Source organism: Mesocricetus auratus, unplaced genomic scaffold (genome assembly GCF_017639785.1).
Source record: "Mesocricetus auratus isolate SY011 unplaced genomic scaffold, BCM_Maur_2.0 Super-Scaffold_100013, whole genome shotgun sequence".
Classification (NCBI taxonomy): domain Eukaryota; kingdom Metazoa; phylum Chordata; class Mammalia; order Rodentia; family Cricetidae; genus Mesocricetus; species Mesocricetus auratus.
Window position 1 is genome coordinate 56,928,532 of NW_024429196.1, and position 1,113,540 is coordinate 58,042,071.

At 41.8% G+C, this 1,113,540-nt stretch overlaps 5 protein-coding genes, 7 long non-coding RNA genes and 1 pseudogene across 18 annotated transcripts; 7 read left to right on the forward strand and 6 right to left on the reverse strand.

The window, feature by feature from the left end:
* The first annotated feature begins 24,581 nt into the window (after positions 1 to 24,581).
* Positions 24,582 to 26,855, forward strand: Ppp1r3g (protein phosphatase 1 regulatory subunit 3G). The gene has a single exon (XM_005066266.4). The coding sequence runs from the start codon at positions 25,292 to 25,294 to the stop codon at positions 26,333 to 26,335; it is 1,044 nt and encodes a 347-aa protein (XP_005066323.1). The 5' UTR covers positions 24,582 to 25,291; the 3' UTR covers positions 26,336 to 26,855.
* Positions 26,856 to 33,333: 6,478 nt separating this feature from the next.
* Positions 33,334 to 128,018, reverse strand: Lyrm4 (LYR motif containing 4). Of its 2 annotated transcripts, XM_021224986.2 has the most exons (4): positions 127,568 to 128,018; positions 108,686 to 108,806; positions 67,042 to 67,188; positions 33,334 to 33,783 (listed from the first exon to the last, which is right to left on the reverse strand). In XM_021224986.2, exons 1-3 carry the CDS (start codon positions 127,651 to 127,653, stop codon positions 67,090 to 67,092), a joined length of 306 nt encoding a protein of 101 aa, XP_021080645.1. In that variant the 5' UTR covers positions 127,654 to 128,018; the 3' UTR covers positions 33,334 to 33,783; positions 67,042 to 67,089. The 2 variants fall into 2 exon arrangements, with proteins under 2 accessions (XP_021080645.1, XP_005066446.1); XM_005066389.4 differs by lacking the exon at positions 67,042 to 67,188 and having other exon boundaries at positions 127,568 to 128,003.
* An 87-nt stretch (positions 128,019 to 128,105) lies between these two features.
* Fars2 (phenylalanyl-tRNA synthetase 2, mitochondrial) lies at positions 128,106 to 530,772 on the forward strand. 5 transcript variants are annotated; one of them, XM_040755833.1, is made up of 9 exons: positions 128,106 to 128,230; positions 155,505 to 155,591; positions 202,058 to 202,690; positions 227,270 to 227,429; positions 241,129 to 241,260; positions 351,300 to 351,460; positions 404,038 to 404,189; positions 501,616 to 501,771; positions 530,478 to 530,607. In XM_040755833.1, the coding sequence occupies exons 3-8, from the start codon at positions 202,079 to 202,081 to the stop codon at positions 501,755 to 501,757; spliced, it is 1,359 nt and encodes a 452-aa protein (XP_040611767.1). In that variant the 5' UTR covers positions 128,106 to 128,230; positions 155,505 to 155,591; positions 202,058 to 202,078; the 3' UTR covers positions 501,758 to 501,771; positions 530,478 to 530,607. The 5 variants fall into 5 exon arrangements, with proteins under 5 accessions (XP_040611767.1, XP_040611770.1, XP_040611766.1 ...); XM_040755832.1 differs by lacking the exon at positions 128,106 to 128,230 and adding an exon at positions 128,336 to 128,486; XM_040755835.1 differs by lacking the exons at positions 128,106 to 128,230; positions 501,616 to 501,771 and adding an exon at positions 128,336 to 128,486 and having other exon boundaries at positions 530,478 to 530,772.
* LOC121143604 lies at positions 486,510 to 523,255 on the reverse strand. The gene is made up of 3 exons (XR_005880856.1): positions 523,079 to 523,255; positions 487,312 to 487,584; positions 486,510 to 486,651 (listed from the first exon to the last, which is right to left on the reverse strand). It is a non-coding gene; the product is annotated as an uncharacterized LOC121143604 (long non-coding RNA).
* A 10,434-nt stretch (positions 530,773 to 541,206) lies between the features above and the next one.
* LOC110340233 lies at positions 541,207 to 652,319 on the forward strand. The gene is made up of 4 exons (XR_002382022.2): positions 541,207 to 541,482; positions 618,001 to 618,402; positions 649,217 to 649,282; positions 650,162 to 652,319. It is a non-coding gene; the product is annotated as an uncharacterized LOC110340233 (long non-coding RNA).
* LOC121143606 lies at positions 551,224 to 571,748 on the reverse strand. The gene is made up of 3 exons (XR_005880857.1): positions 571,536 to 571,748; positions 554,892 to 554,995; positions 551,224 to 551,352 (listed from the first exon to the last, which is right to left on the reverse strand). It is a non-coding gene; the product is annotated as an uncharacterized LOC121143606 (long non-coding RNA).
* Positions 603,707 to 604,147, reverse strand: LOC121143605 (annotated as a pseudogene).
* A 2,030-nt stretch (positions 652,320 to 654,349) lies between the features above and the next one.
* On the forward strand, positions 654,350 to 665,796 carry LOC110340196. Of its 2 annotated transcripts, XR_002381969.2 has the most exons (4): positions 654,350 to 654,399; positions 654,579 to 654,677; positions 664,533 to 664,651; positions 665,035 to 665,796. It is a non-coding gene; the product is annotated as an uncharacterized LOC110340196 (long non-coding RNA). The 2 variants fall into 2 exon arrangements; XR_005880858.1 differs by lacking the exon at positions 654,579 to 654,677.
* A 54,925-nt stretch (positions 665,797 to 720,721) lies between these two features.
* Nrn1 (neuritin 1) lies at positions 720,722 to 729,403 on the reverse strand. The gene is made up of 3 exons (XM_005066386.4): positions 729,141 to 729,403; positions 724,924 to 725,068; positions 720,722 to 721,898 (listed from the first exon to the last, which is right to left on the reverse strand). The coding sequence occupies exons 1-3, from the start codon at positions 729,193 to 729,195 to the stop codon at positions 721,670 to 721,672; spliced, it is 429 nt and encodes a 142-aa protein (XP_005066443.1). The 5' UTR covers positions 729,196 to 729,403; the 3' UTR covers positions 720,722 to 721,669.
* Positions 721,897 to 725,643, forward strand: LOC121143607. The gene is made up of 2 exons (XR_005880859.1): positions 721,897 to 722,610; positions 723,941 to 725,643. It is a non-coding gene; the product is annotated as an uncharacterized LOC121143607 (long non-coding RNA).
* Positions 729,404 to 814,706: 85,303 nt separating the features above from the next.
* On the forward strand, positions 814,707 to 823,379 carry LOC110340209. Its single transcript, XR_002381976.2, has 3 exons — positions 814,707 to 814,827; positions 822,339 to 822,440; positions 823,266 to 823,379. It is a non-coding gene; the product is annotated as an uncharacterized LOC110340209 (long non-coding RNA).
* A 46,940-nt stretch (positions 823,380 to 870,319) lies between these two features.
* F13a1 (coagulation factor XIII A chain) lies at positions 870,320 to 1,048,765 on the reverse strand. Its single transcript, XM_005066385.4, has 15 exons — positions 1,048,611 to 1,048,765; positions 1,046,646 to 1,046,793; positions 1,025,852 to 1,026,040; positions 991,329 to 991,580; positions 972,849 to 972,967; positions 970,305 to 970,412; positions 948,043 to 948,217; positions 945,506 to 945,644; positions 921,653 to 921,756; positions 919,951 to 920,039; positions 911,123 to 911,276; positions 902,012 to 902,299; positions 895,302 to 895,462; positions 879,660 to 879,796; positions 870,320 to 872,042 (listed from the first exon to the last, which is right to left on the reverse strand). The coding sequence occupies exons 2-15, from the start codon at positions 1,046,773 to 1,046,775 to the stop codon at positions 871,889 to 871,891; spliced, it is 2,199 nt and encodes a 732-aa protein (XP_005066442.1). The 5' UTR covers positions 1,046,776 to 1,046,793; positions 1,048,611 to 1,048,765; the 3' UTR covers positions 870,320 to 871,888.
* Positions 1,048,766 to 1,053,772: 5,007 nt separating this feature from the next.
* Positions 1,053,773 to 1,077,819, forward strand: LOC121143764. Its single transcript, XR_005881089.1, has 3 exons — positions 1,053,773 to 1,053,941; positions 1,054,080 to 1,054,120; positions 1,077,561 to 1,077,819. It is a non-coding gene; the product is annotated as an uncharacterized LOC121143764 (long non-coding RNA).
* The last annotated feature ends 35,721 nt before the right edge of the window (positions 1,077,820 to 1,113,540 follow it).

Sequence of the window (1,113,540 nt, forward strand, 5' to 3'; positions counted from 1 at the left end):
AGTCTTTAAAGGTCCCTGTAGCAACTGGCAACAGACAGAAACTTTCTTCCTACTTTCTCTATGGAGGCTGAAACAGAGACCTGGAGATCTCATCATGGAATTTTTAGAGACTGGGCAGGTTCAGAGTTCTTCCCCTTCCCCACCAGGTTTGACAGCTCTTCTCTGATTGGTCCTATTTTTACCTCATTTGCATACCTACTGCATCAGTTACTTTTCTACTGCTGTGACCAAACACAATGACCAAAGCAACTTATAGAAGAGTTTTTTTGGAGTTATGGTTCCAGGGGGTTAGAGTCCATGATAGAGTAAAGGCATGGTAGCAGGAGCAAGAAGCTGAGGGATCACATCTTGAACTTCAAGAAGCAGGGAGCCGGAAGAGGTGGGAGAGAGGGAGAGGGAAGGAGAGAGAGAGAGAGAGAGAGAGAGAGAGTTCCTTTAGCAAGGTCACATCTCCTAAACTATTGAAATAGTTTCACCCAGCCGGGCTGTGGTGGCTCATGCCCTTAATCCCAGCACTCGGGAGGCAGAGGCAGGCGGATCTCTGTGAGTTCGAGGCCAGGCTGGACCGACAGCCTCCAAAACAATACAGAAAAACCCTGTCTTGTAAACGATAGTTCCACCCACTGGAGACATTATAGTCAAGTATCTTTACTGAGTCTATGAAGGCCATTCTCATTCAAAACACCCCTTCTATGCTCATCCAGTCAATGCCCAACTGGCACCCTGGCATGTCTCTAAACACAGAGACCCAGCATCTTTACTAACGGAGCAGTCACAGCAGCTAACAGGTGAAGAAGAGACTCCAGAGCCTTGACCAGGAGTCCAGCTTCCAATATTCCTGTTCTCTTCTTAAGGAGACTAGAGGTTCAGCTCACAGCCATCTTGTCCATCAGAAAAGGAGGACTCACCAGGGACAGCCATGCCAGCCTCTTGCCCTAGATAAGGAGCTCTCTTGAGCAGCCTACAGTACCTACCAGAGGCTGCAGGCAGAGGGACTCATTCCTACCTCAGCCTCCAAGATCCTGAATCTAGCTACAGATGGAAATGCGTTCCTGCGGTGGCTTCCACCTCCAAGATCCTGCACCAGACCTGCAAACCCAACCCTTAAGACCTGCTGCTGATCTGTAGACTTGGACTGCAAGTGACTACTCCTGGAGAGCTATGACAGTTCCCAGTTCTGCCAGAGCTATACTGACCCCTCTCAGAGCACTAATGACTCTTGACTAGCTAGCATCTTAATGTATGCCAACAGTGGACATCTGCTTCCTTTAAATCCCATGTGGCAATCTGATTTAAATTGTGAGATCCCACTTAAGGGTCTTCATCCTGAACCGACAATAGAGTTTTCTTGGTTGTACTCTTTGCTGTCTACCCACACCATTCTTGGAGGATAACAGGACAGGAACCCAGCTTGAGATAGGAGATGGTCTCCCATCATCACTTCAAAACCAGGAGCCCCAATAACCTTTTCTCCATTTAATCTGACTATCTCAGGTAGTTTGTCTGACCATTGCCATGACTTTCTTCTCCACTGGTATAGTGTTGGGGTTTTAAATATGCCTGGCACATAATTGGTTCTCAGTGTCAATGAGATGAACTCATTATATCACATTGCTTTAACTGTCTAAGACAAAGCAATATAAAACATTGGACATGGTGTACACAGTTGTAATCTCAGCACTTGGGAAGTGCAAGCAGGAGACTTGGAAGCTTAAGATCAACCTCTAGGTCAGTCTGGGCAACATAAGAGCTTGTAACAACAGCAATATTAACAAATAACATGAACTTCTATAAGCTTTATACCCATGATTTGCCCCTTAGTTGTAAACATTAAGGAGAAAGAAGCAGTATGAAAGTTCTGGGGGTATCCAACAACCTTGAACTTTAACCATGAGTAATTACGTTAAAGACAAAGGTAGGGCTGGAAATGCAGCTCAGTGAAAAAGTGCTTGCCCACCATGCATGAACCCCAGTTTGACTCACAGTTCTGGGGGAGCAGGACGCTGCATGCGCTCTTATATTCTATAATCCAGGTTGTCAGGGAACCAGGTGACCTTCCTTCCATCCCCACACAGTCTGTGACCAGCATTATTTCCTCTCCCACCTCCTTAGGTAACCTAGAGGAATTTAATTAACACATGCCCTGGCTCTAACTTTCTCTAATTATTCTGAACAGAGTAGAAACTGATTAACTCCAGCTGCTTCTTCCAAATTTCTAATTGTTCCATTTGGTCTAAGCTAAAGCTTGTTTTGTTCAGTAGAATTTTGTTGCAGATAGGTCAAATTTGAAGAGAGAGAGAGAGAAAAAAGGAGGCTGGACACGTGTTTTCAGTATTTAAGGGAACACAATGTTAATGAGTTCATTTGAAACTGTTAGTCTATTATCAGGGTTGCGACCCAAGGGACTTCAATTAAGAAAAGCAGGATGCACTGTGATAGCTTTGCTGTTGTTGTTTTTTAATGAATATTTGTTGGTTCTTTCCATAGACCAGACTCTGTCTCAGTACCAGGACAGAGCAGAGTCAAGTCACGAGGACACACTACTGTGTGGACATTTTCTTGGGATTGAAACATTCCTTCCTGGAGGAAGGAAGGGGGCTCAGAGGTTGGTGGAACTTTCAAGAAACCCATAGGGGTCATGAAGCCTCTTTCCCAAGCTTCTATACAATTGCTGGAACAGAGATCAGCCTATGGCGGCATTGACTGCATGTTGTGCAGGGAAGTTCACGGATGGCATTTTCATGCACGGTCACCCGTGCTAGGGTGACTTCAGTGACATTGCCACAGAAGTCACCCATGCTGTTATGAGTAACCCCAGAACATACTAGTAACACCAAGATGAACCTAAAAGGAATCATTTCTTTGTTATGTTGCTGTCTTCTCTATCTGGGGTGACAAGAGATAGACTCCCTAGCTGGGCAGGGTGTCACACGCCTTTAATCCGTGCTCTGGAGGCAGAAGCAGATGTCAGCAGATCTTTGTGTGTTTGAGGCCTGTTCTACTCAGACAGTTTCAGACCAGCCAAGAAAAGAGGGGTGCAGGAGAGGAAAAGAAATAAACTCCCCAAATAAAGTAACTACTATATATTATGAGTGAAGAAGTTTCTTCTAAAGTAAAACAAAGCACAAAATTATTTTATTTGCACGATAGTGGATGGAACTTTGTTCCTCCTTCATTTGGTCTGTCCTGGCCTTTGTGCCGAGTCAAAGCATGTCTCCTTTCCCACCCACTCCTGTCCTTCTGGTTGATCACAATCCTCCCAGCATTTCAGAGTTTCCCTTGCAGACACTCTAGAGCAGTGGTTCTCAACCTTCCTAATGCTGCGCCCCTTTAATACAGTTCCTTATGGTGTGGTGACCCCAGCCATAAAACTATTTCATTGCTACTCCAAAACTGTAATTTTGGTACTGTTATGAATCATAATATAAATAATGTAAATATCTGATACGCGACCTCAAAGGGGGTCATGGCCCACAGGTTCAGAATCACTGTGGGTAAATTATTCAATGTTGCTTCCTTCACCGGGGCTCTCAGACACTCTGTCCCCTGCCCTCACTACCTTAGGCGGGGGATCAGGCAACTAGGGACAGCCCTGTGCCCCAGAGCTCCCTAACAATTCAAATATCCCCACTGTGGAGCCCTGTTTTACCTGTTTCTTTGCACAGGAACCACATAAAAGCTCTGCCAACAACCCTTTGCCCCTCTGCCTCCTGGTGACACTGATGTTTCCCCATGGGGTGCCTTGGGGACTGTGAGCAATACAGGTTTTGCTGTTGCTGTTTGTTAGATTTGTTTATTTTATGTGCATGAGTGTTTTGCTTGCATGTATAGTACCAGCAGAGGTTAGGCGAGGGCCTCTGATCTCCTGCAACTGGTGTTATAGACAGAGGTGAGCTGTCATGTGGGGGCGGGAACCAAACCCAAGAGCACTTGTTGCTCTTAAGAACTGAGCTATTGCTCCAACCCTGTGAATAGTAAACTTGCAGTAATCATCTCTTTGGGGAGACTGGTAGAGAATAGCCTGTGTTATAAAGTGAGACTCTGTTTCGATGCCTCCCACGTAAAAAATAAAAAAAACCTCCTGCTATCCTCACCAAACCTCAAGATTTCTATCAATCTATTATATTTTTCAGACCCACACAGTGAGCAGGCTAGTTTAGCCTAGGGCTCAAATGTGCCGCTAGTTGGCGCTTAGCTGGTTTCAGAGACAGACTAGGAATGGGGCGCCACCTGCTGGTAACTATATTGCATTGCGGTGCCAAAATAGGCGTCTGGCGTGTGTTGCACGGAATTGAATTGTGGAGCTCAAAAATATCCTACGAAGAGAGTTATTTCTGGTGTGGCCACGCTAGCAGAGCTGAGGAGAGTGAACTGTGGAGACGAATTCATACAGGGGAGATCAAAGAACCTACAGCCAAATCCGGGTTCACTGAGTGATGGGCAATGGCACGAGACTCATTTCCTCATCAAGGAAAAGCAGATCTCACGGGTGACCGGAAGCCCCAGCATTCAGAACCAACGTTCTTCTAGTGGAAAATCTTCGGAGGATTTCTGAACCAGATGAGTAAGGTCAGTTGTTCTCAGTGCTCATTCCAAGTTTGTGTCTGCTCACTCGGATACGCAATCAACTTGTACATTTACAAAAGGTGGCAGAGGGGAAGCCTGGAGGTTGTGTGATTGTCAACTCTGACGTGTGCACCAACACAGATCATGTGCCCAAACATTGTGAGAGGTGTGGGGAGTGCTGGAAAATATGGGACGGCTAAGATGTGCTCGTGACTAGACAGGGTGTAGCTGGGGGTGCCGATTTATATCCCTTTTGCTTTCTTTTGCTCTGCTTTGTTTTTCGAGACAGGTTTTCTCTGTGTAGCCCTGGGACTTGCTCTGTAGATCAGGCTGACCTTGAACTCGGAGATCCACCTGCCTCCCCAGTGCTGAGATTAAAGGCATGCGCCACCATATCTGGTGCAGTTTATCCCTTTCCGTCTCAGTATCCAGATGCTCTTTTACTTTTCTTCCCGCAGTGACCTAATGGGAGGTAATGCTCTTGCCGAACAGCAGAAAAGCAAAATTTGTCATGTTTTAAAGAATTGAGTTAAAAATATCTTACATAAACCAAAAAGACAAGTAAGTTTACGGGTTTAATTATGAATGTTCCCGTCTCAAGGCAGGTAACAACCTTCAACAGTCAGGAGGGAAAACACCAGAGTGAACCCTGTGTCCTAAGGCTCGGGCTTTCCCACCAGTAGATGGATACGGAGTACAGACGTAGTAAGTGGCTCAGGAACCCTTGGCAGCCTTGAGAAATCCTTGGCAGTTGGCTCCACCCCCATCCCTGCACAGATTCCTTGGCTCCACCCCCATCCCTGCACAGATCCCTGTCCTCTATTCACATCAATCCTCCAGGCTGGGACTCCCTTCTCTACCATGCTGTCCTCAGCCACCAAGTGACCCAAGCCACGTGGACTAAAGACTGACGTAAGACAATGCAAGAGGTATCACACATACAGGAAAGGAACAGCTAACTGGAATACAAAGTCAAAAATCAGCAACGAGTCCCGTGAGCAGGTGCTGTAGTCGGATCCAAACATCAAAGATGCGTTTCTTTTCAGAGGCTGTTTCAATTTGTGAGGCTAGCAGGTGGTGTGTACATTCGCCAGAACAAATTGAAATTTTAGAATCAGCTCATGCAGCAAATGAGTGGCACCTGCTCTGTCCATGTACACGCATGCAGCAGACGAAGGAGGGGTCCAGCTCTTCGCACTCTGCTTGCTGATCCACATGTGGAAGGCAGAAGGTGGATGGTGAGGCCAGGATGCAGGCTGAATACTTGCCCTCAGGGGAAACATGTAAATTTTGCTGCTGTGTTCTCTGCAGTGAGTGTTTCAACACTCTCCCATTCACTCTTGGTCTTTGGCACCCACAAAGGGACGTAGTACACCTTTCTGGGAAGCCTGCTAAAAAATGCCAACAGCTTTGTTGGTGCGTACAGCCTTCACAGAGATCGTTACTGCATCCACCTTCCTCCAGGGTGCCCCAGAACCACATCTGAGAGGACATCACCTTGGAGCTCACAGCTGGAAAAGACATCACTTCATGCTGGATTATTCCTGCTCAGAGCCACTATTGAAGATACGCTGTCCCATCACAGAGCAACCACATTAAGACTCTCCCCCAGGGACACCCAAGGTGTGAGCTTCCTGAAGTGTCCAATGAATATGGGACATTGGTTGCTTTTTCATTTGTGTCCTGAGCTCACTGTTGCTTTAGCCCACGATCCTGACCTTTTCTTGTTTTCTAGAACTCAAGGTGCCCACCGTATCTTCCCCCTCTTCGAGAGACATCAGTGCCAGCCAAAATGATTGAAGGTTATTGCTTTCAGCAGAAGGCATCAGTCTCAGGTTTGTGAACCCCTCTACCCCCAAAGAGAGAACCACCCTTCCCAGTGCCTTCTGCTCTGACCTTCAGCACCCCAAACAATCTCTCAGTGACTCCAAACCCTGACCACCACAACTACCCATTGCTTATGCTTCAATTCAGCAGCACCTGACATATACTTACTTATTCTACTGTTGTAGAATAGACAACTTCACCTAAAATATACATATTTGCATTATGTATTTGATGCTCTGACACAGTTTCAACATACTACTATCTGAAGCTTTGGAAAACTCAGAACTATTTTTCTAGCTAATGCCATATAAATGGGATACAGTCGTGTGCTGGGCTGCAGGAATCAGTACACTTTTATTTGTGTTCCTCCCTTTTACTTTCATAGGAAAATGTTTTTGTGCTATCTAGGGCTATTTATACTCTACTTCCTAAATGTCTCCTCTATCATCCCTTCAAAGATTCTATATGAATTTTCAGAACTAAAAAGTACAGTAACTGAGATGAACAGTTCATTAGAGGGTACAAAATGCCACTCTGAACAGGAGGGAGAGTCAGTGAACATAGTAGAGAATGGAAAAATGTTTTAAATAGTAACAAAAGTTATGACATCTGTTAATTGCTTTGTAGCAAACTTACAATAGCACATGATTCCTCAAATGCTACCATTTGGTAAGAGATTGTTGTGTTAAGCCTATGCTAGTATAATTCAGCTGCATGGGTGAAAAGCAGGCTTTAAAATACACTTTTAGAGACGGTCATTGGTGGCACATGCTTTTAATCCCAGCACTCAGGAGGCAGAGGCAGGCGGACAGATCTCTGTGAGTTCGAGGCCAGTCTGCTCTACAGAGCGAGTTCCAAGACAGGCTATAAAGCAATACAGAGAAACCCTGTCTCAAACAAACAAACAAAAAATACACTTTAAGTCTCAATATTCCTTAGAATTCCACATTCATTACACTTCCTCTAAATGCATATCTTTCTTAATAAAGAATAAACTGCTCATCTAATCTCAAGTTCAGGTAATGACAACTTTGAACCATAGAGTGGCACTTGGAAAAAAAGTATTTTATTCTCAAGATTATTAAAAGTATCCACCCTTCCATGGCCAGTAAGTACTCTGCTATTATAAATTTGATGCTGTGTTCTCCTCAATGCTTATTTCAATGTAGGATCTAGCTGGGTGGAGAGGTCACTGAAATTCTTTTTAAACTCTTTTACACTAAAAATTAATTTTCAGCCTTGCCCAGGCTACATAGTGAGACTTTGTCCCCTCCCTCAATTAATGTTGTAAGTTAATTTACAAAGTAATGTGGTGTCTTCAAAGTTTAGGTCAATACATTTTGTTCTAATTTATTCCTCTCCCTCACTACCTACCCACATATCCTTTCCCCCTTTAACTGACTTCCTTTCTTCCCCCAGTTTGCCCAGAATCTATCTCCTGATCTTCTTTTCATTTTTAACACACACACACACACACACACACACACACACACACACACACACACACACCAGCTGCTGTCTCTATCTCATGGAGTCATGCAAAATGCAATTTGTATTTCGATTATGCATAATATAAAGACAGGCAAGCTATCTCTGAGTTTGGTTCACAGAAAGTACGAGCTGTTTGGAATGCGATGCGGACAAGCAGTCACCCTCAGGGCCAGCTGCACGTGGTGGGAATGGTAAGTGCCATGAAATAGGATGTGTCGTGATGACCAGTTCTCACAGAAGGGTTCCTGTGACCATCACCTTCTCTTTCCTTACCAGAGAGTGAGCCACACACCGTGTGTCCTCCAGTTCTGCCAAGCACAGAGTCCAGAAAATGAGCATGACTGACTGCAGGACATCTTTAACTCAGATTGAGGCCCAGATGCAGAGTAAGAGGCAAAGAGAAGAGGAGGGATGAAGGAACCGAGGGAACGGGAGAGGCGACAAGGCAGAGGAAGGGTCTGGGCAGGGTGAGGCCTTTCGCAGGTGATTAGGTCTTTAAGATGGAGGCCTCATGAACTGGATTAGTGTTCAGGACCCCGAGGCCTGGCTCATCCCTGCTGCCATGGACACCGGGAGCCAGCATCATCCATCAGACAGCAATCACTAGTAAACTGGTTTTGTACTTCTCACCACTGACACTGAACAAGGGGCTTCTGCTGTTTATCAGTGCTCAGTCTGTGACATGTGGAGACCTCACACTAGAACAGAAGAGAGCAGCCACTTCCCACCAAAACAGCAGCACCAAACCTTTGTGGGGGGGGTAGGAAATATCAGAGAGAGCAAATTTCTCCAAAACATTGCAAGCAAGATTCCTCCCACTTGGACCCAATTAAGAGAGGAGGTGCTTGCTGTGAGTGGTTACAAAAGGCCATGGCACGATGAACATTCATTAAGGCAAGATAATGAAACCAGCATCCCTGGGCTTATTTCTGTGAATGGTCTCACCACTTCATACGCCCCACCCTTGAACACCCTTGGCTAGATAAAGAAGGCTTCAAGCTCTTGACTGCTATCTCAGGACTAAGTTCATTCCCACGCTTGAATGCTGATTTTTCAGGCGTGAGCCTGCAAGAACGCAGTTTCTTTAAGGTAGTAACAGTGTGGAATCCGAAACCTCATGGGGTTTGCACACTGGGTTACAACTGGCTTATCTTGCACTGACCAAGCACCATACTGTAACATCATCCACCCATCATTCATGTGTAAGCAGACATTTCGAGCCCTAAATAACCAGCTAAGAGGCTGAATATGAATTATAAATGCCTGGCCAATAGCTCAGGCTGCTTACTAGCTAACTCTTACGCTTAAATTAACCATATTTCCACTTAGGCCTTGCTGTGTTATCTTTGACGTGTTATCTCTCTTTCTACATATCCTGCTTGCTCAGAGACTGGCTGGCATCTCCCCTGACTCTGTCCTTCATCCCAGTTCTCAGTTGATTGTCCTACCTAACAGTAACCTGTTCAGCTATAGGCCAAACAGCTTCTTATTAGCCAATGAGAGTAGTGCATATTCATGGCATCCGGAAGGATTATCCCACAGCATTCAGGAAACGGGGTTCACTGAAAAATGTTGATGCCTATTCTTACGGTATACACTTCGTTTTTGCTTTCTTGTCAATGTCAAGGTGAAGTCTTTAAAGCTGTCCAACTGTGGTGCACAAACTCCCAAATTACTAGTTCCGCCCAAAGCTCGGATCTGAACATCATTTCCCAGTTGCTTTCATCCAAGGCAGAAACTCACACGGATTATTCAAGAAAATATCAACCAACGCTCATGCTACAATGCTCTGAGCCTATCTGCATTCATTGCAACAAAGAGAAAGCAGCCAGTTCAAGTCAGACTTGCCAGCTAAGCGCTGTCCTCTAGGCGACCATCATACTTTTGCAGAAGTGGCTCATATGTGCCTCCTGTTCACACAGAGGACTTGAAGCTTGCCCTCATGGTTGACGTTAGTAAATAAACCATTTCCACTGTTTCACTGGGCTGATTTTAAGTAACCTTAGAGAGGCTTTAACACGCTACTCCGCTATTCTACACCACCAGCGCAAACATCCAGAAGTCCATAGTGAACATGATGAATGGGAAAACAGCTTCAACTTCACATCCCACTGACACCACAATGAAAAGAGCTTGTCCTAGCTTGTAATGATTGCGGGAGCTGCACATGTTTTGCCCTATAGGGGGCGCTCAAGGTCTTCTTCCTTCCTGCCCTGCCTAACCCCTCTTTTGGGCCAGAAGAGGACCAGGTGGGAGACTGAAGGTCTGGCCTTTGCATTGGAGGTCTTAAACAACTGGTAACAGCATATCTTTATTTTGTTATTTACGATTTAAATTTATTCAGTTATTTATGAACCCTTACTCCACATTAAGTTCTTGATGCGACCACATCTTTTATTGTCCCACTAACTTAGGGTCCGGGATCTTGCTTCAGGGTCGCCCAAGAGCAGAGTCTAAGGGAGCTCCCTGTGCCCAGAGTGAAGAATTAACATGTGGTCAAGGAGGCCGTTACAGCCTCTTGCGGCTCCCCTGTGCTACAGGGTCACAAGTAAACATGGGTCTGAGTGTGCCACCTGGATGTTTCTTCAGATGCCGAGCTGGGTGCTGCTGACTTTCCACTAACAGCCTGGCAGATCCGACTCTCCTGTGTTGGCAGAGACAGGACAGGCCAAGGCCACCCTTTACCACTCCCCGCTCCCCATTTCACCGTCCTTCCGGACCACAGCCACAAGCCAGAGAACTGGCCAGGAGGGAGTGCGAACCCACCACGCACTGGTACCCAATAGCTTAGTCTCTTTCCCTCTCTTCCTTCCTCCCTCATTTGAACCCAGACTGTGCTCTGCGTGTCAGCCTCTGGCTTCTCTAGGGGACAGTGGAAACCTTGTGAACTCCACAGAGTTCACACCTCGCCTCTCGTGGCTACCTTTTCCCATCTGGATATTTCATTCACGTTGCCCTGCACCCCCCGGGCCACTTCGACAATGGTTTATTCATTTTTCAGCCCCAGATCTCCACTCCACTGAAGTATATAAAATTGTTTCAATGCTTACTATATGTAATCCCTGTTTTCAAACTTTAATTGCCTTCACAATCCTCTACGGTACAAATTTCTTGTTTCCAAGTTGCTTTTCCCGATTTTTTATTAAACTAAGTGCTTTTAATTGAAAAAGTAGTAAGAGCATAAGGTAAAAACTGGAAAGGAAAAGAAGGGTAGACAGTGAAAAGCAAGACTTCCTAGTGTCGTACTCTCCCCGGGGGCAGCAGTGACCCCAAATTCTCAGTGTACATATCAAACATCCTCCATCTCTTACTGCTGTTTACACTGTTCTGAAATTTTTCTTTTCCACTTGGTTTTGCTTTTCAAGGCAGGGTTTCTGTCTGTAGCTCTGGCTGTTGCTCTGTAGGTCAGCCTGGCCTTGAACTCAGAGACCTGTCTGCCCCTGCCTCCGAGGCACTGGGCTTAAGGTCGCGCACCAGCACTCCTGACACACTTTATTTTCTTGTTAGCCTCTCTGATAGCTAAACGTGACAGTTGGGTGGAATGTGGAATCATCTTGGAGACAAACTGGGTCTGTCCTTGGGAGGCATTTCTGCAGAAACTGAACCGAGGAGAGAAGAGCCACCTTGAATGGAGATGATACTATCCCATAGACAGGGACCTTAGGGTTTCTATTCCTGTGATAAGGACCATGACCAAAACCAACTTGGATAGGAAAGGGTTTGTTTCATGTTATATTTCCAGGAAACAGTCCATCACCGAGGGAAGTCAGAGCGGGAACCTGGAGGTAGGAACTGAAACCATGGATGAACTTTGCTGCCATGTATCCATCTTTGATTAGGAATTTTAATCTCTCTGGGGCTAAATTTGAGGATTGGAATCGAGTTCCTCAAGTACTTATTTCAGAACTAGCCACCAAATGATTCTTGTTTGGATGTCTTTACCACACACCATTCTGTAATATCTTCCACTTGTTTTATTTTATTTTTGATACACATCTTGCTCGGTAGCCCAGTCTGGCTTTGAAATGACAGGGATCCTCCTACCTTCTGAGCACTGGGATTACAGGTGTGAGTCACCATGCCTGGCTCCCGTCTGTATTCTTTAATGTGATAGTCAAATGAAGCCTAAGAGGAGACTTGAGAGAGGCTCAGATAGACAGACTGATGTTGTCCTGAGTTTCAGACTTGGTACCCTGGTCACACAGCGACACGTGGCAAAGCCTTGATGTGGTCAGAGGCAGGGGATAGCAGTTATGGGAGTGAAGAGACCAGTGCTCCTTTGGGTGTCCAGGAGAGGCAAGACAGGAGGACGAGGCAGTCGGGACTGCCAGCGCACATCTTCTTGGGGGACCCTGCACTTGGGCAGTGTGTCTAGTTGCTCGGCAACATTTAAGCTGCATTATATTTTTAAAATTACTAATGGATTCTGTTAGTAAAATGAAGCAAGTTCCCACACATCCTGTCCTCTCCTCACCCACCTGGCTACCGCATTTCCTCTGTCAACATCCTGTCACTCGTTGATGCCGCACTGACACACTGTTGTCATCCCAAACCCACATTTTACACCAGGAGTCACTGGGTGAGTGTTCTGTGTCCAGGCTCAGCCCCACAGGAGCTTCCCACCTAGGATCCCTCTGCACTCTGTGCATTTGGAGCTCCTTCATGTCAAGCTCATGGGAGCCTCTGGTCTTTAAATGCATCCATGGTTTTGTCTCTTCTAGAGGGTTGGAGGAGCCCTACTGTATGGAGGCTTCTCCACTTCATGATATGCATTTAAGTTTCCTTGAAGTTATGATTTTTGTTTTTTTTATACTTGACAATGTCTTTCTTGTCTCTTCCCTTATTTCTCTTCTCTCCTTTCCTTCCTCTTCTATTCCCTTCTATTCTCCCCAATTCCCCCTCCCCTCCTCTCCTTTTCTCCCTCCTTCCTTTCTTCCCTACCTCTCTTTCCCCTCTTCTCCTCCTCCTTTTTTTGAGATAGAGTCATGCTGTGCAGTTCAGGCTAGCTAAGAGCTGATTGGCTCGCATTGCCAAACAATACTCTATTGTGCATGTGCCACAGTTCATTTACTCAGTTACCTGTTGTGCTGGTTGGCTGAGAAATGATAACTTGTTTTACAAGAGCGCCTGAGTGAGGAACTGCCTAGATGGTAGTAGCCTGTGGGCACGCTTGCGGACCACAGTCTTTCCTGCCTTCAGGGGAGATGGAAGGTTGATGGGAGATGGATGCTGAAGACTGGGATGCGATGGAAGGCCCACCTGAGTCTTTTCCTGTGCTGGGCCCTGAACTGTTTAAAAGAGAAGGGAGCAGCCTGGGTGCAAGCGAGCAAGGGCACTGCATATTCACTCCTGCTCTTGACTGTGGTTATGACGAGACTAGCTGCCTGACTTCCTGCCTTGACTTCCCCTCAGTGGACTCTGACTTGGACCTGTAAGCTCAGCGAGCCCTCTCCTCCCCAAATTGTTTTCCACTGGGGTGTTTTATCGCAGCGACAGAAATGAAGCTAGAACTATTGAAGGGTGTGCTGGCTGATTCTAGATTTATGCTTTAATTTTATTTCCTGTTGCATAAACTTACTAAGGACCAGCTTCTTCCCATTCCCTACACACTTCTTTCTAGACCTTTCCTGTCTTTATAGAATTGAGCTTTTGTATTATGCACTAGCCTACAAAGTAGTGGGTTTCCTTCTGGTAATGTTATACATAATCTGTATTTCCTTCCTTCTCTTCCGTCTCCTTCGTGCTGTCCCGCCCCAGCAGTCCCTTCCTGCTCTCCGGGCACACGGGTTCCCACCCTCCCTCTTCCTCAGAACTTGTTTCCCTCCTCACAGTCCTCTCTAGTTCCCTCTCTGTTGCTATGGAAAAAACACCCTCATGAGAAGCAGCTTAGGAAGAAAGGGTTCGTTTGGCTTCCACGGCCAGGTCACAGTCTCTCCCTGAGGGAAGTCAGGGAGGAACTGAAGGCAGGAAGCTTAGTGGAAACGGGGTTACCCTGCTTACTGGCTTGTTCAGGCTTGTGCTTTGTTTGCTCTTTTATTCAGCTCAGGGCCGACTGCCCAGGGAATGGTACTGCCCACAGTGGACTGAACCCCCTCCTCCATCAATTAACACTCCAGACGGTCTCCCATAGACATGCTCATAGGCCAATCTAACCTTGAGCTATTAAAAAACACAGTTAGCAATCCATGAGTGCTCTATAACAAATTGTCTGAAACTCAGTGGCTAAACAATTAAAATGTCCTGTTTTACAGCTTTTCAGAGCTAGGAATTTGGGAGTGTTTTATTAAAGTGTTCCTGGTCCATTTTCTCAGGAGGATGCTGTTGGGCCTAAGAAAGGCTTGGATGTGAGGCCCAGTGTAAGCTCCTGAGCCTGGCTAGAGTTTGGTGACCTGTCTCTAACCTGTAACCTCCACGTGGGGGTGACTCAGCCAGACCTGATGTAAGACTGCCCCCTGCCTAGCTACCTGCCAGCTTGGTAGAATACTATTGGCCCTTAACTCCTCACATCACCTTATCCCATTCTATGATTCTCATCCCCTATCTCAGCCCTATATAAGTTCACACCTGTTGGAATAAATTGAGATCCTGATTCGACAGACTCCTGACTCAGTGTGTATGTCCCCCCACCCCCATCCCCGTAGGTAACTAATGGGAGGAGGAGGAGGGCCTGAGTGGTCGACTGCACTGCCCCCTCCCCCGCTCTACCTGCCAGAAGAGCCAGCAGGATGCAGCAAAGGTGTGGTCAGGGCTACAGTTGCCTAACAGCTCGGAGCACTTTCCCAGGAGCACTCTCACTGCTCACTCACATGACTGGCATATTGATGCCTGTGCCTCACAAGAGGAGGGCTGGTAGCCACACAGCGTGGGGAGTGTCAGGATCCTCAGTGTCTTTGTGACAGCTTGGGGAGTTGTCACTTTTACCATCTCTTCTTTTTATTTATGTGTTTGTTTATTTATTTATTTATTATGTACACAGTGTTGTGCCTGCTTGTACACCTGCACACCAGCCAGAAGAGGGCACCAGATCTCATTACAGATGGCTGTGAGCCACCATGTTGGTGCTGGGAATTGAACTCAGGACCTCTGGAAGAACAGCCAGTGCTCTTAACCTCTGAGCCGTCTATCTCTCCAGCCCTTACTACTTCTTGATTGCACAGGTCATTGGAGGGTTGTGAACTCCAGGAAGAAAAATCACTTTGGATTGTCTGGAAGAAATTCATGGATTTGTGAAAATTTTTATATGTGGAAAAATGACAAATCTCAGTATACACTCTTTTCCTTTTGGTGGCATATATGCATTATATAATGAATCCATTGTGACATTTTCACACATGGATGAACTGGACTATGCTCAAGCTCACCTTCATTTTCTACTCTTGTCCCTTTTAACAAGTAGCCCTGGTCTACTTCTACGTCTTTATAAAATATAGATCCCACATACGGGAGAAAACACACAATGTTTGTTTCTCTGAGTTTCCTTGATTCAATTAGTATGATCATCTCCAGTTCCTTGGATTTTCCTGAAAAAAAAAAATGACATGATTTCTTTCTTCTCTTGTGCTAAAATCTCATTGTGTGTGTGTGGTGTGGGTGTGGTGGGTGTGCATGGTATGTGCAGATCTCTGTGTGTGTGTCTGTTTGTGTGGTGTGTGTATGTGTGGTGTGGTGTGTGTGTGTGTGTGTGTGTGTGTGTGTGTGTGTGTGTGTGTATCTGTGTTTGTGCATGCATGCTACATTTTCTTCATTCATTCATTGGCAGGTTCCTGGGCTGTTAAGAATAGTGCCACAGTAAACCCTGTTATGCATGTACATCTTTTTTTTTCATAGAAAGTAATTAATTCACTGTGACATTTTTATACTGTGTTTGTTTGAATGAAAATGACCCCAAAGGCCCATAGGGAGGGGTACTATTATGAGGTGTGGTCTTATTGGAGTAGGTGTGGCTTTGTTGGAGTAGAAAGTATGTCACTAGGGTTGGGCTTTGAGGTTTCAAATGCTCAAGACAGGCCCAGTGTCACTCTTCCTGCTGTCTGACGATCCAGGAGTAAAACTCTCAGCTTCCTCTCCAGCACCATGTCTGTCTCCATGCTTCCCGCCATGATGACACTAGACTAAATGTCTGACCTGCAAGCCAGCCTCAATTAAATGTTTTCCTTTTTGAGAGTTGCCATGGTCCTGATGTCTCTTCACAGCGACAGAAACCCTAACTAAGACCCCTACCTCGGTGACATTATACTTCGGTTAGTTCTTAGGGGAACAGGGAGATGTAGTCATAGGTGGTAGGAATAGAAGATGTAGAATTTCATGTGGAGTGAAAGCTGAAATGGGAGTTATCTGGGGGAAGGGAAGGAAGCTCCTAGAAGGGTCAAGGAACACAGATAAAGGTTTAATCCAAGTAAGATTTAACTGATACACACAGCATCTAAATAGTTTGTAGCAATTTGTGTCGAGAAAATTTTAATCATTATAATAATAGGAAGCAAAATTATTAAATATCAGTATACATCAAATAGTAATATAGTAACATAATGTGGGAGGATTTACGTGTCGTGAGAACTAACTTGTTGATACTTGGATATGGGAAGACTGCAGTGACAATTAACTTTAGTTTAGCACAAACCTTACTAGAGTACACACAGTGTGGGATGTAGGAGGGGAAACAGGCTTAGAAGAAGCTTAACATGTGGTTTGTCCTTCAGACAGCTATGCCATGTTCCCACAGGCAGGTTTATTTGAGGCTTGGGCTCACCTGTTTGTGAGCCAGGGATTTGGGGCACCTGCTTGGAGTGCTGGATACTTTCTTTATAGTACTGTGGTCTTCCCACCCTCACAGCACAGGAGGTCAAAGTTGAAGCTCTGCTCTGTTTTGGACTATGATGAAAACACGGTCCCCATAGAGCCAAGAAAGGTAAACATGGTGAAAGGTTGCCACAGCAACAGAAGTGCGGAAACACCGGGGACAGGAAGGAGATAGCCTTGGGATCATAAACAGTACGAGTGCCACTGTTTACTGTCCTTATTCCAGAGTGTACGACTATCGATCATAGGCAAGTGCAAACTTTAGAGCACAGCAGTGTGACCAGCCAGGAGTAATCACGCGTCAAAACACCTGTTTGTGTCTCTGATCCACAAGTCCCATGACTTCTGGGCTCCGTTTTGTGCTGAGCTCCTGTCACGATGTCTCAGTTTCAGTCTCAGGTATCCAGAGCCTGGGGCTGTTATTTAACCACTCTGGAAAGAGGAGTTTGGCAGAGAGGTCAGAGAGGTGAAGGTGAGGGTTTAATAAATACTGGCCATGTGCAAGGTTTTATATATGCTACCAGCTACATATTCTCTCTCTTTTTCTTTTCCCTTTTTAAACTGTGTTTGTTTGTTTGTTTGTTTGTTTGTTTGTTTGTTTGAGACAGGGATTCTCTGTAGCCCTGGCTATCCTGGAACTCTCTATAAACCAGGCTAGGCTGGCCTTGAACTCACAGAGATCCGCCTGCTTCTGCCTCCCTAGTGCTGGGATTAAAGGTGTGCGCCACTACCCAGCCTCACCTCTGTATTTTATGCATTGGTTTATATATTATAGTGCCAGACTTCTCTTTAAACCTATAATGCTCCCTCTACTATAGTATCTCTTATCTTGCTCTCCTCTATTCTTCCCCTGATTCAGCCTTTCACTCCCTCATGTCCTCCTCTCCCCTCCTCTTCTCCCCTTCTCTTTCTCCTTACTCCCTCTCCCCTTTCCCCATGCTCCCAATGGTCAACATATCTTTAAAGTATACATGTTGATTTAATTCAGCGTTTTTTTTTCTATTATCCAACATCTCTCCACAGCTGTTGTTCCTTTCTCATTAGAACTTAGAAAAGTTAAAGTTAATAAAGCATTGTGCAACCCATTTCTGGAAGTCTTTATTACTCCTTTCTGCTTATTAAACTCTTTTAGAGTTCATCTAGATCTTTCTATAACTGCTTGCCCTGTAGGATTATGTGGTATACCTATAATATGTTAATATTTGTTAATAATAATTAATATGCTGTAATATGCTAAAAACATTTCATTTTACTGGAGACATATGCTGGAACATTGTAAAGTCTTAATTTCTACAGGTATTCCCATGATGGCCATAACTTCTAACAAATGTATATAGAATCAGCCTTTTCAGAACTCAAAACAATTGCCTATTGAAATTCTGAATATGTATCTATGGTATGGTGTACATATTTTCATTTTCCAAATTCTATAAAATGAAACATGCCCATTTGCCAAAATCCATTTTTTTCCAGTACCCTTTGGGTTACTTTCTGCAGGTGGTGGACTTTGGTTGTACAAAGAACAGGTAGGACATTTCCTTATAATTTCCTTGGCTTGTTGCCTGGTGATGGAAAAATCTTTTTTCAAACCCTTGCTATTGATAGTGTTTTTTAATGAAATTCTGAAGCTTCTGGCACATTTCCTACCAAAAGTAGTGCCAATTTCATCTTTACCTTGTGCTAGAGGGCCTGGTAGACCCATATGAGATCTAATATGTGTCATATATAAGGGGTGATATCTATTTCTGATCACTGAAAAAATAATAAAATCAATTTTGTATCATCTGGAATAAACTTAGCAGTTTCAAAATATAAAGCAACTCTTTCTGCATATGAGAGTCAGTAACTATATTAAAAGGTTCTGGAAAATCTAGTAATACCATGAGAATAGCATGCAATTCTGGCTTTTGAACAGAATGATGAGGGCTTTGAGCCACTTTACGCATTTCCTGACTTATAACCTGTCTTTCCTTATTTCTTTATACCATTATAGAATGTACGGTCTCCAGAAATTGGTGTTCTCCTTACAATATGAGGAAGAATCCAATTAGTTTTCTATAAACTGAATTCTCTTGCTTTTGGGACACTTGTTAATCTCTCCCAAAAAAGCTCTTTGCCAATGTTTATTTTCTGCCCATAAAGAGGAAATCTCAGCATTAGTAAATGGTGCCAAAATTTCTGCCTGGCTCTATTCCTGATAAATTGAAAAACTCTCAATTTTCCTTTTAGAAGGCAAATTTTTCTCTCAGAAACCTTTTCTTTGCAGGTCTTTAAGTTTTTACTCTGTTTGTGTGGCAAAAATATCCATTCTATGACATTACTTTCTCTCTGCATTGAAATTCTTGTAGGGGAATGAGTAGAAAGTAAAATACCCAGAATAAATCCAGCTCTGGATCAAAACAATACACACGTGCATTCTGTAATTTCTTTTCTACCAAAGTCAATTCTCTCTCAGCTTCAGCTGATAATTTTTGGACTATTTAAGTCCTTGTTAAAGTTTGAAATAAGTTACTTAGTTCTTGAGTTGTCAATCTAATTGTGGGCCATAGCCAGTTAATGTCTCCCAGCAATTTTTGAAAGTCATTAAGAGTCTGCAATTGATCTCTCCTGATTTGTATCTTCTGGAGTTGAATTTTTTTTTTTTTAAGAACTGAGACTTTTTTTTTACCCAGAACAATTAAAGGACTTAATGCCTAAGACTTTTTTTTTTAAAGATTTGTTTATTTATAATGTATACAGTGTTCTGTCTGCATGTATGCCTGTAGGCCAGAAGAGGGCACTAGATCTCATTATAGATGGTTGTGAGCCACCATGTGGTTGCTGGAATTGAACTTAGGACCCCTGGAAGAGCAGTCAGTGCTCTTAACCTCTGAGCCATCTCTCCAGCCCCTGGAGTTGAATTTTTGGTAAACTGATTTTATATCCTAGGTGATTAATAGAATCTCCTCTTTGTATTTTTAGGAGCAATTTTTAATCTTCAACAAGGCAAATTTTTCTTTCCTTCTTGAAACATTTTCTCTAAAGTGTCTACATTTGACTCAGTTAATAAAATAGTATCCATATGATGGTAAATTATAGATTGAGGACCTGTACACGAATCATTTCCAATGGTTGTTGTACAGAATATTGGCATAGGATGGGACTGTTTAATATTCCTTGTAGGAGAATCTTCCACTAATATCTTTTAACAGGCTGAGAATTATTTTAAGTAGGCACTGTGAAGGCAAACTTTTCTCTATCATTTTCTTATAAAGATATAGAGCATAAGCAGTCTTTTAACTCAATAACTATAATAGACCATCCTTTAGGTAATAGAGAAGACAGAAGAATTCTAGGCTGTAGAGGCCTCATTTGGCTGAATTACTTTAATTATGGCTCTCAAATCTGTTAACGTTTTCCATTTTCTAGATTTCGTTTTAATAACAAATACAGGAGAAATCCAAGGACTTGTCGATTCTTCAACATGTTGAGCATTTAGCTTCTCCTGTACCAGCTGTTCTAAAACCTGTAATTTTTCTGATGTCAAAGGCCATTGTTCCACCCAGACAGGTTTGTCAGTTGACCATTTTAAAGACAGGACTGTTGGTCCCTTTGAAAGACCAGCAGTTGTTGTGCCCTGTTCTTGTACAACCTGAATTGTTAGTGACTATCACTTATAATACCTTTTAGTATTTTTCCCAGACACTAAATTAATTTATGGTTTGTTTCTGACATTGGAGGAAAGTTAATCTTGTTTCTCTATTGCTGTAACAAATCACATCCCCATAAATTCATTGTTATATTAGCTATATTTGGCTTTAATTTTTCCCTCTGTCTTTCTGGCATCTCATTCTTTGTTTTAACTGAAGTAAAGTTCTAGTCCCTAAAAGCTGAACTTTATTCATATTTTTAACTTTGGCTTTTGATCATTTGCAGAAGTTTGTCAAAATATTTGCTTTATGATTTCTCTATAGCAGGAGTTCTAATGGGTCTTAATAAAAGCCTGGATTCACATATCAGATAAATGCTGAAAGGTCAGAGAAGAAAGGAATCAGTCATAAGAAAAACCTATTACCTCTATTGAATCCTCAGACCAAAGGGGTGATCCTGTCCCTAGGACTGACTGCTCTGCCTTATAGTCCTCTCTCTGCCCAGCTGTATCACTCCTGTCTCCATCTCTTTACTGCTGGGATTAAAGGTGTGAGCCACCACCACTTGGCTCTTTTACATTGGATCAATTTCATGTAACCCAGTGTGGCCTTGAACTACAGGTATCCATTTGCTTCTTTCGCCTGAGTGCTGAGATTAAGGTGTGTGTCACCACTGCCTGGCCTGTATGGTTAACTGGTATGGCTAGCTCTGCCCTCTGATCTTCAGGAAATCTTCATTTGTTAGGTCATAAGTAAAGTATCACTACATTTCTCCCTAAATTCTTGTTTTATCTTCTAAATCTATCATCTAGAGCAGTATAGTTTTTTTTTTTGGTTGTTGTTGTTTTACAATAGGCATTAGGTCCTTTAATTGCTCTGGGGAGGAGCTTATTACATGGTAACAGTGAATGGCTGAACACTGCAAGAGTCCCACCCCCAAAGTGTTTCCTGGTGGCAAAGTGTTACCTTATCTGTCCCTTGTTGGTCTGCATTCACCTGTCCAATGTCAGCCTTTGCCACACCTTTTGCATACTCCAGAAGGCAAGAGCCTTCTGTTTGGATTAGAAGAACCACTGTTTTTTGGACTGTCCTGTCTACAATCCTTTTTTAGGTGACCTTGTTTGCTACAACTAAAACACCTGACATTTTTATTTTTCTTCAAGCCTCTGGAAATTACCTCTCCTATCCAAGCATCATCATGGTTATGAGATTCAATATTGGTTGTATCTTGGATTCATTCCTCTTTATGGGTGCTGATCTTGTCTTTAAAGGCCTAATTACCCATTTGCATTGTGAATTAGCATTTTTGAAAGCCAGAGTTTCAGTTATTATTTGTTTAGCTTATGAATTTGGTATCATTCTATTTACAGCTGAAGTCAATCTTTGCAAAAAATCAGTGAAGGTTTCTTTTGGGCCCTGTATAACTTTAGTAAATGACTCAGTTCTCTTTCAGACTTTTTCAATTCTGTTCCAAGCATTCAAAGCTGCTGCATGGCATAGAACCAAGGTGTGGTTATCATATAGAGACTGTCTTTGTACATCAGCATAATCACTGTCTATAATAAGTTGGTCTTGAGAAATTTCAATAACTCTAGCCTAATTCATTGTTCAATGGTCCTAATCTCATCTTTCCACCAGGTACTCTACTGTAGTTGAGGACCAGGCTCCAATACTGCTGTAACCAACTCTTTCCAGTCTTGTGGGACAATTCTGTTACTAGTTGACTATGAATTTAACATCTGCTTCACAAAAGGTGAATGCATACCATATGAAGATAACTCTTCCTTAAATCTCCTCAGATCTAACATTTCCACAGGGATCCAATCAGTTCTTACATAGCCTTGGTGATATCTGTCATTTGGCAATTGTTCCCATAAGGTGACTGGAGCCGGGCGTTGGTGGCGCACGCCTTTAATCCCAGCACTCGGGAGGCAGAGGCAGGCGGATTTCTGTGAGTTCGAGGCCAGCCTGGTCTACAGAGTGAGTTCCAGGACAGACTCCAAAACAATACAGAGAAACCCTGTCTTGGAAAAAAAAAAGTGACTGGATAAATTAAGGCTGGTTGTTAGATAACCTTGGGCTGTTCCTCTATAATTTTATAATGTAATGTTGAGGTTGGTTCTCCTTTAAATTCCTCTGTCTTTGTCTGAATATCTCTTAAGGCTTGTAGCTTATCAGTCAAAATGGCATTATTTTCTTTAGTAACTTTTTCTAAGGCTTGCATCTTGACACGCATATCAACCAGTTTGGCATCAATAAACTTTTTTAGGGATGAAACAGTAATTACCAAACTGATATTTATAATTGATGTTTGTAAATCCTAAGTTAATTATCCCCTTAACAGTGTTTCCCATTTTTTTTTAATGTGGGAAAACTTCTTCAAAAAAAATAATTCCCCTCCTTAAGAATTTTCGATTGACTCACCAAATCTGCTGACGAAGAGCGTGAAATGTGAGGCTGGCTACCTCTGTGTGGTAGGTATGAGTGGAGAGACAGGCAGTGCACAGCCTGACTGAGGACAGTTGCAGTTGCTAGCGAGCAGCTGTGAACTGAGAGTTTGTGGCGGTTGCAACAACAGTAGAAACTGGAACTGGCGTCAAGGCAGCTACCTAGTGTGGCAGCAGTCCAAGGAGGGGTCTAGTGGTAGCCTGCGACTCACAGGGAGAGGGAGCCATCTGTCTGAAAAATGCACATGGGGATCCTGTGGTTGAAGCACTCATGGCGGGAGCTGCCTGAAGGCAGAGCCCACCTCAAAATCTCTTTGAAGTTCCTATTCCACCTTTAAACTAGTTTGTGAATACTGTAACTGTACTTAGTATCACAACATATCAGTGTCTATTGGCATGTAAAAAGCAATGTCCTCTGTCCTGGACCATGAAGATGCCTGTGGGGAGGGCACTCTGGGTGCATCTGGATTTTCCTGTGAGGCCCAGGCAGAGTTGAGATGTAGTTTTGGAGTTCTACACTGGCACTTAATGATCGGAAGATCCCAGGCAAGAGACCACCGGTGTCCCTTCCTCAAAACACCTCCCTAACTCAGGCTCCTTGGCTGTAGAAGACATTTCTCGGATGCCTGTGGTCAAACCTGACTACAGTTGTTCAGTTGTGAGGCCTGAACAGCCCTTCCCAGCCTTTATGTGTTGCAGACAGAGTAGGAGCGTTATGGTTCCTACTTCACAGAGTTTGTGCACATAAGCTCACACAGGAAGGACCCTCAGCCCTGGGGAGGGATGGATAGCCTGTGAGCCTTCAATAGATACTAGCTATGAATACTTCCCAATATGCCCAACACCCGGGGAACATTAAATTCTGCTGTACCATACTTAGGGATTAAGCTTCAGTTACAAAGCCTGGGTAAGATAACTTTGCCTTTTGTTTCTTGATTAGTGGATCAATATTTCTACAACCTCCAACGTTGCTTTTCTGTTTTTTGTTTGTTTTGGTTTTTCGAGACAGGGTTTTTGTTTTTGTTTGTTTTTTGTTTTTGTTTGTTTTTTGTTTTTCGAGACAGGGTTTCCCTGTGCAGCTTTGGACCCTGTCCTGGAACTAGCTCTTGTAGACCAGGCTGGTCTCACCTCTGCCTCCCGAGTGCTGGGATTAAAGGCGTGGGCCACCACCACCCGGCTCAGGGTTTGTCTTTACAGTTTTGGCTATCCCAGAACTAGCTCTGTAGAACAGCCTGGCCTTGAACTCAGAGATCTGCCTGCCTCTGCCTCCCAAGTGCTGGGATTAAAGACATGTGCCACAGTGGCCTGGCCCAACCTTTTATGTTAAGTAACTGTACACATAACCACGTCAAATAGTTGCTTAATCCTTCCTAAAATTGTGGTCCCCAGACCCCAGCCTCAGCGTCTCCCTGTTAGGAGTCCTCTCAGGTACCGCCTGGGACCCCCTGAATCAGATATGGGGATGGGGGGGGGATGAGGGGTGGGTGTGACGATTGTTCATGGTGTTATCAGTTGAAGTTTGATCAAGGCAAAAGAACAAAACACTTTCAATGCCAGGATAGAGTAGAGCACTCTCCCATCCATCTTTCAAAGATTGAGTTTTGGCCTTACCCCTAAAAAGACTAAGTTGTACTGTAGTCATTTGGGATCCTTGGGGAGAAAACCCACAGTACCGTCAGGAGAGGAGGCTGTGTTGAGGCTGTAGGAAGGCGCCCAGACTCGGAGGGAGGTGCCAGCCCTCTTCTTCGCCATCCAGATCTGCGGGCGGGCGGGACAAGGGGAGGACCGGGGAACCGGACGTGCTCTAGCGCCAGGCGTGAATGGCCTCCGGCTGCTCTGGGCTGGCCGCTGTGTCCGCTCCCAGTGGGTCCTCTCTCTGTCCGGTAGCAAGCCCACCAGCAAGGTCACTGGTTAGGTAGGTGGAAGCTGCAGTCCAAGCCTCCAAGCTTTCCGGAGCACTAAGGGGCAACTGCAAGAATGCAACCCAGGGAAGAAAGAATGAAACAGAAGGGATGCACTGGGCTAGCTTGCTATCCTCGATGACATGCTTGCGTCGCGAACTTTCTAGGCTGGTGGCAGCCGGGATGTCACCAAGGGGCGACAACACTTCTCCGGAAGACTAACTTCACTGGCTGCAAAACTTTGTCTATGCTCTGGCTCTGAAAGTTGTGAACTGCCCCGGAGGTGGGACAGACGCAGCAGTATTGCAGGGAGATCAAGGCTATCAGCTACCCTACGACCTTCAGAAAGTCTTAATTGCCATTCAGGACCTGGTTCCCAGGTGTTGTGGAGGACGCACCTCCCTGCCCCTGGCCCTCCCCAGGCCAGCATCCTCCTCCCTGGCAGCCTCAGATAAAAGCTGGAGGCTCCAGGCTGAATCTGCTCTCTGCTCTCCAGCCAGGCGAGGCTGAGCCAGGGAGGGCGAGCCCAGCGGGCGCCGTGCCCTCGTTCTGCCGCCAGAGTAGACAAGTTTCCAGCTGAGTCTCCAGCACCGCATTTGGGTCCGGACGAGTCCCGGGGCTGAATGGTGTCATGGAGCCATCCCGGGAGCAGCTGCAAAGTTCCGAGACGTCCAGCTCCACGCCTTCCGGGGAACTCCCACACGCGGAGGGGCTGTCTGGCCCCGAGGTCCTTTGCGTGAAGGGTGGCACCACGGAGACCCCGATCCCTGACGCTCAGCTCCAGGACAGGCCTCTGTCGCAGCAGGAAGAGGCGGCTCTCCCGGAGCAGGAGGAGTTGCAGGAATATCGCCGCCCTCGAGCACGCTCCTTCTCTTTGCCGGCAGACCCCATCCTGCAGGCCGCCAAGATCCTGCAACAGCGGCAGCTGGCGAGGCAGCCCGGCGCGGAGGGTGGTGAGCCGGGCCGGGACTGCTGCGCCAAGTGCAAGAAGCGCGTACAGTTCGCAGACTCGCTGGGGCTGAGCTTGGCCAGCGTGAAGCATTTTAGCGACACTGAAGAACCACAGGTGCCACCTGCAGTGCTCTCCCGTCTCCGCAGCTTCCCGATGAGCGCCGAGGACCTGAAGCAGGTCGGGGGGCTTCTGGCGGTGGCAAAGGTGCCCGCGCCCCTCTTGGCGCCACGCGCCCAGCTCCGACCCCTCTTCCAGCTCCCGGGGCTAAGCGCTGCGGAGGAGCGTCTGAGGCGGCAGCGAGTGTGTCTGGAGTGCGTGCAATGTTCCCAGTCGCCCAGTGCCGAGGTGACAGGCTCGGGTCGGGTGATCAGCTGCCAGGGACCCAGGACGGTGGCGGTGCGCTACACCTTCACGGAGTGGCGCACCTTTCTGGACGTGCCGGCCGAGCTGCATCCCGAGTCACTGGAGAAGCTGCCTCCCGTGCGCTTGGGGCACTCTGGACCAGGGCCTGGGGATTGTGAGGAGGAGCTGGTCAAGGAGCGCTTCTGCTTCTCGCTGTACCTGCCCCCAGGTCTGCAGCCCAAAGAAGGCGAGGGTACTGACACGGGTGACGTCGCGATCCATTTTGCTGTCTGTTACCGCTGCGAACAGGGAGAATACTGGGATAACAACGAGGGGGCCAACTACACCTTGCGCTATGTGTGCTCTACAGACTCTCTCTGAGTCCTGGGATATGGAGAGAGGCTGACCAGCAAGCGGGGGACCTCAGCAGAGCTTGGAGCTAAAGGAGTAAAGCATAAGCCATAAACTCGCAGCGCAGATCCATGCACCAGCAAGCACAGCGGCTCTGACAATGCTCTGACCCTTTTTCGATCGACCTTCTAGAACTCCCAGCCTACAATGGAATAAGGAACACCCCAGCTCCCCAAGCAGAGGCTTTCTCCAAGAAAAGCGTTCTGGAACCCTGAACCAGAACTTGTGATCTTGGGGGTTTGTTTCTAACTTGAGATGTGGTCCTTACAGCTTGGTGAAATCTGCAGGGAAAGACAGTTTCTACGTGGGAAAGGAAGACCTTCACTCGTGGAACCTTCACACCTAGGCATGATTCTCAGGGGGCTCCGTGGGTGGCCATGAGCCAGTCCCTTTTAACTGGGATCTGGAAACGTCTGCCCAGACACAACGCCATTTTCTTCTGTGATTGGATACAAATGTCCTTTTAAAAAGTAAAGGCCACGTGCACACACTTTCCCTCTCTGCTTCATGGTTTACTTTCTGAGGGTTTGGGTTTGGGGAGGCCTTGGCAATTAGGGGATGCTCAGTTGATGACACGGGCACTGGGACAAGTGTGAAACAACAGTATCGACATGTTTTCTCTTGATGTGGAAGAGCCCAGTTCCCCACACTGGGAAAAAGTGGTCTTCAAAATGTACAAAAAAAAAAAGAGTTTTGTCTCTTGCCATAGTAAAATGTTGGACGAATTAAAATGCCAAAGGCCATGACTGCGAGCTGCAAGAACCCATCACATTCGTCCTAAACCCTTTTGTGCAGTAGAGCTCATAATGGCCGTCCCACTCTCCGGGCATTAGCAGTCAGAGAAGCTGGGCTCCTACAGGCTGCTCTCCAAGTGCATGGAGTTGGGGACTGGACAGGCGGCTTTGTTCTCTTCTCAGAGGCACAGGGAGGACTTGATGGTAACTCAGCGAGTGCTGCTCAGAAACAAATGGGGTACTCTGCATAGCAGATCAGGAGTTCAAGGTCATCCTGAACTAAATAAGAAAAAATATGTTTATTTTGAAGAAAAGGTTAATACTAAGCAAAGTCAGTTCAGTGGTGGAGGCACATGCCTTTAGTCCCTGCACTTGGGAGGCAGAGGCAGGTGGACCTCTGTGTGTTTGAGGCCAGACTGACCTACAAAGCTACACAGAGAAACCCTGTCTCGAAAAACCAAAAAAAAAAAAAAAAAAAAAAGCAAAGTCATTAAGTATTTAAAACTGTGTTTGCTAGGATCTGGGTGGCTTTCAGTGGCAGAGCGCTTTCCAGGCTTGCCAGTTATTTTTCTCTCCTGTGTGTGTGGGGGGCGGCAGCAGTTGCTCATTTTGTATTACACTGCTCCTATAACCAGGAAGCAGAAAAAGATGAACTCTGGTCTCACTGGTTCCCTCTTTGCTTGTGCATGTGTCCCTGTGTTCCTATGTGCATGTGTGGAAACCAGAGGCTGACATCGGATGTCTTCTTCTATTGCTCTCTGTCCTCTTTTGACAATGTCTCTCACTGAACTTAAATCCCATCACTTGGCTAGACTGACTGGTAAGTCAGTCCCCAGCATCTGCCTGCTCCAATCTCCAGCTCTGGGGTGACAAGTGCACCCCACCACACAGCTTTTACATAGCCCTCCTACATGGAAGGCACGTTACCAAGCGCGCCGTCTCCCAGCCCTCACTTTCTCCGCTTTGTTCTGAGACCCCAGACTGTTCATGGTGCCATCCACTTTCATGTTGTGTCTTCCGTCCCCACTTAAGCCTTTCTGGAGACATTCTTACAGACTCACCCAGAGATGTGTTTTCTATGTTGTTTCTAAACCTAGTCAAGGTGGATAATGTTGACTAACCATTGAATCTAGTATTGTGAAGGCCTGAGCTTGATCTCCAGAACCACAAAATAAAGGGAGAGGAGAGGAGGAAAGGGAAGAGAGAGGAAGGGGCAGCAGAGGAGTAGGAACTGATTTTCACAAAAAGATGGAAGCACATCCCCTCACTACAAAATTCCCATAATGAAACAGGTGCCTCTTGCAGGAGTGTTCACCTCTACCTGGTAAGTGTAGTCTGCTTGCTTGAAATGGAATAATTTTAAAAATCTTGTCTAGCTCTAGTCATTAAAGACTAACTTCTTCCCAGTGATTTAATGACCCAGTCCTACATTAAGGAGAGATTCCAGAAACTTCCCGAAGCCAAGGTGTCTGCGAATCTCTCACTCAGGGAATATTGGATGGACAGTGTGTTCCGAAGCAGTGAAAGCCTAAAAGTCCTCAGGGAATAAAGTATTTCCCCAGGAAGCTCTGTGATCATAAAGCAAGATGGGCAGCCTGTTTGCAGGCCTCCAGAGGTCAGGCTCCTGCTCAGAGAGTGGACACTGCACTCTGGGAGCTCATAGAACAGCAGGGAAGGTCACGGTTGAGGAGATTTCCCTGAGCACCCAGGAGTGTGACTGTCTTATTACCAACAAACCTCCACTCAAAGGGCTGTGATTTTCTCTCTCTCTCTCTCTCTCTCTCTCTCTCTCTCTCTCTCTCTCTCTCTCTCTCTCTCTCTCTCTCTCTCTCTCTCAGTGTGTGTGTAGGTTTCCATTCTTTCCATCTGCTTCACTCTTCCTTTTCTCCTGAGCTATAGGATTTTCATATATCATTTCATGGGTTTCACAAATTTGAGCTCTAGCCACACAGCTTTTGTCTAATTTATTAGGCTAAGGGTTTTCACATCCTGACTTAGCTGTGCATGCCTTTTGAGTCCTGTGCTTTGCATGCCTGCATCAAATCTTCTTTATTAGGAGTGGGGGGAACAGCACAGGATGGGAATTACATGTTCTGCTTTCTGTGGTTTCATGGAACTGAATCAAGTGTGCATTTCTGGCATGGGCTATCGTATCCAGGTATGTAGGGTAGAGAGAGCACTTGGACCGTAATAAACTGACAAATGGTGATGAGATATTGGTAGCCACAGCCTTTTCCTGCAAAGTCCCCAAGATCTAGGGGGTCGGCTGGGGTTTGAGGTCATTGGGGATAGATGTCTGGGACAGGGAGACAAGCTGAGCTCACTGTAGTGACTTGGCTTTCTCCACCTACAGAGCAACCTGGGAAATGGTTAGTACCATTAACAGCTGGCAGGACACCAGCTTGGTAAAGAGTTCTACACTTTGCATTTTGGATAGCTTATGTATTTGAGGGACATAAATACATTTTATAGACAAAGGAGCCCCTAGCAATTGGCATCATAGCTACATACAGGTTCTTCATCTAGCTTCTGATATACAAGTGTGTCTCTTAGTTGATTCCAGATCCTACCAAGTTGATAAGATTAACCTCTACAGGTCTTAAGTGTATTTAGAATTACCTTAAAATGTTGTTTATAATTTAAAAGATTTTAAATTAGTTATTTAAAAGTTAGCAATTTAAAAGATTTTAATGGCCAGATGTGGTGGTGCATGCTTTAATCTCAGCATTTGGGATTAAATGTGTTGTAATTTATGGAAGGACCTATGCCAGTACCTGTCTGGATCTTTGAACGTTTCTAGAATGTTCCACATAAGGAAGTTAGTAGTTATCACATCCTTGCTCCCTATCAAACTCAGGGAAGAACTTTGTGCTACATATTTTAAAGTCATACAGGAGCCCTACAGGGCTCAGCTGTGATGTTTAGCTGCAGTTTATGGAGTTCAGAGACTTTGGTTGACAGGCAGGGCTGAAAAGAGACAGATGGATGACTTTTCTAGGCGAGGCTGTCCACAAATGGTGGATTCTGTATCACTTGTCATCATTGATGAGAAGGTTCTGAGACTCTGGATTTGGGATTTCAGGGCACACTGACCCCTGTGCCTGCCCATAGGCCTCTGATGGACATTTGCAGTGTGCACTGATCAAACACGTGACCCTCCTGGGCATCACCAAGACTCAGAGATCTCTGTGAGTTCTTTCCAGTCTGCTCCATTTCCTCACTCTCAGAGCCAGTCTAGTATTTGGTCATTGGTGCTTTACATGAGTTGTCTTGTCTCACCAAAAATGAAGTCAGGCTCCCTCTGGCAGGGACCCCTGATTAAATATATTGCATTAGAATCCCCATGGAAGAATACATTAGCAACTATTGATCATATTCCTACCTTTTACATTATAGTTCCAGAGCACATATATCCTGAACATCCTGCATATTAGATGTACACAAATGAGATGTGCATTAACTCTCCCAAACTAAAGAGTTGGTTATATAGACACTAATCTTGGGTGAAATCATATGGGTTCTCTAGATAATAGATAGGAAGTTCTAGTGAAGTGTTTTAAGAATATGTAAGACATTTAGGAGACAAGGTAAAAAAAGTAACGTTTTGGATGATGGGTTGATTATGGGCAGTTTCTGAGAAAGCTTAGCATTCTTGTAAGATACAGATCTTTCATGGAAGCTGTTTCCTGTGGAACCAGTTGTTCCTGGAAGACTTGATTCCCTGGGGAAGTGCAGGCAGATAACTGATAACCCACATGGGTCATACTGTGGTCACTATGGACATGTTCAGTCGAGATCATCTGATTACAACAACTCCAACATGTGAAATTCCCAGTCTATTTGTGTTGACAATTCATGTGATCCAATTTCAAGACTGAGACACTGACTTTGTTGTTGGCCCTGAGATAAGGAATAGCCAAATTCATCACTGAACGTTCTCTTTCTGGTTCTCTTTGAAGAGTCTTTGGACTTGAAACTGAGCCCTGCGCTCTTCACACTGATATTAAATCAAGAAGCAATTTTCATCAATGGCTCCCTGAAGTACTAATAAAACCACAAAGATTGAAAAAGGAAGATCTTATTGTTTTCAGGGGTAGGTGAGCCAATGTCCACATAGATAATAGGTAATTTTCAGAGTGGGAGGGTGAGAGGTTGGCTCTCTTGTCAAGCACAGTCTCCACTACCAATTCCATTTTATAACAACGGGAAAATGCATTGAGGCATGTGGACTAGGGTGTGACTTCCTGTTGGCAGTCCCTCCTGTTTTGAATGTCTACCTGAATGAGCTTTGCCAGCTTCATCATGTGACCTTACCAGATGCCCTTATTATAATGACCCAGCTGCTCCATACTTTGGTGGTTGCCACAAGAAGACAGTCACAAATTTCCCTCCAACAGTCTGCTCAGCCAACTCCTGTTTGTGGGCTTTTCCGTCTTGATTCTCCTTATTTTTTTTTGTGCAGAATCCCAAATACATAGTTAATTTGATCTAAGTTACAAGAATTAGCTCTGTACTATCAAGCTTTGGGCATGTCCAAACCCATTTATGAGGTTTAACTAACATAAAAAGCAGCCAGCTGTTAACAGCTTGCAGAACAAGCCAAGTTTACTCCAGAACTGTCTGTGGAAGCAATCCTGTGGATCATCTCCCACGGAGCTACCATTCTGCTTGCAATGTGACACTTTCAGGGAGGATGACTTAGGTTGCACAATACTGCTACTTAAATCGAGAGCACTGTCCATAGCATTGGTGTTAGATGGTGAGTGACCACATATTTTATTGATGCTCAGTGTAAACAGCAAGTACCACCTCCACCAGGTCTGAGTGACACTGCTCCGTAAGTCAGCTGAAAGGGGAGAACACACTTCCCATATCATGTTTGTTCACCCAGGCTGAATGCCCTGCTTCCTGACTACCTCAGCTACCAGGAGTGGAACCAGTGGTATCAAAGTGGAGATCTTCACTACTCTTATAAGTGTACAAGACTTAAATCTGAGATCAAGAGTTGTACAACAAAGTACGACACATGAAAATTCCATAATGAAACCTGTGGTGGTCTGTGTAAGAATGGCCCCCATAGGTCCATATATATTTGAATTAGATCATCAGGAAGTGGCACTACTTCAGAGGGTTAGGCGGGACCTTGTTGGAGGAAGTGTGTCACTGGGGGTGTGCTTTGGGGTTTCAAATGCCCAAGCCAGTATCAGTATCTCTCTCTTCTGTTACCTGCGGATCCAGATGTAGAATTCTCAATTACTTCTCCAGCACCAAGCTCCCCACCATAATAACAATGGACTATACCTCCGAAACTGTAAGCAAGTCCCATTTAAAAGCTTTCCTAGTCAAGAATCGCTGTGTAGCCTGGAGGCATTGGAGCATGTCTTTAATCCTAGCACTCAGAAGGCCAGCCTGATTTACAGAATGAATTTCAGGACAGCCAGGGCTACACAAAGAAAAACTGTCTTTGGAAAACAAAACAAAACAAAAAAACTAAAAAAAAGTTGTTGTGATGATGGTGTCTCTTCACAGCAATAGAACACTAAAACCTTTACTTTGCACATTAGTTTAAAAATAATTAAAGTGAAATTTCTGTGCACATCACCATGACACAATTTATACTGCAGACACCAGGGTGAACACTTGTGACAGGATCTATGCAGTCTGTGCTCACTTAGAATTTTTAGGTAGCCAACACCTGGCTCACTCATGACTTTATGTATGTGTGGTGCATGCATGTATCTATGTTCATGTGGGTACATATGTATGTGTGAATACATATGGAGGCCAGGGGTCGATGTCTCTGGGTGTCTTCCTCAATTACTCTTCACCTTAATGCTTGACGTAGGGTCTCTTACTGAATCTGAAGCCGATCAATTTGGCTAGACTAGCTGGCCAGTGAGCTCTGAGGATTTGCCTGTCTGTTCCTTCAGCTCCAGTGTTACCATGCTGGTGTGCCCAGCACTTTACTGTAGATGGATTCACATGCCTAACCCCACTTCCATGACTTAAGGTAGGGTGACAGACTGCTTGTGTTCAATTCACATGGATGCTACAAGATTTAGTGATACACTGTCTAGCTACTGTAGTACCTGCTCTACTTACACGCCCGTCCCAACTCTGACATGAATCCAGAGTCTACTTAGCCTTCACAAAGGCAATCTTCAGTCTATGGTGGAATCTTCCTTTTGTGTTTCCACTTCTACAGTTCCTGTCTTGTCAGGAAATAAATGCACGTTCAATGTAATAGGTTTATTTGGTACAAAAGGATAGGGAGATAATTCTGTTTATTTTTAAGGATTAAGACACAACTTCTGCAAAAGCTCTATACATGGGTGATCTGTAAGATGGGTGGGATGGAGAGGAGACACAATAACACATGGCATTATTCTGAGTGACCTCCAGCTCTTCATTCTAAAACTTGGATTGAGGATGCACAGTCATTTCTTCACATTATGGCTGTGAAAGAATGCAAATGTGACCCAGTTTATCAGCTCCTACAAGGCAGGAAGAGCAAGAGGCTCTGTTCAGTCACCACTGGGAGGTTCCACACCATAGAGAATGGATGCTGAAGGTGGTCAGTTCTGTTGCTGGAGGCTGTTTCCTAGTACTGAGCTCCTATGTCCTGGGCTTCTCTTGATTCTCAATGATGAGCTTGTCAGTCGAATACAGTTGGCCAATATGAACCTGAAGGCAAAGGCAAAGAAAAGACACAGGTTAAGAACTGTTGGACTCTGTCAGCTAATTTGGTTTGGGACAGAGTCTTGCGATGTAATGCAGGCTAGCCTTGATTTGGCCATCCTTCTGGCTTAGCCTCCTAGGTGCTGGAATTATAGATTTGTGCCACCAGCAGCCTGGTTTCATTTCTAAAAACTACGTGCAGGTGCTTGTCATAGCTGGATGATGTCTCTGAAAACTGATACAGGACAAAGTTCATCGCCATGTGCCCTTAGTAGTTCACTTAATAACCACTCCCCAGTCTCCTTGTTATGGGAGGTTAGTGAGATCCCCACAATTCTCTCCAATGTTGCCATGGCTAGTCTTGGTATTTGGAGCTGGCAAGGCTATTGACCAGGCTCCCTAGCTCCCAGCTACAGGCAGAATCATTCATATGTAGACCTCTTAACCTACAGGAATTCCTTCCTTTACAGGGAGCAAGCCCCTTGTGATGTGTCTATGCTGGGGTTGGCTGTCTGTGTTCACTGCTTCTGCTCTGTCTTTCCTGTCTCTTTTCTTCTCTTGTGTTCTTTTTAATTAAGTGTCTCTGTTGGTATCCCAATGCCCCCGCTACCTCAGATGCTAGAGTAGCAACATAGGACTGTCCCTTTTCTAAAACAAAGAGTTGTTGTCATGGTTTCCCACTAAAGGCACTTCCTGGGCAATACTTTAAGGAACAAACAGAACTGGGGAAGAAAGCTGAGCATTAGGACGTCTGTCTGGATCTTAGCACTGGGACACTCTCCATGGACCATCTGGGGCGAGAAATTGCTCTTTAAAAGACAAATGAGAGCACACTCCCAAAGGTCAGGGCTGCTACCCAGAGTGGTCATGTGTCAGAATCCAGACTCTCTCAAGCCTCCCCCACCCCCCATGAGACAGGGTTTCTTGTAAAGCCCCAGCTGTTCTCAAACTCAGCTCTGCCTCCCTCTGGTCCCTGGGATTAAAGGTGTACACTACCACAAAGGTTCTTTCCCTGCTTTACAGAGAAGAGAGTATGTCCTCAGCAAGGAACATGGTCAATGTGGTTTGCTCCTACCAAAGGTGGCAGTTGCAGAGGGACTCGAATTCTCCATTTTCCCATGCATTTGTTTTATCCTTGGACTTGAGCAGAGACCCACATAGGCAACTTAATGGGTGCATTATCTAGTCATGAGTGCTTTAGAATAATTCTGAATGAAATCACAGTGGTGAGCTTGCTTCTGTGTCTGTGGTATTGTCTTCTCACCAACACAGAGAATGTCTGGCACATGGGACCTGAGGAAGTGCATGTCCCAGAAGCAGGGCTGTGAACCCTTGGATGAGCATGGCAGGGACCTTCTTCAGGTCTGGGATTAGCTGGTTAGGATTCTTTTTCTCTCTCTCACTTATCCATTTATTTTTCTCGATTTCTGAGGAATCATATCATAATCCTGGTAAGTGGAGCCAAAACCTTGACAACCTGAAATAGCTGCTGGATTCCTGAACCATGTCTTAAGAGAAAAACCAGTACTTTTCTCAACTCTCAAAATTTGTAATATATATTAGTAAACTGTAAAAAAGTACATAATAATTAATTTGTGAGTTGTTTGGTGCTGTTTACCTCATTGAGAAGTTGGTTCTGGAGGCTGGGTTGCCCCCATCCCATTACAGATCCAAGCATGTTTATGGTAGCGTGTCCTCAAAGACCCCTTGCCTACCCAGGCCGGTGAGAAATATAAAGGAAAATAGAAACTAGCCCAAGAGTGAAGATTCCATGAGAACAGGAAAACAGCTTGTTAGAATAAAAACTGCACGGCCTTGAACACAGCTGGGAGATATATCATCTCCAGGCATCTTCCAAAAGTAAGACTCTGCTACTGTTTATTCTTTGACACAAACATAAAAATGCCTGTGGCGGATGGCTAATTACAAGTCTCACCAGAACATTCTGCTGGACCTTCTTCTCCTACACACACACTCTGACTGTTTTGGTTGTAGGAACTTCTACGGTCAGTTTCTGCTGGATATTGTATCTAATCTGATATCCACTGTATTTTTTCTGTTTTATTTTTTCATTCCTTATTGCTATATACTTAATAAACTTACTCCTAAAAAAAGAAAAAAATAAACTTACTCCTTCAAAATCAAAAGCATGATTATTGTGGGTCATTCTCTTATGAAACAGACCTATAGGCTCACTAACAAATAGTTTTCAGAAAAGGGAAAATCCAAATAATTTTTTTTTTTTTTTTGGTTTTTCGAGACAGGGTTTCTCTATGGCTTTGGAGGCTGTCCTGGAACTAGCTCTTGTAGACCAGGCTGGCCTCGAACTCACAGAGATCCGCCTGCCTCTGCCTCCCAAGTGCTGGGATTAAAGGCGTGCTCCACCAACGCCCGGCCCCCAAATAATTTTTCAAAGTAACCAAATTACTATTTTTTGAAATGTTTACAGAACAGCTCAAGTAGGTCAGTTGGGTAGGAGCTTGTTTTATATTTAGCTGATTTTGGAGCATTAACAGAAACCTTTCTTTTCTTTTTGATTTTGTGAGACAGGGTCTCTCTACATAGCATTGGCTGTCCTGGAACTTACTATGTGAATCAGGCTGTCCTGGAACTCACAGAGGTATACACTTGCCTGAGTGCTGGGATTAAAGGTGTGTGCCACTACACCCAGGATAATAGGTGCCGTTCTTGGCAGTGTTGACAGATAAATGTCCTATAAGTGATTGACAGAGATTACTCAAGGCTCCTGGAGGAAGCACTTGTATAAGAACTCTGTAACAGCCAGGTGTGGTGATGCACTCCTTTTATCTCAGCACTTGATAGGCAGAGTCAGGCAGGTCTCTGTGAGTTCAAGGCCAGTCTGGTCTACAGAGTGAGTTCCAGAACAGCCATGTCTACACAGTGAGACCCTGTCTTGAAAAAACAACAAAACAAACAAACAAACAAACGAACTCTGTAACAGCTGTTCTGCAGTAGACCAGGCTGCCGTGAGACACACATAAGCCATTGTCCTTGTAAGGAGCAGAACCTGACACTAAGAAGAAATTCAGATGGCAGACAGCTTGATCTGCTAGGTACCCTTTATTGCTCAGCTTCTGCTGTGAAAGTTTTGTCTGTTATCTTTAGATCTGTTGTGGATGCCTCTTGTAAAGCCCTGTAATCTCAAAATGGCCCTGGTTTGGGTGAGAGCTGGGGCACTAGGCCATAGTCCTACTTGCAGGGTAACATTTTCCTTGTCCTCCCTCTGGTCTCAACCTCTGTAGTGTGAGGTCTCTGAGCCTGTCAGTGTACCTATGGTACGATGTCACTGAGTTAATGGGACACCTCTGTATAGTATGAGGGCTCTAAGCCAGTGTACCTCTGTAGTGTAATATTTCTGAGCTACCTGTGTGGTTTTAAGATTCTAGATGCAGGGGTGTTTTTCCTTAGTGTGAGGTCCCCCAGCCAGCAAGGTACCTCTGTGGTGTGAGGTCACTGAGCTAGTGGGGTACTTATGTGGTTTTGAGACTCTGAATCCAGGGTTGTTTTTCTGTAGTTTGAGGTCTCCCAGTCAGCAAGGAACCTGTGTGCTGTGCACTTTCTGAGCAACTGGTAAGAATCTGGTCAGGGAACAGACCTCAGAGACATGAGGAAGAACAGATGTTCCAAGGCACCTGGAGATGGGGCTGATTTCCTGCAGCAGGTGGCAGTAATCATTTACTGCCCACAGGTCATCAGGTCAGGTGGTGGGTGAGCTCTTTTTCTTTAGTAGCCTGCAGACCACATGCAGTCTGTGCCCAGAGCCTGTATTTGGTGATGCACTTGAGTCTATGCTGTCTTCCCCCCATCACTCCCCACTCCTGGTTGGGGACTCAAAGGCAGCCTGATGAGCTGTATATCACACCAGTGAGTCCTTCGGTCTCGGCAGATGACAGTGCCTAGCAGATCACCAAGTACCGAGCATGAAGGATCTGAGAATAAGGGCTCTGAAGCAGAGATGGAGACAGGAAAGGCTTACAGGGGAAAAGCTGGGTATCCTCATCAGGCAGCAAACAGGAATTTGTTGAATGAAAGGCCTAGAGGGTGGCCCCACTTGTCATTCAAGCTGAAGCAAGAGCACCCCCTGGTTTAGGCATTGGACTATGGAGACCTATAGTTCATAGTTCAAGCCCTTGATCTGGCCCAAGGCAGAATCCAGACCTAGAGGAATACAGGTGAGACATCCAGAGGACTTAGGTCATGCCTTTCAGAGTCAGTGGCTATAAAACAAGGCCTCAGAGAATGACAGGCTTAGCGGGAGAAGCTGGGACTGGGGTAAGGGCACATGTAAGGTAGCAATACAGAGACACAAGAGGGTTTGCTTCTTGAAAACTGTCAAAGTCAGCAAGGGGCTCAGCCTGGAAGCAGAGGGGTGGAACGATGCCACAGAGAAGAGACCATAAAATGAAGACTTGGTGTGGTAGTTTGAATGTAACTGACCTCATAATCTCATAGTGAGTGGCACTATTAGGAGGTGTGGCTTTGCTGGAGTGGATATGGCCTTGTTAGAGGAAGTTTGTCACTGTGTAGGTGGGCTTTGAGGTTTCCTATGCTCAGGATATCACCCACTGTTTCAAGTCCATTTCCTGTTGCCTGCAAGATGTACGACTCAGCTACTCCTGCTTGTACACTGCCATGTCCTGCCATGATGATAATGGACTGAACCTCTGAAACTGTAAGTGAGCCACCTCAGTTAAATGTTTTTCTTATAAAAGTTGCTGTGGTCATGGTGTCTCTTCACAGCAATAGAAATCCTAACTAAGACACATAGGATAGATTCTCATTACTGAGTCATTCAGAGTAAAGTGAGTGTCATTAAAATGTGTTTGCCATCACAGGGCCGTCCCAGACCTGTGGTGGCAAAAACCTGTTTCAGATCCATTTCTATTAGTGTGATAAAAACCAAAAGACCGGCCGGGCGTTGGTGGCGCACGCCTTTAATCCCAGCACTCGGGAGGCAGAGGCAGGCGGATCTCTGTGAGTTCGAGACCAGGCTGGACTACCAAGCGAGTTCCAGGACAGCCTCCAAAGCCACAGAGAAACCCTGTCTCGAAAAAACCAAAAAAAAAAAAAAAAAAAAACCAAAAGACCAACTATTATTATTATTATTTCTTAAAGACATGGTTTCTCTGTGTAGTCTTGGCCTCTGTAAGATTCAGCTGCAAGGAACAGGGGCCGACTCGGACTCTTTTACTGGTTTTGGGAACCCTACTCCTCATACTGGGTTGCCTTGCGCAACCCTAATACATGGCTTGTTATAATACAAGTTGTCTTACTGTAGCTTGATATACCATGTTTTGTTGATGCCCCTGGGAGACCTGCCCTTTCCTCAACAGAAATGGAGAAGTGGTTTAGGGGGTGGGAAAAGAGGAAGGGTTGAGGGAGAGACTGAGAAGAGAGGAAGGTGAAGAAATTGCAGCTGGGATGTAAAATAAATAAATTCAAAAGAAGATACAGCTGCAGGGCATTTTTTAAATTAGTGATTTATGGAGAAGGGCCCACCCCACTGTGGGTGATGCCATTTCTTGGTTGGTGGTCCTGGGTTCTATAAGCAAGCAGGCTGTGCGAGTCAGGATAAGTCAGTAAGCAGCACTCCTCCAGGGCCACTGCATCAGCTCCTGCTTCCGGGTTCCTCCCCATTTGAGTTCTTGTCCTGACTCCCTTCGATGATGAACAAAGATATGAAGGTCTAAGTCAAACAATTCCATTTCTTCCCAAGTTGCTTTGGTCATGGTGTTTCATCACAGCAATAGTAAAAGCTATTGTTATTTTGATTTTGTGTTATGCTGCTAAAACCAACTCACAACTGATTTAAATATATACTGCGAATATTAGCATATGACTGATTGGGGGAAAAAGATCATTGTCAAAAGGAGGTAGATGGTGTCCTCTTTATAATAATGGGAAAGTGTCCCTATGATGGGGGTCCCATTAACTGATGACAATGCTTCAAAGTTAAAAAAAAAACAATATGAAGGGACTACAGAAAGTATTCCTCCCTAAACACTGGATTGCATTATGGTGCACAGCTACTGACCTTCTGGTGGGAATTTTTTGGGAGAGGGTCCTGGGTTTGGACTCAGGGTCTTACACATTATATCTAAGCACTCTACAATTGAGCTACATTCCTAGCCCCTTGCCCCTGAACCCCGTTTTGCTGATTTATATAGGTTTAAAAATGTGCTCACTTGTATAGGGTTTTCCAGCATGCAAAGCCCAGTACTCAATCCCTAGAACTGTATAAATCAGGGGTGGTGGTGCATACCTGTTATCTGGCACCTGGGAAGTAGAGGCAGGAAGTTTCTAGAAGAGTCGCTAGGATGCTGAATGTCATCTTTGGTACATACTGATTTCAAGTCCAGCCTGGGTTACATAAAACCCTGTCTCAAAAAAGATAAAAGTAGAACCAACAAACTAAAGAAAATATGTGCACATACACAAAACAAGGTATTTAAATTTGGAATTATAACTAGTTCATTCTGCTTAACTTCATGTTATAATCATCCACCACTTTCTGAACTAATATCTTTTTCAAAAAGATTTATTTTTTTTAAAGATTTATTTTTAATTATGTACATTTGTATATATGTTTGTATGTGTGTGTGTGTCGGGGGGTACATGTATATGAGTGCAGATGCCCACAAGAGCTAGAGGTGTCAGATCTCCCTGGAATTGGAGTTACATGTGGTTGTGAGCCTCCCAATGTGGGTTCTGGGTCCTCTGCAAGAGCAGAAAGCATTCTTAACTGCTGAGCCTCTGAAAGGATATCTCTAATAGTGGTATAAAGATGTGTCATTATAAAGATATGTCATATGTGTTTGTTTCGCATTATGAACATGTAGATTGCTTCTGGTTTAAAAACAGGATGAACACTTACATGTCTTTTGTGTGTGTCTGGTATTTTTTGTTAATGTAAGTTTCTAGAAGAGTTACTAGGGGTAGGTATGACATTCTTAGGGATCCTAAAAGAGCTTCCAAATGGCTTTCAAAATAGGTTTGCTTATGTTTCCAACTGATGCTCCCTCTGGTGGCCTGTCTGAAGGTTTCAGTGACAAGGCTGAATTCACTCTGACCCAAGTATCAGTTAGGTTTTTTAAAGTCCATTTAAAATTTCAGTGCTGGGATAGAACCCAGGGCCATAGGCATGTTATATTAGACAAGAACTCTACCTTTGAGCCACACCCCAACTCTTAAATAAATTCATTAAGATGTGCAACTTACGGCTTGGGGTATGGTGTATAAAGTAAATAGTGTTAGGTAAGTACAAAGATGAATGAGATCTGTCTGTCTAGAATATTGTCTGCATACAGGGGCTCACTGATTCTGTCTGTGAATATTTCACACACTGCAATCAGGCTATGAGTCTCTGCCTAGTATTCTCTTTCAAGAGAGGATCCCTTGATGTCCACCACAGAGCCTGCCCATCCTTTGAATTTCCCTGGTATCCTCTGTAGATGGGGCTCTCTTCCTCAGAGAGCATAGCAAAGATGGCAATACTCATAAGATGTTCACATGGCCCACAATGATTCCAAATGAGTCTGTATCAGTGACTAATGGAAGGAGGAGGCAGGAGAGGATGGAATTACTCAACTGTGTTGCTCTCATACCCACAGCTCATGGTACTATGATGATCCCACATTGAAAAAATGGACTAAGGACATATTTCTCAGGACATATCTATCCCATCATTAGTAGTGCAAAACGGTTATTTGGTAACTAAAAATGGTGGTGTCTTGCAGCCTGTGGCCATAAGATTCTATGCTGGCTACTGTGAAATCTAGATCTGCCATGACTACTTAAGTATAGAAATATAGACACAATGAAGGCAAACTGATAAAAAAAATGCAATAGGATGATCACTTCCTGAAACATCCACTGACTGTTGAGCAGAATCAGTTTAAAGTTGGCTAAGCAGAGTACTTTATGCCATAATCCAGGGTTATCGGGATTAACCCAGAGCAATTATAGAAGAAAGGGAAACAGTGGATTCACACAGGTAGGGAATTCCAAACAGCTATCTCAATGAGTACTACAGAGCTGAGCCCACAAATGTACTTGCTGTCCTTTTGCATTTTTCAGGCCTGCACATGCAGGAGGCTAGTGGGATTAAGGCTGTAGTACTGATGACACAGCATACTACCAATGGGCTACAGGTTATGGGAAGGAAGGAAGTGCAATTAGCAGCCTCAATTTACAGCCCCCTCAGAATCCACAACTGACTTCCACAGCCAGGATAGACAATTACTGTGAATAAATTGGCCATTAAAATGGATCACACTTTTTTTTCTATAAAGTTTGGGAGTTGGCATTGCAGTCTATTAGAAAAATACTATTATTCAACTGTAAGTAGGCAGGGGAACTGAAACATAGATAAAGAAGTTGCTGGAGATGAAGAAGCAGAATGCAAGAAAACAGAACAGATCTTAGTCTTTGAGGTCTTTACTGCTAACTCTTCAGTGGTGATGTGCAGTCACCCTCCAATGTATCTGAGACTTAAGGGCAGAATAGCTGGGTTCAACAGTTGGGGGAAGCTCATGACAAGTGCTTCTTAAGTGCTACTATGTGCATGACCCATCTCAGTCATGATGTGCATCTTAGTGTCCTAGAGCCCAACTGTAGAAGTTTTGAAGGACTCTGTCTACCTGTAAGAGCCCATGGGTCTGTACTGACAGAACTGGGGCCATGTAATGATACCATTACTATCCATCATGAAGAAAGTGACAGTGGCATCTAATGGGCACTTTCTATGTGACAGGAGCTGTTCTAACTATTTTGTTTAAGAGACTATAGCTTGTTTTGCTTTAATTTTCATTTTTGAAAGGCATGTCCTTGCTCTTGATGAGTACGTCCTTCCATTTCACATACTGAAGCCAGTATTGCAGTGATCTACAGTGGTCCTATGATAAAAGCTAGCACTGTACCAAATGTCACAGTAACCAAAACCACAACAAGATATAACGTTAGTAAGAAATGAATGGCATTGATGAGATGGCTCTGTGTGTAAAGGCAGCTCCAAACCTGGCAACCTGAGTTCACTCCTCTGGACTTACAGGGTGGAAGGAAGAACAGATCTTGCATGTTGTCCTCTATCTGTAAATGCATGCCTGTAGCATGAGTCTCAGTCTCTCAGTCTCCTCTCTCCTCCCTCTCTCCCTCCCTCCCTCTCTCCCTCTCTCCCTCTCTCTCTCCCTCCCTCCCTCCCTCCCTCCCTCCCTCCCTCCCTCCCTCCCTCCCTCCCTCTCTCTCTCTCTCTCTCTCTCTCTCTCTCTCTCTCTCTCGTAATATTAAAAAAGCCAGAAGAAATATGAGTGGTCTTTAGGAGGAAGCTAGGCTTGGTGTTGTGATGCATACCTGTAATTTTGACACCCAGAAGGAAGACGAAGGAGAACTCCCACCCATTTGCCAGCCATTTGCCAGGCTGGGATACACAGCATTTTCAGGGTGGTCAGCACCATATATATTGAGATTGTCTTAGAAAGCCAAAATAACAAAATTATCTTCTTGTCTAAACTTAGAAATTTAGAATGAGTCCTCTCTGGCAATGTTTCTCATTACAGGCCCAGACTAAACTACAACTTGTTATGTTGTAGGACCTGGATGGTCTGACTGCTGGGAATCCTGCTTCAGCCTGAATGCTTGGATTATAAGTGTGAGCAACTGCATTCAGCATTTAAAACAGATTTTAATGAAATGTGACACAAGCCATGCTCATGGAAGGCATAATTTATCTGACTAATAAGAAAGAGACTGAGACTACATATACAGTACATGCTCACAATTCCAGCATCAGGTCAAGGTAGGATGTATGTGAATGTGAAGCCAGCCTGGGCTATACAGCAACACCTGATTCAGAAACAACAACAACAAAAAGCACCAAACAAACACCAAAGACAATGATGTCAAACAATTTGAAAATAAAAACCTGAAATCATTTTTGGAATACAACCAAAATAGCATGGTACACATCAGAGTTGGAAGTTTCACAGAGCAAAGCCTTTCACACTGGACCCTGTTATGAATTAGCTGATACACAATCCTCTTCTTGGGGATTTGAGACTAGACTTGAAGGAGTTACTGAGAACATTTCTCTGAAAAGCCCTGTAGATCCTTAAATACACGGCATATATTGCTATAAATATATTTGTTATTTCAATTTAAAAATGTTTTTCCCAAGGTGACCATGAATTTCTAGGAAGACACATTGAATTTATCCTGTGCTTCCATACACTCAGTTTCAGAAGCACATTTTAAAGATCTCTCACTTTCTCAACATGGCTACACTTAACAGGGGATTTGAAAGCCCATAAATACAACAAAACACCTTTCGGCTAAAATTAATGAACCTCCTATGCAATTCCAACTTGTGGTCTTTTCTCAGAGGGCAAGTAATAGCTGTCTACTCTCACTGTCCTGCACCGTAGAGGGCAAGCACAGCATCAGAACCTCTGGCTTGTGCCAAAGCCAGACAGCTTTTCCAACTGTGCAGTCCACTTAGCTATTCTCTGTGACACCACTGCATCCTTGTTGTAGCTGTCCATTGTGTCTCTAAGCCATGAGTTAGAGACACTGAGGGTATTCTTAATGAGGACAGAGGTGGTGAAACAAAACTTGTTCCTCTGTGTAACTGTTCCTGACAAGAGTATAGAACAGGGTTGGGTGTGGAGTTCACTAGTAGAGCTCACTGCTTGGCAATTTTCAGGTACAATTATAAGCAATGAAAAAAAGAATAAAGAACAAATATACCCTTCTTTTTACATCCCATATCACAGTTTGTAATTAATGTTGTTATCCTTGCTCTTAGGGACAGAGAAAGCAGATTCAAGAGTGTGTGCTCTCAGTAGCATATACATGCATCCTGCTTACACTGGCTGTCCCTGCAGAATGGTGATACATAGTGATTTTTCTCTCAAGTGTCCCAGTTTGGACAAGGAATGATATGGTTACAACTCTTACCTGCTGTCACCAGCTTTCTGGGCCATCTTATTGTTTGCCTGCATGTCTGATGTTCAGTTACATACAGAAGTAAGCCCACCAATGTGAGGGCTATTCTTTGCATTCAAATGAAACTATTTGAAGGGACCTCAAAGAACTGTGGACTCTTAAGGGGCTGCCAGAGGCTTCCCCTTTCAACAAGCTTTTGGTTCTTGCTACAGGGATGAGTCTGTTTTGAAAGGATGCAAGTGTGGGTGCAGAGGCTCCTAACAAGGCCCATACCCCTAACCTGGGGGTTAGCTTCTCCATGCAGTCACTTCTCCAGGCAGTTGCTTATTAGGGAAGTCATGGGATGAGGGGAAGACCAGGTCATCCTCTGTTCTTTTCATCTGATGGACATCCTTGAGCGATAAATGACAGGGCGTGTAATCTACGGAGATTCAGGCCAAGCACTTGCTCTTTTATTACGGAATGCATACTCTTTAAAACAAAAAACACTTCCCCACCAAGTCCTTCAGGAAAACAAGGCCACATACAGCAATGAGGTGGAGAAGACACTGTGCTGTTTATAGTGCTCTGTAATATAGACACTAGAGCCTGTGCACTGCTCTCTCAGCTTCTAACTGATGGTCTAGGTGGGGATGGTCAAAAAAACAGGAAGCAGGCATCTGTTCTTCTAGCATATTCTCCCACATCCACTGGGGTGTGGGGTAGCACTGGTAAGGCAAGAACAGTGGACACAAACATGCCCAGCTGGAGTCCCTAGGAGCCTTGTGGAGCATTACATAATGGGCTCAGTGAAACGAAAGCATCTGATCAGCAGACCCAGCTCAGACACCCTGCTCTTCTTGGAACTGAGCAAAACCTGAGACCCAAACATCACGTCACAGTAAAGCTTGGTACTTTGTCAGGTATGGTGACAACAGAGTCTGGGAAAGCTGCCTGAGACAATGTTCCATTGGAGGTCATGCCCCTGCACTAAGGGTGAGACCCAAGCTTGGTACACATCAGTCACTGAACTTACCACTTCAGGTCACCAGCACCTCAGCAACAGGCCCTGCCCTGATACATAGTTAGTAGCAAGGCTGTGCAAATGCCTACCACCCCTCCTAGGTTATAGGCCAGAATGAGTAAACTCCTGACTATATGTATGTCAGGTTTCCTGCTCTGGGGAGTATCTCTGACCAACACTGGGGCACCAGGCTGCCTCTTACTATTTAGTCCTTCAGAACCACCATTATTAGGGTAAATGAGGAGGCAGGCTCATAGAAGCTGCTCAGGACAAAGGCCAGTCCTGCTTAGCTCATACCACTGCAGATGCTCTGTCCTGCTTCTGCTTCAGCTGCTTTCAGTCTGTTATCTTTTCCAGTTGACAACTGCCCAGGACCTTCCCTGGCTGGACACTGGACAGTTCTGTTGTCTGCATTGCTTTATGTGATCCTCTAAGTTTTGGATTTTGTGGGTTTTCAGAATTGAGAGGTTACTACTGAAAGTCATGGTTTCCTTAGTTCTGAACACAGAAGAACCCAAGTCAAGGTTAAAGCCTCACAGAAGAGTCATGCTGGAGGACTCCGGGTAGGAGTCTTATTTTCAATTCTTCATGCCCATGAAATGCACTCATTTCCTGGCCCCTTCCAAAAGCTGCCTGGGGAAGTTTGATGAAAAAGTTGCCTATTATTCACAATGAGTGTCTTCTTTTCTGGTTGTGCTCAATCATTTTGTACACCCAGTGCTTTCTGGAAGTTTCTCTGGTGCATTCTCTCTCAAACTGCTCCTAACAGGATGCTATAGCTGGCAGCAGCTACCCTTTCTGTGCCCTCATAAGCTGATGTCAATGAGGCACAAGCTAGAAAGACTAGGAAACAACAGAAATAAATGAACAGGAAGTCTCAATGGGCAGTTTTCTACAGCTGTTCTCCAGATGGCCATCTAGAACAGGTTCTCTTGTCCTCGGGGTTCACAGGGAGTTAGCGACATCCAAGGACTTTAAGGCATGTGGTCAGCAGTACTCACTTTCCATGGCTTTAGCACTGGCAAGAATGATATTACAATTCAGGGTCACTTTTGACTAACTGGGATCCCAAATATCTCCCCCTCTAGCAGTCAGGCTGTAGAACACACTATGACAGTCACTGGGAGAAAAATATCAGTACAATCCAGACTGCCTGCTGGCAGGGCTTCAGAGGGGCCCCTGCTCCTACATGGGATCTCAATGAAGCACAGCAACTGGCCAGGGAAGTACAGGGAACCAGAGCATCAGCAGTAACACAGGCAAGGGGCAGAACAGGCAGAGACAAGCTCTGTTAACACAGGCATCCATCCCTACAGTGTTGCTTCCTGAATGCTCCCCCAGGTCACAGGGTCAAGGAGACATTTGAGTTCATGTGTAAGATTCTTGCCTTTCCTGAAATGTCTGGGGAAAGAAGACCCTTGGTCAGGAGCTAGGGCAAGGGTATCTGTACCAGACTTGTACAGAAAATATCAAACAGCACCATCCCTAAGTAAATAGCTGCTTCTTATGCCCGCTGCCAGATGCCTGGCCCACATATTCAGGAACCTTCTGTCTCCCTCCTCTTTGATACCCTACATTTATGGTTCTCTCTGTCAGTGCCCCCTTACTCTATTTTCTAGCAGTACGATGTCCTGTATGTCACCCATGGGGAAGGGGCTCAGGAAGACTCTAGGCTACTATTGTGAAAAGGTCTAGTTTGTAAAGACAGGCTGTTGGTCACAATGCTCAGATAGCCTTCTTTTCAAGGGAAGTAAGAATCATGTGGCCCAAAGTTTGCTGTGGGAAGTTATTCTGGATGGGGCAGGGAGAGAAGGCAAAAGCAGAGCTTGAAATGCCAGTATCTAATGAGCCCAGGGCTTTTGATTAATATGGGTCAGCCTACTGGTGGTGGATCTCTGGCACTCCTCAGCTCTTCTCCCAAGCCGAGTCCTAGTTCCTGGAGCTAACTTAGTATATGGGAAATTTACTGTGGACTTTGGAGTAAATAACACCCTTACTAAGGTCCCCAAAGCTAGCTGTTCCTGAGTACTCCTTCCAATTAGACACCAAGTGTAGTTTGAATGGGAGTGGTCCCCACAGGCTCATATATTTGAATGTTTGGCCTTTAGGGAGTGATGCTACTTGACAGGGATTAAAAGGTGTGGCCTTGTTGGAGGAAGTGTGTCACTGGGAGTGGGCTTTGGGGTTTCAAAAGATCAAGCCAGGCCCAGTGTCTCTCTCCTGCTGCCTGTAGACCCAAATGTAGAACTCTCACTCCTCCATGCCTGCGTGCTGCCATGTTTCCCACCATGCCAATAATGGACGAATCCTCTGAAACTTAGTCAAGCCCCATTTAAATGCTCTTCTTATTAAGAGTTGCTGAGGTCATGGTGTCTCTTCACAGCAATAGAACACTGAATAAGACACCAAGTAAGAGACACATCAGTACCTGAAAGCCTCCTAGGGCCCCTAGCAGAAGTGTCAACCTCAGCATCTGAGCATCCCCCTTCCACCCACTTCATACTTACTCACCCACAGTGTGAGCCACCACTCCCGAGACATGCACAAGGGGGCACTACCTTTGGTGGATGAAATGAAAACCAACCTGGGAATGAGCCCCCATAGTACAGTGAGGCTACACATTAGGGTTAAAAAAAAGTTCAAGTTAAAACTTGAAGGGCAGGAACACTGGGCATGAAAAACAAAGAAGCTTGCAGCTGGTCCTAAGCTAGTTAAGTGGACCTGAGAAGTAAGAGCAATGTTTGTGGGCTGGCTGGCTAGGATCCATGATACCCTTTGTGGAACATATGCTAGACACTGTTGCTCTTTTGCATATTATTGCTGACAAAGCAACTAATTAAAAGAGGCTACATTGAAAGGAAATACAGTTTCTTTTTTTTTCTTTTATCATTTTCTCTTTTAATTTTAAATAGCTTGTTTTACATGTCAATCCCAGTTCCCTCTCCCTCCTCTCCTCCCGCACTCCCCTTCCCCCCCAGCCTCCCACCCTATTGCCAAATCCTTCCACATAGGGGATATCTAGAGGAAATACAGTTTCTAAAAGCCTCTATTCATTTCAGGAGAGAACACAAACAGCTCTAAGGACCAAGAGTTAAATATGAGGGAGGTAGGAACAGTTGTAGTTACATGTGGACAGCTGTGTTAAACCAGTTCTCCACCAAGATGAACCACAAACCAGCCATACAAATGTGAGAACAAAGAGAACATAGCCTGCAAGACATATGCAAGGTCTGCAACTAGCAGCTCAATGACTAGCAGTTAAGATCAGCAGCTCAAAGAGGCTTCAGAGATGAGTGAAGGTGTACTTCAAACACCCCTAACTGGGTAGGCAGGACATGGACGAAGTATGATTTTCTTCTTTATACCAGAAGAACACCGGTGGGACCTTCAAATAGGCTAACTAATGGGATTACCTTAGCCGCAACCCCACTGTAATCTTAATTCTCATATCAAGTTTTTACTCAAGGTCCCTCAGTGTTCAGCTGCTTGGACCCCCTGTCACTGATGCCAAGAACTTTGCTTTCTTCTTATGTTGAATCTTTATAAATCCTATGCCTGAGGTTGGAGAAATGGCTTGGCAGTTAAGAGCACTGGCTGCTTTTTAAAAGGACCCTGATTTGATTCCAGGAACCCACTTCATTTCCAGGAGATCCAATACCTTCTTCTGGTCCCCATGGGTGTCAGGCATGTACATGGTACACAAACATACATACAGGCAAAACACTCATACCTATACAATAAAATAAAAATAATTGCAAAAAAATCTTAGACCTTTTTTTACAAAATTTTCCCTAATAGAGTTTACCTTCTGCCCTGCTTGGTCCTGAGTGTCTGTGTGATGCTGTTGTCTCAGGGTGACTTTTGCTGGCATCCTAAGTCTGTGGGACATATCTACCTTGGCTCAGAAAGGTACCCTGGAACTCAAAACCGTATCACTATGGTAGTGGCACCCCATCCTTGTTCTCTGTGCTACCCAGGAGGCTTTTTCTAGCCACAGACTCAGAGGCACCAGAGAAAGCAATTTTGAATCCTTAATCTACATAGAAAATGTCAGTTAATTTGGTGAATGATGTGAATTTAAAAGTCTATGCAAAAGAAAATTAAACAAAGCCACAATCCCATCATCAAAAGCCATTTTAACCTCTGCATATGAATCCTGTGACAGTTTTATGTGGCCAGGTAAAATCAGTAGCTTTATGTGGTTATACTATGTGGTGTTAACTAACGACATTGTGTGTAATTGTGAATAAAGTCTAGGGCCTCCAGCATTCTAGGCAGTATTTTAACCTTGAGTTACACTCCTGCCTGCCACACCTAGGTTAGAGATTCTACAAGGCTGACTGATCAAAATACTCTGATTATGGAGTGCTGGAATGTTGCAGATCCAGACAAAATTTCCTTGGGTTATTTTTAGTCCCATTAATATCTGTTCACTGTCACATCTGTCTGATCTAACATCCTATGACTATCATTTGAAACCTTCTACGAGGTATTAAGAGATAACAAGTGGCCACTAACCCAAAAGCTAAGAATGCTACAACATCTGAAACACACAGCAGAGATTTCCCCACTCTTGCAACCTGTTTACCTGATGTTCTGACCAACATATTTGCAAACTGTTTTGACAATTGACTTTCCTTTTCTCTTTAACTATAAAACATGGTATTTGGGAAACATGAACTCACATTCCTGGACAATGATCATTCATGTGGTTACAGGGTAAAACTACTTGTTCTCTTTGAAGTAAATGCTTTGTTTTGTCTTAACAATGGGCATTCTATCACTACACAGCAAATACTGAGACTCATTAGCTGGGGTCCTAGTCCCAGCTAAACATGACCGAGTGCAGGACTGCTTGGTGTAGTAACTCAGGTTTGTAATCCCAGCATTTAAGAGGCAGAGGCAGAAGGGTCCCAGTTTTGAGGTTAATCTGGGTTATGTTAAGAGAAGCTTTTTCTTTTGCTAGCCGCTTTGATTTATCCCCCGCCAGTCACCTGGGCTCTGCCGCGCCAGCCTGGTTCTAGATCCGCATGAGTCCCAAATAAACACACAGGAGGCTATATTAATTATGAAGCTGTTGGCCTTGTTTGTCTCTTACTGGCTAGCTCTGCCTTAAGTAATTACCCCATAATTGTTAATCTAAGTATGTTTCTTACCGGAGAATAGTTCCCGGCAACCTACCCCCATGGCGTCACATGTTGACTCTCTTGTCTTTCTCCTTCCCAGAATCCTCCTGGACTCCTAGCCCCACCTATCTAGATTCCTATTGGCCAGCAGTAATTTATTGACATATACACAGGACTTCCCCAACAGGGTTATACATGGATTCTAGGTCAGCCTGGGCTTCAGTGTGAATCCATCTCAACAAAGGCAAACACAAAATAGCAAAAAGAGTTTCAGCATTTCTGTGTGCTTTGTCTCTTCTTTCACTTTCTTTTTTCCTCCTGACCAGGTATAGTGGTTTGAATGAGAAATCTCCCCCACAGGCTCAAGTATTTGAGCACTTGATCCCCAGTTAGTGGCACTATTTGAGAGAGTTTTAGAACCAAAGAGGTTGGGTCTTGCTGGAAGAAGTATGTCGCTGGCTTTGAGCTTTACAGCCTTGCCTCACTTCTGCACGTGGAAGACAATGCATGTGATCAGCCAGCATCCAGTCCTCCTTTGATTATGGACCCCACCTCTCAGAACTGTAAGTCAAATAAACCTCTGCTTTTTTAAGTTGTTTTCAGTCATGGTATTTGATCATCACAGCCACAGCAAAGTAACCAACACACCAGGCTCCTTCTGGGTGGAAAGAATGGCCTCAAGGATACTAGGGAATGGGCACAATTTAACCTGAAATGCATCAAGAATCCCAGTGTGCTTACTTTATGCTGGCAATGATGGCATCTGTGGAGGGAGTAGGCACTTTTGGCCTACTCCCTGCAGTGCTGTGTGAGGTGCCTGAGTCCCTGAGCAACCCTAGAGGCTATGTTAGTGGGTCTTTGGCACTGTTTGTCACTGCTGGTACCATCCTCATAGATACTCCGGCCACATCAGTTCTTGGCACACATACCTGCAGTGGCTCTATAATTTACTCATCTTACTTCAACCCAGCTCTAGGCCCTGAACCAGCTCTTCTCAATCCTAGGAGCAAAGGATGGTCTGGGTTTGAACTGGCACCTAGGTGGTAAGCAAATACTTTGCTATGGTTGGAACCTTAATGTCTCAAAAGGCCCATATAACAAAAGACCTGATCATCAATCCGGGGCACTGCTGGGAGGTTTTGGAATCTTTAGGGGGTGGGGACTAGAAGAAGACAGGTTCCTCAGAGTGTGGCCATGAAGTAGATATTGGGACCTCCTCTTTTTGCCTCTTTATTTGCTTCCTGGCTGCTATGAGGTGTACAGTCTTTTTCCAGCTCATGTTGTCTGCAGTGAGATGTGGCCTTACCACGGCCCGCAAAACAAGGGAGCTAACCACCAAAGGACTGAAGTCTCTGAAAGAATTAGCCCACATTAACCTTTCCTCCTTATAAGCTAAAACTGACCAACATACACACTCCCTTTTTTGCCAGTTCCACAGACAGCTAGCTCCCATAGCAAAGGGGCCATAACCTGTTTCCAATGCATGTCACAGTCCTCATACATTCTCTGATTAATGCATGGAAGAATTCCAAGACAAGACCTTATCCAAGATCCAACGTAGACCCTGCTAGAGTAAGACCCAGAAGGTGGACTGGGTGCCACCAACAAGTGAATCTGGCAAGGGAGAGCTCCTTCCCAAGCTGTTCCTCCAAGCATTTCTCACAGATGTAGGGACACAACAGTTTCATGACACTCATGAACAAAGAAGCCCTGAATCTCAAAGACTACTCCCAGTCTTTGTGTATGAGTTAAATGACAAAAGCTATGCTTATGTGTTTTTGTTTGGACCTGTCAGTCTCAAATACAATCTGCTATATACACAACTGTCCTTTGTGCCAATTTCTGGCATGTTTTGGTTCACACAGGGTAGCTTATCCACTGCTCTCAGCAGCAAGTGGAAGAAAACCATGACCCCTGGATCTGACCCTGGATCTAACAATAATGCCTGCCAATGTGACAAGTCCCTATTCCAGGGTAATTTTTAGAGATTTGTCAAAGTCTTTGCTTTGCCCATTTATTGGAGTGACATGTTGCTATCACTTAGCTTTGGGACCCTATTACGAGTGCTTTTAATATCCAGGATCTTTGTTGTTGTTGTCACTGACAGAAACATCCTAAATTATGCTAAGGCTAAACAGTGTTCACCCAGAGTTACAAGAACACAATGTTTCCTCTCTTTTGGAAGAAAGAGGTAAATAAAGCCCTGTTAAGAGAAGCTTTTTCTTGTTAGCCGCTTTGGTTTATCCCCCGCCAGCCGCCTGGGCTCTGCCTCATTGTAGCCCCCAAATAAACACACAAGACGCTGTATTAATTATGAAGCTGTTGGCCTTGCTTGTCCCTTACTGGCTAGCTCTGCCTTAAGTAATTACCCCATAATTGTTAATCTAAGTATGTTTCTTACCGGAGAATAGTTCCCGGCGTCCTACCCCCATGGCGTCACATGTTGACTCTCTTGTGTTTCCCCTTCCCAGAATCCTCCTCGACTCCTAGTCCCTCCTATTTAGGTTTTCTATTGGCCAGACAGTACTTTATTGACAAATGCACAGGCAAATAACAGGACTTCCCCAACATCTCCTCTTTTCTGTTTAAACAAAAGAAAGGTCTTAATTTTAACATAGTCAAATTGTATATGACAGAACAGTTATCAAGTAAGAACACAGTTACAACATTTTGTCTATTAACATTTAGCAAGATCTAAAGAAAATATCATCCATCCCATCCTTGTGAGTCCAAAGTCCTATATGTAGCTTATCTTTTATCATAACTAAGGAAAACTATAATTATAACTATCTGTCTTCAACTCCATCAAAGACCACAGAAGGATAATATATAAACACTAGGATTGACAGAGACATCTTACTGCCTGGACAGTCACCCGAAGTTCCTCTGTAACTTTGGGGCATCCATCTTCAGCCCATAGGCCACAATGTGTCTGGAACACTTCTCAGCAAAGTAGGAAATTTCAAACTGTCCATCTGCGTTGGCAGTCTGTTAGTCATTTTTCTTTGTCCTGTAGAAAGTCTCGTAGACTCTTCATCAAGTAGGAACCCTGTAAGACTGAGTTCAGTAGTCACTTTCCTGTGGGTCCTGCATGTCCAGATGATACAACAACAGTCAAACAATCTAGGCAAGAGCAGTTTCTTGCCCAAATGGCTAATCTTGCCATGTTGAAAGCAAACTTTATAACGAGTTTCTTTGATGCCCATCTTCCTCTCAGACGTAATTGGTGCTGTCAGGAGTAGATATTTCTCATTGTCAAGACAAACCCTAAACCATTTTAAATGCCATGTTTTGAAGGTCTTTGAGAGGTTTGAAGACTGTCCATCTCAAATATATTTCTGTATATCTAGAAACCTAACTTACGTAACTAGATATTCTATTATAAGTCAATGTTCAAGGAACTGCATCTTGGAAACAGTATACCTATCATCTCACATACCCATGCTCCTAGCTCAAATTGGAGGTGTCAAGGACTTACAAAATCAGGACACCCAGTGGCCTTGTAGACATGAGCCCTGTCTCTAGCTCACCAATCACTAAAGGCTAAATGAAGCTGTCAGGTTTGACAGTTGCTGCATACACTCCTCTTGAGAAAAGTCAAAGTGACAATGTTGTGGAGCTGACTTGACAGTCAATAAAAATGACTACCTTTAACTTTCGTCATTGCAGAGAGAGAATTCATGTGTGAAGAGTTCATGGTCCACTTTGAATGAGCTGGCAGTCACAAAAAAGAGGATTTGGAGCCAATGCCTCCATCCTCTTTTTCATTTCCACAGCCATCCCAAGAACATGTTTTCTGAACCCTTTGTTCATATGCCATGTTCACAGCTGTTGCATATGAAGCACTGTGTGGGAGAAGATCACATTCACTGTTTCTGCTTCTCTTCACACTTCTGAGGAAGTTCCTACCTCACTTATGGGGTTATTATACACGTCTGTACTTACCATGTGCAAACACTCACAGAAACAGTATCTAATTGTTGAAAATTCTAAAGGCAGAAAAGCTTTTGTGAGTATTCATCAAGAGAACTTAAAAGTCTTATCATGCTAAAAGCCAATGACGTCATGGTGACTGATTATTTTTATCTCAGGCTTGCCAAGATTATATTTAAAAAAATGGAAAAGAAAGTGAACATGTTGGATATCAAATTTTGGATAGTTTGATATTTGCTGATGGGAATCCTCTAGAAGCTGTCAGACTGGCATTGGTTTAAATACAGCACAGCATGACCATGACCTATGAAGGCTTAGAAGAAGCCCTCGAGTGGCTGGAGGTGTGTCTCAGTGGCAAGTCCTTGCCTAGTATTTTTAACGCCCTTGCTTCTACCCCTAGCACTGAACAGAGGAAAAAAAAAAAACCAGAAATCCTCATCCACCCTGCCTCCACCAGTGATTCCAAGCCCTCCATCCCATGCAGCAGACTTCAGACTGCTCTGATGCCTGGGCCACACAAGAGGCTAGGATTAATTTGATCTGGGGTACTGTTTACACATCTGATTTTTACAACTACATATAACCAATAGCCTACTTTCTGTTTCCATGGATTCCCCTACTCTGGATATTTCATCCATGTGTCACATTCATTTAGGTTGTGGTATGTATGCATCAGCTGTTCATGGCTCTGAGATTACGCATGGATACTTGTGTTGTTTCCATCTTTTACCATTGTAAATAGAACTGCTCTGAATATTTACACTCAAGTTTTTGTTTAAACACCTGTTTCAGTCTTTTCTGGAGTATACCTGCTGGTCACACAGCAGTTCCATGGATACTTAGGACAGTGAAATCTCCCCTAGGTAAATCTACTGTCTGGTCAGGACTCAGACCCAGGTTGTTTAATTAAGATCAACCATCAATTTTTATGTAACCTGAGAAACAACAAAAACAACAATAACAACAGAAAAAAGCAAAAAAACCCCAAAAAACCAAGTCAGCAAAATCCAGACACTAAAGCTGACTACTAGATTAAACTAATTATAAAAAAAGGTGAGAAAAATAAGTAAGTGACGCCTAAAGATTTCTCTTGTTATGCCCAGTCCACAAGACCTCCAGAGAGACACCAAGGAGCCAACTCCCCAATTGCAAGCACAAGGTTTCTTTATTGAATTCAAGTCTAGGCAGGGACCTCATCCCACAGACTGGAGCAGCAGCCGCAGGAGTTGGTCTCTAGCCTTATAATCGAGGGGTTCATAAAGGCAAAGATCACAGAACAGGGGTACGGGTTTGAAGCTGATTGGCTGTAGAGTCCAGGGGATTGTGGATTTTCCAGGGGTTTATCTCTTGTACCATTTGTGCCCATAAAAGTTGCTTCTCAACTTTTCAGGTTGTTGCTCTGGGGGTCAGAACCATTTGTCTTCCCTTCCTGCTTGGCAGCTTTTCCGGGAAGATGGTGTGAGCCATCTGCCCAGGTCATGGAGTCAGGTTCTCACATAGTGCTGTTTTTGGCCCTTTTTCTTCAGGCTGTTCTATTTACATTTCTACTAGCAATGTGTGAGTGTCCTTTCTCTGCATGGTCACCAGCATTTGTCTTTTTGATAATAACCACTCTAACTGGGGATGAGAGGTTAACTCATTGTGGTTTCCATTTGCATTTTTTTCTGATGATTTCTCATGTTGAACATTTTCCAAACATTTGTTGGTCATTTGTATATACATGACAAGACACCATTAATTCATAAAATGAATGATATTCTCTGATTCTTAGCAACATGTGTGGGATTGGAGGACATTATGTTAACTAAAACCACCTAGTCACAGACAGAAAAATACCATGTATTTCTATTCATATGTTGAGGCTGAGTTGATCTTGTGGGAGTAGAGCAGAACATAGTGGGTATTAGAAGCTAAGAATGGTGGGGATAGGTAGATAGATAGATAGATAGCTGGACAGACAGACAGACAGACAGACAGATAGGGGTTGGATAATGGGTCTGAACACACACTTTGATAGGAGGAATTAGTTCTATTGTTCTATGACAGCAGAGTCACCATAGGTTATAACAATGTATCTCAGAAATATGCAGGAGTCTGAATGTTTCTAACACAAAGCTTATTTTGATATTACACACATATATCAAAGTATTCCATTGTGCCCTGTAAACATGCATCATCATTTGTCAATTAAAAACCAACACACACAAATCTCTCTGTTGGAGGGATAGGAAGATAGCAGTGTAAATAACCAGCTCTAAATGACGACAGTAGGTGACAAGCAGAGCTGGCCAGACAGGCCTGCGAGTCCAGTGCATATGACCTTCCCAAATTGCACTTTCACCTCATTTAACAGAGAAACAGAGTCAAAGTTCAAGCTCTCTCCTCACTGGAAGCATGGCAAATGCACTGTTTCTAAAATGCTGACCAAGACAAGGGAGGCTGTAGAATCAGTCAACTAAATATGAGGTTCTACCCATGACACAAGTTACCCTATGTTTACAAAAACAGAACTGGAGCACGAGACTGAAGAAGATTAGGTAAAAGCACGCCTTTGGCTAGTTTTAAGATGTTAGTATTGACTGACTTTTTAGTAATAATTACAGCTAATATTACATATGACTTCTTTTTTAAATGCTTAACTGACACTTGGTAGAATTTATAACATATTATCCAGAGGACAAGAAATTTGCACATGTATCACAAATATCCCCAAAGCATAAAGGTGTCAGCACTGAGAACACTATTATATATAGGCTAACAGGTTTAGAAAAAGGAGGATGTGGGCTCTGGGCTTTACAGATATCAAAGTTTCCATGTTTTATAGATTACATTTTGTGGCTGGTGACCCCATACCCAAAGCCTCACTAGCTTCACTGACTTGCTCTTGTGTACATTAAGGCAAACTTCTCCTAGCTGGTTGTTCTGGGATTCTAGTTCATTCACCTAAAGTCTGGTAACAATGTAATATATACTTCAAGATGATTATGGCATCAGATCCTATGCTATATGCACTTTAGCCTAAGTAGCAATGAAAGAGTGATAAACTAAACTGTAGACACGGGCCCTTTCCTCTTTGCTTACACTGCATTCTGGCTTTCCTTCTGTTGCCTTCCAATTCCTATATAATTAGCTCCCTAGATTAAAAGTTGATCAGCATAAAAATAGCTTTAAAATATCCAGTTTTATATTCAGCATTGCTGGTCTCCTTAGAAATCATATCAAGAACCTCCATGTGTGATCATAGCTATCTTACAGTATGTTTGACTTTCAGTCTTCCAATCTAGAGTTTTCATGTATGAAAATGTATACTCAATAAAATTAAGGGCACTTAATACATGTGAGCAGACGCACTGCTAGGGGCACTGGGCTGCCCCCTGGGAATGTAGGAGAAGGGAGAGGTAGGGGGCTGTGGTGGCTCAGGTCCCCATGGTTACATATTCTGTTAAAAGGAGATCACATGAACAGTAAAGTGCACAGCTGTCAGGAATGGAGCTTTGGCTTCCTCAGCCACTTAACTTGCCCCTGGACTCTGGGCAAATCATTTTCCTCATCTGTAAAATGCCAGGTGTGATGGTTTCAAATGCCCCAGCTGACCACAAAAGCCACTCTAGTCATCTAAAGTTCTACAAAAAAAAAAAAAAAAGTCTCCAGTAGCCTAGGCAAGAGCTTCTGAGTCTAGGCAAGAGCTTCTGAGTATAGCCTTTCTTCTTACATCCTCAGTATCAAACTGCAGAAAGGAACCTCATTCTGTGAAAATGCATACTGATTAACATGGGACACAAGAGGCCCCTAAATTTTACAGAGTAGGAAAGTGAAATTCAGAACAGCTAAGGATGGCCACAATTTCAATGCATGCAGAAGGGACTTTAGAGATCAGGAAGGCATTTGGGGGAGGGTGTCTTAGAATTTGATGGAGGCTTTCCCAAACTTTCCAATACTCTGACAGGAATTATACACAGCAGCACCACTGGGGCATATATGTAAGTATAAAGACAGGATAATGATCAGAGCTCAGTTTTTTTTCTCCTCCTTCCATGTTGGAGATGTCCGACAGGCACGAGACACACCACTGAGCTCTACCTCCCCATTCTCTCTTTTCAGGAGCATGTATGGAGTTCAAGGGAAATTTGCCAAAGTTGGCTCACTCCCTTCATCATGTGAGTTCCAGGCATCAAACTCAGGTTTTAAGGGCTGGTGGTATGTGCCTTTACTAGTTTCTCATTGGACCCTAGTCTTTTTTTTTCTAGAATGAAGAAAATAAGGCTAAGAGACCCTAGGACCTGATTAGACTGCAAACTGGAGAGGAACTAAAACTAAAGCTGCCCCATTGCCCCAACCCATCACCCATGAGGGTCTGTGGCATGTTCTCGCTGGTTACCCAGGTGTGCAAGAGTCTATAGTAATGTACAAACAAGTCTGGATAGACTTTTGTCCTGATTGTTCCTCTTATGCTTAGCGTGTGAGTCGAACCTTCATGGTTTCACTGAGCCTGGAAGGTCTTGTGACTTTGACTTATACTCCCTGACAGGATAAGTGATACTGCCTGACACTGGAGGTAATGTGACTTCTGCCTGGCTCTTTCTTGGAATTTCCAGACCTGGGAAGTTGCATGATGTGAGGACACCCAGGCTAATTGGAGAGCCCATGCTTGCATGTTTTGGCTGAAAACCTTGGTCTGGTCCTCAGCTGCCAGCCAGCACTATTTGCCAGATAAATGACTAAGAAGACTTTGTTGTCCAGCTTTCAGATTTCATAGTAGACTTTGCCCACTCAAAGAGTAACACGGGGCACCTCTGCAATGCTTGAATTTCTGACCTGCAGAAGTAGAGTGTAGTAATAAATGAAGATTGTTATTTCAATCCACCAAGTCAGACAGGTAGTTTATTATGCAACAAAAATGGGTATCTATGATCCTTGGGTTAATAGTCTATATTAAGCTTAGTTTTGCTTCTACTATTTCTCCAATCCACATATCCTTCCATTAATGGAGAAAGTCAAAAGCCATCTCTTTAAAAAATTCCCCTTTAGCAAACATCCACAGTTAAACACTGAACTGAACCCAAGGAACCCAGTGACAGAGAGGAGCAGTGAGCAAATTGGCAAAGAACGGGCTGGCAAAACCAGCAGAGACAGCTGATGTGAACAGGGGAGAGCTCTTGGACCCCAGACCGACAGCTGGGAGGCCAGCATGGGACTGATCCAGACCCCCTGAATGTGAGAGTCAGTGAGGAAGCCTGAGCAACCTATGGGGCCCTGAACAGTGGAACAGTGTTTATCCCTGGAATACAAACAGACATCGTGTGTCCATAACACAAAGAAGGATGCTCTCTTAGCCTGGACTCTTAGGGGAGTACCTGGACCCTGCCCTGAGTGAAATGACAGACTCTAGATATCCCCTATGTGGAAGTAAATGGTGATAGGGTGGGTGGCTGGGGGGGGGGGATGGAGGAGGGGTGCGGGAGAAGGGGAGGGAGAGGGAACTGGGATTGACATGTAAAACAAGCTATTTAAAATGAAAATAATAATAATAATAATAAAAGAAAAAAATTCCCCTTTACATTTGAAAAATTGTATCAAGAGACAATGTTACATCTTTTTGGGACTATAGCCACACCTAGATTTTATGAGCGCACTACAAATGGTGGCCCATTGTTTTCTGTTTACCAAAGCTTTTATGCCCCCCCCACAGAACCACTCATACGTCACAGGTTGCATGGCAAGTGTCATTTTCCACTGTGTGTCAGCATCCTGTGTTACTGTGGCTCACCGTGGTCTATAGTTTGGTTATTTCCTTCTTTTCATGAGCCCCCAGGGAACTAAGATGCCTCATGTATTGTTTCAGAACAGAAAAGACCAGCATAGTGCCACGTCATGTTCAGAATGGCGCTGTTGATCCTGATTCACTTCAGAAGGCTCAAGTGACATCTGTTAGTACACTCAGGCCTTCAGTGGCCACACTGCAGAGGCCAAGAACTACACTGCAAGCAGACCTTTGGTGGCTAGTTGTAGGCAGATTTTACTGGTGATGTTCAGGATTCTGACCTCATTGATTAATATGTTGGTGATGGTAGTTCAAAGCTATTTCGAGGTTGACAGTTATAACAACAGGACCCATTTACAAGGACAAACTGAGTGGAGTCTTTGACCTTGAGATGAAGGACGGCATGGGACTTTAAGCTAGAGGGCTCAGAAATAGCACATAGCTAGAATAAAGCCAGATGGAGAAAGTACCTTTGTCATTGTTATCGGTTTTGTCACACTTTTAGAGTGCTAAGATGTCTCTTAGCAACCCTTAAACACAAGGCAATTAAGTTCCAGATGTCAAAAAACTGTGGATAGGGTTGTGGTAGGGGCACACCCAAAATATGTAGTAAGAATTTACCAACATAAAACAAATTTTTGGCCAGCAGATGGCAGTAAAGGACCTTGGAAGTGATTCCAGGAGCTGGTTCTGAAATACTGGCAGGTAGCCCTTAACAGCTATTGTATAAGTGATTTATGTATTTGGATTCTGTTCAATGTTATATATGCATTACTGAATAAAACATTCACAGTGTATTTTCCAGCAGCAGCTGAGCTCCAATTCCAAGGTTCTGAGGCAAAATTCCCAAGGCTCAAAGGAACCCTGACATCAAATTGCTTTTCTTCCCTCAAGAGCTGCTCCACACCCCAGAAAAAGAAATGCTTAGAGCTGGGGAAAGAGATCTGATGTGATCGTATCGTCATAGTGGTCTTCCACAGTATGTGTGAGGAAAAGTAAATGCCTGTCAGGCAGTTACCAGGAGGCTAAATCATCTGTGGCCTCCTTATGCTGCTCTGGCTGAGCCTTCTTAGCACACCTTGTGTCCCAGGTTGGGAGAGGGAATGCCTGACTCAGGTTGCTCAAGGAAGAGTGGCTTATTTATGAGACTCATGCCAAATAAACTTTACATGCTTTTCTCCATGTTTCCACAGCCATGGGAACTGGGAAATCTCTTCACTGTTATGAACTGTGTAAATGCAGGAGCAGGTGCCCATCTCAGTGTTGGAGTGTGCTATTCACTCTGGGGCTCAAGGGATGTACCAGATGACTTCTCAGTCTGGTGCCTGATGTGATGTAAGATATGATGGTCACAGGTGCTGTAGGAGGCCACACGGCCAATGCTGTGCCTCAGCTTGATGGGTTGGCTCATAGAGAAGGAAAAATATCTTATTTAGAACAATGAGAGGCAGAAATACAGGCTCTCCCTTCTGGCAGGGAAACGGCATCTAGAAATCAAGGCAAGGCAGATGAATCACTGTGGGAAACACCACCCTCTATTTCAAACACAGAGTGAACCAATAGGCTTCTCACATACATTTATGTTTACACAAAGGAAAGACAATGCGGTTATGGTTAGCAGTGCTAACAACTCACATCTGACCATTTCCTCTGGGCCAGGTGAGCACCAACCAGTGCTAATGCATCATGTCATGTGGTTTGTTCCATATAGTTGGTCTGTTAGCCTCATTTTGTAGGAAAGGAAACTGAGGTGTAGGAGATGCCTTAATTTTATATGGCTGGACCCAGGAGTCAGGACTGAAATGGAGGTGAACTAAGACCCAGAGTCTTCCTGACTCCTGCCAATACTCTTCATCACCATGACAGGGTGGGTGATAGCTGTGGTATTTCTCAGCGACAGCTAATGCTTTCTTGTCCACAGAATTAAAAAAAAAAAGCTTCATCTACAGGGGAGGCAGTTGGTGGGGGAAGAAATCACAAGAGAGATGACAGCAAAGGAGCAGAAAATTCATTTCATGCCTTCATTCCTCATGCATATTGATAGGCAATGCTACAGAACACCAGAAATCCACCAATGTCTTTAATAAATATTTACCACCTGTGGTCTCATTTATCCCCATGGCTTCATTACCAGCGCTCTCACAGTATTGACTGCTAGATCTATACTGCTTGGCAAGAGCTATGTCTTGACCCCCTAACCCGGCGTTATCAACATGTATATTATCCCTATCATCCATTCATCCCTTTGCTTTCCCTGTCATTGTCTTCTGCCCTCACTCAAATGAGCTCTTAACTGGGTCTTCTACCTGGATATTATACATCCATTATCAACTATCTACAATTATATTTTCTGGTTATCACAATTTCTCTAAGATACATTTGTATTACCACTTTACTACCCAGAATATTTTAACTCATGCTCACTGCAAACGGTGCTTCCAACAGTGTATTCCAACCCCCTGCCTGGATTAGAGCATAGGGTGTCTTACCAAGCTCCGTATCACTGCTTGCTAGTTTAATGGCACAGTAGCATCCTCACTTTCTTCAGTCCAAGTAAACAAATGCCTGTGACACTGCTGAGACTGCCTCTATCAAGCCCTGCCCTTAGGATTAGATTTTACTGGGAATGAAGGCCTGTGCTAGGTATAGCATTTATCATGCAAAAATCCTCTGAATGTTACCAGGGAATACCTGCTGAAGTAGTATTCATCCTTCTAATGGACCCACTCTGGTAATGGACCCACTCTGACAGATGAGTCTGTTATTGACCTGTTCCAGGCTGCCCCCTGTTTCACCTTTCCCCTCAAAGTGCTAGGATGTTCAGTCTCCCTTGTGCCTCAGTGATAGGGGATATACTTCTGCATGCTGTGAATATGTTTCTTTTATTGGCTGATGAATAGAGCTGTTTCAGCCAATGGACAGGCAGGATGTAGCCAGGCAGGAAGTATAAGTTGGGTGACCAGACTAGGAGAATGCAGAGAAGAGGAACACAGACAGAGTGAGTTGTCAGAGAGACGCCATGTAGTTACCAGGAAGGTAGGATGACTGGGCATTCTCTGGTAAGCTAAGACTACATGGAGATATTTAGATTAATAGAACTGGGTTAATAATTAAGAGATAGCTAGCCAATAAGAAGCCTGAGCCACTGGCCAAACAATGTATAATTAATAAAAGCCTCTGTGTGTTTATTTGGGACTAAACAGCTGTGGGACCAGGTAGGACAGAAACTCCATCTTCACCCCAGGGAAGTCTAGCACTGTGTCATCAGTCTTTACTGATATGATCAGAGTGGTTGCCCAGGGAATGGCTTGGGCACAATTCTGCAACACAACTGCTAACAAAACTAGTGTAGAGGGCAGATGGGACCTCTGGAAAAGTTTTATAATCCTTTAGAGGATACAACCAAGCTTTAAAAAAACTACACATAGTATATATGTATTAAGGTGTCACACTGTACCACACCACATAAATAGGAATGAATACTATGTGTGAATGTGGAGCAATTTCTTCTGGGTTGGGCAGCATTACTGTGGTGACCACACAGACTAAACACAGGCATGACAATGAAATAAGCAGAGCCATACATTTGGTAGTGGGGTCTACAGCAATGACATGGCTATTAACATTCCCTTGTAGAAGGAGTGGGCAGGTGAGGAGACCTCACTTGAGTATGGCTCCTTCCTGCCCCAGTTGAATGCAGAGAAGCTGCTGCCAGGGAACACAGGGGTGTAAGGTTAACTGGGGACTTCTTTATGGTGTAGCTGCTTATGTCACTCATGCCCTGTAAATAACCCTAGTAAATCCATTGGTTCACTAAGCTGGACTTGTACAGAACCCTTCCTTGGTGTGTTAATACCTTCATTATTAATGGTGACTATGTATCCCCAGGAAAACTTAAGACAACATGTGTTAATTAAAACAAATAAAAATAAAAAAGAAGACACGGATTACAGGTTTTTCCAGTAGTGACTGATGGATATTGCCAAACTGAAGCTATCAGGTCTCTGAATGTTAGCTATCCCAAGATTTGATCACACATATATTTGCAACATTCTTATATCAGGAATTTTATGGAGGAGAGGGAGAGGCCAGACCGCAGTCATTTTGGACTAATTTGCAGAAAAGCACCAGAATCAGTGTGAATGTTCCTGCCACAATTGTCCACTGTGGAGTCATGCTGTGACTTGCTCTGAGCTATTGCCCTGCTCTAAGTTATTTTGTATTGTGGGAAGCAGTGGCTTATTTTACAGTAGTTTTTAGGTTGTGACTCACCCTGGCTGATCTCCACTTCACAAAGCAGCAGTTGGCTCCATTTTGAGTGCAAATGCTGAGGCAGAATGACTGAACCTTGTCTGTGCACAGACACCGTGTCCGTGTGAACCATGAGGAAGTGACTGGTGGGAAACTTCGTATAACTACCTGAAGTAGACTGGGAGCACACAGGTACTGGTGCTACTGAAATACAATTAGCCAAGATCCACAAGATCAAAGCAGAGCAACTCCCTCACCTGGATAGCACAGAAAGAGGGTTACTTAATGGTGCTATTGTGAGAGCCCCTACCAACCTGTCATCTGACCATCTGGTGCATGTGTCAAGGCACTGACAGGCAGAGAACTTCAGGCTCTTTCTAGGGCTTCAGCTCACTATGCTTCCAGAGCTTGATGTGGCCCAGTTGGCTTCTGACAGTCCATTCACTTGTGTCTCTGGAACTGGTCCTATGTCTTGCCTCAATAGTCCTGCACTTCAGGATCTGGGCACCCCAGTAACTCTAAAACTGGATTCCCTAACTTACAGGAATCTATCTTTAACCCTTTCATAGTCACTGACTCTTTGTATCACTGTCTGAAACGTGGTGTGAAGGATTAACAACGGTAATTACTATAGGAATAGAAGAACCTGTGATCGCTAAAGGTCACAATATCAAGGGAAATCTAGATTATTTGGTAAACCGCAGACATTAAAACAAATGTAGCTTGTGAACTTACTGCTAGCCAATGAATTCTGATCTTGTGGACAAAGACACAAACATGCTTATCTATATTTCTGAGTGAGTGCATAACATCCTCTCAGAGGACACATAATCCAAAAGGTCAGATGCAAAGCCATGGCCACTGGTTATCTGAATAGATTTGGGATTTTCTACTTTAATGATATTCTTAATTGAGTGGTAGGAGTTAAGCTTTGCTGAGATATTTGTGTTTATTAGCAATTTAAACATAGATTTATATTACATCTGAATTCCTTTGATTTTCTCAGGGAAATAAGGGCATGCTAGTATTTTCTTCTCTTTAACCAGGTTAACTGCTCTGGAAAACAAATGTGAAGTCATGGTCTAGTTGCCCTCATCGTTACATCTCTGTTACTTGTTCTAACAGTACTTTCTTAGGGGTTCTGCCAGCCTGCAAATAATGGCATGGAGACTTATTATTAATTATGAAAGCTTGGCCTTTAGGTTAGACTTGTCTCAACTAGCTCTTATAACTTAAATTAACCTATTTATATTAAACAACATTCTCTACATTCTGTCATGTGGTGTTACCTCTCTTCCATCTTGTACCTTCTGTTTCAAGGGTGACTCTGCCTCTCTTCTTCCCAAAGAGTCTAGCTTATAACTCCTGCCTAGCTGTTGGCTGTTCAGTTTTTAAATACACCACCACAGCAATACATCTTCACACATATTACAGATAACCCACAACAACCTGAACCTTGGGTTAGATAAAAAAGCACCTAATTAGGCCACCTAAAACAATCATTTCAGAATGTCACCACAAATGTCATGACCAGTAGTGCTGTCACCTGTCTCTGAGAATCAATATGAGGTTATAGTTGAAACTGTGGGTTATTACTGTACATAAAATATATCATCCAGGCTAAAGTTTTGGGATTTACTTCAACCTTTGTAGCTATTCATCTGTTTTATGAATGGTTTCCTTTAAGTCCTTTAACAAGGTAGAACACAGGCTTCGTAGGCCTATAGGGTTCCTGTCCCTGCACTAGGCAGCCAAGTCAGGCAACCATGGATCAAAGTAGGTCCTTCATGCCACCTTTTCTTCTTTGCTTATTTTCCCAGGGAAGTAACAGTGTGGTACTTTGTTAAACCTAATTTCCTTGGAAGCTCCAGGTCTCATTAACAGTGCACTGATGAGAGATTTCTTTTGTGAATTAGTTGGTAGCCACAGGCTCTAGGAAACAGCTCTTTCAATAGTAACAGGAAAGACGCCATCTTTCTCTTCAGTTCCTGGGTTGGGTCAAGTTCTTTCTTACTAAAGGTACCTAATGTGTCTCTTCCCATGGTACTTGCCCTTCCTGTGCTCCTTCACCACTTCTACTCATGTCTGTTACTTGCTCAGGAAACAGGTAAGGCATGTATGAGATCCTCTCAGTACTCTTCCAGAGTCCTCACTGGTGAGGGATTCAATTGTCTCACCTGTGTGTAGAGAGACTCACTCTGTAGTTAAACACTCAGTGTCTCAACACTCACTGAGAACATCAAGGAGAAGCAGTCCAAATCCCACACAAGGCTATGACTTCATGGTGCAGTGAAGCAGAGTCCTGATCTGGGCCAACATTTGAACAAGCCTTGAGTAAGGCCATTTTCTTGTAAATATTCTGAGGAGCAAAAATATGGCTAAGAAAAAAGAGAAAGAAAGCTAGGAATCACATTAAGAAAAAATTCAGATTAGACACGGACACAGAGACAGTCAGAAACACACACACACTCTGCGCACTCTCTCTCTCCCTCCCTCCCTCCCCCCTAACACAAACACTCTCCTCCCTCCCTCCCTCCCTCCCTCCCTCCCTCCCTCCCTCCCTCCCTCCCTCCCTCCCTCCCTCCCTCCCTCCCTCCCTCCCTCTCTCTCTCTCTCTCTCTCTCTCTCTCTCTCTCTCTCTCTCGTCCCTAAAAGAGGCTGCACTTACAATGAACATTCTATAAAAGCTGATTGCCTGATTAAAACTTCAGTATTATGGAGGGTTAGAATGCTGCAGATCTAAAGCCAAATTACATTGGGATCACTGGGATCTTTATCCTCTTTATTGGCTATTCATAGCTCATCAGTTTGACCTAACAGTGTCCTGTGACTACCACATGAAACCTTTTGTGATGCCTACAAAGTAACCAGGTAGCAATCTGAGGTTTCCCCACTTTGTTGAAATCATTCTGCCTCCTTGCCCTGTACATGATGAATGTATTTAAAAAACTTTACTGGAGTTTTCGTGTTCTGTAACTACCTCATGAGATTGTTACTACCCTGGTAATCTAAATCTGTGTCATGGTCCCTCAAAATTGACTCCAGAATAAACCATCTCTTACTCCCTTTGAGGTGAGTGAGGGTTGTGCTTTTTGTGTCATCATGAAAAATAAAAGCAACAAAAAACTCTGGAATGCACAACATACCTGTAACATTCTTGTTCTGGCCTCCATGGGCACCAGGCACACATATAATGCACAGACATATATGCAGGTAGACAAGCCATACAAATACTTTTTAAGAAAAGAAATAACCAAATACTTAATTCAACAACAATGATCTTCTCTCTTGCTCTTATCCATCTCTCTCCACTTGACAGCTTTCAGGATGCTCCCTTTCTCTTGAACTTAATAAATACACAAATAAAAGTATCTTGCCATTTACAATGTACTGTCACGGATGGAATGAAATGTGTTTTGTAATTTTTTTCAGAATTCAATTTTCATTCTTGACCTAAAAATAGTTCCTTTAACAAAATTTCATTTTTGACATAACACTTTCTTGATATTTCAAAACTGTACTTTAAACCTAAAATTTCCCATTAATTATTGTTTTTTTTAGGGCTTCAGGGGGCATATTTCAGAGGAATTATTGGGTGAATAATATTTAGCTGATTTAGTTTCTGTTGGAGGTACAGTTCTGAGTAAGAATTAATAATTAAAGAAGCTTCCATTAATATAAGTGATGTCTTCAGGGTTTAGAGTGCAATGGGTGATAATAAAAGGAGGACTTGCAAGAGGCCAACATGTGTGGGAAAGGCATGCTGGCAAGGAATGCCTGCCATGGGAGGCTCCTTGTGAGAGGATCTTCAGTCCAAGACAGACTATCTGGGCATCACCTCATTCATTCTTCCAGGTCTAGAGGACACAGGAATCAAGGATGATGTCTGGTTTCTTATCCCTCTGAAACTCATGCAGGACAATTTCAGTGGTTGGCTAAGGTCAGAAGGTATGCTGTAAAGCTGGGATTGAAACCTTACATGTTTGCTTTCATAGTTGCAACTCATACCACACCACTTGTCCTTACAGCTGCTTTAGAAAGTATATTACATTAGAGGTGGAGAAAAGCTAATCTGAAAAAAAAATTCATGCCTTGTAGAAAAAAAGATCCCTAAGGCTTCTTGGGAGTGGCACTTCATTTCCTTCTTGCCTAGCAAAGTCTGGGGATCTGAAGGCCATCACACCAGTGCTGCTACTTTCTAGTTATGTGACCTTGGTTATTTTAACTTTGTCTTGTTCCTTCCTCATAACATGCAGGTAATTCTAGCACCAACCTCTTCAGGATGGGAGGTGTAAGGTATGTGCCTGGTGTATTCAGACACTAACTGTTAGCTATTAGCATAATTATTCTTTCAATACTCTGTCCTTCAGTATCTGTCACAAAGAATATGAGATACCAAATACACATGAGAACTGGAAACAGCAGAGCATCAGGTGTCTGTTGAGTCAACCACAACCCCCAGCCTCTATCTAGGTCTCCTCTTCAAATACATCCCCTATTCAGACATGCTTGGGCTGACCATACCTGGCTCTGGCCACTTCTTCCAGTTCTAGAATTACAGTTTAACAATTTTTGCACTTTAGATACACCAGAATTAGAGTCCTCACTGCATTTCACAAGTTGTTTCTGAGATTGGGTTTGGTTTTTCTTTTTGTGCGTGTATAGACTGGGATGTACATGCACATGTGTGTTTGAATGTGTATGCACATGTGTGTAGGTTAGAGGCTGGTGCTAAGAGCAGCTCCAAATCACCTTTCCACTGTCATTTTTGAGACAAGGTAGATCACTGATTCTGTAGTTTACTGACTGGACAGACTAGCTAGTCAGGCAGGTCTGGAGATCGTCCTGTCTCTGCCTCTCCAGTGCTGCTACACCTGGCTTAAAACAGCAGAACTGAACTAAGTTTCTTATGCTTGCATGGAAATGTTTTTACCTACTGAGTCATCTCTCCAGTCCAGGTCTGGTTTTTCTGAAGATCCACCTTTATGGGAATGATACACTTTCTTTCTACTCTGGCAGCCATGTTACATCAAAGGCTCTGTACTTGATTCTTGTCTGTATCAGCAGTCACATCATGGCTGGATGTGACTTCCATGTCTTAAACTTATTCTTAGCTCATGGCTGCCTCCCCTTCTCACTGTCCTTGCCTAAGGAAACACATCTGGGCTCCTACCTGCCCATTGCCTTTGATCCCACACATAACATTTCCACCCATTTAAGGTCTTTAATCAAATGGCTCTTCTAAAAAGTTTTTTCTTTAATCCAGATGGCTCGTGTTGCCACGTTAACATGCCTCCCAGCATCTGTCCAGGAAGGAGGCAACATGTTCTGAAAGAAGCATGAGCTTCAAGCCAGGAAAGTCGAAGTTCTGCCTCTACTCATAAGGTACAGCACCAACACATCATTCACTCTTGGAATGTTGGATTTCTCACCTGTAAAGTCACAATAAATCCATCTCTTGGGATACTATAATTAGATCACATGTTCACCAAGGATCAAGTATGTCCTTAGGGCACGGAGACAGACTAAGTACACAGCTGCTTACTTGTCTGTGTCCTTCTGAACAGTATTTCCCACTTTGAACTTTCTGTGAAAATTGTTTGTGTTATTTCACACTCTGGTTGGATGGTTGGATCTAGGAAGGCAAGATCTTTTTGGATTCACTGTTATGCACACAGCCCTTAGCATCTAACACAGGTAAGACTCATGCAATGTATGAGTGACATCATAGATAATTACCATGTTACCAGAAATGGGAAAGAAAAGTCACAAACCCAATGTATTTTTCTGTCATGGTCACACAGTACACGAGACAGTCAATTTAGAAAGAAGTCTTTTTTTGGCTCAAGCGTTCTGGGGTTTCAGAAACCTCTGGTTTTCTCTGTTGCCTCTGGACTTGTGGCAGCAGAACACACATGGCAGAGGAAATCTGCTCACTTCATGGTGGCTGGTAACAAAGAGTCAAAATGGTCTAGGATTTCATTATTCCCTTTAAGAGCATATCCCGCGACGATTTAACTTCCTTCTACTAGACTGTACCTCCTCAAGGGTCTGCCATCTTTTGATAGCACCATGGTCTGACAACAAACCTTTGGAGAAATAATGCTATCCAGAGTTAGGTGGCTAGCTGATGGCAAGGAAAGAGTGGAAGGCACTCAACTCTGTGTCTCCCCGTGCTACATTTCCTAAGAAATAGGACACGGCTGGCCATTTTGTGATACCAGAAGCACTTCTTATGAAAATGTTACGTTCTCATAGGCCAAGTCACCCAGGGATGTATCCATAGACAACAAGCAATTTGTAACCTGATAAGCCAGGTACTGAGTCTCCAGTGCCCTGCATGGCCTCGCAGAGGAAGCAAGAAATGAGAACAGTCATCTAATAATCTGTTATCCTCCTAATTGAAGAAGCAAGTTCATTTTATTCTATCCAGGTGTGGCTGGCAGATGTGGAGGCTGGGACTATCAAGCTCTTGTCCCTGGCTTGCCATCTCTGGCTAGGCTGTCCACTCTTGCACTCTCCTTCTCATATTACCACAGAAGTCCTGTACATGGCTTCCTAAGATGAAGACTGACCAATCTTATTACTCAGCTGTTCAAATGTGGGAGAATATCTTTCAGAAGTCCAATTTTTTTTTGGCTGCTCTCCTGGGGGCTGGGTCTACTTTTCAGGCAGGTGAGGCAATTAATACAACAAGAAGGCCAGAACTCTACTCACTGATCTGTGCTGATGAACTTGGTGAAAGATAAGAAGATTCGATTATTAATCTCTATACCAAGAATATGACAACCGATGGTAGGTCTTTAATATTTTTACTTGTGATCTCTGGATACTTGGGCTCCTTGAATGGAGCATTCACCTAATTTTGCCTCCCTGAGTCCCCACAATTGGCAAAATATACTATTTTTTAAGTTTTATTTTTATTTATAATCTTAAATTTGGTGAAGAGCCCTAGTCATATCAGTGTGTCCTTGTGCCTGCCCACATTAGTAGAGAAACAGGGAGTCTAGAACCAAACAGATGAGATGCTCCATGAAATGTGACCTTGGGAAAGCTTACCTAACCTCTCAGAGCCTCAGTTTCCTTTCCTGTCAAAGGGATGGATTGCCAACTATACATGCTGTACTTCTGTCATCATGGGTGGTGCGGAAGCAGGTGAATAATGACAACACTTCCTTGGAACCTGTGCTTTCCAACAGATACTCCCTGTTAGTGTCTTGTATGTACATTCTGATGTACAGCCAGAGTTGGGGAACACTGTTGTGCAATACTCAACAAATCTGAGAAATTGTTGATGTTCTTAGAGTCACTCATGAACATGTGAATGAAATGACCATGTATCCAGTAAATGCTGAAGCAAAGACAGATTCTAATAATTACATAAGAGGAAGCAGAGAGCTTGTACCTTAGAAGCACAACATCTCAGACATATATGCTAAATTGCAGCAATAAAACTGAAAACATCCTCTATAGAATGCACCGATTCTAAATTACTGGCTAAATCTAGTAAAGAAAATTACCTGCCTGAGTGTTATCATAAATGCTGGGGCAACATTTTTTTAACCTAAGCTCTAGGATAAACCATAAGGGGGAAAAACCCAATCCTGCAAAATTAGATATTCTAGATCTTCAAGCCACTAATTTTAATCAATATCATCCTGGAAATTTTAAATGACTTTCTACTGAACTTCTCCACCCCCATCAAGTAATTGTAAGAAATATTGATTCCATTCCACATACTAAATCTTAACAGGTTCATAAAATATTAGCTTATTAAGTTAACATAAAAATGCAATTTAGTGGAATTAAACAGCACAGGGAATTTCACATAAACACTGCAAATTGGGTCTATATATGGCTGATGTCTTAATATATTATCTACATCTTATTACCAGTCCTCTGGCCCTATGTAGATGACAGAGGTCAACCTGAATGGGAGGAATATGTTAATAGAGAATAGCTTGTAAAAACTTAAGACTACACAGGACAAGGATGAAGGAGAAAACAAAACGCAGAATCTCATTTTATCTATTTAAAAACTGTCAAGTTTATACGGTTGCAGTAATAACCTAAATTGTACTGTGTAAGAGTGAGACATCACAATTCAGGACTCCGCACTCTGTGTCTGAGATTTTAATGGACAACATCATTCTAATAGGATGTTTGGTTGACTGTATGGATGGAAAGAATGATAGATTTAGAAGTTTTGCTTTGATCTGTATAGGATCACTATATCCCCTACTATGGGGATCAGAAGACTGCCATCAAACACCAATACTACAGAAACACAGGACATGTGTTCAGATCCCATCTTTATGAGGCTAATTATAAACTCAGCTACCATGATCACAGACACAGAATAGAAATTACTGATGCTGGCAAATTCTATTATTTCTCAGTAACTGTGTTTTAATGGCTCCCTCCTCTCCGTGTCTGTCTGTGTGTGTGTGTGTGTGTGTGTGTGTGAATCATGCATACAAGGTGGAATCCTACCTGACCTTCAAGGCTGGCTCTGCTATTACTCTTACATAGTGTCAAGCTTGTTTTCTCATATCAAATGGTAGTAATTAATTATGCCAGTTACTATGAGTGTTATAATGATAATACATGGGAATGCACATTAAAAGGCTTATAGCATTAAGCCAAGTAAATGCCTAGTTGGTATTTTGTAGCTCTCAGACTTGTGTATGTTCCAAAGTATCATACATCATTTGATCCCTGTGAACATGTTTGATTTCTGTGGTGAACAAAAATAGGCAAAGAGAAAAGTCTTCATATTTGTTTGGAGGCAGGCTGTGCCAATTTGTTCTTACTTAACATAACATTCTCCATTGGTAACCATGCACATTTATAATCTTGTATACTCAAATGTGAATGTTTCAATGGAATTGTGCCATCCATCTCCCTTCTAGAATATTTGCTAAGGAAAGCAAAGGGTAAAGCATGAGGAATTCCTTATGACATCTAAGGTACCGGGAACAATTTTGTTAGTTCTGAAGAAGACCACTGTGTTCCATGGTTACAGCCAGAAGTTAAGAAGAACTGCAGCCATCTCCAGAGCTGAGGAGTATGGTTCATTCTATAAAAGATGGCCCCTTCCATGTTAAGACCTCAGCTTTAGGTGGAGAATACACAAGTCCTGGGAAAGGTATGGCACCACAGGTATCTGCTAATGGTTAAGGTCTCTCTAAGCACTGGGGGCAGGTATTATACCCAAGGGATAAGTGCATATGTGTGCACTGCTCATAATGAGCTTGCTGAAGCAGCATTCAAAATGGAGGCACAAGACGATAAGGAGATGCAACAACAAGAAATGTCTGTAGGGGATGACTGGAGCTGTGGCCATGTATTAAAGGACTTCTAGTCTGGGCGGGTGACCTGAGCCTCCTTGCTAAGCTGCACATTGTTCTAGGAATCAGGGAATGAAGCCCCAATAGGGTTTTTGTTTTTGTTCTCTGTGTAACAAAAAGCTCTGGTGTCCTGGGACACGCTTTGTAGACCACATGGGTCTTGAACTCACAGAGATCTGCCTCTGCCTCTGGAGGAGTGAGGACTCCCAGGTTGGGATTTTGGCAGGACAAAGAAAAACATCATTACAGTCTTTTAGAACCATGTATACCGATTTATAAACTGATGGTGTGTGAACACTCTCTACCCTCTCCTCTCTCTCACCTAAATCATCAAGAATGACCCAGTGGGTTTCTTTTCTGATAACTGCATTCAGAAGCCTCCATCTGTGTGAATGAGGAATTAGAAGCCTGTTGTAGATTCTGATGCAGTACTCTGATAATCAATGCTTTATATTCAGGTTCCAAGGAAGCTTCTTTCACTGATGAAGGTGGGTCCGCAGCAAACTGCCTCTCACACATTTGGTTATTTACAGCTGACTAACATTATCAAATGTTCTCTGTGTTAACTCTGCTTATAAAAAGGAAGCAACTACATGGTGTTTTTGGTGGTTTGGACAAGAATGGCCACCTTAGGCTCATATGTTTGGATATTTGGTTCCAAGTAGGTTTAACTGTCTGTGAAAAAGCAGGGAGGTTTGGCCTTGTGGGAGGAGGTGTGTCATTGGGGGTGGGCTTTGAGTTTTCAAGAGGTCACACCATTCCCAGTTAGATCTATCTCTGCCTTGTGCTTGGGGTTCAGAAAGTTCTCAGCTATTGCTCCATCACTAGGCCTGCTGCCATATTACCCACAGTGATGGTCAAGGGTTCTAACCTTCGAGGACTATGAGCCCCAAGTTATATGCTGTCTTTAATAAGCTGCATTGGTCATGGTGTTTTATCACTGCAACAGAAAAGTGAGTAGGAGAATGTCTAAAACTAAAAAGCAAAAAAACCAAACTTTAACACTGAAATCTACTATTTTCAACTGTATGCCTTAACTACAGAAGAAATGGTGCAGTTTACTTTAAAATAGAAACAACACAGGAGAATTCCCAGAACAGTCATTTAGAAGTGAGATTTGGTTTTCATTTCACCTGGCTTAATAATGAAAACATGAAAGATGGTTCCCAATTTCTCCAAAATCAACATATTAGTCCCTTATAGAAATGCCACAGGAGGCCATTTCTGCTTTTCTTTAGAAGACAGATTTCATTTATTCTTTGTTTAAAATTGAATGTATCTCTCAATTTTAACAGTGCCTGAGCCACAGCTGGGCAACATGAGTTGGATTTAAATGAAGCCTGTAGGCAAAGACTGCAGTGGGACCCTCCAGTCAGCCAAGTGCTGGCCAACCATAGCACTGTGATGGCATTGTTCATGGTCTCCACTATCAACTAGATTCAAGTCTGATGAAGAGAGGAAACAGGTCCATGTGTGTGTGTGTGTGTGTGTGTGTGTGTGTGTGTGTGTTAGAGAGAAAGAGAGGGGAGAGAGAGGAGAGAGAGAGAGAGAGAGAGAGAGAGGGAGAGAGGAGGGAGGAGGGAGGAGAGAGAGGAGAGAGGAGAGACTAAACACCATGGCAACAACACCTCATACAACTTCCTCTGTTTGCTTCAGAGCTAGGCTCAGACAAAGAGGTGTGTGGGTTGGGAGAAAGAATAGCCTTACTGTCTTAGTTAGGTTTTTATTGCTGTGAAGAGACCCATGACCATGGCAACTCTTACAAAGAAAGCATTTAATTAGGGTAGGTTACTTACAGTTTCAGAGGTTCCATCCATTATCATCATGGTGGGGAGCAGGCACACAGGCAGGCATGGTGCTAGAGTAGCTGAAAGACTACATCTTGCAGGAAACAGGAAACTGACTGATTGTCACACTGAGGGAAGCTTGAGAAAAAGAAACCTCAAAGCCTGCCCCCATAGTGACAAGCTTCCTCCAAGAAGGCCATACCTGCTAATAGTGCCACTTCCTTTGGGGTTTTCTTTCAAACCATCACATCTACCTACAAGAAGGTGTATGTATACATGCAGTTATGAATGTGTGTGTGTATGAACACATGGATGTGCAAATTAAGTATGTATACACAACACATATAGTACTTACGCAGGTACTTGAAAGAATTTTAAGTCACATGAGCGAATGTAAACAAAAACAACTATCAGGTTCTATTGGCAATGCAAACTGAATGTAGCCATATTCTTCTCCCAGGCACATGCCACAGGGGGCAACACTGTTTGTATGGTAGGCTTTCACCCCTGGCCTATATGTAGCTCTAGAGGTCAGACTGGTCAAGTGAAGTTCACAAGAAGGCAAATCCAGAAGAAAAAGAGATTGATAATACATCTACTAGTTAAATATTTAAAGTTCATAATATTACTGTCATGTGTTGTAAAACACTGGCACTTTAATGGTACAGGCAAGTGTTACAATAACTCTTTCCCACCAGCCTGGTCCCACAGGTATGTGATCCCCAAATGAACACCCAGACACTATATTATAAAGCTTTTGTCCAATGACTAGGGCCTCTTATTGACTAGCTCTGTCTTAATTATTAACCCATTTCTATTAATCTAAGTATTTCTACATGGACTTCTCTTATTGGAGAATGACTCACTCATATCCTCTCATTCTGGGATAACAATGTGATTGCTACTCTTCCTTATTCCATCTATCCTAACCATATGTTCCCCTTCATTATTTCTTCCATGAATGACACTGGTAACCTGCCATGGTGAGCCTTAGTTGCCTGTGTATGAGATAAGACACATCTATGGCTCAGAGATTAGGGACAGGGAAGGAATGAGCAGGCCAAGCAGGTTGGTGGGAGAGATCTTGTTTGATCACAATTTTAATGGGAAAGCTACAATTTTCTTAGGGTTGTAAATATGTGTAAAGCCATCTGTTGAGTCCTTCTGTCACATCTTGTAGATCCTGCATGTTTATATGTGTATGGCATCAAAACATCATGAGCCTAAAACAACAATATTTACAGGACATGGGATTTTAATGGAAACATATATAATACTGGTTTTTCATAAACACAGTAATTTATAATGCCAGTCATAGGGGAGTGTTTAAATTATACACACATTCTAGCCAGGGGTGTGTGTGTAATGTCAGCACTTTAGAAGCAGAAGCAGGCAGATCTCTGTGAGTGCAAGGCCAGCATAGTCTACAAACTAAGTTCTAGGCTAGCCAGGGCTGTATAGTGAGACCCTGTCTCAAAAACAAAACAAAACAAAACATTATGTACATATTCTGTCACAAGTCAAGGGAAAATGAAAAAGAGACATTTGATCACCTAGATATTGCCTTTGTAAACTGAATGCTCAAGTCCGTTACTCATCTTTACAAGATGGCTTGTGGATGTTTTTAAAAAATATTTTGCAATTCATTATATAATGTGGTTAGTTTTTTCCTCATATGTCTTCTTTCATTCTGCTTCGCCAAGATTATGGTATTCTTGATGCTCTAATTTTGTTTTATGGTTTATACTTGTGACCAGTTTGAGAAAATTTTGTCATTTCAAAGTATGAAAGGTGGTATTTTTCTCTAAAAACTTTATCCTTCCCATTTATGTAAGTCTACAATCCATTTTTTTAATGTGTGATATGAGGAAGAGTCCAGAAATTTTCTTCCCCCAATATTTATCCAATGGCTGAACCTGCTTATTTGAAAAGGCTATGTTATTCCCAGCCATACACCAGGCAGTTTTTTATAAGTGGGCGTCTTTCTGGCCTCTATTCTGTTCTGGAATCAGAATCAGTCTACCTAGTCTTGACTCAATTACCAGAGGTTCAGAATAGTTTTGAAATCTAGTAATGAAGGCACCACAGCTTTCTCCCTCTTCTTTAAGAATTCTCTACTACTTTTGGTTCTTTGAATTTTCACGTAAATAACTAAACAAGTGTCTCAGTCTCAGAAAAATTGCTAGCAGTCTGACAGGGCTGCGTTGGGAACATTAAAAATGTTAGTGTGGAATATCCATACCACAATACATATGTTAAAAGATGCTCATCATCATGAGTTCTTATGGAATTAAAATTTATGTCTCAACAAGTAAATACATTGGTGTTTGTGCTGACGGTTTCTGTGCGGGTCCATGTGTATGTGTGAGTGTGTAGGTATGTAGGCCAACCTCAGGAATATCAAAATGCTATTTACCTTGAGACAGGTCTCTGATTGTCTTGAAGCTCAGAGATAAATCTATGCTGGCTGGTCAGTGATCTCTAGGGATCCCCTTGTCTCTAACCCTCAGTGCTGGGATTACAGCACATATCACCATGCTTGGTTTTTTTTAAAAAAAAAATGTGTGTTCTGGAGATGAAACTCAGTTCCTAATTTTTTTTTGTAAGACAAACACTTTAATGACAGAACTATCTCCCCAACCCATAAACTTACCTATTTAAAGAGAAGAGGATCAACACCTCTTCCTATCTCTTTTAGTGTGTAATCAGGTATTTACAAATAGATATGCACTGGCTGGTTTTGTGTGTTAACTTGACACAAGCTAGAGTCATTGGAGGGAAGAGTCTCAGTTGAGGAAACACCTCGATTAGATCAAGTTATAAAGCATTTCTCAATTAGTGATGAATGGGGAGGGCCAAACTCATGGTGAGGATCGCCATCCCAGGCTGCTGATCTTCATCTTGGGTTCTTTAAGAAGGTGGGTTGACACAGCTAACACTGAACTGAACTCCTGGAACCCAGTGACAGAGATGGAGGAGTGATGAGCAAAGGCGTCAAGACAGTGTTGGTGAAACCCACAAAGACAGCTGAATAGACAAGGGGGGAGCTCTTGAACCCCAGACTGATGGCTGAGAGGCCAACAGGGGACTGATCCAGACTCCATGAATGTAGTGTCAGTGAGGAGGCCTCAGAAATCTCTGGGGCCTTGGGTAGTAGATTAGTGTTTACCATGGCATACAAATGAACTTTGGGAGCCCATTCCACATGGAGGGATGCTTTCTCAGCCTGGACACATGGGGAAGGGCCTAGGTCCTGCCCTGGATGAAATGACAGACTCTGGAGATTCCCCCAAGGAGGGCCTCACCTTCCATGGGAAATGATGTGGGAATTGGGTGGGGGACTGGGGGAGGGCTGGTGGAGGGACAAGGATGGAGGGGTGGGAGAGGGGGGCTGGGATTGACATGTGAAGCATGCATGAGTTCCTGTCCTGACTTCCTTTAGTGATGAGCAGCAATGCTGAAGTGTAAGCCAAATAAACCCTCTTCTCCCCAACTTGCTCTTTGGTTATGGCGTTTTATCACAGCAATAGAAACCCTAATTAAGATAAAACACAAATGTTGATCTGTTTATTTTTGGTGTTATATTTTGGAAACTACCTGGCATCTATAGAGATTATTTCAGCTCCATTAAATCCCCCTGCTCCCTGAATGGGGGACTGAACCTAGGACTTTGTGCATGCTAGGTAAGTGCTCTCTTCGTGAACTACATCTCCAGCCCTTTCATATAAGAAACATGCTCATTAGCTTATAGTCCTAGGTTGGTTTATTTGCTACTGGTTGTTGATCTGATTATTCTGTAAGTCTCACAGCATCTGGGGATCTCTCAGTAAATGGAAATGTTGAATATGGTGTTTAATTTTGTCATTTTACTGTGTACCATGAGATGCTCATATATTTAGGCAAACATTATCCTTTGTGTTTGACAGTGTTTGTGGGTAAGAATAACACTGAAACCAGGCAGATAAGCAGAGTAGATGGTGTTCCCTGATGAAGGTGAGCCTCATGCAATAATTGAAGGCCTGGATAGAACAATTAGACTGATGTCTGGGTAAGATAGAATTCTTCCTTTTTACCAGCCTTCAAATTGTAGCACCCATATTTTGTGCCCTTTGTTAGACTCAAACTGAAATACTAGCTGTTCCTGGGTGCTGCTGCATCTGCTGATCACCCACCTTGGATGTTTTGGAACTTGCTTGTTTCCATAATCATAATCATTTGAGTCACTTCCTTCCCCTATTGTTATTGCTTTGTTTGTTTGTTTGTTTTTGAGACAGAATTTCTCTGTGTAGCTTTGTAGACCAGGTTGGCCTCGAACTCACAGAGATCCACCTGCCTCTGCCTCTGCCTCCAAAGAGCTGGGATCAAAGGTGTGTTTGCCACCATTGCCCAGCTCCTTCCCCCATTCTTAATGGTCATGACAGCAATACAACTAACATACTCCCAACCCTACCATGGTAACCAATTAAGAAACTGCAACTTAGATTTGACTGGATTTAGGTTCAGGAGTCATCCAACCACTTGAAATATGCATGTGTGTAGTTTTCAAGTACAACACCCAATGTTTAGATTCCCAACAGTTCTGAATCCCAATACTACTATAGGTCTGGAACCTACTTTCCGTACAATAGGATATCATCCAATCTCTAACTTTAGGAGCAACACATAAGCACTAAAATCAAATATATACTTCGTTTCCTCCAATTTGGCATTTAAAAAAGCTTTTCATACTGGGTGTAAATTCTGGTCTGTCAATCTTATGTTTAGTAATCTATCATAAACAAAAACAGCCATCTATATCCCTAGCAATAATGTTCATCATGGCAATGTATACACCAGCAAAACTGGGAAGTGACTTAAAGGCCCAACATTAAGAGACCAGCTATATAAAGGAAGGATAAAGAGTGCACTGGACGGCACTCTGCCTTGTTCCCTTTAAAAATGATGATGCAGGCAAATTATTAAATGTCTGGAGAGACATTAAAATTAGATAAGCTACTAAGTACTAGTAAGATTTCATTAAAAGACAGACACACACAGAAGTAACATTCTGGAAGGAAATACATAAAGATGACATTGTTTTATGACAGAAAAATTAACACTAGTTTTGCTTTATAAATACTCATTTTAATTGTGTGTGTGTGTGTGTGTACCTGTGTACATGTATATGAATGTGGGTGCTGTGCACACAGAGGCCAGAGGCATACGATCTACCGGATCTGGAGTTAGAGGTGATTATGAACTGGCTGATGTAGGTGCTGGGAAGTGAACTCAAGTCTTCTGGAAGAGCAGTACCAGTTCATAATCACTGAGTCATCTCTCCAGCCCCATAATTTTTCATTTTTATCCCTAAATATTATTATAAAAATTGTATATTATTTATGTATTCAAAAAGACAACATTTCCCTTATACAAGTTCTCCCATATCAACAAAATGCTTCTTCATCCATTAACATATCCCTCTCTAACTTTCTTATCCTGTCAAGCAAAGCACTAACACTGTTTCATGAGAGTCCTTTGTCCCTTTAAGCCCTGCATCAATCAGCATGAATCATATTGCTGTTGGCATGCAGTAGTTGGATGATCTATTCTAGTTCACAGTTATACCTCTAATCTGAGAAAGACACAGAAATGTCAAACAAAACATGAATGATTGGAGGTAGGTGTAGGAACAATGGGGACTAAAAGAAGGCCAGAAGATATTGTTATAATCAGAAAAAAAACCAAGTTTAACTTTCCATAATCTTGATGTAAGAACTGAATTGCAGTTGTTATCATTTTGCTGATGCTTGTTAACCAACCACATAAACATGTTAAGAGTCTACAGTGATGACAAAGCATCTCTTTCTGTGGTGGAGACTCACTGAGAAAACATGAGCTTTCCCTCTACCTTCACTGCAGGCACTAAAATCAAACATAACAGATTTATGTTGCATCTTTGAATTGACTTTTTTATTATTTTTTGGGTTGAAAGGATAAGGAAAGAATTATGAACGGGGTAAACCTACTCAGAGTTCATCAGTTTCTAGTGAAGAACAAGGTAAATCATCACTCCAATGGAGCAGAGCCCATAAACCCATCAGTGACACCAGCATTAGCCATGTGGAGGTGTGGACAGGCTTCCCGTGTCTGTGGCTATGGCTATGTACTCTCACAACACTCTTGGTTGTAGAATGTATAGACCACTCATAAGGACTACAAGCAGTACACAGGAACTCTCCCAACTCCTACAAGGAGCTCTGCAGACATGCAGACTGCCAAGTCACAGCCCAACCTAGAAGCCAAGGTGGGTATGCACTAACACGCTGGAATTAATTGCACACTGAAACATGGCTCCCAACTATAGGAAACATTTTATCTGACGAGCAACAACTTCTAAAAAGTTCAGGAAAAGAACCAGCAGATGACAAAAGATTTGCAATATATTTGCAAACTGAGGGAATTATGTGTAGGTCCAGGAGTGGTTGTTTTTGCTTGGATGCTGAGTCAGCTGCCTGTTTTCTAGCATGTGCAGTATGCTTTACTTCCTTAGAAGCCAGCAGGTCTTGATGCTGACCTGCAGGCCCTGTAGGGCTCAGTCTCTTAGGTGCAGGGAAGCCTAACAGCTCTCCAATATCTCACTGACTACGCTGCCCAACACCAGGTCATCAACCATGTGTATTGAGGGGAAACCTGATGAACACTCATTTCTTCCCTCTTTCACTTCACCTGCTCCTAGGTATGCATGCTCATCACTTGTATATGATTAGAAGTCATACACAAGCAGCGCTAAATTCTGCCTAACTTAGCTGCAGATACTACTCTGATAAATGGTGGCTAAGACTCATTTTTTAGGAATTTGTTGGTTGCCTTGTCTAGTCAATACAGGCTAAAACCAACAACCCCTCACTTGGAGCTGCTCAGGGAGCTGATGGGTGAATTTTTAATGTCAGAGGGCTAAAAACTGTCCTGAGATTCTTTGGCAACATAAATAACCAAATCTGCTCTTATGCTCACAATAAAAACTCCAAGATTGGCTTCAACTACAAAGAGACTTAAAGCACTAGGCAGGCAGGAATTATTCCTGCAGAGTTCACAAGCAGGTTAGCCAAGTCTGTTTAAAAATGGATTTTTAAAAAAATTATCCTTGTTTCTTTAAAATTTTTTTATTTTAGAAACAATCTTATTTTACATATCAATCCCAGTTTCCTCTCCCTCCCATCTTCCCATGGCCCCCCCCACCAACCCAGCTCCTCCTCCCATGGGGGATCATCAAAGTCTGTCACATCATTTGGGGGGAGGACCTAGGCCCTCCCATGTGTGTCTAGGCTGAGAGTAGACCTCCATGGGGAATGGGTTTCCTATGTCCATTTGTGCACTAGGGATAAATACTGGTTCCACTGCCAGAGGTCCCATAGACTGCCCAGGTCTCCCAACTGACACCGACATTCATTAGGCTTGGTTCAGTCCAATGCTGGTTCTCCAGTTTTACAACTGTGGTCCATGTGTTCCCATTTGGTCAGGTCAGCTGTTTCTAAAAATGAATTTTTATAAAGAACACTTTCACCCTTTCTATCTTTCCAAAATAGAGTAAAGAAACAATATAACACTATTTCAGTGACCCATGCAGACGGCACTCTGTTATGTTTCTTTCTTTGTTGCTATGTGGTAAGAACAATAACTTCTACAAGTGATCTAGAATCAAGCTAGAGAGAGTGTTCTTTACTATCAATAAATCCATTTTCTAATTATGCAAAAGACATGTTTGTCTTTGATGCGGATTACATTAAAAATACCAGAAGTGTCATTGTTTTAATGTGAATTACAGAACCATGATTCCCGAAGTGAGTCTGACCCATTAATAATACCTCTGACTGCTAATGACTTCTGCAGACATGTAATAGGATATTTCATTGCTGTTTTCAACCATCTGTTCCTCTTTCTTTCAGTATCAATTTGCCAGAGGTGTAATGAAATTTCTTCTGCTTTGTACTTAGTATACATCTGTTGATACCAACATTCTTACATGTACTATCATGGAGCTACTCTCTGGTCTGGACATTACTCAAAGAACTATAACCTTCTGTCTGAACAGTCTCTCAGCTAAAGGTTATACCCCATGTAGCAGCATATTCAGGTATGTTCCCAAGATGCATAGGGAAAAAAGTTTGTATTTATCTATTTGACACATTGGAAATTCAACAAATTGTTATTGAAATAAATGATCAATGAGTACAAGAGTGACCAAAATATATATCTAAATTTCAGTCTTCTCCCCCGTTTTTATCTTACAGTTTACTGAATATATATTAAGTGCTAGTCACTTTTGGAGTCAATTTTGCTGAGTAGGGTTTATGTTTAGCATATACAAAAAGATGACTCCATCTAGTAACAAAGTGAATATCGAAGTGATGTGCCAACTTTCAAAATATAGTAACAATGTGTATAGATAGTTCCAGGTCATCTTGGGTTATATGGTGATATCCTAACCCCAAAATAAACAAACCACCAAAAAACCCCACCCAAAACAAAAAACAAAGCCATCCCTGCCCCCAAATCTAAATATTGCTATATTGCTGCAATCCTCTTTGCTACATTCAACAGGAAGCTGCCTTATAGATACTTGGAGATTTCTGTAGACCTGAGTACTGAGGAATAAGATGGTACATATGAACCTGAAAAAGGCAGATAGAGGACCCTGATCCAAGGGCAGGATAGATGGGAGTTAGAGGACTCATCCATTCTGGTCCTGAGTTCTACATTCAAAGAACAGGACTGGGATCCATTATGCAACCCATTGAGAACCTTCTTCTCTGCAGCTCTTTCCTGTTGTTGCTGAACCCCAGCTTTTCCCTGAATTCTCTGCAAACACATGTCTTTCCTTATCTCCCATCCCTTAAGGAGTCAAGAGTCTTCTGTAAGTAGCTGTTCAGATCTTGTAATAAATTTTGCACTGAGAGCTCTAAAGAATATAAAAATCACTGCAATCTTTTTTCCACAGAGGAAGCAACTAATTTCACCCCCACAGGGCACCAGTCATGTCACTAAGGGGAGAATCACCTTTAAAACCAATTACTGTGGTTAGAATGAGGAACATATCCATCTCTCCCTACTCCTGGCTTCAACAGAGCTGCTATGATACAGAGGTGATAATGAATAGGGCAGAACGGAAGGAAAATGGGAGAAAGGTTTTCACAAAGACTGAAGCTTGAAAATGAAGATTGTTCCTATGTCTTGGGTTAGGTGTCACTAGGACATTTCTTTTCAGAGCAAACTTAATGTTTTGGTCAAGAAGGGAAGAAAGAAAAAATTAAGTCTTAAAGATTTCTTATATCCTGTCTGAGTCACTGTGGATTTTATTTATTTTAGTTCAGGTTTTATTCATCTTTACAGTTGTAACTGGCACCTAGAAGGCCTCATGCTCAATTAAGGGGCATATATGGATAGCTACTGTCCCCCTCATTTCTAAACACACATGAATTCTAGTAAATATTGAACAGAGGTGAGAGTATACAATTCAAGCTAACATTAGCTTCATAGGAAGCTTTTCTACAATTAACCAGTAAGAGTCTGTTCCTTAACCAACAAAGTTTAGAGACATCTAGACATCATACACATAGTTTTCTTGTTGTTGCTTTTACATTCTTTTCTTTTAAGACAAGGTTTCATCCCACAGATCTGACTGGCTGGGACTTGGTATTTAGTCAAGATTGGCCTCAGACTAACAGCTTTCAGTTGCTGGGTATGCTCTATCATCACCCGGTTCCATATACATAATTAATACAACAGTCACATATTCAGGACCCACATTCTCAGATACTTTGTAAATTGTTAAAGTAGGCAGTGTTTAAAAGGTGATGGTATCCAGACTCCAATGTTTGTAGCTTGTTTGTTAGTCTTGGGACTTTTTCAGAGTGGCTCTGAGCCAATGCATAGACAAAGGTCCAAAGGTTAGCCCACAGTATATTTTTAGAAAATGAAGTGAAACAACAATTAAAAAATATAGCTTCACAATAAAATTCATAGTCCTCATTCCAATCTAATAGTTCTTAAAACAAACACACTAACATTGCAGTTAGATGTAGCTCACTCCACTAATTTACTGATTCAATTTTTGATTGGGTCTTGTTATGTAGACTAGGGTGACCTCAAACTCCTTCCTGGCAGTCCTCCTGTCTCAGCCTTCTAAGTATGCCACCAACTATTGTTAAAATGGGGTCAAACCCAGGATCCTGAACTTAGGGGCAATCCCTTCAGTTTTGCTTTGTCACACTTGTCCACATCGTCCTTTACTTTCTGGCTTGACTCATAGATTAGAGGCAAAGGGTTACAGGTGAGCCTGTAGGGTAAGAGGAGAGTAGAACCATTAACTATTTTCTGAGGATTCCAGTTCAAAAGGCAGATGTGTTGTGGGATAATCTTTCTGTACATTGTGTCTCTGCCAAGGCATCTTATGATTGGTTTGATAAAGAGCTGAATGTCCAATAGCTAGGCAGGAAAGGATAGACGGGACTTTCAGTCAGAGAGGCGGGATTCACCAGTCAGACATGGAGGAAATACACCATATTGTACTGAGGAGAGGTAATGAGTCATGTGGCAGGATATAAATTACTATAAATATGTTAATTTACATTTTCAGAGCTAGTTGGAAACAAGCCTAAGCTAAGGTCAAGCTTTCATAAATAACGGGAAGTTTCTGTGTCATTATTTAGAATTTGGTGGTCCAAAGAAATGCTAACTACACAGGCGCAGCACTCAGGAGAAAAGGTCTTCAATGGTTTTAAAACATGGCCATAGACTCCATGTCATTCCCACTTGGTGGGGTTCTATGGTCTCATTCCTCGAATCTTGGCTTTGACAATACCATAGAAGCAACATTGTGTGACTCCCAGACTGTGTCACAAAAGGATATGCAGTTCTGTCTTACTCAATGGATTTATGACTACAGGTAGGAAGTCTGAGTATCCTGAGATTACTATGGTATGATGAAGCTCAAATGAAGAAATTAGACACAGACACTTTCAGCACTTGTTACTGCTGAACCTAATATACAACACAGCCAAATCCAACCCCAAGAGCTATTCCTTCAGGGCTGGAGAGATGGCTCAAGGTTAAGAACACTGGCACCTCTTCCAGAGGTCCTGAGTTCAATTCCCAGCAATCACATGGTGGCTCATAACCACCAATAATGAGATCTGGTGCCCTCTCCTGGCATGCAGATACATGCAGGTAGAACACTGTATATATAATAAGCAAACCTTAAAAAAAAGAGGTCATGGTGTGGTCTCTCCAATAGAGGCTGGCATTCTGCATCAGATATAGACCATACCAGAGCACATTGCCAGAATTTCTGACACCCAGATTTGTGAGTATACTAAAAAAAAAAAATGGTCGCTGTCTCCTCAGACCATTAATTTTGGGTTGGTAGCACCAGATCTTTGGCAGCATTTGCAGAATACTAAGAAAGTATCTGTTCCAGGACAGGCTCTGAAGCTACACAGAGAACCCTGTCTTGAAAAACAACAACAACAAAGTATATGAAATGGCCTCTTTTGAGTTATTTTCTTCTATGCTGTGTAAGTTTTACTTGAGAAACATAAAGCAAGTATTCACCTATGTTCTAGTTTTATTTGTTAATTTTTATATTGTTATGAATCATAATGTAAATATCTGATATGTAGGGTATCTGATCCCTGTGAAAGGGTTGTTTGACCCCTCAAAGAGTTGTGACATACAGGCTGAGAACTGCTGCTCTAATGTGTAATTGTCTTAAATGTGCATGAAACTTGAGAACAGCACTATAAAGAGAAACTATGAAAGTGTTAATGCTGTTTATGAACTGTAGATAGCCTGCTGAGCCTACCTCTTTTCAGTTTAAGGCAACTCTGTTCTAAGTAGGCAGAACCACTGCTGAAGTCACAGAGGAGTTTAGAAATTTCTAAATTTTATATTCCCTTGTGATTTAAGCATTTAAAAAATTAGGTGATGCTGGGGGTAGAACTTTACCACTGAGCTACTACCATCCTCACCACCACAATAGCTGAAGGTTTTTCTCAAATGAAAAGGTCAGTGTGCTTTTAAGGATAGAACAGATCTTTCTTAGTAATACAGTGTTGGTCAGGGACAGTCACATCTTTGGAAGGGAGTCACATTCCCTAAATCTTCTGTTGTCTGGAGTAAAATCTCTTGAGCAGAAATTCTACTTTGACTCTGCAGGATGAGCCCTCCCAGCAACAACCTTGGTAAAGCCACAGTCCAGTGGTACACAAGCTCCTGGCACCAACACTGCAATTACTTAAGAGAAGGACATTTGATAGCTGACTTTTAAGACCCACTCTCCCAAGATGTCTGGCAAGGACTTACATATAGTTTCTGTCCTGATGCTCTGACCTGAGAAATCTTTAAATCTTTTCTCTAATCCTTTTATCCACGGCTGTCAAATATGTCCTTATGACAGTAGGCTACTTCAATAACAAGTAGAAAATGCAACAAGAATCACAGATGGATTGATTTGTATTCTCTGACCAGTTTAGGGGCTAAAGGACAAATCATCACCCTGCAGCAGTGTCTGTTCTGTACTCTCAAAACAAGTAAGGTCAAACATATTTACACAAAGACAAGAAGTGATTATTAAGAAATGAAGAGAGCTTTTCAGTTTGCCTCATGCATTCCTCAGGATCATCACTTGGGGAGATGGAAAGGCATCCTAAGGATGATGCTTCTGTGTATGTTCAACATTCTAGATGTTCCTTCCCATGGCTCTGAAGATGCTCAAGTGAGCCCTCCCCCATAAAAACTATATAGTTAATTGTGTGAATTCTTGTCAGCAGCATAAGAGTAGGAAATGAAGCTATCTTTTCATCTTTCATTTATTGTGACTGGCAGAACTCCTGGGAATTTGGAAATACTTATTGAGCAGGTAATTCATACTTTTTTGCATATTATTCTTTGACAGTTCATCCTCTTAGGGTCACTTTGCCTTTTGGAACCAGTCAAATGTAATTCAGAGCCAGTTGTGGAGATAGGCCTTGGTACTATGCAGTTTTCTTACATGTACTATAAACTAGAATGACAGGTCATTTTGGAAACTTACAGAGTTAACTGGCACGTTTTTGCATACAAAAACACTATAGACCATCACTTAGAGGCAGGAATCTCACATGGCTTAAAAAAAAAAAAAAACCAAAAACCAAAAAACAACTGCTCAGGGACTCCTTTTGTAACTTAAGAAGAAGCAGGTAATTCATACTTTTTTGCATATTATTCTTTGACAGTTCATCCTCTTAGGGTCACTTTGCCTTTTGGAACCAGTCAAATGTAATTCAGAGCCAGTTGTGGAGATAGGCCTTGGTACTATGCAGTTTTCTTACATGTACTATAAACTAGAATGACAGGTCATTTTGGAAACTTACAGAGTTAACTGGCATGTTTTTGCATACAAAAACACTATAGACCATCACTTAGAGGCAGGAATCTCACATGGCTCTTAAAAAAAAAAACAAACCAAAAACCAAAAAACAACTGCTCAGGGACTCCTTTTGTAACTTAAGAAGAAGCTTCAAAAAGTAAATTCTATTTCTGCACTTCTGTGTGAGTGTTCCCTGTATAGGCAGTGAATAGAGATGAACTTGTACTTTAGCGTGTGACAGTATCATGTCCTCCTCTCTCATGGCTTCTTGTGCCATTGCCCTTCTACTGTTTCACTTTCTAGTAAAAGCAAAGTCCCATCTAGACATGATTACAAATACCTTGTCTCTGTCTTTGTTTGGCATTAGTATAAGAAGGCAACTTTTCTCTTAATGAGGCAGCTCAGACTCTGACAATCAGGTAGAGTAGCCTCCAGGCCCTATTATGGATTATTAAACCCAGACAGGTATTAATTAACATGACATTTCTGAAACCCTACAAGGTTGTGTAGAAATAATGAAAAGTAAAGTCAAACTAATGCTGTTAACATTTTAGAACAGGTTCAAGTACAAATGTAGTAATTGACTTTGTAATGGCCATTTCTGTATTGCTTTAGCTATTCTTTAAGCTGCTTGAAGTACAAAAGCAACTACATTAGAGGAGCAACTGTTTTTTAAATTAGTTAAAGAAGCATAGGTTAGATTTTAGTCAATGCTTAAATGTTTACCAAAGATCCATTTTAAAGTTTCATTTATTGGATACCTAGGATTAATAAACTGGTCATTATGCATGATGAACTTATCCATGGTCATGCCCTCTGGCTATAAAAACCAATCAATGTTCAATGTACATCATTCATATATCTCTTGGTTTAATGGCTTAGGGTCACAACTTTAAACAGAGGACAGCAGGTGCTTATAAGACAAGACTGAACACGAGTATTTTAACAAGGTGGCTCTGATGGACTGACCCTTTGAGTAATCGCTGTTCAGATTCACCCTTAATCAGTGCAGAGAGTATAATAACCTGTGTCTGTGTGTCTCACTCAGTTTACTAGCAAAGTTTCATTTTGCTTGGGATCAATGAAACATCTATATTCTTTACTTGAAATGCATCAATTTTAAAGAGGCTATAACATGAGAGAGAAGAGTATTTTATATTACAGAGACTTTTATTATAAGGAGATTTTTATGTACATATGCTTTATTTTTACTATCTAACATTTACCATAAACAGTGGGAGAAAATATAATGGGAGCACAAATCTTAGATGAGTGTACTTGACACACATTATTTAAATACCCAAGGCTTCTGCGTCTGCCTCTTTGTCCCCACCCTAAACGTCTCTATTGGAGACGAGTACAGAGACTAACCAAAACCCAAAGGCATGATTAAGAAAGGCACTCATGAATTGGGTCTCTAGTTGGTTTAGCCAGGGCTCATGGGAATGTGGTTGAGAAAAGAAAATCAATCAAATGTACTGAATTGTAATGTTTATTCTTTTCTGTGCTGTAAAAACCAGAGGTTCCCTGTGTCCTCCAATCCTATACCACATCTTCCATTTGCTTCTAAGTGAATACACCTTCTATACTTAGTATCTAATTCTGTACCCCGAAGAGGCAAGCATTGTTTGTATTCACCCCTTGTCAGTGAAAACAGTAATATTACCTGGCATTCCAAAACATGATAGTTATTATAGTAAGTAGGGTTGGTCATGATTCCTTAAGGGGCTGTGCACCCACACAAAAAATCTGGAGAAAAAAGTTATTATTAGCTAATTCTGATGTGTCATACAGAATCTCCTATTTGTAGTGTCACACCAAGTCTCATTTATCTACTGTATTCTCTTCCCTCATCTTAGATCCGGGAAATAAGTATTCGTTCAAAAGTGGTCATTTCTCAACGTTTGAGAACAGGGTTAAAAGTAGGAGAACAAAGACTGTGGCTGCTAATTAGGCTAATGAAGCTACTGCTATAATCTACTATGCAACTAGGGACTGCTGTCAATCGTAGTGCTCTGGATTATGAACAACTGCTGAGAGAGTAAACCTCAAATGCAACGATCACTCAGATACATGCAGTAAGGATGAGAAGTGATGGTCATGGGGGCTAGATTGATTAAAAACATCTTACAACACATATAAATCAACGTATCATACTCCACACTGAAAACATATTTGTCAATTAAAAACAAGGATTAAAAGTTGTATCTTTTTCTTGTGCTTCAAAACTTCTGTGTAAGGGACTAAGGGGCAATCTATCCATTTTTCTATCTTTCAAATTACTTTCATTAAAGACAAATGATCTTTCATATGTTTTCTTTTATTGAAGAAATGGGTACTGAACCTAAGCCTCCTACACGGTAGGAAAGCATTCTACTACTGAGCTACATGTCTTCAAACATACTACACATAATGATCCACAATTGCTCAGGTTGTAGATGCTGTATGATCACAAATATATCAAAAGGAGATATCAAAAGTGAGATACAGATAGTGTATACTGAGATCTTACAATAAAGAGCTTTACTACAATCAGGCAGCCTCCCTCACAAAAACTGTTTTTTGTTTTGTTTGTTTTAAAGGAAAAAATTTTTTTTTCCTTTTTGTTCCTTCTTGGATGGTGACAGATCCTAAATACGGGATGCTTAGATGGGACCTACAACAACCATATAACCACAATGTTAGAATTCTCTGTGGAGATGCTGTTAAAAATAACACAAACCAAAAATTGATTTGTTCACACTTCATACAGATAAATCATATTAACGTTTCAATAGACTAAGTTAAGTCTTTGGTATTTAGAAAATGAATCCTATTCTCTACAGAAAAAAAACACAGAATGCAAAGAGCTCCAAGTTCTGTAAAGTCACTGACTCTGGACAAGCCATTTAAGCAAACAGGGCTCCTTAAATTCCTTCCCATCTAACATTCTAGTTTCTACCATCAGCAGAAGCTCCACAGGGTTAGTAACTCTCAGGGGAGATGCATTTGCATCCATCAGGACAAGACACTGAATTTTGTGGAATGGACTGTGCTGCTCTGGAAACAGATATTTAAATTGTCAAGACTGAAATGGATGGCACTAGAAGAAATCATCCTGACTGAGGTAACTCATCCACAAAAAGACAAACATGGTATGCACTCACTCATATATGGATTTTAGATATGGAGCAGAAAGGTTGAGAAACAGTGACGACCCTAAGAAAGACATGCATGGTACCCCGGAGAAGGGGAAGGGGACAGGATCTCTTGAGTGGATTGGAAGCATAGGGGGAGGGGGGAAGAAAGCTGGGAGAAAGATAGGGTGAGAAGACGAGGGGAGAGGAGGACATGGGGGAGCAGGAAGGTTGAGTTGGGGAAGAATAGAGGAGAGCAGGATGAGAGATACCATAATAGAGAGAGCCATTATAGGATTGAGGAGAGATCTGGCACTAGGGAGATTTCCAGAGATCTACAAGGATGACACCAACTGGCAATCTAAACAACAGTGGAGAGGCTACCTTAAATGCCCTTCCTGTATAATGAGATTGATGACTACCTTATATGCCATCCTAGAGCCTTCATCCAGTGGTTCATGGAAGCAGAAGCAGAAGCAGACACCCATAGCTAAGCACTGAACTGAACTCCTGGAATCCAGTTGCAGAGAGGGAGGAGTGATGAGCTGGGTGGGTGAAACCCACAAAAACAGCTGACCTGAACAAGAGAGAGCTCATGGGCCCCAGACTGATGGCTGGAAGGCCAGGATGGGACTGACCCAGACCCCCTGAACATGGATGTCAGTGAGGAGGCCTCGGCAATCTATGGGGCCTCTGATAGTAGATCAGTATTTATTCCTGGCATATGAATGGACTTTGGGAGCCCATTCCACGTGGAGGGATGCTCTCTCAGCCTGGACACATGGGGCAGGGCCTAGGCCCTGCCCTGGATGAAATGACAGACTTTGAGGATCCCTATGGAGGGCATCACCCTCCCTGGGGGGCAGAAAGGGGATGGGGTAGGGGTTTGGGGGTTCTGGTGGAGGATGGGTGAGGAAGGGAGGGAGCTGAGATTGACATGTGTAGCAGGCTTGTTTCTAATTTAAATAAAAAAATGGCACAACTGGATCTTTAACTTATGGCCCTTTGTTGATTGCTCTCGGGCAACATGGGCTCAACTTTCTGTCCTGCTGCACAGTTCCTCCTTTCACATGCAAAATATTCCTCAGAAAAACAACTTGCAACATCAAATATTGGCAGAAATCCAAAGCCCTAATGTCTGTATATATGATTTATTGTAGAAGTTTCACTGTTATAACCTGGTAATTAGGAAATATTGATAAATGCAAACATATTATTGATGTCAATTAAAAAAGCACAAGATTGACGAGCTTCCCAAAGTGCTCTGACAGCAGCAGTTAGAGAGTAATACCCATCAATACACATCTAGTCACCACCAATGCAGGGAAATTAGGCTGCCAGGGAACAACACGTTCACATTAAAAGCGAGATTATTCAAACAAATGAGCAGGCAACCAAGGTCTATCAGGACTTAAACTGGAGACCTGCTCCAAGAAAACCAGCACACACTCAGGATTCAGGGTAAAGCAGGCAAGGAAATCTGAGAGAAGAGGACAGAAGATGATGTTCTAAAGAGGAGATATAGTCAATGTTATCAGTTATCAGAATAAGTAGGATTAAAGATGTGACTGGATTATCAATAAGGAGGTCTATGCTTTTATGGTAGCAGTTGAATTTGAATAGGGAAGCAGTTAGCATTCCAAAACCATATATACATATGAACTGATACCACTGTACTATTGAACTCCATGAAGCAGTATAAAAAGGAATAACCCTAACCCTGTCCATCTGGGAAGGACATCCTCTTTCATCAACACTAGGGAATGGCCACATGAGAGTGAAAAGGAGGATTCTTATCTAGCACTGCAAGTTGAGTCATGCCATGTTATTTCTCAATAACTCCAATCACATTTTCTCATTTAAGCACTGTAAGGATAGCAAAAGTTTTAATTAAAAGTGGAATTTTGACACCAAGAAGGTCAGGGTTAAGGTTATGGTGTACCTTGTGTTCTATCTTAGCCTTCCTTAAATGTTTCAAAGTCAACCTTCTAATTAAAAACAATGTTTATGCAATAAAGGTATAGATTATTCTACACATCATGTCACCTCATACACAGCAGGATAACTATATATAAACTATAGATAACAATGAATGCTTATTTATAATGTGGCAAAACCAGAATTCTTATACACTGCTGATGGCAATACACAATGGTGTAGACACTCTTCAAAATAGTGGGCAATTTCTCACAGAGTATAATTCTGACAATTCCACTTTTTTTTTTTTTTTTGGCTTGACAGGGTTTTTCTGTAGCTTTGGAGTCCATCTTGGAACTTGCTCTGTAGACCAGGCAGGCCTTGAACTCACAGAGATCCACCTGCCTCTGCCTCCCAAGTGCTGGGATTAAAGGCCTGTAACACCACCGTCCGACCATTCCACTCTTAGGTATTTACTGAAGAGAAATATATGGTCAGAAATAGCTTCTGGAAACGTGTAAAGATGTGTAAGAGAAAAAAGGAACAACAAAATATTAACTGATAACTGAAGTGTTAATAAATTTATAGTAGTGTATCCATACAGTGGAGTATGACCAGCAACAAAGTGGAATGAAGTAGTGAAATATGCAACAACATAGACTGGCCCTGAGAATGTATTATATGAAAGGAGCTAGTTATAACCATAAACTCCAGGCAATGCACTGGTTGGCCCTCCCTCCCTCTGTCCCTTCTTCCCTTCTTTTTATTTTGTCAACTTGATACAAGCTAGACTTATCTGTGAAGAGGAACCTCAACTGAGGAAAAAAGTCTGCGTCAAATTGCCTGTAGGAATGTATGTGAGACATTTCTTGATTGATGAACTACAGTCCATTCACAGATGTGCAGATGGGAAAAAGTATAATTTCTATGTAGAAAACAATACTCTCCCATCAAACTTAAATTTCTTCCTGGGACAAATGATCCACTCTTGAAGGCATGTCTCCACTATTCTTATGAGATTAAATTTACTCTACTTGGTTTTTAATAGTGTCTTGTGGGCTGTCAAGATGGTTTAGCATATAAAGGTGCCTACCACCAAGCTGGCCATCCTAAGTTAGATCCTAAGACCCACATGATAGGAGAGAAGTAATTCTCTCAAGTTGCCCTTTGTTCTTTCTATGTATGCTGTGGCAAAATCAGATAGACACAAAATAAATAAATAAATAAGAATGTAATAAAAAGAACACTGTCTTTCAATATCACCCTCAATTCCAAAGAATGTCATAAGGAATGTATACTCTATCCTCCTGAGCAAAGCACAGGGGATTCTTCGTTATAGTGAATTCATTTAAATTCTAAAACTCAAGCAGAGCCTGAATCACTGTAAAAGTGTAAAAGGATAAAGAAACCCTGGAATACAAGGTTTAGTTTGTATATCCAGAGATCAGAGATGATAAGATCATTGCAGGCAGGAAGGGTCTCTTCTAGACTTAGTGGGAGATACTGGTTTCCCAACAGTGGCTGTATTCCTCAATCTCCTGAAGAGCTTTGGAAATCACGATGTTTCAGTCCACTCTCAGAAGTTCAAATACAACTTATCCAGAGTGACTGGGTTATGGGAATTTGCCAAAGTATCACAGATGATTCTAATGTCAAGGCTAAAAACTGTCAGTACAAGATAAAGAGTCCTGGCTTTGAAATTTTCCTTAAAGACCAGGTAGCTTTGGTTTTCACAATAAGACGGCACAAAATAGAAAGTTAAACTAAATGTCAAACGTCCTATAGCATATTAGAGGAAGACATTATGAGGTTAAGATTAATATTTTCTCTTTTTTTTTGCAAAGAAATGTACTAGGGTTACTTGGAGATTATGTTTCTTCCTTTTCCCAATGTCTTACTTATGTAAGACATCTGAGAAGAGGGACATTTGATATAGAATGTGCTAGTCTTCAGTTAGCTTCTTGTGCTCATCATGGAAAAACAGGAGTATGTAGACAACCAAACCCTAGTCCCACATGGCTAACGGGCCCTGGGAATGCAAGTGCATGGGAGAGAGCCACGTTTTTCCCTGTTTGGAAAAAAAATCTTCAGATTCTCTAGGACTTGGAACATGTTTAATTTTCAGTTGCTATCAGTAGGAATTTGAATGGACTCATTCATGCAACAAGCTCTCAGTCTAGTACACTCTAAGTAGAAGCACATGAAATTTTCAGTTAAATTCTTTTTAAACTCTTTAAGCCATGAACAGAGTCTGAATTACTATAAAAGAAAAACAGGATACAAACAGTGCTGAAATAAAGGTTTAGTTTTTAAATCCAGAGATTTTGGATAGTTGCTTCATGATCAAGACCATTGCCTGTCCTCTGGGAAGCATGACTTGCATTTACCTTAATTGGGTCACTTTATTGGTCAGATGTGACCCTCTTTGTAGCCTTTGGTTGAGCTCTGGATCTCTCCTAGATTACCTCTTTAGTTTGTTTATTGCTTCAGAGGGAATTACCTTTCTGATACCACTGGGAGAGAGTGACCCCCTTAGCACTCCAAGCACTTGAAGTATGTGCATCTCATTTCTCTGTGTACTCTCAAGGACCAAGGGCACACAGAGAAGGAACAGTAGAAAGTCATAGGGCTTTGAATACTTCCCCCAAAGCATGACTCTTTGTGTTATGGGCTTATATACCCAACCTTATACAAGTATATTGGATTCTATGTTTTTATAAAATTCTATTAAAAGTTCTGAAATGTAGCTTAGTGGTTGATTTTGCCCAATATGTATAGTTCCAACACAGCACAATACAGTACTGAAAAACAAACCCTTAAAGCAACTGAAGGATCCTACTTTGAAGCACTATGTATGGTATGGTTACAGAAGCCTCAGTGTAAATCTTGGCTTTGACCTTCAATGATATACAGCCTCAGGCTATTTGTCTCTGAGATGATTTCCAAACCTATTTGTTTTCCTGAAAAATGGTGAGGTCCTACAGGAAGGATCACCATAAGTAAAATGTACAATGCCTGTAGGACTGGTACACAGGGAGAAAGAACCTCTTTATCTGCCGTCAGTTATAACCAGAATTCAACTTAAAAGACTTTCAGCTTTCTGTTGCTGGAATACTTGAGATAATGAACTTAAAATAGGAAAATGATTCCTCTATAGTTCTGAAGAACTCAGTCTGTAGTTGATTGTCTGTTACATGGTTGCTGATGGTGAGGTATGGTTGGTGGAAATACACAGTACAGCAAAACCACCCAGGGGCTGGAAAGTGAACAAGAAAACAATGGACAGGATTCCAAGTGTATATGAGAGCACACAACCACAATCATTGACCAAACTTCTTCCCAGGGACCCCATATTGTATAGGTTCTACTGCATCCCCAAAGCACAAAGCTCAGAAGCAAGGCTTCCACAGGAGACTATGAGAGAATAATCAAGATTCCAACTATAACCAATTGCCCTAGATTTGTATATATGCTATGGCTGCTAACTACAAAGAGAAAAATATTTTGAGTTTTCATTATTGTTCCATGGTATGAACAAAAGTTAGCTTAAGAATTTTGGCTTTACTGATAACTTTTTCCACATAGTTACTGACATTAATCTTCTAAGAAATGCAAATATGTCTAGGTCACTCCTTTGAAACTACAGCAGGGAATAGGTATAGAGTATCATATTAGGTATAAGAACAGCCAGGACAGTTTCTGTCCTCATAGAAACAAAGCCATGCAACACTAGTAAGCCAAGATGACTACTGAATTTTTATTTATTTTTTTGTCCCCAGTATTGGATTCAGGGCCTTTATACAAGTTACACAATTACACCAGCATCCCTACAATTACACTGTTATGTCCCTAGCTCTAAGACACCAAAGAAACACACAAACAACTCGTATTACTTGGCTACTTCTATGTAACCACGTTTCCTTTACCTACCAAAGGAAGCAAGGTCCTTGACCCAGGCAGAGGGTGCTGGGGAAGCTGAGGTAGGAGGATCATGATTTGCAGCTACCCGAGGCTACAGAGTAAGATCCTGTTTCAGAAAACAAACCTATAACATGATTCAGAGATACTACTTCAGCCTGTCTTCTGTATCCATGGATTCTATAGATACGGATTCAGCCATCTGTACTGAATATGACTTGTCATCATTCCCTAAAAATACAGTTCAGCAGCACAGAATGTAAACTGTATTAGGTATTATAAATCATCTAGAGACAATTAGTAGAAGACATGTATAGGTTATACTAAAATGTTATACCATTTTACAATAGGAACTTGAGCATCTACAGGTTTTGGTATCCAGGTAATGGGATGCTAAAGCAGTCCTTTGCAGATACCAAGTTACTGTACTTTGGTGAGTTATCCCTAGGGATACACCCTGATGCCCAGGAATAAACTCTGAGATGAGCACCACAGGAAAGTAAACAGAATTTCATACATGGTTTGACAAGATACACCTTGTTGATCATTCATGTCTATGGACACTAGGATAAGCTGTCTGTCTGTCTATTTACCCATTTAGTCTGCTGTTTGGAATAGCTGTTTGCTAGGATAGTTAATGACTGTCCAATGGTTTGAGAACACTTTTGTTCAAATACGACATCCTTGGTGTTAATCTCTAGTACTAATTTGCCCTACCTGCTATTACAGACTGCTATTACTGTTAGCAGTCTGTTTTGTGATAAGAACATTTAAAATAAGCCAGATTATGTGGACTGAATTTCTGCCTCGCCTTTGTGATTCTCATTACCTAATATGCTTTTATTCACATGTGATAAATATTTCATAATAAAATTGTTATCTGGAATTTAGTTGTCACAGATCCACTTAAAAGACTGAAAGGTAGTGAGAAGAGGAGACATCTATGTAACCAGTGCCCTGTATGGAAACCTGCATGTTGGTAGGGCCTCTAATGTGTGTAGTAGGATACAACTGCCTAGTAGAGGGAAGAAGAGAAGGAGGGAAGGCTGCAGTTGGGATGTATTGTATTTAAAAATATGATTAATTATTATCTTTTCTAAAGAGAAGGCTACCCAAAGTGGGAGTCGTCCTGAGAGTTGGCTTAAAAGTGAGAAGGATATGGATGTGAGGGTCCCTTTCTCATAAAATGTCACCTTTCCCCTCCAAGACAGCAGGATAACTATCTGCTTCATACTAAGGCTTTTATGAGAAACCAAGACAATGTACCCCAAGAACTGTGTACTGTCTGTGCATAGAGTGGTACAAGGAGGTACCTCAGACATGCCATCACCTTGATGCTTTATGGACGAAGTAAAGTGGTAGACAAGCAACTTGCCCCAGAAGTACAGGACTCAGCTGAGATTCTTGCCTATGAGTCTGTTATACTCATTACTGATGACTGCGCTTCAGGATGCACCTGTGCGAAGACAATTCTCCTGAACATCAGGAACCATGGAGGCAGACAGAAGGAGATTATTGTAAAAATTCCCTAGTGAAATTACTGTCCAAGTTTTCTAGACACAGAACCAGCACATGCATCCATATAGAGCTGTCTCTATGAGGAATGTGCTAAAGAACTACCACTGCACAAGAAAGCAGGACAGGAGAGGGAATCTTGCTTTTTGAATGTCCATTTTGGAGGAATCTAGCATATAGGCAACCTGCAAGCAGATGAAAAGCATGTCTTTTACAGTAATGCTGAATGGGAAGACTGTTGTCTCAGACTTCAGGGTTAACTGGGAATTCCTACAGGAAGCAGGGAGGCAGAAAGCCAGTCTAAATTCTTACTGAAGAGGTCTTTTTTTTATAGCTTCAGAGCAGCTATATATCGAACAAACGGGGAAAAAAAAGAATGTTCTATATAGGACAAGCTATAAAACTAAACAACCCTTCTTGTCTCTCTGTCTCCTTAAACTTCAACAAGGGACTGAGGAATATTTCATTCATACAGAGAAGCTCCATATATCCAAAAGACACAGGGTTCACTTTGGGTGCAATTCTGGTCACTGTATATAAATTCATGTTGCATTTGTAAGACTTTTTATTGAAGTCCAAGACAGAGTGCGCCCATCTCCTCTGCTGCTGACTGCTTTATTATCACTTTTTAAGTGAAGATCAATCCTTGGAGCTAATCTCAGTTGAACTATCTAGGCATAGGGGAAAGTGTTGCCAGAGTAGGATTTAAAAAAAGTTTTTATTTTACATGAATCGGTGTTTTCCCTGCATTTATGTCTGTACTGGATGTATTCCTGATGCCCATATGGGTCAGAAGAGGGAATCAAATTCCCTGGCACTGGAATTAACATATGATGTGAATATCTATGTGGGTGCTGGAAATAGAACTTGGTTGGGCCTTTTGCAAGAGCAGTCAATGCTCTTAACAGCTTTCTTTAGATCCCAGGATAGGATTTTAAACTCTGCTTCTGATGTATTAAATGAGGGAATTGAAATGTCTAGATCTGAGAAGAACCCCAGTGAAAAAGAACTTCTACAAGGTTCTGATGGACCTCATAATCCATCTCAAATCAGTTTTCAAAGATTTCAAAAATTATGTGGCACGGGGCATGTGCTCAATAACCAAGAAAGGAAAGACAGTATGCATGCAGAATTGCAAATTACACAACGCTTTAGACTGAAGCAGCAGATGTGTTTAATATAGTTGAGATGCCAGCCTGGGTACAGGGACAAGGAAAACCAAGAAAAAAACAGTACTGCCATTCAGAGGGGCTTGGGAAAACATTTTAATCTTTTTGTTGCCTGCGAGTTATACTGTTCTTGAACTACTATTTCATTTTCTGGCAAAAAACAGTCTGGTCACATTTACTCAAGTCCTGCTAAGATTCTTCCCAGAAATAAAAGAAGGCTAATAACATAGGTGCTAGCAACATGAGAGAAATAATTCAATACTCTGGTAGCAGACATATTATACCAAGACAAGGTTTTGAAATTTATGATGAGTAAATATTGGTGTAGAACTTGGCTTATCTACAGCCTAAACTCAGCAGAATTTTCTTTGCAAATTATGATCAGTGAGATCTTGGCACAGACAAGCTTACTTGAAAATATATTAGCAGTTCTGCAGAGACAGAGGGGACAGATGTTTATGACAATCATGGGACTGAGAACTGGAAGTAGCTTTAGAAATTGGAATATAATTGTTTCATTTTTTTTCCAACAAGCAAACTGAAGACTCATAGATATAAATCCACCAGTTCAAGCTTCAAATGACTTTAGCTTCCTACTCTCAAATACATGTACATAAAACATTTGATTTTACTCTAAAATTAAATGGCTAGCTGAAAATTTACATTGGGCCATTTTTTAGTTGTGAAAAAAAATACCTAACAAAAATTTATCATCCTAACCATTTTCAAGGATATAGTTTAATAGTGTTAACTATGTTCAGATTTTTGTCAGTAAGATCTTTAAAGTATTTTCATCTTCAGAAATCAAAACTGTGTACCCCTGAACAACTTCTCTTTGGGTCCGTGGTAACCATTCTGTTTCTGCTTCTATGACCCTAACTATTACTATACATATATAATCACGCAGCAGCTGTGCTTTCATGTCTGGCTTATTTCACCAGGCATCCTACCTTCAAGGTATATCCGTGTTTAGCAGGGATGACTCATATTCCACTGTAGGTACAGGCCACACATCTATCCATCTGTCAATAGACATTTGGGTTGCTTCTATCTTTGACTTTTGTAGGCTGTGTAAAATTCTTTTAATGTGTTACACATATTACTAATGTAGGAATCAACCTTCCTTTAGTCTACCAAAATTGCAGCTAAGTATGCGTTAGACATTCTCCAATATTACAATGGTACTTCAACAAAATGCACATGAAAGACACAGGTTGCATTACCTTTTCTCCTGCAGAACCTAAAATATTCCTACCCCTTTCACAGGTGTTCTGTAGGAATGAGAATTACTAGGTAGATTTCACCTTTATTAGTTGACTTTCATCACTTCCCAGGATACTGGTGCAGGTATGGAGAGAGGCTGTCTGAGTTACCAGCTGCTCTTTTCACAGCAGCACACTCAGCTCCTGGTGACATTTCTCTTGAATGGTCATTTAGCAACAGCAACAAAAACAGCAATGAAAGTAGAACTCCGATGGTTTGAAATTCATCTACTACCCCTCAAAATACTCAAAAATTGAGCAACTAAATTTGCTTTTAGTACACTATAGAAATAAGGGAATCTATTGAGCCTTGGGCAGCAGATCAGTACCCATCCCAAGTATACACACGGACTTTGGACTCCCATAGAACAATGTGAGGTGCACTCTCACCCCGAACTCTTGGGGAAGGGTCTAGGCCCTGCCCTATATGAAATGACAGACTATGCACACCCCCATGGAGGGCCTCACCCTCCCTGGGGAAATGAGGGGATAACGGGGGGGGGGCTCGGGAGGAAGGGAGGGAATGGGAGAGGGACCTGGAACTGACTTGTGAAGCAACCTTGTTTCTTATCTAAATTTAAACTGGAAAATAAAATTAAAAAAAAAAGAAATAATTAACTGCACATGAAGAAACACTGAAAATACTTTACCTTGTATGTATATGTGCTCAGAGTAGCCAAAATTCATCCCCCTCTGTCTTTAATGTAGCACATTCTGTCTGCTCTTAATGGCTTCCACAATAGGTTCCTAATTCTAACCTTTCCACTGTTTGAGCTACATAGTTAAAGAAATCAAGCAAAAGAAGTAACACTGGAGCAGAAAGTATTGGAAAGCTGATGCCAAGAATGTTATGCAAAACCCTAACATTATCTGGAATCAGAACACATCCACTTTATCAATGTGTACAGTTGCATACAATATATATCTTCATAATAATACTTGAGTAATAAGAGAAACTGTGTTTTTCTGGTGGCCATCTTTCTACCAATGTACATTTTATTAAGCTCTTATTCTTGATAGAGTTACCAAATACTTCTTGTTACAATTTTATTGCTAAATTCATCAGTGTGTTGAAGCTAGTGGCAGGAAACATCTCAATTCAGAACAGTTTTCCCTTCCTACAGATGAAAGAAACTCACTCAGTTCACACATTTCATAAAAGGTCTGTGAAAAGACATTCTCCCCAACATTGTAACTTAGCCAACTTTTGTTACCAAGGTTTTCTGCTCTAAGAGAAACCGGAACTGGAGAGTTATTTCACTCTAATGACCCCTGCTGGTATGAGATAGGCAGAAAAGAACTCAAGCTTCCTCCACATAGGTACACTGGCTTTCACGCCAAAGTGTTAAGATTCTAAGGATTGAGGCAAACATTCCTGAAACCATGGGATATTTTTTTAGGTGAATTCATTTTCGCAAGTTTCAAGCCCAGGTGTCATCAGTCAAGACTTGGGTGGAAATTCCTGAAATCATGGTGTTATGCATGTGTCCAATGAATCTTATCAATACAGATCCCTAAGTCTGGATGACTGTTCTTCTCTGTGTTCACTCCCAACAATCTCTTCTGCCTTACCCACAGGCATGTGATGATAAAGCTACATATACTAGAAAGGTCAGAACTTTAGTTCACAACATTTAGAAACTATTTTCCTCTTTAATGAACACATGATTTTCATGAATGCCGGAGGAAAGAAGGCCCCAAGTGCTAGAGATGCTGGAGGTACTCCACCACCCAGAGTAGCAAGGGCTAGTACAAGGCAATAACCCACACCAAGGTACTCCACATTATGTTCCCTTAACAGAAGAATGGGCAGCTAGGTGTGGTGACACAAACTTAGAATTCTAACATCTGGGAGTTAAAAACTAGCCTGGGTTATATAGTGAGATACTGTCTTAAAAAGGAACAAAAGCAAGAAAATCAACCAACAAATGTGGGAGACTGCAGACTATAACCAATGAGGAGGATTAACTGATAGAAATGGCAGCTAATGCCTTATAAGCAGTACTAGAAGGAAACCTGGAATTCCTTTATCAGGGAAAAGAATCTGGCTGACCTTCTTGCCTGGGATATAAAGTGTGTGCAATTCTTTGCTGCCCAGGCTGCCTGTGAGCTCCTTAGGCAGGCTCATCCAGTCCAACTACACTTCTGTATTGTTTTGGAGGCTATCGGTCCAGCCCAGCCTCGAACTCACAGAGATCCGCCTGCCTCTGCCTCCCGATTGCTGGGATTAAAGGCGTGTGCCACCACCGCCCGGCTCATGTCCCAAATCTTATCCAACCTTTCTGACCCTCCCTGAAGAGCAAACAGGAAAGGCAGAGTTAGTTAGGACTTCTTCTAGAACTTGCTTTTGGCAGAGAAGCCAATATACTGCTTGGGTCAGTGTCTTTCCAGAGTCATCTTATATGAATAGAATGGTAGTATGCAGATAGATGGTGGAGGAATGTAGCTGCTGGCCTTGAGATATGATATGGTGCATAGAGATTTGAGACTGGCATACCAGACTGCAAGTTTCAGGGAGAAAGTTTGCCCAAGAATGTCAAGGAAAAAAAATGTGGGGCCATAATTATAGAGAAGACACAAGAGGCTGACTTGTTCACTGTGAAAGAAAAACAATCTGCTTCTTTTCAAAATGAGAATAATCCTCACAGCCTGTGTGAAGGCTAAGAAATGCTGGTGCCTCCTGAATCCCTCAGGGTTGCCACAGTGAAGATTCAATATCCTGCACATTAAGAATGTGGAGCAAGAGTGAATGACCTGAGGAGAGGTTGAGCTAGGTAAGTGATATGCTTGGAACAAAAAGGCGGGATGACTTTTATCTATTAGTTTCTACTGACTTGAGAGCTAATATCATTGAACTTCTGAGTTTGTTAAAGAATGAGGAGGTCTGAACTCACATTTGGGCTTTTGTCCTTGGAAAAAGCATTCAGCTTTCCTGGAACCTTGGTTTTTGTTTGGAGAGTTCTTTAAAAATTACAAAATATTACTGGGATTTTGGTGGCCTCATAATATCTAGGTGACTAATATGACAGAAGACACTGCCCTTGAGAAGGGTGACTAGCAAGTAGAGAGAGTAACAGGTTAGTTATATCATATGAGTGGGGGAGGGATTTCAGCTGGGGTGCTGTAGCATGAATTCTAATAGGTCTTAATAATAAAAACCTGGAGTCAGATATCGGGGTAAATGCTGAAAGGTCAGAGAAGTAAAGGAGCCAGTCACAAGAGAGACCTCTTAACGTCTACTGAATCCTCAGACCAAAGGGGCAATCCTGTCCCTACAAATCATCAGACTGAATGCAATGAGCTCCTGTCTCCTCTCATCTTATATTCCTGTCTCTACCCAGCCATATCACTTCTCTCTCCACCTCCCTAGTGCTGGGATTAAAGGCTTGTGATTCCCAAGTACTGGGATTAAAGGTGTGAGCCACTACTGCCGGGCTCTGTTTCTCTTTTAGGCTGGATCAATCTCCTGTAGCCCAAGGTGGTCCTGAAATCACAGAAATCTGTCTGCCTCTGTCTCCCGAGTGCTGGGATTAAAAGTGTGTGTCATCACTGCCTGGAGTCTTTGGCTAACTATCATGGCTAGCTAGCTTCACACTCTGATCTTCAGGCAAGCTTTATTTGTTAGATCACAAACAAAACATTCCTGCAGGGTGCTGCCTTTAAATTTAGTGTATCTGGCAACTGGGCTGGTGTCCGAGACTTCTGGTTCAAAGAACTGGGAGGAGTTATGACTGAATTGGTATACAAACTGTGGGTGCCTGGGGCCTAGCAGTTCCGGTAGAAGGGCTTGATAGGAAAAAGACCATGGTTCATGGTTGTGATATGTCAAGATCCTAATGAGATCTCCTCCATCCGTTCACAGTTCAGGCTTTCTAAAAGGAAGTTCTAGGTATCTTTGGTTCTGAGTTGAAAACATCACAATTTTGGTAGCACAGATCCTTTGCCTGAGGTGATCTTGGGACAAACTGCACATTTTCATTTAGTTAACAAAACCTGGGCATCAGTTCTATGTGAGCCTGTTCTTTACACAGTAGATAGTTCCCATTCACTACTATCATTTCAGGGGCTTTTCATATATTACCTTTTTTGATGCTTGCTACTACTCCATTATCCTCACCTGTATTTTCCACCAGGCATTAAGGAGTTAAGTCAAATACCTGGAAGCTCAAGTCTGGATTTAACGCAGATAGGTTCTTGTGGAAACAGTAACTATGGCACAGGTCAGATCCTGTCCTCATAGGGTGAGACAAAATAGATGAGAATTTCATGTTTTATTGTCAAGGTGCTACTTTGAAGTCTCTGGGGGGAGTTCAACAGGACAGTGCCTCAATCTGATCCTTTCTTTGGAAAAAAATCCACTCTAGTGTGTGAATAGAACTCAGGGACACACTGAGGAAACTGAGATGGCAATAACAATGGCTAATGCACAGATGGTGTGTGTGTCAATCTAGTTTCCTCTCTTACTTCAGGTCTTTGCTCTAAGGCCAGCTTACATCAGCTTGTAGCAAGTTGGCTGAGAAAGTGCTCTACTATGGTGAATGTGGCACAGGAAGGTTTGGCCTGAAAGGGAAGTAAACAGGAATTAACAGGTATGACTGGTGAACTTTTCCAGTGCAGTGAGTATGCTGCCTTGGTCAGGCCTCTCTAAGGTGGGGAACATGTGGCTCTACTAGGTTACTGTGGAAACCTTGGAAGGAGACAGTGTGCATTTGTTATGAGGAAAGTGCAGTCACCAGGCTGTCCTGAGGTGTCCACCATCATCTTGTTCACAGTCCATTTCTCTTGCTGTCCCAGCCTGTTTTCAGTGTATATTCACTGAGAACGTTGGCTGAAGGACATAATTGGTCTGGTCTTTTTATTTTTTGGTTTGCTTTCTCTTTTCAATTTTGGGGATAGAATTAAGGAGCTTTGTACACAGTTGGCAAGTATTCTACTGTTAAGCCATGAGCCCGACCCTGGCTTAACTTTAGAGAGTAGTTTTAGCATTTCAAACCAAGAGCTACTACAGACAATTAAAGATTGGGCATGGCAAATGGCGGGAGAGCTTATTTATAGGTCCCCTTTCCAACACAGTTTGTGTTCTGATCATGCTTGGCAATTTCTACACAGAGAAAGTGCCAAAGAACTGAATCATTGTGCATTTATATAACATACAGACTCAAGCTCCTTATCTTCCTAAGCTCTACTGCTAGAGGATCCCATGAAATAATCCAATCGCCAGAGACTGGAAAATGCCACCAGCCTGGAGTTTTCCAAGTGACACATGTATCTGTATCTCTCAAGTATATGTAAATGTGCAGACCAGCCTTTTCCTGGTAATCTTATTACCTTTTCAGGCTTTTAGCTGACAATCATTTCTTAGGCATGTCCAAATGTGGCTCAATTATTCTCTGACTAGACAAATGCAGGACTCAGGGGATTATCAGAGTCTGATGATACTCTTGAAGAGAGTGCTCCATTATGTAGGCAACAGAAGCGGATTTAATCTCGACATAAAATGCAAATTTTGGTTTTTAATATCACTTTTGTTTAATTTCTACTTTGAGACAATTGTGAAAAGAGTCAGGGAAAGACTTGAATGAGAGGCAATGGTAGTCAAGCAGGCAACTCCTAAGTAGGGGGCCCACAAATCACGTTACAGAATACAACAGAACTTTGGAAATGTATCCCTTTTACAATTCATAAGCAAGTTTGCCATAAGAGAAAAAAATTTTTTAAACAAAAATGGAGCTGTGCCAATTTGAAGAAAAATGAAATGTGTAGGGTAGGGCAGAAAGCCAATCAACAGAAGACTACATCAGTCTTTGATACTTTAATTACTTCAGAAGATGGACAGTTCACACTAGCACACTAATCAGGAGACTGTGATGCCATGTGTGCAAGACTCACCTTACAAAGCTCTGAAAAACAAGACTAAGTCAGGGTGACTCCTGACACTGATGCAGAATGAAAACAGAAACACCTGTAAGGAGTCACTGTAGGCCAGCATGTGAGCAGATGTGCTCTGTACCCTGTACCTGCAAACACATCTTCTACATGGTAATATAACTCACGCTTATAACCCATTCTATTCACCTTAAATTCTGATGAAAAATACGAGAAAAAGGAGGGTATATTTATGCTTTGATATGTGCCACATAATCATGTACAGTACATCCTAAAAACACTTGGATTAAAAAGTAGCCCCTCTGCCCAAGTTTCTCACACTCGAGGCATCAACTGTAGTTTCCCATAAGCACCAGGCCCTGGAAGTTCTGGAAAGCTGGTATTCTACTGTAAGATGTCCTTGAATATTGTGAAAGGATAGTTCATCTTTACGCGTCTGCATTAGAAAAGAGGACAGTGCCTCACCATCCTGTGGTGTAAATCACAAACACCAAAGTGATGTCCAATCAAGGAGGCAACGTCAAAGCTGAAGACACATAATGAAAAGTAGTCTGTCACTGAACCATCTTACCTGTCTACGGATTATTTCAAGGTCTCTTTTGGCTTTATTTACCAGGGCTTGAATTTCTGCAGGATCCTTTACACTCTTATTTTCTCGGAAGGCATCTCTTATCCTTCTGACAGCATACATTCTAATGAAGTCAGAGAAAAAAAGAAAAGATGTCAGCAGGTATGAGGTTCTGCATTTTTTTTCTCTAGAATTAACTGTTAAATATTCTTCTACAGATAACCCAGTTTGATTTTTGCTTGTCTTCTCTAGGATGGCTAAACAAGCAGACTTAGGAAAATAATTCTACCCCGAATAGGTCACATACAAACGGCAAACTGCTGCTAAAATGCTCCTTACATTGCTGGCTCTTTGGAATTATGCATGTCTGGCTTCCCTCTATTAGCATGGATAATTGAACGTTTACTGTGCAGAGACAAGTCAAGAATTCCAAGGACAAATGATGCATTTCATATGCATCTACAAGGACAGTGTTCAGTCTTCTAATTCCTGCCCATTAGATGACAGCTGGGTAAGCAGGCCCACAGTCATCTCTGGTGTGCTTTTATGACATAGTGTCTCTGTTACTCATTACACCAACTTTCTCCTCCAAAGCACCTTCTTTTTTATGTTGATGGAAATAGAAAAGGCATAAAATATTTTAATTCTACAATTTTTTTGAGACAGGGTTTTGCCATGTAGGCCAGGATGGTCTAGTACTTGCAATCTTCCTTCCTTGGCCTCAGTAGTGTTGAGATTTGCTTAATTCTAATATATTTTTTTTCTTTTTGGGAGTGGTGGTGAGGAGGGGTTCTCTATGTAGTCCAGGCTGTTTTGTAACTTGCTCTGTAGTCTAGGCTGGCCTCAAACTCAGAGGTCCACCTGCCTGTGTCTCCTGAGAGCTGGGACTAAGAGCATACAACACCCCCTTATTGTCTTACTTCTAATATTTTAATCCACATGTAAAACAAGACCTGATTTCCAGGTGTCATGTTTTTCTTGTGGCTGGTGCCCTAAACCAGGCGAAGCATGTGCTTGACTACTGAGTTCTGCTCAAATCTCTCATCCATTGCTTTAATTCTTCACTCAGGATTCATCACAAGCTTTGTAAGAACACCACAGCCTACAGTTGCCATCAATACCCTGATTATTATTATTATTATTATTTTTAAGAACAGGTAACTGGTTCAGAATACCTAAAAGAAAAACAGCACTGTAAAGAATGGAAATAAATGTAGAAGTTTTTTTCCCCCCAAACTTTAAGAAAATAAGAGTTTCTCAAGGTACTATACAATTTATACCAACCAATTACAGTCAAGGCTGAACTCGGAATATTTGGCTCTATACTTTTTTCTTTTAATCTCTTCAGCTTTCCAAAGACCTTACCTATATATATATATATTATCCTTCTGTGGTCTTTGATGGAGTTGAAGAGAGATAGTTATAATTATAGTTTTCCTTAGTTATGATAAAAGATAAGCTACATATAGAACTTTGGACTCACAAGGATGGGATGGATCACATTTTCTTTAAATCTTGCTAAAATATTGTAACTATGTTCTTATTTGATAACTGTTCTGTTATATACAATTTGACTGTGTTAAAGTTAAGACCTTTCTTTTTGTTTAAACAGAAAGGAGGAGATGTTGGGGAAGTCCTATGTCAATAAAGCACTGCTGGCCAATAGGAATCTAGATAGGTGGGACTAGGAATCCAGGAGGACTCTGGGAAGGAGAAACACAGAGAGTTGAGATGTAGCGCCATGGGGTAGGAAGCCCGGAAACCTCTCCGGTAAGAGAAATACTTAGATTAACAAGTATGGGGTAATTAGTTAAGTCAGAGCTAGCCGGTAAGAAACAAGCAAGGCCAACAGCTTCATAGTTAATATAGCCTCCTGTGTGTTTATTTGGGACTGATGCGGCTCTAGAACCAGGCTGACGGGAAGGCTTCTCTCAAGGAAAAGGCTTTCCCTTTATAGAAGGTGAACAAACCAAATTGCTTAGGAAATTAAAATTATAATGGAAAAGAATGTCCTAGAGTTGAGTATTAAAACATAACAGAACTCACCAAGATTTAACAACTAGAGAACAATGCTAAGATATTTACTTCAATTCCCAAGTCCAAGGTCGGAGAAGACAATACTTTTTTTTTTAAGGGGGAATACAGATAAATTTATTAGTTAAATACTGATTTTACAGGCATTTCACTTTAAAGGAGAAAGAACTCAGAGTAGACGATAGTCACCAGGACACAGAGATGTGCTCAGATGCACATTTTTAATACAGAAGAGAAGGGCTGCTCCTCACATCTGACAGTCCAAAATGATAAAGCATTAATATCCAGGATACATTTCTATGAGTTGTATATCACCTGGTACGCCTTTTCTCATTCAAGAGCCAAACACTGTGACCTGGTGTGTGGTAGTGCTGGGCTCTGAACTCAGGTGATTATCTTACAATCCTAAGTTATTCCACCTGAGGTTAACAAGCTACCCAGTATTTGATAAGTGCCTGGCTAAACCAAGTCAAGCTGTTACTCATTTGAAAGGCTTTATAACAACATCTCTGCCATGGAAAAGCTTAAAAAGGTCATTCTCACTCTCAACACTGTCAAGTGCTCCTACAAACAGTTCAAGTGTCGTGCCTGTCCTACAAAGACAAGTAGTTGAGAGCCTTAGAGGGAAAGAGCTGTTGACATAAGCACCATGAGTAAGTGAAATAATTGAATTTAATTGTTTCAAAAGGAAGTAATGACAACTGAAAAGTTGTAGGGTGAAGTGACTAAGTTACCAAGAGAAAACACACTTTGGGGGCCAATGAAAACTTTGAGTTCTGTGGTGGCTATGAATAAAATCTATTATACTTCTCCATTCAGAATTCTCTCATTGTTTTCAACTATATGGCGATCAAGGTCAAATGTTTTATCAAAGACTCCGGCCCATCTTCCCACTCCTTCTAGCACCTTCTATATGGACCAATCACCACACATGTGTGAAGGTATGCCTTTTCCCTCAGTTCACTGCTTGAGGCTAGTAGCTAGCTCTGTGTACAAGAAGTGTTCTTTTGCTGTAGTTTTTTAGGCAAACTCCACTCATTTCTAAAGACCCAAGTCAGTTACAAATATGACAGAGGGTTAATATCCTGCTTTAATAAACACCACATAAAAAGTCAAAGACATGGTAAATCAATGTGAGAAAGAAGCATGGAACAATACTTTACAAGAGGGTACACAGAGACTGAATCTAGAAAGACAAAGTAGTACTAATGATTAGGTCCAGGCATCATCCAAGAAATACACATTCAAACAAAGCACCACTTTTTGGTCTGAGTTAACAACATATTTAGAAAAAGTCAAGGAACAAGTCACCCTGCTGGTGGGAATGTGAGCTGGTACTGCAGCACAATAAAGGGTAATAACTAACTCCTCAAGTTTAACCTGCAAAATTCACCTTTGCTGACCTATTCCATGGAAGTAACTTATATGCATAATGTTCATTATAGATATAGTTGCATTACAAATAAAAAATATGTGTTCAAAACTGGAGAAGTGGCTACATAAACTAAGACACTATGTTTTTGAGAGGAATATTTTCGGGCGTTGGTGGTGCACACCTTTAACCCCAGCACTCAGGAGGCAGAAGCAGGCGGATCTCTGTGAGTTTGTGGACAGCCTGTTCTATAGAGTGCGTTCCAGGACAGCATCCAAAACAATACAGAGAAACCCTATCTTGAAAATCCACAAAAAAAAGAAATATTTTCAAAAGAAGTCACAGGTCTAAAAGTATGAAGTGAACTCTCTTTATCGAATGGGAAAAGAGCCTCTCTCTCTCTTCAGTATTCACTATGTTTAAAGGGGCCTGGCTATAGCCAGTTACCACAGTGTGCTCCCAGATCTGCTCACTTCTTGGAAAGTATCTTAGGAAGGGGATGATTTGATTTTCAAAGGTTGTTAACACTTTTTGGACACTGAAGAACAAGCTCTGTTTAGGGATGAGACATAGAAGAAGCAATGGAGTGCTATTATAAGGAAGGCAGCCATAGTGAATTGTGAAGTGCTAAGAAGGGCAGTATTGACCGAAGTTTCTGTTCCACCTGGTTCCACAGCCTTTCAGTCACAAATAAACACATAGAGGCTTCTATTAATTATAAACTGTTTGGTCAATGGCTCAGACGTCTTATTCACCAGCTCTCTCTTAATTCTTGTTTAAGAAAAAGTAAATTAAGCTAAACCAAGAACAAAATTAACTTCAGTATTATATGAGAAAAGATAAAAGTTTCAAATTTTTCTTGTTCACTTTTTTTACTCTTTCAGGGTTAGGGAATTGAACTCATGGATTCACATATGCTATAAAAATTACATCACTATATCAAAAGCCTTGGAACTTCTTACTGAGAGTTTGGAACAACTCTAAATCAGGTTCAAGAAAGTTTACTCCAACATAGCAAAGGAAACTCTAATGCTATTCAAGATGCACTTTGCAGGGTAAGTCTATATTGATTCATAGAATTATTTTCTGATTAGAGGATTTGTGTCTAATGAGACATCAGTGATTAACCAAACTCCTACACATGAGATACATAGGTTAAGACAACAAGCATATTTTTAAGTATTTAAAAGTTCAAGGTTTTTGTAAATAATCTATATTTTATTTATCCAAGTTAACTTGTTTTTCCCCCTTATAAACAAATTATTTAAGTAATTTAATTCAGTGAGAGCAGTGAAGTGAATCCAGATCTTTGAAGAACAATAAAAGTTAATTTTATGATCCTATTTATTTGCTATAGCTTTTGTGAGATAGGAAAAATCAAATTTTGGCCTAGGGTTAATCCTTAATATTCCCAGTAGCAGAAAACTAATCCATTAGAATCCCAAATTTTATAGGCAAATTCAACATATTTCACATAGACAGACATAAGTTATCCATAGTCCCACGCTATTTACTGGAGTTGCCTTGTCTTCAGCATGTATTCATTTAAATATAGCCTACTCAAGCTTTCTTGACAAATTTTAACTCTTTTGGGAAGAATTGTGCTTCTGGTAACCTTTGTATTTCTTTTACAGAGAGACTGGAGATAGAACAAGACATCCTAGTTGTAGCATGGAGGATGCCCGACACAACCAAGAGCTGGTGCTGAGTGGTATACAGAAATTGCATAAAACCATTTTAAAACCTGATGGATAACAAAGATAATCACTGTGAGGGCACAAAGGCAGTCAGTAAAAGGAGTATGTAAGAGAGACTCCATGAGAAATGAAGACCTTATGACTTCATACAGTGTCAGGAGAAACCAATATGACTTCCAATTTAAGCAATGAATATCTGAACTACTGGAAAGAAAAGAGGGCCATGCTTTCTGGGAAGGTGCAAGTATTAGAGTTAGAGTTCAGATCTGCTCAACTTGAGATGCTAGTAACACACCTGAAATGCCTAGGAGGACCCTGGAAAGAAGAGGATGTGGTTCAGGAGACAAGGATTAAACTATCAGAAACATCAAAACACACAGGGTGGAATTCACAGTTACTATGGTGACTGTGGGAGAATGTGAGAAGGGAGAGATGGAATACTATTTCTACTGTCAAAGATAAAGAGTCAGAAGAGGAGTTAAGTCATTAAACAGGGAAGCCATAAGACAGGGAGCCAGAGGTGCCAGAAGATGACATTATACCAATTGAGTCCAAGACAAAAGCAGTATGAGGAGTGTTAAGTCAGACTGTGATGGAGCGAAGAGGATGAGACTAGCAAGGTAGAGGCTTTGGAGATCATTTCATGCCAGCAATCCAAAAGCACAGGCCACAAGTTTTTAATAGGCTAGAGGCTCGTGGAGAGTAAGGCCACGTTCCAACAAAACCTAGCTTTCTGTTGCGAGGATCCTTGGATATAGCTCCTCTGTGATGTTTCTCACCATCCCCATACAGACAGAACCCAGCACAAGTAGAGAGAAATTCTGGACAGAAGTTCAGCACCTCAGCAGGAAGGAAGCACACACTGCTGTGGATAGTCATGCAGACTGCAGGCTGCATGCAGGCTGTGGTTCAGAAATGCTTTTCTTCAGCCACTAGCTGTGACCCTTCAGAACTCCACTTGGTTCTGCCAAGGCAGACTTGGCCAGTATTCTGCCACTGAACATGCCTCTCCTCCAACACGTAACTTTCCCAGCTTTGGCTTATTTTTCTAAATCATACAAATTTTTATTCATTCTTTCTCTGCTAAGATCTTGTCTCTTATCTGTCCATTTCATGGTCTCCCATTACAACTAAAATGCAGAAATATTTTTCATTAACACTACTCCCACTCCTCTGTTTGTATTTTGGAATATGACAATGTAATCAGGATAATTTATTTTCAATTTATAAAAGTGTTCCCTTTGTGATAATATTGCCATAGGGGATTCAAACACAATTCAAAACATTTACTTAGGAACTCTCTACACCAGAAGAGCAGCTGGGCACAATATCTATTAAAATATCAACTATGAAATGACAGCTTTTAATTATGCTTTACCCTCTCAAAAAGGTGAATGCAGTAAGAGCTGTCTGGGGAGGGAAGACCCAGAGTTGAAACATCTGGACAACAGTGTACAGGGGCTGTAAGCTTCTAGGAGTTTTATGGTCAGTATAGGTCTTAGCTCTGTGAGTAAGGCAAGCTAAGGTTAAAAAAGTGAAATTATTTAGGAAATAACAACTGAAGAGTTTAAATTCTGACCTGTACTTTAAAGTCAAGGGGTATTAAGTCAGCCCTCCATATCTGAAAGGTTCCTTATCCAAAGAGTCAACCGATCAGTACCAAAACTGTATGAGAAGAACAAAAACAAAACAAATAAAAACAAAAGCAAAATAGTGCATGAATCGAACATGCACACCTTTTCTTTGTCATCTTCTCAAAAACATTGCGATCCCAATTCCCGCAGCATTTACACAATTTACTGTAAGAGTCTTGAGCATCTGGGGATTTTGGTATTCAAGATGGGTCCTACAATCAGTTACCCATGGACAGCCATGGACACTGCACAGAAAGAGTTCACTGAAACTAAACACTGCTCTACAATAGGTCTTCTCAAGTTTGTTTTCATCCACCCAGGGTACCAAACCATCTTTCACAGGGAAACACATCCCACGAAGCAGAGGGAGGCAGACCTTTCACACAGCAATAACTCAAAAGAATAGAGCAAGTAAATATTTGAAACATATTTTTCTCCAGGCTGACAAATGAATTTATAGAAGAATTATGAAATTAAAACAGGTTGCACTGCAAGGTGTTATCTCTTCCCTCTACACTAAAATAATAGGGGGAAAAAAGGACAGAGGCAAAAAGTATTAAATTGCCCCTTACTCCGTAGGGTCAGTAGAATGTTGGGTAGTAATTCCCTTTCAAGAGGCTGTAGATTAGCCGGGCGGTGGTGGCGCACGCCTTTAATCCCAGCACTCGGGAGGCAGAGGCAGGTGGATCTTTGTGCGTTCGAGGCCAGGTGGGACCGATAGCCTCCGAAACAATACAGAGAAACCCTGTCTTGTAAAAACCAAAAAAAAAAAAAAGGCTGTAGATTAACATTAATTACTATGGAAATGCTACTATTGCCAGGCTACTGTGTGTGATAGTAGTAGAGGTTAGGAAATAAGAAGCAGCTTCTGCATTTCAGTATCTAATTAATTACAAGGAAGCATAGTTTCCACACATTATCTTATAGGCTAGTTCTTCTGACCTTTGAAAACTGTCCAGGAAACAGAAGGCATGTACCATCATCAGAGTAAGACAGTGTGAAGGTCAAAGACTCATCTTCTCAAACCAGATTTGCCCATCATCTGAGCTGTCTTAATATTTAGAATATCCCCCCAACCTGCTTTCACTTTTTACTACAGAAGGATTTTTTCCAGGGAGGGGGTTTGCACATGCTAAACACATGCCCTGCCACTAAACTGCACTCCAGCTCCAGGAAACGTCTAAGAAAGTATATTTCCAACACATCTTGCTTTCTGAATTTGAATTTGGTCTAATTAAAGCACAAACCCCATGGGCATGACATTTCTGCCCCCCCATTCAGGGGACTGACCGAATCTAAAGGACTCATGGAAAGGCAAGCTGAAGGTATGCAATTAGGAATGTTGAGGAAGGGGGAGAGAAACCACTGTTTGGGACAGCTGGTAAGGTCAGTAAGAACACAGCAAGACTCAGTTCCAAGGCCAAGCCCCTAACTCTGGGTGAGCAGTTCTGTATTGGCTTCAGGCAGAGAACTGTTAAGTGTCTTATGTCCGGATAGTCTGAGAGCCACAATGTGATGGGCAAGTTAAAAGTGGTAGCATGGGACAGGGGAAATAGATCAGTCAGTAATGTGCCTGTTGTGTGAAAATGAAGACTTGAGTTCAGATCCCCAGCTCCCTCATAAAAGCCAAACATAGTGGCTTGTCCCTATAGCTCCAGAGCTGGGATTTCTGGTGATGGATCCCTGGGACTTGCTAGAACCATCCTGACAAAAACATTGATCTCTAAATTGAGAGAGGGGGAAGAAAGGTTAGGAAGGATAGGGAGACCTTGTTTTAATTAATAAGGTGGTGTCCAGTGCCTTTAGTATTAGTACTAGGGAGGCAGAGGCAGAGGCAGGTGGATCCCTATGAGTTCCAGGCCAGTTGATCTATACAGTGAGACTCTGATTAAAACAACAACCTCCTCAAAATAAATGAATAAATACACAAAATTAAGTGGAAAGTCTAGAGTCACTCAAAGTAGACTTCTGGCCTCCACATGCACAGGCGAGTGGAATGTGCCTCTACCACCATTCACAAAGCATCAGTATGTATAGACAGACATTCAAACCAGGCGGCAAAAGGCAGTTGTGTGCTGAATGCAGGCTGCAGTGAAAGACGGAGTCCATGTGGCACCTTCATGCCATGAAGTGCGGCAACAGGAACACAGCTCTGAGGAGACGAGTGTGTCAGGGTGGAGTTGGCCACACAGGCTACTTTCCTTATGCTATAGCCCATGTCCCACTGATGTAGCTCTCTAAGGTGAATAATCTTGGCTTGGAAACTGTCCTATTGCTATAATTATGTGTTAGTACTTTGCTGGACTGCACATACATAATACAGATCCCAATAACAAGGAAATCATCCTGATTTCATTTTCAGGAAGACCATGTAAAAATAAAACAGATGGACTTCTGGGAAAAGGAATCTGAATCTTATCTTAAAATTCTGAGATACCTCTATATTTGAATAAGTGATAATGAAGGAATACATAATGTTCCTGGGCTCTAAACACTCTACCCTACTAGTTCAGAGACAATGTTGATGCTCAACTCAGTCTTTACAATCTGAAAGATGACATTACAGTGGAAAGGGACTGTTAGGGAGAAACAATATGGCTGCACATGTCTGAAAGTCAGGGGTAGCATCATAAGAGGAATTCATAGACTGGTACAATATCCCTGTCTGTTTCCCAAGTAGCTGTGTATTCTGGGTGATGGTGAATACATACACCCATGCCTCTGATATCCTGAACCTGCCTTCAGACTAGAAAGGAAAATGTAGATGCCAGACCTCAGCTGGTGTGTCCCATGGAGGAGGCTGAGAATGAGCATTGCTGCTGGGCTAGACTAAGTGGGAGGAGAATAGGGAAGGAAGATCCATGTCTTAGTTAGGGTTGCTATTGCTGTAATACACCAAAACCATAAGCAAGTTGGAGAGGGAAGGGTTTATTCTACCTTATAATTCTTAGGCCACACTCTATTCCTGAGAAGAGTCAAAAGGCAGAAACCTGGAGAAAGGAGCTGATGCACAAGTAATAGAGGAACATGCTTACTGGCTTGCTCAGCTATAGTACCCAGGACCACCAGCCTAGGAGTGGCATCACCCACATGAATCTGGGCCCTTCTATGGTAATTATCAATCAAGAAAATGACCCCACAGGCTTGTCCACAGGGTAACCGGGTGGGGTCATTTTCCCAATTGTGGTTCTCTCCTCTCAGATGACTCTTGTGTCAAGTTGACATAAAACTAGCCAGCACAGTCCGGAACCAAGATCAACAAGCCTGAGAAAAGGTTATAAGCATCCTAAGTGGGAAGGTGACATGACACACACACACACACAAAGAGAAGCAGGGAGTACAGGCCTAAGCAGGAAAGGATTTGGATTTTTATTCTAAGAGGAAGGGCAAGACCTAGGGCTATGACTTTTCAGTAAGGGAGCGGAGTGCAGTGGAAGACTGCAGAGCTTCTCTGAAATGGTCTATTAGCAGAATTCTGAATGTCAGGGGTTGGCTAATGGGAGGAGAATGTACAAAATATAGGAATCAGTATGTGATCACACAAAGGCAAAGTCACTATGAGAACATGCAAGGAGTTTGCTCTGACAGAGGAGTAGAGAAGGAGAAGGCAGAAAAGTGACATGAGAATTTTCCATGAATTAATTTCCAAAATCTACATGGATTCTTTGAAATCAAGGGTAGAGGAATTGGGAGTTTTGGGCTCAAATTCAAATCTCCTCTGCTTCTCAGGAAGTCTTAACAGAAATTATCTGGTGGCTACACTTAGGTATACACCACACAGATGAAGAGGTTGCCAGTGCAGTTTAGAAACCTCACAGAGGGCAGGCACATAGGGGATGAATAGCAGCATACAGGAGCAGGTATCTCAGTGAGAAGTCAGGATGGAATGGCTAAGAGGGTGTACCAAGGGGAGGCGGTTGAGCTTGAGAAGGATTCAGGGAGACTGTAAGCACTGGGCTAGGAAGGAGTCCTGGATGAATGAATGGGGCAGGTTGATGTGGTAGGAGGAGGAAGGATGACCAAGTCACATGCAGAGGCTAGCTGCAGTTGATAAACTAGCACTACTCACAGAAGGCAGCTAGTTAAAAGGGAGCTGTAGGCTACTGCTCACCCACTGGGGTTTTCCTTCTTTCCCAGGCCAAGCTCAGGGCCAATAAGCAGACAGTGAAATTTGTCAGTATTCAAGCCTGGAAGTGCAGCACAGTGCTGTAAAAACTCTATCTGTGCTGTCAGGAGAAAGGATCAGACCCTCCAAACTCCATGTCACTTGAGTGCTAAGTAACAACCTGCTGAACTAATGAAGGAAGACTGGACAGCACTGACATCAGTGGCCATATCTGCCACCAATCTGTCTGTAAGGAAATATTTGCTCGTTTAATTTTGCCTTTTGACTAGTCAAAGGTAAAGATAATTTCAGATGATACATTTCTGCCTACAGGGATGACTCTTACCCATTGGATGTGGGGAAGAGGTAATTATTTAATGAAAATGGTGACAAAGATAGACAGGAAAAACATGTCATTAAATGAGCATAGTAAATAGTGATGTTCATCATTTATAATGAACAGATATTATAAACAACTGAATAAACCAAGCTAAAGGGAGAATTAAACATACCTCAAAAATTACCCCAGGAACACAGGACTAAAATAAAAGGGTAATACATTAACAGCACTGAATGTGGCAGTAGCCATTCATTAAATAAAACAAATAATTATTTAGAACAGATCCATCAAGTCAATGAGAACTGACAAACATTAACAGGCAGATTAATAACAACAACACATAGCACATAATTAGAGAAAGAAACACCCAGATCAAGAGTGATGAGTACAGTATTGAACACTTAAGTCAATGCCAACTGTATATACACTGAAGTCCCACAAGATTGGACCTAGGCCCCACAATATTATGGTCTAAATAACTGTGATACTGGTGTGAATACCCAATAGTGTATAATACTCGATAACAACAAACTGTCATGTCATTGGCTTGCATATCCATACTTTTGTTCATTTTTGAGTGACCTCATAAAAAAATTCATTTGTCTAAAAGCTGACTGCAGCCTTATCCAATTGGACTTCACTAGCTTTTTTTTTTGTTTTTCGAGACAGGGTTTCTCTGTATTGTTTTGGAGCCTGTCCTGGAACTCGCTCGGTAGACCAGGCTGGTCTCGAACCACAGAGATCCTCCTGCCTCTGCCTCTGCTGGGATTAAAGACATGCACCACCAACGCCCAGCTTTTTTTTTTTCTTCACTACCTTTTTTTTTCTGCATCAGGTCATGTGGGGTCACTGTCCTGGAGTACTCTGGGCTTCTCAAAGTGCATTCTGTGATATTTGCAAGACATGTCTCTCAGGACTTAGATCTGCCACCAGTGACACTGGTGTTTATATTTGTTCTTTCTGCTCCCATCTCTTTTAACCAGTGACTTCCTGATAATCCTTTATGGCTTGGGTCAGTCAATGTCAATTCCCTTTCTAGTTGGTCTATGCTGTCCTTTCTGTTTTCTGTAATGGCCAGTTCATTCCTTTACTGATCCAATGCCACCATACTGTTTTCAGTGAATATATCAGTCTATACACTGAACTTACTGTAAGCAAGTTTTCTGGGGCAACGAGTTAACTTTTACTTATCTCTATATCCTCAGCCAGGAGTCAAGTACAGCCGATGGGAGGTACCTAGTAATCAGTTGGTGAATAAAGGGTCAAGTGTCATAATGAAGCTATAAATTACAATGGCAGAGTTCCACTTTTAGATTGAAAAACATATACACAAACAAAACCATGTGGTACAGAACATGGTTCAACAGATTTAACTGAGTTGCTTAAATGACCATTGAGTATGGCCAATTTGAGAGGCGGCCTACTGCTATTACTGATAACTAAATGGTCACCAATTTGTGTGTAAGGGAATCCTCCTGTATCTTTAGGGACCATTTCAGTACCTTGCACAATCCCAGACCTAATTCCATAATGCTTGAATGTAAGTTCCTTATTTGAAATATTACAGTACTTCATAGGCGTTAAGTATATCCTCCTACATACTTTAATCATCCCAAGATGGCTCCCAATACTTAATACAATGTAAAAATTGTGGAAATAGTTGTTGTATTCTAAGGTTCTCAACCTTCCTAATGCTGTGGCCCTTTAATACAGTCCCTCATGTTGTTGTGACCCCCAAGCATAACATTATTATCATTGCTGCTTCTGCTTTATAACTGTAAATTTGCTTTATGAATTGTAATGTAAATATCTATGTTTTCTGATGATCTTAGTGACTCCTATTAAAAGCGTTGTTTGACTCCCAAAAGGGTCATGACCCACAGGTTGAGAGCCACTGCTTTAGGCAACAAGGACAAGAAAAAGTGTCTGCATGTTAAATATAACGAGATTGCCTCTCTCACAGTATTCAGTCATTAATACCAAAAAACAATATGTAAAGGTAAACTCAAAAGCTCAAGCTACAATTTCATTTCTCTTGAACCTTGAGTGCCCATGAAGTCATACTGATATTAAGCTGCCACAGCGATACCATTTTAACATGATCTTGGTAACTCTTAACACTACTTCTTAAACTAGGCAATGGAGACCCAGCTTCCATGTATTCTGAATACTGATCAGACACTATTCCAAGGACTGTCCTCTTCTTAGCTGAGCCCTGCAAATCTACAGATTCACAGCTTGGTTCATACTCCCTATCTGATTTTTAAAAACTACACAATGTGATTTCTAATGGTAAAGCTTTACTAAATTTACTAGGTACCAGTTAATTGAGTAAATAAGTGCCAAGACAAATGTAAAATTCTACACTTAATGGAGGTTTGGTATGAAAGATCCTTCTTCCTTAGCAAAGTCTGCACTTTGCTATTGTTGGAATGTGAGAGGCAGTCAATTTTCTATTATTTCATTACAGTCATTTCAAACAGAATGGCTTGTAAACAAATGGTATCACTTGACTACAGTGCAGAATACTTTTAAGATACTTTACAAGCACTGTATTTACTTGGAGTAGCATTTTTTAGTCTTTTGTTCTTTATTTTCTGCCTCCATTTTCTCTTTGCTTTGATTCTTTCATTTATTATTTTTAAATAACATTTCATTTTATAGTATGTTTTTTAATATTAGGTTAAAATGATACACTGAAGTATAGATAGAATAAATACAACTTGGAAAAACTTTCAAAGGCAAAACAAAAGTCAGCAGTGGCACACATAGATCTAATACTTTTGTTTTGGAGGTAAGGTATCATGTATCCTAATGAGGGTTTGAATTCTGCTATGTAGCTGAGAATGACTTTGAACTTCTGATCCTCCTGCCTCCATTTGTTAAATGTTGAAATTGTAAGGAATTAAACTGCATTTATATGTGTGTTGTGCATGCTGGGAAAACTTAACCAACCGAGCTACATCTCCAGCTATGAATCTAATACTTTCAAATTACTTCCTGTTATCATTCAGATTAGAGGAAAAATGGATGCACCTTATCTCCCCAAATTTAGCTGATGGATGCGATCTTCTCAAAGTATTACAACAAACTATAGAATCTTAACTTATTTTTCAAAATCATTAACCATACGGCAAAACTCAACAATTGTAAGACAAAAAATAAAAACAAAAACAAAAAAACCCAAAAACCACTGGTTTTGGAAACTTCAGCCATGTTTACTAATAATTAATATTTTACAAATTTAAGCAATCATTTTTAAGCACGTATGAATTGCCTCCAGTTGTCTGTGGAGTACCACAAAAAGGGCCAGCACAAGAATTCTTCCTAACAAAGTGCCACAGGCTATGTATACATGAGCTCAACTGCATGAACTCAGAATAAATATTAAAGCATATTTTGCAAGGAACATAGAAAATTGATAAAGCAATGATTTTCTTTTAAAAAACGATGCTGTTGTACATCTTACAATAGAAAAGGTAGTTTTCACCAAGAAGTATGATTTGATCAGCATTTCACAGGAAAATTTTAATTGACTGCTTAAAAGAGAATCTTGTCTTCTCTAGTAAGTCATGATTTACGTATGTCTGAAAAGCATTATTACAAGACTTAAAGGGAGGGAAAAGGGATTTCCCTTTTTAAAGTGAAGGGAAAAAGAAAACAACCTAACAATTCTAAGAACATACCAGGGGTAAGGACTGTAACCCAGGGTGAAGTATGAGCCTGTCATATGTGGGGGCACAAGTCCTTAGCATCCAGACAAGGCAGAAAACAGCAGCAAGAACACATAATGAACACTACCATATTCACTAATGGCATTTGGGGAGCTCTAATTCAGTCAAGGGGGAAGAGGTGAAGAAGACCAGAAGGATGGAAGTTTCCCACTACCAGCAACTGCTGTGTAGCAGGAATCTGTGGTTTGACAATAGAGCCAAGGTTACCCTTATAGAAAGGAAGGGCATCAGTTTCTAAGGAAGAAATGATAACAGAATTAAGATAAAAATGGAGCTGAGTTATGCCCTAAGGGTTGAAATGAACATCACAATATTATTGAAGCCTATTTTTACAGCAATGTAACAAGTAGCAGCTAAATTATCAATATGAAGTGTCTCCTGGAAACCTTACATGCTGCAGTTCAACACTCAGGCACATGTTTCCTGTTTGTTCTGCTAGTTTCTGAAGTAGTCCTTATGTGCAACCCATACCATAAACAGGACCATCCTATGTTTGGATTCTATCTACTCCTAGCTCCTAGGTCCTTTGTAGTTACACACACACACACACACACACACACACACACACACACACACACACACACGTTTAAGAAATATTAGGAATTTCTTAGTTTGTTCTAAGGGGAAAGACTATTTGGCTTCAAGGACTTCTTTTTAACCCGTTCCCCCACCCAGCTTACCAACCGGCTTGACTGGCTAGCCCATGCACTCTAGGGGCCCTCCTCTGTCTACCTCATCAGTGCTTGGATTATAGATGCATGCTACTACAGCTCATTTTTTTCCCCTGTGTGTTTAGGATTTGAACTTGGAGCCTCACTGAGTCACTGTCTCAGTATTGTTTTAGAAAGTCAAAAGCTCATTCCAACTCACTTTGGCCATATGGGAAGAGGGAGAGAGGGAGAGGGAGAGAGAGAGAGAGAAAGAGAGAGAGAGAGAGAGAGAGAGAGAGAGAGAGAGAGAGAGAGAGAGAGAGGGAGGGAGGGAGGGAGAGAGAGAGAGAGAGAGAGAGTTAGAGAGAGAGAGAGAGAGAGAGAAAGCAGAGGGAATGTGTTGGTGTTGGGATAAAACCTGGAGAGGCAGGCCATGCTATTGAACAAAAGATGCCTAGGGTAGCTCTTACAAAATATTTCAATACTGTGATGATTTTAGGCGTCAAAACTTTCAGGTTTTTAAAAATTTTTCATTGCTTCTTTTTTTTTTTCATATTGTTTCTGAGACAGAGAACCATGTAACCCACGCTGGCCTTGAACTTGTTGCATAGATCATACTGGCTTAGAACTCTTCTTGCTTTCCTAGAGTCAGGATTACAGTTCTGTCCCACATGTGCTGGCTCCACACTGGATTGGTCATCTGGCATTAGCTTCATGATAGGTTAGGATCTCTAGTGCTTGGTTTTGACTAGATCATAAAAATAGTACTTCATGAGGTTGTCAAAAATAAATTTGCTAAGAAACATAAATAATAGAAAATGGTGCCTCATAGATGTGATCAATGGATACTCTCAGTGAGAGCCATGATGACAAACAGTGCTGGGTTGAGAGGGGAGGGAAGTGGCTATTTTTTAATTTGTTTTTAAAAAATACTTTATTTAGCTTTATTTTATGTGCATTGGTGTAAGGATGCCAGATTCCCTGGAACTGGAGTCACAGACAGGTGTGAGCTGCCACGTGGGTGCTGGGAACAGAACCTGGGTCCTTTGGAAGAGTAGCCAGTGCTCTTAACCACCGAGCTATCTCTCTAGGCCAGAGGCAGACATACATTATATGAAGCAAGCCTTATTTTTGTGGGTCATGATACCACGGGTAGAGTTCTCAGGTTTTGGCTACATGTAGCTGGTAAGTGACCACCAGATTCCTATTGAAAATTCACCTGGTGTGAGTCACAGACTACTCTCTGAGTGAATATCAGCAAGTAGTTGCTTATGCAGAATCTCAGTTTTAAATTGTTGTAAGGCACAGCCTAGGTTTTTCTGTCTATTCCTATGGACTTGGAAAACTTTGGTGTACTGATTGGCTCCTAAGTCACTTCCAGATGGGAGTTTAGAAATGAAAGGGCTCTTAAGAGGCTGTCTAGTCCAATGACTTAAGTTTTGCCTTGAGGAAAACTGAATGCCAGAGGCCAAGTAACACTAAGGTTACAAGGGCTGCTTCCTGTGTCTTTTCAATCTGTTCCCAGGTGTGTCCTCTAGTGTGCCCCTCAGCTGAGAGCTAGTCTCTGTTTATTCCATCCATGTTTATTCTTGAGAAAGAACATGCTCTAGACTGTAGGGAACACTCCAAGTAGTTACTTCCATATTTCCTGTGCTCATCAATTGTAAGCACTAGGTATTTATGGAAAATTCACCTGTAGGTATAGTGTGTATACCCTTTATCCTCCAAACCCAATGTTATCAAGTGAAACCATGTTTCATTTAACCATGTGTTTACTGGGTATGAACGCACTAGTACAACCCACGCTGTTCTCAAGTTGATAGGAGAAGTATAGTTTCTAAGGTTTCTAAAATATGGATTATTGCTGGAGAAGTTTGGTGCATCTGCCCACAGACTGAGGTTGTGCACAGCCAGCCTGCCCAGCACAGGACCTTGCAGATTAATTCCTAGAGGAGGGTGCTCCTAGAACCAGGTCTGTTTCAGGAGATAGCTGACACCAGGACACCCAGCCCACAGCCTAGCCAGTCACCTAAGGGCACAATGTCGATAATGTCTGAAATGATAAAGTGAAGAATAGCTTGTGAAATAATCTGGACACTCGGGAAATAACTGTAAATAAGTAACCCATTAAAGAAAAATGAGCTGCTTTCATTCTTGTTCTCAGGACTATGCTTCAATCTCAGAGGATTCAGGTAATTAATCAACAAGACACCCATCTCAGAAAACCAGAGGGCCCTATAGAAATCTTGGGTCAGAGGTACCCAAGAAGCAGAAGTCGAGGAGGTGGGGGCTGTGAGGTAGAGACCTTCCTATCAAGTATAAGGGACCCAGACAAGCAGGAGGATGGGCCATGCATGGAAAAAAATGGGCTGGCTTAAAAATGTGAAAGAGTTTTATTGCTTGAGAGTGAAGGGCACACATGGTACCTCATTAACACGTATAGTTTGTGTGTTTATGTATAACTTAACATAAATTCAAGCTTTATATTTCATTTTTGAAGAATGATGCTCTTGTCCTCTTGCTGTTAAAGGTCCTAGAGGGGAAGATCTTGGTCTGTCGAGGCAAGATAAACTAACATTCCAGTTTCTGAAGGCTTAGCAACGCCTTTTACCTTCGACACTCCTTGTATATGTACCTCCTCTCCTTCATCCTCTAATTCAGTGGTTCTCAACTTTCCTGTGACCCGTTAATACAGTTCCTGATGTTGTGGTGACCCCCAACCATAACATTATTTTCATTGCTGCCGCATAACTGTAATTTTGTTACTGTTACGAATCATAATGTTAATGTGTTTTCTGATGGTTTTAGGCCATCTCTGTCAAAAGGTCATTTGACTGTTAAGGGGGTCCGGACCCACAGGTTGAGAAACGCTGCTCTAATTACAATGCATCTGGCACCTGAACCAAACTCCAGTGTAAATGAAAGGGGGGCCTTCGGCGTTGTGGCCACGTGGTCCCCACCGACTGCTTCCACTCGCATTCTCAGGGCAAGTTTCATGTATGGCACATGCTTGCTTGTCCTAACTTTTCTCACTTGCGGCTTCACGTCCATTGTTTCGTACCGCAGAAACAAGACGCTGACGCAGGGTCCTAAAGCACCAACTCGAGTGTCAGTCAGCTCAGAGAAGACGTCCCAGAATTTGAAGGGCAAGCCCTAGGCTCCTCCCCTCCCCGGCTCTGAGGGTCACACCTGGGGGTGGGCAGCAGCACGTGCGCGTCAGGGTGGCAGAGCCTATCACTAAAGCAAGCTGTGAGCGCCTGTTCCGCGAGCTCTGGAGACAGCCCCGGGCACCCCATTCCCGACCCTCTCCCCGGGTCACCTGTAATTGTAGGCGCTGAAATGCTTGCTCTCTCTCAGCATCGCCCGGTACAGATCTAACACTTGTGCGCGGCTGGAGGCTGCCATGTTGGAAACAAACAAATAAACAAACGAAAAAATAAACTAATAACAACAAACAGGTCCTTCTTCGAGGAGGTGCCGAGGTTACGTCAACCCAAATGTCAGACGATGCAGACAGCACGCGGGAAAGCACAAGCAGAGGCTCGGCCTGGCTCGGGGCCTGAGAGTCCCACGCGCGCGAGGAGGCGGCGCAGGCAGGGCGGCGGGCAGCTAAGGGGAGTCGCCCGCGTCCGGGAGGCTCGGGGCTCCCCACAGGCTGTTCCAGCGGCAGGAGGCCAGGCCGTCCAGGCCCAGGCACACTCCTCGGGAGGACGCTCACCGGCTCGCACACCACGCCGCGGCTCGCTCGCAGCCTCCCCAGCCTGCACCCCTCCGAACCGCCCGGGGGCGTGGCCGAGACCTTGGCGTCTTCGGACACCACGCCCCCTTCACCTGCCCAGGCTCGGTTGCCCGGGTTACGAAGCGCGCGCCGCCGCCCTTTCCCTGGCCGGTGAGGCTGTCTTCAGCGCTGCCTGATCCGCTGTGCGCGAATGCAAGGGTGAATTTGCTTTGGCTGCTCCTGGTCGTCACCCTGAGATAATAGGTATCGTTTCGTCCCGGGGGGATGTCAGTGCCAGAGGTGCGGAGTTGACTAGCTAGCGACTTCTTGGAGCACCGGCTTCGCTCTGGGCGAGCGGCGCCGGGACCTCGGGCCCGGGCCTCTTAGCGTCAAGATGGCGGCGCCCAGCGCGCACGGTGGCTGCTTAGCGAGACGTTAAGTCAGTGACTGCAGAGCGAGCCTGGGGTCGTGCTGCCGTCTTCGAAACCCCCGCGGTCTGCGTTTCCCCGGCGAACGCTGGGTGAGTGCTGCCCTTGCTGCAGCGTAGAGGTGTCAGGTCGCCGATTGTCGTGCACTTGGTGTTTGGCTGTGACTTCCGCCCGTTTCCGGGATGTTCATTGGGGTCTGGACTTTTTTGTTTTTTGTTTTTGTTTTTTTTTTTTTTTTTTTACTGTTTATTTCTTACTTTTGGAGACGGTCTTATTTTGTAGCCCTGCCTGTCCTTGAGCTCTTGGTCGAGTGCTGGAGTTACAGGCGTGAGACACCATGCAATTCTTGCTTTTTTTTTTTTTGTTTGTTTTAAGCGCACAGTTTTGTAGCGTGTAAAAAAACAAGCACAAACAAAACCGCTAGAAGTCTGGACTTCAGATGTGATTAATTAGGGAACCCTTAGGACTTAGGGATTTCCGAGGCATCATTTCTGACCCAAGGCAAAAAGTTTTCTCTTTAGGGTCCCCCCCCCCCCGCCCGTCAGAATTCAGCTTTTACGTACCATCTTGCTAAAGTAAGAAAGTTTCTTTTTTTAAATTTGGTTCTGGTTCTTGAACTTAGGACTGTGCAAAGAGAAGCCTCTGTTAGTTCTGGCTACTGTGGAAAGCGCTGATGTTAAATACCTCGTATAAATACCTTGCTGAGAGCCATTCCTTTCTTCCCCTCCCACAAATACAACAAAGAGTAATTTTAAACGGTAATACTAACATGAAGTTAACACGTATTCCCATCTGTTTTGATGTACCTAGTTTTGAAACGATGTTATGCTCTATGCGAAGCCACTTGTATTTCCAGGAACATTCGGGCGGGAAATTCTTTGGTGTGCTCGAAACTTGTCCTTTAACCTAAAAAAAACAAAAAACAAACCACTAGTCATGATATAATGACATTTAAAGGTATTGACGATACAGTGTTTTTATAAAAATACTTTTAGGCTCCCTGTCTGGTTTTCTTCTAATCAAAACAGGCTTTTAAAATTTTAATATTTTAACATCCAGTAGCAGAACTTGCTCAATATTGCTCCCTTGCTGTTTGATCAGGCCATTGCCTCAGGTTTAATGAGCTCTATTAATTTTTTTTGCATTTTTCTTTGTAGTTTCTTAAATGGCTGATGATCATAGGTAGGTTTTCAATTGTTACAGAGTAAGAGTAGAGCTGTGTTCTCTTGAGGCAATTAACTACTGATTGCTATTGATAAAAAATATAGGGCACCAGAAAAAAGCTACACATTGCAAGTTACAGTTATACAGAATTCCTAGAGTGGGAAGGGTAAATGTTTAAATTGTTTTGACTTGTCAAAAAAGAGCGGGGGATACATTTTTTGCTGTATTTTACTTTCATATTGAAAGTGAAATTAGGATAATTACTATGTGGAGTTTATGCCCGATTACAAGTGAATTGACTATTAATGTTTTCAATAATGTATACATCCAGATATCTTTATTGTGATCAAATACTGTTTACAGCATTTAGAGAGTTAAAATAGTTTGGGTAAATAGACCTGTCAGTCCAAAGAGTGGTTGCAATTAGGAAATTGATAGCTTCTTAGTGTTAAGACAAGTTTGTCAGAGACTGTGTATGGATCTGAACTGGGTACACCAATGTACACCAGTGGGCAGAAGCTAATCTACTGTAAAGTTTAATCACAGTAATTAAACATTGTTCCAGAGGTCCTGTAATAAAATCCAATAACTTGCAACGAGGTTGCAGCCTGTTGGCTAGTTGATTATATTGCCTCCAATAGCGTGTTTTCAATGCTGTTTCCATTTTCTGTAAATGTTTTCAGACCACACTGTTAAAGTTCTAGAACTTACTTTGGTTTGGGAGATACCTGATTCTCATGCTATTTTCTTTTTCTTTGTTCAAATAAACTACTAAAATTAATTTCTGTAACATAATTAACACTAGTTAATGCTATTCCAAGTCTTTATAAACATACTTTGTGATTTCTCATTTTGTTGACTCTCTTTGCCTTGAACAACCAATTAAAAAAAATATCACTTGCCAGGCGGAGGTGGCGTATGTTTTTAGTCCCAGCACTTGGGAGGCAGAGGCAGGAAGATCTTTGTGAGTTCGAGACCAACCTGGTCTACAAGAGCTAGTTCCAGGACAGGCTCCAAAGATACATGGGGAAACCCTGTCTCAAAAAAACCAATAAATAAATAAATATTAAGTAAAATCACTTTCCCAAACTAAATCTTTGTTTTTGCTCATTTTCACTTCAGAAATGACCTTTTAAAAGCAACAACTCTACTGAGATTGTAGGTAGAATTGGCCCAAAGCCTGAGACTGGACCTTACTCTTGTGTTCTGTCATTTTAACTTAGAACAAAGTTTTATTAAATAATAATTATAAACAAATGGTACCTATCTACTACTATTTAATTCTCAATATTTAGTTCTCAAAATATAAACATTTTCTGTAATAGTTATGAATGCTGTAATCCTTGCTAGTAAATATTTCTTGCTTTTTGAGAATGTTCTTTTACTGTAAGCAATGTAAAGCCATTTACTGTCTTTACAATTAAATATGACAATGATATATAAAGAACGTTTTATATTATAGAATCACCTTTTAGGGAATTACTGTATTCTGTGCTATTAGATCATGGGCCTGTTCCTTTATGATGCTTGTCTCTAGAAGCACTCAAGATACAAGCTTGAAGAAATCACATGACCTCCACCTCCAGCCTTCTGAGACAGAGAGTTAAAGATCCATGCTGTTTTCTGACTTGACAGCCCCTAACTTATGTTTCTACTTAGTACCTGCCTCCTCTATGCTTCTCCTCACTTAGGCTGTACCAGACTAATGACATGAAAGGACAGTAAAACCATACAGGTTTTCTTCATCCATGATTTCTGTGAAGGTGCGTCTCTGGGCCTCCACATTCCACGATGACTATCCCTTTAAGCTAGTCCTCTTGATGAAGTGCCATTGCAGGTTTTAGAGGGCAGACCTTTGAGGTCCCAGTGTGTTGTCTTGTGGTATGATGGGCTAGGTGGGGCTGGCAGGCAAAGAGAAATAGGAGGAGTAATCTAGGCTCCAGAGAGGTAGAAGAGAGAATGAGGGAGACGCGGGGGTCGGGATGGTGTTGGTGGTGTTGGTAGTGGTTGTGGTGGGGATAGCTAGGCAACCAACAGTTAGGCACAGAGTAGAACAGACAGAAATGTAAAAAGCCCTGAGGCCATGTAGATGAAGAGAAACAGGTTAAGTTGTGAGAGCTAGTGGAATAAGCATATGATAGCCTGTGCATTCATAACTAACAGTAAGTCTCTGAGTCAAGATTTGGGAGCTGGTTGGTGGCCTAAAAGAAAGTCTGCCATAAATTGCGTCGTGCTTTTTTCTAACATTGAAGTGTAGCTAGATCTTTGCGGTCCGTTTTTTTCAGTTGTTTGATGTTGGTGTTTTTTTCTTTCCCCACAAGGTCTTGCTCTGTAGTCTTGCTGGCTTGGGCTTCACTAGGTGGAACATGGCTGTCTTCAAACATGTGAAGATCCTCCTGTCAGTGCTAGAATTAGAGGTGTGCACCACCACACTCAACTCAGACTCTGACCTGAGGGAAGATGGCATCATAGAAGACAGTTGGAAAATGAATATGAGTGTGGGAAGTTTGATATTGTTGTTCCTGATTAAGGCATGGAAACAGGGTGGACGCAATTTATGTCTATACCTTTCTGTGACTTGGAATAGCTGAAGGTGGGAAGTGGAGTTCCTGTCAGACTACAGAAGTGGTTAGCCCTGTGCAGCTTTATTTTAGTTATAATCTCCTTTTTTTGTACTAGTTGTTTCTTCCCCTATGTACCAGAAAGTACAATGAGCCAGTAGAACTAGTGTAGAGGAGTTCATTAATAAGGTACTATCAACTTGTTCTTTCCTGAAGGAACCTCAGTTAGCACAGAACATACCCAGGTACCATATTCTCAGCACAAAGAAGATTTTATTACCATGGAGGTGACAAGGGATTTGGAGATGAGGGGGTGGGGGTGGCTGCCTGTGGATGTGGCAAAAACAGTAGCAGGTGGGTTTTTTGTTTTTGTTTTTTTGTTTTTGTTTTTGCAGGAGTGGTTTTTAAGTAGAAAAAGGGGGAGTCTGTGCTAGAGTGAGTTCTAAGTCTTGATTGGATATGTTAATATAGCCAAATAATGAATTTTGATTGTTGGTCCTTGATGAATTTTGATAGTTGGATCTTGGTGTTCAGCCTCAGGGATGAGTCTGGCATAAGGAAGTAGCCAGCTAAGGGAATGACCCTTAGTGACTTGCTTTAGGAATGTAATCTAATGAGTTATCAAGGGTGGTGAAAGGGAAGACCCACCATTATTGTTTGCCATGCCTGGGACTGTTAGAGTCCTTTATATTCTGAGACTTCAAATTCTGTTCTCCAGGATCTCTTCAGACTTCCTTCTTGATCTGTATACTTAGCAGGAAGTTGGCTAGCTTGCTTCTTCTTCTTCTTTTTTTTTTTTTTTTCCGAGACAGGATTTCTCTGTATTGTTTTGGAGGCTGTCCTGCAACTCTCTCTGTAGACCAGGCTGGCCTTGAGCTCACAGAGATCCACCTGCCTCTGCTTCCCAAATGCTTGGATTAAAGGCATGTGCCACCAACACCTGGTTTGGCTAGCTTGCTTCTTGTAGTGACTTAGGACTGCAGATCTTGTTTCTGGGGATTTATGGTTTGAATGCATTCGTCTGTGATTGTGATATGGGTTAGAAGCAAAAGGGGTTGTCAAGGAAGTGCTTGTTATGTGATGTTGGATTATGTCTATCCTTGATGCATATACTATAAGTAGGACTACATTCCTGGGCACTGGATATTTCTAGGGTGGCAAAACACTTAACTCTGAGAATTAGAGCCTTTAAGGGACAGGTAATGTTTGGGTGGCTGGGGGAGCATCAGATTTCAGTTGGGCCTTGGGGGCAGAGGATCTGGATGTGTGGGTGTGGTGGTTCCTTCTTAGAGGAAGAAGTGGTCCCCTAGACCCTCATGAAGTTAGAGAACATATAACTATAGCTTAGGTATTGATGGGGAATTGATTCTTTCCAGAGCTGAGGGTAAGGAGATCTGGTGGGAAGACACTAGATGATCTGAACCCTCATGTGAGCTCAGCCAATTAGTCCATGAGCTGAGGGGACAGCTTCTACCTCTGAGGAAAGGGAATCTGAGAGAGTAGATCATTTAACCAGGATCAGGCAGTTGGAAATGGGCTGTAATGGCCATTGGATGAGGATATATTATGTCCAGCTATACTGTTTGCTACCTTACTTCATGTAGATGGTCTTCTTGTAATTGAATTGATTTCTTTTTTAAAAGAAAAATTGCTTGCATTTATTATTTGTATTTGTCTCTGTGTGGTCTTGTGTGCCATGGTGTGCACAAAAGATTAGAGGACAACATTTAGAAAGTTGGTTCTTCCTACCTTGTTGGTCCCAAGGTTTGATCCTCGGTCGTTAGACAGGGCAGCAGGCTCTTTTACCTACTTAGTCATCTTGCAGCTCTGATTACATTGTTTTTGGTAATGGTAAATTGTAGTCATATTTAAATTTCAATTTACTTGGATCTTATACTTGGTAAACACTCCTCTGTAAAGGAAATCTTGTAAGTATTGAGATTCTGAAGTGTTGATTTGTATGCTTTTTTAAAAAATCTTTTATGATATTTTTACATCTCAAATAGAATAGGTTTGTTGCCTTCTTAAATCTCCCTCTCTGAATGTGTGTGGTGTGCTCATTACACACACACACTCTCTCTCTCTCTCTCTGTATGTGTGTGTGACTCTCTGTCTGTGTGTGTGTATGAGATAGATAGATAGATAGATAGATAGATAGATAGAGATTTCTGTAGAGCATCTTTTCAAATAAATTTAAGGATATCTGGCCAGTCTTCTTTGGTGATTAGTTTCCCTGGCAGCCATAATGAAATTGTCAGTCAGTTGTGCATGATTTTTATCTTTTACCAATTAATTTCTCCTTTCAGGAGGAAACTGTATTTCCTTGCCCATAGTCACCCATCAACATGGGGATCCTTTGACAGTGGTAATACTCTGTTACAGAGTACTGTCATCTTTTTATTAATACATATGAAGGATAACTATTACATTTTTGCATTTCATTTATTTTATAATGATGCATTGATCTAACTATGATAAAATAATAGTTATTAATTATTTGATTTATTTTTTCTTATTGAGCTTTGCTATGCAGTTTACAAGCATCCCGTTTTAGTAATTTGTCTAAAGATAAATTTGAAGTTATGATTGGCTGTTTTGAATAAGGTCTAAGAGTTGTCTCTTCCTGTTTGTGCCTATCAGTTGGTTGTTTTCAGATATTCCTTGAGATTTCTTGTGTTGACTTTGTTGATCTTTGTCAGTCACTGGAGAAATACTAGCTTAGGGTCTCAATGTACTTGAAACTTATTTCTCTGCATAATTTACTACTACTGTGGATCAAACCCAGGAATCTGGGTTTTCAAGGCATGTGCTCTACCACTGAGTTACACCTTTAGTCTGTAGGTCTGTGAAATTATAATAACTAATTTCTCAGTATGATAATGTGTTTTGAAATTATACCGGAGCGTGGTTAACAAGGGAGTCTATGTATAGAGTGTTCATAATGTCTTTGCCATCACATATTTCTTTTCTTTTTTTTTTTTTAACGAGACAGGGTTTCTCTGTATTGTTTTGGAGGCTGTTGGTCCAGCCCGGCCTCGAACTCACAGCGATCCACCTGCCTCTGCCTCCCGAGTGCTGGGATTAAAGGCGTGCACCACCACTGCCCTGCACCATCACCTATTTCTATGTGATTTAATATTTCATAACTTAATAACCAAAACATTTATTTACTGAGCACAATGGAAACAATTTAGCTTGGTAAACTTGTTATATATATGTGTGTGCACTTGTTAGCTTGGATTAACTAATAACGTTTAAGAGTAATAAGAGCCCGTCTGCCTTTTGTGAAATGGATTACAGTAATATTGGCAGACATTTTTACAGAGTTAGCATTAGTTAATGAGGATAACTGAAGATGGAGGTTTCTGTTCGGCCTGGGTCCCGCAGCTGATTAGCCAAATAAACATACAAAGACTTGTATTAATTTACAAACTGTTTTGCTGATGGCTTGGGCTTCTTACTAACTAGTTCTCTCTTAATTATTAACCCATTTCTATTATTCTAAGTATTCCCACGTGCTCTTGGTTTACCCAGTAACGCCCCGGCATGTTACTCCTTTTGCCTCTACGTGGCATCTCTCTCCTCTCCCTAGAATTCTCCTTGTCTCTTAGCCCTGCCAATACTTCCTGCCTGGCTACTGGTTAATCAACGTTTTATTCGTCTACCAATAAGAAACATAAACACAGAAGAATATCCCCTATCAGATAACTTATTTGGGAAAATTATCTTCATAATAATTCTTGGAGGAATGTGAAAAGCAGGGCATAACTGTATGCCTATGAAACTGTCAACCTGGTGGGCAGTAAAAGGATTATTGTGATTTGCTGACCACCAGCCTAGCCCCAAGTTCAGTGAGAGACCCTGTCTAAGGGAATAGAGTGGAGAATGACAGACAGACTCCTGATGTCCTCCTCTGGCCTGTGTATATGTGTCTATATGTACCAGCATACTCACATTCACATATAACACACCCGTGTACAACACACACACACACACACACACACACACACACACACACACACACACACTTCTGTCTGCAATAAAAAAATAATCCTTGGAGGAAAGTAAGTTAGGAAGTAGTGCTATTAGAGAAAGGTTAGCATGTAGCACTTTGTCTTCTTAAAATTTTTGAGACATGCATTTTTCCATGTCAGCTTTCTCTTATGAAACAATATACACAGAACAATCAGATTATAAAGAGGGAAGGTTTAGTTTGCATTGTACTTTTGGAGATTTTACTCATGACTGAATGACTTTGCTTTAAGTCTATGGAGGATATTATAGTGTGAGTTGTTACGCCAAGTTTGTGAGACCCCAAAAAGACTACCACAGAGCTGACTCACCAATGCCAACGCACAAAGCTTATTGTTAAGCTACAAGCCTCTGCAGGGACCCTGTTCAGCAAACTGGTGGAGCAGCTGCAGGAAAAGGGGGCCTGGCCTCAATTGCAAGGGTTTTTTAAAGAAAAAACTGCAAGCAGGGTGGTGGTACATGCCTTGGCTGTTCAGGATTGGGTAAGAATAGGTAACCTTTGGAATCATTGACTGGGGTCTAGGGGAATTTTAAAATTGTTACTAACAGTTGCCTGCAAGGAAAGTTGTGGTGAGAAGATGTTATTTACCAAAATTAGTCTTTGCCTGGCCACCCAGGGCAGGGGTCACTTTGACTGGGGTGGGCACAGTTTGGGTGCTCCTTGGAACTGTTTATAGCTCCTTAGCTGGGGCTGAGTCAGCCTTGTGCCAAGCAGGGAATTTCTCACATTGGCTTTTTCTTAGGATGGAGATAACTCCATCCTCTCCAGTTTACCCTGCTCTCTCATGAGTGTCTTAGGGTTACTATTGCTGTGATGAAACACTTTAGCCAAGGCAACTTGGGCAAGAAAGGGCTAATTTGATTTATGCTTCCAAATCACTGTTCATCATTAAAGGAAACCAGGGCAGGAAGTCAAACAGGAGAACCTGGAGGCAGGAGCTGATGCAGAGGCCGTGGAGGGTGCTGCTTACTGGCTTGCTCCACATGGCTTGCTCAGCCTGCTCTCTAAAGTACCCAGGACCACCAGCCCAGGGATGGCACCACCGCAGTGGGCTGGGCTCTCTCTCATCAATCACTAGTTAAGTAAATGCCCCACAGGCTTGCTTATAGCAGTGTTTTATGGAGGCATTTTCTAAATTGAGGCTCCCTTCTCTCTTATGAATCTAGGTTGTGTCAAGTTAACATAAAATTAGCCAGGACAGTAAGCACAAGGTTGAATATAAAAAAGAGGAAGGAGAGGACTGGTATCCTATGATTCTTTTTAGAGCCATAACCCATTGCCCCCCAAGCCTTCCACTAGGCTCCTCTTTGTGGTTCAATCATCCCTCAATAGTGTCTCCTGAGGACTGATTCTTTTAGCACATGCGTCTTTGGGGGGCATTACAGATTCAAACTATGACAGGTAGAACTATATATTTCTGATCTCCCAGGCATTTTTAAACATTTGCCTTTCCCTGAGCCTTAGCCTTAAGTCCTTAACAAATTCCATTTACATGGGCTTCTGGGTGCCTCGAGGGCTTAGTATGGTGGTGACTTTACTTTATAGAGCTGGATTTGAAGAACCTCTTGTAGTTTTGTCTGTATTTTGCTATAATAAAGACTAGAACCAACAGCAGCTTGGGGAGGAAAGGTTCTATTTCAGTTCACAGTTTAGAGTCACAAGACTTGAAGGCAGGGCCTGATGCAGAGACCATGGAGGAGTGCTGCTTACTGGCTGGCTTCTCTGGCTTGCACAGCCTGCTTTCTTATACATGCCTGTCCAACCTGCAAAGGGTGGCAGCAATCAGAGTGAGCTGGGCCCTTGCACCAGTCATTAATCAAGAAAACGCTAGACAGACTTGTCTATAGGCCAGTTTTATGGAGGCATTTTCTCAAGATGTCCTCTTTTCAGATGATTTTATCTTCTGTTAAGTTCACCAAAAACCAGTCAGGACAAGTCCCTCATTGGTGTTTGCACGTGTGAATTAAAAAAAAAAGGCTCCAGGGACTTTAAGTCACCAGGCCCAAGTAGCTGCCTGAAATGGCAAAAGACCTCTGTGTTGTTAATTGCTCGTATGCCCATGCCATTTCTTACCAGCCTTGTGGTACTGAACCCCTGAGCTCAGGAGGGTAATGCAAATGCCTTGCATGGATTTCAGCTCAAGGTATGGAGCCCAGATTCCTGTAGCTACTTGTGCTGAGAACGTTGTGTGCCCCTTGGATTGGAGAGAAAAGCCACTCTTAAGGCAGAGTGAGCCCTTTCCTGAACTTTCCCTCTCTTATTAAGCAGATTTTAGAATCGATCTTGAGACATGTCATAGTGAGTATTGCACCGTGACTTCTTGTTACCCAATTAACCAATCTTCTCATAATGTATGTACCTCATTCTTTCAGTTCCTTAACAGCAAATCTATATAGCCAAATCAGTTGTTGCAGGTATAATGGGCTGGATTTATATCTCTGCTTGCTCTAGCTGCTGCATAAAGCTAGACTTTATGCAGAAAATGTGAAGGTAAGTTAGGAGCTTTCTGAAAATGGCCAGTACTTCTGGCTTTCATGTCTGTGGTGGTTTTTATAAGAATGGCCCCTATAGCCTGTTTGTAACTGGTTAGAAGGAATAGAAGGATTAGATGAACTTATTGGAGGAAGTGTGTCATTGGTAATTTCAGAAGCCCACAGTAGGGCATCTCCCCCAATTCTTCCCCCCCCCCCCGGAAATCTGGTGTAGCTCTTAGCTACCACTCCAGTACTATACCTGTTTGTGTGCCACCATGCTTCCTGCGATGATGATACCAGACTAATCCTCTGAAACTGTAAGCGAGCCCCCAATTAAGTGCTTTCTCTTGTCAGAGTTGCCTTAGGCACAGTGTCTCCTTACAGCAATAGAGCACTAACAAAACTTCTTTGCAAAATACTACAATTTTTACTAAATAGAGTTTGACTCATATCAAAATTTAACTCATATTGAAATATCATATGATGTAGTATTTGCATTCAAAGTGACATTCTACAGAAATCTAGACACTTTAGAAAAATCCAAGGGTGGGTATGGCCTCCTAAATTGTAGTTATGTACTAGTTGCGGTCTGAACTGCAGAAATACCATTTAGAATATACAGTAGAACATTTTATGAGTAGGGTGCTAGGTATTTCATGAATTCCCAAGCTGAATCAAACAACTATGGACAATATCAAAAGCAGTTTGGGGCATCTTGGGCCTTCACACTCTTGGAAAGTTGTAATTGTTAGTTGAAAGCAGTGGTTGATCCTGGCTACACATTATAGTCATTGGGTGTTTGTAAAATTACTGTCAAGAAACCTGTGCCCCACAATTGATTAAAGTCATTGGAGGTTGTGCCTTGATAGGGATATTTTAAATAACTTCCCACTTAACCTATTCTTTAGGAAAAGTTGAGAACTGATGATCTTAGTACTACCCCAGGATATGAGCTCTGATGAAATTATAGCCACTGCCCATGCCTGCTCTAGAATCTTGCAGTGCTCTGATAAACCTTTGAAGTCAGAGCTTCTTTTGTACTTTTCACTGTTTCCTCAACAGATGTTAGCTTGTGCCTCTTTTTAATGCATAGTAAAAAGTTTCAAAATGAGTTTGGTCTAGTAGCACATGTATAAAATCCTTGGTACTTGAGAGTCAGGAGTAGGAGGATTGCCAGTTTCAGGCTTGCCTGAGCCATATAACACATTTTTGGTTAGCAGGAACAGCTTGTGCCTTGTTTCAAAGTAGAAAAGTACAAAAGAATTAGGATATAGCTCAGTATTGAATCCTTCCCTTCCTGCATGAGGCCCTGAGTTCAGTGTCCAGTACTGATGAAAAAAATATTTGCCAGTGGATTTTATCTCTTTTAAAGTATAGGCAGTCTATGACTTAGGATGGCTGAGTTAATGATTTTTGTGGAATTTACTATGGTACAAAAGCAATATACATTCGTACTGAGTTGATTCCATAGAAATGTGTACTTAGAATTTTGAATTTGTATCTCTGCCAGGCCATGGATCTTCTCTTGGATGCTGTGAGTTGGCAGTGTCTACTCCTATCAGGCAGCCCCACAGTTACCAGGCCAGAGAGCCATATATGTGTGCCACGTTGCTGAGTGTACTTTTGCCTACGTGGTTTAAATGTGTTTTCAGATTTTGTTAATTTAAGCTTGCCATTGTCTATTAGTTATTTTTTCATTGCTGTGACTAAATACCTGACACCCCCTTAAAAAGTTCAAAGAAGGGTTATGTTGGCACATAGCTTTAGGGGTGTGGTTCATGTTTTCATAGAAATCATGGTAGCTAGAGTACAGTTGGTCACATTGCATCTGTAGTCAGGAAGCAGAGAGATGAATGCTAGTCCTCAGCCTGATTTCTTCCTTCCTCTTTCTTATTTCTGGATACCAGCCCATGGAGTGGTACCTATATACAAGGTGGGTCTTTCATCCTCAGTTAAACCTTTCTGGAAGCACCTACAGGCAGGATCAACTCTGTGTCTCCTTGGTAATTCTACATCACTACAAGCTGACAGTGCAGATCAGTTATTATATGTGAGTTTACTGGGATGTACCCCTCTTATGAGTCAAGGAGCATCAGATCAGCACTCCAGCTTCAATTGATATTGATTATATCTCCCCAATGAAGCATAGATTGGTGTGCTTCATTGGGGAGATTGAAACAGATGTACCTGCCTCAAACCTGGATGTATCATCATGCAAGTGGTGACTGTCAGAGAGAAGTTGTCTTGACACTCTACCAGCTGGGGAGGACCAAGATTTCTTTCTACCCTCATGTTCGCATCTCTACAAACCATACAGCTGTGGGACAAGATTTGATTGATTCGTATTGAAATAATGTCTACTTGTGCCCACTATGTTCACTACCCAACCTCAGAATACTGTGGTGCAGGAGATTATTTACCTTTTCTGTTATTTAAGCCTGATTCAGGTGGATGCTTCTCTGTAGTTAACTGCACCTTTTTCTGCTCCTCGATTATTTGGTGATGTAGGAGTGGGGTAAAGTCACAGGGAATGAATGCCTTAGAGTTTTATTAAAAGCTTGTGCATTTGCAGACTTTGGTGGCTCACAGTATTTTCTTTGGCACTAGTCAGGTGCAGACATTTGCTTTGGTGTAGATATCAAGCCAGGTATAAACCTTGGACTGCTTGAAAAACTTAAACCAAAGCCCAACCAAAGTGGTCATGTAGAACTGCAGAATGAGTTTCATTGAAATAAAGTGGATTGGCTTCAGAGGTTTGGATGTGCCTCTTTGAGGCAAGAAAATGGGCAAGAGTTCTAATTGATAGATATATGTTTCTTTTTGAGTTACAAGAACACATCTGCTTACAAGAAAGGTGCAAGTTTAGATCAGAGTGCAGTGGAACATGTTAAAGTTAATCATGCCCGTCCCCAAAGCTTTTAAAAATGCTTTTGTTTCCTAACTAATCTCCATAGGACATAAAGTGTGCTGGAAATAATAAAGTTAAACTGAGTTTTTGTGTAATAGCATCTTACCAGAGAAATACCAGGTTTAGATGTGTGTTTATGTGTTTATGGTACTTTGATTGTCCACTGGGTGTTTAATTCATCCATTTCTTGCATTTTTTGGTTTGCTTTTTCTTCCATTTCTTGCATTTTTTGGTTTGCTTTTTCTTCCATTTCTTGCATTTTTTGGTTTGTTTTTCTTCCATTTCCTGCCTTTTTTTGGTTTGTTTTTTCTTCCATTTCTTGCATTTTTTGGTTTGTTTTTTCGCCCATTTCTTTGAGGGATTTTCTTATATCCTCTTTTAGGGCCTCTATCATTTTCATTAAGTTGTTTTTAAGGTCATTCTCTTCTGCTTTATTTGCATTGGAATGTTGGGGTCTTGCTGGTGTGGAGTCTCTAGAATCTGGCTGTGTCATATTTGTTTTTCTGTTGCTGAGTGTGTTTTTGCATTGTCTCTTTCCCATCTCTTCTTCTAGTGGGTGCAGAAAGAGCCCCTTACTGGTCTGGTGGTTAGGGGACCAGAGTTCCCTTTTGGTGGGTGCTAGCAAGTCCAATATTCTGGTAGTTCTTCTATTCCTCATCCTAGTTCTGGTCCCTAGTTCTGGGTGGAGAAAAAGACCAGGAATCTGGGATGCTTAGCTTCCCACCTGGTGCCCTGGTCCCTTTGGTGGAAGAGAAGACCTGGGATCTGTGGTGCTTGGCTCCCTCCGGGCTGGGAAGCTCTGTGGAAGTTCCCAGGCAATCCCCAAGTACTGGAATGCAGGCCAGGATGCAGGGCCTGTTTTACCTGGTCCCCGGGTGTTTAATTCATAACGTGGAAGAACGCTGCCCTTTTTACTTGCTCAGCACTCCATCCCCTCATATAACCCTAACACCATTTTATCAATCTTCACATCTCTCATTTATGGGACATCATTGTTTCCAATATTCCTACTTAAGTAAACGAGAGAAGTGTTGAGAAAACAAGACTTTGTGAGTTGGTATCCTGTTCCGGCTCTGTTTAAACTATACATTAGTTATGTAAAGCATTTCTTTCTTTAGAGGATAAGCCATTTCCTCCCAATCTAAATCATACCTAAGCAAAGTCATCAGCTGTTGACATTTTCAGTTACCCCTTTATGATCTTGAAATGCAGAAGGACTGAATATGACCCTGTAAGTCTGCAAGGAGTCCTGCTCTTCTCCAGATAATGTGGGCTGCAGCCACATGGATTTCATCCACTTCTGCTTTTCCTTCCTGGATTTAAAATGAAGTGATATCATCTGTCTTCATTTTACCCTCAGGGACACTGTAGAGCAGTTGTCTCTACTTGTGGGTCTTGACTCCTTTGGGGTTGAATGACCCTTTCACAGGGGTAGTCTAAGACCATCAGAAAACAGATATTTACATGATGATTCATAAAAGTAGCAAAATTATGGCTTTTAAGTAGCAATGAAAATATTTTATGATTGGGGATCAGCACAACATGAGGAACTGTGTTAACAGGTTGCAGAATTAGAAAGGTTGAGAACCACTGCTGTAGAGAAAGGTTAAGAACCACTGCTGTAGAGTTTAAGAACACTTTCATTCCTCTCCTTTGACCTTCTGAAACAGTGCATGAGTGTAATAATCTGATAATTTTCTTAGAATGTCCATGATAGTGTCATTTTACTTGAAAGAAGCCCAATTTTAATTAATGAAATATGTTTAGATAGAAAGCCTCTGCCCATGAATGTTTTGATGTGTGGATTTAAAGTATATTCTTTTTTTTTTTTTTTTTTGGTTTTACGAGACAGGGTTTCTCTGTATTGTTTTGGAGGCTGTCGGTCCAGCGCGGCCTCGAACTCACATCGATCCGCCTGCCTCTGCCTCCCGAGTGCTGGGATTAAAGGTGTGCGTCACCACCGTCTGGCTAAAGTATATTCTTTAGCATTATCATTTACAGCTCTTTACCCTCGTTATGTCTTCAGTGCAAAAAGTCTAATAAACCCAAACCAAACCAGCACAAAATGAAAATCCTTTTATGGCACACCTTTTGCATTTGATTTTTCATTTGGAGGAGATAAAAGTCAAATAGCTGTATTCTATTCAGAAAGCTGAAAGTGGATTTTGTTAATGACTTGGTGACCTTTTTTGCTGTCTGTGGAAGTAGACTTCATCCACCTTTTGCTATAGAGGCAGACCTCACTCCAATTCCCCAGAACGATTATCCCAGACTTTTTCCTCCCTAGACCATTGCCCATCCTTAGGGGAGATATCACATGTACTTTATGTCCCTCTGACCTCAATGCTATGGGTCAGAGACAACACTAGACTTTAGGCCTTTTAGCTATAGAATTCACCCTCGTGGTCACATGTACTGTGTAAGAGTCTCTATATAGGCACACCTTAAGCTTTAATGTACATCTGGAATTGGACTGATTGTTGCTTGGAAATCTCTTCCCAAATTGTACTGCTTTAAATATGCTGACAATGAACTGCCTGGCATTAGACTCTCTGAAGTCTGTTCCAGACTGACAAAGTCAATTTGCACCAAGTTTTCATTCTTATCTCTTTGAGGGTTTGCTCCCCTGCCTGGATACCTATAGGGACCTCTCAGATGGGCACTGAGGGGTTAAAATTTGTCATCAACCTAGTCTTATAAAGGCTGAGGACTCCCCACCCCCATTCCCATAGTGATTGTGCTGAGGGGCCTACCACATTGCACCAACTGGGAAGGATTGGTCACCTTGTCTTGTTACTCTAAGCATCTTGACACTGTTGAAGACTGTGGGGTTGTTCAACTTTGATTTAAACAGCCTTTAATAGAAGGTGCTCAACCTGTGATGAAATTTCCCCATTGCCCATGTTAATAGTGGCATGGAGAGACACAGTCAGTTAAAATTCATAGTAATTTAGAAACTTATTTAAGTCTCTCTTTCCTCTGTTAGGAAGCAGCAAAATTAATAGCTCTTTCAGTACATGCCCACTCAGAAGTTCATACTTCAAGAAATGAGATTACAAAAAGACAGGTGATTTAGAGGAAGAAGGAGGACTGCCTTGGGTTATATATGGGCTGTGCTCTACCTTCCCTTGTGGAATAGATTTGAGTGTCAGTTAAATACTTTGCTTGGTGTTTCAAGTTAATGAGACAGCTACAAGATGTACTAAATTTAGTGTCTAGAATATGCGTAGCCTTTCCTACCCTGAGTACCATGGTACTCAGTTTCCTATGTCTTGAAACTTGGTTTGTGTCTTGTCTTTTTGAAGACTTATCTGTCTAATCTTGGCTTAAACCTTGCTTCCTTAGCTGTGCTTCCTCAGCCATTTTTTATCTAAAAAATTTGGTTTCCCACTCCCACCTTTAAGGTTTCTATTATTCTCTTTCTTAAATTGCAGAGTTCTTTCCTGGTATGTGTCTGCAGTTAGCACAATGCCCATCACAGACAGGTACCCCACAAATATTCATTGAAGGAAATAGGAAAATTTCAGAAAAAAAGGTACTTCGGTGTGTTGAGTAGTTCTGGAGGAGTACCCAGCTGACAGTCTGGTGTTGGGCACGTTCCTTATTTTGCTCTAGTGTGCCAGCCACCACCACAAGCATTTCTGGACTGCTTGTAGCTTGACTGGAACAGAGGGACAGACTTTCTATTGTATATCATTTTAATTAACCAGTAACAGATGGCTAGTGATTACTGTACTCGATAACACATGTCTCCAGGATGAAATTTTATTGATTTCTGACAATTAAAAATATTGTATCCAAGTACTATGCCAGCAAATACTGGTAATTTTTGGAGCCAGAAAGGCCATGTAAAGGTAGTACTATGTATATAACTCATTTTCTATACATAGTTGTTAGGCTGTATATTTTGTTTGAAATTTGTAGAAGATCATATAGTCTTCACAATAACTTAGGACTTTTACTGCATTTTCTTCTACTCATTGCTTTTATTATTCTATTTGTATCATATTAATTTGACTGGAGCCATCCTGGGCTTAAGTGTGAGAGACTATGCCTTTTGTAATACTCTTGGATTTACTTTGCATTTGGATGTTCTGCACTTTCCTTTGTGTGGATTTTTAATTTTTAAGGTGTGACTGTGACTAGCAGCCTGGATTGATTTTAGAGGACAACAACTTTTCAAGTGCAAAGTAAGAGTTAAAAAGAGAATTGTCACATTGAACTAGACTAACATGTTAACACTTTCCTAGTTAAGGTAAGATTTAATGAGGAATTAGCAGAATAGACTTTAACTATATTTGCAGAGGTTAGGCAGGCCCAGGGTGGTGTGACATGAAGTGACAGTAGAGGTTTGAGTATCTTTCTTAGGCTGCTGTTACGTTAAATTGTCTCTTTCAAGTCTTCAGATAATAGATGAAAAGAGCTTAAAGTTGTAACTTTTCCTTTGTTAAAGATAAACTTTGTAGCCATGTTTCACAATGGATATTTTTGTTGTCATTTACCACTTTAGTCATTTTTAATAAATACTGTTAACTGACCTTTAATTCACAGACAGTATGGGGTAGATATTACCACTGTGTTTTCTTCAGAACTTTTTTTTTATCATCTCAGACCAAAGTTCTGAATCTTGTATACAACAATTCCAATTTCTGCCATTTCTTGCTCTCTTGGTAATCATTCTACTTCCTGCCTGAGAGTTTGGACATGTGTGTTAAACTTGTGTCAGTAGCCATTGTTCAGGCCAGTATATGGCACTGATACCTGAGTGTCTCCAGGGGTCATGTCTTTTAAAATGACTGTAGCCCACTAATTGCCTCACATTGAGAAATGGGAGACACTTCTTGTTACAGACACGGAGCCATCCAATTTAGTCACTGCTTCTGGCCATCACTGACCTTACATCTCACCCTGAGTCTGATCGTTTCTCTCATTTAAGAAAATAATAATTCTCGAAAATTACTTCTAAGTGACAGGTGGTAAAGGTGACGTTCTTGAGTATTTATTTGGTATTCAAACTTTTACCAGTTTCCACTGAGCAAGACAGAAACAGTCACACTTTTAAAGTATGTTCCATATTTAAATTGGCCCACCCTGCAGGGCAGCATCTCAATCAGTGAATTCAGGATGGATTTGGAGCCATTTAATGAGCAACAGGAATTTTTGGAATTTTAGACAGTGAGTGTTCTCTTCCCCAGATGCCTTGCTCTGGAGATTTGCTGTGGGCACATCTTTGAATTCAGGAGACTCAAGGACAGAGCAGGAGGTACCCTGGCCTGGGGATATAGGGGAAAGAGGCAATGGGTAGCCGAAAGACAGCTTGTGCCTGGTTGTAGCGTTTGCAGAGGGCATTAAGGAAGGCTTCTGAGTAAGTGGCAGTCTTTGTGGTGATGAGAACTGCAGACTGTTTTAACAGTGCAGGCGGGGAAGAATGATACATGGAATGAATGATACAACCCTGGCAGAGGACAACAGGAGAGTTAGGCTTGGTTCTAGGAAAATCTTAGGGTTTGTTGTGTTGAGCTAGAGTGTGGGATACAGTTCATGGGAGAAAATGGAGACTTGAGCCTATGGAGCAAGTGATAGCCCAAGAAGTCACTGGTCTTTGGAAACTAAATAAGCCTGTGATTTTGAAAGGTAGATTAGGATTGGTGTCAGTTGTGAGTACTGAGGATCTTTATGTTGTGTCAGTTCTAGTGAGAGAGAAAGCAGGGGACAAAGTGACTTGAATTGTAAGGCTAGTGACCCTATCAGCTGTTCATTGCAGGGGATGCACAGAGCACCAGGTCAGGAGCATTAGGCTGTGATACATTTGTGAAGTCCTGAAGGGGTAGTGCGTGTGTGGTACAGTGAGCCTCCCTCCTCTCTGTCCTTCAGCTCTCACTAATCATTAGGCATTTTCCTATGCATCCACATAAGCTCTGCATTCCTTCCACAAGGTCAGCTGCCCGCACACACATGAGTACTCTGCTCATGTTTGAAGCCATTTCATTGTTGGAGCTGTTAATGAGGAGTGGCCCTATTCTTAATTTACTTAGGTAGTCCCTAGACATACAAAGTAAGATTTTTTTATTCATTTAGTGAATGTCCTTGTTCATGAATTATTTCCTTATCTTAATAGGTCTATTTACAGGTTCAAATTGCTACAGATGGGATTGCTGATTAAAGTATTTGTGCATTAAAAATTAGATGGGTATTCCTAAATTGTTTCCTATTAAATTTTTATCAGCATTTTTTTCTTAGACTATTGGATCTTTCCCAATCTCGGATTATTTTAAAATGATCTTATCATTTGAATATGCATTTTCCTAGAGTGGAGTGACATTTCATGGAGTGACTTTCAGAGGTATTTGCAATTCATTTTTGGGGACTTTCTGCCTCTGGGCGATTCTCATTTTTCCATTCAGAAGTTGGACTGTGAAGTGCTTACTATTGTAGCGCTTTCTCATGGAGTTTTGCCTTATGCATTGGAATAACATGAAGGCAGTAGTCATCTCTTTGTCCGTTATTATTATAGTTTTGTTTGTTTTAATCACAAGTGACTCAGCTTTTATCTGCTGCCTTTAGAGAGCCTGGGGGTGGGGCATATGATTGGTAGAATGAATTTCCAATAACAATTATTGTTACATTCACACTCCCCTGCCACACTGTTTTTCCATTAGCAATTAACAGGATTCTATTTGTCAATATTTTATTTGTGAGTTTTGCATAGACTTTAAGAAGTAGCACTTAGGAATGTTTGATTTATATCTGATTCCTCAATGAAACAGCTTTCCCATGTTTACGGATAGCTTTCTAGTGGTCAGTACCTCTCCCCATTCACAGTATATTGCCCGCGGGATTCACCTGTGCATTCCACATCCTCTAACACTGCTCTCTCCCTCTCTGTACCTTTCCATCTCCTTGTCTCTTTCCCTACTTATGTTACATGTGTCCTTCCAATTGTGCCCTTCTTTTCCTCATTGCTTCTTTTTTCCTCCCTTCATGGTCTCCTTTCTAATTTCATACCCAGTATCCACACTCACCCCCACTTACATGCATACATGTAAACAATATAAAGTAGGGTTGGCTTATCAGAGAACACATGATTTTTGTCTTTCTGAGGTTGGATTTTCTCAGTGTAATATATTTTAGATTCATCCATTTTCCTATAAATGTAATGGCTTATTTTTGCTTTATAGCTGACTAAAATTTTACTGTGTATATATACTACACTTTCATCGTTTGTCTGTTGATGGACGTCTAGACTTTCTTTGATCCTGTGAATAATACATCAGTAAATGTGGATATGCAGTTACCTCTGTGACAAGATGTAGTGTACTTTGTGTTTGAACTGGCTATAGCTGGATAAGGTGGTAGGTCTACTTTGAAACTTTTGCTTTTCATAATCGTTGTTCTAGTTTACAATTCCATGAACCCCGGATACAGATTTCTCTTTTCTCACTAGTGTTTTCTCTTCTTTTTATTGTTGACGTTCTGTTGGGTGTGAGATGAAATCTCTGATGTGTTTGGTTTGAATTTTTCTGATAGCTAAGGATGTTGAGTTTTTTTAAACTACAATTTAGACATTTGTGTTTTTTCTTAAGAACTGACATTTAATTTTTATCATGTTTACTTTTTATAGTTCTTTACATATTGTGCATATTAGCCCCTTGTCTGAATTATAGCTGAGAAAGATTTTCTCTCATTGCTTAATCTGTTTGTCTGTTGATAGTTTCCTTTGCTATACAGAAACTTTTAATTTCATGTGATTTGGATATATAACTCATTGGCAATTTAAAAATCACTGATTTGGGATGTAGCTCAGTGATAAAACGCTTATTTATTATGTTCAAGGACACTGTGTTCAGTCTCTAGTAACATACACACAGACACAGACAGACAGACAGACAGACAGACGGACGGACACACACACACACACACACACATGTGCGTTCGTGTGTACACACACAATATTGATTATCTGTAAAACTTCAAGATTTGAAAACAAGACAGCCCAGGAGAAACTGTGTTTTCTCAGGTAGAGTGTTGTTCTGTTTTTCTATATGAACTATAGAGCACTTGGGGGACAGATTGGATGATGTTGATTTACCATGGGGTAGGTGATATATGATCGGTTGATACCAGTAAGGTTAGCCTTTGTTGCGAATATCCTCCTTACCTTCTTTGGTACCAATTTAAACAATTTCAGAAAGAAGGGTGTGATAATATTCCATGGAATTCTTACTGGAATGCCTCACTGGAAGCAAATGACATATAATATATATGAATGCTCCTTTCTGCTCACTTTGAAACTTTGCGGAAGCAGGTATAAAACATATATACATGGTCATGTACGTGTTGAGCATTATACACAACAATTAGTCTTTATTATTATTTTTATAATTTTAATCTTGTTAACATTTTCTAATGTAAGGAACATGGCCTATTTATTTATTATTAGCATATGTTATCATATGTGACAGTGCAGGTGCTGGTGCACTTATACCATGGTGCACACATGAAAGTCAAAAGACAGCAGTTAGGAGTCAGGTGTTTCCTTCCACTGAGGGACCTGGGAATCAAATTTAGGCTATCAGGCTTGCAAGGCTTTTACCCATTGAGCCACATTGTTTAGCTGGCATGGGAAGCTGCTATTCTAACCCTTATTCACTTATTTATTATGAAGATTTTAATGGTAAACTTATTCCTCTAACTTCTTATCAACACCATTTTAAAATCCACTGCTGCTTGGAGCCCTTCTCTGAAAGCAAAGTGCCACAGGACTGGCAGGAGGGGAGCAGGTGGTCCAAGAAGCTGGGTAATTTCATATCCCTAGATTGCTCAACTTCAGTGGGAGTAAGAAAAATTGGTTCACCTTCTATTAATTATAGTACAAGAGTTTTAAGCCTGCTTTATGAAAAATAATTATTTATTGTCTTTGGTACTATTAATGGGTTAGAGATTTATCTACTTTTGCTGCCTTTAGAGTTAAATATTTAATATATTTATATTTGAAAAATAATGTTTCTTTACAAAAATTCATTGATTTATTGCACTAATATGTGGTAGTTAGATATAAAAAGCCTAATAAGACACATTTCTTCCTTCTAAGACTGGATGTTTTAGTGAGAGAGATTAATGTCAACAACTTCAGCCAAGTCTGTAGATGCCATGGTGATGTGAGAGCTGAGGGCAGGGTCAGCCTTACACACAGGCAGAGGAGGCTTTTCCTGGAGATTGTTAGAGAGAGCACGACTTGGCTAGGAGGCATTGATGGGCTTTCTTGGTTGAGGATACTGTTGGTACCGGTTTATACTTCTAGCTGGTTGTTGTTTGGAGAGGGATAGTTGATGCCAAGACAGGTTTGTCAGATGTTCAGGAAACAAATTATTAATCTAAAATTCTTTACATCTTTCTAGAGATTTTTAGGTAGAAATTGGCCTTATGACACAGATCATTTTGCCAGCAGCTTGAATTACTGGTCAGGGGCACATGTGTTGATTGGCAGCAGAGGCCTGTATTTGTGGTAAGTTCTGGTAATCAAGGTAAGAATGGTCTGAGCCAGCAGCAGTAGAGGGAAAGGAGAGATGGGAGACTAGTGATGCCTCTCAGTTTTCAGGGTGGATGCCCAGGCGGTTGTTGTTAGCTTTCTCCCTGTTGGTGAATTAGCAAGATTGGGGATTTACCAAGTAGAAGATCCCCAGGGACACTCACAGGTGGAGGTCCCTCACATGGATGCATATGTGATCTGAGACTCCAAGGGATGCTGGACTGAACTGAAAGCCTTGAGGAACTTTAACATATTATTGGCATTTCAAGCTCATCATATTTGAAGATAGTTTAGATCAAAACACCAAAATATAAAAGGGTGTAGCAGGGACCAGAACAGAACATAGCAGTCAATGGCACTCTGAGAGGGACGGTTGGAGGACAAATCTTGGGAGGAGACCGAGTTGAAATGTTCAAAGAAGTAAGGAATGCGTACAGGGCTTGTTGGGATTCTGCAGAGTTCAAGTGAGGTACGCACAGAGGGAACTACTGTGTAACACACAGGAAGCCACTGACAACTGTGAAAACCGCTCCAGGACGTGTGTGGAGGCCAAGTGCTCCCTGTGCTGACAGACAGCTGGATGAGAAATCGGAGGTGACTATTTCAGTTGTCAGTTCCCTAAAACTGCGATGCCATGCCATGCCGGTTCGTGTAACGGCACGTGGGAGTTCTGAAGGCTTTGGCAACAGCAGCAGTTTTTGAAAATGCAGAAACCAAAAATTAAATCCAACCTCTACTGAATCTCCCATGTTTCTGGCCACACTCACCTACACTGTCATGTGACTTCTGCTTCCTTGGTTCTGAGCACACAGCATGGTCACATTGCACTGCAGTGGTTGTTGTTAGTGTTTGCCTTCTTTTTACTGTGCATACACATTTTTCTTCCCTCATAGAAATCAAATGTTTTAATTATGGGAACAAATGATATTTTCTACCTTCATTCTTCAGCATGATTAAATTAGTTTATCTTTGATTGGTTTGTGTTAGAATGTATGATTTAAAAATAGTTTCATTCACTGACTTGGATTTCATAAAAGACCATTCCATAGATTTTGGCCCAGTATTAGGACATACTTTTAGAAATTTCTGAAGTGGTGCTGAACATACTTCTGCCGTTGTTTACTGCATATTTGTGTGAAGTGGAATGCCTATAAAACCAAAATATCAGTCAACTCTGAAAACATTAAAGATGCCCTACATTTGTGCTAGGGAGAATTAAACTTTCAAGAGAGATTGAAAAATAAATAAGCACATCTATTTTTATTATTATGCAAACTAACTTCATATAATAGTGAAATTATATGCATACTAAGAAATGTTCTAAGACATTTGTAATAATTTATTATCAGTAAATATTTGATTTGTGTATCTGTTTTATATATTGTATATCCAGGGCAGTGTAAAGTTTTTCTGGTGTGAAAGGGTTGTGAATGGAAAATGTTTAAGAAATTCCCTTTAAGTACTAAGTCTGTTCCTTCTTGAGAAAGAAAGAGATAGATCCCTGAGAAGGAAGGGAGCTGCTACTGGGTGGCATTGGCAAGGGAGAGGTGCTTTTGGTCATAGTGGGAGAAATGTGGGTTTGTGTATATGCTGAAGTGACTGAGCCATGAGGCTTTGGCCTAGTCAAGATGCACTCTTCCTCCTCTACTGACAGGAGGAAGGAGAAAGAATAGGCACCCATGTGTTTGAGAGTGGGTGCTTGGAGGTGGGATGAGAGTGGGAAGGATCCTGAAGATAAATGGCTGCAATTCCAAAATAGGCTGCATTTTAAAGATTTCATAGTCTAGAAACTTAAATTGTTCCTAAGCTCTCAAACCGCAGTGGAGGAAAAGTTATTACTTAATGGTAATGTAGATGCTTACTTTTATTAGTGTTGCACAAGCCAATTTCAAGACTCTATGTACCATTTTTCATCTGTCAGAAGACTTGCTCAAATTATATTCTTGTCATGAGCATTTTGGAGCTTGAGGACAACAGAAGTGTTTCACCATGAATTTTCAGTGCTGATTTTGACCACAGCAAAGTGGCTGTGAAGGCTGAAGGTCAAGGGTTTGATTGATTGGGTGATTAAAAATTCCTTTTAGAACAAATTAGATGTGGCAGATTTGCCACAGGTGAGAAGTACTACAAGGAAATGAATCTCATTAGCAGATAAAACTTCTTGGGTCATCAAAAAGGAAGTTTTATGTTTTACACACACGCATACACACCCACACACCCACACACCTCCACCCCCCACACCCATGAATGACCTACATAAGCAGGCATACTTAGTAATGGACAATTCAGATATACAAAGCAGTGTTTCTTTATGTTTCTAAACATACACAAGCACTTTTAATTTAGAGACTGGCACTTACACTACTATTTCAGGTTAGCCATTAACTATATTTGTCTTTATATTTGGGGTCTTCCATGCTATTAGATTTGTGATTAGGCACTTGGATTTATGGCTCCTTGTTTAAGAGGAAGTGGTAGGGGAAGGAAGGAAGTCTGTAGGCTGGAGAGTTGCAGCATTCACTGGGCAGAGAGGAGGAGGGCGTGTGGGGTGGTGGGCTGTGGCAGTAGTCTGTAAAGGCTAAAAATGTAGTGTGCTGCTGGCTGCCTGAGCACTGGTCTGCTTGAGCCTTATTCTCATTTTTTTCTTGAGGACTTTGTGATAAAGTACTTTTAAAAGCCTCAATAGAAGCTGGGCTGTGGTGACTCAACGTCTTTAATCCTAGCACTGACAACAGAGGCAGGAGATCTCTGTGAATTCAAGGCCCCTTGGTCTATAGAAAGAGAGTTCTGGCACAGCCAAGGCAATACAGAGAAACCTTGTCTCGGGGGTGGGGGATCAATAGAAGTAACATAGTCTCTCACTTGCTGTCAAGTAAAAGAATATTGATAAGAGCAGGGAACATTCTTTTTTCATTCTTGCTGTCACTTCTGTATGATAGCCTTAGCCTATGAGCCTGTTTTTGAGATGATTGTTAGTAAGCAATCTTGGAAATGAAGTTTGGCAATCAGTTGTGATATCTGTAGTCAGGTTCAGAGTGTGGAGATGTGTGGCTTCTTTGTCTTCATTCCCCTGCAATGGATGTTTTCATGAAAGGGCGTTTTCCCGACAAAGATGCCCAATGCTGAAAGGGGCTCTTCATAGAAGGCTTGCATCTCAGAGGTGGAGGATCAGGCTTTGACTAGCCTTTCAGCGAGTCAAGAGAGGAGACAAGTAAGACAGACCGCTAGCATGGACATATCTACTATGTGCTAGCATATACTTCACAACCTACACGTGTGGGCAATCGATGAACCCTTAAGTAAATGTATGTTGTTGACATGAGCACAGCTAAGTTGAGCATCCTAATGCTCCCATCCCATGCGAATGGTAAGGTCTTTCATTCCCCAGGTGAGACTCAGAGGAGTAGCAAGACTTTCCAGAGGTCTGAGAATAGAAGTTGACACTCCGCATAGGAAGTGTCAACTATGACTTCATCCTCCCAGATCACTTACCATCTGAGACTGCTCCCTTGCAGAGACCCCCTACTGAAACTAGCTGACCTGCCTCTGTTCAGTGTATATGTGCTGAGTTTCCTGGATGCTGGTGCTTCTCCATTATAACCTATGACCCACATGATCCCAGCTTTTCTGTACTTGTGTCATTCTTCATTCCCTGTTGCCCCAGCCAGGTCAATCTCAAAGGTGTGCAGGTCTTGGCACATGCATGTTAATCCTAATATATGGGTATTTATAACATAAAATGTAATGTTTCTGTCATGACAAAATACACAAGTTTCCATTTTCACCATATAGTATGCTAGTATGAAGTATATCACATAGTTGTGTCTCTTTCACCACCGTCCAAGTCAGTCATCCTACACTGAACCTTTGCATCCATTAAACGTTAACTCCCCATTCCTTCCCCGCTCTGCGGCAGCCACTGTTCTACTTTCTTTCTCTATGAGTATAACTACTGTTAGTACCTTGTCTGAGTGGAATTATGCAGCATTTGTCTTTTCATGAGTGCTTCATTTCACTTGGCATAGTGTTTTCAAGGTCATTTATATTGTAGCATGTATTAGCAATTTCCCTTTCTAGGATGATGAATGCTTCATTCTGTATATACAGCACATCTTATTTATCCATGCATTGTCTGATGGACTTTTGTTTTGATTCTGGTTTTGTCTATTTTAGATAAATGACTATAACAGTGCGTTTCTTTTTTTTTTTTTTTTTGGTTTTTATGAGACAGGGTTTCTCTGTATTGTTTTGGAGGCTATTGGTCCAGCCTGGCCTCGAACTCACAGAGATCCTCCTTGCTGGGATTAAAGACGTGCGCCACCACCGCCAGGCAACAGTGCGTTTCTGGTATCTCATTATGCCTCTGCTTTTAGTCCTTGTGCTCATACATCGCAATATGGAACTGTTGGACCATATAATAATTTTGTGTTAAATTTTGCAGGCACTTCTATACTGTTTCCTTATGGTGGCAGTCTGATTTTGCAGTCCCACAATCAAGTCTACAGGGGTTCCAGTCTCTACCTAGGAGGTAGGTACTATTGACCTTAATGTTAGAAAGCAGGAAGGAAGGGGAGAAGGTAAGTGAATGTCACGTAGATGAAGTCAGTTCATATGTGTTGATTGGAATTTGCACTCACCATCCAAACTCCAACATGATGTCTCATGACACGCGGGCAGTAAGGCATAGAAGACTAAGCAGCAGCAGAGCCAGGATTCAGAGTCACTGGTGGGAAGGAGGCTAGTATTAACCATTACCCTCTTTATGTAAAAATGCTATTTAAAATAAAGTAATCTTTAAATGTCATTATATGCCTTTTCCCTGACTCTCTGAATTTATACTTTAGCATGTTTCTTTTATTTAAAGTATTGTCTTAAAAATGTCAGAGGTGTTTGCTTTTCTTTTGACTTTCTTGAGTAAATTTTTTCTTACACCTTTTGAATAAATATGCATTGATCCTAGTGAATTTTAAAGTATATCTCTGCTCTATCCTTCTCTGTCAGAAGTGTGCTTTCAAATAAAACTAAGCAAGGAATCTAAAGCCATTTTAAGTTGGGGAAGCCTGGAGGGGAGCAGTGGTAAACATACGTGCTTTTTTTTTAAATCCAGATAAAGTGAACTTACAGCTTTTATCCACAGAAGAAAAATGGGAAACATATTCATTCTCCTGCATATATTCTGCTGTGAAAGTGTTGGTTCTTTCTCAAAGGGTCACATGGGGCTATGCGACTGTCAAAAATGGAGCCTGCATAGGGGTTCTGGGCCAGCTCAGCAGGTGTGTTCATGTCACAGGATCTCCAGTACCTCACATCGATACTAAGGAGGGTACCTGAGGTCTCCTGGAGCTGGCCTCTTCAGGGCTGCCTCATAAGCAGGGAGCTAGGTGTACTCTGTCCTCAGCTCCTCCTACAGTGTTGAGAGGAGAGAAAGACATCCTATCCCAGTGCCCATGGCTCACATCCTACTGAGATGTTGCTCAGACAGAATACTTCCTATCATGCAGGAGGCTGAGTACAGTCTCAGTGCTGGAAAGAGAACGGCATAGAAACAGACAGAGAGATACCAGGGTCTCATCCTCACTCTGACTGGTCCCTTACTAAACAAACTTTGTGATTTTAACATATGGTGAAGGTACTGGGGACTTGGCTATATTCTCCTTAACTTCTTTCTAATATGTTCTTTAGATCTGTATCATTTAGGGTTTTATTGCTATGAAGAGGCACCATGACCATCACAGCTCTTATAAAGGAAAACATTTAACTGGGGCTAGTTCAGAGGTTTAGTCCATTATCATCATTGTAGGAAGCATGGCAGCGTGCAGGCAGACGTGTGCTGGAGAAGGAGCTGAGAATTCTACATCTGGATCCACAAGCAATATGATGAGACTGCCACACTGGGCATGGCTTGTGTATCTGAGACCTCAAAGCCTACCCTCAGTGACATACCTCCTCCAACAAAGACACACCTACTTCAACAAGACCACACTTCCTAATAATGCTACTCCATATGGGCCAAACATGCAAACATGAGTCTCTAGGCGCAATTCCTATTCAAACCACCACAAGGTCTTAGTTAAAAGTTTTACTAGGATGAGTCACAAAAATAGCTTTTCTCATGCTATCCTCATCATATTATATATTTTCCTCACATATGAAGGAAATCTCTTTTATTATTATTTGACTTGTGGAAGAAAATTACTCTTCTCTTTGCTTTAGTGATGGTTGCTATAGCAGAAAGATTTAGTTTATTCTTCAGAGCCATGTGCTCAAAAGTACAGAAGAGCAGAGAATTTCCTGTCTGGATGCCAGTGCAAGCTCTATGTCACCTTCTGGGTTTGGTGGTTTATTAGTCAGAGTTCTCTAGAGGAACAGAATATACAGAATGAATCTGTGTATACACACACACCCATCTACACACCTAGACATTAGAGTTCTCTAGAGATACAAAATGAACCTGTACACACACACACACACACATACACACACACACACACACACACACACACACACACACACACCTACACATCTAGACATGGGATTTATTAGAATGGCTTATAGACTATGTTCCAGCTAGTTCAACGATGGCTGTCTATCAATGGATGGTCCAAGAATCCAGTCGTTGTTTGGTCCATGAGGCTGTATATTTCAGCTGGTCTTCAGTATACACTGGAATCCTGAAGAAGTAGGCTCTAATTCCAGTAAAGGAATTGACTTGCTAGTCAGAGTGAGAGCAAGCAGGCAAAGAGAGAGATCAAGAAATTCCTTCTTTTATGTCACTTATATAGGCTGACAGCTGAAGATGTGTCCCAGACTAAAGGGGATCTCACTTCAAAAGATGTAGATTAAAGTTGTATCTTACCACCTCAGAGATCTGAATTAGAAGTGTGTCTTCCCACTTAACATTTAATTAAGAAAAAATCTCACAGTTGTGCCTAGCCATTTGGGCTTAGTTAATTCCAGATATAATCAAGTTGACAACCAAAAATAGCCATCCTAGGTGGTGACTTAATTGTGTAAGGTGAAGACTGATGCCTTTTTGCTGTTATTTCTGATAGTACCTGAAGACTTCTCATTTAAATGTTTATCTCCCCTGAAGCATACTGTCCCAGCTCTTTCTGCTTCCTGTGTTTGGAAACAACCTGCTATGTCACTAAAGCAGAAGACCTGGGTTTGTGTGTGAGTGGACCACAGAGTCATTGCAGTCCTCTGACATTTGGAAAGAAGGAAACAAGCTGTGTTTCTTACATTTCTTCTTTCTCTAAGGACAATGGCCACATTGCACTGTGACTTTAAGGTTACTTAGTAGAAATTTCCTCAGATTTTGGGGTTGTTTAAAAATAAATGTTTTACGATGGACAAGGTGGCACACTTCTGTACTGGCAGGAAGATTATGAGTTCAGGGCCATCGTGGGTCACATAGTGAGACTGTCTCAAAAATGAAAAATAAATGAAAGAATGCTTAGGTATAATATTTGAAAATGGTATCACTACTTTGTTTCCTATTTTTCTGTGAGAGTGCTGTTCATAGTTGGAGCAACAAAAGTGCATGACTGATTGTGGGCTTCCTACGGGGAATGTCTTAGAGATCTGACTGGTGGCTAAAAATGACTGAGTTGAGTGGCTAAGGACAAAGACTTGTCTACCCACTCCAAACCCATTTTCAATGTAGTTGGAGCCTTCATACATACAGTGTCTGCTGTCTTCTGGGAATCTGATTCCAGCCACTACAGATACCAAAGTGCATACATGTACTACAGCAGTGTACTGTGTGTGTATCACCAGAGCACATCCTCCTGAATATGCTCATGCATGTCTAGATGATTTATTGCTCCTAATACACTGTAAATGCTATTCAGAAAAATGTTACACTGTGTTGTCGGAATAATAGCAATTATTAGTCTGTATGTGTTTAGTACATATGCAGGATTATTTTTTTGCCCTAATTGTTTTTAACCAGTATGTGTTTAAACTTACGGATGATAACTCTATGAACTGGATGTATGCGTGGACATATAAGTATGTAACTATAAAATATCTGAATGTTAGGACTGTTTGTATCCCTGTGTACCTGCTGATTCAGAGTGATATCAAAGTTCTCTCTCATCTTTAGCCTATGACTTTTAGAGGGGACGCCCGTTGCTGACTCTGTGTGGTCTTTTCAAAGAGAAGCTTATTGTGTTTGGCGTGACATTCTTGTTTAGAAAATCTTTTAGCAGTGTGAGGACCTGGGAAATAGTTCCTCTAACCTTTCTGTAGATTTCTTCCCTTGGTTAATTTCTGAGGTGACAGGTGTGTGTAGAGGTGAGAGTGAGACTGATGGATATGAGACAGATTATTTAAATAATGGCCTGTGCCATCTGGCCATCTCTAAAGTCTTAGAAAATGCGGTTGTTTTCCTTGGGGGCTTCCAAGTGTCTCCTGGAGCAGCTGGCATGGCTTTACTGGGCTCCACTTAGTTATCTTTCTTGCATCTACCTTTAGTTATTCCTAGATTGTTGATTGTGGGCTTGTTAGTTAGATGTAAAGTCTAAGGTTACAGACTTTTTTGATGTCATAACATTGTTTTTGTCTTTTAAAAAGATATTCTAGCTGGGCAGTGGTGGCACATGCCTTTAATCCCACAATTTGGGAGGCAGAGGCAGGAGGATCTCTCTGAGTTCAAGGCCAGTCTAGTCCACCAAATGAGTTTCAGGACAGCCAGGGTTTTTGCATAGAGAAACCCTGTCTGGAAACAAAACAAAACAAAACAAAACAAATATTGTAGGAATTGGAAATAAAAATGACAGCAAAGCAACAGTAAATATTCTTTAAACCCAGCCGGTTGTTTCTTGGAGATGTTCTGCTAGCCCCTCTTCTTCTACAGAAAGCTCCTGGGTTTTTCTTTTTTCCCTCCTCCTCTTTTGGTACTTTCTCCCACTTCCCTGTGCTTCCCCCTCCTTGTTTTTTGAGACAGAATTTTACCATGCAGACCTGGCTGGCCCAGAACTTGCTATGTAGATCATCCTGGCCCCAAACTCTTGATGATTTTTGTTTCATCTTCTTAAGTGTTAGGATTAAGTATAAGATGTCATGCTCACCTTGCCAACTCCTGGGACTTTCTAAGACAGCATCATTTCTACAGGAGTCTTTTCTGAACTCACAGAGTCTACCATGGGATAGGAAGTTTAAATGTTAAATGAATTGAGTGTCCTTTTCCTGATGGGACTGTATTGTTTTGTGTTCTGTGGTTTTGAATATATACAAATAGTGAAATAATTGACATGCAGCCCATGTTGATATACAAATACATCGGGTCTCGGGTATACTATCAACACAGACTGAATGTACTCTATCTTTTGCTCACTTGTATTTTGACTGTTGTCAGCCAAGAGGGCAGGTATAGAACTTTTCCACTCCCAGTGTCATGTTTGTAACAAAACGTTTTAGATTTTGGAGCATTTTTGACTTTGAAATGTAAGGATGTTCAGGCTGTGTTAGGACAGAGAATGAAAGGGTGATCAATATGAAATAGTTTTGTTTTTTGCCAAATGAACAAATATTCCAGTTTAGTTGATGGACCCAGAGAACCAGAAAATAGTGTTAGATTTCCATGGATATCTCCATGTGAGGAGTTCAGCTGAGCCAACAGCTGGATTTCAATGTGTCTCCTTCTCTCTGGGGGTCTACTAGCTCACTCTAAGCTGCTAAGAACCCCTAGAAAGGCTTTTCCCCAGTTAACGGTTACACCCCATCTCCCTTGTCACTTGCAGATCCTGGGCACAGTCTTCATGTTTTGAGGCATTTTTTGTTTGGAAATTTCCATCCTGGCTACTCTACCGGGGTCCTTAGATCATTGGACTCTCAGACTCCACTTATACCTGTGTTGCTGAACAAGAGGTTCAGGTGCGATGTCTGTAAACCAGGAAGTCTCTGTTTCAGTAGCTGAATGGGACTTAACACTAGTGTCTCCTGGGCTTCTCGGTGCTGCTGATACAGTTCTGTTGTGGACTGCATAGTAACCACAGACTGTGGAACCACATCATCCTGGAGTCACAAAGTAGCAAAGACAATTTCCCTTCACTCAACATACAGATTGATGTGTACTAATCTTGGTAACTGTGGCCTAAGTACTCTAGGAGTTAAGTTAAACAGTAAGTGACTGAGCATGGCTTGAGTCCCAAGGGTATGGTTTGTCAGCACTGAATGATTGTTGATGGGTAAGTGGAGTGTTTCAAAGTGCAGGGACAAGAGTTTCTCCAGAAGGCAAGCAGAGTACAGGTGTGTGGTCAGCATAGTTTGGGTGGTAGAGAATCTTATTGTCAGAGTCAGACTGTGCTGTTCATCTTCAGGTGGCAGGGTTGATGAAGGAAGAGGACTCCAGTTTTGGTCACAAAGCTGAATGTGCATCAGTGGTCCCAAGGTAAAAGCCCATGCTCTTTTGATGAATAATTAAATGCTCAGGTAATTTTGTGGTGAACAGAGAAGGTTCTTTTGTTTTCTTTTTTTGCCAGCTACTCATACTTACATCATGTGAGGTGGCTCTCCAGGAGTTGCTATGTATGGCCTGACTATCAGGTCCTGAGTACCAACCTCTATTCTTAGGTTCTGTGTTGTCTGACCCTTATGACCCTCTTTCCCATCCCACCATATGACTCATCTCTTGCTTGTTCATGTGCCTGCTTTCCCCACACGCTGTGTGTCTCCCGGGCTCTGTATCCCAGTCCCAGAGGCACTGTGTATGGTTAGACTAACGATGGCTACCTTCCTCCTGAGCAAGTTAGCTTCTATACTGTAGCCCATGGCTCTCTCTGTCAGAGATGCCATGTCCTTTAACTGTGTAAGATTATTTTTTAATTACTGAAACATTGTTCCAACTTTTTACAAAGTGTGGGAATAGGAAAGCACACCCACATTCACTACTCTGAAACAACCATTCTCAGTTCAAGTAACCTTTCCCTAGTGATTTTTTCTTAGCTGAATTTAATTTTTATTATTTATTTATTTGGGTTTTTTTGAGTCAGAATTTCTTTGTGTAATACCTCTGGCTGTCCTGGAACTAGTTCTGTAGACTAGGCTGTCCTTGAACTCACAGAGATCTTCTTGCCTCTGCCTCCTGAGTGCTGGGATTAAAGGCATGTACCACCACTGCTTGTCTAAATTTATTGTTTCATACCTGCACTTTCCCTTTTTGCTATTTAATAGCTATATTGCTATCTTAATGACTATATAATATTTTGTTGTGATGCTATACTGTTAATTTCCTAAATCTGTTATTGACACATATATTCCAGATTTTCAACTACTAATAACACTCAGTTTCCTATGACGGAGAGTTCCAGAAGCAGTGTTATGGGGTGGTGTGCTTGTTAGGTTTTTGTTTTTGTTTTTTTCTGTCACTTTGACACAAACTAAAGTAATCTGGGAGGTCTGGGAGGAGAGAGCCTCAATTGGGGGAATATCTCATTAGATATGCACTGTGGGCATTTTCTTGATAAATGATTGGTGTGTAAGAGCTGTATCTACTGTGGGTAGTTCTACCCCTGGGCAGGTAGTCCTGGGTTGTATAAGAAAGCAGACTGAGAAAACCATGAAACAAGTAATAAGCAGTGTTCTCCTGTGGTTCTTTCTTGCTTCTGCATGAGTTCCTGCTAGACGTTCTCCAGTGATGCACTGTGATTGGGATATCAAAGCCAAATAAATCCTCCCTCCCCCCATTGTTTTTGGTCATAGTGTTTATTACAGCAATAGAAAGCAAACTAGAACATTGAGTGAGAGAAGGAACATTTTTATGGCTTCTAAGATATACTGTCAGATTGCTTTCCTGAGGCTCAAACCAGTTTACAAGGCCATCACAAAGGCAATTGTTTCCCAGATGGTTAACCAGGGTTAGGATTGCAGTTTCTAAGAGAAGGAGATGAAGGGGAGTGCTCTCCCTCTCTCCCTGTCTCTGTATGTATGTATGTATGCATGCATTGCATGTATGTATGTATTTGTGTATGTGTATGTAACTTACTAATTCATCTGTTTATTGACTAAAATCCTGATGCTACCAGGCATTATCCTCGTAAGTTGGAATATACCATCATCTTGTTAGCATACTAGCTGTCCCATAGAGGGCTGGTAGAACAGTGCACCACATGTGTGAAAGAACAAATTACAGATGTTTCCTGCTCTTCTGGGATTTAGACAATTGAAGAACTGAACACATGGCTGACACAGTGTCTCAGTGGGTGGACTGGAGAGATGGCTCAGTGGGTGAAAGTGTTGAGTATGTATCTTGACCACCTGAGTTGGATTCTTACATCCACAAGGTGGAAGGGGAGAACCAATTACTACTGGTTGGTCCCTGTCCTCCATAATCATGCCTCAGAACTTGAATGTTTTCCCTCCAATAAGTAAATAAATGTAATTTTTTTGAGTTAGCATAGGTGACTTGATAAGTACATTCAATTATAAATACTTGATTCCTATTGGGAGTCTGGTTTTGGGAGTACCCTATGACTTGCATGTGCAAGTGTGGTCAGAGGGAATTGGTTTAGGGGGAGGGCAGTTGAAACAGTGGGCTTGTGCTCAGGAGAATGCCTTACCTGGGTTGCACATACACGTTGTCTATTAGGTAAGCACTCTGCGATACTGCTACTGCTATGTGGATGACTGGCAGTTTGTTCTGACCTTTTTCATTTAGATCTTCTTCAACTTATTGTTTTTCCTGTTGAATCATAAACATATGTCATAAGGTAGGGACTGTTATCTTTAAAATGGTGAATTTTATGCTGGTTCCCTAGCATGTCTAGTGCATTGTTTTGAGTGATGTGTGTGTGGTGACTTTGGGTCTCTTGAATGGATGAATAAAGGAAACGAATATTTTGTTCTTTTGATCCTGATGGCACAAAGCCTTGTGATGCAGCGACAGATCCCATAGTTCTGTTGATGTGAGAACCCTCCATCACACTTCACTACAGTACTTCTACAGAAGAATTTAGGGCAGGTGTTGTAGATACCTTTTTCGTTTCTGAACTGAGACCTTTGGTGGTGGCTTGAATGAGAATGGCTCCCATAGACTCACCTGTTTGAATGATTCACCCCCAGTTATTGCAACTGTTTGGGAAGGATTAGGTGGTGTGGTGTTGTTGGAGGAATTGTGTTGCTCAGGGTGGGCTCTGAAGTGGTCTCAGTGTCTCTGTCTCTTCCTGCATGCTGTGGATCAGATGTGAGCTGTTAGCTATTCTCCCAGTGCCATGTCCAACTGACTACTGCTGTACTCCCTACCGTGATGCTCATGGACTAACCCCCTTAAACAGTAAGCAGGCCTCCAGTTAAACACTCCCTTTTATAAATTGCCTTGGTCATGGTGTTTCATCACTGCAGTAGAGCAGTAACTGAGACACTTGCCTTGAAGCAACTCAAGGGAAGAAAGGGTGTATTTTGCATTATAGTTTGAAGGGCTACGGTTGATCATCACGGGGAAGACATGACAGCAGGAGTGTGAGGCCCTGATCGTATTGTTTTCATAGTCTGGAAGCAGAGAGAAAAGAGAGATGCATACAAGTGCTTAGGTCACTTCCTCCTTTTCATTCAGTCTCCAGCACATGAGATGCTGTTACCCACATTCAGGGTGAATTTACTCTTTTCCATTAAACTTTTCTGGAAACACTCAGAGGTTTGTTTTCATGGCTATTTCTAAGTCCAATCAAGTTGACAGTGAAAATTAGCCTTCAGCAAAGATGCCTGAATTGCCCTCTTCCTCCTCTTCTTCCTCCTCCTCCTCCTCCTTCTTCTTCTCCTTTTTCTTCCTCCCCCTCCTCTTCCTCCTCTTCCTCCTCCTCCTCCTTCTTTTTTTGAGACAGGGTTTCTCTGTATTATTTTGGAGGCTGTCCTGGAACTCGCTCTGTAGACCAGGCTGGCCTCGAACTTACAGAGATCCGCCTGCCTCTGCCTACTGAGTGCGGGGATTAAAGGTGTATGCCACCAATGCCCGGCTGGACTGCCTTCTTCTGTGTGGCTTTGAGCCCAGTAGGATGAATGTGGGTGACTGGGAACTCCAAAGAGGGACTCCTGATCCCCAGATGAGCCTCTTTTGCTCTCTACCTTATGGGGAATCTTTGGGAGTCTTGGAACTTGTGCCTCCTCCAGCATCCTCAGCAAGTACGTATTGAACTTCACTGTGAACCACACATGTTCTCTTGCCGTAGAGCAGAAGTATGTGTAGGATGATAGCCTCAATGGACTCTGTTAGAGAGTATCCAGAGTGGTACAGACCTGGAGATTGATGGTACAGGATCACAGTGCAGTTACATACAGAGTCACAGTTAGGTTTATTTCTAGGTTTGTAATAAGTGTTACTGTTTTAAATGGACAGTGTGTAGTGATGAGTATGACTAATGTTTTGAATGTGTCTTTTCCACAATTGTGATCCTAATAAAACTCTCATTATGATCCACATGCCCAGAGAAATGATATAGATTGTCAGGGGAGCATTAACTTTGGGCTTCTTGATTTCTCTTGTGACTGAAAGCTCAGCTTCAATATTGCCTCTGCCATTTGTTGGTTTTCCTTTTTCCATAACCCCTTGACCTGGTGCACTGTGCATATTTAGTTATGTAATTGAATTCTGAATATAATCACATTAATAGGAAGCAAGTGTTCATGATGAATGCCAAATGAAGGGACTTAGGAGACAAAGGAGAAGAATCTTCAGTGTACTAGCTTTTCCTAGCCTTGAGAGTTGAAGAATTTGTAGATTAGAACTCACTCCTCCCAAGGCCCCTGGCAATTGATGGTAACCTGGTCAGTTGTCAGTGCTTTATGATCAGGTTTGGAATTCATGGAGGTTTGTATTTCAGAGGACTTTTGCTACGTTTTTGCCACTTTGTTCTTGGTTTGATGGAATAGTTTATTATATGCAGCGTGTACAAGTGCCAAACCATGTCCAGGGTGTCCCACTCTGAGTGTCTGTGTTTTCTCCCTGGGACAGGTCATAGGTGATCCAGTTATTCCTCCTAGCTGACAGCGTCATCTTTCTCTGCTTGTCTAACACTCACAGTGTACAGTCTTCTGTGAACAACAGGCATTGTGGCTGCTTGGACTAGAAACTGCTTTGTAAACCCATAAATGATGCCAAGTGCCATTCACTTTGTAGCTTTGGTGTTGGAACCTTCTAGGGAAAGCAGGGACAGTGAGGGAATGAAGAGAGGACAGACACATTCCTGGTTAAGCTGCTAAGTGGCAAATTCTGTGTGTTTGTTAGTCCAGCACCTGGGGAAGGGTTTGGTAATCTCAGTAGGAGGTCTTTGTAGGGGAGCAGTGCCAGGCTGTAAGCATCTGGGAGCTGGAAGCTAGTTTGCACATACTGATCAGTTGTTCAGAGTAGATGAAAGCTTTGCCATGTCTCTTAGCCTGGGCCATATGGGTAACAGCTTTACCAGTGTCTCATGGGTCTTAGGTTTTAGAGTCCTTGACATGGCTACCTTTGATGTCAACAACATACATTTCGTTCAGGACTCTGTTCAGTCATGGTCTCCTTTGCTCCCTATAGCCATTGTAACTTTTTATAGAATAGGAGACTATGTCTTGGAATTCAGTACCAATTTTTAGGCCTATGCACGTTGGACCCTTTCTCTAACCAATGTCTATTGAAGTCTCTAAGCACATTTCTCCCATGTTGTGAGAAAGGATAATAGTGATTATACAGCAAAGCTCAAGTCTGTATTTGTAGAGAAACTGGAGTCTTGCTGCTGTTGTTGGTAAGTGGCAGAGTGCAGGTTTGATAGTGTGTAGCTTTGCTTTGTCTCTAGGATTGACACTCTTCACAGAATGATATAAATATTTTGAAAATTTTGGAGAAATAAAAGATGAATGAAAACTTACCAATCATTTGTTATGGGGAAGCCTCCAGTTTTCTCTGGGTTCTGCCCCAGCATCAATTTAGGTTCTTGTGTTCCCAAAAGTCAAGGCACAGTTGTAAATGATTCAAATCAAGAACATATTCTTTAGAAAGGGTAATTGGTAACAATATATTTCACAGTTCCAGAGGCTGGGAAATCCAAGGTGAAGGTGCTGGCTTTTAATTTTTTTTATTTATTGATTATGTATACAGTCTTCTGTCTGAAATACAGATTTCACTACAGATGGCTGTGAGCCCCTGTGTATTTGCTGGGAATTGAACTCAGGACCCCTGGAAGAGCAGCCAGTGCTCTTAATCTCTGAGTTATCTCTCCAGCCCAAGGTGCTTGCTTCTTCCTGTGTCTTCGTATGGTGGGTTCTTTTTTTTTTTTTCATTAATACACACTGATCACATTTGTGAGGGAGGTCCACCCATGGCATAGTTATTTTTCAGATGTACTACCTCCAGGAGCATTACCTCAGAGTGAGAATGTTAGTCTGTGCCTTTTCAGGGATGCAGGTGTTCATTTTATTAGCAATAATACAAAGCAGATGTCATTATTAAATTAAATTATTAAAATGAAGAGTTGGGAAAATGGTGGGTGACTCTGAGGCATATGTTGGAGGTAGATTCTCTTGGGCTGATTGGAGGTGGAACATTTAAGGAGGGACTCAAGGTTGAATGACAGGTGGGGCTTTCTGCAGACCTCATCTTGAGACTTTATTGCTTTGTGTGCATTATTTTAGTATTTAACATTTTGTGTGTGTGTTGGGTAGGTATGAATTTCTTACATGTAAAATTACTTATATCCCAATGCTGATAGCAAATCGAAGTCACTTGTAAGTGATACTTTCACTAGGAAAAGAATCTGGTGGCTTAGGCAGATGTGGGGAGGAAATTTTGAATTTTGGTGCCGATGTTTTACCTATCCAAAGAAATGTATTCTAAAATAGGATTCTTTTATTTTTTAATTCTTCTCTTTCACAATACATCCCAACCACAGCCACCCCTTTCTCCACTCCTCCCAGTTTCTCTCCCACCTCCCCACCTCCCAGATCTACTACTCTTCCAGTTCCATTCAGAAAAGTGCAGACCTCCCAGAGACATTAACTGAATATGGCATAGCCAGACACAGTGAGATTAGACACAGGACTGGAGAGATGTCTCAGTGGTTTAGAGCACTGACTGCTCCTTCCGAGGACCTGGATATTGCATATAAAATAAAAATAAATAAATTATTTAAAAACAGACTAGATACAAACTCTCATGAAGGTTGAAGAAGGCAACCCAGTAGGAGGAAAAGGATCCCCAGAGCAGGCACAAGAGTCAGAGACACCTCCACTCCCACTGATAAGAGTCAAACAAAAACCCCGAACTGAATGGCTACAGACCTATTTGGATAACAGATGACACTGTGAACCCTGAGTTTGTATTTGTGTTGATTAAATAAAATTAACCTTGGGTCAGGAGGCTGAGTAAGCAACCAGTTGACAGAAAGTAATCATAGAGCATCCATCCAATCTATCTATGACCAGTAGTGTTTGATTCTACTCTACATCTCTGGTCATTCCAGATTCTGGTTCCTGGCCATCCAGTCCGTGTCAGGCATGGGCTCCCTCTTGTGGCCCGGGCTTCAAATTAGACCAGTCTCTGGTTGGCCACTACCACACGCTCTCGGAGACACCATTGTCTAGTACATCTTGGTGGCAGGACAAGTTGTGGATTGAAGGTTTTGTGACTGAATTGGTGACCTTGTCCCACCACTGGATACCTTGCCTGGTTACAGAAGATGACTGGTTCAGGCTTCATATCCTCCATTACTAGGAGTCTTCATTAGGGTCACCCTCAAAGGTTTCAGGAATTTTCCACTGCTGTAGTTTTCTACATTGCTCCCTAAATGCTCCTCCAATTGTAGTCATTTTCCTCTATACTCTCTGCCTCTGTCCCTCCTTCCCCTACCTGGTCCCTCCTGTTCCCATTCCCACCTGCCCCCACTACACCCACAAAGTGTACTTTATTTCCTCTTCCCACAGAGATCCATGCATTCCCCTTAGGGGTATCCTTGTTACTTAGCCTCTCTAGGTCTGTAGATTGTAGCATGATTATCCTTTCTTAACAGCTAATATCCTCTGTTTTTTTTTGTTTTTTGAGACAGGGTTTCTCTGTGGCTTTGGAGGCTTTCCTGGAACTCGCTTGGTAGTCCAGGCTGGTCTCGAACTCACAGAGCTCCGCCTGCCTCTGCCTCCCGAGTGCTGGGATTAAAGGCGTGCGCCACCAACGCCCGGCCCAATATCCTCTGTTAAGTGAGTACATACTACTTTTGTCTTTATGGGTTTGGGTTGCCTCACTCAGGAGAATTTAAAATATTTTTTATTTTTATTTTGTTTTTGTGTTTTTTGAGACAAGGTCACTATGTAGTCCTGGAACTGACTATGTAGACTAGACTGTCCTGAAAGTCAGAGATGTCTGTCTCTGCTTTCTGAGTTCTGGGGTTAAAGTCATGTGCCATCACACCAGGCATCTAATATAGAGTTCTTAAGAAAGTAAAAAAGATATAATTCTCATGAGAAACTTGACATAAAAAATGGGGAAGTTAAATATAATGGAAAAACTTGGATAGTAGCTTTGAAGAACTACTTTGAAAGGAAGAGGCTTAAGAATATTCAGTATAGAAATAGGGCAGCTCTGCATATATTAATCTATATAGTCAGTGCAATTCCAATTCAGAAAATTAGAGGAATTTTAATGTTTTGTTTGTTTGTTTGTTTGGGAGAGATTTAAAAGTGTAGTATAGGAATCAATTGTGAGAGCAAATCACTAGGGAATTTAAAAATAGTTAGGCTACAGAGGGCAGCTAAGTTTACTGTGTGTTAGAGACATTATGATACTGTAGTAATTTAAGCATTGGAGTGGAGTAATTTAAGTTTCTTGCTACAGAAGAAGAAACAGGAAAACATTTCTGTGGAATAAAATATTGTTCATAAATATACCTGAAATGGGCCTGGAATTAGATTATGACACTGGTTTTCAAATTAATACTGGAAAAACATTTTTCCCCCTCAGCATAGGTGTTTAGGGAGACCACAGTAAACAAAGGGCATTATTTCAAGTTCTTTCTTTATATCAAGGTGGATGCCAGAGCAATAAAAGATTTAAGCATAAAAATCATAAAACATAAAAACTTGTATAAAAGACACAGGTGGTTTATTCATAAGTTTGTTAGTGTAAAGAGCCTCCACTAAGCAGGATATAATGCTCTGATGTTACACTCATTGATAAGCTTACTATATGCTATTTTTTTTGGTTTGATTAAGAAAACATATACAAGTTGGTAATTTTTATAACATATGTAACAATGGAGGGGCTGCTAGTTACACTCATATAATTTATAAAAATAGTGAAAAAGCTATCAAATAGATTGCATTTATAGTTTAATAAAAAAGTTCAAATGTGTAGGCTCATGGATAGGTAGCAGACAGGTATGCCAGTGAGTCATTGCCTAGTGAGACAGGGCAGTGGGAAGCTCCCTACCTGCTCATGAGAGTTTGGGCAAGCTAGCCTCTTATCAGACATGAGGTCAGGGGTTTTTTTCTTTTTCCATTTTTAAATGAAATTCATTGTTGTATACTGAATGTGTAGAAATACTAGGGCTCAGTAAATCCATGGGGAAATGAGTGAATGAGAATATTGTTTATAAGGACTCTTACCTGAGTGGAGCAGAACATGGTTTTCTCCAGCAGTCTTTTCTGTTGCCCTTGCCTTTATTTGGGAAGGCTTGTTGAAACAGAGTCCTGGCAACTCTCAGAGCATACAAACCACATATTGGCTGGGTTGGGAGTGAGGAAACCCTGGAAGTGCCACCAGGTTATGGATACCAAGACAAGCTGTTATTAAATCAAAACGGGATGTGTCATGAAACATAAAGGATATTTTACCAATTGATTTACTAGATGGTATTCTTCACTCTGCCAAGATATTTCACAGTATACTGTTTTAGGAAAAATGATGAGAAATGACAAAAATGGAGGAGAGGTCTGGTTTGAATTTGTGTGTGTGTGTGTGTGTGTGTGTGTGTGTGTGTGTGTGTGTGTGTGTGTGTGTGTGTTGGGGAATCAGGGGACACTAACTGACAAGGTCTGTTTTTTGTTTGTGGCGGAGACAAACCTAGGGTTTTCCACTTGTTTGACATGTGTCCTGTCACCGACGCTTAGCTCCTCCAAACAGATCAGCCAAGTGTGTCATTGCAGGGCTTTTTCTTTTCATTTTTGTGCAGTGAAACATAACATGCAATTTAAATGTTATTTTGTCAAAAATTTCTGCAAAATGATCTTTATTAGCTGCTCTGGTGTTCACTAATCAAGTTTACTTATTTTATCTTGGCTTTGGAATATGTGAAAGTGTTCTTAGCTTTAGATTTGCTCAGTTTCCGACCTTGGTTTGATTAGCTGAGAAAGTTGCATACCTGTGTTTTAATCATGAGCTTAGTGGTGGGTCAGAACAGTTTGAAAGAATGAGAAGGAATGGTTCCTGTTTAGGTTTGACCTTGTTAAAATTGAGGTAGAAACAGTTACCCAGCTTGTTTCGTTTTGTAGCGGTGTTTCACTTATGATTCATTGTGGCATATCCCTTGAGGTCCTATGTGAATTTCCTCATTGTAGATGTGACTGGGGTTGTAATTTAGCTTAACTAGTTTTCCTTACATTGTGGAATCCTTTGAATGCTCATGGGTTTTATGATACAAACCTTCATCTACAAACACAAATTAAGGAACATAAAGCTCCTTGACTTTTTGTGAACTTTCTGTATATCTACCATGTTTAATACATGTAGGTAATTTTGACAAAAGCAAATAACTTGGGACCATCTTCTGCAAGCAATTCAAATTATGAATAAAGCTTCAGTTTTTCTGAATGTACCTTTAATTCAGAAGTATGGCAGCTTCATAATACACTCATTTATCCCCGAAATTAAAACATAACATTTTCAATGAGAATTTCCTCTGGGTTTTACTTACTATTAATCCATAATAAGTTTTGTAACTTAGATTTGTGTGATATTTTCTGTTTCAGAAGACCTTTTTTTCACACACTCTCATTTTAAGTTTCATGAAAATTCTGAGAAATCGACTGGGAATTGCCTTTATTGTCTGAGGCCTTATTGTTTGATATTTGGAGACAATATTACCAGCCTAGGAAAGACGTTAACAATGGTGCAGAATATTAGAGTAAGACAGCAGAAAAAGCAAGGGAATATCAAAGCTTCAAAAATGTAGCTTGTCTCTCGCCGTGGGGAATGTGCTCATTGTGGAGGATTTTGAAAACCGGGGTTATTCTCAGGATGTGCTAGAAAATGTGGAGCTGCCTGTTCTTGCCCTCTATTCTGTGCTCTTGTTCCCTGAAGAATCATCTCTCAGGTTTTCAAGGCCGTGGTTCTAAATATAAATTTCAACATGTCCAAATGGGTTCAAATAAAAATTAGTGTAACTACTATGTGTAAAAAGTACTGAAATAACTACTTGAAACTTAATGCCAGACAAAAGACCATTGCTTAGGCTCTTAGCCGCTTATTCTGTAGGAACCTGGGCCTTCATGAGGGGTGCATGGCATGAGCATCCTGGACACCTTGTGCTTAGCAGTTTAATAGGGCAGTATAAATTACTAGAAAGTACAGATCTGTGATGAGTAGGCAGGATTTGAGGATTCTGGAACAGATGTGTGCCTATTTGAAATGTTGTGGGAAGCAAGGCAAGCTGATCTGTAAAGACCAAAGAACCAGTCACTCTGTTATGGTTTGAATTTGTCATGTCCCTGCAGGCTCACTATATATAAAGTTCTGGAATCTTCAGGAAGTGGGCCTCTCTGGGAATCAGGTCAATAGAGGCAGACCTTTAGAGGTTTTACTTGGCCTCTGTTTCCTGGTCTGCAGTGATGTGAACAGCCCTTGCAGTGTGCTACTGTGGTTGTGAATAAACTGGTCTAGCAGACCTTCCCCACCAGGGTGAACTGACACCCTCGGAATCTCTGAGCTGCAAATAAATCCTTCTCTCATTTGTGTCAGATATTGTGGTCTCAACAGTGTGCATGTAACTTTTACATCTCAAAATAAGCTTCAGAGCTTTCTCTACAGATGACAGTATATTCAAATGTCACCTGTTTTTGTTGTTATAAACATCCCTTGTTATCAGGTTGGGATCTGCTAGAGTCAACAAGAGACTGCTGCCAACTAGCTGTGGTTTCCTTGATACTTCCTGAATTATTGTTGGTTTCTTTGCTCTCTACTCATCCATGAACACACACTGGATAAAGTGAGTTCAGGGCTGTATTTTATCATTTTATCTGATTCTCAGGTCATGCTCACAGCTTTTATAGCACAGACCTGCTTGAATTTCTGTTTAGTGTGTGTTTTCTTTGTTGATAACTTCATTGGTTTTCTCATAAGTAGACATTTTTAAAATGTACTGTTTGAGAATTTATTTCCTCCAAGAATATAGGGTTTTGATCACCCTTTCCATAAGCTTCTATACCCCTTCCTCTACCACTCTTCCTCACAACTACATGTGTTCTCCTTTTAAAGTCACTGAGTCCACACAGTGCTCCAGTAGGTGGAATTGAGCTGTTCTGGGAGGTAGATTTGGCCAATCCTTAATGGAGGAGTAGGATTCCAGAAGGAGAGGATATCCTAAGCAAAGCCCATCAAAGGAGACAACATGAGGAAGTGTTGGTGGGGTAGGTTTTGTAATGGGAATGGTAATAGGTAATTGTGGTGATATATTGTTTATGATCTAGTAAAGCCCCTGGATATCAGTTTGCAAATCCAGCCACACTAGTTAGCTATAGAAGCTAGACAGTCCTTTAATTCCAAGACTCAGGAAAAAGGCAGATGGATCTCTGAGTCCAAGATCACCCTGGGCTACCAGAGAGTGAATTAGAGCTCACAACTTTAATCCCAGGATTTGAGAGGTATAAGGTAGAGACATTCAGTCTCAGAATTATTCTCTAGCCACGCTGAGAGTATAGCAATTTGAGTGAATCTGAGGAGCAGTGAAGTTGGGAACAGTTTGAGGATGACCCCTTTTGTCTGAGCTGAGGTGTAGGTAAGAGTTAGTGACTGACCATTTTAGATTTTGTATATTATAGGGAAATTTACTTTGGGTTTACAGTGACCTCCTGGATAATTGCATACCATACTCTGAGTTTATTTTTTCTTCTGTCTCCTTTCCTATCTTCCTTCCTTAAGGAGTGGGTATCTAAGTCTCCAATACCATTTTCCCTGAGTTGAGTCCAATGGCACTGTGCTTTCCTGAAATAGCATATTGGCCACTGGCTCATACTACTGATTTAGTAGCTTTGGGAAAATTTTACCTATTTCAGAGATCATAATAAGAAAAAGAATCCTTTTTGATCATTTTAAGACACCTTCTTTAGTAGATCTTAAGATTTACTGGTTTCTAATAGAGTGTCATTAATAAGTGCTTCCAGATTCTTTATCTTTCCACCCTTCTTTTTTTGAACATGAAAAAGGATTTTAATTTTAGCCGGAGACTGGTTTGTCTTATATCTTATCACTTTTGTGTCCTCAAATTCACTATGGACTATATTTGAAAATGACCACCTAGGCTAGGCAGTGATGGTGCACACCTTTAATCCCAGCACTTGTAATCCCAGCACTTGGAGGCTGAGGCAGGCGAATCTCTGTGAGTTCAAGGCCAGCCTGTTCTACAGAGTGAGTTCCAGGACAGCCAGGGATATACAGAGAAACCCTGACTTGAAAAGCAAACAAACAAATGACAGCCTGGGATATACATTCCCCTCCCCCCTGTCTTCCCAGGAGCTTCCCCCAACCCTCTCTTCTTCTTCCTCCCTATTCACTCGTCCTTTCTCTTCAGAAAAGGACAGGACTCCTGTGTCTATCAGTCAGCCATGGCATATCAAATTGCAGTAAAACTAGGTTCCTCCCCTCCTATTAAGGCTGGATGAAGCTACCCAGTAGGAGGGAAGGGTCCCAAAAGCAGAGAGTCAGAGACAGCCAGCCCCTCCTCCCACTGTTAGGAGTCCCAAAGAGAGGACCAAGCTACACAGTTATAACATATGTGCAGAGGGCCTAGGTCAGTCCCATGCAAGCTCTCTGGCTGCCAGTTCAGTCTCTGTGAGCCCAGTTTAGTTAATTGTGTGGATTTCCATGTGGTCTACAATCTTTAAGAACAGTCTTGCTTCTCCATGAATTTCTGGCATATTTTCTGGGTTTTGTTCCATGCTCATTTTCCCTGTACCTGTCTCTAGATATTACCACGTATGCCTTCTCTAGTCAGCCTTTCCTGTTGAAGGCAGTCCTGGAGCAATTCCCCATCTGAGTGTCCTGATTGAGAACTTTCTTGTGTCTTTCCTTTTCTGATACAGTCCTTCTTCTGATGGGTACCTTCCTGAATTCAGAAACTCCTCCGTTTCAGTTATTCTATATTTAGTCCTCTGGTGAACATCATTATTATGGAAAAACATGTCGCTAACAGCCAACTTAGAAACAGTTCATCAGTGTAGGTCAGACAATTTTAGGTAGTGCTTTACCTTACTGAGTTTCTCCCACTGTCAGATAATGGTTTAGAATTTTGAATGATGAAATGGGGAGTGAATTTTCCAGTATGTGTATTGACTCTGCTTAACGCTGTGCTATACCTTCCAGGTAACTTTTTCATAACACTTGTGATGCAAAATTTTTGTCCCTAACCCATCAACCAGTAGTTTACCTCTCTGCCATTTGTTGTGACAGTTCTGACACTGCCTGGCATTTTCATATTCCACACAGGTAAATATTCTTTGAAACTTAATTTGGTTAAGCACTGCCTGGTTATGTAGATTTTTGTCTTTTTAGTTTTTAAAAACATATTTCTTTTTTTTGAGATATAATTATATAGTTTCCCCTTTCTCCTTCCTTTCCTCCAAACCTTCCCATTTACTCCTCTTTGCTCTCATTCAAATTAATGGCCTCTTTTTTCCCATGTTGAATTACATAAGATATAATTAGTCCATATAAAGTTCTTTGTATGGCTATTTCCGGGCTATGTTATAATTGACATGCTCTTTCTATGGAAGAGCATTTCTTGTCACCTTAGTTGCCTGTAGTTCTTTGTGTAGGTTTGTGAAGGCCCTCTTGACTTTCCTCCATTATATATCTTGGTTTTATTTTACTTATTGAGATAGACTCACTACAGAATGGGCTTGTGCTACTTATCCTCCTGTTTCTCCCTCTGGAGTATCAATATACTGGTGTCTGCCATCATGTTTGGCTGGAAGAGGTGCTGTTTCTATTATAGTAGTTCTTTTTGCCTCAGTATTATGTACTGAAGTAGGAAGATGCTTTTTTTTTTTGGTTTTACGAGACAAGGTTTCTCTGTATTGTTTTGGAGGCTGTCGGTCCAGCCCAGCCTCGGACTCACAGAGATCCGCCTGCCTCTGCCTCCCGAGTGTGGGGATTAAAGGCGTGCGCCACCACTGCCTGGAAGAAGATGCTTTTTTTAAATGTTTGGTTGCAGGGGTATTTAAGATAGCTGTGTGTGTGTGTGTGTGTGTGTGTGTGTGTGTGTGTGTGTGTGTGTGTGTGTAAGACCTTCCTTACATATTAATGGGGCAAATGTCCACTGCTCTTTAGTTTCAAATCTTAGGAGGAAAATTATTCACCTTAGGACATATATAGGAATCTTATGGAACATAAAATAATTCACCAGAAGATAGTATCAGTCAAATTTCACAATCCTTTGAATTATTACAAAGTATATTTTTCATTATATATTTTTCTTTCTACCCTGATGGATAGCTAGATTGGAGTAGTCAGAATATGTATGTACTCCAGTGCACTATGCTCTAAAGGACTTAAGTGTTGCTGTGGTCGATAGTAACTTGATAATTCTTGATTATCCAGCATACTTTTTTTGCAGTCTTATTTCTTATAGATTGCTATTTTCAAGCTTATGCTTAGGTAATCTTTGATTGAAAAATTAAATTTTCTCCTATTTTGCTTGGCTGTTTTCATTTTAGTGTTACTTTCTTCATAAAGTTTTTACCTGACTAAGGGGTTGCAGTTTTGGGATGCTGTGTAAATGTGATCTAGAGATCACAACTCTGGGATCATTCACATGCCTCTGCCTCTCTCATGTCTGGTTAACTGTGTCATGCTACTTGGGATTCCCTGGTCATAGGAGAGGATCCAAATATTAGTGTTCTGCAAGTGACTTGCCTATTTGACTTCTTTGACCATGTAAAGGAATTTATTGGACATTTTGTTCACATTCACCTGTACTTTCCATGTGATGTTAGGGCTAATAATGAACAGTCAGAGATTGGTAAGGACATGTAAGAACCGGAACAGCAGCTATCCAGGACTCACTGCAATTGGGACTGTAACTCGGTCACTTAGCACTGAGTCTAAAAATTAGGGAGAGTAACATTGATATAACTGAACCTGAAACAAGGTGTAGAAATATTCCAGTGGTCAAGGTGAATGGCTGAAAATATTGTTGCTTCATAGAAAGTAAAGGTAATGCCTTTCATAGTCACTGGGTACCCTCTATTTATAATATTATTAAGGTATAACTAGGTAGAAAGTTCGTGTGACGATATGTTCATTGTTTAGTAAACATTAGCTTTAATTTGATATTGTCACTGCATTTATTTAGTTTCCATAGATACTCTGATTGATTGATTGATGTATTTATTGACAGGTTCTTAACTGTGTTGCCCAACCTGGCTTTGAACTCTGAAATGGATCATCATTATCACCACCATCATCATTATCTTCCTCCCCCTCCTCTTCCATTATATTTATTTATTTTGTGTGCACATGTGTATGTGTGGCTGTACATGTGCTTGAGTAGGTTAGAGGGCAACTAGTAACAGTTTGTTTTCTCCTGGGAATTCAAATTCTGGTTTTAGGCATGGTGGCAAACACCTTTATCCACTGAGTGATCTCGTCAGTTCTAAGATGGGTGTTCTTGATATCTGGTTTTTAGATATGAAACTATGGTTCTTAGAGGTAACAGGTTTCACTGAGTGCCAGGTGCGTAGCCAGCACTCTGTGGGGTCCTGGAGATACAAGAACATATTAAGCTACCCACACTACATGTCTTCTTCATTTGTATGACTTCACAGAAGCAGGGCACAGATGCATGGCTATTATGTTTTCTTAATTTAAAGGACTTCATGGAAGCATTTCATAAATGTATGACTTTATCTCAGCTGGCAGTAGTTTCATATCAATGTCTGCAGTGTTCAGGATCAATAGAAAGAAGTGTATGGTTATAAAGAACACAGCAGAGATGTAGAATGGCTAAATGAAAACATGTTGTTAAGAATCTTCAAATTATGAATGTCCTTTAAAAATGCTATCCTACCAATTTTGGGATGATTTGATGATTTTAGTATACTGAAGTAGCTGATCTACTCAGGTCAACATCAGTTGCTTTATTTAAAATTGTGCTCGCTCAAACAATCTGAATTTTAATTCACTTGGTGGTATAAACTTGTTATGTTATGTTATAGAGTCAGATAGGGAAAACATAAAATAGGGGCAATCTTCTGTTTTTCAACCATATTTGTCATTATAATGCATTTAATATTAAGACCAAGGGCTTACTGATGACTGTAGAAATACAAACATTACAAGTGCCGATCTGCAGTACTATCAAGGCATGTGGTGGTTAGTGTTAGGGATAGAGAAGATGGCAAGCTTGTTTTTATTCACTAAAACAGATACAATTAGCAGAGTTAAGTCTTAGGTCTATATATGGGCCATGCCATGAATGTTGTTCTACAGTTGATGGAATAGCTCAGTGGGGAAAGTGCTTGCTTTTGCTAGGATCCAGGTTCCTGTCCTTAGTACCCACACTGCAAGCTAGGTGTAATGGCATACATCTTTAGTCCCAGAGCTAGCAAGAGCTGATGGGAGACTTTCAGGGGTTCTCTGGCAGCTAGTGTAGCCTAAATGGCAAGGTCAAAGTTCAGTGAGAGACATTGCCTCAAAAAAATAAGGTGGGGAAAAAGCTTCTGGCTTCTACATGTGCCTACATGGGAGCAATGCGCAAACAAGCACGCATTCACGTTCTCTCTCTCTCTCTCTCTCTCTCTCTCTCTCTCTCTCTCTCTCTCTCTCTCTCTCTCTCTCTCTCTCTCTCTCTCTCACACACACACAGACACACACACTCTTACTCATCTCTCTCTCACACACACACACAGAGACACACACTCTCTCTCACTCATCTCTCTCTCACACACACACACAGAGACACACACTCTCTCTCACTCATCTCTCTCTCACACACACACACACAGAGACAGAGACAGAGAGAGAGAGATTTGTGTTTATATGAACCTTTGAGTTTTACTCAAAGTGCACCATTTTGCTTTCTGAATTGCTTTGTATTTTTCATCTTCAGATACCTTTTATGTAATTTGTTGGAGTTATATCAGAGACATCAGAGAGTGAATTAAAAGATCTGATAATTAAATATTGTGCAGTATTTTGGTTGTGCTTGAGATGGGTAAGATGCAAAAAGGCCTATATGTGGAACTCAGCCATCATTTGTGAGCCATATTCCTGGACCTGCATGTTTTCACTTGTCTTACTTTGGCTAGAGCATGCTGTTGCCTCTGGTTCTAAATGATTGAACTGCAGATACAGTTAGTATATAAAATAATGAATGGGAAAGTTGCAGTTTGTTTTCATTTTGCTTTGCATCATTTCTAGGCTAGAATGTGTCTAAAGGTCTTGCTTGTTAGGGAAGCAGCTCTCACTGATGATCTGTGTACATGGAGCAGAGGCTAGTATCTTTCTGACTTTCTACCTCTGAGTATGCCTGGCTTTTTACACTTTTTGGGAAAGGTTTATTTGTGTTTCTGTGCTCTTTAGTGCTTTTGCTTGTGTTATTTGACTTGCCCCTTGGTAAGTTAAAGAAGACCCATCTGTTCCTAGCCAGTCCATCCTTTAGCTAGGTTAGACCAAGAGCATGTCCTGTCACCATCGGTATGGACTTTGAATTCTGTCCAGGCTCTTCTTGTCCTGTAGCACTTACTGTATCTCCCCTTCTGCGTTGAATTCTTTATTCTTGACTCATTGAATACAAGGTTGGAGCCTCACCTCTTACGTCTTCCATTATTGGTTTTAAACGTAAAGTAATTATAAATCTCTTAACATTAAGGAAACTAGTCAGAAAAGTTATATTGTCAAGAAATTATAAAGAATGTATCTAGCTGATGTGATAGTCTTGACAGGTAAACCCTGTTGTCCTCTGGTTTTCTGGAACCCAGGTCAATGTTGCCTATGACTTATGTGCATGTTAGCTCTATCTGAAAAGCAAGGTGTTCTGTGTCAATATTGATCAGGGTCTGATCCTGCCTTTTGGTTATTTCTCTGATGATCTCATGACTATGTGAAACTAACAGAAGTGTTTTTGGTTTGTTGGACAAGTCATCATCTGTTAACATTTGATCTTGAGAGCTTAGGTTTCCTAGACATGAGTCCATACCCTGTAGAGCTATAGTTCTGAATGTCTATTTTTAAATCCATGTCAAACTTTGGGAATTTTTATTGTTTTCAGTGTTTCATCTATTGCAAAGACTTTGTCTACTTTACTTGTGTCTCTCTCTGATCCTAGCTTAGGCCTTACTGAGACATAAGTGTTCTCCTGAGACTTGGCAACAAGAAGCAAGTTCACTTGCCAGGTGACCAAGCTCACAATTAACACTACACAAATACTTTGTTTCTCCTTTAATGTTGGAAGCCTTATGCATGGATGGGCTGTATCTATAATACTATTAATAGATGTGTTTTTATTCCTTGTGTCTTGTACTTATGTGCTGATGTTATTTTTGACCAGTATTGACATCTATAATCATTTTAATTAAGTGCACAGATCTCACTCAAATAGAAACTGTTGAGTACTTATTTTGAACAAATATTCTTAGTTTGAAATTAACATATTTTTGAACAACTACCAACTGGTTATAATATCAACTATTGTCACTGCTGTTAGGTGAAACCAAATTATATTGAGTTGTTTAGCCTGTGATTTTTTTTGTTTCTTTGTTTGTTTGTTTGTTTGGTTTTTTGAGACAGGGTTTCTCTGTGGCTTTGGAGGTTTTCCTGGAACTAGCTCTTATAGATCAGTCTGGTCTTAAACTCACAGCGATCCACCCGCCTCTGCTCGTGAGTGCTGGGATCAAAGACATGTTCCACCACTGCCCAGTGCCTGTGAAATTTTTTATTGAAGTTGTATGAGTAATAATGCAACAGCTGATAATATTTGGCAAAGTGGAACCTGAAAATGACTAATATTTTCTCTGCAACACAATCACCTTTAACATAGTGATATTGCACAATGAATGTTTCAGATTGCAGATACCTGTACTCACCCTTTACCTTTTTCTTCTTTTGGGTGTTTATTTGATACTTTGTAAAGAAGGGGAGAGACAAGAATAGATTTTATTGTTGGGACCTTGTGACTTTAGAGGCACTGGCTTCACTTGCTTGATAACTTTCTGGAGACTGGAAGAAGCAGAGAACTACTTAATTCTTTAGCCCAGAGCTGTTGTCTGACCTCATAGAACAACTGCAGAGGTGTATGGGTAGTTGATTTGATTTCAGCTGCTTTCCTCCTGAATGATCTTATTTACGCAATACTGCCTTTTGTGGGGAGGGGATTAAAATAAATCCAAAGCTAAGATTGCTTCTTTGGGACAAATACTCTGAGAGTAGACATAATCTTAGCTCTAATGTAGTTCAGGGTTTTAAAACATAGAAAAACACAAGCCCAAGCAACTGGAAATTGTGGGAGTTTTAAAGAATTGTTAGGCCGGGCGTTGGTGGCGCACGCCTTTAATCCCAGCACTCGGGAGGTAGAGGCAGGCAGATCTCTGTGAGTTCAAGGCCAGCCTGGTCTACAAAGTGAGTTCCAGGACAGCTTCCAAAGCTACAGAGAAACCCTGTCTCGAAAAACCAAAAAAAAAAAAAAAAAAAATTGTTAGTGTGGCAGCCACAGTGTTTAGTTAGAGCCACCATTTGGGATGTACAGAGTGTACAAGAGAAAAGAGAAAGAAACTAGCCCCTTCCTTCTAACCTTTCTCATATGTCTGACAAAATACTCAAAGTAATAATTTCTGGGACAAGTGCTTAATTTTGGCTCATGCTTTCTGTCCGTCATGATGGAGAAGGTGTGGCATTGGGAACAAAAAGTAGAGCTCTTCACGGGGCTGCAAGAGCACAGTGCAGATGCTAGGCAACAGCAGAGTTCAGTATGTATCTTTGAAGGTGACCCACTTGTGCTAGGTAGGTCACATGTCCTAAAGGTGGGGGAAACCCTCCCCAAAGCACCATTAGCTCAGAAACAAGTGTTCAAACACAGGTGTTTGTGGGTGACCTTTCATATGCAAACTATTAAAGCTCCCATTGTTTCTCATATGTTTACTTCCTCCATGCACTGTTAATGGTTGCAGTGACTATGCTTACTTACCTTGTTTTACTTTTTACCATATAGCATATCAACTGTTTTGGATTGGAGATAAAGTGACCTGTTAGTTGGAACATTAAAAACAAGCATGTGAACACATGGGCATGCGTGTGTGTGTGTGTGTGTAATTTATCGTTATCTCCAGCTAAAATTTTGTTGTGTATGTATTCACATTGCTTTTGTCATTGTAGCCTATGCCTATTTTTCATGAAATGACAGTTTCTGAAATAAATCTTCTGTGTTTTCATCAGAGTCTGAGCCCTGTTTTCCTGTCACTTTTCACTGTCTAAGCCACTGTTACAGTGTTCAAGGATCCAGAAACCCATGCACATAGGTAGGAGTCATACACTTGACTACACCATGGTACTTTTGGTAGAACCCAGCACCTACTGTTTATCCTTATAACATTTAATTGAAGGGTTTCAAGCATACAGACTGGGTTGTAATAGCTTCATGGTGCATTTCCACGAAGCCCTACCTGCATTCTTCAGTAAACATGGTACTATATGTACTTTCCAGTCTACTTTCCTTACTCTCCATCTACAGATCCATCTTTCTTTTCATGAGGGCATATTTTCAGAGTGAGTTGCTGGCTTCCTCTTAAATGCAGATAACTACCTAACTGGAGCTCATAGACGAATGTGACTATGATTTACTCACACAAAATCTACATACAATGAAATGCACAGGTAGTAGGCATATCATCCATCACTTTGTGCAAATATCTGTGCCTGTGTAATTCAAACCTATCAAGGTATCAAACATCATTGTAAGTGTTAAGAAGTGTCTTCTGGCACCTTTCCAGTTATTCATCACTGGTGCTTGCCAGAGGAGTGTAGTGCTCTAATTTTTTTCACCAAAGATTAGTTTTCTCTATTATGTTAACTCCATAAAGACAGTATATATGACTTGTGACTCTCATGTGATTGCATAAAATAGCCACAGGTCTTTTTAATAATCAACCATTGTTGATAGATAAAGCTTATAGTTTCTAATAGCTTTTCATGAGACCCAAATTTTAATTGACCTCCGAATCTGTTCTGAGGTTTTTAAAGTACCAACTGCCCATATTTTCAGTATCTGTTCAGGAACCTGCTGCTGCTGTTGCTGGTGGTCTTGGGAACAGCTACTGTTCTACACAGAATAATTTTTAAATGTTGTACAAAATATTACACTTAATTTTCCTGGGAGATCATAGGTGTAGTATAAGCTATTTTTCTGATGCAGTTATTTGAAAACAGTTTCCAAATGTGTTATATTCTTGTGGCCTCCCCTTTTTGTGGGAACTGAGAACTTTAGTTGTTAGTATTATTTGCTTTTAAGTCATTTTATATGCTATTTCCTCACACAAGTATTCTTAGAGTTGCCTTTCAGCTCTCCTTTTTTTTTTACTATTTAAACCCAAAACCAAAACCTATTTTTGTAAATTTTTAAATGTGTTTATTACTATTTTCTTATATACACATATCATCATAAAGTTCATACATGTGAATGTTCTCTCTTCTTTTTCCTTTCTCCCTCTTCCCCTCCCTCTCTCTGCAAAACGCAAAGGATAAAAGGCCTTATAGTAAAACGAAAGTTTTTCTCCTTCTTTTGCCTAGTCACCCATTTCCCTTTCAGTGAGGCATCTTTTGTGAACAGTGTCTTGGTGTGCACTCAGTCAGCATCATGCAAGCTTTCTGTATGTGTATTTGCTCACTCTTCTGGAGTAATTGTACCTAATATCAGGGATTGAGATAACATGAAGCAGAAGCAGGGGCAATGAGGGTAGGTTGATACACATGCACGTTGCTGCTGGGGTTGAACTAGGCAGTCTTCTGCCTTCACATTTCATCTCTCTTACTGAAGCACGGAGCCTTTGCTTTGTCTATTTGGTATCATATTTTGGATACTGATAATGGATTTTCTTGTTGATTTTATTTTTTATAGTGACCACCAACCATTGTGTTGAAGTTCCTTCTAGAACCTGTGAGTGTAGGAACTTTGTGAGATACAACTGAGAAATCACACGTGTTAGAGGTTTCATTTAGGTATTGACCATGAAATCACTGGTAATGTAATATATTAACCATATAAAGTACATTTAAGCAGAGTACATAGAACAAGGTTATGTATTGATCACACAGCAATGATATGACTGGAAGTTTCCAGAAAACCAACCTTGTAATTCTCTATGTGCACATTGCTTCTTTATTTGCTAAGTCTGTAATCACAGTGGCTTTGTAGGATAACATGAACTATCATGAGTGAGTATCTTCTGTATATTGGTAATTTAAACACCTTTATATATTAGTTGCCCTTACAAAAACTGGTGAGATCGTAGAGCAATATAAGATGATTTTAGGTGGAAAAGAGAATATATGGGGATGTGCAAGGCTGCTGTTGTCTTTCTGCTATGTTCTGGCTTATAATGTGCTGTGTGCATTATAAAGATCTTTGAATTATTGACTTCAAAGTGATGTTTGATTGCATGCTTGCAGTTGGCTTTCTACACTGACTGTAATTGGCTTTCCTCATTACTGACTCTGAGAGCTGCTCTGGATAATAGATGGTGTCATGTAAGGTCATTGTGATGTGAGTGGATGTTATGGGTTCTTGACTAACTAAACATTAATCTGGAAATCTGTCACCTTAGATGTTACTCCTTTTGACTTGGAAAAGCATTCCTTCTTAATGACAAAGTATTTTCTCTGTTCTCAGGTAGCTTAAGATCTGACAGAGAGATTAGTCTTAACAGATAAAGTATTTTCATGAACCATATAACAAACTTATAACAAACCCATAACAAAGAGCAGATAGCTCAGTTCCTATGACCTCCTATTCTTTCTCCTTCTCCTTCTTGTTATTATTATTTTATTGTTGTTAACAGGTTCTTGCTGTGTAACTCAGGCTGGTCTGGAACTCAAACTTTTCTACCTCAGTTTCTGAGTGCTGGGATTACAGGAACATACATTCAGTTAAGACAGTTTTTAAAGCAGATAAAACATTAGTGGAGTCTTAAATCATATGGAAAGATTGCTTCAATTTTTGAAGAAACTGTACAGAGAACATATTGAATAAAACATGATAGGCTGGTGTTTGTTGGCGAGGCCAGGCAGGGGACAGTGCAGGGTGGGCTGCAGCTGGGATGAATCATAACCCAGTGCTTCAATGTAGCATTATCTTGTCAGTTGATGGGACTTTGTGATGTTTTCAAGTTTGACGGAATAAGAAATAAGCTGTGGAGGCTTTGAGGCCGATGCTGCAGTCGCATTTTATAGGGAGGCACATTGGGCTTGTTGGCCTGTGCTTGCCAGTGCTGTGTCCATGTGCTGTAACTGACTCTCTTCTCTGTCAGGCCCAGCATCTCAGCATTACTTATATGCAGTCAACTTATTTGGAAAATCATAGATAAAAATCAGCTTATTTAGAATACTTAAGAGAAAAATTTTAACCCTGATGTTATTTTCCTATGTAGCAGTAATATTTATAATTCCTTAATATAGTTTTTTAATGCAATTAATGAGCTGACTTGAAACAACTTTTAATTTTATTTGCCATTACCATTCTGCTTGCTAAATGATTTCTTGGTGAAAATCTTCTCTTTCATTAGCTGAGCATTTAAAAATTTAAAACTTTTATGTATATACATTACTAAAATTATTATGAAACTTTTTAAAATGCTGAAGTTTGTGAATAATTGCACTGTGCCTCCCCAGATATGGATTATATAGAACTATAGTCCAGTTAAATTATTTTTATAGAAAATAATGTGAGTAAGAAAGAAGCTGATAAATGTTGAAATGAACTAGCAATTTGCTATTTCACTTGAGTTTCTTGAGATAGTAAGGAGCTTGAAGTATTTTTGTTTTGCTCTTGGTATATATACTGGTGTTCATGCGTGTGTGCGTGTGTGCGTACGTGTGTGCATGTGTTTGTGTGTGCGTGCGTGCGTGTGTGTGTGTGTGTTGTGTACCTTGTGCATGGTGAGCTTTCTCCTTGCCATATTTAGGAAAGCATTCATAATAATAGAAACTGATAACATGAATGTAATTTTGCATGACACTTTGAGAACTTAAACATAGTGACAGTGATCATTTCCAAATACAGTGATATCTTATGTCACTTGCTAACCGTCATCCAATTAATTTGTAGGATCTTTGGTGTACAGTCAGTCCCTCGTGCATTCATTTAATTGCATATCCTAACCTTTGGCTCAAGATATCCAAACTGATTTCTCTTGGAACTTGTGTTTAAGGGTGGGGGGTGTGGAGAGAAATACCTTTCAAAGTGGTATTGTTCCCATGCTTTTGTTTCCATCACATGACACTTTTCTCTTGAGTGCTCTTTTATTCTTGCATAAATAAATATATTCCCAGTTTGGAAAACACTTTCAGAATTCTCATTACTGAAATCATGGTGTTTATTGTCAAAGACTGGTATTGGTAGTCCCTTTCATTTGAGTTATACTGATGAAAATAGTCTTCGAAATGGGAAGAGGGATTATGCGCACAGATAATAGTTGTGCTAATACTGTTACTGTCCCTACTTTTCCTCACTCAGACTTAATGTTTTAATAAGACATTTTCTACACAAAAGGCCACTATTACAAAAGACAGATGTACCAAGGGATTTCTCAGAGTTCTGATCCATATGCCCTGGGCCTGTCTTTCACATAGATATCTGCTTCTGTAGCTGTCAAGTTCATGCATAATTACCTTGACAAATGGTATTCTCATTAATATTGTAATGGGTCTTTGCCAACCAGTGGGAGCCTTGAGCCTCAGGCAGCATTGCCCAGTGCCAGTTTCTTGTTGATGGTTATAGACCTTGCCTTAAATATGCCTTGAAGCCTTTGGTAGACAAATAAAATCAGTATTTGAACTAAAAATTACTTACACTTAACACATGTAATCCAAGAGCACTGATACATGGTAAGGGGCAGCCGTTGTTTACCAGCTAGAGACCCTCATGTGTGGGACCTGCAGTTGCCTGCTCTGAGAGCTTCTTTGTTGTCCATGTATGCTCTGTTGTCAATCAGGAAAACACATGGTGATGAGTTATTACAGAATAGTTTATTCACTAGATGCTTGTCAAGGATGTTGAAGTACTCAGCCCAGAAACATGGCCACTGCTAATCAGAGGCCGCAGCCATTTCTAGAACTTAGGTGCACCAGCTTCTATGAAAAGTATACCTGCCTAATAGACAATACAAGGAGAAGATGTGTGTGTGTGTGTGTGTGTGTGTGTGTGTGTGTGTGTGTATGTGTTTGAGGGTGGGTGCTGTCCATACCCACTCACGGGTATTGATATGTCCTCCTAAGCAGTTCATGGTATTCCTACTGAGCAACTTGTTTTATATTGGGCTCATGGAAGTGATTCTGTGAGTACTTAGAGTGGGAGTTTATTCATTTGTTCAGTCATTAATTTTGAAGAAATATTTTGGTACAGGTACTTTGTGCACATTACCACCTCACAGAAATAATACAACAAATGATTTCTGCTCCAAAGTTGTTCCTTTTCAGTGGAACAAAATCCATGTTCACAAGTGATTACTGACTAGATCACTTGATGTAAATGTGTGAGTATTTCCAGTGCTGCTTCCAGTGGTTTCAAGAAGCCAATAGCAGATGATTTTTTTTTGGTGCTCAGTTAGGTAACAGAAAATTCTGTTCCTATGCACATTGAAGTTGGCCTTTTTGGTGATCTTTGTGCATTGCACAAAGCTGTTCCTCTGTAACCTCTGAGAACCTTGTTCTCCAAAGTTGAGATCTATATATCATTGTGTGACTTTGTCTCTCATGACTAACTTCCTGGCACGTGGTTTTTCTCTCCTCTCAGAAAGAAGCTCTGGTCAGGGTAGCTAAGACCCTGAGCTTGTGTATTTTAGTTTTCTTTAATTTTAAAATTAATCAATGAATTATTTTTGTGTTATGTGTGCTTTGCAGGCATGTATGCCTGTGTACCATGTGCATGCAGAGCCCTCAGATGCCAGAAGAGGGCCTTAGATAACTTGGAACTAGAGTTAGAGAAGTTTGTGAGCTACCATCTAGATGCTGGAGATCAAACATGTCTCCACAGTGATGGGGGAAGTCCGTCTGTATATGTTTGTCTTACTGGTTGACTGTTGGCCAATAGGATAGGACTAGGAGTCAACAAGGATTCTGGGAAATGTAGTCAAGAGAGTTACCATGTAGGACTCAAGACGAGTAAGAGGTCTGGACCTTTTCTGTGGTAAGAGAAGACCATGTGGAACTACTCAGATTAGCAGTTAGCTAGCCAGGCCAAGAGCTAGCCAAGAAGAAGCCATAGCCAAAGTCCAACAGCTTTATAATTAATATAGCGTCCTGCATATTCATTTGGGACTGACACGGCCCTGGGATCAGGGAAGAATCTCGTTAGGCCATAGAAAGACCGGACTGTTCTTAACCTATGAGACATTACTCTATCCCCATCCTTTTAATTTTTAATTTTTTGGCATTTGTCATATTTGACCAAGTTTCAGCTATGCTTTTGACTTTAAGTTTTTTGGTTCAGGAAAAGTAAACATTTTGTAATGGGATCTGTGACTTTCTTTAAAAATAGCATGAATTCTAGAACCCATTCTCCTAAATCCATCACTGTCCCTGCTATCAATCTGTTTTAGTTTTGCAGTCATGTTGAGTTACATTTCTCTTTGATTAATGTCACTGATAGTCTATATCTTGTTAGGTTTTCTATTGCTGTGAAATACCGTAAGCAAAGCATCTTGGGTAGGAAAGGGTTTACTTCATCTTCTTTTTTTTTAAGTCTTTTTTATTATTAAATATAAATTAGAAACAAGGTTCCTTCACATGTCAATCCCTGCTCCCTCTCCCTCTCCCTCCCCCTTCCCACATCCTCCCACCAACCCCCCACCCCCCTCTCCCAATCCACATTCCTTTCCTCAGAGAAGGTAAGACCCTCCATGGGGGGGTGTCCATAGTTTGTCATTTCCTTCAGGGCAGGGCCTAGGCCCTCCCACAAGAGTCTAGGCTGAGATAGGATCTTTCATTGTGGGATGGGCACCCAAAGTCAGTTTGTATGCCAGGGATAAATACTGATCTACTTCCCAAGGCCCCATAGATTCCCTAGGCCTCCTCACTGACACCCACATTCAGGGGGGTGTAGATCAGTGCCATGCTGGATTCCCAGCCATCAGTCTGGGGCTCAAGAGCTCCCCCTTGTTCAGGTCAGCTGTTTCTGTGGGTTAAACAAGTCCAGTCTTGACCCTATGCTCACCTGTCCTCCTTCTCTGACACTGGGTTCCTTGAGTACAGCTCAGTGTTTAGTTGTGGGTCTCTGTTTCTGCTTCCATCAGTCATTGGTTGAAGGTTCTGTTTCCCAGACTCTCTGGCAGGGGGATTGTGGGCTGGCACTCCCCTGATCCATGTCTAAAATCCATATATGAGTGAGTATATACCATGTTTGTCTTTTTGTGATTGGGTTACCTCACTCAGGATGGGTTCTTCTAGTCCCATTCATTTGCCTGCAAATTTCAAGATTCCATTGTTTTTTTTTTTGTTTGTTTGTTTTTAGCTGAATAGTACTCCATTGTGTAAATGTACCAAATTTTCTCTATCTACTCTTCAGTTGAGGGGCATCTAGGTTGCTTCCAGGTTCTGGCTATTACAAATAATGCTGCTACGAACATAGTGAAACAGACATCCTTGTTGTATGAATATGCATCTTTTGGGTATATGCTTAATTGTGGAATTGCTGGGTCTTGTGGTAGACTGATTCCCATTTTCCTGAGGAATCTCCATACTGATTTCCAAAGTGGCTGTACGAGTTGGCACTCCCACCAGCAGTGGACGAGTGTTCCCTTTTCTCCACATCTTCTCCAGCATAAACTGTCATTGGTGTTTTTTATTTTAGCCATTCTGACAGGAATAAGATGGTATCTCAGAGTTGTTTTGATTTGTATTTCCCTGATGGCTAGGGATGTTGAGCACTTTCTCAAGTGTCTCTCAGCCATTTTATACTCCTCTATTGAGAATTCTATATTTAGTTCTGTACCCCACTTTTTAATTGGATCCTTTGGTGTTCTTGAGACTTTCTTCTTGAGTTCTTTGTAAATTTTGGAGATCAGCCCTCTGTCAGATGTGGGGTTACTGAATATCTTTTCCCATTCTGTGGGCTGCCTTTTTGTTTTGTTGACTATGTCCTTTGCCCTGCAGAAGCTCCTCAGTTTCAGGAGTTCCCATTTAATAATCGTCAATCTCAGTGGCTGTGCTACTGGTGTTATGTTCAGGAAGTGGTCTCCTGTACCAATTCGTTCAAGGGTACTTCCCACTTTCTCCTCTACGAGATTCAGTGTGGCTGGATTGATGTTGAGGTCTTTGATCCATTTAGACTTAAGTTTTGTGCATGGTGATAGATATGGATCTATCCGCAGTCTTCTACATGCCAGCATCCGGTTATGCCAGCACCATTTTTTGAAGATGCTTTCTTTTTTCCATTGTATATTTTTAGTTTCTTTGTTGAAGATCAGATGTTCATATGTGTATAGGTTAATATCAGGGTGTTCAATTTGATTCCATTGGTCTACCTGTCTGCTATTGTGCCAATACCAAGCTGTTTTCAGGACTATAGTTTTATAATAGAAATCAGGGATGGTGATTCTTCTAGACGTTGCTTTGTTGAATATGGTTGTTATGGCTATCCTGGGTCTTTTGTTTTTCCACATAAAGTTGAGAAGTGTTCTTTCAAGGTCTGTGAAGAATTGTAGTGGGATTTTAATGGGGGTTGCATTGAATCTGTAGATTGCATTTGGCAATATTGCCATTTTTTACTACATTGATCCTACCTATCCAAGAGCATGGGAGATCTTTCCATTTTCTGGTTTCTTCTTTAATTTCTTTCTTTAAAGACTCAAACGTTCTTGTGATACAGATCTTTCACTTGTTTGGTTAGTGTTACCCCAAGGTATTTTATGTTATTTGTAGCAATTGTAAAGGGCGATGTTTCTCTGATTTCTTTCTCAGCCCTTTTATCATCTGTATATAGTAGGGCTACTGATTTTCTTTAGTTGATCTTGTATCCTGCAACTTTGCTGAAGGTATTTTTCAGCCGTAGGAGTTCCCTGGTAGAATTTTTTGGATCACTTACATAAACTATCATTATCATCTGCAAATAGTGAAAGTTTTACCTCTTCCTTTCCTATTTGTATCCCCTTGATCTCCTTTTGTTGTCATATTGCTCTAGCTAGAACTTCAAGGACAATAATGAAAAGGTATGGAGAGAGTTGACAGCCTTGTCTTGTTCCTGATTTAGAGAATTGTGTTGAGTTTCTGTCCATTTACTTTGCTGCTGGCTTTTGGTTTACTGTGTATAGCTTTTATTATGTTTAGGTGTATCCTGTTGTCCCGTATCTCTCCAAGACCTTTATCTTGAAGGGGTGTTGGATTTTGTCAAAGGCTTTTTCTGCATGTAGTGAGATGATCATGTGATTTTTGTTTTTCAATTTGTTTATAAATGGTGGCTTACATTGATGGATGTTCATATGTTGAACCATCCTGCATCCCTGGGATGAAACCTACTTGATCGTGGTGAATGATTGTTTTGATGTGTTCTTGGATCTGATTTGCCAGTATTTTATTGAGTATTTTTGCATCAATGTTAATGAGGGATATTGATGTGAAGTTCTCTTTCTTAGTTGTGTCTTTGTGTGGCTTGGGGATCAAGGTTATTGAAGCCTCGTAGAAAGAGTTTGGCAAAGACCCTTCTGCTTCTATTGCGTGAAATACTTTGAGAAGAATTGGTATAAGCCGTTCTTTAAAATTTTGGTAGAATTCGGCACTGAGGCCATCTGGACCTGGGCTTTTTTTGGTTGGGAGACTTTTGATGACTGCTTCTATTTCCATAGGGGTTATAGGTCTATTTAAATTGCTTATCTGTTCTTGATTTAATTTTGGCAAGTGATAGCTATCCAGGAATTCGTCCATTTCCTTTAAATTTTCAAATTTTGTGGAGTACAGGTTCTCAAAGTATGAACTGACGATTCTCTGAATTTCCTCAGAGTCCGTTCTTATGTCCCTCTTTTCATTTCTGATTTTGTTAATTTGCATGTTCACACTTTGCCATTTCGTAAGTTTGGCTAAAGGTTTGTCTATCTTGCTGATTTTCTCAAAGAACCAACTCTTTGTTATATTGATTCTTTGTATTGTTTTCCTAGTTTCTACTTTATTGATTTCAGCCCTCATTTTCTTTTTTTTAACTTTTTTAATCATTTTTTATTTTAATTTTAAATAGCTTGTTTTACATGTCAATCCCAGTTCCCTCTCCCTCCCCTCCTCCCGCACTCCCCTCCCCCCCAGCCTCCCACCCTATTGCCTATTCCTTCCACATAGGGGATATCTAGAGTCTGTCATTTCACTCCAGGTAGGGTCCAGGCATTCCCCTAAGAGACCAGTCAGCCCTCATTTTCTAGCTCATACTCCATCCCTGAAGGTGGTTAGGGCAGGAACTGATGGATAAACCATACAGGAGCATTGTTTGCTCCTCATGGATTTCTCAGCCTGCTTTCTTATATAATCAAGGACAATAAATGCAGGGGTGGCACCACTCACAGTGGACTAGGCTTTCTCCTGTCAATCATTAATTAAGAAAATGCCCCAGAGGCTGTGCCACAGATCATTTTGATGGGGTATCTTTTCAGTTGAGGTTCCTTCTTAAATGACTAGTTGATGTCAAGTTGACCAAGATCTAGGCAGCACAGGCAAGATGGGATGAAACTACTTCAAGGTCCCTTAGTTTTTTTTATTAATTAAAATTATAATACTACTCCTAACATCTGTATTGAAACACCAGAATCAGTGAAAATACTGTTCATGGAAAGACAGCCTTCTGGAATTATTCTTCAGTACATAGGTGCTGAGTAGTAAAGTGGGTGCTTGCCAAGGGAAGGATTCCAAGAAGAGGCAAGCACGGTAGGCAGGGACCGCGCCATAGGAAGCCTTAGGTTAGTATTGCAACTGTGATAGGGTTTTCAGCAGAAAAGTGTTGTGGGCAAATGTGTTCAGAGGTAACCCTCATGTTTTCTCCATTGTTAGAGTAAAAAGATTAAAGCTGGGAGAAGGGGCTCATCGGGACCTGACTGACAGCAAGCAGTGGATGCAAGGAAATCTGAACCCAAGATCTCTTATTCGTAATCTTAGGTCTGAGAAAAGCCCTGAAGAAAAATTTGTTTCCCCTTCTAAATAGATTCCAAAACTTACTTGGTTACAAAATTTGCATTGATTTGACATATGCATTTTAGTATGGAAGGGAATGGGTCATAGCAGTGTCTTTTGTTCTCTCTCTCTCTCTCTCTCTCTCTCTCTCTCTCTCTCTCTCTCTCTCTCTCTCTCTCTCTCTCTCTCTCTGTCTGTCTGACTTTCAATTTAATTGCATTATTAAAATGTTGAAGGAGTTGACAAACTGGAAGTGATGAAAAGGGGAGCTCGAAACATCTGGCAGCAGCAGCAGCAGCACAGAGAATAGAGTTGTTACTAAGTGACTGTGAGATGTCCTCAGTCCAGTAGCACTGCAGTGAGACAACTAGAATGCGCACACTATGGAGTGTTTTTTTTTTTCCTTTTTTTTCAGTGACACTGATTACTGGGAACAATGAAAATGGTTAAGGATTATATAACTGATAGATAAAGATGTTGGCTGCATTGTTAGTGTTGGGATCTGAAGAATTGAAAATGTCCAATGCGTGGTTTATTAATTCTGACAACTTAGAATACAGAATGCCCTGTCAATGAGGGAGATTAGTAAGGAGTGGCCTGTAGGAGCTTATCCTAGGGCAGCAGACACACCTAAGTCAAGTTGGCTGAAGATGATACAGAAAACCCACGTCAAGATTTCTGAAAGCAATATGTATCTTATTTAGACTTTGTTATTTACATATGAAACCATAGGTTGCTGGAGTGCATGTTTTCATATCATTTCAACTGCGTACTGTAAGTGCTCTAGGAGCTAAGCTTGGCCTGGTAAAGTGAAAGTAGATCTTTAGGGAGTTCTGCATTCTGCCCACTTTTCTGCTCAGTGTGAAAAATGATATCTTGGTATTTGATTTCTCAACACTGAAACATCTTTATAAGATGGCCTAGTGCAGGGGGTGGGGGCTAAGTCCTTCCCCAGATTATGTGTCAGACTTTGATGATCCCTCATGGGAGGTCTCACCCTCCCTGGGTAGTGGATAGGGCGTGGGATGTGGGGTTGGTGCGGCCATGGGAGGATCTGAGGGAAAGGGAACTGGGATTGGTATGTAAAATAAAATTGCTTTTAATTTAAATAAAAATTTATTAAAAAAAAGATAGAATGGGCTCTCCTGAAGAACAGGTCTACAATAGTTAAAGCAAAATGAAACCATAGGTTTGCTAGAGATTCCCTGCATCCCCAGCCTTCACAGTGCTGCTTGTGCTGTTACTGATGCTCTACCCAATGAGGCAATATTAACAACCTCTGGATCCAGATACGAGTTCAAGGCCAGCCTGATCTACAAAGCAAGTTCCACGACAGCCAGAGCTGTTACACAGAGAAACACTGTCTTGAAAAACAACAACAACAAGCAAACAAAAGAAAAAATAAAAAAGAAAGAGAAAGAAAAAAAGAACCACTGGATTTTGACATGCCTACTTCCTCAGCATGCCCCAGCAGGGCTGCCTTAGTTTCATTGTGACTTTCATGAATCTTTTCCTTGCAAGTAAGGAGTGTTTCCTTCTTTACTAAGATGCCTCATAGCATTTGAGGTTTCGCACTTATTAAAGGTTTCTTTCATGAGTATAATTGAGAAATGTGGTTACATTGGGTCAGTTTACTAAAATTTACTATTCAAGAAGTAGCACTGGGTAGCTGCTCTTTTGGTTATGACAATTGATTTATGGCTGAACAGAGATCATTGGGCAGGTATAAAGTTTTCCACACTAGCAGTCTGCTTTTGTTCTCATAAGAAGTAGTAGTGAAGTGGGCATCACATGTAGTTATCTTGCTAAGGGTGTATTTGCACTGACTCTCATGTTTATGCAGTGTCTAAAATTGGACAGTTTCAAAGAAGATTTTCTTGTAATAGCTATGTTTTCAAAATGAACTTTAAAATACAATACACATGTATAGAAAAATTTAATAGAAGTATAAAATAGAATAAAGAACCAGTGGTAACTGCTATTAAACTTTTCATATAGTTCTTCTCAGTGTTATAGATAACCATGTATTTTTTTTGTTAGTTTATTTATTTATTTATTTATTTTTTTGAGACAGGGTTTATCAGTGTAGCTTTGACTGTCATAGAACTCACTCTGTGGACCAGGCCGGCCCTGAAGTCACAGAGATCCCCCTGCTTCTCCCTCCCAAGTGTTGGGATTAAAGGTGTGAGTCACTATCACCTGGCTATTTGAGGTTTGAGAGGTGACTCAGATATTAAGAACACAGGCTACCCTTCCAGAGGTCCTGAGATCTATTCCCTGCAACTACATGGTGGTTCACAGCCATCTATAAGGAGATCTGGTGCCATCTTCTGGCATGCAAGCAGAACATTGTATACATAATAAGCATGTATTTATGTAGGTAAGGTTTTATACATACAATTATATAGCCTAAATTAATATTAGTATATTCTTTCATCTTTAGTATTCTTTCCAAAATTCATTATATTTAATGGCTACATGATCTTTTATTGAGTAGTTATTCTATAATTTGCTTAATTGTTCTTTTGTTTTGGGATACTCATTGTTTTTTAACTTTTTTCTAATAGAAATGTTAAATAAAACTGCATTTTTAACTCTTGCCTTCATTTTGGTAGTTATGATAGTTTCCATTACTATGCTGAAGGGTGTGAACAGTATTAAATTTCATGATAGTGAGTGCTGAATTGCTTTCTAGAAAGCTTGTGCCAATAACTTTCCCACAGGTAATAGAGGAAACTGCCTGCTTAGACATTTTTTTGCTATTCATCCTTGTCAGCAGGATGCAAAACATACTCTCTTGATGTGATCCTTTTTGAGAGAAAATGGAAACTAGTAAAGTGTACATATGTATTTTGAAACAGTCAAATTTCATATTTTTTATCATGTAGTCTATATATTATATCTGTCATTATAGCATATATTTTATGGTTTTTGCACAGTAGTAACCTCATGTGGGCTGTGGTTACTCAACATTGATCCTTTTAAGCAAGGCAACTGTAGTTCAGAGAAGCCAGTATTCTGATAAGTTAGTAAGTGCTTAGATGTTCACAAGAGTGAGGAGAGAGGACTGTTGGCCCCATTAAAAATTCATATTAGGGCTAGAGAGAATGCCCGGCTGTTAGGGGCATGTGCTATGCTTACGGAGAACCCAAGTTCAATTCCTAGTACACATTGGGTGGTTGATAAGTCTTGTAACTCCAACTCTTCTGGCTGTCCTTGGTGTCTGCATTCATGCTTATGTGCATGCATGCACACATACAATTAAAACTAAGTAAATGTAAATAATAAGTCCCTAGTAAACTTTACACCAAGTGCTGTCTTATTAGTTTAGCCACTGTGCTAGATTTGTTGTAATAAAGAATGTTTCTATTATTATTAATGTTGCCAATATTCTAAAACAACCTTTAAAATTGAGATGTAATCCATGGCTATAAAATTGAAGCTCTAGGTTCTTCCTCCTGTGTTATTGTGACAGTGTGTCTGTGCAGCCCAGGATGACCTTGCCTTGAAGTCATGATAATCTCCCTGCCTCACCCTTTTAAATATGGAAATTCCCTGAGTGTGCCTAGTCCCTTTCTACTCACACACTGCAAAAGAAAGAGTATGAAGAGTGGCTACTTGGGAGGTGATATATAAGGATGCTAATAAGTTCTCCTAATGTATTCCTGAAGTTGTACAACCCTCCCTCAGCTCCATATGGAAGAGGTAGTTGGAGGCTTGGATTCCTGTTGCTGTCTTAGCCCTTGTTGGATTAGGTGATTCAGGGAGTAGATGTCCAATGTATTTGGGTAAGTTAACTATTAGCAGTTATAGCTGCCATTTATTGAGAATTTTGTGTGGTTCAGGTACTGTCTATTAATTCACCCAATTCTAACAGTGATCTAACAGGCTCCTCTTAACTGAGCATGATAAGATCAACTTTATTCTGCTAGTAAATAGTGGTGTTAGAAGATGGAGACTGTAATAACATGAACTAGAAAGGACTTTTACCTGGGAATCAGGTACATGGGGAAAGTCATTGTTTTAATTACCATTCCATTGCTGTGAAGAGACACCATGACCAAGGCAAGTCATATAAAAGAAAGCATTTAATTAGGGGTTAGCTCACAGTTTCAAAGGGCTAGTTCACTATCCTCAAGGCAGGAAGCATGGTGACCTGCATGGCATTGGAATTGTAACTGAGAGCAACATCCTCATCTTCAGGCTGCCTGGTTTGAGCTATTTTAAACCTTAAAGCCCACCCCCAGTGACACTGCCTCTAACAAGGCCATACCTCCCAATCCTTCTAATCCTTTCAAAGAGTTCTACATCCTGGTGACTAAGCATTCAAGTATATGAGCCGATGGGGCCCATTTTTATCAAACCACCACAGCCATCTACTCAGATCATCTGACTAGTTGCCTGCATGTCCTAATGTATAGAATCTGAGTTTTGGACTGAATGATTTCTGAGGGCCTTTCAGACTGATTTTTTTTCTATTATCTGAAGGATACAATTCACATGATGTTGGAGAAGATAGTTTATGTATTAACATACAATCTTAGGAATCAAGTTTTTTGCCCATCTATTACAGTCTTGCTTAATATCTCCAGAGGTCTTTAACTTGAGAAGCCCCTGCCTTAGCCTCTTGAGTGATAGGAAGATAGAGTTGATATCATACCCTTCAAGAACTGGTTTTGATTGCTGTGTGCATAGAATTTCGAGGTTTACTGTTTACCACTAGTGTCCAAGTTTTATATTTTAAAAAATTTAAAGCTTTATTTTCATCTGTGTATGTGTCTGTGTGAGTGTATGCTTCTTGTATGTAGGTGCCTTTGGAGGCAAGACAAGGATATCAGTTTCCCTGGAATTGGAGTTACATACAGTCTGTTACATGCTACCTGTCATGAGTGGTGAGAACTGAGCTCTGGTTTTCTGGAAGAGCAGTAAACACTCTGAGCTGCTGAGCTATCTCTCCAGTACTGCACCCCCTCCTTTTTACATGTATTTATTTTAGTGTGTTTGCGTGTGTATGCATTGTGGGTCATGTTTGTGCTGTGATGCCTGTGCAGAAATCAAAGGACAACATTTGGGAGTCTGTTCTCTCCTTTCATCACGTGGGTCCTGGGGATGGAACTCAGATTATTCAGCTTGGCAACAATACCTTTTCGTGCTGAGACATCTTGCCAGCCCCAAGGTCAACATTGCTAGAACTAATCTCTTACCTCAGTTTTGCCCAACATCTCTTACTATTTTGTGGAAATTGCAGCATAACTAGTTCATTTGTAATTTGCTCATGTGCAGTCCCTCTGCATCCTGCCAACATATAGAAAATCATCTGAACAAACAAAATTTTCAGTCTCAGTGAACAGTATGGCTGTTTTCTGCATTATAGATGTCTAGACGTCTCTGGTCAGTTTCACTTCAGCTCATTGGGCAAGGAATGGAGTACTTTATGAAAAGGGTTTGGATTAAGTCTTTATGAGATGTGTGTATTTTCATTTTTCTGTTTTATGACAAAGAACTTAAGAGAAGGACTTAAGGATTAAACCACATGACTATTTCTGTAAAGTTGCCAGCTTTTGTTCACATGCCATCCTTTGTCCTTTGTATTAATTTCAATACTTAATCCATGCACTGCTTTTTCTACTTTCTGTGTGTTTAGTCTACAAATATATTTTTAAGTAAGGCGATTTTACTAGCAGATCAAAAAAAAAAACAAAAAACAAAAACAACAACAACAACAACAAAACTTCTCAGTGAGTTAAGTTAAAGTGTGGCCTTGCAAATGTTTTTCATAAAGGACCAGATCATGCTGGAGGTTATTTGTGTCATGGGGGATGTATGTATTGAAAAAGTTGCTTTGAAAAAAGCCCTTTGCTGTGTTTTAGGAAGCTTTCTGTACAAAAACAAGCCTGGGGCTGATTTAACCTTTGGTTTAGATTGTTTTGTTCATTTATTTAAATGTTTATTTGATTTCTTACATTGAAGATTATGAATTTATTTGGTTTAATTATTTATTGCACTATTTGACCTACATTATTTGGGTAAAATTAAAGTTAAGGAAAGGGACTATATTTAAGAGACTTAGGCCTTCGAAAAATACTTAAGTTGCTTAGAGCTCTGAACTTTGTTTATGTTAAATTACTGCATGTGTACTGGCTAGAGTTTCCTTATTCTTACCCAGTGCTGTGACTAGGTGACATGCAAGTACCCTGCACCAGTAGAGCAGCACTTGGGATGCCTTCCTGGGCCTCCTGCATTTTCAGATAATATATTTCCCATGGAAAATTTGGTAGAGGCAGAGGGAAGGCTTTCAATTTATAAAAGCCAAAAAGCAATCCCAGTCATGTGTCCTTCTTGGAAGGAGATGATGATAATAGAAAGAATGAATTATTGTTTGGATATCAAAATTGAGAGTATGAACATAAATTAGAGCTGAGCAGATGGATCAAAAGTTACAAAATGAGGATGAAAAAATTATACTTTCACGGACAAGCTTAACATATGAGAAGATTGTTACAGGATGTTAGGATAGCATTCATCTATAGGAACCTTGTCATGTGTGGGACAAGACATTGATAAAATAAAACACTGTTGGCAACCATAAATAACCATAAAAAGGTACCCCTTCAAGCAATCCTGAACTTTGTATAACAGTATATGCCTATGGAAGAAAGAAATGTTTTCTTATTTCTTGCCAAGAATACTGAGCTCGGTAACTAGCAGCTTAACAGTGTGGCTTTGTGTTTGAATGTGGAAGGCTGCATGTGCAAATTTGAAATTCATATCTACTGCAGGGACGAGTTACTGAATAACATAAATGGGAAGACAGATTTCAGTTGAAGCTCAGCCAAAAACACTAGAAACAACTGTGACTAAATAATGCCATGTGCATAAATCCAGAGTGTTCCTGGGCATCTCTGAAAGCTTCTTCATCACAACAGTTCTAGGGATAGGCTTCTTGGAAGTTCTTCTCTCCTGGAATTTTGAGTCTGGTAGTTGTGCTGCTCAGGTACTTGTGAGGTAGGCTTTTGGTGTACTACAGAGTTATGTATTCTTGGTGAAATTGAAGGAAAGTAACCAAGTTACATATTTTAAATTAGCTAATAATGAATGTTCAAAATTGAAAAAAATCAAGTGACTTAAGTTTAAGAATTTAAATTATTTATGAATTTTCAACTTTGATCTCTAGTTACCCTGGTTATTATGGTCCTTGGGGGAATTCAAAACTACTTTCGTTGATATTGTTAGTATTTAGGCATCTATACTGGCTTGCTCTTGGGGTTCTGACAGAATACATCCTTAGCTGCAGCCAATAAGAGTACAACCTATTCAAGTTCACTACATTTTCTTTTAAAAAGCCTTGTCCACCTCCTGTCTTTCTATTTCTCTCTCTGCTCTCTTCTCTGCTGCTCCTATCCCCATATTGGTCTCCCCCTACCTTGCCCCTTTCCCCATTCCTTTTCCCCTAATAAAAAACCTTCAACATGAGCTATATCACATTACATCTTTCTCTTGAGTGCTTCTTTTTAAATTACACCAGATGGAAAAAATAAACAGTCTTAGTAGATCACAGTCTTTCCACTAATAGGCACAGAGTTTGTGCATCTATTCCTGGGTATTCATATTTTACCTGAGAAGTCAATGGTCTATCCCACATGACTGCTGAAATGGCTCTTAGTTGGGAAATTCTGCAGTCAGGAATCAAAGTCAGGTAGATTTCTATAACTTTGAGGCTATCTTGGTCTAGCATAGCAAGTTCCAGGCAGGTCAAGGCTACAAAGTAAGACCCCTGCCTCAAAATTTTAACTAATTAATTAAATGAAACAAAGAAAACATGCTAAGACAAAGCCTTAGTGTTTACTGCACTAAATCAGAAGAATACTAAAGATGCTTATAGGTCACTAATTTCTAGATGTCCTTCTCCTGTCATTTAAATTCTTTGCTCTGTAGAGAAAAAGGCCTACATATCCTGACTGCAGGATTAAAGGTGTGCACCAGCAAGCGAGAGTCATTTTATTTTCTTAGTATAACAGGATACCACAGATTGAATAATGTATAATACAAGGAGCTGTTTCTCCCTGCTCTTGAATTTGGGGTCAAAGATCAAGGCACTGCCATGAAGCTAGGCCCTTCTCATTTGATCATCTTGTGGCAAGGAGAGGACAAGGTTTGAGTTTACTCCTGTATGAGGAGCCCTCTCCCACTCTAAGTAACCCACTCATGTTCTAGAGGCAGGGCCCACATGCTTTGCACATTTTAGTCCTATTAGATGGCAGTGAAATTTCAACAGGAATTCCGGGGAGAATATTCAAATTATAGCAGTCTGTGAGTAGATTTTCTCAGTTGTCTTACTGTGATGTGGACGTGATGTCAGGGACACGTATATGTCACTAGGAAAGTAGTGAGCCTGTTGAGAGAATACAAGGATGCATGCATTGTTGTCTACAGAATGAAATTTTACTTGTGCTTTTTCTGTGTACTCTCTCCAGAATTTGTGAGAAGTTTCTATAATGGTCTGTTCAGCCTTCATCAGAGCTGCCCATGAACACATCTTCCTAGTAAGGAAGGTCAGTCATGTCTTCAGGTGCCATCAGCATCAGGCCTGCGGCTCAAGGCCAGCTGCATCACAATTTGCTGCCCAAGGTGCTCCAGGCCGTGTGGTAGAGCTGCTGGGAAAATCCTACCCTCAGGATGACCACACCAACCTCACCTCGAAGGTCCTTTCCAAGGTCGGCAGGAACCTGCACAACCAGAAGTACCACCCTCTGTGGCTGATCAAGGAGCGGGTGAAGGAGCACTTCTACCGGCAGTACATGGGCCGACCCAGGACCCCTCTGTTCTCTGTCTATGACCAGCTTCCTCCAGTGGTCACCACATGGCAGAACTTTGATAGCCTGCTAATCCCAGAGGACCACCCCAGCAGGAAGAAGGGAGACAACTATTACCTGAATCGGGGGCACATGCTGAGAGCACACACATCAGCTCACCAGTGGGACTTGCTGCATGCAGGACTTAATGCCTTCCTCGTGGTGGGCGATGTGTATCGTCGTGACCAGATTGATTCCCAGCACTACCCAGTTTTCCACCAGCTGGAGGGCGTCCGGCTTTTCTCCAAGCATGAGGTGAGTCTCTAGCTACGTCTCCTTGTTGAAGACATTTGTATTGATGTCATTGAAGATTGGTGATCGCTGAAATTCAGAGAGTTGTCCTTGATCTTTATTTCCTTTATAGACCATCTGTTTTTCATGAAGTCTTTTCTGTACACTAGTCTCCCAAGCTGCAGTATGCCTCATATGTTATCTCACACTACTGCAAATTGTAAAATCCAAAACAAATTTTCCTTTTTACTTGTCTCTTCTCATCCTGTTTTCTCAATACTGGCCTTTCTCTTTTTTTTAACTTTCTTTTCCTTTCATTATTTTTTTATTTAAATTGAAAACAATCTTATTTTATATACCAATCCCAGTTCCTTCTTCTTCTCTTCTTCCCATTTCCCCCACCATCTACCCATCCCACCCCCATCCACTCCTCAGAGAGGGTGAGGCCTCCCATGGGGGAATCATCAAAGTGTGTCACATTACTTTGGGGCAGTACCGAGGTACACTGAGAGAGTATCCCTCCATAGAGAAGGGGCTCCAAAAGCCATGCATGCACTACGGATAAATACTGGTTCCACTGCTCAGGCCCCCAGTTCACACCCACATTCAGTGAGCCTGGTTCGGTCTTATGTGGCTTCCCTAGCTGTCACTCTAGGGTCTGTGAGTTCTCACTTGCTCAGGTCAGCTGTTTCCCAGCATGGTCTTGACCCCTTTGCTCATCACTCCTTCCTCTCTACAATTGGATTCCAGTTGAAGTTTTGATTCTCAATCTCTATTCTTAACCTACGGAAAGTGTTTTCCTTTGTTTTTGTTCATTTCTCTATGATTAAGACTTTAAATTTTTTAAAAATTATGTGTATATATGTACTTAAAACAATAGATTGTTTCATTTTACTAATATTTAATATACTTTATATTCATTATTATATGTACAAGACAAGTTACAAGAATTATAGAGTAAAAGAAATAATCATGCTGGGTGTGGTGCATGTGCCAGCAATCTCAGCACTTGGGAGGCTGAGGCAGAAGGATTTCAAGTTTGAGGCTAGTCTGGGCCACATAGTAAGGCCTCCTTCTCAAGAAGATCTCAAGAAGAAAAAGTAGAGAGTGAAACAGATAACAATGATAGTATATTAATTTAGTAATTATCGAAAATAGCCCCTTGGTTCTTTGAAGAAAGAGAAATGAAAGTAACATCTATAACAGTTTTGGCAGAGTAATTAACAGGTAAGTCTTCTAAAGCTGTAGTGCTGAGAAAGGACACAAAGAAACACTTTGTTAAAGTCATCAGAAAAAGGAGTAATGTAGAGAAAGATCGAAGTGCAATAGAAGTCAGAATTAAAAGAAAGAAAGCCCAAATTATCAGTGTAGTATTAATTCTAATGTTTGAGTATTTCCACACTGACATTGACTAAGCTTAGTAGGTGAAGAAACGCATGATCAGGTTGGATGTTCAGAGAACCTGAAAACAGAAGCACCCCAGAGGGTGGGGTGAGGAACAGGAAGGTTTGTCCAGTAGATGCTTCCCCAAGGTGTCAGATGCAGCAGTATTAACATTAGAGAACTTATAGAAGAAAAGACAAATTGGATGAAACCTGAAATAGGTAACCTAAGAAGCCTTCTGAATTATGAACTTTCTTCTGCAACTCTTATAACCTTGATACATGAAGTAACACTGGTGACTTAAAGGTCGAGTTTGACAAATTCATGGTTATGGTCAAAGATGTGAAATGATTTCTTCCAGTCAGAGACCTGTGGATTATCTAGACAAAAGGAATAAAGGTATAGAAGTCAGAAAATGTTATTAACAAACTTGATGTACCTTTACAAATTCTCTGTTTTGTCTCTATTTACAGATTGTTTACAATTAATGAAATCAGTATTTGTTTTTAAAATGTTACAAGTATAACACATTGTTTTTTTTTTTTTAAAGAAGGTCAATGGGTATACAGTTCTGGATATCCCCTAGTCTTTGCAGAAAACTGAGCCCAGGACAGCAAAACTAAACCCATAGCTAACTAGATGACAGGGTTACCCTAAGAGCATCCTTGTGTAGGAAGTCACTTCTGATGCTGAAAGTTCTGACCTGTGTTAGAGAATGAGTTTATAGATAACTACAGTAGTGCCTGGAAAAGGAGACCTTCCTAAAGAACAGCTCAGAGAGCAATACTTGCATTACCAAATGCTGGTGGCACTTTGACATGACATACTCTTAACATTGGTAAGACTAAATGTCAGTAATCATAGGAAGAGAATCAATCAGGCTCAGGAGGGAGCTTGGGTTGTAAAGTGTTTTTCATGCCCTCATGACAACCTGAGTTCTATCCCCATCTTCTTACAAAAGCTAGAAGTGTAAGCATGCACTTGAAATTTCAGTGCTGTTGAGGCAGATGTGGCAAGATCCCGGAGCCTCAGTTGGTGAGCCCTAGGTCAGGGGGAGATGGTCTCAATAAACAAGGTGAACGAGACCAGAGAAATGATATTCTGGGTTAATCCCTGGTCTCAAAGTGCATGCACACTGGCATACGCATGTGTGCCTCTTTACACACACACAGGAGATGTCTTTCAGAGTTATGTCTCCTGATGGGGGAGCGGTGTGACACTGATAGTAAAGACTTGCCATGGCAGTTGGATTGGAACACAGTGAAACTCTGGTTCCATCTGTCACATTATAGGAACTATAAAAAAGAGAGCAACATATGAGGGTATGGCACAGAGAAATGGTATTCCAAATGCTGGTTGCAAGGAATGGCAGCAAGTTTGCTCAGAATGTGACTTGCAGAATGAAGTTGAAGGAAAAAAAGCAAGCACTTAAAAGTGTTTAAGCAATGGGAGGTGTTGGAGAGTCGAAGTCATCATTTTCTATCATGCTGCTAGTGGAGGTCTTTTGTTGGACAGAGTGTGGAGGGGTTCATGTGCTCTTACGTGCTTCCTGTGAGTTCTGTGTGTAGAACTGTGTGTAGTAGGCCCATTGCTCTGTTCATAACCTATTGGAAATCTAAGACTATCCCTTTGATTTTGTTTGGGAAGTGTTACTCAATAGAATGAACGACTCAGTTCAAGCAAATGGCAAGAAACACAAAATATTAGGAAATGGAACTTAGTGATAAGGGCAGGATTGACTCGTCTGATCCTAAAGTGTAGATCCTACCAAGGCAAAACATTTTTTTTGATTTTTGAGACAGGGTTTCTCTGTGTAGCTTTGTAGATCAGACTCAAACTTAGAGAGAGCCGCCTGCCTCTGCCTCCCAAGTGTTGGGATTAAAGGCGTGGGCCCCCACCACCTGGCTGGCAAAACATTTTCTTTTTTCTTTTCTTTCTTTCTTTTTTTTTTTACAGGAAAAGGGAAACAATGTTTAATGTGGTTGGAAATTTGATTACTAATGAAACACCTGAAAGTAAGCTCTTTTATTTTTATAATGTGATGAGAATGTAAGCTTTTTATAAAGTCTTTATTTTAGAGATGCGTATTGAAACACAAGTATGGAAAATACAGGGTCTTTGGTTTTTCTTCCTAATAATGTTAGAAGTGACTTTGGCATTTTATGGCGGAAGTAAGGAGATTGGTGTGAATTGTAATTTTCTTGGGTATTGTGTGCATGTGGAATTATCTTTCTTGTGTGTTTATATGTGTATACGATTCATCTCTTACAAAATGAAAACACAGAAAACTTTGAGACCAGTCAGTCTAAGTGACATTGCCTCAGCATGTCCTGTAAGGTGACCCTCTCTTTCACGGGAACATAACCACCAATTCATTTTAAAGTTAGGACACATTAAAGAAAAGAATATAAATGACACACAATAGAAACCTGAAAGACATTCAGTCTGGAGTTGATAGCTTCTTCATTTTCGGTGTGTTTTTATCAAACTGTTATTTATGTAATTTGTTTTATAAAGGAGAAAACAAAAAAGACATCCATCAAGTTCATCTTATGAGGTTATACTTGTTTATATTCATGCTAAATGAAAAGGAAACTTTGGAAATTTAACTTTATGGGTAGCAGTCATTCTTCTTTAATTAACAGGCTAACATTTATTGACTGAAATTATAGATTTAATTCAATATCGTCCCATTCCATTATTGTTTACATATATTGTATTCTACCATATTAATGCATACAAAGAGAATAAAGCATCTGATTATCTTAATAGATGTAGAAAATAATTTGACATTTACTTATCTCATAGTATTAAAAATACATTTAATGATTCATGGTAAAAACTTTAGCAAACTAAGAATATAAAGGAACTTCCTGAACTTTGCAAATGATATGTCAGTCACTTGCAGCAGCTGTTATAACTAATGATGAATCATTATGCGTTTTGCTATCAAAATCAGCTTCTGTTCAGAGTCACCTGCTTCCCTGATTCTACTCATTGAATTACAAAGCCTCCACAAAACAGAAAGAAAGAGATTATGAAGGCTGGAGCCATGGCTCAGTGGTTAAGAGTGTATACTGTTCCCATTATCTATGTCAAGCAGTAACTCCAGCTCTATGGGGATCCAATGCTTGTGGCCTCCTCATGCACTTGTTCTCAGATGCACATACCATTATACATATCCATCTCTCTGTCTCTATGTCTCTCTGTTGTGTGCCTCTGTCTCTGTCTCTCTTTCATACACATATATAAGAAATCTTAGAGAAAAGAAGGTAGAAACACTGGATAATAGGAGCTAAACCTGTTTTCTTTTATATAATACAAATGCATATCAAAAAATTTTTGTAATCCACCATATAAATAATCTGAAAAATAAAAACCACATGATCATCTCACTAGATGCTGAAAAAGCCTTTGACAAAATCCAACACCCCTTCATGATAAAGGTCTTGGACAGATCTGGGATAACAGGAACATACCTAAACATAATAAAAGCTATATGAAGTAAACCAACAGCCAGCATCAAACTAAATGGAGAGAAACTAAAGGCGTTTCCTGTAAAATCAGGAACAAGACAAGGATGTCCACTCTCTCCATATCTCTTCAATATTGTACTTGAAGTTCTAGCTAGAGCAATAAGACAACAAAAGGAGATCAAGGGGGTACAAATTAGAAAGGAAGAAGTCAAACGTTCAATATTTGCAGTCGATATGATAGTTTACATAAATGACCCAAAGAATTCTACCAGGAAACTCTTACAGCTGATAAATACCTTCAGCAAAGTGGAAGAATACAAAATTAACTAAAAAAGAATCAGTAGCCCTACTATATGTAGACAATAAAGGGGGTGAGAAAGAAATCAGAGAAATATTACCCTTTACAATAGCCACAAACACCATAAAATATCTTGTGGTAATTCTAACCAAACAGGTGAAAGACCTGTATAACAAGAACTTTGAGTCTTTAAAGAAAGAAATTAAAGAAGAAACCAGAAAATGGAAAGATCTCCTATGCTTTTGGATAGGTAGGATCAACGTAGTAAAAATGGTAATATTAAGAAAAGCAATCTATAGATTCAATGCAATCCCTATCAAAATACCAGCACAATTTTTCACAGACTTTGAAAGAACACTTCTCAACTTTATATGGAAAAACAAAAGACCCAGGATAGCCAAGGCAACCCTGTACAATAAAGGAACTTCATGAGGCATCACCATCCCTGACTTCAAGCTTTATTATAGAGCTATAGTCCTGAAAACAGCTTGGTATTGGCACAATAGCAGACAGGTAGACCAATGGAATCGAATTGAAGACCCTGATATCAACCCACACACCATTGAACACTTGATCTTTGACAAAGAAGCTAAAACTATACAATGGCAAAAAGAGAGCATCTTCAACAAGTGGTGCTGGCATAACTGGATGTTGGCATGTAGAAGACTGCGGTTAGATCCATATCTTATCACCATGCACAAAACTTAAGTGTAAATGGATCAAAGACCTCAACATTAATCCAGCCACACTGAATCTCGTAGAGGAGAAAGTGGGAAGTACCCTTGAACGAATTGGTACAGGAGACCACTTCCTGAACATAACACCAGTAGCACAGACACTGAGATTGACGATTATTAAATGGGACCTCCTGAAACTGAGGAGCTTCTGCAGGGCAAAGGACACAGTCAACAAGACAAAACGACAGCACACAGAATGGGAAAAGATATTCACAAACTCCACATCTGACAGAGGGCTGATCTCCAAAATTTACAAAGAACTCAAGAAACAAGTCTCCAGAACGCCAAAGGATCCAATTAAAAAATGGGGTACAAACTAAACAGAGAATTCTCAATAGAGGAGTATAAAATGTCTGAGAGACACTTGAGAAAGTGCTCAATATCTTTAGCCATTAGGGAAATGCATATCAAAAATTTAATAGAATTTCCAGACTAGGAAGTCAATTCAAAGACAATTAAGCAAGGGTAATGGGCACAAGGCAAATGTAGGAATATTAATATTTCTTATCTTAAGCAATAACAAATAGAAAATGTAATGATATAAAGATTCCATTCAAAGTGCCAGTTAAAACTTTGAAGTCCTTTTATAAATACTGCATAAACTACTCAAAATAGTTATGGATAAAATAATTAAATGCCACTAAATATATAATAAAAGGATAAAAGAAATGTATGTTATATATAAGTAGTTTTATCCATGAAAACAATGCCATGAAGATGGTAATTCTTCTGTCTTATGTAAATCTGACAATAACTCCTGGGTATTCGAAAAGAGGACTGATATAAAATTCAGGGCACAGTATTAAGTGTAAAGGTTTTCTTTACTAGATATTAAGACATGCAATTTATAGATGTAAAATGATTTAGGAGTGGCAGAAAGTTTATAAAATGGAGATTTTTCTACTGTAAGTTGATGTGCCATGCTTTTTTGTACTCATGGGTGACCTGCCCTTTTATAAACAGAAACGGAGGGGGAGTGAATTGGGGCGGTGGGAACAGAGGGGAGTGTTGGTAGAAAGACTGGGAGAAGAGGAGAGAGGGGAAACTGCGGCCAGGATGTAAAATAAGTAAGTAAATAAATACATAATTTATTAAAAATTAGAGACTTTTGAAACAATCATTTTTATGAACTTACAAAATATGAATGAAGTTACAAAAATGGGAAGATACTAAATTCTGTTTTAATTGTTTTGTAACAGTGATCCATGGGATAATTGATCTTGATCTCTCAGTGGATGCAAAATTCTTTTCTGGGTGACTTAATCCATCTATGAAATGAAAGTCTCTAAAAATTGTGGAAGAAAATATAGGAGGTTCTTGTTCTTATCTCAGTGGAATTTAATATCTGAAATATGAGATTCTTTAAGGGAAAAAGCTCCAGAAAGGAAAAAATGGTGAATTACTTTAACCTTTGCCATGGAAGTCTCTGTCCATGGCCATTTATGTTCAGACTATATTGAAGAAACTAAGATAAGCCTTGTTTGGTTGTGTGTTATTTACCAGGAAGTAGATACTAACTTTTTATAAAACTATTAGACTTATATGAAAATTGGAATAATGCCAATTTAGTGAACTAAATTGGAATGTATTTGTTTGATTCCACAGGATCATGGACCTGTAGAAATGATCATTATAATTTTGTCAGTGTAATAAATAGGAGAAGCAGTATTGAGCAGTAAGTAAAAGAAAGCTACAGAAACTTTGGTAATATGGTTTCATTTGTAGAAGTCGAAAAAGTGGGCGTAATAAGGTAATATGTAGGGGTTCAGGTATATGTTGAAAAGTAATCAATGTAGCTTGATTAAAAATATCAATGAAAAATACATACCTTGAGCAGTGCTTAGAACTGTTCTGTCTTCCACTGTGATTGAAGGTGCTCTATCCAGTTTTCCCAGCTGCCTGCACTGGTCGTCTGTACTAGTGAACTGTGAAGTTGTGGAGGAGATAGGTGTCCTGAAGTTTGTGTTTCAGTCACGGCTGCACAATCTGAGTTTCCTAAGCTTGTTTGCATCCCCCGCCTCATGCCTTGAGGGAGGTGCATTCGAAATTTTGTTCATACATGCACATCTGCATTCACTGCTTCCAAGTTTTATCCCATTTGAAGAGACTTGCCACTCTGTATTAACTAGTTTCAAAAACCACTTATATGCACAATTTATGTAATAATGTGTGCATCTGTTTTGATTCTCATCCTCCTTGTTAGTATAAGATATTATTGATCTTACAGGAAATCTGAAACCACAACAGCGATGTAATACGTTCCATAAAATTATATTTACTTATGTTTGTCTTTGATACTTTCTTGAGGGCTGTTTTACTTTCTTTTATGAAGTGTTAGAAATAGTATTTTAAAGTCATGCCTGCTTCTGTCAAAAAAAGCCTTATTTATTTATTTATAAAGATGTTTTTACCTTACTCCTTAGAATGATTTTGATATTCTTATTCTTTTGTAAAGTATAAAACTTTAAGTCTTAATAAATGAAGACACAATTTATAAGGAATTTATAAATATTTTAATATAAGCATATAATTCATGAATATTGATGTTGAAAGAAAGAAATACTTTTACAGAGGAGATATGTGAAGGTATACTAAGAAAGCTTTGATGTAATTTTAAGCAGAACACATTTATTGAAATAGCACTTCATCGAGATGTTAGTGTTAAGTCCATATACCATACACGGCCTTTTAAGAGGTCATTGAGCGTTTTCTGAAGGTAGGAGCTTGAAGAAGGCATTATTCCTTCAGTTGTGCCCCTTGACTGTCATGATATCAAGTGCAGTGTACCCTTCATTGAAGCATAGTAGTGTGTATATCCTTTATTTAAACACCTCTCTGGTCTCCAGTATAGATTGCTTGTAGAAGTCACTACTAGTCATTATTAGTTTCTCTTCTTCCCCTTTGATACTGTTGCCTTCATTCCAGATGGTTCATTAGAGCCCTTCTATTCTTGGGCTTCTATCTCTGTGCTTCCCCACTGTCACTCTTACTGTGAGACAAAGGTACTCTCTATTTCTGCTTTCAGCCCCAAATCACTTTTCTGTCTTTCAGTGAATGATGGTTATTTATTTTCAACTGTGTGGTTATTGGGTTTCCGTAATAGCCTCATGTGGAGGAGTTTTATTGAGGGCATTTTAATTTCGCCTTGATAGATTACAGTCACCACATTTCTCTAATCTCTTCTTTAAAAATCTTTTAGGCAGGGCTCTTGTCAAAGGCACGCTTACTAGAAACAGCTTTTCTTTTTGTTTTTTCCTCTTTACCCAGATGTTTACCTCCTTTTTCCTCTGATAGTGAAATTACCGATCACAGGAATCTATAGCTCATGTGATTTGGGTAGTACCTATTACTGAAAGACATTGAGGGATTTGGAGGCACATTTGATTAGACCAGACTTTTCTATGGAATATGTCTTTTGCAGATAATGCATTGTTTATTGCAGTAAGATAAACTTTATAGCCTCTTAGCCTGAGATCCATGCAGCCTTATATACAAGCTCTTGGTGCTCACTATTGCATTGTGCAAGCTTACTGTCTTGAAATATCTCTTTGTTTATCTCTGGTGTCCCCACCAGATTAGTAGGTTCCTTGAAGGTGCCAGACTGTTTTGTGTCTTTTTTGTTGACAAGAATCCTGAACAGAGATACTGTTAGTAGGTACAGAACTTGGACGTCTCCTTCACTCCAGAGTATCAGTTTTGCTCTGCAAAAGATGGTGACTAACACATTTAAATCCATGGTGAATCGTGAGTCTACTTTTCTGGTCAGGCGTTCTTGGAGCTATTTCTCCTTCCATCTGAGCAAGTGTAGTAAGGACCCAGCCCTGAGGAAGAAACCACACATTATGTAATAAAAATAACTCTTTTAGCAAAGGCTGTCTTGGGAACATTGCCTGACAGAAAATTGTTAGCAAATGTCTGGGAGGAACTGGAGGAAGCCACTGGTCTCTGAGGGAGCCACTGGGGGAGTCCAGCACCCCTTTTTGTCCTTATCGCAAAGCAGAGCGGAGTAGCCCAGGGGACTTAAAATTCCTTCCTTTGTGATATGTCTCCAGCAGCCTCTACCAACTGCTTCACATTGTGTCAGTTGGCAAAAGAAAAATATTTCAGGGGCTCTACCAGGTTCTCACAGAGCAGATAAAGGGGGATTGCTTGATGGTGGAGAAGCAATAAAGCAATAACTGGCAAAGTGGGTGTAGTTCCTTTCCATCTTGTGTAGACACATTTTGCGAGATAGGTTGTTATTCGTCCAGTAAGTGAGTTGATATGGAAAAGTCACACCTAGAGAAATAAACTTATTTGTTGTGAATACTAATTTAAAGTTTCTGAGTATAATTAGTGTGTAGGTTTCTTCAACACTGCTTCTTAGTACATGGAGTGATGATAGGTCATGTGATGCACTGAATGTGGGTACCTATACTGCGGGGCCAGTAATAGCTTCATGGAGGTCTTGTGGTGGGACTATGTAGAATATGCATCCACTTGCTTTGGCAGTAATGGTACAAATGATTATTTGAACGCGGGTGCCAGAGATATCATTTTAGAATCAGATTGTTAGATATTGATTCAGTCATATGTTAATTTATATTGTAGGATTTATCAAGCAAGCTACAACAAAATCACCCACAATGAATCATCTGTACTAGTGGTGATTTATTACTGGAAGGCTCCATCAGTATTTGGAACCTGCAACAACACAGGACATCAATGAAGATCTGCTGCTAGTTTCGTTCAGAAGAATTGTGGGGATTCCAACTTTCCAAATGTGTCTCAAGGATTAGGAGTTTGTGTATGTTGATTGTGGTTCTCTAGAACAACAGAACCCATAGAAGCTTAGGTGTCCTCAGGATTCCTCCACCTTGTCTCCTTGTTTGTATTCCCTCCCTCCCTCCCTCCCTCCCTCCCTCCCTCCCTCCCTCCCTCCCTCCCTCCCTCCCTCCCTCTATCCTTTGTTTGTATAATCTTTGCTTTATTGAAATAGGTTTTTTTTCATTTAATAATTTCTGATTATGATTTCCTCTCCCCCAACTTCTACTAGATAGATCCTTGCCAATTTCCCATCCACCCAAACCCATTCTGCTGCTTTCTTTCATTAGAATATAAACAGGGACAAAAATAATAATAAGATGAAATAAAAACCAAACAAGACTGAGACAAAACAAAGAGAAGAAAAAGAGCCAAAGAAAAGCACAAGAAACACATATAGATACAGACATACACTCACAGAAATCCCATAAAAACCCTTACAATCTTTTTACCTCCTCTTCTCTTGGGCTCCCTGAGCCCTGAGGGGAGAGATTTGATGGAGACGTCTTATTTAGGACTGAGTGTTCTAAAGTCTTTCACCCTCTGCATATTGTTCAGTTGTGGGTCTCCATAATATTTATTCCCATCTACTGTAGGAGGAAGCAGAATGGGCGTTCCTTTCTCCCTTAAACTGTGTTAGTTTTGAGAACCAGTTCACATGGGGATGTAGTATTTTTGTTGTTGCCATTGTTGATTGTTGTTTTTTATTTTATTTTAATTATTTCTATGTATGTGCATACAGAGGGGTATGTGTGTGAGTGTGTACATGTGCATGCGTGTTCCTGTGTAAGACAGAGGTGATATTTGATATCTTTCTCAATGATGCTCAACACATTAATTTTTGAGAAAGGGTCTCCCATTGGACCTAATACTGACGGATTTGGCTAGTCTCTGGCTGGTAAAGCCACAGTCTAGACTCTCCTGTCTCCACTTTCCTAGCATTGGGATCACAGGCATAGGTGGGTGACCGAATAATCATCTCAGTAACCATGCTTACTTTTTATCTCAGTGTGTCTACACATTGAATATCTATTGCTCTTTGTGTACAGCTGTCTGTACCTTCCTTCATATATAAGTTTCTTTGCTTTCATTGCATAGGCCAGAGCAAAATTCTCCCATCTGTATCCCTGGGATAACCCACAAGAGAAGGAAGGTGCTAAAAAGTTGGTGTGAGAATTAATAAAAGTAGGAGGATAACTGGAAGCAGGATATGAGGGGAGGCCTAGGGTTCAGGAATTCCTGATGGTGCTACATTGGATGATCAGCTCTGCCAAGAAAATGACTCTATGGAGTCATGTTTGGTGAGCCTGCCTGCCTCCCTGAGAATTTTTGTTGAACCTGGCATCTGAGGAACATATCTTCGGGTTACTCAACTGACTATTCAAGTTGAGTTTTATATTATAGAAGCTGGAAGATTTGGGTCGATCATGTGAGTTTGGAAATAAAGGTCACTTTGAATGAAGGATGACCATTCTCTTAAGAAGTTTAGACTGAAGCCAGAAGAGTGTGTTCAGTGGAAGTTGGATATATCAGTATACATTGGATACCCCGACAACAACGTTTAGCTTGGCTGTCTGGTAGTCATTGTTTCTCAGTTACAGTATCTTAACCATTTTGGACCTCTTTGCCTTATTCCACTGCCACAAAGTCTCATTACAAGGAGAGGAAATAAGATAGCAGCAGGGAGAGAATTGAGTCTGTTTCTTGCAATACACAGTTTCAGTGCGTTCCTTCCCCTGTGCTGATCTCTGTAATTTGATTAATTGGCATGTGGTGCATTACAGAAAATTCAAGGAAAGACAAAGCCAGTTCGATATCAATTAGCTGAAGCAAGAATGAACTTCCCACAGAGACCTGAGGACAGAGTGGTGTTTAACTGGCCCTTTCAAACACAAGTCCTCCCCTATGAGAAGCAGATGATCCCAGTTGTTTAAAGAAATTAAAAACCTTGGAAATTAGCAGCTCAAATCCACTTAGATGAGTCTGCTATCCCTTTAATATAAAATCTCCCAATCCTTCCTCCAAAGTGATTTGAATACTTAATATTTGCTGAAATGCTTTAGTCGGATTTGAATAACGTAATTGAATTCACTAGCTGCATTCATGGGATGTGAAGGCCTGGGAGTTCCTGTGTGCATGTGATTCTGTTTCGAGGGGATTCTTACTTATTTCTTTCCGAGCCAAGGGTTAATAGATGAGGTAGTACTTACTTGAGTTGCGTGTTCCCTTTCTCTCTCTCTCTCTCTCTCTCTCTCTCTCTCTCTCTCTCTCTATATATATATATATATATATATATATATATATATGTATATATGCATTTATTTATTTATTTATTTATTTCTGTCCTGTCCTGGGACTCAGAGGTCATTTACTTACCCAAAGCTTTGGTTTAGCTGAGTTGGATATAGTTTACCTTTGTGTTCCATGTTCTTGGCAACCTAATACTAAGCAGGATTGATATGAAAGAAGATCTTGACTCAGAACTGCTCCTTGTTCATGGCCTTGTGAAAGATAAACAAGCTACAGGCTCCATGCCAAGCAATTAGTATGCTGAGAGAGATGGTCAGCACCTAGAAATGAGAAATCACTTCTGATATAAAAATAAATAAAAGTAATTTTGAAAAATCTTGAACAAAATATTATAGTTGCAGAAAAGGTATTAGGAGTAGCATATTTAATAGCATCAAAATATGACAATTGTGACACATCCCTAGAACATGTGTTATGGAGTTCCTGGCACATGAAGAAATGGTAGGTAATGGATGTAAGTACGGAGGCACCAGCAACTTCATGAAGAGCTTCCTGTGTACCTTTCTGGGCATTTGAACTTCTAAACTCAGAGACATTGGCCCATAGTTGAAAGCTGGAGTTAGGAGGTGAATCCATTCATCTAAGGCACAGTGTGCAGATGAAGGAGTATAGAAAGCTGAGCAGGAGACTAATGGCTTACAAGTACATAGTGACAGTAGAGGGAAAGAATCTGTGAGGAAGATGGCAGAAGGGTGTGCACCCTCACTGTGAACACATGACGGGGGAATATGATCTGTCCTAACAGCCAGTTTTTATTTCTTTGGTTCACTTGTTTAGAGGAAAGAATTAAATGTGTTTCTTGAGATAAGAACCAGATGAGGGACAGTGGCCATAGAGCTGACAACATGAACTGTAATTAAGAACTCTAGGGACACAGTAATGGGATATAGTATATCTAGAAGGCAGAGGATGGGTATGGTCTAGAGCCTGCCCAGAGGAAATTGTACTTCAAAGAACAATTGCCTTCTTTACAGTCAAGGAAGAGTGAAGGATTCAAGCCTGGCTGCATCAAAACAGGGATGGTTATGGAAGCAGATAGAGGACTAGACACTGGGAGGCTTCCTATTGGATGGCTTCTGTTCTCTGGGAAGAGGGTAGGACCAGCATTTTTGTTTTTTCAAGGGAAGATAGAGGGGTAGGATTATTCTAAGGAGTGGAATGTGTTTTTAATGTAATGTTTGATGTTAATTGGATAGAACACTTAAAACTTTCAACCCCAAAATGTGCTTCTTTACTCAGTGTGGACTTGTTGAGATCGTTTTAAATTAATCGAGTAATTGGTAGCGATGACATTCAGCATCTGCAGTGCTTCATATGGTGATGAAAGCACTGTGGTAATGGTCCCTGCTCTGGAGGTTTTGCTGGTACCCAGAGACTTTTGGTAGTGTTGAAATTATTGGAAAATCATGGTCATCCATCTTCAGTCACAGTGAGGATTTGATATGACTGTTGGGTCTCCAATTCTTTCTGTCTTGCTGATTTCAGTTAAAGGAGGATATCATCTCCATATTCATTATTTTAATCACACTTTTATTATAGAATAGATTTTGGTTGCCGAATTGTTTTCAACAATAGAGAGATCTCTTGGAATTTGTACCACCAGCTTTCCCACTATTAAAGACATTAAGTTAGTGTGGCATATTTATCATAATTAAGGTAGTCGTCAGCTTTTTGTTACCATAACAAATCCCTACGATATATCAACATTTGAAAAAAAGGCTCATTTTAGTCTCTGGTTACTTGACCCTGTTGACTTTGTCCCATGGTGACTCAGTCCATCCTGGTGGTAACGTCTCATACAGCAGGATGCTCACTTTGTAGTAGGTGGGAAGGAAAGAGATAGACGAAGCCTTTGGGCTTTCATAATTTAAGAATATGCCTCAACAACAGGTCTTCCTTTACTGCTTTTCAGGAGTGATCACAGACTGGGTCCCTGACCTTGCAGCCAAGTCTTTGCGGAAACATTTAAGATCCAAACCATAGCAGTCAACCTTAAAGTATTTTTTGTTGTTGTTTTGTGTATTTTGTTTTTTTCTTTTAAGACGGTGTCTTTCTGTTGTCCTCAAGCAAGTGTTAGACTCTTTAGTGCAATTTCTCTTTATTACTACCTGTATTCATTTTTTTTAAAATTTCCAAGTCTTCTTGCTCTTGTCTCTTGGCATTGAAAGGATCTGGCAATTTGCAAATGCAGAGCTAAGCCAGTGATTTGTGTTGTCTGTCTCCTTGTTTCTTTGGGATTGTCTTCTGAAACACTGTTTATCTGTTTCAGAAATTATACCATTGAGGGTAAAAATGCAGAAAAAAATCATCTGGCACTTTAATGAGTTTATATGCCCCTTGTGTCACTTATGTCTGGCTTTAATTAAAAGGTATTACAAATACAATTTGCTAGACATTAATCTTTTGAAAATGGAAATAAAGGAAAATCTTTTTTGATGACAAATCTTGTAGCCTGGCTAGTGATGTAGCAGTTCCCTCTCCTCTGCCTCTAGATGGCACTGGTCTCATGCTGGCCTACAATGCTTAAGCTACAGGATTTGGTATGAAAATATCTTTGTCAGGCTGGCATTACCTGTGTTCTGTTGCTGTGCACTTAGTACTCACTTCTGTCTCAGCAGAACATAGAACTGGGGCGCTCTGGTAGTGACTGTAAAGTGTTCAGTTGGTACACAATCCTTCATGAGTGTTGGGGAATTTATATGACACACATTATTTGTGTCCTGCAATCTGCAGCAGGCTCATTCCAGCCAATCAATAATGGATCTGTCTGTTCCCTCCAAGTCCCCCTATCAGTTGTTAGCGGGCAGTTGTTCTCAATGACTCCTCACTGTATAACCCGGTTCTCTGACAAATGCTTCCGAGGCCTGGGAAATTGCAAAATGTGGGAAGGAAGATAGGAAGATAGGAAGGAGTCTACTTATCATGTGGAAGTACTTAGCCACTGTCTTGTGTTTCATGGACCTCTTATGTTTTCACTTCCAAGCACCTCAGTTATTTTTATCTGATACAAAATATCTCCTAATTTTCCACAGTTGTCTAAGACTTCTCATATTACTGAGAAAGTAACCATTTGTCCTGCTTAATTTGTCCATGAATCTTTGAGTCTTTTCTATTAGGCACTTTCAAATAAAGTCATGTGACTTAATTAAACTTTTAAACAAAATGACCTGCAGAATTGCAGCATGATGCAGACAAAGCATGCTATTAGCCAGAATTTCACTTGATGACTATTGCCCAGGTTTTGAAGTCATTCCTGCCTCTTCTTTCTCTTTTCTTTGCCCACTGTCTATACTTAACTGTTTTGCTTGGCTACAGGTCCCAGCCATAGTTTCCATTTACATTATTCACGGTGTTCTGTTAATTTCTCATGTTACTTTCTCTTACATTTATTATCATGCAGAGAAAAAATGCTATATGCCATGCCCATCATCCTGTATGTAGCCCCCTTGCTCTATTACCTCAGACTAGCATCACTTTATAAGCTTCCATGTAGCCAAATTGCTCATAGTGGCTGACTGTTTTACCAAAGGCTTGCAACTTTTCCATGTGATTGAATTGGTTTTATAACATCTATTTTAATGTTGTGATGCAGAAATGTCTTGCAGTTTAAAAATATTGCACTTGCTTCTGTTTTCCCTATACATCCACGCCCATGTGCACGTACCTCCCCAACACACACAAACACATACTTAAAGATAAAATAGATCTAAAACTAAATTCGATTAAGCAAATAAAAATAGAAAATTAAGTAAGAAAACACATGGAATAAGATGGCAGAATGTTAATAGTTGTTCCAAGTGGGCCTGCGAATGGTTGGGAGTTGATTATATTCCCTTATTTCCTGAATTAAAAATTTCATAGTAAAATATTTTTTAAGAGTTAAAAAATGTTACACTTGATTCACATTTGCCTTTCCCAAACTTAATCTTACTTCTACTTCTATCACAGTTTCTTATTCCAGCACTTCCCTGGCTATTGCAGGGTCTCTTCACTCCCAAAATATTGTTTGATTGTTTGAAAGAGACTCTCCCTATTTAGCCCAGGCTACATCAATCTTATAATCTACCAGCTTTAGTCTCTTGAGTGCTAGATTAGCATCATGCCTGACAATGTGGAGGCTGTTTACAAAGAGATTGCTAATGCCTGATTTCCCTCTGAGGCTGAGAAGACCATCCACTTTTCTCACCTTCTTCTGGCCCAGGACTATGGCAGAAAAGTTAGATTGTTTTTGTTAGCACTTTTGTGTTAATGCAGAATGCATTAGATATGTTCTGTAGATACCCTTGCCAAGTGCCCAAGAAGGACCCTCACATTTGTGTCTGGGTCCACCCAGACAAGTTCTGCAGGACTTTCTTGAATGTTTTCTTGGACACCTCATATTTCAGAGTTTTATACAAGGTGCAGAATATCATAGACTTGATTCTTCTGGAGGAATTCTTCTGAACTAGTCTTATATTTGAGAGGTTGTTTAATAATCCCCTTTGGTCTCTTTGTATATGATTTGTACAACTCCAAGATACTCCTTGCCTTAGTTTCTTTTTATTTTTCTTTTAGTTACTTCTCTTCCTCAGTTTAGGAAGAAAGGCTGAGATCGTTGGAGTCAAACACAGGGGATAAAGCAGGTGTTCCAGGACGCTCCAGGGTGCTCCAGGTCACACCAGGACTTGCCAGGACTTGCCAAGATGCTCTCCCATATTGTACATTGTTCCAGAAGTTCACGTGGTTTTTAACACATGCCATTTTTCAAGTACTGCTAATATGGAGCACTACAGCACCCCTTCTGTGTGCAGAGTATTCCTTGAATGGTTCCCAGATTGTCCATGTGAGTGCAAGTTCACAGCTATTTAGTGTACCCAAAAGGCAAGCTTAACCTGTTGTTACATTATGTCTGTGTGTGCAGCATGTGCTTGTAGAGGCTAGAGGTCAGTCAGCCTTTGTGCCATTCTTCAGGAATTGTTCACTTTAAACTTGGACTTACCAGCTATACTAGGCTAGCTAGCCAGAGAGTCCAGGATCTGCTTGTTTTTCCTTTTCTAGCACTGGAATTATAAGCATACATCATTATATCTGATTTTTTTTTTAGTGTAGTTTCTGGGCCTCATTCTTGCAGTGCACTCACGTTACAGACTGGGCTATCTCCCAACTGCAAATAATAATAATAATAATAATAATAATAATAATAATAATAATAATAATAATAATAATAATGATAATAATAATAAAATGTATCGATCCTTATACAATAAACCTGTTTTATTTGGTGTAAACTATAATTATTTTATGGACAGTGTCTCAGGAAATGTAAGTGTATGGGGCCTGGCAGTCCCATGTTTTATATGAAATTTTCATCCTGTTTATCTGGTCCTTTCTCTACTGAAGTTAGAGAAAGGGCTCTGGGTCCCTGAGTGGATCACAATCATAAAGTTAGGTTTGAATTCAGGTACCATCAATTACTATGCAATGGTGCTCCTCCATTAATCTCTCAAACCTCTGAGTTTTTACTGGAGTAACTGGGATATGGTGTTATGACATTCAGTGAAACCATGTGGTGGATAAGGTAGACAATGCCTGTTGTCATCCACTGATGGCTCTGTAAGTAGCAGCAGAATGTCATAAACTCTGTCATAGAAACCCATAGAAATAAGCTGCATAGATAGAATTTAGCACTCACATGCAAGGATCGTGGTTCATAAGGAACAAGTGGTCTCTGGATACTTAAATGAGCAAATAGAAAAGGGTCTGGGCAATTCTTCTTTCATCTGACTCCCTTTACTTTGGCCATTTGGAAATTTTTGTGTTTATATATTATTCTGACCATTCTTTTTATTTTTTCTAAATTTGCCCTTTATAATTTTTGCTTAAATTCTAGGACTTCTTGAAAAATCATTTTTTTTGCTTTCTCAATTTTAAATATAATCTGGTTTTGTTACCCACTTTCATTGTTAGATCATATGTGAATTAATTTCTTTTACCTATTCTATTCTCATTTGAACTACTTCCCCTGGTTTCTGCAGCAAGGCTAGAATTTGTATTTTGGATCATTTTGAGTTCATATAGTGATACTTAAGAAAATGTCAGAAATAAGCAAAGAGCTAATATAAAAACAGCTGTCGCAGCCTGTTCTGTGTGGTTAGTGAAAAGGTAAGTTTTCATTGACACTGTCTGTCTCTCAACTACCAGGTTAAGTGAGGAACTACCTTTAAAGTCTTTGCGACTGGGATGAGATCATTCTGTCTGGGTGGCCTTACCCCTGCTGGATGTAAATCCCTCTGGGTCTTTTTCCTTCTTTGAGGTGGGTGTAGGCAATCCTTCTGTCTTCCTGCCCCAGAGTTTACTTCATCAGAAATACTAGCTGGCTCTGATCAGATGATCTTGATCTTCATCTGTGCTATACTGTACAGATCCTCACACGTTGCACTTTCACCTTATTTGGGTGGTTTCCAGTCTTCAATGTTTTGTGTATGTTCCAGATACATTTGGTTATACTCACGTATTCTGGGAGTCAGAGAGGTTTGGAACTCACTTTGTAGCCCTTACTGGTTTTGAAAATAATAGCCTTGTGATGCTTGACTTCTTTTATTTGGCATTGTCAAAAAATTCCTGCGTAAGAGAATAGAATCCCTAGCCTGAGTGTTGTTCCAGCGTTCCAGTTGGGCTGGCTCATTCACTTTGCTTAAGGTATCACTACTAGGAAGGTAGACTCCTATAAAGCCATGCTAAAGAGATAGAATAATTTATTGATTATAATTCATTGATAATAATATCAGAATAATGTGATACAGTTCTATTCCATTCCAAAACCCTAGTGGGGTCCTAGGTCTCCCCGCTTTTCTGACCTATTCAATAAAGCAGTACTCTTTCCTTTACTCCTTTCTGTCTCTTTTTATAATTATCCCCCCATATTTAAGCTTCCTTCCTCTTTCTCTAAAGCTTCCCTGGTCCTTAAGCTTCAGTGGCATAGGTTTTTTTCCTTCTTTCCTTCATTCTACTCCTCTAGGCAGCAGCTAAGGTTTTGCTGCTTGCCTGTTCTGTGTTTTTTCTTTTTAACTCTAATAAGGTTGTTCTTGTGCTTCTGCCTGAGTCCATTCTTAAATTCTTTCATTAATGATACTACTACTAATACTTTTATTGATGATACTTTTATTAATGAATCCTTAATGGGGATTCCCCTATTAAACATGTTGGTGTATCTGCATAAACATCCAGTGCTGCTGATTTGTTGAAGTGGTTCGCCATAGCCCATAATTGGCTTCCGTAGGCTATCACTTGTCTCCTAGCATTCTCTGCTAACTGGAGAACTTGGCGAAGATACAGACTTTCTACTTGGAGGTTCCATTTGTGTAAGGAGGTGGTGTGGGGGCAGAGTGAGCAGTGGCAGGAGCTGTGTGTGGTGCATGTGCTTTCACAGTGATAGTGCACCTTGCTAATGTGAGGTATACATTAATATTATCAGAAAGTAATTTGAGTTTGGAGAAAGGTACACCAGAGGTAGAGCTAGTTTTCTTATGTAGCAACTGACAGCTGTGCCAGCCTCCTTTGTCATGACTTCTATGCTGATCCTTTAGGAGAACAAGCCTTCTTATAGCATTGTGTGAAGCTATTGGCTGAGTCTTGGCTTTAGACTGTATTGTTTGGTGTGTCTGTTCTCAGCTGTTTCAGGATAACCAACATAATGTCCACACTGGATTAAAGTTGAAGGCTTTGACTTTTTGCAATATCAAATATTTCTCCTCAGTTCTAATGCTAATTTGCGAGAAGTTTCTATTTTTCTTGCTAATGATATAATGCCATTTGTGGTAAGGAGGGGAGATAAGCTTAAGAATATAGAGAAGCATAAGGTGATTAGGACATTAAAAAATATATGTAGGCTTTCTGCTCTGTTGACAGCTTACAGAATGGGAGATCTTTGCCAGACAAGGTGTTAATATCTAGAATATATAAAGAACTGCAAAAGTTAAACATTGAAAGAACAAAACTGTCAGTCAGTAAATTGATGAATGAAATGAACAGACAGTTCTCCAAAGAAGAAACTCAAGTGGCCATTAAATATTTTTTAAAAGTGTCTAATATTCTGAACTGTCAAAAAATCCAAATTCAAACAAAGAGTCGCAGATGGGGGGAGGGAGAAGACACATTATTGGTGGGATTATGAACTGGTGTAGTCACTGTGGGAATCAGTGTGGAAGGTAATCACAAACCTAAACGAAATAAAGTATTAATATGACCCAGCTCTACCATCTATGGTCAGATACCTAAAGCACTGTGTGTATTCACCTCACAGATATTTGTCCATCCATGCTTATTGCTGTTCTACTCGTGCTAGCAGGACAATGGAACCAGACTACCTAGGTGTTCATCAGTACATGGATGGATCATGTAACTATGGTACATATGCACAATGGGATTTAATTCAACTGTAAAGAGAAATGAAATTATGATATTTGCGAGGAAAAGGTAAATCTGGAAAATATTACATTAAGCAAGGTAACCCAGCTTCAGACAAGTACCACATGTCCTCTCTTATGTGCAGAGCCTGGCTTGAAGTGTGGGTATGTGTGTGTGTAGATTTCATGTAACCAGAAGGGGGCAGTGGTAAGGGGAAAAGGAGGTCTTAAGGAAGGAGGCAGGTAATAGAACACAGGTGACAGGAGTGAATATGAGGCTACTGGACATAGAAGAATACAAGGAGAAGGGGGTGTGGGAGAAAGAGGGAATCACAAATTCATTTGAAAATGTCATACAAATCTTATGCTTATTGTTATAGTCAATGCATTTTATCTAGGCCTTGTTAGACACAGCCAGGAAATCTACATACAGGTGTTGAATATGTGGATGCCTTCAGTCCCAAGTCAACACCAAGTGGCCCTTTCTGGCCCTCTCCATTGCCCTTGCTAGTGACTTTTAGGATCTTGTTTTTAACCCATAATGCATTTAATATACAACAAACCATAGAAGGAGCTTTTTTTGGGGGGGCCTAGTTTCGAGACAAGGTTTCTCTGTATAGCTTTGGAGCCTATCCTGGCACTCGATCTGTAGACCAGGCTGGCCTTGAACTCATAGAAATCCGCCTGCCTCTGCCTCCCAAGTGCTGGGATTAAAGGCATGCGCCACTAACTCCTGGCTCATAAAAGGAATTTAGGGTGACTTAAGAATTGTCACCATGTATTTTTGTTGAGAAAATGACTGACTTGTGTACCACGTTTATCTTATAATTACATTTTTAACCTTATAAAGCAACTTAATACACTGTTCTTTTAAAGTTACTGCAGCCAGTGCTCTCCTCTTCTCTCTGTGACTGTGCTATTTAAATGAAAGTCAATTTAGGGTTCTCCACACCTCTGTTGGCTTTCTTTTTCATGCTTTGAGTTGGTTAAATATTAACTTCATTCTCAAATCTAGAACTACACAAAAAGTTTTACTTAGAGAATCTTCACTGTTTGTGCCTTGCCTAGTTTCACACTTCATTCCCCACTCACCTGTTAATCCTTTGTTTCTGCCAGCTCCCTGTAGCCAGTCCATTATTCAGTGCCTGGTTTATCTTTCAGTTATTCATTTGCAGGTACATGAGGACTGTTTGTTTTTGCATTCCTCCTGCATCTTATGGGAAAGGCGCAATTTGCTCCTTTGTAATTGGCTTGAGTTCTGAACTGTATTAATTGTATACAGGGTAGGTTATTTTCAAAACTCATGGGTCTCACTTAAGGCCCAGGGCAGTGAGATATTCTGAAAAGACTTTATTAGCGTTTAGAGGAGAACTCAGTATGGAACTTTTTTGGTTTTTGATCATAGCTAGATCTCCCCTTTTGTCCAGGAGGTGTGGCACCTGACTGGAGATTTCCCCAAGTTCTGTTTTACATATGTTTAGTTCTTGTGGGTGGAATGGGGTGGTAGAATGAGTCTTTCTGTGATGTTCAGCATACATTCTGGCTTGGTCAGCTACTGGGCTTGCACTTTTGTCTTGCTGGATGTGCTAAGTTGACACAGCTCAGCCCTAGGTGTGCTGGGAAGGCAGGCATTCATAGTGAATTTTTGCCTAATGTTTTGCTGGTTTCATGTTATTTTGTAGAGTTTTACTTAGTAATCCCTATTTACTTTGTGACTTTAGCAGTTTCTTTTTTGTATGAAGATTATTCTAATCATTCAATACAACATTTCTAGATCTGACAAACCTTTAGTAAAATATTGGCTCCCATGAGACTCAGGTGTAAACAATGATGGCCATTTGCTCATTTCTATCTCTCTCTCTCCTTGGCTTTTTTGAGACAGGGTTTCCTGCTGTCCTGGAACTTGTTCTGGAGACCATGCTGACCTTGAACTCACAGAGATCTATCTGCCCCTGCCTTCCTAATGCTGGGATTAAAGACTTGCGCCACCACCACCTGGCTTTATTTCTCTCTCTTAACTTTCCTCATAGGTAAAGTTGATCTGCTATGCCACCACAGTTGAATGTTGGTGTGTGTGTGTGTGTGTTTGTGTGTGTGTGTGTATGTATGTATGTATGTATGTATGTATGTATGTATGTATGTGTGTGTGTGTGTGGTTGTTGGGAGAGGTATATGCCTGTGTCTATACGAGTGTGCACACATTAGCCAGGGGTGGATATCTAGTGACCTCCTCTATTACTCCCCACTTTAGCTTTTGAGACATGGTCTTTCACTGAATTTGAAGCTTACTGCCTTGGATAGCCTGGTTGCCCAGTGAGCTTCAGAGAGCTTCCGGTTTTTGTCTCCCCGGCACTGGGATCACAGGTGTATGTCACTGTGCCTGCTTTTCCATGCAGTTGCTAGGGATTGAATTTAGATTCTCATGGTTATGTGGCAAACACTTACTTACTGAGGCATCTCATCAGCCCCAGATACTCTACATAATTAATGACAGCTGTGGTTAATGATGACCCTAAGGAACATTTGTTTAGTTGTTGTACTGTACCAGGTGCACTGTATTTTCATCCATTACTTACCATATAAATCTGAATTCAGCATGATCCCATTTTATGTATCATGAGTTGAGGCTTAACTATCATTTAATACTGTGTACAGTAAGTGGAAGAAATATATGAGAAGCCCTGAAATGGGTTTTAGAAATAGAATATTAAAACTCCAGCATGCTTCCTGTTTTCATAGACATTCTAAGACTAATTCTTAAACTGTTCTTTCTTAGTCTTAGATCACATTGGGATGATCCTGTGGGACACTTAGGGGTACTCTTTTAGATTCTAAAACATGGTATTTCCATTAAAATTGAGGATAGTGTCTCTTGTAAGGAAATGACAGTAAATTCAGGCAAATGTAAAACAGATCAGCAAAGATCTGAGCAGTGTCTCTAATTCCCCAGGGACCCTCTACTCTGTCTAGGTAGCTCAGAGCTTGGCTAGTTAGTACAAAGCACTGTTAATTTCAATGTGCATATTAGTTATAAAATTTAATTATTTTTAAATTTTAATTTAATGCTTTTGTTAGGATATAATTCTTATCTCCAGAATTTCTATGCTGTTTGACAGAGATGGAAGATGACCTTTCTTTTTCCCTTCTTTCTTTGTTTTTCTTTTTCTTCTTCTTTTTTTTTTACACATTTTATCATTCCTTTTGGCTTACAGTTATTTGCTGGTGTAAAGGATGGAGAGAGCTTGCAGCTCTTTGAAGAAAGTTCTCGCTCTGCTCACAAGCAAGAGACTCACACCATGGAGGCCGTGAAGCTTGTGGAGTTTGACCTTAAGCAAGTACTGACCAGGCTTATGACACATCTTTTTGGAGATGGTAGGTACTCAGTTATCTTTGTGTTGGAAGATTTAATCATTCAGAAGTTATTAGCAATTTGCAACAGATCCTTGAGGCTGGTTGTATTAAGGTTTTTTTGTTGTTGATTTGGTTCTGTGTAAGTTATATAGGTGGATGGGAGGGAGTATGTGGATTTCTTGGTTCTTTCAACTTGAGGTATAGAATAGAATTAGCTATAGTAGGAACAGTGTTGGTGGACTAGTTTTTTACCAGTGGAAAGAGTCTGGTTAGCTTGGTTTTGTTTCTGTATTATTACATCACATGGACAAGATTCTTCCCAATGTGGAATATTCCATGACACAATCTTACATTTGATATACTGACTACTACTGTCAATAGCAGAGATATTAAAATGAGTTTCTATAGGAAATATAATATTGTTCAGATTTGGCTCTCACTTTATATACATGTTTCAAATCTTCCTCCAAGGGGGAAAATATTGTTGATGTTTCCTGCAGTGGGAGCCACAGTCTCCATCTCCAGCTGGATCTCAGAGCTTACTGATCTGAATCCCAGAGCACACTGATCTGGGTCCCAGAGCACACTGATCTGAATCCTAGAGCTCACTGATCTTGGCTGATCTCTATGCTTTCATTCCTTCATACTTCCCTATTTACATATGAACTCAAGTGTATGTTTAAAATGACTCCTGTTGTAATTTAGTAAGGCTCTGCTGCTCTGTTTTAACAAGGTTGGTAGGAATATCTTTATTTCTATATCATCAGATACATAATTCATGTAACATTTAAGAAGCCACTAACTAGCCCTCTACATTCTTTATATGGCATACATTATTTAAATTTGCACATTGATGTCAGACTTACACTTTTCTAGGCAGTAAAGAATAGTAATGGGAGGGTGTGGGAAACTGTCTTCGTCTGTGTTCAAGATGTTTTGTTTTGTAAAAGTATGAAGTAAAATATGACAAAATGTTATGATTTGATAAAATAGAATAATGAGTGCATGGATGGTTGCTATTTTCTATTCCTCTCTCCAGACTTGAAGCATTTCATATTAAATGGTATAATGTGAAACAGATTTCAGTTCAAGACTGTTGATGTGAAAATCCCATTATATCTAGCCCCTCTTTACTTCTATAATAAAGGAATTGTGGTAATTTTAGCAGTAGTATAATCTACTTAACACTGAAATGTAGGGAGATAGATTATATTGTTCAGACACTTACGAGGCAGGGTAGAGAAGAATGGATCCCAGTTAAGAAGAAATGTTCTGCCTCGAAGCTTCACACAGCATGCCAGGATTTCATTTGCATTTATTCATTTGTCAAATTATGTACAAAGAAAATTTTTGCCCTCCTTATCATACTTTTTTTTTTTACACTTTTCTGTAAGGAAATAGTTCTTATTGCTGTTTGTGAGATTTTATGAACTTGATTTCTACTAGGTTGTAGACATCACAGTGTCGAATAATCTAGACATAATTCTTGTCTTCAAGGAGGCATGCAACTTCATCCTCTACCAAGGCAACGCTGACTATGAGTACTCAGAGGAGGTGTCTCATCCTGGATGGAACCTGTCCTCAGGAGGGCACCTGGTGGATAATAGCCAACAGAGAATGAGGGAGAATTAATAGGGAAGACTCCAGACAACCAAACAGCAGGGAGAAAGGGGAATACATAATATCTAAGTCTGCAGATATGATAGCACTTGCAGAAGGAATTGTTCTTTCCTGCAGCTATGTGAAGCCTAAGATTTGAACTCCTGAACCTTGTAGAGAGGTTAGATGTCTTAAAAGAATAAAAATAAACCATTTCAATAACCTATATGATGCAGGCTACTAATTCCAGAATTTGGGAAGCTGAGGATCAAAGTTACCTAGGGCCACATAGGTAAGAACCTTCCAGGAAAGACTAAAAGGAGGGGCATGTGAGTAAATGAGAGATATTAGTCATTTTAATTTTATTTCTGAGATTGAGACAATGAGATATATGATACAAAGAAATAGTCAGATAATCTAACTAAAATGGGTCTTTCCCTCCTGTCCGCCTCTGTCTTTTTCTCTCCCTCTTGTACTGGACCAGCTTGTCACATAGCCTCTGTTTGCTACATATTCAATTACATTTTGGGTACCAAAGGACACGTAAAAACCCAAACTTCTTTCTTTCTATATTTAATTATTGGCCACAGTTTGTCAGCCTCTTTCTATATTTGTTTATATAGCCAATACTCCCCACTTATTATTATTGGATTCCTTTGTACTTGAAAAGCAAAATTAAAAATTAGAACACATCCTGTCCTTGTGACAGTTTGTTGTTGTTATTGTAGCTTTAGGTTCAGCTTTTCATCATCTCCAAATGTGGCTTACTATTTTCTGCAAAAATTTTAATTTTACCAGCATCCTAAGGCCGATGTAAGAGAGGTTATCACTTTAGAATTAGAAAGAAACAAAATAATGCTTTAGACTATTTTTATTCTCATGGAATACATTATTGTTTTCCACATCTCTATTTTTTTCTCTATATTTTGTACCCTGCTTTGTAATCATTTCTTTTATATCATCTAAGGTGGGGATTTAGGATTCCTAGAAGTTTAATTTCTTATTGTATCCTTTGGTGTTTACAGCCTTTATCCAGAGCAGTGTCTGGCATACATTGTGTTTCCTAGTAGAGCTCAATTTTCTTTCACGGTGCAGTTTAGATGAATAAGTCAAGGGAGACAGCCCAAGCTGCTGCCTTGCTTCCCTTGTCCCTACAGGGAAGCATGCCTCTCTCTAGTAGCAGTGGTTTTTGAAACACATCTCCAAAGATCCCTTTGCTTATATACAAGGAGCATCCAGCCAGCCGTGCCTCAGGAGACAACTGTGGCTGTTATGAGCTCCCTTGTCTGAGGACATCTCTTCCCATGCCCAGAGTCTGAGTATGGGAGGAGTGCCTTCTATGATGCTGTTGTGATGGCCATGGCTACCTCTGCAAGTGCAAGGCTTTGTGAGGCTGACAGCAGGTCATTTTCTTCCTCTTATGTTTAATGTCCTCCTTACATTGTTGTGCTTCCACAGGTGCTGACTCCACCCAGATCACCTGCTTAACAGATCTGCCTAGGGACCATTATATAGACAATTCCCCTAAACCAGTGGTTCTCAACCTTCTTAATGCTGTGACCCTTTAATGCAGTTCCTCATGTTGTGGTGACCCCAACCATAAAATTATGTTCATAACTGTAATTTTGCCACTGTTATGAATCATAATGCAAATATCTGATATGCAGTCCCTGTGAAAGGGTTATTTAACCACCAAAGTGGTCACAATCCACAGGTTAGAACTGCTGGCCTATGGTGATGCATTTCTCATCCATACCATTACAGTTGTTTTCAGAATATTCCAAGATAGTGAAGTAGCAAATCACTCTGCACCAAGCAGTGGTCACTTGACTGTGTTCATTGTAGCTTGATTGTAATACACAGCAAGATATATTTAAAACTTAAAAGTGTCCAGTGTGTTTAGCCTTTCTGAAGCTTTGGATCATTATGCAATGGAGACATGAACTGCTTTGCATTTTGCCAGCAGAGTGCTTATTGGATATAGGACATCACCATGGGAATCCGAGAGCAATGTTCAGATATTTCCTATCAGTTCCTCCCTTTGGGACTCTAGTTATATGTGCTTTATCATTTGGAATTTCCCCTTTCTTTTGTTTATCTTAGCCTGTTTTAGTTCTTCTGTTTCATGTTGGATACATCCTGTTACCATATCTTCAGGATTACCTCTTTTCTTCTGAAGGGTCAACTTTGCTACTAATCCTGTCATGTACATTTTTTTTAATCACATTCATTGATGAGCATTTTCTTTACTATCTTCCCAGTGTCTACTTAACATACCCAGTTTTTGCTGTAACTCTTTGAACATACTGAATATAACTGTAGTATTTGTTTAGATGTGTTTGTTTCCTAATTCTGTCATTTGTCATTTCTTGGTAAGTTGCTATTGATTTTTCCCTAGGTATGCTTTTCTTTTTTGATTGCCTGGCAATTATTTATGTGATACCAGTATTGCTTATTTCACCTTGTGATGCAGTGGGTAATTCTTATTTAACCAGTGCCCATAAGCTTTGTTTGAACCTTTTATGATCTTCTTTTTACTCCTTCTTAGGCAGGACTGGAACAGTATTTACAATGTGACTGTTTTCTCCCAATACTGATGCAGGGGCTTCTGAGTACTCTGAATGATAACCAGTGTTTTATGTATCTTTCCATTTGCTTGCTGGGAACTGGTACCATTATTGGTCCTGTATGAGCATCATTCCCCTTAATCCTTTTGTGTAGGTCAATTTCTGTCTGCAGATGGGCTCTTTAACATGCACACAGTGGTTAGCATCCTCTGAGGGTGATATTTTGCAAATCCCTAGAGCTCGTTAGTTATGTGTCTTTCTTTCACTCTACACTCTGCCCCATGCACTCCAGTCCCTGTAAGTAGTCCAGACAGCTATGTCTCTAACTCAGAATTATTGCTGTGCTAGCAGTCCTGCTTTCTGCTTTCTTCCTTGAAAGGAATTAGGTCTCTTCTCTCAGCGATAAGTTCCTGGTTCCCTGGTGCCCAGTGCAGTGAATGGCATTGTTTTGTTCATGTTTGCTCTGCATTGTTCATGGATCATGTACCTGTGGATTCAGCATTCTGAGGACCAAACTATTTAGTTTTTTGTAAAAAGGTGCTTCTGTACTCTTTATGTACAGATATTTTCTTCTTGGAATTATTTCCTAAACGAAATGGTTTTCTTCTCGTTATTAGTCTCTACACAACCAATCCTTTAACAGTGGTTGGCAGTACTTACATGCTTTCATTACAGTAATCTAGAGCATGGTTTAAGAACCTGTTGATCCACGGATGCAGATGTGAAAGGGATCCAGTGGATAGCCTTCTGTAAACCTGCAGCTCTTCTGAGCCACAGCTCCCGGCTGCATTTGGGTGGTAGTTTTGTCATCCCTCCCTACCAGCAGATTTTAGCACTGAGGAAGATTTTAGCACTCCCCAGTCCAAAGCTAGCAGTATGCCATCTGCAGAGGCCAAGCTCATAGCTCTTACTGGTGTGGACCTGGAACCAGGCAGAGCTTGGTCTGCCTTCTCACTGAGTGTCATTTCTCTTTTGTTTCTGGCCATTGGAGATGTTTCTCTTGTCTCGGAACTTAGCCAGTGCTGGTTTACTCCCCCTCTGTTTTGTTTTATCTGTTGCTTCATGAAAGGTAGAACAAAGGCCCATCCTATAGTCTTGGCCTTGTAAGTGCCTTTTGGATGAGGTCAGAGCTAATGTGTAGCAGTAAGCTAGAGAAGGCATATGAGATGATATGTACATGGTGCCTAATATGTATTAACTGAGCAACATATGCTATTCAACTTTGGGACACACAGTTTAGAACTGTTCATTTCATGGTTTGTAAGGAGGTGTAGAACTCTGGGACCTTACTTCCATGGCCTTCAATTGAAACTACTCATGTTGTCTACTAAGGCCAGGCCCTATGCTGTGCTCTTTGCTTGCTTTCCTTACTAAATGGCCATAAAACCATCATTTGGATGAGCGGAGGCACCAAGATGTTAAGGTATAAAACACAATGCATCCAGGAACTCATATGTCTGTGGTAGCTCTTGACAGCTATGGTACCCACCTGTAGCTTTTGTGATCAACTTTGCATTCTGGTGTGAAGTTGATTACATTTTAACCTGTATTGTAGAGGATCACTGGGGCTCAAAGGATCTGTGATTACCTCTTTCCTTTGCTGCTTAATAAACAGCCTTGGAGAGTGAGCCACCTGTCCTAGTACCTCTGACTACATACTCAGCATTAAAACTGCTGGTGGATAGTTCTGTCTTCATGGTGAGGTACATGAATGGATTCATCTTCAAGATCCTAGCCCCAATCTAAAGGAATCCTATGAAGTTGGCTCCCAGGCACATTCACAGAAATGCTGGTTCTCAACACGAAGGACACTGACAGGTATGGGATCAGCTGCGCCACTTCTAGTGGTGGGGGAATTTGCCAAACCTTAGTTTTCCTTGTTATTTTGTACCTATATTTGCAGAAGGGTCACTGTGCTGACACAGCAGTAACTTCTGGTTTGTGCTTGGAGACATCTACACCAAAGGACTTTATGATGTGTGGTGGTTGCACTCTTCAGCATTGAACTTCCTGGCAAGAGGTTGTGTCAATGTGGAGGGCGTATGTGATATACTAAATAGCCACAGTGGGGGCATTGATTGTTGTGTGAGGCCCTAGTTGGGAAAGAGGGATATGCCACAAATGAGTTTTTGTTTCTTTGAAAATGGAATTCACACTCATGTTCCCACAAGGATGCTTCAGAGATTAAATGTTTCTCCTCTTCCTCATAACCACTAGCAACACAGTTGCTAATTCTGGAAGACACTCTTTCTTTGCTAGGGGAGAGACAAGGACTACATGCAAATAGCAAGTTCTGAAAAACAGGAACCTCGAGATCCTGTCCGTTTTGGCTACATCTCTTGCCTCAGATGGGACAGCCTGATAGTCTTTTATCAGCAACTCCCTGGGTCTTCATCAGGACCTGAACATCAATTTGACATGGCCACTAATTAGCTGTCTTTCTTGGTTTCTATGAAAAGCATTGAGATAATGTTAATGTAATATGTTATGTAACATCTATAGAGAACAAGGAGGCAACATTTATTCTTGTTATAGAAACACTTATTCTTGGGCCCAGTAGCATTGTTTTGAATAGCAAAATATTGTCTGTGCTCCAAGCACATACCAGTCAGAAACTTCTGTGAATACGAGGTAGCCATGTGCAGTGCTTTGGAGAGACTAGGAAGGAAATGAGTGAGTAATCTGCCTGTATGCAGAGAGGCCTTCATACATACCCAATGTATGGTATGGGATATTGTGGCTAGGATTCTGTTTTTTATGTAGGAAAAGGAAAATTGAAATGGTTATTCGTGTTTGCTTACACCTGGTAATTAAAAGAAATTATAAGTTTATGTAAGGGGTCAGAACAGCAAAGGAGTCAGAGACAGGGATGTGAGGGAGGCACCTTACTGAAGGCTTGCTATGTAGTTGGATTTATTCCTGTCAATGTATTAAAAGATTTTTTTAAAAAAGGAAAAGTGTTAAAATAGAACACTGCTTAGAAGTTTGAAAAGCATGGCCTGCATGTTCATTATTGCATACTGTGGTCATGGAATGTGGAATTTCTGGGAAATAAGGGAGAGGAGTTGCCAGGTGCCTTTTCCAGTGGGATTGAGTTATTTCTTTAGCTACACTGTGGTTTTCTATCATATTGTCAATTTAAAAAATATTTTCATTTACATTTATTTATTTGTTTGTTTATTCATTTATTCACTTATTTATGTTTTATGAGCTGTAATGTAGAACCAGTGCCACTTTTTTAGGAGCTTATTTCCAGCCAGAGTACATCCTTTGTCGTTGTTCTACCCACCTTCCTTTGCTCTGATGGACGCCTGCTGCATGCTATTCAGAAAGCATCCAGATCTGGTGCTTTAAACTGCTACACTTTACTATTTGTACCTGGTACCACCATGGCAAAGACCTATTGAAAAATTAATGCCGCACACAGTGATTAATGGCATGTGTGTAGTCAGCTTTAAAAATTATTTGCTTCAGTGGAGGGTGGCCTTGGAAGGATTTAGCAAACCCTTTGTATATGCTTTCGTTGGGTCTGTACTTCACATTTACAATCTACTACCTGTGGAAAGGGTTCTTATGGCAGAGTCCATTTTAAATGTGAAGGGTCTAGGAGCCAGCAGGAGGATCTGTTTAACCTTTACTCAGGGAATTTGAATGTTGCTATTACTTATTAAGTATGGGATTTATTGTGAAGGTAAAAGGGAGATGATTAGAAAGACCACTGTATTCATATTCAGTGTGCTTGTCCAAGTGCTAGAAACTCGAGCTTCCCATGGGAGGCAAAGTAAGATAGAAAGTGCCCCACTCACTCTTGCTCTGCATCCCCTGGTGCTCTTGGTAAGAATATAACAGTTGGGAGCCTGGTTCCTGGGTGGGTTGCAGTGTAGCCGTCCTGGGTCTCTGTTTTCTGGGGCAGTATGGTAGGTAATGTGTATGACTTCACAGAGGTGAGAAAGAACTGGAGTTCTTATGGTCCTTTCCCCATTGGCTCATGCCACTGGCCAAAAGGAATTTTGATTCACATTTTCATAGGTATCCACCTCAAGTGTTTTCTAACTCTGCATCTACCTCTCCTTGTAGCTTGTGTCTACGTCTAACCAGAGTAGCTTGTATCCTGAGAGAACTAGGTCTCCTCTCTGCCAGGGGGACCTCTACTGTCTTCATATAGCATGGAGATATGGCAGCTGTGCCCATAAGGGTGAATTAACCTACCTTAGAAATTGTAGGCTTGAACTCAAGTCTGCATTTATTATGGAAATGGTCCTTCTGTAGTTGGCTCTAGGCTGGAAGTTCAGGGTGTAATTTTGGATAATTGCCTTCATGTACAGAGGTCTGAAGTTGATTTGGAAACCCCTGTGCTTTATTTATAAATGTAAATTATTATGTCTCTTTGCCAAGAGAAGAAACAGAAGAAAGAGAAAAAAAAAACCTTGATTTTGCAGTAGCTATATTATAATACAGGCTAATTTCCATCAAGCACCCCAGAAGAGATAAGGGAGTAAGGTCCATGTGATTTGAACATACTTAGCCCTAAATTTGTCATTTTTTAGTAAATATTTTTACTTTTGATACCTAATATGTACAATAAGCCATAATTTCAGCTATTTGTTAATATCATATTGTTGATATAGAAAGCATGCAAGATGTTTTTAAAACCGGTTTAATACAGAAATGTTGAGGTCATGAAGAAGAGCAAAGAAAAGCATATTTTGATGCTAACACTGAACTACTCTATAAATCATTTAACAAACAAGTTTGAGAGTGTGCAACAAAACAAGAAGAAAATAAGTTTTAGTGCTAATATCTAAGTTTTCTATAAGTGATTCTGTTATCAGTGGTTTAAAAATATCGCTTTTCATGTGTCAAAGTAACAAGTTTAAATTGTTCTACTATATAAGAGAATATGGCATAGTTTTGTCAATATTATACTATTTTATAATTACTGCTTTGGTTTGAAATATAGCTACACCCTGCTCAGAAGTGGGGTTCAAAAGATTTGGGCTTTTGTTTATGCAAAGAAGGTAAACATAGCAACCAAGGAAGTGCTCAGAGTTGTTGGAGCAAAGGAGATGGAGAATGTGGGCTCTGCATTCTCAGCAAGGTTAGAGGGACTTTCCAAGGATCTGAGGTAGTGAATCCATTGGAGTCTTCCTGATGTCAGCCATACCTGTTAACCATCGTCTTCTAAAGTTTCTGTTGTGCTCCACATGCTCTGCCATGCAGGTCACTACCATTCCTGCTTGTGGCCTTTGAAAGGTTTGGTTGGCATTCCTGCCCAGTGTGTTTTGCTCTAGGCAAGCTTGAGTGTTCAGCAGTTTCTGATGAAAGAGACATCCGTAGGGTGATTGAGGAAAAGAACCCAAAGGTCATGGTTGCTGGGGTCTTCAGCCTAAAGCATCAAGAGAAGATGGAAAGTGCTGGAAAGGCCTTACAAATGTGTTCACTGTTGCAGAAATTTTCAATCCAATCTGAAACGTTCCTTAATAGTTATAGAAGAAATGATAAACCTGAAGCCTTGCAATGAGAGGAGTCCTGCCTCAGGCCTCCCTCCTTGCTGTGCTGGCACTGGCAGTGCTACACCGCCAAGCAAGCCACCACCTCCCCTTGAGGCCCTTTTGCCTTGGGATTTTTCACAACATGCATTTAGTATTATTTTGAAGGCTTACTGATGCCTTAAAGGTTCTGTATTTGATCAGTAGGAGTCCATGACATTTGAAGTGTGAAATTCCGAGAGTACAGCTGCAATCTAGAACCAAAGTGCGCTGGGTCATCTTCATCCCCTTTAGTAGCCACATTGTCCACCTGTGTGTCTCTCCTAACTCCTTTTGACTGTCATGTAAAACTCTGAAAGGTATTGATTTTATAGATCACTGGATTCCACAAAACTCAAAGCTAAGAGTCATCAGATAGAATCTGAACCCTATAGTGGACATTTCCACACTTTGCTGTAACCACCTTTCTGATGTTTATACTAGTGTATTTAAAAAGTGCCCTGATGCAGGCATTCTTTTGTTCTGCAATTACAGAAATAATATGAAATTGTATTTACATTAGAGCATGGTATGTGAACCCATGTTCTGGGGCTGTGGTCACTTTTATTTGGCCTAAGACTAAACTCTCCTCTTTTACCTTTTGAGGTGAGAGCTGCCCTTTGCATTGCCATTGTCTGTAATTGGGACTTTAGTCTGCTCAAAACAGTTTTTATTTTAAGGTCATAGAATATAATTGATTTGTGTAGAATCCTCTTAACATGTTATAGGCCCTTAGATGATAATTATATGGTAATGATCATAATGTAAACCCTCAGCGGTGTTTTTGGTAGAAGTCAGTCCAACTATAGAAAGTCATGTACACCTATCTTGTTTTCATTAACTGCTTTCATTACACAACCTGTGCCTATCTGCTAGGAGTTATACAGGACACAAAATGCTGTTGTATTCTTGTCCACCTATCAATAGCTTTCTGTTTGTTGGCTCCACACACTTCTGTTTGCTAGCAGAATGGCCTCTGGAGTTTTTCATAGAAATATTTTTAGGGATTGTTGGACTTGTCCAGGGGCAGGTGAACAGGTATACACAGCCCTTCTTGGAGTACAGCTGAAGATAAAACAGTTGCTGGCACATGCAGCTTCTCAACAGTTCTGGCCACAGTAGACTTTTCTCCAGTGGCCCCGAGTGGGGAGCCTAGCCTCCCCTGTTAGATCCCTGGCTGGATCTATCCAGCGCTAGAAATGAGTACCTATAGCAGTGTGGACGAATCTTAGACTGACCATGACAACAGAAGAGTGCATTCTATGTGCTGTCACACTTCTAAATCCTAGTAGGTGCAAGTGCCATGGGAGTGATGGAAAGATTGTTAAGGATTTAGGGACCCAGGGCATAGGATTATATTATTGTTATTATTATTGTTTAATACTGGGCTTGAACCCAGGGCCCCTCACATAGTAGCTAAACACTCTTGACTGTAAACTACATCACCAGGCACTTAATTTTTTTTTTGAAACAGGATCTTGCTAAGATGCCTATACTGACTTTGAACTTGACATCTTCCTGTTTTACTATCTCAGGTAGCTGAGATTACAGATATGTGTCTGTATTCCTGGCTCTTTCTTTAACTTGAATGTGGTTACAGATTCATGTATGTATACATCTGCCAATATCTGTCAGTTTGTGTATTTTTTACATGTATAATAGAATGTTTTTCTGTTATACCATGTATACACCAGAAGGGGAAATAAATTATCATTATTAACAAAAATTAGTCAGCAGCACACACAGCAATTTACTAGAAAAACAAATTTCATGTTGAACAGAACAACTGAAAACTACACTTTCACAAAAAAGCCACCAGGTCTTATGACTTTGCTTCTGTATGATTTTATTATTTTAAAACAGTGTTTCACTGTGTAGCCTTAGTCTGAAACTTGCTGTGTCGACCATGCTGTCCTCAAACTTATTGGTAATTTCTCCTGCCTCTGCCTCTGCCTGTCCCTCCGAAGTGCTGGCTTGACAATCTTATGCTGTCACAGCTGTGCTTCTATGTTGAGTTTGGATTGATGGTCAGAGAATTATGCTTAAATTGTCAAAGTCAGGGATTTAGAGTAGAGCAGACCTAGGTTTGATTTAGTTGCCTGCACTAGCTGTGTGACTTTGGGTAAGGTAGACTCTCTCTCTTTGGTTTTTCCTTCTCTGTGAAACAGGACTGGAGGGACATAGTGAGTGCTCAGAAGATGAAAGCAATTGCTTGCACTTCCATTTATTATGTGTCTTGCTTTCTATGGGGTTTAAAGTTAGATGGTCTTGAGCAAAAAATTAGAGTGCCTTAGGTTCACAGTGGGTTAGTTTCTGTGGAATTGCCAGACAGAGGAAGAGAGGGACCATCCCAGGGAGGGACAGGAACTCATGTGAGTTGTGTTTCTTCTATGTTCCTTATAGAGTTGTCAAGCCACTAGGGGACTTCCCATATGGTCTCTACTTTCAGGTCACCTCCACTCTTCTCAGGCATCATTGTTTTGAGTCCATTAATCTTTTTCTTTGCTAAATAATGATACCATTGCTCAAAAGTACCATATTTCTGATTGATTATTGAAGATCAATTCTGACATTTAGTAGGTATTGCTTTTTGTTTGTTGATATTAAAATCTATTTGCCATTTAATGTAGAAAAACGTTTGATATTTTTAAATGTTTTGCTTACATTTGAAGACTTTGTTTTATTAACTTGTTAGTTGTTAATAATTTATAAAACTATCAGCATACCCTTCAGGGAGAGTGAAATTTGGTCTCCTTTTTCTCAGCTAAACATTGTAGTTTGTGAAAACAGAATTCTGGAACTGGGCGGGGATCTCTAAGTCAAGAGTTTGTTGATGCATTGCATATATTAGCCAGAGAACAGACTGCATTCCACATTAAGTTCTTTAGATTTCCAGCAGCAGGAATATGGAGCTAATAGAAGTACATCAACTGGGCCAGTTGGAAGGGCATTTTTTGATCATATAATTTGAAGAAGGTGTAAGCATGTACATTGAGTCTCCTTGCCTTTAGATTAGGACCATATTATGCTAGAGAAAGATCTTGGGATTGGAAGTCATTCTGTAAGGAGTGCTGCTCTGAATTGGTGTGTTATATGAGCTCTGTCTATGAGGATTTTTCTTTGTACCACCAGCTCACAAATAATCACATGGAGACTTATTATTAATTATGAAAGTTTGGCCTTAGCTTAGGCTTGTTTCAACTAGCTCTTATAACTTAATTATCCCATTTATATTAATCTACATTCTGCCATGTATATTTCTATATATACTGTCCATCCTGCTTCTTCTGTGTTTGGCTGGCAACCTTGTTCTTTCTCCAAGTGTTCTCTTTCTGCTCGGAAGTCCCATCTGTCTTTCCTGCCTAGCTATTGGATGTTCATCTTTCTATTACACCAATCATAGCAATATATCTTCACAGCATACAAAAATCCCACAACAGCTCTGGGCTTAGTGAGAGTAGCTTGCATCAGGCATGATGGATTTCAAGTCAACAATTTCAGCACACACCCAGAAAGGAGCCTGTGCAGCAGTGAAGTGATTCACTCTGTTTGCTCTGCATACCACCCTAGGTCTTTGCAGTTGAACTTAGGACACCCAGAATTGTTATTTCAACATTGATATATACATTTGGAGGGCAGTCTAGTGGAAGTATAGTTTCTTTACTCATATGTGCCACTATCACTCACAGAAACCACCAGTGTCCCCTGCTTTTTCATGGTCTAGGCCTAATGCTTTCCCAGGCTATGCATTTACAGAGAACCGACAGCTGACTTATTTGTTTTTAGAGGGTCCTGGAATGGCATAAGATTTTTTTTGTTGTTTGTTTTTGAAAAGACTTGCCCAGGTTTTCATAAGTTTTAGTATTTATTATCTTGCCCCAGCATATTGCAAAAAAATTGAGCTTGTTTGCTGTTTGATTTGTGTAGAATGTTGTAATTGATGTAGGTAGGTAAAAGACAAATTTGGTGCCAAGTGAGGGTAGCTACCCTATGACTTCAGTGTGCCTTTCCTCTGGTTCTCTGCAGGGTTGGAGGTCCGGTGGGTGAACTGCTACTTTCCCTTTACCCATCCTTCCTTTGAGCTGGAGATCAAGTTTGGTGGAGAATGGATTGAAGTCCTTGGCTGTGGAGTGATGGAGCAGCAGCTTGTCAATTCAGGTAGGAAAGAACCCCACACTGCATTTACAGGTTTTGTTGAGGACCTCTCTGTTCTCATGTGATCTCATTTTCATAATCACCTACAGTTATCTCACCAGGGGCAGCATCACCAGCCCCTCCAAGAATGCCCAGGAGACCCATCTCTGATGCTATGCTCGTCACTCCTCATTTTGCAAATGTGTCTTATCTTTGGAGATTCCTACTTGTTAGCTCTTGGCAGCTAGATTTGGATCGTAGGATTCTGTACTCATTTAGGAGTAGGGGAAGATTTTGTAACTGCCCTGAAGGCATTTAGATATGTGTCACATGAGTGTAGTTTGTCTTCCCAGGTATTCAAGAATAAAGCTAGTATATAATCCTCTTTTGTTCTTATTGCATTCCATTCAGTAGCCAGAATTCAGGAGAGATTTGATAACTACACTACAGAACAAAATAAAACCACACAGGCCCATGCTATCTACTTGCTCCCCACCATCAGCAAAGGTGTTACCATCAAGTGAAACAACCTAGAAACACACGTAGCTAATTAAATTCTAACCAAACTTGAGAAAGTTCTTCACAACTCTTTTCTGTGGGGCTGTTGCCTAATAAAAATGATAGCATTTAGACTTGTTTTGAGAAATGTCTATTTTTTTTTTGTTTGTTTTGTTTTGTTTTGTTTTACGAAACAGGGTTTCTCTGTATTGTTTTGGAGGCTGTCAGTCCAGCCCGGCCTCGAACTCACAGAGATCTGCCTGCCTCTGCCTCCCGAGTTCTGAGATTAAAGGCATGCGCCACCACCGCCCAGCGAGAACTGTTCATTTTAAGAATCTGACTATATGAATTTAATTATAAAATAATTTTTTTAGTGGCTGGGGTTGTAGCTTAGTTGGTCAAGACTTGCCTAGCATTCATAAAACCCTGGATTTGATCCCGAGTACTAAATAAACCTGGATATGGTGATGTAGGGCTGTCATCCCAGTACTCAGGAGGTAGAGGAGAAGGATCAGAAGTTGAAGGGCATCCTGAGCCATGTAGTGAGTTCAAGATCAGCCTGTGATAACAGAAACAGCCCCAAACACATCAAAATAAGTATGTATATGTTTGTAGATATATATTGTTATTCTGATTTTTTTTTTTTTAGTGAATGTTGAGAGACTGATCATCAAAGCACCAAATAGAGAGGAACTGTGGACCTTTCTCTGCTCATTGTCCTCTAGAATGTCCCCCGCCCTCTGCATTTTAGCCCTGGAAAAGGGGCATTTGCTTGTGGTCTTAAAAGGCAGTTTTTGGCTTGGGTTGGGTGCAGAGTCCTCTGCTTCAGAGTAGACAAGAATCAGTCATTCTTTGTGGCTAATATGTTTGGACAGACTATGATTAAGGGCATGGTACTAGTTCATGATGAGGTGAGACAGGAGAAAGAAGGTGGCATGAGTGTTGGAACTCTTGAGTAAGAGACTGAATGCCTGATCCTTCTTCTTATTCTGTTACTGACTGAGACCTGCTTCACCTGATAGGAAATTACTAAAATGATGAATTCGAACAAAGAAAGAGAATTCATTCCTAAGAGGCTATATGGGAGGAGGCAGGAGCCCCAACCTCTAATCTGCCTCTGCAAGAATAGGGCCATAGAGTACTTATGTGATGAAGAAATGGATGGTTGAGAAAGAGCGAAAGGGGATTAAAAGGTAGGGGTGAGTGAGCTGCTCAGTCTGCTGCTCATGAGTGTTGTACTCATGGCTCTTCGAAAGATGATTATTTAGGAAATGATGGTGTTTGGTTTTTCTCCAGGTGGACTTTTGGGTCTTTCAATCTAAGGTCACTCATCAGAGTGTGATCTGAATGAAGGCTTGCTATCTTCAATCTGTTTGTTGTAGCCCAAAGTCTTCCAATTCCTGGAAATCTACTTAAGCAGTTGACAGATCTTAGCACAGTGACCACATCTCAGCAATGTTATTGCAAACAAAGCTCGAGGTTGTACCATGTAGATATATGACCTCATGATTGATGAGTGATGATCACAACGAATGACCTGAAGCCAGGGGAGCCCCTGAATCTGTCCAGATTCTCCCTGTCTTTCTTTCTCCAGGAGAGCTCTACATGGAGCCAAACGCTTTATAGATAGCTTTCAAATGTATAGAAAGCTGACCTAGGAATGAAGGGTGGAAATAGAGCTTGAGAATAAAAGTCCTGAGTGGCCATGGGGTGTTCAGAATCTCAGACTGATTGTTAAGGCGCTGATCTGCAACAGCTGAATATAAGAGGCATTTTTACTCACGTCCTGTGACTCTTGGTTTTCTTGTATTTGAAGTGGACAAAGCAATGCCATTTTTAAAGAATCTTTGTCAAAAGTAGTTGAGGTAATGTGTGTAAGATGTTTAATGAAAAGTCTGGTATTCAGTAACAATTCATTAGAGATTAATTTTTCATGCTGCGATATCTACAATTTTGCTAATGGTTAGAGCCATTTATCAACAGAGGGATTCCATAATAAGATGTGCTACAAAAGCCGCCTTCTATGAGAGAGTCTGTGTCCTACTCAGTAGAACTCCTTACTTCCTTACCTGTATTTATCTCTGTGTCCATTTTGAATAGATGATATATATGAGAGGCAAAGAAAGAAAGAAGGGAAGGAAGCCTGTAGACACAGTGGTTTTCAGTAGAGAACAAAATGCTAAGTACCCCGAGTCTAAAGCAGTGGTTCTCAACCTTCCTAATGCTGCAGCCCTTTAGAACACTTCCTCATGTTGTGACACCCAATCATAAAATTATCCTCATTGCTACTTCATAACTATAATTTTGCTATTCTTATGAGTTATAATGTAACTATCTGATATACTTGATATCTGATATGTGAACACTGTAGGGGTTGTAACACTAAAGTTGCCTGTGGAGATGGACTTCAGATGTTCCTGTGGCCTTCTGTTTGCCTTGTTTTTAAACCAAAGATTTGAATGAGTTCTAGGCTTTCTCCCTCAGAGGTTCAAAGCTAAGACATAAATCATGTCTAATTGGCTTGTTCCTTGGAATCTCTCATTTATGAGTTTTGTGATGTTTTCTCTCACAGTAATTGGCTGAGAATAGTCATTAATGGCCTCTAGTGACACTGCTGTTATGGAAGTTGATCCTTGCCAGATATCCTTGAAAGTAATGGCAAAGTAACAAACAAATAAGAATGAAGTGATAACTTAGTGATGTGTGATGATGATAGGATGTGTTCAAGTTGTTGCAAAGTTGTTTTTATGAAACTTTAGTGTCTTAGAGAGGGGGAGACTGAAGCAATGGAAGAAGATTTGATATTATGAAAGCAAGTCTGTGTAAGAGTTGCTGCTTGGACTTGAAGTTAGGAGGGCAAAGTCCTGTGTTCTTAGACTTGAATGTTTTTGAACTTTATAGATAGGAATTTTAAACTATGTGCCTGGCAGTCCTAACTACAGACATTATTTGCTGAAATCAAGTGATTTTATTTTCTGAATATCTGCATCCTGAAGAGACTGGTTGTGTGAACAGCATCCTTGTAGTTTCATCATGCTGTTTGCCTATTCCTCTATGTGTTCTCCCTTTCTTGCTCTCTGCTTTCCCTTCCTGATCTCTCTATCCCTCCACAGTCATTTTTCTCCTAAGAAAGAATTTTCTGTTTTGTTTTGGTGTTTTTAAGATCATGTCTCATGTTTCCCCTATGATCCTTAGACTTGCTGTGTAGACTGACTTTGAATTCCTGCTTCTCCTGTCTCAGTCCTCTGAGTGCTGAGATTACAATTGTGCACCAGCTTAAGAGAAAACTAGAAACAATATGGTATATATCAGTTGTAGGTATTATAGAAGACTAATTAAGTGCCTAGATCTCCAAAGAGCAAAGGCGCCAATGATGAAGCAGTGATGATTAGTAACAGAGACCATCTGAGTCCTGATTATGCACTGCTATTTCAGAACATATGCGTTTTATGCTGTTTCCTATATAAACATGCTAGCAAAACTCTGAGGGCTATTTTGCCATAATCCCCACTTTGATTTTGTCTTATAAAGGAGAGCCTCATCAAATAGCTAGCTTGCTACTGTTTGTGGTATGTACCTGTTATTCTGATTGTAGTTAACCACTGTCACAGTTTTTCAACTTAGCGTGAGCTAGTTATCGGGGAAGAGGAACCTCAATTGTGAAAATACATTTATCATTCTGTAGGCAAGTCTCTCAGGGCATTTTCTTCGTTAATGATTTATATGGGAGGGCCAAGTTCACTGGTGGCAGGGCCATCTCGGGGCTGGTGTTCCTGAGTTGTATAGTATAACAAACTGACCCTGCCAAGAGGAACAAGCCAGTAGGCAATGTTCCTCCATGTTTTCTGCTTCAGTTCCTGTCTCCAGGTTTCTCCTGAGTTCCTGTCCTGACTTCTCTTTATGAAACTATAAAGTGAAATAAACCTTTCCAAGTTGGTTGTGGTCGTGGTCATTATGACAGCCATAGAAACCAAACTAAGAGTGCAACCAAGTGATGCTACCCAAATGATGAAGTACATGATTTTGCAAAGAGGAGGCCTAGGTAATCTATTGAGCCTTGGGCAGCAGATCAGTACCCATCAGTACACGGACTTTGGACTCCCATTCAACAATGTGAGGTGCACTCTCACCCTGAACTCTTGGGGAAGGGTCTAGGCCCTGCCCTATATGAAATGACAGACTATGGACACCCCCATGGAGGGCCTCACCCTCCCTGGGGAAATGAGGGGTTAATGAGGGGGGGTTGAGGGGAGGGCACGGGAGGAGGGGAGGGAGAGGGAGAGGGACCTGGAACTGACTTGTGAAGCAACCTTGTTTCTTATCTAAATTTAAACTGAAAAATAAAATAAAAAATAAAAAAAATTGATTTTGAACAACCCATTCTTCCTAACATGAAATGAAGAATGGAAACTAATGAAGCCTACAAGGCACACACATCTTCACTTGTTTTGTAATTAGTTACCATAGAAGAAGGGCTCTGTTACCTCATATACATCTCCTATGATACAGTGCATATTTTTGAAATCATGTTTTTATTGATTCTTTTGTGAATTTCACATCATGCATCCCAATCCCACTCATTTCCTAGTTCTTCCATGTCTACGCTACACCCTTTTAGCTTTTCCCACAAAGAAAAGCCTCCTATTTCTGGCACATATTTTTTCTTCATTGTGGCCTTGGGAGCTGTCATATGTCTCACAGTAATACCGTTTGCCTGATCTGCTTTAATTGCAAATGTTCATGCAATAAGTTGTTCATCCGGTTCATGGCCTGTCTTCTGGTAAACTGTCAATACTGTACCCTCATGAAACTCCACTTGCTGGTGTCTAATATCATGGAGATCAGACTGTAGTTGGGCAGCCCCTTCACAGATCAGGGCATAGATGGGGTAGATGTTGGGGTGGACCAACTCAAAACCTTGGATGAAGGCCTGAGCTTGTCAGCTGGGCCCCTCAGGTGAGGGGCAAGATCAGTTTTCCTGCTTGTTGAGCCCAGCGAGGGGTGGGGCCAGCTCTCCTAGGGCCAGTTCAGCAGCATGCCCTGAAGACATCAACATGGTTTATGTGGCAGTCTAGACCACTTGCATCTGCATGGTCTATGGTGGTAACACGGACCAGGGACATCAACATAGACCTCATCTGTGGTAGGACCACAGAACCACACATGGCCCTCAGTGGCAGCACAGGCCCAGATATCACATGGTCTCAGGTGGCAGTGCAGGCCTCTCAGATCAGGCTGTTCCTTGTCACTGTCATGTTTCCAGTTCTGCTTCTCTCCATAGCACTTGAACTTCTCTTGCTTGATTTTGTTTCTCTCCCATTTCTCCACCAGCCATTTATAGTGGTGGTGACTGGTGGTCCTCTGGTCACTCTCTCTACAGTGCATATTCTTACAGCATGAAATGAACTTGTTAGTTTACATGCACACTCTGTTTGGCCTTGCTATGTATTTTTCATGTTTAGAGCATTTCTCCCCCAAATCACTTACCCTTTCTTTTCTTGCTTGTGTTCTATATATTCGCTGTGACTTTCAGGCTCCTAGACTTAGTAATTGTGATATGAATGTTGTCTCTTCTCATGATGATTTGGCTAACCACCTCACACCCCCTGATGCTTTGAGGACAATATTGAGTCATGTTCCAATGCTACACAGATTCCTACTGGGATGACGCAGGCTGCTTCTATCTATTAGCATGGGGTATGAGATGCAAACATCTAAAGCCATCACCAAGGGATGATGACTGGATATGATTGTGCCAGGAAGGAATTTATCATTTATTGACCCCTTGTGAGGTTCAGAAGATTGTACATAGATCAAGTCAGAGGGAAAGGTCTGTGGTGGAAAATAAAACTCTGAATCTATGTCTCTGATGGGTGTGTCAACTCGATCACATTTGGAATCAACTAGAACCTAAGTAGTTGTGTACACCTGTGAGAGATTTCTTTGATTGGATCATTTAATGTGGGATGGCCTGTAACATGAAAAATAAAAATTCAGAGAGTGATATTAGGGTTTGAGCTGAAGATCAGAAAGCAAAGTAACCAGCCACTAGCTCTTACCTCTACTTCACTCCAAAGGGATGAGTCTGTCTCCATGAGCTTTCCACCAAGCCTCAGACTGCTGCCTCTCCTCAACATGGCTGGAGACTAAATCTCAGAAGTCAGCCTGAGACTCCGGACTCCTGTCTTTTATTATACACCTCTTTAGAACTGGGGTCAAAGGCATGGGCTCTGGTAATCTTTTAGACTGATCCACTCTCGTGTAGCCCTGGGTGGCCTTGAGTTCACAGGGATCCAACCTGAGTCCTGGGATTAAAGGTGGATGCTATCACTGCCTAGCTTCTGTAACTAACTAGTGTAGCTGGCTTTGCATTCTGATGGCTTTGCATTCTGACACTTCAGGCAATCTTTATTAAATTACAAACAATATATCACCATAATGGCCTGCGTTAAGTATGGATTATTTGAGGCCAGAAGACCTACCCTAAATCTGGGCCACATCTACTGGTGGTAGTCTACACAAAAGGAAATGGAAAAATGGAGCTTTCTATTTTTACCTGATTGCCCTCACTCTCACTGGCAAATTATCTATCCCACTGCTGAGTTATTTCTTCACTGGGATTTGAGCCTACTTATTCTAGGTTCCAACATAGTCTGAAGACCAGCTGAGACATACAGCTTCATGGGCTGAACAAGTACTAGGCTCTTGGCCTTTCCATCAGGAGATACTGATTGTTGAACTGGCCAGCCAGACCATAGACTGAAAACCACTCTAATAGATCCCCTTTTAATATACATGTTCATTCTATCAGTTGTGTTCCTGTAGAGAACTCAACTTACAATTTCCTTGCCTCCTTGTTGAATTGTAAAATGGACTCTTGAGAAACCTTTGTAAATCCATTCATTATCAGTTTCTAGTGCACAGTTATTGTTTGCCTGTTTGTATATAAAATATTTCTTGCAGTCTTTCTAAGAAAATAGGGAATAGAGTCAATATTGTCCCTTTGAGACTACCGTGACACACAGATATAGAAACGATAATGGTACCATGTAGAAAGTATTTGTAACAGAGAAATGAGTAGTAGGCACAGTGAAAGTTTCAGGATGGAACATATGATATAGAGGTTGGAAATGTATCTGATGATAAGTTAGGTTCCTGTTTCCCAAGAGTTATCCTTGTCGTCACTGCTGCTTCCCAGTTGGTCTTCCTATCCTGCTTTCTCTGTGTTAATGTGAAGCTTTTTCTTGTTTGTCCCTCTTTGATAGCTCATCTTTATGGTCTCCCTATGATTTAGTATTAGTGGTCTAAGTTAATCAGCTTTTAAAGGGCATCAGCCTTAGTATGGCCTTGGCTTGTTAGGTACACTAGACATACTGTTTAACAACATTTTTAAAAATGCTAGAGAGAGCCGGGCGTTGATGGCTCATACCTTAAAGCCCAGCACTCAGGAGGCAGAGGCAGGTGGATCTCTGTGAATTTGAGGCCAGCCTGGTTTACAGAGCAAGTTCCAGGACAGCCTCCAAAACAATACAGAGAAACTCTGTCTTGAAACACCGCCCCCCCAAAAATGCTAGAGAGGGTATTAGACAAGAGGTTACAAAAATAATAAAACATACCTTTTCCTTGTTAAAACTTACAACATCGTAATTTGTATTCAGAATATCCCTAGAAGTTATGTATCCAAGGATTGGTCCCCAGGTTGGTGCTATTAGATGTGTGGTGTATTGGCAATGCAGTTAGGTCACCGAGGGCATTCCCTTAAAGGGGATTTGGGTTTCTTCCTTTTTCTGATCTCAATGATGTGAATAGTGTACTCTACCACATGTTCTTATCATAGTGTGCTGCTATACCCCTAGTCTAAAATATTGAGCCAACTAACCATGAACTGGTACCTCCAAAACTGTATCATTATGCTTTGCCATTTCAGCCTTCCTTTTCTACTATGTTCTGTAATTGCTGTCTTATGGTCATTATGTATTCTTACTATATGGCTTCTTTCACTTAGCATATAGCAATTTTAAGTTTTCCCTTTGTTAATGTATCAGTCAGTGCTGTACTAGTTATTGCCATTTATTTCATTAGTATTCCATTGTGTAGATACACTTCAGTCTGCTTACCCATTCAGTTTTTTGATGGATCTTTGGATTGCTCACAGTTTGAGGCAGTTAATTATGAAGCTGCTATAACTGTCTGTGTAAAAACCTTTGGGTAAAACATGATTCTGTGTTTGAGAAGAAATCCATGATAGACTATTCTCTAAGTGTCATTAACATCCAAATAATTGCCTAGTGTTCACATTTTTAATGCCTGTTGATTTTTTTCCTCTTCTTAGTATTCCATTAGTGCTGAGAAAAAACGTCTTCTGCTGTGGTTGTGGAGTTCTATACCGTGTCCTTTAATACTGTCAATTTTTCCTTATTTTTTTTTGGCACTGTTATTAGGTGCGTATATTTCTACATCTGGTATGTTTTGCAGAGGGCTTGTTCCTTTTATCCTTGTGAGATCTATGTTTTTATCTGTGACAATTCTTTCTTGAAGCTTATTTATATTAAAATATTGTATATCCCTCTTCCTTAATTACCCTTTTTATTGTTACATTTACATTGAAAACCTCATAATTCAGTGTGTATTTAATCCTTTCTACCTCTTTTCCCTTGGTGTGGAAATTTTTCTTTGGCATTTATACAGGCAGTGTCTGCTGGTGGTAAATTCCTTAGAATTGCTTTATCTGAGCCTATCTGAAGACAGAATTTCTGTCTCACCTGTTCCCACAGCTATTTCATCCCAAATAAACACACAGAAGCTTATATTAATTATAAACTTTTTGGCTAATGGCTCAGGTTTCTTATTGGCTAGCTCTCTCTTACATATTAACCCATTTCTATTATACTAGGTATTGCCATGAGGCTGGGGATTACTTTAAAACTCTGGAATGTTACTCCTTCTTCAGCTACACAGCATCTCCCTGGAAGGTCTCCCTGTATTCCTGGTCTGGTAGCCCTGCCTGTTCCTGCCTGGCTACTGGCCAATCAGCATTTATTCACCAACCAGCAAGAGAAACAGATATTCACAGCATACAGAAGAACACCCCCCATCACACACCTCCCTTCTTTATCATGAAGAATATTTTTATTGAACACAGACTTATGGATTGGTGGCTTTTTCCTTTCTGTTAGTAATTTAAAAAATGTTGTATTGTGCCTATGTCGTTAAAAAACGTAATAATTTCAAATGCCTAATAATCGTTTGTCCATCTCTACAGTGTTTTGTGTTATTTTTAAAGTCATTTTCAAGATTTTTATTTTTTTGCATTCTTGATTTCCAGAAGTGTGATTTTCATATTTTTAGATAGCTTTCTTTGAATTTACTTTACTACTCCTTTTTCCTCTTTATTCCTTCACAGAGATCCTTGTTTGAAAAATGAATTATTGTTATTTTTATATGTATGAGAGTTTTGCTTGTATTTGCTGTTAGTTCATCAGTTGCATGCCTGGTGTCTGCAGAGGCCAGAAGAGGGCGTCAGATTCCCTGGACCTGGAGTGAAAGATGGTTTGAAGACATGATATATGTTGATGCTGGGGATCAAATCTGGGTCCTCTGGATGAACTCTTAACTTCTGGGCCCTCTCCTCTCCATTCTCTCCTCCCCTCCCCTTTCTCCTCACCCTCTCCTTCCCTATCCCTTTCTTTCCTTTCCCCTCCTCTTTTCTTTCTCTTCTGTCCTTCAGATCTGGTTAACACCTGGATAACCTCATATCCACTGCCTGTGCCCTCTGTTATCTCACTTTTGCTGCGCTGGTCATCAAATAACTTTTTTCCATAACATTTTTGTTCCTCTGTAATTGATACTTGCTTGTGTTCCACAGTTTGTATTTTCTGCTGAGAATGCCTGAATTTTATTCTTAAAAAATGAATTGTTCTGTGAGCAAAATTATAACAGTCACCTTAAAGATGCTGCCTGATAATTTCAGCCCCTGGGGCATCTTGAGATGGAAACCTGTGTGGAATGGATCATGCCTTTCTACTTCTTTGCACTTGTTGTGTATTGTATGAGGGCACTATGAAGGGGAATTGTGTATAATCTTGTCTAGTTATAATCCTGTAGTGACAGTTGGGATTTCAATAGGTAAAGAACCTTGGGTGTGTTTCTGTGTACAGTGATTCATGTCTTAATGTCTTTGCAGTGCTGATCTGAGTACTTTGTATGGATCTATGTACTTTTCTAAGTCTGAAACCTGGGAAGGAGGCTCACATTCCAGGTCAGTCTGCTTGACATTTGCTGGACAGGTTTGAGCATGTGCTGCTCAGGCTTTTGACTAATACTTGGGATGAGAGTTTTCTACACATGTAGACTTAGAGCATCTGCTTCCTGACCCTCTGTGAGGATATTCTCTGTGCTACTCCTGTAAATCCTCAGCTCTTCATACAGACATAAATCTCTCCCAAATGTGCAGTGCCTGTGACACCTGTGGCTCTGCAGTTGGGAATCACCTTTAGGGCAAAAATAGCACAAATTACAAACAAATAAACAAACAAACAAAAAGCCAAGAAATGCTTGCTGTGCATCATATTGCCAGGTTTTGCCCATCCTTCATAATTTTCTGCTGGCTTGCTTCCCAGAGTCCTCCACTGGCTGTTTTGTTTACATGCCCAGAGCTTTTGTTTTTAATCTGGGCTAGCAGTATACTGAAGTGACCTGCAGGTGAGACAGTGCAGATGCTACAGGAGAAAGGACAGTTACATGATGCGAGCATGTGAGTACTATGGAAACATGTGGTTGTGTTGGTGCCGCTGCATATTTGGTCTGTCAGCATTGTTACTCGGGATTCAGGCTAGTGTGCTTCTGAGGCAGAGTAAGGTAAGACTGTCTGAGCTCCGTCTGGCTGCCACCACCCCATCCCATTCTTTGACCTCCCTGAAGCTCCTCCCTGCCCTGAGACTTGGCCCTCTTGCTGCCCTTCCACAAAGCCCACAGGTATATGTCAGTGTTGTGTGCAGTCATTTGTTTTTGTGTATTTTCAGACTGCCTGTTGAACCAGGTCTGTTCAAATATGACATAGTGTTCCTCCCTTTTTGAAACAGCCCTTGTTGCTTACTGTCATCTTCAGCCCCTAGCCTTGTTCTGCTTCATCTTTCTGGGGAGTGTAAAAATAGCTCAATGTGGTTCTCAGTTACCTGGTCGTATTATGGCTGAACATATTCTTATGTGTTTGTTTGACATTTATAGTTTTTCTCTTCATTTTCAACTGGGCTTTGTCTTCGCATTTTTTTCTAAACTGATTGACAGGCTTTTTACATTTATATCAGATATTATTCACTTGTTATTTGTATGTATTATTTCACAGGGTTGTGACTGTCCTCTCTTTTCAGTTGCTAGTTCATAAAAGTAATATTATATATATATATATACACACACATATATGAACTACATATGGTTCTCCCTTGAGTAGCTGTTATTTTCTTTATATCTCTATCATTCTTTAAAAATCCCTTCTACAACAGAACCTTCATTCAGTGGCTGATGGAAGAAGAGGCAGACTCCCATGACTAAACACTGAGCTGAACTCAAGAAAGCCAGTAACAGAGAGGGAGGACTGATGACCAAAGGGATTAAGAATGGGCTGGTTTAACCCCCAGAAATAGCTGACCTGACAAGGGTTAACTATTGAATCCCAGGCTGATTCCTGGGAATCCAGCATGGGACTGATCTAGACCCCCTGAATGGGGGTGTCAGTGAGGAGGCCTAGGTAATCTATTGAGCCTTGGGCAGTAGATCAGTATTTATCCCAGGTATACACATGGACTTTGGACTCCCATCCAACAATGTGAGATGCACACTCACTCTGAACTCTTGGGGGAGGGTCTAGGCCTTGCTTTGGTTGAAATGACAGACTATGGACACCCCCATGGAGGGCCTCACCCTCCCTGGGGAAATGAGGGGATATTTGGGGGGGGCGTTGGGGGGAGGGCACAGGAGGATGGGAGGGAAACGGAGAGGGACCTGGAACTGACTTGTGAAGCAACCTTGTTTCTAATCTAAATTTAAACTTAAAAATAAATAAATAAATAAATAAAAAGAATGTTAAAAATCCCTCCTACAGGAAATATGAGTGGGTGGAAGTTGATAAGCGCCATGTAGATCACCCCTCTGCTTCTCATGCTTAGCCCTGGTAGCTTTATGTCTCTCATGTTATTGTCATGTCATCCATATTCTCAACACTGGGATTCTAAATATTTAATTCTCTTTGGCATCCTCCTCTGTCTCATAGTATTTTGTCAGATTTGGTTCCACTCTCTGTGACAGTTTCTCCTGGCTGGGAAGGTATGTTTTAGGGTGCTCTTGCTCAATTTGGAAATGTAGCTTCAAGCTTGCCTGAGGTTTCCATTATGCCTTTTGCAGGGAATTGGATTTGTTTCCTACTAGAGTTTTTAGTTCTCCCTAATCCTGCTTCTAATCCTGTCACCCTCCAGTGTTTCTCTTGCTAGTGTAAAAGTGAAGGCTCCAACTCTGGCTTCGGAGTGGGGCATGTGCTGGCACCTGGGAGCGTTTTGCAGCATTTCTGCTGTGTACTGCATGCCCAGTGTTGACAGATGAGTTTCTGCACACTGTATGCTGGGGAAATGGAGAGAAGACCCATCTAGGACTCTTATTTTCATCACTTACAGTTGTGTATATTTGATGACTGTACCACATCATTGCCTCTCAGTTCCCTATTCACTTCCCATCCATGTTATCAAACTGATGAAGTAGACTGGAAAGTACCAAATAAGAAGTCTGTATATTTGGCCAGTTTAGATTGTTCTAATCTGTAATTTCATTCAACCATCTACTCCTTCTTTTTTCATGTTGCCCTGTGGTTTTGAAGCATTTTATGCTGTGGGAGGAGCATATTTCTCTGTCCTACTGATTTCATGCTCACCCTCTTGACTGCTTGGCCAAGGGGATATTAGCAGATATGATAGAAAGACAGGCTAGTGTTTTAATACTGCTGTAATAAGGGAACATTCCCTGTGCAGTTGGCTGGTTTTATAACAGTGAAAGGCTCATAGAGTTTTTTTAGTCCAACTGCCAACCCTAAAGCCCTGCCCCAGAGATGCCTGCTGGTTGTTACATGCCCTGAGAGTTTATACTGATTTGTTGTCTAATGTCATTACGGAGTGACGAAATGTACTTGGTGGTTGTATTGTGTGTTCATTTCAGCTGACCAAGGTCACGGAAAGTTCAGGAGACCTCACTCATTTTTTCCTCCAGGCATTTCTACCTCATTTTCTTTAGTTTAGTGGGAAAGATGGCTGAAGAGTGTGGGGTTTTCTATTTCCTTCTTACTATCCAGCAGCCACTTAAATAGTGTCTCGGTATGAGGTGTACTTTTGGGATGTGCACCACACAGTTAGCAGTGCAGTTTATCTGGAGAGTTGCCCCCTCAGGTGTTTTTACATGCTACTAATATGGAGATTGTGCTAGGTTTGGGATATGTATTTCTCAGAGACCAGTATACTAGGATCAGGGTACAATTAGGAGATGGTGGAACTTTGAAGAGATGGACTCTAGGGGATGTTTCTGGTCACTGTGGGCATGCCCTTGAAGAGGATGTTGGGCTTAGTCCTTTGCCAAGTGTCCCCCACCAGGACATACTGCCTCACCACAGGCCCAAGAGGCCACAGCGCCTACCAAACATGACTTCAAGCCGCCAAAATCAATCTTTCTTCTGTCCTATTTGAGTACATTAAGTCTTTAGTGATAGTGATAGAACATTGGATAGCACAGTGTTTCTGATATAATCCTCTTCAAGTTAAAGATCAGACATTTGAATTTAATCAGTCACAGGTAGAAGACTCAGAAATCACTACAATAGTTGCTTTCTGAGGGCACAGGTTCAGTTTTTGTTTTTGTTTACTGTGATATTCTGAGTTTCTAGGTCAGTGCTTATCTCATCGTTATTGCCTGTACACAAACCCAGAATGAATGGCAGGATCCATGAGAGGAGCCTCTTACCTTCATGGTAATTGATAGGGTCTTTGGTTTTCTTCTTCTTCTTTTTCTATGCTCACAGAAGCAGAATGGTGGGAAGGAAAGGGACCTGGTATTCCAGTGTGCCCTTAGCTTCTCTGTGTGATCCTGGCTAATAAAGATGGTTAGTGAGAGCACAAAGGCCTTGGTTTCAGGACAGGGGCCTGCTCTCTGGGCTGCAGGTCTTGGGCAAGTCATGTGAGTCTAAGTTTCTTCACTGAAAAATGAGTAGCCTAAGACAGTGTACCTAGAGTTCCTTTAAATTCTCCCTTTCTATGTGGTCTTCTAAATAACCCAGCATTTTTAAATGTCATCTGGGCCTCACATTTTGTTCTGTATTATCATGTGGAAAATTGCAGATCAGACCAGTTTGTTATATATGGTTGGTTAAGGAGGTTTCTTTTTCCCCTTTAAAGAAATCCTCAGAGATAAAACAAAATAGAAGAACTAGAATGCTCATATAATTGAATTGTATGTAAAGTATTTATGTAGTCCTTGCTTTATAGGATCTTGGCCATTCTGCAGGCAGGTGCGATCTGCTTCCAGTGGCTAAATTTTATTTTCTCCCCTGTAAAAAGGCAATTTTAGTGGTTTAAGAATTATTTATGATACTGTGAGTGTAAACACCATCTACTAAGATCTTTTCTTGTGTCTTTTTTTTCAAGATTCATTTCTGCAATTTAGGCTAGAAGCAACGATATCCTGAAATGGCATGTTATGCTTGTGGTGGAGAGGGATGTGAAGTATTGTCATCAGGCATGATTTTTGCTATGTTTTAAAATTATGACTTTTTAATTGGCATTTTATGATTTGGATATTATTAGGTGTTTCTACACATATGCAAGCACAGAGTGTTGTTTATTAGCTCTCAATGTGGGAATTGATGAGTTGAAAGCACTGTTTTACTTGACTCTAAGACATCTGAGTTATGAAAAGGTAACCCTAAGTGAAATGTGAGTACTGGGCTGTTCCCAAATCTACTATCCCAGGGAGCCTGTCACATATCTCCCTCCTACAATCTGCTCCAAATAAAAAGCCAAAACCCTTTCATGGGAGACACCTTAAGATGGAGAGTTAAAGAATGTGCTTTGCATTGGCTACTGAGGTTGACAGTAAACTAAGGGGAAGATAGAAATTCATTATGGGAAAGGAGTGATGGACTATGAGATACTCTTAAAATTTTACCTATATGTGTGCCCTTAGGGTAACAAGTGTTTGATATCAACACAGGCAATTTAGAAAACCTATTTAGCAGGTTGAATGTGGTACCTGTACAAGTACAACATTTGGGCTTTAAAAGGCATTAAGGAAAAGCTCTCAAAGTCTGTCATGCATGTCCAAAACTTCTGTCTGGACCCCTTCTCTGTTATCTTGTATTCATCTAGCTTTCTAGTGATCATCTGTGTGCCAGGCTCTGTGCTAGGTGCTGGGTACAGCACAGGGAAAGTATCTGCCTTTGAGATATAGACAGTCTGGGAGTGAGAATGATGAGGAAGCCACAGTGTCCATGGTTCCGTAGGAATAGTTGAGACAGAAAGTGGTTACTGGAGAGGTTGTATAAAGTCAGTTTTGTTGTATTTCCAGCTATGGGTGAGCAGCAAGGTTGAGTAAAGCAGGGAAAGGCAGTTGCACATGTTCTGGGGAACCTGCTAGGGTATATCCACAGACATGGTGAGTAAGTCAACGGGGTCAGTTCTTCATTTTTGTTTTGTAAAGAAAAATTTTATTTATTGTATGTGTATGGATTGGTGTTTTGCCTGCATAAATGTTTGAATGTCTGTGCACTGCATTCAATCATGGTGCCCATGGAGGTCAGAAGAGGCCATTGAATCATCTGAGTATGGAGTTAGAGGTGGCTGTGACTTGTTGTGCAGGTGCTCACTTAACCACTGAGTCATCTCTCTAGTGTTTGAAGGGCTTGGCATGCAAAACAAAGCCAATACATCTCATTCTACTGGTAGTAGCCATCCATTGAGAGAACTTAAGTAGAGAGACAATGAGCTGAGTTTGATGTTCCGAGTCTGGTCTTGCTATGGTGTGAGTATAACAACCCATTCACAGGGTAGGTGGCCAAGTTTTAAAGTCTAGAAATATACATGATATAATGGGTGAAAGTGACAATGGGCAGACAGGGAGACTAAGTGGCAGTGTCTTATAGGAGACAATGTAAATAGACAACAGTCTGAGCATGATGATGAATTACAGATTGAAGGATAATTTAGTTCCAGTTGTGACTTTTCCAAGAATGATGAACACAGAGTGCCTTTGAGCAGTGTAGAATCACATAAGTTCCACACCTCTTCTTCCTCAGTCTGTTTCATAAGTCACCCAAATGTACTAATGAGCACAGCATTTTTGTTTTTCTGAGGCATTGTTTTAGATGGGGTCATTGGAGACCAATTCCCACCCAAACTTCCTAAAGCAGCATGAAACTTAATTCCCATAGAGTTTTACTGAATCACACTGGCTGTGTGCTACATACAACCAGGGTGTACCCTGAGTGAAACACATGTTGTTCAGTTGGCTCCTCTCTCTTCCAGACTATCATTCTGACTCTCCTTGGACAGGCTCTCTTGGGTATGTCTGTCTGTTGGAGAGTTGCTGGTGGATGGGTAGTCTGTACTAGCTAGATAACACATATGCCCAAAGCTGATCTGAACATGTCTGTGTGCAGCTCTATTTCTTTAACTACTGGACTTTTTAATTGTGCAATTAAACTAAAACTGATCTAGCCTGCTGTGTGGCTGGTTGGCTGAGTACTGCAGGATTCTGTGCAATGGACTCCTTGTTAGTAGCACCCACTTTCTTCAGCAGTACACGGGTGATTCATGACACCATGGGGAGCAGTTCCATACCTTTTGGCAACATCTACATCTACAGTCTCCATCTCTGCAAGGTGTTTGAGGTCTTCGATGTTGTTGTTTTGTTCTCATATTCCTTCCTGGAAAGATTTGGGAAAGGCTTGGCTTCTCTGGTAATGACATAGTGTTCTGATCTGACTGTAGATTCTGTTAGAACTTCAAGCTTCCGAGGCCCTTGCTCACCTCTTTGTATGCCTATGTGGTTTGTTTGATTCTGAGCTTTTTGTGTATTTCCTGGAAGAGTTCGTATCAATTTACATATAAAAGTTTTATATTTTCGTCTCCTTTTTATCTCACCACTTCAGGTATATGGAAATAAATGAAAAAGTCATCAAATGTTGACTTCCAAGTCTTTATTACCCTAGACAGCTTCATTATGTTTGTAGAAATCTACTGTGCTTTGAAGGAATTAATCTAGCCTTGTTTGCAATCTGTATATGTTTACATAGAATGAACAAACATTGCATTCTGTTTCATGAAAATTCAATTATTCCTGTCTCTAGGAAACATGTTCTACTTAGTATTTAGTTCTCAAATACATCAGTATGATGATTCTTGAAGTGTCCTAAGAATTGGAAATTTGGAGCACATTGCTTGCTTTTTATAATTGGTGGAGAAATGGCTAGTTGCAGTTTCATTGGGGATCCTAATCTGCAACTGAAGTTATAGGGGCTTTTGTCTCAGTAGCATTGGGCTGGTATAAAATCCTAGATGCTTCTTAAGACTGATAGGTATTTAAGGATGATGTTCACATGGTTAATGTATTATTTTGGAATCTACTATGTTTACATATGCTTCATTTTTTAGTTTGTTCTGTGGACAAGGCATAGTGAGATTTGAAAATAGAAGTAGTCAGTGAGGGTCTTGACTGTTTCTTCTGCTTGTTTAGAACTGACTTACCCAACAAGGATTAGTTTAAATGCTGCTTTTCTTTTAAAATATGTGCAGGATTCTGTATTTGACCCTAGATGTATATTTTTATTTGCAGTGAAGTAATTATTTTGTAGACATTCCTACCATGTGGCACTTCCATATCTTATAGCTATATGATGGCTATTTTGCATTTTACTTCTACAAAGCTCCAACATCTGGAGGTAGGAGCCATACTTAATTCATAAGTAGTAGTTGTGACATTAAAATACATTGAAGAAAATAGGCTTAGGTGTTGAGGTTCAGAGACTGGGTGGGTGGGCTGGGAGTCACACACTGGTTGAGGGGAGTAGTGAGTTTGACTATGGATGCAATTTGCTTGGAGTCTTTAAGGAAAGAGCTAGGCATTAGTGACATGGACACCACCCTCCCTCCATCTTGCCTGTAGCTGCACTGTGGGCCTGGGAGCTCATGAGTATGCAGCACACCTGCTGTTCAGCACACCCAGAAGCACCCTGGGAATTCTTAGTGCTTGCCTGTCAAACTGTGCTGTGTTGTTTATTGTTTTGCTTTTGCACTATTCACAAAACATTTAAGAGAAGAGATCAGGTTTCTTTATTTCCTTGTCACTAAGTCTTCACACATGCCTAACCTTTAGTAGATTCTTAGTAGAAATTTATTGTGTAAGTGCATGGATGGATTCATTTTGGAACAAAGCTGCATTTGTGGACTGAAAGACAGATCATATGGAGCAGAGCTGGGAGATGGATATTGGTCAGGGGTATCCACAGTAGCTGAGGAGAGAAAGGGTGAGAGCTTGAATTACAGCCATGACAATGGAAAGTCAAAGGAGGAAATAGATTGCGGAGAGCTGGGGAAGTAGGCCTGGTGGAACACAGGCAGTGAGCAGCTGTTGTGAAGGGCCGAGGGAGCTGAGCAGTGGGAAACAGACCTCTGAACCTGTTTGATCATGGTATTCTCTGGATGCTTTCTAGGAGCCACAGGGAGTCTCCTCCTGTATTCTGATTGGAAGTCAGCTTAATTGTGGATTAACTGCCTTGGTTTGTAAAATAACCACCGAAGACTGTACTACGGAGTAAATTGTGGGACTCAAAGGCATAGTATGCTTAAATATTATTTACAGATTTCTTTATACACAGTTTTATATATTAATGCTATGAGGCAGTGACATCTATTGATATAGATATGTCTGGATGAAATGAGAAGCAGGAGATAAAGAGGAAATAAGAATAGTTAAATAATGAAGCTATTACAAGTTTGCAACAAAGAGACACATTTCTCTGTGTTGCTACAGAGAGACATATATTTGCCTTTCAGCTCCCCATAGTAAAGGGAAGAGGGAAACATTTCATGAATACTATCTATAGTGCCTGCAAGATAAAAATTCTTTCAGGGAAGACAGTGTTCTTGACACAGAAAGCTGAGGGAAATTGCCCCTTATCTGTGAGACAGAACATTTTATAATACAAGTGATGTGACGTTCAGAGCGTACTTCCCAACACTCCCCGACTTCTTACTAGAGTGCTGGGATTTGATTTTCTCTGTGTGACACATGATGGAATTAATTGTGAACTATCTCTATAACCCACATCTGCCATTCTTTGTTACTTGTCTGTTACCTTTGCCAGTCAGTTCTTGATATTGTGTGGCAGGTTGCTAGGTGCCTCAGGGAACCAAAGTGTATAAACCTTACCAGAGGAGCCCCACAGCCCTACTGGAAACACACACACACACACACACACACACACACACACACACACACACACACACACACACCTTATTACTTATATGTTATTACTTTGTATATCCTATGATTTATACAGGAAGATCCAGATTCTTTTGCTCACATACTTAGATTTGGGTTGTGTTTGTCCCATTTAGAATTAATGCATCTGTCATCCATTCCTTGGACTTGTGGACACGACTTTCTGTTGTCATTCCTAAATGCTAAGCTATCTACTAATCCTCATGTACTGATTACCCTTGCTTCATTTTAGCTGTTTGTACTGTTGTACAAACATAAAGGATTGTTTTTCTGAGGATGATCTAATGATGGTGATCTGCTATGCATGATGTTTGCCTTCTCACTGCTCATAGGCCCTTGTCAGTGTCCCAGAGTCTGCCATGCTCTGTCCCTGACTGCCAGATAGCATCACAAGCCTAGAATTCCCTTGGCATGTGGCATTCCCATGCACAGCAGTTTTGATTCACCTTCTTTGCCAGGATGGCTTCTGTGAGTCAGAGAACCCTGTGGGTCACCACCATACTGCCTCTCTAGCTTCTGTATGAGCATTAATGTTGAATGACAATTGTGATCATGTCTTTATGGTGTCTCTGATTCTAGCACCACTTTTCTATCACTGTAGTGCCAAAGGGGCAAGGGTCTTGTTGATTTTTCTCCTCTGATCCTCTCCCCTTTCCAACAGTGCCCAGAGTGTATGGTGCAAATGCAAGTGTTGCAATTGTTATTTTTAAGCAGTATCACTATTGCTAAGAGTTTCCCTTCTCCTAGTCATCAGAAATGTCTTGGGGACTGCTTATTTGTTACTTGTTCTTTACCCTGCAGATGGTTACCAAGCAGCTTTTTGATTCTTAAATCTTTGCAGAAGATTCCAAAAAGCTACTGCAAAGATGGCACAAACCTCTATTTATTGCCTTTCAAAATATATACACTTTTAATGCCAAGGGAGAATTTTTGAAGGTTGGGTATGTGTTAGTCTCCAGGGAGCCAGCAGGGAAGGCTAGACTGTGAGAGAGTTAGTTGAGTAATATCTGATGTAGCTTACTGAACAATTTCAAAGCAGAGTATTGGAGGGAATCTCAGGAATTCTAAGCAGCAGCATTGCAAAACTGAGAGTACAAGACTTTCATTTCGTTGACCCAAACTCAGGTGGTTTCTCCCATCCTTCACATTTGTTTTCAATTCCTTGATATTCCTTGTAGTCCTGCCTCTAATCATTTTTATAATAAAATTCTTTGGAGATCTATAAATTCCTCCTTTCTAATTTCATTGCTCTTAATTACAGGGCATTGACAGTACAAGGGTCTGAATATGGATTGAAGGAGGAGCATTCTGTTTAGCAGTTAGGAGTTGTGGACCCAGTTAAACCCACTAACACCTCTACAGCTGTACTGTGACCTTCGAGGGAGTTTTTGACAGCTTCACAGTCCGGTTCCTTAGTTACAAAATGAAACAATTAGAGGTGATATTTAGGATTGCTGTATCCTCAGATAGCAACTGCTTTCATGTCTCAAGCCTTGTTCATTCATTTAATGAGGATTGTTTTTATACCTACTATGTGCTAGGTACTCTCCCAGGTCCTTGAGATACATTAGAATGCAAACAAGTGAACTTTCTTTTCTTCTGTCTTATATTTTTGGAGCATTTGGAGGGCTTAATGATATTTTATTACATATTATTTTATATTCATATCATTTATGTTAAGTACTTTGTGAATGAAGGGATGCAGCTAGAGAGGAAATGGGTGGGCTAGTGAAAAAATAGGTATGCACCATTGAAAAGTGGCTAATGTAAGGATGGCCAAACATCCATGCACATCCCATGTAAGGACTGTCAGGCTTCATGTACACCCCGTGAAGGATGGCCAAGTGTCTATGGACACCCCATGTGAAGACTGTCAGGTATCTATGTATACCCCATGTAAGGATTGTGTTTTGTTTGGTGGAAGCCTTCTCAGACTAGCAGTTTTGTCTGGCATCTGCAGAAACTATGACTGAGGGGAGAGACGGAGTTTTGGGTTGAGTAACTGGCTTGGCTTCTGTGTGGCTACCCTTGTCCTCTGCCCATCCCATTATGTCCTCTGATCAGCTCCAGGGCACAGCTTGTACGTCTGTTCCTATGTCCAAATCCCATTGGCTCTCATACTTTTGGCTCTGTTCAGCCTGCCTCTGCCTTCTGCTCCTTGGAACTGTCTAGGTTTGGTGTTCTGTAATTATTTAGAATGTGGCCTGGAAAGCTTGGAAATGCATCATCAACTTGGTCAGAAGAAGGTTTGGGCAAGAACTTACTGTGCAGTAGTTAGAATACTGGAAGCTATATTGGGACCAGGTGTGCTGGGGACCTGGGTGTGCAGAAGCTGGTCTCCTACTCAGGGCTGAGTGGTGCTGCAGGCCAAGAAGAGGCCTGCTCTCTGGCTCCTTGGCCAGCCAGATCCAGGGCCTCTCTAACTGAACATTAATCCATAAATGGAAAGAACAAGAGGTGGTCAGCTCTTCCCACAGTTGCTAATGATAATGAATAATTAAGAACATAAAACCAGAACTCTGTTTTCTACCTAGCAATCAGACCCTGAGTCCTCAGTTACATAACTCCTGGCACACATGGATTATGCGGAGGCTCCACTCCCATCCAGATGCCTGCTAAGGGAAACCTTTTATTATTTCTTTTCTTTCCTCAGTATGTCTGCAGCTTCTTATTCCTGGGAATGGCAGGGAGTAAAGGATTATTTATTTCCCTTGATATTTTTCATTTCATGAATCAACATGGGCTGATTTATAGTGTTCACAAAACATGCTGGTAGCTATTTGATTGTGGGGGGAATGAAATTTTGTTCAGGCAAGTGCAAATTTATCTGTTGTGGGGTGAAAGGCCAGTCCTGTGTAAATGGTGTGATTCTGTGCTGAAGATAAAATTTAATGCAGATAGACGTGGGAGTTTTTATTTTCCTTTGTTCTTACAGAAACATTAGCCTTTCAGATTGCTTTAAAGATTAATACACGAAATGGGTTGAGTTGACTATATGGGGTCTGTTTCCATAATGTGTGTCTGTATAAAATTTTAGCATTAACTTATCAACCATGTTGTTTAACAGAACTGTGACATTGGAGCACGGGGAGGGAATGGAGGGAATCAGGATTCTGTACATTATAGTGGAAGATCCAAGCCATAGATCTATGCTACTTATTATGACAAGCCAATCTGTTCAATGTGTTTCTGGAAGTGTTGACTCTTGGATACCTCATGGATACATTTGTATTCAGCTGAAAAATGTTGATATTTTTTTAACAACTGTTTTAAGTAAGAGGAAGTTGTTATTTTAGTTGCTTTATTTACCTGTGAAAACCAATGTATGATTTTTCTATGTGAGATTCCTCTTTCCTGCTACAAGAGCACTTTCCTCTTGAATCTGATCTTTCACGGGCACAGTTGTTTTTGAGAGTCTCTCTCATCTGTCTGCTTATTTCTTAGCTGGCAGTAGCTGGGCCACCATTACAGACAAGAATGGGATGTGCCTAGTTGATTTCTGCCTACATTGATGTACCTAAGATTAGGAAGAACAGCTGTTCTGAGCACTGTGGTCTTGGCCATAGAATGAATCAGAGGGTTCATTCTCTGCCTTTTTATGATTTTTGTATTACAGAAAAAGACTTTTTTTTCCTTTTGTTAACGTTTATTCAGTCTGGTTTCTAGAGCCAAACACTTCTATGACATTTAGCAGAATTCTTGTTCTGCGTTCCTTTGATGCCTTCCCATCTCTCCATTTCCATTTCCTAGAGCAGTGGTTCTCAACCTTCCCTAATGTGATGACCCTTCAATACAGTTGCTCACATTGTGGTGACTTCCAATCATAAAATTATTTTCCTTGCTGTTTCATAACTGTAATCTTGCTACTGTTATGAATCATTATGCAAACATTTATTTTCTAGTGGTTTTATGCAATCCCTGTGGAAGGATCATTCAACTGTCCTGACCCACACTTTGAGAATCAGTGTTCTTATGATGAGTCTTTGTAATCTGTCACTCTAATTAGCCCACACCACTACCTCTTGATTTCTTTTCATTTTAAATATTCTCTTATGACTGTACAATATGAACCTAATTGATATTTAGCTGTTTCTTCACATTAACACACTGTAACAGCCAACTATCATTCCACTGACTTTGCTGTAGCTGTGGGCTAAATTGGGATACACTAGTATTTAAGGTGAACATTATCCATAGGTAAAATTGTGATTACCTCTTCTCTATGCAACTCTAGGCTTTTTTGTTTGTTGATTTTCTTCTTCTGTGAGTTTTTCCCCTGTTCAGAATCGGGGCCTTCCCACAGTGTGCATCCACTCAGTACCCACACACCTACACCATTCTGGATATTTGATGTCCTCAAAGCATTCTGAGAACCTGCTCCTGCCTGGGCTGGTTCATCTCCATGTCAGACTCTCAGCTGCCATCTCGGTTTTTCTCTTTTGCCATATGGTGTCCTTTTTGCTGTTCTCTTGTGGGGATACTGTTTTGTGTGACTTTCTTTATAGCTTATTTTCTTTGCAGTGCTTCAGTTGGAGAAGACAAAGGTGTGTAGGCTTCAGTTTAGGTGTCCTGGATTGCCTGGAAACTACAGAGCTGCCAGCCAGCAATGGTTTTGCTTCTGATAACTCACTATGTTAGAGGAAATCATGAGGTCTTCCTGTGACTGCTCTTCTCAAGGACATTCTGCTGTAGCTGAGGTGATGGGTCAGACCCCATTGCAGTTTTTAATGTTGTGATACCTATGCTGTTGGCGATAAGACATGGTAGCCTTTGTAGAACAGCACCCACCCCCCATTGTGCCATGCTGACCAATAGAGAAGGCAAAAGCTGCAGAAGGATGGCTTCTCCTGTCCTTGTTCATTTGTCATTAATTGGAAGGAACTGAGTTAGTTACACAATGAATCTGGATAGTGGGAAGTTCTGCAGTTTAGAAGGACAGAGAGGAATAGAATGTGTGGTAGGTGCTATACTATTCCAGATAGCACAGCAGGCCTGTTTCTGTCTTATCTCCTTACTGCATGCGTGTGTGCCTGTGTGCATGCACGTATTGTGTATTCACTCTTCTGTCTTGATGGTTTCTATCCCCATTATGTTCTGAGAGAGGATATATGCTATTGTTGTGTTTGGAATTCTGAAAACTTTAATTTCTAGTAATTGGTTCATACCCTCTATAGCTACGTTGAAGAATATTTCATTGTATAATTTTCCCCCTATGGGCTAGAGAGATGGCTCAACAGTTCAAAGTCCTGGCTGCTCCTTCACAGAACCCAGCTTCAATTCCCAGCTTCCACTTGGTGGCTCACAATCAGCTATACCTCCAGTTCTAGGAGTCCTGACCCTTTTCTGACTTTTGTGGGCACTAAGCATACATGTAGTACATAGACATATATGTAGGCAAAATACCTATACATATATGTAAGTATATACTTTAAGGATTATTTAGTACATTTATTGGAGTTTTGCTTGTGGTAATCAATGAAATCCAGTTTTAGAACATTTTATCATCACAGAAAGTTAACCCTTGCCCATTTGTAGTCAGTCTTTATCTTTTCCCCACACACCTATCCCTAGGCAAAAACTGATCTATTCCGTGTAACTATAACTTTGCCTTTTCTACACAAAGTACGTAAATGGGACCATCCTATGACATTTTTCACTTAGTGAAGTTTTGTGGTCCATCCTATTACCATATCTCAGTCATTCTTCTTTTCACATCATTGAATAATACATGCATATCTTATTTTCTTTATTTATTCCTATGAGGTAGACATTTAGGTTGTTTTCACTTTAGTTTTTTTTTTTATGAATGAAGCCGCTGTGAACATTTATTGCTATCTTTTGTGGGGCTCTTTAGTAATTATTTAGAGAAAATTGCTTGGTTGTTTAGTAAACTTGCAATTGACTTCTTAAAGAAACTACAAAAACATTTCAAAAGCAACAAAAGCATCTGGATTTCTACCTTCAAAATACGAGCACTTTAGTTTCTCTGCCTCCTTAACTAACAACATTTGATGTTGACGGACTTGTTGATGTTAGCCATCCAGTGACATATAGCAGTAAACACTGTTATAGTAACTTAACATCCTCCTCATCAAGAGGACTGAAACATCTTCTCACATATATAGCTTTTCAGGGGAAATTTCTGCTCAAATATTGTGTTAATTTTCATTGGTTTTTTTCCTAAAATTTAATTATTTATATGTTCTTTTTGTTAAGATTCTAGAAGTGTATTCTTTCTTATATTTAGGCATAAGGTGATTTTGATTTAAATGTTGTGCCCAGTGTAAGGGAAGGCTCCACATTATTTCTGTGAAGGCCCCTTTGTACAGTGCTACTTGTTGAAATGCTGAGAGTCTTCCCCCACTGGATTGCTTTGGCGTTTTCGGGGAAAACCTATGCTGCGCACATAGCAGTTTCAGTTTTGATTATACAGCTTTATAGCATTATACAAATATGGAAATGTAACTTCTCAGACTTTGTTGTTCATTTTAAATTTGATTTTGGCAGTTTGAAACTGTTTTGTTTCAGTGCAGATTATAGAATCTGCCTGCCAGCTTTAGAAAAAGGCAAAAACAACACAAAAAATCATACTTGCCAGTTATTGAATCTGTAGGTAATGTTAAAGAAATTCTCATCTTACTAGTATTGAGTTCACATTATGGTGTGTATGGCTTTGAGGTTGGTAAATGTTTTCTTCTGGGAGCCACACACACTGTCACAGTGACCCAGCTCTGCAGCTGGAGCTGCTTGGCGAACAGGCGAGGCTGCTTCAGGAACACTTTGTCTGCTAAATCTGAACCTTGACTTGATCTATTTTCATTTCGTCAGTAGTATTTTGTAGTTTTCACAAGTGCTCACTTGAGAAATTTATTTCTGGATGTTTTACTGTTTTTAATGGTGTTGTGAGCGAAGTTTCTTTTAGAATCGTTTTATAGTTTCCCTTTGCTGGTGGGTAGAACAGATTAAATGTTACATCTTGATCATGTGCTCTATAATCTTGCAAAATCTCTTGATCAGTTTTATAAGATTTTTGAGGTTCCTGAGAATTTTGACCGACCTAGTTCTGTTCAAAAGTTTGGAAACCATACATTAGTTGCATTGATGTGGGCCCTCCATCACCCATGTGTTGGCCCCATTCTCTTGTCAACCTTTCAAAATTGACAATTGGAAAATTTCTGTCATAAGTTTTGTGTGGTTTCAATTGTTTTGTTTTATAAGGAAAAGAAAAGAGCACTGCTACATGATCATACCCCTACTGAAAATATTGCAGGAAAAATTTACAACAATAATGGGTGTGATAAACTTTAATAATAAATATTATCTGCAGATTTTGTTTAATGTGCCTGTGCTATAAATATATAAGCAGCATTTTCAGAGCTGGCTCAGCTATTTTTTATTTATGAGCAGATCTGTTTTCTAAAAGCATGCTGGGTTATGGCTCGTCACACATGCCATTTCCTGTTGCTTCTGTGCACAGAGCCATGTTGCTGGTTCTGGTGGTACAGTCTCTTAGTGACAGCCCTTTTCCTTTTAGTTTACGTCACTGGCTTCCTTCTGGTAATGATATTTTAAGAAAGATCTTATTCAAGTTAAGAGAAGTCTTTGCTAAAATGTTGCTGATAATCCAATATACTAGACACAAGAAGAGTGCTTCGGAGTATTCCCAGCCCTGGGAACTCAGGGCAGGACTGTACAGTGACCAAGGCTTAACCCCTAGCCGCTGTTTATCTGCTTCTTTCTTCAATGTGATTGTAATCTGGACCAGCGAGAACACCTGGAGTCTTAGGGTTGCTTCCCTAGTGATTGTCCAGTTCTTCCTTTATTAACTTAGTATCCAACGTATTCATTTAGTCCACAGTTTTGAATGAGCATTTGCTGGGGAAAGTTTCCTATGTATGAAAAGAAAAGGCAGTCCAGCTAAGGGGCCAGGGTTCTGTTTAGGATAGACAGAACAGTCTGGAACACTGCTACCTTACTGAGCTAGCAGAGAGGTGGTGACTGCTGAGCAGCTGGCTTCCTCCACAGCTGGCTCCCTTATGTGCTGGCCTCTCACTTCTCTGGTTGGATAGTCATGACCTTGACCTGCTTTCAGGCCAGTGTCTTCAAGTCTGGTGGAACAGGTTGGCTATTGTCTCCAGGAGCATTGGGCTTCTACCAGCTTTGAAGTCCTTGAGTTCTCCCCACACTTAGAGATTTGTGTAGGAAGAGTGATTCTTTGCCGTAGTTAACGTTTCCCAGACCTGCCCGACTGTTTTGTTCATGCCAGATTTAGAACATACTCTTTAATTTTGTTGTCATTGATGAAAACATTTCTTAATATTGTGCGCAGCTCTTTCTCAACCTATCACATCTGTTTTCTTTAAGGAGATATATTATTTTCATGTAACTATGAAATTGCCAACATCTTATAATGCTTTTTTAACAAATTAAAATTAACCTCAACACTAAACCAGAAACGAGGACCTCTTCTTAAAGTGGAAACAATTTTGTTTTAGGTAGAACAACAGTGTAATTGTTTAGCTGTTGTAGCTTGAACAGGCAGATAATAGCAAAATTGGAACCTGTCTCCAAAAAGAATGCCTTTTCAAGTATTCTTGAAAATACAACTAGAAGAATCGTCCATACTGAAGCATGAAGGCCACAGTTTAGATACCAGGCCGGCCGACTTCAACTTCTCGCTGTGGAAATGGGGAAGACTGATATCCAGTACCTAGTAGATGGAACCTTGTGAGCATCTTGAGTACTTTGTCAGCTCTTAGAAAGAATTTAAATGGTGCCCTCCCAAAAGCAGTAGATTTGTGGGACATTCTTGGAGAAGTCCATTCTGACAGTGATTATCTGTCAAATTCATTTATTAAAAAACAAAAGGGAAAAACCAATATGAAGAGAAACGATGTTGAGTACTTCATCCTGTGGTGTGCTCAGACACACATCATGCAACGTTTTTGTTGATGACACCTGAGTCTGGTGTCAGAGTAGAAGCCTCCTGGTGACTGTTAGTGCTGTCTATGTTGCTGTACTTGCTTCCTTGTTTCATTGTAACATTCACTGAGAGTTACCTGGGCCTGTACCCTTCAGCAGTCTGATTATTGGTTTCTAAGCCAAACCAAAGCTTCAGCCTGGCTCCCAGTTGCCTTCTTGTTTTTGCTTCTGATTTTGGAAAGACCCCAATCAAGGCATTGAATTTAGGTGTCTTATTCCCTTTAGATGCAGAAATGGATGTGCTTCTGATTCTTCATCCCTGATCCTATCTGGTCTGTACCCACTTCTCCATCAGTGCCAGTGGAAAACCTTCTGTACTTGTATTAGTATCTGTATCTGTATAATCTGTTGGAGTCATTTGAAAATATTGAGAGCTTTTTCTCCAGTAAGTCTAAAAGTCTTTATATATATATATATATATTTTACTTTTAACTTGCCATAAGTATGTTTTCACACGCACGCATGCATGCACAGTTGGGAAATAGTTCTGTTGCTAAAGTGCTTGCTATCCAAACATGAGGATCTGAGTTCTAGTCTCAGGACTAATGTAAAAAAAGATAAGCATGACAGCGTTTGTTGTAATCTCAGCACTGTGGAGTTGGAAGTAGGCAGATCCTTGCAGCTTTTTGGTCAGTCAGTCTAGCCTCATCCTTGAGCCCCAGTGAGAGGGTTAGTCTCAAAAATGAAGGTGTAGTTGGAGAGATGGCTCAGTGATTAAGAGCTCTAGTTGCTCTTTTGGTTTAGTTTTCAACACCCACATGTGGCTCATGAACACCCATAACTCAATTCCAAAGGTGCTAATGATCTCCTCGAACACCACATATACATGCAGTTCATATACACTGATGCAGGCAACACATTCATACACATAAACTACAAATAAATCTAAATACAAAAATAAAGAAAAAGTAAGGCAGACAGGTCCTGACATTGACATGTATGCACACAGGCAAACCTACATGTATACCTTCACACATGTGAATACACACATGTACACACAGATACTCATGCGCACACACACACACACACACACACACACACACACACACACACACACACACACACAATGCCTGTCCTGAGATTTTAAAATGCTCATTATATAGGAATCCACTTTATTTTTAATGCATCACCACAACCCTATGGCAAATAATACTCAGCAGGACAGAAATGCTTCTTTTTTAGACTCACACACTTTGTCTGTTAAAAGGTTAGTTTTCACTGTTTTGCCCTGACCAGCCTAAGCTCCCATGCTCAAGAACCTGTCTTTTCTCAGCCTCCAAGTAGCTAAGACTCCAGAATCAGGTGCCATGCTGGCCCTCATACGCTTTGGAAACCTCCCACCTAACATACAACTCCTACAAAGTTTAGTTTTGTTTTTCCTTTTAAGAGGCTTTGAGACTGTGCAACTCTTTGAATGTCCCCCATCTCTGCACCTCAGACCATCTCAGACCATTCCTTCTGCCTCTTGTCCTTTTCTCCCTCAGTTTTTACTCATCTGTAAAGATGCAGCCTGCTTCTCACATCCACAGCTTAACAAGCTTCAGTTCAGTTTCCATGTTTTCATTCCGGTCCCCATTCTAGGCTGAAATGGGGCCTGTCTTCATATTTCTGTGCCACTCTCTGGACATCTGCCCTATCATATCTACACATGCCTTGAGAAGCATTAGCATTGGTGATGGAGCCATCTTGAGTCAGCTACTAGCACTAGCTCCTCTCTAGAGGAGCACATGGACATTCATATACTGTAGTGACATTTTACTTTATAAGCACAGCCTGTGAGTTTCTTGACTAGAATAGAGAGGGCCACATAGTCTTTGGTCTGTTGCAGATTTCTTCTTAATACAAAATAAGGTTTGTGAAGGGACAATGAGATACCAGTAATAAGATTTTTAGTAAATTGAAGAATCACTCCTCAATTTCTCAGTTGCTATTCTTAACTGGATATTTTTGTTCTTTTTTGTTGTTGTTGTTGTTGTTGTTTGGTTTTCCAGACAGGGTTTCTCTGTATTGCTTTGGAGCCAGTCCTGGAACTCGCTCTGTAGACCAGGCTGGCTTCGAACTCACAAAGATCTGCCTGCCTCTGCTTCCCTAGTGCTGGAATTAAAGGCGTGTGCCACCAAAATGCAGCTTTTAACTGGATAATTTAAACATTGTATAACAATGTTTTACTGAGGTTATAGCACCCATAACTCTCTAAAGCCCCTATTCTGTCTGCTTAGTTTCTGAGAATGTCTACATGATCTTTGCCCAAGTAGTTTCAATTATGATCCCTGTATGTCCACTGAGAACTCTTACATGCTGAACTAAGACATAGTGGTTCTGAGGTCATAATGAAATATTCCTCTGTGATGTACTTAAAAATGTCAACTTTCAGTATTATTGGCTGTCCGTCTTCCATTTTGGCATACTCTAGCAGGGCAGTCATCTTTTTCAGTAAGTTTTTCTTCTCCCTCCAGAGCATCTAACAATACCTTAGCTACTTCATGGCTGAGTTTTCTCATCATGAGGTATTGAAAACTGGCTTTATTTTGGAGGAAACACATTTCCTGTAGGATCCTGGGCTCAATGATATATAATATGAAAGGGAAAGATATCTTCATTGTGAAACAGCAGGTATCACTTAGACATGACCTTCTCCTTATTCTTTCTCTGCCCCCTAATTACAGAGCCCTGGATTTCCCTGTGGTTTAACTGTCGTAGAACTTTTACCAAATACTACTGTGGCTGTGGAGGCCTGGATTTGACCAGATTATATGCCTGTCATGTGAGCTTAGTGCCCATGAACTATAGGACTTACTGGCTGCTTATTTCTTTAGATGCTCATAGTCCTTGGGTATATTCACCTTAGCTCCTTCCTTCCTTCCTTCCTTCCTTCCTTCCTTCCTTCCTTCCTTCCTTCCTTCCTTCCTTCCTTCCTTCCTTCCTTTCTTCCTTCCTCCCCTCCCTCCCTCCCTCCTTCCCTTCTTCCCTCCCTCCCTCCTTCCCTCCTTCCTTCCTTCCCTCCTTCCCTCCCTCCCTCCTTCCCTCCTTCCCTTCATGCCTTCCTTTCTTTTTTCTTTGTCTGTCTCTGTTTCTCTCTCTCTTTTGAGATAAAGTCTCACTACATATCACTGGCTCTCCTGGAGCTCAAATCTTTATCTGCCTTTGTCTCAAAATTTTGAGATTAAAGGCATGTGCCACCAAACCTGGTGAAGAAGATAGCTTCTGTAACGTTAGTGTGTCCCTGTAAACTTTTGTCTATGTCTGGTAGCTGGCACAGAAAAATTTCAAAATATATTGCTATAGAATCTGAAATATACATTCATTCTTTTTCTCTTATTCATCCTTATTTGTTATTTATAGGGGTGCACATCTGTTAGGGTGTATACACATAGGTCAGAAGACAACTTTGGGGACTTGGTTCTCTCCTTCCATCATGTGGGTTCTAGAAATTAAATTCAGGCCATAAAGCTTGATCAGCTTTTACCTGCTGAGCCATCTTGCCAGCCCCATTCCATCTTACATTAGGTGATAATGTTAATTTAACTGTATTGATTTGGTCTACTTGTTTGAAGGGCTGTGGCTTCTCCTGGTTTCCTGTGGTGCTGAGTTGTTGCATTGCTGGGTTCCAACCCTTGGTTCCCCACTTGCTGTCTGTTGGATGGAGATAGTAGTGGAGTCATGAATTAACCTCCTTGGTTTCTGTTTCCATGTCTAAGAAAATTGATATAGTAATATAATGCTTATCTCTTAGAGGACTTGAGAAAAATTATAGATGTTTGTATATGTAAAATGTTTGAAATTGGGGAACATAGCTGCCCTTTGGCAAATATTAGTTTGATAAAATAATCACTGTCATTGTTGTCATTTCATCATTCTCTAGTTTCTCATCAATAAAATGAATGGGTTAAAGTTTTGTTTCTTAGATATCTTATGCCTTTGTTTTTATGTTTCTGTGATTTTTAGAAAGTAAGTTGGGTAACTATAGTAATTTTTTTTACCTAGAAAATTATCACAAGAGACTTATGAGTTCTATTTCAAGATGTTTACGTTCTTATTAATGTGGTTAACTTCAGAATTTTACTAGATGGAATGTGTTTTGATGCAGTGGTGACCAGCCATTTTCCTTAGTGAGAAACAGAATCTTGTAGCTTGAGTATACTACTTAAGAGCGACCTCAGAGGGCATCTTCTCTGTCCCTTATAGCCTATGCTATTCTCAACCCTGAACTTTTTGGTGATGTGTTGCATACACCCAAGTAAACTTATTTATAAGCACTAGGAAGTCATCGAAGCCCTTTATGTCAGGAGTATCAAAGCTGTGATGCTCTGAGTGGTGTTTGTCACCTTGCAGTGCACTGCAGAATAATCTCCCAAAGCGTGAGGAAATTAAATATGTGTAGTAAGGCTCTGTTTAAGATTTTCAGGTGTGCCAATCAGAGCCATTCTTTCTTGACTGGCAATAGAGAAAAAAATAGACATATCATGAAATCAAAGGAGAATTTATGTGCTGGTGAAGTACTATTGTTATAAAAGGAATGGAAGTCCTTTTCATATTCTCATCAAGTGCTTTGTATTTTAAAAGGAACTATTTAAAGAGAATTCATTATACTATAGAAAGGATACTTATTTTCTGAAGTACAGTTTGACCAGAAATCTTTAGATCTACTTCAAAGAGCCATTCATTCATAAAATGGTATGCCTCCATTCTGAGTATGAGGGCTTGATCTTTCTTCTATGTTTGCATAATCAACATAATCAACAATGTATTTCATTTCCTAACAGTTAACAAATTATTCACACAGCTCCTACAATTAGGGTGCCGAGGATGCTTCAGGTCCTGTTCCTGTATAGAAAAGTAGTAGTAAGATAAGATAAAGTGGTAATGTCATTTATTAGTGTGTGGACCATGTGTTATTAGAGTGATGTGGTTAGGGAATTCTGTGTCTGGAATTTGTACCTGTAAATGTAGATGAATGCTTTTTCTAGCATCTCAGAGCTTCCTTCCTTAGGCATTGTTCAGTAGGGAACACTTGGAAACTTCCTGCCAGTCTTGGCTAAATTCTTATCATTTCAAGATTCTGGATCCTTGAAAAGTGTCCTCCACGAGCCGCCCAGAGAAAATGCCATGCCCATCCTTAGCTTTTGCCACCATTACTCTGACCATTTCTGTGCTTCAGTATTAAGCTCCAGTTAGCTTCTCAGTTTGTATCCATTTGTTATTTCCTTCTTATAGTCATCCATAGCCTTCCCAGGGCTCTGTCCCACACAGGGCAGTGGTACCATTCTACCTAGGACCCATGCTTCTCATAGCAGCTAACGGTGTTCTGCTCCCCACGCTGTATCCCCCACTGTCACTGAGTGAAGTGACCCCAGAATAGGCTATAGTAGCTAATCCTTCCTGGTAGTTTCTTAGCTTTCTCCATTGACAGTTGCCCACAGGCAAGACCCCTCATGCCCCTCTACTCCAACACTTACCATGCTACAATCTAGCAGTTACCCACTAATTGCTGTTCTAGAGCACACAGATCATCAGTGAGGTTGTGGAACTTGGTCATCGAGATTATTCGATGCACTGGTCTTGGTGTCCTGTCATTGAGCTAGATTTCTGTTCCTCATGCTGGCTCACTTCAAATGACGATATATCATGAAGAAAGTCAGAGGGCATGGGACATTATGGTGCTTGCTTCTAAAAAGGGCATGGCTTGGATTTGATGGTGTGAAGAGGACTCATACAAGGTAATCAGAGGTTTATAATACACTACTCCCCAGGGGAGCTGGATTCCACAGTTCACCTCACTGAATCTGTTCACAGGATAGGATTCCGTTCAGTGTTGTTCAACAGAGCTCCGTAATTAAGTCAGATATAGATAGTTTAACTTTGAATTCTTTTGTCATTCATCAACTGAATGATATTATACCAGATATTTGTCTCACTTGTTTCATTTTCTCCTTAATTCAATTTTAATTCTTTGATTCTTATTTTTAAAATTTGTTTTTATTTTCTGTGCATGGGTGTTTTGCCCATATACATGTAAGTTCCCTGCATTGGTGCCTGATGCTTGTAGAAACCAGAAGAAGGCATCAGGTCCCTGAAACTGGAGTTAGAGAAGGTTATAAGCTAACAAGTGGGTGCTGAGAATTGAACCTAGGTTCAATTAAGAGTAGGCATTGCTCTTTACCAGCAAGCATCTCTCAGGTCCCCATTCATTAATTCTGTTGTTTGTTTGTTTGTTTGTTGATACAGGGTCTGGCCTCAAACTCAAAGAACCCAGCCTGCTTTTGCCTTTGCACCCTGAGTGCTGGGATTAAAGTTTTGTGCCCTCAATCCCAGTCCATTCATTAATTCTTGATCAGTTTAATTTCATTCGATGGAGATAACATTGACACTGACCTTAACGAGTTGTGAAAATTGAAGAATGTCTGTAGTTCTCAGAGCAGTTTGTGATGTGGAATTTGAATCCACCATGCATTGAACTTTAATAGAATATTATCTAGTGTATTGTGATTATTTTTTTCATTTAGACATTATGGAAGGGGTTAATTTGTAGTAAAGAAGCACAATTTCTGTATTATTAGCTTTAAGCCGAGTTAATTTGAACTCTAAGCTGAACTAAGTATTTGAAGTTGTAAATGCCTGTTGCCGTCATTTATATAAAAAGATTGCAAGTAATGTGTAGTGTATTTGAGTTTTTCCTCTGTAATTTTTATGATAATTAGGTTTTTGTTCAAAAGTGAATTTTGTACATTGCAATGTAAACACAATACTACCTTTGTTCAAAGTAAACTCAGAAATGAAGTTGAAATTTAGTCTAAGCACATGGCTTTTTTTTTCTTTTCAACTGACTGTTCTAGAACATATACTAATCAATGAGTTCATGTAGAAATAATGTCATGAAAGAATGTGAGTGGAAATGCAAGTTCTCTTTTTCCTTTTTAATTCTTTAATTTGTGATTTGTGTTTATGATGGAGTCAGCAAGAGTTTTCTCAAGCTCTTTCCTGGACTGTTACTAATAATAACCAGTCCCAAGGACTGTTTTTTTTAAAGCCACCTGTCTGCTGTTATCTGGATCTCTTGTTCCTCTTACCAATCGGGAAATGCCTTTTAAAGCAGTTTTGTAAGTGTGCATGGGAATAAAACTGAACCCTCAGCGTGGGCTTCAAGATATGGGGAGACTGACCTGGAAACAGCAGCAGAGGGCGCTAGATCCCTCGTTTCACAGTAATGGAACCTGCAGCAACTGCCTCTCTTTTGAGCAGCTAAACATGAATTACTCATATTAATTAAGTTTTGCTAAGACCTTTTTCTGTGATCTGGGGCTAAGTGCCTTAAAGTATTTTAATCTTGGGAAAACTTCGTATAAAAGGGAATTTCCTGAGACTATGCATGAGGAATAAAAATTTCAATGAAATCCATGAATCCTTGTCTTGCCTTTCCACATTCTGGCTGATGTGCCAGATAGCCATTTTCTTTAGAAGACCCAAATGGAAATCCCAGGAATTTGCATTTCTTCTTGAATAGATTCCTTAAGGAAAGGTGTATGAGGCACAGGCTTTAAACAAATCAGTGACTTGAAACATTGTAGCACCTACTTGAAAATTAATCCTTTTTAGTTAGATAGTTAGTGTCTCTTTGTTTTTAACCAACAAAGACCCTTAAGAAAAAGAAAATGAAAAAAAATAGCATTCCTGGCATCCTATTGCCTAGTGCAGACAGATCATATTCCCTGTGATCTTGTTCGTTCATTTTATGTGGTGATTAGAGCCAGCTTCAATCAGCTGAAAGATTCCCCAAGGCAGGGTCTTGTCCCACCAGTGCATATGGCATGCCCTGTCTGACACCAGGGCAACTTGAGAATTGAGCCAGAGATACTGCAGTGTGGTGTAGCAGATGTGAGCTGGTGGTTGCCATGGAGATTGTTAATACTGCTGAAACTCAAAGAAAGGGCACTTGCCACAGCTCAGGAGCCTGTGTGAAAGTGAATGAAAAACAAGTGGAATTCAGAATAGGCCCTCAGCTACTTGTCCCACATGGAGTTTTAATTTCCTTTTCTTTCCTCTTCCTTTTTCAGAATCTAGATTGAAAACAAGGCTGTGTCATAAGGCGCGCTGAAGCCTCTCCAAGCTTTCTGCAGCCTAACATATCCTTGGGATAAGTGTGCATTAACAAGGAAGCATGACTAATAGGATTGGGGTTGGGGGCTGGGGTGAGGCATGTGGCAATCCTTCTGGAGCCTGTGGTCCACTTGTCACTGGGGTTTACTAGGCACCTTGGGATTTGTCTGCAGCATATGTGCTGCTGTTAATGATTGAAAAATTACCACAACAATTAGTCATGGATCACTGAAGGCAGGGGCCCAAATGTGATGGACAATGTGATTAAATCCATGTATGTGACAATTAACTCTCCTGCCGGTTTATCCAGCCGAGGAAAGTGCCCTCAGGGTGAGAGCAGAGTGGGATGTGAAGGTGGGGAAACATGGTGATAAAAAGGAGTAGGAGAGGCGATTGCCACAGAGTAGATCTGATGCAGCTGGCACTATTGGTTTTTAATCTGATCCTGAATTAATCACGGTTTGATTAATCCTGGTTTTATTGCACCTTTCTGTCGCCCATTTATTTATATCTGCCTTAATTTGATGGAGGTGTGACTGATTAAATTCTGCTCATACCATGTTTTTGAATTTTTAAATCTGTCTCTCCATTGAACACAATGTTCTAGGTGGTCCAAAGTGCAATTATCTTGTAAGAGCTAAGCAGGCACCAGAAATAGCATGTTGTGAATCCCCTCATGTATCACAGCTGAGTAACCCAGAATAAATATTTGTTTGTTCAATAATCTGCCCAAGCAAAAGAAGTCTGTTATGTCAATCTGCTTAGTTGTTTGGAAGAAATAAGACCCCCCCCTCCAAACGTTAAATAAGAGAACACAAATTCTATATGTATCACAAAGAAAATTTTGTGCACAAAGGAAGAAAAGCATTTGGATGTACTTGTCTCCAAATTCGTTTTCATAGCATAGCAAAGTAATGCTTGTCATCCAAAGCTATGGTTGTATTTTTTAAACAACATGCTCTATTCTTTATTTAGATGATTATTTGTTATCCATGTTTGCTTATGAAACACTATGCTGAAATAATGCCAAGGAGGTTGTAACACAATGCGGCATAAGCGAAGCCTGTTGCTTTTACCTCATGTGCCTGGGATGTGCTCTTTGAGTGACGAGTTGCTTGCCCCCGATTCAGAAGGCATTGAAAGTTACAATGAGTTGCATACACATGCTTATCCACAGTCCTCCTTGCCGTGCATCTTTCACCTAGGCTGCTGCATTTCCTTAAATTGAATTTGAGAGGATACTCTTTTCATCCTCCTAGGACTATATTGGGTTGTCTTTTTATCTACAGTTTAGCATGACCTTCCCAGGTACGTAAACATAAAAGTTTATTTGTAATGAGGAGAGCAGCATCTTCCAACAAAATAGAATTAAAGACAGAACATCAGCCCAAGTAGAGAGAGACTTGCTGCCCTGTGAGATTTCTGAAGAATGTTGTGTTAGTCCCTAACTACTGATGGTGTCACTGATGTGAGCACCAAATTAGAGCACCAGCTCATCTGCTGATAGATAATAGGGAACCTTAGAACCTCTGTGCCCTGCTGGTTATCTGACTGTATGCTCTCATGAAACTAGCCTCATACTGAAGAGTGGAAAGTACTTCCTCATGAAATGACATTCATTCTCACTGCACTCCATTCCTGAACCACTGTTGTGGCTAGGTATTCATTAACAGCCGTGATACCATCTCTTTCTGTCCATTTAGTTTGAAACTTAATGTCCAGTACATGCAGAAAATCTCTGTCCATTTGCTTGTTTTTCAAAGTGTCACTTCTTTTATTTATTATCTGCTAGACGCTACGGCATATATCAGGAAGTGTGTGTGGCACATGCAGCGACATAAAAGTATAAAATGAAGTCATAGACATTTATGTTATGCCGCAGGTAGAGTATGGAGATAGATAAGTAATAAAGAACTGTAAGCAAAGTGAGAATGGAAATTGCTATAAAATCACACTAGATCAAATGATGTGATTGTTTCATACAGGAAAAATAATTGTCCCATAGACATTTGGAAGGTTTTCTGGTATGAATCTTTGAATAGGTTTTTAATTCACCATAGCCAATAGTCAACAGACTATTTTTCAACATTTCCTTACATGTTTTGAACTGGTTTTACAGGATGGAAAAGTAATATATGCTATGCATGAATGGTATAAGAACTTGGTTGTAGTAATGCTTCAGCCATGACAAGGGACCAAAAGTTGATTTGAACACTTGTGAGCACAGTGTAGGTCCTGATCAGAGATGACAGTAGAGCCTCAGACAGAGTCTGAACTCCATTCTGTGGTCAGTGAATTGAGTTGTGGTAAAATGACACACAAGTGACTGTTGGGAAGCACGTGCTCCCAGAAAGTTGCCCCCATTCGGGGCCCTGCAGAGATGGCCTCTGACTCCTCTTTGCATCTTCCTTCCTTGTTTGTGTCCGAAATGACTGACCTTGCTTCTCCCATATTGGGAAAACACTCCTCTGGGGGCTTTGCATAGCCACCTCTGTGTCTTTGTTTAGGTGTGGTTCAGAGTGTAGCTTTTATTTCTTCTCTGCCCTCAGCCTCAGATGTCTTGATGTCATGAGCTCAGGTAGTTGTTCCCCTGTTTTGTTTTGTTTGTTTTGTTGTTGTTGTTCGTTTGTTTGTTTTTATGTTGTCACTTTGGTGTTTTGGGATGGTGTTCTTATCTCTCATCAGGGTAGATTCTGATGAGTCAAATGGAACCAAAGTACTTTTCCTTTTACTAATAACCAGTTTCATCACTTCATGACCCACAGTTGGACCAATCAGAAGTAGGAGGCTGTCAACCAGGGCCTTTGGGAGAAAATGTTCTCACTTCTGAGAAAGTCACTGGGTGAGGTACCCTTTCATTTTCTGAAAGTTGAAGCCATTGGGACAGTGTCTGAATCTGATGACTATCTAAAACCAAAACCTGAAAGCAGGTGGCCCCATAGAACTTCAAAGTGTAAGGGATTCAGTGGAATTGACCCAGAACCCTCTTCAGGGTCTGAGGAATCATTTCCATTTCAAGGCTCTTTGTTAGGTACCCTATTGTTTGAGCAGAAAGCATTTTCACTGGTGGTATTTTCTTGGTATTGTCTATCTTTATTTTCTTTATAGAAATTAGCAATATTTGAGTTATTTTGTTTATTTCTATACTTATTGTCACTCTTGCTAGAATTTATGCTTCATTTGGGCAAGAGATTCTCTGTCTTGTTGACTGTCAAATCCATAACTTCTAGCCAATATGAAGACATAAAATGAATGACTAATAAAAATTTATTGGATGGATGGATGGATGGCTAGATAGATGCGTCAATGAATGAAGTGAAGCCTGGAAATGACTCTAACCTTTTTATAAAATATCATATAGGACTACTGCAGATGGCTGGTGAAAAGTGGTTGTAATTGCAGAGAAATTCTACAGAGCAGTGAAAGCCTGCTTATTGGAGTTGCAGTAGCATTGGTGAGGGACTGGGCAAGAGAGATGTCCTCAGCCAGAGAAAAAAAGGGACATTCCTTGGCTGGTACCAAGTGTGTTTGGGAGGAATGGGGGTTATAGGAAGAAGACCATGTGCTATTCTGGAGAAGGAGGTAAATTTTTGAAATGTAGACTACTAAATGTGACTTAGTATTATCAGTGTGGAGATGTATGTATTTGTTGTTGAAAATTTAGGCATGAAGACAGCAGAAGAAAATGTAGTTCTTTATCATTAGGGCTGGTAATCAGTGTTCCTGGTTTTTATGTGTGACTCAATATTGCCTATGAACCTTGTCCAATTCAGTTTGTTTTCTCCTCCCCCCTTTTAATTTAAATTAGAAACAAGCTTCTTTTACATGTCAATCCCAGTTCCTTTTCCCTCCCCTCCTCCCCCACTCCTCAACAACCCTCTATCCTATCCCCTTTCTGCTCCCTAGAGTGGGTGAGGCCTTCCATGGGAGTTCTTCAAAGTCTGTCATACCATTTGGAGCAAGGCCTAGACACTCCCTCATGTGTCTAGCCTGAGAGAGTATCCCTCTATGTGGAGTGGGCTCCCAAAGTCCATTCGTATACTAGGGATAAATACTGGCCCACTACCATAGGCCCCATAGATTAACCAGACCTCCAAACTGATACTCTTTTTCAGTGGGTCTGGAACAGTCCTATGCTGGTTTCCCAGCTATCTGTCTGGGGTCCATGAGCAACCCCTTGTTCAGGTCAGCTGATTCTGTGAGTTTCTCCAGCCTGGTCTTGACCCCTTTGCTCATCACTCCTCCCTCTCTGCAAATAGATTCCAGAGTTCACATCAGTGTTTAGCTGTGGATGTTTGCTTCTCCTTCCACAGTTACTGGATGAAGGCTCTAGGATAGCAGATAAGGTAATCATCAATCTTATTATCAGAGAAGGGCATTTAAGATAGCCTCTCCACTATTGTTTAGATTGTTAGTTGGAGTCAACCTTGTAGATCTCTGGACATTTCCCTAGTGGCAGATTTCTCTTTAAACCTATAATGGCTCCCTCTATTGTGGTATCTCTTGCTCTCCTCTATTCTTCCCCTGTCTTGATCTTTCTGCTCTCTTCTGTCCTCCTCTCCTCTCCTCTTCTCCCCTTCTCTTTCTTTTAACTCCCTCTCCCCTCCCCCCATGCTCCCACTTAACTCAGGAGATCCTGTCCCTTTCCCCTTCTCTGGGGCATCATGTATGTCTGTCTCTCTTAGGATCCTCCTTGTTTCCTAGCTTCTCTGGTGGTGTGGATTGTAGGCTGGTACTCCTTTGCTCTATGTGCCTGTGAATTTCAAGGTTCCATTTTTTTTTGTCCGCTGAGTAGTACTCCATTGTATATACATACCACATTTTCTCCATCCGTTCTACAGTTGAGGGACATTTTGGTTGCTTCCAGGTTCTGGACATTACAAATAATGCTGCTATGAACATAGTGGAACAGATATCCTTGTTGTATGAATGTACATCTTTTGGGTATATACCTAAAAGTAGGATTGCTGGCTCTTGTGGTAAACTGATTCCCATTTTCCTGAGGAACCGACATACTGATTTCCAAGTGGCTGTACGAGTTTGCACTCCTACCAGCAGTGGAGGAGTGTTCTCCTTTCTCCCCATCCCCTCCAGCATAAACTGTCATTGGAGTAAGGTGTATCTCAGAATTGTTTTGATTTGCATTTCCCCGATGGCTAAGGATATTGAGCACTTTCTTATGTGTCTCTCAGCCATTTTAGAAACCTATATTGAGAATCCACTATTTAGTTCTTTACCCCACTTTTTAATTGGATTATTCTGTGTTTTGGTGACTTTGGAAATCAGCCCTCTGTCAAATGTGGGGTTGGTGAATATCTCTTTCAATTCTGTGGGCTGCCTTTTTGTTTTCCTGACTGTGTCCTTTGCCTTGCAAATCTTGTCAGTTTCAGGAGGTTCCATTTATTAATTGTTGATCCTAGTGTCTGTGCTGATGGTGTTATGATCAGGAAGCGGTTTCCTGTACCAGTTTGTTCAAGGGTACCACCTACCTTCTCTTCTAAGAGATTCAGTGTGGCTGGGTTTTTGTTGAGGTCTTTGATCCATTTGGACTTAAGTTTTGTATATCCGAATTTTTTTTCCGAGACAGTGTTTCTCTGTATTGTTTCGTAGGAATTTGCTCTGTAGACCAGGCTGGCCTCGAACTCACAGAGATCCACCTGCCTCTGCCTCCTGAGTGCTGGGATTAAAGGCGTGTGTCACCAAGGCCCAGCAGTTTTTTTTTGAATGCGTATGCTTTCACAGTACTTTTTATGTGATTTCTCAATTAAAATAAACAATCAAGTCCAAGACTAGTGGCACAGATATATAATTCTAGCCACTTTGAGATTGAAGGTAGGAGGATTTTAAACCCAGTACACAGTTATTCAAGTATATTTTGCAACTTAGTAAGGCTGTTGCAAAATAAAACATAGTATGAGGGCTGTCAACTTAGCTCAGTAAAAAAGAGCTTACATACCATGCAAGAGGGCCAGTGTTCGGTCTACAGTAATATAAACAAACAAGACACACAAAGACAAGGACCTTGACTGTCCCTTCTCACAAGTAGTGGTAACACTTAGAAGGTATGTCAGGAACCAGTCTTTGGATGCTGTTTAACCTGTTTTTGTCTGTCAACTGTTCCCAATTCTAGGTAAATTTCCAATGTTAGAGATGGATGTAGCTTTCTAGATGAGTATAACATTTCTATGAGACCTAGGGGCAGTTTTTTTCACGGATATCAGTCCTTATTCTCACCTGGAGAATAAGTAATATTATTTCTAGTCATGAGGTTGGATGCTTAGACACCAAGGTTAAGAATCATTAAGAACTGGGGGTGTGTAATAATTTATTAGTAGACTGTTTGCATTGCATGAACAGGATGTTTGGTTCAAGCCTTAGTACTATTGCTGCCCCTCCACAGAGATCACATTAAATCCATAATAAGCAGTGCACAAGTAAAATGTATGACCCCAGTTTCCTAGACCCTAGTTGGAGATGTTAATCTTTCATTCCCAGCCTATTTGATGAATATTCTGCCCAAAACCTAAGTAAGAAAGGAACGTTCAAACTGCCATGGTGTTTTCAGGCTGACTGAGCAGCTCAACTTGCAATTACCCATCCACCATTGGGAGTATGCTGCTGTTTGGAAGTAACATAAGGCAGTCAGGGGACTTGCACTAGTTATCCCAGTGTCCATAGTTTGGTCTATCTTAGTATAAGTGCTATGAGGGACAAGACACTGGCTTGCTCATGTCCTTTTGAAGACCATGTGGATTGCCCCTCTTCCCCCTGAGCACAGTTGAGGGTGCTAAGGCCTATGGGTAAGACAGAGTATGCTTCAAGTTAAGTGTGCTTAGAAACTTTCTATATTTTTTTGACTATGAAAATCTACAAGTCATAGTTTTATCATTTTTTTGTAGTATTTGAAATATAGTAAGCCACTTACATGACTTCTTATGTGATTGAATTAAATCTTTGAGGAAGTCATTTGTGTTTGCCTCCTGGCCAGAGTGTGAAGCCTTGTGTCAGCTGAAAGGCCTGGACATTTGGATTGAGTTTTCTAGATGCACGTCTTTTCCTTGATCCCTTCATTTGAAAATCCTCACTAGGTCTAGACCATTTAGCATGTTGCCTGTGGAATGTGTTAGGTTTGCCTTCTCTTTCTTACTGGCATAGTTATGTTCTATTAAAAGAAACAAAACTGTTGTACCCTACTTCAAGTACTACCACAAACGAGGCAGCATGGCCTAGAGTATTTAGGTGTATGGAGCCAGAATTGAGTTCCATTTCTCTCAGGTGTCCTTGTGTTCAGCCAGGGTCAGAATTTTCTTAAAAATCTGAAGGAAGGTCTACAGGTATTTCTCTTACTCAGCAGGATAAAACTATTTCTAATACATAGTTGTTTACTTCTTAAATTTTACTGCTGTTCATCAGCTCTGATCTATAGATGATATGTCTATAGTTACTGTAGCTTCTTACAATAAATGCACTTACAGCACAGATCTATGCAGAGGTAAACAATTGCCAGCACCCTCTACGTGGACTCAATTCAGGTGGAATTGTACATATAAAATTTGTAGAATAGTTGAAAAGAGTCACTATTGTTTGAACTATATTTTTTTATTGTATTCCAATCTGATTATTGGATGCCAAATACCAACTTGAAAGGAGCTAAGCTATAACCTGGGAAATGAAGTAAATCCTTTATTTTCTCAAGTTTTTTTTAAAACCATGCTGTTTATCAGCTGTAAGAGTTCCCTGGTAGAATTCTTTGGGTCATTGATGTAAACTATCATATCGTCTGCAAACAGTGAAAGTTTGACCTCTTCCTTCCCAATTTGTATCCCTTTGATCCCCCTTTGTTGTCGTATGGCAATAGCTAGAACTTCAAGTACCATGTTGAAAAGATATGGAGAGAGTGGACAGCCTTGTTTTGTTCCTGATTTTAGAGGAATTGCGTTGAGTTTCTGTCCATTTAGTTTGATGTTGGCTGTTGGTTTACTGTATATAGCTTTTATTATGTTTAAGTATGTCCCTGTTATCCCAGATCTCTCCAAGACCTTTATCATGAAGGGGTGTTGGATTTTGTCTTAGGCTTTTTCATCATCTAGTGAGATGATCATGTGATTTTTGTTTTTCAGCTTGTTTATATGGTGGATTACGTTGATGGATTTTCGTATGTTGAACCATCCCTGCATCCCTGGGATGAAACCTACTTGATCGTGGCGAATGATTGTTTTGATGTGTTCTTGGATCCGATTTGCCAGTATTTTATTGAGTATTTTTGCATCAATGTTCATGAGGGATATTGGTCTGAAGTTCTCTTTCTTAGTTGTATCTTTGTGTGGCTTGGGGATCAAGGTTATTGAAGCCTCATAGAAAGAGTTTGGCAAAGACCCTTCTGCTTCTATTGTGTGGAACACTTTGAGAAGAATTGGTATAAGCTGTTCTTTGAATTTCTGGTAGAATTCTGCACTGAGGCCATCTGGACCTGGACTTTTTTTGGTTGGGAGACTTTTGATGACTGCTTCTATTTCCATAGGGGTTATAGGTCTATTTAAATTGCTTATCTGTTCTTGATTTAGTTTTGGCAAGTGATAGCTATCCAGGAAGTCATCCATTTCCTTTAAATTTTCGAATTTTGTGGAGTACAGGTTTTCAAAGTGTGACCTAATGATTCTCTGGATTTCCTCAGAGTCTGTTGTTATGTCCCCCTACCAGGGAACTCTTACAGCTGATTAACACCTTCAGCAAAGTGGCAGGCTGTAAAAAGAAGCTTTTTCTATGAGTGGAGCCTTTCTGCCTGCCTGGTTCTAGATCTGCATCAGTCCCAAATAAACACACAGGAGGCTATATTAATTATGAAGCTGTTGGCCTTGCTTGTTTCTTACTGGCTACCTCTGACTTAAGTAATTACCCCATAATTGTTAATCTAAGTATTTCTCTTACCGGAGAATAGTCCCGGGCTTCCTACCCGCATAGCATTACATGTTGACTCTCTTGTGTTTCTCCTTCCCAGAGTTCTCCTGGACTCCTAGTCCCTCCTATCTTGGTTCCCTATAGGCTCAACAGTACTTTATTGACATAAGACTTCCCCAACAGCAGGCTACAAGATCAACTCAAGAAAATCAGTAGCCCTACTTTATACAGATGATAAAAGGGCTGAAAAAGAAATCAGAGAAACATCACCCTTTACAATTGCCACAAACAAAATAAAATACCTTGGGGTAACGCTAACCAAACAAGTGAAAGACCTGTATTGTAAGAACTTTGAATCTTTAAAGAAAGAAATTAAAGAAGCCCTCAGTAAATGGAAAGACCTCCCATGCTCTTGGATAGGTAGGATCAATGTAGTAAAAATGGCAATCCTGCCAAAAGCAATCTACAGATTCAATGCAATCCCCATTAAAATCCCAGCACAATTCTTCACAGACCTTGAAAGAACAATAATCAATTTTGTATGGAAAAACAAAAGACCCAGGATACCCAAAACAACCCTGTTCAACAAGGTAACGTCTGGAGGCATCATCATCCCTGACCTCAAGCTCTATTATAGAGCTATAGTCCTGAAAACAGCTTGGTATTGGCACAAAAATAGACAGGTAGACCAATGGAATCGAATTGAAAACCCGGGTATTAACCCACACACGTACAAACATCTGATCTTTGACAAAGAAGCTAAAAATATACAGTGGAATAAAGAAAGCATCTTCAACAAATGGTGCTGGCATAATTGGAGACTGGCATGTAGAAGAATGCAGATCAATCCATGTTTATCGCCATGCACAAAACTTAAGTCCAAATGGATCAAAGACCTCAACATAAATCCAGCCACACTGATCCTCTTAGAAGAGAAAGTGGGTGGTACCCTTGAACGAATTGGTACAGGAGACAGCTTCCTGAACATATCACCAGTAGCACAGACAGTGAGATCAACAATTAATAAATGGGACCTCCTTAAACTGAGAAGCTTCTGTAAGGCAAAGGACACAGCAAGACAAAAAGGCAGCCCACAGAATGGGAAAAAATATTCACTAATCCCACATCTGACAGAGGGTTGATCTCCAAAATTTACAAAGAAATCAAGAAGCAAGTCTCCAAAACACCAAAGACCCAATTAAAAAGTGGGCTGCAGAACTAAATAGAGAGTTTTCAATAGAGGAGTCTAAAATGGCTGAGAGGCACTTGAGAAAGTGCTCAACATCCTTAGCCATCCGGGAAATGCAAATCAAAACAACTCTCAGATACTATCTCACTCCTGTCAGAATGGCTAAAATCAAAAACACCAATGATAATTTATGCTGGAGAGGGTGTGGTGAAAAGGGGACACTCCTCCATTGCTGGTGGGAGTGCCAACTGGTTCAGCCACTTTGGAAATCAGTATGGAGATTCCTCAGAAAAATGGGAATAAACCTACCACAAGACCCAGCAACTCCACTCTTAGGCATATATCCAAAAGATGCCCATTCATACAACAAAGATGTCTGTTCCACTATGTTCATAGCAGCTTTATTTGTAATAGCCAGAACTTGGAAGCAACCTAGATGTCCCTCAACCGAAGAGTGGATAGAGAAAATGTGGTACATTTACACAATTGAGTACTATTCAGCAGAAAAAAACAATGGAATCATGAGATTCGCAGGCAAATGGATGACACGAGAAGGAAACATCCTGAGTGAGGTAACCCAGTCAAAAAAAGAGAAACATGGCATGTACTCTCTCATATATGGATTTTAGACATAGATCTGGGGAGTGCCAGCCTACAATCCTATGGCCAGAGAGTCTGGGAAATAGAAACTTCATTTAGTGGCTGATCGAAGAAGAGGCAGACTCCCTTGGTTAAGTACTGAGCTGAACTCAAGAAAGCCAGTAACAGAGAGGGAGGACTGATGATCAAAGGGATTAAGACTGGGCTGGTTTAACCCCCAGAAACAGCTGACCTGACAAAGGTTAACTCTTGAATCCCAGGCATCAGCCTGGGAATCCAGCATGGGACTGATCAAGATCCCCTGAATCTGGGTGTCAGTGAGGAGGCCTAGGGAATCTATTGAGCCTTGGGCAGCAGATCAGTACCCATGCCAAGTATACACAGGGACTTTGGACTCCCATAGAACAATGTGAGGTGCACTCTCAGCCTGAACTCTTGGGGAAGGGTCTAGGCCCTGCCCTATATGAAATGACAGACTATGGACACCCCCATGGAGGGCCTCACCCTCCCTGGGGGAATGAGGGGATAACGGGGGGGGGGGGAGGGCACGGGAGGAGGGGAGGGAAAGGGAGAGGGACCTGGAACTGACTTGTGAAGCAACCTTGTTTCTTATCTAAATTTCAACTGGAAAATAAAATTTAAAAAAAAAAAGAAAAGAAAAAAAAACATGCTGTTTATCATAGAAACATAAAAGTTAGCTGAAGCAGATACTTAGAAAGGCCACAATTGTGTACCTGTATTGTCATATGTAGTTACAGTTAGAATTGTTTTTAACTGTTAACCTCTTGAGTTCCTGCTTTATAAAATAGTCTTTAGTGTAGATACGCATATTATAGGGAAAGCATAGTATCTTTAGGAGTCCACACTCTCCAGTTAAAGAAATTACCTAAGAGCTTTGAAATGTTATTCCTTCATTAGAAGACCTACTGTACCCATGGGGCAACAGTTGTGACTGGACACTCATGCCCATGGGACCACCCAGACTTACCTGAAAATGTCTTTCTTCTCCTAACTTCTTCCTCAGCTCAGAACCTTAACTTGTGTAGTAGAGAATAAAACCATGTAGTTTGTCTTCCACACAGCTATCCAAAGGGCATCTCCTGAAATCTCCTCAGATGCCTTGTGAGCAGCACAAAGAATGTGGTCTGGGTCCATGAAGAATGCACTTAGTTATATTTGTCTTTATTTGAACATATCTTCCCAAAGTGTAGATTATTGACTTAATATTAACATGAATAAGTATTCTGGTAGAATGATTCAGGACCCTGTCCTCAGACCTGTCTTGTTCATGATTTTTATCAATGACTTTGATAAAGACATGTTTATCAAATTGGCAGTTGGCATCTGGCTGGAAAGGATAGCAATTATGATTAGTGACTTTGTCCTGAGTCAAGAAAATCTTGGTAGCCTGAAATGTACCAGAAATAACCTGGTGAAAAATAGTAAAGTTAAATATAAAGTCTTCAAATTAGGTTTAGAAAATTAATTGCACAACTCCAGGGTGGGGAGAGGATGTAATTTGTCACAAATTCAATCTGTGTTAACTTATGACAAGTCTACTGCAGAATGTAGGTAATAATATGGAAACACATATGTAACCCATGAAAAATAAGACCAGACATAGCTCGTTGTGTTGTTGCACCCCACCCCTTACTACAGGTTTACTAACAGTGTAGGGTTACTGAATGGCATTTTAATGAGTTAAGGAAAAATAATTTAACTGCAATTTGAAATACGTAATTTATAAACACATTCTTTGAAATGGAAATGAGTGTTTCAAAACACATTTGGTGAAATTGTTAGAACCCTGAAGCAGGATAGGTCTTTTTTTGCCCCTCCTGTCTTTCTGTCACTCCAAGTTTCTGCTATGTCTGCGATCTAAAACAAGGCCACCAAGCAGCATCTTTCTTCTAAATTGAAATATATCCCACCTTCTGCCTCCTGCGTGGAAATGATGGGGAATTGAAAGTGGGAATCTGTAGGATCCTGTGGGCATTTAAAAAATTCAGAGGGGTGTGTGTGACAGACGGCGGGGGAGGGGGATGGAGAGAGAGAGAGAGAGAGAGAGAGAGAGAGAGAGAGAGAGGTTCAAATCTATTTTGCACAGTTAATGAAGGTAGAACTCTTCTTGCAGTCAGTTCACTGGAAGCAGGAGAAAGCAGCCAGTCTTTTGTGCATCTTACATCCTTTTCCAGTCCCTCACACCTGGACAGAAAAATTGTCTGGCACCAGCATCCTTTTGTCTTGATACAGAATGAGTACCCCAAGTGCCTCCAGAGCCGAGGGGAACCTACCGTGTGTTTCCTGGAGGTATGACACATGGAGATGTATGCATGGTGCCAGACCAGTGTGCTAAGAGGAAGGGGAGGGAAGGGATGGTGCTGAAGCTATGCCTAGTTTACACTACAACCACCTATTTATTAGCTGGTTAAGCTTGTCCATGGTGATGTAAATGGGATATAAAGAGGCATGGGTCTTATTACAAAGTTGTCAGTTGGACACAGGGCTGATTTAATTACAACCACAGTTTCTTTTTCTTCTTCCTATCCTCTGAGTCCTCTCAGTTTGTATTATCACATTTGAGAAGGGGGAAGGGTGATCTCTCTCTAGCCATTTTTTACTAGCTGCCCAGCGTTTATACAGAACAAATTGACTCTTTAAAAGAAAACAAAAATTGGAGGTAATTTTCCATCATCACATCCGATGTCTCTAAGAACACAGTCTTATTTGTTGTTTGCTTTTGCTAGCCTACTTATCATCATGAGAACTTCCTCCTGCATTCCTCAATCAGCCCTTGAGTTTATCCAAACCCTTTCCCTGCAAATTGGAGGCCTCTGTGAATAAACCTGTGCTATGGGGATGGGGTGGGGGGAGGAGTGGAACAATAGGCCTGGTGGGACAACTCCCTTGGTTCCAGATATCCTCCAGGTCCTGAAGAGGTAGCCTTTGGTGGTGGTGGTGTCTTGCTCCTTTTAAAGTACCCATGGTCATTCTTGGAAATGCCTTTTAAGCATAAAAAATTATTAAGAGACTTTATTGGGGAATTATTGTTCCAGAGTGACTACTAGGCTTGACAAAGTGGAGAGGGAGCAAAGCCAAGGAAATACTAGACAGTTTTCTTTTGGAATTATATTGAAAAATATCACATTCCAAAAAATCTAGGAAACACCTTGTCTGCCCCAGTTTTGTATTTTAGACTGTTTTGTCATTTGGTCCACATCATCTTTCAGTTATTTTGGCAGCATTTTCTTTCCTATTGGTAAATAAAATAATGTGGTTATAATAAGTGTAATGTTAGATTTGATGAACTAGGGTTGTATTTACTGGGGCCTGTGTTGAACTAAGTGAAATAAGATAAGGAATGCAGAGCTCTATAGTGCCTAGTTACAATCCTTTCCCCTGGTCCCCTTTCCCTGTCATTAACTGTTGGAAAGCCTAAGCCTGAGCAGAGGCTTGTGATCTTCCAATAGACTGTGTTTTAGGATGTACTTTCCCTTTTCTTCCTTTGCTTGATGAGTAGGCAATGTATGTACCCTCAGTTGTTGCTGAGAGAATGGTTGGTGCCCTTAATGAGATGCTAGTACACCCTTCCCCCCTTCAACTTCAGGACCACATCTGAAAAGGCACCACATTCTTCAGAGGTGGCTATGAGAATTGTCCTTGAGGGAGTCCTGTCTCACTTTTCCCTCTGTGCACAGTTACTTGATGGTTACAATAGAGGCTGTTTCTCCTAGATGGGGAAATTCCAGGTTCTCAGGCATTCTGTATTCATCAGTCAAAACTACCAGATATTTCTGTGACCAGGCCCTTCAGATTCTTCAGAAATCTGTTTCTTCTACATGGGTAGACTTGGAGTTGTGCTTCCTTCAGTATAGATGTTAACAGCAACTCACTTTTTTCATGAAATGAACTCATGTGGGTGAGACTTTTATTGAAAGCTGAAATAGAAACAATGAAGAAAACACAGAATGAAGGGATACTGGAAATAGAAAAGATAGGAAAGCTATCAGGAACTATAGATATGAGTATAACCAATAGAATATGAGAGATGGATGAGAAAATAGAAGATACATAGTCATCGACGAAAGAAAATCTCAAGTCCAACAAATCCCTAATACAAAATATCCAGGAAATATGGGATGCCGTGGAAAGGCCAAACTTAAGAATAATAGTAATAGAATAAGGTGAAGAAATACAGCACAAAGGTACAGAAAACATATTCAACAAAATCATAGAAGAAAACTTCCCTAACCTAAAGAAGGATATGCCTATGAAAGAACAAAAAGCTTACAGAACACCAAATAGACTGAACCACAAAAGGAAGACCCCCTCACCATGTAATAATCAAAATAGCAAACTTACAGAGTTAAGAAAAATATTAAGAGCAGCAAAAGAAAAATAACAAAGAACATATAAAGGTATGCCTATCCATATAACCCCGATGTCTCTATGGGAAATATGAAAGCCAGAACGACCGGGATAGATGTTCTGCAAACGCTAAGGGAACATGGATGCCAGCCCAGACTGCTGTACACAGCAAAGTGTTCAATCACTATAGATGGAGAAAACAAGATATTCCATGACAAAACCAGACTTAAACAATAAATATCCATAAATCCAGCCATACAGAACTCACTGGAAGGAAAACTCCAACCCAATGAAGATCAATGCACTCACAAAAACATAGGCAATAGATAATCCCACTTAAACCAAACATGAAAACATAAAAGGGCGGGGACCCACACATAATAACACCACCACCATCAAATCCAAAACAAACAAGAGTCAACAATCAATGGTCATTAGTATCCCTCAGTGTCAATGGTCTTAATTTGCCTATAAAAAGATACAGGCTAACAGAATGGATACGAAGACAGAATCCATCCTGCTGCATACAAGAAACACATCTCAACTTCAAAAACAAATATTACCTCAGAGTAAAAGGTTGGAAAAACATTTTCCAAACAAATGGACACAAGACACAAGCAGGGGTAGCAATCCTAATATCAAATTAGACTTCAAACTACAATCAATCAAAAGAGATGCTGAAGGGCATATCATATTCATCACAGGAAAGGTCCATCAAGTTGAAGTCTCAATTCTGAACATCTATGTCCCAAATTTGAAGGCACCCACATTTGTAAAAGAAACATTACTAAAGCTCAAATCACACATAAACCCTCATACACTTATAGTTGGAGACTTCAACACTCTGCTCTCAGCACTAGACAGGACCACCAGACAAAAACGTAACAAAGAAACAAAGGAAGTAACAGAAGTTATGTCCCAATTGGAATTAACAGACATCTATAGAACTTTACATTCAAACACAAAAGAATATACCTTCTTCTCAGCTATACAGTGAATCTTCTCTGAAATCAACCACTTACTTGGCAACATAGCAAACCTCCACAGATACAAAAAAATTGGAATAACCCCTTGTATCCTATCGGATAACCATGCCTTAAAGTTAGAATTCAACAACAATACAAATTGCAGAAACCCTACAAACTCATGGAAATTGAACAATGCACAATTGCACCATTCCTGGGTCAAGGAAGAAATACAAAAAGAAATTAAAGACTTCCTAGAATTTAATGAGAATGAAGACACAACATTTCTAAACTTATGGGACACTTGAAAGTAGTGCTAAGGGGAAAGTTCATAGCACTAAGTGCCAACATGAAGAAACTGGAGAATAGTCACACTAGAGAATTAACAGAAAAACTGAAAGATCTAGAACAAAAAAAAGCAAACTCACCCTGAAGGAGTAGACACCAGGAAATAATCCAATTGAGGGCTGAAATCAATAAAGTTGAAAAAAAGAAAACAATACAAAGAATCAATAAAGCAAACAGTTGATTTTTTGAGAAAATCAACAAGATAGACAAACTTTATCCAAACTAACCAAAAGGCAAAGAGAGGGCATGCTAATTAACAAAGTCAGAAATGAAAAGGGGATATAACAACGGATACTGAAGAAATTCAGAGAATCATCAGGTCTTACTTTAAAAACCTGTACTCTACAAAATTTGAAAATCTAAAGAAAATGAACAATTTTCCAGATAGATATCACTTACCAAAATTAAATCAAGGATAGATAAACAATTTAAATAGACCTATAACCCATAAAAAAGTAGAAAGTCATTAAAAGTCTCCCAACCAAAATAAGCTCAGGCCCAGATGGCCTCAGAGCAGAATTCTACTAGAAATTCAAAGAAGAGATAATACAAATACTCCCCAAAGTGTTCCACACAATAGAAGCAGAAGGTACATTGCTGAACTCGTTTTACAAGGCTACAATTACCTTGGTACCCACGCCACACAAAGATAAAACTAAGAAAGAGAACTATGGACCAATATCGCTCATGAACATTGATGCTAAAATACTGGCAAATTGAATCCAAGAACACATCAGAAAAATCATCCACCATGATCAAGTAGGCTTCATCCCAAGGATGTAGGGATGATTCAACATATGAAAATTCATCAATGTAATCAACCATATAAACAAACTGAAAAGGAAAAACCACATGATCATCTCACTACATGCTGAAAAAGCCTTTGACAAAATCCAACACCCCTTCCTTATAAAAGCCCTGGAGAGATCAGGAATAATAGGAACATACATCAACATGATAAAAAGCAATATTCAGCAAACCAATAGCCAATTTCAAACTAAATGGAGAGAAACTCAATGTGATTCCTCTAAAATCAGGAACAAGACAAGGATATCCACTCTTTCCATATCTCTTCAATATTGTACTTAAAGTTCTAGCTAGAGCAATAAGACAACAATAGGAGATACAAATTGGAAAGGAAGAGGTCAAACTTTCACTATTTGCAGTTGATATGACCTGAAAAACTACCATGGAACTCCTGTAGCTGATAAACACCTTCTGCAAAGTGGCAGGATACAAAATTAACTTAAAAAAAAATCAGTAGCCCTAATGTATATTGATGATATATGTGCTGAGAAAGAAATCAGAGAAGCATCACCCTTTCAATAGCCACAAGCAACATAAAATATCTTGGGGCAATGCTAACCAAACAAGTGAAAGACCTGTACAGTAAGAACTTTGTGTCTTTAAAGAAAGGAATTAAAGAAGATACCAGAAAATGGAAAGACCTCCCATGCTCTTGGAAAGGTAGGTTAACAGCAAAAATGGCAATCTTGCATCAAAATCCCAACACAGAACAATACTCACCTTTTTAAAAAACACAAAAAAACTCAGGATAGCCAAAACAACCCTGTACAATAAAGGAACTTACAGAGGCATCACCATCCCTGACTTCAAGCTCTATTATAGAGCCATAGTCCTGAAAACAGCCTGGTATTGGCATGAACGTAGACAGGTAGACCAATGGAATTGAATTGAAAACCCTGATATCATCCCACATACCTATGAACATCTGATTTTTGACAAAGAAATTAAAGTTATACAATGACAAAAAGAAACCATCAACAAATGGTGCTGGCATAAGTGGATGCAGACATGTAGAAGATTGCAGAGAGATGCATATCTATTGCCATTAACAAAACTTAAATCTAGATGATTCAAAAACCTCAACATAAATCCAGCTAAACTGAAACTCTTAGAAGATAAAGTGGGAGGTACTCTTAAATGAATTTGTACAGGAGAATGCTTCCTGAACATAAGACCAGTAGCACAGACATTGAAATCGACAATTAACAAATGGGACCTCCTGAACCTAAGCTTGTAAGGCAAAGGACACAGCAAGACAAAATGGCAGCCCACAGAATGGGAAAAGATCTTCACTTACCCCACATCTGTCAGAGGTATTTCCAAAATATATAGTGAACTTTAGAAGCTAGCCACCAAAACACCAAACAATCCAATTACAAGTGGTGTGCAGAACTAAATAGAGAATTCTCAATAGAGGAATCTAAAATGGCTGAATGACACTTGAGAAAGTGCTCAACATCCTTACCCATCAGGGAGATGCAACTCAAAACAACTCTGAAATACCATCTTACACCAGCCAGAATGGCTAAAATAAAAAACACCAATAACAGTCTATGCTGGAGAGGCTGTGGAGAAAGAAGAACACTCCTCCATTGCTTGTGGGAGTCCAAACTTGTATGAACACTTTGGAAACCAGTATGGTGGTTTCTCAGGAAAATGGAAATCGGTCTATCTGAAGATCCAACAATTCTCTCCTTGTCATATACCCAAAGAATGCACATTCATACAACAAGGGCATATGTTCAACTATGTTCATAGCAGAATTATTTTTAATAGCCATAACCTGGAAGCAACTTAGTTGCCCCTCAACTGAAGAATAGATAGAGAAAATGTGGTACATATACACAATGTAGTACTACTAAGTGTATAAAAAAGTGGAACCTTAAAATTTGCAGGAAAATGTATGGAACTGGAAGAAACCATCCTGAGTGAGGTAACCCAGTCACAAAAAGACAAACATAGTATGTACTCACTCATATATATGGATTTTAGCCATAGAGCCAAGGATTACCAGCCTACAATCTACACCACCAGAGGAGCTAGGAAACAATGAAGACCCCAAGAGAAGAACACATGGTCCCCTGAAGAAGGCGAGGGGGACATAACCCCTAATCAAACTGGGAGTAGGGGTGGGGAGAGGAGGGACATGGGAAAGGGAGAGTGTGAGAAGAGGAGAGGGGAGGAGAACAGGAAGACTGAGACAGGGGAGAATAGAGGAGGGCAAGAAAGGAGATGCCTTGACATAGGGAGCCAGTACAGGTTTGGAGAGAGGTCTGACACAGGGGAAATGTTAGGAGTTACACAGGAATGACCCCAATTAATAATCTAGGCAGTGGTGAAGGGGCTACTTTTGATATCCTTCCTCTATAATGAGATTGATGACTACCTTGTTTACCATTCTTAGAGCCTTCACCCTGTAGGTTACTGAAGCAGAAACAGACATGCACAGCTAAACACAGAGCCGTATTCCTGGAATCCAGTTGCAGAGAGGGAGGAGAGATGAGCAATGGAGCCAAGATAGTGCTGGAGAAACCACCAGAAAGAGTTGACCTGATCTAATGAAACCATGGAGTCCCTAGCTGTAAAGCTGGGGAACCAGCATTGGACCAAATCAAGCTCTCTGAATGTGGGTGCCACCTAGGAAGCCAAGGCAGTCTATGGGACCTCTAACAGTGAAACCAGTGTTTATCCCTAGATCACAAATGGACTTTGGGAACTGATTACCTACCGAGAAATACTATTGCAGCCTAGATACAAGAAGGAGGGCCTGTGCTCTCCTCTAAATGATGTGATGGACTTTGATTATCCCATGTGGAGGGCCTCACTATTCCTGGGGATTGGGTGGTGGCTGGTTTGTGGGGGCAGTGGGAAGCATGGGAGGATGGGAGAGTGAGGGCATGTGGGATAGATATGTAAATAAGAGTGCTTCATATATATATATATATATATATCAAACACAGGTAAGGAACATAGAAGTAGTGACTGTGACATGTTATTTAGAGGAGAGCAGTCTAGACCTTAGCTGAGATATGTCTTGGTCTACATTTTTGTCTTAGTTCAGACTCAGGTCACTTAAATAATATAATTGAAAATAGGGAGATGCTCTCATAGTTCTTGTCATCTTATTATTATTAATATTTAAAGGAAGACATGTGCTTAATCTTTTTTCCTTCAAGAGTTATGATCATGGGTGCCTAGACTTCTTTAGTACTTATTTTAGTCTTTTAAATTTTTTACATTCTCTCTCTCTTTCTGTCTCTCTCTCTCTCTCTTTCTCTGTCTCTCTCTTTCTCTCTCTCTCTCTTGTGTGTGTGTGTGTGTGTGTGTGTGTGTGTGTGTGTGTGTGTGTGTGTGTGTGTGTGTGTATGTGTTTGTGTGTGTGTATGCTGGATCCTCGATCTGGAGCTTCAAGCAGTTGTGAGCCAGATGACATGGGTGATGGGAACCAAAGTCTTGTCCTGTGAATGAACAACAGAACTCTTAACCACTGAGCCATTTATCTGGTCCTTGTTTTTCTTTTAACAATTTGAATGTCCCTCCTAGCTCACAGTCAGCACTAGCTTTCAGCTACTGGCCCAGGGTGCCTGTCCAGTGTGCATCTTATAGTCCCTCATGGATGTGTAAATGTAAATCAATCCATCTTAAGCAGAAATGAAAATTCAATTCTATAGTCACACCAGCCACCTTTCTAGTGCCTAGTAGACATGTTTTGGCCGGCAGCCAACATTTGACAGCACAGTTAGAGAACATTTCCAGAGCATAGAAAAGGTTCCCTGGAAAGACCTACTCCCATGACCACTGGAATCCCATACTTCTCACTTGCCTTGTGGACTCAGATGGTTATTTACTTTTCTGAAGGCTTTGTTCCCACAACTGTAAAGTGGAAAGTATTACCTTACCTCTCTGAAGGATGTGGACAGAATTTAATGAGTATAAATTTCTTCATATGAGACCATTTGCACTTGGTAAATGCTGGCTATTAGTATCAAATAGACAAATACGCATTTTGGTTACTGTTATTTGTAGTAAAACTTATACTACTACTACTGCTACTACTGCTGCTGCTACTACTACTACTACTACTACTACTACTACTACTACTACTACTACTACTACTACACTGCTGCTGCTAAACCCACTGTTGTTTGACAAAGAGGGTAACACCACCCTTTTTGTCAGGACATTTGTGTAGTAGTAGCAGGTTGTAGCTTTGTGTTTCAGTAACTGGCCAGTGAAAGGAAAGTTTTCTTCTAAGCTCTGACTGGATTTCTGATCCATTCATGTCTGTCATTTCTACAGCTTGTTTTCTTTTAACCATCTACCAGGTGGGTGCTTAGTCTGGTAATTTTGAGAAAAATCCTCAGTAAATGTTTTCTTGGCTTAGAGGTAGTAAAAGTTCTCACACAAGGGAGAATACTCCACTATTGAGATTACAGAGTAAATTATTGATTTACCTTTGCTTATTCAGAATTAAAACCAACACTGTATTGACTGGCTCCTTGTGCCCCTCTAGTCATCATTTGTTGCAGAGCAACAGACTCTTTATCATGTGACAAACCAAATGTGATGTCAGCTCTGGCCCTGTATGCCTGTTGCTTCTCTCCTTCCTTTCATAGTTTTCGTGACTATATAACTATGACTATATCATATGAGTATGGAAACTGCCCACTAGGAGCCAACCCTTTTATCTTTTTATGAAGGGATCAGCGTCTGTCTTCACTGAAGAAAACTCTTGGTGTTCAAATACTAATGATATCAAGCTGATATGATGGCTCTTCTTGGCTGACATACCTGGGGGAATGCCCTTCAACTGAAGAATTGTCTCCTTTGCACTGGTCTGTGGGCATGTCTGTGGGGCGTTTTCTTGATTGCTAGTAGGTGTGGGAGGGCTGAGCCCACTTTGGGTAGTACCAGCCTAGGTATAAGAAATTTTGATAATCATGAACCAGGGAGTGATCCAGTAAGCAGTGTTCTTCTGTGGATTCCGTTTCAATTTCTGCTTGAGTTCCTGCCTTGACATCCCTCAGTGATAGTTGTAAACAAGGTATGTGAGATGAAATAAACCCTCTTCTCACCCCTAAGTTGGTTTTGGTTATGGTGTTCATCACAGCAACAGATATCAAACGATGACAGACGATAATGACACTATTGTTAGCAAATGAAGCCTTCACAGGTGGATTTTAGGATTTATATATTCAATTGTATGATTTACATATTCCATGCTGTCTGTGTCAATGTTCAGGATATCAGAAGGTCCCTGTAGATTAAAAAATGAAGGTGACTGAATGTTGACTGCTCATGTTCATAGACAATTATTTGAAATAAATCACAAAGTTTGATTCCTATATAAAGATGATGCTTAGCTGCAATTATTCTCCACACACAGAAAGACTTTTGTTTTTTTGCTGTTTTCTTTGTTCTGCTGGTATTTTGTTAATGGCTTTTGGGCTCACCAAGGAGCTAACTTCTTATCATCATGAGTGGTTGGGACTGAGGGTTCCCACCCAGCCCTTCCCAGCCTGAAGTCAGATGGTGCCTCACCCTGCCCAGTGGCATGGGCTAGAAGAACCCTTGCTTAGGAGGTGTTAGGGAGAGAACAGCCTTTTGTGCAAAGTCTCCTATGTGGTTCCAGTATTCCCAAAGAAGCTATCTAGACAGACAAGCTGGGGAAGTTGAGTTTAGCATGAGAACCAGTGACCCGGGAACAGACTTAGTAAGAACTGGTCTTTAATGACCCCTGACAGTCATGGTAGTAACAACTGTGATTGCTCTTCAGCCTCATGCCAGGCATCATACTAAAGTGTACTGCAGTGTATCCTGTTCCACTTCTGTTTGACACTCTACCATTCCCATTTCACTGGTGATGGAGCACTTAGAGAGGGAAACTTGCCCAAAACCCATGTGTTAATTGTTGGCTAGCTGCATTCAGCCCCAGGTGGTCTGATGACAGATCTGATGTCTGGCCCACACAGGGGGGGTTTCTTCTGCCACTGTGTCTCCAACTGCTGACACAGGCCCTGAGTTTCTCCTGGAAAATGAGTGGTTAGACTAGATGTTTATAAAGTCCCTTCAGTTGGTAACTTACTGTAATATTTTTTTTAATTCCTAGAATCATCAGCCTTCCTTCTGCACAGTTCTGTTTACAGCAATTGAGCTCCCCCTGGGCATTTGCCATGTGGTCAGACTTCATGAATACCAAATGAGCAGACTGGCTCACTGTATTCCATGTTGGCAGGGGCGGGGCAGTTGGTCTGCAGGACTAGAGCTTATTCTGGGGTCTTTTATGCTCCTGAAGAAGCCATTTTCTTTGAGGATACTTTGGGACATTGTTTTTCAGCAGAAAGTAGGGGTTCTGGTCAGCGATATCCTATTACAAATATGTCTCTCATGTTCTATGCATTAAATGTCCACCCGTTGTCTACCTCTGTTCTTCTGGATCTGCTCCCTTGAATAAAAGTGATCCTCAAATTCCAGATTCAAGGAAGTGGCTAAATCCAATTGTAAGAATCCTTCAGAGTCTTTTTGCAGTGAGTCTGCCATTGTTTTCCTGGTGGCAGGTTTGTATTAAGGACCCAGAGTTCTTACAATGCTGCCAGGACTGAAGGATGCAGAAAAATGAGTATCTACTTTGAAATTACCTGAATGATTCCATATATATGATTGTGTGGCCAGAATTATTTGCTCTCTAATTGTACTTGGCAGTATGTAAAGTTGGTTATATAAAGCTACCTATGTTCAGCACTGGAGAAGTAATAGGGATTTTTTTTTGGTTGGGTTTAATGACACATTTAGAGTTTAGTTGTGTACTTATAGAAATAGAGGTCCATCTTTAGATCCCATGTCTTTGCATAGCTTTAGCCATTATCTGTTGTATTCCCTGGGTCTTCTTTAGTTAGGAATGTCTCATACTTGATGTAGCCAATTCTGAACACACAATTTTTTCCTGATCTTTTCAAACACACACACACACATACATTCTCTCTCTCTCTCTCTCTCTCTCTCTCTCTCTCTCTCTCTCTCTCTCTCTCTCTCTCTCTCTCTCTCTCTCTCTCTCTCTCTCTCTCTCTCTCTCTCTCTCTCTCTCTCTCTCTCTTCTCATTTGCTAAGTATTACTGGCCTTGCATACTAGGTATGGGTATCAAATAGTGAGTAAGGCGGGTTACATTGCCTTTTAGAACTTAGTCTGTTACTGAGAGAAAAGTAATAACTAAGTAAGTAAGTTATATTATCTGATGTCTTTAGATCCTAAATGACACAATTTAAAATGAAGCAGAAAAGAATAATAGGAAGTTCTGAGTGTGGGAGTTGCGGTGGGTGGGTATATTTTGGTTTAAAATGGGACAGTCAGCAGATGCCCAAAAGTGAAGTTGACATTTGATGTTTCAATGGTATTATATTTTTTCTTTTTAATTTTATTGATTCTTTGTAGATTTCACATTATTCTTTTGGATCCCACTTATCTCCCCATCCTCTCACATCCGACATCTGCCCTTGCAACCCCACAAAACAAAACCAAATTTAAAAGAAAAACCAAGAACCAAACTGAAGAAAACAAACCAGAAACCAAAAGAAGTTTGTCTAGTGTGGTCTGTTGAGACACACAGTTTGTCCTTTAGTCTATTCATTTTTACCTGTAAGTGTTCATTGCCACAAGTTCTTGGTCTGGTTCAAGGTTTCTGGCTTCTGCTACACCACTGATATTGGGCTGTCACTCGAGCTTCTCTTGGATATCCTGTTGTCCTGTGTTGTGAAGATTCTGCTGTTTTGAATCTGTCAGTTCATCCCCTTCACATGCTCCAACAGTTTATAGATTCAGTGTCTGTTTATGTGGGCCAACTCATAGACCTGTTCTGGGCCTGGGTGGTAGCTGGGTTGGTAAGCTTACCAGCTTTTCCTCATCATCTCTACCTGGTGAGCTCTCCAGCACTGCCTCACCCAATGCAGCTTAACATGGGATCTAGTTCCTTCTTCAGTAACATCCAGGTAAAATGCCTGTATAGGTATTCCAGTATTTGAATGTGCTTTGATTCTTCTTTGTCTCCAGTCCATTAAGAAATTCAATAAGCTCTGCTGGTATACAGTGCCTTCCTAGTATCTCTGTTCATTCATGGAGCTATGACTTGTGTTCAGGTTTTTGTCGTTCCTCTGTGAATCTCCAGCAGGTTTGCCTGTTACTTGTTTCTTTTAAGCTTGATTTGTAAAGAGTATTCATTGTTGCTGCTTAGAAAGGCTTTTGTGTCTTATACCTTAGTAATTAGATGGTGAGATTTTTGTACATTTGTAATATGCTTCCATTTTTTTGTTTGGTGTTCATAATCATATCATGGTATTATGAAGATAATGTTATTTTGATTAAGTTATTTACATAACCTAAAATCCATTTCAAATGTTCAGTCTGATGAATTTTCATAAGTGGATACATAATCTTTACAGTACATTTTATATCTTGACATAGAAGATAGAAAGCTCTCTCATCCTAAAACACTTCCTGCTGACCTTGGAGTTATCTCCTTCTCTGACCTCGCTCCTTGCGATCATAGGTTTGACTTTTGTCCTTTTATTGTGCCTTTTGTAGAGTTTTTGTATAAATGAATTTGGCTTTCTTTCTTTCTTTCTCTTTCTCTTTTTGGTTTTCTTCCTTCCTTCCTTTCTTCTTTTCATCCTTTCTTTCTTTCACATAGTACTTTTGAGATTCACTTGCTGTGTATTAATATTTTGCCCTTTATATGTTCTGAGTATATTTCATAGTGTAGATGTTTCATAGCTTGTGTAGGCATTTATCTGCTAATGAACATTTAGATTTCTCCCTACTTAGGGCTTTTAGGTGTGGTGCTGCTGTGAACATTCATGTACATGTCTTTGTGTGGATGAATACATGTGTGTACTTCAATTTGCTGTGGTTTGAATACAGTTTGCCCCTTCCAACATCAGTGATTCAAGTGAATTTCCATTCTGAGGTATAGACAACTTAGAACCTAATGTGATAGTGGTGTTTAGAGGTAGGGCCTTTGGGAAGTTGTTAGCATTAGATGAAGTTCTCAGGGTAGAGCTTTAGTGACTAAAAATTGGTTGCTTTCCAGGGAGGAAATTAGAAGCAGGGAATGAGTGATGGATGGAGCAGGGAAGAAGGGAGCAAGCAAGCTAGAAAGGGCTCAGGGAAGAATGAAACCATAAACCAGGAAGGACCCAGAGGGATACACATTTACCCACACCTTCTTTTTCTTAACATACAATGTTGTACTATATCAGGACCATGCTAGCGAGAAGACCATTACAGATTTGGATCAGAACCACAACCCACATGATGACCACATTACAATTTATTGTATGATTAAGTGTATAAAATATAATTTGGTTAGTTTTCAAACCATTTGTATAATTTCCATGAGCAGGGATTAAGAGTGGTAGCTACAACATTCTCTACAACATGTGTCCGCACTGATCCCCACTTTTTATATGTAATCATATTGACCCTATAAACAGGAGCACTGATAATTGCATGCTGTAGCGCTGCCTCACATTTAGGTGTTTCCTCATAATCTTACCCACAATTTCTACTCTTTAGTCACCTGATATCCTACAATGACATCAGTCTACATAGTCTCTGGGAACCTCTCACTCATGCATGTAGCATCTCCTGCTTCATCCTACAGGCTCCATTGCACACTCTTACTGCAGCCTTATGGTACCACCCTGAACTCACATCTTCATGTTGTCTTTCCTGCTCATCTCTAAGCTAAGTGACAACACAAAATACTGCTCGTTCATCAACTGCTGTATGGACAGCATTGCTGTCACCACACAATAATTATTTACCATCCCAACACATGGTGACTCAATGTCCTATTGTAGTGACATCTTGTTGCACCAATAGACTTGAGGTAATGGCCGTACGGCATGGCTTTGGTATGAAGAAGTGACCCCTTATAAGGATGAGGAGGGGCTCACTTAGGCTCTCTTGGGTGGTGGTTGGATCATCCTACATGGAGATGGTGTGTCTCCAGGGACAGAAGACTGTGTCAGTTATTTACCACCATTGTGTGAGTGCTCCCAAATGTATATCTGTCATTCTTTATTTGGGTGTTCCCAGGTTTCCTTTAACCTACCACCATCCTACTAAAGACTTTTGTACACAGTAGCAGTGAACAACGCCACAATACTATAAACAGGATAGTTTTGTAGTGAAAAAATAGCCACAGTTACTCAAATGATAATTTGATATACACAATACATATAAGTCATCTTGTTACCAATTGGGAGATGGCCAAATACAAAGTTGAAGACAGAATCATTTTTCACTTTTATTGGCAGTCATTGTCTATGATGACAAGAACATTAAGAAAAGACATTTAGAGTTAGTGAGAAGAGTTAACCGGGAAATCTCTTGCCACTAAAGTTAATGACCTGAGTTCATTCGAGGATGATGCCCATTGGAGTTGGCTCCTACAAGATGCATTCTTCACATCTTGCATGCTACAAGTACATATACATATACATAACTCAACAGATTGTAGCAAAATAATTTTAAGATAAATAAATGTAGAGTTCATTTATAATAATAAAAACCTACAAAAAGCAAAAAAGAAAAAAAAAGAAAAAAAAGAGTGGTAGCTAGCCTTAAATATAGCCTTGTTGAGCCCAGCTTCTGGGCTTCATACCTCTGCATAGTCTCTTCCAGAGCAGAGAAGTGTATCTCTTGCCAGCAACTAGTTGTTTCATATCTAGTATCCTGTCTTAGGTGATGCTTCTCTGTTCTTAGAAATTACAGTGTCATGTTTCATACACATCACATCTGACCTTTCTCACTCATTCTTTGTTTGTAATTGAGTCTAAAGTTTTGTCCCTATCATAATCTTATTTTGTTTCACTAGTCCCTTTGATGACCATGGCTTCGTACCCTTCAACTATCATATGGTTAGTATTGTTCTTTTAACATCTCAGAATTAATCACTAACCAGAGGAATTGTACTGAAATTAAAAGTTGACTAGATTAGTAGTTTTCTAGCATGCACCTCACAGGGTTGTTGTTAAAAATTGATTACAATAATATGTTATCTCTCCTAACTATAGAGATAAAAGGTAGGCTAAAAAGGAAAATATATTTTATAAAGAGTAGCATAGACTATTTATTTCTGGTTTTGTTAAAATGGGCATTTCCTTACAACTTTCTGCACAGGATTTGAGTTCCACCAACAATACTATCATATCTGTGACTATTGGTTTAGAATCTGCTCTGTGTTGATAATCGTTGTCCTCTTCGATACATATGGTTGTTGTCAGTTGATATATCTTCCAGGAATTTTGATTCATTTTCTATCCAACAGGTATTTGTGGAGTTTCCACTGTCTTCTAGACAAAGTGTTATATAGTGGATATATGAAAACAGTTAAACCAGGACTCTTAAAGGCTGGCAGCTCTTGGCTGGATGGGAGACATGGAGTTTGAGTATGCCCACATGATACTCTATGACAAGCAGGAAGTGGCTCCTTGGGAGCTCCAGGTTAGTTATGCTTGGGAAGAACTTTCTGAAAGATTAATACCGAGCAAAATTGAGAGCCTTGTACAATTTCAACAATGAGATTGAGGGAAGACTATTACCAAATGAGAGGGACGAGGCAGCACACAGAGCAGTCTTTGAGAACTGGTGCACATAGGTTTCTTCATGTTCCTACCTCCATGCTATGAGAGTTCAATTGCTGCTGAACCAACACCTTTTGGATGTTATGGGACTGAACTGCATCTGACATCATCCCACTTTATGTTTGTGGACTCTTGGCTATAGTTCAGCATTGACCCAGGTTACATCGCTTAACTTTATTAGTGCATTTGCTTCCATTTTTGTTTGTTGTCAAATGTGTTTGTCTCTATGTAATTTCATTATTTATACATCTTCCTTATATAATTGGAGCTCGAACTGATGTAGCCTGAGAAGGCACATTAACTTGATCTAGTCTGTGTTATTAAACCAATTTGTTCTTTTCCCCACAGCCTTTCATGTATATCATTTGCTCAGTGACCAGAGCCAAGTTGAGCTGTGTTGAACTCAGCAGAGCTTGCTCTGACCAGCCACCCACACGTGGAGGTTTCGGCTGTAACTGTATACTCTAGGTGCCTGTGCCTACCTCTCATCCATGAGGTGGTCTCAGTGGGTTCCAACGGCAATAAATGTTCCATATACTTGCTCAGTGGAAGTGAGCTGCCTGTAGCACTTCCTGTGTCCCATGTCCAAGGTCTCACTTACCTCAGTCAACCACAGCTGAATAGGTCCTAAGTTCTAAGTTGTACTCATTCTGTGGAAGTGTGATGAGCTCTCTTTTGTTAAGCATATTTCTATATCTGTCCTATTTTATTGTCATTATTTATCTCTTAATGTGCCTTATCATGGGTGTATGTGGTTAGGAAAAAAAAGGTATATGGGATTAGGTACTCCCTATGATTTCAGGCATTCATGGGCATCTACAAACACATTCCTTGCTGATAAAGGGTGTCTGTTAATATTGCTCTTTGCTAATTTAATTGTTGCATAATTATTTTCAATTTTCATTTATACCTCTTCTTAACAAAGTTTAATAGTTTTGAAATTAGGAATTTTGTTGTCTTTTGGCACAATGCTTTAATATAGAAGGTTTTAGAAATACTGTTTAGGTGGAAGAAGTGTCTGCATGACAGATGTTCAAGTAAATGCCTTTGCTTGTGTTGTTAGTTCAAAGTTACAATAGATTGACCATATATTAGTAATAGTCTGTCGAGGCCTCAGTTTCCTAGGGAGATGACCAAAGCTAGGATTCAGATTATGATCTCAGCCATATTTCCCATCTGTAAGATAGGGACATTATTCTTAGTTACTTATACAGATATTTTGAGTACCAAAAGAAAACACACAGAATGGGCATGTCTTAAATATTTGTTCAAAATTAAAAAAAATATTTCCTACAATTTTGTTATAAATGTAGTAAAAAATCAATGACAGGTAACATATTTTATGAAGTACACAGTGTCTGCTGAGCCAGGATTACATTCACAAAGCAAAACTCCTAGATTTTAGGTTCCATAAATTTTATTGAAGTGAAGTCTAAACCTTGGTGATACTACCCCTCGTCCATTCTAAATTTGATAAATGAGGTGCAGCAAGAGGAAGTCTGCTCAAGCTGGCCCATGGGGCCTTGGAATCCTTTTTTGCCACCTGGGCTCCCTACTGCTTGGCATGCTTCACAGATTAGAAATTTGGACATATAGTGGATATTTAATATGTTCTCATTACTTTTGTTTTTCTAAGGCTCTAAGGTTTGCTTTGGGGAGACTTCCTTCATTGGGGGTGGGAGTATTGGTGGGGTGTCTTTATGATAGATCCTCTTCTTAACTAGCTCCAGGCCTACAAATCTCTTTCCCCACACCCTCCCATTCTTCTAGTGGATTGGCCCCTTTGTTGTATATACCATGTTGATTCCTTATTTGACCTTCCCATATTCCCCTTTCTATATTGTCTGTATGAGCTCATGTGTTTGGTAAATGAAATTTCAAATACAGTGTGTATGGAGACATGTCTTATTATTTTCATTTTTCTCTCCTTTCCCCTAGAGCTAATTCAAGGTGTCCCTGAAGCCTAAAATGTCAAAAGAAAACTATCAAGGGAAAAAGTAATGGAAAATAACTATTATAAGCTTCCTTATAGCTTAGACGAAACTCTTTCCTTTTGACCCTTTTAAACAAATGCACATTTTGGCCCATGGAAAGAATAATTTCAGAACACACTCTGTAAAATGACTAGCTGCTTGGGTTATCCTTCTGGGGGAAGAAGGTCAGCCAGAATGGGGAACTTTGTTGTTTTCCCTCTCCATCTTTCATTACCTTTGTTTTCTTCCCACTCAAATAATACAACCATTTCCAACTATAGAAACAATAGAGGTCAGCAACGTGACTCTGGGTAGTCCTGGGGGAAGTCATAGCCACCTTAAATTAGAATGCAGTTTTTTCCTTTGCAACCATAGACCTGCCAGCCTGAAGATGCAAATTGTGATGGTCTCCTACCTCCATTTTATCTTTTCTTTTTTCCATCATTATAGGACTCTCACTCTGCTCTTCTTGGTGAGCCCTCTAATCCTACTGAGACCACAGGAATTCACACGTTGGCCTTTGATATTTTGCCAACTGTTTTCTATGATCAAAATGAATTGGAAATGGAGCACTCTCTCTGTTCTGCTGATGCTTCTGGCGTCTGGTCCAATTGAATTGTGAAAGGTCATGAACAAAAGATACAGGGGATATGTAGAAAAAAAATGGAGCCTGATCTTTGGATTAAATGAGGCCCTAAGGGAACATGCCTTCTTGAATCTCTGGATTGGATCCTCAAGATCTGCTCTTGGATTTGGGTCAGAAGAGCATGAGTGCATGGTTGACTTGAGCCTCAGTAATTATCTTCCCCACGGAAGTAATCAAGAATCAGGAGTCCTCAATAGAATGATTTGTAATTTGAGAATTTTATTTAAATATGCCCCACACAAAAATGGTAAATAGGGTGCAACTTGTAGATTAGCCCTAATTGAGTGTTTGCCTGGAGTGTAGAGCTGAGAAGTCTAAAATTCAGACTAAAATCCTTAGTCTAACAGGACCACTGTGAGGCCATGCATAGCCAGCCCTTTAAGGTCTGCCTATGGCAGAAAAGTTACCTTGTTACAATCATGAGTCAGGAATAGTTATGGTGACTGGTGGTTACAATTCTAGAACCGAGACAGGTGAATTACTGAGAGTTTAAGACCATCCTAGGTTATGTCTGGAGTTTTAGATCAGCCTGGATTAAAAGTGAGACCCTGTCTCAAAACAAACAAATAAAAACAAAACACCAAAAAAATCTTATGAAATCACAATGCCCCAGTTGTTCATTAAGGTTCCCCCATTTCCACTGATTCTTCTGGTAAATTTCTAGTTACTATGAACACATTCACTGGCATCTTTCCTTCAAAAAACTTTTTTTGGAATGAAGGGAGGCTTTATTTCTACTCAAGCTGTCCAAAATGCTGTGCTCTTCTGTGGTTGCTATGTAGGAGACAATAGTTCTTATGAAGTCACCTGCCACTCACTATTCCTGGTGGCAGGCATTATAGAAATCAGGTTAAGATGAAGTCAAATGAGACCTCATAAGATGTTCAGCTTTCAGAATATTGCCAGCAAGATAGGGAGGATTTTTGTGAAATTATTGAATTCACACTACCTGAAAGCTGGGCATTCTTACAGAAAAGTCAAGAGATGGTGTGGCTTAGGCTGCCACAACAGTTCCAGCATATGGGACACTGGAAGCCTGAAACCATAGTGTCAGCAGAGCTGATTTGTTTGAGTCTTCCTTCTCTCCTTGGCTTATAGATGGCAACTTCTTCAGGTGTCCTAATGCATTTTCCCACTGTATATACTACTGTCCTTATAACTTTTTAAGTGATTCATTCTAGTAACTTTCTTTGAATGAATTAGTCCTCTTCTAGTGTAGTTAAGTTCTCCTATCTCTGATTTTCAAGATAAGAGCTTTTAAGAAGCAGTTAGCATTTTCTATGCAGTTAATAAGCTGTAATCCTATAGCTCTGAACAATATTGAATGGAAAAATATCTTCTCAGGAAGGTACTGAGACTCAAATTCTTGTGTGTGAAGATTTTTAAAAAGCCATATCCCTACATGTAAGTGTGCTAGCCTCATTATTACATTAATACATAATAGTAGAGAATATGATGATTAGTTTGAGGCAAAGCTACTAGCCTTACTGGGTAAGACTGGACCTACTTAAGGAAAGAGTATCATTGATGCTTGTTACTGGAGTACCAGAGAAATTGACTGGACAGGTGCCCAGTGTGCTTCCCACCCTGTTGAAGATAGAGCAGATCTGAAGAAGGGTTCATTTGCCAGGTACATTGAGAATGATGTGTTTAATGTGGGTTGAAGAACAAGTTGAGTCGTACCTGAAATGATTCTCTGTCATGGATTAAATGTCAGAAAAAGGAGTACAAAGAACATTGTGTGTTTATCTCATTTAATAATAGAAACCACAGTGTTTTACCACCACTTCACGCCTTCAGTTCCTGCCTGTATTAACTATTATCAGAGTATCAAAAAGCTATTAACATGAAAAATGAATACCAGCTTAATCATTGAGAGTTGCTACTTCTTACAGTTCTCTAAATATATTTAGAATGTTTTATCAGTGTTCTGGTTGTGAGCTAGAGATGTAGGTCATTTGGTTATCCACAGTTTCATTTTAAGTAGAGTTTTCAGCCTTGTCTCTTTGAAAAATGTAATTCCTAAATTTATTTTCTTCTACTCTAAATTAGTAATTCATTGACCTTTCTTTGTACAGAAGCTGTGGCATCTGAAAGCAATTAAGTGTTTTACATTATCGTTAATTGTGGATAAACAAATAGTTTCAGTCTTCTTTCCCTAGGCTGCTATAATTTAGCAATTGTAGCTAATTACACAGCTCTAGAGCCAGTTCTGAGATGGATAAACACCACCTCCCAAATGCTTTGCTACCACTGCCTGTGCTGTGAGTCTGGAGGATAGGGAGCCTCTCTGTGGTATTTAGGACTTACATATTTGTTGAGTTAGGCAATTTATACTACTCACAGTTTCACTAAATGGAATCTAGGACAAAGCTTCAAAAAATAGGAAATGATTAATTTTTTGATATTTCATAGTTCTAAATTGGAAACATGATTGCTGTGATAAAACAGTTGATTCCAGAAGATATGATTATCTGGTGGATGGAAGTTTCAAGATCTTTACTTTTTTTCTCTTATCCTTTTGACCAAACATTTATCTGTTTCATTTTTTAAGTGTCATTGTTGAAGAGCATGGGCAGAGAAAGGAAATGGTAAGGGGCATGGGCTGAGCAAAGCCTCTTCTTTGATTAGAGAATTTTAATGGAGGTTATTTTACCTAAAGCTGTAGATGTTAGCTCATTTTGTTTCTGTTTCTCCTCTTGGTTTTGGTTTGTTTCATGAGAAATCCACTCATTGCTGTCTCCTTAATGTCGGCATAGATGATATCCACTGGGCACTAAGTAGATGTTAGCACAGATGAATTTTTTATTGTTGTTTTAGATTTATGATCCATATTTTTTGTTGCTGGTTTTTTGTTACTGTTTTGCAGAAAATAGAGCTGGCTTATCTTTGCTGTAGCTAAATTCTTCAGATTTCCTAAAAACATCCCTTTAACTACCAACTGCACATTTAGCTACTGTTTGGACTAGATTTCCTGCCCCTCACAGTGAGACAACAGCATGAAGAGAATGTCAAGACTACTGGGTTAGTTAGAAGAACCTCCATTCAACTGAGGAACCCACAGCTATCTGAGTCAAGATGCTGGCAACTGAAACAAGGTGGTTAGCCTTCCTCCAAAGGCAGCATCATCATTTTTTACTGAAGAAGGCTTTGGTGAAGTGAGCACTTAGTAAGCCACAGATGGTTCTCAAACTTGGTTCTGGCAAAGACACTAAGGAACCCAAGAGATGGGAATGTGCAACTTTTGTTAGGAAGAAGTTTCTTAGAAGTAGAAAAAAAGGGGAAGTATGTCACACCTGTTAGGAGGTTGGGAGGCTCCTGTGAGTTTCCCCCCACCCCGAGAATTTGTGAGATGAAAGGTATACTGTAGTGCTGTTCAATGCAACAACAAGAGTAGATTTTAAAGTGATGAAAAGAATAAAGTCATAGGACTTGGTTTCTAGTCATTGACATACTATTTTTATTAGTTGCATCTGTTATGTTTGTGCAGTCTGGACCTCAGCATTCAGATCCATTCAGATCCAGAGCTCAGTAGACTGAGAGCTAATGATGCCCACTCCACGGTGCTTGCATTTAAAAACTCAGTTTCCCTAAATTGCCTATGGAGTTATAACTTTCTATGATAGTGTGAAGTAACTTCAGGATCATTCTCATCCAGTTTTCTTTTCTTTTGCTTCCTGATGTCATCACATGCAGAAATAGAAAACTGCATGTTCTTCGGTTCTATGTGCCAGAATATCTGATGAGCTCATTTATTGCTCTTTTACTTTTGAAAACTGAATCTGACTCAAATAGTAGTGACTAACTACTTAAAGTTTGGGTTTAGCTATGGCCTACATTTCCTGTTCTTTTGCTGTTAGTTTTCAATTTTCTCTATGTGGTTGCTTCAGTTTTTGGTTCCATCTCCCTTCCCTAAATATATAAGTTAATATGAGGTCATCCAAACCTCAGGGAGAAGCAAATGGGGAAGCAAGAGTCAGCTTGGAAACTGTTTTAAGAGTAGTGCCCTTGAAAAATAGTGTTATCTTATGAAGACATGACTTCTACACGACTCTTTGTATCAGCAGATTTGTCACTTGACCTCATTTAAATAGCTCGTTGAAGATCTAGTCAAATGCCTGCTCATTCTGACTCTAGGAAATTGTAGTTAGTTAAATGTGTATAGTATAGTGGGAAACTCTGGTAATGGCAACTTGACTTCCCAGCCAGTGTGGAGGCTGCAGAAGGATTCATGGGAATGAAACTTGTTTCAGGGCTATTGATAGCTGCCTACAATCTGCCTGAAGCAGCATGTGAATTAAATGAATCCTGAGAAAGAAGAAAATATTTTTAGTGGACAATCCATTGTGGAATCAAAGCCAGCAGAGCGTGGGCAGAGACAGGGCCTCAGTGTTGACTTGCAGCTGAGCAGGTAGTACTGTACTTCCTGTGGTTTCCCTACAAAGCAACTCAGTATGCAAGTTTTCTGGTACCAGGACCCGGATGAGAAAGACACCCATAGCTGAGGCACAGACTCTGGGTTTATGAGGAAGGCAGAGCCTTACCAACTGAGTTTGGATACTCTGCCTTCAGAAAAATGAAGGAGTAGCTTGAAAGAACACCAAGTAATTCTCTGAACTGATCAAAGAGGCAAGCCTAATACTGAGGCTTGGGGATGTCCTCCTGTACTCTGTATATATGTGTTGCTTTTATTGGTTGATGAATAAAGCTGCTTTGGCCTATGGCAGGGCAGAATATAGCTAGGTAGGAAATCCAAGCAGAGATACAGGGAGAAAGAAGGCAGAGTTGAGGGAGATGCCAGCAGCTGTTGGAGGATTAATATGCCAAAGCATTACCGATAAGCCATGGGCCATGTGGTGTTACATAGATTAATAGAACTGGTTTTATTTATATGTAAGGGCTAGGTAGTAATAAGCCTGAGTCATTGATCAAACAATTATAATTAATATTAAGCCTGTGAGTGATTATTTTATGTGTCTGTGGGAATGAGTGGGACACAGTGCTGGCTACAGGCCTAAGCACTGGATAGATTGCTAGCAGTTATGAGTATTGATGCCCTTTCAGAAGCCCTGAGTTCTTATCTCAGCCCCATCAGTTGATATATAACAGTTGCTTGTAATTCTTGTTCTAGGGGCTCTAATGCTCTCTTCTAGCCTCCACAAGCATCCATCCATATATGCCATACAAACACATACATAACACACATATACATACGGCAAAGAAGCAAACTGATTTTTATGCCTGTCTAGAAAACATGAGAATAGAGATAGCTCTACTATATAGTACAGAAATTTCAAGGAAACTCTCATGAATGTTTTCTGCTTTTGTGACAGTTTGGTCAAGATCCAATTCACATACAGAGAAATTATCAGTTTTGTCTTGATCTTTTATGTGTGATGTGGTTAGAAGAGGGGAGTAATACTTAGCATACATGAAATTGTTTCATGCACAGGAAATTTGGCTAGTATTATAAAAACAGGGAGTGAAGGTTTTTGAGCAGAGGAATAGGGGAATGTCATATTAATAAATGAATAAATTTCAGAGAATTTGGGCAGGCAGTGCTTCTAATACCTTGACTTTGTATCCCTAAATAAAAAGTCTAAGCCTGATGAAGAAATAATACCCATTTTATGGTCCCTCCTACTGGAAATATGGAAAAAGACAAAGCCTGAAAAACTTGAGGCAGTAAGCACAGTTGTCTTAGATGTTTATTGCATACTTTAGGAATTAATTAACTAAGAGAGTAAGGGGGCACACGTCTCAATTTACCCAGGCATTCCCAGTTCTTGTCTTTACTTTCTGGCTTTTTAGCTGAAGAATTATTATTTTAATTGGGTGGCAGTAAGTCAGTGTGGGCTTAATGGGCCTTTTTTTTTTTTTTTGTCTCTCCCTCCTCCCCCCTGTAGAGCATCCTCCAGGTGCACATAGAGCATTTCTGGAGAGGTCTCACTTACCCTCTTGTTCCTTCCTCACAATGCCCTATATTTTGTAGGCACCAGGGAAATGATAGTGTGCTGAGACATGACTGAGTTCGGTAGCATGACTCTGCCTGGTATGGGAAAAATATTTTCTACTGTTACCCTTCCAGCTGTCTCCCAACCAGACCCCACCACTCCTTACTTTTTATGACCTGGCTACTGGCCAACAGTCAATTGTAGCAAATGACAGTTTGAAATGTGTATAGGAAAAAGGCCAGGATAGCATTTGTGCTTGGGGAGTGGGGTGATAATGAATTTTAAAGGGTACACAGAAATCATATTTTTACCTATTTACCCAACTTTGTGTCCTAAAACTAAATATAAACAAAACCAAAAACTTTAGTACCAATGTGTGTTCTTGGATGTGTGCTCTTTCATGAGAGCCTGTTTGGTTTACCTGGAGCTACACTTTTAGAGAAAACCACCCTTCATTTCCCAGCTGACCATGGCTAGAGACGTTTATATGCTCAATTCCCATCTCCATGTTGGCATTTGGTCTGGTTTGGGATTTCACAGGTTTTGCCTATGCTACTGTCAGGACACATTGATGACAAATACTGGTCTGCATGCGATAGGGAAAGGAGAACACTTATTCTCTGCTTGGGAATATAAACTGATGCAACCACTATGGACAACAATATGGGGCTTCCACAAAAAGCTAAAAATAGAAATGCTACATGATCCCACTGTATGACTTTTGGGATACTCAGAGGACTCTAAATCTTACTGTTTAGTTACATATGCATCCATATTCATCACTGCTCTACTCACAATGGTCAGAAATGGAAATTCCCTATATCATCATCAGCTCATGGGTGGAAAATGAAAATGTGGGGTATTTATACAATGGAACATTTGGTTTTCACAAACCCTTTGGATAACGATCTTCTGAGCTCTTTCCAAGGTAAAGTGAATTATGCAGTTTCTCCAGAAACTTGAGTTTGACTGTCTAACCTTTCAACATTTGATATTCACATAAAAGTCTGGTGATTATCACTGACCACAATTTCTCTTAACTTTATTTCTCATAAGCTGACTGGACACAGCTTTATATCCACATCCAGAGGGTTGGCTGTCACTTCTACCCATCCATCCCCTTCTCCATTTCTGCTCACTGAAGTGAGTGGTGATGTCTGTATAAAAGACATAGTCTGTGTGAGGTGAGAGTATAGAGGAAAAGCAGATCTCTCTGCTTTGAGGTCTTTTGGTACAAGAGTTCCTCCTCTTGGAGAAAATCTTCCTGCCATTGGCCACACAGACTTCACAAGTTACACTCTGTACAAAAGTCATGAGTATGGAGGAGAGACTTGTAGTGGGGGAAGGTGTAACCACAATGCTGTATGCACATTTATGAAATTGTCATTGTACTTGACTTTTCTCTACAGATAAAAACACAAGACCGGCAGGAAAAGAAATTTTAACATAGCACTGCAAGGCCATTGTAATAGCTGGACCTAGACTGAAGATCAGGAAACACTCCACTTTTGTTCTCTGATATGCAGTGTTCAGATGGACAACTAGCTTATAGGTATGGTTGGGCCAGAAACAGCCTGTCGAATAAAACTAGGGTATACCCATCTGTTCGAATTGGTTGTGATAAGTTAATACACTTCTATTTTGTTGCTAGAAGTTCTCACTGGTGACTATGATTCCAGGTTGTCTTAGCATACTAAAGATGACATCTACTAATGTTCCTAACACTGATAATGCTACTCTAGTTCTCACACAGACCTGCTTCAGATACATGGAGCAGAGTTAGCTAATGAACATGGCTACTGGTGAGGAGAGGCTGTACTACAGTAATTGATCATTAGATAATCCCAAAGAGCTAAATGGCAAGCTACTCTAAAAGCCCACAGACAAGTGAGTAGCAGGAAAATTTGATAATAACAATAAATTTTCAGTGTTGTTTTTAGCATTCTAGCATTTTCCACAGAGAGAAGTCAAAAGGCTAACTATATATTTAAAGACTGAATCTGTCCTGATTGTGGGTGTTCTGTACATGGCTTTGATTTTACAGTGCAGGGTGACTTGTTCCCACTTTTATACATTTGAGTGTGTGCACACTGCTATCCAGAGTTTCAGATCTTTCTAAAACGAATTCACAAAAACATCTAACCTCACCAACCCCTTTATACCACCTGCCTTCTCTGTGAATGCAGTGCCTATAGCCTTTCAAAAACAGAGGCTTCAGAATTTGGCAGCAAAAACCATGACTGCTAACACATCGACAGTAACAGATATTTAACTCTGCTGTGCCTGACTGGCCTTGACGTTGTTACATGTGTCATGCCAGCTAACATTTATTTGGGAAATGGGCACACACATTTGTACTATCTCCTACATATGCCATACCTGCCCTCGGAAAAGAAGTCCCCACCTGACGTTTAGCACTTCTTGACTTGTAATGGCTAAAAATGAGTTTCAAGCAAATTCTTTTTCATCTCCTTCCAGCTATTAATTTCCAGTACTTTAATTTGTGTTTGAAAAAAGCAGTTAAAAGTGAGAGTTCCCACCCAAGAGTGAGTAATTGATGGGCTATGGTGGAAGGCTAAGGCTCAGGATGGCTTTAAAAGAGACTATAAAGACAGGGCTGAGACGCTAATTGTTGACAGTGATGGCTTTGAAGAGAGCCAGAGAACATAACCGGGATGGATTTCTAAATCAGGCTCATCTCAGCCCAGTCCAGCAGTTGGTGACCTCCAGGATGTTAGGGCTGACTCTGTAGCCAGAGCAGGCGTAATTTTGTGGCATATGGCAAGAACCCCAAAGAGAGAGCAGAGCAACAAACACAAAAGGAAGCAGCAGCAGGGGAGGAAACCTCCAAGCTGCCTTGCTAGGGATTCTACAGCAAGGTTTTGTTACTTTGTTAGGAGTACAGATGTTTATTCATAAATGTTCAGCCTGTTAAATACCTGATGATCTCAGTTTGTCTTCTTGTGTCTGTCTGCTGAGCAAACAGTGATTTGTTTTGGTTGCTGCAATGTGCAGATATGGAAAATAAAAAAGATGTAACTTTTGTGAAAATATACATTATGTTTCATTGGTATCTTTTAATTCTTCTAATACCTTACTGCTCTGTTATATATAATGTATTCCAAATGGAGATAAGTAGCTCTTTGAGTAGATAAAAGCACAAATGCTAATTATCTTCTACACTAGTTGAGCCTAATGTAAACTTTATTGCTATATGTATGGAGATGAGTTTTTTGATTGGCATGTAGGTGGTTCACCTGTTATAATGTGATCTAAGTGTGTGTTACACATCTAAGAGGAACATCCCTAAAATGAGTTCTTCATAGCTGAGTCTTTGCTGAAATGTTGGGTTTCATTTGTTTATTTCATTTTTGTTACCACTGAAGTCTATAAAATGAATGGAAAATCTAGTAGAAGAAGGCTGTTTAGTGAGAAAATAATTTTTTTTGGTTTTACGAGAGAGAAAATAATTGAATCCCGGGCAGTAGTGGCTGAACCATAAACTAGAGACGGATGTGTGGAGTGAATTATGGAATGGAAAAAGAAGAGCATCTGGTGGAATAGGATTAGGCTACAGCCAGGCAGGGCTACAAAGAGGTCATAAAGAGAATAATCAGGAATCATGCATATCCATTCTCAGAAAATGATGCTGAAACTTGAGGAACTTGTAACTTTGTCCAGAAAATGACTGATGGTTTCTTTTCTTCTCTAATGGCCATCCTCTTGTGCATCAGAGTGACCTTTTAAAGAGTTGACTTCTCTCTTCATTTTAAACTTTTTCATGGGAGGGGGTCTTGCTCATGTTGTGCCACATACATGAAGATCACAGGACAATTCTGGGGGGTGCATGCTTTCCTTTTACCTTCATGAAGATGCTGGGGAAGGCACCCAGTGAGCCATCTTGCCAGCCCCCAGATTGGCTTTGTGAGGGATTTTTCTTCATTTTCAGGCTTTGGTTGGGCTCTGAAAAGACCGTGTTTCTCCCAAAGCATGACACAGAATGCATGTGTGATATTGCCTTTCTCTACATCATGGCCTAAGTATGACCAAGGGACTCAGGAAAGTAAAGACCAATGTCAACTCTGCAGCACCTGTTATTCCCATATCTGTTGAAAATCTGAATTCAACAACTGGGACCGAATGTAGATTTTAAGATTGTCACTCTGCCTGGTGAGATGACAGGCATGTTAGGTGGTAGCTTAGTGGATACTCCACTTGGTTCCCTTGGTTTCTTGTGGCCGGACAACATCCTGTCCAACTTCTGTCTAGGCAGCCCCATTGCATAAGGGATCTGGAACAGTTTTCTTCCTTCCTGACTTCCAAGAGCTCTGTCTCTGTTTCTCCACTTCATGGCTTACCCTCCCTTCTCATCTGCAAGCGTTCTAAAGCTCCAGAGCGGGAGCATGTGTCTTGCCCACTGTGGGCACACTGCCCAGGGACTGAAAGGATTCTGAGCAGAGTGCAGACAGAGTTATGTCTCTGTAATCCCTGGGCCTGGCACACTAAGGGGTGCTTACTGTATACACAGACAAATGTGTGAAGAGGGAAACAACATGATGACCTTGGCCACATGTGTTGTACGGCATGTTCCAAGCCTGAGTTCACCACCACCCCTTTGTCCTTCGGGGAATGCACTGCCACAGAACTGAACTCATGCATACAATAGGCAGGTGAGACATGATTGACTGATTCGTAAGAGCTGGGTGTGTGCCTGGTAACTGACTTGTCTTATGGGGATCTGCTGATGCACGGGGTCAGCTGCCTCACTGGGCTGGAATCTAATAGTCACCTTGGTTGTCTTTCCTCAAGGCTACAGATGCCATAAAAATCAGAGCTATCATTGTTCATTCACACCAGGATGGAGTAGGAGAATGAGAAGCCACCCAGTTCAAGTGCCCCATAGCCCACCTCTGATTGCTTGAACTCTAAGCAAAGAACAAATGAAAAGGGGCATAGAGGGACAGACAAGAATGATAGACTCCAATGTGAAAATGTTGTATATAAACAGTGATTTTAGAAATATGGAAATTTCCCTGAAGATGGAAATGAAGAGAATAAAAGCAGTTGTAGGAGGAAAAATAACCTACAAATTATACTTAACTAACTTACTGAATAAATATAAATCATAGTTACATAAAATCATTTTATTTCATTATGCTAATGTTGATAAATTTTAATTTTCAGGTGTACATGCCTAAAAACCTCAAGGCCCTTAAATACACAATAATCAAAAAGCTAATTAATCACTTATGGGCAACTTTCCTAAGTAACTATAGAAACAGTTACAATTAAGAAATAATGCCCTATCCACAAAGAATAAAAATACACACCTAGGCAGGAAACTTCATTATAAGCTGCAAAGAAAAACAGAAGGATTTTGTTTCCTAAGTTATCTAATGTTTCCAAGTGTGTTTTAGGGGAAGGGGAAGACAAAGTAGGGAGCAGGATGTGATCCAAACCTGAGCTCCACCACTCTTCTCTTGTCTGTGGGAACTGACTCATAAAATAGGTAATTGTCAGATAAAGTATGATGGATTAAGGCAATCATTTCAGAGACCTATGTCCCCAAATGAGTTTTTGTCTATCTTCCTTATTAAATCTGTCCTCTTTGGTCTTTGCCAGGCCATCAAGTCTTTGTTCATACATGTTAATTTTAACTTTTTTTTTATAGATTCTGAGGATACAAAAGTAAGACAAGCAGGGTTATCATTTCTTCAAATGTTGACTGAGAACCACAAATAAAATAGGATAGGTCAGGGCCAGATATGATGCAAAGAACCTGTGGCCTAGCGTGTATGTTCATCATTCAGTTCCTTTGCATCTATTGGTTCAACAAGTTTCAGAAGCCAAGCCCTCGTTTTATTTTGTGTTGATACCATAATGCTAATTCTGTCATAATGGACAGTAAAAGTGGGCTATTAACACTCTTTAGTTTTAATAGTCAGAAGCCCAACTAAAGTAAAAATTGAAAGGGAGCTTGATTGCTTTCATAAATAAAAGGGCAATTGTGTTGGCTTGCTCATGATGCAGCTGAATCCTGTCCACAAAGCTAATTAGTAACAGAGTGAGTACTAAAGTTTATCTTAGGTCCTTTCACTCCCAAGGCAGTTCTCTGTCTGTTATACTGTGCTACCCTTACACTATTGCAATCAATATCAGAGGAATTAAAAGTGAAGTGGAACAAGAGCACAGCTCTACTTGGGTTCCCAGGAGTCATTTATACTGATTTCACCTCTTGGCCTGCACATTCCACACTCTTTAGGGAAGCTGGCAAATACCTTTGGACTCCTTCATGAAGAAGCAGATCATCTCTTTGTACCCACTGTGTCTTCAGCTGAAGATATCCATCCATTTGTTCACCCATTCATCCTAAAGACATTACTTGGTACTTCCTGAGTTACAGATACTGTGATAGGCATTTGGGAAATAGATGTAAGGGACACAAAACTGCAGATTAAGATAACTAAGCAGGGTTCATAGCAAATGTGCTGTTTCATTTCATTTGTTCATTCTTATCAGCAGCAAATAAGAGTTCTACACCTAGTAGCCAATAGGAGGCAGAGTAGGCATCAATGTTGGGCATTTAAAAAAGTAGTCTTGAGGTGGAGAACTGCAGACGATTGATTGGGCAGAAGCTTTCCTTTGGAGGAATCAGAAGGTAGCTGGGTCCAGCCATCAGCCCTGCTGAGTACCACAAAGCCTGACTCATCACCACCCTCTAACTTTCATTCTCTGGGTGTAGCTGTGTAGCTAGGGTTGCCAAGAGCAGGGACTGGAGGCTCAGAAGTCAGAGATTATGGAAAACGATGGAGACTAGTAGATTATTACTGTAGAATTAGGATCAGGAGACACAGGTCAGAATGGGGTAGAATAGACGATTTATTTAGTAAGAGGAAGAGTATATTCCAGAGTCCTGGGTGCCAGGGTGGGCAGTGAAATTATTAACTAAAGACTGGAACTCGGGAAAGGAGCAGAGCTTTTCTTTGTGTTTGCATTTCTTACTTGGAGTAGTTCCCAACTCAGTGGAAGGCTTCCATAAATAGCAGTAAGAGATTATCAGATATTATGAAACAACTAGTTAATGGGAATCCATCCTAATCTAGAAGGCCATTGAAGAACACCTCAAGAAGTGCCATTTAGCTGAAGAATGACTTGAAATTTGCCAAGGAATATGTAATATGTTCATATGTGACACCCAACACTTGTTCTCAGTGCTGCCTCCCCCAACCTCTTCCTGGCTTTTCCTTTTGGCCTTCTGTTCCAGAACCTCTTGTGTATCTAAGGAGGCAGTGGGTTGAGATTGTCATAGTAACTACTGTTTATTACCCAGTTGTGTTTACAGTCTCTTTTGCAGCCTTCAAACACAGAAAATGAACACCAAGTCCTTGGAGTAAGTTGTCTCAGACTGTACTTAGGTCCTGGACAGAGACCTGCTGGGTTTTTAGATCATGGATGTCTTTACTTGGTATTACACATTCTAAATGTTCAAAACTAACTCTTTTAGATTAAAAAAAAGTGTTTAGTGTCTGGAGAAATGGCTGCTCTTACAGAGGCCCCACATCTGGTTCTTAGCACTCACATGATTCATAACCTCCTACAACTCATGTTCCAGGGAATCTGAATCTGATGGTCTCCACAGGTCCCAGAAACACACATGGTGCACATTCATACATGTAACCAAAGCACTCATACACATAAAATAAAAAATTTACATGTTTACTAATGAAGGTAAAGTGTTGTTGCATCCTTTCATATGGTCATTTGCATATTCTCATTATGCACAAGGTTTGAGAATGACTATAGAAAGACATAAAATGCATTGGGAGAAAACAGAAAATGAATGTGAAAATCAGGGTAGGAAAAAAAAAGAATAAAGGGAATCTAAGACTGTCCCAGGTATTTTGTGACTTTTAAAATAGTTCTGTTTGTTGTAAATTCACAAAATATTCAGCCAAACTCAAATGAAGCACAAGTAATCTGCTAGCCATCTAGTTAAAACGAATTGCATGACTGTTCTTCTCAACCAAGTACACATTCTCTAATGAAAGGAAATACATGGTAGAGGAACGGGGGGGGGGGCACACAGAGAGATACAGAGAGACAGAGACACACACAGAGAGAGACACACACAGAGAGACACACACACAGAGAGACACAGAGAGAGACACACACACAGAGAGACACAGAGAGAGACAGAGACAGAGAGATTGCTCCTCGTAGATGTGGATAGCTGAGTCCTATATACTCTGTAATAGTAGCTGGTGATTGTATAATTTTATCTGAGAGGCTCGGTGCCATTGAAAACTTGAAGCATATGAAAATTTAGTGTGATTGTGTTAAAGTATCAATTTTTTAATGGCAACTTCAAACAATAAAGTCATGCCTTTATTTTTTCTCACTATATTTTTTATTTAAACTAGAAACATGCTTGCTTTACATGTTGATCCCAGCTCCCTCTCCCACCCCTCCTCCCTTACTCCTCTACCAATCCCTCCAACCCCTACCCAACCCCCATACCATTCCCCAGGGAGGGTGAGGCCCTCCATGGGGGATCTCCAGAGTCTGTCACTTCATGTGGGGGAGGGCCTAGGCTGAGAGAGGTTCCCTCCATATTTAATGTGCTCCCAAAGTTCATTCCTATGCCATGGTAAACACTGATCTACTACCCAAGGCCCCAGAGATTGCCTAGGCCTCCTCACTGATACCACATTCAGGGGTCTCTGAATCAGTCCCATGCTGGCCTCTCAGCCATCACTCTAGAGTCCAAGAGATCCCCCTTGTCAAGTCTACTATCTCTGTGGGTTTCACCAGCAGGGTCTTGACCCCTTACCTCTCTCTTGATCACTCTTCCCTCTCTGTCACTGGGTACCAGGAGTTCAGTTCAGTGTATCTGTGAGTATCTGCCTCTGCTTCCATCGGGTTAGTGGATGAAGGTTCTAGGATGGCATATAAGGTAGTCGTCAATCTCATTATCAGGAAGGGACAACTAAGGTAGTCTCTCCATTATTGTTTAGTTTGCCAGTTGGTGTCATCCTTGTAGATCTCTGGATATCCCACTAGTGTTAGCTCTCTGCTCAAACCTATAATGACTCCCTTTATTATAGTATCTGTCATCCTGGTCTCCTCCATTCCCCCCCCCCCCGACTCAATCTTACCGCTCCCCCATGTCTTCATCTCCTGTCCTCCCCCTCTCTTTTTCCTGGTTCCTTCTCTCCTCTCCCCATGTTCCCTATCTGTTCAGGAAATTTGGCTTCATTCCCCTTCTCTGGGGTATCTTGCATATCTCAGAAATTTGGATATGCTGGTCTTCAGGAATCACCTACTAGTTGGCTAAACTATTTTTGCTGAAATACAAAGGAAAGAAAATTTCAGTTTGTAAAATCACTTTGCTGTGAGCAGCCCTATCTGATACCACGTCCAACTCCCCCCAAAGGTTCTAGTACAGACTAAATACCAGCATGCCCATGGGGATCGTACCAGAGGCACAGTGAATATCATTAGTCCCCCATGTTGTAGTGTATCTGGGAATGAAATAATTTGTGAACTATAAAACTTAAGTCAGTAGTAATAATTGTAACTTTTGTGATTATTACAAGTGGTGGTGCTACTCAGTATTGCAAATGATAGGCAATAAAATAGAGGGTACTCACTCAGGACAGGTGAGGTCTACTCAGGAATTCCTCATGGCGTAAATACCCACATGTAATGACTCAGACAGCAGCATGGTACTGGCACCTCTTGGGAGAATGTCAGTGAAACCCGATTCAATATTTGATTCTGTCTGTGTTTTCTACAGTGACAATTTTGTGAGTTTATTCAGGTTTTACACAACCGTGGCATTTTAAATTTAGTGTATAATTTAGCACACCATTTTAAAGTAAAAAATGTTAACAAAATATCTGTATAGTAGATTTATATTCAGTAGCTTGAGTGGTATTAATTACATTTGGCACGGCATTCTACTTGGAGATGCACAGCCTTATGTATGCAATTTAGTTTGCTGTCTGTGTTAGTCTGGGTAATTAAGCATGACTGCTGTGGCAGGAAAAACACAAACTTCTCAGAATCCCAGTCATTTAGCACAACAAATGTGTATGTCCTGCTCTCAAAAATGCTATATGAGTCAGCAGAGACCATTGGTAACTCAGCAGTGCAGGCCACTTCCACATTGTAACAGTGCCCTTCAGTCAGGTCCTAGGTCAGGGAAGAAGCACTTTGGTGGCATAGAAATGCAGATGTGCCTCATACCACAAGTGACATGTGTCTTTTCCCACCTACTTCATGGGTTAGAAATAGAACATGGCTCTAGGAAGATCTGAGAATATAGCACCATGAACTTTGACTGAACAGAATGTCCTATGCCATGCCATTCTGACAAACAAGGTTCAGTAGTGTGGGTGTTCTGTTGTTTTTAAGTGTACTTTTTGTTTTGTTGTTTTGTTTTTTATTTAAGTTAGAAACAAGCTTGTTTCACATGTCAGTCCCAGCTCTCTCTCCCTCCCCTCCTCCCCTGCCTTTCCTACCAGGTCCCCCAGTTCCCCACCTAATCTCCATTCCGATCCCCAGGAAAGGTGAACCCCTCCATTGTGGATCTCCAGTAACTGTCACTTCATCAAGGGCAGGGCCTAGGCTCTCCCCCAAGAGTCCGGGCTGAGAAAGCATCCCTCATTGTGGGATGGGCACTCAAAGTCTTATTTGTATGCCAGGGATAAATACTATCCAAGGCCCTATGGATTACCTAGGCCTCCTCACGGACACCCACATTCAGGGGGTCTGGGTCTTTGCTTAACATGCAAAGTTGATGTAATTACATGAGTCAAGTGGTGAGACAGAAGCCTTAAGGGACTAGACACTTGAACGTGGTGCTATTACATGTTCACTAAATTTGTATCTTCACTTAAATTTTGTAAACCAATGTCTCCTTATTCTTAAGGTAGATCAGATCTTAGAAGACTTAAATCTACTTATTGTACTCGAGCTTGAATTAGAGGTACAATATTATCATAGGTGTGTAATTGAAAGAGAGCCTGCCAGAGCACTGTTTTGGTTTAGAATAGAACTTCACATTTTTTTTTTTTTTTTGGTTTTACGAGACAGGGTTTCTCTGTATTGTTTTGGAGGCCGTCGGTCCAGCCTGGCCTCGAACTCACAGAGATCTGCCTGCCTCTGCCTCCCGAGTGCTGGGATTAAAGGCGTGCGCCACCACTGCCTAGCAGAACTTCACATTTTTAAGTTAACCATTGATATATTTAGGAGAGGTACATGTTTTTTTTCTGATCCATTACATTTAAAACAGATTCATTTGCCTGCTGCTATATATAAGATTTTGCAAGACGCTTGAAGCATAAATACAAGCAGATGTGGTTGACTTTCATTCTGGAGATGCTGGAATTGGGGTGTTAGAGTCAGAAGTATAAACTGGCCCATGATCAGTCAGATAGCATGATGGTATTCTACCTGAAACTGAATAGAGTGTGACTCTCAGGACTTGGCATACCCAGGGAATTAGGAAGGATTGTCTGAATTGATTCTATAGTAATGATTATGAGTCAGTCTGGAGAGGGAAACAAGGCCCTATAAAATTTGATATATGGGGAAATGCATTAGATATTTGCTCGTCTTCAAGATGCCCTGTCCAGCCTCAGAGGCCCTAGTTAAATGTTGCTGTTGATCTCCTGAAAGTGACTAGTTCAAGGACATGAAGATTCTTATGGCTCGTTTCTAAACCTTTTGCACTCTACCTGTTTAAACTGGAGTTGCTCAGTGTGAGAATTTTGAAGTTTGTACATCTAGTTGATGTACATACTCTGGAGCACAGGCTAGGCCACCAACCTGAAACCATTGCAGTCTATGGTGGGCATATGTTCATGAAGAGTTGTAAAGGGGCAGTGATGCTAGCTCTGGTGATCTGGAGTTGGCATTTGGAGAAAACCCACTCTGTGTTTCAATTTTTGATGACTGGTGGATAGTTGCGTTACAGACAAACTTTGCATTTGGGAGAAACAATAATTAGACGTGACTCGATGTATATTAAAAGAAATTTAGAGTAGTTAAGTTCATGATGCCCAGGGAAGTCAGAGCTGGGCAAACCTGCTACTGTTCCACACACAGTAGCATTTATTTGGTTATCAAGAAGGAATGTGGTAGAAAATTATAGGAAATAGAAATGGTTGCATGAAGACTACCCATACTCAATGAAGTACCAGAGATAATTGTATGAATATATATATGACTTTGATGGATCCCATCAAGGATTGCCAGTTTTAGTATAACTTTTTAAAATATAGTATTCTCATTAATAGTAAGGAATATATTTTATGATTACTGGATAATTTTAATACTCAAAAGTCATAATTCCTAATAAAAACTATTCTTGATTTTTTTCTTACTATTACTTAAAAATCTAATTCCTAATAATTAGATTTTTGTGTAAGTGTTCTGAAGTAATCAAAATTTTTAACAGATGTATCACCAGAACTTTTTTGTCAATGTTGAAAAGATTTTTAAAATAGTAAGGGTTGATATAATACTTCCAATGTTTTATTGAACCATTTTTTAGCCAAAGCAGAATTTCTATTTTATGGTAGACTTTTACGTCTAAAATATAATGTCTGAGATTACATGCTACATATAAAATATTATGGGAAAAACCATTCAAAATACATGAACAGATGGTGAATAGGCTCTTGCACTGAATAAACAAAAGTTCCTGGTATATTTTATTATTTACTTTTCTCAATGGTGTGCCAGTATACATGTATAAAAAGCATATTAAGGTTACAGGATGTATTTTGGCTCATTGTTTAAGATAGTACAATCTATGAAAGCAAAAGAGTTCATATAGGGATGTTTCACATATGGGAAGGCCAAGAAACAAAGGACAGGACATACTGGTATTCCATTCCTCTCCTTTCAGTCACTCTAGACCCCCAAGCCATAGAATGTGGATGTTCACATTTAGTGTGGGTCTTCCTTCTTCACTTAAACCTTCATGGAAATAATCTGAGACATGCTCAGAGTTATGACTTGTACGTTATTCCAAATATGGTCAAGTTGACAATAAAGATTATCTCACACAAGTCCATATTGAGTATGGGAGCTGTACCTGTTAATCAAAACCAAAAGAAGAATTCTCTCCATATCAGAAGCAGTGGACTTCCTGTAGCTAGCTTCAAAGGACGGAACTGCTTTATATTTGGCAGCAAGTTTGCTCTTCCTGACAAGTAAAGTAATTGTAAAACAATAGTGTCCTAGAGGCCACATGATACTTAAATTTGATGGTACCAAAGAATATATGATAGTTGAGCACTTGGAACACTGAATTTAAGCAACTCTTTAGAAAAGCTTGTCTAGAAGGGAAGCAGTAAAAATTCTACTTACTGAAAGATTTCAAAGGGTTGTTCACCATTGGAGGGCTTTTAGTTTTTCATTTATTTGTTTTATCTGTATGGATGTTTGTCTGCATATATATCTGTCTACCGCATGGATAGTGGGTCTCTGCAGAGTCCAGAAGGCAGTATTGAATCTCCTGGAATTGGATTACAGACAGTTGCAAGCATCATGTGGATGATGGGAATTGAACTTGGCTCTTTTGGAAGAGCAGCTATTGCTCTTTCCTTTTGAACCATCTTTCTTGCCCATGATTAAAGACCTTAAAACACATTCATTATTTTAAGAAATATTATTATTATTGTGTAAAAGTGAGTGGAAAGATTGTAAGAGCCAAATGTTGGGGAGAATCAGAGAAAAACAGTATCTTCTGGAAAAAACTACTGCACTCATGAACTCACAGGCACACAAGATCTAGCCAGCTAACATTCTAGCTTGGAAGGGAGTGGGGCTCATGAGTCTCAACCCCTAGTGGAGGAATTATTGACAGCTGGTGGCTTCTGGAGGAGGAAGAGTCATTTTTCTGTAAAGTTGTGACCTTTGTTTGGATGGCCATGCTTTATTGGACAGCCCTATGCCCATGGGTGTATGGGCATCACACATTGAGTTATTTAATAAAAGAAAAAACAAAACACTAAGTTGTGTATGGGGAGTTGGATCTGGGAAGAGTCGGGAAAGGAATGAAATGTGAGTGTTGTCAAAATATATTTATATATGTATGAAACTCTCAAGAATTAATCTAAATACTGTGGTAGTTTGAATGAGATGTCCTTTATAAGTCTCAGGCATTTGAATACTTAGTCCCCAGTTAATGGCTGTTTGGAAAAGAGTCAGTCATGGCCTTGTGGGAGGATGTGTGTCACTGGGAGTGGGTTGAAAGTTTCAAAAGCCTCTTGTAATCTCTAGGGTGCTCTCTGCTTCCTTTTTGTGGAATAAGGTGAGCACTGTCTATTGCAACTCCTGACTGCATGTTGCCAGTGCACCCCACCATGATGGTTATGGGCTCTTAAGTTGGGGGCCAGAAGAAGTGTTAATCTAATTAATCATAAGCAATAAAAACCAGGGGTCAGATATTGGGAGAAAACCTGAAAGATCAGAAAAGTGGGGACAGCTTACAGTTGCTTCCTACCTGTCTCTGTTCCTCTGTCCAAAAAGGGCATAGAGGAAATCTCGCCTTATCACTTCTTGTGTCTCTGTCTACAATCCTCCAAGCTTCTATGGTTAACTAGTGGCTAGCTCTGCCCTCTGACTCCAAGCAAGCCTTATTTGTCAGAACACAAACAACATACCACACTTTACCTCCTTTTAGTCTAAATAAAACAAGGTTTTTAACTAACATAGAAAAACTATAATAAGTACAATATATACAGTTATGTAGAGGCAATAAGTACATTAACAATGTCTAACCCATTTGATTAAAAATCATTAGATTAGATTAACATTTCAGGCTCTTATGTCTTTGGAATCCCTGTAGGCATCTGGTCTGTGGACCTGTAACGGTGGCCACACCGCTTTCTGTGGTTTTAGACAGAAAGATGTGAAAACAGAGGAGCTTGAGGTTTGGCTTTCCTTGGTGAGCTCTTTCTGGTGGGTCAGAGGATCCAGTTGGAAGCACAGAGAAATGTTCCTACAGTTATTTGGTTTTTTTTGTGTAACTGTTCCTCAATAAACATTCATTCATCATTTGTCTTGTGTTATAGTGATATAATTACATCATCACCTTCAAATCCCAAATAAACTTTTTTCTCTGTAAGTTGCTTTGGTCATGTGTTTTATTCCAGCAATACAAAAATGACTAAGAAGTTGGTACCAGCAAGTGGACTGTTGCTTTGACAGACCTGATCACATGGTTTTTTAGAAGAATATGGAAGACTTTGGGACTTCGTACTGGAAAAGCAATTCAATGCTGTAAGCAGAGTTTAATGTGTCATAGTAGAAAATTGGAAGACAGTAGTGCTGAGAGTTTTGTGAACTATTTAGGCTCAAGAGATATCAAAAGGAAGCAAGGGCTTTAATAGCAACTGGGCTTGAGGTCATTCCTTTTATGGTTTGCCCTTGTCCTAAGAATTTGCCTGAGTCTAATTTAGAAATTAATGAGGTAATTTTTTGGTGGATGTCATTTCAAAACAGACTAATATCATCTCTGTCATGTGCTTATAAGTAATTGCTCTTATGTAGGTCTACAATGAAAAAAATGGAGTAGAGGGAAATGAAATGTATACTTTGAAAAGAAAAAAGCAATGGTTGTGCAGAAAGATATGACATTAAGGAGTGGCCTGATATTCTTTAGAATAAAGAGAGGAGTGCCCTCAGGGCAAGACCCTGCCCAGCTATGTTTTCAGTTGGTGAAAGGGAATGGTCTAAAGAGCTTTTTGCCCCTGAAAAGCCACAACAAATCAAATCCATCCTTGATGCATTCAGGAGGGCTAGTGTTCACCTCAGTTGGTAGCTATACTTGTCTGTGTTCTCCATGTGGCATTGCCTTTAGAGTTATGAAGGATGTACTAGTAAAGAGTTTGTAGAATATTCCTCCCCAGTTGAGGGGAGCTGCTGAGATCAGGCATGTGTCAGGATAGTCTCTGCACAGATGCTCTGAGAGTCCTTTGAGTGAAGCTATGAAAGTGAACCCCGAATTGCATTGTTGGAGATGCCAGAGTCATGCATGTCTGCCAAAGTGAGCTCTACATGATGAGTGGAACCAGCCAGACAGCAAGTGGTATCTTGCAGGCAACAAAGATGGCAAGGAGGAGCTATCTAAGTCCTTAGATATAGAAGACTCAGAATGTTTAGAGTTTTCTCTGTAGGACTTTCTTTGATCTTCCTTTGACCCAGTATTTTCTCACTATTACCTGATTCCCTGCTTTTGGAATGGTAATGTATATTTTGTACCACTGTATATTAAAAGTGTGTAATCTGCTTATTTTATTTACAAGGGTTACAATTGAGATTTCCTTGAGTCCAAGAAGAGATTTAAACTTTGAACTCTTAAATAATGTTGACATAGAAAAACTATAGGAACTGGTTTAAGTTCATTTTGCATTGTGATATGGCAATCAACATATTCGGGCCGGGGGTATAGTAGGGTTATTTGTATGAAAATGGTCCCCATAGGCTCATTGTTTGAATATTTGGTCCCCAGTTGGTGGAACTGCTTGGGATGGATTAGGAGGAGGTGAGTCACTGGAAGTAGGCATTGAGGTTTTGAAAGTCTCATGCCTGTCCCAGTGAATGCTTGTGGTTGGAGATATGTGCTCTCATCTGTTCCTGCCTCTATGCCTTTGCTCTGTTATCATGCTCTTAACCTCCTAACAACAAAAGTCCAATCAACTGTTTTTTGTGACTTGCCTTAGTCATAATATCTTATCACAGCAATAGAAAGGTAACATGCAAATACTATATTTTTGAGATGGTCATGATTTTAATAGTTTTCTGGGGAAAGCCTGGTTTTGGGATAGAAAGAATGCTACTAGTTTCTCCAGTCATAATTCCCAATGAAGCCAAGACAGAAGATATTCTAAGCAAACAGCAGTTCTGTACTTCAAGAATTCTTTTTGTTTTTCCAGTACTCTTAAAAATATTAATACAATTGTAATATATATGAAAGTAAATAAGCTGTTCTTGTATTATCAGGTTTTATTGTCTGGTTGTAAGTGCCAGTATAGTGTTTATTCCATTGTTTTGGATTGGATAGATCTAGACATTGTCTTATTGCTGAATTGTGTTGATAAAGTGAATATTTTAATTCTTCCCAATGTTGTTTAAGTAGACAAATGGGTGTTTCTGTCCAAGCTCAGTTCTGACTAAGAACTTTGGTGACTTTCTTAAAATTGCTGTCATATCCTGACCTGGCCATTTCCCACTGTGACAGGCTAGTAGCAGATTTTTGAGAAAGTCTACAATAGTTTTCTCTCTTGGATCCAAACGCTACTCTCTTGACTGTGTATCAAAGACTCCTGCTGGACCCTAAGGTGAGCCAAACCTGAATATCATAAACATAAATCTAGGTCAAACACAGAACATCATCCTGGGTTGGATTTTTAAAGTGTGTGTGTGTGTATGTGGGTTACAGGAATTGAACTCAAGTTAGCAAGCTTAGTCTTTACCTTCTTTCTGGACCCCGAGGATAGATGGATATATATATGTTTATTTAAGTTTTGAGGATAGGTCACATCTGTAATCTCAGAATTGGGGAAAAAGTGAAACATTCCACCTAATATTGAGAATAATATCATACACATTCAGTTTAACATTACCACTTCTGAGAATATGTTACAGATAGGAATGCAGCCTCCTATGTTCCCCTCCTTACCTAGGCAGCAATATATGAGAGTACCATTTAATTTACCTTCCTGCTAATGTTTTTCAGTGTCACACTGAAGTTTTTGGCCAATCCTGTTGAGTAAAAAATGATGGACTATATTTTTCAAATTACCTTTGGAGTTTCTGAGAATAGATAACACATGGAAATGAGTTTTCAAAGAAATATATTCCCCAAAGAAGTAAAATATTGATTTAAAATCATGATAAATTTATTATGATAGAAAATCAGAGAATATCAATATATATGTATATTACTGATTTGGAATATTTTGGACATCCTGTTGGATTTTGATTGGTCACTGAATGATGTAACACTGCTACACTTGAAGGAGTCAGGGTCAGGCTTCTTTGGATAGATTTAACATTAAGAATCATCTCTGTTCCTACCTCATTCTGGATAAAGCCAGTATTAATGTGGTTCTGGGAAGCTTTTCCATACTTGCAGGAGTTCTCAGAAGTCTTTCCTGTTCCTGTGTAACACTTTTGTTTTTCAGTTTTGCTTGTTTCTCTTGAATTTTTCTAGATTCTAATTTCTGAAATGACCAAGTCCTAGAGGCTGGAAGAAGTTCCAGAGGTTTCTTTTGATATTTTATTTTATCTAAGATTTGTGATTTGGTGGCAGTAGAGATCTGTTTGCATTGATATTTGGTGACCTTTGGTATCTGGAGTAGCAGTTGATAGTTGGCACTGATGGTGAGAAGCAATGTTCAATGTATGGCAATAACCTTGCCTACCCAAAGAAAACCAAACAAACAAATATGGATTTCCTTTAGCCTATGATCTTGTGAATGAAGAAGCCGAAAATCTGAGTAGTGGTTTGCTTGGAAATGGTCCCCATAGGCCCAGAGGTAGTGGCCCTATTATCTTGAGGAAGTGTGTCACAGGGGGTGGACTTTGAGATTTCAATTCAAGGTGGGCCCAGTGGGTCACTTGCTTTTCCTGCTGCCTGCCAATCCAGATGTAGAGCTCTCAGCTTCCTCTCTAGCACCATGTCTGCCTGTGTGCAGCCATGCTTCCTGCCATCATGATAATAGACTAAACCTCTGAACCTGTAAGCCACCCCAGTTAAATGTTTTCCTCTCTAAGAGTTGCTGTACTCATTGTGTCTCCTCACAGCAATGGAACTCCCCTGAAGACACTCTGCAACCTCTATGGTACCCTAGTGATCCTTGTGCACTGTTTCCATAGGTAGTATACATTGAATTGCTGTTGGGTGAAAGCACACCCAAAGTCCTTCTATTTGCATCCTGAAACAGAAAGCTACTGCCATAACAAAGAATTATAAAATTGAAAAGCTTTTCTGGGTATCCTGACCAAGATTTGTAGATGCTAGGGGACTAACTAAATTCTGACATAGCCAAGACTGTGTTGTCAGTCTTCATTATGGGGACTTCTAGAAGTCATGATTCAGCAGCCCTGAGTATTTTGTTCATTGCATTGCTCTTTACACTTTCAGGGATTTTATTTCTTACATTTTAGCCAAATGCTTACTTAATGAACCTTTACAGTTTAGGAATGTCATCTTCTCCATAACTATTTATAAGTGACTGTGTTTCTGTAGATCTCCTTCATAGCCTAAGTAAAAAGTTTATACTGAGTTACTAAATTATTTGTAATTGATACATGGCATTGATATTAATAATGTGGTACCATTCCAAGGTTATGTCACCCTTCAGTGACTTTAGATTCCTCCATTCACCAGAATTTGAAGCCTGATTGGTAGTCAGGATAGGTTAGGCCATTGCTGCACTAACAGCATACCTTAAATCTGAATGACTTAATTCACTGGATGTTTACTTTTTGCTCAGACAGACTATTGTGGAGTTTCCCATAATAGTCATAACATCTGAAATGTGTGACCACCAAGGTTCCTACAGCAAGGGAAGAGAGAATTGGATGGTTTCCAAGGAACAAACTTTTATTTGCTTGGAGATCAGCAACAGACCTTCAGTGCATGGGCTTGTGGTGTTTGCAAAGGGATTGTGAGCTATAGGTTCCTTTATATCTGGGAAGAAAAATGAAGGTGTGCCTTCCAAACAGCATTTACCTTAAGTGTTGGTGTTAGTGTGACTTAATCATTTTACTTTGTAGAAAGGACCATTGACACTGTGTTCCACAGAGTACATTTTACTGATTTGGTCTGCCTGGTTAGCACATATTATTATAGAAGTTTTATGTGCTCAGATTGGCAGATGTATGCTTTTTGGCTTTGCCAACTGATGATCTTATTTTTATCTAATGTCCTTTTAAGTTCCCTCTCCATCTGTTTTCCTTCTTATATTCCATATCTGTGGCTAAAAGATATATTGGATTTGTTTGTGGAGAGTGACTTGATGAAATGGATAACATTTTAAGATACAACATTAGAAGAAAAGGGAATACAGTTAGCGAATTAGAACCCATTAACTTGCAATATTTTACTTCCCCTTCTTTCATGTCTACTCCATTTATTATGTGCTACTCTAGTTAGGATGACTGCCTGTTACCAGGAAGCATGATAGGGAAAAATGTTGGCAAAGGAAGCAGGAAGGAAGATGGAACTCAATGAGGCCTTTTGGTGTGGAGAGGAAGGAAAGGGGGGGGGTAAAGTTGCCTGAAGTGGAGAGTTGCTTTCTGTTTGGAGCCCCTGAAGCCACAACACACACAGGTCTTACTACAGCACCAACACACGCCCTCCAGCTCCTCTGATGGCTCTTTATACTGCTCTGTTGGCCTTTAGAATTTTCCAAGTGTCATTACATTTCCCCCTACTTCTGTCATGAGACATGGCATTACATTCTTTCTGAGGAGACAGAGGAAGGCAGTTAGTTAATAAGTCCTCAAAGGAGGACACATGGCAAAGAACCCTTTTACACAACTCACATGGAGGTAGAGGTGAATGTACCATTCTCACTGTCTTGCAGTTGCTTACTGTGGTTTGGATCTTGAATAACCACAAAGGCTTGCTCCCTAGGGCTCATGCATGGGATATGCCAAGACTTTGAGATAATAGTACCCTGTAGCTGGCCATTGAGAACATTTCCCTAAAGGGGAGGGACTATGGGATTCCTGCTTCTCTCTTTTGCTTCCTAGACACAAGGAAGTAATTTTATTCTGCTGCACCATCAGAGGCACAAATGATGACAGATTTAAACCTCTGAAACCATGAACCAAAATAAACCTTTTCATATAAGTTATCTGGACCATTTTGTTGTGATGGAAACCTAACATGTGTCCCCAATATCTGTGTTTCCTAGACTGTGGAAACCCTACTGATGCTAGCGAGGGTTCCATTTAACACTTTTCTATAAGCACATTTTTGAAACCACTGTGGTACCTACCAACATGCCAGTGTTTTGTTGGGCATCCCACCAAGTAGTTCACAAACTGAGACCACATGAAAGAGGAAGTCCAAAAGAAGATATGTAGACCATGGCCAGGGCCAAAGCTTTTGTGTAGATGAGAGGCATCAGGAGGGCACAGAGCTCCACAGACAGAGCAGACTCATAGTTAAGGACTGTTTCATGGGAAGAGGGAACTGCAGAGAGTTCCAGATTTTCTTGCATTGCCCATATGATGCTATGTGAGCATAAGAAAAGTTCTGAGTGTGTGCTGAAAACTGTTTTCCCACAGAGAAGCCTGAGGCAAAGTAGGTTTTAAAAGAAGCATGGCTAACTGGAGAGATAAAATATAACCAACCAAAAATATAAAAGAAGCATAGCCATTGCTAAGTGACATGTCTCAACCTTCCCAGACTCTTCATGATAGTCACCATAAGGTACTTCCCTTCTTCCAGCTTCTGTCCTGGGCCTTTTCCCTTTAATAACTTATTAATCACCCTCAATTAACAAATGGGGACATTGACTCAGAGAGAGATTTCATGGGTTGTTTAGGTTACCTGATAGTTAGTGGTATAGCTTGTATTTGTCTGGTTCCAGGGTCAATGTTTTTAACTAGTCTACTTTTTAAGTGGGAGCAGCTTTCTGTTATGGCCCGTATGTCCTTGCACCCCTCAAGAGCAGATGCTACCATGTGTAAGAATCTGAGCAGGAATTGGCCACTAAATGTGCCTTTGTGCAGCAGAGAAGCATTGGAATCCCTCCTTCCTTTGGACATGCTCTGCTGGGGAATTTCTAGGTGATGGAGAGTGCTGACACATAGCCTATGTGTACCACATCCTTACCTGTACTCAGACTTCACCTTCTTCCAAGCAAGTAGAGCTTCCCTACCCCCACAGGAACTCACCTGCCACTTGTGTCGAGAGGCTGTCTTCTTCTCAGTCTAACTCTGAGAGTCTAGAAATGTCCAGGAAAGGTAAGAACTCAGGCTGTTAGGAACCAGGGTTCACATTGAGGAGCATGGGAGCATAGCATTGTTTTCCTTCAGGAACCCAGTCAACACTACTGTTTGTCAGTATTGGGTAGGTATGACAGAACATTCCTTTACTCTCAACACACAGGAGGCAGAGACGGTCAGGAAGGAAGAAGGGAGGGAAGGAGGAAGGAGAAAGTGAGAGAGAAAAAGGGAAAGAACAAGAAGGGAAGAAGATGACTGAATGGGGACTTAGGTCTTCTTCAGATGAATTTTCTCCTTCAGGGGAGAGTGACAACTATAGGCCCCTTATTACAATGTTTTCACTAGACTCTGAAGGTTATGATAGGCAAGATTCTTCACAGATGTAGAAATTTTATACTTGTTTTGGGGTGGAGATTGTAGATGCATGTGCAGCTGTAAGAACAGCCACAGTAATTGTCTCCAGTTTCTCCTTGGTATTAATTAGAAAAGAAGCTGCCAAGTTGATAGTGATACAATTAATTGATTTCCCAAAGATCTCTAACTTTTGCTAGATGTCATTTGCATGTGTATTTAGTTGTAATGATTTTGTATTTTATTTTATGTGCATTGGTGTTTGCCTACATTCATGTCTTATGAAGGTATCAGATACCCTAGAACTGTAATTGCAGACAAATGTGAGCTGCCATGTTGGTGCTGGAAATTGAACCTTCCTCTGGAAGAACAGCTAGTGCTCTTACGTGCTCAGTCATCTCTCCAGCCCCTGTAATGATTTTCCAAAGTCAAAATGCAAAGCCCTTCTGTTACCACCAGGATCCTTCTTGTTGCTTTTCATGACTATGGTCACCATTCCCCCGAGCTGCTCTGCCTAACTCTGATCACTACCGATATCTTTGTTTCTAAAACTATATTGCTTCATATTGCCACAAAAATGGAATTATATAGGATATAGTCTTTAAATATTAGCTTTCTTCATTTGGTGAAATTCCCTGAAGAGTCACAGGGGTTGGTGTATCTTATCGAATATTCATCCCATCTTGTACAGTATTATGCCATGATGTGTGTGGCAGTTGCTATGATCATTTACTTGTTGAAGGATATCTGTCACTTACTTGAGGCACCTTGTTTGTAGATGGATTGGCCTTCTCAGGATTGGTTGACTTTTTCTAATTTTTATACCAGACACTGTAACTAAAAAGTATTGGTTAATATATGTGAAGTGTTAGTAGAGAAAAGTTTGTTACTGTTGTTACTGTTATTCTAGTCTAGTTCCATGTATTGTCAGATGTTGTTATAAATAATTGCATACAATTGTGGAGGCCAAACCCTGGAAAACCCAGTGATGATCCTCCCTCCTTACCCTAATCTCTTGTGCTTTATGAGGATGTGCCCTCTGGTGATGATGAGGACAAAAGTAGACTGGCTTAGTGTTGATGAGACACTAGAGAGTTAAGATTGAAACGAGGCAAATTCATATAGATGTCCTTAGATATATGGGATAGACAGTGTCAAACTGTTCATCTTGTCCTCAGAAATTTTGTCTTTTGATAATTAGCATGACTACAATCAAAGAATTATAGCCATCTTTGGATTTTGTGTTTGGGCTAACATGAAAGAACACCGTTTCTCTTGATGTAGATGCTTATGAAGCAGATGGTCTAACAAATACGTAACTCAGTAAATTTCCAAGTTCTGGAGCAAACCCAGGGAGGAAGCAGTTTTCATAAGATCCTCCTATTGATTTGTTTTCTGTTGGGAAAGGTCAACGAATATTTCTTCAGCAGTGAAACAGCACAATTAATATCTGTCCAATAGCATTCAATGATACAATCTAACATTTCCTGTATTGACAAGTAAGACTGATGCCCAGGGTGACAGCTGTAGCACAAAGGGAGACTAAGATCAAGATGGACTTTATTGTGCAGGTCCTCCCATCACTCCTGGAAGACAAACCCTGTTTCCTACTTACTTTCCCGCTGCGAGTGGGATGCAGTTTGATTTTTTTTAAGATTTGTTTTTAAATGTCATCTTTTAATTATATATTGGATAATGGTGAAGAGATATGTAATTTGGTTATGAGAATAAATCTTAAAAGGCTCAGTGACTCCTTTATCTGCTGCTTAAAACAACTCCCACTAGTAAAGAGTGTTTCATTAATTGTCAGTGCTTGGGAATTATGGAATTAGAACAGCTGACATTCCTTTCATCATTCATAGACTTAAGTGGCAGTGGCATTACTTACTCTAAATTAAGTCCCTTTCCTGGTTAAAAAAAATTACAACAGTGTTACAAGAAATAGAGCACTGTTAACTTTTATTTTGGAAAACTTTTTCTGGTGGATAAATGAAAGCAACTGTCATTTCTTTTCTCTTCAGAGAGAAAGAGATAAAGCATCTAAATTAATACTTTAGGGATCTAGCTATTGGTTAAAATGTCTGAAAGGGACATTAGTATGTTGTCATATCTTCCACACCCATAAAGACATAGATATTCTTCTTAATATGCACATGACATGTGTCACAATATGTGTGTTTAACATGCATGTATGTGGGTATGTGGGAGTTGATACACATTCAGTGGACTGATAAATAGATGGTAGATACTTTACGTGTATATATTTTCTATTTAGGCTCTATGTTGTGTTTTATAGCTGGTATCTCCTGGGCTTATCTTTGTTGGCCAGCAAAGGGTTGGGTCAGATGATCCTCTCAGGTGGGACTTGATGCTTCTGGTAAGTGTCAGCAGGCAATACATGGCTGTTTTCTCTGTAGAAAGACTATGTTTGCCCTTCTGTCCAAGACAGGCCTCCTACAATCAAAGTGTCCTGGTAATTTGTGCTTAGGGGATTTCCTGAAAGTCATTCCATTTCTGCTCTGTTTTCTTTAAAGACTTTTTATACTATAGCAAACTCACTAATTTCTGCTTTGTTTTCTGTTTGTGGCCTTGTTTTGGTAAATCTTGTTAATAAAGAAATCTAGTGATGACATTTGGTGTGAGTGGAAGCATTTCCCAGCACTGCCAAGTGTGCTCAGCAGCTTTGGAGTGTTTTCTCAAGCACCTTTTTATGGGTGTGACTCACCTTATAAAAAGCAGCATATAAAGATTCCACATTTAGTTGAAATTGAAAGTTAATAGTCACTTTAGTGCACTTTAAGTATTACCCATGTTCTTTCAGGACCACCTGCAAATTTGGAAGAGTATATTATTATTTTAATATCTGTATGTATGCATTTTAAGCAGTTTAAAACAAAACACAGTAAGTGATAACCTGAAAACTGTCTCTCGTTTGGGTGATTCATGCCTGTAATCCTAACATTTGGGAAGCTGAAGCAGGATGGTTGCTACGAATCAGAGATCAGCTTGAATTACATAGTTCCAGGATAACCTGAGTTATCTCAAAACAAATGGGCTATCGATCCAGTTCACTTGGTACATTGCTTGCCTAGCATGCTTGAGGCTCTGGACTTAGTTCCTAGAACCACATAAAACCAGGCATGGTGGCCAATTCCTGTAATCTCAGCCCTGGGAAGCTAGAACCAGGAGTGTAAAATGTTTCAAGGTCATCCTTGGCTACAGAATTTGAGGCTAGCATGGGTTGCATGAGACCATGTGTCAAAACAACTACAATAAAAAGCCACCCTTCATTTCAAGTCAGATGGTAGCACAATCCTGTAATACCAGCATTCAGTGGGGGAGGCAAGATGCAAGAGTTTGATGCCAACTTTGGCTACTTAGCGAGATCCTGGCCACAAAGAAACAATTGAGCAGTAAATAAATCACAGTATCTATATAAAAGAATGGGAAATATTATTTTTATTATTAAACTATAAAACAATGAAATAAAGCTATTAAACTATGAGGAGACTGACTTTTGCTATAACTTGTTTGCAACATTTAATTCTTTGGGAATCTAGGATTTTACAATGAATTTGAAGTAAATAAGCTAAAAAATGTAAGCACTGTATTTTGGGACTTTCTGAGAGAGGCATTAACAGGTGAGATATGAGCTGTAGTTTGGTGCCTTGAATATCACTGTATTTATCTTTTAATACTTATTAAAAGCCAGAAGAGGCATGTTGTATGATATTCTTGTGTTTTCTAAAGCTCTGAATTTTCCTGCACTGTGAGCTGTCCAGTTTGGTCAGCTTGGCTCAATGCCATGCTTCTTCCTCCATTTGCCTACCTTATTTTTGCTTCTGGTTGATGATCTTACCTTCAACACCCTGCAGTCATTTAAGAACATTTGTGATGTCCTTTTCCAAATAGACTTGTTCAGGCTATTTTAAAGTAAGTCCTTCTTCCTCTGCAGCCCAAAAGAACCTCATTTTAGCACTCATAGGACTAAAAGCTCTTTGTCTCTTTGCTTTGAAAGCATGCATCTCTTGGGGGCATGAGCTCTCAAGCTCCATGCTCCTGATTCACATCCGAGATCTGGCACTTACTAAGTGTTTGCCAGCTAACCCCAGTGCCAGCTCTCCTTAGAGACATTTCCACTTTAGATTTAGAGAAGCCAGGCAGCTATGTTTTCTTTCACCCCTTAAAACTCAGTGGCCCAGCAAACTAGCTCAGGGGGGTGGCTTTAAGAAGAAAGAAGTATTAGGAATGCTTTACCTCTCTGTACTGCACCAGGTAATTACAGCAATACTCATGGCAGCCATCTAAGAACAGGACAGGAAGATAAAAGGAGCAAGGATTGTCCATGACATCCCAGAGATGTTTTATCAACCCAGGAAATGGCCCCCTCCAGAATCCTTGTGGAAATCAAGTGTTCATGATGCATGTAATTTTCATTTGGATTTTCTATTCCTTACAACCAGAAGCATTTTTAGATAGTTGTATAACCCTGAGCAAATTAGTTAAGCCCTTTAAACTGTGGCTTTCTTATCTACTAGGAAATAGAGCTGATAACAGTCGCATAATGACATGAGATTTAATGAAATCTTATTTTCTGATTTATCATACCAAGTAATTACTATTTTTTTGTTATCTTATTTGGTATTGCTAATCAGGAAGCATCCACCACATTAATTTCGTTTTTACAAAAATAAGCCATAATAAATATCTGCTGAAAGGATAAATGGATATTAGCATAAAGCATTACATGTTAGGAACTGTAACTTATCCTCCCACAGGCTTGCTAATGACTAACTTGGCAGTCTTTTTCTACTCCTCATATGTGGCTTGGCCCTATGTCTTTAGTCAGTCAGGTTAACAGCAAAAAGACACATGCAGAGTGTTTGCATACCAAGATTTGTACTCCTGATGCAAGTAGAACCCTGCAACCATATGTGTAAGCACTCAAACTGGCTTACTGGATGATGTGAAAGGATCAAAACACCCCAGCAATAGACAGCTAACAGCATCCATGTGACCTCATCTGAGCACAAGTTCACTTAAACATGCGCTTAAGTGTACGTGGTGAGGAACTAAAGAACCCAGGATCAACGACTCTGCAGCTCATGAACTCCAAAGTTGTAGCAGTGGATTGTTTGTTTGTTTGTTTTAATCAGAAAAGTAAACACTAGGAATAATAGCCTGAAAGATGGGTACCATGAGTTTCGCTTGATGCCTGAAGAAAAAACAATGTCACTTGTAGGTTTCTGCTAGGTTCCAGAACCTGAATTCAGTCACAAAAGACTACCAGACAATCCCACATTCAGGATACTGTGCTGCACAACTGGCTTTGGGTTCTCATGTCATCTCAGTATCATGTAAAACAAGAGAAAGCTAAGACTGTTTCTAGATTAACAGAGATTGTACATGCTTTGTGAGGATAATATATAGTCCTCAACTGAAAAGGAAAAATGTTGTGGGATAATTACTGAGACACAAAAATGGAATGTAGATTTCGAATTAGGTGAGAGTGTTGTGCAATTTGAAATCTTCATCTCTTGTTTAGAAAATATACAACTCATGTCAAGGGTTCAAGAAATATGCTGTGTCAGCCAATCTCAGATGACTTCTGTAGTTACTATAGTATGCAATGAATATTTACAGATGTGTCAGTATCAATATAAATTTGTGTTATTATCAATGACTATGAATCAAATATATCATGCAGATCTACCAAAGAATATATAAAGTGATGGCTGATATGGCTACTGCCACCCTCTTTTGCCAAAGAGAAGTTAATGTCTATCTTTATAGAGTATGTTTGCATTTCTATAGATTGTATACATTGGTATGCGCCAGAAGAATGAATGTCACATGTGAGCTCTGTAAAGCTGACAGCGAAAACACTGTTTCTGGTCCTCAGACTATAGTCCTAGGCTCTGAGCCCCTTTGCTGTTCTTCTGTCCATTGTGAAGTGGTTACAATTTATGACATTAGGGTTTTGTTTTTAATTCTAATATCTTTCTTGTTGATCCCATCGGATTTCTTGTACCTTCTCATTGAGCATATCATGGAGACCTTATGTAAGTTTTGTGGAATTTTGTTACTAGGAATGGCAGTGTTAACATCTTTCCTAACTAAGATAGTAAATACCACTTTACTCCACAGGGAAAGGGGTCTTCGTTATTCCCAAGGGGTTCTACTTTTATGTTGTGGTGTATATTAAAGAAAACAGCTAAATTAAAACACATAGCTGTCCTCTTGGGGTGTCCTTGACGCTGTGTGATTCAAGTCTTTTCCTGTCAGGAGTGTCCAGTGATATATCTATTAATTTATTAGTCTTAACACTTTTGTGATGAATCTCTGTAATATTCTTTGGTTTCCTTCTATGTCATTCTTTCCCTCGCTCCCTCCCTCCCTCCTTTCCGTTCTTTTTCTCTATTTCTAAAATTCCCTAAGTGCTCCTTGATCTATTTTCATTGCTATTTACACTGAAAGTTCATAATACTATTAATACTCAAAGCTCATGTCTAGTGTCATTGATACCTGGTCTCTAGGTCTACACATCTCCTCCTAGTGAATGATACTTTGACTTTGGAAACTGAGGATGTCTGTGGAGGGGAATCTCTCTGGCAATCACTTTATGTGCTATTGATTGGCATGTGCTCCAGAAACTTCTGTTTCTTTAGGTACAGAAAGCCAAATTTTGGACCCAGTAAAGAAAGAGCCTGGACCAAAGTGAGTTCTATGAGATAGATGATGGTGTGTGTACTGTGAGTAGTGCACAGTGCAGAGTGTACTAAGGAAAACTTTTCCTGGCCAGTCCACAGTCTGTTCCCAGACATGAAAAACTTCTAAAAAGTCTGCCTTTGGATCATGTGAGGGACTTATTGACAGAAGTGTGTGGGGCCAAAGATATGCGCAGCTAGAGAAGGTTTTCAGGCAGGAGATCGATCTTGAGGCTCAGCTGGGAAAGGCAGTCATCCAGTGGCCTGTCTCAGAGGAAACCATTGAAGAAGTGTAGCTGAAAGAAGGAGGTCAAGGACCACATCCTAGGTAGGAAGAAGAGAAATCAGAATTGATGTGGCTACATAGGTCTTTCTATTCCAGCCTCTGTGTGCAGTGTCTCTCTTGGGCAATGTGCTGCCTGCTGTTCCTGTGATGGTCATTGTAACTAATGATCCAGGGAGGCAAAAGCTTTTTATCCAGTGCCACTGCTAAATACTAGTCCTGTTAGCTCAACCAGGATGAGTTCTGTGTATATATTCAGGTCAGGTCCAGCATAAAGGCCAACTTTGGAGTATCCAAACCCAACGTTGAAGTCTCCTGGTACACCTGAGTAAATCCTGTAAGCTGTTTTGCTAGTTTTCATGGACTCTGGCAACCTCAGTCTTGAAACAAGCACTTCCAAATAGAAAGCTCACAGATGGAATGTGGCTCTCAGGTGTTTGGAAAGACCTAAATTCACGCATTTTTTCAACATGAATCTGGGGAACCAGCCACTGGATGTGTACTTGAGCTGTCCAAAGATTTAAGTTCCAGCATTGATAAAGCCTAGATACCAACCTGACTGTTTCGATGGCTTCATTGTGGAGCACAAAATCAAGACAGTATGGGTGAAATGATGGCCTTTTATGTATTGGGAGTTTTGTGCAAATCTTTGTCCCCTTTTCAATAGGATTGTCTATGGTTGCCCTGTGGGAATTCCTTTTTTTTTTTTTCCGTGAACAGTTAACATTTATCGAACACATGGCAAATCTTTCCTGCCATTCTGTAGGCTATGGTTTCATTTTCCTAAAGTGTCTTGATGTACAAAAAAATCTAAATGTTGATGAAACTCAGCTTCTTTAGTGAGCTTTTGGAGGCAAGGGATGATTTTTTTCTGTATTTTTTTGAAGAGTTTTAAACTGTTAAGCCTTAAATTTAGATTTCTGACCTATTTTAGGTTTTGAATAAAGTGTCAGGTGGGGGGCAGACAAGATGGCTCAGCAAGTAAAGGCAATTTTTTGTCAAGCTCTACTTTGTTCTTCTGATACTCTGGTGAATAAAGTTTTTTTTAATTCAAATTGTTCATTATTGATATTTGGACATATAGTTGATTTTTGCAATTTGATTATATATTTTTTGCAATTTTGTTTGTGTATTACTCAACTTTTCTGAATTTCATGTTTCTTCATGAAGTAATCTATAAATATAATTATATTTTGTAATTTTCAAATGGTATCTTTTTTTTTTTTTTTTGGTTTTTACGAGACAGGGTTTCTCTGTATTGTTTCGGGGGCTATCGGTCCAGCCCGGCCTCGAACTCACAGAGATCCACCTGCCTCTGCCTCCCGAGTGCTGGGATTAAAGGCGTGCGCCACCACCGCCTGGCCAAATGGGTATCTTTTATCTCTTGTTCTTGCCTAATTTTTTCTGTTTACAACTGTCAGTACTATGTGAATAGAAGTGGGGGTAGCTAACACCCTTGGCAGTTTTTCACCACTCAATATGATGTTAGCTATGTGGAGGAAATTCCATTGTGTTCTAATTATTGAAAATTACTTAATCATGAAAGCATGTTTCATTTTTATCAAAATCTTTTTGGCATTAATTATGATAATGGTGTGTGTTTTCCCCTTTTTTCTACTAGCTTGCGATATTACTTTCATTGGGTCTTATATTGTGAATTACCCTTGCATGTATCCCTGCACAAATCCCATTTGATCATAGTGTATAATCTTTTTAATATGCTGCTGAATTTGGTTTCCAGTAATTTGTTGAGGATTTATTCATCTGTGTTCATAAGAGATATTAGTCTTTTTTTTCCTAGCATGCCCCTCTGAAATTTTACTTTAAAACTCTATTATCTTTAGTTTTAATGAATTTTTACTTGCATGTTATAACTGCTGAAAAAAATGTCTTCTGGGAATTCCTTTACTTTTTTATAAGACCAAAAGATGCATGCTGTCATTTGTTAACATGGCAAGGGCTAAGGATGCAAAACTATTAAAGGAGACCAAGAAAGCTTCAGTAATTATGGTTTTTGAAAGATGTATTTTTATTAGTGCATACGCATGTGACTGTGTGGCTGCCAGATGCATGTGAGTAAAGCTGCCCTTGGAGGCAGGAGAGAGCGCTGGCTCTTCTGGAGCTGTATCTACAGATGATGTGAACTGCTGGGCGTGGGTCCTGAGATCCGAATTCAGAACCTCTGGGGAATCAGCACATGCCCCACTGAGCCATTTCCTTAGACCTCAGTTGTAGCCCCAATAAAGAGAAGATTTTACTGTCTCCCAAGGGTTGAGTAGGCCATTGATAAAGAACTGTAGATGAAAGAGGAAAGTACCTCTCGGCTTCTGAGGAAAGAAGGGATCAGTCTCCCACTGTTAAGCATGTGTGTTTTTTCTAGCCTCCCCACCCTGGAATTATATTTTACTTTAAATTTTATCTTTAGTTCTACAATCTTTGTTTTTATGTTGTAGTTTCTGGAGGGAAATCTGCTCCTTAAATAGCATATTTTAATGGGCTGGTATTTTTCAATCCCTTCTCAATAGCTGTAGAGGAAAGGGCCTGGAGGGCCAGCCATCTCATAGGCACATCCATAGGTTAGAATCGGCTAAACCATGAGATCAATTTTGTTTCTCTACTTTCACAGTGATCCTATCTTTCTGTCCTATTTTTTATTGCCGACTCCTACTCTTCCTCTCTTTTCCCACATGCATGACTGGCTTTCTTATAACGATGTTCAGCAACAATGAAACATGAACATTCTTTCATAGAACGTTCAGTCATTGTGGAATGGCATTAATTAGATGCTTGGTGCCTCTCATCACAAGGGTTCTGTTAGTGACAATGCCCTTCTGCACAGAGTTCTCTCTTCTGGTGACTCTGGCTCCCTGAGTGTATGGTTCTAGAATGAGAGGGGGAAATCCTTCTGTAAGTTCTGTCTTTGAACACTTGTCAATCAATTAAAGCAAGTATCCCAAAGAGCTGAAGATTGTCCCTGACATTGGTTTCCAATGTTGTTTATTTATGCCTTGTTCTCTTCCACAAATAATTTGAAGCACGTTATAAAATACATAGAAGAGGGTAAAATAAATAGTTGGAATAATCAGGGCAACATGGAAATCATGATATGAAAATAAAACTGGGGTAGGGGGTCACATAGACTTACATCCTGGGCATTTTTTTTAAGTTGTTAAGTGGATGTACATGTTTGGCTCCAAGTTTCCACAGGGCTGAAATAAAGAGTGAATTATTATGACCAATTACGTAATGCATGGATCCTCAAAGTTAAAAACAGCCCATTTGTTCTGGAGGAAGCCTTTTCTGTTCATAAGACTCACAGGAATTTTCTTAGATCTGAGATCTATTTATTTCCTGAAGCCTCCTTTAAGAAGACTATGTTTGGTAACCAGCATCCCTAACAGGATTTGCTGGCAGTGTCTTAATAATTTAATGAACCATGATAGAGTGCTGAGTATATTTCATATATAAGTCTAGATGGGACCAAAACAAAGTGTTTTAAAGATGAAATTTATTACAGCTCAACAAACCTTCCATGATGATTGGATGTCACAACATAAGCAAACTTTTATATTTTTTAAAAACACGCCCAGCGGTGGTGGCGCACACCTTTAATCCCAGCACTCGGGAGGCAGAGGCAGGCTGATCTCTGTGAGTTCGAGGCCAGGCTGGACCAACAGCCTCCAAAACAATACAGAGAAACCCTGTCTCATAAAACCAAAATAAAATAAAATAAAATAAAATAAAAACACAGTGTGTGTGAGGGGGAGCGAGAGAGAGAGAGAGAGAGAGAGAGAGAGAGAGAGAGAGAGAGAGAGAGAGAGAGAGAGAGAGAGAGAGAGAGGGGTTGAGAGACAGATTGAGATTACAGATGTCTCTGGAGGCTGGAGATGTCAGCTTCCCCTAATGTTGGAGTTAAGGGTGTTGTGAGTTGCCTGATGTGGAAGCTGGAAATCAAAAGTGCAGTCCTTCTACAAGATCAGTCTATGCTGTTAACTACTCTCAAGCCCCTTGCCTAAGCCTTTTGGCCAGAACAATGATGAGAATAATCTTGCTGTGATAGGCATTGATAAAATGCTTATCTGTAGTTCACAAGGCCACTTCTCAGCACACCAAGTTGTTGGGGTAATTTGGTCCTTAGGTTTATAGGAATGAGGTTTCTATTTCCTCTTGCAGATCCTTGAGGCTTTCCAAGACCATATATATAGCTGCTCATAGCCAACAAAGTCCACTATCTCTCGTCTGTGAAAATGGAGTCTTAGAAATCTCACTCTTTATGGGTCCTCATCACATTCAGGGAGGGCTTTCTCTAGGACATGTGCATGGAGTTGAGGGTCTTGGGGTCACCTCTGACTGCCATGGAACTCTGTTCATCATTGGTGTTCAGTTATAATAGTGTTCCTTTCATGAGTTCTTTATAAAAGCTTTTCTAGCTGTGTGAAGTTTTCCCATGTCTTCCTCTGCATTTTGTATTTCTTATTCTGCCTCATCTATGTGAAATACAGCCTTAAAATTCATGGCCGTGTCATAATCTTAACAGGACACATTACCTTAGGAATAAATGCTTTGGGATACACATTGCCTGCTCTCCCTACATTCTTGAGATAGGTCATGAAGGATTAAAAAAAAATTAAGGTGAAGTTTTTATTGAATATTTTTATATAATATATCCTAGTTATAGTTTCCCTGACCACTCTTCCTCCCAGTTCCTCCCCACCTTCCCTCTTACCCAAATCTACTCCCTTTGTGTCTCTCTTTAGAAAACAAACAGACTCCTAAGGAATTATAATATGATATGATGATGATAATGATAAAACAAAAGCAAACACATCCTAATAGTACAAAATAAGCAAACAGGAAGAGAGCCCAAGAAAAGGCACAAGAAACAAATACAGATTCAGAGGCCTGCTCTTTTATACACTTAGGACTGCCATAAACACAACACCAGAAGCCATAATATATATATGCACTCCATCTCTGTGGTGAGAGGGGAAAGAGGGAAGGGCAGGGAGGCCTGGAGGAGAGAATTAATGGGGAAAAAAGCTTTGGTATAGCATTAAGAGACAAGGAACTTACAAAGATGCCGTTGAGTTAAATTTTTGTGCCACCCACTGCTTGGCATGCAGTCTACCCTTAAAAGTAGTTTGTTTCCCCCTCAAAACTCCCTTGGAGAAAACTAAATTTTCATTTGTAAGTGGTTATCAATTGGTGATGATAGTTTCTGTATTAGGGATGTGGGGCATGTGCCCTATTCTTAAAGGCCTGATACTGTTTTCTAAATGTCAGCCATGTGCTTTGTCACATTGTGAAGACTTTTATCTGTATGGCAAGCCACTTGTCTTCCATTCTCTTAAGTAGTCTGCATATAGGGCTCTAATGTTTGAATTAGAGCAAACCCAGATTACAGAAAATCCTAGTTCACAAGCAGGAGCCCAGGCTTGAACTTGAAGCTGGGGCAATGATTCAGTAGGTAACATACTTGCTATTCCATCATGAAGACCTGACTTTGGATTCCCCACACCCAAATAAAAAGCCAGGCATGACAGTGAATGCTTGTCATCCCAGTGCTGGGAAGATGAAAACAGGAGGATCTCTGGGGCTTGCTGATAAGACAGTCTCACTGAATCAGCGAGTTTCAGGTTTATTAAGAGATCCTATCTCCAAAATAAGGTATAGATGCTGCCAATGGTAGGAACACTTTTTACTCTTGCAGAGGACCCAGGTTCAGTTCCGAGCACCCATCTGGCAGCTCACAAACATCTGGAGCTCCAGTTCCAGAGGCTCCAATGCTCTCTTTCGGCCTCTGTGAGCACTAGGAGCATGTGGTGCAGAGAGGTACATGCAGGTAAAATAGCCAGTCACATAAAATAAAAATAAATAACATTTTAAAAAGAAAGTACCTGTTGTTGACCTCTGGCCTCCACACAATCACATGCACAAATGCACCCAAATGTGCACACACATACACAGAGGAGGAGGAAGGGAGGAGACACGTGCATAACCAAACTTCCCTGTTGACTTTATTGAAAAGTTAAAGATGCGCTCCAGCTGGTACGATTCCAGAGAGCTTCCAGGGAGCTGTAAGTGTGGACATGAAGGAAAAGATAAGGTTGAACATTGTCTTAGATCAGTCCCTAGAACTCTTCAGCTCTGCCACTCAGAGGCATTGTCAGTCTTGATCAGAGTGCACCAGGCATCTTTGTGGTCTTGATGTTTTCCTAAATAGACATTTTGCTTTGTTCCTAATCACAGCTGGTGCTCATGATCGAATTGGCTGGGCTTTTGGCCTGGGGTTAGAAAGACTGGCTATGATCCTTTATGATATCCCTGACATCCGTCTCTTCTGGAGTGAGGACGAGCGCTTCCTGAAGCAGTTCCACCTGTCAGACATCAATCAGAGGGTCAAGTTTCAGGTAGGATGATTATAAGAATTAGGATAATGTTGTTAAAAATGGTCCTCAAAACATAGGAGCATCTTTTACTTGAAAACTGTTCAATTTTTAAATAATATTTTAAAAATCTGGGTGACAATCTTGACTGTCCACTTTATGGGTTTTAAAGTCATCATAGAAAGAAATCTGTGAGCATTTCTTTAAGTTGTAGTGATTTGAGTAGTTATGGCCCCGATACCTATGTTTAAGTGCTTGCCCCATAGGGAGCGACACTAATAGGCCTTGTTGAAGGAAATGTGTTATTGTGGAGCCAGGCTTTGAAGTCTCATATGCTCAAACCACACCCAATGACACAGTTGCTTCTGCTGCCTGAGGTTTAAGAAGTTGAACTCTCAGCTCCTTCTCCAACACTAAGTCTGTCTTCATGCTGCCATGAAGATAATGAACCTCTGAAACTCTAAGCCAGCCTGAATTAAATGTTTTCCTTTATAAGAGTTTCTGAGATTATAGTGTATCTTCACAGCAATAGACCAGGCTGTCCTGTAAGTTCCAGATAGCAATGTGCTTCTCCCTTCCAAATGGTGAGATTCAAAGTTTGCACCACTATGCCCAGCCTGTCCAGACCTTTCTTAGTTGCCTCTGTAAATTGGTACATGAACACATTGGCAAATCCAGGGTTCCAGATGTCATTAGGGAGCATATTTTACCTGCAACTCTCTCCTTTTAACATAATATGCTTGCCATCAACTCTGCTAATTTTGCTATTGGCACTTTTTTACTGTTTTCATAGAGTTGTCATGTTTCTCTCCAGAAAAGGGAGCTAAGAGCCTCTTGTCACAGAAGCAGCTGTCTGTAATCCCAGATGAGAGGAGTATTCTCGCCCAGGCAAGGGGAGGAGAAATGTTGAGAAAAGCCTTCTGCAGCTGTCATTTTATGGCTTGTGACTTCTCTGGCCAGGAACTTCCAGAATCTTGTTGTATGGAGACAGAGATTTGTCTTCTTTATCTTCTCTTAGGCCCTCCTAACTCATAGTCCAAGCTCTCTTGGCCTCAGTAGTCACATCCTCTGCAGTCTCTGTGGTCTTGTAAATCAGCTCCAAAATGTGAAGGTGCTCTGGCTTCTAGTGCACACTTCAATTTAGAGCACCCTAAGGTCTTATCTAGGAGACCCTTGTAATACCTTGAGAGCCATTTCTTAGACCTAGTAAGTAGAAAACTTGAGTTATGTCATTTTATTTTTGATCTTCGACTTGCATATTTTGATCAAAGACTTTGCCTATGACAGCTCTCTTTAGCCCACTCAGATAATGCTTGAGGTACATGGACAAGCAATGTGGTTGCTTTGTCCTGCAAGTGTCCTCTTGCTCTGCAAAAGAGCTCTCTGCCTGCTGCATGTGCCCTTGTGGGATGTTTCTCTGACTCCCTTGAAGTCACGCTTTCATGGTAAATCACCTCATGGTAAATTGTGTCCTTCACAATTTTTGAAACAATCTACAACTGTTAGTTCATTATTTAGCAATACAGAGTATTAATACATCATGCATTTTATTTACATACATTGCTTTAATGTCATTAATTGCATATCTGCCCATAGTAATTGACCAGTCATTTAGCAATAGTAACTATTTCTTGTTCTGCCAGATGAGGTTACCTTCTTGCATACTATGCTATTCTTAAACCGGGGTGATGCTCTTAGCCTTCTCAACAACCCTCTGAATTGAATACTGATAACTCCCCCAATGTATACATGAGGAAATGGACCCATTTCAGTATCAGCCTTAGCATAGTGTATTGTCAATCAGGACAACAGGGAGCTATTTTTTTAAACTTAATTGACTTAAAATTCATAGAGGATAATTCATAGCCAAAGCATATGGCATATTAACCTCCTTTTTTAATCTAATCACAGCTAACCACATACATTAATGATTCTCAAACTTGATGTACAGATGAGTCACCCATAGACCCTGTTAAACCTGGATCCAGATTCATTGCTTCTGTGTGTGAACGGAGAATGAGCATTTGCTTACTACCTGCCTGTTGTTGCTAGTGCCACAAGTCCACAAGCCACACTCTCTGGGTGGCAGCAGGGGCCTTATCTATTCAATCAGGCCAGAACCTCTGACCAGAGTCTGAGACTTCCTCCTCTGGTGCACTCTTCTTGTGAATTTTGCATAACTCTTTCATAAGCAGATCTATAAAATTTTTTCTTGCCGTAATATTTTTAAGTTCTTAAGAATTGTTACTTTTATGCTCTAAATTTTTGATGAGCTACATAAGATTCCTCCTTCCCTCTGTCCTTGTGTCTCTCCTCCCTCTTTATTGGTATTTGTATCCCTCTTTATTTTTATGCTTAAAGAGACTATAAGTTAGCATTTAAATCAGAATAAGTATCAACTAGAAATGATAAAATAATAATTTTAAAGAAGAAATGAAATAGACAAAGAATTTGGTATTCAGGCATCATAAAGTGGCAGCTGTATAGGTATCTTTTATCAATCAGTCTTGCTGGGAGTCAACTATCCTAGTCCCCCAGGGAAACTTGTCTGTGCCTTCCAGGAGTAGCAATCATCAGCAGTGGGGTCTGTGTTATCTGAGGACTGGAGCTTTCTTAAGGGAGTATTGTGTGCTGGTTCTTTCCCCTTATTTATCTAGAATGCTGAGTAGGCATGATTCAATACATAATTGTGTGATTATCATATATTATGTGTGTATGTGTGTGTGAGAGAGAAACAGAGAGAAGGGGGGGGAGGGACACAAATACTTGCTTCACTCTTTGGTAGAGTCCAGAGGACAACTTTTGAGAGTTGCTTCTTTCTTCCCATTGTGGGTTGTTCTTGGGTTCCAACTCAGGTTGTCAGGTTTGGCTTGTAATTAATTTTACCTACTGAACCATCTTACCGAGTCCTGTACATAATCATATTAAAACCTTGTAACACTTGGCACTTGTAGAATGTTGTATGCAAACCATGAATTAATACTTTGCCTATTTACAGTTTTGTTGCACTCCAGTGGATTAGGTTGATTTTATGAATATAATTTGTAGGCATAAATGTGATGCTTGGTGTCATCAAAAAACATAACCATAGTAACTCTACTACTCAGTGATAGCCAGAATTTTTAAGCCAAGCTTGAATCCACACGGCTGTTTATAGTTTGTAAACTCTGTTTTTACTTTTAACTAGTACTAGTAGACATGGAGACAGTAAGGTGAAATTCTTAGTTCCCAACTCCAAGAAGTTTCTGATTTAGAGGAAGAAGCAGATTTACTAAGATACATAAGATAACAGAGAGCATAGGCGATTGCAGTTAGGGTAATACTGACCAGTGAATGTGGAAGTCATACTTTCCTTTTTCCTTTCTTTTATCCTTTTCTGCTAGTTGATTCTCTGAATTCTTTCATGTCTCAGGGCTCTCACCTGATTATGTATTAATCTCCTGGCTTGAAAGAGCTTCTAGATATGGTGTTGCTGTAATTATCATAAGTGGTATCTAATAGATACCTAATGTAGGATTCCACAGTATTTCCTCATTCTAGTTCACATAAATCCCTTTGTGAGAATCACAGAAGTCTCAATATGTTGTAATGACACCTTTTTTTAACTGATACCATATGCATTTTTCTTTCCAACTCAGTCAAAATTAAGCATTTTCTTTTGCTGGAAAAGAGATGGCTCATCCAACAAGAAGGGGCCACAGGAATGTATGGGACGATGGGAAAGCAAAGGGCTTTGTGCAAGTTTGGTAAGCATAATTGCCCTGCAGATGGTGCACAATGCAGCAGGAAGATGACACATTTAGAAACCAGTTTTTCTTATTGTTGTTGCTAGGTTTTTTATTTTTAATTTAAAATATGATTGTATCATTTTCCCTCTTCCCTTTCCTCACTCTAACCCCTTTCCAATTCATAGCCTCTTTTTCTTATATATAAGATAGATATAGATATACACATATGTATGTATGTATCTGCTTTAAGATCTATGACCTCACTGGCTCTGAACCTGCCCAGCCACCTTTCTTCACTATACCTTGTCCCTTGTCCATCTGTGCCAGCATACCCTGTGCTCCAGCCCAACCTGATGAGTTTTCCCTCTTCTCCCTAAGCCTCCAGTGTGTTCTCATCCTCAGATGGCATCCAGATGCTACATCCAGAACTTGTACCCTAGAATTCCTGACCTCCAGGCTTCGGCCAGGACACACATTCTGTTTCCACCCAGACCCTTTTGTTCATCAGATTTATTTCCTTTTATATGTATGAGGTTTCTGCCTGGAAGCATCTGTTCTCAGAGTCCAGAAGAGGGGCTTATGAATGGAATTAGAATTACAGATGATTGGTTATAAGTTGCCATATATGTGCTAGGAATTGAACGTGGGCCCTCTACAAGAGTAACAGATACTTTAGCTGCTGAGTCATCTCTCCAACCTCACATTTTGGGAACCATTATTGAGTTGTGTATAAATCCTTTCGAAGAGACTCTCACTCATTGTGTTTAATACACACTATTACTCATGTGTTCACCAGCATCATATTGTATCCCGACCACCACTGTTAGAATACAGGCTCTTCTGAGGGCCACAACTTAGTCCTTGTGACTTTTGGTCCTTTATGCCCTCAGATACTCTCTCCAGCTTCCTTTGACAGCCTTGATTTTCCACAACCTGAGCTAGGTTGTTTCATTGTCCACAATCCATCTTATCCTGTCGTTTGAAGTTCTATGTTTTTATTGGAATCTATCCTCACAAATCTATGGTTTCTGACTGCTTTTGAACTGCAAAAATGAGCAGCTCTTGCTATGTTTTACGTTTGGAGAATTATAACCACTGCCTTTTTCTTTTAATTAAAGGACTTTAAAACACACACTTTCACGTGGACCTTCATGCGTACCCCACACACACTTCAGTATTATCTCCTATGATTGTTTTGCAAGTATGTGTGCTTGGTGATATTTACACATATGTGGTGTCCCACTTATATTCTGCGTGTGTATCTTTTTTACTGTTTTTACCCCTAGTGCCCTTTTTCCTGTTCACTCCCACTTTTGCTGATTCCCATGCTCTTCTCAGTTTGCCCTCTTACTTTCATCTTTGTTTGGGGTAAGGTGGGAACTTTCACTGTAATTGTTAAAGGGAGTGTGGGTGAGAAGTTATTTATATGAGCACCTGTAACTTACCAGTGACTACACCATTGAAGAAACATTTCCCCTAGTGACCATGAATTGCTTATAGTTCCTCAAGTAGGTGTGGGGCCTCCTGATCTTTTATAAGTTTTTAACTGAATATACAAATGCTTCTTGTGTTCTTGTGGGTAGACTACATGTTAAACATTAAAACTTGCCAAAATCCATAAAAGTAACTAATGGGCAATATATTTTAGGAATTGTGTGCCCGACTAGATAAACACTTTTATTTCTGTTGTTGAAAGAAAAGAAGTAATGACTTGCTGTGCAGAATCATCTAAATAGACACTAATAACTGATGGCAAGGTTTTAGAAAGAGATAATCAGAGTAGGCAGGAACTGACATCAATAAAGACAATGTGCCATCTAAGTGATGATGGGCAGGCCCATGTTTTTTTTCCAGATGTGAATTTGGGAAGAGACTGTTGCAAACAAGGAAGATCATAGTGATAGGAAAGCTTTTGGCTTCAACCAGGAGAAGATCCAATTGGAAATGGCATAGTTACAAACAGTGAAAATGACCCTGCACCAATGCCTGTCCTCCAGAACCCTGAGTGGGTTTTGCTTACAGTTGTTCCAGTCAAGCCTGAAAGATAGCAGCAGAAGCATCAATAGTTACACAATAGGAAAGAAAACACATGCTTTTCATTCTTTTTTTTTTTTTTTTTTTTTTGTATGAGGAAAAGCCTTCCAGGGGGCCTCCTCTGACTTCTCTCACATCTCATCTCAAGGTAGCTGACTGCCATGGTCTAGAAGCCCACCTGCTGTGCTCTAATATGTAGACTATGCTCTTGTCTGCAAGCTTAAACTTGCAAGACTGTACAATCAACATCATCAGCTGCATACAATTTGACTCCTAAAAGATGCAGCTTTGTACCTTCCCCATTGTAATAGATTGTCATTTATGAAATAAAATGATAGAGACTACTTAAAACTTAATTTTGCCTGAAATCGTTCTTTCTGACTAATGCATAAAGTCTGCCGTACTTTCCTCTTTGAATTCCAGTTAAATAGAAAGTTCCTTCTGTTCCTTCTGTCTAGAACTGACTGTTTTGTCTAGAGTTGTTTACTTTCAGAGAACAAATGGAAGATGATTATTGTGCTGTATGTGCCTATGGAGCATTGTTTTTTGTTTAAAGTAAAGGTCATCTTGGAGCCTTTGACTAGATTAACTGTATTAGCCCAAAGGACAAAGGTCTGAAATACTAACTTCAAGGTCACTCAGCGTAGGAATGTGATTCTCAGAGTTTTTTTTTTTTAATTTTATTTTCCAGTTTAAATTTAGATAAGAATCAAGGTTGCTTCACAAGTCAGTTCCAGGTCCCTCTCCCATTCCCTCCCTTCCTCCCGTGCCCCCCCCCCGTTATCCTCTCATTTCTCCAGGGAGGGTGAGGCCCTCCATGGGGGTGTCCATAGTGTGTCATTTCATATAGGGCAGGGCCTAGACCCTTTCCCAAGAGTTCTGGGTGAGGGTGCACCTCACATTGTTCTATTGGAGTCCAAAGTCCGTGTGTATACTTGGGATGGGTACTGATCTGCTGCCCAAGGCTCAATAGATTCCCTAGGCCTCTTCACTGACACCCAGATTCAGGGGGTCTTGATCAGTCCCATGCTGGCTTCCCAGGCTAATGCCTGGGATTCAAGAGTTAACCTTTGTCTGGTCAGCTGTTTCTGGGGGTTAAACCAGCCCAGTCTTAATCCCTTTGATCATCAGTCCTCCCTCTCTGTTACTGGCTTTCTTGAGTTCAGCTCAGTACTTAACCAAGGGAGTCTGCCTCTTCTTCGATCAGCCACTAAATAAAGTTTCTGTTTCCCAGACTCTCTGGCCATAGGATTGTAGGCTGGCACTCCCCAGATCTATGTCTAAAATCCATATATGAGAGAGTACATGCCATGTTTCTCTTTTTGTGACTGGGTTACCTCACTCAGGATGGTTTCTTCTAGTGTCATCCATTTGCCTGCAAATCTCAGGATTCCATTGCTTTTTTCTGCTGAATAGTACTCCATTGTGTAGATGTACCACATTTTCTCTATCCACTCTTCAGGTGCGGGACATCTAGGTTGCTTCCACGTTCTGGCTATTACAAATAAAGCTGCTATGAACATAGTGGAACAGACATCTTTGTTGTATGAATGGGCATCTTTTGGATATATGCCTAAGAGTGGAGTTGCTGGGTCTTGTGGTAGGTTTATTCCCATTTTTCTGAGGAATCTCTACACTGATTTCCAAAGTGGCTGAACCAGTTGGCACTCCCACCAGCAATGGAGGAGTGTCCCCCTTTCACCACATCCTCTCCAGCATAAATTGTCATTGGTGTTTTTGATTTTAGCCATTCTGACAGGGGTGAGATGGTATCTGAGAGTTGTTTTGATTTGCATTTCCCGGATGGCTAAGGATGTTGAGCACTTTCTCAGAGTTTTAAAGGAACTAAAAATGTTGATCAGTCAATTGCAGAAGAAATTTCAAAGTTCATATTAGGGAGCAACAAGGAGCAAATTAGATAAAGCAATTTACCTGTAAAAATAACTAGTAGTGAAGGTAAGTGTAGTTTAACATGTCTTTACTTCTTGGTTCATAAGAACAAACACATCTCCCCAAGGATGAGAGGTAACTTTAAATTCATCTGAGATGATGGGACTTAAAATATGTTCATGTTAAGACAGAGAAATGACAGTTACTTTGCAATTAAATTGTGACACAGCTTTTCAAACTATGTGTTTATGCTGACATTTTTATGTGTGATTTTGTGGTCTCAAAAATGGTTAGAGAAAACACTAGTTTATATAGTGGATGGCTTAATTATTTTTCCTTTCACTTGGCTAAGTAATGAATCAAATATTTCTCCCAGTGAGAGAGAAGAATTTATTTTCTCAAGGGTTCTCTGTGAGATGCATACTTTAGAATTCTAAGATGCAGTGCACTACCCAGGATAGTGAGTATGACGAAGTTGCCTTTGGGGAAGCCTGCATGGCAAGTTTGAGCCTCATCTTAACTGCTGTTTGAGAGTTAATTTTGTATTTCCTTCTATTCCTTTTTTAAAATTATGAAACATCTAAAATGAGTATTTATCAATTTGATTTGCTAAGCACAAAGTACACCTGTAAGTCTCCTTCTAGCAGTCCCTTTCAGTTTGTGCCATCTGTTCCTTTGAAAGAGAAAAATCATAAGAAATTTAGTCAGACCCCTTTGCCTTCCAAGTGACATTCCCTTCTGCTTTCCCCAACAGTGTCACCACTTGTTTCATCTCCATGCCTGTCATTCTTGTTATTATTGCACTCTATGTCTAAAACTGACTTGTAAGAATGCTTCAAAGTTTTAGTCATATGATGAATGCAGTTTAAAAGGAAAAATCCAGAGAAACTTGATGAGAATTTGAAAACCAGTTCTAAAATTGATTTGAAAATGTGTTGTGGGAACGCATTCCACCTATAGACTTGTAGTACCAGCCCTAGGGTGTGATCTTATCTGCTACATGAAAACTGATAAGCTGCAGGGGAAGGCTCTCTCAAGCTTGGCGTGGTCAGAGAACAAGCACTGAGGCTGCATGGTTGCTGCTATTGACCCCTAGGCAGAATGGCTGGATGAAGGTTGTGGGATCAGCAGTGGCATCCGCTTTGCTCTGTATCTGTGAGTTTGTCTTTTCATTGTACCCTTTAATACGTTGGTTATTATACTTTTGTGGGTTCTCACTTCAGCTGGCACCCAATGTGGGGCTCGAACCCTCAATACTGAGATTAAGTGTTATATGCTCTACCAACTAAGCTAGCCTGACTCTTGCTTTATATATGACTGGAGGAAATGTGGAACTCTATTAGAGTACTTAGGAGGACAGATCTCTGAACAACAACATATCTGCCCCCATAGTACCATGCTTAAGGCAACATGGGGCATGCAGGAAAGGAATAGTCTGTGTAGATATAGCCGGGCTAATTGGGTATCCCTATGGTAAAGAGGAGAAATGACCCTGTATTCCTCATTAGTTATAAATGAATTCTGGGGTGGGGTTTGGGAGTTGGGGATCTGATTACAAAAGGGAATTTATTAGCTTACAGCCTTTGAAAAGCTCATTTTACCATGAGTGGTTCTTTGATTCTTATTGAACTAAATTGAATTGAGGAGATTGAACTAAATGCACTATGGTAATGTAAAATTGAAGCTTAATTATATGTCTGATCTCGAAAGTTTGAAATGTTTATTTATTTAAAGTGGTTGCTGTGCAATATTTTGGTAAGTTGTTTATCAAATTAGGAGTATTTCCTTGTGTTTCTAGTTTACTGAGAACTTTGTTGTTATCATTAATGAGTATTAAAATATTTTAATACCCTCCATGTATTCTGAGGTAGTCTCATGCATTTGGGGCTTTATTCTCTTACAATAGTGATGGTGATTAGTTTTTTAATGCTAAACCAGTCTTCTATTCTTGAAAAACACAAATATGAGCTTGGTTATATTACCTTCCTTATGTAGTTGTGGATTTGATTTGCTAATATTTGTTTAGGATTTCTAAGTCTTTGTTCAAGTGTTACAGGCTTGTAGTTTTCCATCTGTTTCATTCCTCTCGGGGTCAGGTGTTAAGATTGTGCTTTCTTCATGAAGCTAGAGTGAAAGTATTTTCCTTTTGTAGTCTCTGAAAGTGTATTTTGTACATGATGGTATTTCTTAAACATCAAATTTACCAGTGAAATAATCTGTGGCTCAAGTTTTCTTTGTGGATGTTTTAAATTAGAAATTAAAATTTGTGGGTTTTTAGACTATCCAAATTTTAAGTTTTGTATTGGTTTTATTAATGTATATTCTTCCTTAGGAACTGTCCTTTGCATTTACATTTTCAGATATATTGCTATAAATTTGTTTATAATCTTTGATTATTCTTACATTAAAATCTTAATTAGTAATTAAGCATGTGTGCTGTTGCCATTTTTATATAACAAGTCTTCTTTTACATTTTTGCATCACTGTGGTTTTTGCTCCTCCTTCTCCTCCTTCTAGACTTGCTCATTCTCCACATCCTTCTTTTTTTTTCCTCCTCGTGCTCTTCTAGGCTGGGGACTAATCCCAGGGCCTTCCATGTACTGAACACATGGTCTGCCACTGAACTGTACTACCAGTTCTCGTGCACTCATCATCTTATGCTAATTTAACAGGGTATAAAATTGTTGAAGAACAGCCAGGCAGTGGTAGCACACATCTTTAATCCCATCACTTGGGAGGCAGAGACAGGCAGATTTCTGTGAATTCAAGGCCAGCCTGGTCCACAGAGTGAGCTCCAGGACAGACTCCAAAGCTACAGAGTAACCATGTCTTTAAAAAAAGTTTTTTTTGAAGAGTAGTCATTCTTCTTTAACATTTGGAAAATACTAATACTTCAGGCCCATGTTCTGGAGAGGTCTTAATCAGTTTTTTTTCTCTGTACATAGTATTATCTTTTGTTGAGTATAGCTCTATTATCATCATCCTATCTCTGGTGGTAGGTGGAAGATAGAGAATTGATTCCAGCGTCTTTTCTGATTGTACATCTGTTCATACACAGGTGTGACATTCTTTTCAGATCCAGTGCAACATGATGTTTGAATGTGCTATTAGAGGACTTGACCTGGGATTGGGAAGCCTTGATGGAAAGAGCCATTTGCTTTCTCATTGGCTTTTATTTTTATCTTGACTGCTCAGTAACTACTGTGTCATTGTTCCTTGTCTTGTATTTTCTAAGGTCCTTTTATGCTCTCTGATAATGGAGAGTGAAAAGGACTCCTCTTCACCATCTTGTCTGCCTGAAATTTCATTAACTCCTGACATCACTTTTGAGGTGATCTTGCCAACCTTACCACTACGGCCACCGCCGCCGCCTCCGCCGCCGCCACCACCACCACCACCCTCCTGAGTGTGGTAGGCTGGAGGCGGGGGGGGGGGGAGGTTGTTAGGAAGAGAATCAAATGGAAACCATGGCTGTCCCTGGTCCCCATCCTTCTGAAAAGGTCATACCAGATGACAAAAATCCTCAAAAATGTATTATATTTTAGATCATGAAGAGGCAAGAAGGAATGGTCTTATGACATGGGGTTAGGAGGGCCAGATCTTTTAACTATTACAACCATTTCCTCTAGAGCCATTTGTAAAGCACCATGTGAGCAAGACCCTCTCAGCGTGGCACTCTTTCTTTGTAGCTGCCTCTGTAGCTGCCAAAGGGTCATGCTGTGGCCCTGGGCTAATGACAACCTGATAAGGCTGAGCTTCTGCCTCTCTCCACTTCTCCCTATGCCTGACCCTGCTCTTCCATCTTTTTATCTCAGTTCTTCTCACTATGTTTTTTCTAGGTGACTCTGTGCCTGTCACCATCTTAATATGTGATTCTGATTCAAGTTAGGTTGTCAGCACAGCAAGGAAGAAATGGTCTCGGGCTGCATGGAATCCACAAAGGAAGTCATTTCCCTGTTGTTTATTGAGGCTGTAGTTGATGTATGTGAAATCTGACAGGATTTTTCCCAAGCACAAGAACATGATGAATTATTCATTCCCAAAACATTTCTGAACATCTACTCGTATGTCAGGCACTGTGCTCCACATTGAGGATACAGAGAAGTCCCTGCCCTCTGATAGCTCATGGTGGTAGTGGACAGCAGCATATGTAGGGCTTTGATAGAGCAGGGTGGCTTCCTAGAGAATCTATCCACAGCAGGAGGGGGCAGGTCTATAATGAGAAAAAAGAAGCATGACAGCAGCCTGGTGGCAGGATGCAGCCCAGTTTAGGGTGTTTTCGGGGGGGGGGGGGTGTTCTGAAGTAGGGTGGGAAATGTGGGCCAAGAAAACTGTGGGATGAAGCCTGTAGTTGCATTTTGTCTAGAAGTGTTCCATTTCCCGATCAGATTCCCACATTAGTTGCCAGTGTTAAATAGAAAGAAGTGTGGGTGGGAGTCCATGTTAAGACCAACCATAGGAAAGATGTGAGACCAAGTAGGAGTTGAAAGAGATGGAAAGGCAGTTCTGGGCTTAAAAGATTTTCCAAAGACTACACTGAAGGGCCATAGGGTGTGGGCATGACTTAAAACAGTTTTCAATATTTCTTTAGCATCTTTAGCATTACCATGACATTGACATTGTCTGGAGGTAATTCCATCCCTGTTGTTCCATGATTCAGATTCCTAGTTTTGTGTAGGTGGTTTGTTTTTCCTCCTTGTTACCCAATTTTCCAATTAGCACCTTATTAACTCTGCACCTGCTACACAGAACTCATATTTTTCCATTTAACCTTTTTCATTTAAAAATAAAAGAGGGAATAGAAACCATATTCTTGTTATTCAACTTCAAACCATGGTGCCCCTGGTGGTATACCCTCCACATCTTAGGAGATGCTGGTTGCTCAACACATTTTAGAACAACTACAGGAAAGATCCTTGTAGGTTGGAGCAGAGGCAGCACCTGCAGGCATTAGCAGCTCCAAACTACAGGAGACCAGCTGCCCTTCCCATCATAGTCACCCCGTTTCTTTTCCAAGGAGGTACTGAATAACATTCATTATGTTACTACCACAAAATAATTTCCATTTATCTTCTCATCCTGGGATTAGCTTTATTTTGTACCAGAGAAGAAATAAACAGATTAACTGGCTATTCTATTTTCCTCTTTTTCACAAGGACATAGTAACTTTACACTAAAATGGATATTCATTTATTATACTTATTTTCACACACTGCATCTATTAAAGGCAAATATACAACAATTACTATGTAAATTGAACTTCAACGAATGAGGTAGAACCTCAAATGTTATTCATTGACTAATTAGTTTTATTGTAATTGGAGGGGAACCTGTAGAAATGTGTAAACCTGTAGTGGGGACCTGCATGTGTTCAGGCAGATGTTGAGTTTATTTTATTTTCACTATTTCATGCCTCCTGTGTGACTTAGAGGCATGATATTTTATATTTCATGTCTGCTGGCCTTGTTAGGAATCTTCTGTATCAACCCAAAGTTAAATCTTTTTTCCTATTTGGATCTTTTGTTCCATGTTGAACATGATTCAAACTAGTAATGCAGAGCTAATTAACCCCTTTACAAATGGCTCTTTTCTATTTCAATGTTAAGGTGTGCTTAGCAACTTCCTGGCACTACTTCTTCATCATTAGTAATTTCATCTCCTCAATGGAGGTGGGGCTGAGACTAAGGGTAGTAGATACTAATACCTCCATTTTCCTCTCCCTTTCTGAGTTTCTCTTATAATTTTCTGTCCACCCTTGGTCCTCTGTCAGAGCCTTTGGTGATGGAATCTGGGAGTTTGCTTCCTCACAAACTCTGAGGTTCTTCCTGCATCAGAGTTGGAAGCCCCAAATCAGACTGCCATAGTAATCACCTATTTCCCATGAGTCTGGATCTTCCCATTCCTACTATTCCATGTGATACTGCTGCTGTTGCTCCTGTCCTGTTTTCACCTTTTCAACAATCACCATTACTTAGACTGCCTTACCATTTTATCTAGCCTGTTTGCCCAGTAGTTATTCCTTCCTATCCAGTTTCTCTTGTTAGTGCTTCCCTTATACCTACTCTCATTTTTTAGCAGCGTGCCTTAATTGCACAGAATAGTGGGCCTCACTGTCATGTCCTCATACATGAACATACTGTACTTAGGTCATATCCATCCCTATTCCCTGCTACCACCAATGCCCTTTCTGTTCCAGAATATGCCCCCCTATACTTTCATGTCTCTTTTTGTCTAGATTACACATGTGAGAAAGCATGTGTTGTGCCTCCGTTTTGACAATTCTAGACTTAGGTTTGTTGAAGGGAATGGTTTACTGATTCATCGAGTCAGCATTTTTCAGCTTAGTGGCAGGTGTGACTCTCACTGTGTGCTCAACTGTCTTCTATGTCCGTGTACATGTCTCTGTTATTCCTAGACATGCTGTACTTTCTGGTGTCACTGGAAATTCTTTGTATTTTGACAGGAATGTTCATTATGAAATGATGAACACTCATGCTCTGTACTTTTCTCTATATATAGCTTTATATCCTCTTAGAAAAGCAAAAGATTGAAAATTGAATTCCAAAGGAATTAGAGATATAGAAATAATGGTAGTGCAAGACATTAATTCCAGCACTCCTGAGGCAGAGGCAGATGCAATGCTGGCCTGATCTATCTAGTGAATTCCAGGCCAGCCAGGACTTATAGTGAGACCTGCCTCAAAAATACATACATACATACATACATACATACATACATACATACAATAATAGGAAGGGCAAAAATAAGCCCTTGTTAGGTTAGAATCAGGGAAATTAATATGGATCTGTGGATTGTTTGGTTGGTTTATTTAGGGGTGTGTGTGTGTGTGTGTGTGTGTGTGTGTGTGTGTGTGTGTGTGCGCGCGCGCGCGCACATGCACATTTGTGTACATTGCTGGGGATTGATCCTAAGGTTTGTATATGATTGCCAACTGCTCTACCACTAAGGTGTATCCCCACACTCACGCCCCTGTGTTTTTTATTTAATTAAATTTTGTTTTATTTTATGTGTAAGGGTGGTGTGCCTGCATATGTATGTGTGTACCACGTCTATACAGTACCCTAGTAGGTATCAGATCTCCTAAAACTAGAGTGACAGTTCTGAGCTGCTATGTTGGTGCTGAGAACCTCTGCAAGAGGTCCTTGCAAGGGCACCAAGTTCTCTTAACCACTGAGCCATCTCTCTAACATCCTTCCTCATACCTAGTTTTTGATACAAGGTCTTGCTAGATTGCCTAGGCAGACCTTGAGAATATATTTGTTTAAACATAGTGTTTGTGCATGTGTGTTTGTTAGCTCATAGAGCAACCCTGATAACCTCAGTTTCTAAATACTGTTTTCCATTAAGAAGAGGAAGGACTCAATCACTCAAAAGACTTAATCTAAGAGGAGGGGAGGAAAAACAGAAGGTGATGAACCTGGAATATTATGCTGAACTTAATGTGAGTCTGATATTTTCCTGTTTCTCCTTTCACGGTAGATATCTATAAAGTTTAATGATCTTTCACTATACAGTGTTCCTGAAACTGCAGAGGAGTAAGAACATCCTTCCCTCAATCAACATGGACCCCAAAAGTATTGCTTGTCAACAAGAAGTAGTAGTTTGAGCCTAAAACTAATTTGGTTTCCATTGACTTTAGGTGGTGGTTCCTGAAGTTCTATAGCCATTTCATTCCATTTGAGTAAGAATGAGTGGTAGTTGTGTCATGGGGAACCTTCCTCAGTAGCTCTTCCTTAACACCTGTTGAGCATTAGTGTCCCACAAGGAGTTTTCCATGAGGACACTAGGCCTTGATCCCTCACATACCATGACATATCTGGAATGACACTTCCTGGGCTATAATCAGTCTAGTGAGGGGACTCTGGGCTGTGTTGAGGCTGAACTCAGCCTAAACTGTCTTCATAGCCCCAAACTGCATGTTCCTCTTTGTACAAAGAGCTGTAAAGAGGCTTCAGCATGTTGGGGGAAGCAACAGTAAGGTTGACAGTGAGTTGTGAGCTCTGGAGCAAACCATCTGAATTCAAGTCCCAAGTCACTGCTGTAGTCTTAGTTTTTTCACGTGTAAAAGCTGAAAAATATTAATTCCTCCTAGTTAGAGCAAGTTGTTAAGGGGATTAAGGGGATCAAATACAATACAAATCCTTAGCACAGTGCCAACATATAAAAAGTCTTAGGTAAATCTCAAATATAGCTGTAAATGTCTGTGCTAGTATAACAAATAAATACCTGGCACATACTTAAATGGGGATGTTAGAGGTTGGCACATAAACTCTCCTGCTGTTCAATAGCAAGCACTACTACGTAAATTTAAAGGTAACAGTCAATGAATGGAAATAGTGTTTTGCCACCTTTTTTCACAATAAAAATTTTGCCCACCGTCTTGTCTTTGTATACCTCCTCTCTTGCGTTAGTGGAACATAATTCTTTTTTCCCAACTAATATTTTCCTTTTGCCACTAAGGTACTGTCTACTAAATATGAAATTTTGCACCTGGCTGTATGTGACTGACATCTTCTAATTAATCACTAATAGTTTCTAATTTTTTAAAAATATATAAGGTATTACCATGACAACACTGTCATTCATTGATTGATGATGTAAGACATATGCCTGCAAATCTGCTGCAACACAGTATAGCCTTTTAAAAACAGATTCTCACGATTACGATCAAGCACAAATCCTGGCCTATGTTATTCTACTTTTTCTTTTTTTATATTATTATTTTTATTTAACTTTTTACACATGTTATTCTCAGTTACCTGTCCCTCCCTCCTCCCTCAGCCTCCCAACCCTCTCAGCCCCCCCCCCACACCACTCCATACTCCCTCTGCTCCCCAGAGAGGGTAAGGGCTTCCATGAGGGATTTTCAGAGTCTGTCATATCATCCCAGGCATGGCCTAGGTCCAGGCTGAGAAAGCATCCCTTTATGTGAAATGGGCTCCCAGAGTCTATTAGTATGCCAGGAATAAATACTGATCTACTCTCCAAGGTCCCATAGATTGCTGAGGCCTCTTCTCTGACACCCAGGTTCGGGGTGAGGGTTTCTAGATCAGTGCCATGCTGGCCTCTCAGGCATCAATCTGGGATCCATGCTTTTCTCTTTGTTTAGGTCAGCTGCCTCTATGGGTTTCGCCAGCCTGGTCTTGATTCCTTTGCTCATCACTCTTCTTTGCAACTGGGTTCCAGGAGTTCAGTTCGGTTTTTAGCTGTGGGTGTCTGCCTCTGCTTCCGTCAGCCACTGGGTAAGGGTTCTAGGATGGCATATAAGGTAGTCATCAATCTCCTTATCATGGGAGGGAATTTAAGGTACCCTTAATGCCGGTTGGTGTCATTCTTGTAGATCTGTGAAGATCTCACTAGTGCCAGATCTCTCCTCCAACTTATAATGGCTTCCTCTATTATGGTATCTTTCATTCTTCTCTCCTCTCCTCTCTTCCTGCTCTCCTGTGTCCTCCTCTCCCCTCCTCTTCTCCCCCTCTCTTTCTCCCATCTCCCTCTCCCCTCCCCTTCCCCCTGCTCCCAATCCAATTAGGAGATCTCCTATAACCCTCTCTTATCTCTCTTAGGATCCTCCTTGCTTCCCAGACTCTCTGGCAGTGGGATTGTAGACTGGCAATCCCCTGCTCCATGTCTAAAATCCATATATGAGTGAGTACATACCATGTTTGTCTTTTTGTGACTGGGTTACCTCACTCAGGATGGTGTCTTCTAGTGCCATCCATTTGCCTACTTTTTCTACTGATAATTTTATTACTTTTTAATTGCTAGAACTAGGGCCTATAGCAAGAGTATGGAATAAGATAATTGATTCTCTAGGTAGTGTTACCTCTGATTGGTCTTTGAAGAAAGTAAGGTTCTATGCTATTTACTCAACTTCCATAAAGGCAATCACACAAAACCAAAATACACCTTTTCTAATGGCTGTACCTTCCTTCATGCAGCCCAAATGCTCACAAGGGCAGCAGTCTGGTCCACTATGTGGCCTGGCAGACATATAAACCAGAAATTCTCTGTGAGTTAGACCTAATGCCTGCCCCTGCATATATTACAGCAGTGATTAAGACCTTTCCTATGAACTCACTTTGTGAAAAGTCCAGAATTTGATGTTGTCCTCAAGATGTGAATTATCATTGTGTGAATTATCATTGTGCTTCTAGAGACCACCATTTTGGGAGACCAGGCTTGACTTTCCCATTCAAGGTAGCTGTTATACTTACACTGCAATCCTGGCTTTTAGTTCTGTTGCCAGCTGCAGATAGAAATCTGTCGATATATGTGATTAGTGAAAAGCTTGGGTTGCCAAAAATATTTTTTAATCTATGAAAGATAAGCAGTGCTGTTGAGAGAGCTGTGTATTCTGGAACATCCTGAGTCTGTAGACTTACGGACTCTGGATTCACAGCAGCAAGCTGAGAAAGACTGTGTGGGAGGATTGGGAAGGTGTGCAAGGTGATGAGGGCACCCACAAGTGGGCTGTAGCACTTGCTCATCACCATCTGGTCCTCTAGAGGCTGTGTGCACCTAGCACTCAGAACGGCTCAGCCTTAGACAGCACCCCTGCAGCTGGAGGGAAGTCCGCACACTAGAAACCCTTTCAAAGGCTCTATCTTGTGCACCTTAGACTAGGAATGCAGGAGGCTACATTTACTAAAATGCAAACGCTGGGCTGGAGAGGTGTATCAGAGGTAGAGTGCTTGCTATTCCTACACAGGACTAGAGATTGGTTTCTGTATTCCAGATTGGGTAGCTTACAACTACCTATAAACTCCACTTCTAGGAGATATGATGGCTTCTTCTGGCCTGCCTCCCTCCCACCCATCGTCGTCCCCCACCCCCCTTCTCTTTCGTGTAAGGCAAATCTTCAAATTGAAAAGTACAATACACATATGGAGAAAAGAAAGGAGCCTATGGTGTGGTGCAGGTCTTTAGCAGGGTTCTGTTATACTTTGTATTAAAATCCCAATCAGTTATCTGTGTAGCCTGCAAATGGTGCCCTTGAAAAAGCCACCTGTGTGTTGCTGAACATAGTCCCTCAGGGCACCATCACTCTGGGCATCTCACGCAGGCAGTTTTGCAGCCAGGTGTGGGCTATGCTTATTCTTTGCTTTGGGCCCTGGGTTCCTCCACAGCTGGCAGCTGGTTTGCTGAAGTTGCTCTCAGTGCCAAAGAGAGAAAGAACAAGGCCAAGCACCTTCTGCCTGTGCACAGCAGGGCCAGCACGGGAGGCTGTTTCTGCCGTGTTTTTTCAAACTAAACCCAAATGAGACACTCTCTGCTCAGGCATCCAAGTCAGCCTCAGAGCCAGATGCTAGTCCCCTTACTGTGAATAACCACTAACTTTTAATAAGTACTCAAGTACCCACAGTGACTGCCAGGTGCTTGCCAGGTGCTGTCTATGACTTTTACAGTTTCACCATAGGTACTAAGACTGTCCTTGTTTTACACAAGGCAAAATTGATTTTTGGAGAATTTAGAAATTTGACCAGAGTTACACAACTATCAGGTAGAAACATTTAAAAAAAACTTTTTGACACATCCAAAAACAGTCAACTAACTTCCATACAACTCAGTCTTATGGTTTATGGCAGAACCTTGGCCATTAGACAACTAAGTTCCTCTGTGTGCCCCTCAACAGCTGGGTAACATTTAATCATATTTTATCTGATGAACAAAATGACCTTTTCAATTTTTAAAAAAATGCACTGTCTTTCAGAAAAATATGACAGTTCTTTTTTGCTTGAGTTGAAAGTCGGAGACAAAGACTAATGAAGTTTCTGAAACCATTCAGACACTGCAATGGGCCATGCTCTTATCTTTGACAACTGAGTGTATTCAAGGCAGCACTCACCTAGAGACATTTGAGGCATATCCTGTGAGTTTTGCCACCACATGAGGGGCTTTAAGAAATAGCTGCTGCAATGTCTGTCAATGTGTTTTCAAGCCTCATTCTGTCATCATTACAGCCATGCACTCTACACAAATGTACCCCAGTGGATGTTTGTTCCCATGCTTAAAAAGTTTCATTGCACAGAATGGTTCTGTTTACCTCTGTAATGTGAATGCAATTAAGACCAAAAAAAAGGCTGTTTTTGACTGTTAAATGCACAGGTAGATCTCGGGCCACCAATGTTTATTGAGTGTCTGCCCTGGTCCCAGCCAGTTGGGCTGTGTTTGCACGACTTGGAGAAGAATCAAGCATGCTTAAGTCTGCCTTTGTTTCCCTAGTTATTGATTTACATGGCATTCTGAAATCTTCCAGAAAAACAATGATGCTATTTAAATTATTAATAAACTCTTTGCTTATTGGAAATGCAGTTCCATCCCATCTATATTTACAAATAGAATTATTTGATTTTTGTTGTTGTTTCTTGTTGTTGTTTTTTTTTTGAGATAGACTCTCACTATGTATCTCTGTTTGTCATAGAACTTGTTATATAAACCACGATGGCCTAGAACTTAAAGAGATCTATCTTCCTCTGCTTTATCGGTGTGGGATTAAAGGCAGGCACTACCTGCCATGCTAGAGCTATTGTTTAGCACAACTTTCTTCATGCTTCTAGGCTCTGTTGTAAGCATGACATGAAAAGTCAGATGCCTAGATGTTGAAGTGTTAGTGGTCTCATTTTACGAAGAGGAAACTGAGACAGGAAACATAGCAGGTCCCGTACCACAGGTAGAGTCTGTGGAGCTAGGCTAGTCTGTAGTCCTTTGAGCACTGTCAACCTGAACTCAAGCAAGTGGCTCATCCTCTGTGGGCCTGTGTTACCGGTGTGTGTGTGTGTGTGTGTGTGTGTGTGTGTGTGTGTGTGTGTGTGTGTTCCTAAAATTACAAATTTTCAGATATCCTAGTTCTGACCTTCCCTAGCATGTCAGACCAACATCCTCCTCACCAGGTGTCACTGCAGCCCTGGCCCTTGTCCCTAGATGGATCTTCCCTCTGCATAGGAGGCTCATGTGTTTTAAGTAATTTAAAAAGCCTTTTAAAAATAAGCACTGCCCCCCATCCCTGCTTTCCTGTCTGCCCTTCTACTCCTTCTCTTTCCTCTTCCCCCTCTTTTTCTTCTTTCTCTTTCTCCATGACTCCATGTGTGTGTGAGTGTGTGTGTGTGTGTGTGTGTGTGTGTGTGTTGCACCCTTAGTTCCTGGATAGCTATTTTATTAGCATGTTGGGCTTTGTTTTAACCTACCATAGACATGTATCTGCCCTCCCACAGCATTTAATAAAGAGGTCTTTGACATAAATCTCTGAAAACAAAAGCAACATCATGCATCCAGTGTGTGGAGAGCTGCCAGGGGTGCTCCTCTGTGAGAGGCATAATGAGAAGCAGCAGTGCTGTGTTGAGAGTAGGGGCTGTGACGGGTTAATAAAGCCCCAGTCCTCATTTCCTTTTCTGCTCAGAATATGAATTAGGATATGCAGAAACTAAATGACAGGAGCAACCCAGGGAAGAAAAATGCTTCGTTTTTAATGCTGTAATATTCTTTGTCCTATATTCAGTGTCATATCAAAACAGTGCCAGAGACCTTTAGGAATGACTGTGTGTAAAAAGGAAGAATTGTCTCAGTTAAATGTTGACACTTCTGTAGATTAAAAACCTTCTATTCTGTTCTTAATATTATTTTTATCTAGAAATATTTAATTGAAATAAAATATATAAATTCAAGGCATAGACTTGTTGATTTTACTCTAATAATTACAGTCAAATTATCACATCCACCATTGTTCAGAGATAGTGTGTGTGTGTGTACTCTGCATTCTCCTTATCCATCCATTCATTGGTGACATTAGATTGGTATTATAGCGTAGCTGCTGTAGTAGTGCTGTAAGAATGTCCATGGGGTTTCAGATCTTATGTCTTCTGATCTTGATTTGGATGTTCACAGACATGACATAGCTGGAGAATAAGGTAGTTCTCTTTCAGTTTTGAGGCCCCTCTGTACTGTTTTTCATAATGAAACCCAGCACTTACCCACAGCAGATGTTTTCCTTTCTCTACATCTTCATAGCCATCATAGCAGATAGGAGGTGATGTCTCATTGTCTGAATGGTTAGCATTGAACATCCTTTCAAATACTGTTTGAAATTTATATGCTTCCTTTGGAGAAATGTTTATTCAGGTCTTATAACTAATTATAATTCCAGCCATCTATTTAGCTTTGTTATTTTTATGTAGTTCCTAATATATTTTGGATAAAAGAAAAATTTAAGATTTCCTAAATTATGAAAGTCAGAGGATAAAGGAAAGAACAGATAGAGGAAGTTAATTTACAAACGTCTCCCAAAGGTTGATGGCTTTATGCTTCTGGCAGCTTATATGATCTTGTCCCAGGACCAAGGACTGAGTCATTCCTTCATTGATTGATTCATTCATTCATTCATTCATTTTCTGGCCTCCATATGTAATGGCTCAATATTCCTATTTGTTGGAAATTCCTTGACCTGTAGAGTTTTGCTTTGATAAACGTTTGCAAATATTTTTCTTTCATCCTCATGTTGCCCTTTTGTTATTTTTCCTTTGCTGTGAATTGCTTTTTGCTGTAGTCAAATGTTTTTGTATCTGTACTTTTGGTGTTGTATATCATATACATACATGCACAACTATGTTAAAGAATTTTATTCCTGCCTTGTCATATGAAAAGTTAAGGTTTCAAATCTTCAAATGTTTAAAAGAATCTGGGATTGATTTTTGTATGGGATTTAAGATAAAATTTCAAGTTCTTTCTCTTTGCATGTGGATATTCAGTTGTCTTAACACCATTTCTTGAAAAGCCTGTGCTTTTCCTGTTGTGTATTTTTGGAAACGTGTCAAAGATTATCCCATCTAAATAAGATTGTCTCTGAGATTTCTATTTTTTATTCAACTCTTCTTTTTCTATGTTACTACAATAGTGTCTAGGTTATTATAATTTTGTATGTTGTATGAAAATCAGATAGTATGATTTCATTTCTTTTGTTTTGTGGATTCAGGAATTCTACGGCCCTTGTGTAATTACCAATTTTATTATTTTTTCCACATCTTGAAAAAGTGCTATTAGAATTTTGATTGAATTCATTGACTATACAGATTACTTTCACAACCATGAGTGTTTTGGCATATTCTTTTAATTCTTGAATACAGGGTGGATAGGTTTTCATTTATGTTTTCAATTTATTTCAGGTTATAAGTCTTTCATCTCTTTGGAATCCTTGGGATCTCTCTTGTTTCTGCAGTGTAATCTGCAAATATAGGTATTTTGACATCTTCCTTCCCTATCATATCCCTTTTGTTTCCTTTTCTTATTGCTCTTAACTAGAATGTATTTAACAAGGGAGGTGAACGTGTATACCTTGTCTTGTTTCTGTTTTTAGTAGGAATGCTCTTAGTTGTCCTCCATTTAACCTGATGGTAATTATATATTTTGTTATAGACTTATTATACTGATATATGTTCCCTCCATCCCTAGTCTCTCCAGGGTTTTTTGTCATGAAGGGATGTTAGATTTGTTAAAGACCTATTTTGTTTGTATCAATTGAAATGATTATGTGATTTCTGTCCTTGAGTTCACTTAGGTGGTGAACTGTATGTATTGATTTGCATATGTTGAACTATCCGTATATCTCTAGATGATGCTGACTTGATCATGGTGAATGATTTTACAGATGTCTTCTTAAATATGATTTACAAGCGTTTTTTGTTTTTGTTTTGTTTAGAATTTTTGCATTAGGGAGATTGGTCTGTAATTCCCTGTTGGTTGTTGTTGTTGGATCTTTATCAGATTTTGTTATCAGTGTAATACTAGCTTCCTAAAAAGTCTTTAGAAATGTTCCTTTTTCTATTTTATGGAATAATTTGAGTAATATTGGTGTTAATTCTTTAAAGATCTGATAGAATTCTGCACTGACTATCTGGCCCTTACCTTTTCTTAGGTGGTATAGTTTTAATTACTGCTTCCATCTTATTAGTTGTTATGGGTGTGTTTAAAGTGCTTCATCTATTTAACTTCATTAGATCATCTACATTTAGAAATTTACTGATTGGTTTTAGCTTTTCCAATTTAGTTGCTTGTACATTTCTTAAAGTATGTCTTCATGATTCTAAATTTCTTCAGTATCTGTTGTAATATTTCCCTGTTCAGCTCTGATTTTATTAATTTGAGTATTTTATTTTGTTGTTGTTTTTAATTTGGCTGAGAGTTTGTAGATTTTATTTATCTTTTCAAAGAGTCAAGTGATTCTTTTGTTGTTTCTTGTTTTGTTTGTTTGTTTCATTGATTTCTGTTCTGGCCTTCATTATTTCTTTCCATATGTTGATTTTGGGATCATATTGGCATGCTCTAGTTTTTCCAATGTCCTAAGGTTAGTCATCTGATTATTTATTTCAGATTTTTCTCCTTCCTTCCTTCTTTCCTTTCTTCCTTTCTTCCTTCCTTCCTTGTGAAAGGATCTCTCTACAGAGCTGTAGCTGGAACTCACTTGTAGACAAATAGACCAGACTGGCCTCAAACTCAAAGAGATCCACCTGCCTCTGTCTCTGAGATTAATGGTGTGTGCCATTATAACAGGCTTGACTTTTTAATATAGGAACATAGAACCATAAAATTCCTTCTTAGGATTGCTTTCATTGTATCCTGTAGATTGGAATAAGTTGTGTTTTCATTATCATTTAATTATAGGGCATTTAATTCTTTTTTTTTATCGAGACAGGTTTTCTCTGTGTAGTTTTGTAGACCAGGCTGGCCTCAAGCTCACAGAGATCTGCCTGTCCCTGCCTCCCAAGTGCTGGGACTAAAGGTGTGCAACACTACCATCCGGCTGTATTAATTCTTGATTTCACTAATGATACATTCATAATAATGTGTTGTTTGGTTTCCATGAGTCTGTGTATTTTCCTAGAGTCTCTTGCTGTTGATCTGTTGATTTGTAGTTTCATCCTATTGTGGTCAGATAGAATATGGAATTATTGTCACTATTTTCCTATACTTGTTGAAATATGATTTGTGTCCTAATAAGAGTAGATTCCATGATGTTCTCAGAAGAATGTATATTCTTTGGTATTTCAATGGAATATTCTACTGATATATTCAGTCCCTTTGATCAATGTTTCATTAAAATCCATTTATTTATTTATTCAGTTTTTGTATAGTTCATTTGTCTAATGATGATGTAAGGTACTAAAGCTACCCAGTGTTATTCTGTTGAGGTTAACCTATGGTTTTAAATCTAGTAATGTTTACTTTACAGATTAGATGTGCATGTATTTGGTATGATTATGTTTAGAATTGTAATTTCCTCTTGATTGATTGATCACTTGCTCAGTATGATGGAACCCTCCTTTAGGTAGGAATTGGTTTGAAGTCTTTTTGTCAGATAGTAGAATAGCACTACCTGCCTGTTTCTTGGTTCCATTTGGTTAAAATACTTTTTCTGTCCTTTCTAAGATAGCATCTTTTGTGGTAAATTGGATTTCTTATAGGCATACAAAAGAATGATTCTGCTTTTTAATATGGTCTGCGTCTGTATTTTTTTGGATGGGTGAGTTGAGGACATTGATATTCAGAATTAGTATTGACAAGTATATATTGTTCTCTGTCACCTTGTTAATTTTGTAGTGTCTGGAATTTTCTTTTATGAGTGTATGCTGCTAATGTCATCTTGACTATTCTGGATTTGACTAACTACCAAGCAGTAGAACACTCTTATGGAGGATTTTTCTTTTTGGTATTATTTGAGGTGGGAAGACTCACCCTAAATCTGGGTCACACTTGCTGGTGGCAGCCCATAGAAAGGACATGGAAAAGGGAAGCTTTCTATTTTTACCTGCTTGCCCTTACTCTCACTGGCAAGTTCATCTGTCTTGTTGCTGGATCAGAACCCACTTCTTGATTCCACTGTACACTGAAGACTGGCACCTCTTTGGGACTTTCTTGGGACTCCAGCACCAGATTGGGACAGCTGAGATATCCAGTCTTATGAACTGAGCAATTACCAGATCCTTGATCTTCAGAAGAAAACCATTTTTGAACTACTCAGACCACAGCCCATAAGTCTGTAAACTAGTCTAGCACACACACACATACTCATTCTATCAATTTTGTTTCTTTAGAGAACCCTGACTAATACAGAGTGTCATAGCATCATTTGTTTTTTTCTCATCTAGTTTCTTGAATGTGTTTCTCTTTCTCTTCAGACTAAGGCATTCCTTCTAGTTTGCTCTGTAGGGTTAGCTCTGTGGTCATGAGAGCCTTTAGCCTGCTTTTATCCTAGAAAGGTTTTCTTTCACCATCAGTTAGGATAGGTAGTTTCTGTGGGTATGTTAGACCTGGTTGATTAATGTGGAACTAGAAAGACATGAATCTAAGCCCTGCCATGTCATGGTTTGGACTGAAAAGTTAAGTTATTATGACGGCTTGCTTTGTATGTGCCTTGACCCTTCTCTTTTGTGACTTTCGCTATGCTTTCTTTGTCCTATATATTTAATGTTTTCACTATAATATGATACAAGGAGTTTCTCTTTTGGATAGGTTTGGTGTTCTGTGTGCCTCTTGTATCTAGATGGGCCTTTCTTTCCTTCAATTTTGGAAATTTTCTTCTTTTTTTATATGTCATTTACCAAATTCTTCTATTTTGTCTTTATACTCTGATATTCTGTTGGTGAGGCTTTCTACAAAATTTATTATTTGACCTTGGTATTTTCTTTTGATTTGGGTTTTCTTCCGTACTTCTTTGTTAAATTCCATATATCTTTATTAAATTCTGTTATTATGCTGTGGATTGACTTCCTCATTTCATTCAGTTGTCCTTGTATCCTCAGAAAATATTGGAGTCCTCTTTGAGTTGTTTTACCACATTTATAATTGTGTGATATTTTGATTGCATTTTGACAATAAAGTTTTCTTTGAATCAGAGTGTGGAGCTAGCCACTAGCTGACCAAAGCTAACCATAGAGGTTTTGGAGGACTGAGGACAGATATGAAGTAGTAAGACAGGGCTGAGAGAGGATCTCAGCCTTTATAGAGGGAGGAACAAAATAGGTGGGAGGTTACTGATGGCTTCTCTACAGCTGCTCTGATCATTTGGATTCTTACCCCAATATCTGACTCCCAATTTTTTCTTGATAAAGAATAATTAAGTAAATGCTTCATATAATCAATCATTCCTTTGAATTTTGCATGTCATCTGAGTTATTTTTTATCAGCAGTCATTAATATGGAGTTTGTAGTTTGGGGAGGACAAATTATCTTGTTTTTTTCATGTTGTTGAATAACATGTTCCTGGGATCTGCCCATCTTGGGTTAGATTATTGGTTAACATTTGCTACTGTTTGATTTTTTTTTAATTAAGGTTGCCTTTATTCTTTTAGTGGGTCTGTTTTTATTGTTTGGGAGAGTCTAGATTGTAGAACAGTTGTGGTGATGTTCTTGTCTGTTAGACTGGTGTTCCAGGCATTAGATAATTTGCCCCTATGGGCTGAGTACTTACTTCCTGCAGCAGCAGCCACTGTCCAGTAATTGACCCATTCCAATAATTGAGTGGCAAGTGACGACAGAACAGAATCTGTTAGTTACTGAATAGTTTATAGGTAGTAAAGGGACCTCAATGTTCCTGTGTAAACTAAAATGCTAGTTGGCTACAAAGAGAAAGAAAAGAATAGGCAGCAGTCAGGTGAGTAGTGATAAGTATTAGGTTTTAAATGACAAATAGAAGAGAACGACATATACAAAATAATTGTGGCAGTGAAAAAACTGGGGTAGTTGTGTGGAGCTTTTGGTTAAGAGTAGACTATGGAGAACAAGTAAAGGTATGTACCCTTATTTTATAACTAGGTCAGCCTCTGGGCTTTGACAAATGTGATGGCAAGGGGAATGAGTTTGAAATGTGGGGAAAGAGACAAAGACAAGAGAGTCATGGACTGTAGGGGACAGTATTGGCCGGCTACGATGCTCTCCTGTATATATGACAGCTATAGGAGAAGGAAGCAAACTGAAGGACATACAGGAATCCCTGCAGGTGAAGAACAGCTGCAGTGGAGAAGGAGTACTGAGTGGAAATATAAGGAAATGAGATCACTGGCCTGAATGTTGATGTCTGTCCTTGGCAGATCTTCTACCTGGTCTCCTTGGTCCCGGTACAAGCTGCATTCAGTATTGCTTTTCTGTGGTCCAGTTCTTCTCATGTGGACTCCCAGGTCCCCTTGTGTATGGCATTTTCTGAACTCTGTTCTGTGGCTGTGGGTAGCTAAGACAAATTCCACCTAAACACAATTTCTGTGTGCCCATGGGGCCAGGAGCAATTGGTGGCCAATTGTGATTAGCTCCTGAAGCTTTGCCTTTCCCAGACTGAGTGCTGGTGATAGCCCTGGGAATCCTGCCTGTGAAATCCCTACAATTTCTTTTTTCACTAATTTTCTGGTAGGGATTTCCCTAACCTCCCTTGCCCAGAGAACCCCTGCTGTGGAGGTAGGGCTACTGTCCTTGGAATTGCTGAGACACCAAGTCCAGCCCATAGTAAAATCCGCATGTCCGATAGTAGGAGAGGTTTGTGGTGTTAATCTAATCATTTCAAAGTTGGAGAGGTAAAAGATTATGTGATAAAATATTCTTTTTTTTTTTTTTTTTTTTTTTTTTGGTTTTACGAGACAGGGTTTCTCTGTATTGTTTTGGAGGTCCAGCCTGGCCTCGAACTCACAGAGATCCGCCTGCCTCTGCCTCCCGAGTGCTGGGATTAAAGGCGTGCACCACCACCGCCCGGCGATAAAATGTTCTTAATCCCTTTAATTCCCAAACTGTAATCAGTCACCTATTCTAGCCCTTTAAATAAGACATCTGTGGACATTCTTTAAACATCCCATTCTCACTCAAAATCTTGGGTGTGTCCTGCCCTTGTCCAAATCTCCATTTTCCTACCTTGGCCTACTTGCATACTCAATATTCTTAGGAGACAGAAATATGTACATTCTCACTGGGTTGTTAAGTGGGAACATACGTGCATTTAACATGTGTTATTAAATTATATATTGTATTAAACTATGTGCTTAAAAACATAAAAATTTCATTTTTGATGTGGAAAGGGAGGAAAGATTGAAAATACTAAGGACCAGTGGTTATGACTGGTGTTTTATTTTCCAGTAAAAATGGGAATGGATCTCCCCCACTGCAAAACATGGCCCTGATTTCTCCCACTGGGCAGCCTTATCCTGACCTGCTGTTGGTGCTTGAATTTAGTGTCAATGCCAGTGTTTCGGGGGACCAAGCATTAAATATAAAGTTAAGTGTTCCAGTGTAACAGGCATAGGGGCTTAGGATGGTTGTTGACAGTAGGGCATTGCAGCCCCTTTCAAATGCAGCACTTCTGTTGCCACAAAGAAAGTTGGGGGCACTGGTGATGCTGACCCTCCTGTGCTAGGCATCTAAAAACACAAAGCAATATAATACTGGCCAATGAGCTGCCAGTTTTACAAATTCTGTATGAAAACCAAAGCACACTGACAATGAGATTGTTGGTGCTTCCAATTTTCCTGTTGTCCTTTGTCTTACTCTAGGAAAGCCTGTTTCTACTTTTAAACCAGAATGTTCCATTGATTCTGCCCACTAGATTTTTCCTCATCCCAGGAGGCTTTACTCTGAGTACCTCTTGTTAGTAATCAACATTTGTTTCAGTGTCAGTACAGAACAGACATTCTAGATCCTTTTACCTGTAAGGATCCACTAATCTAATGCTGTAATCTCTAATCTCTGAGCAACCCTAAGGCCCTCAGGAGTCACCAATTCAGCTGAGGTCCAGCTGTGTCCTAAGAGCACATCTGCATCCTTTTGTGCGCCTTTGTTTTCATACCTTGGATATGGGGTTGGGGGTGGGCTCCTGAGAATTGATACTGTATGAGATGAGCTATTTCTTTATAGCATCCCGGCTTAACCTTTTCTATGTTTTTCCTGTAGACTTAGACACTGAGAGCTGGCCCTTACTGAACAGGCTGTTGTGGTGAATATTTCTCAGCTGTCATAGAGTCTGGAACACACCTTCCTTGCCTGTTTGTGGTAGGAGTGTTGCAAAGGTGATGTATGTTCAGTAGAAACTATCTTGGTTTGGATATAGTGGCACATACCTGTAGTAATCCCATCCCTCAGGATGCTAAGGCAGTAGGATTGTCAGTTTGAGCCCAGCCTGGGAAATATAATAAGAACTTGTCCCCAAAACAAAGCAGAAACCATAGTTGTAGGGTGTGTGTGTGTGTGTGTGTGTGTGTGTGTGTATGTGTGTGTGTGTGTATGTATATGTGTGTGTGTGTCCCCGTGTGTTCGTGTGTGTTCGTGTTCTCCTTTGCCTATCATGATGCTAGGGAACATGCTAGACAAAGAGTTCTCCAACTGAGCTGAATCCGCCTGTATTTTAACCTGGATCTCTTCCCAGGCTAGCAGTGTGCACTCTCATCCTCTCTTGTGATACTAGGCAGCAAGCAAGGAACCACAGCCCTAGTGAGCTGTGTAGTCATGAGTCAAAACAGCCTACACTCTACACGGGATGATGTTGCCTTCAAAATACTCATGAATATATGAAAGGTATTCATCACTTAATTGTAAGATCCACTTTTTGTACTGTAGACTGCTGTTAATGCCCTGGGTCTCTGTAAAGCTGGTGAGGCCAGCTATGACTCATTCTATTTGGGTATATTCGAAGACATTGTTGGGGCTCATGTATATAGGGTTGTATGTCTATGAGGAGCCATGGACTGGAGGTGGCTTGCCTAGTGCCGCCCTGCTCTGCACTGCCTGAATGCAATCCCGGCAAGCCCCTCAGCCTCTCTGCTCCATGTCAGCATCCATAGTGGGGGGTCTGGTGTGGGCTTTTTGGAAAGCACTAGGATAGCATGTAACACAAAGTCAGCACATGGTAAAGACTCCTGGGATTAATCATCGCACTGTAACATACAATGCTCAGCAGACTGCTTTGTCTTTGCCAGGAACCACAACAATAGAAGAATCGTTTTTAATTTTGAAAACAGCAAAACTCCCATAGCTTCACTCAGCAGTGTTCTGTTTTTCAACGCCTGCTCAATCTGTAGACTGGCTTTGGTCACCTCTGCAGATGCGCCAGGCTGCAGTCATCCTGCAGTGACTCGTAAGCCTTAGATGAAGCGCCATGGGACACACCGTGTCTGCGAGTGCCAGTGGGCTTTTACTCAGTCTGGATGCTGACACTGAAAACGCACAGTCAGAAGGTGTTTTGTGAAAATAGACGCTGCATAAATATCCTAAGTGAAATTTTACTTGCTGCATTTTATGGATAAATATGATTTAAAGGTTTTATGTGTGGAAATACTGGATATATTTGAAAAAACTAAGTATTCTGTAGATATAAATGAGCTGGCAAATCATAATGATTACAGGCACAAACTCTGATGTCACACAGGCTGGGGTCATGACCCAGCTCTACCTAGAAACTGTGTGACTTTGGTGAAAACAGTCCATACCGTTTTCTCCTCCATAAACTGAGGAAACCATAGTTCATATCTCCTAAGGTGGGTACTGATCACTATGTGTTAAAATATATGGACTCCTTAGCTGAGTACCTACCACAATGAAAGAGCATAACAATTGACAGTTCTGCACAACTGGGTCTCGTGGGTAGGCATGAGGGTGGAGAGGATGCATGCGAAGCCAGGGAACAGTGAGATCCCAAGGTGCTTCAGCCTTGGCTCCATTGAGCTTTCTTGATCATCTTTCAGAGGTGACAAATACCCAGATGGATTGAGTTGGTTGGGGTCTCAAGTCCACAGCCCATTTGAGAAATCAGCACTAGCACATGTTTCTCTGGAAACATTTTCAGATGGTGTACCTCCATGCAGGACCCAGCTTTCTGCCCTCCCTGACCTCTGCCCATCAACACGCAAATTCTCCTAACTCTGAGACAGACAGCAGTTAAAGCAAGGAAAGCCAGGAAGTCAGATTCGACTGACTGTATAACCCAGTGAGGAATCAGTTTCCTCCCTTTCTCCCCACCCTCCACAGCCTCCATCTCCAAAAAGAGACCCAATGAGAGAGAGGGCGGGAAGAAGAAATCAAGAGTAAAATAAAAGAGCCTTGGAAAATACTGCCAAGAAGAAATTTTGTCCTGTCAGGCTTGTCAAAATCAGGTTTAGGATCAGAGCCCCCATCAAGAGGGAATAACAGTGAAGATCTGCAAACCATGTTGAGTCCTCTGTTTATTTTGGGAAGAGGTTCCAAGGAATGGCCTATAGGAAGTTATTTGATTCCATTTTATTCAGACTTAGGCTAAATTCCTCATGACATTGCCAGGCAGCAAAGAGGCTGTGGTTGGGGAAGTGCAAGAATTCTGGGCTAATAAGCGTATGGGGCTGCATGTTGTCACTGCTGTTAACAGTGGTCCTGGGCAGCAAACAGATGGATTTGCAACAGATAAATCCCTGACTGAGAACCCATGGATAGGAGCTATTGCTACCTGCCAGGCATAACTGACATCTTCCCCAGTCCTCCTCCATCAACCTCCATCCTCATGTTGTCTGTCCTGTTACTCAGCATTGCATCTGTTTCCCAGCCTGAAGCTTCCCCTAACATCACTTAGTTCTGTCTAACTTGGGTGTGGTCTTTTCCTTTGCAGGGGTGTGTTACCTTAAATATGGTTAGGACTTACAGAGTGTTAAGTGCTATATGAGGGCTCAGAGTTCGTGTTTCTGGAATTCCCTCAAATGGCCAGAAGATTTGCTCTGGAGAAAGTTTAGCCATCCCTGGATAACTTATCAATACTGCCTTTCCATTCCCTTCTTTGGGTTTCTGCTGTGAATTGGGTTTTTCCTGAATCTCCTGTTGTTGATTTGAACCAGCAACTACAGACCCTACTTAGTCTCTTTGTCCCTTCCTTCCTGGGGATGTTGGGGTCTAGGCAAATGGCAGAGACCATATCAATGATTGGGTTTTAGTATAACGAAGCTATTCTAAAGATGTGTCAACCTTTGAAGGAGGAAGTAGAAAGGAAGGAATCCTGGACCTGCAGGTGCAGGATACTCTTATAAAGAGATGAAATAACAAAGGAAGATACTGATATTAATGCATCTCTTACCATGGTGGAGGAAAATTTCTCAGAATTGGCTGTCCAACTTGGGGCCTACCTCAGATGAGGCCAGTTCTACAGGAGTTAGAAAAACTAGAGCGTGGGTTCAGCTGCTGCTATTGGCCACACTGATTTTGATGCTGCACAGACATGGTATTTTGAGAACTCGTGAGAGGAAGCCAACAGGGAGTAGTGGGCTCCTCTGCCTAAATCCATCCTGCAGTCCCATTAACAGAGCCCAGCAGCTCCCCTGGCAAAGTTGAAAGTTGATTTGCAGAGCCCATCACTGCTTTTAACATAGGTAGCCTTGTATCTGTGCAATAGGACGTTAGCACCTGGACGAGAGAAGGTTGGCTTCATCATTCTCAAAGGAAATCCTGATACCTACTTCAAAGCTATGCTGAGCATAAAGCTGTCTGTCTGCTTCTTGCTCTCCAGTTCCATGTTTCACTGTTGGACATTCCAAATCAAGTACGAAGCCCCTCTGATTTTCCATTTCTTCTTTTTTACTTAAGAAAATTCATTTTTCCTTTTATATACTCCTTCCCTCCCCTCCCCTCCTCCTCCTCCCCTTTCCTCACACCCCCATCCACTCCTCAGAGAGGGTAAGGCCCTCCATGGGGAGAAAACAAAGTCTGGCATACCAAGCTGAGGCAGAACCAAGCCCCTCCTCCCTGCATCAAGGCTGATCAAGGTATCCCATCATAAGGGGTGGGCTCCAAAAAAATAAAATCTCATGGCCCTGGGATAGGTCCTGGTGCCACTGCCAGCCACCCCCCAACAGATCAACTCACATAACTGTCATCCACATTCTGAGGGTCTAGTTCTGTCCCATACAGGTTCCCCAGCTGTCAGTCCATAGTCCATGAGTTCCCTCTAGCTCAGGTCAGCTGTCTCTGTGATTTTCCCCATCGTGATCTTGACTCCCCTTGTTCATATGATCCTTCCTCCTGCTCTTCAACAGAACTCCAGGAACTCAGCCCAGTGCTTGGCTGTGGGTCACTGTATCTGCTTCCATCAGATACTGGATGTAGGTTCTATGATTGACAATTAGCGTAGCCATTAATCCGATTAAAGGAGAAGACTAGTTTAGACAGCCTCTCCACTATTTCTAGGAGTCTTCTCAGGGGTCATTCTTGTGGATTCCTGAAAAATTCTCTAGCTCCTGGTTTCTCCTTTACACCATAATGGCTCCCTCTATCAAGATATCTCTTTTTTGCTTTCTCCCTCTGTCCCTCCTCCAACTCAGTCTTCTTGGTCTCTCATGTTCCCATCCCCCATCCCCTCCCTTCTACCTCCATTCAGATTTACCCAGGAGATCTTAACTATTTTCCCTTCCTAGGGTCTTCCATGTGTGATGTGACTGATGTGACACATCTGTCACCCCATTGATCTCCAGGGTTGATTAGGCTGATCTCTCTGGCTAAGCTGGTATTCCCTTCCTACCTATCACTTCATGTCCATCCCTCACAATGTTGTGCTCAGTTGAAATGAACACTATTCCTCAAATAGAGGAGGACTAGTTCTTGGTCAAGGATATATGAGTAGCTGCACTCCCCCTACTAGATCCTCCAAACAAGCTCTCAAGGTCCAAACTTCCATTTCCTAATCCCTTCATTTCTCCAATAGGGGAGAGATATCCCCTAATCCTCTAATGGTGTATTGGGGCGGTGGGGGTAGTGGGACTGGTCATATGTCTTGCCTAATCCTTCAATTATTTGTTCTTTTCATTAAATTCTCTCTGCTGCATGCACAGTTAAACTCTTTGTAGATTATAGACCATGTTGAAAATGGAATAGCATAAAAACATGGGAGAAGCACCTAGGTTTGAGTTCACTCATAGCTGGTCTAAGCATGAATGCAAACAGTAAATATGTTTCTGTCATGTGGTCTCTACATGCTCATACATCCGACGCTATGGCAGTGCTACTGAAGGAATACTATGATGATTACCTCCACTGCAGATGGGAGACTGGAGAACTGCCCAAAGTCATAAAAGTTAGCAAACTGTGACAGCCTAGTGACTTCCTGCATATGCTCCATCTGAAGATTCAATTAGGAAACTGGCATAGAGTGAAGAGTAGGTAGCACTTCCCTATTCATCAGATTAGATGGACAGTTTTAAAAGGTTACAATTATGTCAGGTGGTGCACTAAGGAGGCAGAGGCAGGTGGATCTTGGTGAGTTTGAGGCCACCCTGGTCTACAGAGAAACCCTGTCTCAAAAAAAAATAAAAACCAAAAAATAAAAAAAGCTTACAATTATCACATCTTACCTTACCTTTATATGGCATTTTCTAATGTGTTGGGTGTTTTAGTATGAGAGCTATCACAGTGATGGTATTCAATATAAACTCTGCTTTGAATTGGTAATTTGTGTCTTTTCCCTGGGTACCTCTATGTGGTCCAATCCGTTGGCTCTTCTGAGCAAAGATCCACTCTCATGGCCAGTTTCTCAATCACAAAGGGAATCAACTGATTCTTTGCACACATTGGGTCACTAAGCTTGGCTGTTCAGTTGTTGCATTAATTAATTGTCTTTTCCACTTCTGATATCTTCCATTTGTAATGGGCTTGTCAGGATGTAACTCATCAGAAGTAGAGGAACATTTGTCTGTATTTTACCTCATTTAATTTTCATAACAATCTGATGAAGGAATTCACTGCATGTAGAGAAATAGAGGGAGCCTGAGAGACAGAAGAAACAGCACAACCATGGTGGGACCAGCAGATCGGGGAGGGCTTCAGGAAGAGGGCACACATTGTGGGTGTGCTGTGATGTGTGGCTGTGGGGAGGATGGGGAATCACATGCTATGTGTGGATCCCCTTCTCCTCTCACTCTTACCATGCACCCTTGAGCACAGTGCCTTCCGCACTTCCCCTTCCCCATCCGCAGAATCTGGATCGCACCATCTGCCATGCTGCTCCGTGAGGATGGGAAATGAGTGTTGAATACTATGGAGATAACCAACATATATAGGGCAAGTCTGAGAGAAAAGAAATCTGAGCATGTGGCTTCAGGGTTGGTCCTGGGTACACGCCACTCATTTTGAACATATTGAAGAGGGGAATTAGTGAGTAATGGGCTTGGCATGGTACCTTTAAGTTAATAATCCAGCTTGCTGGGAATCTCAGAATTTGATAGAACACTAAAAAGCTGTTTCCTGACTTTAAACATTAAGCTCAGGTACATTGGAGAGGCAGGTGGAGGATTTAGTAGAAGAGAAAGATGAGATCACCCTAGAAGTCAGGCCAGTGCACTCACCAGATGTCCCTGTTGGTGTCTCTTCTGGCCTCTGCCAGGCAGGATGGCAGGGCTAAGGTATCTACAGGAACCTAAAATTTGAGTTTCACTTAACCTTTTCAATTTAAGATTTAGGAAGGACATGCTTCTCAGATACACTTGACAATGGTCAGCTCTTTCAAGGTACCCTCTTGCCACTCTCTGGGACAGTTTTCATCTGACAGCAGCGTGTGAGCACCTTTCTTTTCAGATGAAGAGCCCTGGGTACAGAGGGTTGATGTTTTAAGCTGGGTCGAAGACCTAGATCTGACCCAGGAGCCTTGCTTCATAAGGGAAGGGTTTTTTCTGGAAGTACAGATTGGCTGTCTTTTTCTCACTGTCAAGTCTGGCTGTTGTCCTTCCATGTGGGCCAGATCCTCTTGACTATGTCCCCAAGGTTTGTGCTTCAGATGAGTTTACCTTAAGGAGACTCCATTTCCTGTATAGAAGGTGCAGTTGTCCCTGGAAATCAGAGAAGAAATCTGAGAACCAATAGCTGCTTTGACATTTACAATGATGGCCAAACTGGCCTGGGCTCCTGGGGCTTGAACACATCTTGTACATATCACACTTTACACTGAGCGTTTGTTTTGTTGCCTTCACTCCAGTCTGTGGGTTCTTGGGAGGTAGGAGTGAAATTTGGTGGTTAGAGCAAGCGGCACAGGCAAAGCACATGGCAGGGGCCTCGTAGAACCCGGGTTCACTTTTGTCTTACTCTGAACTATGACCATCTATGAACTTTGCTGTATATTAGATTTGTCTGAATGTGGTACCAAAGAAAATAATACTTTTCACATTTGTTCCTAAAGTAAGACAGTTGAGGTTCTTGTTTGTTGACCCAACTCTAATATTAACAACTAGAATTTTATGTAAAGAAATAGTGATTTAGAGGAAAACTCAGTTGCGTGGGCTACAGCTAAATTTCCCTAACCACTTTATAATATCCCTGGGATTGTAAGTATTAATGTATTTTTCCTGTAACTGTCTCTTCTATGTAGTATTTACTCTTTAGAAAATATACAATATTTAAATCACACAACATTGTGGTACAGTAGATGGCAGTGAAAAATGACAGGTGTCCCCAATCTGTTGCATTCACTGGTGTTTTCTTCTCCATCTCACTCACTTTTCCATCCCTGAGACCCTCCTGTGCTTGCCCAGAGCAGCTAAGCTGTTTGTTTTCCTTTAGAACTTTGAGTGCTCATGTTTAGATTTTATCTCCTTTCAACCCTTTGATTTTTGAAGTGACATTCCAGAATTGCTAAATTAGTAAATGTTTTTAAAAGTAATTAATTTAGCTAAATCTATGTTTCCTGTGTATTTGTGCTTTTCATGTGTATTTGTGATAGAGAACAAAACTCCCAACAGACTTAGAATAGATGTTCACAGTAGAGACCAACCACTTCAGAGAATAAATAGGAATCAGAAAGAAGCTTCACAAACATGGAGAGATCTGACTCCAAGGCACCTAGGTCTTTTGTATATGGAGGAAGGGAAGGTTGAAGGAGTCAGACCCAAAGGAGTCCTCCTGAAGGCGAGTTTCTTCTTTATTCCAGCTTTGAAAAAGCCTTTGGAAACTTGCATAAACTCCCAGTTCATATTGGTTTTCCTCATTTTTCTCTGAGGACTAGATAGTCAGAAAAATCCCCTCTGAATGATTCAGGCATGTTCAAGTTACCTTCCCTAGTGAGACCCCATTTCTACCTCACGGAATAAAACAGTCTCAGAATATGGGACTTTGTAGAAACTAGGATGACATAAATGAGAAGGAACTAAAATGATATGAATGAGAATGTAAACCAAGACATAACATTTTGAGGTTGCTGAGACTGGATACATTAAAATGAAAAGTAACTTATTTGGCTTGTGATTCTGGTGTCTGTGCTGTCGCAGCAGGATGGTACTAGTATTGTCTTCTGGCTATTGTATGTTGTCAAGGCAAAAAGCTATACTTGGCAGGAATGTATGCAGCAGTGATCAGATGAGGAAGAAAATGTGCCAAGGGACCTCAACTTATAAAATCTCTGGTAACTAATCCAGTTGTATGTGACCTAACCCACCTCCGAGAGACATTTATTAATCCCTGTGAGATTGCACCTTTGGATTGATTTCCTACTCCTAGATCCCAGCTCTTAAGCATCATATCTCCTCCAAATACTATTATCCTGGGGATTAAGCTTCAGCATTGTGCTTTAGCAAATACAAACCATATTCAGTCCATAACAGAGGTTGACAGATTAGCTTCCTCCTTTACTTTTGTTTTTTTAAAGCTAACTACTCTACTCACTTTAAGGGAAGCAGATGGTAAACATGATTAATGAGACAAAAATCGCCTAAAATACTATGATGGTATAAGACCATTCGGATGCATATACAACATTCAGTGGAGGACTTCAACAGTGGGGCAAACCTTCTGCAGATGTTTCCCCTCTTTGAGAATGAAAAGTTCTGTCTCTAGAAAAGCTAGATTACTCTACCTAAAAATAACGAGGGGATAGCATCTGATATGTTCTAAGTTGATTTAAAGAGATAGAAAAGGGACGCTCTCTACGGGGAAGGGCATGATTATTTCTTCTATTAATATGTATGTTCATGTGCTACTTTCACAACAGTTGCACTGAGATGCAATCCACAGTGCAGAATTCACCTTTTGCAGCCTGGGATTCAGTGGGGTTTTTAGTGTGTTGACAAAGGTATATGAACATCTCTGCTATCAAGTTTAGAACATTTTTATGGCTCCAAAAGAAATTAATTTAATTTTGGCATTTTCACTTGTGTAAGATACTCAGCTGGATGCTCTGAGGCAGCAAATGAGGTTCTCTATTCTGGGCCCCTATTCTTCCGCACTTACTTCTTTAGCTAAAATTATATGTGATGCTTGAACAATGGTGTCAAAGCCTTCTTTTTCTCTTATTTTTTGTTTTCCCTTAAGTTAAAGAGAATTGCATTCAGGCAGGGGACTTGAAATTCGTATTGGATCCCCAGGAACCCCAGAGACTATGGCACAATGTGCTGAGATGTCTGGGATACCCATGTACACTGTTTAACAAGGAGAGCACCATTGACCTCAAGTGTCTGGAGCACCTGTTCTTCTTCAAGCTCATTGGTGATACCCCAATTGACACCTTTGTCATGGGTATGCTCAAGGCCCCCCACCATCTAGCCTGAACCCAGACACACACTGTGCTCCCCAGCAGTGGAGAGTACTGTGGAAAAGGACTTGAACCTAGACAGGGTGGGAGGAACCAAGGGCCCAGCCAGAGCCCTTGGCAAATGATGCAGAGAAGGTGGACACTTCTGTAGCCTGCAAGGGATCTGGTGACCCTTAGTAGGATTTGCCTGGTCTCCAAGTCAGAAGGGACCCCAGATCTCCGTGACAACTACATGTCTACTTTCAATGGCCTTGAGTCTCTGAATTTGCCAGGGACTCCCCTGATGTGGGTGATCTTCATACTGGCTCCCCCAGCACAAAGCACTGGCCCTGTTCCCAGGACCCTGCCCCATTCTCTTCCTGCCTCACTCCTTTCTCAAGAGTGGAATGCAGCTTCTCTAGAAAGGGTGTCGTGGGACAGGCCCCCCCAAGAAGATGATCTTGCACACAAGACACTGATAGCCCTCCATCCCCCAACTTGACAGATGGGAGCAGAGGGAGGGTGCCCACCTCTCTCAGCCCCCTTTGTGCAGCACCTGCAGTCAAACTAAAGGGTGTGGTGAAGGGGCTGGTGAAGATGGAGGAACCGATGGCTATTTTTAAATTTCCTATGAGGAGAGACTGGGAGTTAGACTCAAAGAAGTACTGTACATGCCCAGGTTGGTTTCAGTACCAGGGCTGGAGGTGAAATGTGGGCAAGGAGGCCCCTCGGGTGGTCTGTCCCTGTGACTCTCTGGGCTGCCTCCCTGTCTGTCTCACTGGCCCCTGGAAGGGGTCTGGGCTGTGATGGGAGTGCTGATTTTGATGGCCTTTCCTTTTACACCCATCCCTACTCCTCAGCACACAGACTGGGCATGGAGAATGGTGGGGATGGCAAGCCTTCAGAGATGGGTGCTAGGCTGCATGGTTTTACCCTGGGTCTTTTGGGGGTGTTTCCCTCCCCTCTTTCACTTGCACATAAAATCGCTTTCCAGTTTAAAAAAGAAAAGAAAAGAAAAAAAAACACAACAGGAGCACACCACTCCAAATCTTCACTTTCCAAATGTTGGCAATGTATGATCTGTTCTAAATTAAACCTCCCAGGGTATAAAGTAAATGTGAAGAGGGATCAGAGAGGTTTGAAATTCTGTCCCTCTCCTTGGTGTTCATTAGAGAATTGGAGACACATCACACTCTGGGAGTTAACTGAGTCCACCATGTTTGTTCCACATGACTCCATAATGGAAATACTTTATTTTCTGTGATCTTCAGAAAGAACTGAAAGTATTTGACAAGGAAACAATAAATACGGAAGCTTCCTCCCCAAGTTAGAATGAATGTTGAGAACTTAGTGAACCTTGCGCAGTTTGTTGGTGAAGAAACAGAAGTAAATTTGCCTGAGTAGGAACTGTGCCTGCCTCTGACCACAGTGTGGGCCTGAAACTCAAGGAAATTAAGGAAGATTAAAAACAAAATATTGGAACAAGGCAAGAAAATCTATAAAGATCAAGGCAACAGAGTCATGAGTTAAAAAAAATCTACATCCGTAATATACCAAACATTTAACACTAGCCAAATTTAATAAGCAGTTTTTATTTACCAAATGACTAGATGGAATTAAAATAAGGGCTGTCAAACATTTGAATGTAAAAGCAAATAATTGATAGCACATACTATTTTTGTAACTAAAAGTGATTTTTAAGTTCTTTTAGATAAGAACACAATCTCATGAACAGTAAACAGACTGGAAGTACTTTATATCAGGATAATTAGTCTAAGAGGCACATGAATCACTTGAGAAGGAAATGTCAGGAAAGGCACCACAGGGATAAATGTTAGATTTGGTTTTATTTACCTAATTGTTAATTAGGCTGAATAGACTTCTGGAAACAGTAGAGGGAACTGAGCCATTTCCTGTGAGGCTGTAGTGGACTGAATGTGTGTGTCTTTACTGAATCCTAACTTTCTATGTGATTTTTGGAAATGGGGGTCTTAGAGAATATAGAGTCCTCAGAAATGGGAGTAGGAGGCCGTCAGACATGGTTCAGTGAGTATGAGAGCGCACTCACAAGCTTGAGGACCTTAGTTAGGATCCTAGTACCCATGTAAAATGCTGACATGGCCAAACACACTGTAACACCATGGATGTTGGAGTGGGTTAAGGGTGGAGAGATGGGAGGATCACTTGGGTCTGATGGCCACCAACCTAGCTCTAGGTTCAGTAAAAGACTGTCTCAAAACAATGGGGCGGAGAGTGGTAGCTTTGACTTCCACATGTGGCATGTGTTCTCTCAGTCTCTCTCTTTCTCATATTCACATGGAGTCGGGGAGCTGAGAGAGGAGGAGGTGGCCTTCCAGCTTCTCACTGTGCTTCCAGAACTGCTTGTTGTTAAGGCCGTCGGGCTGTGGCATTTTGGTTTCAGCAAAAACAACTAAGACTCAGCCCTCAGTTTCAAATGAGAGGCCTTACAATCTAGATGCTAACAATACAGCCTTGCTCTGGTAGATGTACATTCGACCTTGGATCTGCCACCTTCCTGGCTGTTTGATTTTAGGCAAAGTACTTAAGTCTCTGTGAATCAGGTCCCTTGGGAATGTGGTGGGAATAGCTGTGTTATAGGACTGCACTGTGCATTAATGAGACAGTGCACATAAAGTGCCTGCTTGGCACACAGCACCCCAGAAATGTTAAGGGTAGGTAAGAATACAATCACGTTAGAATTCAATGGGTCAACTTTGGCAAGGTTAAAAGCTAACTGAAAGTCATCTTGACAGCTGCAGAACTTTGGATAACTTGTGGGAACAAGACCCTTTTTTCTGTTGGACTGCTGGTCAAAGTTAATTCCCATTCCCAAGCCCCAAAGCAAGCATCATAACTCAGCCTAAATGGAAGAAAATTCAGAGGTGGACTTAATGATGATTGGCAGGCAAAACTGTATAGTAGAGGGCGGGGCTCTGTCATCCTGTCTCAGGAATAGTAAAGAGAGGGATGTAAGATAAGAGGGTGGTTTCCATGTAGAAACAAACCACTAAAATAAGGGTCTTATGCCAGGCTGTGCTACCAGCTTGGCTTACGGGATGATTTTCCTTTAGCATGTTTATATAAAACCATGAAGATTCTGGTTTTATTATAGAATGAAAACAGGAGAACCTTTAAAGATTGTATCCTAAGAAGAACCTGGAAACCTTTGTATTCATATGTGGGAGCGGATGAGCCTGAAGCAGGTGCCAGGCAGTGTAGACGAGCAGGGTAAAATGGGATTTCACCTTTAGAACTTTGATCCATTCTCTTTGACAAATAAAATTCATAACTGCCCCTGCACATCTACAAATTTATATGTTCATTGAGTTGTCCAGGTCAACATTGTAGTCAAAAAGCTACTGCATGTGTGTTCATGAATGATGTCACTTGTGTTGTCTGTACCACTGTGGAATGGTCTTGGTTCGGCATGGGAAGGACCCTGGAGACTTGGATTTTTTTTTTCATTTACCTAGCCACAGATGAAGACAAGCTAGAGCTGCCCACTCTCTCAGGAAGGACTACAGTGAACCAAGTACAGGGAATGAGTGTGTTATAGTTACTGCTCCTGTTGCTGTGGTGAGATGTCCTGGCAGAAGCATCTTAAGGAAAGCAGGTCTATTTTTGTTCACAATTTGAAAGTAAAGTCCAGCATGGTAGGTGAGTCCTGCCTGGTGTCCAGAGCCCGAGTAGCCTGTCACCCACATCGGGAAGCAGGGAGTGATGAGTGCCTCTGCTCACCTCACTCTACTTTTAAACACTCCAAGATTCCATCACCCAAACTTGTTATGTCTTCCTACCTCAGTTTACCTAATCAAGAGGCCAGTCTCTCGGGTGATTGGAGGTCTCCTCAGGTATACAGTGGAGATTAGCTGTCATAGTTGGAGCCTAACCAGCAAATAGACAGGGCAGGCTAAACATCAGAAACACGTAGACCCAGAATGGGAGCTAGAAGTCCACAGTCACTGGGTTAATGACTTCTAAGGGTCTAGTCCATGCCTCTCTTCTAACTTCTAGTGGTTTGCTGGCCATCTGTGGCATTTGCTTGCTTTCAGACATGTGGTCCCAATCTCTGTCATTATCATCCCATTATTTTTTTCTGCATATGTACCTGTGTCTAAAATAAGGATTGCTCCTTTTTATATGTGTACCAGTCTTGTTGAATTAAGCCAATCTAGTAAATCCCCTGTATATGTTTGCTGTTTGTTTATTTGCTTATTTCATTCTGTCAGTTCTGTTCCTTTAGAGAACCCTAACTAATAATAGGTGGCTTTTATGTAGGTTCTGGGGATTCAAACTCAGGTCCTATTGTTTATATGCAAGTACTCTTACCACTGAGCATCTCTTCTGCATCCCAAAGGAGGACTTTAAAGCTAAGCACATATAATAGTTACTGTAAGGCAATAATGATGTTTTGATGTATACTTCTGTCATCATTTATATCCTTTACAATGCAGGTACATGCACCCATGTAAATATGACTTGTTGGTAAAGTAGAAATTTTTTTTTTACTTCCTTAGTATAACTATCCCACATATCTCTATTTGAACTTCATGCCTCAGTTGTGACTATTGCACATTGACTTATGGCTTCTATTTCTTTGACAAAACACCATAACCATAAGCAACTTGGATAAGGTAGGGTTTATTTCATCTTACATTTCCAAATAACCATTCTATTGCTGGGGAAGTTAGGCCAGGAACACAAGCAGAGTAGAACCTGGAGGCAAGAACTGAAGTAGAAGCCATGAAGGAGTGCTACTTTCTGGCTTGCTTGTTGAGTCTGTTTTCTTACGCAGCCTGCCCAGGAATGGTACCGCCCACAGTAGTCTGGGTCCTCCCCACATCAGACTTGCCTGTATTGATCATTAGTCAAGATATTGCCCCACAGGCTTGCCTGTAGGCCCATCTTATGGAGTCATTTCCCCCCAAAAAAGATTCACTTTTCTCATCTAAGTCTAGGTTCATGTCAGGTTGACAAATCGACCACCATATGCATTGAGTTAGTTCTTATTTCATGCTGTCAAAATCACTGGACTTTTCAATGTTAGAAGTCTTTTATAAAAGTCTGCATTACTGACAATAATTTCCTTATGGAAACAGGACTGAAATCTCACATCATATGTTCTGTGCCCTCTTACTCCACAGAGTGAGGGATGCTGCATAAAGGAATACTCCACTTGATGATGTTTCATAGGTTGCACTTCTTTGCCTGCTCCAGACACACAGAACTAATTAAAATCTAAAAAGAGAAAATTAAAAAGTCGATCATGGTTCCACAGCCGCACTTTAAAAAAACACATATTTCTATGGGCAAAAGACAAATTCAAACACAGAGCAGAGTGTGTGAGACTGGAAATGCTGTGTTCTCCAGAGCTGTCACAGAGGGGTGATGGCTTAGTCCTGCTGATGCACCAGGACTAGGCAATCTGAGTGTGGCTTGCTTTTCCAGCGCCTGTGATCTGCTTGAATAGGGGGGATTCCCAGAACTACTGTCACCTGTGGTCTCTAGCTTACATGGAGCCTTGATCCAAGTACAGAGCTGAACAGATTACAAGGTTGCTCTGCCAGGGATGATGTAAGTGGGTGCAGCTTCATCAGCAGGGACCATTTGACAGAGACCCAGACGACTGCCATGTCCATTCAGAGCCTAGAGTTGCAAGTAGAGGAGCAATAGGCAGCACATTAGGAACTGTCTCTCAGTCAAGAACAGCCTGCATACTCTTGTCACACATTTCTCAGGAAACCCTACATTGCCCTTGTACATCAACAGCCAGGTTTTAATTGAAGTCAAGTCAAAAACAATTTTAAAACAAATGCCTCATATCTTCAAAGGAAGAAATGATGGAGGAACAATAACTGTAAAACAAATAAAGCAGCAAGAAAGTGTTAATGGGGGGGGAAAGGCATGTAGAAATGAAGTATGAATAGTAGATTGAAGAAAAATTGGAATATTAGAAATAAGTCATAGAGTCATTGAAGCAAAGCGGGTAAGTACACAGGTGCTATGAGTCTCAGTTAAGGGAGACATAGATGAGACTGTTGTTGAAAAAGTCACCAACAATGCAGACACACAAAAATTCATCCGAAGATCACTTAATAGAAATGGAAGACAAGCTCAGGAGTTCCCCCAGAAAGTCCTGATGCTGTTCTGGAAAACAACGGAAGGAATGGCTGAGCAGTAGTGACTGGAATTTTTCAGAATTAAAACAAGACCCAAGCTCTCTGATTGAGAGAACCCTCTACAAAGTGATAGAATAAATAAAGATAAATGCATACCCGACCTCATCAGAGCCAGACTGCAGAGCCTTGGGGATAAAGACGCAGCCTTCCAGACTGTCAGGAGGAAGAGACACATTACCTGTGAAGGAATAACACTAACTGACAGCAGACTTGTCATCATTACTAATAGGTACCAGGATGCAGCATCTGAAAGTGCTGCAGTGAAGCATGCATAAGCGCACAGTGTTGTGCACTGCCAAATGACTTAAGTGTGAGGGCCTTCAGATGTGGAAATACGGGGATGGTTTGCCTGCCACAGACTTTTATTTTCAATTAAGAAAAAACTGTTCAAGGATATTCATGAAAAAGAGCAAAGGAGAAAACCATGTGCTCTGTGATAACAGCCCAAAGGCCCAGATGCTACTGATGTGGCCCCCAGATTGTGATCTGCTGGGACAAAGTTTATAGGAGGTCAGACCTAGTAGGAGAAGTTAGGTAGGTCAGTGGGAAAGTATCCTTGAACGAGATCCTGGGACTCCGCCCTTTCCTGTTTCTCTCTTTGTTCCCAGGCTGCCCTGAGGTGGGCGTCTTACTTCTTCACTTTCTCCTACCATGAGGTCATACTGTCTTACATAGACCCAAAGACATTGAGGCCAAGCACCCCTGTAGTGAAAGCTCTGAGACTATGAGCCAAAACCATCCTTCTTTTTCTGTCATTTGAGCTACATTGCCACAGAAGGGAAAGGTAAGAAGGGTGTTAATACCTAGAGAGGGTTTTACTCTGATTGCAGGTTAGCTTCATGGATATGAACAGAATGCCAGGGAAGCACTTCCTCAAGGGCAGCGGCTTCCTTACTCTCAGCAGAGGCAGCAGGATGTCCTCTTCATATTGGTCTTCCTATCCCTAATCCCATGAGTAAACTGTAGAGTGGGGTTATGAAAGCCTCCATGTATTTCAGATGTTCACTTTTGGTCACTTGTTTCCTTCTCTGTTATTGAGATGCTGCACTGTTGACAGACTGTCACTGTCATTCTGCTGAGGAAACAAATGTGTTCTTCCCACCCCATCTCACCCCAGGAGCAACTGCATGTGTCTTCCAAGGTCCTGTACTACACAAACTGGCAGTGTAGCTCAGTGGCCAAACCCTTGGCTATCTTGTCTGGTGTGCATGAGAACTCAGTGTAATCCCAGTGCCACACACACAGTCAGGCCTTGGTGGAACAGCATTGCTCTTCAGTGATATTCTGGAACAAGGCTGTGATCAATGTGGGCCTTCACATTTTCTCCTCATCTGCCTTCTTCCGGTTTGATTAATTTTAAAAACTATTCTAATAGTTTTCCCTCTGGGACAGAAGAGGCTGTGAAATGTGTTTCAGCAAAAGTAAACATGGATATGGTATGGACATAAACTGCCCTGGACAGTCTTATCTGTCTGCCCATCCAGAGATTAGGGCTGGTCTTGAACCTCATCAGGTGTTTGTCTAAGTGATGGTAGTTAACATGAAAACTCACAACTAGTCAAAGAGCAGAGATTCGGTATAAAGTGCTCAGCCACAAATGGCACATCTGCTTCAGTCCCCTTTCCCCACAGACTCAACTTTTCAGGAGAAGGGCCAGAACTGTAAGATCCAAATGTTAGGGAAGATTGCAGTGAAAATGTCTTCTGGACATGACAGGCTTGCTGTATTCATGAACTCACAACAACTGCTGACTAGACAAGGCCAAGCCACTCGGTATTCTGGCATGGGGGTAGAGAAGTTCATGAGGCCCACCACAGATTATAGAGCTATGCACAGTTAATGGCTTCTAGGGGAGGGAGAGTCAGTTTTCTTTAAGGGCTTGACCCCTGATAGATTGGCTATACTCTGGTAGATGGCCCTATACCCATGAATATATGGACAGCTCAACCTGGGGGGAGGGCCACAAAGTTGGAAGGATGGAAGGGAATAAATGGGAGGAGAGGAGGAATATCATCAAAATACATTGTGTGCATGTACAGAATTCTTAAAGAATTAATAAATTTTATATATTCAGTCTAAAGTATAGTCAGTGCCTTACTCACTTCCTAAATAAGACAAAAATCTTCATTTTCTTCAACAACCCCTTTCCAACACTTGTGTTCTCTAAGGCAGTTGTTCTGAGTTTTAACTTTTTAAGAAACACACAAGGAAAGTTATTCAACTCAAGTTAAAGATTTTTATTTTTAATTATTCATATGCATATGTCTGTGTATGGCTACATACACTTGAGTGCAGCTTCCTGTGGAGGCAGAAGAGGGTATTAGATCTCTGGAGCTGCAGTTGCAGTTGACCATGAGCTACCTATGTGAGTGCTGAGAAACAACTCAGGGGTTCTCTCAACTACTGAAGATAGAATGAGCTGTTACGTACCTAACAACATAGATTAGAAGAAAATGTAGTAAAACTGATAGAATTACTATGAAAAGTTTATGAAGTGACAATAGTGGATAATCTTATTATCTGTTATTGGAAACTGATAGGTCAAGAAAAATCCAGCACATAAAATATGAAAGGGATGTAGATTTGAACTGTACAGTAAAGAGAAGGAGTTTTGTGCCTACGTGTGTGCCTGCATGCGTGCATGCATGTGTAGAACTCTATGCCCAAGTGAAGCTGGTCAAGTCTTAAAGCACACTGAAAGCATGTGCACGCTTGACCATGTTCTGACTTATACAGCAAGTTTCAACAAAACCAGAAATAATTATTGTCTGTTTTCAATGTCAATGCAATTAAATTTGAAATTTTCAATAGAGTTATTTTTAAAGCTGGAAGATAGTTCCATGATAACTGGGATTTGATCTCCAGTACAGAAATATATCTATATTTATACTTACATAAATATGTTTTATAATAGATATAGGTATTTAAATGAATGTGTTTGAAAACTAAAAGGATTTATTGCCATGTAAAGTAAAAATAGTGATATAAAATACTAATATTTCAAGCTTAACAATGAAAATATCATAGTAAGCTGTCCAGTATATCTAAAACGGTTTAGAAACATGTGTTCTTACTTCTGGGCAAGAAAGCCTTCAAACGTGTAAATTAATCTTTCATATAGAAAAAGAACGGATGGAAACCAGTGAAACAAGATGATAAAAAAAATCAAACCAGGCTTTGCGCGTGCCTGCACTCAAGGCTGAGAAACAGCAGTTCTCAAGTTTCAACTACAGCTGAAACTCTATCTAAAAAAAGAGAGACAAAGTAATTGAGATTTTAAATAAACTTCCCACATTTTCATTTATGTCCCATTTAATAATAACTGGTGTCTGGAAACTGATCTCTTGACTCCCCCAAGTCTGGGAACTGCATCCCTAGATGAATAAACCTTTGATGATGAGAAGAAAAAAAAACTGGGGTAAGGTAAATGAACTTGTGGAGAAGTTAGTAAGAAAGTGTGTTCTGATGCTTTTCTGTCTCAAAGAAAGCAAGGAGAGAAACAGCACCCTCTTTAGAAGCCGAGCTCATGTAGCCCAGATAGCATGAAGAATGGCTACCTCAGACTCCATACTGCACTGAGAACTTGGACATGGATATGGACCCTCAAGCACTATGGGTTCAGCAAGAGTTCAAGGGTCATTTGTCAGAAGGTGCTAGGCTGCAGAGATGGGCAGAGCATGGCATCCTAGAGGACAGAATGAAAATGAGCTCAAGAGGTACTAAATATTCAGGCCTCAGGCTAGGAAAGCACACAACTCTACCACCTCCCCACTCTGTACCAGCAAGGGTTGAACAGAATTCTCAGAAAGTGCTAAATGTCAATAATTGGCAAAACAATAATTGTCTAATAGCAAGGCTTTTGTTCCAAGCCCATTAAAAACAGCAGCCACCATATAATGTAAGGATGAGCAAGTTTGTGTCATGAATGCAATACTAGTGTGTGTCTTCAATTCACTGTGTAAAAGGCCAACTCCATGTCACAGGGTTTTGCCTCTTGAAATTCAGTTCATAGCTTTGAATTCATTTTTTTTAAAGACTCTTCGAATTTGTTTTCTGTGTGTTTGTGTATATGAATGGCTTTGCATTTGCAGTCCTGGGGTTGATGACTGGAATCATCCTCCATCACTCCTCCATCTTATGTATTGAGTCAGGGTGTCTAAAGGAAATTAAGAGCTCTCCCGAGTGGCTAGTCTTCCTAGCCAGCTTGCCCTGGGCCCTGGCTCCACCAGGCTGGATTCTGAGGCTCCATTATGGGCTGACACACCCTCCCAGCATTTCTGTGATTGTACTGAAGGAGCTTTAACCATTGAGCCATTTCCCTAGCCTGCTTTAATTATTTACTGCTGTGGTGTGATCTGCCATGTGACAGGTGCTAATTCTTACATTTAACTTTAGAGATGCTCCTAAAATTATATGGTTAAATCTTCTGTCTGCTGCCAGTTTGTAGAAGATACCAACTTTAGTTGGGGAAGTTGTCTTCTGTTTCTAATTTTCCTCTTGTTTTCCTTTATAATGAATTAATAATGAATTTATCAAATATTTCCTCCTTATGAAATAATCATAGGTTGTTTTTCTCTGCATATTAATTATTTTTGGCTAAAATCACTCCTGTAATTTTAGAATTACCCTTCCTTGGCAATCTTGAAACTTCATATTAATATATATTTTACCTGTATTTATTAATGTTGTGAAGACAGGATTGCACATATAGGCTGCAACATAAATTGATGGACAATAGTCTTAGGAATTGTACTGTGCTTGTCTGATCTTGTCTTTAATTCTTGTAAAATTTGTTGAGCTTACCTCCTTCTCTGTCCTATGAAATGCTTTATATACAGAGAGGAGTTCTTTTACCTTAAACACCAGATAAACCATACTGTGAACCACCAGTCTAACATTTTGTTGTAAGATTTGAAAAGTAGCTTCATTCAATCTATAGGTGCTGGTTTGAATTTTCTGTCATGAGCAGACATTATCTGTTTAATTCATATTTTGAACAACTGTTGTTACATTTCCAAATGTGGAGAAGTCAACAAAGGTAGAGACTTTGGGGGATTCTTTTAACTTTCAGAACTCAATCCTAGGATCTACTACTAGTGATTTTTTTTCTTTTCTTCTCTTTTCTATTTTATCTCTTTCTGTTCTTTTCTCTTTCTTTTCTTTTCTTTTTTTTCTGCTGAAAGCCAGTCTGATTCTTTTTGAACAACTACTCTACCATGGAGCCACTCACCACCCCCACCAGCCCATTAAACACCTAAAGGTCCACATCTTGGGAATCATGACTCTGCAAATGTCATTATTTACAAAGTAGAGTTGAACTCCTGTTAAAAAACACTAGGTGTCCCATTGATACCTGCCAGTTAGTAAAATAAACACTCCCTGTCTTAGTCTCCTTTGCTGTTGCTGTGGTAAGATACCCTAACAAAACAACTTAAGGCAGAAAGAGTTTGCTTGGGCTCACCCTTCAAGAATACACCCTTCCAGGAGTCAAGGAGGAGGGAGCTTCAAGCAGCTGTTCCCATCAAATCCACAGTCAAGAGCACTGGGCAAAGCACCTTTCTCCATAATAAAGCTCAGGATCATTGCTAGGGAACGGGGACTAGTCCTGCCTACACTAGCAGGTCTTCTTACTTAACACAATGAAGGTCATTCTCCACAAGATTCCCAGAGGTCCTTTCTGCCAAGTTGGCAACACCAATCTTCAAACTCCAATTAGTTAGTTAACCTTGCACTTTAGACTTCTTATATTTCTTAGCTTCAAAATAAATTACAAAGCAGTTATTTGTATGGCTTGTTACTTTAAAGTGCAATATTGGTTTTGAAGCAATATTTATTATAATCTGTATATATACCTGTGGGAAGACATTATGCTTCAAGTGTTTCTATGTTGGCTTGTCCACAGGCTACTAGCCCAGATGCTTTGTTGGGGTACGTTCCTCTGTGACCTCCCCTCTCATCCGAACTCAGGAAAGGTGGTACCTCAGGTTGGACCCATCAAAGAAAAGATTTTCATGGCAAGTCTTGGTAGCCTCAGTATCTAATCTCCCTGAATTCCGATGTGTCTTAAAAGAAGAGTGGGGACAATAAAAATGGAAAGCCTCTTGCATAGCCACAGAAGTGCCATCTGCTTTTTTGTCCCTGGGTTGTGACCACAGCATCCTGCCTTCCCTCTAGGGAGGGAAAGCACGGGTGCTTCTCAGGATCCAGGGATTCTGCAGAGAGCAGTCACCGTGCAGCTTTGTCACACTTGTTTGAAATGTGTGTTCCAAACTGACTCATTTGTTTGACAACTGTATTGACATTTCAAGTTCAGTAATCACTTATGTATGAGTCTTTAGCTCTTCAGAGATTATGCCGTTTAAAAGTTTTACATTTCATCTAATCAGTGATTCACCAAAGGGTTTGTAGTAATACCACCTTTAGCATGAGTCAATTTATACATCTACCCATCTAACAAATGTACAGACTTAGCAGGTATACTTGTAACATTTCCTAGTTAAATGCATCAGTGTTTTTCATTGTGGCATTACTTGTAGACTAAAGTCTGTATGTGTGTGTCTATATTTGTAATTGTATACATACATATAGGCATGAATACAAATGCAGCATCTTCAAAGCATACATAACTAATTTTAAATGGTTAATATGATGAACAACTGAACTATTAAATCAAGAATAAGTGGAAAAAATGGGGGAAATGACATATTTGTGTTTATCACATTTTAAAGGCATAATTAAAAAATAATCTCTAAATAATGACTTATCAATTTAAGCCCTAGTTTTAATAATTAGAAATTATAACAAAGAATGGTTTAACTAATTGAGATTTCAGTTTTGGCAAGCCCTTATTTCCCTATTAAGATGGCTTCCTGAAAGTACAACAAGAAGTTAATTAATCCATTGTTAATTAGGCTTGAACTTTTTTCTTTTTTTTTAGTTTTGAATTTTTTTCTGCAGTATTCAATTTATAAAAAAACCTGAAATACAATACATTCAAATTGCTTTTTAGTAAATTGACCATTAGTGACAAAGTAAATATGATATATGATAGTGTTACATATGAATAAGAGTCTGTAGGTAACATTCAAACTAGAATTTCCTAATTTTGGACATTGATTTGTTTGTTAAATTCATTTGTTTCTGAAAATTCTAACACTAAAGTAATGTTTTACAAGTATTTATTTCCTAATTTCCCAACTGAAGCCGTCCATGAAAAAAATGTATTCACAGCAACTAACAAATGTGTCTTTTCTTCTCCCATTTTGCTAGCCTCTCAGCAAGTACCCTGCTGTGTTCAATGACATTTCATTCTGGCTGCCCTCAGAGAATTACATGGAGAATGATTTCTATGACATCGTCCGAACAGTCGGGGGAGACCTGGTGGAAAAGGTTGATCTTATAGACAAGTTTGAACATCCAAAGTAAGTGAAAAGCTTTCTGATCTTATCCCTTACTATCTCTGTGTGACAAATGGGACCTGGAGACTTGCATCAGAGTTTTGCTGAAACCCATCACACCAAAACACAATGTCTTCTGAATTCATACTGGAAGGGAGGGTGTGTATGACAACTTGTCTCAGTTCTCTCAGAAGATTTCCTAGAATGCATTCTTATCCTTTTCTGCCTTGGTAAAGGAAGTACATGAAGCAGAATGTTTGAAAGGTCCTTTGTTTTCGAAGTGGCTTCTAGCCACATCACTCTGCAGATGCAGAGTTGATGAGATGGGAAGTCTGTGAAGCAAACCTTAGTGCACATTTCACTTTCCGACGAGATCCACTGTCGGTCCTCATACTCAATGTGCTCCAGACAACAGTGTCTTCTCTGAGTTTGCTGTCTTGTGGAAGGGGCATGTATTAAATAAATAACTGCAAGCATTTGCAGTGTAATGAAGGAAAATACACTATCGATCAAAGAGCTCATGCCAGCTGTGGTAATGGAGCAGCTCTTGAAGATGTTGAAGGTGAGCAGATGAACACGATGAGCAATGGCCTAGTGGTGCCTGCCTATAATATCCTAGCTGCTTCAGAGATCGAGGCAGGAGGATTGCAAGTTCAAAGTCAGTTTGAGCTATAGAGTAAGTTCAGGGACAGGCTGGGAAACTAATGAGATCCTGTCCCAAATTTTAAAAAATGAAAAAAGGAGCAAGGATGCAGCTCAGTGTTGAGCGTTGGCCTAGCATGTGTGAAGTCCCAGAGGCAATCTCTAGCACCATAGGAAACACTCAGAAAAAAGTATGGTGAGTGGTCTAGGAATGGGAAAAGAACATTCCAGAAAGTAGGCTTGAAAGGCAGCCATAATAGCTCATGCCTATAGTCATAGCACTTGGAATCTGAGACAAGAGGATTGCTTGGAGTTCAAGGACAGCCTGGGCTACATGGTGAGACCCTGTCTCAAAAGATTTTTAAAAATAGAAAACTAACCTACATAAAACAAAACAGAAATCAAATGGAATCCTCTCTTGGTTGGACAATAACACATGCAAGATGCTGAAGGCAACAAAAACATGTGACTAGAGGCTTCAGGGGAAGTAAATAAAAAGAGGTGAGTCTTAGATAGAGATGTATCCACAGGCTCAAGCAGGGCCAGAAGGTGCAAAGCCTAAGACTTGGCTTTTACACTCACTGTAATTGGAAGTGTGTGTGAGCAGGAGAGATGGTGAGATGTTCATCTTCCCGTCTCATCTTTCTCCAAAGATCCTTGTTGACTCCCAGCTGTTGAAGGCTGGATGGTCACCGAATCTGACTTAACACCCGCCCCTGCCCACTCGTGGTCTTCACACTTGAATTAGTCCCTTGCGGTTGTCCTTGCACTTTCACTGTCTACCTTGCTGAACATGGTCCCTCTTTGTGCTTCTTGTTTTGTTTTTTAACTCTTCCCTTCCTAGATGTATGTGGTACTCTCACTTCCAGCTCTTGCCTCATTTCTCCCACTATTTAGACACCCTAACGTTATTGTCAAGGGCAATGTTTGCTCAAAGACTTGTGGAAATAGTATCTTGTGACCCTGTGTGTTTTCAAAACTGGCAGTCTGTTTATAGCTAAATGAGTGTCACTTGGGTCAAACATAATGTGTAGTGTTAATAATCTCTTGATGTCTTGAATTTAGCTTGGCATAAAGAAATTTAAGGCCACAACGTGGGCATTTTTGCTTTTTGTCCCAAAGGATTCTTTTGTTGTCTAAAAGTTAACTTACTTGATCATGGTACCCCTCAGTGGGAACCTACTCTTCCTGATGTGCGATCTTTCAGAAAACTCTGCTTTGGCTTTAGGGAAGCTTTCTTAAATTGTCTTTATAGTTTTGTTCTGAGAACATCCTTTATCTGACTCTGTTCCTATTACTTTTCTCTCATCTTTTAAATCTTTTCATTTCCATTTCACCTGGTAGGCCTCCTTTCTATGATATTCTCTGGCCCTAGGTATGTCTTTTCTGTCTCTTCTCCTGTCTACACATCTGTACTCATCTTCAGTTACTGCTTTCACCTTTGTGATATCCTGAGAGCTCACATCCTGTTCCTCTAATCTTTTTGTTGTTGTTGTTGTTGTTGTTTTACGAGACAGGGTTTCTCTGTATCATTTTGAAGCTGTCGGTCCAGCCTAGCCTCGAACTCACAGAGATCCGCGTGCCTCTGCCTCCCGAGTGCTGGGATTAAATGCATGTGCCACCACTGCCCAGCTCTGTTCCTCTAATCTTAACCTTGTCATCTCCTCCTTATGTCTATTTTTTTTTGGTTGGTTGGTTTAGTTTTCTTTGTTTTGGGGGGGTTTTTTGTTTTGTTTTGTTTGTTTTTCAAGACAGGGTTTCTGTGTAGTTTGACACTTTGGCTATCCTGGAACTTACTCTGTAGATCAGGCTGGCCTTGAACTCAGAGATCTGCCTACCTCTGCCTCCTGAGTTCTTGGAGCAAAGGAGTGTGCCACCACTGCTCAGCTTCCCTATGTCTGCGTTATCACCCTCTTTAATAGAGAAATTGCTTTGCTTGGTTTTAACAAGTCACTGCAAATTAGTTAGTCAGAAATTGTCTGAGCTCCAGGGGTGGCAGTCTTTGGTCTTAGCATTTCTTCCTAGTCAGCTTTTCTACCACTTTCTTCATTTATCCTTTCACTCTGTTTTGATTGATGAGCATGTGGTGGGAATTTGATTGCCTTTTTGTCACTCATTCTAGATCAAGTGCTTGTTCAAGCTTGGCAGGGGAGGTTGGGAGTTGGCCAGGGGAGACTCAGTTCCTCTTTCATGGTAACTTGTTATACCAGCAAGGCTTTTTTCCCTATACTCCCAAGAACTAACCATTTGCAGTACTGGAGAGTGAACCCAAGGCCTCACACTTGCTACTCTACCACTGAGCTGTGTTTCTTGACTTGTTTTTGCTTTTTATGTTGAGATGCAGTCTCACTAAGTTGCCCAGATTGGCTTTGAATTCACGCTAGTTCAGGCAAACTTGAATTTAGATCTTTCTATCTTAGTCTCCTGAGGGGCTAGGATTGCAAATTCACACTGCCAGGTCCAGCTTCATCTTCCATTCCTGCCCGCAAAGCAAATTCTATACTTCTCCCAAGCAGATGCACTCTTGTTCATCCCAGAATGGACTTTTACTGATGCTTTCTTTGCACTTCAGATTATAAACCTCAGCTCTCCAGTAAAAGCAAAGCTGTTTGTTGGAATCTTTTGAGATAAGACATTGTATGTCTTATCCATTTGGCTTTCTACTTGATTTCCACTTTTGGATCCTGTATGTGCTACTGGCCTCCTAACTTTACCAAGATGCCTGGCTGAAATGAAATGTCTGGTGCTCTAGCAGCTCTTTTGTAGCAAGGTGAGAAGCTGTCCAGGAGAGCAGTACCATGGAAGGCCTAAACCCTGGCTCTGGGGTCTGTCACCTCAGCCCTCGATCTATAGGTGAAAGTGAAGCATCTTATTGAATACAGGTGTTTGTCCTTCACATCTAAAAGTAAGCCTAGTTCATACCCCTGAGGAACATGTCTGAGGAAAGATGTTCTTCAACTGTATTGCTCACTCAAGACTGTTGGGAGTTTTCATTTTGTGAGCTTTCTTGTCTTTCAAACTACCTGACTGCCACTGTAAAAGCAGCCATAAACAAAATGTACATGCCAACACTTGGCTGTGCCTCACACCGTGGTAGGAGTCAGATCTGGCCGGTGGGCTACAGTTTGCTGACCTAAGACCCCACTCTGAGTCTGCAGTCCTGACCTGAGTGGTTCTCTTTCCTGATGACCCTGTACCCCTCTTCCCATGGAAGATGCCCGGAGCATTCTGCACCTGCCTCTTCCCATGGAAGACCCCTTGGGCATCCTGCATCCCACCTCCTCTCCCCATCAGAGGGCCCCATGGCTGGGTGGGGAGGGAACAGCTGCCTAGAGTGAACTTGCTGATGCCCACATTGAGAGCATTCTCTGCAGACATAAATGAAGATGCTACAGAGGAGCCTGGACCCTTTCTCTGCCTGACATCCAACACACACCCAAAGGAAGAAGCACAAACTATCCTCTCTGAGATAAATAAGTGCTGAACATATTGTGTATTGTGTTTTGAGCAAGAGAACATCTCAGGATGTCTGAGAGAAACGTAGTCTACTGAATATGGGGCTAATTTCATAATGTTCAACAAATGGAGGAATTTTGTCTCAATTACAGATAACAGTCTGTCCCCTGCTGAAAGATGGATGCACAGCTTAGGAGAAAATGGCATTAGATTCTAGCTGGTCACTCAGAACCTCCTTCCAGAGGGTCACTGTGACTTCCTCTCTGGGCCACTTAATGTACTCAATGGACTCTGTAGTTCAAAAGTTTAACCTGACTACAAATTCAATAGTGGCCACTCCTTCCTAGGGTTGCTGTCCAGGATTCTGTGGATTGTTGCTCTCTAGGCACGTCCTGTCTAATGAAGTCAAATCATAAGTCATCTTGTGTATGCCTTCAGCTTCCTAGGGAGGCATCAGTCATCTTTACCCTCTGAGTTCATGCAGCTTTAAGAATTATAGTGCCAAGTTTATTTTCTTATACAACACAATTGTTCAAATTATTTCGAGCCTGGGGCATGAGAGAGAGTAAAGAGAAGCTGGAAAAACCAGACCATTTTCTCCAGGCTCACGCTCCATTTGGAGATGGCAGCAGGTTGTTGTGAATTATAGAGATAAATTATAAAACAAAATGGCCTCAAATAGGATGAATTTAGGATGTGTTTTTGAGAGAATTAAAATTTTGTTCTTTTTTACATATTTGGGTTGACACTTACTGCAGCAGACACACTGATGTCTCCACACTGGTTTTGCTCAGGGACACATCTCTCCGAGACTGCAGTACTGCCACCGTTTATGTGGTCCTTGTGGTATCTTCTGAACCTTGTTGGACAGAGCTGTGATACTCTGGAATAAATCCTGTCCCATGGCTCACTCAAGATGGGTGTCACTTTTCTTCTTAGCTTCCTAGAGATTGTGTCTTCCTTTGTGACCTGTCACTTCACTTACTAAATTGTCATAGAGGGTGTACCCAAATACTGTCATCTTCACAGGTTCCCAAGGGGTCTTCACTAGGAGAAGTGCTTCCCCAGGTGACAGCCTGGCTGTCTTGGGACAGTAGGAATTTATTAAGCATTTACTGGAATCTGAACTGCAAGGGTCTTGGAATCTGACACAGAGCAGATCTAAAGGTCAGAAACCCTCTATGTCTGGGTACCTTGACTCTGTCACTTTTCTCCTTTTTCTCAACAGACCTGTGTTCAGCTCCCCCACTTCATACATATATGTTAACCTGTCCTCATGGCCCTCAGCTTTCCCTGGACAGTCCTCCATTATTTCATGGTGGCTTTGGAAAGAGCCATAGCTCAACTAGTGGAGTTCACTACCACCACTGCGGAGAAGAGTGCTTTGATCGGGCTCCCTTCTGGGGCTCTACACAGTCTGTGGATGACAGTGAGGCCAGAATCTAGTGTTGGGTTTGTTGAGGGCCATTCGTTACACAGCCCTGCTGTTTTATACTCTCAGACACAGTTTCAAGTAGAAGGGCTGACGGGAAATTTTTTCAGACCAACGCACAAGTGCTACCTCCCTTCCCTGTCCAGGTTTCTCATGTGCAGACCCTGTGACTGCTTCACATTGCTCACTCCTGTCTCCGACTCCATTAACATAGGTGCTATTTTAGGATGAGGGCTTCCTGAGGGCTACTCTGAAGGAGACACTATGTTTGGAATCTTTTGTCTTTCTGAAACTGTGCCGAAGTTTAATCACCACTGTGTTAGTATGGAGACATAGACCTTTAGAGGCGTGGGTGAGCATGAGGCCATCCCTCAAAGATGAGGTTCTTGCCCTCCTAGAGGATTCAGAGCTGCCCATCCTGTGCTTCTCATCCATCATGTGTAGACACAATCTTGGTCCTGATGTCCTTCTGTCCCTCCAGCCCTGTGGAGGTCTATAAGAGGAGCCTATACAGAGTCAGCAACCCAAGTCTTGCCCAGGCTAAGGTATTTTGTTATAGTAGCAAAAATAAACTAAGACCAGAGTAGCTCACTTCCATCTTGTTTATAATGGTGGCAAGATCCTTACTATCCTCACTAAGCGTGCTTGATAATTAATCTTAGAAGAATTCTTAGTGTATGACATGTTTAATAGAAGAAGAGGTGCTGTGTTTAGTAGAAGCAGCCTAGAACATGTAGTTGGATGCTGTAGATCAAGTCCTGAACTCATGTGTATAATATTCTGTTCTGAGCTTTTATTTCCTCATCTGCTATTATAAGTGATATTTTCCTTGAATGGTTGCTTTAAAATAGAGCTATTTGTAGGAAATACATTGAAATAATTAGCTATTATTGTTTTGTTTAAAACAAACAAAAAACAGTAACTTCTAAACATTCCTGGGATAGATGGGAGACTTGGGTTTGGCAGCCAGCTCCCTATGACTTCAAGTCCTGGGAGCGAGAACTGGACTTGAAGTAAATCTGTTCATCCAGTGATGTGTCTTTACCCTGCAGCTTGAGTGAGGTTGTTTTGTTCATTTTTTAAATTTAAATTAGAAGCAAGCTTGCTTCACATGTCAATCCCTGTTCCCTCTCCCTTCCCTCCTCCCCTGCAGCCCCTCCCAGCCCCCCATCTAATTTCTCAGGGAGGGTGAGGCCCTCCATGCAGGATTTTCAGAGTCTGTCATTCCCTTCAGGGCAGGGCCTAGGCCCTCCCCCAAGAGTCCAGGCTGAGAGAGCATCCCTCATTGTTAGATGGACACCCAAAGTCCATTTGGATGCCAGGGATCAATACTGATCTACTACCCAAGGCCCTATAGATCGCCTAGGCCTCCTCACTGACACCCACATTCAGGAGGTCTGGATCAGTCCCATGCTGGCCTCTCAGCCATCAGACTGGGGTCCAAGAGCTCCCACTTGTTCAGGTCAGCTGTTTCTGTGGGTTAAACAAGCCCAGTCTTGACCCCTTTGCTCATCAAGCTTGGGTGAGTTTCTAAACAGAGAGAGAGAGGAAAACCTTTGCAAAGTGGCCTCGATACTGACCAGCAGAACTGTGTACCCACTGTGGCTTTTCACTGGGTCCTGGGCTGAGAAAATGCTGTAGACAGGGGCAGATGGGGTAACTTCTGGTTTGCCTGTCATTTCTGGTCTAGTGATGGAGCCAAGTGAGTGCCCTATCTGAACTTACAGATTCCTTAGCAATCTTTTGTAAAGATTATGATAATAGTAATAAAATAACAATAGTCTGCTCATCTTAGGAAATCCCTGGGTGCAGAAAGCCTGTCATAAGTTGTATCCCTTGAAAATAACAACATGCAATACCGCAGGGATGGCCAGAGGCAGCAAGGTCTGCCTTTGAACTCACCTGTCCTCCTTCCTTTTCTGTTTTTCTGCTGCAGTGCTGCTCCAGGGGCAGAAGAACATTTATTGTGCTTCAGATGGCCTGGAAAGCAATTCTAAGGAACTATTTTTAGCTTGGATACCGGTTTTTACCTTTCTTCTTTCTCCAAGCTGCCTTTTTCCAGGATCCTATGAAGGGCCCACCACATCACCTCCACACAGCAGGCCTCTTTGCTCACAGCATCGCCAAATTGAAGCAGTTAACTTAGTCCCTCAGCACCTGATCTCCCTAGCACATCAGTGTTTGCCAAAGGATTCTGTGGGATGACCTTCAGCCCTGCTCTGGTCTGCAGGAAAAGTTAAAGGAAAGGCCTTAAATAAGCAAGCACCATTGTGTCAATGAAGGGTGGCACCTGCTCTACCTTAAATCCTTGAGTATCTTTTGTAGGTCATGGTTCAGCCAAATCTTGAGGACAAAGGAGGTTTAAAGTGGAAGCCACCGCCTCCCCCCGTAAATCTTAGGCAGTCTGAACAGAATGTGTGAGAGAGAAAGACAGAGATGTGAGCAACATCACAAAGCATGGAAAATGTTCACATCACAAAGCATGGAAAATGTTCAGGGAAACAGCTGCGAGTTGAGAAGGAGCTAGAGGCTGCCCCTGACCCTTCCTGCTACTGGAAAGGAATATAATGATGAGTGATCCACTTATGACACGGTTCAAGTCTGGGAAGTCCAAGAGCACAGTGCTAACATCTACCAAGGGCCTTCTTGCTGTATCATAGCATGAGGGAAAGAGGAGCGTGCTGGCTCTTGACTCTTCAGAGAGCCATAATCCCATTGTGGGACTCCTTCTCCCACATCTCCTCATCACCATTATTTCCTGTCCGAGTTTGCTTCTCTGTCGCTGTGATGAAACACTGACCAAAACCAGCCTGGGGCAGGAAAGGGTTATTTTAGTTTTATGGGATACAGTTCATCCTCAAAGGAATCCAAGGAAGGAGCTTAATGCAGAAGCCATGGAGGAATGCTGCTTTCTGGCTTGCTCCACCCAGGACCACCTACCCAGGGTGGCATTTCCTACAGTGGGTTATGTCCTCCTCTATTAATTAGCAATCAAGAAAATGCCCCCACAGAGCCAGTCTGGTGGTGGCAATGTTTCAATTGAGGTCCCCTCTTTCCCGCTGTATCAAGTTGACAACCAAGTTTAGCCATTATACTTTCAAAAGTATACCTCCAGATGCCATCAACTATGATTTGAGGGATGAGTTTCTAACGTGAACTTTTAGGGGGATGCAGTCAAGCCTCTGGAGAAGGATTGTTTCCCTTATAGAACTGTTGGCTTATCTGGTAGAAAATCGGGAAAGTTGTTGATCTAATTCTACTCGCCTTTTTAAAGGATTACCTTTCCTTCTTTCTGGATAAAGACTTGAAGTTGGGAAACAAGTTGAGGGATGTCTGTTGATCTGTCTGGTTCATTATTTTTTTAAACATACTATTCCAGAAACAGAAAAACATTCTTGTGTCTTTCCATGATGTCAGAATGTACTGAATAACAAATTTACAGTGTAAGTTACTTTGACAAGCAGCAGTTTGCCTGATAACCCTGCTTGCTTGTGTGTGTGTGCTAAAGGTGCAGCTATAGAGTTTGAAGAGATTTGAGGAGTGCTGATAGACATATAATGGAATTGTATTGCTGAGGTAAGGAACCCAAATCAGCACTCTGAAAGAACCAGCTACTATACTCTGGGCAGAGAATAAAGATGAGCCCCACGTTGAGGTGAAAGGTCAGGACCAGGTTCAAAGCTGCAACCAGTGATTGGATGAAAGGCAGATCCTGATGGGCTAACCAGAGGACAAGCAGACAGCAGCTGAGTAGGCTGTGTTAGCAGCAGGAACAGGTTCTAATTTTCTGCCTGTTGGCCCTTAACTGACATACTGCTTCTTGATGTGCATGGTCTGTGATACATGTACTGGGTGCCAGTAAGGTGTCATGTCATCTTAGTAGTAGGTATCTACTTTTTTATGTAGTGCAAGTTAAGAAATTAGATCCTTTCCTCAGTCTGGTATGTCTGATAAGCTCTTGGGCTTGGTTTTTCTGATACAATTTTAATATGCTAATATGACCCTACAATCAGAGGTCACCATTATAACAAACCCTTTTTCCTCCCAGAATAAGTCAGGTACCATGCCAAACAGATGGTGCTATTTGCGTGTCCACACAGGTGCATAGCTGTCCTTCTTCCTCAAAGTCTGTTTGTAAAATAGAGTCCCTTGGGGGCAATGTGTGACCTGAAAAAAAATCATTTTACACCATCTGGAGTAATTTAGCATAGGGCACAACCTAAACATGTTTGTTTGTTTGTTTGTTTGTTTGTTTGTTTGAGACAAGTACTCTCTAGATAGCCCAGACTGGCCTCAGACTTACTGAGGTCCTCCTGCAGTTACAAGCAGACAACACCACAACAGATTGGGGCAAACCTCAAAAATCTGAGTGAGCCCCTGGAGAGATGGCTCAAGAGTTAAAAGCATGTACCATTCTTTCAAGAGCATCCAAGTTCAGTACGCTGTGTCCACACCTGCAGTTCACAAACCACCTGTGCCGGCAGTTACAGAGGAATCAGCATCCTTCTGGCTTCCATGGCATTACACTCACATGCACGTATTGACATGTAGACACGTACACACATCATATAGTTAAAATCAAAACCTTTCCTTAAGAGTCTGGATGAGAAAAGAGTCTGGGCTAAGACAGGGCCAGGTTCTGTGGAGGAAGCTGACTGGAAGAATATTTATATGAAATCCGTAGGAAAGGCAAGCTATTGGAGGAAAGCTGGAGAGGTGATGGACATAAGTGTTGCTTGGTCATGTGACCAGGAGAGCAGTGAGACGGAAGGAGCAATGCCCTGGTTGTTCTGGACTTCCTGAATTTGGGGATATGGCCACCAGAGCTCCTGAGAGAAGCCGGTCCTAAAGCATACTGATTGAACACGTGGTACTCCAGGGAAGACCCAGGGTCCTTGGAGTGCCTGGCTAAGAAAATCAGGAGGAAGAATGCCCTCCTCTGACCTCGGGCTCCATGCATGCATGATTGTACAGCCATGCATACAGGCAAAACACTCACTACATCAAATAAAATGAATCTTGGAAAGAGAGAGAACAACTTCCTAGCACCGAGGTGACCCACCTAAGTTAAGTCTCATTGTTTATTAAACGCAATTCATAACTCTTAGCTATGTCTCTAATTTTAAAAGGATGGCATGCAAATGAAAATTCAGATGGAATTTAAACCATAGTTTAATCAGCATTTCTCAAAATGGGAAACAAAAACTCTTGTTACAATTGTACATGCTTCCCTACTGCTTTACATGGCAGGGGAGTCTGTGCACCTACTGTGTGGAATTGTCACCTTCAGGTCTTGGGAACCAAAGTGAAACACAATGCAAAGTACACATGGTTCTTGAGGTTATGCCTGACCTCTGCTCACCTCTGTCTTCCCTGAGATGAGAGAAAGACTCCAGGAAAGGAAGGAGTGGGGAATAGAAGAGGGTGATGAAAAATTTTTCTCCCCTAGATTGAAGGGGTGAGTATTTCTCCATAGGACACCTTAGTTTCGGGTTTCCAACATCTTAGTTTTGGGATTTCTACTGTTCACAAAGCTGCGTAAATCTGAAATAATGTTATACAGTGTCTGATGCTGGAATATACCTGCAATATTAGACAGATCAAATTCTTGAGAAGACTGAAGTGAATGTGTGCTATTCTTAGCGCTGTATGAATAAAGGAGATCAATATAGATATCCAAGATAAAAAATTCTCATTGTTAATCCAAAACCCAAACTCAAGGTCCCCCTAACCTTCAAAGCTGATTCAAATGTCTCGGAGATTTGGACCAGGAGCTTTCAAGCAGTGCCCAATCATCCATTTCTTTTCTGAATATGACCATCTTCCAGGCTATCATCTTAGAGCCAGAGTACTGTGCACTGTGGCTGTACACTGTGCTGGTCAGAAGGCGGACGTGCTGATGTGCTCAAGGCAGGCATTTAGGAGTTATCGCTCACTTACGCTAGTTTAAATAATACTTTTACTCAGGTTTCATTTCTACTATATGCTGTGATTTAAAACTAACAAGTCAGTTATACTCATAATTACATAGCTTTTAAAGAATAGCAGTCTACCATTGTGACACTGTTTTCAGTACATTTCACTGAGAATACCTTAGATCTGCAGGATCTTATCATGGGATTCTTGTATAATAAAGTGGTTTCTTTTCCTGAAACACATGAGCACATCCACCTGGTTACCCATCTCTCCCCCGTTGCAAAAGCATCTGCAGCCCTCCTCAGAACCCCTGCCTGCCCTGCACTCGCATCACTTGTGGTTCCCAGGCCACATGCTAGAATTTTCTGCCTGCCATCCTGCTCTCTTGCTACTCTGTACCTCTTGACCCACATCTCCCCCAAACTTTGTATTTGTTTATCAGTGGAGTCTTTGGATTATGTTTTTAACACTGGTTTTCTTCTTATTTCCCATTTAAAAAGAAAACTTAGAAATTCTACTTGTTAAAATTCAGTGGGAAGACAGATAGCAGCAGCCCACCAGAGGCACTGGGTACACAGTTTCTCTGGATAGGATCTCCTCTGCCTGCCTTAACTTGCAGTGTTTTTGTCTGTAGTTTTTTCTGTTGGTGCTGTACAAACAATAGCATCTCTACCCATCATCGTAAACTATTATATGCCCAGATTCTAGACTGATGCCTCCTATCTTTGTTTCCAGTCTTTTCCAGGTAGTTACCTACCATTTATTTCCTTTACAGCATTCAAGACATTGAGATATTTTTGTATCTTCACAAGGAAACATTTTTCATCCATTTATTCCATTGCTTTTACAGGTAGAAAGTCCTTCATTTCCAAAAGATGTAGATACTACTTAACATTGTCTCAAGTTACTATTAAAATTTATTCCCAGTTTCATCTTGACTTTGCCACTGTATCATAAGATTTGAATATCATATTTTTATTTTCTTAAGTAGTTAAACAACTTCCCTGATGCCACTTAGAAGATGAACCATTTGCAATAAATGAATCTCTTACAAAAGACATAAAGTCAGTTATTCCACATGAAATTTTCAAAACTACTCCAGGAACCAGCTTGCATGTACAACCGTTTGTCTCTGGCTTGGTCTTCGTGTGTTCCAATCCTTGCCAAAAGATACCTCACTCTTACTTCACACCAGAGTGGTCCCATGACAATTTCCTGGTCCCTTTGTTGAGACTACCGTGCTGCCAAAGGTGACAGAGGGCTATACATGATTGCTCCCTTGACCCGGTGGATATTAGCTAAGTTCCTGGGAATCTGCCATTATAGTGAGACTTAACTTGGGCCACATAGCTTCATTGTGAGACCTTTGTTGTACTCTGTCTGATTCTACTAAGCCCTGGAAGAAAGGAAAGGTGTTACTGCTCAAGACTAAGAGGCATTTGCACAGTTGTGGCTATGGCACACTAGTATCCAATAGGCATTAAATACTGATAGCAGTGATAAAATCCTACAGGAGAATTTCTTCTGGGAGAAACAAATTCTAAGCCAGGGTGAGCGACTTCCAAATACAGCAAAGTTCTGATGATTTCTCATAAAGCTCATATTCAAAATAGGTATCAATTTGCTTCACTGGTATTTCACTCTACATACTGCAGTCACTTTCTCAGGAGTTAATTGTTTTGGAATGAAGAAAAGGATAAAGCTGGACAAGAGAGTGATAAGGAAACGCAAGCTGTGGCCTTAGGTCTGTGAGCCAGACTTGTGTAATACTATAAGGAAATCCATGTCTGTTTCTTTCTTGCAGCATAGTAACCATGTGGGTAGCATGCTTCTCCTGAGGGGAACATGCAATAGAAGAAAAGCACTGGTTGCCTCTGATAAACCGTGACAGCGCCAGCACCTGCAGCCAGCACCACTGTGCAGAGCAGTGTTTCCTGATCCCTGCAGCCTGACCAAGTGGCCTGGGAGGGATGGAAGGAACTATCATTGGGGACTGGGAAGGTTTGGCTGAGGAGTGCCCACAGCATGACTCCTAGGCCTTTGTTTCTCATTTCAGTTCAGGCCCAATGAGTACCCCATAGCGACTCAGCCTAGGGACCTGCAGATCTCTGTGGCCAGATTTGGAATTCAGTGAGCAGGTCATTTGATGATGTGAGTGAATACCAAGTAGTTGCTGTTGTCACTGTCCCTGAAACAAGGATCATCAGTCACTCTCAAGAAATGACACTATTTTGTCATTACCTATTGCTGTTCTAAAATACAGTTCATAGTAAAGTGATTTCTAAGACATCAACTACTAGCCATATGTTTTAAAACCGTATTGCTATACTGACTTACAATTAGCAATGCTTTGAAATACATTTTTAAAGAAGTACAAATGGGTTGAGTTGCTTGTTTGGGACAGGCCTTACCAAGTAGCCCAGGCTGACCTGGAACTTCATCAGCTGCCCTAGAGCTAGGCATGTGCCCTCATACCTGAATATTGTTCTCGTTCTCTCTCTCTCTCTCTCTCTCTCTCTCTCTCTCTCTCTCTCTCTCTCTCTCTCTCTCTCTCTCTCTCTCTCTCAATATCCCCTTCTTCCTCCCCCTCTCTCTTCCTCCCTCTCTTCCTTCCTTTCTTTTGATTTAATGTACTTTTTTATTCAGAATAGTTTTTTTCATAGGATATATTCTGATCATGTTTTTTTTCCTTCATCTCCTCCAATATCCTTTCTACCTCATGACTCTCCCAACTCCACCCCCCACTCTTTGGAAAACAAAAAAATAAAAATAAAAAACAAACCAGAATAGAACAAAACAAACAGAAGAAAAGAAAAAGACAAGCAACAAGAGAAGCACACACATGCATACATGCATACACACAGAAAAACCCATAAAAACACAAAATTGGAAACTATATTGTATAAGTGGAAGACCAGTACAGCTAAAAACCAAAAGAAAAGAAAAAAGAAAAAGTGCCCAAGCAAAATATCATGAGACAAAAAAAAAAAAACCTTCTCAAAATACTATTGAGTTTGTTTTGAGCTGGACTTCTTCTACTGCTGGGCATGAGGCCTGCCGGTGAGTGTGGTTTGTATACCCAGTGAGACTCTGTTGGAGGAAACTAAATTTTCCTTTGCAAGTGGTTGTCAGTTGGAGATAGCTTCTTGGTTAGGGGTTGGAGAGTGTGTCTACTTCTTCCTCTCCCTTCTGGGACTCTATCCGACTTGGACCTTTGCAGACCCTGGGCATGCTGCCAATGTCTCTATGAGTTCATATGTGCATCAGCCATGCTGTGGTTCCCGTCCCCACTGGCTCTTACACTCCCCTTGCCTCTCCTGCAAAGTTCTCTGAGTACTGTTGTGAGGGACTTTATGGAGACATTCCATTTAAGACTGTGTATTCCAAGATTTCTTATTCCTTACACATTGTCCAGGTGTGGACAAGTTGTCCCCGTATACATGAGCTGGAAGCTTTCCTGATAATAACAGACAGGACCCTGATCTACAGGTATAACAGATATAATGCTGTTAGCAGTCATTATGTTGCTGTATTTCTTTAACAGAGCAGTGTTACTTAGTTTTCCCGAGTCCATGGCCTATCTAATCCCAGGTTCTTAGCCGCCCAGGCATTGTCAGGTGGGGATTCTATTTCATGGAGTGGGCCTTAAGTCTAATCAGAGAGAGGTTCCTGACTCACAGCTTTTGTGCCACTGTCACTTCAGCGTATTACACAGGCACACATTGTAGACCAAGGTTTTGTGGCTGGGTTGGTGTTTACACTTCTCTGGTAGCTTGCAGAGCACCTTCCAGTACCGTGAACACCACTGTTCAGTAGAGGTGATGGCTCTAGTTAGGCATCAGCTCAATTTCTCTGTGGTAGGTGAGTTATGTAGGTGTTGTCTTTAGCAATAACGTCTTGCTGTCCACCAATGTGGATAGTAAAAACCTGAATTGTTTGGAGGTTCCCATGGAGTCCCTCTGGCCCAAAACTTAATTAAATGTAACCCATTTGTGGTACTGGTTAGAAGAGATGTCTAATTGGGGCTTTGTCTCTGTAATTCATGATTCCATTTAGATTTCATTCTGTCATGTATATATTAAGAAACTTTTACTATATGGCCCCTCAGATGGCCCTGAGTTTACTTCAGCCTTTTGAGCATTCCAAATTTAAAATGTTTTAGAATTTAGAATGCTGGATAAAGTCCAAGACAATGGCAACTTTTTGTTTGATTTGGTTTTTTTGTTTATTGTTTGTTTGTTTGTTTGTTGAGACAGGATTTCTCTGTATAGCTTTGTAGACTAAGCTGGCTTTGAACTCAAGAGATTCACTTGCCTCTGCCTCCCGAGTGCTGGGATTAAAGGTGTGCGCCACCACCACCCAGCTTGATTTGGTTATTTGCAACAGCATTTTCCCATATAGTTCATACTGACTTGAACTCAAGGTTGCCCTGCATTTGCCTGCTGATATTATAGTCTTGTGCCACCACAGATGGCTATAAAATGATAACATTATAAAGGAAGTAAAAATCCTTGTGAAGAAATGCCACCCATATGATAATGGGATTGAGATAAATTGGCTTCAGAATTCTAAGTTCTGACAGCTGTGGCCTAACAGGTTGTCTGGTGACTACCATTTGGGGACCTCAATCAGCACAGTGCTTTTTCCTGTCTAGAAACTGTTTATCCCACCCTACCAAGAGCAGTGGCCATATTGTGCCCTGAAGTATCTTATAACCTGAGTGTCATCCCATTGGACTAAGATCCTGGCCTCCAGAAGAGAATTTAATAAGTAGTGGTAACAAAGATTCCATCTTCCTTCGAACTTTCCTTTTTATGTGTATATGTGTCTGTGTGAGCATATATACATGTGGGTATATGAGCACAAGTGCCTATACACATGCCTATATGTGCTCCAAGGCCAGAAGAGGACATGAGATTCCTTATATGGTGCTGCAACCATCTGTGTGTAGCTTGACTTATTAGGTAGAGCCCTGGGATCTTAACTCTAGTTCTTGTGATGGCCCAGCAAGCTGAGCCACCTCTCCAAATCCTCCATGTTTCTCTTCATAGAGGCACACTTCCCATTATTTGCTTGCCTTCTGATGCAACAAGGCCGAAGGAGGAGGACCTGAAGAGGATGGAGCAGACACATGGAAGTAGAGAAGGGAGTCAGAAGAGTTGAACCAGTATTCAAACCCCTGGTTCCTATGTCTTGGGGAGGAGTGCCAAGTCTTGATCTATTCCAAGTCCATAGCCCTAGAGTACAGCAGAGACATCCTGGAGGTGTCTAGTCCCATTTCTGTCCCTGAGACCCTTGTGTTGGCCTGGGTACATATGCCCATCAGCAAATCCTCAGGTTACAGACTTGTTCTCCTAAGCCTGGCTCAGTGATGATTTTAAATTTGCCCACTCAGTGTTTACAACCTACACTTAAACAATCCCCAGGAATCCTTTCAGGCATATTAACTCATAGGAATTTTCAAGAATCAGAAGTCTGCTTCCCTAAATAGAGGGAGTGGGTCCCTCCCTTGGGTCTTTTACATAAATGCCTTATAGGGAACCCTCCAAGGCTAAAAAAGGCCACATTCTGTTATAATTTAAGAACTGCTCTCCTGTCTTTACATGTGGCTCAGTGTTTACAAATAGTCAGGTAAGAGCAGTGCCTAAGAAAGCTCTTGAAATCACTGTATTCTGCTCACCAGCCAACTTGCAAGCCACTTAGAAAATCCTTCATTTTTCACACTGTGCCATGTATCAGGGTGTATGGAGCTGTGTGGCTTCCTTCTCAGAACCAGGACATCAGCTTGGACTCTGGAGGTCTTTAAAGGGTCACCTGCTCTCTTCTGTCATTTCACAGATGAGTACTTAATGTGCCCACATTTTCCCCAAAGATAAATGTTCTATTTCATAAATTCTAAATAATTTTTATTTCTTTGTAATTTTAAACCAGGCTCATTTCTATATATCTGCTTTATTATTGGATTATGGAAATGAATAATCTCACTGTTGTACCAAGGAGCATGTGAACAAAGAGAAAACAACTCAGGAAAATGAGAGCTAGAACCCAAACCAGCTAGTGAGGCTGCTCAGCCAACATGGCCTCTGGCTGCTATTTCTATCATAGGTTAGACACTGCTCCATTCCATTTGTGGGAGTGCAGCTTCACAATCTGACAGGAGTGGTCAGTCAACATAAAGGAGAGGGTTCAAGAAACATGGGTCCCTGTCAGGCTAAACTGCCTTTGATTAAAAACTATATAAATATATATATCCATATCCTCACAGGACCAAGCTGGTTTGGGTTTTATTTTTGAGTAAGTCCTACTATGCAGTGTGACTGACAAAAACATGTACTTCTGCCTCAGCTTCTGGTGATCAGTGATTTGAGGTTAGGTAAGTCATTCGTGAAATAATATTGAACATTTCCTTGTCTTTTTTACTGATATTATATGCTGTAACTTTTCTCAACTTTGAATTTTGGAACTTTCTCCTGCCTACCTTTCCCACAGACCTCAAATGTAGCTCTGCAGTGAGAAAACATCGTACCCAGTGAGAAAATGTTCAGTGTACACATACACCTACAAAGAAAGCCCCAAAGGGCAAGTGTATGAAGATGGCACCTATAAGCCAGTTCCCAGGGGGCCCAAAAACCCCCACAGCCCATGTGAATTCTGAAAGTATTCCCACAGGGATCTGATACCACAGCATTCACTGTCCTAATGAGGTTGGAGTCTCACTGTCTAGATTGTCTAGCTCTGTAACATACTGAATCTTGACTTGAACACAGGCCTATCTCAGGGACCAGCCTGAGCAGAATGACACACAGGTTCAGGTTATGAACTTGAGGAAGAAGCAAATCCAGAATCTGTTTGTTCAATGTATTTACTGGTGTGTGGACCCTATTGGTATGCAGTTATAATCCCAGAATTTAGAGGCAAAGCAGGAAAGTAATCACAGACTCCAGTATAGTGAGTTTTGTGCCAGCTAGGACTGCAGAGTGATACCCACTCTCTCCCAAAAGAAAAGAAACGTGTTCAAATTTGATGGCATGCCCCTGTAATTCCAACACTTACGAAGTAGACACAACCATGTTGTTGAGGTGGCTGCCTCATAAGACATGAACAATTCCAACAACAGTTGACATCCCAACACAGATAAGGGAAATTTCTAAAACTCTGACCCTAGTTGAACAACGGCAACCATTTAGCAACTGCAGAAACAGATTGAGCCCCCTAACTGGTCATCTAATAAATGGTCAGCCTAGAAACGTGCATTTGGGTAAAACTGACCAAACACAGCAGGTGTATTTGTTGGTCACAGTAGTTACAGAGGAGGAAGCTGTAAATTTGAAAGAGAGTGAGGTAAGAACGGACATAGGAGGAGTAAAAGGACAGATTGTGAGGGAAGGATGATATAATAATACTTTAAAAATAAAAATAAAACAAAGAATTAGGGACAGGAAGGCCATAAATTCTTCAGTTACACTGTGAGTTTAGGCCAAACTGTATTACATGAGAATGGGGTGGGGCGACACAGTTCGGAACTGCTCCCGATTTGTCTACACAGGCAGGCATGGGGAGTGTGCCCACACACACACATTTTCTTACAGAAAAAAGAAGCAGTTATATATAACTGAGATAAAGAACTGAAGTAATAACACAGCTTGATCAAAGTTCCTGGCTATGGTGTTCACTTCTGAAAATTATTTCTAATCAATGAGCACTACCACTGTACACCAAGGAGTAATTACCTTACACGTGTTTTACTCGGAGCTGTGATTAGAAACAAGATGTGAGATCAGAGGGGCATAAAATGGTTGTAAGAAGGAAAACTCTCAAGCAGAAGCTGAACTGCACAGGCTGGGGGAGGTTTAATGAGCAGGAAGGCTGTTCCAGATAGCAGCACTGGTGCTCCTGTGTTCACCCAGTAAACATTCCCTGCCTGTCTTGAGCACCACTGGTAGCATTTGCAGCCATAATAAGGTAAGTTGGCATATGCTGCTCTAATGCCCAAGCACACACCTGTGGTTACAAGCACACCCAGGGAGCTGTGCCCTGTAACAGAGGTTGCCTCTCCCCTGTGGTTACAAGCACACCCAGGGAGCTGTGCCCTGTAACAGAGGTTGCTTCTCCCCTGTGGTTACAAGCACACCCAGGGAGCTGTGCCCTGTAACAGAGGTTGCTTCTCCCCTGTGGTTACAAGCCAATTTTCAAGCACAGACTGTCACAGCCCACCAGCCCCAGCAATAGTTTTACCTGTGCTTTCCTAGTCAACAAGAGACACCAGAATCCTGGAAAGGGGAAGGAAAGACTGGGCCTAATTCTAACACAGTAGTGGTGAAGACTGGTCTCTACCGAGGAGGGCAGAGTGCTCACTTGGGCTCGAGAAATAGCTTTTTAATTTTTGAGCACATACACACACACACACACACACACACACACACACACACACACACACACACACACCTGCTTTGAGGCCATGTTTGTGTAGAGGTGGTGGTTTTACTAGTCATTAAGATAAAGGCTCTTTCTCCACTGAACCCAGCACAGCCACTCTCTCACAAACTTCTTTTACTTGGCTTCCATCATGTACAGGTATCTTTGATTCTGTCTCTCAGCAGTTTATAGACTGACAGCAGATCTACTCATATAATCCTCAAGACTCACTCAGCACCTTTAGTCATGAGATTCTGTTGAGAAGCTGGGTGATGCTTCCCAGAGTCAGGCTCTGTGGCTCCATGCATGACCCGCCCACTGTAATTCAACAGCTCCAACAGCTTACTTCCCTCCCCTCACTTTATTCCTTCTCCCAGTTTGCAAGGATACAGTTTTCAAATTTCTTACCTTTTCTGCAAAACACTGAGAGAAGCTAGAATGATTGGTAGTTTATTATAGCATTCTCTCTGAAGATGTTTACAAACGGGAATAGCTATGCACTCAGAATCATTAAGGACTCCCCTAACAGGACATAGAAAATCTGCTCAGTTCCCAGTTTCTGTGAATCTGAAAAAGTATTACCAAGCCACAGGACTATACTGTATTGAACATCTTGGCTGTAAAGGCTGACTGAGCAATGAGGACAGTACTTCCCTCCCTACCTTCAAGGATGCTTAAATTCCTCTTAGGCACTTCATCTGCAGAGCTTTCATCCATCAGTAAATATTAGCTGCCTCTAAAGCAGCAAATGGCAGTCATTGTGCCCCTGGGATAAAATTAGGGACTGGACAGAGTGTGTTTACCTCCATGCAGACAACTGAAACAGCTGAAATGTTTTCCAAGTGTCCAAGGAGGATTTATTTGGGAAAGGCTGTGAGCCTGAGTGGCACGTCTGTTGTTACTTTATATTCATTCAGTTAGAGTCATAAGCAAAATAAATTGAACTATATCTTGATTTGAATATTATCTTTGAAGGGAATGGAAAGAGATTAACAAACTTGGAAGGACCAGGCACAAGTTTTGGACTCCTCTGTGACCCCACACTCAGATTGGGTTTTTGATGTATTCATGTCAGAAAGATGAGAGCAAAAGTATAAGAGCAACATACACATACTCTAAGGCTTAAGAGCCATTTTCCTGCCTTAGCTTCATCCAAAATCCACCGTGTGTGTGTGTGTGTGTGTGTGTGTGTGTTTGTGTGTGTGTCTGTACATACGTGCGCTTGTGCATACACATGCAAGAACCAGGGAACATGTGTAGATTGGTTCTCTCCTTCACTCTGGGATCCAGGATTAAACTCAGATGGTCAGGCTTGAATTGTGAGCTAGCAGGCCCCACAGCTTCACTGTTCAATGAAAGACTTCTTCCAGCATGGTCATGTGTCACGTCTGTCTCCATCACTTACGGATGTGGAAATCTCTGCTGTTCTTGCTCTGTCCTGAGTACTTGTTCTGCCTGGTGGTCAGAAGTCACTTAATAAACAGTTGTTGACTGGATTAATGCTGGATAAAGCAATGTGACGCTGCTTAATAATATTGTCTGTGGGTCAAGAGTCAAGGCTGTTCCAGCATACTGCTTACATAATAGCTTCTAAAAAAAGTCGCTGAGGCATCCCATGCCCCAGTTTGTCAGACAGTTCATTTTTATAATTATATCAGTGCCTGGTAAATCTTCTTGAATTAATGTGTCTTGCAAAGTTATGGCTGATGTGAAAAGGTATCTACTTAGCATCTGTGTGTTCAGAGTGTATCTCTCAACCATTCTGTACATATATTTTAAGGAACATTTCTTCGGGTGCTGTGTTTTTTTCTATTTATGTCTTCACCATAAAAATATAAATAGATCGTTTATCTCCGGTATCCTTAAAGTAGCTTGCATCATTTCATTCTTTTAAACTTTTCCATATCCAAACTTTCTGTCCTCAGCATGCCTTATATGGACAATAAGTGTCTGGGGGAGACCTGGAACACTTAAGGCTAGCTTCTTTGGACTCCAGAAGGCATACAAAGCTAGGAACTGTGTGTACAGGTGCTCAGGCTCCAGTACAAGAAGGACCATACAGTGCTGTTGGCCCTGCCTGACATCAGCCCACATACTATACCTGGTACTTAACTATGATATCTCATTTAAATAGATAACTCTGTAAGATGAATGCCATCACTGTTGTCATCTTAGAGATGAGAACATGAAGACTAAGAAACTTGTCCAAGGTCCATATAAGCAGTGAATGACAAAGCTGGAAATTGAACCCTAGCCCCTGTGGTTCTGGACCATGTTCTTATCCATTAGACTCTACAGGGCAGGGCAGTTCTAAGGTGACCCACAGAACAAACTGGGCACATGTGGCCCAGGTTATTCATGAATAATGCCTCAAATCATCCCTTCCATTGACATTTTGGTCAGAAGAGTCCCAGACTTTTTCTAAGGTTTCCAAGTACTGTAATCACAGACAGCTTTCAATTGAGAGTCATGTCATTGAGCAAGCATTTTGGTTTGCATGTGAAAGTTCCCAGTATGCTCTATGTATTTGAATACTTGGTCCTTTGCTGGTGGCACTCCTTTGGAAGGTTGTGGAACCTTTAGGAGGTTGAATATTACCATATGAGGGGATAGCCCATTATGGCAGAGACATCAAGGTGGCAGGAATATAAGGCAACTGGTCCTAATTGCGTCTGTAGTCAGGAATTAGAATCCAGCTATAATTCAATGCTTGTTTCCAGTAATCCATTTCTTCTAATGATGCTCAACCTCTTTTTTTATTAACTTTAAAATTTAAATTAGAAACAATCTTATTTTACATATTAATCCCAGTTCCTCTCCCTCCCATCCTCCCATGTGCCCCAACAATCCCCTTCTCCCCCCCCCCATTCCACTCCCCATCTACTTCCCAGGGAGAGTGAGACCTTCCATGGGGGATCATCAGAGTCTGTCACATACCTAGGCCCTCCCCTGTGTATTTAGGCTGAGAGAGTATCCCTCCATGGGGGGATGGGCTCCCAAAGTCCATTTGTGCACTAGAAATGAATAATGTTTCCACTGCAGGAGGCTCCATAGACTGCCCAGACCTCCTAACTATCACCCAAGCTCAAGGGCCCTGCTTTGGTCCTTTGGTCTGGCCGGGGTCCATGAGCTCCCACTTGCTCAAGTCAGCTATTTCTGTGGGTTTCCCCAAAATGGTCATTACCCCTTTGTTTATCACTCCTCCCTCTCTACAACTGGATTCCAGGAGTTCAGCTCAGTGCTTAGCTGTGGGTGTCTCCTTCTGCTTCCATCAGCTACTGAATGAAGGCTCTAGTATGGCATTTGAGGTAGTCATCAATATCATTATAGGGGAAGGGCATTTAAGGTAGCCCCTCCCCTATTGCTGAGATTCTTAGTTGGGGTTATCCTTGTGGGTTTTTGGACATTTCCTCAGTGCCAGATTTCTCTTTAAAGCTATAATGGCTCCCTCTATTAAGGTATGTCTTTTTTTGTTTTGGGTTTTGGTTTTTTGCTCTCCTCTATTCATCCTTCCTGATCCCTCATGTTTTCCTCTCCCCTCTTCTTTCTCCTACTTCCCCCCTCCCTCCCTCTCCTCTCCCCTCTGCTACCAATTTATTCAGGAGCTCTTATCCATTTTCCATTCTCTGGGGGACTACGTATGTCTCTCTTATGGGCCTCCTTGTTTCTTAGCTTCTCTGGCAGTATGGATTGTAAGCTGGTAATCCTTTGCTTTATGTCTAATATCCATATATGAATAAGTACGTACCATGTTTGTCTTTCTGTGAATGGGTTACCTTACTCGAGATGCTTTCTTCTAGTTCCATCCATTTGCTTGTGAATTTCAAGATTTCATTTTTTTCCACTGAGTAGTACTCCATTGTATAAATGTACCACATTTTCTCTATCCATTCTTCACTTGAGGGGCATCTAGGTTGCTTCCAGGTTCTGGCTATTACAAATAATACTGCTATGAATATAGTGGAACCGACGTCCTTTTGTATGAATATGCATCAAATGCCTAAGAGTGGAATTGCTGGTTCTTGAGGTAGACTGATTCCTATTTTCCTGACGAATCTCCATACTGATTTCCAAAGTGGCTGTACAAGTTTGTACTCCCACCAGCAATGGAGGAGTGTTCCTCTTTCTCCACATCCTCTCTAGCATAAACTGTCATTGGTGTTTTTGAATTTAGCCATTCTGACAGGAACAAGATGGTATCTCAGAGTTGTTTTGATTTGCATTTACCTGATGGCTAAGGATGTTGAGCAATTTCTTTAAGTGTGTTAGCCATTTTAGATTCCTCTATTGAGAATTCTCTACTTAGCCGTGTACCCTACTTTTTAATTGGTGTTTTGGTGACTAGCTTCTTGAGTTCTTTGTATATTTTGGAAATCAGCCCTCTGTCAGATGCAAGGTTGGTGAAGACCTTTTCACATTCTGTGAACTGCTACTTTTTCTTGTTGACTGTGTCCTTTGCATTACAGAAGCTTCTCAGTTTCAGGAGGTCCCATTTATTAATTGTCAATCTCAGTGTCTGTGGTACTGGAGTTATGTTCAGGAAGTGGTCTTCTGTGCCAATTCATTCAAGGGTAGCTCCCACTTTCTCTCCTAGGAGGTTTAGTATGACTGGGTTTATGTTGAGGTCTTTGATCCATTGGGACTTAAGTTTTGTGTATGGTGATAGGTATAGATCTATCTGCAATCTTCTACAAGCCAGCACCAATTGTTAAAGATGCTTTCTTTTTTCCATTGTATAAGTTTAGCTTCTTTGTCAAAAATCAGGTGTTTGTAGGTGTGTGGGTCCATATCAGGGTTTTCAGTTTGATTCCACTGGTCTACATGTCTGTTTTGGTGACAATACCAAGCTGTTTTCATTACTATAACTCAACCTGTTTCAAGTTGATTTTGCTGGATATTTTGTTAGAGAAACACATAAGGAAACCAGTAGTGTAAATAATACACTAAGCAAGGAAAAGACCCATTGATTTTACTCTAAGAACCCTTTCAACCTCAATCCCAGGACAAACAGAATGGAGGGAGATTCCAGCAGAAATCTGAGAAATTGCCCTTGTCTTAGAGGTCTGAAGGTTATCTTGGCATCCATTTTCAAGTGGTACAAATCTCTACCTGGGAGATATCTATGCTCCTAGAGAGATGGAAGGGTTAGGTGTTTAGTAACAGATTCTCTAAGCTTTGACCATTCATTCACATTCTCCTTCAATTTCTTACTAGAGAAAACTAAGGTTAATAGACTGTTGATTAATGACAGCAGATTGAACACAGCATTAGCCTCAGTTGCCTTCAAGCTACTGCTATAGAAGAAGTGAGGTAATGTGTTCCAGGCATAAATTAATTATGGGGTGAGTGAAAGTCAGGGAGAATCATCAATATTGTTTTGGAAGCCAAATCACTAATGGAAAAGTAGTGGCCACTTTAAGGGGTTGGATAGTGGAAGAAGCCAAGACTCAACCAAGCTGAACTGCCAGAACCTCCACCACCACCCCACAAAGATTCAGGAATGAACTCACTTGCTTCCTTTGGAGATTGTAGTAGAAAGAGGCAGACACCAGCAAATCCAGTGGAAATGCATTTGCAAAGCAGAACCTTAGATGTTATCACCAGTTCTGGGTTGCAGAAGGATCCCTCAGCCCAGTGATAAGTAGACCTTCATTAACAGAGCTCTGGAAACTTCCCTACAGAAGGCTAAACAGAGTATTCACTGAGAAGTTAGCCAGACTGGCATCTCTGAGGTAGAACATCAATCAGAAGAAAAAGGCACAGTCCAGACGGATGACTGTGCATGCTACACTCTGCAAAAGACAGACCACTAAGTACCAAGCCATAGTCCTTGAACCTACTATGTATCCCAGGTGTTGGACCCACTTCTGAGTGTTCCTCCAATTCCTGTTAGTAGCAACGTAGGCAGGCAGTTGTCTCTCCATACAACAAATGAGGAAACACGGTGCACTCATTGCCCAGTAATTTACTGTAAGTTATGTGTTTGTAAGTAACAAAACAGTCCATGCTTACAACCCCCACACCACAGCCACCAGTCTCTCAAACCTGAGGAACAAAGTAGATGACACAGTGACAGATAGAGGAAAGTAAGAAGAAAGTCAACAGTTATACAGAAAAGGGAAAGAAATTCCTGTCTACTGTGAGGCTCAGTTGTTAACCTATGGTGATGTGATTGGTGATCTGACAGACCACCCACATGAACATTGAATGGTACAGAAGCAGGGAGTGGTGCATGAAAGCCAATTCCTGTTCTAGAATGGAGAAGGTCTGTCTAAAAGAATGATCTAGTAGGACTAAATACAAGTTGGTCTGGAGAGCTAACTGACAAAAAGGAACAGACGCTACAGTCTTTCTGTCTGTGTAAATTTCTAGAAATATTTGACCTTTCAAATGTGTGCAGGTATAATTTTGATAAAAATGATAAGCATATTTTTGAAAGGAATAAATACCTTGCAGTACCATTATAAAATACTTCTGGTTATTTTTTTCTTCCTAAGCACGTAGCAAATGTTAGTTTCTTCTTTTCTCTTTCTTTCCAGTACAAAGACATATCTCACACAGGAAGCTGGGACAGGCAAAAGGCTGGACTGACTGACACAACTGTCACAATTGGCAGGTGGCTCTGCCCCTTTCCTGTCTTGGCTGCTAAGGGCCACTGAATGGGGAAGAAAGGAGGAGGTTTGGGGACAGACACTGATGAGTGCTCCTTAGCATCCATGGACTTTGCTGGGTGTGTAATTGGGACCCAGACAGTGGCCAGATCTATGATCTGGTCAGAGCCACCTCTGTGGTGATGGAAAGAGTCAGAGAAAGCAACTGGACACATTGTCAGGGTCTAGCATGCAAGGCCCTCCTGATTAATGCTAATGGGGATCTCCTCTGGGCAGTTGGCAGGGAAGGTGGCATCCAGAATCTCAGAGGTGTCCAAATTGGAGCAAGAGGTCAGGTTCATGAAGTTCAGTCTGGGTTTTGTGTATTGAGGGAAAGAGAGAAGACTCAGTGTGCATATTTATAAAGCATGCCATATGCCACATATTCAATGCAATATGCCATTTTATTTTTATCTCTTCTTCAAAGACAAGAAAAATGTATTAATTAGTCAATTTAGTTATATACATACACATGTATATGTGTACAGTTAAGTGTTTATGTATTGATAAATTCATTTTAAAATATTTTTAATTTCTTGGACACCAGGTTTTGGTGAGCCCCAGTCTTCTTGAATTATCTCCCAGTATTTAAAAACATAGTTTGAGTTAATTCTTTCCTGAAATTCTTAGGACCAAATATGTTTTGGATTTCAAAATATTTTCATACACAGAATGAGATGCCTTGGTGGTGAGACCCAAAAAAAAACTTATTTTTGCTCCAGGTGTACTTCATGTGGAGATCCTGAAAGCAAATTTATGTGATAGTTTTAGTCTACCTATATTTTGATTATAATTCATCCTTGTGACATCACATTGCTACTTTAAAAATTTTAAATCATTTCAGAATTTTCAGTTTAAAATGGACAACCTTGTAGCTCTTGCTATTATAGACAAGTTATAAAAATCAGTTTTGTAAAAAAGAGTATTTTCATAATCTTCTGTTCAGTAATAAACCCTTTCTTGTTTTTTTTTTTTCTTTTTTAACAGAATGACTTTATTTCCTAAAGATTTGCTGAGTTTTGCTCGTGAACAGGGTCTCACTATGAAGTCCATGCTAGACTGAATGCATGTGGATCCTGTGTGTGCAAATCCCACTCCTCCGGAAAAATAACTGGAGAAAAGATGTTTTAGTCCTTTAAATCCGCTGGTAGTTATTGATCACCCACTGAGTGGAAGGCTTTCCACCGACTTCCCTGGTTTCAGTGGTGAATGACACAGGCTCACCATTCAGCCCTTATGTACTTGTTTGAAAGAGGACAGTCATTAGAACTGAGTGACACTAATGCAAGTCTCACAAGGATCGCATATGAAAGAAACAATTAGGCTGTCCTAGGAGCTTGGTGGGAACCAGACTTCATTTCAGGGCCCAGGAAGAAAGAAATGAATTGATTCCTAGAGATTTATGCTGTTATATTCACAATTCATTCATTTCTCAACACCTGTGCATACCAGGTATATGTTGGGATCTCTCTGGATAGTTGGATGTAGCTGTGAATAAAGTACAGCCCTGGCTTCAGGAAAGTACAGGTAAGGTTATGGGATAAGAATGAGCTACATCTCCTTGACTTAGACCTGACCTCAGTTCTGATGACCTGTTGTATGATTGTGTGTTCTATATGCACATGTAGCATTTACCTTCGGCAAGGAAAGACCATTTTCTTGGTGATCTCAGAAGTGACCAGCATAGACACTGATGCCTTGTGTTCCCTGACACCAAATGATATTTGTGGAGTGAGTGGTATCAACAGCAAGTACACATTCTAGTCTAGACCATTGGCCATGGGACCTAAGTCAGACTTGAGCCATAGGCCTTAGGTGAATGGCACATGCATTCTTCTGAGAATTCAGGGATACCAAGCCCTGCTGTGTCAAACAGAGCCATCTGTCTTAAAGAACGATAGCACCATCCTTACCTGGACCACTCTACCTGACACACCTACCTGTCTTCTCCTGACAGGCCATGGGTCACCTGACTTTTTTCCATCCTGTCATAGTATTAGCCAATCATGTTGTCAGAGGGTTTAAATTACAATTTTAAGTGGTTTCTAGAGTTGATATTTAATATTATTCTGAAAAGAAAAATATTATCCTGATATTTACTCTGAATAACAGCCTAGAAAACATGTATTATACAAGGGTTCTAGTCCTGTCTCCCCCTGAGATCCCTTGAATGTTAGCCAGCCATTTTTATCATCCTAGAGGCATGTATGATTTACAGTCCTGAAAGTGGGTGAGTTGCAGGTGGTCCTGGAGGCCTTGTTCTAGCATCCTTTATCCCTAGCTTCCAGGGTGTGTTTCATTGTGGTTTATACTGTGTAGCCACATGAGTCCTGAATTGCACTGAGAGTTCTTGAAAGGAAGACAGATCATTTTCAAAACTCAAGTTCAGTTATGTAACTCTTAGTTTCTGTCCAGCCTTATGTGGTGGTGAGTTGTTTGTGAATGAGCAAAGCTGACTGTGACTCAGCAGATACATCCAGAGTAGACTGCCTGGGTTCAAGTCTTACTCCCACCAGTTTGCTATAGATAAGTGACTTGATTTCAATTTCATCCTTTTTGAAAGAGGGAACAATAATAAGTATGGTGTTCTCTGTTGTTGAAAAGAGCATTGTCATAGTCGTGAAGCTGTTACCTTCCTAGACTAGAAGAATGCCACCAAGAATTTTCTATTCAAGAATTGATTTTTTTTGTCAGAATGAAATAGATCTTTAGCCAAATTTAGAATCAATTTCTTCTGTCATAAAAAATTTGGAGGAGAAAAATTTTAGCAGTTTTCCTCAATGACAAAACCAAGTTATTTGGTAATTGAAGATTCACTTCAAATTGTTAAACAACCCTTTCCGTGGACAGTGATGATAAAAGTACCAGGTGCATTTTCTCCACCAGTTTAGAATTTCTTTGCTTTTTATTTAAACTCTTCACTGCCAGGCTACCCAACACTTATGTTCATTCACTCCCGTGTCTCCTGACTCCTCCCTGTAGCATTTTGGAATACTGGGAGATTTCTATGCAAATTGCCCATAGTGGCTTAGTTGTTTCTATACTGTGAGCCTTACTAGCAATGTCTGTAGTGACTAATAACCTGGAAGGTTTTGTAGAGTCATATATAACCTGTTGTGTTGGCCTTGACTCTCCCCGTTTCTTTTGTACTTTTTTGAACACTGAATTAAGAATTCATCAAATGTAAAGCTAAGAAAAAGGTCTTTAAAGTTATGTGTCCCTATTGACTTATAGTAAGTAAAAAAAAAAACAGAAAAATTTTACAGACAAGGTTAATTCAAACACATTGAGCAGGAGGGACTAAACGTTCATTCATTTAGTAACTAGGGAAGAAGAAAAGCAAACTCAAAGAATAAATGAAAAGGTATTGCATGAGAAACTCACAGATACAATGACATGTGAGCAGATAACAGTAACAGAGTTGTCCAGTGTCCAGCCACTGCTTCTGTTCCTCCATTGGAGTGGAGAGTGCTGTAAACACTTGGTAGATAGCTCTTTCAGCTTGGCTGTCCACACTGTTGTAAAGTGAAGCACTTTGTGTTTTGATGTCTGTCTCTAATTATCCATTCATTCATGTTTCTGAGTCATTCATCAAAAACACAGGATTCCCTGAACTATGTTAGACCTGAGTTACTTACATGTGCCTGAGGGCATAATCCTGGTCTTTGCCTTCAAGTAATTTATAGTCTAGCTAAAGGAGGCAGGAACACACAGAGTAAGATATAGAAATGTGTTAAAAGATCTATGATATAAATATGGCAAGATACATAGAAGGCACAGTTTCATTCCTGCTAAATCCTACTGAGGTCTTCACAGATACTTCCCATGTGAGAGTTAAGTTTCCACTGTTCCTTCCCCAAAGCATTTACATTTTAAAGGGGATCTCAGTCAGTCCTGGGTGTATACTAGCTCCTCACACACTTTGCTATCCTCAGAAGTTAGAAAGTGTATCTTGAGTGTGTAGCTTCTACAAGTGGTCCTGCTGGAGGACAGATGGGTGAAGCATGAAGAAATACTAGGGTCCTATGCTCCATTGTTTACATCTTTCATTAGTTCTTTTGTTTGTTCATTCATCTGAATGATTGCTGTGAGCCAGGTACTGAAGATAGTCCAGAAAGCAAAGACAGACATGGTTGTTGTTCTCCAAGAGCCTAGAGTCTGTTCTGGCATGCAGAACTAAATTTAATTGAACAACAGGTACAAATATAAAACGATACCTGAGCAGTGCTGTCTGTGGTGCTCTGAGGACCAAGGTTGAGCATGAGGTGGGGAAGAGAGGGAGGATGGGAGGGGATGCATCAGGGCCTCAGAAGGAAGGCCAAGTGGAATTGGGAAAAGGCAGCATGGTAATGAGGCTGGCTGGTGAGACATTATCCAGGCAAGGATTCCCCTGAAATTTTGAAAGCAAAGGATATGTGTGTTAGTTTTCTGTTACTGTTTAAAAACAACTGAGATAATGAACTTATAAAAAAGAAATATTTGTTTTGACTCATGGTTTCAGAGATTTTAGTCCCTGGTCCCTTGGTCTTGTTGCTTTATGCTCTGTGGTAAGGCAATATGCCATCACAGGAGAATCATAGAAAAAGTGCTGACTTCATGGGAAGGCAAAGTGATAGGAAGAGATCAAAGTCCCATAATCACTTCTACAGCATTTAGTTAAACACTTCCCCTCACCCCCATTACTTAAACTCTTTCCGCTGGACCCTACCAACTGACTCTTTAACATGTGTGCTTTTGGGGGACTCTTAGGCTGTATCAGTATGTGACACTTTGGTTTTGGTTTCAAAAGTAACACTGTAGGACCAGGGGGAGGGCTATGGGTCCTTGGATCCCAACTCACCATGCTGCAAAGGCAATTTGGAATCATGTAGAGATCAGAGGTGTATGAGAATTGGTGTATACATTTGTAGAAAATCCTCACTTGGAATGTATATGTAACTGAAGGCATAGAGAAGGTGGCCTGGGAAGTGTGGAGTGAGAAGAACCTGAGCATTTTGATGTAATAGAGGATAATGAACTTGAATGGAGCATGTGGGGCTAGGAAAATGTGTGCTGTACAAGGTAGATTTCAAGATGGTGAGAGTAACCAACATATCAAACACTACCAAGAAACTATAAAATAAATGATAGACAGACACCATGCTTAGCAACATATGAGGGTCTTTATTTAGTACCTATAGTGGGAAAGAATTGTTCTTAGGGGATAGAAAGAAGTTTAAAGGATGGGATAGAAGAACTGGAGATTGTATGGTGAATTTGAGCAAGGAGGGAGATGCGATCATAGTTGGAGTGAATGTACAGATTGAGAGAAGTGTTATAGAAAGAAAGGAAGGAAGGAAGGAAGGAAGGAAGGAAGGAAGGAAGGAAGGAAGGAAGGAAGGAAGCTAGCTTCAGTGTATGGGAAAGCAAGAAGAAAGTACAGAAAAGTAGAAGTGGTTAACTCTAAGAGTTAGGGAAGAAAGTTCAGACCAAAGCGATCAGGGACCAAAGCTGTAGGGCTTAGTTGAGCCACTAGAAGGTGATGGAGTTCTCACCTGGTTGCCTCAATTTTCTCTCTGAAGTCCATACAGAGACTTGTTTCAATATTAACACATGAAAGACTGGACCACAGTAGAAGGAGAAGAGGCTGGGGGTATTGGACAATATTTGAAATGGTTGGGGGAACACATGGAAAAGTGGGGTGAGCAGAGAAACAACGTAAAGATCTGCTAGAGCTGTGTGCTGATGAGGAGGGTGGAGCCTTCCACCTCTTCCAGCACAAATCCCCCCTGACACCTTGATACAGAGGAAAGACCCTCCAATCACATGTCCTGGGTTGGATATTGGACCAGCCATTGGCTGGCCCTTTGTAAGTTGGACAATGTATAATTTCATGTACTCCAGTTTTCTTCTCTGTAAAATACACAGAGTACTTGTCTTCTCACCTGATGACCGTAGGGTTAAATGAGTTCATTCACATGGAACCTGTAGAACAGCACCTGAGGGAGGCATAATGAGCACTTCAACATCTTAACTGTGTGCCAGTACTGGGGCTTCCCACAGCTCTCATTGTCCCTACTGCCATTTGTTGCCCATTTCATTTAGGATGTTCTTTGGTTTTGTTACATAGAACTCTGAAAGTTGGTTACTTTGAATCTTGTTTTTCACAGTATCAGTTTACCACCTATGCAGTAACCAATATCTATTCCTTTGCATTACACACACACACACACACACACACACACACACACACACACACACACACACCTGATGTGGGGAGCATCTTCAGCCAGCTTGGCACTTAACAATGGAATGAAATGCTTGAATTAAAAAAATAAAATCCTTAGTATAGTATGCTTGGATTTAGGGTGGAATCCTTTATTGTAGGAATGTGGCATTGTTCAAAGCTGCTCTGTTCTTGCTTAATTGAAAGGCCCTGACACTGCCCCTGACAGGCCTACCTCCCAGCCATCCAGAAACAGCCTTCTGTAGAGTCTTTTATCATGGATGAGTTGAGGAATGTTCCCCCCCCGAGAGCAGAAGCAATCCACTAAAGAATGAGTGGAAAGAACTGGAGAGCTTAAAATAACTGAGAGGAGAGATGTGGGAAACCCTGTTAAGAGACAGAAGCTGGTGCAAGCTCAGGGCCAATCTGTCATTTCTCCCAGCCCAGAACGTTCTTCCCAGTGGCTGGAGAGGTAAGAAATCCTGGCAAAAGAGCAATGAAGATGTCTTTGAAATTACTTGAGGGGAGCCAAAGACAGACATGGAGATGAGCTGGAACAGGTCCCACCCAGAAAACCTGAAGTTTCTCCAGAGCTAGTGTTTGTTCCTAGACATGTTCACCTGTTTTCTTGGGAGGCAAAGGATGGACGGGTGGCATGTCAATAGACTCTTCATTGTCTACTGTAGATGACTCTGTCCAAGCCCATAGTTGCTATCTTCCAGGCCCCCATCTTCTCTGCCCACCCTAGCTTCCTCACTCTGTAGCACCTCCACACAAGTCTCTCAGTCCTTGTCAGTCTCCAGTTTCCCTCACCCCTGCCCTCCTCAGTCCCCTTCTCCCCCCACAGCCCCTCTACAGCTCCATCCTTCTTCCCTTAGGCCTCCTCTTCTGCTCAACTTCCTTCCCTCCTCAAACTTCTTCCTCCCCTCCAGCCTGCTCTGTGCCTCATCTCTCCCTGCCCCCTCACCCTCTTTGTTATCCCCAACCCTTCTTTTCCATATCAGCCTTCCTCCTTTGTCCACCCCTTCTTCCTCTCTCAACCCTCCCTCTTTATCATCCATTACGCCTTCCCTCCTCCTCTACCCATCCTTCCTTTTTCCCTCAGCCCTCTGCCTCCATAGCCCCTCAGCCTTCCTCCTTCATACCCATTTTTCATTCCCATCAGCACTCTCCCTTTACCTCCCTCCCCCTCCCCCAATTCTTCTCTCCAGCTCCCTCCTTCCCCAGCCCTCCTCCTTTCCCCCAGGCCTCCTTCCATCCCTTTCCCCTCACCCCTGCCTCCTCCTCCTCAGTCCCCGTCTTCCCTCCACTCAGCCCTTCTCTTCTGCCCGTGTGCCCTTCAGCCCTCCACCTCATGCTTCCGCTGCACAGCTTCCCTGTGGAAGCACATTCTGAACACAAATTAAGTGGCAGTGTGGGGTTTCAAAAAAACTTTTTTTCCACTTTAGAAATGGAAAACTTAATATCTCCTGTGTCAACTCACTCTGAATTCCCTGGCATACTTTCATCACTATGCTAATTTTATGCTGAAAACAGAAACTGCCTATGCTGAGAGGACAGAAAAGGGCTTGAAGTCAAAGACCATCTGAGTGGCTAATAACCCAGTGAGCCCTCCTTTCCCTTCCATTGAGGAAATGTCCTCCAAGCAACCAAGACTGCCCCCAAGGGCAGGGACAGGCCAAGAGATATGCCTTCCTTTGCCACCCTCAGACCTGGGAAGTGTGGATGTTTCCCTTTGTTCCAATAGTTTCCCTGCAGGCTCAGTGTTGATGCTGCTTTATTGATGTATCAAAGCATCTTCCCAACAGCATGGAGTAGCCTCTAATCTGTGTGAGTCTGAGTCAGTGGATGCTGGTTTGCACTTGGTTCTAGATCATGAGATGGGACCCTCACCTCAGTTCTCTGCACTACGGGTATCAATCTGGAAGCTTCCTCAGAATGGACACTTATCAGCACACCAGAAGGATGTACAGCTGTGCTCTCTGGAGATCTACATGGTCTGCCATACAGTGACATGGGCATCTACACAAAGAAAGGATGAAATGTCTAGTTGATTTTGTTTGTTTTCATTTAGTCCTATCAGCTGTTCTTAACATTGTGAAGCATGTGTTGGTTTATTTAAAGAGATAGTACATGATGTAAGAGGAGTATGTTGGAGGCTTCTAGGACCATAAGAATAAAATTACAAAGTTTCTTTCAATTTTGGAAAAATCTTAGAAAATAATTGTAAGAAAGCAAGGACTCTTGACACATAGGCAAAGTCAAGTGATCATACTGTTGTCCTGAGGATACCTGCCCTAGTTCTTAGCTGGCTAGGATGCTTATGACTTCCTTTAGAGTCCCCTTTCAGTACCAACATCTGAAGCTTCAGTTCAGAATGGCAGAGTAGGGAGACAGAGTACACAAGACTACACAGAGGCTGCCATGTCCCTGCAGTTCCCTGCTGCAGGAGTGCTAGCAGAGTAGACACACGGGCTCTGGTGCTATTTGATTTCTTAGAGACTTGGCCCACACATCCCCTGAGGGCTTCAGGGAGATACAGAAGGACAGAGGCACATGGCTATGTGCAGCTGAGGCGCTTGACTGCTCCTAAAAAGACAGCCCACTGAATTCATTTTCCCTTCACTTGGGAAATCTGTGCCAGAGCCACACTGCTGTTAGCAACCCAGAAGAGAAAGTTCATGATGCCACTCAGAAAATTAATGGATATGTTTTCTTGTCATTCTTTTAAGTGTTCTCTGTGAGGTTTAACTTAGAGTATTGCCTTTCTATTTTTGTTCCCACAAATGCCCTGACAGAACTCAGATAGGTTAAATGAAAGGCCTGGCAGCAGCCTGCAGGTGAGAGCTTCCTGTTTCCTATCTTGAGGAATTCTCCTCATTTTTCGAGGTTAAGAACTGATGTAGTTACATCCTGAGAAGTTTTGAAAGGGTTGCTAGAGGCATTGGTGTTGAAGAAGCCCTGTGTGGGAACGTGCATAATGCTCCATGGGAGAGTCTGGAAGGGGGAATGGCAGGTCCATGGCCTCAAGAATGCTGTACTTATTAAAAAGGCTGTGGGTTTGATTGATTGCATTCAACTAGCCCTGAAATACTCTGGGATCCTCCTGTGTACCATGGCCTGAATTAGGGACAATGGGTTGTACAAAGAAACTGAAGTCCCGCAACCTCCTACATTTACTCCTTACTGAAAAGAGACATAATTAAGTCATCTGTCTTCCTATGCTTGTGCACTTCATAGTTTACACAGGGCAGAGTCTGTAACTGAGTAGAGCTAACACTGTCTGGAAAAGGATCCCTGCAGCTCCCAAAGTGCACTTAGCATTGAGGAGGTGCCACCTAAATGCCCCATGAATTCACTTTAGGAAAGTAGACACCATGGCTGCATGGGGACAGGATTGACTTCTCTCCTATCAATGCGTAGAGGGCCAAGAAACCTGCCAGCTTCAGGAGCAATAGCAGTTCACTACTTAGGACACAGGACATGTTGCGTTTCTTTGGACTCAGATCAAAGAGACAAAGGGAATAGAATAAGATTAAGATCATATCTAACAAATTCAAGCTTTACCAATGAGAAGAAGTATCATTTGACATTAAGAAAAGAAAATCCTATAAAATACCAAATATAGAGCCAGCAGCTAAAATTCACAGAATAACCAAATATCAGAGCAAGACAAGCCCCTGGAACAGTCTGTTCCAATCCATCATTGTCAGGTGAGAACACCAGCAACACTTGGCCACCCTTCTCTTGGACAGTGTGTGCAGTGTGGAAAAGCACCTTCGTGTTACTGGATTGGGAAAGACGGGCCATCTTCTCTGAAGATGTTTTGGCTGCTGTTGACAGGCTCGTGCAGCATTGGAGACACTTTGTAGTATTGATGTGGAATATGTCTGTGGTGTGGAGGTTTCCTGAGCTACGGAGGCTTTTCACACTTTGCCACGTGATGCTTGGCAGCCCACGTTCCTTCAATGACCACCCTCAGAGTGCTTCTCCTTGCTGCTCACTGTTCCTCTGCCTGGCCCCTTCAGAAGTCTCTGCTCTCCAACATTAAATAGATCAGAAAACAGATGAGAGATGTGCAAATTTTACCTTTCCCCTAGGGATGATCTGAGCTCCCAAGGTTTCTGTTCTGCTGCATGTCACTTCTAAATGGCGATGACTTGCTTTCATGATGTGAGCTGTCTTCTGTTTCATATGCATTTTTCTAAGCAACTACATAAGCAAATGTTAATTTATTTTCACATAAATGAAACTAATCTTTCAGAGCCATTGGAAGCTTGGTGGATACCTAGCACAATTTTGATAATGTGTAAATGGGCAGATGTTATGGAAGGAGCTAGCCCATTGTCGGTTCAAATACACCAGAGTGAACAGGATCACTAAAATTTATTAACCGAATGCATTGATGTTTACCACGTGGTTTTCATGACTTCATTCAGGCAAGTCACTTCTTGTTTTTCTTTATGTGGGAACATCCAGGGCCTGAATGGATGACTTTGAAGGCATCTCTAGTGTAATCCTGGCTTTCCTTGTCATAGGTATATAAACTAACAGACTACGCAACTTCTCTGGGCTTCAAATGCTTCCAGTGGTAATGATAGTGATACTACACAGCAGGTGTTTAATCTTCTTCCTCAAAAGAAAGGGGAATTCGCTGGGCAGAGGTGGTGCATGCCTTTAATCTCAATACTTGGGAGGCAGAAGCAGGCGGATCTCTGTGAGTTCGAGGCCAGCTTGGTCTACAGAGTGAGTGCCAGGAGAGGCTCCAAAGCTACAAAGAGAAACCCTGTCTCAAAAGAAAAGAGAAGAAGAAGATGAAGAAGAAGAAGAGAGTGAGGGGGGAGGGAGAGAGAGAGAGAAAATGAATCAATAAAAAATAGATAAGTAAATAAATGTTTTTTTAACATCAAACTGGCTGTGGTAATGTAGCCTTTTGTAGCATGGACGTCAGTAATAGTTCTCAAACATTATGTACCTTAGCTTCCATCAACAGATCCTATAAGAAAAAACAGAGGAAGTTGCTTACTACAGGCACATTAGTAACCTTGCTGAGTATCTTGTCCTTGTAGCACTGGAAGCCTCTATGAAACCTTCTGTGAGAAATTTCTTACCAGTTCAGTGTGAGAGAATTTAGCTCTCCTCGTGGTGCAGGTAAAGCTGATACTAAGCAGTTTGCACATAACTCTTTCCCCTGCTTCTTTGGCTGGAGACAGACCCTGCTGATTCTGTGTCAGCCTTCAAGCTTGCAATTCACTGTTACTTTTCTGCCTGGTCTCAGAAATACTCATGTTGACCTCACGTGTTGTAAGCAAGGTTGATAACATAATGTTGTAGTTACCACTTAAAAAGTTAATACCTTTCTTGTCACCTGAACATCTGTGAACCACCAAGAACTAAGTTTGTTGAAACAGAGCAGCTGTTGGGGATCACCTATTCAGCCTCAGAGCACCAGGCCTGGGTTTGATGTCAGGTTGAATGAAGGAGTTGGTGAAGGAGAAGAGACTGAACTGGCTTAAACCATTTCTAAGCCTACACCTTGGGTGGCTTCACATGCTTTATGGCCATGACTTTTGAGAGGGACAGAAAGAAGTGGTGAAATGCCACTTCAGGAAAATGCCAGAGACATTCCCTGGAGTTGGTTCTTTGTTTATCATCAAGCACTTTATTGCATATTTTCTTTTGTTATCCACTTTAAATCACCTTGAAAGTGAGACAAGGTACAATTTTATGAAATTCAAATAGAGCAGGTTAGTCATATATGCACCCAAGGTTGGGTATTATGCATTAGTATGCAAGGGGCATTCAGTGGCCAAGATTGGTCATAGGTGGTTTGATCACTGACCAAGTTACAATTAGGTTTTTCCTCTCAATGTAAATCAATCACAATCATTTAATTGATATATGTCTAGCAGTGTTTACCACTAACCAATGCAGATATCATGCTTTGGGAAATCACCTGTTCACACGGCTGTGTCCCAACTAAAGTTGTAGCCTCCAGAGAACAGAGCCCTTGTGATATCTAAGTCTTTATTCTTACCATATGTGACCCACAACTGATATGCAATGATATGTAAAAGATGAGTAATAAACACCAGGAGAAAAGTCCCTCTAAATCAACAGAGCAAAGCTCATAGGAACTGACAGAGACTGAAGCAGCTAGCACAGTGCCTATAAGGGTCTGCACCAGGTCTTCGCCCTATATATTATAGCTTTCAGTCTTGGTTTGCTTTGTCCAACTTCCGATATGGTGGGTTTTGTTTAATTATATTTTATAACACTGTATTATAATTATATAATAACAATTATAATAGTGTATTGTATATCTATCTTAGTATATTTTTGTTATGTCTGGTTGTTATCTCTTAGAAGCCTGTTCTTTTCTAATGAGAGACAGAAATGGAGTAGATCTGGATGGGAGAGGAGGTAGGGAGGGACTATGAAGAGTAGAGAGAGGGGAACCTAATCAGGATACAGTGTATGAGAAAGACTATTTTGAATAAAGGAGGAAAAGGAAAGAAAGTTTTTAAAACATTAACGGGACTATATTTCAAAATAGTGAAATGTAGAATATCATAATATTTATAAGAAACGATCCATTGGACAAGTTACCATTGCTTCTAGGTGTTTCCAAAGCAGACACTGTCCTAGCCAAAGGCTCCTGAATCAAGCCCTGCTTTTGTATGTAGCTAAACTTGAATCCTCACTAGCAGGCACAGCTCTGAAGTTTGCTTACTGTTTTTCTTTTAGAATTGTTTTTATAACCCCACATCTGACAGAGGGCTAATCTCCAAAATTTACAAAGAATTCAAGAAGCAAGTCTCCAAAACACCAAAGGATCCAATTGAAAGGTGGGGTACAGAACTAAATAGAGAATTCTCAATAGAGGAAGCTAAAATGGCCAAGAGACACACACTTAAGAAAGTGCTCAACATCCTTAGCCATCAGGGAAATGCAAATCAAAACAACTCTGAGATACCATCTTACTCCTGTCAGAATGGCTAAAATCAAAAACACCGAAGACAATTTATGCTGGAGAGGATGTGGAGAGAGGGGAACACTCCTCCACTGCTGGTGGGAGTGCCAACTCGTACAGCCACTTTGGAAAGCAGTATGGAGATTCCTCAGGAAAATGGGAATAAACCTACCACAAGACCCAGCAATTCCACTCTTAGGCATATATCCAAATGAGGCAAATTCATACAACAAGGGCATCTGCTCCACTATGTTCATAGCAGCATTATTTGTAATAGCCAGAACCTGGAAGCAACCTAGATGCCCCTCAACTGAAGAGTGGATAGAGAAAATGTGGTACATTTACACAGTGGAGTATTACTCAGCAGAAAAAAACAATGGAATCTTGAAATTCCCAGGTAAATGGATAGCACTGGAAGAAACCATCCTGAGTGAGGTAACCCAGTCACAAAAAGACTAACATGGTATGTACTCACTCATATATGGATTTTAGACATGGATCAGGATAGTGCCAGTCTGCACTTCCACTGATAGGGAGTCTGGGAAACAGGAAAGAACCTAAAAGATATGCATACTACCCAAGAGAAGAGGAATGAGGCAAGATCCTCTGAACAGACAGGGAACACGGCGAGGGGTGGGGGGAGTGGGAGCTGAGAAGAAGAGAGGGGGGAGAAGAGGGAGAGAGAGTAGGTCATGGGGGAACAGGAAGGTTGAGTGGGGGGATAGGATAGGGGGAAGAGGGAATCAGGTTATAAGACAGATCAGGTACCAGTGTGACCTCTAGTGATCTAAAGAGATGATACCAATTGGCAAGCTAAGCAATAGTGGAGAAACCACCTCGAATGCCCATTCCTGATAATGAACTTGATGTCTATAACCATCCTGGAGCCTTCATCCAGTAACTGATGGAAGCAGAGGCAAACACCCACAGTTAAACACTGAACTGAACCCAAGGAACCCAGTGACAGAGACAGAGGAGTGATGAGCAAATAGGCAAAGAATGGGCTGGCAAAACCAGCAGAGACAGCTGATCTGAACAGGGGAGAGCTCTTGGACCCCAGACCAACAGCGGGGAGGCCAGCATGGGACTGAACTGGACCCCCCCCCCCGAATGTGAGTGTCAGTGAGGAGGCCTGGGCAACCTATGGGGCCCTGAGCAGTGGATCAGTGTTTATCCCTGGAATACAAACAGACATTGTGTGCCCATTGCACAAAGAGGGATGCTCTCTCAGCCTGGACTCTTAGGGGAGTGCCTGGACCCTACCCTGAGTGAAATGACAGACTCTAGATATACTCTATGTGGAAGGAATTGGCAGTAGGGTGGGAGGAGGGGAGGGAGAGGGAACTGGGATTGACATGTAAAACAAGCTATTTAAAATTAAAATAAAAAAAATTTAAAAAAAGAACAACCCTGTCACACAGTTCCTAGTAAGTTATCACCTTGGCACCATATATGATAATACTATTTTTAGGAATTTTTTGCAAGACAACTGTTAAAGAAAGATTAAAAAAGAATTGTTTTTATATTTATTTCATCATTTTACATATGAATATCTATGCACCACATGTACATCTGTGCACCACAGGGATACCGGTACCCTAGGAGACCAGGAAAAACATCAAATGCCCTGAACTGGAGCCGCAGACAACCGTGAGCAGCAATGTGGGTCCTGAGAATCAAACTCCCATCCTCTGGAAGAGCTGCTGGTGCTCTTAACCTCTGGGATGTCTCTTCAGTCCTCTTTCCTTTCTTAACACACACACACACTGTGTTTGCATTTCGTCCATTCCCTCCAAAACCTTGGCATTTGATTTGCACTGCCCATGTTTTTAGCAGTCCCCGTTCTCTTCACATTGCAAGGCTAAGTTGGGACTCTTCTTGGTGAGTCTTAACTGAATTCATAAGTACCTAGAACATTTATTTTCAGTACCCTGTTAATGCCCATCCAAGTCTGTATATCCAGAAGTCTGGTCTATTCCTAACTGTAATGATAGGAGTGTCCCCATACTATAATAAATAATGAGTGTCAGTGAGCTCATTATGGTAAATTCTTGGGTAATTACTCTCTGCCATAGTTAGGGGACTTCGGGTAGCATAAACTAAAATTAATCCATGTGAAGACAAGCCCTGAAGTGAATGCTAGGGTTAAATATAATTCGTTTGCAGTGTGTTTATTATGGTTAAATTTAACTAATTTAGGGCCTGTTACTGGCCAACAGCTGAGGAAGAGAAACTTTGCTGTGAGTTCTCAGAAAGAAAACTGAAGCTGCACAGCTAAGCTTGCAGAACATGATGCAGGATTACTCCCACTTGTCCTATCTGTCCCCAGTTGGGTGTGCTTGTTACTGAAGGAGGTGAGCTAATGGACCCATTGTAGTATTGCCTGGTACGGTCCAGTGTGAGGGAATTTCAGCTTTAGATTGGTATTCTGCCTGGTTATTTCTTCTGTTTCTGCACTCAGCAAAGGAACATAATGCCAAAACGGGTACTGTGGACGCATTCTCAGCAGATTATGGGCTCCCTCCCTTCATGACTTTCCTTTCGGTATGGCAAGGCGACCTTAGGCCTTCTGTCTCAGGAAGGGGATTACTCCATGGCAAATATAAAAGAAGGAGCAACAAGTGTCCTTGAAGTGCACACTTTTTAGAACAGCCTTTTAAAGTCCGTTCACAAGAAGAGAAAAGGGGGAGAACACTGAATCCATTAAATCCACCACAAATCTAAGCTTGCTTTTCTGAAGAGGCCACCTGGAGGCTCCATCCCAGTCAGCTGCTCCACCGCACAGTGCCTGGTAACATCTTACATGTTCAGTTCCAGCATGACAGAGCTTACCTCTCCAGAGGGCTCTGATTCTAAACCTTGGGGCCCAGGCTCTTCTGTAGACTCCTCTTTTCTGTTTTGCCCAGTTTGGCCACAGAAGTGGTTTCCAGCCTTGGCAGCAAGAGCAATGTGAATGCTAAGTGCTATGGGTGATGTGATTTCAGGGGCATAACTGGTTTCAATACAAAGAATTAATTGAAACTTAAAAAAGTTTGGGAAAAAAATAAACCTTTTGTCCACTACCACCCCATCTCTCTGCAGCCCTCTACCTCCCCTTTAAAACAGCGTCTAGAGCAGTGGTTCTCAACCTGTGGATTGAGACCCCTTTGGGGTTGCATATTAGATATCTTGCCTATCAGATATTTACAGTACAATTCACAACAATAGCAAAATTACAGTTATAAAGTGGCAATGAAATAATTTGTGGTTGGGGGTCACCATAGCATGAGGACTGAGTTAAAGGGTCACAGCACTAGGAAGGTTGACCCTGGTCTACAGTTTACCTGTGGCTGAGTCATTGCACTGTGTGACCCAGGGCCAGGCTCCCACTGAGCCTGTCAGAGTCAGGCAACAGTAGTTTGTGTTGAAAGCTGAGATAGGTGGCCACTGCCAACAGCTGTTCCTCTTAGATCTCATCTCAGAATTTGATGTATTTTGCCTTTAGAACAAACCCCTTTGCAAAGTGGCCATAATGGGGTAAGATGGTACACTAGAATTAATGTGTCCCTCTGGTGGCTCCCACTGTGACACAGAATTTCTAGCCATTTATCAGGGGAACATGTGCATTATTAACACAAGAGCTATGCAGCCTGTCACTAGGAAGGAAATTTGTCCATCTACCTCTGCAGCTTGGAATCAGAGCCCCATATCTGTGCATCTTCCCTATGTCATCTTACTGTGGTTTACATCAGGGACAAATGACCAAATAACCCTAAAAGAACACCAGAGAAACCAATCCAAATGAAGAAGCTAAATGCAGGTCCCATGTCCATTTCCAAATTCCAGTTCTGCATCATAAGGAGAGAAACCACATCTGATTCTGCTGGTACATATTTGAGGAATCCATCATGAATTTGGAACTGAATTAAGCTGACACTGCTTGTGAACTCTGCTTCCTTACCTCTGTCAACAGGAGGTCTCAGTTAAGACACTGTTTCAGCTTCTCCTAGAGGACATCAGTGACAAGCCACAAGTTTGGGCCTGTTCACTATGATGTAGGTATGTTAGCAAGGGTACAGTTGCAGTGGTTTTATTTTCCAAATGGAACTTGAGCAGCAAAGAATTCTCCCTGGCATTTGTGCAAAATTTGGCTATATGCTTTTGAATTTATGCCATTTCTGAGGAAATGAGGGGCAGAAAGGAGAAACATGGGCACTTTCCAAGGAATTAATCTGTTTCACTGACATCCTGATGATGTTTATCTCAGACGAACACAGACTTACATACAGTGCAGGGCAGAGATTCCCACAGGCAATTTAGTATACAGGTGTACGTGTATGGCATGCCAACACCATGATCTTCTGAGTCTCTGAATAGTTGGGTTTGTCTGCGTTATGGGAATAATTTGAGATACAGATAGACAATATATATGAGGTGTATGTCATCCCAGGAAACTAAAAGGTTAGACAGCTCATCTCTGGATGAATGGGCAATGGTCTATCTTTAGTTATGTTACTTATTTAACTTTAAATCATCCATATGAATTATTGTATAGTTTTTCAACCCAACCAAGAATTAAGTTAAACTGAAACCAAGGGGGGATTATGCCAAAGATTTATGTATGTGGAACACTGACCTAAACCTATTCACCCTGAAGATATATCCTCCTTTTCCTTTTTCCTCAGTTTAAAAGTGACTATTTTCATTCAGTGCATTCTTTGAAGAAAGGAAGGAATGGGGAAAGACAGGGAAAAGAAGGATTGGAGGAAGGAAGAAAAGAGAAGGGGAATAAAAAGAGTAGAGGGGGGGAAGGAAGAGCAGGCAGGCAGAGGTGTAAATCAGAGAAATCATTGATAGATTCTCCCATGCATTTTAATGCGCCTCTAAATGTCAAATTAGGGAGAGCCAGGATAACATACTTCCCCCATTTCTTGATAGTCTCATGCAGGTAACATACTTATTAAGGGGAAACTCTACTGCTCAGGTGTTATTTCTAATTGACCAACACATAAAGGGCACTGGTGTTGGACACTGGGAGTATGTGGACCCTTGCTGGACACAAGGAGGATGTGGACCTCTGGGGAAGCCATCTAGTCTTGGAGCTGGGAATTCTTGTTTCCTGGCAGACAGAGATTACTAGTTGTCTTTTACATTTGCAAATGTTCATGGTCACTCATTACTTTTTTTACTTACATTTTTGTGAACACCTGATTTCACTTGCTTAGGCTCAGATTGTTAGAGGAGAAAGTGTGTGTGAAATGTTGTTTGTCGTCTCATGAGGAATGCTTATAGCCTATATGCGATCAGTATTGCTCAGTTCTTCTGGAAGAACTGTTTTTGTCAGTTTCCACTGTTATAAAGCATTTCCATGTTTGGAACTGTGGTATTTTGTACTCAGGATTTTTTTAAAGATACTGTCTTTTCTGTTTCCTTCATTATGCAAATGGAAATTTTGACACCAACATGGGCAAGGAAAGTACCCAACTCTGGTCAGCACTGCTAAGCCAGAACCACTTCCCTTTTTTACTTCTGATGCTAAATGCGCCCCACCTCAGATTTCCAAATAGTTATGGGGAGTCAAGGGGGAAGTTGAAAAGACTTTTAGGACTAGATGTTTGTTTCCAGGGGAAGGTACTTCCCTACCTGGTATACACAAGGCCATGGGTTCAATTCATAGCACAGGGCAGGGAAAGAAGAAAAGAAACAGAAATATTCACAATCTGTGTTCTTAGATGGAAAAAAGTAAAGATTAGAGGATCAGGAAATGTCTTTCAGAGAAGGTGGTTTATAAACTTTCATGTATTTTACTAGTAGATCAGTAGAAATATGTGACACTCATAGATAGATAGATAGATAGATAGATAGATAGATAGATAGATAGATAGATAGATAGATAGATAGATAGAATATGTAAGGTTAGACTGCCAGACATGATAGACCAGCAGATCGCTAGAGAGAGAGAGATGAGATTAAAAACTGCCCAGGGTGGCGGGCGGTGGTGGCGCACACCTTTAATCCCAGCACTCGGGAGGCAGAGACAGGCGGATCTCTGTGAGTTCGAGGCTGGGCTGGACCGATAGCCTCCAAAACAATACAGAGAAACCCTGTCTCGAAAAACCAAAAAATAAATAAATAAATAAATAAATAAATAAATAAATAAAAAATAAAAACTGCCCAGGGAGGTTACATCTCATGTTCTGTCATCACAGGGAGTTTGGGGAGAAAGGTATGATACAATATACTCCTTTTCAACTATGGTCTACCAGAATGGTTGTGAAAGCCATGCGGGCCAGCATGCTTGCATTCTGATGGCAATACAGCATTGTCTACAGTAACTGTTTAGTTCTGAAGATGTTCCTTACTCTTCCGTGCCTACCAAGTAAAACTTTTCAAAAGAACCCTGCCAGATTAGGTTCATAAAACAAGTGTCAGCACTTCAGTTAGTGATTACCTAATGTGCAAGAGGGATGGTTCAGTGGTTAAGTACTTGTTGATCTTGTAAAGAACCCAGATTTAGTTTCCAACATGCACATGGCTGCTCACAACCACTGCATGGCTTCCTTGGGCACTGCATGCATGTGGTACTCATACATACATACATGTAGGCAAAACACTCATGCATAAGATAGAAAGAAAGATCGATTAGTGCTTGCAAACTTCTCATATCATATTTCATGTGGAGAGGCCAAACATTAAGAGTAGCACTGTGTAAATGGCTGGAAAAGCTGCTTTGTCAAAACAAAGGAAAGCATTCAGAGAAGAAAATAAAGTGAACCAGAACTAATTTAAGCTACAAGTGGTGTGCATTCCCATAGTGCTTTTCATTGGTTAGCACCATTGTTTGATTTTTTTTATTCATGTCACAAAAAGTGTTTTCCTGATGGCCTTCCCTATGTGCTGTGCACCACCTTGGTCATAATTCTATCATGTGCCATAATGGACCTCTAGTGAGAGTTACTCTTTGTCTCCCACCTATGGAAATTTTATTGTACTGGGTGAAAGTGGCATTTAAAATATGAATTAAAACAACAATTTATATTAAACCTGGTTAGATTCATATAAAAACTAATAGTAGCCATCAACTCAGCTTGACTCAGGCTTGTGGACAGGGTTAGTTTAACACAGCACCTTGAGGCATGCAAGAAGTCATTCTTAGCGACTCTTAAAGATGTCTAAGAGATTTACATCATCTGGCGTTAGGTGAATATGTCTGTTTGTGATGATTTTATTATTTTGATTCTGTCTTCCATCCTCAGATTAGGCACTAGCTTTCAGCTGCATGTGGCACCTGCTACATACATTGATCCTATCAGGCTGGATGTATGTTCAGAAATTCAGGTTTATTTAATCTTCCATTTTTAACTCATGACACTAACAATGTGTTTCATTGCACATGCCTGTAGTGCCCTAGTTTGGGATCTGCTTTAATTCTCAATAACACTTTAATAAGACCATTGCAGAAAGTGAAGTTAGCATAAGGACATTTACAATGTCACATTAAAGTAGTATGTGCCCCTTGCCTTGTGATAATATATTCAATCATTACAATAGGATTTCATATGATAGAGTCTCTGAGTACTTTAAAAACTATATGAAGTCATATTTCTTAATGTGAAACTTTCATTTTGTTCAATTATCTATTAAATGCTCTTGAACTTAATAGGGCTTGGTTTGTACTATTGTTCTCTATAAGAAAAAGAAAATCATGTAACCCACCTTAAATGTTAGTCCGATCCTATACCTGCAGTGTTCCCTTCCTTGCTCAGGGATTGCTGGGGTTTGCTGTTTCCCCTAGTCAATATAGACAGACTGGAGTAAGTACAGTTCTTTTTGAGGATGCCAGAGTATGGGCATTCCTGGAACATCCAAGAGATGGTTACTACTCTCAAGTTCAGAGCTATATGTATATTGAAATTGCCCACACAACTAATAGTGCACTCAAGTAGTTTCATCAAATGTTACCTTTGATTTGAAACATTTTAAATATTCTAAATGTTAAATAAACCAAGGATGATTTATTTGTATATAACCAAAGATGAATAGAATTTGTAAATCAGAACAAATGCTTTATCAAACCATGTGTCTGCCTTTATATGTGTTTGTCATGCTGTACATACAGTGGATCCCACAAGCCTTAGTGTTCTCAGAAACAGCTAGTACACATCCAAGAAGATAGACTTTTATAGCTCATGCTGACCTTTAGTTTTGAATTGTAAGGGCTGCTTGCTTGGGCTCCATTTTGTCTCTTGTGACGTCACCCTGGAGCTTCAGACATCTCACCTTCTTACCTCTTCTTGAAGGGCCAAAGCAGTCTTAGCTGAGCATCATGTAAATGAGGAGGGAGCAACTCTGCTGAGATCCTTGTCTGTGAGTGTACTGCTAATTTTATATCAACTTGACACAAGCTATGGTCATCTGAAGGAAGGGAACCTCAGTTGAGAAGTTTCCCATTAAGAGAGGGCTGTAGGCAGTCCTTAGGGCATTGTGGGTGGTGTCATCCCTGGGCTGGTGTTCCTGGGTGCTGCAAGATATCAGGAGGAATAAGCCAGTAAGCAGCACTCCTCCATTGCTCTTGCATCAGCCCCTAACCCCAGATTCCTGCCCTGACTTCCTTCTGTGATGAACAGTGATATGGAAATGTAAGTGAAATGAACTCTTTCCTCCCCCAGTTTCTTTTAGTCATGGTATTTCATCACAGCAATGGTAACCCCATTACAGTGAGTTACTAAGAATGTGCTAAATAAATCATTGGATCATTTCAGCCTCTCTCCTGTTGTCCAGAATTTTCTAACTAGCCTTGTGAGTATCTCTGAAATGTTCTACAGGTAACAGGAAGCAGACTCGACCATGCCCTGCCCTGCAGTCATGCCCACCATGGTTGATAATCCAATGAATGTGGCTGCAAGCTGTCTCCACCCAGAATTGATGCCTCTCTGATCAGAAGAAATGCCTAAAACACATTGCTCCATGGTTAGAATCACAAGCTAAGCTCTAGGAACATCCTGCCAGAGGTCTGCCCTTAGGAAATGGCCTCACAGATTTATTTTTCTAGTAGAGCTATAACATGCTGCCCCTCACTTTCTGAAGACTAGAAAACTGAGGTGACAAAGTGATCTCCTTTCTCATGCTTCCTCTAGGCATGCTCTTAGGAGCATTACTCCTTCTCTGTAGACCGCATGTCTGTGATGAGTTGAAAACCAGGTCTTCACAGAACTGACATGGGCCACTGCAGTGAAATCCATGACTGTGGTGCACGCTAGTGTCACGAGCCTTTCTCTTTCCTTTCAAGTAAGGCACAAGCAGTACCTCCTTCACCAGCTTCCCTGCTCAGTGTCTCCAGACTGCCTGTGGCAGCTTGGGCTCTGCTTCTTCAACTCGCATTCTTTCCTTTGGACCCCTTGATCTATTAATCCTCCATGTGTCAGCCCTCCCTGCCTGGCATTAACTTCACAATGTGGGCTGATCACTTCAGCTCCCCAATTCCCCAGGGCCCCTCAAAAGTACAGTGGCTTTCAGAAGGTTAGCAATAATAGAGACACCATTTACAGTTGGATTTCTGTAGAACAGTCTAACAGCTTTTCAGTGATTTGTCACCAGGGACACTCACATAGCATCCTTGATCTGCAGCTAGGGCAATACCAGGACAGCCTGCTAGAGCAAAAATTTCAAATTTCCTGCCTCCCAAGTAAAAGCCCAGTCTCCCTGAGAGTTCTGTGTCTATGACCTGACTCAGTCTTCCATACGTTCTTTCTTTCACAATACTACACAGTGATACCTGTACTCAGTTACATAGCTCAGTTAGCATTAATTTCAACTGCCTAACTCTGCAGAGCCTTCCTCTGCCTAATGAAGAAATTGGAGTGCTTTCCAAAACTAAGGTCAGATCTCAGTCCACAGCTGAGTTCACCCTCTAGCCTAATGTGGGCAGCTGTCGCAGATGTTCATTTTTAACAATTTTTCCTTCCTGGTACATGAGGAAAAGTTGATTGCAATACAGCAATGTAGCTCTGGTACAGTTGGGGCCTTGGTTAAATCCTTAGATCTGTTGACTGTTCTCTGAACACTAGTGAGTGCTTGCATGTTGAGTGGCTGTAAAAATTAGTATCAGTCCTAGTGCCAAGGTGCTCATAGTCAGGAAAATAAGACAGTGACCCATGGTGAAGCTTTGGTGGGTCATATCTCACCATCCTATACAGCAGCAGCCACCACCCTGTGTCCCGCAGGCAAGAGAGGAGAGGGTCTCTGCAGAGGCAGATGCAGAGAAAGCCTTGACTAAAGAGATGGAAAGTTGGGCAAAGAAAACATGTCTTCCGTAGGACTACTCTCACTCCGTTTTCTGTGCAGCGGCATCATGTGGAGCTTACGTGGGAGAGATGGTGTGCCTTTTGTGCTTACCTTTTAAATTATACTTGCAGAAATTTCAAGTATCCACTCTCACCACCGAACCCATAATTAACACTTCAGAGAATTTCCTCCAATCTGATTTCCATTTCTTTTTTATGCATAAACGTGCGGTTTGTTTTGCTTCTTAAAAGTATTGTTACAGTAGCTCAAATAATCAATGAAAGGATACTTCATCCTAATAGGAAAATGAGCAGTAAAATAAAAATACTTCACCAAACAGTTTAATCTAAATTGAAAACAAAACTTAAAAATTCAAACTCATTAGTGATCAGAAAAATATAGTTTAAAATAGTAGTGACTCATTTTCCATGTGTAATTAAAATATGAAAGACCAAAGAAAACTGGGATGGTGTCCCATGCCTACACTATCACACTTGGGAGGTGGAGGCAGGGAGGGTCAGGAGTTAAGAGACCAACTTCCTTGGGTCTACCCTGAGCTACATGAAATCCTGTCCAAAGACATGAACAAGGAACTACAGCCACTTATGAAACATCTTCAGAGTGAAAGATGGGAAACTCCAGGACACGCAAGCCCTGTCTTCACCTCTGACTTAGATCGACCCATCTGCTCACAAACTGATGAGTGTTCTCAAGACCTCAAAAAAGGAAACCAGCTCTGTTCTGGATCTACGTAATGTCTTCTCAGCTTCCTCCTCCGTCTGCCTTCTGCTCCTCCCTTCTCCATTGTTGCCTTTTCCTAAGTCTGTGGCTATGTTTGGTCAGCAGTTAAAGTCATTCTTTCATTAATAATTTGTGAAGTGATTTAGAGCTTCCTGTCAACAGCCTACCATTTGCTCGTATAAACCAGCGCGGTAAAGACTGCCAGTGATGGACCGTATGCCTTTGATTTGGCCCTGGTCAAAATGTGGTTTGAGTTCTACTGAGAGGGTACTTCCCATTCCCCCTAGGTTTATGCAGTACCTTTGTTCTCCATAAACTTTCAATAGCTAAGTTGGCTAAATGTGCAAGAGAGAAGAATGCATGAGTGACTTACAGTAGTACGTCACTTTGATGGAATACTACATAGCCAACAGTATCAAAAAGTGTTACAAAAGAAAAATGAAAAACACTGTATCTGGCTGTCATTACAAAAATGTAAAAATGCTCATTTGTATTGGAAGGATATGGAGGAAGCATGGGAAATAAAAGTAATTTAATGGAAGAGGAAGCAAGTAGTGTTCAGTAGTAAGCACTGAACACTCATCCTACCTAGAACTTTGATTGACTGTGTGCTTTTCTAACAAAGTTTCTTAATTTGTTGAATTTTAAAGAAGAGTAAAGTGCGGTAGTGAATTCCTTTCCAAAGATGTTCCTAAGGGCAGCTGGGACTCCAGCCAAGGAGGGCCTTCCTGCACAGTGGATCCAGCACAGTGCCTGGGCTGCAGTTCAGGGTAACTGCAGTTCTCAGTGTGGCTGTCTGCCTGTTTACTTGCATGGTGTTCTTTCATCCATGCACTCAACAGATGCTAAATCCTGCTGTGTGCCAGGTTCTGTCAGGGTAGGCCAGCACAGAGCAGCTAGGATGGTAAGGATCTGTCTCTGCCCCTTTATGTGTTTCCAGAATGTTGGTGAAAACAGACACTATATGAGTAGGCAGTTTCATTTGGAATACAGTGTCACCTGCGGTGAACAAGTGTGAAAGTGAGCACAGGGACAGAGTATCAAATGCTGAGAGGGGGGGGGGGGCGCTAGAGAAATGGCGCAGTGATTAAGAGCACTGACTACTCCTGCAGAGGACCTGGGTTCAGTTCCCAGCACAGATAGCAGCCAACAAAGGTCTCTAACACTAGTTCCAGGGACTCCTTCCTCTCCCTCCTCCTCCTTTTCCTCTTCCTCCTCCTCCTCCTCCTCTTCTTCTCCTTCTCCTTTTTTTCATTTTTTATCACATTTTTTAAGACAAAAGCTTGTTTCACATGTCTATCCCAGCTCCCTCTACCTCCCCTCCTCCTGCACCCCCTCGCCACCCTCCCCCCCAGCCTCCCACCCTACCCCCACTCCCTTCCACATAGGGGATATCCAGAGTCTGTCATTTTGTTCAGGGCAGGGTCCAGGCCCTTCCCCAAGAGTCCAGGCTGAGAGAGCATCCCTCTTTGTGGTATGGACACACAAAGTCCATTTGTATCAGGAATAAATACTGATCTACTGCCCAGGGCCTCATAGGTTGCCCAGGCCTCTTCACTGACTCCCACATTCAGGGGGTCTGGATCAGTCCCATGCTGGCCTCCCAGCTGTCGTTCTGAGCTCCAAGAGCTCCCCCTTGTTTGGGTCAGCTGTTTCTGCTGGTTTCACCAGCCCATTCTTTTGTTTGTTGTTTGTTTGGTTTTTTTTGTTTTTGTTTTTTACTATTTAACTCTTTTTTTTAATTTTTATTTTTAAATTTAAATTAGAAATAGGGTTGCTCACATGTCAATCCCAGGTCTCTCCCCCTTCCCCTCCCCTCCTCCCACTCCCTCCCACCAATCCTCCAATACCCTCATTTCCCAGGGAGGGTGAGGCCCTCCATGGGGGTGTCCATAGTCTGTCATTTCATCCAGGGCAGGGCCTAGACCCTCCCCCAAGAGTCCAGGCTGAGAGTGCATCTCTCATTGTTGAATGGGCACCCAAAGTCCATTTGTATGCCAGGGATATATACTGATCTACTATCCAAGGCCCAATAGATTACCTAGGCCTCCTCACTGACACCCACATTCAGGGGGTCTTGATCAGTCCCATGCTGGATTCCCAGCCATCAGTCTGAGCTTCAAGAGCTAACCCTTGTCAGGTCAGCTGTTTTCACCAGACCATTCTTTATCCATTTCCTCATCACTCCTCCTTCTCTGTCACTGGGTTCCAGAGGTTCAGTTCAGTCCTCTTCTGGCCTCCACAGGTACTGTGCATATAGGGTACACAGACTCACATGTAGGCAAAACACCCATACACATAAAATAAAAGTAAATTTTAAAAAAGTATGGTGACATGGGTGGAAAGGAGAGAGAAACATGAAGCTTATGGAGGCAGCCTGCACAAAGATACCACCCCTGAGGCAGGGGCAGAGCTGGTGTGTTTATTAGAGAAACTGAGCTGAGATAGGCTCAATGGATCACAATAAAGGAAGTCCTCAGCAGCATAAACAGTCAGGCATTTCAAAAATGGTCCAGCGGAGAGATTGGACTATCAGAGACTTGGGGAGAGGAGGATCAGCTAGAGCCTTTTAGCAGTGGAGGTTACAATAAGGGCCTGGCCAGGCAAAAGTGATGGGTGGGAGTGAGCAGCACGCTGAAGGCCAAGGAGAAAGGACATGCTGACGGGGGTCTGAGAAGCCAGCGGTCAAGGAAGGTGTCCACTTGGAGTGGATGGCCAAGGGAATAGTGAAGTCTTTTTGAGATGCACGGACAATTTTTGGTGTCTACAGCTCTACCTGGAAGCAGCTGCTACTTCCCCTAAGTTAGTGGCTGTATTTTCAGGGAGTCTCCAGAAAGTAGAAAGACAGCAGTCTAAGAGCCTGCTGTTCTAGTGTGACCCATCTCTGCTAATCACAACAGTGTAACCAAAGACGCCCACTCTAGCCTCCCCAATGCATGTCTGCCCATCTGCCTCTCAGAGCAGATCCCTAGTAGTGTTACTGTTAATTTTAGTCCCAGGAGTGAATACTGTGTTTAGATGAGCTGGCTCTGATATATTCATAAAGCCCCTGATTCAAGCCAGCACTGGCCAGCTCGGGCTGCATCCCCAGTACTCTGCAGGAACCCACAGCCAGGAAAGACTCCTCCAAGAGTAAAGCCAGCAGTGTTGTGATGAGTCCCCAGGAATCCAGAGCATCACATTTGGGTGCCACTGTTAGAATTTTTGCTGAATGTGTTGGTTCCTGTGCTCAGGTCATGTTCATGGTCAAGGCAAGTGCTCTGTTTCCTTTTTTTCCTTATCCTAGATGAAGCTGACCACATAAATAAAGGGGTTACAGTTAGGGCTTAGGGTTAGAGACTGGCATGTTATGTGGCATGGTGAGAATGATACTTGGGCTGAAAATAGAGCGGCCAGAAGTACATTCAAGAAACTGGTGAGCACTGAGGTTGGTCTTCCTCTCTCCTGTTCCTTGCCAAAGTGAGATCCCAGCTGTCTGAAGAAGGCATGCAGGTTCATTGGCTTCCATGTCCTTTTGTAACTGTTTAAAACTTGCCCAAGCCCTGGTTTTGGATCTGTTAGATCTAAAATCTGTTAGATTTAGACTACTCTGTCTTCTATCAAACAACACACTCTTTCTTGGCTTCTGGGTTCCATTCCTATCCATCAAAACTACTATCAAAGTACTCAGGTACTACCACATATGGGCTAGGTACTGGTGAGTCAAAATTGGCCTTCATAATGGGATTATTAAAAACTTTGGGATACAGATGCACATAGAAACTAATGGGCTTAAACAGTGTCCAACTTAGTCTAGGGTAGCGGTTCTCAACCTGTGGGTTGCAACACCGTTTTTGGTCACATATTAGATATCCTGCATATCAGATATTTACATTGTAATTCATAACAGTAGCAAAATTACAGTTATGAGGAAGCAATATAATTTATGGTAGTGGGCCATCATCACATGAGGAAATGTATTAAAGGGTCACAGCATTAGGAATGTTGGGAACCACTACTCTATGGGAATTGTAATGGCCTTATTCCTAACCAATGTTGGTAGAGGAATGATAAAATGTATTGTAATATACAAAATATCCATAGTAGATAATGGCACAAACTCCCTCCATTATTCTCCTATTGTACTAATGTATTGAACTTACCGTGATTATGTGGATCTGATACATGCATACATTCATGTTCTTATATGCTGGTCCTGATGTGCAACCTGTCATAATTGGCCATACCTATGGCACTGTAACCAGACCACTCGATTGCCTCCTATCTTCCCAAATCTAGAAGTTCGTCTCCTGGCTGTTTATCCCCCTTCCTGGCACGTGTGTGCATGCATGTGTGCGCCTGTGTTTGCTTGTTTGTTTCTGCCATCAGAATTGAGGATCCTCACAGATGCAGGTTAATCGGTGTTGTAGTCCTTTCCTATCCTAGTGTTCTGTAGCAGAGAACTCGTATTTCATCTGTTTTGCAGAATACATATTAATAAGGAGTATCATCATGCTGTTTTGACACAATAACATCCCATTCATTTATTTTACTTGTAGCAAACCATGCCTGACAGTTATCTTGCACAGTCTCTGGAAAGGTGGTTTTACACTTGCACAGCCATGGAGACAACTGTGAAATATTAGCTGGAACCTATGGTGACAACTGTGGCATGTGACAGGCCCCTCGCAAGATGGACTGAGTATTTTCTTTCCTTTATGGGAAGCCCTCAGCAGACCCTCCCTCTTATTGCTGACCCTGGAGATGCTTGATGGTTCCTGGGGAATCCAGCACTAAGCTCTGACACAGGGTGGGAGCAATGGAAACCTGCTTCCCAAAGAGTGATAGTGAAAGGTCTGTCAACGGGAGGGGTAGCCAATGTGTTTACTGTACCCATGGATGTTTTGCAGCACTTTAGGAGATTTCTCCTCACTAGTTACAAGGTAGCCATTCTCAAATAAACCTGGTGTGAAAGTCTAGTTTATCTGTTGCTCTGTAGCAGATCAGTGCTGGCCTCACTAAGCTCAAGATGGTTTCTCTGTTCTGTTTAGAAGGTCTTGTGTGAGCAAACTCAGCATGGGAGTCGGTGGCAGGGCTGCACTGAGGACCATCAATTACATGGCCATCAACAAACACCAGCTATCTATCACCTGGGACTCGTAGGGTTTGGACAGGAGAACCCACAGTCTCTCCATATGACCCAGAGTGTCTCGTTGTAGAGCACTCTCAGTCATGAGAACCTTCATTTATGGGCCAGTATTTTCAAGAGAGAACAGGGAACCGTTTTTGTGATAAGGCCTTGGTGGTCCCACAGCATTTCTGCTCCCCTCTATTAGTGAGAACCGTCCTTGTGACTACAATGTTCCAGAAGACAGGACTGCAACCTGCATCTCTCAAAGGGTTGGTAGACAATGTCTTGTCAGAAGAAAGTCAGGTGACCTTGGAAATAATGTAGTATCCATATTCCAGAAAGAGACTGCAATGCTTCAATGGACTTTTCTGTAAGAGGTGGACAGGGTAGATTCCCATGAGCCAATAGCTAAGCCTGCACTTGCCTTCCAGTAACTAAGGTCAGTGGAGCTGCACAGTAGACCTAAAATGCTAATTTCCAATATGCCAGTGTTACCTAAATTGAAATTTAGCCTACAAAGTAGCTGCCGCTTTGGGTCAGTCGCCTGACATCTGGGATGGCTTTTTATCTGAATAAGTGTGTAACTGTGATTAAAAGTTGTAAAGAAGGTCACCCTTTCAGCTGTTGGAAAAGGTTTGAAGGGTTGATAATGCACTTGGCAGTCTTCACCTGTGGGTTCCAAGTCTGTGGACTGAGCCAGTAGACCAAATATCTGAAGAAAAGTTACACCTACACCAAGCATGCACGGACTTTCCCCTTGTTGTTCACTGTGAACAGAGCAGTACACCTGCTAGATATTTAGCACTTACAGTGCTAAGTAGATAATATAAGCCATCTAACGATGGGAAACTATGCATAGGTTCTATGCAAATACTGTACCATTCTATATAAGAGACATGGATATTTGTGGATTTAGGTGTGTGGGGTGTGCCACAGAACCTGTCCTCCAAGATTTCAAGTGGCTGCACTTCAGTAATATCAGTGTGGGATAATGCTATTCACCTATTTATTTATAGAAGTAAAAATCCCAGCAGAGGCAGGTGGATTTCTGAGTTCGAGGCCAGCCTGGGCTACAAAGCGAGTGCAGGATAGGCTCCAAAGCTACACAGAGAAACCCTGTCTCGAAAAACCAAAAAACAAAAAAACAAAAAAACAAAAACAAAAACAAAACGCAAATCTTCTGGAAAGCAGTTTCCTGGTATGTGTAGATTTATATGTATAAATAATATGTATATATATAAAACCTACCCTTGACTGGAGTTAATTTTATTGTGATTTCTTTTGAGACAGAGTTTCTTTGTGTAACTCAGATTAACCGTGAACTCAACATCCTTCATGCCCCAACATCTAGAATACTATATTACACTGGTATATACAATACCAGAAACTGCTTGCCAGTGGAGGATGGAGTAAATCATAGAGTTTATAATTGAGGATCCTAGCAGTCAGTGTGTTGTATTCTGTGTACCAACAAATTGGAAAGACAGATATATTGAAAGAATCCAGTTATATGATGGGATATAGACTATTACCAAATTTTATACTTGTTAGAACATAAAAAAGGATACAAAGAAAATAATTAACAATTATCTCTGAAAATTAGAACTGTTTACAATTTAAATATTTCACTATGATATGCCTACATTACATTGTATAAGAAGTGCTCATTCACAAAGGACGTATAGGAGACATCATTTATCAGGACCCTGGGTACAGGAAGCAGCCTGCATAAATGTATCACTGCACGCCAACAGACAGAATTCACCAGCTATGGAAAATAGACAGTAGTACAGAAGAGGGAAAAAATAGCAAAGCTAACTGGCTTTGATGACTTTTTCAGTCTAGCAGATACTAGAAAAAAACAAGAATTTTGGCAAGATGCCTTCTGAGCTCTTGCCTTTCCTGCTTACCTGAGTGGAGTTGGAGGATCACAGTAAGTTCTCCTGGGCTTTCTTTGTAACAGGCTGTGGATTTAGACACGGGTAACAAAAGTGTGTCTACCCAAAGTGGCAAAACATAATGACTAAGTTGATAATGAATTAGAATTATTTCTTTTTTTTTACTTGAGTTATAGGAGACATAAAAATGGATGGCAATGGAAGTTTGTAGAAGAGCATGGGAGAGTACATGGGAGATGGTACCATGAGTAAACATATTTTCTGCCAAGCTGATAACCTGGGTTCAGTTTCTACAACCCACATGCTGGAAAGAGAGGACTGACTCCTACTAGTTGTTCTCTGACCTTCATATGAACACACACAAAATTAATAAACCAATATCGTTTTAAAATAAGTTACTCTTTCAGATTGCTTTGAAAGATAATCTTAAACCATTCTTGCATAGGAATTTGGAGACAAAAAGAGATCTGGCTCCTTTTCTTTACCAAAGAGAAATTTGGGTCAAGTTGATCAACTCCATTTAAAAAACACAAGTGTGCTATGCAGTCTTCTTCCCACTCTGTGACACTGTGTGATGCAAGTGTGCTTTCCCAGAGCATCATTCAGTGTTCACTGGAGACATGGGTCTGGCTTTCAACAAAGACAAACCATGAGATAAGAACAGAACTGAAGACACACCTTTGAAAGGGCTTTGTGTCATTATTTTAGTACTCTTCTCAAAGAGAACCTGTTTTACATTCATTTGCAGACTTCAAATATCTCACTTTAGGGTGCAGTTAAACTGAGTGACATTACAGACCTCTAGACTATCTGTGGTTTGGTGTGAAATGAAAGGTCTGAAGAGACAATCAAGCTATATTCTCAGCCTAAAAGCAACACTTGCTTTTTAAATAAAAAATAGCATTGGATTATATTCGAATCTTAACAGCTTTGTGCCATGCCCCCTCGTTAGAAATTTGCCTATAGAGAATGGAGTCTGAACTGATGTGCAGAGAGGACACTAAAGCTGCGTAGTAAAGTGAGTACAGGGGACAAGGAAGAGACCACCATTAGTGACCCTTTGGAAACTCTGGCCTTGCCACGCTCCTGCAGGGGCTAGAGGTCAGGGGAGTCACTTTCAGGATCTTCAACTATCTTTCCATACCAGTGGATATCCGGGCAATAGGAACCACAAATCTTATCTTCCAGATTCCTGAAACCACTCAAGAGGTCTCAGAGCCTCTGTGTCAGTGTCTGTGTCTGTGCATGATTTGGCCAGACACGTGGTTCAGTGCAAATAACCTAGAATGTTTGGTGATTTAGCAGTTAGTACTCTTGCTATGAGCACCTATGGCTCATGCTGGGGTTATGGAGGCTCTTGTGCACTGACCACAAGTAATCAGGGACTCTCCCAACTTCAGGGCACAGGGCAAGGCAAGGCACTGGCCACCTGTGTCTACAAGGAGACAGGAAGTGATGTGGGGGATGAAGTCTTTTGGGCAAGAACTGGCAGACACCAGCATCCATTTTTGCATCTTGCTAGTGACTGAGACTGCTGACACAGAACACCTAGCAAAGGCTGCAGTGGTATAGGGTCTTTTCAACCCCTGTAGGGCCTTTGTTAAGGCTACCCCACAGCAACAGCCCCATGTGGGGCAATATTGCATACTGTAACTCTACTTTCACTTGCTTCCTAGATTCACTCAAGCTACTCTAGTCTTACCTTTCTCACTAGAGTCCTTGGAGGGTCTATTGCCTCATCCCCTCCCCATAAGCCTCCTCATGCAGCTGATCTTTGGAAACATCACTCCTTCACACAGGGATTTCTGAAGGTTTCCTTCTGTCTCCTAGTTTTGTTATTCAAGCTGGTGCATGGATTTGCAGCTTCCTGAGCCATACTACAGCGTGGTAGATCATATTGCACACCTTGATGATAGTCCAGGAGATCTATGTACATTAGAGTTAGAAAATCATGTCTCCAGAGTGCTGGTTCTCAAATTTGTCAGCACTTTTAATTACCTGGAAAGCTGAGAGGGGAAAAATACAGATTGCAGATACCGGATACTTGGGTCTGGAGAGAGACCTTATACCAGGATTTGCTCGAGCTCAGGTGACTGTCAGGTACAGCATTTGAGATTCGCTGCTGTTCTCAAACAGCATTCACAGACCTTTACTGTGGCCCAGGACTTTCCAGGGCCATCTCACCTCCCAACTGTTACCAACTGGACTCTGGTCTCCAAATACACTCTCTGCTTTTAAAGGAAGTATTTTAGCTTCTTTCAGAAGACACAAAACAATGTGTATACCTTTTTCTTCGATGTGTTGGGGATCAAGCCCAACAGTTACACATGCTAACAGAATACGTAACAGTAAACTACCCCAGGACTCCAGTATGTCTCTTCCCATGCCTGGAGAGTACTTAGGACAGCCACGTTTAAAGATGCTATGGCTACAAGTACCACGGATACAAGTACATCCATTTACTAAAATGTACTGGTAGTATTCTCCAAATGTACAAAATTTAACTAGATTTCCCCCTCAATAATTGCCTAAGGATAGTCATTGTATTTACCATAGTTTCATGTTTCATTGACTATTAACATTCAAAACTATGTTAGGTAGGACTGTCATAACTCAGTGATAGAACACTTGCCTAGGATTCAGGAGGCCCTGAGTTCAAACCCAAGTACTACAAAAATAAATAACACAGATGATTGAAATAAATAATGTATTTGGTTTTATCTAATTAACTCTGAGAAGTTTTAAATATGTGTGTGTGTGTGTGTGTAGGTAGATAGATTAGCAGTTGTCGTTTTCATTTAATTTCTCTCACTATGTCAACTCACGATCAGTGACACATATTTGAGAGACATTCAGATTTAGGGACAGGTGTAATTGTCCATGACCTCATTAAAACCTTTCCTTTTCTAAAAAGATTGGCACATTCAGGGTCCCCATCTTCCTGGACAGGGCCCTGCTCTATTGCCACAGCACCTGTCGTGCTAGACTGGGGCTCGCAAGAATATTGTTTTCTTTCCTAAATAGCCTCAGGAGAGAATAAATGGCTTCCTTCATGTTTTCATCCACATGTGCTGTTAATTTTCTACAAGACTTTTATGATCACACTATGTACCGTTGCTTTTCTGTATGAACATTAAATAAAAGCTGAGGTATGAAGAGCTCATTGCAGAAGGCCCAGCAGGATCTGTGGGATTTTGTGGGCTATGTCAGAAAAATGACCTGCCAGTCTGTGACAAGTGTGCGTTTGTGGCAGGCCCAGTCCCCAGAGACAGGATCCACTTTTCCAGATTACCCGAGCCAAAGAATCAGAGTCCTGTGTGCCTTTCTCTGCAAAAACTGTTGGACACAGGCAGAAAACTGGTATTAGTGGTGTGCCTGTGAGTCACATTGTCATTCTCCCTCAGGGCTGTCACTGTGAATTGCCTGTGAGCAGCCTGGAGGTGTGGGCATGTGTCGGTGGCAGAAACATAAATGTGAATGCGGCTGCACTGCACCCCTCTGAGCTGGTCTTTTCCTGTGAGCAGGGATGCTGCACACATCTTTGGACGGGTGCAGAATTGAAGACCAATGATGCTGCAGAAACCAGACACAGGCAGTCTCACAGTTGTCACATGCACTGACACCAAGGACTTCAGTTTTAGTATTACAGCCCTTTTGTTTTTCATAGTGTCTGGTTAATCCCTAGAAGAACAATAGAGACAAAGGAGAAGCAGTCATTAATATGAAATAAATGAAAAGCATCATCAGATCATGTAAATAAAAACTCATTGAAATTCATTGTTCTCTAATACAAAATTTTTATTATACTGCCCTTTGATGGGTGCTTGTGGCATGTGGGTTGTGTCTCTCTTCATTAGCCACTTTTATTAACATGGTAAATATTAAAGTAGGCCTTGGGAGCGATAATGTAGGTGGAAATACATGGATGACTTGTCATATACAAAATACAGCTGTCTGCGTATATATGTGTTTTTATACTTTTTATTCAGATTTATACTGGCTATTTTTAAGCCAGTCTAGCCTTTCTGTGTCTTCTGTTTTATGTGTTGTTGCTCTTGACATAACCCCAGACTGGAATTTTGATTAACACAGTATCTTAAAAGCCAGGACTTTGAAGGCTAGTGGTATAGGTGGCTTCTAAATGTTTCATTGAGGGCAAGCACATGAACAAAAACAAAGTGAAAACAACAGTAGCATTTTTCTCACTGTTAGGAGTTGTTTTATGCTTTTGATCTGAAATATCAGAAACTGCAAGTAGTTGGTTAGCAAAGTATATAGTCAGCCAGATTCTGGTAATTCTTTGGGATGGGGGGGGCATCCTCTTGGGCCAGGACAGTGTCTACAGAGGTAATAACATCAACTCTGAGCAGCCCTAGCTAATAAGAGTCAATCAAAGTATTACATTTCTAGATCATCTGTCACTTTCACCAAGTGCTGGAGCTCTAACCCAGGGACTTGAGCATGGCAGGAAGGGTCAACTGCTAAGCTGCATGCCACCCATTGTTGCTCTTGATCTTGTCTTTTTATAGTGATGTGTGCTTCTTTTCTTTGAAAGGGCGGAATAAAATGTAGCTTCTTGAGTGATCTGTAATCATCATTGTGTCCAGAATTTGGTGAAAAGACAACTCACTAATGGATTGATACAAGTCAATAATAACAGCAGAATTCAAGAAGCTAAGCGGTGATCTGGTCAGTCTGCTCTCCATGCAGAACTTTGGAAAGTTCTTACATCAAAATACTCCATATGACATCAAAAAACAGTACCAGACACATACAGGTTGTGTGAGGATGGTTTGCTGAAGTTTTATAGGTAATTAATATTTTTGATGAATTTACCTTGGGTTTCCTTTCCCTTCTGTGCATTGCCATGTTCCCATACACACTGAGCTGACAGGGTAAGAGGAGGCACGTGGGACAGAGTACCCTGGAGAGGTGAGGTCAGATCGACAGTTTCTGCATGCCTTGTGATGCTGATCACCTCCCAGTCTCCCCTGGAGACAGCAGAGACCCCTCCCACGATAGGACTTCAGCATAGCTCCCACACACACTGACTTTTGTTTAAAGGCATCGGCTTTCCTGAGATCCTGGTACTCTGTTCACACTTGAACATTTCCACAAACAAGATTTCATGAAAGTAAAGTATTTCCCTTCAAATTCTCCTCAAACAGAATGGAGTTAGTTGTCAAAAACTGACACATCTGTGGAATCCAGTGGACTATGTGTCATACAGTGCCATGGCTCCAAGTCAAACATCATGAGTGCAGTTCTCACTTTGTTGCATGCCCACTGTCTATTATGCCCAATTATCTCTTTCCCGTCAGTGACTCTATCAGGGCTTCAGAGTCATTCTGGAGATCTAAAACAAAGAAGGATTGATACTCAAATTCTATAACTGGGTCCAACACACAAGCATAGTGAGCAACTTTTGTGCTGGTTAAATTTCAATTTGTCTCCATCTATAGCCACGTAGGAAGAGTCTCTGAGAGACTGTCTAGTCAGTGTTTCCTCTTGCTGCCTGCAGATCTGGAAATAGAACTCTCAGCTCCTTCTCCAGCACCATGTCTGCCTGCACGCTGCCATGCTTCTTCCCATGATGATAATGGACTAAATCTCTGTAACTCTAAGCCAGCCCCAATTAAATGTTTTCCTTTCTGAGAGTTGCTGTGCTCATGGTGTCCCATCAGGGCTGTAGAAACCCTAAGACATTCTGTTTCTCCTTCTGCTGGCATACTTCTCCACATAACTGGTGCCCCTGGTGAGGTACTCAGGAACTTCCTGTTGTATTTATCCCAAGCCAAACTGTTAAGTGGCTTCTTCCCAGGAATGCTATCTTGGAAGGAACACAGAGGTCATCACCAGTGGTCACACTACATGGCCAGAAGGAAGGAACACCTCAGAAGAAAGAGGCTTGCCCAAACCATTGACTCGCTGTAAGATCCTTGCTCATGGCAACCAAAGGTGATAGTTTTTTATGAATGCCTGCATTTTTCTTATCCAATGTGTATTAACCTTTAAAAAAAATCACTAAGTAACAGTTGCTCACGTGTGTGTCAGAAGCCCTTCAGTTCATTGGTCCTTAAAAGCCAAGAAACCCCAGCCTGGTCACAGAAGTTGTGATTCTCTGGAACTGGCAAATGGTGACCGCAGAAGACAGTTTCCTTCTTCTGTTAGAGTTGAAGCAGCCTGGTGTGGAACATACCTGTCCTTCTAGCATCTGGGAGACCAAGACAGGAAGCTCATGATTTTGAGGCCAGCTTAGACTTCCTAGCAAGACTCAGTCTTTAAAAAAAGGAAGTGGAAGAAGCCCTTGAGGGATACCCTTCCTGTATCCACGGGGTTTCACTCCTCTTAATGACTCCCCCTGTTGGGGGGCTCTCCAGTACGCATGGCCAAGATCCACTCAGATCCATGTACTATATACTCTTTCTTGCCAGCTGTCTGGGTCCTGCTGCTGTCTCTGCCCCCAAATAACACACGAGACACTATATTAATTATGAAGCTGTTGGCTGTTTGCTGTGGTTTCTTTCTTTCTTTCTTTCTTTCTTCTTTTTTTTTTTTTTTTTTTGGTGTTTTTGAGACAGGGTTTCTCTGTGGCTTTGGAGGCTGTCCTGGAGCTAGCTCTTGTAGACCAGGCTGGTCTCGAACTCACAGAGATCCGCCTGCCTCTCCCTCCCGAGTACTGGGATTAAAGGTGTGCGCCACCACCGCCTGGCTGCTGTGGTTTCTTAATGGCTAGCTCTGACTTAATTATTAACCCATAATTACTAATATATATTTTTCTAAGGTCTTATCTTACTGAGAAAGCCAGACTTGCATCCTCCCCTCCCAGGATCACATGGCGACTCTCCACTCTTGACTACATTTCCCAGAATCCTCCTCGACTCCTAGTCCCACCTATCTTGCTTCCCTATTGGCAAACAGTGCTTTATTTATCAATCAATAAGACAACATATGTACAGAAAGACTTCCGCATCAGATCTGCATCTGAGGGACCTGGCCTTAACTCTGTCCTTCCTGGCAGATATGTGTGCCTGGAACTCTGGTGCCTGTGTGCCTCTCTACTGCCTATCCCCTCCTGAATGTAAACTTCCCTGGGATGCTTGCCTTGGTTTCCCTCCCCTCATTCCTCATCCTCCATCATACCCCCCAGGGTACTGCCTATATTTGTTTCTAATCTAACCCTAGGACCCCATCTCCAGCTGCCTGCTGTCCACTCTGGCCTTCATCTACTGACACCTGGGGTTTACCTTGTGACCACCTGAGTTCTGTGGCCTTAGCATCACCTTCCCACTGCCCTCTGTGCTGTCCAACCACTTTCCCCACCTTTTCTTCCTTGATCAAGGTGGGCGACCCAGAGCAGTTCCTCCCTGTATGAACCACTCCTTTATCCTCCTGGTTTTCCTGGGCCTGTTTTTTCTAATCCATCCTATAAGTGGCTGTCTAGCTATTCTTCCTTGATGCAGACCTTCTGTGAGAATGCCTAGTGCTTCTTATTCTCTCTACTAAACCAAGTGGATTGTGGTCTGGTGCTTGTGACCCTAATGGTTCCATAATATTCCTTACTTTCTATTTTCTACATACATAGTCCCTCCTTAACTGATTCAGAATGTTCCCACTTTATAAATGCCTGTCATACTCCCCAGATCTGAGCTAAACCCTTGAGTGCCTCTGCTGCAGCCACTCCCATGTCTAGACCTAAGTGGCACTGTGCTGTTTACTCCATTGGTAATCACTATCCTTAACTTCTGTGTTCAGCAGTGGCACTTGGTCTTTTCTCTGTTAGATGACAGGTCTCTAATAGCCAGGGACTATGTCTTCATCATCCTCATATGCCTCTGATACAACTGGCCACTGGTCATTGCTGTCATGGCTGCTTCAGGACTTGTCCCATCCAACATAAATACTGACCTCTTAAGAACTTGAAGGTCCTCGGGCTGGCTGGCAGCTAGTACTAGGACCCTGCCAGGAGTCCTAACAGCAACAGCCCAAGGTTCCTATAACCCCAAGGCTGCACACATGGCTGACTTTCCAACTAGGAAGATATTTAGCTTGCTTCTGAGTGAGTCCTTCAGCTACAAACCAGTTGGTAATTGCAGGGTATATTTTAACTGTCTGTACTGAGACATATTTGAGCAGAGAAGTGTGTTCAGCAACTCCTGTTACTTCTATGACTGGTCTCCAGCCTTGCCATTTACCAGATGTTGTTGGGGAAAGTAGCCAGAAAGCCTTTTAGAGGTTTTTGTTAGACGTGGAGGTAGTATTTGAAGTTATAGTCTGCATCCTTTACAAAGCTTGTGTGTCCCGGTACAGAGCCATATGTAAACCCAAGCAGATGCACCTCTGCTTTCCCCAATGTGCCCTGATGAACCGAAATGTCTTGTTTTTGTTTTAGCAGAGGCGCAGTCAGCTCGGGCCTGTACGTGCTTGTTTGCTCTGCTCGCCCTATTCCTCTGTGTCCTTTCTCCGCTTTCTTTGATTAGAGGCCTGCTGGATATCATCACCTTGTTGCCATGTTTGCTGAAAGAAACAAGTGTGTCCATGCAGTTTCCTGTGGGTCCTGCCTGCAGTTCACAGCACGGGCTGCCCCATGCCATGCTGGAGATGCATGCATCACTCATAACAGCATATTCTTATTGCCGGCTGGGCAACAAACATTATTCCAATACTGCACAGATTTGAAAAACAAATTTGGCATCTGAGAATAAAGTGGTATCAGGGCCTTCAATAAGCTGCTAAGCATCATAAAACCTGATGCTACATCAGGCTTAACTGTCAGCGTACATGACATAAAAAGAGGCAGAGACAGACAGTATGATTAGAAACGGTGATTATACTGGTCAGGCCTGCAGGTATACTCCAAGTCACTGCAAGCACATGGTGGGATGGCCAAGGCTGGAACCAAGGCTTTGGATACCACAGTCGCCCAGTTGGGTAACATGACCAGATGCTGATACCTCAGTGAATAGGCCATGAGGATACTCTTCCTGCCTCCCATGGGCAGGTATGCAAGAGAACATCTGCCACCCTACCTTGAAACATTAACCTGCCAACAGGATAGCTTGTCTTCCTTCATGTCCTGTCTATCCAGTGCACATCACAGGGAGCTCCCACTCTACCCTTTGTTAGTCTTGGGATCCCAGAGATTTATGAAACCACAATCTCTATCCCAGCACCACATACTCCAAAACAGAAGAAAGCTTAGCAAGAGCTCAGGGTGCCGCTGTGAGAACCTGGGTAGAGGAGGCTCTGACTGCTAGTTCTGTATTGCTATCATGTGTGTTACTAGACATTTGGAGAATGACACAGAGGGTAAAATGTAACAGGTTTTCGTTTGGGCCACCTGCCAGCTCCCAAATCATGACACGGAGACTTACTATTAGTTATGGATATTCAGCCTTATCTTATGCTTTTCCCACTAGCTCTTATAACTTAAAATAACCTGTTTCTGAGCATCTACATTTTGCCTCATGGCTGTTTTCCTTTCTTTCATTCTGTCTGTCCTACTCCATGTCTGACTGACTGGTGGCTGCCTGGCTGGGCTGGCCCCAGGGGTCTCCCTCTCTTTCTCACTCATTCTCTCTTCTCTTTCTCTCTGGAGCCTAGATTCTCCTCCTACTTAGTCTCTCTGCCCACCAGTCCCACCTATGTCTCCTCTGCCTTGCTATTGGCAGTTCAGCCTCTTATTAGACCAATCAGGTGCCTTAGGCAGGCAAAGCAACACATTTTACCCAGTTAAGCAAATATAGCATAAGCAAATGTAACCCATCTTTGCCTAGTTAGAGTAACATTCCACAGCAGTGACATGGAAATTGAACCTTGAGGAATGAGCATTTCCCCAGGTATAGCAGGTGGGAAGAATGCTTTTGTTAGAATGAAAATGGGCAGGCCTGGAGTGTCTTGGGTGTGTTGTGTGCTTTAAGCAGTGAACAGTCTGGTGGGGATGAGGCTTTGTCCTTGAGGTAATAAGCTGTGAGTGTGGAGAACAGCAGCTTAATTTCATTGAGTTGCCCCGGGTATGAGAGTCCCTTGTGCTCTGAGCCTCACTGTGCATTGTTATCGGAGTGCTTTCTGTTGGTCTAACCCTGCGTGTGGGGTCAGCTGGTCTGTCACTGTCCCAGCTTTAATCATTTAACAGTAGATGCTAATTAAGATCCAGTTTGTTCTGTGATCTGCTAGAGGTGGGAATCTACAGATATGACCCCTGCTGGGAGTGGGTAAGGGACTGCTGGTCACTGGAGCACCCCAACTTCATCAGTAGAGAACCTAGGCCCAGCTCAAGGCAAGCTTCCTGTGGCAGATGAGCTCAGGACACCCCTACACACATATACCCCTTCCCTGTTGAAAAGCAGAAAATCAACAACTCAGAAGCCAGCTACTTTCCCTTACCTGCCTTAACAGAGCCTTTGTGAGGTAAACAAGCCTTGAGGGAACGCTGAGCCAGAAGTCAGGAGTCCCATGGTGGCCTCTCTGAGGAAGGGTATGTGTTTCTTCTGCTTTGCCTGGGACTTAAGGTTTGAGTGTGGACTGTGTGGCATGGAACAGAAGATGGGGTGCAGCCAAAGATGCTGTGAGGACGCCCTGTCTGGGATGGGCCTTACACATGGTTCTTTAAGGTATCTTGTTGTCACTATATTGCAGACTACAAGATCATCCACTGGTAGGGGAACTCTGGTGTGCTCCATGAGACAGTTCCCTTTACCATGTTTCTGTCTCCCAGTGGCTGGGAAATCACAGTGAAAAAGTTTCCTTTGGTTTGGTAAAAAAAAAAAAAAATTCCAAGTTTTATTTTTTTCTTAGAAATCTTAAGCACACACCTCAATTTCAGAGGAGGGAAAAAGACATTAAGGAAAATGAATAAAATCTGCATAAGGGTGGACTTCTGAGAAAACGGTATATGGGGATTGAAACTTGCTTATCAGTTAATAGGAGCTTAATCACAGGAGACACTGTGTGAGGTGGCAATGTGACAACTGCCTTCCCAAGCTTTTGGTGTGTTTTTTTGTTTGTTTTCTTCTTATGTTCCTGATTTTTTATTTATTTTTTAACTTAATTTAAATTACAAACAAGTCTGCTTTATATGTCAAACCCAGCTCCCTCTCCCACCCCCTCTTTAACCCTCTCCCAATCCCTTCTCCAGTCCCCACTCCACTCTCCAAGGAGGGTGAGTCCCTTCATGGAGGATCTCGAAAATCTGTCATATGATCTGGGGCAGAGCCTAGGCCCTCCCCCATGTGTCCAGGCAGAGACAGCAGCCCTCCAAGTGGAATGGGCTCCCAAAGTCCATCTGGATGACAGGGCTAAATGCTGATTTATTGCCTCAGGCCCCAAAGGATGCTGAGGCCTCCTCACTGACACTCATGTTCAGGGGGTCTGGATCAGTCCCATGCTGGCCTCCCAGCTGTCAGTCTGGGGTCTATGAGCTCCCCCTTGTTCAGGTCAGCTGATTCTGTGGGTTTCACCTGCCAAGTCATAACTCCTTTGCTCTTCACTCCTCCCTCTCTGCAAATGGGTTCCAGGGGTTTAGTTCAGTGTTTAGCTGTGGGTGTCGGCCTCTGCTTCCTTCAGCCACTAATGAAGGCTCTAGGATGGCACACAAGGAAGCCATCAATCATGTTATCAGGGAAGAGCATTTAAGGTAGCCTCTCCACTATTGGTTAGATTGCCAGTTGGTGTCATCCTCTTAGGGCTCTGGACATCTCACTAGTACCAGATTTCTCTTCAAACCTATAATGGCTCCTTCTATTATGGTATCTCTCATCCTTCTCTCCTTTATTCTTCCCCCTACTCAACGTTCCTGCTCCCCCCGTGTCCTCCTCTCTCCTCCTCTTCACTCCCTTCTTTCTCCCAGCTTCCACACCCCTCCCGCTGTGCTCCCAATCCTCTCAGAAGATTCTGTCCTGTTGCCCTTCTCTGGGTTACTGTGCATATCTCTCTTAGGGTCTTCCCCGTTTCCCAGGGAGGGGATTGTAGACTGGCACTTCTCTCTTTCAGGCCTAAAATCCATATATGAGTGAGCACATACCATGCTTGTCTTTTTGTGACTGGGTTACCTCACTCAGGATGGTTTCTTCTAGTGCCAGCAAATTTCAAGATTCCATTGTTTTTTTTCCACTGAATAGTACTCCATTGTGTAAATCTACCACATTTTCTCTATCCACTCTTCAGTTGAGGGGCATCTAGGATGCTTCCTGGTTCTGGCTATTACAAATAATGCTGCTATGAACATAGTGGAACAGACATCCTTGTTGTATGAGTGGGCATCTTTTGGATATATGCCTAAGAGTGGAGTTGCTGGGTCTTGTGGTAGGTTTATTCCCATTTTTCTGAGGAATCTCCATACTGATTTCCAAAGTGGCTGAACAAGTTGGCACTCCCACTAGCAGTAGAGGAGTGTCCTCCTTTCTCCACATCTTCTCCAGCATAAACTGTCATTGGAGTTTTTGATTTTAGTCATTCTGACAGGAGTGAGATGGTATGTCAGAGTTGTTTTGATTTGCATTTCCCAGATAGCTAGGGATGTTGAGCACTTTCTCAAGTGTCTCTCAGCCACTTTAGACTCCTCTACTGAGAATTCTATATTTAGTTCTGTACCCCACTTTTTGATTGGATCCTTTACTGTTTTAGAGACTTGCTTCTTGAGTTCTTTGTAAATTTTGGAGATCAGCCCTCTGTCAGATGTGGGGTTAGTGAATATCTTTTTCCCATTCTGTGGGCTGCCTTTTTGTCTTGCTGACTGTGTCCTTTGCCTTACAGAAGCTTCTTAGTTTCAGGAGGTCCCATTTGTTAATTGTCGATCTCAGTGTCTACTACTAGTGTTATGTTCAGGAAGCGGTCTCCTGTAGCTTTTGGTATGTTTTTTTTAAGTCTAAAACATTTACAAATGCCAATTTTATCAAGAAATGTTTATATAAATTTACAAGTAAGTAGCATATTTAAAGCTAAGTTGTCACGTGAGCCAGCACGGTTAAAAAGCCATTTTTTTGTCCTTCTTCCTTCCCCTCCCCATCACTAAAAAGCTTTATTCACATCTCCAGTGATGTTAGTAACTCCATAGAGCTCTGGCAATATTATATCAAAGAACCCAGGTTATTCAGTTACAAAAATAAGTCAGGATAATCCATATTTTCATCTTCAGCCTTGAGGGCTCAGGGACCATCATGGTCCCCTGGGCTCCCAGGCTCCTGAGGGAGAGGCTAGGCACTGAGAACATAACACTGACTTTTATAACTAACTTTTCTGTTGTGAGCTTTGTTGCCATACTATGCACCAGCTCTGAAATATAGATCACTTCTCTCATGAATTATTTGGGGCTCAAGTGAATTCCTCCCACTCATTCAGTCAGGAAATGGCAGAGTCAAAGTTCAAAGGGTCATGTGACTGTTGGAGCCACACACTCCATACTACTGTGCATGCCTCTCCCAGCTTCCTGCCCACAAACCTGAGTCCTTGACCTTGGTTTGTAGTGCTAGCCTGCCTAGTAGTAGGGTAAGAGCCCTGTACTCTGCTGATTGCTACCCCACAGCTGCCTTGGTCAGACAGACACCCTCATAGTTGTGCCCCAAGGAGTATGCTACTAACAGTTTGTAGTCCTGAATCTACTCTGAAGCCCTTAACTATACCTGGTCCTAGACCTGCACCTGTTTCTATCCCTGAGCCTAAATGGAGTCCTCACTGTGATACTTCCTATTGGAAATTAGAGAAAAGGTCAAGTGACAATAGATGGTGTGCCCCTTTGCCTCCCCTGAACCTTCAAAAGCCTCAGTGCCCATGGCAGTGTGCCACATGGTGGAACTGCTGGCTTATGGTTTTTAAAACTTTGCCTCTACCGCTGCCGGACAGGAAAGAATGCTGTATTACAGACTCCACAAGGATGTACCGTGCCCACAGGAGTGCATTTTGGTTACAAACGTCGGTGCTGATGTTGTCTCTGAAAAGCAACACCATACACAGTTCTGTTTCAATTACCAGAGGGAGCCAAGATTATACCGGCAAATGGGAAGAACATTGTTCCTTTTGGCAAGTAATATAAATGTACATTATAGCTATTATGACAGTGAAACAAGGGTGTTTTGCTCTGTTCTTCAGTAGGATTGCTTGCTTACCTTGTAAATTGGAACGAATGTCTACTGAATTACTAGCACACTTATTTTTCACTTTAAATTATAGCCTCTGTCCTGGCCACATGTCAGATGCACACATGCACTGCACTCTGAGCTTACTGATTGCCTCAGCAATCCAGAGTGTCTTTAGGACAGTCTTATGAGGGAGCATTCTGAAGCACTGATCAGCACTCCTTGGCAGCTTTCATGGGTCTACCCCTGTCCCTGAGTCCCTGACTCTAACCCCCTGCCCACAGTATGCTGCATGCTTAAACAAGCCCTTGCTATGAACTTGGGCCAAGTGAGTGACATGGCCCTTGCCTGACTGAGTAGCATTCTCAGGAAGCAGAGCTAAAGAGCATATTGCTGCCTGGCTGTGTTATGTTTTCAGAGGGCATGAAATTTATGCTTAAGTATCTCATTGACTGATTGCCCTGTGCAATTAATACATGTAGCACAAAAAAATTCTAACACGTCTGTTTTGGAGAAAATTTAAATAGTATAAAATACTGCAGTCCTGTTTTGAAAACATATGTGAGCATGTAGTGTGTGTGTGTGTGTGTGTGTGTGTGTGTGTGTGTGTGTGTGTGTGTGTGTGTGCATGGATGTACACTCTTCTTTTAGAATGCCATTTGCAACCTATTTGTCATAGTTTCATTCGTTAGATGTATATAATACCTTTGCTATTGAGGAGTCAGAGCACTTTGCAGACTTAGGAGGCCACTGTTGATGTACAAAAAATGAAGTGCAAGGCAAGAGACCAGGTTAGAATCCAGACAGGCCTGTTTATATTAACACACAGCCACCTGTGAGTTAAGCTAGGCTCCTAAGGTCTCCACCCAAAGAGAGTCTGTTGTTGATTGGTGGCCATTGGGCAAGATTGCCCAACCTTCTGGTGCAGATATTTTTGTATTGCTACCAAGGGTCTCCTTACATCTCTTGCCACTCTTCTTAAATCTCTGTCTGTAGTGTGAGCTAAAAGAAAACTAAGTCACAAAAATTCAGAACCATTTGAAGATAGTGCCACAGTAAAGAGCACGATAGCAATTTAAAAAGACCAACCGAGCATGAAACTTCAGGAAGCTTTGTGTGAGCCTCCACGTGTGCCCATGTGGCAATGGGTCCTGCAAGAGCCGGGTGACAAAGCAGGATTTGTTGTGTTCTTTGAACGTCTCTCTCATGTGTGCCACAGGCTGGCTCAGGTGTCCACTATTTGTATGTTCCCCCATTTTACTTTTGAGGAAACTGAGGGTTAAACTGCTTATGTTCTCAAGGTCACACAGTTGGTCATGATCAGAGCCAGGATTTGACCCTTAGGGTCTGATGCAGAGCCTCCATACTTAAACACATTGTCGTGTAGTCTATTGTATCTCACCTGTGTCCTTACCTACTTTTCCTCAATACTTTTTTGTTCTTTACTTACATATGCCATTCTATGCTTTCTAGAACCATTCATAGGACAGTGCACTACTGCCATCACTTAGAACATTTGAATTGCCTCTCAGAAGACCTGGGAACCCTTAGATAGATTATCTTCCTCCTGTTTCTCCTTACCCAACTCTACCCCAGTAACCGCTGACCTACTTTTGGTTGCTATAGTTTTGCCTACTCTGGATATTGCATATATGAGGAGTCATATAACATGGTGTTTCGTCTGACTGTCTACTCTCAAGGGATGTTCATTTTATTGCATCTATCCAGCTTTCCTTTTTAAATAAATATCAAAGCATGTTGATAGCTCATTGTATATACATTTTTATTATTCAGTCTTATATAAGGCTATTTTCATGCAAGAATAAAATGTACTTCAAGCCGGGTGTTGATGGCACACGCCTTTAATCCCAGCACTCGGGAGGCAGAGGCAGGCAGATCTCTGTGAGTTCGAGGCCAGGCTGGACTGACAGCCTCCAAAACAGAGAAACCCTGTCTCGTAAAACCAAAAAAAAAAAAAATGTACCTCAAGTGTATTTCCCCCTCCATACTCCACTTACTCTCCCCTTTCATTGTGGTTCAATATTTCATTGTATGGATTGAACCATAATTTAATGAACACTAGGTTTGCTCTTGTGTGTCAGCTATCATGATAACTATGCAGTGAACATTTCCATCGAAGTTTTCTGCTGACATATTCCTTTCATTTCTCTTGGATGTGGATTCCTGGGTCACCAGGTCATTCCATGTTTAACCACTTGAGGAACTGCCAAACTATTTCATCTTCCAAATAAACCTGCACTGTGCATATCCCCTGGAGTGTGTGAAGGTCCGTGGTCCTCCACATTATCTTTTAGTCCCGCCATCCTAGTGGGGAAAGCATTGTCTCATTCTGATTCTGATGTTTGTCCCTCTAATAACATTTGATATGGAGCACTTCGTATGCTTTCCCTACCACTCCTTTTCTTTTCATGTTTTTTTCTTACATTTATTGATCTGTTGTGGTCACCTGTCACGCCTTATCTGTGGTTAGAGGACAACTTATCAAAGTTGATTTATTCTCTCCATCAGCCATGTAGGGGTCAAATTCTTATTACCAGGCTTGGCAGCAAGCACTCTTACTCACTGAGCCACCTTGCTGACTCACCTCTTGCTGTCTTTTATTCTTATAAACTGTGTAGTAGTAACCCAAGTTTGTCTGGAATCTGTGGTCTTCCTGCTTCAGCCTCTGTTTTGGTCTCTCTATGTAGTCCTGGCTGTCCTGGAGCTCATTGTGTAGACCAGGCTAGCCTCAAACAGAAAACCTGTGCCTTTGCCTTCTGAATCCTGGGATTAAAGGCATGCATTACCACACCTGGCTACTGCCTCAGTCTCATGAGTGTTAAGGCAGGGTACAATTGCACCTAACTGCTCACCATTCTTTTAACATTAGTTTTATGTCTTCCTCCATAAAAACTTATATGTGCACTATAGCAAAAAAAGCACATTTGAAAAAGATGAAATTTTGAAAATTTCATACATGAGTATACTCTATATCATTTCTTCCCTCCAACAACTCTATGTCTCCCCACTCCCTCTTAAATTAATGGTTTCTTCTTCTATAATTATTATCGATACAATACACACATATTATACAATTTACTAAGTCCACTTAATGTTTTTCACACATAGTTGTGCTTAGCATTGACTACTGCAGATAGATAACTCATCAGGAGTTTCATCCCTGTGAAAGCTGATTCTCCCTCTCTTAGCAGCCATTAATTGACTGAAGCCCTTAATCCAGAGATGGGGCCTTGTGAAAATGTCCCCATTCATGCTGGTGTGCCAACTGGTTGACTGTTATGCAGGTCTTATTTAGGCAACCATGATATTGAGATTTCATGGATGTAGCATTGTCCCGTTGTGTCTAGAAGGCACCTCCTTACCACATGCACCTGGGTCCTCAGGCTCTTACAGTCTTTCCACGCCCTCTTCCACAATGTTCTCTGAGCCTTAGGTATATAAACTGTGCGACCACAATATTGCAGTCAGTGCTATTAAAACTCTAAATTATCAGATTATATAATAATTTTCAACTTTTTTCTTTGTTTCATAGTTTACACAAGGTCATCACTTGCTTTCAGTTGATATTCTTGGATCTCTTAATCTATAAACTCCCCTCCCACTGCATAATCCTGTCGTGATCGAAGTTGGGTTGTGTGACTTCAACTGTTTTTCAGTTGTGGGTTTTGCAGGTGCATCCCCTGTGGTATCATTTCATACACTCTTCTGTCTTCTGATTTCCTTCAAGCAAGTACTTGAATCTAGAAGCTTGATCAGATTTAACTTACTTTGTATGTTTGACAAGACTTTGATTGGCAGAGAATGTACATCCCTGTCTCTTGTTATGCCTTTCAGATTAGTCAGTTAAGTAGAGAATTGTATAAGATGTGTATTATAAAATCCCCTTTATTCAGGTTCTCCAGAGAAGCAAGGCCATCGCCATGTACATACGATGGAATTTGTTAGACTGGCTCACAGGATGAGACCCTGGATAGTCCTACAGTGACCATCTGCAGGCTAGGGAGCCAGGGAAAGTATTAACCGCTTAATCAAGAAGGTGGAAGCGCCGGGCGTTGGTGGCGCACGCCTTTAATCCCAGCACTCGGGAGGCAGAGGCAGGCGGATCTCTGTGAGTTCGAGGCCAGGCTGGACTGACAGCCTCCAAAACAGAGAAACCCTGTCTCATAAAACCAAAAAAAAAAAAAAGGAAGGTGGAAGCATCTGAAGGGAACCATTAATGTAGTCCCTGTCCAAGGCAGAAGACCTGGAAGACCTGTCCTGTGCTGTTTTGAATGAGACTGTCTCCTGTGGGCTTAGAGATTTGAACACTTGATTTCTATTTTGTAGGGCTTTTTGGGGAGGTTTAAGTGGTCCCGCCTTGCTGGAGGAAGTGTATCACCCGGGACATACTCTGAGGGATGTAGCTTGCCCTACGTCCACCTCACTCACTTTGATTCATGCTTGAAGTTAAGGATCCAGGCTCTTGACCTCTGCTGCAGCTGCAGCGCCTGCCACTTGCTGCCATGATTACTCACTACGATGGATTCTTAGTCCTCTGACAATTGAGACAAAATAAGATATTGCTTCCATAAGTTGCTCTTGGTCATGGTGTTTTATCACAGCAAAAGAAAAACAATCCAAGGTGCACATCAAAATTCAAATGCTAAGGAACCTAGAACTTGATGTCCATGATAAGCAGAAAAATGCACCACTCAAAGACAAGCACAAGCAAGAGGTAGTCTTTATCTTGAGCTTTTTGCTTCATCAACCCCAGCCTACTACATGACATTTCTTTCCTTTTTCCCCCTTGTTGCTGTGATAAAAATACTCTGGCCAAAGCAGCTTAAGGTAGAAACAGTTTGTGTAGCTCATGATTCCTTATTACAGTCCCTGTGGTGAGAACGAGATGCAACCAGGAGATTGTCACATGATATCCGTGATCAGAAGTGCAGAGCAGCACATGCTAGCACTAACTAGCTTTTTCTGACCTTACTTGGTCCAAGGTCCCTAGCCTAGGGAATAGTGCTGCCCAAAGGTGAGTCGTCCCACTTCAATCAAAGTAATCTAGATAATCTCCTACAAACCTTCCCAGAGGCCCACCTCTCAGCTAATTCTAACTTTTCTCAGATTCTCAGTCAACACTAGTCATCATAGATGTTATTGCCTCCATTGAGAGTAGGCCTTCTTGGTTCATCCCTGGACGATATGCTAGTTCACAGATACAACCAAAAGTGTGCCTGACCAATTCTCTAAGCATCTCTTTTGTGCAGCCAGTTTTGCAACCAAAACTAACCATCGCATCCTTCCAATTAGCAATTTTTGCAATCATCCATAAGCATTGCCTAGACCTGCTATTCACTTGGAAAGCTGACTTTCTTAATTAGTCTCACCAGATACCTCCTGAGAATGCAGCTGTGATCTCTCAACCATACTGCTATTCCCCTTGTATTGCAGGGATGGTGAGGTATTGATAATTAATGGGGCATTTTCCTTTTATGCTAATTGTGTAATAATTTTGCTAAGCTCTTTCATGCTAGACTTTTGAGAGTCAGCATCAAATCTACAGTGTGCTCCTAGACTGCAGTGCAGCCTGGGTTGTGGCAGGGCTCACTAGTGGAGGCTGGTGAGTGAGGATTGAGTACTCCTTCCTGTACCTGCTCTTTAACTTGGCAGCCTTTTTGCTCTCTGGATGTTTTACCAGTGCCCTATAAACATCTATCCAGGAGGGAGGGGCCAAAACACACTGATACATACAGTGACATTTGAAACATCAAATCCAAGACTGCAATTCAGAATGCAGACTTTTTTTTTAACCGAAACTTCTTTTATCTAAACCAGAAAATGTGTAGGCCACATACCTATTGTTAATATTTAGGCATCTGTACTAGCCTATCCTCAGGATTCTGACAGGATACGCCCTCAGCTGCAACCACTAAGAGCACCACCAGTGCTTATTCACTGTGTTCCCTTTTAAAAGGGCTCTGCCCACCTCCCATCCTTCTCTCTCTTTCTCTCCCTCTCTGTTCCACTCTCTTTCTCCTTCTCCCCCTCTTTCCTGTCCCCTCTCTACTGCTGCTTCTGTCTCCAGAGGCCAATCACCCCCCCACCCCCTGCTTTCCCCTTTTGATGATCACTTTTCCTAACAGCAACAACAACAACAAAAAAAAAACCCTCTGCTTGAACCCTTGTCTCATGGCATCTTTCTCTCCAGTGCTGCTTTTCTTAAATTACAACACCTATCAGAAGACAGAACCTATTCCCCTTCAGCTGGAGATATCCAACTGTCAGCCTAAGGCTGTGGTTACCTGCTTTGGATCTAAAATTAAGATTTTCATTAAATTCTGATTATTAAGTTCAAGCCAGTGTGTTTTAAAAACAAGGAAATCACATCTGGGAGATCTTCCTATTACTGCAGAGTCTTTGGTTTTTCTGAGCCATGACCTGTCATGTTCCTGGTGCTTGCTACCTGTCTGAAGCAAATCAACATTTGCCTCCTAGGATGTGAGATTGGCTCCCACCTCACCCCTTAAGGTCTGATATGTGCTCCCACCTCACCCATTAGGATCTGAGATCTGCTCACACCCCACCCCCTTCACTACTGATTCTGTTAGACTTGTTTGAAGACAAGGCTCCCTGTACCTTTTTTTTTTTTTTTTTTTTTGGTTTTACAAGACAGGGTTTCTCTGTATTGTTTTGGAGGCTATCGGTCCAGCCCGGCCTCGAACTCACAGAGATCCGCCTGCCTGTGCCTCCTGAGTGCTGGGATTAAAGGCGTGCGCCACCACCGCCCGGCCGGTTCCTTGTACCTTAAAGACAGCATCTTGATGTTAACTCAGCATTTGGTTAACAGGAGTACATTCTCCATACCCTTGTGAGCATTCTCTCGGGCATCTGCACAAAGCTAAGCTTTGTGTGGAATCTACAGAAGTTCTGATGTGGGCGCCAAGAGCTGGGCTTGGCAATGGTTCATCAGTCATGTCTCACTAACAAAGAGATCACATTTCCCAGTACAAGGTAACTCAATTTCAAATTCTGTAGCACACTCAAGAAATAATCCTGAAAAGTTCATTGTTTACTTTTGTTTAAGTGTGGCTTCCTTGTAGTGTGACACTGTGATCTCTCTGTTTTAAACAGAAATTGTTACAGTCATAGTGTCTCTTCTCTTCCAGAAAGGAGCTTGAGGGTTGCTTTTAAACGTTGCCATGTGCTGCCCTGTTAAGAAGGAAGGAATGTATAAAATAATACTGTCACTTCTTTCTCCTCTATTCATAATGCAGAAAGGGAAAAATACTTTAAGACCAGTGATTAACGGTAAAGCAATTGCATTATATCCTTGTAAAAATTAGCTTCAAAATTATTGTCTTGATGTAGGCACTTAAGAAAAGGCAAGGATACAAAACTAGCTACAGATATTCATGGTGACCCTGAAGTGTGTATCTGCGTGGGAGTGGTAGAGACATTTGTAAGCATTTGTTAAAGCTGCAGGACTCATGAGGAAGGGAGGGAAGCAGTCAAAGACTAGGTTAAAGATGGAGGTTTCAGAAAGGAGACAGGTGTCAAAGTGAATGTTCTTACTATTTGGTTCAGTCTTCAGCCAGTACCGAGAATATGGGAAAAAAGTAGAACTGTGGTTCCCAAACCACTAGATCTCTAGGTACCCTTTGCATTCTTTTTTCTTTCTGGTGTGTGTGTGTGTGTGTGTGTGTGTGTGTGTGTGTGTGTGTGTGTTTGAGACAGTTTTCATATGTATCTCTCAATATGCCAGTTTGACCTCAAACTTACAATTCTCCTAGCTGAGCCCCACAAGTCCTTGGATTATACCCACCCCTCTTTCATATCCTTAAAAGTTAATCGAAGACTACAAAGAATTTGTGTTTACATGAAGTTATAGCTGTAGAAAATGGCCAGCTGAAAAATTGCAGCCATAACCATTTTCTAAGTATTTCATTCATTAACAATGAAGCTTTAGGTAACTATCATATACAGCCATGAAAAATAACTATAGGAAGAAATCAATTATACAATTGTGTTGTGGTTGGAGGCAGTGATAGAATAAGATGCAGATTCATGGAGTTCAATGAAATTCTCAGTTGACAACATAGGAAAACAAAACTTTATAGATAAAAATGTGCCTCTGTTTCTTATATGGGTCCTTCTATGGTTTGCTTACTGGGGTATGTAGTTTCCCCTTGATTGTGGCATTTATTTAAAAACATTTCCATTTTGCATCTGTTAACACTGCCTGTGGCAGTTAATGCCACTGCCTGTGGCATTGTTTTACCCCATTATTAAACTCCTTTTTTCTGAGTTTTCCTTGAAATGCTGCTGCAACCTGATTTGTGTTGTCACATTAATATGAGAAGTGGCTCTCCAGTGACACAATGGAATGGGTGGGATTTATAAAGTCCTTTTGACCTCTCAGGTAAAGAGCCTCTTATATTTCTTGAGACAGAAAGCTGTTTGATGGTGGGAGTTGGGTGGACTGCATAAGCATCTTAGATCTTTATGATTCAATCACACTGTAATTATTCCAACTTTAGAATTCTCTCTCTTTCACTTTTTATTTACTGCTTGCTTCTAAGGATTTCTTTCTCTGCAACATTTCTTTGCTTTCCTGTGTCCATTTTATTCCCACCGAAGTTCTGTAGTAATTTATGGCCATCATAAGTCTATCAGTAATTGTCTGCATCTTTGCTAGCTTCTTTTTTACTTTAGTCCAGAACATCCTGTATGGAGTGACATAGATGCTTCCTGTAATTACTATTTCAGAAGCCTTGCTTTTTGTTTATTTGTTTTGTTTTTTAAAGATAGTGTTTCTCTGTGTAACTGTAATGGCTATCCTAGAACTCATGTTTTAGACCGGGCTGGCCTTGTATTTATAGAGATCCACCTGCCTCTGCCTTCCAAGTGCTGGGGTTAAAGGCATGTGCCACAATTGCCCAGCATGCCTCGGATGATTTTTAATGCAATCCCTAGCCTATAGTCACCTCCACTCAGCGGCCCCTTGCCAACATACTCACTTAGACATCTCAGTCCAGGTATGTAAACCCATGTCTCCTTTGTGCATACTGACTTCATGAAGAGAGCTTTGAATACCCCATCTCTCCTGATCAGAGTGCTTCTCCCCTTCATTTTGCCAGAAAAATAATTGATTTTATTTTGTTTAGCTCCATTTCTCAAGATTCATTACTGTGGAACCCTTATCCTCATAGATGGCTGTCAAAGTACCAGATAGTTTCTGTCTTCCCTTTGCCCTACCCTTATCCCTCCTCCATTCCTCTCTGCGTCTTGTCATAGAGGCAGATCTACACAGATCAAACCACATCAAGTCTTCTCTGACCTGTGCTTCAACTTGGCTAAGTAATACCCAATCATTGCACCAAAAACACTAATGTAGCTGTCAGTATACAGGTGTTTTGTAGATGCGATTAATATCCACAATTAGTATGCTCTAAGAGGATTATCCTCCAAAATGTCAGTGAGCCACTTTCTATCATGCTTAGGCTTAAGCAAAAACTGATGTTTCCTGAAGAAATTCTAGCTTAAGAAGCAACTCCCACCTGTGTTTCTGGCCTGCTGGTCTGCCTTGTGCACTTTGAAACTGCTAGATCCTTCCTCCTTATCCAGGATTTATCCTTTTTTTCCCCAGACCTCTTTGTCTGCTTCCTTAAAAAAAAAAAAGAAAAAGCAATTGACATCATTTTTCCTTCTTGGTTGTTTGTTTGTTGTCTTTTGTTTTGTTTGTTTGTATTCTGAGCCAAACTGGAACCACATAGCCCAGCCTTTTCTTGTCATGGCAATCTTTTTCTCTTTGCCTCCGGAGTGCTGAGATTATAGGTACGAGCCCCTAGACCCAGCTGACACCTCACTTCCACAGTTCCTTCTGTGTTCAGTCTGGTACTCTCAGCTGCTCTTGCTGAAGTTGATGAAGAACCCCAGCCAGGGTACCAGAGTGCTGTTTAAAAGGAGAAATGAATGCCCAGTGGCTTCTGAGAAGACTGGCTATTATTCATCCCTGATGGATTACTTACACTGACATGTAGGTGTTTACAAAGTTCACTGCACTTGGAATCTGAACCATCATCAGTGAACCATTCTATTCTTGTAATATTGCACCCCATTACTCTTTATTGAAATTGAACCTTTTACAAGTATGTAATTTTGTGACATAATGCATCACCAATTGGAAATGCTGGTTCCCTCCATTGTGGCCTCTTCCAGATGCTGACAAATCCCATTATCTAAGATCAACGAAATGTGTTCATTATCCACACCACCACTCTTACCAGGAATATTTTCCAAAACTCATATTTGAGTATGAATAGCAGGTTCATTGTATTTATAATTAGAAATCTCAGCCATCCTGGGTCTCACAATACTCACTTCAAGGAAAAAACTGTGTTCTATAAAATAGTTGCTAACTCAGCTTGGTTTTCTTTGAGACAACTTGATGTTATTGTGTAGACATGAACATGTATGTTTCCCATCTAGTCACAAAAATGGATGCCAAGGATGTGAGATTTAATAAAGACAACTTTCACTGCTTTTAAAGAGAATATTCAAAAGTCCTTTACATCGGATTTATTGGAGGAAACTTGTTATTTACTTTCCTCCCCACAAATATGAAGGCTGTACAAAGGAGCTCTAGGAACTATGTGTCCACATTGCCTTGATCTGCAGCAGCACATTGTGAGTCTCAGCCACCTGCGGCTCCTATAGACAGAATCAGGTGAAGTACTATGAAAATGTTGACCTCAAGAATCCCCAAGGAGAAGTTTGGGCCTCCTCTGGGGTCTGGGAATACTCAGATACATCCTCTGGTCTTTCTTCTTGTAAAGCAAGAGAGACAGAAGTCAGTAGATGCTAGGCATGCAGCAGGCTGAATAAAGCGGGGCCCATGCTCTGCAGCTGCCTCCTACATGCTCATGAGAAGCTCCCTGAGGAAGGGGGCATGTCTGAACTTAGGAGCTGCAGAGGAGATCAGCTAGCTCAGGCCCCAAGTAAAGATGGTACTTGGGGTGTTCTAGAGACAGAAAGGAGACCTTGGTTCTGAGCCCTGTGAGGGGAGGGAAGATCAGTGAGGTGCTATGCTCCACCTGAACTGGCTCAGAAACCAAGGTCAAAGCCTGGTGCTCTTTCGAATGTTTGTGACTACAGGAGAATAGCCCTGTTATCTACCTCCCCTCTACCTCCTTCCTTCTGTAAGTGGCCTTAGCTGGATTCAAAGTTCTGACGCTGTAAATATAGTGTAAAGAAAATCCCCAAACACAAAATATGGCATGACACTTACTTTACAAAATAAAAACCAAACCATGAGCTATGGGTGGTTGTGGTAGAGGTTAAAAGAAAGAAAATATAGGGAACAGTGTTAACCTTCAGAAAGAGGCATCCAGGCGATGGCTTGGGGAGACGGCAGAGGGCAGAGATTTCAAGCTCTGATGCTATCCAGTGGCTTTGCTGGTGTTTTGTATCTCACGAGGATCAGTGAGGAAAGCAGACTGAAGTGGACCAGCTGGCAGTGGGGGCTGTTCTTCATGACAGGCAGTGTGTGGGGTGTGACATAAGAAGGGTGGAGAGTGCAGTTCACAGGCAGATCGTGTGCTTAGCATGCACAGAGCTAAGATTCAATCTCCAGTACCACTCCCACTGAAACAAAAGAAAGGGGAGAGAGGAGAGCTGTCAAATACCAGCACATTTTTCTTTTTAATTCGCCAAGAGTTAACTTCCTAGCTTGTTTGGACCATAGTGATATGCAAATTCCAAGTGTAGTGTTGTGGGTCAGAAGATGGTCCTGGGAGAAGGCTACTTTGAGACCAACTATTCAACCAAGGGCACATTGTTGATCCCCCGGGGCCTCAGTGTCAGCTGAGGGGTAGACTAGTAGTATTCCCCTTGTAGGGCTACTGAGACCATTTCCTGGGATGCAGCCTATTCACTGTCACTCCAAAGTCTCCTAATTGGCAGAAGGTCTCTCTTCGGAATATACTCTCACTCTACCCATTTTTTTGTCATTCATTGTTAAGGTAACTAGGGACCAAGAATGAAGCAGCTCTGTGTGTTGTGTTGTGTTGTGTTTGTGGGGAAAAGGTTGTTGAATCTGTTCTTAAGAATGTTTGAATTCAATTCTTTTTGCCTGAGGATGATATTTTGATCTTAGATGATTGTTTTTTGAACAAGCAGTAAGAAAGCAGAATGAAATTTGGAGGCTCCATGCTCTTCCTAAAAAGAAGCTTCGGGGCTTTAAGCCAAAAATGTGGCTGGAAATGAATTTTAGAAGCATCCACCGTGGGCAACCTCAGCCAAGCAGCCGGCTGGTGACAGGCACGTTCCCCTAAGACTGGAGAAGCCCTGAAGAGCAGTGGCAATTGAAGGCTGCTCCAGGCAAGGGCATTCTGAGTGCACTTCTCCCCACCATGAATGGCTCTACTTGTATTGAGCAGGTTTGGAATCTACCTGATTAGTGTATTTCCATAATTGTATTAGTTGGTTTTGGTTTTTCGAGACAGGGTTTCTCTGTATTGTTTTGGAGGCTATCCTGGGACTCGCTTTGTAGACCAGGCTGGCCTCGAACTCACAGAGATCCGCCTGCCTCTGCCTCCTGAGTGCTGGGATTAAAGGCATGCGCCAGCAACGCCCGGCAGTTGGTTTTTTTTTTTTTTCATCACTGTTCCCAAATACCTGGTAAGAAACAAGTTAAGAGAGGGGAGTTAAGTTTTCATTCAGAGTATCAGCCCACCACTTTGGGGACAGCACAGCCAGTTCATGGTGGCAAGAACATGTATGTGGCTGGGACTGAAGCAAGGAAGGTGGTGACCCTCTATTTCAGCCCTAGGCTTACAGACTAGGTCTGTCAGCCAGACCCAGGTCCAGAAGATTCCACAGCCTCCTAAAACAGCACCAGCAGACAGGTACCAAGTATAAGAACCAATGAGCCTGCGGGGAACATTTTCACATCCAAACCATAACAATAGTTTAGACTCTTTTTCCTAAGGCAGGGCTGGCCCAGGCCTGACAGCCAGCAGAGACCAGTGTGACAATAATCAGTGACTTCCATGCCACACTTAAGAATTATAGTCTGGTTCTGGGTCCCCATGACCAAAAGGAACTATAGAGACAGAGCAAGCAACAGTGATAAGGAACTCCATTGCTGTAGCTGCTATTAATATCATCAGTGTAGCTATTTTAGGAACATTATTGGAAGATGGGTGGGTAAATTCCAGCAGGTGAGTAACTGTCACAGTGGGACACACCAGCACTTCAAGACTTGACTTGAAAAGAGGTGTGCTGCACCTGCCCACCACAGGGCACCTGCTCCATGTTTCCACTCACAAATAGAAACTCTATTTTTTTCTTTCTAAAACCCTTTTTTAAAAATCCTCCCTTGGGAGTAATCACATGCCACAACCCTTCATCTGGATGTAGAACAAATGTGCTCATTTAGTGAAGCACATCTCACAGGTGACTGAGCGAAACAGTTTCAAGGCCTGACAGTTTCAAGGCCTGGCAAGTCTCAGTGCTAAAAGGTGCACATTTCGTGACTGTGGCCCAACAAGATGTAAACAGTGATGACAATACAGCAGCAGGAGAAATATTTAGGCTATAATATTAAGTCAAGTAAAACCTAAAATGGTATGATTGTAAAAATATGTATCTATGGTGTCCTTGAAAGGGTGACTTATTGGGAAAGGTAGACTCATGGAGGTTGTTGGGGAGGTTGTGGGAACAACAGACCTTGGCCAGAGGCCCACTTTCCCATCAGCCTGGCAACAGGCAGCTGTAAGACAATGTTTACTAAAAACATGTTTACTAAAAACAATACAGTGCCCAGAGCAATAAGTTCCTGATAAGGGCTCGCCCACAGAACGCCCTGACCTTGACCTTTTCCAAAGACTAACCTCCACTTCCTGACCCACCCACCACCACCTCTGGTGTCAGGGCATATAACCAGCCAGGGGTAAGAAAGGGAGCGGAAGCTTTTCTTGGGGGAAGCCTTTCTTGGGAAGCATTCTTGAGGCTTCTTGAGGAGCCTTCTGGAAACCACCAACGGGTCTCTGTGTCATCAATCCCAACACCCTCCGCACATTCTCTGACACAGACTGTGCAGCGGGCACTGCAGAGGTGGTACCTGATTACTCACAATAATGGTTTTCCATTAATGGTTTTGTAATAAAATAAAGGTAAAAATGATTAAGAAAGGAGTGTTTCCAAGAGGCTTCTAGATCTCATCAATCCCTCTGCTAAACAGCCGTGCTTTCAGCAGAAAGGGGGTTGCACATGTGGAGGAATCAGCATGGTGTACAGAGCTGAGCACCACTGTGTACTCTACAGCTCTGGGATATCCCTAGTCAGTGACTCCTCTAGCTTCTCACACAGTCAGTACTTCCCTTCCACATGGACAACCCTTCCAGGGAGCATGGAATGACAGTGGCTTCCTTTGGCTGTCAGGTTGATGTACTCAATTAAAATGAGCCCAATTCTAGGACCAACTAAACCCTGTCATACTCAAAAGAGAGACCTTGGGCAAGTTGCATAGCCTCACTGGGCCTCACTTTTGGTATCTGTAAAGTGGAGTGACAGTTTCTTCTTTGTTGAGTCTTTACTAGTAGGAAAGACAAAAATTTGTTGCTTGGTACCCAGGAAGCTGCTCAGTGAACAGGGGGTCTGCAGCACTTGCTGCTGTAGGTAGGTGGGGTTGTCATTGTCACATTGGCATGACTAGAGAACCATCATCTGGTGAGCTCTGCTTCGGTCTCTTCCCTGAGGTTGACTCCTTCCTCCCCCAGTGCTTTCTGTCCCATGTGGGCTCTGGAGATATTATATACATGCCTCTTCCACTGACATCCACTACTTTCATGTGACAACTGTGTCCTTTATATTTGTTACCACTTTCAGAGGTAGAGGCAGGATGCCAAGTCACCAGAACATAGAAAGGCCAGGTCGGGCTTTCTAGAAGAACTATGCCAACAGGTCTCACGTAACTATAGAGCGAGTGCATCCACCTGGATCTGTTTGCTGAGAACATGGCCTGGGTCTCAGTTCTGCTCAGCATTTGCTTCCTGAAACTTTCATTTGTTTTTCTATCTAATGCCTTCCATCTTCCCCGCTCCCAGATAAGCAATGCTTGGCACCATGTTGGCATTCGTTATAGATTTAATAAGTGCCCAGCTAATTACTTAAGTGCAGATTCAATGAGTCTAAGTTCACAGACTTAGGGACACCAAGATCTTAGTACCTTTCCCTCTGGGGCATATGACAACTATGAACACTTCTGGGGGTTCCTGTCACACACACACACCCATTGTTGCCATGTGGCATTGGTCCCTGGAAAGGTAACAAGAGGATTCCAACAGAAAGTTCTTTCTAAATTACATGTGTGTCTGGAGGCAGAGGTCAGCTTACCCATACTGTTAAGAGGGTCACCCCATGAATGGAACTGTTAGAGGGACTGCAACAAGGGCAAAGAGTGGCTCAGCGCTGAATCTACTCTGGCACTAAATTGCTAAATAATTGAAAGACTCAAGCGAGAGATGGGCAAACGCTGCCTTGATGTACCTGCAGAGAACTGAAGGGACTGGGAGCACTTGCAGATCGGCCATTGCCATTTCAGCCATGGGGTTGCATTCTTTGTTCATTGCAGACGGTGGCAGGAATTTCCAGTCATAGGGACAGTTTCATGAACAACATAAATGGAGGAATTATGCCTGGCTTGTGAGTCTACCCATTAACTTGATTGTATTTCAGAATAATCCAACCGCTGGGAATGGCCTGATACGGCTTTGTAAATGTGCTTAGAAGGAACTTGGTGTTTTCATATGGTGACATTTGGAGGGAAATTATGGATATCAGAGCATTACAGCTTTATTGGGTTTTTGTTTGTTTTGTTTTATTCTTTTGTTTTGGGCTTTGCTTATTTTAAAGTGGGGTTTGCTGAAGCCGAAATGGCTGTTTATTCATGATGAGCGAGGGGCAAGGAGGTAAAGGGAATAATTCTGCTCATCTAGAAAGAATGACTTCTTCAAAATGATTTTTGCTGTTGGCAAAGCTGAGAATATATTCACAGGAGTCCCTGCCTGCAATAAGTGACAGGAAAAACACATTGTGCACTGTGGATCGCTATAGCTGGTAGCAAATGGGCTTAAATCACAGTGTGAGCTGGGTGTGTACAGCAGCCCTAGCTGGTTCTCAAAACCCTCAAGCACAGTTGGGCTTTCTCCTGAAAAGAGCCAAGTGCTTGCCCTGGCATAAACTGTTCTTGAGGCGGACATTTCTACCCTACCCTTCTCCTGCTGCTCTCCCTCCCCCACTATGCAGAACTGGGCCACACTTAGACCCCTGTGCTCCCACTGACTTTGGAGATTATGGGAGGAAATGTCCTTGTCTCCATCAGTGTCTTATGTGCTTATGACAGTGGCCTGCTTAGCAGGCTGCCAGGCCACCACACTCCCCAGAAAGCTGTCAGTAAGGTCCAATGGCTGTGGGCATTTGTGCTGCTCGCTCATCCACAGATGGCTGGTGTTTCCATTTCTCACGACTTAGCAGAAAGGGCACTTAAACAAAGCAAGCATTTAGTTTCAGACAGCATCAGCTTCCCACTGCAGGAAAGAGCCCAGCCTGGCAGCTGTTGCTTGCATTGGTTTAAATCTGCACTGACTGTCTGGCCTTCTGGAGGTAACCGATGAACAGTTTTTGCTAATAAATGGCCCCAGAACCTGATTAGACAAACAGACTATCCCCTGATGCTGGAACAGGGCCTCCCGCAGGGAGACTAAGGACAATGGGGAGAAGTGACAGGGTAGCGAGGTACAGGCACATGCAAGAGCTGGAAGCTTATTCAGAAAAGGCAGAATGCATTGGTGGTCTGTGTTGTCAGAGGTGAGGTTTGCACTCATGTTGCTCTTCTCTTGGGGGATTTCTAGACAGTTTCATAAAATACGTTTGGACTCTTCTATATTCAGAGTTCAGCCTCTGGCCTTCCTGGGCTGTCTCCTCCTGAATGTCAAACATACTGCTTAAACATAAGTGCCTGTGCCCTCATTTTATTGCACAGGTGTCCATGCCTTTGATGTTCGTTTGCATTTGTTTTCTTTTGAGATTTCCAAACGTAAAATGACTCAGTATGTTCCTCCACTTATCCAAGCCCCTGCCTGGTTCTCAGGGGTAACTTCTGAGTCTTTCTAACCTAGCACAACTGCCATGTTGGCAATCATTCTTTATACAGGGTGTTCCTGTGTGTTGAGGGTATTCAACAGGAGCAGCATCCACTCTCCTCCATTATGACCACAGAAAGATGCCTCTAGACCATCTAATGTCCCTGGAGGAAAACATTACTCCTCTTTTAAGAACCACTGGTCTACAGGATCACCCAAGAGCAGCCCACCCCTTGTGAATGAGCCAACCTGATGAGATGCATGGGCTGCTCTTACTCATCTGTTAGGTACCAGTCAGTTCTTCATGACTGTGACACAGTAGCCTTGTGAATGACTTAAAGCAAGAAGGGTTCAATCAACTAATTTGGACTCACAGTTTCAGAACTGTAGTTCATGATCTCTTGGCCCTTCATTGAGTCTATGTCAACACAGTACATCTTGCTTAGTGCATGTCAGAGAAGGTCTGTTTCTATGTGGAGGATGGGAGGTCAAAAGTGAGGTTTAAAAACAGGGCCAGGATCCCTAGTTCCACTTCAGGGTCACCCCCAGTGAACAGATGTGGTCAACTAGCCCACCTCCTAATGTTTGTAGCACTTTCAATAGTATCACAGGCTGAGGACCAAGCCTTAGCCATGGTCACTGGGGAACATTCCAGACCCACATTATCTCTTCTGTATACCCACTGATCTATCCATCTCTTTATAGTGCTAACCAGCCAAACACAGGACAGTAGTAGATCTAGACACTCGCCCTCTATGACTAACTGCTCTGGTTCTTTTTTGACCTTTTGCAGATGAGGAGAAAGCACTGCCCACCAAGTCAGAAATGGAGCAGGGTTGTGATTGGGCTGGGCTTTCTGGGCTCAAGATGGAATGGAGGGGAAGATCAAAAACAGAAATGATAATTAGGGGACCAGGCTGTTGTTCACTGACAGAATGCTTACCTAGCTTGTCTTAAGAAGCTGGCTTCAACTCCCAATACTGCTGAAAATAGCAAACAAGAGAAAACCTGTATTCTGAATAAAAAGTGAAGACCACAGGCAAGTCAAGAACCAGTACTTGGCATGTGTTTAGTGAGGACTAGGAGGATGGGAGCTGGGAGATGGCAGTTGATAAGATTCAGATACAGAGGCTAGAAAGCATGATAGGTACATGATCATCCAAGTGACCTGAGAAAGTGCACACTGTGATCACATAATAGTACCAGGGAACACAATAGGCAAGAGAGAAGGTAGTAGGTCAAGTTTGAACCAGATTGATCTGAGCCCTATAGACAGACAGGAAGTCCCTGGAGGTGTTTTGCCAGCATTTAGAAATATGGGCTCTGGGGATAGTCAGTGTAGTGTTCTTCTTATAGTGAATGCTGGAACCATGCATATAGAGCAAAGGAAGAAAGAGAGAGGGAAGGGAGGAAGGAAGGAAGGAAGGAAGGAAGGAAGGAAGGAAGGAAGGAAGGAAGGAAGGAAGGAAGGAGGACGAACTAGAGACAAGGTCTGGAAGCATCCCCATCCAGGTGAGTTGCGCAGGGAAACAGAATAGAGGCTGGAAACAAAGGCCGATGCCAAGGCCATGAGGTAGTGGTCTGCCATCCTCCCAGGGCACCCTAATACCTCAGAGGCAGGTTCAAAAGAGGAAGTTGGGGTCTAGGGTCACTGCATATAGTCCAAAGATCTAGATGGAGAGGTGGAGAAACATTCCTGAAGATTTTCGAAGGTTTAGTTTGTGGTTATAGAAAAAGTACAAAGGGACCCCATCCTTAGCTGTGGTCTTTTAAGGAAATTGCTTAGAAAAGGTGAAAAACAGAACAGAAGCTTTATATATGTTTATAAGAATGTGAGTTTCCTTCAGAGAAGAGGAGATTGGATCCATTTTCAGAGCAGAGGCAGGAGCCAGTATCCAGGGGTAATTCTCAAGAAGACAGTAGCTGCTGCCACTAACACTAAAGGGGAAAGAGGGTAGAAAGGAGAGGGGTAGGCCAGGTGGGTATCGTGGCATGCTTTAACCCAGTCCTAGGCACCTATAAGACTCACTAGGTTATCAATGGATCTTTTTCCAATAAAAATTGTGGTTTGGGAAAAATTCTTTTCTGAAGACATCAGAGAGTAGTGATATGTTTTCATCAGTGACTGTGTCCAAGCCCAGGACCAAGAGAGAAACTCAGCCTCCTTCCAAGTGACAAAAATATTTATCACCAGGGACAGATTATGCAAGAGTTGGCAACCTTTCAGAAGCCACGAGTTAAGCTTCAGCTGTTCGCTCCTTTGAATGGTTCTCCTGTTAGCAGTGATCCTACTACCTCCTCCCATTGCTGGGAATTGGTAATGACAGTTGCTGTTTTTAGGGCATGTGTATTTTATCCCAAGTTCTGTACTAAGAGCTTTACATAGATCAACTCTGTTGATCCTCTTTGTCCTAAGTGGCCATTTAAAGATGAGGAAATGATGCCCAATAAAGTTAAGTCACTTGGCAGACTTCACACAGCTACCAAGCGATATAGCTGGGTTGCAAACCCACACCACCGGCTCTGTACGCCTCACTCAGCTCACATGATCAGAAGCTGGTGTTTCTAGGGAAGTGACTGAGAGGTGGGCTGTGCATGCAATGACCTACTGCCTAAAGAACATTGGAAAGTTAGCTCGTGTGACTAGCATCTGAGATGGTAGCAGACCTGGGGCATTTCACAGAACCTGGGGATCAAACTTGTAATGCAGGAAGAAACTGGGGAAGGAGGTCACATTAATTGTACAGTCTCCCATGAGCCAGAATATTAAGCCCCACCCTCTTCTTCTCTGCACCCTTTCTTAGTATCCTCTTTTCACGCCCCCTTTCTCTGCTGCTTATCCACTCTTTCTCTCCCTTAAGACATGTAACCCTCACTACCCACCACCTCTGCTGAGCTGTATCCCAGCATTCAAATAGTGAGATACTAGACCCTCATAATGCTTGTCGCATGCCCTCGTTAAAAGCCAGAGGGCCCAAAGCTGAGCCTTTTAAAACATGGAAGTATAAAAATTTTAATGAACAGTGTTTGCCGTCTTAGCCTGTGATCTCTTGAGCATCCCTCATTGAGCCACTGGTGTCATGATGCCATGGGAAGCAGAAGCTGGGCAAACTGTGAACTGGAAGCTCAAAGCTCCTTTGCAGTGAAATCCCATTCTAAGCTATGGCTGCTTCTGATCTTGCTTTGTCTTCTCCAACATCCTTTCTCATTAAAAATTGAAGAGCATAAAAATAGGCCCCTTGGTCCCTTCTAGAGATTCAAAGAATGTTATCTGAAGCTGTACCCTTCCCATGATCAAAGTCCTCGTGTGATTTACCCCATTAAATATCACCAGGGTCCTATATGCCCATGTCACACAGAGTCTCAGGCTGATCTGGGAGAGCACCACCCCAGGTACATTCTGGGCTTGCCCTCCTGCCTCTACCTCCTCATCTCCTTCTCACTTCCTGCAGGGTCCTGTCAACCTCACCACAGAGAATCCCCCACTTGGGATCCGTGTTTCCATTATTCTGTCTCTCACCCCACACTCTGCCCTTTGAGCCTCCTTGAGTGAATCTTTGGATTGCTTCTTACTGGTGCGCCCATCTTTGATGGATTTAAAAGTCATATCAATAATAAAGCAAACATTGCCTTAGTCCTGTCATGTACCAGCCACCATGCTAGATGCTGAGGATGCAAAAGTCAGTGAACAGTCAACAGAAGTAACAGGCCTATCAACCCATGGTGCATGGCAGGAGCTGGGCACATATAGTTTCCTCAGAGCAGATCCTAACTCTAACTCCCTTATGTGGTCAGCCTCTTAGGAAGACAGTTAAGGTTTGAAAAAAGCATTTACATATGACACATAGAAGGCACTTGACAATGGCTAGCTGTCATTCTCCCTACAAATTCCAACATTAGGCCATATTTATGGTCAAATGTTCAAAAATGATTTAACAAAATTGCAAGTGAGAGTCAGTAAAAAGTCTCAGTGGGTAAAAGCCCTTGTCACATGTCTCAATTTGGTTTCTATTGCTGAGATAAATCACCATGACCAAAAGCAACTTAGGGAGGAAAAGATTTACTTGCCTTACATGTCCATATCACAGTCCATCATTAAATAAATTTGGGGGCAGAAAGAGGTGAGAACTGAAGCAGAAGCCATGGAGGAATGCTGCTTACTGACCTGCTCCCCATGGCTTGCTCAGCTGCTTCCTTCTGCCTCCCAGGGTCACCTGCCCAGGGGTGGCACCACTCTCCAGTGATCTCCCATGTCAATTGTCAATCAAGAAAATACCCTACAAACTTTCCTACAGGCCATACCACACAAAGCTGATAACCTGAATTCATTCCCCAGTGGAAGGGGAGAACCAATAGTGGGAGGAGAAACCAACTCCTAGAACTTGTCCTCTGATGTCGATGTGCATTCCTGCACACCTGTGGGGGTGTGTGAATTTCACATAAATAACTGTTGTACTCATCACAAGAGGGTTTGCGGAGACATTCTTGATGTCAGGAAGGGAGTGTACAGAGGGATAGGCCAGCATCTATGACATCTAAGACCCTTCCCATGGAATAGCAGATTCCTCCAGCAGCTGTAAGGAGTCAGTTCCTTCATGACTCCTGGTAAGCCTCCCTATTGCTTCCTTCTTTATTTCCCCCCAGAAATAGGATTTCGTCGTATACTTATCTTTTCTATGGCCTATTCTTCCATTCATAGCCCTGAGTTAGAGCCACTCCTACAGTTTGGAATTATGTCAAGTGCCATACTAAGTTTGCAAAACTACAGCCATATCAAAACTGTCTGCCCCTCACCCAGCCCCACCCTGCAGGACAGATGAGGACCTCACAGGGTGACTGCCCAGCCCAATCTTCCTCCCATATGCCACCTTAGAAAACAAGGCACAGGAAGTCTTGGGCTGGATGGCTTCTCTTCTCCCAGGATGAGGGTTTGTGTGATTTTAACTTATTTGCAGATAATTAACCTCAGGGTCAAAACGCCCTTCCCTTCTGCCTGGGCAGAGATTGAATCGGAGTTGGGAAAAGAAGTGATTGCTGTAGAGAATTAAAGCCTCTTGATGAATGCCGCTGTCATGACATGGAGAGGAAATTACAGTCACACTTCTGCAATGTAATTAAAAAACCAAAAAAGCAAAGATGAATGAAATACCCACAAGTGAAAATGGGATTTGGTCTCAGGAGGAGGAGATTGGAGTTCTGTCGTCTCACATGGGTTGGGTCCTGAGTCACTTCAGATACAGCTGGGGTCACACGGAACATTCATCTTTCAGTGCCACCAAGAAAAGAGATTTGTACTTTAAAATGATAGGCTTTCCCCCCTCTTGTCTTTTTCTAAAATGCCAAAAGTCTGTCACTGTCCCAGGAAGGGTTTTCCCTGCTCACCATTGCCATGCCCTGATTTCAATGGGCACACAGACTGTCCAGTCAGTCTCCACCCCTGCTCAGCAGCATTGTAGCCCTGAGCTGGGTATGTCAGACCATGGAGCCCTCTCTGTTTCCTCCTTCATCTTTTCCTTCAATTATGAGATGAAGCCAGTGAACCGATGCCTGTCCTGTATTATGGTTCCTACCACAATTTGGAGTATAACTGTGAAAAAGGATAGGCCCTGGATGCTCTGTATCATGGTCCCTACCATGGGTGGAGGTATGTAGCTATGAAACCAATACCTGGGCCTGGACCCCTGCCTAGTTCCTGGTTGTATAATTCTAGGAAGAAAACTCTCTGATTGTCACTTTGTCAGAATAATTTTGTCATTAGGTCTATTCTGAGAATTAAATGAATTGATGTAATTAAGTATAGGTCCAGAAGAAAAGCCAGATACTGCAATCACTATTAAGTCGTGGGGTTCAAAAAACGACGAGGAACTTGATATTGCAACAGCCTGTTGTAGACAATGGCCATCACCTCTTGTCAAATTCTAGTACCTGATTTATATGTCATCAGTAGTAGCAACATATGACATAGCTGGTGTCACCTTGCACCAGCACTGAGGGAGCAAAGGGGAAGAAATACTGATGCTCAGATGGAATGGTCAGGGCTGTGCTTGGTAACACATGTACACTCCTAGCTCTGTTCTCCCATGAGTAGCTATTCATTGACTACTACAGGTTGAAAAAATCCCTTATTGCAAATGCTTGAGATGGGAAATATTTCAGATTTAGAACTTTTTAAAATTTAGGACTATTTACATATACACATGATGAGATATTTTGACAATGGGGCTGAAGTCATAGCATTTATATACATCTTATCCACATAGATTGAAAAACATTCTATATTGTTTTTGTTTGTGTTTTTTAAGAGAATGTCTTTGTATCTGCACTAGTTTTGAACTCATGATCTTCCTACCTCAGACATCCTGGTGCTGATTTTACAGATATGCACTACTACTACATTCAGCAAACAGTATTATATGTTCACATGTGTGCAGGTGTGTATGTACATATGTATGGAAGCCAGAGGTCAATGATGGATTTCTTTGTCAATTGCTCTCCACCTTATTTTTTGAGGCAGGTTCTCTCACTGAATCTAGAACTCACCAAGTCAGTTAAACTGGTTGGCTAACTAGCTCCAGAGTCCTCCATTCTCAGCTTCCCCAGCACTGGGATTACAAGCATGTGTCACCACGCTTGCTTTCTGGGTAGGTGCTAGGGATCCAAACTCAGGTCTTCATGCTTGCCTGGCCTTGGCTTTATGAACTCCTGATTCTCGTGTTCTTAATCATTGTGTGTATGAAACATTGAACCTTCAAATTTATGGCATTATATCGCTGTCAAATATTTGAATATTGTCTTTAACCACTGGGAAAGGAAAAGGTGGCTAGTTACCTGTTGTTATGGGAAGGTTGTTGTGGGAAAGTATCTTACAGCACAGAGTGGCTTACCTCAGCACACCCTGATCCTTCACAGCCCTCATAGCCAGGAACATTAGATGAGCACCTAGGTAGGCTAGTACCATCTCATGAGGTTATTTAAGCTGTCAGCAAGGGCAGCAAGGTATCTGACAGCTCACCTGGACCAGAGAACCCAGTTCTGAGCTCTCACACTTAGCTGTGCAGGGAGAGCTCAGCTCCTCACCAGGAGGCCTCTCACAGGGCAGGTAGCTACTGGCTTCCAAAAAGAAACCTCCAAAGAGAGAGCACAATGCAGAAGCCATGCTTTCCCTGGCAGCCTAGCCTGAAGGTCTCACACCATCTTTTCTGACCCTCTGTGCTATCCATGCAGCAGTCCTGGTGCAGTGTGCGAGAGCTGACACACAGCAGGAACTCTAGGAGGTGGGGATCTTCAGGAGGCTCCAGGGGGATGTAGAGACGGGACAGTCTCATCTCTGGGAAACTGTCCTAGCCCCTGCCTGCTCTTCCCACTGCTTCTTTCCCTCCTCTCCCCAACTGTTGACTCTAGAAAGTCCCACCTACCAGACTCTAAAGCCTTGGAGAAGGTTCAGTCCACATTTACTGGGTCATCTGCATGGTTCAGTGTGTGGAATCACGTGCAAAACACCCAACTGATAATACTAGCTTTAAAATGAAAGCTGGAAACTCAAATCTGCAGTTTAACCCAAGGGATCTTTTTCACTTGTGTCCCCTCGCTGTTTACCATAGAAATGGCTACAGATCTTTAAATAGACTAGCAGAATTCAGCTCTGCTTTAAATGTAAAACCATCATAGGTGCTAGAACACTTCTTTTTATAATCCAGAAGGACGAGTTATCTAAGAGGCTGAATACTAGCAAGCTAGTCTATGCTAGCTGCTTGAAAACCTGTATCTCTCAACCCACGCCTCTTAGCTGCCCCCACCCCATTCACGCAGGAGTCTCCATCAGCCTGCCTGCCCTGCACACTGAACCAGATGACTCTGGGTGAAGATAGTGACTTCAATGTACTTTGTTGCCACATTACCCTTATCTTCTAGGAAGAGAATGAAATTAAACATCGTAGGATCCAGACATCAGCAACACAGTTAACGTGGCATAAAGGGAGTCCACAAGGTTGCTTCCCACAGAAGCAAACCCAAGCAGCCAAAACCATGCTGAGAGGTTCTAAAGGGCAATAAGGAAAAGCAAGAAATAAAATATCTTCGAAAGTCCCATTCCACAGGGAGGCAAGAGAAACCACCTCCTTTCGCTTTTTTGGAGTAGGGTAAGTGAGGATGTTATGATGTGACTGAACTAGCGTCATCCCATAGCTTCCTGTTCCTCATCATAGATATGGCTAAGGAGAATGAACAGAAGTTTCTCTGAGAGTCCCTAGGACAGTGGTTCTCAACCTGTGGATCTCAACCCTGGGAATCGAATGACTTATTCATAGGGGTTGCCTAAGACAATCCTGAATATCAGATATTTATGTTATGATTCATAACTGTGGCAATTTTATGTTATAGCAATGAGAACGATTTTATGGTTGGGGGTCACCATCACTTGAGGAACTGTATTAAAGGGTTGCAGCATTAGGAAGGTAGAAAACCACTGCTCTCGGAGCTTTTGACCTGGCAGATCCCTTCTCTTACACAGCCTTATCTCTTGTCTATACAGAATGATTTGTGGCTCTGTGGCCATCTTGCAACCATGTGTATGTGTATGCTCAAGATGGTGCAGTAGGAGGAGGAAAGAGCCTAGATCCCTCATCACAATAACAACAGCTCCTTTGGACTTTGCACCGCCAGATCATTTTTAGTGTGTTTAAGCCAGGTCAGTTTTGTGTTTGTGTTGTTTGAATGTAGCTGAACTGATCAGAAATGATGCAGTGAGCCAAGGCTTGCAAAGCTAGGATGTGTCATTCTACTGAAACTCATCATAGATAAAGAAGTGGGATCCCAAGGAGAGCAGGAGCCCCATATATGTGTGGTGCAGTCTACAGTGATGCCAGTGAATGAGAGTCAGAACAGCAAGGATCAATGACACATGAGTGAATGCTGGAGCTGTCTTGGAGCAACAAGCCAAACGAGCAGAGGTTCTCCAGATACGCGGCTATCTACGTGATTAAAAGAGTGTTTTATCACCAGAAAACTCAAACTTTCATACAAGCTTAAAGTAATTTTTGTCATTATTTCTGCAAAAAATGTTTTTATTAAAGGAAACACCATATGGTAACAGCAAGAAGAGTTGGTTACAAGTCACGAAGCTAGTTGGATTTCTTTCCAACAGTTAAATCCAAAATACTTATCACAGACCCTGCATTTAGAAGAAAAAAGTTGAAGCTTTCAGGATGCCTGAAAGAAAACTTTCATGAACAATTAGCAGTTGTTGTTGTTGTTGTTTTCATTTTCTAGAATGCAAAACTGAAGCTTATAAGATGGGATGTTAAATTCAAAGTATTTAACCAACCGGTAGCACCTGGCCCTGCTTCTCCACAGCAGAAATGTCAGGCACCAGAGTTCCATCAGGGGAAACAGCTTCTTTGTGGCTACAGCCTCATTCTCTCCATGTACTTAGTGTGCATCCACTATCTATTTTCTATCTCTGTAACCTTGTTATTTTATATGCATGTCATCATGTTCTGCGTAGCACTCTGCAGTGGTTTTTCTGCACTGCATAATTCCCTTGAAATGCCTTCCAGATATTGCATATTCTACACAAGAATCCTCCTGCTGCCTGGTGCAACAGCATTTTCACCTGATGGCTACAATCCCTCTGTCCCTCTCCTCAGAGTCCTAGTCCCAACCGTGTGTTACATGTACTCGTTGCACCATTTGATTTGATGGGCTCAGTATCTCTACAAGTAGATATTGCCACCAATGCCATTTTACTGAAGAAGCAATTAAGGCTTAGAAAAATAAACTCTACCAAGATCTGATACAGAAGCCACACTTGACACAGATTTAAAAGTACCTAGAGCCTTGTAGCTCAAAGTGAAATCAGACCAAAGGCCCTGACTGTGCAGACTCTTGCACGGCCTCAGGGCACATCCTTATATCAGGATACTTGGTGCTTGCATTCCTCTCTGCTGTGACCAAGGTTCATGGAGCCTCTTTCAACATTCTCTCTTCCACCTGCTTGTGGGCTGCCCTTCTACTGAGCAGAATGTCCCTGTGCTGGTGTGGGGGTGTGGGATTCGTGTGTGATGTAAGGGTAAGCTCTGGTGTGGAGGGGGTGGGATCTGTGTGTGATGTAAGGGTAAGCTCTGGTGTGGGGGGGGTGGGATCTGTGTATGATGTAAGGGTAAGCTCTGGTGTGGGGATGTGGGATCTGTGTGTGATGTAAGGGTAAGCTCTGGTGTGGGGATGTAGGATTCGTGTGTGATGTAAGGGTAAGCTCTGGTGTGGGGGGTTGGGATCTGTGTGTGATGTAAGGGTAAGCTCTGGTGTGGGATGTGGGATTCGTGTGTGATGTAAGGGTAAGCTCTGGTGTGGGATGTGGGATTCGTGTATGATGTAAGGGTAAGCTCTGGTGTGGGGGTGTGGGATTCGTGTGTGCTGTAAGGGTGAGCTCTGGTGTGGGGGGGTGGGATTCGTGTGTGATGTAAGGGTAAGCTCTGGTGTGGAGGGGGTGGGATCTGTGTGTGATGTAAGGGTAAGCTCCGGTGTGGGGGGGTGGGATCTGTGTGTGATGTAAGGGTAAGCTCTGGTGTGGGGATGTGGGATCTGTGTGTGATGTAAGGGTAAGCTCTGGTGTGGGATGTGGGATTCGTGTGTGATGTAAGGGTAAGCTCTGGTGTGTGGGTCATCTAGGGTCTACCACGGTCTCCTTGTCTGCTCTGCATGACTTTCTGTAGGTGTCAAGAGTCTCTAGATTTGTCAGACTTCTGGACTTTATTCTAGGTGAACTCAACCACAATGACCTCTGTTTAGTCTGCTGCAGACATAAAGGCTGTGTGTATTGGGGAAACACAGTGCCAAGTCTTTCAGGTCTAAGATTAATGAGTACCTGCAGCCAGCCTTGTCCCCCAAGTTTGTTTGCTAGGTTTGATGTTTCCTAAATCATTTCCTACACTTTGTTACAAGGATGCTCACATACAGTGGGCTCATATGGCATTTGTTGGTGTCTCCTCCCGACAGATCCAATTTGGGGTGCAGGTTTTCACCCTCAAAAAATTTTGTGTTTAATCATCTCACTTTCTCCCCATCCCTTATTGTGTCACCATCGTAGTGTGTAATGAGAAGCCATTTTCTTTGTTAGCCGCTTTGGTATATCACCCGCCAGTCACCTGGGCTCTGCCACATTGTGGTCCCCAAATAACACACAAGACGCTGTATTAATTATGAAGCTGTTGGCCTTGCTTGTCTCTTACTGGCCAGCTCTGCTTTAAGTAATTACCCCATAATTGTTAATCTAAGTATGTCTCTTACCGGAGAATAGTTCCGGGCTCCTACCCCATGGCGTTACATGTTGACTCTCCTGTGTTTCTCCTTCCTAGAATCCTCCTGGATTCCTAGCCCCACCTATCTAGATTCCTATTGGCCAGCAGTGCTTTATTGACATATACACAGGACTTCCCCAACAGTAGTGTATTTCATCTCTTCCTGGTTATCTTACCCCTTTCATTCTAAACACAGTTTGTTCAAAAGAACAGCATCTGAGGAATGAAATTAGGAAGATGAATGTATACACTAATGGAATAAGAATCCAAATAGGTTGCTAACTGTTTTTATTTCTGTCAATATATGTAGTATCCTGTAGATTCTGGCTTCAATGATAATTTTGCTTTTCAACCTTTTTTCCCCACTGGTACAAAGCTTCTCCTTATTTTTTCCTCTATGAGTAGAATTTTTTGTCTTAGTTTGGTTAGCTGCTTGCTTTCTCCTACAGTTCTACAGCTTCACCACTACTTCCCCTTCCCTACTTGCCCCCTGCATTTTCAATGTCTGTGAGAGGAAGATGTGTTTGAAGAGTATTACAGTCACAGGAGGAGAATCAGGTAGTGTTGTTCAAGAAAGCAAACTTTTTATCCCAGTGTGATTACTTTACAATAGAAAAACAATCTTAAAGAAACTCCTGAACCTAGAAACAAACCAAATAACCACATTTCTACTGACAAATAGGGTTACAACACTCGAGAGACTATGTGCTTTTGTACAATGGCCAACCAGTTACATCCAGGTGTATATGTGTTCAAGTGGAGCAAATATAAGATTCTTCCATTAGGAAGGCATGCATTCTATAAATTTTGCAGCTAACTAAACCATGAATCATACTAAACCCTTCACTGAGGCTTTGTTGGTTCCTTTCTATGCATATTAGTGACAAAGCTAATTGGTTAAGTCAGGCAAAGTAAGAGATTAATAATGCAAGTAGAATAATTAGAATGATGCACTATAATGAAACATATTCGAAATTCATAAATTATTTATTTCTAGTATTATTTCAGACATCATTGAATGTGTATAACTCCATCCCAAGGAAGTAGATCAAAAGGACTGTATGAGGATCATGGGGCAGAGGCAGGATATTTGGGATCAATAAAGGCATCAGTTTTCAGTGCCGTGTGGGTTATGGCTAGTGATGTAAGTTTCACAATTTTCTCCCAGCAGTAATGCCAAGCCCTCTCAAGAACCATGAGATAGGCCCTTTAAGGATTCCAATATCATATTAAATGACAACTGAAATTCCTTTCAGACCTTTCACTTTTCTCATCTTGTGATGAAACACTTTAACTTGGCAACTTTTGTCCTTCAAAATGCCACAATGGAAAACATGGAGACCTTCTTTTCTCCACCTTACCCCTAAACCCTAGCACCCCTATCCTAAAGAACAGCAGGTCAGGTCAGAAGTCTGCATGACCTTTCTTGCAGTGACTGAAAGGTCATTGTGTATATTATGATCTCCAGAATACTTGACCAATTCTTCTAATTTTATTGTCTCGTTGCCACTGTATACAATGTTGGTTTGAATATTAGAAGGTGAAATCCATGCTCTATCATGACGTTCTGAAAATTTCATGGTAGGTCTTTAAAATGTGGATTTTTAAAAAAAACATGTTCTCTCTTGTGTGGTGATTGGAGGCTCATACCCACACTGAGAATTGTTTTCGCATTCGGGGTAGCTTTATAAGGGAGGCCACTATTGGTAAGTACCCTAGAAAGTTCATTCATTGAGAACATGCTGAGTTTAAAGTTGGCCATGCCACTCTTATGTTAGTCAACTTTCCATGATAGCAAAACACCTAAGATAATGAAGAAACAAAGAAGAAAGATTTCTTTTGGTTCACAGTTTTTGAGGTTTCAGTCCATGATCAGCTTATCGCCACTGCTTTCAGAACTATAACAAGATATCTAATATACAATAGGGCTATAACAGTGTTCCTTGGAGGAAGTAAAAAAAAAAAAGCAACAGCAAACATCAGCAATTACTGTAGGTTTCCTTTCATTGACAGCTAAATATTATGAGAAAACTCTCTCTCTCTCTCTCTCTCTCTCTCTCTCTCTCTCTCTCTCTCTCTCTCTGTGTGTGTGTGTGTGTGTGTGTGTGTGTGTATGTGTGCGTGTGTGTGTCTGTCTATATATGTCTGTATATGTCTGTGTATGTGTAATTCTTACTGTCTATTCCCTCTCAATAGCCTCCTTCTTACTGCCAGCCATATTGCTTCAATCATTGATTTATGTTTTTCTACTAGGTCCAAACTAACAGTGCATAACACTTATGACATGACAGGAACTTGCTTATAGAGTGGTGACCTAAGAGACAAGTTATTGGTAGCTAGGCCCATATCCTCCTCTAAGGAAAAACTCAGAGAATGTGTTTTCTTGTGGGTGAGAAAGTAGACTCACAGGTACAAGTCTGAGGACTGTGTCACAGTATGTGAAAGAACAGGCCTGAAAAGGCAGTGGGAGTCTGAGCCAGGGCCTCCACTGTAGGACAGTGTTCTCACTGCCCTCATCAGACAATGTGATCCCAACAGTAGAGATCAGCACTATATAAGCTCTATCTGTGGAAGAACCAGAGGCTCTGAGGAGCTCAGCAGCATTCCTGAGTCCAGAACTCGTAGTTAGCAAAGCTGAGTACAAACCCATTCTGCCTTATTCCTACACAACCTTCCTCCCCAAAGGGCTCCATCCATCCCTGTATCCTGACCAGCATGCAGCCAGAAGGTGCTCACTTTCTGGGAAGCAAGAGGAACCACAGTACCACTGTGTCTCTGATCCTAAGTACAGGAAGACCAGCACACAGAACAAGAGCTTATCAGCTTCTGTCCTGAGCCTCCTAGCTCCAGGGCAGTCCTGAAGTTGGTGCGTAGCCATGGGAACTGCACAGAAGGCAGCCCATTAAATCTTTAGTCCTTTTTATTACCACATATAACGTACCTACAGAAAAAGGGCATAAAACATAAATATGCAGTACAATGAACATCATAAAGATAATGCCCCAGTTAAAATCTGTTTAGATTTGGCAATTATATCATCAATGGCAGTGATCATCACAGGTATTTCCCCAGCCTGGTCATGCCTATATCTACGCATTTATACTCTCTAGTAAAGTCTTGGTATTTATACAGTAAACAAGACCATCATTAATATCCACAGATAACACCCACAAAATAGTACCTGACTCCCAAGGTGGCATAACTATAATTCTAGCACTGGAAAGCAGAGGTGAGAAAATCAGCAGTTCAAGACCATCCTTGGCTACATGTTGAGTTCCAAGCCAACCCAAGCTATAGTAGACCATGTCTTTACAAAAATGTAAGGGATTCTCTGGAAAGGAGCCATTCCAAACATCAAACTGCTTTTCTGGGGAAGGGCAATGGTGGCAGCAGAGTTCTAGTTAGCCTTGTTCTACACTCTGGCTCGTACTCTGCTAAGTTCTTGGGGGAAATGTGTCCTGATGAGATTTCCAGAAAATACAACATTTAAATGGTTGAGCAAAAGAGATAACTGTCCCTCTCAACATGGTCTTGCCTTTGACCCTTTTCTTTTTCCCTGGAACATAATTCTGGCCTTTTCTGTGAGGGTCAGAGCATCCCCACTTGTGGAGAGACCATCTTCATTAGACACACTTCTGTTTGCCTGGGCTTTAACGATCTTTTCTTTTTCATGAGTATCCCACATTGATAAATGCCAATTTCTATCTGTATGTGTCTCTTGTCGCTGAGCCTTTCTTTATTGGCTCTTTTCAAACACAGTAGAATAAAAAGGTCTTTTTGAAGATAACACACATGTCCACTTGCTGCAAGCCAGAGAAGAGGTAAATCGGGAGCCTTTAGAGGCACCTTTGTACCACAGTGAGCCTTCCATGGCCTGCATAGGCAAGCCAATCCCTGTGGAAAGTGCACCAGTGACAGGAGCCTGAATTCCCATGATGTAGACGTCCTCCCCAGCTGCTGCTACTGTCTATGGCAAAGGCTCATCAGGGCCTCCTTGCTCATGTGCTAGCCAGTCCTTCTCCGGGTCTTCAATTTCAGAAACAAAACATACCTTCTAGCCCAGGGGCTCCTTTCATTATTTTAATTACTCAGGTAATCTGTCTGATACCAAGCATTCCCAGGCAACTGTCACATAATTAGTTTTGTACACTGCTGAGACCAACCCAAAGCCAGGGTTTCTGCTAGGTGCCTGCCCTTATGAACAAAGACAGTGGCATAAAATGGAAGGGGAAGGTTTAGAGGGTATATGTTCATTTATGTGCACATACATACAGACTCATATATATTCAGCTTCAGTTTTGATGGTGTCTCATTTATGTACTTGACTTTGGCAGGTTCTTATCTAATGGCATAGTCTGTGGACACTTTGGGGATGAACCAGACAGTGACTTTCACTCCCAAATCATTGAGATTTTTCTACTCAGTCCCCCAGCTAACAGCCCAGTGGTACAAGGCCAGGCATATAATCAATGAGCAATACTCCACCCAAAGTCACTTTAATAACTCAAGGTGCCTGAAGTGCACAGGATCCCATGACATTCAAGGCACTGGTCCAGCCTGGTGTGGCACAGGTGAACTGAGCATATGCCCAAAGAAAAGGCATTAAGAAAATAAATGACATTTTCTCTGTATTTGCATTCTTTTTAAGAGAAATACATGATCCTTTGGTCATTATCTTGATGATACCACAAAGCAAAATCATTTTAATTGCGACATATGTGCATCTTAATGGGACCAGGTACAAAAAAAATAGTTTATCGAGTCTTGTTTTTCTCCTCCCACTACACCCTTTCCCCATGAAACTGAGGCTGTGCTAGCTCATTTAAAATATAGCCATCATCAGACACCCACAGCTAAACACTGAACTGAACTCCTGGAACCCAGCTGCAGAGAGGGAGGAGTGATGAGCAAAGGGATTATGACTTGGTGGATAAAACCCACAGAATCAGCTGACCTGAACAAGGGGGAGCTCATAGACCCCAGACTGACAGCTGAGAGGCCAGCATAGGACTGATCCAGACCCCCTGAATGTGAGTGTCAGTGAGGAGGCCTCAGCATCCAGATGGAATTTGAAAGCCCATTCCACATGGAGAGATGCTCTCTCCCCCTGGACACATGAGGGAGGGCCTAGGCCCTACCCCAGATCATATGACAGACTTTCAAGATCCCCCATGAAGGGCCTCACCCTCCTTGGAGAGTGGAATGTGGATTGGAGAAGGGGGTGAGGGAGGGTTGAAGGGGGGCGGGAGAGGAGGGGAGGGAGAGGGAGCTAGGATTGACATGTGAAGCAAACTTGTTTCTAATCTAAATTAAATAAAATAAAATATAGCCATCATTATATGTAGCACCTACGAGCAAACTCCTTGATGGAGTTTCACCAGATCCACAGTCTTTGCCCTCTAGAAATGTTAAACAAGTCAGAATAAAAGTGAGGAAACCTGTCTCTCTGTTAGAATAAAAAGTGCTGAGAGAGAAAAAAAAATCAATGAGCAACACACAGAATGTTTAGATTGTGATGGGGAGTTGTATGGGTTCCATCCAAGTTTTCAGGAGGGCTGTGGAGATGGTACCAGTTGAGTAACTACTTGCAGGAGATGAAGTAGTGAGTCCTAGAGTGTTTTGAGAAAGGTCATTCTAAGCAGAGAAAAGAGCAGTTGGAAAGTTTCAAAGGCCAAGAGTCGCAAACTTGAATGGATAGAGAGTGGAAACCAATGACCACATTAGTGCAGGTTTGAGTGGTTATATGTATAGGAGATAGTCAGAAATAGCAAATGGGGTCTAGATCACACGGGTCTTGTAGTACTTTGAAAGGCTGACTTTTAAACAGCTAGGGAAAGCTCTGCAAGACACAGAGCAGAGATGACTAAGCATGACTTAGCACTTTGCCTACTCAGAATGCAAACGTAGATGCAAGACACAAGTGGACCATTGTGGAAATTCAAATGCAGATGGTGAGTTCTTAGGTGCTAGTGACAGAGGATGAGGTAAGATTTGGTATAAATATATTTTTTAATGTGTGTGTGTGTGTGTGTGTGTGTGTGTCCCTGTGTGCCATAGTATTGATGTAACTTGCAGGATTCACTACTACTTCCACTAAGGTCCTGGGATCAAGCTCAGGTCCTCAGACTTGGCAGTAGGCACCTTCACTCCTAAACCAGTGGCTCTCAATCTTCCTGATGCTGTGACCCCTTAATATAGTTCCTCATGTGTGGTAAACCCCAGCCATAAAATTATTTTCACTATTTCATAACTATAATTTTGCTACTGTTATGAATCATAATGCAAGTATTTTTGGAGATAGAGGCTTGTCAAAGGGATCAGCAACCCAGAGGTTAAGAACAATTGCTCTAAGCCATCTTGCCAGCCCTGGGTGTATGCTTTGAAGTCAGAACCTCACATCCCAGTAGAGAGTGACGGTTCATAAAACCAGCAAGTAATCTGAGGGGCACTTAGATTATGATGATATCCACATGCACAGGCACATACATGCATGTACACACCTTTCTTACTCTGTCTGTATGAGCATGGATGTACATGGATATGCCTGCATGTAGAGGCCAGAGGACAATCTTGTTCAGACACAGCACTAGGTACTGACAGAGCTTGGAACAGTAACCCAGATTTAATTCAGCTATCACAGCCAGTCCTCAATACTTACCACTCTCAAATTCAACAGATATACCCTATGTGCTGACTTGGGGGAAGACTATGGATTCTGGCATTTTGCTTTCTAATTTACATGTGATGAGTCTGAAATGGCAACAGCTTAGGTTTGCTACTGTTTTAAGGCGTCCATTACAAATTTTCTCCAATCCTCTTGCAAGTTCAAGTCTAACTGAGAAGCAGATATAGGAATTGAACAGGTGACAACCGCAGTACATACAGCTTTATTTCTGACAAGGCTGAGTCTGCTGGCTCCTGAAGCTGTCTTCCTGGGAATCCACACCCAGCCTACCCTAACAGAGACAGACCTTCATCTAAAGGCCGGGCCCCTCCCAGGGAGAGTCTGTGAAAGTGAAGCCATGTATTCTGTCTTTCCTGTTTCTCCAGATTAACCCTCCTCCCAGGAAGCAGCTCAGGCAGGGGAGGGCAGCATGATAAACATGAGGATGCCAGAAGACTGTTGATTCCAAGTGACAGGAGCACAAGGAAGTAACATCAGCACAATACACATGAAGGCTGGGTCTGCAGGGACATTCTCTTTATATCAGAAGTGGTGGCAGCCTAATTAAGTTTCTTAACCAGGGCTGTGGCATTGTCAGATTTTTATCTTTTCAAAGATCCTGCCAGCTATTGGAGAAGAGTAGTTTGTAAAAGGGCAACTCAGGGATGGGGAGGATCATAAAAAGGGAGACCATAGTGCTCACTGACCACCAGGCCAGGCTGTATGTAGGGTTCTGGTGGGGGTCTTTGTGTGGCCTGCTGTCAGCGTGTCTTCAGAACAAGTCGTAACCTGGGTTGGGCTGGACACAGCTATGGAGATCAAGGAGGCAGCTGTACCAAGCATGTCAGATATTCTGCATGTTGCGCCAGGAGCCACAACACTGGCCTGAGCCTTCAGAGCTCAAAGCTCCCAAGAAAAGTGTTCTGAGCTTCATCCCCACTGTGGAGATGCCTTCCTTCCAGCATCTTAACAGTTTACTAAGCATCTCACGGCTGTGACAGCAGTGCAGGCTGTTTCTGCCTCCCGCCCCTACAGAAGTGCAGTGTGATTGACAGAATGAGAAACACATTTGTGCATTGATGGAAGAGCTTCTGAGCCTTTGGTGAGCTTGCTTATTGCAGACCTTTTGTGAGGTACGAAGGTCTGCATTCATCTGCCATTCCGCACACAGCTGCTGAGTCTCTGTGCGGAGAGCTGGGCACTGAGGACAAAAGACTGCACAAGAGGGATTCGGTGTCTACTCTCTCCGGGGAGTGCCAGACCATCATAGCACAGTGACATGCGTACTAGGGGAGCACATGGAGAGCAGGACAGAGACCTCTTCTGTAGGCAGCTGCAGAATGAGCAGAAGTTAGTGCGATTGAGTGCGGAGGCACATATAGAAGAGAGAGCAGTATTCTCAAGATGTGGAATCAGCCTCTCATCAAATGAATGGGCAAAGGAAAGGGTTTCATTCAGCCATAATGAAGAATGAAATTCTGTCATCTGTAGGAAAGTGAATGGAACAGAGCATCATACTAAGTGAAGTAAATCAAACTCAGAAAGACATTCTCTCATATGTGGAATCTAGATGTGTACACACAACACGAGGGTAAGAAAGGGAGAGAAGGAAAACATTACCTCACAGTATCTTTTATGTGGACCTCAACTTAAATACATATTTAAATATATACATATGACATGAAAGCATAAGAGTAGCAAATTGAGGGAAGACAGGAAGGAAGGGGTGACTCTGACATAAGTATAATGACATACATGTGTGAAAATGTGGTAATGAAACCCACTAATATGTACAACTAAAAGTAACTGAGAGCATGGCAATTTCAGCAGCCTGAACTAGCCCTAACAGAAGTGCTGACAGGGTACCCCTCTTGTGGGATGCAGACCACGCTGTACCAGACACAGCACCAATTAGACTCTATCCCTGTCTTTCCCCTCAGTTAGCTGGGATTATACTATACAAGGCAGTGATCACATTGAAGACACACATTTTCATGAAGCTTGGCTTCATGAGAGAGGCAAATGGCAAAAAATGACAGCAACGAAGCCCAGTGGAAAGCTAGTTGCTTTAAGATGGGCTCAATTTCAGCTTGTGACAATACCATTGTGGGGAGGAAAGGCCCCAGGAGTCAGGAGGGGCAGCACAGGGAGAGTAAGGATGCTGTTAGACAGGGTCCTAGAGAATCTGAGAGATGCTGAGGGTTGGTGATGGCCAAATGGACTTAAGAAGATGTGATCACAGAGCCAGTTGCAGAAATGCCCATTCTGGAAGAAGGCCATCTTCTAAGATTACTGTTGAAGACTGGTTCCCTCTGCCTTCTAGGTCATCTCAAAGCACCTTGTTGGCAATTCTACTTTGTTTTTCTGCTTGGTTGGTTGGTTGGTTAACTTGGGGTCTTATTTTAGGATTTCCCAGCCTTTCTCTGCCACCATTTTGGATAATGCTTTGTATGCATCCAGTTGACTCAATCAAGAATCTGTTTCTTCATTTTCAACACCAAGATGACTGCCATAAACATTTAGAATTAGGTATATTTTGAGAGACAAAGGTGGGATCCTGACACCATACATATTTGTAGATTTGAGCATATTCTATGGTCCATACTCAGTCTTAGAAATGGTATTTGGAACCTGTCTCTAAGACCCTTCCTTGGGTGATACGTTATTTGGAGAAATTGTAGAGTTTGACCTCATTGACCTGTTAGTCTAGGGAAGTCAGCCAATGGCGGCCAGTGTTGGCCCCAGCTAATGCACTTGGACCTTTGCAACCTTTAACTTGTTAAATAATAGAATAGTCTAACCTAAAAGTAGGTGCTGCTTTCCTGGACACTTGATAGTTGGTACAATAATAAAGTGGCAACAATTCCCAGCAAGCAACAGATCGATTTCAGCCAAGTACCCTGACTCTAATTCCATAGTGACCTTGGACATGGCAAACACGAGGCCATTCCTCATTCATGATAAGCCCTTGATAACATGAGAAGGGGATTCTGAGTTTCTTTACATGTAGAAATTATTCTCTCTGCCCTAGTTTATGCCAGAGTGTCCTCCTAAATATTCCTTGTTTATGACATAATGGTCCCTTTCTCCTACTTATCACCTTGTCAGTGTTGGCAAATTAAAAACCATCCTCCAATTGGCTTGGTCCTGGGCACATCCCCTGCCCACACTGCTGTTGTGAAAGACCAGCCTCACTTATTGTCTCCCTTGTGATGTGCAGATGCCAAGATGGGAAAGATCAGTGATTTAAAGGAAACACTTAAGCTTCCTCTCTCAACCCTCCCCCTCCAAGATGTTACAACCAATACATCAGGGCTCCAGCTCTGTGTGCAGAGCTACAGCTAAATCATAGGAAACGTTTAATTAAAAGACAAATGGCAAAATAAGGTTGTGGTGGGTGCTTTCTAATTGTGGTTTGTTAGGTTTTAATTACTCATCATAAATTGTGAAAGCTGATCCACAGTGTGCCTTTGCACCACGTTCTTCTTAATCACAAAGACTCGTTCTCGGCTGCTGACAGGACGGGCTTGGTCTTCAGCATGCCGCGATTTGATCTTACACGACAGTGACTCAGCAGCTTGCCAAATCCAATTAGCAGTTTTTTGGCTGCGTATTCAGAGCAGTGAGCTCAAAGTCTGGCTGTGAACCCCTCACAGCCGATTCTTCCAGGCCATAGCCCACTCTTACCAGCAGTGACCTTTGCCAAGGAGGGACAGAAGAAAGGTGAGGTCCCTTGGCAAATTAGAAAAGCATTTTTCCAACTTGCCAACGTATGGTCAGTGCTTACCAGGGATTGAGAGGTAACTGGAGTATAGAGCTGGAGAGCCAGGGGTCTCAGTGATTGGTCATCTAAGATGGAGGCCAGAATGTTAGGCACTTGCTCAGGATGACATAAATGAAGTTTCCATGTCACTGCAATGGCAGCATCCTGACCCCAGGCATTGCTCCTCCCTTGTACGCATGTCTACCACTCAGAGCCAGAGCCATCCAAGGAAGGGTAAGTCTGGCAAGGAGGGGCTTCAGTGACCCTACTCCATCTAGCAGGACCAAGTGGGCAAACTGAATACTCTTTCTGGTTATGTTTGCAGATTTAAACATTTGAGTATATGAGAAAGCTTTGTATAAGTGTCTCCCAATCAAAGGAGGGACTCTTATTCTCATCAGCTAAAGATTCCTTCATGGTTTGGAGCACAGAGAGGAAGAAGGAGGTGGACAAGAGAACTTAGGTGTTATAGGAAATATTGTGAATCAAAGTCACTTCCTCCAAACATTGAATCAAAGTGGTGGCCTGAAGAGTCTCTAGTCTATCAATGTATTTGTTTGGTAACAGGGAAAAAAGGTATCTTCTTGGATAATTTTGCTTGGGGTCCTCCTGCCTCAGCCTCTGAGTGCTAGAATTACAGGCCTACTCCAACTCCTCTCGTGTTTTTCATTTCTGTGCTTTTCTGTTCTGCTTTTTTTTTTCCTTTTTGGCTTTTCGAGACAAGGTTTCTCTGTAACTTTGAAACCTCCCCTGGGGCTCTGTAGACCAGGCTGGCCTTGAACTCAAGGATATCCACCTACCTCTGCCTCCTAAATACTGGGATTAGAGGTATGCGCCACAACTGCCCAGTCCGTTCTGCTTTCTAAACAAGTTCCACATAACTGGCCTCCGTGTCATTGATCTGTGTCTAATCTGTCATTTATCCCTTCTACTCCTTTTAAATCACAACTACAATTTTATTTCTACATATTTTATGTAAATCTTTAGACTTGTTCTTTTTTTCTAAATTCTACACACACACACACACACACACACACACACACACACATTTGTTTTTGTCTTTGAGGCAGAAACTTATTATATAGACCAGGCTGACCTCGGACTTTCAATCCTCTGGCCTTTGCATCCACTGCATAGTGTATGACTTTGGGCTTTGAGGTTATGTTCACTGAACCCTTTTACTGGGTGATCCCTCACACTAGCCTTCTTCCTTGGACAGCTTCTATATTTTCTTTTGCTAGTTATCCTAGAGTTAAGACTTCCCAGAACCAATTTTATGTTGGCTTTTTAGCCCTAGGATCAGAGGTCATATATATGGTGGCTCATGAATCAGCTTGAGATATGGGTTGTGTTTGGTGGTTTGGTTTTTCAGGGTTGCTTCATTTCCTATGTCCTCAGAATCCACACAGAGCCAAGATCCCTCTATCAAATCTTCACAGGTATATTGGTTTCCTAGGGTATGCTACAATGGGGCACCAACCCTTTGCAGCATTCACTTGGGCAAGAATCTTCCAAATATCCATAACCTCTGATTTCATGTTGGCCTTGATCTTTTTTTTCTAGGGTAAATATTAAAATTCAAATTCTAGGCTTCCGTGACTGATACTGTCCTCCACTCCAGGGTGAAAACACTGGAGACATCCTGCTGCCACTTATGTCTTCATTTTGGTACTTGTTATCTTATCCCCTCTGCCTTTTCCTTAAAATAGTAGTGTCTTTTATGTAATTTGGCACATCTGGGTGTTTACTTCAGTAGGTTCTTTAGTCATCTTATCCTCGTATCATTCTAGAACTTCTGGGTCATCATGTCATAGACTGAGTGTCACTCATAGAGAGGATCTAGATTGGAAGGTGACACATCCTCCAATCACCCGTTCCAGCAGTCTGCACCAGACACATCTTCTGCCCACTCTTTGCTCATTCCCTGGCCCAGAAAAATTCAGCCTCAAGTGAGGGGCATAAACATGGATGACACCAATGTCAGTTCACACCATGATGACAATGCTCTTGGACCCTCACCTAAGATGCCACTTTGTCTCAGATGGTAAACCAGCCCTCCTGAATTTCTCCAAAACATTTTTAATGGACAAATTCAAGTTCAGAAGATTGATCGTGTTTCTCTCCTATGTACTAGAAATCTAAGCCTAAAAAAATGTTTCTTTCCTTAAAGTAAGAAAATACAGAAAGTGAGTACTTCTGCTAACCAAGTCTGAGTGTGGACAACTGGAAGTCAATAATACTGTTATAGGTTTTATTGACTCTGACTTTTACTTTATTAACACTTTGTTCCAAGTTGCTGACAAGGCTTTGCTTATTTGACTTCAGCTCTCCCTAACTGAGGGAGTAGTTAGGAACAAATAACACTGCTTCTATTTTATTGAAACCTGAAGAAATCTGTAGATTCATCTAAGTAGCAAGAATGAGGCAACTAAAAAAAATAATAAGCCTGTCCCAACCCCCACACCTTGCCCCAAGCAAAATTGCTTTTTTATAAGATCATGAGAAAGTGTTTTGAAGTTGATCCTTCAAGTTTCATCATGGGAACAGCCTTATCAAAGTTGCAGGTCCTCTGAAGTAGGGATGCCATTGAGACACTGGCCATTGACATCAGACGATGTTCATGGAGGATGAGAGTGTTTGGAGGCATCTGGACACCCTGCTTGTTACCCAATATTTGGGTGGACTTTGAACTTCTGTGAGCTCTGACTCATGTGTGTGCACACATATGTGCACACTCCACATGTCATGTCACAACTGCTGTAAAAATTAGATGATTTAATGAGTGTAAACTCAGTTCAGTGTTTCAGTAACAAAAAGTGATCCATAAATCCTTGCTATCACTAACCATAAATTTCTGTATCCCTCCCCCTCCTAGGAAGTTCTTTTAGAATGTTACAAGTTCCCTGAATTTCTGTGCTGTTGTCTCCTCTCTGGCAGGTGAAACAGTGTTCATTGTGCCTTCTTCCTTCTGCTGCTTCAGCACTGCACACATGCCCAGGCAGCAACTCTCTATTCTGTGCTCTAGGCTTGACTCCCTGTTTTTTTGCCTCTGACTTTTTTACCTTGTGTTTTCTATTGGTTATGAGGTCTTTAAAGAACCTACAACTCCATTCATAATTGATCATGTGACCTTTAAAATACTTTTTCTTTCTTCTTTTGCCTTTTCTTCTTTGTTCCTATACTTTCTATTCTAAGTAGTATCTCGTTCTGGATTTATTTTTTCCTTGGGGGATAAAAACATATTTCTAGAAGCATCCTGAAGTTTGCTTGGTAAGTAACTGCTACCATGTTAGTCCTGTTACAAGCAGTTGATAGCAACAGCTGTGAACATTCATAAGCCGGACAGAGTGGACCTTGGACAAGTCACTGCAGTTTGGTGATAGGGAAGTAGGCAGAGCCCAATCAAACCAGCTGTATTGAATCTGTGGTCCTCAAGTATCCCTTCATCTCTCTGGGCCCATTCCGTTTTCTACCCATGGCCCGGTCAGACTGTCATGGCCTCAGAAGAGCAGTACATACCAGCCACTGAGACAGGAACATGAGTGCCATCATTCTTCATTGTCCTTTTTGGTTATTTAGAAAAATGTATTTGCAAAAAATGAGCTCTTGTCACATCTTAATATTTCACTCATGTGTGTAAATGCTGAAAAAAATCAGGCAGAACATGGCTCTGTCAGCCTGGCTTTCTTCTGTGGTGAAAGTGTCATTAGTATTTAGGTGAAGTCCCTGGAATCTGACCTGGGGAGAGGCCACCCCCAAAAAGAGTGCAGGAGTGGGTGGGGTCCTGATGCCACCATCATTAGAGCAGCTTTGCTTTCTATGCTACATGAACTTTAGAGGGCACAGTTCTTAGGGGTCATGTTGCAGAGAAGATTGAGGTCTTTAAAAAACAAAAATCAAAAAACAAACAAACAAAAAAACCACTAATCCAGAACACCTGGGCAGAGTGGTCCTTGGATAGAGCTTCTGTGACAGGCAGAAAAAAGCCTTTCCTCAGAACAAGGAAACTAACAAGAGAAGGTGATGGGTCTGAGAAGGAAGGACCCAGGGAAAAGGAGAAGATGGAATTTGCATATAGATCCCAAGGCCTTTACCCATGGCATGGCCATGCGTGCAGCTCCTCCCTTCACACACCTATTAGCTCCCATCCTCCTTCAGGTCTCAGCTCTGATACTTCCACAGGGAACCTTCTGTGACCTTTAAGTTAATGGACCTTTTATGCAGCCTCATAGCGCCATGTACTTCCTCTCTATAACCTTTATCATAGTTGTAATTTACATTTTTTCATAATTCTTTGATTAGTACCTATCTCCTGCCCTAGGCCGGGAGCCGAATAAGGGCTTGCTCATATTAGGCTCTCAGCGCTTTGCAGAATATGTGGCATAGAGTAGACTGGGTGTACACTATTCATTTTCTGAGTGAGCCCAATAATGAATTGTCTGAATCGATGGGTCAGCGACTGTGTTCCTGACATTGGAAACAGTGATGTTACATATAACATGGACTACCATCCCCTCCAAGATCTCTTTCTTCTTTAACCACTGATGGTCCTCACATACCCTAGTCAAGATTATTGCACCATTTTGCTGCTGGTCATGAATTATGGAGTGGTGTTTGTTTATTTGTTTGTTTTGGGTTTTATTTTTTTGGTTTTTCGAGGCAGGGTTTGTTTGGATAGCTCTGGCTGTCCTAGAACTCATTCTGTATACTTAGCTGGCCTCAAACTCACAGATATCTGCCTGTCTCTGCCTCCCGAATGCTAGGAGTGGGTAATGAAATCTAGCCAAGTGCCGTAGATAAAAGAAACCAGGGTAAATCCATGACCAGCAAAGAGAATCATGGGAACATTTATCAGCTTCATGTGAGAGGAGCAGCCCCTCAGCTCACACTGTGGAAACTTTGAACAGGCTGCCCTAAAAGCAGACAGTTTGTAGGAAGAACACAAGCACGAATCGGAAGAGCTCTAAAGTCTGCCCTCATCATTCCTGTGAGTTCATAAATTGTGTCACCCGTGCAGTGATAATAATTCAGGAAGCTATCACTATATCATTCCAACCTAGAATGTCACAGACTGATGATACCCATCATGCCAAGCAAATGCATGCTATGTTCCCTCCGGCTTGATCTCTGACTTCTACTCCTGAGTAGTAGGGGTGGGGAACCATCTGCGCATGCTCAAACAGTCGCAATTAATACCTGGTAGAACAGTATGGACCGCAACACCGAAATCCCCCAATAAGCTCTCGTGTTAGCTGACTGCGGCCTCTTTATATAGGGAAGCTGTCCAGAACAAGGGTCTTTGCTTTAGTTCCTTTTCACTGGTTAACAAAATCCTTGACCAAAACAACCTAGGGGAAGACAGGTTTATCCTGGCTCATAGTTTGAGGGCACAGTCCATCACAGCAGGGAAGACATGGTGGCAAGAGCTTCAGGCAGGTGGTCACACTGTCAGTGGGATTAGGTAAGAAACATTGAGGCCCACCCCTGGGAACCCACTTTCTCTAGCTTGGCCCCACCCCAAGACTCATTTCCAGCTTGGAATCAAGCATTGAAACACACAAACTTGCAGGAGACATTTCACATCCAGGCCACAACACCTTTCCACCCTTCTGGAAGATTCCTATAGAAGCCAAGTCTGAACTCAGGTCTTTGGATTGTTGGTTTAAAGATGGACTTTTGCCTGAGGCTTCTTAGCCAGAAACATGAGCCCACCTCTATGACCCCAGCCCCAACACACATATATTTCTGTATTCTACACTGGCTACTCTGACATACTCGCTTCTTGAACAATTGGCATGCCTTAAGAAGTGGCCATTCCTCTGCACCACTTATGCGTATGCCCAGTTCTTGTGCCCACCTTCCTGTTAATTCATGAAGTTATTGCATTCTCCTCTGGGTAGGTCTACCTCCTCCACAACTCCCATGATCAGATTTTGTCTATATTGTATACAACATGTCCTCTCCCAGTAGATCAAGTATGTGACCTCATAGGTCCATCTAATAGCTGGGACATACATTCAGCCCCTCCTAGTTAAAATAGGAGAAGGAAATTCAACAAACACCGAGGCCATCATCAGCATCACTTGTGGGGTTTTCCAGGTGGACTAAGAACCTTGACTTTCACCTGTCACTATCTCATTTGAGCTCTAAGAGCTACTTATTCCAATTGTCTCTCTTAGCTTTCTGACCTCTAAATATATAGTGAATGGCATTTTTTATATTTTGAATTATCTGTGTCTTGCTAGCTTTCTGTTTATGAACTGATGTCCTAGCACCATATAGTTGTATGCTGCTAAATGGCATGGATGCATTCTAAAAAATGAGTATCAGATGGTTTTGTTGTTATACAAATATCATAAAGTTTTAATCCCATGAATGAACGTGGGTATGCTGTCACTATGTGATACAAATCCCAGGAGTGCTACTGTGTATGTAGTCTGTCTGTCATTGACTATGTCACAATGCAGTGTCATCCCTCTTTCTAAAGCTTTGGGCCATTCCTATATTACCATTGTATCAGGCTGACTGGCCACTGCATGAATATTCATGTATTGATCAAGAAATTAATTTACATGTCTATCTCCCACTGGTGCTACCTCAGCACAAGATGAATGGTTGCCAATCAACAAGCTGCACAGAATAAACAATTGCTAATCAGCGGCCTGAGCTGGAACTGCAGCACTTCACCGGCCACAAATCGTTCTAACCAGACTCGGGGGCCTGTATCAGTACAGTCGGGAAGCGGCCGTATAACCGCACATAGTTAAAGCTGGCCCTGTTAGCTTGGGCCTGGCAGACCTAGGCTAGAGAGGAAACTAAAATCACCTCCAAATCATCCACACAATCAAAAATCATGGAGCTTTGGAAATCAAAACAAAATGAGATGTTACTTCACCTTTGTTAGAAGTGTAAGAAGGCTGCTTGGAAAACAGAACAATTGAAAAAAAATGTCCAGTAAGGCGAACACCCTGCTGTGTAATGGAGGGAGGATTTTTAAAATCATCTCTATAAGATGTTGAGCATCATGGCTATTCTATATGGAATTCTGGAGGCACTCCACTAAGCAGGGCAGAACTCATGAGTGGAGCAGTACCAGCATCCAGAACGATTCTCTGCTGTTTGGGTTTGGTTTAAGTATAAAGTGAATTCCTAACTTCTGGCTTCTTTTAGGCAATACTCCTTGAATTCCCCTTTTTATCATGGTAGAATTTACACAGCATTTGCCACTTCTGTCACTTTTCAGTGTACAGGTTAGTAGTATTAAGCACATGCACGTTGTGTAACCATCGCCTCTATCCATCTCCAGAACTTTCTCATTTCCCTACACTGAAACTGTGCCCTCTAAGCAGCTCCCTGTGCCCTGCTGTCTGTACCTATGACTTCTAGCATCCTTCCCTGCTGTCCGTACATGGGACTTAGGCACCCTGCACAGCAGAATCATGGAATACTGGTCTTTTGTGTATCATTTGTTCCCTGAGTGCTGTGTCCTTACAGTGTTCATCTGTGTTGTCACATGTAACATGTGTGACCACCGGGGCCTTTCTGCATAGGCCTAAGTAAAGCTCTTCATGCTGCCTGCACATACAGTAAGATCAGTTGGGAACAGGAAGCCTGAGATGTAACAGTTGCCTCAGTGTGTGTGTGTGTGTGTGTGTGTGTGTGTGTGTGTGTGTGTGTCTTTCAATCACTGTAAAACTCCTATGAGTCTATGTTGTAGAGGAAGAGCCTGTATCAGATTAGAAACCGGCCCCAGAGCCTTTAGCTGAGAAGCAGTAGTAAGAGAGACCATTAAAGGACTTCCCAAAGTACTTATTTTCATTTTTACTCGGATGAAGATCCAGAACCTCAGCCCCACCCTGCAGGAGGCCAGCACTCCACCTCCCTCCCCATGGCGGCTTGGCAGAAGCCACTGCTCAGGAGTACCACAAGTTATGGGGAGTGTTAGGGGGGAAAACCTGGGGGTGCTTTGAACTTCTCAGAGGACGTGGCAGGTGTTTGATGTTCAAAAGCACTTCTTGCCTGTAAAATGTGTCTCTGTAGCACTCTTAAGTTGCCGACTGAGGCTGACCAGGGAGTGGACCAGTGGGGGAGGCCCAGCTCAGTTCCTTTCCCAGCTGCTGGCCCTGCCTCTATGAAGGCCTGCATGGAAATTGTCTTTCCCCAGGCAGAAACTGTCAGAGAAACCATCTGGTCCAGTTTCTTATGACTGACTCCAAGGAACAGAAATCTCTCGGGGAGTTAGCAAGCTTGGCAGTGGCAGTGTGACACTTACCTGAGGCTGGCTCCCTGGCTAGCTGAGAATTACAGAGAGGCACAGCTCAGAAGGGCCTCTTGGGGCACCAGGCCAAGAGGACTAAGTTTGAAAATAAGGTGGCAGGCCTCTTAGCTGCTGTTATAGTTTGATATGAAATGCCCCCCAGAGCTTCACGTATTGAGGGCTTCGTTGCCAGGCTTCTGGAGGACTATACCCTGAGGGCTCTGATCTAGTCACCGATGTAATCTATTGATATATTATGACACTATTGGAAGGTGATGTAAGTTGAGAGGTTGGCCATGTCCCCTGGGCTACCCTGGCCCCTTCCTCTAACTCCTGTCTCTTCTTCCTGTCTACTATAACATAAGCCTCCTCCTACTATTATTCTACCCGAATACACAGGGCCAAGTAACTGTGGAGTGAACCCTTTGAAACCATGAGCCAACAAAATTTACTCCATTGCTTCTGTCAGGTATTTGCTATGGGAGGAGAGGGGATGAGGATGGAACCAACAGGAGACCAGAGTGTCTGCTGGATGACTGGAGATCCACTGGCTACTACAGGATGTCTCTTCTCATTGGTCTTCCGAGCAGTAACTTCCCCCAGATAAGCTCCCCCACTAATCTCCTAGCATCCCCCACATCAAGAATGAATGCAGCTCATGCCCACCTCAGCCCTTCCATTTCATTCCATGCAGCTATTAATAGGCCATCAGAATCTCCCTTCCCTCATGTTTACTCTCAGGCTAGCAGAGCCACAAGGAACCTTAAAGCCCACTTAGCCCACCTCTCTCACTACTGATTAAAATGAGACCAGACAAGGTGACTTGCCCTGTTCACCTGGGCTCCACCTCCCACCCACCAAGTCTTATATCCAGAGTGTCTTCATTATCTCCTCTCTGTGTTTGTTTATAGCAGGGAATGGAACAGGAGTCTGGTTTACTTAGTGTCTGGATCATTTATTCAGGCCAGGCCCAGATCGGTGCTGTGTGCCTTATCAGGAGTAGCTCTGGTTATCTTCAGACCAAAGTCAGAGTCCATGCTCATAAAGGAGGTTAAAAAAGTTTAAAAAGCGGCCTTGCATGGAGAAGGGAGAGGGAGGGGAGAGAGAGAGAGAGAGAGAGAGAGAGAGAGAGAGAGAGAGAGAGAGAGAGAGAGAGAGAGAGAGAGAGAGTCTTTTCTCTAGTAAACTATATGAGGAAAATGGAACAAATGAGTAGGACCCCCTCACTTTAGTTTCACTTCCAGCAGTTTTAGTTATATGAAGTCAATTATAATCTAAAATATTAAAATTCCAGGAGTAAATAATTCATAAGTTCTAATTCACATTATTTGGGCAGTATGAAATTTTGTGCCACCTCACCCATTGTCTTACAGTATATCCATCCTATACACACTACCTATATAGCCACGCAGCAATCATCCAGTAGCTTTCTCAGATATCAAATCAGCTGTGTGATATGAAAATCCTTGAGTTAAGTAGACTTGAATTTGATAATGGCCCAAAGCTTGAGTAGTGATATTGGCAAGCTTTTTGTTATATAGTTGTAATTTTTCTGTTTTTACAATTTTTAGCCTCTTAATGTGCTTAAATTTTAAAACAGACATCATCAAAGGCATATATACTTTGGAAAGTGTATCTGTAGTGTTTGTTGCTATCTCTGGCATCAGGCAACCACTGGAGGTCTTGGAATGTGTCCCCACCAATAAGTGGATGATAGCAGTATTGAACATCCATTCATGACAGCCAGTCCTCAGAGAGCCTAAGAAGGAATGGAGGTCTTACTCCATGGGCAAGGACTCTGAGGCACAAGAGGTCACACAAACTGCCCCAGATCTCAACAGAGAGAGGAGGAGTTAGAACCAGGTTTCTCTTAACTCCAAAGTCAAAATTTTTTCTATTCAACCACTTTCATCAGCTCTCAGTTCTGCTCGTGGAAATGGCATGGAGCTGTCTCCCCTCCTTGGGCTTCTTGCCTGGGTTCAACAAGCCTATGAAAGTACTGGATGAACCTACTCTCCCCACTGAGCAGAGTGTTAATGACATGGGACTTCAGACTGAACATGTGTCTCCAGCAAGCAGGAACCAGTTGAAGCTGAAGCCACGCTCTTGTGGACAGCAGCTTTTCTCCATTGGATAGACAGTGTCTGCAGTGCCCACTGGTCATGCCTAGTCTATTCTGGGAGGTGTCTAAAACACAGACTAGCAGCTCTGACACAGATGGAAACACATACTATTACAGATGCTGTAGGAACTGGGTTTGGGCCGCATGTGACAAAGGGTTTTATTTCGAGTTCAGAGATAGTTTGGTTGCCAAGGTGAACTGATTGTAATAGAACTCTTCCCACCCCCACCAGCCCTCTGACCCATTGTTCCTTCTTTCCAGTAAGTTCCATAGAACTGCTGCATCCTTCTGAAAATTCACAGTAACACACTCTAAGCTTTCTTCACAGTATTCTTGATAATTGATCTTTATCACTTTTCTATTTTGTTTGGTTTTAAGATATTTATTGCTCAGCTTTTTGTGTTAAAATCTATACAAATGTGCATATTTATGGGGTATAGTATAATATTTTTATCTCTGTATAATGATATAATAATCAAAGTGTTTGGCATATTCTTTACCTCAAACATTTCCCATCTCTTTGTGTTGAGAACATTTTAAATCCTCTCATAACCGACTTAAAATGTTAAAAACAAAATTGTTAGCCATAGTCAGCTGCTTTGCCATGGACCATTGGAGCCCATTCCTGGCATCTTCCATAACTTTGCCCCTGTTGACCTATCATCCCAATCCCAGGCATCCCAATCCCAGGCTCTGGCAGTCCCCTTCTTCCTTTTTTGAGACCAGCTTCTTTAGGTACCACACATAGGAGAGAACATACCGTATTGGTCTTCTCTCTGTCTTATTCCATTAAGCATAATGTCCTCTGTGATTATCCATGTTGCTGAAAATGACAGGATCTTACCTTTTATAAGAATGAATAGTATAGTATTCCATTGAATGTGTGTTCCCTGCACTTTCTTCTTCCATGCATCCATTGATGGATGATTGTGGCGATCCCAGATCTTGACTTTATGAATATTGTGCCTATAAGCATGGGGTACAGGTATCCTATCAACACAATGGTTAAAATGTCCTTTGGATGCACACCCAGGAGTAGATTGCTGAGCCCGTTTACGCATCAGTTTGATAGGCCTTTCCTGAGCTAGACGTGACTATTCTCAGCTCCTACGCAGCTTTATCCTTGGTCTAAAGTTAGGAGTCTGGGAGGAGGAGGCACTAAAATGGAATCCCTCCCTATTGGCTTGTCCTACACTGTCCTGCCAGCTCTCCCCATGGCTCATATGGGATTGCCCATCCCACCTCTCAGTTTCTGCCTGAGCATCTGGATTTGGGTAGGAGGTGGAACTGGGTAAACCTTGGAATTCACAGTGGAGCAGGGAAAAGGACCCTGAGAAAGTAAGTCATGTTTCTAGTTCCCCCAGTTGGACTGGACCTCAAAGGGGAGTGGACAGTAGGCTTGGTAGGAAAAGCATGAGTGTGGTGGCACAGTGAGCACCATGAATCATTCAGAAGTAGGCAAGGACAGTCAGATATGGTCGTCTGTGTTCAGTGTCAACAGGCATAGTGACCCAGATTTCTTATGTGGTTTCTGCAGTGTTTACAGTCTGTAACTAGATGAACAGCACCATGCAGTGTACGGGAAATACCATTTGCTGAAGAGGAGAAACTCAGAGGTTCCTGTTGCTGCCTGCTGGCCCACTGCTGTGTGGCAGATTGTCCATTCTCTTCCTGTGTTCCTCATTGTCCAGCTCAGTGCCTGCAAGACGCTGTTTGTTGAATAACTAAAGCAGTCTATAAATGAACCAGTCCTAGTTGAAAACACCGTAAGATAATACATCAAAATCTCTGTTGAAAAAAAAAAAAGGCAGAAGTCAAGTTCTAGCCAGTAGCTAGCTCATTTTACAATCAGGCAGTATTACAAGGCAGTGAAAGTTTGTTTTTAAGTGTTTTCCCCCCCCTTATCTTCCATCTTGTCAACAAAGGGATTTCACCTTCCTAACAATAGATAATCTTGTTTATTTTTCTCATGAGTAGAAACTATCAGGTACATAAGAGTAATCTTTAATTTATCTATGACGCTCCAGATTGTACAGCCCACTCTGCTCATCCTGAAAGCCAGGCCCTATGAATTGGATAGAAACTATAGCAACTGCCTGCTGCCCACAGCCCAAGACTGCCTTGTTTGCCTGCTCTCTGTGCCTTACTTTCCCTGCCAGCTGCCTGCCGTCCTCCTTTTAAAGATGCTACAGTAGGAAAGACCCTTATCGGTGTCTTTGTGTCCCACTCAAAGAACATCCTGGTCATCCTTGTCTCTAGCCGTGTCCTCCTTGAGTCAGAAAGGAATCTAGGCAGTGCTCATTATGGGTATTTCCTGGTCCTTTTAAAACTATATTTCTACTTACAGGAAGTTGGATGTATTTGCTTTCTGTTAATATGAGAAATGCCCGAGAAAAGATGACATGTTTACTTGGGCCCATAGTCTTGAGCATTTGGTCCATGACCAATTGACTCATTAGTCTGAGCCTGTGAAAAGACATTAGGGTAGGAGCACATGGTCAAAGGGGCTCATTTACCCTATGGCTGGGTGTGAAAAGGTAAAAGGGGCTGAGGTCCCCTTACCCACCTCTAGAATCTACCCCCAATGACCTAAAACTGTCTCGCAACTACACCCTACACCTTAAAGGCCCCACAACCACTCAGTGGCTGGGGCATTTGGTGAGATTCTGAATCCAGACCACAGCAAGAGCTTGGATGTGAATGGGGGGTATGTTTGGTAGAGCTCCTGAGTGCAGTGGTTAGGCTGAGTTCTAAAACCAGACCATCTAAGCCTTGTTTCTGTTCTATTGAAATGAAATTCACATAACATGGAATTAGACATTTTAGAAATGTTTAGTTCAGTACTTTTGAACACTTCTCTAGTCTGAATGTTTCAGATATGTATGGCTTCTGTGTATTTTGGTTTTGAAGTTCTCCTAGTTTCCACTAATCAGTATTAGTTGGATATTTTTTTTGCCAAATAGTAATCAATTTTCTGACTATACTAAACTTATTGATACCCTTATTCAGATGTTATTAATGACTAAACATAAAGGAAAATGTGTGTGTGAGTGTGAGTGTGTGTGTGTGTGTGTGTCTGTGTGTCTGTGTGTGTGTGTGTTGCTGGTGATTGAACCTATGACTTTACACATCTTTGGCAAATACTCTACCAGTGAACTCTGTAGCCAGCCCTCCTTTTGCTTTTCATTCTGAAACAGGGTTTCATGAAGCTGCTAGGGCTAGCCTTGAACTCCTAGGTAGCCAGGATTGCAGGCCTGATCAAGAGGCTCAGCAGCAAATTCTTGTCTGACTTTTAGTTTGAGCAGCCACCTTCTGTTCTCTGGGGGCATAGCATATACCTAGGATTACATAGTAATAATATATTTAATGTTTTGAAACCCGCTAAACCGTTCCACAGCAACACATATGTTTCATATTCCTACCACATTACTTGGCTGTGATTCTAGTCCTGCCACATAGTCCTACTGTTTGAATTTGGACAAGTCACTTCTGCATTCTGGGATCACAGATGTATGTTGGGGATGGTGATACCGTCTGCTCAATAAAGATGTCAACCAGACTGAATTTATGTGTCCAGTAAAAGGCTGAGAAGCACTAGGGCTACAGGACTGTCGTGTAGGGTGTGATGCCATAAAGAGCTCCGATTCAAACGTTTGGGTTCCTCACCAAGGCCATCCTCCCTTCAGGGAGTCCTGTTTCTTACCTGTTTGGCTGTTTGCCGCAGTCCTGCAAATCTCAGGGGCTGAACAGACCTGGGTCTCCCACTTATGACTGCTCTCAATTCATGATTTGGGTTAGAGTGGGAAAGCAATAGGAGGTTGAAGGAAGGGCAGTTCTCCCTCACCTAAAATAGATTGCTGAGGCTAAAGAATAAGGGGACATGCCAGCTAGCTTGAACTTTCGAACACCTTGGAGGTAACTTCTTTCTGCTGCCTTTTGCCAATGTCCAGCTAAAGACAGGCCCTGTCCTAGAAGCTCACCCTTCCCAAATGTGGCTCAGGGTGAGAGGGGAAAAGAAAGCAGAGTAAAGTGGACAAGCCAGGGTGGGGAAGAAATGAAGGAGCTACAAGAAGAGACTGAGGAGATATTGGGGGCTAGGACAGAGACGGACACCTCTCTTCCCAAGCAATGTCTGTCTACATCCAAGTCTGACCTAAAATCAACAGGTGGTGAGAACAATCCCGAAACACCAGGAAGGCCCTGGAAGCTGAGGCTCTGGGCTCTGGTGACCATATCTAGTCTTCCCATGAGGGGCTTCCCCAAGGTGCCGGTCCACCTGACACCCACTTGTCCAAGGTTCTGGCATGGCTGAAGATCCAGCCCTTACTTACCTACAGGAGGTGCTGTGGCCTCTCCAGGTCAGGCTCAGAGATGAGTGACATCATGGAGAGAGGCGCCCCCTCGGAGCCACTTGCTTTGCTGTAGCTTCTTCACCTGAGAACCCAGGGTTGGTTCTGCTGCTATTGTGGTTGGCAAAAAGGAGTTACCATGATTCCTCATTATGCACAAGAGAAATTAAATTACTCAGAGTAGGTTGTTCAGATCCCCCCCCCATCCACACAGCCAGTGAGAGGCAGCCCAGGAGAGGGTCAGTGACACAAATTATAACCTTTTGTTCTTTCTGATGAGGCCACCATGCCAGTATGTCATTGCACCTCCCATATAAGCATAAGCACTGCTGTGAGAAAATAGAGGTCTCAGTCCAACATGTGTGAATGGCTGGTGTGCATGGAATGGTGTAAGTACTTCCTAGGTCCATAGGGATGCTGGGGGTGATACTTCCTATACTTGTCTCTGGCATTATTTGCTGCAGTGTGGTCTACAAACAGTTCTTTTCTATCCCGTGGCAAGGTAGAGGCCACTCACTGACATTGACTCCCAATACTTATACTGTCATATATCCTGGGGAGTCAGAAAGAGCTCAGAACTCCAGGCCCTATGTCCTGCAATCAGACTCTATGCTTAGCCCAGGACATCAAACTTGTAGGTGGCACTTAAATGGGGGGCTGAAGTGTATCCAGCGTGAAGGAACCAGTGTCTCCATTATTCTAGCTACTGTTTTGCTAACCATCACCCTCCCACACACTGAAAAGATGTTGTCTTTAGTGGTAAGTGGTATTTCTGTGGTGACACATGACAGAGGCCTGGATCCTAACCTACTAGGTCTGCTCTTAGCAGGTGATACCACACCATAGTGATATAGCAACTGTTGTACATGAATAAGCCATACTGCTTTCACTCTGTGCAGATATGTTTTTCACTCACCTGCTTGCATTGTCTCCCCCTCTCCAGGACACACAGGACCAGCCACTGCTACCGCATTACTTACCGCCACATGGAGCGGACACTGTCCCAGAGAGAAGTCAGTAGTGTCCACCAGGCTGTGCAGGAGGCCGCTGTGCAGTTGCTGGGTGTGGAGGGCCGTTTTTGATGTCCTAGTTTTACCAAGGCTGAAGCCCTCATGGAGTTCCAAGACTCACTGAATAGGGGGAAACACATTGTTTATGAACTGGAGTCATATGTCATCTTTTGATAAATGGGTCTGCTTTAGGATGTTCAGGAAATAAAGGATCACTTTTGAGAAGCATTGACATAGCATTTGTCTTTTATTTGGGGGAAAGAGAAAGCAGGCACTAATAGAAGAGTTCCTTGCTAGTCGTGTACAAATGCTTGGCCCATTGGCTCTCTTCGTGGTTAATTGGTCCCTGGGTTCCATTAAGCACCAGGCATGATTCTCGCCTGACAGACTCTTCCATCCATGTAATGAGTTAAGCCACAGAGAAGGGCCTCGGAAACTGGATATACTAGCATATCTGGTTTTTGTGTGCTTGCTTGACCGCAGGTCATGGATCCTGCATTTTGACAAATTGCAGGTTCATGGCAACCTGTGTTGAGCAAGCCTGTCATTCCCATTTTCCTTCAACTCAAATGACCATTAGTATTTCTTATCAGTGCTTTTTAGGGTAAATGTATGAATTTTTTAACATAAAGCTGTTGTGTACCTCACAGAGGCAGTATCAGGTAAGCCATATGCACTGGGAAACCCAAAGATGCCCGTGACTTGCTTCATGATGAATTCAGTTTATCACAGTGGTCTGGAACCAGATCATCACCCCCAAACCAATCCTGTCCAGGAAACCTTTGGATCTCTGCCATCCTTTCTGCCTTCTCTTCTTTGTTTTGCAAAGGGCAGGCTTCAAAGAGGCCACTGATGAAATGCCAGGCTTCCCTTGAAAGCAGAGAGAGCCACATATCTGAGCCAGGCAAGGTAGCTATTTGCTCTCATAAACCCAAGGCCAGGGTCCAGCCCATTGGCCCTGAGCTTGGACTTCTCCCACTTTCTGCCCTTGTGCAGAGGAAGGAAAGAAACAAGAGCTGCCCTAAGTCCAGGAGACACACAGAGGGCCAGGTTGGCCAGTTCCTGGGGTTGTTCCCTCCAGGAGGCCTCCATTTCCAGAAAGAAGGCGACCTTTAAGGGAGAGCACAGGGCTTTGATGTCTTCCCCTTTCTGTCCTGCACTTTGTAGTCTGCCTGCCTTACTCATGACCAGCCTTAATAATCAGATTTCAGGCCTGACAAGATGCTGGAGGCTGATGGAAGATGCGGAGTGCTGGGATAAATATTTGATGAGAGGTAGCCATTATCAGCAAGCATGTAGGGGGCAGGCAGCTGCTCAGAGTGTGACTATTTGGAATCAGGCTTATTGCAGATATAATTAGCTAATGTGACATCTTACTGGGTGAATGAACCCTATCCCAAATGGCTGATGTCCTTCTGAGAAGAGGACCACATGAAGACAGATTCCAGCAGAGCTCTCTGTGAGCTCGGCATTCCCAATGATTGTCAGCAAGTCATGGGAGATGGAGAGATCGCTGTAGATTTCAAAGGGGTGTGAAGATCTGCTCAACACTTGACGTCAGACAAAGTATGTTTCCAGTTTCGGGTATGTGTTAGGGTCTCATTGCTCGGAAGACATGACCATGGCAACTCTTATAAAGGAAACATTTAACTGGGGCTGGTTTACAGTTCAGATTTATTCCATTCCATCATGGAAGGTGGCATGCAGGCAGACATGGTGCTGAAGAAAAGAGCTGGAAGTTCTACCTCTTGATCCTCAGGCAGCAGGAAGTGAACTGAGACACACTTCCCCCAAGAAAACCATACCTACTCCAACAAGACCACACATCCTAAGAGTGCCCCTTCCCATGAACCTATGGGGACAATTACATTCAAAATACTACAGGGAACTTTGTAATGGCAGTCCTGGGAACCTAATCCATCACCAAAACCAGGGAAACCACTTTCATTTCTCATTAAGATTCTGCAATAAGAGTCACACCTAAGATTCCTCCTCCTACCAGGGAGGGGACTGCAAGTCTAACCTAGCCAGGAGACACTGAGCTGTCACATGACTTCTGTGAACCCCTGCACCTGGAAGTCCCTTGAGAGATATATGGCATGGGCGTCAGTTAAGGGTCAGGGAGATTCAGGCCATACTGCTGAGACTCAGAGGGCCTCCAAGCTTGCAAGCACTGAACTAAGGCAGCCAGCCAAGGAAGGCCTGTCCAGATCAGTGTCCTGGCCATGTGTTCTGCCTATTGGTGGCCTTGGCACATGAGGGCATGTATAACAGAATAACATGCACTGTCCTTGACACCCATGACAAGAAGAATGGTTCTCAGATGGTCAAATTTGTGTCTGCACCTTTAGGTGACACACCCCCTCTGGAATCTCCAGGAACTTGCCTCCTAGTGGCAAGGAATAGAAACAATGAGGCTGAATGTTGTCAGTGGAGTCCAGTGATAGAGTGCTTCCTGGAGTGTGAGAGGTCGGGGTTTCCATCTCCAGTCTGGAGTCTGGGGCCATAACCCTGAATGTGCATGATCTTGGAGTGCAGCAAACTGGAACTGTTAATACTTAGTGAGAAACAACACCTCAAGGGCTGAAGCTCCAAGGGCTTCAAGCAACTGGGACCAGAGGTTTGATGGGTTCTGAGAAGCAGGCTTCACTAAGCTTTCTCAGCTGCTGCAATCACCTCATCCCCTGACTAGCCAAGGAAAAGGAAGTCTTGATAGTCACGGGCAGTTAAGGATGACAGGTCACTCCCTTTGGCTCCTGTTTCTCTTCCCTCAGAGTAAATCCCTGGTCCAGAGGCCAGAACATTGTCCTTCTCTCCATCCCTTCCCCTACCTTTCTTCCCCTCCTTCCCTTCACTCTTCTTCTCTTTCTCCATCCTCCCCCATCATTTTCGGCTTCCTCCTCCCATCTTCCCCTCCCTCCCTTCCTCCATGCCCTCTCCCAGACCCCTCCGTTATTCTTCCTCTTTCCTTCCCTCCTCTCCCTCCAGCTGTTCTGTGTCCCTCCTTCGCCAGCTCTCTTCTTCTCTACCCTTCTGCCCTAGCCTGCATGCTCAGACCTTTAAGATGCCATGCAAGCCGCAGCTCCCACCAGAGGGAAGCACTGTGGGCCTTGCTGTCACCTGCTGATGAGGGAAACAGCGCCTGGTAAATCAGGGTTCCTTTGCCAGGGCAGCTGGTCCTTGCCCTTGTCTCTGTGCATTCATCACCTCCATGCCCTGGCAAGCACAGACTGCAAGGCCTCTTTGCAGCCCAGGGAGCTTCCTGTCTATATAGCTCTGCCACCACAGAGCCCCAGTAGAGAAAAGCTAAAGGACACAGGCTTCCCTGCCTCACGCCTCAGGCTGACCAGCTCTGACAGGTCATGCTGTGCAATTCCAGCTGGGCCCGGCCTGCAGATGACTGTCCATCTCTGTGTCCATCCAGCAAGCTGTAGTTAGAGTTTTATAGGGACTTACACTTGGCCAGGAAGAGGCCTGGGAAGTCTTCCAGGTTTTGTTCAGTGCAGCATTAGGGATGGGAACTACTGGGGTGGTCATGGAGGTGCATTGCCAAGATGGACATGATTAAAAGTGACTGAGAACCCTGACTTTGCACTGTGGCAAACGGAAGTTAAAGCATAGAGCCACACCCGAAGGAAGGGGTCCCAGTTCATCTTAAGAGTTAAATGACAGTATGTGCCATAGCTGCTGGTACTGGACAGTGAGGGTTACAGAGTCCCAGAGGGCCAGCATCCTCATGGAAAGATCACAAGCACAGGGAGGGTTCTGCAAAATGTGGTACCAGAAGGTCTGACCTGAAAGAAACTTTTGGACTCGTCCAGCACCCTACCTTAGTGGTGAATTTCCCCCAGCCCCGTGGGTGTAAAACGGCTAGCTGCATTATTTGGACAGTTTGGCTGTGAAGATCAGAATGCCCACTCTAGCTACAGTGACTTAAGTATTCCATAAAACCAGAAAACCGAGGAACCACACTACCACTGAGCCCCAGGCTGCTCTGCTGCGTGTGCTGTGTTAACCCTCCAGGGTCGCAATGGAGCAATGGGAGCACACACAACATATACCATGCAACAACTTTATGTGTTCTAGAAGGGAGAGAACCAGGCATCCTTCTCCTCACAAGCATCTTCCACTACACAGAAAACATTTCTCACCCTTCCCTTCCTGTGTATTTGGCTAGAATTAAGCAAGCCCTGTTTGTATATCCTGGGCCTGGCACCCTTTTTAAATATCAACCCCTCTCCTGTGCTGTGTCCTCATTGAGCAGGGCATGGGGGGTGGGGTTTGGGAAGCCAAGGTGGAGTCCAAACTGAACAATGTGGCAGAGGCCAGCCCAGCTAGCACTTGTTTCCTGGCTTCTATGGTCCAGGGCCTACAGACAAGGGAGAGGTGCTTCAGCCTGCGACCCGAGGAAGGAGGCAGCTGATGGCTCAGCTTCCGCACCTTCTTGCTGGGTCTGTTTAAGATGGTGGCGGATATGAAACATTGCACTCTGAGGCTCGCAGTTTAGAGAGATGTTTACACACTACCAGGGGCCTTTCCTTGCAGTGTTGATGAGATTTTTACACAGGCTAATTTATTTATGTCCATAACTCAAGGTGAAGTCCATGGAAAACATTTTTTTGCTATGCCGCGTGTCCTGTGTACTGAAAGGTGTGGGGATTGGTCCAGTTGCACACAGAGCCCCCACAGGGCTTGCGGTACCATTGACAGGACAGGATCTCATGCCAGAAATCAAAATGCTAAGCCCTTTGTCACTTTTTCAAGCTAAATGTCAAGAAAGCAATTATAGGTGACCCAGAGGCTAGCAGCTTGGAATAAGCGACCATTAGGGAGACTGCACAGCTCCTAGTAGCTCAGGCCAGGCTGCAGGAAGGCGGTGGAGCCGGAGAGAAAGGGCAGGCAGAGTCATGGCAGCTTTTGGTGCAGGTTGTGAAAGTTCCCAGATGTCTGTGGCAGAAGCAAGGCCAGACCTGGAGCCCCAGGCATCTAGGTGAGGACTTGTCTCCATTGTGTGTGCTGTTTTCTTACCACCAAGAAACTAATGAACAATATCTCTTTCCAAGGATCCTGGCTTTTAAGAGATTCTCATTTGCCAGACAACTGTAATTGTCAGATAATCAATTACTCATTTCCCACTCTCAACCCTAGTCAGTGGTATACGTGCCAGCCAGGGTCCCCTGTAGCAGCAAGGGTTGATTTAACCCTGGTCCAATGTAAGTCACTTTTCCTTGTAGATACCTCAAGCAGCTTTAATATAGGAACACAGACTATCCACCTCAGCATCTGGAACCATCCAAATAGCTCCCAGACCCCTGAGAACTCACAGAGCCTTTGGCCTCACTCCTGCTGGGAGTCATCACAATTACAAAGAGAACTCTTGTCTTAGGGTATTGTCAGTAAACTGTCACATGGCTACTTACCCTAGCAACCCAGAGCTGAGGACAGACCACTCCCAGGGCCTCAGTTTTCCAAATGTAAAAAGGGAATGAAATATATTCACTGGAGTTTGTTGAAAATTTTTCACTGATACAACTCTTAATAAAGGAAAGCATTTAATTGGGGCCTTGCTTACAGTTTCAGAGGGTTAGTTCATTGTCATCATGGCAGGAAGCATGCAGGCAGGCATGGTGCTGGAGTAGTTGAAAGCTACATACTGATCCACGGGCACAGAAAGAGACTGGGCCTGACTTGGGATTTTGAAACCTCAAAGCCTACCCCTAGTGACACATACCCTTAGTCGTCCAACACCTCCTAGTCCTTCTCAAATAGGGCCGCTCCCTGGTGAGTAAGCATTCTTATACATGAACCTATGGGGACCATTCTGACCATTCTTATTCAAACACCACAGTCCCCTAAACCAGTTCATTTTCCAACTTCACTCCTGCTCCCTGTAATACCCATTGTAATTATTTAGGGATGTAGAGAAAGTTTAATTTCACTGTGGTTAGAGAACACAAATGGCAGACTTTTGCAATGTACTGTGTGCCTTTATCCCCTCAGCTAGTGTTTCTTGTGGGTTTCCTGGACCCTCATCCACATAAGCCAGTCAAGGGCTAGGAAGGAATTTATGAAACTTTGGGGGCTGTACTCCTGACTTCTTGTTTTCTGACATTTCTTCCCTCATTTTCTGGAGTTAGACCTTTCTGAGAACTCAGGTCAATGAGACTGGATTTCTCCATCACTTCCTGGAAAATAAGACAAATGTCCTTCCACACAAAGTGTGTGTGTGTGTGTGTGTGTGTGTGTGTGTGTGTGTGTGTGTGTGTGTGTGTATGTGTCTGTGTGCGTATGTGCGTATGTGTATGTGTGTATGTGTGTGTAGGTGTGTGTGTGTGTGTGTGTATGTGTCTGTGTGCGTATGTGCGTATGTGTATGTGTGTATGTGTGTGTAGGTGTGTGTGTGTGTGAGATCCCCCCAGCTCCCACATATTCTGCTCCACTTGCACTGCCCTTACGATTTTTGCACAGAATATGTAAATCAGTCTACATACATGTATATAATCAGGAAAGTAACTTGGTGGTGTCCCATTCTCCAATTTATATTATCACTCTGAACACAGTAAACTTGACTTCCAACCCAATGATGTTCAGTTTCAGTTGGATTCAGTTGTTCATTTCTCTAATTTAGTTATTTCATGGTTTCTTCTTACCAATACACGAAGTCCTTTTAGAGTGAACATGAATAATTTAAGAATTGCGTGAAATGAGCTAAAGATACACATGAAATGAGCCAAACAGCATATGGTTAAACCCATGAATATGTCAGCTAATGAGTCACGGGCATGTGAGTATATAATGAAGAAAACTTTGCTGAAACACCTCCTTGTATTTTATAAAATAGTCTAAATATTTGACATAGTTCAGTGGTGTTCTGAAATGACAGTCTACATAGCTTGGATGATGTGTTAGTTTGCAGTAAGGAAGTACCATGGGTTGGAAGTATCAATTATCTTATTCTTTCTGTCACTCAGTATCTGACAAAAGCAACTTAAGGGGGGAAAGACTTGGGTTCACAGTTCAAGAGGATTCAGTCTACATGACTGAGAAGGGGCTTCATCTGTAGCAGTGGGAGCCTGTAGCATGGCTTGGTGCACCTTGATGGGTCAGAGCAGAACCAGCTCAGACAGAAAGTCGGACCAGGCCCTTCCAGGTCTGCCCTATCAACAGCCCATTTCTCACAGATAGACTCCACCCCCAACCTCCCCAAGTAGTGCCCCTAACTGGGGACCAATTGTTCACACATGAGTCTGGGGCTATTTCTTACATCAAACCAGAACCCTGAGTGCTTATATAGCACCTTCATTTTCTCACAGTTGTGGGGACTGGATGACTAAGAGCTTGTTGTCTACAAGATATAGTTTGTCTGAGTCTTTATCCACATCTTATAGATGACCACTTTCTCTCTGTCTTCTTGTCATCTGCCCCCTTGTCTGCTGGTGCCCTGTTTTTCATTTTAGGGACGCTCCAAGTATGATCACATTCTGAGGTACAGTGTTTGGCTCCAGAACATTAATTCCAGGACCACAATTCAACATTGATGACTTTGGGATAGTAATACAAGTGTTATCTAGTGAAGAATGGAGTATTTTGCCCCTAATGATGGGTGCCAAGACTTGGAGAAAACCAGGTCAGAGTGTCATTAGGGATACTTCTCTCTCCCTGTGTTTTGATAACAACTGAACCTTGAGGAGCAGCTCCTGACAGTGTCTACACTCACTGACTCTCAACAGCTTTACTCTTCTTTGTGATGGTTTGGGTGTCTTGTTTTGTTCAGAACTCTGACTATGTATCTCAGGTTGACCTTGAACTCATGGTCCTCTTGCCTCAGTCTTGCTAGAGCTGGAATTACCAACATACATCCCCACACATCTTTTTTCCTAGTTAATACTAGTAGCAATTTGGGACATAATCAACTATCAGATGGCCCAAAAGGACATCATGATAAAAAGATACAATGTTCTATCATTTTTAAAAAATTCTCAGGAGAAAGCAGGAGGGTTACTCGTGAATTTGAGGCTAGCCCATGACACTTAGCGAGTACCTGGTCATCCTGTAAAGCAAATCCCTCCATATGTATAAGCCAGTGGTGGGACATACATCTATAACCTCAGCACTCAGAAAGTAGAAGGAAAGTGACCACAAGTCTGAGGCCAGTCTAAGTACCTATCTCAAAAAAGAAAAGCAAAAATAGGTGTATATATACTCTGTAATCTGAGCTACATCTTCTCTCCACAAATTTTATTCACGTTTAAATAATACAAATAAATTGCACATATTTATAGTGAGCATGTGATGTTTATGTTATATGTCTAGATTCTGAAACAATTACCACATTAAAATTAATTACCATATCTTTAATTTTATATATACATATCATCCATATAAGCTCATTCAAGTTCTATTTCCTTAGTAGTTTTCAACTTTATCATACATAATTATTAACTATACTCCTTGTGGCACACAATGCATCTCTTTATTGTTTTTCCTGATTAGAATGCTTTATCTTTGACTAGTAGGCTTATTCTGCTTAGCACTTCGTCCTCCAGCTTTATTGATCATATTGCAAAGAAAACAACTTTCTGAGGGTTCATGTTGTTGTTGTTTTGTTAGGATGAGATAGAGTCTCTCTCTTTGTATCTCAGGCTAGCCTAGAAGTCACCATCTATTCCGTACTGGCCTGGAACTCATGACTGCCTATCTCTGCCTCCCAGGTGCTGGCATTGCCGGTGTATATGCCAGTCTGACAGGGGCAGCGGATTCTTGCTGAAGCAGCTCGCCAGGACTCCAGCTCAGGTGAACTCAGAGGCCAGGGAGGAGCAGAAGCCAAAGGGAAGCACTAACCCGGAAGAGGCAGCAGAAGGGCCCACCTGCCCCTTTGGTCAGGTTCATCTGGAGCACACGTGGGTCCAGAGAGCTTTAACTGAGGGGAAGAGCCACTGTGAATGAGTTCGACACCCTCGGGTGGGCTGGGGTCCCTGACTGCATGCAAAGGGAGAAAGACAAGTGGAAGCCTGTGTCTCTCCGCTTCCTGGCTGCGGGTCCCTCACAGCCCCGGTTGCCACAATGGCCTTGCCGTCATAGACTGTCTGCTCCGTCTGTGCCTGAACAGAACCTTCCCTTCTGTAAGCCGCCTTTCTTAGGTTGCTTTTGGCACATGTTTTCTCGCAGAGGCAGGAAAAGCATCCAGGGTTGTCACCAGAGCAGAGAGAGAGGCTCCTGCTTAGAGCTGTGGGCCTCGCACCGCACGGCAGATAGCCTGCCTCCCTTTGTCCTACAAATGTACATTTTACTCACTGCATACACTAGTTTTTTTTGTTACCATGGAAAGTACCTGAGAAATAATTAAATGAACAACCAAAAGCTATACAGGAAGCAGCAGGATCTTTTAAATTTTAAATGATAATAAACATTGGCCTTTTACCCAAAAGAACAGGAGTAGGAAGAGCTGCGGAAGGCAATTCGGATCTATTTGTTTTTACTCATAGTTGGTTGGCACGTTACTTTTGGGCCTGTGGCAAGGTGAGATATTATGGTGGGAACACATAGGTTGTTTGCCTCATGGTAGCCAGGAAGGTGGGTACAGGGAGCAAGGGAGGGAAGGGAAGGGGTAGCGGGAGAAGGGAGTCAGAGTCAGTGGAGTCTTCACAGTCCCTTCAAGGACATGTCTTTAATCATCTAACTTCCTCCTATGAGGCAGTACCCCCCCTTAAAGATCTCACACTTCCCAAATACCACAGGCTAAAGACCAATAATCATTGACCATGTATGTTCTGGTGTGGGACTATTCATCCAGATTGTTAGATGCTTTCCTGTGTTGCTACTGAGTAACAGTTTTGTGGACCACTAGATGCCTTAATTTACATAGGCCCGTCTACTTTTTGCTTTAGATGCAGTTGCTGTCAGTCACCAGCACAAAACCCACAGTGGACCCCTTCATGCATAAGGCTTGTCTCATCTTGCAGATTAGTTTGTTTGAGCTAGATTCCCTGGTGGAAGTTTTGGAGTCAAAAGGTACTATTTCATTTTTATAGCAATGCTTCTGATGATCTGAAGGAGACTGGGGGTAAAGTGGAAAAATGAACACATTTGCAGCAGACGGTAATGAGGGAACTTAAAGATCCCGAGGGAGAAGCAGGGGCTGCATCACCCACAGATGCTGTCCTCTGAACATAGGCTTGTTGGGTGTCTGTCTTTTCTAACCCTTTCTGGATGCCCTCCGGCAGAGCTGAGAGCTGAGCTGAGCTGAGCAAGGGGAGCAACGGGAAGTGCTGGGCTCAGATCCACCTCAGGCAACAGCTCCAGACTGTGCAGACAGTTACCAAGGAGACCACCCCTCTTTTCCTGGTTAACAGTCCTGAATCTGTGCTGGGTGTCGGGACAGAATTAGTTCAAAATAGGGAGAAAACGAGAAAATGGCTTTAAAAGACAATTTACCTGTTGACCTCAGGGATCAGCACCAAACACACAGCAGAGAACTTTCTGGTCCAGTCCTTTTTCTGTTCAGTTTCATGGTTTGATCTTTCCTCTCGGCTGCATTTGTTTTAATTTTACTTTAATAAAATAGGGCCACCTGTGTCTCACTGCGTCTAATTACATTCAGCCCCGTGGAGTGGCAAATATCCCCACCTCATGGGCTCACGGGCTCTGATGAGAAGCAATGAGGTAGCAGAGCGATTACGAAAGCCCTGAGGAAACTAGTACCAGGGAGGCTCAGCCGCTCATGCTGATCCCAGCAGGCCTCCATCACCACCAGTCACTACAATGGGACTTTGTGGACCTGGCAATCATTGCTTCTGAGAAAACTGCTCACAGGAAGCAGAGAAGCCTCCAGCACTCTTCCTACTGGCTGTTCCACATCCCCCTTGGCTCTCCTGGCCCTGAAAGCCAGCCTCAGGGAGCTTGAGAGAGATCCGGAGGCAGGTGGATGCTGTTTATCAGGTATGACTTCACAAGAGCACAATTCCGGGTGTTGTAGGTTCTAATCAAGTCGCTGTCAATCTGTCACAACAGGAACAGCCCCCTCTAGCTGTGGGTCAATGAGGCTGATCAGCAGAATTTACTGCTAAATGGTGGTTGTGACTCAGGGACCAAGGGCAAGATGGAGCTGCGAGCCTGGGACCCTGCTGGTGAAGGGCAAGGCTGGCTCCCTGTGCAGGGTTCCCTCTGACTCTGCTCCACGTGTGAGCAAACATGAGGTCGGCGATGTCTCTGAGAAGGAGGAGAGCAAAGGGACGTTTGGTATGGGGACCTGGGACAGGCAGGGTGGGCTCCTGTCCCACCCACCCTGAGTTCTATGAAGCTTCAAGGATTTTCCAATTCCTAAAAAAGGGTCACCTGTCACTCGTGACCACAGGTTTCTGTGATACATTTCCAAGGAAGTTCAGAGGATTATAAAAATGCAAACATATCATGATTAGGCTGGGTTAGCCTAAGAAGGCAAAGATGGCTTAACCTGAGCAAAAGCAAGACAGGCCCTAGAGTGTTCATAGCAGTGTTGTTTGAATTTTAAAACGAAACAAGTGAAAGCAGCTTAAATGACCACTAGTAGAATAGTGAACACATGAATGAGTCATGATACAGTCATTCATACAAGGGAGAATGAGAGTGACAATGCATGACCATGACCCAGTGATTTTGCTGTGTACATATACAAATATACATCCCTCATATATATGTAGGTATACATATGTGTAAGTACACATACACCTCAAAAGATGTGATACTGATGAAAAATCAAGGTACAAAACAATATAGACATGAAGATTCATTCATAATTCATTGAAATACAAATATCAAGACTCACTTATGGTATGTATAAAACATGAAAAAGAGTGAAACAGACTCTGTGGAGAGGCAAATAGATGCATCAGTTCTGTAAAGAAAAGCATGGCCAATATCAACTCTATTTTCTGGGCTGTATTTATTTATGGAGACTACATTATGCACCAGGGACCGGAGCTGAGCGCTTCAAGGATATTGTAATGCCTCATTTGTCCCATTGGGTGGTGCTTGGCTGGTAGCTCTTTGAATATGAATCTCTATATACATTGTGTGTATGTTAAATATTTCACAATATGTTCTAATAAATATTGGATTAACTATGAAACAAAAAGCAAAATGAAGAGACAATAAGGGAACTATTATCTGGATTTATTTTTGATGTATGAAGATGAATTGGGTAGGAGTCTAGGCAGAAAGAAAAGTATCAGTTTAGGATCCACAGAGCTGGGGATGTACACATAGTTCCTAGTCTTTGAGGAAAAATACAGTTCACTAATTGAACTCAGTAGTTTTTGTATATACGTATAAATAATTGTGGAAGAAGGGGCATGAATTCTAGAGGGGATGAGGAGAGACATGGGAGGGAGGGAGGCAGGGAGGGATGGGAACAATGCAAATAAAGTGTATTCATCTATGAAATTCTCAAAAAATAATAAAAATAATGAACAATGAGAACCTTATCTTATGAGTAAAGGCACCAAAAAAATGTGAAGAGTTACAATGACAGGGTCTCTTATTTAAAATTTGAATATTAAAGGCCAAGAGAGCCAAATGCTTTCCTGTTCCCACACCCTGGGTTAGAGATTCATCTTCATTAGATCCCCAAGGGTTTGAACTGGTCTCCCATGGTTGAGGAGATGGAAGTATGGGACACGGTGATTTAGGGGTGTCCTCCAAAGGTTCAAGTTAAGGAAGCTTTGTCTTCAATGGACCAGCCCTGTGAGGCGGTGAAATTTTGATAGGCAGAGCCTAGTGAGACTGATGATTAGGTCAAGGATGCTCTCTCTACCTTTGGAAAGAATTACTGTCGTTCAGGGAAGTGGACAGCTGATGGGTCAATCACTACAGCCTCTGCACCTAGCCCTTTCCCTCTGCTTCATTTTATGGAGGATAAATCAGATTTACTCTTCTGTGAGGGGTAATCTTTTGGGGGAAGATGCTGTCAGAGCACAAAGTGCCTCTTGTACAGTAGGGAGATGAACAGCAAAGTGCCTCTCCCCGCCCCCCAGTGAAAAAGAGATCCTTTATGCTATGGCTTAAGTGCTCCCTCCCAAATGCATGTTGGGTTAGCTGACATTGTACCAGCATAGCAAGGCAGGATCTTTAGCAAGTGATGAGGTCCTGGGGACTCACCCAGGTAGTACCACTGAGGTTTTGAGAGCTAGCCAGTCATTGAGGATGTGGATTCCTGCTAAATGGATGAGTTCAGCCTCATTCCTTCACTCTGTCTTGTGTGCTCGCTTGTCCTGCCATGTTGTGATGCAGCAGGTAGGCCAGAAGCTTCTGCGATTTATAAACTATCCAGCCTGTAGTATTCTGTCACAGCAGTAGAACGGGGGCTAAGCATTGTTTGTCTGTGTTGGGATGCTGAAGCATCCAAAAGGCCATACTCTAACTGTCCATCCCATAAGTGCTAGGGCTGCTGTGAACTACAGGACATGCAGTGCCTCTAATGACTCTCTGAGCTCCCCTGGAGATGCTGCTTCTCACCAGAGCAAATGTAGAGGAATCCCTGCTTTGATAGGCAGACTGACTTCTCCCTTGGGTCATGTTCTTTCCCTATCTAACCGTTTAGAAAACAGATTCATTCATTCACTCACTCTTTATCAGTTGTTACAGTAAGAGAATAAAGGGAAAATACATGGAGCCTTTTTCTTCTGCTACTTCAAGAAATGTCCTTAACTTTCTAACTTTTCCTACCACTTTCTGCAAAAATAAATGTGTGTATCTGACAAGAGGGCACAAATAAAGCTCCCAGAATACTATAGATGCTTTATGGTTCTTACTACTGTTGGGACTCATTGTGGGTGAACCCCAGGAATATAGAGCTGGGTTAACCCAAACCTTCAAGGAGGCTACGTTCTTCATGTCTATGTCTCCTGACTGTCTTAGAGAGATGCCCACTGGCAGGTGCTCCAAACCAGTCACTGAGCCACCAAAGACATGTTCTATGAATCCCTGAGGTAGAAGCCTGAAACTCAAGATGGGTATAGGACTGATCTGTCCCAGGAATGACAGGCCTTTTTCTTCTTCTCCTTCAGACAAACTGGTTCTAATACCTGTGGTTTCTGTCCAGCATTAGCACCTCCACCCTTCTGGAGACCTGGGTGTATGTGGAAGGGTGGGAAAAGAGTGAAGTTGGCCATTGTCACTGCAGATGCAAACTGATCCCTTCAGAAAGATGACAATGAGGCATTTCTGAGTGATGCTGGAACTGTACTTGGGAGCCCACAGCACAGAGGGAAGGCAGCGGAGGCACGGCTGCCTCTTGGCCTCCAAAAGAGCAAATGTTTGGGAACGAGGGTGCCAGAACAAAACTGTCTGTGCTGTTGTCCCGGTCCCTGTTCAGCTCAAGTCACACATGTGCTAAGAGTCTCTTGGCTCTAGGTGGCTGGTAGACACTGGCTGACAGATTTGGGATCTGATAAGAGGCTGTTGGTGTCTTTCGTTTGTGCAAAATGCCGGAGATGAATTTTAACAGTTAAGGTTGGGAAGGAGAAAAAAGGAAGAAAAAAGAAAGAAAGCCTGAGAATTTTGCCAACATCGCCATGCTAGCTGTGTCTTTTAAAGGATTGCTTGTGGCTGGCAAGTGTCTGTTCTGGGGGAGTCTATAAGGGACCTTGATGCCATGTGCTTTCTGTGGAGTCGAGAAGTCCTAAGAGCAGAAGCAAAAGGAGCAGTTCATGGGGACCCATCTTCCCCCTGGTTCCTGTTCCATCTTGGATTCATTGGCATCCTCTTATGCAGGCTGGCAGCGTCCATCTGTGCAGGACTCTACCCTCAGGACAGCAGCCTCAGGTGGACATTAGGACCTGCATTAATGGTGCCAAACAAAACTCTCTTTCCCCCTCTAATTATGATGATGATGATAAGTTAAAAACTTTACAGCTGTTGAGAAGAGGACTCAGAGGGTAAAGGCACTTGCCACTAAGCCTGGTGACTTAGTTCCATCCCTAGAAGCTGCATAAAGATAGGAGAAAACCAACCATACAAAGTTTTCCTCTGACCTCCACGTGTGCACTGTGGCATGTGCATCCACACACACACATCATTGCACACATATAACACAAAATAATAAGTAAGACATTTAAAATAAAAAATAATCACCCCTGAGGACATGTTATTTTGGAAGCTGTGACAACCTCCATTGTGCAAGCCAATAAACTACTATGATTTGAGTGATGGGTCTAAATGCCTGATATCACCATTTGTCCTAGTCAGTTTTTTTGTTGCTGTGGCAATCAACATAAAGAGGGAAAGGTTTGTTTGACTCATGGTTTCAGAGACTATAGTTCATGATCACTTTGTCTTGTTGCTTTGGACCTGTGGACAGAGAATGTAACATTGAAAGCGCTCGGTAGAGGAAACATGCTCAACTCGAAACATCCAAAGGGCATGAGGTGGGGTGCACTCCAGATAGTTTTTCCTGTGACATGCCCTCCAATGGCCTAACTTTCCTACACTATGTCTACTTGACAAAGTGGTTTTGGGCGACAGAGTTAAACATCAAAGGAGGAAGATAATGTCACTGGTTGTAGGACACAACCTAGTCCCCACTGTGACCCAATGTGCCCTTTTGCAAGACTTCTGCTGACTATGTCACCTTGTTGGTGTAACTTTCTCCAGTCAAGCAGATCTAAAACACACATATGGACTGTGGGCACATAAAGTCTCTCTAGTCAATAATGATATGATCTTGTCACAGCTTTAGTAGTTAGTGTCAATGGATGACATCCAGGGCATCCCTGTGGACATCACAGTTTCAACAGTTTCCTAGAGAAGCCATGAATGGGAAGGAATGTAATCATGGTCAATGCTATGATGTGGATGTAGAAAATGCCCCATAGACTTGTATGTGCACTTTCTGTTTTTTCTTTCTTTTTAACATTTGGTTCACTCTTGGTATTTTGTCATAATAAGAAACTTAACTAACACAATCAACAACTTTAGCCAGGGTCTGTCTTAGGGTTACTGTTGCTTTCATGAAACACCAGGACCAAAAAAGCAAGATGGGGATGAAAGGGTTTATTTGGCTAATATATCCTAAATCATAGTCCACCAAGGGAAGCCAAACCAGGCAGGAACCTGGAGGCAGGAGCTGATGAAGTGGCCATGGAGGAATGCTGCTTACTGGCTTGCTCATTATGGTTTTCTCAGCCTGTTTTCTTATAGAACCCAGGACCACCAGCTCAGTGGTGAAACCATGCACAACAGACTGGGTCCTCCCATATCAATCACTAGTTAAGAAATTCCCTACAAGCTGCATACAACCCATTCTTATAGGAAGAGTTTCTCAATTGAGGTTCTCTCCCCTCAGCTGACTCTACCTTATGTCAAGTTGACATAAAACTAGCCAGAATGGATTCCAAATGTCTGGTGGTACAGAAGGCATTGCTAAAGTTTTCAAAGAGTTTGAAATGCTTCTCACGGTTTATGCCACTGCAGATATGGGGACATCAGGGAAGGGACGTTGACAGTCACCTTTTGGTTCTACACTTGATGTAAAACAGGGACCTGTAGTTGGACTTTGTTGCTGGACTTTCTTTGGACTGCCACCCCCCAAATAATGACACAGACACTTATTAGTTATGAAGACTTGGCCTTAACTTAGTCTCACTCCCAATTAGTTCTTATATCTTATATTAACCCATTAATATTAATCTACATTTTGCCATGTGACTGTTACCGCTCCTCCATATGTATGTCTGATTTCTATATATCTCTTTCTCCCAGAGTTCTTATCTCTGCCCAGAAATCCTGCCTGTTCTCTCCTCACTAGCTATTGGACATTCAGCTCTTTATTAAACCAATCAGAGGATCACATCTTCACACAGTGTAAACAGATACCCGGCAATCTTTCTCCTTTTGTGTGTAAATAAAAAGGAAAGGTTTTTAGCACACTAAAACTATATACAATTATCAAGTAAGAATTGCATTTGCAATGTCCTGTTCATTTGTTTTTGGTAAATTTGGAGAAAATACTCTATTATCTATCCTATCTTGGAGAGTTCAAAGTTTTGTACCTAATTCAGTTTCTATCATAACTTGTATTACTGATCTAGAAATATTTTTTAGGCCTTAAAACATTTTCTTAGATACAAAACTTAAGTTTTTATGTCTCTCTCAACCATATATACTTTACATATCTTTTATGAGTTTTTTTCTGAATTGGGTAACAAGGAAAACTATAACTATCTAGTCTTCAACTCCTTCAGAGACCTGAGAAGGATAAATATTACCTAAGTAAACAGGGAGCACATAGTGAACAACTTTCCAAACTATAGAAAAGACAGAGACATCTGGATGCCTGGGCAATTACCCAAGGTTTCTCTGAACATTGGGGCATCCATCTTTGACCTACAGGCCTAGAATATCTAACATTATTGTTTGTGAAGCAGAAATTTTGAAGGACTGTCCTACCTTGTCTTGACAAAGTTTGACAGTCACCTTCTTTTGTGTCCTGCATGTCCAATTTGGACAGCATACTGTCAGTAGTTGAGGCAAGGGCAATTTCTTGTGCAGTGGCCAACTTTGTTACAGTGAAAGAAAACTCTATATCGAGGTTTTTCTATGCCCATCATCTTCTCTGAATTAGATTGGTACTGCCAAAAGCAGATGTATCTCTTAAATTTGTATCAGTATATAAATATAAATAGCAATGTAAAATATTTGAGATTAATAGTTGCTTTTTGGTTTAAAAGTAGCTTCAGTAATCTACTGTTTTATTCTATCATTCATATATCCCCCCATTTTTATCTTTTTAGAAAGAAATCACTGAATCTAACCTTTGCTTAGTTTCCTCCCTGGCCATGACCAATAACAACTTGAAACCAACCTCCCTAAATGATGATAAACATCCATAATCCATTGAACAACTAAAAACTACCCACCTCACCTCTTTGGGATGTGGGCATCATGTTTTTAAAATTACTTCCTGTTGTCTGGGGCAACAGCATCTTTAGTAGATCCTGAGAAATTTGAGATAATGGTAAAGTCCTGGGAAAGCTAGCTGTATCATTTATTGTACAGTCCCTGTGTAATAGGAAAGAGCAGGGCTTATCTGAAGTCCTGTCTGGAGTAGTCTGTGAGGCTGGACCATCTCAGCTAACAGATTTGAAGTTGTTCTGGATGAAGATTTTTTGAGAAAATTGCAACAAAGGCTATCTGTGAGGCTGGATCACCTGGGCTACTTGTCTTCATTGGTTCCTGGTCCTTTATTTCTGAAAATACACAAACTTTTAAAGGTAACATATATATCTGCATTAGCACAGTATGGAACGTGTGGTGTGCACAAGTCAGCTAAAGATGATTCTCTGTTCTATGTTTAAGCAGGTAAAAGACATCTGTCAACTTTATAAATCCATTTGGACTGCACAACCAAACTTATATAAATCTCTATTCATGTCAGTCATCAGGACTTTGTAGCCAACAAGATTTATCATGTCTCATTCAGTATCAGAGCTATTCCCCTATAGAGGGATCAGCTTATATCACCTGTCTTGTGGTTTCTTCCTTCATGTCTGCAACAAAGATTTTCAGATCTCCCCTGGTCAAATTTGTCCTCTGTTAACTTTGAAGGAATCCATAGCTTTTTGTTTTCTGTGGAAAGATGGTATAATATAGGGAGAAATCCACCCTGTCCATACCTGTAAGACTCACCATGCCCATTTGAGCATGGTCACAGGTGAGAATGTGATGGAGGGGGGACTAGTTCTGGGGTCTCAAACTCGAGAGCTCAGGGTCAGGTCACAGGGAACAGCCTGGAAGGATCCTTGAACCTGGAACCTGTGGTGGTCACCCGCCTCTTGTGTAAGTGCATTCTTCCCAAATAAACTTCACTTGATGTGTACTGAATCTTGATTCCCACACAATAGTATAATCTCTCCCCTAACACAACACATTTCCTGACTTCCATTCTGAAGTTAATGCATCCTTAAACTATATAGGTTAGTTTAATTTAGCAGGTTTTTTTTCAATCCAACGTCTGTCAGCAGCATTTGCCCTTTACTCACCAGAATTCAAAAAATTCTGAGTCAACAAAGCAGCATACAGGATCCAGATGCCCTGGGTACTTCCCATCCTTACGTGGTTTGTTCTTTTTCTATAGTACTTTATTCTCTTTAAAAACTTTATTACTTTAATCTATTTTTCTATGACTGTCCATAGCCATTTTCTTTTCATTCTTCAGCACCTAAGCACATTTTTAAGCATACTGTACCTATTTAGAGGTTTTCCAGCCTGGGCCTAGCTTTCTTTTTCTCACATCTGCAGTGTTTCTTTGACAGAGTGAACCAAACCTTAAACTGCTAGGTGGCAGGTCGGCTATCTGCCACTTGGTTCTGCTTAGGATATGATGCTGATGGCTGGCATTGCCCTTCCTCAGGTCAATGAGAGCCAAGCCTCATGCCCTCAGGCCCAAGCCAGGAGCTGCATTGACCTGTCCAGCTCTGGGAGTTTGCAAAGCCCATGCCACCTAGTGCCAAGTAATGTGCCAGCTATTCAAGTGCTTAACTGTACAGAATGGTTTCTTAAAGGAGCCATGCCTCTCTAGACTGCAAACATCGTGCCTACCTGAGACACTATGGTCACCAGGAAACCACATCAGACTGCATGTTCAGTAACTTTTTTGTCAGCTTCATCAGTCCCTATATGGATTTGCATACCCTACAGTGGGCGCAAAATGAAGCTGGACTTTCTTCTGGTCTCTTTGGACCACTAATCCTCAAATAATGACATGGAGACTTATTATTAATTTTGAAAGCTTGGCCTTAGTTTAGACTTGCTCCCAACTAGCTCTTATATCTTAAATTAACCAATTTAGATTTATCTGCTTTTTTTGTCATGTGGCTGTTCCTCTCACCCAAAATGTATGTCCAATTTTCTACATGCCTTGCTGTTGGATCCACGTCTGCTCTTCCCAGAATTCCTATATCTGCTTGGAAGTCCCACCTATTCTCTCATACCTAGCTATTATCCATTCAGTTCTTTATTAAATCAGAGCAACATATCTTTACAAAGTGTAAACAAATATCCCACAACAGGGAGAGTGACCTTTTTGGTTCCTCCCTTAAAGTGAGCCTCAGCCTTTTCAAGGTATGGAAGATGCCATAAATTTCACAGCATAGCATCAGTGTCGTCCGTTTGCTTCAGGAAGAATCTTGCTCCTGGGGGATGGTAGCCTCACTGATGATGCCTTGGACTTTATTGGTGTAGACTCATACTGGAACATGTACAGTAAGGGGCTTAGGTCTGTGAAGAGAACATTAGTGGTGACCTCGTGTACTTTCCTAGAGTGAAAAAAAGCCCTGATGACCAGCTATTGGCCACAACTGTTTACTGTCATCCTCATGGTGTATCAGAGATGAAGCTGCCCTTGAGGAAAAAATGTAGATGTATCTCTGTCAAACAGTAATCCCTGCCTTCACGTGTGTGCAGTCTACCTGCTTATGACATCCTTTACAAGAATGCCCCATTTTGCCGGGCATTGGTGGTGCATGCCTTTAATCCCAGCATTTGGGAGACAGAGGCAGGTGGATCTCTGTGAGTTCAAGACCAGCCTGGTCTACAAGAGCTAGTTCCAGGACAGTCTCCAAATCCACAGAGAAACCCTGTCTTGAAAAACCAAACCAAAAAAAAAAAAAAAAAAAGAATGCCCCATTTGTTGCAACTGATGTGATGGTTAGTCTTCATTGTCAACTGGACTGAATTTAGGTTGACGATGGAAACATGCCTGTGAGGCATTTCCAGAGAAGAAGAAAGACCCATCTTGAATGCAGACAGCATCATACCATGGGCTGGGGACCTGGACTGAATACAAAGAAGAAAGTAAGCTGAGTGTCAGCATTCATCTCTCTCTGCTTCTATACAATGTTACCAGCCTCCAACACTCCTGCCAGCATACTGCCCCTGTGTTGATGAACTATATATACCCTCAAACTATGAGCCAAGATAAACCCTTCCTCCCTTAAAGTTGCTTCTTGTCACATCAAAGAACAAAGTAACTAATACAGTTGGTGAAGCTACATAGAGACATCCTCATTACCAGGAGCCCATAGCTTACATTAGGGTTCAATCTTGGTGGGTTTGAACAAAGAGATAACACGGGAATACTGTTACGGCATCATACAAAGTGGTCCCATGCCCTAAAAGTCCTCTAGGCTTCATCTATTCTTCTGTACCTCCTCCTCCTCAACCTCTGGCAACCTGCTATCTGAATTCTCTCCATGGCATTTCGTTTATAGTGTCATCTATAGCATGTAGGTCTTTTTGATTGGCTTCTTTTACTTAGTCATATGAATTTAATTTCCCTTAGTGCAGAATAATATTACATTATTTATACACATAGACATACCACAGTTTATTTACCTATTTACCTAATGGCAGAATCTTAGTAGCTTCCAAGTTGTGGCAATTAAGAGTAAAACTCCAATAAACACCTGCTCTGCTGGTAAGGTTCCTCACTCCTTACATGGCCCATCACTGTGACCTCCCCCCCTACATTCTACTATCTGTCCTCCCTTGTGCTCTTGTCCTTTACCCCAGGTTAGCTCAGAAGGACAGATGCATGTCAGATGGTAGAGTTAATCTGTAAGCACATGCAATGTCTCATGCCAGGGACAGCATCTCTGGAGGCTAGGCCTAGGGCACACAGGCTCACCAGCTTCCTCTGCTCTGGGGAAGCTTGGCTCTACCAAATTCAGACCCAAAAGAGAAGTAGGTGACAGAGTGGCCAAGCAGGCAACTTCTCAACACAATGAGTATAGGATGGGCTCCTCCTCGAGTGACACAGATGGCAGGTGAAGTACGTGTGGAAAAGGAGGTGCTCTTACATCCTTCTCCTGTCCCTCCTGCTTTCTGCCCCGTCCCCATCACTTTTCTGATGGTCTGGATAGTTTTCCTGAACCTGGCATTAAGGTCATTCATGTGGCTGGGCAACCATCTCCTCCACGTGCACTACAGTCTCCATTCCTTGGTCCCAAACTGCATCCAACAGCAGCTTCCTTCTCCCTGGCCTTCCAGGTCCCTGTCCTGCTTTCTGTCTGCAAGTTTAACAACTCCAGAAACCTCGTGTGTATGGACTCCTGCTGTGCTGGTCCTTCTGTGACCATGTGATGTCACTATTCTAATGCCCTCGAGGCTCTCCCTTGCAGCAGCTGTCAGAATCAGCTTATTCTTCAAGTCTGTGTGTGTGTGTGTGTGTGTGTGTGTGTGTGTCATTTGTGACAATGTAAGTGAATGTAGACTGCATGGTGGTGAGTGAAATATTTTGGGTAAAAAAATACCACATGATGACCACGGGGTGGGGGTGGGGAACGGGAGAGCAAGGATACTGCCTCAAAAATAAAAGTTTTCAGTTAGAAAGAAAGCTCAAGAGTCCTGGTGGACCACACAGGGACCATAGTCAGTGACACTGTATGGTGGACATGAAATTAACCAAGACAAAACAAACTATGACAAAAATGAACTATGTGAGATAAGAGCCTGTCTTAGGGTTTCTACTGCTGTGTGGAGACACCATGACCACGGCAACTCTTGGTTTTTGTTTGTTTGTTTTTTGTTTTTTGGGACAGGGTCTCTCTGTGGCTTTGGAGGCTGCCCTGGAACTAACTCTTGTAGACCAGACTGGTCTAGAACTCATAGAGATCCGCCTCTGCCTCTTGAGTGCTGGGATTTAAGGTGTGCACCACCACTGCTCAGCTCAGTTCTTATAAAGGGAAAACATTTGATTGAGGTGGCAGCTTATAGTTCAGAAGTTCAGTCCATTGTCATGGTGGGGAGCATGGTGGCATGCAGGCAGGCATGGTGCTGGAAAAGTAGTTGAGAGTTGTATATCTTGATCAAGATGCAGAACAAGACTGTCGCCACACTGGGGGCCCACCCCACAGTGACACACTTCTTCCAACAAGGTCACACCCACTCCAAAAGGCCACACCTTCAAATAGTACCAGTCCCTATAGGCCAAGCATGCACACATATGAGTCTATGGGGGCATTCCTATTCCACCACCACAGAGTCTATGCTAACCTGATTTAGTCATTCCATGTGTAGTAGATGTAGCAAAGCATTATGTTATATGACAAATATATGCAATTTTTATGTTTTAATTTAAAAATCTGTGGGCGTTGATGGGAGCAGATGTAGAAATACATGAGTAATAAATGGACCAAGCTCCTGGAGAACAACTAAAGTGAGGGAAGAGTGATAATATGAACAAAGGAGTCAAGACCATCATGGGGAGACCCACAGAATCAGCTGACCCGAGCTACTGAGATCACTGACTTGGGTTTGACAAATGGGGAACCTGCATAAGACCGAAGTAGAGTCCCTTAATATAGCTGATGATGGTGTAACTGGGACAATATATGAGGCCACTGGCAATGGGTCCAAAATCTAACTCTAATGCACAAACTGACTTAGTGGAGCCCACAAACTCTCTTAGTGGAGAGGGTTATGGAGTAATATCTTGTCCAGCTTCCAGATACAGGAGTGTGAGGGGTGGAGAGATACCTTGGTCCTGCCTCAGTGAGATGATGGGACAAACTTAGTAGACTTCCTAGGGGAGGCCTTATCCTCTCAGAGGAACAGGTGGGAGGTGGGAGGGGGAGGGGGAACAGGAGAAGAGGAGGGAGGAGGAACTGGGATTGGAATGTAAAAAATAAATTAATTTTAAAAAATCCTGTGGTGTTAGCTCACTTAGACCAAAACATGATATATGTGGGAACAATGCATCATAAGTTTTAACCACCACCAACAGAGGCATACCCAGAGGATACGGCCTTAGTGTGCTGTGGTCCACAACCTCTCTCTAGCCCTGCAGGCCTATGGCATCTCCATTGAACAGTGACCCAAGGCTGAGGCGGTACTGAGCTTCAAAGTCAGTGTCCCCAAGGGGTCTGAGCAGAGCCACACCCCCAGAGAAGGGCAGCTCTGCCTTTAGAGCAAGACAGGCCCAGCAGACGGATGTGCAGCTTCCTAGAGCAAAGCCACCGTGAAAGTCACAATTTTGGGGGGATGATGAAGAACTTGCAAGCACATGCATGAGGACCATTGAAGAAATGAAGAAACTGAAGCTGCTCCTGACAGGACAGCAGGAATTTGGCAAGGGGTGGCTCAGGCCCAGGTTACCCACAGCGATGAAACACAGCAGCCGGTGGTCATGAAATATTTATGAATGGGGAGTGGATGCTGCATTCTGCAGCCAACGCAGGGGAAAGCGAAGTTTCAAGAAGCCTGTGATAGCAAAACCCTCCATTAATTATCAGAAGCAAGCTGTAACACCGGTTCCTATGGCAACGGGGTCCCCAATGCGTTTTGTGCTTTTTTTTTTTTAAGCTGCTCCCACTTACTGTGGTACGTTGCATTTCACCGGAGGTTTTATGCTTGTCCTTTGCAAATGAATTTATCCTGTCCTCACAGCTCAGCGGCTGGTGTGGAGACCGACAGGCGGGTCCTGGGGAAAGTTAAATTATGCAACTGTGAGCTCAGCTGCTCTGAGGGCATCCAAGCCTCTGTGAGCCTTTGCACTTCTGGCAGGGAGGGAATGAGGGAGGAAGGGCAGGGAGAGAGGTCTGGAGGGGACAACTAGAAAGCATGGGCAGTGGAGGGGGCTACTGTTGCCCCCAACCCCTTGGTTTTGCAATCCACACTTGCAGTAGTGTAGAGACAGGCTGGTAAGCTCAGTGCCTGCTGTAACTGCAGTAGCATCTAGTGCTTGCACTTGAAACCCTCTGGAGAGGGATATTGCAAAACGCAAAGAGTGGCTGGGTTTGGGTTTCCAGGAGACTGGGATGCACCTCCTTGAAAACCCTCCTTCTCCTGAAGGCTATTGCTCCTTGTCCCCACCATTAAATCTCTTTCCTCTAGGGCTCTAGAGGTTCTCAACTTCCTATTGTTGTAACCCTTTAACACAGATCCTCATGCTGTGGTGACCCCAACCATAAAATTGGTTTTGTTGCTACTTCATAACTGTAATTTTTGCTGTTATGAATCACACTGTAAATATGATATGTGACCCCCGTGAAAAGATCATTCAACCCCCAAAGGGATCATGACCCACTGGTTGAGAATCGCTGCTCTAGGGCTAAAAGGGAGTTTTATTTGATGGACAGGTGTGTTGGTTTAGCCTCAGTTGTCAACTCGATGAGATATAGAGTTGCCTGGTAAGAGAGCCTCTGGGCCTGCCTGTGGGGGGATTGTCTTGATCAGATTAGCTGAGGTAAGAAGAGTTGCCCACTGTGGGTAGCACCATCCCTTAGGTTAGGATCCTGGACTATATAAAAAGGAAAAAGTGAGCTGAGACAAGTATCCATGGATCTTTGCTTCCTGACAGTGTGACCAGCTGCCTTGGACTCCTGCCGCCATGGCTTCATCTCCACGGTCTACTGTGGTCCAGAGCTGTGAGTGAAAATAAACACTTTTGCTGGGATATTTTATGACAGCAGTAGGAAAAGTAACTAAGGTAATGCATGCTGCTGTGGTGGCTTGGCTGTGTAGACTGCTATCCATTGAAGCATGGTAGTCTCTGGCACTTGAGCACAGACAGGAAGTGACGGTGACTTCCTCCATGTCTACACTACTGATGAAGGCCATGCACATATTCCGTGCTGCTGGAGAGGAGGGAAGAGAGCTCGGAGAAGATGGAGTCACCATTCTGTATACATGCTTTTGAATGGAAGGCTATCTGGATGTGTCCCAGAGCTGGGGAGCTCAGGAACCCTTGTCCACACCATCCAATCTCAGACTCTACCCCCATAGCTAACCCACAGATATGGGGAGCAGAAGACACACCGACTGCTGACTGGTCTCCTTCAAGTCACACAGTGCTGTGTCTCTGTGACCATCACTTTATAGCTCCCCCAGGAGGAGGTCTTCCCTCCCACCTATGCTGAGGGAGTGGTGTCTCCAGGAGAGCTCCTGGACTCCTTTATTATTCAGACATAGAACTGGCTCCAGGAGCCAGCAGATGTGGAGGGACCCGCAAGCTGCAGGGTGGGTTCCTGGCCTCAGAGTTTTCTTCACAGGCAGGGCTCTGAACTCCTTTGCTGGATGGGGATTTCCTGAGTCTTTTGGGCAGAGCGACCCGAGGGAAGCTGTGAACCTGAACCGCTCTAGGCCTGTGTTCCTCCAGTTACAAAAGGGACTGGTGGTGGGAATGACACCCTGGGGCGGGAGGGGGGCAGGTGTTGTTAATGGAGGCTGTTCCCTACCTGGCAGTCCTTCTTTTTAATAATAATAATTGGAATCTGCTCGGGTGAGAGCAGCCTGGAGGAGAGTCTCATGAATATTCATTGAAAGGAGCTCAGATGTCAGTCCCAGAGAGCCAGGCCTTTCAAACAAGGGGGACTCCAGAAGGGGCCAGGCCTGAGACCCCTCTCCTGCTGCTCCAGTGAGGACTGCATCTTGGAAGGAGAGAGATGGCCAGGACTCTTCTCCAGTCAGGAGTACAAAATACATAGTCCATGTTCCAACTCAATGAAACCATTCCATCTGGCTCTGCCCCTGACTGCAGCCTCCTCAGACAGGTGCCTTTCTCCTGATGCCTGAACACTAGAAACAAACCTGTTTGTGTTTTTGAAATTGTCCATAATGATGGGACGCCATGCGATGCTCCAGTACAGGTGCACATCGTGTGTGGTGGTGCACGCCTGTAGTTCTAACATGCGATGGATGCTTCAGGACAGGTGTACAATCCTGTGTGGTGGTGCATGCCTGCAGTTCTAACATGCGATGCTCCAGGACAGATGCGCATCGTATGTGGTGGTGCACACCTGCAGTTCTAACATTCATGAGGCTGATACAAGAAGATGGTCAGTTTGAGGTCAGCCTGGCCACATGGCAAGTTCAAGGCAAGCGTAGGCTACATAGTGAGTCTGAGAACAGCCGAGGATACATACAGATTCCCTGTCTCACAGAGGAAAACATTTAGAGGAAATCACAGTAAATATACTTCCCAAAACACTTATTTTTACTGATGAAAATATTAGATGTTTTCTCTCCTAGCTTTTTGATGTATTCAGTATGTCATTATTATCTGTAGTCATTGCCCAGCTGTGCAAATCACAACCTGGAATTGATCTTTCTTCCCTCATTGTGACTTAGAACTCATTGTCCAACCCCTCTCCATCTCCCCAAACTTTCCAGTCTGTTCTTCTACCATTCCACTCTTAACTTGCTCAGGACCCACTATTCTGCATGTAAGTGGGATCATGTAGTATGTGCCTTCCTGTACTTGTCATATTTTGCTTAACACAATGTCCCTAGGCCTATCTATGCTGTCACATGCTATATCCATACCTTGGCTGCAGCTCATGCCAGATGAGAGCCTACGGGTATTGATGTCCCCCTGACCTGAAAATGTCCCCAGATCAGAGTGCAAAGTGTTCACGAAGCTCCCAAGGAGTTAATTCCCTGCTCATGACTTCTAAAAAAACAAAACAAACAAACAAACAAACAAAAAAAACCAACCATTATGTCCTAGGGAGATTTCCTCCCAGGAAGTTGCCCAGGGCCATTTGTTGTCTAGAGGGTGAGCAGAGACCTTTCTGTACTCATGGGATGATTTCAAGTAAAAAAAAGTGTCCAGGTCACAAGGACATGTCTGAGAGAATTGGGGAAAGGCAGGGAGGGGCAGGCAAAGAGTTTAGCCTCTGAGGAAGCTAATGAGGAAACGGGATGTTTCCCAACCAATTGCTGTTAAGCGACTATTGAAATGAATGCCAACCACCAGCACAGCATCATGAGAACATTTGCCCCAGCAGGGGCCAAACTAAAGAGAAAATGGCTGAAACCCTGATCCAAGCAACACGGAGAGCTTCAGAAACGGCCGAGGACAGTATACTGTGATGTACAGAAAGATGATGAGGTCGCTTTAAGAGGATGTGACGATTCAGGTAATGTGCAAGGAGGGACAAGTCAGGCCAGGCTGTGAGTACTGCAAACCCAGAGCCTGCTCTCCACCCCTGAGACAGTGACAAGGTTGCAAGTGACAGGACAACTCATGCCCCACAGAATGGTGTCTGGCTCAGGCCTGTATAATCCCTGCCTCTTGAACTAGGGTCAGGGGGCTCCAGGCTGCTTACTAGCTCTGGGACCCCCCCCCACATACACACACACACACACACACACACACACACACACACACACACACACACACACACTTTCTCCCCTGCTTCCTATTCATTTACTGAAATGTTAGAGGGCCATTCGGGTACAATCGTTTGCCAGGCATAATGGGTCATACTTGCCTATAATTACAGCACTTGGGAGGCCAAGGCTGGAGAATTGTGTCAAGTTCAAGTCCAGCCTGGATTGCAGAGAGCTCTGGGTCAGCTTCAACTACAGAGTCAGACCCTGTCTTAGGAAAGCAAAACAGAAAACCAGCTGTGATTCATGAGATCTTACTCGTCAGGCTCTCTTAGTTTGCTTTGTGTTGCTGTGAAAACATCCATAACCAAAAGGGTTGATTTCAGCGTACAGGTCACAGCTTGCCATCGAGGGAAGGTAAGAACTGGAGACCACAGAAGTATGCAGCTTACTGGCTTGCTCCCCAAAGTGTTCAGCTTGCTTTCTTATACACCCTAGGACCACCTACCCAGGCATGGTTCTGCACACAGTGGGATGGGCTTTCTCATATCAACCGTTAAATAGAATGTCCTTTGGACTTGCCTACAGCTAATCTGTGGTGGTTCTTAATGAGAATGGCCCCCACAGGCTCATAGGTTTAAAGGCTTGGTTCCCAGTTAGTAGAACTGTTTGGAAAGGATTAGGAGGTGTGGGCTTGTTGAAGGAAGTGTGTCACTGGGGGTGAGCTTTGAGGTCTCAAAAGCCCACACCAGGCCCAGTCTTTCTCTCTCTGCCTGCTACCTGTGGATCAGGATCGAAAGCAGTCATACTGCTCCAGTACAATGACTGTTTGCTCTGCACCATGATGAAAATGGACTCACCCTCTGAAATTGGAAGTGAGCCCCAAATGAAATGCTTTCCTTTATGAGAAATGCCTTGGCCATTTTTTTTTCAGCAGCAGAACCCTGACTAGGATATCATGTGAGGAGGAATTTTCTCAATTGAGGGTTTTCTTCCCAGATAACTCCAGCTTGTATTAAGATGACAAAAAACTAACTAGGACAGACGTTATTCCATGAGTAAGGTGGTGTGGTAGCTACAGAGTTTGGAGAGCAGGCACTGACTCTTGTGAAAGATTGACTGGAAGGTGGCGTTTTATTAGCTGATCCCTCTGATATGAGATAGATGCTCTGCTTCTCTTGAGGACGGAAAACATTTGTGTTGTGTAGCTGCCAGATGAAAAGATTATCTAATTTGTTCTAGTATAATAAAAACTCGGGAGTCAGATATTGAGATAAAGACCTGAGTGACTGGCCAACCCTCTTTCCACATTCTCAGGGACCTCCAGTACTGGAAATTCCACCCCAAACTCCTCCTAAGTTTCTTCCTGTCCTCTCTAGCCACCCTGTAAAGTCCTCCAAGATTTTATGGCTAATCCCAGTCAGCCAATCACTAGATTCAAGGTTGGTTTATTGGCACAGTGGAGTGGCTGCACTGTGCCAATTCTCCTAAACACTAGAAAGAGAACCCTGAGTTCACTGATCACCATCTTCAGAGGCCACACAATGCATCCCTCTCTAGCTGGTTTAGGTTTTCATTGTCTTGGGCTCTCAGGTGAGGAAGTCTCTTTTGGGGTAGGAAGAGGGGAGGTGCAGGCAGCTAACTAAACACAGGACAAAGAACACACTTTTTCTTTCATGTGAAAACTAGGGGAAACAGTTGAAAGCGGAATAGTGATTATTAGAGCCTGGGACAGGTCTGTGTGGTGTGTGTAGAAGGTGGTTTGGCTATGATACAGTACATACGAAAATATGACTGCAGCTCATGTTGCTTAATGTGTGTTAGTAAGAAACAAACACACAATTTAGTTCTTAAAGATTTATTTATATTTATTTGTGTATGTATATGGGTATGCACATTATATATGTGTTGCCCTTAGTGGCCATAAGAGTATACCAGATTTCATGGAGCTGGAGTTATGGGCAGTTTTGAGCCACCCAACATAGACAAGTAATTTCAATAAAAGCTATAATACACATATTGATAAGTCACACCACAAACTGAACATACCATTATGTTAGAGCATTATCAAAACTCTAACCACCCTTACTCCTCTATACACTCACCCCTCTAGGCCAGTCACATCTTGGCTTATGAGAACGATTAACTCTATTCTAGTTTGTTTGGCTTAAAGGGATTCAGGTAACTTACACTCTTATGTCTGTCTTCTTTTGTTTAACACTGAGTTTGTCAATTTCATGCACATTGTATGTATAGTTGCTGTCTTAGGGTTTCTATTGCTGGGCAGAGATACCATGACCACAGCAACTCTGAAAGAAAAGGGTTTAATTGGGGCTGGCTTAGAGTTTCAGAGGTTGAGTCTGTTATCATCATCATGGCAGGGAGTATGGTGACAGGCAGGCAGACATGATACTTAAGAGGTAGCTCTACATCTTGATCCAAAGGCAGTAGAAGTGAGATAGCAAAGCCACCCCCTAGTGACACACTTCCTCCAACAAAGCCACACCTACCAACAAGGCCACACCTCCAACAAGGCCACACCTCCTAATAGTGCCAATCCCTATGCGCCAAGCATTCAAATACATGAGTATATTGGGGTGTGGCATTTCTATGCAAACCATTACAGTTGCCAATTCATTTTCATCACTATAAAATATTCTACTCTGTGAGTATGGTATTTTACTGCCATCCAATCATTGGTTGGCATTTATAGAATTGTGCGATTTGTTTTATATCTGTACTTCTCAGCATATCACAGTGTGTGTGTTCTGTGCAGCCCTTCTTAGGAGAACTGAAAACTGGAATCTGAGTCAAAGGTTCTGTGCACAGTCCAGTATGCAGATATCTCCAAACATTTCCTAATGGTTTTTACCAGTTCAGCCTCTTTGCCTGCAGTGTTTTGGATTTCAGTTGTTCCACATTCCTGCCAATGGATACTATTTTCTGTTTTTATATTTAGCAATGATGATGCCGTCTGATTATACACCGATTTGTATTTAGCCCGATGACTAGTGAAATTGAGTATAGTTTATTTGCTCATAGTTATTCACCTTTCTTTTGGGTGATATCATATTCTTGTGAACTTGTACTATTTTTAAAAGAAAAAAATTCTATGAAAATGGGAGACATTTGTGGTGTGAGTAATGTCTGCTTCTAGGTTTAGAAATCTTAACCCCATGGGCAGGGCGTTGGTGGTGCACGCCTTTAATCCCAGCACTTGGGAGGCAGAGGCAGGCGGATCTCTGTGAGTTCGAGGCCAGCCTGGTCTACAGAGTGAGTTCCAGGACAGCCTCCAAAACAATACAGAGAAACCCTTTCTCGAAAAACAAAACAAAACAAAACAACAACAAAAAATCTTAACCCCAGTTGTTTTAGAAGCAGGTCACTGAGTACTCACAAATCTCATCACCTAGAAAAACCTAAGCAAGGCATACACATCAGCTTCAGCTCTTCCGAATGTGGGGCTTCTCCTCGAATGACACCACTTCCTGTCACACTGGCGACAAGTGGAGATGAGGAAGGTCATTTCACATGGGATGTTGGTAGGAGAAATGGCATGTGAGCAATGAGGAAGGTTGAGAGTAGGGTAAGAGCTTGTTACATCACTGGACGTATCAATATGATCAACAGTGTAAGTGTTAGAGCTCTGAGAAGGTAGGTTTCCCCACTGCAAGTTACAGCTTTGCTGAGCATGGGCAAGGTTTCCCAGAGCAAGTACAGCTCGGAAGGGAAAGTTACCCTGGCAGTCTGGAACCAAAGAATACCACAAAGTCATACTACACACGAAAAACCTCCTATAAGAGATTTATTGGGAGGGGAAATTCCAGGAGGGTGGCTACCCTCTGCTCAGACAAGAAGCAGCAGAGAACTGGGCAGAAGACAGGGCTTATATAGGGCTTCTTCAAGGGGCAGAGATTTCCAGGGTGGGGATTGGTGGGTTTTCAAGTCCAGAATTTAGCCACCTGCTTCTAGAGGGGCTGGGTCTGGCAGTGAGGTTAGAGTGTTCTGTGGGTGGAGCCTAGCAGTTGGCCTTGGCAGTCCTCAGATGCTGGAACTGGCCATTCAGGATCCTTGAAAGGCTTACAAATAAGGGCTAGTGGGATGAGATTTCATTTAAATGGGAATGGTCAAGTTCTAACAGATAAGTATTGAGAGACTTATGATTAAGATGGGCAAGTGTTTGCAGAATCTATGAGAGCTCTGTTAAAAAAATACTTTTACTTACTTTAGGGACAATCTGAAGAACTAAAATTTGCAATTCGAGTGCCTCTGGAAATTACCTAGGAGGCATGCCTCAAGACTCTGGGACCTCTGTTATTCTAGCTGCAAAGGACATGGGTTTGCCTTAAGTTCAAACCTCAAGTAGTGGTCCAGCCATTGTCTATTCTTCACCAACTGCTCTTTAAATCCAGCAGATCTTGCTGTCCTTGGCTGGTACTACAAAAGGACATTTCTCTCTTGTGAGACATTTTATACACTGAAATACAGCAATATAGACATATAGACATATTATATTACTGTGTGTGTGTGTGTGTATGTGTGTGTGTGTACGCGCACACGCATGTGGTGGGCACACACAAGCCACAGTGTGCATTTGGAAGTCAGAGGACAACTTGTAGGAGTTGGTTTTCACCTTCCACCATGTAGGTCCCAGGGATAGAATTTAAGTTGTCAGGCTCTGTGGCCAGTGCCTTTAATCTCTGAGCCACCTCACCAACCTGACATATTCTTTCTTAATGTAACTTAGATGAAGCCCAAACAAACATTCTTGGCTCTCATCTACTGAATAAATCTGGGCTGCAGAGGTGGCTATATGCTATGTATTGTAAATTGTAACATTGTAAATGACAAAATATAAACAACAAGTGGTTTTACCTGCAAGGAACTTACAATACTATGGGAGAAATAGTGGAGAACAGTGTCAACTTGAAGATAATATGGTGGTTGTCATACTGACTTACAGTGGAATAACAGAGAATGGGGTCCTTATAGGTGGCGGAGGGGGGCAGAAAAGACACTTTGGGAAAGGCATCTTGAGACAGTTAATAACTTCAATGTTTTTCTTACTTATCCTTTGAAGGAGGGATGGATGCATTTGGGAAAAATTAGGAATTACAAGACCCTACCGTGTATTGAGCAGAAGGGAAAGATTTCCAATTTCCTGTCTCATTGAAATAGCCACACTGTTATACAAAGAGCCTTGTGATTTACATTAATGAGCATTTTTTTTGCTTCTCATTTTGAACATGAGCTCAATAAAAGTTAATTAAAATGTAAAATTCACAAATGACCTGGTGTGGGTTAATTAAGGCTAATGAAAACAAGCTTTTCTTCATGGTTCCTCACCTATGGAAATCTAAGATAACAGCTCTCAAAACAACTGGGCTCAAGGCTTTCAATGTCTATGCTGAAAACCACAGGAATAGAAAGCTGGGAAAGCAGGGGTCAGGGTATACGAAAGGATTTGCTATACTAGAATTCAGGGGAAATGACCTCTGCCCTGAAGGGCTGAGTGAAGGCATGAAGGAGGGGGTGGAGAAGAGCAGAGGTGTAAGCTAAGCATCTCCATGGATATCTGCAAGCCACTTCACGGTGGTTGGGGGCAGCTGGGAACTACAATGCTGAATACTCGTTGTCAGTATGACAGAATCTAGAATCTCATTGGAGACAAACCTCCATGCATGTGTGTGAGCAAGTTTCTAGATTGAGTTTGTTGAGGCTAAAGATGTACACTAACTATAGAAGGCATAGGTCCATGGGCTGAGATCCTGGACTAATCAGAAAAGAGAAAGAGAGCTGGCCAGTCTTCATTGTTTCCTGACTGTAAATACAGTGTGACCTGCTGTGGAATAGTCCTTTGGTACACTGTGAAAAATGTGTTGTTCTCGTTGTTGATTAAAATCTGATTGACCAATAGCTGGGCAGGATTTTCAGGGCAGATATCATGCTGGGAAGAAGAAGGATGGAGTCAGAGGAGTTGCCAGCAGATGCAGAGGAAGCAGGAGGTAGAAGATGAAAGAGAGGTAATGTCATGTGGCAGAATGTAGAGTAATAGAAATGGGTTAGTTTAAGTTGTAAGAACTAGCTAGTAACAAGTCTGAGCTATTGGCTGAGCATTTATAATTAATATTGAGTCTCCATGTTTATTATTTGGGGACTGGTGGGCCGGAAAGAAAAGTCCACCCTACAGTGGACTCAGGCTCCTGCTGCTGTGACTTTCCAAGACAATGATGGGCTGTGTCCTTGAACTATGAGCCAAGACAAACCCTTCTCTCCTTAATCTGATCTTGTTGGTGTTCTGTCACAACAGAGACAGGCTCTAATATAGACAAGCCTGTGCTCTTCTTGAGAGTTTCTGACAAAGCGTCTCTCTAATCAGATGGGAAGCATTTGGCTGCAAGGAGTAGAATCCCGTATTCACTTCGATCAGAAGCAGCAGCTGCTTTGCTCTCTCACATGGTAACAAGCCTGGCAGGATGCAATTCCAGGACTGCTTAATCCACCACCTCCCTGATGGCTTGAGATCCAGGCTGTTTCCATCTTTTTGCTCTGACATCCTAAATGCTTGGCTTATGCTAATGGCTGCTCTGCTAATAGATGGATGCTGGGGTTTCAGGAATAGTACAGTGGTCTCAGGTACAAAAGCAGAATGCATAATTCTCACTTTAAGGTTACTAGTTATTTATTTTCTTAGCAATGAAAATCTCTTCAGGATCCTCCCATGCAGCTCTTTTAATTTCATTGACTCAGACAGCTGCACACCATTGTGTATGCCCCAACCCAGTCATTTACTGAGGAAACAATTCTACATCATCTGGTCATGACCTCTCAGTCCCAGATAAGGGGGCAGCCTATCTTTCCATGAAGTACTTGATAACATGCACACAGAGTTCTAGTTGCAGGAAAAAAAGGGGGAGAAAACATGAAGGAACCCAACTCTTCAAGCTCCACAGAGCTGTCTGCTCAGGTGTCCTACTTAGGGTTTCTATTGTTGTGGAGAAACACCATGGCCACAGCAACTCTTATAAAGGAAAATATTTAACTGGGTGGCATGCTTACAGTTTCCGAAGTTCAGTCCTTGATCATCGTGGTGGGACAGGAGGCGTGCAGGTAGACATGGTGCTAGAGCTATAGCTGAGAGTCCTACATCTTGCAGGCAACAGGAAGTAATCTGAGACAAAGGGAGGCATCTTGAGCATATATGAGACCTCAAAGCCAGTCTCCACAGCAACACACTTCCTCACACAAGACCACATCTACTCCAACAAGGCCATACCTCCTAATAGTACTACTCCCATTGGGGGCCATTTTCTTTCAAACCACCCACATCAGGTTAAAGAGGCACAGTCTTTAGGATTGCAGACTGACCCTTTGGTCATTTCATTTGTCTTGGGAGAAAACAGAATCATTTCAGACAAATGAGCACAATGTAGTAAACATTTGATTATAATCAGACCATCGGGGGACACAGGACATATAAACATGTAGGAATGCTTTTAGAAAAACTGCAGGGTATCTAAACTTGGTCATCCCTTTCTGTGTCCTCCATTACAACTCATGTCCTACCCAAGAGACCGAGTATATGAGTATTGCTGTGACAAAAATAAAAAAAACCAGACAAGAAGTGACTAAGGAAGGGAGGCTTTATTTTGACTCACAACTTAAGAAGGGATAGAGTCTATCAGGGGAGGAGGGAAAGGTACCACATCAGGAGCATGAGACTCCTGGTTTCACTTCACACACAGGCTGGAAGCAGAGAACATTGGATGCTGGTGCTCAGCTTGCTGTCTCATTTTTATTCAGCCCAGGGCTCTAGCTTACAGGCTGGTGCTGCCCACAGTCAGGGTGAGCCTCCCCTCCTTGGTTAAATCTTTACGAACATCCTTAAAGTCAAGTTGATCATCAAGATTTGTCATCACACCCAGGATGTACTCATATTCCTCTCTGCTCTACCAAAGCATCAAATACATTCATGTTAAGTTTGCATGACCAGTGAGCATGCATTAGGGATTAAAAAGCAGCAGACACAAAACCTCAGCTCCGCCTCTATCTTCCAACTATTTTAAGCCTCAGTTTCCTCAAATACAAAGTAGGACACTGTTAATGGGTCATTGTGACTATGGTCATTGTTGTTATTTATATTAGGACAAGGTAATCTCTGACAACTTTGAAATCTCAGTAGCTTAATAATAAATGTTTGCTTATCACTAATACTGAGTCCCAGTGTGGTTGATTCTGATTGGGTGGCTCTCCTGGTGACCCAACGACTCAAAGATCCTACCTTCTATCTTGTGGCATCATTGCCCTCAATATATGGTTTTGGGGCTGGAGAGATTAAGAGCATGTATTGCTGTTGCAGAAGTCCAGAGTTTGGATCCTAGCTCAGGGGTATCCTCCAACCTTTTCTGGAGTCTGTGAGTAGCCACACTACTGTGCACATACCATGTGCACACACACACACACACACACACACACTTTAAAAATAGTAAATCTTTAAAACAAACAAAAACTGCACTATCTCTGAAGTTTTGGAAGGATTGTAACACTACCTTAGCTTTGAACCTCATGGTTGAAAGACAGGACCTCATAAAATGTGTCCCAATCAAGGGTGTGTGTGTGTGTGTGTGTGTGTGTGTGTGTGTGTGTATGAGAGAGAGAGACAGAGACAGAGACACAGAGAGAGACAGCGAGAGACACAGAGAGACACACAGAGAGACACACAGAGAGAGAGAAGGGGGAGGTTGGGGATATTTTGCAGGGGCTTGGGGATCCTGTCCATTCTGAGAGCACAGTGTAACCCTGCTACAGCTTGAATCTGAAATGTACTCCTCACACTCATGTTTTGCACACTGGTCCCTAACTTGCCATGCTATTTTTGGAAGCTGTGAACACTTTAGGAGGTTGGACCTGGCTGGTAGAGAAGTAGGTCACTTAGAGAAGACCTATGAATGGTATGCCCATCTCAGTCCTAACTGGAATGTTCTGCTTCCCGGTCTTCTACCATGTGATGAGGCCCCACCACACAGGACTACTAACACAAACTGCACTATGCCTTCATTATAACTATGGGCTGAAATTCCCTGAAGATCGTGTTCAAAATAGCCCCTTCTCCCTTAAATCACTTCCGTCAGGTATGTTGATCACGGTGACACCAAAGGAACTTATAATAGACACAACCTCTCAAAGCTTTCACCTCACAACTTTATCACACTGAGAAGTAAGCCTTCAATACACGAGCCTTGGGAGACATACTCAAGCCATAGCCAAACCACAGAAACTCTTAAGTGATAGGTAGAGGGGTGCAAGGTCTCCAGTCCTCCTCATGGGACAAGCCAGTCACTCTGAAAATATGAACCCTTGGATGGTTCAACCACCGTGTTTATCTTCCCGTTTCTATTCTGTACTGTCCGTTGGTGGGGGCACTGCTTAATAAACCATTTCTGTCCAGAAATCCACTTCTCATGAGTTTCTACCTCAGAGCCAGATTCCGGGAACCAACCTCAAAGCAGAGCCAGAGTTTTTGAAGTTTCCAGTCCCTGTTGCGCTGCAGAGATGAGTGACATCTTCGGTCCCATTCTTACTTCCCTACCACCCTAGTTGTTCCATGAAAAGCATCAAAAGATCACAAATGGAGACTTCGCTGTGATATGGGGCCCCTGAGTGTCATGGGGACACGAAGATGTCCTCTAACAGCTCATCAGCCCACACCCTGTTCATCAAAGTATTCTGAGAGACTGGGTTCAGCTACGACCAGACAGGTTATGGGAAAACTGGATTTACATCTCCTCAGAGATGTAACTGAGCCAGATGTGTTTCTCTTGATGGGAGATGCACATTGTGAACTTGTGGAATTTGGACTGTAGAGGATGAGTTTCCAGAGATTCTTGCTGAGATGACACAGCTTACCCCATGTGAGTTGCTGCCTGCTGTATGCTGAATATCTAACTGTTCCTTTCTCTTTTATCCCACTATAGATCTCTTTGGTTTTACTTAGGCCTGGCTTTGGATCTTCTAATTCTTCCAAAGAATGGAAATAGATTCTATAATTACCCCAAGGCAGGCATTTAAGACACAGTGAGGCATGTACTAGGCTGAGCCTTAAGCCTCTTGCAGGGCAACTGTGGCCTTAGTCATAGTACCATGCAGATAAGCACTTTAATGGGAAGTACAGGGATGGCATGGAATGCTATAGAGAAAGGGTCTTTGAGGTCACAGTTTAGTTATTGCTATATGTGCAGAAAGATCTAGCATCTCAATCCAACTTGCAACAATCCTGAGAAACATCAGGGCTGTCACGGTCCACCACAGTGGGGTTGAACAGAGGATGGCTTTGGTTCCATCTTTATCTGCATTTTTCTCTTCACTCACGTAGGGGTGGTTCCTTAACACAATACAGGGAGCACTCCATTTAGGAGTCTACTTCTAAGGCACCCCATCTGCAATCGTCATACTTCCCTTTCTCTATAGCCAGGACTCCTGAAGGTAGCGACGAGAACACAGCCACAGTCAGTGTGGACTCAGCTCTCCTCTTGCTTTTGAGCTCTCTGGGGGAAACACTTCTCCAATGACAGGGAGAGGGCAAAGCCTCCAAGGTGCAGACTGAGGATGTGGTGATGGTCAGGGCCACCTCATTCTGATGCACACAGAGGGATCTAAGCAGGGAGCTGGAAAGCTCTGACCCCAGAACAGATGACTTCCCTGAACACTCCCCACCCCTCACCTCACACACAGTCTCATGGACAGTTAGCAAGCCCTGCAGACCGCATCTGATTATGCTTGGTCTCTTCCTCCTCTGCCTCCATCCTACCCAGAGTCACAGATATCTCTTTCTTGGGCCACCGTGGCTCCTTGCCTGTTTCCGGCTCATTCTCTACACTGTGGCCGGAATGACTTTTGAATAATTAAGTTTTCCACTTCTAATATCTGTTTTTTTCATAATTTAATTGGGATTTTTTTGATTCATGACAGTGTGATGCTTGGATGCCCTCCCATATTTCTTTAAGATATCAAACAGGTGGATTTAAGCTTTTCTGCTTTGATTGGAATATTAGCTGCTTCCTTAGTCAAAAATGCATTCTTTTGTTGAGTCTGTTGGTACCTGTTTGGGTATCAGCCTTTAATGTCGTATGTAAATCTCTGTATTTTGTCTTTGATATGAAATCACAGTTGTGCTTTAGCAAGTCTATGGGAAGGGAGAAAAGCCATTGCTTCAGTTTCTTGGGGAGGGATGGCAGTCATGAAAGCAGCTTGCTTTCCTATTTACTTTGGGGAGGAAGGATGGGTACTGGTGATTGAATCCAGGGCCTAATACACGGTAAACAAACACTATCACTGACTCATCTACCTGTACTGGTTGCTCATTTCTCCTAGGCTTTCCAGGGATTCAATCTGCCATGTACCCAGTTTTCGCATTAAAGGGGTCCATCTAGAAGCAGGAATATCCCTACCTGACCAGAAAACTCCTTCCTGACCGTGCAAACCAAAAGCCATCTTCAAAGGCATCTTCTTCTTCATTACCTTGGTCATAATGGTTCATTAAATATTTACTAGGTTACAAAAGCCCCCCCCCCCCACTGAATCAAAGTCTATTAAGCAGAGGCTGGGTCTGTCTGTCTGGGCCACCAACCTGCACTACATTCGACATGCCTCATTTGTTCAAGAAATAATTACTGAACAATGTCTTGTTTTTGATTTTGCATCCGATTTCTTTTTAAAGAAAGGATTCTTAGTTAAGCACAGAAAACAGCTGCAAGATGGGGTATGCTATCAAATGAGGGTGAAAGACTCTGCTTCAACTTGGAGTCTGTGGGGTGAAGGAACAGCAGGGCTTCTGTGGACCAACCCCCTTCTCCTGCTTCTGGGAAAATTACTTCTCTCTCTGGCCTCCTGGCCTCCTCATTCTGGAATCTGATTTCACCTTCCTGAAAGCAGGAGTTTTTCCTACTAAATTCTGCTGCCTGCTGCCAGCTAGGAGAGGTGGAGCCTGCAGAGGCGGCCGCAGGACCATCCTGTGCCATTCCAGGAGACATTCACATTAGTCACTGGGTCCTGGGGTCTCGACAAGCAGGATGTGGATAGATGAAGGCAGAGAGGGCTTCGTGCTGCACCGTTTTTGAGTCATCCCTGAGTGTCAGCACCCCCACCCCACCCATGAACACGACTGTGCCATCTGCAGCCATCTGCCCAGCCTCTCAGCTGCGGGTACCAGCTGCAGTAGGTAAGAGGGGCCTCCCCAAAACAGAGGATGCTTACTGAGTCTGAAAAGGAGGGGACTTCAACAACCAAAGCTCCTCCCCGACTGTTTCATAAGTAAGGAAACTAGGCCACAGCTGGGATGACTGGCCCAAGGTCACCCTGGCAAAGATGGGGGATCTGGGACCGGAATGGAGGGCTTCCAATACCCATAGGTACTGGAACTGCGTCAAGGTGTGCCCCCTCCCCTTCCATCTTGTCCTCCAGACTCTTCTTATCGTTTCAGCCCCAGACCCCATCTTCAAGAGCTCCCCTGCCCCACCACCATGCAAGCTGCTTCTTTCTACTTGGGCCTGAAGGTCTTGCTGGCCTCTGATCACGAGGCACTTGCCTAAACAAAGCTCCCTCAGTGGTAGCAGGCAGAGTATGGGAGCAGCATCTGAGGGCCAAGAACCGGCTGCAGCTAGGGTGTGTGCTGGCCAAGGCTGAGGGCACTCACTTTCTTCCCAAAGGAATAAGCGTGACTTTCAGAGCCCAGAGCCATGCCCTGGGCTGAGAATCCTTCCCAGGCCTCTCACTGGGAATAAGTTCCTTTAACAGGCCCACACTGACCTAGTCTTTGAACCTTCCTGCCCTTCCTTCCTGTCATTTCTTCCCCTATACTTTGATCCTCCCAAACAGGCTGTCATTTCCCTTTTTAAGAGTTGTCACCATACCTGGTATCAGTTGACTCTTGTACCGAGAGCACACTGGCTTATTTTTCTGTCTCCTGGTTCTCCCAGGGGTCCCTTTAGGCAGAATTGTGTCCGGGACCTGTCATCTCCGGTGCTGAGAAGACTCATTGTCCTGAAAGCTAGGCTGGCTGGGATCTGACCCCTGAGACAGAAATATGGTGCAAAATGGGGGAGATTGAGGCACCGCTGAACTGTTCAACCACCACCTCCCACCCCAGTTACGGTTTGGGGTAACAAGCGGCAGCCTGGTTATGTCACAAGGCTCCATCCTGACATAGCGTTACCTGGAAAGCCAAGTATGAAGGCCTGTGGGGCTTGGCCAGCCAGCAGAGGACTTGTCCTTCCAAGAGCATTTTCAGTGTGATCCCTGGGACTCTGGGTCTGTGATACACTCCGGGAATAAACGGTTCAAGGATCAGCCAAGTTTGGCACACACAGTTCCCTGAAATCTGTGTCCCTCTTGCCAGTTTGTTCCAGTACCCTTGGCTCTGAACGACCCCACAGTCATAACTGTGAGCAACAACCAAGGTGTCTTCTGACTTGTCTGGCAGGTACCTGGGCCTTGCAGGGCCAAGAAGGCGCTGCAGAGGTGTCCTCTCCTTGTCTCCCCGAGATCTGGGCTCAGGGACCCCCCCGCTTTTGTCTTGGATTTTGTTTCATTTATTTGAATTTCTGGAGGAAAAACAAACCAAAACAAAAAAAGAAAAAAGGAAAAAAAAACAGAAAAACAACAACAACAACAACAACAAAAAAACCACTAACTAGTTCAAGGCCAGAGCGGAGCTCACCAATGAAAGGCTGAGCTGGAGCATTACAACATCAGCGAGGCTGCCCATTGGCTGACCTGCCCTGAGGAGATGTGATTCCCCTCCCCGCCCCGCGGTGCTCAGTCCGTGTGGGTAGCGCTGTGTGCGCCCCCGAGATGCCCAGCGCGTGCCCTTGGTCTGCAGCCTGGAGCTCTGGGAGCCCCGGACTTTGCGAGCGGCCCAGCGAGCTTTGAGCAGCCGCAGGATGGCAGCGGAGTCCGCGCTCACCAGTGGTGGCTGCCGGGACGTGTGGCGCTGGGCCTCTGCCCTAGGGAACTAACTGGACTGCAGAGCCTGGGACTTCCTAAGCACTTCCCTGTGCCCATTGCTGGGAGACCTGCTTCAAGAGCTGAGCTGTGGTGCCTTGAGTGTCCTGCCCGCTTTCTAGCGATGCATCAGCCACCATCTCTGAGTTGAACTGAGTATATTGTTTCTGGAATGAAGACTGCATTCCCAGTTCCCTCGTAACTAGATATAACAAAGCTGTGGTCAACCCGGTGTATATCGGGGATTCTGGCTGATGTCTGCTGTAATCCCAGTGTTTTGGAGGCTGAGTCAGGAGGTTTGCTGTGAGTTCAAGACAGCAAAATGAAGCCTTGCCACCCGCATCCAAACCACAACAAAAATAAAGTCAGGGGAAAGGGCTCTCTCTCTCTCTCTCTCTCTCTCTCTCTCTCTCTCTCTCTCTCTCTCTCTCTCTCTCTCTCTCTCTCTGTCTCTGTCTGTCTCTGTCTGTCTCTGTCTGTCTCTGTGTCTCTGTCTGTCTGTCTGTCTGTCTGTCTGTCTGTCTCTGTGTGTGTGTTTGTTTGCCACAGGGAACTAGCTTATATAATTATGGGACTGGCAGGTCTGAAATGTGTATACTTAGGGAAGAGTTGACAAGGCTGTTCAGGAGTTTGCAGACAGGCCTTCACAATCTTTGGGGTTCCACTGATTACACTAGGCCACCCATACTGTGGAGGGGGAGGCACTGCAGAAGCATCTACATTGGATGGGGGGGGGGAGTGTCACAGCTGTTGTGAGCTGAATCTTGTTCACCTCTAGCCCTCAGTATCCCAGAATGTGACTATTTCAAATTAGGGCCTTCAAAATGGGGAGCAAGTTCAATAAAGCTGTTAGGATGCACCCAGATTTGATCCGACCACTGTGCTTGACGACGACCTAGAGACACACAGCAGCCTAGGGAGGGGAGGGGCGAGTGCCTGGCCAGAGGCAGCAAGTCCAGGAGAGAGGCCTCTGAGAAACCAGCCTGCCCTGCATTGACTGACCTCTAGTCCTCTGTAACTGGGAGGAAACTATTTCTGTGTCCAAGCACACTAGCCTGTGGCACTTTGTATGATGGTCCTAGAAAACAATGCCAACACAAATTCACTCATTGCAGTGGTGTTTGTGTCTAGATGGCTTAACAGGAGCTGGTGTTTGTCCATCTTTGGGAAATGTATAGGTTTCCATGCTATGCAAAAGGCTTGGGCTTGAGACCTATCCATGTTGTGTGGGACAGTGTGTGTGTGTGTGTGTGTGTGTGTGTGTGTGTGTTTTGTAGGGGAGAACATGCAAAATAATGCATTTTATTGTGGCATTTTCATCCATGTATGTCATGTTTGCAATTCTGTAATTCTGAACATAACAGCCATCATCATAACAGCTTTGAAGTTACAAAAGACCCCTCAAGGTCCAGGCTGTAGACTTTTGGCATTCTCTGTTGTAGGAAGGATGAGGGAAGGTCATTGACCCCTCACCGGAGTTTCCAGTCTCTCCCTCCTGCACCTCCAGGCCATTTGTATGTAATTCTGCCATAATTTCATGAGGTCTTGGGTGGGTGGGATGGGGAGTGTAGAACACACACTCTGTGAAAGGTTAGTGAAAGGGGTTCATCTAAGATTCTATCTGTGCAGCTATGAAGATGTCATCATCCATGTCGGGCTGAGATTTTCTACAAGTGTGGCTGCCTTGGGGACCCTCACACTCCTGTAAGGAACTCCCTACCCATGCTTTGTAAGTAAGCCCAATAAACTCATTGGTTCCCCAGGTTGGGGAATCATTCCCTAAGTGGTTAATATTCTATAAGATGGCAGACAGTTGTGTATATATACATGTATGTGTGCATGGTATATATATTCTAGATTCTGCTTATGAGAGAAACTGTCTGAGCTGGGCTCTTCTTGAAATCCAGTTTCATCAACTTTCCTGCAGATGATATATTTTCATTCATCTTTGTGGTTGAATGAAACCCTTGTGTATGTGTATCACTGTTTTATCCATTCATCTGCTGATCATCATCTAGACTATGAATGGTGTATCTCTGTGTGTGAGTATGTGCAAGTGCCCACAGAAGTCAGACATGTCGGATTCCCCTGTAACTGGAGTTCAAGTGGTTGATAGCCATCTGATGTGGGTGTTGGGAACTGAACTCAGGTCCTCTGCAAGAGTAGTCCTTGTTCTTAAGAAAGGAGCCATCTCTCCAGCCCCTCCAGCGCCCCTCTTGATGTGTGACCCCACACAAGTCTTTGCCAGTCTCCTGCCACTGGCCAGTGCTTGCTGCCAGCTCCTTGAGCCTCTGGTTGTCCCTGAGCCTTGGCATCAGTGGGCAGAGGAGATGCATACACCCTCCTTGCAGGGCTTCTGCGATGAATCAAGAGAAATAACAAATAAGGAGGGGACTCCCAGCCAGTAACACCAGGGGTTTCCATTCCCGAAAACGGCCTTGAATTGCTCTCTGTCCCTTCCCAATTAAATAAAGCAGAGCTGCAGCCACAAAACCTGCTCTGAGGCACTTTCAACCCCTGCCCGCTGGAGGAGCATTGGCAGCCCCAGTGGTTGTGAATGCCATGCACGTCCCACACCAGGAGTCCCTGGATCAAGCGTGTCCATCTTGATGGCCTTGTTTCTGTCCCTCCCTGTCAGGTTCTCAAAGGCTATATTGCTGCCTTCATCTTGGGAACTCTGGCTTATGCTGTGTCTTACCTCCATCTATCAGGAATGCCAACCACAGGCGAGAACTAGATTTGGCTGTAACTCTTTGTTGCCTGGTAGGAATCTCTTACATCCAAGGGGGAAATAGCTGTCTTCCCATGAAGCTATGATCTCCCTTAGAAGCCAGTGAGCTGCTTTCTGGGGTGGTCTTTTTCTTTACTTCCCAAGGGGATGCAGAAATTGCAGGGAGTCTGCCAAGTGCCTTTACCCTGCTCATTTGGCTGTGTAGTCCTTAGTGCTGTTCCTCGGAAAGGACCTTCATCCACTGGCTGTGACCCTCTGATGAGGCTGCTGCAGCCTGTAAAGTTCTGTTACACACCGATGACACCCCACAAGCCCTTTGATCTTCATGAGCTAGAGGCTGAAGGTTCTCAGCCTGCCTCAGTGGAGCCATCATGCTGTTCCCCACCATAGAGGCACAGTCCTGAGATGTTTTCTGTGCAAACAGAGCATGATGATGGCAATGATGACGACCATAGCAGTTCATCAAGTCCCTCCACCTCTGTGTGTGTGTTCACGTGCGCATGCACATGCAAGTGTGTGTGTGTGTGTCCTGAGGACAAGAGTGCCCAACATCTACTACCACACTTATCATCCCTCACAATCCACAGGCAGTAGAAGCATCCTTCTTTGTAAGTGGGAAGCTGGAATTCAAAGCCACAAAGTACAGTGCCAGACCCTGTACCTTGCACAGAGAGATCTTGTACCCAGGTCTCACAGCACAAAGCTGTCCCTTCCTTCCAGCTTACACACCAAGATGGCTTTCTTGTGGGCTGTAACCCTCTGTTAGTCTGACCGACCTTGTCAGTGGCTCTCTACCATGTCCATTCTGATGTCCCCCTTTGGTGGGGAGGCACTCCCAGCTAGTGGCTCTTCCTCCAGGGCTCCAGGGCTCCTGGGCACTAGCAGAGGGAGGCAGTGGGCTCTGCAGCTCTGCCCAGCTGGGAGGATGGGGCTGAGAGGCCCAGTTGCCTATTGATTGACTGAAATTGGATTTGTTGACACAAACTGCCAGTATTTCACAGAGATGAAAGGATTGCCCACCGGCCTTATAACAAGCAGAGATTTCCCTGAGGGCCTCCAGAGCTGCTGGCGTGGTTCTTTTGTGAGGAGAAGGAAGCAATTAGGAGAACGGAGGTTATTAGGTCTTATTGCTTCCCTCAGCTCCTGCACACACAGCTCGCAGCACTGTGTGGGATTTGGGGCTCCCAGTCCTACCTGCAGAAGGTTCTGTTTGTCCCCCTGTCTTGCATCAAGCCAGCCAGGAGACCAACACAGCCCATGTTCACTGACTCCAAAGCATATGGCAAATGCATACACAGATTTGGGTCACCCAAAGAAGCCAGCAGGTGGAACCAGCTTTTAGCAGACTTTAAAAATAACAACATCACTTGGGATGAATACAAACCCAGGAAAGCCGGAGATACACACATCTCTCTCCCTGGCTTTCTCCATCCCCATGTTTTGTCTCGCTAAAAATGTTCACAGTGGCATGGCTTAAAGGTGTATTCAGTTCAGACAGTCAGCTACACTCCCTGGCAGATGTGAGGGGAAAGAATAAGGGAGGAGGCAGTTTTCTGCAGGGAGGCAGTTGCTTGCAGGAATATGCATGGGAGTAGGGGCAGGTGTGTGAGGGGGAGAGGTGACAGCATCAGAAATAATGCCACCTCGTATTGTACAAATGTTATTTTTGCTGTGATGAAATATACATAGCATAAAATGAATCTTCACTACCATTCTTTGTGTACAGTTCTGGGGCATTGAGGATGTCTGCAGGATTGTACAGCTGTCACCCCATCCAGCTTTAGGTTCTTTTCTCCTCCCAGCAGGAGCCCCACATCCATAAATCCAGACTCCCCATTTCTCTCTCTCAGCTCCTTTCAGCCAGCATGATGCTCTCTGCATCTCTGTAATTTTGACAATTCTAGGGGCCTCACGTGAGTGGAATTACACAGTATTTGTCATCTTGTGACTGGCTTATTTCACCTAACATAATGTCTTCCATGTGACCCATCTTGTAGCATGTGTATTTCCTTCCCTAAAAGGCTGAATAATATGTGTGTGCAGAGGGCATGTGGTGTTGAGTATTTGCTATCCACTGATGGACACTTGGGTCTCCTCCCTAATTTTTCTGTTGTGACAAAGACTGCTATTGACATGGGTGTGCAGAAGTCTGCCTGAATCCCTGCTTCCTGTTCTTCTGTGTCTCTCACCTGAAGTGGGACTTCCGGGCTACATGGAAATACTATGATTTTCTTTTAGAACCTGCCATAATTTTTCCCACCGCAGCTGACCCGTGTCAACACTTTGTACTCCCACTGTCATTGGGTAAGGGCTACTATTTTTCCAGGATATTCTATATTTACTGTTTTCTACTTTGTTTTCTATGTTAGTTATTTTTATTTATTGCTGTTGGTTTATTTTGACTTACAGTTCTTGGGGATACAATCCACCTTGGTGGGGAAGACATGACTCCAGGAGCATGAGGCAGTTGGCCACATTGTATCAACAGTCAGGAAGCAGGGAGCAGAGAGGAAATGGGACTGGACCAGAAAACTTCAAGGCCAACCCCATGTACTTATTTCATCCTTCCTCCAGCAAGGTTCTACCTTGCTAATACCCTACAGCCTTCAAAACAGCACCACCAATTAGGGACCCCAAGTCTTACATAAACCTATGAGGGATGTGGTGCAGTGTGTGGTGTGTGTGTGTGTGTGTGTGTGTGTGTGTGTGTGTGTGTGTACAAGTAGGCTGCATGGACATGTATACACATGTATGTGAAGGCCAGAGGGCAACCTTAGTTGCTGCTTCTCCAAATGCTGTCTACCTTCCTCACTTCCTTTCCTTCCTCCCTCCCTCCCTCCCTCCCTCCCTCCCTCCCTCCCTCCCTCCCTCCCTTCTTTCTTTCTTTCTTTCTTTCTTTCTTTCTCTCTTTCTTTCTTTCTTTCTTTCTTTCTCTTTCCACTCTTTTGATGCAGGGTCTCTTATTAGCCTATAACTTAACAATTAGACTGGTCTGGCTGGCTAGGAAATTCTAGGGATCCTTCTAGCCCTTTCTCCCTAATGCTGAGATTACAAATGCACCACCACACTCAGTTTTTACATGGAATCTGGGGTCAGATTCTCACACTTGCAAGGCAAGCACTTCACCTACAGAGCCATTGCCCAGCCACATGAGGGCCATTTCACATTCAAACCACAATAGATTTGTTTGTATGTAGGTGTGATAACTGCTGAGAAGTGTTATTGCACTGTGGCGGCAACTGTGTTTACCGAATGACTAGTGATGTCAGTACCTTTTAATAGGCTGGCATTTGTTTATCTTCTTTGGAGAAGGTGTGTTCAATTCTTTCATCCATTTGCAGTGAGTTGTTTGGTTTATGGTTGTTATATAATGTTATTTTGACTAGAATTATGAGTTGTCTCCATGTTGTAAAAAAGAAATGAGGCTCATGGTGTCGGTGAGCTTGCTCTGGGCTTCAGATTTGGGTCCCTAACACTGCGTCTTTCTACCAGCCACACTATAATCTGTCCCCAAGAGGTTGAGATGCGTTCTGAACTTTTGCAGACCTCACATTTCATTGTGGATATAAGACACATGTAAAATGAAGGTTACAGATGATAAACTAAGTGGGCATTCAGAAACTGGGGACTGAAAACGGATCATTTGAGGGAGACTGGGTGGCCAAGAGACAACCAGAGCTGAATGTAAAAGTGATTCTTTGTTTTTTCCTCAACCATCAAAACTAATCATCTGTGGGAACACCAGACCTTGAGCAGAGACCCACTTCCCCTTCTGCCTGGGAGTAGGCAGCTGTAAGACAATGTTTAGTAAAAGCATGTTTACTAAAAACGATACAATAAGTTCCTGGAAAAGGCCTTCCCACCGAAACCGCCCTGACCTCGACCTTGTCCAAAGACTAACCGCACCTTCAAACCCACACACATCCACCTCTGGTGTCAGAGCAGAACCAGCCAGGGGAGAGGAGAGAGCAGAAGCTTCTCTGGTGGGAGCTTTTCTTAGGAAGTTTTCTTGAACCTTTTTGGAGCCTGTTTAAAGTTTTCTTTACATCGTTGAATGAGTCTCTGTGTTGTCAATCCCTGACACCCTCCGCACGTTCTCGGACACAGGCCGCGCAGCAGATGTGACAATCATCCTTGATGGCTAAATTTCATTGTCAATAAACCTAGGAAGAGGGAAATTCAAATGAGGAATTGCCTCTATCAGATCGGCCTCTATGTCTGAGGTCATTTTCTTGATTGTTAATTCGTATGAGAAGGCCCAGCCCACTGTTGGGGGTGCCATCCCTAAGCAAGTGGACCTGGGCACATAAGGAAGCTGAGGCTGGGAACAAGTCAGTAACCATGGTCTCTGCTTCAGTTCCTGCCTCCAGGTCACTGTCTTGGCTTCCTTCCTTGACGGACTGTGTCCTGTAAGATGGAATAAAACCTTTCTTTTCCAAGTTTCTTTTGGTTATTACCACAGCAAGAGGAAGCGAGGCAAAGCATCGTGACAGCATATTAATGAAGGAATTAATACTAACGTGTCAATACTACTCAAAAGACTTAGTGCGACACCAGTTAAAATACTAACCGTAATTTTTTTTTTTTACAGAAACATAGAATAATTGTAAAACTCAAATAGACTCATGAAAGACTTCACATAATCAAACAACTTTGAGGGGAGAACAGTGCTAGACACATCATAGTCTTTGATTTCAAAGTACATTAAAAAGCTATACTAATTGAAATAGTATGACACAGACACATAGGTTGATGGAACAGGATGGAGAGCTAGAAATCAACGCTTATAGATGGTTGAGTAATCTTCAGCACAGGCACTAAGAATGCACAGTGGAGAAGAGTAGTCTCTTCGGTAAATAGTACTGGGAAAACTGGGTATTGAAATGCAAAAAACAATAAAATCCCAAAACTTGATTGGCTACTTAGTTCATTATTAATTAAAAATTGTTATTTATTCATGTACATGGGTGTGTGGTGGTTTGAAAGAAAACGACCCCTAAAGGGAGTACACTATTAGGAGGTGTGGCCTTGTTGAAGTAGCTTTGACCGTGTTGGGGGAAGTATGTCACTGTGGGGGCAGGCTTTGAGGTCTCTTGCTCAGGCTTTGGTTGGTGTGACACTGAGACCATTTCCTGTTGCCTGCAAGACATAGGACTCTCAGGTGCTTCTCCATCACCATGTCTGCCTGCATGCTCTCTGCCATGATGATAATGGAGTAAGCCTCCGGAACTGTAAGCTGCCACCTCAATTAGATGTTTTCCTTTATAAAAGTTGCTGTGGTCATGGTGTCTCTTCACACAATAGACACCCTAACTAAAACAGGCTGCTTTGCCTTACACACATGTCTGTGCGCTATATGCATGCCAGTGCCTATGGAAACCAGAAGAGGACATTGGAGCCCCTGGAACTGGAGCTACAGGTGGTTGTAAGATACCCTGTGAGTTCTTTGGAAGAACAGTTAGTGGTCTTAACTGCTGAGCCATTTCTGTAACCTCTACTTACTTTAGATCATGCACAAGGATGACTAAGAGACTTAATCATAAGGCCTAAAAAACGATAATTCCTAGAACAAACATGTGGGAGCATCTTCCCCAAATTGATCTTGGTAATACATTTAGTTTTGTATTAATTATTTTAAATCTCCATGTTTAAGTGTGCATATAATATGCATTTGATGTGTGTGTGTGTGAGTATGAGGTTGTGAGTATGCTGGGGTGCACATGTCGAGGTCAAAGGACAATCTCAAGTGCTGGTGCACATCTTCTGCTTTGTCTGAGGTGTCATCTTTTGTTGCTGTGCATATCGGGCTAGCTGGCACACAACCTCCCAGGGATGTTCCTGCCTCTGTCTCCCATCTTGCCACAGGACCACCATAGCATTTACAGGTGCTTACCCAGCTTTGTGTGGGTTCTGGACATCTGATAGATCTTCATGCTTGCATGGCAAGTTCTTTTACCCACCGGGCCATCTCCCCTATAATGATAACTGTGATATGACATTAAAAACAGAGGTAACAAAATCCAAATGAACTGGTGAAGCTACACCAAACTGAATGCATTCTGGACCCCAGAGGAGTCATCAGTCAGTGAAAGGGCAGCCTGTAAACTGGAAGGAGACACCTGCAGACAATATATAAAGTAAGGGATTAATATCCAAAAATATATAAGGAATCCATGCAACTTAGTAGAAAAATAAAAAATAAACAAAAACACCTGGATTTAAAAGTGGCCAAAAATCTTGAAATTTGCAGGCAAATGGATGGACCTAGTAGAAACCATCCTGAGCGAGATAACCCAGTTTCAAAAAGACAAACATGGTATGTAGTCACTCGTATATGGTTTTTAGACATAGAAAAAAGGACTTCCAGCCTACAATTCACACCACCAGAGGAGCTAGGAAACAATGAGGACCCCAAGAGAAAAATGCACGATCCCCCGAAGAAGGGGAGGGGGACAAGAACCCCTGAGCAGATTGGGAGCTCAGGGGTGGGTAGGGAGATGGAAAAGGTAGAGGGGGAGAAGTGAGGAAGGAGAACAGGAGGACTGAGATGGGGGTGAATAGAGGAGGGCAAGAAAGGAGATGCCTTGATAAAGGGAGCCAGTACAGGTTTGGAAAGAGGTCTGGTACAGAGGAAATGGTAGGGAATCCACAGGATGATCCCAACCAAGAATCTAGGTGCCTGGAGGGTCTCACTGTCCCTGGGGAGTGGGTGGTGGGTGGTTTGGGGTATCGGTGGGAAGCATGGGAGGATGGAAGGGTGAGCGAATGGGGGATGAATATGTAAATAAGAGTATTTCTAAAAATAAAAAAACAGACAAACAAAAAACAAAACTAAAAATAAATAACAGTGGCCAAAAGGTTTGTGTCAACTTTTCCTAAGAAGATGAAGAAATGGCCAACATCTGTGTAGAGAAATGAAGATGTCATTGGAGCTCCAGAGCTCAATTTCAAACCACAGTGAGGCAGCACCTTAACCAGGCCTGGGTGGCTGCCAGGGTGAGAGGACAAGGGGACTCTTTGTATTACCAACAGAATATAAACCGAAAGACCATTACGGCCCAAACCAGTAACCTAGCATTACTGTTAAGTGTATGTATGTGTTCAAAAGATAGGAATTTGGTATCTTTAAGCAATACCGTGTTCACCATAGGATTGTTCCTTGCAGCCACATCATACAAAAAGTAGCAAGCCAAGTGTCCATTCACAGACAAATTGATAGAGAAAATGGATACATACTGTGATATACTCATTCATGTGTGCAAAGTCAGCCTCTGAGAAACAGGAACTCCTGCAGTCTTCGGTCAAGGTCAAAGGAACAGGGGTGACATTTTGCTAAGTGAAATAAGCCAGGACCAAAACAGACAATGTATCTTCTCACTTCTATGAGGAATCCCCAAGTGTGAAACTCAGAAACAAAGTGGAAGGGACATTACCACATGCAGGAGGAAGAGGGGTGTGGAGAGATGTTGAACAAGAGCTACAAAGTTTCAGTTGTGTAAAGTAGATCCTGGAATTCAATTGTGACTATAGCTAGCAGTGTGTATGCTTGACTTTGCTGAGAAGGTAGACCTTGGTTTTCACCATTCCAAAGCTATGAGGGGTGGGGTATACTTGCTGGATGTGTTATGACTATTTTGTGGATATCCGTATAGCAAAACATTGGGGAGTACACTTTAACTTTGCGTACTATTTAATCCTCAACTGTACCTTAATAAAATTAGGGGCTGGTGTGATAGGAAGAAAAATGATCCCCAAAGGTGTCCATGTCTTAGTCTTGGATCTGTGACTCTCATTACTCAGCAAGGGGCAATTAGTTGCCTGTGGATTTAAAGTTACTAATCAGCAAACTTTGACAGGGAGCACTAATTATCTAGGGGTGATTACTTAGGGGTGGGGACCATGAGATCCCAAGGGTCCTTCCTTGTAAGTAGAACAGGCAAGCAGGGAGTCAGGGATATGGTAGCAATATCAGAGAGTCAGGCTAATTAGACAGAAGAAAGACTGGAGTGGCTGTGGCTGCCTTGGAGGAAGGGGGCTAAGAAAGATACACATGGCTGAACATGAATTTGAGCAGTTGGGACAGATTTAAATCAGCAGTAACGTCACAACAAGGGGACAAGGCCATGAGGAGCTGAACTCAGCTCTGATTCGTGTAGAGGTGAATGGGTGTTTCCAAGGGAGAATGGTGGGCACTCAGAGGAAGGGATCTCAACAGAACCAGGAAAGAAAAATAACTAAGGGTTAGTCTGTGCACACACAGTTGGGCCAGCTGTGTAATTGTTGAACATGTGCCCTCTTCTCAGGAAGGCTGGGAGACACGGGCCAGATTTGGGTTTTCTTAGGCAGCTGCTTCAGAAGTGGTTTTATGGTCATCCTAGCAAGTTGCTTTGAGATATCACAACTATGTAGTGTTTTCTCAGCTCTACGGGCCAAAGAGGAGGACAAGTGGAGCATGCCCAGAGGATCCTGGTGAGTTTGCCCAATGAGATAATCTTCCATAGAGCCTGAGCTAGGGACATGCATGGGCAGCATGACAGGCTAGAGGAAGCCAGGCACCAATGTCTCCTCCAGGGCTTCCAGGCTAGACCATGGCCTTGTCAGAGCTTTGACTCCAGCCCAGGGAGATTCTTGGGGACTCGTGACCGCTAGACCTCTAAAACTAGCTTGAATAATTTCTGTACCTAAGTTTACTTTTGAGGTTGTTTATCACAGTGGCAATAGGAAATGAATGGAAGCAGCCGATTCTATACAGAAGCTCAAGCTCCCAGGAATGTAAAGAGGACCTACACAGGGTGGAGTGGGCTCTCCTTAAGACAAAGGACTTGCCTTGGGAAGAATAACCGCTGCCGTGGCTAAGGTGCTTCCTGTGTGCTGGTCTGGTTCAAACTCTCAGGAGTGTTTTCTGGTAAACATTTTTATGATCCAGGTGAAAGGGTCCAGGTGGACTGAATTGTCTAAAGTCACCACAGTGTAGCTGCTAAGGGAGAAAGGCACAATGTGTGTGACCACCATGCAAACACAGTAGACTCCAAAGCTGATGTGGCCCTTCTCCAGCGTGCATGATGGTTGAGGCATTGTTGGACCTGGCTCTGGCGCTCTTAGCCTAGGTAGTATCTCTGTTGGAAGCAAAGGGAACCAAGCTCTGAGGAGCCCTGTTCCTGGGTCCCAGTCAACAGTAATCTAAAATGAAAGAGGCCTCGCTGTTTCCCCAAGATCTCTGATGAGGTTGCTGGTTTTGTGTCTGGCTGAGCCCAGCAGTAGCTGGGAAGTTTGGTCTGCCTCTAAAGCATTGACCTGACTGTGACCCCCTTGCTTCTCTGTGGTCAGGTTGGGACAATGGCAGAGGCTCGGGAAGAAATGCCTTTAATGCCAAGGCCAAGGTGTCAGATATCTGGATTACTATGCAAGAGACAGAAAGAACTCTCCCAAGTTTCCATGTTAATAGAACCACGGCATTATGTATGATAGCAGAAGGTCAAAGAAACCCAAATGTCTATCAATCAGTGTATAGTCTGTCCACACAGTGATATATTATTCAACCATAAAATGAAGAAACAACATGGATGAAACTTGAGGACATTTCACTCAGTGAAATAAGCTTGTCATCAAGGACCAGGTGTTGCATGATGATTCTATCCCATGCAGTGTCTGGGACAGGTAAATTTAAAGAGACAGAAAGTCTATTAGTAGTTGATAGGAGGTAGGGGAGGTAATAGGGGAGTGAGAACTAAAAGACTGCTTTCTGAGATGGTAAGAAATTGTCCTGTATCGACTGTGAACATGCTGGCACGTATCTATTAACATCAGGAAAACCACTGAACTGTACATTTCAGAGGGCAAATTTTGTGATATATGAAACGTATCTCAGTGCCTTTGTCAGAAGGAAGTAGATGTGGAGCTGTCCTAAGCCTATGGTAGTTTGCATAAGAATGGCCCCCATAGGCTCATATATTTGAATTCCTACTCACCAGGGAGTGGAACTCTTGGATAGGATTTGAAGGATTAGGGGGTGTGGCCTTATTGGAGTAGGTGTGGCCTTGTTGGAGGAAGTGTGTCACTAGGAGTGGGCTTTGAGGTTTCAAATGCCCATGATAGGTCCAGTATCTCTCTCTCTCTACCCGCAAATCAAGATGTAGATGGTGTTGGGAACATTCATGTTTGACTTTTCCTCTTTAGCCAAAGATTTCTGAGTGAAAATGCTCTCACAGATATCCCCATATGTATGTTTCCAAGGTAGTTCCAAATCCCGTCAAGGTGCTAGTGAGATACCTCAGTTAGTAAAGTGCTTGACACTCAAGCATGTAGATCTGAGCATCCACACAGGAAGCCAGGTGGTACATATCTGGACTCTTAGCACCAGGGAGGATGAGGTAGGTGAATACCTGGGGTTTGTTACGGCCCAAACAATTGGTGATCCCAGGTGGGGATCAGCAGCAGAAGACATTGGCCTATGTCCACATGTGCATATGCTCAGGTGGACCACAGATAGCTGAAGTCTTAGTTCATGTGTGTGTCTATACTGAGCACCTAGCTAGCTTTCCCTGGGGGAAGCTGCTTGATACTTCATTAGCTATGTTGATTCACTGGTCTCCTCACCCCAGAATTTGCTCTTCTTTATAATTCCCATTTGGAAGCATTGTCCTAGTAGGGTCACCATAGGAGTGACACATACAGCTCTGGTGATGCCAAGCACATCTCTTCCTGTTGTCTGGACACACCATGCTGTGGACTGTGCAGGCAGTAGGGACCTGCCTCTGCCTCCGTTATTTGGTGACTTACAGTAGTCCCTGGTTTCACATTATCACAGACTGATCAATTATACCATTCCTCTTCCTCCCCAGATCGTTTAACACAATGCTGGAGCATCCTACCGGGAGACAGAACTGATAGAGACCTCACTATCTGTTGACATTTGTTCATTAATAGGCCCTGCTGGGTATGTTTGTTCAAACAGTTATGTGTGAATCACCCAATGCTTCTGCTACCCAACCTACATTTTTTTTCCATCTGTTCCTGGAAACATTCATTTTGGTCCTTTAGCATATATATTATGTTCTGTTGTAATAGCTGCGGCTGTTTGCCTAACTGGGTCAGATGCCACTGCAGCAGGGGGCCGTGGCCTGCTCTTCTTCACTTGACTTTCTTTGAACACGTGAAATACCTTTCCTGCACCCTGGGATGAACCCTTGCAGCTGGCTGCATAATCAATTTACCTGCTTTCCTATTTACACCTGTTCTGATGCTGCTGTGTATTTATGTTCAAAATTATTCGTGAAGAAAATTAGATTTGCTTTGAATTCTTGTTTTGAGTGAATCAACTGTGTTTAATCTAATAGCTGGATTATAGAAATGAATATCAGACAGGGAAGAACAGCTGTGAGATGCTTGCTGTAGGCTCCCTTAGAATGGGGCTCTTGAGCCTTGAGAGGATAAACAGCTCCCAGACACTAAACTGACTGAAGGCTGGCTGGTGCTGATGGAGGTGGCCTGTGCTGTGTTGGGAAAAACGACGTTGCTGGGGAGAATATTCCATAGTGAGAACCCCTCTGTCTTGCTGGTGGGCAGATAAAGTGGTGCAGTTGCCATGGAAACAGCATTGAAGTCTCCCCCCAAGGTAAAAAGAGAAGCACCCCATGGTGCAGCAGTCTACTCTGGGGTATATACCCAGAAGAATTGAAATCACAGAGCTGAAGCCTCTGCACTCTCATTGAGTTCACAGCAACACTGTTCACAACAGAAAGAAACCGCAGATGACTGAATAGATCATTTGCAAAATGGAATGTTTTCTGACTTTTGAAAAGGAAGAAGTCAGGCTGGAATGGTGGTTCAGTGCCTAAGAGCACTCGCTGTTCTTCCAGAGAACCTAGATTTGGTTCCCAGCACCCATATCTGGTTGGGGAGGTTCACAAGGATCTGTGACTCATTTTCCAGGAGAACTACACAGGTATGGTACACATAGAGTCAAACAGACACACATAAGTAATTATAAAAATAAACAAAAATAAAAAGTAAGAAATACTGCCATTGAGATGAGATGAACCTGAGGAGAGCAGGCTGGGTAAAAGAAGCTAAGCATAGAACAAGTACTATAAGGACTGCAAGATCTCAATCGTGTGAGGTACCGAGAACAGCCACACAAGAGGCAGCAGAATGGTGGCCAACAGGAGCTGCGAGAAGGTAACAGGAAGCAGTTGTGCAGTAAATGTGAACTTTCGATTATGCCAGGAAGACAGGTTAGAGAGATCTGCCCCATAGCATTGAGCCTGCAGTTGGCCATACTGTGTCATGCACTTTACATTTGTAACAAAGATCAATTTCACAGTAAATGATCTTACCACGAACAGAACACAAGGGAACAGAAGAGAGGCACGATAGCTTTCTGGAAGTATTTGGTGCATCTTGATCATATCTACTCCTAACACCCCTCTCCCAAGTCTCCAAAACAACTCCTCAACATATTGCTTTCCCATCTCAATGCCCTATTCTTTTTGGCGGGGAGGTGGTAACCAGTTAATGCAGCCTGGAACACTGACTTGTCTTGCTGGCTTGATCTTATATAGGTCTTGTGTAGGTAGCTGCAGTGAGTTCATGATCTCAGTGGTCATGTCATGTTCATAAAGCATATTCTTTCCATTCCCTTTTTTGTGATATCCCCTTGAGCCTTGTTGAGCAAGGAGGCATGGGGTAGAGATGCCATTTAGGAGTGAACACCGTACTGTCACTTATTTTCTTAGAACTTTGACCAGTTTTACTAATCTCTGCATGAGCTGCTGCCCACTGCAAAAAGAAGCTTCTCTAGCCAAGTCTGAGAGTGGTACTGATCATCTATGTGTCCAAGAATAAACATTTAGAAGACAGTTTGACAATGTGCTCATTTAGCAAAATAACAGTAGTAGATTCATTCTCTGGGGCCTATGATCTCTGTGGGATTTTGACTGCATTTACAGTGACAAGCATGAATTTTTTTTTAAAGATTTATTTATTATGTATACAGTATTCTGTCTGCATGTGTGTCCACAGGCCAGAAGAGGGCACCAGATCTCATTACAGAAGGTTATGAGTTACCATGTGGTTGCTGGGAATTGAACTCAGGACCTCTGGAAGAGCAGTCAGTGCTCTTAACCTCTCAGCCATCTCTCCAGCCCCCGCATGAATTCTTTTGACACACACCATCAGCCTGGCTTCAGGGATTGACCTGATTGGAACCACCAGGCAATGAAGAAAGAAAAGACAGATAGACAGGCACAGAAAAGCGAGGGTCGGTGAGCTGTACTAGATGTAATAGAGGCCACCAACCACAATAGCTGCTTGGAAATTCTGTGTGCTTGCTTTATACATATGAGTTAAAGAGGCAAGTTCATTGTATAAAGCTGAACAAGGGGGCAGGGTTTGCTAATCTTATTAGAGTCTCTCTGTAGAGGAACAGATTTGGGTTGCCAACCCTCTGAACCTCACTCAGGGAAGGTTTTTGCCAATTCCCATGCGTCTGAGGCTTTGTCCATGTCAACAATACACATTCACTTAGGACTTTATCCACTCGTCACATTTGCTCCTGTGGAGCAAGCTTCAAGTCAAATTAGGAAGTAGTTGGTGTCTCCCATTACCTCCATATCACCATTGCACTGTGAGCCATCAGTATTGTAGCAATGACTGGCCATCCCTGTGTAGCACTATCGATGACTTTTCTTCTCCAGGAGGCTACATAGCACTTTCCAGCACTGTGAAAGCTAGCCAACAAGAAGGAAGTTTCTAGTTAGTTCTAACTTAACTCCTTCATGTGCTATATCCCGTGTGGTGTAGTATCTAAATCAGTAGGGTCTTACCATCTAGTTCTGGTGGACAGCCAAGAGCGGTGGTAGTAGCTTGCATTGTTTAGGGATCTCTGGGTTCTTCCTGACAAATAATTCATAGGGGGTGACCAATGTTGCGTTGGTTTTTGTTTTGTTTTATTTTGCTTTTTGAGAAGCGGTGAACTTGTGAATCTGTAAGAAACTAAGAAAGAAACGTAGGACATTTGGCTAGTGCTGTCTTTAGTCAGAGAACCGTGACAGCCAAAGAACATCGGTTGGCCAGATTACAGAAGTGGTCGTTAAGTGGTTATAAATCTTTGCTTATTTACTCAATTTTTATTGCTTGACTTATTTATGATCAATTAAGCTGAGGTTTAAATTTCCTGTCTGATCAAATCACTGTTCACTCTGTCAGTATTGTGGAACAGACCTTGTTCAGATACCCTGGCAAGCCATTCTGAAGCTGGGCTGGCTTCCTCCATAGCCTGAGACTCAGCTGCATCTTTTGCAGTATGGAGAACTTTCACAGGCTGTTTTGGGAGACTTGCAGATGCTCAGACCTACCGCAGCCTGTATCCAAGTATGTGCGGAGGGTGTCAGGATTGATGACACAGAGACCAGTCAATGACGTAAAGAAAACTTTAAGCAGGCCCCAAAAAGGCTCAAGAAAACTTCCCAAGAAAAACTTCCCTCCAGAAAGGCTTCTGCTCCCTGCCTTACCTCTGGTTGGTTCTGCTCTGACCCCAGAGACCGACTTGGGTATGTCAGAAGAGGCGGTTAGTATTTGGAAAAGGTCCAGGTCAGGGCGGTTCCCATGGGCAAGCCCTTTTCAGGAACTTATTGCCCTGGGCATTGTATTGTTTTTAGTAAGCATGTTTTTAGTAAACATTGTTTTAAAGCTGCCTGGTCCTAGGCTGATGGGGAAGTGGATCTCTGGTCAAGGTCTGTTGTCCCCACACAGACCAGTGCCCAGTACTTAAGTACCAACACTTGTTACTGTTTTCTTTAAATACTCACCTAGTATTTTCATGGAATTAGGTATCCAAATCCTGAAATTCTAAAATTAAAATAGGTATGACTTGGTAACTGCCCCAGTGTTCAAGGCAGCAGTTCACTGTAAGAGATTCAAAAGTTTCTCTCAGGCTGTGGATGTAGTTCAGAGATGGTGTAGGGCTTGGGCTCTCTTCTCCGTGCCACAGGAAGACATCGGTGGGGGCTTCTAGAGTCCAGGAAAGAAGGTTAAATGTACAAGTCTACAACAATGCTGCACTATGCTTGCTGCAGTAGTCACCCTATTGTAAAGTGTAAATGTCAACTTAGTGGTATCTTTGTGCTCAACCGGAGTAGCTGTGGGACTTGGAGGAAGTACTACACTTCTCCAACCTCATTTTGCATTCCATTACCCCCACCCAGAAATGAGCATGGAAGGAATAACTACCTGAAAATTTACCTGGATTTTAAACTGTGACTTGCTATACCCCAGTGCAAGTCAGGGTTTTCATAGTGAAGGTGACTTTGGCAAATGATATAACTGAAATAGCAGAACTCAATGTGTACTGACTTTGTATTCTTAAGTCAGAATGATCTAGAAGCTATTAAGACTCTCAGACAACCTCTGCAATGTGGTTTTACTTCTCATGGTTCCTCATCAAATCTGGTGGATTCACGGCCTCCCTGGACTACATATATAATTTCCTGTTTGGAACCACACATTGTTTCCATCAGTCAGTCCATCGGTCACTAACCTGTTTTAGGAATTACAGAATAACTGAGTCTGGGTAAGTTTTAAAGGAAAGACTTTTGTGTAGTTCATAGTTCAGAGGCTGGGAGCCCAGTAACAAGCTGCAGTATTCCCTGGGCTCCCAGTGTGGACTGCACTCTGAATCCCATGGCAGGAAAGCAGGAGGCTGGTGGCAGAGACGGGCATGAAGGGTGACCTTTATAACCAGTCCCATGCAGGAGAGCTCACTGTTGCCTAAGTTAACCAACTACCATAAGACAGGCATTAGTTCCTTTTAACCTAATGGTGTCAACTTGAGATTGGGAAGGGATGAGCCACAAGCAAAACTTGGTGGCAGGGAAGTAAGCACCCAAGAGAGCTGATGCTGTGGACAGCAGGAGCCCTGGATGCTGAGCTCTTCTGGTGTTCCCATTTGATCTCCCATTCTCGCTGACTCACTGTGGAGCTCTCTGCCTTAGCCTATTTTTCTCCTGACTGCACAGGATGAGCACACGTACAAATATGACTAAGGAGAAAAATTAATTATGAATGTGGCCTGATCCAAAAGGGACGCTAAGAGGAATATCTTAATCTTTTGAGAATCATAAATAATGTAAATAATTTCCCCATGTTTTATGCAAGTAGACCTTTTTGGTGGTAAACAGTGAGATTACATATACACATAAATTTTTTTTCTATCCAAAACTGTATGTAATTAGCATTTGGAAGATTGTAGTTATAGCCTGGCTGAGCTTTTTTGTAGGTGCTAAAATTGATTTCTTGGCTGAATTATTTTGCAACAGACATAAACCACTAATTGTACACCTAAATGAAATTGAGTGTGAGCAAATCGAATAACTTTTATTTTACCTTGGATAATAATTTATTGATGCAGATAAAGCCCCTTAATTAAATTTGGCATAGCTGAGCCTGCAGAGGCCATGCATAAAGGTATTCTGTCGCCCAGCTTTAGTGATTATTTTCATTTTAGAATAATGCTTTCCTATTCTTAGAGAAAACTGGGTAACTATTGAGCCCTGCAGAGGGAGGGGCTTGTTTCAGTTTGGTGGCCTTTGAGTCCCAGGTGGATAAGGATGAATCATTTGTAGGAAGTGCTACTCCTTTATAATTGTAACTAAATACATCCAAGAGGGAACTATGCATCTGCATTCCCTACCAGTCTCAACTCAGAGACTTCCACAGCCCCTCGAAAAGGAAGAAAATCAGTGACATATTTTTATCCTGATTAATACATCTTTGGTATTTCATCAAAAATGAACCATTCACATGAATGCATTTGTTTCTTCAGCTGCTATAACAGAACCACCACAAAATGGGTGCCTTAAAACAACACCGGCAGTCCTGTAGGTCTGCTGTTTAGTACCACGGAGTTCGCAGGGCTTGGCCCTCTCCGGAAGCTGTAGGGATCATCCCCTGGACTCCTCCGTCTTCTGGTCTGTTTTCTGGTTTTCTGCTTATGCAGTCACTTGGTGTTTTCCCCATGTGTGTCTTTGTTCCCAAACACTGCCCTTTTATAAGGACACTGTCTTAGTTACTTTTCCTGTTTCTATGATGAAACACCCTGGCAAAGGTTACTTAAGGGAGAGAGGTGTTATTTTGACTTAGAGTTCAAGGATGAAGTCCACCATGATAGGGAAGTCCCGATGGCAGCTTGTCTGATCTATGGTCAGAAAGTGAGAACAAGGAATGCTCTTCCTCACCCAGCTTCTGCCTTGCTGTGCAGTTCAGGACCTAAACCTGGGAATAGGAGTGGCCCACTCTTAGGGTGTGTCTCCCTATCTTAGTTAGTCTAATCAAAATACTATCTCAAACACATGCCTAGGGTCTTGTCTAATTTAAATAACCCTCCACTGGTGTGTCTGGAAGCTTGCTGTCTGTGTGACTTCAGATCCCATTCAGTTGACAATAGCATTCATTATCAGAGATGCCAATCACATTGGTTCAGTGGCCACCCCAAGTTACCTCAGCTTCATTTTGCAACAATCCCACTCCCAGACAGTCAAATAATGAGGCCCTGGGAGTTAAGGCTTCATTGTAGATGGAAGTTTCTGTTCCACTTGGTCCCGCATAGAGATTTATATTAATTATAAACTGTTTGGCCGATCACTCAGGCTTCTTATTGGCTAGTTCTCTCTTAATTATTAACCCATTTCTATTAATCTGTGTATCTCCACATGTTCTTGGCTTACCGGTGTTGTTCCGGTCCCTTTCTTCCTCGGCAGCTATATGGCATCTCTCTGGTGACTCACTTTCTCTGTTCCTCTTCCCAGAATTCTTCTTGTCTGGTAGCCCTGCCTATACTTCCTGCCTGGCTACATTGGCCGAAACAATGGACAGGCATAAGAGAAACATATATTCAAAGCGTACAGAAGGACACCCCCCCATCATCTTTATCTTTTTGGAGGATGAGGCACACGCTTCAGCCCCTATCAGAAAGAAAAAGACAGTACAGACTATAACCTGCTTGAGCAGCAAATGTGTATTCCTTGCACAAATCATTGCTACTAAGAACTGCATCTGTCCTTGGTTCCTTTTAATTCCTATTCACCGAGACACTGATCTAACTTAAGAACTAACGACTAGCTTAGGGTTTGTAAAAGGATTACATAAAAATGTGTCGACTTTCTACCATTTCTGCTGAGACTTGGAATGATTTTCGTCTGGAAAACATTGACAGCATTGTGTCAAGTGGCACAGAATCACAACACGTTACAGGGTCTTATGTACTGGTGATCCAACCCCCAGGACATTGAAGAAAAATGAAGGGACCCTGGCTGCTAGAAATGACTGAGTGGAGAAGTTTCTAGAAAAGGGGGTTGGCTTATTTCAAATTTTCAAAGTATGACTCAATACCCCACTGTCCATGGGATAAACGACCCTTGAGCCAGTGGATTCCTGAAAGCCAAGATGATGGTGAACCATGAATGCACTGTTTTTCTCAGTATATACCTCCATGGGAAAGATTAATCAGGGAGTAGGATATTAATAAGAATAGCCAGCAATGAAATAATTGTACCAATATAGTAAAATATAAATATAAATGAGAAAAGTTAGATAAATGTTGCCTCTCAGTATCCCATTGTACTGCACTTGCTTTCACAGAGGTTTGATATATTACTTATTGTTGCACCCTTCCCCCGTGGGGTTCTGTTGACTGCCTGTTAGTAGGAGTTTTTAGCTAAACAGTTCTCATCCCCTCCTCCCAGTAAAGCCTGCATTCAAGTTCCTATTTTCCATCCATCCTTTGTTTTAAATGCTAATTCCTGTTCTGTGCCCACCTTTTGCTGCAGGGCCCTGGGAATGTAGGTTTTTGACCTTGGTGATTTTCTACCATGCCTGCCTTTGGTATTTAAGGCTCTACCCTTGTAATAATAAAAGACCATTCTCCTTGTAAGAATGAGCCTCTGTCCTGTCTTTGTCTCCATTTTACATCCTTAGCCCTTCGCCTTGGATTGTTGTCAAGTGTGTAGAGCCATAGGTGCGAACACACCAGCGGCTCGCTGCAACTTATGTGATGGGATGTGGTATGGTGATTGGCATACTGTGTAAGGGCCACCTGAACACATGCACAGGGATGCTGTGACTGGTTATCTGGTAACCAGGACAGCTACTCAGTAACTTAGAGGAAGGCAGAATATACAGCATAGATACTCTGGGCAAAGGTTTTCATCATTTTTCTCAGAATATCATGCATATTTAAAATTTATAAGTCATTTATTTCTGAAAAATTTTTTTAATAACTTTGGGTCTTGATATGGAGTGTGGATAAGTAAAGCTGTATAAGTGAAACTCCAGATAAAGAGGACAGCCTTGCATGGTTCTTGAAAGTGATTGCAGCTCTATATTCCTAGCTCAAAAACCTCTATCCATCATTCATTCCGTTTATATTTTCTCCATTGTTGGTAGTGGCATTAACTTATGTAAGTTGCTCATCTGATAGAGTGACCCAGTAATGTGGTGGGCCATGTGAACTCTTTGGGGAGCCTGTATTTTCTTCTTCCCAAGAGTGGTGCTGGGATCAGCCATTCCACTGGAATGGAGTACTGCCTGTCTCTCATCTCAGTTAAGAAAGGCACTTTGTGGACTGTCCACTTGTTCCTTCCAGGCTTCTTCGTTCCTACTGCACAGGTGGGGGGAGCTCCTGAGCTTACCCATCTCAATGCTGCATCCAGGACTGATGAAATAGTCACAGGATGATCCACAGAGTCTTAGGTCCACTGGGAGCCCGCTGTGGCAGGTAACCCATCCACTGTGTGACTTTCTCGTACTCCTCTTCCTGGTGACAGCCATCAGGGCACCTTGGGTTTTATTGGTGAATCCTGTACACTTGAAAAACTTGGTGCCTTTCCATTTTTCCTAGCATAAAGTTACACAATGCCTTGGGAAGGTTTCTGCTATTGTGTGGTCCTTTCTCAAGCGAACCTTACCTCCTTTCAGTTCATTAACCACACGTGGTGAGGGATAACAACTCTTTTTGGCAGTTGACATCAGACCTCTTTGCACCTTCTCTTCATAATATTTTTCTGATTACAGGAGTGGAGAAAGCCTTATTATCTGCTCATCTGCATCTCTTCTAGAAACAGGGCCATGTATTGTCACCTCTGTCCAGAGCCCTGGGACACTCTGGCCTTGCTGCTCATTATGGTCACTTTAGTCACCTGCCTCTGAGGGTTGGAGTCTGCTCCCTGGCCTGGGTCATTCCAAGCGTTTCCCTGTTTACTGTTGGTGGCACTCACTGTTGTGTATGCCATATATGTATGACCTTTCACCTGGGAGGTTCCTATTCCATAAAGGATGCATTCTCCAGGTTTCCTAGGAACAGTTCACGGTCTCTGGTCTTGTGTAAAAGCAATTCCTGGATTTTTTTTTGAACTCTGACTCTTTTCTCATTGCCATTCTAAACCATATATAGGGCCTTTTCCTGAATATGTTGTCCTTATGATCAAGCTTTAAGTGACCCATAATCAGCATATAAGGAGTGACAAGTGTGTCCTTGTAAGAACTAGATCAGTATTTATCCCTGGCATCTGAATGAACTTTGGGAGCCCATTCCACATGGAGGGATGCGTTCTCATCCTGGAGACGTGGGGGAGGGCCTAGGCCATGCCCCAAATGATATGATAGACTTTGGAGATTCCCCCATGAAGGCCCTCACTATCCCTGGAGAGTGGAGTGGGAATTGGGTGGGAGGTTTGGGGGGGGTTGGAGGGGCAGGGGAAGAGGGGAGGGAGAGGTAGCTGGGATTGACATGTGAAGGATGTTTCTAACTTAAATTTAAAAAAATTAAAAAAGAACACTAAGTTACAGATGAGTGTTGCCCCAGTCACTCTTATGAGCCATTCACTGGCCCAGTCTTCTCAAGGTTCATTCCTATAATTTCTCTGGTTCTCATGGGTTCAAAAGCTTGGATCATCACTGGATTTGTAATTTTACTGAATTCTTCTCTCTGAGACTCTTCTGAGAATGAACTCTATGGTCTGGGGACCTCAGGAGCAGGGGAAGGTAGATCTTGTGAAGGACAGAGTTGTGGGAACAACAGACCTTGGCCCACTTCCCCATCAGCCTGGGAGCAGGCAGCTGTAACCTGAAGACATGCTTCATGTTTACTAAAAACAATAAGTGCCTGTAAGAAATGTTTACTGGAACAATAAGTTCCTGATAAGGGCTCACCCACAGAAACACCCTGACCTTGACCTTTTCCAATGACTAACCGCCTCTTCCTGACCCCCCACTGCTGCCTCTGGTGTCAGGGCATATAAGCAGCTGGGGTAAGAATAAAGCGAGACACTTTCTTGAAGCCTTCTTGAAGTTTTCATGAAGCCTTCTAGAAGCCTTCTTTCACCACCGACTGGTCTCTGTGTCATCAATCATGACACCCTCCGCACATTCTCAGACACAGGCTGCGCAGTGGGCATGACACAGGGTTATTTGGTAAGTGGCCCCATTTAATGAATACTTTCAGTGGTATGCAGGTAGCAGAAGGCTAAGTTTCTCCTTCAAGGAAGGAGATGCTGCTCTTGGTTCAAGGTTCTCCAACTCAGCAGCAAGGATACCTAATTCTACTAGAGTGTTCAGGGTCTGTGGTATCTATATAGAATATCCGGGTTTTTTCTTTTTCTCTTTTGTCCTTCCTTCCTTCCTTCCTTCCTCTCTCTCTTTCTCTCTCCCTCCACCCCCCTCTCTTTCTTTCTTTCTTTCTTTCTTTCTTTCTTTCTTTCTTTCTTTCTTTCTTTCTTTCTTTCTTTCTGAGGCAGGGTCTCAGTAGGTTGCCAAGGCTTGTTTTAGACTCACAATTTGGACCTCTTCACTTGCTTTTATTCCTCGGCCTCACCTCCTTTGCCATGTGCTGTCACCGTGATATGCTATGTCATCACAGGCCCCAAAGCAATGACGCCATTTGACCATGGTTGTGGCCCTTGAAACAAGGAGTCAAACAAGCCTTCCCTCCTTTAAGTTGATTGTGTTGGATAGTTTGTCACAGCGATGGGGGGGGGGAGTGATGACACAACACAGTTAGGAAAGGAAGACACAATTTTACAGCATTGTGTCTGTCAACCTTGTGAGTGAGAACTTTGGCCTTATCCTGGGGCAGATCAGCTGCAAACCATCAGGATCTCAACATCCCCAGTGACATAGCTCCCTCTAGTCACACCCCTTACAAGTTTTACCACCTCTTATCAGTTAGCTTGTGAATAACCCTTCCAACAGGGGCCTTTGGGGACACTTTCCTATTACAGACTGTCTCTTAATTCTGTCCCTTTGGTCACTCCTTGGTAAGCTTCACAGGTCTCCTGCCACTCTTAAGAATGACTGGCACACTTCTGTATTTAGGTCTTTGCTCTGGATAAGTCCTTCAGCCTAGAACTCTCCTCCATTTACTCTTTTTGGTACCCTTGGATCCCCTTATCATTCTTAGCTTCCTACCTCCCATAGTGTGTTTCTAATACAACATATGATGTACTTATTCTTGCATCAAATTGTGACACATCATTGAGGCTCAATAAATAATTATTAAACACATTTTGATGTTGCAGAAGTAATTTGAGATTAAACAGGTAAATACGAAATGGAACCTAGACTAGACTAGGTCCTAGGCATTTTTCTTCCTGGATCATTAGTGTTTACAAGCTGTAATTAAATGTACATGTAGGTATCAATAAATCTATGCATTCCCAATGGATCTGTTTCCAAATTCCACATTAAACAGTCCTGTTTAGGCTGGCATAATTATGTTATATTAGGTGGCATTAACTTTCTAGGTTTTTTTTCTCACTCTGTTCACATTACCTCGGTCAAACTCCTACAAATTTTGATCCTCTTTTCATCTATAAATCTGGGGTATTCCTATCATGTGAGATTTTTACATGAGACAAAATATGCAAAGCTTCATTTACAGCACTTACATGACACCACACACACACCTCGCAAAGAGCAAGGGGATTATTTGGAGAGAAGAAAGGAATGGTGGGAGGGGCAGGCAAAGGGGAAGTAAGGGAGTAAGTGTCAAAGCACCTTTTATACTTGAGTGGAAATACAGTGAAGCTCGTTACTTTACTCAATGGATATACGGTAATTTAAACATTGCAAGGTTTGTGTTTAAGGGCTTCCAGGCAGGAAGGGCCCTGGACATACCTACTATGCTGTAGGTGACTGTACAGGCACAGCATTATGTTGCTTATTTATTCCTTACTGAATGCTATTGAGTGAAAGTGTACTTGGTGAAGTGCATTGCAAAAAACAATCAGACTCCCTGTCTTCATGGGGCATGCATGTCATGGAGAAAGACAGACATTAAACAAGATAACACAGGTAAATTTTAATTAAAGCAGATGACATAATGGTTCTTTGTGACTATTTGACTGGGCTAAGGCATTCCCATGTAGCTGATAAATTACTATTTTCAGTATATCTGTGAGGATGTCTCTGCATGAGGCTAGCATTTGAATGGTAAGTTGGGTAAAAAAGAACTATCTTTAACCATGTGGGTGGGTATCACCCAGTTCATTAAAGGCCTGAATAGAGCAAAAATGTAGATGTTCGGTAAATCTTTTCTCTCTCTTGTTAAGTGAGGATGTTCATCTCCTATATTTCATTAGAACTTCTGATCCTTGGTCCTTTGGACTCTGGTATTTAAAATACCTTCCTTTTTTATTTTTTCTTTCTTTATTTTAAAATTTAAATTAGAATCAAACTTGTTTTGCATGTCAATCCCAGTTCCCTCTCCCTCCCCTTCTCCCCTGTCCCCAGCTAGGCCCCTATCCCATTCCCTTTCTGCTCCCCAGCAAGAATGAAGCCTTCCTTGAGTGATCTTCAAAGTCTATCATATCCTTTGGAGCAGGGCCTAGGCCCTCCCCCATGTGTCTAGACTGAGAGAGTATTCCTCTATGTGGAATGGTCTCTGAAAGCCCGTTTGTATACTAGGGATAAATGCTGATCCACTACCAGAGGCCCCATAGATTGTCCAGGCCTCCTAACTGACACCCACTTTCAGGGAGTCTGGATCAGTCCTATGCTGGTTTCGGGGTCCATGTGATCCCCCTTGTTCAGGTCAACTGTCTCTGTAGATTTCACCAGCCTGGTCTTGACCCCTTTGATCATCAGTCCTCCCTCTCTACACCTGGATTCCAGGAGTTCAGTTGAGTGTTTAGCTATGGGTGTCTGCTTCTGCTTCCATCAGCTACTGGATGAAGGTTCTGGGTGACATATAAGGTAGTCATCAATCTCATTATTAGGGAAGGACATTTAAGGTAGCCTCTCCACTATTGCTTAGATTGTTAGTTGGAGTCATCCTTATAGATCTCTGGACATTTCCCTAGTGCCAGATTTCTCTTTAAATCTATAATGGCCCCTCTATTGTGGTATCTCCTTTCTGGCTCTCCTCTATTTTTCCTGTGACTCAATCTTCCTGCTCCCTCATGTCTCCTCCCCCCTCCTCTCCTCCCCTTCTTTTTCTCCTAGCTCCCACTCCATTCCCCACATCCTCCCAAATCTCTCAGATCTTGTACGTTTCTCCTTTTCCAGGGGACCATGTATCTCTCTTAGTGTCTTCCTTGTTTCTTAACTTCTCAGGTGGTATGTATTATAGGCTGGTAATCCTTTTCTCTGTGTCTAAAATCCATATATGATATGAGTGAGTACATATCATACTTGTCTTTTTGTAACTGGGTGACCTCACTCAGTATAGTTTCTTCCAGTTCCATCCATTTGCCTGCGAAATTCAAGATTCCAGCTTTTTTTTCCGTTGAGTAGTACTCCATTTTGTAAATGTACCAATTTCTCTATCCATTCTTTAGTTGAGGGGCATCTAGGTTGCTTCCAGGATCTGGCTATTACAAATAATGCTGCTATGAACATGGTTGAACAGATGTCCTTGTTGTATGAATGTGTGGAATGAGTGGAATTACTGGATCTTATATCCATGCATATCTCCAAAGTGTCTGTATGAGTTGGCACTCCCACCAGCAGTACAGGAGTGTTCCCCTTTCTCCACATTCTCTCCAGCATAAACTGTCATTGGTTTTGATTTTAGCCATTCTGACAGGAGTGAGATGGTATCTCAGAGTTGTTTTGATTGGCATTTCCCTGATGGCTAAGGATGTTGAACACTTTCTTAAGTGTCTCTTAGCAATTTTAGTCTCCTCTGTTGAGAATTCTCTATTTGGTTCTGTACCCCATTTTTAAATTGGATCCTTTTGTGTTTTGGAGACTTGCTTCTTGAGTTCTTTGTAAATTTTGGAGATCAGCCCTCTGTCAGATGTGGGGTTAATGAATACCATTTCCCATTCTATGGACTGCCATTTTGTCTTGTTGACTGTGTCCTTTGCCTTACAGAAACTTCTCAGTTTCAGGAGGTTCCATTTATGAATTGTTCTCAGTGTCTGTGCTACTGGTGTTATGTTCAGGATGCTGTCTTCTGTACCAATTCGTTTAAGGGTACCTCCCATTTTCTCTTCTAAAAGGTTCAGTGCTGGATTGATGTTGAGGTCTTTGATCCATTTGGACTTAAGTTTTGTACATGGTGATAGATATGGATCTATCTGCAATCTACTACATGCCAGCATGCAGTTATGCCAGCACCATTTGTTGAAGATGTTTTCTTTTTCCATTGTATAGTTTTAGCTTCTTTGTCAAAAATCAGGTGTTCATAATTATGTGGATTAATATCAGGGTGTTCAGTTGGATTCCATTAGTCTACCTGTCTATTGTTGTGCCAATATCAAGCTGTTTTCAGGACTAAAGCTCTGTAATAGTGCTTGAAGTCAGGGATGGTAATGCCTCCAGATGCTGCTTTGTTGAGTAAGTTGTTTTGGCTATCCTGGGTCTTTTGTTTTTCCATATAAAGATGAGGATTGTCCATTCAAGGTCTGTGAAGAATTGTGCTGGAATTTTGATAGGGATTGCATTGAATCTGTAGATTGCTTTTGGTAAGATTGCCATTTGTACTATGTTGATCTATCTAAGAGCATGGGAGGTTTTTCCATTTTCTAGCGTCTTCTTTAATTTCTTTCTTAAGACTCAAAGTTCTTGTCATGCAGGCCTTTCACCTGTTTGATTAGAGTTACCCCAAGGTATTTTATTTTGTTTGTGGGTACTGTAAATGGTGATGTTACTCTGATTTCTTTCTTGGCCCCTTTATTGCCTATATATAGTAGAACTACTGATTTTTTTTTGTTGTTGTTAATTTTGTATCCTGCCACCTTGCTGAAGGTGTTTATTAGCTCTAAGAGTTCCCTGGTAGAATTCTTTAGGTCACTTATGTAGTCTATCATATCATGTGCAAATAGTGAAAGTTTGACTTCTTCCTTTCCAATTTGTATCCCATTGATCTCCTTTTGTTGTCGTATTGCTCTAGCAAGAACTTCAAGTACAATATTAAACAGATATGGAGAGAGTGAACACCCTTGTCTTGGTCCTGATTTTAGAGGAATTGCCTGATTTTAGAGGAATTCTCTCCATTGATTTTGATGTTGGCTGTCAGTTTGCTGTATATAGCTTTTATTATGTTTAGGTATGTTCCTGTTATCCCAGATCTCTCCAAGACCTTTATCCTGAAGGGGTGTTCAATTTTGTCAAAGGCCTTTTCAGCATCTAGTGAGATGATCATGTGGCTTTTCTTTTTCGGATTGTTTATATGGTGGCTCACATAGATGATTTTTCACATGCTGAACCATCCCTGCATCCCTAGGATGAAGCCTACTTGATCATAGTGTATTTTTCTGATGTGTTCTTAGATTCAATTTGCAAGTATTTTATTGAGTATTTTTGCATCAGTGTTCATGAGGGATACTGGTTTGTAGTGCCCTATCTTGGTTGTGTTTTTGTGTGATTTGGGTACTAAGGTCATTGCAGCCTTGTAAAAAGAGTTCGGTAGTTGTAGGAGTGAATCCCACGAAGTTATCCGCCCATGAGGGTGGGGAAAAGTAAATTAGCACAGGTAGAGATAAAGGAAGCGAAAGGAAAAAGGACCTCCTCTTTTGGAAGCCGGCCACACTTCTGATTTCCAGCTTGTGTGATTCTCTCTCTCTGGTAAATAAATATATTGTATTCCCTATTGCACTGACTATCATCATTATCTGGTGTCAGGTAGTTATCCTTCTGCTTCTATTGTGTGGAACAATTTGAAGAGTATTGGTATTAGTTCTTCCTTGAATTTCTGGTTGAATTCTGCACTGCAGCCATCTGGCCCTGAATTTTTTTTTTGGTTGGAAGTCTCTGCTTCTATTTCTGTAGGGGTTATAGATCTATTTAAATTGTTTATCTGTTCTTGATTTAATTTTGGTAAGTGATATCTATCCAGAAAATCATCCATTTCCTTTAAATTTTCGAATTTTGTGGAGTACAGGTTTTCAAAGTATGACCTGATGATTCTTTGGATTTCCCCAGTGTCTGTTGTTATGGCACCCTTTTCATTTCTGATTTTGTTAATTACCAAGTTCTCTCTCTGTCTTTTGGTTAGTTTGGATAAACGTTTGTCTATCATGTTGATTTTCTGGAAGAACCAACTCTTTGTTACATTGATTCTTTGTATTGCTTTCTTTGTTTGACTTTATTGATTTCAGCCCTCAGTTTGATTTTCTAGGGTCTACTCCAGGGTGAGTTTGCTTCTTTTTGTTGTAAAGCTTTCAGTTGTGCTGTTAATTCTCTACTGTGACTCTTCTCCAGTTTCTTCATGTGAGCACTTAGTGCTACCAACTTTCCTCTTAGTACTGCTTTCAAAGTATCCCATAAATTTGGGTATGTTGTGTCTTCATTCTCATTAAATTCTAGGAAGTCTTTAATTTCCTTTTGTATTTCTTCCTTGACCCAGGAATGGTGCATTGTTCAATTTCCATGAGTTTGTAGGGTTTCTGCAATTTGTATTGTTGTTGAATTCTAACTTTAAGGCATGGTTATCCGATAGGATACAAGGGGTTATTCAGTTTTTTGTATCTGTGGAGGTTTGCTATGTTGCCGAGTAAGTGGTCGATTTTAGAGAAGATTCCATGTGGAGCTGAGAAGAAGGTATGTTCTTTTGTGTTTGGATGGAATGTTCTACAGATGTCTGTTAATTCTAATTGGGACACAATTTCTGTTAGTTCCTTTGTTTCTTTGTTAAGTTTCTGTCTAGTGGTCCTGTCTAGTGTTGAGAGTGGCATCTTGACATCTACCACTCTAACTGTGTGAGGTATTATGTGTGATTTGTGTTTTGGTGGTGTTTCTTTTATGAATGTGGGTGCATTTGTATTTGGGGCATAGATGTTCAGAATTCAGACTTCATCCTGATGGATTTTTCCTATGATGAATATGAAATAACCTTCTTCATCTCTCTTTTTTTTTTTGGCAGTTCTCCAACTTTATTTGACATTCAGCAGGTTAGTTCTCATCCACATTGACTGTCTGTAGATTTTTGAATGTGGTAACAGGCACGTAGGTTACCAATGTGTACAACTTGTTTGGTGAGTCCTCGTCCTCGTTACGTTTTCTGGACAATTGTATACGGATACGGTATGGAACATTCCTTATTCCTTTGGCCCAGACTGCTTTATTGAGCCTGGTATCAATGTGCACATCTGGAGTTCCCATCTCTTTCATGGCAAATTTCCGGATTTCTTTGAGTGCCCGAGGAGCACGCTTCTTGAAGCCCATACCATGGATGCGCTTGTGGATGTTGATGGTGTACTCTCAGGTCACCACCTCGTTGATGGCAGAATGGCCCTTCTTCTCGCCACCCTTCTTTGCGGGAGCCATTCTGCCGGGCCCAAGTTGAAAAGGAAGGGCGTGAGGGATTGTGGGAAGGAAAGCCGGGTCACAACTCCCTTTTTCATCTCTTTTGATTTTAGTTTGAAGTCTAATTTGCTAGGTACTAGGATAGCTACACCAGCTTGTTTCTTGGGTTCATTGACTGAAAAATCTTATCCCAACCCTTTACTCTGAGGTAATGTGAGGTAACATCTGTCTTTGAAGTTGAGACGTGTTTCTTGTATGCAACAGAAGGATGGATTCTGTCTTCAAATCCATTCTTTTAGCCTGTGTCTTTATATGGGTGAGTTAAGACCATTAATATTGAGGGAAATTAAGGACCATTGAGTGTTAATTCTTGTTTGTTTTTGATTTGTTGGTATTGGTGGTATTGTATGTAGATTTACCCTGCTTTTTCTTTTGGTCTTTGGAAAACTGCGATTATCTATTACCTATGCTTTTGTGAGTGTAGTTAATTTCCTTAGGTTGGAGTTTTCCTTCCAGCACTTTCTGTAGTACTATGTATTTTTTTTCTTTTTGGTTTTACAAGACAGGGTTTCTGTATTGTTTTGGAGGCTGTCGTCCAGCCCGGCCTCGAACTCACAGAGATCCGCCTGCCTCTGCCTCCCGAGTGCTGGGATTAAAGGCGTGCGCCACCACCGCCCAGCAGTACTATGCATTTTTAAAATCTGGTTTTGTTATGGAATATCTTGTTTTCTCCATCTATAGTGATTGAGAGTTTTGCTGGGTATAGGAATCTGGGATGGAATCTGTGGTCTCTTAGTGTTTGTGGAACATCTATCCAGGACCTTCTGACTTTCAGAGTTTCCATGGAGAAGTCAGGTGTGATTCTGATATGTTTGCCTTTATATGTTACTTTGCATTTTTCCTTTGCTGCTTTTAATATTCTTTCTTTATTCTTGGTTTGTTGTTTTAATTATTATGTGACGAGGGGACATTTTTTTCGTGGTCTGCTCTATTTGGTGTTCTGTAGGCTTCTTGTACTTTCATTGGCATGTCTTTCTTTAGGTTGGGAAAGTTTTCTTCTATGATTTTGTTGAATATGTTTTCTGCACCTTTGAGTTGGGTTTCTTCACTGTCTTCTATATCTATTATTCTTAGGTTTGGTCTTTTCACAGTGTCCTGTATTTCCTGGATATTTTGTGTTAGGGATTTGTTGGACTTAAAATTTTCTTTGTGGACCTATTTCTCCTAGTGTATCTTCAATGTATGAGAGTCTCTCTTCCATCTCTTGTATTCTGTTGCTTTTGATTGCATCTGTAGTTCCTGATGGATTACCCATCTTTTCTAATTACAGCATTCCTTCAGACTGTGCTTAATTGTCTCTATTTCAGCTTTCAAACCTTGCACTTTTGAATTGTTTCTTGCAATTTTTGGTTTGTCTTTTCTTCCATTTCTTTAAAGGATTTTTCTCATTTCCTCCTAGGGTCTCTGTCATCTTCATGAAGTTGTTTTTAAGGTCATTCTCTTCTGCTTCATCTGTGTTGGAATGTTGAGGTCTTGCTGGTATAGAGTCCCTAGACTCTGGTGACATCATATTGGTTTTTCTGTTGTTGAATGTGTTCTCATATTGTTGTCTTCCCACCCCTTTTTCCCATGGGTGCAGGTGTGGTCTCTTCCACTCCTGGTGGGTACAGGTCCAAGGTTCTTTATAGTGGGTACAAGAATGTCCTATACTCTGATGGGTTTCATGGTAGGTGCAAGCAGGTCTGAGACACTCCCTCTCCTGGTGGGTGGGAGCTGGACTAGCACAGTGCTGTCAATAGACTTGTGGTTGCTTGTTGTGCAGGTATTGAATTAACCTGCCTGTATTCCCCAGGCCAGGAGATACCAGAGTGGACAAGAGGAAGTCAGGCCTGAGGTGGGAGCCGGGGCTCACCTCTTCCCTGAGTGGGGGCAGGAGTAGCCTAACAATCTCAGCAGACTTGTGCTTGCTAGCTCCACTGGGGGCCAGTCGACCTGCCTTTAGTCCCCAGGCCAAGAGATCCAAAAGTGGGCAAGCAGAAGTTGGGCCTGAGGTGGGGGTCAGAGCTGACCTCTGCCCTGAGTGGGGGCAGGAGTGATCTCAGTAGACTCTTGGTTGCTAGATCCACCAGGGGTGAGTCAACCTGCCTGCAGTTCCCAGGCCAGGAGATCCTAGAGTGGGCAAGTGGCTAAAGTACGTACCTTCCTTCCATCATCATGCCTTTGGCGTCAGATCCCACATCACTGGGTCTACTAGTGAGGTTTAGACTGAGTTAAAGTACCCATCTTCCTGCTTCCCAAACTTGCAGATGAGAGCTCATAGTACTTCTTGGTTTCTGAATTAGTTACTTCTCCGCTGCTGTGATAAAATTCCAAAGACAACTTTATTTTTTTTCCAAAGACAACTTTCAAAAGAGTTTACTTCGGTTTATGGTTTCAGAGGGCTTGGTGTTCAAATTGGTAGGGAAGGCTGAGTGGCTGGAACAGGAAGCTGGCAGATCACATCTTGACTACACACAGGAAGCAGAACTGGAAGTTGGGGTGAGGCCATAAACTTTCAAATCTCACTGACAGTAAAGTATTTCCTTTAGCAAAGCTCCATGTCCCCCAAGTTGTACAACTTCTCTAAATAGTGCCACCAACTTGGGATCAAATATATGGGGTGCATTTCTTATTCAAACCACCACATGTACCTATCTTCTTTATCTTATCTCTCTATACATAACCCATTAATTCTGTTTCTCCATAGACTCTGCTTAATACATATGGTGAGCAGTGTTTTTTGGAACCAAGTCTATGGAAGGGCAGGTACTGGAGAATAAGTGTGTGTTGGTGAAAGGAACTGGGGAGGTCTCTGCTTCCTACACACAAATCTTGTCATGGGTGACTGAGTTAACTCTGTTCCTCCAAGGAGCATGTAGCACAGCCCACTGCTGAATATTACTGTTGGTGACACTGTTGTCACTGAGGGAGAAGAATCTGGACTCAGTTCCTCCCTGAGCCTGTGATGTGACTGGCAGCTCATTGGTCCTCACTAACTCCCAAGTTCATGCATCCATGCTGACTTGCATGGGTTCCAGGTATTCAGTCTTATTCAATGGATGGTTTTCTTCCACTGTTTAGGTAATGACAGAGGCTCTATAGTTGCATATGGGTAGAAAATTGCCCTTGTGTCTATTTCTAAATCTTAAGAACTTACATAGACCCAGGTCCAAAATGTAAGATGCTCATTTCATGTGTGTTATAGGAATACAGACTTTTAGCCGGGCATTGGTGGTGCACGCCTTTAATCCCAGCACTCGGGAGGCAGAGGCAGGTGGGTCTCTGTGAGTTCGAGGACAGCCTGGTCTACAGAGCGAGTTCCAGGACAGCCTCCAAAACAATACATAGAAACCCTGTCTCGGAAAAAAAAAAAAAGAATACAGACTTTTTCCAAAATGAAAAAAAATCGCTATTTCACCCCAATGGATGCTATAGGGATTTTCTACTAACTGTTACATGAAATAAACTTAGATTCATTCTCTGTGCTGTGTTTATGATACCCTTTATGTCTCCCATAAGGGAATAAATGATAATGGAAAGAGAGATATCACTAAATACCAAAGTAGAAGCCATTTATTGAATTATTAACTATGAGACTGGCAATATTAAAATATTGTGTTGAAGAAATTAATTTCTTTTTTTTTTTTTTTTGGTTTTTCGAGGCAGGGTTTCTCTCTATTGTTTTGGAGGCTGTCCTGGAACCCGCTGTACAGACCAGGCTGGCCTCGAACTCACAGAGATTCACCTGCCTCTGCCTCCCGAGTGCTGGGATTAAAGACATGCACCACCAACGCCCGGCTAGAAATTAATTTCTTAAACACATACACATCATCATGCATGCAACTTAAAGGTTTCACTTTCAGATGTTCATTGAGAAAATGAGAGAAGGGTTAGTTAAGTGATCCCAGATATAACAGCCTTTCATGTTAGTCAGAGAGGAAATTTCTACGGGCAAAGAGAACAGGCACAATGGTTACTCCACTAGAAGTATTGGAGCCTTGGAGGAGGAGGATTGAATGTTCATCCCCAAGATGATGTCCCCCAAAGAACCTGGCATCATTTACAAACTGCAACGTCCTCCTCCCTTCTCCATAGGGACCCTTGTCCTTCCTTTCTTGTCCTTTAGGTTCAGGTTAGCTTCCACAACTGTTGGAATCATCCCTGCTTACTCTCTTACCATCCATCTGTTGGTGCAAATCTGTTTCCTTATTTTCCTTCATGTATGCCTTATCCAATGAAGCTAAAGGACAGGCCATTAATAGCAGCAATAGTGTCGTGCTTCCGAGTAGAGTTCAACTCGGTCTGGATGCCAGGCTAGATACTATATTTATGTTTAGTCATTTGGTGTGAATTGAAATTACAACTTGCCCCTACTAAAACTGTTTAACTGCTTACCCTAAGTTTCTGAGTCACAGTGCCACTTCTCCCTGGGTTGTGTCTAGAAACAAGGATTATTAAATGTTTTCTGTCTTCTGTATCCATTAAAGCTGGAACAGAACAAAAAGTGGGAGTTATAAAGCCATAATTACCACTAGAAAAACAGAGAAAACCACAAGGAAGGAAACCCTAGAAAGCCCTTGTTGGACAGATTTGAGTTTGGAGGATAGGGAGGGGCATCAAGTAGAAATCAACACCTCTGGCTGTGGGGGCATGTGTTTGTAGTAAAAGCTTGCTGGGAGGCTGAAGCAGGAGAATCCTCTGAGCTGACACCAGGCTTATCAATTCAAGGCCAGCAGTCAGTACAGCAACACTGCTTCTTGAAGCAATTCTGGGAAAATAAAAACAAAATCAAGTCAGGCATTGCCTAATTATTCTCTGAGAAACACATTAGAAAGTGATTTATCATTGTGAAAACACCATTGCATGTGCTTATACAAGATAACTATGGCGCCATGGGGGACAGGATCTTAGGGGTCTGTTATTGACTAAAATGGGGATTTGGGGTGTAGGATGTGACTATATGGGCAAACAAGAAAATAAAAGCCACTGAAATCCTGTTTGAGAAGAAAACCACTGTTCAGTTGGGAACCTTTAGCACATTTTCTGTTTCTACCCACATATGTACTTTCCTTTCCAAAATTAAAATCATTTCGGCCATGGTGTTTCATAACCTGCTTTCACACTTATAAACATTTCCTAAACATTTTCTCAGGCCACCGCACTTTCTCTTGCACAGCATTTTGAGTTGTTAATGTTTCTGACTTCTGTCTTTTCATCATGCCCTGTACCCAGCACAGTGACAAGTCCCATTGGTTTTTCCTTTACCAACATAGATAGACATCTACTGCTGCAATCTCGTCCAAGGCATTGGATCACATTAGCTTGGCAGCTCTTACCTAGCTACCCTGTCTATACCTCCTTGGTCACAGTGTGATCGGTCTCTCTGCCATGGCTTATGTTTCTCTGCAGCCCAATACCATTCTCCAAGGACCACACACCATGCTTGTGTGCAATATGGGAGACGTTGTTTGCCTATTGCTCATGTGCATGAGCTTGGCAAGGGAAAGACATCTGTCTCTTCAGTGTTTCACTTTCTTCTCACATCTGGAGCAGCACCTGGCATACCGAAAACTCTTGCTCAACATTGGTTAGCTGAAGCACTGAGCCCACATCTGAGTAGAACATGGTATATTTTGGTGGCCATCTGCTTTTATCTCCCTTTTCCTCATTCTATCAGATTGTGTGGGGATCTCCCACTCTCAAAAAGAAAGAAACCTTTTGGATGATACACAACTGATGCTTTAGAACAAATTCTCAGCACATGGCATGTATTTTTAAGGCTTGTAATACATCTTGCCAATTTGCTTCCCCAGATCCTTGCATCTAGATATTCTGACAGCAGCAGGATAAGGCAGCAACAGTTCCCCACATACCAACCTTGAGTAATGCCAGGGATGTTTGCACATGTGTACTCCCTAGCCAGACAGTGACTTACCAGAATATACAGCATGTGGCTCCTTGACATTGTGGGCAATTGTGGGTAGAAAGATTACTGACCCAAGAATTTGGTCTTAACCCAGCAGGGACAGCTTGCATTTGCTCTACCATGGATGGGGCCTCAGCAGAAAGGGTGAATGGTTGGGTTGACTGGACTTGTCTGAAACCATCTAGAAGCATCCACAATCAATGGCCTGAGAATGTTGCTGGATGTCAGTTAGGACTTAACTTGGGCTGGCCTTTGAATAGTCATAATGGCTCTCCAGGTGACCTAGGCTTCTGAAAGACTGAGAGGCTCAGGGTTGTGACATTCCTTACTTGGTAGCTTAAGGTCATAAATGCAAGTACCCCAGTAAACTGAGAGGATGTGGCATTTCCTTCCAGACCTAGCTCCCAAAGGCAAGCATGCTCAAGCCTCCCAGATTTAGTAGGAAGGACATGCTTACTGTCTGCCTCTCAGGAAGGAGATGCCCAGATGTTTCAGCTATTTTTTGGTGAGGCTTTACCTTTAAGAAAATTTTTAATTGGATTCCTTGGTGTTTTGCAGACTTGATTCTTGAGTTCTTTGTAAATTTTGGAAATCAACCCTCTGTCAGATGTGGGGTTAGTGACTATCTTTTCCCATTTTGTGGGCTGCCTTTTTGTCTTGCTGACTGTGTCCTTTGCTTTACAGAAACTTCTTGGTTTCAGGAGGTTTCATTTATGAATTGTTGATCTCAGTGTCTGTGCTACTGGTGTTATGTTCAGGAAGCTGTCTTCTGTACCAATTCGTTTAAAGGTACCTCCCACTTTCTCTTCTAAGAGGTTCAGTGTGGCTGGATTGATGTTGAGGTCTTTGATCCATTTGGACTTAAGTTTTGTGCATGGTGATAGACACGGATCTATCTGTAATCTTCTACATGCCAGCATCCAGTTATGCCAGCAGTATTTATTGAAAATGCTTTCCACTGTATAATTTTAGATTCTTTGTCAAAAATCAGGTGTTCATAGGTATGTGGGTTAATTTCAGTGTCTTCCATTCGATTCCATTGATCTACTTGTTTATTTTTGTGCCAATACCAAGCTGTTTTCAGGACTATAGCTCTGTAATACAGCTTGAAGTCAGGAATGGTGATGCCTCTGGACATTGCTTTGTTGAGCAGGGTTGTCATGGCTATCCTGGGTCTTTTGTTTTTCCATATAAAGTTGAGAATTGTTCTTTCAAGGTCTGTGAAGAATTGTGCTGGTATTTTGATGGGGATTGCATTAAATCTGTAGATTGCTTTCGGAAAGATTGCCATTTTTACTGTGTTGATCCTACCTATCCAAGAGCATAGGAGATCTTTCCATTTTCTGGTGTCTTTAATTTCTTTCTTTCTTTCTTTTTTTTTTTTTTTTTTTTTTGGTTTTTCGAGACAGGGTTTCTCTGTATTGTCTTGGAAGCTGTCCTGGAACTTGCTTTGTAGACCAGGCTGGCCTCGAACTCACAGAGATCCACCTGCCTCTGCCTCCCAAGTGCTGGGATTAAAGGCATGCGCCACCAAAGCCCGGCCTCTTTCTTTAAAGCCTCAAAGTTCTTGCTATATAGGTCTTCCACTTGTTTGATTAGAGTTACCCCCAAGGTATTTTATGTTGTTTGTGGCAATTGTAAAGGCTGATGTTTCTCTGATTTCTTTCTCAGCCCTTTTATTGCCTGTATATTCTCAATAGAGGAGACTAAAATGACTGAGAAACACTAAGAAAGTGCTCAACATTCTTAGCCATCAGGGAAATGCAAATCAAAACAACTCTGAGATACCATCTTCCTCCTGGTATAATGACTAAAATCAAAAACACCAATGACAGTTTATGCTGGAGAGAATGTGGAGAAAGGAGAACACTCCTGCACTGCTGGTGGGAGTACCAAACTCGTACAGCCACACTTTGGAAATCACTATGGAGATTCCTCAGGAAAATGGGAATCAGTCTACCACAAGACCCAGCAATTCCACTCTTAGGCATATACACAAAAGATGCACATTCATACAACAAGGACGTCTGTTCCACTATGTTCATAGCAGCATTATTTGTAATAGCCAGAACCTGGAAGCTACCTAGATACCCCTCAGCTAAAGAGTAGATGGAGAAAATGTGGTACATTTACACAATGGAGTACTACTCAGTGGAAAAAAAAAAACAATGAAATCTTGAAATTTGCAGGCAAATGGATGTCACTAGAAGAAACTATCCTGAGTGAGGTAACCCAGTCACAAAAAGAGAAACATGGTGTGTGCCCACTCATATATGGATTTTAGACATTGATCAAGGGAGTGGCAGCCTACAATCCCACTGCCAGAGAGTCAGGGAAACAGGAAGGACCCAAAGAGAGATATGCATGGTACCCCAGAGAAGGAGAATGAGGCAAGACTCATGAGCAGATTGGGAGCATGGGGGGAAGGGAGGGGGGAGAAGAGATGGAGAGAAGAGGAGGGGAGAGGTGGATATGGGGGAGCAGGAAGGTTGAGTCAGAGGAAGACTAGAGGAGAGCAGGATGAGAAATGCCATAATAGAGGGAGTCATTAAAGGTTTGAGGAGAGATCTGGACTATTGAGATTTCCAGAGATCTACAAGGATGACACCAACTGGCAAACTAAGCAATAGTGGAGAGACTACTTTAAATGCCCCTCCCTGTTAATGAGTTTGACGACTACCTTATTTCCATCCTAGAACCTTCATCCAGTGACTGATGCAAGCAGAGGCAGACACCCACAGATAAACACTGAACTAAACTCCTGGAACCCAGTGACAGAAAGGAAGGAGTGATGAGCAAAGGGGTCAAGAATGGGCAGGTGAAACCCACAGAGACAGCTGACCTGAACAAGGGGGAGCTCTGGACCCAGACTGATGGCTGAAAGGCCATCATGGGCCTAATCCAGACCCCCTGAATGTGGGTGTTAGTGAGAGGCCTAGTCAATCTATGGTGCCTTGGGTAGTAGATCAGTATTCATCTCTGGCATACGAATGAACTTTGGGTGCCCATCCTACATTGAGGGATGATGTCTTAGCCTGGACATATGGGGGAGGTTCTAGACCCTGCCCTAGATGAAATTACAAACTCTGGAGATCCCTCATAGAGGGCCTCACTCTTCCTGGGGAATGGAATGGGATTGGGTGGGAGGCTGGGGGTCTGGAGGAGTGGGAGAGGAGGGGAGGGATAGGGAGCTGGGATTGACATGTGAAGCAAGCTTGTTTCTAATTTAAATTAAAAAAATAATTTTCAGATTCTCAGCAAAAAGGAGTAGAAGTCACAGACATTTCCCACATATGTCCCCGTTACCTCACACCTGAGTACACCCCCCATCAACAATATCCTGCTCCTCAGTGGCCCGTTTGTTCCCCCCATGACAAGCCTTCATTGCCTCCTCCTCCTTATCTCCAAGTCTGCAGTTTCCGCCTGGGGCTTGCTCTTGGCATGGTGCATTGTGTGAGTTTATACAAATTGTGTCCTTATCGTTATCTCATGCAGTCATTTCACTGTCTTCATATTCTTTGAATTCCACTAGTTCAGCCCTTCCTCCCCCAGCCCCCTAGAATCTATTCAGTCACCACAGTTTCCTGTCCCAGAGTGCCATATAGTTTGGATCAGGCAGCCTGCAAACCTTTTATTGGTTTCTTTTATGTAGTAATACACACTTGAGCTTCCTCCATGACTTAAAAAGCTCTCATCTTTTAAGGCGTGAATGGTAGTTGGTTATCTGTCATAACACCTGTTGAAGGATATCTCAGCTACTTCTGAGCTTTGGCTACTGTGAATAAAGCTGCTGTGAGCACCCGTGTGTAGGTTTTCCTGTGGTATAAGTTTCATCACTGTTGGACAGTATTGATTGCTGAATTGCATGCTGATAGAATGTTTATAGAATGTTTAGTTTAAAGAGACCATGCAAATTGTCTTCCAAAGTGACAGCTTGCTTCCCACTAGCAACTTCTCTTACAGCCATTTGTGTGTGTGTGTGTGTGTGTGTGTGTCTGTCTGTCTGTCTGTCTGTCTGTCTGTCACTCATTACAAAGTGTTTGAAGTTTAAAAGAGATCCTGGGCTATGGATGAGTGAAATTTATAGATGGAAAAGAGAGAGAAGAGAGTGTAGGCCTGGAGTCATGTTCTGGGAGGCTACACAATCCTGAAAGGATAGGGCCACTGCCTTATCCTCCGAGGATAAGCAAATCACTCTGCCCAACACAGCTTAGATCCCCCCACCCCCAGTAAATTCTCCAGGGAAATCCAGTCGGGATTTCTTCTCCTCCAGAGTCCATATAATAAGTAATTTGGTTTTATTCAAAGAGAGATGTGGTTTTTGACCCTCACTCTCAGATGTGATCTGATCTTTAAACCTTTAGACTTCCCTGGGTGAAGGTAACAAGAAAGTCTGTCCTCCTCCATCCCTGAAAGTTAATGTTAATGGGATGGCCCTTGGTGGATTTCCAGGTACTGGAGGTGAGGGTCATCTAGGCAGCCAGTCAACCAAGCGGTCATGTGACACTCTAAACATCGGCTTTGCTATGCATTGTCACATGTGAATGCTGGAATGGTGGGATGTCCCAAGAGCAAGAGTTGTGCCATGTGTGTGCATGGAGCCTTCTTCTGTGCTGCCTTCTGTGTAGACACACTTTATCTCATCCCAGCACTTTTCTTGTAACAAACTGGAGCTGTGAGTGCAGCCACTTTCAATGAGTTCAAGGGAGTGCCAGAACAGGAGGTGGAATTGGAGTTCCCTGGTAGCCTTGGCACTGTCCTTCAAGCATGATAATTTGACAAACTCCAGATGGGCTCTGCTTCTGGTTGTCTGTCTCACCCAGACAACACATGAGCTTAAACTGTCTTTTGGTTTGGGGTGTTTCCCTGACATCATAAGGTCTGCTGCAGATACTGAGGGTGATTCTTAAGGGAGACAGCTCTTGCCTTTAGCTGGATGCTGAGCCTTCCCACATCATCATGTGGTTAAGCATCTGGACATGGGTAGGCAAGTGTGTGTCTTGCTGTTCCTTTTACAGAAAAGGGTCATTCTCACACCATGTACCAAGGCCATTCTGTACCACTGCACAGGGTGTTTTTAAAATAAAGCCAGAGTTCTATTGTGCTTACTCTGGCCTTTCAGGTTAAACAAATCCTTTACATTGGCAAAGGGCCTGACAAGCAGCTAGTATTAATTAATTCTTGGAAGTCTCAGGGGAGAAGGTAAGTGTTCCTAAGAACTCACAAAATGGATTGTTTCATTAAGTAGGTCCCCATTCCCCAAGCCCCATGCAACACTGGCTCCAGGATTTCTGTCTGCACCAGGCTGGTCTGGGCCTCCATCCCTCCAGGGTGTAGAGGCAGGATTGCATAGGGCACAGTTGGTAACGTGAACCCACCTCTTCCCTTACCAACTGCTGCCAGTTTTACTCCTGGCTTTTCAGATTCCAAATTTCCCCTCGTTAATACATGAACTTTCCTCCTAGAGTTATCAGGAAGTTCAACTGAGGGCCGTCGGTGCCTGTTGCTGATGTGGTGGACCGTGCAATAAGGCAGACCTGATGCCTAGGCATCTGTCTACCACCATCTAAGTCATTGGTTACATTTCGAATGTACACTGTCCTTTTGCTCACTGGGAGGCTGTGTTTGCTGCTTTGTACTCTATCCTCAAAAGGCCCACAGAATTGTCTGGAGGCCCATCTGGGCCTGGAGAATAGTTGGCTATGCCACAACCATCTGAATTTCCATTGCCCATTAAATATGGGATGGGTTGGGGCTCCTGTCCATCTCCCTGGTTGTACATTGTGTTTTATGTTTATACCTATGTTAAAAGAAGCTTTCCTTGCTAGCCGCTTTGGTTTATCACCCGCCAGTCACCTGGGCTCTGCCGAGTTGTAGTCCCCAAATAACACACAAGACGCTGTATTAATTATGAAGCTGTTGGCCTTGCTTGTTTCTTACTGGCTAGCTCTGACTTAAGTAATTACCCCATAATTGTTAATCTAAGTATTTCTCTTACTGGAGAATAGTTCCGGGCTTCCTACCCCATGGCGTCACATGTCAACTCTCTTGTGTTTCTCCTTCCCAGAATCCTCCTGGACTCCTAGTCCCACCTATCTAGATTCCTATTGGCCAGCAGTGCTTTATTAACAAATGTACAGGACTTCCCCCATCATACCTATGCTTCAAACTTACAACAGAGTTCAGGGCCAAGGACAGTCTTATTGGTGGCCTTTTGCCAGTTGTGTCTGCAGAGGACATAGGTCTCAGCTATGGGATTGAGCAGTGGCCCTTTTCATAGCTGTCTTGTGGAAAGGACTCAGGCCTAACTGAAGCTTCATGAGGAAGATATTACTGTGGTTCACTCTTCCTAACTTCTTGTCTGACTGCAGATTACAATTCGCCTCAGTCTTGAATATAGAGGTGGGTGGTGGGTAATGAGCTCTGGACCATGACATATCAGGTGATGTGTCTGGGTCAAGTGCTTAATTGTTGGTCCTCTCTTCTCCCCCTGCAGAAACACTTGGAGCCTCGTATAGAAATGGTGCTGTCATTAAGTGTGGCAGAGAAACTTTGTATAACACAGGACCCCATCTATAAAAAGAAAAAAATAACTTTACAGTGTGTTTGCCATATTTCTTATGTCTGATACTATAGACTCATCTAGATTATGAGCTGGAAAACTATGGTTCATGTGCCAGATCTGGCCCACCACCTGTTTTTTTTTTTTTTGTTCTCAATATATGTTTTTATTTAAATTAGAAACATGAATGCTTCACATGTCAACCCCAGCTCCTTCTCCCACCCCTCCTTCCTTGTCCCTCCACCAGCCCCCCCCCCCAGCCCAATCCCCACATAATTCCCCAGGGGGGGATCTCCAAGGAGGGCCTCATCCAAGGCAGGACCTAGGCCCTTCCCCATGTGTCCAGGCTGGGAGAGCATCCCTCTATTTGGAATGGGCTCCCAAAGATCATTCATAAACTATGGTAAACACTGATCTACTACCCAAGGCCCCAGAGATTTCTGAGGCCTCCTCACTGACACTACTTTCACGGAGTCTGGATCAGTCCCTGGCCCACCACCTGTTTTTGTAAATAAAGTTTTATCCACACTACAGCCTTGCCAGCTCAAAATGACGTCTAGAGCAGTTTTCACACTGAAGTGACAGCAATGGACAGTTTTAATAGGCAACATGTGGACTGGAAAACACAACATTTTATACCGTTTGGTTCTGTAGAGAAAAGGGTTGCATACTTGCCTCTCCTGAATGATAAAATTAAAGAAAGCTTTTTGAACTACCACATGGACAATAGAAAAGGTAGAAATTCAAAGCTGTTTCTATAATAATACCAAAATAGGTTGTGTGATAATGTCACTGCTCATCTGAAGAGTATTTACTGTCAGTTTTAGGGGTGATACTTTTCCTTCCGGGTTCAAGGGGTTCCAAGATTGGAGAAAATGCCTCTCTCTCTTATAACTTTGGAAAGTAGAGATTCAATGTGGGAAAGAGGCCTTCTTCACTGCAGAGATATTTTTCACCACTAGTTCTATTGAAACTCATCCATGTTCAAATTCATTCATCCATGTCTATGCCATCTATAATAGGAAAGCCAGCACAGGGTGTGATTAGGCAGTTTCAGCTAACATTGCTAGGATCCAAGTGATGCGAGGTGCTGGGAAGGGGGCTCCTGTCTTCTGAATTTAGCTGTTTGGTGTCAGAGTGCTAAGTACCGTAACTCTCCACTGAAGCCAGGCAACTCTCCACTGAAGCCAGGCACAGGTGAAGAATTGCTGATTGACCTACTACAGTACTTGGTACTCTTCCTCCCTCGGGGAAAGTTCTGGAACAATCATTTCAAGGACCAGATTTGCACAGCAGGTCCAAGATCCGGGCTTCAGGCAGCAGCTCTCGCTGCTCACACAAAAGAGCTGTGCTCAGGCGCATCTCCTCTCTTTTCATCAGATCCTCTCCTGACGGGTAGCCTGCGATGAAGCATACTCGTATTGATTCCGTCAGCACAACTGGAACTCCGGCATTTTCTTCTGGGCTCTGGGGTCGAGACGAAGGGGCTGGCAGTGCTGGATGGGAAGTAACAGACCAGCAGACACACAGGAGCTGAAGGGACACTAAATGAGGCCACCGTCTTCAGGCTATGTGAAATCTGCGCTCTCGCATCTGTACCTCCGACAAATGGATTTGGTCCTCAGTTCCAGCCATCATCTGATTTCAAGTTTGGTTACCTAGGAAACAGAGGGCACACTGCTGGGACAGTCAGCCCATGTTCTGTGCCGAGCAAAGCTATTAAAGCCTATCAAGTCAGCCTTTGAGAAGCCCTGAGCAGGGACAGTTTCAACTTCCAACCAGGTATTTATTTATTTATTTCACTGCATCAGCAGCAAAATGAGTTATTGAACCACTCAGTCTATCGATTGGGGCAGCTCCCCCCTTCCCATCCTCTCCATCTCCTGAAGCCCCTGTGGAGTTGGTGGCAGCCAGAAGCCCTTTGTTGATAGCTAGTTCTCAGCAGGGAAGCCAGGCAGCATTAATTCTCCAGGACCCATGACCAGGGTTAGGGCTATGGTCAGACAGGGTCCTGTCTCAAATCTTATTTCCTGTTTCACTTTCAAAAACTGCAATGAAACCAGGTATAGTGACATATGCCTGTAATCTCAGCACTTAAAAGGCTGAGGCAGGAGGATCACTGTAAATTCAAGGCCAGCCTAGGCTACATACCAAGATTTAATCTCAAAAATCAAAACCAAAAGTCATCAATAACTTGTTGACCAAGACACTTATTTATGAACAGCAGCTACCCCTGGGGTCTTATCATAGTCTCCTGTCCACTCTGTTTAGACCTTCAAAAATATCTCAGGTAGGTGGCTGAAGAGATGCTCAGGGGCCAGGAACACTGCTCTTCTGGAGGACCCAGGTTTGATCCCAGCACCCGTATGGCTGCTAACAACTGTCTGTAACTCCAGTTCCAAGAGACCTGTTGCCCTCTGAAGACACCAGGCACACAGATGGTGCAAGACATATGTGCAGACAAAACCCCCATACACATAAAATAGAAATAAGTAGACCTTAAAAAACATAGAGCAGGTAAATGTATTTCAGTCAACCCCATTTGTCTGCAGGGCTCACAACTGTAGATCCTACCATGAATGGAAAGTACTGGTGGTGGCAGGCAGAATTGAATCTGCACTGAACATACACACTACAGACTTTTTCCTTGTCTTTATTCCCCAAATAATACAGTACAACAATTATTTATACAGCATATAACTGTGTTAGGTATTCTGTCATCTAGGGGTGATTTAAAGTGCAAGTCATGTGTGTGTAGACTCTGTAAACACTATGTTACCTGACAGACTCAACGACTTGAGCCTCTGCAGCTTTCCTTTCCATGCATTTCCTGGAGCCAGTGCTCCTCTGGACACTGAGGTATGTCACCATTGTCTGCATATTCCCCTGTTATCTGCTAAGAATTAATGGCCTTTCCCCCAAAACAGCCTCCCCTCAGCCTCCCACACGGAAGCTCTGCCATGGCAGAGGGTAGTTCAGACTGCCAACATTCACCAGGGTAGATGTACTCCAGCATCTGCTACTGGTCTCCACACAGACCTTCTCAACCTGTGGTCGTGCACAGGTTTGCTTGTGTTGCCTAGTGTCTATGCTTCTTTCTAAGCCCCCAGAGAAATGTGAGGAACCCTGGGACATTCTGCATGGGATGCAGGAAGAATTCCATCTTGTCTGTATAAGGAAAAATGGTTATGGGTGGCAGGTGACAGCAGATACAAGAAGAAGGGTTTGATGGTGGAGGTGAGTGAAGATGGGCGAGGCCTGCATGAGAAGGATTCCTTGAACATGATGGTCACACTCCTTGCTCCTGGAAAACAGCCCTGCAGGTCTCCTACATATACACAGTGGTGTATTCTGTGGATGGGACCTTTCAACATGACCAGCTTCCTCAAATGCTTCTCTACACCCTGGAACTGGAAAGCTAAGCACTACACCACACCCACCCCACTGGAGTCAGAGGCTGCAGCTCTCACCTACTGCTGAGAAATAATGACCTTCACATCCCAGCAGCTTCCTGCAGCAGCAAACATGGGTTCTCTCTGTTCTGAAGATCTTCCATAGCTGAGTGCTCTCTCTGGAGGCTGGGTCAGCCCTCAGCTACAGAGCCTGCTTTGATGTTCACTTATATGGTTGGTGGTAGGAGACTCTGCTTCTCACTGTGTGGGCTTCATTGCAGGGTCACTAGAATGTCCTCAAGATGAGACAACTGCTTTTCCCAAAAATGAGAGAAGGAAATACCCAACTAAGGTAGAAACTAGTGGATCTTCTGCAAGGGGCTCTTGAGTGTGTGTCTGTGAAACTACAGATCTAAATTAGTTTGAAAACTTGCATATGAGTGGAACATGCCTGGACTTCCCTTGCCATTATCATGTAAACAATGTATCAACCATTAATGTAGTATTTTATTTACACCGTGTTCAACATCACAAGGAAATAGACATTCTTTCCCTATAGCAGAATATATTAGGTCATATGTAAATACTACATTAGAGCACTATGGGTTTTGATGCTCACAGGTTCCCCCATGGACCTTGAGGGACAGCTGTCTCACACTAATTTTCCTTAAAAGTGGCAGTAGCATTTCTCTCCAAAACTAGTCCAGAAACTGGACCATGACTCTCCCACAAGCCTCAGCCTCCAGGCGACGATGCCAATGGGCTTGATCAGCATGGAAGCACGTTAGGTTCATTTATCAAATTTGACAGATGAAGACCCCAAGGTGTTGATAAATTGAGCATTGTGACCCTGTTCACACAGGGAATGAAAACTAGAGCTATGTTTCATACCCTCAGCTTTCCTTTAGCTTGTAAACCTCGGACATTTATTTCTCAGATTCCTGGACACCCAAAGTTCGAATCCAAGGTGCTCATAAGATGAATGTCTTAGGCATTTGGTTCCTGGTTCACAGGGGGCTCCTCACATGTAGACAGGAGCCTCCTTAGAAGTTGACAACAGCTCCCTTACTATCCCAGTTTGTTTTATTTGTACATTTTTCTTTAGATTGATGCATGGTGATTGTCCATATTTGTGGAGTATAGAATAATTATATGTATGTATCCATTATAAGTATACATAATATGTATACATAAATATGTATATACTGTCTCATTATATGTATATAGTATTTGATACTTCCAAAATAAATCATTCAAAATCCTCTATATCCACTATTTTGGGATAGTCAATTAACTGTCATGCTGTAGAGCATTAGGTTTGTTTTCCTACCCAACCACATCTAGTTCTTAGTCAACATCTCCATCCTTCCCTTCTCAACCCTCTTCCCAAACTCACAGTCCATTATCTTAATACCATGCCATGCTGGGACACCTCAGAAGATCTTATCTTTGTGATCCTTCCTTATAAGGATGACAGTCACGAAAAGGCTTGTGAGGTCTTGGGTTTTTCTATAAAATAGATTTTTACAAACCATCCAGTAGCTGATAACTCAGTGTCAAGAGTCTCTAGCTCCAGATAGCATCATGTAAAGACAAGGCCAGTGAGTAGAGGCAATGGGACTTGTGCTGCCAACCTCTTCTGCTCATAGCAGAGTAAGTGGTGTGATAGCAGGGTTTGTGTGCTTAATAGTTACTGAAAAACTTCAATGAAGACACAATTTTGCCTAGGCTTTGCATTGACAAAACTGACTCCTACTCTATGTTAAATATTACAGTCTTGGTCATGGAGAGATGACAAGAAAACACCAATGGAGCCACCTGCGGACACAGCTTCCCTTGTGTGCCAAAATGCCACTGTTGAAATTCCAGCTGGTATACCATATTATTTCATTCCTGAAATTCAAGAATTTTCTTCCACGAATCCATTCAGTATGTCTTTCTTGAGTACATTCTATGCTCTGTCACTCAGCATGACAGTCAGTGACAGGGTAGGTATCTGGTGCCACACCCCCCCCCCTTTAGCCATGAGCCCTGAGCACAGATGTTAGATACTCATCTGGGCGGCTGGCTAGAGCACTTTCAGATATCATCAGTCTAGCTGGGGTTCGAGTCTGAGGGCCAATTATCGGGAATGGCATATGGGGTCTGTGTTGTAGATCCCAACAAATCTTTTCAGAAGCAAAGCTGAGTAAACCATTTTTGAAAAAGGAAGATGATTTCCAGAATGATTGTTTATGGAGTGCCTCTTACATGTCAGCAGCAAATACTCTGCAGACATTTCAATTTCAACATAATTCTCACGGGCACTTAACGAAGTAGGGCTGTTAGTAAGTACAGTCAAGTATGTGCTTAAGGTGATGTGGCTGGTTGATGGCTCTGGACTTTGAACTTGAATCAGCAAAACTCCACGGTCTATGTACTTGAGCCCCAAATTTCTGTAACTGTGTTCTACGGAGATCCAACCATCCCAAGATTGAAAAGAATTGCAGCTGTAATGAGTGCAATGCAGACTTTGTCTTGCCTTCTTTCCCTACATAGTACAATACAGCTACTCAGGCACCATCTACACTGTGTTGTGGATCCATATTAGTTACTTTTCTCACTGCTGGGACAAAAATACCTTGTTGTAAAATATTAGTTTAAGATGTGTTGCATTCGTTTATGCTGTGGAATATTTGTTTAATGATGCAAAGATGTGTTGTATTCTTTTATGTTGCATTGTTTAACTCTGTAAAGCTGTGTTACTTTGCGCCTGATTGGTCTAATAAAGAGCTGAATGCCCAATAGATAGGCAGGAAAGAGACATAGGTAGAGCTGGTGGGCAGAGAGAATAAATAGGAGGAGAAATTTAGGGAACAGAGGAAGGAATGAGAAAAGGAGGAGAGGAAGGTGCCAGAGGCCAGCCACCCAAACACCCAGCCACCCAGCCATCCAGCCACCCAACCACCCAGCCACCCAGCCAGCTGTGGAATAAGAAGGAAAAAAAGACAAAGACATACAGAATAAAGAAAGGTAAAAAGCCCAGAGGCAAAATGTAGTTAGAGAGAAATGGGATAATTTAAGTTAGAAAAGCTGACTAAAAACAAGTCAAGCTAAAGCTGGGCATTCATAAGTAATAATAAATCACTAAGCATTTATTTGTGAGATGGGCGGTAGGCCCCAAAGAGAAAAACAAACAAACAAAGCAACAACAACAAAAACACCCCAAACTACTATACCTAAGAACTTTCAAAAAGAATGTTGGTTTTTTTGTTTATTTAAAAGTTTTTAAAAATTATTTTTAATTATATATACATGTGTGTCTGTGACTATGTATACCACCTATGCGTGAAATACATGGAGGCCAGGGGCCTTTGATTTTTTTTTGGAGCTAAATTTATAAGTGGTTGTGTCTCCCAGAGTGGTTTCTGGGAACTGAACCAGGGGCCCCTTCAAGAGCTGTGTGCGCTCTTAACCATCCATCTCTCCAGGTCCAGGAATGATGTATTTTGCCTCTTAGTTGGAGGATAGAGTCTAGCATGGTGGAGAAGTCATGGCTGGGGCAGCATGAGGTGGCTGGTCACATTATGCTCTGAGTTGGGAAGCAGAGAGAGAGGGGGGGGTTGAATAATGATTCTCACTATACTCTTCCCTTCTTGCTCAGTCTGGGACTCAGCCCATGGGATGGTTGCTGCTCACATTTAAGGTGGGTCATCTTTGTTCTGTTAAACCTTTCTGACACACCCCATAGACACACCCAGAGAGGTGTCTCTTAGATCATTCTAAATGCCATCAAGTTGACAATAAAGATTGACCACCGCTGTATCATAAATAATCCAGAGGTGAAGCCAAGGATATAGATAGCTACCTACAGGCTATGCACAAATGATATACAAGGGATCCAAGCACCTTCATATTTTTGGTACCTGTTTTAATTAGGGTTTCTATTGCTGTGAAGAGACACCATAACCACAGAAAGTTATAAATGAAAACATTCAACTGGGGCTGGCTCACAGGTTCAGAGGCTTGGTCCTTTATTGTCATAGCAGGAAGCATGGTGGTGCACAGGCAGACACGTGATGGAGAAAGAGCTGAGAATTCTACATCGGATTGCAGGAAGAGAGGGTAAACCTCCGGGCCTGGGTTGAGCTTCTGAAAGTCCATCCCCAGTGACACAAGGCCTCCAACAAGGCCACATGTCCTAATCCTTTCAAATAATGTCACTCCATATGAGCCTATAAGGGCCCTTGTCATTCAAACCATCACAGTACCCACAGTATCTTAGAACCTATCTCTTATGGACAGTAAAAGAAAACTACACTGGATGTTCATCTACTTTATAAAACAAAGTCCAAAAAACAAAACCTTGCTCATTCCAGTTGACCAAGCGTGTGCTGGTATTGGTCTCAATTGACACACATCTGCCACTAGATCAGCCTCAGCCTGTGCTTTGAGACATCAACAAACTTCAAACTTAATTTAGTGTCCTCTCAGTCACTAGGCAGATAACTGATGTCATGATAATTTTCCTCTGACTATTTGGCTTTCCCCATAATAATGCTGCTTAATTAAGCTAGCTGCCCAAAGAGCTGCTCAGCTGAGACTGGCAAGGAGGATGTGAATTAATCTTTCTTCTCTTAGATGTCCCCGAGTTAAACTCATTCATACCCACACATGGTGTCAGTCATGTTTAGTTCTATCCTAGGTCTCTGGGCTGTCCTGCCTCTAGTTTCTGGCCATCCAGGCAGTGTCAGGCATGGGTTCTCTCTCTCATGGCATGGATCTCAAGTTGGATCAACCATTTGTTGACCACTCCTGCAAGTTCTGCTCCACCTTTATATCAGTACATTTTGCAGTCACGACAAATTATAGGTCAAAAGTTTTGTGGCTGGGTTGGTGTCCCAATCCTTCCACTGGGAGCCTGACTAAGTTACAGTTAAGGTGGCTGGTTCAGGCTCTGTGTCTACCATTACCAGGAGTGTTTGTAGGGTCACCCTCATAGATTTCAGGGAGTTTCCATTGCACTAGGTTTCTATTGCCTCCCAAATACCTCTCAATTCTAGTTCTCTCTCTAAGTATTCTTTCCCTAAACTTTTCCCCCAGCCTGGTCCCTCCTGGTCCCTGGTGAATTTTTCCTTTGATGAGTATGAAGTGTCCTTCCCCATCTCTTTTGATTAATTTTGGTTTGAAGTCTACTTTGTTAGATATTAGAATGGCTTCACCAGCTTGCTTCTTAGGTTCATTTGCTTGGAAAAATCTTTTTCCAACTCATTTACTCTGAATTAATGGTTATCTTTGATGTTGAGATTTATTTCTTGTATAAGGCAGTAGGGTTGGATTCTGAGTTTGCATACATTCTGTTAGCCTGTGTCTTTTTATTGGGGAATTGAGTCCATTGATTTTTGAGAGCTATTAATGACCAATGATGGATGGTGGTTATTCCTGTTATTTTGTTGTTGTTGTTGCTGCTGCTGCTGCTGTTGTTGTTGGTGGTGGTGATGGTGTGTGTATGTGTGTGTGTGTGTGTGTGTGTGTGTGTGTTTCACTTTAGATTTTGCTGCTGTGAGATTATATATTTCCTATGTTTTAATGGATGTAATTAACCTACTTGAGTTGGGGTTTTTCTTCTAGCATATTCTATAGGGATGGATTTGTAGATATATATTGTTTAAATTTAACTTTATCATGAAATATTTTGTTTTCTCCATCTATGAAATTGAAATTTTGCTGGGGATAGTAGTTTGGGCTGGCATCTGTGGTCTTTTAGAGTCTACAGAACATCTGTCTAGGACCTTCTGGCTTTTAGAGTCTCCACTGAGAAGTTGGGTGTAATTCTTGATATATTTCTTGTTTTTTCTCTTGCAGCTTTTAATAGTCTTTCTTTATTTTGTATGTTAAGTGCATTATTATGTGGCACTTTCTTTTTGGGTCCAATTTATTTGGTGTTCTGAATGCTTCTCAGACCTTTCCTCCTCTATACTAGGAAATTTTTCATCTATGATTTTGTTAACTATTTTCTGGGCCTTTAAGCTAGGTTTTTTTCTCCTTATTCTGTTCCTATTATTCTTAGGTATGGTCTTTTCATAGTGCCCTAGATTTCCTGGATGTATCATGTCAGGACTTTTTTAGATTTATCATTTTATTTGACCAATGTATCTGTTCTATTATATCTTCAATGCCCAGGAGTCTCTCTTCTTTCTCTTGTATTCTTTTGGTGAAGCTTGCCTAGATTTTTCTGTTTGCTTACCTAGATATTTCGTTTCCAGAATTCCTTCAGTTTGTGTTTTCTTTATTGCTTCTATTTCCATTTTCAGGTCTTGTACAGTTTTATTCATTCTCTTAAACTGTTTGCTTTTTTCTTGGCTTTTTAAAGGAATTTATTCATTTTCTTCAAATACTTTTGTTTGTCTTTTCCTCACTTTTGAAAAAGAGTTTATTGACTTCCTATTTAAGGGCTTCTATCAACTTTAGATTGTTGGTTTCAAGATCTATAAGTCATTTGTTGTTTCACTTTTACCCTTTTTTGAAACAAGTTATAATGTATAATCTAGGCTGGCTTTGAAATATGGCAATCCTCCTACCTCTGATCCCAAGTACTAGTATTACAGGTGCATATTACTATGTCTGGGCAAGGTACTTAATAATCTCTGGCCATATAAGGTGACATTCATAAACGACAGATTTAGGATTAGAATGTAACACCTTCAGGAAACTATTACTTGATGTTCCAGAGATCCCAAAGACCTAAAGACCTAATGGGGAAACAAATAAACACTTTTTTTATTTTGGTCTGTTTGTTTTTTTTGAGGTAGGTTTTCAATACATAGCCCCAAGTCCCCTGGCACTTTTCATATAGGCTCAGATGGCCTCAAATTCACAGAGATTCGCCTTCTGTTTCCTGAGTGCTAGAATTACAGGCATAACCCACCATGCCTGGCTTAAATGAATATTTAATTGACCAATAGTGAAACTTTGAAAAGAAGTAGACAAAGTAACTGAATAGAGGTGAATAGTGTTTGATGATGGCAGAGAGAAACAAGATACAAGGAGGTTGCTCGCTTTGAGACAGAGGCTGAAACTATCGCTCATCAGAATGACACTCGAGCATAGGTCCATTAGTACGAAGGAGTGAGGCATGCAAACATCCGAGGGAAGAGCCTGCCATGGAAGGACTGAAAGGGATCCAAAGGTGGGGAAAACTGAAAACATTTGAAGAACCACAAAGTCTGATACGATTGGGAGACAGGCTCAGTGGCTGAAGGAGGAAAAGACAATAGAGGCCAAGTCAGCGAAGGGAGGGGATTGGATTTCAAGGATAATTCTGGGAGAAAAGCAGTTGCTAGCTTGTAAGAGGCAGTCAATAAAAAGTAGTCTCATTTTGTTTTATGGTTTTAAAAAGAATACCGGGCAGAAATTAATGCAATAGAAACAAAGGAAACAATACAAAGAATCAATGAATCTAAGAGCTGGTTCTTTGAGAAAATAAGCAATATTGACAGACAATAATAATAATAATAATAATAATAATAATAATAATAATAATAATGAGGACCCGTAAGCAATAAAAATGGGACAGGGAAATGTTACAACAGATACCAGAGCAATTCGGAATATTATAAAGGAATACTTTAAAAAGATCTTCTCTGTTAACTTGGAAAACCTAATAGAAATGTATGAATTTATAGATTCAACCAAACCACCAAAATTAAGCCAAGAAGAGCTCAGCAACCTAAACAGACCAATAACAAACAAGGATACTGAAATAGTAATCAAAAGCCTTCACACCCAACAGGAGACCAGGAAGTGTTGTGACTTGACTCACAAAACCAGATACAGGCACCATGATAGCCATTTGAGCAGAGTTTAAAGGAATTTAAGAACAAGAAAAACAAAAAGGAATTTGTTTTATATACCAGTTGTCTTAGTTAGGGTTTCTGATGTTGTGAGGAGACACCATGACCACAGCAACTCTTCTAAAGGAAAAACATTTAATTGGGCTGACTTACAGTTTCAGAGGTTCAGTCCATTATCATTATGGTACGACATGGTGGCATGCAGGCAGACATGATACTGGAGAAGGAGCTGAGAATCCTACACCTTGACCAGCAGGCAACAGCATAGGAGACCTCAAAGCCTACTCCCAAAGTGATACACTTCCTCCAACAAGGACACACCTCCTAATAGTGCCACTCCCTTTGGGAGCCATTTTCTTTCCAACCACCACAACTGTATTGTCTGCTTTTTCCATTTTTCTTTCTTTATACAGAGCTAAGTGTCCATCTAGTCTTCTTAGGAGCATTGTATTGTTTTCTTTTATTTATTTATTTTTTGAGGCAGGGCTTCTCTATGTAGTCCTGGTTGTCCTGGAACTAATTCTGTGGACCAGGCTGGCCTTGAACTCAGAGATTTACCTGACTCTGCCTACCTAGTGCTGGGATTAAAGGCATGTACCGCCACCACCTGGCTTTTTCATTTGTTATTTCAAAAAATTATATTCACCCCAGTTATCCTCTCCTGTTCCTCTCTCTCCCTGATTTCATTTCCTCTTCCCACCTAGTCTGTGTTCTATTGTTATGGCATATTCATATTTATTGGTAAGCCAGTAAATTTCATTAGGGTTACTTATAGATGTTCACACCTCTAGGAACCTTTAACAGCCTATATATCCTTAAGAATCTATAAGATTCACGGGCCCTCCCCCAGCTACCATTATCTGTCAACAGGTTGTGGGGAGGGGGCATGGGTCTTTCTAATCCCTGTGACAGTTGTTAGCAGCCCAATCTTGCACAGGTTTATGCCAGTCAGTCACTGCTACTGTGGGATCAAGAATGCAGTCAGTCACAGTGTCATGTTCTGGAGACAGCATTCTTCCTCAACCCACTCCTTCCTCCGACTCTGAGTCTTCATGTCTGTGGTCTTCTGTGCCCTCTGAGCCTTGGGGAGGGAGCTGTAGGGTTCTCATTTATGACTGAGCACTCTGTGCTCCCTTACTTCATCCAGGTGTGAAGGTTCTGCAGTTTTTACTGACAAAGGAGCATCTCTGACCAAAGAAGTGACACTAATATATGCCTATAAGCAGTGTTATTTGGAAGGGAAATTAACAGGTATAACCTATACATTTAGCAAAACAGTATCAGTACTTTCCTCACTAGGGCTTATGACCTCCTGAGCCATAGGCTTTTTGATCAGGTTTGTAGTACTAGATATGGGTTCCTTGTAGAGGGGGGAACCTCAAATCTAATCAGAATAGCTGGCTATTTCCATTACTGACTTGCTGCTGTTACACCAGTAGGCACTTTTTGCCTTGCTGGCCAGTACAGTGACACAGAGGGTCTGCATCTGAATAGCATTTTTGACAAATGATTGTTTCATAACTTGTGTAGCACCCTCTGACACTATGAAAGTTCCCCAGCTTTTAAAGGACTTTACTGTAGATTGTTTCTTACCAGACCAATAATATGTGGGCAACATAAATTGAGCTTGAAAGTTTTCTTTTCTTTTTTAAAAGCACACAAAAGGTGGAAAAGTCAGGGCAGGGGAGTGGATCTGGAAAGAGCTGGGTGAAGGGTGAATATCATCAAGACACACTGTATGAAACTCTCCCCAAGAACTAATAAGGGAAAAGAAAGGAAAAGAATCTCCTTAGAGTGACATTTTCTTTAGCATTTCCTGTACTATAGGTCTTCTGGTGACAGCTGCTCTGCCATTTTTTTTATCATAAAACCAACTTCTTCGTTTATTTTTGAAAACTATTTTCACTCTAGAGTTCCAGTTTGAACGACTTTTATTTCAATGTTTTAAAAGGATCATCACTTTCCTTCTGGTTTGCATAATCTCTGACAAACAAACAACCCACAATTTTAGTCTTTTTCTTTGCTGTCCCTTGTATAATGTTCCTTTACTCTGGATGATTCTAGATTTTATTTCTTAGTGATTTGACTATGATGTGTTTTGACGTAACTTTCATTTTGGTGCGTTGATTGGAGTTTGTTGGTCTTCTTGGCTCTGTGGTTTATAGAAAAATAGAAAAAAAAAACTAGCCACTATTTCTTCTTACATTTCTTCTTGCTGCTCCATTATATACCCCCCTTTATTTATTTATTTATTTTTTGTTTTTCGAGGCAGGGTTTCTTTGTGGCTTTGGAGGCTGTCCTGGGACTACCTATTGTAGACCAGGCTGGTCTCGAACTCACAGAGATCCGCCTGCCTCTGCCTCCCGAGCGCTGGGATTAAAGGTGTGCGCCACCAACGCCTGGCCATTATATACTCTTTTGAGGTATCAATTATGCATGTCTTAGAACACTTGGACAATTGATACTGCTTCATGGGTTACTAGAGTACTCCTCTAAACATACTCTCTCTCGCTCTTTCTCTCATGCACACATGCACTTCTAAAAATATCTTTGCACATTCAATATGATTTTGGTGTTAGCTTCTTGAACAATCTCAATCACACTGTTTCTACTGTTCCCTTCTGAAATACCTTCTTTGAAAAGTGTTTGTTTTTAACAGCTAGTTACTTGCTGATAATTTTACTTTTACACTCGTAACCATGTATCTAGAGGGGCCTTAGAGGACAATATAACTCTGCTGTTAAGTTCCCCTTCTGCAAAAGCCACAGATATTCAACTTCTTTTTTCAATTTAGGTCGATTAGAACCTAGAGGTTCCTTGCCCTAAGAGTTTTTCATCTGCAGGTCAATGCCCTGTGTGCTCCTTGCCTGGCTTTGTGGATTTCACTCTTATACTTAGTCAGAGGAGTGAACTCAGGGCTATTACTTGGGTTTCTGGAGCTTTGCAGCTTCCCCCTCTCAGATATTTTGCAAATTCTTCAGGATTCACAAATATCTGCCACTTCTTCCTCAACTTTGTGAAAACATTGGATTTGACTTGAATTCCCCTCTCTGTTTTGTGGAGTGGAAATTACCCACAGGTAGAGAATAAGAACAATTATAGAGTTGTTCTGTCTGCTCACCCCCTACTCTTTTCTCTCAGGATCCATAATTTTTTTGTGTGTATTTTTTTTATTTTAATTTTAAATAGCTTGTTTTACATGTCAATCCCAGTTCCCTCTCCCTCCCCTCCTCCCGCACTCCCCTTCCACCCTCCCTCCCACCCTATTGCCAAATCCTTCCACATAGGGGATGTCTAGAGTCTATCATTTTACTCTTGGTAGGGTCAAGGTACTCCCCTAAGAGTCCAGGCTGAGAGAGCATCTCTCTTTGTGCTATAGGCACAGGAAGACAGTTTGTATACCAGGGATAGACACTGATCCACAGCTCAGGGCCCCATAGGTTGCCCAGGCCTTCTCACTGACACTCACATTTGGGGGGTCCAGATCAGTCCCATTCTGGCCTCCCCACTGTCGGTCTGGGGTCCAAGAGCACTCCCCTGTTCAGATCAGCTGTCTCTGCTGGTTTTGCCAGCCCATTCTTTGCCAATTTGCTCATCATTCCTCTCTCTCTGTCACTGGGTTCCTTGGGTTCAGTTCAGTGCTTAGCTGTGTGTTTGCCTCTGCTTCCATCAGTCCCAGGATGAAGGCTCCCGGATGGTTATAGACATCAAGTTCATTATCAGGAATGGGCATTCGAGGTGGTCCCTCCACTATTGCTTAGCTTGCCAATTGATGTTATACCTTTAGATCACTCGAGGTCACTCTGGTGCCTGATCTGTCTTCAATCCTATGATTCCCTCTTCCCCCTATCCTACCCCCACCCCCTCAACTTCCTGTTCCCCCATGACCAACTCCCTTCCTCTTTACCCCCTCTATTCTTCCCAGGTCCCACTACCCCCCCTCGCCCTGTTCCCCATCCATTCAGAGGATCTTGTCTCCATCCTCTTCTCTTGGGTACTATGCATATATGCATATCTTTTAGGTTCTTTCCTGTTTCCCAGACTCTCTATCTGTGGGAGTGCAGACTGGCACTATCCTGATCCATATCTAAAATCCATATATGAGTGAGTACATACCATGTTTGTCTTTTTGCGACTGGGTTACCTCACTCAGGATGGTTTCTTCCAGTGCTATCCATTTCCCTGCGAATTTCAAGATTCCATTGTTTTTTTCTGCTGAGTAATACTCCATTGTGTAAATGTACCACATTTTCTCTATCCACTCTTCAGTTGAGGGGCATCTAGGTTGCTTCCAGGTTCTGGCTATTACAAACAATGCTGCTATGAACATAGTGGAGCAGATGCCCTTGTTGTATGAACCTGCCTCATTTGGATAAATGCCTAAGAGTGGAATTGCTGGGTCTAGTGGTAGATTAATTCCCATTTTCCTGAGGAATCTCCATGCTGATTTCCAAAGAGGCTGTATGAGTCGGCATTCCCACCAGCAGTGGAGGAGTGTTCCTCTCTCTCCACATCCCCTCCAGCATAAATTGTCTTCGGTGTTTTTGATTCTAGCCATTCTGACAGGAGTAAGATGGTATCTCAGAGTTGTTTTGATTTGCATTTCCCTGATGGCTAAGGATGTTGAGCACTTTCTTAAGTGTCTCTTGGCCATTTTAGCCTCCTCTACTGAGAATTCTCTATTTAGCTCTGTACCCCACCTTTCAAGTGGATCCTTTGGTGTTTTGGAGACTTGTTTCTTGAGTTCTTTGTAAATTTTGGAGATTAGCCCTCTGTCAGATGTAGGGTTAGTGAATATCTTTTCCCATTCTGTGGCCTGCCTTTTTGTCTTTTTGATTGTGTCCTTTGCCTTACAGAAGCTTTTTAGTTTCAGAAGGTCCCATTTGTTAATTGTCGATCTCAGTGCCTGTGCCACTGGTGTTATGTTTAGGAAGTGGTCTCCTGTACCAACTCGTTGAAGAGTATCTCCCACTTTCTCTTCTAAAAGTTTCAGTGTGGCTGGATGTATGTTGAGATCTTTGATCCATTTGGACTTAAGTTTTGTACAAGGTGATAAACATGGATCTATCTGCAGTCTTCTGCATACCAGTACCCAGTTATGCCAGCACCATTTGTTGAAGATGCTTTCTTTTTTCCACTGTACAGTTTTAGCTTCTTTGTCAAAAATCAGGTGTTCATAGGTGTGTGGGTTAAAATTAGGGCTTTCGATTCGGTTCCATTGGTCTACCTGCCTATTTTTGTGCCAATACCAAGCTGTTTTCAGGACTATAGCTCTATAATAGAGCTTGAAGTCAGGTATGGTGATGCCTCCTGAAGTTCCTTTATTGTATAGGGATGTTTTGGCTATCCTGGGCCTTTTGTTTTTCCATATAAAGTTGATTAATGTTCTTTCCAGGTCCTTGAAGAATTGTGATGGAATTTTGATAGGGATTGCATTGAATCTATAGACTGCTTTTGGCAAGATTGCCATTTTTATTATGTTGATCCTACCAATCAGGATCCATAATTTTATGGCTACTTATTGGTCAATGAGCAATTCCCAAACAAGTTACTCCGTCCTGTAATGGGTACCCTCAAAGAAAGAATTTATTACATAAAATTACCACCTAGTTACTGTGTAAGAAACTCATGGCTAAAAATAAAATTCTAAAGTATAATGAAAGAGGCAACTGCAGGAAGCAGATACCATTCTGAAGATTTGTTGAGCACAGGTAAGAGACTGGGATGATTAAAAACAAAGAGACTTAGTGAAGCAGCCCTGTGGCACTAAGACCTAGATGTATGATGAGGCCTTGCTTGCTTCTTTCTGTTGGTACCACATTTCCAAAATATGAGCAGTGCCTCAAGGGCTGGGAACCCAGATATCCAAGGAGAGGTGCTGGCTGGTAGGCCTGTGTGTCTTCATTTGGGAATTTAACAAAGGTGTTACCAAGAATAGATTTAAAATTGAAAATTTGACTTAATTGCTGGTGGTGGAACTATGTGCCTGCTGCTAAGGATGCTACAGTAATCAATAATCACAGAATAACAGCACTCAGGAAGCCACAGGAAAACAACAGGAAGTATACCCTTCTTTCTCAGCTTCTCAGTCACTGCTCCCTCTATGATGGCCAGAGCCTGGTAAGCACACTGTTTTGTAGCAGAGTAAACTCCTCTTTGAGTCCCAAGTATCTGTGTAAAATGTGCTTCTGTCTGCTCAGCTGGGGAAGATTGAAGGAGGAACAGACTGCAACTCCATCCCAACATCCCTTGAATTGAAGTCACCAGGAGACAGACCTGGGAATTTTCATTTTAAAAGATATCAGATATGATTCTGATCATCAAAACAGGTAGTCACTGACCTAGATTAAATAGGTTATTAAAGATAAATGGTACAGCAGGGCGAATACAGCACACATCTGTCTCAGCACGGGAGACAGGAGTTTGCCTACTCTCGCTATAAAGAAACTACAAAAGTTTCAGGCAATGGATATGTAAATTACTTTGAATTGGTCTCTATCTAATGCATACATGAATAAAACACATTGTGCTACATAAATATACACAGGTATCTGCAAGTCACAGCAATCTAAAAATTAAACAAATACAACAAATCCAGGTTGAGATATACTGCAGCTGGAAAAACAGGTTCTGAATTTCAATCCTCAGCACCGAAGTGAATGAACAAAGAGAACTTGGTAAATCACAGAATTGCAAAGCTCTTGGGAAAAATAACTTAGCAAGTTTTCCTGATGTTGGGCTGGGCAGTGGTTTCTTAGCTATACCACTAAAACTCTGAGCCATATAAGAAAATATACAAATTGTCTTTATCAAAATTTTAAAATGCCATCAGAGGATAAATGAGTTAAAGAAAGGTTGGCAAATGCATATGATGGTGTGTTATTGCTAGAAAGGAGAAATGTTCTGGTATGTGCTACAGTTACATAGAACCATGATGTTATGCTAAGTGATATAGGCCAGGCATAAAAGGACAAAGGCTATATGATTATTCTCACACAAAGTATGTAAAGTAGTTATATTCATAGAGACAGACTGTAGAATGGTGGTTTCATGGGACTGGAAGATGAAGGAGATGGAATAGTTATTATCTAGTATTTACATGGCTTAAGTTTTGGAATGAGAACATTCTGGAGATAGTAGAAGGAAGGTATTTATACAATCATGTGAATGTACTTAGTACTACTGAACCACTTGAAAAATGTTTAAAATAATACATTTTGTGGGGACACCAGACCTTGAGCAGAGACCCACTTCCCCTTCGGCCTGGGAGTAGGCAGCTGTAAGACAATGTTTACTAAAAACATGTTTACTAAAAACAATACAATGCCCGGGACAATAAGTTCCTGGAAAAGGCCTGTCCACGGAAACCACCCTGACCTCAACCTTGTCCAAAGACTAACCGCCTCTTCTGACACTCCCAGATCAGTTTTTTTGTGTCAGAGCAGAACCAGCCAGGGGAGAGGAGAGAGCAGAAGCTTCTCTGGAGGGAGCCTTTCTTAGGAAGTTTTCTTGAACCTTTTTGGGGCCTGCTTAAAGTTTACTTTACATCATTGAACGAGTCTCTGTGTTGTCAATCCCGACACCCTCCGCACGTTCTTGGACACAGGCTGCGCAGCTGACGTGGCAACATTTTATATTGAATGTATTTACTGTAATTTATGAGTGTGTAAGTAAATCCATAAAATCTTTCAAAACCATGTATTCCTAGAACAAATGATTGCAAATTATGTTTCTGACAAAGGACTAAAATCAGGCACACATTGCCTTTCTCATCATGGTGACAAAATACCTAACAGAAGTGACATAAGGGAGGAGAGCTTCATTTTGGCGAATAGTATATAGGGCTGCAGTCCATTGTAGTGGGAGAGCTGATTAGTCTGTGGCGGTAGAAGTTTGTGATATACTCACCTCTAGTGCTGACAGGCATTATCTGATCACATCCAAAACAGTACTAGCAGCTGGGTACCTAATGCTCAAACACACAAGCCTTTGGGGACACTTCTTACATTCAAACAATAATAGTTCATAAAGAGCATATAGCAAGAAAATAATCCAATTTTAGAAGGGACAAAAGATTTGAAGAGGTATTTTTTCAAAGAAGGTCTATACATGGGTATAAACAAGGGTAAGAAAAAGTTGCCCCAAAATTAACAGACATTGAGAAATGAAAATCAAAGCATCAAAGCCACAATCCAACACCACATCATTTTGCTGAATGGTGGGAGTCCAAAGACTTTCAGCAACAAGTGTTGTCAAGAATACAGAGAACCAGCAGCCCTCATATATCACCAGTAGGACTGAAAAGGGTGCAGCCACTTTGGGAGAGAGTATAGCTGTTCCCTAACATGCCAAACATTGAATTACCATTGTAGAATTCCTAATAACAATTTTACTTTCAGAAATTCCATTTCAAAGATGAGAAAAACACATTGCCCCACCCTCACACCATCCAAAACCCTTTTGCATAAATGTCTGCTGACTAAAGACGCAAGTTGAAGCACACTGAATGTAAAAACAAAGGGTTGATTTGAACCACTTGAAAAACACATTTGTTTGTACAGAATAAGTGACCTGAGGTTTCACGAAATGACAGTTATAGTCCCAGCTTTAAACCACAATGTACTTAGACATGACATCACTTTTTATTGTGCATTATGATCAGTGCTGGTAAGAGCTACACTGTTGTGTAAGAAAGAGATTGTGCCGGGCATTGGTGGCACACACCATTAATCCCAGCACTCGGGAGGCAGAGGCAGTTGGATTTCTGTGAGTCTGAGACCAGCCTGGTCTACAAGAGCTAGTTCCAGGACACCCTCCAAAGCTACAGAGAAACCCTGTCTCGAAAAACAAACAAACAAACAAACAAACAAACAAACAAAAGATTGGATGAAGTCTTGGTCTCTGTGAAAAGGATTCATTGAACAGAAGATAAACAGAGGTTAATAAATAATGTTGGGGAAATCTATAGTTTGACCCAGGTCAAAGATCAATGTTCATCTGGAAATATAACCAATTCAAAAGGTCATGTGTACAGACAAGACCTGATCAAACAATACATCAAGACTCCATTATAAATTCTTTAAACCAGTGCTACTCCATTTTTATTTTCTGCCTCTCTCATTCTATTTCTCCTTCACTCCTTTATTTTGTTTAATAATTTTTTATTAATTAAAATTTTCCTTTGGCGATTTCATACAATATATTCTCCCTGCCACCCTTTCTTATCTCCCTCTCATTTCTATCAGACTCCCCTGTCTTAGGGTTTTATTGCTGAGGAGACACCATGACCAGGACGACTCTTATAAAGGAAAACATTTAATTGGGGCTGGCTTACAGTTCAGAGGCTTAGTCCACTATCATCAGGATTGGAAGCGTGGTGGCATGTAGGTAGACATGGTGCTGGAGAGGTAGCTGAGAGTTCTACAATTGGATTTGCAGGCAGCAGGAAGAAAGCATGACACTGGGCCTGGCTTGGGCATTTGAAACCGCAAAGCCCACACTTAGTGACACACTTCCTCCAAGGAGGCCACACTTCTCCAACAAGGCCACACTCTTTATGAGCCTTTTGGGGCCATTTTCTTTAAATTACCACATCCCTTAACCAAGAAGCACCTTTACTGCCTTTATGTTTTTAAATTTATTTTGTGACCCACAGAGTTTTACCAAGGTCATCTGTGCAACCATTGGTCAGGAGTTATTACTAGAGTCTGATGACCTCACTGTTTGTTAAGATACACAATGACAATGACTTCTCTTTTTCTTCTAGAATCTACCCACAGCCAACTGCTCAGTGAGGGGCGGGTAGACCCCCCACCAGGCCCTTCCCCATCTATGCCTAACTGTTGAGCATTCACAGCTGGATGCAGTTGTTGTGTCCATGCAGTCTTCTTTGACAGTGATGTTGGGAGATAGAAGAGTCTTTAGGCGATGGTGCCTAGTGAGACGATGTTAGGAAACCAGGCATGTGGCCTTAAGCCTCGCTATTGGGTGAGTAGCCCCCATCATTAGATGCTCCATCCATGCTGTACTGTGCCACCTCAGGCCCAAAACACCATGACAAAGTGACTGGATTAAACTGCCAAAGCACCCAGCCAAAAAAAATAGGCTTTTTATTTTTAATGGACTGATTTTTTTCAAGCTTTTTGTCACAATGATGGAAAGCTAACACAGAGAGGATAAAAATTATCCCCACCACATCATAAATGCTCAATATAGAATAGTCATCAATTATAATACAAAAAGTTGCCAAAAGCTACTCTGCCTCCTTCACTGGACTCTTTCCTCCTCACACCCTCTGAGACAGCTGTTTTACAATATTTTTTTCAGGTAGTAAGTCTTAGAGATGCTTAGTGATACTCACCCAAGGTCCAGTAACTATTCTTCAGAGTGATGGTAAATCAAGAACAAGAGCATTTAAGCTCTCAGGAATGACTATCCCCTTGTCTCGCAATTGTTCTCTGTGCTGAAACTGACTTACTGGCTTCAATTGCTTTGAAGTTACATATCAAAAATAGCGCAGTGTTTCCCCGGTGACGATTGGTTTGGGCTCCATAATGGCAACACAATGCTCTTTGCATATAATGAAGTAGATGGATATTTCAACCATGACTTCCTCCAACAACTGATTTGTTTTTTAAGAAATCCCATTTGGGGGCTGACATCTCGATCTGACTCTGGAATGTCATTACAGTGTGAGGCAGAATGAGCACTTGCTTATAACAGGTTATTTCCTCCACATGAGTGGAATGTCTTGCACTTTATTGCATCCATCTTCTTTCTAATACTATGCAGGTTATCACTTTCCATGGCTACTTAAATGGGTGCAAAAGTTAGACTGGATTCCAACATTTTAAAAAGGCTTTGCTAACTTATTTTTAAAAAACCTTTTGCTGATAAAAAATTAAACTAGGAAATAATTATTATGAGTCTTTATGATGTAGATGTTGTTTCTCCTGCTCTGTGTGTGTGTGTGTGTGTGTGCACATGTATATGGAGGGGTGTGTGTGCACCTGTGTATATGTAGTTGCATGAACTTTGGCATGCACACATGGAAACCAAATATTCTCTTCTCCTATCATTTTCGGCATTAGTTTTTGAGTCAGGGTCTCACTGAAGCTGGAGTTGACTGATTTGCTGGAGTGACTAGCGAGTGACCTCCAGGGATCCTTCTGTCTGCCTCCTGTGTGCACGGCTACATCTGTTTTTTTACATAGGTACTGAGGATCCAAACTTAGGTCCTCGTGCTTGAACAGTAGGCATTCACCCACCTGAATTACCTTCCCAGCATGCACCATCCTCTTAGCATTGTCAATCTCGTCACATCCTGTCTTCTCTCAGCATTCAATTATGTCTCTAAATTGCATATTTCTTTCTTGCACAGTGTAGCATAAACCCAATAGTTCTTGAGAATCAGAAAAAAACTAAGGCAATTTCCCATGAAATAAAAATATTTATCTATGTAATTTTGGATATTAATTCTCTTATTTTAAATTATAATACTTTGTTAGCGAAAATGGGAAAGGGCATAGATATACATGACTTAAGAATATAATATACAGTAAATGAAAGTGATATAAAATCAGACTTCTCAAGCCTTATAACATCCCATGAATTATAAAATTAATCAAAAAATTTCTTTGACTTTGATTTTTTTATAGTATCTGATTTCCCTTTCCATTAAGAGTTCAGATACAACCTAAACTAGATATTGAAATTAAAGTGTCTGGAAGCTATACACAATATCAAAAAGGACATCTATGTTCCTAGTTCATATAAAAATATGAACATTGGACAAACTGATATAATTGTAAAAATAAAACAACTTCATGTTTCTTGGCATTGTTTGACATGTAGTAAGTGCACTGCTGATGTTAACTGAAATCACCACCACCTCTATCATCATCATCACCATCTCCACCATTGCGCTACTACCACTACTACCACCACCATCATTAATCACATAATCATCAGCAATAGCGTCACTGTCACCATCATCACCCCTATCACTGTTATCACCACAGTGTCATCACCACCACCACCACCACCATCACAATCATCTCCCTGTAATTTCTATGATTTAAAAGTCTTGCTGCCCTACATCAATCCTATTAGATATTACGATAAAGTGATTTTGTTAGCATCCTGGTCTGTCTCTATTAGCAGAGAAGAAAACATTTGTCACTAAGAAGTAAAGTGTGCTCACCATGAGGCAGTGTTATTGGAGAACCAAATGAAGGGTTTAGATGGAAATTCTGTGTGGCCGAGGTTCTGGACTCCTGAAAGCCTTTGGAAATACTGCTGACATAGTCAGGAAGGAAGATGCATGGCAGCTGTTACAGTTGATGGGTTTGTCTCCAATGCTTTGGGACTTTGTCTTGTTCTGTTCTTAGGTTTCAAATTAAGGAATCTTTACTAAACACAGATATAGTGCACAGATAAAATGAAGTCAGAAGCATGTTCAATATATTGAGTGAGAGAAATTAGATATTAAAGATCTTAAAGCCTGGAATATTGGGATGAAATTCACAAAAGTGTATTTGGCAGATAAGTACTATATTTGATGTTGGGCCCAGATCTCAAGATATATAAGTAAAAGCACAATGTACAGAGAGAAAGCACCAGGGTTTCAGAGCAGGGCACACCAAGATTTATCACTGGTCTTAGTAAAAAGTAGGCACCAATCATTTTAGAAAACAGTTTGGAACTTTCCTTAAAATAAGCATGCAAAACTAACTCATCATCTACAATGCTCAGCACCTACACACATCCACACAGAAGCCTTTTTATAAATGGCTGTTGTTCTTTATTACTTGTAACCCTAGATGGGAAGCAACCCAGCTATCAGTCAATAGTTAGATGATTAAGCAGCCTGTGGAGCCCCAAGACCATAGACTCCTGCTCAACAATAAAAAGAAACCAACTGTTGGTGCAGCTTGGATGATGCTCTATTAGTAGCTACAGGGTTAGGTAGATTGTCCTTTATCGCTGTGGTGCCTTTAACTGCCTCTATTGGCTTTGAGGAACCCAGAAAGGATGTCTGTGTTTTGCAAACATGATTTAAGTCTGAATTTGGTCTATTGACAGTGACTTTATAAACAGGGTAAGGCTGAATTAATGAGGTAAACATCCTTGAAAGAGGAGCTGGTCCTCCTTGCATGATGACCATGCTGCCCAGTGACTCACCATCACAGACAGGAACTGGGGGCCAGGCAGGCTGCTAACCCCTAGACATGGGGAGATAGTAAATAGACAAATTGCTAAGAACACTATGGGAACATGTGACAACTCTCACAAGGACTGTGGTTTGTGTGTAGGTGGCTGGACCGTTCTTTGCTTGTCCTTGTTTTAATTTGCTTTGTAAATACCTTCCGTCCTCTCCTCTTCCTCCTCCTCCTTCCATTTCCCCTCTCATTTCCTCCTCTGGCAGTCTTATTGTATTGTCCAGCCTAGCTTAGAATTACCCATATATACAAAGCTGACCTTGAACTCAGAATTCTCCTGCCTCGGCATGCTGAGCCCTGGCACTGCAGGTAGGTACCAACGCGCTTGACTCTGTGCTGTTTTTCAATAATGTTTAGAGAATTCTCCCCCAAACAGTAAGTAGCCCTGAGATATTCTGTGTGGATGTGTGGATAATTGAAGCTCATTGCTTTTACTTTACTGAATGGGAAATGGAATCTCACTCTGGTGTGTGTGTGTGTGTGTGTGTGTGTGTGTGTGTGTATGTGTGTGTGTGTGTAGAGAAAGGGGGGCATGAGCTCATTCATTTAATCAAGAAATGTTTATCAGGACATCCTCTGTAGGTTGTGACATTTGTGCTGACAAGTCCAGGACAGTCACCCCACAGCTATGTGGCTTCCTGCTTCGATATCACTAGGGACTGAACTGGCTGCTTGGTGAAGCCATCTGGACAGGGAACCAGACTGTCTCCCACCCTGATGCTCTAAGGGATATAACTCACCCACAGCTTCTTCTGTCTTTGCTGAAAAGCTGTGAAAACCTAACTTTGATCCTGCCTCCAATCATTAAGCTCTGGTTTGAGACTTGCCTTCCATTTTTCTTGCTGGAGTTCTAGGTGAGATGGTTAATCATGACTGAACCATAATGGCCACTGTCTCCTGAGTGTTGCTTTCTATGGGCTTGGCACCATCCTAAACACTTAATCCCTAATACCATTAATTCTTATAATGACTTCACTTGGTAGCTAACATGGAAGTTATTAGCAGGCAAATGCTTCAAGTGAGTTTGAGTTGCATGCAGTCTACATTGAAGAAAAAAAATGTCTGCATTAGTGAAGTCATGCATGGGAAAGACAAAGATTTTTTCTCACATTATCTATAATACCTTGCACTTGCTGATCATTTTTCCCTTTTGGAAAATAATCCTCTTTAGATGTGGGTATTATATAAACTACATGTCTATTCTTGACTATTCTGGAACCAATTACTAAAAGTTTAAAATAGTCTAGTGTCACTGTCTCTTTCCCCTCTCTCCTGCCCACCCCTTGGTGTTCCTCTCTTCATAGCTATGTCCCTTGCAAACAAAGAGAAGATGAGCAGAAACTCAAAGCTGTCAGGTTTGCTTACCTGCTACCAGCTCCATGGCAGACCAGGTAGGTGAGAGTCAGAGACTAATAAGAGGCTTGTCATTGGGCATTTTCTGTACTAGCTCTGTCCTTCCTGCCACAGAAGTCTGGATACTGCCATTGAGATCCAATAACCTCAAGCCACTGGGTAACAAGAGAGCATTGTTTATATAACCACTTTATTTCAAGTTGTTAGTATTCCTCTCAACTTATCCCCCCAAATTCCCAGGCTAGCACCTGGTGTAGCTTGACTCTACCATGCATATAGGGCATATTTGTTGTCATTCATCATGAATTTTAACCTCTTGTTTATTGGACACCTACTGTACATAATTTCCTTCTATGTTGAAGAAACAGGAGCCCCAGGCTCTACCAGGGAGGATGGTTTTATATAAAAATTAGATACAAGAAAAAAAATAAGAGTAATAAATAAATGCTTCTTTTTCTATCCTTTCTTATGGCAAATTTTATGCTGTGTCTGTAGCCTTTATTCTCCATTTTATTTACAATATAAAGCATATGATTTCCCAATATGGCTGTTATAACAAATTAAAGGACTCAATGCCTCAAACAGCACAGATTTATTGTCTTCTTAATCGCTCAGAGTTCAGGAGTCCAAAGGGGGACAGAGTGTCAGCAGGGCTACAGTCCTTCTGGAAGCTTGAGGGTAAATCTGCTTTCTGGTCCTCTCCAGGCTCTGGAGGCTGTTCTCAGGACTTGGCTCCTTAGCTCTCACTCACAGCCAACAGTGTTGGTGGTGTTTTTCACATGACATCACTCTGCCACTTCTGAATCCTTTTCTGCATGTAAGGACCCTTGGTGACATGGTGGGTCATCCCAGGATAATCTTCTAGTCACAGCCACCTGCTTCAGACTGGCAGGTGCACAGAGCACCTGCTCACTTTCCATTGGTAAGAATTCCTCAATGGTTTTGTCTAGCTCCAAGACAGATTGTGCATCCAGGAAGAGAAACTAGTTAAGTACCTGCTTCAAGTCTATACCTCAGTACTTGTACTCTCAAGTTCTCCAGAGGAAAGAGCCAATGGTGTGCATGTATATAATGAAAGGGCAATCACTAGAATGACTTGTGATACACTAAGGGCTAGGTAGTCTAACAATGATCATTTGTGGGATGAAGAAAACAAGAGTCACTGCCCACAAAGATGGATGCCCTAGTGGTACCCTTCAGGGGCTGAGAATTCCGGGAGAACTGCTGGTCCCCATCTCTGTAAAAAGGACAAAGAATCTGGAATTTAGTGCCAGCAAAGATGGCACCACCACCACTACCACTACCACCTGTACCATCATCAAAGACAAGTATGAACACACAGGGCAGCCGAAAGTAGACAGGCAATACTGAGCCATGTCAGAAGGCACCTCCACAACCCCAATCAATCCTTCCTGGAATTGCTCTCACAGACCTGCCTGGAGCCATTGGTCTCTAGATGACTCTAGATCCTATCAAGTTGACAATCAAGAGTCTCCATTACAGTATTTCCAAGTTGTCTGGTGATAAACAGTCGGGAACTTTTAGTTAAGACCCAGCTTCTACATCAGCAACTTTTCCTCTTAATGTAAATGTTTGGTGTTTAAATTTGTTGGAAGAACAGGGATGCAAAAACAAAGTAGAAGGTTCTGGGAGGTCTATAAATTAAGGATGATGGCACATGTCTATAATCCCAGGCTGGGGCAGGAAGACCTTGGGTTTGAGACCCTGTCTCAAACACAGAATAAAACAACCGCAAGGCAGATGTAGATAGCATATGCATTTAGATGATGCCCACCTCAGGTTTATTTTATATGTGCTCTTCAACCCAAATTCTATCTAAAGGGTTCTATATTGAGCATAGGCAAAAGAACCTCTAAATATGTCACTCTTTGTCATGTCACTCCCCTTTGTCATTCGGTGCCAAGGGTGCCACAAGAAACCAAACAAACAGAAACCTCATTTCGGAGATGTCAAATAAGTCTCAATTGATGACCTTATGTGAAAGCAACTGCTCTAGCAGTCATGCCTGCTGTTCCTTTCTGCCATGAACGTGTCACCCTGAGCAAGTTGCTACCCATCCCATCCCCCTCCAAAGTAGCTTCACAGACCACAGCTATCTTCTCCACTTTCTCTGATCACAACCCTCCCAAGTTTGGTGGGTAAACAGCCTGGGATTGGCTCCCTTAGACTTCTTTAGGAATATGTGTTGCTCATTCATTTCCAGGATGTTCAGGGCAGAGCAGGACTCTCCCCAGGTAGCAGACATGGGTGGTGCAATTCTGTGACCTCAGTCATCCCTTCTTCCCCACACTGCCCTGAGGCACCGTAATGAGAGTTATGAAGGCCCAGCTTGTTCTGAAGGGAATCTGGGCTACACTAGACAGCAGTTTCCTCCTGATCTGAGAGGAGCTAACAAGTGAGGCAGAGAAACAAATAGGCCTGTCCTTGTTAAAGCTACTGCCTGGTGTTCCCATTAAAACGGACCTATCAGAGGAGCCTTCTCACATGTAACTGCCACCAATACATCAATCACACCACAGCTATTTCTACCAGACTCTGATCTGCCAATATAATTAAGGGAGGAAAAGAGAACAAATTTATCCATGGGGGTCATCCATCAGAGTCATGTTTATGCTTCCGTTGTTAACCGTTGCTGCTTATTGTTTTTATTCTGGAATCTTCTCTCACAGAGAATTTGCTTGTGTATGGAAGGCACTTATGAGCTTCTTGCAAGGGACTACCCAGAGGAAAATAATGTTCAGCACGTAGATCAAAGTTTGGAGACCTAAGCTCTGCTTGTAAAACACCTTATCTAAGTAACTTTGCCCAAATTCTTTAGCCTCTCTAATCCTCTAACTTTTCTATCAAACACTGAATGGCATGGAACAGAAAGACACAAGAAATGCCATGGACGGGTGCCTCACAGACTCCCTTTTCCTCTTTATTCCTCTCATTCCTCTCTGCCTTTCTCCTTCTCTCAGGAACAGTGAGTAGTATTATAAATAGGTCTCTAATTAATGAGCTTGCCAAGAACATGGTTACAGTTGTCCAAACTGAGAGGTTATGGGTGGGCATATATTCTTCCATGTAAAGGAGAGTAAAATTAATCATGCTAGAAACAGAACACCTTAGAGTGGAGGCAAAGGGTGCCATGGAAGTGGGAAGAAAGCCATTTTTGCAAGGAGCTCCTGCAGGGTCAGGGACTGACTTTTGAGGAGCCACTGAGAGACACAGTCAATGTTCAACCCTTGGCTCCCATACATGCTCCCATACATGCTCTTCTGGCTTGCTTGCTTTCTGTGGCTGCTTTTTCTAGCTCTGTTGATGGCTTAACATTCTATATCTAGCACTTGGTGCTGTAGTTCAAGATGCAGCATGGACCTCTGTATGCCTTCCTCTAGACTCTCTCCCAGGGAGATGTTGGAACAACCGCATACACCTTGCTTCATTTACCATATATACTCTGGTGACACAACTGTATACACCTCAGTTCCTTTACCATGTGACATTTAAATGGGCTCTCCATCCCACACCTTTGCTGTGAGCTCCATATCTACCCATCTTTCTTTCCATGAAGCACCTCCATCAGATGTCTCAGAACCTCTGATGAAACTAGGCTGAAGTGAAACACTGTTGTTCTCATCCCTAACTCTGGTCTTTCTGCAGTGTTTGCTGACTCGGGACATGGTGCCTACATCTAAAAGGCTCCCAGGGAATTGTCCTCAGTGCCTCTCTCTTTTACTCTCCTCCATGATTCAGTCACCAGTCCAGCCATGAATTACCATTTCAAAGCCTACCTGTATGGCTACCATAGTCTTTGATTGATCCTCCATCATCCATTTGACTCCCACCCAGTCCTTTCTCCAGACTCGACCATTCAGTGCATCTGTTCTTCACTCTCTCTTGGTCACTGTTTGCTAGAAGCCCTTTCCAAGCTTTAGGGATAAAATTCCACAATCATCACAAGACTTAAGGTGTTCTTACCCTTACCCTGGCTGCCTTACCTCTGTTCTTGGTTGACAGATACAATGCCTATTGTTGTTCGATTTTATTTTTAATTACATATGTATGTAGATGTCATATGTGTAGGTATGTGATTGTAAGTGCAGGTGCTCACTGAGGCCAGAAGAGGGCAGCAGATACCTTGGATCTTGAGTTACAGGAGGTTGTAAGTCACTGATTGGGTGCTAGGAATCAAACTCAGGTCCTTTAAAATCATCAGGACATGATTTTAATTGATGAGTTGTCCCTCCAACTCCTGCTGTTGCTTTTAGCTGACACACAATGCATATGTTATAGGGTACAGTGTGATATTTCAACATGTGTGTATCACATAACAATTATGCTAAATCTTTTTATTACCATTACTTCAAACCTTTGCCATTTGTGTATGATGGAGACCACATATAATCCTTTCTGCTAGCACTGATTTTAATTTTATATTTGGCAATGTTTTTAATTGGCATTTGTTCTTGTACTTACTCCTCCATTATTTCTTTCTACCTCTGTACCCCTCCCTCTTATACATTTCCTGGCCCCAGTGACCTCTCTTCTGCTTCCATTTCATATGTATTCTATTACTCTTCTCCTATTAATATCTTTTTCCCTTTAATAGTTCTCTTTCTAGTTTCATATGTATATGTATATGTCAGGATCCACATCTGAGAGAAATCGTACAGTATTAGTAGTCTGTCTTATTTCATGTTGCAAAATAATTTCTAGTTTTGTTAATTCTCTAACAAATGTTATAATTTCATTTTTCTTTATGGCTGAATGAAACTCCTTTGTGTCTATGCCTCCAGATTTCTTTATTAACTCATCTATTGATGGATATCTAGTTTGGTTCCACTTCTTAGCTACTGTAAATAGTGCATCAATAAGCATGAATATAGAGCCAAGATTTGAAGTCTTCTGGAGGGCATCACACTCTGCCACCTCAGGCCTGTGCAATAACTTCTCCCTCTCTTCCAAACACTCCTTCTCACTCCTTTCCTCATTTGTCTGGTTTTCACTCATCTATATGATATCATCTTAGAAACTATCATGTTTAACTGTTTTCGGACATGCTATCCACATGGTAACAACGTTGAATTGGGATATCTAAGTCTGGGTGCATCCATTGGTGTGGGCTGTTGGCTGGCAGTTGTTGGGATGCTATTGTTCATGTTTATTTGTGTCTGTGTCCACATTAACTGTGGAAGCATTCATCTAAACATGCAGAATGGGTCTGGTGGTTTGGCTGTGAATTCTAAAGACAACAAGGCTCACTTGTAACTAACTCCTGAGAAGTAATTGTCTGTGATGGGGGAGTAAGGGGTGGTGGATCAGATCTATTAAGCAACATTCTCCAAGCCAAAGTCAGAAAGAGGTTATCAGGGCATAATTGCACATTTGGCTTACAGCACAGTACCAATAGTTTTCCGTTCTTTGATGGACTCTTTTCAGAAATATCACATCACAATGCTCTTAATGGTGAAGAAAATGATACTGTGTGGAAAAGCATCAACATTAACCATTCTGTGATAACAGTAAGTAGATACACTCAGTATAAAGAGATTCTAGGAATTCCTTAAGAACATATCAATGCTCTCTGACCCCATTCCCAGCACATCACCCAGATCTTCTTTTATAGACTTCCACCACCCCATTCCTTTGTCTCAGCTGCCAACTCACAAAGAAATTCCTGGAAACTCTTAGCCATGTCAGCCAGGGAAACAGATAGGTGATCATCACTGTCTCTCCTTTCCTCCATACCCAACTCTCCAGGCTCAGCCTCAGCTCTGTAGAAGACCACCTGCTGTGGCCTCTCCTCTCCCTCTGCTCCAATTCCCAAGGTTCTACCCAGATCTCGATGGCACACCCTGCTTTCTTCCTTGTCTGTGGACCACTCCAGATCCATCTCTTCTAGTTTGTCACCATTCCTGAGTGTCAGTTCCCAGTACCAGCTAAAAACATATTCTACCTGGGACCCCCAGTGACCACACCTGGCAGAATCTCAGAAGCATTCTCTATAGGCAACCCACAGCTACCACACTCTCCAAAGAACCAGAGAGGGCAACAAAAACTAAGGGATGGAACAGCTGCCCATCAAAGACAAGACTGGATATCAGCACCTAGAAATACAAGTATCCCAAACCCAGATGCCCAGAAGTCAAAATAAAATCATTATCAGTAACAGCCATGACAATCTGTCCCCCACTGGAGACCAGAAACCCTACTAGATAGTAGACCTGGAAAAATGCAATATAGCTGAAGCACAAGCACTTCAAAATAGTTATTATGAATATAAAACAGATATGAATAAATCTTTTTTTTGGTTTTTCAAGACAGGGTTTCTCTGTGGTTTTGGAGGCTGTCCTGGTACTAGTTCTTGTAGACCAGGCTGGTCTTGAACTCACAGAGATCTGCCTGCCTCTGCCTCCCGAGTGCTGGGATTAAAGGCGTGCACACCAATGCCTGGCTGATATAAATAAATCTTAAATCTATTAATGAAGTCTATGAAATCATAAACAAAAAGTTGAATAAAATGAAGAAAACAAAATTTGTATAGCTACTATGGAAATCAGTGTGACAGTTCCTCAGGAAACTGGTAATCAATCTACCTCGAGATCCAAGTACATCTTGGCCATATATCTAGAGATACTACTGGGACACTTACTTAACCATGTTCCTTTTGCTTTATAATAGCCAGAAACTAGAAACAACCTAAATCTGTAGATAAATGAATAAAGAAAATGTGGTACATTTACACAATGGAATATTACTCAGTCTTTAATGAATTATGTTATGAAATTTACAGGTAAATGGATGGTGCTTGAAAATATCATCCTGAATGAGACAACCCAGATCCAGAAAGATGAATATGGTAGGTGTTCACTTATATATGGATGCTAGCTGTCAAGTCATTGTTAAGTAAGCTACAATTCATGTAACCACACAGGTTAGGTATAGAGTAGAGGACTAAGGGAAAGGGATAGATCTCCCTAGGAAGGGTAAGTAGAATAGACAGTTACGGATGGATGAGGAGGGGTGGGAATGGAATGGGTGGATTAAACGTGGGAGGGGGAGGAAGAGCATTGATAAGGGGGTGAGATACAGGGTAAAAGCTAAAACTAAGGGCCATTTTAGGGGTTGTATGGAATCTTAATACAGTAGAAGCTTTAAAAAATATATACATATATGAAGGTGACTAATGAAATCGCTAAATAATTGGGGACATAGATCCTCAACTGGACATCTCTTGTTACCAAATGAATCTTCAGTACTGGGAACAGGTTACATCTAATCAAGTTGTTGGCCAAAGGGGTCCAATGGGAATCTCCAAACAACACAGGCTATGGTCAATGCTATTGTTGCTCACTACAAACTTATGGCAAGGCCCTATTACTGAAGACATGCACAACTCATTGAACATAAAGTCTGGTGTTCATGGTACTCTGAAGCACTCTTCATGCTACGAAGGAGAAAGGTAAACACCAACCCAGGTACAAAGCCTTTACAATGACCACCTGCCTACAAGATACACTGGTGTAATCGTGGCACAAACTTTGTGGGAGTAACCAACAAACATCTGATTTGACTTAAGGCACAGTCCAAGAGACGGAATCCATACTTGACACTGCTTGGGTGGCCAAGAACCCGAGACTAGATAAGCCCTGGACCTAGGGGAAAACCAAATGCTGCTGGTCTAATAAAGGAATGTAACAATAAAATGACTCCTAACAACATTCTGCTATATTTCTAGATCAGTGCCTTGCTCATCTACCATCATAGAAGCTTCCTCCTGCAGCAGATGGAGACAAATACAGAGACCCACAGCCAGAACATATGCAGAGTGCAGGCGACCTTGGAACGCTCAGTCCTAAAAGGAATGTCTGTATCAAATTTCTCCCCAAGGGCTTAAGGAACTCTGTGGAAGAGGAAGCAGAAAGAGTGTAGGAGTCAGAGGGGATGGAGGACAGCAAGAAAAAGAAAACAAGGCCTTCTAAAGACAACAGGACTGATGCACATAATTAACTCACAGAGACTTAGAGATTGCATGGGTCTGCACTAGAAGAGGCTCTAGAGCTGAGAGAAGTGAACACACACCCCAATCCCTAATCCAAAAGCTGTCTCCAACTGCTTCCAAAGGGATAATTTAGTTTTCAATAGTAGAGTCTCACTCGGTATACAAAGCACACTTAAAAAAAAAAGCAGGCCTCATTCCCAGCAGTAGATGACCAACACAAAATGAATTCAATGGCAGGCATTTTATAATATTGCTTGGCTTCTGATTTGTTGTTTTATTTGTAGGGGTTACATTGTGTGTGTGATTGTACTTATTGTGTTTATTGTGCTTCTTCTTTACTCTTTTTCTTATGTTTATTTTATCCTACTCTGCTCTTTTGTTTTATCTGATTTTACTTTATTGTTTTTTCGATAGATGCCAGTTCATTTTCTAAGGAGAGACAGAAAGGGTAGATGAGAATGGCAGGATAGGAGTTGGGGAAGAGGAAACCATAATCAGAATACAATGCATGATAAAAACTATTTTCAATAAAAGAAAAAAGAGAAATGATCTTCCATCCTATAATTTCTCCTGGTTGTGCATACAATGATATTTAATAAAACCCAAGTCAAATAAAGCAAATGGAATATTCTGAGTCCTAAGAAGGCCATGCATAGTATTTAACTGGAGGGCATTTTTCCTTCTTAGTGGTACATACAAAGATGGTGTGTGTTTCTCATAGACTAGGTGACACAGCTCTCAAGAACGACTGCTGGTGCCCCAAATCAAGCCTGGCCATTACTTGATAGACTTTCTCATAATCCAGTAGCTCCTTCCATCACAAATAGCTGTAAGAAATCCTAATTGTCCAATTGGCTAGTTACTAAGTGGAAGACAGTAAGTTCAATGTAACACAGATTATATCCTATTTGTTGCTTCCCCCACAGAGTTAGAATGCAGGTATTGTTCAAGAGATACTTGTTTGGATTTGAGATGTGGATATCCTCAGGTTTCGGAATGTTGGGGGAGTGTCTTGTGACCAACAGATGCAATACCCCTGAATACAGAAGGTGACAGCATGGGGATCCAAATATCCAAAGGATCTCAAGTCATGTCTTGGTTTGCCTACAAAGCACTTACCCACATTAATCTCATTTATGATAAGATGTCAAGTCCATACCCAAAATACAAACAAGCTTGAGCATCTGAAACCTCAAAGCCTGCTTCCAGGGCCACACTTCCTCTAACAAGGCCATCCCCACTCCAACAAGGTCACACCTCCTAATAATGCCACTCCCTGTGAGCCTATGGGGCCATTTTCTTTCAAACCACTACAAACTACATCTGAGATTCTGTTGAAATCCTCACCAGCTCTGCAAATCCATTTCTCCCTTTTTTTAATTCAGAAAAGCTTAGCTCCTGAGGACATGAATTAGCCATAGACAGCCAGAAAATTACCTCTAAATTGAAGAATGGGGCCAAGAATCCGCAGAAGCCTAGGTAATTTGGAATGATGCTTCTAATGGCATTCAAGGATCCACTCATCTGGCTCTCTGGCATCACAGACGAGATCCACTATTTTAGCGTCGCTCTCTCGATCTTCATTCTAAATGAGGATGCCACTTACCACCTTCATCTGTTCATGATGTGTGCCACAGTTAACAAGACATGCTCATGAAGAAGGAAATTGGCCAGTCTAGTGTCCCCATCATTGTTGGTACCAAATTTACTGGAGAATGCCTATAGCACTCACACCCTCTCCCTCCCTCCATTTCTGTCTGAATCATCCTCAATTTTCTCGTCAAGTTTGAATCCTACCCCCTGTAGTAGTTTGTTGTGCTGTGTAGTAGAATTGCCCTGTCCTTTCAGAGACATTGTATATGACCAATAAAGTTTGAGGTGTTTGTGTTTTGTAGTTTTTGATATCTGTGGTGATTTGTATCTTGACACCCTTGCCTTACTAAAGGTCACAAAGAACAACTCTTGAGAGAGGTTGGTGGCTATTTCTACTATCAGTCACATGAACACAAGGCTGATCCTTGACTAGGCAACCAAATTGGAGAAGACAAGTCTACAGCAGTAAGACAAGGAACTTCACTTGTTTTGAAGCAAAATCTGCGTTATTTCAACAGTAATGGCTGTGTGTTATGCCCAGCATTCACTGTTCCACACTGGCATTCCTGAATTTGGACTTTCGGGTTATCTTCCAGGTTACTCTGGGGTGAAGTTCTAGTGTGCTTTCTTTTACTGTGATAAAACATTGGCCACAAGCATGGGCTGAAAAGGGTTTATTTCATTTTAAACACCACAGTTCATCATTGAGGGAAGCCAAGGCAGGCACTTGACACAGAAACCTGGAAGCAGGAGTTGAAGCAGAGAAAATGGAGGAAAACTGCTTACTAGCTTTCTTCCTTTAGCCTGCTCAAATGTCTTATACAAACCAGACCCACATACCTAGGGAAAATGCCACCCCCCCAGTGGGCTGTATCTTCTTAGTTCAATTAACAATCAATAAAATGCCACACAGACCATGCCCACAGACCAATTTAATTGAGGCAGTTCCTTAGTGGAAGCACATTTTTGACAGGTGTGTCAAGTTGACAACCAAGATTAGCCATTCCAGGGATCAAGCTTACATCAAACAAACTTTAGAGAAGCAAATTGTAGGTAAACAATGACAAGTAGAGAATGTCAGAAATGACAAGAGTGGGGACAATGGAGATGTGGGGACACAGAACTGAATCCATTGCTCTAAGATGAACTGGGCCATTAGCAGAAACACAGATGCTTCTTAAAGTGAGTCATGTTTGGTCAAAGAGCCTGATATATGGACCTCCGTGATACCAGAATGGCAAGAGAAGCTGTTCTTCTAGGGAGTTGATGGGGGAAGTCCTATGTATATGTCAATAAATCACTGTTGGGCCAATAGGGAACCATGATAGGTGGGACTAGGAGTCCAGGAGAACTCTGGGAAGGAGAAACACAGAGTCAAGATGAAATGCCATGGGGTAGGAAGCCCAAAACTATTCTCTGGTAAGAGAAATACTTAGATTAACAATTATGGGGTAATTACTTAAGTCAGAGCTAGCCAGTAAGAAACAAGCAAGGCCAACAGCTTCATAATTAATACAGCATCTTGTGTGTTATTTGGAGACTATAACGCGGCAGAGCCCAGGCGACTGGCGGGTGATAAACCAAAGCGGCTAGCAAGGAAAAGGCTTCTCTTTACAAAATGGTACCAGGAGTGGGGTAATAAATTTCCACGTAGAATGACAAAAGCTTTAAAGGAATTTTAGAAACAGAAGAACGGATCGAAGCACAGATTTTTGGTAGCAGCATTTTCTCAGGTGGGCTCTGTTTTGCTAGCAGCAAGCAGAAACTCGCAGCTTACTTAAGGCAGTCATCCTGACTCAGCATTAAAAAAAAAACAGCAAGGTTCTTTTAAGAGGCTTTACTAACGATTTAAAAGTTGTACTTACAGCTGGAAGTGGCAGTGACCACATCTCCAAGCTGGCAGCTGGAGTCATGCTTATGCCTGCCATCTTAGAAAAAAAACTTGCAACCATAAGGAAAAATAATTTTCTTCCTTATATTGCTCTAGAAGGAACTTTAATATAAACAAAATCAAAATTTTCCATCAATCTCGCTTGCCTTTTCTCACAAGAACACTGCACTGGCTGGTTTTGTGTGTCAAGTTGACACAAGCTGGAGTCATCAGAGGGAGGAGCCTCAGCTGAGGAAATGCCTTCATGAGATCCAGCTGTAAGGCATTTTCCCAATTAGTGATCAGTGGGGGAGGGCCTAGCCCGAGGTGGGTGATGTCATCCCTGGGCTGCTGGGCCTGGGTTCTATAAGAAGGTGGGCTGAACAAGCCATGGGAAACAAGTCAGTAAGCAGCTCTCTTCAATGGCCTCTGCATCAGCTTCTGCTTCTGGGATCCTGCTGTTTGAGTTCCTGTCCTGACTTCCTTCAGTGATGAACAGCAATGCTGAAGTGTAAGCCAAATAGACCCTTTCCTCCCCAACTTGCTTTTATTCATGGTGTTTTGTCACAGCTACAGAAATCTTAACTAAGGCAAACACCTTCTAAGTAGTCCTTGTTTTAACAAAGGACTGCTGGTATGATTATGGGGGTATTTGGCCCGATAACCTTTTCCTTATATTTTTCCCCTTAGGACTCTGTTGAAATTAGTTTGACTCTTTGTTGAAATTAGTTTGGCTATGGAACCTTCTAACTGAGATCCTTCCTGTCCTACGAGAACTCCAAAGATCTAGTAAGTCATCTTGTACAGAATGTTTAGGGACCCTGAAGGTCTATTACTGCTATAAATGTGTCAGGAAACAAGTCCTTGGGTATTCATTGCTAGTGAAACCCAAAATAGCCTCCATTTTTCTTGATTATTAAAAAGTTGAGGTTTTCTATTGGGGTGAGAAAGACAGCTTTACTTGTTTCGTGAGTGGTTTGGAAAAGCCTTGGAGTCTGGTTTCTAACACAGGGCTTTCTGAACATGTCAAAGGCATTTACCATTCACCCACACATGCAGGGAAGGCAGGGGACAGAATATAGAAGAAACTAGAGCCTCCAGGGTGAAAGGAAGATTTGTTTTCTCTCCTGGCAGTAAGGAGGTCTGCACACAGCAACTGGGGTGATGCCAGGCAAGAACCACTGCAGCCTCACTTGCTACACCCACTCATTGAGGGGAATAAGGAGCATCCCAGATGCTCAGACATCCCTGTTTTTTGTTTTGTTTTGTTTTGTTTTTGTTTTTTGGTTTTACGAGACAGGGTTTCTCTGTTTTGGAGGCTGTTGGTCCAGCCTGGCCTCGAACTCACAGAGATCCGCCTGCCTCTGCCTCCCGAGTGCTGGGATTAAAGGCGTGGGCCACCAACGCCCGGCTGACATCCCTGTTTTTAACCAAAAATCATCCCAATTCAAAGCACTCAGCAGCCCCACACACTTTATAGGGGGCAATCAGCCACTAATTGTCTAAGTCTTGCCTTGTAGAGGATTTCAAAGTTTCTGTTCCAAAGCAAAAAGATGGTTGATTAGGCAATGGCAGTGGAGGTCACTTGTCTCCAAACACTCACCGGAAGCTTGAACTCAGGACAGGTGAGATACCTAGGTTCTGCTAATGACAATGACATGGCAGCCCATGCATTTCAGCTGACATGCCAGGATCATGGACACTGATGTCTGGAATCAGCTCTTTAGGGTCTTAAATTCTTCTCGTTGCTGGTGACTCTTTGAAAAATGTTCTCAAATTTTACATATATAATGGCAAGTTCAGGTGGTGGTTGATGGCAGCCCTTCCCACAATCAGCACTTCACAAGTTTGAATTCTGTTCTGGTTTCATTTCCCCAAATTCCACTCCTGACTCCAGACTCCTGACATTGGCAGTGTCTCCATCTCCCTGGATTGGTGTTATTTTTTTAAATTCAGTTTTGCTTCCTAAATGTCCTCTCTCTCTCTCTCTCTCTCTCTCTCTCTCTCTCTCTCTCTCTCTCTCTCTCTCTCTCTCTCTCTCTCTCTCTCTCTCTCTCTCTCTCTCTCTCTGTCTCTCTGTCTCTCTCCCCTTCCCTTCCTCTCTCACCCATCTCCTCTCTCTCTTTGCCTTCCTCTTTTCTCCCTTTCTCTCTTGCTAATGCTTCATCCATGGACATCCCCTGCTACCTGTAAATGTAGATGATTCTCTCCTTTGGTTTTGATCATGTAGAACACAACCTTCTACCTTCACTGTCCTACTTTCTAGCTGGAGTGTCCATTTAGGTTATAAATGTGTCAGTGTGTGGGGTGGGGTGGGGGATGGGCAGTGGGCAGAGGAATAGACAGCAAGCAGGGGCTCCTTGCATACCAGAATAACAAAGGGAGGATTCTCTCCTTCTCCCTCTTTTTTAGATTCACATACTTTCTTTTAATTAGATGAACAAGAAGCCCAGAGATGAGACCACAAGCTAGGTCCCACCCTGACTTTGGCAATGGAAACCTGTTAAGTTTTAAAATAAGGCAACCTGAGTTTTGACAAGCTTTCCATACCAGTACACGTACAGGCTGAGGAGAAATCTCATTCCCAAAGGGCAATTTATTAAAACAAACAGAATAAAAAAAACTCCAAGTGTCTAAAAAGAAGGACTTACTATAAAAGTGCTTTGACAATCACAGCTATATCATGTCCTGACATTTATAATGAAACTGAGGGCCAGCCGTAGATTCCTCAGGAGCAGGAGATATGTCTAAACAACTAGATTAAGACTATCCTAAAAAAAAAAAACCACCCTATTCTACTAGAAGTGTGTCTTATCTGGGAGGAGTCTGGCCTTTCCATATCAATGTAGTCCAATGGTTGCTGGAGTTGCTCATGGATTCTTCACATGTGAAAACCCAAGACACACATATAATTCTTTCATAGAATAAAAATAATTGCCTCCGTTTCCAGTAAAGCAGAATGCTAACTTTTACCTGTTTTCTTTTATTCTCCATTAAAATTATATTGACCTGGTCTTTCACTTTGTGATAAAGAGCGATTCAGCTAGCAGCCAAGGTACATGGTCCTGTATTTGTCATTGTTCTTGAATCTACCTTGATATCTATAGGTACTGAGTTGGAACATTTTAGAAAACTAATCAAAAGAAGGTTTAAGTTTTTCTGCAACTTGAAGAAACCACAAAGGGTTACCAGAGAGGGATCATAGCCACTCCCCCCCTCCCACATGCTCAGTAGGGTCATCTGTGGATAACTTCAGAAGGCAGAAAACAACTTACGACATAGAGAGGAAGAAAATGACTGCATAATTTTGCTTTGAAGAAACAAATTTCATTTAGGAATTATTTAATATATAATAATGATGTTTAATATATTAACTATGTAACTATTTAATGTAATATAAACTGGAGATGGGTAGATGGCTGTCTTCACATACGTGGATATCTTATCTGATATGCACTTGTGTTTCAGAGGCCACAGAAAGTGTTGGGTGGTGAGATGGGTGGGCAGAGGCCAGGAAATGCTTTTTAGTTTACAAAGTAGCTGACACAGAGAGCAGCATTCTCATCTATGAGAATAGATGTGGCCAGTCCTGGAGGAGATGGAGGGGTGAGGTAGTTCAATTTCACTTCTCTTGGCAGAGAGGAAACTGTGCACAAAGACGAATCATAGGTCCCAGGGAGAGGCCATTAGTCACACAAATATGGTCAAAGATGAAGAAGAAGCCAAAGTGCTCCCCAGGGTCAGGCCAGCTATGGAGGTAGAGACCCAGGGGCTGAACTCTGGAGTGTGCCCAGATTTCCCCAAGGCACAGCTAGGTCCCAACTAGACATCACAAACCTATAAATGTACATCAGGGTTAGCCAGAAAACTGAAATTTGATTTGAAATCTCATTTAAAATATTGACAACACACCTAAGGTCTCATAAATGTATTGAGGGTATAGTTTCTATAGCATTGATTCTCAACCTGATATCCTGCATAACATATATTTACACTACTATTCATAACAGTTGCTGTGGAGTTACCCTTTTGAATGCTGTGAATGTTTTATTACCATTGGTTAATAAAGAAGCTGTTTTGGCCTATAGCAAGGCAGGATAGATCCAGGCATGATATTCAAGCAGAGATACAGGAAAAAGAGGGCAGAGTCAGGAAGATACGAACAAGCTTCTGGAGCAGCAAGATGCCAGCAGACCAGTAATGCCATGGCCATGTGGCAATACATAGATTAATATAAATGGGTTCATTTAAATATAAGAGCCAGTTAGTAATAAGCTTCAGTTGTAGACCAAATGGTTTATAATCAATCTTAAGCTTCTGAGTGATTATTTTAAAAGTGGCTATGGGACCGGGAGGGACAAAAAACCTTTGTCTGCAAATAGTAGCAAAATTACAATTATGAAGTAGTAATGAAAGTAATTTTAAGGTTGAGGGGTCACTATAGTATGAGGAAATGGATTAAATGGTCTCATTAGAAAGTTTGTTCTATATGAAATGTCCTCTTGTGTGATGAATATTTAGTCTCCAGATGGTAACACTGTTTTGTGAGGGTCTGGAAACTTTAGAAGTGTGGCTTATGAAGTCTGTCCTTTGTTGCTGGTCCTGTATCTCTCTCCCTCTGTCTCCTGTCCCCTGTGACTTAATGACCCTTCATTGCCATCTGACATGATGCTCTGTCCAAGTGTATGGGACCAAACGACCATGGCCCGAGTCTTTTGAAATTGGGAGCCAAAGTGATTCTCTCCTCCTTAAATTCTCTGGGTAGTTTGCTCACAGTGATGGTAAAATGAACCAGACCATCTCCGAGTCTGGCAGATTGTAACTGCGTGGAAGCTTTCATGAGAGAACAGGGGAAGTTGGTGCTGGCTTGTTTTCAATCTCATACTGTAGCTCAGGCTAGCATGAACTCTGCATGTATCCTCAGTAAGTGTGGCCCAAACACATGGCAAACCTTCTGCCTTAGCCTCCTGAGTGCTAGGATTGCAGGGTGTGAATTGCCATGGACAGCTGGGAATGGTGTCATTATCACAGAGAGAAGGAAGAAATTGTAAATGCAAAGAACTGGCAAGGCCTGTGGGGGAACAACTTTCCTAATGCTTTTAAGGGTCTTAGTCACTTTTCTATAGCTGTGACAAAGCATCATGGCCAAGGTGACTTACAAAAGAAATCATTTAATTGGGCTTATGGTTTCACAGGATCAGAGGTCACAATGGTGAAGTAAAGGTGCAATGGAAGGGACAGTTAAGAACTCGAGTCCTGATCCACATGTTAGTAGACAGAGAATGGGAATGACACAAGAAAACCTCAAAGCACATTCCCCATTGACACACCTTCTCCAATAAAGCCACACCTCCTAATCCTTCCCGAAAAGTTCCACCAACTGGGGACCAAGTATTTAAAGATCTGAGCATATGGGAGCCATTCTCATTCAAACTACCATAGCCCTAATGCTAACACCAACTCTAAGAGTCAGAAATATATCTCAAAAGGTTTTACTCTCCAATCTGGAAGTTATATTAAATAGTTATTAATAGCAGATGAAACCAAATACAGAAATACTTCTGCATAGCAAGAAGTTAAATATTTATATTGCTAACTGAATCAGTTATACTTTGGTAGAAAATTCATAAATGACTGAATTATGTGTTTTATGGTTGACCTTTCTATAATTTGCACAATTATACATCTTTCTATAATTTGCACAATTAACCATTGGGTCTACACTGCTTACCTGGTAGCAGCTATGGAGAATAGGATATAGCAGATAGAAAGATATAATAAGCCCTCAGGGAATTTTTTTGCAACCTCTAACTTATTGATGAGGGCTTTCAGTGGGATTAATTTTATTTCATATTATATTGAGTTAATGTAGTGCTTGATCTCAGAACAATTGTGATTTAGGCAATATTTGGTTTCCCTCACTGACTTCACAGCACATAATAATGTGTCCTATAGGAAAACATAGGGGAAAGAAAAGTATCCACAAATATTATTTTCCATTTGGTCTTTTCCATAATGGGAAAAACATACTTCCCAGTTCTTGGTTTTGGGCTTGACCATATGGTTTGCTTTAGGCAATATAATGACGCTGATGAGAAGTTGTCCTATCTGAGAATCATGGTCGAGATTGTTCTGGTTCTGCCATTTCCATGTGATGACCTTTTTCTAAGTGACACCTACTTCTTTGGTTCTGATTGGACACACTTGGACCAGAGCTACTCAGTTAAATTGAGCTATACCCACAGTTGAATCCTAGTGTAGACATTCTGCCCAATTAAGTTGCAGGAGAATAAATGTACTTTCAAGAAACTGCATTCTGGGTGCTATAGTCTGAGTTGGTGATCCCAAACACTCAGGTATAAAGGGTTGGGAGATGCCATGAACCTTTAAGAAGTTGGGCTTAGTGGGAGGTCTGTGGGTCATTGGGAGCATGCCCTGGAAAGGAATTGCAAGACCCTGGTTTCTCTGTGTGTGTGTCTCTATGTCTCTCTGTCTCCCTCTCATCCCAACCCTCCTTCCCTCCTTCCCTCCCCCTCTGTTCTTCTCTATGTGTGCCTCTCTCTGTATCTCTGTCTCTATCTCCCTTTCTCATTCAGTTCAAGTTGTGACCATTGTGCTCCTATATGTGTTATTACAATTATTTTCCATTATATTCTATTCTTCAACTATCATTGTCTAAATCACAATGTCTGCCTGATCTGGGCTTTGGACCCCCAAATGTGAGTGAAAAGTGTGTGTGCTAAATTACTATATATTATATATGTTCACAAAAGAGGTTTTATTTTTTAAACCTGGGATTATTGTGCCAATATCTTATTGATATAATCCTCCTTGTAAGGAATTATAGCCTGCAAGTGTCTTGCTTAGCTGGGCTTTCAGCACTCCACTCAAAACTGTGGAGAGGTAAATATTTCAGTGTGGAAGAACCAGACAATAGTCAGATTATCCAATTGAAGCCATCGTTCAGACAGGCTGCTTGTGGTGGTGTGAAGGGTAACTGTCTTCCATAGGATCATGCATTTGAATACTTGGCTCAGTTGCTGGAGCTGTTTAAGGAGCTTATGGACACTTTAGGAGGTGGAGCCTTGCTGGAGGAAGTGTATCACTGAGGACAGGTTTAAGGGTGTGCAGCCTCACTCTGTTTCTTGTTCTGTTGCTCTGCTTCCTGTGTGTGGATGAAAATATGACCAGCCATCTTCCTGCTTCTACCGCCATGCTTTTCCTGACTGTTTCCATGTCTTTTCCACCATGACGAACTCTGTTCCTCTGGAAGTGTAAACCAGAATAAACTTTCTTCCTGAAGTTGCTTCTGACAGCGTATTTTATTACTTACAAAAGTTACTGATACAGAAATTGGTACAGAGGATGGATGCTGTTGCTGTGATGAGCTGGAGCATGTTGTTTGGGAGGAACATTGTATAAGCAATTGGAACTTGGAGCTGGAAAAGCTGTTGAATGCTCATAGCGTAGTAAGCTATTGTTGTGATAACCTGCAAGATCAGAATGCTGAGAGAAATGCAGACAATAGGGCCTCAGTTTGTGACATTTCAGAGGGAAACAAAGTGGTTAGCCCTAGAAATATACATGTGCAGGAAACACTGAATAGTAATCAACAGGTTATATTCATATGTTTATTGACATATGCACATATATCTGTAACAACAATGGTTAAAGAAGAGGAGGTTGTGAATTTGGGAGGGAGCAGATGGCAGAGGTAGGAAGTAGGAGGATGGAGTCATGTAATTATATTTTAATTAAGTAAAAACTATTATTAGCTTTTCTATATACATATGCAACAAACATACTTATTAAAAATCAAATCTATAATATCCACAGAAATAAAATACCTGGGAATAAACCTAACCAAAGAAGTGAAAGACCTCTACAATAGAAACTATAAAACACTGAAGAAATAAATTTTAAAAGACACTAGAAGATAGTAATAATAATAATAATGACCCAACTCCCATGCTTATGGGTTAGAAACCATGCCACTAAGAGTACTGTACAAATTCAATACAATTTCAATAATAATCCCAGGGTTATTCCTTTTAGACATAGAAAAAAGCAATTCTAAGACGTATGTGAAAAAACAAAAGCCCCAGGGTAGCCAAAGCAATCCTGAACAAAAAGAACCATGAAGGAGGCATCACTGTATCTGATTTCTGGTTATACTACAAAACTATAGTAATAAGCACAGCGTAGGACAAAACAGAATTGGAGCAGAGGGGCCATCATGGATGGGGACTTCCATTCCCAGAAGCCATGGATTATTACATGAAAATCTCCGTGCCAGATGTGGGGTGCCTTCCTAGAATTGTTGGCTGGAAAGTACACAGAGGCTCCCAAACTATAGAGATCATAGTCATTGCCTCAATCATCTACAAGTACTAAATGTTAAGTTCTAACTACTGAGAAACAGACTTTCCTTTGTTGTAGAATACAACCATGCTTAGAACTAAGCTGGAAGCTTCCTACCTGCTGGCTAGTTTGCATAGTGCTACAAGTTGCTGTGTATGTGGCTAAGGGAGCAAAGTCAGGCGTAGTCTCCCCTGGCTTTATATCTTGCGGGTTATAAATACCAACTTGCTAAAAAAGAGGTGCTTACTGGTCCAGTAGTGGCATGGCTGATATGTGGGTAATTAACTGATTTTATATTGGATCAGAGACCTGCTCCCCAAGAGGGGTCTATGTTTGGCACTGTAGACCTGGTCAGAGGCCCATAAGTTGAGGATATATGGGCCCTAGGGGGTGAACCTGCTACTGTTGTTTTGCTAAGTGAACACTTATCAAATTGTCTCTTAAATATTTATACCCATTAGCTAGTCCTGACCTCAGCTTTAATCACAGTGGTGCCTGTTTGCAGTGAGCAGCAGGTAATGCAGAGACTCATGGCTGGGTAAGGTACTGAGAACAAGTGATGTGTTCTGCATTAAATAGAACACCCATATTTCCCTCTCCAAATGTCAGGAAACATTGTGAAAGAGGGATAAAAAGAATGTAAGGGCTAGACAATGGGGGGAAAGGGTTGTGAAATACTGTCTTATATGGTCATGACACAGCTAAAATAGCTACAAACTCAAAACAGCTGAAGTTTTCTCTATAAGACATCCACAAGACTGAGCTAATAAACTTTCAAAGATGTGGAAGGGACTAATGGATCCCTGCCCTCTCATGGTATTTATTGGTAGTTGAGGAGGCTGGAGAAGAAGTCATGGTCTTCAGTGATGATATAGTTTCTGGTGACCTTCTCATGCTTCAGTGGGTAACCCCATACCTGTGCCCTCAGAAGTCGTTAAAATAAGTGGGTTACAAGGCAAAGGAAAAAAAAACAAAAAAGACAGGGTGGTTGGATAAAGCCTTGGGAGAAAGGATGAGAGGCAGTGTGTTTTGGAGGGGAATAAGAGATGGTAGAGAAATGTGTGTGACCAGAATGTATTACATGCATGTATGAGATTGTTGAAAAATAAACTAATGAAAAAACTGAGAAGGAGCAAATTCTGTTTTAAAAGTCAGAAAGAATTTATTTCCTGTCTTAATTGGACTATTATGAGAATTATCTAGTCATTAGTAAGGCAGTTGTGATTGTGGCAAAGAATTCTATAATACTTTGGTTACTCATTTCCTTTCTATCTGTGTCTTAAAGATTGGGGGTTGTTATAGGAAAGAAGATACGATTTTGAGGTTGTTTGCACTGTAGACAAACACTTTTTACAGTCTAAGTCCTGGGAAAGTACTTCAGGTGGTGGAATGCTTGCCTAACATGCATAGGGCCCTGGTTCATTCTCCAGTACCATATAAACTGGATATGGTGGTGTAGTACCTGAAATCCCCACCTTTGTGATGTAAACAAAAGGGGAATCAGAACTTCAAGGTCATCCTTGACTACATATCAGGCTTAAGGCAAACCTGGATTAGGCATAGTTGTATTGTTAAAAAAGGGTGGTAGTAGTGCATGAGCATGTAGGTTTCTTCAGTATCCAAGGTTCTGTGGCAAGGACACAGGTTGCTTCAGCAGCCCTTACAGTGAGTGGCCACAGGTAATAGAGTGTCTGACTGGGAGAATGATGTCCAGCTTCTTCCCTGTCAAGTAGCACAGACAAAAAAATAACAAGACTCTTACCATGCATATTTGGAATTACATCAATATAAAATTATCAGAGCACAAGACCAGGTGTCTCACCTAAAGTTTGGGGATGAGTCTCATGTAAACCAAGGACATATTGTACCCAAGTCTAGTTGTTGACTGATTCACTCTTCCCTTTATCAAGTCATGACCACCTACTGCCTAGAAGCTTGTGTAAGTCCCTACCCAAGCAGGAAACACTTGGAAGGCTTCACAGACATGGAACATTTTGTCTCAATTCTATGGCTACCTTAGTTCTTTCTGAATGGCAAATTTTGGAGTTAAATCTCAATTCTCTACTCAACATTTGAGCATTCTTATTGAGTTTCAGTTTCCCCACCTATAAAAGCAGGAAAAAAGTAGGTTTTAGATCTTTGCATGGTGCTAAGGATTAAATGATCAATACAATAAAGATGCTTGAGCAAACCCTGGCTCAAAGAATTCATCCCATGTTAGCTGTGGTTATTATTCCAGGTATCCTTGGACTTGATCACCTTGTGTTCTCTTGGATCTTGCAGGGGCAGGAGAATGTTAAATGGGGAGAGTGGGCAGAAAAATGATCGAGAGCAGAAGATGATGAAGGAGATGAACAAAAACTAAAAATATATGAAAAAGTCAGAAAGAAACTTGATGATGGGTAAGCTTACTAACAAAAAAGAAAAAGTGGAATTTAAACAAAATTACACTACTTGGATAATGCCCTACAAGAATGCCTGCTTTTAGAAATGGTAGGCCGTTATAGTCCAGTAAGATGCCTGAGATACCTCTCTATGCATGGTATTCCAAACAAATTGAATGGCAGACATTAAGAAGACTGAATCATCTCTTTGTGTACTGATGTATATTGATCTTCACAATGTGTTAAATGCAATAAACAAAGGAATCATAAGTATATTTTTGTTTAAATGTATGTAATAAATCTCTTTCTGGAGACCACATGATTGTCACAGCTGGTGGTGGGAGGGGCACTAAGTGACAGGGTGAGAAGCAGAATTTTTACAATGTGGCTTTGCTTTTCAGTGTTTGGATATGTGAAATACGAACAAGTTATTAAGACCATAGAAGAGAAGCTGGAGAGATGAATCAGTGTTTAAGTGCTCTTACTGCTTTTGAAGAGGACCCTGGGTTTGTTCCCAGCACCCACATCAGGCAGCTCATGATTTCCTATAACTCCAGTTCCAGGGGATCCATTGCCCTCTTTGGCCTTCACCGGCATTTACATGTACATGCTTCACATAGCATATAAACTCAACACAGCCACACGTACATGCCTATAAACTAAAACAACAACACGATTAAAAAAAAAACCAAGTCTTTATGACCATAGAAGAAAAAGAACATATCTCATGGGAACACTGTGCTTGCTCAAGTAACTTTCTTGTGACCCCTCCCTGATTGCTGCTGGGCTGAAATACCTAGAGATATGTGATTGCTGTGGGGTTTCACTGGTTTATCAGTCTGAGTCAGATATTGTGCAGTTACTCACACAACAGGCACCAGTGAGTCAGAAGCATAAGAAATAATGGAGAACATGCTAATGAGGAACTAAACATTACACTTGTTCTGCATATGCGCCTCAAGAGATGTTCCATGAGATCCAACGTCGTATCCTCCTGGTCCAAATTCTTTACAGCATGTGAAAATACATAAATTAGACAGGAGCTATATAGCGATGTTCCTCACCAGTCTGCCTTTTACTTATTGGGTCTGGCTGGGCTTCTTCATGCTATCAGCAGAACCTGATTAATCATGAAATCAATAAATCACTCTGCTGGTCATCCAGTACAGCACTGCATCCTGAGGTGAGAAACAGTCCCCACTGCAAATTAGCTTCAGCATCAGGGTGCATCTGTCCCATTGATTTTTGATTTGAGATTTATCTGTAAAATCACTTCATTTCAATTTTTCCAGTTCAGTCCATCCTAATAACATATAATATGTTACTTCTTATGGCTGGTCACAGGTTCCTCTAATTTGACCTGTTTCGGCTGGTTAAAATGCCTGCTTGTCTCCATCAGTGCTCCTAAATGTCCAAATGGAATTTAGTCCATGCCATGCAGCCACTATTTTGTCATGTTGTCCCAAGAATACCCAGTGTTCTTGGTGACAATCCAGATGACTATTTTTATGTGACAGACTGGCAGACAAATCTGTAAACACCATTTTTGTTTCCATGTCTTCAGTCTACCTCACAGTGCATTATTTATGATGATCTATAGCCCTGTCTCTTTCCTGGCCATTTGGAAACAAAACAACAAAATCATATAAATAACACCGTTTTACCTACTTAAGTACCATAATGAGTAGTTAAATCCCAAATGTCTATGATTACACAATCCATCTAAAACCACACAGCAGGCAGACTACTTTGTAGTTTGTTAACCAAGAATTATGCAATTTATTTAAAGAAGGAAGCACAGGTTAATTATTAAATGGGAAAGGCAATCCTTTTAAGATTGTAGCTAAAATCACATGACACAAGCCCAGTTATTTCCAAAAGATATTTTTTTTTGCTCTCAGTCACTTTGTTGTTTTATTTTATTTTTTAGTGTCCACAATTGTGATAAAATTTCTATAGGATTTTTTGGGGGATTTTACTTTTCTGAGAAGCAGACACATGCAGAGCCAGGTCCTCCCAAAAGATACAGGAACATGACTGGACTGGGGACCTTGAGGACATCTGCATGGTGGAAGGCATCCTTCTCACCTCCCTCCACCGACTGCCTCATAATCAACAAAGCACAGAGTGCTTCCTAGTGAAATTCTGTAAAGTTAGTACCCTTCCCAATTTGAATTTTCATAATTGCTGGCCACTAAATAATGACGAGATAGGTATTATTAAGCACAAACTATGTCCCAAGACACTTGATGCATGAGCAAATGACAACTGTCATTGACACAACGGGAAAGAAATGAAAAATATACATTTTATCTAAATAGGCAAATAAGCCAGTATCTTAGTCCATGAGGGTCCTCAGAGTCCATGGCCAAAATGAGTAAGCTTGCATGTTGCAGTAGAGAGTAGAGTTGATGCCGTAGAAGTGAGGCAAAGCTGTGTAGCTTCAACCCTGTGCATCCTAATGAAGTTGCCTAGCAGGTGTCCCAAACCCAGAGGACCTTCAGGAATGCCCATCTCTAAACTTACAGTGAACCTTCCCTTCCAACCTCTTGCTTTCCAGAACATCATCAAGGGTATGTGTGCTCTGGCTGCGATATGTCTTGCTCCCACCAAAACATCCACTGTGGTTTAATTCTCAGTCTTGAAATGTTGACGGGTGGTGAAGCCTTTAAGAGACCATTTGGTCAGGAAGACTCCATTCTCATGAGTCTATCAGTGCCTTTTTCTGGAGGCTAGATCAGAGAGTCAGCTGCATCAGGGGAGTGCCAGCCTACAATCCCACTGCCAGAGAGTCTGGAAACAGGTAGAACCCTAAGAGAGATATGCATGGTACCCCAGAGAAGGGGAATGAGGCAAGATCTCCTGAGCAGATTGGGAGCATGGAGGGAGGGGAGAGGGAGCTGGGAAAAAGAGAGGGGGAGAAGAGGAGGGGAGAGGAGGACATGGGGTAGCAGGAAGGTTGAGTTGGGGAAGAATAGAGGAGAGCAGGATGAGAGATACCATAATAGAAGGAATCATTATAGGTTTGAGAGGAGATCTGGCACTAGTGAGATTTCCAGAGATCTGTAAGGATGGTACCAACTGGCAATCTAAGCAATAGTGGAGAGACTACCTTAAATGCCCCTCCCTGATAATGAGTTCGACTACTTCCTTTAACCAATGACTGATGGAAGCAGAGGCAGACACCCACAGCTAAACACTGAACTGATTTCCTGGAATCTAGTGATAGAGAGGGAGAACTGATGAGCAAAGGGGTCAAGACTTGGCTTGTTTAACCCACAGAAACAGCTGACCTGAACAAGGGGGAGCTCTTGGACTCCAGAGTGATCCAGACCCCCTGAATGTGGGTGCCAGTGAGGAGGCCTAGGCAATCTATGGAGCCTTGGGTAGTATATTAGTATTTGTCCCTGACATACAAATGGACTTTGGGTGCCCATCCCACAATTGAGGGATGCTCTCTCAGCCTGGACTCTTGGAGGAGGGCCTAGGCCCTGCCCTGAACAAAATGATAGACTCTGGATATTCCCCATGGAGGGAACGGAATGGAGTGGGTATTGGGTGGGGGGCTTTGGAGGACTGGTGGGAGGGTGTGGGAGGAGGGGGTGGAGAGGGACCTGGGATTGACACGTCAAGCAAGCTTGTTTCTAATTTAAATAAAAAAAGACATTGCAATTGGGAGCAGAGTGGTAAAGTAGGTATGTCTCTTCCAAACCCAAGGTCATGTGTTAAATGTGAGGGAAGCTGCTGGACACAACACAGAAATGGGAGAATTGTCACACACATTTCTGTATGTGATGATTGCTAAAGGCAGTGTCATTGTGTGGCTCATGACTAACATGGCCCTGCCTGTCACTGAAGCCCAAATGGTGTGTACATGATGACAGATGTGCATGTCAAAGTACTGAAGACAGCGGCCTGTGAGAGCATGGGGGCAACTCCAGAACATTTGAAATAAGATGTCAGATCACAAGTCAGGCTCTGTGGGCTGAGTATGCCATCCTGCCTCACGCCTTGTCTCAGAAGAATGGGGCACTGGCTAGAAGCATGTAACATTTGCTGGTCGGCTAATTGTCCACACAGAGCTTGGACTTGCTAGCTGTGATAAGAGTGAAGGAACCCACTAGTGCCTAGGAAGAGTGGGGGTACTGGACTCCCAGCCTCCAACAACATGGCTACCCTATCTGCAGCTTCTAAAGATTGATATGAGGTGAGCTGAGGTGGTGAAGGGGGAGCTCTAGTTTGCTATTGTTGAGCCTCCATGTATCTTCTCTTTTGGTAGCAATGATAATTTATGCTTAAATAGCAGGGATCACAAAACTGATAACATATCCTGACCCATTATTCTAAGACTTAATTATCACAATATTCCAATAAAGTCCGTGCTACAACTGTCTGTCTCCTTTCCACAAATGAGATGATAAATCTAAACCCAGGGACTATCCTGCCCATGTCTTTTATGATGTGGTTTGTCTCCCCTAAGGTCCATGCTGTAAGAAATTTAGTTGCCAGTGTAAAGGTAATGGGAGATCGGCCTTGAAAGGGATTAGTTATTTTCTTCTGGGAGTGAGTTCTCACTCTTCATTTCCAGAAGAGATGGTCCTAAATCCAGCTTGTATGTCTTGGTTCCATCTCCTGCCTCATCTTTCATCATGTACCCTCTCTGTCATGGGATCTTTACAAGAAACGGATGTTGGTGATGTGCTTATGTACCTCCAGAGTATCTGTATGCATATCTATACATACATGTGTGCATGTGTGAATCCTGTATTCTTATACGAATGACTAGACCTTGGATATTTTGCCATAGTAACGCAAGATTGGCTGGTACACTCACCCAATAAGTATTGAGGTATGAATTCAGACCACATTGTCCTGCCTGCTTTTTCTGCCACATTAAATAGTGTCCATGAAAAAATCTGAGCATGAAGTGATGATCAGTGACAAGCAAAACCAAGCAGGGCTGGATGACATAAAAGAAGGTGTGGGAGCCATGTTAGAGATGCTTTGACCTATACAGTGAAGAATTGGTTAGGGAAACTTCTTCACTCCCTCTGATGGAAAGTTTGCAGTACCAGTAGGTACTACTTGAGATCAAGAAGGCGTATGTAACCATGACAACCATGATGTTCCCTAATCTCTACCCTCATAAAAAGAGTGCTTTATTATGAAAACTACTCCCAAAATGGTAACTGACCGTTGACATTTAATTTAGATAGCAGAAAGCAAGTGAAGAAACTCCATGACTGAGATATTATTGCCTCTTGGCCATCCAGAATCTCAGCATTTGTGGGCATAGAGGAGCATGGGTCAGGTAGGTTTGACTTCCTGAGTAAGAGTCCTAGTGCTGGGGTCAGAGTCACTCTACTCAAAAAGACCCTGGGAAGATTGCCTTGTCACATTCCCTTGGAAAGTGATTCTCTTCTGCCTCACTCTTACTGTCAGCAAGCAATTTAAGAAGCAAATTATACTAATTTTGCTTATTCCTGATGTGTGAAATTCAAGAATATGGTGCCAAATGAATGATCATGTATATTTCTCAGTTTATGCATGCCTTTTAAAAAAAAGTTGGTTCATTCCTAAGGACACGTGTCTGCTGTGTAAATTTCACTGAAATGCAAAGTGGAAAATGAAAACAGTCTTATCTAAACTTGTCTGGAAATGTAGGTGTCAGGTGCTGAAAAGAAAAATTCTCTCTAGACATGCAGCTGTAGAGGTGTGGGTCCAAATCAATTCAAAACTTAACTGTTCATCACACAGACACAGAAACCATCCAGAGTCACAGCTATAACAAACTAGCAGAATTTTCATTTGTGAGCCAAGAATGAAATGAAGTAATCATTGAAAACAGGATAAAATCCCACCCTACATTTGAGTATGAGGCAGATGCTAGTATGCCAATTATAAAAGCAACACAATCAACGCCTATGTCAATTTTTATTTAAAAATGTATTTTTCATTTTACATACCAATCCCAGTTCCCCCTCCTTCCCTTCTTCCTCCCCCCACCTCCTTCCCTTTCCACTCCCATCCACTCCTCATAGCGGGTAAGACCTTCCTTGGGGAGTCAACAAAGTCTATCATAGCAAGTTGAGGCAGGACCAAGCCCCTCTGCCCCGTATCAAGGCTGAGCAAGGTATCCCACCATAGGGAATGGGCTCCAAATAACCAGTCCTTGCCCTTGGGATATGTCATGGTCCCTCTGGCAGTCCCACCACCTAACGGATCAAGTCACATAACTGTCACCCACATTCAGAGGGTCTAGTTTCCCATGTAGGTTCCATGGTTCTAGCTCTGGTGCTACCCTTAATTTTAAGAATTATTTCATGAAGAAAGATATTTGTGATGTGTGCACAGACTGTAACAGGCAGCTATTATCATAATTTACTGAATAACAAACACCTGGAAATTGTAATGGGAAACAATAGGGTTGTAATGTGCAACAATAGACCTGTGGGTCAGTTGCATCATTCTGGTGTGAGACTAACAAGGCATCAGATATCTAAGGAATAGTCTTCCTTAGTGACAGAATGTGTAGGAAATGAACCTGACCTTGTAAGTACACCTTGAAATTCTTTTCTCATTAAAATTTCCTGTTCCTTTAGCCAAAAGAGGTCACATTACTACACTTTAAATCAAGGACCACGTAAGTACATTTCTCGTTCCATGATAACCCTAGCTATATGTGACTGTAAAGCACTACTACAAAGAAGGACAAGACATGGCAATTTACCATCCCTTACCCATAAAGTATAGTATTTTAATTGTATAGAGGACATAGTTCTGACTCAGTGCTGATTCTCCAAAGGGGCAATGTATGTATTGATTTGGGGTCTTCTTCATAATTTATGCCTTCTAATGTTCAAAGAAATGTCCTTGAGAACTGACCCACAGTCCCACAGCCACCCTTCCCACTCAGAAGCTCCCTATAGGGTACTGTCCCTTTTGTCATTGCACTAATAACTCCTGGGCCCTGTTTCCATATGATGATCCTGAATTTTGGGGTCAACCCCACCTCCGCTCTATTTTCACTCTCCTCCATTGCCTTGAGGTTGGTGTGCTGGTGCTATCCAAGGTTGGAATTCTGCTCAGAGACCAGAGAGTTCCCTCTCCACTCCGTGTTCCAAGCCCCTGGAGCCCTGGACTTGGGGTCGTTTGCAACTGAAGTGAAAAATGAGGGTTCATTCTGGGGGAAAGAAGACACTCAGCATTTCAAGCAGGAAGAATTTAATCCAGAGAGGGTATGATGACTGAGTATGGTGGGGAAAGGCAAGGTCGGAGAATTGACTTTCACAACATCTATAAAAGCTAGAAATTTGCGAAAATCCCACTTAGTTTCCAGTTGCCTTGGAGACCCAAAGCACAAGACCCTCATAAGAGCTTCTCAAAGCCATGGGGCAGCTGCCTCCAACAAACAGCTACCCTCCAAAGTGCGTGCACTCCCCAAACAAGCAGCAAATTTTCTCAGCTGCCTGATCCATTAGATTTTTCTGCTCTTTATTGAAAGGCTCTAACAATCCTGGGAAGAACATTGCAGAGTTTTCTTCAGCAACACACAACACCATGCAAAAAGGGTTGGGGCATGTTGGTGCAAACAGTATAGCATCCCTTATCATATATAAACTTCCTAATAACTACCAAACTATGCTTTGTCTGACAGATTGAACCTGAAAATGTACTTTTTCTGTTCACCCCAGGGGAAAACACAGACTCCTTTGAGTTCATCCTCCACAAAACAGGGGAGTTGTGTTTATTCAAGAACTTGCTGAGCTCAGAGAGTCATATCTATATAATCTTGCACCACAGAATGACACTTCAGCCAATGATAAACCATGCACATGATGGTGGTGTCACATTATCACAGAGCTGAGAAGTTCCTGTTTCTTAATGACACTGTAGTCTACATAAGATCACATTTCTACATTTTTTGTGGATTAGTGTTGATGCTGATGTTATAAGTGAACTGTATCACCCATTGTATAAAGATAATATAATTATGTGAAATATGTAGTAACTTGATAGTGGTAATGGCTATGTCCCTGCTTATATATTTGCTATCTTTTTTCTTACCATAGACCATTAGGCGGCCTGCCTTGTGATACCAGTAACACCATCATCCACTTCACTTCAAGAACATCTCTAGATCTTATCATGAATCCACATTGAGTGACTGACCTAGAGGATTTAGGTCTGCATGACTCAGTGTAATGTTCTTTGTGAATAAAATTGTTTAAGCAAGCATCTCTCAGAATGTATGCATGTTGGTACAAATGGCATGAATGTATTCACATGCACAGTGAAGAGACTCTTTTACTTGTATGTTATAAAATGTGCTGGAGTGTATTATTTCAATGAACCCAGTAGAAATACCAGACTGAGCCTTTTACACATTTCTTCATTATGATAAAACCAGAAAAGAATCTTCTTTCAGTTTTATGTAAATGAGCAAGAAAATTCTCATAATTTATTTTACTCCTTTATGATCACTTGCCTTTGTTCACATACCATTTTACAAGTTGTCTTTTCATAAATCCTACCGGAAATCATCAGTGACCATGTATAACTATTTCTACCATACTCTCCTGAGTATTAGAAGAATTTATGAAGTACAGAGTATGTTTGAAAGGTAAATGAGATACACACATGTGCATGCATGAGCGCGCGCATGCACACACACACACACACACACACACACACGTCTACAAATGCACAGAATGAGAAAAACAGAGACATGGAGAGTCCTAGGAAAATCAATCATTTCTTTAAGGTAAAAGCTTTGCATTTTGTATTCAAAACTCTTTGGGTCCTTGAATGTAAGCATCTACTCATTTGTTCATCAAGTTAAGGATGGTGAATAGTGTCCACAGATTCCCCTCTAGCAGAGAGGCCACATCATTCTGTTGACAAAAGTGTAGAACTGCTACACTCAAGCAACACATTACATAAAAACTCCCCCAAAGGAATTGAGGGATGTATCCACATCAAGTAGTTCTGAGATTTCCTAAAATAATTGCCCAAAAGTCTTTTCAAACATGAAATAGGATTGGAATTTCCAGTGTTAAATACACTTTTGACTACCTCAAAAAATAGCTTTGCCAGCACATGGCTCTGGCAAAGCTACTGATGAATGGGCATCCCCAAAAGAGCACACTTGGTGCCTGGAGTTTGTCTGGCTTCCCAGAGTGACAGGGAAAGCCCAGTATTCAGACTCTCAATGCTGCTTACACTGAATGTCACCTTTTCTGCAACAACCTCTGATAGAGTTGATGGTTTCTTCATTTTTATTAATGAAAACTTGATGCTCATTGACACCATAGACTGAGGAAAGAGTTTGCAAAATAGAGATGGGGGTCCTGTCTTCAAATGGGATTATTAGATTTTGCAATGAAGCCACAAAACCATCGGACCAAATGACTCTTTAGAGTCACTGATGACTCACTAACCACTGGTCAAAGAAGCACAGTAACCCAGAACTTCAGATATCTTATATTTGAGAGCGGGAAACTGAGGCTGGAGAGAAGAATAACCCAGTGTCTCCCACTAAATCCAAAGCTGAGTGAAAGCTCATATAGGTGGGGTACAGGCTTCCCCCTGTAGAAATGGGAAATGGGATCATTTAAAGGTTCTATTAGCTTCGCTTCCTACTGGCTATGTGGCTTTAGACAGCTTACTTAACCTTTCTGAACTTCAATTTTCTTAATGGGAAGGTGAGAATCTTAGATATGTGCCGGGGGCACAGCAAGCTCATAGCAAATATGAGTTATTGCTATGATTAAGAAGCTGGAGGCCTGTATGTAAAATCTCCAACAAGCCAAGAGACAATGTCAAGGGGCTCAGTATAGAGACTGAGAATCCTAGGCTAGGCACCATAGGAGGCAGTGAAACCCCTCTACTTGGCCTCCATGCTCTGGCCATCTGCATCACTCCTGGTGGCTGCCCAGCTCCCCGTATCCTACCTTTGGATCTGTGGGCCTTTCCTACCCATCCTGACTCCAGTTCCTATTCCCAAGTGTTATGTTAATCTGGCCAAGATGTCAATTTGCTAGAAAGCTTTCAACCGGGTTCTAATTCGGCCCCCTTGTATGGATATAGGACTTCAGCGATTGGCACTCACAGTACACTAACACTGTAGAGTCTTAATGCTTGAGAAAGGCAGCTTCTGCCTGGGGACAGATTCCTGCACTTACTCCACTTGGCATCCGCCAATGCTACTCACCTGCCACTGGATGTTCAATGTTACCATTTACAAACTGTTCCAATACCAGCTTGCATCCCAAGCTGTAAGCACTTCTGATTCTTCTCATCATTCTGAGGCATGGCTGAGGTTATAAATCGCAGCTTCAACTCACACTTGTCTTTAAGTAAAGTGCTGCCTGGTGATTTAGTGCGTTCAAGGCTCTGGGTTCTACCACCAGTACTCCTGGTACTGCAAAATAGAAATTCATCACCATTTTAAAAGAAAAGAGAATCATGCCACTTGTGTGGAATCTGAAGTTGTCAGCCTTAAGTTTGAATATCAGCCACCTGCTAATGTTTGCTGCTGTGGGGTGGAACACTCATCCATTTCAGGGAGAAGATGTCTGGAAAGTGAAAATCGTGATCAATTCAGGAAGTGGGAGGTCAGCCCAGTCCCCCACAAAGCTGGTAGGTTTGTTTTTTTAATCTTTGTGAATGTCACTGAGCACAAGCCCCAGTGACTTGTGCATCTCTCAGGGATCATCCTGGCCCCTGGCCAGCTTAGCACAGAAGGACCAGTCCAGGAAGGGAGGAAGTGACTCAGGGTTGCCCTCTTCCAGACAACAGGACAGGGCTGTAACCTTTTCATGAAAGGACAGGTAAAAATAGCATCAGTACTTCAGGAAGAGCCCAGAATGTTTAGATCTGGCCCGTCTGATTATGTAACAGAGGGTGAATGATCCAGGGAAGGACACGGAACCATCATTTGTCATCTTTTAGTGTCCTAGGTTGGGTGCTGAGGGTTTTCCTCTTTAACCCTCACAGGACCCCATGAAACTACTGTCATCATCCCCTTTGCTACATGGAAAGCCTGTAGCCATTAGTGGAGACGATGTGTTGGAACATAGTGCTGGTAAAGGGCACATAAGGACCAACCCTGGTGCCTGTGTGTCTGACCACTCACACACTCTGGCAGAACTTCTGGCTCAATTCCAGTGATGACTAAGGTGAGTGCCCATGAACTGCTCCAAGAGCTGGGGCTTTCTCTTGTAGTCCTGGAGTCCCCCCGGAGCTGTGTTGAGAGTAGAGCAGAGCCTAATGCAGGAGTCCGTGGGCTCCAGACCCTCATGGAAGGCTCTGTCCTCACAGTAGTTAAGCTGTTGGAAATGTTAACCTACAGCAGCACCAGCCACATTTCAGGAGAAATCTGGTGATGTGCAGCCTTGGATCTGTGAAGGAGCAAGCTGACTCTAGAGAAAAAGTTGAAAGGCTCTGAAATCTGTGGACTGTGCACTCTAGACATCCTTTTATGTTTAAGATTTTCTTAAGGAAGTGGTCATTTCCAGACCCAGAGCCAAAAAATAAAATGTATAAATTGAGACATGAAGGAAAGAAACAAAAGACCAAACTGCTGGTGTTAAAATAAAAGAAGAAAAAGTGTCAATCTGAATAGGCAAGTATGAAGGGTGAGACAACTTGACAACTTGAAGAAGAATAATGACTAAAATGTATGGAACATCAAGTATACAAAAGTCTACAATTTTTCCTCAGTAAAACAAAACAAGACCATACAGCCTGTCACAGTTCATTGGTTAACTACTTTTGGAAGTTACCAGGCATCAACTTATTATTCTGGATTTGGGAAAAGTAAGAGTAAAGAATAAAGCATTTACCCCTTCTTACTTGGGCTAACTTTATTAGACAACCATAAATAGTCAATGAGAAGAAGTCTTATATAAAATATAAAAATAAAAACCTCAATAAATCAAGGGAGGAGGACTGTTAGAAAATCACTTATTTACAATACTCATTAAAATAACAGACTTGGTCATTGGTCATCAGTAGTAAAGCCATGGAATGAAAGTACACAGAGATCCTCTTAGAAAGAGGTACCTTTGAAACTAAACTTGGCATTCTGCAGGTCACTGGCCCACATGATATGCCTGAAATATGACACAATACATAAGGCACAGAGCCATCTAGATAGAGGGAGTGGTGGTTTGAATAGGAATGGCTCCATAGACTCCTGTGTTTCAATGCTTGGCCCACAAGGAGTGCCACTATTAGGAGGTGTGGCCTTGTTGGAGGAATAGTGTCACTGTGGAGGTAGGCTTTCAGGTCTCATATGCTCAAGCTAAACAAAAGGTAGAACACAGTCTCCTGCTGCCTGTGGATTAAGAGACAGATCTCTCACCTACCTCTCCAGTACCATGTCTGCCTGCATGTTAATAAGTTTCCTGCTATGAGGATAATGGCCTAAACCACTGAGATGTAAGATAGCCCCAATTAAATGTTTTCCTTTGTAAGAGCTGCCTTGGTCATGGTGTCTCTTCATAGCAATAGAAACCTTAACTAAGACAGAGCCTGAATCTAACTTAGCTTCAGATCCAGGAAGTGAAAGACATGGGGAGAATGTTAAATGGCAGCAATCCCTCTTCTCTCATTGATATAAGAGAATGGAGCAGTTGGACTGAGACCATGGGGTCTAGCTTGTCCTCTGACAATCCTATACAGCTCTAGGATCTTTGTAACAAATCAGTGAGGAATTGGTTCAACTTCTATCATGGTTGAGTGTGATTCACTGTGGAAAAGACAATCAAGGCCTCATCTCATGTGAGTGGATTTTAGACAGTGAGAGGATAGGAACGTTCCACTGTTTTGGGGCCATTTAGTAAAAAGAAGAGAATGCCAAATTGTAAACATACACTGTGATCACATCGATGTTTAGGTTTTTAGTTTAACAAACGTTCACACATGAGAGTGACATCCACACATGAGAGTATCTGTTTTCTTAAAAAAATGTTTTTGTTGTTTTTCATGACAGGGTCTCTCAATGGCAGAATGACCCCATATGTGCACTATCCTATATTAACCTAGAGTCCCTGATAGATTATTATGTGTATCTCATGAATTTTCCCAGTCAGAGAAACAATAAAACCAGTCTCTGAATTCAAATTCTGTTAGAGAGCTAGGCATCAGAGGAGAAATGGGTTTCCTAAATCAACTATGACTTTCACAATGAGTGACCCACCTTCAATCAACCACTGTCAGTCTTATTATATATGACCTTGAATGCTCTTGTAAAAGGCTCTCATCATTTCATACTAAATAGCATGCTGTTTAACAAACGAAAATGATTCTTCCAGAAGTTCTCTTGTTACCTTGACTTTGGTCACTAGTATCAGAAGAAAACATACTTTTGTTTGCTTGCTTTTCACCCACATTTAAAATATCTATAATCACAGTATTCAAGAGGTGATGGTAACAGATGGGGGGGGGCAGCCTACAATCCCACTGCCAAAGAGTCTTGGAAACATGGAGAGCCCTAAGAGAGATATGCGTGGTACCCCAGAAAAGGGGAATGAGGCAAGATCTCCTGAACGGATTGGGAGCATGCGGGGAGGGGAGAATGAGCTAGGAAAAAGAGCAGGTGAAAAGAGGAGGGGAGAGGACATGGGGGAGCAAGAAGGTTGAGTCAGGGGAAGAATAGAGGAGAGCAGGATGAGAAATACCATAATAGAGGGAGTTGTTATAGGTTTGAGAAGAAATCTGGCACTATTGAGATTTCCAGAGATCTGTAAGGATGGTACCAACTGGTAATCTAAGCAATAGTGGAGAGACTACCTTAAATGCCCCTCCCTGATAGTGAGCTTGATGACTACCTTATATGCCATCCTAGAGCCTCCATCCAGTGGCTGACAGAAGCAGAGGCCGACACCCCCAGCTAAAAACTGAACTGAACTCCTGGAACCCAGTGGCAGAGAGGGAGGAGTGAAGAGCAAGGGGTCAAGACTGGGCTGGTGAAACCCACAGAGACAGCTGACCTGAAAAAGGCTGAACTCTTGGACCCCAGACTAATGGCTGAGAAGCCAGTATGGGACTGATCCAGACCCCTTGAATGTGGATGTCAGTGAGGAGGCCTAGGCAATCTATGGGGTCTTGGGTAGTAGATCAGTATTTATCCCTGGCATACAAATGGACTTTGGGTGCCCATCCCACAACTGAGGGATGCTCTCTCAGCCTGGACTCTTGGGGGATGAAATGACAGACTCTGGAGATTCTCCCATTGTGGGCCTCATCCTCCCTGGGAACTGGAGTGAGGATTGGAGGGGCTGGGGGACTGGTGAGGGTGGGGGAGAGGAAGAGGGGAAGGAGAGGGAGACAGAGCTGGGATTGACTTGTGAAACAAGCTTGTTTCCAATTTAAATTTAAAAAATAGGTAATGGTAAACAAGAGTGAGTTTGAGGCTAGCCTAGGCTATACAGTGAGCTCAGGCCAACCTGGGCTATATAATGTGCTTAGGCCAACCTAAGGTACATACTGAGACCTAGTCTTAGCCTATGCTCCCAAGGAAATATTTCCTCAATATAGGCTAGAATAGGGCCAGCAAAAAGGCTCTTTAAGTAAAGGTGCTTGCCACGAAACCTGATGGCCCTAGTCTGATTGATCCCTGGGAATTCATGTGGTTGAAGGAAAGAACCAACTGCTGCAAGTTATCCTCTGACTTCTGTGTGTACACTATAGCACACATGCACACACACACACACACATGTAACTAAATATAATGTCTAAGACTAGAGCAGAAATGAGTGAAATAGATCATAAATAGATAAATAAAATCAAAAGAAACAGGTTGGTTCTTCAAAGTATCAACAAAATTGACAGAATTTTGCCTAGCTGGACTACAACAAGTAAAGAGAGCAGAGACACAAATGAGGACAGTCAGAATGAAAGTGGAAACTTTATTAATAATTCACAGAAATAGGAAGCATTATCAGAGTGTAGTGTGATCAATCATATGCCCACATACTGGAGAACCACCACACAACAGGGAAATTCCTAGAAAGACTGAATAGACCTGGAAATAGTGTGAAAATGAAACCAATTATCAAAATTCTCTCAACTAAGAAAAGCCTTGCCGGGCGTTGGTGGCGCACGCCTTTAATCCCAGCACTCGGGAGGCAGAGGCAGGCGGATCTCTGTGAGTTCGAGGCCAGGCTGGACCGACAGCCTCCAAAACAGAGAAACCCTGTCTCGTAAAACCAAAAAAAAAAAAAAAAAAAAAAAAAGAAAAGCCTTACATCTGATGGCTTTGGCAGTGAATTCCAATAAACATTGAGAAAATGCCCACCACTCTTCAAACTTCTCCAGAAAGCCTTAACTTATCCTGGGAGGTCCAGTATCACACTGATGTCAAAACCAAGGATAGTAAGAGAAATGGAAGCAACAGATCAGTCTTTATTACAAACATAATTGTAAAATCGTCAAAAATACTAGCATCCATATTCACATAGTAAAAGGATTATACACCAAAGTCAAGTGAAACTAATTATTAGGCTGCAAAATTGATATAACATTGGTAAGTTGATGAAAACAGTATGCTGTGTTAGTAAAATAAAATTTAAGAATCTCACACAGACATCAGAATTGATGAAGAAAAGGGCTTTTGCTAAAATTTGGCGTTCTGCAGGATTTAAAGGGAAAAGATCCAACAAAGAGGAAGAGAAGGAAAGTGCCTCGCTATAACCAAAATCTTGAATGGAAAACCTTCAGTGACTCTACACTCAGGGAAACTGAGAGCCTTACAAATGAGACAAGGATGGCCATTTTCATCATTTGTGTCTGACATGGTACTGGAGTCCCAACTAGAATGGTTGGTCTAGAAAATGAAATAAGCAGGACCAAAATCAAAAGGGAGAATAAAAGTATCACTGTTGGGATGGAGAAATGGGTCAGTGGTTAATACGACACACCAATTCTGCAGGCAGCCTGAGTGTGGCTCCTAACACCCATGTCCGATGGCTCTTAACTGCCTGTAACTCCAGATACAGGGGATCCAACACCTCTGACTTTGGGAGGACCCTGCACTCATAGGAACATTACCACTTCCCTACACACTTAACTTTAAAATTTAACCTTTAAAAAATCATTTGTGAAGAGAGGGGGGTGAAGAGGAAGGGAGTTGGTCATGGGGGAACAGGAAGTTGAGGGGGTGGGGGTAGAATAGGGGGAAGAGGGAATCATAGGTTTGAAGACAGATCAGGCACCAGAGTGACCTCGAGTGATCTAAAGGGATAACACCAATTGGCAAGCTAAGCAATAGTGGAGGGACCACCTCGAATGCCCATCCCTGATAATGAACTTGATGTCTATAACCATCCGGGAGCCTTCATCCTGTGACTGATGGAAGCAGAGGCAAACACACAATTAATCACTGAACTGAACCCAAGGAACCCAGTGACAGAGAGAGAGGAGTGATGAGCAAATTGGCAAAGAATGGGCTGGCGAAACCAGCAGAGACAGCTGATCTGAACAGGAGAGAGCTCTTGGACCCCAGACCGACAGTGGGGAGGCCAGCATGGGACTGATCTGGACCCCCCCAAATGTGAGTGTCAGTGAGAAGGCCTGGGCAACCTATGGGGCCCTGAGCTGTGGATCAGTGTCTATCCCTGGTATACAAACTGTCTTCGTGTGCCTATAGCACAAAGAGAGATGCTCTCTCAGCCTGGATTCTTAGGGGAGTGCCTGGACCCTACCAAGAGTAAAATGACAGACTCTAGATATCCCCTATAGTGAAGGATTTGGCAATAGGGTGGGAGGGAGGGTGGAAGGGGAGTGCGGGAGGAGGGGAGGGAGAGGGAACTGGGATTGACATGTAAAACAAGCTATTTAAAATTAAAATAAAAAATGATAAAAAAATCATTTGTGTTTGCACAATGATCCTGTGTGTATAAAAACCTACATATTCCATAAAATCATCTGTCAAAACTAATAGAAAGGTCAGATGGGCATGGCAGGGCCTGTGTTGCAATCCCAGTACTCAGGAGGTTGAGGCTGGAGGATGAGTAAGAAGTGCCTCTAACCCCAGTGCTTGTGGGGATCAGAGAAGGAGTGGAAACAGGAGGCTGGCCGGTCAGCAGCATAGCTCCATGTTCAATGAGAGGCCCTGTGTCTTGTATTATAGAGCATGACAGCACTTGTCTCTTCTGAATTTGGCATGGGCTCACCCTTCTTACAAAAGTGTTCACACACACACACGCACGCACACGCACGCACACGTGCGCGGACACACACATACTGTGCATGCAATTAATAACTCAGTAAAGTAGCAGGAGAGAATGTTTACATACAAATGTATGTAACAAGGTAACAATGAACACTCTGAAAAGGAAATTAAGAAAACAATTGTATTTACAATAGAATAAAAATTTTAGAAACTCATTTTGCTAAGGAAATGCAAACTTGTTCAAGGGGAACTACTGTTTCTGAAGAAAGTAAAGAATAAATGAAAAGATACAAATGTCCACGGACTAGAAAATACTTGTTAAGAAGTCATTGCCAACCAGATCAATACAAATCCAACTGATAGTTTTAGAGACTGAAAAATCCTTCCTAAAGTTTGTATGGACCCCCAAATAGTTAAAGCAATCTATTGTGATTTCATAATTATTAAAAGCTGCTATCATCAAAATAGCACAGTGCTGGCATACAAACATTCAGACCAAAAGGATGGTGTGGATAACCCAGAAATGAACACTTGCATACATGGGCAGGTATGTTTTGACCATCTAAGCAACAATAAAGGAACTTTTCAACCAGGTGTTGGTGGTATTACGCCTTTAATCCCACCACTCGGGAGGCAGAGGTAGGCGGATTTCTGCAAGTTCAAGGCCAGCCTGGTCTACATAGTGAGTTCCAGGACAACCAAGGCCACACAGAGAAATCCTGTCTCAAAAAACAAAACAAAAACAAACAAACAAAAAAAAACAAAGAAAATTTTCAACAAATAGTTCTGAGAAAGCTAAATGAAGAAATGCAAAAGAATGAAGATGAATGCTTACCTAAAGCTATATGCAATAATTAATTGATGTATTTACAGTGGATCTCAACTTTCCTAGTCCTGTGACCCTTTACAGTTCCTCATGCTGTGGTGGCCCCCACAACTAAAATGATTTTTGTTGCTACTTCATAACTGTAATTTTGTTGCTGTCTTAGTTAGGGTTTCTATTGCGGTGACTAAACATCATGACCAAAAAAGCAAACTGGGGAGGACAGGGTTAATTTGGCTTACACTTTCACATTGCTGTTCATAATTGAAGTAGGACAGGACAGGAAGTCAAACAGGGCAGGGTCCTGGAGGCAGGAGTGGATGCAGAGGGGCATTGCTTACTGGCTTGCTTACATTTCAGAGGTTCAGTCCATTATCATCAGGGTGGGACATGGTGGTGTGCAGGCAGACATGGCGCCAGAGAAGCAGCTGAGATTCCTACATCTTGCAGGCAACAGGAAGTGGTCTGACTCAATGGGCATGGCCTGAGCATATACGAACCCTCAAAGCCTGTCTCTACAGTGACATACTTCCTCCAAAAAGACCAGACCTACTCCAACAAAGCCACACCTCCTAATAGTGCCACTCCTTTTGGGAAGAATTTTATTTCCAACCACCACAGCTACTGTTATGAATGGTAATGGAAATACATCTGTTTTTTTGGTGGCTTTTGGGGGGTTGTGACCCACAGGTTGAGAACAACTGCACAGGTGTATATATTCCTTAAATATAAAATTTAAACCCACGGAACTCTTAGAAGCAAACATACTATAAAACTCTCACATGCTGGATTTTCCAGTGTATATTAATTGTACAAAATAATGGGTTTTATTATGGCATTTTGACACATGTATTGATCTTATTCATTCATCCTCTGTCGCCCTCTCAGGTCCCCATCTCCCCTACAGTTGCTTCCCCAAACTGTGCCATTTCACACCCTTTATGAAACTGAGATTACACATACAGGAGGAGATGTGATAAATGTCATTCTGAATCTGTCCCGTTTTGATTAACATGCTGATCCCTAGTTCCAGCAATTTTCATGGAAATGGTATAATTTGGGTCTTCTTTGTAACTGACTAATGCTTCATTGTGTGTGTTTGTACATACACACACACACACACACACACACGTATGTATCTCTTTTTTTTATCCACTTCTCTGGTAAAAAGCCCCCTAGGCTGAGGCTGTTGCTTATTAATTGAGACAGTGCTGAAGTAACTGTACATGTGCACATGTCTCTTGTTTGCTGACTTTGATTCTCTCATGGGTACTCCCAGGGATAATATAGCAGATCATGGCATCACCATGTTCCATTTGGGAGGGAGAACCTCCATACATTTGTCTGATGATTGCACTAATTTACACTCCCAATGGTGCATAAGGGGTCCTATCCCCCCTACGTCTTCACTAGTATTTGTTTTCGTTTGCATTCTTGATGATAGCCATTCTAACTGGGGTGAGATGGGATCTTGATGTAATTTTAATTTTAATTTTCCTGATGGTTGAAGAGGAAGTATTGATTTGACAACGTGTGCTTGGATATGAGAGCAAAGGTGCAGACAGCAAGAGAACAAAACTAGACCATATACTTTCATCAGAATTTAAAAACATCAAAATAGAAACATAGTGAAAAGATTCTCTATAGAATGGTAGAAAAGATTTTCAGATCATATGTTTGATAAGGAACTAATACCCAGAAAACCCAAGTTAAAAAGAAAACTAGGAGGCTGGAGAGATGACTCAGTAATGGAGAACACTGACTGCTCTTCCACAGGGCTGGGTTTGATTCCCCACACCCACATGGCAGCTCACAACCATCTGTAACTCCAGTTCCAAGAGGTCTGATGTCCTCTGACCTCCACAGGCACCAGACACACACATGGTGTGTGTGTGTGTGTGTGTGTGTGTGTGTGTGTGTGAGTGTGTGTATAGGCAAAACATCCATATACACAAAATAAAAATTTTGTAATTTAAAGTGAACGTTTTTTTCAGTAGAAGGGTTGTAAATGGCTCAACAAGAGCACCAACAAGTCCTCAGCATCTTTGATTATTAGGGACATTTAAGAGAAAGTCACAAGACAGCCCCTCACATCTACCAGAATGGCTACTGTAACAAAACAGAAGCTGGTGACTAGGAGAAACTGGACGCCTTGTACAATGTCATGGGACAGAAGGAGGTATGCCCACTGTGGTAAATGGTACATAAATTCTTTTTTTTTGGTTTACATATGTAAATTTGAGGTGCACAATTATATGTACAGATACACATATGCATTATACATATGTACATATGTATGTGTATGTGTACAATTATATATGCAAATATCATTGTATACACACACACACATATATACATATATATTCTGTAGTGAATATTGAAGAGATGTGGGGGGTGTTTTTGTTTCTTGTTTGTTTTTTTGTGCATATGTGGGTATGTGGTATGGCCAAGGCCGCACATATGGTGGGCAATAACTTCACAGCTGAATGGCATCTCCAGCTCTCTCTTTACATTTTATTTTGAGATAGGGTCTCAGTTTCCTAGACTTCTTGAACTCATTCTGTAGTTCCTGAACTAGCAATCTTTCTGTCAACCCAAGTAGCTGGGATTGCAGACCCTACTTCCAAGAATGATTTTTTTTTGTTTTTACGAGACAGGGTTTCTCTGTATTGTTTTGGAGGCTGTCGGTCCAGCCCAGCCTCGAACTCACAGAGATCTGCCTGCCTCTGCCTCCCGAGTGCTGGGATTAAAGGCGTGCGCCACCACCACCCGGCCCAAGAATGATTTTAATATGCTTGTGAGTATAATTATTTAACACCTATTGTGGTCTTGGGTTGAGTGGGTACAAGGCCCCCATTTCCACATTTCTGATAAATGTCTTGACCTATGGGAATGTGACTTCTCCATAGTGAAGAAAACCGGTTTATATCCAAGTCACCAGCAACCTTCGGATGGTAGATAAATATTTCACACCATCCTAATCAGACATATTAGCAATAACTGGCCAAATCTCAGTTGTTTCCTTAGAAGTCCTAGCCCTCTTTCTGGTACTCAGTGCGCAGTCCACTGTCATGGAAACACTCTTGCCATTGGCTTGTGAGTCACTACCTCCCTAGCTCTCCTTCTGCCTCCAGCTTCTCCTTCCCAGCTTCCTTCTCCAGGGTGCCTTCTCCTCTCAATGTCTCTAGGTGATTGTACTCACAGACCACATTGAAGCTCTCCTCACTTTTCAGCTGATTTCTTCTGCATCTGTGGGAAGCAGAGGACTCCCCGAGTGTACGAAGTCCTGACTGGATGTTTGCTGTTGACATCGTCATGGCTGTGTCATGGACCAAAGCTTCAGACCTACAGAGAAAATGGCAATGTTTTCCACCGGGTAGGCTGAGGATAATAGCAAGATCTTTCTGATGTGAATGCTGGCCGTGTGTACAGAAAACGCCCACCATAGCATTCTCCCGATGATATTTACAACATGAAGACTGCTCTCCTACACAGACTGCTCCTACTGAGATCAACTAAACCACCTCCTTGTTCAGCCATATGCAGCAACCCTGCATCCCTGCTCAACTGTATGTAATAAACATGATGAGTTCCCAGTGTACTGTGACTTTGTCATCAGAGAGCCCAGTCTACCTGCCTCCAGATGGTCCATGTATCCATGTGTTTGTCTTTTTTTTTTTTGTTCCCGCCATGCCTGAGTCAGTGTTCTAGGACCCAAGTCATGCTAGAATGCATTCACTGACATGCTTATGGTACCTAAAATCCAGATGTTTCCCCCCATATTTAGGACTAATATTCAGCTGACCTTTCATATCTCCAAATCACTGTAGCCAATGTGACCTCTTTCACATTGGTCCTCTTATGTGAATGTCAGTGCTGAAACCCAGAAGGGAGTTTTGGCACATACCTGTCCCTCCTTTACTAGTCCCACCTCAATAAGCCACTGTTTCTCACCCAGTATATTCTGGCCTTTCTAGTCTATTCTCTATAGTCACTAGGATTTTTTCAAGACCTAAAATCTGAGTCCATTTTCTTCTGTATTTAAAACAATTCACTGTCTTTCATCTATTTGCATTTTGGATTCCTATGAAATCCAGGATGTTGCCTGGAGGGCATGTGGACCTGGGCCTTAACCACTAGCAGCCTCTTTTCCTAGTCTCTGCTAGCCACTGGAGTTTCAAGACACTAGCATATTGTCTTCTAAACCCTACCTGGACAAGAACCATGTTTGCTAATCATTAAATTTATGTCACCTACATAGTCTATAACACAGTGAAGACTAAATACTGGAAAGTAAAGAAAGGCAGAATAAAAACCTGGAAGCAATCTAGATGCCCCTCAACTGAAGAATGGATAAAGAAAATGTGGTACATTTACACAATGGAGCACTACTCAACAGAATAAAACAATGGAAATTTTCAGGCAAATGGATGGAACTAGAAGAAACCATCCTGAGTGAGGTAACCCAGTCACAAAAAGACAAACGTGGTACATACTCACTCATACATGGATTTTAGGCATAGAGCAAAGGATTACCTGCCTACAACCCATACCACCAGAGAAGCTGGGAAGCAAGGAGGACCCTAAGAGGCACATACATGGGAGAATGGGAAAGGGACAGGATCTCCTGAGAAAATTGTGAGCATGGGGGAAGGGGAGAGGGAGTTAGGAGAAAGAGAAGGGGAGAAGAGGACGTGAGGGAGCAGGAACATTGAGTCAGGGGATGAATAGAGGATAGCAAGAAAAGAGATGCCATGATAGAGAGAGTCATTATAGGCACTAGGATAATGTCCAGAGATCTGCAAGGTTGACCCCAACTTACAATCTAAGCAATAATGGAGAAGCTACCTTAAATGCCCTTCCCCAATAATGAGATTGATGACTACCTCATATGCCATCCTAGAGCCTTCATCCATTAGCTAATGGAAGCAGAAGCAGACACCCACAGCTAAACACCGAACTGAACTCCTTGAATCCATGTGTAGTGTGGGAGGAGTGATGAGCAAAGGGGTCAAGACCATGCTAGAGAAACCCACAGAAACAGCTGACCTGAACAAGGAGAGCTCATGGATCCCAGACTTATAGCTGGGAAATCGGCATAGGACTGATCCAGATCCCCTGAACGTGGATGTCAGTTAGGAGGCTTGGGCAATCTATGGGTCCTCTGATAGTGGATCAGTATTCATTCCTAGTACACTGGGATGTACTTTGGGAGCACATTCCATATAGAGAGATACTCAGTCTAGACACATGGGGGAGGGCCTAGGCCCTGCTCCAAATGATATGGCAGACTTTGAAGATTCCCCATGGAAGGCCTCATCCTCCCTGGGGAGCAGAAAGGGAATGGAATAGGGGGTCTATGGGGGGTCGGAGGAGGGCGGGAGGGGGAGGAAACTGGGATGGACATGTAAAACAAGTTTGTTTCTAATTTAAATTTAGAAATGAAATGTAAAAATGGAAGGAGGGAGCAAGGCATGGTGATGCTCACTTGTAATCCCAGCACCTGAAATCTAAAGTGGGAAAGATAATAACTTCAAGAACATCCTGGGCTATGTGTGGTTTGGGACAGATAAAATACTCAATAACAAAAGAAAAGACCAATAATCAAGACAATTAAGCTTTGTGGTTGTGGTTGTTTATTTTCTCCAGCACCATGACAAAACTGCACAGAGCACATGAGATTCTATTTTCATTGAAGACTTTGGTTTCTCTTCAAGAGAGAAATAGAATATAACCTTTGTGTGGGTAGAAGACAAGAAAGAGAACCAGCTGGTGTGCTGATGCAAGACTACTAGGAGCACACAGAGAAGTCCTCATTTTTGATGCAGTTGGAGCAGAGGTAGGACCAACATCACCCTTATTTTTGCCTTGCAATCTTGGCCTTGTCAAAGTGGCAAAAATGCTGACTGGCCACAATTAAATTTCTGAAATTTGAAATAATGCTGTTGCTGCAAACATCTGCATTTGCATGTGGAGATGCCAAGTGGTTTTATCTGGGCTTGCTCTGTAGAACAGATAACAAAAGCTGAAGCTTGGTGGCTTTTGTAAGATCAGCACAGCACAGTTCTGCATGTCAGAAGACCAGTGTGAATCTCCATGGGCTAATACCAAGATGGTGGAGGTTGCATTCCTTTTAAAGGTTTTGAAGTATAGGGCAGGGATCCATTTTCTGACTTCGGGGATTGCTGGTAGATTTTATTTCTTTGCAGCTGTAAGCTGAGGACTATTCTCAGTTCTAGGTGGCCACTGCATTCCTTGACTCATGGTCTCCTCTTTCCATCTTTAAAAACTATAATATTGGATGCAGTCCCTTTGTGTAGAGAAATCTCCTTGGCTATGACTGGAAATATTCATTATCCTTAAGGACTCATGTGAGGAGACCTGGCATATATGGATAATTCAAAACAATCTCTTTTGAGGTCCTTACACCTCATCATAGCTGCAAAGTTCCCCCCCCCCCTTTTTTTTACCATGGAAACCATCATATTCCAGGGTTCAGTGGTAGACATCTTTGAGGTACATTTCTGTGACTACCCTGAAAATCATCATTTGATATAGGAGGATTTCCTTGAGATTTTCCTTGTAATGATGAGGAAGCACTTCTGTGAATCAAACCTATATCCTCACAAACTCTCTGCCATGGACTTCTGATACTAAACATTTTATCTAGTGGCATTTCTTAGAGAACTCTATACTTAGTAAACTCTTAGAGAGCACCGTCACCAGTGAGCGTTATGCAAAATATCAATACTATTTTAATCTCTCACACTCTTCATTTTCCTTTGTACCAATCACCAAGTGTAGTTCAGGTTTCTCTTCCTTCTTCAAAATGTGTGTTTTCTTTCTGGCAGGCGGGTCCTTTGTAGAGGGTTCATATCATCAGTGTTCTCTTTTCAGGGCCTGAGGCATCTGAAGAAGAGAAAGTCTTTTTACTCACCTTAAGTTTAATTTCTCTAAATGAATGGTTCTTGTATCCTGATTTTCCCATAAGGAAGTTTTAAAGTAGAGATGTGTTGTGGAGTTTCATTGTATCTCAACTTGTGGTATGGGTATTGCTACAGATTTGAAAATACCAAAACAGGACAAATGTCATGTCTTACATCACCAAACTCTTACAAAGTAGATACAAGTTACATTGAAACAATGGGGTGTCTAAACAGCTGTCTGAATGAATATGCTGATAATCTGTTCTGTTTTGGGTTTGATAAGGCCCAGATGTTTTAACAACAAATATTAATTTAAAAATAATATATTTTATTAATTAGTAGATCTTAAATTTTCATGTCCTATATATCTTATATATGCTAAATGCTGTTGTCCTTTATATTGAGAAAGATTCAATTTATTCTTCCATAAAGAATTATTTCAAATATAATTGTGACTGAAACTGAAAAAGAGACTACAAGAAATACATCCAACATGATTATATATTCCACAGGATAATTTTCTATACTGTAAATTTAAAATATAAAGCAGATATATGTATGCCTGTGTAATATGCACATATGATGATACTGGAGCAAGATGGCAAACTGAACACAATCTGTCACCTTCCCTCCAATTGTAAGTCTACTAACATAAAAACACTTTATTTTAAGAGGAATAAATTTACAATCAAAGAAAATGTGAAATGAAGCCATCACCAGAAGAGCAGAAATACTGAGAAATTCTTAGAAAGAAGGCAGAAAATGAGTGGGATGAGACAGATAATACACATGCACAGAAAATACAGCCCCAAGCATGCAACGGAAGAGCAAACCTGAGAGATTCCACACTTGGAGAGCTCTGGGAAGGAGAAGGGAGGGGCTGTGGGCAATGTCCCAGTGATTAACACAGGACTGCACGAGACAGAATGGGCCTGCTGTCAACATCCTCGGGTCTACTAGGTTGTGTGGGCAGCACCCATGCTTGATTCTGGTTAAACTAGCATAACTTGCGGGAAGTCTTTTCCTGGAGACAAGACCTAGTTCAGGGGCCTGGAAAGTGGGAAAGCTGAACTTGTGAAAGTAGCATAACCCATCCAACCAGAGGACACCAGTGGAAAGAACTCTGCCCAGAAAGGAGGTATGTTGGCGGCTTGCTCCACCAATGGGTTGAGAGTACAGCATCCTGATGTTGCACCGCTGGCCTCTCCCTGTAAAGTATGTGACCAGTTTCTCCTTAAACAACTAAGTTTTCATTTTTTTCTTTTCTCTTTTTATTGCCCCTCCTTTTTGCTTTTCCTCCCCTTCTTTTTTTTGCCCCCCTTGTCCCTTTTTAAAATAGGGCTAGAGTTCATTTTAAGCCATAAAGTAAAAAACAAACACATTTGGAAGTACACATATGACCATGGGTTTGATGACTATAAGAGAGCTTTTGTGTTCTTAACTGAACATCCTGCTTGGTGGTGACAGTCAGATCTGAGAAAGAAAAGCGACTCTAGAATAATACATGGCAATGCCAAAGAAATTATTTTCTTTGAAGCTTTCTCACAAAGCAATGTTGCTGTTTAGAAATTGGGGTGGGCTAGGAGTACAGCTTAGTGTCAGAGGGCTTGCCCCAAGTATATGAGGCTTTGAGTTCCATCCCCAGCTCTGCAGAGGACAAAGGAAAGTAAGCTGTTTTAATTAGATGAATCACTTTCACTAAAACAGTGGCACTTTTCCTAAGATGGAAACTTTCTTTAATTTCCTCATTAACTGTCCTACCTCCTTCCTAGACTGTCCATGGTGGCACATGGGAGCATTGGGTGAGGGTCCCAAGTCTTCTGTTTTGTTTTGTTTTCTTTTTTTAATTGGCTCTTCTCTCATATGTCTCCAGACCACCTCCTTCCTCTCTTCCCATTTTCTGCCTCCCACCTCTCCTCTCCCCCAGATACACTTCTCCGTTTCTCTTCAGAAAAGGGCAGGCCTCCCAGGGATGTAAAGCAAAATATGGCATAACAAGCTACATTAAGACTAGGCAGAGGCCTCATATCAAGTTGGATGAAGCAACCCAGTAGGAGGGAAAGGATTTCAAAAGTGGGTAAAAGAATCAGAGCCAGGAGTCTGTTCCCACTGTTGGTAGTCCAACAAGAACACCAAGCTACACAGTCATAATATATATGCAGGGGACCTATGTCAGTCCCATACAGGGTTGATTCTGTGGGCCATTCTCTTGTGGTGTCCTTGACCTCTCTGGCTTCTATAACCCTTCCTGTCCTTCTTCTGCAGGATTCTCTGAGTTATACCTAATGTTTGGCTGTAGGTCTCTGCATCTGCTTCTATCAGTTACTGGATGATTGTGTTAGATTCTGTTCTATAAGAATAGCATATCATTAGGTATCATTTCATTGACCTTTTTGCCCATCATGTCTAGTTCTATCCTAGGTCCCTGGTCTGTCCTGCCTCTGGTTCCTGGCCCTTCAGGCAGTGTCAGGGATGGGCTCTCTCTCATGGCATGGGTCTCAAGTTGAACCAGTCATTGCTTGTCCACTCCTGCAAGTTCTGCTCCACCTTTACCCCAGCACATCTTGCAGGCAGAACAAATTGCAGGGCAAAGGTTTTGTGGCTGGACACTGAACCTCTTAGAAGAGAAAGTGGGTGATACCCTAGAACAAATTGGTACAGGAGACAGCTTCCTGAACATAACACCAGTAGCACAGACAGTGAGATCAACAATCAATAAATGGGACCTCCTGAAACTAAGAAGCTTCTGTAATGCAAAGGACACAGTCAGCAAGACAAAAAGGCAGCCCACAGAATGGGAAAAATATTCACTAACCCTACATCTGACCGAGGGCTGATCTCCAAAATTTACAAAGAACTCAAGAAGCAAGTCTCCAAAACACCAAAGGATCCAATTAAAAAGTGGGCTACAGAACTAAATAGAGAATTTTCAATAGAGGAGTCTAAAATGGCTGAGAGGCACTTGAGAAAGTGCTCAACATCCTTAGCCATCCGGGAAATGCAAATCAAAACAACTCTGAGATACCATCTCACTCCTGCCAGAATGGCTAAAATCAAAAACACCAATGACAATTTATGCTGAAGAGGATGCGGTGAAAGGGGAACACTCCTCCACTGCTGGTGGGAGTGCCAACTCGTACACCCACTCTGGAAATAAGTATGGAGATTCCTCAGAAAAATGGGAATAAACCTACCACAAGACCCAGCAACTCCACTCTTAGGCATATATCCAAAAGATGCCTATTCACACAACAAGGATGTTTGTTCCACTATGTTCATAGCAGCATTATTTGTAATAGCCAGAACTTGGAAGCAACCTAGATGTCCCTCAACCGAAGAGTGGATAGAGAAAATGGGGTACATTTACACAATGGAGTACTATTCAGCAGAAAAAAGCAATGGAATCCTGAGATTTGCAGGCAAATGGATGACACTAGAAGAAACCATCCTGAGTGAGGTAACCCAGTCACAAAAAGAGAAACATGGCATGTACTCTCTCATATATGGACTTTAGACCTATATTGGGAAGTGCCAGCCTACAATCCCATGGCCAGAGAGTCTGGGAAACAGAACCTTCATTCAGTGGCTGATGGAAGAAGAGGCAGACTCCCATGGCTAAGCACTGAGCTCAACTTAAGAAATCCAGTAACAGAGAGGGAGGACTGATGACCAAAGGGATTAAGACTGGGCTGGTTTAACCCCCCCAGAAACAACTGACCTGACAAGAGTTAAGTCCAGCATGGGACTGATCAAGACCCCCTGAATGTGGGTGTCAGTGAGGAGGTCTAGGCAATCTATTGAGCCTTGGGCAGTAGATCAGTATTTATCCTGAGTATACAAATGGACTTTGGACTCCCATCCAACAATGTGAGATGCACTCTCACCCTGAACTCTTGGGGGAGGGTCTAGGCCCTGCCCTGGATGAAATGACAGACTATGGACACCCCCAAGGAGGGCCTCACCCTCCCTGGGGAAATGAGGGGATATTGGGGGGGGGTTGGGGAGAGGGTACGGGAGGGAAACGGAGAGGGACCTGGAACTGACTTGTGAAGCAACGTTGTTTCTAATTTAAATTTAAAAATAAATAATAATAATAATAATAAAAGGTTTTGTGGCTGGGTTGGTGTCTCAATCCCTCTACTAGGAGCCTTGACAGTTACAGAAGAGTGCCTGTTCAGGCTCTGTATCGTCTATATCTAGGTGCCTTTGCTAGGGTCACTCTTGTAAATTTCAGGGAGTTTCCATTGCACTGGATTTTTACCTCACCTCCCAAATGCCCCTCCCATTTCCAGTTCTCTCTCCTAGTACTCTTTCCCTCCACCCTCCCCTCCTTTTCCCTGGTGGTTTTTTTTTTTCCTTTGATAGGTGTGATGTATCCTTCCCCATCTCTTTTGCTTAATTTTGATTTGAAGTCTATTTTGCTAGATATTAGAACAACAAAACCAGTTTTCTTCTTAGGTCCATTTGCTTGGAAAATCTTTTTCAACCCATTTACTCTGAGGTAATGCCTATCTTTGATGTTGAGACATGTTTCTTGTATGCAGCAGAAGGATGGATCCTGTTTTTGCATCCATTCTGTTAGCCTGTGTCTTTTTATTGGGAAATTGAGTATATTGATATTAAGATATATTGATTACCAATGCTTGTCAATTCCTATTATTTTATTGTTGCTGTTGTTGTTGGTGGTGGTGGTGTTGGTACGTGTGCCCTCCTTTTGATTTTGCTGATGTGAGATTATTTTCTGTGTTTTCATGGGTGTAATTAACCTCCTTGAGTTGTAGTTTTCTCTCTAGTACCTTCTGTAGGGCTGGATTTATGGTTAAATATTGCTTAAAGTTGACTTTGTCATGGACTATCTTGTTTTCTTCATCTATGATAACTAAAAGTTTTTCTGGGTATAGTAGTCTGGGTTGGCATCTGTGGTCTCTTAGAGCCTTAACAACATTAGTCCAGGCCCTTATAGCTTTTAGAGTCTCCAATGAGAAGTCAGGTGTAATTCTAATAGGCTTGCCTATATATGTTACTTGCAGCTTTTAATATTCTTCCTTTCTTCTCTATGTTTAGTGTTTTCGTTATTATGTGGTGGGGATGGGTTCTTTCTTGTCCAATCTATTTGGTGTTCTGTAAGCTTTTTGTACCTTTATATAGGCATGCCCTTCTTAACGTTAGGAAATTTTCTTCTATGATATGTCCATGTTCAGCTCCCTTTGATCAACAACAGCTTACAGAATGTCAAGGTTCCCATGCTTCCATACTGAGTGTGTGAGTGTTATCTACACTGCTTGCATAAAAGTGGCCATTCAGTAAGGATGGACCAAAAGATGGGCTGAAGGGTGGGGATGGCATGGGATATGGGCAGGATAATACTGCTGAGGGCCCTTCATGACAGTACACTTCAATCTCAACCAAAATATGTTGATTAGCCTTTATTAATAAAGTAATTGATGCCCATTTTGGTCTCATTCCTAACAACACTGCCCTTGTGTCTGATCAACAAGCTTGTGAGTTCTAGGCTGTTATGGAACCAGCACACCACCATGAACAACAGGAATAAGACACCACCTGGCTAAAGTGTCAAGAGTGAAGTCTCTTTCAAATTTAGGAAAGCACTCTAGATGTAATGGTATTAACAGCCTCCTTGTGTATTGAATATGTTTAACTTCTGTTGACATTTGGATACCAAAATGTTTATTGTTTTAAAAGCAAATCACTGCTCTGTGAACTCTTCTTCCAGAAATTTAATTTTATGGCCTAAGATAATGATTAACAGCCTGCCTGTTGTTCAAACTGATGTGCCTGGAGAGTGAAAGCATCATCTAATTTATGATTCCTTCGGAAAAGATCTTCTGTTTTAATTAATGGGGACCAAGGAAGAGCTGTGGAGTGTAACTGGGGAATTAGAGTGCATGCTAAACTCATGGTCTGGGTTCGATCACCATTACCACCAAAAAAGTGTGTCAGAGTACTGAAGAGATAAGTGTGTGCAGCTCATGGTCCTTCATTGAATTCTGGTTGGGGGAGAGGTGAGAGACATTTTAGGGACAGTTTGCAAAACTGCCTCTCTTGTGTTTGATCTCTTACTCAGAAGTTGTTGGTTGTTTCTTTGCTGGAACCTCTCAGGTAACTATAATCCTTAATTAGAAACTTGATCATCATGTAAAGGTTTATCACAGAGAAAAAAATTAAGCTAAATTATTGCTCACAAGAGAGGAATTTGGGGACTGCAGGATAGTAATAACTGTTGACACTGACAAATTGCTCTAGAAAGGAAGTTTATAAAATCTAATAGTTCGTAAAAACCAACATGTTATTCATAGAAACGACCAGGGAGGAGAAAAGTGTTTAACAAAATCTTTTGTTTTGTTTTGGCCCCCTCTAAGCTATTGAGTCACTAGACTGAAGGATTAACTTCACTGAAGGATGGCAGATATGCAAACATTCTTGGAAAGTGATTTGGGAGGTAGTAGTGAGCGACACAATGTTTTTAGTTTCACTCAAAATCTGATTAGTAACCACTGTCCGTAGAACTCAACCTATAATTACCCATCAGCATCCATGAGAGACTGGTTCCTGAAATTCCTCTGTGTATCACATTATCAGATGTAAATATCCCATATACAAAATGATTGGCATAGAACCTACTGGCGTCTTCCCACATATTACAAATCATTTCTATTGGTAAGAAGGCAGAAGACAGGGACCAGTGGGAGAAAGAAAGGAACCAACTGGAGGGAGAAAAGGGGAGGAAGGGGGAGGAAGAGGATGAAGCAGAACAAAATACAACATGTGTGAGGATGCTATGTTGCAATCTATTACTTTGTTTGCTAACCTAAGGTGTTAGCACATGGTAAAATCATCTCAGATGAAGCTAATACTTGATACAATTCATTGATAGGTATTGTTTCCTTTCCATTTATTTATTTGTTTGTTTTAAGATAGGGAGTTTCTATGTAGCTCTTGCTGTCCTGGAACTCACTATGTAGATCAGACTAGCCTCAGACTCACAGACACCCACCTGTTTCTGCCTCTGTTTCCCAAGTTCTGGATTTAAATTATGCACCATCACTCCAAGCTTTAAATGGAAAAATAACCAAAAATCTGAATGTGCTAAGAACAAATGAAATTTTCTTTAGATGTATTACAAATTATTGATCTAAGCTTGAATCTACAGATGTGGGCTTGAATATACACATACTGAGGGCTAAATGTGTCTCCTCCCCACAAATATGAAGGAATGAGTTCTAGAAAGGAGACTGTGGACTGTAGAACAACAAAGGCCCCTGATCTCACCACATGTTCTAAACTATCACCAGAGCACAATAGTATAAATCTTAAATAGTTCTCATAGGAGGACAGAGGGAAACTAATTCCTGTTACCCATTTGTTGGTTCATTCATTTGTTTGCGTTCACCGATTCATGTGTTCAGGTACTAGTGAGTACTTTCTAGATGGAAAGATCTAGATCCAGAGAAGTTGAGTGTAGACCTAAATATGAAAGATGGCTTCTGTTTACAACCACTGAGCAATTGCTGGCTGTTTGAATTCACTGATTTAGCAAATGTGTACTCAGTACCTACTCTAGATAAGGAAATGTTCTACTAGCTTATAGCCTATTTAGGGTTAAACAATGATAGTAAAAGGTTTGTTATACTTAATAATTAGTACTGACAAGGAAATTATCAAGGTTTTGTGTTGTTACTATGGGTAACCCATGGAACACTATCTCATGAGAAGAGCATGCTATTGGGTCAAGTTCCAAAATCCTTTATCCTTGACTTAGCTTGACCAGTGAGCTTTTGGAGACTGGCTCTCATGTCATCAGGTCAAGTACTTTGCCCAATGAATCATATATTTATTCCCATCAAACTCTTACTTTATTCTCTTTTGTCTTCTAATTTTAATCTGGCAGTAAGGACTCCTTTTCTTTCCCTCCATATTACTCTGCAGGGGAAGAAAGAGAACTCAATGAGTTGCATTCCAACAGAGGCATGCCAAGACTCCAGGTGGACCAATGGGGACCATCAAGAGCTGCTGCCCCTAAACAAGTTGCCTCCTACTCTATTTTTTCCTGAATCTGAGTGTCTACCCTCAGTCATGTCCAAACAGAGCTGCACATTCATGTTTATTAGGGCAGCCATGCGTCTGCAAGCACAGTACTGACTAGAAAGAATAGGTTTAGATCAATGTGCTTTCTATCTTCTGGTTGGACAACTACTTGCAATGCTTTTGAACTTAAAACAAAGTCCTCAAAAGACCCAGGTTAGCCAAAACAACCCTGTTCAACAAGGCAACATCCGGAGGCATCACCATCCCTGACTTCAAGCTCTATTATAGAACTATAGTCCTGAAGACAGCTTGATATTGGCACAAAAATAGATAGGTAGACCAATGGAATCGAACTGAAAACCCTGATATATATATATATATATATTTAAATTAGAAACAAGGTTGCTTCACATGTCAATTCCAGGTCCCTCTCCATTTCCCTCCCCTCCTCCCGTGCCCTCCCACCAACCCCCCAATATCCCCTCATTTCCCAAGGAAGGGTGAGGCCCTCCTTGGGGGTGTCCATAGTCTGTCACTTGTTTCTAATTTAAATTTAAAAATAATATATATATATAAAACAAAAGACAAATTCCTCTTTGTTATCTTATTGTGTGTCTCTCTTGAAAATAAGTGATAGTGAATAAATATCCTTCAGTATCCCCTTGGGATAGAATTCAGCCTTTGGAGATATACAAAAATTCTTAGATGTTAATGTCCCTTCTACTCATGGCAGTATTTGTATAGGACTCACCACATTCTCCCATGTACTCTAAGTCATCTCCAGAGGACTTGAAATAACCAATGCTGGACACGTGCTATGTAAATAGTTTTTATACTCATTGTGTAGAAGAAAATGCAAAAACAGAAGTATGCATAGGCTAGGGATGTAGCTTAGTTGGTAGAATGCTTGCCTAGCATGCATGGAGCCTTGAGTGCAATCCCAAACATCACATAAACCATGCATGGTAGTGCATGTTTTTGGTCTTAGCACTTGGGAGATGGAAGCAAGAGGATTAGAAGTTCAAGACTATTCTTGACTGTATGGTGAGTTTGAGGGTCACCAAAAAGAAGAATACAATATGTAAATGTTCAAACTAAAGGCTAAAATTCCAATCTGTGTTGGTTGAATCCAATAATAAAACCTTTAGATATAGTGGGCCCAAATGTACCAGATGCTGTGACTGGAATCAGCCCTGTGTTTAGGGGTATTTATTTTTTGGTGCTGAGGATGGAACTCGGGGCTTCATGCATGCTAGATAAGCACTCCACTACCATTCTATACATCCCAAGTTTCCATGAAAGCTATTGTCAGAGATTAATTGTTGGGAAGATGAGGAGGGTCCTTGGGTAAGAGACACTCTGGAGGTACCTCCTGGAGAGCCTTGACTGAAAGCTTGGAAACACTTAGAGGTTCCATAGATATCTCTGCTTAGCAGAATTTCTGTGGTGATGCATGTGCAAGTAACTGCATATTAACAGATCTCAGTGACATTTTTCCTGTAAAAGATTTCAAAATTCAAGATGCACTATGAATATCAAGACCAAGAGCTGTATATAGCATGTCCCCAAATTCCTTGGCTGTAGGAACTTTCTTTGTATATGAATGAATGTTAACAGAGTTTTTCCAGGTTACTTACTATTTCTTCCCTGTGGCTGCAGTCAGGGACTACAGAAAAGAAAGCTGTAATGCCACACATCTATTTGGGTGCTCTCTTCATGCAGATCTTTCCCCAGATCTTCAAAGGGTTCTTGTATATGCTACTTAATAGTGGTTTAAGGGATGGGTTAGAGTCTACACATCTACATTTTAGCATCAGCACTGACTCTGGGTAGGGGGGAAATCATCTGTGGAATCTTCCAAAGTAGGTTTTTAAGTTCTCTACTTGACCTTTGGATTTGCAGGACTGGTCAGAGCCCAGGGCACACCTTTAGTGTTTGGAAAGTTCAAAATAAAACACCCCCCAAAAAAGATTGAATGAGGAGGGAACCTGTTACTTTTGCCTTGTTATGACCCAATTCCCAACAAAACCACCTTAAAGGAGGAAAGACATGCTTCACCTCATAGTTTTAGAGAGATTCTGCTCCATCATGATGGAGAAGTCATAGAGGCAGTGACCTGCGGAGGAGACTCTTATACACTAGAAGTCAGTATAACCTTCAAAAGTCTAAACCTACTGCCTTCTACCAGCCAGGCTCTACCACCCTGAAATAGTATTAGACATCAAGGACTCCGAATTTAAAAATAGGAGCCTGGAGAGGACATTTTAGAACCAAACCGTAACAGGTGAACCCAGGGCAGAGAAGAGGTCTACAGTATGCATGAGTGGCCTCTGAAACCAGCCTGGAAGTGGCACAAACAGTACCCAGGAATCCTCAGCAGTATGGCAATCTTTTGAAATAAAAAATGGGAAAATAAGGGAAGAGGTGGGTCATCCTCACAGGAATATGTTCCCTCCATTGCCAACTCTGAACGGCCAGGGTTTGGTTTTATTCAGAAAAGTGGCATTTTGCTTATAGTGCTCCACATCACAAAGAACTGAGACCTACCATTTGAATAAAATTTATTTAAAGATGACAATAAGAGCTATTTCTAAACTGGTAGGCCTTCCTATGAAGTGACTATTAATATGTAAACGCTACTGTCTCCTTGAATTTTTTACTTAATAATTTGAAAACCATTTTACTTAATAATGGTTTGTGCATCCGACAGCTGAAGAGGAGGGCTTGTTTAGACAGAGCTTTGTCTCATCTTAGCACCAACTTGGCAATTAGGATATGCCACAGAGTATCTCCATTAAGTTTAAAACACGCAAGGCCTTACCTGATCACAGGTGTCTGAACTACTTTTCTGGTTGCTGGGATAAAATATTCTAACAAAAAGCAATATAAAGGATGAAGAGGTGTTTTGTATTATAGAGCCACTCCGTTGCAGTGGGATGGCAGTTTCTGGGGTGTTGACTGTAGTTAGGATATACTCAGCAGAGCCCTGTAGTCATCAGACACTCCTTTGTCTCCAACACTGAGCTCACTGAGCCTCACCATCCTTTGTCGATGGCTGATTATGTAGGTCAAGAGCAGCCACATTGGATCCTCTGGATGGCACCCAGCACTTGCTGCTTGTTCTGACTCAGGTCTTTCATTGTTTGGTTTTGTTTTCCATTATTTCAATTGCTTGAGGCCAAACACCGTTTAAAAACACTAGATGAAATATTCCAGAAATAACTCATGAATTTTAAAATACATTCTATTTGTAGAGACTTGGTAAATTCTTTCTTCATCCCTATCTGGAACATGATTCATTCCTTTCTCCAGTGTATGCTCACTGCATAAGCTACTAGTCCACTAGCCAGTCATTAGCTATTCAAATAATCAGTGCATGTGCCCTAGTATCAACCCCTTGTGCTTGTATAACACTCTTTTACTTAATAATGACCCCAAAGTACAGGAACAATGATGCTGGAAATTAGGGTACACCACAAAAATCAGTGTCTCCTTTAAGTGGAAACTGTGCAGGGTTTCTTGTTTATTTCCTTTTGCTGTGATAAAATATCCCCACCAGAGCAAGGGATAGCGAGTTTATGTTTGCTCATGGTTTGAGGGCACAGTCTATCACAACTGGAACGTTCTGGCATCAGGAGTTAGGGGTAGCTGGTCACTTTGCAGCCACAGCCAGAAAGCAGGGACCAATGAACAATTCCTCATTTTGAAACAGCTCAGGACCCAAGTCTAGGGAATGATGTCCCCCTTTTAGGGTGGGTCTTCATACTTGAACTAATCTAATCAAGAGCATTCACACAGGTGGGCCCATAGGTTAGCCTAATCTAAATAACCCCATGCAATTGTGCCTGGAGGGATATGTCAGAGCCTGTCAAGTTGATAACTGATACTAACCATTGCAATAGATATGAGGGAAGATAGTGTTATTGAATTGGGTGCTATCTGCAGTTTGAGGCATCTATTTGGGTTCTTGAAACCTACCCCCATGGATGAAAATGAATATTGGTATGTTGAGATCTGCTCATTATTCAAAAGACATCAATATGTGAGATGAGTGATCGACAAAAATTGGGATTTTGAGCTTCAGAAGAAAAAGACTCAGAGAAAGGATCAGAGGAGAGGCCTAAGGACTGCTCAGGGCCTTTAGGAGACAGAGCTACACAGACTGTGTCTGTTCATCCAGGAGCTGGGCGCAGCTTCATCTAAGTGCAGGAGAGGATGAAACAATATTAGGTAGTAATTTTATGAAACTTCAAGTGATCAGTGCTGCAAACAGAACAAAACTAGGCAGTGTCTGTCTGCTGGGGAGCAGTTACCAGTCATGATGGCTCTCACTTTTCAATGGATGGGCTAGAGAAGTTAACTCTGATGGGGGCACTGATGTTGAATCTACGTGACACAAAGGAGCTTCTGTGCAAAGATTTTCGGATGCAAGACAGATAGACTTGGGCTGTCTGAGGCAGAGAAAGGGTTGGAATGAAGAAAGATGACAGAGAAAGCAAATAAATGGCAATGCAAACATTTCAGAAATTACAGTTTAAAAAGTTGCAGGGCAGCAAGCGAAAATGCACTGCCTGTTGGGCTCTTTTCTTGGCTCCCCCTGGCTCATTTCTGATCTGGTTGATCTCACTTGGTTCATGTTGCACCTGCTCAGACTACTGTTTGGATCAGAGTGCTCTCGGAAGTCATTGGTGTTGACTTCCTTTTCTTCATGTTGACAGTCATGTGATAGAAAGATGGAGGGGGCACAATGTCTATTCTGGGTATGTAACTGTGAGTTTTGGAGTTGCCACATCCCTGGAGTGGGTGATTGATATGATGACCTGTAGGCAAAATTCACAGTGGCATGTCCTCTGAGCGACAGAAGTTGGTTCATTCACAATGGCCATGGAAGAAATTGACGAAGATTATTGTTTATAATAACTCTGTACTTGTGAGGAAATAAACACATTTTCTAAAGCAAGATATTCATTCTGAGAAAAGTTATTGTGTGCTTTAATTATTTCCTTTATCCCTAACCATATCTTGGTACCCAGTCATCAGAACAATAGGCATTTCCCTTTATATTCGTTTTCTTCATGAACTGGGCAAAATGTTGTTCAGGCGAACCAGATTGTCTTATTATGCAAGCATGTAAGTGGATTATTATCAAATAATCAACATTGTTTCATAAATTATATGGAAGTCAACTTCTTACCATATATATATCCACAGCTGTATAATTCTTTGTTTTCACACGAGCATTCTATGTTTCAGGCTTCCCTTTCAGGAAAGAGAAGTTGGGTTTTCATTGGCTAGACTTGTATAGTGCAACTCATTATTCCCACTAAAATCAGGAACAAAACAAGGACGTCCACTCGCTCCATCCCTGTTAATTATAATAATTGAAGTCTTCCCTGGAGTAGTAAGATAACTGAGAGAGATTAAGGATCTACAAATAGAAAAGAAGTCAAAGTATCCTTATTTGAAGACAATATGATTTTATACATAATAGATAATAAAGATTCCACCAGGAAACTTATACAGATGATAAATAGTTGCAGCAAAGCAGCAGAATAAAGAATTAGCACACAAAACCAATAGCCTTCCTATATACAAGTAATAAATAAGTGGAGAAAAAAGCAAAAAAAAAAACCATTATCTTCAAAAATATCTCAGAATAAATTTATTCAAACAAATGAAAGAATTGATGTAACTATTTCTCTCTCTGCTTCTCAATCAACAGCCTAAGCAAGTAGACTAGAACAATCAACTTTAGTTTGGAATAAGCAACAAAGAGTAGCCCAAATATATTGTTCTGTATGGACTTTCATCATTGCCCTGACACATGGCCACACCCCATGATCTCTCAGCACTGGCTATTAACCCGCCTGTGTGCTTGGGTTGGGGGAGGGAGTTACCTATAAACTTAGAGGTCCATTCAAAGTCTCAGGGAAAAACAAACGTCCAAGATAATTCAACTACTGTGGCCTTTCAAGAATGTATGAGTTGATCTACAGTAGACTCACAGTTGGAAAGGCTGAGTTTGAAAGTTTTCTTGTAGCTCAGGGGTTGAGTTTCTACAGGTTCTGTTATCATGCTTTTTCATATTATTAGAACCTCTTAATCTTTATAATACAGGTGCAACAAGTGGTCAGTTGTTCCCATGTTTCTGGCAAGGTGACAAAACAGTAAGAAGCAGAATAGTAGAGTGGTTAAATACATTTTCTTTAGACCCCAGTTACTGTGTTAGAACCCTGATTAGGCCACTCACCATCTGTGTGACTTGATTTCTTTACAACTGGGGTGACTCACCTTAAAATGCACCACAGAGGAACCAACTCTGTGGAAGGTCTGGGGAAGGCACATGAGTTCACAGTTGAAAAGGAGATTGTCTCATTCCATTCTCTCAGGGCAATGTTTCTTATTAGGAATCATCTTCTTCAAGTTTTTACTGAATAGGGCTCTGCTGTGGAAGCTTTTTTGAATTAGATGTATCCCATGGTGGGGCCCAGTCTTTTCGTGAGCTGTGGGATAGATGTTAGAGCTGAACATAATAACGTCTGATCTTCTTCAGTCATAAGAAGATCACATGTGCTGGTTGTTTCATTTCTTCAACAAAGACATGACAGATATGTGCTTATATATTTACATTATCTCTGTTATTGTTCCGCGTGATGAATTGTCTCTATCAGTTTCCAGAGCCTCCCTTTCCCTATGCATAGCATTTCTTTATTGGCAAAGAAGGAAGTGTGCAAAGAAGGAAATCTGCCAGGATTTCCCAGACTCCCTTGTCTACTTCTTCCTAACAGTTTTGGCCAATGGGAGGCCTTGAAGGTGATTAGAAAGGGAGAATAGCTTTTTCCCTCTGACTCCTGGGGTGTCTCCAGCTTTGCAGCAGCTCAGTGTGACAATTGCTAATGGGTGAGAGAAGTGTCATTTTCCTCATTTGCTCTCACACCAATGTCTTGCTATGGTTTCCTAATTAGGATAGCATTGCTTTCCTTTTTTATCTTCTTTAACTAATCATTTGTATAGATTTACCTGATATTTAAACTGCTTTTTCCTGTATGTATTTTTAGCAATACATTCCCAAAAGACTTCATAGTTGGCAGAAATTATTCTTTAATAAATTTAGATGCTCAAGGTATTTTGGAGTTACAGACTTGTGGGAACATATATAGACAAATGAACAAATATTGAAGAATAAAATGAAGAAATATCCCAGGTGCAGTTTATTAATATATTGCTGAGTAGTTTGCTTCACATATCACTCTCAAACTGGTTTAAACAAAAATATCATGTATTATTTATCAGTGTTTTTCTGGGTAAAGAATGTGAAAGCAGCTTGACTGGGTAGCTTTGCGCAGGAATCATGAAGCTGTAATCAGAGGTGAACTGAGTCTGCAGGCATCTGGAATTATGATAGGGATGAGGATCTTGCCTTTCAAGCCACTCATGTGTCTGGCAAGGTAGTGCTGGCAGCTAGCAGAAGGTATCAGTTCCCTTCTCTGTGGATTTCTTCCAAGAGCTTAAATGTCCTCACAGCAAGGCAGCTGGCTTACCCCTAAAGAAAGCAATCCAAGAGATTTAGAAAGAAGCTGCAATATCTTTTGTGACGTTGTTTTGGAAGCCATTCAGTTTAACGTCAGTTGTATTCTACTGTGTTGGTCACATAGGATTGACCCTGATACATTAATGAAAAAAATCTTACATTGGGTAAAGGAGACAATGTCAGCTCAAGGAAGAGTGGGGAATTCAATATGGCAGCAGTGGATACAGAAAGCAGTGTGTGGAAAAGAGCCTACTGAGATGAGAAGGGACCAGATCTTTGTGAGTCTTGAACTCTATGCAGGGAGTTGGAAGTTGTAGGGTTTTCTTTTTTTGAACTCTGTGGGGGCTCACCACCTAGATCTCAAATAAATACATACTTATTCTTACTTAAGAATACCCTGCCTTAGCTTGATTTGTTTCTAGCCAGTTTTTTCTACCTTAACTTATCCCATTCTTTATGTTTTGCCTCTGGGCTTTTTGCCTTTCTTTATTCTATATATCTTCCTTCCCCTCCTACTTCGTTACTGACTGTGTAACTGGGTGGCTAGTCCCTGGTGTCCTCCTGTCCTTCTCCTTCTCCCTTTCTCACTCTTTGCTCTTCTTTCTTCCCTAGATTGCTCCTCCTATTTATTCACTCTGCCTGCCAGTCCTGTGTAGAGGGAGATTCTGCCCTGCCAGGTCCCTCAACCAGTTAGTCCCAAATAAACACACAGTGACTTATATTAATTATAAACTATTTGGCGAATGACTTAGGCCTCTTACAGGCTAGCTCTCTCTTAATTATTAACCTACAACTATTAATCTATGTATTTCTACATAGTTTTATCTTACTGGAGAATGTCTGGGCCTGTTACTCCTTCAGCTACTACATGACGTCTCCCTGGTGGTTCACTCTCCAAGTCCTCTCCCCATCATTCTCCTCCTCTGGTTGCCCCGCCGATACTTTCTGCCTGGCTACTGGCTAATCAGTGTTTTATTCATCAAACAATAAGAGAAACATATATGCAGAAGAACATCCCCCATCAGTGCTACCTATTTCTCTCTCCTGCCTAGCTATTGGCCAGTCAGCGTTTTATTAGACTGATCAGAAGATTTAGGCAGGCAAAGCAACACAGCTTGACAGAGTTGAACAAATGCAACATAAAAGAATTCAACACATCTTTGCATCATTAAACAAATATTCCATAGCATAAAAAAGCAACACATCTTTTTAAAATTTTTGTTAAAATAAATTATGTCTTACAAACATGCATGTATGCTTCACATATCAATCACAGCTCCCTCTCCCACCCCTCCTCCCTTGTCCCTCTACCAGTCCTCCCCCAGCCCCTCACCCAATCCCCACATCATTCCCCAGGGAGGGTGAGGCCCTCCTTGGAGGGATCTCCAGAGTCTATCATTTCATCCAGGGCAAGGCCTAGGCCCTTCCCCATGTGTCCAGGCTAAGAGAGCATCCCTCCATGTGGAATGGGCTCCCAAAGTTCATTTGTAAGTCATGGTAAACACTGATCTACTACCCAACGCCCCAGAGATTTCTGAGGCCTCCTCACTGACACTACATTCATGGAGTCTGGATCAGTCCCTTGTTGGCCTCTCAGCCATCAGTCTGGGGTTCAAGAGATCCCCCTTTTCCAGTCAGCTGTCTTTGTGGGTTTCACTAGCACAGACTTGACGCCTTTGCTCATCACTCCTCCATCTCTGTCACTCGGCTCCAGGAGTTCAGTTTAGTGTTTAGCTGTGGGTATCTGTCTCTGCTTTCATCAGTCACTGGATGAAGGTTCTAGGATGTCATATAAGGTAGTCATCAACCTTATTGTCAGGGAGGGGCTATTAATGTAGTCTCTCCACTATTGCTTAGTTTGCCAGTTGGTGTTATCCTTGTAGATCTCTGGAAATCTCACTATTGTCAGCTCTCTCTTCAAACCTACAATGACTCCCTCTATTATGGTATCAGTCATCCTGCTCTCCTCTATTCTTACCTTGACTCAACCTTCCTGCGCCCCCCCATGCCTTCTCCCCTCTTCTTATCCCCCTCTCTTTTTCCTGATTCTCTCTCCTCTCCTCCAATGTTCCCAATCTGCTCAGGAGATCTTGCCTCCTTACACTTCTCTGGGGTTTCATGCATATCTCTTGGGAACTTCCCTATTTCCCAGACTCACTGGCACTGGGATTGTAGGCTGACACTCCCCTGATCCATGTCTAAAATCCATATATGAGTGAGTACATACCATGTTTGTCTTTTTGTGACTGGGTTACCTCACTCAGGATGGTTTCTTCTAGTGTCATTCATTTGCCTGCAAATTTCAAGATTCCGTTGTTTTTGTTTCCACTGAGTAGTACTCCATTGTGTAAATGTACCACATTTTGTCTATCCACTGTTCACTTGTGGGGCATCTAGGTTGCTTGCAGGATCTAGGTATTACATATAATGCTGCTATGAGCATAGTGGAAAAGACATCCTTGTGTGAATGGGCATCTTTGGGGTATATGCTTAAGAGTAGAATTGCTAGGTCTTGTGGTAGACTGATTGCCATTTTCCTGAGGAATCTCCATACTGATTTCCAAAGTGGCTGTACAAGTTTGCACTCCCACCAGCAATGGGCAAGTGTTCCCCTTTCTTCACATCCTCTCCAGCATAAACTGTCATTGGTGTTTTTGATTTTAGCTATTCTGACAGGAGTAAGATGATATCTCAGGGTTGTTTTGATTTGCATTTCCCCAATGGCTAAAGATGTTGAGCACGTTCTTAAGTGTCTGTCAGCCATTTTAGACTATTCTCTATTTAGTTCAGTCCCCCATTTTTTAATTGGACCATTTGGTGCTTTGGAGACTTGATTCTTGAGTTCTTTGTAAATTTTGTATATCAGCCCTCTGTCAGATGTGGGGTTAGTGATATCTTTCCTCAATCTGTGGGGTGCCTTTTTGTCTTGCTGACTGTGTCGTTTGCCTTGCAGAAGCTTCTCAGTTTCAGTAGGTCCCGTGTATTAATTGTCGATCTCAGTGTTTGTGCTATTAGTGTTATGTTCAGGAAACAGTCTCCTGTACCAATTTGTTCAAGGGTACCTTCCACTTTCTCTTTTAACAGGTTCAGTGTGGCTGGATTTATATTGAGGTCATTGATCCATTTGGACTTAAGTTTTGCACATGGTGCTAGACATGTTTCTATCTGCAGTCTTCTACATGCCAATATCCAGTCATGCCCCATTTGTTGAGGGTGCTACCTTTTTCCCATTATATAATTTTGGCTGCTTTGTCAAAAATCAGGTGTTCATAGATTTGGGGATTAATCAGAAGGTGTTCAATTCGATTCCATTTGTCTACCTGTCTATCTTTGTGCCAATACCAAGCTGTTTTCAAGACTATAGCTCTATAATAGAGCTTGAAGTCAGGGATGGTGATGCTTCCAGACATTGCTTTGTTGAGCAGGGTTGTCTTGGATATCCTGGATTTTTTGTTTTTCCATATAAACTTGAGAGTTGTTCTTTCAAGGTCTGTGAAGAATTATGCTGGGATTTTGATGGGGATTGCATTGATTCTGTAGATTGCTTTTGGCAGGATTGCCATTTTTAGTACATTGATCCTACCTATCCAAGAGCATGGGAGATTTTTCCATTTTCTAGTGTCTTCTTTAATTTCTTTCTTTAAAGACTCAAAGTTCTTGCAATACAGGTCTTTCACTTGTTTGGTTAGTGTTACCCTAAGGTATTTTATGTTGTTTGTGGCAATTGTAAAGGGTGATATTTCTCTGCTTTCTTTCTCAGCCCTTTTATCGTCTGTATATAGTAGGGCTACTGATTTTCTTGAGTTGATCTTGTATCTTGCCACTTTGGTGCAGGTGTTAATCAGTTGTAAGAGTTCCCTGGTAGAGTTTTTTGGGTCACTTATGTAAACTATCATATCATCTGCTAATAGTGAAAGTTTGACCTCTTCCTTTCCAATTTGTATCCCCTTGATCTCCTTTTGCTGTCTTATTGTTCTAGCTAGAACTTGGAGTGCATTATTGAAGAGGTATGGGGAGAGGGGACAGCCTTGCCTTGTTTCTGTTTTTAGAGGAAGTGCCTTGAGTTTCTGTCCATTTAGTTTGATGTTGGTTTGCTGTATATAGCTTTTAAGATGTTAAGGTAAGTTCCTGTTATCCCCAGATCTCTCCAAGACCTTTATCATGAGTTGGTGTTGGATTTTGTCAAAGGCTTTTTCAGCATCTAGTGAGATGATCATGTGATTTTTGTTTCTCAGCTTGTTTATATGGTGGATTACATTGATGTATTTTTGTATGTTGAACCATCCCTGCATCGTTGGAATGAATTGTGCTTGATCATGGTGGATGATTTTTCTGATATGTTCTTGGATCCGATTTGCCAGTATTTTATTGAATATTTTTGCCTCAATGTTTATAAGGGATATTGGTCTGAAGTTCTCTTTCTTAGTTGTTTCTTTTTGTGGCTTAGTATACACTGAGGAGAGTTGGTATAACATGTTCTTTGAATTTCTGGTAAAATTCTGCACTGAAGCCATCTGGCCCTGCGGTTTTTTTGCTTGTTTGTTTTGTTTTATTTTGGTTAGGAGACTTTTGATGACTGCTTCTATTTCCTTAGGTGTTATAGGTCTTATTGCTTATTTGTTCTTGATTTAATTTTGGTAAGTGACATCTATCCAGAAAATTGTCCATTTCCTTTAAATTTTCAAATTTGGTGGAGTATAGCTTTTCAAAATATAACCTGATGATTCTCTGGATTTCCTTAGAGTCCGTTGTTATGTCTCTCTTTTCATTTCTGATTTTGTTAATTTTTGTGTTCATACTCTGCTGTTTGGTAAGTTTGGATAAAATTTTGTCTATCTTGTTGATTTTCTCAAAGAACCAACTCTTTGTTACATTGATTCTTTGTATTGTTTTCCTAGTTTCTACTTTATGATTTCAGCCCTCAATTTGATTATTTCCTGGCATCTACTCCTCCTGGGAGAGTTTGCTTCTTTGTGTTCTAGAGCTTTCAGCTGTGCTGTTAATTCTCTAGTATGACTATTCTCCAGTTTTTTCATGTGGGCACTTAGTGCTATGAACATCCCCCGTAGCACTGCTTTCAAAGTGTCCCATAAGTTTGGGTATGTTGTGTCTTCATTCTCATTGAATTCTTTAATTTCTTTTTATCTCTTCTTACCCAGGAGTGTTGCAATTGTGCATTATTCAATCTCCATGAGTTTGCAGGGTTTCTGCGATTTGTGTTGTTGTTGAATTCTAACTTTAAAGCATGGTGGTCTGATAAGATATATGGAGTTATTCCAATTTTTTTGTACCTTTGAGGTTTGCTATGTTGCCAAGTACGTGATCGATTTTTGAGAAGGTTCCATTTAGAGCTGAGAAGAAGGTACATTCTTTTGTGTTTGGATGGAGTGTTCTATAGATGTCTTTCAAACCCAAGTGGGTCCTAACTTCTATTAGATCCTTCGTATCCTTGTTAAGTTTCCGTCTTGTGGTCCTGTCTAGTGGTGAGAGTGGGGTGTTGAAGTGTGTGTGGTTTTATATGTGCTTTGAGTTTTAATAATGTTTCTTTTATGAACGTGGATGCCTTTGTATTTGGGGCATAGATGTTCAGAATTGAGACTTCATCTTGGTGGATTTCTTCTGTGATGAATATGAAGTGACCTCCTTCATCTTTTTTGATTGATTTTAGTTTAAAGTCTAATTTGTTAGGTATTAGGATTGCTACCCCCACTTGTTTCTTGGCTCCATTTGGTTAGAAAATCTTTTCCCATCCCTTAACTCTGAAGTATCATCTGTCTTTGAAGTTAGTTGTGTCTTGTATGCTGCTGAAGGATGGATTCTGTCTTCGAACCCATTCTGTTAGCCTGTGTCTTTTTATGGGCGAGTTAAGACCATTAATACAGAGGGAAATTAATGACCATTGATAGCTCATTCTCCTTTGTTTTGGAGTGGTTGTTGGTGGACTTGTATGTGGATTTCTATCACTTTTCCTTTTTCCTGTTGGTAAAGTGGGATTATCTATTGCCTATGTTTTTCTGGTTTAGTTAACTTCCTTGGGTTGGAGTTTTCTTTCGAGAATTTTCTGTAGGGCTCGGTTAGTAGATATGTATTATTTAAATCTGATTTTGTCATGAAGCATTTTGTTTTTTCCATCCATATTGATTGAAATCTTTGCTGGGTTTAGTAGTCTTGGCTGGCATCTGTGGTCTCTTAATGTTGGTAGAATATCTATCCAGGACCTTCTGGCTTTCATAGTTTCCATGGAGAAGTCAGGTGTAATTCTGATATGTTTGCCTTTATATGTTACTTGGCCTTTTTCTCTAGCTGCTCTTAATATTCTTTCTTTATTCTGTATGTTTGGGGCTTTGATTATTATGTGACGAGGGGACTTTTTTGTGGTCCACTCTATTTGGTGTTCTGTAAGCTTCTTATACCTTCATTGACATGTCTTTCTTAAGGTTGGGAAAGTTTTCTTCTATGATTTTGTTGAATATGTTTTCTGCCCCTTTGAGGTGGGTTTTTTTCATTTTCTTCTATACCTATTATTCTTAGGTTTGGTCTTTTCATGGTGTCCCATATATCCTGGATATTTTTTGTTAAGGATTTGTTGGACTTAATATTCTACAACAGGAAGCACTCAACAATGATTTAGCCATGGGAAGAGAGAGAATATATTTGAGGAGATTGAGACAGCATCATCATACCCATCCAAAAAGGAGGATATTAATCTAAGAGACACTAAGCACAAAATGGGTATCTCTGGTTGAAGAAATCATGACTATTTAAAATTTTCCCTTTTACATCACCACAGTTTCCAATCTTCTCAGCGTGTGTGTGTGTGTGAATTCTTTATAAAAAAATTTAAAATAGAATGCATATCATTGTTTTTAAAGGGTAAGACACAAATGAGGCAGAGGACAAAAGGCTAACAACAGTGTCTACAGAGCTTGGCTTGAAGTAGGATGAGTCAAGTCAGCAGAGAGGTGCTATTGTTTGACTATGGATTGTAGCCTTCAAAACTTGTTGCCTGCTATGAAATAGTACGATGTGGGACCCTTAGAAGATGTTTGGAGATACATGTTCTTAATGGACTCATGGATTGATATAGCTCAAGAATGGGTCTGGTGTAAAAGTCAGCCTTGTTTTGCATGTCTAGTGTGATCCCCATCTTGTGCTATATGTGATGGGCTGTACAACCTTGGGACTCTGCCAATAAGAAGACCATCACCAAATACAGAGTCTTGACCCTGGACCAGAACAATGGAAAAAATAAACCTTTGTCTATAGTTTATTAGCAACAGAAATGGATTCAGACAGCATGGAAGAAGATGTTACTGATGTACTCTTCATGCATGCATATTTATCTATTCTTATGTTAACAAAGTTATTAATATCTAAATCCTGTTACTTAAAGTCAAGAAATGTCCTTCCCTTTCAAATATCCCACTATACATAATGTTATGCCTGGCATAGATGTTTAAAATAAATAATTTCCCTAATAATGCACATAGATGTAGTCACACGTGCTAATATTTTTGTTGATTTATACACACACACACACACACACCACTTCTTCCAAGAGTTGTGTCTATGCTAAGTTTGTGCTCTACTACCCATCTCTATCTTTGGGCCTAATTATTCCTATATTAATTGCTATATACCTTCTGTGCCTACTGCTCTTGGTGCATGATAGGGAAATGGGTGAACACACAAGATGAACAATATCATGCTTTGGATCCTACATTATCCTAAAGGTTTATGTGCTAAAGTTTTGGTCTTCAACTTGTGACACTATCAGAAGAAAGTGACTGGAGAAAGTTAGGAGGTTATTATAACCATGTTATTGAAATGGGACCGCACCCTCTCATTTTCTCTCCTTTGTTTCCCTGCTCCATGATGTATTATGCCATGTTCTCCTGCTATGAGAGCCATTACGAGCCCAAAATTATGGGGAAAGTGGCCGGGAGTTAAAACTTCTGTGATAGGGAACCAAAGTAAACTTTTCCTCCTTTCAGTTGTTTTTCTCAGGTGTTCGTCATGCGACAGAAATAATATTAGTGTAGACAGGGAGGGAGGAACACGTGGAGGATTAAACTCAAAACAGGGATCATAGTCTACCAGATGCGAGGCAAGTTTCAAAAGCCAAACAGGTTTCCAGGTCAAGGAAAGCACTTTACATCTGCATGTGTGGGCACATATGAGTCTGTGTGATTCTGTGTGTCCTGGGAAATGTTAATTAAACAATATATGATTTCACTATCTGTGTGAGTCTATACATGTACATCTTAGACTTGAACTTATAGAATGATCTGAAAATAATTATTTCAGCCAAGAATAAGTCTTTTTGTTCTCTGTAAAAGTGCCCAATGGTTGTTAAGAAGTAGAACAAGATGATATTCCATACAGAGAAACAGAGGCAGTGTGGTGTAAAAGCTTCTTCAAGATTGAGGTGTAAAAGGTAGAATGGTCATGTCAGACATGTCTAACAACTCACTAAGTGGATATAAACTTTGAGGACAACTGGCTGGGAGCCAGTTCCAAGTCTTCACCCTCCGCACTGGTTGATGGCTCAGCCTCTACTGTATACTTCAAAGTAGCCTACATTGAAGACTTTGTGTTTGGATAAAGCTAAATGGCCATGTGGCTTGAGATTTATCTCTGTACCTTAGGGCGATCCCTCAGTGTGCATCTGGTGACAGCCAGATGAACTGACCAAAGAACCATAAGGGTCCCTGAGCTGTTTTTTCACAGTCACTTATCTAAGCTTGCTGAGCCTTCAAGGACACAGAGAGACACAGCAAACTGGGACTGAGGAATCATTACAAACCTTCAGTGACTCTGGAGTTAATGACCCATGTCTGCCTTCCTTTCCTAGAGTCCTGTAGGATCAGTAACTGTATGTTTCTCTTTGTCCTGTTCACTGTGTTAGGATTGTTTTTAACAACGTTCTCTTGGTGTAGAGGATAGTAGCAACTAGAGGCCTGTCTAAATTTACTTTTTTGTTTTTTCATAGTTCTTCCTTCTTATGATGCTGTTAGCAAGTGATTCACTCCAGATATTCTATTAGAGCTGGAACCCACATCCTCATGTCTTCTGGGTAAAGTACAGAGTTGGAAATGCTACCACCATGCAAATCAGTCCAGCATATGATTTTTTGTCCAGATGATAAAGTATGTGGCTAATACTAGTTCCTGTGAACTATCAAGAGAAAAAGAACACGTTGGTATATTTCATGAATGCATGGACCCAAATGATGAACTTTTCTTGTCTGGGCAGGCCCATGAGGATTATAGAGTCAAAGAACCTCCCAGCATGTTCATTGAGTTACTGGCTGGAAAGGAGATGAGCAGGAGGCTCTTGTAACTGGAAAGGGTCAGAAAAAGGATGAACATGTGGACATCTTTATGCTGAGACACCAGTGAGCAGTAGCATAACCATGTGTTTATTGTCCTATAGAAACACATTCTCTGATGTCCTCTTTGATGCACAGACTGCCTCTTGAAATGTCACAGAAACAAATCAGTAACCTTCTCCAGACACACACATGGATGAAGGGAAACCCTGGGAAAAGTCTCTAGCATGCTTATATCCCGAAGGGTATGTTTTTGTTTGTTTTTAAGTAAAAAGTACCTTCTCAACAAAATCAGTATAATGCAATTTCTGACTGGAAGAGCATTCTCTTCATAGCTATAATCAAATACACAAGCATGGTAAATTAAACAACACCTTATTATCTGACACTAAGTTCTGTAGGTTAAAATTCTGACATGGATTCTATTTGGGCTGAAATCACTGGGGCACATTTCCTTCTGAGAGCTCTGGGGAGCATGTTGTTTTCTTTTCTGGAAGACATTTCTACTTCCTTGGCACAGGGTCTTTCCTTCAAATTAAAAGGCAAAAGTGGATTGAGTTCTCTCATCCATAACTCTGTCCTATTGTGCCCTGTTCTTGGGAATCAAAGAGTCCTGTGATTACACTAATCCCCAGGACAATCCAAAACAATGTTCACATCTTAGAGTCAGCCCACTGGCAGCAGAATCCCATCTACAACTCTTAGTTCCCTTTGGCCAACAACTACAAAACTCACAAGTTCCAGAGATTGATTGGAAAATGGACAGACATCTTTGTCAGGCCATTTATTCTGTCTACCAGGGGACTTAAATTTCTTCATTGTCGTTGTCTTTTTATTTATGTTAACTCTTTTGATTCAGCGTAGTAACACACTAAGCAAAGTGAAGTGATACCATAAAACAGACTCCTAAGCTAGATTAGGGTTTTCAGTTTCAGCTCCCTCTCTTGATACCTGCTGAGCTGGGAATAATGATTAGCCTCTCTCCAAACCTCAGTTTCTCATCTGCAAAATGGGGATAACGGAATTCATTTACTGAGTTTACCAAGGAAATGCAACCTTTCAGCGTAATACCTGACATGTATAAAGTACTCAGTGAAAGTCACTTTTATTTTCATCAAAGTTAGGCCAGAGTAAATGGAGGAAAGACAGAGGAGGACAGAGTAGAAGTGAGGGTTTTTGTGTACAATGAACTCTCCCATAGATGGTTTAGTCCTCTTGGATATTCACTGTGGTTTGGATCCTGCCTGTAGGTGCCTCTAGGACCCATTGGGCAGTTGAGTAAAAGGAAATGCAGCCTTGTCCGTGCCCCATGCCCACGTGCTTCTCCTGTGCCTCCCCATTTGCTTGCCACCCACAGCAGCCAGGCCAGGGACCCATAGCCTCAGCTGGAGTGGAGAGCTGCCATGGTGCAGGGTGAGCGCAGGTGACAACAGGAGGTGCAGTGGGAATCCTCAGTCGAGTCTTCTAGTCACTTACCAAGCCCTCAGGGGCCCCAGACTCCCTGTGCCTGTTGGTTAAATTAGGGGTGGGGAGCCATAGTTTTCCAGGATTAGTTACTCCCAGGTTTGAATAAAATCATTTTGACTATTTGCCACAGTCTGGGGCAGGGACACAAAGTCTAGCTGGTGTGTCCCTGTCCCTGGAGAGATGAGCTCTGGTCCTCGGTGTCCAAAAGAGAGGCACAGAGTCCAGTGAAGTGTTGGGAAAGATGGCCTCCCTGAGAGCTACAAAGTGTTGACGTGGATGCATAAAAACTGGTAGTCTGGATTCTCCAGATGATTGATTAGCATCCTTTCATAGTAAAAGTACACAGGCATTTCTGCCCAGCAATTCAACCTTAGGAGGCAGGGGGTGGGGCATGACTCTAGGCTATTGAAGAAATAAAAATCTGGTGCAGAATGTTGTTTGGACAGGAATATTTGTGACAGTAACAGCTGTAGAGCATCGTAGACAAAACCAAACCAAACCTCATATGTGCATCAATATAGGTTAAAGAAACAAGTAAACAGTAAACTAGAACATGAATTTGTGGAATAGTATGCGACTGGTTAAAAGAAGGAGCTATGTGTGTGTGTGGATGTTCATATAGAGATTTGGTTGAAATGAAAGACACATCCCTCAGAAAAAGTCTAAACCCATCCTCCCATGGGCATCTGTCAGCACAGGTTGACAGGCGCACTGTGAAGGACGCACACTCATCACTCTATAATCACTGTGAGTGGGTGGAAGGTCAAACTCCCCCCCTTTATGTCCCCTTGAATTACTTTGTTGGCTACAAGGATAATTTGTTTTTACATTTTTTACTTTTGGAAGAGGAATTTTCTATACATGGCAGAAGTGATGCAGCTGGTCACTTGGTTTGGGGCAGTAAGGATCTGGGCAGAGCCAGGTGGGGTGGGTCTCTGGGAAATCACCCATAAATTGACAACTTTATTCCAAGGAACTTGCCCAGGGTATCCTTGGGGAAGGTTACAGAGGGACACAGAACTTGGGTAAACCTATAACTAGAGGGGCTCCCCCTCCTCTGAGACAGGGTTTCTCTGTGTAGCTGTGGAGCCTGTCCTGGAACCCTCTTGCTTTGTAGACCAGGCTGGCCTCAAACTCACAGAGATTTACCTCCATCTACCTCTGCCTCCAGAGTGCTGGGATTAAAGGCTTGGACACCACTGCCTGACTTAAAACTGTAGGACTACTGAGAGAAAATCTCTCCAACATCTTAAAACGCAGAATGATGCTGTTGCTGGAGGTTACCTTGAAGAATTGTGGGAGTCCCAGCTGATAAAGCCTTAACCAAAGGGGAGGGAGTTAAATTAAGAACTAGCACTATGGGCAGGTTGCAGGACGGTGCAATCCTGTGACACAGAGTGTGACTGTGCCCAGCTGACCTTCAGATGAAGAAGCAGCTGCAAGGGGCTCAGTAACTGTGCCTAAGTTTGTCACAACTGGGAGTGGTGCTCTGGGGTCACTGGAGTCCAAGTTCCTGAAAGCCAAGCTAAAGGTGATTTCCCTTTAGTGCCCAAATGTGATTGGAACACCCCACCCAGCTGAAGGCAGAAGAGCCTTCTCTGTGTGGGGAAAGGATACTGAGAGACTACAAACACACACACACACACACACACACACACACACACACACACACGCGCACACACACGCACACACACACGCACACACACAGCCTGCACCACCACCATGTCCTAAGAACATGAAGAGGCTTGGGATGCAGGAACAAATTGAGGGCCTTTTTTTTTTTCAGCCCCTGCAGCTGGTGAACTCACCACTCCCTCCCTTTGCTTTGAGATAACCACTTTGTTTCCACCCAGAGGCAAAGTGAGGTGAGGTCAGCACCTGGATGTTGGGTTCCCTTTGGTAGGTGTTAGCCAGTAAGTGGAATCAGGGCCCTTGGGGCCCCTGGCTAGAGTGCTGGCTCTTCCAGAAACCAACTGCTAGACCAGACCAGGTAGACATCACCAGATTGGGGAGCCTGGCATATGGCAAAATGAGGGCAGAGAGAGGCAGGGTATCTCGGAGGACCTTTCCAGAAGCCTCTGTAGGCGTTTAAGGTCCTGCTACCCCCGAAGGGGAGAGGCTTTATCTGTTTTCCAGGAGGCCAGAGTCCAAGACAGCAGGATAAGGCTGTGGGTGCTAGGGATGGGCACTCCAGAGCAAAGATGCAGCGGGTACCTACACCATAGTAAAAATCTTTTTAATCTGCAGTGAGCTGAAAAGCTCTCTGGATCCACTGGAAGAAAGTCTGTGTGGTCGCTTGGAACATTCGCTTCACCTAGAGTCCTAAGTGAAAGCTCAGGGTTTCACCTTGGCCTCCTTTTCTCTGAGGCACCTCCTGCTCTATTCCCCGCCCCTCCCCCGCCCCCAATCATCCTCCTTCCTTATTTTACAAATCGCTCCCTTCTCTCCTTTGTTACTCTCACTTTCTGGATGTCTTCCCCACCTTTCCACAGGGGTTTATTTCCCTGGTGTGCTTCTCTGGCCTGTCTCCTTCCCTTTCGTTTTCCCTCCCACCAGTCCTTAAGTTCCCGAAATGGCCTTTCACAAGGAGTTGATAGTGCGCTAGCCTGTCTTGAATCTACTCCGCCTAGGATGGAGTGAAGGAGGTCTTCAAATGCTGGAAGCCTGCGCCAGTGGACCGCGTGGAGAGCCTACGAGGGTGCCCGCAGGTCAGGTCTGGAGGAGGTAGGTTTGCCAAACTTGGTTACCACTCTGCCCACTTAGCCAGCGGTAGGACAGACACACCCTAATTATACCACCTCCCAGAAACTGGCAACCGGGACTTCTGCGTTGCTGCTTAAAAACAGTGACACCAACCAACATATGGAGATGTCATCGTAATTAAACAGCACATGATAGCTGGAGATGGTGCGATAATAATCTAAACAATCACAAACAAAAGAAATGTTCTCTGAGGAGCCAGATCCAGAAAGGAGTTTCGAAGGCTCGCCTTCTGTTCCTGAAGAGATGGGCACGTGAGCGTGGTCCCCTGACCGGGTAAGATAGCTTCAAACAGTAAGCCCTTGTTTCCTGTCTTCACAGGGATCGCTTGAAGTAGGTGCCCCAGAGCGATTAGGGTTGGGAAGTCTTCCTTCTAGAGCAGTTTCACCTGGGGAGCCGTTGGAACCTCACTCAAAGCTAGGGGTTCCTAGAAAGGAGCCCTGATGGGTGAACATATCAGCCCGCCCCCTGATCCCTTCTGTCTCCTCCCATAGCCTCGCCTACTTAGGTCTTCTAGGAGGAGGACCTAGAGGAAACCTCACCACGGGGGGGGGAGGAGCAACTCCAGTCTGTCTTTCCTCCAAAGCCCGCAGAGAGCACGAAGCAGGCTTCATTTCCACAAACTAGGAGATCAGTGCTGGGCACTAGATCGTCCCCAATTCGCAAAGGAAAATGATCGTGGGCAGCAAGCTATTATGACAAAAAACAGTACTGGAGGAGCCCCTCTTTTTTCTCCTTGTACCCTCACCCCATTAAATAGATTGGTATTTGCGACACGCTTAGATGTTTTCATTTAAATTCTAGCGGTTGTGCTTAGGTTGGTCATCTGTATACTTAGACTTTTTGAAAATATCATCGAAATGAAATTATGAACAGATTCCAACTGTTTTCCAAAATAATGAGCTATCCAGCGCAGGCGAGCCCCCTCCTTTGGTTTGGGCTAAGATCCAAATCCAGGGAGGAGGAGGGGTTGGGGGCGGGGAGCGTGTGGAACTGTTTCTCAGAGTGGCCCCGCGAGGCGCGTGCGTGAACCAGAGCCCTAAATGTATGCTGCCATTAAGAATCCATGCAGCTTCCAGCGCTCGGGGCGCAAGGACGCATGTGTTGCTGGAATTCAATCCATGGGGGGAATGCAGATTGGGCTGCGACCCACTGGGTTTGATTTATGAACTGTTACACTAGCGATTGTTTACACATTGCATTTCAGAGCTTTGGCACACCCTCCCCGCCGCCGGCAGCGGGTTGCTGGGTGTGGGAGCCTGCTTCAGCACCGGGATCAGCCTTCATCCTTCTTCTGCTCCTCCACGTACCCTAGGGAGCACCCACGAACTCCCTCCCATCCCTACATGCAGTGAAATCAGATTTTGATTCCAATGAACCCAAGAGCCTATGTGTAGTTCTCTTCCCCCCCAACCTACACCATGTATGCAGACCCTGGACCCGGGCTCCACTGCGGCTGTTTACTAATCTGTAAAGCCACGAGGAGCCTATAAATAGGAGAGGTGGAAGCAGATCGACTTGCAGATCAATAGGGCCCCGTCTCCTCGCCATTTCAGCTGAGCTGTCTTATTAATTATGAAAGGATTCGCCTGAACCCCGCCTGGGAACGCAGCCTCTCTGCACCTCTGCAGAGCCCTTAATGGCGGTTCCTTTGCAAGCTGCCTCTAGCCACCGCAGAGGAAGAGGCCTGTGACTCTGAGGGCCGGCCATAGGAACCTAGGTTAGGGGTCAGGCTCACCTGAGGCCTGGGCAGCAGGCTGACCAAGGACATTGTATCTGCATGTGAAAGCCCACAGCGCATACTTAGTAAAGGCCTCTGGTCTCTAAGTCGAAAGCGACTTCCTTTTCTTTTTTCAAATATAAGCCGAATCCGGGAGACATAGCCAAGTGTCCAACTGATGAAGGTCCCTATAAAGACAGCAGGTCATCCAGCCATTTGGTGAACAGGTGAATTTCTCACCTGGCAGTCGTGTGTTCCTCTAGGTATTCTGGGAACTCGGCGAAGGAAAAAAAATGACACTCCCATTTCAAACAATAACTTTTATTTTATACTTCTCTATACTTTGTAGCAAATTTTTGCTGAATTTATAATAAACTTTTTAAATTACATCTCTCTCTCTTTTTTAAAATCAAGGCTCTTTTATGTCAAAATCTTTTTAACTATATTTTAGATTTAACATTGATTACCCCCTTGTGATCTATACCGTTGGATATTCAGGTATTACTGTGTGTGTAACAGCTAAAACAAGAGAGAGGAGGGAAAACAAAGGCAGCGGACCTGAACGATGCATCGACAATAGCAGGTGAAGCCAGCCCCTCAGTGACCATAGCATTTCCTCTGACCACCTTTCCCGCCACACGCAACCTGTTTTTAATCTGTCTCTTACCCTTAAAATGCAAAGCCCACACTGTGTATTTTCGCTTTCCTGGAGGAGAAATGTGCAGTGGAAATGATCAAAACAAGGTTCTGTGGAAGAAAGACGTGAGTGTGAGTATTCACCAGATGCTTCCCACGTGGACGCCACTCCTGAATTCATTCCCCTGGCCTTCTCCTCTCCTCGCTTTCCTATTAGGAGGAGCCCATCATTTTTCATGTTATCAACATGATTAATATAGTAGGTGGCCCAGGGCCATTCCTGAGATTCTTTTGCCAAAAAAAATAAAAAATTTTAAAAATGGGGGTGAGTTTGCCGTTTTCTTTTTTGTGTGTGAAGACGGACTAAAGCTGAGGTCCGGTTTTGGCTGTGCTTGCTCGCTCACTGATCGGTAACATTTGGCAAATAAAATACAAGGAATCAAACGAAATAAAAAAGAGAAACAGGATTTCCCACAATCCCATATGAGTGTTTTCAACATCACAGAGAATCACAACGTCCTCAGAGAACGAATGGCTCTTCCTCTCGATTTCCGGGAGCATGAAGTGAGTGTGGGTGGGTGCGCCGGGGGTGGGGGTAGGGGGACCTGGTCCCGCGCTCAGAAGGAAAGCCAGGTCGCTAAAGCTGCCGAGAGAGACACCAGGAGCACGGAGAGCGCCGGGAGCAGGGACCCCGCCGCCCCGTTGCCGCTGCCGCAGAGTTCGAATAAGCTGCCTTGGATGTTGAGGTTTTTCGATTCTTTTCTCAGTTTATCCCACATATCTTTCGCCCCTTCCTGGCAATCCGTAAGAGCTGTGACCGTGCAGCTGTGGAAATCCTCCCAGTATCTGGCGAGGAGCAGAACAAAACAGAAGAGGCAGGATCACTTTGGGCGTGGGAGGACCCCCCCGATCCGTGCCCCGGGTGACTGCGCCATTGCCAACCTCCCAGGGTGCCACTTTCGCGCGGGCCTCCCTGTTCCGCACTGGGTAAAGACCCGCCAGATCCTTGGCTCGTCCCAAAAACCCGTTCTCAGAGTGTGGGCCTTCCCTTTCCCAGTCTGGTTTCTCTAGTACGGTGCCAGGGGGGGGGGGGACCTGACAGCCAGGAGCGGGGTCGCACCCGCTGCCTGGCGCTGGCACTGCGGCCTGCGCAAACAGATTGCTCACCCTCCTCCGGGAAAGCTAAGAAAACAGCACTAAGCCTTGCAAGCTGCGGCCCATTAATGCCTCTTAGCTCGCAAGATGGGTGACTTGCTCTGAGCCAGGCCCTCCCCTCCTGGCTTCTCACATTCTCCTCCCCCTCGCCCCTTCTGTTTCCATCCTGTCCAAGCCGCGGTCCTTCGCCCTCCTTCTCTCCCTCCACCCAGCCCCCCCACCTTCCTTTTGTTTCCAGTTTCTCCTCATTAACCCCTTCTTCCTTTCCCCCTTCCCTCTCTTTCCCCGCTCTTCCTTTCCGGTCTCCCCGCTTGCTTCGGTCCTCGGAGGTCATCCCTCCTTTCCACAGTCCCGGAGCTCCAAAGACGTCTGGGACTCTGCCGTCTCTCCTCTCCATTCCCAGGTCGGTGAGTGTTAGGTGCCTGAGTACCTGAGCGGGCTTTGGAGCCTTCTCCAGCATTTGCAAACCCCTGTGCTCTAGATCAGCTGTTAGCTGCGTGCTTTCTCTAACCTTGCCTTTTGCATAGGTTTGGATACCAGGAGCTTCCTACCACCCCCAGGTTGTATCACCCACTTTTCTAGAGTGGGCGTGAGGGGGTACCTATGCTGTTCCTCCCAGACCGTGCTCGGGATCCACCAGTCAGTTCCCAAATCAACGTAACTCAGCCTCTTCCTCTGCTGGGTCTCAGCCCCGCCCCCACAACCTTCATCCAACCTTTTATCTTTTTTTTTTTTTAAATTGTCCCCCTTTCTTCTGGAAACCCAAAATAGATCCCGAAACTAAATATAATCCCAAGCCGTGATCGATTCCTAAGGCTCTGTCTCCTTTCGGAGGTGGGTCGATTTGCGCGTCTGGCTCCCACTGCGCCCAGACCGTGAGCTCAGGGTCAGCAGCCACTCTTAGCAGTGTGGGTACATTTTTTTTCTCAGCCTTTTCCTTTTTGTTCGCCAGTCGGGGACTGTAAGCTTGTTGAAGGCAAGCTTAACCTTGGCTTCCACCTCAAACCTGGCTTCTGGCTGATGGAGAGTTCTGAATGCTTGTTGGAGTTCTTGGAGCTAGGCTGCCTTCTAGGGATTTTCTCCCTTCTCTGAGTTATTAGGGCTCCGGGACCTGAGCACAGGACTTTCAGGTTCCTCAATTTGAAATAAATGCCAAGATTTACAGACACTGCAAGGCCCAAGGGACAACTCTCCTGCACAACTCTAAAGCAATTACACCTAGAAAGCAAAGGACACACACAAACTGCTCCTTTTTTTTCTTTTCTTCTTTTTGGGAGGGGGGTATTCCCAGATGGGGACAGAGCACTCGTGGAAAGTTCACCTGGGGCTGGGAGAGGTGAGCTTCACCCACTTGCTGAGCAATGGGCACTATTAACATAGTGGGTTCTGAATCCAGCTGCCTGCTACCGCGGGAGGGGGGGCAGCCCTTCTCTTTCATCCGTGTTTCCCAGGAACTTAGTCCTGCTAAAAAAATGAAAAGTAGCTAGGAATGTAGCATGTTTTTAGCAAATGCTGGAGGTTCTGGAATATGCAAACCTGCCATGGTTTGCAGGTTCATTCTTATCAGATGTTTGGAATTCAATACATTTTTTTCATTTTATGATAAAAAAGATACCAGCCATTTACTTGTTGGAGTTCCTAGCGGGTACTTAGGTATTTGGTAAAGTTTATGGGAAGACAGACCCCCTCCTATTTGATCATTGCTTAAATGAATCCCCTTCTCCTTTATTTAGGAGGAGAAGAACCACGTATATGATGTGGAAGCTGGGCACTTCGACCTCTGGGAACAAAGAATGCTTCTTGCCTTCCTTAGCTTTATAGCAAGGCCATTTTGTGGGGATAGTCCAATACAGCTGATTTTCAAAAGCAAAGAAAATGTATGGTGCAGTAAGATGTGGAGGTCCAGGGCAGCAGGTCTCTGCTGGGTACCTCTTTGACAGCCAGATGCAGGCTTTCTAGTCAATCACTGAGAAAAACACCACTGAACTTGGCAGTGAAAGCCTCCTCTGGCCCTGGACTTGCAGCTGCCCCCCTCCTGGGAAGATCATACAGATACGGGAAGGGGGAAGGGTAATAGCAGCATGTAGGGTGACTACCGCAAACCTGGGAATGGACTATGAACTTAGCAAAACCTACCAAGACCCAAAGTCATTGGCATACAACATTGTTCAGGCTTTCCCTAAGACACAGGGAGATCCCAGTCCCTTCCAGCACTCAGATTTTCTTGGTGTGCTTTGGGGGGGGCTTCACTTTTAGGTAAATTTATGTTAACTCCAGCTCTTCTCAAACCAAAGCCAACTTGTGAGGCTAGGTACTCACAAGAAAAAAGACTGGAGATTATCTCAAAGCAGAGATTTGTGTGGGTCATGAGAATCTGCTAAAGTGGCATTCTGTCACTTGTCCTGGGTCCATGCCTGTTGGGTGCAGGTCTGTAAGACTGAAGAGCTTAGGCTAGTGGGAGAATCCTCTTCCTTAGTCCACCTCAGGCCATGGAGTCTCCCTAGACAGTGCAGATTCTAACCTAGGGACCTAGGCGTCAGGGCCAGAGGGCCTGTCAGCAGCTTTGGCCGGGGGGAGAAAGGCACATATTACCGCTAGCAATGAGGAGCACAGGAGGGGAGAGGGTAGGACAGGGAATGGGGGTGGGGAGTGGCACGGAACTCTGACCTCAGCAGCGCCCCCAGAAGGGAAACCCAGGGTCAGAGAGGACACTTACGTGCACACAGTCTTGATGTTCGTCTTGTCGTCCAGGCCCTGCGGGTAGTTGGCCATGCTGTCGCCCAGCTTGAGCAAACAGTCTGAAAAGCCCTTGAAGACTGCATCGCACTTGCCCGCCGCTCTCACGGCCTGCACCAGGTAAGCTGTGGGGAGGACGGACACCAGTCAACACCACCACCCTGCCCCACTACTGACCCGATGGCCCCTTGGGGTGGTCTCCTTTAAAATTCAGCACAGTGCCCCCCCCCAAATGACCTATTTGCATTCGGCCCACCTCTGGTGCAGATGGAGGGATCTGAGCGTTGGTGGGTACAGATGGGTGGCAGGGAGGTGAGTCCATTTATTTTCTTCAGCTCGCTCCCTCGCTCCCAGCTGAGCTCTACTTCTTTTTCTGTTGTCAGCGCCCCCTCTTCTCACCTCCCTCATCTCCTTTATTACTCTTTTTTCCTCACTCCCTCCTTGTCTCTCAACACTTCCTCCACCAAAACCCTGTCACGTCTCGCGGTGCAATCTTCCATTTTTGTGGTGACAGAGGGGGTCTTGAGGCAGAGTGCTGGGGGGGGGCAAAAACCGCCAGAGAGGTGTGGTGTCCGGGGTTGCGCCACTGAGCCAAGCACCACACCCCAAGAGTTGACATCAGGCGCCAGGGTCTTTGTCAGGCGCTCAGCAAATATTGCTTAATAAATGAATGAATAAAGTCTTTGGAAGAGCAGAAACAGCTACGGGAAATGGGGTGTTTTTTTTTTATTATTATGAAACCGATGGCCCGGCATGAAGTCTGTTGTTTGTGAGACCCTGAGGTGCACAGTTCTGCAGGTCTAAATCAGGGCAGTTTAAATGTTCAGCGACCTATCTGGGGGAAGGATTGGTCTCAGCAGCTGGTGTGTGTGTGTGTGTGTGTGTGTGTGTGTGTGTGTGTGTGTGTGTGTGTGAGAGAGAGAGAGAGAGAGAGAGAGAGAGAGAGAGAGAGAGAGAGAGAGAGATCTGTGCTGTGACTGAGGGTGACTCCAGTCAATGCCAGGAGCCTGGTGTGTGTGTGTGTGTGTGTGTGTGTGTGTGTGTGTGTGTGTGTGTGTGTGTGTGTGTGTGTGTCCCTTTCCTTCTTTGTATCTCTCACCTCTGCACTCCCCATAATGTCCCAGGAAACAGACGGGGGACCAGACCTTTCCTCTCAAGGTTGCTTCCAGCCTGCTAGGCGCCAGGCAGGCTGCTGCCAAGGGCTCTGGCTCCTATGAGGGGGTGGGGTTGAAGTAGGTAGAAGCTGGGCCAGAGGCAGAAGGAGAGCGAAGGGAAAAATTCCAGATCGCACTCAGGTCTTAGCTCCCAAACTCAAGCCAACCAAATCTGGAAGAGCTGGGTTTAGGAGCTACTAGCTTCCAGGCCGGCCAAGGCACAATAGCCGTTTCATCCTACCCGGAGGGTGGCAAACAAACTGGGTTGGGGGCGCGGGAAACAACGTGTAAAAAGGCCCTAGACACCCGGGGCACCCGAAGGACTACAGAGAGGATCAAATCTCCGCCATAGGGGCGGGGAAAGGTGAATACTAGAAGGGAAATCGGCCCTGGGCTCTAGGGGATCTGGGAACAGGCCTCCTCTGCTGTCATTCCTGTTGAAGACCTCCTGGAAGGTTGTAACACTCGGCACCCTTTCTTACGCAGTCACCTGTCCCCGAATGCCAGGCTGCTGCAGACCCGGGGGAAGGTGACCCAGTCAGACGCAGCTTCCGCGAGCTGCGCTGCGCGTCGGCAGATTGCCGCAGGAAGAGCTAGGCGGGACTAGTGCTTTCTAATCCGGAACGGGAAGCTCTGCGGAAGGTACCGAGGTTAACTTCCACCTCAGCTGGGGCAGACACATAACCTTCCAAAAACCTAGCTTCCTTCACACCTATTTAAAAAAAAACAACAAAACAAAACCCTCGGCACTATAATAAAAGCAAAATTTAAACACTAACATTGTGTCTTATGATAAATGAATCTTTGCTCTAATGTAGCTCGGATATATGAAAGAAACCCTACACAGCTTCCTCTATAATGTGTGTTACAAGCATGCTTTGTAGAAAGGAAACAAAATGCCTCTAACCCCAAGGCCTTCCGCACCCCCAAAATCCGGTGTCTGAAAAGATACCATGGCGACTTTTTAAAAGGGTGTTGGGGCTTTCTGGGGGTAGGAAGCGCTCTGGTCACCCTATTTTCCCAGACGTTGCTGGAGCAGATCCTGCAGCGCGCATGTGTGTGACCGTGTGTAAAATACGAATTCGGGAACATTTCTGGGTTTCGCAATTGCGGCTTCTAGAGATCTAGCTGTCACTGAAAAGCCGGAAGCAGTGCGCGGGACAGAGGTTGCAGGCACAAGCCTCTGTGCAAGTCGCGTTCTCAGTTCTTTGTGGACCCGGTTTTTGTAACCCCCAGGCAGTGGACCCCAGCTCCTCTGTTCTCTCTAACATCCCTATCCAGTGCGGTTTTCATTTGCTCATTCATTCGTTGGACCTCTTTCATTCATTCCAAACTTCCTCCCAGCGCATCTTCGTTCGTTCACCATCCTCTACTTCCCCGCCCCTCCCCAACCCCCACTTTTCTTGGCAAATGTCAGTGATTTGGGACAGCTTCCATCCTTGAGTTAGTAAGCCCGAAGCTCTGATGCAAAAAAGGGTAGACATTTGGGAACATACACATTTTAATTCCACTGCCAATATTTTGGTCATTCTCAGGCGGAGGTCAATCGAATGCATCGCTCCTGCAATCACTGTTCCATTATTTTCTGTTCTCATCCACAAGGAAAACAGAGCCCCCAAATATCGTCCAGGTGAAATCGCTCTCTCCTGATCTATAAACGTTTGCAGGCTAACTGCAAAAATGCTACAGTCACTTATTTCCAACACGTAAAGAAAATTTGCTGCCCTTGGGACCTATGTCCTAGAATTGTTGCAGCTCTTTGAACTAATGTCAAAGGCACAACACGATCAGATGCAAAGCATTAAGTCATTTCCTGAAATTAAAGGAAAAGCCAGCATCCCCGAGTATGGTCCTTGTTTTGCAAAATCCCAGTTTAGGCAAAACCACAACAATGCCCCCAAATCAAATTCTCAAGAATCATGTCAAATGTATATAGGTAGACCCCAATGGAAAGAGTCAATTTTAATATTCCAGGAAGCCTGACTCCTCTACATTTCTTAGCGAGGAAAAATATCAAGCATTTCTTCTCTTGTCCCACACAAATTTCTTAACGCACTCCTGAGATACTGCAAGGTTTGTCTGTAAAGAATTCTACAGCCTGACAGGATAGCAGTTCTATCTCCAGAAAACCCATTGGAGAGTTTCTATTTATTTCCTCTTGTCCATTCTATTAATAAGCTGCTTTACTTTCACTTCTCTGCTACGTTAATTAATGTTCCCATCCGACATCAGACGAGCGGATTCGCCAGCACTTATGACATTTGCATTTTGGTTGGAGAAATATGAACTTTAAAAAGAGCTTTCTGACAGTGTAACTGAGACTCAACATTCCTTAACATAAAATGGGGACTAAATCAATCCTTCTATAAACCGCCGCAAACAAAAATAACAAACACACGAAACGACATATTGCAAGCACATAAAACCCTTTCGTGTATTAAAATAATAGAGAGGCTAATATGTAAAGTCACAGACACACAAGAGCCTGAGAAAGTATATCGGTGCATATTTGGCTGATTTATCCTTCTCGGCGGAGTCTGCAGTGCTCGGAGCAAAAGCTGCAGTTAGGATATGGGGGGTTGGGGGGCAGGGGAAGGACAAAGTTCTAAATGCTGCAGTTTGAGGGCAGCCTTGAAATATCTTTGCTTTCTGCACATAAACTTTTCAGACCTAGCTGCCTAGCCATCTTATTTCTGCATTCACCTTTCGACCCCTCTAAATAGTACCTTGCAGTACAACGGGGGCCTCATGCTACCAGCGCTCCGACCCTGCTTTAACCCTGGAGAGGGTAGCAAAAATGGATGTGCGCTTTGGAGAGAAACGAGAAATCCCTTTAGAAAACAGCCTGCCACACACTTTCAAGTCCCTTACTTTAGGAAAACCGAACAAGGACTCCTGAGTCCCAAACAGCTAATGCCCCGACCCCGGATGTCTGCAGGGTTTTCTGCATCCAGCGACGGACGCCGGTCAGCAAGTCTCCTTAGGCGCCTCTGGAGTTGGCATTCTCCGGTCGCCTACCAAGCCGGACCGGGCGGCCACTTACCTATTTGCACCGCGAGGATCAGTGAAATATATCTGCCGTTCAACTTAAGTCCCATCCTACGTTTAGTCAAACCATTTGCGACCGCAGACCTTTAAATAGTTAGTTTAGAGAACGCGGGGGAAAGCTGAAAAATAGGCATTGCCAACAAGTTCCGGGAGCGACAGAGACTTTATGCACTGGGAAGGCAGAGGGAGGAGAGAAAGAGAGGGAGCGAGGAAGAGACAGAAAGAGAGCGAGAGAGTGAGCGGTTGGGGGGGGGGAGCTGGGAATGGTTCACTCCATTAGGAGGGGGCGGAGGAAGTACAGCCTCACGCCCACGAGCAGGCCTGACGTGGGGGATGACACGGATTGATTTTTTTTTTTAAATATAGACACCTTGGTAGAGAATCGCCATTTATAGTCATAAGACTCTGGAATTAATCAGATATCTCCAATTAATGTGCAATGTCAACGAATCTAGCCTCTCTGGGGTGACCGCTTCCCATCGCGGTGGCCACCCCCGCCTCCTCGTTCCAGGGGCCCCCAGCCCCGCCCCCTCCCTGCGCAGAATCGGGGCTCCCTCTCCTCTCCCCTCCCGGAGCTGGGGAGTCCTGGCGCGCCCACTCGATTGTTTAACCTGCTCCCTCCTCCACGGGCGCCACAAGGAACCCAGACACTTCCAACCCTGCAGCTAGGTTTGGGGTGCTTCTGGTCTGGGGTAAACTCATTCCAGGGGAATCGCCTCCCAACTCCTGCCCTCTGCGGCCTACAGACCCCGTTCTTGCCTACCCTCTTTTTCTCCAGCCCTGCAGCTGAGCTCTAGGCGCAGCTTGGAGCTCGTGAGCACACAACCCGGCCCCAGCACCCAGCACCCAGCACCCGCACACACAGCACACACTCACACACAGGCGCACGCCCGGGAGCGGAGCCGAGTGCCCCCGAGCCAGCCCGCACACACTGCACGGGAGCGCGTACACGCCCAGGCCCCCGGGGGTTCGTTGTGCACACATTGGGCCCCAGAAATAGACTACGCGTGCCCACTGGCGACTCTCACCCACCCGAGGGGCCGCTACACCAGACACTGAGACATCTATTTTGGGGGTGGGGAAGGCACCAGGCAAGGAGCCTTGACTAAGCCGATTTTCCAAATCTTGTAATTTACAAACTCTTAGCACTTTAGGAAATTTCCAATGCAAGCTGCAGTGTGCAGGCTGTTTCTGGGAGCCTCCTGGGGTCATTTGTTGGGCCGCACTCACATGTTTACACACAAGCACCCAAGTCCACGTACACACACACGCACACACACACCGGGACCCACACACACCTGAGTTGTTTTTTGATGATGCAGCACATAAAAGACAGCAACGAAATATCTCTTCAGCTGCGTTTGTGCAAGATCCTATAGTGGGTCGTGTAAGATGGAAAAATAGCAAGGGCTACTTTCTAAACGCAATTAAGCTTTGCTTTTCTCTCCCTTTTCTGCAATGCGTCACACCCTCATCCCCAGCCTCAATTGTAGGGTCTTTAACCAAATGTTGAAGGCCGCACTGACTAACTTTATTACTTAAGTTAATGAAGAGATAAGCAAAAATTAGGAGGAAAGGTAAAAGAACCTTCATATTTTGCAAGACTGCAGGGCCACCGCATTAGGTTATCGAGTTAGCAGCAGAAATGCAAAGGGATTAGGGAGGTGGAGCGTCGGGCAACTGTAGTTGCCTCTCCAGGTCCCTGCCACTGGAGCCCACACAACCATCTGGGCACACAGACTGAGAAAGGGAGAGAAAGACGAAAGACTGAAATCAGGTGACTGGCTGTGGAGGGACTGAGGTGAACTGCAGGGGTCCTGGCTGCCGCAATGTGTAACAAGAAGGCGCTCAGGGAGGGGACCCAGGCCCGCAGTACAGCAGAACCGCAGACTCCTAGGCAGGCTGGCTGGGCCCTGGGGGCGGAGCTACGTTCCCCGCCCCCTGGTGATGTCACCAGCGGGTTGGGCGGGGCGGTGGGGGCGCACTTTCTCGGTGTTCAGGGTCCCAGTGGTGGCACTGGGGGTTTCCTGTTCCAGTGTTCAGAGGCTCCCAAAAAAAGCAGAAAAGGTGGGCGGAAAGTAGGCGGGGCGAAAATGGGTGGCAAGAGGCGGGGTGTTCCTCGGACCATCCCCGGGTGCCCTCCAATGGCAGAGAAGGGGCTGGCCAGGGGCGGGACCCCAAGGTTGGAAGTCCGTCCCCTCCCCCCCACGCATCCGCGGGTCCCTTCAGGGTTCCACGCGCGGGGCCGCCCGGCTTTCCCCTCTTCCACCCCCGTCCGTGGCTCTGAGCCAAGGCTTGCCCTTTCTGCTCCATAGTTTCAGAGCCGGGGAACCGGGTATATTTACATTTCGTGCCCTAAATCCTTGCCTTTCTCCTGCTCACTCATCGGGACTTTCTAGAACATTTTCTGTGGGTGCTCTGGGATCCTACTCAATACATCCTTTCACTCGGAACTTGAGGCTTTAGGGTTTGAATGATGAGGGTGAATTGAAAGACTAAATGAAACCGAGTGAAGCTGGTGAGGGCAGGTGTCCGCAGTCCTGTGCAGCGCGCCTGCGTAGATTCAGGACCTGCTGTGCAAGCCACCTCTGGGGCCCCTGCTGGCCTTTTCCTTTACACTGACCCCCTTCTGCTAAAGTGAAGAGAGAGGCTGGCAGAGGTACCGTCCATAAATAATCCGGGGGATGAATAATTGAAAGCAGATGCTAACCATGTTTTTGTTTTTGAAATTTCTAACCTCTTAAATCACACAGGTCCTTCTGCAGCTAGGCCCAGGCAGCTTTGTTTTTTTTCCTACTTCCTTAATTGAAGGGTAACAAAAGCCAAGATGACAATGCAGGTACTGGATGTATTGAGAACACAGAGGCAGCATCCTTGGTTGGGGCTTGGTTGGAGTACATTTCTTCTTTTATTAATTTGGAAAGCCCATACGTGTCATAGATAACGTGAAAGATGGCCGTGTAGGAGGGCAGATATAGCCCTGGCCTTCAAGTGACCTTGGCTGTCCGTAGAAGGTTTGGGGTTGCATTCTCCCAATCTGCAAACAAAGAGGGTATGTCTAGGATTTAATCTCCAAAGGATCTTCAGCTCTGACTTTTTGTGAACCAGGACTTTTTTAGAATAGCGCGAACATACCTGGTAGCCAGAATGCATGCAAAGAACCCACGCAAGGAAGCCTGTCATAGGTCAGCAGAGCAGAGTTTATTTTCCTTCAGAAACTTTCCCTAAAAGTTACAGAAACCAGTACAGTTGAGGAAAAACAAAACAAAAGTCCTTGTAGTTTGGGACTGAAGTTGAACAGAAAACACCTAAAGTAGGTGTGCATGATTAAGTGGCAGGCAGACAAAATCCCTTCTCTTTAAAGCATCCAGGTTCTTTCTCAGTTCAGGATGGGCCACTCCAGTTTGGCTGAACAGTTTATGAGTTGATTTCCCAACTTCTGCTACTAATCTACCATGCATGGACTTCCCAGAAGCTGCCATCTCAGGACACATCCCCTTGAAATTGTTTGCAAGGGCCGTTGCCAGGGCCAGTGGGAGCTTCCACTCTGTCTTCTAGGCCAGAAAAAAACCCAATGTTGTACCAGAATGGATTGAACTAGCATCACATCTCCGTCAAATTCAGTCTGTCATATTTTTTAGCCTTCAACTAAAACCTTTAATCAAAGTATGAATGTAAATGGGTATTGCTAGCTCTTTTCGTTGAGATAGCAATACCATATTTAAACTAGGAGGAAAAGTGAATTTGTGCGCAGTATTATGTCATTTGAGGTGCCAAGAAAACTCCATCTAAGGCGGGAAGGGGAAAGGCAGGGGTAGGGGGATGGGGAGTGGATGATGACACCTGTCACAAATTGTCTCTCATACATGTAAGTGTGTGTGTGTGTGTGTGTGTGTGTGTGTGTGTGATTAAAGCAGAGGGCTGGATGATATGCAAAAGAAGGAGAGGCAGTGGATAAGGATAAGAAGGCTTAATAATGGGTGAATGATTATGAGCAAAGAACAATTATTACGTCTGTAAAATATCCTGATAGAGCCCATTGTCCCATTGTCTTGTATGCGGCAGAAAAAACTTTAATTGAAAAGGAGAAAGAGAGAGAGAGAGAGAGAGAGAGAGAGAGAGAGAGAGAGAGAGAGAGAGAGAGAGAGAGAGAGACCCTGTTAGGGGGCCTCTTCTACCCTCAAGTTTACTCCTTGACAAGGTGACTTTTCCAACTTTAGGTGATGTCACTTCCCAAAATTAGGTGAAATCTTTAGGCTTGACAGATATGGCTTACAGAGGAAACTTGGTTTTAATGCATACATTTGGATTTTGGAGCATTGTTTTGTGGAATATACATGGAGAATGATTTGCAAAGCAAGGCTGTGCACAGCTCCTGCGTGTGGCAAGGTGAACATCTTCATGGTGTGTGACAGTGAGAACATCTCTCCACACTGGACCATCTGGAAGAGTGATGAGGATTACATGTGATTTGTATTCCCATGTGTGAGCCCTGGATCAGAAGGAACTAAGATATTGCTGGCACAATGAAGTACTTGAGTGACACTGTGTTGTGTGAGTGCTGATTTCCAATTGGAGACTTGTGTTCTGAGTAAAGAAAAGGGAGTCCTTGGGTGGTGGCTTTCTGGATAGCTAGAGGCCACAGCATTCAGAAAACAGCAGCTAGAATACAGGCCAATAGATAGCATGGTAAAAACACAGTAAGATGTCAGGACTGGGGAAGTGAAGGGGGCTTGAGTACTCTGGTTTCCCCTGGCATTAGTTATTTCAAAATAAACTAATAAAAATAAATTCTAGGTAATTAAAGGCTTCCTTACAGTTTTTATAATGTTAGTATGCCCTTCAATGTGTTGGAATTTAATCACTGTAATGAGGAATTTAGAGAGTGGTTATATAATGAGACTAGGGTGTTTAGAGATGGGTCCTTTGGGAACTGATTGGGTGTCTGCTAAGATCATCATGGTGGTCCAAGAGTAAATACTGCTTGCTTCATAGAGAGATCAATCAGAGGACTCATCTATATCTATCTACATACACACCACATATGTACACACACTATACACATACCACAGACACATACATGCCACATACATTCTATGCACATGCAGTATACATACGCACAGCACACTACATGCACACACCACACACATACCCTGTGTACACATGTATACACATTGTATCATATTACACACACACATACACACACACACACACACACACACACACACACACACTCCCTGTCACTTACCACTGGTGCCTTGGTCCGTATTCAGTACCTGCTTGTAAGAAGAAGCATCCTTTGGTGTTTTTCTTACAGTAATGCAAAGAGACTAATACAGAGACTTACTTATCCCCAAACTTTGAAATACAAGTTACCTTGTAAGATGAAAGGCTTTTTACTGGTTGCTTTGTTGTTCTGAGGCAGGTTCTTGATATGTACTGACCTGGAACTTACCATGCAGCTTTGATTTGTCCTGAATGTGCCATTTTCCTGCGTTAGCTTCCTGAGTGCTGAGATTATGGGCATGTACAACCATATTCAGCTAGATGAAGATTAGGCCTTGAACAAACTTTAAAAACTGTGAATTGAAAATTATTGATAAATCTGACTATAATTAATGGAAAACTTTTATTGAATAGCACTCAAGCCAGACCAAACCCAGCTTGGAGGTGGAAGTCGGGCAGGACCTGTAGCTGTGGAGCTCTCTCCCAGTGTTATGGTAAAATCTAGGCTCATAGCCCTCCTGCCTCCAGAGTCTGTGTTGATGTCTGGATAGCCCAGAGACCTATGATAGAACCAAACATGACAGGCAAAAAAAGTCAATGAAATTATTTCTTTTTTTTTTTTTTTTGGTTTTTACGAGACAGGGTTTCTCTGTATTGTTTCGGAGGGAAATTATTTCTAATAATACTTTGCTATACATGTAGACCAGAGCCTAGCATAATCATTGTCAGAGAGGCTTCATTCAGCAACTGATGGGAGCAGATTCAGAGACCTGGGACTAAACGTTAGACAGAGCTCAGGGAATCCTGTGAAAGATTTGGAAGGACTGTAGGATTCAGAGGAGTCAAAGACATCACAAGAAAATGGCCCCCAGAATCAGCTAAACAGGGTTCAAAGGGTCTCACAGAGACTGAACTGACAATCAGGGAACGTGCATGGGACTGACCTAGGTCCTCTGCATATGTTATGGTTGTGAAGCTTGGTGTTCTTGTGGGACTCCCAACAGTGGGAGCAGAGCTGTCTCTGACTCTTTTGGGACCCTTTTCCTCCTAGTATGTTGCCTTGTTCAGCATGAATATGAGGTGATGTGCCTGACCTTATTATAACTCGATACGCCATGTTTGGTTGATATTCCTGGGAGGCCTGCCCTTTTTGAAGAGAATGGAGGAGGAGTGGATCTGGGAGTGGTGGGGAGGGACTAGGAACACAGAGGGAAACTGTAATCAGATCTAATATATGAGAGAAGAATAAGTAAAAGTAAATAATAAATAAAGAGAAAAAGGAAAAATTGCTATCATGTTCTGGGTACTTTTCAGATAGTTTACATGTAAGCATTTCATACTTAGTAATAAATTAATATCTCAGAAGCCTAAAATAATTGTAAAGAGTTTGAGAATTCCTCCTGAAGCATTTTGTGGTGTTATATCGTTTTTTGATTTATTAAAGTCACTGGAGATCAAAATAGCAAAGCAACCATATTAGTTAGCCATATAGAAGCCAGGCAGTGGTAGCACACACCTTTAAACTCAGGACTCAGGAGACAGGCAGATGGATCCCTCTGAGTTCAAGGCCACCCTGGCCTACACAAGAGTGAAGAGTAACAGAGCTCACACCTATGATCCCAGCACTTGGGAGCACATCCCTTTAATTCCAGCACTAGGGAAGTAGAAAAAGCAAAGGGTCTCTTGTGGAGAATGATTTCTCCAGACACGCTGAGGAGAAGCTTGGTGGAGAGCTAATGGAGACAGAATCAGCCCTTTCAGACTGAGGTAGAGGTATGAGCTAATGGCTTGGCTGCTTTTCTTCTCTGATTTTCAGCTTGAAACTTGAACTTCAGTATCTGTCTCTGGGTCTTCTATTTTTTGTGTTCCACCATTTGTTTAAAAGCAATTCCCTTCTCACACACAAATGAATTTCATGAATGAAAAAGCACACACAATTTAATTCAACAATATAGTGAAGCTTGCTTAACAGGAAAAAAAAGTATTTTAATTGTTTCAGGTCCTAGATGGTGTTTTGAAATATTTAACTATGTAAAGATGTGTTACATTTGTTTATGCTGTGGAGTATAACTTTAACTGTGTAAAGGTGTGGTATATTTGCTTCTGCTGCCTTTGCTAATGATGTAAAGATGTGTTACATTTGTTTGTATTGCATTTAATTATGTAAAGAAGTGTTGCATTTGTTTCACCTTGCCTGCCTAAGGCACCTGATTGGTGCAATAAAAAGCTGGATAGCCAATAGCTAGGCAGAGAGAATAACGAGGAGGGGAAATCTAGGCAAGAGAGAAGAAAAATAGAACAAGGAGAAAGAGAGGGACACGCCTGGAACAAGAAGCCAGGTAGCTGCCAGTCAGACACAAGAAGCACTGAAAGCAGGATATGCAGAAGGAAAGAAAGGTAAAAAATCCTCAAAGCAAAAGATAGATAAATAGATGCAAAAAATGCACTTCAGGTGTCACTCTGTTAATGACCAACTGTCAATAAATTGAGGATTCCCTTCCTGAGATTTTGGTAAATTTGCCAGAGTGGCTGGTAGAACTCAGGGAAGTGGTATTTATTTATGTTTATTTCGTTACCATGAAAGGTAATAGCCATGTGGAATTGAGGAATGGCACAGAGCACACAGGAAGGAGGGTGGTGCTTCCCTGCCTTTTCTGGTGCCACCTTCTAGAAACTGCTGAGCTGCTCTGCCTCATTTTTAATGGAAATTTTTATGTAGGTAGTTGAAAAGAATATTCATCATGTCACTTTCCCATAAGTGATTATGAGTATCTATTGCATCAACTTCCCTGCTTGTGTTGTTTGTATCATACTAAAGTTTTGCATATCTGTTTTCTATGTTACTCAAACATGTGTTGAGCAATCATTGCAATGGTTTTAAATTTCATAATTTTCCTATCAGCATGGCCAAGCATTGCTTTGGATAAGACTACATTTTTAGAGTCCAATGAATGATTTATGAGCTAATATTTCATTGCAGTTTTGAACTGGACTTTTCTGAACAGATTTCTTCATATACTTCTTGGCTCTTTATAAGCCACTTAAAAAACACTAATGACGGTTTATTCTGGAGAGGATGTAGCAAAAGGGGTACACTCCTCCACTGCTGGTGGGAATGCCAACTTGTGCAGCCACTTTGGAGATCGGGATGGAGATTCCTCAGAAAAATGGAAATCAGTCTACCACAAGATCCAGCAATTCCACTCTTAGGTATATATCCAAAAGATGTACCCTCATACAATAAGGACATCTGCTCAACATTGTTCATTGCAGCATTACTTGTAAAAGCCAGAAGCTGGAAAGAACCTAGATGTCCCTCAACTGAAGAGTAGATAGAGAGAATGTGGTACATTTACACAATGTAATCAGCAGAAAAAAATGGAATCTTGAAATTTACAGGCAAATGAATGGCACTGGAAGAAACCATCCTGAGTGAGGTAACCCAGTCACAAAAAGACAAACATGGTATGTACTCTCTCATATATGGATTTTAGACATGGAGCAGGGCATTGCCAGTCCACAATCCCACCGCCATAGAGTCTGGGGTGCAGGGAGGACCCTAAGAGAGATATGCATGGTAACCCAGAGAAGGGTTAGGGGATGTGATCTCCTAATTGGATTGGGGGGGAGGGGAAGGTAGGAGGAGATGGGAAAAAGAGAGGGAGAAAAGAGGAGGAGAGAGGAGGACATGGAAGAGCAGGAAGGTTGAGCCAGAGTAAAACTAGAGGAGAAAAGGATGGGAGATACCATAAAAGAGGGAGCCAGTATAAGATGGAGGGGAGATCTGGAACTAGTGAGATCTTCATAGATGGTACAAGAATGACACCAACTGGCATTAAGGCTACCCTAAATGCCCTCCCATGATAATGAAAATGATGACTACCTTATATGCCATCCTAGAACTCTCATCCAGTGGCTGATGGAGGCAGAGGCAGATACCCATAGCTGTGAACAGAATTGAACTCCTGGAACCCAGTTGCAAAAAGGGGTGATGACCAAAGGAATCAAGATCAGCTGGTGAAACCCACAGAGGCAGCTGACCTTAACAAAGGGGAACACATGGACCCCAGACTGATGACCGAGGGGCCAGCATGGGACTGATCTAGACATCCCTCTCACTGAACCTGGGTGACAGAGAGGAGGCCTTGGCAATCTGTGGGTCCTTGAAAAGTAGAGCAGTATTTATTCCTGGCATACAGAAGTACTCTGGGAACCCATATCACGTGGGGGAGTTGCTCTCTCAGCCTGGACATATGAGGAAGAACCTGGGCCCTTCCTGGATGATGCAACAGACTCTGAAAATCCCTCATGGAGGCCCTTGCCCTCCCTGGGGAGCAGAGGGGGGGATGGAGTGGAGGTGAAGGATTGGGAGGATTTTGGGGGTGGGAGAGGAGGGAGGGAGAGGGAACTGAAAGTGACATGCATAAAAAGTTAAATAAAAATATATAATAAAAAGCTTATTTTACTTTTAATTATGTGTATGTACCCATGAGTGTGGATGCTCGCAGATGTCAGAGGTGTCAGGTCTCCAAGATTTGGGAGTTACAGGAAGTTATGAGCTACCATGTGGCTGGCAGGAAATCAAACTCAGGTCCTCTGGAGGAAGAGCAATCCACCCGCTTAACTGCCAAGTCACCACTCAAGCCCCTTATATGCCACTTTTTGAGATTCGTCTATTCAGGTCTTGGCCCATGGTGTTTTTTTTTTTAATTGGCTAGCAAGCATTAAACTTCATTTTAATTTTTATTTTATGTGTAGGGGTGTTTTGCCTGCATGTATGTCTGTGTGTCATTTGTGTGTGGTATGTACAGAGGCCAGAAGGTGGTTTGGATTCACTGGAACTGGAATTATAGATGACTGTGAGCCTCCATGTTGTTCTGGGAATTGAACTAGGTTCCTTTGTAAGAGCAACCGGTGCTCTTAACCACTGAGCAATCGCTCTAGTTCCTTTGCCCATGTTTGAATTGGGTTATTTTTTCTTCCTATTGAGTTTTGAGTAGCTTGGCACAGACTCCTGTCGCAAATGTCCCCCTTCTGAAGGCCATATCTAAGCATTGTGTTTCAGCAGCTGTGCAGAAGATTGCTAACTTAATGTAATTCTATTTGTCTTTTTACTTCGCTTTCTGTTTTCTGGGACTATACACAAGATTGTTCAGGTCAACAAGTATATTTCCCCTTCTATTTTATCCCAGTAGGTTTAGATTCAGGTCTTACACTGAATTAGGGCCCCTTGCGTTCCCTTGTCCTCAGTCCCTGTGTGTGTACATACAGTGACGTGGCAACTACACATGAGACAATTGTAGACCTCATAATGAAGTCAGCCTTGTTGGAGCCTCGATGCTGGATTTCTTATGGGAAAGACTGAGAAAGAAATCTCCGCTGTTTAAGCTATCCCTGTAGGGCAGCTGGAGCCTGAGCTCAGAAATGATTTATATCTGTTGCTGTCAATCTTGATCATCTGGCGAGGTGCTTATTGACTTCTGCATGGTACACTGTAAAGACACTCTCTGTTTCTCTTTCCATTCTGTGTTGTCTGGAAAGAGGTCACTGTATTCAGATGCTGTTTCCACAAATGGGAAGTAAGAAGCATCAAGCAAGGTCTTGGATAGAGACTACATAATGGGAGAGGGGGTTTCTTCTGGGAAGGTTATTTCTCTCTTTGTTACTTATTTTTGTTGCTGGTTAAAATTAACTATAGTTCTTTATTCAGGTCTGTATGGACTGACTGATACTTGCTTTTTGGTTATAACCTGTATGGCTTGTTTTCCTTGCTCATATTGTCCCAGCTGTGACCACTGAGAAAGAACTCTTTTGGCTGACCTATGTCTCCCATTGACAGACTCCATAACTGTAGGCCATTTTCCTTTTAATCTGACACAGCACAGTTCTCCAAGAGGACCTTTAGAGGCTTTTAGAGTTCCATTCAACTCTAAAAAGGGCCGTTTCTCCAGGTTCCTTTTCTTGGACCTGGAAAACAAAATCTGAACAGTAGGTGTGTTGTTGCTGCCAAGGGATGGTCTTGTTTCCAGTCCCTCCATGTGACTCAGTCAAAAAACTAATGAAATTGTGTGTATGTACACAGATCAGTAAATACTTTGCTATGCATCCATCTGTGCCTACATTAAGCTAAACGTGAGCCCATATGATGCCTCTAACTCTACTCATCAGTACTGGGATCATTCTACTGCCCCCTTGTAGTTTTAGTCACCCTCTCTTCCAACAGTGAAACAACTGACACCCACTTTCTGTCACTCCTCCACCCAATCATTCACTCTCAATATGTATGGTGGTGTCAGTGCTGACCTGAATGCCCATGGGAAAGAACTTTCAATGGGAGGACACGGATGCTGTTTACAGACACCCCTCTTGCCTTTTGTCTTGCAGACTCCCCTCAATTCAGTTATTTGGGTCAGCACCTTTCCCCCTCATACCCTCAGTAATATCTCATGCACTTGCCATATAATTAGATTCTTGTCACAGTCTGAATTCCATACTGATAGTCTGATAGTCCTTGACTTCCTAAATGCTTTTTTAAAAAATGTGCATACATTAAACTTTCTTTGCCATGTGCATTCTATGCATTTTGACAAGTGCAAATTGGGATTGACTGAGTTGCACAGCTCCGGAATCTCCGAGAAAAGAGAACAACCACTTCAGCTCAGTCAGTCCTCAACTTAAGGCACATGGGGGAGCTTGGAAGCATCTCCCCAAAGCAACTCAAACAGCATGGCTGAAAAAATAAGTCAAGATAACAATGTAGAATTTGACATATTCTATTAGCCCCCAGTTAACATGTAAAAGGACATAGGTGACAATAATTAACAATAATTAATGCCAAGAAACATATTTATATAACAGAAAACTGTAAGTTCAATCTGTAATACCTGTAAAAAGGTATTAAGTTATGTTGTTTGGTGCTCAGACAGCTTATCTGTCACAGGTAGGCCTGGCCATTTCCAATCTGTCTCTCTTTCTGTGTGCTTGTTCTCTTCCAGCTGACTTGGGGGTATTTTCTCTGTCTTGTTCACATAAACAGCCTCCCCCTGATAATGGAGTGGTTATGTCAGCAGTTTGTTTACTGCGCCTTCTTTCACACATCTGGTGTGGAAAACTGGGAGGAGCACAGATGGACCACTTTCCATGGGTCAGGTCTCTCCTAGCCAAATCAACCTGTTGATTGGACTCTCCTGAGGTATGGACCGTTTGTCTCTGCTGACTTCTGTCACCCACCGTAATCAACTCCAGATTTCCAGAGTCCCCCTCTTCAGCTACATCTCCACCTTTTCTAACCACTCACTTTCCCTGTAAGTATTCTCTTTGATTCCTGGAGCCTGCTATGCCCTCCTGGGTGCCCGCCACATGCAAAAGCTGTTTCTTGTTTGCTCTGGAGTTTGCTATATGCTTCTCCACTGTGATTCAGGCAATCTCTCTGCTAAGGCACTTACTCCTAGTGGCAAAGTTCCCATTTGTAATCATCTTTTCACTGAGCCTCTCCATTGCTCTTCTATTTGCCTCTGAAGGTGTCTTCTCTCTGAAGGTGGGTTAAAGGAAGTTCATGAGCATCCAAATAAAAAATAACAAATATTTATTTGGGGAGCACTCACACAATGAAGGTAAACAACTACTGTGGTCTTCTGCCCCTGGAGGCACAGGGTCTGTGATGAAAAATGCTCATACCACAACCCAAGAGAGAGCCCGAGCGAGGCCCCTCCCCTTCCTTATAAGGGATCACATCCACACACTGAAGTAACACCCGAAGGCCATTACCTCAAATCTATTGGTGGAACAAGATGCTACTATATCTCTCCTGCTTGCTCTACCTGTCTTCTCTCTCCTGGAGATTGCTCGGTCTCTCTTGCTTGCTTGATGGAGCCTGACATAACCATGAACTCCTACTAGACTGCTCACTCACCTTCTCTGATATCTTTCCCACCTTGGACTCAATTCCATTAAAGTGTCTCTGTCTTGCTAAAAAAAGAGTTGGTCTCAGTAATCAGTCTCAGTGACCTAAACACGAGCACACAGTTTCCAAATTCCTGAAACTTCTAACAACTTCTGCCATTGCACAAACAAGTGATTCCCTAGACTCTTATCTCTAAGCTTTCTCTGCTCTCTGCTCTCAAAAATCTTTTTATCTCTAAGCCTTCTTTGCTCTCTGTTGGCTCTAGTCCCTCTCTCTGATCAGTTTTACAGAGATTCAAATATCTTTTGGATATGGATAATATTAAAAATTGTTGAATGGTGTTATATTCCAGGTGGTTCTGGAGTTGGGTCACGGCTCAAGCAAACTTCTTTAAAAGTTTCCTCCAAAATCTCTGTCCTAGGTCACACTGGCCACCTGACACTGTGACAGGGAGAAGGACAGACTCTACACACTTTAAAACAGTGAAAAAGTAAACTATTCCAAATAGAGATTACCACTGCTTATGTTTCAGTCTTTTGTCCTTTTGTTGGCTTTAGTTAACTCTCTAAATACTTGCCCCTAGAATACAAATACAGGTATATCTCCGTCTGTCTTCACTCTCAACCTTTAGCTCACTGTAGCTCCCTCAGCTCGGCGTTCCCACTGCCTCACTGCAACTGCTGAGCCCAAGCAACACCGGCAGCCCATTGTTGGCATAGAGGAGAGCCTGAAGGCGTTGGCATTCATCTGTCTTTGTTATTTTACATATGGAATGAACTTATTAGCTGTTTTCTGGGGGAATTTATTAATTTTAGGAAGCCTTCTTTATTTATCTCAATGGGAAATTGTTTAAGTCCAGCATTTGTTTTGTATGGAGAAGGTTTAAGAATGGCATTTACAGTGGGACTATTTGTCACTAGAGACCACAGGCCTCTTAACCCTCTCACCAAGGCTCTATGGCCACACATACAAAAAAAGAGCAATCAGTTCACGGCCTGCTCAGAAACTAGTCTGTAACAGGAAGAAAACAAACAAACACAAGTGATACATCTGCTTCAAATAGGTATCTATCAGATACATATTTTTTTCTCCAACTGTAGTTTTGAAAATTGTGGTAACTTCTCAAATCTGTGCTGCTGAGGAACCAAGACCAGTCACCCTGACACTGGGGTCAGGATGGCCACAAATGCCAACAATTCTCTTGCGAAAGAGCTGGGAAGAACACTTAGCTGGCAGCGATACAGCCACCACAAGGGCCTTCTGGCTCCTGTCTCCATCACTGATTCGAGCCTGGGCTCCAGCACAAATTTTATGAAACTCTTTAGATAAACTTCCTTCCCATCTGTGGGCAGAAGGAGGCTCCTGGTAACACACTTTTGGAAGTTAATCTGTCTAGCCCTGGCAGGATGGGCCATCTGACCCTACCAATAATACATCCCTGGCCATCATGAATCATTCATTAACAAAGTGGAAATCGTTCCCTTCTGGATCATAGCTTGGATTCAGGCAGCCAGAGAAAGTACTGAGTTCTGGCTTCCCTCCTAAATTTATTGACTTTGAAAAAATGCTTTACTCACTACCTAGAAACCTTGGATTCCCCTGTCCAAAATGTGTGTAAAGGTGCTTGCTGTGTGAGAGTTTCTGAGCAGGAAGAATGTGATGCTGGAGTGGAAGATACCATTGTGGAGTGTGGGATGGAGAAGGGAATAGGCCTTCTTCTGAGGTTTCTGTTTTCAGATCATCATGATTCGCTGGTTAAGGAACCACTGTTGGTTTTTCTGCCACTCAGTTCTATATTGCTTTCTTAGAGCTTGGTCTTTGGAGGTAGCTCGTATAAATGAGTTAGGACACTGTGCTATTGGTCAGTTCTCATGCTGGGGGATGGACAGTTTTTGTGTCTTCAAGAACATCCTGTAGGACACTGTAATCTCCCAAAGAGACCCTTCTATGCATCTGGGTTTGGAACGCACTTTGAAGCTTTCTGTTTATGGATACAGATGAGCAGCATGTTTACTTCAGGTCTGAATTCTGGATGGAGACACCGGTATGGCCATGCATACTTTGCCCAAGAAAGGTCATGTACTGGTGTCCAGTGTGGTGGTATTGAGGTGATAAACCTTTTAGAGATGAAACATAGTGGGAGGTAATTATTCATGGGGCCTTCACCTTCATGGATGGATTAATGGTCATTTCATGGAGTGGGTTAGGGATCAGAAGTTTAAGGTCATCCTAGACTACATGACATGTTTGGAGAGAGCCTGGGCACAGACCCTGCCTTAAAAATAAGGAAGGAAGAAAGAAAGGAAGGAAGGAAGAAAGAAAGGAAGGAAGGAAGGAAGGAAGGAAGGAAGGAAGGAAGGAAGGAAGAAAGAATAAAGAAGGAATTACTCTTAGGGAGAGCATACAAGGGTAAGTCGGGTCCCTCCCATTCTGTTTCCCTCTATCTTGCCATGAGACATTTCTCTCCCGCATGTACTCTGCCACATGATGCTATCTGCCAAGAGCCCCTTTAGAGAAGCCAGGGGACAATAAAGTTTACAAGAGGACATTAAAATGGGCCCAATTGCATAAGACTTATAATAGGGGGAAGTTAGGTGCTGGCAAGATGGCTCAGCAGATGAAGACACTTGCTGCCAAGTGTTACTACCTGAGTTTGATTGCATTCATACATGTACACACACACACACACACACACACACACACACACACACACACACACACAAACCAAATAAAAACAAAGCATTTTAAAAGGAGGAATTTGGACATGGAAACAGATATTCATAGGGGGCATATTGCTTTAAGACAGTCATATGATAATGGAGTAAAGGTTAGAGAAAGGCTTGGATGGGCCCAGTAATGCAAAAGCCTCCTAAGGAACCCCTAGAAACCAGGTGTCAATCTTAGTCATGCCATTTGTCCTCCTGAGCTGCAAGGTACATATTTTTGTTTTTTTGTTTGTTTTTTGTTTTTTTAGATTTATGAGATACTTTAATGTTCTTTTTTCATATTTTTTATTTAACATTTTACACATGTCACTCTCAGTTCCCTCTCCCTCCCCTCCATCCCTACCCCCCTAATCCTCTCAACTCCTTATCCACACTCCATTCCCCCCTCCACTCCCTAGGGAGGGCAAGGGCTTCCATGAGGGATTTTCAGAGTCCATCACATCATGCAGGGAAGGGTCTAGGTTCTTCCCCTGTGTCCAGGCTGAGAGAGCATCCCTCCATGTGGTATAGATTCCCCGAGTCCATCTGTATGCCAGGAATAAATACTGCTCTACTCTCCAAGGACCCACAGATTGCCAAGGCCTCCTCTCTGTCACCCAGGTTCAGTGAGAGGGATGTCTAGATCAGTCCCATGCTGGCCCCTCGGTCATCAGTCTGGGGCCCATGTGTTCCCCTTTGTTTAGGTCAGCTGCCTCTGTGGGTTTCGCCAGCCGACCTTGATTTCTTTGGTCATCACCCTTCTTTGCAACTGGGTTCCAGAAGTTCAATTCTGTTCACAGCTGTGGGTATCTGCCTCTGCCTCCATCAGCCACTGGATGAGAGTTCTAGGATGGCATATAAGGTAGTCATCATTCTTATTATCATGGGAGGGCACTTAAGGTAGCCTTAATGCCAGTTGGTGTCATTGGTGTCATTCTTGTAGATCTATGAAGATCTCACCAGTGTCATATCTCTCCTCTGACTTATAATGGCTCCCTCTTTTATGGTATCTCCCTTCCTTTTCTCCTCTATTCTTACCTTGGCTCAACCTTCCTGCTCTCCCATGTCCTCCTCTCCCCTCCTCTTTTCTCCCTCTCTTTCTCCCATCTCCTTCTCCCCCTCCCCCAATTTAATTAGGAGATATCATCCCATAACCCTTCTCTGGGTTACATGCATATTTCTCTTAGGATCCTCCCTGCACCCCAGACTCTATGGCGGTGGGATTTTGGGCTGGCAATGCCCTGGTTCATGTCTAAAATCTATGTATGAGTGAGTACATACCATGTTTGTCTTTTTGTGACTGGGTTACCTCACTCAGGATGGTTTCTTCTAGTGCCATCCATTTGCCTGTAAATTTCAAGATTCCATTTTTTTTCCTGCTGAGTAGTACTCCATTGTGTAAATGTATCACATTTTCTCTATCCACCCTTCAGTTGAGGGGCATCTAGTTTTTTCTAAGTTCTGGCTATTACAAATAATGCTGCTATGAACATAGTTGAGCTGATGTCCTTATTGTATGAGGGTACATCTTTTGGGTATATGCATAAGAGTGGAATTGCTGGATCTTGTGGTAGACTGATTTCCATTTTCCTGAGGAATCTTCATACCGATCTCCAAAGTGGGTGCACGAGTTGGCATTCCCACCAGCAGTGGAGGAGTGTTCCCCTTTCTCCATATCCTCTCTAGCATAAACTGTAATTAGTGTTTTTGATTTTAGGCATTCTGATGCGAGTAAAATGGTATCTCAGTGTTGTTTTGATTTGCATTTCCCTGATGACTAAGGATGTTGAGCAATTTCTTTAAGTGTCTTTTAGCCGTTTTAGATTACTCTATTGAGAATTCTCTAGTTTTGTACCCCACTTTTTAATTGGATCCTTTGGTGTTCTGGAGACTTTCTTCTTGAATTCTTTGTAAATTTTGGAGATCATCCCTCTGTCAGATGTGGGGTTTGTGAATATCTTTTCCCATTCTGTGGGCTGTTGTTTTGTCTTGTTGACTATGTCCTATGCCCTGCAGAAGCTTCTTAGTTTCAGGAGGTCCCATTTATTGATTGTGGATCTCAGTGTCTGTGCTACTGGTGTTATGTTCAGGAAGTGGTCTCCTGTACGAATTCGTTCAAGGGTACTTCCCACTTTCTCCTCTAAGAAATTCAGTGTGGCTGGATTGATGTTGAGGTCTTTGATAAGTGCCCACATGAAGAAACTGGAGAATTGCCACACTACAGAATTAACAGAACGGAAGAAGCAAACTCACCCAGGAGGAATAGAAGCCAGGAAATAATCAAATTGAGAGCTGAAATCAATAATGTAGAAACAAAGAAAACAATACAAAGAATCAATGAAACAAAGAGTTGGTTCTTTGAGAAAATCAACAAGCTAGACAAACCTTTATCAAACCTAACCAAAAGACAGAGAGAGAGAACATGCTAATTAACAAAATCAGAAATGAAAAAGGGTACATAACAACAAACACTGGGGAAATCCAAAGAATCATCAGATCATACTTTGAAAATCTGTACTCTACTAAACTGGAAAATCTAAAGGAATGGATGATTTTCTGGATAGATATCACTTACCAAAATTAAATCAAGAAGAAATAAACAATTTAAACAGATCTATAACCCCTAAAGAAATAGAAGCAGCCATAAAAAGTCTTCCAACCAAAAAAAGTCCAGGGCCAGACAGTTTCAGTGCAGAATTCTACCAAAAATTCAAGGAAGAGCTAATACCAATACTCTTCAAATTATTTCACACAATAGAAGCAGAAGGATCACTGCCAAATTCCTTTTACGAGGTTACAATTACATTAGTACCCAAACCACACAAAGACACAACCAAGAGAGGGAATTACAGACCAATCTCCCTCATGAACATTGTTGCAAAAAAACTCAATAAAATTCTGGCAAATCGAATCCAAGAACAGATCATAAAATTCATACACCATGATCAAGTAGGTTTCATCCCAGGGATGCAGGGATGGTTCAACATGCAAAAATCCATAAATGTAATCCACCATATAAACAATCTGAAAAATAAAAACCACATGATCATCTCAGTAGATGCTGAAAAAGCCTTTGACAAAATCCAACACCCCGTCATGATAAAGGTCTTGGACAGATCTGGGATAACAGGAACATACCTAAACATAATAAAAGCTATATGAAATAAACCAACAGCCAGCATCAAACTAAATGGAGAGAAACTAAAGGCTATTCCTCTAAAATCAGGAACAAGATAAGGATGTCTACTCTCTCCATATCTCTTCAATATTGTACTTGAAGTTATAGCTAGAGCAATAAGACAACAAAAGGAGATCAAGGGGATACAAATTGGAAAGGAAGAAGTCAAACTTTCACTATTTGCAGATGATATGATAGTCTATGTAAGTGACCCAAACAATTCTACCAGGAAACTCCTACAGCTGATAAAGACCTTTAGCAAAGTGGCAGGATACAAAATTAACTAAAAAACATCAGGAGCCCTATTATATATAGACAATAAAGGGGATGAGAAAGAAATCAGAGAAACATCACCCTTTACAACAGCCAGAAACACCATAAAATATCTTGGGGTAACTCTAACCAAACAGGCGAAAGACCTGTATAGCAAGTACTTTGAATCTTTAAAGAAAGAAATTAAAGAAGATACCGGAAAATGGAAAGATCTCCCATGCTCTTGGATAGGTAGTAAAAATGGCAATCTTACTAAAAGCAATCTACAGAATCAATGCAATCCCTATCAAAATACCAGCACAATTTTTCACCGACCTCAAAAGGACAATCCTCAACTTTATATGGAAAAAACAAAAGACTCAGGATAGCCAAGGCAACACTGTACAATGAAGGAACTTCTGGAGGCATTGCCATTCCTGACTTCAAGCTCTATTATAGAGTCTTTGTCTTGAAAACAGCTTGGTATTGGCACAAAAACAGACAGGTAGACCAATGGAATCGAATCGAAGACCTTGATATCAACCCACACACCTTTGAACACCTGATCTTTGACAAAGAAGTTAAAACTATACAATGGAAAAAATTCAACAAATTGTGTTGGAGTAACTGGATGCTGGCATGTAAGAGAACAGATAGATCCATATCTATTATGATGCACAAAACTTAAGTCCAATTGGATCAAGGACCTCAACATCAATCCAGCCACACATTTTTGTTTTTTAAACCACTCAGTTTCTGGTAGTTTGGTATGACAGCCTAGACAAAAAAACAAAACAAAACAACAAACAAACAAACAAACAAACAAGAAACCCCAAAACAATAACAACAACAACAACAAAACAAACAGTACCAAGGTAGTACTGGTGTATCCTTAGAGGGAATGGGCTTCCTCTTGGACATCGGTCTTGGGGCAGAAAGGGAGCGGGTCTTAGGCTGAGCTGAGAGAAGGGTCCTGCCTTCTTCACGATTAGACCCCCTGGCTGACTCTGAAGCACCTGGAATCGTGAAACACTTCCAGTGGGTGGAAGTCCACTAGTGTTCGTGACTACAGCTTGGCTTAGACTCCCTATGGAGTACGCTGGACACTCCAGCTGAACACTGAGCAGATATCATACCCCCACTATTGTCAGCCTTGAAAAAGACAAAAGCATCAAATTAAAGTGTGGTTTCGCAGTTGCGCTGTGTCTAGGACCATCTGCATTTTTTTCTGTGCTCTGCTCCCCCTCTGTTATTCCTGAATCTTCAGGGGCATCTCTCTCATCGTCTAGAGCCCAGGATCAGCCATACTGTGATGAGTGAGGCCCTAAATGTGAGATGAAGAGGACAACAAGATGCAGGAACCAGGGAGGCTAAGGCCCAGGCTGGGTGGAGCATCCCATGTTTGGTCACCCCTGGGAAGTATTAAATAGAGAAATCTGAGGGGCAGATCCTCAGCTCACTGGACATGGACGTGCAGGAAATGCTCAGAAATATCTGAGTGTCTCTTTGGAAGTGATTAACTGGGTGAATCTTGGCAATTCATCTTGCTACAGTTTAAGTGTATATAACTTGAGACTTTTTTCACTCAATTAAACGAGGAGATGAGGTTGCTCAGATGATGTCTAAGGACCTTCCAGGCTTAAAATTCCATTATTCTAATTAAGCAAAAATGCCATCCAGCAGTGAATAGCTGTCAAAGTCATGTGCTTTTGTCTGCAGGGGAGGGAAAGCTGCCTCTGGACCCTCAGGCTAGGCAGCCGTAGCCAATATAGGGCTGTGCTCTGCAAGAGGGATATACTGACAGCTGTGAGAAGTGACAGTGTCGCATACGGAGAAGGCACAATTCTCTCATCTAAAAAGCCAGTGGGGGCTGAGAGCAGAGAGTTAAGTGGAGTCTAAGAGACTCCCCAGTACTGCAAGTTTATGATTCCAGGAGGACAGAGGGGCTAGTCAGTATCAGGGCAGCAATATGGGACCATTGAGTTTTAGGATATACTACTCCACATAGCTCCAAGATCTCAGAGGAGGGAAAAACAAGATGGTTCAGAGGCAAGCTAAGGTGCTGACAGCATAAGCCTGGTGATCCAAGTTTGATCAGCAGAACCCATACAAAGTTTCAAAGAGAGAACTCCACAAAGTTGTCCTCTGACAGCCTCATGAACACTGTGGCATTGGTGCCTTCCTTTACATGATGTGTGCCTGCACACAGATGAATTAATGTAATGACTAAATAGGAATGAATAAATAAAGCCTCCAGATAAGTACAAATTAAGCATAATCTCTAGCACTAAACCATCCATTACTTAGCTAGGTGCACTCTGGATATGTGACAGTAACTGGATTGCACACGACCCTTATGGTCTCATATAGAAGTCGTACTGACACAACCTAGACCAGCAATGAAGAATCACAGACAGTGACAGGTGCTCACACTTCCTGAAAGTGTTAAGAAGAACCGACAGGAGGAAGCTACTTCACACAGTGATTGCACCAACTTCCCATAACAATTTTACCACAAATGTGGTACCTTAAAACAACAGAAATGTGTTTATTTCCTACAATGTCCTAATGTATTTCTGGAGGCCTGGAGCCTGGGATTAGCATGTTGGCAATGCCATGCTGCCTTGGAAGGCCTCAGAGAATAATCCTTCCATTTTAGTTTGCTTTTTGTTGCTCTAATAAAATGCTATGACCAAAAGCAACCCATGGAGAGGACGTAATGGCTGAGGAGACATGGAAGCAGGCAACTGGAGCTGGAAGCTGAGAGATCACACCTTCAGTCACACACAAAAATCAGAAAGTATGACCTGGAAGTGTGCAATGACTATGAACTCTCCAAGTCTACCACAGGTAATATACTTCCTTCAGCAAGACTTCATGTTCTAAAAGTCCCATAGCATCTTAAGTAGTGGTACCACTTGGGGCCAAGTATTCAAATACCTGAGCCTATAGGGGCCATTTTTCATTCAAACCATTATACCTTTCTTGCTTTTCTCTGAGCTACTAAATGCTGACAGTACCTGGTATTCCCTGGTTTTTTTTCATCTTTGTCGTTATTTTTTATCATTTTTATATCATTTTTTATTTTAATTTTAAATAGCTTGTTTTACATGTCAATCCCAGTTCCCTCTCCCTCCCCTCCTCCCGCACTCCCCTCCCCCCCCAGCCTCCCACCCTATTGCCAATTCCTTCCACATAGGGGATATCTAGAGTCTGTCATTTCACTCCGGGTAGGGTCTAGGCATTCCCCTAAGAGTCCAGGCTGAGAGAGCATCCCTCTTTGTGCTATGGGCACACAATGACTGTTTGTATTCCAGGGATAGACACTGATCCACTGCTCAAGGCCCCTTAGGTTGCCCAGGCCTCCTCACTGACACTCACATTCGGGGATCCAGATCAGTCCCATGTTAGCCTCCCCGCTGTCAGTCTGGGGTCCAAGAGCTCTCCCCTGTTCAGATCAGCTGTCTCTGCTGGTTTTGCCAGCCCATTCTTTGCCAATTTGCTCATCACTCCTCTCTCTCTGCCACTGGGTTCCTTGGGTTCAGTTCAGTGTTTAACTGTGTGTTTGCCTCTGCTTCCATTAGCCACTGGATGAAGGCTCCCAGATGGTTATAGACATCTAGTTCACTATCAGGAATGGGCATTCGAGGTGGTCACTCCACTATTACTTAGCTTGCCAATTGGTGTTATCCCTTTAGATCACTGGAGGTCACTCTGGTGCCTGATCCATCTTCTAACCTATGATTCCCTCTTCCCCCTATTCTACCCCCACCCACTCAACTTCCTGTTCCCCCATGACCTACTCTGTCTTTTTCTTCTCCCCTTCTCTTCTTCCCAGCTCCCACTCCCCCTTACCCCTCACCGTGTTCCCCATCCATTCAGAGGATCTTGTCTCAATCCTCTTCTCTTGGGTACTATGCATATCTTTTAGGTTCTTTCCTGTTTCCCAGACTCTCTAGAAACCATATATGAGTGAGTACATACCATGTTTGTCTTTTTGTGACTGGGTTACCTCACTCAGGATGGCTTCCTCCAGTGCCATCCATTTACCTGCGAATTTTAAGATTCCATTGTTTTTTTCTGCTGAGTAATACTCCATTGTGTAAATGTACCACATTTTCTCCACCCACTCATAGCCAGAACCTGGAAGCAACCTAGATGCCCCTCAACTGAAGAGTGGGTGGTATTCCCTGTTTTATGAGGTTATCACACCATCTGTATCTGTCGCTATCTTAACATGTTTTCTGTTTCCTTTCTTCCTTTCCTCTTCTTCCCTCTTACTGTTTTTTAGCTTAACGTCTCATCTTTATTATATTTACACAGGTTCTATTTCTAAATAAAGTTTCATTCACAGGTACCTGGAGTTTAGACTTTGGCATATTGTTTTAAGTGTAATTCAACTCACTACAGGGAACAGGGATGTTTTTCCCAAGGGGGTCATCCTTATATTGAGACTTAAAGGAAGAATAGGAACTGTTGGTCAAACAAACAAACAAAAAACTAGGGGAAGAGAAGAGAGTTCTAGGAAGAAATTAAAATCCTAACAGGAATTGGTGAAAAGAAGTTTATGCGTGTATCTTAAAAAAAAAATCCAACCCATGAAGGAGCAGAGAGTGGGACAGAGACAGTTTTATATGCTGCTCCAAAGAGCCTGGGGTTTATTCTAAGAGCATATAAAGCCATTGAAAGGTTTTCAAAGCTAGGAACCTGCAAGGGCAGAGGAGCAATGAACAGGGTTTTGGAGGGTAGGAGCAGAGAGCCAAGATGTCTTTGCAGGAGGTAGTTGAGGTAGCAGGTGAGAGAAGAGGATAGAGGCCCTAGAATGGTGGAGAGAAATTAATCCATTCCCAAGACATTAGCAGACAATAAACAGAACAATGTTATTTGTAGTACAGGTCTTGGTCCCAAAGTCAGAATGGAAACTTTGAAGCTTGAACATGCTTTAATTCCCCAGAAGATTTCACTTATGTGTATTAAGAGTTATCCATTTAGGAGCTGGAGTCTAGTGTCTTTTGCTAAGAGGCATTGTTCAAAGATGTCTCTTAGTCTAACTGTGGCTTGCTGGAGAAACAGATTTGGCTGGGTGTGCAAAGTGTTTTAATAAAAATGGCAGGACACATAAACACATTTCTAGATATTCTTACAAAGCTGGAAAAGCTGGCAATATGATCATTGACATGTCCTGGAGGTCCCAAGATGGCTAGAGGGCCTTCCTGCTCTATACTCAAGAAGGGTAATTAATCAATCAGTCTTCCTCCAGGGTCCTATGAGTTTTCCTCAGCCCAATTATGGATAACAAAGTTTTTTTCCTTTGTAATAACTATGTATGTGTGCTGGAGAGAGAGAGAAAGAGAGGGAGAGAGAGAGAGAGAGAGAGAGAGAGAGAGAGTCTGTCCCGCATATTTGTTATATAGCAAAGGGTGAAAGGGTGGCCTTCAACTCTGTGTCCTCCTGTGTCCACCTCTCATGTGCTAGGTCACCTGTGTGCACCACCATGCCTGGAGTTCTCTACATGTGTTTTTGTGAGCTTGTGTGACAATAGTTTGGTCCTGGAGTATTTGACTTGAAGTCAATGTGTTTCTCTCCAGAGGTTTTATGTGCTTGAATCTCATATTGTGCAGCGGTAACTGATCTCTAAGGTGGTTTGAGTGACCCCCACAGATGGATTCAAGTTCTGAACCCTATAGTCCTCTCGCTTGTTTAGAGTGCTTCCCCCTGGAACTAGCTATAGTGAATCTTGGCAGCTTTTCCAGTAACCAAAGAGAGTATTATCTGCACATAATAACACACTTCTGGGGCTTCTCTCAAACACGATGGCATCTCAGAAAATAAAGTTTGTACTCGACAGCCTTGCTTGGGGGCTTTCATCCTTTGTGCGGAAACCAGGCATCTCCTGCAATCACTGGAAAGATAAGGCACTTCAGGAATTACAAATGTCTTAAAATTGGTTTGAATATTTTCCCTATGAACAGATCTCTTGAAGTATGAAAGGAGAGACTGTAAATTACAACAAGTCAGCTATGGAAGCAAATGCCCCAGCAGAGACTGACCACAGGCTAATGTTTATTTGTTTAGATATGGAGGGAAGCTAAAGTGAACAAATCTCTTACTTAGTATTTTTCTTCTTTTTCTGGAGCATACTGGCTTCATGGCTAAGGGAGGTTTTATTTACAGGTGAGCCACTAAAAGGAAACTCTCATTTCTGCTCATGAAGAAGTCCCTATCATTATCAGGAAAGCCACAGAGAGGAAATTGCTACTTCGAGTTTCATGTTCTCCAAACAACAATAAAATATTTATTAGAAGCAAAACAAAAGGCTAGATTACTGCTTAGACTCTCGGAATTTTGAGCTTCTGCCCTTTTCACTCCTGGTCATTTAGCATTAAGCCAAGCAGCAGAATTTCAAAGTCCTAAACACTTGTAATAGGTTGTTCCTAATTGTGACCTGCCTTGAAATGAATTCAGTGTTGCTGTGTTATTTATAGTCTCCTCCTGTGATGTGACAAAGGTGTTTTGATGGGAAAATGTGAAGATAGTTTTTATTAAGATACATTTTATTCTTCCTTTAAAATAGAATTGAACAGCATGGATGTCAGAAAGTAAGATCTGGATGCTGGAGAGATGTCTCAGTGGGTAAGGGCTTAATCTCTTGAAAGGACCAAAATTCAATTCCCAGCACCCATGACTGATAGCTCACAAGTGTGTGTAACTCCAACTCCACACAACCCCATGACTTCTGCCCTTTATAACAAACTGGACTCATGTGTGTACATAGTCCTGGCATAGGGACTCTATTTGTCATATTGGGATCGTTTATATTACCCAGAGACTAAAATGAAGACAAAATAGGTATGATATAACTGGGATAGTGTTTTATCCAAGTTTCTGACATTTTGTGTAATACAACAGTTTGTTGCTGATACTGGTCATGATGAAACAGCTTTTCTACCTTCCATTCTTTGCAATAATGTTCAAATTTTATTGTGCTAGACAAATATGTATGTGGATAAATATCAGCTATCAGGAAAACACCCCAGAAATATGCCGGCAATTTTCATTTCAGTTTTCTGTTGCTATAGCTGAATATTACTGCTGGGTAATTAATAGAGAATATATGCTTATTCAGCTCACAGCTTGTGAATCTGGGAGGCCCAAGGTTAAGGAATGTCATCTGATGAGAGTCTTGCTGCTAGTGAGGACTGTCTACAGGGCTGTAAGGCAGCATAAGCCATCGGTTTGTGAGAGCTATGTAAAGGAGTCAGAGCCAAACTGGCATTTATAATAACCCTACTGGGAGATAATTTGATTCATGAATGGATTCATAGGTAGAGGGAGAGCTCTGACTTCATGTCATAATCATTTATTGAAGTCTCCACAGGGTCCCACTCTTAATTCCTTTCAACAATGAGTAAATTTTACTATGGGTTAGGTAAGGAGAGTCAAGCTATATAGCAAGCAATATGTGATAAAAGTGTCTGTCTAAGAATCGATTTTATAATGGAGCCAGCCAAGGAATGAAGGCTCTACCTCAGGGTTGGCAGGGTGAGAGGATAGTCTTGTCCTCACTGGGAGGAACTTAGGGTCAACTTGATTTCTACATCAAAAGACTCATTTTGTATCACCACAGGCTTCTTTCCCTGCCCACACTAATCCCACCCGAAGTCTTAGCATTGATGGCACCATTAGTCATCCTCATGCTTCACTTCTTCTCTACTCTGGGTAGCTCAAATTGCTGCTTTTGCAGAGAAACGCTCTTGCCTCTGATGAGGTCCCTACTAGTAGAGCAGCTAAGCTGTGGTTAAAAGATAGGTGCATCACGGTGCGCCTAATGGAGCAAGCGATGCCAGCAATTTTTCTCTTGGATTCTCCCTGTTTGTTAGAGGGTAGTGTTGGAACATCTTTATTCAAGACAACTACTGTAAAGTTGGAGCAGTAGACTGAAGGTGGAGACAGAAAGTGATGGGGAGTGAAATGAAATGAGCATTTTTCCTTTGCAAGCTGAAGACAAATAGCACTTATCTCCTCTTGGTAATGTAGGTGTATGAATGTGTTGGGTTGTTAAGTGGTGTTTTGGGATGAAGGGAAAGCCTGGTAAATGAGCCTCCAGTTCATTTTACTATCCATTAATAAAAAAATGAAAACCTTTTCTTTTTTGGCTTGGAAATATTGACATTATACCATTAGCCTCACTGTTGGGCATTGCTCAAAGGCCATTACAAGTAGTTAGAAAATGGGTGCCAGCCCTTTGGTCTGGAGGAATGACATTGGCCATCAATGTGTACTCATTGTGTTCTTTTTTCTTGTATCTCCTACACTGCCCAGCATGGTGACAGCAAAAGAGTCGATGTTCTTTCTTTTGGTGATATAATAGATTGATGTTTTCCAATTTTAAACTGCTCAGTTTGGAAAAAAAGTCAATAACATGAGATGGAAACATAACTCTATAAACAGGTGAAATATGATTTTAGCCAGCAAACAAGTTTATTATAGGCTTAAGTAGTTGAAAAGATTTTTTCCCTAGAATTTCTCTTCACCTGTATATGCTACTTTCTAAGTAGACATCGACTCTTAGGCCTGGTAATTTTCCAGCACTTCCAATTCTTAAGTTGCCATGTTTTATTCTGATTATACTCAGGTGTATTGCTGACTGGCATAGTCCTGGTTTGTAACTCATTCCATGATCATCATTGCTAATTGCTTCTTTTATTCTCAAAAGTATTCTGGCTAAAGGGAAGATTTATTTAATGGCACAATAGTGGCAAGACTGTTTATGGGGGGTAACCAACTAGTCCCTTGGCCAGATTTGAGGCCTGCACCAGAGAAGAAAGTTCATGCCTGGTTCTGGAAACATGGTCAAAATCATGGCTGTGGGAATTGTACTCCCAAGGTGGGGGTGTGTGCTATTGATGTTGTTTTACTAGTTGGTCATATTGTCAAGCTGTCTTGTAAATATTTATTTTTCTCTGATAGATCTGTGTTGCTCTCCACCTTGGTCAAAGAAGCCTCTTATTGCTGTGGATAGGTGGTAAGGCAGAGCCTCTTAACTGTTCAAGGTGCTGAGAATAAGTGACTGTGAGTGGTCAGCCATAGATGGGACATCTGTATCAACCACTTTCCCACCAGAAGGCTTGGTGAACATCATGGAAGATGACATAGAAGTATGTAAGAGCTGGAGGATAGGGAAAAGTGTTGTGAATGTTGTTCTTTGAATGTGATATGGCTTCCGCAAACATGAACTCATTGCACTTGTTATCTACACAAAATCTGCATAAAATCAAGTGAGCAAAGTAGTCAAGACTATGTTGGGGAAACCCACAGAAACAGTTGACCTGAGCAAGTGGAAGCTCACTGACTTCAGACTGACAGCTGGGGAAACTGCATAAGACTGAACTAGGTCCTCTGAATGTGGGTGTCAGTTGGGGGACTTAGGCAGTCTATGGGGCTGATGGCAATGGAACCAGTATTTATCCCTAGTGCATGAACTGGCTTTTTGAAGCCCATTCCCTATAGTGGGATACATTTGTCAGCCTAGATACATGGGGGTGGGCCTTGGTTCTACCCCAAATGATGTGAGGGACCTTGATGACTCCTCATGGGAGGCCTCTTCCTCTTTGAGGAGTGGATGGGGAGATGGTGGGGGAGTGGTAGGACAGGAGGGAGAGGGAGCTGGGATTGATATGTAGAATAAGATTGCTTTTAATTTCAAGTTTTAAATAAAAAACAAAAAAACAAAGCAAAAAACCAAGTTAGTAAAAACTTACAGCATGGAAGGGGATGGTGCTCCTAAGTTCCCACTTTTTTTAAAAAATTTGAAAGTATATCAAGTTTATTTCTGTTGTAAGTCTGATGCAGGGAGAACATCCTTAATAAACATTGATTACGAGGCAGTGGTGGTGTATGCCTTTAATTCCAGCACTCTGGAGGCAGAGGCAGGCATATCTCTGTGAGTTTAAGACCAGCCTGGTCTACAAGAGCTAGTTCCAGGACAGCCTCTAAAGCCACAGAGAAACCCTGTCTTGAAAAACTAAAACCAAACCAAACCAAACAAAGCCACATTACCTATTCAGGCAATGCAGCCCAAACTACTAAGTCAAAAGATAATTAAGACCCAAGATACTGGGCCCTGGAAGCTAAGGTCCCACTCCTACCTGAGGGATATTGGCACTTGATGACTGCCAGGGCCGGGAGAGTCACTTTTCTTGGGGGAGAGTAGCCACTGGTATGTTTCTCAGTGGCCACCCATGTACATGTGGACAGTAGTAATTGAATATAGTGAGTTACAAAAAGGACATGAAATTTGGAAGTAGTTTTTTGTGGGGGGAGGAGAAGCTGTGGGAAGTTGGAAGGAATATACATGTGAAACTATGAGCAAGACAAATGTTTTATGAATGTATGAAATTTCAAAGAATGAATAATAATAAAAAAGTATCCTTGTCTGGTATGGTGGTGTAAATTCCAGTAATCTGTAGACAAGAGAGAAGCAGACAGATCTCTATGAGTTTGGGTCCAGCTTGGCCTACATAGTAATAAGTACTAGGCTAACAATGGCTACATAGTGAGGCCTCTCAAAAAAAAAAAGAGAAATTAAGAAAGGAAGGAAGGTATCTTTGATATTGTAACAATAAACAGCACACTTACTGAAAGTAAAACTAAGTATTTATTGTAGAAATTACTCACAAGATACCAAACAAGTAACCCAGATGAGCCGAGTAGTTTTCCGCTGCCGAACTGGAAGCCGAAAGCTGGAAAAAGAGACCAAGACTTCCGTTGTTCAGTCTTTTATACCTTCCCCCGTAATGCCCCTAGCCATGCCCAAAAGTGGGCCTGGCTAGTGATGTAGTTCACCACCTACGTCCGTATACGTCTTTATGTCCCTCGGTATAGTCTCTAGTCATGCCTAAAGTGGGTGTGGTTAGCGGTGTGGTAAACAGCTCTTTTATTACCTCATCTGTATGCGCCTCTAGTAAGTCACATGGCTAATGGCGGCATTGTTTTCCTCCTACAGTTCCCCTTTTAGTCTCAAAAGGATATTTAAACTTAAAACAACTAACTTGTGTCAATGATCAAAATGTATCAAACATCTATCCCATCTAAACCTAAACTTATCTGAAAGAAACACCCAAATCTGAACACCTCCTTCCAATTCCAACTCTAAAATAATTGAAAACTAATACTAACAGGTGTAAATTATCCTATAATATCAATATTAGGGAGAGGGGGTGTGGAATTCTCAAAACTACTTCCTGCTGAGATGGGACGATGATAATCTCATGGGGACCTGTGAGAAGAAAAATGTTAGTGTAACAAAATCTTCAGTAGATCAGACAGTCTCTGTTTGGCAGGAGATGCTTGATTGAAGTTCCTGACTGGGGTTCTATAGTGTTAATTGAAGCTCTCATCTGAAGCTCTGGTCAGATTGTAGAAGATGTGCTGTTTCAGATTCCTTCCAGGCTTCTGTGGTTTGATGAACCAAGACCCCCGGAAGCAGTGGACCAATGTTCCAACAACTGAAACAGCTAAGATGATGCACCCTTACAGAGCCTTAAACTAAGGACTTATACAGGTTTCTGAGTCTTGTCATGATCCCCATGGTGTGAACAGCGCCCCCTTCCAGCACGAAGCAGTTTGGAATGAGCGACGTCCTAATTCCCATCTTGTTTATAAATCTTTGTTTTCATTTAAATGGGATTGTTTATAATTGGTTAATGATCACAACCAATCTCTTTTTAAAGGAAAAAAGGGGGTTGTGGTGTGGAAATGAATACTTTGTATTGGTATGGTTTTTCATTTATTGATACAAATTCAAGGTCAATTCTGTTATGCGTATATTTCTCCTCTTGATTAAGTATTGTGCTTATACTGATCTTTTAAAACATAATGCATAATTAAATACAGACTATAAATAGTTATAATAGTCAGAATTTATAGTTAGGTAAATTAGGTTTTCTAGATATATAGAGATGTATTTGAGACAGATAATCTTCAAACCTTTCAAAGACCTTCAGAAAATGGCATTTAAAATGGTTTATGGTTTTTCTTGACAATGAGAAATGTCTGTTCCTGGCAGCACCAATTACATCTGAGAGGAAGATGGGCATCGAAGAGACTCATTATGGAGTTTGCTTTCAGCATGGCAAGATTAGCCATTTGGGCAAGAAACTGCTCTTGCCTAGACTGCTTGACTGTTGCTGTATAAACTGGACATGCAGGACCCACAGAAAACTGTGAGAACTAAACTCAAACCATCCTTCAGGGTTCCTGCTTCATGGAAGAGTCTACGAGACTTTCTGCAGGACACAGAAAAATGACTGACAGATTGCTGATGCAGATGGACAGTTTGAAATTTCCTGCTTTGCTGAGAAGTCTTCCAGACACACTGTGGCCTATGGGCTGAAGATGGATGCCCCGACAATACAGAGGAACTTCAGGTGACTGTACAGGTAGCAAGATGTCTGTCAATTCTAGTGTTTATATATTATCCTTCTGTGGTCTTTGATGGAGTTGAAGACAGATAATTATAGATTTCCTTAGTTATGATAAAAGATAAGCTACATATAGAACTTTGGACTCACAAGGATGGGATGGGTGATATTTTCTTTAAATCTTACTGAATGTTGATAGACAAAGTATTGTAACTGTGTTCTTGCTTGATAGCTGTTCTGTTATATATAATTTGACTATGTTAAAGTTAAGACCTTTCTTTTTGCTTAGACAGAAAAGAGGAGATGATGGGGGAAGTCCTGTGTATATGTCAATAAAGTACTGTTGGCCAATAGGGAACCAAGATAGGTGGGACTAGGAGTCCAGGAGGACTCTGGGAAGGAAAAACACAAGAAGTCAAGATGTAACGCCATAGGGTAGGAAGTCCGGAAACCTCTCTGGTAAGAGAAATACTTAGATAGTAATTATGGGATAAATACTTAAGTCAGAGCTAGCCAGTAAGAAACAAGCAAGGCCAACAGCTTCATAATTAATATAGCCTCCTGTGTGTTCATTTGGGACTGATGTGGCTCTAGAACCAGGCTGGCGGGAAGGCTTCTCTCAAGGAAAAGGCTGCCCTTTACATATCTTGGCTAAGATAATAAAGACAAAATGTAACTTGATGACAATCCACATTCCTGTCCTGGTTTACTCAAAACATGTAATCTAGTCATCAAAAGTAATCAGAGCTGTTTCCTGTGCCTCCAGAAGACCAATGCACTTTAGAGGCATGTCCTTTCCACAAGTGTCCTGTAGCCAAGGCTGTAAAGACATTCAAACAACAGCCCCATCTTTCTTGACACCTGCCTCACACTTTGCTTTTGACTAGTTTGTTTTGTCTTAACTCTTTCATGTACACAGCTTCTGTTCCCCAGCTATTCATTCATTTAACTTTGTTTTACAGGCTTCTGATTCCAGGCTGGCTTTGATGGATAAGGATACAAGAGAAACTTACTGGGACCTAAGACTGTCTTTATCACAGTTATATGAGAAATTGGCTGAGGGTCTGTGTCTCAGTATGTGGCATTTGGCATGAAGAGTTACTAAAAATAATATGGTTGGATGGTAATGAATTAAGGAGGACTTGGACTTGGCTTTCAATCAGGAACAAGACTTGACTGGATATACACAAGGCTTTAGTACAATCTGCAAAAGAAGGATAAGGACAGTGTAGTTATGAGTCTATTTGCCCTTGGTGGGGGCAATGAAGGAACTAGGAAAATGTCAATCAGGACCTCTAAGTTCATTGAAAGTGTAGAATCTATTTTCTCTTTGACTTTGGCTTAATAGTATGTGCCAGTTATTGTCTTCTGAGAGTGGAAGCTTCAGAAGAGCTCTAAAAGGCTGGGAGAGGAACTTCGTGGAGAAACTGAGTAGATTCATGAAGTGGGCAGAGATTGCTTTCAGTCCTCGTCTGGCCTTGAACTCTCAGTGATATAGGAGCCTATGCTTCTTGAATGCTAAATTAAAGGCATGTGCCACAATTACTTGTGAGAATATTTCAGATATAGTAATTTACCAGTTTTATGTGGGAAAGAATGTGCATGGTTGATACACTGGATAAAGAACATATAGCACATCGAAGGTACACCATAAATGGTGCCTAACATCATCATAAATGGTGCCTCGCACCATCTGCACTGCTACCATGACCACTACATTTGACTTCATCACCATTGCTAATGTCATCACCAATATTGTCACCACTACCATCACAAGTATAAATATCGTTATTACTACCATAATTAGTTATCATCACCATCATTATGACTATAATTACCACCTTCATCATCATCACTATCATCACTACCACTACCATCACCATCATGACAACCACCATCATCATCATTGTCACCATCATCACTACGTATCACCACCATCAACAAATAGTAGCAGCACCATTACTACCACTCTCATCAACATCCTTACTGACATCATTACTTTCATTTGGGAGAGGTCTTGAGATAGGGATAAACTGGTGGGCTATGGGAGATACTGTGGAAGGAAACTCTCTGGAAAGAAAGGACTACATATAGACACCTTCCATTGAGTTCCCTTGGGAAAGTTGGGACCACAGGGATCAATGACATGGAAGCTGATTCAGGTCAGCTTTAATAAACTTTCTCATATTTGAAAAGCCAAAACACGACTTAGAATACCTCATGAGGAAATGAGGAAGTAAACACTTTTACATTGGAGAAGCCAAGCAGAATCTAGATGACCTAGGGACATTGCATGTTCTTTAATACGCATGTACAAGATAAGTGTTTTGTTTTGTTTTGTTTTGATATGAACTTTGTCAAATTCAGAGTACAAAATAATTCATAGTGGTTGGAGTGGCAAATGTATCATAGCCTGTGCCAATAGTTCTTGACTTCAGACTCTGCTTGCCAGTAACTAGAGATGTTTTTGGTTGTCACTCTGTGGGAGGATACTGTTGGCACCACATCAGCAGATACCTGGATCTACTTTGCTCAGGAAGGTAAAGAATAGTCTCTACTACAAAGAGCTGTGCAGATGAAAATGTTTATAGTGCTGAGATCAGAAGCCCTCGTCTATTCTTAGAAAGTGTGTTATTTTCTTCTGTTGAAAAGTGAAGAGAATTTTGGATGGCTAAACAAGCTGGCTCACATTCACCAGGTAGAAGTTTCCTAGGTGAGAAGGCAAAACAAAAATCCTGCTTAATGTGCCTTTTCCATGGCAAAAATGTACCGTTCCATGATTCTTCATTTTCTTCAAGGCTTCTTTTTTATTATTTATTTTTAAATTTAAATTTAAATTAGGAACAAGGTTGCTTCACAAGTCAGTTCCAGGTCCCTCTCCGTTTTCAAGGCTTCTTTAAAGTCAGTAAAACTTGTGAAGAAACACCTTGAAAACTTGTATGAACTCCGTTTTACTTGCTCTCCAGTAGGTTGTGATGAATGCACCTTGGGTTTATCCTGCTTTCTTGGGAGCTGTGATATCCTGGAGTGGTGAGATAAACAAGGAGGATTGATGCTTTCTAGGTTCTTTTCCTCAGTGGTCTAGTTTCTTTATTTATACATGACTTATGAATAGTTAGGGTGACCATGTAACCAATTTGCCCAGAACACTTATGATTGGCTTGTAGTGTACTTGGATAACCAGTCATCATATTTTTTGTTTTCATGTAAAGCATCCTGGCTCTAAGCGTAGATCATATGGCATCCTAATTTTGATCAACTGACACCTTGGTGATCCATTGGCATCCCCCCATTTAAAGAATATCTATAGCCTGAGTTGTATCTATTTAAAACCAAGTTTCCAATCGTATATGATTTAATTCATCAACATTCCCATTGCACAACATTGAATAATTTCACTAGAATAGGGCTATCTTTTGTGTCTCAAGCCACTCCCTCTTATGAAAATAAGCCACACTTTAGGCTTATTTGGGTAGGCCCTGGAGTTTATGGCCATGCATTAAACTGAATGACTGGCAAAAGACCTTAGATCAGTCTATTGTCTAACACGCTAACACATCTCTACCAAACAGCTCCACTCCATCTGATATTTCATAAAAAAGCTCGTGAGAGCACAACTGTCTTGATATTTGTTTTACAACTCAGTTTGTCTTTGTGTCCCCTGTGTTATGGGGGAATACTCAGTACTTTTTGATATTCATGTCTCACTCTGCCTTCTGTAACACTGTCCTTGCTGTCTCTTTGAGTCCCCCAAAGAGATGATTTTGAAACTATTTCATTGGTTTCCTGAAGAACCGAAAAATGATAGATCTAATTAGGCAAATCCATATTTTAAAAATTTGAAATCTAACATCTCAACATTGAATACTTTTAGCAGAGAATAATATCTATTCTGTGGAGCTTTCTGGCCATAAACTGCCTTCTATTTGTCTGGGTGATGCGTTTTTCTTGCAGTATGTTGTTCTACATTGTCCTCTTTTCAGCTCTTTGGTGGAGTTGTTTGTTCAGCAAGTGCTATCTATAGTAAATTGCCATATGCATTTATGTTCCTATATAAATAATGAACAATTCTGCACTCACAGACACTGTGATAGCTACAGCAATAATATATATCCCTTATTTTTTTTAGCAAAAATGTACAGAAGAGTTTTACCTTGTTTCAGCAGATAAGATGTATCAGGTTGGCCATGACCTTATTTTTCTTCCTGGAATGAGTAGTATAAGCCATTCATGTGATTTCTCAGAAAACAAACTAGTTGCTTAGAATGCAAGAAAAATGTATTCACAGTGTTGAAGCTCAAAAACCATCTTATTTTCTTTTCCCATTTGATAACCCCCAAATTGGAGATTTCTATGTTAAATAATTAGGAGATTCCTTTCCCATATCTTCTCTGTCTTCACCAAGTAATATTCAGTAAGTACTACATATATCAGAATGCACAGAGCCGGGGGAAGTCATGATTTAAAAACAGGCTGTGTAAAAAAAAAAAAAAAAAAAAAAAACGGACTCTGGACTCCCATAGAACAATGTGAGGTGCACTCTCACCCTGAACTCTTGGGGAAGGGTCTAGGCCCTGCCCTATATGAAATGACAGACTATGCACACCCATGGAGGGCCTCACCCTCCCTGGGGGAATGAGGGGATAACGGGGGGGGGATGGAGGGAGGACACGGGAGGAGGGGAGGGAAAGGGAGAGGGACCTCGAACTGACTTGTGAAGCAACCTTGTTTCTTATCTAAATTTAAAATGAAAAAAAAAACAGGCTGTGTAACTTGCCACCTGTCTTACCTCAAGCAGGTTACCTAATCTTCCTGTTTCTCATCTGCCTTTCTCATTTGTTATTTTTGTGTGTGTGTGTGGTGTTGGGAACCAAACCCATGGCTTTAATATGCTATTTATATAATTTATTTTTATGAAAAGTATCCTGTCTCAAACAGTAGATCACATGGCACCCTATTTTTGACCAGTTGACACCTTGATGATGGGCACTCTGCCTTTGAGCTATGCTCCCAGCCCACTCACATGCTTTATGAAACTGACAGTTTTTCTGATAAGGTCATTGTGGCAATAGTTGAGACAGTACATATACATGTCTAGCTGCAGAATGGAGTAACTCAGAATAGCGGAGCAATTTTCCTTTGTAGGTGTTTTCATATTTCTACCACTGTACATCGCATAACTCAACTGTCATCTTCTGTTCAAGCCCCTGTCCTCATTGCTGCAGTGTGAGCAACTTAAGGATAGGAACCAAGTTGAATTTCACTTAGCTTTCATGTTGATTTTAGCAGATATTATACATCACACACACACACACACACGCTCTCACACACACTTGTTTTGTTTTGAGATAGGGTCTCACTTTGTAGCTGAGACTGCCTTTTAATGTAATCCTCCTACCTATGCCTTCTAAATGTTGGGGCTACATGTGTGTGTGTGTGTGTCACAATAACTGGTTCCAATGTGCATTTTGTGAATATAAAGCTAGTGCATTTGGTAGTTTCTGAATGTGGCAACTCATTTGTTTTCTATCTACACTTGATAGAGGCGGTAGCGAGTTGAGAGGGGGTAGAGAGTGAGAGTTATTAATAGTATCCATTGTGTAAGGCATAAAATTGTTTAAGAACAAATTTTAGTAATAAAAATTTTAAAAGGATCCCTCTGAAAACTCTAAATTATGAAGTATTCAAAATTACCTACTGACCTGCATATAAATGTTTGATTTGGCATTATTCCTCAAATACCACAGGTGATTGGTCTATGGCTGTGGAGCACATACTGTTGGGAGTCTTACTGATATCATTTCTACTGGATGATATATCCTATAGTGGTTAGCTGACCAATAAGAACTTGTGAAAATTTCTTCTACATTAACAAGATCCTCTTGTCCACAGGCATTAGGTTAAACACACACTCCATGTTAGGTAACTTGTCAGTGACAGGTAGTCAGTGATAGGTATGTGTCTTTGGAACCATATGAATACTAACACTATTAATCCTGATCCTAAGGACATATCTAGTTTATGGCACTGTGGACCAGGCCAATCACAGCAGTGTCAATAAGGGCTGTGTGACTACAGTAATACATATGGGATATGATCAAGGTCTTCCCATAGGCCTTTTGAAAAGACTTTACTTGATCTGACTCTTCGGACCCACTGTAACCATTGGCAGTCAGATTTCCCCTCCTTATGTCTTGTTCACATTTGGAAAATATAGGTCATATTTTAGAATTCTGGATTTGAAGGTTATTGGATTTATGTGGACTTAACTCTTTATAGCAAGGGACCAAAGAGAGTTTCTTATGAAAATTTAATAATTCTTGACATTTTACTAAGGCAAAGAACATCAACAAAATATAGCCTTCAATATATAAGGCCATGGTGTCAGAAAGTCTTAATTGCATTGCAGAAAGAAGCACAAAATAATTGATATGTAGCAAGTAGTTTTCCAGAATGGTTAGAATATGCCACTCTCTTATGGTTTGAGTATGAATGTCCCCAATAGGCTCTTATATTTAACACTTGATCCCCAGCTAGTGGTGCTATTTGGGGGTTATGGATCCTTTAGGGAGTAGGGCCTTGCTGAAGGGTGTAGGTAACTGGGGAGAAGTAGGTCAGAAGGGTCTATCTCAGCTTCCTGACCACCAAGATGAGAGGAGTCTCAAATTACATGCTCCTACTTCCACACCTTCCCAGCAACAATGGACTACACCCTCTCAAAACTGTGAGCCAAAATAAATCCTTCCTTTCTTAAATTGTTTCCTGTCAGGTCTTTGGTTATAGGAGTGAAAGAAGTCACTAACACACATTCTGGTAAGATAGAGAGACAACAGAGCTTACCTTCCAAAGACTGTATTCAAGTTTATTAAAATTTAACTGAATGGAATTTTCTCTCTGTCAATATCAAAATTCTTCAGTTTTTCAAGTTGGAAATTATGAACATCTGTTAACATCAAGGATATGTATTGAGAAGTTCTAATAATAGAGAGTGTTTACTTGTTGCCAGAGTGTTACAACCAAGAACTTGGAGTCAACGCAGGAACAACAGAGCTGAGCAGACCAATTTGCATAACAGCCAGAAGGTTTCCAGAAATGCATCCTGTCTCGACAGACATCCTGCATCAGCACCCAGATTCTGTCTGGTATTGAAGACCGCATACTCTAGTTTTGCTGTTTTATTTCCCTGATGCAAAGAGTCGAAGTGACTCTTGCCAAGATACCCCTGCCCTGGTAGGGATATGAGTGAGCTAGTGTGCTGGTTACAGGCAGGGAATATGGGAAAGTGCATGTTTCCTCCATTCTTACTAGTATAAAAAGACATATTATTTGGTACTGCGATATGAGGGAGCATATGATGACCAGATGTTCATATGGTGTCTATTTTCACTGGTACCCTTATAATTTGGATTTGGCTTTAGACATCTTAGGATCACTTATACCAATCCTAGTGGCAACTGAAGTTATCACTATATAGCTAAACTGAAAACAGCCTGGGGTGGAGGCAGCAGTGATGGTTTGGTTCTGTTGTGAACCTGGGGTTTCAGCAGAAGATGCGATTGTTAGGTTTTCTTCTGTTTTCAGTTAGTTCCAAGAGGAACCTAATGGGTGGTGAATGCTCTATCCATAGGGAGAACAGATATCTTGGGATGACTTTCTGTAGGTACCTGAAGGATGTGGGGATAGAAGCTTTCTGGGATTCATGTGACACAGACCCTGGTCAGAGGAAGGAGCTGTGTGCACTGTGACCATGACTATGAAGTGCCACTTGGAAGTTTTTCACTTTCTACCCACATCAGTGGTTCTGAACTTGCTAAAAATACAGCTGAACAGGCAAGTGTGTAAGGAGTGATGCAGATGATATGACCTTAGACGCCTCTGTGTGTAGATGAAGCCCTGAGCTTTGAGGACTGCCATCAGTACATGTTATTTAGGTTATGTGAATGGAGCCCATACAACAGTAGAGCTGAGTGAGCTGCACATGGCCAATTGGTCAGTACCAGTGACAATTTCTCGATAGAGGAAAGAGTTAAAGTAACCAAAAGGCACAAACCCAAAGTCCCCCAATTGAAATGATTTCACACACACACACACACACACACACACACACACACACACACACACACACACAATGAAAAAATAAAAATTCATGCCATTCTCTCCCAGGAATTTTAAGCAGCTGAAAGAAAAGAAAAGAAAAATAGATCGTGCTAGTAAGAACATGATCGTCAGTGACATTTTCAGGAGGAATGGAATATTAGCTGAGCAATGGTGCAGATGTGAGAAAGAACAATGCCTAACACCCCACATTTATCTCACAGACTTCTTAATACTAGCACAGAGAGATTAAAAAAATTACTGTGTTCTTCCTAAACAGTAGAGTTTTCTTGCTTATTACTTATGGTTATTGCTATTCAAGACAGTCACTGCAGTCATTGAAGCAGTTTAGGCATGTGGCAAGTGCTATCAGATTGGAGTCTGAAACATCCATGGTTCCATTTTCAGAATGTCTACAGGAAGCTGCTTCATCACCAGATCCTGGATACGGTCAGGGCAAGGGCAAAAACCTTTCTCTTTGTGCAATTATGCACTGTACCTTCTATTACAGGGCCCTGGGAGAAAGACCTTCATTCTGGCACTGTCAGTGCTATAATTGTGATCTAACAGAGAGAAACAGGAGATTTTCAGATGTATAGAACTCAGCCATGAACAGGTCCCAAGGCTAAGATGCCAATTGTGTGGCTCCAGCCTTTGCCCATTACACCGTCTGCTGGATAACCCTTTCCTTTCTCTGCACACGTGACATTTGCTGTTCTCACGCACCACATACTGCCATGTGCATTCTGAACTTCTATGAATTTCCACAGAATGCTGCACAAACGTAAAGAGGGTGGCATTGCAGTTTTACAGGAATCCATAAAAAGCATTTTACAAGCATTTGGGTAATGAATCAGCCTTTTAGAGTTCTCAAAATCTGTTCTTTTACAAAGAAAATGTGACTTATCTGATTTTGAGGAAATGCCTGAACTTATGAAAAGAGACTTGATGCTTCTAGACTGTCATCCTGTAAGCAATATTACCATAGATCAAAGTCTGTACTGTCAAAGAATGAGTGCAAATAAAGTTATCTACTGTCCCAAATCACAAGGTACAGATTTATTGATTTTTCATTATTGATTTAATGCTTTGGAGATGTTTCTGATTTCATGTGCATAATCACTTTGTCTAGCTTTGGTTTTAGAGTCATAGTTCTGATACAACTAGCTGATATCTTTACAACATCCTTTCCCCTCATGCACTATGTATGTGAGTATATCCAGCAGTCATATTCTTGACCTATTCGTGCTTTATTCCATGAACCAAGTAAACCAAAATTGGACACAATTAATTATAAAGCCACAAATTAGAAGCATCTCAAAAATACACAATTCCCAAAGAAGTTTGAAATAGAATTTAAATTATAAAGCATGTGTATATTATATAATCTAAACATGAAAAACATGATGAAGTATACAACATAGGCAATTTAATTTTCCTCTACATAACCACAGTCTATAAACACAACATTGTTAGACCTTAGAGAGTCTCACTTTGAGCACATGTGTGTGTACATCTCTCTCTCTCAATTTAAAATATTTGTTTTTCTTATTTATGTTTATGTGTTTGTGAATTTATGTGTATTGTGTGAATGTATGTGCACGTGAGTGTGTGAGTACCTGCAGAGTCCAGAAGAGGGCATCAGATCACCTAGAGCTAGAGTTATGGGCCATGTGAGTGGCCTGATATGGGTCTGAGAACTGACCTCTGGTCCTATGCAAGAGCAGCAAGTACTTTTAAATGCTAAGCCATATCTCCAGCCCCATCCTTCTAAAAAAACTGTTTTGAGATAATAACATACTTATATAGCTTTCCCTTGCCTTCTTGCTCAGACCCTCCCATTGACCCGTCCACCTTGCTCTCTTTCAAATTCATGGCTTGTTTGCTGTTTTTGTGTATATATTTGTTTATTTGCAAAAACATAAATACAACCTGCTCAGTATACATGTGCTTTTTGTATATACACAGTTTAATATACACATACTTTTCCTCATGACACACTAAAATGGTTCTTGAATTTAGTGTTGCAGAAGGTGGAGTCACCACTTCATCATCAACAACCATGCAACTGTACACTTGGTATTACCAGTCCTGCAGAAAGATACACTACATGAATTTCTCTCAGGCTTTGAGCCTTTGTGGGGAGTTACTTAGTAGGGGTGTATGTATCAGTTGACCTTATGGTATTATAACAACATGAAGTATTTCTGAAGAGGAAAGCTTTCCTTTGGTTTAGAGTTTTGGGCATTCCATTCTTAGTGTTAGTTGCCTATGTTGCTTTTGTTCTGTGGTGAGACCTCAGGACATGGAGGTACAAAGCCACTTGTCTCATGGCTAGCATGAGGAAGAGAAGAAGGAGGGGTGTATGAAGAGCCCCACAATCCCCTTCAAGAGCATTTCCCCAATGACCTAAGAGCTTTCCACAAAGCTCCACTCCCTAAAGGAACAGTCACCTCCCAACAGGGCCAAGATAGGGAATACAGCTCAGGGTTTTAAAATCCAAAGCACAGTAGCAGCTGTGAGCGATTTCTGACTGCACTTTCCATGCAGGGGCTCACTTCATTCCTTATTTGGAGCTTTGCACATACACGCTGGTCCTTTCAATTCACTTTGTTTGCATATGCTTCCATGAAAATATTTTCATTTTAAGTGAACTTTATTTCCCTGATTTTAAAGTGCATATGGTATCCACATAAATTCCAACATTAAAAAAATGCTGTAGAGTGAAGAACATCTTTCTCCCGTTTCCCTCAGTGATTGTCCTCTTAGTTTCCTGCCTCCCAACCAACTGTGGCAGGCACTGCTATTGCAGTTGCCTAAAGTGTATTTCTAGATTTTAGTTTTGCACATAGAAGGAAATGCCAATACACGTCTATTTTTACTTTTCTATATGTGAAATGTAGGAAGATACATACATATTCTGTACTTGTTTTCTGTTGCGTGTGTTGTTCTAAGATGACATCTCCCTTTGTAGTCCAGGCTAGCTTGGAACTCACCATGTAGCCCAGGCTAGCCTCCAACTTATGGTTCTGTTGCCTAAGCCTCCCAAGTGTAAGAATTGCAGATTTCTTTATTTGTTATTTTGGAATTTCTTCCATACCAGTACTTACTGTCTCAATAAACATAAGGATGGCCTTGATAAGAAAACTCTTCACCATTCAGAAGTATAAAACTAATTTTCTATACATCTTCTATTTAGGTAGTTTTAATTTTTGTAGTCTTTTTATTAATTTTTCTTCATTTATTTTACATTTTATTACAGTTTTTCCTCTGTTCTCTCCTCCCATGTCACCCATCATGCCTTGGTTCCCCCATCCACTACTCCTACGTTTCTGTTCAGAAAGGGGCAGGCCTCCCATGGGTGTAAACAAAGTATGGCATATCAAGTTGAGGTAGTACTATGCTCTTCCCTTTTTATTAAGGCTGTGCTAGGCAACCCAGGATGGGGAATAGGTTACCAAAAGCCAGCTCAAACATTAGGGACAGTTCCTGATCCTACTGCGAATAGTCCCACAAATAGATAAAACTACACAACTGTCACATGTATGTAGAGCATCTAGGTCAGCCCCATGCAGGCTCTTTACCTGTGAGTCCAGAGTCTGTGAGCTCCTATGATCCCAGGTTAGTTGTTTCTGTGGGTTCCCTTGTGATGATCTTGACTGTTCTGTCTTGTACAATCCTTCCTCCTTCTCTTTAACAGGGTTCCCTTGACATTTCCCAGTGTTTGGCTATGGATCTCTGCATTTGTTTCCATAAATGGATGAAGGCTCTCTGATGACAATTAGGGTAGTCACCAATCTGATTACAGGAGATGACCAAATCAGGCACCCTCACCACTATTGCTAGAGTCTTAGCTGGGGTCATCCTTGTGGGTTCCTGAGAGTTTCCCTAGCACCAGGTTTCTCCCAAACCCCAAAGTGGCTTTCTGTATCGAGATATCACTTCATTCTCTCCCCTTCTACTCCACCCCAACCTACCCAACCCAGTCCTTCCCCATGTTATATGTGCATCCCTTCCCAGGTTAACAAGGAGATCTTTTCTATTTACCTTTCCCAGGGAAGTCATGCATCCTTCTTTGGGCCCTCCTTGTTATCTAGCCTCTTTAAGACTGTGGATTGTAGCCTGGTTATCCTTCACTTTATAGCTAAAATCTAGTTCCATCAAGTTGCCTACAAATTTAATATCATTGTTTTCTTTTCTTTTATTTTTTTTGTATTGTCAAGTATTTTTTTTTCCAGTTTAAATTTAGATAAGAAACAAGGTTGCTTCACAAGTCAGTTCAAGGTCCCTCTCCCATTCCCTCCCCTCTTCCCGTGCCCTCCCCCAACCCCACCCCATTATCCCCTCATTCCCCCAGGGAGGGTGAGGCCCTCCATGGGGGTGTCCATAGTCTGTCATTTCATATAGGGCAGGGCCTAGACCCTTCCCCAAGAGTTCAGGGTGAGAGTGCACCTCACATTGTTCTATGAGAGTCCAAAGTCCGTGTGTATACTTGGGATGGGTACTGATCTGCTGCCCAAGGCTCAATAGATTCCCTAGGCCTCCTCATTGACACCCAGATTCAGGGGGTCTTGATCAGTCCCATGCTGGATTCCCAGGCTGATGCCTGGGATTCAAGAGTTAACCTTTGTTTGGTCAGCTGTTTCTGGGGGTTAAACCAGCCCAGTCTTTATCCCTTTGATCATCAGTCCTCCCTCTCTGTTACTGGCTTTCTTGAGTTCAGCTCAGTACTTAACCAAGAGAGTCTGCCTCTTCTTCGATCAGCCACTAAATGAAGTTTCTGTTTCCCAGACTCTCTGGCCATAGGATTGTAGGCTGGCACTCCCCAGATCTATGTCTAAAATCCATATATGAGAGAGTACATGCCATGTTTCTCTTTTTGTGACTGGGTTACCTCACTCAGGATGGTTTCTTCTAGTGCCATCCATTTGCCTGCAAATCTCATGATTCCATTATTTTTTTCTGCTGAATAGTACTCCATTGTGTAGATGTACCACATTTTCTCTATCCACTCTTCGGGTGAGGGACATCTAGGTTGCTTCCAAGTTCTGGCTATTACAAATAAAGCTGCTATGAACATAGTGGAACAGACATCTTTGTTGTATGAATGGGCGTCTTTTGGATATATGCCTAAGAGTGGAGTTGCTGGGTCTTGTGGTAGGTTTATTCCCATTTTTCTGAGGAATCTCCATACTGATTTCCAAAGTGGCTGAACCAGTTGGCACTCCCACCAGCAATGGACGAGTGTCCCCCTTTCACCACATCCTCTCCAGCATAAATTGTCATTGGTGTTTTTGATTTTAGCCATTCTGACAGGAGTGAGATGGTATCTCAGAGTTGTTTTGATTTGCATTTCCCGGATGGCTAAGGATGTTGAGCACTTTCTCAAGTGCCTCTCAGCCATTTTAGACTCCTCTATTGAAAACTCTCTATTTAGTTCTGCAGCCCACTTTTTAATAGGGTCCTTTGGTGTTTTGGAGATTTGCTTCTTGAGTTCTCTGTAAATTTTGGAGATCAGCCCTCTGTCAGATGTGGGATTAGTGAATATTTTTTCCCATTCTGTGGGCTGCATTTTGCCTTGCTGACTGTGTCCTTTGCCTTACAGAAGCTTCTCAGTTTCAGTAGGTCCCATTTATTAATTGTTGATCTCACTGTCTGTGCTACTGGTGTTATGTTCAGGAAGCTGTCTCCTGTACCAATTCGTTCAAGGGTACCACACACTTTCTCTTCTAAGAGGTTCAGTGTGGTAGGATTTATGTTGAGGTCTTTGATCCATTTGGACTTAAGTTTTGTGCCTGGCGATAAACATGGATCGATCCGCATTCTTCTACATGCCAGTCTCCAATTATGCCAGCACCATTTGTTGAAGATGCTTTCTTTATTCCATTGTATATTTTTAGCTTCTTTGTCAAAGATCAGATGTTCGTATGTGTGTGGGTTAATACCCGCGTTTTCAATTCGATTCCATTGGTCTACCTGTTTATTTTTGTGCCAATACCAAGCTGTTTTCAGGACTATAGCTCTGTAATAGAGCTTGAGGTCAGGGATGGTGATGCCTCCGGACATTGCCTTGTTGAACAGGGTTGTTTTGGCTATCCTGGGTCTTTTGTTTTTCCATACAAAATTGAATATTGTTCTTTCAAGGTCTGTGAAGAATTGTGCTGGGATTTTAATGGGGATTACATTGAATCTGTAGATTGCTTTTGGCAGGATTGCCATTTTTACTACATTGATCCTACCTATCCAAGAGCATGGGAGATCTTTCCATTTTCTGAGGGCTTCTTTTAATTTCTTTCTTTAAAGATTCAAAGTTCTTATGATACAGGTCTTTCACTTGTTTGGTTAGCGTTACCCCAAGGTATTTTATGTTGTTTGTGGCAATTGTAAAGGGTGATGTTTCTCTAATTTCTCTTTCAGCCCTTTTATCATCTGTATATAGTAGGGCTACTGATTTTCTTGAGTTGATCTTGTAGACTGCCACTTTGCTGAAGGTGTTAATCAGCTGTAAGAGTTCCCTGGTAGAGTTCTTTGGGTCATTGATGTAAACTATCATATCGTCTGCAAACAGTGAAAGTTTGACCTCTTCCTTCCCAATTTGTATCCCCTTGATCCCCCTTTGTTGTCGTATGGCAATAGCTAGAACTTCAAGTACCATGTTGAAAAGGTATGGAGAGAGTGGACAGCCTTGTTTTGTTCCTGATTTTAGAGGAATTGCGTTGAGTTTCTGTTCATTTAGTTTGATGTTGGCTGTTGGTTTACTGTATATAGCTTTTATTATGTTTAAGTATGTCCCTGTTATCCCAGATCTCTCCAAGACCTTTATCATGAAGGGGTGTTGGATTTTGTCAAAGGCTTTTTCAGCATCTTGTGAGATGATCATGTGATTTTTGTTTTTCATCTTGTTTATATGGTGGATTACGTTGATGGATTTTCGTATGTTGAACCATCCCTGCATCCCTGGGATGAAACCTACTTGATCGTGGTGAATGATTGTTTTGATGTGTTCTTGGATCTGATTTACCAGTATTTTATTGAGTATTTTTGCATCAATGTTCATGAGGGATATTGGTCTGAAGTTCTCTTTCTTAGTTGTATCTTTTTGTGGCTTGGGAATCAAGGTTATTGAAGCCTCATAGAAAGAGTTTGGCAAAGACCCTTCTGCTTCTATTGTGTGGAACACTTTGAGAAGAATTGGTATAAGCTGTTCTTTGGATTTCTGGTAGAATTCTGCACTGAGGCCATCTGGACCTGGACTTTTTTTGGTTGGGAGACTTTTGATGACAGCTTCTATTTCCATAGGGGTTATAGGTCTATTTAAATTGCTTATCTGTTCTTGATTTAGTTTTGGCAAATGATAGCTGTCCAGGAAGTCATCCATTTCCTTTAAATTTTTGAATTTTGTGTAGTACAGGTTTTCAAAGTATGACCTAATGATTCTCTGGATTTCCTCAGAGTCTGTTGTTATGTCCCCCTTTTCATTTCTGATTTTGTTAATTTGCGTGTTCACTCTCTGCTGTTTGGTAAGTTTGGACAAAGGTTTGTCTATCTTGTTGATTTTCTCAAAGAACCAACTCTTCGTTGCATTGATTCTTTGTATTGTTTTCCTGGTTTCTACTTTATTGATTTCAGCCCTCAATTTGATTATTTCCTGGCGTCTACTCCTCCTGGGGGAGTTTGCTTCTTTGTGTTCTAGAGCTTTCAGCTGTCATGTTAATTCTCTGGTATAACTGTTCTCCTGTTTCTTCATGTGAGCACTTAGTGCTATGAACTTCCCCCGTAGCACTGCTTTCAAAGTGTCCCATAGGTTTGGGTATGCTGTGTCTTCATTCTCATTGAATTCGAGGAAGTCTTTAATTTCTTTTTTTATTTCCTCTTTGACCCAGGCATGGTGCAGTTGAGCATTATTCAATTTCCATGAGTTTGTAGGTATTCTGCAATTTGTGTTGTTGTTGAATTCTAATTTTAAAGCATGGTGGTCTGATAAGATGCATGGAGTTATTCCAATTTTTTTGTAGCTGCTGAGGTTTGATATGTTGCCAAGTATGTGGTCGATTTTTGAGAAGGTTCTATGTGGTGGTGAGAAGAAGGTATATTCTTTTTTATGTGGATGAAATGTTCTATAGATATCTGTTAATCCCAGTTGGGTCATTACTTCTATTAGACCCTTTGCTTCTTTGTTGAGTTTCTGTCTGGTATTCCTGTCTAGTGATGAGAGTGGTGTGTTAAAATCTCCCACTATAACTGTGTGGGGCTTTAGATGAGATTTAAGTTCTAATAATGTTTCTTTAACGAATGTGGATGCCTTTGTATTTGGGGCATAGATGTTCAGGATGGACACTTCATCTTGGTGGGTTTCACCTGTGATGAGTATGTAATGACCTCCTTCATCTCTTTTGATTGATTTTATTTTAAAGTCTAGTTTGTTAGATATTAGGATTGCTACCCCTGCTTGTTTCTTGGGTCCATTTGATTGAAAAATTTTTTCCCAACCTTTAACTCTCAGGTAATGTCTGTCTTTGAGGGTGAGGTGTGTTTCTTGTATGCAGCAGAAGGAGGGGTTCTGTCTTCGAATCCATTCTGCTAGTCTGTGTCTTTTTATGGGTGAGTTAAGGCCATTAATATTGAGGGATATTAATGACCATTGATTGCTCATCCTTCTTTGATTTGCGATGGTTGTTGTTGGTGGAATTATGTGTGGAATTTCACCCCTTTGTTCTTTTGGCTGTTGGTAGAGAGGGATTCTCTAATGCTTATGTTTTTCTGGTTGTAGTTAGCTTCCTTGGGTTGGAGTTTTCCTTCCAAAATTTTCTGTAGGGCTGGGTTAGTGGACACATATTGCCTGAATCTAGTTTTGTCATGGAATATCTTGTTTTCTCCGTCTATAGTGATTGAGAGCTTTGCCGAGTATAGTAGTCTGGGTTGGCATCCATGGTCTCTTAGTGTAGGTAGAATATCTATCCAGGACTTCTGGCTTTCAGAGTTTCCATGGAGAAATCAGGTGTAATTCTGATAGGTCTGCCTTTATATGTTAATTGACCTTTTTCCTTAGCTGCTCTTAATATTCTTGCTTTATTCTGTATGTTTGGGGTCTTGATTATTATGTGGCGAGGGGATTTTTTTTGTGGTCCACTCTATTTGGTGTTCTGTAGGCTTCTTGTACCTTCATTGGCATGTCTTTCTTAAGGTTGGGAAAGTTTTCTTCTATGATTTTGTTGAATATGCCTTCTGCCCCTTTGAGGTGGATTTCTTCTCCTTCTTCCATACCTATTATTCTTAGGTTTGGTCTTTTCATGGTGTCCCATATTTCCTGGATATTTTGTGTTAAGGATTTGTTGGATTTAAGGTTTTCTTTGGTTGATAAATCCATTTCTCCTAGTGTATCTTCAACACTTGAGATTCTCTCTTCCATCTCTTCTATTCTGTTGGTAATGCTTGTATTGGTAGTGCCTGACTGTTTGTCCAGCTTTTCTATTTTCTGCCTTTCTTCAGATTGTGTTTTTTAATGTCTCTATTTCAGTTTTCAACCCTTGCAGTGTTTGCATTGCTTCTTGCAATTTTCTGTTTATCTTTTCGTCCGTTTGTTGCCTTTTATGAATTTTTTGGTTTGTTCTTTCTTCCATTTCTTGCATTTTTTGGTTTGCTTTTTGTTCCATTTCTTGCATTTTTTGCTTTGTTTCTTCTTCCATTTCCTGCCTTTTTTGGTTTGTTTCTTCTTCCATTTTTTTCATTTTTTGCTTTGTTTTTTCTACCATTTCTTGCATTTTTTGCTTTGTTTCTTCTTCAATTTCCTGCCTTTTTTGGTATGTTTCTTCTTCCAATTCTTGCATTTTTTGCTTTGTTTTTTCTTCCATTTCTTGCATTTTTTGCTTCATTTCTTCTTCAATTTCCTGCCTTTTTTGGTTTGTTTTTTCTTCCAATTCTTGCATTTTTTGGTTTGTTTTTTCTTCCATTTCTTGCATTTTTTTGGTTTGTTTTTTCTTCCATTTCTTTGAGGGATTTTCCTATATCCTCTTTTAGGGCCTCTATCATTTTCATGAAACTGCTTTTAAGGTCATTCTCTTCTGCTTCGTTCGCATTGGAATGTTGTGGTCTTGCTGGTGTGGAGTCTCTAGAATCTGGCGGTGTCATATTTGTTTTTCTGTTGCTGACTGTGTTTTTGTATTGTCTCTTTCCCATCTCTTCTTCTAGTGGGTGCAGAAAGAGCCCCTTACTGGTCTGGGGATCAGAGTTCCCTTTTGGTGGGTGCTAGCAAGTCCAATAATCTGGTGGTTCTTCTATTCCTTGTCCAAATGCTGGTCCCGTGGGTGGAGAAGAAGAACAGGAATCTGGGGCGCTTAGCCTCCTACCTGGTCCTGTTGTACCTGATCCGGAACAGCTACTCCCCTGGTCTCCCTGGCTCCTCTGGTTTCCTGGTCTCGTTGGTGGGTGAGAAGACCTGGAGTCTGGGTGCTTGGCTCCCGCCGGGATTGGGAGCTCTGTGCAGTTCCCAGGCAATCTGCAGGCACTGGAACACAGGCCGGGAAGCTGGCCTGTTTACCTGATGCTGCCGGAGGAACTGCTGCTTCCCTGCACTCCCAACCTCCTCTCGTTTCCTGGTCTCGTTGGTGGGGGAGAAGATCTGGAGTCTGGGGTGCTTGGCTGCCGCCGGGATTGGGAGCTCTGTGCAGTTCCCAGGCGATCTGCAGGCACTCAATATCATTGTTTTTTGACAGCTGAGTAATGCACCACATTTTCTTCATTCATTCTTTGGTTGAGGGGCATCTAGGTTGTTTCCAGGTTCTGGCTATCATGAATAATTTTGCTGTGAACATAGTTGAGCAAGTGTCCTTGTAGTATGATTGAGCATCATTTGGGTATATGATTGAGATTGGTATAACTGGGTCTTGAGATATGTTGATTCCCTGTTTTCTGAGAAACCACCATATTGATTTTCAAAATGACTCTACAAGTTTGCATCCTCAGCAGAGGTAGAGGAGTGTTCCCCTTATTCCACATCCTTTTCAACATAAGCTGTCATCAGTGTTTTTGGTCTTAGCCATTCTGACAGGTGTAAGATGGTATCTCTAAGTCATTTTGATTTGCATTTCCCTTATGGGTAAGGATGTTGAACAATTCTTTAAGAATATCTTGGCTATTGAGATTCTTCTGTTTTGAATTCTCTGTTTATATCAGTACCCCATTTTAATTGGATTATTTGGTATTTTTATGTCTAGAGTCTTGGTGATTGGCGGGTCTTCATGTCTAGTGGGGTGTCTCTGCAGAGGTGCCTAGATTCCACATATCCTCCTATTCTTGCGACTGGTGTGGGCTGTACCTGGGCCTATGGAATCTGCTGGAGTTGCAGGGAAGGGATGACTACGAGGAAGATGATGAGGTGGGTGGGATTGGGTGGTGGAGTGGGGCTTTGGAGAACGGACCCAGCGGTTGGCAGCAGTGATAGTGGAGTCTGTAGACAGGTCTTTTACCTGCTGGCCAACTGGTAGGAAGTGCTGATAGTTTTAATTTTTAGGGAATTTATTTAATCAGTCCAGACAGTACTGCTGTGAAGCTTGAATCTCACAGTCTTCCTGAATGGGGAGCCAGTTGTCTCAACAGTATTTAGAAAATAATACATCTTTTCTCAATTTATTTAAAATGCCATGTTACCCCAGAATAAATTATTATGAACACTCAAGTCTTTAATGAATCTTTCTCTGATGCACCAGCCAGCTCTCAAATAATGACACAGAGACTTCTTATTAATTATGAAATATCAGCCTTAGATTAGGCTTTTCCTACTAGCATTTATAACTTAAATCAACCATTTATATTAATCTACATTTTGCTTCATTTTTTTTTGCTTTTCCTTCATTCTCTACATCTTACTCCCTCTGTGTCTCAGCTTCTACTCTTGCACTTAGATTCATCTTGAGTTTCCTCTCTCTTTCCAGAAGTCCTGCCTATCTCTTCTGTTCAGCTATTGGCCATCCAGTTTTTTTAAACCAATCACATTAATATATATTCAAACAGTGCACAAATATCCCACAACATTTCCCCCTTTTGTCTAAATAAAAAGAAAGGTTTTAACTCTAACACAATAAAACTTTCTACAATAAGAGCAATCAGCAAGTAAGAAATATATTCACAATGTCCATTTATTTTCAAGGCTACCATCGAGAGTGTTCTTCTACTACCAAATGATTCTGTTGGATGTTGTTCTTGCTTTTTGTCTTATTGATAGTTTTTTTCTGACTCAGAAACTTGCTGTTTTACTGTGTTGGACATGAGTGACTCTTTACTGGCCTCTTTCTGTTCTTCTCATGTAATGTAGCTTTCCTGTGTTCTCATGATGAAATATTCTGAGTGTAGTATTCTCTTATGTGTTTTCTGCAATGCTGGAACAGTTGTCTTTAACTTCCTTAACTTTTGTTTCTCCTGAAATATTTTTTCTTCATATTTTGTAAGAGGTAACTTCACAGGCTAGAGCAACCTTGTTAGATAATTATTTGCTTACAGGGACTGAAATCAACCATTCCCTGATTTCCTGGCTTTTAAGGTTGCTGACAAAAGGTCCAACCTATTCTGATTGTCTACCTGTATATGTGACTTGGTCCTTTCCATCACAATTTTTAGTATTATTATTTCTTTGCTTTGTATTTTGGACATCTAACTATTGTGCTTTGAGGAGGGGTTCTTCTCTGGTCATATGTATTTGTAATTTTAAATGTTTCTTGAATTTAGGTTTGTGAAATTCACATCTATAACTTAATTGAATAGATTGTGTAAACCTATAGACTTCATCTCAGCTTCTTTGTAACTCATAGATCTTTAGGTTTTGTCTTTGAATATCTTTCTTAGAAGTTTTGGGTTTGCTCATTATTTTTCTATATATGTTTGTGTATATTATCATCTCCCACCCTTGAAATTCATTCTTCTGCTTGGCCTCGTCTGTTGACAATGTTGTCTTCCCATTTTGACTTACTTATTCTTTTACTTCCAGAATTTATGTTTTTCCCCAGTGTTTCAATTTCTTTGTTGATTTTTTATTCATATTTCAGCAGTTTTCTTTCAAGTTACTGATTATTTTATCCATGTTAGCAACCTTTTTTAGTCTAGGACCTGAATTGATTTCCTTATCCATATATTCAATTCCAATATATGGTGTTGACTTTTTTTAGAAGTGGGGTTCTAAAATGTTTTTCTAGCATTTAATCTAGCTCATTGTCTTTGCTTTTTTGGGAAGATGAACTTGTGTGATTTGGTAGCAAATGCGGTAGTGTGTGTGTGTGTGTGTGTGTGTGTGTGTGTGTGTTTCTGTGTTTGTTGAGATGTTTCTGTTGGTTTTAGACTTCTCCTTTCCCTGCTGTTTCTGTTTATTTTATGTGAGTCTTCCTGGTGAGTTGTCTTTGTTTTTATTTATGTTTAGAAGGAAGGATAACTGCAATAACACCTATGATGGTTTGACACACCTATATTTTTATTGTTTGTTTGCTTTTGATGCTATTTCTATTTTTATGAGGGAATTCTGGAAGAACCATAACTGTTATTGTTTCTTAACCAAGAAAATGTGTGATTTAAAAAGTTTTCTAGCTAAGCCTTATGGACTCTTTTCTAGATGAAAAGATCATACCATCTGCTTCCTTTTCTAAATTCCTGAGTTCTATTTTATTCTTGTATTGTTCTATTGCTGATCTTCTGCCACAAAATTTTCCAGTTTCAATGACGTTTCCAATTGTAATAATCCATAGATTGTGCCCTTTTTCATTTCAGTTTGGTTTTAATGCACACAAATTACTTAGATCACTCAGATATTTTATTTTGTGCCTACATCCTTAAAACAAAAAAGTAGGCTCATCAGTGTGAGATGGTGTAGCCCATAATTTGTGCATCACTCTGGCTTCCTGGCAGTCTTTTCACTCCGTCACCTGTTCAGTAAATAGCTTCTGAGTGAATGACAGGTCAGGGCTGGCTGTAAGATCATCTCTGCAGCTGCTTTTCCTTTGGGATGTACTAGCTTGGGGGGGGGTGGCTACAGGAGACACCTGGTGAATGGAATGGGAAATCAGAGCGGCTCCATCAAACATGGTGATGTGTTTGTGATTTCTTGCTATTGCTTATCACAGTGTGGACTCTATAGTCATGTCTCCATTATTCTTTTCCCCAGCCCTTCCTTTTCTTGCTCCTTCACTCTTTTCTCTCAATTTGACTCAACGAAGTAATTTGGAGCAGTTGTGATGGTAATCCTAGCTACTGTTTGCCATTGCTAAGGTAGAAGACTTGAAAGTTCAAGGTCTGCCTGAGCTACAGAGTACAAATCAAAGGTAGCCTGGGAAATATTGGTTTCAAGATAAGCAAAGCAAGGGCTGAGAAATAGCTCAGTGGTAGGACACTTATCCCAGGTCAGTCATCAGCATTAAAAAAATGACAAATAAAACAAAGCTACAACCCTCCCAAAAATAACTAATTATAGTTGAGAATATAATGTTGAATTTCTTCTAATACACACGTGTGCGCACAAGTGCGCACACACACACACACACACACGAGAGAGAGTTATATGCTTAACATAAAAGGCAATTTTTTAAATACTCAAGTACATTAGTAATTAGATGTGACAAATCCATAGATTCATTGAAATATGCCTCAGAATTGATATCTACTCCCTAGGCATCTCAAAAATCACACCTGCAAAGTAGAAAACCAATGATTTTATATAAAACAGTCCATTGGCTATCGCACATTTTACATTGTTCATCATCATAACGAAAATGTTGTCAGTTAAAGAGAATCTGTCATTTTCCTGTTGAGCTTGGGCATAATAACCCTTAAGCAAAACTTAGAAGTTGTGGCCCTTATGTTGACTGAGTTACTAAAACTGACTGTATTGTTTTGTGTTTGATCAAATGTTAACATCCTTATCTCCTCCTCTATTTTGTGGGAATCAATATTCACTAGACTCAGTATAGACTAAGTGAAGTTTATTTGGGGAAAATGCACTTACCACAGATGGGTGACTGCGACTTCCAGCTCCAAGGATCCACCCAGGCTGTCCTCTGTGACCTGACCAGAAGCAAGAGAGAGTGCTGGGGTGGGGGACCCAAGATCTAGACTTACCCTAGGTCACATCCACACCTGTGACTGATGGGGAAGTCCTGTGTATATGTCAATAAAGCACTGTTGGCCAATAGGGAAGCAAGATAGGTGGGACTAGGAGTTGAGTAGGACTCTGGGTAGGAGAAACACAGGGAGTCAAGATGTAACCACCTTAGGGGTAAGAAGCCCGGACCCTTTTCTCCGGTAAGAGAAATACTTAGATTAACAATTATGGGGTAAATACTTAAGTCAGAGCTAGCCAGTAAGAAACAAGCAAGGCCAACAGCTTCATAATTAATACAGCTTCTTGTGTGTTTTTTGGGGACTACAACACGGCAGAGCCCAGGAGACTGGTGGGGAGAAACCAAAGCAGCTAGCAAGTAAAAGACTTTTCTCTACATGTGACCACACCCAAATGGGCGTAGTCAGTGCTACAGGTGTGGGCGGGGTGGATATCTCACTCTACTCCACAGTGTTTTAAAGCCGAACTACAAGAAAACATGTATCTCATTTAATGACTTGTGGTGAGGACATTTTGGACTAGAGCTCATCTAAGTGAGTGACAATGGATAATCTAGTTGTTTACTGTGTTTAGGGAAGTGCTAGACAAGGATATTGATATAAAAAGTACTTCAGTTATGACATGGTGTTTTATCCTTAGGTTATGATCCACATTGCTTGGCATATTTGGATACAGTGATGGCAAGAATATCTTAGTGGATATCCTCAAAGCTAACGGTGGAATTCTTTCACAAGCAGAGGTGAAGGAGAGGGGTCTCTAGGTTCTTTAGGTTACAGCCTCGATCCCCATGGTACATGAGAAGGGCACATTTTTATCATTTCTCTTCACATTTTCAGGTTCTTCTCTAGAAAGGCAGATGAAATAAGGACATTTTATTTTCCTTTAAACCAACCAGCATGCCAACTGTCCTTAAAGACAGCCATGCTCCTGAGTCATTAAAGGCCAGTGGAGAGGCTGCAGTGAAACATGCTGTTTTTTTTTTTGACATTCCACAGCATTGCCCTTCACTGCAGCTGCCAAAAGTGAGCAGCTGCTTCTTGCATTCCCCTGCCATTTCCCAGCTTCCCTGAAAGAGGTCAGCTCTGTTTTCTCATTACGGATCTTTTCTCCGGCTGGGCATCTCGATTCATCGTCCTCCTGTATCCTAATTTGACACTTTCTTTACCTCCTAAATGACATGAGAGACAACCGGGGCCACCTATGGCAGACACTGTTCCCAAGAGTGGCCCCCGGTACTGAGACCTAGAGGCTCATCTCCCAGACATCCAGCCCTTATGATGCATGGAGAGTGGTATTTTTCCACCGAGCCAGAATGTAGCCTGGCTTTTGAGGGAATGGAGCAGAGAAAAAGAGAGGTGAGGGGACAGAGGTCTACCATTTGCTTCTATTTCACCCAGTTGCGGACATTTGGCAGAGCTTATGCACCTGAAGATGAAGATGAGGAATAAATATGGGGCTCCTCTGCTCTCTTTCATAGCAAAATCTGAGCTATAGAGTGGCTGGAAGGTGTTACCCAGAGTGATGTTTTAGCACCATCCATTATCTCTTTCAACATGTGTAAAGAAATTTGAAGTTGGAAATCCCCCTTGGAGTTAAAGATCAGGAATGTAATTCACCTCATAGAATCCAACTGTGGGCCTGATTGTCCTGTGGTAGCCTTAGGGGAAGTTCGTAGAGCCTTTCTGGAGATGAGAATTTCAGGGTTGGATCTGAGGGATCCAAGTCCATGGGAGGACTAGAAGTAGACCTAAATAGACCGGGACCATTATAGACTGCCTCAGAAAAGGCTTTAGTGCTCTCTTGATAGATGCTCTATTACTAGGCATCTATCATTTTATCTGAGAATAGTCCCACACTGAATTGTCCATAACCAGCTCAAGTGAACAACAGGTGAAGCTATGGATAAGAGATTGAGGACCAGAACTGAGATGATTCTAATTAGTGAAAAATTGAATGGAGAGAACATTGAAGAGATGGTGAATGGGCAGCATGAAATGGGTCACACACATACAGAATATGAACAAATATATCACTAAAGATGGTTACCAGCTTGCCAATGAGTGGCCCTTGTTAGGATCTACAATAAGGTTCATCTGAACTGCTAGAGAAGGCATAAGGGATTCTAGTTATAAAGAGAACCACACACCTAAGATATTCTGGATTGATTTAATATCTTAATTTTTGTGCTTTGATGTCTATGTTTGCATTGCAATATCTCAAAAAGTATCTTAGTTACTGAACATGTTGTAGACCCTTGGGAGTAATGATGTGGTCCAGACCTACAACATGTGTTAGAAACTTAGAATCTTGGATTCCTCCCTGGACAAAATAAACACCAATTAATAAGAACTCCAGTTTACATATTACAGTTCTAGATCACCTCTTATAATTGGCTGCACAAGAACTTATTTGTTAGAGCAGGACAAAGTGACCTTGTAGTGAAATCCAGACAAGGTTGCATTTTCTCATTAGTGGAGCCAAACTGCTTCACATGGCCCGGAGTGGGATGGGGTTAAAGTGCATTTAGTGCACATCTGGCCTCACTAGTAAAAAAGATTCAGAGCTTTGAAAGCAAAACAACATCATAACATTTCTGCTACTAAAACTCTTTAGTACTTAGATAAAGATATTTCATTGGAAACCCTGGAGCAATACCAAACACTTGCTTGTTTTGTGATTTGTTTTCCCCTGCGAGCAGAAAAGTGACTGATGCCTTGTGACATCTAGAAGGTCCTACATTCTCTTTCAGCCCCAGAACTCTGTGTGCAGCCCCTTAACTCACAGGGAAGCATGTCCAGGGGCTGATATGTCCTTGTTGGCTCTCCAAATGAGCATTGTCTCAGGATGATGATGGCACTATTGAGAAATCTCAGAGCCCCTAGATAAAATGTATTGCAAAGCTTTGATTAAAAAATATGAATACTTCAATAAAAGAACCCAACACATAGTTGGTATTTAAGAAATGATATATTTTGTGTCCATTTACTCATGAGGGAGATAGTAATTCCTGTTGTTATTTTTTTCTTGAGAACTACATAGTTTTTATGTATCTAATTTTTACTTTTATTTTTATTAGGGTCATACTACTTTCTTATTGTTTAAGAATTTTATACACACATAGAACGTGTTACCATATGATTTTTCTAAGGTCTTTAGGGTTAGTTATACCTCTTCACACTCCCTCCTCTACTTTTGCTTCTATTCCCCTCTCCATTAAATCCTTCCTACTTTTATATCACACCACAAATGTGCATGGGTGTGGAGCATGGGTAGTCTCTCAGAGGTTGCATTCCTGAAAAACCTAGCTTTCCCTCCTCCAGAAAGCATCCACCACTAAAAACTCCCCTGACTTCCCTGCTAGGGGTGGGGCTTCTTGAGTTCCTCCTCATTCTATGATGGTCCTTTGACTGGATTGATCTTCTATAGGTATTGTGCATACAATTACAGCCACTGAACTCATGTGTGCAACTGTATTGTCATGTCTGGAAAGCACAGTTTCTCTGTGGGTGTGGACTACCACTGGATCTTTCTGTCCCCTCCTCTCTGATGATCCAAAGGGGGAAGGGCGTATGATATAGGAACAAGAGGGGTTAAATGGTGTTGGGGATTGGAGAGAAGGTAGAAGAGAGGATATGGGGATAGATAACTAATAATAAAGACATTTGAAAAGCCCATATGAAATTTACTACTGTAAAAGCTTCTTTTAAAACATATATGGAGTTTAAATGGAGCCACCTTATAGCAGAGGGATAGTAACCACAGGTTATCAAATAAAAATTTCAGAGCCAGATATGGCTTACCTCTTTCTAGCTATTGCTTAGTGGGATCCAAAAGACCCCCACCGAACATGACAGGTTGCTGCCATTGGTCTTGGTTATTTTCCAGAACTTCATGGTAAGACCCCATTTCTGAAAGTGCCACAGTTGAGTCATAAGAGATGGAGAACTTCAGTTGGTACTGCCCTGGAAGCTTTGTATTTACTGACTAACTTTTAAAGTACTGGGGAAGTGTTCTATGAATGATGTTGGAGCAGAACAACAGTCTTACACAGCTGTAAACTCCAGGAGCTACAATAACAACTGGACCAAGAGCAAACATTCCTTTATACCCATAGATGAGTGCATCTCTCAGTCCTCAGCAGAGAAGCTCCCTTTTGTGGTAGGTGGAGATAAGTATAGAAATCTCCACTTGCTCAGCTCTAAAGAGACAGCTATTGTTCACTTTTGATGAGTTAAGACCATGAATGGGTTAAATTGTTCTCAGTATCATTGCTATGCATTGAACCATACCATTTTTAAGATACTAATAATTATTTTTTATTTAGGTTAGAAACAATCTTGTTTCACATGTCAATCCCAGTTCCCTCTCCCTCCCTTCCTCCCCTGCCCTCCGCACCTGGTCCCCCATTCCCCCACCCAATCTCTACTCTGATCCCCAGGGAGGGTGAGGCCCTCCGTGGTGGAGCTCCAGTAACTGTCATTTAATCCAGGGCAGGGCCTAGGCCCTCCCATATTGTGGCATGGGCACTCAAAGTCTATTTGTACGCCAGGAATAAATACTACCCAAGTCCCCATAGATTACCTAGGCCTCCTCACTGACACCCACATTCAGGGGGTCTGGGTCAGTCCCATGCTTTCCACACAGCCATCAATCTGGAGTCCAAGAGCTCCCCCTTGTACAGGTTAACTGTTTCTGTGGGTTAAATAAGCCCAGTCTTAAATCCTTTGCCCATCAGTTCTCTCTTTCTGACACTGGATTCCAGGAGTTCAGTTCAGTGTTTGTCTGTGGGTATCTGCCTCTGCTTTCATAAGTCGCTGAATGAAGGTTTTGTTTCCTAGACTCTCTGGCAGTGGGATAGTATGCTGGCGCTCCCCTGATTCATGTCTAAAATCCATAAATTAGTGAGTACATACCATGTTTCTCTTTTTGTGACTGGGTTACCTCACTCAGGATGGTTTCTTCTAGTGACATCCATTTGCCTGCAAATTTCAAGATTCCATTGTTTTTTTTTTCCCTCGCTGAATAGTACTCCATTGTGTAAATGTACTACATTTTCTCTATCCACTCTCCAGTTGAGGGGTATCTAGGTTGCTTCCAGGTTCTGGCTATTATAAATAATGCTGCTATGAACATAGTGGAACAGACATACTTGTTGTATGAATATGCATCTTTTGGGTATATGCCTAAGAGTGGAATTGCTGGGTCTTGTGGTAGACTGATTTCCATTTTCTATTTTTTAATTTTTTTTGTTTACTTCTGCTGGCCTTTATTTTTTTTTTTATTTTCCAGTTTAAATTTAGATAAGAAACTAGGTTGCTTCACAAGTCAGTTACAGGTCCCTCTCCCATTCCCTCCCCTCCTCCCGTGCCCTCCCCCCAACCTCCCCCCCCCCGTTATCCCCTCATTTCCCCAGGGAGGGTGAGGCCCTCCATGGGGGTGTCCATAGTCTGTCATTTCATATAGGGCAGGGCCTAGACCCTTCCCCAAGAGTTCAGGGTGAGAGTGCACCTCACATTGTTCTATGGGAGTCCAAAGTCCGTGTGTATACTTGGGATGGGTACTGATCTGCTGCCAAAGGCTCAATAGATTCCCTAGGCCTCCTCACTGACACCCAGATTCAGGGGGCCTTGATCAGTCCCATGCTGGATTCCCAGGCTGATACCTGGGATTCAAGAGTTAACCTTTGTCTGGTCAGCTGTTTCTGGGGGTTAAACCAGCCCGATCTTAATCCCTTTGATCATCAGTCCTCCCTCTCTGTTACTGGCTTTCTTGAGTTCAGCTCATTACTTAACCAAGGGAGTCTGCCTCTTCTTCGATCAGCCACTAAATGAAGTTTCTGTTTCCCAGACTCTCTGGCCATAGGATTGTAGGCTGGCACTCCCCAGATCTATGTCTAAAATCCACATATGAGAGAGTACATGCCATGTTTCTCTTTTTGTGACTGGGTTACCTCACTCAGGATGGTTTCTTCTAGTGTCATCCATTTGCCTGCGAATCTCATGATTCCATTATTTTTTTTCTGCTGAATAGTACTCCATTGTGTAGATGTACCACATTTTCTCTATCCACTCTTCGGGTGAGGGACATCTAGGTTGCTTCCAAGTTCTGGCTATTACAAATAAAGCTGCTATGAACATAGTGGAACAGACATCTTTGTTGTATGAATGGGCATCTTTTGGATATATGCCTAAGAGTGGAGTTGCTGGGTCTTGTGGTAGGTTTATTCCCATTTTTCTGAGGAATCTCCATACTGATTTCCAAAGTGGCTGAACCAGTTGGCACTCCCACCAGCAATGGACGAGTGTCCCCCTTTCACCACATCCTCTCCAGCATAAATTGTCATTGGTGTTTTTGATTTTAGCCATTCTGACAGGAGTGAGATGGTATCTCAGAGTTGTTTTGATTTGCATTTCCCGGATGGCTAAGGATGTTGAGCACTTTCTCAAGTGCCTCTCAGCCATTTTAGACTCCTCTATTGAAAACTCTCTATTTAGTTCTGCAGCCCACTTCTTAATAGAGTCCTTTGGTGTTTTGGAGACTTGCTTCTTGAGTTCTTTGTAAATTTTGGAGATCAACCCTCTGTCAGATGTGGGATTAGTGAATATTTTTTCCCATTCTGTGGGCTGCCTTTTTGTCTTGCTGACTGTGTCCTTTGCCTTACAGAAGCTTCTCAGTTTCAGTAGGTCCCATTTATTAATTGTTGATCTCACTGTCTGTGCTACTGGTGTTATGTTCAGGAAGCTGTCTCCTGTACCAATTCGTTCAAGGGTACCACCCACTTTCTCTTCTAAGAGGTTCAGTGTGGCTGGATTGATGTTGAGGTCTTTGATCCATTTAGACTTAAGTTTTGTACAAGGCAATAAACATGGATCTATCTGCAGTCTTCTGCATACCAGTACCCAGTTATGCCAGCACCATTTGCTGAAGATGCTTTCTTTTTTCCATTGTATAGTTTTAGTTTCTTCGTCAAAAATCAAGTGTTCATAGGTGTGTGGGTTAAAATCAGGGTTTTCAATTCGGTTCCATTGGTCTACCTGCCTATTTTTTGTGCCAATACCAAGCTGTTTTCAGGACTATAGCTCCATAATAGAGCTTCAGGAGGTGATGCCTCCTGAAGTTCCTTTATTGTATAGGGTTGTTTTGGCTATCCTGAGCCTTTTGTTTTTCCATATAAAGTTGATTATTGTTCTTTCCAGGTCCTTGAATAATTGTGATGGAATTTTGATAGGGATTGCATTGAATCTGTAGACTGCTTTTGGCAAGATTGCCATTTTTATTATCTTGATCCTACCAATCCAAGAGCATGGGAGATCTGTCCATTTTCTGGTATCCTCTTTGATTTCTTTCTTTAAAGACTCAAAGTTCTTACGATACAGGTCTTTCACTTGTTTGGTTAGCGTTACCCCAAGGTATTTTATGTTGTTTGTGGCAATTATAAAGGGTGATGTTTCTCTGATTTCTCTTTCAGCCCTTTTATCATCTGTATATAGTAGGGCTACTGATTTTCTTGAGTTGATCTTGTAGCCTGCCACTTTGCTGAAGGTGTTAATCAGCTGTAAGAGTTCCCTGGTAGAGTTCTTTGGGTCATTGATGTAAACTATCATATCGTCTGCAAACAGTGAAAGTTTGACCTCTTCCTTCCCAATTTGTATCCCCTTGATCCCCCTTTGTTGTCGTATGGCAATAGCTAGAACTTCAAGTACCATGTTGAAAAGGTATGGAGAGAGTGGACAGCCTTGTTTTGTTCCTGATTTTAGAGGAATTGCGTTGAGTTTCTGTTCATTTAGTTTGATGTTGGCTGTTGGTTTACTGTATATAGCTTTTATTATGTTTAAGTATGTCCCTGTTATCCCAGATGTCTCCAAGACCTTTATCATGAAGGGGTGTTGGATTTTGTCAAAGGCTTTTTCAGCATCTAGTGAGATGATCATGTGATTTTTGTTTTTCATCTTGTTTATATGGTGGATTACGTTGATGGATTTTCGTATGTTGAACCATCCCTGCATCCCTGGGATGAAACCTACTTGATCGTGGTGAATGATTGTTTTGATGTGTTCTTGGATCTGATTTGCCAGTATATTATTGAGTATTTTTGCATCAATGTTCATGAGGGATATTGGTCTGAAGTTCTCTTTCTTAGTTGTATCTTTGTGTGGCTTGGGGATCAAGGTTATTGAAGCCTCATAGAAAGAGTTTGGCAAAGACCCTTCTTCTATTGTGTGGAACACTTTGAGAAGAATTGGTATAAGCTGTTCTTTGAATTTCTGTATTTTTTAATTTTTAATTTTAATTTTAAATAGCTTGTTTTACATGTCAATCCCAGTTCCCTCTCCCTCCCCTCCTCCCGCACCCCCCCCATACCCTCACAGCCTCCCACCCTATTGCCAATTCCTTCCACATAGGGGATATCTAGAGTCTGTCATTTCACTCAGGGTAGGGTCCAGGAACTCCCCCTAAGAGTCCAGGCTGAGAGCATCCCTCTTTGTGCTATGGACACACGATGTCTGTTTGTATTCCAGGGATAAACACTGATCCACTGCTCAGGGCCCCATAGGTTGCCCAGGCCTCCTCACTGACACTCACATTCGGGGATCTGGATCAGTCCCATGCTGGCCTCCCCGCTGTCGGTCTGGGGTCCAAGAGCTCTTCCCTGTTCAGATCAGCTGTCTCTGCTGGTTTTGCCAGTGCATTCTTTGCCAATTTGCTCATCACTCCTCTCTCTCTGTCACTGGTTTCTTGGGTTCAGTTCAGTGCTTAACTGTGAGTGTTTGCCTCTGCTTCCATCAGTCACTGGATGAAGGCTTCAGGATGGTTATAGACATCAAGTTCATTATCAGGAATGGGCATTTGAGGTGGTCTCTCCCCTATTGCTTAGCTTGCCAATTGGTGTCATCCCTTTAGATCACTAGAGGTCACACTGGTGCCTGATCTGTCTTCTAACCTATGATTCCCTCTTCCCCCTATTTTAAACCCCCCTCAACCTTCCTGTTCCCCCATGACCTACTTTCTCTTCCTCTTCTCCCCCTCTCTTCTTCCCAGCTCCCACTCCCCCCCCCACCCCTAGTGGTGTTCCCCATCTGTTCAGAGGATCTTGCTTCATTCCTCTTCTCTTGGGTACTATGCGTATCTTTTAGGTTCTTTCCTGTTTCCCAGACTCTCTATCAGTGGAAGTGCATACTGGCACTATCCTGATCCATGTCTAAAATCCATATATGAGTGAGTACATACCATGTTTGTCTTTTTGTGACTGGGTTACCTCGCTCAGGATGGTTTCTCCCAGTGCTATCCATTTACCTGAGAATTTCAAGATTCCATTGTTTTTCTCTGCTGAGTAAAACTCCATTGTGTAAATGTACCACATTTTCTCTATCCACTCTTCAGTTGAGGGGCATCTAGGTTGCTTCCAGGTTCTGGCTATTACAAATAATGCTGCTATGAACATAGTGGAGCAGATGCCCTTGTTGTATGAATTTGCCTCTTTTGGATATATGCCTAAGAGTGGAATTGCTGGGTCTTGTGGTAGATTGATTCCCATTTTCCTGAGGTATCTCCATTTCCAAAGTGCCTGTACCAGTTGGTCCTCCCACCAGCAGTGGAGGAGTGTTCCCCTCTCTTCTCATCCTCTCCAGTATAAATTATCTTCGGTGTTTTTGATTTTAGCCATTCTGACAGGAGTAAGATGGTATCTCAGAGTTGTTTTGATTTGCATTTCCTTGATGGCTAAGGATGTTGAGCACTTTCTTAAGTGTCTCTTGGCCATTTTAGCCTCCTCTATTGAGAATTCTCTATTTAGTTCTGTACCCCATCTTTTAATTGGATCCTTTGGTGTTTTGGAGACTTGCTTCTTGAGTTCTTTGTAAATTTTGGAGATTAGCCCTCTGTCAGATGTGGGGTCAGTGAATATCTTTTCCCATTCTGTGGACTGCCTTTTTGTCTTGTTGACTGTGTCCTTTGCCTTACAGAAGTTTTTTAGTTTCAGGAGGTCCCATTTGTTAATTGTTGATCTCAGTGTTTGTGCCACTGGTGTCATGTTCAGGAAGTGGTCTCCTGTACCAACTCGTTCAAGGGTACCACCCACTTTCTCTTCTAAAAGTTTCAGTGTGGTTGGATTTATGTTGAGATCTTTGATCCATTTGGACTTAAGTTTTGTACAAGGCAATAAACATGGATCTATCTGCAGTCTTCTGCATACCAGTACCCAGTTATGCCAGCACCATTTGCTGAAGATGCTTTCTTTTTTTCCATTGTATAGTTTTAGTTTCTTCGTCAAAAATCAAGTGTTCATAGGTGTGTGGGTTAAAATCAGGGTTTTCAATTCGGTTCCATTGGTCTACCTGCCTATTTTTTGTGCCAATACCAAGCTGTTTTCAGGACTATAGCTCCATAATAGAGCTTGAAGTCAGGTATGGTGATGCCTCCTGAAGTTCCTTTATTGTATAGGGTTGTTTTGGCTATCCTGAGCCTTTTGTTTTTCCATATAAAGTTGATTATTGTTCTTTCCAGGTCCTTGAATAATTGTGATGGAATTTTGATAGGGATTGCATTGAATCTGTAGACTGCTTTTGGCAAGATTGCCATTTTTATTATCTTGATCCTACCAATCCAAGAGCATGGGAGATCTGTCCATTTTCTGGTATCCTCTTTGATTTCTTTCTTTAAAGACTCAAAGTTCTTGATATACAGGTCTTTCACTTCCTTGGTTAACATTATCCCCAGATATTTGATGCTGTTTATGGCTATTGTAAAGGGCGATGTTTCGCTGATTTCTTTCTCAGTCACTTCATCATCTGTATATAATAGGGCCACTGATTTTTTTTTGAGTTTACCTTGTATCCTGCCACATTGCTGAAGGTGTTTGTCAGCTCTAGGAGTTCTTTTGCGGAGTTTTTCGGGTCACTTATGTAAACTATCATATCATCTGCAAATAATGAAAGTTTGACTTCTTCTTTTCCTATTTGTATCCCCTTTATCTCCTTTTGTTGTCTTATTGCTGTAGCTAGAACTTCAAGTACAATATTGAAGAGATATGGAGAGAGTGGACAGCCTTGTCTTGTTCCCGATTTTAGAGGAATTGCTTTGAGTTTCTCGCCATTTAGTTTGATGTTAGCTGTTGGTTTACTGTATATTGCTTTTAGTATATTCAGGTATGTTCCTGTTATCCCTGATCTCTCTAGGACGTTTATCATGAAGGGGTGATGGGTGAAATCCTGTGTATATGTCAATAAAGTACTGTTGGCCAATAGGGAAGTAAGATAGGTGGGACTAGGAGTTGAGGAAGACTCTGGGTAGGAGAAACACAGGAAGTCAAGATGTAACTGCCATAGGGATAAGAGGCCCGGAAAGTTCTCCGGTAAGAGAAATACTTAGATTAACAATTATGGGGTAAATACTTAAGTCAGAGCTAGCCAGTAAGAAACAAGCAAGGCCAACAGCTTCATAATTAATACAGCGTCTTGTGTGTTATTTGGGGACTACAATGCGGCAGAGTCCATGAGACTGGTGGGGGATAAACCAAAGCTGCTGGCAAGGAAAAGGCTTCTCTTTACAAAGGGATGCTGGATTTTGTCAAAGGCTTTTTCAGCATCTAGTGAGATGATCATGTGGTTTTTCTTTCGCAGTTTGTTTATATGGTGGATTACATTGATAGATTTTCTAATGTTGAACCATCCCTGCATTCCTGGAATGAAGCCTACTTGATCATGGTGGATGATTTTTCTGATGTGTTCTTGAACCCGGTTTTTGAGTATTGAGTATTTTTGCATCGATGTTCATGAGGGAAATTGGTCTGTAGTTCTCTTTCTTAGTTGTGTCTTTGTGTGTCTTGGGTATCAAGGTAATTGTAGCCTTGTAAAAAGAGTTTGGCAGTGAGCCTCCTGCTTCTATTGTGTGGAATACTTTGAGGAGTATTGGAATTAGCTCTTCTTTGAATTTCTGGTAGAATTCTGCACTGAAGCCACCTGGGCCTGGGCTTTTTTTGTTTGGGAGACTTTTGATGACTGCTTCTATTTCATTAGGGGTTATAGGTCTGTTTAGATTGTTTGTCTTCTCTTGATTTAGTTTTGGCAAGTGATATCTATCCAGGAAATTGTCCATTTCCTTTAAATTTTCAAATTTTGTGGAATACATATTTTCAAAGTATGCCCTGATGATTCTCTGGATTTCCTCAGAGTCCGTTTTTATGTCCACTTTTTCATTTTTGATTTTGTTAATTAGCACTCTCTCTGTCTTTTGGTTAGTTTGGACAAAGGTTTGTCTATTTTGTTGATTTTCTCAAAGAACCAACTCTTTGTTTCATTGCTTCTTCTCAGTGTTTTCCTGGTTTCTACTTGATTGATTCAGCCCTCAATTTAATTATTTCCTGGTGTCTGCTCCTCCTGGGTGAGTTTGCTTCTTTTTGTTTTAGAACATTCAGTTGTGTGATTAATTCTCTAGTATGACTGTTCTCCAGTTTCTTCATGTGGGCACTTAGTGATATGAATTTTCCTCTCAGCACTGCTTTCAAAGTGTCTCATAAGTTTGCATAAGTTGTGTCTTCATTCTCATTGAATACCAGGAAGTCTTTAATTTCTTTTTTTATTTCTTCCTTTACCCAGGGATGGTGCAATTGGGCATTGTCCAATTTCCATGAGTTTGTAGGGTTTCTGCGATTTGTGTTATTGTTGAATTCTAGTTTTAATGCATGGTGGTCTGATAAGATACAGGGGGTTATTCCAATTTTTTGTATCTGTGGATATTTGCTATGTTTCCTATTATGTGGTCAATTTTAGAGAAGGTTCCATGTGGCACCGAGAAGAAGATATATCCCTTTGTGTTTGGGTGGAATGTTGTATAGATGTCTGTTAAACCCAGTTTGGTCATAACTTCTATTAGTTCTTTTGTTTCTTTGTTAAGTTTCTGTCTGGAGGTCCTGTCTAGCGGTGAGAGTGGAGTGTTGAAGTCTCCTACTATTAGTATGTGAGATTTTATGTGCAATTTGAGCTTTAGTAATTTTTTTTGTTTTTTTGTTTTTTTTTTGTTTTTACCAGACAGGGTTTCTCTGTATTGTTTAGGAGGCTATCGGTCCAGCCCGGCCTCAAACTCACAGAGATCCACCTGCCTCTGCCTCCCGAGTGCTGGGATTAAAGGCATGCGCCACCACCGCCCGGCGAGCTTTAGTAATGTCTTTTTCACAAATGTAGGTGCCTTTGTATTTGGGGCATAGATGTTTAAAATTGAGACTTCATCTTGTTGGACTTTTCCTTTGATGAATATGAAGTGTCCTTCTTTATCTCTTTTGATTGATTTTAATTTGAAGTCTAGTTTGTTAGATATTAGGATTGCTACACCTGCTTGTTTCTTGGGACTGTTTGATTGGAAGATCATTTTTTTTTATTTTTCAGTTTAAATTTAGATTAGAAACAAGGTTGCTTCACAAGTCAGTTCCAGGTCCCTCTCCCTTTCCCTCCCCTCCTCCCAACCCCCCATTATTCTCTCATTTCCCTAGGGAGGATGAGGCCCTCCATGGGGGTGTCTATAGTCTGTCATTTCATACAGCGCAGGGCCTAGGCCCTCCCCCAAGAGTTCAGGGTGAGAGTGCATCTCACATTGTTGGATGGGAGTCCAAAGTCCATGTGTATACTCGGGATGAGTACTGATCTGCTCCCCAAGGCTCAATAGATTACCTAGGCCTCCTCACTGACACCCACATTCAGGGGGTCTTGATCAGTCCCATGCTGTATTCCCAGGCATCAGCCTGGGATTCAAGAGTTAACCTTTGTCAGGTCAGCTGTTTCTGGGGGTTAAACCAGCCCAGTTTTAATCCCTTTGGTCCCCAGTCCTCCCTCTCTGTTACTGGCTTTCTTGAGTTCAGCTCAGTACTTAACTGTGGGAGTCTGTCTCTTCTTCCATCAGCGACTGAATAAAGGTTCTGTTTCCCAGACTCTCTGGCCATGGGATTGTAGGCTGGCACTCCCCAGATCTATGTCTAAAATCCATATATGAGAGAGTACATGCCATGTTTCTCTTTTTGTGACTGGGTTACCTCACTCAGGATGGCTTCTTCTAGTGTCATCCTTTTGCCTGCAAATCTCAGGATTCCATTGTTTTTTTGCTGCCGAATAGTACTCCATTGTGTAAATGTACCACATTTTCTCTATCCACTCTTCAGCTGAGGGGCATCTAGGTTGCTTCCAAGTTCTGGCTATTACAAATAATGCTGCTATGAACATAGTGGAACAAATATGTATTGTTTAAATCTGGCTTTGTCATGGAATATTTTGTTTTCTCCATCTATGGTAATTGAAAGCTTTGCTGGCTATAGTAGTCTGGGCTGGCATCCTTGTTCCCATAGCATTTGTTGGACATCTATCCAGGATCTTCTGGCTTTCATCGTTTCCATTGAGAAATCAGGTGTAATTCGGATAGGTCTGCCTTTATATGTTACTTGGCCTTTTTCTTTAGCTGCTCTTAATATTTTCTCTTTATTCTGTAGGTTTGATGTTTTGATTATTATATGGCGAGGTGACTTCTTTTTCTGGTCAGCCTATTTGGTGTTCTGTAAGATTCTTGTATTTTCATAGGCATATCCTTCTTTAGGTTAGGGATGTTTTCTTCTATGATTTTGTTGAATATGTTTTCTGTACCTTTGAGTTGTATTTCTTCGCCTTCTTCTATACTTATTATTCTCAGGTTTGGCTTCTTCACGATGTCCCATATTTCCTGGATATTTTGTGTTAGGGATTTGTTGGTTTTGAGATTTTCTTTGGTTGACAACTCTATATCCTCTAATGAGTCTTCAACACCTGAGATTCTCTCTTCTATCTCTTGTATTCTATTGGTGATACTTGCATCTGTAGTTCCTGATCATTTACCCAGCTTTTCTACTTCCAGCATCCCCTTGTTCTGTGTTTTCTTTATCGCTTCTATTTCAGCTTTCAATCCTTCAACTGTTTGAGTTGTTTCCTTCATTTTTTTGGTTGTTTTTTCTTGGTGCTCTTTAGATTCTTTGAGAGATTTGTTTATTTCTTGAATCCCCCCCATTTCATGGATTTTTTTCTTCTATTTCTTTAAGGGATTTCCTCGTTTCTTCTTTGAGGGTCTCTATCATCTTCATAAAATAATTTTTAAGGTCTGTCTCCTCTGCTTCGTCTATGTAGTGCTTTTCAGGTCTTGCTGGTGTTGGTTCCCTGGATTCTGGTGGAGTCATGTTGATCTTTCTATTGCTGAGTGAGCTCTTATTCTGTCTTCTTTCCATCTCTTCTTACAGTGGGTGCTGGTGGGGTCTTTCCATCTCTACTGGTCTCCTTCCTTCCTGAAGCTGAAGCTGGGGATGCTGACACTGAAGCTTAAGCTGAAGCTGGGGTTGCTGGAGTTTGGGGCCTGGAAGGGCTGATGTCTTTCCTGTGTTGGCAGGTCTTCTGGATGCCAGAAGATGCCTCAGAAGATTGAGGGGATGGGTGTTGGGCAGGGGATGGGGAGTGTCCCTGTGGGATACTCAAGCTCTCCCAAAGCTGGGCTTGCAGGACTGATTTCCATTTTCTTGAGGAAAGCCCATACTGATTTCCAAAGTGACTGCACAAGTTGGCACTCCCACCAGCAGTGTAGGAGTGTTCCCATTTCTCCACATCTTCTCCAGCATAAACTGTCATTGGTATTTTTGATTTTAGGCATTATACCAGGAGTGAGATGGTATCTCAGAGTTGTTTTGATTTGTATTTCCCGGATGGCTAGGGATGTTGAGCACTTTCTCAAGTGTCTCTCAGCTATTTTAGTCTCCTCTACTGAGAATTCTCTAGTTCTGTACCTCATTTTTTGATTGAATCCTTTGGTGTTTTGGAGACTTGCTTCTTGAGTTCTTTGTAAATTTTGGAGATCATCCCTCTGTCAGATGTGGGGTTAGTGGATATCTTTTCCCAGTCTGTGAGTTGCTGTCTGTGTCCTTTGCCTTGCAGAAGCTTCTCAGTTTCAGGAGGTCCCATTTATTGTCAATTTTAGTGTCTGTGCTACTGGAGTTATGTTCAGGAAGTGGTCTCCTGTACCAATTAATTCAAGGGTGCCTCCCACTTTCTCTTCTAACAGAACCATACCATTTTTGCCTTCCAGAAGATACTGTTTTGTTTATCCCTTTTTTTAGAAGGTGAGGACAGTCTCACTAAATATCCCAATGGACCTTGAACTCACAGTCCTCCTACCTTAGCTTCCAGAGTGCTGGAATTACAGCCTGTACCACATATTTGCTGAAGATTCTGTTTTGGTTTTCATTTTTAACTTTAAAAATAATGTTTTCATATTTATCATGTATATGTTTTATGTGTGTATGCACATGATGCATGTGTGGTAGTCAAAGAAAAATTTGTAGGAGCTAGTTCTCTGCTTCTACCATTTGGGTCCTGGAATTGAACTTATGTTATCAGGGTTGGATGAAAGTACTATTACCCAATGAGCCATTTCCTTGGCTCTGGGATATGTTCCCCTTTCCCAGTTAAAGAGAATATATCTATAGGTTAGGGGTGTAGCCTCATGACAAAGTCGTTTTGTTCCACTAAGTGGAGACTAATGAGTTAAGGAACTGTATCTCTCTACCCTGCCTATGTAGTAGCTAGAGTGCTCATCTATTTGCCCCAGATAGTCCAAGACAATGGCTCTCATCAGGTATAGTTATTGTTAGTCTTACCTGCTTCCTTCTTTATTCCTTGACTTGGTTTGGACTTTATGTTATTATTAATAGCCAAGTTTATAGGTTGTACAAATCATCAACTATTACTCCTTCTGTAGATTTTGAGGTCTTTAGGCTGTTGCTCCAGCTCACCATTCTAGTCCAATTCTCCAAATTTGCCAATGTCTGGGTTCCAAATCTATGGTATTATTAGAGACTCAGGAATGTTACATCCTATTTTATTTCTCTGTGGCTTTCAGCAGGTCTCTTCCTTTGGGGGAGGGGCATTTTTTCTTTTTTAATTTTTGAGGCTGGTCTCTGACTTCTGGGTTCAAGTGATCCTTTCTCTTCTTGCCTGACATAAGTGAGACTAGAGGCCCAGCATATGGAAGGCAATTTATTTCTTCCATCGTCATCTCAGTCAGCTCTTCTTTTTCCTGGACTCTGCACACCAGACAGTAGTGAGGCCTCAGTAGAAAGCTCCATTCTTGGCGTGTCATAACTTTGAGGAATCATTGAATGAAGATGGTTTCTACCATTGAGCCCAGATGGTGCAACTGGTAGACACCCAAAAAGAAATTGAGCAAAGGAAAGAGGGAGAAAGGAAATAAATAAGGAAAAAGGACCAAAGAGAGTTATTGCTATAGGGTCAGTAGCTGCTGAAGGGAAAAGTGGAAAGTGACTTTTATATGAGACTGTGCAATTTTTCTCTAGATCTATGTCCGTATTTATTTTCCTCTTGTCTTTCTTCATTGCTCGAAATAAAGCCTCAAGGAATGCTTAAGATGTCTCATGTACTTTTGGAGATAGGATAAGTTAACAAGAGCAATAAGATTGTTTGTTTTGTAGGGAGGGGCTTTGGTCAGAAAGGAGGGAAGGCAATTTTAAGAAAAGAGTAGAGAATTTGTTTCCTGGAACTGATAGATAAAATAAAAATATTACTAGGGGCCATCCTGGGATATCAAAATTTCCCAGGAGCTTCTACACATGCAGAATCATGAATACCATCATGCTGTTGAATTTCAAAGTCACAGATACATTTATTTTAATCCTATTTATGTAAGGACAGGAATGCATGAAGGAGATTTTATTCCATGAGGATCTCATTAAAAGATGGATGGATGCTCATATAAAGAAGGCTTTAAGGTGTCCGTGCACTGGGCTGGATATGCTCCTTCACAGGCAGTGTCTCCAGCCTATTGCCAAAGGACCCTCTGCATCCAACTCTTCTGGTTTTCTTATTAAAATGCAGATTCTCAGGCTTTACCTCTGGAACTCTGGATTTTTTATGGAACTCTTTATTTTCCACCCATTTCCCATCATGGGACAACCCCCAGAGTCAGACTTCCTGGTTTTAGCTCACTACTGTTCTACCTTGCACAAGAATGAGTTCTGTTGGAACGGTACTGTCTTAGGAGAGATGGGTGTTGAGATGGATGCCTTACTTCCAGCCATGTTTCTTCTGTTAGGCAAGGGTTGTGAGGTTTCTTATTACTGATAAGGATGGCTGAGAAATGCTAAAAAAATCTTCTCCAGTATGCCTTTGCAGCAGAGGGTGGAGTGGGATCACAATTGGTCTAACACCTTCCCTTTGAATTTCTGGAAGCCAGGAGACAGACATCCAGTTTCCTAGTAGCTTTTTGGGGTTGTGTTGTGTACTTTCATAACAAGCTCTGCTCAGCTTCTGAGAATTAGGAGAAGGTTAATTTAGAGTTTTTTGCATTTAGTGGCTGGCAGAGGAAATGCAGATCAGGACCAAAGGGAAGACACAGGCTCCAAGGAAACAGAAAATGCTGACATGTCTGAGAAGACTTAGTACACAATGCCAGCCCCAATCTTCTCTGGCTCTCTGGCTGTCCCCCAGTGTTGTGTTCACATTAATTTGAAGAGGCTTGGGGTGTTTGAAACTATCTCTACTTTAAACCAGCTTTTACATCACTCTAAATAAATTCTTTATCACTGGCTACCTAAGACTTCAAGAAAATTGAGATAAGAGCTTTTTATTTCTAGCAAATGTGTATTTCTGTAAAGTCCTTACCAGTTAGGTTGATGATTTCTATTTTGCATAAATCACCTTTGCCGTTTTGGTTTTAGACAAGTGTTTCTTAATTTGCATGAAGTATTGGGACTATCTTTTTGGATGAGAATACTGTCTAGTTTTAAAAACTGCTTTTGATTAGTTCAAACTGTATACAATAAGGGAGGTTTGCCTTCCATTCGCGAATTGCAAAGCCTAGATCTTTGCTTAGATGGTTCAGATCAATCATCAGTCACTCAATTTTTTCCTTAATTTGTGTTGTGTGTGGTCTTCTAGGTACCACGGAAAGCAGCTCATGTGCAGATAGCCATAGATTGAGTTTGAACATGAATGACAGGAAGGCAAGCTTTCTTGAAGACAAAGCATGTGCAAAGAGGTTTTGCTTAATTCCCTAAGCTTGAACAATGTCACCTAGCCTGAAAGCAGAGCCAGACAACAGGATTTTCTCTGGCTTCCACAGCTGCTTGGCAGGACATTAAACTACCCATTTCTAGGAAGAGGTTAAAAGTACATTCAGTTTGACCAGTAGAGGGCACTGTATCTCTGTCCTTACATATGCATTTATCTGTATGTTACATACTATTACACATGTACTATAACAATGTATATCATAACATAGCATAGCACATTGGTATATTTAACATCTCTTGAAAAATTTCTTTCTCGACTTTGCATAGGAAAGGAAATTGCTTATGAGTGAAAACATGGGTTGCAGAGGAGATTCTCATGATGGTATATTTGTGTGTGAACTAACTAGAGAAATATTTACCCATCTTTATCAACAAACGTGGGAAATAAGAAAAGTAGAGAATTATTTTAAAAGTAACATTCTTAATTCGGTATTCTAGATTTTAAGGGTAGAGATTGCCATCATTGTTTCCTAAGATGGGAGAGATTTCTGTAAATGACTTTGATAGCTCCAACACCAGGGTAAGAATCTTGCTTTTAGGTTGCTTCCTACTGTGCCTTTCCCCCAGAGCTTGCAGTTGGAGATGCCTGGAAAGAAGAGTCTACGGTTCAAGACTGAACGTCCCTGGCTCCTTGAAGTTGCTCTGGCTTCCCAAGGCATCTGCCTGTGTGCACTGCAGGGACACCTGTCCCAGCTCATGAAGGTCACACTGAAATTTCCCCACGTACTGAGCTTATTTCAAATGACCAGTACGAGGGAGGGGAAGGACACTTTCAACTCTTTGCCCACTGTTTTTCCTGCACAATCACAATCAAGTGTGCTGAGAAAGGGGAAGTTAAACACAGAAAAGCAGATTGTAAAAGTTGAGAGATCTGGTTTTTAAGCCCAGTGCAGACAGATGAGTCTTTCCAAGGCAGGGACAACTTAGCTCCAGTGACTAGGAAGAAGCTAGTTTCTGTCCTTTGGTGAGCATCAGGCTTCTGCAGGATGGAATACAATCTTGGAAACCCTCCAAATTCCAGCTCCGCTGGGAAGAAACTCTGGGGACTCGCTCTGTCTTTATTAAAGGGGGGCGGGTTGATTTTTCATTTTCTATTGCTATGGCACCTTCTCAAAGTGTAGGGAGATAAAATCTAGACTCAGTGATCAGACTGCAGCAGAGAAATGTCAGAGGACAGGGGGATGTGTGGCTGACCCTTATGAGAGTTCAGGCAGACAAAAATCTCTGAAAGAGAATCTTCACATTTCTCAAACTTTTGCTCACTCCTCTTATCTATTTCTTCTTCCTCAACCAATAAGGAAAGGTTCGCTCCACTTCTGATGCTCCTGTAAACATGTCTGCAACTGCTAATATCATTAACAATCATTTAAACAGACTGGGGGCTCCAGGGAAGGCTCAGCAAATAAGAGCATTGGTTGCTCTTGCAGAGGACCCAGGTTCAGTTCCCAGCACCCACTGGCTGACAACCTTCTGTATCCCTAGTTCTTGGGGGCTTCAATGTCCTCTTCTGGTCTTCTTGGGTATCTGTCATACTCTTCATACACAGACATATGCAGGAAAAGCACTCATGCACATAATAAATAAAAATTAAATATAGTTAGAGAAACTGGGCACATAGACAGTTGCTGATGAAGAAATTCTGCTAACACAGGACTGAAGGAGTCCTGTGACTCTGCATCCACTAAGGTTGTTCTTGTTGCCTCCTTGACCAGCCTTTCCCCTATGCCAGGGCAATTTTCTCACATTATACTTATGAAAGATTAAGCACGAACAAACAAGCACCCTGACTACTCAGGCAGACATGACATGATAACTCACACCTGTAATACCAGCACTTGAGAGGCTGAAGCAGGAGGAGCCTGTCTAGTTGGGAGTCTAGTTTGGGCTACATAATGAGTTCTAGGCCAGCCTGAGATACAATGTAAGACCTCACCTCACAAATAAACTAAAACAAAAACAACAACAAAAGCAGCAGCAGCAACAGCTAAAGACAGATCATGTGGTGATTATACGTCTGGCTGTACTGGATAGAACACTCCTGGCTTGGCCTTTCTGGAAATCAATCAGTATTTCTTAGGAATTATTCTTCAATACAGTTCTCATAATAAGAAAGTGAGCAGAGACGTAGGCTCTGCTCTTATTGGAAAGCTGTTTTGGCAGTGAGTCTTGGCTAGGTTAGCCGTAGAGTAGGAAGTGAACGGAACTGAAGTTGCACAAGCAAACCTGTTACCTCTGAGTAAATAAAACAAGGCGGTTGTTGGAGGCTCAGGTGTTTACCACTCTAGAGGTGCTGGGACCTGGGTGAACAGACAATTAATGAGGCTGACTAAAGTCTCACGTAATAGCCATCTTTATTCAGAGCATCGGACAATTTATACTCTGAGGGTCAAGAAGAGTCACGTGAACAAAGTGTCCAATCACAAGGGCAAGCTGCACATGGGGCACAAGCTGCATGCAGCAAAAGTCTTTCCGGTAGAGACACAGAAACAAGTAACAATTGACAAAAGCAAGCTCAGTCCTGTCTGCTACACCCCAGGGGTCGAATGAAAGCACAATATAAGAACAATTCCATGTTTTGAAGGAACTTGAAGTCACAAAATTCTTGTCTTGGATTCTTGGAGTTTTCTCACAAGTACTCTGAAATCTCCTCACTTGACTCCTATTCTTGGAGTATATTCCAACAATGAGGATGGAACTGAAAAAAAAAAACGATAAAAAATTTCAAACGTTTCTTCTTTTGAGAACTCTGATTAGTTCCATAGCCCCATGTTTTAATTGGGTTGCTTATTTTCTTTTTTGAAATTTAAATTAGAAACAAGCTTGTTTTACATGTCAATCCCAGTTCCCTCTCCCTCCCCTCCTCCCCTGCCCCCCAGAAACCTCCTATCCCATCTCCTTTCTGCTCCCCAGGGAGGGTGAAGCCTTCTATGAGAGATCTTCAAAGTCTGTCATATCCTTTGGAGCAAGGCTTAGGCCCTTCCCCATGTGTTTAGGCTGAGATGTATCCCTCTATGAAGAATGGGCTCCCAAAGTCCATTAGTATAGTAGGAATCAATACTGATCCACTGCCAGAGGCCCCATAGATTGCTCAGGCCTCCTAACTGACACCTACATTCAGGGGGTCTGGATCAGTCCTATGCTGGTTTCCCAGCTATCAGTCTGGGGTCCATGAGCTCCCCTTGTTCAGGTTAGCTGTTTCTGTGGGTTTCTCCAGCATGGTCTTGACCCCTTTGCTCATCACTCCTCCCTCTCTGCACCTGGACTCTAGGAGTTCAGCTCAGCGCCCAATTGTGGGTGTCTGCTTCTGGATGAAGGCTCTAGGATGGCATATAAGGTGGTTATCAATTTCATTATTGAGGAAGGACATTTAAGGTGGGTTGCTTATTTTCTTAGTGATTAGGTTTTTGTTTTTTGTTCTCTTTGAGTTTGTTGTATATTCTAGACATCAATCCTTTGTCAGATGAATAGCTGATAAAGATTTTCTACCATTCTCTTGGCTGTCTACCATTCACCTTATAGTTTCCTTTGCTGTCTAGAAGCTTTTTAGTTTTATGAGATCACATTTGTTGATTGTTGGTCTCATTTCCTATTCTACTGGAGTGTCATTCATAAAGTCCTTACCTGTGTTACAGGCTGAAGTGCTCACCCTCTTTTTTTTTCACAGTAGCTTCAGGCCATCTGGTCTTATGTTGAGGTCTTTTATCCTTTTGGAGCTAATTTCATGCAGGATGAGAGATAAGGATCTGTAGGTAGAAATCTCACATATCTCACATAACTCACATACCTGCAGCACTGGCAAGGAAGGAGGGGCTGAGCTCTCTCTTGGGGCTGCAGTAGGTTGAGGTCAGAGACAAGCAGAGCACTATCCTCAGTTCTCAGCTTCTCATGTAAGTGGCTTCTCTCTCTCGAATAAAGTATCTTATGACTTCATTCCTGGTATACTTGGTGTGGCTCGTTTTCCATCATCACCTGGTGTTGGGCGTGGTCACAGGTACATGAGATCTCTACCTACGAGTATCTGTCTACCTGTTGGCTGAAATGCAGTTTTTTCAGCATCACTTGTAGAAGATGCTGTCTTTTCTCTACTGTAATTTTGGTATCTAAAAGTGTTCAGCGTCTTTAGTCATCAGCGAAATGAAAATTGAAACTACCTTAAGATTCTCCCTCATCCCAGTCAGAATGGATATTATAAGGAATACAAATAACAAAAAATAAGGCCATGGATATGTGAGAAGGGAAATTCTTAGATAGAATTGATGGGAGTGTAAACTCTGGCAGTCATTTGGAAATCAGTTCAGAGGCTCCTCAAAGAACTAGAAATAGAGCTGTCATATGACTCAACTATACAGCTCCTAGGCATGCTTAAGGGAGTTTATATGCTATTATGAAGACACTTGAGTATCCTGGTCATTGTTGCCTTACCCAAAATAGCTAGGAAATAGAACCAACCTAAATGTCCATTAGCAAATTAGGGGATAAAAAATGGCATATATACACAATGAGATATTATTACTTATCTGTAAAGAAAACTAAAATCATGAAATTTGCAGGTGGATGGACAGAACTGGAAAAAAGTTATTCTAATTTGTGAGTTCAAGGCATGCCTGGTCTCCAAAATGAGTTCCAGGACAGCAGTACAGGCAGAGCTGTTTTATAGAGAAACCCTGTCTCAGAAACAAATAAAACACACACAAAAATTTCTGAATGAGTTAACTCTGGCTCAGAATGATAAATATCATATGTTCTCTCTCATATTTGGATCCTAGTATTAAATTTTGGTTTGTATATTTAACTTGAGGCAGGAGTTGAAGCCAGGAAATAGGAAAGGCCTTCTTAGGGAGGCATGTTAAGGGGGCTGTCATCCTAGAGCATAGACCAAATCAAAGCAGCAAAGTGGAGTACTGGGGCCTGAAAGGCTTAAGCAGGGAAGGGTATGGGATATATGTGGGAAATCAAGGTATAAAAGGGGGGGCTAACCCAAAGGAAGGGTGAAGGGAAAGCCATATGGAAATAGACTCCCTCAGAACACAACTTCACAACATATATTGAGAGAAAGAAAGAAGTACAAGGAATGGGACATCTCCTGACTTGTTTGTAATTGGTTAGGAAGGCTCCAGAGGTCTCTGAAACAACACAGACTATTGACACTGCCTTTGGTTACCCACTTTAACCACACAGTAAGAAGCTATGTATTTTGGCTACAGAAAAATTGAGAAATCAGTCTCAAAGAAACAAGGCCAGCTTTCATAGTATCAGAAAGGGTTATGCAGACTGCTAGGGGACAAAAGACAAAAACTGGATACTGCATGGCATTATTCTGATGTGCCTGGAAAGATGTGCCTAGTGGTACAACAGTAGCTTCAGAGTTACAGAGGAACTCAAGTGTTCTCTGATTGCAATTGAGGCCTGTTACAAAGAGGGAATTTCAAGCCTTCTATTGTAAGTATTGTAAAAACTCATGGTTGGGAAAGTCATAAGCCCTAGGGTAGAACCTGCTATTGTTATCTTTCGAGTGACATATTGTCAAATTGACTTCTAAATAGTTATATTTATACCATAGACCTGGGATGCTCTCAACCTTTCCCAGAGAAGCTTCTTTTTGTGATTGTCAGCAACTGATGGACAAATAAATACCTGATCAAATATTGAGAAGACTCTGAGTGCTCAGCTCTAACAAGGCTAACTGCAGTAACAGACCCCCACCATAGCTCAGGGAATGTCATGAAAGAATAGAAGAGCTCAGGATGGGGAGGAGTGCTGTGAAATGCTGTTGTCTGGACATGACACGGCTATGGCAATCACGAAGTCATAGCAGCTGTGCTTACCTGCATAGACCTCTTCAAGATCAAGCCAACACAGATGGAGCAGGTGATCTCTAGGCTTCATCCCACACCCAGGAGCTCTTGGCATTGAATAGTTGCTGGGGTATGCAGAGTCATTATTGAATAAGGAATGGTCTCTGAGGGGATTTCCATGCTCCAATGGATGCCCCTTCCATGCACATATGAACAGCTCTAACTAGACTTGGTGAGTTATAAAATCTATAAAAGACACGAAATTGGGAGGGGGTGTGATAGGAGAACACAAGAGGAATCGGGAGAGGGCATGGGTGTATATATATGATCATATTTCATTGTATACATCTGTGAAATCCTCAAAAGTATTGGAAAATTAAAAAAAAATGAAAAGTAGAGTAAAAAATAGACCTTACCATACCTTGAATCCAGACTGAACTTGGATGTGTCTTCCAGTATTTGCTTTATTTCCCTAGTCTCCCTTTTTATTAGCACATAAGCACTATGCAAAGTAACAAGTGTGTTTTGACATTTTCACATTTATATGTATAATGTATTTTGATCTCATTCACTCTCCTCATTCTTTTCCGAACTATATTATAGAAAAATCGCTTTTATCTTTCTGTCTCATCACTACACATTCATTAGACATGTCTAAAAAACATTAACACTTCCTGCATCTAGGATGCTTTGTTCACAAATCTTTGTGGGTTTTTTGTATAATCTACTATCCAGTTACATTACATTTAACATTTTAAATGCTACCCCTGTTTAGCAACAACCTTATACAATACTTTATTGTTTTAAATATGGAGGTTTTCTCACAAATATTTTGATTTCATTTGGTGCAGATCTGATGGTGATAGTAATGCCACTCAGATTTTATCTGGAAGCTATCTTCATACCGCTCTTCCTCTTGAAAGACAGCTTCACTGTGCATCTAATCTCTAGGATTGCATGTTGACTCTTGTGTTGCTCATGCCTGTGTTCTGTCACCCTTTAGTTTGACCTTTCTTTACAGTATCCATCTTATCTCTGGCTACTTATTTCTAATACCGTCTCTTTGTCTTTAATGTTCTATAGTTTCACAACTGTGTGTTAAGTAGCCCATTACTTAAAATTTACCTTGTTTATGATTATTTAAAGATGTGAGATTTGAAAATTATATGTCTTTCAGTGCCTCTGGAAATTAATAGTTATAGACTCTATGAATATTGATTTTCTAAGTAGCATCAATCAGTTATGTATTTAGAAAGTTCAGTGGAATGTAAGATAAACTGTATCTCACACTCCATGTTGTATTTCATCTTGAAATCTCCTCAGCACATTCATGTCCTTTTCCAGTTCAGTATTTCTATTTTCATTTACTGCCTGAAGTTATCCTTGGGTTTTATATTTTCAATTGTAGTATTTCATTTTCCCAAAGTCTTTTAGTTGTCTTTAGATCTTGTAGTTCTTGTTCATATTCTGTCATTTAATTTCTTGCTACGTATTAAACATTATTTTGTAACCAGAACTACCATGACTCCAAGCTTGCTGCATATTTTGTTCCCCCTCTCTCTCATACTTCTTCTTTTCCATGTTTGCGTTTCTTTTCCCTTTTTCCTAAACTCCCCTTTTGAGTCTGTGATGAGCTGCACAGTTCTATTTGGCTTGAAATTCAGGATGTAGACAAATCTGGTCTTGAATCTGTGATGATCCTCCTGCCTTTACTTTCCAAGTGCTGGGATTCTAGATATGTACCACCACACTCCGCTGTGTGTGTGTGTGTGTGTGTGTGTGTGTGTGTGTGTGTGTCTTTATTAAAGACCTTGAACTATGAACTCATTTTCTTAGAATTTTATTTCTAGAAATGTTTTACAGCTTATACTGAAGTTACATTTCTTCACAGAGAATTTACATTTAATTCCTGCTAGTTCCTGGGGTATGATTTAGCTTAGACAACAGAAAATTAGACAATGCATTTGAGAGTTTTGTCTTTTATTTTGCACAGGTACTAAGATCCTGAGTCCCAGTTTGTTGTTTGTAATTATCAGAATAATTTGTTTTGTCTTCTGTCAAAGTGTCATAAAAAGAAAATTTTCCACTGAAGGCTTTAGCTGTTGTTGGCTTTTATGGTGAAATCTTGTAAAGGTCTGGGGTCTCTGAAGTTCCTAGCTGTATGCACAGACTTTCTATTTGATTCATACTTTGGTGAGACCTCTGGTTAATACCTGTTTCCATGATCCACATAGCCTTGAAAATGAGGTAAAATTGCAAGAGTTTGGTGAACAGTGTGGGAGCAAAACTCAATTGAGATGCCATTTTAAGGCAAAGTTTTAATTTTTACATAATTTGTTTTTCCTCTGTGGATTTTCCTTATTTTTAGAGTCCCAACTTAGCAAGTAATTGAATAATATTTTTCCAGGATTTTTATTGAATTTCCATATTATTTACCGTTATGCAGTCTCATTATAAACTTTTTGGCACTATCCATCAAAAGAGGAATACATATGCCAATTGAATCAGTAAGTCTACTTCTAGAAATTTTGTTGGCAGAAATACACACGTGTTCAAAATCTATGCACATGCTTTTGTTCACAGTGGAAACTGGCATTGTTCCCTCAGGACTATTTCATGCTTTTGTTCACAGTGGAAACTGGCATTGTTCCCTCAGGACTATTTCATGCTTTGTGGCTGTGTTGAGTAGATCTACATGTTCTGGCACACAGTGAGCCCAAGATTTACAGATAGTTGGGAAAGAGCAAAGGAGAAGTTAATTCTTGGCTTTTCGGCACACATTCTTATTTACAAATTGTATTTCTAGTGTTTCAAAATATTATTAGGAGAAATGGTAGTAGCAATGTTATGTGTGAAAAAAGATAATAAAAATTAGTCTCACTGAATGTCTTTCAGCTCTAAGTTTCAAAGAGCATATATTATCATAACATTGATGCATTAATAGGCTTGGTATATATTATATGTATGAAAGTTAATTTTTTAAAAAATTCAAGACAGGAATATTTATTTCATGAAGAGTGTTTGAAGTAAAAGCAATCTAATCCTTTAGGGTCTTTGAGGAATAAGTTATTTTATGCTTTATAACATTTTCTCTTCTAATACTCAGGCAGTGCATTTTTCAGAAAATGCTTTAAGTCTATGTAGATTCTGCCTGGAGTTATTTTCTGGTGATAGAGATAGTACATGAAGCACCAACTCTATATCTACCTTGCCAGGGTGAATGATATATGTTAACCTAGTGACTTCTGAGAAGAATGTAGTCTCTGGGTCATTTCCATAGAGCTAGCGCAAGTCATTACATAATGTGTGAGGAGCATTTTTTAATCTTTTAAAATTTAAATCAGAAGCAAGCTTGCTTCACATGTCAATCCCAACTCCTTCTCTGTCCCCTCCTCTCCCGCCCCCCCCAAGGCCCCCTAACCCCCTACCTAATCCCTACTCTGTGCCCCAGGGAGCATAAGGCCCTCCATGAGGGATCCCCAGGGTCTGTCATTTCATCCGGTGCAGGGCCTAGGCCCTCCCTGATGTGTCCAGGCCGAGAGAGCATCCCTCTATGTGGAATGGGCTCCCAAAGATGAGAAGTCTGTAGGAGTGAACCCCACAAAGCTATCTGCCCATGAGAGCAGGGACATGTAAACTGACACAGGCAGATATAAAAGGAAGTGAAAGGAAAAGGACCCTCCCTTTTTTCTCTTGGAAGCCAGCCATGCTTCTAACTCCTAGCTTGTGCAATTCTCTCTCTGGTAAATAAATATATTGTGTTCCTTATAGCACTGAATATCCTCTTTATCTGGTGTCAGAAGTGGGATAAGGCAATTTTATTTTAAAATGAGAAGTAATGAAAACAGAATTTATGGTCTTGATTAATCATCCCTGAATTGATTAAACTGAATATTTTCACTAGACATCTAGAACATGGAAGTAAGGGGCTTAAAAAATGGCTGCACGATTTCTATTACTATTGAGAAGTCACAGAAAGTATTTTTTCTTGAATATCAATTTGGAACAACTATTTTTCAGTAAAAGTTACAATATAACTATCTCCCTCACTGTGTGGGGTGACACAGTAATAACCAGAAAGGATTGGAAACATTGAAAGGTGAACATGCGTGCGTGCGTGCGTGTGTGCATGCCTGTGTGTGTGTGTGTGTGTGTGTGTGTGTGTGCGTGTATGTGTCTGTGTATGTGTGTCTGTGTTTGTGTGTGCTGGCGACTAAGTACCAAGCACTCCCCTTACCACGGAGCTACAAACCCAAAGCAAAATATATCTGAGTCACAGTCAGTCTTCAAGAGTCAGGTGATAGAAGAGTTAGAAACTTGATACTGAAAATTTAGGGTTTTCAAAGAACAAACCTGGAGCCCTTAGCTTTTGCTGGGGTGGAAGCCAGGGTGTGTCCATGTTAGCAGTTCTCCATTACGGGGCTACTTTCACAGATGCTCTGCGACATCTTTGTAAGTAATTTACATGCAATAATAGCAACGATGAGTATGTAAAAGGACAGTGAAGCAGCCTGCGTTCAAAGTTCATCCTTTTTTCAGTTGTTTGTTTTCAAACAACACACAGGGTAGCAGGTTCCTCTTAGCACTTTCACAATACTTGCTTTTGGTTAAAGCCTGTGGGTCTCTACCTTTCTGCTCCCTGTTCTTGTTGTACCCTTCCACTCTCACTGTTCCGTCTCCCACCCTCGCGTGACGGCTTCTAGTACCTTCCCTCATAGCTTCTTGATTATATTGCTGTGTAAATCTTTTGGTTTACTCACTCTTGCCTTTGTCAGGCTCTGAAACTGTTCATTTGGGTTGGGAGATCTGGTCATTAAAGTCACAGAAGCTTACTGGAAAAACATCAAAGCCCGGAGGTTTTTGAGTGAACTTTTGCCTCTTATAGCTCTACAGTGATTATTCTATGCCAGCTGTAATTTTGGTACCTTTATTTCTGCACAGAGTGGTCTTTTTGTTGTAACTTTCATTTTTAAAGTGCGAAATTATATATTATGCCTTATTATGATTTTAATCTCTTCTATACCTATGTTTGGCATTAACTTATTTTTAATTTTATATGCTTCCCCTTTTATAAGAGTGTGAAACCATTTAAACTTAAATATATGTAAGATGTAAAACATGAATCTGAGAAGTCAGAAACCCAAACATTAACAACAGGGCTTTCTGGGCTGTTAAATTATACATGATCCCATCATTGCTAGTATTTTCAATGTATTCTGAGTGCACTGATTTTTACTTGGGGAAACATGTTTTCTTTTTAAAACATAAACAACATATTGTAGCCATCAAAATCTGCGTCCCAATGGTACCTTAGCTGTATATTGTTTTTTCTCCAAGTTATAGGGTGCCGTCACAGAGAAGTGATGCTATCAACCATAAGCTGGTCTTAGGCAAATTCCTAGGTACTAAGTAGGCATTTGCATACTTCTTTTGTAGAAATTTGACTTCCAGGCATTTTTTCTGTTGAAACAATACAATGTGTATACAAAAATGTACTTATAATAAAGTACCTTTTATGTACTTTGTATATATTTCATTTTTATATATTTGCATGTATTGTATATTTTACTATATATATTTTATGTACATTACATAATACTTTATGTACTATATATAATGTTTAGAGCTACTGTTTTATTGTTACTTATGTTAGTTTTCTCATTCCTGTGTCAAAATATCTGTCCAAAGCAACCTAAGGAAGGAGGAGTTTTGTGGTGATGTATTGTTTATGATTTGTTAAAGCTTGCCTGAGGATTCAGGAAAACAAAGCCATTGGCTTCTTACCTCTCCCTCAGGCTTAATGGACCAGTCCTGTCTCCCCAAACTCTCACCAAGCCTCAGACTGTAACCTTTCATCAGTGTGGCTGGAGAACGAATGCCTCTCTGAGACATTGCTTCTGTCTTATATACTTCGCTAATGTTGGAATTAAAGGTATGAGCTACAATTCTTTTAGACTGAATCATTCTTGTGTAGATCTGGGTGTCCTTGGACTCACCAAGATCCATCTATCTCTTAATCCTGACTCCTAGGATTAAAGGTATGTACCTTTTAGCTTCTGGTTGCTGCAATTAAAGATATGTGCCTGGCTTCTATGGCCTGTGACTGATTTTGCTTTCTGAAACCTCAGACAAGCTTTAATAAATTATAAATAATATACCACTACAAGTTTTGGCTCACAGTTTGAAAGTATAGTCCCCCACATTCAGAGGGTCTAGTTTGGCCCCATGAAGGTTCCCCAGCTGTCAGCCCACAGTCTGTGAGCTCCCTCTAGTTTGGGGCAGCTGTCTCTTTGGTTTTCCTCACCATGGTCTTGACCTCTCCCCTCCCCTTGTTCATACGATCCCTCCTCCCTGTCTTGACAGTTATGTGACTTGATCTGTTGTGGGGGGGGGAGGTGACAGTGGCACCAGGACCTATCCCAGGGGCATGAACTGGCTTGTTGGAGCCCACTCCCTATGTTGGGATACCTTGCTCAGCCTTTATATAGTGGGGAGCAGTTTGGTCCTGCCTCAACTTGGTATGCCAGACTTTCTTGACTCCCCAAGGAAGGCCTTAACCCCTCTGAGGAGTGGATGGGGGTGGGGAGGGTGGGAGATAGAGCTGGAAAAGGAGAGAAAGGGGGAACTAGGGTTGATACATAAAATGAAAATTATTTTTTAATAAGGAAAAAGAAAAGAAATTATAGTCCATTACAGTGGGGGAGTCATGAATGTGAGTCAGCTGGTCACAAGATACCTACTGCTAGGTATGAGCAATGAGAGACAAATGCCAATATTTAGCTTGCATTCTCCTTTTTATTCAGTCCTGGATGCAGCCTATGATAAGATGCAACCCATATTAGGGCACATCTTCCACGTTCAGTCACACTTTTCTGGAAACATGGTTATAGACACACCCAGAACTAATAATCAGTGTTAATCATCACAAACCCTGAGATTTAAGTCAGGTTTGAAAGGCATGCAAGTAAGAGCACAAGTGCCACCAAGGATAACCATGTGCAGCCTGCATTGCTTAGTGGCAGGGCAGTGTCCTAAGAAATACAACATGGGGTGACTTTGTCAGTGAATGCCCATCATGGAGTGTACTTACAGAAACCTAGGTGGTCTGGGCCGATCAACATGGCCTCTCATGCAGTGAAGGGACATGATGGGGCAGGAGAAATGGTTCAGTGATTAAGAGCATACTATTGCAGAGGACCCCAGTTCGATTCCCAGTACCTGTGCTGGTGGCTTACAACTACCTGTCACTTCAGGGAGCTTGAGGGATTCTATAAATCTGATTCCATGAGCACCTATACTCATGTGCACACATCCACAATTAAAAATAAAATCTTTTTCTTGGTTGCATATTTTATTTTATTTTAAATACTTTTATTTAAAATTTTTATGTTTTTATTTAAATTAGAAGCATGCATGCTTCAAATGTCAATCCTAGCTCCCTCTCCCACCCCTCCTCCCTTGTCCCTCCACCACCCCCCCTTTTCCTCCCCCCTCCCGCCCACAGCCTGATCCCTACATCATTCCCCAGGGAGGGTGGGGCCCTCCTTGGGGGGATCTCCAGAGTCTGTCATTTCATCCAGGGCAAGACCTAGGCCCTTCCCCCTATGTCCAGGCTGAGAGAGCATCCCTTCATGTAGAATGGGCTCCTAAAATTCATTCCTATGCCATGGTAAACACTGATCTACTACCCAAGCCCCAGAGATTTCTGAGGCCTCCTCACTGATGCTACATTCATGGAGTCTGGATCAGTCCCTTGTTGGCCTCTCAGCCATCAGGCTGGGGTTCAAGAGCTCCCCCCTTGTCCAGTCAGCTGTCTTTGTGGGTTTCACCAGCATGGTCTTGATGCCTTTGCTCATCACTCCTCCACCTCTGTCACTGGGTTCCAGGAGTTCAGTTTAGTGTTTACCTGTGGGTATCTGTCTCTGCTTCCATCAGTCACTGGATGAAGGTTCTAGGATGGCATATAAGGTAGTCATCAACCTTATCATCAGATAGGGGCTATTAATGTAGTCTCTCTGTTATTGCTTAGTTTACCAGTTGGTGTTATCCTTGTAGATCTCTGGAAATCTCACTAGTGTCAGCTCTCTCCTCAAAGCTATAATGACTCCATCTATTATGGTATCTGTCATCCTGCTCTCTTCTATTCTTACCTTGACTCAACTTTCCTGCTTCCCCATGCCTTCTCCTCCCTTCCTCTTATCCCCCTCTCTTTTTCCTGGTTCCCTCTCCCCTCCCCTGATGTTCCCAATCTGCTCAGGAGATCTTGCCTCCTTACACATCTCTCTTGTGAGCTTCCCTGTTTCCCAGACTCACTGGCACTGGAGAGTTGGCTCAGTGATTATGAGCACCTGTTGCTCTTGAAAAGGACTTGTGCTTAGTTTGTAGACTCTAATGGCTCACAACCATCTGCAGCTCCAGTTCTAGGGGAACCATTGCCTTCTTATGCAATCACTAGCCACACATGTGGTAGACATACACACATGTGGGCAAACATTCATACATGATGACTATAAGGTAACACTATTTTAGACACAGCAGATCTGATGGACATAAGAACTCACACATAAGACCTGCATAAATTGAAGCCAGATAGGATCCCAGCACTGAGAGGAGGAAGCATATACAGGGTCCCACCTCTAACCAAGAAACTATTTGCAAGTGAGAGCTGTTGCAAGAGAAAAATCTTTTTCCCCCCAGTGGAGAGTCATTGGGTATAGCAACCACACTCTAAGCCTATCCATATGCCCAGGAGTAGTTAGCCAACATAAAACAAAGTCCATGGCTTTTGTTTGTTTATTTCTGTCTGTGTCGGTGTTGTTTTGTCATTTTTTTTTACTATTGCTTTCATTTTTTGTGGTTTTTTTTGAGAAAGAAAGCATAAAGCTTAAATTTGGCAAGTAAGGAGGTGGGGAGGATCAGGGAAGAACAGGGGAAAGAACAATAACCAGAATATATTGTAGGAAAAATTTATTTATAATAAAAATATTTCTTAGGATGTAACAAAAAGAGATGAGAAATTGGAATATATAAACTTAAAATCAATAGTAAGGAGAATAAAATAAGAAATTAACATGTGTCTGGGATAAAGTCTAGAAGAGAAGGATAAGAAAGAGGCCTCAGCATAATAATGGTGAAAGATGTTTTTATCAGAATTTAAGAAAATAAGCTTCATGATGAAGGTGAAATAAAAATAAACCCATCTATGGCATATCATGGTAAAATTGTTTACTTGTGCTAAAACCAAATAAAAACTCTAAATCATCAGAGAAAATTACCTACATAAGAACAACAGAAGAATTTCAAAATACATTTCATCATAACAACAGGAGCTGGAAACCAATGAATTGTATGCTGAATGGGCCAAAAGGAACTAAGGATCGGTGCTGAGGTCTACACATGGAGTAGTAAAACCTAAAATGTGTGGACAAAATGAAGTTGTTTTCAAACCAAAACAAAGAGAGTTCTAATTATGAGTCTTCACAAAATGAAATGATTTGGATAAAAGAAACTGAACAGAAATGTAAGGAGCTAAAAAGCAACAATGAATAGGAAATTGGATAATTCAAGGTTAGACACATTTCTATCACAACCCCTAAAGCAACACTGATAGCAGCTGACTGGGGGATACAAAGACAATGAAATGGAAAGTCTATTTAACAGAGACAGCAGGAAGGATGAGGAATCAGAACTGAAATGGTGTAGGTGATAGAGCACTTCATGGTTATGTTGTAAGTGTACATATGTAGATTTTCTGTAGGACAGAATCTTCATGCACATGATGTTAATGGCTTGTGTTGAGTCAACCTTCAATCTATATGTCATCCACAGGACTAGATCAGGAAGAATGTAAGACTCAGTGGTCTTGGCATTTGCAAACTTCCCTAGGCTACAGAGAGGAGAGGATTAGGGAAAAGAACCAGAATAATATATCTCAGAGACTAGACAGATCACCTGATCAGAGGGGTACCACTAGGTTTTGAAATGATCAGCTGTCTTTGTTTCCCATTCCTGTTTCAATATGCTGGGTAGACATGAGATGTTAGGAGGTTAATCCACATCAGGAAGATTTATGACTTCCTGAATGAAACACAGTTTAAGATTCAATTCCTGTTTGGATTGGTTATTCTGGCCTATGCATCAGATAGACAGACTAGGTTATATAAGGTCCTTGCTCTGTTCAAGAAGAAGGGAGACTCTGTCCTAACAATTAGATATTTAAAATTAAACTACTAAAATAAAAATATAGCACAACTGTCTTATTGGTAGAGGAAGAAAACAAGGAGTTGAAATGCAATATTAATAATCAAAAAGGAAGGTTAGAAGAGAAAAGAGGCAAAAATACCATGGTTAAGTAAGCAGGTAAGATGATAAGAATAAGTTTAAATTAGCAATAGTTAGAAATGTGGAACTTAAAAATTCATTTAAATCAGAGATTCTTAAATCAGATTAAGGAAACCCCATCAAATCCAGCTATGTGGTGTGTGCAAGATACATATACCAGGGATGGCAATGTAAGTCAGAGAATGCATTTGCTCAGCATGTTCAAGGCTCTGGCTTCAATACTCAGTATGCACACAAGCAGACGCACACACACACACACACACACACACGCACACGCACATGCACACATGTACGCGCACATGCATGCAAGCACACACTCAAATAAAAGTTAAAAACATTACCAAAAGAAAAACAAACATACCTAAAAATGAGAAAAAGATAAATCAAAGATAGAAACTATCTCAGGTAAATGCTAACTAAAAGGAAAGAAATTAGTACTATTATTAGATAAAATATATTTTAAAGACCCCCATTATCCAGTGACACAGATGGGCTTTACCAGAAGGTAAAGTAATCCTGAACTTGTATGCAATTAACAAATATAGAAGGCAAACATTGTGTGGTGGTTTGAATGAGAATGCCCTCAATAGTTTCATATACTTGAATACGTGGTTTTCCACTTGGTGGAACTATTTGGGAGAGATCAAGAGGTTTAGCCTAGTTGGAGGAAGTTTGTCATTGGAAGTGGGATTTGAGATTCCAAATGACTAATGAGAGTCCTGCTGCTCTCTCTTTCTGCCTTGTGGTTGTGGATCAAGATGTGAGTTCCCAGCTTTCCTTCACTCTACTTACATGAACTCTAACCCTCAGAAACAAACTAAATTAAAGGATTTTTTATAAGTTAACTTAGTCATGGTGTTTTATCACAGCAATAGAAAAGCAAAACACACATCATTACAGGAAGTACACAAATCCACACATTACGGGAGAGTTTATTACTCTTTCTCAGAAAGTGGTATATCAAGTTCATAAATAGTGAATAAGTATAAGAGAGAATTGAATTCCGTGTGCAGAAAATATAGCTAATATTTAGATAATTGGCATTTTCTTAAACACACACACACATATAAATTGCACATTTAGCAAGTTAGAAAACAAGTCTCAAAAACTCTAGAAAGGACATGTAGATTATCCACTGATATCAATATTCTGTCATAAAAAACTACAAATCAGGTAAAGAATGACACTAACCATCCTTTACACAAAGACAACGAATTTAAATGACTTGTGTCAGTAGAAGTCTCTAGAAAGGAATGAAAACACAATGTTGATCAACTAAAACCTTACTGTTATGGAGGAGTTATCCTGGTTACTTTTTATCACTGTACTAAAATACCATGACCAAAGCAATTTATAGAAGAGTCTATTGGGGCTTTCAGTTGCAGAAGGCTAGAGACCCTCATGGTAGGAAGCATGGCAGCAGGGAGCAGTCATGGTACTGGAGTAGTAATTGAAAACTTGCATTTCCAAGACACAACCATGAGGCAGAGGGAGAGAGAGAGAAAGATCTATCTATCTATCTATCTATCTATCTATCTATCTATCTATATATATATATATATATATATAGAGAGAGCACTAGCTGGGAATGTGGTGAGATTTTGAAATATCAAATCCTGCCTCCAGTGACATATTTTCTCCAATAGGCCATATCTCCGAATCCTTTCTAAATAGTTCCCCCAGCAGAGGATCAAGTATCCAATCACATGAGCCTATGGGAGGGGGGCTTCTCATTTAAACCACCATCACAGTGTTCTGAGAAATACTATATCCCTAAATTAAGTTAAAAAGAAAAAAATTAAAAATTCATAAAATTAGCATACAACTCAAGAAGTTAAGAAAACAAGTACAGAGTAAACTCAAAAGAGTGGAATAATAAAAAGTGGAAAATAAAATAGAAAATAAATCATAAAGGAAACAAATTATCTGCAAAACATTTTTGAAGAAAAAAATCCAACTTTTAATAATGTAAAGCCTTATGATTAACAATGTCATCAAAAGTGACATTAGAAATAAAAAAGAAGCCAGGTGGTGGCGGTGCACTCCTTTAATTCCATTACTCAGAAGGCAGAGGCAGGTGGATCTCTGTGAGTTTGAAGTCAGCCTAGCCTACAAAGTTACACAGAGAAACCATGTCTAGAAAAACGAAACAAAGCAAAACCAAAACACAAAAAGAGAAAAGCATGTTAAGTCTAGCAATTGTGCCTTTTGAGATTGTCAATAAGTTTGAAAGTTTAGTAGAAGTAGATAGATTCTTGGAAAATTATAACTCCTGCTAAGCCACTCAAAGAAACAGAAAAAACTAGTCCTGACTTTAACATTTTGAAGAAAGAATAAGCTATTTCCCCTTAAAATACTGGCCATAACTATTTCATTAAGTAGTCTCATAAAATACTAAGGACCAATAATTCTTGTCTTATATAATGTGTTCCAGCAACTAAAATAGAAGGCAACTTCTCCAGTTCCTTTTATTAGGCCAGTATAATCTTGTTATAAAGATTGGTCAAGGGCACTGTGAGGGGAAGTATGCACAGCTCTCACTCACCAACACTGATTATAAAGAAATGATGTGACTATCCCTAGGTAGGACAGACATTTATCAAGACTCCACTGTCTGAGGCTGGGGGTGTAGCTTAGCACTGCGGGACTTGCTTAGCATGGGCTGTGCCCTGGCTTCAGTGCCAGGAACCACAATAAAGCAAGGAATAAATAAGCAGAGTGAAGTAACCAAACGTGAAAACAAACCAGCAGTCATCCAAGATAAAAACACGGAAGAAAGTAGAAATCGACGGGCTCCCCTGTGATGACAGACACATTTGACTCATTTCGCGGGAAGGTAAGGCTGTCCTCCGAGCCTGTGTCAATTACTGTACTGCGTGCCAGCCAGAGTAACTCGACACACCCTGCAATTCTGCCAAGAAGGACTGGGCGGGAAGAAGCGAGCTGTATACCCGCTTGGTGTGTGGTAGGTTCTGCTTTATCTAAGCACATGGTTTGATGTTCACACAATGACAAAGCCACCTAAGGGAGAGTTTTCTAGAAACTGTGCCCATGTCATTAACGATGCTGAACAGTCCAAACTTCCCCCACCTCACCCCACAGGGCTCCAGTGTGCAGTTCATGAAAAATGACAGTCACAGACAAATCTGTCAAGGAATAAACAATCTGGAAACCAACTGCAAATAATTGGAATTCAAATGACAAGTAAGTATTACAAAGTATCAGAGGAAATATTGATTATTTGATTAAGGAAGTAGCTGTGGTTGGTTATTTAGATGGGAAAAGAAAGATTTAACCAGATGTCTCTCTGTTACTATTCACACAAAAAATTCCTGATAGGTTAAAGGTCTGTTATAGAAAATAAACTGCAAGCATTCCAGAAAGAATGGCAGCATGTTATTTGCAGTAGCCCCTCCCCCAGGTTTTTTTGTGATAAAGTCTCACTGTGTAGCCCTTGCTGGTTTGTAACTCACTATATACATCAGATGGGCCTTCAACCTCGGCCTCTGTCTCATCTCTTTTGGGTTTGCAGGTATACACTACCATGTCCATCCTTATTTTAGCACCTTTTTTTTTTTTTTTGCTTTTTTGAGACAGTATTTCTGTGTAGCTTTGTAGACCAGGTGGGCTACGAACTCAGAGATCTGCCTGCCTCTGCCTCCTGAGTGTTGGGATTAAAGGTGTGCACCACCACTACCCATCTTTATTTTAGCACTTTTATATTACTAAAATATTTTAAAGTTCAAAAAAGTCGTATTTAAGAAAGAAGTACTTAAATCAGATGTTGGGAGGAATTACAATTATTTTTGTGTGTGTGGGTGTAGTTTCTGAAACTATAAGGGGAAAATACTCATTAGTAATCATAAGTAGGCCTTGTTTTTACTTACCCATAGCTAAAATTGCAAGGAGAGACAGAAAACCATATTACTTCTAGCTGAGGAATTCACTAGTACAGTATAAAAATGAGAAAAATGTAGCCTGCCCCTTATGGTCTTCTTGTTTTGTGTTCTTTATGATTATGTCTTCTAGGACAAGGAGGTAGGAACCCAACTCCAATTTGCTTAAGCAAGGGGTGCACGTTTGTTTGGATTCTGTGAATGGAAATTCCAGTGGCAACATTAATAAACAGGCAATTCCAAGGCATTAGTGTGAGCTCTGTATGTCATGAATTCATGCTCCTTATCTCTATCAGTTACTGCTTTCTGCAGAACCCTATTGCTTTCCATAATGCATCAAAGAGATGAAAAGGCTTAGCAGATTGAGTTTTGGGTGGGGAAAGGGTCAGGTGGCATAGAAAAAGCTGACATTACTGGCTCCATGATCAGAAAAGCACTCTCAGGAAACAGAGACATACATCTGTGACATATGTGGGGTGGACCCTTCATCCATGTCTCCTGTGATGTCACTGAAGTCTGATTTGCTCACCTACTTTGCAGTACTTTATTTATTCAGAGAAACCCACAAAGGGTGAACATTGTCTCATGTGAGGTCAGAGCAGAGATGGCACACAAATGGAAAATTGAAGGGTAAAGCCATTGGTTTCTGGGGTTTGCTATGGTGCTTATGCTACGTTTGCTATGGAACTTTGCCTATGGGATTAGAGAGCCACTATAAGATGTTAAACAGTGTAACAATAAAAATAGTGCTATTGGCATTAAATGAATGCATAAAGGAAGGGCTACTTATGAAACACCATATGGAGCTCCCACAAGAAACCAAACATAGGCCTACCATGTGGTCCAAAGGGAATTACACCTGAAAGTAGCATATAAAATCCAACCTAAGTGCCCACATTCATTGCGGTATTACTAATAATGGCTAAGACATAAAATTAACACAGATAACTGAAGAAAATACAACACACACACACACATACACACAAGCATTATCAGCTCTAAATCAGAATGAAATTTTGCCTTTTCAGCAATGTGGAAGGAAGTGGGGGACATTATATGAAGTGAAATAAACTAGATTCTAAATGACAACTACCACACACTCTCTCTTGTATTTGTAAGTTAAAACATGCTGGAATCACAGTAGTGACTGCTAGGCATCAGGAAGGGTGATGGGGGAGGATGCCTGGGAAAATGGCAGGACAGGGGAGGTCTGATTTGATCATTGCAATGCTGTATGCATATGCATACATCATCCTGCACTCCACTAATTTGTACAATTATTGCTTGTTAGTAATAATAAAGACAGGAAGTTGAAGGCAGAGAGAACAGGTAGAATCCCTGCTCCATTAGTATGGATGGCGGATAAAGTTTGATTGCAGAAGGTTTTGAGCAGACAAAGAAAACGAAGGAATGAAGGAGGAAGGCATTATCTAGGAAGACCAACATTATCATCTGGTTCAATGAGGAAAGAGAGCGGAGAAAGTAAAGATAATTCTGAAGATACAGTCAGTGTGATTCTATCAGGGAAAATGGAACATTATGATAAATAACAGCTTTTATGGAAAAATTAGATTCGGTTTCAGAATAGTTGGATCTGAGATGTTGGATAGGAAACTGTAGCACTTAGGATTCTTAATTGGAAGAAAACCAGACTTTAAAAAGGGAGATGGAGTAACTCGTGGAGTCTTGAAAAGATCTTCAGGACCAGGCTGACTCCCATCCTGAAACAAGCCCAAGTCCCAGATCATGAGTTTACCCCTGGCTGCCCCTGAGGCCTAGACCCTGGATTATGCACCTCAGACTTTGTGTCATTGTGGCTTCTTCTGAAGTCACTGTCATTGCCAGGCTTGAGATCCTTGCTTCCTTGGATCATGAACTTCTGACACAAGGGACAGGGCCACTCCAGAGGCACAGACCATGTTGTCGTATATTGATGCAAGGGCAACTGAGAACATTAGTGTAGCAGCCCCTCTTCTCTGTGGTTTTGGTTGCTGCAGTTCCCATGACCCATGGTCAATCATAGCCTGAAAATGGAATGGAGGATTCCAGAAACTTGTAATTCACAAGTATTAAGTTGCCATTCTGAGTATAAGTTGCTCACCGCTGTGCCTCCAGGAAAGTGAGTAATACCCTTGCCACAGGGTCCATAATGAAGAGAAAGGGAGAAAAGATCATTTACGTGACTTTCATTGCAATATATTGTTATAATTGCTTTACAATGACTGTTATCACTCTCTTACTATGCCTAATTTAGAAATTAAACTTGATCATAATATGAAAATAGAGAATAAAACATGTGTATAGGTTTTAGAACTCTGTGTAACATCTTCACTGAGAAACAGGGAGGCTTTTAAGATACATTGGGGTGGGATGTGGACCCTGTCTCCCACAAAAAAATCAGTTCTTAGATGTCTCCTAATATGGGAAAAAGAACAAAATTCCAGATTGTTCTAGTACCTAGTAGGGTTTAGTGAGGTTGAAAGGGACTACATGGTAGAGTCTGGAGTTGGTGTACTGCCTCTTGAAGGGGATGCTTGCCAGCTAGAGGGTAGAATATAGGGAGAAAGGATGCTGAGAACGGAAACTTAGAGAAAATGGTGCTTTTGAGTCTGAAGGAATCAAGGAGGAGACTGCAGATAAGCTGATAAGAGTTCAAGTATTTTTCATAGAGTAAAGAGGATTCTAAGCCTGGGAAAATCAGTCTTTGGATTCAGAGGTCAAGATTGATCGTTGTTGCATTCAAAGCAGTCACTGGGAAGTAGTGAGTGGGTTGTGGGGAAGGAATTGTCGGAGGCATGTTCAAACCATCTCTAAGCATCGCAGAGAAGATACGTTGCCCAACTGGAAATGGTTTTACTCACGCTGTAAAATTATTCATGTGCTCTGTTTACTGGCCCCTTAAGGAGAGTCCAATTATGGAGTGCAGTTTAGAAATTGGTTTTATGCATTTTCCTGAATGCTCAATGTCTTCTGGCCAGGGCCTGTGCACTGAGGGCAGCTGTTATCAATATTTGAAACATTGAGCAGTGATGTTCTGTGCATTGGCTTCTGCAGACACCTGCTGGAGGGGGAGATCCCAGAATTATAGCATTGTTGGAGATGGGTTTACAGTAAAATACATGAATGGGGAAAGGTGCATGAAGTTTTTTTAGGGGCCACAAAACCTAGTTCTTCTGGATTCTTATTGAATCAGAAAGTTCATTTGATTTTGTAATTTATGGGGCAATTAACAGTGTTCTCTGTGATGGGACAGAGAGGAGTCAAGTTCTTCTGAACTTATCTGTAGGTGTCTTAGTCCATTAGACATTGATGCCTTAGTCATAGACAACATGTGATGGGATTAATAATTTACACATGCCAGAAACAATTTTCAATATTCTGGAGGTTTGGCAAGTCAAGATCCTGGTGTTGTGAGCATTTCTGCCTGGGGATTTACCTGGCTGGGCCTGCAGTTCGATCAGACTATGTCAGTGTACCCCAGATCATTGGTCCCAGCTAGGGACCATGGTGTGACTTCATCAACTTTTACAGTCTTTTCTTTCCTGCATGAGAACTGAGACTGCAGTATCTCTAAGATGTTGTCCAAAGAGACCATCACCTAAAGCTCAGTATAGAGGCATGAAGCCATGGGTTGACAGCTGGTATCCATTTCAAGAATGTCTAAAACAAGACTGTGAGTAAGTTCCATATCTAATGAGGTATTATAGGGGGTATTAAATGGTGAGCATAATAGTTTGTGTCCTAGTTTGTTTCTCTGTTTTGACAGAACACTCTCATCAAAAGCAACTTGGAGAGGGAACGGTTTATTTAATTTTACACTTCCAAATTAGTCCATAACTGAGGGAAGTCAGGGAAGGAGCTTAAGCAGGAACCCCGAGGCAGGAACTAAAACAGAGCCAATGCATACTGGCTTCTTTCCGTAACTTTCTCAGCTTCCTTTCTTATATAATCCAAAACTACTGTCCCAGAGATGGTGCCATCCACAGTAGACACCTTCTCCCATCAATCATCAATTAAGACAATGCCCCTCAAATATTCCCACAGGCCAGTCTGACGAGGGAAGCTCTTCAACTGAGAGTCCTTCTTCCCAGATGACTCTAGTTTTGTATCAAGTTGACAAAAATTATCTAGCATAATGGGAGAGACTGGAGGAGGCAAGGGCAAGGCTGGAAGGAGGAATAGGGAGAGCAGAGGCATATCTGAATAGAGAGCTGCCTCCAGATCTTCCTTGTTAAAATTTCAAACAAATCCTGTGTTGCTAGCAATCAGTCTTAAAAGCATCCCAACCACTGATCTGGACCCCCCCCAAATGTGAGTGTCAGTGAGAAGGCCTGGGCAACCTATGGGGCCCTGAGCTGTGGATCAGTGTCTATCCCTGGTATACAAACTGTCTTCATGTGCCTATAGCACAAAGAGAGATGCTCTCTCAGCCTGGACTCTTAGGGGAGTGCCTTGACCCTACCAAGAGTAAAATGACAGACTCTAGATATCCCCTATGTGGAAGGATTTGGCAATAGGGTGGGAGGGAGGGGGAAGGGGAGTGCGGGAAGAGGGCAGGGAGAGGGAACTGGGATTGACATGTAAAACAAGCTATTTAAAATTAAAATAAAAAATGATAAAAAAAGCATCCCAACCTCCAGTTGTAAGTGGTCATTCTTTCTTTAAGATTTCTAAACTCTACCTCTTACAGAACTTATTGATTTCCATTACAGCTGTTAACGTTTCTAACACTTCAGGGGGGGCACTTTATTAAACTGGAAAGCACAACATAAATATTACTTATTTATATGTATAGTACACAAGGATATTAAAATAAAACCTCAATTTCTGAGATCACATAGGTCTCAACCAACTTGATGTTTCAAAGAAAAATCCGCTTATGAAGCGAATGCTCATGCTCTAAATTTGAGTCTTTGTGAGGGCCTTCAGAGAAATGAAATAAAATGTATGTATGTACACATACACTGGCTAGCTTGATCACTGTTATGATGTGGGTATCTGGTTTGTAATGATAACTTCAAAGGGCAGGTCTTAGTTGGAGGAAGTTATGTCCCTGGAGACCTGCATTTGAAGAGGGGTATTGACCCCCACCTTCTTCTCAGTCTCCATGGATCCGAGCAGCCTCATCCACATATGCTTCTCATCATGCCATGTCACCACAGGCCCCAAAGCCACAGGGTCAACTGACTATGGACCAAGGCTTCCAAAACCCTCAAGACTGCTCCCCTTTAAAATTAGTTCATGGCTTTAGTTATAATAACATAGAACTGATTAACAGGATCATGGAGACTGGAAGTTACATGATGACAATCCAAAAGCCAGAAAGTCAGAGAAACTGGAAATGTAGCTTAGTCTAAGAATCTAGAGGTCTCTGAACAAGAAGGGGGCAGTGATACAGCTTTTAGTCAGAGGCCCAAGCCCTGAGAGCTTTAAGAGAGCTGCCATGCTCATCAAGAACCTTGTTGCTAAAGCACTTGAAGTCTCATATGTGAAGGCTGCAGTGGGAAAAAATAAATACTGCTCTGAAAAAGAAGGTTTAGCTGCTGGCACATCAGCCAGAGCTCACTTTGGGAAGGGTCTTCACATCTAATTTGCTGACCCATGCACTAGTCTTTTCTGGAAACTCCAAAACCTTTTATCAGGTTTATAAGCATCCTTAAAACGAGTCACAAAATTAACCATAACAGGAAGAGATTAGGATTAGTTGAGGTTATAGGGCAGATTCCCAGAGAACTGGACTAGTGTTTTTGTGAGAGTCTCAAGAAGACTTGCTTCCTGTCTTAGAAATGAGTGGACTCACCGAGAAGACAGCCATGTACAAACAGGAAACAGCCCATCATCAGACTCCATCTGCTGTGGACTTGATCTTAGACTTCTAGAACTCAGAGAATTAATTTATTACTCTTCAAATCACCTGGACCATGATATTTTGTTATAGAAGAATGAGTCAGGAGATTTATGTGAACAAGTTTTGCTAGCTATTCATCCATGACTCACTTCTGAGGATGGAACACTGAAAGCTGAGAATTTAGGGAAGGATGCTGGAAGTCAGCAAGTCCCTTTGGAATGACTTGGAGAGGCATGGTAGGAACCAGACGAAGCTTGGACTTGTCTCTTGGGTAACCTAAGTTTATTCATGTCTAAAGAAGGAGAAAAGCTGCAGAGCACTGGATTCTGGAATGAGGTCAGATGACTACTTTGCATCAGTCACTCTGTGATGCTCAAAGTGAAAACTTTCCCCACCAACTCACAGCAGTGTGTACCAGGTTGGAGGCACATGTATAATCCTACCCAAGGGATTTGTGAAGATGGAATTTCTTTCCCACCTGGTCCCACTGTCATTTAGCCCCAAATACACACAGACTCTTATATTAATTATAAACTGTTTGTCCAGTGGCTTAGGCTTCTTACTGGCTAGCTCTCTTAATTATTAACCCATTTCCATTAAACTATGTATTGTCACAAGGCTGTGGCTTACCCATAATCCAGCATGTTACTCCTTTGGCTATGTAGCTGCTGAAGAAGTAACATGCAGTCTCCCTGGCAGCTTCTCTCTGCCTTCCTCTCCCCAGAATTCTTCTGGTCTTGTAGCCTTGCCTATACTTCCTGCCTGGCTACTGGACGATCAGTATTTTATTTATCAACCTATAAGAGAAACCTATATACAGAAGGACATCACCCATCAGAATTGCCTGTAGTGCCACCCAAAGAAGGAGAATGCTAAATAGAGACCAGGGGATGGATGAAACATCTCGAGGTAGGTATCAGACACAGCCCCAGCAGAGGAGGCTAACGTTTGAAAGTTCTTTGGCTGTGTTCATCATCCATATTCCGGTTAATAAAACATCTCTTTTCTTGCCACTCCTCCACACATTTTACTACTGGATTCATCAGAGACACATTCATGATTGGATGAAGACGGATAAAAGAACATGGCTGACAGACAAGGAGAAGGTGATGATACACGTCATCCCTTACTGACTTCTTTGAAGACAGAGCTAGGAAGTGAGGAAAGAACAAAATAAGGTGTGAGGTGATACTTGGATATTTGCTTGACAAAAGGGCTTGTTTTGTATAAATTGTACAAAAATTTGCATGTCATGACAACACTTGGATGTTGTGTGTTCTGCTCAGTTCACTCCATTATCCTTTTTTGTCTCCTCCTGCTGGTCCCTGCTCTCCTACAAACAGTGCCTCTTCTGCCTCTCCTTTACCACATTGCAGATTTAAATCTAGATGTTCACGATGCCATCTTTCTGAGTTTGAGTTATTCTGCTTCACATAACGACTTCCAGTTTCATTCATTTCGCCCCTCAAAATGATGTATTTTCCTTCCTTATGTTGGAATGAAATGTCATTGTAATGTGTCACATTGTTTTTTTAATCCACCCACCTGTAGGCAGGCATCTAAGTTGGCCCTACATTCTGGCTATTGTGAATAATGTAGCAATAGACACAGATGTGAAAGTGTCTGTGATATGTTTATTTAAATCCTCAAGGTATCTACATACAAATAATTTTGTGGGATTATATGATAGTGTTAATTTTAGTTTGAGGGGCTTCCATACTGACTTCTATTATGACTGAATAATTTACATTCCTAGCTGCAGCATATAAGGGTTCATTTCCTTACACCCTTCCCAGTATTGTTTATTTTATTTTATTTTTTGATGACAGACATTTTGGTGGGGATGAAATAGACTCTTCATAAACTTTTGACCTTTATTTCCCTGATGTCTAATGATTCAATTAGATATTTGAAATCCTGAAATAAGAGTATCCTTGTAAGATGGACCCAACCCTTTTTATTATTAGGGAGAACTTGAGAAATATTTACTCTTCAGATTTAATTCACTAGTTAGGGAAATCCTAAGTCATAGCTCATTCTGTGGGAAAGAACCAAACTTCCAACTGTACCCTTAAAGTCCCATCTGTTCTTACTGAAAAACAGGTGTTATTGAAAAAGAACTCGTAGGGGCAGGGACTTGGAAGATTTATACTTTCATTGCCATAATTCTAGGAGTATGTTTCTTGGGTGAGATAGTTCCTGGGATTTTCTGGGAAAAGAGTTTCTCAAACTTTTTTACATGAGTCAAAATCAAGACTACTGTCACAGTTTAGGGGGACAGACCATTTTCCTATTAAGTTCCCTGGTGAAGTGACTGATACTAACGAGGGCTCACATTTTGAAATGACTTTTAAAGAAATAGATAAAGAAGGGCACCCACAAACCACCCATACACTTCTCCCTCATTCATTAATTTAATAGCTATTTACTGAAGACCTATCATGTGCTCTGTGCTGGTTTGGCCTGGGATTGCTCACCTAATTCATCTTGCACAAGGATATTGCAGCATTTTCAACAGGAAGAAGAGTGGATGAATGAAGTTTCCGCTCCTTTCTTTCCCACTCACATCAATCTCCTGCAAGGGTTTCGGTTTCCCTGTTTGGCCTAGTTCTGGTTGGAATGGAAGCCCTGCTTTATATTTAATAGAGGCTTTTGTTTGCCTTCCACACAATATATTGATTCTTATAATTGGACTTTTTGCTTTGTCCAAACTACATTACCCACATTAACAGAGCTTAAAATGCCATTATAAAACCATATGGGCCTTAGTGGAAGAGAAAAAGAGGAAATGATCTTCTCCAAGCTTTATCTCTTCCAGTAAGGGGGCCTTCCACAGATGGGGAAGTCTGGTTGATTTGCCTTTCCCCTTCTCCTTGGCTGCAATCCCCCAGTGCTTTACAGCTAGCTGGCCAACTGCTTATTCATCTTTGCCCTGCTGACCAGGGATTCTGGGATGTGGTCCCCAGTGGTTCATCTCTGTCTTCACAAGCAAGCCTTCCATCCTGATGTGAGTCTCTGCATATACATTCATGCACTGGCTTGGGCTTTGTCTGCTCCATGGAGAAAGCCAAGGGGGATACTTAACCCTGGGAAAATCCCCAGCTGAGCAGATCACACAAATTTTTCATAACTTTCTTGTATCTGTGGGCTTGGCTGACTAGGAGTATTTGGCCATTTTGATGCTCAAAGCTGTGGTTTGCCATTTTCTTAGTATCAGGAATGTTTGGAGCAGATGCAATTATTTTTGAGGGTGTTTATTTTTACTATTTATAAGCATACGAGAGAGAGAGAGAGAGAGAGAGAGAGAGAGAGAGAGAGAGAGAGAGAGAGAGAGAGAGAGAGAGAGAGAGAGAGAGAGATTTCCTATGGAGGCTGGCCTGGGGGCAGAATGCTGTCTGTCTGTTTGAATACGAACTCAGCCCATGTTTGTTGGGGCTTCCCATGGGCAATCATGGTAGGTAAGTCAGTAAGATGAAACTGTAGTGATTTTGTATTTGAGGTGCTAAAAGAAATCATGATGGCTTATGTCAATTTGGCTGAACTATGATGCCCATATATGTAGTCAGCACATAACACTTTCACCGAATGAGTATGACAATCAATATTGTCAGTTTAATAGGATCAAGGAGGCAAGCCTCTGGGCATGCTGTGAGGGATCATCGCGATTAGGTTAGTCTCTGACCATGGCTGTGACAGATTGATTACCTTGATTAAAAGGACTTCGACTGTCTTGGATTTGAGTATCTGAAGGTTTTCTGGAACCACTGCCACGTAGATGTCAAGGTTTCTGGTATAGACCCATCTTGCTGGTTTTGTTTTCTTCCCAGAGGACCCATGTTAATATAGAGGTTGATAAAGTAGTAGTGAAAGCACATCCTCAGATGGTGTCATGATTTGGGTGAGAAATGATACTCATAGGCTCACCCATTTGGACATTTGCTGTTGGGAAGAATATGGAACCTGTAGGAAGTAGAACCTTCCTGGGGGAAGTATGTCCCTGGTGTTGTACTTAGAAGGCTTAGAACCTCACCTACTTTCTGGTCACTTTCTCTGCTTCCCATGTAAGGATGATATGTGATCAACCAGCTTCCTGTTCCTGTCACCACTCCATGAACTGTGATAGACTCTATCCTTCTGGAACTGCAATTCTTTTTCAAGACAGGGTTTCTCTGTATTGTTTTGGAGGCTGTCCTGGAACTCGATCTGTAGACCAGGCTGGCCTTGAACTCACAGAGATCCACCTCTGCCTCCTGAATGCTGGGATTAAAGGCATGTGCTCAAAGCCCAGCTGGAACTGCAATTTTTTAACATTAATTTTTATTTAAATTAAAAGAAATCTCATCTTACATACCAATCTCAGTTCCCTCTCTCTCCTGTCCTCTCGTCCCCCACCAACTCCCATTCCATCCCCCATCTACTCCCCAAGGAGAGTGAGGCCTCCCATGGGGAATCATCAAATTCTGTGACATCATCTAGGCTAGGACCTAGGCCCTCCCCATGTAGCTAGGCTGAGAAAGTATCTCTCCATAGGGAATGGGTTCCCAAAGCCCATTCATTCACTAGGCATAAATGCTGGTTCCACTGTCAGAGAGCCATAGACTGTTCAGGCCCCCCAACTACACTCACATTCAGGGGGCCTGGTTTGGTCTTATGCTGGTTCTCCAGATGTCAGATTGGGGTCCGTGAGCTTCCACATGTTCGAGTTATCTGTTTCTGTGGGTTTTCCCAGCATGGTCTTGACCCCTTTACTTATGACTCCTCTCTCTCTACAACTGGATTCCAGGAGTTCAGCTCAGTGCTTAGCTGTGGATCTCTGCTTCTGCTTCCATCAGCTACCAGATGAAGGCTCTAGGATGGCATTTAAGGTAGTCATCAGTCTCATTATAGGGGAAAGACATTTATGGTAACTTCTCCACTATTGCTTAGATTCTTAGTTGGGGTCATCCTTGTGCATCCCTGGAGATTTCTCTAGGGCCAGATTTCTCGTTAAGCTCATAATGGCTACCTCTATTAATGTATCTATTTCCTTGCTCTTATTCTCTGTTCTTTCCCCAACTCAACCTTCCTGATCCCTCATGTTCTCCTCCCTCCTCTCCTTCTCCCCTCCCCTTTCTCCTACCTTCCTTTGCCCTCCTCCCATGCTCCCAATTTACTCAAGAGATCTTGTTCCTTTTCCCTCTTGGTGGACCGTGGTCCATGTATGCCTCTTCCTTGTTTCTTAGCTTCTCTGGTGTTGTGGATTGTAGGCCGGTTATTCTTTGCTCTATGACTAATATCTGGAACTGTAATCTGAAGCAGACCTTCTTCAATTGCTTTTGTTAGCATATTTTATCACAGCAAAAGAGAAGTAACTAATACAGGGACAGGGTTTCACAGCAGTTCTGCTGCTGAGGAGGGCCACGAAGTGTGGATAGAAAACGTGCTGAGGCAAGAGTTTCACGTGGGCAGGTGCAGCGCCTCATCAGGGAACAGCAGAGTCTGTTGCTCCAGCAAACCAGATGTGGTGGGAGTGAGGAGGTGAAGAGGGAGAGGAAGAAGGAACAGATGAAACAAAACAAGATGAACTGGCATTGTTACACAGTAAAGTGTTTCTCTTTCATCCTGTATGGAGAGAGAGGGCAGCGGGGCAGGGGTGAAGATATGAGGTGAATGAGGATGAGAAGGAAGAAGGGAGAGAAGAGGGGAAGGGGGAGGGGAGAGAAGAGAGGGGAAGGCAGAAGAGGAGATAAAGGAGAGGGGAATGAGAGGAGAAGAGAGGAGAAGAGAGGAGAGCAGAGGAGACAAGAGGAGAGGAGAGAAGAGGAGAGGAGAGGAGAGAAAGAGATATTGGAGATACACTGAAACAGCCCAGAAAAAGATGAGGTTTCCTCTTGCCTCACCTCAGAACTGCCCAGTCTTCCACACACAGGAATCCTGAGAAGCATCCTGGTGGCTGGGCTCTGCAGAGTAGTTGTAATGTGACTAACCAGAACAGTAAACAGGAACATTTGAAGACAATGTGAACAACAGGATAAAATAGTATGCCGTTAATAATCTTTGTTTTGCCTGGGCTAGGCCTGCTTTCCATCATACATCTATTTTGTCACTAGAATATACTAATATGATCTGCTACATACCAGGGGGGATTAAAGATGTAAATACAATCAAATTTGCTGATGAGTTAACTTTAAATAATAGTAATAAACAACTCATGAACATTGCTGGCTTTGTAGGTAGAAGGCTCACAAGCCAAGGAATGCAGTTGGTCTCTGGAGATAGGAACAGGCAGGGAAACATGCTTTCTATGGTCTTTTGAGGAATAAAGCCCTAACAACATCTTGAGTTTTTTAGCCTGATGAAAACCATTCTGAATTTCTGACTTCCATACAGTGTATTTGTCTTGTTTTATTTTTTATACCTATTTAATATACACCTTATGTTTTTGGGAGAAAGACTCTCTATGTACCTCAGGCTTTGGCCTCAAATTTGTAACCCTTGTGTCTCAGCTTTCCAAGTATGGGTTTGTAAGTGTGAGCCTCCAGGACTGGCTATTTGTCCTCTTTTAGTTCTCTGTGTTGGTAGTAGTTTGTTATAGTAACCATAAGAAACCGACACATTGACTTACATATTGAATAGTAGTATTTTTGAATTGGATTGAATGAAATACGTTAAGTTAATTTCATTTTTTTCTTTTGATGTCATAAAACTAGTTCTTCCATTTGAGATATTTATTTTATTTTTTTCTTTTTTAAAGTTTGAATTAGAACCAAGTCTGCTTCACATGTTAATCCCAGCTCCCTCCTCTCTTCCCCCACCCCCTACCTATTTGTCTATTTTATTGAAAAACTGTTTTTAATACAACATATTCTGGTCCCTGTTTCATCTCCATCATCTCCTCCCAGATCTTCTCTACCTGCTCACCCACACAACTAGGCATCATACAAACAAAACAAAGAAAATGAATGAGAAACACACGCACGCATGTGTGCCCCCTCACACACATGTGCCCGCGTGCGCGCATACACACACACACTCACCATAAAACACAATTGGAAACCGTAATATACAAGCAAAAAAAAAAGTAAGTAAGAAAGAAAGAAAGAAAACCCAGTAAGTTAAGAAATACCCAAACAAAGCAATCTGAGACAAATGAAAATCTCCAAAAACACAACTGAGTTCATTTTGAGGTGGCCATCTACTGCTGGGCATGGGATCTGCGGTTAAGTATAGTTTGTATACCCACGAGACTCCATTGGAGAAATCACTGTATTCTTTTTAAATACCAATACATCCAAGTATTATTATCATGGGAATTTGTGAACTAACTGAATAATATAGTTCATATTTTTCTGCCCCTCCTAGCTTGGTGATAACAAAGAGAGAAATCTTGTCTTGTGAGTGACTGTCCCATGTATGAATGGCTAGAACTTGCTTGAGTGATACTTTCCCAATTTGTGGAAACTATGAAACTGGTACAATTAAATTGTCTTTTGGGACCTGAGAGAAGTCAACATGGGTTAGCAAGTTTATCCACCACTGAGTTTGCACAATGCATCCATGACAGTTACTGTTGAGTGCCAAGGCTCCACAGGATGTGGTGATAAGATCCTATTTTATAACTGATGTCTTTTTGGTTTCTAATAATAAATATAATCTTTAAACAATTGATATTATTACCTTTACTTTCCCATATCTACTAAGATGAAAGTATGGTTGACCCTCTAAGAGGCAAAGCAAAGAATAAAATCGAGGCATCTTTGGGATTTTTGGGTAGTAGATCAGTATTTATCCCTGACACACAAATGGACTTTGGGGACCCATACCACAATGAGGGATGCTTTCTCAATATGGACACTTTGGGGAGGGCCCAGGCCCTCCCCAGAATGAAATGACAGACTCTAGAGATTCACCCATGGAGGGAATGGAGTGGGGATTGGGTGGGGGGCTGGAGGGGCTGGAGACAGGGAGTGGGTACGGAAGGGAGGGAGAGGGAGCTGGGACTGACATGGGAAGCAAGCTTGTTTGTAATTTAAACATATAATAAAAAGTGTAAAAAATAAAGTAAAATACTATTTTAAGAAAAAAAGAATAAAATCAAGGCTTAGTTTCTCAGTACCTTTTCTCAGAAAGATAAGGAATATGTATTTCTCTAAAAGTTTGTGGGTATTTTGTTGTGTTTTCATTGTGTTGTTCTAGTGTTGACCCCAAGGCCCTGGACATTTTAGGTGAAGGCTTTTCCATTGAGCTCTACCCCCAGGTACATTTGGGTTTAGAAGCCTCTATCTGGGAAGTGACCATAAGGCCTATGTCTGCTCTGAGGGTTTGTCATGGGGGCGTACGATGCATGTTTCACTGGCTATTTATTTGTTATGAAAGACAGTCCAATGCCCAAGTGTTTTGCCCACAGAATACTTATTTATCCTGAAAGATGACTCTTGGAGTCCTTGTTTGACCTGTATCTATCAAGTATCCTACCAAGACAGATACTTTCTAGGAAAGACCTGACATGATGGTGAGTTGAACATGCCAGTCAGGTAAGAGACACAGGAGACAACTCAATGTAACATACCAAATGACAGTAACCTCATTTCACTCCAGGGTCTCCAAGAGATGCAGGCAGTGTGCTTGCAGGGAGGATGGGATGTGGGAAGTCATCCAGGGCATGCACTCTCCTCCAGCAGATAGTACCCAGAAAGAGAACAAGAGACCTGTGATCTAAAGCCTTTGTTGGGGCCCAGCATGTTATCCACACCTTTCCTGAGGAGAGTGCTAATGAGCACATATGTGTGAGTCCCATCAAATGCTGGATGAGACGTGGTCACTGAGCACATGTGTGCAGTCCACATAGGGTACAGGGGTCAGTGGGGGTGAATCAGGAAGGTTGTATCCAATTTTCTCATGGACAGCTGCTCCAAGCAGATATTGAGATCCAACACCTTGAGGAGCTAGGAGGAAGTAGAAGTTGAAAAACCGTGTCCATGGTGACTGAGGCCTTTTGTTGCCACAATATAAAATTACAGCAATTCACCACAATAGGGTGAACAGTCACTTCTGAAGGGATCACAACAGGATAGAAGCTGCCAGTCCTTGCTGAATTATGTTGTCATTTTTTAAAATTCCTAAACACAATAGGAATTTTAGAAGAAAAATGGGGAGAATTTCACACATAGAGGGAAAACACACAAAATCCAGCTGTGAAGTAAAGTTTTCTTCCCCAGAAACAAAGCTGGAGTGTTGAAGAGGTACTGAGGAAACTAACACATAACCAGTGTCCAAACATGGATGGTCCTGGGTCTGAAGTACTAGAAATATTGAAACAGTCCAACAGCATCATTTAAATCCATTTTTTGGAAAGCCTTTGTTTCATAAAATAATTCCTAACAGTATTCAGTGTTCCCAGAGAAAAATGACCATCTCACTGTGGCTGACAAGCAGGGTGGTGAGCCCCAACTTTGCCAGGATCAGATGTGGGGAGCTCTTTAGATGACTGCTGCCCTTGCAGGTGGCAGGAGACCTGAACGGATGAGCCTCGTTCCTCCTGTTTGAGCAGTTTCTCCTCAATTCTTGAGTATGCTGGGTGAAACAATGACAGGATGAAAATATGTCTGCATTTTCATCATGGCCTCATGTCAATTTCTAATGTAATTAAAGCTGTTTTGTGCTTCTGGCCAACCACTGTAACCCACTTATGATAGATTCTGAACTGTCTCAGCTCAAACAACAGCTGCAATAGAAATATGCTTCATAGGTAATAAAAGCTCAATGGTGGTCAGAAGCTTAACGATAACTCCCTGTACCCACTCCAGGAAATCTCATCATCAGCATATGGTCACCAAGACTCTTTTTCCACTGCAGTTAAAGCCACTAATATATATGTCTATGTGTATGTATATGTATACACACACACACATATATTCTTACTCATTTTGTGTAAAGTCATACTGACTGAGCTAGGATGGTGGCGCCTGTCCTTCAAGCTCCAACCACAAAGGCCATGGCAGTAATGATGCTGATGTCCAGCATTTTTCCAGTTCTTAGCTATCTTCCTTTGCTGGCAGCTGATGATCTGTGCTGTTCACAAAGCTAGTCCTTCCAAGGCAACTTCCTAATATTAGTTTCCAGTGGTTCCTTTCACTCCTTCAAATCCATCTGGGAATGGCTCTCCCCTTTTGCAGCTCACCTTTCCTAACTTCCGTTGTTGCTTCACTTGGAATCTTTTTGCTTTTATATTAATAAATCTATAGAAGGCCAGCCAGAGTCTAACCAAGTCACAAAACAATCCTCTCAATTCAAACATCGGTCAAGTGGGAGGACAGAACTGCACTAGTTCAGATGTGTGGGTGTGGGTGGGGGGGCAGAGGAAGACAGAGAGAGAGGTATTGATAACTCCCTGTCCACTTCATGCTACCCATATGTGCATGGATATAGGGCACTCACTGAAGTATGGGAAACATACAGATGATAATATCCCCAGAAAAGAATAACTCTACCTTCTTGACAATATCTTCTCAGTATTGGCTGGACCTAGAGAACACCTCCCATCTATGCTGGAATTTCAGCTGGCTTTATCCTGTGCAGGTCATATACCAATAATGAGAGCTAGTACAAGTCTATGAGTACAATAGTCGGTTAGGTGCAGCATATAGCATTTTATAGTGCTTTTCCTATCCTCTGACTCATACACTCTTTCTGTCTCACCTTCCACAGTGTTCTGCGAGCTTTGGTGGTGGAGGGGTTGATGGGGATGTCTGATTTAATGCTGAACACTCCATCTCTCATTCGTAGCATTTTGACCAACTATACATCTCTGCTCTGGCTGCTCACCACTGCAAAAAAGCTCCTCTGACCCAGATTGAGAGCGGCCCAAGTCTATGGTTACAAACACAAAGATCTAGCAGGCAATTGACAACATAGCCATTTACCAAAATAACAGTAGCAGGTTCTACTCTAGGGCCTAAGGCCTCTCCAGATACGGACTTTTAACCAGCGTTAAACCAGTATCAGATTTGAAATTCCTTCTTGTGGAGCAGGTCACAAATCCAGCCAGAGAGGAGAGAGATGCCCAATAATAATCAAGCTATTATTGCTCTAGTAGGAAGAGGTTACTTAACACATTGGTATTTTGGCATGATAGGTCCAGAGATAGGTAGAACCACTGATACCTTCTTGACAAGGAAGCTGTACCCATGAACTCTCATATGAACAAGACCTGTATAATGATAACATCAGTTGATATGACAATGTGGATGGGGTCAATCCCACAAGGTTGTATCCGTAAGTGAAGAGCTACAGCTTGTCAGTGGATGCTGAGTGAGGAAGAATCAGCTTTCTCTGGGGACAAGCTATATACATTGTCCAATCTGAAGGTCAGTCCTAGACACACATACATATGAATGATTCTAAATATAACTGATAATTAGAAGAGAGGTCTTGAAGAGGAGGAGATGAAATGGGTAGGGCACAGTGGGGGTGATGTAGATTTAGTACTCATGTATGATGTTCTCAAGAAAGAAAAGAAAGAAAAGGCCATTGATTTTCTTTTCTTCCTCAGAAGCCTGCATAGCACCTTCTGGCACTGTGGAAGCTAGCTATTAGGGAAGAAGTTTCCTCATCAATTTGAGAGTGATATCTTCATGACTACAGCCAAGTGTATGGCTATCTTCATCAATAGCAGGATGAAGCTACATGCCATGTAGCAATAGTAGTAATGAAGGGTAATGACAATAGCCTGTGTCATTTTGGAGTCCTATAGAGTTTCCCTGACAAATAACAGGTAGGGAGGTATCCACGCCTTGTACTTCAACTTTTGTTTAATAACCACTCATGTCTCCTAGAAGTGGCATTCAATTCAGAGCAATTTCATTCCAACTATTTTTTAAAGGAAAGTTATATTTTGAAATTAACCTGTTTGCTAGGGGATTTCCATAAGGCATACTCATGCATCCTTAGTTTTGGTTAACCCACCCACTATTCTTCCTCTCCCAATCTCCCTGCCCCAGCTCTCACTCAATCCTTTAACCCCCAATGTTTCCCCTGCTTCTTTCATAGCACATGCATTCTATTATCCCTCCAGAAACACACAATGGAAAAAAAAGCATCTCAACAAATGGTGCTGGTCTAGCTAGATAACTGTAAAAGAATGAAAATAGATAAATATTTATAAACCTGCACAAAATTCAAGTCTAAGTGGATAAAATGAAATACACTAAACCCTGACAGATGAAAAAGTGGGAAGATATTGTTGAACACCCTGAACAGAACACTGATAGTACAGCTGTCTTCCCAAGCTACCTCACTCAGTACAATTTTTTCTTATTATAGCCACTTATCTGCAAATTTCATGGTTACATTTTTCTTTCCAATTGTGTAACACTTCATTGTATATATGAACTACATTTCCCTTTTCCAGTTAGCTGTTGCTGGACATCTAGATTGATTCCATTTACTAGCTACTGTGAATAAAGTCACAATAAACATGGGTGTGCAAGTATCTCTATAGTAGGATATAAAATTCTTCAGATATATCTCAGGGTGGTAGCTAAGACAAATGATAGGTATATTCCTATTTTTGGGGGGGAGGGAACTCCAGACTTATTTCCAGAGTATACACAGAAGTTTACATTCCTACTTACATTTGTTATTATTGGTCTCATTCCCTTTGCTACTGGAACTTTGATTGACATTGCTTTTCTCTTAACCTGGGTCAGATCTGGTCCTCAACCTGAGTCCATAGAAGGAAGTCAAGATCAGAGTTCAAACAGGGCAGCTACTCCTCAGCAGGAGCTGATGGAGAGGCCATGGAGGGGTGCTGTTTACTGGCTTGTTCACATGGATTGTTCAGTCTACTTTCTTCTTCTTTTCTTTTTGGTTTTATTTTAATTTTATTCATCTATTTGTTTTACATCCTGGCCACAGCCTCCCCCATCCTCCCCTCCCAGTTCCCCTCCACTCCCACCCTTAGTCCCCTCCTTTTCTCTTTCCATCCAGGAAAGGGCAGATCTCCCATAAATATCAATAAAACATGGCATATCAAGTTGCAGTAAGAATAAGCATCTCCCCATGAATTAAGGCTGAGCAAGGTAACTCAGGGTCCCAGAAGCCAGTAAAAGTCAGAGACATCCCCAGTTATAGCTTATAGAAGAACCACAAAAGGGCTAATTACACAACTGTAAATTATGAGCTGGGTGCCTAGGTCAATCCCATGCAGGCTCCCGGGTTGTTGATTCAGTCTCTGTGAGCTCCTATGAACCCAGGTTAGGCGATTCTGTGAGCCTTTTTGTGTTGTTTTTGAATCCTCTGGATCCTACACTCCTTTCTCCTTCTCCCCTGCATGAATCCCGAACTCTGCCTAATGTTTGACTGTCTGATGACAATTGGACCAGGTTCCAGTCTGGCCACAAGAGAAGGTTGGTTCAGGCTACTTATCTGATATTGCTAAGAGTCTAAGCTGGGGCCCATCCCGTACATCCTGGTAGATTCCCCTGTGCCAGACTTCCACCTCATCCGAGATGCTCCCAGCAGTCCCCCTCCTTGCCTCCTTTCAAATCTGATCACTCACATTCCCATGCCCACTCACACTCAGCCCACTCACAAAAATCTCTTCTATTTCCCCTTCATGGGGAGATCCAGGTGTCCCCCCACAAACCCTCCATGTTACTGGTCTCTCTGGGTCTGTAGATTGTAGCATATTGATCTTTTTTTTCATAGTTAATATCAACTTCTGAGGGAATACATACCATGTTTGTCTTTCTTGGTCTGAGTTACCTCAGTCAGGATGATTTTTTTCTAGTTCCATCCATTTGCCTTCAAATTTTCATGTGTCCTTGTTTTTTATAGCCGAGCAATACTACATTGTATAAATCACATTTTCTTTATCCATTTCTCAGTTGAGGGTCATCTAGATTATTTCCAGGTTCTGGCAATTACAAATAAAGCTGCTATGAATATAGTTGAGCAAATGTCCTTGTGGTATGATTGAGCATCCTTTGGGTATATGGCCAAGAGCTGTATAGCTGGATCTTGTGGGAGGTTGATTCCTAGTTTTCTGAGAACACCCCCTCCCATCAGCAATGGAGGGGTGTTCCCCTTGCTCCACATCCTCTCCAGCATGAGCCGTCCATTTGATCTTAGCCATCTTGACAGGTTACTACTACTACTACTACTACTACTACTACTACTACTTTTATTATTATACAGGATGGTTTTGGCTATCCTGGATTTTTCGCTTTTCCATATGAAGTTGAGTATTGTTCTTTCAAGGTCTGTAAAGAATTGTTTAATCTGGTTTCTTATAGAACCCAGGAACACCAGCCCAGGGGTGACCCCACCCACAATGAGGTGCGCCTTCCCTCATCAGTCACTAATTAAGAAAATACCCCTACAGACTTGTCTATAGCCCATCTTACAGAGAAATTTTCTCAACTGAGGCTTCCTTCTCTTTGGTGATTCTAGCATGTGTCAAGTTGGCATAAAACTAGCCAGGGCAGTACCCTCACCATGAAGCAGTGACTACACTGGGTACTATATTTGTTAATTAGTTAAATTTAATCATTGCATAATATTTTAAAGTATTATATTGTGCAGCACAAAGCATAATATTTATTAGGCAATTAAAATAACTCTCCTGTTGAACCTCATTGCATTTCTTTCCCTTTCTTCTTCCCTCCATTCCTCCCTTTTTTGTTTCTTTCCCATCCTTCTGTCCTTCCTTCCTTTCTTCTTTCCTTCCTTCTTTCCATTACTCACTCCCCTCTTTCCTTCTTTACACTATCTGCTTTATTTTATTCAGATGTGTGTATGGGTGCAGGTGCCAAAAGAGAGTGACAGAGCCCCTGGAGCTGGAGGTAAGTAACTCAAACATGAGTCTTCTGCAAGAGTAACAAATGTTCTTAACTGCTGAGACAGCTCTCTAGACTAACTCATTGCATTTGGTATGGCCTTCACTGTCTCTGTACTTGGACCTTCTTTCCCAGTCACCAGAATGGCTTGGATTTGTCCATTAAAATAGAGCTAGATCATGTGACTTTTCTATTGAAAACCCTCCCATGCCTTTCTACCTCAGAGTAAAACAAGTCCCCAGTACTCTCTCAGCCTAGATACACGAAGGAGGTCATGCCCCAAATGATGTGACAGACTTTGATGATCTCCCATGGAAGGCCTCACCCTCACTGGGGAGTGAATGGGGAGTGAAATGGAGGGTTGATGGGGGGTATGGGAGGATTGGTATGTAAAATAAGATTGTTTTTAATTTAAATAAAAATTTATTTAAAAATAAAAGAAACAACAACAACAAAAGTCCCCAGATTCTCTAAGGTTCCATGTAGTCAGATGTCCAGTATTTTGCTGACATCATCTTCTACATGCTTCCACCTGCTCTGTTCTAGCCACTTGGTCTCCTTTGCTGTTAAAGTGACCACATGTTCTTGTCCCTTAAAACTTGCTCTGCCCATGCCCTCAACTTAGAGTGCACTTACTAGAGAAGTACACACTCTTCTTTAATATATTTACTCAAATGTCACATGATTATTGAGACCTTCCTGGGCTAGTCAATTTATGATTGTAACACTGTATTGTGGATTCCAACACACCTTTTCCACTCCTCTGCTTTATCTTCTTCTGAAACACTTAATTCTAAGATAATATGTATTCTATTCAACTAAATTACAATTATTCTTCAATATAGGAGATTTACCCCAGGGCCACTAAAGATTCCAAAATATTTTCCCCTCAACTCACTTCTATAAAGTGGTGTAGTATTTGCATAGAAGATGACTTATAACACCAAATGTGAGGTAAGCACCATGTAAACAGTCATTATATTATGTTGCTTAGGGAATAAGGACATGAGGAAATGTTTGATAATGATCAGTACAAGTGTGATTTTTTTGCAAATATTTTCTATCCTTGCTTAATGGGTCCTAAATCTCAGAGATATGGAACCACAGATGGAGATTAATACCTTTGTAACTTCATCTGTGTTCTGTTTTGGCAGATGCTCTGTGGCTATAACTACAGAATTATTGAAAGTTGACCTTGATAATTTGTGAATATATATGTTTTTTGCCAGTAATAACATTCAAACTCCTTGAAGTTTGAATACTTTCTGGCTTCTTTTAACACTGAAAGGTGTCTCTGTTCCACTGCACTTTCTACTAGCTGTAAAATATCTGTAGAGGACTCTAAGACCCAAGAATCCAGAAATGATAGGGTGTGTATGAAGCCCAGTTAAGCTTTGAATTCATTATGTAGTCTGTGCTGGCCTCAGATTCTGGAGTATTCAGCTTCCAGGAATTGGTTACTCTTGAGGATATGGCTGTGAACCTCACCCTGGAAAATGGACTTTGATGGATTTTTCCCAGAAGAAGCTCTCGTGAAGATGTGATACAGGAGACCTGTAGAAACATGGTTACTACATGAAACACACGGGAAAGTCAGAGCACTAAAAGTGAGTATAAAAGTTCCATGTGATATGGAAGATGTGACATAGTTAAGAGACAATATAGACTCTCAGTATGGGACAGCTCTCTAGCTAGGCTCCAGTTACTGTTGTGAAGTAAAAAATCTCCTTGTGTGGTGAAGTGGTTGTCACTGTTAAGATTGGACACAAGACTTAGGAATATGAGATATATGCAGAGAATTTCTATGTCTAGAGAATACAGGAAAGTCTTCAGTTATCCTGAAAGCTTTATTAGTGCTATGAATGTAACCAATGAGGGAAACCTTCAGGAGTCTCATTTACACTAAAATACATATAAAAACTGACCCTAGAGAGAAAATATGTGGATTTTAGTGGCACAATAAAGCTGTTACTTACTCAAGTTCTTTTCAATATCATGAACATTTCACAGGGGAAGGTACTGAATGTACATAAGCAGTGTAGAAAAGGATTTTCTTTTTGAATAGCATTCCACAACATAAACAAACTCATTGGAGTTAAATTCTAAAAATATAAGGAATGTGTTTAAAAATAAACCCTTCAGTTACTTGACTAATTAAAACAGTTTACGCTGGAAACAAACCTTATGCATGTAGGTGATGTGAGATAATCATTTATTACAATTTGTTTTAAACACATAAATGAAGTCACACTGAGAAGCAATTTTTTCTATGCATGTAGGTCATTTGATAAAACCTTATTATTCACAACTCCTTTTGGTATTATGACAGGACTCAGTGGTGAGAAACCCTATGAGAAATATAAGGGTTTTATTTTGTTTGTTTCATTTCCTTCTGAATACATGAGCCGATTCACAATTGAGAGATATCCTATAAGTGCATGCAACATGGCAAAATTTTCACTGTTTTCAGTTTCTAAAACCACTTTTACTCACAGTGGATAGAAACCTGTGTATGTAAGCAGTGTAGGAAAACATTTTATTCTTTGAGTGGTTGTCAAATCGTGAACAAATTTTTACTTGTGAGGAATCCTAAAAATTTAAGCAATGTGAGAAAGTCTTTACTACTTCTAGTTTCTTTAAAATACATGATAAAACTCACCCCAAGAAGAGCTCCTAAGTATAGAAGATGGGGATACTTCATTATCATAAGATTTCCCAGAAACATCTCAAAGTTGGTGGAAATGCCTCTATTCATTGAAATCACCAAAACAGAAGAGTGAACTATGGCTACAAACCTTGAATATGAGAGTTGTGCAAATTTTCATTTGATTCACATCTAAGAATATTTCTAGCACCTAATCTTTCTAAATACAGAAGAACATAATGAAGTTTTCCATTGTAGCAAATTTTAAAAGGAAGTCCCCAATGGTCAATAAAATGGGCCATAGATCCAGAATGAGAATCAAAGTCCCTTGATAAATTACTAAATAGGACCAGCATTGAAGTAAAAGAATGTCAGCCTCAACACCATTATCTGTCCCTGTTATGGAGAATTGTCTTTGTGGGTGTATTTAAGTACTCACATTTGATACATGATCAGAGTCTGCTAAGAGATGAGGGTTGACTCTGGATTACATTTGGTTCAAGAGAAAATAATAGGGTAGCACTAGAGTTTTTCTGTCTTTATTGAATATCATGTGATGTCTCTCATTCTCTCTTTCTAACAAGTGTGGAATAATTAAACAGCACAAGTTTGGGGAGTTGTTGGGTTTTGATAGGTTAGCTCATGAAACGGCCATAAAGTCAAGCAACCTTGTTTTATTATTGAGTATTAAGCAAAAAACTGTTTTGGATATGTCCATAAGTAGTCACATGACATTACATGACATTTAAAATGATGCTTGTTGTCTTGTCTAGACTACATCTGACAAAAAAGTTATTTAATTTTGACTTGGCATGATGAAAATTTAATCCTTATTTTATAGGATTTTAAATCAATGTTTATTGTCACAATAATGAAGTCATGGAATCAGTCTTGGTGCATATGAATAGATGAATAGGTAGAAGAATGACATATCTATACACATATATATATGTGATTATTATGTAGCCATCGAAAAAGCAAAATCATATAAATTGCTAGAAAATAGGTAGAACTGGGGATTATCATGTCAAGTGAAATAAAACAGTCTTGGAAAGACAAGTATTATGTTTTCTTTCATACTTGGAATATGAAACAAAAACAAGAAAGCTAACTCTCTTATTTTAAAGTCATATTTGCATACACTAGCAATGCAGGGCATCACAGGTCACATTTGTGCCATGGTAGATCTTCGAACCTTTGTAAATAAAAGATGACAATATTCCTGGATGCCATTCTTAGGTTGGCACCTTTAGGTGTAACTGTGCTATATACCGAGTGATGATGAACTATATTCAGACTAAATCTGTTCTAAATTCATCACTCCCTTACCAGAGTTCCCTATATGTCAGTCCAGTGTCTAATGTCACAAGATGCAACAGAAGTGAATGTAAGAAAAATGATTATTTAGTAAAATTTGCAAGTAGCTGTGATCATATGAGACCAACACTAGAGCCCACCTAGGACTCTGAAAGGGGCTGAATATTAAAGAGTGTTGTCTTTGCTTTTAATAATCAATGCTATAGTGCTGAGCATAGTTTTCAGATACAAGAAGCTTCACACACACACACACACACACACACACACACAGTCTCTCTTATTCCTGTTCACCCACTCACCCTGCTCTCTCACACATACATTCACACATTTGTGTGGATGGATGCATGTAACACCACACTACTGCCTGCCTATGGAGGTCAGAGAACAACTTTGGTTGTGGGTCTCTGCATCTGTTTCCATTAGTTTCTCCGTGAAGCCTCTCTGGTGACAGTTGGGCTAGGCACCAATTTATGAGTATTAGAGAATATCATTAGGAGTCATTTCATTGATTGTTTTCATTGGTGTTTTGTTCTATGATAAGTCTCTGGGTTATTTGACTTCTGGGTCCTATCCCTCAGTGGGGAGCTCCCTCTCAGTGTGTCTTCAAATGTGTCAGTCATCAGTTGTTTGGTCACTCTCATAGTTTCTATGCCATCTTTACCCCAGCACATCTTCTAGGCAGGACAAATTGTAGTTTGAAGAGTTTGTGTCCCAAACTCTGCACTGGAAGACCAGACTGGTTACAGGAGATATCCCCTATTTCTAGAAGTTTTAGCAAAGGTTAACCTTAGATAATTCTAGGAGTTTCCATTGCTCTAGGTTTCTAGATCACTTCAAAGATGTCTCCAGATTCCAGCTCTCTCTCCCAGTACCCTCTCTCTCCATCATTCTTCCACCTGATCCCTCCTGTCCCCATCCCTATTTCCCCTTCCAAAACACTCCTCTATCGGCTGGCAATGTCTATTCTAATTCTTCTTCATGGTGAGCTTCAGGCATCACCCCCCAAACATTGAGCCCTCATTATTACCTAGCTTCTCTGGGTCTGTGAGTTGTAGCACGGTCTTCCTTTATGACTAATATTCATCTATGAATGAGTTCATACCATGTTTGTCTTTCTGAGTCTGGGTCACCTCACTTAGGATGATCTTTTCTAGTTCCATACATTTGCCAGCAAATTTACTGATATATTTGTTCTTAACAACTGAGTAATACTCCATTGTGTTAATGTACCTCATTTTCTTTATCCATTTGTGGAACATCTAATTTGCTTTCAGTTTCTGGCTATTATAAATAAAGCTACTATGAATATAGGTGTGCAGGTGTCCTTGTGGTATGCTGGAGTGTCCTTTGGGTATTGCTGGGTCTTCAGGTAGATCACTTCCAGTTTTCCAAGACACCGCCATATTAATTTTCTTTTTTATATAAATTATATTTAAATTAGAAACAATCTTATTTTACATATCAACTTAGTTCCCTCTCCCTCCCATCCTCCCATATCCCCTAATAACCCCCCATCCCATCCCCCATCCACTCCCTAGCGAGGGTGAGGCCTTCAATGAGGGATCATTAAAATCTTTCAAGTCATTTGGGACAGGGCCCAGGCCCTCCCCCTATGTATCTAGTCTAGGAGAGTATCCCTCCACGGTAAATGGGCTCCCGAAGTCCCTTCATGCACTAGGGATACATCCTATTTCCACTGCCAGAGGCCCCATAAACTGTCTAGTGCTCCTAACTGACACCCATGTTCAGGGGTCCTGGTTTGGTCCTATGTTGGTTCCCCAGCTGTCCGACTGGGGTCCATGAGTTCCTGCTTGCTCAGATCAGGTTTTCTGTGGGTTTTCCCAGCATGGTCTTGACCCCTTTGTTCATCACTACTGTCTCTCTGAACTGGATTCCAGGAATTTGACTTAGTGCTTGGCTGTGGATTTCTGCTTCTGCTTCATTCAGCTACTGGATGAAGGTTTTAGGATGGTGTTAAAGCAGTCATTATTCTCATTATAGGGGAAGGGCATTTAAGGTAGCCTCTCCACTATTGTTTAGGGTCCTAGTTGGGGTCATTCTTTTGGATCTCTGTATAATTCCCTAGTGCCAGATTTTTCTTTAAACCAATAGTGACTCCATCTATTGATGTGTCTCTTTTCTTGATCTCCTCTATTCCTCTCCCCACTCAATCTTCCTGATCCCTCATGTTCTCCTCCCCTCTCTGCTCCCCTCCTCTTTCCCCTACCTTCCTACCTCCTCCCACCAATACTGCCCATTTTTTTCAGGGGCTCTCGTCCCTTTCTGCTACACTGGGGGAACGTGTATGTCTCTTTTATGGTCCTCCTTGTTTCCTAGCTTCTCTGGAGGTGTGGATTGTAGGCTGGTAATCCTTTTTACTATGTCTAGAATCCTTATATGAGTGAGTACATACCACGTTTGTTTTTCTGTGACTGAATTACCTCACTTAGGATAGTTTCTTCTAGTTCCATCCACTTGCTTGCAAATATCAAGATTCCATTGCTTTTATCGGCTGTGTAAATATACCACATTTTCTCTATCCATTCTTCAGTTGAGGGTCATCTAGGTTGCCTCCAGGTTCTGACTATTACAAATAATGCTACTATGAAGATAGTTGAACAAATGTCCTTGCTGTATAAATGTGATCCTTTGGGTATATGCCTAAGAGTGGAACTGCTGGATCTAGAGGTAGACTGGTACTGATTTTCCAGAGAAACCACCATACTGATTTCCAAAGTGGCTGTACAAGTTTGCCCTCCCACCAGCAATAGAGAAGCATTCCCCTTTCTCCATATCCTCTACAGCATAAACTGCCATTGGTGTTTTTGATTTTAGCCATTCTGACAGGTGTAAGATGGTTTCTCAGATTTGTTTGATTTGCATTTCCCTGATGACTAAGGAATTTGAACACTTAAGTGTCTTTCAGGCATTTTAGATTCTTCTATTGAGAATTCTCTATTTAGTTCTGTACCCCACTTTTAGTTGAATTATTTGGTGTTTCAGTGATTAGCTTCTTGAGTTCTTTGTAAATTTTGGAAATCAGCCCTCTGTCTAACGTGGAGTTGGTGAAGATCTTTTCCCATTCTGCGGACTGCCTTTAGTCTTGTTGACTGTGTCTTTTGCCTTACAGAAGCGTCTCAGTTTCAGGAGTTCCCATTTATTAATTGCCAATCTCAGTGTCTGTGCTACTGGCTTTATGTTCAGGAAGTGGTCTCCTGTTCCAATTCGTTCAAGGGTACCACCCACTTTCTCTTCTAAGAGGTTCAGTGTGGCTGGATTTATGTTGAGGTCTTTGATCTATTTGGACTTAAGTTTTGTGCATGGCAATAGACATGGATCTATCTGCAGTCTTCTGCACTCCAGCATTCAGCTATGCCAACACCATTTGTTGACGATGCTTTCTTTTTTCCATTGTATAATTTTAGCTTCTTTGTCAATGATCAGGTGCTCATTGTTGTGTGGGTTAATATAAGGGTTTTCAATTCAATTCCATTGGTCTACTGTCTATTTTTGTGCCAATATCAAGCTGTTTTTATTACTATAGCTCTATAGTAGAGCTTGAAGTCAGGGATGGTGATGCCTCCTGAACTTCCTTTGTTGTACAGGGTTGTTTTGGCTATCAGGGTCTTTTGTTTTTCCATATAATGTTGAGAATTGTCCTTTCAAGGCCTGTGAGGAATTGTGCTGGGATTTTGATAGAAATTGCATTAACTCTGTAGATTCCTTTTGGTAAGATTGTTGTTTTTACTATGTTGATCCTACCTATCCAAGAGCATGGGAGATCTTTCCATTTTCTGGTATCTTCTTTAATGTCTTTAATGTTTCAAACTTCTTGTCATACAGATATTTCATCTGTTTGGTTAGAGTTACCCCAAGATATTTTATGTTGTTTGTGGCTATTATAAAGTGTGATGTTTCTCTAATTTCTTTCTCAGCTACTTTATTGTCTATATATAGTATTGATTTTTTTAACTAATATTGTATCCTGCAACTTTGCTAAAGGTGTTTATCAGCTGTAGAAATACCCTGGTAGAATTATTCGGGTCACTTATGTAAAGTACCTTATCATCTGCAAATAGTGAAAGTTTGACTTCTCCCTTTCCAATTTGTATCCCATTGATCTCCATTTGTTTTCGTATTGCTCTAGCTAGAACTTCAAATACAATATTGAAGAGATATGGAGAGAGTGAACAGCCTTGTCTTGTTCCTGATTTTAGAGGAATCGAATAGAGTTTCTCTCCATTTAGTTTGATGTTAGCTGTTGGTTTACTGTATATTACTTTTATTATGTTCAGGTATGTTACTGTTATCTGTGATTTCTCCAATACCTTTATCATGAAGGCATGTTGGATTTTGTCAAAAGCTTTTTCACCATCTAGTAAGATTATCATGTGGTTTTTCTTTGCAGTTTGTTTATATGGTGGATAATGCTGATGGATTTTCGTGTGTTCAACCATCCCTGCGCACCCCTGGGATGAAGCCTACTTGATCTCGGTGGATGATTTTTCCAATGTGTTTTTGGATTGGATTTACCAGTATTTTTTTTAATTTTTATTTTTAAATTTAAATTAGAAACAAGGTTGCTTCACATATCAATTCCAGGTCCCTCTCCCTTTCTCTCCCCTCCTCCCATGCCTTCCCTCAGGATGGTTTCTTCTAGTGCCATCCATTTGCCTGCAATTTCAGGATTCCATTGTTTTTTTCTGCTAAATAGTATCCCATTGTGTAAATGTACCACAATTTCTCTATCCAATCTTCGGTTGAGGGGCATCTAGGTTGCTTCCAAGTTCTGGCTATTACAAATAATGCCCCTATGAACATAGTGGAACAGATGCCCTTGTTGTATGAATGTACATCTTTTGGATATATGCCTAAAAGTGGAGTTGCTGGGTCTTGTGGTAGGTTTATTCCCATTTTTCTGAGGAATCTCCATACTGATTTCCAAAGTGACTGTACGAGTTGGCAATCCCACCAGCAATGGAGGAGTGTTCCCCTTTCACCACAACCTCTCCAACATAAATTGTCGTTGGCGTTTTTTATTTTAGCCATTATGACAGGAGTAAGATGGTATCTCACAGTTGTTTTGATTTGCATTTCCCGATGTTGAGCACTTTCTCAAGTGCCTCTCAGCCATTTTAGACTCCTCTATTGAGAATTCTCTATTTAGTTCTGCAGCCCACTTTTTAATTGGATCCTTTGGTGTTTTGGAGCCTTGCTTCTTGAGTTTTTTGTAAATTTTGGAGATCAACCCTCTGTCAGATGTGGGGTTAGTAAATATTTTTTCCCATTCTGTGGGCTGCCTTTTTATCTTGCTGACTGTGTCCTTTGCCTTACAGAAGTTTCTCAGTTTCAGGAGGTCCCCTTTACTAATTGTTGATCTCACTGTCTGTGCTACTGGTGTTATGTTCAGGAAGCTGTCTCCTGTACCAATTTGTTCAAGGGTACCACTCGCTTTCTCTTCTAAGAGGTTCAGTGTGGCTGGATTTATGTTGAGGTCTTTGATCCATTTGGACTTAAGTTTTGTGCATCTATCCACATTCTTCTACATGCCAGCATTCAGTTATGCCAACACCATTTGTTGAAGATACTTTCTTTTTTCCATTGTATATTTTTAGTTTCTTTGTCAAAGATCAGATATTCATACATGTGTGGGTTAATATAAGGGTTCTCAATTCAATTCCATTGGTCTACTTGTCTATTTTTGTGCCAATACCAAACTGTTTTCAGGACTACAGCTCTATAATAGAGCTTGTGGTCGGGGATGGTGATGCCTCCAGATGTTGCTTTGTTGAGTAAGGTTGTTTTGGCTATCCTGGGTCTTTTGTTTTTCCATACAAAATTGATTATTTTTCTTTCAAGGTCTGTGAAGAATTGTGCTGGTAAAAGTTATATATACAAACCAACTGCCAGCATCAAACTAAATGGATAGAAACTCAACTCAATTCCACAAGGCAAGGCTGTCCACTCTCTCCATACCTTTTCAATATTGTACTTGAAGTTCTAGCCAGAGCCATAGGACAAAAAGAGATCAAAGGGACACAAATTGGAAAGGAAGAGATCAAACTTTCGCTATTTGCAGATGATATGATAGTTTACATAAATGACCCAAAGAACTCCTCCAGGGAACTCTTACAGCTGATTAACACCTTCAGCAAAGTGGCAGGCTACAAGATCAACTCAAGAAAATCAGTAGCCCTACTATATGCAGATGATAAAAGGGCTGAGAAAGAAATCAGAGAAACATCACCTTTTACAATTGTCACAAACAACATAAAATACCCTGGGGTAATGCTAACCAAACAAGTGAAAGATCTGTATTGCAATAACTTTGAGTCTTTAAAGATAGAAATTAAAGAAGCCCTCAGAAAATGTAAAGAAGGTATATTTTTTGTGTTTGGATGGAATGTTCTATAGATATCTGTTAAACCTAATTGGGTCATAACTTCTGTTAGTTCCTTTGTTTCTTTGTTAAGTTACTGTCTTGTAGTCCTGTCTAGTGTTGAGAGTGGGGTGTTGAAGTCCCCCACTATATGTGTGTGCAGCTTAATGCATGATTTGAGTTTTAGTAATGTTTCTTTTATGAATATGTGTGCCTTTGCATTTGCGGCATAGATATTCAGAATTGAGACTTCATTATGATGTATTTTTCTTGTGATGAATATGAAATGACAGTCTTCTTCTCTTTTGATTAATTTTAGTTTGAAATCTAATTTTTTTAGGTATTAGGATAGCTACACCCACTTTCTTAGGGCCATTGGATTAGAAAATCTTTTCCAACCCTTATCTCTGAGGTAATATCTGTCTTTGAATGTGAGGTGTGTTTCTTGTATGCAGCAGAAGGATCGGTTCTGTCTTCATACCCATCCTGTTAGCCTGGGTCTTTTTATAGGTGAGTTAAGATCATTGATATTGAGGGATAGTAATGACCATTGATTTCTGATTCTTGTTTGTTTTTGATGGTGGTATTGTATGTGAGTGTTCTCCCTATTTCTGGCTTTTGGTAAAGTGAGATTATCCACTGTCTATGTTTTTGTAAGTGTAGTTAACTTTCTTGGGTTGGAGTTTTCCTTCCAGAACTTTCTGTAGTGCTGAATTTCTGGATATGTATTATGTAAATATGGTTTTGTCATGGAATATCTTATTTTCTTCACATAAAGTGACTAATAGTTTTGCTGGGTATAGTAGTCTGGGCTGGCATCCGAGGTTCTTAGAGTTTGTAGAACATCTATCCAGGACCTTCTGGCTTTCAGAGTTTTCATGGAGAAGTCAGGTGCAATTACCATGTTAATCTTCAAAGTGACTGTAAAAGCTTGCACCCCCACCAGCAGTGGAGGAGTGGTCCCCTTGTGTACATTCTGTCTAGCATACGCTGTTTCTTGTGTTTTTGATCTTAGCCACTCTGACTAATTTGGCGTAATCTGGAATCTCAGTGCTGTTTCGATTTGCATTTCCTTGATTGCCAAGGATGTTGAACATTTCTTTAAGTAATTCTTGGCCATATTTGTTTCCTCTGTTGAGAATTCTCAGTTTAAATCTGTACCCTACTTTTTTCTTTTAGAAACAAGGTGGCTTTACATGTCAATCCCAGATCCCTTTCCCTTTCCCTCCCCTCCTCCCATGCCCTCTCCAACCCCCCCAATACTTCCTCATTTGCCCAGGGAGGGTGAGGCCCTCCATGGGAGTGTCCATAGTCTGTCATTTCATTCTGGGCAGGGCCTAGACCCTCCCTCAAGAGTCCAGGGTGAGAGTGCATCTCTCATTATTGGATGGGCACCCAAAGTCCATTTGTATACCCAGGATGAATGCTGATCTACTACCCAAGGCCCAATAGATTACCTACGTCTCCTCACTGACACCCACATTCAGAGGTTCTTGATCAGTCCCATGCTGGAATCCCAGCCATCAGTTGGGATTCAAGAGCTAACCCTTGTCAGGTCAGCTGTTTCTGGGGGTTAAACCAGCCCAGTCTTAACCCCTTTGCTCATCAGTACTCCCTCTCTATCACTGGATTCCTTGAGTTCAGCTTAGTGTTTAGCTGTGGGAGTTTGCCTCTGCTTCCACAAGCTATTGGATGAAGGTTCTGTTTCCCAGACTCTCTGGCTGTGGGATTGTAGGCTGGCACTCCCCAGATCTATGTCTAAAATCCATATATAAGAGTACATACCATGTTTGTCTTTTTGTGGCTGGGTTACTTCACTCAGGATGGTTTCTCTAGTGCCATCCAGTTGCCTGCAAATTTCAGGATTCCATTGTTTTTTTCTGCTGAATAGTACTCCATTGTGCTTTTAAAATTAAATTATTTAGTTTACTGATGTCTAATTTCTTGAGTTATTCATGTATTTTGGATATTAGCTCCTTCTAAGATGTGGAGTTGGTGAAAATCTTTTTCCATTCTGTGGGCTTCCTTTCTGTCCTATTGACAGTGTCCTTTGCCTTGCAGAAGCTTTTCAGTTTCATGAAGTTCCATTTGTTAATTGTCAATCCTAGTGCCTGCACAATTGGTATTCTGTTCAGAAAGTTGTCTCCTATAGTTCTTCTTTCTCAGGATCATTATCTTGCATTGTTCCAATAGGATGGGGGGAGCAGAAGCAGGGAACAGGGTTTGGACAGCTGTGGGTAGGATGGAGGTAGCCCTCTGGGAGACAGCTTCCATGAGTCTTCTCAGTTTTATTCCAGAGTATAGGAAATATGTAGAATTGGGGAGCATGGGGACAAACCTTAGTATTCATTAAGTAGCAGACTCCTACCATAAAGCTCCCAGTATGAGTCTTAGTTACCATATGTGCAGTAGGGGAAGCTTCTAGCAGGGATCTGTGGAAAGTGTCATGCTAAAGATAAATCATGCATCCAGCTTAAAGACAGCTTTCAGACAAGGTCAGTTCTCTGGGCCCAGGGATATTCTCCAGATAAGGATAGGTAGAGAGCAGGAGGTTTCACTGGGTAGGCAGGGAGTCCCATGTTTCCAGGCTTTAGAAAATGTGCCAGGCTATGATAGACTTCAGTCTCTGATCAGCCAACAAAGCCTCCCAGAAGTCTCCTATGCTAATGGGTTCAAGGTTTTGTTCTCACTTTCTCTTCTATCAGGTTCAATGTATCTGGTTTCATGTTGAGGTCTTTTATCCCTGTGGACTTGGGTTGTATGCAGGATGGTGGATAATGGATCTATTTGCAATATTCTACATGCTGACACCCAGTTAGACCAGCACCATTCATTGAAGATGTTTTCTTTTTTCCGCTGTATAATTTTGGCTTCTTTGTAAAAAACCAGATGTTCATAGGTGCATGGATTTACACTAGAGTCTTCAGTTCATTTCCATTGATCCACATGTGTGTTTTTATGCCAATACCATGCTTTTTTTATCTCTAAAGCTGTATAATAGAACTTGGAGTCAAGGATGATGATACCTCTGGAAGTTCTTTTATTGTACAGGACTGTTTTTTTAGTTACTTTGTTTTTTTTCATATAAATTAGAGTATTGTTCTTTAAAGATCTATGAAGCATTGTGTTGGGATTTTGATGGGGGATTGCATTGAATCTGTAGATAGCTTTTGGTAAGATGGTAATTTTTACTATGTTAATCCTACAAATCCATGAAACCCATGAGCATGTGAGATATTTCCATTATCTGATATCTTCTCCATTTTCTTTCTTCGAAGACTTAAAGTTCTTGTCACATAGGTCTTTCACTTGCTTAGTTAGATATTTTATATTATTTGTGGTTATTGTGAAGGATGATGTCTCCCTGATTTTTATCAGTCTGTTTATTTTTTGTATATAGGAAGGTTACTGATTTTTTTTGAGTTAATTTTGTATCCAGTCACTTTGCTGAAGGGTTTTATCAGCTGTAGGAGTTCCCTGGTAGAATTTTTGAGTTCACTTATATACACTATCATGTCATCTGCAAATAGTCAAAGTTTGACTTCTTTGTTTTCAATTTGTATCCCCTTGATCTCCTTTTGTTGTCTTACTGCTCTAGCTAGATCTTCAGGTACTATGTTGAATATATATGGAGAGAATAGACAGCCTTGTCTTGTCCCTGATTTTAGTGGAATTTCTCTCCATTTAATTTGAGTTGGCTATAGCCTTGCTGGAAGTTGCCTTTATTATATTTAGATATGTCCCTTGTATCCCTGATTTCTCCAAAACTTTTATCATGAAGGGGTGTTGGATTTTGTCAAAGGCTTTTTCAGCATCTAATGAGATGATCATGGTTTTTTCTTTTAGTTTGTTTATATGATGGATTACATTGACTGATGTTTGGACATTGAACCATCCTTGAATCTCTGGGGTGATCATGGTGATCTTTTTGATGTGTTATTGGATTCGGTTTGCCAGTATTTTATTCAGTATTTTTTGTACATATGTTCATAAGGGAACTTTGCCTATAATTCACTTTCTTTGTTGGGTCTTTGTGTGGCTTGGGTATCATGGTGACTGTGGCCTTTTAAAATGAATTTGGTGGGACCTCATGAAACTAAAAAGCTTCTGTAAGGCAAGGGACAGAGTCAACAAGACAGAAAGGCAGTCCACAGAATGGGAAAAGATATTCACTGACCCCACATCTGACAGAGGGCTAGTCTCCAAAATTTACAAAGAACTCAAGAAGCAAGTCTCCAAAACACCAAAGGATCCAAACAAAAGGTGGGGTACAGAACTAAACAGAATTCTCAATAGAGGAGGATAAAATGGCCAAGAGACACTTAAGAAAGTGCTCAACATCCTTAGCCATCAGGGAAATGCAAATCAAAACAACTCTGAGATACCATCTCACTCCTGTCAGAATGGCTAGAATCAAAAACACCAAAGACAATTATGCTGGAGAGGATGTGGAGACAGGGGAACACTCCTCCACTGCAGGTGGGAGTGCCAACTCATACAGCCACTTTGGAAATCAGTATGGAGATTCCTCAGGAAAATGGGAATCAATCTAGCACAAGACCCAGCAATTACACTCTTAGGCATATATCCAAAGGAGGCAAATTCATACAACAAGGGCATCTGCTCCACTATGTTCTTAGCAGCATTATTTGTAATAGCCAGAACCTGGAAGCAACCTAGATGCCCCTCAACTGAAGAGTGGATAGAGAAAATGTGGTACATTTACACAATGGAGTATTACTCAGCAGAAAAAACAATGGAATCTTGAAATTCGAAGGTAAATGGATAGCACTGGAAGAAACCATCCTGAGTGAAATAACCCAGTCACAAAAAGACAAACATGGTATGTACTCACTCATATATGGATTTTAGACATGGATCAGGATAGTGCCAGTCTGCACTTCCACTGACAGAGAGTCTGGGAAACAAGAAAGAACCTAAAGAACATGGTACCCAAGAGAAGAGAAATGAGGCAAGATCCTCTGAACAGATGGGGAACACGGCGAGGGGTTGGGGGGGGACCTGGGAAATAGAGAAGGGGAGAATTGGAAGAGAGAATAGGACGTGAAGGAACAGGAAGGTCGACTGGGGAGGTAGGATAGGGGGAAGAGGGAATCAGGTTAGAAGACAGATCAGGCACCATTGTGACCTCTAGTGATCTAAACGGATGACACCAATTGGCAAGCTAAGCAATAGTGTAGAGACCACCTCGAATGCCTATTCCTGATAGTGAACTTGATGTCTATAACAATCCTGGAGCCTTCATCCAGTGACTGATGGAAGCAGAGGCAAACACCCACAGTTAAATACTGAACTGAACCCAAGGAACCCAGTGGCAGAGAGAGAGGAGTGATGAGCAAATTGGCAAAGAATGGGCTGGCAAAACCAGCAGAGACAGCTGATCTGAACAGGGGAGAGCTCTTGGACCCCAGACCGACAGCTGGGAGGCCAGCATGGGACCGATCCAGACCCCCTGAATATGAGAGTCAATGAGGAGGCCTGGGCTACCCATGGGGTCCTAAGCAGAAGATCAGTGTTTATCCCTCGAATACTAACAGACATCGTGTATCCATAACACAAAGAGGGTTACTCTCTCTGCCTGGACTCTTAGGGAAGTGCCTGGACCCTACCCTGAATGAAATGATAGACTCTAGATATCCCCTATGTGGAAGGAATTGGCAATAGGGTGGGAGGATGGGGGGGATGGTGGGAGGGTGCAGGAGGAGGGGAGGGAGAGGTAACTGGGATTGACATGTAAAATAAGCTATTTAAAATAAAAAATAAATTAATTAAAAAATAAAATGAATTTGGCAGTGTTCCTTCAATTTCTATTTTGTGGAATACTTTGAAAAATATTGGTATCAGTTTTTCTTTAATAGTCTGGTAGAATTCTGCAATGAAACCATCTGGCTCTGGGTTTTTTGTTTGTTTGTTTGTTTTTGGTTGGGAGAATTTTAATGACTGCATCTATCTCCTTGTGGTTTCTGGGTATAATTGAATAGTTTATCTGATCTTTGGTAAGTGATATATATTAAGAAAACTGCTCACTTCTTTTAGATTTTCCAATTTTGTGGAGTACAGGTTTTTGAAGTATGATCTAATGATTCCTGAATTTCTTCAGTATTTGTTGTTATGTTCCCCTTTATGTTTCTGACTTTGCTATTTGAATATTCTCCCTCTGCATTTTAATTAGTTTGGATAAGGGTTTGTCTATCATGTTGAGTTTTTCAAAGAACCAACTCTTTGTTTCATTGGTTCTTTTCTATTGTTCTCTTTGTTTCTATTTTATTGATTCCAGCCCTGAGTTTGATTATTTCCTATTATCTACTCCTCTTGGGTGTGTCTCCTTCTTTTTGTTTTAGAGCTTTCATGAGCGCTGTTAAGTCACTGGTCTGAGAATTCTCTAATTTTTTCATGGAGGAAGCTAATGCTATGAACTTTCCTCTCAGCACTACTTTCATTGTGTCCCACAAGTTTGGGTTTGTTGTGGATTCATTTCATTTAACTTTAGGCCATCTTTAATTTCTTTCTTATTTTTTCCTTGTCCCATTTGTAATTCTTTAGAGAGTTGTTCAGTTTCCACGAGTTTTTAGGCTTTCTGTTGTTGTTGAAATGCAACTTTAGTCCCTGGTGGTCTAATAGGATACAGGGAGTTATTTCAGTTTTCTTATATCTGTTGAGACTTGCTTTGTGGCCTAGTCTATGGTCATTTTGGAGAAGGTGCTAAGAAGAAGGTATAACATTTTGTGAAATGTTCTGTAGATGTTTCTTAGGTTCATTTGAGTCATAATATCTGTTAGTTCCATTATTACTCTGTTTAGTTTCTGTCTGGACATTCTGTCCATTGGAGAGAGTAGGGTGTTGAAGTCTCCCATTATTGAAATGTGGAGTCGATGTATGATTTAAGCTTTAGTAATTTTTCTTTTACAAATGTGGGTGCCTTTGCATTTGGGATATAGATGTTCAGAATATGGACATCGTCCTGGTAGAATTTTCTTTTGTCCTTCTCCATCTCTTTTAATTAATTTTGCTTTAAAGTCTATTTTGTTAGATATTAGGATAGCTACAACAGCTTATTTCTCCATTTGATTGGAAACTCTTTTTCCAAACCTTTACTCTGAGATAATATGTATCATTGTCCAGGCTGAGAGCATCCCTCATTGTGTTATGGACACACTATGTCTGTTTGTAGTCCAGGGATAAACACTGATCCACTGCTCAGGGTCCTATAGGTTGCCCAGGTCTCCTCACTGACTCTCACATTCAGCTTCATAGGAAAATAACTTTAAAAACAGGTCTGCTCAGGTCTTGCTGTTGTAGAATATCTGGCCTCTGGTGGTATCATATTGCCCTGGCTGTTGTTGATTGTATTTTTACACTAGTGTTTAGGCATCTGGGTTTGAAAGGATTAGTTCTAGTCCCTGATTTCTGAGTTTGCCTTTGTTGGATCGGTGTTTTTGTTCCTTGGTTTCTGTTTTGTCTTTGGTTTTCTAGTCTTTGTGCCTTGATTTCTGGTAGCTGATGTGACCTCTGTTCCAGCTGAGAGTCTATTTCAAAGTTGGGAGTTGGCCTTTTGATGATTAGCTTGGACTTTGGTCTAGCAGGGCTTTCTGTTCTTCTCACCGATATGGCCTTCACCTGTTCTTCTAACTGCTATGGTCTGCACATGAGCAGCTGAAGTCCGTTCAAGCTGGTGTGACTTGCATCTGTTCTTACTGGTGTTGCTTGCAGTGGTTCTGGCTGGTGTTGCATGCTCCTGAGTAGTGGAAGTCCCCTGGTGTTGTGTATAGGGCCCAGCAGTGGGGCCAAAGACAGGCTGGGATGGTGTGGGTCTGAAGAAGGGACCCAAGTAACAGAAATCAGAGAGGAATGCAGTTCTGCTGGCAGGTGGGCCAATCACCAGTACTGGTGGTGTGGCCAGCTCCTGAGTGGAGCTAGCCCACCCAGGTTGGGAGCATGACCTATTATCAGGGCCAGGGATTAGCTGGAACTGTGTGTGCCTGGAGAAGGGACCCAGGGAACAGAAACTAGAGGGGGGTATAATTCTCTTGTTTTTCCTCTTAATGAGATGCTTAGCAAGTTGTAGTCCACCATAAGTCTTTTCAGAGTTACTGATTTTTAATAGCTACATAACAAAATTATAGGCTGTCTTTACTTGTATAATTAGGTCACAAGATTTGGGCTCTGCCTTGCAGAACTTGTCTTTGCCTTTTACTTCTGCACTCTGATGTTCCACGGAAACAACTATTTGGCAAGGAACTGGGAGAGACATCTTAGATAGATGGTAAGGTAAGGAGCTAAGGACCAACCCACCCGTTCTGTGAGGAGACTATGGACAAGTGAGAAGGCAAAGCATCTTCTAGTCAAGACCTCAGATGAATCCCAAAGCTGGGGGATCTTGATGGTAGCTTGTGAGATTCTTGCACTAGAGAGCACTGCTAAACCACAGCTAGAATCCAGACCTACAATGACTATGAGAAATGAGTGGTGTTTTAGGCAATGAAGTTTGGGACATGGCTTGCGTCATTAGTAATAAATAACAAAATAATAACAATGTAAGTTTTGCAATATTCCAAGAAAGGAATGGAACAATGCCAGAACCTCTAGAATTCTCTTAAGTGTTAGCTTAGTCACTATCCCTTTGCCAAGGTCAATTCTTAACCTAATTGATGTTTTTTTCCTGTTTAAGATCTCTGCATTAACAGACTTGTATCATAGCATTCACAGTTTTAGCATCTGGCTCCATGTTTTAGACAGAAGATCTTTTTATAATATTTTATATGGATATGTTTAATTTATTATGTATTTATTACTGCAATGTGTTCAACCTAATTGTACAAACATGCCATAGTTACATATCCATTCCATTATAGCACACATGACACATTTAAAATATACTTAGGAGTGGAAACACTGGTTCATTGTCCATTGAGAATTAGTATATAATGGCAAAAATGGTTTCCAAAAGGGTTAGTTCAATTTATACCAGCAGAGCTCAGGGCCCATCTTTTATCTCACTGTCTCAGTGGGATTCTTTGCTGCTTCTTGGTGTAGCAAGGGACTGAGCATGCCATGGTACCTTAAGTATGCTTTACAGCTAAAGTACTGCTAACGTAAAAAGAATAAAGGACTCTTCTGGACACGTAATTACATTAACTGTTAATTTTCAAAATTCAAGGCATAGTCAGTGTTCTGTTATGCGCTCTTATTTTATGTGTAACCAGCACTGACAGCATAAAACGTTAAAGACTTAGAATACATAGCTACCAGGTTGCTTTTAAATTAGCCTCTTTAGGAGAGAGTCAAGATGAAGGAAAAATGGTCGAAGTGTAATGCCTTTATATTATTCTTTGAGTATCTAGCCTATGCTATTATTTAAGCTCAAATTTCCCAGTGAGCAGCCTGCATTTCCTGGCTAACATTGGCAGCAGAGACATCACTGAAGCTATTGTTTTTCATTGTAGAGTGAAGTTTTATTGTATTATACCTATTAGTTAACTTTATGTCATAAGAATATTTGGTTTATCTGTTTGAGCTTTTAGCATTGTGCACTCTATAAAGTTAATTGAGATATCCCTGAAAAATACCCAGCATTTCTTTGTAATGATCAACATAAATGGAAGATTCCTTTATTGGAGTCATAACTTTTGAATTCATTGTTACAGTCAAGACAAAAGAACAATACGCATGAGCTCAGCCTTGCATTTGTAATAGAATTAACAGAGAGGAAGCACATTTATCAGTACCAGGCCACCTCCTTGGGTAGTGCAGCCTCTATGCCCTTTTTTTAGTAGCAAAATACTTGACATCGAAAAGTCTATTAAGATACTGATGACCAAATTTTAAACATGGATAATAGCCATAGGTGACTAGATCCAGAAAGAGTAAAGGAAGGATAGGTGGATATAACATGACATTAAGAAAATAGAGCTGCTGGAGGCTACAGTGGTAGCTCAATTGGTAAATTGCTTACTGTTTGTGGTGGTTTGAGAGAAAATGATCCCCAAAGGGAAGGTCACTATTATGAGACGTGACTTTGTTGGAGTATGTATGACCTTGTTGGAGGAAGTGTGTCACAGTGGACATGGGTTTTGAGATTTCCTTCCTGTTGCCTTTGGGATCAAGATGTAGCCAGCGCTATGTCTACCTGCATGCCATCATGTCCCACCATGATGATAATGGACTAAACCTCCTAAAGTGTAAGTTACCCCAATTAAATGTTCTTCCTTTGTAAGAGTTGCAGTGGTCATGGAGTCTCTTCACAGCAATAGAAACCTAAACTAAAGCAGAAGTTGGTAACAGGGACTGGGGTATCGCTGTGATAGCCTGGACCATGTTTTTGTTTGGAGTAATATGGACTTTGGGAGTTTGGGTTAGGAATGCAGTGGAAGGCTTTAAGCATTGCTTAATTGGGCATACTAGGAGGAGCATGGAAGACAGTGGTGCAAACAGTGACTGGAACTGTGTGGACTGGCTAAGGAGATTTCAAAGGAGACGAATATGAATATGTGCTCTAAAGACTGATCTTGTGATATTTTGGTGAAGAATGTGGCTGCTTTTGTTCTTGTCCAAAAAAAGTGAGACTAAAGTGAAGGGTTTTAAATTAACTCCATTTACAGAGGAAATCTCACAACAGCCTCGTATAGATTCTATTGTGTGTTGTTATTATGCAAAATGTTATTTAGTCTGTTTGCACTCAAATTGCTAGTGGGTCTCACAAACTTACAAATCATCTCTCAACACTTAGTGAAAACAGATCATTCTACTCCATATCATGATTTGGTAGACAGGAACTGGGGCAGATCAGCCAGAGCGACTCTTCTGCTTCCAGTGTCATTGAATGCAGTCACTTAGTCACATGCATTGGTGATGGGTTGCCTTGAGGTTCAAGACAGCTTAATATCATGCTGGTGATTTGACAGTGGTAATTTGGACTGTAATGTCTATATATGGCTTTTCCCATGTGACTATCTCGCAATGACACAAAGAGACAAGTAAAAGCTGCTCCTTTCCCAAAACATAAGCCTTTGAATAGGTGTTCTTGGAGACGTAGCTGCTCAGAGTATGGACTCCATCTTTCAGTTGTCAGAAGGATAACAATAGTTCTTAGTCATCTCACATCAGCCTCCTTTATGCAACGAGCCCTAAATCTGACTGTAATTCCTTTTTCATGCTGCACTTTCCCAATAAACTTGGCCAACTTAGAGAGAAAAGTACCCTTTCTGAGTTACAGGCACAGTGCATGTTTATTTTTATAATTTTTACTCATGGGAATGCCACGGTTAGTCTTAGAACTATGAAGCATTGCTCAAATAATTAATTACCTAAGTTCTAGAGCAGTGTTCACTATGAAAACTAATGGGAATTCACCAACTGTGTCAAAAACAAGTTTGTGAGGTGCCTCTAAGAAATGCCCATTGCCATGAGAGCTTGGGAGGCCTGGAAGTGAACCTTAGCAATTTGAGGTGTCACCTTCCTGGGGCAAGTGATATACTTCTAAAAATCAAGTTCTATGAGGACCAAGTGGCAGAGGTGGACTCACACACACTATCCTGGGTAGTTTGCTTTGGGTGGGAGGGAAGAAGATAAGAGTCTGTCTAGTGCCATCAGACACCATGTGGTTAGTAAATGTATAGAAGGTTATGGAAGGGAAAGAGAGGCAGAGAGATTCATATACTGTGGAGAGAGGCAGATCTGTAGAGTCAAAGGTGGTAAAGAACAGGCTGATGGGGGAGGCCTGCTAGTCATTTGGGTCCATTGCGACATCAGATCTTGGGCTTGTCTGGTCCTGGACTGTTTCCAGGGACCATGTCTGGGTCTGTGGCCATGCTGCAGTCATGATCAGTGTTGATGTCCACAGATCCTGTTATCATTGAAGGCTGTGAAGATGCTTGGGGTTTGGGCCACTGCACACTGTTATGATAGTGCCCCAGGACCATGCCACTGTAGGGGCCATCCTGATCTGAGTGGCCTGAGCTACCACCTGGGGCCTTGGGGATCTCTAGGCTTGAGCTGTGTCTGTGGGCCTTGTCTGGGTCTCTGGCTCCATCTCAGGATCTTTGTTGATATCCATGGTTCTTGTTGCCACTGAGAATTGGGAAGGTGCCCAGGGTCTGGGACCCCACCTGGGTTCATGCTGGTAGCAGAAGGCCACCCTGAAGCTAAAGTAATGCTGATCTGAGTAGCCTGTGCTGCCACCAAGGGTCATGGTGGCATTGGACCCAGACTGCTGCTGAGGACCATGTCTGGGTCTATGGTCCAACCATAGCTGAGGTCTGTGTTGATGTCTACAGCCAATGTCACCACCAAAGGCCACATGGAGGTTTGGGCTCTGGACTGCCATCTGTGGTCATGTTGGTGACTGAGGGATGTTTCTTGGATAGGAGCATGGTGACCTGAGTGGACTGCACACCCACACATGGCCAGGGTATTGAACATCCTAAGCTGTTGCTGGGGGCCATGTCTGGTTTCATGACCCTTCTGTAATCAGGATCTGTGTTGCAGTCTGTGGTTCCTGTTGTCATTGGGACTGTGCTATGAGTCTCTACCATCACCTGGGACCATGTCAGATTCTGGAGACTACAGTGCTGCTGGGCCCATGCATATCTCAGAAGCATACCCTGTCACCTGGTAGGTGACATCCAGGCCCAACCTGCTCCTGATGGCCATGTCTGATTAAGTGGTCCTGTCGATGATGGGGTCTCTGTTGATGTCATTTGCTCATATTACTATAGGGACCCGTGTGTTGAACCATGAGTTGAAGTACAAGTGCCTTGCTGAGCAAGTTGCCTGCTCTCACTGGAGGGCTGACCACTCCCCTTGTCAGTCCTGGGATAATGGGCCCTGATGACTTTGCCACACAGAAGCTGGTCCTACCCCTAATAGGAGAGTTGCCCCCAACACAGACTATGGAGAGCTGGCCCCACCCATCATCTGAGGGGAGTGGTCCCTGCAGCCTAGACTGACAGACTGAGCAGCCACTCAGGTACACATACAGGGGTTTGAGCTGGTACACCCAACATCTACTCCATCTATGACCTGCTGGAGCATGTGAAGTAGCTGGTTCTGTGGAACCATAGCCACGGAATCTCCATGACCCTGGGCAACAGTGGGATGTACCAGCAGTTTCCTTGCGGGTCTAGTGTTGATGGTGTACTGGAGGTCAGAGGCCTTGAACCTGGCTGATAACACATCACACAATGAACATTTTCAAGGAAAGCTGTTTGGACAAAAGGGTATACTGCCTGATACACAGCAGCTCCCAGGGCCACTAAGACAAGGTGACATGGAGAGGCAAAGAAGGAGTGAAGTATTTGTTTTGTTGGCTTGTCTACTTTTATTTACAATTGATATTCTTATTTGTGTTTTTATTTACTTATTTTTATGTTATTACTTCTTTTTGTCTTTATCTTAGTTTTATTATTTCTTTGTTAATTTTTCTTTTGGGGGACACTGTAAGGGTGAGGGGCCAATACAGAGGGACTGGGAGATGGGTGGGATTGGGGTGAGTGATGTGAAATTCCCAGAGAATCAATCAATAATTTTTAAAAAGATCCAATTTTATAAAGTGAATTCTTACAGATTTTATATAAAGCCTTTTGTTTTTAAGTCTAGAAAGGTAGATGCACATGAAGGTACATGTTCATGTGAAAGCATTATGAATTGAGGAGAGGGGTGCTTCAGCAGGAGTTGTGCTGAGGGAGAGCACTTTCTGGAAGACAGAGGGACCATGGCTCTGTCCCCAAGATCCTGGACTACCAGTGAGTAATCTTTGCTCATTATATTTATCTTGTTGTCCCAATTTTGTCTGCTAAGATCTTGTGTTGTAGTTTCCTTTAATTTTTAACAATCCAGTCTCCTACATTGCACCTCCCATTTCATCCACTAGGCCACTAATGCACACCGTTTCCCATCGCTTATTTTTAACTGATATGAATTGGCCTGTCACTAATGTACCCCATTTCCCATCGCTTATTTTTAATTGATATGAATTAGGCCTGTCACCCCACACACCTCTGACCTTAGTCTACTCTAAAACACACCCTAGAAGGAGCAACGCCATTCCGACCAGTGCTCAACTCTGAACAATGCCTGCATTTCTTGCCTCGTTGCATCCTCACAATCTTGTCACACAAGTTAGTTGTGGTCATGCTTCCTTTTCCCTCCATTGGAGAAACTTTTTTTTTCTGTGAAAAACCCTTTAGTTTGTTTTTCAAGTTTCAGGTTAGGCCTGTCCTCCTTTGATCCTATAGAAACAAGGGAAAGTGTCTGTAGGTGCCCTTTCTTTTTTATTCCCTCAAGTTCTTGTAGCATGTCTGTGCTACTGCAGCTGCCCTGATCTGCTCCTCTGTTATGATTCTCCCTTGCCTGATAAACACTTTCTGAGCAGGGAGCACTAACTTCTCACTGCATGCATGGGTGAGTGACTGGAGAAGAGGATGGGCAGATGCCTGGATACCTACGTACTTGGCTTGATGACAGGGTGATGACTAGATGACAGGAAAGGTGACTGGCTTGATGGTTGTCCTGACTGACTCTGATACCTGCCCGGAATGACACCTTGTTGCATCTGACCATGCTATAATATCATGGAATGCACATCCATAATTGAGGACCTTTCATTGGGGATACTGTGTTTTGTTTTTCTTTTTAGTTGCCAGCGAATCTAACACGAACTCCATTGCTCCTAATATGCCTCCTGTTATGTGTGTGTACATGTCTTTGTGCTGTACTGCAGGTCTTCAGAGTCTTAAAGTTAGTAGTCTTCAGTCTGAGGAGATGACAAGACTGAAGAATGTTCTGAAGCCAGAGCTTGTTTTCACTGCTTGTTATCACCCAAGATCAACTCACCATGATTCGATTCACACCTTTCTGGGTTCTTTACTAATAGTTATATTTGCTTTATTTACAAGATTGATGATGTATATCTTTACTAATAGGTTGGAAATAGTTATATTTGCTTTATTTACAAGATTGATGAGGTGTAAGCATATGGAAAACCATAAAATCTGTCCTTATTTGTCTAATTTGATCTATCTGTCTGCCTATCTACCCATCTTTTATCTGTTTAGTATATGTTATTAATGTTGACATATTCCATAGCATAACTATACCCTCGAAACTCTGAACTCGAAGAAGGATTTGCTTAAAATCATGACAGCTGAACACAGGCAGAAGCTGGAACTCCCATTCTCTGGTGTCTGCCAAAACACTTTACTTGTTATCATTGCTAAAATATGGCCATGAGAGACAGCATTTCTGTTATCCCACTTAAAAGTATTGTAACAAATACGGAGACAAGTTTCCTTTGACTCACAGTTCAGAGGTGCCAGTCATGGTTGGTTGGCCCCATTGATTTTGGGTCTGTGGTAAATAAATAATGGCTGGGGCAGACAGTAAAAGCAAAGCCACTACTCACCTTATGACCAAGAAGTCAAAGATTGAATACGAGGCTGGATTACCAGCATTTCTTCTAATGACAGGAAGACCCATCATTGGACCTCGCCTCCAAAAGAGTCTATTGTCTCCTAATAGGGTCATATAGAGGACTAAGCCTTGACTACATTGACCTTTGAGAGACAAGATCCATACTACAATAGCATTATTGTGCATTATAGAATCTAAGCTATCAATGGGCATGGGCTGGTTCTAAGATAGGTGTGATAAACAGGTTTCACCTGGTGTGCTGGCTCTAGAGACACCAGTTCCTGTTGGAGATGAAGAAGAATCCCAAGGCCCTGTCTGAGTTGCAATTGTTTGGAGTGGTTTGCAATGACCATAGGTGTTCCTGGATATACTTTCTTATATGTTTTCCATCCCTGTTCTAACACCATGATAGGTGCTTATCTTGACAATGTCCGTGCTGCCTATCTGCCCACTCATCATGATGTTTTGTAAAATTGTTCATAAGCATAAGATGTCTATGGAGAAATTTCAACTGCTAGAAGCTGATTTTTAAGCTAAGCATGCACACTGCCTTCATCAGTGAAAATGGTTAACAAAATGCAGAGAGAAGGCAAGGACTGCTAATAGCAACATCAATAACTATTAGTCATTTTACCTAAAGGGCAAAGGCATGTCCTCCTATTCAGGGTGGAGTGTACACTGCAGGGGAAGAAGAATTTTCCAGGCAGTTGAGCTTAGCCATATGTAGTATTGAAAATTAACAACATTTACTTCTGAGTACATGTAATCAGATTAACTTTATTATAGGCATCTATTACACTCTCATTAATAACAGCATACTATACTAGGTTAAGCTGGCTTAAAATCTAGCAAAATGCATTCTATTTGGATTTCTATGCTAATGCTTTGAGATGACTTCATAGAGTTATGCTTATAGAAAGAGTCTGCTGACCCCCAGGGGTTAGCCCTAAGGATGCAGGAACCTCTCAATGGTTTAGAAGAGCATAGCTATAGACTACAGCATTCTGTTATGCTTTCTTCCTCCTAACTTACTTCCTACTGTGTATTTTTCTTCCCTTTTTAATTTTTTGGCTAAGAATCACAGTCAGCTGACCAAAATCACACTCAAAGCATTTCAGTGGGAAATTCTAACTCTAAATCTGCTTTACAAATAGACACCAGTAATCTTGTCGGAGCCTTGGCACATAAGGCAAAGGATTTTTGTGTCCTTTGCCCTTGGGTCAACAGTAGCACTGATCATTTGAAAAGCTGAACCTACATTACTTCTTAGTACCCAAGGGTTCAGGCAAGGGCTTGATATAGGAAATATGAAGGAAACGGGGGTGGGGGGAGAATCTGTTTGGTCTTCTATGTGTCTAATTGCCAAATCTCCTAGTTCATTTTTTGTCTTAAAACAAAAACAAAAAGAACCTAGGCCTATGGCATTGTGTGGAGGAGATGATCTCAGAGAGACAGGTAAAGTATAATCACTAAATGAGGACACAAATTCCTCATTTCTCCAATCCCAAATTGGTGTTCTTACTTTCTAGTCCTCTACCCCAGAAAGGGTTAAAGTAGGGGTTATTCATCCTTGCTGATCAGGCCACAATGTGACACCTATAAAATGCACCATAAACTACATTATTTAATAGATCTGAGCACTGCACCTGCTTCCTTATCTCCTCTTAGGTGATTAAGTTCCCCACAAATGCAATTTGTTAATGTGGGGCCACATCTTCTCACAAGGTAATCTGTGAAATTTGGCAGGCAGTTCCTTGGCTGCAGGTGCAAGATGAAAGACCTTTCTCTGGCTTTGCCAAGAAGAAAAATGATGTCATGCTTAATTCCTGGAAAAAATATTTTAACACAGAGGGTACAACCTGATTCTAAGAAAGGGGAATAGAATTGTAAAGATTTAATCATGCACTCCCTTGGGGGAGTATGTTACCCCAAAAGGCTGAGTGGGGTATCAGAAGTCTTGATGAGGCCAGGTATTAGACACATCCCTCCTGCTCAAGGGAAGCCCTCTGCTATGTAAAGCTGTAGCCATTTGCAATGATAAATGATGACTTTTGCTCTTATGAGCTATGAAGGCTTAATTATAGCTTAATTAAAGCTAATGCTCAGGTCCTTTGGAGGGTGGAGCAATTCAAAACTAACTCCCTCGTCCAATGGCCTGGGTTTGGCAAAGCTTGTCTATGAAATACATAGCATGCCCATGCTGTGATCTGTCTCATTCTTCATACCCAAAGTAAAGCAAGAGCTAGCTATTTTTTTGCCATTAGTATTTTCATAGCCAAGAGTGTAATAGGCCAGGTGCCCAGGTCCATTTGAGCCTCCTGGGCATTTACATCGTAGGTCGTCTTTGAATCTGCAGATCCAGCTCTCCATACACATGTCTCAGGGTGTCACTGGTCATGCTGGCAATCAGCTTTCGAGGGCCTGAGGCCCACGGCCTACAGACTTCTTCCCACTGCACAGTGTCATTGGGCCGGATTTCACTGAAAATATAAAAAGCACAGAAAAGGTTGGTGATCCAGCTTTCCACCTTAACCAGGAACTGTGAGAACCTAAGCTTGAGACACTTGTTTCTTCTCTCTCAGCTGATGATGGTCATAGGACCACCCATTAGGTCCTTCAACCTAGCTGGCTAATTCAGTAAGTCATGGCCCAACTGAGGCCCCTCTGTGAGGCTACGCAAAGCTGGCCACCAATAGCACCACCAAGAATGGCTTCTTTCACCTGGGTGATCTTGCTAGTCTCCAACAGGATGTGAGAGTTTGGCTAATCACCCCTAGCTATGAGCTCCAGTTTGGCACCAAGGCCTCCCCCATGGCCTTGTCCATGGGAATGATCTGCCCTGTCTCATCTTTGCTTCACCAGTTCCCTCCTGGAATTGAATTCCTACCTGGACCTTCAGCAGCCCTTACTGAGGGTCTGACACTTTCATTAGCTCTCACTAACCCTCATAGGATGAACCTTGCTCTCTGGCACAATACCTGAACATCACCTGAAACCAAGTATCATCATTCTCTGTAATCTATATTTATAATTATCTACCAGCTCATGTTCCTTCTACCGATGTGTCTCTCTGTTTTTTTTCTGCCAAATCCCTAACCTATCCTCACAGTTGAGTAGCCTTTCCTCTTTAGTCTATACTTAAAGACTTGCCCAAGTCTCACGGACAAACCTCCTCTTGGGGATCATTGGTGTTAGTGAGGGCTAGGATATACTTAAGCTTCTCTAGGGTGCCTCTCACATATCCATATAAATCTGGGAGGAGATAATATATGCAAGTTCATATGTATGCAGTTTCTTAGGTGACTACTTAACTGTTAAACCAGTGAAGTCACTTTTTGAAGATTGTATAATTAGCATATGGGCAGAGAAGGGGTCTGAGCAAGGTATATCTTCTATTCTCTGATCTATAACTGAATATTGCTTTGCATACTACAGTCTATAATCTATGCCTTTTATGACCATTATGCTTACTTTTCACAGGTTTTATTTCTCCAAGAAGGCAAATGACTTTGGTTGATTTATTGTGAAGAGCTTCCTGCAAGAGTTATACAAAGAGATTCCTCTGACCTTTGGGGATGACAAATACTGGGTTGCCTGGAAAATAGGTTAGTCTTTTTCAGGAGAGTGGAAGGGAGACTAAATAACAGAGGGCTAGAGAGATGGCCAGGTAAGTAAAGTGCTCACCATGAAAACATGAAGACTAGCCATTTGTATCTCCAGAACCCAATTCAAGACAAACAAAGCAAATAGACAGAAAAATAGACTAACTTAATAACTAAATAGTTAGCTAACTAACAACGGTGAGTGTGGCAATACCAGCACACAGGAGACTGAGACAGAGAATCTCTAGAATAGGCTGACTGCTCCCACTAACCAGAAGAGTGAGCTCCAGGTTCAGTGAGAGACCCTTCATGAATATATAAGCTGGAGAGTTACTGAGGCAGGCGCTTGATGTCAACCTCAGGCCTTCACATGCAAATGCATGTAAACACACACACACACACACACACACACACACAAGAACATTCATGCACAAATGCACATACACATGAACACACATGCACACAAGTTTGTTGTGTTCAGCAGCTTATGTTCCTCCATAAGGAAGACTCAGAAAACATCAGCTGACATTTTAGCTGCACCAAATCTTTTACTTGGTTACATGATGACAAAAGAGTGGTTCAGTTGATCTTCCACCTATAATCTTTAACAGATAAATTCATAGTTTGATGGAATTTTTACCAGAGTATCATGTTATAGTGACATCGAGGCAAGGGCATTCCTTGGACTTTAGTATGATTTAGGGCTAAGCAGAAAGTGAAGGGGACACTACCATATGGCTAGTGGGTCATTTACTATAGATGAGTAAATCAGTTAACTGGGACCTTAAGCAGTTTTGATGGCCTTAGTGAGTAGGCTGAGTTCTGTGCCAAGCCCTCTTCCCCAGGTGTGTGCGTGACTATGTATAAATGAATGTTTATCTGACCACATGGAAGAGCAGGCTGTTCATAACAGTGTCCAGCTTGGGAGGGGAGCTGGGGTTGTGGGAAAACTGTGATGAGGAAAAGATGATGGCCTATCTCTCAAGAGCGAGATGTGTTGGGGACCAGAAAACAGTGTTTGTTCGCAGCAAAGAAGAACTCAAGGCATCAAGAAATTTTGTAGTCAGTGCTGCTGATTGCCAAAAGAGGTCTCAAGGGCCAGAGACAGGCCCTTTCTCCTGGACACTTGGAACGACCCAGAGACAAAGACACTGCAGCAACGCTTAGTTTAGGAAGGAATAGCCAGGAAGGGCCACTGCCAACGACAGTCATATGTAGCCCAAAGGCTGCAGTCATATGAGTTTCTACTTGCCTTTGGGACTCCAGAATCACTTTAAACAGGGTCAAAAGAAGGAATAAATATGGAGTCATGTGTCTTGATCTCTTGGATGAAATGACAGACTATGGACACCCCCATAGAGGGCCTCACCCTCCCTGGGAAATGAGGGGATAATGGGGGGTTGGTGGGAGGGCGCAGGAGGAGGGGAGGGTAAGGGAGAGGGACCTGGAATTGACATGTGAAGCAACCTTGTTTCTAATTTAAATGTAAATTTAAAATAAAATAAAAAATGTTAAAAAATGAATATCACTAAAGTCAGCAAAAACGATGTACATTCCAGATGCTTGTTGTACCACATGCTCTGGGGCAAGAAGGGAATGAGCTCTTGCTCCAGTTTGAATGTGAAAGGTTCACTACAGGGCTCACAGTCCCCAGCTGCTGTGGAGCCGTTCAATAAGGGAAGGGGCAGCTTGTAGAGAAGAGTCACTAGGAGTGGCACTTCTGAGAGTGATAGCCTGTTCCTGACTAGAACGACTGAGCCAAGATGCCATGCCTTTTCCTCCATGATAATCCACCACTTCTGACACTGGGAGCCTCAATAAATTCTTCTTCTGTCAGGTGTTCTGTCATAGTGCTCAGAAGAGCCACTTAACACAGCCCCAAACACAGAACAAGAAACTGCCTTTCTCCTCTGTGCACAGCCAGAGTGCACAGCCTGCGTGCAGACACACCTTGTTCTTAATGTACAGTGAATAAATCAATGTGAATGTGGATTTATGATATTTATTTCAAAACAGCTCTGCTGTTGCTACCTGGATCCACTCATTCTCTCACCGGGGGTTTCCCATACAATCAGTCAATCTTCCACATCATAAAAAAGTTACCCTCCTTCAGGGTCTACTTTGGACTGGTGTAATGCAGGAAATGACCTCCCACAGAAACAAAATCTTCAGCCTTGTTTCTTCTTTTGCTTTTGCTATCAAAACCATCTGTACAATAGGTGTACAGATGAAGTCACTCAGATATGAAAATTCACACGTGGGGCATTTTGCTCATAGATAAACACCTAGCAGAAAGGAGAAAAATCCTCTGTTCATGGCAGTCAGTGGAATAATGTTGGAATAAACCTATTTCCTGGGTGCAAATGCTGTGAAAAATGATGCTGCGGAATGTGCTGAGCCATCAGGATGTCCTGGCCATTTATCATCCCAAACGCACACGGGCAAATGCAGTTATCATCACAATGAGCTGCAAGCACCTGTGCTTCCTCTTCTGTCTCGTTTTTTAGCTTCTGAGAACTTAAGTGTGAAGTCAGATTACCAAGTTAGAGGTGTTTTTTTCCTTTTGAATTAATTGAACCTGGTTATGGTTTTAAAGACAAAAAGGAATCTAGAAGGATTAATAGTTAATATTCTGAAAGTATCAAACTTAAAGGCTAAGGGTCACTAGAAGCAGGACCTCTGAACAGCTGAGGCAGGTATCAGAAGGTAAACCACAACACAATAACACAGTAATGTTGTCTTGAGCTGAATGGGGAAGGTGTCACAGTAATGTTTCCTATATTCCTGGTTCTGATTCCCTGCTTACTTGTTCCTGCCCTAGGTCCTCTACTTTAGGGTTGAGAGCTTCTCTGTAGTAGATATGAAGCAGACAAAGATCTGGAGGTTGGACAGAGGTGAATATTTAAGATCTAAGATCCCAGAGCCCTATAGCCTTGTGAAGGGTGTATGGAATTATTCAGGAGGGGTCAAGTATTTACATGAATTTGGTACTCTTAAGTTAGATCTAGGAGTACCATCAAGCACAATAGTATGCTTCTAGTTATCTGGTCCTGTGGGTATTATAATTAAAAAAAAAACAAAAACGACATGAGAGAGAAAGATGCCATGCGATAGAGTTCAAGTGGAGGATTTTTTTTTTAATTAGAGGAAAGGAATTGTAAAAAAGGGAAAGGGGAGGGGGCACACTGGCCTCCAGGGACTGGATCAGCAGGAGAGAGTAAAGAGAATTTGTGTGTGAGTAAGAGAGAGGGGGGAGAGGGGGAGGAGGGGAGGGGGAGGGAGAGAGAAAGAGAGGGAGAGGGAAAGAGGGGGGAGAGGGAGGGGAGGGAGAGAGAGGGAGGGAGAGGGAAAGGGAGAGAGAGAGAAGTGGAGAAAGAGAGAGGGGGAGGGAGGGAGAGAGAGGGGAAGAGGAAGGAGAGGGAGAGGGGAGAGAGAGAGTGAGAGGATGAGAGGATGGGAGGATGGGAGGATGGGAGGTTAGGAGACAGGCAGGGCCCTTTTAAAAGGGAACATAGTGAATAGGCACAGGTGGTGCTCTTAGTGGCTACAGCTGAGGGTGTATCCTGTCAGAACTCCAAGGGCAGGCCAGTACAAATGCCTAAATACTAACAATGGGAGTGGGTGCTGGTTGCCTCTGGTCTTAGTTGAAAAATGTGTATGCTTAAGGCAGGAGGAAACAGACCAAGTCCTGGGAACAAATGTTTTTGATGCCATGTCTCCCCATCCCCTGCATTCCCTGATTTCTGACTCTGAGGAAGAAAGCTTCCCTTGCTTGGAGAGAAGGGAAGCTTTCTCTACTCTAGGTCTGAGTTTTCATAAGAGACGGAGCTATACTATGGATTGGATATTTTGTTTTTCCCAAAATACATCTGTTGTAAATTAACTAGATGTGGTTGTGAGAGTAGGACCTTTGGGATAAGATTTGAGGACTTAGAAGAGAGGTACAGAGTGCCTACCTACGTTCTCACTTTACCATGAGAAAACCTGGTGAGCAGATGACTACACACCAGTGAAGAAGAGTCCTCAATAGGCACCCAATTAGCTGGCTCTTGATTTGGACTTACCCTGGCTTCAGAACAATGAGCAATAAAGGTCTGTTATATAACTTCTCAACCAATATAATGTCTATGATAGCATCCTTAGCTGATGAACACAGAAGGCCTAGCTGCCTGTCCCTGGGCCCATCTGCCATAAACTTAGGTGTTAGTTGTACAGGCTTCATAATACTTTAATCCAAGGTGTAGGGAGGATATCTTCTTTGTGAGGACTGGCTTCATACCTCTTTTCCTTGATTTACACAACTCTTCACACCCCAATACCAGACATTAACAAAAATCCATAGACTTTGTGAGCTTTGACCTCTATGTCTCCCATTTGGTAGGTCATTGTACTATGCAGATTTATCTTTTTTATGGGTCACAACATGCCTTTGCATGCTGTATTAGTCAGATTTCAGTCACTATAATGAAGTGCCTGACAGAAGCTATTCATGAAGTTAAAAGACTTCTGCTCACAGCTCAGAAGGTTCAAGTCCTAGGTTGTGTAGCTCAAAGACTTTGAGACTCAAGTGAAAGTGACGTATCCTTGGTAGGAACATATATCAGAACAAGTACTCCTGTCTGTCTGTCTTTTCTTTCTTTCTTTCTTTCTTTCTTTCTTTCTTTCTTTCTTTCTTTCTTTCTTTCTTTCTTTCTTTCTTTCCTATTCCCCTCCAAAGACTTTTCAAATAGAACATTATGGATTACTTATACAAACCATAGCACTTATGCTGGCCTCAATCAAGCTGGAATTCTCAGGACAGTCTAAGTGCAGGTATAACAGGACCTTCTGGTACCCTGGAGAACACTCATGTTACTAAGAAGGAAAAATTGGATACGGCAGGCAGCCGTTCAGCAAAGAGAACGTGTTTCACTTTGCCTGAGCAATTCCTGCATTTAATTGGAGTGGGAAGGTGTGAGAATGGGTGAGGGAGACTCTTGTTTCTGATGGAAGCAGGGCTATTGCTATTGACCTCTTCCTCTAGCTGGCATTGGTTTCTAATTTAATTCTTTTTTCCTTGCAGCTTTCTTATTAGCATAGGGAGGTTGTTATGGCTTGTGTTTGCATTTTTCAAAAAGCACTCAAATAATTTTCTCTATTGTGTATTGTATTTGCAATAAGGCTACTCTGAAATGATGGGATGCATAAGTTTTAAGCATTGTGGTTGAAAAGAAATGTGGGGAGTGTTTTGTGATCTATAAAGGTGCTTCAGAAAGGCTGAGTGACACCCTGTGCCTGTACTACAGCTTTCAGAGAGGGATGACTTCTACTAAGGGCATTGGGAAAATTCCAGCATATATGGTCATAGAGAGTCATTTACTTCCTTTTCTATGCCTTAGAAGGTCACCCCCACGAAATGTGCTAGATTGATTGATGTTGACAGGGACTTATTTGTGGTAGAAATGAAAGTAATAAACCTCAAAGATTGGGATCCATTCTGGATGTCACACTTTAAAAGGAACACTGACAAATTGGAGTGTAAAGAGAGGGAGGGAGTGAGCATCACATTAGAGGTGGGAAAGATGAAGAAAGGACAGGTTTTTGGTCTCTGGTAGGGAAGAATCAAGGAAGAAGAAAGACCTCTCTTCGAACATTTTCAAGTCATCAGATGAAGAGAAATGGGCCTTATGTTGTGCCAGTCAAGAAGTTAGGATCACAGGTAAGATGTGAACATAGAAAGGGTGTGTTGTCTCTACAGTTAGAGTTACCTGATCATGCATAAACTGCTATGTGAGCGTCAGTCTGTTAAGAAAGGTGACAGAGACAGACTTGCATGGTGGTGTTGGGTATAGAAAAGGCAGAATTCTATTTACATTACTACATATACTGAACTAGTCTTTGTTTTAAAGACAGAACCAAGTCTAGAACTCTTCAGGCTCAACTAAAAGAACAGCAACAGAGGCCAACAGTTCTAGGATGTCACTGTTGGTAAAATCTGTAGGATGGAGTTAGAAAGCTAAGACCTATGATAAGGTGTAGCTTCCATCATCATATTGACATAATGAAGATATTCAAGGAGCATTGATAGATTCCTGAAGAGATAGTGTGACAAAACGGTCTGAACTTGGATTCTGGCATGAGTCACGTTAGATTAGAGTTTTGACTCTACTCACATATTATCACAGGAGCCAACCAGTCTACCTCTTAAAGTCCCATATCCCTGCTTCTACCTCAGTAAGGTGGTATAAAGGATTTAATAGTAGATGTGTTAGACCAACATGCTTCCACAATACCCCACAGAAATAATTCATAAGGAGCAGCAACTTGTCAGACATCTTCATGGGATTATATATAAGATAAAGAGATAGAAAAATAGATGGATGGATGGACAGGTGGATGGATAGACAGATAGATATACATACATACATACATACATGCATGCATGCATGCATACATACATAAAGAAATAGCTTTCCATCAGCTCTTTACTGCTTCCCTCCTTGTCCTGGTACTTACCGGAACATCTTCCTCTTGGGTAACATCACTCCAGGACCTTCCAAGTGAAACCAGACATTTTGCAGCATTTCTTTTAAAGGATTAGTGAACTCAACAGTCACAACCATATCAGAGCCAACCATAGCAGTGCCTCGGACCTGTGAAACAATACAGCTTGTCAGTCACAGTTCTACATTTTTGCTGCCATCTCCTTAGGCATCTTTCTTTCCTCCTTCCTTCTTCCCTTCCTTTCTTTCTTCTTCCTTTCTTTTGTTCTCTCTCTCTCTCTCTCTCTCTCTCTCTCTCTCTCTCTCTCTCTCTCTCTTTCTTCCCTGAAATTTTGCATTGTGGTTGCTCCTTGGCAACTCACCAGAGAGAGGAGGAGAGAGAGAGTATTGCTTTGACTGGACAATACCAATTGAAGAAAAGAAAGAACATTACTAATTACAATCGCACTCTTTTCCTCATGAAACTCCCCCTAATTGGAGCTGAGGTTAATAGCTGTGGCCACAGGTTGCTCTCTGTCAGCAAGAGGCAGCAGTGTGTCCCATGGAGCAACAGATTTCCAAAGTGAGGCAGTTCCAAGTGAACCCTGCTTCTGGAAAGAACTCAGATTTCTTGGAAAGTTCATGAGGGATTCTAGAGGCTAAGAGACAGGAAACAGGGCAAAGTCTTGTGCTTTCTTAAAGACATGTTAGAGAAACCCTGAGGAGAGTCCTTATCAAGCTTGAAGAAAGGAACCTCCATGCTAAAACAGGTACAGGAGGTTTCATCTGCAGCCACATCTAAGCCCAGGAGGGTAGAAGTTCGGGGAATGTGAGGCTATTTCTGGAAAGTTTACCCAGTAAACCCCCAAAACTATGAGAATTTGGCAGAGCATCTGCTGTGACAACCAGGGCTCCATGCTTGGGGGTGACAGTTACTTAGCTTGTGGTCTTGGATGACTCACTCAAACATTCAATTTTCTTTATTTATCTCCATTTTAAGAGCATTATTCATCATGTAAAACAATATCCTTTGTTATGCTATGTTTGTATATACCTTTAATGTCCTTTGGTCAACCCTCCATTACCATTCCTCCCTTGTCTGCTGATCACCTTCTTCCCAAATAGTCTCTTTGATTTCATCATGCTTTTTTTTTAATCTAAATTTTTCATATGAAATGCACTCAGTATTTGACTTTCTGAGTTTGGATTAACATCTGGATCCCCATCTCCATCCATTTCCTTGAAAATGGCATGATAGATTAAAACTGTCTTGTTGTGTACATACATTTTATTCTCTTTATCTGCTCATCTGTAGATGAGTATCTAGGCTGCTGATTCCACAGCTTTGGTATCATTATGGCAACTCTTTGGTCTGGTGGCTTAAATTCCTTCAGGTATATACCCAGAAGTTGTAACATGGGTCATATGGTAATACTAATTTTAGGTTTCTGAAAAGCCTCCATATTGATTTTGGTAGTGGCTGCATCAGTAAACATTTCTATTGACGGTGTATAAGGGTTCCTTTTCCTCTATATTATCAACATTTATAGTTTCTTTCCTTGATGATAGCTACTCCAACTATGGTAAGATAGAAATTTAATGCAGTTTAAAAATTAAAATATTTATTGAATTTGTTCTTTGACAATTTTATGCACGTATAACATGCACTCTGGTTACTGTGACTCCATGATTAATCTCAATTTTGCTCTTATTGCGTCCCCTCTTTTCTGTTAGTCCCCTTCCCACAAGCCCAACTTTTTGCTGTGGTCTTATTTTGTGATCTTTAGAGTTAAACAGCACACCTGTGTGACACAGATTTGAAACTATCCACTGGAGCCTGGTGATGACAATTACTTGGGTCCACAACTGAAGATAGTGACAGCTCCTCCCCTAGAATCCATTTCCAATAGTTCAGAAGGAGCAGAGGGCCGTGAGTATCTCTCTGGTCCATGACTGACTGTTGATAGCTACAGGAATGCTATGAAGTACTGGCTATGCTGTGTATGCCAAGAGGTTAGGATTTCATAGGCCTTCTTCTGGTTGTTACATTTTCTCTCCCATCTTCATTCATACCTGAGCTTTAGAAGACTGATATATTTACAACCAGTATTTGCAAATAAACACCTAACAGTAACTTATTATCTGCACCCTGAATAGCCCTGCATCTTAATGATTTCTACTGTTCACCAAAACAGGATTCTCTGATTAAAGCTGGGGTAGATTTTGAACTATATGGGAAACTAGGGGTAGAAAATGAATCGAAGTCTTACTTAATTTGAACCCTGTGGTCTACGGTACTAACCTAAGCAAGATGTGCCCAGTGGTGTTTAGTTATGTTTAGTACGTGCCACATATTTAGAAGGCTTTCTCAATACAAAATCAATGTATTGGAAAATGGTCAAGCAGCAGTGAGATTTCTTTGTCTGTTTTAGATTGCCATATAGACAGGTATGTTGAAAACCAAAGTCACTTGAGAACAAAATGATGATGATAATGGTTTTTCCCTAATAAGAAAGGGATGGAAGGAGATGAAGTACAAAAAATCAGCTTCCAAGTTGCCCTGAGATTATAACTCAAGCTTCTTAAAACATCAGTGCTGCTTTTGACTCCAGTATCTATTCAGTGCCCAGCAAATACTTAGTTAGGAGAATTGTTTAAAGTGGCATTTGCTGGTTGCTTGAGTTTTCTATGTAGTAACATGCCATTATTACATTTGTTTCTTTAGCCAGTATATAAGATATGAAGATACACATACAGATATGAGACTTTCTTATGAGTGGAGATTAAGAGGAAGAATATTGCCTGCAGAATAGGACCCTTGCTAACTGACTTTATAGCTAAGAATAAAATCTTAAGGTTTTGCTTTTCTGATTTGTGACTAAATTTATGTCTATGGGATTTAAGAGTTTCTATCAGAAAAATAAAACTTTCAACTAATTCATCATATTCATTTTATGCCCCTACTTCCTAGGAAAAGTGGGTGGAGAGATGGGTTTAGGGGCACTAAGGATGAGGCAGGCTAATAATGATGGAGACAGCAGTAGGCATGTCTAAAGATAAGGACTTTGTACTGGAAAGGGGTCATTATTTAAACTCGTGGGAAGACTCCAGAAGTCTCAGCCCACTCCAGATCATGAAACTAGAATCCCAAATGGTAGAGTCTGTGTTTTGTTTATTTTGAGCACTCTGCCTCATTACTAAGGACCAGCTCCATTGAAAAGCATGGTTCAAGAATTCTCACACAAGGGCTACATTACTTTCAGCTCCAAGGCACACAGGAACAAGATGCTCATACCATAATCATCCTTTAAGGCAGAAAGGAATTTCTGAAGCAGGATAATTGGAGTTGGCATTTTATTTTTTATGAAATAAGTATCTTATACAAAAATTTGACGCTCCTAACCAGGATATGATTCAAATTCAAAACTTAATATGAGAGAGCCTCAATCTAGAACCCAGGATGTGATGGTCAGAGATGTTGGAAGCTACAGCAACCCAGTAGTAACCAAACAACCAAAGCTACTTTGTTCTGGTGTCTACAGGCTCTCTAGGACCAAGGGAGATTTTAGAAATGGTGATGACAGAACTGAATTTGAAGCCACACTGACAAAACTGAAAGTAAATATGTTTCAATGAGGAGGAGGTAGGCCAAGTAATGAAAGCACAGACCCATGAGCTGGCAGTTACTTTTGTAGTTTCTGGGGTGCTACAGTGTGAATGGATTAGTCTGGTCTGAAAGCTGTAGCAAAGTCAATGGTCAACTCAAGACCAGGGTTTCACAAGCTCAGCACCACTGACATTTTGAACTAGTTCTCAGCTCTGGGGGTTGTCTTGTGCCATGGAGGTGTTTAACAGCATCTCTGGTTTCTGCCCACTTGATGCCAATAGCCAACAGCACCTCACAAATAATAATAACTACAAATATCTAGAAATTGCCAAACTATTCCTTGGGAATCCATCTTCCACCTTTGAAAGCTGTTGCTACTAAAACCGTGAAAGACTGAATCTGTCACTTTATTCCCAGGTGTTTTGATTTGGTTCATTTGAAGGTCTCATATGGTTTCCTCAGTTTTATATTCTAGTGTTTCTCACCAAAATAACTTCAAAACCTACTGGAATTTTAAAATAGAAGTTTTATCTACATTAGAAAAAGCTACATTGATACCTTCAGTAAGAATGTTTGCTGTGATGACTATAATTCTTTCTGGGAGAAATGTTTTGGTACATTTGCTTTCGCCATGGTCATCACAAGGATGAGCAGAACCTCTTAATAAATAAACCTACATTTTCCCAGGCCTATACCAGATTGGGCCCACCAACAGTCAATCATAGATCTAGGAGAAATTCATGAACCACTATCCATCCTTGATAAACTGTTAGCTGCTGATGTATTTGAGGGTAGGAGCAGCCTGCTGGGCTCAGCTTTGTGTCCCCTTGCCAGATAATAATCAAAACACTAAACATACAGAAAAAGAAAGAATATTAAGAGCTGCAAAGAAAAAAGGCCAGGTAACAAATAAAGGCAGACCTATAAGAATTACATCTGACTTCTCAATGGAGACTCTGAAAGTCAGAAGATCCTGGACAGATGTTTTGCAGACACTGAGACAATGGAGGACAGCCCAGACTACTATACCTAGCAAAACTTTCAAGCTCCATAGACAGAGAAAACAAGATATCCATGACAAAACCAAACTTAAAGAATACCTATCCACAAATCCAGCCCTACAGAAAGTATTAGAAGCAAAACTCCAATCCAAAGAAGTTAACAATACCCATGAAAACACAGACAATATATCATCTAACCAAACAAGTGAGAGACCTTGTGACAAGAACTTCAGGTCTTTGAGAAAGAAACTGAACAAAATATCAGAAGATAGAAACATCTCCCATGCTCTTGGATAGGTAGGATTAATTTAGTAAAAATGACAATGTTACCAAAAGCGATCTACAGATTCAGTGCAATCTCCATCATAATTCCAACACAATTCTTCACAGACCTCAAAAGAACAATACTCAACTTCACATGGAAAAAACCCAGAATAGCTAAAAGAATTCTGTATAATAAAGAAACTTCCAGAAGCATCACCATCCCTGACTTCAAGCTCTACTGTAGAACTATAGTAATGAAAAAAGCTTGGTATAGATATTTGCATAAAAACAGACACATTGATCAATGGAATCAATTGAAGACCCTGACATAAATCCACACATCCATGAACACCTTATTTTTAACAAAGATGCCAAAATTATACAATGGAAAGAAGACGCATTTTTAAGAAATGATGCTGGCAAAACTGAATGTAAATTTGTAGAAGACTGCAAATAAATCCATATCCATCACCATGCACAAAACTTGAATTCAAATGGATCAAAGACCTCAACATAAATCTAGCTACACTGAATCTGATAGAAGAGAAAGTGGGAAGTAGCCTTGAACACATGGACTCAGGAGACCACTTCCTAAATATAATACTAGTAGCACAGACACTGAGATCAACAATCAATAAATGGGAACTCCTGAAACTGAAAAGCTTCTGTAGGGCAAGCACACTGTCAACGAGACAAAACAACAGCCTACAGAATGGGAAAAGATCTTCACTAACCTCACATCTGATAAAGGGCTAATCTCCACAATATATAAGGAACTCAAGAAACTAGACTTCAAAATACCAAATAACCCAATTAAAAATGGGGTACAGATCTAAACAGAAAATTCTCAACAGAAGACTTTCAAGTGACTGAATGATATTTAAAGAATTGCTTAACATCCTTAGTCATTAGGAAAATGCAAATCAAAACAACTCTGAGATACCATCTTACACCTGTCAGAAAGGCTATGATCAAAAACACTGATGACAGCTTATGCTGGAAAGGATATAGAGTAAGGGGAACACTCCTCCACTGCTGGTGGAATTGGAAACTTATACAGCCACTTTGGAAATCAGTATGATGGTTTCCTAGAAAATCGGGAATCAATCTACCCCAAGACCCAGCATTACCACTCTTGGGCATATACCCAAAGGATGCTCAATCACACCACAAGGATTATTGCTTAACTATATTCATAGCTATTATTATTCACAATAGCCAGAACCTGGAAACAACCTAGAGGGCCCTCAACAATAGAATGGATAAAGAAAATGTGGTATATTTACACAATGGAGTATTGCTGAACTATAAAAAACAGTGACATCATGAAATTTGCAGTCAACTTGATGGAATTAGAAAAAAGTCATCCTGAGTGAGGTAACCCAGAATGACAAACAGGGTATGTACTTACTCATAAGTGGGTAATAGATGTAAAGCAAAGGATAACCAGGCTAGAATCCACAGTCCCAGGGAAGCTAGGTAACAAAGAGGACCCTAAGAGGGACACATGGATTTCCCTGAGAAGGGGAAATAGATTAGATCTATTGGGCAGACAGATTGGGTAGAGGAGAGGGGATGGGAACAAGAGGCATCAGGATGGGAAAGGTGAGACAAAGTAATGAAAGAGATATCTTGATACAAGGGGCCATTATGAGGTTAGGGAGAAACCTGGTGCTAGGGAAACTTCCAGGAATCCACAAGGGTGACCACAACTGAGACTCCTAGAAATAGTGGAGAGGGTGCCTGATGTGGCCATCTCCTGTTATTATCCTAATTGTCATCACAGAAACTTAATCCAGTATGTGATGGAACCAGATGCAGAGATCCACAGCCAAGCACTGCATTGAGCTCCAGAAATCTAGTTGAAGAGAGAGAGGCAGTCCGATATGAGCAAGGAGGTCAAGATCTTGATGGGGAAACCTACAGAGACAGCTGACTGGAGTTTGAGGGAGCTCACAAACTCTGGACTAACAGCTAGAGAGTCTGCATGGGACTGACCTAGGCCCTCTGCATGTGAATGACAGGTGTGTAGCTTGGTTTATTTGTGGGGCTCCTAGCAGTGGGACAAAGATCTATCCCTGGTGCATGAGCTGGCTTTTCCAATCCTATTCCCTATTGTGGTATGTCTTGTGCAGCCTTGATGCAGTGGGGAAGAGCTTGGTCATACCTCAACTTGTTATGCCATGCTTTGTTGACTCCCATGGGAGGTCTTATCTTTTCTGAGGAGTGGATGTTGCGGGGGGGGAGGTAGAAAGGAGGTGGAGGAGGGAACAGGAGGAGAGGAGGGAGGGGAAACTGTGGTTGGTATATAAAATAAATAAGAAAATTAATAAAAACTAAAACAAGAAAGAAGGAAAGAGAGAGAGAAAGAAAGAGAAAGAAGGAAAGAAAGAAAGGAGGAAAGAAATAAAGACTGCAGCATATTTTTCCTTTGTGGATGGGCATCTGATCTGAATATGATCATAATACAGACTCTTCTTTACTAATTTCATGTGTCAAACCCAGTTAGTTTGTTTCCACATATTATCTCTGCAATTAGTGTCTGGGTTGAGTATATCAATACTGTCACTAGGAGGAGGCTGAAGAGAAGTGGTTGATGGACAGGGCTCTGCTCAGGCTGTTGTGTATTTCTTATGTAATTAACAAGGTTTGGTATCTATTCTCTTATATTTGTCTCTTGCCCCCATAATTTCAACTTCCTGTCCCTGACTCTTGAGAGGATGATGAATCATATAAACTCAAGCCAGCATCAACACAATACTTAACTATCCAATATTCAACAATCCTGCTTGGAAATTTTGAGTGCCCATCTTTCCTCCCATTTTCTTATAAGAAACTAGAACATTTTCTTGGCATTTACTGACTTAAGAGATGTGATGGTTTCTGTGGAGCAGAGGATAATGGCTATGTTGGTAAAAGAGTTTATGTTGAATTTTTCTGCAATTTTGAATGGTGCACTTTTTTATGCTGTGAAAACATTTAAATGCCAATATTTTCTGTCTGTCTTTGTTTCCTTCCTTCCTTCCTTTCTCCTTCCTTCCTTCCTCTTTCCATCCTTCCTCTTCTCTCTCTCTCTCTCTCTCTCTCTCTCTCTCTCTCTTTCATAAAGCCTTAAATAAAAAATAAAAGGAGACTTTAGAGAAATCTATAGGATCTTAGGTCAGGGAACAGCAATCATGGTATGGAGTGGAGACATGCTTACAACAGGGACCAGAGAAAAGAGCCCAAGACATGCTGACTTGGAGGTGCCTCATGTTTTACACACATCTCATGACCCTTGTGTTTTAACTGCCTTGTGGTTTAAATGAGAAAAGACTCCAGTAGGTTCGGGCATTAGAATACTCAGTTTCCAGTGGTGGTGCTGTTGGGGAGGGTTAGGAGATGCAGTTTTGATATACAAAGTACATCATTAGCGTTGGACTTTGAGGTCTCACAGCCTAACCCCATTTCCAGTTTTCCCTCTTCTTCCTATTTGTGGTTGAGCATATGATCTCTCAGCTTTCTGCTCCCACTACCATGCCTGGCTGCTGCCTTGTTTCTGACATGATGGACTCTTATTCCTCTGGACAAGTACATCCAAAGAAACTTGCTCTTATATAGATTGTCTTGGTCATGGTATTTTATTATAACAACAGAAAAGTAACTAATAATACTATTTTATTTAAAATACCTACTTTTTAAAATCAACCTATAATACAGCATTTCCCCCAAGGTAACTGTACTCATCAATACTGATAGACTGAGTTCTGCCCTTTATACAAACTCATGATAATTAATAGTTATTCACATTCTTTAGCCAAAAGAAAAGTCTTTCTTTCTCCATTCCTCTCCCTCACCACCTCCCCCCACACACAGAGGAAACTGAAATAGAAGAAAAGTCTGAGAAAGAGTGAAAATGACTTAAGTTGGCAGCTTAATTCACACGATTTATTAGATTCACCTAACAGTCCTTATTTGAAGTGCTTTCAATCATGTCTTCCATGTATCAATGGAAATTGAATTTCTTCCCTCCTACTCACCCCATGGTGGCTGCTGGAAATAAGCAGTTGCTTGTTTGTAAACTATTCACTGGCCCCAGAGCTGGTACTGCTCTCTACTAACACACAGGCTGTCATTTACTCAACGATGCCAATGGTTTTGCCAAGGTCAAGTCATGTAAAAGTCTATGTTAACCAAGATGGTAGTCACTAAATATGTTAGACTTAAATGAATAGAAATAAACTGAAATTTGAAAAATTCAGACTTTGGTGGTAACTTCCATATTTTGGGGGGGGCTGATGCACACCATATTGACAGTGTGGATTTAAAATATCTATCACTGTAGAAAATGTGTATCAAGTTATTCAGTATATACAAAGCTGCAAGGTAGATGCTGAGAGTTTACAGATGAGGAAATAGAGGTACAGAGAAGCTTCATAACTTGCTTGAGTTCACACAGTGGGGAGGAGAATGAGACACAAATGCAATTGGCACTGGATCACTGCTTAACAACATCCCATCCTAACTGTTTAATAACAATAGCAATAAAATGATAGCTTACAGTGTTATTTACTTATCAATACAGGAACCCTGGCCATAATTTTCCTTACTTTGTCCTATTGAATCCTCATAGCTCTATAGGCTTAGAGATACCCATTGTTATTATTACCTCTATTTTCTTGGCATGAAAGCAAAACTTAAAAGATAAGTAGAGCTAGTAAACTGGAAGAACCGACCCGGAAATAAATCTAGGCCTTTCTGACTTAAAACATTCTCCTTGAAATGCCACCCACACTGTGATCTCTGACAGATGAGATAAAAATAGCATCCCACCGAAGAATCATTTGCTGTGTTAGCTTTTCATGCTATCGCTAAACCATCCTTTGAGGGCAGTGGTTCTAAGTTGACCCTGAACTATATTTGAAAACACGGCTACCACCCACCTTTTTCTTTTTGACTTTATGAAGAAAGAATTAGATTTCTGCACCAGAGTGAAATGTGACAAGGTAGCCTTGAGGCCTTGAGTTACATTACTGGATGATAATGGGATTTTTTATTTAGGGTGAAGTTGGGGATATACTTTTTCAGAAGAGATCCAGTAGTCCATATATGATAGAATCACGGTAGGAAGATGTAGTTGCTTATACCAGATGCCTTCCTTTGTGTGTTTGTTTTTTGAAGAGGTAGGTCACAGCAAACAGGAAATGCATAGAACCATCTGCACTTTGGGTATCTCATTTACCCCTGATGCCTCCCTTTCCAGCATGGATGCTGTTATACAGCTGTCCAGAAAGGTGAGGTGACAGTGCACCCCTCAGAGCCTTGGAGCTCACACAGTCCAGAGTGTTCCCTCTCTGTTAACACAGCCTGTATTGTCTCACTGTACAGTTGTAATTGTCTCTGACCAACAGCCATGGAAGGGTGGGAACACAGAAGACTGCAGCAGGAAGTCCCCATCTGGCATTCTCTGGGAGAAGACAAGTTCAAAAAGAAGAAGAAGCATACATGTCTCCTGGCTCCCTTGGCCTAAGATCTACCCTTGAAGGGGAGGGCTTTGTCATGCTGATTGTGCAAGAATCACTGAAGAGCAATGAGGCTAGAGAAAGTGTATTTGTTATTGGAAACATGAATGATAGTATGGTTTGGATCTTAAATGTCTCCCAGAAGGTTTAGTCTATAAGCATGAGAGTTGGTAGAGACATTAAGAATTAGGGTTTGTGGAAGAAAGTTATACCACTAGGGTTGTGTCCTTGAAGGAGATGCTAGGACTCTGGTCTCTTTCTCTCTTTCACTTCTTCCTCTGTATCGTATTTCTCTGCCACATGTTCCCTTTATTAGGCAACACAAGCAACTGATCAGACTGATGCTCTGACACTATGAGCCAAAATCACCCTTTCCTTTAGCATCAGGGATGATTAGAACATGGCCTTTGTTTTTCTACCTGGTATTGATGAAGCACTTGGACATATATGATCCTGTAGAGCAAATGGAAGGAAACTTTATCATCCCTCATCTAGTAACTGTTAAGTGGTTCAGGACACTGACTGCACCCCAAATGGTTCTCCCGATTTTAATTTGTCCTTTGAGACACAGGTATATAAGTCAGGATGCTGGGGGAGCAGGGACCCACAACTTCCCTGAGCATCTGCCCTGTCTCACTACAGAGACACACAGAGTCGGGGTTCTAAGAAGATGGCCTGGAAACCTCAGCAAGAATCATATGTGTGTAATGAAAGGCTCTAGTTAGACACAGCATTATGATTATTATTGGGACAAACCTTGCTGATATTTGCTAGTATCTAGGACTAGATCAAATATGGACATGGGGTTCAACCATGTCATACCTAGGCCAGATAGGAAAGGGTTCTCTCCTTACAGGAGGTGAAACTTTCCACCAGACTATGGGGCTTAGGCGTGGGTGGACTTTTCTCTCTCTCCCAGCTTGGATGGACACTGCCCATGTAGGTGTAAGTGCTGATGAGATGGGTCTTCCCTGAATTTTATTGGGGGACAGCAGTGACATTTTCCATGTGAGCTATTATTACAAACCCCATTGTGGCTGTGATGCTGTTGTTAGATCCTCACCTAGGTGGGAGGGTGGATCTGGAGGCCTGCCCTGGCCCTGGGCATGCCTGCTTTTCTCCACAGTTGCTGCTGCCGGTCTTGATCATGGGATCTACCAGCCCTCATTGTTGAGAACCAGAGAACCCCATTAGATTGTTGTCCCCATACTGTGGTTCACAGTACTTAGACAAACTTGTGTGTAGCCTGAAGAACAGCTTCTTTCTGCCTGTGGCCCCCTTTTCCCAAAAGGCAGCTGCTCATTAACAATTAAAATGCTGGAGAGTTTCCCCCTCCCCCGACTTAAAGCAGCTTTTGACAATCAACACATGGGAAGGCAGAGAAAACTTCCAAGTCTGCTTTTAATAAAATGTACTTTTCTCTTCAAAATATTTTGATAGCATGGGAAAAGAGATATATCCTCATTAAAGTTTAATGAGCATCTCCCCCTGCCGATTTCCATATGAGGATCACACACCATGAGTCATCAGTAGTGGGTGCTGGGCATAGTGAACAAATTTAATTCAAACCCAGTCTCTATTGCCATGGGAATGAGTTAAGCCTGATATGCACCCATCAAGATTAAGAACCTGGCCACTAGCCCCTGTGCTTTAGTGGATGGTAGCTTAGATTCAGACGGGCAGATGCATTATTGTTCTGGGATGTTGAGATTTTCTCTGAAAAGGGAGAACAGCTGGATTCTAGCTTCCAGGTGGCTCCATTCCTAGAGTCAACCCAGTGAGTCCCAGAAGTCAACACTTCGGGACAAAGACTCTGAAGAGAAAGACAGGAGACCTCTTGGGAGGTAGAGTTGGCCATACTACAGACATGGTCATGAGTTTCCACCAAAGCTTTGCTGTCCATGGAGCCAAATGACAAGGCTTTGTCCACACATTCTAGACCCTACTGAAAATGGCCCAGCATGCTTTTCTGTGGATATCTGTATTCACCTGGCTCCTGACCTCTATCCTTAAAAGGTCACATCTGCTGTCTACTTCCACTGACATGCTCCCTCATGCCTTTCTCCAGTGTTTAGACTAATTTCTCTGTCTTTCTCTGATGGTTGCATATTAACTATTCATTGAAGATAGCCTATTCTTCTGTCCTAAATTCTTGATAATTCATTAAAGCTGCAATTGCCCCACTTTGCAACACACAAATCTTTCTGTTGATACTGCCACTCCTGCTTCCTATAAAAGTCCCAGTGTGAGAATGATGTGGCCCAGAGGTCACCTGCACACCACAAAAGACCTAGGATAAAGGCTTCTGACATTCTCTAGTCAGTTGGGATCATGAGCCAGTCACTTATGAAGAGAAGCAACTACAGTAAGAACCAGTGACATACATCAGGTGCTTACTGAGAACAAGTCGTCAGACATCCTTGGATCAGCCAACACAGAGATCCCATGGCACAAGGATTTCTGTTGCCTTTCTCACTGCAGTGGGAAAACAGACTTTGAGAGGTTCAGGGTCATATGGGCTTTGCATGGAGAAAATGGCTTAATGGTTAAGGCTTGTGTGACAATGCCTGTTGTAATATAATTTGATTATACTGTATAAAGATATGCCACTGTGATTGGCTTCATAAAACACTAAATGGCCAATAACTAGGCAGGAAGTGTGGGTGGGACTTGTGGACAGAGAGAGCTCTGGGAAGAAGAAAGGGAAGTCACCAGTCAGATGCAGAGGAAGCAGGACATGCAGAAGAGGTAAAAGTCATGAGCCATCTGGCAGCATGTGCCAGGTTAATAAAAAATGGGGTAATAATAAGTTACAAGAGCTACTTAGAAACAAGCCTAAGCTAAGGCTGAGCTTTCATAATTAAGAAGTCTCCAGGTCATTATTTGGGAGCTGGTAGGCGGGCCAGAGAAAGACTCATTAGGAATGCTCATTTATGCTTTTTCCAGACAGGCTTCACAGTGGACAGAATCAGGACTTCCTTTTCTCTCACATTTCAATCTCAGTCAATGGCTTTGACTCTGAAGAAGTCTCCTCCAGAACTAGCATCCCTGCTGCTGTCATGGAAACCAACCCAAACTAAACCCCCTAAACCCCGCCAACCCTTGTTCAAGTCCTGCTCTGATCTACTAACTTGTGGAATGAGACATCTCTGATTCTGCCTTGGAGAGTTCAGTTACTCTTAAAGAAGCCTAGGAGATAGCTAAATAAATAAATAACCCTTCTAATTAATAATACCTAAAAAGATAAAAGATACCAGTTTCTTCTATGCACACCGTTTATTATCAGCAGTGCAATTAAATTCTATTTTGTGCTGTGGTCTGAGCACTTCACAGCTCAGAGACGTTTCTCCTGAGAGCTTGGCAGGGACAAGACATTACTTCATAATGAGGTGCGCATGAGAGCTCTGTCTCAGGTGGGAAAGGCAGAGATCTGAGCATGGGCACAGGCTCTGCTTAGCATTCCCCCTAAGAGCCCCTGAAGATACCTTTGTTATATGGCTGAGGGAGATCGGCAAGGCCCCTGACTGTGGGAGAGCCAGCATTACTCTTGCTATGGTGGTCCCTATGCCCCAACTACTGAATTCATTCTCTCACAGGAGGACAGCAAACCTGGAGCAACCTAAGTGCCCACTTTCCTGTTTAGCATTTGTTTCAAATTCTACCTACAGAATTCTGACTCTGCCTTGGCCTATACAACCTCATTTGCATTCTGCCTCTTAAGGTGAGATAGTACCAGTCATGAGGGGTCTATGGTAAGAGGTTACAGTTAAAGAACAGAAGAGGTATGATGATATAGACCTTCCCAAAGCAGAGGGTATGGCATCTGTTCCACAGTGAGCTCTACACAGCTTCAGGTTTGGGTGAGCCTCATCTTGGGGTACTTTGTGTTTCATCTACAGAGAGCCAGAGTTTGAGGAGAAGTGACTGAGGCAGTACTCACCCTGCTTCTGTAGCCAAGCTGCTGGGGTTGGAGACTTAGCTATGTGTCTTAATGACTATGTGATTGTGCACAAATTTTACAGCCTCTCTGTACTTCAGTTTTCTCACTTATAGTTCGTACAGCTTATCTGGAGGAGTTATTGAGTATTGAAAGTGCAGATATATGTGTGATATATACTTTGAGAGCAGTTGCTGGAGCCCAGAATGTAATCACGCAGAGCAGCCATATTGAATACCACACAATAGCCGTTAGCTTAAAAATGATTCAGTCTGTGCTTCATAAGAATCAAAGTTCACCTCTCGTTTCTGCACAGTGTCCCATTTCTGGGGCCACTTGGATTGTCTGATTACTTTGGGGACTTCATGTTAGCAGGATCTATGCCAATAGCTAGGTCATTTCAGAGTAGAATGCTCTCCAGACACCAGGGGAAGACCTCTAAGCCCACACCTAGTTGGCATAAAATGTCACTCTCCAAGGTGACCACTGGATGCTTGGTTTCCTGCTTCCATGAAGGGCAGGTGGCTCATGTACTAGCCTGCTCTAATATGTTCCGTCTTGGGTAAAGCTGTCCGCCGATGCCACCAGAAGTTAGCCTATGCTGCCAAGAAGCAGGTAAAATAGGCTTCCATATCTGTCTTCCAAATCCATCCCTCAGGTTTTCTTTATCAACACCCCAGAGCAATTTAAAAAGAAATTCCCTGCAGTATCCAGAGAGGCACAACTAAAGCCATCATTCAAGTTGGCAAAAGAAGCCACAGTGACAGAAGCCAGAAAATTGGTCATCTTGGTGAGTGGGGAGGGCTGTAACAGGAAAACACGGAAAGGAACTTTCTGGAGAGCTGGAAATCATCTATATGGCTGGCACATGTAGTGAGTGGCATATGGATATTCAGCTACTGCTCTCAAGCTGTACACTTTACCTTGTATATCCTACCGTCCACAGTCACACCTCAGAGAGTGATGTCACTGTCCAAAATGCAGGTGGGACAATGTAGGTAGTTTGCAAGTCTGACCCACTTTATTCTGAAGGCACAGAGAGTTCTTAGTCTCTGTCTCCATTACACATCTTTATCTTCCTCCACAAGTGTGTTTATACCACAGGTTATATTTATATCTGCAGTCACATCTATATATTTAAATAAGGAGAGAGGAGGAGTGCTACATGTACGTGACTATATATAGGATGGCTTGCTTCTTTCAAAGAACAGGAGCATTGTGTTTTGGAACCCACCCCACTCTCTCTCTCTCTCTCTCTCTCTCTCTCTCTCTCTCTCTCTCTCTCTCTCTCACACACACACACACACACAGCCTGACCCTAAGTAGTTTTCTCCCTTTTCTTGTCTGAGATGAAATGCTCACTGACCTTGATGATGACCTTAGGGACAATCAGAACTGTGGACTTCTGCTTGGCCAGGACATCCCTGGTCTCGTTGATGCGTGCTGTGACGAAGAAGTGCAGGAGGCCCTGTTCCAGAAGGTGGCTCATGTACTCGCCTGCTCTGACCAGCACCTCCTTTTTCTTAACTGGTGGGAGGAAAAACCAACAGGTTGCCATCAATACCTGAGATGAGATGGAATCTGGCTTACCTGCACTCTCCCCTCCTCCCCACATTAGTACCCAAGGCACCAGGAACATGGCCCAAGTCAGATACAGAGAGTCAATCAGGGGCGAGCTCTCCTGCCTCTTGGGTGAAGAAAGAAATGTAATATTCCGTGAAATCTTACCAGAGAAAAGAGTTGTCAAACCTTCTAAGCATTGCTTTTGCTGGTGGAAAATGGAAAGCCCACAGAGATATTAAAAGTGGAGCCAAGGAGCTTCAATCATGGTTACTTTGACTTGAACCAAGGCAATCCCAACATAGGAGAAGAGGAGTACAGAAGTCCAGGGTCACTAAAGGCTTTCCAAGCCTCTGTGATTTAGAAGACCTCTATGATGAAACAGTGCTCTAGCTTTAAAGCCTGAGGATGAGCTGGGCAGGATGGCATGGGGATAATAGGAGCTTTACTTCCCTTCCAATTTCCACAAGGGCTAAGGATGCAGAGCTGTATCTGTGACCTGAGTAAGTTTGTTCTGGGGCTCTACTTCCCATAGCCCAGGATTCTAGAGCACAAAAGGCAGCTCTGCAGGTTGAACCTAGGTATGGTGCCTACTGATACATCCAGAGACAGGAGTCTGTACTACTCAATCAGCTGGCAGGCCCAGCAGGTAGATGCATGAGTTAGGCCTTCATCACTCCTTACATGGCATAGACTCTACAAACAAGCCATAAACCCACCATCTTGGTGCTCCATGTCTGGCTTTTGCCAGATTCTTCCTTTTGGCAGGAGTTCCCATGGCTGGCAGTTTGAGCATATGAGTGGATCGTTTCAACCCACTACAATGAGTGGCAGTCTTGCTAGCTGGTGGAAAGAAGTTCAAAAGCAAGCACATACCAGGGAATAGGGCAGCATTTGACTGCCTCTGGAATGAGGGACTCATCTTCTGCAAGTGGGATACTCATACCTGGCTTACATCTATGATAACTTCCTGGTCATGGAGTCTGAGATTACAGTGGATGTCCTGCCTTGAGCAGCACTCCCCATAGCTGTCTTTTTACAGTGTATAAGTTCTCTGGCCACTTCTGGCTTTATGATAGAGTTCTAATCTTTCCTCAATATTTTTGTATCAGGGATCTCTGTAAACCCATTCTATTGACTTTCTTCCAGTCTTATACAGTCTTATACTCTTCTATAGTCTTGGGGACAAGGACTCAGACAGCAGTCCCTCCATGTTCTCCCGGTCTCTCTATCTCTTTCCTTGTTTTCCTTCCATGTGCTTGGAATTTATCTCAGAGGCTCAGACATGCTAAACATGACACTCTACCACTGAGCGACATGTAAAGCCCCGTTTGACCCTACATGCACCAAGGTTGGGAAACATGACTGTAGCAGTCGGGAGCCTCTGAGGAAAACCATGCAGGCCTGGGTTCTAGTAGAAAGGAGAGCCCTGGCACCCCAGGCAGGCTCACAGAACTGCACTAGCAGATGGTTGGTGCTGCAGACTCTGGCCACCACACTCTGAGCAGGATCTGCATTTGGATCTGATCTCAGATGTGACATGTGGCTTGTTTAGCTTATCTCCTGTAATTTTACCATGCCGGTTGTAACCTAGTCTTTGAAGGAAAACCCTGGACTCACCTTGGCACTTGAACTCTTCCCTTCTGAATACTGTCTCCTTTGGTCTTATGTCTAGATTCTTCCTCTTTGGCTCTCCTACAATAAACTGTTTGCATGAGTAGGACTCCAAATTCCCTTTATCATATATAAGCTCAAACAAGCACATGTCTTTCACACACTGTACATGAATGGTGCAATTTGCTTCCTGGTGTTCCCAGGGACAGTAATAAACAGTGGATTTCTCCTGGCTTTTCTTGGGGGAAAGAGTTTGACTATTAGGTTTCCTTAGGGTAGTGGGGTTTGTACATCTTCCCTGTAACTATCTTTGTAGAGGCTCTTATCACGCTTACAGTCTCAGCCTCAGGGCTCACTTCTTCTTGGAGGCAGAGTATTCCCTCAATCACAGCACTGAAGAAGTGGGTCTGTGCTTCTGAGCCCCAGAGAACAGTGCTCCTGAAATAGTCCGTTATATAAGTGCTGTGTTTGCCACTGCACAAGAAATTGTTCTAGATAAAGTTTATTAAATGTGGCAAGAGAAGGAGGAATAGATTTTCACTGTATGAGTGGTAGAGATGGGAGGCTGCCAACATCATTTACGGTGTCTGGGGAAAGCCAAGGGAGACACAGGCTGGAGCTGCCTCATCTCTTCCAAAAAGCAAGGAAAACTAAATATAGTCAAGTGACAATGATAGCACCTTTGAAGGTTCTGGGTGATTTAAGTTATTCAAATCTCCCAAGCTGACTCTAGCCCACACATTCCTTTTAATCACCAATCTGAAAAGTCTGCCTCCCATTCTACATAGAAAACTTGATTTGCAATATAGCTACCTAAGAATGCTTGATTAAAGGCAGAGGTATGAGATTTTGCAGAAGACTGGGATATACTTCAGATTGCAGCATGCATTTTATTACACACAATTGATGCCACCCAGTTTAATTAATTAGTAAATAAGCAAACAAAGAACGAACAAGGTTCTAATTCCCTTGAAGTTAGCTGGAAGAAGCTCTGGGTAGTCTGAGTGGGTGGAGCTGTATTAAAATCTACTTGGGCTTAGGTTGGTTCCTACATGAATGAAGACTCAGTAGAATAATGTATCACATCATTCTAGTTCATTAACTTGTGTAAACCCTTCCCCCTTTTTAATTTTTAAGGGCAAAGGATTTATTTTGGCTTATGATTTGAGGGTACACTGTGAATCATCACATGGAAGGCCTGGGAGTGGGAACATGTTGCTTCTGAAGTCAGGGAATGACTTAAGTTCATCCTTTAAAAGGAGAGAAGGAGGGAGATTGACAGGCTCCTTGTGAGGTTGGAAAAGGCTGTGCTCTATTTCAGGGGTAGGGAGACATGATGGATTACAGACAGTTTCACTCAGGACACAAGTTTACAACTGTTAGCTCATTGTCCTTGTCCAAGGGGATCTATATTCTGTTATCTTCATGGCCTCGGCCATATGAACCCAACCTGAGTTTCTCACTATGTTGGAAGGTAACAGGAATGTCAAGGCATTTCACCCCTGTCACTCATGGAGTTCCTTTGCTTCTTACTCTCACATGCTTAGACTAATCGGAATATGTCCAGATTGACTTGCTCTGGTCACAGTCAACACAACCACCCCATTTCAGCCGAATGGTTGCTATAGCATCCTAGCTTCATCTTTGCTTCTGTGAGTCCCTTCTCAGCACAACAGCTAGCACGAGCTTTCTTATTTATTAATTTAGAAAACTATCACTGCGTGTTTGTATGTGGGCACGAGTACACCACAGCATATCAGTGGAGATCAGAAGACAACTTACAGGAGATGGTCCTATCCTTCTACCATGTGGGGGATGCTACTCAGGTTGCCAGGCTTGGTTTTGAGTGCCCTTACTTACTGAACCATATCACCATCCTCAGTATAGTCCCAAGTTAGGTCATGGTCAAAGACTTCGAAGGAAATATCCACTGGAAATAAAGCCAAAGTTTGCACAAGGGCTGACATTCATTATATGATTTAAATCCATTAATTTCCATCGGTTGCTTTTATTCCTATTTGAGTCTGGTTTTGTTGTTGTACCAAATTACAGAGGCTTGTAAATTTATAAAGAAAATAGGTTTAGTTGTCTCACAACATTAGTGACTGGAACATCCAAACAGCATGGTGCTGGCGTAATAAAAAGGGAGCTGGCTGTGTGCACAAGGTCCACGCTTGCAAAGCAACCTTGCTTTATAATAAGCTGCTCTCCCAGGAACTGACTCAACTCCACAGACCAGTACCCACTCCTTCCAAGGTTAATTTGGCCCACATCTCTTAATTATATTCCACAAGGCTCAACCTTCTAAAGGCTCCACCTTTAGTCATTACACTGAGGATCAAGTCATACATACACAAACAAAGGCTCTTTATCCCCCTTTGCTTCTCATTGAGTGCGTTAGATAACTTATGACATCAGTGACTTCTCCTGGCTGGAAACCCCTCTGTCAGGTCTCTGCTTAGCATCACCTGATGAGATAGAATTTTTTATTCTGTGGTTGTGATACCCTCAGGGCCAGCATGTCTCTCCCTCTTAATCTGCTTTGTATTTTCCTAGTATACATATAACTGGGTGATACACTTGTTAGCTTTCTGGGTTGTTTATTGTCTTGTTCATGTACAAGACCAGAAAATCCACCAAGATGCGTACTCCCCTATGTCCAGCACATGCTAGAAACTGGATGCTCCCATTTGCTTTCTGTTAAAACAGCATGGCCAAAAATAACTTAAGGAACAAAGGGATATTTGGCCACAGTTGAGGGAAGCCAGAACAGGAGTTCGATGCAGCACCCTGGAGTCAGGGACTGAAGCAGAGACCATGAAGGAATGATGCTTACTGGCTTGTTCCTCTGTTTATGAGTCAGCTTTCTTATACAGTCCAGGATTAGCAACTCATGGGTGGCACCACCCATACCTACATTAATTAGCGACCAAGAAAATGCCTTCACAGATATGCTCACAGGCCAAACTAATGTAAACAATTCCTCCACTGAGGTTCCCTCTTTCCGGTTATGTCAATCTGAGAAGCAAGATTAGCCTTGCAGGGAATGGACTAACAATCCTGTAGGGAAGGTACTGCTCCCATATATTTATGAGGGGAGAAAGCCCAGATGGCTCAGACAGTGTTCAGGGACACAAACTTAGAATGCCTTTTCTCAGTAAGCATGAGAGCCCTTTCCTCTTCAGTTACTCATGCCGACTATTCCTTTTGGTGAGAAGTTTTTCCTCCCCATTTGGGGGTGAGGTGGGGTGGGAGTGGTGTGGGAGCCAAATATTTCATAGAAAATTCCATGGTGATTTCTCCACTTCTGGCTACATCACCAAATCTAGGAATACTCCTCTCCTTCAATTTGGGTTTCTTGGAATCTGAATTTTCAGTAGTTTTTCATTTTCTCTGGAAACACCTCACTGGAGGTACAGGATTTAGACAATCATAGCATTTTAGGGAGCCTGAGAACAACAGAGAAGTGTGATTGGCTTGTTGGTTGGGTGTAGCCTGCTTGTTTGTTTCTGCTTTGGGAACAACAGAAATATGTAATTGACTCATTGGTTGGGTGTGGCCTGCTTGCTTGTCTCTGAGTTAGGAACAACAGAGAAGTGTGATTGGCTTGTTGGTTGGGTGTAGTCTGCTTGTTTGTTTCTGCTTTGGGAACAACAGAAATATGTAATTGACTCATTGGTTGGGTGTGGCCTGCTTGCTTGTCTCTGAGTTAGGAACAACAGAGAAGTGTGATTGGCTTGTTGGTTGGGTGTGGCCTGCTTGTTTGTTTCTGCTTTGGGAACAACAGAAATATGTAATTGACTCATTGGTTGGGTGTGGCCTGCTTGCTTGTCTCTGAGTTAGGAACAACAGAGATGTGTGATTGGCTCATTGGTTGGGTGTGGCCTGCTTGCTTGTCTCTTGAGTTATAAACAGTATTGCTTCTGTACTCTTTGTTTTTTTTTTTCAGAATCGCATGTCAGGTCCAAACTGTCAAGTACTTTTCAGTTTTCTCTGACTCAGCTCTCTGCCTACAGAAATTCTCCTTGTGCCCATCTTGAGGCTAAATATTGAGACCTTCGAACACCCTCAGGAAAATTGAGACCATTCAAAATTGCAATTGCTAATGCAGACTTCAGCATGTCCATCACGACCCTGATTCAAATATACTGAATTCTTAGGGTGATGAAATGGCTCAGAGAGAAGAAAGGGAAGCAGGGAGACGGGCAGGAAAGAGACTCCACGTGGGATGGCTCTGCACAGACTCTGGGGTGGTACCTTGTATCTCTCAGGCTTCTTCTCCAAGTGATTGTCCCTGATTAGGCTGATCAGTTACAAAACAAGCTATGAGGAGAGGAGCTGGGCATGGCTTAGTGGATAAAACTCTGGCTCCAGAGCATAGGACCAGAGTCTAGCTCTCTAGCACTCATGGTAGAGTTGGGCAGGCATGGTAGCTGCCTGTAACTGTAAGCAGAGGTATGATCCCTGGTGCAAGCTAGGTACCTAGGGTAGGCAGGATTGGTGAGCTATAGGTTCATTGGGAGACTCTGTCTCAACATATAAGGTACAGAGAAATCACAGAAGATGCCTGAGGCTGATACAGCCTGTGTGGCAAGTTGAGGTCTCAGATGCAGATTCTGTTTCAGGAGGTCTGGTGGGGCTTAAGGCTTGGGATGCTAGTGGTTCTGTGGGTTTATGGGTCACACTCTAAATATCAAGAGGATAGGTATCATTTAATTTTCCAATTTTGGGCCTTAGGCTTAGAATATTCCAGCATTTAATTCTGTTGATGAGAAACAAAGGTGAGAGGATTGGGTGTTTCCTGAAACCCCCCTCAATGTGTCCCCCAATCCTAGGATCTGGCGAGAACCAGAGCTCTGACAGTGTTGACAAAGAGAAAGACCAACATATTTGTTAGCTTACAGGACAAGGGCTCCAGTGTCATTTCAAATGCCTCCTTCTTGAATTCTTCCTTGGTGACCCCGGTGTAGAACGTGATGTTGCCCGAAAGATAGGCCAAGATGGTGTACAGGTTGGTGCTATTGTTCTGGAAGGTGATGGTGACCTTGAAGTCCTTCCCCAGCACAGCGCTTTCCACCTCAAAGTCCATGTCCACATCAGACTTTGGTTTAACAACACCTTCAGTGTTGAGGGCCTTTTTAGCTCCGTACATCAGGGCAGTTTCAAGGGCCAGCCTCTCTTCTTCTTGACCTAGGAGAGATCCACAGGTAATGACAGGGGAAGTAACTTTCCATTGAGAAGACACTGACCTAAAAAACACTCTGTGTCATCCTTGCTGATGGCCTCTGAAAGTCCATCAACCTTTCTGTGAGGTAGGTGCAATCACCATCACTGTGTTAGGTTCTGCAAAATCAAGTTCCCAGATAGGTAGTGGCTACCCAGGCTGCCAGGATACTTGGTAGATGGGAAAGGTATATCTGTTATTAGGGCTACTAAGGGGTTTGCACCAGGGCTTCATTCTCTAGGGCCATTATGTCTGGGCTTGGCAGGTGCCAACTTGCTTCCTTCCTCAAGTCACATCCATGGAGTTAGAATTTAGGGTTCACTAAAGCAAAGATTTTAGAGGCAGTGGTCACTTGCTATGCCACCTCCTGATGTAGACGTTTCCTCCAGCCTGTAGAATTCCCTGCACCCAAACAGGATGTGTCTCCCTCAATCTTCTTCCCATTTAATCCTTTTCATTAACTCTTTCTTATGCTGACTTTCCGGCTAGGAGGGGATCCTTCCATGCCCTTGAATACCTCCTGCAGTGCCCACCAACCCCCAAAGTGCACTGCTTCAGAGCACTAGGCTCTGGCAAGCTGTTAAAATCCCTCTGCCCTAGGACTCCTAGGTCAGATCTGCTGAAGGTCCACAGCTTTCCTGAGCTCTCAAAAAAGAAGCAGAGAAGAAGCTCCACAGCTTTGTCATTTCAAGATCTCCCAGTTGCCTCTCAGTGAGTACTGAGTTTTGGGGCACCACTGTTGGGATGTTACTCTGTTGTAACACAAACTGAAATGTAGGTACTGTTTGGGCAATATGTCTTATGGTGAGTCTCCAGAGGAATGGGGGGCAAGAGAAAGAGAAAGGATCTGCCCTAGGAAGAAGGAGAAATTGTGAAGAAGGAAAGAAGAGGAGGCAAGCGTGGTAGTGTGCTACAGTAATCTTCACATTTGGGAAGCTGAGGCAGGAAGATAGTTCACGGCCAGCCTGGGCTTTCTGCTTCAAAAACCAAAGACTGGGGTGCAGTTCAATGAAAGAACACTTGTCAAGCATGAACAAGGTACTGAGTTTCATACTCAGCTCTTCAAATACACACACACACACACACACACACACACACACACAGAGGCAGAGACACACAGAACATACTAGCATAGAGAATGAAAAAGAGAAACAGAGACACAGAAGAAAAAGAAATAGCATGAACAGGAAAAGAAGTAGTCAACAAGGACATAAGCATACCCTTGGAGTAGCTGTGCTCAGAACCTGACTACCTGAAAAGCTGTAGACTAATGGTACTTGCAAAGCTTGGATAAAGTACTTGGCTACCAGGGCAAGCTGTTGGAAGTACAGAAGATGGGTGGCCCTTCTCTTTTCTATTTTAGGCATCTCTGTATATAGATTCTTTCCCAGTGGAGGACAGGGATGAAAAGATGGAGGCAAAATCTTTGCCTTATGAAAGCGAGGTATGAGAATGATTGGTGGGAAAGATTTAATATAAGAGGATGGCTTTTCCAATCATGGTAATTTAAAGATGTTATAGTCTACTATACCAAGAATTAGGTTGGAAAATAGTTAATAATTGAATTCAATGATGGTGAGGAGGCTAGTAGATGCTATTAACAGTCACTAAATGCTGATTATGTGGTAGGCTGTGGGGATGGGTACTTGCTTGCTGCAGTTCTGTTAAGCCTCATAACAACCACAGAGTAAGCACTATGAACACCACCCATGACATAAGGGAACGCACATCACAGGCCCTTTGGTAGATCCGAGGGAGTAGGAGTGTAATAAATAGACACTAGTCTGGGGGGGCAGAGAAAAAACAACAACAGTTGGTGTGTGTGTGTGTGTGTTTGCTATAAACTTCTTTGTCAAGCCTACAAAAAAGTGCCAGAATCAATAGGTCTAGAACGAGAATTGGCACAGGCACATGTTTATAGAGCCACCAGAGGAAGACAGGAAGGGAAGATGGAATGCCCAGCCATGAAAATTCAGTGAACTACTTTAGCAGTGATCAACTGGCAAACAGGTCCATGAGAAAGAGGGCATTAACAATTGTCACTTTGGATGGGGGCCAAATATGCATTTAGTCAAAACACAGGAAGCCCATTGGAGCAGCAGGCAAAGCACCAGAGAGGGATTGCCCTGGGAAAGAGGAGCTGAGCTGCAGGCGAGAAAGGGGCAAAGACAGGTTTGTGTTCCGAGCTACTTGACAGGCTGTCCTGATGGTGCAACCTCGATCCTCCTGTCCCCTGTGAGCAAGGCAGTTGCACACTGGCAGTGCCTGTTCCAGGCAAGGGAGAATGGCAAGGTTTGTCAAGGCCTAAGCAAGTCACTCCTGCTTCTCCGCAGTTCCAACCTGAGTTCTGGTGTGGGGCACCAGTAACAGCCTCTCTAACACTGGTCTCTGCTTTCTGAGAGCCTCTGTGTCCTGCAGAAGCAGGGTCAAATCACCTCCTGTGAACTAGGGTGTTAATGAGCCCTCTCATGCTGGATGATCTCTCACCGCCATGGTCTTAGTCTCAACATGCTCTTCTCCAAGTTTCTCCCATTACTTTGTGAGTGTAGCCCCGGACCCCAGTCCTCACACCAATGTGTTTCTGGATTTCTTTCTTTTTCATCAACACAGTTTTTGCCCTGTGTGATGTCACCTCCCTTGCTGGAACACAGACTCCAAGAAGGCCAGGATGCTGTCTGTCTTGTCCACCTCTGTATCACTAGGATCAAGTCCTGGCAGGCTCTGAGGATCTGGAGGACGGGAGCTTGCTGATACACACTGTTTTCAGCACAGGGTAGAACCTTGTCTAACAGCTGCTGTAGAATACACCCAGACTAGCCAACTTGTAAGAACTCCACCCTGTGATCACCCCTTTGGTTGTTTCACAACCCCAGAGTCCTGAGGACATTGTGTTAGCCACCATTAAGAAAGAGTTCTTCTAGAAAAAAAGAAAGAGTCCTTCACTCAAGGGTACAGGATGATAAGTGAAGGTCTATCAGAATACAGATTTGTGCATCACAGATGCTGGGACAGATGCTGTCATATGGAACCTGGAGACATGAAATATCCTTAGCTTGCCTGGGTGGCAAAGGAGCCCTCTTTTCAGCACAGTGAGCAAAGACACGGGGGTGGGGGCATGCAAGAGCCTGGCTACAAGGAGGAAATGACAGAAGCTCATCTGGCTGTTGCCCAGCTGCAGATGATCAGACAGTATAGCAAGAAGTCAGCTAGCAAGGTTTTGTGGGTTATTCCTGGAATGTCTTGGATGCACTGGCAAGACAGGAAGCTGTTTTCTCTGCTTTGACGGGCTCAGACGTACATGTCATGGAATACTGCTTTTGAGATTATGGTATAGGAATGAATACTTTGTATTGGTATGGATTTTCATTTATTGATACAAATTTAAGACCAATTTTATGATATGCATATTTCTCCTATTGTTTAGGTATTGTATTTATATAACTCATTTAAAAATATAATGTATAAGTAAATACAGATTATAGATAATTGCCTATAATAGTCAAAACTTATAGTTAGTTTAGTTAGGTTTTTTAGATATACAGAGATGTATTTGAGGTGGATAGATATTCTTCAAACTTTTCAAAGACCTACAGACTATATGGGATTTAAATGGTTTAGGGTTTTTCAAGACAGTGAGACACATCTACTCCTGTCATGTAGGGAGAGAACACTTACCTGCAGCACTGACCACACCTATTAGGGTGTGGTGACAGGCATGTGGGAGAAGCCAGGGATAAAGAGAGGAGAGGAGATGACCTATCTCTCTTGGATTCCAGTCAAGGTTCAGAGACCATAGAGTGCTGACTTCAGTTCTCAGCTTCTCATATAAGTGATTTATCCCTCTCTAATAAAATATCTAAGCCCACTTCCCCAACATCAGTAGCATGGCTTGTATTTCATCATCACTGGCACACCAATTATGTGTCAGAGGAAGATGGGCATCAAAGAAACTCTTTTTGGGGTTTGCTTTCAGCATGGCAAGATTAGCCATTTGGGCAAGAAACTGCTCTTGCCTTTACTGTTTGATAGACTGAACGCAGGACTCATAGGAAAGCGGCTGCTGAATTTGATGGTACAGTCCTAAAGGGTTCCTGCTTCATGGAAGAGTCTGCCAGACATTCTTCAGGACATATAAAAACGAGTGACAAACTGCCAATACAAGCAGACAGTTTAAAATCTTCTATTTTGCTGAGAAGTCTGCCAGACACACTGTGGCCTGTAGGCTGAAGATGGATGCCCCAACATTACAGAGGAACTTCAGGTGACCAAGTAGTGAGATGTCTCTGTCAATTTTTGTGTTTATATATTATCTTTCTGTGGTCTTTGATGGAGTTGGAGACAGATAATTATAATTATAGTATTCCTTAGTTATGATAAATGATAAGCTACATATAAGACTTTAGACTTACATGGATAGGATAGATGATAAAATACTTTCTTTAAATCTTACTAAATGTTAATGGGCTAAATATTATAACTATAGTTCTTACTTGATAACTGTTCTGTTATATATAATTTGACTACATTAAAATTAAAACCTTTCTTTTTATTTAGACAGAAAAGAGGAGATGATGGGGAAGTCCTTTTTTGTATATGTCGTCTCATTGGTTGATAAGTAAAGCACTGTTGGCCAACAGGGAAGCAAGATAGGTGGGGCCAAGAATCAAGGAGGATTCTGGGAAATGTAGTCACGAGTAGAGAGTTGCCATGTGATCCCAGGAAGAGAGGATGCATGAGAGGATGCATCCGTGATAAAATAAGACCTTATAAAATAGATATTAGTAATTATGGGTTAACAATTAACTCAGAGCTAGCCATTAAGAAACCATAGCAAATAGCCAACAGCCTCATAATTAATATAGTGTCTCCTGTGTTATTTGGGGCCAGAGACAGAGGCAGGACCCAGGCAGCTGGTGGGAAAGAATACATGGTGTGGGGAGGGGGGTGGTAAGCTATGGTTCCAGCAAAAACAGTAATAGTCTTAAATAATCTGAGCACTATGGGATCTGAGGTAGCTTTACTATTAGAAGGGAAAACTAACTCTTACTGGACCCTCCGCACGAGTCAGGCTCTGTGTTAAGGTTCTCTACATGGGGCACTGTTTCATCCTCAGAGTATGGCTATGGAACCAGAGGGGAAAAGGCACACTTGAGGGTTGTTTCAGATGGAAACAAATAGAGGATTAGCTAAACTTGGGTGCATAGTGGTTGTATTCATTAGAGTAAAAAGTGAAGAATGAATATACAGGACAAGGGAGGGGAGAAAGAGGGAATAGAATTTGTGACTATTTGGTTTCGGGTTTCTGTGGCACACTCTCCTAAGGCCTTCAGAGAGATGCAGACTTGGGAGTGATTACTACATCTGTAAGAGTCAATCATGGCTATCCAGGAAGAACATAAATGAAACCCACGAAGGATAGTCAAAATCAAATGGCGTTCAGAGGGGATTGGAGAAAGGCAAGCTTGGTGTTGTAGAAGACAGAAAACACAAGGTGGGGAGGTACGAAGGAACCATGAGAAAGTCTATTATAGAAACAAGAGAAGGATGTCAAGAAAGGGGTGAACAACACCAGGAAGCCAGGCAGGGAAGCAGGATGACACCTGTAGACCCTGATCCCACCCACATGCCACTCTGCTGTTAAGAGTGACTTCAAGGATACTCTGTTGTATATGGGTTCCAGGGGACAGGGATAGACAGGAAGGAATAGACTAGATAAAATTCCTCAATATGGTGGCTGACAGATAAGGAAGAACACAGAATGGGTGTGTAAAGCAAGGAATGGTTTTGTTTAGAGAAATAATTGAATATAGGAGATGCTTAATTGCTTATCAACCGAGGGGGGAGAGAGAGAGAAACACAAGTAGTTCTGGAATAATGGATGAAGTGAAGACAGAGTGGGTCCAAACACCATAATAAAAGGGGACATATTGCCACAGAACATTTTTAGAATTCTGGTTTTCCAAGCTTTAACATTTCTTTTTTTTTTTTTTTTTTTGCTTTAACATTTCTTAATCTTACATTTTTGAAAAAAATGTTAAAATTGATATTAAGTTTTAGTTGAAGTGAAAAGTAGTCTCTTCACAATTAAATTACATATCAGCCCATTCCTGAATCTGGTATAGTTTTTTTCTGTCCTCATTCATCTGCATTGATATATGTATATAAACATATATATTTCATCCTCAGTGTATCTGGATTCAAAGAAGTTATAGAAGATGTACCATGACTATCAGAGCGGCAAATCCACAGCCAGGAGCAATCATTGCTGGCTTTTATGCTTTTATTGTATGTCTGGAGGAGACATCAATAATCAATCCCTCTTCTCACCACATGCTGATGGAGTCCCTAGAGTCCCGGAATAGCACATCACCTGGGATGTTTTCCCAGTTAGGATGTAAAGTATGTGTGCTGTCCTTGATGATGAGATGCATTCTCCACTTGGGATTAAATCTTATCCCAGAAAGTAGTTGAAATGTTTCTTATAGCTAATCACATGTGTTAGGAGTTCTAGTTGACTCATAACTACTACCACCCTTTCCTTGAGTCTCACCTTTTTGTTGAAGTGTGGCACTCTGGGCCTCAGAAGTTTCTCCAATGGACATTTGGGCATTGTGTTCTAACATTTGTATATCACAGGTCAAGTCCCAACTTCTCTCTTACAAAACGGTGTGTGTCTTTCTCTGTTAACATCTAATCCTGCCCCCATTTCTATTTGGTCCCCACTGTCACCTCCGAGTGACAGTTAATGGTGGCTAGACTCTGCTGAATGCTTTGTCTCTTTCCAGTAATTTTTACTGCTGCCTTTATCTAGCATCTGGTCCCATGGCTAAGCACTGCTCACAAGTGATGGTGAGATCACCTCTTATCCACTGAGCCACTTACTATTTCATCAGTAGAAAAGAAAAGAGGTTCACACAGCCACTCTACTCATTTTCCTGAACAACTCCTTCCCCAGTTGCCACTTCAAATTCTTATTTACTCTTTGGATAGGATTTTTGGTCGTGCTGGGACTTGAACCTGGCAAGTGCTCTACCACTGAGCCCAGACTCAAAGTTTCAGTCACACTGAACACAGTAGGTGCTAATTCAGAGTGTTGGAGAAGTGGATACATCATGACCTCATGGCATTTAGGGGTCCTAGGACCAAATGAACTGTTCTTTCAATTCTACTCAGACATCAACATGGCAGAGACACAGGTTTGTGTCATAAGTATGGGGAGAATTTCAGGGCCCTTTCTGCATGGGTGTCAGTCTCTCTACTTAGGTCATCTGCCCAACCCATGTCGTAGCTCCTCCCTTCCGGCATAGCAAAGACTGGACTCTGCTTTCCCCCCACAGTAAGCCAGACAGCGGGGCTGTGGTGCCCTCAGCTCCATGCAGTTGTGCTGTGTGGCTAAGGGCGGGCTGCTGAGTGACTGCAGTCGATCTAGCTAGTTCTTCCATGCTCTCTAAGGACTTTCCCTTTTGCTTTCAAATCTTTTTTTTGCATCTCAGTAAGAGGGTGCATTGCTTGTTTTCCTGGTTTCATTGCATTTATATTGTTTTTAACTTTCCTTATAGAGAAAAGCCAAAATACTTAGAGGAGGGAGAGAGGTTTTCTTTTGTGTGTGTTTGTGTTGTGCAGTGGATGACAACCAAATGCAGAGACTGAACCATTTCAAAAAAAAAAAAACCAGTAGAAATTCACGAGTTCAAATGACAAAAGTTCTAAACTTCAGCACTGTACACCTGCCTCAGTTCAGCAGGTTTTGTCTTTATAATGCAAATTGTTTTTGTAAATAAGAGCAAGAAGGCAGTATAAAACATTTAAAACAAACCGTACACATTAGCACTTCAGGAATGCCTATGAATATTTAGCATATGCTAACTAGTCATAATTTTTATCCATTCACTAAAATAAATGCCACCTTTAAGAATCTCTGGAGGCAAGCTATTTCCAAAAGATATTGTAGCTTTCTGACCTCCAAACAGCCAGCGTTCTCCCTCAGATGGCACTGGGCATTCCAAGCTGGAAGGGGCATGGGAGCCTGTAGTAGCCTAAACATCTAGGGTTGTTCAACCTTTCCTGTCTTTGACTATGGTTCTACTTCCTGGAGTCTGCCCCATCGAGTGTTCTTTAAATGAGGTCTTTGCCTAAGCTTCAATTCTTCAAACTCTCTTGTGGGGACAGAAACTGTGTCCTGTTCGCTGTTATGATTGTGGACATAGTATTGATTGAGATATAATGGAACACAATAGTACCATTTGACACATACTATACAATAAAAGTTAACAACCCTCCATCAAAACATTGTTTTGTAACAGAGACTGGCCTTCAACCTGATTGGCCTACATTACTGAGATTGCACCATCTTACCAATCTATCATACCTACCAGGTTTCCATGACAACCTAATGAAACAATGTGTTAGAAATAATTTATAAAGTGCTCAATAAATGTGAAGTAGTGACTTAAATGTCTATTATTTGACTAAGTTGATATATTTCAGATAGTGTGATCTAATGAGATTACTTACAGTCAAGGTCAATGTGAGCAAGAATACACTCTAAAATATTAAAATGGAATTTGAAAACTTCCTACTTCATAAGCCATGTGAAGAGGAATTCTGCTCAAAACAAGGAAACAAAATAATGAAGAACTGTGGGTGTCTGCTGCTTATGAGAGTTTATGTTTCTGCCCTTAATACCAGATGCTGCAAATGCCAGGGCATTCTCTGGAACATATTTCATCTTGACAGTGAATAAGTACTAAATGGAATTGGCAAAAATACATTTGGTTATAGCAAATTACCTTCTTGAAATTTGTAAGTATCAGTGATATCCTGCATGCCATCTCCTCCAATTTGTTTGGTCACAATTAATTTTCCAATATGGGTGGTATCTACGGATTCTACCACATGAGTGCCATCTTTCTTAGCTGTAATGTAAACAAGATCACTGTTGACCTGGAAACAAGAGAAGAGAGCATTAGCCATCATCAAATGTTTTTTGTTACTAATTAGAATATTCACAATAACTAAAACATGTAATTAACATGGATGCTCAACAGTAGGTGAATAGGTAAACAAATATGGCACCCAGAGACAAGGAATATTTAGTCCCAAAATGCACTAAATCCTGTCATTGGTAGCAGTACTGGTAGCATTAGATGGTATTATATTAAGTAAAATAAGCCAGATACAGAAAGACAAATACCACATGTTCTCACTTATTTGTGGAAACTGAAATGCTGATCTTGAAGAAGAGACTGAAACAGGGGTTACTAAAGACAATGAAGATAAGGTAAGGGCATGAAAAAGAGTTTGGTCAGGGGCAACAAAATTCAGTTGGACTCATGAAATTCCTACTGATTGTTCTGCGGCACTAGTTAGTGCAATCTGCGGTACACAGTTAAACGTTGAGAAGAGTATTAAGTTCCCAGCACATAAAATGACATAAAATGATCAGAGATCATTATCATTATCATTTGTCATCACACATTGCCGTCTCAAACCTCACAGAGATACACAAACATCATGTCTAAATTAAGAAAAACAAAGCAAATTCCCTGTCTCCAAAATCTTTAATGTTCCCTTTTACAGACATCCAGACATTTGTGTGTTCCTTTCTTCACCTGCAGTGAGCCACAGGCAAGCTCCTTTTAAAAACATTCTGGCTCTGCCAGTAAAAGTGCCTGCCACTCAATCACCTGAGTCTGATTCTCAGAACCCATGTAAAGATGCCAGTACAGAACCAATTCCATCCATAGTCATGAGTCAAGGGAGACTATCTGAGGCAGGCATGATCAGTTGTCTCATTGTTAAACACTTATTTCCATCCTCTTCCTGGTAAATTCAACTCTGTTTGGGGAAACTGGAAGCACCATGTTCACTTCTTGCCTTCCTCAATCCTGCTAAGCTAGAAAAGGCTGTGGAATCTATTTGTAGAAGGGAAGGAAGTCAGCCAAGTGGTTTCCTGGGAAGAATTCTGACAACTACAAAAGGAGAGAGGGACATAGGAGAGTCTGACCTCCTAAGACATCCCTTAGATGTCTTCATGGGTAGTGATGTGCTGCTTGGAGCTGCTGCTGACCTGAGGCAGTGAAGAAAAGCTTGGTCAGACATTAGAAACTGACAGGGAGAGCCGACTTGCTGGCCTGATGAGCCATTCAGAGGGACCAAGTTTAGACTGTCAACTTCAGGCTTTCTTAGTAAGAATAGATTCTTGTCTGTTTCAGTCATATTAACTGTGTTATTTCTAGCAAAACATATTTTAATTGAAAACTATAATTAAACCATCCAGGAGGAATTTAGACAATTCCTGGTGATTCAGCATCTGAAGTAGGCACTGGAGACTGCCTTGGGATGAAACTGAATTCATGCTCTTCCATGGTTCTGTATCTCCCTTTTGCTTTCTAGAGGCAGATCTGTCTGAAAGGTGATTTCACAGGCCCCCATTGTGGTGCACAAACTCTCTTTTTTGGAGTTCTGTTTACTATCAGGGCATCAGGTGGGAAACAGCAACAATGCCCAATGACCATTGGTGTAGATACCAGATGCTTTTCCAGTACTCTCCCAGCTTAGCTCCTGCTCCTTTAAGTGAGGTAATTGCTGGCACAATTAACTGAAATAAATGCACGTGAACTACTTACCATAGTGCCTGGCATAGAGGTAACACTCAATAAATGTTATCGATAATTATGTATTATTTAATAGCTTTCTCAGATAGTGTCCAAAATGCCAGAGCTCTAACGTTGGGCAAAAGAGATCTTGTCCTTCCATTATAGAGTTGACACAGTGGTAGGGGAGGGTCTGGGAGTCAGAATCATCTGTGTGTGGGGGGGGGACAATGACTTAAAAACAGGTAGATGTCTTATTAAGGTGGGGTTCTAAATATATTATATGTCAAAGTGGTCTCAGATGACTCTAGTGAGTGTCCCTGCCTGAGAACTTCTGGACTACAGTGCAGTAAGTGCACCGAAAAGGCGTCTCCAAGGTTCTTTGTGGGTGCATGGAGTAGTGTGGAAGTGGCCGATGAATAACAGGTTGAAATGTACAAGATGCATAGCAGCTCATGTGCTGAAGACTGAAGGGAGGAAGGCAGAAGATGGGCAGGTGAAAAGCCTGTCGGATATCCATAGAGATGCTGGATTAACTGTGGGAAACCTGGTCTCCAGCACTGGTGGTGGACCTGCAGGAAGCCGTGTTAACCTCTGTGAATTTCAGTTCTGGTTTCTGTGACATGAAAACCCATCATTCCTGCCTTGCTAGTTTCATGAAAATCTTTTAGTCCAGAGTGAGATAAGATCTATGTGAACATGACTTGAAAAGTCCCTAATTGACTAAAACCAGCACAGCCATCATAGGATGGTGGGAATATGATGGTGTTCCCCTAACTTTAAAATTGGAAATTAAAGAGAACAACTTTTCACACTTCCTCACAAAATGTTCTGAATTTACATGAATCTGGCCTTGGCTAAGGAGGATGTAGTCAGCCACTGGGGAAATGCCCACAGTGTTTCAAGATACATTGTTAGTAATAAAGCAAGCCTCCTCAAACATCAGTCTCACAAAGTCCATATTGTTCTATTTGCTACAGATGACAGCACCATTAGAACAAGTGTAGTTTTGTGGGCATATATTAGGAGAGTAGCTACTGAAGAGCTACAATCCCTGAGCCAACCAGTAGCTCATTTTCCTGATCTTTGCCTTGGTTGGTTCACAGCCTATTCCCCTTGATCTTTACTTTTTGCTGGTTAATAGCATGTCTCTTTGACTTGTAGTCCAAGGTCCATCTTTGACCTTCACCCTAGGCTAGCCCATGACCTCATCCCCTTGAACTTTGTCCTGGACTGGGCCTATTCCCTTGAACATCATTGTATACTTCCTCTCCCACCTAGACATCAGCATGCTTGGGGTTTGGTGGACTGCAAGTCTGAGACAGGACATCTGAAAGGAGAACAAGAAAGGACAGCTACCTAAGAAATGTTTGTCCTTTGGGTATGTTTAAGTGAGCTTCCTGAGAAGGCTAACATTCCTTTTGGAGGAGGCAAGACAAGCATGGCAGCTGTTCCCCTACTTTCAAGCTCCCAGAACAATGATTAAAACATCCCCCTAGTCACAACCCATGTCATGGCTCACAGCTTCCCAGGAGGACAGGGCCAGATATGAAGTGACTGAGTCTGGGCCTCTGGTCTCTTATGGCAGAAACCTCAGGACGGCCACACAACACTGTCCCTTGTGGGAGGAGGACAGGAGTAACATGTGGCTGAGAAGGCCTTTCTGAAGTGTGTACTAGGGACGAGAGGTGGACACAAAGTGACTCCAGCATGCTTTCAGCCCAGCCACTGGTGTGCTAGTCCTGTATACATGTGCGAGTTCCTGTACCCACATCTAAAGAGGAACAATCTAGGTGCCCAAAAAGGTGCAGGCGATAGGCTCCAGCTGCAGACAGCTGGTGAGGCTAGAACAGTAGTTATGCACAGGTATGCTGCCATGAATAATGGCTTCAGGCTGTTCTACTTTCTATGAAGGTGTGCTAGATAATATCTTTGACAGAAGGGTTGGTAGATAGATCAGTACTGCTTGTGAAAGTTCTCTTTATATAGATGTTTTGATGCTTTTTTAAAAACAGTTATTTACTTTTGTGTGTGTGTGTGCATGTGTGTGTGTGTGTGTGTGTGTGTGTGTGTGTGCGCGCGCGTGCGCGCAGCATGTGTGGCGGTCAGAGGACACTTGCAGGAGTTGGTTCTTTCCTTCCACCATGTGGTTCCAGGGACTGAACTCAGGTCATCAGACTTGGTCACAAGCATCTTTACTCCCCAAATCATCTTGGCAGCTTCTGTTGGCCAGTTTGTTTGCTTGTTTTGTTTTTCAAGGCAGGGTTTTTCTATGGCTTTGGAGGCTGTCCTGGAACTAGCTCTTGTAGCTGTTGATCATTTTTGATACAGGTTATCCTTGTACACCTCAGCTTGGCCTAGAATATACTATAGAGCCCTGACTGGCTTCTGATTTGGCCTTGATCTCCCAGAGGCTAGGATTACAGGTATGTACCTACACCTGGTGTGTGAATCCTCTGTATTTGTGGCTGGTCTTGTTTTTTGTTTGTTATGAATGGAAGTAAATCTTAGTGAACACCTAAGTCCTTCCAGTGTACTCAGAGACTGTGGCCATATAGAGCCAGGCTCCTGCTGTGATAGCTGGTGCTGTCTGCCTTCACAGGATGGCACTCTGGCCTCTGGTCAGCCATGGTGTTTCCTGTGCAAGTTGTGTTGTGTGTAGGGTCCTAGGGGCTCAGGGAGGTGGGCTGGACCCTGAGCAGGCTACAGGATCTCTGTAAATGGGTTGCTGGTGCACACGGCGTGGTGCACTCCATGTTCTTTGCTACTGAGGATAGAGATGCCTTCTAGAGCTCAGGATCCAAGGACAAACTCTTTGCTTTGTTTATTTATCTGTGGAAACAACCTTGCTGCAGGCCCCACAGAGGAAGCAATGCTTCCTCCAGAGCATCCTGAGGCCCTGGGTCCCTGCTCAGTCAGGGACCTCCTGGCACAACTATCAACACAACTCATCCTGTACTTGCCGTTTGTAGCTTGTGAGTATGGGAGGCTGGGCCTGCTTTGTGGATGATCTCTGCAAGGTCACACATGTTCCTTGTCTCCCATAAGGAATCATAGCACAAGATGCATTTGGGGCCTCATCTCCAAGATGCTGTTCTTACCTGAATTCTTTGTTTGCTGTATGTATGTATGTATGTATGTATGTATGTATGTATGTATGTATTCATTCATTCATTGTAGCAGATATTGTTCCTACTGATGAGAATACATGAGAGCTTACCTTCTTGGAGCTTCTGTCCCAGATGTTGTGTTTGTGTGTATCTCAGTGTGTGAATGTATGTAGGTATGTATGTATACACACACACACACATATATATATATATGTATGTGTGTGTATTATGTGGTATTTGAAGGATGTGTGTATGTATATATGTGTGTATGTAACTCTAGGTGTATATACATGCATGTGTATTAGTGTGTTTGTCCATTTGGGATGAGGTGGTGAAGAGGGCAGCAGAGTCCATTGGAAGAAGTGAAGGTAGAAAAGAACCATCTTTCCAAAGAAACCGTTCTTTACTGAGAGCCACTGAGGCAGGTGAGCATTGGAACTTTAGACTTAAAGCCATTCTATTCTCCATTTACCTCTTGGAGGCTCTGAGCTGTGTTGTGCTGGGGAGAGAGGTGGCACCTCAATCTTTGGACCCGAGGGAACTCAATGATGTGAAGAAGGCGTGTGGGGGGTGGGGCAGAGAATCCCAGGTCCCTCTGTCCCTTTTTAAGGAAAGTGGGGGAGAAGGAAGGGGAGGACATTTTCCTTGTCTCTTCCCCTTTTCTGGGTTCTATTTTCGCTCACATGCCAAAGAAAGCCATAGAAAAGCTGATGATTAATCAATGAGCTAGAGGGCCTGGGAGCTGGTAAGGAATGGCTAGGATGTCGGCATTCTGAAAGGCCAGAATGGGCAAGCCACCTGCTGGCATCCCTCAGGCAGGAAGAGAAAGGATGACACACAGGTGGAGGAAGGGAAGGAACCTCAGCTGCAACCTGAGTCACTGAGGAGATGCATACTAAAGCTACCCGCTCACCCCGTGGGGTCCTGGTGAGCACCCCTGAGAGCAGAAACCTCATATGCTTTTAGGCAGCTCATATATCTCTGACAGATAGCTTGGACCTGGAATCCAGCCCAGGCTAAAGCAACAGCCTGCACCCTCTGACAAAAAAGCCTCTGCAGCAGCAAGAGAGGGCAATTATCTGCAAATCCTGATGACATTCCCAACACCCTGATCTATATTTAATAACAGCAAAAAGCGCTTGCATTAACAGCTATTAGGCCCTTCACTACTGCAAAGAGACCAGCCTCTCTCCTTCTTTGTAGCAATAAAGTACAATAAAAATATAAAAATAAAGCCTCATGGGTTTCAGAGTGATCTCCATTAAGAAATTTTCAGGGTGTCATAAACTGTCAGGTGACAGCAGGGGAGGTTTGTACAAATTTTCAAATGCCAGAGTGAAATCAAATGGATAAAACTCCTAGCACAGCAAGGCTGCTCTCCCGGGGCGTCTAGAAGCGGCAATGGCAGGTACAGTATATTCCTTCTGTGTCTTCCACATCTGTGATTTCTGCCGTCTAAATGCTGACTCTTCCCAATACTATCCCTTCTTTCCTGGAGACTGCCATGTGTCTAGCTCACGTCGGCTATGCTCTGAATGTGAGTGTGCCTCACGGGATCATGCCTTTGAATACTTTGTTCCTAGCTGACAGCACAGGTTGGGAAGGCTGTGGAATCTCTAGGGGCTGGCTCTAGCTGGAGGAAGTGAGTTGCTCCGGACAGACCAACCCTGTTTCTGGTAGACTTCCTGAGGTAAGGTAGCCAGTTGCTTCATGCTTCTGCCTCGGCTGCTGTAACTTCCACATCACAACAGACCATTCCCCCTCAGATGACAAGCCCAAATAAATCACTCTTCCGTCAAGATATTTTTGTCAGGTGTCTTTTTGCTTTGACTTTTAGAATGACATAAAGACCTTGCCGTCTCCCTCATAGAGAGACAATCCAATCCTCTGGTAGGCTCCCTATCTTCAGTGACAGTTCCATCCAATCCATGTTCCCTAGGCTGTCAGTATATGGCTGATGTCTCTTGGCATAGATAACTCTCCCTAGCTTACAGAATAAAGGATTGATTTCTTCAGATGGGAAGATCCCCACATAGACCTTTAGCCTTTACCTTTGTTTGACACCCTGGTACATCATTAGTATGCTGGTGACTTGTAGAGCTGTTAGCTCTTTGCGCATAGCACTTGGATGCCCAGGTCATCCCTCTGCCTGAAATTACTTTTTATCCCTTCAATTTTTTCTTTCTTCCAAATTCATTTATTTAATGTGTGCACCATGTTATAGATGTAGAGATCAAATCACAACTTGTGGGAGTTGGTTCTTGCTATGTGGGTCCCAGAGACTGAACTCAGGCAATCAGCTTCGCAGGAAGTGATTTTACCTACTGAGCCATCTCACTGGACCCTCCTGACCTTTTTCTAATCTTTTGTCTGAATAAGCACTAGCCATTGCTGCTTCCCCTGTAACCCCTCAGTACTCTGCTCTTAGGACTACGGCCATAAGATGCTCTTTGGCTTTTGATGAGATTAGATTTTGATTAAACTCATTGCAAATTGAAGATCTGATAAGCTGAAAATGCATTCCATATAGTTCCCCTACAGCACATCTTAGCTGAGTGGCAGAGCACACTGTAGGGTGTCTGCTATTTTCCTGTGGTTATGAGATGACTGGGAACTGCAGCTCTCTGCTATCCAGTATCATCTGAGAGCATCTCAATCCCAGGAAGAGATCTGAATTCAAAACACAAAGCAGGGTTTCTACTGAATTTGTATTTCTTTGCACCATTACAAACTTAAAAGATTATAAGTGAAGTTATCATGGGGCAGGGGCCATCTATATTTACACAGGGAATCATGCTTGCCAGGTCACTTCCTTCCTGCCTTAGAGTATTGAGGTCTTTGATGTCTTTCAGTTCCTGGCTCCATTTTCTCAGTGAATGCATCTCCAGGTACAAATGCAATCTTATGTTGACTATATTGTTCATATAACAATTACTTACATGTGTTCTTTGTATTGTCACATTTAGCTACCACCATGGAATGAACTAACTGACATATTCCCCTCCAAGGATTATACATCTGAGCTCCCCATAGCCCTCCCTGATGTGAGTTAACACTAAATACTTATTCTTTCCTAAGTGGCTGCTAGCCTAAAATCAGGTGCCCATCTGGTTTCAAATTTCAACATCCTCCTCATTAGCTAGATTATCAGGGAAAGTATATTAGGCACTCTGCCTGCCGTTGCCTTGATTTTCTTTTCTATTGAGTGGGGAGACTTGCAATACTCATATTTTAAAAGAGCATCAAGTAGCAGGCAGAGTAATTGTCCAGAAAGACATGGATACAGGAGAGGTTCCAGTGCTGATTGCTATAAATACATCTCAAGGGAATCCTGCATCTCAGCCTTTCAAATACCCTCACCCCACCCCAAGAGACTCCCAGTCTCCTCTCTTACCTGATGTCTCTTACACTGATTTCATTAGCTATTTCCTCTCCTCCTAGTTCCTGCCCTGTTGTTCTGGAATCTTAGACCCTTTACTTAACATCTTCATCAACTCATTAAATGGCCCAAAAATCTCTGCTTGAGCAGCTCTTTCTTTGTACCCTTCCTTCTCTTTTCAGTTGCTGCTGCTGCTGCTGCTGCCCTTAACAAAGTTTTAGTTGAGTAATCTGTTCATCACTTAATGTCTTCAGAACTGTTGATGCCTACCAGATCCTCGGTACCCAGAACTAAACTCGGGTCTGCAAATCTCTTGCTTTTAGTAGAAAAACAATCTCAAGAGTTCAAGGCAGGAAAGTGTTAAGTAGGAATCGCATTTAGCGTTAAGAACTTGAGGATGGAAGAATGTCTGGTTGACAGGAAGCATACACCATGTACCTGGGAAATTGAGAAGTAACAACCTGGCGTCTAACTCTTTGATGTGTTAAGAGGTGGTGGTGGAAAACGACACTTTCCTCCAGCTTTCCACTTACCTCTGCAAAAACAAATGGGGCATCAAACTGGAAGCAGACATGGCCATGCTTAACAGCTTGAACAGAGGCCGGCCCGCAGCGGTACATGCCTGTATCGCAAAACAAAAAGGAAGACAGTGTGAATTTGTTGTTTCCAATTCTGCCCATCTACAGGACTGCACACAACACTGGGGGCTATATAGACTCCAGTGCTCCTCAGCTTCACCAGTGACTTTGCCTAAATATTTTCATTGGCTACAGAAGACAGGTGACCAATATGTGTGATCAAAGGAGTTCTGCTAGAAATGTCTACTCAATCCCAAATCTAAAGGCCAGGAAAAGGAAAAGAATATTGTGCCAACACTATTTCTAATTCTCGTTTTCTGACTACAAACACATGCACTAATGTATTTATCCCTTTCTCATATTATCCTGGTTAGTTTTTGTCTACGTGGCAGGAGCTAGAGTCACTTGGGAGAGGGAAACCTCAATTGAGAGAACGTCTCTATCAGGCTGACCTGTGGCCAAGCCTGTGGAGACATTTTCTCGAGCTGTGGTTGATGCTGAAGCACTGAGTTCACTGTAGGTGGTATCATCCATAGCCAGGCAGTTCTGTGATATGTAAGATATCAGACTGAGAAAGCCACCTTTAGTGCCTGCCCTAACTTCCCTTCGTAATGGACTATAACTGTGAGCCAAAATTTAACTTTTCTGTCCCCAAATTGCTTTTCATCATGGTGTATATCACAGTAACAGAAACTTAACCAGGACTGTCCCTGATATATCCTTGGCAGTTCTATCTATTGATCTTTCTTTGACTGTTTTCTGTTTGTGAGATTTGTCAGGTTTAGTTGTAAAATTTGGACACTAACCATGCCCACTAGCCAATGCTCCTTATTTAACAACTTGACATGTTCATGTTTATGTTTCTAAGATCTACTAAGTTTTAGCCATCTACTCACATTTTCTATGAGATTAGCTGTTGTATTTCTCTGAGTATCCTCATACTATAATGTCTAGAACAGTAATAGCATGATGCTTTCTCCATAAAATCCAGCATCATAGCATGGATTCATCACAACTGTGGATTGAATGCTTCCCTATCTATGAAGATTTACAACATCACTGTTTCAGACCAACATCAGAGAAAGAGGAATAATTCTGTGGTTTGCAGTCCTTTGATGTTTATCATCATAGTAAAAAAAAGTGTGATTCTATAAAAATCTGGGGTTGGTCACAGCTGCTCCTGATAACCAGAGTTGGAAGGTTAGAAGACAAATATCTATCCTCTCAAGTTTTGAAGGAGACCAGCAAACATAAGGCATCAGGCTTTGGAAGAATAACAATTTAATAGGTGATTTATAATTATTTTTTCAATGTCTTTATTTTCTCTCTAGTCTTTTACTACCTCATCATTGTAGATCAGAGAGGACTGAAGTATATTTTATAGCCTAGTAAAAATGCTTACCCAAATATTTTTTGCTCTTGCTTCAAAACTGCTTATCAAAGCAAGAATAGATGAATTATATAAGTTATATTCTTTTCCAAAAGTTGTAAAACAATCAGGGTAAAGCTGACTATTGAAATGGAGTGAAACTTGATTGACAGGCAGTTAATCCTGTGTGCGTGCCCAGCAAGTACATTTCTAGGGTTGGTTCCTAATGAGCATGCTACCCACACACTGAGGAGAGCAGTGAGCTGAATAGGGAAGAAACAGGCTTACCATCACTGTTTTCCTGGGGTGTACTGTCCACCGCTTGCCAGCCTCCAAATCCAACGGGAAGATCAGGCCTTGTCATCCAAGCCTCATTCCAGCAGTGATAGTTCCTAAGAAGACAACCCCGAAGAGGTTACACTTCCGGTAATGCCTCAATCTCCAAGTAACCTTTATTCTGTGCTCTCATCACTGGGATAGATCAAGCTACATCTGTGGGCTTTGGAGATTGCTTGGGTCTCCTGATTTCAGTTTGTGGTTCATCCATTCTCATTGGGGTCCCTACATGACTGGCTGTCGCTTTTCTCTGCTGAAATCAGCTTCAAGGTCATCCAGAGATGCTGCAATCGTTTTGATCCAAACCACCCTCTGAGACAGAGCTTACGATGTTCAAAGGTAGGGAAGGAATGTCAGATGAAGTGAAAATATTTATCTCTGACTTTTTTTTTGGCATGGCCTCAAATTATACAAAACTTATTCTGTAGCAATTTAGCAACACTTATTTGTGTCTATGGTCTTAGACCATCCACATAGAAATGATATCATTATCTGGTGATTATAATTCTCTAAATCTGTGGCAATTTGCATTTGATGTTCAATGAGAAGAAAAGGTCACCAGGGTAAGTGTCTCTTTACCCTTAACCAAAAACAGGCACCCCATGAGGTAAGGCCTCTAAAAACTCCCCAGAACCTTGCATATGACCCCTGAAACAAGAGTGCAGAGTGAAATGTCATCATGAATAGTATTATTATGTCCTTGGAAAGACCTGAGATTATATGACAGTAGAGAATCAAATGAGAACACATTAACCTGTGAGCACTATAGAACATGTTCATATAATACTAAGGATTTAATGGTGGCTATTGCAGCCTCTGCTTGTAGCACTGATAGTTTCAGACAAAATCATCATCCATCCTACCGAAATGCCCCCTCAATGCTCATATTTCTGTCTCTGTCTCTGTCTCTGTCTCTGTCTCTGTCTTTGTCTCTTGCCAATTCGGATTGGGTGGATGAAGACATCCTAACCTAATTGCATACCCACAATGTGTAGAGCACCTCTCTGAGTTCTGAAGAGTCAAAGATGATCAGGAGATCAGGGTATGAATTGTAGATTCTTTCATAAAGAACCTCACAATCTACAAGGAATGACAGCATATACATCACTTGCCACTTATTAAAACATGTTGTATATTAATGGCAAGGTTTAATTAAGAGGATATATAGATGTATTTAGAACAGAGCTTGGCATATGTAAGTGCTCAAACAAAGGAACTCAGGTTTTTAAACATAATTAATGAAAATGGCATGTGCTGAAATAGAAATTCACTGGGGGATCACTGAATGATAGACAGCTGGTCTCAGAGTCTTGAGGAAAAGGCACACGGCAGAAAGGAGTGACCACAGTATAGGGACACTATAAATTCACCAGAGCTGGGGGAAACTAGTGATCACCCCTAACATTCCTATATCCTAAAAATTGTTAGGTATCTTAACACACCTGATAGTCATCCCCCAACCCCTGTTTACAAGGTTTATGAAGGGGATATAGCCTTAGATCACACAGACCATCAGTGGTAGAGTTTTCTAGTCAGTGCTCTTTTTTTTTTCTTTTTTCGAGACAGGGTTTCTCTGTATTGTTTTGGAGGCTGTCCTGGAGCTCACTCTGTAGACCAGGCTGGCCTCGAACTCACAGAGATCCGCCTACCTCTGCCTCCCAAGTGCTGGGATTAAAGGCGTGCACCACCAATGCCTGGCGTCAGCGCTCTTAAATACCAAGATGTTGTCTGGGTAAGAAGAAAATTGTGAGACATTTGGAGTCAAATTAATATCTGTGCTTTGTTCTTATTAGAAGCTATTAAATAATTTGAGGAGTAGAGTAAAATTTGCAAACTGATGTTTGTGTAAGAGGGGTAGTGGGGCAGATCTTCAGGTTTGGTGGGGTCCTCACCCACATAAGAACTCTAAAGTAATACAATGTTCCAACAAAGTATCTACCATAAAGAGCATCCTCACTAACGGAGGAGGTAGAAAACCCATCTCAGGGTAGAACCCCAGTGCCTTGATGAACTCTCTATGTAATTGATGATTGCCCTGAACTTGTGACTCACCACTGCCTCTGGAGTGCTGGGACTACAAGCACAGTCATCACATACACATGAGGATTGAACCCAGGGCTTCATGCGTGCTAGCTAAGTAGTCTGTCACCTGAGCTACATCCCAAGCCCCAAGGAAGACTTATGTTCTGACACAGTGAAGAAGCAAAAGAACAAAGTTTACATTGGCCGTGTTGGGGATTGTGGGCAAGCAGCTCATTCTGGGACCCAGGCGCTTGTTTGCATATGGGAAATCCAGGAGTTAACCTCCCAGAGGCATTTTTGTTCATACGTGTGACGTTCTGGATTTGATGAAGAGATAGCTGGAGTGTTCATGGGTAGTAGAGCGAGGCAAAATCCCATTGGTTAAGGAGGAGCACAGGGCAGTATAATATTCCAGAAGCAAGATCTAAGTTATGAAGGGGAGAAGAAAATAGGGGAGCCAGGGGCTATTATATAACACAACACAAGGAAGACTGCTTTGAGTATTTAACGTGAGGGGTGACTGATAAACTCTTACTTATTACCCATTGGCTTTTATAGTACAGGAAGGGCCTGTGGTAGGAAGTGGGAATAAGGGGCTCAGATAACAAGGGTCAAGGGCCAAAGGCCAGCAGCAGTCTGTGGGACAAGTGTGGGAAGCTATAGTAGGTGTCCAGGGCTATGAAAATGTGATAAGGGCCATAGTGTGTGGTCCTTGAGCAGGAGAAGGAGGGAGGATCCCACCAGAGAACCATGTATGTCTCAGCAAGGTCACTGTGTGTGTGGCACCTTGCCTGTCCAGCTCCCGAAGAGAGGCAGAGAGACCAGGGAGACAGAAAAAAGACATATTCAGGGCAGAGTGGGCAGTACCCTGCTTCCTCTATGGCTCTCCCTATCCCCACTAGAAGAACAGGATCCAAATTATCCTTATTTAAATGCAAATCTCCTTGACAAGGTTAGCCTGAGACAAGAAAAATACTCCCTGCATTTCAGATCTCAGGCAAAGACATGTCTTTGAAGATAATATTTCTCTTCAAATGGCCAGGAGGTGGGGAAAGTTGCTTTTCAGTCCCACCTAATTGCTTACCCATGAGGTCTGGCTTCCAGATTCACTTACTATTAAGATGCTGTCTGTGTAAGGGAAGAGAAAGTTTTCTCACATGGTGAGGCGCTTGCAAGCAGTAGGGAGATTGTTTGGATTTTGGCAGTGGGTGGCAGGCCAGTGACTTAGCAGCCAGGTGGCCATGGGCAGCTGGAGAGGCAGCTCACTACACAGCCATAGAGACTCTGTCCCTCTACACACTGGAGCTCTGTTCACAGCACAGTTAGTTTTCTTTGTTCTGGATAGGTGGGGAAGCACCGAGAGATCCCCAGTCCAGCATGCATACTGGTCTACTGTGTCCTAAATCCCCCCCCAAGAAAGAGGCTGTTTTTGTAGGTATTTAATTTTTTATTTTAATGGCTGATAGAGGTACTTTGTAGAAAGGGAGAAACTTATCTCTGGCTGAGATCAAATACCTTGCATTTTTTTGGTTTTGGATGCAATTCACACACATTTCTGAGGATTGAAATCTCTAAATGATATCCTTTCCCTTTAGCCTGATAAATTCTCACTAACAATTTTTTAAAATTTAAATCATCAAATACACATTGAATACACATTTATGGGATTCAATGTGATTTTAAATATACTATAATGCTTTTAAAATTTATTTTACTTTTATGTGTGTGTTTTGCTTGCATGTATGTCTGGGTACCACATGTGTGCCTGGTTCCTGTGAAGGTCACAGGTGGGCTTCATATTCCCTGTAGCTAGAGTTGCAGACACTATCTTTAGCCACTATGTGGGTTCTGGGAATCAAACCCAGATCTATTGGAAGAGCAGCCAGTGCTCTTAACTGTTGACATGTCTCCATCCCTGTAAAATTTTGCATATATGTGTGTTAATTGGCTTATACATGTGAGTGCAATGCCTGCAACACTAAGAATTGGGTGTTGAGCCTCTAGAGGTGGGATTACAGGCGCTTGTGAGCTGCCAGACCTGGGTGCTGGAACTGAACTCAGGACTTCTGCACCACAGAACCTTCTCTTGACTGCTGAGCAGCTGTCGTCTTACAGTTCTAAGTGTGATTTTTTAATGTACATTCCTGTTTTAGATGCCAACATTTGAAATAAACACTCACAGAAATTATTACTAACTAGAGTTGCTGTGCTACACAATGGATCTGAAGCACTTGTTCAGCCTGAATTTATTTACTCCAGTTGTGAACACCTCCGTATAGGACATATGTACAGGTTCCCAACATGCTACTTCTTATCTAAAGCCTTCTCCATCCAGATATAGCCCTAAGTCTTTCTGTTGCAATTTTGTCAGGGATTTGTAGAGGTCATGAATAAACCTTTTTAAAAAATTAGCATATAAAGCAATGGACTTTATTGTGTTGTGTTTATACATTTACTGCACCACTCTTCCATACTCAACCCCAACACCTGCTCTCTGTTTTCATATATATATGAATGAAAATATAGATTTATTTCTTAAATGCTAGGATCTTAACATGACAGAAATGTGGTATTTATCTTTCTGAATTGGAGGTACTTTGATTAATACAATAATTTCCAGGTTTTTCCATGTTTTTCCTGTAAATGTCATGACTGAATTTTTTTAGTGACTGACTAAAATCTCATTTTGTATATGTACCACACTGCTTTTATCCATTCATCTATGGATGGGCATCGGGGCTGGACCCATGTCCTGGTTATTGTGAATAATGCAGCAACACACAAGAATCTACTTCTGAGGTTCTGCTTTGCTGTTTCCCACATCCTCCTCACTGGAACCAGGTCTACCACAAGGAGTTGCTGGGTGCAGATAGCCCTCTTACTCATGAAGTATATGCTCTAAGTGATTGTGAGACTGCAGATAATACCAAATCTGGCGTATACTGTAGGTTTTCCTATCTATCCATACCTAGGAATAAATCTTTCAATAGGACAAATATAAAAATACACTGCCACAAAATTTGCATGAATGTGGTTATTTATATCCCGACTTCAAAGGAGCAGGGAGGTGTATGATGTCATCATTTTACTCTGAATGGCATGGAATTTAAAAATTATGAATCACAGGGACTGGAGAGATGGGTTATCCATTAAGAAAACTTGTTTCCCTTGCAGAAGACATGTTAGATGGCTCACAACCCCTATAAGTTCCAGGGAATCCAGTGTAGTCTTAGGGACTCTGAAAGTACTGTACTTACATGCTCAAATCCATATGAAGCTACACTTACAGACACACACTTTACAAAGTAAAACTAAGAAATAGTTTGAATTCTAAATTGCTTGTTTCTGGAATTTTCCATTTAATTTTCACACAGTGATTGATCAGGAATAACTAAATTCATGGAGAGTGAAACCTTAGATGGAGGGTCACTTTATTGGTTGACAGAATTGTGAGGCTATATGCAAGGTGTACACAATAGTTTCTCATTTTATTTACTCATTGCTTGCAGTGCTGGAGATCAAACTTAGGTTCATGAACATGCTACGCAAACACTCCAGTGCTGAGCTACTCCTCTGCCCTATAGTGTAGTTTTATTTAGCTACAAAGAAAGAAAATCATGTTCTTTGCAGGGAATGTATGGAACTGGAGATTATCATGTTGAGTGAAATAAGCCAGACTCATAATCATTGCCCAGTTTTCCTCTTACTGGGAACGTCAGATGAAAAGAAAATAAAAATAAAAGAGGAACTTAGTGCTGGAAAAGAGAGATAGGGAGTTAGGAGAACATGTAACAGAAGCAGAGATATGATCAAAATACTTTATATGCCTATATAGGAATGTGAATATATTTCATTTAGGAATATGAAACACTATGTTGTTTCATACAACGAAGTATGGTAGCTACATCAATAATAGCAATAACAATAAAAGATTCATGGTTTCATGTTTTCTTAGATCTTTTATTTGAAACATGAGTTCTTACTATGGTTTCAGAGTTTATAATGTTGAAAGGTCTTTGTTGTAGCTACTTCCTGGATTGAACAGGATGCTCAATAAGTATACTGGATAGTTTTAAGTCAACTTGACACAAGCTAGAGTCATCTTATAGGAGGGAACCAAATGGAGAAAATACCTCCATAAGTCAGATTGCTGGCAAGTCTGTAGGGCATTTTCTTAATTAGTGATTGATATGGGAGGGCCCAATCCATTGTGGGTGGTACCATCTCTGGGCTGGTATTCCTGGGTTCTGTAAGAAAGCAGACTGAGGGGCTGGAGAGATGACTCAGAGCTTAAGAGCATTGGCTGCTCTTCTAGAGGTCCTGAGTTCAATTCTCAGCAACTACCTGGTGGCTCACAACCATCTGTAATGAGATCTGGTGCCCTCTTCTGGTATGCAGGGGTATATGCAGACAGAACACTGTATATATAATAAATAAATCTTAAAAAAAAGAAAGCAGACTGAGAAAGCCTTGAGGAGCAAGCCAGTAAGCAGTACCTCTCTGTGGCCTCTACATCAGGTTCCTACCCTGTTTGAGTTTCTGCCTGGCTTCTCTCAATGGACTGTGATATAAGTCAAATAAATCCTTTCCTTCCCAAGTTGCATTGGTCCTGGTGTTTCATCATAGCAATAGTAATCTTAAGGAGGACAAGTCAGGAAGTTAATGAAACTTTAAAGGCTTAGAAAATTCATAAATCTTAAAGAGATTTGTAAGGTCCTTTGGAAGGATTATGAAAGCAATAATCAATTTCTGGGGAGAAGATATCCTGATAGGTATAGCTGCCTGCAATTGGACAAGTCTGGTGACCCAACCTTCATGAGTCATTACTCATGCTGGGGAGCACATTTTGGTGATCTGGGTGTTTTCCAATACTCTGTTCTTTTTCAAGTAACCCCTCATTGTAAGTGACTACCAGCATTAATTTAGTTTATCATTTGATCTAGTAGACCTATTTGCTTTGAATTTATACACCTATTTATGCAAAAATCAAGACCTAAAAATATTCATCCTACTCGGGAGGCAGAGGCAGGCAGATCTCTGTGAGTTCGAGGCCAGCCTGGTCTACAGAGCGAGTTCCAGGACAGCTCCCAAAGCCACAGAGAAACCCTGTCTCGAAAAACCAAAAAAAAATTCATCCTAGCATGATTTATAGGAAGGGAAATTTGAGAACGGCAACAACCTAACCTAAGCTATCCTAAGTGACCAAATATGACAGCAATAATGCCTGCGGTATATTCATGTTTAGAAACAATGCTTCAGGGTACCACAGATGTTATATGCTCATCATCATTGTCTGGATGAGCTTGCAGAGGACTTTGAGCATCAGACTGGACAATAGCCCCAGCCAATAATCTGAGTGCCATTTGAGAGTCCAAACAAATGCTCCAGCTGACCTGTGCCAAATTTCCAGTCCACAAAAACTGCTAATGATAATTACATGATGGTTTAAGCTGGTAAGTTTGTGAAACTTGACTATGCAGCAATAAAATACATGTAATATCCATAGACAAAATATTACAAATGTTCTGAGTAGTTAGAAACGGTGTGATCCTTGATTTTGCACATTTTTGCAATATTTGAAAAATAATAATAAGCATGTGCTACCTTTCCTTCCAGAAATTATGACTATTTTAGTCTTTCTTTCCTTTCCTTCAGTTTCCCTCCCTCCCTCTTATCCTCCCTCCCTTCCTGTCTGTCTCTTCTCTCTCTCTCTCTCTCTCTCTCTCTCTCTCTCTCTCTCTCTCTCTCTCTCTCTTTCTTTCTTTCTTTGTGTGTCTGTCCAAGACTACTAAAGATCTGAGGACAAATTGCAGAAGTCAGTTCTCTCTCTACAACATTCAGTTTCTGGGGAACAAACTCAGATTGCCAGGCTTGGTGGCAAATGCTTTTACCTATTAAGGCATCTCACCAGCCCAAGATGATTATTTTACTTTAAGTCAGAAGTTAAAGCATAGTTCAAGGTCTGCCCTAGGCCTATCATCAGGATCATCCTATCTGGAAGTTCTGGAGCCATAGAAGTAGAATTAAGGACAGCTAGACAGAGAATGTATCTGAGACCAAGATGGACTTCCTGAAAGATGTATGTCTTTTGGGTTCAAAGAAAACAAGCAACTACTTTAAGCTAACGAATCTTTACTTTGGCTAACTGCTCAAATATTCTGTAGTTTTGTCTTACCATTTAAACACCCTATAGCCTTGACTAACTGTTTAATTCCTCTATAGCTTTGGCTAACTGTTCAAACATCCCATATACTGTACTGAAAAATTTCACAGAAAGAGCTCTTAAAAGAGAAGAAGCCTATGCATCTTTATAAAGCTACCCAAGAGCACAAATAAGATTCAGAGAGAGCCCCCAGAGAGAGAGGAAGAGAGGGAGAGGGAGAGAGAGAGAGGGAGAGAGAGAGAGAGAGAGAGAGAGAGAGAGAGAGAGAGAGAGAGAGAGAGAGAGAGAGACCTTGGAGAAATTTCAACTGTAACTGTAAGCCAAACATTTGGAATTCTTTCATTTGCAAAAATGGTAGCAGCAGGAAGGTAAGCAGGCAGTGGGAAACCTTGCAGGTGATTTGTGTTTGCATGGTAGATGGAGCTAGGCCAAGATTCCTGGGTCTGCTGATTTTCCAATACAGTCATGAAGTAGGTGACAAAAATGACAGCATACCTGGAATGTGGCAGTGGGAATGGGATGGAGGGGGTGAAAACTGGGAGCAACAAGTAAGAACGATTTGATAGACTTGGAATTATCAAACAAGACACTTCAAAGTGAAATGAGATTGAGGAAAACCCTGGCTGTTAGGAAATAGGATGATGAGAGATGACAGAATGAAATTGTTTAGAGATAGGCTAGAGGAATAGGTTATGAAGCTGGGAACACTGGGTTCCCAGAATGCAGCTGTTCTTTGCTAGGGATGCTCAAGTGCTGAAACTGGAAAGGAGTGCCTGGACACTCCCTGAGGCATGTCGATCAAAGGCCAGAGGTCTGGTCAGGTGGAAGCCAGCCAGCTTACCCCTCTTTTAAAACCATGTTTGCCTTAGTTCTTCTCAGTTAGAAGCTCCCTGAACTACCCTGGTTACCTGTATGATGATACTGAGAGGGAGATTGATGGAGGATGCCACAAAGATGCCAGTTATCCATCAAGAAAAATGACAGATAACCAAGGAGCCTATTCTAGGTTATACCGTGAAGGCAAGGAATGTACTAAGCTCACTGAAAAGTTCCTTTTAACATACTCTCTTGAGTCAAATACTGCCACCAATAGGAAGGACCCAGGCTCTAAATGACAGTGTGGCTCTTGCAGGAAACACTGACTAAACATCAGTTCAGAACTTAACTGCTTTACAGAAAATGCAGTATTTAATCTAAGTCTGTTTAGTAAGTCATATGGGAGTTTGCACTTCATCAGTGCTATTCCACTCAGTCTTCGAGGTACACTGAAGACTGGAAAATTTTACAACTGCTTTAACGAAAGATTTTTTAAAAAAAAATTAGGGGATGATCACACAGATATCTCTCTTTTTCTTCTTTCATCATTTCTGTGTTTTTTTTAAAGTGGAAAACAAAGCTCAGAATGCTCAAGAAAGAAAGTGGCACTCATTTATATTAACTTGTATTTGTCCCAGTGAGCAGAGTGTGCCCTCAAGCCGCCCTCCCTATGCTGGATTCATATTGAATATGAGACCCTGTTCACTGCATCTCGGTTTCTGGCATAGCAAGTTAGAAATTGCCTTCGTGACTGAAAATGAAGAAAAGATTGGATTGTTGAAGATTTGTATTTGTACAACTCTAATGTATAAAAACTTCCTATAAAAAATTCAGTTCTAGCCTTTCCATAATTATTAGAGTATTAAAAACTTTCTGACAGTAGTCTCAGGAGGTTCCAAAGTTCCTATTTTGAATTGTAGAGTGTTTATGAATAAATATCCTAAAGTTGATAGATCTTATTTTTTGCTTTTTAAGGATTTGTTTTTCTTTAATTTTTAAAATTTAAAATATAATTACAACATTTCTCTCCTTTCTTCTCTTCAATCTACTCTCAATAACCCCCCATTTTCCTCTCAAAATAAGTTTCCTTTTCTTTAATTGTGTGTGTGTGTGTGTATATATGTATATATACACACACTACATATACATATCTATGCTACAATTAATTTAATATTACACACACACACACACACACACACACACACGTTTTTGGAGCTGACTACTTGGTATTGGATTTCTCCTGTTTTCAGCATTCCTTAGCTACCTTTGTTTTCTGAGGCTTTGTCAGATTCCCCTCTTCCATGTTAGCATGTCTGTTAGTATCTTTTTTCAGTTCATCTTTAGGCAGCCACATTGTTGAGGCATCATGGATGTAGCTTCCCTGCTGTTTCTAGGAGACTCAATCTCACAGCAGATTTTCTGGTCCTGTGATGATTACAATATTTCTGCTCCCCCTTCTACTTGCCATGTTCCCTGAGACCTAGGTGCAGCAGTAATGTTGCAAATGGAACAATTGGGGTTGGGCTCCCATGATCACTTTTTCTCTGCATTTTAACTGGATATGGTTTTCTGTAATGGGCTCTGTCTACTGCAAAGGGAAGTTTCTTTCATAAGGAGTGAACAGCACATGTATCTGGCTGAGCCCTGGTACAGGATATCTATAGCTCTTATTTAAAAATAAGTTTTTAAGCTATCTTATTAACTATCTCATGAAATTAGCCTTGATGAAACATATTTAATTAGCTTCTAATTTTCTGTAACTATGAAAGGTATAGGTGATGAGTCTCTCTTAGAAGGAATTCTTAATAAACCACAACCTGGAATTTCCTTAAGAAACATATCTTAGCATGTGTTTTTTGTAGAAATGATACCCACCTCTTTCCTGTTTCACAAGAATTACATGTAATCACCTATGTCTACTCTCAGACAAAATGACTAGAACACGGACGACACACACTCGTTGGCAATATCCCAGCAAGATGGTAGAGAGAGGGAGAGAGTCTAATGCGACATTCTAGAAACTCTAAAGAGCAATACCCTCCCCCCTATCAAACAAGATCTTCCTTTCTAACATCCATTTATTATATTAGCATGGAATCTGTAGACAACTTTCTGAACACAATTTCTAAAAGCTCATATAATACCTAATGGTATATAGGAGGAAGGAAGACACAAAAGCATATATGTATATATATATATATATACACACATATATATGTATATATATATATATAGTCATGTGTGCCATAAGACTGTCTGAATTAATGGGGGAATTGTATGTATGATGGGAATCACATATTACTGAAGTTGAAGTAAATGCTACTGCTTCTCACAGTGGTGTTCTGTATTACAACACTGTCTTTCTTACCTGTCTGTGTGACACTGATATAAAGCAACCTCCCATGTTACCCATCTTACAAAAGAATAGCACATGCTACTGTGCACACTGTATGTGATCACGACAGTAAATAATTATGTTACTGATTTATGTATTTGTTGTGCCATACCTTAAACATTACTTTATAGTATACTTCTGTTGATTAACAGAGCTTAAATAGATAGGAACTGGAAAAAAGGGTATTGTGTGAGACAACCCAGACCCAGAAATATCCGAAAGATAAACATGGAATGCTCTTTATCATGGGTGGACCTAGATTTTCATAGTTAGATTTTTTTATGTTTCACTTGAGTACCTGAGAAGCCAGGAAACTAGAAGGGGCCATTGTGGGAGAGAGGCAATATTTTTTCTTATTTAATTTAAATTAGAAACAAGTTTGCTTCACATGTCAATCCTAGCTCCCTCTTCCTCCCCTCCTCTCCTGTCCCTCTTCAACCCTCCCCCAACCCCTTCCCCAATCCCTACTCCACTCTCCAAAGAGGGTGAGTCCCTTCATGGGGAATTTCCATAGGGCCTCCCTCATTTGTCCAGGCAGAGGCAGCATCCCTCCATGTGGAATGGGCTCCCAAAGTCCATCTGGATGACAGGGCTAAATGCTGAGGCCTCCTCACTGACACCCACTTTCAGGGGGTCTGGATCAGTCTCATGCTGGCCTCTCAGTTATCAGTCTGCGGTCTATGAGCTCCCCCTTGTTCAAGTCAGCTGATTCTGTGGGTTTCACCTGCCAAGTCATAATCCCTGTACTCATCACTCCTCCCTCTCTGCAACTGGGTTCCAGGGGTTCAGTTTAATGTTTAGATGTGGGTGTCTGCCTCTGCTTCTTTCAGCCACTGGGTGAAGGCTCTAGGATGGCACACAAGGAAGTTGTCAATCACGTTATAGGGAAGGGCATTTAAGATAGCGTCTCCACTATTGGTTAGATTGCCAGTGTTTAGTGACCTCCCAACAATAAAATTATTTTATTGCTACTTCATAACTAATTTCGCTACTGTCAATGTAAATATCTGATATGCAGGGTATGATAAGTGACTCCCTCACAGGTTGAGATCCATTGGCCTAAAACAAGATATGTTTTCTGTAACCATGCTGTAGGCTTTGAGCACTCAGTGCTCACTGTCATCTGAGGGGCTGAGGACAAGGCAGCCAGTACCCTGAACTACAACCCTTGCATTTGGTCTGGGGATGTTTGCCTGGCATGCTCAAAGTCTAGGTTCCCATAACCAGGAACATATTCCTAGCTTTGGTGGCATAGGCCTGTCATCCCAGCACTTGGAAGACGGAGGCAGAGGTCAGGAGTTCAGGGTAGCCGCATATGGAATTGGTCTTTGGTATCCCTCAAAAACAAAAGGGGCTGGAGAGATGGCTCAGCAGTTAAGAGCTGCTCTCAGAGGACCTGAGTTCAGTTTCTATACCACATGGTGGCTCACAACTCTTGGAACTCTCATTGCAGGAGATCTGAGGCCTTCTTCTGACCTCCATGGGCACCATGCATGCATGTGATATACATACATAATAGAAGGAGCCATTATAGGTTTGAAGAGAGACCTGGTACTAGTGAGATGTCCAGGGGCCTACAAGGAGAGGCAATATCTTAAGGGAATGGGGATAGCAGAATATAGATTGTGTGAAGGCAGAAAAGAAGATAATGGAGGGGGGGGCTTAAATGGTGGTAGCAGAGCAGGCAGAGGAGAGGATGGGGGAGGAATAATTAGCAATAAGGGACCTTGGAAAGTCACATGGAAACCTAGTATTTTATGTTAGTGCTCCCTTCCTCTCTCTCTTTCTCTATGTAGTACCCCCTTCTTCTCTCTCTGTCTCTCTCATTCTCTCTGTCTCTGTCTCTGTCTGTCTGTCTGTCTCTCTCTCTCTCTCTTTCTCACACACACACACACACACACACACAAAGGAGTTACCCTAAATAAGATAATATTCCTCCTAGAAGTCATGGGTTATCACTCAAAAGCCCTAACAGCAGATTCAGGATACCTCCCTTCCAGTTGCTAGCAGAGAGATCTCAGAGAACCCCCAGACAACACAAGCTATTGCCATTGCTCTTGCTTGCCCAGCAAAATCTGACTGAATGTTTCCGTTGGTGAAGATGCTACTCAATATGGTCATAAGACATGACTAAATCAAGCTGGTACTAACTTGGAATCTTCTTCCTTGCTGTCTAGCTTTCAAAGTACCAGAAGGTGCTGTACAAGCTGGTGAGGTAGGGGAAAATCAACAGTCTTACACTGTGGTGAACCATGCAACCTCTAATACTAACTGCAAAGATCTGCTCACTGATTCAACAGTGGCATGATTGTTATAGGGATAATCATCTACTTTCTGATTGGATTTAAGGCCTGTTCCACAGGGCAGAATTCATTCTTGGTATTATGCACCTGGCAGAGAACCTGTGGCTGTAGTCACATATCCTAAAGGGACACCTACTATTATCAAACTGCCTACTAAATAAATACTTATCTCTGTACCCAATTAGCACAGCTCTCAGTCCTCACCAGAGAAGCCTCTTTTTGCAGAGGATGGCAGTTGATACAGAAACTCACAAGTGGATCACATACAGTGACTGTGGAGTGCTCAGTCCTAAATGGGATATCCACATCATACTCCCTTTCTCCAGAGGGTCAAGGAACAACTTGAAAGAGAGGTGGTAGAGCAAAAATTCTAAGAGCCAGATGTTGGAAAAAATTGTTGCAAACAGTGTCTTCTCAATATGATACAGTAGGGGTCCTTGTGAAGCCATAGCAGCATGATTGCCTGCACAAGACATGCCCAAGCCAGTCAACATTCCAATTCCTGAGGCCCCACCCCTAGCTTAGAAGGTATTGGGAGGTGATGACTGCTGAGGGAGAGGGAGTCAGTTTTCTTTATGGATGTAAAGTCCCTGTGATGTAGCCCACGATCCAGTGTATGGTGCCCCAAGCTTATGAGTATACAAGCAGGATGAATGGACTCAGTGAGTTATTAACAAAGAAAAAAAGAAGAGAAGTTGAGAGGTGGGTGTAGGAAGTGTTGCCACGGTGAAGGCCTTCAACTTCTCCCTGACGATCTCAAAGAATAAATAAATGAGTTAAGTTTACTGCTAAATAGTACACTGTGTTACACGAGCAGCAGCTGCATATCTTCCATGCCTCCTGATTGCTTACAGGGCCACTTTAACTGGCCAGCCTACAGTGTTTAGGTTTGTGTAAGTGTGCTCCTTGATACTTGAATAACACAATAACTTAGTAATGTATTTCCCAAAAGGCATTCTCCTCATTAAATGACTCATTATTGTGTATAATACATATATATATATATATATATATATATATATTAGATGCTAAAAGTATCCCTATGGGAGAGGGACCTGGAACTGACTTGTGAAGCAACCTCGTTTCTTATCTAAATTTAAACTGGAAAATAAAATATAAAAAAAATGTAACCCTTTTGAGGGTCTGGTGGATTCCTCCATTTGGATCCACTTAAGTAGCGTTAGGAATAGACTTTGGGGGCTGGAGGGATAACTCAGTAGTTAAGACCACAGGCTGTTCTTTCAGAAGACCTGGGTTCTGTTTCCAACACCTATATGGCAGTTCATAACTATCTGCAACTCTGGCCCCAGGGATATGATGGCCTCTTCTGGTTTCCGTGAACGTTAAGATGAGATACAAAGACATGAATGCAAGAAAAGTACCCATGCACATTAAAAAAATACAAGAATAGACTTTGGGAAGCATGCCCACAATGGCAGAATGGCAACAATACTATCAGGAAAAGAAAAACAGATCAACTTTTCTAGAATTCTAATGATTAACATGAGACTTGCAGCAAGCTAAACAACATCTATGCAAGAAAACCATGTCAGTCTTTGTAAGAACTCTGATCTCTGTTCGGTTTTATTTATATTCACCTCCCTTTCCCAATCTCCATGGCAGTCTTGAAAACAGCCTCAGTAGCTGTGAAAGTGTACAGCCTAGAAGCTCACTGAAGAGAGCAAAACAGGATTGAACTCCCTTAAAGCTCCTTCATCTCCCATTGTTGTTATTTAACTGCTCTAGAAACTTCTTGAAAAGTTCTTATTCATTTAACTCAGTGATCACTTGGTATAAATAGCTTTACCTGTAGCCTGGTTTTTCTACAACAGCTAGAAGCACCTCTTATGAACTTTACCCTTACTTTTATCTTTCCTTCCCACCAAGTAGAAGTCAATTTAAAATGGGTCCTAGATCCAGGTATTAGATCTAAAATTAGAAAACTCAAAAAGAAAACAGAGGAGTAAATGTTTGTGACCTTGAACTCCATGGTCTCTTACACATGATAATTAAAAGTATAAGCAACCAAAGAGAAAATGTAAAATGGCTTTGATAAAAAACTATTTTTTTCAGCTTTAAAATAGACCATTCATGATGCAAAAAAGAGTCCCGAGATTAGAGAAATGCTGATCTGCATCCAGAACATGTAACTAATGGCTACGATGCAGGGATTGACAACCCAATTTTAAAATTGGACAAGGGTTTGAATAGCTATTTCTTCAAAAAAATACACAAACAGTATAAGAGAAAAGTCATTCAACATCATCATTCCACAGAGGAATGGACATTCAATCTACCATATCACTTCATGCTAGCTAGGATGGATGTAACAATTTAGAAACAAAACAAAACCCAGGAAAAGCAGCACTTTGGCAAGGATTTGGAGTCACGGGAGCTCTTGTATTCTATTGGTAGGAATGTAACAATGGTGGAGCTGACTTGGAGGTAAGCTTGGCAGTTTCCCAAACAGTTAAGCTTAAAGTTACCATATGACCAAACTATCCTAACTATGTATGTTCAAAGAGAACTGGCAGCATATGCTCTCACAGAGACGTTTACCTGGCTGATCAGAGTGGATTATTCATAGGCTGCAGAAGCGGAAGCAATTCTAATGCACAGCTGATGAATAGCTAAATAAAATGTGCTTTGTCCACACAGGGGAATGTGATCCATCAGTTAAAAGGAATAAGTCTTGTCATATATTCCAACACTGATAAGCCATGAGAGGCATAATCTGTGCAAGAAACCTGACATGAAAGGCCACACCGTGTATGATTCCATGTATATTAAATGTATGTATCAGGCACCTCCACAGAACAGAAAAAGTTAGCAGCTGTCAGTGGCTGGAGGAATGAGGAGGTTTCTTTTGGGAGTGATAAAAATATGCTAGGTAAGAGGGTTGCCCAGCACTCAAGATAGTAAGAATGCAGAGTTGTGCTCTTTGAAAGAACAGATTTTGTATCTCTGAGTTATTTTCCAATGACGATGCTACATATAAAAAAGAAGGCATTCTTAGTTTAAGTTCATGGGGTTGAAATTCAATGTGACACTTACTGACTGGGACCTTGCTTAAGTTCTGCACCTGTTTCCTCACCTTTAAATGAAGACCATGATAAGAACCTCTGGAGAGTATGATGAGGATTGCACAGGTTAAATGTGTCATCATTTAGAGCAAGGGTTGATGAGCAGAAAGTGACCCACAGTGTTGAGGTAAATTTGCAAGTCCTCTGTTTAGTATGGTGGTCCATGTTTATTGTACATTCCCAGTCTGTAAATGGTGGAGCTCATGGGCTAGCTCCTGCTGATCAGTGTAAGAGTGAGTTGGCTAAAAATATGGGTAAGAAGATAATGTTTGAAAACAAACATCTTGGATACAGTTTCAGAGTTAGTAACTTGGATGCATGGTGAGATAATTTAACAAACCCTCCAACATCTTTAAGTTATTTTATCTATATTCAGGATTTTTCTTCTATACTATTTTATTTGGAATTTATTTTCAGATCATCCCATTTTACACAGAGATTGAAACTCAAAATGATACAGCAATATAAGAGTCCAACTTCTAGGGATATACAGCACATCTAAGCTAATGTAAAGGCAGAACAGTCCATTTAAAAAATGTGTCTGTGGTGTGTAGACCACCATGTAGGTTGCAACAGGCATTAGAATTGTAGGAGGGTGAGACACCAGGATTCTCTGTTCTGCCAGGGCTTGGTTTACAGATTAACACTTCCTGTGCACAGAGAGATTTGCATTTGGAGGTGAAAAGCACATACAATAACAACTGTTCTTTTTCTAGAAAGTATTGAAGGAAGGTTTATTTGTATTGAAGGAAGGTTATTTTTCCCTTTTCTGTTTTCAACACACTGGGGCTGGCTAACCAAATGCAATAAATTCTTGTGTTCCTTCTGCTCTGTTTCTTTCCTCCAGGGAACTGATGCAAAGCCACTTCATAGAGGGCCCTGGTATGGGCAAGCTGGCCACAGCCTGGCTGCGTGTGTGCTTGTAGCCTTCACACAAAGCAAGTGACAGACAACGCTGAACTATACAGAAAGGCCTGCATAGAAGAGCAGCATAACTTATTAAAATGAAGCTATTTTTGAAGCTGGGAAGGACTCTGTAGCTCATTAATGCTGAAGGGTTGCATTTGCATATGGGAATGTAAAGGTCTTGAGATGCTAAGCAACTTGTCCAAGGTCATCCAGGTAATTAGTGGCAGATCTAATCACACTACCTTACACTGTGTGTGTGTGTGTGTGTGTGTGTGTGTGTGTTGGAGAAAGGGAGAAAGAGAGACACACAGAGAGAAATCATATAAAAGAATGTTTTTATATGGCTTGTTTTGCCTACCAGTGCAGCCTGGGAGCAGTGACTCTACAGGCATTGTTCAGGCATTCGGTGTCAGGTTGAGATCACTGACACATTCTGCTTTATGGACTCAGTGACTACTGGGTTCTAAGCTTGTCCAGCACACGCATGGCCACTGTTGGACTCCCTAACCTTTACAGTGTCAGGCACATCTATCCCATGGCCTGTGAGTCACAGCAGTTCAGCATAGCTCTGAATGCGGACCAACACAAAACAATAATCTTACTTCAAACATTAGGACTTTTTTATTTACCATCACATTGAATGAACTTCTTTATTAAAAATTATTTTGCTTATTAGTATTTTATCTGCATGTACATATTAGTACTCTGTGTGTGCTTGTGTGTGAGTGTGTATGTGTGTGTGTGTGTGTGTCTAGCATCAGTAGAGTCCAGAAGAGAGCATCTAGATTTGCCAGAACTGGAATTTAGAATGGTTTTAAGCTGCCAGTTGGGAGCTGGGAATGGAACTTGGGTCCCCTGAAAAAGAGCAAGTGCTCTTAACCACTGAGCCATCTCTCCAGCTTCAATTATGATATATTTTTAATAATTTTGTGTGTTTGTGCATATATGTGTCTCTCTGTCTCTCTCTCATGTGTGTGTGTGTGGGGGTGCGCATGCACATGCTAACACATGTGTGTGTTTCTTTGGGTGTATATGTATAAAAGGGGAGAGAGACAGAGAGAGAGAGACAGAGAGAGAGACTAGAGCATACAGTTTGTAGATGGCAATCATGTTAATATTGGACACACTGGATTCATTCTATCAAACCTTTTATCATATACATTTATAATAGGTACATTCCATCTTCTCCTCTAGATAACACTCCTAAGTTACAAATATCTAAATAGAAAATCTACCTACCTAGTTATCGACTGAGGAATGTCGCTCTTCTACCTATATGGTGGCATGGCCAGCCCACAGCTATACGTCTCTGCCTCACTCCAGGATCACAAGGGAGGATCCTATAGGAAAAGGTCCAGTTTAAAACCTGAAGTGGTTTTGCCTCACTGTAAAGTCAACAGTGGTAAATGAAACCATGGTTAAGTTGAGGTCTAAGGTGCTTCCTCTAGCCCAGTGAGAAGGCTGGTGGGGGGGGGCAGAAGGGAAGGGTTGGGATGCGGAAAATGAAGAGTCACTGTTCAGTGGATGGGGAAGCTGTTGGTTCTAAGAGAGAGCCTGGGAGGATGATCACAGTTGGAGCCTCTAAAGCAGATCAGAAAGCAAGGACTGAATTTACCTTAAGGAGGCAGAAGGTGTAATTGCCCAGCACCATGGGGGAAGAGGGAAGGCAATGATACCTGGGTAATAGTCACTCAGTCTCAGCCCCAGTGAGCAAATATTATCTGCTTCTGTGGGCACAAAGCTGGGGGGCATTATCCCTTTCAGAGAGGTGGCATGAAGAGAAAGAGGCTCTTGCTGACATGCAGGAAAGGCTGCAAAGGCCACATCGTGAGACTGAAAACGGTCTGAATGTCCAATACCTATGGTCATAACAACCCACGATCCTGCAGGTCTATCCCCAGTCCCTGAAGCAGCAAATGTCTCACCACTTCAATTCAGCCATTGGACCTTTAATGGCATGCCCCTGGGTTTCATCTATGGACTAAGGGCATTTCCGGGACTTTCCATCTTTGACCAGCACAGCCAGAAGCCTTCAGGAGGATAATGACTTTGACTCCATGGCCACTTCCCGTGAGAGCAGCCTTGCTTCCCTGGGCATAGAATGAAATCCAGCCCCCGCCCTGCTTCCAAGTGCATGTTATGAAGCTCCTTGCATTTTATGGAGGATGTTCGATGTGTGTTGTCTCCCGAGGAACACTGGGAAGCTTCTCAAGGGTCACAAGCCTGATTACTTTGTCTTGGAACCTCAGCACCTGAGGTTTGGAGATAGCCATGTGCAATAAGGGGTTGCAGGATGAGATGATACACATTTAAGTTTGCTTAGCATTTTACTGTTTTCCCAAAGGAAACCATTTACCCCATGCTTGCTCTATGCCCTTTATGCTGCTGGATGAAGGCAAAACAAACCAAAACCAAAACCAACCACACTCCCCCCAAAATAAGATACCAGAGATGGTTTCCCTGACGGGAGCTGCATTCTGATGGGAAAAGTCAAGAAGGACAGTTTTCCACCAAGAGCCGCCACACCAGACTCCACTCATTCCAGCTGAGGGACTCGGGGCAACATTTGAAGAAGCAGGAGGAAAGCCCTGCTGTGAAGTACCTTTCACGACTCCGTAAGTGCCATCTCTCTCTTTTAAGACCGTTTCCAACTCCACTATGACCTGCAAATAATGAGGTGGCCAAACAGCTCTGGTAAAGGACAGTGAAGCTGTCATGTCCACCGAGCATGAACTGACTCTCCCACGTACAGAGACCCTCATATTCCCATAATCCCGCAGTAAAGTGCTGGGTAAGCCATTTTAGTAAACTGCCTACTATGGTGACTTACAGATGCCTCCCCTACATGCTACACACCCTCAGGCACTCTCAAGGGAGAATATCTACCACAAGGGACCCAAGACAGCAAATAGGAAGTAGGAAGTTAATCTGCCTGTCCTTGGTGCTGTACATCCCTTTGCACATTCCTGAGCCAACTCTCTGAAAGGCCCTGCTGGTCTGACTTCTGACTTTGGTAGTCATAAACCTGGCTGAATTCTGAAATGGAGATACCCTGGGTCACAGAGACCTAAGCAGAACAAATCAGTTTAGCACAATCCTCGAACAATGGGACCAAAGTGTCAAAGGGACAGGAGAAGGATGTAGCATCTACTCTTACAGTTTCCTTTCCTCAGAGAAGGGAGGGGCTGACACTGAGTACAGGAGTGAGAAGTCAGGCTGGGATGGCTTCTTTTGACGGGAACTTTGGAGCCTATTGAGGGAGGTAAGTCCATGGGGTTGGGTGAGGTTCCTCAGAATGGTGTTAGAAAACTGCATAGGCTGAGAGTGGCCAATGCCCAACAGTCGTTCCCACCCACACTTCAGCCTCTTCCTCCAATCCCCAGATCAGCCCTCCTTCCTGCCACCTAAAGTATTGCTTTAACCAGCACTAGACCGGCCACTACTCAGTATAGATTGAGGATACTGTGCCAGAGTGCCCCGGACCTTTTCAGGTTTCAGAACATCTGCACATGCATAATAAGATATCTTGGAGGTAGAACCCAAATCTAGACTTGACATTGACATATGTGTCACGTACACCTCACACACGGTCAGAAGGTGATTCTGTGTGACATATTTCAGGCTGTTCTGTTTTGATTTTCTCACGTGAGAGCAGATGTGGAATTCTCTACATGTACACATGAAATTCTGGATTTTGTAATAGTTCAGATTTTGGGTTTGGGAGTGAGAAGTGATCAACCTGTGTTTTGCCTGGATACCTCGTTTAATTACTCATCACAGTCACTCCAATAGGAAATGGTAGGTGCTAGGATGATAAGGACCCTGAAGCACAGAGAGGTGAGGTCATTTCCTCAAAGACAAACAGCAAATAATAGCCTAACCCAAAGCTTCATGTGGGGGTGTGGCTGTGATGGCTATATCCTGGTTGATGTGTCCAGGAGAGTCCTCAAGCAAAGAGAGTCCTTGACACGTTCTGGTTTTCTGGAACACACATAGCTTATAAAGTACAGCAGTGTTTGTGCAAGCACAAGTATCTGCTATTTCTTTAAAAATACCCCAAAGCCACAGAGGTATCAGTCATCTCAGGACACTGGGCACCCCTCTCTTGTGAGTTTGTCAAGGTACTCAGGAGGATGGCAACATATTGCCTCCCCAAGACTCCAGCTGTGCATCTAATAAAGAAGGCGATCCTAGAAGCCAGTGTTCATTAGGCACCTGCTACACTCGGCTCTGCACTGAGTGAAATTGGGAATTTGGTCATTTCTGCTTTAGAGGAGGAAAGAGGCATAGAGTCTGCTTTTCGCAAGGTCACACGGCTGGTCTTCTGGGGAACCTAGACAGTGAGTCCTTTTGTCCCTGTCCTTGGAGTCTGGGTGTGTTCTGAGTCGGGATAGCATAGGCCACTATCAAAGAGATGTCTTGTCACCACACACTGAAAACCCCGAGACTCATCGGGGAAGGGCAGGGAAGCTCTGTGGCACTGTGTACTCTGGGGATGTGGCAGACCAGGCCAGGGTCAAGATCGTATATGCTGGGGGAAATATTGGAGGAAGGCTTTGAGACAGGGAACAGAACTCAGAAGCAGGTGTGAAAGACAGAGGGATAGCAACAGTAAAAGCTGCCCACCTCATGACTTTATACCCATTGTATTTAGGGCCTCATTGTACTATCTAACAGGTTCCCCATAAGGACCTAGCATGGGGTGTTTGGATCAGGGGACTGGAAGACTGATGTTGCCTATATAAAGACAACGTGTGTGTGTGTGTGTGTGTGTGTGTGTGTGTGTGTGTGTGTGTGTGTGTTCCAGCTCTACAGAGAAATCAAAATAATTCTCACCCTGCCATTACCATTGACAGTGGGCTTTAGGGGCTGATGTTTTGGATGTTCCAGGCAGACAGGACTGTGAGCTGTAGTTCCACAGGCTTAAATGGCTCTTTAAATTGCTGTTGAGTTTCCACAGTCCAGGCTTTATCTTGCTCAAGTCTGCCAGCACCCTGTCTCAGCTCATTTCTTCAAATTAGAGGCTCTAGTTTTTATTCATAGTAACCTGCTGCTGTGAGTTGGGGGCATTTCAGCCATTTCCCTCTTACAACATTCCCCAGTGGCCACTTATAGGTTCTAGTGAGTTAATGCTGCTCCCAAAGCCAATCCATGCCCACAGCATGGATTTCTTAGGCACTTCTAGCTTTTAATTTCTCTCAAAAACGAGCTTGTGAATTCCCACCATCCCCTTTTGGGTGCTTTTATAACTGACAGCATTTTAGCTTTATGATGTGTGAAGAACAACTACAAAGGACACATTTTGGGCTTGGAAATTTTATGCAGCTCAATGCCTGGTGACTGCTCAAATTCCATCCCAGTTTCATCCTATGTAGAGTTTCCTAAATATCCTATCCATTTAGACTCGGACTGATGAGTTCTCCATGGAAAGAATGGTCTCTTTGGGCTCTCACTCTATGCGATGGACCAGCTTCTGGTACTGCACTCCAGGGTAGTAAAAGATGCATGAAGCTGGTGTTTGGAAGCAATGTCACCTTTCCCCATCTTGATCTCCAAATGAAATCTGGGCACACAGTCAAGGCCAAGTTCAACACTATACTCAAAGAGGAATTCTGCATTTCAGAAGTGAAAATAGGTGGGGTAAAGAATCAGAGAAGATGGAGCCTATTGACAGTTTATGAGATATGTGACCTTGAGAAAAATCTCTTTGGTCCTCAGTTTCCTTATCTGCAAATGAGGGATCTTGTGTCATTCACTTGATATAACATGTAAGAACATACAAACACATAAACCGGTGAACAGGAAATCGTGGGCAGATGTGAGCATTGGCAACAGTCCCACATTAATCACAGTATTCACATGCTATATAGAGGAACAATGTATTAGCTATGCTCATGGCCTACTGTGGTGATTGTTCTCATGTAGATGGATGCTTGTCTTCTATCACCAGAGCCCAAACTGTCTGCTTAGCAACATTTCCCATTCACCACTTAAAAAAAACTGTGACAAGGACCTTAAAATGGAAGAGAGAAACACTTGTCAGGGTCTGTGTTGTAGCACATGGAATGGCCCTCTTGCTTGACACAAGCCCATGTCATTGGAAGTCAGACTCACCACACTGAATCCTTGGTGAGTTTGGAGCTCACATTCCCATCTTCTTCCAGGAAGACATCCATTTGCAAATTGGCATCATTGTCATGGGCTGAGAAGTAATTGGTAACAACTCGTGCTGGGATTCCAAGGCATCTTAAAACTGTAGGTGAAAGCAATCACTGGAGACATAAACCCATCTAACCAAACATAGTGAAAACTTCTCTCCTCTCTGGGGCTTTCCTCCTTCCCAAAATGAAAAATCCCTTCCTTGGATGTTCTACACCCAAGAAACTTTTGGTCCCTTGAGAGCTGGAGAGAGACTGTTTTTGGAACTACAGATCAGGTGCCAATGAGATTGTTTGTAACAGAAGTCCAATAGCCTCGTGTTAGTAGTTTACTTCTAATCACAGTGTCATCAAAGGAGCAGCAATTTAATCCTCTTAAAGGGGGTTTTCTGAAAGCACAATTTTAAGAAAACCTATCATAAGTTAGTATTATACAAGCTCCTAAGTGGGACATGCTACTTCCAGATGAAATTTGTTCTTGGAACACTGTAGGGTACACCACCCAGACATTTGACTAGTTAGATAATAAATTACCTGGGTGCATCTCTTGCCATATGCACCTATTGATTAAGCTTAATCCAAATGCCCTCTCTGACTCCCAGGATGCCAAACATCAGGGCTCATTGGAAATAATTTAGCTGACAATTTTAAGATTAATGACTTGGCTTGTCTTTTCTCCCCCTCTCCATCAGAATAATTTAGCATTTTTTAAACAAAGACTATCTAGCCCTTTCAACAGAACAACCTTGGAAGACCAAATGTGAATTAACTGGAAATCAGTGTCCTGTCCTTTAAAAGACTTGGCCTCGGTCACCAAATAACAGAAGACAGTCACCACTGGCTTCTCATGCCTACATTCCTCTGCATCCTCTCTATTTACCAGTATAATGGTTGGTGCTCATGTTCTGTTTCTGGCAGATTCTAATGTGAATGGTTGGGTACTAGTTCACATTATTACTGAAGGGGACTTGTCCAAGGGTCTGCCTTACTCTCAGTTTAAGACAGGGGAAGACTGACTTTGGGGTACCAGCTTCTCCTCCCACCAACTTCCCTTTCTGATTGCCTGTATTGTGATCTCTTTGTAGTTTAAAATCTGCCTTAGCTTACTTTGCCACCGATGCATGTTCTCAGGCACAGAGAGCTATCCTTGTTTAAGTGAACAGTGTACATGGATACGAGGTTTCACTATCTTATCTGGTTCTAAGTCCAAAGGTATTGAGCTACATCGGTGGAATATTAGGTCTGGGAAGAACTGAAGTCTTGTACAGTTTCTTGGAATGAGCTTAGGCTCTGTGCCTTGGCTTTAAAGTCCCGAGGAACACAATCCCTCCAACCTTCAGCCACTACAGCTCAAGCTTCTGTCTGACATCAGGACTGGCCTCCCAGAAGACAACTGTTCCCAGGACATGGATATTCCTTTAATCCTTGCGTATAGTCAAGAGGCTCAGAAAGTATTCTTATGCAGTCAAGTCATAGGAAATCACAACAAACAAAAGAGAATGTCATTTTTGTTTGTGTGGAACAGGACTAGGTCCTCGATTGTCACAACTTTGTGCTAAAATAGGTGGGTCTCATTTTAAACAGTATCCTTTCTCAAGCCTATAGCCCCCACACTCTCATTTTTAAAAAAAATTATTTAAAAATGCTAACCAGGCAAAGCACTCTTTATTAATGAGCAGGTAGAAAGGATACTCTGACTTGAACTTAATGTTTCTCCAAGGTGGTAGGAATGGTGTATGAATAAAAATCATTACTGATGGCGAAGACATAGTAAAACAAATGGCTTTTTAATATATTCACTGAATTAACTGTAACATTGTCTGAACCTAAGAAGACAAGTGCTCTTTGATAAAATGCTGCATAAGCCTAAAGAGAATTGTTCTGTTCTCATCTGTTTTGCTCTGCAGATTGGATATTGGATGGATTACACCCCAGAAGGGTAGCTGGGGAGGGGAGGATGCTCAGTGAGTACTGATACCTAACTGGCCAGGCTCCCTGAGACTACAAGTGAGGGGGAAGATAAAATGACCTGACTCCCTTTCATATCTAGGACGAGCTTTTAAGTATTTACAAAACATCTCATCAATAAACAAATAAGCATATTTATATGTTTAAGAAAAATCAGAATATACCTTGCCTTATTATTTATTATTTTAGTTTTTCTTTAATCTCTAAAAGAAATGTTTGAAATGGCTCATGTTTTCCCTACTTCCTTCCTTAGCCCTTTCAACCCTCTATTGCTCTGGGTGTCAAATGATGGATCATGTAGGAGACAGTCTATCATTCTTCACATAAAGATTCTGCAGTCAGAGAGACTGTGAGAATATTTGGCCCAGCACAATTTAATTATGCATTGACTATATCCCAAAATAGTCACCCATAAATTCTATAGAGCCAATGGGAGCTTTTAAGTCTCCTTGCCAGGTTATAGATAAAATGTCTTGAAGTGAAATTTCTTTTATGTTGAAAATCATTACTCTAGCAGATACTTACATGTGTTAAAGACACCAGCAAAAACCCAGCACTGGCCGTATCGGACTGGTGTTTCAGAGCTCTTATATTCTAGTAGAATGTCAACACTTCCGGTCCAGGCTGATGGAGGGATGCCATAGGCATAGACATTGTCCCATGATCCAACAAGGACACCTTCATCATCCTTGGCATTCACCTAAAGGAGGCCATGGGAGGTGAAAAAGAAGAAAGGTCATTGAGAAATCCCCTCACCCAGACTGGTATGGGGCAAGCTGAGACTTCCAGTGTCTTCTATGCATCCTGCATAGTGAAAACACTTCCCATTCCTTATTCAATTTATCACATTATCATCAAGGGTAATTATGAAAGACCAAATTGTTCAAAGGGAAGACCCAATGACCAATAATACTCTCCTCCTGAGCAAAGTGTTGTCAGGTATAGTTGAATGATGAGTTAGAAGAGTCTCCTAGACTTTATTTGAAAAAGATCCATATTGGGTACTTGGTTTGGCCTAGAATAACATGGGGTGGTGGTGGATGAAAGACCTGCAAAAGGAAAAACTAGGAGGGTATCTTGTATTGGTGAAAGGTGGATTTGACTGACAAATGGGAAATCAGTGATCCAGTGGTCTTTGACTTCCATGCTAAGTAGTGTATGCTAAGAACTGAAAAAGGATAATGTTGTCAAAGGTGCCATTAAAAGTCAATAGGAAAATAGATGCCCATGAGCACTGTACATGATTTTTTTTAATTCATTACAGACATACTTTTCAGTTTGGGAAGATGCCTCAGTGAATAAGAGCACTTGTTCCATAAGCAGAAGGACTTGATTTCAAATCTTCAATATTCATGTTAAAAGTTGGGAATGACCAGTATTGTGGGAGGCAGTCAGGAGGATTGCATTGTTTTGCTGGTTGCCAGCTCTTTGAGATCCTATCTCAAAGGTATAAGGAGGAGAATGATATAGTAAGACACCTGATATCCTCCTGTGTGCTCTCCCTGTACATGTGTGCCCCCAACATGCATGCATACAGCAAAACACATATGCCACACATACACAATAAAATAAAAATATTCTTTAATGATTGTTTAAGATTATCTATCTATCTATATATACACACACATATATATATATATATATTGGAGTTGGAGAGCAAACTGGGGCCCTTGTACTAGGTAAGCACTTTACCATTGAACTACATCTCAGCTCCCAGTTTTATAGTTATATTAAAAGGGATTTCTATTTACCTAGAGGATCTGAGATATTATGAGTAGATAGTGGCAATCTAGAATATATGGATAAACCTCACTACACAGGGTAGAAAAATTCTTGTAGACCTAATATGCAGGGACAAAGACAACTGATGTTTAGACAATGAAACAAAGGGCAGAAAATAGTGATTTTTTTTCTGGACACTGCTGGATCTACCACTTTGGATGGAGCTTTCATCAGTTTAAGTGTAGCCAGAATCTAAATGAGGAATAGTGGTTTTTCCAAATGGGTGCTGCCTCACAATTGGCATGACAGTCAGTGATTTTGAGTACTCAAAGTGTGGTTTGCCCATTAACTGTAATAATATCCTCTGAGCTCATTGGAGATGCATACTCTCACGCTTCTCTCATGCCTACAGGAAAGGAATCTGCACCCTAAAGCATGATCCATGTACATTAGTTCAAGAAGTGTCAGTCTGGATGATAGTGAAAAGACATTAATTAGCACCAAAGCTGTGCAATGAGATTACAGAAGCTGCTGATGAAATACGAAAGCAGAGTGAGTTTTTGTGCTTTGACTGCTTCACAGACCTGTTTGCCCCACAGCCTCAGCAACCTGCTGGACTTCTCCACTTAGCCTGCTGTTCTTGACTGGAAAGGACTCTTATTCTGAAACGCTTCAAGGGTTCTTTGAAAACAGAGATTAGGTCTGTGAAAATATGTCTTTCTAAATTCCAGCAAGTCTGAATAAAGAGATGGTTCAATAGTCAGGTCTGAATCCAACAACCATGCAGGCTTTGTCCATTGAATATGCCTAAGGCTTCTTCCTCAGGAGAAACAGAAGCCAGTCAGGTGGAAGTAACTCTGATCCGATGAAGACAGAAACACACAGAGGTAGAGAGGCAACTCCAAGGAAAGAAAAATCAACTAACTGGGTTGGAGGGCGGTCCTGTTGTTTGCAGTTTGGCAGCAGACTTGCCATATGAGCTGGCCAGAAAAAGTCACCCGAAGTTGAAGAAATGTGTGATGTCATGAAATAACATGACATGATTAGGGACCTTTGTATGGTTATCATGTAAGTAGTCAGGATTGAATGAAAATCAATTTTCTTTCTTTGACTTTGTGTCTGGGCAGGTTAGAGGGAAGGCTCTTAGGCAGTACTTAGTTAATGTGTTGAATGTTGAAAAAATTAAAAGCTTTTAAGTTTCTTAAAGACCTCTGCCAGCAAGCTCAAGCCTTTGATGTGAACCTCAGCCGCAGCCAACTCTTCTGACCCTATTCTTGAGCAGCACTTCTCCTTGCAGGTGAATTAAGTTTTCAGAAAACCTGTGCCTACTGTGATGGAACTCGGGGAGTGTCTGTGATATGATCTGGCCTCTGTGGAGGGGCAGTATATTATCGTTGAGAAGGAGAATAGAGTTTATGGATCCCAAGGGTAAAAGTCCCTAAACTGTAGCTCTGATGTCTGATTTTCAGATAGTTAGCCATTAAATAGAAGACTACTAACAGCATAAACTGAATCCAATCAGCTAGGGAGAAGAGTACGAAATAAATAGCTCTCTTCCCTACAGACCGTTTAATTGTTAATGCTGAATGCTGCCCCTGCTGCTAGATAAATCACAATTCTCACGTATTAGCATTTGACCAGATTAGCTACTGTGTTCTAATTAGAACATTGATTTCTAAGGAGCTCAGGCACTGAACGAGATACGTTCTAGTGGCAGATGAAAAGGGTTAAAGTAAAATAGCCCCTTCCAGACAACAAAATATGCTAGAGGGACAACCCATGGGCATGCTGGGGTTTTTGCTTGCTAGAGTAGGCTGCTGTTATAACCCATCATGAACTCAAGGTTAGACCAGGAGCAGAATCATATATCATGGTTTTGAGTCATTGGTGATGGGGCACACAATTCAAACCTGGTACTACAGACTAGAAGTGATATTTAACGTTAATATGGCTACCTTAAATTTCTATCCTAGGGGCTGCATAGATGTTTCAGAGATTAAGAATACTGGTTGCTCTTCCAGAAGACTTGTGTTCAAAACCCAGCACTCACTTGGTAGCTCACAACTATCTTTAACACCAGTTCCAGGAAATCTAACGCTCTCTTCTGGTTTCTGTAGGCACTGCATTCCTGTGGTATACAGACACATGTGCCTGCACAACACTTATACATATAAAATACTTTAAAAAGTGATAGAAGTTAAATTTCCATTGCATGCCTACAGAATTGGAAAAATGAAAAAGTAGACCTCCAAGTTACTACCAGTAACATCAATGTTATAAGGTGATTCGATAAACTCCAATACCTAGTGCCCCCTCAAAATGAAACCAAAGGTAATGACCATAATTTAGAGAGTCATCCATGGTCTGAGATTCGAAACAAGTCCCTAACCTAGAATTTGTAACCAATTTAAATTTTGAATAAAGAAAAAATTGCCTGATCATCTAGACAAAGAGTGCAATAGGCCAACCCAACCTTTATAAGAATAAGGGAAGGAAGCATAAAGTCCCAGTCACAAGGGATCTAGGAGAACATAATAACATAAACTCCATGAGAAGTAGACTTAAGCATCTTCCTAGCTACAGTAAAGAATGAGTTTAAAAGCCTGTAAATGTAGGACCAAAAATCACTGTAAGAAAAATGAGATTTGAGTGTTGAAGGAGAAAAAGAAAGAAAATGATAGTGATTCAGTGTTTTGGTCTCGCATAGTTAATTGACACTGTCTAAATTAAAAGATAATTTAAAAGTACATCATTACTTTATGTTTAATTGGTTTCATAATTTGAACTAATTTTGGAAGGATCTGTTAGGAAATTATATCTATTATGAAGGGACATTTATTTGAAGTTTAGCAACTTTTTTCTGTACAACTCAGTGTTTTTCTCCTTCTAAAAGCAGATTTAATACAATTAAATAGGATTTGAATATAATTAAACATGATTATTTAAATAGCATGATGCCACTTGGTATAAATACAAACAAATGGGAACACAGTAAAGAACACAAAAATAGACCCATACAAACACAATTAGCTAATGTTTTGTCATAGCTGCAAAGGAAATTTCCTAGCAAAACTGTGGTTCAACAAAGGCTGCTAGAGCAATTGGGTATCATACGGGAAAAGTTGCTTAGGGGCTCAGGAAGATTCATAAGCCTGAAGTGACAACTGATGGACTGGGTGAGCATTTGTTGGAGACTCTTCACTGGAGTAGCTGTGTGCAGGTTGTTAAGAGAACTCCTTCCTCCAGTGTTGGTGAGGATGTGGGTTAGTACAGGCATTTTAGAGGATGTGCATGTCTGAAGGAATGACTACATGGTACATTAACCCACTTCTAAAAGCACTGACATCAGTCAGTATGTCAAAGAGATATCAACATAGCTGGTAGGGGGCTGGGTAAGGAACACAGCACATATAGACACAAGAGAACGATATCCAAATGTAATGGAGAAAACAGTGAGAATATTGTTTTAATTTTATTTTTCAAAAATTTTAGGTACTACTTGAATTCTTTATTGAGAGAAGTGCAACGTTTTTGCTTTTATTGTTTCCTTTTCTTTGTTTTCTTTTGAACTGAAGAGCAAACTTTTGTAATAGCCATTGGAAGTAGGAATGTGTATAAATTGACTCTTTTGAGCTCTACAATGAAAATTTGGTTACAAATTTCTTCTTAATTCTAATAAGTATATTTTCTGAATTATTTACTTACAAGGAGAGGATGGTTAAAGCTCCTATCGTGTCTCAGGGAAGGTGCCTAGTGGGGCTATTACCTTGAATTCATGACTTAGGACCAAGGGAGTAGTTAAACTAGGTTTGTTCTGCTGTGGAGGGGCAGAAACAGGGCTCTGCAAGGCAGGGAGGGAGACTTGGGCACCCAGGGAGTGGACCACCAGAGGGCTGTGCCTTATGGGTTTTCTGCAGCTAATTCCTCTGAATCGAGTCTTTCTCCTTTGAGGGAGAGTGACAGCTCCTAAGATTCATGAATGTAAGGGAACTTGCAAGGCTAAGAAGCTTAAAAAGTTCTAAGACTTGCAAGGCCTCTCCCTTAAAGCTATCAACTGGGGCTGCCTGCAAGCTGTCAGGAGTCCTCAGCCACTCTGTGATGTGTGTCTTCATGAGGCAGTCACTTTCAGTCATGCATGCTCCCATAAGGAGCCCCAACAAACCTCACTGATTTATGAGCTAGACTGGCAGGGTGGTTTCTTTGATCGGTTTCTCTTCCCAGCAAAAATTACGTTAACTGTGGGAAATGTACAGGAAACAATGGTCCCTTGTGTAGGAAGCCTGTAAAAGAGTGAGAGACAGTCCCTGCTCCCACTGTTAGGAGACAGTGCAAGATGACAAAGCTACACAACTGTCAACATATATGCAGAGGAACTAGGTCAGTCCCATGCAGGCTCCTTGGTTGTCAGAACATGAACTCTCTTAAGAGGTATAGAGTTAAATTTGGGAAAGAGAGAATTTATTCCTAGTAAGAATCCTTCCCAGCTTTTGTGAACCACAGGTCCTCAGTTACAGCTTCATGGTGACCAGTCTTAAACATAATGTACCTCCTGTGCCCACATACCCCAGGCTTTGTCAGTAAAATTCAATAGCTACTGTATTGAGAGTGAAGCAGGGTGGGCCAAGTGGGGGGGGGCTCTGATACATTTGTATTCAATTAATATCCTAAGAAAACAAGTGAAGAAAACTGATTTTGAAAGCCTGTTTTTCTGGGAATGTAGAGATCTATTTTTTAATGCTTTCTTTTTCTGTTCTGTTTTTGTTTTTTTGTCTTTCCAAATTACATGTTGGGGGGGGGGAGAGCTGAAAGTGAAGTTCTTAAGAGGTTATGCCATGGGCGTCAAGCTAGTAAATATACCTAAGAGGGAAGACATAGAGTTGCAGGAATCCTGCTCTCCCCTGTCTGGCTCCTTAACCTTGGTCCTCTCTGGACTTTCAGGTCCCTTGAAATTCCAGAGTCACACTTGATGCAAAGGAAAAGAAACCCAAATACCATCTTGGATTTTCACAGGTTGGCATGATGGGGGGCTAGTTAGCTGTTTTCTGTCCAGTGTTACTGGAATGTTGGACTGTCTTCCTACGGTGACCTTCTACACTTCATCACCAAGTGTGTGTCTATTGATTGGGCAAGACCCAACTGGTTTCAGGGGGGAGGAACCCTTTCTCTGCCACTGTGGTGTTCCTGCTCTGCTCACATGGAGAGAGTCCTGTACTTGACACTACCCCCTTCATTACCACATGGTGTTGTGTTATTGGTTTGATCATCTTTGTTCCCATTGCCAGATTTCCTGTTTGGAAAGAAGGAAGTCACCATGCCAACTTGACTTTGCATTCCTAGGGCTACCACTTGTTAGGTCTCAAACCCAGGACAAATGGCTATTTAACATATCAAAGGAGACCTGGCTGCCAGGTTCTCCCAGCATCCCCCTGCCTGTTATAGAGTATGGCTGGCATGCCCCATCCTCCACCCTAATCTTCTCCAGCCTAGGGGCTGGGCTGCCCTTCTCTACCTAACTCAGCCATTTTGGTTACCTGGCCCTGGTTTTTGATCTACCCATTATCCTCTTTGCATCTTGGTTAGTGGCTCCTCGGTCCTCCCCATTCTCCTCATGTGGCCTGGCTCAGGGTGATGTTCAGTCTACTCTCCCAGATGTCCTGCCTGTGACCATGCTCTCTCTCATATTTAAAATAAACCTACTCCACCTAGGTCTAGTCATGTGCTTCCTTTTTGGTTTCTTGTTTTCATTCATCATGGAATGGCACTTAGGGGTTTTCCTGGGTGGTTGGATGCGTACACACACACACGCACACACACGCACACACACACACACACACACACACACACACACACACACACATGCACGCACGCACGCACGCATGCACGCATTCACACATACATACACACACCCAGAGCAAAGCACAGCCTAGTGGGAAATAACCTCTACATGTATCTGAGAAAAAGCATGGTTTCAGAATATACAATACACAACAACTCCTTCTCAGTAATTAAAATACAAATAACCCACTAGGAAAAATGGCATAGACTTGGGAAGACATTGTACTAAAAGAAGCATATGAATGACCAGAAGTATATGAAAAAGTGCTCAGCAGAGCTGTACATCAGAGAAAATACAATTAAAGCAGCAATTGGATATAGCTACATGCACATTAGATTGGGTAGATTTAAAAGGTTGGAGTCACCAACAACAGATGAGCCTGTAGAAAAGAAGACTGTCATAAGTTCCTGGAGGAATGTAAAACATACAACAATCTGTATGAATAACAGAGGGGTGCTTCAGAAAATTAAACACATACATATCTTGTAACACACACATGCCAGCTTTAGATGTTTACTCCACAATATGAGAATACGCACATAAGAAGATGGAAAGCACCATTGCTGAGAGAGAACTGCCACTAATGTCCTACTCAGCTGTAGGCTCTGTATATAAGAATACCAACTAGAGCCGGGCGGTGGTGGCGCACGCCTTTAATCCCAGCACTCGGGAGGCAGAGACAGGCGGATCGCTGTGAGTTCGAGGCTGGGCTGGACCGACAGCCTCCAAAACAATACAGAGAAACCCTGTCTCATAAAAAAAAAGAATACCAACTAGACAGGCAAGATGTGCCCATGGGTGCTCTAGTCTCAGGCCACTATTGGGTAATGGTCCATTTCTGATTGGAGTTGATGTCTGTACCATAGAAGGGAATTCACAACTGGTTACTGTAAGCCTGGTCAAAAGCCCATCCCTAACCCAGAATCCATCTCCAATTGATAGCTCCTGACAAAGGAAATATTATTTTCTCCAATGGAGTCTCAGTGGGTATACAAATCACACTTAAGAACAGGTCCCGCCTTTTACTCCTCTCTTACTCTCATCATCTCATCCTCTCTTACTCTCGTCTCTCTCTTACTCTCATCTTTCTATCTCATCCTCTCTCTTTGTCATGTCTGTCCCCCCCTTTTGGTCTCGCTATAATAAACTATGGTTAATATGTTCTGTTCTTCATGGCTGTGCTCTGTCCATCTCTCCGGTCCTTATTTCATATTTAACAACATTTGATGCCATGACTTAACAGGTTTTCCAGCATCTTCTCCTTGCTTAGCTTTAACTGAGGTGCCGACAACCTGGAATTTCAACTTGGTCACTTCTCCAACTAAGGATCTCTGGATTCTTCCATCCACCATTGCCATGTCTGGTAAGCACCCCCACCTTGCTCCCATGAGTTAGGACGTATTGATTGCTTTGCTTTTCGGGCCATTTCTGCCCTTGGCTGCGATCTCAGGCTGATGAGTTCTGAGATGGTACTGAGCCATCTTCAACCTCACTCATGGGAAATAAATTCCCATGGATGAGGTTTCGGCTACAAGCCTTTGGCAGTTTCACCTTTTCAGACTTCTGTGACCTGTCCTCTGTCTCTCTCATGGAAATTGCCCCCTCATATCAAACCATGTGCCCGCTTTTTGGCACCCACCTTCTACCAGTGACCCATGGTTAGAAATGCAGCCTCTACTCTTCCTCACTTCTCTTCCCTGCATGCTAAAACTCCCAGTGACCACAGAGGCTTCCTATCATTGCTAAAGCTGTCTCAGGGTAGGAACCACCTTCTACCTGAGAGTGTCCCGTTTTGTCTCTCTCCTGTTCATCCTGGTTTAGCATCTGCTCAGGACACTCTGAGAGTTTTTCTTTTTTTCCCCACAAATGAGGTTTGAGGTTTTCGGGTTTTTTACTGCTCAGACCCACGAGGGGTCTCTCGGGTTTTATACCCTGGCACTGGCCATTCATTCGTTTCTTAGACCTACGGTGGTCATACATCTTCCCACCTCACTTGTGGAGAAAAGAGGCCACTTCTGCTGGCAGACGGAAATGTGCCTATAGAGGCCGCCATCTTGGCTATCTTAACCTTGTGGCCTAGCGTGGGAACGTGTTTAGGAAAGCTGCCATGTTTACGGACTGACAGAGCTGTAGGCATGCCCACTTAGTCTAGCCAGCTTCTGCCAGCAAAGCCTGCTGACAGATACAATTCATTTACTTTTTGTCTCTTTTGCACTTTTATTTTTGTCTCTAATTTCATCTTTCGCTGACCCTGTTGCACATGGCTTGTTTATGGAATACTGTGCCTTTCCAGGGTCCCCTGTGCTATCTGCAACAAATCTTCCTTCTCATCACTGACTATCTCTTTAACTCTGTCTGTTTGCTACAAGTGTGGCTCAAACACTTTTACCCAATCCTGTTTAATGTATCTATATGTATGTGGAAAAATATAAGGTAACTTTATATACAATTTAAATTCAACTATATTAAATATCAAATATTTCTAAATTATTGTATCTTTAAGTGATAGTAAACATTTAAAGTTATAAGAGTCTATTTCAAATTAACGAAGTATTTATAACACCCAGTCTCTCCTGTAAGCTGTTTACAAAGGCAAGGCTTCTTTCTATTACTTCTATTCTCTAGCCACCTATGTTCTTAAGGCAAGTCACTAAATAAAGATAAGTTTTATCTACTAAGATATACTAAACAGACAGACAGCCCTCAAATGCTCAGAGATCTAGAGAACATGATATTTAAATATTTTATTAAGAAGTTTTTATAACAGAGACAGGCCAGCTGCTGGCACCACCCCATTTCCTCCAAGAAGACTGGTGGACACTGAAGAAACTCCGCCCACAAAAGTAGCAACGCTGGCCACTAAACAACCCTGCCCTTCATCTCAACTGCTTCAAAGGATTCTTTAGGCCGTGAACAAGAGGACACTGGAATCGACTTTCTCCACGTTGCTCGGGTCAACAGTAGGAAAGCCTTCCTAAAAAGTCCCCAATCCACAGGTCTATCAGCAAAAGGCAGGTATCTTTGGAGCCTCTGACTTCAACAACTGTGGAGAACCTTGGGGTGGTTGTCCATGCAGTCAGCTAGTAAGTCTCTCATTCTCAAACCTCAGGTAAAATCTTATCTTTCTCAAGAACTCTGATGCTTTAGACAGCTGGTAGCTTTGCCAGTTTAAAGTAACAGACAAGGCAAAGCTCTGTCATAAAACAGATTTCAGGAGCAGATATCATCTATATAAGGTTTATCTATATAAGATGGTAATGTAATAAAGTAAGTTGAGACATTAAGAAATAAAGTATGGTCCAGGTTTCACTCATTATACTACTGTCCATAGTCTTAACATTAATCGATAAAGTTCTGGTAAGCTACTACTCTAACTCCAACAGAGTGCTAAACAACTATACCACTATATGATCATAACTACAAGCTCAAAATTAAGGTGCTTTTCATTGTGCTACAAATATCTGTCAGTTTTAAAAATGTTAATACTTTCAGCCAAGTCATTTGTAACACAAATATGTTGCTGACATGTCTAAAACTTATGTTTTCACAAACCCAAAGGATTCTCGTAAGTTTCAGAAAGCCAAATTGGACCCATCCAAACAGGTCAGATTCACTCCAGATATTATTCAACCTCTCCCTGGTCCTAGGACTCCCTTTCCTCATCTTGGGATCCCCCGGGAACCCACCCTTCATCTTACAATCTTCCCCTCAAATACCAGGACCTAAACAAAAAATTTTAAACCTAACTTTTTTCTCTACTCTGCTAAAATCTTGCCAGATCCACAGAGATGCCAGAGTTCCACACAGCCTGGACTACAATGGACCAACTACTCAGGACATGATAACACCCCAACTTTCTCAAGATTCCCCAAAGATGGTCGATGCCTCCAGATCAGCAAGAAGCAGTCTTAAGAACTCAACATCCTTAGCCGGGTGTTGGTGGCACACACCTTTAATCCCAGCATTCGGGAGGCAGAGGCAGGCAGATCTCTGTGAGTTCGAGGCCAGCCTGGTCTACAAGAGTTAGTTCCAGGACAGCCTCCAAAACTGCGGAGAAACCCTGCCTCGAAAAAAAAGAACTCAACATCCTTATTCCCTAACCTGCCACATCTAACACCCCCACCTCTTTTTAATCATAAATAAAGGTGGGAATGAAAGGTTCAGGAATTACATTGGCTTGCCCTGTTACCTGGCAGGATGCACTCAGGCAACGCTCTGGCCAGCCCAGAGTCCTGTGAGAACCACACAGGTGCAAAGGACCCCTTTAAAGGACTGACCCCTGCCTGCTTACACTCTTTTACTCCTCTCTTACTCTCATCATCTCATCCTCTCTTACTCTCGTCTCTCTCTCTTACTCTTGTCTGTCTCTCAGCTCTGCACGGGTTGGTTACTCCCACCCCCCTTTTCCTTCCCTGTCCATCAGTAAAACTCCACGTGGGACCATTAAAAAAAAGAACAGGTTCCATGCTCATCAAGAGATGGCCAACAAAAAAATAATGTCAATGATATTTTTGGAGATTTTGTTTCACAATGCTTTGCCTAGGCATGTTTCTTTTACCTTACAGACCTTTCACTTACACATTTTGTTTGTAGATTTTCTGTGTGTGTGTGTGTGTGTGTGTGTGTGTGTGTGATGTGTATGTGTGTGTGTGATGTGTATGTGTGTGTGCGTTTATGTGCATGTTTGTTTTAGTATCTATATACATCCTATGCTTTTTCTTTGACTCTTTCATCTTTCTGTTTGCTTGTTTGTTTTGTTGAATTCTGGTTTATTTTTATCTTATTTTAATATTGTTCTTGTTGTTGTTTAGATGCCTGAGAGAGAGAAATGGTGTGGATTTGGGTGGGTAGGGACATATGGAGGGGTAGAGGCAGGGTAAACCAGAATCAGAACATATGCATTAAAAAAATAAAACAACAACAACAAAAAGACATGCTTCCAGTTAAAAAGAAAGCCCATGGCTGAGGAGGAAATTGGTTCTAGTGTGGAAACTACTACTGCTGCTTTGCTAAATGTACAAAGTGTGCCTGTCAAATTGCCTTCTAAATAACTATGTGAAGCCCCATGAAACAGTACTGTCTGCTCCAGCCAGGGAAGCTTCTCTATGCAGTGATAAAGGTCAGTTAAATGCTCAGCCACACAGGGAACATTTCTATTGTTTCCAAGGCTAGGGACTTTAGGAAAAAATGCACAGAAAATGTAAGAGCCAGAAGAAGGCAGGGGTGGTGAGGAACTGACTTCCTGGTGTAGTATGGCTATTGTACTCTTGAAATTATAGCAGCTGCAATTACCTGTGCAAACTCTGCTTAAGAGTGGGCCTGTCAACATCTTGTCGCGGAATGGGGAGGCCTCATGGGATCCTATATCTTCCTGAGGATTTATACATAGATGATTGTTAAGGAATGAGACTACTTGTTTCCTGTCAGATAGTCACAAATAGGACATATATGCTCCTGTAAACAAACTTCCAGCTACAGTCTTGTAAACAACCTTGATGACACTCTTTGGGTTGCACACACAGACATGGAACTAGAAAGGAGAACTACTTGGGAAGAGGAAAGGAATTAGTAGGAGTTGGGAAGATAAGAGAAGATAATAGGGATGAATATGATCAAATTATATTATGTACATGTTTTAAATGTCTTATAAACTCATTATTCTATATGTTAACTCATATAATCTATATATGTTAACAAAAAAATGTAAAGAGATAAGACTTATTCAGAATGCTAATAATATCTGGACAATGGCCCCAAATGGAATCATCTCAATGGTCCATCAATAGTCAAAAGGATAGACAAGTTGCAATCCACAAAACAATAAAATACTACTCATAAAGGTGAAGACTTGTGGAATAATTTATAGAGTGACTGAAGCCAGTCTCACTCAGTCTTCATGACCTATTTGTGTGAGGTTCCAGAGGAGGTGAGTGTAACCCACAGCAAGAAAATTAGAACAGCCTTCCTCAGGGTGCAGGCTGGTTTGGAGAAGCACCTGCAAGCACCTTTAGCTTCCTAAGCCTGCGTTCCATTTCCATCAAAATCCACTTATGTTTACACATTTTATACTTATGCTTTTTTACTACATATAATCCTTTCTTTAGTCTAAAAATATCTAGTAACTAACCATAACTTCTATAACTGTATTGTGAATGACATAACTAATATTGGGTATGTATGTGTGTGTGTATACCTACTCTGACAACAGTAAGTTCTGAGATTTAATTTTTGTAATAATCATTATATTACCACCAGAAATTATTAGCTTGTGTCTTAGTAACTGAGGACTTTCATTTGGCCATAGTTCTTTATTAACCACGTGAAATTACTTAATGTGGATTAAGAGAGAAACTGAGTTCCAGGTCTAAAGCATCTTCTTTTCCACTGCCCTATCCCTACTATATGCTCTAGAACTGGCTGGCATAGAACCATGATTCTCAACCTTCCTAATGTTGTGACCTGTTAACACAGTTCCTCATGCTGTTGTGATCCCAAACCATAAAATTATTTCATTGTACTTCATAACTGTAATTTATTGCTGTTATGAATCATAATGTAAATACTTGATATGCAGGCTATCTGATATAGGACCTACAAAGGGATCACGACCCGCAGGTTGAGAATCACTGGTACAGAACAAGTTGTCAAAAACATTTGAGTGATGAAAGGGGCAGATGGGAAAAGGGAAAACTAGGGGAAGAAGCCAGAGAAGGAGACAGAAAGGGAAGGAGATGAGAAGGAACAGAGAGGGCATAGTGTCTGTCCTAAGAGAACTCTAGGCTAAGCTGCGTTGCAGCCTTCTGTCCTAGAGACATTGGTCCCAGGAGATGAGAGCAGCTCAGTCTGCACAGCTTGGAGGGAGTGCTGAGAAGCAGGCACCCGTGCTTCAGGAATAGCCTGTGTGATTACAAAATAGATGCTGTGTTGAAACTCATTCCAGGAAGCAATTCGGGGAAGGCAGACATTTAGATTGACTATGATTATCACATTGGAGAAATAGCTTGTAATAAATGTCTCTTTTTCTCCAAAAATATGGGACAAACAGGCATAAGAAATGCAACCTTGATAATTGAGAAGCCAAGCTGTTTGCCCACAAATGGAAACTTCATTACATTGCTGGCTTTTACCACAAGAAAAAAAAATGATGTTTGAACAGTTCACTGTCCCTCATTGCCCCCACCTGAAGGGGAAGGAGTCATCAGATGGAAAGAGTGAGAGGGACTGCATCTTTACGCCCAGGGAGCTCATGCGCTAGGGACAGAGGGCAGGGTGAGGATGCATCCAGGGGCAGTATAGTATCCTGTTTGCAACAGTGGTGTCAGGCAGCCAGAGGCCCACCTCCAGTGCTGTGACCTTGGACAAGGTCAGTTGACTTCCTGATACCTCATCCTGTTCATCTATACATTGGTTATTTATGGAATAGACATGTTTTCTCACAGTGGTTAGGCAGATATTTCTATTAGACACATTTCTACTTTCTCACTGGCTTCTGATATATTTGTCAGTTGTCAAAAACCTTCAATAAACAGAAGTGATAATCTCCAGTGATGAGAGAGACCCCATGGTATTTTCTGTTGGGAATGGGTCTGTCCTGACCTTCCTGCATCACCCAGTTTCTGTGGTCACTCTGAATCTACAAGTGCCTTTGTTTTTAGGAAGACCTGGACCACAGCTTTCATTCTAAACTAGTTTCACACTGTTGGACTTCCACAGCATTCTTCATGAATGCCAATCAGCAGATTCTCTAAAAGTTATCTCATGGGTATACCCTCACTGTAGAGTTTCAGAGACTATCAGTCAACCTGCAGTTCCCAGCCATTTCATAACAACGAATGCCTTTCCTGGCATCTATGTGCATCCACCATGGAGGTAGATGGTAGCAATGGAAATAAAAACTGATAATTTTGAAGGAATAGAACTCTGAACAGGGTCCCAGTTCCTTTCAGGAGCCTTTATCTAGCAAAGCCAAGAGACTGGGAATTTGCAAAGGAGTGATGAGGGCACAATTCTTACAACATATCAATGGAAGCTTTGTCTCACCCTCCTCAGAGGTGGCATAAACTCATATCCCTGTGTATGCACTGATGACAGGGTAGTAATTTCCTCCACAACCATTGGAAATACTGAGCAGCAATTCTATAAGTGGGGCACAAAAATGAAGAAATAAGACCTATGTGAAAAGATGTGAAGGAGCTCTGTGGTGAAGGAGGGCGGACAATGACCTCTATTGCAGCCCCTCCCTAACAAAGGGGTCTTTGTCTGCTTTACAGACCAGGGGGAAATTTGGGTATTTACTTGTACAAATCTAAAATTTCAAACCTAAAAATTCAAATTTCAAATCTAAAAATGTTAGGGACTATACTGTGGCTGATCGCATGACCAGAGAATAGATTTTGTGCATTTAGTTCTCTCTTTAGGGCACATTTGGAAAGACTCAGGTGTGAAATCCGTAATTTGAGAAAATCTTAAAATGGAACCTGAATGTATGTAATAGGTATTTAATGCCTGCAAATGTTTGTTCGACATGAAGCCATCATTCAAGATGGGGAAAGAAACAACTGAAATAAAGGAAGAAAGAAAACAGGCAACAAAACATCATCCCCTGTGGAGTTGCTTGGCAACATAGGGAAGTAGTAATGATGTAACTATGTTTCTGGCCACAGATGGGAAAATCTCTTAAAAACTGGAGAGAAAAGCAGGGAGAAAGATGGACCTAGTGAGAAGAACATTGGTTTCAGTTGCTCTATGACTTGGGGATCAGAAGCAGCAATGCAGTTGTTTCAAAGGTCCGAGCAACCAGAGACCTGCCTGCAGCATGGTCAGTTTGATTTACTAGCTGTAGTTCAGATTTTTTAAAAAAAAAATAGCACTAAAGACTACATAGAACATCGATTGGTGGAAAAAGTTCAATCTTGAGTTAATTCCCTAAAGGCATAGTCAGAGCAAGGCATTAATGGGGATTAATGATGGCATCATGGCTCGATACCAGCGAAAGACCAGGGTTAAAAATAAATGTGCACACCCCAGGGAAGCTGGGAAGTCCAGGCTGACAAAGGTGTGAAGCACTGGAATTCAGAATATGTAATTTTATTGACGTTTGTCATTTTTCAACTTCCCAAATTTGCCATTAATGATAGCTTTTTTTATTATTATAATCAAATCAAAGTAAAGCACCCAGGGATCAAGGGGCTATAAATGAGACCCACTGGGACGACTGGTCATTTGGGTGACCTTATGTTTCCTTCCCTGCAAAGCAAACAGACCCCAGAGGAGCACATTTAGGGCCCCTCGCCCATTATGCTTTTCTCCACTGCACTTGGTAAGCAGATATTTGCATATAAGATCCACCATGAATAAAGACTTCTGTGCATAAAGGCATGGCTATGTATTATTATATGGTACTTGTCATCCACTCCCTCTACCCTTTGATCCAATCACTTGAAACTTATTTGTTTTATATAGGCCCAGAGAAGTGTGTTGTTAAATTCAAGAGATTTTGTTGCAACACCACCACCAGCAGCAACAATATTCAATCTCGACAGAAACAAGCATACAATCCTATGCTTATTTCCATCAGAAATTTTTCATGTTACCTTGGGCCTTTCTATTTATTTGCCTATCTCTTCTATGAGATTATAAGCTCTGTGAGGGTAGAAACTATGTTTGGTTCACCATTAAACCCCAATGCCCAGATACTTGTTGAATTAATGAGTTCAGATTAAGGTTGTGCTAGTATCAGTTACCATCACCACATTGCCACCACCACTACCACCACCATTCCCATACTCATCACAACGACCCTCATCACCACCATCACTATTGTCTCAGACACTACCATTAGTTCATGAATACCACCACAACTCTCATATTCACCATAACTATCCTTATTACCACCATAACCACTACCATAAGCACTACCACATCACCATCATCACCACCATGACCATCACTACATCATTATCAGCACCATTACCACTACCATCACTACCATTCCCACCCTCTGCACAATCGTCCTCTATTGAGGAATATTAAGCTACACAGGGTAGGGATGTCATATGATATTTATTTAGGGAGAAGTCACTTACATGAGAAGCCGAGAACCTAAAGTCAGCGCTCTGCTGCTCTTCAAGACCTGACCGGAGCCCCAAGAGAGAGCACATCTCCTTTCCCTTTGCTCTTTATCCCCCCCCCAGCCTTCTAAGTACCAGTTACCACGCCCAAATGGGCGTGGTCAGCAGTACAGGTACCTAAGATCTCTCCCTACAATCCTCATCATTATTGTTGCTGTTACCTGAGTACTACCCTATGACATCACCATTATGATGGTCATCACTATTACCACCACCCCATCATCACTGTCACTACCACCGTAATCACCATCACATTGTCAGTTATCACCATGATCACTGCTATTATAACCACTGCTACCATATCACCAATACCATTGTTGTCACTGTAACTATTACTTCCATAGCACAGTTGGCATCTAATCCTTTTGGTGACCTCTTTCCCAGGGACACAGAACCTCTGGCTATTCAGATCTTACACTTCTCTTCACTTACTTCCCCCTTATGAAATCCTTCTTCTTTTCTAGGTGACAGCCACACAATTTGATACAGTAATTTTGCTATTGGCAACAATGTGCTGGCAGAGATGCTTTTAGGAAATATATTTTGAGAGAAAGGAAAGTACCTAGTTCCAACTCAGTCACTTATTTCCCATATGACCTTGAATGAATGACATCGCTTCCAAAGGCTTCTGCTTTCTCATCTCCATGACCCTGGAAAGCCTTCTAGACCCCATGAGTTGATTTTGATTTAGATTCTCTATAGACAAAGCAAATGTGCATGTGGGTAGGGCATTTAGGGGTTGAATAGTGACTAAGTAGCCAGGTATCTGCAGTAAGAAAGGCCACTGCAGCTGCTGCTGCATCCCCTGGGGAAGGTGTCAGAGTCAATCAGTAATGGGCTAGAGACAGGCTGGACAGATAAATACCCAGCAGTAATGACAGGCTATTGTCACAGTGGTCCCCTTATCCCAGGACTGCTCTGTTCTTTCTATATGTTTTCATTATTGGGGTATTCAGACCTCATGTCCCCTGGAGTCTCAGAGGTCATGCCCCCTGGGGTCTTTGAACCAATGTCCTTTGGAGACTCAGAGCCATACCCAGATGCTTTATTGCAACCTACAACTGCAAATGAAGATTTCCCAATGATAGGGGAGTGAAATACATCTTCAGATGGCACAGTTCATCCTTAACTTTTCCTGGTACACCTCCCAGCAATTCTCTTGGAGGATACTGTTACATCAGAAGTGAAGCAAACAATGTTGCTTAAAGGGAGGAAGTACAACTTGGAGGAACTATCTTTATCTAATTTCTTGGTTTTTTTCCTTTTCTCTCTTAAACAAATCTATAATATAATATTAGTAAAATGTAACATTCAGCATTTAGGTGATTCTAAATAAAATGTCATCTATGTGAGATCATAACATTTCAGGCCCAATCCCCACACAGCAGGGTTACAGGAGTTGAGATTGTTCTTTCCTTTGCGGAAAGCTGACAACTCCAGGCTTCCCACTTTCTCATCAAAGGTAAACAATAGCAACCAAACATAACAAGAGGAGACACTGGATATTTAAAAGGAAAAATAAGAAAATGTTCCTTCGAAGAGTAAACACGAGCTTCTTACTAACAGTGGGAATTTTAGGTGTTTGAGCAGACAAGGCTGCATTTGAGAGAGGAAAAAGTATGTCCTTGAGTTAAGCGCTCTTCCCTGCTTCACACAGTTAACAGTAGAACCAGAGCCAGGGCCCATCTCTTGACACAACCACAGCCCATCTTGTGCAAAGCAACCTGCACAGTCTGTTCAGTAAATGATGGCAAGCAAGCTTGAATGAGGTCTACTATGCAGAGAACAAAGTGTTACTTCCATTCAACAGGTAGGAAAATTGAGGAGTTTAATGATGCAGTCCCTGTTAGGGTGATTTGTACCCACAAGAGACATTTGGTAATATCTGGAGACATTCATGAATGCTGCAGCTGGTGTGTTATGGGAAGGTGCTCCTGGAATTCCTGAATAGAGGCTACGGAATGCTGTTGGATGGCCTATGGCACACAAGACCAGTACAGCAGATATCCTGTAAAAGTCCAACTAAGACTTTTTTGTACACTTAAAAGGCAAATTCATATCATCTGAAAGTTTGTCATCATCCGGGTTCTTTTATCCTTCTTGCCAACCTTAGGTGCCATGACTGCGGGAGCCAGTTTGTCTTTGGGGCTCCAGCCTCGTGCTCCTGTGCTATCTCCCTGTCTGTTCTACTTTCTTCAGGTGCCCAGGCAGAACCAGGCTTCTCTTCCCCATGGCTTCCTGGAGCAGCTACTTCAGGAAGGTTCTGCCTGCAATGATTCTCGTTGTGAAAAAAACTAGAATCCATGCAGTTTGTGTGGTTCCCTGGAAGGGTTCACAGGTCACATACATCTCCATTCTAGCACATCTGTGCACTGGCAGTACTGAGACGCATTTGACAGGGACAAGGAACACGCCCCTGCATCAGGCTCTGTCTATCTGGGGCTTGGGGCCATCTGGGGAGAACAGCATGGCCATCTATCTGTGAAGTCTGATTTTGGCTGGACTCACCCAGCCTCAAGCCTGTTCTTTCCATATCTTCCAAAGGCATCTTTCTCGCATTTTAAGGTAAATCTTTAACTGGGAAATTAGAAGGTTTGTTTTGGAGGCTTAGTGTTTCAGCTTTAAACATCAATACAGTGGAACAGATTTTGGAAAAGACTCACAAAGCTATTCTGAGGATAAAAAGAGACAGCAGAGGTGAAGGGTTTTTCCAACTATTGAGCTTTCTGTACTGTGAACAATGGCCTGGGGAAAACCAAGGGGAAGTGGAGCGATCACCACAAATTTCTCAGGGCAGTCCTCTGTCTTTTAACACCCAAGGCAACCCATTCCAGAAACTAAAGCAGATCCTCATCACACTATTCTCTGTGCACATTTTATCCTCTGGTTCCAGGCTGTACAACTATATGTGCATTTTCTAAATTTGAACTTTAAATAGAGACTCTTTAGACCTAACGAAACTTTGAGGCAATTTAAATTGGTGTCATGTGTTTGATTCAACACCTAATGTCTTCCACCTGGTCAGAGGTAACCACAGACAGTCTGGGTGAGATTGTCTTTTTGCTTTCCTTCTGCACTGCTTTGCCTTGGCCTATGATTTCCATGTTTTGTGGAAGACCACAAGGTTAGTTTGGAGACCGTGCCATTTTAAAATGCTTAAGGAAGAAACGACTCACATCCCATCACTCCTACATAATGCTTCTTTCTTCACTGTACCCTGTCCTGGTTGCTTCTAAGGAGGAAAAAAAAAACAAAGAAGTTTCTTTTCCAAGTAGGAGACACAACGAACAGGCGCAGGTCCAATATGCATTGTATAAAGATGCCCTATGGAAATTCCCAGAAGGCTTTAGGGTGAATCCTCTTTTCATCATGCAATGCAATGCATGATGAAACACCAGAAAACAAAAATGCTTATTTTTATGGATTTAAATACATATTTTTATTTCTGAGGGTCAGGGGTTGAACACCCCTCCCTCAGCCTTTACATATGTTAAGCAGAAGTTCTTAGTTCTTATCACTGATCTCTGCCTCTAGCCCCAAGATATCTTTAGATGCAAGAGTCTGCTTTCATTTGGTAAGATCTAGTATGTCTTAAATTTCCATGTAATTTAGTTTTTATAAAAATAAAAATCACTATTTTTAGCACCTAGTCAGAATGTACACATTATATCTTCCCTGGCCTAGAAATTATGTGTCAATGAAATTGATTTTGTTTGACCCAAAAGATGCACAAACCAAAATCAAAGATGAAATTCTTCCAGGGAAAGTATTTTTGAAGATGTAAGGGCATTGCTAATATAATGATGTTCTCCATTTAGTCTTCCTATGTAATAAATGTGGCCTACTGTAGCTGAGGGATGTTTATGCACCAAGTTTGTCTGTGTTATGGACATGGTACAGTTTAGGACCACTCAGAGTCCCTTAGTTAACTTCCCACCCTGGTCCTACCCTTCTTATTCATGGGCTTTTAGCTCCTCTCCAGCTGTTCCCCTGTGGGATCTCTGCATTCTTGAAGATGTCTTAGGATCCCCTACAGTGAGCAGTGTGAAAGGCAGAATGCATCTAGATGTGGAGTTGGCAGACCTAGGTTCTTGCAGAAGCTTTATCACTAACAAGCTTTCATCATCCTGTTTTCATGCTTGTGAAATGACATAAGTGATGAATGTCCACTCACTTATCTTAGAAGATTTCTGGGGAGAACCAACACCCACTTCATGAGAGGTAAAACCCTGTGGTGGGGTAACATTGCACAGAAACAAGGATTACATAAAGTGTTTCTTTTACAACTGACTTACTTTATTTTTAATCATGTATATGTGTGTGCATGTTGGGAGTATTGTGCATGTGAATACAGGTGCTCTTAGGGGCCAGGAGAGGGGATTGGATCCCTTGGAGATCAAGTTATAGCTGTCTGATGGTGGTGCTGGGAACTGAACTTGGACCCTCAACACACACTCTCTTCTGAACAATCTCTCCAGACCTAGCCATTTATTTCTTGATGGTTTCCATGAATGTGAACATGGAGAAAATCATGTCTCATCTAGCTGTCTCTATTCTTATGTTTGACTGATTAATCATTTCATTACAGTGATTGTTATTTTTGTCATGATCATTTCTTAGTCTCTAGGTGAGATTCCTAGCTGCATAGGGACTGGCAAGATGGCTCACCTGGGTAAAGGCACCTGGCACCATCCTGTCACCCTGAGTTCAGTCTCCTGGACCCTCAAGGTGGAAGAGAAGAACTGACTTCCACAAACTGACCTCAGATCCACACATATGCCATGGCACACATGCATGAACACACACGAATATACACATAAAACACATAAAATATGATACGAAGAGTAAATACTCAGGTGTCTAAAGTTATACGTTATTTCATGTGAAACAAAAGCTGCATATAATTTGAGTGGAAATGTTCACTTTGTAGTATATGAAAAAGTGAGGGTATCCAAGAATAACTGGGCACCATGAACCCGAACCTAACAGATGAAAGTCTATAAAAAAAAGTCACTGTTTAAGTCAGTATCTCTTTGCGACCTGACTTCTATTCTGATGCTCACACACTCGATTTGATCATCATCAGCACGACCACTTACCATTGCGGATCCAACACGGCTGACTTTGATAGGGTTCCCTCTGCCAGAAAGGTCCATCTGAGCTTTGTCCATCACGTATAAGCAAGCATCCAGGATGCCATCTTCAAACTGTTCAGAAGAAAACAATGAGAAACTTGAAGATGGAGGTTTCTGTCCTCCCTGGTCTTGCAGCTGACTAGCCCCAAATAAACACACTAAGACTTACATTAATTTATAAACTGTTGGCCAATAGCTTAGGCTTCTTTTTTTCATTGTTTTCAAAACAGGGTTTCTCTGTATTGCTTTGGAGGTTGTCCTGGACTCACTCTGTAGACCAGGTTGGCCTCGAACTCACAGAGATCTGCCTGTCTCTACCTCCCAAGTGCTGGGATTAAAGGTGTGTGCCACCAATGCCGGTTGATTTAGGCTTCTTATTGGCTAGCTCTGTCTTAACTATTAGCCCATTTATATTAATCTATGTATTGACACGAGGCTGTGGCTTACCCATAATCTGGCATGCTACCCCTTTGGCAGCATGGCATCGCTCTGTTGCCTCTATCTGCATCCCTCTCACAAGTCTTCTCCTAGTTTGGTAGCCCTGTCTGTGTTCTGCCTGGCTACTGGCCAATCAGTGTTTTATTCATCAAACAATAAGAGAAACATATATCCCCCATCAGAAACTACTTAATTTCCACTCTGTAAAATGCGATAAACTGTGTGCAAAAATAAAATTCAGCCACAGTCTACTGCTTAGAAATATGGTGTGACCTCCCATAATCTATAGCATGAACTATGAAAGGAAAGGAAGGACGTGCCCTGATTTTACTTCTCCACAAAAGGAAGCCACAAATACAAGCAGAACCATTGTTGAGCCAACATACTCAAGGACCACACACTAACTCAAGACTTTCTAGGATACTGTAGAAGTTCATTAAGATCCTTCCAACAGATGGATGCAATGATTCCCCAAAGTCATGTAGGTCCTCAAAAGAATTTGACTTTCTATTTTCTCTTATTTTATTATTATTGTTATTTCTTTTTTAGATGCCTGTTTGTTTTCTAATGATAGAGTGCAAGAAAGGATTGGATTTGGGTGGGTGGGGAGGTGGGGAGGCTCTGGGAAGAATTAGGGGAGGGGGACCCATAATACACTGTATAAAAAAATCTGTTCTCAATTTAAAAAGGAAAAGAAAAGCCAGGCAGTGGTGGCATATGCCTTTAATCCCAGCAAAGGCAGGGGCAGGGGCAGGGACAAGGGCAGAAGCAAAGGGAGGGGCAGAGGCAGAGGCAGAGGGAGGGTCTCTGATTTTGAGGCCAGCCTGGTCTATAGAGTGAGTTCCAGGACATCCAGGACTACACAAAAACTCTGTCTCTTTTGAAAAAAACCTAGATAGATAGATAGATAGATAGATAGATAGATAGATAGATAGATAGATAGATAGATAGATGGCTTTCAGATGTGTCGCAGGAAGATAGTCAGGTCTTCTTGGCTTGCATGTGATACAGGAAGAGACCTCATGAAGTGAAAGTTCTTGAAGATCACCCTATCCCCCTTCTTCCAGACAAGGAAATTTCTAGATCCTGAAAGGGCAGGTATCTTAAAGAAGGCAGATTGTAACATCTCATGGGCAAGTCTGGGAGCTGATTCAGTTTTCTTGGTGTGGCGGTGCTCATGTGAATTTCAGGGAAACTTGGGTATGTCAGTTCTCTCCTTCTACCATGTAGGGTCCTATACTGAACTACTCAGGCTATGAAGTTCAGTGTCTCTTTTACTGGGTTTTGGGACACTACTCATCATACTTGCCCAGTCTTAATACAAGGAGAAGTGTTTAGTCTTCTTTAACTTGGCATGCCATGTTTTGTTGAGATCCATGGAGGTCTGCCCTTTTCTTAACAGAAGTGGAGAAAGAGTAGATGAGGGGGAAGAAGGGAGCTAGGGGAAGGGGATAGGAGGAGAGGAGGGAGGGATGTATTTATTTTACATCATGCAGTCAGTTTGTAAAATAAATTGATTAATTTTTAAAAAGTTTGATGGTGAATGTCTTCACTCATTGAGCCATATCACTGGCCCCTAATAATTTTATAATGTATTTAAATTATCATTATATTAGTATTACATATTACTGATATTACAAACTAATATATAATATTTAAATTATCACTAATTATATATTAAAATCCTTTAAATTTAGCATAATCCCTGCAATATTCTTTGCTTTAAAATGTCTTCATAAGTTTAGAACATTTTCAACCCATTTCAGGTTGAAATAATGAGACTCCATGGTTTCTGAGGTGTCAAAGTATATTTCAGTGACCGCCATGTTTTCTGTAGGTGCCCTGATCTCAGGGACATTTGTAATAAGAGGAAGATGGTGGCTCAGCTGATAAATTATGCAGTTTTCTCTCTAGGTCTCCACTCCCATGCACTCTGTCTTGGAGTCTTAGATCCTGAAAAGCAGGAAATTGTGCTTTTCTAATATCGACTCATGGCACCCGGCAGTAATAAATGTAACAAAAAATATTAAGGAAAAATGTCCTTGACAATGACAAATTTAAGTGGCTCACCTGGCCATAGCTCCAGCTTCTGCTCTTGATGTCACTGAAGTCCCCATAAAATATCACTCCAATGTCATTCAGGACATACTCCTCTCTCTCTCTGTCATCGTCCAGATACACAGCGTCCTCTGCATCAGGATGGAAGCACAGTGACCTTTAACCAACCACTCTGTTTCCAAATCTGTGCAATTCATGCCATTGCTAGGCTGAGGTTCAATCTGCCCAGATAAAAGATGTCTTTTCCTTCTCAAAGCATAGCTCATTTCCCAGTATTTTTAGTCACAGTGAACATAATCAGTACCAAAGATCAGTGTGTAAATGAGGACATTTGTCAGGAAAATGCTGACAAACTCTGGCCCTGGATGTCTTGAAGCACAATTAAACTGACATGTCTCATTAAGCATTCTATGATGCGGGTGCTTCATGGATTCACAATCAGATTCTGTGGTGCTTAGGCAAACTTGCAACACAGATCAAAAAGTCGTTTCTAACCTATTGACGTTAAAAACTAGCTCAACTGGAAATGATGTTTGAAATAAATCTGGGATGTGTTGGGGTATGGCAGCATCATTTGCTATTCCTCATTGTGACCCACTGGTTTGAAGGAGGGGTCAGGTTGTCCGTTATTTCATGATTAAAAGTCCTTGTGGATGTATTGGTAGGTGTGTGAGCCCAGTAAACCTACCCAGTTGGTGCCAACCACTGCAAGGTCCTTCTGGTGGCTCTAATCTCAGAAAGGACTTGCTCCCACCTACCTAGTCATCTCTCTGGTACATATTCCAAGGCCCAGAAAAGCATCCTCCACACAGGCAGTATCACAGAGAAGTATATAACACTCAGGTAAATTTTGATTAATTGCATGAAATACGGTCAATATTGGCTCTTATTGAGGGTAATGTTTATTATGTCTTTCTGGTCATCTCTCATCTGTATTAGCCTTTAGAGTTATGTCCACTTTATTCTCTGGTTCATTAATAAAAATCTTTATCTTATGTAGTAATGCTTAACCTTGGATGAATATTATAATTCCTTGTGGCTTTTCTTTCTAGTCTTTTCCTCTTGCTTCCCATTTGTACGGATTCATGCAACTACACACACACACACACACACACACACACACAATTCACATACACACATGTGCACAGAGAGAGGGAGAGAGAGAGGAGGAGGGGGGGACAGAAAGAGAGAGCAAGAGCAAAAGAGTTTGAGTGGTGTGGGGGGCATCTTACATATTTTTTGGGTCCAAATCCTCAGGATGGTGTGTGTAGATTCAATGCAAATAGGACACCATCTAAAAGAAAGGACTTGACTGTCCTTGTACTTTGTTACCCTCAGCGGGGCCGTGGAAATGATCACATGTGGTTGCTGAGGCATGACTGTGCATTTCAATGTCTAATAAACTCCACAAACTTAAATCTTACAGTTATCTAATCAAGATAATAAGTGTATCTGTCACTGTCACAGCATCCTTGCATTTTCCTGTGACTGCCCTCTCACGATATTGTCCCCTGTCTCTTGTGATCCTTCTACCCTTAGCAACCCACTGGTTCTATAGGTGTGCACATCATACTCAGTTCCAGATGATACATCTTTATCAAAATCAAAACAATATTTTTAAAAAGCACAAAGGAAATGCTTTATAGGTTTTATTTACTTGTAAATATAAAACTTTAATATTTTAGATATTATGAAATTTAAAGAATGTGACAAGGTAGGGAAATACTTCAACAATAACTACTATTTATTTACAAATGTTGTCAAAATTTCCCTGCATGTAAATAATTTTGATAAATTGAAAAAGACTTCAAAAAATATATAAAAGAAAATTAGAAAAATAAAGAAATAAAGAAGGAATTGCAAATGGAAGGTAAATACACAAAACATCATTTATTAACTAGCAATCTAAAATTGCAAAATAATCAAAGTGAAATTTATAATAAATATATGTATATCAGTGGACTTGAAGTTAAAATACCCAATATTAACTAATATGTGCCATATGACCAATTTACTGGTAAGAATGACACTAAATATTTCAAAAAGCAATTTGGAGACTATTTCATTAGCAGCAACTAGGCCTTCATTCTAGAGCTTATGTCTATCTAACCAGCAGAAATAATTCAGAGGTGCATCGAAAAATGCGTGTAATTGCTCATTGTAGTAATAGTTATAGTGGAAGAAACATAAAATTCTAAAATGTTTTCCAACTTTCCCACACAATATTAAAAGCAGTTACCCACTGAAATACACTTGGAAGAAACTTTAATAATAGAAACTGTAATCTTTAACAAAGGAAAAGTTAAATGTGGAAAAAGATCAAATGAGAAATGTGTTCAGTAAGATATATGTTGCTTGAAAAGGCTGAAAAATATGTATGTATATATGTATACTAAGTGAAAGCCATTGAGGAACCCAGAAAGAACACAGTGAGAATGTTTATAATAACTGAGAAATTCTTGGATGAAAATTTCAAGAACAAGAAAAATATGAGAAAAGGTGTGATGATTTGAATGAAGATGGCCCCCGTGAACTCCTGTGTTTGAATGCTTGGTCCCTAGTCAGTGGAACTGTTTGGAAAGGATTAGAAGTGTTGCCTTGTTGGAGGATGTGTGTCACTGGGAGAGAGGATTTGAGGTTTAAAAATCTCAGGCAAGGACCCATGGCGCTCTCTCTCTTTCTGATGCCTATGAGTCAGGATATAAAGCTATTGCTCCAGCACCATGACTGTTTGTTTCCCACATGACCATAGACTAACTCTCTAAAACTGTTAACAAGGCTCCAGTTAAATACCTTCTTTTATAAAAGTTGTCTAGGTCATGTTGTCTCCTCATAGTAATAGAACAGTAACTAGGACAAGGGGCAAGGTAAATTCTTATGAAAAAAGAAGAGCTCATTATAGTATTGGGTCAAGAAACCTGAGAGTAGACTAAACCCGTCTTCCAGACACAAAGTGAGTAGATCATCAAAGATCCTAGGCACTATGACTAAGGAGTACCAATGCTGAAGAAACAAAAGCCACTAAAGAGTAGAAGTCATCAGATATTTTGGTATTTGTGAATAAATATTGTTTTTATGTGTGTTGGCCATCTTCATAGAGTGCTAGGAATTGGATTACTAATTTGAACACAGAGAAATCAGGTAAGACTTATCTCAAGGTGACAAATGAACAGATACTAATAAAGAAAGAATGGGAGAGTTAGGCATCACTATTTGTAATTCCTAATGAAATCATGGAGTAAACTGATATCACTAGCTCAAAGAAGAGCTTTGTAATGGTTGCATGAGTGCAATGAAATCTGATTCTATTGATTAATCTAAACATCCATATCTATTTATTGAACACATGCTTGGCATGAGTTAGGAGGTGTTTTTATTCCAAAAGAAAACATCCAGAATGCTTGAGAGTGAATTCAATCCAGCCTTTGGATACAAGTAACTACTTACCAGGAAGCCCCACAGGGGTTACAGGCACATATTTCAGGACATGGTGGCTCAGAATTAGCAAACTAAAGCTGTGGCAAGTTCTATATGGCAATGTGGTTTCAGCAATGAGTTTGTGATAAAACAAATAAATGAAGAGGATTGTTGAAGACATGCCAAAAAGTTCAAATTATAGACATTGATTTAAAAAACAAAGAAACCTATAAAGCAAATTTTAGATTGGTATAATTTAGTTAAGGAATAGACAACCAAGAACTCTTGTTGGTTTTGTTATCATAATTATAGTCATGTAACAGTTAACACTGGGGATATATTCTGAGAGATATTAATTAGCCATCTTCATTATTTTCTGAATATCATAAAGTGTTCTCATAGAAATTAAAGCAGTTATAACGCCATTAGACTATAATCTTATGGGTCTACTATTATATATACAAGATGGCCATTGACAGACATGTGATCATACAGGACTATGTATATGCACAGATACACATGTATAATTTGTATGTCATATAAATAGATTTCATTGTATAATTTTTTTCTGCTTTTGAGTTAGTTTAAAATTTTTCTAATAAAATTAAGCTTTCCCAATGGGTATGAAACAAAACTTGAATAAATGAAAACATCCGAAAGTTTCTAATTGGGTACGAAAATTCAGTATAAAGATACAAATTAGTCAATATAGTCAAGATGAACTAAACTAACAGGTCACTCAGGTTTTAGAATTGTGAATGTTGATTCAAAAGTTTGACTGAAACAAAGAATATGGAGAAATTAGCTAAAGTGTCTTAGTTAGAGATTCTATTGCTGTGAAGAAATATAATGACTATGGCAATTCTTATAAAGGAAAGCATTTAATAATGTAGCTTACAGTTTCAGAGTCCATTACCATCATGGTGGGACATTTGGAGGTAGGCGTGGTGTTGAGAGTTCTACATCTTTCAGGCAACAGGATGTCAACTAAGATACTGGGTGTGGCTTGAGCATATATGAGACTTCAAAGCCCATGGCCACAGTGACACAATTCCTCCAACAAGATCATACCCACTCCAAAATAGCCAGAACCATGTAGACAAAGCTGCCAAGTTCTGCTGCTTACTGGGGCTGGAATATAGTCCCCTTGCTCAATTACATCTTCACCAACTTTCTACTTTCCATGGTTACCTTTAAGCTTGGAGCTTCTGGTACTTGCTCTGTAGACCAGGCTGGCCTCAAACCCAAAGATCTGCTAGCTTCTGCATCTGGAGTGCTGGGATTAAAGGCATGCACCAACATACCTGGCTCTAAGCTTCTCTTTACTTCCCTTTCACAAACTGGAAATTTAGCTGTGTGGGATCTTGTCCTGAGGTCACCACTCCCTTCACTCCATTTCTTAATCTGTTTATCTTCTTGAACACAGGACTTAGCTCCATTCAACTTCCTGATGCTCCTTTTCTCCTCAAAATTTACATTTTGTAATTTTCGCTGCTCAGCTTGCTCCTTTTCATTATAAATCCTCATTAGAATATTTACCACTAATAACCACACAACAGAGTCTATACTAGGCCATTTTGAGAATTCTTTTGCCAAGGGAATGAATTCAAATCTCTTTACTTTAGCCTTAGGCAGACTTTTTGGACAAGGGCAAAAAGCAGTCACATTATTCACCAAAATATCACAAAACGGGTCTCTAGTCTACATCCTAAGGCACTTCTCCTCTGAAATATCTTGAACAAAGCACACACAGTTCAAATCAACATTCATCACCACTGACTTCCATGTTCCTACTAGGATGGCTCATTAAGCCTCACTTTAGTATTCAACTGCTTTTCTAATGCAGAGTCCCAAGGCCCATATTTCTTCAAACAAGAGGATGGTTAGGCCTATCACAGCAATGGCCCAGTTCCTGGTACCAACTTCTTAGTTAGGGTTTCTATTGTTGTGCAGAGATGCCATGACCATGGGAACTCTTATAAAGAAAAACATTTCATGGAGTGTCTTACAATTTCAGAGGTCTGGTCTATTATCAGCATAGAGGGACATGGCAACATGTAGGCAGGAATGGTGTTGGAGAAGGAACTGAGAGTTCTACATCTTGCAGGCAACAGGAAGTGAACTAAGACACTGGGTGTGGCTTGAACATATATGAGACTTCAAAGCCAACTTCCACAGTGACATACTTCCTCCAGCAAAACCATGCCCACTCCAACAAAGTCATACCTCCTAATAGTGCCACTCCCTTTGGGGACCATTTTCTTTCAAACTGACACAAAGAATAAATTGTTTTAAAAAAGGAAATGAAGGTGGAAGACTCCTTCTGACTTTGGCTGACTTCAGTGTATGGTGATTTCCCAGAAGTATGTCAAACATGGTATTGCATGTGCTTGTTGCTGAGCTGTATGACTTTACACTATAGAAGTATACTCTGACTAGCTTGTCCATCCAACACTGAGTGTCTTCATAGATGTACAAGAAAAAGAGAGCCTCTCATGAGAAGTAGAACTGGTCCAGAGCCCTTGTCTAGATGAGCCAACTGCTTATTTCTGCATGCCACTAAGGTTTTCTTGTTCTATCTTATAGAGTCTTAATGTGAGCATAACTAATTGAAGCAGGGAAATAGTTACAACCAATACTGACATGGTAAGATATAAGACCTAGGTGTACATTAGATCTTAATATATAGAGATGATTTTTAAAATGTTTGAGTATTGATAGATCTGATAACTATATGGTATTGTAGCTGCTGATTGTTCACATGGGAACGAAGTTTCTGCACCATCTCATTCACCTGTCACATCAAAACATATTGGCAGGTTTAATATCTACTACCAATTAGTATATCTTCCTACCAATTCTTAGCTTACTTAACATGTTCCAGATAACATCACATACAGGAACAAAACACAAAATAAATGCACACCAACTTCCCTCATAATCACAGAGATGCAAGCTAAAACAACAGGAAAATAATTACAATTTCCCACTATATTGTCAAACATTAAAACAAATGGCAACACTGGGTACCAATAAGTGTAGGAAGAAATAGGCATTCTCCCATATTGAGTCTATACTGAAAAGCATGATACCTTTCATTAAGGGTTTGTTTATATTTGTGTGTGTGTGTGTGTGTGTGTGTGTGTGTGAACATGAAGGTAGTTACTAGAGAGGCTTCAGAGCTAGAGAAGAAAGTAGTGAGCTACCATTTGGGAGCTGGGAACTAAACTGTGCAAGAGAAGTACATTCTGAAAGCTCAAGTCACCTCTCCATCCCTGACACCATAACTTTTTAAAGGAGTAATTTGGTATTGTCTATGCAAATTTAAAATTCGAATCGACTACTAAGTAATGCTGTTTCTACATGACTATGGAAACGTATTTGTATAAAATGTATATACAACATGTTATCTAATTTACTGTAAATCCAAACAGCTGTGGAAAAACAAATAAATTATGATACAAAATACCAAGCAGATATTAAAAACAATATGTATGTACTGCTATATTAAAAAACTCTCCATGATGCACAGTGTGGGAAAACAGGCAAAGTATAAATCTAAATTGTGGTTAAACATCCAAATGCTTCAATTTATATGTGGACATTATTATAGAAAAATCACAGAAAAATATCTAGAATATGTCTATGAAGTTGTTTTTCTCTGCATAGTCTCTAGGATTGGAAAAATCAGTGAAAATTTGCTTTTTGTCATATATGTTGTACATATTTTAAAAGACTGTACTATATTAAATGCCAATTAAAATGAAAACTATTAATATTTATTAAAGGAGTGGAAATACACCAAAATATTAATAGCTGTTCTCTCTGATTTGTAGATGTATGAGTTCATTCTATGTACTCATTCTTTTCCCTCTTTTTTGAATTTATTGCGTGTGTGTACACGGGGATGATCACATGTGTGGGGACACACACATGTGTGAAGGTATACGTGGAGGCGAAAGGTTGGCGTCCAGTGTCCTCAGTTGCTCTCCACCTTATACACTGAGTCAAAATCTCTCACTTGAACCCAGAGCTTACAGATTCAGCTAGTCTAGTTAGCCAGCTTGTGATAGCATTTACAGGTAGTCTGATGGATACTAGGGATCGGAACTCCAGTACTTACTCTTGCATGGCAAGTGCTTCACACTGAGCAATCCCCAGATCTATTTTGTGTTTCTGCAAAACTTTTATTATCAGAAAAATAACCTTGGAAAGTTATTTTCATTTAAGCAAAGCTATCTATTTATTAAGAGATTTAGAAGTCCAACTAACTTTTATTTATTTTGGAGACAGGGTCTTGCTATGTGGTCTGGGCTGACACTGAACTCAGCATCCTCCTGCTACAGTCTCTCAAGTGCTGACTTTATAGGCCTGTCTCACTGCCCAGCTTATGCCTGACTTAGATATATTAATTTCTCTTTAACAGCAAGAGAGCTGAAATTATCAATGTCTTTATTACCTGTCACATCAACAGAACTTAAGTTCCTGTGCCAGTCCCAGGACAGGCTGGCTTAAGTCTTGATTTCTTAATGGTATTAGAGAAACATTTATCCTGCTCCTTGAAGATGGTCCTTTATTTGCTACAAATTTATTTACTAAAGAAATATATATATATATATATATATATATATATATATATATATATAGTATTTAGTATGTGCCACAAACTTTCAACATTCTACGTAAGCCCCTGGCCCTAGCATTTAGGAGGCTAAGGCAGGAGAATTGTTAATTTGAGGTCAAGGATAATATGAGACCACCTCTTTCAGAAAATACTAAGAAGCTATCAACCCTACCCCAACTAACTTATTAAAACTCACAAAGTCCCTATGAGAAAGGTACTATATTAGATTCATTTTTTACTCAAGGAAGCTGAGGCAGGGGCCAGGTAAGTGAGTTTTCCAAGGGTGAGATTTGAAACCAGGATTTATTTGTTAACTGTCTCCCACACCAGCAAAGCAGTAGGTCACTGTCTCCAGTGCTCAGCCACATGGTAAGGACAGTAGGAAGAGCAAGTGCCTGTTGCAAAATTGAGAAGTAAACACATGTTGTTTTTGCTTGGAATGTGAGAGAAGTCCAAGAGAATAAAGGATTTCCCATTGTGCTGTGGGTTACTGTTGATGGGATGCTAGAAATCGGAGAGCTGTGAACAGGCAGAGTTCTGTGGCCCACACCAGGCTACCCTGACTTAAATCTTAACCTCAAACCAGGCAGCCTTAATCATGTATCTTCAACAAGGCAAGGAAGTCAAATGGGAAACCCCAATTTTAATTTTAGATTTATTTATGATTTTAAAAGAAGATTGAGGGTGGAAGGCTGCACTTTATGTCTCCTGTTTTATTCAGAACTGTCACTTTAAAATACAGCTGTTCAAAACGAATTGAAAAAAAATCACTATGGAAACTCTTCAAACTGCCTATTTCAGAAAGGCTAATAAAAATAGGAAAATGTAATCATACATAAATATATTTAGATATTTAGCTGTCGATGGTTGCTTTTGTTTTAATAGTTAATACTTGCTGTTTTAATATTAGGGATTGGTTTCAGAGGGGTAGTGAGTTTCATCAGTTTCAAGGGAAGGCTGATTCCTACTTAGTCAAGCAGACTCTGTGCATTAAAAAAAACAAACTAAAACTAATTCCTTGTTGGAGAAATCCAACAATTTGGACTGCCTGATAGCCAGTGTATATGTATAGGTCCTAAGTAACCTTTGGCCAAGGACCATCAGTGATATTAAACTTGGAGGTAAATGGATTACACAAGGTGCCACTGGCAGATGTGACAGTCTCTGCATTTGTCTTCTCTGGCAGATCTGACACAGAACCCTTCAGGGTACCTTGTAAATACCCACCCTTCCATGGTGACTAACTATGTACATGTGGCAAGCAGTAAAGAATGACGACCTCATTTGTTTTACTGTTCCTTTTGTGGGAATTTTGAGGTAGTTAAAAAGAAAATTGTGGGCTGCAAAAAAAATTTAATACTCACATAAAAGCCTGATTTCAGGCACCATCTTGGACATTGCTACTAACCTCCCACCCCGCATAAGAAAGACTTTACAACAGACATGTAAGGACAAATGCCAAGCCCATTGATTTTTAGTATCTATATAGCCCCTTTGGGAGACGGAGGCTATTTATCAGTGAATAGGTTGAAAAACTCCTTCTGGTATTTATAACAGTTTTAAAGTTAAAGCAGGCCTAATGTCCAATGTCACTAGGCACATGAACATATCAAGGCAATAGCTGAAGGAGCAAATAAACCATGAAGGTAGGAAGGCTGTCACCCAGGGCATTTCCACCAGGGCTCGGTCTTGCTTCTAATCCTTTAGGGATAGCAAAAGGCAAAGGCTATCAGTCACTCTTTCGGAGAAGGCTCAGATTCACCGGAAGGGTCAGGACTCCTTTGGCTGACCCCCTTTCATTGCTTAGCCTCCCTTTTGTGTAACATTGAGCCAGTGGAAGCAGAAAACCCACAGTCCTGTCAGAGGGACTGTTTTTATCTGCATAGCAAGTGTGTTTCCAGATTGGTGTTGTCAGTGTGTATTCTCCATCTTCAGTCAAATCAGAAGAGGGATCAGCCTGCTGGGGGTGTGCCCTGCCAGCACATTAGGGATAACTTCCTGTCTCCAATGGTTAGAACATGCTGAACCACAAAGAAATCCAATTCCAGAATCCAGCCTTTTATTTTGGAAGGTTCTGAACCACTTCCATCCTGATAATTGACTGTCCCCATTAGGGAATCCTTTGCTATGTGGCTACCACCTTCAGTAAGGAAGGGGGCAGATGAGACACTAGAGGGCCATCACCATTCCCTGAAAACTTGTGCATGATGCTACAGTGTACACCAGTGTGTGAGTTTATTCTGTATGTGTTACATTGTTGGCTTGACTGGTTGAGGACTTCTTAGTTTATGTGCCTTCAGAAAGTAAACTATTATTCATGAAGCAATTCTACAAAGAAAATGTCAGGGATTCTTTGCTTTAGCTGTATTCTCTGAGGGATGCTGTGCCTGTGCTGGCATGCTTTAATTTCTTTTCTTTTTTTTTCCTCCTAGAGAAGAATTTCCATTTGATATTATAGCTATCAACCTTGGTTTCCTTTTTTGTGTGTTTGTTTCTTTTAAGGGCATGACTTTCCAACATTGACAAATGGTCACAAAATTGTGTCTGCTGGCCATCTAACATTTTTCTTGATACATATTATAGTTTACATTCTATTGGGAAAAAATCGGTGGCTAAAACAACTTGTGGGGGTGGAGCGTTTACTTTACCTTACAGCTTTCAACATGAAGGGAAATCAAGGTAGGAGCTCACTGTAGAAGCCTGAAGGCTGTAACTTAACCAGATCATAGAGGAATACTGCTTACTGGCTTGCTCCCTATGGCTTGCTCAGCCCACTTTCTTATAGAACTCAGATGTACCTGCCTAGTGGTGGTACTGCCCACAGTGGACTGGGTCTCTGACATCTATGATTTTTCAAGAAAATGTCCCAGAGGCATGCCCACAATCCAATTTGATGACTTTGTGTCAAATTGACAAAAGCTGAAACAGCCCAATACACAAAGCCAGTTAGTTACAAATAGCTTCTTCCTTAAAAATACAGCAGTTGCTATAAATGGGTCCAGATAGTCAAGGTTTTGTCCAGATACCCAGTTTGCTTCCTAATTTTCTCTAGGACCTTAACAAATTTATGTGACATCCCAAGGCCTGCTTCTTTCTTGAAATATGAGCATAACAATTTGATACTTGTGTGGTGTTCATCAATTCATCTGGCAGTTACACCCTGAACTCCGACTCTGATGGATGAGGTGACCCTGTCTCTCCTCTCCTTACCTCTCCCTTTTCCACCTTCTCTTCTCTAATTCCCTTCCCTCCCTCCACTTGATCTCTCCCTCTTTTGGGAGAAAAAGATCATCATGTGACCCAGGTTGGCCCTGAACTGGAAATTCTGTTTTATCTTCCCTAGTGCTGGGATTACCTGTATAATCCCAAAGGTCACCATTTTCCTAAACACACAAGCTAGGAAGATACAACCTATGAACAATGCTTTGAAGAGTGTGAGAATTTTCCCACACAAGCCACATGTATGATTCTGACTCTGTATTAGACTCTTTCATCTTTTTCTTTTCTTTTTTTATATTTTATTTTCCAGTTTAAATTTAGATAAGAAACGAGGTTGCTTCACAAGTCAGTTCCAGGTCCCTCTCCCATTCCCTCCCCTCCCCTCCTGGAATCATCTTGTAGAAATGTTTCTGTGGGTTGTCTGGGTTCCCTTCTGATTACAGGGCCATATGCAATGATGCTCACTTGGTATGAAAAGAACAGATGACTTAGATGATGGAATGAGTGATTAAGCTATCATCCTTTTCTCACCAAGAGGGATTTCCAAGCAGGGCTCACAGAAACTGAATTGACAGTCACAGAGCCTGCATGTGTCTGAGTTAGGTAGGCCCTCTGTGTACATGCTCTGGTTGTTTAGCTTGGAGTTTTTGTAGGACTCCTAACAGTAGGGGTGGGGATGCTTCTGACTCTTCTGCCTACCCTTTTCCTCCCTCTGGGCTGCCTCACCCAGCCTTGATATGAGGGTTTATGCCTAGTCTTATTGTAACTTGATATACTATGTTTGGTTGATATGCCTAGTAGGCCTGCTCTTTTTTAAGAGAAATGAAGGAGCAGTGGATCTGGGGGAGGGGGGTTGGAATGTCAGGGGTACTGGGAAGAGGGGAAGGAGGGGAAGATGAGGTTGAGGCTGTATTGTATTAGAGAAGAATAAAGAAAAAGAAAAAAGTAGAGTACTTTCCATAAGCAAAGCAGAGTCTTAAGCCTCAAGCAGTGTTGAAGCTATGTGTGTGTCCTAGGGTTTTGCCCACAGATCTGCTGCATTGCCATGTAGAGCCAGAATTAATTGTCCTTCTATATGCTACAGTCTGTTCCTGCTATGTGGGCCTTTGGGCTATGATTAAGCAAATACAAGCACTGTAGTATTCAGAGAGCTGATCTGGTAACTGACATGCTACTTACTATATGATGGTATTCTAAGGGCTGAGTAAGGTACAAGCCACTGTTTGCCCTGTCTTCAACTCCAACTTGGTCAGAGGGCCCTATTTTATGTTCTTGTTTGGCCCTGACTTATTTTAGCACTTTTGTTCTTACAATTGTAATTATATTTTATTAGTACCTCAGTTGTAAAATCTGTTAGTAAATGCATGAGGGCAAAATTCTGTCATTCTCATTGCCTGTCCCTAGTGCTGAATTAAGCTCTGTGCCTTTAATATCTGCAAATAAGTAAGCAATGAGGTGTACTATATGTAAGCTATTGTGCTGTCATAGCCACAGGCAAGACATACCATCTACATCTGTGGAATGATGGATAGACGGCTCTGGCCTGAATTTTGAATGTAGGCTCAAGGGCCTCTATGAGCAGGGGCTATTTGTCATTGTTCCTCTGAGAATCTCAGTCCATTCTGTACTGAAAGGTCTTAATGAGCATATGTAATTACTAAGCAAATAGTCAAAAGGTGGATTTAATAAAAAAATACAGGCTGGCCACATTTATTATTCTCTATCAAAATAGCAAGCGTTAATTTTTTACATTAAATTAATTCAATTTACTTGCTTTAACAGAAATGGAAAATTTTTATGGAATAAACAAGCCAAAAATCCTAAAAATTAACTTGGTATTAGATACTGATAGAGAAACCTACATACATACATACATACATCCAGTGCAGACCCAGTATGTTTTTTTCCATTTACAATATGGTAAAGTCTGAAATAGGTCTGAGATTACATTTATGTCTGATCTGTGGCAGTGATCTGGTTTGGTGAAATAACATCTGTTTACGTGGAGTTGTTAAATAATTGCTGTACACACTTATGAAGCATTAACTATGCACCCAGGCACTGTGGGGGATGCTAGAAACATGAGGGTAAATTAATCAATGAAAATTCGAGGATGGTGACAAGTTGTCAAGAGCGGAGGACTCTCTGAAATATACAGTCTATACCCAAATACTGATATGACCCAAATAAATACTAAATACTGACCCAGAGTACTAAACATTAGATATCTAAATCTTTCAGAACCCACTCATTGCCAGTAACGTCACACTACTGAAATGGAATACTTGACATTTAAATAACAAAATACATTCAATAATTCATAGTTCCTCTGTGGTCAGACAAGAAAAATTCACAATAAATGGTCAATTTGCTTCTACTTCCTTTGTGGGAAGAGTCCTGAGTCCAAAACTCCAGAGAAAAGCTCACTGTAGGAACAGACTAGAAGCTCTGTTAGCAACATTAACTTAAACACTGTGCAGAATTCTCCTTGCATCCACTCCCGGCCCTTCCAGGCTGCTGCTGCTATCGATCCCCATTAATGATTTGGTGATTAAGGAGGATAAATTGCCTATGAATGTGAAGCAGTCAGAAACGCCCCCAGGAGCACAGCTGAATATTTTCCCTCAAATGTTGTGTGTGCTGGTGCCATTTTTCAACCCAGTATGCACTGCCACATTAATCCTCACTGCCACACCCGGTTGCCCTAATGCCAGCACCTTGATCCACCTGACTCTGTTTCCATAGCTTTGTGTTCTTTGTTAATTTTTCCACTCTTGCCAAGGTCCATTACTTTTATGACCCACTTTCTGGAGACTCAGTGCATGTATAGGCACATTAGTGCCGCAAGCACCAGTCCCTGGGCTCCCTGTAGTGTATGTGGGGGGATCTTCATGTGGAACTCCTTTGTGGGTTATGCCATGGGTGCCAGGCTGAAAAGTGACACAACACATGAAATGATGTGACCTCTCTCTCCTGTTTCAGACATCTCCCCCACAAGAGACAAGAGTCTTCGGTGCACATTGAGAGAAGGCACTTAAGAAACTGTCTTAAATGTTGGCACCAGATGATTTCTTTAGGAAATGGCTATCCAAAGGCATGCAGTTTCCCCAAAGCAGGGACATAGCATTCAAATAGAAAAGCTGCCAAGTTCCTCTCCATGAGAGAAGAAAAAGTTTGCTTTTAGGAGAACATCAGAGAGGAGAGAGGGGTGGGGGGGGGGAGACAAACAGAGTGAGGGAGATGAGGAAGAGGAAGTGAGGTGAGAAAGACTGAGATTAGATTCAAGGAGAAAATAATGGTTTTGTGAGTAGGTGAAACCCTTCTGGGTTACAATGCTACGGTCTTGTGAGCATCCACCTATGAGCATTAGCTTAGCTGGGTACTAGTGAAGCAAACAAAATCTGAAGCACAGTCCCTGGCCTACTAATCTGCAGGGAGGAGTTCTGAGGTGACTCTAGGGTTGAGAACCCCTGAGAAGACTCCTCCCACATGCTTCTTAACTGCAGATAGAACTGCAGCCAAAACCTGGAGGAGGCAGATGACTTGTGTGGCCACCTTTAATACTGATGCTAAATCTGAGGAAGGGCTGAGTTTCCAAGAGCTCAGCAGATGGGTAACAGGATCCCTGGAGGCATAGATGATCAGGAAGCTAGACGCCCTCTAGGAATTTGCAGAAACATTCAGGTTTGCACAGGTCAAGGGATTAATGTTTCTGTGGCCAGTTCCCTGTATTCAGGAGGACAGGGTTCCCACCTGTCACTTATATAACAAGCCCATCTTCTGATTCCCTGATGACTAGTTCTCTGTTCCTTCCTCACTCCCTCAACATGTGACTTTATTCTCCTCCCACCATGGGAGCCAAAAATTGGTCTCTACTGTGCATCCCTTCACAGAATTCTGAAAACCTTTTCCCTCTTCTCCCTTGTGTGACTTTCTCAGTGCAGTATGCCTAGGCTACCTCTCTCAGACCCTTCGCCTAGTCCCTTAATCCTGCCTAGGCTTATTTGCCTCTAGAGCCAGTGTTTTCCAACTATGGCTTCTGAAATCACACAAGTGTCTTTAGAAAAAAACTTAGGCCCAGGATGGCTCTAGTGCAACCACAACAGAATATCTGCATGGGTACTGACGTACATGTGAGTATGTGTGTGTGTGTGTGTGTGTGTGTGTGTGTGTGTGGTGTGTGTTGGTGTGTTTTGGTGTACATGTATGTGCAGGTGCCTACAGATGTCAGAAGCATTGACTCCTCCTAGAGCTGTTATTAAAAGTGGCTTTGAGCCTCCTATAAGTAGGTGCATAGAACTGGATTCTTGTCCTTTGCAAGAGAAGTACATGCTCTTAACACTTGAGCCATCCCTCACCCAATGTCTTAAGTAAGATGCCATTACCCATTGACTATGCTCTCTGACTCCAAATTTTATGCTCTAGTCTACTTCCCTGGATTCTGACCCATTGTTTCAGTGGTTTCATCCTCTCAAAGATCATAGTGCTATCCTATTTTCAAAAACAAAAGCAACTCCCTTCTTTCCTTCACCAGTTCAACTCTGGAGCAATACTCAACAGTTAACTGCAGTCCTCTTGATCCAACCAAGATACTTGGTTCTTTGCTCTTTTGAATTCTAAGACCATTCCTTCCCAGTCTATTTTTTTCACTTTTTGTAGTTACTCTAATTGTCTACTTTTGCTCTTGGTGGCATGACATGTTCATGGCTACATCAGCCATATCCTCTAGGTTACATAGCCCATTATTCTAGTGCCTACTTGATGTCATCAGTTGAATGTCTCACAGATACCACTGTATTATCATTTCTCAATGTCCTTACATTATCCCTCTCACGTCTCTGACCATCTCAGTTCTGAAGATATCACTGTCATCAACTCAGAGGGCCAAATTAGACATTTGGTAATTTCTGCATTAATCTCTAATTGCTCTGCAATGTTCTAAGTACCAAATTGATCTCCCATACATTTCCTTTCTTCATCTCCATTGCCATCCCCACAGTTAAATCTTTTGTCACCTTTTCTTGAACTACAGCTTTCAAATGGGTCTCTCTAGTTCTAGTCTTACCTTCCTTCAATTCTTCTTCTGCAAAGAGATTCAAAGGGAGGTCCCTATGTTGTAATAGGCTATTTAAGGCACAGGGCACATTGTTACTAAGCAACATTTTGAATGGAAGTACCAAGAAGCTGTTTATCATGCATAAAACAGCAGACCAAGAAAACAACAAAGTAATTAACGATTACGAGGTCTTTACTTCATTGATAGCTCATCTGGAAAATCACTATGGCAGGCAAAACAACTAACACATTTTTTTCAAGGGGAGTAACCACATAGTACAGGGATGAGACAATCCATAAAACCGTGACACACTTTGTTAAATCATGTAATTCCTCAGACATCCTGGGTTATTACATGAAGTCCATGACTGCCTTTTTTCAGTGCAAAGAAAATCAATTATAACCTCCTGATTAATTGTGTAAATGTGAACTTTTAAAATATTAATTTCTTGGCCCTTCCACATATTTTTCAGTCTCATTTTTCTTTGCTAGCTTCTCTACTCAACTCCCAAATGCTGTTCTTCCTATATTGTCTTTCTCTATTTCCAAGTCTATGTAACTTCCTTAGGTCTAGATAACTCTCAAATGCACTCTGATTCCCCTCTCCAAGGACACACCTTTGCGGGTCATTTCTGCTATCACTTCCAATTCACTTTCAGTCCCTTAGCTGGCACCTCTATTTCCTATCTCTGCAAATAGCACACCATGTCTCATTTGCAAAATGCCTTATATATAATTGATAAGATTTCTAAAAACAGGACTCCATCTTTGAGCTACACATGGCCCAAGTGACATCTCTTGCTCACATCAACCTTGAACATGAGTCATATATGAGTGTTGAGAAAGCAGTGATAAGAACTGGTGGGTGGGAGTGCAGGATCAGCTAGGTTCCACATGCCCAGATCACTGAAAGAGTTAAGTGAAAGGACAGAGATCTAGGCATGTGCTTAACAGAAGTAGAAAACATTGCTACTCTGTTACTGTCTACATCTACACCAGAAAATCCAGATCCAAAGCAACTTTCTCAAACAAAGAGTTATGAAAAATAAAAATAATAGCCCAGACTCATCTTTGGAAGATGTTTGGGGACTGATAAATCCACCTTCAATAGGCTGATATGGGCAGTCTCTTGCTCTCAGCTCTTAGATCTCAAACTGCTTCATTGCCACATACCTAACAACATATTCCATTCTCAGCCCCACAGTGTGTGTGGGGGGGATGAGCATGGAATGGCAAAAATGAGGAAGAGGAGAAAATTCTATGTGATTTGAGGTTTTAAGCTGACTTGATAAAGAACTCATTGAACCCAGCCGAGTAATCTAAATATAACTAGTTTAAGCTTCCACAACATATGGAAGTAATTCGAAATAGCATTAGAGATTAAATAATATTATGTTAAATATCATTACATATCTATATTTTCAGGTCAATTGTTTGTGTGAGAATAAATAATTAAGTGGGATCCTTTAGGCTTTCTTGTTCTTGAATTAGAGTGATGAAGCTAGTTTTGCTGTTGATGTAGATGACTTTATTGTTGTTGTTGTTTTAAGTAGAGTTTTGGGTTCTATTAGTTTTGAAAGTTCAGTTTAATAAGTCAATTTTTTTCTTAAGAACATATATCATACTGAGATGATACCACAGGTCCATAAATGGTTCACTATGTAACTTTAAACAGTCTTTAATCAATTCTAGAAATAAGCGTGTAGCAGCATTCATTTCACTTATACTGAGGGTGAATCGTGTATCTTTCTCACTTTTAATCTTGAAAAAACAGGTGATGATTAGTCCACCTTCACTGGATTTAGACTCATTAGGAGACATTTCCAGAGAGCTGTAACAGTCCAGAAAATCCCACCCTAGATGTGGTGTCACCATCCCATGGGGGAGATCCAAGACTGAGTAAAATGTGAGAAAGAACTCCAGCGGAGTCCTGGATATCTTTTTCCTCACTTCCTGATTGAACATGTACTGTGACTGGCCACAACACAACACCTCTGCCATGGCGAACTTTGCTCTCAGGAAACGAGACAAAATAAATCTTCCCTCCAAGTTCCTTCTTGTCATGTATTTGGTCTCATAACACAAAAAGTAACTAATAGAGTCAGTAACCCTTTTAAGCTCCAAAGGAGATGCTTTGGGACTGTGGGAACTTGTAAAAACGAATACTTTCTCCTTACCTTCACACCAAGGATTGAAGAGAATATATGTGTCTGTTTCTGGATCTCTGCGGGTACGAAGGATGCCATATGGAGTCCAGACTGCAACATACATGCGGAATTTTCCCACGATGCATTTGGGGGAAGACTGGATGGAAAGTCGCACAGACCTGTCTTCATTCATGATAACCTTGGCCCCCCACTTTCCACTTTGCAGCTCTGACACTACAGGCACTGGGATGTAGGTGCCCTTATTCTCCTGAGGGTAGCGACCTATAAAGAGAAAGAAGGAATGGAAGATAAAAAGATTTCTCAGAAATCTTGTTCCAACTCTGTAATCTTGTGGCTAAAGGAGGAAAATGCTGTTTTAGACGCTGAATGAATTTCATTTCTACTGCCAAGAGGTGTGACAGTAGCTGATTCTTGTAATTTCTTCAGGGCTCAGACTTGCCATGACTACTAAAAATTTTACAAAGATAGCACTTATTGAGAGTTTTTTTGGTTGATATTTCAGCCTGTTTTCTATTGCTGATACTATAACAGCACAGATTGGGTAATTTACTTACAAAGAAAAGAGGTTTCTTTAGGTCACACCAGTGATCTCTTGCTGTGGAATCCTGATGTGGCTTGGAGTGTCACTAGTTCTTTTGTTATGAAGTCACTAGTGTTTAATCTTAAGGGTAAAACTTGATGACCTTACCTAGTCCTGAATATTCTCAAAGACTCCCATACTCTGATTCTGTTTTAACTCTTGTAATACCTAAACATGCAGATTAAATTTTAGTATGTATTTAGGAGGAGATAGACTATATGGAACCACTTAGACAATGAATCCAATCATGACATAGAAACATCAATATGAATGTAAAACATAGCTTATACAGTACCTTGGGGTTATCAGGACATGAAATCTCACTGTTATAATTTTTAATAAGAAAAACTTTAAAGTGGGACTACTATCAGTATGAAGCCAATGTTTTCTGTTTATTCTAAATTCACTGTGTTTGCTATGCTATCACCTATAATGGGTTATGCTTCCAGGTTACTCATATGCAGTCATTTTTATATTCAATGTAAGCATGTGTTCTCTGCCAGCCTATTGATGCCTGGACTTATGCCACAGGCTAGGGTTCAGAGTTAACGTTCTCCTGGGAAGTGAGTTGAGTTTGGATCGTGGCTCTGATACTCTTCATGCTGGCAACCTCAGGCCTTACAAATTCTTATTCTTGTGTTCTTATCTTCATCTATAAGTGGGTAAACAGTGGTCATACTAATGGGCTCACAGGAAAAGAAAAGAAAATAATACATTGAAATGATTTTCCTTGAGAGGCATCCATCCGTTGTTCTTTTATTGTTGTTCTTGCAGGGTCTCACTAAGACGCTTAGACTGACTGGTCTTGAACTCAGTTTGTAGCCCAGGATAGCCCTGAACTTTCAAACTGTCCTGCCTTAGTCCCTCTAGAGTAACTAGGATTACAGACTTGTTCTACCAGGACCAGGTCTATGTAAAAGTTCTTTGTGCACAATTTATCATGTGTAACAAATACCTTAAAATCTTCAGCTGTCATTTTGACTGAAGATTAAACAGGCGGTCATTTTGTAATATAGTTTATGTATAAGCTATCTCAAGGGATATGCTGTTTTTCCCTTATTACTCCCATTTTGGTTCAAATTCTTATTGTATGATCTTTAACCTCAAAACTAAAGTTCCCCTGTTTTTCTGAGTTATAAAAAGAAAGTTAACTTCACATACTTCTTTAACCTCTTGGCTTATAATCTAATTTGCAGGAAAAATAGAACAAATATCTTGAAAAAAGATATAAATCTAGTAAGTTCGTAAGTTATTTGAGTTGTAAGCAGATAGAAATCTACCAGAGCAAAGTTATTCACTTCAATTGTTGTATATAGAGCATAAGGGAAATTCCAGAAAAAAAGCTAACCTCAGCTTCTCTAGTGACCAAGGTGTGCACAGGGTCCTTTGATAGGAATATATAAGAGCATTCAAAAGGAAGTAGTTTCCTAGGTTACTGCTATGCAAATCCATAAGATTGCTTTATTGTAATAAGATAATGATTTGTATGGGAGGTGTTATACCAAGTAGAAAGATTAGGATCCTGGTGCTTTTCTGTGTGTCGGGAGATTCTGTTACTCACAATCTAGAACAAGTGTCACATATACTGATCATAATCCAATAAAGACTCACACATGGTTCTTCGCCAAGAAGCCACAATCTGAGCATTGTAGATTTTGTCTAAACATGAGATTCTCTTGAGGATTCACTGACTCTGTCTCCAAGGAGTTCCTGCATCAATCCACCCTCAAGAGCATGTTTACTCCATGTAATTTTTGTCTATCTTCCCTCGTTTGCCCCCAGACTTTGTTTTCCTGCATGACTCTCTTCCTTTTCCATATTAACACTGGTGAAGTTTCCCTCCTCCCCATAGGCCTTGCTGCTCACCAGAGACCATCATTGCCCCTGGATATAGTGCAGAAATTAAAGACAATTTTTTCAATCACTATAGTGCTTCCAGAAGCTGATGCCGCCAAGTACCTGTCTAGATTTGAAATGTATGGAATTTCTAAAAGGCTTTGAAATCTATGATCTATGAGACAAAAGATGTGCCCACTTCTGCAATAATGGTATGACTATTGAGGGTAACCAACCGCTCACTGATTAAATTTGAGATACATTCCAGGAGAAGGACTATATGCTTATAAACTTGGCTGAAAACTCATGCTGAGGGAATCATGGACTCTAGAGGGGAGTTGAGTATTTTTGTAGTTTTAAATTCCCATACTGCCAAGCTTCTCTTCTAAATATTTATGCTTTTACCCATATATAAATGCTACTTTCAGACATAAGCAGAGAAGTCTCCCCTTTTACTAAACACAGTGGTGAATGCAGAGATTCATGAATGCACAAGGTAAATGCTGAGACTAAGTGATAGATGCATGCTTCACCTCAGATAAGTCATTTATAACATCTCCTCTAAGGCTTGGGAAACACTGTGAAAGAAAGGACAGAAAGAATGTGAAAGCCAGAAAACAGGAGAAAGGCTTTGAAATGTCATTGGAGGAGGGGGGAGACCCAGCCATAGAAATCAATGCACAGCAGCTATGGATGCACAAGGTCTGGCCATCAGTGAGCCCATCCCTAGCCAGGCATGGATGTCACTTCACTAGGTAGAAGGAAAAATAAAGATTGGGCCACTATCATTCACTGTGAAGACTGTTCTTCCTACCTTTATGGAACAGGTGGAAGATGTTAGAAGGAACAGAGAAGCATGGAATAAGCTAAAAAAACAAAGCTGTAAAATTGGACAAAATATGAGGGAAAGGACAAAGAGCTAATTTGTAGCGGTGGATAACAGATATGTGCACCAGAGGCATGAATCAAAGGGATGAGAGGGCAGAGCTGACACAGAGGAAAGCATGGAGGCTTGGACTGATGCAGACTTGTTGTTGTTGTTGTTTTAAGTAAGGTTGGGTAGTGAAGGGAGAAGACTGAGCAGCCATGTTAACCTGGTAAGTCACACGGCTGCAGATCAACATCTGAAAATGAATCAGGAATGGGCAGTCATTACATGAGTTCCAAAGGGAGGCAAAAACAACCCCCAATTTGCAGGTCTTTTCCTTTCTGCTCTACAGAAAGCTGGTTATTAATGCGAGACCTGGTATGTCAATAGGACCTCAGGGTCTTGTCAGCAGCTCCATTACACCATGTTTAATTCTGAGTGTAATGATTTCAGTGACAGCACTGGGGAAGGATTTTCCATGATTGAATTGGGAGGGAGGAAGTGGTGGCAGAGTAGTATTTCATCTCACTAAATAGCTTCTCACCCTCAGGAGTTAGCATGTTCTAGAGACCACCATCAGGCCAGGCTTGGAACACCCATCTATCAACATGCACGGCTGTCACTGGGCAGGTCTAGGTATGAAACACAGTTCTACATAAGTGATTCCCATGCATATGTTTGCTAACAGTGCATAGTGCCCATGGAAACATTTTTCTCCCCAAATTGCATCTTTTTATGTTGAAGGAGAATGAGAGCAAAGCAAAGGGAAGCAATAAACAGAGGCTCCCACAACAGTCCTCATTTTATTTTTAACAGTCTTTTCAGCTAGACTACTGAACAGAAGCAGTAGTTGTAATTACCAATTGCATTCTTTCACATCCATTTAAAATTGGTGCTATCTCTTCGAGATATCTAAAAGCGATTGTTGTTTACTTTAATTATTGACTTCCCTTTGTATATTATTATTTTGTTAGCATATATTACTAGTACACAAGGCAGAAAAGAATAGATCCAATTAAATTTTCATATTGTTCATTGGATACTTTGGCCATATCTACGAACATATCTATCTATTGCCCTGTCATGTTCCCTCCCCATCTCTCTAATTTTCCTTCTAGCCCCAAATAGTCCCCCATTCTAATTTTATATCACACATTTCTTTAGAATATCAATGCTTGGTATGAAGCCGGAAACTCAGGAAATACACATTTTTGCCTCCTCTCTGGCATGTCATCTTCAACACCATTCTAATATGCTAGACCTGGTGAATGTCAACAGTTAGCCATGTGAGTCTTTCTTAACTATCAGAAAAGTCCAAGAAAAACCCTATCTTCTTTGATATCCTATTGAACTAAATGGTGACGTGTTCTTGCCATCTGTAGAAAACCCCTAAAATTCCTCATTGCTTCACACTAAGTATGGCCCCGTAAATGTCACTGGGACTTTGCTGGATCACACCCCTGAATAACATTTCAGGGATTGTGGAAACTCTTGAATGTGGTGTCTGCCTCAAGCCAGCAATCTATTGCAAACACAAGAAGCACAGATTCCTAGTCCCATCCCTTTCCCCGATCAGGCCTACTCTCCATTCATGCACAAACACATTTTCAGCTGAGTTCTTCCTCCACCTCCCTGCAGATTCCCTTCAACAATGCCTTATTTTAAGAGGGTGGTCTCTAAAGAATTCAGGAATGCATTCTGTCTCCATCTAAAAAGATGAGTTTCATGAAGCTAATTTATTTTTTCATAAAATTCATTTGTTTTTCTATGCAGACATCTTTCACATTTTAAATAATCAATCTATCTCCAAACAGGCTCTAGAAGTCTTACAGTGACAGCATGATGCATGTGTAGACCAGAAGCCTGAATACAAAGGCCTTGTAAAGGAAACTGAACTGTGTTCTAACAGTCTCAGGACCATGCAGGAGTTCCTAGGGACTAAGGTGTTGTAGGCCTTTAAGCAATTGTTAGATCCCAAGTTAGCAACAGAAAAATAAGACACTACTACCAGAAAAAAATAACAGTCAACAAGATACAGAAGTCATGGTGGCAGCAACTAAGAGGAGGGAGTTACAAGTGTTCAAAGTCTGGGTGTGCATCTTGGTGTTAGGACACATGCTTAGCATGTACACAGCTCCAGTTCTGTAATGAGCACCAGAAAAAGTATCAGAGATCAGGAGATGGCTCAGGTTGCAAAGTGTGTGTGAGAGGAACATGAGTTCAGTCCCTAGAACTCACTTAAAAAAACACTGGGCATGGTGATGTGTATCGTCATCCCAGTGCTGGGGAGGTAAAGACATAATGTGGACCCCTGGGGCTCACTGACTGACAAACCTAGGTTATTGATGAACTACAGGCTAAGTGAGAGACCCTGTCTTAACATAAGGTGGATGGTATTCCTTAGCTACATTTCATTTTCCTTTCAGGATATGCTAAATCACTAAGCCTTCTTTTGAAGTAAGATATAATCTTGTGAAGTGTCTATGGAACCAGTAGGGTTCCAAGACCCTGCTGGGATAATTAGCCATGAGGAAGTCAGAGGTATAACCCAGAAGACACTGGCTAATAATGTCATGGGCATCTAAGAAAAGTTCTCAGATGAAATAGCTTCAGGATATAATCATGAAGGTAGATGTGGTGGTGGAGAACCTAGTTGCTAAGATATAGCACCAGCTTACTTGCATTTCTGTGGGTGCACAGGCACAATTGTCCTCTGGCGTCCACTTGAATGTACACTCATGTGCCTCTCCAACAACATCCTCCCCACCATGATCAGCAGAGACCTCTGACACCACTAGTTCATATGTCCTTGTCCTTTTCAGTTGTTTATGTCAGATATTTTTCCAAGAAAGCAAACTCATACAGTGGACAATGGAGAGAGAAGTCTTAGTAGCTAGCAAAAGGTGAATGAAAAAATAGCACATCTTGGGGGAAGAAAAAGAACTAAAGATCATTCGGCAAAGGAGGTAGCTGACCTGGGCAGGTAAGAACTACGGGGACCTTTGACTACTGGCAAAAGTGTTTGGGCTGTATCCCGAGGAGGGAGGGGCTGGATATTGGGCTTCTCAAAGCATTGAAATGCTTTCTATGGTCTAAGTGAGGCTGGATAGAAAGACAGGGGAATTGTGATGACACAGGAAGAAAAGCTTGGGAGAGAAGGCCAGAAGCACTGAGTCCTGGGATCAAATCTGCTCTTCCTACTAGAAAAGACCAGAAATTACAGGCACCATTAATGACACAAAAAATTTTCCTACTGAGAGAACCCGATTTTCTACAGACATCTCAAACAAAAATGTCAAAGTTAGTAAATAAACTGTGCTTACATAGGATCTGCAACCTTGAGCTCTCAGCACTCCCTTCTCATTCAGAAGTTTGGGCAATACCCTTTTAAATACACTTACAGCTTTGTTTACAAAAAAATGTTCACAAAATGAAAATTGAACCCCTCCCTTGAGGAGCCCACACCCACACTTAGCTTTGCTTCCTCCTTCCTCCATTCATCATTCTTTCTTTCAATCCCTGTGCTTAAGATCTGTGTTAGAGATGTGTGGAATAACCCTTTACACTGTGTGACGACTATCTGCCACTGTGCCTGGTTTAATAAAGAGGCTGACTGACGGATAACTAAACAGGATTAGGTTGGGTGGGAGAGCACCACTGAAAATGCCAGGGCAAAGAAGGGGGGAGTCTGAGAAGTCCGAGAAGATGGAAAGGAAGCAAGATGGGCTTGCCATACTGAGAAAAGGTACCAAGTCGTGTGGCAAAGCACAGATAAGAAATATGGGTTAATTTAAATCTAAGAGTGAGCTAGTAACAAGCCTGAGCTATTGGCCAAGCATTTATAAGTAATATTAAGCCTCTGTGTGGTGATTTGGGAGCGGCTCATGGGACAGAAACTTTTGCCAACATACAGATGTCTTTAATAAATTCCTGTTGTGACCTTTCTGGTTCATCCTGGAATCATTTTCTGTGTTGAAGCTCTGAATGAAACCCACTTTCACCTGAATAAAGTAAACTCCATTCTCTAAGACAGTGGTTCTCAACCTGTGGGTCGTGACCCCTTGGGGGAATTGAATGACCCTTTCACAGGGGTTGTCTAAGACCATCAGAAAACACAGATATTTACTGTAAGATTCATAACAGTAGCAAAATTACAGAGAGGAAGCAGAAATGAAAATAATGTTTGGTGATCACCACAACATGGGGGAACTATATGAACAGCATTACGAAGTTTGAGAATCGCTGCTCCAAAGGAATTTCCTTTCTGTAAGGAAAAAGGAAACTTTAGGTGTCAGGGGGACAGAGGATGGGGAACGCAGCTGTGCCTCTGCTCCTGTCGCTGACGACACGGTGAGATTGTGTTCCAGACACACCCCTGCAGGATGGAGTAACAGGAGGAGATCAGAGTGGAGACAGAGGAGCATGTCAGAGAGCTGCTGAGCACACAGGTGAGGCTTGAAGATGACTGCAGAGTGACCACATCTGCCTCTGGAGGGAAGCAGAGCAGAAGCACGGGTACTTAGTCAGAAACTGATGTTGGTATTGAGGGAAACTGAGCCAAATCTTACTCCTGGGCAGCATCTCATTCCCAGTAACAGAGATTTGAGGTGCCTGTAATGTTTCAGGTGCTCACAGATCCTAGACACACAGCCATAGAGAAAGCCGTCATGTTTTGTAACCTTGGATAGGTGAGTGGGGGGAAGCATCGACCTATACACTGCCTTGTATGTCAGATCCAAACACTTGGTGTGGGTAACTGCAGTTCCAAACATACTAAATAAAAAGCTAGTTTTCTGGAAATTACCTTAAAAACACACATGTCAATTTGAAGAAAGCACATTATTTTTATTATTTAAGCCAAAAAAAGGAAAAACAATCAGTAGAAAAGTACTACAACTTAGAGAAGTTTGGTTACAGAACATGGCACTACAAAGTAGATTTGATCCTAAGAACAAGGTCTTGGACAGTTTAAATTTGGGGTCCTGCTATCTACACAGGAGCAGCAACTGTTTGTCAGGTACTGTGCCTGAGTCACTCAGCTGCTCCCTGATCCATCCTGGCTCCCTGCATCTCTGTTTGATTCCACAGGAATCAGGCCACTTTGCACTCTGGTTTGCAGTCCCATTCCCAGAACCCTTTGCATTTTGGCTTGCACGGTACATCCCTTTCTCTGATCTGTAGTAAGATGCTGTCTCTTTCATGGTTTCTTTCTTACTGGCTGGCCCCATTGTGATTCCTATTCCTGCTGGTGTCTTCAGGTTTGACAAGACTTTCTCCTCCATAGTCTCTACTTCCAGGCATGAAGGTTGATTCTAGTTATCTATTCCTCAGTGGTTTTGTTGTGTCACCTGTTTGGATTTGGTTGTTTCTTCACCTGTGTTCCGTGAACTAAGCTTCTGCTGCTGAAATTCAAAGAAGGATCCATTTCACAGTCTACACCCTGAACTTACTCTATATCTCCTTTCAACGTTCCCTGCATTCTATACATGGGCCAGCAAGAACCAGGAAAGATAGAACTAGCTCTAGGCAGACAGCTTCTCCGGCCAGCACCCTAGTTCACACAGATTTGGATTCAAATTCCTGATCTGTGCCCTGATAACTATTTGCCTAGTCTCTTCCATCCATAGAATGCCCATTATAGGTGAGTGCTGAAAGGTAAGGACTTTATAGAATCCAATCACAGCACTATTTTTCCTATTATCACATAATAACTGATGTAATAACAGCAAAGGAAACTCACTGAATCTGACCTTTTTATGTCTGAGAAGGCCACATGAGAAGTAAACAAAGTGGCTGCTGATTTGACATGATTTGGGAATTTATTCAATTCACAGTATGCTTATCATCTACCCAGTGGGTGTCAGAAGGGTTCTAGGTACTGAGACTATAGAAGTATCAGCAGATAGGATCATAGAGTGTACAGTACACAAAGAGTAAGCAGACAGTAAATAAATGAAGGTATGCTATGTCAGAAAGATGAACCTACGAAGGGGACAAAGAGTGAAAGCAATTGTGGTGTTAAATAGATGACATCAGCACATATAAACAGAGGTGTGAAAGGGGAGGAAACAAGTCACACAAACGTTGAGGGAAATGGTATTGCCATCGGTGCAGTGGCCCCAGTGGAGAAAATGCTCTGCACTGGAGGAAGCTGGTGTGCCTGCAGCAGAGGAAAGGACGGGCAGTGAAGTCTGGGGGCCTGCTAGTCTACTATGTGGGTTTTAGATTTTATTCTGATTGAAAAAAAGCTTGGTGTCTAGCCCGATTGTCATCAGAGAGGCTTCATCCAGCAACAGATTGACACAGATGCGGACCCAGAGCCAAACGTGAGGCAGATCACAGGGAAGAGGGGGAGGAAGGATTGTAGGAGCCAGAGGTGTCAAGGACACCACAAGAAAACTCACGGAATCAACTAACCTGGGCTCCTAGTGGCTCACATAGACTGACCTTACAACCAGGGACCCTGCATGGGACTGACCTAGCACTTGGCATATATGTTACAGTTGTGTAGTTTGCTCTTTTTGTGAGACTTCTAACAGTGGGAACAGAGGCAGTCTGTGACTCTTTTACTAGCTTTAAGGGCCCAACTCCTCATACTGGGTCATCTTGCACAGCCTTAATACAATGGGCGGTGCTTATTTTTACTGCAACTTGATGTGCCATGTTTTGTTGATATCCATGGGAGACCCGCCCTGTCCTAAAAAGAAACAAAGGAGGAGTGGATTGGGGCATGAGGACAGAATGAGGGAGGGAGGGGAACAAATAACCGTGCAATAGGAAACAAAAGTTACTAGAAAACATGCAAGGTTGGTTAAGCTATTTAAAACGATCACTTTGATTGCTGCATGAAGGTAGACATTGTTGACTGCAGGTAGACAATAGAGGTCACTGTGAACATCACTTGGCCTCCAGTTGTATTCTGACATTGCAGATTAATGAAGGTTCTGCCAAAAGAGGAGAGAGTATAGATAATGCTGAAAGTTTATATCCCCAGGAAAGGCCATTTAAATAAATTGATTATACTATGAGATGAGAGCTTTTTCTTATAGCTGGGAGGGAAGTTGACAATGGCAATATGAAACCTCATTTGTGTGGGTGGGGGGTGGCATTAAAGATATGGCCAGAAGCTCATCTACATTGTCAGTGATTGCAGTGTAGCCTATAGTACTCCCCTGGCATGGGTCTATTGAGTAAGGCTGTGTCAATCCACAAGTGTCAAGAGCTATGAGAATGCAGAGATGTGGCAGAGAGGATATTGGTTACACAGGTCTAATTTATTGTTTCTTACATGAGCATAAGCTAAGCTGTACACTTAGATGTTCCTCTCATGTCATCCCAGCTGTTAACAGCTATTTCAACCAATAAAAGTATTCCCATATTTCTTGCTTTCTGTCCTCTCACATTGACATCCAGAAATCCAAAGGATAAGAGACAGTCCAAACTTTGCGTAGATCTGGACATGAGTTTCCCCCTCACCCACAGCCTGAGGAGGGTGGAAGAGCTGGCCCTGAGGTCATGGGAGTGGAAGAATTGGCCCTGGCATCCACTGGCAGCAGCAATAGGGAGAACAGATCCTGAATCTCATCTGGCCAGCACACTAGAGCTGACCCTGTTGGGTGAGAGACACAGGTTAACCAGGCCTGTAGGCATGAGAGCAGGAGAGCTGCCCTTGCCCCTCCCCGGTATGCCATGGGATGGCAAGGGTAAGGAAAACATGCCTTCTTCGCCCATCCCTTAACAACTGCCACAGGCACAAGAGTCAACCTCGGAACATAACAATGAAAGAGTTAGTCCTGCTCCTCATCAAGTGTAGCAATCTGGAGAGTGACTGCTGCATCTCACCAGCGACAAACAGTAGAGCTAGTGGTGTCAGTGTGGGTTAGCTGAGCCCAAGGATGAGAGAGCAGGAGAACCGGCCCCGCTCCTTGCTGTCTGCTACATTGGGTCAGCTACAGGGGCAGTGTTGGAGAGCTCGCCTGGGTGGTAACAATGAGGAAAGCAGGCAGGCTGACCAACCCAGCTACCAGCAAGTTCCAGAACAGGACTACAAGGTAGCCCACCCCAGCACCCACCTCATCTATAAACTGCTGGAACATTTGAAGGGGTCAGGCCTGCGTGACAGAAGGCAACAATAGGCTATCCAAGAGAAACACAGTGAGGGCCCAATATCCATAGTGTAGCAGAAGCCAAAGACCTCAAACCAGACAATGACTCACTGTAATGAACACTTACAAGTAAAGATGTATGGACTAACGGGTATGTGACTCACTAAGTCATACCATAGCTTCTACAACAAGATATTTTTTATTTGTTTGGTCTGGTTTTAGATTTTGGGTGTTTTTTGTTTTACTTTTCAATTTTGTTTTGGAGGAGAGGTTGAAGAGGCAGAGGGCAGAAGTGAGGTGGCAGGAGATGAGTGAGATTGGGATGCATGATGTGAAAACCACTAAGAATTAATGCAAAGGTAAGAAAAAAGTGAAGGACCATTAACTAGCAAGGATAACATCAAAACTTAGCAAATAAACTTGCCTGAACAAAGCAAAGCCAAACTTATGGCATTTTAGCCAAAACAGTCAATTCTTGTTAATATTTTATGGCAACAGCTACGGGAACAAGAACAAATCACTGCCAATTCTGACAACAATTATTCATCTTTGGCATATAACCTTCATGTACAATATACACAAGCAAGTGTGAGCCACAGATTCAACCAGTTATGGGTAGAATAAAAATAAACAGAAAAGGTCCAAGAGATCCTTCTCCAAGGTCTAACCCGGACCCTCCTTGCCTACTCTCAACCATAGGACCCTCTTATGTCACATCCAACCTGGTCATCCAATAAGATCCTGCACATCATTCTCAGACTCTATCCCAGTGAGCCTGCCTAATTGTCCCCTTTACATACCTGCCCCAACCCTCCCCAGATCTAGTGTGAGTTCCATATCCAGTGCCCAGCCTACTTTGTCAACTCCTATCTTCACCACAACTGACTTCTAGGCTTCTGTCAGGACCCACTTTGCTCTACCTGAGGAGACCAAAGGCCCCTTCCACACTACACCCAACCTCTATATTTAGGAAGGCTCTGCACATTCTTCCCCATTGTCTAGGCAGGTGAGTCTGCCTGATCTTCTAAGCATTTAGAACAAAGAAAATATACTGAAATCTGCAAGAGAAAAATACCCAAGTCACATATAAAGGAAAAACCATCAAAATAACAGCTTGTTTCTCAAGGGAAACTTTGAAAGCCAGAAGACTCTGAACGATGTATTCCAAGTCCTAAAAGAAAAGTGGTAGCCAAACTAGACTAATATACTGAGGAAAACTGCCCACCATAGTTGAATGATAAAGAAAGAAACTTTCTGTAATACAAATTGCCTAAAAAATGTGTGGTGGCACACCTTTAATCCCAGCACTGCAGAGGCAGAGGGGCAGAGGCAGAGGCCCAAGGTTTGCTTAAATCAAGGTTGCTGGTGAGTATTTCTTGTAGGGAGAATATAAGGTAGTCCATTAATGACAAATCTACTCAATCATTTCTTTGAAAAAGTGGACACAGTAAGGGAATTTTGTCTAAGCCTCCATCACCATGTTTTGTTAATAGGCAAGAATGCCTAATATCTTAAGGAGCAATACACCATAACAGAATTCTGATCATCACATCAAATGCAGAAAATGCCTGTGTCTCTGTCCTTAATTCCCATCATGTGTACTCTGCTTTTCCAAAACATTTCCAGATCTTAGTCTTAGGGTCCTGGCTGCAACACTGAGACCAGCAATCATTAGACACTTCTATGGTTCCTGCTCAGGGGAAGAGACTAGTTATGAGGCAATCAGTATGGTTTCCTCATACCTTCAAATATCATTATGATGATTGATTTATTAGTATCTTTCACACAAACCTAGGTTTCTAGGAAGCAGGAACCTAAACTGAGAAAATGCCTCTCTCAGTTTGTCTGTAGAGCATTTTCTTGATTATGATTGGTGTGAAAGAGCCAACCCACTGTGGGTGGTGCCATTCTCCAGCAAGCATGAATGAGAGAAAACTGAACAAGACAGGAAGGTTGAGCCAGGAAGCTGCATTCCTCCATGACATCTGCTTCAGCTACTACCTCCAGGTTCTTGTTTGAGTTTCTGCCCTGTCTTTTCCCAGTAGTGGAGTGTGATAGTAAGTGCAAACCAAATAGCCATCTCTTCCTCTCAAGTTGTTTTTGGTCATAGTGTTTTATTGGCAATAGAAATCCCAATTGGCACAATCATCACACCTCCCATGAAAATAATACATTTTGTTGTTTCGAGTCCTAAGTTTCTGATAACTTGGGACAACCGCATCAACAGAATGACAGCATGGATGTAAAGTGCACCTGGACCACTTGTGAAGACTGAAAGTGCTCTCAGGGGAGTATTCATATTGAAAGGTACCCATGCTACGTCTTTGGGGGTAAGAATCTGGAAAAGCTTTATGGATGAAAAGCCTTATGGAGGTTAAGGAATAAGACTTGACACAAGCTTGGCACAGGGATGAAACACATGACGTCTAGGATATGTTGGGAGGGCCTAGGAGTAGGTAAAATGGTGGCAAGTACACTAGGACTCAGACCCTGCTCTCTCGTACTGATGTCTACCATGAGGAAGAGGAGCTGCAAGAGTAAGACAGGGCAAACACAGAGCAAGGCTGAAATGTGTTGAGACCGGTTTCTAACTGGCAACATCGAGGACTGTTTGAATATCAACTTAAGGAATGATGATAGCACATTAAAATAGCTCACTAAATTATAAGAGATATATCAAGAATTCATACTGATGCCCACATTTTTGATGAATAAATTAACTACAGTAATTTGCTTTCTTGTATAGCACTTTTTAATTCCATAGGGAACAAAGAGTCACTTTGTCATGAATGATCTCACCAGATACCACTGTGCTGAACTCTGGGATCTATGTCCAGATTCCCCTCCAAAAGTGACAGAAGCTTATCTCCTCTGGGAGTGATGACAGAAAATGGCCATAGGTAGGCCAATTGAGGTTGACAAAAATTGTCTCATCCTGAGTCATGTTTCCTTCTAGGCAAAACTCACCTCTTGTAACTCATCAACACATGCACAGAGACCAGTCCTGTTGCTCATATCTTAGGGGTTCATAAAAGGTTCACCATCTCTAAAGGTCTGCATGGAATCAGCAAAGGCTTTTGTTGCAACTGCCTGGTGATCAACCTTTTCCCTTGGTCCCATGCCCTCCTTCCTTCTTCTGAAGCTGATCCTCATAGTGCTCCTCAGTGAACTTCCTGAATGCTAATTTCTAAGTCTCTTTCCTGAGTTGAGGTACCCAACCTGTAGCAACACTTTAATGAAGTCATGGAAGTTCACATCACAGTAGGGGGACTCTCAAAAAACAAAAACAAAAACAAAAACAAAAAACACGTAACCAGGAAGGATGCTTTTATAATTATAAACTGCAAAAATGTTAAAATTTAGTTCTCACTGTGAAGCATTAAAATATGGGAGCATTGGGGACCTTCAAGTAATGATTTGACTCATGAGGGCTTTGCCATCAAGAATAATTTGATCCTCTCATAGATTATCTCAAGAGTGCGTTTGTTGTAAAAGCCAGTTTGGTTCTTGTTGTGCAAGCATACCTCTCACCCTAGAATGTCATGTGCTGCTTCGGGGCTCTATGGAAGCCACACCAGCAGGAAGGACCTCACCAGATTGGACTGCCTTATTTTGGATTTTCCAACCTTCAGAACTATAAGGCAAATAAACATATTTTTCTTGGTACCAGATTTCTCTTAATGCATTAGGAAATGGTCTGGGATGATGATCTGAGAATACAGTGCTGCAACCATCCTGAGAAAAATGTGTAAATGTGTCAACCAATTTTAATCATGAGAAGATGTCATTCAAACCCTCAATGAGAGAAGCCTGCTCAAAACTACCCCCTTTGTAACCCTCACAGGTATAGAGCCATGAAAGCCACAGAAAGATGATACAGATCAAATTAGTTACTTTTCTGTTAATATGGTAAAACACATGACCAAAAGGCAACTTAATGAAGAGAAAGTTTATTCTGGCTCATGGTTCTAGAGACGTACGAGTCCATCATGCAGGAAGGAGACATGTCAGCAAGCAGCATGCATGGAAACAAGAATAGGAAGGTGAAAGATCCCAGCTTTAACTGCACAACAGCAAGCATGAAGCAGAACAAACTGGGAACTATGTGAGTCTTTCAGCTCCCGAAGCCCACTCTAGTGACATGCCTCCCCCCAATAACCTTCCCAGATATCACTGCTACTTGGAGACCAAGTATTCCAAACTCTGAACCTGTGAGGGACATTTCTCATTCAAACTACAGTACACCTATTCTGAAGAAAATTAAAGAAATTAGACACAAAATTTGCCATCTAAATGTCATATGTGATCCTGGATTTGATCAAGTCTCCTGGCTGTGTGAGACAGTATTGAAACAATGGTGCAATTCAAATGGGTTCTGAAACTTATATGATCACATGACACCAATGGTAACATCCATGATCTCCACGTTTCTGTAGGATAAGGCCTTTGTCCGTAGAGAGTGCACGCGCACGCGCACACGCACACACACACACACACACACACACACACACACACACACACTCTAAAATGCAGGGATGTCAGGATATGAGGTCAATAACTCTGATGGTTTTGAAATAAAAACAGAGCTTTACATTGCTCCTACAATTTTTTCATAAAATGTGGTTTGTTTCAAAAGTAACAAAATGTTGTACAACAGAACAGTTACATAATGTGCATGCATTGTCACTGTTCAGTTATTCCACACATCCACACATTGTTTCCAACTGTCAGGGACACAGCTCTGAATCTCTTAGAACAAGTAAAATTTCTCGAACTCTATCTGGTTCATCAGCCACAGTCTTTCAGAAAAATGTATTGGAGGGGTACCTGCCTAGTTTTCTGACCCCAGGGACCATCCTGTCTCTACCAAAAGGCACAAGGGAGCCCTTAAGCTACATAAGCTCTAAGTGAATACTGACTGGTGGGAGAGAGTATGAACCCTAGCAAGGACTTAGCCTGAGAAGGGAGATCAAATCCAGGGGCTGAAGAATCAATGTGTGAGGAACAACTTGGCAATTCATCAAAACTGAGATGACTGATCTCCCACAATGCTGGGGTCTCCAATAAATCTGGCAGAAATAAGGTGTGAGGGGGAATTTCTTTTTAATTTCCTAAGAGTATTACCTGTGTCTCTGCCCCAAAAATCAAGGCTGTGGTTTTTGTTTCCTTAAAATTTTATCTTGAAGTCTACAAACACAAATGCTGTCTTTATGAATCATCTTTATTTTTAAATTTTGGCTAACACTCAACTCAAGTGTCTTTGACATGTTTAAAGCAATTTGTTTCACAAATATGAAAGTTAGGGGAGGTTGAAATGGTTGAGATGAGATCCTGGAGGCAGCGTGTCATTTCCTCTCACTGGGGAATACATCGCACAAATAAGGAAAATGGTGAATGGAAAATGTCATCCTTGCTGTCCCCACTACCTCATTTCTGTCACTTTAGTCATAAAGACATCTCCTCATCTCTTTTGAGAAATTAATTGCTTCAGAATATTAGAGGCCCTTGGCTATCTGGCCAATAGCTTTCTGCTGAACCTAGAGGTAACTGTCAACTTAATTTTAAGGTGTGGAGTGTCAAGTGTGGCTTTTACTGTGGGGAGCCAGTTATGAGGCTGGGAGAGAAAGGAGCACTGCTTTTCTCTTTTTCCCAGACAAGGAAACAGAACTTAAAATAGCACCAGTCCTTATAATAGTGCAAATCGAAATCCCGGTGCTTCTATTGGAGGATCTCAGAGCTTTGTGAAGATGAATGTACCCCCTCTCCCCAAATAAAGTCCTGCTGATGTGTTTCTCCACAGGCCACTCACTCCCACGGTGTGAGGTGTCACACACTTTGCTACCAGACTGCGGGAAGGGGCAGCTGTTTCATTCCTTGATTGCTATCTTCATCAGCTTGGTTACTGTAGCAAAATACTATAGCCTGGTGACTTAAACTAAGGACATGCATTTTTTTGTACTTCTGGAAGCTGAGTTCTTGATGATCATAGTGCAGGAACATTTGGTTCCCCATGAGGGTCAATTTCCTCATTCATGACATTTTCGTTTTATGTCCTTGTGTGATCAGAAAAGAGAGATTAAAGAATGGGTCTTGTCTTTTTTGGGGCAGGGCACTAACTTCATTCATGAGGGCTTCACCCCCATGACACAATCACCTCCCAAAGGTCCCATCCCTAAATACCATAACACCAGAGGATAGGATATCAACATGGGCACTTGGAAGGGACAAATACATTTAATCCATAACCTCCTCAATTTGCTTCTCCAAACCTACTCTCACTCCCACACTAAAGATCCTCTGTTGGCTTTGCTTAAACTAAGACTGCACTCATCCCATCTATTTTCTCCCTTTGGTGAGGGACCATGGGAAGCCAGATAATGATAATTGACTTTTCCCAGTAATCATGGCTAGACCATGGGCCTGGATCTGGAAAGTCTTTAAAGAAAACACTGTCCATAGAATATGAAGGACCCAGTGTTTTCTTCACATCCTATGGAGTGATACAACTCCACTATGGAAGATTGGGTCTTAAAGCATTCTTGCCTACAAAGTATTAACATGGAGTAAGAGTCAGTACAATTACTTTCATAGATATTAAAGGTTAGCAAGAATGAATATATTAGACTTGTCACTACTGTCAGCTGATACTAACTTTCTTAGAATGCCTTGTAATATGACTTTTTAGGAAATGGCATATTGAGACATTCACTGACTAGGCTGTTGCCAGTGAAGGCTGTAGCTTCTAAATTACTCAGCAAGCTCCATGCAGTTCTTTAGAGGCTTGGACAACAGTGTCTAGGTTTGCTGACATGCATATGTCATTGTTCACCCCACCTGTAGCAGGATGCACATAGTGTTAGAGCCTCAGAAGCATGTGACTTGGTCCATTTATCCCCCTTGGTACTCTAAATTTTGAGTAGTTCCCACTAATGAGACCTATTTCCCCTGCAGGCAATTTTTTAAGTTTTCTATTGGCTCACATCTGTTAACCTCCACTCGGAACCTTGAATACCTATAGGATTCTGTATACCTTGCATAGCTCAGGCAAGTTTAGAGATAAGCTTGGTTCTTTACTACTTGAGAGCAAAAGTGGCTAAAACTTGGGCCTCTTGACTCTGCAGTGAAGAGCTGAGAAATAATCCATATTTTGCCTCCAGTCCTTGCTGGAGCTCTTTCCTAGCTCTGTTTCCATTTGTTCTGTTCCTTAAAAGTTGATTTTCCTCTCCCTGTTTCATCTTAAATGTGCACCTCCGCTAGACCTGACCTATGCTGAATACAGCCACTATGAACTGTTAAGGCCAACAAAGGATACAATCCATCCAATCAAATGTTCTTAGCTCTTGATAATTTCTTACATAGAAAATGAGTTTCTGCACCATCTAGGAACTCATCCACATTGTTTAATACCATAAGATTTTCTCTTTACCCCAACCACATTTCCCTAGATTTCTAGTGACTTCCTTTTATGTCCTCTCAGATACTCACATAGCCTAAGTTTGCTAAAGACAAATTCTTCTAATTCTTCGGTACGTCAGCTTTCTAGACTCCTAGACTCTCTTTCTCTCTTTGTGTCCTCGATGATGACCAACTCAGTTCCATTAGACTCTGTGTGACCTTGTGTAGGGAGTATCTAAACTCTTCATTGGGTATAGACAATTGTTAGACCTGCAAAGTAAGTGGATTGAGAAAAGTGACAATAGTTCTATGCAGCCCCAACAAGTATTATGCTGTTATTTCATGAAATGTACTTTATGATGAACATCACCTTGACCCATGAGCAGATACTGGTATTAAAGTATTTACAAAGACATGCTCATGAGAGCAGCTAATACAAATTCCTCATCACACAGTTGACGATAGATACGTCTCTTCTTCATTGTGCCTTGACTACAGATTTAATCCTCAGGATCATCATTTTAGCCACCACTGTCTCACACTTTCCATTTTGTCTCTCCAAACATCTTCATGGAGATCTTGCATCTTTTTAGGACACTGCTGTCTCCAGAACAGCAGAGAGTCATCTAAAAAAATCCCATTTGTGGTGACCATTAGAAAAAGATTAGCTACTTTTACCAGGCATTGTCATTCCATTAGAGAAACAGTGGTTATATAGCTCCATCCACCATGATGGATGAACTCAGTCTAGTTTTCTGGGAGTATTTACCTGTTTCATCATGCAAATAGCGACATCTCTACCTGACCAGAGATTAAGATGATAACAGCTGCTCAAGCTATATGACTCATGAACATAATTCTCCAATTTCCATTCAAATGAATGCCTGAGACTAAATAATTTGTTTTATTATAACCTATATTATTATCATTTTACATATCTCTTCCAGAAATCTCTATTTAAAAAGAATTTTTTCACATCTTCGAGCATGAAACTATGATCTTTCTATGTTGGCAGAATAATATAGATTGTCCATCTCTCCCTTCTAGAACCTTCCCAGAGGTACTCTTGGTGAGTCTGTAGAAGGAACAGGTCCCAGCTCCTGTCTTCACAGAGAACTGCATATTTTCTTTTTTCTTCCTTTTTTAAAATTTAAGCTAAAAACAAGCTTGTTTCACATGTCAAACCCACCTGCACATTTTCTTGAGCTGCTTTGAAACTGCTCTTGGAAACTAGAGGTGACTTAATTGGATTCGATTATGTTAATAAGATTCTGATCATTTGATAATAGGGTTTTTTGGAGGGTGGTTTGCGTTGGACTCTAACACGATGAAATGGATTGTTGGGAGAGGATGATGATGTGCTATGTGGAGAATCCAGATGTCCCAGTCTATCACCAAGAAGCAGGAATCCAGCTACTAATCCAATAAGAACAGCAGCCTAGCTCCGTTATGGCAGTCCAGCCTTCATGGCCCCTGCAGGATTGACCTACACCTCTGACCTTCATCCCTGTGCCTGGAGAGGGAGTGGAGTCCAAGCTCTGAGTGTAGCCATGAAGGAATTCGCTTATGCTATAAGCTGATGAGAACCTGCAGAACAAGTCTTTTGACCTCCATGAGCAGCTCCTTTCCTCCTAGAGGCTAGTCATGGCTAATTCAAGTTTCTTCTCAAGACCTACGTGCTGAGTCTGAGACTTTGCTCTTCAGCTCTTGCCTGGCCTCTTCTTCCAGACTGCCTGCCTGTTCACTAACTGTTGAATAACTGTTTGCAGTTCCTATTACTATATCTGTAACAGACACAAAATAAAGGTTTGTGCACCCGAGGACACGGACTGAGTATGCGAAACAATCATCTACTCCTCTGTATTTATTTCAGCATGGTTCACAATAGGCAGGCTCCCTAGTGGAGGGGAAATGAAAATGATTCACATATAAAATGGAATACTACTTAGTAATAAAAGTGTGAAAAACTGGCATTCCTGAAAACACCAATGAGCTCAGATTCACAGTTTTAAATAAATGATCCACATATAGAAATACAGATGGGGCATGAGGTTACTCGTGTAGAATATAAAAAGCTAATCTCACAGAAATAGAGTATAAATCTGGTTATGGGGCCTGGGGAAGGTTGGGAAAAGGAGGCTGTTTAATGGGAACAAATATACAGATAAGTAGATAGAAGGGCTTTTGATCTATCATAGCAAGCAACAATTTACTGTGAAAAGGACATTGGTAGGAGAGGGGATTTGAATGGTCTCATCACAAAGAAATGTGTTTGAGAAGACATGATCTGTGTGTAAAGCTGGTCAACAATGTGTACATGTACCAAAATATTATCCTTCCCCCTAGGAAAGTGTGGAATTCTTTCCTGACAAATAAAGGTAAATCCATTTCCCTCAAGATAAAGGAAAATAGTATGTGTTGTTAAACTTGTGTTACACACACACACACACACACACACACACACACACACACATTCACACACCACTATAGGATGTCATTATGCAGGACACAGCAAGGCATTGTGTCTCACAAATTCACTGAACTAGACATTAGACAAGACCTTATAACAGCCATAGATGAGAAGCAGATTGGGAAACTGAAGGAGCCATTACAAACTCTCCAGTAATTTAGCAAAGAAACTTATAAATAGCCAAGCCAGGGACTGGGGTTGGACCTCAAAGAGTGCTTGCCTAATGTGCACAAAGGCCCGGATTCACCATTTAGCATAATAAATAAAGAAAAGTGGTCAAGAGAGTGTTCAGACAAAGTCAATGGTGCAGGTCCGGAGCCCTGATCCTGGATGCCTGGAGGTAAAGAAATACTTGAGAGCGCATCGAATAGTTAGATCCATCATCATGTAATAATCATTCCTCCCCTAGTCAGTGAATAAGCTCAGAACCATTTATGCCTAGGATATGTGTATGTGTGTGCGTGTGAGAGAGAGAGAGAGAGAGGGAGAGAGAGAGAGAGAGGGAGAGGGAGAGGGAGAGGGAGAGGGAGAGAGAACAGGAACGAATGGTGAGACAAAGATAGTGACCGATTACAGAAACAGGAGGAAATTCAAGAAAGGGGGACTGAGATCCTGGGTTAGGCTAGTCAAAGATGTGCCAGGCTATTTATAGCTCATCTTAATGCAGCCTGTCTGGCTGCTACTATAGTGGCACTTTATGTGGGTTATTCTCCTGTAAGAAACACCATGGAGATGCAGCTTCCTATACACTTGGAATATTCAGAGTAAGGCTGGTAATTGGGTCACCTTATTAGCAACCAACTATCACCAAGCAGTTGAAAGAGCTTCCAGTTATCCCCCATCAATCCTTGCAGCACACTCAGGAAGGAGCCAGGGGGCAAGGGTGATGAATAATTAGTCCACTTAGTGCCTTTCTTTCCACTTACATGATGGTTCCTTTTAGATGGGAGCCTTAAGAGCAAGGTGTGATGGTTGGCACATTAGTCTTCATTAGGTATCTTTTCCCACTTTTCTACCCCTTCACTTAATATTTGCAAGAACCTTAGAATTATAGGGACCATTCATCATGCCTCAGTTCAGACTACAACTTTCTAAACAAGTAGTTTTAATTCTGTGGGTAATAATGAGCCGAGCTTATTAATTCAGGAGCACAGGAGATCACAGTAATACCTGAGCTTACAGATGGGGAGAAAGGTAAGGGGAAGTTCAGATGAGAGCACCAGAAAGGATAGGGGAGAAAAAAAAGGGATGGAGAGAGGTACAGGTGAGATTTCATCCCAACTCCCAAAGTTCCTTCCTGCATGTTCTATTCAGCACATGGGATGAAAAATACACTGGTGATGCTGTTAATCTGGGGACATTAATTTGCTTAGAAACTTGTAATTATTGGCTGGGATGCATAGACATGTATGCTTATTGTGTGTGTGTGTGTGTGTGTGTGTGTGTGTGTGTGTGTGTGTACTTATTTACAAGAGTAAGAAAAAGAGTGAGGAGAGAGAATGAGTGATTCATTACAGAGAAGGATGGGAAGAGCAGGAAAGGTCTGAGACAGCAAGAGGTGATGGCAGCTAAAGATTGCACAGCTATTTCCAGATCTTTTTAAGGTGTGTGAGAAGGCATGCTTTTCTTAAGATGGGTGAGGCCTTAGGTACTAAGACATGGACACTGGTCCCTCCTACTTCTACCTCAAACAGTCTCCATCACTCAAACTAGAATGGTAGGCAAATTTCCAGGAAGAAGTTGGCTTGTGAGTTGTCAGAGCGCCTTCTTGGACTAATTAGCCATCAGTGTGAATGTCACACAGATACTGGGTATTTCTGTGTAGAGACTCAGATATTGTTGGGTTTGCCAGCAGGAGAGAGAAGTTAGGATAGCAGTCATTTGGTGTTTGCCTTTTGAAAGTGTTTGCTTGTTTACGTATAAATTTCTTTTTATTGATAAATGGCAATTGTAGATATTTGGATCTACATATATGTATCATAGAAAAACTAATCGAGCTCACTAACATAGACACTACTTTGCAATAACTGTAGCATTTTTGGAACATGCAAATGATTAACTGGTCACCACACCCTTTTCCTTCCAACTAACAGAAACTGTCCTCCCTGATCAATATCTTCCCTCTCCTTACACCTACTGCCAGCCTCTAGACTCTACTAATGACCCTCCCACTCTCCGTTTCCATGCAGCTGACCTTTAATACTCAACATGTGGGGACTGAGAGACAGCTCAGTGGTTAAGGGTACTTACTGTTCTTTCAGAAGACCTGAATATGGCTACTACCACTTATTTTGGATAGTTCACAACCACCTGTAAAACATCAGGGGTTCTAATGGCCTGGCCACTTCCAGCATTCACACAAACATATACACATAACTAAAAATAAGAAATTTCTTATAAAAGAGACTTCCAGAGATCTACTAGGATGCCACCAACTTACAAACTAAGCAGTAGTGGAGAGGCTACTTTAAATGCCCTTCCCTGATAATGGGATTGACGACTACAGCCTTCATTCAGCAGCTGATGGAAGCAGAGGCAGACACCCAGAACTAAACACTGAACTAAACTTCTGGAACCCAATTGTAGAGAGAGAGAGGAGTGATGAGCAAAGGGGCCAAGACCAGGCTGGTGTAACCCACAGAAACTGCTGACTTGAACAAGGGGAAGCTCATGGACCTAAGACTGATGGCTGAGAGGCCAGCATGGGACTGATCCAGATGCCCTAAATTTGGGTGTTAGTGAGGAAGCCTCTGCAATCTATGGGACCTGGGGTAGTAGATCAGTATTTATCCCAGACATATGAGTGGACTTTGGGAGCTCATCCCACATCCAGGGATGCTCTCTCAGCCTGGACACATGGGGTAGGGCCTAGGCCCTGCCTTGGATGATATGACAGACTTTGGAGATCCCCCATAGAGGGTCTTACCCTTCCTGGGGAGCGGGGTGGGGATTGGGTGAGGGGGTTGGATGGGATGGTGGGGGCAGGGAGGAGGAGAGGGTGAGGGAAATGGGATTGACATGTGAAGCAAGCTTGTTTCTAATTTAAATTTTAAAAAGATTCAAATTATACATGGGAGAATAGGATTATCTCACTAGGAATACTTCCATATTGACCCATGTTGTTACAAGAAACAGAGTTTAATAGTATCTCACTGTATGCATACACCCTGTTTATTGATGAGTGAGTTCCATATATTAGCTACCATGAATAATGTTAAAAAGTACACACAAGTGCACATTTCCCTTTAGCATATTTATTTAATCTTGTGACTAAATTTGGGTTCATAGATCATATAACTATGGCTTTATTTTTGTGAGGAACAACCATACTATTTTCCACAATGACCTAATAATTTACATCCCAACCAACAACATACAATGATCCCCTTCTCTTAGTGTCCTCAACCAACGATAGATTGGTCAAGTTTTTGATAATTACTATTATAAAAGGTGATAGACATCTCACTGTGGTTTTAAATCACATTTTGTTGGTAATTAGAGAGACAGAATATATTTTCACATATCACATTTATATCTCTTCTTTTGAGAAATGCCTATAGAAATCATTTGTTCATATCTTCAAATAAGTTACTGAATCCCTGTGAACTTTGATTCCCAGATTTTAGTGGAGATTATTGTTACCCTTCCTGCTTCAAGTTTTGTCATTTCCAGTTTTGTTGTTAGCATGAAAGGGCATTTTATATGAATTATGTCTTTAATCCATAGTCAGTTAGCTTATTAGTTCCAGAGTTTCCAGAATAAAAGGTTTGTTTTCACTCGAAGGTTGGATGTTGTAGTCTAGGATCAATTTGCCCTACTACCTCTCTATAGAGACTAACTTCCTCTCTATAGAAACCCACCTCCTTATTCAGCTGTATACAATAAACCCACCTCCTCAATTCAAATATAAACATGCTGACTTTTCGCGAGTTTTGCAGTTGGTGGTCTCCAACAGTGTGAGCATGACCCAACTGATGCTAGCTTTTCTGTCCTTTCTTCACTCTCTCATCACCCCTGTTGGTTCAGTCCCCAAACTTGTACAGAGAGCATCGACCATGTCCTACTCTAGCCCAGGATGGCCTCAGACTTGTAGCAATCCTCCTGTCTCAGCCCCTCAAGTGCCAGGATTACTGGAGTGAACTACAGCTCTTGGCTTCAGATACCCTTAACAGTTTACTTGTTAACTTTAAACCCTTCTACAAGGCTTCTGGATATTTATAGACATTGAAACTGCTTGACAAGTGGTACAAAACAACCCATATTTCCAGTTTTCATGTCCTAATGATCTTCTTGTCCTTTGTCCCAAAATAGATGCTGCTACCACCCATTTTAGACCCATCTTCAAAGGCTCTTCCTAGAGGATTCCCTGAGTTCTCTTCAGTGAGGCACTGCTTTCAAAATAGCTGCAAATAGCTTCCCCAAGAAGCTGTCACCATCCCCCACCTCTACTTCTCAGGCCAGCCCACTGACTGGACCAGCCCCTTGGAGGTAGAAGTAAATTGAGCATCCTCCTTCTCCCACTGTCCTCCTGACCAGGGAACTCCCCAAAGGCAGGGAGTGAGTACCTTACTGCTCAGAATGTCCCCATGACCATATTCCCTGTGAACACAGAGGATCCTTCCTGTCTGACCCCAGTCTGGTCTTTCTCATGCAAAGTGTTCAGTAAGAGTTCACTAAGTGTACACTGAAGAAAAAAAATAAGCATTATGGTAAAGGAAGCCAAACAAAATATGGAAAATAAAAATGTGACTATAAAGAGGATATTTTTTAAAAATTGTGTGATTTTTCTGTTTTTTCAAGACAGGGTTTCTATGTATAGTTCTGGCTGTCCTGGAACTCATTTTGTAGACCAGGTTGCCCTTGAACTCACAGAGATTCACCTGCATTTGCCTCCCAAGTGCTGGTATCAAAGCCATGTGACACACTGCCTGACTGAAAGTGTTTTTTGAAAAGTTGCTGACTATGAATGCCAACTTGACATTTATTGTAATGCTGGCACAAAATCTTAAATTGTCATACAGTAAAAGGGATGTCATATTAAACATCATCCACATAACTACAAAGCCGCTCAAAATGCAGCATCCACTCTGCCCAGTGCTCTACAGAGTAAAGGTAATAGCTAGCTGGAGCTTTGTCCTTGCTAGGGCAAGTTCTGCATTTTATTAAAGGGCACTATAACAATAAAAATATACTAGTGTTTGCAGTGAAACAATTTTAGTAAGTATTCCTCTAAGCGAGCTTTGTGTTTTGACTGCATGCCGATGTGACGTCTCTAATATGCAGATGTGTGTGGTGACTGAAGAGGCACAAACCACTGCATGAGCCAAATGCATTTGACCACAGAACTTTCTTTTCCCTGGAAGCATCTCCTGACAGTTGTTCACGAGGAAGGCAGCCTGGGAAACACTGTCCTAGTTTCTCAGATGCCATTATTAGTTGCTTCGCACCGATGCTTAGAAATGAGCATGCCCGTTGTCAATGCAGAAACCCACAGGGGCAAAGATTTGAAATGACACCCTGTAGAAGCGCTGCTTTGAAATGTCGAAATAACCCCCTTTCTGCAAAATGAAGCATAAAGTGTAGACACAACAAGGTCTGTGACTTATTTCTCTATGAGATTTGGGGCAGGAAATTTCTCTGCTGAGAAACTGTGTTATATGTGTGAAAAGCAAACAACAGCATGATAATTTTATCTGGAATTTCCGAACTATAAAAAATATAAAAAGGAAGAAGGTCCTGAAAGATCTAGCTCTCAGGCTGTAATAGTTTAAATAAGGTGTTAATGTGTTCCCCAAAGAATATGTACTGGAAGCTTGGTCCACAGTGTGACAGTGTGTCAGAGTGACGTAGAACCATTGCAAAGTGCTTAGTGACAGGCGATTAGGTTCTTTCGGACTTGATCTTGTAAGGGCTGAATACTGGTCTTGCAGAAGAAGTTATTTCTGAGAGAGTGGGCTGTTCTAATGAGTCTGATCCTTGTCTCTCTAGCTTTCTTCCCATGTGATTTCTCCCTCTTACATATGGTCCTCTCCATGATGTCATCCTCTTGTGATGGAATACAGTGAACGGGTCCCTCAGCAGACACTGAACCATCAACCTGATGTTAGACATCTAAAACACTGGGCTAAGAAACCTCCCACCCCATTTTCCTTTTGAAGTACCTAGCCTCAGGTATTTTATTTTAGTAATGTAAAATGGACTGGGGGATTGACATAAGAAAGGTCCCTTGCTTCCCTAAGCCCAAGCTGTGTCAGTTCACCTCCTATGGCTTTGACTAACTTAGATCATGATCACAGTGCTGGTTAATCTCAGATACCTACATAAACCAATCACACTCTACCTAACCTCTTCCCTGCGTCCTCTGAGTAGGATAGATTCTTTGTTCTACTCACCCTCACTCATGCTGATGCTCTAGGCTCCCCCTCTAGGAACCCAATGTTTCTTTGACTCTTTGGGTCTTTTTCTTGACTGTTCCTCCCCATCTGCCTACTACACTCAAGTTTCCCAATCCTGAAACAAACACCAACCAGAGTACCCTCCCTGTAATTCATGTTTCTAGTTACCATTGAGATTTTGTTTTCCTGGTTTTGACACACCTGTTATCTCATACCTCATTTACCTTCAGATCATTACAACAGTTTCTGTCAGCCAGGTAACCAACGTCTCCCTAACTGTTAAGTCCAGTGGGAAACTCTAACCATGGCCACTCGTGTCCCCTTAAGGTATTTAACTCTCTAGTCTTAGTGTCCTCCCTGTTGCCACCACTTTACAGATGGCATTAAGATAGAAATGGTTAAACAAACACTCCCAGGTTGAACCTGGAAAGTACTGGAGCTGCTCTGCCAACTTCTTGAGTGACTGTGGTGACTGCATGTTCCTCCTGCTTTCAGACCCTTTAGGTCCTGCTGCCCCCTCAAGGATTCCAGTTTCTAACATCTTCCTTTAAAGTTGTCTTTCCTCAAGATTCCAGCCCCTGATTGATTTTTTTCTGAGTGAACTTGTCTATCCAGATGTGTATGCTATTCCAGTTTTCTTCTGTCCAATCCAAACCCCACCCCTATGCTTCATACTCTCACTCTCTCTGGACACGGAGTCACCAAATCCCTCAAGAACTCCGTAGAGCAGCCCTAATACTTCCCAGATTCAACCTGGGCATGCCTGTCTAATCATTTCAAACTTAATGTCATCTGAAGAGTGGTGACCATAGTGCAATGTCCAGAATGGTGCTGGAAGAAGCCAGTGGGAAACTCCCAACACCCTGCACTGAAGTACCCCATGCCAGTGAGTCACTGATGGGAAGCACTGCCACCATCATCATCGCTTCCCACACTCTCAGGCTTCTCTCTTGTACTCTCTTTGCCATCACAGCCAAAAGAACAGGAAAGTTACACTTGACGCATTCTTTATATTGCCTCACAGCCATCTTATACATTTTGCCTCCTCAATATTTCTTGAAATCCATTATGAGGCAGCTTCAGCCTCATCCAGGCTCTCATCCTCTGTCCTCTGAGTGTCTCTCCTCCAGACTTGATGCTCCACAACTACGTGGCATGTGCTGGAGAAAACCATCACAAATTAGACATCTCTATGTCATTCCCATTCCAGACCCTGATACTCTGTTGACTTTCAATAAATGCTACTCAAAAAAATAAGAGAAACAGAGACATTGAAGAGTTGGTGACAATATTTTGATGCATCATAGGGGTAAAGATAGATAACATATATGCATTTGACCTAGGCCTGGAAATGTTGGGGCACTTGATGGCTGTGATCATAAATGGCTAACCTTAGTGATACTCTCATGAAAGGCCCTGTGTTTCCAGTCTGACAAAGATGGACAGGAATCTAACATACATTACAAACATTCTTAGTGCTGCCACGCCACCTTCTCTGGAGACACCTGGTGTTACAGCTTGAATCTGCAATGCCCCATGGGCTCATATATTGATCACTTGGTCTCCAGGAGGAGTTACTATTTTGAGAAGTTCTGAGAAGTTGAGGAGGTGGGTCCTAGTTGAAGGAAATAGAGCACTAGAGGTCTCCCTTCAAAGTTTACGCCTGGTCCTCAGTCCCTTGTCTCTCTGCTCACTGTCTACAATAAGTGGGTTGAATTGCCTCCTCTTCCACACATTCTGTTCCATCATGGGCTCAAAGTTAGCAGAGACAATGGGTCTGAACACATTTGCCTTTCTTTAAGTTGTCTTCTTGAATGTTTGGATCACAACAATGTAACAGTGACTAATACAACCAGGGAAAGATGATGGGTTTACAGGTTCCCTCAGCCAGAAAGGTGCTAGCAAGGCATGCATGCTTTCTTGGAAGTTTCTGGAAAATGCTTGTCTTTTCTGATAAAAGGTTCGGGTCTTATAGTGTCTTCCTCCCCTTCTTTCTGATGGAACTGGAAGTGTGAAGGGTGGGGCTGTGGGATGCATTGTGAGACTGAGGAGAGGGCCAGGAGAGGCTCTGAAGTCCTTACCTCAACCCTCTGGGGCTCCTGCGATCAAACCCAAGAAGGCAGAAGTTGTTCATGGATCAGAGCATTCCTCCAGAAGGCCACATAATGTCGTCTCCTGTTTCAGGAGAACTGCTAAGAAGGACAACTAAGCATTCTTTTCTTGGAGCAACTTTCTCATCTCAGCCCAAATAGTTATTACCAAAACAAAATGAAGGAAAAACAACAGCAAATACTGAATAGGATGTGGGAAAGAAATGCATACCTATTAGTGGGTACAAATTAATACAGCCCCTGTAGAAAAGTGCATACAGGTTCTACAAAAAATTAAAACTAGGTTTATGATCTGGCTATTCCACTCCTGGGAACATACCTGAAGGAATCTAAGTCAGCGCACCATAGGGAAATTTGCATATCTGTGTGCACTGCGTCACTTTTTACTACAGCCAAGATATGAAATTAGATTAAGGTGCCTGTCGCAGAAAAATGAACGCAGAAAATGTGATATATACCTATAGTGGAGTAGTATCTATATCTAAAGGTGCATGGAATCAGGAACTGTGCAGGAAAACCCATGGGGTTAAAGGACAACATGTTAAAAAATAAGCCACACACAAAAAGATGAGTGTCATTTTGTCTGTCATTATTGGAAAGAAGAAAAGAGGAAAATTGGCTTGGAAGTAGAAGAGAGACAGACTATTCAGGGGTGGGAAGGGGTGAGGAGAAGAGCAAGAGACAGCAGAAGAGAGAGTGAATATGACACAGTGCATACATGTCTGGCAATGTCACAATAGAGCCCATTAGTTTGTACAGTTAATGTATGTCAATAATAGCAGTGATTTTTTTCCCTCTCTCAACTAGCTATGAAGAAACGGAGAGTGTGCTAAAGTAACAGCAAATTAACACCACCAACTGCTCTCAAGTCCTAGCTGCAGCCACAGGTTAGCAAAGCCACAATTAATGCTCAGTTCTGGCTTTCATGATTTATCATTGCTGCTGGCTGAGGTGGAGTGAGAAAGAAAAAGCCACACCCACCTCTTCAAATTCATTAACACTTCCCACCTAATGCTCCAGCTGCCTGTGTCTGCCCACAGCTAATGAGTGCAGTTGTCAAACAGAAGCTTGCAAAATCCTGACAGAGTAAATATGTCCTAACTCTCACCAGGACTTTTCTGGACACCTTCTCCCTGGAAAACACAGTACACATAGGTTTATCTGGGACCATCTTGCTTAACTATGTTCAAAGGAATCATTTAAATATTAAATGTGTATTTAAATAAGGAAGACAGGAAGGAGGAAGAGAGGTGTGCTAGTTTGGATGTAATTGATCTCCATATTCTCACAGGCAGTGGCACTGTTAGGAGGTGTGGCCCTGTTGAAGTAGGTGTGGCCTTGTTAGAGGAAGTTTGTCGCTGTGGGGCAGGCTTTGAAGTCTCATATATGCTCAAGCTATGCCTAATTCAAACCACTTCATGTTGCCAGAGGGGTAAGATGTAGGACTCTCAGTTCCTTCTCTAGCACCATGTCTGCCTAAACACTGCCATCTTGCACCACAATGATAATTGACAAAATGTAAGCATGTTTTTCCTTTATAAGAGTTGCCATGGTCATGGTGTCTCTTCATAACAACAGAAACGGTGAAACAAAAGGGGAGAGAGAACAGAGGGAAGGAAGGTAGAGAAACAAAGGCAAGATATTAGTTAGAAGGCAGAGTCACTCCTAAATAAGACCCATGAGCTAGATTCTGAGGATAACAACAAACGGATACTCCACAGTATTAACCTGTGCCAGCTCATCTCACGACAAAGTCCTGGGGAAGCTAAAGGAAACAATAACAAGAAATGGCTGTGGACTGGAAACAAACTGACAGAAAGACCTCTCTCTCTCTCTCTCTCTCTCTCTCTCTCTCTCTCTCTCTCTCTCTCTCTCTCTGTGTGTGTGTGTGTGTGTGTGTGTGTGTGTAATTTTAACATTAACAATAACATTCTGCAAGTACTAGCTATATCCTTTAAAATGAATACTTCGACTGACATTGTTGATACATTTTAACTGTGCTCAACCCTCTAATTTCTAGAGATTTATTTTAGCTTTAAATATGTACTTGTGTATCTCTGTGCATGTGAGTGCAGGTGTGTGTAGAGGCCAGAAGAGGGTGTTGGATTCTCTGGTTCTGGAGTTCCAGGTGGTTGTGAGTCAACTGACATCAAAGCTATAATTGAACTTAAGTTCTCTACAGGAGCAATATTCTAAGCATTTCTCCAGTCCTTGTCACTTTTCAAAAATAATTTGGAGCCACTTATCTCCTCCCATCATGTAAGGCCTTGTCACCAGCCCCTCAACTTTCTTCTTCCAGAAGAAAAATGGCAAGGACTGGAGAAAGCCAAGGCTAGCCCAGCCTTACACTGTTACTGCAATGTTCCTGTAGCATTTTGAATGACAGGAAATAAAGGCAAGAGACAAATCCCCCATCCCTGATCCCCTTAATTGTCTCCTTTAAGTGTGAGTGACTTCTCAACTACTAAATGGTAGAATGTTGAATTTAGTTACTTTCTTTTTCTTATATTGATGACAAATGTAATAATTCCCAGAAGGGCCACAATGGAACATCACTTAATGCTAAATATGTAAAAAGGCTAAGCAAGATTTAAAGTGCATGTTAACTTTTATAGATTTTTATCTTAAAAGTAAGATGAGTATGTATACTGAAGAAATAAAACCAATACTATTCCTTTTTTGTTTTTGTTTTTTTAAAAGACCTTGGTCTCCCAGACTGTCTTCCGAAGGCTGACAGTAGTGGCTAACAGCTCTCCACCTCTAACCCACTCTTAGAAACTTGCTGGCCCAAAAAGGAAACCAACTCTGTTAAGATTACAGCCCTTCCCTAAGTGCAACCAAGAACTAAGGACCATTCCATGCACAGAGACAAAGGGCTCACCCACTTCTTTGCAATGAGACCACTCTGAAGAACCTAGTCCAGCTACATATAACACCTTGGGGTCCACTGAGGTCTCTGTTACCTTACCACTTAACTTTCCCTTCTTCCAAGCCCTGAGTTGTGGTGATATATTGTTCTTGATTTAATAAAGCTTGCCAGAGGATCAGAATGCAAACCAGCCATAGTTGGTTAGCCATAGATGCCAGGCAGTGTTGGTACACCTTTAATCCCAGGACTTAGGAGACAGATGCAGATGGATCTCTGTGAGTCCAAGACTACCTTGGGCTACAGGAGAGTGAATCAGTCTAAAAGAGCAACAGCTTACTCCTTTAATCCCAGTACTAGAGAGGTATATAAGGAAGAAGCAAAGGGTCTCATGGGAGATTCAATTTTCAGTCACAGGGAAGACAGGATCTCCATTTCAGCCTTGGTAGAGGTAAGAGCTACTGACTGACTGCTTTGCTTTTCTGATCTTCAGCTTGAACCCCAATATCAGTTTCTGGATTTTTATTATTCATGCTATACTGAGTCTTGTATTCCTTCATACATGTTGATCCCAAGAGCACCCCAAAATAAGCTGTAGTAAGACTACATTGTAAGAACTTGTCTGTAAATCTCAAATCAAAACAAAACATTTATGCATTTCCATGAGCTGTGGTCACTATGTTACACAGTTGGACATGAAACTCATACTCAAGCCTAACTGGGATGTTGTAACTTTTGACCGATATCTTGGAAGACTATGAGAAACATGTTGAAACTTCTCATTTAAGAATATGTTAATTTTTTCATTGATTTCTCATGGTATTTATGTCACATTTATAAATTTGTATGTTATATTTTTAGACCTTCAAGATTGTGGTTACTATTATATATGGAGCACTTCTTAGTTCTAAGTGCTTAAATCTGAGAAGCAAAGGTCATGATTTTTAAGTATCCATCCCTATCTAACTATCTTAAGAAATTTTAATACTGTGCCTTCCCGATTTTGACTTCATTATGTTTTCTAAATGTATGCTCATAACACTATCACAATTATGTAGTTTTAACTCTTATTCCCCATTGTTTATAAAAGATATCCCTCTAACACTATTTCTTTTCGCAACCCATGCAACAATGCTTTCTTTTGGTTGTTCAATAAACAAATGGAGATTTGTCTTATTTCTGATTGTAACAGAAGTTTTAGACTCCCACTTAAGCTGCTGTTTGAGAGATAAATCCTCTTTCCTGCAGCAGGAAAGAAAAACAGGGTTGCCTGGCTTTTTCCCCTTCAGCTCTTGTGAGTGATTGTGCAGACATATTTCCTTACTTGGAGCCACTCTTGCTTTTCTGTGCCTGTGTTCCTTTAATATTCACAAATGCCCAGAGAATGTTTACTTAGATATGTCAAGTATTAGTGACTTTGTGAAAGGGAAACAATACCAAATTAATTTGAGAATCAATGGACCAAATAAAGCTAAATGGTACTTTGCAGAACCTAATGCCCGCCATCAGTCTTTAAAAGTAGAGTACAAAGTGGCCAGTGGGTTTTATTGGACCATCCTTTTCTCACAGACATTTGGAGACAACCTTCTTGCAGATCTGACTTTGGGGTCCCAATGTGAAAATCAGATGCTGAGGTTTACAAATGCTCCCAGCACATGAAACCAATGAAATCACTGTAAAGTTAAGTCACAGCTATAGGACGCCAATAACATTTGAGAAAAACAAACCAGCTAAATGATTTTTTAAACTAAACATATTTATATGCTAGATTTTCAAATTATTGTTGCGTGGCCAATGTGACCAAGCATTCTTAAACCCAGGACTTGAAAAGGGTATAATCGTACCAGTGTCCACCTTTCTCTGCAATGTGCTCCCTGGTATCATGGTTAGGGCAGGCAGCACTCACCAATGACATATTCCACTCTGAAGAGATCCTGCCTTGGGTCATATGGACGATTGAAGTCAATCTGGACGTAGAAAGTCTGCCCTCTACGGACAATCAGTTTGTTGTTGTCGTATTTGTCCGTGTGGTGATCAACCTTGTTGCTGTCCCACCTCTCTTTGAATAGGTGAACAGCAGTCACTTGCAGGTAATCTGTTCATGCAGAGACAAAATAAGAAAACCATTAAAGATGTTTGACCTAAACACACACTCAATAATCAAGGTTATTTTTCTAGAAGAAAGTTGACTGAATAGAGCTGCAAGGGAAGCAAGGGACAGCAGATTTGAGAATCAGCCTCTTGTTTTGAAAGACAGATTTTTTTAACCTCTTCCCACCTGTGAGCTTGTTTCAGAGCACAGAATACTCACTTTGGGAGAGACAGGTGGCTAGTTTGTAGATCTAGATACAGAGAAGCAAGGGTCAGGGTTCAAGCTTCCCATCTCATGCTGGGTTTTGTTAAGTCAGGCCCTTTCCATCATGACTATGCCTCCCTGTGTGACACTGCCACTTCAATTGCCCCATCTTTCAAAAAGGAGGGATGAAATCTGACAAAGCCTCAAAGGCACAAAGCTTGCCATTAATCCAAACTTCTCCTCCTACCCCAGGAAGGGTCAGATGTCCTCCGACTGTAATTCTGAAAGTAGCCCTGATTCCTCAAAGGCAGAGAGGGGGAGGGGGACACTGCTCTAGAAAGAAAGGCAGCTTTCCTGTGTGACAACATGTGACCACATCCACTGGCATAGGCGGAGTCAGACTCACACTTCCTTGGCTCCTAAATGAGCCATCTAGGTGTCAGACTTTTTTTCTTTCTTTCTTTTATTTTTTTTAATGCTAAAATTTCCATGGTTTTTGTTGTTCTTTGGAGTCAGGAGTATACATGCCAACTATGTGTTTGCTACTCACATAGTTTTGCATATATTGCATACATCCACTTATTTTACAAACTCACGTATTGGGTTGCAACATCACCCAGAGGCTTACACATATGATGATGGTGACACTAGAGTCCATGAGCCAAAGGAACTTGTAGAGAGCCCGACATATGCTAGTTCTAAAGAAAGGTGAGCTCCGCACTTGCCCTGTCTTCATTCTCTCATGCACATGATCACCACACTGTAGACATGAAGCTCTGCGGTGTCGTTTAGGATACCGAGAGGGTAATTTGTTTCTGTACATAGATTTGGAGGTCCATGTAGGGGATGTTGAGTCAGGTAGCCCTGCCTCTCTTTTCCAAGCTGCCTAGCTACTTGACACATGCTTTACTCCCATGGCTGGAGACATACTGCATTTAGTTAGCACAACTGATGAACTTGAGTCCAACTGGAAGCATCTCCTTGCAACATTCCCAAACCCCATTTCTTTACGCAGAAATTCTGGATATGACCTCCAGTCCCCATCACTTCCATTTCTCCCTTGTAGAAAAGAAAACCAAGAAGTTGGGCACATTAAGATTCCCTCAAACTCTTAAGTTTGTTAGTCTCTAAGTCAAAGTTTGAGTAGAACTAAATTTGAAATTTGAGTCTCAAAATTCCTTGTATGACTATTTTCCTTCCAGACTTGAGTTCTCTGCATTTTCAAATGAGGATATTGCTACCTGGAAAATATGTATGAAGATTAAATTATAGTAAGCAAATGTGGTACTGTACCTGGCACAGAGTGGGATCATCAACGTACAGTGACTCATGAACTCTGATGGAATTACTCCATGCAGTGTGGGGTACTTTGTGGGACCCTCTGACTATGCCAAGAGGCAGGCAAAGTCTAAGACACTGCTTTACTTTTACTTCATCCTGAATACTTGTCAACATACAGGGGATCCTGATGATTACTTTTTCCTTTAAACTGGAAGCCACAGATGTGTAATCTTGGAGACTCTTTTTTCCATGCTGCCTTTTCTTCTAATTTCTCTGGCCTTATTAAAACCATAATTTCAATGTTGCAACAACCTAGGGATGATCTGGGAATATACAACTGTTGAAGGTTATACCTTCAGTATGGGGGATGAGGAGATGACTCAGTGGGTAAAGTGCAAGCATGAGGACCTGAGTTCAGATTGCCAGTTCCTATCAAAAGTCAGGTGACAGCAGAAAGCACTCGTAATCACAGGGCCAAAGGGGTGGGCACAGCCAGAGCTCCAGGGCTTTCTGGCTAGGTAGTCTAGTTCCAGGTTCAGTGAGAGACCCTATCTCAAAAAATAAGGTGGTTAATGATTCCCTCTGGCCTCCATATGCACATATACACATGCACCAGTGTGTATGCACAAACAAGAGCACATAGACATAAATACATATGCAACACTCTCTCATTCTGTCTCTCTGCCTCTGTTTTCTCTCTCTCTCTCTCTCTCTCTCTCTCTCTACTCTCACACACACACACACACACACACACACACAAATCCTTTTAACTTAGTATCTTTTAATCATCATCATCAAACCAAAATCTCAAAATGGATCCATCAGTTCTCCATTCATGAACAGGAGTGGAAGGAATGCCCCAATATTAAAACATCACTGAATCTCAGAGACAAAGGCACCTTATGGACCATTTGGTAGATGGTCTAGGCATGGATGAGCCATCTCTATGCATAGATTCTGGTCTTTGATTGTACAGTACACTCCCTACCTCAAAGGACATACAGTCCATTTTTATACAACTTCCCTGTTCTCTCTTCTCCGTGGATTTTCTGACCACACATCCTGGTCTGACTTCCACATGGATCCAGAGCAAGTCTCTGCCCATCTGGTACTGTGGCATTTAAAGACCACTCTGAGACACTGTGGGGACACCAGACCTTGAGCAGAAACCCACTTCCCCTTCGGCCTGGGAACAGGCATCTGTATAATGTTTACTGAAAACAATTCAGTGCTTTAAAGCTCTTGATAGGGCTCAGATAAGGGCTCACTCACTGAGATACCATGACTTTCACACCCCCTACGGCTAGATGCCTCTTCCTGCCCCCCCCCGCGGTGTCTCCCCAATTCTGGGGCCGGAGATTAAACCACCAGCCAGGAGGGTGAGAAGTCTGGAAAGAATGGTATGTAAATGGATGGCAAAAGTCCTTAAAAAGGGAAGCTCTTTTTTCTTGGAGAGACTTCTCCTGAGACTTCTCTCTCCTAAGCGAACTGGGGTCTCCTCCTAAGCTGACTTGGGAAGATAAAGTTTTCTTAAAGCAACCAACTGGTCTCTGTGTCATCTATCCCGACCACCTCACTACATTCTCGGATGCAGGCCGCACAGCAGGTGCGACAATTGGAGGTCCCACCGAGATTGTGAAAGCGAGGTAAGTGAGCGGGTTCGTCTCTTTTTCTGGCCAGAGACAGATTGGGGAAAAAAGAAAAAAAACCATGGGGAATAGTTCTGGGAAGCTTAAATTACAATATCAAGTTAAAAAGTTACTTAAAGGACATGGGACTACAGTAAAGTCTAAAACCTTGAAAGGCTTCTTAAAATGGATTGAACGTGCGAGTCCATGGTTCATTACTGGGGAAGGCTTAAATGTCCCAGATTGGAAGGATGTTCGCTATGATCTTTAGAGTCGGGTATTGGTGGCATATGACTTTAATCCCAACACTCAAGAGACAGAGGTAGGTAGGACGGAGGCCATCCTTGTATATAGAGCGAGTTCCAGGACAGCCTCCAAAAGGATAGAGAAAAACCCAGTCCAAAAAAAAAAAAAAGAGGGTAAAATAAGAAAAATCTCCAGTCTTTCACCTGATCCACTGAGGTCAGGAAAGTAAAGAAAAACTCAGAGATCTAAAAGAATAGCCAAATAGTAAGGCTATAAGTATGTATTTAAAAGAGGGTACCAAGCTAGGGGTACCCGATTAAATGTCTAGGCCTTTGCCTGACAAAGGTCAAAAAAGAAAAGCTAAACCTAAGAAGTTGCCCTCAGTTGGAGGGTAGATTAGAGAATCATCCTCAATGGGAGGATGGATTAAAAATAAATAAATTTTAAAAACTGGTAAAGTTAATAAATGAGGCCAGTTTTTCACCTGATCCACTGAGGTCAGGAAAGTAAATAAAAACTCAAAAATCTAAAAGGATAGCCAACAAGTAAGGCTATAAGTATGTATTAAAAAGGGGGTACCAAGCTAGGGGTACCAGATTAAATGTTTAGGACCTTGCCTGACAAAGGTCAGGAAAAAAAGGGAACCTAAGAGATCACCCTCAGTTAAAGGGTGGATTGGATTAAATGTGTAGGCCCTTGCCTGACAAAGGTCAGGAAAAAAAAGGGAACCTAAAATAAGAAGTTGCCCTCAGTTGGAGGGTGGATTGGAGGATCATCCTCAATGGGAGGATAGATTAAAGATGGGTAAATTAAAAAAATTGGTAACAGTTAATAAATGAGGTATTAGCATTCAGTAAAGAAAAAGGCAAAGGTATATAAAATAAAAATGTTTGGTTACATTTATATAGGGTAGGTTATTGAATTTTGTGAGTCATCTCTAAAAACTTTTGGCAAAAGCCTGGCCTTTCCACTTTGCATCTACAAAATTACAAGGAGTGGGTATGGCTGAGTGTAGCTCAAAACTTCTCTAATGAAGAAATGACGAGGGACATACAGGACTTTTTCAACCTTTTGTTTTAATTCAAAGATTGACTGGAGTTGTTCTGTTAAAGAAGTTTCAGTTCAACAAACTAATCATAACCTAGGCAAGGAGAGATATGTATGCATGGTCTGTGTGTATGGACGTGGCCATGTCAGTATGTATGAAGTGTGAAATGTAAATGCGTAAATGTTGACAAAAGCAACTGTTCTAATTGCCTTAGATGATTAAAGGGATACTTAAATCCCTTCAAACAGTTAAAAACTACCTAAATTGATTTAGATATAGCCAAAAGAAACATCCAGTCAGTTGGTTAATATTTTAACAAAAAATTCAAGTTAAGCCCTCAGAGCCAGTCAGAGAGAGAGAGAGAGAGAGAGAGAGAGAGAGAGAGAGAGAGAGAGAGAGAGAGAGAGAGAGAGAGAGAGAGAGAGAGAGAGAGAGAGAGAGAGAGAGAGAGAGAGAGAGAGAGAGAGAGAGAGAGAGAGAGAGAGAGAGAGAGAGAGAGAGAGAGAGAGAGAGAGAGAAAAAGAGGTTTTTTTCAGGAAACTGTCCTGCCGCTTTGGCAGGCCCCCACCCCCAAAGACGGCTGTGTAGATGCAAATTAGGCCTTGTCAGCTTAGATGCAAATGAAGCCTTGTCAGCTAGTGAGAGCTACAGGTTACAGGTAAAAAAAAAAGGACTATTTGGGACATAGTATAGTTTACAATCCTTAAATGATTCTCAAAGGTACTTAATGGTTATGTCCCTTTTAAAGGACATCTACTAATACTTTAAATAGTGATCCCAATTCACCTAGATAGTTGACTAAGGAGGGTAGACAAATCCTTCTACTCTTCTACTGTTATGGTCCAACTTCAACAGTTCAAACAAAATTTAAAAATAAAAGGGGGAGTAATGTCCCCAGTCCCCACATGATTCATTAAATAATCCACTCCTCATTTAAAAATTTTTAAAATGTAAATGTCAGTGAGGAATCTGCTTCAGACAGATTCTGACATAATAAAAGTTAAACAACTATTACTCAGGTCAAATGGAAACATCCATACACTAGACAGTAGAAAAGACCCTAATTTGGGGTCGAGGGCATGTTTGTGTTTTCTTACAGGAAAAGAATAAAACTTCAGTAGCTGTCACAACATTTGGTGAGATGCATGGAGCAGAGAAAACTGGACCTGAGACCGTGGGAGCCTGCCCAAGCCAGTTCGAGATCTCCTAAGTCGGTGTTCCTAACCCTTGATGTCATCAAATCTACAGCCCGAGAAAGAAATAAAACAGTCAGTTCGAGATTTCCAGTTTCTCATCAGGCTTGCTACATCAACCTCCTGGACCCGTGAGTTTTCATCCCAAAGCCAACAAAACTGGAAGATTAGCAGCTAGCCTTTGATACACCTTAAAACAACAGAATTCATTTTGCCAGCTTTTCCCTTTGGGGGAAAAAAGACCCATTTAAAACATTTGGACATTGGTATGGACTGTGATGAGTGACAAAAGCCTCTTTTCAGTATTTGAACAGGACATGGTCACTTGAAATATCAGACTTGGTAGTTCCTGTTTCTGGAATCACACCTATGCCAGTGTGTTCTTCTGGAGAAATGTGGTTTGTCCTGGTGCGACAAAAAGACTTTGACTCGGGTTGCATGTTCGGCTGATACTACTGAAATTAAATCTACAGACTACATCACCACAGGAACAAATTGGTACTCTGTAAATAGTGTAACAAGCCTCTTGTTCATATTTTTTTATAATGCTACATGTGTAACATCAATGATTGTACCTAATGTATCTGTGCAAGTGCACTCTCTAATGCTTTCCTAAGTAGATCTTAAAATGATTGTAAACTTTATCACTGTTTTGACCGTCAAATTGTAACTATAAATCACCCTTGTAGCAAAGAAAGGTTGGTGGTAGAATGCTAAGGCCCAGATCGGGGGATGGGCAGGTGACAGAGAGGTGCTATGTCAGTGGGGGTCCTAGGAATGGTAACAGTGGCAGTAGGCATTCTGGCTTCATGCTGAGTTCAAAGTGCCTTAGCCCATGGCAATCCCGATAGCCATAAAGCCTTATTACAAATGATTTTAAGGTTGGGGCGCTCTTTTGACGGGCAACCTGTGGGGAAGACCCACTCCCACCTAAGACAGGGGTTCAAGGTCCCCCAAAGACGGGCCAGGGAGGGTGACCCTACTTGACCTAAGACAGGAGTGCCTCATTTAAAAATAAAAAGGGGTGAATTGTGGGGACACCAGACCTTGAGCAGAAACCCACTTCCCCTTCGGCCTGGGAGCAGGCATCTGTGTAATGTTTACTGAAAACAATTCAGTGCTTTAAAGCTCTTGATAGGGCTCAGATAAGGGCTCACTCACTGAGATACCATGACTTTCACACCCCCTACAGCTAGATGCCTCTTCCTGTCTCCCCCCCCCTGCGGTGTCTCCCCGATTCTGGGGCCGGAGATTAAACCACCAGCCAGGAGGGTGAGAAGTCTGGAAAGAATGGTATGTAAATGGATGGCAAAAGTCCTTAAAAAGGGAAGCTCTTTTTTCTTGGAGAGACTTCTCCTGAGACTTCTCTCTCCTAAGCGGACTGGGGTCTCCTCCTAAGCTGACTTGGGAAGATAAAGTTTTCTTAAAGCAACTGACCGGTCTCTGTGTCATCTATCCCGACCACCTCGCTACATTCTCGGATGCAGGCCACACAGCAGGTGCTACAAGACACCCTCTGAGCAAAACTACCTCAACCTCCTTTAAGTAGTCATTTCCAGAGTTTTATGAATCCCTCTTTTTCCTAATAGATTTAATTTTGTCCTTTTCCCTCATGAAGAGTTTTCTCTTGACTGAAATACATTATTCTGACTGTAGTTTTCCCAGTAAATTACAATGAAACCAATAAGTAAGTCTTGTAAAATGAAGTGTAGTTTGGTTTCTTCAGCTCAGGCATTATTGGACACCTACAACTTACTAGGGATTTACATTAAGCATCTGCTGAAACAAAATCCTTAAAACACATTCTGATGTCATTTCTATCAATAGTGGATTGCAATTTAGCCCATACACCCACGGATCTCTCACCTGTGTAGCTATTTGGCTATATTTATTTATGCAACTGTTTTTATTTTATTTATGGCTCCATTTTTAAGACCTTACATGAATTCATATTACATTTCTACTTCATTGTTTCACAATATTACAATCATTTTGGACTTTCTGCATGCATTCAGTACATTTACTCTTTACTATAGTCAGATTTCCATAGTGTGCTATTTTGTGTTGCCACCCAAGAAATAAATACAAGTATTGATTAGGCAATCGCCTCTAACTGCCTTATAGACATACCTCAAGATCAATCTGATGAAGATAAATACTCAGTTGAGACTGGCTTTTCAGGTGATTCTAGGGAGTGTCAAATTGACAGTTAATGTTGACAAGGGCAGCTGGGGAAGAGTGTGTAGGCAGAGAGAATGGCTGAGGAAGGAGGGTGAATGATCACATGAGAAGCCAGATGACAACAGCCTGACTGGGGAGAAGGTGAAGTTGAGGAGCACAATGAATGCTCAAGGCCAGGAGTCTCTAAGCCTCATCAACCTTGGTCAGGGGTTTAGACTTTGTATTGAGGATCAAGTGAAAACTCCAAACAGTAAACTGACTGACGTAATGATTAAGTCCATACTTGTAAGTTTCAACCACTTCTGGGGACAGAGTGGAAGAGGGCTGGAATGGTGTCAGTCTTGAAGTCTAGTTAGGAAGCCCTTGCCTATGCTGGGGGGATGATGGTGCTGATTAGTCTCTCTGTAGAACATGCGTCTATAGGTCCTAAAGCACTCAATATTTACCTCCAAAATCACTACATTCCATCTTTCATGATCAATTGCCCCAAAAGAAAGTTTGTTAGTTCTAATGCCTTGGCTTTTCAAGGAACCTTATCTACACAGAAAAATAAAGGTATAGATGAGGATTCATCAGACTTTCTACCTCATGTCCCAGCCCAAAGAAACTGGTTAACATCTAGTCAGTCTGAGTAAGGTCAGCTGAACATTGTACAGTACAGTGCTAGTTCTGAGTTGTATAGTAGGTACTGAAAGATGGACAGCTTGGTGATTTGGGATATTCTGGCCTTACCAAAGGCAGTCTGGGTTCTTCACTGCAACACTGGTATTGTGCTTCACAAAACTCTGAAGTGGTCATGGCAAAATTTCTTCAGATGTTAGTATTTTGAACAGAGCTGCTTCACTACTCTGTAATTGTGCAACCTCAGCAGCTAAGTCAAGTTTGCAGAGGACACAAGTTCAGTTCATGCACCACATGAACTGAAGCTTATGGCCACCTTCAATTCCAACCTTGAGGTTTTTGGTGCAGTCTCTGGACTTCTAGAGTTCAAAAATCAATGTCTGGGGGGCAGGTGAGGTCCCAGTAAGAATATTCCTGGGATCCAGTCAAGAAGTAGACCCTTAAAGCTCCTGTCCCAAAGCAGCATGGTACACATCCAGCTTTAGGGGATCTGATGCCTCTTGTGGCCTCCATAGACACTGAGCGCTCTCTCTCTCTCTCTCTCTCTCTCTCTCTCTCTCTCTCTCTCTCTCTCTCTCTCTACACACACACACACACACACACACAGAGAAAACTTAAAACAAAATCTTAAAAAAGGAGTTACTGAATTTTTTGAGCTACCCTTTTCTTACTTTTAACAGCACAATGGGTTAAGAATATATGATTTACAGCCAGACTGTTGGAACCCTTTACATCTGTTGCATATTATCTTTATTACCTTGAACCTCAGTTTCCTTATCTGCAAAGTATAGTTGGAATGGGAGGAAGTGGAAGGGATGCTGTATCTGGAGTTCTGGTATATGCTAATCACTCAGAAGTCAATAGTTGTGACAGTAGCTCCTAACATCTGAGCAGAGCCTGGTGTTCTAACATTCAAAAATCAGTGTCTGGGAGGGCATGCACGGTGCCCAATAAGAATAATTCTGGGATCTAGCCCAGAAGCAGACCCTTTGTCAGACCAGGAGCATGGAAGAATTGTCAACATAATTCATCTGACTTGGGGTAGCATGGGCTGGGGAGAGTTGCCCCCCTCAATCCCCTGCCCATCACTGCCTGAGATAGGTAGAGGAGCTGGCCCTAGGGTCATAGGAGCAGGATAACTGTCCCTTCCCCTTACCAGTTGTAACACTCTAGAGAGTGGCCCCTATACCTGACCTGGGCAGCACAAAGTGTGAAAGAGCCTGCCCTAAGTTAAAGCAGGAGAACTGGCTCCACCCCTCACTCATTGTTGCAAGAGGTGAATTAACTGGGGCAATACTGGAGAGCTCACCCTGGTGGTGAGGCAAAGGGAGAACTGGCAGGTGAAGCAACCCTGCCACTTGGTCCATAACCAGGGTTATGACTTGGCCCTCCCCACCATCTACTCCATCTATGTTCTTCTGGAGCATGTGAATGGACTTTATTCACAGACCCAAAGCTGCAGGACCTCCACAACAGAGGGAAACAACAGGCTACCTAAGAAGAGTCCCAGTGAGGGACCAGCATTGATAATGTAGTGAAAACCAGAGGCCTCAAAGTAGACCAATGACTTTTTGCAATGAACACTTGCAAGTAAAGATATGGATAAAGGAGTTTACTGCATGACTCACTGTGCCCCACTGCAGTCCATGATAAGACTTTTAATTTTTCTCTTTTATTTTTCTCTCTTTTTTTCTTTTCCTTTTTTTCTCTTAAATTTTGTTTTATTGAGGGGTGCAGGGGTGGAAGGAGGATGTGAAGGGGTGGGAAATAAATGAGATTAAGATACATGATGTAAAAGACACATAGAATAAATAAAAGAGAGAAAGGCAAACATGGTATGTACTCACCCATATATGGGTATTAGATATAGAGCAAAGGATTGCCAGCCTGCAATCTATACCTCCAGAGAAGTTAAGAAACAAGGAGGACCCTAAGAGAGAAGACATACATGGTTCCCCAGAGAAAGGGAAAGGGACAATCACTCCTGAACAAATTGAGAGCACAGAAGGAGGGAGGGAGGAGAAAGAGGAGGGGAGAAGAGGAGTGGGGAGGAGAACATGAGGGGTCAGGAAGACTGAGTTGGGGAAAGAATAGAGGCGAGCATAAAAAGAGATACCTTAATAGAGGGAGCCATTATAGGTTTAAAGAGAAATCTGGCACTAGGGAAATGTCCAGAGATCCACAAGGATGACCCCAACTAAGAATCTAAGCAATAGTAGAGAGGCTACCTTAAATGCCCTTCCCCTATAATGAGATTGATGACTACTTTAAATGCCATCCCCTATAATGAGATTGATGACTACTTTAAATGCCTTCATCCAGTAGCTGATGGAAGCAGAATCAGAGATCCACAGCTAAGCACGGAGCCGAACTCCTGGAATCCAGTTGCAGAGAGGGTGGAGGGATGAAAAAAGAGATAAAGGAGTCAAGACCCTGATGGGGAAACCCACAGAAACAGCTGAACTGAGCAAGTGGGAGCTCACAGACCCTAGTCTGACAGCTGGTGAACCAACATAGGGCAAAACCAGGCCCTCTGAACGTGTGTGACAGGTAGGAGGCCTGGGCAGTCTATCGGGCCTCTGACAGTGGCACCAGTATTTATCCCTAGTATATGAATGGACTTTGGGATCCCACTCCTCATGGAGGGAAACTCTCTTAGATACATAGGGGTGGTTCTAGGTCCTGCCCCAAATGAAAAGACAGACTTTGATGATTTCCCATGGGAGGCCTCACCCTCCCTGAGGAGTGGATGGGGGTGGGATGGGAGGATTATGGGAGGGAATGGGAGGAAGAAGGGAGAGGGAACTGGGATTGGTATGTAAAATAAGATTGTTTCTAATTTAAATAAAAATTTATATTTTTTTGAAAAAGAAAAAGGAAAAAGTAGACCTTCCGAACACTTACCCTATAGCAGTGTGGTGCACATACCTTGTCTTCTCAGATATATTTGGTTTGTTTTTCCTGACTCTACAGGTAGACAGGCCCTTCCCTGCTCTAGATTTAGAATAATACATTTCTCTTTTTGAATAGATGGTGTAGATCACCATTAACAAATTTATTTTACCACTTTGCAGGTGATACTCTCTACAGAACTGGAAACTCAAGTAGAAGACTATACCTTGTTCATCTTGTCATCATGTATACCTGGGGAAGTATATAAGAAGTGTCCCACATATCTTATAGCTTTCACTGAAGTGAATCTCACATCTAAACATTTGGGTCTCTGATTTCTTTTTCATTTTAATTTTATTAATGATAGAAGCAAACATATCAGTTTTTAAAATATCATTTACCAAACAATTTATTCTCCAGACAGGTAGTTTTGAGGAACACATATACTGTTGGAGAAGGGGATGGGAGATTACCAAGACCTCTCTGTGAGAACTTTTGTTTCACATTGGAAAAAGACCACCAGGTCTTCGTGCTGCTTAGAACAAAGGGTAAGTAAAGGCCCTTTTGAAAGTTTGAATGTATCAAGTCTCAGACAGGCAGGCAGGCAGGCAGGCACGCACGCACACACACACACACACACACACACACACACACACCTACACCTTGTGGTATCTGGGGATATTTTGTTAGTGAAAACACATACAGTTTGTTTTGTGAACAATACTAGGAGATGGGTAAGCAGTGCTTGTTATGCAAGCATGAGTACCTGAGTTCAGATCCATAGCACACACTTAAAATCTGAGTGTAGCCACACACTCTTGTGACCCTAGAACTGTAGAGGACAGAGACAAAGGGACTGTTGGAGTTTACTTTCTACCAGTCTAGTCTACAAATGGTACATTCCAAGATTAGTGAGGCACCCTGTCTCTAAGGAATAAGGTTGAGAATATCAGGACTTGGGTTATCCTCCCCCAGGATGCACACTTAGGCAGATGCATGACATATACACAGTACATGACACTAGAATTCATCACACACACACAAACACACACACACCTGGTATATGCATATGTGTGTGCATGTGTTGATCTATTGCTCCTGCTTTTGTGAATATTTAATTTTAAGCATGGAATTTCAAAAACATGTTTTGATTATCTTTTATTTATTTTTTATTACAACATTACCCCCAATGAGCCAGCACCTCTGGAAAAGGGAAATAGTCATAGGAAAACACTGCATTCTCAGTGAGGAGAAACCAGAACAAAGCTAAATAAAACGTTCCCATTGAATCTCTTAAGACTCCACTTTAAAACAATCTGAACTAAGAAAACATTGCCTTTAAAAAGTGAGACTTGGAAAAAAAACAAAACAAAAAATGTGAAACTTGGAAAAAAAGGACACCAAAGGTTAAACTGGCTGAGGTGTGGAAAAGTAAAAGCCACTCTGATAGATAAAAGCAATCATGATGGAGGTGCCAGGCAATTTTGTAAGATGCATGGAAAAATAAAACCAGGTGACTTATTCTTTGGAAACAAAAGCTGATAGTCATGTTGCCTTCTCTTCAGAGTAATCTTCTAATGGGCCAGTGGACTCACTGGGTATTTTAATCTGTCTCTCATTACTGTAAAGAAATACCTGAGACTGGGTTTTTATAAAGAAAAGATATACTTACGAGTGGGAGAAAGGGAAGAAGAAAGAGAGGAAGAGAAGAGAGCAGAGGAGAGGGGAGGGGAGGAGAAGAGTTGAGAAAAAGAGGAGGAAGGACCGATGGAAGAGGGGAGGGGAAAGGGAAGAGAGGAGGAGAGAGAGATGGGGTGGTTGGATGCTGACAGTTTAAGCCACATATTTTAGCTCAGATGAGGAAGCTGAACGATGACTCATGATTTATGACACATGGCATCATAAAGGCAGAGGCTTGGCAAGAGAAGAAGAGATCTCATAGCCAGGCCTGCAGAGAGTGGTCTGTCTCATGGCCAGGCCTGCAGAGAGTGGTCTATCTCATGGCCAGGCCTGCAGAGAGTGGTCTATCTCATGGCCAGGCCTGCAGAGAGTGGTCTATCTCATGGCCAGGCCTGCAGAGAGTGGTCTATCTCATGGCCAGGCCTGCAGAGAGTGGTCTATCTCATGGCCAGGCCTGCAGAGAGTGGTCTATCTCATGGCCAGGCCTGCAGAGAGTGGTCTATCTCATGGCCAGGCCTGCAGAGAGTGGTCTGTCTCATGGCCAGGCCTGCAGAGAGTGGTCTATCTCATGGCCAGGCCTGCAGAGAGTGGTCTATCTCATGGCCAGGCCTGCAGAGAGTGGTCTATCTCATGGCCAGGCCTGCAGAGAGTGGTCTATCTCATGGCCAGGCCTGCAGAGAGTGGTCTGTCTCATGGCCAGGCCTGCAGAGAGTGGTCTGTCTCATGGCCAGGCCTGCAGAGAGTGGTCTGTCTCATAGCCAGGCCTGCAGAGAGTGGTCTATCTCATGGCCAGGCCTGCAGAGAGTGGTCTATCTCATGGCCAGGCCTGCAGAGAGTGGTCTGTCTCATGGCCAGGCCTGCAGAGAGTGGTCTATCTCATGGCCAGGCCTGCAGAGAGTGGTCTGTCTCATGGCCAGGCCTGCAGAGAGTGGTCTATCTCATGGCCAGGCCTGCAGAGAGTGGTCTGTCTCATAGCCAGGCCTGCAGAGAGTGGTCTGTCTCATGGCCAGGCCTGCAGAGAGTGGTCTATCTCATAGCCAGGCCTGCAGAGAGTGGTCTATCTCATAGCCAGGCCTGCAGAGAGTGGTCTGTCTCATGGCCAGGCCTGCAGAGAGTGGTCTGTCTCATAGCCAGGCCTGCAGAGAGTGGTCTATCTCATGGCCAGGCCTGCAGAGAGTGGTCTATCTCATGGCCAGGCCTGCAGAGAGTGGTCTATCTCATGGCCAGGCCTGCAGAGAGTGGTCTGTCTCATGGCCAGGCCTGCAGAGAGTGGTCTATCTCATGGCCAGGCCTGCAGAGAGTGGTCTGTCTCATGGCCAGGCCTGCAGAGAGTGGTCTATCTCATGGCCAGGCCTGCAGAGAGTGGTCTATCTCATGGCCAGGCCTGCAGAGAGTGGTCTATCTCATGGCCAGGCCTGCAGAGAGTGGTCTGTCTCATGGCCAGGCCTGCAGAGAGTGGTCTGTCTCATAGCCAGGCCTGCAGAGAGTGGTCTATCTCATGGCCAGGCCTGCAGAGAGTGGTCTATCTCATGGCCAGGCCTGCAGAGAGTGGTCTGTCTCATGGCCAGGCCTGCAGAGAGTGGTCTATCTCATGGCCAGGCCTGCAGAGAGTGGTCTGTCTCATAGCCAGGCTTGCAGAGAGTGGTCTGTCTCATAGCCAGGCTTGCAGAGGGTGGTGTCTGGTCAGGCTCTATCTTTTGTAAAAACCTACCTTCATGAAGGGCACACTCCCAGTGACACAAGGACCATTCACTAAGCTCTGCTTCTAAGTTCTCCACACTGAGACCAAGTTTAGCATATGAACCTTCGGGGAGACAAACTAAATCCAAATCAGGGTACTGAGAGTTAGTGTTAGGGAAGGAGGAGAGGTCTCCAGTGCCACTGAATGAATAGCATATCTCTGGTTGGTCATGGAAGCCAGGAACAGAATTTTGTTTTTGCAGTATGCAGGTATAGCAAGATATTTGTAGTTGGCTTCCATGGAGCGTGAGCACAGGTATGAAAATGACACAAGGCATTCTAGTGCCCATTTGCCTCCCAGTGTCCCCTTCCCACATGTGTGGTAAACAGAAAACATCTGTTAGGTTGGTGGGCAGATTGTGCTTTGTTTATTGACCAAGCCAGACATAGCTTAGAAAGAATTTCACCACTGTTCAGGCCTCAGTCACCACAAGCAGCAAATGAATTCACATCTCCCTGTCCAAGCCCAGCTCCAGCAAAATGGAACAGAACCATGGGAAGCCACTTCTTCTGTTTTTAAGTTATATTATGGCTAGGAACTTGGCAGCCTGCCCTTTCAAAGTGACAGCTTTCAAAAAGTCTACCTAACACAATTTAGTCTAATTCCAAACACATCAGAAAATGGGCTGTTAAAGAAAGGAAGAATGTCTCTCCCCAAGCGTCAGCTGCTGCCCTGTCCTCCTACTCTCTCCCTAATATGAGAAAAAGTGGATTATCTTCTCCCCGGGTTGCAAAAATATTCCTCTGAGAATGATTACACCTGTCACAGATGGAATCTTGGAATAAGTTAAATGTTTAGGTTCATATTCTAGGAATTCCCTGGTGAGCTGAGTTCTCCCTGAAATCTCTGGTAACATTATTACTAAGCTATAGGCACTCATGCTATGCGTGAGGAAGTAGGTCTGTTTGTGGTGGGAAGAGCCACAGGAAGGCTTTTTCTCACACATCTTTTGGTGACTCAGGAGGAGAAAGTATAATTAGAACAATTAAAGGCATATTTCTTCAGCAGCTATTATTTAAACTAAAATGTCCTACAGCCGAAAATGCTTCAGAAATCCTAGAACAAGAGAAATGAGACTCATGCCTTCTCCAGGGCCTAAATACCTTTTGGTCTATCTCCCCTATACCCTTCTCTCAATTTTCTCTTCAATATGAGAATTACTCTTAGAAACCATAAACCTATTGAGAGTCCACAGCAAGCTGCCTGTGTTCAGCAGGATGGAAAGAGAGTAGGGTCTTTAATGCTCATTGTAGTGGGACCTCTACCAAGTTTTTAAGGCTTTTCTTTGTCCTGTAGCTAATTTTCACCACTAAGTATATGCTATCTTGTATCCTTTAGCCTCTCTTCCTTCATCTTTTAAAAGAGACTTGTTCTCTGCCTGTCGTGTGTGTGTGTGTGTGTGTGTGTGTGTGTGTGTGTGTGTGTGTGCGCGCGCGCGCGCGTGCACAGGGGGTGGAGTGGTATGCATCCCTGTTCACACACTTGAAGGTCACAAGAAGTTTTCAAGTGCCAATCACTTTGTGTGTTTCTTTGAGGCAGGGTCTCTCCTTGAGCTTGCGGTTTGAGTTTCTTGTTAGGTTGGAAACAGAGAAACTCAGTCATCCTCTGTCTCTCCTGTGGTTAGAGGAGTGTGCATGATGTCTAATTAATTACATAGGTACCAGGATCTGGTCTTCAGAATTGCACATCAAGCTTTCTTAAGCAGGAAGACATCTCTCTACCTCCTCCTCATTCTTCATTTGACATAAGGTATGTCGTACAGACTGATCAGAAATGCAAGATCCCAACCTTCAATGTACTGGGATTGCAAGCTTGCACTACCACACTTGACTTGGCCCTTGTTTTTATTCTATTTTTTTTAACTGAGAGCAACAGAGAGTCTCATATTCACCCAGACTAGCCTTGAACCAAACATGTAGTTAAGGATGATCTTGAATTGCCTCTACTGCCATCTCCCAAGTGCTAGGATTAGAAGTCTCTACTGCCATGCCTAGAATGTCTGAAACATTCTTTGTCATCTTACAAGACCCAGTTGAGATGTTTTTGTTATTCAGAAGCCTTCCTTATTCTCTTCCCTACTCCACCATGCCACAGACCTCTCTCTTTCTATTGTTACCTAAATCCCAGTTACAGTGTTTATTAGACTGAATTGCAGTGATCTTTGCCTTTTTTTAAAATGAAAACCACTGAGGTCAGAGACTGACTTCTTGATCCTAGACAGACTCTGGAATAGCTCCAGACATGTAAATGACAGCAAATAAAATTTTTGTGAACTAGGTGAGTGATGAACTTTACTCAACAACTTTATTTATTCATCACATATTGAATGCCTCTCTCATTCTTTCAAGTCAAAAGAGTCTCCTTGGCACCAAGGAGAAGTTGATTACTAACTGGTTGAGAGAATGGTTTAGTTCTGACAAAGAATGCTGGGAGGGAGAAAATTCTCAGAAAAACACTTAGACCCCACTATTCTAAAAACTGCTGGGTCTGCCTTCATTTGAATGTTCATCAGGCCATCCTTGCTTCCTTGTTTGACACCAGCACAATAGACCTGCCCTGAAGATATTCTAATAACTGCTACAAATGGCTTCTCTGTTCATATCAGAGTCCCACAGCCCAAGAGGATGAAGTAGTCTTATGTAGTATTACATATCTAGATACACATAACATGAAGCCTGGAAGGCTGTGGAGAGATTTTATAGAAACACCAGCTGAATGTGTAGAACAGTCTTTTAGATACTGATGCCAATATATAGGGCTAGAAAGATGTTTTGGCTGGTAAAAGCACTTGTCACACAAGGATGAAGACCAGAGTCTGGACCCTAACCCTTTCTTTAGAGGTAGAAGCAGAGGATCTCTAGAACAGGCTGGCTGGCTAGACTAGTCAAACTGATGAACTAGATTCTAGTGAGAAACTCAGTCCCTATACATAAGGTAAAATAATCAAGAAAGATAGCCAACATCCATCTCTATCCTCCATGCACACCCACAGTGAGCACACACACACACACACAGTGCATACACACACACATACACAGTGCACACACACACACACACACACACACACACAAACATACGTCAATCTAAATAATATGAGCAGATATTCGTGATGATTTTCCTGTGGTGGGACACGTGGGGGACACTAAGGATCTTTAAAAGTATGTGGTAGCATCAGACGTGTCTACAGCTTGGTCCTACCTCTGAGGTCCCATTATAATCTCAAATATTTCTGTTTTTCTTAAGTACTATAGAATTTATTTGGGGAAGTTTATACAGTCTTGTGTAGTTTTTTTAACCTTACTAAAATAGTATTTTGAGAAGGATCTTTGCTATGTCGCCCAGGTTGGCCTTGAAGTGATCCTCTTACCTCAGTCTTTCTTGTGGTTGGGAATATGGCATGCTTCATTTTCATAAAACACATCTTAATCAACTGTTTCCAGTCATGGTGAAAGTCTATTATACATACACATCAACCACATTCTAAATATACTGGATATTCATGAATACTTCCCAGTAACTGCCAGTATTCATGGCTACAGGTTAATTAACATGAAAGCCTGGCATTTTCTTTCTTTTCCTCTCTTTGTTTCTCTGATCTGCTCAGTTAGTTTTCCAAGGGCAGTTTTCAAAACGAAAGTTACCACCACTGAGGACTAGCAGTGGGGATAGAGAGTTGGGCATAGGGCTCTGGGACCCTGAAGTCAAAGGCATGCATGCTGCAAAGGCAGATGTCAGTGCTCCCAGGGCCCACTAGTGGCCACTGTGTGAACTGCAAGAAGACTGCGGGAGCCAGGGCAAATGCCTTCCCTGGCATTGATTAGTCCCTTTACTAAGGTAATTTGGGGGCTAGAAAGGAAGTGGGGACGCTTGAATATCTAGTGCCAAACCCAGTCTGTGCTTTTTAGACAAATAAACGGAAATTCAAACTCTGCAGAATAATAGCTTGGTTCAGACCGTTTGCCTGCTCATTGTCCCCCCTGTCCAGCTATCTTGAGACTACCCAACTATGATTCCTAGTTCACAGGCCCTCTCCTCACAGCCTGCAGTGAAAAACACTGAACAAACACACACTTTTGAGGGCTGAAATAAGTTGTTAGTGAGTTAGAGTGATTGGGGATGCTGAGTCATCACTTCGTGACTGGCTGTTTTCCTCCATTCCGATCATCCTCTGGGCACTGACCCCTCACTTTCCTGCGTGGGGCTACATGGGAACAGCAATGTGTCATGTTGGCTGTGGATACACCGTTGCAGAGTAAACAAAGACTGCTTTTCAAAACAGTGAATTACTCCCCATCTCTGCTTCCAAAGGTAGATTTATAGAAAACCAATTACCTCAGGTATGAGGGGAAATTTTCAACTGTCCATTCAGGTGCTCTGGTGATTTTTATGTCTCATTGGCAACATTTGGCTCAGATTTCCATTTCCTTAGGTTCTCTGTCAGTGATGTCCTGATCTGGATGGAGAAGGATTGTGTGCTAACTGACCATCACTTGTCATGTGTGGTAGGTTAGATGCTGTCCTGGGCAATGTCTATCCCGTCCTTGGGAACAGCCTGCCCAGTAGGCATGACTTCTATTTTGCTGATTGGAAAATTAAGGCTTGGGGCCTTAGATGACTCATTCTGGGCTGATCAGCTTGGTTTTCTGCCTCTTGAACTGGGGATTCTTTATGTCCTTTACCACATGTGCAGAGATCCATGTGTCCTCATTAATCCTGGTGCAGGTGTCTGAGCCCCCTCCCCTTTTCTTTTCCTATGACCGACTTGTTCTAGAGCCAATGCACCCCTTCCCAGCTGACAGTCTTCTCTGCCAGAGGGGAATTTTACAAGGAAACTGAGTATCCCAAGGTGACCCATGGGACAGCGTGATATCTGCAGACTTTCCATTTTATCTGCATTCTTATAAAAAACGGTGAAAGGACTTCTAGTCTGGGCAGCAAAGAAGTAGAGAATATCAACTGATTGCTCTAGGACTGTTTGCTGGCCAGTAACAAAGGAAGCTGAGGCTGGAGGGTTGCACACCCCAGCTCTGTGGCTTTGATGTCGGGTTTCAGAGTGTGGTACTTAGCTGGGAGAGTTGCTTCCTGGGCAGTAAGAGTCACCATGTGACTGTACCAATCTCATCAAGTGGATGTTTATCCCCCACGAAACTCAGCACTGAGAGCCCACAGGAGTAAAACTGGGTTTTGGTACATGAATGATATTCCACAATGTACTGCCATGCCAGTTAGAGGCTATTCAGGGACAAGAGTCTGAATGTCCCTGCTCATTCCTCAAGGGAATGGCTTCTGTATCACCAAGCCAGTGCTGGCACCTGGACCCTGTCACAGCTGATAGGGCCAAGAGCAGGTCAGCTGGTACTGCTGCACCCAGAGCAGGTCCCTCAGAGTGAGGCAGAGAAAGCAGCTTGCTTCGCCTCCTTCCCCGGCTTCCCGGGAGACACTGAGGGCTTCCATCTCTGTCACTGTCAGAAGCTGGCACCCCTCACCAGCTCTGAGATTCACAGTCAGGGATGGAGGAGGGAGAAGGAAGGAGTTGCAAGCCAGACAGTCAGACGCAGCCACAATATTTTAGAAGTGGAATCTTCCAGCTATAGAACATTCTCCCAAACCCAGAACATCAGTGGGTGGAAAAGACCTCAGAGAATCAAGCATGTTTTTCAAAGGAGTGGCTGAGAAGTAGAAAGAGGGAGTGACCTCCCTGTGTGTCAAGATCAGTAAATGCCACAACTAGGAATGTCATTCAGGAACTCTGGTGTTGTGACAGCTTGAAAGAGTTTTGGGACCCTTTCTTGGACACCAGGGATTGTGACAGTGCCATTTGTAGATCTTAGTGGAGGAGGTTCTCACACAGCTCCCTCGTGGGAAAGGCAGCCCAGCTCTGTGTTCCTCCTACCTTGCAGGTTGACACTCCTGGGCACAAGCCCATGCAGGTCCTCAGTTGGGAGGTCAACTTCTGCTGCATTGGAGTTGTTGGGCGGAACTGCTCTCCTGCCCCCAAAGGTGGTCGCTGGAGTGTCTGACATTCTCAGCTCTACTGGATCCTTGGGAAAGGGAGAAGAGTGTCCATGAGAGAGGGATTTGAGAGGAGCATCACTTGTGGCCAGGATTCTAAAATAGAGACAGAGATGCACCTGTGCACAGCAGCCCCAAAGCGCATTGTAAGTTCCCCACAAATGAAAGCCTGAGGGGGCAGTGAGGATGAGCCTAGTGATGGAGTGTGTTCCCTGAGGATCTCAGGAAGACTTCCTGTTTGTCAAAATGTATAGAGAGGAAGATAAAGAGTGTTTTCTTGAAGCAAAGAAAATCTTTAAAGATTTCAGACAGCAGAACTTTCCTCTTCCCAACTGCCCAAAGCCTACATGTTTGTAGGTACACACACCTCCTCATCTCATGGAGAGCCACCAACCTAACTCACTGTGAGGATTAGACTCATGAAAACATGTCCAGATTAGGTTTATGATAGTCTCTTAAAGCTGTCATTTCATTATATAATAAATAAATAATAATAGATAAATAATTCAATTTAGTCACTATTTACTGGGGGCTTCTGATGAGCCAGACGGTGATCTTAGTACTTAGGCAAGTACACCAGAAACCAAACAGCATCCCTCCCCTGAGAGCATACAGAATAGTGGGGTTAGGGATGAACCTGACAAAGTTCACACATAACACTGTTTGGGTGTGTGGGACGGAGGCCGTGGCTATGTCCATTTGGACTGTGAGTAGGCTGTGCTGTGACACGGTCTGGCTTGCTTCCTTTCTCCAGAGTTTGTGCAGGCAACCAGCCAGTCTAAACACTACCCACCTTACCTTCAGGGCCCAACAAGGACTTGTTGACCAGATGGCCAAAATGAAGAGGGACTTTGTTTCTGAACTCTCTTTACCTGGCTCACCCAGCAGTGACTCCTGGCAACCTGGCTGTTTGCAAAAACTAGGCACACCCTTGCAAGATGAAATGTTACCATTATAGAATCAACTTGATTATAGACAGTTGTAGAAATGAGAGGAGCAATGGTAGCAAGGCCGACTACTTGTAAGGTATCTGGTCTTGGGAAGAGATGCGGCTCTTGGAAAAATGAGATAGGAGTGGGTGTCTACACATGCTTTTGGGGACTTACAGACAATCTCTGGTGAGCTGAGGCAGGGGTGAGTTTAAAGAAAGAGGTTTAATGACAGAGAAGACAAGGAAACTTAGTCCTCTGGTGTCTTGTCAAATAGCAAAGACATACTGATTGGTCTCCAGAGGCCAGCAGCAGAGTGTGGGGAGCAGTGTTGGGCAACCAGGCAGCCTTCTGAGGGAGCAAGTAAAGAAAAGAACTGGAACATTCCAGGTGCTGGTCAAGAGAGGAAGTTCTGACCACTGGGTGAATGTAGGGGGGGCTGTGGTGGGGAGAGCTGACCTTCTTGGTGGATGCAGCCAGCAAAGGGAAAGGAACTTGAGTTCAGCCCCTGTGTTGAGATGGGGAAGGAGCAGGTCAGAGCAACCAGGCCTGCTGTATTTTAGCCAGGTGGGCATTCCCAGATGGCCTTACCTTCTCCTCTAACCTTAGTCCATGCTTCCTTCATAGGTTGTCTTCCCACAGGAAAAGGGATCTGCCCTTGGAGAAGCAACCCCACTCCCATCCCTATTTAAGAGTTTTCTCTGCCGGCCATGCTCCTACATTGCTTGGTGGAGTTCAAAAAAGATCCCTCTTAGAAGTAGAACTGAGCAGTGCAAATGCAGAGATAAAGGGTTGGAACTGGAGAGAGGGACTGCCTCTGACCCTCCCCAGCCCTTTAGAGATACAGAAATGTAGATGCAGAAGACCAGCCACAGCTTGGGGCAGAGCTGCTCAGTGCTGCTCTGAGGATCTCTTACCTGCTTGTGCTCCTGAGAGGGTGCCCTGGTAGGCTCGCTGTGTGCCTCTGGGTACTTCCTCAAAAGGACTCAGGCAAACTGACCAGAAAGTTGGCTCTTAAATAACTTCCTAACAGCTCCCACCCTCCTCCCCATCCCAGAGGATTTCTCCTCCCCTTTCTTGACAGCTGGTGGAGGGGGGCAGAACTGTTTCTAGGACTTTCTATGACACCCAGGTTTGATTGCCTGCCTGTGTCCCTTCCTGCCTTCATAACCTCTTTGCTCTAAGTCCTCATGGTGGCACCTCCTCACCATCCCACCCCCCAGGGTCAGCCTTTCCCCTCCTCTGACTACTTGTAACTACCAAATGGCACTGAGTGTTTGATAGCCTCTCCCCTGCCCTCCTGCAAGGTCACAAGGGCTAAAGGCTCCTTTTTCTGTGGAGGAATGCTTTGCCACACATATGGGTAGTGAGCTGGCAGAAGGGCGGATCTGCCTGCCCACAAACAGGTCACACAGATAGTTGTGACCATGCATAAAGCAGGAGCAATGAGTCCCTCTTGTGCAAAGAAAACTGTCTCCTTGAGCTACCCAGAGAGCCCCACCCCAACTACAGAACTTCCTGCAGGACAGGCACACTGATGTCCAGTCCTAGTACAAAGGAGTAGATACCCGCAAGAGACCTACATAGTTAGACACGCTTTGTGTTCCTTCGAGCCCATTCTGGTGTATCTTCATGACTTACAGAAAAGGAAAAGACGTTTCCCTCCCCAGGCTCTACCTACTTTTTGTTTCGAGAGTGTCATGTGTTTAACTACTACTGACTTCAACCACAGATCCTTCTAAGTGCCCTCATTGTTTTCAGATGTCTGCTGACTGCATGTGATCTCCAAATTTCAAAGGGGGATGGGAGATGTTAGTAGTTAGGAATTCATGTTCTCCCCACTCTATCTCTCTGCCCCAAGTCTGTGGACTTGTCTGCAGTTTTACCAAGATTTTCCTCCTTCTTATCCTTGAAATGGAAAATGACCCCTGCCTCCTTGTCCAAACCAAACATCTGCATCTTTGCCATGCTCCGTGTCACTTTCTCAAGGGCTTTGCTGTGCCTCTTACCCGCTCTTCCTCCTGTGGCTTCAAGCTACGGCTGTTTCACAGCTGCTTCCTGTCAGCATTGACACAATTTCAAGTCAAGTCCCTTCAATATTTTAAAAAGCTTTTTCTCAACTCCCATCCTTCTGGTCACTACTTATTCTCTCTCCTCCCCTCTGTCACCAAGCCTCTGACTTCTGGATTCTACCTCAGTTATTTTGTTCAAACTACCAAACCGAAGGTATCTGTCTTAGTACATTTTGTTGCTGTAACAAAATACCTGAACTGGGACATTCAAAAAGAAAAAAAAGTTTTATTTAGCTCATGGTTGTACAGATTGAGAATCATAAAATCGTGGTATTGTCATCTTCTCAGCTTGTAGCAGAGGTGTTGAGCTTTCTCATCTTTTTGTGTGATGGGATAAGTTTATTGAGTACACTGCAAGGTGTTGTATGCTCAGAAGAACACTGTCTACCACACACTGTGTCTTCCTGAGGCAGAAAGCAGGAGGGAAAGTTGGCATCAGTGGAAAAGAGAAAATATGAGGGCAGAGTCTCACGAGAGCTATCCTGGTTTCTCTTAAATGTCTAACCAACTCTTCAAGGTCTAACCAACTCTCAATGGTGTCACTCAGAGACCCTAGTTTTGACCTGAGTTTCAGAGAAGAGAAGTCACATTGAAAGGAGAGCACCTACAATGGTCTGTTTTCAAATCAAAGGAGAAGACTGAGTTCTTAATCTTTTGAGGTACTGAAGTCCTCTTGCCCACTCTGCCCTTGAAGTCTTTCCCGTGGCCTCTGAGACAATGCACATTGTGCTAGCCCCTTCAGTGCATTTTGCTATCCTTTGATCATCTCAGCGACTCTGATGGTTTTACATTTTCATGTATCTCCCAGCGCTTCTCAAATGTAGGTGTCTAGCCATGGTCTTTTCCACAGCTATAGACTTCCCTCGCTAGTTGCCTGCTGGTCACCTTGTCTTGGCACACTCAGTGATGGCCCACACTCATTGTCTCCATGATGGGATACAACTTTCCCTGAAGACTTGGCAAATCATAGAGTTCCCTATCTCAGTGAATGTCAGCACCATGATTATGGCTGCCAAGTTAGGCACATGGGCAAATTGCAGACAAACACCACACAAACCTCAAATCCAAGCTTCCATCAAATATCTCCTATACTGCCTTTTAATTAGACTTGAACCTATCCATTTATCCCTTTGCATTCTTTCTCCACAATGCAGTCACAGTAAGTACTGAAGGGCTCAAATCTGGGTTCAGATTCTTCTCCCAAAGTCTCTCTATAGTTGATTAACTTTGCTTTGAAAGTAAATTCCAACCTTCACCTGAAAAAGATCTCACATGCTCTAGACCCTACTCTACCCTTGTGCCCAACCTCTTTCATGCTCTCAGGTCATATCACCTCCAGCTCCCACTCCCTGCTACATATTAATCAAGTCATTGAACTTCCTACTCTGTCCCTCAAGCCTAAAACGCAGTCCTCTCACCCTTCTCCACTTGATAGAAGATCATAATCCCTGCTCACAGTCATGATCATGACATCAGTGGCTCAGTTGTCCTGCAGGAGTTTGTCTAATGGCAGTGCTCCTGACTCTTGTGGGGTTACATCCCTGACTGGATTCCCATTGGACAACAGGGACTCTAGCCAGAGAGCCTGCTGAAGATACCCATGCAAAGTCCACCATTCTCTGTTGCATGCTAGAAGAAGATCTGAGTGAATATGCCACAGTAGTCTGGTAAACATATGTAGGATTTGGGGAAAAGTGGCCATGGCTGTATAGTTTACACCAGATCACACATGTGTCAACCCTCTGGTTGAACTGTGCATTCAAGACATGCTTGTCACCTCACAACCATCGCTATCATGCCACATTTGGCCCAAGATGCACAGTTCTGTGGGTGTGTACACACATTAGTTTAATAGTGCTCCACCACAATCCAGTCACATTATAAATGTGATGGATTTCCTAGGCTCAAGAGACAGTGAGTAACCCAGTGTCAGAGGCACCAAACCTGGCATGGCTGAAACTCATCTGTCTTTGAACGTTGTCTCATGGTCCTGTGACTGAGGAGTTGGAACAACTGTTTCTTGTCATAGAATGCACGTTGAGTTTCATTAGCAGATGTAATAGACACAGATGCAATCTATATGAACAGACACTGAGGACTTTGGAGATGGTATGGTGTCCTGCATATCTGACTGCCTTTTGCTTGACATGGGAAAGACATTTATAGCATGTGGGTCAAGCTAGAAAAGGAAAAACCACATTAGGTATTTTTAAAGAGAGAACTTGACACAGAGGAATTGTTTATTCAGGTGATAGAAGAGACAGGAGAGCAAACAGTGGAGGTGAGTCAACCCACAATTAAAAACTGAGTAGTGTCAGCATATGACAGAAGTTGAGGTTATGTGGCGGGACCCAGAATCCCATGGGACTGTCTGGTGGGAGCTTGAGACTCGGTCCTTACTAGAAACAGAGTCTGAGGTCAACACTAGTTTAGTTCGTCTTTTTGGTTGTTTGTTCCTCCCTGTTCAATATCCCTCCATTGCCTCCTATTTGCTGAACTTAGCTGAAAATCACTTAGCCTACAGAGGGCAAAGGGTTCTAAGAAATAGCATCAGTCCCATGCCCCTGTGTTAGTGTTCCCAAGACCACCCTTGAGTGCTATGAGCTATCAGTGCCCAACAGGATTAGTTGTCCTAGTGACTGATTTACAACTCAAACATCCATGGGGTAAGGTCCACAGTAAATCAGGCAGATAGTCTCAAGGGTACTCCCCCATGCAAGTCACATAGCATGTGCCAGACACCACAGCAATGAGCTGTGACCACATATGTGTCATGGTGCATACCAGAGAAATTAATGGATTCTGTTCCAGGATTTTTACTGGCAACTGGTCATGTAGGCACCTTCCACCAAATTCTAGATAAGATGTTCTCAGCCTGTGGGTAGTGACTCCTTTGGGAGTCAAATAACCATTTCACAAGGCTCACAAATCAGATATTTACATTATGATTCATAACAGTAGCAAAACTACACTTATGAAGTAGCAAGAAAAATAGTTTCATAGTTGGGGTCACAACAAGAGGAGAACCTGTGTTAAAAAGGTTGCAGCATTAGGAAGATTGAGAACCACTGCTCTAGACTCTGGCAGGGAAGCAGGTGGTCTATATAAAGCACAGGTTTTGTTGAATTAAGTCACAGTGGGTGGCACTGATCAGTTAAGGAGAGATTCTTGAAATCCATGTTCCTGGATGCAAGTCAGTTTGGAGATCATGTGCAATTACTTTCTGCAGTCCCTATACACTTAGTAGAGCAGGATAAAGTGTGGAAAATCCCCTACAAACCCTCTGAGTGAGAAGCTCCAGTGTTTGCATCAGTGGCTAGCCAATCAACAAGCTCTCATTCTGGACATTGATGCCTGCTGAGACCTCAACTATCACCTGCAACAAGAGGAAACATCAGAGACTCACTGCGGGTAACCCTGGTTTGGGTCCACTTTCCTGGCATTACTGGGTCCAGATGGGATCACTGAAGGGACCAGCATCCCTCTTCCTGCAGGAACCTGGTGCATTCACAGCCCTTGACCCATGATTCCAACTTCCTGTGGATTGAAACACAATGAAAGTATATTTGTACTACCTTGCCTATTCCAAGGGCAGACAAGAATACCCGAAGACATCACTCAGGGATCCTGGCTCCATCAGAAATACAGAGAAACCTGTGGGAGTTGTGAACAAACAGAAGGTTTTTGAGATGAGAAAAAACCTTAACTCCTTAATTCTGAGTTTTCACATCTGTGACATTGACACTTTTCTTGTTAAAGAGCCCACCGTCTTTCTCCAGGATGGTAATACCCAGGAGGTGGCCTGTGTTTGCTCAGGTAATGGATGTTCCAGCAAACACTGCTTGATTTACATGCAAAATTTCACATCTCGAACAGAGAACCCAGTCTTGTCTGGATGCTGCTATTTTTTCCAGCTGAATAAGACCTTCATTGGTTAGGGCTGGATTTCCAGAGGGAAGTGAGGGGGGTTTTGTAAATAACACCTGGTCTTGTACAAAGATGTCCTGGCCTCTGACACGAAGGAGGGCTTCTCTCTTCCCCTGCCCTTTCTGCCTAAAGAGTTGGAGAGAGAACTTTCCATTCCAGAGGGAGGTGTCATGGTGGAGAGGATCAGGGGGAGGCAGGGTGAAAAGTTGGCTGCTGTGTTCCAGCTGCAGTGGCACTTGTGTGGTGAAGGTAAGTGATCCGCATCTTGCAATCTCACTTCTAAAGAAACCCTTCAGGAGGGTCAAAGGCTCATGGCAATGACAAACGCAGGAAGGCTGTTACAAGCTTCTTCCCTCCCCTCATTACTTCCCCATCTTTTCCTTTTAGGAGATAGCCAGATCCATGCTGGGGACAGCTCCAGATGCCAGGTGCCTACCCATTGTGTTGGATACCATAAGATGCTCTTCATTTGTCAGTTGTCTCCTGTCACGCTCCCTCCCAGTAACTTTCGGTGTCTGGGCTGCCTCTCCTTGTGGCGGGCCACCCTGAAGGCCAACGGGGAAGAAAGAACCCATGACTCACATAATCTCCGTGAATACCACCACTGTGTTTTAAATTCTGGTAAAAATACACATAACAAAATTTACTATATTAAGTCAGGCATGATGGCCCATGGCTATGATCCAAGCATTCAGATGGCAGAAGCAACTGTGGGCAGCCTGGGCTACACCATGTCAACCTTGTGTTTCTCTCTCTCTCTCTCTCTCTCTCTCTCTCTCTCTCTCTCTCTCTCTCTCTCTCTGTGTGTGTGTGTGTGTGTGTGTGTGTGTGTGTGTGTGAGAGAGAGAGAGAGAGAGAGAGAGTTCCAGTCGGTTCTATTCCTTCTACTGGTTATAGTCAGACTGTCGAACTGTTGACCACTGAAGTGAAGTCAGACTTCCTATCTATCTTTGCAAGAGGGAAACAGTACTTTATAATAAAAGGCTGCTTATAAATAGTAATCAAAATGAAAGGCAAAGCCTGGCATGGTGGTACATGACTGTATTGGAAGCACACTATAGGCTAAGACAGAGGAGTATGAGTTCAAGGGCAGCCCAAGACATTAGAAACCTCATCTCAAGTAAGCAAACAAACAAAAGGAAGGCAACATTATGCATGAAGAAACTTGGTCAACAAAAGAGAAACCTAACAGTAATTCTACAAATTTGTTACAGATGGGTTAATTAGCAATAGTGGCTACTGAAAACCACAGCTGACACTAGACAGTAATGATAGTGTACAAATAACGCACCCTTCATCCAAATAGCCAGTGTGCTGACCAAGTTTTGTGTGTATACATAGGCATATCCTAGGGAACTGGTACTTTGCAGTGTTAATTAGAATCTAGGCTTCCTTATCACTCCTTGTATGACTTTGAACACATCATCTAACTTCATATGTAAAATGATCATCACAACAGATCGGCCACACAGGTTATGAAGACCGGAGACAATACTCACAAAGTACTGCTACCACACAGGTATGAGGCCGGTGCTAAACAATCCTTGCACGGGGTGGAGGGGTGAAGGTTGGGGGTGGTGGCTGTGCACAGAACAGCCATTCACTCCTGATAGGTATTCTCACTTTTCTAGTAATTATTGCCCTTACTTTTCCATTACTAGGTAAACAATTATGTAACTTGCTAATCACTTCATCAATGGCATCTGTTGTAGTTTTCACTCCAGAAACCATTTTGAGAGTTCCCTCTGAAACTTACATGTATCAGTGGGGGTTAGTGAATGACTGTTGATGGTGCAGTTTTATATGTTGTGTATCTATTTCTAACTGAAGCAAATGAAAAGCCCTTTCTCTTGAATCTTACAAGGAAGCTATCTGGGTAGAGGTGCAGAGAAGGATTTTCAATGAACAGTGCCCAGTGTATGAGCAATGGCAAGCTAACTCCTGATCAGTTAGTTTGGAAGCCCACACCCAGGCAGGGCCCCCTGTCCAGATTTGTCTGGGCATCTTAAAGCTCTCCAATGAGGACTATGGAAGCAGGTTGAGGGGTCTTCCAGTTTATAGCAGTCCCTTCTGTAGGCCCAGCTGTTTCCTGATGTGGTGGCACTCGTTGCTGGGGAGGGGACACCAGAACCAGGCCTGTAGCACGCTCGTGGAGGGAGCAAGAGCAGAGGCCAGCACTGAAACCTGGAAACTGGAAGGGCAGCTTGTAGTGGCTAGCAGCAGGAAGTGGGAGGACGTGATGTCCTGCAGGGGCTTCCTGACAGCACAACTTCTGGATACAATCTATGCGTTTCCAAAGCCATTGCACAATCCTGCACACACATTAAGACACGGCCAGAGAACTGGGCAAGTTCTCTATTCTTGGGTGCTCACTCGACAATTTCGGCAGTGAAGTTTCAGATAACTGCCCAAGTCCTTCCTGTAAGAATGTTTCTGAATGATGTATCTGTCCCCTCATGAGGCTAGCTGTAAGTAGTTGAAATGACATCTGACACATTTGGTGAGCCGTGTGGACATATACCATGATCCACTGGGATACTTCCAACATTTCTAGCTTATATCAAAATCATTCTTCAACATTTTAAATAAATTCAGACAAGTAACTGGGCTAGAAGAGAGTCTTCCACTTATTTTATTTTTTGAAAGAGGAGAGAGAGAGAGAGAGAGAGAGAGAGAAGAGAAGAGAAGAGAAGAGAAGAGAGAGAGAGAAGAGAGAGCACAGATGCTCAGGAATGTAAGATCATGTTGGATTCTTGAGCTTGCACGCTGGTACTGCAATAGTCTTAGTAGGCTAATGGCATAGAGTTAGTTCCTGAAAGGTCAGTGACAGTCATGAACAACATGGTTCATTGTCCTTGGTTTCCCATGGTCCTTCTTGACCACTGAGCACATTAAAACATTTTTATGTATAATTTTTTATTTAAATTAGAAACAAGCTTGCTTCACACGTAGATCCCAGCTGTCTCTCCCTCCCCTCCTCCACCAGCCCCACAGCCCCCCACCCAAACCCCACACCATTCCCCAGGGAGAGTAAGGCCCTCCATGGGGGATCTCCAGAGTCTGGCATTTCATCCAAGGCAGGGTCTAGGCCCTCCCCCATGTGTACAGGCTGAGATACCATCCCTCCATGTGGAATGGTCTCCCAAAGTTCATTTGTAATCCATGGTAAACACTAATCTACTACCCAAGGTCCCAGAGATTGCTGAGGCCTCCTCACTGACACCCACATTCAGGGAGTCTGGATCAGTCCCATGCTGCCCTCTCAGCCATCAGTCTGGGGTCCAAGAGCTCCCCCTTGTCAGGTAATTTGTCTCTGTGGGTTTTACCAGCATGATCTTGACCCCTTTGCTCATCACTCCTCCCTCTATGTCAATGAGTTCCAGGAGTTCAGTGTTTAGCTGTGGCTATCTGCTCTGCTTCCATCAGTTGCTGGATGAAGGTTTGGTATTGGGATGGTAGTCTGGCACTCTCATGAACTATGCCTAAAATTCATATATGAGTGAGTACATACCATGTTTGTCTTTTTGTGACTGGGTTGCCTCACTCAGGATGGTTTCTTCTAGTGCCATCCATTTGCCTGCAAATTTCAAGATTCTGTTGTTTTTTCCCACTGAGTAGTACTCCATTGTGTAAATGTACCACATTTTCTCTATCCACTTTTCAGTTGTGGGGCATCTAGGTTGCTTCCAGGTTCTGGCTATTACAAACAATGTTGCTATGAATATAGTGGAACAGATGTCCTTGTATGAATGTGCATCTTTTGGGTATATGCCTAAGAGTGGAATTGCTGGGTCTTGTGGTAGACTGAGTCCCATTTTCCTGAGGAATTTCCATACTGATTTCCAAAGTGGCTGTACAAGTTGGCACTCCCACCAACAGTGGAGAAGTGTTCCCCTTTCTCCATATCCTCTCCAGCATAAACTGTCACTTGTCTTTCACTTGTTTGGCTAGCGTTACCCCAAGGTATTTTATGTTGTTTGTGGCAATTATAAAGGGTGAAGTTTCTCTGATTTCTTTCTCAGCCCTTTTATTGTCTGTATATAGTAGGGCTGCTGATTTTTAGTTGATCTTGAATCCTGCCACTTTGCTGAAGGTATTTATCAGCTGCAGGAGTTCCCTGGTAAAGTTTTTGGAGTCACTTATGTAAACTATCATATCATCTGTATATAGTGAAAGTTTGACCTCTTCCTTTCCAATTTGTATCCCCTTGATCTCCTTTTGTTATCTTATTGCTCTAGCTAGAATTTTAAGTACAATATCAAATAGGTATGGAGGCAGGGAATTGTCTTGTCTTGCTCCTGATTTTAGAGGAATTGCCTTGAGTTTCTCTCATTTAGTTTGATGTTGGATGCTGGTTTGCTTTTATTGTGTTTAGGTATGTTACTGTTAACCTGGACCTCTTCAAGACCTTTATCATGAAGGGGTGTTGAATTTTGTCAAAGGCTTTTTCAGCATCTAGTGAGATAATCATGTTATTTTTGTTTCTCAGGTTGTTTATATGGTGGATTACACTGATGGATTTTAATATGTTGAACCATCCCTGAATCCCTTGGATGAAACTTACTTGATATTGGTGGATGATTTTTCTGATGTGTTCTGGGATTTGATTTGCGAGTATTTAATTGAGTATTTTTGCATCAGTGTTCATGAAGGAAATTGGTCTGACGTTCTCTTTCTTAGTTGTGTCTTTGTGTGGCTTGGGTATCAATGTTATTGGCACCTGGTAAAAAGAGTTTGCCCAAGATCTTCTGTTTCTATTGTATGGAATAATTTGAGGAGAATTGGCATAAGCTATTCTTTGAATTTCTGATAGAATTCTGCACTGAGGCTATCTGGTTCTGTTTTTTTTTGGGGGGTTGGGAAATTTTTGATGACTGCTTCTATTTCCTTAGGTGTTGTAGGTCTATTTAAATTGCTTGTCTGTTCTTGAATTAATTTTGATAAATGATATCTACCCAGAAAATTGTTCATTTCCTTTAAATTTTCAAATTTTGTGGAGTATAGGTTTTCAAAATATGACCTGGTGATTCTCTGGATTTCCTCATTTCTGATTTTGTTAATTTGCATGTTCACACTCTGCCTTTTGGTAAGTTTGAATAAAGGTTTGTCTATTTTGTTGATTTTCTCAAAGAACCAGCTCTTTGTTGCATTGATTCTTTGTATTGTTTTCCTCGTTTCTATTTCATTGATTTCAGCCCTCAATTTGATTATTTCCTGGTGTCTACTCCTCTGGGGTGAGTTTGCTTCCTTTTGTTCTAGAGCTTTCACTTGTGCTGTTAATTCTCCAGTGTGACTATTCTCCAGTTTCTTCATGTGGGCACTTAGTGCTATGAACTTTCCTCTTAGCACTGCTTTCATAAGTTTGAGTATGTTGTGTCTTCATTCTCATTGAATTCTAGGAAGACTTTAATTTTTTATTTCTTCTTTGACCCAGGAATGGTGCAAATGCACATTATTCAATTTCCATGAGTTTGTTGGGCTTCTGCAATTTGTGTTGTTGTTGAATTCTAACATTAGAGCATGGTGGTCTGATAAGATACATGGAGTTATTCCAATTTTTTTGTACCTGTTGAGGTTTGCTATATTGCCAAGTTTGTGGTCGATTTTTGAGAAGGTTCCATGTGATGCTGAGAAGTTATATTCTTTTGTCTTTGGATGCAATATTCTATAGATGTCTGTTAAACCCAATTGGGTCATAACTTCTATTAGTTCCTTTGTTTCTTAGTTAAGTTTCTGTCTGGTTATCCTGTCTAGTGGTGAGAGTGGGGTGTTGAAGTTTCCCACTTTATGTGTATGAGGTTTTATATGTGACTTGAGTTTTAGTAATGTTTCTTTTAGGAACATGGATGCCTTTGTATTGGGGGCATAGATGTTCATAATTGAGACTTCATCTTGGTTGATTTCTCCTGTGATGAGTATGAAATGACTTCTTTAATCTCTTTTGATTGATTTTAGTTTAAAGTCTAATTTGTTAGATATTAGGATTGCTACCCCTGCTTGTTTCTTGGGTCTATTTGATTGAAAACTCTTTCCCCAACCCTTAACTCTGAGGTAACATCTGTCTTTGAATCTGATGTATGTTTCTTGTATGCCCAGAAGGATGGATTCTGTTTTCGATTCCATTCTGTTAGCCTGTGTCTTTTTATGGGTGAGTTAAAACCATTAATATTGATGGTTATTAATAACCATTGATCACTCATTCTTACTTGTTTTGAATGGTGTTGGTGGGGTAATTGTATGTGGATTTCCACCCCCTTTATCTTTTGGCTGTTGGTAAAGTTGGGTTATCTATTGCCTATGTTTTTCTGGTTGTAGTTGTAGTTTTCCTTCCAGAACTTTCTATAGGGCTGGGTTAGTAGACATGTAGTGTTTAAATCTTGTTTTGTCATGGAATGTCTTGTTTTCTCCATCAATAGTGATTGAAAGCTTTGGTGAGCACAGTAGTCTGGGCTGGCATCCATTTTCTCTTAGTGTTGGTAGAATATCTATACAGGACCTTCTGGCTTTCAGATTTTACATGGAGAAGTCAGGTGTAATTCTGATAGGTTTGCCTTTATATGTTACTTGATCTTTTTCCTTTGCTGCTCTTAATATCCTTTCTTTATTCTGTATGTTTGGGGTTTTGATTATCATGTATCAAGGGGACATTTTTTGTGGTCCACTCTATTTGGAGTTCTGTAAGTGTCTTGCACCTTCATTGGCATGTCCTTTTTTAGGTTGGGAAAGTTTTCTTCTATGATTTTGTTGAATGTTTTCTGCCCCTTGAAGGTGGGTTTCTTCACCTCCTTCTAGACCTATTATTCTTAAGTTTGGTCTTTTCATGATGTCCCATATTTCCTGGATATTTTGTGTTAGGGATTTGTTGGACTCAAGTTTTTCTTTGGTTGATGAATCTATTTATCCTAGTGTGTCTTTAACACCTGAGATTCTCTCTTGCGTCTTTGTATTCTGTTGGTTATGCTTGCATCTGTAGTACTTGGCCGTTTGCCCAGCTTTTCTATTTCCTGCATCCCTTCAGACTGTGGTTTTTTTATTGTTTCTATTTTATATTTCAGCCCTTGCACTGTTTCAATTGTTTCTTGCAATTTGTCTTTTCCTCCATTTCTTGCATTTTTTGGTTTGTTTTTTCTTCTAACTTGTTAAGGGATTTTCCCATATCACCTTTGAGGGCCTCTATCATTTTCATGAAGTTGTTTTTAAGGTCATTCTCTACTCCTTCGTTTGCATTGGAATGTTCGAGTCTTGTTGGTGTAGAGTCTATAGACTCTGGTGGTGACATGTTTGTTTTTCTGTTGCTGAGTGTGTTTTTATATTGTCTCTTTTCCATCACTCCTTCCAGTGAGTGCAGAAGGAGCCTCTTCCTCTCCTAGTGGGTACGGAACCAGGGTTTCCTTCCAGTGGGTGTAGGCAAGTCCAATGCTCTGGTAGCTGTCTTCTTCCTGATCCCGTTGGTGGAAAAATGGACTAGGATGCTGGGGTGCGTGGGCTCCCAACGCCAGGATGGAACCTGCAGTGGCAACCCCAAGCACAGGCAGGACTTTAAAACCTTTTAATTGGGAGAGAAGAACTAGTAATGCATCATCTTACTTCTGAGACATCCTGTACCTTTAGGCTTCATGGAACTGAGCTCTGGTGCTGCTCTACTATATTTTCACATCACAAGCCTCTCCCTGTGCTCTGTTCTCTCCTGATATGTGAATACCTGGCTTTACAGAGTATTTCCTTTTGCCTAAAAAATTTCCCCTCAAATCTGAAGAGTTATTTAATGGTTACATTAATCTGTTCACTCTATGTTAGCAGATTCCCAAATATGGGTCAGTTACCCACATCTCTTGGTATCCATACATTTTTGTGGTCCCTCCCATGACAGCCCTAGACTTTAACCAGTGGGTGCAATGGATGTGATTGTACCAGGTCAGGACCTGAGCTTCACACAGTTTTATAAGTTTCTGTTCCAGGATCTTAGGATCCGAAAACTCTCTGAGGATGTTTAGGTGACTCCTGCAGCCTGGTTGCCTTAGGGAGAAAGCAGAGGGGATACTTGGGGAGAAAGATTAGCCCCACTAAAGGTATATGAAGATCAGACAAACTGCCTGACTGAACCACACAAAAGTTTATAAAACTGTGAGCAAAGAAAAAAAAATGACTGCTTAATCCATGAAACCCTGGGGTACTTAGTTACACAGCAATGAAAAGTAAAACACATTAACTCAATAAATATTTATCCAGCACTTTCTATTGGAGGGTGGTGTGATGAATAAGGGATGCTGTCTGCCTTTAAGGCATACAGTTCAGAAGGGGGAACTGTATTAAAAGCCAATCTTTTAGAACTTAATCGGCAAGTCTTCCTCCATAATGACATCGATTTCAAAATATTTCATCTTTCACTCCCATGACAAATATCTGTTTATGGACTTAATCTGGCATATGATGTGTGTGCAAAAATACATGTTGACTAATTGATGAATTAAAGCCAGTGAAATCTCTCGCATCAGTGAAAGCAGAATGTGTTGTTGACCAAACATGGAAAAGTAAAGTCTTTTGTTGAATTACATATGGAGAACTGGTTTTCATTTTATCTCCTGCCTGAAACAGTCTGTCACTCATTTTACACTTGGGTTTCCAAGGCTGAAAGTCTCATAAAAAGGAAGTACCAAATAAATGCAAGCACACGTAAGAGTTCATGCTCTCTCAAATGTCTTATTCATACATAGTAATTCTAAATTAAGCAATAAGTGCCCACTCCACCAACCAACCTAATTGCAACCAGTCTTCCCACTTATCATTTATACCCCAACTGTGGTTGCCCCTTCCCCCTCATTTCTTTGAGTTACTAATGTCATTTTTTTGTATATCAAACATGTTTTCCAGTCATGTACCCCTAATTTCCTCCTTAATCCGAAGCCATTTGCAGAGGCAGCCTTGTAGAATGTCTTTTAGAGATTGATTTTAGACATATTTAATCATGTAGGAATTCTGTAAGATATGTTATATGTATATAAAATGTATGTGTTTATAAGTGAACACGGTATACATATATGTATATTTATGAATATATTACAGTGATCCTTTGGTATCCACAAAGGATTGATTCCATATATTCCTCTCAAAGCCAAGATCCACAGATGCTCAAGTCTCAGGGTGTAGCCATAAGGAGGATTCCCATGCTCCAGTGGTTGTTCCCATACACCTGCCCAACTGAGCAGTGCAAAGTCAACTTGGTGGGTAATCAAGAAAATAATGAAATTTGAGGTATATTAGGGAACATAACCATATTTCGCTGCATACATGTATAAAATTTTCACAAGTAAGGAGAATAAAAAAGTAAAATTGTGTAATGGATAAAATGATAAGAAGTCCAGTGGAAAAAATAAACCAATGTCAAAAATGGGGGAAAGGAGCTTCAGTATTTGAACAGAACCTCTGCGCATCTTATGCTTTTTAAATCATCTCCAGAAGAGTTATAAGATTTATTATCATGCAGACATTGTGGGAAATAGTTGTTACTCTGCACATTTAGGAGATGGTAAGAAAAAATGACCACAGCACAGACACAAATTTTAAGAATATTTTGGATTAGAGGAGAGTTATAGATGGATGCAGACCAATACCAAGGATCAACTAAGTACATAAAATGCACACCATAGAGCTGAGAAGCTTCAAGAAAATCAGAATTGTTTCACTTCTCTTTAACCTTTGTTTGTCTAGTACTGTCACCAATAGAAACGCAACTGTTCTTTTATTCTTAATTCCATTCTAGAAAGCATAGCCTAAAGCATTGTTAAATATCAATGTCCCCAGCTGCCTGGTACCTTGTACCCTATGAAGTACTTTCTTAACTCCTGTTTAACTTTCACAACATTCATTCATCATATTTCTGGTGCACCATGAAGAGACTGTGAAACTTCAGGTCTTAGATACTTCTGAAAAGTCTACATGCTAAGGGCTTGTTGGGGCGATGGTGGAATCTTTATGGGATGGGACCCAGTGGCAAGAATTTAGGTCACTTGTGACTGTGTCTTTGAGGATATGGGGACCCAGTTCCTTCTTCTCTTTCTCTTTGCTTCCTGGCTGCCATGAGGTGAGTGGTCCTCTGTTATGCTGAACTACCTCACTACAGGCTCCAACACAAAAAAAATAACTACCTGTTCTTAGACTTCAGTCCTCTTAACCAGGAGCCAAAGTTAAGCTTTCATATATTCAAGTTGCTCATGTCAGGTGTTTGGTCACAAAGATAGATGACTAACAAAGAATGTTAGATGAGGCGTGGGGACTTGCTGAGAGATTATTCTTTCTAGATTACAGATGGCCCTCAAATTTAACAATGAAGAAGACCAACGTTTATCATACAACCATGATTTATCAACCTTTAATTCTTCCACCCACAAGCCTGGCCTTATAGAATTTTGCTCTCATGCTCTGAACCACCTCTGCCATAAGAACCTACTCCCAGTACAACAGTCTGTCAACATCACTCCCAACGCTTTTCTAATCTGAAAACGCTTTTCAGCGCAAGCAGAAGCAAAGACAGAAGACATTCCCAACCTACAAATGATAGCAGAGAATGTTCTTTGTTGCTGGGTCTTGGCTGTCACAGTGCATCCCCCATGTTTGCCAGTTGTAGTTCAGATGGTTCCTATTTCACTCAGCATTAATTTTTTATGAAGTTTCTCCAGAGCCAGGGGACCTATAATTGGCTTTTAGTTCTTTACTCTGCACTGCCTGTCTAGTTGCCAAGATGGTTCTATGACATGATTCATATTTTAAGGTGGTGTTAATATGTTTACCAGGCTTCTCAGCAGCAGCAGGCTCACATCTTGGTGTGGTGTTTCTCCTTGGGAGGGAAGAGCAGGCATCATTGAAATAAATGTGCTTCTCTTCTTTGGAATTTTGATCAGTGTTTTCCACTGCATCCAAAGGCCGACAGGAGTGGAACTTGACCACTGTTTTGTAATCTCAGTTTGAGTCTTACGAAGAGTGGGGATCTGGGAAGCAGACATAGGGACTATTGAAAATGAAGCCTACTATGGTTATATACAATATGAGCCCATTGCACCACAGGGGTTTTGTCCTTACTCCAGCTGTAGCTTAGACTGGGTTTAGAACATCTCTGAATACGTTATTAGAACGACTAAGTTGCTATAGTGGTCGTTCTAGAAACCTTCTTGCAGCCCTTTACCAGCAGGCCCTATGGACTGTTCAAACGATAATCATGACAGACTTACAGAGCCGCCAATCGCCAGGCCAGGAATCTCCGTTCCTAGCAGACTAGTCTAACTAGTTTCAGATGTCATTATTTTTGTCAACTTCATGTTTTCTGAAAAAGAGGGAGCAGCAAGGAGGAAGAGGAGGCAGAGGAGGAAGAAGCTGGGTCATTTAGACTTCCTTAAAGCAAATAGAAGCAAACAGGAAATGTGTATTTTCCTTTTATACTGATTGTTAGACACATACCCATTATAAACCACAATTTTCTACTTCTGAGTTCTCCTATTGGTTTGCAAACATTTCATCATATGCAATGTGCAGGATTTGCAATGTTTAAAGAGGAAGGAAGGCAAATTTACGTTATGTTCCTGTTTCCATCTGTCATGTGACCCGAATACATCGGGTTTCTGTTAGATATATTGTTTTGACTCAAGAGTGACTGAGACTTTTTCACTAACTTGTATCCTACTTTTTATGAAGCCCCTGGTTAGTAAACAGCTCTCTCCATGGTCATTAGCTTCCTTTATCCTGCAAGACTTCCCATCTGGTAGACGGCTTGGCACTACTGCTATGTCTGTGAATTTTCTAGTATTTAATGCAGTCTTCACAGACCATCACAATATCCCTTCCTTGAAATCTGTGCATGAAGGCTGAATGTGTGGGAGGAGCTGTTTCTCAGTGCCTTTTACCCTGTGTTCTCAGGCCAAAGAAATATTCCCTCTGTTGTGTTTATTTAGTCCTTGAAGACAAAAGGCAATGCTTCTATTTGAAGCCTTGTCTCATTCAAAGGGAAGCAATCAATTCTATTCTGCAAGTATCTGAGTACTCCTAGTACCCCAGAACAATGCCAGAGGCTGTGGGGCAGAGCCTCCCAAACTGCAGTATGCACATGGATCACTAAGGATTTTCTGATTGGAAATGACTCAGTTCAATTACCCAAGGCGATTCTGGTGCAACATCAGTGTATCCACTTTGAGTAGCACTGTTGTGAGACAGACCTTGAGAAATTTTCAGTTTCATGGGAAGGTAGGAAACAATTCAAGTTAGAAAACAAGAAGATAGTATCACAAGATCAAATATGCCAATTTCCTAAATGTACTCTAGATATGTCAAATGGCAGTGCTCGACAGAGATGGTGGGAACACTATGGAGTGAGTATATCAGGTTACTTGCTACTGTCTGGGATAACATGAAGTCATGTGCTTGGGAGAAACGCAGGGTGATGTAGACAGGGAAAGAACAGTGACAGCTTTCTGGAAGGGGTGACAATGGGGAACTTACATGTACTGATGCTGGAATGAGTTTGGAAAGAAATGTAGTTCCTACAGCAATAAATGAATACTAAGGAAAGAGGAGTGAGCTGTCTATTTATTCCAAACTTGCTGTGTAATAGCAAGAGGGTCAGCTATCCTTATGTTTTGATACAGACTCAAAAATGGTCTGGGAACCAGGAAAGCCTCAGGAGGGATAAAAAACAGTGATGGTTACAGGTATACCCTGATGCATCTGAGGCTGTTACCTTGGGAAACTGCACACAGCTTACTTAGTATACGCAGGGCCTCCTCTGCCATTTTTACATGTACACATGTGACTGTCCCTAGATGGCTGTAGGTTTAAAGTAGGGTCACAAAATAAGAAATCTGTCAGTAATTAAGTGCTATCCATATTGGACTAACTGCATGGGAGGTTTCTGTTTGTTAAGAGAGATAGCAGCCCCACTCCTCACAAGATTCACGTATAGGCAATGTTCTGGCTTATTGGATGGTCAAATAGATCAAAGCTTCTTAAGCATATTAATCTTCAAGTTTACAATGACCAACAATTCATTTGAAATCAAACATAATAGGAACGTGAGAAGTTTCTGGTAGGGCTCTTCTGTGTTGCGTCACACAACTTCACCACAATCTTGGTTATGGACACAGGACATGTGCACTTTGCTGTGCATATGACCTTATACATTATAATGTCAACAAAGGCTTCCTGAAACACCTTGAGTCATATTCCAGATCAGGTTAGGATGACATGTGGTGTCTTCATTGTCCATACAATATTTTCTGCCATTACAGGACATAATGATTTAATCAAGGAGAGCAAAGTCTTTTAATAGTTTCCTGTCATTATTCCTCAGCATATAAATATCCAGTCCTGTACTGTATATCATTGTCCTGTACTGTATTGTATTAGAGTATTTGTTTTTAAAAATTGATGTCTGAGTTGCAGATTTGAGTTTCACACACATACACAAAATATTACTTAGTAAATTTTGACTTGGGATTTGAATAGAATTTCCAACAATTTCAGGAATAGCCCTAAATCTATATCTACCATTTATTTTTTACTATATGTTTATGTGAATCAGTATTCTCAGCACTGACAACTATAAATGAGACATCAATAGACTCTGAAAACCTTGATGAGGTTCCATCAAGAATGAATCCTTCTAAATAGCCTTAACTGGCCATCTCTTGTGACCAGGTAAGATTTCAAGTGGAGGGAGTAGGAAACCAACCCAGCCACATAACCTTTGACCTATTGTCTGTCCTGCCTATGGGATGTTCTGGGGTAAGAGTGCCTGGAGACTGAGAGAGTGGCCAACTAATGATTGGTATAGCTAAAAGCCCATGCCAGGAGAGTAAGTTCACCTCTGACACAGCCTGGAGCACCAAGATCCACAGGCTAGATGGCCCAGAGACCTATGATAGAGCCAAACATGACTGGAGAAAAAGATGTCAATGTAATGATACCTAATGACATTCTGCTATACTCAGAGATTGTTACCTAGCCCAAATGTCACCAGAGAAGATTCAACCAGCAACTGATGAACACAGATGCAGACCCACAGCCAAACATTAAGCAGAATTCTGAGAATCCTGCTGAAGAGGGCCAGAGAGGATTGTAGAAGCCAGAGGGGTCAAGGACACCACAAAAACCTCACAAAATTAACTAACCTGAGTTCATAGAGGCTCACAGAGACTGAACCAACAGCCTGCATGGGACTGTCCTAGGCACTCTACATATATGTTACAGTGTGTAGCTTGGTCCTCTTATGGGACTCTCGACAGTGGGAGAAGGGGCTGTTTCCAACTCTTTTACAACTTTTGGGACTCTACTCCTTATACTGGATCAATCACCTTACCCAGGCTCAATACAAGGAGAGGTGCTTAGTCTTACTTCAGCTTGATGTGCTGTGCTTTGTTGATATTCGTGGGAGACCTGCCCTTTCTCAAACAGAAATGAAAAAGTAGTGGATCGGGAGGTAGGAACAGAGGTGGGTGGGGGAATGAACTGGGAGGAGAGGAGGGAGGGGAAACTGTGGCTGGGATGTAAAATAAAAGAATAACTTTTATAATAAATAAATGAGAAAAAAGAATGAATCCTCCACGTTAAAGCAAATAAGCACTTCCATCTCATTAGTATGCCAATTTATGTTAATCATCAATAATAATCAGTAAAATTATATATATGGCAAAGTATATTTTAAATATACTTTATGATTTATTATAAGTAATTGGATTATTTATACTCCCATTTTATATACTAGATCCCTAGGATCATCTAAAAATTTCTTGGATAAAAAGAGGTCATGAGTAGGAAGTTAAACAAATTCAGACAGGTAAACTGTTGCACTCTGTGTTTATTTATGCTCTACCTATTGTCCATTAAAAGCAGTAGCCTTTCAGTATCTGGAGGAAATTTGTTCTAAGATCCTCAATGGACACCTGAAATTAACTAGTATTAAATCCTGTTGTATTGCTTTTCCTTCTATATGTTAGGGAAAATGCTTAACATATCAATTAGGTAAAATGGAAGATTAATAGTAATTAATAATAGCATGGTTATAATAATATTGTGCTAAAATTAGAGCAGCATTACTCGGGCACTTTGGGGTTATTATTAAGCAAAATGAGCTCTGTAGTAATTTGACAACTAAAGTGGCTACTGAAAGAGTAGCCCATAAAGTAAAGACACACTAGGCAAAGGATGCTTCATGACCCAGTCATGGTAGAGCAGGACCACATGCAATTTCTTTATGTTATTCAGGACAATACTCAATGTAACTGTTATGGATTATTCCTTTGGGGCATTTTCTATTAAATTCTCACTCCCTTTGTCCCTCCCCATCGATCTTCCTTCCTTCCTTCCTTCCTTCCTTCCTTCCTTCCTTCTTTCTTTCTTTCTTTCTTTCTTTCTTTCTTTCTTTCTTTCTTTCTTTCTGTCTTTCATCTATCTATTACCCACCAAACCAGGCCCACAGACCCAATTTAATATTTTGAGACTATAGTCAACTTCATGTAATTGCAACTGTAGAGGTAAAAACTGTGGGTTAGAGGTGACATGAGGGGACTCCTGTGCTCATTCTGGTTTTTGTGAGATTCTCCTGATATCACCCATTCCTTTGTGTCTTTTCTGTTTGTGCTCTGTGAATGTCTACTTAATGGAGGGTTCTTACATTAGCTTTTCCCTTTTTTCCAAGTCCTCAGAATCCCATCTGTGTTCTGTGTATTTTCTCCTCCTTGGGCTGATTCTGTGTATGACTTGATTGGGGAGATGTTGATTCAGTTGTACCCTAATGAAGCCCAGTCCTCAGGCCACAGAGAGACTCATAGGATGAATGCTGTGTCATGAATCAAGGTTTCAGGGCTACAGATAAGGCATCAAATGTTAAGAGTTCCCCTTCACCTTTTATGAAAAGACAAATGAGAGCCATCAACAACAGTTTCTATGACTCCAGGGAGGAGTTCCCAGGTTCCTGTTGGATGAACACAAATGCAAACAGCAGCTCCTCTGCTGGGCAAGTGAAGTGAGGTTCCGATGATGAGGCATTTGTTGCCAAAGCTCTATGCTATGGGTCCACAGGTCTCACATAACTGAAATCACCTCTTTTCCTGGCTCTCCTGAGACACCACCCCAAGGCCTCACACAGCTGCCCTCTCTTCTTATCCTGTGTCTACTGTTGCTCTGGGCACAAAACTGCTTTGGTCACAGAATTGAGCTGCCAATCTGCATACCTCATAGCCATTATTCCTTTCTTCTATATTAATAGAGCCTCCAATTTTCAGTTGGGCAATTGTCTGCAAGAATAATACATTTCCTAATGTCTCTTATAGCTAGTTATGGCCAGACAATTGAACTATGGACAAGGTTTAAATGGAGAAAGAGAAAGGAAAGGGAGGGAAGGAGGGAGGGGTGGAAAGAGAGAGGGAAGGAGTGGGAAGGGAGGAACAAAAGGAAGAAGTGGAAAAGGGGTTTTCTTAAGAAGATAAAATGGAAACAGGACAAATTCAGGATAATTGCTGTGAAGACCAGGACTCTAGCCCCAGACCTCAGCTGGTACAGGATGACTTACACTCCTGGAGACCCTGCAAGTCATAGTCTTTCTGAACACACGTAGACTTTCCTACAACACATTTTTAGCTAAATAAAACTTGTCTGTTTTGATGCCTGTGTGTCTTGATGTCTGTGTTCCTAGCTCACACTGCTAACATATCTGTGCCAGGATCTATACTAGATTTCATTCTTTGGATAAGACATAGTCTAGGGCTTCAAGGAGTTTGTAATTAAGGAGAAGACAAGATTTGTGTATATGATGGTTTTCAGATCCCATTACACCTCACCAAGATCAGGGTTATAATCTTAGTGGTTATCTTGGAGACTGGCTGGGCATACAAGGACTAATAAAATCTCAGATCAAAAACTAAACTCAAATGCTAAGTAGACAAGGGAGAGAAGTATATACACAGAAATGGTTGGAACCAAGAGACCAAGGGCTACTAGTCCAAAGAGTGACCCATTTGACTTTGAGGTGCATACTATGTAACCTGAGCAAAGACAAAAAAATTCAAAGTTTTTAAATGAAATAAAATTGATCTTTTGTCCTCCCTCCGCTCCCTAGGGAGGGTAAGAGTTTCCATGAGAGATTTTCAGAGTGTATTATATCATCCTGGCCAGGGCCTAGGTCCTTCCCCATGTGTCCAGGCTGAGAGAGCATCCCTCCATGTGGAATGGGCTCCCAGAGACTATTTGTATGCGAGGAATAAGTACTGCTCTGGTCTCCAAGGTCTGTCCATAGATTGCTGAGGCCCCTTCTCTGACACCCAGGTTCGGGGAGGAAGTTGTCTGGATCAGTCCCATGCTGACCTCTCAGTCATCAGTCTGGGGTCCATGCAGTCCCCTTTGTTTAGGTCAGCTTCCTCTGTGGGTTTCACCAGCCTGATATTGATTCCTTTGCTCATTACTCCTCTTTGCAACTGGGTTCCAGGAGTTCAATTCAGTTTTTAGGTGTGGGTATCTACCCCTGCTTCCGTCAGCCACTGGATGAGGGTTCTAGGATGGCATATAAGGTAGTCATCAATCTCATTATCATGGGAGGGCATTTAAGGTAGGCTTAATGCCAGTTGGTATCATTCTTGTAGATCTGTGAAGATCTCACTAGTGCCAGTTTCTCCTCCAATTTATAATGGCTCCCCCTATTATGGTATCTCTCATCCTTCTCTCCTCTGTTCTTACCCTGACTCAACCTTCTTGCCCCCTCATGTCCTCCTCTCCGCTCCTCTTTTCTCCCTCTCTTTCTCCCATCTCCTTCTGCTCTCCCCTTGCCCCCACCACTCCCAATTCAATTAGGAGATTTCATCCCATAACCCTTCTCTGGATTACCATGCATATCTCTTTTAGGGTCCTCCCTGCTTTCTAGACTCTCTGGCGGTGGGATTGTAGGCTGGCAATGCCCTGCTCCATGTCGAAAATCTATATATGAGTGAGTACTACCATGTTTGTCTTTTTGTGACTGGGTTACCACACTCAGGATGGTTTCTTCTAGTGACATCCATTTGCTTGCAAATTTCAAGATTCCATTTTTTTCTGTTGAGTAGTACTCCATTGTGTAGATATACCACATTTTCTCTATCCACTCTTCAGTTGAGGGGTATCTAGGTTGCTTCCAGGTTCTGGGTATTACAAACAATGCTGCTATGAACATAGTTGAGCAGATGTCCTTATTGTATGAGTTTACATCATTTGGGCATATGCCTAAGAGTGGAATTGGTGCATCTTGTGGTAGGCTGATTTCCATTTTCCTGAGGAGTCTCCATACCAGTCTCCAAAAAAAATCAATCTTTTGTTCTTTTGTATGTTGTATACAAAATCCAGTGTATATTAAAAATAATATGCAGAAAACAAAGACCATACACAAATAAGCTCATCATCATTACTCCTATGTGTTCATAAAAAGCTAAATGGCTCAAAAATAATTGCCTAAAATCTATATTTATAAAAATGCCTTAAATTAATTTGACTTGGTTCAAATTACTTTTACTTTAAACTGATAACATTTTCCTGGTAATGATTAGGACTGCAGCTGTTCACTTAAGTCTCTGAATTGATGATGGACAAGCCTACAGAATTATTTCATAGATTGATGATCTATCAGGCTACAGTTGCCCAACTCCCTATATGCCAAAACCAATGAAAATTCAGAAACGCTTTCCTGAAAACATTGTTCTTGTTCCATTGTAAAGCATAGAACTTATTAGTATTCCATAGCTATAAAAAAGGTGGGTAATTTCATTTTGGAGAGTAAAAGGACTAGAATATTAGAAGAAACTGAATGAAATCTTTGAGTAGAAAGGGCACTCAACCTCAGGCTGACTGCAGCACTCAGAGATTTGTGCAAACTTCACACTGGTGGAGAGACAGAGCATATGATGAAATTGCCAAAGCACCTCAATTTTCAGAAATCCATGTATTGACACCCAAACAAGGGAAGCACAGCTCGATTGCATCAGCCCAGCTTCTCATCTTGGCATTGTGGGACAGATGGAGAAACAAATTGACATCTGAAAGGTCACTGGTTTTGCTATTCCTAGGCGGATATGCTTCTAACTGGGAACAAATTGACAAGTCACTGAAGTGAGGAGGGCTAATCCCCTTCTCTGCCTTCATCAAGTATTTAGAGATGATGCAATTATTGGCAAAAAGATAAGGGGATATGAGGGAAACTTAAGATTCTGTGATATTGTAAATGTACACAGGCTAAACACACCATTAAATGTCACACAGTTATTTTTCAGTGAGAGTGGAGGCATGAAGTAGGAATTTGAGAAGCAGTCAATGGGTTACATGTGTGACCTGCCTCCTTAGGGTAACACAAACATTTCACTGAAGTGTATTACAGCACAAGAGAGACCTGGCGGTCATTGACTAGATGGGACTGACTGCCTAGGCTGTTGATGAAGTAACAGTAAAGATTTGCATTATATTATAAATTACTTGTTCATGAGATGGAACCAGGGAGGTTTCCCATGTGCAAGTTTTCATCCCTGAAAATTACCTTGGGAATCTGAGCCAAAGTAAATAAATAAAGAGTCCACTCAAGTACACACAGCTATTTTCAGAATGATTAAGTTTAAGTTCCTCAATATGTGGAGGTATTATTAGAATAATAAAGTTATTCTTGTTATCCTGGGATTTATTGCACTTAAAACCATAGGTTTAAACAAAAGCATCACAAAACAACATTAACTGTATAAAATCTAATAACTGAACAATTCTGCACACCAAGCCTTAAGGTCAAAGGAATCTACCTGCATTGCATGTGACTAAGATGCAGTAGCTGATCATGCTGCCAAGTGTCCCCACACATGAACACATCAACGCTCCCCAAGTGCTGTGGACCCCCTTCAGACCACGGGCTGTCCCTTTAAGGTTTATTGAAAGGAAACAGAACACTACAAAAATACAAGAATGGTGAGAGGTAATCTATATCCTCAGAAGGCATTAGAGGGTCTTGTAAACAAGTTATATCAAATAAGCTGCCTTCACCACTCTCCTCAGGACGAGTTCAGGTACCTAGCAGCTTCTGGAATACCAGAGCAATGGATAATCTGCCCACATCATGTGCTTTGTTCTTTTTTCTATTAGTTGGGATGAAAATCAGAATAAGCTGGAGTTGAAGGCACACTAGATCTGAAATCCTAGCTCTGAAGTCCGAGGAACTGCTAGCTGAATGTTGGCTGTAAAGCCACAGAAAATTCCATTTATTTATTTATTTATTTATTTATTTATGTCACGAATTGCTTATTTTTGAATTAAGAAATTGTAATTGACATCCTCTTTAGGAGTTTCTCAAGGTCTGACAATTACTATGGCTGTACTGTTCTTCGGAACTCTTGGAGAGCATCCTGACACTTTCTCTCAGCATCTATTGGGGGGCCTCTGGAGCCTTATCACTCAGTCAGTGTCTTTCCAGGGAGAACCTCTGGCCCGGTGTTCTTTGGTTTCCTGTGCTGACTGGTAGATTGGGATGTGACTTAAGTCAGTGACACTGAGATCAAAGCTCAAGGAAGTTTCTTTTTTATATTTCATAGAGGATTTTCCCCAAGAAAGTCCCTGCCTCTTTTGTGCAGAAACTTCCAGAAGTAAGTCCTCTTTGTCTGTAAAAGATGAGGTCTGACATTGAGGCCTGATCTTTCTACCCCTCTAAACATGGGGCCAATGCTTTGAGGGAGATTCCCAGACGACTCTTTGGGGAAAAGGATCCAGAACTACAGAATTAAAAATGAACACCAAGGTCATTCCTATTTTTCTAACAAGCTGGAATTGGCATTTGATAGGGGATGAATATATATATATATATGTATATATATATTTATCTTATTGGTTGATGAGTAAAACAATAGAGGCAGGAAGATAGATAGGTCTAGGAGACAAGGAGAATGCTAGAAAAGGGAAGGCAGTGAGAGAGAGAGAGAGAGAGAGAGAGAGAGAGAGAGAGAGAGAGAGAGAGAGAGAGAGAGAGAGAGAGAGATGGGGTGGGGGGAGACTCTGAGGAAACACCATGTAGAGACCAGTAAGGCAGATGCACCAGGTATTCTCTGGCTAGATAAGGCCATGTAGAAACACATAGGTTAGTGTTATGGTTAGTAATGAAGACAGAGCTAGCCAGTAAGAAGCCCTAGCCATTGGCCAACAGTTTTAATAATTAAATATAAGTCTTTGTGTGCTTATTTATGGCAAATCAGCTGTGGGACCAAACTAGAAAGAAGCTCCAACAACAGGGGTTTTCTTCAGTGAGAGCCATTTGAAATATGTTTCTTTGTTCTGAAGTACTCATCTGAGATAACTGTTTCTCTGCATGCTTTGCAGAAAGTCAAAGAAACAATTCACCTCCACATGTCCCAGGCACTTAGGATGCTAAGAGGATAGTAACTAAGCAGGTTCTGACCCTGTGCTTCATTCATCATTGTAGCTCTAACAATTAGCACGAGGACTAGCAAGCAGTGCATACTCAATAAATGTACAATGAATGCTTACAAAAAATAAAGAAGGCACCAGGAAATGGAAAGATCTCCAATGCTCTTGGATAGGTAAGAACAATGTAGTAAAAATGGCAATTCTGCCAAAAAGCAATCTACAGACTCAATGCAATCCCCATCAAAATCCCAGCACGATTCTTTATAGACCTTGAAAGAACAATTCTCAACTTTATGTGGAAAAACAAAAAACCCAGGATAGCCAAGACAATTTTGCTCAACAAAGCAACGTCTGGAGGCATCTTCATCCCTGACTTCAAGCTCTATTATAGAGCTATAGTCCTGAAAACAGCTTGGTATTGGCAAAAAATTAGACAGGTAGACCAATGGATGGAATCAAATCGAAAACCCTAAGATTAATCCACAAACCTATGAGCAGCTGATTTTCAACAAAGAAGCTAAAATTATACAATGGTAAAAAGATAGCATCTTCAACAAATGGTGCTGGCATAACTGGATATTGGCATGTAGAAGACTGTATATAGAACCATGTCTATCGCCATGAACAAAACTTAAGTCCAAATGGATCAAAGACCTCAACATAAATCCAGCCACACTGAACCTGTTAGAAGAGAAAGTGGGAGGTACCCTTGAACGAATTGCTACAGGAGACTGCTTCCTGAACATGATACCAGTAGCACAAACACTGAGATCGACAATTAATAAATGGGACCTCCTGAAACTGAGAAGCTTCTATAAGGCAAAGGACACAGTCAGCAAGACAAAAAGACACCCCACAGATTGGAAAAAGATATTCACTAACCCCACATCTGACAGAGGGCTGATCTCCAAAATTTACAAAGAACTTAAGAAGCAAGTCTCCAAAACACCAAAGGATCCAATTAAAAAGTGGGGGACTGAACTAAATAGAGAATTCTCAATAGAGGAGTCTAAAATGGCTGAGAGACACTTGAGAAAGTGCTCAGCATCATTAGTCATTAGGGAAACACAACTCAAATCATCTCTGAGATATCATCTTACTCCTACCAGAACGGCTAAAATCAAAAACACCAATGACAGTTTGTGCTGGAGAGGATATGGACAAAGGGGAACACTCCTCCACTGCTGGTGGGAGTGCCAACTTGTACAGCCACTTTGGAAATCAGTATGGAGATTTCTCAGGAAAATGGGACTCAGTCTACAACAAGACCCAGCAATTCCACTCAGGCATATACCCAAAAGATGCCCATTCACACAACAAGGATGTCTGTTCCATTATGTTCACAGCAGCATTATATGTAATATCTAGATCCTGGAAGCAACCTAGATGCCCCTCAACTGAAGAGTGGATAGAGAAAATGTGGTACATTTACACAATGGAGTACTACTCAGCAGAAAGAAACAATGAAATCTTGAAAATTGCAGGCAAATGGAAGGCACTAGAGGAAACCATCCTGAGTGAGGTAACCCAGACACAAAAAGACAAACATGGTATGTGCTCTCTCATAAATGGATTTTAGATATGGATCAGGGGAGTGTCAGCATACAATCCCAGTGCCAGTGAGTCTGGGAAACAGGGAGGTTCCCAGAGAAGTTCAATGAGGCAAGATCTCCTGAGCAGATTGGGAACATCAGGGGAGGGGAGAGACATATGACAGGATAAGGGGGAGCTCTTGAATCCCAGACTGATGGCTGAGAGGCCAACAGGGAACTGATCCAGACTCCATGAATGTAGTCTCAGTAAGGAGGCCAAAGAAATCACTGGGGCCTTGGGTAGTAGATCAGATGTTTACCATGGTGTATGAATAATCTTTGGGAGTCCATTCCACATGGAGGGATGCTCTCTCAGCCTGTACACAGGGGGAAGGGCCTAGGTCCTGCCCTGGATGAAATGACAGACTTTGGAGATCCCTCCAAGGAGGGCCTCATCCTCCCTGGGGAATGATGTGGGGATGGGGTGGGGGGCTGGAGGGACTGGTGGAGGGACAAGGGAGGAGGGGTGGGAGAGGGAGCTGGGACTGACATGTAAAACATTCACATTTCTAATTTAAATAAAAACATATATTGAGGAAAGAAATAACCTTATCAACTAACATTTTTGAGCACCTGCTGCTTGCTAAGGCAGGGCATTGAAATACCATGAACAATCTTCAAATCTTCACAACTTGATTAGATGTCACCATGATTATCTCTGCTCAATAGACAATGTGAAAAAGGAAGCACTTTTTGCAGGAGTGTTCACTAAGTAAAGTAGCAGATTTACTGGCCTCTAGTCCAGACTTACCTGTTTTCAGAATTCCATTTCTCTATGGTTAATTTCAACAGTGTTTTCCTAGTCTGGTGCTGCTCAATACATGATCCACAGAACAGGTACAGCTCTGCAAACTAACTGAGTGGACACTGTTTTCCTTCTTAGGGTTTTCCCAACAAAACAGGTGCACATTCCATCTGAATGAGGTACAATCTTCTGCAAGAAATAAAAAGCCCAAACTGTCTGGAAAATAGAGAAGGGGCCAGAGAGCAAGATGAAAAGAAGGTCATGAGAAATAGAAGAATGAATGGACAAGGTCAATGTGAGCTACGTATTTATATGAAAATACCACAGCAAATCCTACAAATGTACAATTAATGTGTGATAATAATTGCAATTAAAATAATACAGTTTTATTACAGTATGCTTGTGCTAGCTCAGTTCATGACTTAAAGAAAACTCTTCTGTTAGAGGAATAATCACATATATGTAGCATTCCTGTAATGGTGCAAAATTTGCCTCGATACCAGTATCGAGTTACTATCAGCCCACAAAGAAGCCACTTTGCATTTACTCTCCTTGTTTCCCTATATTTGGATGTTTTGGATACTGCCTCCATCTCACAGTCCCAGCTCAGGAATATCTGACCCTCATTAAGTTGCTAAGGCTCTGAGGGCTGCTGTTGTGTCCTCGGGGTAGCAAGTCCCCACTTTTCTTTGAGAGAAGAGGACTTAGTTCTTTGTGATTCCTCAAAATGCAACATCTTTGGGAGAAGCCAACAGCCTGAACAGTGCTACCTCATTCAGTCCTGTAGGTCACTACTGAGGCACTGCCTCAGCAGCCATTTTGTTAGTGAGTGTTATTTTTCTCAAAAAGGAAAGAAGGAAAGGGTTGAGCTGGAACACAAATCCCCATTCCACAACACTCTGGTTGTGCTCATGTGCCTTTGACATGAATATGACGCTTTTACTGAATGGTATTTGGGGCCCTCTGGTGCTAGACAAGTCTTCACCTGTGTGACATGAATGCAAAGTCACCCATACATGCACTGTATCTGAGGGGAGAGAAGAACAGAAGGGACTTATCCAAAATTAAAAGAAGGTATTGACTTCTTTAGAATTTCTTACTGTGATATTAACTGGTAGGCGGTAGGTCTGTTCTAGTTTGGTTTCTCTAGCTGTGATAAAACTCAGACAAAAAGCAGTAGGTGAAAGGATCTATTTAGTTAATGATTCCAGATTGCAGTCCTTTATTTGGTCTGTTGCAGCAGCAGGATCTTGAGACAGCTTGTTACATCACATCCACAGTCAAGGGCAGAGAAAAAGGAATCCACAAATGGATGCATGCTTGTCCTCAGCTTGGTTACTTCACTCATATACTTCAGGACTCCCTATCTAGCAAACGGTGCCACCCATGGTAAGATAGGTCTTCCTATACAAATTAACCTAATTAAGATAATCTCCCATCAACATGCCACAGGCAACCTGATGTAGACAATCCTTCACTGAAACTTTCTTCCTAGCTAATACTAAGTTGTGCCACATTGACAATTAAAAATAACAATCTTGGAGTCTTTAAGTAGAATGAGAACCCATCAATATTTGCAAGTTTTCCATGGGAATGAAATAGAGTAAGAAGCAATAATTCTGTGTTTGCCCAATGCAAGGAACTCAAAAAAGTTAACTTGCTCAACAATCCACTTATAGACAGATGAAATCATATCTTATTGAATCATATTTTCATTAAAATGCAGAAAGTTGATAAACACAACCATAAAATTTTCAGCCTTGACTACACAGTGATGTCTTACAGATGCCAAAGTTTCCAAGTGTAACATGGGAACTTAAAGCAAACCCTTTACCTCCCTTCCCCCCTTACCCCACCATAGGAGAAAGTAAATGAATGGCATATTGAATGGGGTCAGAAAAGGAGGGTAGCAGATTGGAATGTCACTTGGAGGTAGCTAGATAAAGAGTACATATCACTAAAAACAAAATAAGGTGTGTCAGTAGATAATAAATGTTGACATGGAACTTGGCTCCTTCTGTCACAGCACAATTTATCATTCTGCATAACTCTGATTGGATGAGTTTTTCAGAAACTGAAAGAAATCTCAGTTAATTTTTCAGGACTGATGAGTGCCATGTCATGTATCTGTTCTTAGATTTCAACCTCCAGTTTGCTTCTCTCTTGGTAAATAAAGCACTTATAAAAAACACAGTAAGACAGGCTCTTACTTTTAGTTTCCAAACAAGAAAAATAGCTTGCTCATACATGTACATCACACACACACACACACACACACACACACACACACACACTCAAAGATGAATAGTATACAGGGTATATCTTAATGAAATAAAAATTATTATGAGTTTAGGCTATTATATAAGAATTTTTAAATGTTCATTTAGTCTTATATCTGAATACAGGCTTTATCCAATGAGTGTTAAGGGTTAAATATCAATCGACTAGCTAAACAGTTAAAGCCATCTGCTTTCTTGGCCATAACTCTTAAGACTTTGAGAGCTTTTCTAGGTTGGCTTCTATGCCATCCAGTGATCACCTTTGACATTATCTGACAAGCTTCCCAGAAGTGGGAACACATGAACATCTGGTGATTTTCATCTTATCTATGGTTTATCTTTTCAAAGGACAAAGATGTTGAGAGTTCCACAATAAAGAAGTCACTGCAGAAGCCTCTACCTCTAAGCACGGTCACATGGTGTGTGTTGTTCACTTTTGAAAGAACGTTCATGAATGAGTTACAGGAAATCACATTTCCATCGCATTGCATCCTATGAACCATGGGGCAGCATCCCATGCATCATCTCATACACCTTTCACAAAGGCTTGGATCCCTTTTTCAGGTAAGTGGAAGTTGGATTTCTGACAGGTAAATGGCTCCTATGCTTCTAAACATGGGAGCTGAGGGAGGGGTGGTCCTGCAGCTCTCTCCTCACCATTCCTTTCTATGAAGTCCAACTGTTTCTCTCTGGTCTTAGATTCCTTTGCAGACAATCAGGTGGACATAGGGGATAGCATAAATATATCAGTATTATAATCAGAATTCAGCCTCAATTCTTTCAGAGATTCATGTTAGGATTTGAAAGAAAAATGAGTGTGCCCACTTTAAGAGCTCTGGAAATGGTACATTCCTTCACCTTAAGAGAGGTGTGGAGGAGACCTTGAAAGCTGGGGAATATGGAGAACTAAGTGAAAGAGTCTCAGCTCAGGTAGGGTGGGGCCACTAAGAAGAATCGCTTGAAGAGCCACTGAGAAGGGCCACTGAAAAGAGCCACTGAGAAGCACCACATGGTCTTAGTCAAATCACTGAGAACGGATAACTTTGTGGCTGATCGGACACATACTGTCACAGGTGCCCAAATTCCTCACACAGTTCTATTAAAAACCTGTTTCCCTGATAAGGACAGAACTTTCCCAAGGCCTCATAGCAGGCAAGTGGAACTGGGATGTTTGGTTTGAGCTGAATTAATCAGATGTGGCTCTGTCTCCTATGGTTCATGTGCCAAAAAGTGAACCTTGCTGGAAGGTAGGAAGAAATTAGCCAGGAACTCTAACTGCGGGTGGGAAGTAGGGCCTTGGGCAGGTGTTTGGGTTGGATTAGATAAAGTCATCATGGAGCGCGGGATTTGAACCCACATGGCTTTAGAACAGTGGTTCTCAACATTCCTAATTCTGTGACACTTGCCTCATGTGCGGTAACCCCCAACCATAAAATTATTTTCATTAATACTTCATAACTGTAATTTTGCTACTTTTAAATTATCATATACATTTCTGTGTTTTCTGATGCTCTTAGGAGACCCTCAAAAGGAAGCCACTGCTTCAGATGAGGAAGGAGAGAAAGTGGGACACATACACATGCATGCATGCACACCTGTGCATGCTCACACACACACACACACACACAGAGAGAGAGAGAGAGAGAGAGAGAGAGAGAGAGAGGCCTCTCTGTTGTGATGCTTTGTAATATCCTGGTACTCGGTTAGCAAGACCGTTACTGGAGGTGAGGTGGTCCCTTGATCTTGCACTTTTAATAAGGAGTCAAAATCAACTTCTTTTCTTTATAAAGTAACTTTGCCTTGGGTATTTTGTTGTAGTAATGAAAAATAGATCAATACATCTTCCAGGATTTCACTGGCCTGAATGTCCATCTGACTTTGTTGACCTCTGAAGCATTTCCTTCTTCAAATTCTGTGTCAACTGCAGATTTTAGAAGTTCACTAATAAGAAAGTCAGCCTCTTCTAGTTGATTCACTGTAGTGTAGTTCTTTGGAGAAAGTTTGAATTGTAAGCTGCGAAACTGTGACATCCCACAGAAGACTGTGGCTCAATAGCACCATCCTTTGCTACTGTAGTCACTGTTTGGTTTTCTTTCTCTGGTATTCCTCTTTCTAGTTAGTTTTTTTAACTGATGTCTGATGCATATTTTATTCATCCCACTGTGAAGAACACTTCATATTTTTCCTGTTTTTCTGCTACCTAAATAAACACCATCTAGTAATGAGAATACTCCTCTCTCTCTGTCTCTGTCTCTGTGTCTCTCTCTCTGTCTCTCTCTGTCTCTGTCTCTGTCTCTGTCTGTCTGTCTCTCTCTGTCTGTCTCTGTCTCTGTCTGTCTCTGTGTCTCTGTCTCTGTCTCTGTCTCTGTCTCTGTCTCTCTCTCTCTCTCTCTCTCTCTCTCTCTCTCTCTCTCTCTCTCTCTCTCTCTCTCTCCAGAAAGTCAAACCTGAAAAGCACAAGTTTTCCACTAGTTTGGGGAAGTTTGCAACTATGATGATATGACGATATGATGATAATTTGAAACTGTAAGCTGCCATTTCAATTAAATATTTTGCTTTGTAAGAGTAGTTGCCATTGTCATGGTTCCTCTCCACAGCAATATAAACCCTAGCTAAGACACAGCCTCTGCACTACCCTGTTTCATTTCCTATGATTACAGTTTGGCATTGTTAGGAAGAAGTTCTTGCTCCATCAAGGCGCTCTAGTCATTTTCCTCAAGGCATAGAAGTTTCTGTTGATCTGGTTCCAACCATCTTTAACCTTTCCATACTTTATTTTCCTAATTGTGATTTTTCTAATAGATTCCCATGTAAAATTCCTATATATATACAGACTTTAATGACTATTATTTCATATTGTTAGACAATGCTATAATAACTGCTTTAAAACAGTTGCCAGGTACTTTTAATACCTAAGTCATATACTTGTTTTCTGTTCATTTATTTTCTCTTGATTTTAGTCAATCCTGCCTGCTTTTTTACATGTGTAGTAATTTTTAAATGTATATAGATATTGTAACAATTTATAGATATCTTGGATTCTATATTGTTGAAAGGAATTTTACATTGGAATCTATTAGAAAATTGTTTATATTTTCATTTTAGAACTCATCACCTAATTTAACTCAGAGTCTAAATCCTGTATTTGTTTGTGCTCAGCAATGGCTGATTACACATACAAGTGACAAACATAATAGACAAAGGTTGTGTATGAACTGTTATAAATTAGAGAAAAACAGTCTAATCAAAAGGCATCAATTATGTCAACAATCATTTTAGACTAGAGAACATAATGCTGATATTGTAATTGATATGTAGAGTGTATCCTCACATGCACAAGGCCCTGGGCTTGTTTCCCAGTACTGTGTTACAATGAGGGCCCTCTAATGTACAAGAACTGGTATTCAACATTACTATTAATTTAAAATAAAGAGTAAAATACAATAATAATATCTACCTATCAAACTGATGAAAACAGAACCTGTGACAGTGCAGACTTGGAGCAAAAGGACCACCTTCCGTCAAGCAGCTGACAGCAGTAATACCTAGCAGGGCAGCACTAGGGGACACAGAAGCCCTACCCACTGGCAACTCAACCCTAGACATGTAAGGAACCACAAGAACCTACATCCAAAGTATGCGCACAGGAGGCTCATAGTCATATTTCTCTTAATTGCCCAAACTTAACCCATGGAAAACTTATATGCATAGATGCAGTAGTGAACAGGAGAAAATGGATTGTAGTTTTCTAATGAGAAAAGACACCAAAAGAATGTCTATTTGCATTAAACTGGAAAATAGACAAAACTAAACCTATAGTTTGGGGCTTCATTACAGACACTGAACTTGAATGGAAGGCAAAATAGAAATGATCATGATGACCACCACAGGAACATGATTTTTTTGTGATTGTGGAAGGGCACATTCTCCAGAGTGACTACTCAATATAATAAGTATTTTTCTCTTTGTTAAACTGAATAAATGGGTAACTAATCTGGAAAAAATAGACCATCATTTTTCAAATACAAAAAATCAAATGAACCAGAAACATTCTTAGCATACAAGAAATACTGAGTAAAAAATTAACTCTTATACTGGACACTTATAGTACTCATAGCATTTGGGAAACTAAGAGGGCAGTCTGGGCTACATAGTGAGACACTATGTCACATCAATATATAAACAAATAAATAAATAGAGTGTAACATGAGCAGCAGTAGTTCACATTTCCTGTTTACCACACTTCTTGATTATATCTTGCCATGTCGAGTGGTTAATCTGTAATATCCCCATTTATTCACATACACTTAAGTTGTTGGGATAACGAGGAGACTATCTGCCTAGGCATTTTTCAGAAGCTTTGTCAAATAACAGTTGTGTGTTTTTGCAACTCTGTATGGTTCTAGGTACAAGCAGTTCCCTGACACTGCACAAAGGAGTGAAGGATGCAAAAGAGACCAGAGTAGGGGAGCAAGCTCTTCCTTAGGATTAGAGGCCAGAGAGCCTCATTCTCTTCATCTCAAAGTACTAAAAACTAAATACAGAGCCTGTATAACAATGTTGACTGCTAGCATCAATAGTGAAATTTCCTTTCTTGCTAAACACAACAACAACAAAAACATGTTAAGAAGCAGAAATATGGAAGTGGGTGATAAGAATTTAATGGTTCTTGATTCCTGTTATTAAATTTTCTTCTAAAAGTTTTGTAGCAAGTCTCATTTTGACTAGCTGTCTATGAGAGTTCTGTCTTTAGCTGGATTTTATGTCTAATTGAAAAAATTAATCTTTTAATTTTTAAATTTAAATTAGAAACAAGGTTGCTTCACATGTCAATCTGAGGTCCCTCTCCCTTTCCCTCCCCTCCTCCTTCCCGTGCCCTCCCACCAACCCCTCAATATCCCCTCATTTCCCCAGGGAGGGTGAGGCCCTCCATGGGGGTGTCCATAGCCTATCATTTAATCCAGGGCAGGGCCTAGACCCTCCCCCAAGAGTCCAGGGTGAGAGTGCATCTCTCATTGTTGGATGGGCACCCAAAATCCATTTGTGTGCCAGGGATAAATACTGATCTACTACCCAAGGCCCAATAGATTTCCTAGGCCTCCTCACTGACACCCACATTAAGGGGGTCTTGATCAGTCCCATGCTGGATTCCCAGCCAGCAGTCTGGAATTCAATAGCTAACCCTTGTCAGGTCAGCTGTTTCTGGGGGTTAAACCAACCCAGTCTTAACCCCTTTACTCATCTTTTAATTTTTTTGAACAAGGTTTATTATGTAGTCTTGTTTGACCTGAACCCACTATATAATTTAGGTTTCCCATTATGTTCTTAACCTTTTAAACTTTTAAAAACTACTTTGATATTCAAAGAATATAGAAAATGAATTACATATCTTCTGAAACATACTGATTACGATATATATCTCACAAAAGTATACTCAGGAAACAAGTTTATCTCATTTTAATGCACATGCTTATTAGCAATGCCTACTCTTGTCTGCTATTGCCACACGTGTATGTCATCACCCCATTGTTTCTGACAACATATTATTGGTGGTTGCCTCAGTTAAGTTTACGAAATCTGTGGATTGGCATGTTTGATTAACTCAATTCCATCATCCTCAGATGACAGGATGTTCTGAGGATCACAGAAGGTTCTGTGCAGTATGGGGCAGTGATGAAATAGGTCTGCTAAGCATTTCATGTCAAGTTTTTCCCACAAATGTCAGACCTAGTGGATTAGAAACACAGTGACAATGCTCATTTGCTTCTCTCCCCATTTTGACTTAAATGAAGGCTTTTCAAACAAAAATAACCTCTAGGTATTGTCTCTTGCAGAGGCTCTCTCCCTTTTAATCATAAAAGTTTCCCATGTTGGCCTTCCTCTTTTTCCTTCTGGCCCTATACATTCAACCCATCTTGTTCTTTGCTTTACCTAAGATAGGGTTTCAATCCCTAAGAATTGAACGTCTACCTTCTGAAGAGGACAACTTGGATGCCAAGATTCTGGAGTGATAATTGTGATACCTGCACCTGTGTCCAGTAATCCTTCATGTACAACATTATTGATTTGTACTCTTAGTTTTGTCATTTGGTCATTTATAGAAGTTTGCCAAATATACGGTTTTTTGTTTGTTTCCTCCTTGAATTTTTGATTCATCCTCCAAAGCTTTTCTACCATCCAAAGCAGTATGATTTTTTACAATTAGCACTGAATTTCCTAATTGTTCTGGGAAGGGTTGTCCTCCATAATCTGGGAATGATTGGACCACATTCAACATGAGAGGCTTCTGGAAATAACCCAAATAGAAAGGCCCTCCAAGGAGTTTCCCCAATGGTAAAGGGTTGCCTTGTTTGTCTCTTGTCTATCTACATCCACTGGTCACATCTTATACCTAATCCAGAAGATTAGGGCTTTCTATTTGGGTTATTCCCAAAAGAAGCATCTTTTTTTAGGAATGCCTTGTCTACAATTTCTTACTCATGAGGAGGAGTGGACTGGGGGTGGGCTAAGGTGGGGGTGAGGGAGGATGGGAAGAGGCAAGGGCGTGTGGAAGGAGGCAAAGGGGTGGGAGGAAGGATGGGAGGGAAAACTGTGGTTGGAATATAAAATGAAATAAAAAAATAAAAAATGGAAAAAAGTTTCCCATGTTTTCAGAAGTTGAGAGCTGGAGTAATATGATTCTTTCACTTTCATGGGGTTTAAGTCTTAAAGGTCCAGAACATTGAGAGCACTAAATCGGGGTTCAAAATAAAAACAAAAACAAACAAACAAGCAAAAAAGACAGCACTTCCTTAATGGGTATGGTATTGATCTCCAAATATTTCTACACCTAGCTTTACTCCAGGTAAACTCCTGTCAAGAATCAGCTTGAGGGTTAAAAGACTAGAAGTGAATCCACTTTAAGTTATTGAGCTTGATCATCTGGACTCTTGCAGCACCAACTGCTAATCACCTAATCACCTCTATTTCTGTATATTTATATTGTAGCCACAGTTACAGCAGTTTTGTAAAACACACCGTTGTTTAGCAAGTGTCTTTTTGACTAGTGCTTGTTTTACTGCTCACAATACATGATTGAAAGGGACAATTTAATCTTTAAATGATTGCCCAGTCATACAGCAAGCTGTCCTTGTATAACCTATTACTTGTCAGTTATCAAATAAGCAGTAGCTCCCAGGTAATCATACAATAAGAGTAAGAGTGGAAAGACACATGGGATTAACTCCAATTTCGTAAAAATAGTTCAGTTAGCAAGGATACAAGACATCTCATGAAGGTATGTACCCCCAAAGTTAATACGTTAGAAACCCTGTTGCCACATAATGATACTTAGATTGTATTTCTGTAAGAGATAATTAACTCATAAAAGCATACTCAGAAGGGACTCATGATATTCTTTCAGGATTAGGTTAGTTTCCATGAGAATGGGTTGCCATAAAAGTGGTAGCATGAATTATCCACTCTCTTGCTTCCTCTATCACCATTTGACCTCTGTATTTTGTGATCTTCCACATCTCATCCATCATGAGGCCTGTACTAGAATCATCCTCTTGAACCTAACAGAATTTATCAACTAAGCTTTTTCTCATACTGGGTTGCCTTGCCCAGCCTTAATATGAGGGGAGATGTCTAGTAGTATTGTAACTTGATATGCTATGTTTGATCGATGTCCCTGGGAGGCCTGCCATTTTCTAAAGGGAAAGGGAGGAAGAGTGGATTTGTGGGGTGGGGGTGGTGGAGGGGAAGGCCTGGAGGAGGGAGGAGAGAGGGAAAACTGCAGTCAGGATGTAATGTATGAAAGAAGAATAAAGAAAAATAAAAAGGAACCATATTCATAAAATACTCAGTTTCTCTCTTAAGTTCTTTCCTGTTTCCCAGACTCTCTGTCAGTGGAAGTATAGACTAGCACTATCCTGATCCATGTCTAAAATCCATATATGAGTGAGTACATACCATGTTTGTCTTTTTGTGACTGGGTTACCTCACTCAGGATGGTTTCTTCTAGTGCCATCCATTTACCTGCAAATTTCAAGATTCCATTGTTTTTTTTCTGCTGAGTAATACTCCATTGTGTAAATGTACCACATTTTCTCTATCCACTCTTCAGTTGAGGGGCATCTAGGTTGCTTCCAGGTTCTGGCTATTACAAATAATGCTGCTATGAACATAGTGGAGCAGATGTCCTTGTTGTATGAATTTGCATCTTTTGGATATATGCCTAAGAGTGGAATTGCTGGGTCTTGTGGTAGATTGATTCCCATTTTCCTGAGGAATCTCCATACTGATTTCCAAAGTGGGTATACGAGTTGGCACTCCCACAAGCAGTGGAGGAGTGTTCCCCTCTCTCCACATCCTCTCTAGCATAAATTGTCTTCGGTGTTTTTTATTTTAGCCCTCTAGTGATGTAAAGGGATGACACCAACTGGCAAGCTAAGCAATAGTGGAGAAACCTCCTTAAATGCCCATTCCTGATAATGAACTTGATGTCTATAAACATCCTAGAACCTTCATCCAGTGACTGACGGAAGCAGAGGCAAACATCCACAGTTAAACACTGAACTGAACCCATGGAACACAGTGATAGAGAGAGAGAAGAGCGATGAGCAAATTGGCAAAGAATGGGCTGGCAAAACCAGCAGAGACAGCTGATCTGAACAAAGTTGAGCTCTTGGACCCCAGACCGACAGCTGGGAGGCCAGCATGGGACTGATCCAGACCCCCTGAGTGTGAGAGTCAGTGAGGAGGCCTGGGCAACCTATGGGGCCCTGGGCAGTGGATCAGTGTTTATCCCTGGCATACAAACAGATATCGTGTGTCCATAACACAAAGAAGGATGCTCTCTCAGCCTGGACTCTTAGGGGAGTGCCTGGACCCTGCCCTGAGTGAAATGACAGACTCTAGATATGCCCTATGTGGAAGGAAGTGGCGATAGGGTGGGAGGCTGGGGGGGGGGAGATGGTGGAGGGGTGCGGGAGGAGGGGAGGTAGAGGGAACTGGGATTGACATGTGAAGCAAGCTATTCAAAATTAAACTAATAAAATAAAAAATACTCAGTTTCAAGTATTTTGTTATGGCAACATGAAACAGAGTAGAACACATGACCTCCCAAACTCTTAAAGAGAATTATAGAGATAGATGCTGATATAACAATAGGTGTCACAGTAAGAAATGGTTGTGATCTCTAGTGTAATATATGACACAGACAAGCTGAAAATTGGAAGATACTTCAGAATAATTTTATTTTGAAAAAATAATGGAGAAGAGACTTATTCACTTTCAGAACTGAAAAACCACTGGAAAGAAAACTGAGAGCAACATGTCGCATGGCCAAAGTGGAAATGTACAGTAAACACGATGAAGGAAATTGTTCCCAATTAAATGAGAACAGTCTTGGAATTTTTCAAAGTGCTTCCCCCAGAGCATATGGACAGAAAGAGACAAGCACAGGAGGGGCCATTGGGCAGCAAATCAAAGAGATCTGCTGTTAGACGGAGAGAGAGCTGAGATGGGTGACATTACCCCCTCCCTGGGAGGCTTTCTGCTTTTACTTGAATCTTTCCCAAGACTCATAAGGTCTTGGTAAATCTGGCAGCTGTCACGAAATACCATCTGTCCTAAGAAAATGGGTGCAGAGGTGGCTGTAACTCAGGGGATTTCCCAAACTGCTGTCAGCATGTATTTCCGACATGACCAAGTCCCTGACAAGAAAGAGAGACTGCTACAAAGTGAGTCCCTGAAGCAGGACTCACAGAGGAAGGGGAAATGTTGGGCTCAGAGAGAGGAAGGGGCTATCCACTTGAAAAGGAGGGGGGAGACTCATGAGGAGAGGAAGGCAGAAATGATGCTGTTATGAGGCTGGCAGAGTGTTGGCAACCTAGGAAGCTGCCACAGTCTTACACATCTGTACCCATTCATTCACATTGTCAGCACTGATGTCCCTGGACTGTCAGGTGAAAGGCACACTCCAACCTCAGGTAGCATAGCAATTTAAATGCTTAATCTTTGTTGTGCAGATTGTACACTGTTCTGGTTAGCTTTCCTTCCCAAAGTTATCCAAGCATTGGAGAGGAAGTTGAGTCATATCTGCTTTGCACAAATCCATTAACCAAGTCCTGGGCCATTCATTATGCTGGGCTGGTGTGAGGATGATTGTAGACTTGGTAAGTACTTCCAGGTCTAATAGCCAGGAAATGGAGTGGGTGCAGCAGAGACATTTGTAATATCCAGGAAAAAATCCAAATGCATAAACATGAAAAAGCAAATAAATTGCTGAAAACGAAACATGCAAACACATGTGACATGCATGCCACAACATGCACACATGCCACACACCATATACCTACATACCCACTATCATACACATTTTGTCCAAACACTGTATATGCACAACACTTGTATCCATCCTCCAAACATACACATGTCACATATGCCCATACTTTGTACCACACATTTCACATATACATGTATGTCATGTGCTACAAGGATCCCTGATGTAGCCACACCATATGCAACCACTCCTGGTGGAAACAGTTCACAACTTGTTCCCAAGTACGAACAGTGAGTTTCAGGAAAGCTGATAGACAGTGGGGGAGCAGATGCCCATATGTGATAGAGAGACTTATAGCCTGAGTGTGGGCATCATCAACTTTTGCACCTGGGAGTCCTCCAGTGAATGAGACTTCTCAGCAGGAGCTGTGGAAAGCAGGGCAAACGTCCTCACTTAGCCTATGGTCACATTGAGTTGTAGGTATGGGGATCATCAGAGCTCCTGAGTCTCTGAAATGGACACAGTGTTCTTTGGGAGCCAAGATATGTGTCCTGCCACAAAGAGTGGCACAGGCCACAATAAGTTAATACCAAACTCTTGGGCAGTTTTCCCTTGGTTTTGGATATGTCCTCCAGATGCTCTGAAGTGCTTCTTTATAGATATCCACAAAACTCAAAGGCCTTAAAGATACAGGGTTCCCTCTTGTTATTCTGGCCTCTGGATGTCTTTTAAAAAGCACACCTTTGGACAGGTGAGATGTGTCAGCTGGTAAAGTGCTTGCCACCAAGCCTGACAACCCGAGTTCAGTCTGCAGGATCACATAGTGAGAGAAACAACTCTTGAACATGGTCCTTCTCTGTCTGTCACAGGTGCAGTGTGACATTTGTGTGTTACCTCCTCTACATACACACACACACATAAATGTAACAAAATAAATATCCACATGTAACCATTAGCAATATATAATACACTATAAGGTACTATATGTAGTACAAATAGTTATTTAAATTAGTATTGAATAATACTATAATTACTATACTATATAATTAATATACTATATATCATATACATGTATATATTATTAGCACATATTCATTGTACAGAGTAAGGGTATCATTATACTACATAGTGTGCACTTTGTTCATAGCCATCCCACATTACTCTTGTCCCCAATTGTCCCTCCTGCATATTCCTTCTTCTTCCATACATATCTCCCCTTCTACTTTTATGTTTTACCAATATAGATATTTAAACCCTAGAATCTGAATTTAATAGAAAATATTCAATGTCCATATTGGGAATTGAGTCTCAACATGAATTTTTCAGGGGTCACAAACACTTGATATTAATATTTTCCTTTTTATATCTTTCTACTTCTCATTGTCATCTTTCTTCTGCCAGTATCATTTAATGTGACGATTTCCCTGTAGAGAAAGTATTAGTTGCATCATAACCATTCTGATCTGCAGAATCATTTTGCTTCTTTTATTTTTGTTATTCCATAGAATGGCACAGACATCATGAACCTCATACACACCCATTTAGTGCCCTGAAAACCAAGCCACTTAGAAAATCAGTCCAGGGTTCTGCAAACAGTAGTACACATTCACTATTCAATATATGCCAATAAAATCTGTCAAGGGATATTCTGTGAACTGCAGAGGGTTTTAGTAAAAGGCTCAGTCTAATATATTACAGGTTAATGGAATATAGTAAAAGCTACACATGGCACATCAGCAAATCATACCACAGTTTACAACAATATTAAGAGAGTATCCACATGAGTGAAGGAAACTCAGGGAGGGTGGGTGACTGATAAAGGATCTTAAAAACTATTTCCTTCTCTGCTTTAAATTGAGCACATAATTATTTTCTACTGACAAAAATGGAAGGGGAAAGGCTATAATTATTTCTTCCATGAAGGTATTCCCAAGCCATAAAATATTCTTCTTCTTCCTGACAGTAGCATGCCTTACAGATAAGAGACATCTCTGCTGACTTTAAATACTGTACCACAAAAGATGCATGTGGACACTTGGGACTCATGGAGAAAATAACTAAGAGGTAAAGTTCACATCTGATTTGTATAGCCAATGTAATAAAGGAAATCTTTGCACACAGAGTTCTCTAAGTTAATTACAATGAGTAGGACAAACAGGGACATAGCCTGAGGAGGTAAGCAGTACCTATAGCTAATATTGAAACTACTTAGAAACTACTACACTATTTTTATCTTGTCATACTATTTTTACCTACCATCTGATAAGACAGTTTTTAATTGAAAATTTATTCATACATTATATTCTTCTGATCATGGTTTCCCCTCCCAGATTCTTCCCACCTTCCCAAACTCCCAATTTCATGCATGCTGTTTCTTTCTCTCTTCAGAAAACAAACAGGCAAGCAAACCAAACAACTAAAAGATCAAACTATAACTTTTATTTATTTTTCTAATTTCATTTTACATTCCAACCACAGTTCTCTCTCACCCCTTCTCCTGCCCCCCTTACCTGCCCTCCCCCAGTCCACTCTCCCATCCACTTCTCCCAAAGGGTAAGACCTCCATGAGGAGTCAACGAAGCTTGACACATTAAGTTGAGGTAGCACCAAGTCCCTCCCCACTGCATTAAGGCTGACCATGACATCCCACCATAGGGAATGGACTCCAACAAGCTAGCTCACGCATCAGGGATAAATCCTGGTCCTACACCAGAGGTCACTCAGATATACCAAACTTCACAAGTATTTCCCATATACAGTGGGCCTAGTTTGGAGGCTCCACAGCAGGCAAGCTAAAGTTCATGAGTTCTCACGAGCTTGGTTCAACTCTCTCTGTAGATTTCCACTTCATGATCTTGAACTCCTTTGCTCATATATTCCCCTCCCTCTCCTGACTGGATTCCCAGACCGGAGGTTGGTTGTGGCTCTCTGCATCTGATTCCATCAATTACCGATGAAGGCTATAATGACAGTTAGGGTATTTTTCAACAAGCTATAATTTTTAAAAAGGCAAAGAAAAAACAAATATCTGACTTGGTGTTCATTGATTCATTTGTATTGATCTTTTCATCTCCATTTCACTAATTGCTACCTGCATCTTAATTATATCTATCTACTGATTTGGGATTTGCCTTCTTGTTTTTTCAAAGCAAGCACAGAGTTGCATATATATTTATTTAAGATCTCTCTTATTTCTTTTTTAATTTATTACTTTTATGAGTATAATGTCTATTCTTGATTGCCAACATAGCTGCCTTTGGAATAACTGACACCCAAGCTTCTAGAACTCCTGTAAGGGGTTTTCTTAATGCAATTATTTGAACCTGGAAGGCCCACCCCAAATTGAGGTCACAGCTTCTGGTGGCAGCCCATATAAAAGGACATGGAGGAAGGAAATTTTGTTTTTGCCTGCTTGCCTTCACTCTCACTGGAAAGTTCATCTATCCAGTTACTGTGGCTGGTATTAAATCTAACATCTTCAGAATTCCAACACAGACTAAAGACCAGCTGCCTTCTAGAACCCTTTAGAATCTCAGCAAATTCTGGCCCCAACATCTGCAGTCCTTCCCACTGCCTCCCCTGTTGCTTGGAGCCTGTTGTCCTGCAGACTCTGTTTCTAACCAGGTTTCCGCTTAGCTGGCTACTGCCTATATCTGCTTTAACGACTCTTTCTCATAGTTCAGAGCTACTCTGTGGGCCAGGTTTCAGCATACGGCCCCATGACACTTGGTTGAGTTTTCCAAGAGTGAAGTTCACGGAGGGACCTAGGCTTTCCATCCACTGGCTCAGCAGGCTTCTCTTAAAAATGCCATGCCTCAGCAGCTCTGGTGAGTGTCCAGTAGAGAGGATTTTCACAGTACCTTTTCTTCTTCTGCCATATCCCATCTGTCTGTTCTCTCCCTTTCCCATGCTTTTAAAAATGTCCATTACTGATAGGCAAGTGCAGACTTCTTGAGCACGTGGTTCCTGTTGATCAGCTCTTGGCACTCCTCACAGGAAATGGGCTCTCTCATCTGAGCCACTTTCTCTGGGACACTCAGGACTTTCCCTCCTGCCTTAGAAGCTTTCCCGTGTTACTTTGCTACTGAAACTAGAGATGTCCAGGCATCGTGGGCATCGACCACCTCTTCAGACAGCTGCTATCCACCTCCCCCCTGGAGTCTATTCCCTGGAGAGTCTAGCAGATGGTCCCTGTATGTCATTTGCCATCTCTCTACTCCTACTGTGCTCTTTAAATGTGAGTAGCTAGAATGAAGGCAGAGGCACACCTCTGTCTGTTCTGCTTGGCAAGAACTAGTAATGTATTTGTGGGTAAGGACTAGTAATGTATTTGTGGGTAAGGACCAGTAATGTATTTGTGGGCAAGGACTAGTAATTTATTTGTGCCCCCAGTGTAGCTTATAAAGAAAGAAAGATTGGAAAGGTCCATGCATATAAAATAAACTAGTCTTGGATATAAATTATTTCTAAACTATAAGGTATTTGGGATGAGGGAATGAAAAAATTCTGTAAGAGAATCCAGAGCTAGTGACGGCCCAAGAAAGTCCTTGTAGCCACTCTTTTGGGAGTTCTAGTTTGTGAATCGTCAGAATTCCCAACCATTTAAACTTATCTCTCCATTGCAAATTTATAAACTTGAGAGAAAAAAGAATCCATAAGTAATTCTCCCCCGGCTGACTACAGTTCAGGAATTAGAATTTCAGGAAAAAATTTAAGTCAACTGATGCCGTGTCTTGACCATGTGTTGCTAACAATATTGAAATAATTAAGGCCATTGGACTGATATCATCAAGGAAATGTAATCACTGAAAATGTTAAGAAGAAAAGTGTGTCTGGTAAAGGGAATAACACGAAGCTTTTAAAGAAGTATAAAGTGTAAAGTATAAGTGGCTGTGTGTAGTCATGAGTTCACATATGTCTGTATCAAAGGATTCATTTCTGACCCCATCCTTAGAGGACATATAAGTATTTGGTGCCTCAGAAATAGCCCCTGGTTTAGTAAAAAGGGCTGCATATTTTCCTCCTTCTCCAGATGAGCCTTTCTTCATCTCAGTGCCCTGATGAGTGACATTCATCTTGCTGGTATCATTGCAATAGCATAGATGTTGCTGGCTAAGTGCCAACATACTGAATTTCTATGTAGAATTGCCTCCCATGCTGCCCTACCCTAATGATCTACAGAAAAAAATGGTCCACCAACTTGTCCTTTTTCTGATGTTTGCATAGGCACATTTGTCTTTCCTCTGAGATATCAAGTATTATCAGAAGGATACTTTCTAAAAGGACAAATAGCATTTCTGGAGCATCCTCTTAGCACAAGTACCTTTGGAAAGACATCAAAATAAGCAAACATTCCCTTACTTGTCCACATAGCTAATTCCTAGGGATTTTCCACATCAATGCAACACTAAGGGAAAAACCAACCAAGACAGGCATTACAAACTATGAATCACCCAGGTTTACCAGCATGACTTTAATCCCCAGCACTTGCGAGGCAGAGGCAAGAAGATATCTGTGAGTTTGAAGCCAGCCTGGTCCACATTGTAAGTTCCAAGACAGCTAGAGCTACATAGTGAGACCCTGTCATGGAAAAAGAAAAAAGAAAAGAAAGAAAGGAAGGAAGAGAGGGAGGGAGGGAAAGGAAGGGAAGGAAGGGAGAAACTATGACGTTTTGTTATTCATGGTTGTTGACTTACTCTAAACACGTCAGTAGTCTAGTTCTCAGAATGGTCTTGTAAAGACAGTTGACTGATTGATGCTACAGAATTGTCACTGTCTCAGATTCAGGCAAGGTTATATGTGATTTCCTTTAGGAACCAGCCTATTTTTCTTCTCAATGCTTTGATTAGTGGCTTCTTACTGTTTCTCTGTACTATCCCTGATTTCATTTCTGATATCTGCTTTTCTCAGAACACCTCTCTTTGAATGCTAGCATAGATAGGCCACGATTATCTCTAATGTATCTTATAAAAAGAAGTCATGGTAGCTGATGCCCTGTATTATTATCAGTCTGTTCTTAAATCAGATTTGTGTTGAACTTAAATGCCTTTGAATAGATGTCTCTGTATCATTAGACTCCACTCCAGGTCCTGCATCCAGCCTAGTCATATCATCAGAGTCATAGCAGGATATGGTTCTTCCCTGAAGTCAAGACCTCAAGCTTCCAGCTGTACTTTCTTCTTCCTTGGGTAGTTACATGCAAAGTGTGGATCTAATTTTTAGTAGGCTGCAGGGAGAGTTGGGCTGTCTCCATGAGTTCCACTAGAAGTAGGACTGCTATCTGTGGGTATCTACACAGCTCTGGGTCCTTCACCCACCACTCCCCAGAAGATATGTCCTCCTAACTCAGAGTTGTCATGAAACATCTGAAGGCCCTTTAGGGAAACCTGGCTTTGTTTTCCTTTGATCTGGATGCTCTGTTTTCTTTTTGAGGGATTATTTTCTCAAATCTGGAAAACTGAGTAAAGAGTTACAGAATGAATACATGAGCACCATCCTACAGAGGCCATTCTTATGTAATCCTGATGGCTTGCTGGCCTGTCTTGCCAAGGGACCAAGAATCCCAGAAAGGAGGCTGGACAATTCAAGCAGAAGAAAGCTCTATCTTTCTCCTTTGCATCTAAAAATACAATATACTAAGCAGAAAATTCCAGTGTGTTAAAATATAGAGTGTTCTGAAATAGGAGGGAAAAGCATTTCCTGAGCCTTGTCTGGTGACCTAGATGTGGCAGTTTGGTCAATCTTAATGACCAAACTGATCAGAAGTTTCTGTGCCTCCATCTATGAAGACAAACTCTCCACCTCCACTGTTTTTATTTCTCTGAGTAAATTCCAGTGAGACAAGATCATTTGTAGTTCTGGTAATCTGGGTTGGGCTCAGAACAAATTTGATACATCCTTGAACACTTAAGAACTTCTGCCACCTGTGGTGGTAACTCTCCAGGTGTATCCTCATTAAGGGGTTGGTGAATGAAATGACCCCATGAGGACATAGTAGTACAATGTGCCATAGAAAGGACCACTGGCTTGAATTTAGGAAAAAGTGTCACATGACCTCCAATGTGACCAGAAAAGGTTTTTTTCTTGGTGTTCTTGGTTAGTAGCATTTTTTCTTGCTGAAACATTGTCATCAATAACCTCTATTGAAAATGTGTCTTACCTCTCCTTGAGGGGCTGAATTTCCTACAGATCACTTATCTTTCTGAGGGAACACTGCATCCCAGAAGGGCTTGTGTGGGTTTTCCTAGCAAAGTCTGAGATGAGAAAGTTTTGAATCTAGATGATGAGAGGCTCTGAGCAGTGGTACTGTTTCTTCAAGGCTTTGGGAGCATGACTTGCATTTGTGGACAGGTAACTGGGTACACACATGCCAGATGGGACCCTTCTCACTCTGAAGGAACAATTCTGTACTCTACAGTAACAGTCACTGTCTTGGAGTTGGTACACTGCTTCATCTAAATATCTGCATCTTTAGAGTGAGCTGAGTCAAAATCGCTCAGGGTTACAAGGGCTTCTGCCTTGGGATGCTCAGGGTCAAAATCCATGAGGATTAAGGCAGGGCCTCTTCATCTGCCATCCTGCCTGAGTTTCTTCACCTTATTCCTACTTGGAGTAGTAACATGCTCATTTGGCTCAAGTCCCAGGCTGTCACAGAAGGGATAGTTAGCTTGGAAGTAAGACTAAGATATTCTCTCTGGTGGCACATCTCAGTGAAAGCTTTCCTGAGACAGACATGGTTATTTTCTGCAAATATCCAACAGCAGTTTTCAGTCAGGAATTATACAAGCAAGGGAGGCTTTTCTGTAAACTCCTTTTCTAGTTTTGGGCTGGGTTAAGCAGGCAGCCGAAGACTGCTTAGAGACATACACACTGTGTTAAGTGTTGTTTAATACCCCCAATAACTACCTTAGGAAAACAACATTGGTGCTCAGAAAATGGTCTAATAGCCTTCAGGTTGTACTCATTTTCTCTTCCTCATTTCCTTGATCCATTACACAGACCTAGTTATCATCGAGATCTGATGAGAAGATATTTCCTGGAATATTTTGCCAGTAGTTCTTTATGGCAGATGCTGTTACAAAAGTAGGATCACAGTCTTAGTGTCGTTAGGCTTCCAAATTCGGTTTCTCTAAGGTCTCTGCGGGATTTCATGTTGGTGACAGTCTAAAGATGACTTTTGTGAGGGTATCTTTTTTATTAAAACAGCACAGCATATCCAATAAAGGTTTTGATAGATTGCCATTTTCACAGACAACACGTAGAGAAAATCCAAAGATCTGCCCTGGCATGAGAGATACTGACAGCATGGACAGGCTTAAAGCCCACCAGCACACCCAGCTCAAAGAAGATTTCTTTCAAACTTTTTTTCTGACTGGTGTCTCTTGGTTGCTACACTGTTCCCAGGTGGATAGACTCCAGGATGAGCTAGCTGGTATGGTATCTCTTAGGGTAGCTGTTGCATGAGGAAGGGCTCTTGGAAGCTGGAAAGGGTGGCAAAACCATTCTACCCCTGAGGCAGGAAGGCAGTATCTGGAAATGGTTCGTTCTTATGCCATGGGAATATTCATGCTCAGTGAATGGGTACATTGCAGCTACCTTTTCAGGATCAATCTGTGATCTTCCTCAGACACATTTATTGTATTTGTAGTGGCACGTTGATGACTTCACTCCTTGTGTCTAGAGTCATAGTACTTATGTTTTTGCAGTAGGCATTATGGCCAAAGTCATTGGTGAGGATTTCAGGAGAAATTCTCTTTGTGTTGTCCCTCTCTTCCTAAGATCTCTGAAGGACAAAGACCTATTTTGTTCTAGAGAGCTGAAAGTGGCCAAGGCTGACACAACACAAAATACTTTACAATATTGTTGCTACAATCTCCTACTTGACCCTCACAGCATGCCATCCACAGATCACTTCATTTCCTTTTCCATCTTAAAATCATTGTTATATTTAGCTTTGGCCTCAAAACGCAGATCATCGAACAGAAAAGGATACCACATCTGCCCCTGCAGGCCTTTTGAGTTCTACCTGCACTCCAATCATCAGAGCTGTAGGAGCACACCACCAATGGGATGCTAGCAGAAAGACTTTCCCTGATATCGAGCCATCTTTGCAGGGCTTTGTTGAGGATCAGAGGCACAGTGCTCCCTACTTCAGCTGGTGCTTCCTGTTGTCCCCTAGTAGAGGTGGCTGGCTCTGATGATCTCAAAGCTGACTCCCCAAAACCATCTCATGGGACCTACAAGAGCAGGGAAAGGGAATCTCCAGCTGACATTCTAGTACCCCTCCAACAAAGGGAGACTCAGGGAAACTGCAAAGTCTACTCTGAGATGGAACAGGGCTGTATTATAGAAATGGTAAACCACGATTCACCAAGGTACACAGGAGGTCTAGCACACCACAGTGTGAGGGGTATGATAGGCAGGAAGGTCACTGGGTGCCACAACTATTAATCCCCATGGTGACCAGCTCAAGTATCCACATGGAGGATACAGAAAGCCCTACAGTGCTGCAACAAAGGTCTTGGAGGGTACAAGTTCCTTTCCTTCTTGGTCCATAGCTTCCTGTGACAAAGGTCTTGGAGGGTATAAGTTCCTCTCCTTCTTGGTTCATAGCTTCCTGTGATGTGAGACGCTTGTGTCAGATAAGAGAAGTACCCTGTGGCTCTCTTAAAGCACCTTCTTAAGCAACATCTCTTCTATAAAGAAAATCTTCAAGTATATATGGACCAGATGATGGCTACAAAGCCTGGTGGATGGAGGTTTGGGACAAGGATGCATAGCAACAGCTTCCCCATCCCCCACTTCACCACTGTCTGCGTCTCATCAACAGAGATAAGCAGAGACCTTACTGTGCATCACACATACCTGCTCCTCCCTTGTCTCCTCCATGTGTCCTCACACTCAGAAGACTGGCTCTTTCCTTCTGTTCTCAGGGGGGTTTCCCTAGCACCTTTCTACTGTGCAGGCTAGGCCAGGCCAGGCACTTTGCCCTGGGCTGGAGAGTGACTAGCTGTGATATTACAGCCCTGGCCTCTAGTGCTCTCCTGCCTTTGCACTAAGCCATTACACTCCTGAGTATTGGAAAGACACTCTCTGTCATCTCAGCCGGAGCATCACTGAGTTAAGTCCAGATACATAAGTTTTCCCTTTCTTTCTCTTTCCCTCTCCCCCTCTTTCCCTCTCTCCTTTTCTCTCTCCTTCCCCCCTTCCAACCTCTATTTTCTGTTTATGTCAGTGTTTCCTGGTTTGTAATGTTTTCTAGCATCCTGGTGCCTTCAAGATTGAGACCAGGAGCATTCTCAGGGAAGCCAGCTTCCCCAGAACTCCCTGGGGCCCTGCTTCACAGACTGTCAGCCTGCCTGCTGCTGGGCTGCTTTTCTGCACTTGCTGCTTGCCCACTGAGATCCTCCATGCACACCTCCATCTAGCACAGATTCTTCCGTCTCCACTCTTCATTGTGTCCGGGCCTGGGCTGGAGGGAGGCTGGTGCTTTGCCTCTGTTTACATCTATCTCATTGTATGTATAGAGTGTTTACTGTTTGCAGATCGGTGAGTGTTGAAGAATTCACTGAAGAATTCACTGGACACAGTAAGAACAAGCCAGTGTATACCTCATAGCTGTCCATTCTTGTCTGCTTTTGGTCTCCTCCTCTATGATGGCAATTTCTCTGCTTCTACACAACATGCCTCTGGCCTTTAGACTCTCTCATGGAGAACTTAGACCATTGAGACTTCTGCCTAAGGGATCCCTCACAGGATTCTGTCACCAAATGATAAAGGGTCTTGCTCTTATTGCTTTCTGTCTATCTCCTCCCCTTTACGCCATGGGCTTCAATTTCCTTCAGAAGACTCTAAGGACCACACTCCTTCCTCTGCAGTGGAGTGGGAGGGTCATGCAGAACTGCAGAGCTGCACAGGGGATGACTGAATGGTGGGTAGCTTGTTTACTGTGCTTGATCAAAGCTCCATGTTCCATCTCCAGGATCAAACTCACACATAAGTGTTGCCCATTTCGGAGGCCCACCTCCACTCTGCTGGTGGCTTTTCTTTGACTTCAGGGCAAAATTCACCCTGGTGGTTGTCACTCTCAGCTGGCTCTGTTGTCTTCTGCCACTGGCTCACAGCAACCTGCTTGCCTGTCACACTTCATAAACAAGTTCCAGAATCCTTCAGCAGGACTCAGGACACTGGGTTCTGCTGCTTCTCAGTTTGAAACACCCTTTCCCTTTCTTCACCCAAGACTTACTTCTTCTTCTTTCAAGCATCTAGAACAGTGGTTCTCAACCTGTGGCTTGGAACCACTTTGAGAGTCAAATGATCCTTACACAGGGTTGCCTAAAATAACCAGAAAACACACATACTTACATTACAATTCACAAGAGTAGCAAAATTACAGTTATGAAATAGCAGTGAAAATAGTTTTATGGTTCGGGTCACTACAACATGAAGAACTGTGTTAAAGGGTCACAGCATGCAGAAGTTGAGAACCACTTATCTAGGAGCACCAGGAGCTTCTCTCTGGTCTGAGGACACAGCTTATCTATGCTGGCCTGTTTACTCATTCAACACAAGCCTGTCCTGTTCTACATGTTATAGAGGCAGCTATGACCCACCCAGGTAACCCCTTGATCTCAAGGGCTCTCACAACATTGTGATACTTGATTTATCTGGTTAACTTCCTTCCTGGACTAGAAGTTGCTGGAATCTAAGAGTCCCACAATGCCTGCTCTGGTGGCCTTCCAGTCTAGCAGGCTCTGCCTCTCAGAATTCATTTGCCTTGAGTTTAGATGATGCAGAGGCTTGGGTCCATTGAGTTGAATCAAGACTGTCTCTACACCAAAGACTTCTCCTGAACACTCTGGCCTGGTTCTCTCCTCCCCAATGAGCATGGTTCTCACCAGAATCCACACAGAGGATCTGGTCAGGGAACTCATCTACGGACAGCACCCCTCCCATGACATACATGAACCTCATACTTGCAATTTAAGCATATTATCAACTGAAGATCTCCCTAGTATACATTTTATTTAAGTTTTGAAACAGGGGCCTGCTGTGTAGTGCAGGCTAGGCCAGAACCTGCAATTGTCCCGCATCTAAATGCTGGTGAAGAGCAAATTTTTAAAATTTTTATCTATCTATCTATTTTTTTTTTTGTTCTCACTCTAGTTGGGCCACTGGAAGGGGAAAAACTTGGGTGATCAGGATCTCCCACCTCTCATCAGAGGTGCAGGAAGACAGGTTAATGTTTCACCTCCAGTTGTCTGGATTGCAGGTTGTGTGTTGACTGATGGGTGTGGTCTATTGTGGGTACTGTGAGGAAATTTTGTGACATCATGTGCACTCGCTGTCTCTTCTCTTGGGATAATGAGCTATCTATGTTCTCTTACTTTGGTTTTAAGACAGGCTCTCTTTCTATAGCCTAGACTGGCAAGAACTTCCTGAACTCAACAGGCTGTTGGTACCACAGATGTGCACCATACACTAGCTCATTCACTGAAGGAACTGAGCAGGTCCTATGGCATGTCCAGAGTTAGTTGCAAACCCAAGCAATCCAGTCAATAAATAGAGAAGAGGTTCAGATAGATGCTGTCAGTTTCTAGGGCTTCAACCATCAAGGTTGGCCTCACCTTGCAATTTACAGGAGAGGACACTGATCTTCTTTGTCTGGGGGTGGGGTGGGGGGTGTTAAATGGTCTTGCTTCTGTTTCATCTTTTCCACTCTGCCTTCCTACTGTGAACATGGGCTTGGAACTGACAGACTTGGCCATGGCTATTAGTTAGCATAGCACCGATCACTGCACAGACACAGTGGCAGCTCTTGGTTCCTGCGGTGCACAGGAGGCTCCCAAGCTCCCAGGGGAAGCTCATGCCAACCCGTCCAGGAATGGCCTTGACCAGAAAGGGGTGAAGCAACTTGTGCTCTCTCACAACACTGATTCAACCACTATGAGGGAACATTCAGTCGGGAAAAGAAACCCCGTTGACAGTGGCAGGAAGCATTAATTCTGGAAAAGAACACAACACATTTGGGGCCCCTTTAATTAGTCCCTCTTTTCTTTTCATTGTTGGTAATTTCCTTCCCTCCCACTCCCGCCCAGTGTTTCGTTTAAGTCAGAGTCTTGCGTGTGCTAGGCAATTGCCCGACCACTAAGCAACAGCCCTCAGCCCAGTTGTTGGTAATTCTGTATTTTCCTAGACACTCTGACATAAGTACTGTTATAGCACCATGACTCCCCATTTACCAAATTGGGGAAACAGGGGCTCAGAGCAAGGAACAACCTAGCTCTGATGCACTCAGCTAAATTGAATCTCTTCCTTGTCATCATTCTGGCATTTACAGGCTATGACAGGCCTGAAGATATCAGTACCATCCACTTCAGATCTGCACATGGAATGTTACATATATCCCTGCCGTGGTCATGAAAGTGAAACCAGATTATAATCTCATAGGAAGAGAGGAAACAAGATATAAACATCTTAAACAACTTACACACTGTATTACCAGAAGGAGAAACTAGACCCAAACATTTGGGCTCCAAGGTATGATCTTGGAACCACTCAATTGAACTATCTCTATGCATATCACATAAGGCACAGTGTTCCTCCTGATCCCGGTCAAAGGCTGAGGACTGAAATATCTGTAGTCAATCAGAGTGGTAGCCACAGAGGGACAGCAGACTGAGCTGGACTGCGGTGTCCAATGGGGATCATCGGAGTTTCTTAGTTTTTTAAACCCCCACACTTCCCTTCTAGAAGCAGTGTCTTGTTTAGAAGGGAAAGTAGAACCAGAATGTCCCTTTCCCACATTGTTTGGCCCACGTCCTCTCCTGTCTTCCTTTAGGGAAGCGGGTATAGTAAAGGATGAGAATAAACAGTAGGGACAACTGATGTCCATGAAGTTTGACTACTAACAAATGGATGTGTACAAAGCATACAACCGTGGCCCCTGCCTCCAAGATCTTCAGCTCTGAGGAAAGTAGACAAAGGTTCTTAGAATCCAAAGACAGTGTCCACTATACACAGAATAGGGTTGGTGGCACTTGGATCCAGCTGCCCCAGTAGCAAATGGTTTCACTGGCCTTATTTCTACCACCTGAAAGCTGCTTCATGTGGAAGAACCTCAGTGTGCCTTGATTTTTTCCCATGTGGGAACTCAGCAGCTGTTCAGATGTATCTCAAGGGCACAGGTCTGAGCATCCCAGGGGAGTCTGTTCTTGCTTCTAGTCCTGCTCCTTACCTGTATTCCAAGAGCCGTGCCTTTCCAAGTATCAGTAGCTTGGGCAGGATGAAGTCAGAAATGAGGGCATGTCAGATGCTAGGACACCTACACAGGCAGCCATCTGCCAATCGTCCTGTGGGGAAGGGAAGGCAGAGGCATCCAAGAAGACAAGTGTGTGGCAGAGAAAAGAGAAATGTGTGACTGTGAGCACAGAGACCCTGGATTAGCGATGGGCCCAAAGGCAGCCCTCCTAGTCCTTCTTCTTCCTCTCTTCCCTCAGATTAGCCACATATTTAGGAAGAACAGTCCTGTCTCAGGTTTTGAAGAGTTGATGAAAACACTCACAGAATGGGAGAACAGCTTTTATGTCTAGGCCAAGCCATAGCTGCTCTCTTAGGGTCTCCATTTTTATTGATGGAACTGTAGAGTTGGTGTGTGGATTCCCGGACAGGTACTCTGGAGACGATATTAGCATGATGCAGGGGTTGGGGTGGGGCTGCTGAGTCCAGACTGATGAGTAGATCTGCTTGGAGCCTGAGCCTACAAGAGAAGATGAAGCTTTCTCTCCTCCGAGCATATTAGATAAGCAGAGGTCACTGCCCATGGGACAAGACCAGGGGGACCCTTGGTCATTAAGGCCTATGAACATCAGTGTGCACACTGAAAATTCTGGGTGGTGTCTCTAGGCTGAGCAAGACAATAAAACACAATCCCAGGCTTTCCTCTCACCCAGCTCTCCACCCCTGTCTGAGTCTAATGTTTCTCCCAGGCACTTACCAGCACATGATAGTGAATAGGAATCCTTCTGTTCCCATAGCCAGGCTGAAGCCATCATTCACTTCATCTCCACAGCTTATATGAGCTTCTCTCTTGTAAATAAGGTACAGGGATAGAAGACAGAGGCATCCAAAGAGCATATGTTAATTTTAAATTGCATATCTGATATATACATTATACATTCTATATTGTATCTTTGTTACTCTATATTTCCCATATATGTCTATATCTTAATAAAACTCAAAACCCAGTGAAACAAGAGAGACTTAGCATATGTAGATGTCTTTGGTTTAACCAAATATTTACTTGGCTAACTACACTACTTGAGGCCCATCATAAGTGATAATTCATTGAATATTCCAAACAACCCAAAAAGTTAACTCTCTACCTTATCCCCATTTTAAAGATGAAGGTAATAAAAGTGCAAACAGGTTAAGAAACATGCTCAAGGTCACACAGCAAAATTTGTGAGAAAAAATGTGAGGATCGAAAGATCTATGCATAACACTTTGCAAAATGTAATATAAAATAAGATTTAAGTTACTAAGTCCTATTGACCTATATTGTTCTGTGTTATTGTCTGCAAAACTGGAGTCCAACTCTTTTACAAATTAAGTACAGAAATCCTGCTGTCATATCTCCTCTCCAGTTCACATTATTATTATTATTATTATTATTATTATGTGATTTTTTTCTCAGAGTAGCATTGCCTTGCTTGCTCCCAAATTCCAAGCATTCATGAGACTTTTATGCAATTTAGCTTAACAGCCTGGAAGAATGCTGCACATTGAAAACCTGTCCTTTTTCCTGGGCTATTGGTGGCATGCAGATCCACCTCCAGACAGCTCAGTAGACTTGGAAGGCCCTTCCCTACACAGACAACCTTGTTAACTGCCAACAAATGAGACTCAGAGAAATCCCGACAGGAGAGTAGCAAGCAAGAGTAAATTTGCTTGGGCAAGTACCTCATGGTGAATGCAGCGATGAAAACTCAGCCACAAATGTCACTCCCTACCCCATGTAGGTCTCAGCTGGGCGAAGGGGTATCCACCCTGCCTTGAAGTGCTGAGGAACCGAGAGCCTAATATTTATTATTCATAAGAAATGGAGGCCATGCATTTCAGACATTCGCAGAGCATTGCAGCCCTTAATGAGGTGGGGGAAGTGAGCCATGCTGCTCCCCAGTGGCCCCCAACTGTGTTTATTTGAATATGTGATCATTAGGCTGCACAAGTCTCTCTGGGGCTCAGTGCCCGGAGTGCATTACACCCTGGAGAATGTGAAAATACTTTAATTAACAACAGGAGTGGGCAGACCCACTGGGTTCCTTCTGTCACCATCCTCAGGACCTGAGAAATCAGGATGCAGTCAACCACCCCCACCATTTTTCATTATCAACATAAAAGAAACCTTAAGCAACAATTTCTTTTCAAATTAATTTAGAAAAAACAGTAAATATAAGATATTTCACGGTTTTCTTTCCTCTCAAACAACCTTATTAGTAAAAAAACGTAACATCAACATATACGAGTATCTACAGCATGCTATATGCATGCACAAGCACATGAGAGAGGTAGGAGGGTGAGGGAGGGGAGGGGGAGGGAAGTGGAGGGAGGGAGTCTGATACATCTTTATAATTCACATACTCTGCAAACATTACCATACTCGGGGGTATAGTGATGAAGAGCATGCCAAATTGGCTTGGAATGTGAACTCATTTGAATGTGAAAATATACATTAGTCAATTACTCAGACAAATTCTTTGGTTCATTAACTTAAATGGAATGCTGGCCATTTCCACACATATTATCTGGCTAAGAGATTTGTTTGTTTGTTTGTTTGTTTTCTAAATTTGAGACATTGGCTTTTGCCTGGACTTGAGATCATGCAGTAGTTAACTATAACTTGCAGGGCAGTAGAAGGGGCTGCCATGCCACTATTACAAGACTGGCTGACTGTATAGCCCCTGTCCAGAGCTGACTTGCTATGGTGTGTAAAAATGAACACGAGTTGAGCCAGTTCAGCACGTATGTGTGGTCAGATTGTGGCACTGACCCCATCACGTGTTCTCTAGACTGGCTTCTTGCAAAATAGGATCACTTTATGACAAGGTCTGTAATAGTTCAAGAACTCAGTTGTTGCTTAAGAATGATCTGAAGTGATCACATCACTCCAGTGTTTGAATGTTCTTTTGGAGCATCCATTGACACCACTTATTGATATAGGCCTTCTACACAGTGGATAATCCACATAGAGGGAAGGCATAAGAAAATTAAACACTGGCATATGAAACAGGGGGTTTCACCTTCTTGATAGCATACTATATCCCCAGACATATAAGCAAAGATTCCTTTTGTTTTGAGGTAGTATACTGGAGTAGAATGGGATGGAATTGAAAGAGTCATTTGCCTTTTCAAAATTAACTTTAAATTTTAAAATAGTTTTAAATTTGCAGACGAAGTTTCAAAATGTTAAAAGAATTTGCATATGCTCCACACACTTAGTGTCCTGTAACTAAGTTTTTTATTAGTCTATTACAGTTCTCATAATTTATGAATCAGCTGTAATGCTTTGTTAGTATTAACTAAAGATCTAACTTTATTCAGAATTCCTTAGTTTAGCTCTACTGCTCTTTCTCTGTTACAGGATCCCAAATGAGTACTTTGAGTATGAGTTAGTTACTTTGCCATGTGACAAAGTACTTGACATAAATAATTTAAGAGAAGATTATTTGGGAGGGGACTTAAGGCTGGATTACAAAGGGGCTGATCCATCATGGTAGGGAGGGAATGGCAGAGCAGAATGCCTCCCACCACAATGACCAGGAGACAGACAGAAAGAGTGCATACACTCTGGTGTCCTCATTTTATGATGTCAGGGTCCCCAGGCTCTGCGATGGTGTCCCAGTATATTCGGCATGTGCTGTTTCCCTTAGTTAATATCCCTGGAAACACGTTCACAGGCACACTTGGGAACTCTTTAGATCCCCGTGTCACTTCTCAATCAAATGAAGCTGATAGGCAAGATTAAGCATCACAATACATATTTAGTTGGTACACCTTCTTAGAGTCCCCTGGGCTGTGACAGTGTCTCCGTTTATGTGACCCTTTCAGTCTGAAGAAACACTAGCCAGATATTGTGGAGAATTGCTCAGTCACTATTTGCTGAGTAGTTTCCTCGTGCTTTGATGGGGCTTGTGGTTTTGAGGAGAAAGACCACAGGGCGAAGTAGCATTTCCATCAGGAGTACAAACTAACATGACTAATCATGGGCATCTGCTCTTCACCCCTAGGAGGATGAATGCTCTCAAACCTTTAACTCTCTCTATAAGGACAGCCAATGAGGCATCAGCCATACCTACAAGCTCCTTGATCCATTTCCTAGACTGTAGTCAGACTCTTGTTTTCCTTGAATAGTTTGTGGGCCATAATACTTATCATTTTTAGCATTTGCATTAAATATTTAATATGTATAGCAGCTGTGAATTATCTTGCAAAGACTTCAATTTCAACCTCAGTCAGAAAATCAGACCAGGTTTGATGTACCCACAAGAGATAGATTTTAGCAACTGAGTGTTTCAAGGAAAAGCTAATTCTATTTATTGATTTGGTGATATTACATTTTAAATGTTTGTGTCACAGTTGAGTGACTGCAGGTGTGCTTTTTTATGAAACAGGAGGGTTGGGGAACAGGAGGAATTATTAAACATCTACCATGTATACATTAACATCCTATATATTACTCCTCATTTAACAATTATAATAACCCTACAACTCAGGTATAATTATTTGTACTTTGCAGATGAGGAAGTAGATATGTTGAGATCATGGTGCCACCACTGATGAATGACAAGCCCAGTGTCTGAATGATCCATGTTCTTTCCATAATACATCCCATTCCTGTGATGGTTAATGATATATTTTGAGCAGTTATACATCAATCTTTTCTGTTTTAGATGAAATGAACTGTCTTCATTAATGGTGTAAAACTTGGTCTTCAAAAATGTCTGTGCATCAAGAATTTTTAAGTAAAGTGTAAGGTTGAAATCTTCTGGATATTTCCATAGCATTTCATGCTTAATAAAAGTTATTTATACCTCTTCATTAAATCAATATTTAGGTAAGAGTCTTTTCTCTTTTTGGTAATTATATTAAGGTATCCTTATTAATTTTTTTCATAAAATATGTGGAAGCTGTCCAGAGCATCAAGTAAGGGTGATGTTATTCAAAAAATATTTCATTATAATCAACATCTGATCTTATGAAAATAATTGCAATGTATATAACAAAATGTTTTTTCTAAAACATGTAAGGAGCTCACATAGCTTAATGAAAAAAATAAATAAACAAAAACCTATAGGATTTTTCAATCAAACTCATAAATAGGTCATTTTCAACTGAAGAAAAATGGCTAGCAAATCTATGAAAAAATATCCAGCCCCTTTACTAATCAAATACATGCTAACCAAAGCAAAACAGCATGTCTTTGAAGCACTAGTTGATAAATATTAAAAATGCTGATACCCAGAGTTGGCAAGAATGTGGAAACAAACAAAAATTTTAATAATGCCTATTATTGCTTAAATATACATTTCCTTTGAACCCAAACTCATCTTACAGGAATTTACTCTATAGACATGGTTGTTCAAGCATGCAAATACATGTTTCTCTAGATGCCAACCGTATTATTGTTTGCAAGAAGTAGGCATATTAAAATAAATCATGAAACATACACAAAGTACAAGTCACTTAGAAGCATATTAAGTGAGGCTACATTAAGCTTTTGAATGAGAAAATCAGGTTTCTCAAGAGCTTATGCTTCAAGCCCAATAAATATCAATGTGGATAATTTTATTTACACATTAGCACATCTGTCTTTTGAAGCTATGGGTACAGTGTTGTATAAGAAAATCTTCAGCTTGACACACTCTTAATTCTATGTATGTCCCTGTATTAGAATCTGAAAACAGACTGTAACTGAGGAGTCAGGGTATTATAGTCAGGAAGATTAGTAAATTGAGGTCACTGTATATTACCAACTCGTATTTAGTTCACATTGCATGACTTCTGCCTAACATCTTCCAGGAAATTCCAAACAATCAAAAGCATGGCAATGATATAAAATGAATATTCGGGAATATATTCAGATAATGGATCCAGATTTGCTTGATCTTTTCTCATCTCTTCATCACATGCTGCATTCTATAAGATGAGAAGACATAAATGATCATTATCACATGTCTACACACATTGGTCTTCCACTATTAACTTCAAACAATAGCTTTTCACTCTCACCGATCTGAACAGGAAAATTAGTCTCAGACGTGTGTGGAGGTTCCCTCCCAGCTTAGTCAAGGTCCATTTCAGGAAAGACTCATCACTGCCAGGCACCAATAACCTGATCTTCTAGAATTTCTCATATATGCTATGACAGTGATGCTGATGACAGCGATGAACCTAGTGTAGTAACTGTACAGAGCTCCTGAAGTTAGTGCACTACAATCAGAAACAGTAAGCGATGGAGGAAATAGCCATCCATACTGCTGTTGGGGGGCAGTGCCACTTTGGGGTTCTGATGCTTCCAGTAGAAAATGGAGCTAGCAGCAGCCAAAGTAAGATTCCCTCTGTCTACATCTGTGCAGCCTGGATAAAACACACCACTGTATAACAGCTTTTGAACTAAATCTAGACCAGTACATCCTCTGGCTTTTGGTGGATCCTTTTAGGAGTTTAAATTCACCTCATATCTTACAGATGTTCCACCTGATTTGGTTTGTAAAATAATCACCCCAGCCACCCCCAAGAAAAGAAAAGGATGAAAATAACTCCTGAGTCCATAGACATGGAAGACCGCTCACAGGACAGTGTGTCATCATTCTGGTTACTGTAATTTGGACTACTTCAGCTGACACGCCTCCTCAAATAAAATGCCACATTAGATAACAGTGAATAATCTGAAAAATAGCAATAAATTAAGCAGTCTTGGGAAATGAATCAGGGAAGTGCAGCACCTTGTTGGACACAGTGCTTTCTATAACAGTAAGTTCTAGAAATAGCAAGACTCAACCCAGTTGTGTGTACAGTCTAGTCTGTGGGCTGGCTCTTCATGTTGTAATGTGGTCATTTGGGTAACCTCTGCTCAAAAAATTAAAGCTCTGTGGTACAAGATGCTATTAGGACACTCTACAGTGTGGCCCTCATTTTCAACTCATGGCATGCTATTTATATCGAATAGCACATACCAAGGTTCATTTCTCTTAAAATTCTTGTTTTAGTTGTATTGTTATTGCTGCTGTTGTTTTTGTTGATGATGATGGCAATTATGATGACAAGAGATGTGTGGGAAGGTAAGAGTTACTTGGTTCTTCCATCATGAACTCTAGGGGTACAAGTCAGATTGCCAGGCTCATGTGGAAAGTACTTTTATACAACAAGCTATCTTTCCAGACCTGCACATGCCATGTTTCAAAACTCAAGTATCCTGCACCTTTCTTTAAACATTGAAGTGTCTGGTCTCACTGGGTTGGTAGCTGACTCATTGCCACAGGAAATCTGGGAATTGAAGATAGGACAAGATAGTCAAGTTACAACTCCCACAAATAAACTCTTTCCCTGTTTCCACCATTATTTCTCCCTTGGTTGTTTGTTGTCAAGTGAATATGGTGTATTGTGTGATGATAAGTTTGAACTATAGTAGCAAAGGCAATTGGTTTGTTTTCTTTGATAAGTGAAGACCAAATATTGACCTGTGATGGTTGAAAAAATGTTACCTTAGACTCAGAAATTTTCCTTATGTGTTGTCTATAGCTGATTGTTGGTACAGGAAGAAGAATTGTGAATATATAGGGAATAAGTTTCTGGAAAGAGTTCCTATTCTGATGTTTGATCAGAGAGATTGTGGTTCATTCAAGCAAGAAGCTGGAGATTTGAATACATAGCACTCATGTCTTCTCTGATGTGTATTCAGCTGGTCCACATGCATAGGGAAAACACAGAGTGCCATGTCCAGCTGGCCCTTGTCTAGGGATTCTGAAGTCACTGGTGCTAAGGTAGGATAGCATGTCTGTTTATTGCATTATCCATATGTCTCTCAACATATGAGCATACAAAGTGGCAGGTACACACTAGAGCTTTATTCACTTCCAAAGACAAATAGAATTATGTCTTTTTCAAGAAAACAGGTGAAACTGAGGCTCACCATGGTAAGCAAAATAAGCCAGACTTAAAGAGACAGAATTTATGTTTGCTGTTACATACAGGACACAGACAAAAAAGGATACAAGAAAGTATAAAGGAAACTATTTAAGAAGAGAGCAAGGGAGGAGATGTGGGGGGAGGGTATGGGAGAGTGAATTTGAGCAAAGTACATTACACACATGTATGAAATGAAATAGAATGGGATCAAAGATTAGTGTCATAATATGTACTAATAAAAATTTTCATTCCACAGGGGGAAAATAGGGAGAGGAAACTTCACAAATGCACATAGACACTCACACACAGCACATAAGCACTAATCACATCACACATACACCACACATACCTCACCCATAACACATTTAACATATCACATACACAAATAACATACCACATACATTAATCACATATACACGCTACACATACATACCACACACATGCTCACCATACGTACTCATTACAAATGTCATATATATACAATACCTACACTCACCACATATGTACCACACACACACACAATGCACACACCACACACACATTAGACCACACATACAATGCACACAACACATACTGCACACACAATGCACACCATACACAGAAACAAGCATACACATGTATACACACACACACACACACACACACAACACACACACATACACACCCCACAGGAACACACAGCATACATACATATATCATATACAGGCACATACACACACAATGAATGCCACACACAATGCATACCACATTCCTAGACACACACAACCAGAGACACACACAACAAACATACACACACACATCCCACAGGAACACACACACAACTCAGACAATTATTCTTTCAAGAAGAGGTAAACAGAAATCTGAGTTCAGCCATATTCTCCAACCTCATTTCTGTGACCTCAATCCAAGCCACAAACAGCTTTAACTTGTATTGCTCAATAACCCTCAGTGATCTCACCTTGATTTTAGCCCTTTCAATCTGTTCACTAGCCCAACCAGAGTGAAGATGCTGAGACCTAAGTCAGACCTCTCCTCTATGCTCTGGAGGCTGGTCCACAAGTCTGACTCTGAGAAAGGGAGCTCCTTCAAGGGGGGGTTGAATGAAGAAGCCAGTTGTGTGGACATCTGGGAGTAAAGCATCCCAGGCACAGGAACCTCCAAATGCAAAGACCCTGAGGGAAGACTTTCTAATGGTTTGTATCTCAAGAAAGTTAGAGTAGTCATACCAGAGTGAGTGAGGAGGAAATGGGGTCAGGAAATGATGAAGCTAGAACACACACAGCCTTGCAGCCCTTGGGAATGGCTTTGAGGAATGTACTGAGTTAGGTAAGGATGTCATGGGCAACTACACAGAAGAATAACTTGGTCTGACTCAGGCTTCAGA

Coding starts and splice junctions, on each gene's coding strand:
- Ppp1r3g (XM_005066266.4), top strand. CDS start 25,292: ATGGAGCCATCCCGGGAGCAGCTGCAAAGTTCCGAGACGTCCAGCTCC.
- Lyrm4 (XM_021224986.2), bottom strand. CDS start 127,653: ATGGCAGCCTCCAGCCGCGCACAAGTGTTAGATCTGTACCGGGCGATG. Junction 108,807..127,567: donor TTCAGCGCCTACAATTACAG/GTGACCCGGGGA, acceptor TGACTTCATTAG/AATGTATGCTGTCAGAAGGA. Junction 67,189..108,685: donor TTGAAATAATCCGTAGACAG/GTAAGATGGTTC, acceptor CTTTTTTCTTAG/CCATATTTTTGCTCCTCAGA.
- Fars2 (XM_040755833.1), top strand. CDS start 202,079: ATGGTCTGTTCAGCCTTCATCAGAGCTGCCCATGAACACATCTTCCTA. Junction 241,261..351,299: donor GCAGCAGCTTGTCAATTCAG/GTAGGAAAGAAC, acceptor TCCTAATCACAG/CTGGTGCTCATGATCGAATT. Junction 351,461..404,037: donor ATCAGAGGGTCAAGTTTCAG/GTAGGATGATTA, acceptor CCATTTTGCTAG/CCTCTCAGCAAGTACCCTGC.
- Nrn1 (XM_005066386.4), bottom strand. CDS start 729,195: ATGGGACTTAAGTTGAACGGCAGATATATTTCACTGATCCTCGCGGTG. Junction 725,069..729,140: donor GATCCTCGCGGTGCAAATAG/GTAAGTGGCCGC, acceptor TCCTCCCCACAG/CTTACCTGGTGCAGGCCGTG. Junction 721,899..724,923: donor AACATCAAGACTGTGTGCAC/GTAAGTGTCCTC, acceptor GCTCCTCGCCAG/ATACTGGGAGGATTTCCACA.
- F13a1 (XM_005066385.4), bottom strand. CDS start 1,046,775: ATGTCAGACACTCCAGCGACCACCTTTGGGGGCAGGAGAGCAGTTCCG. Junction 1,026,041..1,046,645: donor CAGGAGTGTCAACCTGCAAG/GTAGGAGGAACA, acceptor CTGCATGAACAG/ATTACCTGCAAGTGACTGCT. Junction 948,218..970,304: donor GCCGTGTTGGATCCGCAATG/GTAAGTGGTCGT, acceptor GGCCTCCTTTAG/GTGAATGCCAAGGATGATGA.